The sequence below is a fragment of the Rhipicephalus microplus genome, chromosome 4 (genome assembly GCF_043290135.1).
Source record: "Rhipicephalus microplus isolate Deutch F79 chromosome 4, USDA_Rmic, whole genome shotgun sequence".
Lineage (NCBI taxonomy): Eukaryota > Metazoa > Arthropoda > Arachnida > Ixodida > Ixodidae > Rhipicephalus > Rhipicephalus microplus.
The window spans coordinates 220,571,279-221,724,711 of record NC_134703.1 but is presented as its reverse complement, the minus strand read 5'-3'; the positions used below and the strand labels follow the sequence as shown (position 1 = coordinate 221,724,711).

Genomic DNA, 1,153,433 nt, shown 5'->3' with positions numbered 1-1,153,433 from the left:
GTTCCAAGCAGACACGCAAAGTCCCAACGCGAGTCAGGGACCAGCTAAGAATGCTCCCGTTGCCCAGAAATATGCACCCGGTTCATCACGAGAACAGGCGAAAGGACAGAGCTGAGGCGTTGCAGAAAAGCCTGGAAGGCAGGCAGGATGGGATTTACACGGACGCGGCCGAATACAAGCAAGGCAAAGTATACGCAGCCGTAATTGCACGCGAAAACGGAGGCCCTGCTCCTTGCTGCAGCGTCAGACATTTAAGAGCGACGGAGGCGGAAGAAGTCGTCATTGCGCTGGCTTTGACTCAATAATGTGAGAGTTATTGTTAGTGATTCAAAATTTGTAACCAAAAATTTTGATGCGGGCTGGATCTCCGCCGCAGCTGTACACATATTAGTCGTCGGACAGCCCCCCGGCGGAGCAAATTTCGCTAAACTGGACACCGGGTTATCAGGGTTTGCGAGGGAACAAGAATGCGCATGCGCTGGCCCGAGGTCTGACTTTCCGGGTTTACAGCGCTGTCTCGACAACATATCCAAGCGAGAAACCCCTACAGACCACTGATGAACTGAGCACTTATAACAAAATTCTTAACTATTATAAGCTGGGGCGTAAGGCTTACCCGAGCGCGCGTAAAAACCTTTCAAAAAGCAAGGAGGTTATGTGGAGAAAGTTACAAAAAGTTTATCTCCGAACCCATAATTGTTAAGAAAGTGGCCTCCCTCGATGTATAGCCCTCGGGTCTAGGCATTGCGATGGTAGAGTGGACTTAGTCCACATGATTTGGAGCTGTCCTAACTTTGATGAGCCAGATAGATGCAGAGAATATTGGGAGTCATTTTACTCAATGAAGAGGAAAATGCTCAACGGCAAGTCATCGGTCTCGTCCTGACCGCCGCCACTTACCAAGAGATCCCGGTCGACGATTAGGGAAGATGAAAGTGGGTGTAGGCTGACTCCTCTACCCCATCATCCATTTGATGGGTGCCAATAAAGTTACTTCTCTCTCTCTCTCTTGCTGTGCTTTTGAGACCACACTTCTATTGAACGCCAGCAATGCATGTGCGCAAATACTGGAAGGCATGCAAAACTTGGGCCCTTTCGACAACAATCGGGAAACATGTTCAGACAGGATAACATTACCTATTACCTTGATGTTAATTTTAAGTGGGACTGTCCTTTCTTGCTGCTTTCCATAAAACATTTAAAATTAATTTCCGCCTATCTGCAATGAGCTGCACCACATGTCGACTAAGAGATTGGTAGTTTTTAAAAGCCAGTCAGTAGAGAACACTGAAGGGGCACGTGTTTTACAACCTGTCCCAGAAGAAATGAACTTGTTGCGATATCTCTAACGTAGAAGCTTAAACAGTCGTTTGACCCCCGAGAGACCAAAGAAAGCGCTCACTCCTGCAAGAATCAATCCTTTGGGAAAAGCCATACAGTCTTCCTCTGCAGGAATTGGGCAATGCAACTGCGGAAGAGAAAGGCCCACTGTACCAGAGAGCTAGAGAGGAACTTCAGTAAAACTTGCCTTGTGTCTACTTAGCAAAATAAGGAGATAACTTTTTTGGCGCAAACAATACGGAAAAAGAATCAAGCATTTTTAAGTCCGGCATCAATCTGTTCCTTTCTTCACCTTCTTTTTTTTCTTTTTTTTTCATATTGTTTGATCCAAAAAAGTTCTTTTCTCATTTTGCTATGTACCAACTAGACACAACGCAAGTTTTACTGAAAACCAGGTGAGATGCAGCCCGTGCGTCAGGTGCAGAAATCTTTCAAAGCATCAACTGAGCTAAAACTCTCGTGGTGAAGACATAGGGTCACGCTGAACATGTCGCAATATTTATGTCGCAATTTTTTTACTGCTCTTAATACGGCAACAGCTTGAATGCACTACTTCAATGTGAGTTATTGAGCACGTAAACCAATAACTTTTCCCCTTTTATTCTTCGTAACATGCACGTTGCCGAATAACAGCATAGAAGTCAGCCGGATTGCCTTTCCGCCCGCAACAGCGGGTCGAAATTGTTGCCCGAGTTTCCTGAAATATGCTACCGTAACATCTTCATGACACACTTCTTTTATTCTCGCAGTATAAGCCCCGAGCCATTGATCATCGCCATTAGGTATGTTTACCATTAAATTAAAGAAGAAAGTTTTCCTGATTATTGCTACCATGTAGACACCTCCCTTACCGCTTACGTCACATCCTTTCGTGATAACTAAAATTTCAGCCAGGCAGTAACCACAATCGTCAAAATTCCAATCGACTTACGCACTCAAGTATGTTCTTCCTTGTTTTTAACTGACTCCCCTCCTTTAACCACCTTAAAGTTGTTATGAGATCACAGCCAAAGATAGTCGTCGGGCACAGCTCTATAGTATGGTCGCCCAAGAGTGTGTGTAAACGCTCTAGAAAGGCCGCTCTTGCAGCTCTCGCTGGGACTGCGCAGTGCGTTGTAAACAACTAAATAAATACCAAATAATTACAAGTATAATTTTGCTAATTTTGAAGACATGAGCATGAGGACAACAACAAGCACGATGCGTGCTTACTTCAACCCTTGTACTTATCAAAAACTGTAATAATAACGGCCTAATATTCTTTGGTTTTCCATATTTGAAGACGGAAAATTTTTCTAATCAATGCTACTATGCATGGCGTTTCAGTAGAACAAAAACCTTCCTTGCCATTGATATAACATGAATTGGTGATAAAAAAAGCTTTCAGAAGGCATTATTCATCATTTCAAGAGTGCTAGATTCTTCAAAGTTTGTTAATTCTATCGTTTGTCGCTCATTGGCCACTATTTATTATTGTGTATTATAGTATTGTTTGTTTTTATTATTTGTATTAACTAGTAAAGAAATCTTAGCCATAATACCGCTTCGATTCCACGTGGCGATTTCTCGATAAAGCTAAATGACATGGCTATTTCTTAGCTTCTTTTCTGACTCCTTTTTAAAGCAACGCCAATCCTGTCTTGAGGCTAATAAAAAAATTTGAGCCGAAGTTGGTGATAAAGCACTGAGCATCGGAAAGAAATGAGAAATGAGAAAGTGGGATGGCTGCTATCTGAAGCGGGGCATGCAGCCCAAAAACAAGATGAGTATCAGGATAGCGGAGTATGAAGAAGCTGAGCCATCGTCAAAACAGATCTCAAAGTTCAAAGTTCGATATATAGAATTTTTCGAGCGCTAAATTCCACAACGTCGATATTTATTTCCGAGCGATTACTAGTGAGTGGGGCACACGGCTAGAACGTGCCAGGGTATTTCTGATAAAATTTCTCAAATGCCACGCTGTATACTGATCCTCATCTAATAGTATATTCAGAGGAAGTTCTTGGATGTTTCCGCTGGATAGACAAGTCATAGTATCTCTTTTCTGTAAACATGAATCATCTGTTTTGTTTTTATTCTGTTCCACATCCTGAGCTCATTCATGTCCGCTATTAGGAAGTGCATTGATGAAAGCGGTGAGGCTGATTTCGTAGCCACTTGACGGTCTCTCAAATGAGAACTTAGTTGGAAGCTCATTGCGCCTTCGTTTCTTTCTAAGGTGGTTTTTATTTGTCCAATTTGGTTCAATGTACACTGCTTTTATGTGACATGTTTTTATCCCTGATTGACCAGGCGTTGTGTGATGTTTGTTCTTAATCGCGTCCATGTAGTATTTTTTTATATCTTCACGTTTTTGTTTATTTTAGACAACTTCTGTCCTATGTCTTACCATGAAATGATAGACTCCATTTTAAATGTCAACAGGACAAACCATAACTTGAAGCCGTCAGCTTCTCAACAACAATTTTTTGCAGTTTTCAGATGTTAACATCGCTGTGCAAAAAGATCACGTCTGTTGTTGTTACTTGCCTCACAGTAAAAAGCGCTCTTACCATAAGATTTTGCGTATTAAAAGACTGCTGAGCGTGTACTCGTTCTGCGTCGCCTTCAATCACTTGTGCACAAGTGGTCTGCGCCAATGATGCAGTATAAAGCCTCAAACCACAGACTAACGGATGGAAATGGTGGGCCTCCCTGGACGGTCTTGAAGGACGTGGCCGAATCTTGCTATAAAAGCTGAAAATCAGTAATAAGAAAAAAAACACTTTGGAGAACGGGAGAGTGTCGGCCCACAGGTGGGGCCATACGTGCACAATATGAAGCATAACCTGAAAAGAATGGCCGTTGAATATGGTACCTCTGTCGTGCTTCCCGCTAAAAAAAAAACAAAAAAATGCCGCACCTGTGCCAACGAACTTCTCGTGCTAAGCCACATGTGTGCCAAAAAGAAGCACTTGAAATTTTTCAGGCATTGTGCCTTGCGTGCCGTCTACGAGATTTTTCAGGGCTCTGGTAAGAATTATATAAGATAAACGGGACGGCGTATGATTGACCGCCTGAAGGAGTATATACCAATAGCAGATTATGATGTGCATCTTCCAGTGCATGTTAAATTTTAACGTTTCGTGCAAGTATACTTGTGCGAAACGTAAAATTTTATATTATTCCTACTCTTCTCCTATGGGAGAAGAGTAGGAATAAAAAAATTAGGGTGCTATAGAAGCGTTCAACATTAGAAGGAAGGGGACCACATGTGTGAGTCACATCAATTGTGCTCTATGAACCCGAATTGTCCTTTCTTAGATGCTTTCCTAATGACATTTATGACGTCTATTCTTCATTCCTCTGCGCATGCTCGGAAGATTTCTTTGCTCGCAGCTCTTGCTGCCAATAAACAGTTGGTACTTGGCACTCACCTGTCTTCCTTTCTATCCCGTCTGCATACTCGAAGTTACGAATAGCATGTACAGCAAACTCACGCACCAACTCTGTAGAGAAAAAGTTCTTCTAGAATAATAAAAGAAATAAGCGCTATTAGAATAACGAAATTTGATTTTTGAATCTTGATTAATGAATATGAGGTGTTTAGCGTCCTAACGCTACCTTATGATTGTGAGAGACGCCGTTGTGGAGGATTCCGGAAATTTCGACCACCTAGATTTCTTAAACGCGCACCTAAATCTGAGCACACAGTTCTACAACATTCCCTCTCTATCGGAAATGCAGCCGCAGCAGCCGGGATTCGATCCCGCGATTTGCGGGTCAGCAGCCGAGTACCTTAGCCGCTACACCACCACGGCGGGGCAATTCTTGAGTCAGCCAGACAGCTGTGTTTACCTGAAGCGACTAAGTCGGGATGCATGTCTTACTCTTCATCACAATTGAAAATTGCTTCAAAAGTGTTTTTCGAGCATATATTGAAGTGGACATTAGGTTGGAATACGTTAATGGCTCGAATCAAGTTATTCACCCCATCAAATACACCTTCGTGTTACTGTTTCTAAAGAACACCAAATTTCAGAACAGTTGTTAAACCTAAACCTATAGCTTCGCAAATGGGAGAGCAAATGGGAAAGGCCGATTTCACTTTCTATTTTACTGCTTTTTTCCAAATGACATTAAAAAATTACTCATGTTAGACTACTAAAATTTTTCGGCAAACATTCTTTTATATTTAAATCAAAATATTGTTTTAGATCAGGTTTTTCAACCGAAGAAGCTATATTGTAGCAAAATCAATTGGTGTTTAGATATTTTTAGATATGCCGAAAGCATTAGGCAAAATTAATCACAAGAAATCATTAGGAAAACTGCAGTATTATGGAATTCGCGGTATAGCCCTAAATCTGATCGAAAGCTAGCTAACAGACAGACACCAGTTTGCACTTGTAAACAGGAAACCTTCGTCTGTGTAAGCTGTTAAATTTGGTGTTTCCTAAATCAACATATTTGGTCCTCTTTTGGTCGATATTGCACATTTTGACCCTTCAGCCCAGTACAAAATCAACGGAGACTACACAAACTTTTTTTTTTCTGCTACGGATGTTTGTGATCTCTTAAATACAGCTAACTCAACCCCTGAGAATTATTTGCTTATGAAAAGTTCCGAAGCAAAGTCTGTTCTTTTTCGCTCTAAGTCCCCCCTTAGGAAGTTACTGAATCTTACAATCTTATGTTAGGTAACAGCATAATCAAATTCTTTTCGACCGCGAAGTGTTTGGGCGTTGTTTTCTATGAGAGCATAAAATGGGATTATCATACAGAATTTATTACAAGCTTTGCAAAATCTTAGGTGTCTTGAGAAAATGTCAGAGTCTATTGCCAGTTTCTCAAAAGTTTCTGAGATTTAGTGCGATCTTTACATTACATCTGAGTTATTGCAACCTAATTTGAGGTAATGAACAAATCAATGTATCAGTAGTCCTATTATCTTACAGAAATAAGCTCTACCTTCTGTTGCTTACCTCCCTTTTAATGCCCATGCTTCACAAATACGTTAAATATAAAATATTCAAATTAAACCTGTTCTACGAATGTATCTTAGTAATCTCTTTTAGATATGATACCACGAAAGGTCGTGGTTGTACACGTAGTTTAGCTAACTTACAATTAAATCCTTCAGCATGCCTAAACTGAGCCTTTGAACATTGGCATGTGCCGAGACCACGCACAAAATATGGTTTTGAAGCATTGCGATATAGCTTGCCGAATACACTAAATAACTTAAGAATTATTTGTGATGATGTTCGTACGCTCTCTAACACTCTCAAATTAAGTATGCTTTATTAGTTTTATGTGTAGTATGACTTTCTGTTTTGTATACTTCTTTCTTCTGATGTATAGCATGTGCGCTGCCGGTTTGCATAAGTTTGTAAAACTTCTTCTGACGCAAAGCATGCGCATTGCTGGTTTCAACAGTTTTGTGGTTTACTTAGCTTTTGCCGTTTCGTTGTCGCAGCGAACATGGGGATGTGGAGCATTTTAAGCTGTTTGTATGCAGCTTTTTTCCCCTGTCCCAACTGTACAACTGTATGTGGTAAATCAACGCAAGTCAAGCTTGACAGTTTTCTATAATTATGAATAATTACGATATGATACAGAAAAATAATGTTCAATAGCTTCTGTTTCCTCGCAGATTGGTGTCGCCAGACCAGCTCTGTGTATATATAAGTATAAAAGCGGGGGGGGGGGGGGGGGGGGGGCGTGAAATCTCAACTTGGTAACAATAACTTCATTTTTTACGGTATCATGAAAGTAGGCCCCGCCACCGAATGAAATCATTAGGTAGCCCTGGCAAGTGTGCTTCAATTAGGAGCCCCATGTATTTGCAAAGGGTGCTCTTCCAGCTTTCGTCTCTGTACCTGCTGCGGTGGTGTAGTGGCGAAGGCACTCGGTTGCTGACCCGCAGGTCGTGGGATTGAATCCTGGCTGCGGCTGCCCCATTTTCGATGGAGGCGAAAGTGCCCGTGTGCCTAGATTTAGTTGTACAGCCGCGGCCACGTCTGTGCAGAGCGCTCGAGAAGCCGGTTTTTTGCTCCTCGGGCCGAAACCTTGAGGCAGTTTCGGGCTCTAAAGTGGTGTATCAGAAGCTTGCACGACCTAATTGTCAGACTGGCGTGACCGCGGCTGTTTGTTAAATAACCCCAGGTGGTCGAAATTTCAGGCGTCCTTCGTTACGGCGTCTCTCATACTTGCAGGTGGTTTTGGGACGTTATATTCCAGCAAATATTATTATTATCCTGCTTTCACTGTGACTATGCTGCAACGCCGGCCTGGTGTTTTTGTGTGTTTAAATAAGCCCTGATCACAAGCCTCTATGAAAAGCGATTGAGCGCGAGAATGAGCATGGAACTAAGATAGGAAGGAAAAAATATCAGCCCACGCTTTGGACATTTATTAATAAGCGCGTGCAGTCGGCGAGGAGACACCTGTGGGTGCCGCGAACGGGTTGCCCCGCGGAGCCAAACCGGAACGGGGAGGGCGATGAAAGGCGTGGGTGCCTCTCCTAATGGTACAAAATGATAGCCCGCCAACCAAGCGGCGCGTTCCATTACGGGGACCACCACGCCGGTGGCGACCGGGGTGGCCGCCTGTGAGAGGAGGACAAAGGGCGCCGGCGTCTGTCGTCGGCTCCCCAGAGCGCCCATCAACAACGCGCCTCGAATCGAGGCTCCGATCTTGTTTGCAGCTCGAGTACGCTCGTGAGTAATGGAGCCGCGCGCATTTTGTAGCCGGGATAATTCCTTTCCCACTGCGGTAATGCGATTAGTAGATGCTTCGGTGCGAACACCGACGGAACTCTCTCCGTCTGTTCCCATAGACTTCCGGTAGTACCAAGGTGGAATGGCCACCCTGGCCGTTTCAATCTTGCTCAGCGGCGCTATCCCGGTCTTGGTGGTTTTTTGCCACAACCATAAAAGTGACGTGCAAGGTCCGATGGATCCCAGCTGCTTTCAGCCAAACAGCTTGCAGCTTTGGAGGCATTCTTCTAGGAATGCTTTAAGCGCAAGTGAAAATGGCAAGCGGTATCCTCTAGTCAATGAAACTAAATTGTTCCATAATGATTGAACAGTCTTTTGTGCGTGCTTTCCACGTTTCGCTTTATTTTTCGGTTGTAGAGAGCTTTTCAACTGCACGCCTGTGTTATCTACGCCTGTTTGGGCTGCTTAAGTTAAACAATGGTACCAACCTTCTATCCGGTATCTCCATATTGTGGTTTTATGTAAGGATTCATTTAGTTCTGCATATAAATACCATGGCGTGTCAGGCGACTTGGTAAATGTACGTCCCCGCTGAAAAATTAGTCTGAAGCGCACCGAATGCCTGGGCAATCGAAACGGGCAGCACAGCGCTGTAAAAAGTGCTCGGGCGTGTTGGCGATTCATGAACTTAGCTTGCATACATTTATCGCACTTTACTACAAGTTCAACGCTGTGAAACTGTTGGTGTGCTCCTGAGAAGTATTAAGACAATTTTTGTCGTATCTTTTTGTTAGTAGTAAACCGGATCGATGGAGAAGTTCCTGAGTTGCTCCACTTGGACTTTTATTGCTATTCTTTAGGAGCTCTTCTCAAGAATTTCTATCTCCATGACACGCACTTGACCTGATTCCCTCCAAAACCGGATATGAATGAGATCGAGTACCATAGGAGAAACATAGAGTTAATCTCTTCGCAGCAGAAGTTTGCGATCATTTACAACAATTTAGGGAACAACAGTTATGCCATAACAAAAGAACATCGACTACCTGAATATTACAAAGAAAACAACAAATAAACATTCACTTAGATAGCTTCCTGTGGGATAGTCAACCACACATTTGAGTACAAGCCCTTTTTGTGGTTACCTAAAAGGCTTTAAAAATATTAAATCGTGTAGTGTAATGTTATGGGATTACAATGATCCTCTTATGCACTGCGTGTATTTATACTATATAGCTAATTTTGATAAAACGTTTTTCCGAACACAAGCTTTAGTTTATACTTACTGATTATCTTGTTCGTACTTTATTTTGTAGTGTGAACTATGCATTTCTGTAATGAGTTGCAAAGCATTGCATGGCGCTTGATGACGAAACTATGCGTAGATTTCTGTCCACGTTTCTTTGGTTTTTGACGGAGCACCACATCAACAAGATATGTCCTCTAACATTCGACAAGTCGTGTCGTAGATAAAGGAAATGATGCTGAAGAGAAGCGGTGAGGCGCGCTATTTCCTTGATGTGCGTACGTACTTGGTTTATCATGCGAAATGTCCATAACGACGGTGCTTCAAACTAAAACTGAATAGTACAGAGAAAGTACAATGCTTACTGGGAAAGAATATTTTAGCATGGTATACGACGTTTTGAAAGAATCTTGAAGAATATGCTAGGCCAATATCTGAAATATCTTTATTAGCCCAGCCAGGTCACACAAATTGCGCTTCTTTTCCGATGGTATGTGAGAAAAATCTTTAATAGCCTGCAGGGCATAGTTCCAAAAAATAATTCTAGTTACGCAGCCGTGATTCTTTTTTTTTATTTTGCGCTTCCCTAGTCACATCTGCGCGTGTGCGATTGCTTTGAGGACTTACGGACAGACCAGCATTAATGGGCACAGAACAGCCTCTCTTTTACTGTTGTCCGGAAATACGGAGCACCGAGGTAATTTTTTTCTTTATTGCCTTCTTGACTACAGGCCAAGCTAATCTGACAATCACTATCACACGTATTTTATGCGTGATAACACAAAGAACAAAGATATTACATCTTTAACACAGTCGGTAGTCTTATACACATCTCGCACTTTTATCACAGCTTCCACGAAACACTCATTACCGGATAGAACTCTCACATCACAGTGTCTGTACGATAGCATACCACACCAAACCGAATGAAGACCAAATAAAAATATAACATCCAAATTTTGCACAGAACTATCACAAGGCAAAAAACGAATTCCATATGGAGTGAGAGGTAAATCTTTTTTTAATGTCCTCTGTAAAATGTAAAATGTAAAATGTCTGTAAAACTTGTTTCGGCGAGTTAAGCAAGGAGGGCTGTCTTTGTGCCATCTGTTTCTTAACCAAGTAATATCACGTTTTCGGCTAATAAGAGACCAAAGGGACTCTTTTATATCTTCTTTATTGCAAAGAACGCTCTTACACCACATGCCTGACTTCTTTGTATCTTCAGACAGGGGAGAACGACACACCTTGTCACCGTTCTTGCGTGAAGTTGTGTTCTCATATCGTTTCTCAAGGGCAAGGTTTTCGATAGATTACCTGACTAATGTGAAAAGAAAGCGCGTTATGAAAGACTTAATACAGAATGTTTTTCCTGTGCCCCTTTACCGTTCAAAGTATGAAAAATCATATGGTCATGACGTACTTAAGCGAGTGAAAAACAAGTGTATACCACGCAATGTAAAAACCTTCTTTTTTAAACTTCATACGGGAACCTTGCCAGTTGAAACGTGGCTTGAAGAGAGAGGGATGTATGTACCATGGGGAAGCAGCTGTCTCCTGTGTAACAAACCTGAGACTATTGAACATGTGTTTATTGATTGCAAGAACGCTATTTTCTTTTACGGAGCACCGAGGTAATTGCATTTTGGAGGTGTGTAGCCTGCACGGCACGATAGAGCTTGTCTTTTTCTATCCTTCTATGCCAACCATGTTATCCAGTCAAAGTGAGAGGGGAAAAAACGTGTAGGTGTGCGGCGACTTTTACGGCTAAGAAATCAGTATTGTGGGACCTTTTAAAGCATAATTGAATGTGTAGTCAACCGCCAATGCTGTAATTCTCTCCACTGGAATAATATTGGAATTATTTGTTATTTACTGTTCACATTCGGTCAAAGTGTATGTGGCAGAAAATTACACAATAGTGCGATACATCCAGTTGCAATGTCGACGTGTTTCCCATGGTTATAAATAGAATTCTGTTATACCGATTGTACCGCCGAGCGAAGCTTCGTCCTATGAAAGAGGCTCCTAAAGAATTTTCCGGAGTGGCTCAGCCACCGCGGAAGGGGCACCCATGCTCGCCCTGAGCGAAAGCCATGACAGGTCGTTGGTGCCGGCGCATAATTGGCCGGAGGGGGGCACCCACCAAGGCACCCTGTGGAGGGGAGCCTAACGAGAGCCGCATTCCGGCCACCCAGGGGCGCCGCCGCGCAGGTGGCCGCCTTTGTGCCGCCAGGCCGGTTACTGCTGGCCGAACGCAGCCGCCATTGTTGGCCCGCACATGTCAGCGCGGCATCACGCACAATGCGCGCCGGTGAGCGCAGGTTTCACGCGCGTTTCACTACTGCGTTGGCCGCCACAGTGGGCCTCCTTTCAGCTTCATTTAGCTTTGCACTCATCTTACAACAGGTTACCAATTGCGTATCGATCGCCGCAGTTCCGGCTGGTATTCTTCATTCTTGGTGCGACATTCGCGGCACAATTGGCTGCCGCGCATTTTGCCGATTGAATAAGAGCTGCACTGATCTGGCCGGCGCGGCAGTCGAATCGTGGGCGGTTACGCCCGCCCCATGCTACCCTGTCTGTGCAGGCAAGCTGTGGCGGCGCTCATTTCAGCGAAGAGCGCGCACTGCGGGGTTTCATGGCTGCTGCACTGATTTGGTGGTTTGAAAGTGATTCTTATCGTAGTGGGCAAAGGACTCTCCGCAGGAGGGTGGTGGCCAAGCTGGGAGCGTTCCCGGAAGGTGGGAGCTTTTTCAAAGCTGCTTCCACAAGAAAACGCGGTGGTAGACCAAGAAAACAACTGTTCGTCAAACTACACTTGTATGCGCATTTCCTGCAGTGACAGTGTAACAAAACACGCAGGCAAGCGGAAGAGCAGCTCGAACGCCAAATGAGTTCCTTTCACGGTTAAATTTTTTGTCGTGCTGCATGTGTCACCACGTTTCTTTTTTTTTTTGCTTTTCAGTTCACTGTATCCGCATGCTCTGCTGGTATGAAAGAGACAATAGAAGTTGCTGGGGTTTAACGTCCAAAAAGTACCACATGATCATGAAATACACCGTAGTGGAGGTCTCCGAAAATTTCGAGCAGCTTGGGTTGATTAAAGTAAACGGCTCTCAAGCATTTTCGAAGAAAATTAGCCTCCACGGTGGGAATTTTATCCCATGACCTACGAGTCGAAAACTATACCTATACTAGATCACCATGAGAGAGAAGAAGAATACTGCTCGTTTTATCAAGGTGCTCTTTTCGAGCACATGCTGAATCACAGCCTTATAAAAGCGTGAAATGCACGTAAGAATGCCGCAAGAACAGGCGACAGGAGAATGTCGCGAATGGTTTTAAATGCGAAGCATTTCTTAGCGAACTTCGGCGACTTTGAGCGTATCTATCTATCTATCTATCTATCTATCTATCTATCTATCTATCTATCTATCTATCTATCTATCTATCTATCTATCTATCTATCTATCTATCTATCTATCTATCTATCTATCTATCTATCTATCTATCTATCTATCTATCTATCTATCTATCTGTCTGTCTGTCTGTCTATCCACCTACAACTTTTGGCTCTCCTGACCGTTTCGATAATGTTATCTATACCAAACTTAGTATGGCATAACAAGACTCTATGAAAAGATATTTGACAAGTCATAACATGAAAATCATGACATGAATGTCATGATTTACATTTTGTGGTCTTACAGCTCTTGCGGTGGTTTCGTTCACATGGCATGTTGCAAAATTACTATGGTAAGACATGATTGCATGGCGAACACAAGCGACAGACCCTAACATGAAAATCATGACATGCGTGCCATGTAACAATATGACTACATGCCAAGCTGATGATGTGCTCGCGGCTGTTTCGCTAGCGTCACATATACCAAAATTGGTATTATGGTAAGTGAATGGATGACGAAGGTACGTGACTGGTACAAGCATGATAATTATGAGATGTGTGTCATTAGAGAACATGACTACATGCCACGGTCAAGGCACCAATACATGTGACGTGACGCGGTGCGCGTGCTCGCCGGCATTCATTTTGTCGCGTCACGCCGGCGTTGCGACGCCAGGCGCCGGTCCTGCCATATACTCACAGATGCGCGCCTCGCTGCGTTGCTTTGAAAGCACGTTTCAGCGCATCCGGCGTCCCCCGTCACGAGAAAGGGAGACTCAGTGTTGTCGGGGTAACGCATCGGTGTGAAACGCAGCATGTCGCATTTCACACCGGTTGCCGTCGGGCTGCACTGACGGACGCTGGTCGCGCCGGTCGCGCCTGGCGTCAGACTGTAGAGTGCTCGCGTTTTGCTAACGTGGAGTCGCTGTGCCCAGCGTCCACGTGCGTCAACGGTACATAACAGTGTATCGGGCCCTTCATGATGTGCTTGCGGCCGTTTTGCTCGCTCTACATGTACCAAATTTGGCGTAGGTGATGTCAATGGATGACAAAAGTGTATATGACTGGCGCAAACATGATAATAATGACACACGTGCCATGTAAGAACATGACAACATACCATGCTCATAGTGTGCTCGAGGTCGTTTCGCTACCTCCACATATACTAAATTTGGTATCACGTGACGTGAATAGATGATGAAGGTAAACGACACATCCAAACATAATAATCGTGACACAAAAGCTGATTGATTGATTTGTGAGGCTTAACGTCCCAAAACCACCATATGATCATGAGAGACGCTGTAGTGGAGGGCTCCGGAAATTTCGACCACCTGGGGTTCTTTAACGTGCACCCATAACACAAAAGTCGTGTTCGGCATCATTTATCTCCACCTCCTAACGTTGTGCTGTTTTTAAAATTACATATCGACCTTTCTCATTCGTGCTTCGCATATTCTGGGCTCCTACTGTATCTGCCAATTTTTCTCCCCACGGCAAAACGGTTATGGTTCTCGAACATCGAGGCACAGCGTGTCGACGCAGTCGCGCCTTTAAATGGAGCTTAGCAAAGTAGCTGACTGGGCTAGTTGGTTTAGCATACTTGAGACTTAACAGCGCAAAAATCGGTGGACAGGAAAAGGCGGTCCTTTTCCTCTCCGCCGTGTATCTTTTCGCGCTGTTAAACCTCAAGTATAAATGGAGGCAATGGCCATGAGGGTAGAACCACACAGGTTGCCACTTCCAATATTGTTGATTGTTGTGAAAAAAAGAAACATGGGTGCCTCTTATTACAGCCCGCAGATGTAATCGCTCCGCAGTCACATTAAGAAAACACAGCTGTTTACGTATCAGTGATATGCAGGACACACTCGTGCAATGATCACGTGCTTCAACGATGATAAATGCGAAGCATTCCTCTCCCTACTGCAAGCACTTTTGGCGTCTGTATACGTATTTGTCTATATATCTAGCCGCTTACGTGATCACCCTTACGAGATATTGTGATCAACCCATTAAGTTGGCGTGAACCAAAATTAGTAGTGGAGGTTAAGATGGCTATACAATTAATAACGCGCAGGTAAAGACATGAATAATGTCAAAATCCTGTCGCGTGCGTCGTGAAACTTTCCCGCCAGACAGTGGCTCATACCCGCCCGTGCGTAGGTGCCACTGCTAGGTGGTTATGTTCACCCAGGAACTACGAGGACACACATGAGTAATATGAGCGCGTGAGCATTAAGAAAGGCCGGACATCATCAGCGTTGGCCTGACGAATGCAAAATATAAACGACCCAGCAGGAGTGGAACCCCAATGGCAATCAAGCGTTCTACCACAAAGCCACGCCACGTCTTAGAACTACTTTTCAGACAGACCCTAATGTTCATAAAACGTCGGTTGTGGCTGTTCTTTTGATAATTTAATTTTATAAACATTATATAGGCACTCTTGTGATAAAGCCGTCATGTCGGGTTAACGTCAATTGCAGTTATGTGCCATGCGACGAAGTTGACTTTTATAGCAGTGTCGAGGGTTACCATGCTCGCGAGCACCAGCGCTTGATATCAGCTTATCGCTTCTGGTGTTTCTAATACTTATGTTTTTCTTGGCATTATTGCGCCAGTGCGAACAACTGGTTATATAAACATCTGCAGAAGTTCAACATATGTCTGCACGTGCAACATTTGTACCGATATCTTTTTAGCGTCATTTCATAACGTGTCACTCATTGAAAAAATTACAACCAGGTCACCTTCTCTCCGCGTGCTTTGCAAACGTCGATTCCCATTGTACCTGGAATCTGCGCATTTTTTTTTCCGTCCTTCTTTATCGAACTGATACATTTATCACAACTCGTGGCAATCACATAGTAGGTGCGCAAAACGTTTCCAATATCCGAAAGTAGGTGCCAGGTAACCTTCTCTACTATTTGTACTATTTTAAAGTGCAAATGTTCAACAGCTGATTTTTCCGAAATTGCGACATCAGTGTCGGCGACTTTGGTTGTGAGCGAAAAATCACCGTCTTGTGGGTGCCCGAAAAACAACAAAAAAGACGCAAATCAAATGAATTATATAAAATTTTGGGTCCTAGTGAGGATCGAACCCGGCTGAAGCATTTGTTTGGTAAGTAGGTGTTCTATCACACAGCCACGCGGCTGCTCGGAAATACAAGGAAGCCATCCAGATCAGTTAAATATATAACCAGACAAATGCTCAGAAGAAATATAATTCTTTTGATCTTTTAAGTCTGATCTCTTGTATTTTGTACACCTTGTTGATCAATGCGGGTGATTGTTCATTCATTCACTGGTCATAACATCATTGGGTCAGTATACCTTTTTCCCCTAAAATTTCTCTCCTGTACAATTTTAGGGGCCTCGCCTGTTTGTCATAAGCGTGCCCAGTCGTGTTGTTTCTTCTTGGTGTCACCACAACGCGTGATCACTCATTGTTGTTATTCCAGGCACTCAAGTGAGTTGTTTATACTTTTGTGCAGATCACTTACAATAACGAGGAGAAGAATTTTTGTATTTTTTTTGCCTGAAGCTGATTATGAGTACGCGTTCGTTGTATGCTGATACCACTGTAAAGGCCGGTGTGTTTATATTCTTGTGCACACAACTCATAATTATGTTCATTCTTGGAATCTATCAGGTGATTATGTACGAGTGCATATGGTACTCTAAAGGCTTGCTTGTGTGCTTCTTCCATTTTGTTCCCCGGGTGTACGACCTAGTCAGGCGTTTACTAAGCCTTTAGTTGTGTCCCCCACAGAAAATCGTAGCAGTTTTCTTTGAATGAATAAAATCAAATACCTTCATCGCTTCGAAATGCGGTGGGAAAATGTGTAAATAAAATAAATGATAAAAATTTGCGCTACCGAGTGAGGATCGAATCCGGTTCGTCTGCGTGGCAACCAGATGGTGTACCAGACAGCCACGCATCTTCTCAGAAATACTATGAAAAAATCTTCATCTTCCTAAAAATGCAGTTGAAACTACAGTCATACTTTACAAATACCCGCGTCCTGTATGCAAGCGTCACAATACATCTAAATATCGAAGTGATATTCCGTAGAATAACCATATATTGTCATTGGGTGTCAGAACAAGTGATTAGCATAACAAACTCGTGGTTTAAAGCCAGTCACTCATTACTGAAGTCATACATGTTACTGCGCGTATTCCTTTAAGACCATGTAGAGGAAGCACAGCAAGTCTTAAAACATTTCACGCACGTAATTACAAATGGTTTAAACCATGCTACACACTACACACAATGCAGAAATTTTCGAAAGGTTCACTGACGCAAGGTATCAATTACACTGTACTAATCTACCATTTCCTCCCCTCTCTTTTTTTTTGCAGTGCTGTCTGAGTCTATGTTTAAAAACACTGCTCTATTTGGCAAGCGTTCTTTTTAGTGCATGGCAGGACAATGCTTGAAAGACCACCTGGCATCTATCATTCCTTCGTAGTTCACAGAAGCTGGTGCCTTTCGCATGTAAGAGTATGTCATTGTGTGAAGTCTAGACAGTTACAAGCGTGCAGAAATGATAACATGTACATCGGCTTGCTTGGAAATGTTTTTCGGGTTATGGGACACGTGAAAAACGTTCGGTAATACAGATACCTTCTCCTTTACACAACCACAACTTGCCTTTTGTACCCCCATCACACGGCAAATCCAATGCCGTATACAGCGAATGACAAGTAAACTTAATGTCATTTTACCTACGTGTTGTCTCACGGCGAAAGCAATTTTTTTTAAATGACTATATCTGTAGACCTCCGCAACATCGGAAAAAACAAATATCTTTGACAACTTGCATGCTGAAAATCGTAATGTACTGCTAAAAAACACAAGGGAAGCGCTGGCATTGCGTGTCCTTTGTTTTTTTCTCGCACACAATAATTTTTCAGCATGCATACACTAGCCATGAAAGAACAATTGATTCGGTAAAACCTCCACGTAACATGCACGTGGCTATCTCATCACTGTAAAGATGCTTTTATAATATAAATGATGGCGTTTCACACAATGGGCCACAGCTGCGTGACACAAACGAAGTTAAAGTAAGAGTCAAACGAAAACCACCATGGCCGACGTGTGTGACCTGAACTGTGGGAGCACGACTACATTTCAGCTGCAGAAGTGAGACGGCAGCAGCCTATTCGTGTATCAACAATACACGCACAATGAGGTCATAAACACTGGCAGTATGGTTGACAACAATAAGGAGCCACTACGAAAGCACACTAGTTAAACCGTCTCTGTACTTGCTGGAAGTCGTGCTTAGTCTAAAGCAACTCACGGTGGATGGCTGCTGCCTACTCCACGAATCTGCTGATTTCCGTAGCTTGATTTGAGAGTAGGCAAGGTCCATTTCTGAGGCATATTCTTCAGAATATGCCTCAGAATATGCCTTCAGAATATGCCTCTTCGCCGCTAATGTGCCTCTACGTGCTACTCTTCTTAATTAGGCCGTCTGAAAATTTTTAGGTTTCAAGATCACTTGGTTTTCGCTGTCAAGAATTCCAGGGATGCCGACCTGGTCACTCGCAAAACCTTTACGACTTTCAGGACCATTTTATCTTCAATTGAAGTGCCTTATTTATCATCACGGCCATTTTATCTTCAATCGAAGTGCCTCATTCATCATCATCATCAGCCTGACTACGCCCACTGTAAGACAAAGGCTTCTCCCATGTCCCGCACTCGGTGCTGTGCTTGCTGCTGCCACTTTATACCAGCAAACTTCCCAATCTCGTCTGCCCACCTAACGTTTTTTTCTCGCCCTCTTGCGTTTGCTTTCTCAGGAAATTCAGTCAAAATCCCTTGATGACCAGCGGTTCTCCTGCCTACAGGCTACATGCCCGATCCATGTCCAAATTTTCTTATTGATTTCAGCTATAATATCCCAAACTCCGCTTTGTTCCCCGACCCATTCTGCTGTCCTCTTTTCTCTTAAGGCTAACTCTTTCCATCACTCGTGGCGTCATCCTCAATTTAAGCCGAACCCTCTTTGTAAGCTTCCAGGTTTCTGTTCCGCAGTGAAGTACCGGCAGGAGGCAGCTTTTATATACCTGTCTTTTGAGAAATAGCGGCAATTGGCTAGTCATAATTTGAGAATTCAGGCCTAATGTGCTCCACCCCATTCTAATCTTCTAGTTCAATCTCGTGCTTTGGCACCGTGGTGATACCACTCCTGAGTAGACGTACTTATTCACAACCACAAGCGCACTAGTAGCTATGTTAAAGCGCTGTTCTTTTCCGAGGTGGTTGTACATTACTTTTCATTTCTCCAGATTAATTTTAAGACCTACCTTTCTGCTCTCTTTGTCTAATTAGTAATCATGAATTGCAGTTCCTGTCCGGAGTTACTCAGCAATGCAATGCCATCGCTGAAGCGCAGGTTACTAAGGAGCTCTCCATCATTTCTTATCTCTGACTCTTTCCATTCTCGACATTTGAAAACCTTCTGTAAGCACGCAGTAAATGCCATCGGGCAATCTAACCCCCTTACATGTCTTACACCCCTTTTTATTGGTATTCTGTCGCTTTCTTTATGGAGCACTCTAGTGGCAATTGATCATCTATAGATTTTTTTAGAATGCTTATAAATGCTTTGTCTACGCCCTGATTTCCTAGTGTTTCCATTACTGCTGCCTTAATACTTGTGGTAAAGCCCTTGATGGCGTTTTTAAATAGAAGATAGGCTTTTTTCACTAACCATGTCTGCTGGCAGTACGAGTCTCGGGCAAATAAACCACTGCTACCCTTTAGCGCTTCTAGTTCCAAGCTTGTAAACTATAAAATGACCACTCCTTGCTTGCTTATTATCTTTCAAAAGTTCTGTGCCCTTTCTGGAGCGGGAAGCTTTAGCAAGCAGATGAGCCGGCAGGAGGAAGTAGTTTACCCGCAAGTGGCGCTGGTTTCTGTGGAAGAAATGATTGCACACTTGGAGACCTTTACAAGTGTAAAAAAAGTGGAATGTGGCTGTGAAGCTTTATGTTCACCTAAAGCGTCATAAATTGAATAATATTGTCTAATGAGCAGATAGAAGGGTGGTCTTCTCTGCCGCTGTGAAAGTGTCTTGCAATAACACAGGGTGTTGGTACTGCCTTCACGTATTTATGGTGCCCGTGTTTCTACGACCTGTCTTTTAGGAGGAACCCAGTAGTCAAAACATCACAAAATCTTCACATTTCAAGTGCAAGGCGTTTCTTAGTGAACCTATGCCACTGTGAACGTAGCTATCAAGCTGCGACTGTATGCCTGTTTTGAGAATTGGACAAAACTGGGGTGGTTTGACATTAGTGTACGCCGAAAATTAACCACTGGTCATAAGTGAAAAGCAATGTAGGTTCAGCATCCCGTGATGTTGCGCCCTCCATTCCGTGCGAATATTTGTGGGACGACACATGATTGCATAACGAGCATAAATGACGGCTGATGAGACAAAATAATGGCATGCGGGTATGTACAGCATGATTAACATGTCACGTTTATTTATTTACTTATCATGTGCATACTGCGGCGCTAATTGCGCTTTGGCAGAAGTGGGTATAAAAGGATGCACAAAATATAACTAATAACAACGAGAATAACGCAAACAACGCAATAACGTCGCGCGAGCATTAGAGGAGCACTGACATCGAATTTACCCATGCCAAGATATTTGCGTCGACAAGTAGCTATCAGCCTCCTAGTAGTGATTGGCAACCTAGAACGCATCTGAGGTACGAATAATTATATAATATTGATTAATATATCCGCTATCGAACGTGGTTCAAAATGGGTGGAAAGCCCGCCAAATTGTAGTGCGGTCAGCGCTACCTCGCAGCCACGTCGAGGCCGATGCACAGCTGATGCTGCTTCCGCAAAAAGTGGTTAGGTCATGCACACTGACATTTTGTCTGCTAGGAGCGCACGTTCAGTCAGTACAACTGTGTCTCTGATGATGTAGAGTGAAGTCCCTCCATACGTTTTCCGCCGGCTAGGTGAAGTAGCGCCAACTCGTTCTTCTCCTCTCCCTTTAGCCCCATCAACGCGAAGGGGCCTTGTAGTGCCAGTGCTCACTCTCTAGATTTTGTGCCGACTGGCTGTGCTCCCGCCATGGAGGAAGGAAAAAAACTTGGAAAGGGCCCTGACATCACTCGTTGTGCAGCCGTGGTGAAGCCGGAAGTCGGCCATATTGACTAGGCGAATTCCGCTCTCTTGTTTAAATCCGAATGTAAAGCACAAACTGCTGTTCTCTCTCCGGCTCAGAAAGCACGTGGGCTGCGCAGCGCGCGTGTCGTGACGATCCGAAACTAACTTAACGGGGGCTCAACACTCTGCGCCGGGGCGACACATTCGGCAAAATCATTTCGTCCGAGTATTACCAGCTAGGAACGGCACGCCGACAACGAAGCAAGTACAAGAGAACGCGTGCTAGATGCACTGACAACAGTCAGTGTTTTCATGTCATTAATTCAGCAACTGCACAGACATCCCGATTGCTCGGTGCCTTCTTCTACAGATACATTTCGACATGAGGCCGACACATCGCCCAGCCACTGTGGCCGTGTTCCGCGTGATACTCACTGGCGTCAGAATTCTGCGATTATGGTGACTTTGAGCACGGTGAAAGTGACTTTTAACCACGTTAACCGAGCATAACAAGCGAAACAAAAAAAAGTGTTTTATACGCACATGCAAGTTATTACGGTACACACCCCAAATACGAAACTACGTATGTGCACATGGTCCTCATTGCGTCTTTACTGCTGGGCAAAACAGTTTCGTTCGTTGCCAAAAGCAGGAGCACTGCCCAACCGCCAGTGAACTGTGAGGCAGTCGTCGTTGTTCCGCTTCGTCATGATGCCTAACGCAGTTTCGCTGAACACTTGAACGGCTTCATCCGAATCGTGCGCCGCACGACACATGAATATGCGCTCGTTCAAAGCACTGTTCAGGCCTCGTGGTGGTCGAAAGGTTTTGTAAGCGTTGCTGAGAGTACAGTAACTGCCAGGAGAACACCGCGTATCTAATAACGCAGTGCAGAGCCCAAATATTGTGCGCCTTGGCTCAACACAAGACCTGCGGAGGCACACGTACATGCCGCCACCAGCCGCGTCCACTCACTGCTAGAGCAGCTACACTGCGCAGCACGTAACCATAGCAACGCCGTCATTGTGCCCAGTGAATATGGCCGCCATGATGTAATTTTCTCCACACGTTTACCGTAGCGCGCCGGCTGGGCATGCCCTCTGCTATATTTCGTTTCTCCGTGGCTGTGTTCCAATTCTTAGATAGCACGTAGACAGTCTACACAGACTGCTTAGAAGACATCACCGAGCTCATGCTGTCCGAGAATTGGAACACTTTTGGATGGCTTTTACACGACGATGCGCCACCTCGCGTCGAGAAGAAAAACCTAAAATCAACAAACGTAACACTTGTATTTTCTGGCTTATTTCGTGTTGAAATCAAAAACACATAAACGTTACTCACATCGAGCATCTGGGAAAGCGTCTGCAGTGCTTGTGTGCAGACGACCATTCCGGAGAGATTTGATCTACCTGAGTGATCCACTGAGCCGCCATCATGTTTAGACAGCAAAGTAGCTTGCATCGCATTTGTCTACCATGTGGTCATCTCGGAGCTGTCCATTTTGCCAGCTACGTGAGAATTGTAATGAGATTCAAGATGGCCGCCGTCTATTTAGCTCTGTATTCAGCCGTCTATGGGGAGTATTGGAACACACGACAGCCCCGCTATCTCCGACGACAGTGCAGCTCTGGCCGACTGTAAGGTTCTTCGATGCGCGCACCCCAATCCGCCGTTTTGGAGGTTGGAGAGTACTACTACTACTCAATTGTGAGTAGTAGTAGTAAACATTTATTATATATCAGGCAACCGCGTCGTCTGCTACGAAGTCCGCCATTACAATGCCTTCTTCGCAAGCCGCCTACAGCCATGACAGTCAGCCAACGAGAGTCGCACGGCTGCCTACAGAGTTGGTTGCGTCAAAAGGTGTGGTACTCAAAGAACATGAGAGAAACACAACGTTTTTTAAGTGCGAAGTATTTCTTGGCGAACTTCGGCGACCTTTAGCGTATCTATCTATCTATCTATCTATCTATCTATCTATCTATCTATCTATCTATCTATCTATCTATCTATCTATCTATCTATCTATCTATCTATCTATCTATCTATCTATCTATCTATCTATCTATCTATCTATCTATCTATCTATCTATCTATCTATCTATATAGCCACCTATCTATATAGCCACCTACGTCTTTCAGCTCTCCTGGCCGTTTCGATGATAGTATCGATCCCAAACTTTGAATGGCATAACAAGATTATATGATGAGCATATTTGACTGGTCTTAACATGAAATTCATGACATTTATGTCATGATTTACAATTCATGGTCTTGCTGCTCTTGCGGTGGTTTCTTTCAGATGACATGTTCCAAAACTGTTATCGTATGACATGATTGTATGGCGAAGACGAAGCAGTCTTCAACCAGATTAAAACCACTGCCGCAGCGGGGGAAGATACATTAACAAACAAAATATTCCGAAATCGAGATGACAACTCAATCAGCAAGATGACTAAACTATTCAACACTTACTGGGCAGATGGAAAAGCTCCGCCTAGCTGGAAACATGCTACCATCAATTATATACCGAAACCGTGCAAGAATTTAGAACTGGGAAACCTTCGACCGATTTCTCTCACCTCCTGCTTAGGCAAGGTCATGGAGCATATCATATTATTCCGACTAAACAATTACATTGAAAAAGAGCATCTGCTACCTGACACCCTATTTGTCTTCAGAGAGTGTCTATCAACACAGAATATTATGCTTCAACTGCTACAAGACATCCTTGAACCAGGCCCAGTACGAGCCACTCGGACCATACTGGGCCCGCACGTCAGTAAAGCTTTTGACAATGTCGCGCATCAGGCCATCTTAAAAGGCTTATCCCCGTTGAACGTGGGCGAAAGAACGTTCGCCTACATTTCAGACTTTCTCAGAGAAAGAACGGCCACCATCCAACTGGGTGAAATGCGTGGTCAAAAGTTTACGCTAGGCACAAGAGGAACCCCGCAAGGTGCCGTCCTCTCACCCCTACTCTTCAATATCACCATGATGAACTTACCACAACAGCTAAACAGGATACCACATATCAAACATGCCATATACGCGGACGATGTTACAATCTGGACGAACAGTGGCTCGGACGGTGCGATAAATGACGCGTTACAGGAGGCAGCCAACGTTGTGCAAGAGTATGTTAGACACAACGGGTTAACATGCTCTCCTCGAAATCCTAACTCGTAATCATTAGAAGTAAAGCCAAAAAGACGCCAGGCATGGACGTCCAACAACAAGCACCTATAAATATTATGTTGGAAAGCGGCCCGGTTCCTCTGGTTCTGACCATTAGAGTGCTGGGTATGCTCATTCAACATAACACGCAAAATACCACGGCTCTCACAAAATTACAGAACACCGCCGAACAATTTGGTGGACTGCTCAGGGGAGTGGCCAACTGACATAGAGGCATGAAGGAGATGGACTTGTGTAGGCTCATTCAGGCCTTCCTAATCAGCCGCATAGTCTACTCTTTCCCCTATTATCATCGCAGGAAGTCATACAAAAATAAAATTAAAGCTATATTTCGACAGGCGTATAAATGGTCCGTAGATTTGTCTGTTTATACCAGCACCGAGAAGCTCCTCCAACTTGGAATGCATAACACCCTAGAAGAGCTGACCGAAGCACACAAAACAGCACAAATAACACGGCTTTCAGACATGATGACAGGACTACATATCCTGCATAAACTGAAAATTCAGCCCATACACACCACGGGAGGCAGAGCACAACTACCTCTCGCGATGAGACATTACCTACAGACCAAACCAATACCCAAAAACACCCTGGCGGGCAGACACGATGCTAGGAGAAAAGCTGAAAAGCATAAGCAAGACCAAACCACGGTCTTCGTTGATGCCGCCAACCAGAGACACAACACATGCACCCTAAGTGCCGTGGCCGGAGAACTTAAAATCGTAAATGTGGATTCCGCTAGAGCCGCATCAATCAAAGAGGCCGAAGAAATGGCCATAGCGTTGGCGATTATGCATCCCACCACCCACCCTGTCCTTAGCGACTCTAAGAGCGCTATTCTCAGCTTTGTAAGGGGAAGTTTGGGTCTAAATACAGCGAAGGTCTTGAGAAACTTTAATCACAATGATAGAACCAAAATCAACCTGGTGTAGGTCCCCACTCACTCGGGAAACTCCGGTTACGAGGAAGCGCATAAAGTGGCCCGAGGGTTAGCAAACCGGGCGTGCTTGCATTGGAACCGGGCTCCCCAATAGAGAGGCAGTAACCTCCTATAACGAACTTACAAATATGTATAAAAATGACAGGGGATTATATCCCATACCGCACAGCAACCTCACGAGAGCACAGGCCACTATCCTTCGCCGAATTCAAACGATCAGCCTAACCACTCCTCACCGCTTAGCGATAAACACAGATGGAGAGGTTGACTCAACATGCAAAAATTGCGACAAAAATGCCATAGCAAACCAAAGTCACATCCTCTGGGAATGCGAGGGCCTTCCCCCACCCAGAGAGCTTCTGCCAGTTCCCTCCGAAACGACATAGGAGACCTTAATATAGTCCCCCGACGAAAAACTGCTAGCAGTCATTGCATGGGCACAAGAGGTCACCGCAGACAAGCGGCCGTCTCGAAACCCATGAAACCTTCGTCTCGAAAAGAGGCAGACGCAGTGCTGTCTGGGTAACGCATTGGCGCCAAATACACCATATGGCATTTTGCGCCGATGGATGCTGGTCACGCCTGGCGCAACACTATAATGTGCTCTCGTTTTGCTAACGTAGCGTCGCTGTGCCCAGCATGCGCGCGCGCCATAGTTACAATGAAGTATATTGAACCTTTCATGATGCACTCGAGGCCGTTTCGCTAGCTCCACATATACCAAACTTGGGGTTACGTGATGTAAATAGATGACAAATGTATATGACTGGTGCAAACATGATAATCATGACACTCGTGTCATGTTAGAACATGACAACATACCACGCTCATAGCTTGCTCGCGGCCGTTTTGCTAGCTCTACATATACCAAATTTGATATTACGTGACGTGAATAGATAACAAAGGTAAAGGATACATTCAAGCTTGGTAATTATGACACGAAAGTCATGTACGGCATCATTTACCTCCACCTCGTAACGTTGTGCTGATTTTAAAGTCACATATCAACAGATCTCATTCATGCTTCGCATATCATCGATGAATGGATGGATGGATGGATGGATGGAAACAACTTTATTTATACGCCCTGTACAGGGTGTAGCCACCTGCCTGGCTAATCCCACGTTGGGACTAGGAGGTCAAGCCTCCAAGCCCTGTCATCGGCGTACTGGACAGCAAGGACTTGGGGGATATGGTCGTGAGACTTCATCATTCCTGTAAACCGTTCCTGAGAAACGCCACGGCCAAGCGACCCACATTCCCAGAGCATATGATCAAGCTTGCATACTTCTTTCTTACATGCCTTACAAACAACATCCATATCTTTTATATCGAACCATTCTTTTACCTGTGCCGGTGAGTAATAAACTGTGTTTGTAATTGTCTAAATGTGACCGCTTGTGCTCTGTTTAGTCTACTGGGAGGGGGTGCAAACTCTCTCCTCCCCAGGTAGTAATGGTTAGTGATTTCATTATAAAGCATAGGCGTAACCCGTTGTAGATTTTCGAATCCAGCAGAATCAAAGCCACGTGTAAAAGCGTCCCGGTCCGTAAGTTCGCGGGCAACGCTGTTGGCCGATTCATTTGGATTCATGGGAATGTCATCGAGTGATCCAAGGTGCGCTGGGAACCAATATATGTAATGTGTATCAATGGCGTGTTCACTAATAAAAATTCGAACTGCTTGTGGTGTGATCCTGCCCCTGCTGATCGCTCTAATGGCTGGTTTTGAGTCACTGTATATCTCGGTGTATCGATCATCCGTCAGGGCCAACGCGATAGCAACCTGTTAAGCGACTTCCGGTTTGGAACTGTGGCGCAGTTGGTACACCTGCCCTGGTGGTCAACTACTACGACGGCGAACTTATTTCGGTCTTTATATGAAGCTGAGTCGACAAAGCAAGCCCCGCTGCCTCCTTTATTCAACTTCTTTAATAAAGCCATAGCCCGGGCTACCCTTATGGCGACGTTGAAGGTTGGGTGCATATTACTTGGCAACGGGGCAACGACGATGCTCTCAGCAAAGTCCTATGGTATCTTGGTGTATGTTTCCTGGTCTATGACAGGGTTGATCATGATTCTATCGAGGATCGATCTCCCCGTGCAAGTAGTAGAGAGTGTTGCTATTTGTGACCTTTCTTGAGCCTCTGCAATTTCTCTAGTCGTGTTGTTTACCCATAACTTGAGCAATTTTTGAGTGCATGCTGGTGCGAAGCGGGCGACCCAGTGCACTCTTGATGACTTTCTTGATCACCGCGTCAAGCTTCTTTAGTTGGGTTTGTGTCCAGTTATACATAGAAGCTGCATATGAAATACGACATAGCACGAAAGAGTTGATCAACCTGATATGATTGTCCTCTTTCATGCCTTTTTGTCTCCCTGCAATTGAAAGGGCGACCTGCACACTGCAGGTCGCCCTTTCAATTGAATATTCACTTACAGCTTTGAGAGGGGAATTTAAGGTGAACTGGCTGTCTGCTCAGGATCTCATTCCTTTCAAGTCCTCTTCACAAGATATGAGCGAGCTCATAACCTCACCGGTATGCATTCTCTGTCTTGAAGATAATTTTCTTGAGCGCCATGTGATTCGTGCTATTTGCATCTATAAAAAAGCCCAGTACTCTCATCGTGTCAACTCTCGGTATACTTACCCCGTTTTCGGTGAATATATGAATGTCACTTTCGGGTAGTGGCTTCCAGTCCTTAGGTCTCCCCCCTTTCTCTTTTCTGTAAAGTAGTAACTCCGATTTCTGTGGGGAGCGCCTGAGACCAGTGGGCCTCAAGTATTCCTCCACTGTCGGGCCTCAAGTATTCCTCCACTGTCTGCACCACTTCTGTGAGTGCATCTTGTACCTGTCCTTCACTAGGACCAGCACACCATATAGTAAGGTCATCAGCATAGATGGTGTGGTGAATATTGCTGATATCGCCCAGTTTCCTGGACAGGCCGATCATGCACACGTTGAAGAGGACGGGAGAGATCACCGAGCCTTGAGGGGTTCCACGATCACCGAGTTGAACCACGTCTGAGTTGGTGTCTCCTACCCTTGACCTCGCCGTACGTGCCCCTAAGAAAGATTTTATGTATTTATACATTTTCGATCCAAGTCCGATTTCCTCTATCGTTTGAAGGATGTATTTGTACCTAATGTTGTCGAATGCTTTCTCCATGTCTAGTCCGAGGATGGCTTCGGTATCTCTAGAGTATCCGTCTAGAATGTCGTGTTTAATGTGCTTCTTAGCATCCTGAGTAGATAGTGAGGGTCTGAAGCCTAACATATTGTAGGTGTATATGTTGTTGTCCTCCAAGAAATCCTTAAGCCTGTTGAGTATTGCATGCTTGGCAACTTTTCCTACACATGATGTTAGCGATATTGGTCGCAAGTTCTCCAGACTTGGAGGTTTACCCGGTTTCAGTATTAGTATGACTTGAGAAAGCTTTCATTCATCTGGAACTTCACCCGAATTCCATGCTTCGTTAATAAAATCAATCAGTGATTCAATAGAGGGCTCGTCGAGATTCCTGAGTGACTTGTTGGTGACGCCATCTGGGCCAGGGGCAGACTTTCTGTTTAACTCACTCAACACCCTTCTGATTTCAGATAAAGTGAAGGGTCGATCCAGTTCCGGCTGAGGGGCTCCCGGATATTCCGATCGTGGAAGTTGTTCTGGCTCCTTAGCGACTGGTAGGTATTTGTCTATGAGTTGTTTAGTAACTGTTTCAATGTCTTGATTTTTAAGGGTGTGTGTATGGCCCGGGCAAGACAGTGTCTCTGGTTGGACCTGGTGCCTTGCTCGTCTACAAGGTGCTTAATAAGTTTCCATGCTTTGCCGTTCCTGATCTGCCCGTCAATCGTTTCATAAAATTCATCCCACTGCTGCTTACATAGGTTGGTGCAGTGCAGTTCGATTTGTTTATTCAGTTCTGCTATTTTCTTCCTTAGTTTACGATTCAGTCGTTGAGTCCTCCATTTTTAGTACTGGCCTGCTTTGCTTCAATTAAGTGGGCTAGTTTAGAATCCATGGCCGCGACGTTAGCGTCAGTGAGAAGCTTTCTGGAGGCCGATTTGATATCATTCCTGATGGATTCGCACCACTCTTTGAGGCTTGGTTTGGTAGCATCTGGTTCGCTTTGCGTTCTAATTCTGCGAAAGACATCCCAATCAACAACATCAAATTCTCGACTGCGGCCTTTCTCAACCTCCAGCGTAACCTTGAGAACATAGTGATCACTGCCGAAGTTATGACCGGTATTTGTCCATATGGAATGCTCTGTGTTCTTGACAAAGGTTAGGTCGGGTGTGGTGTCTCTACAGACACAATTGCCGATTCTTGTGGGATACCCTTTATCCATAATCAATACCAGGTCTTGCTCGTCAGCATGATGCCATAGATTCCTGCCTTTGGGGTTTGTCGCAGTATATGCCCAGAGTTCATGAGCAGCGTTGAAGTCCCATAATATGATTAGAGGCCTATCTTCCGCGAGTTTCGTAGCTTTCTCGAAAATTTTCTTGAGCTGTTGCTTGAAGTGCTTCGAGTTACTGTAAATGTTGAGGACAAATAAACTGTTGCATCTTTGATTTTTGAATGAGACCAGCACTAATACCTCCACTATGAGATACTCTAAGTTCTTGTCCCGAATGCCTAGATCGTGAGGGATGTGCGTCAGCTGCCTATATACAAACACATATAAGCCTCTACCACAGTTTTCGCGCTCTATACCCAGTGAGCGTGACGTATCCATACCCAGTTTCTTGGAGTGCTATTATATCCGGCTTAGATTGTAGTGATCTGAGATATTTCTGGAGTGTGGCACGTTTGTTGTTGTACCCCCCGCAATTCTATTGCCACACTCGAAATTCTCTTTTAGTGTGGACCATATTGGATATTCGTATCCCCTGCCTGGGGAATAATGGGGGCTGTGAGGAACGATGGTCCACGCTGCGCTCTGTCGTTGCCAGACATACTCATCACTTCAAGAGTTTTCACTCTTTCGCTAAATGCCTTAAGCCCTTCCATAGGATCATTTATACTACTCTGCATTTGTCCCACACTCATCGTCAACTGTGAGACGCTGTCCATGATCATTTTCACTTTATCTGCAAATGAGGCTAGTGTTTGTTTCATTTCCTCAATGTGCGTTTCAGTATTCTTGAGCTTACTTTCGACGGCTCTGCGCTTAGCCGACATGGCCCCATCACCCACAGACGCGGGAACTGGCGTTTCCTTTGGCGTGTATTTGTTCTCGCCCTGCTTGGTTTCACTTAAAAGTTTTTTAATTGCTGCTCATTCTGTAAGCATATTTTTGTTCATTTGCCTTAGTTCTTCATTTTTTTCTTAAGCCTCTCTATTTCTCTACTTTGCTCTGGGGGTGGGTCGCAAAGCATGACACTTACCAGTTCGGTTCGCACACCATCGGCCCAGGCAAGTCGTCTGTTGTCGGAAGATTGTCCTCTGGTAGTTGGCGTCTTGTCCGTTCTTGCTAATCTCTTGACTTTGTCGGCCCACGTGGAACCAACGCCTCCTTCGGATTCTGGGTTGATCAATGGACTCCGATTCCCAGACCTCACCACGGATTTGGACCTGGATGCACTCTTTCTTGTCGATCTAGATACACTCCTTCCTCTGGATCGGGAGCGATTTCGAGACCTGGACCTGCCGCGAGATGCTGCTGTTGGCTTCGAGTCGTCCATTGGAGCTGATGCCGTGGAGTGCTGCTCAGATGAGTGCAGGTTCAACGGATTGTCGGCTTGTTCCTTTTCAGCGTTCGCTGCCATTGCTCTTTCACTTCTTCTTCTTCTGACAATGTATGGAATTGTGTAACGCTGTCTGCACATCTTGTCCGCCGTGGGCTGTGGACCACCGCAAAGTTCACATCTGGGTTGGCACTTGCGTTCCTTAATCACGTTTATTTCGCCACATCCTCTACACACGGTCTCTTCTGGGGTGGGGCACACGTCAGCTCTGTGACCGAGCCGGCCACAAGCATCACATATATCGATCTTTTTCTAGTAGAGTGAACACTTCACTAGGATTGCACCATACCTGACGAAATTTGGAACCCTGTAACCGTCGAAAGTGATGATCACCGTGCCTGTATTCCTAATTCTTTTAGCCGCGAGCGCCAAGGGGTTTCTTGGGTTGACAGTATTTCTCTCAAGCTCCGCCGGCCCGTCGGCGATGTCGATGTTTCTTATCACTCATTTGCACTTATCGTCTGGTGCAGCCTCATAGGCGTTGATCTCATAATTGCAACCGCCCAGGTCTATTGATCTTGTTCTCACGTACCTCTCAGCATTTTCCCGCTCCGGTGTACTCGTCACTATTATGTTCTGGCTGGCGTTGGGGCAGATGATGTCTGACGCCGTCTGATCCGAGCCCAACCCTGCAGCTTCTATGATGGCTTTCCGTACCTTGGTGGAACCCATCTTGCTAATATTGATGCCGCCACGTGGTCGTAGGATAATCTTGAAGTGGTCCTTAGGCATGTAGGGCATGCGGGACGCCCTTGTGACTCTGTTCTTGACCTGATTGCCTTTCTCAAATGTTCTAGACGCCGCGTCCGTGTTAGGCCCAGCCCCGACTGAGTCCCCGCTAACAGCAAATTTGGTCGACATTCGCTTGGAAACTGCTGCTTGCCACCCGTACTCTCCGGTACACTCATCGGAAGATATGCTCTCCCCGTCCACCATTACTTGCATGTCGAACGCGCGGCCACTCACCCCCGACGAACGCCACTTGGCACACGTCCATGTGGCGTTGACCGGGCTCGGCGTAGGCCTACCTCAAGAACGGTTTCGTTGGCACAAAAAAGCCTCGTAAAATGACGAAAAGTTCACCTACCGCAGAAAATTTATGTAGCCTTGTTCTCCTCGATGTTAATGCGTCGATCGATGTAATCCATTCAATGACACACATTGATTAACTGGCGGAAACAGATACTGAGAGCGAGAGCCGATATTTTCCTTCCTCACTGTTCGGCGCCTGCGGCGTCTCCCCCATAAGAACATATCATAGATTGCCAGTTTACGTAAGATCTACCAATTTTTTTCATCTGTAGTGAGAAGGTCTTAACTTAGATATAAAGTCTCTAGTCTCCATTTTTAAAGTGGGAATCGCAGCTGGAGTTGCTCGGAGCAGAAAAAATACCGTTGACGCAAGCCGCATCTACACCGTGAATTAGCTACTTTTCGGACTAGTCGCCGACGATTTATATAGGTTAAAGATGTGAAACACCCGCACCTAAGTCACCTGACCTTTCAATGTGTCTGTGTGTTGTTCGCATTCCACAAAAGCGTAAAGCAGTTTGCCATTTGCCAGCTGGCTTTAAAAAAAGAATAAAATACTTGTGCTGTTGACAGAAAAAAAATCACAGCATATCCAGAGTGAATGATGATGTGTGCGGCGAAGCGTTTATCCGTGCTTCCGTCCGTGATTCTGCCTCCCGTCCATCCGTACGTCCATTCCTACATCCGTCCGTGCAGCACATCCACGGAGAAAAAATTGGCATGGACGGACGAACTCTTCGTTGCACTGACCAGCATTCATGATGAGTGGGGCTAAACGTACTTCCGTCCGCCTGTTCTTGCTTCCGCCGTCCGTGCATCCACCTGTCTTTCCATCCGTCTGTCACTCTCAATAGCGCCACATGCAGAGGGAGTTATACAGCTAGGTGGTTACGAACCGGTCACAGAAATGCGCGGACAAACCCACGACTTTAGAAACTTCGTCCCTAAAATTGTGATTCCGTACCATATTTTCATATATTCTTTTTGAAATATTCTATAGCTACCTCAGTTACAGACCACAACCTGCAACGCACAGTATACTGTATGTTGTTTTCATGTCTTATACCTCACTGCAAACAGCGCATTGGCAAAAAAATGTTGAAAACTTACCATACTATTTGATTATCTACATATGCCTTTTACGGCATTAAACCATGGCTCGCACGCAGGCATTGACTCTGAAACCTGGTTTAGCGTGTTTTCTTTAGGAATATATGGTAAACTAGCAACTTTCATAGCGTTCATTGATATCGCTAAAATGAAGCGACCACACGGCTTTATAACGATGAGCAAGCACATTGAATTTATTTTACAGCGATTTCTAAGGCCCCAGTTTTATTTGGATAATTACTTTATTACACTTCAAAAACAAGCGCTATAACTCACTGCAAGTTAACCTCAGCACATGTCTTGCTTCCACTTCCACTGGTTCTCGTCGATTCGAGCTGGCGCAGGTGAATGCACAGCTTTACTTGCGTACAACTTGATATCAGCATTTTTTCCAGAAAACCCTTGCATTGTTGGCATGCCTGCACATTGCAGGTCGCCCTTTCAATTGAATATTCACTTACAGCTTTGAGAGCGGAATCTAAGGTGAACTGGCTGTCTGCTCAGGATCTCATTCCTTTCAAGTCCTCTTTACAAGATATGAGCGAGCTCATAACCTCACCGCTCGGATAACACAAGTTCTCGCCATCCTAAACATACTCTTTGAGTGTAGTTAAATATGCGTGCGATGGCTCGCTGAGCCCTTCATTGCAGCCCTGTACTGCGCACAAACCATTTTTTTTCAAGATTTCTTAGGCAAGAAATTCATTTATATAAAGCAAAATGCTGCGTTCTATTGAAGTCAACGCTTCAATGAAAAAAATTTCTCCATCATCGATCTCCTCTTAAGCATCTCCATGACACTCTTCTTTCCCTTGGGAATTCATGTCAACCAGGTACTGTGAGTCATCATTTTCATAACTAGAGTTCGCCGGCATCAGTCGAGTTTCGCTCCCATTGCGAAACCCAGAAAACGACCCCTGCAAGCGGTAGTGGTCGCACTGTGTTTTGATGACTCCATTCAAAATGCAATCGTCGGCATAAGAACTAACTGGAGAGGAGGTGTGGGCAGGCGAGTAGTTTACGTGATGCAAAAAAAAAAGTAAAGGCCCAAGAACGGACTCTCGTGGCACTCCAGATGTTACACTAATAACAGCAGAGTTAGTTGACCTGTAAGAAAGAAACTGAGATCGAGATGACAAAAGGCTAGATACCTAGTTAAGCAATCGAGGATCGTTTAGTATCACGTCGAGTTAAGCTAGGAGTTTAGAATATCATACTGTCTTCAAAGCCTTTGCGGAGTGTATAAACACAGTGTTAACCTGGACGCCGTGATCAAGGCTAAGCAAGGTATCATGCGTGAATTCGACTAATTGCGTTGTTCCGCTAAAAACATGTCTAAACCCATGTTGTCTGTTAGATAGCAATTGTTTTGATTCGAAGAAGGGCGTAATGTGTTCATGAATATGTTGTAACATTTCGCATGACTGCGAAGTCAATATTAATGGTCTCTAACTCAAAAGACGGCTTATCGCTAGGTTTAAAAATATAGATAACCTTAGCCACATTCCATGAAGAGGGAACAGTGCCAGAAGACAAAAATTTATTGAATATGATTGGTAAACGATGACCACAGAAAGTAACACACTAATAATGCATGGTATATATTGTCCGGGTCAATGCATTTTTTACATCCAATTTTAAGATAAGGCTCAAAATGCCTTCGTTGTTTTTGTATCACTGATCAGTTCAGAACAAGAAACGATGGTCAGAAAAGGAATGGTGTTGTTGTCAGAAACGAACACAGACTGCAAATAGTTACAAATGCATTATATACAGCTGGGAGGTCAATAAGAAGGTCATCACCTATTTTAGAAGAAGAAGGCGAGTTGATATGAGACAAAATTGAACACTGAAAATTGCATCAATTTATCCCTAACAGATGCGGCAACTGAACGCGATGAAAGAAATATTTTGCTGTTTGCATCATTGAGTTGAGTTCACAGTTAGCTTTCTGAAACTGGTGCAGGGCATTGGAATTACTAGATATTCAGGAGCGCCGAAGTCGACGGACACGACGAGATAAGTGTAAGAGATCTCGAGTAATTCAAGGAGGATTAGCATTGCTTTTTTTATCTTAATTTGCACAAATCTTCGCATAGATGCCTTTACAAGATCTTCAAGTAATTAGCAAGATATATCTTAAGTGTAAGAAAACGGGCAAAACGTATCAAATTGAGCAACCAAAATATCAGCTATATAAGTGTCGTCAGCACGAGTGAAATTAGGGAAGCTGCTGAATTTATAAGGTGACTAGGAAGTGGAATAACAAAGTGGAGACAAGATACCTTCATTGTTTGATATTCCTTTAACTATGTCGCAAGAAAAGTTGCTGTTAGGTAGATCTGTACTCAAGAAAACTAAGTCTAGCATAGAATTGAACCTAGTTGGCATGAGACAGCTTGAGTAAGATAGCGAAGTACTTAATAATTCAAGCATATCGCAGCATCGCAACCCATTACACTCAGGCAAGGTCAATGAATGTCAGTAGCGTTGATATCGCCCATAGAGATGAATCTTAATGAATGAATATTTATATCGCACACGAAATTGGCAAGCACACGAAGAACTTCAAGGAATGATGCGGGTTGGTGATATACAACTCTAACGCTGATTACTTACACTGATTATTTAAGTAGACCTTACACTAGAGGGATTCACTTTCAGGAGACCCGATATCTGAGCGGAAAAGTATCGTGCAACGCCACCATCAATGCCTCGCGCTCCGTCCTTAGGTACGGCAGAATACACAGAGGGTGTGAACTCAGAGTTTTAAATGCTACAATGTAGCCATGACTGCGTCATGCCAAAGATATGAGGAAAATAAGTTGCGACGAGAAACAACAAATCAAGAAACTTTTTAGCAGTAGTACGACCATTGATGTTCAGGACTACTAAGTTTTTATGACGGCTGCATTGAGGTCATGATGTAGATGAGATGAGATTAAAAGTTGCTGGGACAGAAAACTGACAGTGTTGCGCTCGATTGCAGATTTTCACTAATGAGTGTGAATGGTCATCCCAATAATAACGTACGTTATCCATGTGTGCATGATCGTATCTTTACTTCACCACAGAGCCGTTGTGGCGATAAGAAAGTGAAGTCTCCCAAAAACTTTTTTTCGTGTGTATTATCTAATACGTGCAAAAAGCTATTCTGCATTAAACACGTTTGAGTCCTTCAGTTTAAATTCATTTGCGAGAACAATGCCTTTCATCCCCGAAGTAGAAGGCATTAGAATGGCAGGGCGTGTATAGCAAGCTTTTTCAAGCCTGTGGACACGTTTGATTAACGGACAGGTAATTTTCACGGGTAATTTTAAGTTACGCTGCATAAGAGTGTGCTAGTATTTTCATTGTGGTCTTCTAAAATACGGTGTATGATCAAATTCTTTCTTCTGGAACAATTTTCGAGGTCATCAATTTTTGAGATCTTAGAAGTTAGGCATTCAGTTACGGCGCGTAAAGCACTAGCGTCACTGTATTCAATAGGGTCAACAGAATGTTCCAAAGTACCAATGCGCGATTCCAAAGCATGAAAACGACAGGCAACCGTATGTTGAAACATATTGATGTCAGCAATATCATGAGCTAGCTCAGTTTGCCCCTCCAAAAGTTCAGAGACAGGCGGAGGATCATAGTCAGCACGCGGTATCGGAGTGGTCATGAGTACTTTCGTTGAGAGCGTTGGAGCTAACTGCATTCCAGGTTGTTCGCTTTTTGCTTGAAGAATTGGTTTCACTGGTATTCGCCGATTTATTTGGAGGCACCTGACTTAGTTCTACATCACCGTTTAGAACGAGACGACGTTTGCCGTATAGCGCGTGTAAGCAGGAAAAGTCACAAATTTGTCACAAAGGCGAAGCAATGAACGTGATAGCAACAAATCTGAAGGTCACCCGCAGAATGGCTAGCAGATTGAAACATGTTCCACGTTTCTCACGCACAAATGACGCACGAAACGTACTCTCAAGTACGGATGAACGCGAATAAGCATCTCAGATGTCAATCAATCAATCAATCAATCAATCAATCAATCAATCAATCAATCAATCAATCAATCAATCAATCAATCAATCAATGAATCAATCAATCAATCAGTGTTTATTCAATGAACCGAATACCAAAGTGGTTACAAAATATTTGGACCGTTAGGCTGTGTGGCTAGTTACTGGTCCAATCTAGTAATACATGAATTTTTTTACATGCCTGGAGCAGAGGAGCACATGATATGATTATGAGTCTTTATACAAGTTCGATGATTGAGTAGCTTCAAAGATACATTATATATAATGAAACGCACATGACAATAAATACGGAATTGCTGCTAAGTCCTAAGTACAAAAGTAATAAAGAAGAACGAATGGCATGCATTGTGTAAAATGTACAAAAGACGGGCCACCCGAAAAGAATGGCAGAATTTTCGCATAACGCTGCGTTAAAGAATAAAGAACCTTTTAACTTGAATCAAAATAACGAAGAAAAAAAACAAGAAGGGGAGAGACATGTACCAGGTGAGGCATAAAAAATTATGGACGTGATCTTCACTGCGCTTCAGAACACGACTGAATAACAAAGCGTATTTTGCAAGTAAAATGAATTTGCGGGCAAGTTTAAGTTCACTTGGAATTGTGTTCTATATTTAAGCACCAGTGAACTGAATTAACCGTTCGTTATATAGATTCCTACAACTGGGAAGGTTAAGGTTGCCATTGCCTGCATGCCTTGTGTTGTCGGTGGATGCAGAAAACGTACTCACATGTAATGAAAAAGTGGTGTTAATGGTTGAAATTATTATTACCGCGGTTTTAAAATTTCGCTGAGACGTGAAAGGCAGTATTTGAGTAGATGAAAACAGATTCGAGCTTGTGGTAGAAGAAGACGTAATGATTCGTAGGGTGTGTTTTTGTAACCGTGCGGTCATTTCGATGCACGTTGGGTACGTAAAGCCATATCTGGCTAAAATAACTGATTTGAGAGTGAAATATAGAGCAGTGTAATGATCGAAGCAAGTTATAGGAAAAGCAATATCTGGCTTCATTGAGCGTGAAGCATGTGAAAGCAGCTTTTTGGATATGTAATTAACCTCAACCTTTTAATTCATGTTTTCGTCTGTTTGAACACCCAAATACTTAAACGTGGAAACTCGCTTGATGGGTGAGTTGTTAATTTCCTAGTACAGGCGGTTATAATCTAGATTTTTTCTCCTGGAGTAAAATATAACTTGCTTGGTTTCGGCTATATTTATTGAGTGCTTGTTGTGTGCGAACCATGTGGAAATAGTTGATAACTCTGCCGTGACTTGTTCATTTAGCGAACGGAGAGGTTTACCTCAAAAAAGTAATGCGGTGTCATCAGCATACATTATGGTTTTGCGTGAAAGAACTGACGGTAGGTTATTTATGAATGATGAAAATAACTTAGGGCCTAGCACAGTTCCCTGGGGTATTCCGCATGTTATTTTTTTAAAGTCTGAGTATATGAGAGCAAACACACTACATTGTTTTGTGTCTGCCAAATAACTAGAAAAAAACTGAAGTGCCCCTTTGCTGTGTCCCAAAAAAGCACTGTTATTGCAAACGTAGACTGTGCAACGATTGCAGTGACCTTTGTGCGCCTGCATGGTAACTAGAACAGGATCATTCCGGTAAAAGCTGAACGCCAGTTAAGCCGTACGATCCTCTCTACCGCGAAATAAGGGCGCGCGAAGTATGGTCGACTTTTTGCGGTGCGCGTGGGAAGTGAGAGTGCCGTCACCCCGTCGTGACGACGTTGCTACGCGTGCTCATTTTGCTATCTTACTGGTAATGCTTAAACACGATAATAATGCTGAAAACACGAAAACACGTAGAAACACTGACTTGCGATAGTTCGAAGGCTCCTGCGCAAGCGTGGTGGGCCCGTTTCTCTCGCTTCATGTGTATACCAAGCTTGGTAGAGCGTCACTTGATTGCATGTGAGCTATTGTAACAGCTTGCAACACAAAAATTAAATGAATGTATGTCGTATACGGAATTTACCTGCTACGTTCATGGCGCGCTTGTGACTGTTTCGCTAGCGTTACGTACGCTATAGGTGCATCACAAACTTAATGTCAGCTCGACACATGAAAACAGTGACATGCATTTTACGTACGTTGTCAGTTGCGTGACATGGTCTTGGTGCGTTCACGGTCATTTTGTTAACTTGATGAATGTGATAATTACATGAAGAACCTTAATGACAGGTCATGGACCAAAGTATAAGTCTCATTAGCATAGCATACATACCATATTGTACATAGACGCATGCACAGAAAACATACGACAGGGAATGACGTCATGGAAGGACTGCCCTGGAAGAGTAGCGATACGATGTATGCATCTTCCATTTGAAAGCTTCACAGTACCTGAATGCCTCCACAGTGCTTGTCATCTGCAGGAAGACGAGTTATTAAAGAGTTCACTCACAGCCCTAAGAGAGTGCTGGCAACCTTTCTTGCAGGAGTAGAGACTTGTCCCATATTTCACCCTCTTTTCAGGAGTGCTGCAAGCTGTCTGTTGCACAGAGTAGGCACACTCTCTTGGCAGAGTGCTGGTAATCTGGCTGAACGAGAGTGAACCAGCTCCCTCGCCAGAGAGAGTACAGTCACGCTTCTGAAATTGAGTTCATACACTCTCTTCGGAAGTTGCACTGCTCTCAGAGTTTTACAATCTGGTCAGGTTAGTGCGCATCAAGTCCCCCCAAGAGTAGAAAGAGCAGAATCACTCCTGAAGCGCTAAAACCAGGGTCTTTATATATATATATATATATATATATATATATATATTGAAATAAGTGTATATTAAAGCACTCGTTCTTCCGTGTTTTGATACAATATTAATGAGATCTAACAGACAATAATACCAAGGAATGTACAGAGCAGGTTATTAAAACCAATGTAATGTAAATGCAGAGAAAGAAAAGTGGGTGAAAAAATACCTTGCCTTGAGCAGGAATCGAACCTACGACCTCCAAACAACTCGTTCGATGCTCGAAAGCGTTATTCATATTGCCACCGGTATTTATACTTATGATGTCTAGTTCTTTTCTTGTGCGGGTGGCGCGATACCACTATTGCGCGTATTCAAAAGCAAATATACATCTAATATCGGGTGATCGTTGCGTACTTTGCAGGCACATCGGCCTTTCAATATAAAGCTACCTGACAATCAATGCCATTTTCATTTATAAATTTCAATTATCAGCTGGCATTCTGTTATATTCGCTGAATGCGGTGAAGTCACTTATGCTTGAGCCGGGGAGTTGTAGCTAGGCACTTACAAATACACTTGAGACGATCCTTCAGCAGTGATGGCCGAGAAATATTCTACGAACGTTACGGAGCGGCGTATGATCCGACTTGCAATGTCGTGGTGCGTACTTGTACGCAAAAAAAAAAAACGACGCCAGTCAGCAGACCTCTAACTCAAATGCATCTCTGGCAATTCTTATAGCCTAGCTTACCTCGTCCACACTTTGATGCCTTAATGAGAGGCTTGCGGAATGCTCAAACTTCAACCTTCGCGAGCCAACTGCGCCGAGATAGGTCCAACTAAATGTGACAACTCCCAGCGAATGTAGGCCTATAGCTTACTAGCCGAGCCCGTGAAACATGTCATCGGGGCTGCTGGGTTTAATAATATGCTATGCAGAGGAGTAACAATAACTGTACAGTAGAGCATTGTCATCGGTTAAGCTGATTCATTTGTTGTTTCTTGGGTACGGTGTCTACACAGGAAGCGATCAGCATCGATGCGACGCGCTTTCAGCTCGTGGCGCATCGAACACGCGCCGCCGCTGAAAGCCGGCGGGCGCACTTGTCGGCACTCGAACGTGGAAACACACGCTTGTCGTTCGGGGTGCGTTAAATAAAGTAACACGATGAGACACTTTTGTGCGCATGCAATTTGGTTTTTAGATTTTCATTGGAGGCGAAATTGATGCGGGCCTGTGTGCTTAGATTTGGGTGGACGTTAAAGAACCCCAGGTGGTCGAAATTTCCGGAGCCCTCCACTACGGCGTCTCTCATAATCATACGGTGGTTTTGGGACGTTAAACCCCACATATCAATAAATTTGCTTTTTAGCTATCGGCTATGTTGTTCCAGCTTTCGGTTTACAGATGCAAACCAGTACACTCACACACGACCACTGCACTAAAGCTCTCTTGCGCAAGAAAGTACACCCTATTGAATCACTGATGTGCGTACTTATCGATCATTACAGTCGATATTCTGCGCACATCAACCAGTAAAAAAATGCTAGGCCTGCACGGTAGGCGCAGCATAGTCACAGCGAAAACTACAAGAGCGGCAGTAATAGTAAACTTTTGGGTTTAGTAGGCTGGCATTCGCTATGCTATTTTTCGTCATTCTTCTGAAAAGCGTGGTATTCGCTAGACACTCGCAAAGAATTTTGTGCCAATTTTCTATGAAGTGACGGACGATGAGAAGTTATGGCTGAAGTGGATATCCGCCACAGTTGATATATAGGGAAACAAGAACGGGACTTTGTATGAGGTTAGAGCACTGGACGGCCCACTTGTTAAGCTATTCGGATTTTGCGACGTCTGGTTTTTTCGTTGTTGTAAAACGCTTTACAGGTCATAATAACGCGATTGCTTTGCCGACATCAAGGCTGCCTAAGGCAAGTTTGACAACGAGTCACAAGCATCGGTGTAGCTCAGTGGTATAGAATACTGGGCTGGCACTCAGCGGACCGGTGTTAGAGCCCCACTGTGCCATTGGTGCTACGTCATGCCTGCCTAAGACAAATTTGTTAACAAATTACTACCACCGGCGTAACTCCGAGGTAGAATATTGGCCTTGCACCCAGCAGACCCGGGTTCCAGCCCCACTGTGTCATTGGTGCAAGCTTTTTTTTTCTAATTTCACCCGATGTGGTTACGGACAACGGCGGCGGTGGCGGACAACATGCAACTGCGCTGACCCGAAAAGTGATCTCATAACAACTTTCGCTGTAAAAAGCGACATACGGCTGTTGCTTTCGGCAGTAAAAGCTGATAATCTGCCCGAGGCTCTCGGTAATTCTTGTATATTTTCTTTAGTATGTTGTGAATTCTGAAAGGAACTCGGTGTCTTGGCAGTAGTGGCATGTCATGCGTGAACGCCAGAAGTTTACATATTATGAAGACTCAAGGTTTAGTCAGAAACAAAAATCACGCATTCGTTCCAACTCCGACCTGTGAAGAAAAACGGCGCGTTTTCCTTTCAGCAGTTTTTTCTCCTTTTTTTACCACACCGTGAGCATGGTGCGACGTGGCGCAATGGTCAGAATACCCACCTCTTAATTTGTACGTGGTGAGTCCAAACCCAACAACTGAGTTTTTAAAGACGATAGTCTTTCTTGGGAACATTCAATGTGAAAACTTTGGTTTGTCTGTCTGTCTGGGTGTCCAATTGTCTGTTTGTCCACCGTTAACGTGAACCGGATACTCGAAACAGCACCAGCCGATATCCCGAACGGCTGACCGCATCCGCAGTACCTACCAATGTTGCTCAAGAATCAGGGTTCATACGTGTAGGATTGTCAATTTAAAACCAAATGTTGCGCAAATCTGAGGCACCATAACAGCACGTATATATTCTGCATGTTCGTCTTTTACTAGAAAAGGCATACATAAGTAATTCTAAGGACCGTAGCGCTTATTACGCTGCGCTGACCATGCAACGCTTGCATGGAACGGGGAATGTTTCCGACGCTTTGCTAAGACGAGACGGTGGTGGCACCTACCGTCACCTTGCGTTCTGCACCTTATCACCTCTGAGATTGGCGCGCACACCCGTCTCAGAGCCACGCGCTTTGTTTTCCGAAAAAAAGACCTGGCAATTGGGGCTCATGTCTCGCGTGTGACGTAACTTGATGCGCTTGTTCGCCTCCGCTGCACGCTCGAGGCACTTAGGCCACGTTCACACTGAGCATTCCGGCCACCGAAAGTGCTCCGAATCCGGTTCGGCGGCGGCGAGATCCGCTGAAAGGGCCGTCTCCGCGCCGATCGCTCTCGGACCGATTTTTGCGGCGTCTGCCGCCGAATCGGTCACCGCGGACTAATAGGAGCGCTAGTCAAGAAATTTTGAAAAATGGCGGCCAAGCCCTACTCACTTGTTATGCCGCAGTGCACGTAACTGAATGTTGAAACCTACGGGAGTTTAACCTACTCTGTGCCTACTTCGCCTCCGTATTTCGTGAAAGAGGTGACGGAGCTTGCTGTTGGCGTGACCGAGCTTGTTGCGGTCTTGCAGAGCAAAACTAACCCACCAACGCCGCTGGCGTCAGTGGTTTTTTTGCTCTTCGTGCATTACAAGACAGCAACTTGCCAGCAAAGTAAGCAGTACTGTCTTTTCTTGCTTCTTGCGTACGATAATCGTCGAAGTATACGCCACCGGATACCGTAGTGGCATTTGCGAGCCGCGACAACAACCGGGTGACAGCGCATCCATCCCGCGTTCGCCCCGTAGTAGATGGCATATTCGGCGGCGCGGGCGCGTCCAGTGCGAACGACGCTCCGTTTCGGCGGCAGGGGAATTTCGGTCGCTGTAGAAAGCGGATGTTTCAGTATGAACTAGGCATAACGCAGCGCCTTCGAAATACCGTTCACCAATTTTTTTTGCACGGAACATCAAATAATTGTTTTGTTCACTCTTTCCACATGCAAGACTATTGTCTTTCGACGACATTTGCAGATTACATGCAGATCAGGGGCCAATTTTTTTTTATTTTGTACCTAAATTTTTACTTTGTGTGTAGAGCCTCTACTTCAATAGCAATTCATTTCTTGCCATAAACTACCTTTGGGTGACGCGTTAGATGTGGCCGCTCTTTCATGCTGTGAACGTGCTGCTGTTGCCGCTTGAAAAACGAAACCTTCATGATCACAAACCATGCTTTTGTTATCATATAAAGTAATCTCACTAACTTGCCGCATTAAACTTACAACTCGGGCGTCTACACTCAAAGGCGTATGGTTACGAGACAGTTATATTGCTTTGCGGCATCGGAACTAACATGCAAGCGCTAGACTGTACTCAGTCAACAAGGACGGAGTGCCATACCGATTCACGCCTCATCGGCACTAGAGTTGCATAGATTGGGAACTCCACCTGAGTAGCAGAGCGTTCACAGTCTCTTTTATTCTGCCTTCAAAGAAAGAGCAAGTTCCGCAGCCAACTCTGCCCAACTCCCCCACGGAGTTCAAGAACTCTGCGGAGTTCCTCTGCTCACAGTTCCTCTGCTTTTGCAGTACTCCCTCAAATTCTGTGAGTGTACCGTAGTAACTTGCCTTCGTCGATGACATTGAATTGTTTAGTAACTGAGAGGACGAATTGAAACTAATGATTACTCAACTTTACAAGGACATCAGAAGGGTAGGTCTCACAATTAATCTACAGAAAAGGAAATTTATGTACAACAACCTCGGAAAAGAACAGCACCTAGATCATATCAGAGTGGGCTTGTCAGCAGCAGAGAAGGCAACATGCTCAGTAATCCGCTTTGCCTTGCAATACAGGTCTTGGCGATTCTTCTTGGTGAAAGCCCTGCGGTATGCACCGTCTTTCCGGGGCTGGCTCGGGATGATGACGTCACCTCGTCTGGCTGGCCTGGCGAAGCCTGGTTATCATCACCTGTGGACGATCGCTGCTGCATCGAGGAAACAACGCCCCTTCTCATCTTAGCGTCCACGTGGAATCAACGCCGAGTGACGTCGGTTCCCGTGATCGCTTCGGAGCCTTTAAATCCACGGGCAGTCTCATACCATGGCAGTGGGCTTGTCAGCAGCAGAGAAGGCAACATGCTCAGTAATCCGCTTTGCCTTGCAATACAGGTCTTGGCGATTCTTCTTGGTGAAAGCCCTGCGGTATGCACCGTCTTTCCGGGGCTGGCTCGGGATGATGACGTCACCTCGTCTGGCTGGCCTGGCGAAGCCTGGTTATCATCACCTGTGGACGATCGCTGCTGCATCGAGGAAACAACGCCCCTTCTCATCTTAGCGTCCACGTGGAATCAACGCCGAGTGACGTCGGTTCCCGTGATCGCTTCGGAGCCTTTAAATCCACGGGCAGTCTCATACCATGGCAGTGGGCTTGTCAGCAGCAGAGAAGGCAACATGCTCAGTAATCCGCTTTGCCTTGCAATACAGGTTAGTAGGTACTTTCCTGCCCCCTGTTATCGAAGTGATAACCGATTCCTGCTGCTGCTGCCTTGCCCACTGTGTCTTAAACTTCTTTTTGCTTGCGTCACACCTATACCTGTTGATCTGTTGGTTTGCGGTGACGTTGAAGCTAATCCTGGTCCCCTTACGGAAAAGGAAATGCTATCTCAGCTTCTTGCTGGCCAAAAAACAATGAAAGCAGCTATTGAGAACGTACAGGCCAACCAGAAAGATTTAGTTGAAAAATTTGGCACGCTAACAGAACGAGTGGATGCCATTGAGCGTCACATGAATAAATTTTCCGCATTGCCTCAACAAGTGAAAGTACTTGAGGATACTATGACTCAAATGCAGCAAAAATTAGCATTCCTTGAAGGTAAAGTTGATGATTTTGAAAATCGGAGCCGTAGAAATAACCTAATCATTTATGGACTAAAGGAATCCCCTAGGGAAACACCTCAGATGCTCCAAGATAATGTCGAGGAAATCCTCGAAAATACATTAGGTATAAAGGCAATTACTGTTGAAAGATGCCACAGGCTTGGACGCATAGTTGAAAACAAAGACAGACCAGTTATTCTAAAGTTTATTGATTATCGTGAGAAGATGTCTGTTTTGAAGGTTAGGCACAAGTTAAAGGGCTCTGTATTGTCCTTTTCTGAAGATTTTTCATACAGGGTTCGTGAGGCACGCAGAAATCTGTGGAAAAGTTCCGAAAAAGAGAGAGAAAACGGTGCTAAAGTTAAGCTACTCTACAATCGACTGAGTGTGGATGGGAACTTGTTCAGTTGGGATGAATCGAAAAATGCACGTGTTAAGCTAAAGAAGAATGAAAAATGACGGGATATGTGCAGTGTACCGTCGCTGAAAATACTAAATTTAAACTGTAGAAGTGTTATTAGCAAAACCACAGAATTAGAAGGAACCCTCCTGGCCTATAGTCCCCATATTGCTATCCTAACCGAAACATGGTTGCACGATAACATACTTGATAGTGAATTTGTTCCGCGGGGCTACCGTGTGTACCGTAAAGATCGTGGGAGTAGAGGTGGTGGAGTGGCGATCCTGTTTAGACAGTCATTGCAAATTACAAAAATGCATGACATACGTAACGTCGAGGGCATATTTTGCAAAGCATATTACGGAAAGACCAGGTACGTTATTGGGGCTATTTATCGCCCACCCAATTCCTCCATGGATGTTCTGGATGAACTACACAACTACCTCGCCGCCCATGTGAAACCTGAGGATCGGATTATTCTAGCTGGAGATTTTAATTTGCCTCATGTTAGTTGGTCATCTTTCTCTTTGCAACAACCTAACTATAAAATTGGTGAAAGAATGATCGATATAGCGTTTTCTTTTGACTTGATGCAAATCGTTGACAAATGCACTCGAATACACGCGAGTTCTTGTTCAATTCTAGACCTTTTTTTCATTAGTGGTTCAATCTCTGCCCAAGCTAGCTGTTCTGTTCTCCCTGGAATATCTGATCATCAGGCTGTGATACTTACGCTTACTAATGTTGTTTTAAAGAAAAATTGCAAGGTGGTCTCGTTCCCAAACTTTTCACGTGCTGATGACACCTCAATATTGGATTTACTAGCATTTGAATTTGATTCTTTTTCGAGTTGCACTGCTGATATTCATTATCTGTGGAAGCGTTTCAAAGACCTTATAAATGAGTGTATTGATAGATTTGTTCCTCGTATTGTAAAAAAATCGAAAGGAAAGAACCCCTGGATTTCTCGGGAAACGTTGCAGTTGCGAAGACGGCTCAAACGTTTAAAAAATCAAAGACGGTGCTCTAAAGACGTAGGTATCCTCCAGCAAAAAATTTCTGAACTTGCTTCTCAAGTGAAAGCAAATGTTGTGTCTGATAAGGAACGCTATTATGGCCAACAACTTCCGAGTCTCATGTCTTCGTCTCCCGAGAGGTTCTGGAGTTTAATTTCGCCTAATACTGTGACTACTGATGTTTTTGTAATTGATGGTGTTGAAACTAGTGATTCATTTGTTATTTCTAACGCTTTCAATGATCATTTTAAATCTGTTTTTACGAGGGATAACGGTGTCCTGGAAACATTTGATGTGGCAAGCCCACCCCTTCCGGATATCATCATAAGTGAAGAGGGAGTTCTTAATCTGCTTTTAAAACTGGATGTTAAGAAATCTTCAGGTCCGGATGGAATACCGAATGAGTTCTTAAAGCGCTACGCACAATGGGTTTCAAAGTACCTAACAATTCTCTTTTCTAAATCTCTGAAAGATGGTCAAGTTCCGGATGACTGGGTAACTGCTAAAGTCAAGCCCTTACATAAGAGTGGAGATCCCCATTCTGTTACTAACTATCGGCCGATCTCATTAATTTCAACTTCCTGTAAACTCATTGAGCATATAATACATAAGCACATTTCAGACTTCCTAGATAAGCACAATATTTTGTCAGATTCACAACACGGATTCAGGAAAGGATTTTCTACTTGTACTCAGCTGGTAACAACAGTACATGATTTTGCGCTATCTATAAATTCCGGAAAACAGGTAGATGCAATTTTTATGGATTTTGCTAAAGCTTTCGATACGGTCTCACACAATAAATTACTCTTCAAACTTGATTTAATTCTTAAAAATACCCAGCTTCTAAACTGGATTTCTGGTTATCTTTTGAATCGAAAACAATACGTCTCTTTCAATGAACATTGTTCTCGTACAGTACCGGTTGACTCGGGAGTGCCCCAAGGCTCCGTGCTTGGGCCGCTCTTCTTTTTGTTGTTTATAAATGACATATCACATGATATACCTGTAAAAGTCAAGTTATATGCGGATGACTGCATTCTATACTCGGAAGTTGAAAACCATACCGACCAAATTCATTTAAACGACGCATTTCAAAAGGTCATTCGTTGGTGTGATAAATGGCAGATGTCAGTTAATTTTAAAAAGACTGTTTTCATGAAAATTTCCCACAAACGTACCCCTCTTCATTTTGCATATTCAGCCAATAATGTTTTTTTGCAGGAGGTACAACACTACAAGTACCTTGGTCTTTGGATTTCGAATGACCTAAACTGGACAAGACATATTAATACTGTAATAAGCTCGTGCAATTACAAGCTATTTTATCTTAGACGAGCTCTCAAGCTTTCAACCCCCGCCGTTCGCCTTATTGCTTTTAATGCAATTGTTCAACCTTCTTTAGATTATGCTTCCATAATCTGGTACCCTCACACCAGAAAAAACATTAGCGAAATGGAAAAAATTCAAAAGAGAGCTGTTAGATTTATTTATAACAGTTTCGGCCGCACTTCAATAACACGTTTATTATCAAAAGCCAATCTTTCAACACCTACTCAAAGGAATAAAGTATTAAGATTGAAATTTTTCTTTCAGTTAGTTAAAGGTTATTATAAGTTAGACTTATCACACATACTTAATTTCTCCACGGGATATGCCACAAGACAGAGGCATTCCCTTACAATAACCCCATTCTCCACCCGTAATAACACGTTCAAATATTCATTTTTTCCCAGGACAATCATCGAATGGAATAACCTTAGTAATGAAGTTGTTTCCCAGTCTTCCTTGAATCTTTTTGCTGCGCAGCTCCAGCAGTGAGTGTCTGATATGTGATCCTGCTTTTTATTTCTATCACTGTAGCAATTCCCCACTCGTGACCAACTTGAATATAGCGCTGATTTCATTATATGCCCTTATGACTGTTCATTGCAAACCATTGTCTTTTTGTGTACATACCTCACCTGTTTTATATTTACTTGTTTGCCGATTTGTTAATTTAGCAAATGTGTATCCACCCTGCTAAAACCCTATGTTAGGGTTGCAGTATTCATAAATAAATAAATAAATATAGGTAGTAGGGCACCTGAAGTTGTAAAACAGTACGTTTATTTTGGTGAAGTAGTAACCGCGGAACCGAACCACGAGATTGAAGTAACTAGAAAAATAAGAATGGGGTGGAGTATATACATTTGGAAGTATTCTCACATCATGGCTGGTAGATTGCCACCATCGCTCAACAGGAAAGCATATAACAGCTGCATCTTGCCAGTACTCATTCATCTACGGAGCAAAAACATGGAGGCTTACATAGAGGGTGCAGCTTAATTTGAGGACGACGCATTGAGTGATGGAATGGAAAGTGATAGATAATCTTAAGAGACACGAGAGCAGAGTGGGTTAGGGAGCAAACCGGCGTTAAGGATATCAAGTTGATATCAAGAAAAATAAATGCACAGTGACCGGGCACATAGCACGTAGGCAGGATAACCACTGGTCGTTAGGGTAAGTCACTGGATTCCAAAAGAGGGCAAACGGGGAAAGAGGAGACAGGAAACTGGGTAGGCAGATGAGATTAGGAAGTTTGCGGGTCTAAAGTGGCATCAGAAACCACGGGACCGAGTTGAATTGCGGAACATAGGAGGGGCCTTTGGGCATGTCACCGACTGGTCATCATGGGTAGAACGTTTGAAGTTATCTTGTAATGCTGACACCGCAGAGCCTTCTTAGAAGCGAATGGTGCGCAGCAGCGCTTAGTGGCAAATGTACGAAGCACTGAGGGTTCTGGCGGCGTCCCATAAGTCTTTCGAGTTCATAGATATCAATAATGTACTAATTTAGTGATCTGGTCCCAGAAGGTTCTTGGATGTTATTGTTTTCAGAAACGAGACCAGCTGAATGATGAGTTTATCAGAGACTATACGAGATCTCTACGAACCTTGGTAGAACACAGTAATTTTGGCAATGGAGTGACTGTCGGCCCTGTGGTGACGAAGAGCTTTTAAAAGAGACTGCTTCTAAATACGAAACATTGTGTTGCATGCACAATACAGTCTTACGAAAACAATCATTGAAGACACTTTAATGATGCTCTATGCTGAAATTCAGCTCTCACTAAACATTCAGGGCCACTTGTACGCATGAACCTTGCTTAACACGCGATACCCAAGCTCTTTAAATACTAGCTAGTTCTGTTCACTTTGCGCGATACTGTTTGTCGAGCACTGAACCTGCTCCTAGCCCAAGTCAATAGCCAGCCTATCTCCGCTTCGACTATTGAATGGTCGTTGGTAGAAGAAATGATATAGTAACGATCGTGCGGAAACTAGAGAAGCAAAGAATGCACAGCGAACGCGAGAAACAAGCCAATGGCACATCTTCTGGCAAATACTCCTGCATTGCTTTAAACTCGTCGAGGAAGACAGATTGTCTCTAAGATTACTTTGAGACTTGCTTATCAGCGGTTGTATTTTGAAGAGGTCATTTCGGGAGTGTTGACTATGAACACAATCGGAGGCTTGAACGCAGCAAGGAGCCTTCCACTCGCGGTTTCCGCTTCCTATCTATACTGTAGCACTCCATGAATACCTTGCTCAAGTATTTCAATCTTGGCGTAATGTGTATTTTGGTTAGTAACGGTAAGGTTGGTAAATGTAACTACCGTCATCGTTAAATACTCGAATAGTAGCGGTTAGTACCCTTCTTATTGCTAACAAGGAACATATAAGCAGCACCAGTTACAAAAACAAACATTGTAGCCTGAAACCTTTCGCCTGACAAATCACTTTTTTAAAACGGTCAAATTAACGAGCATCAACATTGCGGTAAATCATTGGGTAATTATGCACACATCTTTATGAATGAGAAGAGAAAACATGCGCTACGGGAAGGGTACGCGACTCGTGTAATTTCCAAGCAGTTCCAGTAGTAGCCCAGCGTCTTAGGTACGCAGCTGGTTCCAGTGAGCAGTGATACCTCATGCAGGGTTTTAGTTAAGGGTCGATATATACACAGTGTACAATTTTATTAGGTGCCCATTGAGGTGGCACCTGCCGTCGTGGTACTGCTGCGAACTTTTACAGGTGTCGGCTACCAGGATATTTAGGACGTTCAATCAAGCAGGTTGAAATATTGTGTTATGTCTATTGTCGCATAATATCATCCGAAGAAGACGTTGCATGGAAGATCCAACTTCGGGTGCAAAGCTTACTCATATCGCCTCACTGAACTTGAATGGGTCCCTGTGCTATATAGTCATTACGCTGTAGATAACTCATAATATTACCTTCTAAGAATTGTTTAACAATTTCGTTAACCAGGTGCATGACAAAAAGTTAGTAACAGTACGCAAGAAGTCGTAAACATTCAAACTTTTCACAGTAGGTAGTAAAAAGGCAGCGAGAACGTAATCACTGCCCAAAAAAGCTACACACAGCTTTTGTTAGTGACTATTTGCTTGTGATTACGAACCTTTTCCTAACTTTTTTTAAGAGTTTACCTGAAATGAAATGGTTGTGCGCAAAATACACGTTCACAAGAAAAAGTATGGTGACAAGGCGCTTGTCTTCGTTCCTTTCCTTTGAATATGGCTTTTTCTTCTCGAAAACCTTTTAGTTTGAGATTTCATATCTATGCTCTGTTCACTGGACAGTGCTGTGCTTGCGGCTATTGAGGCGATGTATTCATCATGGGAGCGTCGAGTGAAGAGGGCCAACCGGAAGCAGTACTAAAGAAGCAGGTCCTAAAGCAAACAAACAAAAATGCAAATTTAGAGTAATGCTGTTCTTGAGCTACGACGTGAGCTCTAACGGAGTTGAGCGAAGACCGAAAAAGTACACAAGAGAAAAGCAACTCGGTGCTACAGTCAGACCTAGTAATTATAGTCTTTTACCGCCTGTTCCATTACAAAAAGGTGTTCATCGCTGAAACTCATCGTCTGTTGGATAAAGGAGCTGATTTAAAATCGGAAGCGCCGCACATAGCTGCTTTTATAAACTTCAGGATGCGCTGCTTCAGTGTACGGTTCTTGCATGACTCTCGTCTGCGGATGCTAAGTTGTGACATCGCTACTCGCAATTAAGCAGCAGTCGTAGCAGGCGAAAGCGGATAAAAAATATCACGAGTGCCAATACTTACACGAGTGCGCCATAACTCACTGAATGCCTTGCTCTGGACGTTAGGCCGTATAGTTTTAATTTAAGCAGAAAGGTTCATGTAAATTAGTTCCATTTATTCTGCATTTAATTTCAATGACACATTCGGAGCTAAAGGCGGGTGATCACGCTAGAGACCTTGACGGCACTGCCTCGGCAGGTCCTGTCATCTATTTTGTCTTTCCTTTTTAACTGTACCTTTCATATAGTGACTCTTGCATTTTATGTAACGCTTTGTATGCATTGTATGTACCTTGTTTATGAGAAATGTACTGCACAGGTGACAAATGGTCAATTATAACTCTTAGCGTGAAGTCATTTTGCTGGAATGTCTGAGTTTACAGAAGGCAGGTTTCTTGGCACGCTGTCTTTGCTGTTTTGCCAGTCCCCTTGGCAACTGTACCTTTCTTTGTCTGAATATGAGTACAGACCTAACGCGTTTGTACTGTCGGTGAATTCCCTATAGGTGCACTCACTCCGTGAGCTTTGAGAAGAAGGCAATGGCGGCGCCGCCTGTCTGGTCAGCCTGTTTGCACGGCCTCCTATCAGCAGCCGCCGGAAGCGTCATAAAGATTAGTGGATCGTGAGCTGGCATTTCCACGAAAAGGAGCGGTTGTCCAGTCAGCTCTTTTTCTGGCTCAACTATGCGATCCCTATCGTATCAGACATTCCCTGACAATGCACCCTAACGTTCAGAAGCACTCATCTTATGAAAGTTTTTGATATACCGAAGATAGTTTCTAACCTGAGGTTTACAGACGTATGAGGATCGAGATATTATTTTATCACTTAGTGAGCTACACAAGTGCATTTTCAATGTGCCCTCCAAGACTTTGTCTGAGCACAATTCTTTGTTTATACATGGCTGGAGCGCAAAGCTTGCATTCAACAGGTACGACTACGAGGTGCGCCCGGAAAACATGCAATTAAGCTGCCTTGCTTTTATTCTACTAAACATCGCTCTGTAGTGTTCGAGCTCAAGTAAATGTACAACGGTTCTCTTTTATTAGTAATTAAAAGATAAAAAAATATAGTCTCCGTTACGCAGCTGCCCGTAAGCTGATTAAAACAATATAATGAGCACTTCCTCCTCTATCGTCTTCGTTGCCATGTACATTGATTTTTATTTTTTATTTATCACACACAGCTGACTGAATTTTGGGAGCTGTGGCAGGAATGGGTACATCAAATAGCAATATTACACAATCTATCATTTAAGTCGACAAACAGATGAAAGAAATAAAACAAAAAAGTCACACCAGAACAAAAGCACGTATGACCAACGATAAGAACACTTGCAGCTGAATGTGAAATGAAGACGCGAGCGTGAAGAACAACTCCAGCAGCATTTGCAATAGTACAGTGAAGTAAGACAGGGGAACAATAACATGTACAGGAGCCAGTGATTTAACACCCGGAAATCATATAAAAATATTGAGCAAGAGTGAAGAACTTGAATGCTAAGATTAACGACACAAAATCAAGTAATGTGAACTGAAGGGCACTTTCCGCTGATGGATGCATACCACGAAAGAAATTGCGAATACATTAAAAAGGCAGAAAATGAAAAGAGCTGCGTTAAAGGTCGATCACAAGTAGTCTTGCAATAAATTTGTGAATGCATGAAGGGATGATAGGCTAACTATGTCACTTGGAAGCTCACCAAGCTGCTATCGTTCAAGAAATGAATGAAAAATGATTTTAGTTCGTTTTAACTCGTCACCTAACAATAGCCTTACTGTGCTTCTATTTCGTTCGCCTGGCGCTGGTATACTGCATGTAACCAGCGAAGTCTTTTCTAACAATACAGTATATAATAATGTATAGCATATGCAGTTAGTGCAGTTTACTGCGTGAATATAGAGTTGGAAGTTTGCTTAAATGTCTGAGGTTCGTAAAGGAACCATTGAAGATTCGTAAGCGTTCAAGATTATTCTTACTGCTTTTTACAGCTAAAGCTATTATAGGATCACAACTGGGGCCACGCGCAGTTGCCCGCCACCACCGCCGCCAGTGTCCGTAACCACATCGCGCGAAATTAGAAAAAAAAAATGGCAGCATATCCATAAGGTGAATGATGGAGAGGTGGGCGAAGTATCCCTCCATCCATTCGTTCTTGCTTCCATTCGTCAATGCGTGCGTCTGTTTGTGCGTTCGCACGTCCATCCATGCGTCCGTCCCTGCATTCGTCCATGCATCCGCTCCTACGTCCGTAAATTTGCCACCCGTCCGCGCAGCCATCTGTGCGTCCGTCCATGCATCTGTCTGTGTGTCCGTTCGTCCATCTAGTCAACACTCCAAGTACCACCATCTCGCATCTTTTCATCATATATTCCGCATATAGAAGCTCCACCGTTCCCCGCCGCGGTGGTCTAGTGGCTAAGGTACTCGGCTGCTGACCCGCAGGTCGCGGCTTCAAATCCCGGCTGCGGCGGCTGCGTTTCCGATGGATGCGGAAATGTTGTAGGCCCGTGTGCCCAGATTTAGGTGCACGTTAAAGAACCCTAGGTGGTTGAAATTTCTGGAGCCCTCCACTACGGCATCTCTCATAATCATATAGTGGTTTTGGGACGTTAAACACCACATCCAGAAGCACCGCCATCCAGCGGAAATTCCAAGGACTAAACGAGAGGTCGCACACTTTCTTAGTTTAGATTTGCGTTCTCTGAGTACATGTATTTGACGATGGTCTCGCGGCTCTGAAGGCGTCGTTTCACCTACAGTTCAAGGAAATCCTGCAATATCAGCCTCTGTTTGAATCGGAGAATGATCGCTTGCTTCCATTTCTCCCAAGGGTCACGCTGTGAGGCGCAGGTGCGGTGCAATTCTCGGCGTATCTTGTCAGGAGGCTGGATGCTGTCAACATCGTGAGCGATAGCGTCCAGTGGGCGAGCGTTGCGATTTCCTCCACTTGCGCATTCCATTCGTGGGTACTTTGTTGAGGTGTCCCTACGAACAAGGGTATTGAGGATAACGTGTCGCTTGTGGAATGAATTTCGGTCGGGCTCGTCGTTGGTGCACCTCTCAGGCAGTGTGTGGACAAGCAGGGTCGGCAGGCTCACAAGCGCGGCGAGGATCTGGGCCATGAATGGTTCTCTTCCGTGCGTTCAAACGGTTGGCGAGGCAGGGCATGCCGCGTCTTGGTTAGTGCCGTATTTCAGTGACGACGGCTACATCGAACCCATATACATTATTATGACAGTGGTGTCCGGATGATTCAGCCCGTGATTTGGAGTCGTCACCCGTTCTGTTGGCAATGAAGCGTTGTGACTTTGCATTGTGCAGTGTCTAACGTTCTTCACTCGTGGTCTCACGGTTGAGCTGAGCTCACAGACTGTTCACTTCCGCGCGAATCCTCGCGTTGTTGGCGGACAGCGTCTCCAGGTGCGCCTGTCTGTCGTCGTCGTAGGCAACCCGGTTGATCGTTGACCAATCCGTCGGCTCTAGGGCTTGGCGAGTGGTTATTGGGGGTGAGCTGTGCGATGAGCTCTTCCTTTCGTCCGGAGTATCGTAGGACTCGTACTCTCAGCTCTTCGATGACTTGCTTTTTCGTCGCGGTGGCCAGCGTGCTGCTATCGAGGGTCGTGAGCAGGCTTTCGACGAAGGTCGCTTCCGAGTGTAATGACGATGTACGGCGTGGCGTCCCTCGTTTTTATAGAGTCATTTCTCCTTCCCCATGCAGTTCAGTCGATTCAATTCCTGTTGGCTGCGCCATGCAAGCTATATCTGAAACGATGTAGTTAAGAGATGGTTCGATTTTAAAGAAAGCCGTATTGTGCTGAAGTTATAAGTGAATCGGCAGTCGCTACTTGTACATTGAAACGGAATTCGGTGTCGGAACTCGTTCGAATGCATCCGAAGCCTCTCGTGTCTCGTGTCGCTCTCCCTCTCGTGATGCGTTTCTATTCATTGCCGGCTCAAAACATCACTTTTTTTTTAACATTCGTCGAACCAACGCCGCATGGCAACAGAATCGAGTGGACGTACTCCGGGCTCGCGTGGCGTTTCTTGTGCGGACGCCGAGCTGCTGCCGGTCAAATCAACCGTGTGCACGGGAGCGGCACTGAAAAAAATGCCGTTTAGAGTTGCCGAAAGTAAGTTTGCAACGGACACTATTAGAAATGCTTTGATATCATTGTAAACGGCAGTAGAAGTTTTGTTTATCTCCATAAGAAAATAACTGATTACCATTTTATTAAATGAAATAAATATAGAGACTTCACAAAAAATGAAGCTATGTAGCCTTCAAAGCGTAATTGCATTGAAGAGAGTGAATATGTACCTGAAGGAGAAACTAATAATTTGACAAATATCCTTTTATATATGAGACACCATCAGTTGCGAATTTACTAAGGATGCTATTTGTTTTGACCAATCAAAGAACGTAATGTGTTCCAAACTTTTTTGAGTCATCGGAAACAGCCATGAATCTGCTTTTATATTATTCAGCCCGTGCCTTCTTGAGACCAGAGTATAACTTGTTTCTCGTTTTGTTTTAGTTGTTAGGAAGCACTAAATATTTTAGAATATTAAATTGATTGTACATGATATCTTGGACTTTCATTCTCTGATGTAACTGTTTTGTTAGCCCTGGTTTTCTACTTTTTATATTTTTGCATAAGGTTTTCGGAAAGTTTCCTCATAACCTTTACTGCAAAAATATGTCGTATAAGATGCTTCAGCTTTTTTCCTTAAAAATATTTGACTAGTGGACATGCTCAATCATCGAGAGGAAGTCAGAGAAATATGCGTCATCGAAGCTACGATAACAAAACAGGAGTAGTACGAGGTCGATATATTTCGTTTTATGTAACACGAAAGATGCAGAAAATTGGTAGGTGGTCACTCAAATTGCTTGCAAGAATGACAAAAATAACAACATTTTTATCACGGCTATTCACGCACAAATCACAGTAGGTTTCACTTAATCCTGTAAACCTTGTCGGCGAATACATGACGTTTGTACAAGGTATGATACGACCAAATTTAATAATTTATGGGGATCTGGAGTGTTTCTCAATATAGCTATGTAATGTCACCAAATAGGCAGCATATTGAAAGACAGACATTGAAACATGAAAGTATTATATTGAAATAAAATTTGGTTTCGTACAAAGTATGCGATAAAATGTAGCAATCACTGTTCCGACGCCCTTCACGACAGCTAATTCATAATTTGCCGTAACACCCAAAAATTCACACACTTGTTCATTTATTTATTCACCTAATTATTTATTCAAAGTACCTTACAGGCCTCTGTTGAGGCATAGGGTTAGTGGAGAAATAAAAAAAGTGTAATTTCAGTACCGTTCACAAAATACAAATAAGGGAACATACTTCACGAACCAAATGGCAAAGTGTAGTGCAATAGAAAGTGTTTATGGCAGTTCCGGCAAAAAAAAAAATCACAATAAGAGCCAAGGTAACTCATATAACAGCGAAACAATCGCAGGGGCATTATCAATATTGTATAGGGTCAAGGAAACTTAATATTTATTACAATAAATCGTAATAGTATACATCAAAAGTAATACCACTTTTAATATACAAAGAGGTTTCTCCACCCCTACGGCCTGATCTGTAAACACCGTCTGATCTATCACCAGAAAAAAAAGGGCAGATCTCACGTACATTGGGAATCCACGATATACAAAGCAAGAACGAGAAAGGTTGATATGTCACTTTCAAATCAGCACAAGGTTACAAGGTTGAGGTAAATTATGCCGTACATGACTTCCATGCCATGATTATCATGCTTGGACGTGTCACTTACCTTCGTCGTCTACTCACGTCACCAAATACCAATTTCGGTATATATTAAGCTAGCAAAACGGCCACGAGTGCGCTATGAGCCTAGCATGTAGTCACGCTTTACATGACACGGATAACATGATTATCATGCTTTAACGTACCATTCACCTTCGCCATTTATTCACGTCTCGTGATATTGAATTCGGGATATGTGTAGTTGGCGAAACGCCCGTGAGCGCATCATGTGCGTGGTATGTTGTCGTGTTCTTACATGACACACGTGTCATGATTACCATGTTTGCACCAGTCATATACCTTTGTCGTCTATTGGCGTTACGTAAAACCAAATTCGGTATATGTGGCGCTAGCGAAACGGCCACCCGCGCCTCATGAAGAGCCCAATATACTCCGACGTAAGGTTGACGCGCGCGCACGCTGGGTACAGCGACGCCAGGCGCGACTGGTGCGACCAGCGTCCGGTGGCGACGCCCGGTGGCAACCGGCGCGAAATGCGACAAGCTTCATATTGTGCCGATGACGTTACCTAGACAGCACTCCGTCTGCCACTCTTCTTGGCGGAGAGACGCCGAGTGTGCTCGAACGCGCATGCGTGAAAGCAAAGAAGCACGAAATTGGCGCCTGGCTCGGAGGCGCTGGCGTGGCGCGACAAAACGAACGCCGGTGCGCATGTGCGCCGGGTCACGTCGAAGCGCATTGGCGCCTTGAGTGTGGCATGTAGCCTTGTTTTCACAAGACACGCATCTCATGACTATATTGTTTGCACCAGTCACATACCTTCATCATCCATTACCGTCCCGTAATACCAAATTTGGCATATGTGATGCTAGCGAAACGGCCGCCAGCGCATCATGGGCGTAACATGCAGTCATGTTGTTACATTACACGCATCTCATGACCATGATGTTTGCACCAGTCACATACCTTCGTCATAAATTCACGTCCCATACTACCAAATTTGGTATATGCGAAGCTAGCGAAACGGCTGCCAGTGGATCATGAGCGTAGCAGGTAGTCATGTTGTTACATGACACACATCTCATAATTATCATGTTTGCATCAGTCTCACACCTTCGTCATTGATTCAAGTCCCGTAATACCAAACTTGGTACATGCGAAGCTAGCGAAACGGCCGCAAGTACATCGTGAGTGTGGCTTGTACTCATGTTGTTACTTCACAAGCATGTCATGATTTTCATGTTAGGGTCTGTTCCTTGTATTCGCCATGCAGTCATGTCGTACCATACCAGTCTTGCTTTATGTCATCTGGGTGAGACTACCGCAAGAGCAGCAAGACTATGAAATGTGAATCATGACATTAATGACATACATGGCATAATTTTTATGTTATGACTAGTCACTCTCGTCCTAAAGTCATGTTATGCATAACAAGTTTCGTCTGGATACCATTATCGAAACATCCAGGATAGCTAACGGTCATAGGCGGCTGGATAGATAGATAGATAGATAGATAGATAGATAGATAGATAGATAGATAGATAGATAGATAGATAGATAGATAGATAGATACGCTCAAAGTTGCGAAAGTTCGTTAAGAAATGCTTTGCATTTAAAACTGTACGACATCCTGATCAGTCTGAAACCAAGTTTCCGTAAATGCCTTTTGGTTAAAATAGTAGTCAAGCGACTGAAGAATGATGAATCAAATCCTAGAGGCTTGTTTTCCATGATTTATGTCTAAAAGTTACATGCTATCATTTCTGCTGCTCACAGTATGTACAAAAGAATTGAACAAAGAAGCATCGTGATACATAATCTTAGTGTAGTCAGCCAACGAAAACCTTATTTAATAAAAGAATTGGCAGATCCTACGTACAGTGGGAATCGATGTAATGCGAATGACGAATGAGAAAGGTTAATATGTCATTTTAAAATCAGTACGATGTTACGATGTGGATGTAAATGATGCCGTACATGACTTCCGTGTCTTGATTATCATGTTTCGACGTCTCGTTTACTTTCGTCATCTATTCACGTCACGTGATACCAAATTTAGTACATGTGGAGCTAGCGAAACGGCCGTGAGCACGCAATGAGCATATCATGTTGTCATGTTCTTATATGACACGCGTGACAGGATTATCCTGTTTCTACCATTCATATATTTTCGTCATTCATTGGGGGCACATAACACCAAATTTGCCATTTGTGGAGCTAGAAAAACGGCCGCTAACGCATCAAGAAGAGCCAACACCACCTAGACTATTGACAAGGTCCCCCCAGGGAGAGCGTGACGTCACGCTAGTTGCCCACCTGCACCCCGGCCGTCGTCGCCACTCGTTCTCGTTATATCTGCTGTGGGCACTCATTGAAAGCTGGTGTTTCTTTTTTTTTGTTCTTTTTTTGTTCTTGCGCGGTCTGCATTTGTTTACGCCTGCCTTTACACTTTAGTGATCAAACTGTAATAGTCAGAAATGCATTTGTAGAAGTGGTTTTATTAGAACGAAAGGCTAAAACCATCCTACCTCATTTCTTGTTCAAGGTTTTGATTTTTCTGTCAGCTGCCTTTTTTTTTGTGCGGTGCTTTGGATGGTGTCATTTCGAAGTCTACAAAAGTTGTTCAGAGCGACATTTGTTGCAACACGCACTACATGCCGCACGATAGTCTCAGAGGTATGGCCATTTTCACAAGTCTCTAGCTCAACGTCTCCTAGCAGTGATGTGTTAATGGAGCTTACAATGCCACGTTGGATGTTCGACGCGAGGAACGCCTTTGCATTTTCTCCCTTGGTGAGCTTTTCGACAACAAGCGTTGTCACCAGCACCATGTGCACAGTACACGGCTGCGGAAACTTTAAACTTCCTCTTGACAAGTTGTAAATCATTGTGTTACCTTCCACATCTATATTCCTGCTCTCCAGGAAGAGCACGCTGCTGCAAAATGCGCATGACAGCTTCTTCAGAGCTGAATGAGCACAATATCTAGCGATATAAGCAACAACCTCCATGTCATGCTTTGAGTTAGAAATTTCATCATTTGAGATGTGAACAGAGAAGTTAAGTTGCGATACTTCTGTGTCACTTTCGCTGCTGATGTCTGGCAGCGGAAGCATCAGCAGGTTTCGCAGACGAATTTTCTTTTCAGACTCCAGAAGCTGCCTCACGGAAACATGATATTGTGCACCAGCAAGCTGACGGCAGCGACCGAAGCGATCTTCAAGAGTGTCAGTTTGAAATTTTCCCAGCAAGACATACTTGAACTTCAGTTCTTCTAAACAGTACCGCGAAAGCTCAACAAGGGAGTAGCAAGTGATTCTCAACGCAGAATGTGTTTCCCTTGTCAAGCAGCCACGGCTCATGTTGACGCTGCTCCAAGTTTCCAGCCAGTCTACCATGCCACTAAGGAAAACCAGCTGTTGATCCACCGTAGAATTCACATGATTTTGAAGGGTGTCGTTCAGTCGGCGACCTTTTGGAGGGGTCTTCACGTTGATGATTTTCCACCACGTCGATATGATGTTTATGAAGAGAGCTGTTGAACTGGCACATGTGGTTTCAAGGGCATCGCCAAGCGTCTCAAGTGCGTTTGATACAAACGGATTAATGACATTTAACACCAACTTTATATTTTGTCTCTCCATAGGTGTTAGATTGATTGCCTTGGAATTTAGCTTGTAGCCAAGCTTGAGAAGCGATGTCTGCTCCAGTGCATACAGCTGCCGCACGGCTTCAAATGATGCTGCTTTCATTCTGGGTGGCCCGTCGGGCAATATTCCTGACAGGCACACTTCAGGAAAGTAAAAGCATATTCCTTCGTTTTTTTTATTCATCCAGTTGTTCCTGATGTATTTCAGTATGTGCACAGGGTCTACGATATAAAACAGAGGCCGATTGTTGTCGGCTGGATGAGGATATACAATGCTTACTTCCTGTTTCTCTGAGAAAAACGACATCATTTTCCGGTTGAGGGAATTGTTGTCGGTAATTACAGCAATGACCCTGAGGCCTATAGATTCTAATTCTAAAATTACTTTCTTGCAGAACTCACGTAGAATTTCGGCGGTCATTTTAGCAACAGGAAGAATGTGAAGCACATCTTTGTTTGATGGCAAGAGCGACTGAAGCATGAAAACATGAGCGGTTGTGGCTGCCTCTTGAGAATTGGCTGCAGATTCAACTATGCTCCCCCCTTTATAATTGAAGTATGGCTTGATATGAATTTCATCAACCATTAGCGTCACCGTCTTTTCGTGCGGATGCATGCACTTCACTCTTTCTCGAATGTAGGAGAGGAAGTTCGCTTCGTTTTGCTCCTTCAGTGGATCGCCTCCATACTTGGAACAAACGCGGCGCATGGTTGAAGGATGGGGTAAAGTCAACGTCGACGCTGATCTGGCAAAGTTATGGGCGTGCGGAGATATGGAGGGCAGGATGCTGGAAAACACTAACGTTTCAGCACTGTAGCGACGAATGGGGGCAGCGAGTGCGAGAGCTATTTGCTCATTTAGCAAATGAAACAAAGCACTGTGTTCTTCGGTCGTGTCACTGTCTTGGGACAGTTAATTCAATAAGGAGCCGATATGCTGCAACATTGACGCTGTTTTCGATGGACTTGCAACTTCAGGCGTCTCAGTCATGTGGTTTTCCAGCTGATTGACAGTGAGGACAACGTCCGAATGTCACGCACTGCGTCTGGAACTGCGCCTCCGCAAGGTAATGAAACCAGCTTGATCATACCTACTGAGACTGCAAGTGAGAGATCAGCAAGCACAGTGACGGAAAACCTCACGTGTGGTGAAGGATTATCTTCGATGCGGAGAAACATCACGCAACGATCGTTGGCCTTGATGGTCCAGAAATCATTACTGCATACAGCAGAAAGCTTGCCTCTTAAGTGTTCGAAAGAGGACGCAGCATTTCTCTCCACTTCGCTTTTTTTTCCGCATATAGAGCCCTTAATCGCTTTGCTCAAGGCCTCGTCTTCCATTCGAGCTCGTTTCGAGACAGGAAATTCTCGACGATTGCGATTCGTGCTCAGGTAGGGCGGACAGTTCGGAAACACCGATGGTATAGCATCTGACACTAGGCGCACTCTCTCGCTGTCGACTGTCAATGTCCGTCTCGACGCTGCGTCGAAATGTGACAGCTTTGTGATGAAGTCAGCCTCGAGGAAGTGGAGTTCACAGACCTGCGCCAAGCATAACAGTGACTTCATTACTTTCATACGAAATGGGCTAATGGGAACTTTGACACGAGCCCGAGTATTTTTGTTCTAAATTACCGCACTTCCCTACCTGAAGCGCGACAAAACTACCATCACCACTCACGATACTCGCTCCGTTCAACAGTAACAGAGCCAGAACGCCAGCAATGGGATAGAGCCGGTAAGACAACAAACTTCAGCAGTTTCTCACCTTGGAGTGTATGCTTGGTGTGAAATCTTTTCACGGAATGGCTTTTATCCAAGACTTCTTCCGAGCTTCATCCTTGGGGACTGCGAAAACATGCACTTTTGGACCACTGTCATAATTGCCGCGGCATCCGGGAACACAACAACGTCCCATGTCGCACTGATCGATGTATAATCACATACTCACAAATACAACACCAATAAAATAGGACACGTGGGAACGGACGAAGACTCATAGCAGTGCGATGCAGCACCTAACGCAGTCTAACCAGCGAAGCAGGTAGCGATGAAAGGCAAACCTGTCGTGGCCTGTCCGCCGTTCGGGGTAAAAAAGTGCGCGGGGTGACCAACACCACCACCTGAGTGACGCGTCCTCGGCCACTGGACAGTTGGTGATATGTCCAGGGAGGGGTTGAGGCTGCCACCCAGGATCCGGCGAAGGATAACTCTTGCGACACGTCTCACGAACAAGTAGGAGGTGCGTTTAATTTACATATTTGCAAGAGAAGTACATTGCAATGAGAGCGTACAGACGCGCCTTTCCATCACAAGGGCCCAGAGCGCACTCGAGACGAGCGGGCCAGCGAAGTCCATAGAGAGAGCACAGCGCACTCCCGACACGCTCCTTTTATAGCCGTCCATGCACGCGCTAGACGCTGACTGTGTGTCCCAGTGACGCTTATGTGCATTTCCTTCGGCGCACACAGACGCCTCCCGCGTTCCTGCAGGACGCAGACAGCGTTTGACCGTTACGCCGATGAGCGTCCCTTGCAAGCCGCCTCCTTGCTGTGCCGGTCATAACATCGGACAACTAGCGTGACGTATGCCGTCTGGAGAGAGGGGTATGAACGGGCCTTGTCAACAGTCGAGGTGGTGTTGGAAGAGCCCAGTATACTCCAACGTAGCGTTGACTTGCGCGCACGCTAGCCACAGCGACGCTACATTAGCAAAACGCGAGCACTTTATATTCTGACGCCAGGCGCGACCAGCGCGACCAGTGTCCATCGGCGCGGCCCGACGGCAACCAGTGCGAAATGCAACATGCTACATTTTGCGCCGATGCGTTACCCTGAAAACACTGCGTCTCTCTGTTTTCGTGATGGAGGGACGCCGGACGCGCTGAAACGCGCATGCGTCAAAGCAACGCAGCGCGGCGCGTGACTGCGAGTATATGGCAGCACTGGCGCCTGGCCTCGCAGCGCCGGCGTGACGCGTCGAAATGAACCCTGGCGAGCACGCACACCGCATCACGTCGAAATGTATTGGTGCCTTGACTGTGGCACGCAGTCATGTTCTCACATGACTCACATCTCGTGATTATCATTTTTGCACCAGTCACATACCTTCTTCATTCATTGAAATCACGTAAAACCAAATTTGGCATGCGTAAAGCTAGCGAAATGGCCGCGAGCACATCATGAGTGTGGCATTTATGATGTGCGTGTCATGCGTGTCGTGTTGTTACATGACACGCATGTCGTCATTATCATGTTTGCATGTGTCATTTGCCTACGTCGTCCGTTCGCGTCACGTAATACCGAGTTTGGTACATGTGAAGCTAGCGAAATGGTCGCGAGCGCATACTGAGCATAGCAAGTTAGTCATGTTGTCGCATGACACGCATCTCTTGTTTATCATGTTTGCACCAGTATCATACCTTCGTCATCGATTTATGTTTCGTAATACCATATTTGGTATAAGTGAAGCTAGCGAAATGGCCATCAGCGCATCAATAGCGTGGCATGTAGTCACGTTGTTACGTGACACGCATCTAATGATTATCATGTTTGCACTAGTCACAAGCCTTCGTCATCCATTCAGGTACTAAATTTGGTATATGTGATGCTAGCGAAACGGCCGCAAGCTCATCATTAGCGTGGCATGTAGTCATGTTGTTACATGACACGCATGTCATGATTTTTATGTTTGATTCTGTCGATTATGTGTGCCATGGAATCATGTCATACCATGCCAATTTTGCGACACGCCATCTGAACTAAACCAACGCAAGTGCTGCAGGACCAGAAAATATAAATCACGTAATTCATGACATATATGACATGATTTCCATGTTATGACTAGTGAAATGTGTTATTCATACAGTAATGTTATGCCATACCAAGTTTGGTGTCGATACCTTTATTGAAACGGCCAGGAGAGCTAGAAGTCCTGGGAGTCTAGATGGTTACGCTCAAAGAGTTCGCTAATAAATGTTTCGCATTTAAAAAGCATGAACGCGGCGAAGGAATCTCAAGCAATTTTATCAAGATCAGCTTGGTGTTCAATGCGCAATGCGCGCTGGCCAAAAGCTTTAGGTAGAAAATGTTTCCAACCTTCTGCCACGAAAAATCGTAGTGCATTTCTTGGGTTTTTGCCTTCATCATCCAGAAGAGTTTCATCGTCAAATTACAGAGGTCGCGAAAATTGAAACAAAAAGTGTCGAAAACCTATTGCCACAGGCATCCACGCCCGCGCGCGATTGGGGCACGACTAGGTGACCAGAGGACAAATAAGCAAGACCTACGATTGAATAGAAGTCTACAATTGAATATAACTGTAATTATGTGTATGCCAAGGGTACAACAAATTTACTTTGCAGTTCATCTGACACCTGGCTGAATGGTTGATTGCCTCATTTCTTTGTGCTTTTGGTCGAGTGCCATAAGTGGGGGCGTATCAAGGCCATCTGCTATCAGTGCTTTTGTTTAGTTCGGGCCTGTTCGATGCATTTTCGGGTGAACGAGGCATCGCTCCCTTTCGCGTGGTGTTATCCTGCGTAGCTTCCGTAGTTTAATTATTTTTTTTTGCTGCGCACTGGTGTGACACTTTAAAGATGAACAAGCTTAAATTATGTGTAGATAGCCGCTTTTGTGACAACCAACTGCCTTCGTTGGCGCACGTTCGTGACCGTAGATGCGACGCGCTAAATGGTGAAATGCTCTGAATTGATATTTTCAAAGCTGCTGTCTTGGTGCTGTGGTTTTTCACGATTGTACTACGTGAGTTTGCGAACTTTTGTGTTGTTCGCTAGCGAAAAGTGTTATCACAATTTTATCCACCTGAAATGTTTTTGGCGTATAACGTATGAACACCATTTGGCAAAAAAAAAACAACGTTTGTTGTTTGTCTTGCTCTTCTTCGGAGCACGCAATTGGCCAGCCATGAAGCACCAATAAGTTGTGTATTCATCGAAAGATAAGTAAAAGGCCTGCGATTGAGAAAAATTGTAATATTGAAACCATGCCACCACCACTTTTCGTTGTGACACCATGTTTTTATTTGTCTTTACTGTTAGTTGTGCCCTTCATCCTTCATAAGTATATGACGACGGTGGCAACAAGCCACCGACTATGAATAGATTAGGTTCTGTGGTAGTTATGCTACCTGTTTACATATAACTTTGAAGATTTTTGTCTTGTGGCGTCAAATTGTCCCTCAATAGAACCGCCAGTCTAGCATGTCTACGTTTGGCCTATATGTTCGACGTCGTCCCCACGAAGGCCAGCAAACACCAGTGGACTTTTCTGAAACGTATTGACCAAGCAGGAAGAAGTCCCTCTCGGAGCAGACGTCGCGGATGGTGCAGCGTCAGACAACTCGTCTTGAGACATTTTAAAGTGGCCAAATGGCGACCTGAAACAAGCTCCAGGTGTGTTTCGGTGCAGATAGCGTGAAGAGACCGGTGGGGCCAAAGAACTGAGGGAGCGCAATACAGCATTTTTTCGAACTGCAGCCAGAACCCCGCTGCTCAGAGCATATCAGAAATGGTTTTACTTTGTAATTAGGTGAGTTACGAATTTTCCGTATACAGAAGGAGGTCCCAGAGTCAGTCTAAATAGGGACCTCCTACAGTAAAGAATACAGAAAAAACTTACTGAAGTAGCATAAAAGCACTACGAAAAACAAGCAAACAATACATTGCAAGCTTGAAAAGGGTCAATTTAAGAAAAATACCAGCAGAGAGCTCAAGAAAAACAAAAGCCAAAAGCAGAAAACATAAAAAAACAAGACAAAAATTCGTATATTTTGTCAAAATTCTAGAATCAGTCGGCTCAAAAAATCAAGGTCATTCAGCACTCCTAGACAGTTTTAGATGACTTGATGAAGAAAGGCATTAAAATTACAAAATGAACAAAAAAATGTCGTATCTGATTTCAGCAATGAACGATGATGTTGCGATGCTTCTACGTACGTTGCGACAAGGTATGAATAGGAAGGAGAGTAACAGAGGTGACGAAAACTATCCCGATCACGAAAGAGGTGAGAAGAAGGTCTTCAGTTCTTTTTTAAGTTTGCCTAATAATTGTGAGGTTTTCATTGCCGAAGGTATCGTATTCGAAAAGTGTATTCCAGTGAATTTTATTTTTTGTTTGCCATAATTAGTGAACACCTTAGGTAAAATCAAATTGTGATTATGTGCGAAGTTTGTCAAGTTAGTATTCACTACAAGCGATAACGCTGTGTGTTTACAGATGAAAAGATGAAGTGCACGAAGAATGCTCATAACACACACACACACACAAATATGCTTAGTTACACTCACACCCACAGATATATATATATATATATATATATATATATATATATATATATATATATGTATACATATATGTATATATATATATGTGTGTGTGTGTGTGTGTGTGTGTGTGTGTGTGTGTGTGTGTGTGTGTGTGTCTGAAAGAAATGAATACCTAAGGTCTCGTTTTCCGTTTTGACACAATATAATGAGATCTAACAGACAATAATGCGAAGGAATGTACAGGGTAAGTTATTAGAACCAATCTAATGTAAATAAGAAAAAATTAAAGTGGGTGAAAAAATAACCAGCAGTGAGCAGGAATCAAACCTACGACCTTCAAATAACGCGAATAACGCGAGCATCGAACGCGTTCCTACGACCTTCTAATAATGCGTTCGATGCTCGCATTATTTGAAGGTCGTAGGTTCGATTCCTGCTCACGGCAAGCTATTTTTTCACCCACTTTTCTTCCTTCATATTTACATTACATTGGTTGTAATAACTTCCCCTATGCATTCCTTGGAATTATTGTCTCTTATATATATATATATGATGCAGACTAACTTCGGCGTCATTGTTTCAGCGAGTGGAAAGCTAGTGAAAGGGAGAGCAAGGAGAAGAAAAGATAAACATAAGGCCATAACCTTCTCTTGGCTGACTCCTTACAAAGGCACTGCCAGACAAATTAACCTTGCGGCTATAGCCATCTGTCTGTGTTCTCATGGGTCGTCGGTATCGCGAGTCTCTCCATGATAGAAAAGCTGTCTCCGCTTTCTCGATCATAGACTTCATGACCCTACCGCCGGTGCAGCTAGCGATCAAATCATCCATGGATGGCGTCAATGCCTTTTCGGTTGTTCCGTATTATGACGTAAGAATCGCAGATTGAGATTGTTGATGTCATATATTTCTAATTTAAGGCACAAATACGGCATGGACGAAAAGAGGCGGTACACGCAGAGGGAGCGCCTTTATCTCAAAAGATGTTCTTCTCTATCTATGTTTTGTGCTCTTCCGGAATAAATTGTTCCAGGAAGCAGCGCTTCGTGCGTGTACTGTCTCTCTCCGTTGGTGTTTTATTCGTGCCTTAAAATTCAAGCACAGTACGACCGGAGAAGAACCCATGCGCATCTAAGGAACGCCGTTCAGGCTTTCTTGACGTACCTCTGCGCCGCAAGACAGTTAGTGGCCTACTGCTCATATGGCAATGCTGCTCACACGCTGCTCAATGCTACTTCAGTAGCGATTTTCCGCTGAGGAAATCATCGGCATCTGAGCTGGGGAGGGGTGCTGTTGAAGCTCCTTTTCACAAAAAACTCGATACCGTAAACATAACCGCCACATCCCACTTCGCCAACCTTGGCGCTGGCTTCGGAGCCGCAGAGGACGGTGCAGCATCGGACTGCGCAGCGCACATACGGCGTACCATCGCGCGAGTCCGCGTCAAGGTCAAGATCGTGACATTGTGGAGCTCTGAGACATTTTCTACTATCCTGGCGGCTTTCGGCGCCAGCTACGCATTGTTGGATGCACCCAGCACACAGGACGTGGCTGCCTGCTCACCTAGCTTTCACCCCATCTGGGCTGCTTCGAGTTGGTGATCTCTGCATTTCCTGCCGTCCTAGCATTGCCGGTCGTCTGCCAACTACCAAAATCGCACAGGGTCTATAACGACGCTGACAGCTAGAGGCCACCTTAAAGCAGTGGTAGTGCGTGAGGCCTGGATGGGGCTCGGAAGTGGTCCGTGGCCATAGACCACCTTCGGTAACGTACAAAGGAGTGGCACCGGTATGAAAGCGTGCAGCAGCAGGCTTCGTACCGGTACGAAGACGTGCAGCAGTGGATTGGAGCTGCAAGCTCATAGCCGCTTTCGGAATGATTCCTTATCACACCAACGTGTTCAACATTGACTTCATAAAAGACGGAGCTGAAGAGGACCACATGTTTGGAACTGTAACTGCGCAGTGCAGCTAACATGAGACTCACGCAGAGTTGTGGCACTGTGGTGGTGTCTGACACCAGAACACTACTACGGGAAGCCGAGACTACGATGATCCAAGGAAGTTCGTAACGCCATACCCAATGTCATCTTCCTTGCGCGACTTGGACCTGCTGGCATTCTAGACACGCTACCTATTCAGAACAAAGAAGAATTTCTGACAGTCAGCAACGTCTTCTCAGACTCGTGCGAGCCAAATCTGCGACTTCAAGTGTAGCGATTCACCACATGCGTCGATTTCCACCTCAAGCTAAGTCAACAGGAAAATGTAGCAAGAGAACACCAAGAGAACGGGCATGTCAGAGAAGACACACTGAAGAACGGCATCCGCAGTACTTATTCATGGCACCTTAGAAAGGATCGATGTGAGCCAAGGCAGCAGATGTCGGACGAACTTCTCCGGAAGAAGTGCTCCAACAGTCGCTAATGCATAGCGTGTCGACGTGTGATTATCTATTTTTTAGAATCATGTGCTGCACCCCTCAACGCATGTACCTAGTGTGTAGTGAGGATTAGTGTCAGAGTCTTTGGACGCGGATGGGATAGACTCTACGCATTCTACCGCTAACGCAGAGAGTGTGGTGAACCAAAGGGGCTTGTGTTCACTGAAGCCGCAAAAGACAAAACTTGCACACAAATGTCCTGACCAACCTACTGGTGTTAGTGATGATGCGGACGTAAGGGAAAAGCAGCAGAGAGAAACAACGCAAGCCATAATGCTTCAATAATACGGAAAGACGGGCTAGTTGGTACTGCTGCATAATTGAAGTTTTTGCGCACACACACAAGGACACAGAAGAAGGGAACACAAGGACCAGCGCAGGAGCCCGAAAAACTAGAAATGAACTGCAATAATACGGAAAGACGGGCTAGTATTATTGCAGTTCATTTCTAGTTTTTCGGGCTCCTGCGCTGGTCCTTGTGTTCCCTTCTTCTGTGTCCTTGTGTGTGTGCGCAAAAACTTCAATTATCCATAATGCTTCTTCGTATACGCTGTCCCGGTGATCTCCTCGTGGTAGAAAACCTTTGCCACTTCCTTTGCGGCATAGCTCAGGCTGGCTGGCTGATGGATCTTTGACAGCTTACGTGATGTCAGTGCGTGGCCTCACGTAAGCTATCCATCAACATGCTATATATCAACCATCTGGAAGGACAGGTGAAAGTAAAGAAGGCTAACGGATGCCTACATCATCCTCCCTGCCCAATTCGGACCCTCTTTACCATCATCCCCTGGTTCTTGTGCTCGAAAGCTTTCAAACTCTTGCAATTTCGAAAAGGGGGTAGATGATTCAAAAAGAGACAATGTGAGACAAGGCGAGTTCACAAGTTAGTAAAGGACACCCACATATGCGCACTGTCACACATATGCACACACGCAGGAAATGCACATATAGGCAGAGGAAATGCTGAAAAGCCAAAGGAGACATTGTGAACCTTTTCACGCGAATGTAGGTGCTGCATAGACCAGCCTTACATATGTGATCTTGATGATAAGGTGACAGCGCAAACACACAAGACGCCTCACGAAGCAAAGTCGCGGTACACACATGCTATGTGTGGTTAATATCATATTGCTTACAAGTTGTGAAAATAACGTCAATCGAGTAGGATGTGTAGCTAGTAGGTTCTCAAAAGAACATGCGCAAAAAACGAACGCTGCGGCTGCTCATGTACTCATTTGTGCTTGAACTGCAAGGTGCAACTATGAATCAGTGATGCTTCTTTGTCCCGGCACTGATGTGAGTAGGACTAAGCGATCTGCAAAAGGTAGCGCTTGTGAAGGCGGACATGTGTGTTACATATCAACAATATTTTTCGACCCCGTGTTAACTGCAGCGTTTCTTGCAAGAATGCAAGAAAACCATTTTCTTTTTTATAGGTCAATCAACTGTGTGGTGACACAAATTGTTGACTACAGATGTGGCTTCTGCAGCTTTACGATGTTCTTATCCTCGTGGCGGCTGATTATGGTAATTGGGGTTAAGTGATTATGATTCCCGAAAGTTCATCATAGCAACCATTGAGAAATTCTCGACGTTACAATCAATGCAGATAAACGTTCACTAACTGTTATATAACAGAGGTGTTATGGTCGTGCTTTCCTGTGTGTCGTAGATAAAAAATTGGCATGGTCATGAACCAACACTGACTGCTGATATGCTCGGTAGGGGACAAACTCAAACTTCTGAAATGTTGAGCCCTCACTTTGTTCGTGCCTCCTGTGTTATCTTTAGATTTATGGACATGGGTGGGTAGCATTGCAATTTGCCATTGTCTGGGGCATATACGTGCAAAACGAGTTTTACAGCAGCAACTTTGAGGAAGAAAGTGTCGTAAATACCAAGTATCATCATCAGAAACCGGCGCATGCTCGTTTGCAAAAATATAGTGCCTTGCAACAATAATGTGTTGGATTTTACTTGTCAAAATTTCACGATAAATTTGGAATCTTGCCATGTCTCGACCATTTGGTGTTCTTTAACGTTCACTTCCATCGCACAGTTCACAGAACTCTAGCATTTCGCTTCCATCAAAATGTCACTGCTGGGGCTTGGATATGACCCACGACCTTCGTGAAGCAGCGCTCAGTCACAAAGGAAACAGTCGGCAGGGTTGGTTAACAAGGAAAGCTGAAGCATTCGCACTCTAATCAAATTTTGCTGCCATTTTTTTTCAATTTTCAGAGACCAAGTGGGGTGACCAGTAGGACTTAATTAGCTTCTTTGACTCTGTAAAATTTATGTGATATATGACCGAGGCTGGCCATGTGGCATAAGTAGAAGAGAAAAATTGGTATGCAAGGAAACGCAGAGAAGTTAACCAGTCCAGCAATTGCACCTGTAAACAGGAAAGCGAAGATTGAAAAAGTGCAATGATGGCACACAAAGCAAGCAGTCGGTGGGAGGCACTTGTGCACAGCCCAGAACTTCGGGACGAAATCCAGGCCGTCCAGTGTGCCCGCGAAAGGCCGTCAGGTCCCCACGTTGGTAGCCGGGTGACGCGTGGTAACCTCAGAGCCTGCACTGGACCACAATAAAGTTGTTCTTACTCACTCACTCACTCACTCACTCACTCACTCACTCACTCACTCACTCACTCACTCACTACCGTGTCCATAACGCTCGCAAGGTCCGCTACATCAATGTCATGTCCAAATTAGCTTTCCCTGAATCATCTGTGGAAGACTTTCAATAGCAGACTGAACAAACGTTCGTCTATTGTCTGATCGTCAATGACTGTCTTTGAACATTATATACTGGACAGTCACACAAGATGTCGCGTAGCATCTTCTGGCACAGACAGGCATCGCAGAGAGCATAGTTGGCCATTTCAACGCGAAAGGAATACGTGAACACCACATCTCACCATACCCAATAAAGCAGTGTGGCATCGCTTAATCTCAGCTTAAGAACAAGAGGCAGTCGACAGGAGAAGCTTGAACGCGTGGCTCCTAATTCTCCACCCGTGCGTTGCATCAGCCTTTTGGGAGAGAGCGAGCTTAGTCGTGTATAGAAAGGGGTGGGTGAGAAACGGACAGATATGAGAGAGCCTAGCCAGAATGCGCCTTTGTTGTGACTCAGTGCAAGCAGCGCCGATTTTTAAGGAGCGAAGTTGTTCGCGCTGCGGGTGCATCACACAACATACCTGGGTAACACTACTGAGCTCAGGAGGCGTTAATAGAAAACTGTGCTCGGCGAAGCGGGGCACGGCTTACAACAAAGAGTGAATGAATGAGAGTGAAAAAAAAATGTTGCCCGTATCTTTCCTCAGAAGGAAGTCGAGTAAATGCGTCGCAAAGTGCAGCGGGTGCATCCCGTGAACGTTGAGTAATTATGCTCAGCCATTAGCTTCGCTCGCGCTTAAGTTTTGACTAAAAATATAAGTCTATTATTACAACTTCTTGCGTATTCATTATGGTTTGGGAATGCCTAATTGTTATTTCATATTTAATAATATTCTTTATTGAATGAAAGAAAACCGTTACCTTTAACAAGTCATCGGACGCTCATGTTGGGCATTCTCACACGGTGTGTTGGGCTGTACTACTGGTTGAAGGTACTGTTCCTTCCATCGCATCTACTTGAGCCAATCAAAGCGTCAGGTCAGGCGAAAGTAAAGACGCCCTTGTCTAAATGCCGAACGCGTGCTCCGCCGCTTATGTACACACCGCCCGCGTTCGAGGAGTATGGGGGAGAGGTCCGCACCACCACTGCGCATGCTCGACTTGGTGAACGCCCGGTGGTGTCTGTAAAGGGCACTAAAGGCAACTACTGAATCAGCCTTGATTGTTGATAGCACTCCAGAAACCTCGTAGTGTTACTTTTGTGCCAAGGAAGGGCCTATTTTGAAATAAAAGCACGTTTTAGTGGTCCACATCTGGTTAGGCAAATTACCCGCTTCAAGAAGCAGACCAGTCGAAACGACTCACGTCACTGTTGCCATGCACAACGTTGCCCTGCTTCACTGTGTTATTAGCAGCACACCGAAAGCAGCGGGAGTCACAGCAGCAACAACTAGAACACCTAAAACTTCGTAAAGTAGCGACGCTCTTGTTCTCCCCTTCGCACTAGCATTTCGAACGTTGCACCACCTGCATTGTTCCTGCGTAGCAGACGCCCTTTCGGCGACGAGAGCGCTTGCTCGGCAGGCAGCTCGCTGACAGCGCTCGCGCCAGTTGCCTAACTCACCCTAAAATTATCTTAACTAGTGTAGCGTTAGCTTATTTCAGCTCAGTTTATTGCCACGCACAACGCGCAACGCGAGTGACTCGATCAGGCCTTGATCGAGTCCCTTGCCATCGCAGTGACCGGATGTTAACTTAGTGTGCATCTCCCTTTAGTATGTTCTTAAAACGTAAAATTGTGTCGTTAGTGAGAACACCCGTTTTATTTTGGCCTACTGTTAAGCGCGTCTCTTAATAAGCTTTACACTGTAAATACCACCACTCAAACGTTCATGTGCGGCTGCTATGGCTAACCTTTCTGTTAGCTGGTGCGATAGCGCCTAAAAAGACAGTGATACTGTCCGCACTCAGCGCATTGGTGGTGCGAACTTCACCGAATATAGGGTACACAATATGTGAAGAGAGCATTCACAGGAACTGTCAGCCAATGAAACAACAACTCACGTTGACGCTGGACATCGATCACACCAATGGCCAATTTTAGCGTTTGATGAGGCGTCTAAAGCCCTAATAATGTGTCAGAAGGCGCACAGCTTATGAATTAGAACAGCTGTGGTTGTTTCGTGAAGTGGTTAGACGCTCCAATCATATTTCAGAAGTGTGCCTTGTGTTTGCATCTCACATATTAAATATATCGCCTTAATAATGAGTTAGCATATTAAAGAACTAGTGTGCCACAATACGCGATCATTTCGCGAGAGCTCCACTCGTGGATATAAACCTTCGCACAAAATAGCGAATAAACTATCACGCGAAATGACACGTATGTGTGAGGTTCCTAAACAATGCTCGCACCCTATGACTTGAAGGCTTGCACGCTTTGCATAGCTGTATGCCCTTGCATCGCGAGTCCCCCGGCTGATCGGGCAACGTAGAATAGCCACATGGGGCAATATGTCCTGAAATATACGAGCACAAAACAAAATCCAGCGGAGAGTGCCCATTTTAATTTGAATTGCTGCAGTCCAGTTTTGTTTATTCAGAACAGCAACGTAAAATCTCTGATGTTCCGTGATCACAATTTTGAGCGTCTTTCCGCGCAAACTCCCAGGTCGCGAACCAGTAGCGTGAACTCAAGCCAGTTGGCGGATAATGACAAGCAGAACACGCAAAAAAACAAGCAAAAAAACAGCCTCCACAGAAGCATTAGTGAAACCTCAGTGAGAGGCGGTGACGTCCTGCACAATTAACTGCGACTTGTAGCACAAGGCGCAAGAACAACTCATGGCAACGAACCACTACGTCATTCTTGGGTGATAATTATTTAACAGCACAGCGCGCACGGAAGGACAACTTCGTATCCGTCAAAACAGATGCGCTGCTCTCAAGGAGTTTGTGCCTCCAGAGCAAAGATGACAGTCGCGAGCGATCTTAAACAAAAAAACACTGCGAGCAATCCCACGTGACGGTATCTGGCCAATACCGACGCGGCACTGGCCTTGGAGAAGTCGGAGGAGGGGGAAAGAGAGGAGGCGCGTGAATAACCCCGTACGTCACTACTTTACGAAGTTTTATGGGCTTTAGCAACAACAGCCATTGATCAACTTTCCGCCATTGGCTTCGAGATTGCAGACGTTTTTTGTTCAACTGCTCCCCTCTAGATGCAGCACGGGTCCCGTGTAACCAACGAAAGTTGAATTTTTGAACCACTCGCGCCACTACCCATAGTAACGTCCGGAGGTTCTTTTTTTTCCATGAATCAAACAGAAACAAACTAGCAGCGTATTATGGGTCTCCTGATGCACGGAAGCTTCTTTATTTAGTGCAGCTAGATCGATTACTAGTGATTCATTGTAAGTGATCCATCTTACGGCGTCGGGATCATTGTGAGAATGTCCTACTGCGGTGCATGTGTTCTTGTGAATTTACTCTAATTTCCAGGTAAGTAGGACACTGTTGTTATTAATATTGTCATTTTAGATGTTGTCATACGTTGAGCTTTCACTGTGACATAAATTGTTATTTGACTTCAGTGTCCATTTGACCTTTGAGGAGCTCCAGCATTGTCTTTCCGGGACGGCGCAAGACGCGAGACGCGGGCATGCGCAGTGGGGGCGGGGACGATTCCACCAACACCAAAGCGTTACATCGAGCGTCTAAGAAATGCTCCACATCAGAAAAAAAACTGTGAATAGATGAAAGGATAGAAAGACAGAAACAGGTGAGAACCGCAAGAAAGAGAAAAATAAATGCAGATACAGAACGAGATAAAAAACAGAACAAAAACTGAAGGAGGAAGAAAAAATCACAGCATATCCACGGAGTCCAGGATAATGAGTGGGTAGAAGCGTTCGTCTGTCCGTCCGTGCGTCCGTTCTTGCTTCTGCCGTTAGGTCCGTCCATTCGTGCTTTTATCCTTCCGTCCACCTGTGTGTCTGTGCATCCGAGCGTCCGGGCGTCCATTCGTGCATCCGTCTGTGCTTTCGTCCATCCATGCGTCCGTCTGTCTGTCTGCCTGTCTGCCTGCCTGTCTGTCTGTCTATCTGTCCATCCGTCCGTCTGTCCGTATGTCCGTATGTCCGTCCGTTCATACATTGAACACTCCAAGTACCGTCATCTCTCATCTTTCCATCATATATTCATCTTCTACAAGTACCGTAATCCGGTGAACATTTACAGGTTTAAACAAGAGTTGGCTAACTACTACTACTGCTACTACTACTAATACTACTACTACTGCGACTACTATAGTGCCTAGATTATACTTACTAGTGTGCCGACCGCAGCCATCGCAGTGGCACGGGGCATGGTGCCTTCCACCAGCGGTCACCAGACGGCAATAGCCGCAGGGACCATGCTCTGCCTAACTAATGGCCGAGCGGCCCGAGCCAGAGCCCGAGTGGAGAGGTGTCGGCGGCGTCTTTACCACGGCGGCTGGACATATCTAGCGGCCGTGTCTCTACCAACACTCCAGGCAACGCGCGCGTGCGACAGGGGCCGGTGGGCTCTCCCAGCCCACTTAGAACTCTAGAACGCTGGTTGGGAGGGGACGACGACGAAGTGTTGTTCTGCCGAACGCTGCTTATTTCGTTTGGGTTTTTCTTTGTGAATTTACGCATTATCCGAGGATCATCGCTCTCCTGCGGGCAGCGATGGATCCAAACACCAACGTACGCAATCCGGATTTGGCGTCACCTTCGACGTCAACCTCAAGGAAGTGCAGTAGCCGAGAGGACATCACCAGCGACAGCACTGAACTGTACACGGCGAGCAATGAAGACAGCGACGACGATTTCATCCCTGCAGTGAAGAGTAAAGCTAAAAGGAGAAAGGTCGGTGCGTCTTCGCCAGCTAGCGTCTCCAACGTCAAGGCTGCATGCAGTTCGAGAGCATACTTTTTGTTCCTGTCGACTCTTTGATCAACCTGAAGAGCATGAACAAGCAAGTGATATCAGCGCGCCTCGAGGCTATCGTGTCTAATAAGATAAAAGGTATTAGACTCAACCCACAGAAGAATAGTTTGGTCATAGACGTTGAGCACCCGGCTGCACTACATACCTTGAGAACAGTCTTGGAGCTTGGAGGCATCAATGTCAGTGCCTACATTCCCCAGGATAGTGACACGACAACTGGCGTCATTTATGACGTTGACATTTCCATACCGAACGCAGACTTTCCTGTGCTGATAAAGCAAGCTACTGAGGCAACGGACATACTGAAAGTATGCCGGCTTGGCAAATCCCGTTGCATCAAGGTGACCTTCAAAGGTGATTGCATCCCATCACTTGTAAAGGTTGGTCACTTTCGTCACGTTGTCCAACCTTACATCCCAAGGCCATTACAGTGCCACAACTGTGTAAAACTGAGTCATGTTAGTGCTGTGTGTAGCAACAAGCAAGCATGCCCACGTTGCGCCGGACTCCACAAAGCAGAGGCTTGCCAAGCAACTCTCCTAAAATGCAGCTACTGCAACGGCAGCCATGAGACCTCATCCAAAAACTGCCCAGTACTAAAGAAGGAGAGGAGCATTCTGAGACAAATGGTGAAAGACACATCCTCACGAAAGGAAGCCGTAACGGTTGTTCAACAACGGCGTTCCCGTCGACGGCGGTGCTCGAAGAAAATAAAAAGCAGTCCTGTGCCGAAAGTGCCTTCACTTACACCGCCACAACCACCACCGCCGCCGCCACGACCACAGCGACCTCCCCCGCCCCCGCCACCAGGTGGTGTACGTCCAGAGGTGCCGGAATACACTGTGGCACAACAGAGAACATCTGGCTCTGACTGGCCCGCTTTACCATGGGTACACGTGTCTACGGAACCTCAACATCGACAGTCAACAGCGGATATGCCAACAGCAGGCAGTCTATCCGCCCAAGAGGTACAAGTTTTTTCTGTATTGAGGGCGTTCATGAGTGTTATTCGTACTCTACAGGCTAGTCTACAGATTCCTGCCGCTAAATGCGCACTGCAAGTCTTGGACACACTAGAACCAATTCTTGCCGCAATTCAGTAACAAGATGGCGCACCATACACCACATCAATCTTTTCGAGAAAAAGTCAAGCGTGCTTCTATGATTCAGTGGAACGCCAGTGGTCTACAGTCAAGAATGCCTGAATTTCGACAGTTCGTTTTCGAGAATAAGTTTCCCATCATCGTTATTTGTGAACCGCATTTTTCAAAAATACCTCTACTGTCGGGCTATGAATGGTTCGTTTCTTCATCGTGCATTGAGCGAAGTCAAGTTGCTGTGTACATCTGTAAAGAACTTACTTATGTTCGCCAAAGAGGTGAGTCTCACAATGGAAATCACTACGTGTGTCTATATGTTAAAAAGAAGAAACTGTCGTTCACGCTGATAGGCGTATATCTAGCGCCATCACATAAACTGAATCAACAGATATTAACTGATATATTTGCAATGACTCCAGAACCATGGATATTGATGGTTGACTTCAATGCCCATCATCCACTGTGGGGAAGCATCAAGACAAATCGAAAAGGCATGAACCTAGTTGATCTCGAATTCGAGCACAGGCTTCAGGGGCTGAACGACAGCAGCTCTACTTATCTCTGAGGAGTAACTTATAGTAGTTGCCTGGACCTGACATTAGTGTCACATAGCATTGTCATGAAAGTCCAATGGTTCACGGATATTGAAACCCACGGCAGTGACATTATCCCCACGTACGTCACAATCAGAGGTCTGGACAATTCTTCTTCCCCTGGACACTCAAGGCATATTGACTGGAAAGAGTATCAGATATCAGTGGAGAGCAAGTGGATGCACGAACCACCGGAATTCATTGAAGAAGTGATTTGTTGTGCGATGGAGACTTCCACGAAGATATGTCTCAAAGAATCGAGGCGTACCGTACTTGACCAAGAGTTGGAACAACTCTGAGCGGTTCGCCGACGGGCCGAAAGACGATACAGACGCACAAACTCTATCTATGACTTTAGAGAATCCAGACGCATTCAGAAGAAAATTCAGCGTCGAATGCACAAACACCAGGAGCAATGATGGAAGAAATTTTGCGACTCACTAGACCCTCGAAAGCCTTTGTCTCTCGTATGGAGGACTCTTCGTGGTATTCACTCACATCCGCAACAGCGTCATCCTTTCGCCGCTCTAGCGCCACATCAACGTCGCTCACAGCTTGATGTTTCTGGTGAATTTTGTGCAAAGATCGCTGGCAACATCTTTATACCGATAGATCAATTGCCACAGGACTGTCCAGTCACATGAGATCACCAAATGGAGGCTGCATTCACTATGGAATAACTTCATGCGGCATTGAACACATGCAGACGCTCATCGTCCCCAGATCCTTATGGAGTAACCTATACTGCCCTACGTCACCTAGGCCCGCAGGCCCAGCGCTCTCTCCTGGACATTTTCAATAAATCTTGGCATGATGAAATGGTGCCTTATCAGTGGAATTTCAGTCGGCTGGTGTCTTTGTTGAATCCCGGAAAGTCTCCATTGGATTTGGCATCATACCGGCCTATAGCACTAGCAAGCTGCGTCGGCAAGGTCATGGAGAGGATGCTGCTTACACGCATGGAATGTTACCTGGAACGTTATAACATCCATTCTGATGCTATGGCAGGCTTTCGACGAGGTGGGTCCTCAATTGATAGCGTCATTGACTTAGTGACCTTTCTTCAGCAACAAAAAGCTGAGAAGAAGCTGTCGGTAGCTCTGTTCCTAGACGTAAAAGGTGCCTATGACAACGTGACCCATGAGGCTGTTCTCAATGCTCTTGAAGCAGCTGAACTTGGAGGTCGTGTCTTTCGATGGGTAAGAAGCTACTGACAAAGAGATCGATGTTCGTTCTAACTGAAGATGGGCCTACGAATAAGCATTTCACGAGTCGTGGGGTGCCACAAGGCGGCGTTTTGAGTCTGACTCTTTTCAACCTAGTTCAGGTGGGGCTCACAGAAAAGCTACCACAGACGGCTTATATATCTCTCTACGCTGATGATATCTGCATTTGGGCGTCCGGCGTGACACGGCCTCAAGTGCGCAAATACAGAAAGCGGCAACGATGACATCGGCATACCTTCGCCAGCAAGAGTTGACTATTGCCACAGAAAAATGCGCAGCGAAGGCGTATACACGCAAACCGATGTCTTTTTACCCATTGTGCATCGATGGCAGAGCAATCGCATATAAGAGCAGTCATAGATTCTTAAGTGTCATCGTATATCGTGACCTAACCCGGAGCGTGCATGTCGCATACCTGAATAAAAAGCTCATTGGCATTGAGAATGTATTCAAGTTCGTCACCGGAAAATCATAGGGCCCATCCGTGCACTCCATGTTGCAGCTTTATACAGCCCTCTTTCTCGGAATTATCCGGTACATCCTTCGTGTCCTGTCAAACACGTGCAAGATTAACATCCGTGCACTACAAAGTGTACAAGCACAAGCACTTCGGACATGTCTTGGCCTTCCAAGGTGCTTATCGAAAGTGGCAACTATTGTCATCGCACAAGAACAGCCGGTCACAACGCATAATAATGTCGAGACGCTGAGAGCGCAAATTCGGCATTTATCACGGCCACCATCATATCATTTCGCGTCTTGGACACCGCGAAGGCCCCATAATTCGTTCTGTGGTATTGTGACAAAACATCAGGACATATTACCATCTGGCTTCAAACTTGCGACGCATCGAGCAGCTGCGTTATAGAGTATCCGTCAACCTGAAATGCGCTTATCAGTTTCTGGAATCGTAAAGAAGGCGCGCATGTCACCGCTAGCCCTGAAGCAATTGACTTTGCGACTGTTGGACGAAAGGTACTTCGACCGCATACATGTTTACACCGATGGCTCCACTAATTCCAACAGCTCTACAGGAGCAGTGGCTGTTCCATCTGATTATGTGCTGCTTCGATACATGTTCTCCTACACCACGACGTCGACAGCAGCAGAGCACGCAGCGCTTCAAGGTGCAGTAAAGTACATTCATAGGCCGCAACCTAACCAATGGACCATCTTTTGGGACTCGAGGTCAGCCTTACAGACACTACAGTTTGCTATGCAGCATGGGTTACACGAACAATTCGTATATCAGATAAGACACGACTACCACGAAGCGCTCAAGGAAGGTCCCGATATTATATTTCAGTGGTTGCCGAGTCATTGCGGAATTGTCGGCAATGACCGCGCGGATGAAGCTGCTCGATCGGCTCATAACCAAGACCAGCGTACGCCCATACCACTCTTGAGAACGGACGTTGCAAGACGACTACAATCACTTGTCCGCCGTATAACTCTCCTGCAATGGAATACACCGGGTTTCTCCAACACGCACCTGTATTTGATCGACCCAAACTTGCAACTTCTGATGATGATGTTTGATTTTTTGTGGCGCAAGGGCCATTTCACGGCCAAAGAGCGCCAGTTCATCTTACTAAAAATATAGACAATGATTATGATAAGCGGCTGTATAAGGGCCATAAAATTCCTCACCGTAAGGCGGGTAAGAACATACAAGTATTAAAATCATGACCATGCCGTGAAAGGTGTGTGTGGTGTGAGTAGATAACAAAAGTTGGTGATAATAAGAACGATGGTGGATATGTATGGCATTAGCACAAGTGCCTCACTTGTTCATACCCTTGCGTCCAAGGGCCGTGAGGCAAGTGCTTTCTTATGTAGCCACCGCAGCAAAAACCTCTCTGGAGAGGTCGTGCTACGGTATGCCCGGGTATATGACATGAAAGCTATGAATTTCTTTTAAAAACGCTAACAATGATTTATGACTAGAAAGCGGTTCCCTACCGACAAACATTGCAGGGTGTAAAGGTATATGTTGTCGGTAGAGTAAAGGAAAATGTTGTTTTCTTAGAGTTCTAAGTGTTTACACTGAATTAACATGTGAAGGACGGTTAAGGGTTCACCACATCTGTCACATAATGGTGGATCGCCACCAGACAACAGATGTGTGTGTGTCGTGTATGTGTGTCCTATCCTGAGTCTCGTTAGTGTTACCTCTGTATGACGCGATTTCGATACGGGCAGCCAATGACCAAGGTGTGGCTTAATAATGTGTAGTTTGTTTTGTGTGTGTGTATTCCACTTGCTCTGCCAGTAGTCCCTGAGGTTTCGTTTGAGAGTTGGCTTAAGATCGAGGGCCGGGATTGATATGGGTGTAGGGGCAGTGCTTTTGTGGGCGGATGCAGCGAGCTGATCCGCCCTCACGTTGCCTTGAATCTCACGGTGCCCTGGCACCCAGCACACTACAACATGTTGTTTGAGTGTGTAGAGTGTGCACAAAATGGAGTAAAGTGAGATGAGGACCAGGTTTTTTGTTTTTTAAGACTGTGCAAAGCCGTTACCACACTGAGGGAGTCTGTATAAATTACTGCTTTTTGTATGTGTAATTGTTTGATGTGTTTAGCTGCCACAAGTATCGCGTAAGCTTCCGCTGTGAAGATACTTGTGCCTGGATGTAGAGGGCCAGCATCCGAGAAGGATGGGCCGACAACAGCGTAGGGCACAGAGGAGTTGGACTTGGAGGCATCTGTAAAGAACTCAGGACGTGTCTATTTGTGTTGAAGTTCCAGGAAGTATGTTCGGATATGGGCAATAGGCGCATGTTTTGTAACTTCAAGGAAGGACACATCACAGTCTATAGTCTGCCATTGCCACGGTGGCAGATATGCTACAGGAGCCATTAAACTATGTTCAAGTGAGACTCCAGTTTCCTCAGCTAGACTTTTCAGGAGAACTGAGAAGGGCTGCCTCATCGAAGGCCTGTTTTGAAACAGAATGAAGCTCGAAAAATCATTAATAGTAGAGTATGAGGGGTGCTTCTTATCTGCTTTCACCTTAAGGAAATAAACAAAGGACATGTAAGTTCTCTGCAGATGAAGCGACCACTCATTTGACTCAACATAAAGGCTTTCTATGGGGCTGGTGCGAAAAGCACCCGTAGAAAGGCGGATGCCAAAATGGTGCACGGGGTCCAGCATCTTCAAAGCACTTTGTGTTGCAGACTGATAAACAATGGCCCCATAATCTTAGCGGGTGCGAATGAGGCTTCGATACAGATTCATGAGACATAGCCTGTCACTACCCCACGTAGTACGTGACAACACTTTTAAAACATGCATGGCTTTTAAACATTTTGTTTTTAGATACTTGATGTGCGGTACGAAGGTCAACTTGTTGTCCAAGATTATTCCTAAGAATTTATGCTCCGCATTGACAGACAGACGTTGACCGTTCAATTCAATGTCAGGTTCTGAGTGCATGCCTCTCTTTCGGGAGAACAAGACACACGTGCTCTTTTGTGGGTTCAGTCGGAATCCGTTTTCCTCTGCCCACTTGGAGACCTTGTTTAAACCTAACTGAACCTGTCGCTCGCACATTACCAGGTTGCAAGATCTAAAGCCAAGCTGGACGTCATCGACATATGTGCAATAAAACATATTGCGAGGGATGGTCAAGCGCAAGGAATTTTTTTTATGAGAAAAAGTGTGCAGCTAAGTACACCACCTTGTGGCACGCCTGTTTCCTGAACAAATGTTTGGGAAAGAACCGTGCCCACTCGGACACGGAATGTCCGGTTTGACAGGTAACTTTTGATTGTGTGAAACATTCTTCCGCGCACGCCAAGGTGGGAAAGGTCTCTTAGAATTCCGAAACGCCATGTTGTATCATAAGCCTTTTCGATATCGAGAAACACAGAGAGAAAATATTGTTTATGGACGAAGGCGTCTCTGATCTGTGCCTCGATACGAACAAGGTGGTCTGTGGTGGATCTACCTTCTCGAAACCCGCACTGAAATGGGTCGAGCAAATTATTTGTTTCAAGGAAATGTACAAGTCGGCAGTTTATCATTTTTTCGAAGACTTTGCACAAGCAGCTTGTAAGTGCTATAGGCCTATAACTCGAGGGTAAAGAAGGGTCTTTGCCCTCTTTCAAAATGGGAATAATAATAGCCTCTTTCCAGGAGGTAGGGATAGCGCCAGAAAACCAGATAGCATTGTACAAACAAAGTAAGGTTTTTCGTGTTTCGATTGGTAGGTTTTTTAACATTTCATACACCACACGGTCAGAACCTGGGGCAGAAGTACTGCAGGAGTTTAGAGACATTTGCAGCTCAGCTAGACTGAAAGCTTGGTTATATGCCTCGGATCTAGTGCATTTGTGTTCAAGTTTCTGCTTTTCCATTCTTGTTCTGTATTTCTGGAAAGCGTCAGTATAGTGGGATGAGCTGGACACCTGTTCGAAGTGTGCACCGAGGTAGTTTGCCTGATCTTCCAAGGTATCACCCCGAGTGTCCACGAGTGGAAGTGTGTGTACTTGTTTTCCTGCTATCCTACCGACCATGTTCCAGACTTTAGCCTCCTGTGTGTATGAATTGATCCCTGACAAAAACTTCTGCCAGCTTTCTCTTCTGGCCTGCCGACGCGTTCTCCTGCCTTGAGACTTTATTTTCTTGAAGGTGTCAAGATTTTCGGCTGTCGGTGAGTTCCGAAGCAGCCTCCAAGCTCTGTTTTGCTGTTTGCGCGCGTTTCGGCATTCAGAGTTCCACCATGGCACACGCCGTTTTTCTGGGTGCCCATTTGTTTGTGGGATGCATTCTGTTGCAGCATCAATCAAAAAAGCTGTGAAGTAGTCGACAGCAACATCAATGCTTAAAGTACATATGTCACTCCAATCTATACGAGCGATGGTATGAAACCGTTCCCAGTCGGCTCTGTTTATGAGCCACTTGGGAACACGGGGTGTACACTCACTTGCTGTAGTTGTGCTCAAAACTACGGGAAAGTGGTCACTTCCGTACAGATTACCTACGACTTTCCACTGGAGTAGAGGCACAAGAGATGGAGACACTATGCTTAGGTCTATGGAGGAGTAGGTGTTATGTGCGAGATTATAATAGGTTGGTTCTTTTCTAATTAAGAGACATGCGTTCGACGAGAGAAGGAATTGTTCAATCAGTCGACCTCGCGCGTCGCAACGAGAGTCTCCCCATAGCCTGCTATGCGCATTGAAGTCTCCAAGGAGAACATAAGGCTCCGGTAGTTCATCAATTAAAGAGTCTAAATCACGTTTTTGCAGCTGATAGCTGGGAGGGATGTAAATAGTGCAGATTGTGATTAGTTTATCAAAAAGAACCGCTCGAACAGCCACTGCCTCAAGGGATGTTTGGAGTTGTAAGTGTGTGCATGCAATTCCTTGATTCACTATGATGGCAACACCTCCGGATGATGTCATGGCATCATCACGGTCCTTTCGAAAAATAACGTATTTGTGAAAAAAATTTTTGTGTTTTGAATTAAGGTGTGTTTCTTGTACACACAGCACTTTTGGTGAGTGTTCGTGTAGGAGTTCTTGGATGTCGTCAAGGTTTCTGAGAAGGCCCCTGACGTTCCATTGTATAATTTGAGTGTTCATGGTGAATGTAAAATAATTCTGTGTGTATGAAAAGCGAGTGGCTGTTTAGACGGGGAGTTTCAGTTCACTTAACAGGGCCGTCACCAGGCCCTGTTATTTGCTTTTTTGTTTTCTTGGCGCGCTCAAACGAGCCACGTCGCTCTTTTGGCACCAAGGGTGCCGACGTATCCATTGCCTCCTCGGAGGCACTGGATGCCCGCACGTGCGGGCTGTTAGTTTGGATTTTGGGCCTCGCCTTGTGAGGGGAGGCCTTGAGACCAGAAGACTCTGGAGTCTCCGGTCTCTGTTTGGGAGTAGGCGGTGTAGCCTGGGCTACAGCCGCCTTGGGGGCAGGTGCCACAGCCGACGGCTCGCTCTGCGCAGGCCGAAGGGGTGGCGAGGGCTGGTGCGGCGTTGCCCCCTGACGCGCCGCATCAGCATATGTTGCGCCGTAAAATGGCGACACTCTTCGTCTTGCTTCTTTGAATGTGATGTTTTCTTCGACTTTAAGAATGATTATTTCTTTTTCTTTCTTCCAGTTAGGACATGAACGCGAATACGCGGCGTGTTCCCCGTCACAATTCACGCAGTGAGGCGTAGTAACACAGTTATCAGATGGGTGGCCGTGGCTACCACATCTTGCACAAGTTTCCTGACCCCGGCAGTTCTGCGAGCCATGACCAAATCGTTGACATTTATAACACCGTCTTGGATTGGGAATGTAGGGACGGACAGACAGTGTGATGTATCCTGTGTCTATAGATGAAGGCAGTGTGCTAGATGCGAAGGTGAGTATTAAATGTTTGGTAGGTATTTCTTTGTTGTCTCGTCTGATGACGACTCGTTTCACATCTGTGACATTTTGCTCTTTCCACCCTTCAAGCAGTTCCTGTTCAGACATTTCAAGAAGGTCTGCTTCTGAAACAACTCCGCGTGAGGTGTTCATTGATCTATGAGGTGAAATAGATACTGGGATATTACCAAATGCTACGAGACTGCCAAGTTTTTCATAGTGGTGTTTTTCAGGCAGCTCAAGGAGAAGGTCTCCGCTAACCATTTTTGTAACCTTGTATCCTGGGCCAAACACCTGTGTGAGGGATTTAGCAACAAGAAATGGAGATATTGCTCTGGCTTGTTTTGTTGGGTTTTCGCTGTGCACAACATGGAATTTGGGAAAGCATTGTCTGGGTTGGCTGAAAATTGATATGTCATCGGTGCGTCCCCTCTTAGGCGGGAGACGATCTAGGAGACAGGGAAATGCAGGTGTTCCCATAGTAGTGTACTTTTTGTTCGGCAGCAATGGCGACCACCCACCATGGAGTCCAACCAGGGGACGCTGAAGCACTTAATAGCATAAGGCTGGAGACGCCAGCCGTACATTGCCACTATAACCAAATATAACTACTCAAGGTTGAGTATTTACACAAGGTTAACCCTTGCCGCCATGAAAAATCGGAAGTAAATGGAAGAGAGAAGAAGACAGGACAGATTTAAAGACGAGAAAAGACTAAGATGTAGGAAGAGAGAGATAGGAAAAGGCGACTGCCGATTTCCCCTGGGTGGGTCAGCCCAGGGGTGCCGTCTACGTGAAGCCGGGGCCAGAGAGGTGTGTTGCCTCTGCCGGGGGGCCTTCAAGGTCCAATCACCCAGCTTTGGCTCAACCCCCAGGATCCCCTTTTCCCCGGACACGGCAAAGCCACGCACGGCTAGGCGTGGGAGGGAGCCGAAACTCCCCCGTTAGCTCGGGTCCGTGGTGTCGCTACACACCAAACGCCTACTTGCGCAGACGCCCCTGCGGGGAAACTTGCAACTTCTTTTGCCATACAGGCTCCCACGATGCGCTGAAACTTTACAGTGTCACATGAGGTTGGGCGTGGCATTCATGAACGCGTACTCTCGTCTCCTTGGAATGGCGAGCACTTCGGCATGCAACATCGGCGCCTGCGAGGAAACGCTCAAGCACAATCTATGTCATTGCCCAGCATACCAGTCTGAACGACGTATTATGGAAGCCAAGCTCCATCAGCTGGATTCACGGCCGCTTACGGAAGCGAAGATCCTGGGACCTTGGCCGACGGTTTCCTATACACGCAAAGCCACGAAAACCCTCTTGCACTTCTTAAGAACCACCAGACTTCCCGACCCCTTGTGAAAGAACAGTGTGACACCATGCTGTGTAGTCTCGAGCTGACTATTCATCCTTCTATTTCTTACTCCTCTCCTTTTCTATCTCTTTCCTTTCTATTATTTTTCCTTTCCCCCACGCCAAGTGTAGGGTAGCCAACCAAGCCAAGCTTGGTTAACCTCCCTGCCTTTCCTCTCTATTTATCTCTCTCTCTCAGTGGTTGGGAGGCGATGCGTAATCAAAGCCACCTTTTAGGGGCGAAGCTCCTTATAACGACAGCTGATCGTCCCTCGTAGTCGTAGTAGAAGGGTGTAACCAGTCTTACATTTTGACCTCCAAGGTGGTGCCGGCGGGAGAATATTTCTGTGCGTTGTTGAACACTAAATAATTCGCAGCGTGCGCGTTATCTAAAAGCGGAATTCTCCTGTCTCTCATTCCTCCTTAGCAGCCACTGGCATGTACATTGAGCACTATCTGACAAGAAAGGGTTGCTACGTTGAACTCGCTGGGCGTAACCTCCTTGGTTATAGAATGGTTTAGCGAGCGTTGGGCCGCAGTGCGATGAATACGGTGAACTAGTATATACCATGAACTCGAGGTGGTTAAAGGTAGGAAGTAGACACGAAGCGCAAGCCGTAAGAAAGTGTGCGTGTGCCTCCTCTCATTCAGTCCTTGGAATGTCCGCTGGATGGCGGTGCTTCTATATGAGGAATATATGATGAAAAGATGCTAGATAGTGGTACTTAGAGTGTAGAATAGGTGGACGAACGGACACAAGCACAGGTGCATGGACGGACGCACGAATGGCTGCATGGACGGATGGAGGCATGAACGGACGCAGGCGCGATTGCATGGACGAACGCACAGATGGACGTGCGGACGCACGAGCAGACGCATGCACGGACGGGTGGATGGACACACGGGCGGCCACACAGACGCACGCGTGGATGGACGGAAGCAAGAACGAAAGGGCGGACGGATGCTTCGCCCCACTCTCTATCATTGCCTCCGTGGATATGCTGCCATTTTTTTTGTTGCACTTACAAACGCACGTACGCCCCGTTATCATTAATGCGGTACACATTTTCAAGCGTTTTGTATAAAGTTATTAATAAATAAATGAATGTGCATGCTTTCCGAGGAAAAAAGTCAACTGTAATAATGCTCAACAAAATACAACTGTGGAACTCGCGGCCTTTGGTTGATTTATATGCCACTACATTTACTATAAGCCAATTTTTCTATTGCTCAAAGGTAGCATGAGTTCTTCGTATAAGTTTCAATTCTCTAATGATGTTGGTCTAACTGAACTCAATAAGTGTAAATATTTTATTACGTAACGAGTATGTTCCGAGTGGTACAGCTAACACATATCGAATTTTTTTCATTTTTGAGGACTTTGGACACATTTATTGAAACACCTAGTACAGACGCAGACATTGTTGAGTGGTGCAAGAAAAATATAAAATAGTGAAACGCAACAGCAATAAACAGGTCATTTGATTGAAATGCTGGTGTCGGCGACGCCGGTTTAAGCGAGAAATGATCTTGGCCATGAAAAGAAATCAAGAGAGTTGCAAATCAAATAAAAGAAACAAATTTCGATTTCAGTTTTTCACAGAGAATTTAAATGATCACACGATCGACTGTAATTTTGAGCGAGTGCTCAATGTAGCAATTTCTAAAATGTTCCTCACAAACGACAGCTGCCGGAGTTACGATTTTTTACATCTATGGTCCTCTCCCACGCGGCTAAGTGTTCTGGGTCGGCAGCGGCGCTGAATAATCAGAACTGCTCGTTGTAGGGTGAAAAAAAAAACGGGTGCTGTCTTACGCTCCCTTTTCTGCGATGACAGCCCGATTTCGTAAAGAGACATAAGGCTGAACAACGCGCACAGAAAAGAAACAAGGCAATGACATGCGGAGGCATGCGCTACCTGTTCAACATCCAAAATTCCCCGCAACGTCACAGCGACCCCCTGGATTTACGGACGCAAATCTGAAGTGCATGCAAAGAGCAATAGACGTGCAGGCAACGCGCGGGCGACACGCGCTCTCGGTGCACCCCGCCGCTCGCATAGCGTGGTCTATAAAGGTGTCGCCGCCTGGTGGCCTCCGGAGGAAGGCATCATCGGCAGTGCCAGCCTCTCCCATTGGAAACGATCGGCGGTCGGCGCACTAGTAAGAATATTTTAGGCACGATACTACTGCTACGACTACTACTACAACTACTAATATTACCGCAACTGCTACTAATACTATATACACCGGGAACGCACCACCCACAGCTTAAGGAGCTTCGCCCCTAAAACACCAGGACTGGGCGGAACGCGCAGGCCTGGTGGAGATTTCGTACGCCTCATATTCTTGCTATACAGAGTCGACACATCATATGTTCATGCTGCTGGCGTGATTTCAGTCATTATTAACAGCAACTGTGTTAACATACAACTGATGCTTCTTAAAGTGAGGAAAGGTGTAGAATTAATATTTTCTCTTCTACTCTAGATTGGTCTTTTTCTCTCCGCCTTCTAGAATTGGTGCCTATTTTTGTAGGAGAACTTCTCGCGATCATTCTAGTGCTCCACAAATTTACATCATCAGCAAGTTCATCAGTAACTTGGACATGTTCTCAGTGCACTAAAATCCTCCATTTTTCCCCTATGTATTTGATTAGCTTTGTTTAATTTCCAGGACAGAGGGGCCTATTTTTGAAAGGGATGGCGGACGCGCTAGCGAAGAATTTTTTAAATGCCTGGTTACTCATGCATTGCCGGCATCCAAGTTTTTAATAGACGCTATAATAAGTAGCAAAATATTTTCAGCTCAGTTGAATATCCTTGACGGAATCCGAATTGTTGTGGAGATAAAAGAATAAATTTTTTCAGATAACGCATTAATCTAATGTGGAATAACTTTTCAATTACCTTACAGAAGAAAGGCAAGATACAGATTGGCCTATAATTCTGTACAAAAGTCTTAACACCCTTCTTAAAAACTGGAACTATTTTACCAGCCTTAAGGCAGCTCGGAAACACACCCACTGAAAACAGCTTGTTAATAATTACTGCCAAATGTGGTGATATTAAGTTTGAACTAGTTTTACTTTCAAAGGATCAATATTATCTAAACCAGCACTTGTGGTCTTTAGTTAAGTGATGACCTGAAGGACTTAATCTGAACACGTGGAATGAAGATAAAAAGAATGAGTGCACCGTGGTATATTGCGTAAATGACCTGGTGACTGCTGCGTATCCGCAGATGCGCAGAAATGCTCCCTGAACGTGGCGGCCACTCTTACAGGGTCGGTATACATTTCGTCGCCTTGCTTTATTTTTATTGTGGGGTCTGAGCAGTTTTTCATGTTCGAAATTCTTTAATGATTTCCCAGCAGCGTCTCGTATTACCTGTGTTTTTTGCAATGAGATTCCGGTAGTAATTGCGCTTAGCACGCCTAAGTAGGGAAGATAATGTTGCTGAGTATTTGTGAAAGCGGCATTTTAATGCGAGGTTATAAGGCTGCGTCTTTAGTTTCTTATGAAGGTTATTCTTTTTATTAATGGACTTCAACAACGAGTTGCTTATCCATGAATTTCTAGAAGAACGATACCACTTCGTGACAGTAGTGGAAGTGGTGCATGCATCTATACCTGAAGCTATTACTTCTGAGAAAGACTCAAAAGCCTTTTCTGCGCAGTCTAGATTAGTCCCCGATGTCCAGTCTACTGTGCTAATTATTTGCACAAACTTGTCCGCATCGAATCGGCGTTTCGTAAAGATGTTACTGGCCTTGGTATTTTCGGAGCCCAGAATGAAAAATACGGGATTATGGTCTGTAATGCTATGATCTATTACACCTGCAACGTGTTCAGTGGAAATGTTAATTTCAAGCTATGTGGTTACGGAGACCGTCGGCGGTAGCGGACAACTAGGCGCACACGCGAATCATGTTGAGATCTCAAGACAGCTCTCGATGTAACCATAATCATAACAATATTAATGATGTATAAGGACACAGCATTATTCAAATTCGCGTCCGCTACGTGCAGGCCCAGCTTTATACGGCATAGCTACACTGGTTCATGAACCTCCATTGCAAACATGCCTTCGTCGGGCTTTAGATTGGGAAAGAAATCGCGTTAGTGTAATAAAGCGTTTTAGAACGTCAAAGAAAGAACTTGATGCCACACAATGCGAATTGCGTAACGAGTGGGTAATCCAATTCTCCCACCCATTACGAAAGCCTGTTCTTGATCACTGAAGAACTGCGGTACATTGCTTGCTTGCTTGTTCCTTTCTTTTCTGGCTCTCACCCACTAAGGGGGATTGGCCAAGAAGCCGGTGGTTAATGCAAGTCAATACCTTTAGGTTTTCTAGACTAGGGGAATATGATTACTGTGTTTTGACTGTGAAATCAATTTGGCGCAATGTAAAAAAAAAGAGAAAAGTGGGGGGGGGGAGAGAAATAATAGAATTTGTTGAATATCTGAGGTGGAATCGTTATATAAAATTCTCCTGAAAGTTGAAACATTGCAGTGTATCAGCTAAAAAATAAGTGGTAGTGTGGCTAGTAAAATTTGAGAGCTGATCGCTCACTCAGCAAGGTAATCTTTTTGTGTTATATATGAATTCGCAGTGAGCCCCGCAGATGTTCCTGTCACTGTGTCCCAATGAAGTGGCTCCAAAAGACAAAATATTGGCAGTATTAGGTGATATTCCTAGTTTTTTGAATAAAATTTCGAAGCAGTTTTTTCTTTGATTTTTGAAACGGTGACATGTGATAGGAAATTGGTCCATGTGTTCAGGTTCGTTACAGCTTGAGCACAGAGAGGATGGCAGCAGACCAGACCTGTTTAAGTATAAATTAAGAGGTGGTACACGGCAACGTAATTTTGTTATCATGACATCCAATTTACGCGTGGGACACCATTTATTATTCCATGTGAAGTGCAGGTGCGAGAAATCTGGATTCGTGTTATGTCCGGCGTTGTCGTCGGTCCATAGACGTACGCGTTGGTCGCGGTAGTCCAAAAAGCTCAGACAGCCTCGAACGGTTAAAAACAAGTTTATTCCTATTCGGATGGAGGCGGCGGCCAAACTGCCGGGGGAAACGACGGTGGCTCGTTTGCGCCGAGCGGGGGAAGGGGAGGAGTCAACATCTAAAAGCAGTTTCTGCATCCGGTCCTTCGCGGGTTCGGAGGCTCGCTCGTGACACAGGGTTGCTTGGAACACAACATCTCCTCCCTCCTTAGCTTGTCGCTTGGAAGTGGTCTGGGGGCCGCCGCGGGCGCGTGGACGCTCTGGGCGCACTAGGGAGAGAAGCCTCCGCTCGCTGGGTGTCGTTTCTCTTGTGTTCAGGGCCGGCGGGCAGCGGCGCCGATTCATCTGGTGTGAGATGCCAGGCTAAGTGGAACGAAACTTCCGTCGAGGTGGCTGCTTGAATGGGAGGTTCTCTTGGCAAATTACCTGAACGGCGTAGCTGATTAAGGTGGCAGCGTGTGGCCTTACCACCAAAATCGACGAGCCATGACCGCAAACCTATGCATTTGAGTGCCGTCGCTTCAACCCAGCCGGGCTTTCTGTGGAACTGGCGGGCGTATATGCGCTGTCCACTTTCAATTCTCCTGCTTTGCGGGAGCTTTTCTTCCTCCGACAGTGCTTTCGCTGAGGGCTTCGAGACAATTGCTGTCAGCTGGGTTCTCATTTCTCGTCCGAATATCGATTTCGGTGGCGTTTGATCAGTAGTGCTTTGAACAGTGTTGTGCTGTCTGAAGAGAAAGCGCGCGACGTGGCGTTGCATTGTCCCAGTCTGGTCTTTAGTAAGGGCGCGCTTTAGCTCAGCCTCGTAGCGCTCGGCTTGTCCGTTCGTGGCCGGGTGGTAAGGAGCTGATGTAACAGACGAGACGCCGTTGTCGCTGTAAAACTTGAGAATCTCCGTGGACACAAACGGAGTGCCGTTGTCCGAGACCACCTTTTGCGGTAGGCCAAACGTTGAAAACAACGACCGCAGAGTGTCGATAACTGCTGCCGATGTCGTTGTAGCCATTTGTTTTACCTCCAGCCGCTTGGTGTATGCGTCTACAACCACCAGGAACGAACACCCTTCGATAGGTCCAGCAAAAGCAATGTGCAGGGTGTGCCAAGGCGTGTCTGGTCCTTCCCATTCAGGAATAGGGGCTCTTGGCGGGCTTCTGTGGTTGCATTGGCAAGGCTGGCAATCGTAAACTGTGAATTCTATATCATGGTCGATAACAGGCCACAACATATAACTTCTGGCGCACTTTTTCATGGCAACAATGCCTCGATGATCTGCGTGGACAAGCAACATGGCCTGTTCGCGAAGTGCCGCTGGAATTACAACTCTTGATCCCAAGGTGACACAACCACGATGAGTGCTCAACTCCGCAGCTCGCTTGCGGTAAGCGTTGAAGTGTTCACCCTTTAGCTTCTGCACGTTGCCTTCTTGTATGGCTGCGTAGACTTCCTTCAAGACAGTGCACTCCTGCGTTGATGCTGCTTCCGTGTCAGCTGTTAGCGGAGGGTTCGGCAGCGCCTCGAACATGAGTATATCACCCGGCGGGGGTGGTTTATCTATTGTGGTGTCTAGCGGCAGGCGGCTTAGTACGTCGGTGTTCTGGTGTTTCTTCACCGTGCGATGTACGAGTTCGTAATCGTACGCCGACATCTTGATGCACCATCGTGTCATTCGCGGCGACAATGTCTGTGGCATTGGCTTCTGGGGACCCATAATACCCAATAAGGGCCGGTGATCTGTTATGAAAGTCACTTTCCTGCCGGTAATGTACTGCCAAAAGTGATCTGCTGCGTAGACGATGGCAAGTCCCTGTTTATCTAGCTGGGAATAATTCCTCTCTGCCTGCGATAGGGTGCGCGAAGCAAAAGCGATCGGGGCTTCCCGTCCCTGGTCGTCAACTTGGGAGAGGACTGCTCCCACTCCGTATGGTGATGCGTCACAGTCTAGAAGTAGGGGTCTCCTTTCGTCGTAGTGTCGCAGAACAGTAGACTTGCGAAGTAGTTGCTTAAGGGCAACAAATGACTCTTGGTGGCGTGGCGACCAAGTCCATGGAACTTCTTTCTGCAGGAGCTGATATAGATTGTTGGCCACTGTAGCTCGATGTTCTAAGAACTGGTCGTAGAACGTCAATAGCCCCAACAACGACTGCAGTTCTTGCTTCTTAGTAGGCGCTCGTGCTTCGGTGATTACATGCACCTTGTCTTCAGTGGGATGGATACCCTGCGCGTCAATTTGATGTCCAAGAAACTTCACTTCAGGCACCGCAAAAACACATTTTTCTTTACTGATGCGAAAATTAGCATTTGCTAGCCTTTCCAATATGAGCTCCAAGCGTTCTGTGTGCTCTTCATTGGAGGCGCCACCGACAATAACATCGTCCAAGTAGACGCAAACACCTGGGATCGCGCTAACTGTAGACTCCATAAATTTCTGGAAGATTGCTGGCGCTGCAGATATTTCGAATGGTAGCCTTTTAACTTTGTAAAGACCCTTAATAGTGTTTATTGTGAGCAGTTCAGACGTTGATTCGCTCACCTTCAGCTGCTGGTAGGCTTGTGTCAAGTCCAAGGTGCTGAAGATTCTTCCACCACGAAGCGTGCTAAAAACTTCTTCCGGTGTCGGCAGTGGGTAGGAAGATGCTTTTGTCGCCAGGTTGACAGTGCTCCGGTAGTCTCCGCAGAGGCGTAGGGTACCGTTCTTCTTTCGGACGACAACGAGTGGTGTCGCCCATTCCGTATGTTGCGTCGGTTCGATGATCCCTTGTTCCTGCAGTCGGTCAAGCTCATTCTCGACTGACGTTCGTAGGGCGAAAAGCACCGACCTAGCTTTCAAAAATTTCGGCGTCGCATCCTCCCGCAGCTCCAGTGTGACTGGAGGTCCGTTGTTCCCTGGTATTTCTTCGGAGAAAACCGCTTTGTACTTACCTTGAAGCTGCTCTACTGACGGATAACTAAGTGTGTGGTGAACTCCGCCAATGACCACTCCAAGGGGGGTGAACCAATTTCGTCCTAAAAGGCTTGATCTAGAACCTAGGACGACTAGCAACGGGAGCTGATGGGTCTGCCCGTTGTAGTACACGTCTACGTTGGCACAGCCCAGCAGTGGAAGGGAATGTCCGGACTACGTTCTCAGCTGCTTGTCGTCTTGCTGGAGAGCGGGCGCGTTCTCACGCCAAGTAGCGCGAAAAGTGTCCTCGCTGATGAGCGTACATGCTGCTCCGGAATCCACCTCAAACCTGATAGGGCGCTGGTGTACCACAATTTAAGTTGTAATCTTCGGTCTCGTTCCGAGGTTCACAACGGCGTTTAAGTCATATAGTGCCGATGACGTTAGTGCTGTTCGGCTTGTATCTTGCGTCTGGCCTTCCTGTGCGTCGACATTGTTGTTCCGTTGCATTGAAATCTTCGGTTCGAGCTGTTTGCGCTTCGAGATGCATGCCCTTTCAATGTGTCCCAGTTTTTGGCAAAAATTGCAGGTCGCTGTCTTGTATAGACATACCTGGGAACGTGCATGTCGTCGCATTGCCAACAGCGCTGTGTCTTTCTGCTTGATTTTGCCTTAGACGTGGAATGACCTGACTGCTGACTGGTGTGATGCACCGGCTCGACGTTCCGTCGAATATCCCTCTGCTGGTGACCGGCGCTCTCCGCTCGTTGGGCGATGTCGTAGGCTTTAGAGAAGGTGAGACCCGTCTCCGCGAACAGGCGTTGTTGTAGGCCTGCATCACGCAGTCCGCACACAAAACGGTCACGCAACATAACGTCCAAGGGGAGCATAGTGGTGTTAGCAGGTGTGGCAGTCGACCCTCTCTCCTGCGCAGTAGCTGCAGCTGTCGCGGTGAACGTCCCGAAATTGCAGTCAGCAGCGAGCTTTTTGAGAGCCGCTACGTATTCGGCCACTTTTTCGCCGTCCAGTTGGTCTCGCCGTTGGAAGCGGGCTCGGCAGTAGACCTCCGATGGCCTTGGGTCATAGTGCTCTTGTAGCGCTGCTACGATGTCGTCGTAGTCAACGGCTGCTGGAGTGCGTGGCTGAATCAGGGCACAGACTGTGTCGTATGTCTGCTCCCCACACAGCGTTAGCAGGTTGGGCCTCTTCATTGCTGCATGAACGATGTTGTTAGCTTCGAAGTAAAATTGCAGGCGTCCAAACCACGATGACCATGATGTGCCGTTGAATTCGGGTAGCCGATTTGGGAGCCCGTGCGTAGCCAAAGCTTGTAGCTTGTCAATATCGTTCCGCAGCGTTGGTCCAAATCCACTTCCTCCTCGCCACTGTTATGTCCGGTGTTGTCGTCGGCCCATAGACGTACGCGTTGTTCGCGGTAGTCCAAAAAGCTCAGACAACCTCAAACGGTTAAAAACAAGTTTATTCCTATACGGATGGAGGCGGCGGCCGAACTGCCGGGGGAAACGACGGTGGCTCGTTTGCGCCGAGCGGGGAAGGGGAGCAGTCAACATCTGGAAGCAGTTTCAGCATCCGGTCCTTCGCGGGTTCGGAGGCTCGCTCGTGACACAGGGGTGCTTGGAACACAACAATTCGGTATCATGATTTTTGATGAGTCTTCAAGAAGGGAAAGTTTTCTAAACCTCGCTGCTGTTACATAAGCTGTAGGAGGCATGATTGGCACAATCGGAAGATCAAGAGATTTTCGCGCAAGTGTGTCAGTCATCTCGTTTATAAATTTACTACGATGGCCTGGCACCCATATCATTCGCACTAGGCGAATGTTTGCTGAAAATAATGAATGCTAAATTTGTGCGATGTGGTTACGGACACCGGCGGCAGGGGCAGTGGCAGTGGTGGCGGCGGTGGACAATTTTGCGTGTCCCGAGTAGTGATCTCAAGGCAGCTATCGCTGTCTGTCTGTCTCCGGACAGAAGTGTATCGCCTTTCCAAGTTGAGTTATAGCGCGAGAACAAAACGATGACAGAGAGATAAAAAGAAGACGTTGTCGTCATTCTGTTCGCGCGCTATAACTATTGTCATGTCGTACCAACTAGCCCAAACTGCCATACTTCTGAGTTGCTGTAAAAGTATGACTGTTTGTGGAGTAGTTGGTATCCAGCGAGTGTGATTGTAGGAGCTGCCCAAACAGTGTTTATTAAAGGCTCTGAAAGGCCGATCTTCCAGCCTTCGCTGTGACTGTGCCACGCGTTCCGTGCAAGCTTGGCGTTTTTTTTTCGTAATTTTTTTCCACAGTAAGAACTTGTTTCGACCCATTACATTACATGTTTACTGTCGCGAAAGGTGCAAGCATTTTCACTAATAGTTCTTCTTTGTTTGTTTCCTCGGCACTTTATTGAAAGCGTTTACGAATCGAGAGATATGAAGTTAATTAGTTCATTCAAATTATTTAGGTGAATGGTCATGACATGGCGTGACAGTAAATATGCAGCGCAAGGACACAGGAACAAGGAAAAAGGTGACTCACTGCAATATTCTTGCAATAAATTTTATTGTTGCAGCTGTTTCATGTACATAGGGACGCATACACATAAAAAGAGGAGAGGGAAAAATAAATGAATTGGTGAATCAAAAACTCCCCAATGGCGCTATCAAAACGCTCATGATAGACTACGGTGCCTAAATTCGCTTTTTTGTACGCCTGACTTCATGAGCATAAAAAAATCTGAAAAATTGATAGATTTTTCATCACAGAACCTTGACATACGTATCAAGCCTTCGCAAATCGAATGCTTACATCGCGTAGGAAAGTAGAACGAGAACAAGTGCAGAGCAATTATCACTAAATTCACATTTTCAAAAAAAGCGCTGTCTCTTATAAAATGAACTCAAGCTGAAAGGCACCAAAAGTTCAGTACCCTCAGCCTTTTCCCTGCAGGTACGAGTTGAAGAACATGCGCGATTTTGCTAAATTAAAGGGCATATGTCGTACGTATTTAACTTCGATTAGCGGCGAATGTACAAGTAATACATATATTTACGATGTCATGTCATGCACTGTTGCTAAATTAGCCCATTAGCTGGTACGGAATCATTCAGCAAACACTACAGACTTTCAAAAGTACAGCGCCCTAAGCGTGAGCCAGAACGCTTCTTCGCTCACACAAACATACGCAGCATTTTATTGAAAAAAGTTGAGATAAAATCTCATCTTCCCAACTGCGAGTGTGATGTACAAGTTTTGAACGAAATTTGGCTTCATTCGGGTATATTAGATCAACAAATTTTACCTGACATCAGCGACGACTTCAATTATGGCAAAGGTCGTGAAGGTAAACAAAGGTACGGTGTTTTTATTGCCATTATACATTGTTTATATCAATTGTTGGGGACATTCCCAGCCCAGTGGAGGTTTATCGGGCCTGCATGACGTCGTCTTTCACTAATTCAATAAATGGAATCCGTTACAGAACACCACACAGTTCTTTCATTGTTAGCTTGCGCGCCAATCTTGATGCTCTTTAAGAAAAATATCCAAAAATCTACAATATTTTTAGCGGTCAATTTCAAATACCATGACGTTAACTAGTCTTTTTTTACCTTGAGCTCTCGATCCTCGAATGCATTTATTACACTCACCATCAATCATTTCTTACTTAGTCGGTCAAGCGACCCGAGAAACTAGCACCCTCGCTATCATTCTGGTTTGAATTCTCTAGGTTTTGAATGCCGCTTATATCAATGATGGTTGAAGTGACTAAAAATTTTGAACCTATTGTCATTCTGTCACATTCGTAAGCCATTAATCCTTGGCCCATATTCAATTAGAAGAAGGCTGATACTACTTCTAATAAGTCGAGACTCGAGATGCTCAGTAATCAATTCCGGCCCACTTTTGCCTCCTGTACCTTCGAGGAACTTAGACAACCTCCAAACACGAGCTACGGGCACTAATGGGTGTCCACATACAAATATTCCATTTAGATCGAACGGGTCAAACATAAGGTGTCACATATCACTGCGAACCGTAGAAAATAAAATGATAGGCTATTTCAAAACAAAAAGCGATTAAACACTTCTGCGCATTGAACGAATCCGAAATCCTGTGAAAGCGGTAATTCTCATGCCGTTCGCGAAACTACAACGAAGTTTTTTTTGCTTGACGGAAACAGTAATTTGACAGAATGACAATGCAGCGAAGTCTTTAACAAATATTTCACATCGGTATTCAGTGCTGGCATGAACTTTCGAGTAAAATTCGCCAAAAGGCGAACAAAGGTTGCAAGAAATCACTATTTTTCTTCAAATTTCGCCAAAAAAGCCGCCACTCCACATATTTCCGGCCTAACCTGTAATAAAAAGTGCTAAATACGTATAGCACCGCGAAGTACGGTACCATACATAACGCGTAAAATATATTTGCGTTGTTCTGATGCCATTCACATCACGCGCTACACCGTGGGAGGGATCAGTCAGTGTGTAGTTGCATCACATGAATTCTTCCCTAAGCACCTTCAAAACATTCGCAAGCCTTTTTCTTGCAGGCGCGAGCTGATGAAGAACTAGCGCGATTTTGTAAAATCAAAGGGCCTTGCACGTGTTTTTCAGGGATAATTAAAATCATCCACATATTGTCGAAAGGACAAAGGGGCGTGGGCACAAAACAGGGCGTTTACGTTCCGTTCAAAAGGCAACAACAACAACAACAACAACAAAAAAAAACACCAGAGCACGCGTTCACAGAACAACTTCGCTATCTTCCTTAGAGGCAGGCCAATGTAGTGGCCAGCCTCCCTTGCGTCAATTCCCCCTTTCAAGAGCGACCGTCCCGGTCAATTGACTATGATGCTGGAAATGGCTATGAAGAAAGATGGTCACGTCAACCAAAAAAAAAAAAACCGCACCTTTGTAGATACTGAAAAAAAAGTTTGAATTGTTCATAACTCGCGGACTTGGTAGATTTTCATCATTACTACATGGGCTACTTCTCGACGGGGACGTCGTCGGTTTAAACTGGTATCGGACCTTTGGGGAACTACGTCGTAATTCACGTCACTGAGGCAGCTTACAACTTCGTAAGGGCCAAAGTAGCGTGGCAATATTCTCTCCGAAACCCACAATGTCGAACACAGGTCCGCACCCATACATAGTCACCTGGTTCATATGGGACGTTCCTCTGACTTTGCTTGTAACGGCGAACGTCGGTATCTTGCTGCGTGCCAATGCTGTTCCGTGCTAAATGGCGGGCTTCATCAGCTTTCTGGATAAAGTCGTAAACGCTGTCACTTTCGCTGGCGTCCTGGTCTACGGGCAGCATAGCGTCTGTGTTGTGACGCGACGGCGATGAAAAAGCTCGAATGGTGTTAAGTCTGTGGTCTTTTGCACAGCGGCATTGTAAGCAAACGTGACGTACAGCGAAATTTCAGCGCACGAATTGGCTCTACATCGACATACATAGATAGCATGTCGGCCAGTGTCTTGTTTAACAGCTCCGTTAAGTCGTTCCTTTGGCGATGATAAGGTGAGGTTTTCCGGTAATTGGTATGTGTCAGCTTGGTGACTTGTTGCAGTAACTCTGCCGTAAATGCTGCTCCGCGATCGTTTATGAGAAAAGCAGGTGCACCATAACGCAAAACAATGTCGCCGACAAAGAATCTCGCGACTTCAACTGCAGTGTTTCTAGGCACAGCCTTGGGTTCTGCATAGCGAGTCCGATAGTCGGTTGCGATAATTATCCACTTATTTTTTGAGAATGACGTAGGAAATGGACCGAGAAGATCCATTACTACTTGCTGAAATGGTGCTCGACGTGGATTCAAAGGCTGGAGGAAACCGGCGGACTTTACTGGTGGTACTTTACGCCTTGGACAATCACGGCAGGTTCAGACGTAGTGCTGAACGGACGAATACAGCTGCGTCCAGTAGTACTTTTGTCGTACGTGCGCTAATGTCCTAGCAAAGCTTAGGTGACTGGCAGACGGATCGTCGTGGCACTCCTGCACAGCTTCCTCACGCAGTGCAGTTAGAACTGCGAGGAGAAAAGTTGCTTGGCTGTTCCCAAGATTTCTCTTGTAGAGAACATTGTTCCGCAGGCAATACGATGATAATCCATGTGAGAGTGAACGTGGGACGATAACGTCTTCTTCTTGAAGATACTGGATGAAAGGAAGTAGCTCAGTGTCCTCACGTTGAAGTTCAGCTATCCGCACCACATCAACGATGTCAAGAAACAGTGAATATTGATCAGTGTCGGATGACGTCGGTGAAATAGGAGCACGAGACAGGCAGTCGGCAACTGTATGCTTATGTCCTGATTGAAGGCGGGGCTCCAACGGGTGAGGTGGCCTGATGGATCCCGTAAATTGGCAAGCCTATAGAGCGAATGGTGGTCTCTGACCACTTGAAATGAACGGCTGTATAGGTAGGGTCAAAACTTGCTAACAGCCCGAAACGACTGCTAGGCACTCTTTTTCGCTGGTAGAGTAGTTTGCTTCTGCTTTTGTGAGACTGTGGCTCGCGTAAGCGATCAAACGCTCTGCATCGTCCTGATATTGAACTAGAATGGCTCTGTTACCTTGCTGGCCTCCGTGTGAATCTCAGTGTCGGCAGTGTCGTCGAATTGCGCCAGCGCTCGAGCTGTCTGCAGTTGATTTCGTAGCTCTACGAAGGCTTGTTGTTGTTCTTCCGTCCATACGAAGGGTTCATATGACCGTGTTAGTTTCGTAAAAGGTTTCGCGATTTCAGAAAATCCTTCAACAATACGGCGGTAGGAAACATGGAGCCTGAAGAATCGCTGAACAGCCTTCCTGCCTCCAGGACGAGGGAACTCGGCAACGGCAGCCAACTTCTCCGGATCTGGTCGAACACCCCTGGGCTCACCAGGTGATCGAGAAACGTAGTTCCTGATGGCCAAATCAGCACTTTTGCCCCGCCGTGGTAGTCTAGTGGCGAAGGTACTTGGCTTCTGATTCGGAGGTCGCGAGGTCGAATCTCGGCTGTGGCCGCTGCATTTCCAATAGAGGCGTAAATGTTGTAGGCCCTTGTGTTCAGATTTGGGTGCACGTTAAAGAAATCCAGGTGGTCGAAATTTCGGGAGCCCTTCACTACAGCGTCTCTCATAATCATACGGTGGTTTTGGGACGTTAAACCCCACATATGAAATCAACACTTTTCGGGCTTGATAGTAAGTTTTGCTCTGCGTACTGCAGTGAGGACACTTTTTAGCCTTGAAAAATGTTCGTCAAGCGTGCTCAAAAACACACCGGCATCATCCAAGTACACATGTCTGCCCTTTTAGTTCAGCAAGTGCAGTGTCCACCTTGCGTTGAATTATGGCGGGAGCGGAACAAAGACAGAAAGAGAGCACTTTAAATTCGTATAGCCCGTCGGGAGTCACGCACGCGGTTTTCCCCCGGTCGCCCTCGTACACTTCAACTTGACAGTACCCTGACTTGAGATCTAATGATGTAAAAAACTGGGCATGGTCTAGACGGTCTAAGACGTTATCGATTGGTGGCAGGGAATAAACGTCACGTTTTGTGACTTTGATAAGCCGTTGGTAGTCGACGCAGAAGTGCAGTGTGTCATCTTTTTTTTTTTACTAGGAGAGCAAGTTACGCCCACGGACCTTTCGAGGGTTGAAAGACGTCAATATTCAGCATTTTTAAAACTTGATGCTTAATCACCTCTCTTTCCTTCGGGGACACGTATGAATGTTTGCGAAGAGGCTACGCCAACACCTTGGTAACAATGCGGTGTTTTGTAACGGTAGTACGTTGAACTTTCGATGATGTGGAGAAGCAGTCCAAGAATTCCGTGACAAGCTTTAGGAGCCGCTCTTTTTGTCAATCTATCAAGTCTGGAATAATGGTTGAAGGTAAAAACCCTGAGGCACTGCGCCGACCAAAGTAGACTTTTACTTTGGTCGGCGCAGTGCCTCCAGGTTTTATACCTTCAACAATGTATCATTCCGAGCAGACCGGCTTCCGTCAAACTTTAAGTTCAAGTCTGGATTAACGTCAATTCGGCTACCAAGGCCAGCACAAGCTTTTGCATCCGCTGAAGTTGTATCTAATGTGCCGACATCAGATAAGTCAGTGATTTCACTGAGGAAAATGACAGTGGTGCCTGTAGGGACGTGCTTAAACTCATTGCTGAAGTTGGTCAGCTGAACTCGAGAGCGGTTATTCTGTATAAGAACAAGGCCTTGGGCTATGCAGATGTTTAGTTTAAACAGCAGTGGGATGTTTGCCTCTGCAAGACCTTCATAGTCGTTGAAATAATCGAAAACGTCGCAGGTTAACAATGTGAACTCGCCACTCTTCGGTGGTAACGTGACATTATTGTCGACAATCCTCAAACCATTGACGTAACTGTCGTCAAGTGTGCCATGGAAAGCGTCACCTGTGACTCTTCCAAGTCATTGACGTCATCGTTTCGATATATATATATATATATATATATATATATATATATATATATATATATATATATATATATGTATATATATATATATATATATATATATATATATATATATATATATATATATATATATATATATATATATATATATATATATATATTGCTCCCTACTTCTAGTAGTGGGTCGTATGCCAAGGCGAAGGCTCACACCACAAAAAAGAAAGAAGTGCGCGTGGGCCCCGCTCTGGCAAACGAGCCCAACCGACGCACTTGGTAAGAGCCCTGTTGCTCAGACTTCAATGAACCTTGTCGACACCCCAGGAGTGACGTGACAATTGGTAGAGGTGCTGGGTAGCCCCTCACGGATGTTTCAGACCCTTCCTAGAAGCCACACCACAAGCCCAGTGCGAGTCAATACTCCTCTTCATTGGACAAGCCACAGGATCAGGGGATTAACACCCGAAGCTGACCTTACAGTTCACACCAGTATGATGAGCACGTCCGTTCAAAGCACTTTAACAGGTACGGAAAACCCCACGGTGACTCGGTGCACCCTCTATAGTCCACAGGTTGCGACACCGTTTCATGACACCGAGCTCGAAGACGTCGATGACTGGTTGGTCGACTTCGAGCGCGTGGCGGCTTTGAACGAATGGAACGACGCGGCCAACTACTGCGTGTTTACTTCTATTTGGAGGATAAAGCACGTACCTGGTACATGAATCATGAGGAACACATGACATCGTGGCCAGAATTCCCCCGCTGGCTGTTGGATACATACAGAAGTGCTGATCGCCACGAACGAGCGGAGCGAGCGATCCAGGCCCGCATCCAGATGCCCAATGAAAGTGTCATGTCTATGTGGAAGATATGACGCGCCTTTTCCGACGGGCTGATTCGAGTACGACAGAGGAAAAGAAGTTGCGTCAACTGATGCGGGGAGTTAAGGAGCAGCTTTTTGCTGGCTTTGTACGGAGTATTCAACACTCCAAGTACCACCATCTCGCATCTTTTCATCACATATTCCTCATATAGATGCACCGCCATTCAGCGGACATTCCAAGGACTGAACGTGAGGAGGCACGCGCACACTTTCTTACGGCTTGCGCTTCGTGTTTACTTCCCACCTTTAACCACCTCGAGTTCATGGCATATACTAGTTCATTGTATTCATGACACTTCGGCCCAACGCTCGCTGAACCTTTCTAAAACAGAGAAAGTTACGCCCAGCGAGTATAACGTAGCAACCCTTTCTTGTCAAATAGTGCTCAATGTACATGCCAATGGCTGCTAAGGGGGAATGAGAGACAGGAGAATTCGGCTTTTAGTTAACGCGCACGCTGCGAATTTTTATTGTTCAACAGCGCAAGGAAGAAATCTCCCACCGGCACCACAATGGAGGGCAAAATGTAACACTAGTTACACACTGCTACTATGACTACGAAGGACGAACGGGTGCCGCTACAAAGAACTTTGCCCCTAAAATAAAGGTACGAGTACTAAGTCTTCGTGTGCCTCATTCACTCAGGCGGATTAGCGCGGGGCAATATAGTGCTCTCGGAACAAGTGGGTCGCTGTTGCTATAGACCGTGCGACCACGTTTGCCATCACCAGAGTGCTTCCCACCATCCGACATTACAACTGGACACCATACTACCGACTACTACACCTCTGCCGAGCGAATACACACGTGATGCTATCGCTCGTGCCGACCACGCACGTCAGATTGCCCGCTCTAGGCTGTTGGCTTCACAAGCAACCCAGAAGGCTCTCTACGACAGCAAGCATGTCGACGTTGTCTTCTTACCTGGTTCACTAGTTCTCTTCTGGTACGCAGTTCGTCGTGTGGGATTGTCAGAGAAGTTGCTACCTCCGTACAAGGGACCCGTATCATACGATGGGTAACGAACGTTACCTGTGAGGTCATTCCAGTCTCTGGAACTAACCTGCCTGCAAACACCCCCTGTGACATAATCCACATCAGTAGGTTGAAACCATACCGCCCTCCTTCTGAAGAACACGTATAAAGTGCACCGAGTCTGTGCTTTCACAACCGGGGCGTTATGCTACGTAGCAATCGCGTGAAGGGTGAACCATTCTGTGATCAGAAGACGACGAAGAGGACTGATTTTCTCGCTCTGCGTGCTGCGCTTCGATTTTATCATTGTAAATACACTGCCAACTAGTCACGTCCCGTCTCATTTTACGTAACAATATTTTTCGTCTACTTCCTCCAATAAACGGAGTTGTGAGTTCGCCCCCGTTTGCTTCTTGTCTTTCGTCATTCTGTGTGCGCCAAAAAGTTTAGAATTTTGTCCTCAAACCGATTCGCCCTGCTTTCCCTACTCTTACATCAAAATGGGCTCACTAACAACTGTGTTTCTCTCTATCTAGCTTAACCAGCAGCGCCTCTGCTTGAAGCTCTTGGCTCAGCGATGGAAGCTTTCTAGGCTGTTCCACATAGTACGTTAATAAGTGCAAAAAAACTGCTAATTAAGGCTCGTGGTTTTCACGTTAGGCTGTTTCATCATGAGTTTCTGTGCTCACCTTCTCGCAAGTACGGCAGTAAGGTGACCGCGAAATTTACACAGCCTCAGTGAAATGCATTCCTCGGCATACTTCCCTCATTGACCCCGACGCATGGCTTCTGCCCTCTGCACGTCATGTTGTAATGTGCTACCTTTGTCCGTCCTCAGCTAGAATGTGCCTCATCTGTCTGGGACCCACATAGCTTTACAAAGCATTGAGGCAGTACAAAGTCACTGTGCTCGCCTTATTGTATTCACTTACAATCGCACTGTCACAAACATGAACACTGCTATTATCGTTCTTTCTCTAGCACACCGTAGAAACCAACCTTGCATTCGCCTTTTTCACAAATTGTACTGCCATAACCATGCACTTCGTTCCTTGTTCACAAAGCCAGCTCCATTTCGCTCATATCGACTTGATGATCATTATAAAGTTAATATACCATATTTTTGATCTAATAGTACGCTCTAACTCATTTGTTCCCAGGATGCAGGAGAATGGAACCACCTACCTGCTTTTATAACGGATATAACTAATACAAGTAGTGTATTTTAAAATGTCTTATCAAGCTTACTGTAACGTACACCTTTCTGCATTGGTTGTAACTACTTCGATAGATCTTCTCTAACGTACTTTACAAATTTTTTGTAGTTCTGGGTAGTGCTTCCATTTCAGTGTTTACTCTTATTGTTGTGTTTTTTTTCTTTTTAATATGCCCCACCTCCTGTGAATGTATTCATAGCACGAGGGTACTATACATAATTAAATAAATAAAATGTCAGCACCAGTACAGCAGCAGAGCGAGGAGAAGAGCTGCTGTCAAGTGGAAAGTCAGCGGACGCTGATCAAACGGGCCTTCAGGGCGGCTGCTGCCACCCTAAACGCACCATTTAGAAAAGCATTTTCGCCTGCATGCAAGGTGCAGGCCAAAATTCAATCCCGCGACCTCCAGGTCAGCAGTAAATCACAATGACAACTACAGACCACCGTGGTTGCTTCCAGCTGCATCCAATACAAAAAAATGTACATGGCTTAACAATGACGTTGGTTGGTACGCGCGCATCCACAATAACGCACTATAATTTTCGTTTCTTACCATTTGACTTCGCATTGCTTATGACATGCTCATGGTCTGCTAAAACAATTTTTATTGTTCAATTTATTCTGTTTTGTAGTTCGCGAAAAAAGTGATGGCACTAGAAGATAGAAAAGTTCATCTCTACTGCGCTGATATGAATAACTTTGGCTGGTCGATGACACGATATTGGCATCAGCATGGCCGTCGCGCTTAGCTCCACACCCGGGCTCAATGCGGTGATCAAGACGCACTTCAGAGGACACCTGTGTGGTATACACTACACGTCGGCAAATCTTGATGTTAGGGTGTTGCTTATTTTTTAATGCACCGCTGCTTGTACTATTATTGAGATATCAAATGCAAGTGTATCGGCGAGTATAGATGGTGTCGCAGCGCTTATCACTCCATACGGCGCCAGCAGCCGATGCCGCGCTAGTTGTACCCATAAGGTTTTTATAATAATACACTAGAGGAAACTCTGGCGCTGGTATCTATGGGAGCCGCAATGAGTGGCGCTTCAGCGAACATGGAAATTATAGATTTGTCTAATCTTTGTACTTTACGTTTAGTTTGGCCTCGTACGGCTTGAAATTGTTTAGTCACAAATCAACTATCAGCAGTAATTTATCACTTGGGCTTCACCAGCTTCACTTTTCATGCTTGTCATTTGAAATCGGCTCAAGAAATTCGTAATCGTTCGTTTTTTCATTCGAAACAAAAAATACATATTGCATAAAAAACAGGGATAAACGAAGCCGCAAGGTTGCCGCCCACAAGCACGAAGACTAGGCACATCTACGCACTACTCATTATTTCTATCGTCGCTGGGCGATTGCAGCGCTAGAGTACCTCATAGTTAATTTTAGGAAGCTCTATGGTTGTACCATTCCGACGCAGAGGGCGTGTACAGAACGAGAGGCAGAGGACACAATTGAGTCAACCGTGCGGACCGTAATGTTGTGAAATAGACCTGAACGTGGAAGGCTGAGACAACGGAAAACTAAACGAGTGCTTATTGTGTCTCTTTCATTTTCTCTCATAAACTGACTCACCCGAATCTACAAGTTGTTGCTTTAGCAGACATATTACAGACTGTGGGCCAGCAAAGCATCGGGGAATTGTAGAATGAGCACTGCCCTTGTCAGTATTGTCGGTTGTCACACCGTGGTCAGTTTTGTCGTCCTAGCTTTTCGCCCTCAAGGCCTCATATTTAGATTTGATTTTCGTTGAGCACACTCGTACTAAAACGCGCAAATTCTAGTCTTCGTTGAATTACTGTTACTGTTCTTGGAGTGCAGCCACGTAGATCTTCCACTCCTCACCAATTACTCTGAAAAGCCCGCCAGCCAATTGAGTCCAATCACTTTCGCCTGCTACTTCAAGCCAGCACGTACAGGGAAGGAGGGGGGGGCAAGTGTTATCAGGAAACTATTCTATGTATTTTTATGGAAACGTAGCCTGGGAAGTTTTGGCCTGGGCTGTACGTGTCTTTGTCATCGGCCCCTCCAGTTCCTGTAAGGGAGAACATGATTAAGCCGATTACTCAAGTTTGACTTACGCGCAGAGTTACTCTGCCGTAGAACATCGCAACCATGGTGAATGACTGCTTCATCGTGGTTAACAGCGCGAAACACCCGGACAGGAGCGATAGAAGGACACGGTACAGCGCTGTTTTCAAAAAGTGGGTGGCATCCACATTCGCGGCAATGCCTGCTTGTTTCGTTCTTTAATTTTGGGCTTGCCCCCAAGCGGTGCCCTACCAGGTGTATCTGGACCAACTAACTGGCATAACAGATCAGGACGTCAGAGTTATCGCTGTATTTGCTCCTGAACAAGGCGTGGTCTCACCCTTACCCATTTTTCATAACGATATATTTCAAAATATGACTAGATCTGACATTTCGCTTTAGCAGAGCATGCATTCTGCCAGGTGCTGGCCTCCTACAGTGAAGTTTGCGACAGCCTTAGGCAGAGACTAAAATTGTTGCACACCAGATGAACTCTGGCAACTTTGCGCCTGATCACCATCGACCTTAACACGTTTCAGAGCCCGAGCGAGAAGTGATTAAAAAGTGGCAAAAATACATACAAAAGATACTGCCAAATCCACGAAGTTAATGATATTAGAAGAGCTTGCTCGGCAGTGCACGGGGTGCTTCTTGGTGAGACCATTTGTGCAGGATGGCTCATTACAGAGCCAGTGAAGGATGTGTACGTCGAAGGCATCGTCAAGCCATCATAATCATCAGCCTGACAACGGCCACTGGAGAACAAAGGCCTCTCCCATGTTCCGCCAGTCAATTCAGCCCTGTGCTTTTTGCTGCCACTTTATACCCCCAAACATCATTATATAATCTGCCCACCTAACTTTCTGTCTCCCCCTCACCCACTTGCTTCTCTCGGAATCCAGTACTTCATGACCGACGGTTATCTTGCCTTCGCCCAGCGTAGCCAGCTTATCTTCGTCTTTATTTCAACTATTATATGCTTAACCGTGGTTTATTCCCTGACCCATTGTGCTCCTTTTCTTGTTCCTCAGGGTTACACCTAATATTTCTATTCTATTTATAGCTGCGTCGTCATCAACTTGAACCCTCTTTGTAATCCTCTAGGTTTCTGCTCCATAGGTAAGTACTGGCAAGTTGGAGCTGTTATATACTTTTTTTCTTGAGGTATAGGGGCAATATACTATCATTATTTGTGAATTATTGCTTGTCGAATTCGCTCGACCCATTTTTATTCTGGTTACTTCAATATTCTCCTGCGGCTCCAAGGTTATTACATTTCCTACGTTGACGTGTTCTTTTACAACTTCAAGTGCGAGGAACCTATCTCGAAGCGCTATTTTCTTCCGAGGCTGTTGTGTTTTACTTTAGTTTTCTGCAGGTCAATTTTCAGCCCTATGTAGGTCAATTTTAAGGCCCGACGTGTGTCTAGTTACACACGTGTGACCCTGCACACGTCGCGAACTGGCCTGCACAGGATGAGAACCAGATGTGCACTTACACCGACATTTGGATGTGCACAGTCTGGTTTTGTGCTCAGCGTTCACAGTGTTTTAATTGTTTTCGTTTGTTTGTTTCTTTAGCTGCCTCTCACTCTCGCAAACATCTTTCAAGGTGAGAGGGTTCAAAAGGACGTTTGAACGTTCAAAAAGGACGTTCATAGACGTTCAAAACGACGTTTGAACGTCTATGTTAGTATAACTATGATAGTATACCAACAACGCATTAAAGCGCCTTAACAACAAAAAGAGGAGACATTTCCACTCGGCTAAGGCATCGAATTCTAAGCAAGCATGGGAAAAATATCTTAATATTGAAAATCTTTACGAATCCATGATTTGAAATGCTGAGCGAACGTTCTTCTCGTCTGACTTCCCTGACATGATACGCGCTAACCACAAACAGTTCTGGAAGGCCATTAACCCAACTCATGTGAGGCCTATCTCGTTATGCGATCCACAAAATGTTACCATCCCCGAGTCCTATGTGGCAGAAACACTAAATTCTACATTTTGTTCTGTCTTTACCGATGAACCAAAAGACGTACTTCCTCGTGCTTCCACTCATGATTTCCCTGTTATGCCTATCGTCATCTTCGAGCCTCACGGTATCGTTAAAGTGATCGAGTCATTAAAATGGACGTCATCAGCTGGAATTGACTGCATAAATTCTAAAGTTCTGATAAACACCAAACATTTTTCTGCTGGTATACTGTCTCATATTTTTCAGCAATTACTGTCATCTGGAGTGGTGCCACGAGACTGGAAGGTCAGCAAGATCATTCCAATTTTTAAGAAAGGTCCGTCATCCTCTCCTTCCAGCTACCATTCAGTATAACTAATATGCTTATGCTCTAAGCTTATGGAACATATTATCTACTCTCAAAGCGTGAAATTTCTTTCGTCTGTAAATTTTTTTCATCACAGTAAACACGGTTTTCAGAAAGGCCTCTCATATGACACCCAACTTCAGCTTTTTATTAACGTTATCAGCACATGTCTTGATCATTATATTCCTGTTGACGCTCTCTTTCTAGATTTCGAAAAAGCGTTTGATAAGGCACCCCATAAACTCCTCTTTCTAAAACTTTCGCGTTAAAACTCTGACCCTGCCGTTTTAAACGAATCTAAAATTTTCTTTGAAACCATGAACAGTTTGTTTGTGCCAACCAGGTATCATCATTCCGTCGTCAAGTAGTCTCAGGTGTACCCCAGGGTACAGTCTTTGGTCCCCTCCTGTCCTAATTTATATAAACGACCTGCCGAATAATATATCGTCAAGTATCCGTTTATGCGCAGATGACTGTGTCTTCTATTGCCTTAATAATGATCCTAATGACTCCTGCATCCGTCAAAACAACCTATTACCAATTGAAACGTGGTGCAGAACTTGGCTAGTAACTCTGAACATTAACAAAACGCCTGTCATTTCTTTTCACTATAGGAAATCTTACCTGGCTGCAACATACTTTATTTTCGGCTCTAAGTTGTCCCCCGTCGACTCCTATAGGTATTTAGGTGTAAACATAACTTCCGATCTTAATTAGGCACGTCGCATAATAAACATCTGTAACGAAGCAAATAAAGTTCTTTGCTACCTCAGACGAAACATACGTCTTGCCCCTCCTCCTGTAAAACGTTTAGCCTACCTAACCTTAGTACGCCCGAAACTCGAATACGCTTGCACCATGTGGAACCCGCACCTATGTGATCTATCTAAAATGTTGGAATCTATTTAGAATAGGGAAGCATGGTTCAATTATTCTGAATATTGATATCACTCAAGTGTCACTAATCTGAAAGACCAAGCCCAACTTCAGAATATAGATTTACGACGCAAGTCCGCTAGAATAACCCTTTTTCACAAATCCTTTTATTCATTGTCTGACGCATCCAGTATCTTGCCCACACATCGAATCTCTTCTAGTACCAACCACCGTAACACTGTTTGTCTTGCGCATACCCGCACAACTACCTACCCACCTTCGCTCGTTCTTTGTTCAACCAGCAAAGGATTGGAATGATCTTCCACCCCACGTCGTGCACCACACAAGCCCCGTTCTGTTGAAAACCCACATCGAAAGAATTTTCTACCACAGCCTACCCCTCGTGTAACACCTGGTACTGGGACATTTGAGGCATAATAAATAAATATCTGAGTAAATATAAATAAATATTTAAATAAATAAATATTTAAATAAATAAAAATAAAAATATAAACAAATGTCCTGACGAAGCGAGGACTCCTCTCGAAACTGTTGGGAAATAAATGTATTATCCTTGCTTACAACTCTCCCGTTGTGCCATATACCGTACCTTCACGAAAACTGGCCCATTGAAGTATTACTCTCAATATATATATATATATATATATATATATATATATATATATATACATAGAGAGAGAGTTTACCGTTAGCGTAGTAGTTGGGGGAAGGACATGATGTTACCGTGCAGGAAACGTTCAGTGCGTACAGCATTTTATAGTTTAGTGGGGTAGCGTTTACGTTGTTTACGTACCCCAACTGGGATGGTGGTGTTACCTATAAGATGGTCGATAAGTTCAAAGACAGGGAAGAAAAGAAAACAAGAATTTTCGCCGGTGAATACAACGTGAAGCATTATTGCGAGTTTATTTTAGTAATAATAAATGTAAATTACCATCAACCACGCACAAAATGTGAGAGTATTTACGCTGCCAATCTTATTCAACCAAACTTACCATATTTAAAGTGACTTTTTCGTTGGAGGGGTGGGGGGGGGGGGGTGGGGTTTTGCTCTCATAGCTCAGGAAGAAATTTACTGCGAACTAGTAGATGCGTTCAATGCCACGTCACACGATTACGAAGTAATTACATAATTTGCAAATGAATACTCTACTCAATAGGTTACAACCACCATGTGGACATACCCCTGCAATATTTAAAATTTATTAATGTTTTATTTCGTGTGTTGTTGACAACAGGTCACGTTGAAAGCTGCAGGCGGATATAATATTGATACGGGAGTGACTACTCCAGATAGTGCTAATTTTAAAGATGTATTGTTGTCATATGGGTTTGAAAATGGTATTATGATCTAACACGAATAACAACTGAATGTCAAGTAATGTTAGACCTACTCATAACAATTTTTTTATTATCACAGAATAAAGCCGGTGCGTTGTCAAGTTTCATTAGGGACCACCTTCCTGTGTTTTTTTTTAAATATTGCTGGGATAGCCAAGCGCAGCCCACCTGTGGATAGCTTTTACCAATCAACAACTGATACGAATCTTAGCGCTTTTAGAAAAGAGCTGCTCCAGGCCGATTGGTTTATTATACTAAATTTAGATGATGCTGACTTTGCATACAACTCCTTTTTAGAAACATTTAAAAGTGTTTAGAGAGTTCACATTCCTGACAAAACACGCAAAAGAAAGAGAAAGTTTAGAAAACCATGGGTTACGCTTGAGGTCTACCAACAAATGAGAACAAAGGATAAGCTCTTTATACTATTTCTGAAAACTCGCAATCTGGATGACCTGAACAATTTGAAAAATTCCGAAACAAACTAAACATCTGTGCATCGCACGACCAGAGTACTTCTCGTCTTTCTTGAGTCTGAGAACTTCGTCAAGCAAGCTGCTTTGGGACGAATAAACGTGCTATTACAGCTTGGTAATAACCATAACAGTGTATCTAAACTGATATTTGGAGGAAGAGAGCTCAATGGGCTTGAATTTGTGGAGGCATTCAACAATTTTTTTTTAAAATTATGAGTACCTCAGGTAGTCGCACAGATACATGTCAATGTATAAACATTAGGACCGATAAAGCTTTATACCGCGAATCACCTTTCAGGAAGTCATCTCATCTCTTACAAACTCAAAAATCAGCGGCAGCAGAGAAAAAATGAAATTCAGGTAAAACCTGTGAAAGTTGCTCTAGACATAATAGAGCCAGTGCTTGCACAAATATTCAATACTGGCATAACTACTTCAGCTTTTCCAGTGAGAATGCAAATAGCCAATATAACAGTGTTCTACATAAAGGGGAATCAAAATAAATTAGGAACTTACCGCCCTCGGTCAATAATACCTTTTTTGTTTCGAAACTTCTTGAGAAACACATTGTATGTAGGGTTTCAAATGCTTTCCAAAACTCCAATATATTAACACAACATCAGTTTGGATCCCAGAAGAACAGATCAATAGAATGAGCGTTGCTTCACCAGAAAGAATATATTTTACAGTATTTTAAAAGCAAAAAAATTATAATTGGTTTATTTGTTGATTTTCCCAAGGCTTTTAGCTTGATGTATCGTGAGGTCTTACGAAGTAAGTTAGATATTTATTGTGTTCGCGGTTGTGGGCTAAAGTTCCTGTGGTCATACCTGTCCCATAAGCGACGAATTGTCCAAATAAATAATTCGCGATCGCCAATTTCACCACTGTTTTGCGGTGTTCCACAGGGCAGCATTCTGGGACCTTTGCTCTTTAACCTCTACATTATTGACATTGTTAAGTATAATAATAATGTCATGTTCATCATTTATGCAGATGACACAACCATAATTTTTTCAGAAACTAGCATTGACCACCTCATCTCAAATTGTGATGACAGCTTTATTAAACTGCAACAGTGGTCTTTATTCAACTCCGTCAAGATCAATAAAAATCAAGCGAAGACGTATATTTTGAGTAAAGAAGAAAGCAATGCCTCCTCATGCGGACATAATTTTCATTTCCCACCCAGGTGATATGGTCGACCATTTTAGGTGCCTTGGTGTTGTATTTAGTGCCCACACGTCGTCGGAAGCTCATGTCAACTCAATGCTCACAGAATTAGCTCGAATAATGGGAGTAGTCACTCGGCAAAAATATATTCTCTGTTCAAAACCTAGAATATTGGTGTGCAATTTTTTTTCTATTCACACCTTAACCATTTTCAGCTCGACTGGGGTGTGACTTCATTTTAAAAGTTTACGTTATGCAGAAACGATATCTACGAAATGTTTTTTTAGCTAGATATAATGCAACAACCATTGGCTGCTTTCATAAAGCTTGTAATATAAGCGCTCACAAATGATACTATTATCGGCTGAGTTCTCGATATAAATATTAAGTTAGAGATAATATGCAAAATCTAGATACCCTAGCACATTCGTAAGCAAATGACCACTACTATAAAATGAGACATAGAGAGCATTGAAAAGTTCAAACACTCCGTTTGAATACTGGTATAGAGCGTGTATGTTATTCTTTACCATCATTGTTAAACTATTTTAAGATATTCGACTTTGGCTTGTTTTGTTGTACGTCAGCTGCACTAGATGCATGTTTGATATGAAAACCGATTTCATTGATCTTCGCGTTGTACGCTTATATGATTTTTTTTTCACGCTATTGAATATTTTTATTCTGAATTAATCAAACGTTTTCATGTTTTTGATTGTGATTTTTCCTAACTGCTGGCTACATTCCATAGAGTATTTTGGGCTACGGACTATAGTCACGCCACCTCACGGCAGCTCCTTTTCCGTAGTCCTTCATCTATAAGTTGATTGATTGATATGTGGAGTTTAGCACCCCAACGCCACCATATGATTATGAGAGACGCCGTAGTGGAGAGCTCCGGAAACTTCGACCACCTGGAGTTCTCTAACGTGCACACAAATCTGAGCACACGAGCCTACATATTCGTCGCCATCGCAAATTCAGCCTCCGTAGCAGGGGTTTGAACCCGCGACCTCCGGGTCATCAGCCGAGTACCTAAGACACTAGACCACCGCGGATGAGCAGATAAGTTTGTACAGGGTGAAAACGATAGTCTTTCTTGGGGACCTACGACGGAAAAATTTGTGTCTGTCTGTCTGTCTGTCTGTCTGTACAATTGTCTGTTTGTCCACCCCAACGATACCTTAAACGGCAACAAACGGCCAACCTAATCCGCAGCGCCCACCAATATTGCACAAGGTTTAGCGTTCATCGTTGTGCGATTGTCAATTAAAAAGCAATTATTGCGCATATCTGAGGCGCCACAACAACGCTTTCATGTTTTCTATGTCAGCCTTTATATTTGAAGAGGCACACACAAGTAACTCTGAAAAATGTAGTGTTTATTCGCGCTGCGCTGACAGTGCAACGCGATGCTCAAAAAGGGGTTTCCAACGCTTTGCTACGACGTCATGGTGGTGGCACCTGGCCGTCGATTTGCGTTCTACACCTTATCACCTCTAAGACTGGGGCGCATCTTTCTCCGCGGGCTGCATGCCTTCGTTTTCGAAGATAACTGCCAGATGGCACTTGTGTCTAACGTGCCTAGATGCGCTCGTTCGCCTCTGCCACACGCTCGAGGCACTCTAACGCAGTGCCTGCAGAATACCACTCACCAAGTTTCTTGCGCAGAACATCAAATAAACGTTTTGTTCACTCTCTCCAGACGCAAGACTATCGTCTTTTGACGACATTTACAGTGAAACATGTAGATTCTGGACAATTATTTGATTTGAGTTGATTTGGTCTTTTACATCGATCTTCTAGTTAGGCCTAGAGAGCAATCAGAAAAATTACGCTAGCTCATCTGTAATATTTGGCCATCGAAGCTAACTGAAGGCAAGCGAAGCCATTTTAAACAGTCGTTTGCTGTGAACGAAGTGAATGTTTCAACTACACCAATATCATTTCGCCCCGCCGCGGTGGTCTAGGGGCTAAGGTACTCGGCTGCTGACACGCAGGTCGCGGGATTGAATCTCGGCTGTGGCGTTTTCATTTTCGATGGAGGCGAAAATGTTGTAGGCCCATGTGCTCAGATTTGGGTGCACGTTAAAAAGTCCAGGTGGTCGAAATCTCCAGAGCCCTTCACTGAGGTGTCTCATAATCATATGGTGGTTTTGGGACATTAACCCCACATATCAATCAATCATCAGTCAAAATCACTTCGAAGCGAGTGTCCGAAAGTACCGCCTTGTTTACGTACACTACGAACACCAGGCTAATGCGGTAACGTTAAGTCTGAAAAATAGCACGCGTACCGTAAGCGGTACGGGCCAAGTATGTATCTGCGCATGCGCACTTTAATCCTGCTATCACGGTAAGCACGATATCCCGATCAGCCCGGTATATTATAACTGTATATTTAGGTCTTTACCAGTTCGTCATATTCGTCTATCTTACCCTCTCATACTAATTCTCTCATACAACTATCTCTCATATTAATTTTGGCTCACGCATAGCTAATGGGGTGATCGCGAGAGCACCCAGACGTAAGTGGCTACATCAATAGATAGATAGATAGAAAGACAGACAGACAGACAGACAGACAGACAGACAGACAGACAGACAGACAGATAGATAGATAGATAGATAGTTAGATAGATAGATAGATAGATAGATAGATAGATAGATAGATAGATAGATAGATAGATAGATAGATAGATAGATAGATAGATACGCAGATTGACGCCAATAGGGCTCGCAGTACGCAAAGAATGCTTCCATTTATAACTGAAAGAGCAGCCCAAACAAAAGCAGAATGTCTTTCAAGGTATGCGAACAATGAAACTTCATTGAATCGTTTCCTTTTGTAAATTTTCTTTTGCACAATGTCCAGGAGAGCTCACTAAGATGAGCGGAATGCGGGCGTCAAAAGCGGAATGCGCGCCCAGATACTCTCCTTGTGGCTGTTTTACGAGAGGTTCTGTAGAAAAACCTCGCGGCGCGATGCACACCTGTAAAGAAAGCCATCGTAAAGAACCTTTATGACCACCTAGGTCGTAGCAGCGTGTCGTGTACGCCCATCTATTAGGCTATTCATATATGCGAAACGATCGAACAGCGCTGCGTGTTTTCTCACGATGTCTTCGACTGCTCTGGAATCTCAGTGGGCGCTCAGCGTGCGAACGATGGCTTCTTGGAGTCTCTCGAGCTCATCATTTAGCTGTTTATATATCGGCAGTTTCTCTAACATGTGAGAAGTAAACCATTCGTAAGTTCTGGTTGTGCATAAAGGTGGCCATTTAGCTATTGCATCCTGGGGTCTTGAAGAAGCAAAGCTGAGCCCATGCATATAGTCAATGACGAAAAATTTGTTACCAAAGGAGCGTGACAGTGCATTTCTTACATGTCATGCAGAGGTCTTGTGGTAAGTTATTTATTTTGCGAGAAGATGTAGAGTGACCATCGTGAGCGCTGCAAGTAGACAATGAAACCACACTAAAGAAGTCAACAAGTAGATAAGACTATTAGAACGCATCGCATTGTGCCGGTATGTACGGCAAAAGGGAAAAAAAAACGAACGCCACCTCTTGCGTTAGAATCAAACCTCCTGGACGATAAGAATACGTCCTCTTTCTATATCGCCTTCAGATGTAGAGGGACTCTCGCTCTGCTCTGCATCCCACGGCGTCGGCGTGCACACTCACACTACGCATGGGCAACATTAATTCTTCCTTCTCTTAAACAGCAGTGCTTTACTCTCTTGCCTTGCAACGCCGACAAAGCTTGTGCTTACATCCCCCTCCCTCTCGTCAAGACATCTCTCTCTCTCTCTCTGGCGTGTACACCCCACAGCGCATGCGCGGCCCCTCCACTCTCTCTGTACTTTCCAACGCTCCTCTCTCTCGCTTCGCGACGCCGATGTAGGCAGTGACTGCTAACGAGTTTCTTCATTGAAAAAAAAAGAAAAAAATGGCCCCGTATCTGCATGTAATCTGCAAATGTCGAAAGACGATAGGCTTGAGTGTGGAGAGAGTGAACAAAACATTTATTGGATGTGCTGCGCAAGAAAATCGGTGAATGGTATTTCGTAGGCGCTGCGTTAGATTGCCTCGAGCGTGCAGTGGAGGGGAACGAGCGCATCACGTCACGTCACACGTGAGACATGAGCGCCATCTGGCAGTTTCTTTTGGAAAACAATGCGCGTGGCCGTGCGTGCCCGTCTCAGAGGTGAAAAGCTGTAGAACGCGAAGTGACGGGTAGGTGCCACTACCATCTCGTTTTAGCAAATTGTTGGAAACACTCCTTGTTCCGTGCAAGCGTTGCATGGTAAGCACAGCGTGATAATCGCTACGGTCCTTAAATATCTTATGTATGTGTTTTCTAGTAAGAGATGCATATGCAGAATATATGCGTATTGTTATGACGCCCAAGACATGTGCAATGATTCCTTTTTAAATGACAATTGCACAAGCATGAATGCTCAACCTTGAGCAACATTGGTAGCGGCTGCGGATGGGGTCAGCTGTTTCGAGTACCTGATACCGGCAATAGTGAACAAACAGACAAATGTACAAACAGACATACAGACAGACAGACAGAGAGGCAGACCAAAATTTTTGCGTCAAAGGACCCCAAGAAAAACTATCGTCTTTAGAAAAATCGCAGCAGTTCACTGGCCACCCTTTATATATAGGCTTCCTCTCTGTTGCTCTCCTCATATCTTCACCTCCAAGGTAGTGCCAGCGGGAGATTTCCGCTCTGCGTTGTTGAACAGTAAAAAGTTCGCAGCGCGTGCGTTAACTAAATGCGGAATGTGGTTCTCTCTGTCCCATCGGAGTCTTCCTTCTTTCATTGCTTATTACCAGCAATTACCATTTCTCAGAAGAAAACGTTGGCCCCGTATCTCCATGTTACACCGCAAATGTCATCAAAGGACGACAGTCTTGCGTCTGGAGAGAGCGAAGAAAATGTTTATTTGATGTTCTGCGCGAGAAAAACGGTGAATGGCATTCTAGAGGCGCTGTGTCAGAATGCCTTGAGCATGCTGAGGAGGCGAATGAGCTCATCAAGTAACGTCACACGCGAGCCATGAGCGCCATCTGGCAGTTATCCTAGAAAATGAGGCACGTGCCGTACGCGCCCGCCTCTGAGATGATAATGTGTAGAACGCAAGGTGACGGGTAGGTGCCACCACCGTGTCGTCTTAGCAAGGCGTTGGAAACACTTGCCGTTTCGTGCAAGCGTTGCATGGCCAGCGCAGCGTTATAAATGCTATGATCCTTAAAATTACTTATGTATGCCTTTTCGGTTAAAACTACATATACATAATATTGAAGTGTTGTTATGGTGCCTCAGATATGCGAAATAATAGCTTTTTAATTAAAATCGCACAATTATGAACGCTGAACCTTGAGCAATATTGGTGGGCGATGCGGATGGGGCTGGCCGTTTGGAGTATTGTCTGTTTGTCCACCGTTAAGAGTGGACAAACAGACAATTGTACAGACAGACAGACAGGCCAAATTGTTTGCGTCGAAGGTCCCCCCAAGAGGCTATCGTCTTTAAAAACCGATAGCACTGCATGCTTTGTGCCTCCCTAGGTTTCCCTCGTGCGCAATGCTGCGATGAGCAACAGCGTCATTGTCACCGCCACAGTAAGCGATATCGCCCACTGCTTCGCATCTACACACGGTTCCCTCCCTTTAGCGGGAGATGATGTAATATTTTCTGTGCATAGCCAGCGTTCTTTAAAACAATTGTATAAAGCCTGCTGCCTTGACTGGCATGATCACTTAAGCAGGTACGGCTTTAAACAGTTCTGAGTTGCCATAGCGAAAAATAAACATTTGGTAGTGAACGCTTCCCTTAAAAAGGTTGTCCGGCAACTTCCTCTGAGAGAGATAGAGAGAGAGAGAATAAGGTTCAGTGAAAGGCAGGGAGGTCAACAAGAAGAAAATCAGGGTTCGCTACTCGGAACTGGGGAAAGGAAAATGGAATAGAAAGAGAAAGAGGGGAAAAGAAATAAAAGTAATGGTTAAAGAAATTAGTAAATGCGCACACACGGGAGTGTCACAGTCATTTTGGGAGTACGCCTGACTGCAGAACTTTCAGCAGCGCCAGCGGCGCTTTCTCGCTAAAAGGACGAACGTTCTGCCCTCCAAAATTTAGCATTTCGAAAACGACAGGAATCGCTTTATTATCAGTAATGAAATGTTTTCGAAAAGCAAACGATAATCCAGGCGTTACACAATGTGAGTTGCGTACAGGGTGGGTCGTCAATTGTTACAACCAAATACAGAAGCTTCTGACATTATTCATTGTCAGCCATAGCGTAAAAGAACTCCATAATATTCTTTGAAGATGTATAGTGCGTACAGCGCTCCTTTGGAGAATGACGGACGATGGCATGGCAAATGCCGACCTACTACGCAAAAAGTATGATGGCTAATGGCGTAGTGGGCGCCCTACAAGTGTGTCTGTAGCAGTTATACAAAGAGTACTCAAAAACGTTCTGAAAGGCCTCTCTTCCAGTTTTAAAGTGAAAGTTGTTAATAAATCAAAGCTCGAGTCACGCGCTGCACCGTAGTTGTCCGCCGCCGCCGATGTCCGCAACCACAACGCACGAAGTTGCAGAAAAAACTCAACACCGATGACACAGTCGGGCTCGAATCCGCGTCCGCTGTGTGCGAGCCCAGTATTCTACCACTGAGCCAGGCCGATGCTTGGGACTTGTTGGAAAACTTGAATTAGGCAGGCTAAATATAGGGAAAGCAATCGGGTTATTACGACTTACGAAGAGATTTAAAACAGCGGAAGAACAGCCAGTCGTCGCGCTATGCGAATAGCGTAAGGAGTGGGTCGTCCAATGCTCCAAGCCATAACGAAGCTTCTTCTAGTTCAGTCATTAACTGTGGTGCATACCCACTTCAGGCAGAATTCCTTATCGTCGTGAGCCACTGCATGAGCAATTGGACAAACTTCTTTGCAAGTGTTTAGTGGACACCACGCTTCTCAGAAGAATGACGAAAAATAGCATAACGAATGCCGGCCTGCTACCCCAAAATGTTTATTCTTCTTGTCGTAACGGGTATCAAGCAAGTGTGCTTGCAGCAGTTGCCTACTTGTTGTTTAGCAAACGCTCTGAAAGGCCACTCTTCTCGCTTTTGCTGTGAATGTGGTGCGCTCCACGCACGCCTCGAGGTTTTTAAATGCGAAGTATTGAATGCGGAGCATTTCTTTGCGAACTTCGGTGACTTTGACCGTATCATCTATCTATCTATCTATCTATCTATCTATCTATCTATCTATCTATCTATCTATCTATCTATCTATCTATCTATCTATCTATCTATCTATCTATCTATCTATCTATCTATCTATCTATCTATCTATCTATCTATCTATCTATCTATCTATCTATCTATCTATCTATCTATCTATCTATCTATCTAGCCGCCTACGGCTTCTAGCTATCCCGGCCGTTTCAATAATGGCATCGATACCATACTTGGTATGGCATAATATGGCTTTATGAAGAACATAATTTACTAGTTATAACATGAAAATCATTATATGTATGTCGGGAATGCCATGATTTACATTTCGTGGTCCTGCAGCTCTTGCGGTGGTTTCGTTCACATGGCATTTTGCAAAACCGGTATGGTGTGGAATGATGGCTTTGAACACAAGCGACAGACCCTAACATGAAAATCATGACATCTGTGTCACGTAACAACATGAATACTAGCCACGTTCATGATGCCGTCACGGCCGTTTCACTAGTGTCACATATGCCAAATTTGGTATTACAGTGCGTGAATGGATGACGAAGTTATGTAACTGGTACAAACATGATAATCATGAGATGCGTATCATGTAACAACATGACTTCATGCCACGGTCATGATGCGCTGGTGGCCGTTTCGCTCGCTTAAATTATACCAAATTTGATATTACGGGACGTGAATGGGTGACGAAGGTATGACATTGGTGTGAACTTGATAAACACGGGATGCGTGTTGTAACAACATTACTAAAGGCTACGGTCTTGATGCGCTCGCGGTAGTTTCGCTAGCTTCACATGTACCAAACTCGATATAACGCAAAGCGAACGGATGACATAGGTAATTGACATATCTAAACATTATAATCATGACATGCGAGCTATGTAACATGACTACGTCCCACACTGAAGATGCACTCACGGCCGTTCCCCTAGCTTCACATATGAAGCTATGTGACAGGTGCAAACATGATAACCTTGAGATGCGTGTCATATGAGAACATGACTACATGCCACAGGCAAAGCAACAATACATTTCGACGTGATTGGATGTGCGTGCTCGCGGGCGTTCATCTCGTCGCGTCACGCCGGCGTTGCCACGCCTGACGCCGGTCCTGCCTTATACTCGCAGGTGCGCGCCTCGCGGTGTTGCTTTGACGCATGCGTGTTTCAGTGCCTCCGGCGTCCCTACGTCACAAAAAGAGCGAGACGCAGTATTGTCTGAATAATGCATCAGCGCGAAATGCAGCACGTTGCATTTCGCACCGGTTGGCGTCGAGCCGTGCCGACGAATGCTGGTCACGCCTAGCGTCAGACTATAGAGTGCTCGTGTTTTGCTAACGTAGCATGACTGTGCCTAGTGTGCGTGAGCGTCAATGCTACATTGGAGTATATCGGGATCTTTATGATGCAATTGCGGTCGTTTTACTAGCTCTAAATGTACCAAATTTGGTGTTACGTGACGTCAATAGATGACAAAATATATGTCTGGCGAAAACATGATGATCCAGACACGCGTGTTATGTAAGAACATGACAACCTACCACGCTCATAGCGTGCTCGCGGCCGTTTCGTTGGCTCCACATATACTAAATTTAGTATCACGTGACGTGAATACATGTTGAAGGTAAACGACACATCTAAGCATGACAATCATGACACGGAAGTCATGTATGGCATCATTTACCTCCACCTCGTAGCGTTGTGCTGATTTTAAAGTGACATATTAACATTTCTCATTCATGCTTGCATATCGTCGAATCCCACTCTACGTGGAATCTGCTAATTTTTAGCTCTCCTGGCCGTTTCGATTATGGTATCGGTACGAGTCTTGGTATGGCATAACATGACTGTATGAAGAACACACTTTACTGTTCATAACATGAAAACTGTGACATGTATGTTATAGCTTAAATTTCATGGTCCTGCAGCTCCTGCAGTAGTTTCGTTCATATGGCATGTGTCAAACTGGTATGGTATGACTTGATTGCATGGCGAACACAATCGAAAGACCCTAACATAAAAATGATGACATGCGTGTCATGTAACAACATGTCAACATGCCACACGCATGATGCGCTCACGGCCGTTTCGCTTGCTTCACTTATACCAATACTGGTATGATAGACGTGAATGAATGACGAAGGTATGATACTGATGCAGTCGTGATAAACACAAAATGCGCGTCATGTGACAGCATGACTACATGCTACGCTCATGACGCACTCGCTACCATGTCGCTAGCTTCACATGCACCAAACGCGGTATTACGCGACGCGAACGAATGACATAGGTAAATGACACCTCCAAACATGATAATGCCGACATGCGGGTCATGTAACAACATGACTACATTTCACACTCATGATGCGCTCATGGCCGTTTTGCTAGCTTCGCATATGCCAAATTTAGTATTACGTGACGTCAATGAACGACGAAGGTGTGTGACTGGTGCAAACATGATAATCGTGAGATGTGTGTCATGTGAGAACTTGACAACATGCTACAGTCAAGGCACTAATACATTTCGACGTGACGCGGTGTGCGTGCTCAACGGCGCTCATTTCGTTCGGTCACGCCGGGGTTGACGTGCCAGGCGCTGGTGCTGCGATGTACTCACAAGCGCACGCTACCTGCGTTGCTTTGATTCATGCACGTTTCGGCCCATCAGGCACTTCTACTTCACGAAAAGACTGAGATGCAGTGTTGTCTGGGTAACGCATTGGTACGAAATACAGCATGTCGCATTTTGCGCTGATTGCCGTCGGAACGCACCGATGGACACCGGTCACGCCTAGCGTCAAAGTATTGAGTGCTCTCGTTTTGCTAACGTAACATCGCTGTGCCCAGCGTGCGCGTGCATGAAAGGTACATTGGAGTATAAAAGGCCGTCATAACGTACTCACGGCCGTTTTGCTAGCTCCATATAAACCAAATTTGATGTTACATGACGTCGATTGATGACGAAATACATGACTGGTGCAAACATGACAATCCTGGCACGCGTGTCATGTAAAGGCATGCCAAAGTACCACGCTCGTAGCGTGCTCGTGGTAGTTTTGCTAGCTCCACATATACTAAATTTGGCATCACGGGACGTGAATAGATGACGAAGGTAAACGACACATCCAAACATAATAATCATGACACGAAAGTCATGTACTGCATCATGTATCTCCACCACGTAATATCGCGCTGATTTTAAAGTGACATATTCAACATTTCTCATTCGTGCTTCGCATATCATCAATTTCCACTGTATATGGGGTCTGTCGATATCTGTTTCTGGTTTCAAGGGGAATAAATTAAAGTTTATGTGATCACATGATTCATTCAAAAATTTTTCAAAGAGATAAGGTATGTAAAATCTTGCGTAATGAAAACGTGTAGCAGCGTTCAATGGGGCCCTTGCGGCTCCTGTCCAAAGCTTGTAATATTCCTTGTGACAGGGTATTGAACACTGCAGCTGCATGCAGCGTAGAAGTCTCGGAGTATAATGTGATGTGGCCAACGGGTACAATAACCCAGTGGTGTACAGCAACAGCAGTCGTCAGATGCAGCCTTACAAACCGATGCCTATGCGTCCAAGGGGCTTGTTAGGGTAACGTATAGAGTACAAAACGGCGGGTGAGAGGCCCGGAGAAAGTTTCCAGCCAAGGCACACGGGGTAATAGAGCATAAACTTCTAGACTTATAGCTTAATCAAGATCCAGTAGTACCACTGTTGAATTCGCTGGTAAGTTTTGACCATTCCGGAACTGGTACATGGTATATAGATGTATGGAATGTACTGTAGATTTCAAAACGTAGTTTGTGATGTACTACTATAAACCTCTAGCGAGAGTCGCAGCAGTAACATCGTCAGTGGCGGAGATTGTCGCGATTAGCGAGACGTTCAGATTGACGGCTGACGGCACTTCACGCGAATGGTTTGTAGTGTCGTATCAGAGAGCAAGCCTACCGTATATCCAGATAAGGCAGAATTCATTGAGCTGCGAAGAGACGATTTTGTCAATTACGATGGAAGGAATGGTCAGTCAAGCAAGTTATCACAATATTGCTGGAGGTGAAGCCGCCTATACTCGCCCATACACCGCAGTGAAGCCGGCGGCGGTCATCGTCTGGTGAGCCGCATACGATAGAACGCGCTTCCGCTGCCATTGCTTTCCGCAAATGATTGCCGTTATAAGATTGAAATCGTGCGCATGTAGTGGTGACATTCTTGCCGCATTAAAATACTATAAGACGCTTAGTTTTTGAAATTTTAAAACATTCATTATTTACTGTCATCAGTATTAAGCCAACATGAACGTTACCGCCAAGTTGTTTCACAGATTCCTCAAAATGAAAGCAAAGCAAAGACCCAGCCTCATCTTGTGTCGCAAGTTGCCGGCTTCAATTTTTGGTCGTGTGCTGCTGCTTGACCTTGATCTATTGTTCCAATATTTGCTAACTCAAATTGCAAATATGGCTATCAAACACGTCGACGTCGAAAACGTTTTGAATATTCATGAAGTGAAGGTGATGAGTGGGTGAAGCAGTCGGATCAGTCAATGTTACCGTAACTCACCTGTAACATTGTCCGCTCACACTTATAAGTGAGTGACAACATGGTGTACCATTAATTGCAATGTTTATCAGTCAAAAAGTGTATTGTGTGTTGGGTTCGCAATTTTATTTTGCCTTCATCAGTATTGCTTTGTGGTATTAGATCTAGCCAGAAGTTGGCAAACATGAGGTGCGTGCACGTTCCCGGGGTTGTTTTTGGTTGTTTCCAGCCATATGGAATGCATCATAGAGCATATCGAGACGTCATATACTCCAAGTGCAAGTCGTTGTCAGTGATCATCAGCGTCATGACATGTGCGGTCTAGAACGCACTTTCTCTTCGTCGTCATCTTGATCATCATGACGTATAATAGGTACCTAAAAAGTGCTGTGCCGTCGTGGCCGAAAAAAATGTGTGGCCCGGAACGCCTTTGTCCTTCATCGTGGTCACCATCGTTATTAGCAGTGATTGAAGAGGGGACAAGCCTCGACCATAAGGAGATTTACCCCTAAAAGATGTTCCCATTGTGAAAACCACTTTTTTTTCTTGTGATTGAGTCAGTGTCTCCAGGACTACTCATTTGGTATCAGCAAATACGTTCTTAAGGTATACGGTGGAGGCCTGCAGTTGACGCGCAGCCGCTGTTTCGCACATTACTTGACGCAACGTCTTCGGAAGAATAAGAATCCACCTTGATTTTTCAGACATCTCACTGCAGCGGCGTGTACAACGTTGCCGTCGGCACCCGCACCCAGACAGCGCATGGCAACTTCTCTCCTTCTAGCAGCTGTGCGTTAATCTCCACTTCATAATATTATAGCCTTAATTTTTTCACTTAAAATATGAGGGAGGGTGAAAGGAAAAGCTTACAGTCAGCTTGACACCTCTCTTCTACTACCTGAGACGCAGGTGCGACGTGAGTCGGAGCAGACGCATGCATCGCAAGCTCAGTGTTTTGAGAATCGCTGTGTGCGCCGATTTGGACTACGACGCTGTAATAAATATCCCTCCATTTCGCCCAGGCGTTCGTCGACACCCAAACATCCAGGCTGGCCAATTATTTCGCACTTTTATCAGGTAACAGCGCTAAGAAAAACACATGCTAACACTTACATAATATCTGCACATTCTTTATATGATTTGCCCGACGTCGTACAGAGATATATGCCCGTGGTGTGGAGCCACCCGAACACTCTTTCACATCACGTGGGAGTGCGCAGAGCACGACGAAGAACACGACACAAATGGCACATGGGAGGAATGGGAGGCGCGGCTGTCTAGCCAAGCCCCGCTGGATCAACGGCGACTGATCCACAGAGCTGAACGGATGGCTCGCGCCAGTGGGGCCCCACACTATAAGGCATAACTGTGTTGAAAGGGTGTGTAGTTCGTCCTTTTGGGGACTAATGGGGCTGCCACAACCATTCATCGCATTAGGAACTAACGGAACTGGGTCTAACAGTTAGTCTCTTGAGCTCTTCTGTGGGAACTAACTGTTAGACCCGGTGCCGTTAGTCCACACAAATGAGCTCAAGGGACTAAAATTTGGTCCTCACATTTACACTTTAGTAAGTATCCGTTAGTCCCAAAATTCAACTCATAGGACTAACATTTAGTCCCCACAATTGCACCTCATAGGGCAACTGTTAATCCCAACATTTACACCTGACCGGGCAACCGTTAGTCCTCACAGTTGCCCTTGTCCCTCAAATACTTCAATCGGATCAACTTTTTGTCCCTAGTTTAAACATTGTTTTTTGTTTATTTTCCGCCAGGCCAAATTCTTTTTTCGCCTGTTTTTCTGCGCAGTGAGCAACAAATCGCGCTGAAAAGAACACGCGGAAAAGCAGTTGCCACCTATGGATAACTGCTTTCGCAGTCACGGCAACAATGAAAGACAAAAGTGAGACATAGAAATATTTTATTTTGGTACATACACATGAAGTTTCTCAATTCTTTTAGGTGAATTCATGGTGAAGTGTACAAGTCTAGTCTCGTTGTCAAATCTTGTTCAATCCTTGGGGAGCTCCTCCGACAGAAGCGATAGATGACAGAGATTGCAGACACCAGCACACGCAGTCTTCTGCCTGTTGTGTTCGCATGGCTGCACGTACAATATTATAGTAGAAATAGACACAAGAGACAGGAGATGAAGATGCACCCATATGACAAGTACGTGCACGTTAATATAAAAAGTGTTAAAATATCACACAGAAATAACTTTACCTTCATATTTCGCACAGTCCTTCTGAAGGTGCTCTAACAAAAGAGATGAATGACAGGCATCGCAGACGCCAGCGCACACAGTCTTCAGCACGGTGTGTGCCCACCGCTGCAAAATAAGTATGTAAAATAGTGAGTCACACGTGACAGAGGATGAATACAAATGCATATGAGAAATACGTGCAAGGTGGAATGAAAACATACGTGAGATTTAACATGCTGATAATTTGACTGTGATGTCACACATCGTCAAAGACTCATTTCGATCCCTGTAGCGCAACAGCTTAGCAGCGGCGGCCGCAGCCACAACTTCGCATGCCACCGTGTCGCTAACAAATCGGCGAGTCCTAAGCGAGCGGTGTCATTCAGCTCGAGCAAGCGAACGCGAGACCAAACACGGCGCTACACGCGGAGTGTCTGCCGCCAGTGAACTTCGAACAGGAGGGCGAGCGTACGCTTGGCCGCCGCCACGAACAGCGGCTAGCTGGTTTGAAGCTAGCGCCGAAGAAATAGACGGTAATGCGGCCCTTTTCCACAAACTTGAGCGAGTGCAGTGTGCAAACGCAAGTTTGCCGCCGTGGCCAACGGATGGCGCCAAGCTGCTTGCGACCGACTGACGAGAAAGCCAACTGTAACGGCGACCAATTTTCAGTGCGTTCCTACGCTAGTCAAAGCCCCACCAGTCCGTGCTGGTGCGCTTAGAGCGTGCGACATACTACAACCAAGATCTTTAAGAAAACCCACAACGTGTTTTCGACGGCTCCCAACACAGCAGCGAGGTCTCAGTCCTATATCGTCAGCCCGGAGCTCATCGCGGCGGCGACAACTGGCGAGCACTCGATGAGCGAGCGTACGGGAGGCCGACGGCAACGGCGGCCAAATTACAGGCGGTCGCAAAGCACAGGCGAACTGCAGACGCCGAAGCTGACCTTCGCGATGTATTTCGTGCGTGTGATATACAACACGACCGAGCTCGCTGCCGGCAAGCGTGATCCGTATCGCACACGCGACAAGTAGAGTAGAATAAAGAATGATAACCTACATGCCTTATAATCCAGTTCTGTTTTCTGCCCTGAGTCGGACTGAAGTATATATCCGATAGGCCTGTTGTCTTCTAGGCCGCCACATTGGCCTTCCCTAGTGTTGCTGTCGTGTGTTGATGGTGACTATCTTGAAGCCAGAGATATACAGCGGGGCGTGGTGATGTGTCGAGACTTGCTCAAGACTTCATAGGTGCAGCGAAACGCAAAAGCAGCAGCCCACTCTCATCCATGCGTACACAAGCACCACGTCGTAATTCTTAGATCGTTGAATCCAGGCGGCCGTGGTCGAGCACTCCGAGCACGACGCAACGCGAACCGTCGCTGGCAAAATATGGGGAAAGACTGAACCATCAGAGGAGGAGAAAAAGGGCTGGTCACCTTGGCAATGCTTTTCGTGCTGCCGCAATACCCGGGCGGTTCATTCTTTCGAAGCGTGTTTGGAGACTAAGTGGTTTCGCGTGGCACGCTTCCCTCTGTGGCTGCTCCTCAACGGTGTATACGTTCATGGCGTGCGCTTATTGGGCTCCGTTGCTCCTTTTTTGGGTAATTTCTGCCTTAGATTGTAGAATAGGGCACCACCCTGCCGGACAGACTTCGCCCTTCACACTGTGTATTCCTCGGGGCACTGGAATACTAGCCTGTCTTGATTAAGTACATAATAAAAATTTCTAGAATTTTTACAACTACTACTTTATCAGCAAAAAAACCTTGGCGAGTGTGTCAGACGCCTCGGGCCTAGCAGCAAGCGAGAACGCCCGACTGCCACTAAAGCCAAGTCGACGCAACATCTACAGCCCGTCATTCGCGGCTACGACCCAGAAAGCGCGGAAGTTCAAGACATCCAGCTGGCCGCTTCATAATCGACCAACTTTTCCCTTCATTACGAGGGGGTACTTCGAGAAATGCGTTGCAACCGCCCAGGTACTCGCACACCTCTGGCAGACGCGGAGACGCTAACAACCACGTGCTCTGCTACAGGAGCTATTTCCACTCTTTCTGGGGGTGAACCCAGCAAGAATATAGGTGCACCACGCCACTCTCCTCACATGGATCCCGATGCGTACGTGATCGTCATCAAACCCAGCCAGACTTGCAACCTAAAGCAATATAGAGGCACAGGCAGCATTGGCAACGGCATATTGGAAGCCATCCCTCAACGTAGCATCGCTGCAAAAGTAGCCCAGAACCTGAAACACAAATACTGCCTATACCCAATATTGGAACAGAATCTCGTAGTCATCGGCAACAAAGATGAGTGTTCGCAAAGCATCCCCGTCAGCTTGGAGCAGTTTCCGATGACCAACAAAGCCATGAACGTGCAAGCTTACCCCAAAAATGCTGGCAACACGAACAAGGGCGTAATCCAGCTTGCGCACACATTCACCACAGATTACATTCTGGTGAACACCACCTGGCCTAACAACCCAATCATTGGGGCCTGAAGGCTTGGCTTCACCAATGTAGTGACGTTCACATTTGAACACAGCAATATCCCAAAGCTCGTATTCTTCCTCAATGAAGCCACTTTAGTGCAGCGGTACGGAAAGAAACTAGCGCAGTTGGTGTCGTGTATGGAAAGCCTGCACACCGAACGGTTGTGTGCCCCACGCCCGTGCCGGAGACTGAACGGTTTTCGCTTTGCGGCAAAACTAGACTGGACGTGTAGCGAACACACGAGTGTAATCCAAGCTGTGTGCTCTGTGGTGGGTCACATGCTACCGGCTCTCGCGACTGTCCGCACAGATATGGCCAACCAGCCTTTGCCAAGCTTTTGTTCTAACAGGCTGGCCAAGCCCACGACTACAACCAGGCACCATCTGATGACCACAACGAACAGCAAAAAAGCAGCTACATGATGGGCAACGGCACCAGCGCCAGATCATCCCAGCCTCGATCCAAGAAGTGGGCAGGGTCCTGATCCAAATCATGATCCCAGTCCAGAGTACTCTAGTCAGACCAGAAGCACACCGAGCATGACAAGACTTCTACAGTACCGTCCCCATCCCTCATGTCAACAGGTCCTCAACCCACCTGGGCATCAAAGGTTGTCTCCCAGGGTACAGAAAATAGCTCTCAAACTATAAAAGTCTCGTTAATTGAACAGCTCATAAGCACTATATAGAGAAGCAGAATCGAAGGCAGGCCCAATTCCAGAAGCTAGTTGCGCAACATAAGCAGGAAATGGACTGTCTTTGACGGACAATTACACAGAGCTATCAGCGTCTCCAGACACCCTCTGCAGGTTCCGCGGACTACAAGAGGCCCGTGGTACCTTCTAGAGCAACAAAAAACGGACATTGGTTCTACCCTAAGAAGCGACTTGACCTCGCAGAATCAGGCCTCAATAGGCGACATGTTAGACAAGCGCCTCTGAGAGAAATTCAGTGCTTTTACAGCAACTATAGCTCAGACGATAGAGCAATCAATTTTCATCCACGTTAGCACACTCGAAGCCAGAAATTTGCATCGATTTTGTTAACTTACAATTCTTTATATCAATAAGATGGAATCAGTCAGTGCCAAATAAAATCAACAAGTTAGACAACTCAAAGAAGGCAACCATCTCAAGGGGGTCAAGCATCTGTCTGGGTGGCGTGATATGCTAGCTACAGCCCTACCAATCAATTTAAATAGCGAAGACGCCTCCACTTTGACCCGTGATGGCTAGCAGAAGCACGCAGTTTACAGTATTAAAGTGGAAGTGTTCAAGTTTGCGCCGTAAAGCAGCATCAATGCGTCACTATATTAAAACAGTACAGTCAGTGCCAGAAGTACTAGACTTACAAGATATCGGTCAACATGCAGACAAGCTTTCTACGTATATGGCTTGCTCTAGTGTCGTCTGCATTTCAGCAGTCACGTTCCTCAATAAATATTATGCCGGGCTGCTGACGACCTTGCCCTCAAGTACGCTAGCTTGCAATATGTTTTCACCCAATTTCTGCCGCGCAACACGTACCAAAGTTCAATATGCGTTCTAAATGTATGCAGAGTCACCCAGCGGACCAACACTATACGTTTGCTGAGGTCATCCGCGCAAGGGAAAAGCCATAGCACAATATGCTCACCTGATATATATATATATAGTGAAAATAAGTATACGCATCTAAACTGTTTATTGGTGACGTATACTAATTTTTCCCTTAATTCTACGGCAACCAAAAGCAGACTCTTTATAATCTACGTATATATATATATATATATATATATATATATATATATATATATATATATATATATATATATATATATATATATATATATATATATATATATATATATATATATAGCATTCGATTTAATTTTAACAAAGATAAGCATCGAACGCGTTATTCGAAGGTCGTAGGTTTGATTCCTGCCCACAGCAAGTTAATTTTTCACCCACGTTTCCTAATTCTCATATTCTTTACATTGGTGCTAATAACATCCCCTATATGTTGCTTGGCTATATTGTCTGTTATATCTCATTATTATTTGTCAAAACACAGAAAACAAGCCCTCCGGTATAAAATTTCTTCCCAAGAATATATATATATGTGACGCTACGATGAATGGGTGACGTGGCCTGGCTCGTACGCCATGTTTATTCCGTTCTGCACTTCTTCCTTCTCGGCCTCTACCAATCATCGCTTGATACGTCACACGATTCCCACTCTCCCCGAAAGAAGGCATGGATTACGAACGAGAAAAAGTAAACAAGGCAAGGTTGAGAAGTCGCAAATGTCAAAATGCACAATTGGTTTCATGTCCCAGTGGTGTTCCGTAAACTCGCAAAACTTCAGAAATGAGTGCGGCAGTCCGGTGAATGGGGGAGTTCTGGTGGGCGAGGTTGGCTGTGGCGTTCTGGAGATGGTAACCGCGTCTTGCAAAACTGCACTGACCATGACATTACTTGAGCAGCTGCGAGGAACGAACAAGGTTGGAAGTCCTTGGAGCACTTGAAGGTCGAATGTCGTAGGCGCCGAATCCTCTGTCGTACGCTCTGTATTTTGTGTCGCGGCTGAGACAGAATTAGCGCTTGCAGCCTGCGTGTACAAGAACTGAAGTTCAAGGAATTATGTCTATGTTCGTGCGTTGTACAAATTATAACGTTCAGTCTCTTTCGTAGTTTTCTGTGGCGTTGGCTCCGTTGTCGTAAACTAATGGGATGGTGTCTGAATCTTGGCATGGTAGAACTGGTAACTTCTTGTCTTGTTCGGTGTTTCCTGAGGTTTCGGAGCTGTAATCTTAGGCGCAGTCTTGATATTTTGTGCCAAATGCGTTTCTGGCGCCGATCCTTTATGCGAAGTTGCCTCGCTTCTTGAATTTGTTTTAAGAGGCTTGCTTTGCGTCGTCGTCCTTGTTGGTGTGTCCGTTGGAGTGTCTGTGATTCACGGACTTGCTTTTGCTGGCGTTGCTGACCTTGCTGTGGACCATATTGCGGTGGAGGCCCTTCTCGAACATCGCGCTGGTTTTCATGACAACCTGATGGGGTATCCAGTCGGCAGCTGGTAGTCTTTGAGCAGTTGTCATGCAATTCAGGCAATGAAGATGATGCTTCAGAGTTGATAGAAAGTTCTTCAGAAGCTTTTTCTGCACTGTTCACTACGAGAGGCTCTTGCGCATGGCAGCGTCTGACGTTCGATGTGCCTAACCCTTCGGTGTTGCTTCGACTGTCGAGTATGTATGCACGGGGCGGTGATGCATGAACCCGTGCGGAAGGAGCATGGCTCAACTGGGTATTTTCTCGGTGTGTCAACTCGTCTATCGTGAACATGATGTCCTTATGAGGCCAACGGTGAGCGTCAGGAACGCTTGAAGAGCCGCGTGATGAAAAACCGGTTGGTGGACCACGTATGCCAGACGAAAAATGAAGTGCATGAGGTGGGTAAGCAACGTCTCGTGTCGTGTGCTGGAGTGACGACTTTGAAAATACCGGCTTTCGTGAAGGGAAACGCGCTTGACGGTTGGGTTTTTCCCAATATACGCATGGCCTTCTGTAAGTAAACGCATGTGCCACTTTGTCTTGAGCCACTTGCCGATTCGCGCTGGGCTTTCGAATGGTTGAGGACTGCTTAGGAAATCGACGATACTGTGCGGTTGTCTCTAGATGGTTGGCAATGAGTAGGTCTTGGCTATAGTCATTAAAACGGGTAATCATCTCCCCTTTGATTTTTCGCCATGACTCGTCGTTCTCAAATATGTGAATTAGGTAAAATTTGAATGCCTCACCGGTGACGTAGTCACTGAAGTTCGTAACCATCTCCCGTTCCGACCAAGATGCAGCGGTAGCGTGGAGTTCGAACAGGTTGAACCAGTCCTGTACGGGTCCGTCGTCCGCTGATCCGGTGTACTTGGGGATGTCGAGGTCAGCCGATGGTTCTGTCATGGTGCTGGTCGTTGTCCTCCTAAGCGATGATTCGGTAGTCCATGTATGGTCAGGGTGTCTTCTGGGGAACTGCGTCGATGATGAGTGACTGATGAAGGGGCAGGCAGGTCTCCATCCTGTCGACTTGTGTAACGGATGAGACATGGCGTCAGTCAGAACACCAGTTTATTCTGACCCTTCGTCTTCCTCCTCTTTCTTCCCCACATTCACTTGTGAAGCGTCACACACACACACACACACACACACACACATATATATATATATATATATATATATATATATATATATATATATATATATATATATATATATATATATTCTATGCGCCAGCGGCTCGGTTCCTATGACGAATGGTCTCGAACAGTCATTCAGCTGAGGAAGGAAGGGACCAGAAAAATCAAAACCGACTGAGAAACACTTGCAGTACATCAGCGTCTGCTGCACCTCTGGTATGCATGACGTCAGCTGACGAGACGATGGAAGCGCCAGAAGCTTAACCGCAACCTAAAGCTTCGCATTGCGGAAGTTACAGCACAAGCACAGGAATATGCCACCAAACTTGCAAAAGATAATTGGTTCGCGAAGTGTGACGCAATCACGGGCACATTACACACTAAATCAGACCCCGAGAAAACACTGACTGTCGTTGCCTTTCCAACTCCGACGAACAAACACGACGTACGCCGTTTTCTGGGCCTTTGTGCGTACTATCGTCGCTTCGTTCCGAGCTTTTCTAAAATAGCAGAACCCTTAAATCACCTCACGAGGGACAACGTCTCTTATGTGTGGGCCCCAGAACAACACGACGCTTTTTGCCAGCTACGACGACGCCCCGAGACTCCTCCAATCTTGGGTCACTTCGACGAAATTGCCGACAATGATGTGCATACAGATGAAAGTAATGTCGGCCTTGGAGCCATCCTTGTGCAATGGCAGGAAGGTATCGAGCGAAGGATCGCCTACGCTAGTCGTACGTTATCATCGGCTGAAACGAACTATTCCACCACAGAAAAGGAATGCCTAGCAGTCGTGTGGGCCATAGCCAAGTTCCGACCGTATTTGTACGGGCGACGACTCAAAGTAGTCACCGACCACTATTGCTTGTGCTGGCTTGCAGACCACAAAGACCGCTCAGACCACCTAGCTCGATGGAGTCTCCGCTTACAAGAATTTGACGTTACGGTGGTTTACAAGTTAGGACGCAAGCACACCAATGCTGACTGCATATGACGTGCCCCAGTCGAGTCAATTCCTTCTGACCAAACTGACGACGAAAGTTTCCTCATGGCCGCCACTGCCTCCAACTTGGTTCAAAGGCAGCGTGATGACACAAAACTTCGCCCGATCATCAACTATCTCGAGGACAAGCTTGAACAGCCACCACGAACATTCAGGCGCACGATTTCATAATTTTTCCTTCATTATCATGTCCTGTACAAGTGGAGCTTTGATTACAACGCTCGAACCGCCCTACTGGCCGTACCATCTGTGATGCTAGACGTCATCCTTAAGGCGTGCCCTGACGAACCATCTTCCGGGCATTTAGGGTTCACACGTACTCTGGCACGTATCCGCCACATGTACTACTGGCCCATACGGTCCCTACGGTCAAGCACTACGCGAAAACCTGCCGAGACTGTTAGCCTGGCAAAAATCCACCCATGAAAGCTGCTGGTCTTTTACACCTTGTGGAGATACCCCGAGAACAATTTCAACAAGTTGGCATGGACTTGCTAAGTCCATTTCCGAAACCTTCAGCGGGTAATCACTGGATAATAATTGCGACTGACTATTTAACCCGTTATTGTGAAACACGAGCACTCCAGCGCGGTATGTCAAGCGATGTCGCGGATTTCTTCATTCATGCTGTCGTCCTCCGCCATGGTGCACCGGCTGTGGTTCTAACAGACAGAGGCATGGCCTTCACTGTCCAACTACTAGATGAAATGATGACACTCAGCGGTGCCGTACATTGCCGAACGACAGCTTACCATCCACAATTGAATGGATTAACTGAACGGCTCAATAAGACCATCAAAGGCATGATTTCCATGTGTGTCGACGTAAACCATAGGAACTGGTACATTGTCCTACCTTTCGTAACTTTCGCATATAACACCGCCGTTCAAGAAACTACAGGATTTACACCTTTCTGCCTGCTTCACGGCCGCGAAGTTATTACGATGTTAGGCGACATGCTATTACCTGACGCATTTACTACCACCACTGAAAATGCTGACCAGTATGCGCAGCGCGCGGAAGAAGCTCGACAACTAGCTCGCTTGTGCAATCGCTCTGAGCAACAACACGATGCTCATAGGCACAACCTTCGGCACAGAGAATTCACCTACCACCCTGAAGAAAAAGTATGGATCTGGAGTCGAGTACGCTAACGCGGCCACTCTGATAAGCTCTTGCGTCGTTATTTTGGCTCTTACCGGGTTCTTCAGCTCCTCTGTGAGTAAACTACGAAGTTATCGCAGAGCCCAGCGTGCAGTCCTCCCGTCGTGATGCCCAGCCGGACATCGTCCACGTGGCTAGGATGAAGCCGTATTACTCACGCTTAAGACTTGCTCTTGCTTTCATACATTTGAAAGCATCGAGTTGATGCTTATCGAGAGGGAGAGTAATCATCACTACAGTATACTGTGTTTTTACTTTACTCTTTGCCGATTCCACGTCTTCATGGAAGCTTTCAAATGAAGTGTCATCATGGCTGAACGTAGGCGCGTTAGTCTGTACCAGCTTCATCTTGTATCTTTTATTGAAATTATTTACGATGCCTACCACCGTTTCATTAATGCTATAGTAATCTTCTATCTTGCCAGCTATGTTTATGTGAACTAGGAACCCCACTCCCCGTTCTCTTCTGCCTGCCAAGCCCCGATAGCAAAGAACGTGGCCATTCTGTAGCACCGTATAGGCCTCATCTGTCCTCCTAACCTCACTGAGCCTTATTATATCCCTTTTAACACCCTCTAGCTCCTCCAATAGTACAGCTAGACTTCCCTCACTCGATAAGGTTCTAGCATTAAACGTAGCTAAGTTCAGGTTCCAATGGCGGCCTGTCCGGATCCAGAGATTCTTAGCACCCTCTGCTGCGTTGCAGATCTGACCGCCGCCGTGGTCAGTTGGTTCGCAGCTGCTGGGGACTGAGGGTCGTGTGTTATTTGACATATGCATGTGGGAGGTAGTGACCAGATACTGCATCAGGGTGGCCAATCCTTCTCTGGTGAGGGAGTGCGTTCCCGGTGGTGGTTACCGGTGAGGCCACACCCCAGACCTCTTAATCCAGTTCCATCAACACGCGGATTTTTTTATCCGGGTTGAAGCTGCGCGGCCACGGGATTTGAACCACGGATCTTTTGCATGCAAGGCGGACGCTCTAACCACTACGTCATAAGTTGCAAAGCCGATCAATGCCTCCAGCTCTGACGCACGTCGGCCTCGGCATTCGTGATACTGCTTTGAATTTCTTAGTTATATATATATATATATATATATATATATATATATATATATATAGTGCTGTGTGACTTCAACGCCAGACATGCAGATTGGGTTACGTCACTGAAGATGCGAAAGGGTGCATGGTACACAATCATAATGACCATAGCAGGCCTGACGTTACTCACAGACTATCGCACGCGGATAGGCAACAGCGTATCATAAAACACATTCTCAGACCTCACGATGGCGCTCAATGCTCCAAAACCAAAATGGCTTAACTCCCAGAAAGCGCTGGGAAGTGAGCATTATCTAATCTATGCTACCATAAAATATGACTGTCATAAAGCACGCCATGAATCTGTCCAACTGGTAGGTTGGCACGCTTTCCGCAAAACGGAATACTTCTCATTTCTTCAGCCGCCCAATGCTTATGACGAATGGTCATAAACACTCATTCAGCTTAGGTAGGAAGGGACCAGAAAAATCAAAACCGACCGGGAAACACTAGCAGTAGATCAGCGTCTGCTGCACCTCTGGTATGCATGACGTGAGCTGACGAGAGGATGGAAGCGCCAGAAGCTTAACCGCAACCTAAAGCTTCGCACCGCAGAAGTTACAGCACAAGCACAGGAATATGCCACGAAACTTGCAAAAGATAATTGGTTCGCGAAGTGTGACGCAATCACGGGCACATTACACACTAATTCAGCCTGACACTCACTTTGGAATCTTATAGATTCAGGAAAATCACGCGGAGCCACCCATCAAAACCTTCAACGGGCAATCCATTCTATTGCTGGAGACGCTAGAGGACAAATACATCAATAACTGCGTGAGCGCTGACCACGTCCTCGATTACAACGGAATCGCAAACCCGGAAATGGATCGAGTTTTCACGGCTGCTAAGTTTAGAGCAGCGATTGATATGATGCTTTGTGGATTGGCTCCAGGTCCTGATCAAATTACTACCACGTTGATGGCCAACTTGAATGACTACATGTTCAATATATTTACTGATCTGACTAAGAAGTGTTGTGTCGATGACATACTTCCCCAAACATGAAAATCGCCCCAACTTACTTTTAGTCCCTAACACGGAAAGCCGCGATTAATTTTGACAACATTCATCCCCTTTCCTTACCCTACTGTGTCGGTAAGGTAATGGAGAAGACACTGCGCATTAGGCTCACTGAATACATAGAGGCTAAGGACCTGATTCAAAACACTATATTTGGCTTTAGAGAACATTTCTCAGAACAGGATGTATTTTTTTTCACTTAAAGCATGAAAAAATGAATCGCCCCAGCATATCCACGCAACATAAACCTGCCATTCTGGAAATAGGCTTTAAAAAAGCGTTTGACAATTTCCGTCTGTCGGCTATCCTGGCTAATCTAGCTAAAATAGGAAGCAGTCAACGTGCATACATGCGCAACTTTCTGCACAATCGTCAATTGACCCTACAAGTGTGCGGTGCTTAATCAGCTCCCATGACAATGAAAGACTTTGAAACACCACAAGAGACCGTGATCTCGCCACTATTATTAAATGTCTCTCACTGCTTCGCTTTAGAGCACTCAGCTAGATACGCGAATCAAGCGTTCAATGTACGCTGATGTCGTCACCATATGGACGAAGACCGGCAGCATGGGACAGATAGAAGAAGGGCTTCAACGGGCCGCGGATACTCCAGAACGCATCGGTCAGACATGTGGGCTTCGCTGCCCTCCCACTAAATCGGAATCGCTTGTATTCAAGCAACGTGGCAAATGCATTCTTTTGAATATTCAACTTGACCAGTCCTAATTCATGAAAGTAGAAACCATTCGCGTCGTGGAAGTGCACATATTAATCACGGCATCAACAAGGTCGCGTTCGAAAAGTTATTCACACCTTTACAAGTGTCTCACGAAGGATATCTAGAATTTCCAATCGACAACGAGGCATAAAGAAAGCGGACACATTGCGTCTCGTACAACCCTTTGTCACCAGTCGCGTCTTTTATAGCTTTCCGCACCAGTGCATACCGAAAAAAACATCAACTCAAATTAGACCATCTACTACGTCTTTCATATCGGAAAGCCCTCAATCTACCCCTACGCGCCATGAATGACAGATTACTTGCGATGGGCATATATAATACAGCGTCAGAGCTCTTCGAAGCTCATCACACAAACCAAGTGATTGGCTCGCACGTGCCAAGGCAGGTCACACCACGCTAGACGCACTCGGCCTCCAATGCAGGTCACAGGTAAACTATCACAACAACAAGAATGACAAAATAAAGTGCATATTAGGTATTTGATATGCAATATAGACTCCGTTCATTACAAAAGCAGACGAGCTGCCAGAGCCAAACTATTTGAATCGTGAAGACACCTTCTTTGTGGATGCCGCCAGATAACCACGTCACGACACTCGTAGTTAACAGAGGACAAGTCATGGACTGCACCTGAGCTACCAGAATACATACCACATCCATGGCCGGTATAACTTTAGCCATGCGTAACCCGAAAGCCATTTTTGTCCTCACGGATTCCCAAGTGGCGTAACATAATTTTGTCAGGGGTCAAGTCGGCTGCTTAGCACATTCAATTCTACAACATGCCCGTCGTGAAGAAGGACAGCGCAACATTTTGCTGACCAGAATGATCCTCAGCCCCTCATCTTCTATTCTGTCATCCTGCAACACATCAGGTTGAGCAGACGCACTCTACCCCCATTTGACCCTATAATACATAAGGCAACGCAAGTCACGTGGAGACGATTACAATCATAGTAATTTCCAAATCCTTATGCATTTTCCAATATGAACCCTTCGGTGTACAATGCGCAGTGTAAATTCTGTCTCCAGACAGCAAATTTATTTCACGTGATCTGGGATTGCCAAAATAACTCCAGTAATGTACAGCAACCTCGGAAGAGAACAGCGCTTCGAGATAGGTAATAGTGCACTATAGAAGTTGTAAACGACTATGTCTACTTAGGACATGTAATAACCGAGGAGCTGAACCACGGGATTGAAGTATCTAACTATACGAATCTAAATGGCATGTAGCACATTTGGCAAGCGCTCTCAAATCTTGACAAGTAGATTGCCCGTATACCTCAAGGGGAAGGTATATAACAGCTGCATCTTGCCGGTACTCTGCTAACAGAGACCCGGAGACTTACAAAGAGGGTTCACCTTAAATTGAGGACGACGTAGCAAGCGATAGAAAGGAAAATGATAGGTGTAACCATAAGAGACAAGAAGAGAGCAGAGTGGATCAGGGAACACACTGGGGTTAAGTATATTATATGTGAAATAAAAAAAAGCAAATGGCCATGGTCCGGGCATGTAGCGCGAAGACAGGATAACCGTCCGTAATTAAGGGTAACTAACTGGATTCCCAGAGAAGGCAAGCGAGTTAGTGGGAGACGGAAAGTTAGATGGGCAGAAGAGATTATGAAGTTTGTGGGTGTAAAATGGCAGCAGCAAGCACAGGACCGAGTTCACTGGAGGAACATGGGAGAGACCTTTGTCCTGCGGGGGTGTAGTCAGGCTGATTATGATAATAATAATAATGATGATGATGATGAAATTGACCAATCATAATCATACAATAGTCGATTGAGAGGCGACTTTGTGCAGCTCTGACTCAGTGCAGGAACAGGCCCTGGTCGACCGAGCCCAGACGGCGGCAAGAGCCAATGGTCTTCTGAACTAGGAGGTCCTACCACTAGTGTTACTTCTTTATTACCCCTAAATGATTTATTCTCTCTTCTCGAGTCCTCCCCACCATGTGCGAAGATGCAGGCGGCTTTCCTAAACAACTCTGATAATGCTAGATATGTTGAATATATTCACTTCGTACAATTTTCGAATTTTTGGAACGAATACACGTACCATCATCACGAAACAGCCTTCTGTGAAGTAGCTCCTCTTCAGGAAGAATAAAACAACACCCATCAGAGCGTTCGTTTGTACCCCCCCCCCCCATCCCGGTTTCTGGCTTCTATTCACGATTGCTTCGCTCACGATTGCATGATTTTACATGGTATGCGAGTATTTGTCGTGTATAAAAGACAACGTTTCAGCCGCCAAGTGCTTGCAAAAATTTCAAACCGAAACGCCCATCTCAAAGCGTGGGAACTTCGCTGTACAGTCGTTTCAGCGACTACGATAGTCTTCTCGCCATAAAATGGCCAGGCGCCTTCCTCGATCGTACTGTTCGGGCGAGGGCCCCTTCAGCTCCCTTAGCGAGAGGGCGCGAAACCACTCTAGGCGCGTCCGGTTTTCGACAGCCTCTTCCACCTGCGCATGCGTCGATTCATTGCAGGTGCAGCATCGTGCACCCGGCCCCACTCCAGCCAGCATTTCTCTTTTTTTGTTTGCCTTTCCTGCTGTGGGTGCTGAGGATGTGGCCACGAAGTCACGTACCAGGAAGGGACTCCCCGTCGTGGAGAGGATGCCCAGACTGAGCAAATAACAAGCATCGCTGCTGGTAGAGCGAGGAGCCAATTTTCCGCCAATCACGGCCTCTTCTCTCGGCAGCCGACAGCGCCGCCCATCGCGCTCGCGAGGAAGAGCAAGCTCCTCTAAATACGGCGCGGCACAGTGTTGCATCTGGAATGCCTGCTTAAGCAAGAGCATCCTCTCAAGCAGGAAATTGATTGGAATTGAAGCTGTTGATATGAGAGTGGCTGGTCACTCGGGGTTACGCTGTGCGGATGTAAACTTCAACGCAAACTGTTCAATAACAAAGTTACTGTTAAATGTGGTACCATTGTCCATTTTATCATAATCGATTGATTATAAAGTAGAGGGCGAACATGGACACAAGGAAGAATTTAACAACTGCAAAGGCGCAATGCGTAGGAAAAGAAAGGGGCCACAAAAACTTGCATGCCTGTAAAACAGTTCCAATACGGCACGCGTGGGGGTCTACGTGAATGATAAGGAATCTGATTTATTACACCGTAAAGCTAAACGATGGCTAATTCATGCTTGCTCTACCACTACTATCGTACTTCATCACAGCCGTTCATTTATTTCGCTGTTGGTAGAGAAATGCGTAGTTTCAAATACATTTAGGCGTGCACTTACACTCTCGACACCGAAAAGAAAGTTTAGAAGATGAGCCGCAGGTTAGGCAGCTCCAATAATATCAGGTTAACAAAGGGGCCTTACTGTCCCACGTAGAAGCGGCAATAGCTTACAGGCACCTTATATATGGGGTCCCGTGCTTTGGTTTTATCCGTCAAAACGGATAAACATTCGCCAGTAAAAACTTCCGCAATTCAAATTTTTCCTATAAACTCCGACTTCCGAGGGTCATATGATCTGGTTCTGTTATTTAAAAGGGGGCAGGTTGAAAGCGCTCAATTATACAAGTTTTTTCAGCGCACGAACATAGGAAAAAGAGAGAGGGTAGACAGAAAGAGCGCTGACTTCCAACTAACTTATTGCACAGAGCGCAAGAATATGTACGCCTAAAAAGAGAGATTACAGAACACGAAAATAAAATACAAGCATAATCAATGCGCCAGCATCAAAGCACGTGTGGTGGGTCCTTTATTGCCTAAAAACCCAGCCAAGTAATCACGTTTTGCCTGTGATAATGCAACCGATGAGGTGCTTACGCATTTATCACCCAGCGAGTGTATTTATTCGGCTTCAATTTTTTCTCGGGTAAGCTGATTCCTATGCCTTGTCAATATAGAGCATTGATCAAAGAGGGGGGTGCACCCAATATCTAGGTAATGAATGCCAAGGTGCCCTTGTACCACATCATGCACGTTGTTCCGGTGTTCTCGAGGGTGGTCATTTACGCACCTGTCGGTTTGTCCGACATAAACGCACCCACATGTCAGTGGAATCAAGTGGAAGACTCCCGATGCGCATGGGACGTAACGTGACCTGTGCGCAACAGAGCACGGGGCAAAGATTGCGTGAGGTGTAGTAACCCGTTTGCAAAGGGTCTGCAATTTTTCCGGGGCAGAGAAAACCGCAAGAACGTTCGCAGCTCGAGCAATCTTTTTTAACCTGTGTGAGACGTCGTGCACGTAAGGTTGTACGACAGGCTAGCTCTTTCTAACACTGTTGCACTTATCCGGTTTCTCGCCTCGCTTCACGACAGTGACCTGCTTTTCCGCCACCGAAACGAGAACATGTGCGAAGTAACCAGCTTTGGTCTGACGCTCCACTTGTAGAGCAAAGCTGTGGTGTACCATGTGGGGGCAGGGCTTTTCAAGGCGTTGGCAAGGCAGAAGTTGGCCATGCTCCGCTTGACCAATTTTGAGTGAGGTGAGCTGAAAGGCAAAAGCGGCTTGCCGCTTCTTGGTTCACACATCCAGAAAACATGCGAGAATCCTAGAAAAGCTTCAAATCGAAAAATTCAGGCTGTTATCAGTGGGCGATTCATACGTTAGAATAAGTGGTGTCAGGCACTCTCGGAAAAAAGTCAAAACGTCAGAGGAAACTGCCTGAAAATTTTGACTATAACAGTTCAGCAACACTAAAAATTTAATCGCCAAGCTTGCTTAACAAAACACGATTATAATTTGATAATGCATCAAAGAGTAAAATAAGTCTTTAATATCCACAGACATTGTCTGAAGTCCTGTGTTAGTTCGTCCAAGAATGTCAATGACAGCGTTAGAGTTTTTGACCAAAAAAGGTCGTTTATTGTTATAGTTTCGAGCTTTTTCTACAGGAAAAGTGCTACCAACTTTGCTAGGTTCTTTTTCTGTTACACTGGCCCGCCAGTGGCAGTCAGTTTAGTGGGGTTTCTCAGAAAATAATAGATAAAGGCTAAACTTTTTTTAAACTCTCTATCGCCGTTGAAAGCTTTAGAACTCCCACAGCGCCGGTAAGAGTTTTTTCACGCTTTTTAAGCTGAACCCGACAAATATCATCTTTAACTTAATTGCCTGTACACTTTTCACCTTAAGGAGCACTGACATCAAATTTCAAAATAGAGATGTGCCCATCATTCGATCACTCGGTTTGCATAGGTCTTCGTGGCCAAATTTGAACGCCATCCGTCACGTGGAAGTTATTTTCTTTCGACGTCAAACAGCGTAAAAAAGCCAAGGAGGAAACACAAACAATAGACTGCCCTGTGATATGGACACTAGGGCTAGATGCGGTGTGATACATTCCACAAATACCATCTTGAGTGATCATGCGCTAGCAACGGTGACGTCGACAATCTCCGAGCCGACTCCCAGTCATGCTCTCGCTAGTGGCCCTCCTTGCTATGTTGGAGCGTGCGTGCGATTCATCGTGTTGCATCAACTGATTTGCATTGGGCTCTACTGCGGGTGAGTAGGATCATTGAGAGCGACAATACGTGCCAGAATGTCGGGGAACCACTGCGTAGTGAGAACATGCAAGTCGAGGCGCAGAAAAAGCGGGAAGTGCGTGGCATTTCATGCCTTTCCAAGCCACGAACCGGCACGCAGTCAGCGGGTTGACTTCGTACGCGCCGTTGGACAGAGGGACTGTACGCCTCTGAAGAACAGCTGTATGTTACTCCCTTCATTTTGCGGTAAGCTGCTACAGGGTAAATTCTGTATTGGCGAACCAGTTGGGTTTCGCTGGCAGTGCAGTACGAGGCCTCTTCTCGAGGCAGGGGGTATTTGTGAGAATAGCCCCTGCCTGTGTGCCCTGCTGCAGCTGAAAGCAGTGATTCACTTGGCAAACGTCCGCGACAAGATTTGCGTAGTTGGTGTTCCTGAGCTCCAACAGTACGGCTGGGACTAATAAATACATTGCATTTGACGCCGAGCTTGTTAAGCAAGGGTCGTCACGATTCGCGGCGATACCCAATGCCAGGTCGCTGTCTTCATCACTTGCCGATGGTAACCGCGACAATGGCAGGGACAACGATATTGGCGGCAGAAGCATGTCTACGCCTTCAAAGACATAGCTGGACGGACTACGTGTGCTCCTAGCAGACGAAATGCCAGTGTAACGTCACTATTTTTTGTGAAAGGGGCATCGGCTGTGCAGCAGCTTCGACGTGACCACGAGGTAGCGCGGCCACGTCGAGGCGGCCATTTGGCGGGCTTTCCACCCATTTTGAACCACGTTCGATAGTCAATAAAATAATGAATATTACAAATACTCATTCGCCACTCAGATGTGTTATAGCTCACGAATCACTACAACGGGGTCAATAGCTACTCGTTGGTGCAAAAATCTTGACATGAGTAACTTTGATCTCAGTGCTCTTCTAAACATTGAACGAGGAAGTGCAGCAACACCACCTTCTCTGTCAGCCGGCAGAAGTGACAAGGAATGCGTTTTTAGGTACGAGACAGTGCTGCCTGTATTAATTACTTTGTTCGAAGGCTTGCACCTCGAAAGCACCTGCACGCCTGGAGCAACACATCTATCACATTCGGAGTCAGGAGCAGGACGGTCGACTTGCCTGACCAGAGGGAGGAGCTCGTGCAGTGTTCTTGAACGTGCCACCACTTACTTTGTTCCGAGGCATAGGATGTGCTTAACGTTGTCGGGAAGAGAAGCATCACCGAGAACATGAACATAGTTCGTAACAGCTGGACTCTGGAGACTTCCTTGGCGTGATGGCCCGCAGGTAGCTGAGCGACTGACGCCCCATAAACTTGATGTTCTGGTCCACGAAGATTGAGAGTTCACGACACTTTTTTTTAGCTGCAGTGCGTTCGTTCCCGAGAAGTCATAGTTGCAGGGCTTGCTTTTCACTTTGCACTTTGTTTTTAAGTTCAGCTCACCCAAAATTTGTCAAGCGGAGGATTGCTATCCTCTGCCTTGCCGATACTTTAGAAAAGTCCTGCCCCCTTGTGGTACACCACAGCTTTGCTGTACAAATGGAGCGTCTGACCAAAGCTGGCTACCCCGTACATGTTCTTGTTTCGATGGCGGAAAAGCTGGTCACTGTCGTGTGGGTAGGCGACAAACCGGATAAGCGCAACAGTGTCAGAAAAAGGCGGCCTGTCGAATTCCCTAACGTGCACGACGTCTCACACAGGCTAAAAAAGATTGCTGGAGCTGCCAACGTTAGATAGATAGATAGATAGTGAGATATATATATATATATATATATATATATATATATATATATATATATATATATAGATAGATAGATGGATAGATAGATAGATAGACTCAAAGTCACCTAATTTCGCTAAGAAATGCTTCGCATATAAAATACACTTACTAGGTGATAAATGCGTAAGCACCTCATTGAATGCTTTAACACAGGCAGAACGTGATTACCTGGCTGGGCTTTGAGGCAATAGAGGACCTGTCACACGAGCTTTGATACTGCCGTATTGATTAGGCTTGTATTTCATCTTCATGTGCTGTAATCACCTTTTTTAGACATATACATTTTTGCCACTCTGTGAAATAAAGTTAGCTGGAAGTCAGCGCTCTTTTTGTCTACACTGTCCCTTTTTTCTATGTTCGTGTGCGGAAAAAACTTGCAAATATGGCTACGCACCAACTAGCCCAAGCTTCCACTCTTGTGAAATATACAACTTCTGATTTGACAGATCCAAAATTTACTGTGCATCGACAGCAACTATGAGAGCGCACGCATCGCATATTTCATAACGATATTGTCATGCACGAGCAAGACTTGATGATATTCTACTGCTTGGGTGTGATGCTTGGAGTCCGCTGCACCAGGCTGGTGGACCCCTTCGGCCCTTGTTTCGAAGCAAGAGTACAGCGGCATGCACGATGTCGTGTAGTGGCCATTTAACTATTCTGAAAATAGCTACTCGAGTTCAGTAGTTCAGTGACAAAGACCTTGCGACAATAAGCTCTTTGATGAAAGATGAGCCAACAGAACTTCGTGGATGTCCGGCCGTGCCGCAACATTATACGATGACAACCAGCTTCCCGGAGAACCCTCATGGGGAACCTAACATAGCAGTATACATAACGCGGTATATATTGGCACACAAACTACCCTCCACAACGCTGGAAAGAGCTGAGGCGCAGTCGCAGTGCATTTTTACGCCCTCCTTAGTCAATAGCAGTATCCAACCGAGGTGTTCACGTCTGATGTCACAGGTCTGTTGAACCTTCTTGACGACTCGACTCTGTCGCATACAATAACCCATACTACGCTGCTGTCGTGGAAAAAGTGCAGACAGACATCTGAGAGAAACTGACTGTGCCAAAAAGTAATCTTGTGTTCAAATTGTGTGTGTAAAGCATGAGCTTCTCTGCGCGAGCAAAACCTGTTTTTGAATTAGTGCTCGTTAAAACTGACGACTTCAGCCAGCCCATGACAGATTTTGAGGACGATCAGTGCTATGAAATGCGTAATATTGTTGAACCCCGGTCGTTTTGAAGGCTTCACAACGTCAAGTGGCCAGTGCTTTGTCGGTGCATCATCTGGCGCTTTCTGTCTTGAGCGCTAGCGCCAAAAGGGCTTTTTAGAAGCCAAGAGTTGTCAATAGTGCGCTTCGATAAGTGACAGGAATTTCCCAAAGTACGGTTGCGTGTTTTATAATACGTAAAATTAGAGGTGTTCTACGTTCAGGTATATCGTTTTAGCATATATGTTATTGTGCACTGAAACGTTTCATACGAAAATGAAATAGTGTTTCGTGTGTTTTATTATGGCATTATTCAGATATAAATTGATCTAAAATTTGCGGGTCTTGAGAAAAATGTAAAAATTGGAATTTCGAACAATTTGGAATTTACGGGATGTAAACTTCTATAAACGCTGAACTTCCACCAGAAATGTAGACTCTGATGAACACCCGGTGATTTTCTATATAAATGATGATCGTAAATATGGAGCCCTACTTCACATCTATGCAGCAATAAGTAAATTATGAAAGAAATATCTTGTCTATTACTCGGTTGTTTCTCTGCTCATTGGCAGAAATTCTACCTGGCGTACTACCAGCAATAGAAACAACATCAGGGTCATATCTACGTTTCATATTTTTAACGAGTGAGATGCACAATGAACTGAAAAAAATACGTACGACGTGCGTTTTCTTATCAATTTCATATTGTCTGGGTAGTCCCGCAATGACCTCCCTTGTAGGCGTATACACCAAAATTGACCTGATAGGGTAAGACGGTTTTACGACTATGACTCTCTGATCATATGACATGAATGAATCCCGTCACGTATGACGTCAGACCCTTTTTTTCAGACACGTGTGCGACACATATCTGTATACACCTGGCCGCAGTAGGCGCCACAGGTGTTTCACAGAGTAAAGGGCCACCTTCTCCCCACTATAGAGCAGAGCTTTTTCAGCTGCATAGCTGCTCTCTCAGCGAAAGTGGTAATGTATTTGTCTTACCTTGACTTTTATAGGTTGTCCCTTCTTCCCAAGGGTGGAGACCATCTGTTCTCTATAGCAACAACTCGACTTTATATACAAGGTTTATGCAAATGTACAAGATAACTCTTCACACGTGGAACTGTCGCCTTCCTACTCGGCAAAGTAGATAGTGCACCGCTTCTCTGACCGGAACCGCCATAAAAAGCCGGGTGCCAAACTTTAACTTCTCCTGTCCTAACGGCAAATCAAAATTATTCCGACCACTTATTGGACAGACTGTAAATTCGTTGGCTGGTGGTGTCCCCTCTCTTCTCTCCCCGCTCCGTTGTTGAGCCACCCGTCACAGAGAGGCGGACGGAAAGGCCCACATCCCGACAACTAAACTAAAACACACAAAGCAGAGACTGCTGCACCGCGTGGTGCACGAGCCACCCTCACACAGAAACGGCTGCTGCGCTGCATGGAAGTGATGTCATGCGTTTTCCGGTTAGGCGCTTTGTTTGAATAGTCTGGAGTGTCTAGAGGTACGTCTAGACATAACGATAAAAGCCGTTAAAATTACGTCCGAACGAAAAAGTGAACAAAAATGTTAGGTTTAGCGTGACAACAAAGCAAAACCGGCTTGTTTGCTATCTCAAACTGATCGGCAGCTGTGGCGTAGCTGGTTTAAGCAACACATTAACTGGTGAGGTCGGTGGTTCAAGTCCCATTGAAGTTATCGATATTTTGTCTTTTTTTGTTCACGCATGTATTGTTTTAACATTTGCGCCTCCTCATCAGCCCGACTTGCTGCTGCTGGTGGTGGTGGTGGTCCCGTCCACAGGCCCTTTAATATTGGATCTTCGATGACTCTTGCAGGATTGACTATATTTACTATAATAAAGTGTTTTGCGAATTAGTACTCTTAATCGGCGACACGCAAAAAGACACAAAAAACTCGAATGCATCTGGCTGTATTGGTTTCTTCGGCACAGGTGTCAGGAATGTTGATTTCCACGGTTTATTAAAGTTTTGATGACAGAAAGGTGCATTGCAACGTTGTCTCGTGCAACTTTTTTTATGTAGCTCAGTGTACCATCACCTGACGAGGTAACCGGCAGGCCACTTTTTTGAGCATACTGACGTGTCACCGCAATGTTCTAGGCGATAAGCACTTGATAAACAATGCCCAAACGCAAGTGCCGACGGCGTTAGCCCATCTAACTACAAAACAGCTTGTCGGCCTTGCTGAATAACACGCGCGGCCTGTGACAGCACGGGAGCATTCACGTAGCAACGGATAAGAACGGCCGTACGTGTTCGAACTTCACAAAACAGCTGGCAGTGCAGTAGCTCTGGCCTTCGGAGATCAGACGCTTCGTAAGAACATTACAATAAAGTTGTTTCCATCCATCGTATGAAAACTTCGCCGACGCACTGGGGTTTCATGCATGTGCGTCCGGTCAGTCCCACGTGAACTGTGCGAAAGCATTTATTTCACCGTCGACCTTGCCCTTCGCGACAAGCAAAACTCGGCAGCAAGAACACTTTCACCTTTGAGAACACCACGCTTGGAATTGCAATGTAGAAAATGCCGTACGTCCAACAACTGTAATCCGCACATCATACTGAGAAACTATGGCGCACACACTCAGATGAAGCTGCGGCGCGGTGGACGGCCGCGCTAGCTCCAACCACAAGGTTCAACTAAGCATCCAGCAATCACATGAAGCAGCGACGACACTTCAGTCCTCCTTGGGAGTGGCCTAGGCCATGGCCACGATTTCACCGGAGTTTTCACCACCTACACACATCGCAGGCGGCTACCATCTCGCAGTGTTTACCTTTCGGAGCCGCAGCGCCCATGGCGCCCCCTGTATTTAAAATATTTGTAATATGTATTTAAATGACAAACCTAGGCTAATTGACTCGCTATACACCTGCTTAGCAACATTTTTGTAGGTTTAATGCATTACACACAAATAGTTTACACATTTAACTAGATTTAGGTAATAATTTTTAAAGGGACGTCACTTCCGTGCGGCGCAGGAGCCAATTCTGTGTGTGGCTGGCTGCTGCGCCACGCGGCGCAGGAGACGCTGCCAACACACAACGCACGGTGGTGTCATTCAGTCGCCCCGATCATGTTGCCCAGTAAGACCGGCTAGTTACCAGGCCCCTGTCATCAAAACACGGTGGCATACACCCTGCGCGACAGGCGCTTCGTGGACTCCATCTGATATGTATGGGTACCAACGTACTGGATGCTTTCACGCCGCTTCCTCCCAACCCACTGGCTGGAGGCCGCCACGTCGATCCTTAAAATCGCTGGAAAACAGGCTGCGCCTTCCCCTCTCGAATGGTTATGGGAAGCGGTGTTCGACACCACACATTGTTTCTCGTACTCTATAACGAGCGCCGCTGCGCTTTGACCATCTCCTCTTGAGACTTGGCTTCTTGAAAAGCGAAAGACATTCACCCCCTGCTAGTGACGCCAGTCCTTTCAGATAGTTTACACCTATACAAAAGAATGACGAGAACAGATATGGTAAATAATCTGAGACACTCAAGTAAAACCAACAATGGCGCCATTGACCCAAAACCAACAATGGCGCCATTGACTCGACCAAGGCAAAGAGTGGATGTTTTGGTCTCAACAAGAATCGAAGCCAAGCGTTCAAAGTGGCAATAAGGCAGTCTACCGCAGAGCCACATCATGTCTCGGATTTGCTTCAGAGTGAGTAAAAACTTCATTGAGAATGTCCGGCTGTATTTAGTGGGGTGGGGCTACGAGCACCCCAGCATAGGTGATGGCCTCGAGTCCTTGGACACGGGTGGCTTCCTGGGCGTGCCAGACTGCCCGCAGTTGAATAGTGAAATTACGGCTGAGCAGAGCCGCCTTCCATTGCAACTCGCGTTGCGAGACTGCCGTGTGTACTTGGTTCATAGGGGACTGGTGCACGCTACCGGTGAACTCCCACACCACGTGCTGCAGCGTCGCTCGGCTCCACACGCTTTACAGTCGTAGTATGTGGAAATATCTGCATAACAGAGGCGTAGGGTCATTGGGTAATCGGGTACGCGTGAGTCTGTAATTGTCTCCAGGCAACCTTCTGTTTCTTTAGTTTTTTGTGTGGTGGTGGATATTTAGATCTCTTCAGTCTGTAGTGTTCGGTGATATCTCTGAAAGTGATCATGTGATACCCCCCCGTCCACTCCCGTATTGTCCTTGATGTTTGCGAGACATCGGGGCTGCCAGCTGGTGCCACAGCTCTGGGTGCAAGGCCTCGAGCCGCGGCGTGGGCAGACGCGTTGCCCGCGAGTGGAGGATCTGTGGGGGCGTGGGTCTATACGAGGAAACCATCGTTTTTGTGGCAAATACTGCCTTCGCAAATTTCAAGAATGTGTGCTGCTTCGCAGGAGATCTGGCCGCTGGCGTATTTGCGTATGGCCGCCTGAGAGTCGCCCATGATCACTTCGGCGTCCGTGGTAGCTATAGCGAGGGCTATCGCCGCTTTTTCAGCCACCTACGTTTCTTTGGTGCGCATTGTAGCACTCGCGATGCAAGTTCTTGCGTGATTCGTGATCGCTACGGGGAAACCGCGTTGCCACTCGTAACGGGCCGCGTCTACGTAAACGGTGTCTTAACTGTTGCCGAATTTTGCCCCCAGATCTCGCGCACGTTTGTTGCGCCGACCAATGTGATGAGTGGAATGCGTATTGCTGGGCAACAGCAAAACGATGATGAGCTCTAGAATATGTCTGGGTATTCCGACCTTTTCGCTACGCTGCTTGTGGTAGTTTATGTCCAGCCTCTATAGGATGTGTTGACCTGTTATTGTTTTTGCCCGACGTTTCAACTGGGCGATAATGTGTGCTTCGATTAGTTCAACTTAGGTATTGTGCACTACCCAGCTCGAGAAATTTTTTCGTGCCAGTACTTATTGGTAAGCCTACTGCGCGTTTGTACGCCTTGCGAATGAGGCGGTCTAGCTTAATTCGCTCAGCCGCCTGCCACTTGAGATAGGAGGTGACGTACGTTATGTGGCTTATAATGAGAGCATGTACCAGAGGGATGGTATTGCTTTCTTTAATTTCGCTCTGGCGATTTGTTATGTGCTTTAGCAACCGGAGCGTTCCATTGACAGCACCGTCTACTCTGCGTATGGTTTCGCCGTTGTGGCGATTGGCCAACAGGTGCTCGCCCAGTAGTCTAATTTTGACTTTTGGGAGGATGGTGCCGTCGAATGTTACTACCTTATTACCTCCGTCTGCACGCTCGCTGGAAGAATCGACGTTTTTGGGTTTACGGCCCCTGCACGTGGGTTTATAAAGAAGTACCTCTGATTCAGCCGCGGAACATTCAAGTCCCGTGCCGCGAAGGTAGTCCTGTAGTACGTCAACTGGCTCCTCAAATATTTGCTGGATCTCTCCGTCATTTCCCTCGGCAACCCACAGGGTGATATAGTCGGCGTACAAGCTGTGGTGGAGGCCTTCTATCAAAGCTAATTTTCGTGGTAGCCCGACAAGCACGAGGTTAAAAAGCATGGGCGAAATTAAGAAACCCTGTAGCGTGGATGTGCAACCCATGTCTATATCTTGCGATTTTAGAGCACCGATAGCTAAGTGGGCCCAGCAGCCTGTAAGGAAATCCCATATGTAGTGGTACGTTTTCTTGCCCAGTCCTCATCGCTCGTATTCTTTCAAGTATGGCGGCGTGTTTAACGTTGTCAAACGCCTTCTCGAGGTCAAGCCCGAGTATCGCTTTTGTAGATCACGTGGTATTGTCTACAAAGTCGCGTTTCAGTTGAACCATAACGTCCTGCGTGCAAAGGTTACGACGGAACCCCAACATCGTGTGCGGGAGCGTGTCTCGGTCCTCGAGGTAGTTCGTACACTCTAAGGCAAAAGGATGTGAAAAGGGTGTGCGCTTCGTCCTTTTGGGAACTAATTGGGCTGCCACAACTATTATTCCTTTAAGGACCAACGACACCAGGTCAACAGTTAGTCCCCACAGACGAGTTCAAGAGAATAACATTCAGTTCCCACATTCACACCCTAGTGAGTAGCCGTTAGTAACACAATTCACCTAAAGGACTAACACACATTCCTCACATTTGCACCTTATAAGGCAACTGTTAAACCCCACATTTACACCTTACCGGACAACCATTAGTCCTCACAGTTGCACCTTGTTGGACGAACGGTTCATCAACTCAAATACTCCAATCATATGAACTTTTTATCCCCAGTTCAAACATTGTTTTTTTTTTGTTTATTCTTCGCCAGGCTTAATACTTCTGTGCAGTGAACAACAAATAGAACAGAAAAGAACACGCGAAAAAGTAGTGAGCGACCTATGTTTAACTGTATTCACAGTCACAGCAACAACAAAAGACAAAAGTGAGACAACGCTATCTTTTATTATTCTACTTACACATAAAGTTTCTCCATTCTTTAAAGTGAATTCATGGTGAAGTGTACATGTCCAGTCTCGATGTCACATCTTTTTCACTCCTTGTGGAGCTCCTCCGACGGAAGCGAGTGATGACAGGCATTGCAGACGCTAGCGCGCGCAGCCTTCTGCCTGTTGTGTTCCCACGGTAGTACGTACAATAAGATAGTAATAATAGTTAGACACACATGAAAGAAGATGACCATGTGCCCATATGACAAGTACGTGCAAGTTCATATAAAAACATGCGCGTAAATTATGACACACAAATACCTTTACCTTCACATCTTGAACAGTCCTTCTGGAGCTGCTCTGACAAAAGAAATGGATTACATGCATCGCAGACGCCAGCGCACACAGCCTTCAGCATGGTGTGTGCCCATGGCTGCACAATCAGTATGTAAAATAGTCACTCACACGTGACTGGGGATGAATACGAATGCATAGGATAAATACGTTCAAGGTGAAATAAAAATATACGCGATATATGACATGCTAATAATTTCACCGTGATGTAACACACCGTCAAAGACTCATTTCGATCCCCGTAGCGCAACAGCTTTGGAGCGGCGGCCGCAGCCACAACTTTGCGACCCACCGTGCCACTAAGAAGTCAGCGAGTCCTAAGCGAGCGATGTCGTTCAGCTGTAGCAAGCAAACGTGAGACCAAACACGGCGCTGCACGCGTAGTGTCTACCGCCAGCGAACTTCGAACAGGAGAGCGAGCGTACGCTTGGCCGCCGCCATGAACAGCGCTGAGCTGGTTTGGAGCTACTGCCGAAGAAATTGACAGTAATGCGGCTCTTTTCCAAAAACTAGAGCGAGTGCCGCGCGCAAACGCGAGTCCGCCGCCGTGGCCAACGGACGGCACCGAGCTGCTTGGGACCGACTGACGGGAAAGCCAACTGTAATGGCGACCAATTTTCACTGAGTTCCGACGCTAGCGAAAGCCCCGCCAGCCCGTGCTGGTGCACTTACAGCGCGTGACATACTGCAACCAAGCTCGTTAAGAGAACCCGCAACGTGTTTTCGACGACTCCAAACACAGCGACGATGTCTCAGCTCAATATTGTCAGCCCGGAGCTCATCGCGGCGGCGAAGGCAGGCGAGCACCCGATGAGTGAGCGTACCGGAGGCCAACGCAATGTCGGCCAATTTCCAGGTGGTCGCAAAACACAGGCGAACTGCAGACGCTAAAGCTGACCTTCGCGGGGCATGTTGTGCGTGCGATATACAACATAACCGAGTCTGTTGCAGGCAAGTGCAATCTGTGTCACACACGTGACAAGTATAGTAGAATAAAGAATGATAACCTACTTGCGAAAAAATCCATCTCTGATTTTTGCCCTGAGTCTGACTGAGGAATATATCCGATAGGCCTGCGGTCCTCTCAGCTGCCATATTGGCCTTCCCAACTGTTGCTGTCGTGTATTGGTCATGACTATCTTGAAGCCAGAGATATAGAGCGTGGCGTGGTGACGTGTCGAGACTTGCTCCAGACTTCATGGGTGCAGCGAAACGTAAAAGTAGCAGCCCACGCTCATCCAAGCGTACACAAAAGCACCACGTCATTATTCGTAGATCGTCGAATCCAGGCGGCTATGGTCGAGCTTATTGAGCGCGACGCGACGCGAACCGTCGTCAGCAAAATACGGGGAAAGACTGAGTCAGGAGTGGAGGAGAACGGCTAGTGACCTTGGCAACGCTTTGCGCACTGCCTGCATTCACCGGGCGGTTTATCCTTTTTGAGCCTGTTTGGAGATTATATGGTTCGCACGCGGCACGGTTCTCCTGTGGTTGCTCCTCAACGGTCTATCCGTTCATTGCGCGCACCTATTGGACTCCGTTACTCCGTTACAATAGTATAATAGTACTCCGTTACAATAGTACTCCGTTACTATTGGGCTTAATTTTTCCTTCGAGCGTAAGACGAGCGAAAACCACGTGTTCCATGACCTTGCCAACGCAGGAAGTCAGAGATATTGGTCAAAGACTATCAATATCTACCTGTTTGCCTGGTTTTGGGATCATAATTTTGCGAGCCGTTTTCCACAAAGTCGGTATAGCGCCTGCGCTCCAGCACTCGTTCCTGTAAGCTATGAATTGTTATATCGACTCATCGTCCAAGTTAAGCAGTGTTTTGTTTTTGTTATCCGGTCCGGACCTGCTGCCGATTGCGTGTTGAGCTTGTGCAGTACCACCCTCACCTTTTCCACACTGAAGCCCTCGTCCAGCTTCGCGTTACTCTCGCTATCTCGTCTGTACGCCGGGTGCGCAATGGGGCTTGAGGACTTGAAGTAGCGCCTGCGTTCGTCATCAAGAAAGCCCGCAGACGTGCCTTTGTACTTGTCCAGTAACATGTTTAGCTTATGCGTGTGCGCTGTTTTGATCTTCTCGGAACCCAAGAGATGTCGTAGGAGACGCCACGTCTTGGCCAAGCTCAGCTGATTTTCCATCCCGTTACATGTTTTCTTCCATTGTGCTCTGCATACTTGTAAGGCATGCTCTTCTATATCCCTGCCCAGTCGTGCAATGCGTCTGCGTAGCGTTCTATTGGGACGTTGACACTTCCACCTGTCTTGCAGGCTGCGCGTGGCTTTCCACATATGTAGAAGTTCACTATCTATTACCTTTAGCTCTGCTTTCGGCAGAACTTCCCGCGGTGCCGTTTCTATATCGCCCCTAAGCGTCGCGGTCCAGTTCTCAATATCCTCGATAGCCACGCCGCAACGTTTCTGCTCTTTCCGGACTTAGCGAAACGCCACCCAATACTTGCCCCTGACGGCGTATCGATGAAGGTCGTGGTGGCGTCCAGCGTTGACCTTGATTTTTATCGCTGAGTGACCACTACCCAGGTGCTACTGCGTATTGTGCCATGGCGGGCTAGAGACGTTCTTAATAAACACCAGTTCGGGTGAAGCATCTGCACATACGATGTTGCCCCTTCGCGTAGGCACGGAAGGGTCTGTTATAAGCTCAAGCCCCTCATTTTGCACATCGTACCAAAGGCGCTTACCCTTTGGCGTTTTGTATCTGTACCCCTACGCCGCGTCAGGTGTGTTGAAGTTCCCCGCGATGAGCAATGACCCATCGCCAGCTGCTTCACGCGCCTTTCGCAGTGACGTGCTAAAACGATGTTTGGCTTTGGGCCTGCTATACACGTTCAGTATAAACAAGCCAGGGCCACGCCTTTTCGGTGGAATGAGCTTTATGGGTACTTGCGGTATTCTGACGTTTGTAAGTTCGCGTCACGCCACGGCGAGGTTGCGTCGCTTTACCGTCGCAGCGACTTGGGATGCTCCTGCGTTCATAGACTCATCTATAGCTTTGTACCCCGCCAGCTTGACCGGACGTTGGTTTCCTGCAAGTGTAATACGTCTGGTTGTTCACGGATTCGCGGGGATTGATGGAGACGTGCTCGTTTCCTTCTGAACCTCCTGCAGTTGCACTGACAGATAGTGAGCGTGTTCCGTGAGTTACGCTGTCGTGAGCGTTGTGTTTGTGCGGTTTCGTGTGGATCCATGGTGCCTGTACGTGTTATTATTTGCCGTCCAATTGATCCTGCGTCTCGTCATCAGGCAACAGCCTAAAGTAAGGTTTCCCGGAATTCTTCAAGGGGCGACCCACTCCACCTGAAAGACGCATTTTGATATCGTCCATGCGCGCTTGCAGCGTCGTGACCATCTGTGTGAGCCGAGATATTGCAGCGCTCAATTGTTTGGTTTGCCGGGTTTGTTGAGCTATCGCGCTGTTAATTTGCTTGGTTTGCTGCAATTGTTGAGCCATTATCGTGTCTACCTTGACGTCGGGTTTGTCAACTAACTCGCGGAGTCGTTCATCGCGTTTTGCGATTTGACCTCAGCCTGCTCCGGGTCACGGCCTCCAGGTCTAACGCTCTATGTTTAGAGGGTGCGCGTCTTGCGCATCCATGGCTTCTTGCGCACTCTGGCCGGTATTAGCAGCTGTGTTGGCGGTGACGGGTTTAGGAAGAAAAGAAGGTAAAGAAACTGTTGGTGCCTCCTCCTGCCTCCTCCCTGAACGTTACAGTTTTTTTCTCAACTCGGCTCCTGTCATAGTGTTTTTAATAAACATTCGAAATCATCTAGCCGTTTGTGTATTGATATTTTTGGTTCGCTGTTTGTATTGGCAGCAAACTTTTTGTGCCTGTCTACATCGAGTTTAATAATAAAGGCAGTTTAGACTTGCGTTTTCGGTGCACGAGACACGAGACTGGAGGCGACGTCCACTCACGTGACGTTATGGGGGTCAAATACAGTTCCGCTCTTGGCTGCAGTGGGGTAGGTGGCTTGGGTCGTGGACTTGCTGCCAGCCATCGCTGAACTGGGTCGGGAGACGCTGTGAGAGTGCGCCCGTGAACGAGTACCGGAGCGAGTGCGGCTCCGCGCGTGGCTCTCCCTCGAGGCCGGTCACCTGTGGCCGCTGCGTCATCTTAATGCGTGGCGTCGGCGAGAGCCCTCCTCTCTGTTGTTGACGGTGCTGCTGCTGCTATAGGTCTCCTCAGCCTCGTAGCGCATTCTGCGTTCCCACTGTCGTCGCTTGAAGAGGTAGGGTGTCTTGTACTTAGCTTTGCACATGCGGTCTCCGGGGAGGTGATCCTTTCCGCAGAGAAGGCACATGGGCTCGCACCTATGATCATCAGGTGAGTTACTGCATCTGCACTCACGGCACTTCTTGTTGTTCTGGTTGGGGCACACGTTGGCCCTATGTCTCTGACGACCACACTGGAAGCACAGAAGAAACTGTTTTTGGTAGAGTGTGCACCTTAGCACCATTACCCCGTACTTCACGTAACGTAGCTCGTAGTAACCATTGAACAGGATGCTCTCGTTGGTCGTGTTGCCCATACGCTTGGCATGCAGAACATGCATGTAACGGTGGTTCACGAGACTTCTCACCAGGTTCGCTGGCTTTTCGTCTGGTGATGTGCTCTTGATGAGGCCCTTGGAAGTGTTCTCCACCGCCACTCTGTAGGCATTCGCTTCACACTCGCGGTCACCGATTGGCAGCTTGCAAATGCCGCCATACAGCCTTGCACGATCATTTCACGGTGTGCTTACCACAATCAAGTTTTGACGCTCATTCAGAAAAACGCCGTTCTCCTCTGCTGCTTTGCTTTCCACCCCTTCCGGATTGCGTATGCAGCAGTGGACGCGGTCCTTCTGGTAGTGCGATACGTTGAAGCCGTTCCGGGGTCGTACGATGATCTTGAAATCATCCGTCGATGGGTTGGCATTTGGCTCGCCTTGGTAATTTTCCGCACATGCTGCGTTGCTTTCCGTACAAATGCCTCATTCTTGGAGCACGCTGGCATTGCTTGCTGGTTCGTCGCTTGGTCGGCGTCTCCGGCCGCTTTCTTGGTATTACGCTTTATCTCGCATTATCTTTGTTTTTTACCGAACTCCGTCGATGATATTTCCTCTCGGTCTACTTGCACGACGTTCATTGCAGACACCGGCACAGCGGATGGGTAGCACCTGTTTGCGACACGGACGCCTCAGGCCTACCGTGTCCGTCAACTGGCTTGTCAGGGCAGCGTGTCTGTACGGAAAATCTTCTCAGAGTAGCCAAAGTTTGGGCTCAACTGCTTATATATGGTTTAGGGAGAGTCCGCAAGACTTTCGCAGTCACTTAAGAAGACTGTACACAAAATGACAGGCAAGCAAATGCCGCAAACTATAAAAATCCGTGGAGCCGATGCGACGTGCGTCCGTGCACTCCGTGGCCCCCTAGCAACGAACTCTCAACTGCTTCAGAAAAAAAAACCTATGCAAGCGTGATGTTGGTAAAACACGAGTCGTGGTTGCAGCGCTGCCCATAAACGTTTCTAAAAATTACATATGTACTACGTTAATCGGGGCGTCACGTCGGGTTTACGTCAACTGAACTTACGTGCTATCTCCTGAAGTTGATCGACGTAGTCATATGCAGAGCTACAATGCTCGCAAACATTAGCGAAGCACTTCATCTTACAACTTGCGATGTTCGTAATACTAAAGTCCTTTCGTTCTTTTGAGTGCTAATTAACTCCCTCACATCAGCATGGGAGAGCTTAACGCCCGCACTTTCAGTACTGCAGTGGCGGCGTAGCTGGGCGAGGAAGCCGGCTGCTGCTGGATGCCAATAGCAGAGTGTGGCCGCGAAGTAGTTCTGCTTGTTCTTCGTTGTTAACTCGTTGTGGCAGCGACTTCAAACACCTGCTGTGTGTCAGGCTGTCACGCTGGATACAAAGATACAGTAGAAGAAGCACCCTGTTCTGTAGCCAACGCAGAACAGGTGAAACCATGCAATCGTGCAACCGAAGACGTTTGGATTTGCGCTCTACTTCATGTAGGAATGTAGGAACGTGTGCAAAAAATACTTCGATCTAAGTGAAATTTTGCACGCGGACGTTTGCACGCACTACACTTTGAATTATCTTGGCTATAATTTGCTAAGAAGTTTGAAAAACAAAACGCCACGTATGCACGAAACGTGCGGCACAGTAACAGCGAAAGCTGGAAGAGTGGCCTTCTAGGCCATTCAAGCATACACTATAAGCAAAATTTAGCTGAGATGAGCATTTTTTCAGCATATGAGCCCTCAGAACTCTTTTGCCGCAATTATTTACTCTGTGTTGTGGAGTGAATTTGGCACATGTCGTCGTAGAACGTCCCTTGTTTATGGAGTAGTTCATGAAGGACATGACCTTGATAAACTCCCCATAGAGTTTCAGGTCACGTGGTTAGAAACTCCGGAAGGGAGATATAAAAATCCTTTTTAAGTCATGACGTGCTTGCGTATGTGTGTACGGGCATCTTTTAGCTCGTCGGTGTGAAACCAGTGCCTTGTGAGGGTGACCGTATGAGAACTGGTGACAGACAATGAAATCATCAGTGCAGTGAAGATTTGCAATGGCGGGTTGGTGTTTATAGTGAATGGTTCAAGGTGTTTTGTACAGTTGAACTGCACTGGACATCGGCTCGATTATTCAACCAAACGCTTCAAAGTGCCGAGTTGTGAAGAATTGCAAGGAATAATTTCAATGGTAACAAAAGTAAGGTATCGCGATCGCAAGCGTGGCCTCTGAAGTTTCACAATCTAAGACTTCGAAGTGATCTGAAGTAGCCTTCAATCGACAACGGGAGCTGACAAGCTCGTCAGCGGCCAGTGTGGAAGCTGCCCTGGCGATGCGCAGGCTCCGATCGCTGCTGTTGTGATCGTTAGCGGCTGCTTCTGAAGTTTCACCGCCTGAAACTTTGAAGTGATCTGACGTAGGCTTCGCTCAACCTCGGGAGCTTGCAAGCAGGCCGGCTGCCGGTGTGAGAGCTGCACCAGCGACGGTGGCTTCTCGAAGTGTCTCCGGTATTTCACCGGCAGCAATTTATAAGCGGTAAGAAGGCCTAGGTGAACGTCGGTGCCAAGCCGGCAGCGTAGCGGGCTTGCACGGTCGCCGTGCGAGCTGAGCTAACACCGGCGAACCAAAGAACGTGTTTCACAGAAAATGAAGACTGCTGGAATGAACACCAGTTTATATTCTCTACGGTGCCATGAGACCGCAGCTGTCAAATGGCTGAAGGCGAGGGCCGAACGGGGCAGAGACACGCAGAAACGATGTACGGCACGCTCATGCACGGCGAGCAATAGAATCCGCGACTGCAAACCGTCTCGTTCGTTTAAGTTTATCGCTCCGTAGCTTAAACTGCGTGGACATCAGACACCTACTTCTCTGCATGTGAAAAATAACGATGACGAAGACTACATAGGGCAAGCATGTTCTGATCGCCAGCTCTCATCGACCGTATAGCGGTGTCGTACTCCTGAGTAAGGTGGCAGCGATGGTGTCTATAGGTTTGTCACCGGTGCTTCTGAATTTGCACCTTGAAAAGCTCATGCACGGTCACTCGGGCTTTGTGCTCGATATAATGCGTTTTACGGGTTCACACACAGTACTGCCAATGCAAGTTTTGTCAATGCGGCAAAGCACCACAGTGAAAATTAGGTTTCGCAAGTGTTAAAAACCATTCAATATTAGGTGGATTCGGAGTAAAAGACATGCGTGTTGAAAGGTTTCCATGAGGTCATCACAGATGTTTGTATATCTATTCCATGATTGTTTATTGCTTAATTATTCGTTAAAGCAATGTCTCTGCAGAGCTGCATGGGAGGTCAAAACACCCGGCGAACAGTGCATTGTATACGCGGCGAGCTGTGGGCAGCATATTGCGAACCTTGTGTGCTTCGCAGGGCATTGCTTGTAGATTGTAAAGCTGATTCTATACAGCTACGGGAAGGCTTTCAGCTCTCCAATAGTAGAGTACCAAGTACTCTAAATCATTAACCACTTTTTCTGAACACAGTTTAATCGAAGATATGCTTGGACATGGTCGCGGAAACTTTTTTTTTTCATCTGTGGTAAAAATTTACTCCCATACTGACCTGAAAAAGTTCCCTGATGGATCTAAGTACAAATTCCTCTAGGTCTATCCAAAAAGCCGGTTGTGTTGGCCTCCGGATAGTGTTTAAAAACCCTCATCGGGGCATGCACTCCTATCTGGGCTTGCAGGGTGCCACCACCATAGCTTTCGCTAAGCAGCGAAGCATTGACTACGCCTTCAAATAAACGTGGTAACCACAACACACTAGGGGTGCTATGCAGCGACCTTGGCGAAACTCGGAATTTTTCGGAGCACTGGGGACAACCGCTCTTAAACGATAAACAGTACGACAGTACGAAAAGGTCAAATTTATCCCTGAACGCGGAATGCCGTCATTAAATTTTTTCTTATACAGGAACCGGTTTTGTCATTCCGATGTATCTTTTATAATGAAGCAGAAACGATCGAACACTTCTTGGAGTGTCGAATATATAAGAACCTAAGGCAAAGATTTCTAAAACAACCTTATCGATAAGGGTCCTTGAATTTGTACATCGGAATTGCTCTCCCTCGGGTCGTCGTCCCTAGGGGACTGTGAGAGGATCATTTATGAGGCTACAGTTAATTATTTCAAATAATTAAAGACAATGCCATGGTGATTCCATGTGGGCGTCTAAAACAACATGTTTTATCTATCGTCATTTATCTTAATTATATCAATTAATTATTCCATATCTCTAACTTTGTGTTGCACTGCATTGAAAGACACCAAAAATATCACGAATATTTATGCCCCTTTTTAGATTATCTTCTTTCGCATATTCGCCCCCTCTCCTTTTCTCTCTTTTTTTCTCTTTTTTGTTATAGGTTTTATTTTTTTTTAAATTTATTTCACAAATTCTACTGCCGCACGCTTCGTGGCCATCCCCTGCGGTGAGTAGTGCCTTTTTTCGGAAAGAAACATCGTCACCTGAGCCCGCTGCTTTTCATTGGTTACAATAAAACACAGATCACATGGAGGACGGTCGACAAAGTTGGGTGGTTTTCAAACCAGGCACATCATCTTCAATTTGTTGCACTGAGTGCAGAAGTGTACTCCTGCAATGAATGTGTCACAAACTTTCCTGGTGATAATTTTTATTTTTAAAGGTACATATAGGCTGTTTAAACTTTTTAAATTTTTTTGATGCCTGCACTGAGTATTCTGGAGAATAATCAGCATGATGGCCTCTGAGCTTAGTTTTGGCAGAGTATCTTACAACACCACGACCACAACTATACCTCAGGCCACGTATATAATCATCAAAGTCGGCCTGCTCACGCTAACGTGCTGCTCGGATGATGCGCGCCCTCTTCGCCATCTTCACAACCTGCTAAGTCCCCGAGCATGTGCCACCGGCTGATTGGCTGAATGGTATACTTTTCTGGTTGGGTCAAGACATACTATGACCAAAGTAAGTAGGCGAAGTTATGCTAGGACGAGGTAATTACGCCAATCTCTACTTGTACAATGCTAATGAATTATTGTAATGCTAAGACTGTGCCAATTAAAATACGTTACTTAATTGTGCTTACTAAATTATGCCGAAAGATGTCTTGCAGGGCCACTGTGGTCATTCCGCTTCTGTCTCGTTATTAAATTGTGGCATTAGTTACATCTCTGTACAACCCACCCCTTATGTAACTTACCCTTGAGGGGTCTTTAAGGTAATAAAGTGAAGTGAAGTCCTGTCTTTGCGCTGTATCCCCCATTACAAGGTTCGAAGACCTTTCGAGGGAGCAACTTGTGGTAACGAGCATGAGCGAGATCGCTTCAGCTGGGAAAATGCTCGTCTCAACAAGTCTGCAGCAGAGCTTTGCCCGTTGTGAGGCAGTATGCATGCGGCAAACCATACCACGGCATGCCCGTTGTCACAAACTACGTATATTGGTTCATGTCACAGAGCTTGTTTGTAGAGAACCCTATAGTGCAGTCAAAAATACCTCACTTGTATTCAGAGTATTTTGCACTTGAGCAAGTACAAGCCAATGAATACATGATTGGAGAAGGAGGGTACTGCTTTGCAACAGTCTTGGTAGCCTTAGAATACTACGAATTCCTCCCATGAGCTAGACGATCAAGCTTTTAATAATTTTTAAACTTATCTGATGCTTGTCTACAAAACAAATTACTGCAAAAAGTAGATAAACACGTCAGTGCGTGCACAGCTGTGGTGATGTGTTCATAGTATTGGTTGTGTGGTATGCAAGGAGTTTTAAAGCTTCTGGGGTGGCGATCCCGCACACCCACCCATGTGTCGAAGTGAAGCCGTGGTGGCCATATTGCTCCGGGCAGATGGAGGCAGCGACAGCCTTATAGCGCCATATTCTATGGGCGCTTGTGGCCATGCGTTTCGTTAAAGGTACTAAAGCACCTGTTTTATATTCTTAGGAGGCGAGAGAACGTGGGAGTGACTTTATTGTAAATTTGTTTTACTTTTTCTTGGACACTTAGCGTTTTAAAAAACTGGTACTCAGGTATGTCAATTCGTAAGATTTGTTTACACAGTTGCCTCACAGCAGAAGTAAGCAGTGCTTAGATGCAGCGAAAATAAAAGTACCGCTCGCACACAATCATAAGCCCTTGGCGAATTGCATTGCGGCGTGCGTGAAAACTCTTTTTTCTATTGTGGGGGGTATTTGCCTTATCACGGACTCGTTTGAGAAGCTCCTGGATATCAGGAGCAAATGATGCTCGGGACGCTTTCAATTCTTCATCCGATAAAATGTCCTGCTTCGTTATCTGGTCAAATAATTTCTGAGAAGCCTGACACATTTTAAAAGGCCTCCTTGGTAGTACTACGGTATTTTGACCTTCTTATTTGGCTGTTATTTTAACCTAGTAAGTGATTCATTATTTTGTTGTTTTTATTGCGTTAGCAAATTTATCGACACCCTCGACTAGATTCTGCCGCCGGCGTTGGTGTCGCCGTTATTCACCGTATGCGTATACGCATATATATATATATATATATATATATATATATATATATATATATATATATATATATATATATATATATATATATATATATATATATATATATATTTATATATATTGTAGCGAAGCCTCCGAACTATGAAATGGGTCGAACTCTTGAGTACCTTCTAGTGGGGCTACCCAACAAGGACGCCGCTCGCGCTGAGGGCCCGTGCTTGGCTGTGACTTTCGCCGTTGTGTATTCTCGCTCGTTGCCGGCTAATAAACGCCTTAACAATTTGGTGGAGGTGCTGCGATCCCTGTCTATGCCTTTGAAGCTACGATCACGTACCCTGCCATCTACTATGTACCAAGACGCTTCTCAGCAAACGCCTCCTCCAATGCCACCCCCTTGTTCCGGTGTCCCCAGAATCCGCGATCCACCCATCTTCACTGGCGCTGATGGCACTGACGTGGAGGACTGGCTCGCCATTTACGACCGCGTGAGCGTCCCCAACAAATGGGACGAGGACGGCAAGCCGTTTGGTCTATGTAATGCACCTGCGACCTTTGAGCGCATGATGGACACCGTTTTGCGCAACTTGAAATGGTACACGTGCTTGTGTTACCTCGACGATGTCATTGTCTTTGCTCCGGATTTCTCCACGCATCTCCAACGTCTGAAAAAAGTTTTCGCACGTGTGAGCAATGCCGGCTTACAACTAAATCTGAAAAAGTGCCGCTTTGCAGCGCGGCAACTCACCATACTGGGGTACGTCGTGTCCAAAGACGGCATTCTTCCTGATCCTGCCAAGCTTCAGGCCGTGGCCGAATTCCCCAAACCTGCATCTGTCAAAGAACTGCGTAGTTTCGTGGGCCTGTGCTCATACTTCCGACGCTTCATACGAAATTTCGCCACGATCATATCACCGCTGACGAAGCTCCTTGGAAGCAACGGGCCCTTCAATTCGTGGTCATCCGAGTGCGACGACGCGTTCGCGAAGCTCCGCCATTTGTTGACGTCACCTCCCATTCTGCGCCACTACGACCCTACAGCCCCAACGGAGGTGCACACGGACGCCAGTGGAGTAGGCCTCGGCGCTGTTCTGGCGCAGCGAAAACCCGGGTTCCCTGAATATGTCGTAGCATATGCAAGCCGTACGCTCACGAGAGCCGAGAAAAACTACACCGTCACGGAGAAAGAGTGCCTGGCGATCGTCTGGGCTCTTACAAAGTTTCGACCTTATTTGTATGGTCGCCCATTCGATGTCGTCACCGACCATCATGCACTATGCTGGCTTTCATCATTGAAGGATCCCTCAGGCCGTCTCGCCCGTTGGGCTCTTCGCTTACAAGACTACGATATCCGCGTGCTGTACCGCAACGGACGCCAGCATGCTGACGCCGACGCCCTCTCGCGCTCCCCTCTGCCTGAAGGTGATGTGCTCTGCTCAGTATCCTCGGCTGCTGTTTCTGCCATTGATGTTGACATCATCGCTACCGAACAGCGAAAGGATAATTGGATCGGCGCGCTCATCGACATGCTCTCTGATCCATCCGCAACGCCATCCACGCGTGCATTGCGTCGTCAAGCTCGCCATTTTTGCCGGCCTCCTACACCGACGCAATTACGACGCCGACGGCCGGCAGTGGTTACTCGTGATACCCCGCAGTCTGCGGTCAGAGATACTTGAATCCTTCCATTCTGATCCGCAATGCGCGCACTCTGGGGTATTCAAAACCTACCATCGCATTCGACAACGCTACTTCTGGCGCGGGATGTACCGCTATGTGCAGCAGTTCGTTCGCTCTTGCCTCACTTGCCAACGCCGTAAACCGTCAGCCCACATGTCGCACGCCAGTCTACAACCGTTACCTTGCCCTGACCGTCCGTTTGGGCGCGTAGGTATCGATTTGTATGGACCAATTCCTCTGACGTCGGCTGGTAACCGCTGGGCCATTGTTGCCGTTGACCATTTAACGCGATACGCCGAAACCGCCGCTCTCCCTGCGGCTGCTGCGCGCGATGTTGCGTCCTTCCTGCTGCATCGATTTATACTGCGCCACGGACCACCCCAAGAGCTTCTCAGCGATCGAGGCCGTGTCTTCTTGTCGGAAGTCGTCGAAGCCATTCTGACGGAGTGCCATTCTGTCCACCGCAAAACTACTGCTTTCCACCCACAGACGAATGGCCTCACCGAACGCTTTAACCGCACCCTCGGCGACATGCTTTCTATGTACGTCACTGCCAACCACACTAATTGGGATAATATACTGCCCTTCGTCACCTACGCCAACCACACCGCCCCTCAGAGCACGACTGGTTTTTCACCTTTCTACTTGCTGTACGGAAGGCACCCGTCGCACACCATGGACACGATACTCCCGTACACGCCGGATCCATCTGAGTGTACACCTATTTCCGAGACAGCCAGGCTTGCTGAAGAGTGTCGCGAACTTGCCAAGACTTTTAAGACGCAAGAACAAGAGCGGCAGAAGAGTATCCGGGATGGCTCCACCACTTCTGAGCCCACGTTCCTTCCTGGTGCGCTTGTATGGCTCTCGATCCCGACCTCTGCCGCTGGCCTCTCTTCCAAACTACGTCCCAAATACGAAGGCTCCTACCGTGTCATCGAGCGCACCTCACCCGTCAACTATCTGATCGAACCCGTTGAACAATCTTCGGACATGCGCCGCCGTGGGCGAGACATCGTCAACGTGGAGCGCCGGAAGCCTTATTATGACCCGCTCATAATAACAAGCTGTTAGGTCGCCAGGCGGCTCCCTCTTCGACCCCGGGATAATTGTAGCGAAGCCTCCGAACTATGAAATTGGTCGAACTTTTGAGTACCTTCTAGTGGGGCTACCCAACAAGGACGCCGCTCGCGCTGAGGGCCCGTGCTTGGCTGTGACTGTCACCATTGTGTATTCTCGCTCGTTGCCGGCTAATAAACGGTACACACATATAACATGTATATGTGAATGCACTGCATCAGCCTTACGGTGTCCTTGAGTAATACCGGTGTCACATGGGCAGTTTTAATCGCGCTCAGTGCTGATCCGGATTTACCAAGATCCAGAGTAGACACAGTAACTTTTATAAACGATTAGGTGTGATCAGGATCAAGACTATTTCGATCCGTGGATCGCGATATGCCTTAGAGATCGCGATTTTGCTGTCGTCTGCACCCCCTAGCCGAGCTTGTTGAAAGCACAATAAACAAGGAAATCGAGCACAGTTCTTTAAAACCGCTTTGAAGCAGCTAAATATTTCTAAAAAACAAATTCAAGACTGCACAAATGGAAAAAATATCTGAAGTATTGCATACTTTAGGATTCGCATCAACCGCGTGTAGTTACGGGAAAAGCAGACGACAAGCAGACGAAGAGCAATTGACCGTTGCCTTCAGTGCGTAGTTGAACTCTCGCCCCATCAGAGCTGTTGGATCACCTCGAAGTAAAATGATTATGATTGTAGCAAGCATTCTCACTACGTCGCAACGTACGCGCCTTTCATGGTCGAATAAAGAGACCTTTACAGTAACTGACCGATGGCGGGATCGACTGGAACCAACTTGAGGCGCCAGAAGTGAAACATTGCGCGTACTACGAGATGGACGCTTTGCTGCGACTACACGGTTACGAGTGGGGTCCATCAGAAATAAAAACGAAGGTTAAAAATCTCACACAGCAATACAGGCAAGTGCTAGCAAAGTTTTATCAAATGATGGATTAATGAAATTACTATTGTAGTGGCCCGCAAAGTTTTAAATGCGAAGCATTTCATAGTGAACTTCGGTGACTTTTAACGTATCTATCTATCTATCTATCTATCTATCTATCTATCTATCTATCTATCTATCTATCTATCTATCTATCTATCTATCTATCTATCTATCTATCTATCTATCTGTCTATCTATCTATCTATCTATCTATCTATCTATCTATCTATCTATCTATCTATCTATCTATCTATCTATCTATCTAGCCAACTAAGACTTTTAGATGTCCTGGCCGTTCGTTCATGGTATTGATACCAAACTTGGTGTGGCATAACATGACTGTATGAACTGTATGAAGAACATATATGACTCCTCATCACATGAAAATCATGACATCTGTGTCATGAATGTCATGATTTTAATTTCATGGTCCTGCAGCTTTTGCAGCGACTTCGTTTCCATGGCATGTTGCAAAACTGGTATGGTATGACATGATTCTATGGCGAACACAAGCGACAGACCCTAATACGAAAAGCATGACATGCATGTCATGTAACAACATGACTACATGCCATGCTCATGATGCACTCGCGGCCGTTTTGCTAGCGTCACATGATTCCAAACTTGGTATTACTGTACGTGAATGGTTGACGAAAGTATGTGACTGGTGAAAACATGATAATCATTAGATGCGTGTAATGTAACGACATGACTACATGCCACGCTCATGACGTGCTCATGGCCGTTTCACTCACTTCACATGTACCAAACTCGGTATTACGTGACGCGAACGGGCGACATAGGTAAATGCCACAGTCAAACATTTTAATCACGACATGCGTGTCATGTAACAACATGACTACATGCCACGTTCATGATGCGCTCGCGGCCGATTAGCTAGTTTCACATATGCCAAGTAGGTATTACGTAACGTCAATGGATGACAAAGGCATGTGACCGGTGCAAACATGAGAATCATGAGATGGGTGTCATGTGAGAATATGACTACATGCCACAGTCAAGGCGCCTATACACTTCGACGTGACGCGGTGCGCGTGCTCGCCGGCGTTCATTTTGTCGCGTCACGCCGGCGTTGCCACGCCAGGCACCGGTCTTGCTATATACTCGCAGGCGCGCGTTGCGCTGTGTTGCTTTAACTCATGCGCGTTTCAGGGCGTCTGGCGTCACAAAAAGAGGGAGAAGCAGTGTTTCCGGGATAACGCATCAGTGAAAATTCGGAGCCGGTTGCCGTCGGGCCGTACCAACGGACGCTGGTCGCAACGGTCGCGCCTAACGTCACACTATAGAGTGCTCGCGTTTTCCTAACGTAGCGTCGCTCAGCCCAGCGTGAGCGCGCGTCCACGCTATATTTCATTTCATATCATTTCATTTATTGAAGTCTTAAGGGCCCGTAGGCATTACATAAGGCAGAGGCAAATGCCTAATGAGGGACTCTTAATCACACAAAACGCCGAGTATATTTGGCCCTTCATGATGCGTCGCAGCCGTTTGCTAGCTCCACATATGATAAATTTGGTGTTAAGTGACGTCAATGTATGACGAAATATATGACTGGTGGAAACATGATAATGCTGAGGCGCTTGTATTTAAGAACTGGACAACATGCTATGCTAATAGCGTGCTCGCGGCTGTTTCGCTAGCCCCGCATAAACTAAGTTTGGTATCACGTGATGCGAATAGATGACGAAGGTAAACGACACATCCAGATATGATAAATATGACAAGAAAGTCATGTACGGCATCATTTACCTCTGCCTTGTAACGTTGAGCTGATTTTAATGTGGCATATCAAGCTTTCTTAATTGTGCTTCACATAGCATTGATTCCCACATTACGTGGAATCTTCCAATTTTTTTTTACGTTCGAGTGGTTATTGCACGAGTAGCAATGCTGATAAAGGGCGCTATAGATATACCGCTTGCCGAGTTTTGTCAGTGTCATGTTTTACGGAACGCAAACGCCACCTGGGGCATTTCATCTGACCCAAGCTTGAACCAGATTAGCTTGGGCCGTGTAGCAGTGGTCATAATGTTGATCGCGATCAAGACAACTGATGCAGATGCGTCGTATTGCATTGTCCTGATCGTGATTAAGAGTACCCGTGTGACACCGGTATAATACATCAATGGGCTGACACACAAACGCTAAGAAGTACCAACAAGCGTTGCCCTTTTTTTAAAAAAATTGGCAGATCTCACGTACAGTGGGAATCGATGATATTCGATGTACGAATGAGGAAGGTTTATATATCAGTTTAACATCAGAACAACGTTACGAGGTGGAAGTAAGTTTTGTCGTACATAATTTACATGTCATAATTATTATGTTCGGACGTGTCATCTACCTTCATCCTCTATTCACGCCATCTGATACCAAATTTGTTATATGTGAAGCTGGCGAAACGGCCGCGAGCGTGCTATGACCGTAGCATGTAGTCAAGGTTTACACGACACGCCTATCATGATTACCATGTTCGGACATGTCATCTAACTTCGCCGTCTACTGACGTCATGCCATACCAATTTGGTATATGTGAAGCTAGAGAAACGGCCGTGAGCGCATCATGAGCGTGGCATGTGGTCGTGTTGTTACATGACACGCATCTCATGATTAACATGTTTGCACCAGTCAAATACCTTCGTCGTCCATTCACGTTCCGTAATACCAAGCATGGAACATGTGAAGCTAGCGAAACAGTGGGAGGAGCATCATAAAAGGCCCAATATACTGCGACGTAACGTTGACGTGCGCACGCTGGGCGCAGCCACGCTACGCTAGCCAAAGACGAACACTCTATAGCCTGACGCCAGACGTGACCAGCGTCTGTCGGCGCAGCACAGCGGCAACCAGTGCGAAATGCGACATGCTGCATTTCGCACCAAACACGTTGCCAAGAATGCACCCCGTCTGCCTAGCTTCATGACGAAAGAATGCCGGGCGTGTTAGGTGGTGGTGGTAAAAAACATTTATTTCAGAAAAAGCCTACTAGAGAGTGCCGACGTGGCCCATTGGCGTGCTAGAGTGGCAAGACCCTATTCCGGGACGCCAGTGGAGCTGGCAGCTGCCCGTGCGCGCTCCACCAAGGAACGTTGTGCAGCCAAGGTAGAGCAGCCGAGCAGGTGCTCCTGCCAAGCCTCTCTAGTTGGGATAAGAGAAGGGGATGAGAAAGGAACGGGATTAACTAGGCACGATGCTACGACGTGATATGTGTCGGCGAGGACATGACAGGTCGAGCAGGTGCCATTGATTTCCGGCAAAAAGTGTCTGGCGACCGCCGGACTGATAAAGGTGTTTGTCTGCAGGCGGCGTAACAGTCGTTCGTCCGCTTTCTCCAAACTGCGTGCGGGGTCCGTGTAGAGGCGGCGCGAACCCGGTAATGAGCCAAAATTTCGCGTAAGCGCGTCAGGTTGGTATTGCCAGATTCCGTCTCGGGACATGGAGGGGCAACGGCCCGGACAGGAGCAGCGCGGGGAGCGGCATTTGCCGCCTCGTTTCAGGGCAGGCCCGAGTGGCCTGGGGTCCAGACTATACAAATGGGATGAGGGTTAAAGCGCCAAGAGGCTGCTTGTAGCAGGCTAGCCGCCAGCGGGGCAATGGAACCCTGAAGGTACTGAGAAGAGGCCGAGCGCGAGTCCGTCAGGATGGTGCGTGAGGCAGGGTGAGAGGCGGCCAAACCTATGGCAACCTCTTCAGCGTGCGTTACTTTGTCTGCTCGAAAGGAGAGGCCATCTACGTGTTTGCCCTCTGTAATCACGGCAGCCGTGAAGTGACCCGAGGGGGAGGGACCCGAGACGTCCACGTAGAAAACACCAGGACGATCGGAGTGTCGCGTATGAAGGGCCGCGGCGCGTGCTAGTCTACGGCCAGGATGGAGGTCGGGGTTCATATTACGGGGTAGAGGTTCCACCCATAGCTTTTGACGCCAGAGCTCTGGTACCGGCTGCAGAGGGTCTTGGTCAGATATCGGGTTAAGGCCAAGTCTGTGTAGAAGACGGCGCCCTGGAGGCGTCTGCGACAGTCGATTGATTTGGTTAACGCGATGAGCTTCGCGCATCTCTGCAAAGATGTTGTGTACACCCAGAGCTGTGAATCGGCTGTTGGAAGTTGCAATAGATAGGTCCAGAGCGCGTTTGTATACTGAACGAAGAAGGACGTTCAGCTGGTGCTCGTGTCTACGACGCAGGCGAAGGTAAGGCAAGGCGTAGAGGACGCGACTGGTCAAAAACGCGTGGGCCAATCGGAGGGACTGAGACCCGCGGAGGCCGCCGCGCTTGGTAGAAACTCGCCGTATCATGCGGCTCACCTGTTCGCTGGTGCGTCTGAGGCCTGCTATTGTGCCCTTTGGATCCAAGGACGATGTGAGGTGAAGGCCAAGAACCCGAATATTTTGCACTGACGGGACGGGCCCAGACGGAAGAAAAATTTGAGGCGGTGGTAGCGGAGAGACTGAAAGAAGAGCCGATTTAGCTGGAGAGCACTCCAGGCCGCATGAACCTGCGTAGGTGTCCACCAGAAGGGCAGCTTTTTGCAGGCGTTCTTCGATTTGCGCTAAGGAGCCGGTGTTGGTCCAGATTGTGATATCGTCCGCATATAGTGCGTGTTGTATTCCCTCGACCTCGCTTTGAAGAGAGGGGAGGTTCATCATCGCCAGGTTAAAAAGCAGAGGAGACAGGACTGCCCCTTGAGGTGTACCCCGCGTGCCTAATAAGTACGGGCCGTGTTCGGTAGAATTAAGGCGAATGAAGGCGGTGCGATGTGATAGAAAGGCGCGAATGTAGTTGAAAGTCTTCTGCCCGCAATTTGTGGTAGACAGGTTAGTGAGTATAGTGCTGTGTTTGACGTTGTCGAACGCCCCGCGGAGATCAAGAGCGAGCACGGCTTTATTGTTATGGCGCATAGTAGTCGGCTATATGATATTGTGTTGAAGCTGGAGCAGGACGTCCTGCGCCGACAGATGCGGGCGAAAGCCAAACATCGTGTCGGCAAAGGTCCTCCAGGCCTCCAAGTAGGCGGAAAGGCGTTCGCGAACCATGGTTTCCATGAGTTTGCCTGCGCAAGACGTAAGTGAGATGGGTCTCAGTGCCTCAATACTAACGCACTTTGCCGATTTGGGAATGAATGTCACGACCGATGTGGTCCATTCCGTTGGAAGTGGAGAGCCGTCCCATATCGAATATATAAGGTGGAGTAGCGAGAGGTGTGCTTGGTCGGGAAGATTTGCCAGGAGCGATACTGTGATTCCGTCGCGTCCAGGGGCCGTGCCCCGTCACATTCTCGTGAGTGCAAATCGTAAATCAGAAAGTGTGTATGGGGCGTTGAGGTCGGTGTTAGGGGCACCGGAATACGTATATGCTGGGCCTGCGGGATCAATTGTGCGGCAGATGTAGCGGTCACAAAGTTCTCGCGCGAGTTCATTCGTAGCGCCCTGAAAGGCATGCAGAACACGGTGGAGCTGGCGTTGCGTTTCTCCCCTGGTGGTGGAGGGATCGAGAAGGCTTCTAAAGAGTCGCCACGCACTCTTAGAGCTCATCTGGTTTGCTATCTTCGAACAGGTGTCTGCCAGTTAGCATCGGAAAGTAGTGCGGAGTATGCGGCCGCCTCTGCAATGAGCGCCTCAATGCGAGCGCGAAGTTTCCGATTAAGTTGGTTGCGTTTCCAGCGCCTTATGAGCCCGCGGCGAGCGTGCCAAAGATGTAGGAGGTGTGGATCGATTGCAGGAGTCAAATTAGAGGTTGCAAGGGTGCGAGTGTTCGCTTGTTTGATATTGTCACGTGCTAAGAGCTCAAAGGAACGCATAAAGGGACGCGACTGTCAAAAATCTCAGAGACCAAGAAGGACGTCTCCGCTGGCACGGGTTGCTCGTCTTCGTCTTCCTCGTTCACCGGCACAGAACTGACCCACTGTTCACTGGCACAAAACACCAGGTGGCATTACTCCTCCTCCCTAGAGAGCATCGACCCGATGCTCAAACAAAAGTGTTCACAGCCGTGGGTCGAAGTAGGTAACACAAAAAAACATTAAACAAATTAGTGCACGAGAGAAAATGAGTCCTGGGCCCAGCAATCGGAAATAAACGGCATTCACTGTTCAGACGAAGAGTTCACTGGCACAAGAAGAAAATTCGCATCACCGCGTAAAGAATGGTTTTAGGCGGACTACGTGTACATTCTCTGGACGTGGTAACCCTCGCTGTGATGATGGTGAGCCTCCGTCTGGAACCACTTCGTAGTTCACGTCGCTCACACGTCTGAGTACTTTGTAAGGTCCAAAGTACTTCTTCATGAGTTTCTCACTGAGACCTCGCCGCCTAATGGGTGTCCAAACCCAAACTTGGTCACCAGGTTCATAATAAACTTCTCGATGGTGGATGTTGTACCGCCGTGCATCTGCACACTGTTGAGTTCGGATGTGTACACGGGCCAGTTGACGTGCTTCCTCAGCGCGCTGAATGTACTCATTGATGTCAGGGGCTAATTGGTCAAGCTTGTCGATGTCCTCATATGGAATCATGGCGTCCAGCATAGTTCTAACATCTCGACCATAAATGGCGTGAAGCGTGTAGTTTCCTGGGTTGCAGTGTTATACGCAAATGTTACGTACGGCAGGATGTCGTCCCACGTTTTGTGCTGCACATCCACGTACATAGAGATCATGTCGGCTAGCGTTTTGTTTAGCCTTTCTGTTAAACCATTACCCTGAGGGTGATACGCAGTGGTCTTTCGATGGGTTGTGTAACTCAACCTGAAGATATTATCCAAAAGTTTCGCTGTGAACGATGTCCCTCGATCAGTGATGACATATGACGGGGCGCCATGCCGTAGCACAATTTGATCCATAAAAAAACTGGCAACTTCAGATGCGGTCCCTCGTGGCAACGCCTTCGTCTCAGCGTAACGCGTCAAATACACGGTTGCGACAATAATCCATTTGTTGCCAGAAGAAGACAAAGGAAACGGGCCTAGGAGGTCCATACCCACTTGTTCAAACGGTGTACGTGGTGGATCGATCGGTTGTAGATGACCAGCAGGCTTTAAATGTGGTGTCTTAGGACGCTGGCATTCACGGCATCCCTTCCCGTAGCGTTTGACACAGGCAGACATTTTAGGCCAGTAGTAAAGTTGCCGCACCCGATCCATAGTTCTCGAATAGCCCAGATGGCCAGATGTGGGCTCGTCGTGGCAAGCTAATAAGACGTCATCGCGGAGGGCTTTAGGCACGACGAGAAGATGAGATCTGTCACCAGCACCGGCGTTCCTTTCGTATAAGACGCCATTTCGTAGGCAAAATGATGGCAACGTTCGCGACATTGAGAGGTACTGGGATCGATACCCAGCACCTCCACCAGTTGTCACGTGCTAAGAGCTCCAAGGAACGTATAAAGGGACGCGACTGTCAAAAATCTCAGAGACCAAGAAGGACGTCTCCGCTGGCACGGGTTTCTCGTCTTCGTCTTCCTCGTTCACCGGCACAGAACTGATCCACTGTTCACTGGCACAGACCACCAGGTGGTATTATGGAGAGCGTATGATGCCCACGCTGCATATTCGGTCGAGGAGATGCCGGCGGGGAATGGTTGCATTCTGAACTGAGTCCAATCGGTGAGACGGGCTTGGCCCCAGTGGTGGCGCATTTTCTGCCACGGTGTGAACGAAATGCGGAGTAAAAAGTGATCGCTGCCTAGGGTTTCGCCTAAATTTTCCCATGTAGCATCGCGGATGTGACGGGTGAGGGAGAGGTCGGGGCATGTGTCTCGCGTGACCAAGTTGCCAGAACGTGTGGGTTATGCCGGATCGGTAAGAAGCGTCAGACTCAGCGAGGAAATGAGCTCCTTGAGCTCTCTTCGCCGGGCCTTCTCGTAGTGGTAACCCCAGTGAGGGCTGGGAGCATTAAAGTCCCCGGCGATCACCAGTGGTTGTCGGGCCGCTATACGCAGCGCCCGATGGAAGAGATGCGCAAACGAAGCCCTCGCAAGGCGAGAGGGACAGTACACGTTTAAGATATGTATTGATTGTTGGCCCCTCCGCTGAGACAGCACTGATATCATGCAGTAGTCGTAAGGAAGATCCAGATCGAGGTCAATCTGTATCGCCGTGTAGGCTTTATGCACGAGGAGGCATGTGGTGGTGCCGCCTACATAGGAGCAGTATCCAGAAAGGGATGGAGCAGGGCCAGATTCTTGGAGCGCCAAGACGGCCGGCTGAGAGCTAAGTGAGCTGAGGAAAAGGGAAAGATGTGAACGCTTTCACTTGTTCCCGAAGCCTCCAGGGTTCCACTGTATGATCTCGAATTTAGACACAATGTTTGAACGGGACGTACGATTGGTAGCCATCGTGATTGTCTTAGGTTTTATATTTGGTCCTCCATGTCCTGCTCGGAATCCTCAGAGGCAGGGAGGAGCACGGAGGCCGGATTGTCCGACGGCGGGGTGGTGGTAGCCACCTTACAATGACGCCGTGGAGCTGTACCCTCACTGCTCACCGAGCAGGAGCGGGAACGCGATGCCTTGGGTTGAAACTGGGTGATTGCCAAGGCTTGAATAGCCTGGGTAACCTCTACTACTATGCGTTGGACCGAGAAGCTGGTGAGGAGGTGATTAATCGAAACTTCGACGCGCATGAGGCGTTCCTCTACGCGCGGGGTGCGCTCTTCGCTAGGGAGAGTTTGGTTAGCGGGCAAGAGAACCTGAGGTGCCCCAGGAGTCTCAAGAGCTTCTGGAGTAGATGTGGCACCGGTTCCGAGTGCTGGAGTACACATGGTTGCTTGAACCGGCGGTTTAATGAGAGTGGACTTAGTGCGAGGACTTAGCTTGGACGTAGCTGGCGTAGCCGCCTGGACAGAGGAGGCAATACCAGATGGCCTTGCAGTACACTGTTGTTGGGGTTGAACTCGCTTATTTAAGAGTTCGAGTTGTTTAGTTAAAAGAGAAGTTTGCTTTTGAAGTGCCGCAACTTGCAGGCGAAGGGCCGCAAGTTCGGGAGAAGGAGGATCGACATAAGGGGGTGAGAGAGGCTTAGAAGCAGCTTTCCCTGCCCAACTGCTCACCTGAGGTACCGCCGCTGGTGCTTCGAGCGGTGGGAATGCTTGAGTGTCGGCGTGGAGTGGTGGAGCCGAATGATGCAGGTTGGTGCTGCTGTCTGGCTGTGACGAACATGAGGTGGTCCCTCGAGGAGATGTTGAGGGCTGCTTGCGTTTCCGATATTTTCGATATTTTGCCGTGCAGCCACTGGTCCCAGTCTCATGGGCGCCGTGGCAGAAGAGGCACTTGGGGTGGCAGTCGTGGGCAATGAGACATGCAGGTGCGGGGGTTCCACATTTGGCACACTGGGTTGGAGTGGGGTGAGGACACTGAGGTGGTCAATGACCGATGGTACCGCACTTGGTGCAAACAGGTACCGTTTTCTTGTAGGCGCGGATATACGTCACCACGCAGTGGTAGAAGAGGAAGCGGGGTAAGTTCGTGCCCACGAAAGTCACCACCGCCGCCGCGGAATCTCCGAGTTTGCGGACCGCGAGGATAGTACCTCATGGCCAATGGAGTTCTGACTTTATTTTCTGCGGGCTTTCAGCTGGGTTTATGTTGATGACGCCCTTGCATGTATCCCCTGGTGCCTTGGCGTGGCCCGAACGGGCAGCTGCTGATCCCCCACTTACAGCTGGAAGTCCCAAAGGAGTCGCTGTGCCATAGGCAAAATGGTGGTGCTACAGACCAAGATGTTTTGTTCCCAGATCGGCCACACTTAAATTTGCGTGGTAGTCTGGTCGCCGAGGTAGCTGCGGATGGCGTCGCCTGCGCGATCGGCCGGGACGAATGTGCGTAGCTCGCAGGGAACGCGAGGTTTCACTACTACGATGTAGTCTTCGCGAGAGAGGCGAGGAGTTTGACGCGGACGCCACTTGCGTTGCTTCGCTGGCTGCGAGGACGGAGCAGAGGTAGGCACACCACCGGAGGGATGGCGCGCCGGCGTTCCTTGCAAGGCTGGGGAATGGTGGCCCGCTGTGGCGTCTCGTTGTTGTTGAGATGCAGACTTCGATTTCGCTTGCTTGCGTTGCCACAGTCTCACCATGTCGTCGAGGTATTCATCTTCTGATGGCATATAGTTTACGGAGGATGAAATCTCCATGCACAGCATTTGGCTTGAGGTAGGATCATAGCCCGTAACCACGTTAGCAGCCGCCATCGCCGGGCTGAGAGCCCTTAGCGAGGCGGCGTTGTAGCCGGGAGTGAAGGACGTCCCTCAAGTTGTCAAAACTGCACCCACCAGGACGAAAGTGTTGTCTAGGCGAAGCGGAGAACTTGGCGGTGACGATAAATCCAAGTTTCAGGGGTACCAAGGTTGATGTCCACAGAAATAGCAGGAAATCTACGGAGGCGATGTGGAGTGCGTCCGTCACCATCGAGCGCTCGCAGCGCCCCCCCCCCCCGGGCGTGTTCAAACGCGCATGCATCAAAGCAATGCGACGCGTGCCTGCGAGTATATACCAGGCAGATCGGCGCCTGGAGTGGCGTAGCCGGCATGACGCGACGAAACGAACGCTGGAGCACACGCGCACCGGGTCACGTCTAAGTGTATTGGCGCCTTGCGTGTGGCATGTAGTCCTGCTCTTACATGACACGCCGCTCATAATTACAATGTTTGTACCAGTCACATACCTCTTTCATTCACGTGAAGTAATACCAAATTCGGCGTATACGAATCTAGCGAAACGGCACCCAGCGCATCTAGAGTGCGGCAAGTAGTCGTGTTGAACATGACACGCATGTGATAATCATCATGTTTGGACATGTCTTTTGCATATATCGTCCAATCGCGTCACTTAATACTGAATTTAGTACATGTGGAGCTAGCGAGACGGCCGCGAGCGCATCTTGACCGTAGCTTGTAGTCGTGTTGTTACTTGACACGCATCACATGGATATCACGCTTGCACCTGTCACACGTCTTTGTCGTCCATTCACGTCCCTTAATACAAAAACGTGGTGTATGTGAAGCTAGCGAAACGGTTTCAAGGGCACCATGATTGTGGCGTGTAGTCATGATGTCACATGACACGCATGTCATGAATATCATGTTTGCATTATTCACATACCTTCTTCATCCATTCGCATCACGTAACGCAGAATTTGGCATATGTGAAGCTAGCGAAATGGCTGCGAGTGTATTATGAGCGTGGCGCGTAGTCATGACTCATGACTTAGATAACACACATGCCATGCTTTCCTCGCTAGGGTTGGTCGTTTGTGCTCGCCATGCAATCATGTCATACCATACCAGTGTTGCAACATGTAATGTGAACTAGATCACCGCAAGAGCTGCTAGACCATATATCATGACATTCATGACATACATATCACGATTTTCAAGTTATTATTAGCCAAATATGCTCATCATACAGTCATGTTATGCCATACAAAGTTTGGTATCTATACCATTATCCAAACGGCCAGGAGAGCTAAAAGTCGTAGACGGCTAAATAGATAGATAGATAGATAGATAGATAGCTAGATAGCTAGATAGATAGATAGATAGATAGATAGATAGATAGATAGATAGATAGATAGATAGATAGATAGATAGATAGATATGCTGAAAGTCACTGAAGTTCGCTAAGAAATGTTTCGTATTTTAAAAAGTAGGTAAATCTCATGAGATGGCACTTGCTATCGACTACTTCATGGCTGCGGCACTCTCATGCCTCCACATCTCTTAATGTAGTTGAATGTTTGTCTATGGAGGCTATGCACTGCAGAGGCGTAATCGTTTTTCTGCGATCCAGTGCACGTTTCAGAGGCACCTTTTGTGATCTTTTGCTCTGTAAACGCTTAGATAACCGTGCTATACTCGGCGACAACTTTTCTTGACACTGAAGGGGAAGCTACGGAGGCGGAGCTTCTGCACACGTAGCACTGCGCGAAGTTGTCTGTTCTGGCGCGCGTCTCTTAACGCTATGGAGAGTCACGGGGGGCGCACCATCAACGTAACCTGTAGACGCTGACGCCGCTTAGCGTTTGAAGTGCACGTAAAACAATGAGAGCATATCCACGGGGTGAATGATGGAGAGTGGGGCGAAGCATCCGTCCGTCCATGCTTCTGTCTGTGTGACCATCCGTGCATCCTTCCACCCGTCCTTGCGTGGGTCTGTTCATGCGCCGGCACGTCCATCCGTGCATCCGTCCCTGCGTTCATCCATGCGTCCACCCCTGCATCCGTCTATCGGTTCATCCGTCCGTGCAGCCATCCATGGTTCCGTTCATACATCTGTCTGTGTGTCCGTTCGTCTATCTAGTCAACACTCCATGTACCACCATCTCGCAACTTTTATCATATATTCCGCACACAGAAGCACCGCCATCCAGCGGACATTCCAAGGACTATACGAAAGGTGGCACACGCACACTTACTTACGGCTTGCGCTTTGTGTCTACTTCCAACCTTTAACCAACTCGAGCTCATGGTATATACTTGTTCACTGTATTCATGGCATTGCGGCCCAACGCTCGCTAAGCCTTTCTAAAATCAAGAAGGTTAAGCCCAGCAAGTATAACGTAGTAAACCTTTCTTGTCAGATAGTGCTCAATGTACATGCCAATGGCTGCTAATGGGAAACAGGAGAATTCCTCATGCTAATGGGAGACAGGAAAATTCGGGTTTTAGTTCACGCGCATGATCGATTTTTTTATTTTTCAATAACGCACAGGAGACATCTTCCACCAGCACCACCTTTCAGGTCAAGGCGCCAGACATGTTACGTACTACGACGAGGGACGAACCGGTGCCGCTTTAAGGAGCTTCGCCCCTAAAGGGTGGGACTCTCTCGCGCTTTCAAAAACGCGAAGTCACGACGAATAAATGAAAGTTATTACGACTATGGTAATGGTGGTAGCGGCGTTCTGTCTTAGATAGCTCCACATAGAAAATAAAAGGGGAACTTTTATTGACTATATTTCACAATGAAATGCAGGCTCTGTTGTGGAGCCACATTCACTGGCGGCTCTCTAGCTTAAGCTACAATGAAAGAAAAGTTGTCGTCGAGTATACAGCGTGCCTTGAGAAATGAAGACGTAAAGCCTGGCATGCAGTTTTTCGGGTGCGAACTTTACAGTATCCTTCTCATTCAAATTGAGCGTGGTCTCGCTGGCCGAGTGAAACGTACGAGCTCCGTCGTTTTGTTTTACGAGTTTTTCATCAGCACAGGTTTGCCTCCTTGATTTGATTGTCAAGTCGATCGATAAAGAGGCCAGAGGGACTCCTTTTTTTGCGATTATCAGTGGCGTGCACTAATTAACAGTCGGGAATCAATGTACTAGCCCGTCTGGTCACTTCGCCAACCCGGAGTCAGCCATCTTTATTTCGACGGAAAAGCATTGGTTTCTGCGTGGCAAAAAGAAGGAAAGTTATTCCATTTAAATACGAGCATAGGGGACGTACCCCCTTTTTTCTTGAAGGAGCGAGGGTCACTTTATTTTTAATGAATGCAGCGTAGTATGATATCCATTCCAATCAGGTTTATTATTTGCACTGAAAAAGTACAGAGAAAAGCTGCAAGGATAACCTGGACAAATTATTCTTGATATCACTTTTTGTCTGAGATGCTTCCATTGCTTGAGCTGCCTACGCTGGCCAACCGCCAGAAACTTCGTAGACTTATAGGAATGCCAAGCGTATGGACACTCTCGGCTGGCATTCACCTTTGACCGCAGCCGTCATGCCTTTTTCTTTTGGAAGGGGATGGTTGGACGCTCGTATGTTCCCGCCCTTATCTCTTGATGAGGAAAATCTCACGCCGTGCGCTTTCACCGGAGTGATTGTGTTGTTGTTACCGGGCATGCTTTGGTCACTGCGCTCACAGCACAGTCTTCAATTGCGAAAAGAGCGCGTTTTAGACACAGCGAGGCAACAACCCATACACTAATTTGCGTTAATCTGTACTTGTTGCCATGCTTCGTATGTCATTTGGCGAGAGCAACGCAGTGCGCATTTTCATGTGCTTGTCATTCTTCACGTGACATTCCAGTTTGTTGCTATTGCATTCATGCTTGGTCTTCGCGGAAAAGCTGTGACTTTTTTGTTATTGAAGGAGTATACCAGTATTGGCTCTAAAAGTTGATGTGTACCTAGGGGAATAAGCAATGTCACATCAAGCAATCAATTTGCTTTATCGGTTCTCAAATCTGGTCTTGATATACACACGTAATTTTAATTTTTAGGGGCGAAGCTCCTTAAGGCATGGGTCTGTCGAATTTTGTATGTATGTAGTAGTACATAGCCATCGGTGGCACATACCTGCTCTACAGCGGGTATGTGCCACTGGGGATGCGAGATGGGAGGTGGTGGTACTTGAAGTGTTCACTACATGGACGCACGGATCGACGGACAGACAGACTAGCAGACAGACGGATGGATGAGTAGAGGCAGGATGTACGGACGGATGGCTGGACAAACAGACAGACAGACAGACAGACAGACAGACAGACAGACAGACAGACAGACAAATGGATCGACGGACCCACGGACAGACTCACAGACAGACGGACGGACGCATGGATGGATGCATGAATGGTCGCACGGGCGGATGAAAGCAAGAACGAACGGATGGACGGAAGCAAGGATGGGCTGACGGACGCTTCGCCCCACTCATCATGATTGACTGCGTGGATATGCTGTGACTTTTTTTTGCCTGAACGATAATGGAGTGGAACAATACTTCAGTGTGTCTGTTCATTTCAACTGGCTGTGGAAGCTGTGAAAAAAACGATGAAATGTTTTACACAATGAATTATTGCTAGTGTAGTGTGTACTTAGTTTGCCACGGTGTCCAAACTTTTTAATTATTTTACATTGCCTACTATGCCACCATCCCAATCTTTGCTTGTATCTTTTTGTAAGCGCAATATTTTAAATTATTTTGCTTTTTTCGAAAAATGTACGTTTTTCTAGTTTTGTCTTGTTTACAATTTGTTGTACCAGTTCTTGTGTTAGGTTAACATTTATTTCACCTACTTTGTTGTGGCCATGATGGTGGACAGTATTAAGAAGGGAATAAGTAATGTCGTCCACGTAACATGTAGCAGCCAAGAAAGCCAAAGAAAGTCAAACAGAGCCTAGAAATTAGCTTGTAATGGCGCTGCAAACGGAGCTTACGAAAGCTCCATCGTTCCCAAATTCGTGTGTTGGCAAATATATGTTTGTTAGTTGACAGCGGAAAGAACGTAGCTTTCATGAATTACAAATGCATGAATGTAGAGCTTTTCTTTTTTGTTATGCGGTCATATACCGTGGCGCAGGTGGTAAGATAGTAAATATCGCAATCGGCACTGGCTGAGCTCTCTCTGTGGGCTTTAGTTTATTTTGTGAGTTGGGTGTTGATGAGACACAGTTTCAGAACCCTGAGTAAATATCGTGTGCCTGAACGAATTCTCTTGCGCCCCACTGCATTTGTTGAAGCCCTATGCAGGAACAACAATAGCTGCTAATTGTGATGTTGTGGTTATGGTTTTGGATTCGGAACTGCTTTTCTGGCCCCCTGGAGGCGTTGTATGTATGTATATATTAGCCATGCTTTTAGACAGAGTTTTTCAGCACGGGTCTCGCGTGTGCCACCCCTTACAAAAATCCTATATATGGGCTTATATGAATATCTCCATATATGGCTACATCAGGAATTGGGCATATCTCGCTTTATATGCAATCCCCATATATTGGCCCTATATAACATAATATGCCCAATTTCTAATGTAGCCATATATGGGCCTTATATAACCATATAGGGGTGTTGCTGTATATAGCCATATATGGCTATAAATAGAAGCATCCATATAAGGTCCTATATGGATGCTTTCATATATGGCCTTATATGGATATCTTCATATATAGCTATTCAGGTGATTCATCTATATTAGTTCAGCTTGTGTCACCGGCAAAAATTATAGCTGCTCAAATCATTTTTCAGCTAGAAGTATAGCTGTTTGTTGAAAGGTTTGCATGCAGTCACCGTCATCTCCAAAACAAAGGCAGTACATACCCCCTGAACATTCTTCTTCAATTAGGTTATCCTCATTATATCTCGAGGTATTCTCAATAACTAATTGCTAAAAATGTAACTCGGCATCATATTTAAAGTTTGTGGTGGGCACATGTCACTGTTCGTCCACTTTCCCTGAAGGGATACACTCTTTGTGCTTAAACTCATTGCTTATTTATCCATTTATTTCATTATCCACAGCACCAATCGGTTACAGTGGGGGAGCGTTTACAAAAAGTAGAATACAAAAAATACATAGTCAGCCAAACAATTATTCAAAGTCACCTGAATCCCAATCTGCAAGAGGAATACATACATAAACAAAAAATGTGACACGCCCCAAAAATGCAACACACGATTTCTAACATCAAATGAAACAAATATTTGAGAGCGTAGAGGCAGTGCTAGAAGGCAGTTGGTTCCATCCTGTAATTTTTTTGGCAAAAAATTATTTTGAAATACTTCAGTCTTGCATGCGATTTTTCTTATCTTGAACCTATGGTCAACACGGTCTGAGACTTAGTACGGTGCAAGTAAATATTCCACTTTATCGATTCCGACTCGACAATAATAAATAGCATAAAAGAACCCAATTTGAGTTTCGTAAAGATATTTTTCACAGTGTGTTTCTTTGAAACTTTTCTGACGAATCAATGGAGCGTCTTTAGTGAGCCAAAACGAAATATTGACTTGCTGTTGACAGTATGAACTGCGTGTGCATCGAATACTTTAATTGAGTTGATAATCAACTTTTAAGGAGTTCGGTCAATAGTGATTGGTATGAAAGCTTTTCATGTAAAAGTATTGTGACTAATGGCCTATAAAACGACTGCCAAAGCTGGCGTCTATGGGTCTCTGTGTGCGTAGGGATGGAGGCTTTTAGCGATATTTCTTGCCAACGGGACACTAAAAAATGTCTTTTGTAAATGTAACCACTTTCCGTTCTGCCAATAATGCATCATTAACGTAACAGCAGTAAAGAGCTCGTTCTGCAGAAGTTCTGGCGTAGGCATCAGTGGCTCTCAGTGAAAAATCGTCTTGTCCATGTTCGAAAATTGAGAGAATGCAAATAAAACAAATATTATAAACTTTCGGGTTTGAGTGATGATCGAAATCATGCAGGCCATTTGCATGGCATGCAAGTGCTCTACCACACAGCTATGCATCTGCTTGGAAATAAAGCATGAATAATTTCCTCTTGTTGGAAATGCAAGGAAAATAACTGTCATACTTAACAAATAGAGGTATCCTGCATACAGGTTTCACAGCACAACATTTAATATAGCAGCAACATTGCATAATACAAGCGTGCATTTTCATTGGGCATCACAACACGTTATTACCAACGTGACTTCGCGGTCTAAAGACAGCCAACCATTACAAAAGGCACACACGTTACTGCGCGTATTCCCTCACGAGTGCGTAGTGGGTGCATAAGGTTCTAAAACATTTTACACACATAATATTGAGAAGCACTGCTGGGCGAGTTGGTACTTCATCCTAACTTAGTTGCGCGAAAAAATTTTAAGTCCGAAAGGAAGACAACTGGACACAGCGCACACTAACAACTGAAACTTTATTGAAGAAATTAGACATATGTACGCGGTTACGAGAACACGTGAGGTGGAAAAAAATAATTAGATGAGAAGACATCTAATCATTTTCTTTCACAGTGTGGACATCGTGTGGTGTATGGCACTGCGCTGTCGTGTGGGCACTATTATTAATATTTAATATTATAATTGTATATCACAAAGCTTCTATGAAGGGACACCCATTCTCTAACCAATCATCACATTGTAGAGAGTGTGGCTGCGCGTCCTTGTTTGATGATATGGTAGTTAAAGCTAGATTCAGTGACACGGTAGCGTGGAAAATTGATGAGGCGTATTTCATAAACAAAGCTGGGGATTCATGTGTCACGTAACTCTCGCCTATTGTACAAATGACGCGCAGTGTGTGCTACGTCTAGGTGTCTTCCTTTCGTATTTCAGTTTTTTCACGCAACTCATTAATTACATATTTGTTCTTTAAAATATGCTACCCATTTTTTACACAAAATGCAGCCATGTGCGAAACTTTCATTGAGACACTTCCAGCATTCTAAACTACACAGTACTATTTCACAATTAAAATTGTTCAAGTAGCATCATGCAATAAAGAGTACATACTGAGTGATTAAATTACGCACAAGAAACGGGATCTATCATGTTTAACTATGAAAAACGGAGCTTAGTGGTCCCCCAGTTTTTTCACACAGTAGCAAGCCCTAATACATCAGACCAGTTTATTTGTCGGCTTGCGTAAAATTATCTACAGTGCTCACGGATTAAAACGTGACATCATATTATTTTGTAAAACTGTATGCGGGTATGCGCAGTTCCTCAAGATAACCACGCGATCTTGCGACATCAGTAACGATAATGTTGCCTGTGATGTACGCATTCCAGTCAAATTTACACCTATATCATCCTGATTGTAGATGGTGGAAACAAAATTACTGGCTATTCTAAAGTTTTCCCTTTGGATCCGTGACATTGCACCCTGCTTTGAAGAATGAAACTAGCAACAAAATTTTAACCTCGTGTCCTTATCAAAACACACGTTAATATAAACACAAGGGTAACGTAGACCAAGAAAGATAAATTCAAACGCGGGCTCATAAATCTCATGACACTTTGGACTGGAGATATGCAACTGTTTTTTATTTGTAATTGCGCAAGTTGTAATTTATCCTTGGTAATTCCTCAAGCGTTAAAGTGAGAAAAATACAACACAAGTGTAATTACATCAATATATTTATGAAAAGTACAATGGCACGAAACCCTTACTTTCCTGGCGTAGATATTGCGATTAAATAGAGCACTGTCTGGATCAAGTGAAAAAAGGAAGTGTTGTCGTATCGCTTAAATAAAACAGCCTAATGACGTAACCACGATTAGCATGAAGTTATTTACTCAGCAAGCATGCAATGCGCTATGTTTTCGAGTTATCATAATATTTGTGAACAACGTGCGAAGGTAATGAAAATGATGAACTTACCCTAACATTTAACGGAGACTTGTATTTCAAGGAGCCTGTTATTTCTGATAACCTGTTCACACCTTAAAGCCACCACGTCCATTCGTACTGCTTTAGGAAGAAGTTTTGAAGGAGCACTTGCCCTCAAGCATGAGTGTCCGTTTTTTTTTCACACGAAAATTTGACGATCGTCAATCTAGTGGCGTACACACGCACACGCACACAAAAACACTTCCACGTCCATCCACAATTTCGCCACGTCCAGCGAAGTAGATTCCTTAGAGCTGCGCGATTATCTTGTGTAAATTGGAGCAGTAGTTGAACACGAAATAAGAGCAAGAGGAATGAAAATTGACAAACTCGATCAGCGCTGCACCCATGACTCTGGCCAGCAAAAAAGCAACAATGGTGTGGATGGATAAAGTGCATGCCGGCTTGACAATGAACACTACAATGAACAATACATTACTCCTTGAGATCAATGATTTACGCACTTTTCACTGGAACTAAATTTTCCTTAGCTTATAGGCGAACGACGTTTCAATTTTTTAACAATTATTGTTGAAATATTATTACCATACGACTGAATGTTTGCGCAAACTATTTTCTTTGTCGTTACTTGAAATGGGCCGCGGCACTCTCTTTCCTGCTGTGTCGACGGAGTGGTGTAGGCCACCACTGGGCTGCAGGGCGCCAACGCGCGCTTCTTCAAACAACGTTCTCCGAATTTTCCACCCCTCCGGCGGGCGCCTTTTTTGTATTTTTTACTGTGCGCACCCCTTGCCATTTTGCCAACAGCTGAAGTGCAGCCAGGCGAGTTTTTTCGGACTATGGACTTCAAGTTCTTCCCGTGGGCCAAGAAGGCTGCATGTGTAGGACCTTTGAGACAGCATTCCGTGGATCTGAAATCACTGCTTCGTGTACGCTGGTCACTGCTTCGTGTACCAAGACGCGTTTCAGCCAAATTTTCATCTTATTTCTCAAGCTTTTATAATGATATAATGATATTCAATCAACAAATTATCAATAAATCATTTTTAACGTATCCAAGAACAACCATGGGGTTTTTCGTTCTGTCGCGCGCAAAAATCAAACAAAAATAAACAATACAATACATACTGTCCACAGAAAATCAAATCAATAAAAAGAGCAAAAACGAGCAGTCGAAAAGAAATCAACGCGTAAAGGGAACAACAAATAAAAGAGTAGATATTCATGGAATGGGACTGAAAAATAATGTGGAATATACACAACCGTGCCGAAGGCTTCCTGAAAGACAGAAAAGTGAAGAATCTGTGAATGTGTAAATCTACGTAAGGACAGGGCAGCCCTCACTCACAAAAAAAATGACTGTAGACTATGAAAAACATAACGAATCAAGAAAGTTGACGTTAGAAAGACTCGGTATTCCGTAAAAGATAGAGTGTTGAAAGAAGCTGGGAGGTACATGCAATGGTCGATTCTCTCTGGATAACTCACGCGGAATTTAAAAATTATTACAACTGAGAAGGACAGAATATGTCACCCTGAACTAGCTTGTAAAGAAATAACAGCTCAGCGCGATTTTGTCAGCCGTTAAGTGATGGCAAATGTAATAATCTAGCAGTGTTGAAAAGATTGTAGTGAAATGATGGGGGTAAAGGCTTATGAAAGGGACTCACTCAGTGGCGCTACTGCTGGATTCAGCAAGGCGATTCCTAATCAGATATGCATATGTACTCAAGTTAAGCACGACATATCGCGTGTACAATTTGTAGAAGGCTGTAGGAGAACCGGATTCTCGAGAGATGTTGAGAGAACAGGGAGAGAACGAAGGCCTCGCATGGCAGCACATTTAATGCAAGTAAAAAAATTCAGCATGCTAACAAAAAGAACACCAAGATAATGATCTCATAAAACTTACATAAAGACACAGTATTGACAGCATATGGAATTGAAACGTTGGACGTTTTGCGAGATACAACAACAACAACAACAATGATACTATTAAAATAATAATAATAATAATAATAATAATAATAATAATAATAATAATAATAATAATAATAATAATAATACACTCATATCATTCTGACATGGCCAAAAATATCTGGCCACATTGAATGAAATGCTAGTGTCCGGGTGCCCATGAATCTCTATACGCGAGTGTGCAATTGCGCAGTTTGGTGGGTATGTACCGGCATACATATCTTATAGGTAAATGCACTACAATGTTGGTGTTGGAAGGATATGTTCGCAAGCAGTTTTAATCATTACGCGCCTGCACAGCAAGTGACTGTTTATATAACGTAGAGTTTGGCTTAGACATCACGCCAGCCCGCAAAAATGTGCCATACTAATTGTATTCGCAAGGCAATGTTTAAGCTAATCCTGATAATCGTACGTGCACATTAGTGACCTCGACCAAGTAATGACACACCCACACAAAACAGAAGTTTTGCGAATTCGGCAGCCTACGTTAATTGTTGCTATAAAGCTTCAGTATTTCATTGCATGGTCAGTTAAATGTGTATCACGTGTGAGTCAGTTGCACCTTTCTTAACGTACATGTGTATGATGTTAGATTTAATTAACGCTTGCAAGCATTACACCACATTGTTTGTTTATTTGTGCAATAATAAAATTTTCGATAAATTTACTATGTGCACAGCCAGGAACACTATACGTAGCCAAAGTAAACGCAAGATGTAATTTTTCAATAAATTAGTACAACTTCCATCTTGAATGTAATCATAATAGTGCCTGCAAGTGGCAATCATGTAAGATCTTTTTTTGTTTTTTTGAAAATACTCCCTTAATTATTGCACTGCGCATGCAATTATGGTAAATGGCTGCTTGAAGCAATCGCAGATGATAGGTCAACAGGATTAATTGAAATCTTGTTATATGAAGGGAGCATATAGTCATCAAAACCTTCAAATAATCAGAAATTTTGTCCACCAATGTGGAAACTAAAAGTGCATTGAAATTACTATTTATTGCTGCCACTCGAAACAATGCATTAATGTGAACAATATAAATTGCATGCATTTTGTTTTTACATAATACTATATAGGATTGATCTATAATGATAGCGAGGTTCGGCAGCTTCAATACGTTTTATGACCTGACACGATTCCTTTCTCGAAAAACATGTCTGCTCTTGTATACAATATTTACGTCGTATTAATTACAACTTATTGTTTGAAACTTAAATGCCATTTAAAATATACGAGTTAAATTACACGAATGCATGCATGTATGCCTTCAACTGAGTTGCAACTATCACGTACACAAAGATGACTTGAAATTTCAGCTTTTTGCATGCCAGAAACAATATGTATATTTAATACTCCCATTGATGTAGAAAATAAGCAAGTCAGCTTTCTGTACAAATTATTATATTACAATCCGCATAAAAGTGTAATCATGGTGCTAAATATATACGTGGTTCATCCCATATAAGGGAGCACTTCCACTTATAAGGATCCACTTGATATGTTATATATGATGTGGCCGTGCCTTATTAAGGCCGGATTTGACTCCTTATGGGGGCCGACCGCGTCATATATGGCTTTATATAACCCCAAACATGAACCGACTCCACCAGATACACATTCATATATGGTAAATGAAAGCCACATATGGTGACATATAGGCTTATATGTGACCACATATGTTGACATAAATGCTTATATGTGGCCACAAATAACTTATATATGGGCCATGTATGGCATTTCTGTAAGGGACTTCTTTCTCCTTCCCGGCCCGCGCTTCGGGTGCTGGGCCTCTCGTTCGCCGTGCGTCGGACGCTAAATCTGGTGACGAGGTGGCGAATCCACTTGCATCCGGCTGACGGTGGGAAGGCGAACTTTACTATCAGTGCTACTTTGTTCAGCACTCCGGTTACTACCTCACCGATGTGGTATTTCCTGAAGATTGCCTGTGAAACACTGAGACCATACCTGCATTAATCCGCATCTGTCCTGCCCAAATGTGAGCCATTCTTCCTTCTAGTTTCTTCTGCTGTGAAGCTCAGATTCAAGACGCTACCTACGAATATTTCGGTTGGTTGACGAAACTGCAGACCTTTACACGTGGGGTAGCTCCACATTTATTTCCTCTGCATCCGGTCTGTCTCGGCAGCAGCATGCTCCAGGCAATTCCGCCACATTCTTTCCTGCAATGCCCTGGCGTGCCTCCGGTCCCTTTGAAGACTTGATCTCACGTCGTACAAGTGTACGTCGACGTGGCAGTCTCGGACGCTACGCCAGATACGAAGAAAGCGTTGCTGCTCAACACGCTTAGAGTGGAAAGATTGCAAGCTTATTACAAGGCTGCTGACGAGCAGACGCTGCTTCACGGCGTCCAGGCTTCAGGTGATGTCGCACTATGCGACGCGTCCCAGCAGGCTTTAGCCATTCTGGACGCATACTTCACGCCCCATGAAGACACTTTTTGCTTACGTGTCCAATGCCAGCGGAGAGTTAAAGCCCGACGAGACTGCCAACCAAATTACGCTAGCGCTGCGTCGCTTGGCCACCAACGGCTATTTCAGCACTGCAGCCGACACAATAATACAGAACCAGATTTTACACGGCCAGCATGACCCCGACCTGCTTCGGTTACTCATTTAGATGGGGGACGATTTCACTAACTCGTCGACGTTGGAACATGCAAGGGAAGAGGACCGAGTCGACTGCGTGTTGCAGCAGCTGGCTGCTCTGCAGGTCGACTGGTGTACGCCACGCGAGCATCAACACCGCGGCAATCGCACTCTTCCACCTTTTCTATGACGGTATACTTTCAATCTTGCTTTGTCATCAGCACTTCTGGGTCCTACAGATATCTTGCCAGTTCTACCGGGCCATACTGCGACTCCACGTACAACGACAATTCCAGCCAAAAGTGAGAGCTCGCTCGCTTGTGCGGCACCTGCTAGCGTCCCAGCTGGCCGTGCTCTTGAGGCGCTTGCTCCTGCGCCGTGCCCTGTAGTTAAGCATACCCTAACTCGACACGCTTCAATAGGAAGTATAGTTGCGAGGATGGCTGTTCTGGGGGATCTGCCGCTGCGTACCATTTTCTTCCTGCAACAGCTATCTATCGTTCGGTTGTGCCTGCTCCCGTTCTGCATGCTGCTGTTACTGCTGCAGCTGTACTTCTTACAACTCGTGAGAATCTCCGGAACACTGTTTCTATTCGGTGTCCACTGGAGGTGCATCTGCGAAGCGTCTCAGCCGTGATTCCAGAAATACTGCTGGTTCTGCGAGCTGCAGAGGTGGTTCCACCAGTTGTGTCTGCGCCAGCCGTTTCCGTTCCTGTTCTCTGCACGGCGTCTGCATCGTAGGCGCTGAGCCGTGCCCTATCTGAGCTTCATCACATGGTTGTTCTGGTCCCTACTGTGCTAAAAGTGCACTGGAACGAGAGTACATGGGCCGATTCTCACGCTCCGCCAGACTTTTGTGGGCGGTTGCCCTTGAGACAACTGTCGTATAAATGGCACCACTACAGGCGTCGGCACCGTACACTGAAACACTACAGTGACTATGTGGACATCCTCTCTGGGGGAGGGGATGATGAGCAATATATTTCGTACTGTGCCTTGCTTTAGTGTGACTTGCTTGGCTTATAGCGTGTCGTACATTCGTATGCTTCGCTATGCTACGTGCAGAGTGAGCTTTTGTTACGGTTATCGTGAGGCTCTTTTTTATAAGGGGGGGGGTTGATGTAGTGACGTTATTCCTTCTCAAGTGCGCATTACCTTTGTATTTTCATGTTTGCTGTGTAATGCTTCACGCTGTTATGTTGTTCATTTTCTTACTCTCCTGTGTATCTGTGCATTGTATTATTATGCATGGTTGCGTGGAGCACCCCACATGATCTTCATTTCAGGGGGGGGGGGTGATGTAGAGTCGTTGTTATGGTTCCGGTTTCAGAACTGGTTCTCTGGCCCCCAGGGGGCGTTGTATATATGTATATATTAGCCTTGCTTGTGGTCTTAAAGAGTTTTTCCACCCGGGTCTCGGCTGTGCCACGTTCTCCTCTTTCCCGGCCGGCGCTTCGGGAGCCGGGTCTCGCGTTTCCCGTTCATTGCGTCCGACGCACGACTAAACACTAATATTCTAGTGTCTAACACAGCAATGGTTTCATTCAAAAGACATGAAAGAACGTTTTAGATGCGGAGCATCTAATACTCGAGGCTTGTAGTGCGGCGCCGTCCGCAAGCTTCCTCCTCCTTCTTCCACCATCTGTGCATCCCTTCCTCCTTCCTCTACACACCGCGTGCGCTTCTCCTCTTCACGAACATTCGCTAGCTGTATAATGTAGCGCGCATGCGCCATCACGCTTCGAGAACATCGGCAGCTGACGCGCGCGCATGCGCCGTCGCGCTTCGAGAACATCGGCAGCTGACGCGCGCGCATGCACCGTTGCGCTTCTCCCCCTTCTCGAACCTTCGACAGCTGACAGTGCATGCGCCGTCGCGCTGTATATATACTCAAGGTCGGTGGTCGCTCGCTCAGTTGCCGCTCATCGGTTGGTTTGTACGGCGCGTCGACGTACATTACCAACGAGGCAGGCGACCACCACTTCCATCACACGAACGACAACGTCGACAAGAACACGGCCGACGAATTTGAACGTTTGCAGAAACACAGACTGGACACCGTCACCCAACGATACTGTCGCGCGCTCGAAGACGTTGACTCCGAGTCCCATTTCACCCTGGCACTGCTCAACCCCCGGTCGCTAGGCGCTCACGCGGTTGACGTCGTGCGAGATCCCGTACTACGCAGAGTGGACGTGCTTTGCTTCACCGAGACGTGCAACGCCAATAACGTCGACGTTGCGGGATACACTTCGGTCGCGCGCACGCACGGGTTCCAACGACCTGCGGGTGGTGTGGGAATTTACGTCAAGCGTGACGTCGACAACGACGACGACTACTTCATTGACCTCCGACTACAGCCCGGCGTTCAACAACGCGCCAACGGCGAGCATTGCGTTGCTACCGTCTGTGGCGTCAACGTCATGACGATGTACCTCACGCCAAACTTCTCTCGTGCCACCGTACAAAAGTACGTCGACGAGGCCGTGCAAGATTACAGAAAACAACCCCAACATCGACCGTTCATGCTAGTTGGCGACTTCAACGTCGACGTCATCAAGGACGATTGGATAGTCGAATACATGGCGTCGCGACACTCGCTGAAACGCGCAACGCACGACGACTGCAAACACCACCAGCTGACCACCATTCGCGGAACCTGCATCGACCACGTCTTTGCAAATTTCGACCTACGACCGCTGCAACCCGATCCACTCACTCTTCACTTTACCGACCAAAAAGCCATCGTGCTCAAAGTTCGTCGCAATAAATAAACACCGCCCTTTCGCATACGTGTCGTACGTGTTCACTCATTTAACACCCCTCCTACAACCACGTTAACCAATTTAGCCAGCGACCCAAGTAAGTCGCAATTTAACACCCCATTTCACAACCACATTAACCAATTTAGCCATCGACCCAAGTAAGTCGCACTTTAACACCCCGTTAACCAATTATATGCTCCGCATCCTCCTCAGTGCTCCCCCGAGAGAAGCTGCGGGCAATTGTTTTCACATCCTATGTGACAGCCACATTGTATTCGTAAAAACGGTAGCTGCGAAGGGGAAGAATGGAAGTTTGCGAGGAAAAACTTGTAAACAGGGGTTGCGTCCAGCTGATTTCATGACAAGCGAACTAGCCTTGCTCAACGCAATAACAGAGCAGATTGCTTTAGCGCTACCGTGTCTATGTTTCGTACCCCCTTCTCCATCCTTACAAAGGAGGGCGGGGCAACATTCGATTCGCGAGTGTGAGAGAGTGGGCGAGGCGGGTGCTGTTACGAATCATATTAGAGGAAAAGGAACAGGTATTCCGTGAATAAAGAAATGATCGGAAGGTGAGGATGTACACGTGTCGCTTGGTCCTGGTACCAGTCGCCAAAAGTTGAGAATGGCAGGTTTGAAAATCTTATACATATGGGGCTTAACTCGCGGTGATTTTTCTTGCGTATGTGTCACATCGAATTGATTCAAGAGCCACTTTACTTATGTTTTGTCCTACTGGCTGGAATATATTAAACTTGTAATTAAGGTAGGACTTTTTTAAGTTGACCTGGAGTATGTAGAGTTTGAGATCGTCGAAGTTATGTTCTGCTCATGGTGCAAGAATACTTTAGGTGAGCAAACGGTGCGAAAAGAGTGCTTGGCCGGGAGGTACTGACGATGGTCTCGTTTGCGGCGTGCCGATAGATAGCTCACCAGACTGAGTACCGTGGTGGGCTGCTGGCAAATTCCGCAGAGCACATCCGGCACTTAAGCGATGTTCAAATCTGAGAAAGCCGGGTAATTACGTGATATCAACCACGCGACACGCGTAGAGTGGCGCCGCGAAAGAGGGGGTGATAAGGAAGGATGGAGACAGTGCGGCGAGTGTGTCATTGCGACGATAAATGAGCACCGCTACTTTCTTACATCACGGGGCTTTCATACAGCGAGAAGAGGGGGGGGGGGAGAGGAAGCCGGAGCAAAGTTTGCAACGCCATCTCCCAGGCTCCTAGCGAGGCAGAACATTATAGGGCAGCGGATCATTCCGGCGTTCGCTCACTAAAGTATTCTTGCACCGTGGCCCTGGTACATTGAAATGCTATGCCGCTCCTTTCGGTAATTTTTTCGCCGTGTCCGCGTTACAACCAATTAATATAACAGGCTGCCCTGTTTCGCACACTCTCTCTTGCTCTTTGTTCATGGTCCGTGATGTTGTTCAGACTCTGTTACAATAATAAACCAACTATCCTACCAACGCACTTTATCCGATGAGTTTAGTCAATGGCAGTCTCTTAAAATTCAAATCACCAAAGCTAAACCAATCGCCATCATTGGGCAGCTACAGTTCTTATTGGTCTCTTATGTCACTGTTCACTCCCTTGCTGCACATATGTCAAGGAGACAATCATCTTATTCGGAATGTCTCTGTATTTTGCCTTGATGAAAACTATACGGATCCGAAAGAGCGCGTCAAGGTCCGAGACTATACCACTTCTTATGTGGAACGCAAAGAGACCACAACAGAGCACCGGGAGTCCCTGTGTACTTGTGTGTAGACAGGGACTCCCGGTTCTTGAAACACAATTGGTCGAAACACAATTTATCGAAACACAATTGGTGGTATCCTAATCGTCAATTGCTTTCTCCACAAATCACTCGTTCCTGAGTTTCTGTTCTCTCAATTCTCACTGTATACACAGCAAGGACTGCAATGAAGCGCGCCATTCTTGCAGTAACTGATGAGAGTCGTTGTCTTTGTCGTGCACCTTTGTGGGGTTTTGTGCGCTTTGGTGGGAAAAAGTATTCTTAGAACGAGATTGTACAATTGACAATGTTGTCAGAGTATATGTGAACTGCTTTAGCACAATACGACAAAGAAAAAGTGGCCTAGGAGACAACAGGACAGAGAACTATGTTGGTCGGCTCCGCCTCTTCTTCTTTACCGTAATGCGCCATACCAGTGCAAGTACGACGAACCATCTCGCTTCAACACTTGTTGACTTCGAGGATCGTGCAGGCTTTTCTTTCTCGCGAAGTCTTCATCTCAGCTGTTATCTACTTAGACTCACATATCAAAGTAGTTTTTTGAACATAATAAGGACTAGGTATGTGCAGGTGATTTGAAATTATGCACCAAAATGAAGTCTTGTAAAATTCCCTCTTCTAGAAAATTAGCTTCTATTTTAAATTTTACTCCTCTTAAAGATGAATGAGCAAGATAAAATAAAATTATTTATATGCAATGGTAGCCTTCAACACAGCGTTTGCTTTACTACGGTCGAATACTTGCATATAGTCCGGTATACTGAGAGTGTTGGAGCATTGCTCTGTAAATCAAATCAAGTTTAACGGCACTATAATTGACGATCCCCAAACTATCGCGAAAAATTTCAACGACTATTTTCATAGTGTTTTTTCAACTTCTACCCTGCCTGTCTCAATTAGCATTGACGCTTCTGATTCAGATCCTAACCTCATTTCTTTCGATGGTGTCCTAAATTTACTGCTGCGATTAAAAGTTAAATCAACCCCTGGACCAGACAACATACCCAATGCATTTCTCCGGCGATATGCCGAAATATTGGCCAAGTACATTGTTGTGATCTTCCGAGCCTCAATAAGTTCAGCAAGTTTACCCATCGATTGGAAATTGGCACGTGTTCTGCCCTTTGTGAAAAAGGGGGACCCAGAGTGCATACCAAACTACCGTCCCATTTCTATGACTTCCGCATGTTGCAAAATGCTAGAACATATAATTGCTACTCGTATAAACAGCTTCTTAGATGATAACCACATTTTATCTCCCTTTCAGCATGGATTTAGAAAACGGTTTTCCACAGTCACCCAGTTGGTCTCAGTTATTCATCACATTGCTTCTATTTTAGAAAAAGCTGGTCAGGTCGATGTACTGTTTTTAGATTTCAGTAAAGCATTCGACCGTGTTCCCCATAACAAGCTCATCGAGAAATTGCAGAATATAGGGCTTCCAAACTACCTAGTATCCTGGGTGTCTGCTTACCTGAACGGCCGGAAACAGTATGTCGACGTCTGTGGACAGACATCACCTCATCTCCCAGTAGATTCCGGCGTACCGCAGGGTAGTGTTCTAGGTCCGCTGCTGTTTATAATTTATTGCAATGATATTGTTAATGCTATTACTGATCCGGTTAAAATAAGACTTTTTGCAGACGACTGCATTATTTTCACAGATGTACAATCGCCAGATGACCAGGTTGCTCTCGACACTGCCCTTAACAATAGTCTTTCGTGGTGTAACAAATGGGGCATGGTGCTCAATTTCGATAAATCTGTTTGCCTTCGAATTACTAACAAGAAAAATCCCCTTCAGTTTACTTATTCCTCCAAAAGCCAACCCTTAAAAGAAGTCAGTCAATACAAATACCTAGGTATAACGATAACGAATAAGTTGTCCTGGAATGCACACATTGCCGATGTTTCGTCATCGGCTTTCCGTAAACTGTGTCTTTTAAGGCACAAACTCAGAGACGCCCCGTCGCAAGTGAAACTATTAGCTTATAACACTTTAATACGTCCAAAGCTTGAATACGCTTGTATTGTATGGGATCCGCATACTAAGTCTAACATATATTCCCTCGAAAAGATTCAAAGACGAGCAGTGCGTTTTATTTACTCAAAGTATGGTCGTGGTACATCAGTTACGGAACTAATGCGAGATAATGGAATCCAGACGCTACAATCGCGGCGCCAGCTTCTCCGTCTAAAATTCTTGGACTCACTAATTAACAATAAACTTGGGCTAGACCCATCACATTACGTTACCCCAGTTTCGACCAGGCAAACTCGTCATTCTCATGTCCGATCCTTAACTCCGTATTTTGCGAGGACAGATTTATTTAAGTTTTCCTTTTTTCCGAGAACTGTAACAGAATGGAATAACTTGCCTTCTGATTTCCTCCAAACCTTCGATCTTGACGAACCCAATGTTTAATTCTGTGAATCTTGACCCCCCCCCCTCCCAATATTGCTTGATTTTTTTCATGTTTCTCTTCTACTCGCTCTTCTCCTACACAGATGTATTTTAGTCAAGCTGTGTTACTCATGTACTGATCGCGTGCTTTCTTTGTTTTGATGTTTTTCTTCTACTCGCTCTCCTCTTACACAGATGTATTTTAGTGAAGCTGTGTCACTCATGTACTGATATTGTGTTTGTGTTTGTGCCCCTCCTGCTTGGGCCTTTTTGGCCTGCAGTATTCCACAAATAAAATAAATAAAATATGTGAGAACACCGGGGCTTGGAAGAAACATTTTCCTGTGAGACATCTTGGCTGGGTGTATTGCTGTTTGCAGTGCACCCGTCCGTTCCACAATTTAATAGACAGACAATTCATCGTTATATAATGCACCATTCCCACCACTCACCCCGAAATGCATCAGCGACAGCACCAAGCCCAAAGAATACTTCCCCACCAATTATCACAGCTGGAGGATAGCAAAAAACCAAGTTTCATCACAAATGCTATCCAGCTTCCGGCTCACTTCTCATGGCATCCTGCCTTTGAAGTTATGATCTCGCCTCGTACCTCCATCTATGACCACATTGCTCTAAGTTGTACCTGTTTGTGGTGCTACTGACATGCAGGCAGGATATACATTGGGCACAAATCTTTTGAAACGGATCACGCACGATGAGGCACGCATAAACGCTCACCGTAAACATTCATATCGAACATCGGCGATTCGTTACTGCCGTGTCTCACGCACCCTTATAGGTCATTCCTCGAAGCAAACCTCTATTTGCTATCTAATGATTTGAAGCACTTTGCAGCCCGAGAATGGTCACACATCAAGTTATCTTCACAGTATTATAAAGTGCACATTATAAACACTGCACTATCAGCCTTCTCGCACATCCAATAGATTTCGGCACTGATCTTAAGCTTAGAAACTTTGTTTTAGAATACATTGTCATGTGCGCTCGAGTCCACAAGCCAATTTTAGTCATAGACACATATATCGTATATGACTAAATGCTAAATAATTTAGCATCCTCTCTGAAGGAGCTGAGTGACAGCCGTGATGAAAGGCTTCCCAGCTCATGGCCCAAACCCAACTCAGCCTGAAACTCTGGGCCACATGTGTCGCCGAGGCACCTAGAGAGGCCCGAAGTACGCCCCCCCCCCTCCTGAGTCCGAGCCTGAGCCTTTAGTTTAAACAAGCGTACAAAAATACATGACTGAGGAGGAGAGAAAAAAGCCAAAAAGCCGCACAGTCGCGTCTGGACGCAGCTTCCTTCCCCCCTGAATACATCACTATTTCTCTCGTCATCATTCATGCTGTTCACGGTGTCAGTAAAGCCTTTTCTTCATCTTTTGTTAGCTCGTATTTTGCAGTGAGGAAGGCGCACTGCGCCACCAAAAATAACGACTGACAAAAGTATAACACAAACTTCATCGTGAAGGTGAATTCTTTTTGATATGCTGAGGACTCCGCAATAAACATTCAGTTGGCAGTCTGACTTGATCGAGCCATTATTAAGTTCAGCGTAATAATGAACAGAGAGTCTCTGAAGAGCATACGGGCTTATTGCGTTTTTCCTTTTGTGCAGAGATGCAAGAGCAAGCTCAACACACTGGCCGTGTCCGTGATGAACCAGTGGCCAGGTGTGCGGTTGCGAGTAACAGAGGGCTGGGATGAAGAAGGCCACCACGCACCCCACTCTTTACACTACGAAGGGCGCGCCGTGGACGTGACAACCAGCGACCGCGAGCGCTCCAAGTATGGCATGCTAGCGCGCCTGGCCGTGGAGGCAGGCTTCGACTGGGTCTACTATGAGTCGCGCACCCACATACATCTTTCTGTGAAGTCAGGTAAATTCCTTGTTTAGCAGCAATCATGCTACCTATAACGGCAGCGCATATACAACCGACACTGAGGAGTAGTACACGCAAACAGCGCAAAGTATAAACTACGAAAACTTTATTGAAGTACTCAAAGGTGCAGCCACGTCCATGTGAGAGCGCGTGAGCAGCGGGCTCTGTTGTGTGGGGTGACACCCGGCAGAAGTTGAGGGATATGACATGCTGGGTCCCGGAGCATGCGCGGCCGCGAAGTTATGCTTTCCTCAAGTGCGAACGTTGAAAGTCGCGTTTAATTAATCGAAGATGCTCGCTCCCTCGTGGCACTTTCGGCATCTTGTCAAGACGCGTCTTCTTGGAACGTCATACGCCAGATAAAAAAATTGGCGCGAATATGCATGTTCTGCAAATGTCGAAAGACGATAGTCTTGCGTCTAAGGAGGGGGATCAAAACGTTTATTTGATGTTTTACGCAAGAAAATTGGGGAACGGTATTCTGGAGGCGCTGCGTTAGAGTGACTCGAGCGTGTAGCGGAGGTGAATGAGCGCATCGAGGCGCGTTAGACACGAGCGTCATCTGGCAGTTATCTTCGAGAACGGAGGCGTGCGCACCCATGGAGAAGGATGCGCGGCAGTTTCGGAGGTGATAAGGTGTGTGGAACGCAAAGCGGCGGGCAGGTGCCACCACCGTGACGTCACAGAAAAGCGTTGGAAGCACTTCCCTTTTTGAGCATCGCGTTTCACTGTAAGCGCAGCGCGATAAACGCTACAGTCCTTAGAGTTACTTGTGTGTGCCTCTTCTAGTATAAAGGCCGACGTACAAAACATTGACGTGTTGTTATGGCGCCTCAGATATGCGCACCACTTGCTTTTCAATAGACAATCGCACAACCTTGAGCTATATTGGTAGGCGCTGCGTATAGGGTTGGCTGATTGGTGCCGTTTGAGAGAGAGAGAGATAAGTTTATTTACAGAAAGGCAGAGAGGTCGGCCTGAGCGATAGCTTGCTCTAGCCTGCTACTCTACACTGGGGGAAGGGAAAGAAGAAAAGAAAGATTAATGGATGACGACGATGAGATAGAGAGGTGAGTATGTAGTGTTCTTTCTAGCTGCGACACAATTTATAGCCGTACATATAGTCCAATTGTTTCCAAAAAGGTTATATTTGCTCTTGTGGCCGCAGTTGCACTGTTGGTGTCTGGCCAAAAAACCCAACATGGTCTCATCAGTTAATGACCTACTGCGATATAGTTCAGTAAAAGAAATCAGTGTTTGTCGCCCACGTGCGTATGCTGGGCAGACACAAAATATGTGCTCAATCGTTTCTGGCACATCACAGTGTTCACAATTAGGACCGCTGTCACTGCAACTGATGATATGTGCGTAACGTCTTTTGTACGCCACACCAAGAGGAATGCGGTGGATCATACTTGTGAGTTGTCGTTTCAATTTAGGGGGCATGTGGAAACTCATTTCCGGGTCCCATTTGAGAAGTCGCTGGTGTCGCTGTTCTGGTTTGGTGCAGTGCTGAAGTGTGTAGCTGCGCATCACGCAGCGAAGCAGGGCGTTCGTGTCAGCTCGTCAAAACGCAATGCGTACTTCAGGGGCACTGCTTAAGGCATTTTTAGCTTCACCGTGAGCGGGAATATAGTGGAAAGTGATAAGAAGGCCATTTGTTGAAGTAACCTGAATAGGTTTTGTGATTACTTTTGCCAAGCTGTAATACGGACCTTGCTTCATGATACAATAATGGTTTGCAAAGCGGGTTTGGCATCACAGAAAATCGTGCAGACTCGAGGTCACTCTCCAGAAATAAATTTTATTGCCTCCCGGATAGCGACAAGCTTAGTGGCAGTTGATGTGGTTTAATGGTCTACTTTGAATTGTCGAGCGATATCCATGTCCGGGATGACAAAGGCTGTGGCGGAGTTGTTTAGCGTGGTGGATCCGTCGGTGTACATGTGCAGAGAATCACTGTACGTTGTATAAATGTGATATAGGGTCAGTTGTCTGAGGCCAACAGAAGAAATGAGCGACTTCTTTGTAATTCCATGTATCGTAAAACAAACAGGTGGTGTAGGCAGGACCCAAGGATGCACTACAGAGGCCTTTGGCGCGGAGAACCTTGATGGTATAATAATCTCATGCCGCGATATTACTCTTCAGAAACTGCAATCTGTGTGAGTGGCCGGTAGTACTGACAGTGGGTGCTGTCTGTGTCAGCTCAGTAATTGGAGGTGAACTCTAAGTGGCTCGCAGAGCGTGTATACAATGAAGGGACAAGCCTGAGCCTCTGCGATTGTCCCATTTGTGGAAGTACAGCGCGGTAGACCCAAGCATCTTCGTAAGCATTGAGCTTGAACACTCTCTACCGTCTTTACACAACTACGTCTCATATTGGAGAGCACCGGCATGCTGTATCGAATGTATCCCACAAATAGAGCATTGTACAATTGAAGTAGCGATGATTCTGATGGGCCCCGTCTTGCTCCTGCTACGTGGCGAAGAACGCGAGCAAAGCTCTTCAATTTAGACTTAAGTACTGCGACATGCCTCGTCCACGATAGATCTCTGTGTACGAAAACCCCAAGGAACTTGTGGTGCGTTACAGCAGGTATCACTGTCCCATTATTAAATATCGGGTATTGTGACTTATGCTTGCGCATGAACGCAAGCACTGCGCATTTGTCGATTGAAAGAGTGAGCCCCTGACGTCATAGATATTTGTATGTGATCGTCACTGCACGCTGTAGTCGAACTCGCAATTGCGGACGGGTAGTTCCGGATGCGCATATGCATATGTCATCAGCGTATGCACTGATCTTCACCGTGCTGTGAGGTTCTGCTGCTGGGCCGATCATTGTGACATTGAATAGGATCGAGCTGAGAACTTCTCCTTGAGGAACACCACGATAAACCTTATACCGATTGGTGTCTCCGTGATTTGTCGTCATGTAAATGGTGCGGTTCCTAAGGTAGCTAAAAATCCAAGCAAACAGTCGTCCACCGATGTCCAAATCTTCCAGTGCGTCAAGGATCGCATAATGCAGATATTATTGTAGGCAAGCTAAATGTCTAGGAAGACCGCCGCCACTAGTCTGCGTTGGCTTCTTTCCTCTTCAACGCTGGTGATCAAGCCGACTACACCTTCAATGGCAGATCAGACTCTTCTGAACCGTTCATAAATGCAAGAAAGGAATTGTTGCTTTCTAGAAGCCACTCAAATCTTGACAGTACCATTCATTCCATTACTTTCCCAACGCAGCTGCCTAAGGCGATTGGTCTGTAGGAGGAAAGTGCATAAGGACACTTCCCCGGCTTAAGCAATGCAATGATGCGACTGCATTTCCAATTAGCTTGGAATTCTCCTAACTCCCATGAGGTGTTATATTGAGATAACAGGATACGTCGTGCTTCTGTATTCAGATGATTGAGTGCAGCATACGTGATTCCGTCAGGTCCTGGTGCCGATGACTGGCGGAAGGCAGAATTTGCTGCATCAAGCTCATGCATTGTAAAACGTACATCAAGGCGCTTGTCAGACGATGGAGGCGCAATGGTAGTAAGAGGCTCATCAGTGGCAAAACCATCAGTGGTGTCCACAATGACGCTACAGTAGTCACTGGTTATCTCATCTTCAGTCCGCCCCTGATGTAGAGCAACAGCTTGAAATGGTTGACGTTGTTGGGGAGTTGTCTGCAAACTTCGTACCACCCGCCAAATCTTAGATAGTGGTTGCCTGGGGTCCAGAGATCCACAGAATTTTCTCCAACGTTGCCTGTCAATCTCATGAAGATGCCGAAGAATATGTCGTTAAGCTCGACGACAGGCGGAAAGGTCTGAAGGCGACTTCATTCTTCTGTATCGGCGTTCGGCACGGCGATTGATTGCACGAAGGACCTCGTATTTGGAGTCAACTGCTCATCTCTGCATCGGTAGGCTCACCCGTTTGGTTGCGTCACGCAGTGAAGAAGCACTAGTGTTCTCTACCTCGGATGGATCAGTCGTGTGCTCACGGCCAGACTTGACAGATGCCTTGAACAGTGCCCAGTCGGTTTGACGGATGTAGCGGGTGTGCGTGTGGCGAAACCACCTGAACTGAACATAGGTTGGAAGGTGGTCACTGCCGCGAGTGTCCAAATCTGGCACCAACATGCGGAAAACAGAAGGCTTCTGGAAATGAAACAGAGGTCGAGGCAGCTACTGTAGGACGTGCCGCGAACAAATGTAGGTAATCCGTCGTTGAGTGCGCTTAGTGCATAGTTGCATATAATATTGGCCAAATCCCCTCCGCGAGAATTCGTTGTAGTTATTGTAGTTACAACAGAGAGGATGATATGCATTAAAATCGCCAATCACAACGTGTTGCCATTGTGCTGCTTGAAGAATTGTCCCCAGGTAGAAGCAGTCGATCCGTGTGCTTGGGTGTATGTATCCTCCTATTACTAAGAATGTCCGCTTTTTATGTGTTATAGTCAGGCTCACGTAATCATTGCTGGTATGCGACGCGACTTCATGTCTCAAGAACGTCAAATTACAGCGTATACAAACGAGAACTTTGCTGGTGCGTTGATCATTGCGAGACCAAATCTGGATATATCCAGATATACGAAAAGTTGAAACCATATTTTGTTCACATATTGCAATAACAGGAAATTGATATTTAAAAACCCATTGTCTGAAGTTTGACAGACGGCCACGTAGGCCACGAGCATTCCATTGCATAACAAGTGACTGGCGCATGCGTTCTTCGAACATGAATGCCATGTTCACTTACTCAAGACCCAGTAGAAGAGGCTCCAAAAGCTCAAGTAGCTGCACAGCCGCCTTAGCAGCTTGAGTGAATAGACTGCTGAGGATCTTACGCATCGAACCCATCAAATTTTTTAGCATAGCCTTGACATCTGCCTTGTCCATCTTCTTGTTTTCTTCATCGGGGGTAGGGGCACTATGTGATGATTGCGCTACCGTAGCTCTTGACGGTAGTGAAGGCCACGGAGTCTCCGACGTGATGAGAGCCAATGACTGGTTACATTGTACTTGCGTGGACTGTCTTGGCATTTGAGCATCTGTGTAGTGCCGTTTGAAGTATCCTCAAGGGCGGACAAACAGACAATTGTACAGACAGACAGACAGACAGACAGACAGACCAAAAGGTTTCCGTCAAAGATCCCCACGAAACACTATCGTCTTTAAAAGACACTCGTCAGCATGGCTTTAACGACGCTGAATGACGCTCTCACGCCTAAATGAAGATGTTTGGCTTTGTAGACGTCAGCAGCGCAGTTCTCTAAATTCGAGTCTTTCTCACTGGCGACACGGGGTAAGGGGGAGGGGGTTACCACCTCTGTTGCTGAGTTTGTAGAGCATCGGAAGCGTTATTCGTTGGTTGAAGGTTAGGTCCCTGGCTACGACAAGTTATCTTTTCGTTGACTTGTCTTTTTTCACACTTGCATTACTATTACTGCTAATAATATATCCTATACTTTTATGCGCTTTTGTGTGTTAGTTCTCACCGATAACGTTGCTGCATCGTAGTGAGGTTTATTACAGTGTTAGAGAAGCTGACTTAACGCTCGAACTACAGTTGTTAACCCTACAAGGCACCTCTAATACTAGACTACATTTATTTATTTATTTATTTATTTATTTGTTTAGGAATACTGAAACTCTCTCTCAGACATTTAGCAAAAATGAGGTAGAGGTTGCTGAAGTTCGGCAAAAAGGTAATAAAACAAATATTGTAAGTAAAGGCTCCCGAAAACAAAAACAAAAATATCCATTATTATGAACAAAGAGGCGTCACGACATATAATTAAAAGCTGCACTAAATTAATACATAATCACTACTGGAGGATATTCACGCCAGTCATTTCGATAAACAAGCTTTATCACTTGTAATGACGCTTAGATAATCACTACTGGAGTTACGCAGATGAAAAGGTCTGAGAGATACACGTAAAACTACATCGGTAGTAAGATTAGTCAAAGTGGTTATTGTGCTCGGTAAAAACAAGTACTTAGAGGTGTTGACTCAGGGGGGGGGAGGAAACGGGTTACTGAAAAGGCGCGCCTCCTCTGCCTTGTAGTACGGTATGCTGAGGAGTAAAGTGATACGCCTAAATTAAAATGTCGTTCATAACTGAAAAAAAAAGTTTCAAACTGCAAGCTTTATTTTTGCGTATGCATGGCTATCGTGATTCGCGCTAATAAAGATGGTATAAAATTATGGCTGAATCCTAAACATAAATTCAATTGTTCTCTAGAGTTTTTCCACTTCGTTTTAAGTGTGAAAACGCCAAATTATGGATGTACAATCTAGTGTGGATGAAACAAAACGCAATTAAACGAACGGCGGGAGTAGAGATCTTGAGATTCCGGCGTAGTTGAAACCGGTAATTTATTTATTTACCATACCTTACAGGCTCTCGTTAGAGCATAGAGTAAGGGGGGCTTACAGAAAAAAAATTAAAAAAATGAGAACGTATACAGTTCAAATATACAAATAAATGCAACATAACAGCGACACTAATTATTTATTTAACGTACCTTACATCCTCTCGTTAGAGCATAGAGTAAAGGGGGCTTACAGAAAAAAAGAAAGAAAAAAAACCATTGCAAAAGAAAGAAAAAAGCCAACTACTTGACCTTATTGCAATACTGCAGTGCGTATACGTTTTTTTTTCAGTTAAAGCTTTGCGAAATCTGGAAAAAGGCCAAGGTAGTGCCTTGCAGCTAAAACGTACTTTTCCCCTCGCAGAGTCTTATGGGTCAGCGCGCACTGGAGGCTGCTTCCACGGCGACAGCCTTGTGCAGACGACGGCGGGAACCAAGCGACTGGCCGATGTGCTGCTGGGCGAACACATTCTGGCGCTGGGTGCCGATGGCCGGACGCCGGTGTATAGCGAAGTGATCGCCTTCTTGGACCGGCAGCCCGATGCTGAGCGCGTGTTTTATTCTATCGTCACCGAATGCGGACTCCACCTAACGCTAACACCAGGCCACCTGGTCTACTACGCGGATGCCGGCCGGGACGTGTTGCCGACGTTTGCAGCGCGCATCAGACCCGGCGGTTTCGTGCTTGGCCAAGAGAATAGCACACAACTCCCAACAAGGACTATGCGGACTCTGCGTGTGCGAGACGTGCGCGCTGTGTGGTTATCGGGTGTATATGCACCGCTTACAAGAGAGGGAACTGTGATAGTGGATGGTGTGGCAGCATCCTGCTACGCGGGTGTGCAAAACCAGGCGCTGGCGCACTGGGCTTTCGCACCGCTACGCTTGTGGCGCAGCCTCGTGGCATCCTCAGAACCTGCAGCGTGCAGCTGTGAGGGAGTGCACTGGTACGCGGACGTCCTGTATCGACTCTTCTACCGACTGCTGCCGAGTGCCTACCTCTTGGAGTGAAGCACCGTGTTAACTTATTTCCGTGACAGGCCTTGTACTTTGCGCTCGGCGAGTGCGGCGTCATTCCGCGACTTCGGAAGTGTGTCTTTTGACTGTGCCTCTTGCCCGCACCGCATTACTAAGGGTTGCAGAAGACGTCAACCTTTCCATTATAAGAATGCATTTTCATTAGCATAATGTTTTGAAAGTGTAGAGATGTTCGAGGGTCCCATCGCGTCGGGGGAGACCTCCGAAAAGAGGTCGCAACGATGAATGCATCGGAAGGACCGACAACAAGCTAGACTCCGTAGGAATTGCCGTAACGGAAATTTTCCCCCCTTATTTGAATATGACTTAGGAATTGCATACAAAAGCACAAAAACCATTTTTTGTGGCTCAGAACTGCGTGCATTGGCGTTGTTGTACTACGTAGACTGTGGAGGTTACGCCGATTTGCTCCTATAAGGAGCCGGTACATCATACCAGCTTGATTCTGCTTTATCAGAAGCTTGCTAAGGTTGAGGTTTAGGCTTGTTTGTTCATGCTTAAAATAGAAAATATGCAGCACAATATTCAGGCAGGACGCACAAGAAGGCACGACGAAAGTGCGGACTGCCAATTTATATAAGTGTACATTTACAGTAACAAAAAATAAAAAAAATATTGACATGATTTGGTGCCCCTATTTCTTCGATATACGTCACCACTGGGCCTCACAAAGGCATGCTATACATATCACATACGGTTGAAAAAATGAATATCTTCTTGTGAGAAATAGCATGCTCCCACAGGCTTGACACGCTCAATTTCTGCTCGTTTAGGTATTTTTTGTTCTTGTTATTTTTGTTGCTATTTGCTACAATTATTTTGTAAAACATTGGCTTCCAGCCAGAATTTTTTCAATGGAAGCCTCGATGGCCTATGATTGCTCTATTTACGTTGTTTTGATGTTCCTTTAGTCACTCATTGTTTTCCTATATATTTTATGTTATGCCTTAACCGGTAACTGCAAGGTATTGCAGTTGTTTCATTTTTCTCTTCTGTTTGCTTCCATTTCCCTCCAGTCACGCCTTATGTTAGCCTTTATCTTTTCAAGAAATGATTTTGCTACCAATGAGTTCAATGCTCTGCATCCTGAAAGGCTGCGTTTCGTCAAGTGAAAACATGATTTGGTGAACTATTTCGTGAAGCACACTTCCCTTCAGTCGATTTGTTATAAGCTACAAATGTTTATAGTCAAATTAAAAAAGCACCGCGTGGCTCGTGTCGCACAGAAAACTCGATCTTTAGAAAAAGAAGGTTTTAGATATAAAACATTGATATAAATTTCTACCAACAACTGGAAATTTAGTACAAGTGGTTTTAAACCTATTGTACTAACTTTAAAGTCTGTGTGGACCGAATAAAAGCTTGTAAAAGAATCCATTGCAGTGACGTGCTTCACGAATGCCTTAAGCGGATCATAAGCTTATTTCACGACAGACATTTTTAACAAAAAGATAGACCGTCATCAGGTGCCACGGTATTCGAAGAATGCACTGGCATTCATTGCGGGATAAGTTCTTGAAAAGATAAACGTTGTTGAAAGAGATAGGCATAAGGAAAGTGATCCAAACAAGAGAGAAAAAAACCTGTGATTCCTTGCATTCGCCTGTTAACCTTTAAACTAGAGAAAAAGAAAGGAAAGCATTCCTGTGTAGGAGTCGTATTGAATGTGCATATAAAATTATGCACAATGTGTCTCAATGTAAACGAAAAAGGAATGTAGCCAAATTTGTGTTCTATAAACTGGTTTTTGAACTGCTTTAAAGGTGTTACACGTTCGATCCTATTGTCCTGTAAATGAGATATATAAGGAAAGAGGAAGATGTCCTAATAAGCCACAGAAAGAGCAATGAATCGACGTACATGGAGCAAAGAGTGGCCACCCAGGCTTTCATTGCAGGGATTGTGTTTGCAAGCCAATCTTTTCCGAAGTAATAGTAATGGCAAGAAACAAAACACTACGACTAGAGAGATATTGACGCAGTATAATTAGAACGTATCGTGACTAACCTTGTGAGCGTGCCACCTCTAACCCTTTCACAAAAAGAAAGTTTATTGCTTCTCGGCCTTTTGCGAAGATCACAGGGTTTTAATTTTCATCAAAGTGTTGTTCTTAGTTTGAAATCCAACTGTTTAGTCTATGTTACCTGCTTTTATCATATACAGATCTATCGCTGTTCTAGTTTAGTTCGATTCATGTTTAGATGCTATTGGGATGCAAGATATCAAGCTTATTTTTGTGAAGGAGCGGATGCTTCAACTTTGCCCCGGATTGACCCAGTGTAGCACAAAAATTATTTTTTTAACCGTGTGTGATATGTATAGCACTTGTTTGTGGCCGTCAGAGGTGCTTTATGTCGACGAGAGATAGTGACACCAAAAAATGTTTTGTACGTCTAGGTATAATGTGCCCACATGTTGAAAAGTTAAATCAGTCAAGAGTGAGCATTCTTTTTGTTGTGTGTACTTTCAGAATATTGCACTGCTGTTTTTCTGTAGAAGAGGTTAATTATTAATCTTCTAACTGACACAAGAGACGAGGACGAGCGTCCTCGTCTTTTGTGTTAGTGTGCGGAAGTTTTTGCCCTGAGAAGATTAATAATGGATTACCAATTAGCGCAATCCTACACTTTACGAAAGAGGTTGGCACTGAAAAGAGGAAATCAAAAACTCATGCCGAGTGATAGCGTGGACGCGTCTTCCACTACTGCTGATGTGGATTTGCAGCAAATCACAGAACTTCAGTGACCTATGTTTCACAAACTCAAGCATCGCATCTTCCTCGGCCTATAACCGTACGAGATCATTGGCTTTGGGGATTTATTGATTGATATGTGAGGTTTAACGTCCCAAAACCACCATGTGATTACAAGAGATGCCGTAATAGAGTACTACTCCTCAAACTTCGACCACCTGGCGTTCTTTAAAATGCACCTAAATCTGAGCACATGGGCCTACAGCATTTTCGCCTCCATCATGAATGCAACCGCCACAGCCAGGATTTGATATGTTGACCTGCGTGTCAGCAGCCGAGCACCTTAGCCATTAGAATCCCCATGGTGGGACATCGGCTCAGGAGAATTCCGGTACAAAGGTTTTTCGGCGTTTTTCACGCTACCCTTCCATAATTGGACACCCTGATCGAAAATATCTCTACTCAACTAATGAAAACATAATCCATGAAGGTTAGTGTGTCAGTCTCTTTGTCAAAATCATGGCAACCTCAAATGCCTTGTCACCCCAGCAGTTATCTTTCTTACCAGATGAACCTGAAACAGAAAGAACACTTTTGGGAAAAAATATCCTTTTGTAGTGTGCAGGGAACATTTCAGAAAGAAGAGAGAAAGAAGCCACTCTTTTTCAGAAAGTATATCTTTACTTTTCTTATTAATTTACTAAATATTACAAAAGTGAGTAAATTAACAATAAAAGAAATACTTGGAAAGACAGGCAGGCCTCAGCCTCCAACTACTAATATACTACGAAATGTACCTCTACTCCAGAATTACACGGTGTTTAAAACGCCCATGCTCAGCTTTTGATTGGTGTTATGGACAGAATTCAGAGAGAGAGAATTAAGTTGATCAAAAGGCAGGCAGGTTTACCAGAGTTGTTCTCCAGTATGTCTGTTTCTACAATAACCTTCTTCTGAGAACATGCAGCTAACACCAAGAGACATGTATTGATTCATCATAAGTTATTAGCGGATACTGTTATGATTGAAAAATGTTGGAAAGTGAACGATATTTGCTTTTTGTCTGTTCTAGTCATTCGCAGATGCAGAATACCATGTACATTTAACACTTTCTTTTGCGCCACATTGTGCTCCATAGCTCTTGCCTGATACTCAGCAGTACCCTTTGGAAGAGTCACTGTTGGGACACCTCGATCTGTCAAAGCATGTTGTCTAGCAATAAAGTTCTACTACTTGACAACAGCTCATTACAAAAAAGAAGAAGCGGTCAAGCTCACCGACACAAGAGGACATAGCGCTGACCTCGAACTGACCGTTACTAGCATATTGCCTCAAATACGTATCTGTGCGCCTAGTGTGGTGCCAGAATTTTCTCGATTGGGAGGCACTGTCACTGATCCCACATATGAGGCAAGCAATCTCTGGGCTAATAACACGGGCTGAAGTGTGAGCCCCCGAGGTGCACCACGAAAGCACGGGCAATTTAGCTTTGGTCCTATTTGGCACGCAAGTGAACGCCGCCTGTGATCCAAAAAATGAATCATAGCCGAGAGTTGATAACCAACCAAAAATATATTCTTAACTACAGAAGTTCAAAAACACACTAATATGCACTCTCGGCAATACCACAATACAAGTGTGAATACTTGAGCAAGTTGGTAGGACATAACTGAATATACGAACAGCGCAACCTAAAAGTAGGTACAGTGTAACTACAGAAGCAAAGAAATAGGGAAAGGAAAGAGTCCTCAAAGCAACGCGCTATACAACACAATTGAATACACTCAAAACAGCGGGTACAAACAACAAGACGCGCTTCAATGCACTCTCATGCGTTAACTAAACAAGACACTTATAGACTAAAATATTCGTCAAACAAGTTCAGTACAAAGTTCTTGGAACAAAGCCGGAATGCATCTCTTCAAGGAAATACTAGCTCAAATTCCGGAACTTGTTATCGTTCCTCTGCTCTCGAAGTTTCTCTTCCAGGGAACCTCGCGTCCTGAAATGTTCTCACTGCAATCACCAAAGTTTTTCGCCGGTAACACATCGGCTTCTCAAGCGCTGCGGCTGCAGAACGTGGCTTCGACCACTGGTAGTAAACTCACGCCTTTATATTCGAACCATTTCTTAGCGAACTTTGGCGACTTTGAATCTATCTATCTATCTATCTATCTATCTATCTATCTATCTATCTATCTATCTACCTATCTATCTATCTATCTATCTATCTATCTATCTATCTATCTATCTATCTATCTATCTATCTATCTATCTATACGCGAACCTTTGAGTGCTCTCGTGGTCACCCACTTAACATGGCGTCAACCAAAATTAGCCTGGGACGATAAGATGGTTTGACAAATATGACGCACTGGGCAATGACGCACGGGTCTAATATGAAGCACTGGTGAATATTGTCACAATCCTGTCGCGTACTTCGTCAAGCGCTTCCCGCCAGACATCGGCACATACCCACGGGCGGGTATGTGCCACTGGTATGCCGGTATGTGCCACATTACATTGACACTCAGTATCTATCCAGGAAAGCCTAAAGCACACATGAGCAATTTGAGCGCGTGAGCGCTGAAATTGATCATGCGTGCTTCATCGGCAGCGTCAACCCGACTATCGCAAGGAGAAATTATGAGGGCCCCAGCAGGAATCGAACCCAAGCATTTTCCGTGGGAATGAATCATTTTACCACAGAGCTACGCCAGGTCTCGGAACTACTTTTCAAACAGACGCTAATTTTTGTGAAATGCCAATAGTGGTTGCAGCGCTGCCTAACGAATTTCATAAACATTACATATGTCCTCCTTTGAGACAGCCGTCATGTCGGGTGAACGTGAAATGTGGTTAATTGCATTGCACTGAAGTTGATTTGTGTAGCACTGTCTAGGGCCAGCATCCTCGCGTGCATCAGCGCTTCCTTTCACCTTCTGGTGTTGATAATACACATGTTCCAGTTGTTATAGTTGCGCAAGTGCCAACATCTGGTTATATAAACATCTGTAACTATTTAACGTATGTCTGTGCGTTCAATATTTGTACATATTGTCACGGGGTCGTGACGTGGCCGAAGACAGGAGACTTCGTGTTGGTATTTAACTGTTTATTTGGGCGAACCTGTGCCCGGTAAACGGAAAGTCAAATTACAGCAGCAGTCTCTCACAGATAGCAGTCTCGGACTGATAGCGGCGAACGGAGCGTCGGCCTTCGATCAACAACTGACAAGCGGCGAAGCGCGTCGGCATTTATACTCTTGCCGTCGAATGTTCTAGCGTTATCGCTGGCGGTGGCGTAGGTTCCAGAACAATCTGTACCGTTCGCACAGTGGGCGTGATCTTATCGAAATGATCTACTACAGTCCGGAACCTTCTAGAAAACTGCAGGCGCGGTTTGCGCTGAGAATCGTGTGGTGTTTTGGGACGATAACAAAAACTTGGGAAATGGAACGTGGCATTTCCCCCCTCTGAAAAAAAGGCATCGTCCCGATGCTTTAACTAAAGATGAAAGTACAATAACAATGCAAAAAAGTACAATGAGTAAATTACGATACAACAATAATACAAAAAACAATAGTTCAGTTTGTTAACGCGCAATAAACGGCTTGAGGCACGCGACATGGACGACTTCAGGTCGCGATCGGCGTCGTTGAGAGTTTGTGATGCCGTCGGGGACAACCTCGTAATCAAGTGGGCCGAGACGTCGAACCACCCTGTACAGTCCGAAGTACCGTCGCAGAAGCTTTTCACTTAGTCCACGTCGGCGTATCGGCGTCCACACCCAAACACGTTCACCGGGCTGGTATTCCACGAAGCGTCGTCCAAGGTTGTAACGGTGGCTGTCGGTCGTCTGCTGATTCTTGATACGGAGACGCGCAAGTTGTCGGGCTTCTTCGGCACGTTGAAGGTACTCGCTCACATCGAGGTTTTCTTCGTCGGTGACGTTGGGTAACATGGCATCGAGCGTCGTTGCCGGGCTCCTTCCGTAGACCAATTTGTATGGAGATATCTGCGTCGTCTCCTGCACCGCCGTGTTGTATGCGAAGGTCACATACGGAAGAATGGCGTCCCACGTCTTGTGTTCGACATCGACGTACATTGACAGCATGTCGGCGATCGTCTTGTTAAGCCGCTCGGTGAGGCCGTTGGTCTGTGGGTGGTACGCTGTCGTCCGGCGGTGGTTTGTTTGGCTGTATGCCAAGATCGCTTGAGTTAAGTCGGCAGTGAATGCCGTTCCTCTGTCGGTGATAAGGACCTCCGGGGCGCCATGACGTAGGACAATATTTTCGACGAAGAATTTAGCTACCTCGGATGCACTGCCTTTTGACAGGGCTTTTGTCTCGGCGTAGCGGGTGAGGTAGTCGGTAGCTACCACGATCCACTTGTTTCTGAAAGCCGACGTCGGGAACGGCCCAAGTAGGTTCATACCAATCTGCTGGAAAGGTCGGCAAGGTGGATCAATTGGCTGCAGAAGTCCCGCTGGCCTTGTCGGTGGTGTCTTGCGTCGCTGACAGTCCCGGCATGTCCTCACATAACGAGTGACGTCGGTCGTAAGACGTGGCCAGTAGTACCTTTCTTGTATCCTCGCGAGCGTGCGAGAAACACCGAGGTGCCCTGTCGTCGGATCGTCGTAAAGGGCCTCCAGGAGTTCTGGTCGCAGAGCTGAAGGCACCACAAGGAGGTACTTAGCTCGAAGCGGTGAAAAGTTTTTCTTTTGTAGAAGACCGTTTCGTAGGAAGAACGACGCAAGTGCGCGCTTGAATACCTTCGGGACTTCGGCGGTCCTGCCTTCGAGGTATTCTATTAGGGCCTTAAGTTCCGGGTCGGCCCTCTGTCGTTCAGCGAAGTCGTCGGTAGTTATTGTTCCTAAGAAGTAGTCGTCATCCGGGTCGTCGGGTAGCGGTTGGTCGACAGGCGCACGAGAGAGACAGTCGGCGTCGGAGTGTTTTTTGCCGGACTTGTAAATGACAGTAATGTCATATTCTTGAAGTCTCAGGCTCCATCGTGCGAGGCGACCTGAGGGGTCCTTCAAGGTGGCTAGCCAACACAAGGCGTGGTGGTCGCTCACAACTTTGAAGGGCCTGCCGTAAAGGTAGGGGCGAAATTTCGACGTAGCCCAGATGATGGCGAGGCACTCCTTTTCTGTTGTGGAATAATTTGCTTCTGCTTTGGATAGCGATCGGCTGGCGTAACTAATAACCCTTTCAAGTCCGTCAGCCCTCTGCACAAGAACGGTGCCAAGACCTACGCTGCTTGCGTCAGTATGTATTTCTGTCTCGGCGAATTCGTCGAAATGGGCAAGTAACGGAGGCGTCTGGAGGCGATGTTTAAGCTCCTGGAAAGCGTGTTCCTGCGGCGTTTCCCACTTAAACTCCACGTCGGCCTTGGTAAGGTTAGTGAGAGGATCGGCGATGCGGGAGAAGTTTTTCACGAACCGCCTATAATAGGCACACAGGCCCAGAAATTGGCGCACGGTTTTCTTGTCAGTGGGCGGTGGGAAGTCGGCGATGGCGGCTGTTTTCCATGGATCGGGACGAACTCCAGACTTGCTGATAACGTGCCCCAGAAACAAGAGCTCCTCATACGCAATTCTGCACTTTTCTGGCTTCAGTGTGAGTCCGGAAGTCTTGATGGCTTGAAGTACAGCTTCAAGGCGCCGAAGATGCTCGTCGAAACTCGAGGAAAACACGACGACGTCGTCCAAGTACACAAGGCAAGTCTGCCACTTAAATCCTGCCAGTACTGTATCCATAACGCGTTGAAACGTTGCAGGCGCTGAGCAAAGGCCGAAAGGCATCACCTTAAACTCGAAGAGGCCGTCCGGTGTTATAAACGCCGTCTTCTCTCGGTCTCTTTCGTCGACTTCGATTTGCCAATAGCCAGTCTTGAGGCCCATTGACGAAAAGTACTTGGCGTTATGGAGCCGATCAAGTGCGTCGTCTATTCGTGGGAGGGGATACACGTCTTTTCTTGTGATTTTGTTCAGGCGGCAATAATCGACGCAGAAACGTAGGGTCCCATCCTTTTTCTTCACTAACACCACGGGGGATGCCCATGGACTCTTGGACGGCTGGATAATGTCATCCCGCAGCATTTCATCAACTTGTCTCTTCATGGCCTCACGTTCTCGCGTCAAAACCCTGTACGGACTCTGACGGAGTGGTCTGGCATTTTCTTCGATTATGATGCGATGTTTCGTGATTGGTGTCTGCCGAATTTTCGATGACGACGAAAAGCAATCTTCGTATTGCAGGAGCAGGGCCTTGAGCTGTTCCTGCTTATCGTTCGGAAGTCTGGGATTGACGTCGAAAGCTATGGGAGGGGCTTGGCTCCTCTGAGCAGGTTCTGCAGAATCGGCGAGGGCGAAAGCACTGGTGGCTTCGACAATTTCTTCGATGTATGCGACCGTTGTTCCTTTGTTCACTTGCGACGCAAATATTTCGGGTGACCAACAGATGCTGACTGCCTTCAACGACGCCTTCTAAGTCAGGTGATTTAGGAGCGCCGACTGAAATAATGACGCTTGAGCGAGGCGGAATGGTGATTTGTTCTTCCAGCACATTCAAGGCATGGTGTTCTGACGACGTGCGCGGCGGTAGTGCTTCTTCTGTGGATAACGTTATCGACTTTGTTTTTAGGTTGATGACAGCACCATGAAGGCATAAGAAGTCCATGCCAAGGATGACATCTCTTGAGCAACGCTGTAGGACTACGAAGTCTGTAGGATAAATACGGCCATTAATGGTGACTCTCGCTGTGCAGATTCCTGCAGGCGTTACGAGATGGCCTCCGGCTGTGCGGATTTCAGGGCCTTTCCAAGCTGTCCTAACTTTCCTTAACTTCGCGGCGAACGACCCACTGATGACAGAATATTCGGCTCCAGTATCGACGAGAGCGGTCACACTGTGGCCGTCGATAAGAACGTCGAGGTCGCTAGTTCGCCGTCTCGCATTACAGTTAGGGCGTGGCGTCGGGTCACGGCTGCATCGGCTTGTTCCGCTGCTTCCATGTTGCGTCGTCAGGCCACCTTCAGTAAGTGAGCTTTCGCCGTCAGGGCTTTGCCTGTTTGGCGTTGTGTTCGGAAAGCTCCGTCGCGGCGTCGTCGTCGGAGGAGGATCTTCGGTAGTTCGTCGCACAGCAACCACACCTCCACCGGTTGCTGCCCTTAGTTTCCCAGATACGGGCTAGGAGACCGGCCCCGCGTTGGGCCAGAGTACTGTCGGTGGTGCGGTGACGTGCGGCGGCTGGGCGACGGCGAACGCGAAGGGCTTCGTGGTGTCCACCGAGTTCCTGTCAGGTAGTCGGCGATGTCACGTGGTCGTTCTCCTGGCTGTGGACGCGGTGCATTGACGACGAAGCCACGCAGTCCAATCTGTCGGTACTGGCAACGGCGGTATGTGTGTCCGGCCTCGCCGCAGTGGTAGCAGAGCGGGCGATGGTCAGGGTTGCGCCAGACGTCAGTCTTCCTCGGTACACTGCGCTGGGCCGCTGGCGAACGGTATGACGTTGGTGGGGGTGGTGGCGGCGGTGTCGTCTGTCGACGGTAGTGCGATGGGGCGGCGTTTTGGCATGGACGGGGAGGAGCGTTGTGGCGAAGTGCAGCGGCGTAGCTCATAGCTTCCGGCTCGGGCAGCGGTGGGTGGGGAATTTGAAGCGATTGCCGAACTTCTTCTCGCACAATGTCGGCAATTGAATCCACTTGAGGCTGTGCCGAAGGCAACAGCTTGCGCAGCTCTTCCCGCACAATCGCTCGGATCGTTTCACGCAGGTCTCCGGAGTTACTGGCTTGAGCAGCAGCGCAGTCTGCAGTCAGGCGACGATTATACTGTCTGGTGCGCATGTCCAGGGTCTTTTCGATAGTGGTCGCTTCGGCTACAAATTCTTGGACGGTTATCGGTGGGTTTCTCATCAGTCCCGCGAAGAGCTCCTGTTTCACCCCTCGCATGAGGAAACGAACTTTTTTCTCCTCAGGCATGTCTGGGTCAGCGTGACGGCATAGTCGGGTCATTTCTTCTGTGAAAATGGCGACACTTTCATTTGGTAACTGAACCCGAGTCTCTAATAAAGCAGCTGCCCTCTCTTTGCGAGCGACGCTCACGAACGTTTGCAGGAACGCGCCGCAGAAAACATCCCACGTTCGGAGCGTGGACTCCCGATTTTCAAGCCAAGTCCTTGCGGTGTCTTCCAAATAGAAAAACACACGACGCAGCTTTTCGTCATGGTCCCAGTGGTTGAGGGCGGCCACACGGTCGTATGTTTCTAGCCAGGACTCCGGGTCTTGGAAAGATGACCCATGGAAAATTGGTGGTTCCCTGGGTTGATGCATGACCATCGTGGGCTGGGACGCTGCGGTTGTCATTGTCGCTGCAGTCGCGGTCATGGCCTTCGTCTTCCGCGCCTTGTCTGGTAGAAGGCCGTACTCCGGTGGTAGCCCTTACTGTCGGCGGCTTGTTCGCTGCTCCTGGGGCGCGTCGGTGTCTTCTCCGCGACGTGGGCTGGGTTCACGGCTTGACGGGGGCGTCCGGTACATGAACGAAGAAGCACCTCCACCAGATGTCACGGGGTCGTGACGTGGCCGAAGACAGGAGACTTCGTGTTGGTATTTAACTGTTTATTTGGGCGAACCTGTGCCCGGTAAACGGAAAGTCAAATTACAGCAGCAGTCTCGCACAGATAGCAGTCTCGGACTGATAGCGGCGAACGGAGCGTCGGCCTTCGATCAACAACTGACAAGCGGCGAAGCGCGTCGGCATTTATAATCTTGCCGTCGAATGTTCTAGCGTTATCGCTGGCGGTGGCGTAGGTTCCAGAACAATCTGTACCGTTCGCACAGTGGGCGTGATCTTATTGAAATAATCTACTACAGTCCGGAACCTTCTAGAAAACTGCAGGCGCGGTTTGCGCTGAGAATCGTGTGGTGTTTTGGGACGATAACAAAAACTTGGGAAATGGAACGTGGCAATATATTTAGCGTCATTTCATGACGTGTTGCTCAATAAGAGAGAGAGATAGATAAGTTTATTTACATAAAGGCAGAGAGGCCGGCATGAGCGATTGCCTATGCTCTAGCCTGCTACTCTACACTGGGGGAAGAGAAAGGGGAAAAGAGAGATTAACAGATGACGATGGTGAGTTTGACAGGTAAGTATTTAGTGTTCTTTCTAGCTGAGACACATTTTATAGCCGCGCATATAGTCCAGTTGTTTCCAAAAAGGGTATAACTGCTCTTGTGAACGAAGTTGCACTGCTGCTGTCTGGCCAAGCGCCCAACATGGTCCCATCAGTCAATGACCTAGTGCGACATAGTTCAGTAGAAGAATCAGTGTTTGTCGTTAATGTGCGTATGCTGGGCAGACACAAAATATGTGCTCAAGTGTTTTTGGCACATCACAGTGTTCACAATTGGGACCGGTGTCACTGCGACCGATGATATGTGCGTAACGTCTGGTGTACGCCACAGCAAGACGAATGCGGTGGATGATACTTGTGAGTTGCCGTTTTAATTTAGGGGGCATGCGGAACCTCATTTCCGGGTTCCATTTGTGAAGTCGCTGGTGTCGCAGTTCCGGTTTGGTGCATTGCTGAAGTGTGTAGCTGCGAATCACGCAGCTAAGCAGGGCGTTCGTGTCAGCTCGTGAAAACTCAATGCGTACTTCAAGGGCACATCTTAAAGCATTTTCAGTTTCAGCGTCTGCCTCTTCATTTCCCATCACGCCGAAATTAGCGAGAATCCAATGGAAAGTGATAAGATGGCCAGTTGTTGAAGCAACATGAATACGTTCTGTGATTTATATTGCCAAGCTGTAATATGGACCTTGCTTCATGATGCAATTAATGGTTTGCAAAGCGGGTTTGGCATCACAGAAAATTGTCCAGGCTCGAGGTCGCTCTCCGGAATTAAATCTTATTGCCTCTCGGATAGCGGCAAACTCTGCGGCCGTTGATGTGGTTTTATGGTCCACTTCGAATCGTCGAGCGATATTCATGTCTGAGATGACATGGGCGGCGGCGGAGGTGTTTAGCATGGTGGATCCGTCGGTGCACACCTGCAGAGAATCACTGTACGTTGTATGAATGTGATATAGGGTCAGTTGTCTGAGGCCAACAGAAGAAATGAGCAACTTCTTCGTAATTCCAGGTATCGTAAAACAAACAAGGGGTTTAGGAAGAACCCGTGGAGGCACTACAGGGGCATTTGGTGGGGAAACTCTTGATTGTAACATATTTTCATGCGTGATATTACTCTTGAGAAACTGCAATCTTGGTGAGTGGCGGGTAGTACTGACAGTGGGTGCTGTCTGAGTTTGCTGAGCAATCGGAGGTGAACTCTAAGTGGCTCGCAGAGCATGTATACACTGATGGGACAAGTCCGAGCCTCTGCGATTGTCCCATTTGTTGAAGTACAGCACGGTAGATCCAAGAATCTTCGTAAGCATTGATCTTGAACACTCTCTAGCGTCTTCACAGAACTAGGTCTCATATTGGGGAGCACCGAAATGCTGTATCGAATGTATCCCACAAATAGAGCATTGTACATTTGAAGTAGCGATGATTCTGATGGGCCCCATCTTGCTCCTGCTATGTGCGAAGAACGATTGCAAAGCTCTTAAATTTAGATTTAAGTACTGCGATATGCCTCGTCCACGATAGATCTCTGTGTACGACAACACCAAGGAACTTGTGGTGCGTTACAGCAGGTATCACGTTCCCAATAATAAATATTGAATATTGCGACTTATGCTTGCGCGTGAACGCAAGCACTGCGCATTTGTCGACTAAAAGAGTGAGCCCCTGACGTCGTAGATATTTGTATGTGATCGTCACTGCACACTGTATGCGAGCCTGCAATAGAGGATGAGTAGTTCCGGATGCCCATATGCATATGTCATCAGCTTATGCACTGATCTTCACCATGCTGGGAAGTTCTGCTGCTAGGCCGATCATTGTGACATTGAATAGGATCGGGCTGAAAATTTCTTCTTGGGGAACACCACGATGAACCTTATATCGATCGGTGTCTCCATTATTTGTCGTCATGTAAATGGTGCGGTCCTTGAGGTAGCTGAAAATCCAAGCATACAGTCATCCACCGATTTCACAATCTTCCGGTGCGTTAAGGATCGCATAATGCAGCACATTATCGTAGGCACATTAATTATCTAGGAAAAACGCCGCCACTAGTCTGCATTGGCTTCTTTCCTCTTCAACGCTGGTGATAAAGCCGACTACACCATCAATGGCAGATCGGACTCTTCTGAAGCCGTTCATAAATGCAGGAAAGGAGTTGTTGCTCTCTAGAAGCCACTATAATATAGACCATACCATTCTTTCCGTTACTGTCCCGACGCAGCTGGCTAAGGCGATTGGTTGTAGGAGGAAAGTGCATAAGGACACTTCCCTGGAATAAGCAATGCAATATTGCGACTGAATTTTCAATTCGCTGGGCCTTCTCCTGACTCATATGAGGTGTTATATTGAGATAACAGGATACATCGTGCTTCTGTATCAAGATGGTTGAGTGCTGCATACGTGATTCCGTCAGGTCCTGGTGCCGCTAATCAGTGGGAGGCAGAATTCGCTGCGTCAAGCTCATGCATTGTAAAACGTACATCAAGGCGCTTGTCAGACGATGGAGGCGCAATGGTAGTAAGAGGCTCATCAGTGGCAAAACCATCAGTAGTGTCCACAATGACGCTACAGTAGTCACTGGCTATCTCAACTTCAGTCCGCCCCTGATGTAGAGCAACATCTTGAAATGGTTGACGTTGTTGGGGACTTGTCTGGAAACTTCGTACCACCCGCCAGATCTTAGATAGAGGTTGCCTGGGGTCCAGAGATCCACAGAATTTTCTCCAACGTTGCCTGTGAATCTCGTGAAGATGCCGAAGAACATGTCATTGAGCTCGACGACAGGCGGAAAGGTCTGAAGGCGACTTCGTTCATCTGTATCGGCGTTCAGCACGGCGACGGATTGCACGAAGGGCCTCGTATTGGGAGTCAACTGCTGATCTCTGCATCGGTAGGTTAATCTGTTTGGTTGTGTCACACAGTGAAGAAGCACTGATGTTCTCTACCTCGGATGGATCACTCGTGTGCTCACAGCCAGACTTGACGGATGCTTTGAACAGTGTCCAGTTGGTTTGACGGATGTAGTGTGCGTGCGTGCGGCGAAACCACCTGAACTGAACATAGGTTGGAAGGTGGGCACTGCCGCGAGTATCCAAATCTTGCACCAACATGCGGAAGACAGAAGGCTTCTGGAAACAAAACAGAGGTCGAGGCAGCTGCTGTAGCACGTGCCACGAACAAATGTAGGTGATTCGTCGTTGAGTACGCTTAGTGCATATTTGCATATATTATTGGCCAAATCCCCTCCGCGAGAATTTGTTGTAGTGCTGCCCCAGAGAGGATGATATGCATTAAAATCGCCAATCACAATGTGTGGCCTTTGTGCTGCTTGAAGAATAGTCCCCTGGTGGAAGCAGTCCATCTGTGCGCTTCGGTGTATGTATCCTCCTATTACTGAGAATATCCGCTTTTATGTGTTATAGTCAGGCTCACGTAATCATTGCTGGTATGTGACGTGACTTCATGTCTCAAGAACGTGTGAGTTCAAAATTAACTTAAGAATTTTGGGCCTGGACTGCGCAAAAGGTCATTACCAGTTAACAATTCGAAGAAATGTAAAACGAAATGAGTTTCAGTGTGCATAATTGACGCAATATTTCGTTTTACTGTTTCCTGTGATCTTTTGTTTCATTGCCGTTTATGACTATGCTAATTCTGTAACTTGTCGTTTTTATTCACGCAATATTTCATTTTACTGTTTCCTGTGATCTCTTGTTTCATTGCAGTTTATGATTATGCTAATTGAGTAACTTGTCGTTTGCATAGATCTGCCTCTCCAAGCTGCCCAAATCATACAACTGTTTCTGTCACCTTTGCCACAAAGGCCAAGGTCAAAACATCTGAAAAACTCGCCTAAGACACAATGAAAAGGAAAAAAATTGCGAACGATAAACATTATTACGGTGCTAATAAGCACTCACTATCTGGGCACAGAGAGTTAAAGCCAGAAAACGTTGCTGTGGAAGGTTGGTAATGGTCAGAATGACTTCAAAAACAAATCAGTGTTAGAAAGGTGATGACAAAGTAGATGACGTCTGACATCACCATAATGGTGACGTCATGAAATATCACGCGACTTCACGTGCTCTAGTCATTGCATGAAATCCGAGCTTAGTGCAATGTGGTCTTGTCATGAAGGCATTGAAAATCAGTTTTGCACTGCCTCTGTTTTTGAAGGCAGTGCAAATTTCAATAGGTACAAGTTTTCAAAGGGTGGTGTGAATTGTGGCAGGCTGGGGCGTTGGCCGGGAGGTGCGAAAGGGACACTGGCCCCCTTCAAGCCACACCGGCACCTGCCCACGTCCAAGCTGCACTAGTGCTTTCCCCCAGCCACGACGCAACATGGGTTCGCACCCACGACAAAACTCTGCTGACAGTCATAGGCTGGCGGGGTAGGATCACCACATCGCCTGAAAAAAAAGACGATGGCTTCTCTATCAAAAATCTTAGGTGGATGAAGAAGAGCCACTGGGAAGTTATAACGAGGTATCTAGGCCTTTTGCCTTAATAAATTCGCACAGTTAAATACAGGGTAAGCTGCAAGTCTAAAATCTCAGCACCGTAATAATAGTGAGGACACAGATAACAAAGGGTCAACTTAGCTTCAGCACCACATACATCGAAGCCATGAAGTAGCGCCAAGCGATGAACTAATAATATAAGTGTTGGGATTTCACGTCACAAAACCACCATGTGATTACGAGAGACGCCGTAGGGGAGTGAGTGAAAAACTTTATTCACTTCCTGCAATTTACCGGGTTGGGCTCCCAATTAGAAGCTGGTTGAGAGGCCATGTCTCTCAGTAGCTTCTTTGGCCTGCTGGATTGTCCAGAGATGATTATCTAGTCCTGAGCTGATCAGCGCGGTCCGCTAACGCTCCCGACGGTCCACATAGGAGGCCGCGTCTCACGTTTTGCCAATTAGTGCTGGACTCTCCCAGAGAACGTGCGCTAGTGTGGCCCTAATGCTACAATGCTTGCACTATTTGGTCATATACAAGTCGGCGTGCGTGTGCTTCATAAATACGGGATTTGTGTAGGCGCCTGTTTGTAATTGCCGCCATTCAACTGACTGGTCCGGGTTCATCTCGGCGTGAGGCAGAGAGTTTACCGTTGTTGAAGTCTATATTGTTCGATAATGTCGTTGAATTTGGTAAGTCTATCCCCCAATCCCATTCCTCCACAAGAGAGTCTGTACAGGTGGTGTCATTCATTGACATAATGTCGTTGAATTTGGTGAGTCTATCGCCCAATCGCATTTCTCCACAAGAGTCTGTACAAATGGTGTCATCCATTGACGTGGCCCGGAACGAGAGAGTTCGAGCCACGTCGTGTGCCACCTCGTTAAGATTGACCTCCGTGTGGTCGACGGGTGTGTGGGCGGGAAACCAGAGAATGCATGCATTTTAGTCACCAATGCCGGTTTTGCCTTTAGTAAATATTTTCAGTGCCACTGGAAAAATCCTATCATTTTCAAAAGTTCGGACTGCTTTTTGTGAATCGCTGATAATATACGTGGCATCAGTGTGAACTATGGCGAGCGCGATAGCGACTTCCTCTGCTGTATGCACGTGATTTGTATTGATTGTAGCGGAGGGCTCCAGAAATTTAGGCACACGAGCCTAAAGCATTTTTTGCCGCAATCAAAAATGCAGCCGCTGCAGATGGGGGTCCCCCCCACGACCTGCGGGCAAGCAGCCGAGTGCCTTAGCCACCACACCACTGTGGCGGGTAAGCAATGAATGAAATGCCCATTGACTTTCACGTAATATCATATCCCAGAACCGAGCAAGTGTGGCCGCCACTTTTCTTATTCAGCATGTCTAGTCGTGATTACTGTTATTTGCGACAAGCAACACAGTCTAGTATGCGTGAATGAAAGTCTGAGCGATCAGAGAAAGCGTAAATTTAAAATAGCAGTTCCTTACACCAGCCAAAACCATTCACGGCACCCGACGAAAGCAGGCGAAAGCGGGAAAGCGTTGTCTGTTCTGCACCGCCGACGCTTCACTCTCCCATAATGCCCTAGCGCTGATACACCAGGGGAAGGCACGACGCTGTGATTTTTGGGAAGGTCCGTTCAGCGGCGCGCGCTTTCTTCAGGGCTCGTGTGTAAAAGGCACCTACGGCAAAAGATTTTTTTATTTATTTTATTTATTGATACTGCATCTCAAGCAGGGACTATAGCAGGTGTGATAGATTGATACATGCAATAAAAAAGGCACAATAAATTTCAAAGAAAACACAATAAGTGAAAAATACAATGCAAACAGATAAAAAAATTAGGTTAAGAAAATAAACAAGAGCACAACGAAATTTAACATCAAATAGTAACTTTAAAAGGCAAGAGTAAAAGCACAAGCTCAATAAACACAAAAAAGAATATGATTTCAAAGAGAAAATTTATCAAACTGAACAGAATAATGCAACAAATTGGAACGCACACTAAAAAGAAGTATAACAAATGGTGCTAACAACATGTTGCAAATATTTTTCGAACAAGGTAAGCGAGGATTGTGTTACAATATTGTCGGGGAGGTTATTTCAATCAACAAGAGTTCTAGAGAAACATGAGTATTTAAAGCAGTTATTTTGTAGAAATAAAGGTGTTATCGTGAAAGAATGTCTTTGCCTGGTTTTGTAACCCTGAGAAGAATTGATAATGAGAGAGGAGCCTATGTTATAATGCCCTTTAACTATTTGGTAAAATAATTTTAGCCGGCAAATTCTACCACTATTGCTAACTGAGGAAAACCTAGATCGTTTGATGAGTTCAGTGATTGAGGAACGACCATATGAGTTATATATGTAACGAACTATTTTTTTGTATTCTTTCAAGTTTTCCGAAGTTTGTTTTGGTGTATGGGTCCCAAATCGATACGGCATATCCAAGCATAGGAGATATAATGAAGTGGTATGCAAGGAAGCGAACGGAAGTCGTTGATAATTTTCGTAACAACATCTATATGTTTCGACCATGATAAATTGTTTGTGAACCAAATACCCAGGTATTTACACTCATCGACCTCCAAGAGCGTGTTCCCGTTCGCCCCGTAAAGAAAAAAAGTGGATTATTTTTGTGGGTTATTCGCATAAAGACCGTCTTTTCGCAATTATTAGTCATTCGCCACTGATCAAACCATAATACGTTTCTTTGGAATTTTTCATTTAATTAATTCTGATCCTGAATTGACCTAACTGTGTCATAAATCACGCAGTCGTCTGCAGAGAGTTTAATAATAATTATAATATTAATGGTGATGTCGTTTATAAATATCGAAAATAATAGAGGCCCAAGCACGGACTCCTGAAGTACACCTGAAACAACGTCAACTCGACCTGAGCAGGTGTCATTTACAGAAACGTATTGGTAACGGTTCATCAGATAAGCTCTAATTCGTGCAAGTAGAGTATAATTTGTTATAATAAATCTAGTTTGCTTGGTACTTCATTATGTGATACTTTATTAAAAGCCTTTCTAAACCCCATGTATATGGCGTCTGTCTGATATCGTTTATTTATACCTTCGGCAAAATCATGCGAAATTCTGACTAAATGCCTACTTGTTGATTACCCACGTCTAAAGCCATGTTTTGCATCTGTTAAAACTTTACACTTTTCAAAAAATTCTACTATATGTTTATAAATTATCTGTTCGCAGATTTGACACAAAGTATATGTCAATGAAATGGGCCAATATTGTGCCATACTGGATTTATCACCAGATTTAAAGAGTGGGTTGATTCTCGCAGTTTTTCAGTCCTCCGGCAACGAACCGTCAGTGAGAGATTTTTTGAACAATTCGAGTAAATACTTTGCACACCACTGTGCATACCTTTTCAAGAAGGCGTTTGGGATATTGTCTTGGCAAGGGTTTTTTTTTTACATCTATGTTAAGCACAAGGTTTAAAATACCCTGCTCAGTGATTCTCACATCAAGCATAGTTGGCAAAGACATACTGAACAATGTAAAAAACCATTATTAGTTGTAAATACAGATCTAAAGTGTTTGTTGAAGGCAGCAGACACAGCTGTTTCATCAGGAATGATATGCCCATTGAGTGAAAATGAGGCAGCGCTACATGAACTCGGCTTAATCGATCTCCAAAACTTTTCGGGTGACGCCTTGATAAAAGAAGGAAGTGATACACCATAGTATTTTGTCTCATCCTCCCGAATCGGTAATATCAGTTTTGTTGCTAATGTAGCAATAGACTTATCCAGTGAAGAGTGAAACGGATTTCAGGCCTTTTTGTTTCTCTGTCTCCTAAGTTTGCGTTGTAGCTGGAGAGTTTTTTGGGTGGTCCAAGCTATTTTACCGGGTGAGTTTTTAGTTATTATTGGCACATATCCTATTATACATTCTTTACCAATATTTTTGAAAGCTGGCCAAAGATTGCCTATATTGCCCATGTTTTCTGAAAAAGCATTAAAGAAGAGGTTCGAAAAGTCAATGATTGACTCATCATAAGCGCGAGAAAAGTTGGGGTACTGGTGATTGAAATTGAGCTGATCATACGAAGCATCAGTAAAGTTAAAACCACAGGTTAATGATCGGACATTCCCGGTACTACATCACACCATACATCATTTTTCACAGTACCACTAACAAAAAAGGGATCTAGATTTGAAATTGCACTTTGAATTCTAGTGGGTTGGAATACAATCTGTAGATAATAGTAATTAAGAGCTATGTCAAGCATTTTCGTGCCATTTTGATCAGAAGATTGCGTAGAGAAAGCGTTCCAATCGATATTTGGAAAATTGAAATCACCTGCGAGAAATAATCTGTCTTCTGGTTTTATATGACAGGACATGTACTCATCAAGATTTTTAAGAAGCGAGACAGAGGAGTCACGTTGCCTATATATAGGTCTGAGAACGTACCTCATTTTGTTAAAATATGCATTGCGAAAATGCATTCAACTCCTGAAATTTAAGGAATTCTTACAAGGTATAAGGGTGCCCTAAATATTATAGCGACCGCTCCTCCTCTCTTTATTCGAACTTTACGAAAGCACATGTAGTTTTCGGAACTAATTCGCTGTCGGATATGTCACTGACTAACCGTGTATTCTACACATCGCAGGTAGGAGTCTGATCATTTGTGTAACTTAGCATAAATCCTATCCACTCACGGCTACCGATCCGTCCTGAACTTGCATTTGTTTTATGACCCTGTCATTTTGTTGTTGCTATTTGTGAACAAAGTGTGAGCCGAAAAAAGAAAAATGGATGCCCTGACGGATTTCGCCAATGCCTTAGGTGAAAAACCACCAAGTACTGTAAAGGAAATAGGGAAAGCAATGCAGGAGATGAACACGAAGCTTGTTGACGTTCTCTTTGCTATCAAAACAGACGTGAACACTACTGATTCATTGTACAATGCTATCAAGGCAGAATTGATATTCATCAGGGCATCTGTAAGCTTCGCTAGTGACAGCTTTGACGAACTAAAGATTGAAATAAAGTCTCTGCATAAGGAACTTAATGAGGCGAGAAATCGAAGCATCGAGTGTCAGAAAGAAAACATGGAAATTAAAAAAGAATTAGGAGATACAAGAAAACAGTTGATAGATCTACAGCAATACTCGAGACGGAACAACATTGAATTGAAAGGCATTCCCTATGTTGAGAAGGAAAACCTAATGGAGATTGTCGAAAAAATTGGCGACTGTTTGCGTGTTGAGGTCAGCGCCAAAGATATTGATGTTGTTCACAGAGTGCCGACAAAGGCAAACAATGTTCCAAATATTGTCGTTAAACTCTTGTCTCGCTTCAAACGTGATCTAATATAAAGTCAGCAAGAAAAAACAGGCTTAACACGTCAACTCTTGGTTTCAGTATAAATCAACCTGTGTTCGTGAACGAACATCTGTGTCTTCAAAATAAGGTTCTATTAGGTAAGGCTTTACAGAGAAAGAAAGATAAGAACGGGAGATTCGTCTGGGTTTCCAAAGAAAAAATCCTTGCTAGGAAGTCTGAGAACTCGAAGGTAGTTCACGTTACATGCGAGGATGATCTCGCGAAACTAGTGTAGCTGCTCTTCTTGATCACTTGCCACAAGAATTTTCAGAGAAACGGCTGTCACGATAGCTCAAGTAGATCAGCTCATAGATAAGACACACACTAACATATTCCACTGCAATATTCACAGTATAAGACAAAACCTAAATTTGCTTCTTGCTTTCTTATCTAAACATACAAACCACTTTGATGTGCTAGCATTTACAGAAACATGGTTAAAAAAAGGAGAGAATGTCAACATTCCCGGATACGAAACCATATCACATCAGCGAGACTCATGTTCACGTGGTGGTGGAGTGGCGCTTTTTGTAAAAAAAGGCTGCGCATATACAGTTATATCCTTCCTGAACCACAGCTCTACCGATATAGAAGCACTTTTTATCAGACTCCACTGTTTTGGCATAATTGGCGTGGTTTACCGTCCACCGAATTCTAATGCAGCGCATTTCCTCGATAGAATGGAAGAAATTCTTGTATCAATAACAGACCCTTTGTTATTCAAGACTGCAATTTCTCAGCAATGCTTGTAACTATACGCAGTTTCCATTATCTATCTTTGTGTTGTATGTGCTTGAATTCTTATACATTTTTAGTTGACTTATGTTGCCTTCCTGATTTGCGCATCTGACGCTTGTTTCTTTATTTTGTCTTTTTTTCTTGTGTGTTATATATGTTGTACCCACCCCCTCTGTAATGCCCTACGGGCCCTGAGGGTATTGTAATAAATAAATAAATAAATAAATAAATTCTTTTCTGTCTTTCAACTAAGTACCAAAACTGATCAGTCATTGTTGGGGATATGAACATAGACACCGCAAACACTAGTTACACTCATTACACACAATTGATTAGTTCATTCAATTTTCGTAATCTCATACATACCCCTACGAGATTAACCAGCACATCGGAACAACGATTGATCACATCTTAACTAACGTATCATCGAAAGTGAATGCTGGTGTTTATAATGAACCGATAGCAGATCACCTTTCTATCTTTGTTTTCATAAGGAAAACTCCAAACAAGAATGCTCGATTTTTCAGCAATGCAAGCAAACTCAATTACAACTTATTACGGAATCACATTCTCTCCATTGAATTTGAAACATTGTATGACGATGATGCCAACATTGAATTAGAGAACATAACAAAAGCCCTTCGCCATGCCATTGAACGCAGTCGTTCACACGTGTCCGCACGCTCATATAACACTCCGCTAACTCCTTGGATGACAACACAGATCCTTGCATTGCTGAAGAAGAAAGACTTTTGGTACCACAAGTGGAGACAGCACAAGGAAAATAAATATTATTTAGGTCAATTCAAACTTTTAAGAAACCAATCCGTGAATCTCATGAGGCAACAAAAAAAATCTATTATTCTCAACTCATTTTCAACAATGCTTGTTGCCATTTTCAACAATGCTTGTTGGCATTTTCAACAATGCTTGTTGCATTTTACAATTTGCCATGTTTTCTTTGAATCGCCTTGTGCTTGAAAGCACAAGGCGATTCAAAGAAAACATGGCAAATTGTAAAAGAAGTTGTCGGTAAAGAAACAACACAGCGTGTATCACCTGATGTAGTCGATGCGCGTATACTTGATAAATTTAATCTATTCTTTACTGAAATCGGCTCTACCTTAGCCGCAAAATTCCCTAGTAGAGAAATGAAATGTTTTTCAACCTCTTTAACAAATACGTTAGCTCTTCACTACATTAGTGAGGATGAAATTCATGACACTGTTGCCAATATAAGCACGAACAAAGCCAGTGGAATAGATGGTATTACTGCTCCTTTAGTGAAAGATAACATTGATATTTTGAGTTCCATCTTGTGCCATGTATTTAACCATTGCTTGCGTACGTTGACATACCCATCTTGTTTAAAAAAACGCCAAAGTTGTGCCGGTATATAAAGAGGGCAATCGCTCTGATCCTTCAAGCTATCGACCCATATCAGTGTTAAGAATTATAAACACCATATTTGAAAAGATTCTGGGAAAATGAATGTGCCTATTCTTAGAAAAATATAATGCGTTTTGCCCGGAGCAGCATGGATTGAGATCACACCGTTCCACATCAACAGCTGTGTTATCATTATCACAGAAGATTAACAAAGCACTGCACAACAACCTTCTTGTGGCAGTTGTCTTCATTGATTTAAAAAAGGCATTCGATACCGTCGACCATACTATTTTGCTTATGAAATTAAAACACTATGGATTCCACAACAAAGTTTTTAGCCTCCTTTCTAACTACATTGATGGACGTCATCAAATGGTCAACATGCAAGATCTTACGTCGTCATTATTAAACATAAAGACAGGGGTACCTCAGGGGTCCGTCCTGGGGCCACTATTATTCTCACTATACGTAAATGATCTGCCATGCATACTCAAATCGGCCGAGTTGCTATTGTACGCTGATGACACAGCTTTAATAGTTACCGCCGACAACATAGCCGATCTAGAATGTAGAGTTAATGAAGAACTAGAAAATATTTTTAAGTGGTTTACAATGAACAAATTAACACTCGATGCAAAGAAAACCAAATACACCATTTTTCACTCCCGTTACCGAAATGTAAACTGTGAGTCATTTCGACTTACAATGAACAACTGCCAACTTGAGCATGTAAATTTAAATATCTTGGTGTAGTGTTTGACAGCTAATTGCACTGGAAAAAACAAAAAATAACTCTGTACTAAGCTAGCATCTGGCTGCAGTATGCTACTGGCTGCTAGAAATTATTTTAGCAGAAATATTCTCAAAGTCCTTTATTTTTCGTTTGTTCATAGTCATCTATCATACTGCTTAGACTCATGGGGATGGACCTTTGAAACTTACCTTGATCCTATCCGGATATTACAAAAGCGTGCACTTATAATTATAGATTATGCGGCATATAATGAACCCAGTGAGTCTTTGTTTCACAAATTGGATATTCTACCTTTTGATTACATACGGAAGCATAAAACCGCAGTCACCATCAACAATGTTATTGCACACAGTGTACCTTTCAATGTATCTATCTTTTCTTCCTCGTCCCGCGTAACTAGATGCATGACATTGCGGAATTTTAATCTTCAACCCACTAAAAACGTGTATGGTGAACGCTTACTACAGTTCGTCGGAGCTAAAGTGTGGAATAACATACCACTTCAGATTAAAGATTCTAGGGTTTTCTCGAGTGCACTCAAAAAATATTTGCTAAATGTAAATCAATAGTAATGACCATGTAGTAAGCCTTAAACATAGTTTGATGTTTTGTCTATACTTGATTATTTCATTTTTTATGAACAAAGTGCAACAATGTGTATTTTCTTGTATTTTTGTTCGTTTGTTGAAAAATCAACGTTTTTTGATGTTTTGATTTTTTTCTTATACACAAATTGTATTCTGCTTGTACACGTTCTCTCGTTAGACCCCTTACTAGCCTATGGCTATGGGTCTAATCAGTGTTGTGCATTTCTTGAAATGTGGTTATAACAACCTCAAAAAAATGTAAAATGTAAAAATTGCTGAACCAAGTTTCTGTCAGCACAGCAATATCTGGTTCAAGGGTAAGAAACAAGGCTTCAAGCAGGGCAGATTTATTTACACGCCTACGACAATTTACGTTAGGTACAGACAAATTTTGAGCATTAACTTTTTGTTGTCAATTGTTATGCATTGAAATGCTATACCTTTTATTGTTTCTTTCATCCAGACCATATAGAATGTCGTATATGTACAGCTTATCATATACCAGCGTGACTTTTGAACCATTTTTCTTTTCATGTAGAATGTTGCTACGTACAGCTTATCATATACCAGTTTTACTTTTAAACCATTTTTCTTTGCATGTGTCGCAGTTTGCCACAATTTTCTCCGGGTTTCTCTAACGCCAGAAGAAACAGTTTCTGTGACTGAAACAAACGATCCCTTTAGTTTAAAACATGCCTGAAGTAATAATGTTTTTTACCATAAATTATTAGGTTATTTCTCCTGCATCGATTTTCAACCTCTTCTTTTCTTCTCGATGTGAGGCACATAGCTTCCTTTAGCTTCGCTACTGTTAATTTTATTTGATCTACTTCATTTTTTGAAGAAAGCAAAGGAGGTAGCTGACGTTCTATATTCCCAATACGGTCGTTTATATTGGTAGTTTATCTTTCAATTTGGCCAAGTATAGCTGAAATATTGTTGATTGACATAGTTACGCTGAATTGTACGTCCTGAAAGAAACTGCATCAACAAATATTTTTCTGTCGGACCAGGGTTAGATTCAACGTCACACACATGCCAAAAGGTTATCCTTGAATGCGTATATATATTAACAAGTTTTTGAAAAAATGGTTAGCATGGCCGCAGCAGGAAAAAGCGGTTATCACTTTCGAAGCAACGGGTAGGCATGTATCTACTGACTTCAACGATAAAGCTGAAAGAGTTTAGCATCGTGTGGTACGTGCCAGATGCGCTGCTGCCATGCACACTGATAACTGCCAGCGATGTTGGTCTTCTTATAGCAACGAAGCTGTCCACGTGATGAGACGTTGTCCAGCAGGGAGCACGCGCAGGCACTGCTTTGTTTGATGGAATGATCTCAAGAAAAGTGAAGAAACTTGCTTTCGATGAAACGTTAACGCCTGCACAGAAATCCAGTTTGGTAATATATTCTGAACTTGCGCAGAAGGTCGGCATCGGCTGCAGGTGAAGCCACACAGCCAGCACCTGAACGATAAACAGAAAGGGTTTAGCATCCTGTGGTACGTGCCAGATGTGCTGTTGCCATGCACATTCACCCAGGAGAACAGAAAATCGGGCCACTCATGCCTCATTTTTGGTTATCTTTGCTCTTGGAGCATCATAAGGAGAGAAGGCTGGAGAAAATTCTGAGGGGTGGCAGCCGCGCACCAAACCACTGCTAGCGCCACAAGTGACTGGCGCCAGCATACAAAGAACACCCGAGCGTATTGCTAAAAAGTGTGGCAGCTTGGGCTAGTTGGTATGACATGCCGATTGTTATCGCGCGATAACAGAACCACGATACCAAGACGTGTCATTCGTGTGCTCCTTGTCTCTGTGTCGTCGTTCTGTTTTCGCGCTATGACTAACGTCATATTGCTAAGATTACACAGTACCGTCGTGAGGTCGCAAACCAAGTGTTCATAGACGGTTCGCTTGATAAAGGCCTATATACTTCATGTTAAGATAAAGCCGACAAAAGTGCGCTGATACATGGCATATGAACTCCTCGCTGTACAATGCGTTTCTACTATTTTTCGAGTGAGTTATGAAAGCTGATTTGTTACCGCTTTGTATCAATAAATGTTTGCACGCGCGCGCACCACCACCAGTGAATGTATCATTAGCTGTTGAAAATAAAGAAGTGGGCCATAGGCTTGGAGGACGCGCGCTGGTCTTACAAAAAGAGAAGAAGAAGGTATGCGGGGCTAGCCTTGATGGAGTTAAGATCATCGTGCAGAGCCACGACCACGGGCCCTTGTTCTCATATTTTGGTGCCGTGAAACCCGAAAAGTGGTTGGTCCGGGACTATGATGTCGTCAGCCGAGCGCCTTGGGAAGGTATGTGGGACTGTCAGGGCCAGCGTCTCACGAAATATTACGCTACTGACAGGACTACTGCAGGATACTACCATCGAGACACACGAAGTGAACAGACAAGTCGTCATATTGAAGACAAAAGAAGCTCAGCGCCACCAGCTAGATAAGGACATTCTTGACCTCACTGAAGACGAAGGTATCGATGAAGCCAAGGGTGCAACTGACTACTAACGCAAGATTCTGTACGTGATCGCTGACGCGCACATCCTGTCGGAACGAGAACAGTCGACCTGTCTCAGTGACCCATCTATGAGTGAACAGAACGGTGATCGGGTAACCGCCACCCCGAGGAACATCGGATTTGCTTATGCCTCACAAGGAAAAGTTAGTACAACGTGTTTTCGGTCAGTCGCACTTCCCACGATTCAAGTCCCGACATATGAGGCGATATACGTTAGTGGGGGAATTCCGGGATCACTTCATAGCAAGAATCCTCAACAACCACGAGTCGCCACCAATCGAGAAATTCAAATATTTGTTCACATAACTGACGGGAGCAGCCAAGTGAACAATCGAAGGCATCAGGCTGGCTGACCACAACTACGAGGTCGCCGTGAAGAGTTTGCAAGAGCGCTTTGGTACACATTAACTTCTGTTGAGCGAATATATCGACCAGCTTCTTGCACTGTCTCCAGTACAGAGTTCCAAGGAAGTGGAGAAGCTTCGAATGCTGCATGACACTGTGTGTTTCCGCGTCAGGGCACTCAAAGACCTCGGTGTACCACCTAAGAAGCACAATGTAGTGCTCAATCACATCATGATAAGACGCTTACACTCGAAGGCAAATGGGTGTTAAAAGCATGTGTGTTTCGTGCTTTTGGGGACTAATGGGGCTAATACAACCAATAATCCTTTTGAGGACAAACGGCACCGGGTATAAAAGTTAGTCCCCACAGTCAAGCTCAAGGGACTAACATTTAGTCCTCACATTTACACCTTAGTGAGTAGCCATTAGTCCCACAATTCACCTCAAAGGACTTACATTTGGACCTCACAGTTTCATCTTTCAGGAGAACTGTTAATCCCCACATTTACGCCTTACTAGGCAACTGTTAGTTCTCACAGTTGCACCTCCTCGGACGAACGCTTGATCCACTAAAATACTCCAAACGAATGAACTTTTAATTTCCAGTTGAAGCATTTTTTGTTTATTTATTTTCCGCCAGGCTTAATACTTTTCTCGCCTGTTTTTCTGCGCAGTATGCAACAAATAGCGTAGAAAAGAGCACGCGAAAAAGTACTTAGCCACCTATGGCTAACTGCTTTCGCAGTCACGGCAACAACGAAAGACAAAAGTTAGAAATTGAAGTCTCTTATTTTTCTACGTACACATGAAGTTTCTTCATTCTTTTAGGTGAATTCATGGTGAATTGTACAAGTACAGTTTCATTCTTTCACTCCTTGTGAAGCTCCTCCGAAGAAAGCGATAGATGACGGGTGTTGCAGACGCCAGTGCACGCAGCCTTCCGCCTGTTGTGTTCCCACGGCTGTACGTACAAAAAAGATGGAGAAAATAGTTAGACACAGGTGACAGAAGATGACGATGCACACATGTGACAAGCACGTGCAAGTTAATATAAAAATATGCTTGTAAAATATCACACACAAATAACTTTACCTTCACATCTCGCACAGTTCTTCTGAAGCTGCTCTGACAAAACAGATGGATGACAAGCATCGCAGACGCCAGCGCACACAGTCTTCAGCATGGTTTGTGCCCACGGCTGCACATTAAGTATGTAAAATAGTGAGTCACACGTGACACAGGATAAATACACATGCATATGAGAAATACGTGCAAGGTGAAATGAAAACATACGCGAGATACGATATCCTAATCATTTCACCGTGATGTCACACATCGTCAAAGACTCATTTCGATAACCGAAGCACAACAGCTTAGGAGCGGCGGCCGCAGCCACAACTCTGCGTACCACCGTGCCACCAAAAAGTCGGCGAGTTCAAAGCGGGCGATGTCGTACAGCTCGAGCAAGCAAACGCGAGACCAAACACGGCGCTGCACGTGGAGTGTTTGCCACCAGCAAACTTCAAAGAGGACAGCAAGCACCCAGGCAGCACGCCGCCGTTGGACCAATCTTGGACCAACATCGGCTAACATCGGCACCGTTGTCGGGCCGACGTCGGAAGTGCAACTTCTTCCAATGTCGGGCCGACGTTCAAGCCAATGATGGGCCGACGTTTTGCCGATGTTTTAGCCAGTATGCAACCAACATTGGGCCGACGAAGGCCCATCGTATTGCCGACAAAGCTGCCAATGTTCGGCCAACATTGGGCCATATTTCAGCCAATCACATGCCATTTTTACGCCGATGTTTGCTGCACGACGAATATTGGCTACGGATGTACGACCAACATTGGACCAATCCAGAGCCACATTGCAGCCAATCAAATGCCGTTATTACACCGATGTTTCCTGCACGACGAATATTGGCTACTGATTGGCTTGCCATTATGTAACTATTATTAGTAGGGAATTTTTCTTACCGGAAGATTTAAACAATATGCCTCGATGACCCGCTCTTGTAGCTTTGCAGCCCTGTATACTTGGGGCAACAAAAAATTGAATGCTGAAAACTGAAAGCAGTTACTCGATCTATTTCATCTTTTATACCTCATTCCCTTTGCTAACACTAGAAGCGTAGTTTATTTTTTTACCAATTTATCTTTTGCAATAGCGAGTGCTTTATTTGGTACTGGTATTTGGTACAGCAGATCGAAAAAAGTCGTTAGGAAGTAAATGTTGAAAGCGTATGTCCCCCACTTGCAATCCCCACATATGTCCCCCACATGGTAATCGAGAATATTCATAGTTTAGAGCATTTTTTCGTAACTAAAACATGGTGATGGTGCTTCCGAATCAGCATAAGCTAGCCGAACAGTGCACCACCGACAGTCTGCAGACTATTTATTCTTTGTTTTTTTTTTATTTATTTGGTACAACAAAAAATGTATACATTGAAAAATATATATACACAACTAAAAAAGGCCCGCTCTACTGCAGGTCAGGTTGCGTTGGGGGCACAGTGACAGTGGTGCTGTCAAGGCCCTGGCTGCTGTGGCTGGGCAGGAAACCAGCTGCCTCGAGCAGCCGATAATCTGCACTCCGAGAGTGGGGATCATCGGGCTGCTCCACAACAAATGCTTCTCTGAAGCGCCGCTTCCTGCCCCCACAGCGATCACCAGACCCTGGCAGCCACCTCTTAATAAAGTTTAGGGCCTCCACCTGGTCGCACCCTGCTTTTTGGCAGATGACATCTGCATACAAGAACAGAAATACCATAGTACACATGAAGCACTTCAGTACAGAGAATACACAAGGGTACACACACATAAAACAATGAATTAGTCTAACCTGTCACTAATCTACAGAGCCTCAGGTTCACAAAGGCCCTTTTCCCTTTTCTGCCATGAAGGCTGTACAGCACTTGCACGTCATGTGCCAATACAGCCTTCATGGCATTCACACCAATTTCTCGGAGGCCACGTCCCCCAATCTGCAGGAGGTGCTTGCACTGTAAAAAAATGCAAGAAGCATAGATGGGGTGAACGCAACAGCACATCGAAATGTTTTCATGATAAAAATCTGCAAGAAGAGGACACTGAAAACAACTTGAATTTTTGGGCATCACAACATTTCATTGTTTTTTTACGCTAACTTCAACTCACTTGACCTAAAATGGTTTCCACATCAGCCCTCTCACACTCAGTGTGAGAACCTTTCAGAGTCCTTCTCTGAATGCAGTTTCGCTGTTATGAAATCAAATACAACACTGTTATAACCCTTAATAAATATTGATTCTAGCTATGAAATAGTATAATTACTTTGTACAGTGCTCAAATTCCAATACACGTTTCTTCGAGGTTACAATGTCTTTGCCTGAATGTTGACCAGGAGTAGCTTCTACAGGTGAAAAACGATAAAATATGTGGAATTCAAAAAGAAGCTTGGACATGTTTTTAATCAATGCATTGTAAGCAGAGCACAACAAGATAAATGAACATGATCAAGGCGTACTAAGAGGCAACCTTAGAGCGACCAAATCTTGGTCATAGATGAAACTGATAGAAAAATAAAGGTCGCACTAGATGGTCGCACCATTTGCTGTTTATATTTTTCTGTGATAGCCAACAAAGAGGCATGTCTCTATAGAAATCTCATCACAATCAACAAAGGTGCATTTTTCTTCACACTGCGAAATTGGGTGCATGTTAGATTTTTAAAAAAGTAAGAAATTGGCTAACACAAGGCAGGGTGAACTGTAGCTCAAAGTAGAGAGCCGCAGCGGACACGAAATAGGGTGATAAATGAACAAAATTACTGAATGTCTGTTTTAAGCAGGCTATTGCTAGTCACTGCCCATAAAACACACGATGCCCCCTACATCGTCTGCTAGCTTAGGACAGTTCACTCGGACTTCACAGACTATAGTAAATACAGTCGAATCTCATTAATTCCAACACACTTAATTTGAACTGACCCTGTGGTCCTATCAAAGCTATACCGCGCTCCGAAAATGCTCTCAGCACCCCGCCTAATCCTGCGGTGGCACTTCAGACACCTCATCGCTGTGCTTGAAGAAGAAAATGAAGAAAAGGAAAGAAAAGACTGCGGTGGAATGTTTGCCAAATGCCAATCTGCGACATTCCTGTGCCCCGCTTCGGCTTTTTCCGTCCCTGCCACGTAGAGACCCTTCTCCTCTTAACACTGCGCATGAAGAGAAAGAGGGGAAAAAAAGCTGTCGCAGAGAGTTGGCTCTCTCATGCCGATCTGCAACGCACCGGTGTCACGCTTCCCTGTTTTTCGTTCCTGCTATGTAGAGACTCTTCTCCTTTCAACACCGCGCATGAAGAGAGAAAAAAAAAAAAAAGCTGCCGCGGAGTGTTTCTCTCTCGAATGCCGATCTGCTTTTCTCCAGGTGGAGACGCTCCTCCATTCTCATCATGTGCTGGCCACGCTCCGGCTGCAGCGCAGATGGTAACAGTGGAAACACAGTTGTCTTCGAAAGTGTCAGCACTGCACATTGCCGCGCGCAACTTCTTTTGCCAGGAGAATACTGAAGCCGAAGTACAAATGCTTTGCAAACTGCACGCAAAACTTGTTGACTCGTTGCAAGGCCAACGTGTACAGACATGTATTGACTACTTTAATTAATGACGGATGTCCTGTAATTTGTGAATAAAACTTCTCCATGCACATGCATCACTGCATGATCACACCACTCGCGAAAACGACTCTTTTTGAGAGCGTCTTCCGTTTAAATATGAAGTACGGGGGAAGCTTATGCCTATCTGACGTGCAACAGAGCATTGCTGTCACTCTAGTTTTACCGTGGCCCGATGTCAGTACACAAACTTGCTTCGCCCCCTTCTCCTAGACGGTTGTGGTGCCAGGCATGTCGAAGTAAAGAGGCGTGTGATCGGCATTCCCGATTTGCCCAAGCAGGTAGCCGTTGTTGTGCCGCAAGTTTAGGAGGAACCTCTGAAGACTCTGAAGCTTTTTTTCGTACTCCTCCGGCAACTTCCGGCATATGCCCGTTCGCCTTCGGAGGGAAAAGCCTTTTCTCTTCATAAAGTTCGTTAGCCAGCACCTGCTCGCTTTAAAATGGTTCTGCATTAGCCCTTTTTCTAAGGCTAACTGCATAGCCTGCACTTGGAGCAGTTCTGTCGTCACGGGCCGCTGTGCCGCTGTGCCGCTTACTGCTTAATCACATACTCGCCGAGCAGCTCTTCAATTTGTGGAAACCGACCCTGCTGTGGTCCACTGAAGCCTTTGCGTGAATCTTTGCTGTCGACAATATTCTGCTTTTGTTTCCGCCAGTCCCGCACGCACGTTTCGGGAACTCCAAATGAACGCGATGCGGCCCGATTTCTGTCCGTTCCGGCACACGCGACGACTTTTCTTTTAGAAGCAGCATTGTGGTGCACTCGTCGAGTTTTTGGAGTCGGCCCTACCATGCCGTCGGTGCTAATGTACTACAAGATGACGAACTCCTCCGCACACGTATGAATGCCGCGCATGGGAAACACATAGGCAGAAATGACCGACGCGCCATGCCGACGCACGTAGGGGGCGGCCATTTTGTAAGTGGCGATGGCAATAGAATGACCATATTCATTTTTTTTTTCATACTCGATTCTAACGCACATGCGATTTATGAACTCTCTTAACCGGAAAAAAAGTGCGTGTTAGATTCAAGTAATTACGGTAACTTTCATTATTTTGAACTTCTTTTAATTTGAACAAATTTTCTGGCCTCTTTGAGTACAAATTATTCATATTCGACTGTAGTACAGTGGCTCATGAGATAACCTGACTAGTTTGTTTCCCAAAACACAGTATCTTAAAGCAGTACTAAATTTCTGCATGTTACATAGGCATATTAAAAATCAAGAAATATACACCAAAGCCGCAGCCACAGCTTTACTCTGCACAGCTGCCTCTACTGCCTCCACTTCTCCAATTGTACCAGCAGGCAGCCGGGGAAGGTCAGAGGGGTGCTGTGCTGGCTGGGCGTGCTGAGGCACGGACAAGAGCCGTACCTTGTGCTTCAGCTGTCGCACCTCCTGCAGAACCTGTCTTTGTTGCTGCCGGATGCCAAGTTGTATCCGCAGGATCCGTAGCAATAGAGCTGAAACATACAAGAGTACATACCATATTTACTCGCACAATTTGCATCCTCACATAATTTGCTCACCAGTATAATTAGCCAGCCTGCTTTACTACAAGAGACTTTTTGCTCGCATACTTTGCCCTCCCCAACCAGCCCGAGCCACCTTGCCAGCACACACACAGACACATTTGACTTCATGATGCTCTGGTCAGGCACATCTCTTGTCGAGCAGGCGAGTTCAGTCTTACACAAAATGGACTGAGTGCAAGGTCCCTTCTTCCATGAACTTTTATGCTTTCCCTAGAATATTGAACTTGAATACTGAAACCTGTTTATGTGTAGTCCGAAATGCCTAAAGGTTTGCCTCCCATCTTCCCACCTCTTCCACGGCAAGAATGTATTCCCGAGACACAGCACAGATGTTGAACGCGTGCAAGGACCTGTCACATCAACTAGATGAGGCAGGTTTTCGCACTCTTTTTTTTTTTTTTTTTCGGTTTCGCCATCTGGCCATTGCGATTTTACCGTTCCTTGTGATAGGCTACAATAATTATATACGAGGCAGATTGCTGTTATAAAGCTTACCGAAGAAAACTGAAACCGTGCTACCGCTAAGCACATCAGCGTGGAGTTCTTCGACATGCAATATTCAGTATGGGAGCCAGCAGAAGAGTGCGTTGAATAAGACTTAGCATAGAAGCTTGGGTGTGTTGGTTAGATATCGGAGGGAACACAACGCAATAGAAGACTGGGACAAGGAATGGACACACACACACACACGAAGGGCGACACACACAGCACTGTGTTGGCATCGCGCTTCCTTGTCTGCATCTTACTTTACGTTGCGTTACCGACAATTATTGGAGAGTACTTATGTTCTCTGGTATAACCCTGTCGTGGGAACTGGTTTTTGTGAGCACTGTTCGGAAGAACTTCAAGAAAATGGGGGCATTTGAACAGGCTTAGCAAACAAATGACAATCCGCTTTGAGACAGCTGTGACAGCGCCTGCAACATATATTCCCAGTTGAGCTTTTAGGCCAGCGATTCCTACTAGCTTCACACATGACCGGATTGACAAAAAAAGTACACATAATATGCGAGTATATACTGCATTTGACTCTGTAGCTTTGATGAACCAGGCAGATACACAAATTTATCCAAAATTCCATTGATTCTGTTGCAAAATTATTCAACAAACAAATTGCGATGTTATTCATGTTACTATACGATTGTGGCACTTTACCATTGCAGCTTTCCAGGAGGCACACATAGTCCAGCGTTAGTTCACCACTCGCAGTTAATTGTATGCAGTAGGTTGCTCACAGCAACTGACTGCATGCAATGGTGAACATCTTGCATGCTTGCACCGCTGTTTCAGCATGCTGGCTGCTTCCCATACGGCTATCAATTGATGTTCACAAAATTGGGAAGATGAAGAAAGACTACACAGTGCCCTCTGGCCACCCTATACTCCAAACCTCCAGCCAACAAACAAACAAAAGAAACAGAAGTATGCAAATGAATATTATTCCTTATGCAGCTGGAATGGAGTGTAGTTTTCACCAATTCTGTGTGTTAAGTCAATATGGAGTGAGTTAACTCCATAAAGTAGCTTTTCTCATAACAGTGTTCACTCTATTGTAACACAAGGAGTGACTTCATAGCATCTAGAAGGAAAAATAGACTCTTCAGTATTTGATAGAAATGTGAGGCTCTACCTTAAAATAACAATAATCTGGAAAAAGAACTCATTACATTCGAAAAAAAAAAGGTAGCACAGTTGATCCCCTTTACAAGAGACACTGATGTAACAGACAAACGGGGATAAGAGGCACCAGTGTGCAGGCTGACATTTGGCCCATCATGCATCAGGCACTCCGTAGATGCGCCTGTGCAGCCAGGAGCCCTGCAGTCAAGCATGCTGAGCAAGACTGTTGACCACTGTACAATGACACAGTGCCACAAAGTTTCAAAACTTCATTTCACAGACTTCTGCAAAAGCTTCTTACACTCTTGCATAATTTTTGCACAAGCTTCTCTCATTCTTGCGTGATTTTCGTCAGAACATATAGGTGTTGGAAGTTGTATGTCCCCAAAAACTTGCACAATACAAATAGCATACATTAAAGTCTATCACTTAATACGTGCATAGTGTAACAATGAAAGGAAACTCACGCATAATTTGCTCCGAGCCTTCCCCGTGCGGTGCCTCCTTGAGCCTTGGAGGGCACTGTACAGCTAGAGCAAAGTAGCATCAATCCAGTGTTAATGGCAGGTTAACAAGACAACAAAACTAACTCCCATATTCATAAACGCTCCCCGACTCGACTTTCACCCTTCACTTGACAGAGTTGAGCACTGAGCCGCTGCTCGTTTGAAAGCGACGCTGCGCTACTCGAGAATCACAGCAGATTATTGCTGACATGCAGCAATTTTCTCTGCTTAGAGACGGCGCTCCCATCAGCCATCTCAAGTGAAGGTGAAGCGTTGAGTGGAGGGACGTTCTAGAATACGGGGGTAAGATTGGTTGCAACAACACTACAATAGACACACTTAATTTTTACACTTCATCTATATTGTACAGCTACACACATTCTGCATCCTTATAATGCAACATATACATACAGGCTTATAAAGTAAACACTGTAGGCTGCTCAAATAACACCTACACAAAAAAATTACCCAAAAGTGGCCATGCGCAAAGTACTTTTATTTGAAACTCACAAAACTTTTGCGGTGATAGGGAATAAATAAGACAGGTTACGCTTGGAGGCACATGAGACCTTCGCAGCTTTCATAAAGTACAAAAAACAATATGGTATGTGTGTGTGTATGTACGCATGAAGCTTCAGCCTTTACATACGGTTTCTTGAAAGAATCGACTATGAATTTTATGGCACCTGTGTCCTTCAGCGCAATTGAAAGCCTGCTGATCAGTGTGTGCAATTGTGGAATAGTTACATGGAAAATGGCGTGAAACACCTAAAATCAAATTTTTCTAGCTAGGAAATATGCAGCTGTGTATACACAACACATGCTGCAAACAGTGGGAGGTGACCACAAGAGTGATTTGAGTGTAAGCGGCAGTATTCCGCATTCATGCACCCCGCCATTTTCAACTGTTGCCCAAAAGCAGCACCACTTCAGCGTGCAACTTTTTTTTTTTACATCATAAACAGCACGGAATACAGCGAGGATGAAAACAACATATGCAATTAAATTTTGAGCACTATTTATGGTGCGCATGATTGATTGATTGATATGTGGGGTTTAACGTCCCAAAACCACTATATGATTATGATAGACGCCGTAGTGGAGGGCTCCGGAAATTTAGACCACCTGGGGTTCTTTAACGTGCACCTAAATCTGAGCACACGGGCCTACAACATTCCCGCCTCCATCGGAAATGCAGCCGCCGCAGCCGGGATTCGAACTCGCGCCCTGCGGGTCAGCAGCTGAGTACCTTAGCCACTTGACCACCGCGGCGGGGATGGTGCGCATGAAAAAAAAAAAAAAAGGCCTTTGTACAACGACGAATTCATAATTTGCCTTCAAGGACCTTCTGTTAGGCTGCACCACATACAGATTTTTTGTGGCTTTCAAAAGAGATTTGAAAAAAAAAAAAAATAACCGTGTTTACTCTCGTCATGAGCGCACTCACTAAGTCACCCTCATTTCAGTCGCCAAAACTTTGAATTGTTTTTTTCTTCCACATATTAAACACACACCTTAAGTTCATCCGCTCAAGTCCCACGGACTCCCCCCCCCCCCCCCCCTTGCCGCATTCGCTGGCTGCCACGTGCCATTTTATTTTTGTTTCTATTTGTTCACGGAACGTTCCCTGTCTTTTTTAATTATCTCTTGTAACATATGTGGCATTATCTTGTTCCCGAGGTGCCACAGGTGCTTTGCTATGTAGATGCACCATTAAACTAGTATTTTTGATCAACTGTGCATTTCTGATGTTTATCTTGCAAGTACGTAAAACTGGCATGCTTCTTGATCTACGATACACATGTGGCTTGTCTCACTTTGAAGGAAAAGTTAGCATACAATGGTGTAAATGCTTAGAATTTGAAATATTGAGACAGCAGCACACCGGAGATGATCATATGGTAAAGAAACAAGTGCTGCCTTATTACTGGCAAGTTGTCACTTATATGTACAAATAAATTTTGCGAGCTAAAAAAAGTACAAAAGCACAGCGAGGCTATGATGTGGTTCAACCTGTGGATTCGCTTCATTTATCACGCCATATGATGAAGCTTCCTTTGGTAAAACTGCTCAGATAAGAAAAAAAGTTTTCTGTCCAATACAGCAACTATACAAAGTGTGCACGTGCATCTCGCAGTGCCTTTTCGTCACTTCCAAAATGCGCCACCAACATGCCCGGGCACCAACCGAATCTATCGCCTACAACTGCCATGTTGTCTCCTCGTGCTTGCACCCGTTTAGTTTTGCCTCACGATGCAAGTTTGAGAAATTATGAGCTGCTAGTGAGGCAAGTTGATTTAGTAGTCCACGCAGAGGGAGCAGAGCTTAGGGTGTTTCTTCGCTGAAAGTTATAACCTGAAATTGAGAACGCACATTCCGATTTTCCTAAAAGTACCAGCGTATTTGGCTGGTGCAGATTAACAAAAGCTACTTGAAGAAACTTTGCAATATTTGCATCTTCAGGTGCAACTTCATTACGGGTAAGTGCCATAGCCAAGTATTTACCTGCAAACAGATATAGCTTACCAAGATACTGTACATACAAACTTGTGCGCAGTTAAAATCATGATGGCGAGGAAGGCGGTTAAAATCGTGATGGCGATCGCGGAGATTTGGTATTGCATTGAAACAAACTATAAAGAATGGGAAACAATATTAGTTCACTTTGAAGTATAGCCGATAGGTTCAATTTGGGCATCAGGATTTTTTTTAATTAGTCAATTAATTCTATACACTGTCTCTATCATGTTCAGTGACTCCACTGTACATTAGCATACAACAAAAGCAAAATACAAAGTGAAAAGTGTGTTAAAGCATACGCGAAAAATAAAGTGATGACTGGCATTACCGCGGCACACACCACGCAAAGTCGCTATCTGCCTTGTATAATATTTTCCTCGGCTATTTCCACAAATTGCAATCAAAGAGGCTCAAGCTCTACATCAGCACTGTTTAAAACACTTGGGGGGGGAGGGGGCATTGCTACTTTGGTGGCGTAGGCCGTGACAATATATTCATAATATTATATCTCTTGTAAACTTGCCTAGCTCTGCACGACTAGTTTTCGATGGGAGCAGCTGCGCTTCGCACATCCATTCTTAAAATTGCGGCTCGAGAGATTTTGAGCTTTCACTTGTTTTTGGGCCAGGCAATTTGTAGTGAAAGCAAGATAATAGGCCCTCATAGGTTGTGGCGGGCAGCCGGTGTACGCCGTGGCTGGTATATGTGTCGCACATCTTGATTATCTGGTCTTGTATCGAGTGAACGAGCGAGGCCTTCCTAATCCAATGAGCTCGTTAAAGTAAGACAACAAAAAACCACAATGCTTCCACATCGTTCACAGCAACAGATGACGAGCCCCCAACAAACCGCACTGCAGCACGTGAACTGCCGTAGGTACCCAGGGAGTTACCCGGGCATGGCGGGAGAGGGTGACAACAGCAGAAGTGACATCACAAGAACACTATGTATAAAGGGGACATTTAAAGACTTTTTTCCCATTTATAAACTTCGTGCACTGTTCTGTCACAATTTATAGCTCAGAATAGTTGTATTTTGAAAAGGGCACTAATTCATAAGCCCAATGGTTCAAGGATGGGTGCATTTAGGGGGCCCATTCTACGTTTTACTTATGCCCTTCAAGAACTTGCTTACAGGACCAAAGTCCTGTTTCAGAAAGAACACGCTAGTGCGTGGCCAGCAGTCCGTCAAGCATTAGTGCTGGTGAGATTTGGAAATGCAGCTCATGAGCATCCTCATCTGCTACTTCTCTGCTCATGCTCTCGGGGCTTACTTGCGAGGCACGGTCCTTCGCACTTTTCATTTTCACACTGTAAATCAACTGATACCAACTCTGCCTTCCATTATTTAATAAACCAATATTTCATGGTCACGAGGACGAGCTTAAAATGTTTGCTACATCAGACCTGAGCAGCATTCATAGTCATCGAAACTTGTTAGTTGCAGCGAGCTAATATTATGCGAAAAATATGATGTGCTTTACGGTGACAACTTGCAAAACACTGCAGCAACGATTAAAATCATGCATTTTTTGTGCTCACAGGAAATCCCTGAAGCAGGAGGCACTGGGCTAGATAAATTGCGCAGCTAAAATACGGATGCGCTTTCCAATGCTGTCATGCGTACAGGCGGAGAAATGGCAGACAAAACTGGGCGCACCCCGATTCTATGCGCATGCGTCCCATTCACAAGCCTCGCTGCCAGTTAGCACCACATGGCTCACTGTCCATGAGCTCGCTTGTTTCCTGTAACAGTGGACCATACGGTACACCTATTTAAAAACGAGGATAGAATGTATATAATGCAGCATCTGATGAAGCCATGACGATGCGTTGCTGATGAAATCTGGAACTCTAGTTAGTACCCTTATGGTTAACCAGCCGACCGACTAGCAAAAAGATTTGCGACTGAAATGATGGCATCTACACCTGCCCTTAAAGGGACACTGAACAAAGTTTTTGCCGCCGAGATTTTCAGCCAAAGCAAAAGATTGGCCATGAAATTCATAGACAATAATAATTTCAAGCAGAAACTACGAAAACATACTGAATTTAATGAGCCTTTTACAAAATGCCGCGTCTAGCTCTTAGACACGGCGTTTTCTAAAAGGTCGCGACATTTCTTTTTCAAGTTTTTTTTTTGTTATTCAAGACAAATCTACGGTGCATTGTTCACAGAAAACAAAATTGCCTCGGTAAGATTTCTTTGCGAGCAGCTTACTAATTTTAAGGCAGGCGCGTTGATTCGTGAACTGAAGGATGCGAGTGATCGATCTTGCCTGCTAGTGGCTAGGCGACAAAGGCTTTACCTTATGTCCTGGTGTAGCTAAGTCACGCAAATGGAGCAGAAAATGTGCATTATCATTTATTTCACCTAAATATCACACGTATGTGGCTTATTGCCGGTGACAGGTGATCAGGATGAAGTCGACAAGTTGCAAATCTGAACAAGAATTCACTCGAATGAAAAACCAACCTATACTCACGTGCACGGTGAAGTCGAACACGTCGTCCGTCAATGTTGTCGCTGATGCCCGAAGGAAAAGAGAAGAGGACAAGCGACGGGGTCGTCTCTTTCTATAAAGTCGGCGGAACTGCCAGAACGGCCAACACAAAAGGCATCGGGTTGACATTCCTCCATCTGGGCTTCAGTCGCTCCACCCGGGCATGCAGCTGCTACTGGTTCTACTACTATCCTCTTCCCGACATTGCAGTGTTGCTGCCATACTCGCGAACCTTCTTAAATTAAAGCACGCAATCATGTATTATCGTGCGCATTCTAAACTTAAAAACAGTGCGCCGGTACATGAGATCACGAAGCGCGGTCCACGCCATCACAAGAGCAATTAGAGAAATGAAACAAAGAAAACAAAAATGTATAAAATATTTTGTCTCAATACGATCCGCAATCCAGTTTCCTGCAGCAGCTTTCGGCTCTGTATGAACGGCCAAGCCAGTGCCAAGCCAAGCTTGCGTTCCTGATCAGCTGTTTGTTTCCATCGAGAATTCAACAGTGAACTGGCAATTTGTTTAGATGATATTGCTTGAAAGGGCTTGAAATTGAATATTTCTCTACGTACTACTGCTGTACTTTTCCTCTCTGTTTCCTGATCACAGTGATGAGATTGAGGAGGTCACAATTTAGAAAACAGCAAGTGTAGCTCAAGCATTGCTAGTATCGCTGTTTCGGTAATAAAATGTTACTAAGATTTTGCCCCGCGACCTGCTTGCCGTGTTCGAGCACCCAAAAGAAATTTACGGTGCCGCGTTTGAAAGAGTTGAATAAAATTGCAATATTACGAAAGGAAGGCTCTGAAGCAACATCGCATTTTATCAGGCCTACACCTCCCACACCTAGACGAGTAAAACTCGTCGATATTATCTTGCAAAGCTGTGTATAATATTTAAAACACATTCTTTAGCCCACGATGAATTGTTCTCTCGTGTGGCTTCTCCATTTGGTACTGTCATGTTAACTTACAAAGGCAACTTTCCATATTTAGTCTCTTTAGATGTTGCAAAAGCTTGACACGTGGTGTGTATGCCATACTGATAATTCTCCTCGTAACCTGGGTCCGCCTCTTTAAACAGCGTCGCATTTTATTGTTCGCAATTGTGTTTGTTTTATACTGTAAGCGAGCTGTGTGATTTCATCAATATTCACGAGTGTTCCCTGACTATACAAACACGTGCGTCTTATTTGGTGCGGTGCACGTTTGTATGTAGCAAAAAATGTCATTTCGTCAACGTGTGTCTGCATACACTTGCATGCCCTGCAGTACGTGTACATAATTAATGCAGTAAGGACTGCAATGCATAGCCTTGCATGGGACATATATTCCATGCACCCTCAGAGAAATGTTGTTTGTTATGAGCCTACTGTTTATCATTACATTTTTTTTTTTCGTTAAAGTTTCATCTTCATATAAAGCAGCTGTATACAGGCACGAGCTTCAGCAGCTTCCTCGTTGTTCCATTTTAAATAAAAACACCAAGCCTACCCGAATCAATGATCTGTTTGCTATCATTACTGTTATGTGTTCTACGATGTACACAAGGACAGTAGTATACAAAAAATAGGGAGGGAATTGAATGCCCTGCCTGCATGGCTGCGCCGTTTCACAAGATCAGGCGCTGCGCTGTGAAGCTTCCTACCGGCCTGCAGAAATTCAAGGGAGCGTACAATAGCGTGGTTCAAGAGGACTTGTGGGGAATACTAGACACACTGGGTGTAAAAGATGGAGTCACTAATCGTTTAAAGGAAATCTATAAAACTAACAAGGTAGTTAAAAAGTGGGAAAAACAGGTATCCAAGCCCACAGTGGTGAAACGTGGACTTAGGCAGGCGTGCCCACTGTCACCCTTCTTATTCATGATGTACCTACAAGGATTAGAGGCCAAATTAGAGGCAAGGGGACTTGGCTTCAACCTCTCTTTAGTCAAACAAGGAAAACTCATTGATCAGGCACTACCAGCATTAATCTACGCAGATGATATAGTGCTAATGGCCGACAACAAGGAAGATTTGCAGAGGTTGATGGACATCTGCGGTAATGAGGGAGATAGGTTAGATTTTAGATTCAGTTAGGAAAAATCAGTAGTCATGATTTTTAATGATAACAAAGGTAGTGAGCTTAGAATACAGGAAGTCACGCTAGAGATAACAGATAAATACAAATAACTGGGCGTATGGATAAGCAATGGGACCGAGTACCTGAGGGAACACGAAATATGCGTGACGACTAAAGATAACAGGAATGCAGCAGTGATGAAAAATAGGGCACTGTGGAATTACAATAGGTATAATGTTGTGAGAGGAATATGGAAAGGGGTCATGGTTCCTGGGCTGACGTTCGGCAGCGCGGTCTTGTGCATGAGGTCAGAAGTTCAAGCAAGATTAGAAATTAGGCAACGTGAAATATGTAGGCTTGCTTTAGGAGCTCACGGGAATACGCCAAAACCAGGGAGTACAAGGTGATATGGGATGGACATCATTTGATGGCAGGGAAGCTAGCAGCAAGATAAAATTTGAGAAGCGATTGAGAGAAATGGGGGAGGAGCGTTGGGCTATGAAGGTTTTCAGCTACTTGTACATGAAGAATGTCAATACAAAATGGAGGAAGCGAACCAGGAAATTGACTGGTAAATACTTAGAAAACAGCAGGTGGCCAAACCAGAAAGAACTATCGGTTAAAAAGGAACTGCAGGAAACGGAGACTGACATGTGGAGAATTGGCATGATTAAGAAGTCCGCACTAGAGATATATCGAACTTTTAAGCAGGAAATTGCCAAAGAAAGAATTTATGATAATACTCAGGGTAGTTCTCTACTAGCTGTTTGAGGCCAGGACGGGAGTATTGCGAACCAAGACATATCGGGCCAAATATGAAGAGGTAGACACAATATGCGGTGCGTGCGAAGAGAAAGAAAAAACTGCCGAACACTTGACAATGCTCTGTAAAGGGCTTCACCTTAGAGTTCAAGATGATGGCGCAGAGTTTTTCAAAGCACTGGTGTTTAGGGACAGGGAGGGCAAAATAGACTTTAAGCGGGTAGACTTAACTAGAAGGAGGTTACCTGATTGGTGGCTAAAGTCAAGGCACGATTGAAAATTAAACCCTTCACTTCAAAGTACCCGTCCAACTTTACTATTTAAAGGGGAAAAAAAAAATCTAGTGGTTAGTTCACTAAGCATTACGGCTAAGTGACGTTAGCCGCCGCCCGATCTAAAGGGTACAACCACATCCATCCATCTATCCAGCCAAGAATATTCTCTCTGGCTTGTTGCTCCAGGCCTAGTCAGGTAGATTTTCTGGCCTCACCGTTGAATTGTTTGCTCGGGTTGTGGCTTGCAAACATTGCGGTTTTGGGCGTTGTATCATCTTGTTCCGTCATCATGTCCTCCAAGTGGAGGACATGTCGCAGTGTGAGGAGGGAGTACGACAAGGCGCTGATAGAATGAGCTATCAGTCTTACCAGGCAGGCGGTTGAGAGCGCACCGAGGCAGCTGACGCACACCAGCACTATCCGCTTCCTGTATAATACAGGCTAGGGAATTATAGAAACACAAAGCAGAAATCAACTCTTGTGCCTCTCTCATGCATTCACAAGGCGGAACCTGCTTCGAACACTGAGGACCGAGCTAAGCAACACCATGCCTGACGATAAATCATGGTCTCCTATTGCAATAATGATTAAGGCACGCATGCAACTTAAACCATTGTCACGCAAGATGAATTCACAACACCATCGAAGTGAGCCCAAGGCACGTGCTGATTATTATGTACGGTACTAGCGCTAAATTCATGCAGACGTTTAGTTGGTGCTCCAGTAGGCCTAGTTGAAAGAATGGCCACAGCTACTGCTGTGATGGAGAACGGGCTCATTAACATCTTCATGTAGATTAAAACGGCTTACCCCGAAATGGCTGGGAGTGTCACGCCATCCCTAGCAGTGGCACATGCAGTTGCATATTTAACGATTACTGAAATGGCGTACCGATTTCCAAAGCACCTATCAATACTTCCGTCAAGGCGTAGCACCAAACACTTTATCGCACATTTCGAGAAACATTCCTTTTTCTCCCAATCTGGTGGCTAGGCATGACTACGCCCAAGAATGAGCATGTTATTATGTATGTCGGAGGTATTTTCATCTAATCCCTGAAAAATTATTTCCCTAAACCCATGGAAAAAAAAGAAAATGGAATTCGCACCTGTCATCACATTGCACCCCATCACAGGAATGGGATCAGATTGGCCTGGCGCTCAATACTCCCTTACGCTTAATCAGAGCTCGGTCTGGCACCAGCTCCAGACAAAACCATTTATAATCTCCTGTCTGGCACATCTGTTTTACTCTGCTCTCTCTCAACCAGAGTGCACCATGTACCTGTGGTTCACCCCTGGTGGATCTTTTTCACTGTTTGTGAATTGCACACAAAGCCCTTACTGGTAGATCCTATTCCCAATTCTTCACTATTCTCACGAGAGGCCACTCTTTGGGCAGCTTACATCACGACATGTGCGTGTCATGATGTCAGTGCCGCCTTTTTTCTTTTTCAGAGTCGGCGCCGTCTTTTCTTTCTCTTTTGCTCCTTCCCTGTCCTGTGTTTCTGGTGTTGCGCTGCAAACAAGTGACGATGTTAAAGAACACCAGATGTTCAAAATTTGCTTCTCATTAATATATCGTGGTTTTGGGAATTAAAACCCCAGATATATTGAAAGAAGATGCATGAAAAGGGAAGAATGATATTGGAAACTGGCAAAAAAGGGATGACAGACTTCTTAAGCTATGCTGCCATTGAGATTTTCAGCTGTTCACGCAATTCTCACACGTGGCTTTGATGCAGCTATGCACATATCACACAAGCATGCTGACTGTACAGTTAGTATAACTGCAACTTTCATGTACCCAGCCTTCATGTATCCTCTATGACATTTCAGAACATCTGAGTCAGTGTTAGCATCAAGTTATGTTCTTCATGCTGGGGAACCAGTGTGATGAGTTACCATTTCTACAGAATGAAGCCCTGTCTACCTGGAACAAGCTGCAAGATATATAACTAAACGGCCCTTTTCAGGGCCAGTCAATCTCTGCCCGGCTTGGATGCACCAACTGATTCCCTTTATCATCAACCCTCAATAAAACTAGCAAATGTTTGTACACGTGCAAGCAGTGTCATTCAATATCTTAGGAAATGCTTGTGAAGCAATTTCAAGGAGAATCGTTTTTCTGATCTCATAGTGAGGCACTAGGAACACCTTAGTCACACCAAATGCCATTATCCGATGAGAGGAACAAGAGAAATATTTCACTGGGAACTATGAAGTAAACAAAAAACAAATGTTTTCAGATACTGCGAGATCATTTCATAAAAAAGCTCAGAAGTTGCTATGTGTGGCCACATTTAATCTGTGCAAGCATCGTGTGGTTACAAAATTCTGTACCAAACATAGGTCCAGCTTTCTGGAATAGACCGCGCTGCACAAGCTAGCTCAGTGCATGCACTTCTGTACCCTGCCAGAGAATATTTTTACCACCAGTATGTTGTAACGTGAAGTGAAATGGTGATTGCATACTAGGGCGTGTCCTGCAGGACCCCAATAAAGTTGTTTCACTTGATCGGTTGGTGTGCTGTAAGCAGAACATTTCCAAGAAAAATCGTATAGTTTGGAGGAGGACTTAAGCAAGGAAAGGTGTAGATAAAACACTGGATTCACTGGCATTATCCTCAGCAAGTATAACATTGTTTTTCTGGTGAAGCTTTGTGTCTGAACAGCGAGCAAGATAAGCTGGTAAAAACATGCAAAATGGGAAGTCTAGCACAGCAATCTGTGCAGTACTGCTCATTTCATGGAGCATTAATTTCACAGGCTTTGCTCATTGTTAGCATTAAGCCTATATTATGTCCACTGCAGGGTGGAAGCCCAATCAATGTTCCCTGTCCTGTATGATCCAATTTCATATTATGGCTGATAATTTCTCGATCTCATTGGAACTAATCACCTGCCACCCTCTGCTACATTTCATGTGTCCTAATATAAATTAATTGACATTACTGACCTGTCATCCATCTTTTTTTCTCATTCCCAACTAATGCATTCATTTTTGATAAACTCTGCTTTCTTCCCATGTCTTAATATTATGCTAGCCTTTTTTCATTTTTCTGAAACATTATCTTTGCTCAGAAGCTAGAAGTTATCAGAAAGAACATAACGACATTCTACCTCCTGAGCATATGGCATCATCAATACAAAAATGTAATAAAAGTGAGAAAACATCCTATCTATATAAGAGGCCCTAAAATACTGCAGGAGGCAACAAATAAACTGGTATTTGTATAAAGGCAGTGACAAAAAATTTGACTACTGTCACTTATTCTGATTCTTGGGACATCTTTTTTAGTACATCATAAATAATAATTACACATTTACACAATTTACACAGAGTAATTGCCACCACGTGCATTGAGGCCACCCTTCAGAAGTCATGTGAGCACAAGGATGAGGTAAGCCTTAAAAACCAGATTAAAAGACTAAAGGATGCTGGATATCCCAACAGGACCATCACACCCGTGTGCTAAACCCTCCTGCAGAAAGTCAAGTTAAACAAAACAGGACCAAAATAAAAACAGAATGACCAAAGATCTTTGCATGCTAAACCGTACGTACATAAGGCGCTTCACAATATAAAGAAAATAGCGAGCCGATATGATTTTATCTTGTTATTTGCCATCCCTTGCAAGTTTTCAAAAGTGTGTGTACTAAAAAGCAACAGGAATAGCCATTATTTCACCATTCGTCACGAGAATAGGTATACTGAATGCCAATATAATGTTGTGTATGAGATACTATTGACACGTGGAAACGTAAACATAAGACAAACTGGGCAATGCCCCAATGTTTGAGCAAGACAGCATGCTTAAAATGTTAAGAATGGCTATGGTAATCGCATGGCCATACACTGTAAAGAATGTAAGTGCAGTTCTATGTTTCATAAAACACTGTTTTTGAAAAAAGCAAGAACAAGAAATGAAAGAGAGACTGTGAAAGCATTTTCTTGTCAGGAAGGCCATGGATTAGTGCATCAGTATACCTTCACTCATCCATTCGGAGAGAGAGTATTCTTTTCTCAGTTAAGATTATATTATCATGGTCTCACATGTGTCGTTGTGCATGAACACTGTTCTTGTACTCTGTAAAAAAGTGGGCGTAGTACCTTCAATAAAATTTAGTTGGCAGTCAGCGCTCTTTCCTGTCCTTTTTGTCTCTTCCTGAACTTCTCTCACTGTTACTAGAACACAACCACGATGAACCAACTTGCCCAGATTAAGCTATTGTTGACGAAAAGTCAGAGCATGAAAATACTTCAGGGGCTCAGAACCTCCTCACTACCCGTCTAGTTACGGCCCTGGTCTATGTGTTCCGAGAGTGAAGCACTAGTGGAGCTATCCAACTACCTAACGGTGAGGAGGGTTTGTGTATACTCGAGCTTGTTTCATGACATGGTGAGAGGTGGCAGGTTGTTGAAATAATATGCTGTGTGGGAGGTCAAGATTTTGATTGAGAACGCTGAGTATGAGCCAGTGACATTAGGCGTTCAAGACTTTTTGCGATATCCACTCTAGCATAGGACCTTGGTTGGTGGTTTACGTGTGCATTTGATCACATTGTAGTCTTCCATCATAATTTTTTTGCCACTTGGCGTCGACGCTCTTGAGTTGTACCAAAGTAATTAAGCATCCAGGTACAAGTATCTTCTGTCAGTGTTTCAATGAAGAGCTGAATATGAGTAATAGCTTCCATCGATACTTCTGGCATTGGTGTATGCACATTTCTTTTGAATTTCTCTTGTAAAAAAGGCATTAAAGGTATGTTTTTGTGACTTTTTAGTGTTGGCCAGAACTGCTGGTGTGTCCGAATGGCTCTTCGATTGGTTGTGGTGTTGTCTTGTTCAGGGCCACAGAGCTTTCAGTCTTTTTTTATATTTGCCTTCACAGGAATGCTCTTTGCATGCTTCTTCAGTACTTTGTATTATTCCTAAAGCATTGACTTCCAGATTTTGATTGTGGTGCTTTAATCTAGTGTTCAACTTCACGCTAGCTTCATTTGCACGCAAAGCAAAAACTCAGGAGTATGGTAATTTTTGCTATGGGTTTTCCCTTCTTCAGTCTACTGTATTTTTGCCTGTGTTGTCTAAGCGCTGACAGCCTCGTGCGACAGCTTTTTTTTTTGTGCACTTATTGTGTGCCAATGACTTATTTGCCTCCTCAGCTAAAGACTTTTTGTATTATAAGAGAAAGCTCTGTCTGTATTGTTTTTGTCATTTGCTGATGGTGTATCTTCAGTATCTTTTCTCATCTCAGTGTACACTATACTTGAATGGAAGAGCAGCATGACTACCTTCAGCTGTTAGCAGGCTTTTAGCTGCTTGTAATACTGATTGATGCTCCTTTCTCGGGCGTTCTATTTTGGATGGTTGGCATGTCATTGCTTCTTTTAAACTTTAAAACTGCAGGTGCACCTTTTTCTGGTTACACCTGGTATATTTTTCCAGTGGTTATATATATATATATATATATATATATATATATATATATATATATATATATATATATATATATATATATATATATATATATATATATATATATATATATATATATATATATATATATATATATATATATATATATATATATTGCTAACTTGAGAAACAAGGCCTCTTTACATTAGGTGCACATCAGGTGGGAAGAGTACTTCTATTACTTGCCAAGATTGTGGCCCCTTATGGTGGGAATCATAATGCACTGTTGATGTGTCAAATTCACATAGCATAATTCCAAGGCACTCGATCAATATCCAAGAAAGAAAATTATGTTCTTTTGCGCGAGTTTCAGCAACTCATAGTAATTTGTATGTAAATGAATACTTCATCATTCTTGGCTGTCATGTTTTATGGAAGCACATGTGCTTCGTTAATAACAAAAAAACACGCACGCTCACGCCACTGCAGTGGCGTGAGCGTGCGTGTTTTTTTTTTGTTATTAACAATTTGCCCTATTCATTCACGTTTTTTTCTTTTTTTGTGTGTCGTACTTCTCGTATCGCGCAGCCTACCGTTTTGGGCACACGTAAAAAAAGTACATAAAAAAGATGCGTTCCACGCCGAAATTCGCGTTCGCAACGAGCTGGGCACCGACAGGGTGCCCTACGACGCCCACACACTCCGCAACACCTTACCAACCGTTCGCTGCGATGTTGTTGGGAATTCGTGTGGTCGTTGCATGAATATAGCGCGTGCGTGCGTGCGCACGCGCGTCTGTGTGTTAGATCACGGCAACTGCATATGTTGTATGATTCAGTCACCATAACGCAACTGACGACCCCCGCTCTTCCCACACGTCAAGCAGCAGCAAGTGCCGTTAACCGTACTGTGCTGTGAACGCAAAACAGATTCGAATAGGTCGCGTAGATAGCTATCCCGACACATGATACGATAAGATTTGCGTGAGATATTCGACGTCTACATGCACGCGTAAGACAGCGGTATCCGCAGCAGCTTCGTCATACGTACGGATAGCACCGCATCGGACGTCACGTCTGACAGAGAAACTTGATCGGTAATTTTTTCTCACTTAAAAAGTCTACCTTGCACAACTTCAACCAACGATTATGCATTTCAACGAGCTGTGCATGGTTTAATGATTGATTGATTGATATGTGGGGTTTAACGTCCCAAAACCACCATATGATTATGAGAGACGCCGTAGTGGAGGGCTCCGGAAATTTCGACCACCTGGGGTTCTTTAACGTGCACCCAAATCTGAGCACACGGGCCTACAACATTTCCGCCTCCATCGGAAATGCAGCCGCCGCAGCCGGGATTCGAACCCGCGACCTGCGGGTCAGCAGCCGAGTACCTTAGCCACTAGACCGCCGCGGCGGGGCATGGTTTAATGACGAAAAGATAGTTCTAATATTGTGCCCGGCACATATATTACTATCTCTCTAACTTGAAAAATCGGCGCGTGAATTGGGGCCAGAACAGCGCCAAAAAGCAGCACACGCAGAAATTGGCTCATATTCTAATATTATGACATCGTGATGTTGACTTTTCAGCTGACGCCGGCAATAACGTTCAAACGGCGGGCCATTAATGCCGGTCTTATTGGATGGCTCCGCCCATATTGGCTGCTACTTGTACAACCTGGCCCGATGTGTCCGTTCTAATAGGCTGGCACAGCCTATATGGGCGGAAAGTTCTGAAAACTGGCCCAATATAACCAATCTAATAGACTGGCACAGCCATCATTGGCGGAATGTTGTTAATGCTGGTCCAACATAGCCGTTCTATTCGGCTGGCAGAACCAATATTGGGGGTACGTTGTCAACGCTGGTCCAACGTCGCCGTTCTATTTGGCTGGCATAGCCAATCTTGGCGGTACGTTGTGAAAACTGGGCCGTTCATGGGCCAGGCAATGCCGATCTATCCCCAATATTGGGCCGACCTTCTGTGCTGCCTGGGCATACGCTTGGCCGCCGCCACGACCAGCGCCGAGCTGGTTTGGAGCTAGCGCTGAAGAAATCGACTGAAATTCGTCGCGGTTTCACAAACTCGAGCAACTGCAGCGCGCAAACACGAGTCCGCCGCCGCAGCCAACGGACAGCATCGAGCTGCTTGCGACCGACTGACGGAAAAGCCAGCTGTAATGGCGACCTATTTTCACTGAGTTCCGACGCTAGCGAAAGCCCAACCAGCCCCTGCTGGTGCACTCACAGCGCTCGACATACTACAACAAAGCTCGTTACGAGAAGCCGCAACGTGTTTTCAACGTCTTTCAACACAGCCAAGAGATCTCAGCCAAATAGTGAGCCCAGAGCTCATCGTGGCGGCGAGGACAGGCGAGCACTCGTTGAGCGAACGTACAGGAGTTCGACGGCAATGGCGGCGAATTTTCAGGCGGTCGCGAAGCACAGGCGAACTGCAGACGCCGAAGCTCACCTTCGTGGTGCATTTCATTCGCGCGATATACAACACGACCGAGCCCAATACAGGCAAGTGCAATTGGTTCATATCCTGGCTGCGGCGGCTGTATTTCCGATGGAGGCGGAAATGTTGTAGGCCCATGTGTTCAGATTTGGGCGCACGTTAAAGAACTTCAGGTAGTCCAAATTTCCGGAGCCCTCCACTACGGCGTCTCTCATAATCATATGGTGGTTTTGGGACGTTAAACCCCACATATCAATCTATCAATCTAGGCAAGTGCAATCCATATCGCACGCACGACAAGTAGAGTAGAATAAAGAATGATAACCTACTAGCGAAAGAGTCAAGCGCTGATTTCTGTCCTGAGTTGGACTGAGGTATATCCTATAGGCCTGCTGTCTTCTCGGCCGCAATGTTGGCATTCCCAAATTTTGCTGTCGTATGTTGGTTGGGACTGTCTTGAAGCGAGATATATACAGCGTGGCGTGGTGACGTGTCGAGACTTGCTCCAGACCTAATGGGTGCAGCGAAATGTAAAAGCAGCAGCCCACGCTCGTGCGAGCGAACACACAAGCGCCACGTCGTAATTCCTTGATCATCGAATCCTGGCGGCCGTGGTTGAGCACTCCGAGCGCGACGCAACGCGAACCATTGCCAGCAAATGCGGAGAAAGACTGAGCCAGGAGAGGAGGAGGACGGCTAGTGACCTTGGCAACGCTTTTCGCACTGCCTGCATTCACCGGGCGGTTTATCCCTTTGAAGCGTGTTTGAAGACTAAGTGGCTTGCACGCGGCACGCTTTTTCTGTGGTCGGAGCTCAATGGTAGTTGTAATAGACTTTTATTCTGCATCAAATTACAGGCCAAGCATTTCGACTGCTTGTGCGACCAGGCGACACTGTTTTTCGTCCCCTTTGGCGCCGATCCAGTCGAGCTAAGAGGTGATGGAATGGGATGGGGAGGGAAATAGCTGGATTGCTGAGAAATGTGGCAGTAAAACAGGCAGTACAACAGGTGGGCATATCGGGACGGGCAATTGAAACAGCAGGGGTTAGACCTATATTTATAATGGAAAAGGTAAGAGGGGGTTATCAGGCAATTCATTTGGATATGCCGTAGAGTTCAATCCTCGAGCGCAGTGAGTGACGGATGAGGGGGAGGGTAAATACGCTTGTCGAGCCGGAGCTGGAGATATACCTCTTTGACAGTGTGACGGAAGAGATCTGCCCATCGTTATTTGCGGAGCTCACAGTCTTCCGAAGGTGTGGGCCAGGGAATGAACGGTGCCCGGTGCAATATATCGCGGGAAAGCTGAAAAGCCAGCTCTTTTCCGTTATTACCTGAATGCCCAAAAACCCAGTAGAGGAAGACAGTGGAGGGTTGAAGAGCAGAGACCACTCGCTCGACCTCCTGTTGAAGAGCAGGTGGCAACGTGTTGTTCTGTATGTGACGGGTGGCAGCGTGAGGGTCACAGTAAATCGTGTACTCGGGGAGAGAAGGTAGGGAGCAAAATGATTGCATGGCGTGGACCATGGACAGGACCTCGAGCGAAAGTACATTTGGCGGGTGCAAGTATGGCCGGCTGGTGTGCGTGTCAGGTTCCGAAAGGTGTGGATGGTAGATAACGTAGCCACACGAGATTTGAGGAGCCATGTATGAGGCATCCGTGTAGGCAACTCCCTGTGTAGAGAAAGGAGGGGAATGATGTGCTGCCACATGACGCCGGCCGGCGTGAAGAACGGTAGACATATTGGATAGGAGGGGAAGGATGCGAAGGTCAGAAGCATGGGTGCTAGCGGCAGAAGGCAAGGTGGGAACGGAAATGGGAATGTGAGGGATATGTGCTTGGGCCAATAGCAATTGACCTTGACGAGTGAGAGAAAGACGGGCAATCTTAGAGTCGTGGTGTAGAGAAATAGGAGAACGTAAAGGATGGAACACGCCTGTGGCAAAAAGCGTAGTGATAGAGGTAGTGTCAGGGAGGTTTAAAGCTGCCTTGTAGAGGCCTAATAAAGCTCTTTCGAGTATGTTGAGGCGTTTGGCTGAATTGAACGTAGGGTACAAAGTACAAGAACGTGTTAAGGGCGAGCGCATGTGCAACCTGGCACAGATGAACCTCGTAGAGCCCTGACTGCCGAGTGACAACGCGTCGCTAGAGGTGAGTCACCGAGTGGTAAGTCCTTACAGCTTGATGTAGGGCCTGCGCGTTCTTTGTCGTGTGCAAAGGGAAGCGAAGAACGTTGCATTGCTGAACAGCTGGGATGAGAGAGCCTAAAGATGTAGGGAGATGAGCGTGTTGTGGGAGCGCTGGTACGCCGACTGGTTTAGCAAAAGTAGCTCACACCGATGCAGGAGACAAGCCAGCAGTAGCGAGAAAGGAAGTGATGAGGTTCAGGCCACGTTCCAAAGTATTCTGCACGAGGCTGGGACAACCAGATGTACACCAGAGAATGATGTCGTCTGCATAAAAAAATGGTCTATCCGTTCATCGCGCGCACCTATTGCGCTCCGTTACTCCTGTTTCAGGTAATTGTGCCTAAGAGTGTACCAGAAGACCTAGCTATATTGTACCGACAGAAGAAGAAAAAGAGAGCACCCAGAATACTGACGCCTCAGCTGAGCGCGCGTTACCAGACGCAAAAGCGGATAAGCCAATCGACATCTTGTCCTTTGTGAAAATCCAGGTCGAGGAACGTGAGGAAGGAAAGCGAGAAGCACTGTTGTCACGTTTACAACACTTGACCATTGTACCTGATCAGATGTACTTATCAACGAGATCGGGAGAGGACAATTCATAGGCAGCTCCGCTAACGGGGACGGAATCTCTACAGCAGCGTAATCGTTCTGCGTGCTGTGTAAACGCAGAACTCACAGCCTCGCGAAATGCACAGCCGAAATTTCGGTCGAAGATAAAAGATTCAGGCTCCACAACGCCCACTGCTGCTTCAGGTGCACAACGCGCAGTCACGTCGCTTAATTCTGCCGCATTTCGGGGAACCTCACGTGCGACAAGTGCCGACGTCGACATCTAACGATCCTCTGCGAATTGTCATTTGCCGTCGCAATGACTACTTCTTCCCCATCAACAGCCAATCTTGATACATCTGGCACTTCTTGAGTGACATTTACCGTGACCTTGATCAACGATACGGGAGGAACGTCGGTACTGCTTCAGACTGATCGTGCTTGGGCGAAGAGTGGACCACGACAATTCGTAGTTTGTGTAATGCTAGACAGCGGCAGCCGGGGTTCATTCATTCGCACCGATGTTGCAAGGAATCTTCAATGCAGGGCCCTCGACATAAAAGAGCTGTAGTTGGTGACGTTCGGCTATGCTGAACCATGGAATCATTTGTGCTGTCACTGCGTTTTTGTCACGCCACGGAGTTGATTCAATGGCAAAAAAGTTACGTTGGAAGAGCTGCAGGTACCCTAGATATGATCCGTGAATAGTTCACCACTGGATCCTAATATTATAGCGCTGTTCAACGCCAGGAAACAGGACGTGGCAGATCTGTTCGTCCCTGAGACTTGGCACCCAGACGACTTCAGCATCTTGATTGGCTCAGACGCTTACTGGATGATTACAACAAGAAGGATATACGCCACAACCAGAAAGTCTGTGGTTGAAACATCTTTCGGGTGGACTGTGCAGGGTATACGCTTGCACCATGCAGGTATTGCAACTTGTGCCCTCCTCATGTCGACAGATGTTCATGGTAAAAAATAGGCTACGTGGCACCTCGACATGATCGATATTGAGGGCATTAGGCCAAGTAGGGTGGAAGACCATCCAAACCTCAAAAGGTTTGAACGCTGCATGAACAGACAAGCTAGCCGTTATCGAGTTCCATTAACACTCCAAGAGCCTGGTATCTCTACCGAGAACGACAACCGAGAGCTTGCACCACATCAACTGAATATGCAGCAGAACCGATTTAGGGAACAACCAGTACTGCTGCAATAGTGCGACAAGGTCATCACCACCTACTTCAAGGATGGTCGTGCAATTCGCAGGTTGAAGAAGAGCAGATGTTAAGCCCCCAGTGAACTTCATTCCCAACTTTGATCAAAAATAGTTTTAAAAAGATTCGTTCGGCAAAAACCTGTCCCTGCCTAGGCATACCAGGTGTAAAGCCAATAAAAAATAAATGAAAAGGGGTTAAAACACATGCAAAGCGCAAAACATTGTGAGAAAGCTAATTAGAGAAACAAAAAAAATGTTGGGGCAAGCGGCAACATTGCAGCGTCCTGAGGCGTGGGCTCGGCGAGCACAGATACCTGCTAACCTACTTTTCTCCAGTCATCATCATGCCCTCGATGGTGAACAATTAGGTTAAAGAAAAACAGATGGGAGATAGTGGCGGGAGAAATTTACGGAGTCAATGAGATCGGGGCTAATGTTGAAAAGGCGTGAGAGGGAGACGTAAAAAAAGAATAAATCAATGCAACCACATTGTTCTAGCGCGGCAGGTCCTGTACAGGTGCAGGGAGCACAGCCCACGGGCAGGGCATTCCAACAATATCAATAGAGTCTACGAATGCTGGCTGTTCTCACTAGCGTTTCGGTTGTTTGATGGAGCTCTTCCCATCACCTGAGAGGTCAAACAAGAGCAGATGTTCAGCCCAAAAGAAGAAGAGCCCACCGACAGGCTGCATGTGCCTCTGAAAGCAACGCGAAGGGTTCGAGAAAAGGAGCCGCAACGAAACCGCCACTGCGCGAACCAACTGCGCAAGCGTTCCAGCGAGCTTATTGCTACGAAGGGGCAAGAGCGCAAGATACAGGGTTTGACTCGCAGCAAGAAACGTTGGTGCATGTATCTGGGCACTTCATGAAGAAGACTACAAATCGCTGCTGTAAACACTCTACAGGAGAACCTGATTGTGCAGTTTAGCCGCAACGCCGCACCGAGATGGAAATGATGGAGATAGAAGCGTGCGCATCAATTTCGAGTTGCATCAGCAGGCCTCATCTCACAGTGGTGTCATCGATGCGGTGACTGTTCGAGAACACATCTTGAAGTGGCGTAGCTGCATCAGGGATGGGACAAAGTGTTTAGAGCCTGCTTCGTGCGTTTGGAAACTGACCTTGTGTTGTACCGCCGGTACAAATTCTGTACGTATTTTTAGCGACAGCATGGATTTTGTCATGCATCCCCTCTCCTCGGAGGATGTCAAAAATGAATAAGTGGGTCAGGGGCTTAAAGGTGCGTGCGACGGACGTAGAGGAAGAGAAGAAGGAAGTAGAAATGCGCAGCTAGCCCTGATGGAGTAAAGATCGTTGTTCATAGCAACGACTACGGGTCCTTGTTTCTAAAACTAGGTTCCGTTAGTGACAGTTCTGATACATGGGGTGAAAAGAGGGTGTGTCGTTCCGCGGTGCAGTTGGCCCACGAGCAGCAAGCAGTAGCTGGTGAATGCAGCCTGTGTAGAACCCTTACGGCCTGCATGGTAACTCCGCAAAAAACAGGGAGCGCTTCAAAGATAACTGCGAGCTGTTCTTGGACGCAACATCACTAAGAAAAGACCCCAAGAATCCCGCTGTGAAGAAAGTGCTTGGCCTGAACTTTGTGGGTTATGAAGCGCTCGGTGAATTCAATCATTTTTTTTGCTGCAGGTGAAATAAAGCAAGAATATCCAACCGCTGTAAAGATGTTCGCTGAGTAATTTTACAAACATCAGAATAAATTTTCTGAGCGATATGATTTCCTAACGAGAACTCAAGCGGATAGCGAACCGTTTGACTATTTTCTATGTGACCTCAAAATAAAGAAACTTCAAGCCGTCAACTGAACCAGTTATCCGAGACCAGATTGTCTTTGGTACACACAACGCCAACCTGCGGGTGAAGCTGCTCATGGAAAAGAATTTAGGGCTCCTAAAATCGAGTCATATATTCTGAGTCGCGAAGCATCTGCAGACCAGCATGATGCGTGGTGGCACGCAGACGAAGTGGTGGTCAAAATAAAGTCGCAACAACCAGTTTGTGCCAAATGGAATTATTCTCCCCTGCGTTCAACGTGTGCAGATTCCTGAAAGATTTGCTATAAAACGGAAAAAGAGAACCACTTGTTTGTAGGTCGAAGCCAGCAGGAAATCTGCACAGATTTCTCGGAAAGAAAAGCTTCTTGCCAAATTATTTTTCCTGGCCCATTTTTACGTGTGTAAGGAAATATTTACTTAACTATGTCTGCAAGAAACGACGCCCAGGTGATTTACACAAAGAAAGCAATGACTTCAGTGCACTGGATGGGAAACTTTGCCACTTCAGCCACAAGGAAGACTGAACAACTAAGGCGCAGGTAGGGGCTAAAACAGTAGTGCCCAATGTTGGCATAAGTTCCCAGGACAATCTACTTCGTTGCACTATCTACTGAAGGTGCAAGGGGATTTGCAGCTTTGAGCCAAGTTGTGGTCTGGTGCAGTAATATAGTGGATCTGAAATAAAGCGAATAGCTTTAGTGATGCTGCAAGTTGTGGTGAAGCATTGGTTCTGCAGCATTCTTTTTACAGAGTGAAAAAGAGCAGCCTTGTTATTTTGTAACTAGCCGCGAGCAAAACTCTGAGTCTGATGTCGCGAAACGGTGCTACTGTCAGGCAGTGCCAGCATAGACGGCACCTCTGACATGATGAAAGAATTCCGGGTTACGTTTTACAAAAGTGGCTGCTTGCATCGGCAGCGCAAGAATTAAACAGAGCTAGCACCACTGTAACTACGACGAGCCCAACAAGATGAGGCTAAATCACACAGAAGGTCAAAAAGATAAAGGGACTGGGTGAGCATGAGGTCCCTATATGAAACAAGTTTCTAGGGTAGCGACACCCTCCCCTTTCCTCCTTGCTTATGTTGCTGAAGTGGCCCCTAGAAGGTCCAAAACTCCCATAAAAAGCAAAGTTTGGGTTCAGTTGCTACAGTGAATATATATTATGAGCAAGAGCTTTATTCGAGGCAAGCTCAAGCTGGCACACACTGATGATGATATCTACAGATGAGGAAATTATACAAATGATGATGACACGTCCCATTGATAAAGAAGAATTGGTGACTGCGCTCACACTAATTCCCCGTCACGCTGGAAGCAGCCTCCTAGCCGCGGTAGGGACAATATTAGGAATTGCGTCGGGTGTACAGTTTCAGCCGATAAACGTGCACAATTTCTGTCCCACGGCAACGGTGGTCGGAGGGAGCATTAAGTGGTGAGATACGGTAATTAACGGGGGACGTTTGTCCAATCACCGTATAAGGCCCTATAAAACGACTGAAAAATTTTTCACATAAGCCGGGAACACGCACGGGAGTCCACAGAAGAACTTTGTCTCCTGGGGAAAAGGTGACAGCGCGGTGAGTTGAGTCGTAGCGAGACTTGCGAGCTTCCTGAGAGATGCCCATGTTGATTCGAGCCAGATGACGGCAGTGCTCGAGGCGAGACAAAAATTGTGCGGAGAAAGGGCCTACTGAGCTTGCAGGAGCCGAAAGGAAGGAGACGTCCAGAGCTCCACTTGGAGAGCAGCCATGGACCAGAAAATAGGGAGAAAAGCCGGTGGTGCGTTGCGTAGCTGTATTGTAGGCGAACGTTACGAATGGCAAAATGGCGTCCCAGTTCGTGTGGTCAGGGTTAACGTACTACATGGCAATCATGTGCGATAGGGTACGATAAGTGGACATGGCAACCAAGCCGCGACGATATCACCTAACGTACCCCTACTCGTGCAGGTTTTGACGGGATGCCTTTTTTCGTCGACCGGCTCATCGGCGTTTTGCACGGGCCAGCGTGATCTGCGTCACACCTTTGATGCACCGTTCAAGCTCAGCACGGGTACCGTTGCAGGTGATATATTTGTTACGCCAGTGGCGCCGCGCCTGCAGCCCGAGCATCATCTTTACTGCGCACACCTACGTGGCATGATGACGTCACCAGTTCAGCCCTCCAGCGCCACGCCAGCGGCTATCAAAGGGACGCCAATTGCTTCAAGCGGCAGTGGACACGGCAACCAAGCCGCGACAATGTCACCTAACGTACCCCTACTCGTGCAGGTTTTGACGGGATGCCTTTTTTAGTCAACCGGCTCATCGGCGTTTTGCACGGGCCAGCTTGATCTGCGTCACACCTTTGATGCACCGTTCAAGCTCGGCACGGGTATCGTTGCTGGTGATATCTTTGATACGCCAGTGGCGCCGCGCCTGCAGCCCGAGGATCATCTTTACTGCGCACACCTACGTGGCATGATGACGTCACCAGTTCAGCCCGCCAGCGCCACGCCAGTGGCTATAAAAGGGACGCTAATAGCTTCAAGCGGCAGTGGACACGGCAACCAAGCCGCGACGATGTCACCTAACGTACCCCTACTCGTGCAGGTTGGTGACTGGAAATATGGTTTTCGTAGTGACGATCCTTGCTTAATAGTGTTGCCGTGTCCCCACACCGTTCTAAACGGCATAAGTGACTGTTTTGCGCTAGCGGGCCTGTTGCTTTCACTGTCGGGAGGTGTCGAGCAAAACCCTTGACCTATTACGGATGCAATGTTTAAGGAACTGCTAGAAACGCAAAAAACTATCTTGTCTAAAATTTCGCAAATGCAATAGCAACAGGCCTCATCTGAGTCTGCTATGATTCAAGTTCAAAACAGATTATTAACAATTAAGAAAAAATTAGAGTGCATAGATAAGTGGATGGTGGGCTGCTAAAGCTTGAGAATGCAGTCGATAGGAGCCACACAGAACTGAGTGTTCTGTGCAGTAGGGTTGACGACCTAGAAAACCGCTCGAGACGAAACAACCTTATCATTAGAGGCGTAAAAGAAGAAGGCCCTGAGAATGATGATGACTTACTGAAAAAAAATAAATGACGATATATTTGGCTCCATTCTCAACCAGAAACTTAATTCTATAGAAAGAATATATAGACTGAGAAAGAAATTTCCTGGCAAAGACCGCCCTGTAATCCTTAGAGTGGCACACTACCGAGACAAAGTAAAGATACTGAAAAATCGTTTCAAGCTAAAAGGCACTCATATTAACATTTGTGAGGACTACTCAAAACGTGTAACTGAGATACGGAGAAACTTGTGGGTCTCAAGTCTAGAAGAAAGAAAGAAAGGAGCGAAAGTTAGACTGGTTTATGACAAAGTTCTCATCAACAATGTTTTGTACACCTGGAGTGATCATGCTAAAGAGAAGATCAAGTGCAAAGCATCTGCTAAACCCAACCACCAATGACCTGAAAGACAAAAACAGGCCGACTTTAAGATCATCAACTTAAATATTCGCAGCGTACTGAACAAAAGTCACCTAATAGAATGTGCAACCTTGGACATGATCCTGACATATTGGCAATCACCGAGACATGGTTGCACAGTGATGTACATGATGTGGAAGTTACACCGCCAGGTTACGTCTTAATTAGGAAGGACCGAGGCGGGAGAGGAGGCAGGGTAGCACTTATGATTAAAAAAGACATAAAGTATCAAACTTTGCCAGATGCTGGTGATATTGAAGCCGTATGGGTAAAGATTCGACTAAATGATCACCATGTGTACATTAGAGTTATGTACAGATCCCCCTGTTCTCCTGCTACGACTGTGACAGACTTAAGATGTTTTACGAAATATAATATGCACCAGGACGACAAAATAATTTTGCTTGGTGATTTCAACTTACTAGGCATTCAATGGGATTCAAATGATATTATAGGAAACGAAGTAGCTCATAGTGAACGTCTTTTGGACATTGCCTTTTGTTTTAATCTATGCCAAATTGTGTCTAGCTACACACGTGTTTTTAAGGCTGTGTCATCTATTCTCGACCTTGTATTTGTATCTTCACTCCTGGAGGAAAATGTTAAAACATGTGATGTAATCGAGGGCATATCAGATCATCAGATGGTTATGTTTTCCTTAGATATGGCGTCCGCTAGGTTGCATAAGGATTACAAAAATACAGTTCTGAACTTCGCAGCTGCTGATGACTTCTGTGTTTTAGAAAACTTGAAAACTCTTTCGATACTTTTGTTCTCCAGCAAAATTCAAATGCATGTACAAATAGACTATGAGATTATTTTTTGCAGGTGGTCACTGAATGCATTCAATTCTATATTCCAACACGACAAAAAAAGATACCAAAAAAATCCTTGGATAACGCGTGACGTGGTTCATGCCAAAAGGCAACTGAATTGAAAACGGAAAGCTCACTCAAAGAATCCTTGCCTTGAAGGGAAGGAAACTATTCACACTATGAGCCAGGAATTGAGACGTCTAGTTAAAAATTGCAAAGATAATTTTTATATTGTTAAACTAAAAAAGTTCTTGCACGAAGCGCTCGAAAAGTTCTGGAGATACATGAATCCAAACAGAAAAACCTATCTTGATGCAAATAAAGAAAACTCACAAGCACGTGCTGAAAGTTTTAATGCCTTTTTTTCGTCAGTATTTATCCACGATGACAAACAAGTACCGGCTTTTAATGAGGCTTCTGACACACCTGCCATAGAAGGAATAACGATTAGTGAACAAGGAGTATTGAACCTGCTCCTTAAAATCGACAAAAAGAAAAGTGCAGGACCTGAAGGAATACCAAATGAATTTTTATATAGGTACGCAGTTTGGGTCTCGAAGTATTTGGCAATTACTTTCCAGTCCTCCGTAAGTAGTGGTTGCTTTCCCACTGCTTGGAAAGTTGGTAAGGTCATACCGATACACAAAGGTGGTACTACTAACGACTGCAAAAATTTCCGTCCCATCTCGCTCACAAGCACTTGTTCAAAGATTCTCGAGCATATTGTCTCCAAGCATTTTTTGGCTTATCTAGATGTTCACAACCTATTATACTCTCAGCAACATGGATTTCGAGAAGGCCTATCTACTATTACTCAGCTTGTTGAACTTCTTCATGATCTCTCCTCTGAAATTAACTCGCAAGGTCAGGTTGACATGATACTCTTATATTTTGCAAAAGCTTTTGATAAGGTGTCCCATGCTAAACTGGCATTAAAGTAAACACTATCTTTGAAAACCCAAACCTAACGCAGTGGTTTTCCTCCTATTTCTCCAATCGCAAGCAGTATGTTCAAGTCAGCACGAAAAAATCTGCCCTTGCCAGTGTTATTTCTGGAGTTCCCTAAAGCAGTGTCTTGGGCCCACTACTGTTTTTGATTTTGGTCAACGATTTACCTAAAGATATTACGGTCCCCATAAGGTTTTTTGCAGACGATTGCGTAATGTGTAAAACAGTCAGGTCTCCTACCGATCAATCAGAACTAAATCTAAACCTCAAAAAATACAAAACTGGTGCACCATTTGGCAGATGGATCTAAACGCCACAAAAACAGTACCGATGACCGTAACTAAAAAAACGCATTCTAAATACGGCGTACTCTATAAACGATCATGAGCTTGGCAGAGTAGAACAATACAAATATTTGGGTTTATTATTAACTTCCGATCTACGATGGAATTCGCATGTAGACTCCGTTTGTGCAAAGGCTACCAAAGCATTGTGGAGACTTCGGAAAAATCTGCACCATGCTAGCCCGGAAATCAAATGCTTGGCTTACAAGGCTCTCGTACGGCCAATTATGGAGTACGCAAAGGTGGTATAAGATCCGTACACAACATGTAATCGCACTAAGCTAGATAGAATACAAAGATTGGCGTCACGTTTCATATTTAACAAATACCAGTGCTGCCACTCCCCAGCTCAGCTTTGCAAGCTGGCCCACCTTGAACCACTAAAACAAAAGACAGAGTATGAAAGACCTAAATTACTCGTTTGAATCATTAAAGAACAAGTAAAAATAGACAAATCGAAGTATATGTTTATAAAAACTGGGAAACGTCAAGGCACCGACATAACATGTACATCCCCCCTCCCAGATCACACAACGATTGTTTTAAGTTCAGTTTCTTTCCGCGGGCGATCAGTGAGTGGAACAGGCTGCTAAATTCCACTGTCTTATCGAAATGTGTACCTTCTTTCTTGAAGGGCCTAAAGGATGTGGTGTATAAAGATGTATAGTTTATATTTTGCTTATTATATGTCCTCAAGAGCAGAGTGCTTTGGCTATTTCTTGCCATTCATTGTTATGTATAATAGAAATTGTATAGGGAGTACCTATTTTTTGTATGTATATTGGTTTTTTCCACCCCTGTTATAGCCCAAATGGGTCTGACAGTATAATAAAATGAAATGAAATGAAAGCGTTTCGTCAAGCCATTTGTTTGAGGATGGTAAGTAGAAGTTGTTTTGTGGATGGTGTTGGCGGCACATAGTACCTCAGCAACAATAGAGGAAAGAAAGACCTTGCCGCGGTCGCTGAGCAGAACACGTGGAGCACCCTGGCGTAAAAATATGTTACGCAGAAAAAAAATCAGCTACTTCAGTGGCTGTACCTGCGTGCAGTGAGGCAGTTTCCGCGTAAAGAGTGAGGTGGTCAACAGCCATTACAATCCTACGATTTCCATTGGAGGTCACGGGAAGGGGGCCGTACAAGTCTATCCCGACAACTTCGAATGGCAAAGCGGGACAAGGAAGAGGTTGGAGAAAGCCAGAAGGGGCAGTAGTGGGTCATTTCTGCCATTGACATAAGGCATACGAAGAAATATATTTGGCAATCGCGGATGAGAGGCCAGGCCAGGTAAACCGACTGCCTATTTAGTCGTACGTTTTGTGATAGCCGAGATGCCCGGCAGCAGGATCATCGTGAAATGTCTCAAGAACCTGACGTTTTAGACAACGTGGTGTAACGGAGACCCATTTGTTTCCCTCAACGTAGTAAATATAGCTATGTCAAACACCATCGTGAAGCTTGAATAGTTTCAGTTGTCGGTGAAGTCGGGCGTTTGGAGGAGAAGATGTACCCTCTAAGCGTGCTATTATGGAGCGGCAGTAACGGTCAACGCGTTGATGCGACACAAGGGTAGAAGGGCAGCCGAATGTTAGCCAACTGAGACCTGCGATGGGTAATACTGATGTGGAAATTGGTGACGGTGGGCTATTACGGTTGGGCAGAGGGCTGCGAGAGAGAGCATATGCATCTTGATGCTTCTTACCAGACCTGTAGACGACATGAAAGTTGTGCTCTTGTAAAGGAAGCACCCAGCGGCCAAGACGACCCGATAAGTCCTTTAGCGACGAAAGCCAGTACAATGCGTTGTGGTCGGTGATGACTGTGAAGTGGCGGCCGTGTAGGTATGGACGAAATTTTTGTATCGCTCATACAACAGCAAGACACTCTTGTTCGGTTATTGTGTAATTTTTCCCGGCAGCAGTCAAAGCACGACTGGCGTAAGCGGTGACACGTTCGCGTGCGGTGTTGTCACGCTGCAGTAGAACGGCACCGAGACCATGACCACTGGCGTCAGTGTGAAGAATTGCGGGTGCACCTGGATCAAAATGACATAGTACCGGGTCAAATGTCAGGGCTTGATTCAACGCCAGGAAAGCCTTTTCATAGTCTTCGGACCAGACGAATGCCATGTTACTTGCGAGCAGTTGATGAAGTGGAGAGACAAGCCTTGCGAAATTGCGTATGAATCTCCGAAAGTAGGATGCCAAGCCGAGAAAACTGCGCAGGTCTTTTAGACGCAACGGACGGGGAAACTCGATGACGGAGGCAAGCTTTTCAGGATCCGGTCGACTACCGTATTTGCTGACTAAGTGCCCTAGAGCCTTGATCGTCTTGCTTGCGAAGGTGCACTTTTTTATTCAGCTGTAAACAACCTTTCGCAAGGCAACCTAGGACTTCTTCGAGACGTTGTAGATGTTGCGAAAAGGTAGACGAAAACACTATGATGTCTAGGTAGCATAAGCAGGTTTTCCACTTCAGGCCACGCAGTACGCTGTCGATCATACGTTCGAAGGTAGCAGGCGCGTAACAAAGTCCGAAAGGCATTACGTTAAATTCATATAGCCCATCTGGGGTGGTAAAAGCCGTTTCTCTTTGTCAGATTCGGACACTGGCATTAGCCAGTAGCCCGATCGCAGGTCGAGGCTCGAAAAATACTCTGCGCCACGCAACAAATCTAGTGCGACATCAATTCGTGGGAGAGGTTAAACATCTTTGCGCGTTATTTTGTTCAGTGCCTGGTAATCAACGCAAAAACGTACCGTTCCGTCTTTCTTTTGCCCCAACACAACTAGTGAAGACCATGAACTTGAGGAAGGACGTATGATATTCCGTCGAATCGTGTCTGATACGTTTTCCTCGATTATCTTCCTTTCTGCGAGGAACACGCGGTATGGGCGCTGGTGAAATATTCGGGAGCCGTCAGTCTGAATTCGGTGAGTCGCAGAAGTTGTCATTCGAAGGACAGCGGAATGAACGTCAAACAAAGGGCGATGTCTGTTCAATAAATTCAGCAATTTTTTACTCTGGGCTGCTATCAGATCAGGGCTTATCGTAACCTATAGAGGAGTGGGAGAGTTGAGTGGCAGCGTGCTTGGCTCTGGTAGGTCTTCTTGACTTGAAGGGGCAACAATTGCAACGGGATGCGGGTCAAAATCGCATGTGACTGTTGATCCACAGGGCAACAATAAGGGTTCGGGGGTCTGATTTAATGCAGTAATAAAACCAGACCCTTCAGAAAAACGAACAAGGCCTGGAATGATCAGAATGCCTCGATGTACCATGTGGCAATAAGGTAGTAAAAGCACGTCGTCATCCACAATGTTGCTGCAATCAACGCTAATTAATTCTTCTCGGGATGGCCAAAGAACATAATTTGAAGTGGTGACGAGACGAATGCGCTCTTTGGGTCGCGATACAGAAGAGTCGGTAGAATTGATATGGATGAGGCGCTGATGACAAGATATAGAAGCGCGTGCAGATGACAGAAAATCCCACCCCAATATGAGTTCGTGGTTGCACTCACAGAGAACTGCAACAGCTAGTAGGCGACAAATGGCGTTCGTCGCAGCACGGAGAGACGGGCCCGAGTAAGGTGTTGTTACTTTGCGGAGACAGGAGTAAAGGTCAGAGCGGATAATGGAAATAGCTGCGCCAGTATCCACTAGAGCTTCGACGCGTATACTTTCGGCTAACACTGTTAACAAGTTCGATGGTCTGTCTGGAGGAATTGCTGGCTGTCCGGTGGATGCAGTTTCCCCTCCTAGAACTGCATTGGTGAGTTTTCTGAGTGGGCATTTAGAACATTGGAGACGGGTCGCAGAGGCGACACGGAACGGCAATTGAGAGATGGTGAGCGGCGGCGAGACTCACGGGAGTTCATAGGCAGACCACTACTGTAAGGTGGAGACAACGAACGCTGAAAAAAGACCGGTAAGGCGTGCGCTGGTAGTTCTTGAATGAACTGAAGCGTTCGCGTTTTTCTGGAGCGTAGCCACGTTGCTCGCCCTGTTGACGCCTTCAGGAAAAGCGAGATATGACCCCTATAGCCACAATAATAACAGATTGGGCGTTGAGGACGCGGTATGGCGTAATACGGCTGTGGACGCATCGGTGGTGGCACTGACGCCACGGGTACATGGCCACCTGGTGTAGCCGCTGGGATAGTGGTGGGTGCTGAGAGCGCCGCGACTTCTGCGTACGTTGGTATTTGACAAGGTCTTGAATCGGCAGAACAAGGTGAATGTGACGCAGATGCAATCTCTTGCCTATTGATGTCCCACAAGTTGGTTGGAGCTGAGGCTAAAGTAGACAGTGGGGCGCAGGAAGAGCAGCATTCATGAAGCTCCTCACGAACGATGTCACGGAGCAGGGCACGGATGTCGAGGGCCGCAGGAAGACGAATGCCCGAGACATCACAGAAAAGACGAAGATACTGAAGTTTTCTAGTCTCCGGCTAATGGTGATGGCATCTTGAGTCGTGGTAGGGTTTTGCGACGCAAGGGCGTTGAATGCTATGGTATTTATGCCTTTGATAATATGGCGTATTTGTTCGCTTTGAGGCATAGCTGAATTTACACGCTTGCACAAGGCAAGAACATCCACAAAGTACGAGGTGTATGATTCACCAGCCAGCTGAATGCGTTCAGCAAGCTTTTTTGTTGCTGCTTCAGCGTGAATACTGGGAGAACCGAAAGGGTGACGAAGCTGCCGTGCGAACGTGTCCCAGTCGGGAAGATCATGGAGGTGGTTTCAAAACCAGGTTTTGGCAACATCAGTAAGGTAGAAAGGGACCGTACGCAACTGGTGTAGAGTATCCCACCGGTTCAACTTGCTGACGAGGTCGTAGGTGTGTAGCCATTCTTCCCCGTCATCCCCTTTGAGACCCGAGAATACTGGCGGATCACGCTGGTGGCTGTGGATGGCCAGGGTCGACGGTGGAGGCTGCACTGGGCTGGTGGTGTTGGATGGACCACGATTGTCTTGCACTGCCATGGCAGGTGGCAGTACACGACGACCCGAGTGGAGCTCCAGTGGTAACGTGCGAGAAGACTTGGGTATGGAGAAGCACCGTCTACCACTTATGAGGAAGGCTTTATTCGAGGCGAGCTCGAGCTGGCACACACTGATGATGTATCTACAGATGAGGAAATTATACAAATGATGATGACACGTCCAATTGATAAAGAGAAGTCGGTGACTGCGCTCACAATATAAATGAAACAAAATGGGAGAAAATGAGTCGTACAATAAACGGTTACCTATATTAACCTAAACGATACAAAAAAGAGCAAGTGGGATATGCGTTACTCAACTGGCAACGTTGTGCAGTTGTGTAGTTTACTCCACTAGCCATGGTGTCTCGCATTGTACATCGTGGTTCATTCAGTTGTAATTAGTTACGTTCTCCAAATGTGTTTTGTTCGTGCTGTGACACAGGGAACACGCTTCTTGTTGTATCCTGGCAGTGACCATAGGGCGTGATGTTGTGACGCGTGATTAAAGCTGGTTTTCGCTCACGCAAGGAAAAACCACTGCCCTACTGGGGTATTAAAAGGGTGCGTGGTTCGTCTTTTTGCAGGCTAAGTGGCTTTGTTGGTCCTTTTAAGGACGTACGGCACCGGGTCTAACAGTCTCCCAGACTAGCTCCAGCGAATAACATTCAGTCCTCACGTTTACACCTTAGATGGTAACCGCTAGTCCGATGAATCCCCTCAAAACGCCAAAATTCGCCCTCACACTTACCCCTTATGGGGTAACCGTTTGTCTTCATATTTACACTTTAATGGGGAACGGTTAGTCTACACACTCGCCTTCGCTGGACGAACGGGTGGCCTACTGAAATACTCCAATCGAATGGGCTTTTTATCCATCATTCAAATATTGTTTTTCTATTTACTCTCCACCAAGCCTAATACTTTTTCGCCTCTTTTTTTGCGCAGTGAGCAACAAATGGCGCGGAAAAAAACACCCGAAAAATTATTAAGCCATCTTTGTGTCACTACAACAAGCAAAGGCAAAGTGAGACATCGAGGTTATTTGTTTTTCTATATACACAGAAAGTTTCTTCATTCTTTAGGTGAATTCATAGTTAATTGTAGAAGTGCAGCCTCATTGTCACATCTTGTGCAGTCCTAGTGAAGTTTCTCCGACAGATGCGATAGAAGACCGGCGTTGCAGACGCCAGCACACACAGCCATCTGCATGTTCTGTGCTACGGTGGTGCAATAAGATTGTAAAAATAGGTAATGACACGTGACAGAAGATGAAGATGCACGCATATGACAAGGACGTGTAAGTTGATATAAACACATACGTATAAAATATGACACGCAAATAACTTTACCTTTAGATCTCGTAGAGTCCTTAAGCTGCTCCGACGAAGTCGATGGATGACAGGCATAGCTGATGCCTGCGCACACACCCACAGCCCTCTACGCGGTGTGTGCTAACGGCTGCACAAGAAGATTGCAAAAATAGTCACAGGTGACAGAGGATGAATATGCATGAATAATACAAACACATACAAGGAAAAATAAAAGACAGGTGTAAAACATGACATGCAAATTAATTTCACTGTCATGCCACACATTGTCATGCAAAGACGCATTAAGATCTCCGTAGCGGAGCAGCTTAAGTGCAGCGGCTGCAACCACAACTGTGAGGTGTCGCGAATCATCCTGCGGCCGAAAATTCGGCAAGTACTAAGCGAGCAACGTCGTTCACCTCGAGCAAGCAAACGCGAGACCAAACATGGCGACACACGCGGAGCGTCTGCCACCAGCCAACCTCGAACAGTAGAGTGGGCGTACGCTGGCCCACAGCCACGAACCACACCTAGCTGGTCTGGAGCAAGCTGTGACAAAAGCGACGGTAATGCGGCTCTTTTTCCTTTAACTCGAGTGAGTGCGAGTGCAGCAAGAAAACGCGAGCCTGTCACCAATGGCTGGCACCAACCTTTTTGCAATCAATTGAAGAGAAAGCCAACTGTAATGGCGACCGATTTTCACAGAGCTCCAACGCCAGAAAAAGCTCCCCGCCTGAGCCGGTCCAATTACAGCGCGCGACATGCTACAACCGAACTTGATAAGAGCAACTGCAATGTGTTTCGGACTACTCGCAGCACAGTGAGTTGTACAAATCGCCGAATATCGTGAGGCCGGGGCTCATCCGTGTCGCCACGCCGGCGAACACAGACGAACACTCGATGAGCGAGCGTCCGGGCGGCCAACGACAATGGCGGCCAATTTCCAGGTGGTCAAAAAGCACAGGTGAACTGCAGACGCCCAATTCGACCATCGCGGTGCGTTTTGTGTGTGTGATTTACAGTACGACCGAGCCAGTTACATGCAAGTACGATTCGTATCGCACACGCGACCAGTGTGGCAGAATACATAGTGGGCACCAACCTGTGAAAAAATTCTGCTACAACTTCTGCCCTGAGTGAGACTGAAATGCTGTATCCATAGGCCAGCTTTCTTCTCGGCAGCCAAGTTGGCCTTTACTCTGAACAGGTGGTGTCGTGAGTAGTCGTGACCATCATGACTAAGCCAGAGATATAGACCGTGGCATGTCGAGACTTGCTCCAGACTTCATGTGTGTGACAAAGCGTAAAAGCAGCTGCGCATGTTCATCGAAGCATACACACCAAGCGCTGCGGCGTAATTCCTATATAAATATAGATCGTCGAGCTCTCTGAGTGCAGTGCCACGCCAACTGTCACGAGCGAAAGAAGCGGAAAGACTGAGCCGGCATTTCTCTGCTGTAGCTCCTGAATGGCCTATCTGTTCATGGTCTATTTTATCGGCCTCCATTACTCCGTTTTCGGGTATTTTGCCTTTAAGCGTATAAATGTGTGACTAGCAGCACTGCAATGACGTTTTTTTTGTGCCCATTTTGAGAATTTTGATGTTATGTATTTCTCGTGTGGTGCGCAAAACTTCCTGAAAAGTGAGAGTTCTACAGGTGAGGTGTGCCGAAGCAGCGCATTTCGCCTTCTTGATGTCGAGCTCTAAAGAAAGCAGCTCGAACTGGTCAAGCGCTAAATGTTCCTGAAGGTGCGTTGATTACAACCTCCACCTGCTTTGAATACGTGCACACGCACAGGAATTTGCAACAAGTGGCATGCACTAGACGTGCAATAGACGTGCTCCTGGAACTTCAACAAAAACAGGCAAATATTCACGCTTCGAAAATCCACGTCGAAGGAGTTGCACGAAAGCATTCGCGTGAAATATTTCATAGCTACACTCCATGGTGTACCTAATTTCTAATAGCACGACGTAAGTTGAACAAAGCAAAACCATTTCCCGCTGTTTTTTATTCCAACTCAGCATTGTTGGCCACATGGCCACGTGATGGCGGGCCAAACTGTCTACGTCTTGGATGGATGGATGAATGTATCCGGCTGTGCCCTTTAGACCGGGCGGCGGCTCATGCCACCTAGCCATAATGTTCAGTACTATCAGGATGTATTGAAAGATGGAATTTCACTCGCGCCTCGATTGTAAATACCGATCAGTTAGCATTCTCCTGGTTCTTTCTATGCAGTTATAGTCTCATTTGCTCCCATGTCTCTAAACCTGAATGCTTTGAAAAATTCTGTAATAGTATTTAAGACTATAGGGTGCATCCCTTTGCAGGACATTATCATATGTTCATTAGTTTACTCCTCCTCTCCACACGCACAACATACCTTTCCTGTGCCTGGGTATTTGGCTTGGTACGTCTTGGTTCGCAATACTCCCTTGTCCTCGAACAGCAGAGAGCTACCCTGAGAAATACCGTAAATGTTCTCTTTCGCAACTTCCTGCTTGAAAATTCGGTAGGTCTTCTGTGATGATTTTGTAAGCATTCCCATATTCCACATGTCCCTCTCTGTTTCCTCCACCTTCTTCTTAACCGATGTTTCCCTTTGGCTAAGTATTCTGCTGTTGTCTAAATACTTGCTCGACAGTTTTCGAGTTTGCTTCCTTCATTTATTACCAATCTTCATGTACAAGTAGCTGAAAACTTTCATAGCTCAACGCTTCTCTCCACTTTTCACAATCGGACATCAAATTCTATCTTGCTGCTAGCTTCCCTGCACAAACCATGTCCATCTCATGTCCCCCTGTACCCCTTGATTTGGGATATTCCCGTGTGCTCTCAAAGCAAGTCTACCGATTCCACCTTGTTTATTTTCCACTGTTGCTTGAACTTCTCTTTCATGCACAAGATCGCATTGCCGAACGTCAAACCCGGGACCATGACACCTTTCCAAATCCCTCTCACGATGTGATACCAATCATAGTACCACAGTGCCCTATTTTTCCATACAGCTGCATTCCTGATGCCCATAGCGATTACGTATCTTTCGTGCTCCTTTATATACTCAACCCCGTTATTTATTGATACACCCAAAAATTTGTAGTTATCCACGATTTCTAGCGTGACTTCCGGTATCTTATGCTCACTACCTTTGTTATAATAAAAGTCACGATTACGTATTTTTTTCTGCTCAACTTCAAATTTAGCCTATTCACACTGGCTCTCATTAACACTGGTGTCTACCGATTCCTGCTGATCTTTCTTGTCTGCAATTTTTAGTATATCACCTGCATGCATCAATGCCTGTAAGGACTGTTCAACGTGTTTTTTTTTTACTTGGCGAAAGTTTGGCTGAAGTTGAGTCGACTACCTTCTAGTTTGGTACTAGTCCCTGGGGATACAGCATAAATAAAAAGGTGACAAGAGAAATTTCTGTCAAAGCCCGCGTCCTACCTCTATAGGTTAAAATACCTATTCTTCGCATTCGATAATTACCTTGTTACTTTTATGAATATCTTTTAGAAGAATAGTTATTCCATCTTCCACATCTAGTATTTCCAGTATACCCTACAAGTCTTCTTGAATTACGCAATCGTAAGATCCCTTGATATCAAGAAATGCCAGCCGCAGGGGCCTGTGTTCTTTTTTCGCTATTTCAATACACTGCATCAATAAAAACAAATTGCCTTCAACCTCCTTCGTTTACGGAAATCATTTTGGAGTTTTCCCAGCACCCCCTCATTATGTCTGTAGTCTTTCCTTTACTCTCTGTGTCACCAGCCTGTAAACCACTGATGTCATTGTTATAGGACGGTGGTTGTTTATAACGGCTTTGTTTTCCTTTCCTTTATCATCATCATCATCATCAGCCTGACTACGTCCACTGCAGGACAAAGGCCTCTCCCATGTTCCGCCAGTTAACCCGGTCCTGTGCTTGCTGCTGCCAATTTATACCCGCAAACTTCTTAACCTCATCTGCCCACCTAATCTTCTGTCTCCCCCTAACCCGCTTCCCTTCTCTGGGAATCCAGTCAGTAACCCTTAATGACCAGCGGTTATCCTGTCTACGCGCTACATGCCCTGCTCATGTCCATTTCTTCTTCTTGACTTCAGCTATGATATCCTTAACCCCCGTTTGTTCCCTAATCCACTCTGCTCTCTTCTTGTCTCTTAAGGTTACACCTACCAGTTTTCTTTCCATTGCTCGCTGCGTCGTCCTCCATTTAAGCTGAACTCTCTTTGTAAGTCTCCAGGTTTCTGCTCCGTAGCTAAGTACCGGCAAGATACAGCTGTTATATACCTTCCTCTTGAGGGATAGTGGCAATCTACCTGTCATAATTTGAGAGTGCTTGCCGAACGTGCTCCACCCCATTCTTATTCTTCTAGTTACTCCAATCTCGTGGTTCGGCTCTGCGGTTATTACCTGCGCTAAGTTGACATAGTCTTTTACAATTTCAAGTGCACTATTACCTATCTCGAAGCGCTGCTCCTTGCCGAGGTTGTTGTACATTACTTTCGTTTTCTGCAGATTAATTTTAAGACCCACCTTTCTGCTCTCCTTGTCTAACTCTGTAATCATGAGTTGCGATTCGTCCCCTGAGTTGCTCAGCAATGCAATGTCATCGGCAAAGCACACGTTACTAAGGTACTCCCCATTAACTCTTATCCGTAGCTTTTCCCATTCTAGGCTTCTGAAAACCTCCTGTAGGCACGCGGTAAACAGCATTGGGGAGATTGTGCCCCCCTGCCTTACACCCTTCTTGATTGGTATTCTGTTGCTTTCTTTATGAAGCACTATGGTAGTAGTTGATCCCCTGTAGATTTCTTCCAGAATGTTTATATATACTTCATCTACGCCCTGATTCTGCAGTGTTTGCATGACGGCTGATATTTCTACTGAATCAAACGCCTTCTCGTAATCTATGAAGGCTATGTATAGTGGTTGGTTATACCCTGAGCATTTCTCTATTACCTGATTGATAGTATGAATGTGGTCAATTGTTGAGTAGCCTGTTCGAAATCCTGCTTGTTCCTTTGGTTGATTGAATTCTAATGTTTTCTTTACTCTGTTAGCAATTACCTGTGTAAATAGCTTGTATACTACAGAGAGCAAGCTGATCGGCCTGTAATTCTTCAAGTCCTTGTCATCTCCTTTCTTATGTATTAAGATGATGTTAGCGTTCTTCCAAGACTCTGGTACTCTTCCCGTCAGGAGACACCCCGTAAACAGGGTGGCTAGTTTTTCTAACACAATCTGTCCTCCATCTTTCAGCAGATCTGATTTTACCTGATCCTCACCAACAGCTTTGCCTCTTTGCATGCTCTCCAAAGCTTTTCTGACTTCTTCTATTATTACTGGTGGGGTGTAATCTGGGTTACTGCTAGTTCTTATAGTATTAAGGTCGTGGTTGTCTCGGCTACTGTACAGATCTCTGTAAAACTCCTCCACTATTTTAACTATCCTATCCATATTGGTAGTTATTTTGCCTTCTTTGTCCCTTAGTGCATATATCCGACTTTTGCCTATCCCAAGTTTCCTCTTCAATGCTTTGACACTTCCTCCGTTTTTCAGAGCGTGTTCAATTCTCTCCATGTTATACCTTCTTACATCGCATACCTTACGTCTATTAATCAACTTCGAAAACTCTGCCAGTTTTATTTTGTCTGTTGTACTTGACACTTTCATAATTTGACGCTTCCTAATTAGGTTCTTCGTTTCCTGAAAGCTTGCCAGTGTCCTGTCTTACTACCCTGCCTCCAACTTCCACTGCACACTCCGTAATGATACTCGTCAGATTATCATTCATTGTATCTACGCTAAGGTTGGTTTCCTCACTAAGAGCCGAGTACCTGTTCTGCAGCGACACTCTGAATTCCTGTACTTTCCCTCTCAGTGCTAGCTAATTGATTGGCTTCTTGCGTATCAGTTTCTGTCGTTCCTTCTTCAAGTCTAGGCGAATTCGAGACCGTACCATTCTATGGTCACTGCATCGTACCTTGCTAATCACTTCCACATCCTGCACGATTCCAGGGTGTGCACTCATCATGAAGTCTATTTCGTTCTTATTTTCGCCATTAGGGCTCTTCCATGTCCACTTGCGGTTTTCTCGTTTTCGGTAGAAGGTATTCAAAATCCGTAAATTATTGCGTTCTGCGAATTCTACTAGTAGCTCTCCTCTGGCGTTTCCAGTATCGATGCCATAATCTCCTACTGCCTGGTCTCCAGCCTGCTTGTTCCCTACCTTTGCATTAAAGTCGCCCATCACTATAGTATACTGTGTTTTTACCTTACTCATTGCCGATTCCACGTCTTCATAGAAGCTTTCAACTGAAGCGTCATCATGGCTGGATGTAGGCGCGTAAGCCTGTACTACCTTCATCTTGTATCTTTTATTCAGTTTAATTACGATACCTACCACCCTTTCATTAATGCTATAATATTCCTCTATGTTGCCAACTATGTTTCTGTGAATTAGAAACCCCACTCCCAGTTCTCTTCTGTCTGCCAAGCCCCTGTAGCAAAGACGTGCCCATTCTGTAGCACCGTATAGGCCTCATCTGTCCTCCTAACCTCACTGAGCCCTATTATATCCCATTTAACACTCTCTAGCTCCTCGAATAGTACAGCTAGACTTCCCTCACTAGATAAGGTTCTAGCGTTAAACGTTGCCAAGTTCAGGTTCCAATGGCGGCCTGTCCGGATCCAGAGATTCTTAGCACCCTCTGCTGCGTTGCAGATCTGACCGCCGCCGTGGTCAGTTGCTTCGCAGCTGCTGGGGACTGAGGGCCGTGAGTTATTTGACGTAAACATGTGGGAGGAAGTGGCCAGATACTGCACCAGGGTGGCCAATCCTTCTCTGGTGAGGGAGTGCGTTCTCAGCGGTGTTTGCCGGTGAGGCCGCACCCCTGGCCTCTTAATGCAGTTCCATCAACACGCGGATTTTTTTTAATCCGGTTGGAAACTGCACGGTACCGGGATTTGAACCACGGACCTTTTGCATGCGAGGCGGATGCTCTAACCACTACGCCATCGCCTTTATAGATCATGCTACTTCTGCTTAGTTTCCATCCATTGAGAGCTTCACCATCAAGTATTGTTTTGCTCCCTGCCTGTGTTGACGTTTGCTTAGAGTTTGGTTCTTGTTTCTTTATTGTCATGATTGGGATGCCATCAGGGCCTGTGGATGTGCTATTCGAAACTCTGTTTTCGGCCATTTCTCGCTCTCATTGTCCCACTGCAGGCACTGAGCTAATTGGTGCATCCTCAACTGGTACGGTGCATGCAGCGTTTTCTTGGTGTTTAAATTTTTCCGTCATCATTGTTTTTATATACTCCATATCCTCATTCCCTTCTAGTCTAACTCCTTGCACTGTAGTTGTACACGTCTGTTCTATGCTTGTCTTAGTACTCAGAGAATTAGGATACTTCCAAAATTTTGCAGCTGCCATTCTTTCCTTTTTGTTTACATCCACCATCCATTGGACCCTTTTTTTTCCCAATCGTTTCACTGATCAGATGGGACGCTTCCTTTCTGCAGCTCAAACAGTTTTCTCGCTTTAATTTTAAATCATCTAAACGTTCACCTCTTTGTCTACCATAATCGTGTTCCCTGGAGGCTTCCTGACGTCTTACTATGGCTCTCTGCCTCACCACACCAGCTCTTGGGTTTGTGTCTCCTTTTCCCGGTTGATTTTATACGTACTTTAGCGAGATTTGTGTACGTCCCCTCTGTTCTAGTATCCTAATGTTCTATTTCTATTCGCCTTTCTGAAAAAATTATTACCATATAGTTGCTCGTAATGCAACCTTTTTGATTTCATTTTTCTTCCAAAACTTAGCATTATACGTTTCTGATCCCTACTTAAGCTTCTAAACTCATGTTCATCTCTTTTCATCAGCTTTAGCTGATCATACATCCTATGTGACAATGTGTAACCTATCGTCGACTGCAGCATTCCCACCTCGCATTTATGTGCCCTGCGCATTTCTCCGCGCTGTTGCAAATGAATAAATCTTGTCTTTCACGCATATCTTTTAGAAATATACCTTTGGGTCAGTATGTCCATCCATATCTTCTATGGGCACATTCATATCTTCTAATATAATTACTTCGCATTCTTCACGTAGTTCGTCAATGGCATTTCCTATGCACTGCACGGTTTGTAGATTTTCCTCCCTGGTATTTGTCACTGTCCACAAGTATAAATAACACAGGTGCGTGATTTGCCCTCTCACTTTCCCTTTTAGCAAAAAATTTTCTTTGCACTTCTGCTTGACCCTTTGCCAGTCTGCACATTTACGAATAAATGTATGCACCAATACCACCCCCTTTCGGCTTCTTTCTGTTCTATTACAATATTGTTATGGGTAGTCGTGATTCTTAGGATGTTCTTCCAAGTCTCTAAGATGTGTTTCTACAAAGCCGTGTATCACCGGCCTCTTCTCCCTTAGCTCTTCTTCTCTCTCTTCCCACCTAAGCATATTCTGGCCACCCTGCATCTGAATTGATTCGGCCCTTGTGGCTATGTCGATTTCTGCCCCAGACTCTGCGTGTCTTAATTATTGGTACCACTTTGAAATCGTATCTGTCTATACCACCTGTCAAAAAGTTCGCCTGGTTGTTTTCCTTGTTACAAGCTATCTTGGACCCCGAAAGGCCCGCGTGCCCTCCTGCCCCCCCCGCCCCAAAAAAAAAGCTACTGTGCGCCCTGCAAGTCGCTGACCCACCTCATTACCTAACCTCCCATCGAAGTGAATTCTGTCTTGTTGAAAACGACCCGCCGCGGGGATCTAGTGACTAAGGTACTCGGCTGCTGATCAGCAGGTCACGGGTTCGAGTCCCGGCTGCGGCGGCTGCAATTGAGATGTAGACGGAAATGGTGTAGGCCCATGTTCTTAGATTTAGGTGCACGTTAAAGAACCCCAGGTTGTAAAAATTTCTGTTGCCTTTTACTACATCGTCTATCATAATCTTATGAAGGTTTTGGGACGTGAAACCCCACATATCAATCAATCTCGTTAAAAACCCCCCAACCAACGCACCTCCCTGTTTATTTCCACCACCTCAAAGCCTCTCTCTCTCGACTCATCCGCCATATCTCTTGGTTTCCATTGACAACTTCTCCTTGCAGGTTGCTGTCACTCACCGATACCTCCGGTATTGTGCATATCAATACGTGTACCTGAGGAGATATGGCGCGCATGTCATAGATCCCTTTTGCCGGTGTAGTCGCTAATCCTGCTGTATATTCATTTAAGACATTCTTCAAACCACCTGCAATTATCACGAGGTTTCTTCCATCCGCTGTAGTTTTCAGTTTTGCGCTCGCTTGCCTCATGACTGTTTCCAGCTTGTGTCATGGGAACGTTCCTGCTGCAACCCTCTTGCACCTTTTACCTTCTCTGATTTTTCATCTGCGCATCAATTCAAATTCGAGTTTCCGGTGATTATCACGTGCAGAAAGTTTCAGCTGCAGCGTCCTGCACCTGGCAGTTATTTGCACTTGTGACGCCGGCAGTTTTTTCCCCTCCAAACCCCACCACTACTTCACTGAAGCTGGCTCTTGCGACTATTGAACCAGCTGAACGTGTTCTTTTCTGAACTTGCTTGCTCTTTATTCTCCACTGTTTTTGTTGCCAGTGCCCTACCATTCTCTCTGTCGGCTACTCTTTTATTCACCTTCGCTAGGGCGTCATTGGCGAACCTGAGCCTTTTTCCCGAAGCCCTCAATGTTTATTGCTCTGTCGTGAACGAAGTCTCCAGCTCGGCAATTCTCATCAGCAGTTAACTCTGGGCAATTATTGTTTTCTCCATTTTTTCCTCGACCTCACATTGCCTACATTTGACTTCAGCCTGCTTTTTATTCGCGTTTGCAATTACGTCCATTTTCAAGCCCACCCCGCATCTGAAACATTTTATTCTTTTTAAGCATGTTTTTTTGACACAAATTGTCCTCATGAATTGTCCCACTCGATAATAACAAGACAACGGTGTACGACAAAAAAAAGACAGAGGTTAGGGCTAGTTGGCGATCGGTGTTCAACATATTTACCAGCGCAAGACTACGAGTAGAAGCAACTTAACGCTGACTAATGTAAAAACTGAAGCCAAGCAGCTGCGCAACGCACTGAAAATAAATGAGCTTGCAAGATTCATTGACAAAAGGAAGAATCTTAGCTTAGATTTATTCTTTATGGTCAAAACTCACAAAGTAGGCTGGCCGCTTCGAGTCATTGTTTCGGAAAATGGGACGTGGCAGAAGTAAGTGGCCTTGATTTTACAAGATAAGCTAAACATGCCGACTATCGACGACCCTTTTCTGGTAAAAGATTCTAATGACATCATTTTCATTTCATTTCATTTTCATTTATTTATACTGTTAGCCCACAAGTGGGCCGTTACAGGGTGGAAGTACAAACAATTATTTGCAAAAAAGAAGTACCGTACAGGTCTCGAGATAATTTCTCGGTATTATTGTGACCAGCAACTCGAAGTTATACATAACATACATAAATGGAACACACATGCGATGCAATACATACGCGCAGAACAGCACATGACGCATTTGAGGCGGCACTTTTGCACCGCGCTGAAGATTTGAAAGACAACTACTGCAGAATCATGCAACCAACAAAAAGTACACACACACGCCAAAAAAAAAACATATGTCACTGTTATTCGGAAAATAAACGTTTTAGATTCTGTTCAAATGATGTAAGCGAGGAACAACCAATTATAGACTCTGGCAGCATATTCCAATCTTCAATAGCACGTGGAAAGTAACTGAACTTAAAGCAATCGTTACGTGGGACTAGGGGTGGTATATACATATTATGGCGATGTCTGGAGTGTTCTTGTGTGTTGACCTGGAAGTAATCTGAATAGTTTAGTTTAAAATGATTATGAATTAACTGGAAGAGGAATTTCAGACGCTCAATCCTCGTCCTAAGTTCAGGACTATCCAGTCCAGCTTTTTTACAGAGTTCAGTAGGAGAATGATGTCGGCGATATTTATTAAAAATAAATCTCGCACCAAGTCGCTGTATTTTTGTTATTTTATTGCAGTTTGTCTTTGTGTAAGGGTCCCAGACAATTTTAGAATATTCGATAATAGGTCTGACAAGAGTTTTGTAAGCAAGACACTTTATATCAGATGGGGCGGTATAAAGGTTACGTCTAAGGCTATACAATGCCTTGGTAGCCCTATCGAAAAAAAACGAATGGTGGGCATGGTGGAAACCACCACCCACCATTATAGTGGATTAATGTAGTGGGTGAATGGTGGGAAACGCCCACCATGGCGCATGGTGGGAATGGTGGGTGCTGCAGTGCCGGCAACACTTGAGCGCGAAATGACGTCAGAATCACCGTGACGAGCTGCCACAAAAAATAAAAAAGAGTTCTATAAAAACGGTATAAAAAACACCCGTCCCGTAAAAAAAAAAAAAAACAAGGCGCCACGGAGGATCGAACGTGCAACCTGCGGATTCCCATTCGAAGACGCTAACCACTGCGCCACACCAACATGACGTAGGTTGCGTGTTAAATACTTAGTTGCCATACAAACTTAAGGTACTTGGTTATGTTTGTCGTGTACACTACATAGACAAGATCTACACCTGCTACTAAATATTGCACATTTATTAAACACAAGCCACTGCGGCCTGTAACGATTGCCACTATGTTAATGACACTAGTGCTATTTTTTGCAATTCACAACTTCAAGAAAAAAAAAACCAAGTGGACTGGGGAGCAGCGTCAGTTTACCGGCGGGGTCTGCCAAGTTTAATATCCGTTTCGCGCTCGTTCTAAAGGGCGACATCTGTTCACGCTTTATGACGCTTCTAGGCTCATTCCACAGATTCGCCCGCCTAATTTATTTGATTGAGTATTGGGATGCTTTTCGCGCAATGTAGAGGATGGTCGCGCCAGTGCAATGCTGTAGCTCTTTCGCTAAAGCAATAACTACATAACGGCTTGGCCAAAACGAATGCAGTGTGCCGGAAACATTACGCTATCATATTGGTTCACCAAGCACACGAATTGTCACGCCTGAGTTCTCGTACAAAAGCTAGAGAAATGCCGGCGAGTGTGACCGGCGGCTGTCGGTGAGAAGACACTTAATTACGTTCTCTGGGAGTGCTTTAATCGCGTCGCATCGATGTTTGTTGCTTCTTGAGCGGACACCATACACAATGAAAAACGCTTCATTTAGGTTAATTGATGCCATATGGCTGCGCTGTATTGTCATACTTAATCGTCGTAATCATGTATTCTGAAACCCTGAAGCACGGATAACACAATTGTACGGGCTCGGTCAGTAGGCCTAACCTTCGGTGGAAATCATGGTGGTAGAACATGTAGTGTACAGATCCCAGCTTTGTACACAATATAAATTGCACGCCAGTATACCCACCCATCATCTGCTTACTGCTTCCCAGCATTATCGCGATGGTGGGCAGAGCTTCTCAGCTTGGTACACCATGTGGCCCACCATAACAAGCAGCACCCATCATCTGCTTAGTGCTTCCCAGCATTATCGCAATGGTGGGAAGAGTTTCTCAACTTGGTACACCATGTAGCCCACCATAATAAGCACCACCCACCATATGCTTAGGGCTTCCCAGCATTATCGCAATGGTGGGCAGAGTGTCCCATTATTGCCCACTATCTAGCCTCTACTTTCCACCATCATTTCCACGTTACCCATCATCTGTACACCATACCACCCAGTATGTCCCAGCATAAACACCATATTTTCCACTACGTCCCACCATAGCCATCATAATTTCCACCATGCCCACTATTATTTCCACCATGCCCACTATTATTTCCACTACTCCCACCATGTTTTCCAGTATCCACCATGGCAATTTTTCTGATAGGGAGCCCTGGAGCATACATTGTCAATATGAGTTTTCCACCGGAGGTCGGGCGTGAACCATAACCCAAGATATTTATAGTTTTGTACACGCTTGAGGAAAGCATTGCCAATCTGGTAGTTGTAAACTAGAGGTGCTTTCTTTCTAGTTATAGTCATAAAGACTGTTTTTTCTGTGTTCAAACTCATTTGCCATTCTTCGCACCAATCCTTTATTCTTTGAAGATTGTTGTTTAGATTAACTTGGTCATGTTCAGTCTCGATTTTGCTATAAACAACACAGTCATCGGCAAACAACCTTATCGGGACCGTAACGCGGTTTGGTAAGTCATTTATATATAACAAAAATAAAAGGGGACCCAGTACGCTCCCCTGGGGAACTCCAGAATTCACTGCAACTGCTCTAGACTGTTTATTTTTTATTTGAACAAACTGCTGACGGCAGCTGAGATAGGATGAAAACCATTTTGTCAAGTGATTATTTTGAAACGTTTTGTCAATTTTAAACAGTAGCTTTGAGTGCGATACTTTATCAAATGCCTTTGCGAAATCCAAATATACCACATCAGTTTGACCACGCAAATTGATTGTTTTTGAAAGATCATGAACAAATCATTTCATTTCTTTCACGTAACAACAATGGCTTAAGTGCCTGCTCAGTTGACATTATGGATCTTCACTACTCTTTACCACATGACACGCTACTAAGGTGCGTTGAGGACTGCATTGACAACTTCGGTTCAGTTGCGTTCTAGAGTGCTGCAGGCATAACAGTCAGTGGCTTTCTTAAGATCGTTGTCTTTCACTTAAAGACAACGTTTGTATCATGAAACGAAGCCACTTTTATTCCAAAACGAGGAGTGTGCATCGGTTCTTGCATAGCACCTGTTTTAAGAGACATTTTTCTCGCTCACCATAAACGACTCTTGGCAAGCCACTTAGACAGAACGGCTGTTGTTAAAATGTTTCGTTTTGTTAACAATTTTCTTGTGTTTTTATACTGCGATGATCGGCGCTTCGAAGCTGCCGTTACAAACGTAATATGCATTTTCGATGAGCGCACGACACCTCTTATTCTGACACACGAGCTTCCGCAGGATGTTTGGTAAGGTTTTTAGATTTGAGATCAAACATCTCAACCGATAACCTTTGCTGGAATTAAGAGCCCAGAGGAAGCAAACCTCTTCTATCATACTCGTCGACTCATTCAAAGCTCGTAAAGAGAAGAATTGCTAATCATTGTTTAAGAAATGCCCTCCGAATGTCTTGCGGCCACTCGTTAATCAGCAGCTTCGTTGAGCAGGCTTCCCGTCTGATCAGCGCTGGTTTCCCTGATCATGTGCTGGTCTCGGTCGCGGAAAAGTTGCTTAGGACGATTAAACAAGGATGAGAAGCACCAGTGAACTGCGTGGCTAGTAGCTCGAAGCGCGTGGCTTTGATTCCCTATATGCATATGATATCTCACAATTCGATAAAGATAGGTGATAACGTAGATGTGAACGGGGTTGTCTCTGCCCCAGAAAAGCTTTCAGCGCTCTGCAAACGGGTGAATGCGCAGTTCGCACGAAGGAGCTGCTGCACAAACAAACATGGAAGGCTATTCGTAGCATGTGTGATAGCCGTGGTTTATTTGCTCCCGTTGTCATGCGGCAAGATATATGTTCGGTGCCTGAATAAGCGTTTAATTGAGCATCATTACAATGTATACTCAGCTGTGCAAGGTCATTTATGCACCCATTGTAGGAATAGTGGTTGCAGACCGGAATTCAAAAAGTGCACTGTTGTAGCTAAACACCGTTACTGGTTAACACGAGAGATTATGGAGACCAATGAAATGCAAATGCTGGGTAATAGATGTCACAGCATGCCTTCGCTTGCTCTGGCTAAAAAAGAAATCAAGTTTCTGGCTTTCACACACTAGACTGTGATTTTCTGTTGAGCTGTGGCGTTGTAACCATATAATGAGATGATGATCATCATACTCTGATTCAATAGGTTGCGCGATTGCGCGGTGATGTTCTGTCTCGAGTATATATTTGCAGCGTTTTCGCTTACAAAATTTCAGTTGAAGTCAGTGCTCTTTCTGTCCTTGTCTCTTCTTCTGTAGTTACGTCGTAACTACTCGTAGCCTTCCGGTGTGTAAATATGTTGCTACGGTGAAGCCTGCCCTATGAAAAAAGAAAGTCTAAGCTGTACTACAAAAGTTTGCGTGTTCGGTGTACGTGCACCTCCCCCACGGAGTGGCAAGAAAAAATAAACACGAAAAACCATACACACACACAAACAAGCAAATACCTGGTGACTGACCCCCAAAAAGCCGTACAAGGTACTAGGTGCTACAAAGATTTAAGCTGCTGCGTTATAATTATAAAAGCAAGTTCGAAACATATAAAGCCACTTATCCGCGCAGTCGATTAAGAGCACCCGAAAAACACGTCCATCCACTGTGCCAGTTGAAACTCAAGTTCCCAAGCGCTTATCTGAAACACTTACCTGCAGAACGGCCGTCACATTTCGATGTTCATAAAAAATTCAAAGCTATCATGAGCACCAAGGGGTGAGCTATCTTATGTAAAAAACAGTGCTAAGCAGCAGACAGCTTTTTTAGGTAATCAATAGCCGTTCAAATTTTACTGCACATTGTTGAGTTTTCATGCAAAGCGTTTATCTGCAGCATGGTCGTCGCATTTCTCTGTTCATAGAAAGATGAAAGCTATCATGGCGTGCCTCCAACGGCACTCCGTTAGCCAGATATCAAATTGTCACAAACATTGCGACTGATAACCGTTATGCGCACAGACTGCTCTCGAGGCAGAAGCACGTAGCCGCAGATGCTAAAAGGGACGTCATAATAAAAGAGAAAATTATTTGTATACACTCAGAGAAACCATGGACATATAGATGAAGAGAGCGATTCTTCTCAGACGCTGCACTGCTGTCGATCGCCGCTGGCACAGCGGAAGTATAGTGAGGAGGCTTTCCAACAAGCAGTTGTGTGGTCCCTATGCATTTGTGGTCGACTTTACGTGTATTGGCATAATGCACTTAGCTGAGAAAGTTGACAGAAGTGCTGTCACTCGCCTTATTGTACAGTAACATCAAAGCTCTGTAACAAAAGTATTCCTTGCCACTCACATAACAAACTAAGTTGTCAGCTACACCATTTGATAGTGTGGAGCGGAGTTTTTGCTTGATTTTTATACCAGGTATTTCCAAGAGAGCTAGGGCTTCGAATCAGGGAACGTATATTCCACAATAAGTATCTCTAAAGCATCGTCACATGTATTAAATGTGTAGGTAGCTTTTCCGCCACTATCTAGCAGCTATGGAAAACGCATGCCGGACAAAACTGTCTTGAAATCGCAGCTGTTTGACAGACAACGAGTTTGAGTCAAAGAATGACAGGTTCTCATCGAAGAGCGCTCATAACCATCATTACTGTGTCAGCCTGAGACATGCGCAGTTATGAGGGATTGGTTTTGTTTTCGGCTTTAGGTAGTCTCCTCTGCCGTGCGGCCGTGCGGACGTACCTGCTGATCTTTGTGCCCAATCTTAGAGCTATTGGCATGATGGGCTGGCATTGGCTGCCGAACTTGTTCAGATTGAGGAAAAGGCTCGTGTTCGAAGTACCGAAACCTAATATTACAGTTTTTATGCTGTCGTGACCGGTGTCTTTTTCTTTTTTATGATTCTTCCCGACCACTCGGCATCCGTCATAGCTTTGCTTTCAATGTGAAAATGTATGAGAACTGTCACAAGTGGAAGACAGGGACAAAAGAACGTTTATTCAGAAGGCGAAGGCGTTTATATAACACATTGCATGATAACCACGTGTTAACAGTAAGCCTACGATTACATTCACTTGCGGTGCCTCACAGGCACGTATAGCCTACAAGCGTTGCTCAATACAATTCCCACTCTTTAAACAAAGCAACCAAGTTACTTGTCAAATGTTACTGTCATAATATAGTTGATCCCGCAGTCATGGCTGACGCTTGAATATGTGTAGCAGAGGATGTAGGGCTCTCTAAGCAACCGAAACTTTGGCCGGTGGCTGGTCCATGGGCGAAAGGTTGCGTTTCGTTTCCGCAGTCTTCATGATTCGTTTTACAATTTGAATGCCTTTCCCAGTAAGACTATAAGATGGGGAAATCTGGGGCTGTATGTCACATGCTGGAAGTTGTACTTCAAAGTAAAACACGCACATTCGTGGAATGAAAACTTGTGTTCAGTGTCGTCGCAAACTCTCACTGGTGTACCATTTCAAGCAACCGTAACATTCAGCTTTTCAATTAAAGTCGAAATCACGTGACTTTGTCTCTCGACATGGCAAATTTAAAAATCAGCTAAGACACAAACTTATGAAGTTCCACCAAGGTGGAAGATGTTGACTCCAACTCTGTATCGCGTGTAGAGTGGTGTGGGCCTTCAAGCTAGTTGCTTACTTTGGTGTGCGTGAGTGTGTTTGCGGCAGGCTGAACAGCTATATGTCATCTTCTCGATGTCCACGTGAAGCGCTGAACAGAAAACAGAACCTGGAGCTTCTGCCTTGAACGTGTTCAGACCTAAGTATCCTTCATGAATGCGGTTGATCGTATCTGGTCTTAATAACTTAAAATTAACACCTTTACATCTCTTGAACAAAAGGTCCTGTCCAATAGCTTGTATGCGAATATTCTAAATGTGCGTTTGAGCACCCCTCTGCCGCACAAGTAGTTGAAACAGCTTGCAAATCGGGATCGGCAGCAGTTTCTTTTGCTAGGCGCGGGAGAGATAGAAAGAAACAACTATAATAATAGGCACAACGATGTCGTTGAATTCAGCGTGCCGGTGGTGTGAAGGGTAGTCTCCAGTACCTTCCTACCGTGTCCGTCCAGGTAACTGCTTCTGCCTTAACACGGTAGTCAATCGACGATAAGACTGACACCCACGCCTCGAGGGAGCAACGTGGTCTTTGTTGGAGGGTGGCCCTCGCATTCCCAAAGATTGTAACTTTGGGTAGCCCTAAACAGCCGCAATGTCAGCAGTGTTGCTGGATATCTTCAGAGTATATTTTAGACAGCCGATGAGGGCTAGGAAAAAACTTGTTTGGATTTTACTCTAGATCCCAGCCTGTTCCCTGGTGAAGTCAGTATGTGGGGCTGCGTATGTTTGGCGGTTCTCTCTGTAATAAGCGGTAGTTACATTATATGCGGTGATCCCTACTAGAGGGAAGTCCAGGAGTGAAGAGTCCACTTTCCGCTTGAATAAACCTTGGGCTACACGGTGAGGTGCTTCATTCCCTGCATTCCGTGTAATGTCCTTTTGCTTGCCAACTCTGACACAATACTTGTTCCGTGTATTTCCACATCCTCGTTGAATCGAAGGGTATCACGAGGGGAGTTGGTGACAAAATTGAGATCATGTCCATCAGGAGCAACATATTTACTATCATGAACTGACAATCAGAGATATATGTGAAGAAACGCAGAAAGAAACGTTGAGCTCGGGGAGGCATCTCACCGAAAACTTTTGAAGCTATAGCGATAAACAGACGATGATCAGTTACAACAACAAACTTGCGTGCATACACAAATTGGTGAAACTTTTAGTAGCCGAATGTGATGCTTATCGCTTCTTTCTCAGTCTGAGAGTATCTTTGTTCTGCGGCACTGATAGCGTGGGATACTTAAGCAAAAACCCACCAAACATCACCGTACCACTGCAAAAGAGCTGCTCTTAATTACCTCACATTTAGAACCATTCGCCGATACTTTTGTTTTTCTAAAAGGGTCAAAGGTAACCAGCAGTATGCCTTGCTGATTTCTTTTGTTACCATAACAAAACAGCTATTCTAGAAGTTTGCTACTCAACCCTATCGGAAAAAGTACCATGGTGGACACTGGAAAACATGGTGGGCATAGTGAAATAACAGGGGGTATAGTGGAAATTACGGTGGATATAGCGGGACGTATAAAAAAGTATGGTGAATATGCCAAGCGATACTGTGTTTAAGGGTGTTGAGAAGATGGGTACAGTGGAAACGGTGGTGGGAAGTAGTGGCTAGATAGTGGGAAATATTGGGAGGCTCTGCCCACTATTGCGATAATGCCGGGAAGCAATTAGCAGATAGTGGTTGGTGCTTAATATGTTGGGCCACACGGTATTTCAAGCTGAGAAGCTCTTCCCACCCTTGCGATAATGCTGGGAAGCACTAAGCAGACCATGGGTGGTGCTTATTACGGCGGGCCTTATAGTGTACCAAGCTAAGAAGCGCTGCTCACCTTTGCAATAAAGCTGGCAAGCAGTAAGCAGATGATGGGTGGGCTTATAATGGCGGGCAATATAGATAGTGTACCAAGCAAGAATCTGTACTATACATGTTCGACGACCATGATTTTCACTAAATCTTAGGCCTACCGACCAAGCCCGTACAATCGTGGTATCCACGCTCCTGGGTTTCAGTGTACACAATTTCGACGAGTAAGAATGACATTACAGCTAAGCCATGGCATCACTTACCCTAAATGAAAATTTTTTATTGTGTATGGTATCGGCGCAAGAAGCAACAAACATCGATGCAACGCGATCGCAGCACTTGTAGAAAATGTACGCCTGCCCTCACCAACACCCGCTGGCCACTTTTACTGGCACTTCTCTGTCTCATATGCGAGAACAAAAACTTGGCGATTCGTATGCTTGCTGAACCAATGATAGCATTATGTTTCCAGCGAACTGAATTCGTTTTAGCCAAGCCGTTGTGTAGTTGTTTGTAACGATAGTGCTAGAGCAGCGCGCTGGAACGACTGCACTTCACTTTGCGCAAAAAGCATTTGAATACTCAATCAATAAGGCGAGCGTGTCTATGGAATGAGCTTGAGCAGAAAGCCTGAGCAGGTGTCGCCCTTTGGAACGAGCTAGATAGTAATAATATACTTAGCAGACCTCGCCGGTAAACTGTGCCTACTCAACATTCCACTTGGTTTTTTCTTGTGGTTGTGAATGGTAACAAAAACATAGCATTGGTGCCTCTATCGTAGTAGTAATTGTTACAGGCAGCAGTTGCTTGGATTTATGAAATGTGCAAACTTTGGTACGAGGTGCTGATCTCGTCTTTGTCGAGTACGCGACAAACGAAACTGAAGTTAAATCTTCAGGTTATATGTATACTAGCTATTTGAAACATAGACTCCGTCTTGATGGTATGGCGCAGTGGTTAGTGTCATCGAATTGAATGCGCAGGTTGCACGTTCGAATTTCTGAAGTAGCCTTTTTAAGGGTATTTTCATTTGTTTATTATACACTTTTTTACGTTTTGTGGCAGCTCGTCACGGTGATTCTGACACCATTTCTCGCTCAAATGTTGCCAGCACTGCAGCAGCCACGATATTCTCCCATAAACCACGATGAACTTTTTCCAGCATTCACCCACGAGATTATTCCATTCTAGTGGTGGGTGGTGGTTAACACCACGTGCACCATTCGTTCTTCTTTAAAATATGGAAGCTTTTTATACTTGTTCCTTGTCCGTTGTCGGCGACGGATACCCTAGTTCTGGTTTCTGCCCTCAGAGGCACCACAGTGCTCTGTGGCAGCCGCACTCTCTTCAGTGAGTCTTGCAAGCAGCGCGCCGCCACTGCAGTGTTCTTGAAGATTTAACAGCAGGCCCCCTGGCCTATCCTCCCCATTCCCTTCAGCGAGGCGACATTGGGCGCTGGTGTGCCCGATGTCACCGAGTGCGCCAGGGGCGCTTAGACAGTGACGAATTGGTTTGGCAGCAATCTACGGATCAACAGCACCGAATAGTGTTTTTGAATGCTTCGAGATTTTTTTAACAATTGATAAGGCAGTAGCATAAACATTTATTGCACATATTAGATTGTATGGATGTCGGGGGTAAATTACCAGGTATTTTTCTTGTGTTTTTTTTCTCCCGCCACCACGGGATGGAACTGCAAGTACACTAACAATGTGAATTTTCGTTGTGGAGTTTACACTTATGGAATGGAATGGAATGAAAAAAACTTTATTTCGGTCCTGCAGGACGCGCTTAGCGCGTAGCGGGCGTCTCCCACGTAGGGACCGACAGGGAGTACCTGGCGGCCACTTACACTTATCTTTTTTTTATTTTTGGCAGTGTACGTCATACTGCTCGTTCTGTATTTATTGAGTGAGAAAATTCAGCTACTTGTGGGGACTGAATTTGTGTCAAAAAGACTAAAAAATACATGGTCAAAAAGACTCTAAATAATTCACAATGGTATACTGGTTAAAAATGAAGGGTAGTGCGGTTGTGATTGCAGAGGAAGCTAACGCCCAGTGAAACCAATAAGAGGTCGACAATAATTAGAAAAAATGGTGATTGCCTAGAATGAACTGATGACAGGAATTGCTGAGCTAGAGACTGCATTGGCGACTAAGCTGAAAAAAGAAAGCTAAGGAAGAAAGGCTTAACTCAGCCGAGGAGGCACAAGTGAAGGTGGTCAAGAAGAACGAAAGACTAGCCAATGACGAGAATGGTAGGGAACTGGCACCCAGAACGGCGAAGGAAAAAGAAAAAAGCAGGTTCGCAAAAAACAGGTTGAACCGGTTCAATGATCACAAGACCCAGCTTCCGCGAAGTAGCGTGGAGGTAGGAAAGGACAAAGCGGCTGGCGGTACGAGAACAATTAACCTCCAAGAGCGGGGCACTGTAGCAGAAAAGTCGGAGCAGGTAATATTCGCTGGAGACCTGCATTTAAATCGATGTGCAGAAGCAATCAAAGAGAGGATGAGAGGTGACAAGAGGGTTCAAATAGATACTTTTTCCAGGACATGGGCTAGAGTTTGTTGTGAGGCGAGCTACCGCCAAGCTCACAACTCAAGCTAATCGACAAAACCTCTGGATAATTGCGAACAGTTTAAACAATATCTTCAACGAAGAATTGGCAAAGACCAGAGATAACACTGGCGAAAGAGGTCGATGACATGCGCGCCATTTCCTCTCAGGTTTAGGTAATATGCAGGATACCCGAGGTACGGGTGCGTGACGACAACCTGCAAAGAGCCGTTGCCGATGCAAACAAGGAGATATGGCAGATTAGTCGAAATAAAAGCTTGGAGGTAGTCGAAATAAACAGAGGTGGATAGGTGGGGTGCTTTTAAACAAAACAGGATTGACTTCTGTCACGTGTAAATACCGCGAGAAATCGTCAGAGCAGACCGCCGAGCACGGAAGGACGAAAAAGAAGAGCGCAGTGGCACGGTGGCATGAGGCGTGCTTTCAGAGTTCGGGACAGGCGCAGGGCAGTTCCGGGCTCCAAAACGAGCGAGATGTTCTGCCGGGTGAGACGAGTGCGAGTGCAGAGGACCATGGAGCCGGGCGAGGTTCAGGGTGGCCGACGTGCTGACGCTCCAGGTGTGAGTGGTTTCGCCAGTGGACTGGCTGATCAAAAGGCCACTGAGCGATTTCGAGACGTACCGAGCAGCGTACCAGGCTGGGACTTGGGCTGCTGGCACGTGAGCGGCTCCACCCGAGCTGTACCTCGCACTGTCCTCGCTGAGGCGAAGAATATCCGTTGAGCTGCTGCACCGAAGTTGTGGCGAGCATCATCATAGCATGGTGTAGAAAGTGCTGTGCTGGACGGAACCTGCGCGTGGAACCGCACTCCTGGGTAGTTCTGGAGACGTTCTCGAGGTCTGGCTGACCACCAGTTCCTTCTCCTCGGATGCTGTTGTGGACGTTCTGACGAGGACCAGTCCACCACCATCGCTTCCCTTGATTTGGTTACATAAGAATATAAAAACGCCTCTCGGTCTGTTTCCTCGCCGCTGCACAATATCAGAAGTGCAGAACCGTCCTAACCATTACAATTTTTCTGGTGTCCGCGACGTAGGACCATGGTCTAGTTTCCACTTTCAAAGCCACACTTCTCGTTTGTGCCGTGGGTGCAAATGGATAGGGAGAAATATATTCTCTTCGGTAAGGAACGTGGCTTGCCGGGTAAAGAACTGAAAGAGTGGATTGATGAGCGGCTTAACCAAGACTGCGACAGAGGAGATAAGGATATTGATGCGCCAAGAGTAGCGCACCAATAGGAAATCGCTCATCTGGTAGCAGAGCAGTCTCCTGGAGGCTAAGTTTCGTCTTGCTGAGCGCAGGGCTGTTACGGTTGGAACCGGTGGAGAGCGCGTGGAAGTCATCAGCGAAGCGTTCAGAAGCTCCCACAAGCTTATTCCTCCTTACAGCGCAGGCCGCGACGAGCTCGACGCCTACATTCAGCGCTTCAAGCGGGTAGCCACCAGCCAATGATGACCAAGCCACAGGTGGGCGCTTTCATTAGACCTATGTTTCTAGGCATAAGCTTAACCTTGAGTATTGTCGGACGTATGGCCGTGGAGTATGCTACCAACTACGTGAAGCTAAAGCAACCGTTTTTGCGAAGGTTCTGGTATATCAAAAAAGGCTATCGATAAAAGTTTCGTGAAGCTAAGCCAGATAATTGCGAGTCAGGGCGGCAATTTGGTGGTAACTACTCGGTTACTTCGATCATTGGCAGCTCTTGTCGGAAACAGCGAAACCCTATGATGCACTGACAGATCACGCTGTATATGAGCTGTTTTTGCAAAGATATGATAAGAGACTTGCCATTTTCTTTAAAGAGCGAGGATGCCGAACGCTCGGTTAGCAAGCTGAAACGGCTGATCATTACATATAGCGCAGGGCCTGGAAAATCTCGCCAAAGAAAAACAAGAAAGAACCAGTATGAAAGGAAACATGTCGAGCAAGAGCCGCTAGAAAGAAGCCAGGAAAGAAAAAGCTCAGTGGTTTTACTGTGGCAAGCAAGGTCATCATGCTCCAGATTGTTGGAGGCGGCCACAAGGCGCGAAGCCTTCGTCTTGCTGGAAGTGCAGGAAACACTGTGGTCAAGCTGATGAGCGTATGCAAGTAAATAGCCGCAACAAAGATGCGTTAAGTGCTGCTGTCAACTATGACAGTACGCCTCTTGATAGAAGTAAGGACAATGGGGTTCGTACCCCTACAGCAGCAGAGCAAAGTGCACCATTGCCTAAAAAAGATATCTGTCTTGGTCTGCTCAGACAAGAGATGCTAATGAAAATCGGATATCTTGCTGGATATCTGTGATGGTGCTGAGAGACTCGGGATACAACACCGTGGTCGTCAAGCGTTCACTGGAGCCGGAAAAAAACTTCATCGGTATTACACGTACTGTGTACTCTCTGGACGGCTCGTCGATGCAGCTTCTAGAGGCAAAGGTCAACATCGACTCACCTTTCTTTCAAGGACCGACAATGGCAGACGAGCGAGATGTTCTGCCGGGTGAGACGAGTGCGAGTGCGGAGGAACATGCAGCCTGGCTTGGTCCAGGGTGGCCGATGTGCCGACGCTCCAGGTGCCAGCGCTCGCTGGACTGGCAAAGGGCCGCCGAGCGGTTCCGAGGTGTACCGAGCAACGTACTAGACTGGGACTCAGGCTGCTGGCCTATGAGCGCCTGCACCCGAGCAGTGCCTGGCAGTGTGTTCGCTGAGGCGATGAACGTCTGTTGAGCTGCTGCACCGAAGCTGTGGTTAGCAGCATCCCAGTACACCTAACAGAGTGCTGTGCTGGACAGAACCTGCTAGTGGAGCAGCACTCCTGGGGGGTTCTCGAGAGGCTCTCGACGTCGGGCTGGTCCAGGCATCACCGAGGCGTCACTAATACTGCTCCAAAGCCGTGAACCTCATATCACGGGGCTATCGCTCGCTCTTTCTCCTCGCGTGCTGTGGCGGACGTTCCGACGACGAGCACACTATCGATATGGCTTCATTTATTTAGTTTGTTACATAAATAGTTAAAACCCATCTCTGTCTTTTTTCTGCGCCACTTCACAATATTAGAAGTGCCGAACCGTCCTGCCCATCACAACTTCGATAGGAGGCTTTATCATGAGGTGGGTTGGCGACTTGTAGAACGCGCAGTTGATTTTGTTTTGGGCAGGGAAAGGTGGGCGAAATCTTTGGTGTTCTGGACACTATGGTAACGAGAAAAACAACCAGGGGAACTCTTCGACAGGTGGCATAAATAGATAATTTCCAAAAGTAGCACCATTATATAAGACGCACAGAGTCCGCGGAAGAAGTCGATGTAGACACGTCGGCCGACCTAATTCAGATGTTGGCCATATTAACACGTGGGGTGGCAGGAATAGATTGAAGTGAGGAGAGTTAGAACCGCTAAGAGAGGAGAAGCTGAAGGTATATGGTTTTGTAGAAAACATCTTACGGACATAGAACGACCACCTAGCAATCAGGAATATGCATAGGAATATTGTGATAGAAGAGAACGGGGCAGAAAAGGGGGTGGTATTGGGGCATTTCTACATAAAAGTACAAACTGGCAACGAGTCACACAAGAGTGAAGGCATTATTTATGGCTAAAAAAGTGGTAGGGTAGATTATGCTCCTGCGTTTCGTATACTTGTGAAATGGTGCAAAAGTCAGAAAGGAAAAGCAAGGAATAGTGCAGTGCATAGAAAATGGCATTGATTAAGCAGGAGAGGAGTGTGAGGTAACTCTACTAGGTGATATGAATGCACACATAGAAGATATGAATGAATATACTGACTCAACAGGCCGAATGCTAACGAATATGGGGGAAAGGCACAAAATAATGATTAGGAACAGTACAGAGAAGTGCGAAGGGCAGAACACATGGGATGTGGGACGATAGTTCGATGATCGGCGACGCAATGATGTCGTACAGGACGCATGAACAGCTAAAGATGATAAACATAGATAAATAAGGGTCCAGATGTTAAGGTTGTGATGACAAACGTATCAAGCAAAGTTTTAAAAGAGAAATGAAATTGGGAAGGAGGCATCATGAGCAATCACACTGCAATATTTGTTCATAAATGCAAATAGAAGCAGCCACTAAAAAGATTGTGAAAATATTTGCGGAGAATACTGAAACAGTAACAGAGTGGACGTAAACAAATCTTACTCGATTGTTTGAGTTAGAGCTTGCTAAGATACGAGTCAAATCTACCAAGAGATGGAGACACAAACCCAAGAGCTGGTAGGATGAGGAAGTTAAAAGAGCTGTGGTAACATATCAGGAAGCCTTAAGAAAAAAAAGTATTCTAAACAGAAGGGTGAACCGGAAGGTTATGTCAAAAGAAAATGGGGTAATTTTTTTACCTGAACAAGGGAAGCATTCCACCTCATCAGTGAAAAGATTAAAAAAAAGGGCCCAACGAATGGCTGAAGTAAACGGAAAGGATAGAAAGGCAGCTGCAAAGTTTTTGAACCATCTCAATTCTCTAAGCAATAATACAAGTACGGAACAGACGAGAACCGGCGCACTAAGCGTGGTATAGCCGATCGCAAGTATGGATGGAACAGAAGTTTATAACTACAGTTCAAGCGGTTAGGCTAGAAGGAAAGAAGGCAATGGCCTATGTACGCACGAATAGTGGTGACGGAAGAATTTAAATACCAAGGAAGCGCTGCAAGCACCCTACTGGCTGCATGCAGCGCTACCTTTTAGCGCAGTAGCTTCACTTCAACAATGAGAGTGGAAGAGAGCAGGAAAGAGGGCTCCTAATTGCACACTAACAGTCCCTGACGGCATCCCAGTTATATTGAAAAAGAAACTAAGATAAAACTCTCAGAAAACAAGAAGAGAGGCAGAAAGCAAAGCAATAATGAATAGTGAAGCCCCTAATAGGTGGAAACTAAGCAGGATGAGCATAATCTCTATAGGAGGTAGGGACAGAACTGATATAAACAACTACGATCCTGTAACAGTGGCATCAGTAATTTACAGGCAGGTGATGCTGACAATAAAGGAATCAATACAGGCATGGGTGTAGATTCCGGGGAAGGGGGTGCTGGGAGAGTTACAAAATAGGTTCCGTAAACGAAGGAGATCGGATATCGGAGGGCAATCTGTTTTCAATAATGCAGTGTATATAAATAGCGGAAAAAGAACACAGACTCTTGTGGCTGGCAATTCTAAATATCAAAAGAGCTTGGGTTTGTGTGATTCAAGAAGACTTGTGGAGAATAATGTACACACTATATGTGGAAGATGGGATAACTAACCTTCTATGGGATATCTGTGAAAGCAACAGACTAGCTATAAAATGAAAAAAAAACAGGAATTCAAACCTACAGAACAACAAGATATGCTTCAGCAGGGATGTCACTGGTAACATTTGTCATTTAGGCTGTATCTACAGAGACTAGAAGCAAAATTAGAAAGTAGTCGACTCAACTTCAGCCTTTCTTTTGCCAAGTAGGGAAAACACGGTGAGCAGTCATTACCAACAGTGATGCATGCAGATGACACTGTATTAACAGCCGACAACAACGAAGATCTGCAGGGATTAATAGAAATTTGCGGTAATGAGGGAGATATGGTAAACTTGAAGTTCCGTTCGGAAAAATTGGTAATCATGATTTGTAATAATAAAGAAGCCACTGAGCGTAAGATAAAGGAGATACCGCTAAAAATTGTGGATAAATAGAAATATTTAGGCGTGTGAATTAACAATTGGGCTGAGCACTTGAAGCAACACGAAGTATACGTAATAAATTAGAGTAACAAGAATGCAGCTGTTATAAAACTTAGGGCATTGTGGAGTGCCAGTACGTATGAGAATGTAAAGGGATTTGGAAAGGTGTCATGGTTTTGGGTTTGACGTTCGGCAATGCGGTCTTGTGGAGGAGATCAGGGGTGCAAGCAAGATTGAAAATTAAACAGCGTGGCGTAGGTAGACTTGATTTGGGAGCACACTGCAATACCCCAAGTCATGGGGTACCGGTTGACATTGAATGGACATCGTTTGAAAGCAGGGAAGCTAGCAGCAAGTTAGTATTTGAGGAGCGATTGAGAAAAATGGCAGATGAGCGTAAGGTTAAGAAAGTTTTCAGCTACGTGTACATGAAGAGTGTTGATGCTAAATGGAAGAAGCGAATTCGAAAATTGTCAAGCATAAATTTAGAAAACAGCAAAATACTAAGTCAAAAGGAAACATCGTTTAAGAAGCAGGTGAAGGAAACAGAGAGGGACTGCAAAGATCGGAATGCTTACCAAATCATGAATGGCGACCTATCAAATTTTCAAGCAGGAAATTACAAAAAAAAAGATCTACGATATTTGTCGGGGTAGTTCTCTGCTGTTTGTGGACAGAACGGGAGTATTAAACATCAAGACGTACCGAGTTGAATACCGAGACACAGACAAGTTATGTAGTGCGTGTGAAGAGGAGGAGAGAACGGCAGAACATATTGTCGCAACGTGCAAAGAACAGGACACAAGGCTTCTTTTCAACGTTAACAGCAAGGCTATATTCACACACAAAAACAAAGCACAAGGGCAGACGCACAACATCGTCTTCCTCGAAAAACGCCAGAGACTGTCGGTCGTGATGCTGGCTTTTTTCTCCTTTTGTGTTTACGGCTAATAACAGTGATATTAGCCTCCCTCTCAAGAAGGCATCGTCCTGATGCTTCATTATCATGACGGAAGGGTTCGTAGTCACTGGCAGTCCACTGGTCCATTCGGACAAAAAGGTTTCACCTGAACCACGTACACAACTTCTGGTGCATGTCTTTGACGTCTTGAACAATGTGGACTGTCGGGAATCACCTGATAGTTAACATCACTGAGACGACGGAGGACTTGATACGGCCCAAAGTACCGTCTCAAGAGTTTCTCCGAATGGCCACGACGGCGAACTGAGGTTCAGATCCAAACTTTCTGTCCTGGGGCATAAGAGACAGGTTGGTGACGAAGATTATAGCGCCTTGTATCATAGTCTTGGCGGCGACGAATACGTACGCGGGCAAGTTAGCGGGCTTCTTCAGCAAGCTGTGTTATGTAGTCTGCACTTGTGTCAACGCCATCACTTTCATGTGGTAGCATAGCATCGAGCATTGTTGTGACGTCACGTCCACAGAGAAGACGGAATGGTGTCATGCTTGTTGTCTCTTGCTGTGCCGTATTGTAAGCGAAAGTGGCGTAAGGCAGTATTTCGCCCCAGTTTTTATGTTCCACATCGACGTACATGCAAAGCATATCTGCAAGTGTTTTGTTCAGCTGTTCCGTCAGACCATTTGTTTGTGGATGGTATGCCGTTGTGCGCCGGTAAGATGTTCCACTTAGACTTAAAGCTGTACGTAATAGCTCGGCTGTGAACGCTTTTCCTCTGTCAGTTATTACTACAGATGGGGCGCCATGCCTCCGGACCGTATTCTCAATGAAAAACCGGGCTGCTTCACTTGCTGTGCCCCACTCCAAAGCTTTGGTCTCGGCGTAGTGAATAAGGTAGTCTGTGGCTACAATTATTCATTTGCGACCAGCAGCCGAAGTTGGAAATGGTCCTAGAAGATCCATTCCGACTGGAGCGAACGGAGTTTCCGGTACATCAATTGGATGGAGGAGCCCTGCTGGTTTGACGGCTGGCACTTCCCTACGTTGGCAATCGAGACAAATCCGAACGTGCTGTTGAACGTTCACCGTCAGTTTCGGCCAGTAATACTTCTGTCTCACTCGGCATAGCGTTGGTGGGTGGCCTAAGTGACCGGATGTTGGTTCGTCATGGCACGCCTCTAGTACTTCTCTCCTGAGCGGTGCTGGGACGACAAGTAAGTAGGTGTTGCCACTCGGACAAAAGTTCACCTTATAAAAGACGTCGTTGCACAAACGAAACGATGCTACCCATCTTGCGAAGAGCTTTGGCACAGCAGACGTGCGTACCTCTAAGAAATCAATAAGGGGTTATATTTCGGGCTCGTTGCGTTGCTGCTGTGCGATTGTAGACGTGTTGACTACACTGACAAACGCTGCATCGTCATCATCTTCAGCATTTGCGTCTTCTCATGGGGCGCGAGAAAGGCAATCTGCGTCTGTATGTCACTTTCCGGATTCATAAACTATAGTCATATCGAATTCTTAAAGCTTGAGGCTCCAGAGCACCAATCGTCCTGACGGGTTCTTTATGTTCGTCAACCAACAACGCGGTGGTGATCGGTGATGACTTTAAACGGGCGGCGGTACAAAATACTTCATGACCGCCCACACCACTTCTAGACACTCTTTTTCAGTGGTAGAGCAATCCTCCTCTGTGCGGGAGAGATTCCGACTTGCATAACCAAATACTCGTTCGGCGCCATCTTGCCACTGAACGAGCACAGCTCCTAAGCCGACATTGCTGGCGTTGATGTGAATTGCTGTCGGAGCGTCATCGTTGAAGTTTTCGAGAACTGGCGGGTTTTGAAGACGATGTTGAAGCTAGTTGAACACTTCCTGCTGCTCTTTACCCCACACAAACGGGATGTCTTCTCAGGTGAGTTGTGTTAAAGGTGATGCAATACGCGAAAAGTTCTGAAATAAACGTTGGTAATAGGCACACGAGCCTAAAAATCGCCGCACTGCCTTCTTGTCTGATGGCGTAGGAGAACTTGCAACAACAACTATTTTGTCTGGGTCAGGCCATACATTTTCACTGCTTACAAAGTGTCCCAAGAAAAGAAGCTCTTCGACGCCAAAGTCACAGTTTTCTGGCTTGAGTGTTAGTGCGGCCGATTGTATCGCTTGAAATACCGTGTGTAGTCGCTAGAACTGCTCGTCAAAGGTCGCTGAAGATACAATTACATCGTCCAAATGTACCAGGCACGTTTGGCACTTTAGACCTTACAGGACTGTGTCCATCAGCCGCTGAAACGTTGCCGGTGCTGAGCACAAGCCAAACGGGAGAACTTTAAACTCATAAAGACCACCGGTGTCACGAATCCTGTTTTTTCGCGATCTCTTTCGTCAACTTCTATTTGCCAATATCCGCTCCGTAAGTCCATCGAGCATAAATACCGTTTATGGCGCAGTCAATCGAGAGAATCGTCTATACGATGCAGCAGGTAAACGTCCTTTCTCGTAACTTGATTGAGATTGCGGTTATCAATGCAGAAACGTAGTGCTATTTTTTTTCTTCAGCAATACTACCGGTGATGCCCAAGAACTTTTTGACGGCTGAATAACGTCCTCCTGAACCATCTTTCGCACCTGACTTTCTATGGCCTCACGTTCTTGCGAAGCTACTCGGTATGGGTTCTGCCGTATGGGTCTGGTCGTTTCATCCATAATTATGCGATTTTTCGTAAATGGCGTTTGGCGAACTCTGGACGTCGAAGAAAAACAGTCCCGAAACTCATTAATAAGCTTCAGAAGGCTCTGCGTCTGCGGGGGCAGTAAAACTGGGCCAACGTAGACGAATAGAGAGGCTGACCCGATGACATCGTCTTTCTCCACAGTCAAGCAGCCTGCAACCTCAATGAGCTCCTCGAACTACGCGACTGCCATACCTCTTGCAAGATGTCGTCGCTCAGTACTGAAGTTCATAATGAAAACGTGCGTGTGTTCGCAATTGAGGCTTAGGACGGCTCTTGCAACAGATAGGCCATGGCTGAATAGCGATGCTGAAATTTGTTCAGCGATCTGGTCGAAGTTGCCTGGGTGGTCGCATGTTACATCTACGAGAGCACTTGAACGGGGTTGAAGGATCACGTGATCTTCGAAGACGCGCAAATGTTTACGCCACTGGTCGTTACATTCCATATCTGAAACTTGATCTGGGGCCAACAAAAATGTAACTGACCTGTCTGGAATATCTATGACAGCACCGTATTCACAAAGGAAGGCCATCCCCAAGATCAGGTCTTTGCAGCACTCGGACAAAATCACGAACGTGGCAACGTAAGCTGACTCACCAATACTAATTCTGGCAGTGCACTTTCCAGTCAGCGTCATCAGTTGTCCTCCCCCCCCCCCCGCGGTTTTTATGTTAGGCCCTGTCCATGACGTTTCAACTTTTTAAGCCAATCGGCAAGCTTTCTGTTCATGATAGAGAAATCTGCGCCAGTGTCTACTGGCGCTGTCACAGGACGTCCTTCTATGTAAACAGCTAGGTCAGCGCTTACGATTTCCTGTGGGGTCAGCGGCGTTGCATCGTTATCGTATCGTCGTATCGTACTGGTACTGAAGATATTGCAGCATCTAGACGAGTGGCAACCTTCCTTTCGAAGGTCACAGCTGTTAGTTTCCCCGAAGAGAGCTTGGGGACCTGCCCCGGACCGCGTTGGCGTAACTACAACGATTCAGTAAATAGCTCGGTGAAGGTGACGGAGAGCGGGATTGACGATACAGAGCGAATGGCTGTCCTTGCGGGTGCCCACTGTTACGTTGGGTGTCGAAATGAGGCCGTGAAAAACTCGACGCATAAGTCGGGTATCTTTGTTCACGATATGAACAGATGCGGTGAACACGTCCAGCGTCTCCGCAATTGAAACTCAGTGGACGGCGGTCGACGATGCGCCACAGATCCGTCTTGCGTACGAATGGTCGACGGGTAGGCACACTCAGCGACCAAGTTGCAGGTGTCGGTGGAGGGTAGAACGGCGGGTAGAACGGAGTTTCAGTAGGCACGTTATATTGCGGAGTCGTCGTCGTTGGTGGTGGCGGCGGTGGTGGTAGGTTGTAGACTGGTGCCGCCGGTGCGTTGTAAGAATGAGCCAGTGCAGACGAGTTGTGCGGCACTGGCGACGGACGAAGGATGGCTGCCGCATGGTTAACAGATCGCTGGTCTGGTAGTGATTCGGGCTGTGAAAATGCTTGCCTGATTTTCTGCCGCAACTTTTCCAACTGAAGCCATCGTCCGTTCTTGCGGAGTCACAAGGAAGCTGCGGATTTCCTCACGAACAACCGCGGGAATAAACTCACGCAGAGAACCATACCTGTCGGCCGTCAGAGCAGAGACGCTGATTGAGGCACCATTTGATTGGTCGTAATAGCGACACCGTTGCTGCAGTGCGCGCTGGATAGCTGTAGCCTCTTGGATGAATTCCGCAATGGTCGTCGGTGGATTGCGGAGAAGGCCTACAAACAGCTGTTCTTTGACGCCTCGCATCTAATGGTGGAGTTTCATGGCTTCAGGCATATCAGGGTCAGCCCGTCCAAATAGACCCGTCATGTCCTCCGCAATCATAGCGACACTCTGATTTAGTTTTTTGACCCGAGACTCGATGAGCTGCCGAGCAGAGCCACGGCGATCGTTGTTTGCGAAGGTGCTGAGAATTTACCGCCGAAATTCATCCCATGAAGACAGCGTTGCCTCATGGTTCTGATACCACGTACGAGCGCTGTCTGCTAAAGCAAAGTAGGCGCGTGAAAGCTTTAGCCCGGTGGTCTAGTGGTTCGCCTTAGCGACTCGCTCATACGGGGCTAACTAGTCCTCAACGTCTTCATACGCCTCACCATGAAATGTCTCCGGAATCTAAGGCTGCTCAAAAGTCAACTGGGAAGCACCTGCAGTTGTCATTTCTTCAGGCAGAGTGCTTTGCTAAGAAAGTTATAGGGGAATCGCCTCAGGACTAAGGCCTCGCTTTAGGCGACTGTAGCGGTGGACAGGGGTATTCACTGAAGGGACGAGTTCCGGTGTTGGACTTGAAGTGTCGGACCACGGAGGAGTTCAGAGCAACAGTAGTAGAAGCCCAGCACCTCCACCAGTGTGGCAACGTGCAAAGAACAGGACACAAAGCTTCGTTTCGACGTTAACAGCAAGGCTCTATTCACACACAAAAAAAACAAAGCACAAGAGCAGACACGCAATGTCGCCTTCCTCGAAAAACGCTAGAGACTGCCACTCTTGATGCTGGTTTCTTCCTTCTTTTGTGTTCACGGTATTAACCGTGACAATATGATAATGTACTGTAAAGGAATGCACCCTATATTCTAACATATATTACAGAATTTTTCAAAGCATTCGGGTTTAGGGACAGTGAAGGCAAAATAGACTCTAAATGAGTAGAAATAACCGGGAGGAGGGTGACTGATCGCGATCTTAAATCAAGGTAGGAGTGAAAATCAATCCATCTACACATAGTGATAGCACTCAACAATATAGCTAGGTGGCGTGAGCCACCGCCCAGTCTAAAGGGCACAGTCTCATACAACCATCTATCAATCCATCCTGGAATCTGTAACACGCGCCACCCGCTCACCAGTTTTTTCGCAGTATTGCACGTAGACTGTACGAAGGTCTTGTTGCGGGCTACCCGCTTTTTTCGGTAGTGTGTTCCTGCATGTCATCAGCAGCGCAGAAGTCCGTCTTGAATAGGCGAAAAACAGGCCGAAACGCCTAGCCATCACAGGAATTATGGTTTGCGCCTGGTTGCTGTACAGACGGGATACAGTCACGTCAAAGACTCGCCGAAGGCATTCTTTTTGAATGTTTTGCGCGAAGAGGAATGAAAGAACAGTGAGAGCGAAACTTGCATCATGCAGATAAAGAACTGGATGTATGGTCCACAAGCTACAGTTCAAGCAACGAGAAACTATGTGCGCTCTGTCAACGACTAGGAACTACGCATAATCCGCAGAAGGCAATGTTATAGGAACACACCGCCCCCACAATTCTCTTGAACTTGCATGCACACTTTTCGAAACTGAACCCAAACCAAAAAAGAAGCAAGAAGGAATGGCTTGATCTCTACGGCCAAGAATAAAAGCATACATAACCGCTTGCTTCACGCTCCTAAGCCGTCGTCAGTGGATATCGACGCTCCCCTGCAGCACTGAAGCAAAAACAACGATCTTATAAGGACCAGCGAAGATGAATCGCCATTTAACCCTGCTATTTCACATAAAGAATCACTATGCCATCTTTCCTAGAACGTAATAACTGGTGCTTTACAGCGCGTCGGCTGTGTGCGCTGGTGTCGTAACATCGGAAAAAGTCATCATGTTTGTTTTTACCAGCCGAAAGATGCCCGTTTCAAAGTGTATTTCACGGGGAGATTGGTTCCACAGCGTTGTGAAATGATTGAGTGCAGTTTCTCTTGGTCTAAACTGTTGAAAACTTTTCCATGAGATGCTTTAGCAAAAGTAAGTTGTTCTCAGAAAGCATTCGGAATGTTTCAAGATTGGCGAAGGTGAAATGCCTTGGCACGATCAGAGGCAACACGGCACTGAGTTGACTTTAGCTTCTAGATAACTACACACCTGCAGTTCTTCGTGAAAAAGTTGACGCGGTAAAGCTCAACAAGAGAAATACACTGAAACTTCCTATGAGGAGCTACTGTACCCAAACACTTGCCTATCTTTCTGTTGAGCTTAGGCAGATAGTTGTTTGTACTGCTGCTTGCTGAAGACCGTACCCAGAAACATTTTTCAGGTGGAATTTGGGTTTACGAAGGCCATCATTGGCGACTGGTGGTCAATGTGAAGGCGCATAGTTACTCAAGTATCACTCGACAAGTTTCGGACGAATCTTAAAACTGCCAACTCCCTAGCCACCTGTTATGACCATGTTCCTGTTGATCTGCAAAGTTCTTGCAATATGCACATTAGAATTATACCACTGGAAATAAAATGTCTGTACATGCTATAAAATATGCTCGTCTGTCTTGGACAATTTTAAAAATAGTCTCATAAAGGTGAACGTTTACTTGTGAAGTAAGCCACGCCTGACCACATAAATATAATCTGAGCAGACAACACCTTCGGAGTCGGTGAAATTCCTATGCTATCTTCAGTAGGCTGGAGAGACATGGCTCATCAAAATAAGTGCTAGAAAATTTCTACATGAAAGGGTACCTGTCCTCCGGGCCTCTTAAATATGCGCCGTTTCTTACCTAACAATGGCGCAAAAAAACAGAAAAACATGGGGCACAAACTGATGATGATGAGGCCCGTCGCCAGGCGTGCAAATAAATTTTATTCGCGTCGACTTACGCGTATCGATAGGCACGTGGTCACAAAAACCGCGTGATACCACACACAAAATTTATCTCGCATCCCCATATAAACACTTCTTTTATGCAAGGCAATATGTGATACGCTCATACATCAGTTAGTGTTAGAATTGTGTAAAGCTTCCATTATCATCCTAGTTGTGTGATCAGTACTCCTTGCGATTATGCTAGTTTTATAGAATTGAGGACCGCGCTCACACTCGCTGCAATACGCACCTATTTGTGGCAGCGCCTTGGGGCGAGAAATTGCCTCATGTTCCCTAAATCTGAAATAGAGACACCCACCGGTTTGTCCTAGGTACATAGTGTCACAAGAAAACAGTCCCAGCTTCGCCACAAAAGTGAAGCAACGATCGCAAAAGCCACTAATTGGAAGGTCACACGCAGATTGGGAAAAAGAATAAAATGTGCCCCGCGTTTCTCACGCACAAACTACGCCCGAAACGTACTCACAGGTACAGATGCTCCCGAACAGGCGGCTCAGTTGTTACTTCACTGTGTCTGAAAAGTGCGTGCTTTTCGCAAACGGAGACTTCAATGACTGCAGTGACTTTTGTGCTCCCAGTAACTACAACAGAATCGTTCTAGGTGAAATCCGAGGCTATTCAAGACGCACAATTCACCCCTTCTTGCCTCCACGAGAAAAAAGGTATGCGAGAGAGCGTCGTTTCCCTTCTCTAAGCGGGGCAAAGTACACGTGAGAGATTAGAGTGGGTGCAGCCACGTAATGTGGTGACGCGCGCTCATTACACTAGCTTTCTGATAATGCAAAAAATATATTTCTTCCGAGATGCCTATCAGAAGCAGCAGGTTGTAGATATAAATAGCTTGCCGTTTGACTCTGCAAAGGCGTGCTCCTGGGTGGTGCAGTAGTGAACACCTATGATGATGATGGGTGGTTTTTGATGGCACAAGTGTCAATTGGTGGCCAAAGAGCGCCATTTTATTAGACTAGAGATATGAACAATGATATAATGCGTGGCTGTAAACGGGCCTTGAAATTCCTCGCGCTAAGGCGGGTAAAAACATAGAAGTAATAAAATCATGGCAGTGGCGTGAGATATGTGCAGTGAAAGTGGATGGCGAAATGTCAGGATATTAAAACCATGATAGAGATGTAGTCATCGCAGCCACAACCACGCTACAGAGTTCGTGCTACCGATCACCTTAAAATATGGGGTGAAAGCTAAGAACATCTTTAAAAACGCAAAAAGTGATTGCAGTTTAAAAAGCGGAACCCTACGGATGAGCATCCCAGGGTGTAGTGGGAGCTGCTGTCACTAGAGCAGAAAAAGTGCTTTTTTCTAAAAGCATCCAGCTCGTTGCACTGGACAAGATCGTGGAGAACCGTAAGTGGTTCTCCACATCTATCACACAATGGTGCATTGCTGGCGGACAGAAGATATGAATGTGTGGAGTGTGTCTGTCCTGTTCTAAGCGTTGTTAGTGTTACTTCTGTGTGTCATGACTTTGATGGTGGCAGCCAATTACCTAGTTGCGGCTTGATAGCATGGAGTTTATTGTCTGTGTGTCTGTCTCACGTGCGCTGCCAATAATCCTTGAGCTTTTGTTTCAGAAAAGCTTTCAAGTCAAGTGCAGGCATCAACCTTGATATACTGGCAGCTGTTTCTTTGGCGGTTGCAGCTAAGTGGTCCGCCAAAACATTTCCTTGTATCTCACGGCGCCTTGGCACCCAGAAAACTATGACATGTGTATTGAGTGCGTACACTCTGCACAAGATTTAGTAAAGGGAGATAAAAATGGCGGTTGTTTTCTTTGTGAGTGGTTAAAGGTTTTCACAACGCTCAGGGAATCTGTGTAGATTACTGCACTTTGTAATTTTAGGTGTTTTATGTGTTTAACAGCTACCAGTATAGCATAAGCCTCTGCTGTGAAAATTCTGGTGTTCGGGTGCGGCATACCAGCTTCTAAAAAAGATGGACCGACTGCTGCATAGAAGACAGAAAGTCGGGTTTTTGAGGCATCAGTATACATTTTTGGCCATGATATTTTAACTGCAGTTCAAGAAAATGTGTATTATTATGTGCATTTGGCGCGTGCATGGTGATCTGTATAAAGGACATATTGCAGTCAATTAGCTGCCACGGCCAAGGCGAGATATATACCGCGGGAGCAGCGAAACCGTGTTCAAGAAGCGGCACGTTCATCTATTCGGCTAAAGTCCTTACACGAAGTGCGTATGGCTGTGTTATGGCAGGGAGGTTTTGAAACAGCACAGAAGTGGACAAATCATTGATGGTTGAGTGTACGGGGTGTTCTTTGTTGGCAATCACCTTGTGGAAGTAGACAAAAGATTGGTAGGATCGTTGCAAATGAAGAGACCATTCGTTCGAGTCAACGTACAAGCTTTCCACGGGGTTTGTGCGAAAAGCACCCGTGGAAAGACGAATGCCTAGATAATGAACAGGGTCGAGTCCCTTTAGAGCCGTTGGTGCCGCAGACTGATAGGTTATGGCCCCATAATCTAGGTGTGCCCGTACGAGGCTTCTATACAAAAAATCAAACACTTTTTGTCACTACCCAAGTAGAACGGTATAAGACTTTTAGAATGTTCATCGTTTTTAAAAACTTGTTTTCTAGATACCTTATGTGCGGATTAAAGATAAGCTTGGTGTCCAAGATTGGGCCTAAGCATTTGCATTCAGTGTTTATTGAAAGGTGTTGGCCACGTAGTTAAATGTGGGTTTCGGAATGAATGCATCTCTTTCTAGAAAATACGACGCACGTGCTTTTTTGTAGATTCCGCGGGAATCCGTTTTCACCTGTTCATTTTAAAATCCTGTTCAAGCTCAGCTGCACCTGCCGCTCACACATTGCCAGGTTACTAAACTTAAAGAGGATCTGGACATCATATACATAAGTGCAGTAAAACATACTCCTAGAAATGAAAAGACGCAATGAATTCATTTTGATAATAAATAGAGTACAGCTCAGCATACCACCCTGGGGCACCCCTGTCTCCTAAACAATTGTGTGGAACAAAACTACTCGAACACGGAACGTCCAAGTGGAGAGATAACTTTCAATTGTACTCAGCATTCTACCCCTTATACCTAATTCCGAGAGGTCTCGAAGTATACCAAAGCGCAATGTTGTGTCAAAAGCCTTGTCTATGTCTAGAACTACAGAGAGAAAAAAATTATTTGTAGAAAAAAGCGTCTCGGATCTGTGCTTCAATACGTATCAGGTGGTCAATGGTGGACCTAACTTCTCGAAAACCGCACTGGTACGGGTCAAGTAGACTGTCTGTTTCAAGGAAGTGTACAAGTCAGCGATTTACCATCTTTTCAAAGAGTTTAGCAAGGCAACTGGTTAATGCGGTGGGCCTGTAACTCGTAACAGAGGACGGCTCTTTGCCCTGCTTTAATATGGGAATGACGATGGCCTCTTTCCAAGACAGAGGGATAACGCCAGAAAACCAGATGGCATTGTACAAGGAAAGAATTGATTTATGAGTTTCTAGAGGTGGGTTTTTCAACATTTCATAGATCACACGGTCAGATCTTGGGGCAGAACTGCTGCCGCAATCAAGGAATGCCTGTAGCTCCGCCAAGCAGAATGGCTGATTATATGCCTCACATTTAGTACATTTTGTGTCTAGTTTACGTTTTTGTACTCTTGTCTTATAGCGTGGGAACTCTGGAGAGTAATGTGAAGAGCTGGAAACCTGCTCGAAGTGTGTGCCCAGGCAGTTTACCTGGTCTTTCAAGCTGTCGCTTTTTGAATTTAATAGAGGGAGCGGATATGCTTGTTTTCTTTCTACTCTTTTCACCCTGTTCCATACTTTACCCACTTGTGTATATGAGGTGATGCCTGAGAAAAACGTATGCCAACTTTCTCTTTTACCTTGTCGGCACGTCCTCATTCCTTCAGACCTAATGTTCTTAAAGTTTATAAGATTCTCGGACGTTGGCGAGTTTCAAAGCAACTTCCATGCCTTGTTTTGTTTTTTCCGTGCATTACGTCACTATTCGTTTCACCATGAATCACGTCGTTTGCCTGAGAGTCCGCTTGTTTGTTGAATACAATTGGTTGCAGCGTCAACCGAAAAAGCAGTGAAGTAATCCACAGCAGCCTCTATGCTCAACGGACGGATTTTATTCCAGATTAAGAGAGTAACTTCTTGGTGCTGTTCCCAAACAGCTTTCTGGGTGAGCCACTTGGGAACCTGTGGAGGTCTATAAAGTGCAATTGTGGTGCTGAAAACTATAGGGAAATGATCACTTTTGTATAAATTATTCATAACTTTTCATTTGAGGAGCCCGAAAATCGATGAAGATGAGATGCTAAGGTCTATTGATGAGTATGTGTTGTTAGTGATATTGTTATATGTTGGTGTTTTGTGATTCAAGAGGAATGAGCCAGAAAAGAAAATGAAATGTTCGATTAGACGACCTCGTGCATCGCACCGCGAGAGTTCCCATATACTTTTATGTGCATTGAAGTCTTCAAGGAGAAGATATGGGTCTGGAAGTTAAGAAATTAGAGACTGCAATTTGTGATTATTGAGTTGATGATGTGAAGGTATGTAAATAAAACAAATTATATGTCACTGGTTTGTTGAATATAGCACCTCAAACAGCCACTGATTCAAGAGATGTTGGAAGCAGTAAATGTGTACAGGCTGTTCCTTTATTAATTATAATGGCAACAACACCGGATCACGCGACTGCATCATCTCGGTCCTTTGGAAAAATGATATAATTGCGTAAGAAGTTGGTGTGTTTCGATTTAAAGGAAGTTTCTTGCACACGCTGCACAGCTGGTGTATGTTTGTGTAAAAGTTCCTGGATGTCGTCGAGGTTTCTTAACAGTCCTCTCACGTTCCATTGTATTATTTGTGTCATTTTAATGTTGAGTGGTGCTGTGTGTACAGAAAGTGTTCCCTTAGATTACAAGGCCTTTGGAGGGCTCTTTGATTTGAAGTTTCTTTCTTTTGTGGCACGCTCCAAAGAGTTGTACTTATCCTTCGGCGTCTGAGTGGCCGGAGGAGTGAGGCTTGCATCCATCGCCTTTTGTGAGGTGGGGGATGGTGCCTGAAAGGCAGGCGCGTTCACAGAAGTTTCGGACCTAACAGCGTTTGCAGCGGTCCGGAGTCCAGCAGACACGGTATTCTGCCGGACCTGTTTGTCAGGTGGTGGAGCAGTACAGGGGCGCTGATGACGGAGCAGCCGGGGGCGCAGATGGCACGACAGCGGCCACACTCTGTGTGACATTCGCGGGGGCAGAAAGATATGGCGCGGTGCCCCGGCGCGTCACATCTGCGTAGAAGGGATGGGCGGGGTTGTGATGTGCGAAACGATTACGCGCCTCTAGGAATGACAGATTGAATTTGACCTTGACTTCTACTATTTCTTTTTCTTTTTTCTTCATTTGGTGCATAATAGTGAGTAGGTAGAGTGATCTCCTTCGCAGTTCGAACAATGAGCTGCTTCTGAGGTGCAGTCATCGGATATGTGTTGAATGGGTGCACACTTGGCGCAATTGTTACGCCCTCTGCAGGTCTGTGATCCATGCCCGCAATGTTGACACTTGAAACATCGACGAGGATTGGGGATGTAGGGTCTTACACGCAGCTTACAATAGCCGGTTTCGATTGATTCTGGTGGGTCGCTTGTTCCAAAGGTGATTATTATGTGTTTTGTAGGAGTCTGTTTCTTGTCATGCCTGATCATTATTCTCTGTACCTTCACAACGTTTTCAACTTGTCCTCCTTCTAACAGTTCGTTTTCGCTCAGATCAATAAGGTCATCTTGAAAAATTACCCCACGGACAGCGTTCATAGACCAGTGCGGGCCCACTAAACAGGAGTGTCCCTAAATGATACAATTCTGGATAGTTTGTTGTATTGTGTTTTGTCTCGAACCTCCAATAGAAGATCGCCACTTCCCATATTTGTGATTTTGTGCCCTGGGCCAATTTGTTCCGTAAGAGTTTCTGACCCTGGGAACAGTGAAATTGCTCGGACTTTTTTCTTTTCGTTTTGACTATGAATGACATGATACTTTAGGAATCTGTGCTTTGGTTCGGTTAGAGCGATTGCTTCTTCGGTGCGCCATCTTTCGAGAAAGCGATCGGGAAAGGGGGAAAGCATTTGCCATACGGAGAGTATTTACTTCGGTGGCGATGGTGGCCACCCACCACAAAGCCCAACAAGGGGACGCTGCAAGGTTATTTCACAAACACTTGTAGACACCAGCCATGCATCGACGCTATAACCTAATGTAATTACCCAAAGTTGGATACCTACACAAGGTTAACCCTCACCACCAAGAAATTTGGAAATAAATGGAAGAAAGAGGATGCCAAGATAGCTAAAAAGTGTGAGAGAAAGACGAAGATGAGAAGGAGAGAGATAGGAAAAGGCGACTGCCGATTTCACCTTGGTGGGTCAGCCCAGGGGTGCCATCTACGTGAAGCCGTGGACAAAGGGGTGTGTTGCCTCTTCCAGGGGGCCTTAAAGGTCCAATCACCTGGTGTCGGCTCAACCACCAGCATTTCTTTTTCCCCGGACACGCACGGCAAAGCCACGGGTAATCAAAACAGTGACTCGCTGCAGCTCTTGTACAGCGCGCGGGTAACGTAAAGGTGCTTAATGGGAATGGGTCATCACGTTTTATTATTCAATGCACTATATCAGCGACACTGGACACGTGAACAAAGTCCAATAGAAGTACACGCATTATTTGAAACAGTCGTTTTGCAGTATCCATCCTGTTTTAGTACGTGATAATCCAGACGGCCCTCATTTCCAGGCGGCTAATTCATTTCAGATGAGTTTTATATGTACTGTCAGACGACGCTATACAGTAGCTCAAGTGACTGTGCACGAATGCAAAATATAGGATGCGTAAAGTTGATGCGCTATAACATTCACGGGCTTTTAGTAGCGTGTACACCCATATGCTAGCTTGGAGCATGTCTTTTCTATATGCGATTTCTAGTTCATGTCCGAGTCAAACATGACCCCTAAGTACTTAAACGAAGCTACTGGCTGTAGCAGTGCCACATCTAAAACCAAGTTGAAACCTGCAAAGTCGAGTTCTTTTTTCCCAGAGTGAAAGACCATGTATTTATATTTCTCTGTGTTCATATTTAGGTGGTTTCGTTTAAACCATACTTGTACTCTCTGGAACACTTCGTTAATTTTACCTTAAATGTCTCTTAAGCTGTCACCAACAAAGATTAATGTCGTATTGTCTGCGAACATTAAAGATTCGGAATATATTAGGATGGAGGGAAAATCGTTAACGTACAGGGAAAAAATAGTGGGTCCAATAACTGAGCCTTGTGGTACGCCAGAGACTAATGATTGAGTAGAGGACTTGATACTATTCATCACTACTTGTTGTTGTCGGTCGGATAGGTATGATTTAAGAAGCTGGTGAACTTTGCCTCGAAAACCGTAGTCATGAAGCTTACCTAACATGATGTTGTAACGAAATTGAAAGCTTTTCTTATGTCTAAGAAAACGACGACGGCTATCTTATTGTTGTTCAAGGCTTTCTTAACTTGTGGGGTTAATACCAAAACTGCAGTAGATGTAGATCTGTGTGCTCGAAAACCATGCTGGTTTAAGCAAAGTATAATATGTTTGGATGCAAATGATGTTATCTGCGCTGATAGAATTTTTTCAAACTTTGCGTTATAAAACACTGATATCGGTCTGTAACTTCAGGCACTTGATCGGTCTCCAACTTTGTATAGAGGGACGACTTTGCCCAACTTAAACTCATTTGGGTATACACCACAGTCCTGCCCGTGTTACAAAATGTGCAGCAAATGGTCTGCCAGAATGTCTATGTTATTTTTTATTAATTTAACTGTAATAGCATCGAGCCCAGCCGCTTTAATGGCTATTTACTATTACACTCGGAGCCCGTGGTGGGCATGCGTTATCTGTTTATGTGCTAGGAAATATTAGAAGATGGTTGTTTTCATAACAGTTATCAATAACTTTCTTTTTGAGTATAGTTAGGGGCTATGGGGATGTAATGCTAAGATCTATGAACAAGTGGGTGTTGTTGGCTAGGCTGTGATATGTTGGTTGCCTCTGCTTCAAGAGACAAGTGCTGGATGAGAAAAGGAACTGTTCAATTAGACGACCTTGTGCATCGCAGCGAGAACCACCCCTTAAACTACTGTGCGCATTGAAGTCTCAGAGAACCAGATAAGGTTCTGGCCTGAAATTTTTGTCTTCGAAGCTGGTGATAGGGGGACGGTATGTAAAAAGAGCAAATGGTGACGAGTGTATAGAAGATGACGGCTCAAATAGCCACTGCCTCAAGGAATGCTTGAAGGGGTAAGTGTGAGCATGCAGTTATTTGATTGTTTATAATGGCTACGTCACCAAATGACGCCAGAGCATCATCTCGGACCTTTCGGAATATAACATAATGACTTAAAAAGTTCATCATCCTAGATTTTTGGTGTGGTTCTTGTACACACAGCACTTTCGGCGAAAGTTCATGTATAAGTTTTTGGATATCATCGACGTATCTCAGAAGTCGTTTGATCTTTCATTGCAAAAATTTTTATCTTCATTTTATGTGTCAAGTAGTGCTGTGTCTGCAAAAATGAGGTTTAACCTAAGGGGCCCTTTCCTGGCCCTTTAACACTGACCTTATCTCTTTTGAAGCGGTCGAGAGACTCTCGCCGCTCCATAGATTTTGGGTAGGGGTGATGTCTATTGCCTCTGTCGAGGCAATGGGCGAGCGTGAGGTCTCGCGTGCGGTCGAGAGACTCTTGCCGCTCCATAGCTTTTGGGTAGGAGTGGATGTCTATTGCCTCTGTCGAGGCAATGGGCGAGCGTGAGGTCTCGCGTAAAAGCCTCGCCACAGTGGGCGAGACCATTACACCCACCGGCCCAGAAGCCAATGAGATTGCTTTAGAGTCCAAGCTACGCGGGCTGCTACCAGTGCCAGCTGGGGCCAGAGAGAGCGAGGCAGCATCGGCTGCGCCTACCGTGTCTGGTTGTGGCGGTACTGAGGTTTCAGTACGCGTGGCGAAGGCTTGCACCGTAGGTGTTGGTGCAAGCAGCCTTAGCGTAGCGCGAGTTTCTTGCTGAGAAGGTGGAGTAGACTTAACTATTTGCATCATGGCTGCGAGAGGCACAGCCAGTAGCTCGCTTAGGGCGGGCTGGGCTTGAGGCAATAGCCGGTAACTCCTCCCCGGTGCGAAACACCAGCATAGAATGTGCCCTAAAACAGTACAGCCTGTCTTCGTGCCACCATGAATGAAATAATTTTTTGTATTTAAGTGTCAATATTTCTTTTCCCTGTTTCCAATAAAGCAGGCTCTCGAATATGCCACGTGCCCGCCATCGTAGTTTGCACAGTGAAGTAGACTGTCCAAATATTAGAGTAGTGTTCGTGGTTCCCGCATTTGGCACAGGTCCGTCGGCCTCTACAACTCTGCGAACCATGGCCGATACGGTGACACCTAAGGCACCTGCACGGATTCGGAGTGTTTGATCTGGTGCTTGTTTTTGTGTAGCTAGTTTTGAGGAGCTCAGGCAAAACTGTTGAAGTGAAAGTATAATTAGAAATTTTGTCCACACCTGTTTGTTTTCAAGCCTTAACTTTCACGCCCCATTTGCCGCTGGGTTACATTCTGGTCCTTTTATCCTTCGCGGAGCTCTTCGCTGAAGTTCAGAAGATCATCATCAAGAGCATCATCGGAGATCACTTCTCTGATAGATTTCATTGGCCGATGAGAGGTCACCGTGATTGGAACAGTGCCAAAGGCCACACGGTTGGAAAGTTTTCTGTACTGTACTATGTCTCGCAGTTGAAGTAACAGGTTGCCACTGAATATTTTTGTCGCATTATCGCCGGGTCCTACTGTGTCAGGAAGAAACTTCGCAACAAGATACGGGGAGATGGTTCTGACAGCCTTCTGAGGCTCTGTGCAGTGATTCTTGTCGGAACGAGCAAAAATTCCTGTTCGTTTAGCAAAGAAGCTATGTATTGCTTCGGTGCGCCCTCTTTTTCCTAGAGGTTGTTCAAGAAGTTTGGAAAAGTCGTTGGAGGTCATATGTGAAGAAATGTATTCGGCGGTCATGCCAGCCACGCACCACCCAGTTGAACATAGGGACGCAGTGACACTTTATGGGAGCACAGACGTCAGCTGTACATGGCCACCACAAGCAAATATATAATGTCCAAAGAAGGACATTTACACAACGTCAACCCTCACCGCCCGCAAGATGGAAGTAAATAGAAGTGAAGAATGACAGGAAAGATTGAAAACGATAAAAAGACGAAGATCATGGGAAACGGATACAGGAAAAGGCGACTGCCAATTACCCTTGCCGTCTACGTCAAGCCGAGGCCAAAGAGAAGTGCTGCCTCCTCCATTAGGCCTAAAGGTCTAATTACCCGTCATAAGCTCAGCCCCCAGGCTGCGAGTTTCTCCAGACACGGCTCAGCCATGCACGGCTAGGCGTGACAGGGAATCGAAACCTCCCCCCCCCCCTTAGCTCAGTTTCACGGTGTACTGCACACCAAACGCCTGCTTGCCCCTGTGGGGGATCCCTGTCTTTACAAGCGCCTGCGCTGAAAGAGCGGTCATCACTTCGGCAGCAGTGGTTGCGGCCTGAGGACTGTCCTAAATATCCTCATCGATGGATGAATGGGTTTACATGGCTGTACTATTTAGATCGCGGAGTTGCTAACGCCACGAAGCCGTACTACTTAGTGAACCAAAAACTAGATTTATTTTTTTTTAAATAGTGAGGTTGAGGACTCGTACTTTGCGGTAAAGGGTTTGATTTTCACTCATGCCTAGACTTTAGCCACCAATCAGATAACCTTTTTCTAGTTAATTCTACCCGCTTAAAGTCTATTTTGCCCTCCCTGTCCCTAAACCCCAGTGCTTTGAAAAACTCTGCGCCATCATTCACAACTATAAGATGAAGCCCTTTACTGAACACTATCAAGTGTTCAGCAGTTTCCTCTTCTTTTATACACGCACTACATACCGTGCCTACTTCTTCGTATTTGGCCCGATACGTCTTGGTTCGCAATACTGCCGTCCTGCCCTCAAACAGTAGAGAACCATCCCGAGTATTATCATAGGTTCTTTCCTTGGCAATTTTCTGAAAAGCTCGATTGATCTCTAGTGCGAACTTCTTAACCATGCCAAATCTCCACATATTGGTCTCAGCTTCCTTCACCGTATTCTTAACCGATAATTCTTTTTGGTTTGGCTCCCTGCTGTTTTTTAAGTATTTACCAGTAAATTTTCTTGTTCGCTTTCTCCATTTTGTATCGACATTCTTCATGTACAAGTAGCTGAAGACATTCCTGCCCAATGCTTTTCCCCCATTTCTCTCAATCGCTTCTCAAAGTTTATCTTGCTGCTGGCTTCCCTGCCCTAAAATTATGTCCATCCCATATAATCTTGTACTCCCTGATTTGGTGTATTCTCATGATCTCCTAAGGCAACCCTACCTATTACTCGTTGCTTAATTTCTCATCTTGCTTGAACTCCTGATCTCATGCACAATACCGCATTAACGAACATCAGACCAAAAACCATGACCCCTTTTCATATTCCTCTCACTACCTCATACCTATTTTAATTACACAGCGCCCTGTTTTTAATCACCGCTGCATTCCTGTTAACTTTATTCGCCACGCATATTTCGTGTTTTCTTTGGTACTCGGCCCTATTGCTTATGCATACGCCAAGACATTTGTATTTTTCCATTATCTCCAGCATGACTTCATGTATTCTAACCTCACTACCTTCATTATCATTAAAAATTATGACAGCTTATTTTTCCTTACTGAATATAAAATCTAACCTATCTCCCTTATTACCGCAGATGTCCATAAATATCTGCAAATCTTCCTTGTTGTCGGCTATTAGCACTATATCATCTGCATACATCAATGTTGGTAGTGCCTGTTCAATGAGTTTTCCTTGTTTGACGAAAAAGAGGTTGAAGCCCAGTCCACTTGCCTCTAATTTGGCCTCTAATCCTTGTAGGTACATCATGAATAACAAGAGTGACAGAGGACACGCCTGCCTACGCCCCCGTTTCATCTTTGTAGGCTTGGACCCGTTTTCCCACTTTATAGCTGTTTTGTTACCTTTATAGATATCCCTTAAAAGATTAGTGACTCCACCTTCCACACCAAGTGTGTCCTGTATTCCCCACAAGTCCTTTTGAACCACGCTATCGTATTCTCCCATGATTTCTCTCATCACTGCGTGCTCCCTCATCACTGTACGCTCCCTCATCACTGCGTGGTGCGCAGCGCCGCCAACACGGATCTCTGCCTTTATAAGCGCCTGCGCTGAAACAGTGGTCATCACTTCGGCATTAGTGATTGCGGCTTAAGGACTGCTCTTAACTCTCCTCTATATATCTGTACATATCCCGTGTGCATATGATTATTGTCGTTTTCCTGTGTGAACGATGCTGATATCAAGAAGCGCACATGCAAAGCAAGCTGCCTAAGAATCCTCATCACTGCGTGGCATGCAGCGCCGCCTGCGCACGGACCCCTGCCTTTATAAGTGCTTGCACTGGAACGGCAGTGATCACTTCGGCAGAAGTGGTTGCGGCTTAAGGACTGTTGCTAACTATACTCTGTATATCTGTACAGATGCCGTGTGCATCTGATTATCGTAATCTCTTTGCTTGTAGGACGCTACTATCAAGAAGCGCACGTGTAAAGTGGGCTCCCCAAGCATCCTCATCACCGCGTTGTATGCCGCGCCACCTACGTATTGATTCCTGCCTTTAGAAGCGCCTGCATTAAAATGGCAGTCATCACTTTGGCAGTAGTGGTTGCGGCTCAAGAACTGCTCCTAACTATCCTTTATATATGTGTACTGATCGCGTGTGAATCTGATTCGTGGCGCCTTTATGCGTGAACGACAATACTATCAAGAAGCGCAGCTATATAGTAGAATACTCAAGCATCCTCATCACTGCGTTGTGTGCAGTGCCACCTACGCACAGATTCCTGCCTCTAAAAGCGCCTGCGCTGGAATGGCGGTCATCCCTTCGGCAGCAGTTGTTGCGGCTTAAGGACTGCTCATATCTTCTGTATATATGTACAAATTCCTTGTGCATCTGATTTCCGACGTCTCCTGTTTGAATAACACTACTATCAAGAAGCGCATGTGTACAGCGAGTTACTCAAGCATCCTCATCACTGTATTGCATGCAGTGCCATCTACGCACGGATTTCTTCCTTTATAAGCGCCTATACAGGTTAGTGCCTCAAATTTTGCATATTGTGTGAAAAGGTTTTGCCGTCACCACTGCTGCCATTTTTTGCCGTGTGTATCTTAACCTCCATAATTCTACAAGTTGCCAACGAATTTAGAGTTGTGAGAAGTAGACCTTCTCCGCTTTGAGGTAGCCAAAATACGTCAAAGTCTCAGTATCTTGAATGAACTGTACGAGTCTACAAAATCAACAAATGAGATTCTTTTCAACAAAGCAAGTTCTTGAAGGATGAAAACATTTCTCTGTTTGAAAGCAACAAGAGCGTCGCCAACGAGTCGCGAACCTTCTGCAGAATTCACGCTAAAATAATGTAGAAATGAAGGGAATCTCGAATACTGAAAGTGAAAGCTGTTCGGAAGTCGTGCAGACTTTAGGTGACAAGATTGGGTGCCCAGTCTCTGCGAGCGCATTGAAACTGTTCACCGCGTGCCAAGCAAGAAACAAAAGTTCTAACGCCATTCCGCACGAGAACAAAAAAAAAAAATGCTGACGTTGCTTGCAAAGCTCGCAAGGCGAGGCTCACCACTACTTCATAAGGGCTCTCGCAGAAACCATCAGCTTACATTTTTTAAACGATCACCATACTACCGGCAATAGCCGGCTTTTCTGCAGGTGCTATAACTGAAAATGTCTAAAAGATCAAAATTCTTTTCGACCAATAACTTTACTATCAAGGACAAAAAGTCAGTTTCAGTGAATATCTAGTGCAAGTGATTCTTCAGCTCTCCTGTAAGCAATGCATCTCAATTTTTCCTTGTATAAACTACTAATTTATTATGAGTGAATTGATTATTTTCTCGACGAAGCGAAAGCTCCGTTCAACAAAAACAACCCTCATTATTCTACTTCATTTCAACATACAGAGTACTCGTAAGCATCATGATGATCAAATCGCTTTCTTATCATCCTGCAACATGCTTTTTCTTTTGTATGTATACCTAAAACATGGCTACTAACCCAAAATGTTACTTTGTAGGGGCTTTGTGTTGCATTCCTGAATATTGCCATTGTGAAGGTTACCATCTTGGTGGTTAAGTCATTTTGGTGAGACCAGCATCATCAAATGAACGACGTCGTGATCTTTATTTGTCATTGTCTTGGTGAGTATGTGTCAGTAGAAGTCGAGAGTATCAGCATGCAGCTGCCTTCCATACGTTACGTCATCATTACGGGCATTTATTATTCCACCTCATCATCTGAAATTGAGTTTTGTAGAGATGCTAAACATGCTGGTTGATGAAAACATAGATACTCTTACATGTGGTGGTATAACCTTATCGATCCTGACACATTAGTCTTGCTCGGAGTATTTGCTGAGTGGTGGTCTATCATCACTTATTTTTGTTTCAACTAGGTGTGAAATTTTTGGGCCCTATACCTTAAATGACTACCTTCTTTCAAGTTCACCTACAGATCATTACATAGCAAAAATAGTGGAATATGCAGCAACGTACCATGTCCCTAAATGTTTTGCATTGGTGCTTTCCCATGTACTGAACCTAACAAAATATGTCGGAACATAAGTTTAAAAAAAACTTCAAAGATATAAACAGTGCGATCCACTGGGCTAACGTGCTTGAAGAACAATGCGGTAACAATGCTTTGGAAAGTTTTTTTTTTTGCAAAAATATCAGTATCTTCCAATTCATGCACAAGTACCACATCTATGACACGAAGGTTCATTTCCCCAAGAAAGCCATGAATTATAGACTCTTCATTGTGCTCTGTTTAAAAAACAGATATTCTTCGTAAGAAACACAAAGCTCAGCCCTTCAATATTACCTTGCCATCGCGTTTCACCCCGTATTCGAATGCTTTGACTTCCGCATTAAAAGATGCCTATCTATTAAAAGATAATCTGCCTATCTATCTATCTATCTATCTATCTATCTATCTATCTATCTATCTATCTATCTATCTATCTATCTATCTATCTGTCTATCTAACCTAGCAACCTGCGACTTCTAGCTCTCCTGGCCGTTTCGGTAATGTTATTAATACCAAAATTGGTACGACATAACATCACTGTATGACGAGCATAACTGACCAGTTATAACATAAAAACTGTGGTATGTATCGCATAAATGTCATAATATTTATTTCGTGGTCGAACTGCTCTTGTGATGGCTTTGTTCACATGACATAGTGCAAAACTGGTATGTTATGAAATGACTGCATGACGAACGAAAGGGACAGACCCTGACGTGGAAGTAATGATATACATGTCAAGTAAGCCATGACTTCACGCCACGCTCACAGCGTGCTCGCGGCTATTTCGCTAGCTCCGCAGATACGAAAATTGGTGTAGCGTGATATGAATAGACGACAAAAGTAAATGACATGGCTTACCATCATAATCATAATATGCTTGTCATGTAAAGCATGACTACAAGCTACGCTGATAGCGTGCTAACAGCCGTTTTGCTAGCTCCACATAAACCATATTGTGTATCACGTGACGTGAATACACAATGCAGGTAAATGACACGTAAAATGATGATGATTGAATAATACGCGGGGTTTAATGTCCCGAAACTATCATAAGATTATGAGACACCAAATTGGAGGACTCCAGAAGTTTCGACCACCTGGGGTTCTTTAATGTGCCACCAAATCTGAGCACACAGGCCGACAACATTTCCGCCTCCATCGGAAATGCAGCCGTCACAGCCACGATTCAACGCCGCAATCTGCAGGTCCACATCCGAGTACCTTCGCAACTAGATCGCCGCGGCGGGGCAATAAAAGATGATAATCGTGACTTAACAGTCATGGACGGCATGATATTCTCAGCTCAAATATTCACATATTCTCAGCTCAAAAAGTACGGGGGCTTTATTGTATTGAACCGAAGGACGCTGTTTTCTTAGAAACAATAAAGGTGGACCCAGGCAAACGAACTGCTATCTTATTCTCTTTTTCACGATGCGCCTCTCATGTGGATCAGTCATTGTCTTCACCGACGCCAGCGCATAGCTGGGCACAAATATGAACGCGGCATCACTCTCCCCCAGAGAGAGCATTGCTTTGAAGCTCACCACGTAGCAGCCAATGTGCAAATAAATAGTCAATATTCGCATCAGTCGAAACAATACGGCTTCATGCGAACCACGTGCAAAATCTCAGGCAGACGCTAACAGTGAATTGAGCGAAACGACCCATCAACATTGACCTCGCAGGTGGCGTCGCTGAGACGGTGCCCTAATATATACATTCCAGAGTAGCAGTGTACAAGTTCCTCAGGCAGACCAGATCATATAATTAGCATCCCGCAGACATTCCACGGACTAAACGAGATGTGGCACTCGCGCAGTTTCTTACGGCCTCTGCTTCGTGTCTATTTTCCACTTTTCAACGCTTTCTAGTTTTTGGTTATTTACTAGTTCACTATGATCATGGTACTGTGGCCTTGCCCTCACTAGCCTTGCTAAAACCAAGGAGTTTACGCCAGCCAGTTTAACGTGGCAACCTTTTTTGGTCAGATAGTGCTCAAAGTGCGTCCTTCCGATACTAGTTTGTTCTTCAGTAAGCATCAAATTTCAGGTATATTTATTGGCAATTAGGTCACCAGTGCTCATCTCTGTAAGTGATTTCAACCGAAACATCTTTTTATTTATGATTATTGTGTGTGGATTTCCTCCTCAATTGAAGAGGTTGTGCGCGTGCCAATCCTTTAGTCCAGCTGTGGAGGTGGCTTTCTACTACTGCTACTACTGCCACTACTACTACTGCCACTACTACTACTGCTGCTACTACTATTATTACTACTACTAGTGCAGACATCACGCACGCATGACCCAGAGCATAGAGACCTTCGCCCCCAAAATTGTGCCACTTCAGTTACAGTGCCGTTTTTAATCACCTAGGTTTCCGCGTATCTGGTGTGGTAGTGCTAAGTACGGCACCTGAGCTTGCGAAAGACCGGAGTTATTTTGGTCCTCAAACAAGTAGGCGAACCGCTGGCGGCCAATATACGCCATGTTTTGTCCAAGCGAGGTGCCATGCCGTCGGGAGAAGGCGACAAGTGCAGCAGGTTTTTTAGGAGAGATGGCGGCGGCAGCCGCAAATCGCCCCGCTGATTGAGAGAGCAGTTCATACCCTTTTAGCTTGTTTGCGGCAGCCATTTTTATGCATTCTGTCGTGAGCGTTGTACCGAACACCCCAGTGACCATGTACACTCAAGGCTAACCGTGGTGGTCCCGTGGGTGAGCCATTTGTAAAAGTAGGGTGGCTCCACTGACAGTCAAGGACACTGACGTAGGCAGATGCTGGTGGCCTCATCAACAAAAGGTATATGTTTCGGGATTGGACAGTATATTTGGTGCCCTTTACCTGATAGACCAATTGGGAAAGCGAGACTGTTAATAATCAGCCCTCGTGGGCTGCTTCGGGTACATTTTCGATGCGGTGCTGTTCAAGACATTGCTTTTTATGCTGATGCCTTCTCGATGCAGAGCTTTCGACGACATTGTCACGATGTAGGACGACACCTTCGTCTTAATGTTCGTCAAGTGGCGAGAAACGCTTGCTTGTAAATATTGTTAAATAAAATTCTGTGACCATCACCGCGAAGACAGCGCCTTGCTTCCTGCAAGACGGGCTAAACGGCTCCGTTGGCGACGGCCAGCTACCCACGACGAGGGCCACCGGACATGAGCCGCAACGACTGGCAGCAGAGATGGTATGCCACCAGACCCCAGTCCTTACAGCATTCAGTCATGACCATGATTTACTTGTTGGCTTTCTCCGATCTTGCAAATGAGCCTACAAGGTACATGCCGATCCATGAAAACGGAGTTTCGGGTATAGAAATAGGGTGCAACAGCCCAGCAGGTTTATACAATGGAGCCTTCCATCGCTGACAGTCAATACAAGTTCTGACGTAATGCTTTACATCTGCGGGAAGCTTTCGCCAGTAGTAGTTTTCTCTCATTCTTGACTGTGTTCGCGTATAACCGAGGTGGCCCGAAGTCGCTTCGTCGTGGCAGGCTTGCAAGATGTTCTTGCAGAGAGTTTACGGAACTACCAGAAGATCATTCTTTCCTGTTGAAGAGAAACTTTACTTGTACAGTATTCCACTGCGTATGCAGAGTGATGGCAAACATCGCGAAAACACTCTCGGTGCATTTGCAGCTCGTCCTTTAAACACCTTCATGAATGAATTGAGCTCCCGACCGTCTTGCTGCTGCCGAGTATTGACAGTCGCATCAACAACTCCAAAAAGCCGACGCATTCTTCTGTGATCAATGATTTGATCTGTGATGTTGAGATTGTGGGAAGCGCATCATCGCGTACAGAGAGGAGCACTTCTTCGCTACTTTCATGACTCGCGCATTGCTGCGCACTTAACCTAGGTTGTTTCGCCTAGCTACTTGGCCAGGAATGAAGCGGGATGTGATTCGCTATGCCCATTCATGTGGCGAGTAACAAAGCGTCAAGCCAGGAGGCGGACGTCCGCCCGGCCTCATGTCAAGATTAACAGCCAGACTCACTGGCTAATCGCATTACGTGACGTAATAAGCTCGTACCCCACAACTTCAGGCAGAAATAAGTTCTTGCTGGTGATCACTGATCACCTCACTATATGGCTAGAACTTTTCCTTCTTAGGAAGCTGACGGCTCGAGTGATCTTAGAGTAGTTGATGAAGGTCTTCATCGTGTTCGGGTTACAGACAATGCGTCTTATTAATTACAGACAACGCGTCTTATTCACTGCGAAGGTGTTTGTTGACACGTGTGGCGCGTTGGGCATTAAGCACAACAAAACAACCACCTACCATGCTCAGTGGAACCCCATGGAGCGAATCAATCGCAACATCAAGCACACACTTGTTGGGTTCTCTGAAAGACTTAGGAACTGGAATACCTATCTTTCAGAAATTGATTTTGGAAAGCGATCAACAGTGAACCGATCGACTGGGTACGCGCCTACTTCTCTAATCCTAGGAAGAGAACTGCCGAATCTGACGGAGATCATTCTCGCGGATCACAGTGGAGTCCCAGTGGCGACATCACCATGTGCCGAACACGCAACGCAGCTGCGCAAGAAGCTAGTGGAAGCCTTACACAAAGCTCGACATATTTTTTGCACTACTAGGGCACAGTAGAAAGCACAGTAAGACCACACACCTCGGAACGTACACTGTGAAGTGTGCGATTTGGTGCTGTGGTGTCATCATGTTCTCAGCGATGCTAGCCAACCATTTGCGACCTCCCTGGCACCGAAATGGTCTGGCCCGTATTGAGTGCGAGAGAAAGTTTCCTCGCTCGATTATCGGGGCTCGCGAACATGAAAGACAAGCCAAGCGGTGGCCTGGTGCACGTATCTGACTGAACGTTATGTGACACGGGAGAAGCATGAGGACTATGGCCAGTCCGCCTCCGACGAGTAAAAACAGTGAACACCGAGTCAGGAGCCCAGAACTTCGTTACTTGTGCGCAAGAGGCCGAGACAACTCTACACGCCAGGCCGCATTTAGTATGTTCAACACGAGGTACATGCGTTCGCTGGAACATAAGTGCAAGTGTTAACCTTTTTTTCTTCGTCGATTTTCACTCAGGAGATTGAGAGCCTTAAAGTAAAGAGGTGCCACCGGAACACCTCGGTGACAAAACCGCGTCTCCCACCAGATCATGCCCAACCCACTCCATGTCGGCATCGTGGCCGAACACCATCAAACATCGCCCCTTCCAACCTACCCCATCGTCCTAATCACTCGGCCTTTACGCAAGAGACGCTAGAGTCAACAACCACCAGCCCAGACGGGAGAGCCAGCTGCCTCGGAGGCGCGGTCACGAAGACGACCTACCTAGCCAACCCATGACTGCTCGGGCACCTTTATGGCCTCTCCTACCTCGAGGCCGTGGCGCGGTACGCTGAAGATGAGACTCCTGAGTGCGCCAGACAGGGGGAGCCGCAAGCACATGCGGCAGCCCGAACCAAGCTGGAGAGGGTGACCGGAGGTTGGTGCTTAAAGAGACCTATCACCAAAAGCCTACTCTCAGTTGACATCAACCACTTGAGTGCTGGCCATCACGGGGACGTGGTCTGGACCAGATTGCTAACGGTGCCGAATCTACGGCGCCAGTAACGATGGCGAAAGCGACAGCAGTGGTTGTAAGGGCTGCAGAGGTCACACTGTTGGCGATGACTGGCCTGAAATGACTGACCCGCCAAAACACTCATCGTGATTGAACCATTTCACAACTATCCACCAATCATTCAGTGTTAACGCTCACAAACATTCACTTCTCCGTCAGCTATTCACCATAGGAATTGACTAAATAACAATATTGTGTGCTGTAACATCATTCAATCATTTATGAACATGATACAGTGTGTGCAATTAGAATTATGAGCTGTAGGGCATTGTATCTTTTTAGTATCATTTTGAGTATTGTATCTTTTTGAGTATCATATCATTGTTTTTTTTTGAAATATGAGCTGTATGGCATTGTATCTAGGAAAGCGCTACTCCAAGCGTTACTACTTGGAAAGCGCGGCCATACAACTAACTAGTGGCGAAGTTTGCGGCTGACAAATGTCCACCAGACATTTCTTCTTCGTTGTTGAGTAACTGGACTCAGCCTGTGACAACGCTCGGCTATCGTAGGCAAATACTCGGCACTATTAGGGGCGAAGCTCCTTATGGCATGGCTTCTGCGTCCCTCGTAGTACGTACCCACCAGTGGCACATACCCGAAATAGGTATAACATTTGACCTTCAAGGTGGTGCCGGTGAGAGATTTCTTCTGTGCGTTGTTTAACAATAAAAATAGTGCTCAATGTACATGCCATTGGCTGCTAATGGGGAATGAGAGACAGGAGCATTCGGCTTTCAGTCAACGCGCACGCTGCGATCCCCATTAGCAGCCATTGGCATGTACATTAAGCACTATCGGACAAGAAATGGTTGCTACATTATACTCGCTGAGGGTAACCTCTTTAGTTTTAGAAAGGTTTGGCGAGCGTTGAGCCGCAGGGCCATGAATACAATGAACTAGTATATACCATGAATGAATTCGGGGCGGTTAAAGGGGGGAAGCAGATACGAAGCGCAAGCCGTAAGAAATTAAAAGCTGAGTCCTCCTGTCTCTCATTTCACTATAGCAACCACTGGCATGTACATTGAGCACTATCTGACAGGAAAAGATTGCTACGTTATACTCGCTGGGCGTAACCTCCTTGGTTTTAGAAAGATTTAGCGAGCATTGGGCTGCAGTAGCATAAATAGAGTGAACTAGTATATACCATGAACTCAAGGTGGTTGAAGTTGGGAAGTAGACCCGAAGCGCAAGCTGTAAGAAAGTGTGCGTGTGCCACCTCTCGTTTAGTCCTTGGATTGTCCACTGAATGGCGGTGCTTCTATATGGGGAATATATGATAAAAGGATGCGAGATGGTGGGACTTGGAGCGTTGAATAGATGGATGAACGGACACGCAGACATATGCATGGATGGACGCATGAACGGACGCAGGGGCGGATGCATGAACGAACGCAGGAACGGGCGCACGAACAGACGCATGGACGGTCACACAGACGGACGCATGGACGGACGAATGCTTTGCCCCACTCTCCATCATTCACTGCATGGATATGCTGCCATTTTTCTTGACTCTCGAGGAGAACAGTACCTAAGCCCGCATATCTGGCGTCTATGTGTATGGCTGTTGGTGCATCTCCATCAAAGTGAGTGAGCACCAGTGGAGTTTTTAGACGCCGCTGTAACTCGTCTAATGCCGTTTCTTGCTCGCTGCTCTATATAAACGCAACATCTTCCTTCGCGGGTGAGTAAAGTGGTTACTCGCGAAAAGTCTGCAATAAATCGCCAGCAGTAGGCGCAGAGAGCGAGGCGACGTCTGACTTCCTTACTCATGGGGTTTGCAAATTTTCTGACCGCAGCAGTTTTGTTCGGGTCAGGCCTAGAAACTTCGTGACTGACCACATGTTCCAGGAACAAGATCTTTTCAAGTCCGAAGTGGCATTTTTAAGGTTTCATTGTTAGCCCTTCCCACCGTATAGCTTGAAGAACCGACAGCAGCTGTTTTAGGTATTCTGCAAACGGGGCGGAAAAAACATTCACGTTGTCGAGGTACACAAGACCCGCTTTGCATTTGAGACTGATCGGAACAGTATCCTTAAGTCGTTGAAAATTGGCTGGGGTCGAGAATAAACCAAAAGGAAAGACATTGAATTCTTAAAGCCCATCAGGCATCACGAAAGTGGTCTTGGAATGGTCACGCTCATCAGCCTCTATTAGCCCGTATCCACTTTTAAGATCCATAGATGACAAGTTACGTGCATGCCATAGCCTGCCCAGAGATTCATCAGTCCGTGACAATGGATAACCATCTTTTTTTAGTAACATGATTGAGGTTACGATAATCGGTGCAAAAACGAAGCCTACGATATTACTTTTTCGCAAGCACCCCAGGTGACTCCCCTGGGCTCTTTCATGCTTGTATAACACCGTCCTCCAGCATCAGCCTAACCTGCTTCTATATTGCCCCACGTTTTCTCTGAGCAACACAGTACGGGTTTTGTCGGGTGGGTTTAGCAGTTTGTTCCCTAATGATGCTGTGTTTGGTCAGCGTCGTTCATCAGGTTGAGCAGAAGCAGTTCCTAATATGGTGTTGCAGCTTCATAAGATGACATCTTTCAGTCGGCTTTAAGCTTGATCCGATGTCAACAGAAGCTGCATTGGGTGGTGTAGGAGACGTTGCCTCCTATTGTATAGCAAGACAGTCGTAACTCATGTCGAACTCCACGAGGTAGGGATCTGCTAGGTGGCGGAGGGTGGTGGGGACGTGCTCAAATCGCTCCCGCTTTTAAATGCGAAGCATTTCTTAGGGAGTTTCGGCAACATTGAGCCTATCTATCTATCTATCTATCTATCTATCTATCTATCTATCTATCTATCTATCTATCTATCTATCTATCTATCTATCTACGACTCTTAGCTCTCTTAGCCTTTTAGATAATGGCATCAATACCAAACTTGGTATGTCATAACATGACTGTGGGAAGAGCATATACAACTAGTCGTAACACGAAAATCATGACATGTATGTCATTAATGTCATGAATTACATATCATGGTTCTGCAATTCATGCGCTGGTTTCGTTCACATGGCATGTTGAAAATTAGGTATGGTATGACATGATTGCATAGCAAACTCAGTGACAAGCCCTAACGTGAAATTCATGACATGCGTGTCACGTAACAACATGTATACATGCCACACTCGTGATTCGCTCGCGGACGTTTCGCTAGCGCAACATATACTAAATTTGGTATTACGGTACGTGAATGGATGACGAAGATATGTATGTCACTGGTGCAAACATGATAATCATGAGATGCGTGTCATGTAACAACATCACTACATGCCACGCTCATGATGCTCTGGCGGCCGTTTCGCTAGCTTCACTTATACCAAATCTGGTATTACGGGTTCTGGATGGATGACAAAGGTTTGATACTGATGCAAACATGATAAAATTGAGGTGTGTGTCATGTAACAAAATGACTTCATATCACGCTCATGTTGCCCTCGTGGCCATTTCGCTAGTTCCACAAATACCACATTTGATATTACGGTACGTGAATGAATGACAAAGGTAAGCGACTAGTGCAAACACAATAATCATGAGATGCGTTTCATGTAACAACATCACTACATGACACACTCACGATGCGCTCACAGCTGTTTCGCTAGCTTCACATATGCGAAATTTAGTATTACGTGACGTCAATAGATGGCGAAAGTATGTCACTAGTGTAAACATGATAATGTTGAGATGCGTGTCATGTGAGAACATGAGTAATTGCCACAGTCAAGGCCCCAATACATTTCGACGTGACGTGGTGCGCGTGCTCGCTGGCGTTCACTTTGTCGTTTCGTGCCGGCGTTGCTACTCCAGGCGCCGGTCCTGCCATATACTCGCAGGCGCGCATTGCGCTGCGTTGCTTTGACGCATGCGCACTGCAGTGCGTCTGGCGTTCCTCCGTCACTAAAAGAGGGAGACGCAGTGTTATCTGGGTAACGCATCGGCGTGAAATTTACCATGTCGCATTACGCGCCGGTTGCGTCGAGCCGCGCCGATGGACGCTGGTTGCACCTGGCGGCAGACTATAGAGTGCTCGCGTTTTGCTAATGTAGCGTCGCTGTGTCCAGCGTGAGTGCGCGTCAACGCTACATGGAGTACATTGGTTCCTTCATGAGGTTCTCGCGGCCGCTTTGCTAGCTCCACATATACCTAATTGGGTGTTTATGTGAGGTCAATGGATGACAGAATATATTACTGGGGCAAACATCATAATCCAGACACGCGTGTCACGTAAGAACATGACAACATACCACGCTCATAGTGTGCTCGTGGCCGTGTCGCTAGCTTCACACAAACGTGGTACCACGTGACGTGAATAGATGGTGAAGGCAAACAACTCATCTAAACACGATAATCATGGCACGTAAGTCTTGTGCGCCATCATTGACCTTGACCTTGTAGCATTTTTCTGATAATAAAATGACACATCAACCTTTCTCATTCATGCTTCACATAATATCAACTCGCACTGTACGTGGGATCTGCCAATTTTATGAAACTCTTTGAGACGAAAATTTCATTGAAGTCCACCTAAAGAGTGCGTCAACTTTTTGTGAAGTTGCGAGGATTCGAAGGACACCGAAATGTGGGACCTGGACCAGCTTCATGAGAAACTATCAATATTGGAAGACATGACATGCACGAACGCAGCTCATGGTATTGCCGGCTTTGGTTGAAGGCGCCGGGACGCTAAACCGTGCGGGGTGCGGCGACGGGTGTGTGTGCTTCGACTGGCTTAGAACCATTCGACTGACTTTCTCCGACATTTTCTGGCCGAGTTAGAAGTCAATGGTGAGGGCTACTTGCCCTCCCTTTCGGACTATACGCCTAGCGCAGAAAAACACGGAGGTCGGCGCATTCCCCTGTTTCTACTGAGCATGCATGCATAAGGATGCCTAGAAATTCTGCGTGTACATGAACGTCGACGAAGACCTTCCCGGCACATCTCTGGTGTCGGAAAATCAACCGAATGACGCGGGTAGCGTCTCGTCAACTGAGGAACGAAGTAACAACGCGTGAGCGTCCAGCGCCACGTCTCTCAATAACAAGACCGACGGCGACGCGGGTCTGGCTCCTACTTGGACGGGGGACAGCTGGCACACCGTCCTTTCACGCAGAAGAAAAAAGAACCATAAACAAAAAGAGAAAGAACCCGAGAAGGAACTAGACAGGAAAGACGGAAAGTCAGCAGGCCACCCACCTGTCGATACAGCACGAGACAGCCATATCAATCGGCATTTCCAGCACTGAAAACGCCGAGGCTATACGCCCTTTCCAAAGGAAGACATAAAGGTTATCCTGAGACCGCACAAGGGCCTCACAGTTAAAAATCTATATAGATCGCAGTTCTCTATGGCAGTGGTAGAGGCCTGCTGGAACAGCTTTGGAGGAGAAATTTTTTTGCTGTGGGTCCACGCCGAATCGAACATCATAATAATGTCCACACCCCACGAACAAGTGGCAGGCAGAATGAGAGATATCAACCAATTGAAAATCAGAGGACGGATTCACCCCTTCAATGCGTACTTGACCGACCCAGAAGACGTTCTGCGAGGCATATTTCTTGGACTACCACCCGGAACCACTCAGGCAAATTCGATTGCAAACCTACACATACGGGCACAAGGCGTGAAGATAGAAAGAGCCAGGATGCTGGGCTCTTCGAAGTCAACAATAATCCCTTGTGCATGTGACTGGCTTTTCAGGTGTGTCTACTTTATGGGTGCAGAGGCGATCTGTTATTCATACAAGCCTACTGTACAAGTTTGGAAGATTTGTCAATCAACGTGACGCCGAACCTATGTGTGCCCGACTTCGAACGTCCACGTGTGCTCCGAGTGTGGAACATGTGATCCTACACAAAGACACAAATGTGCCCTGAACTGCACCATATGCGGTGAAGAGCATGCTATAGGAGACAAATCGTGCAAAAGAAACTGAAAAAACGTGGCTCCACAAATATCACGAGTAGAGACACCTTGAAGGCAAACTGAGTGTATCTACACCGCGAAGGAATTCCCACAATTTGAGCAACACCAGCAGAAACCTCCGCGCTGGTTCAGCTAAGACAGAGAGGAAGTGACGTTCCAGAAGCGGCAGACATCTAGATCCAGCTCCAAATTAAGATTAAGATCGAGATCAACATCAAAGACCCCGCCACAGCGAAACATTAGCAAGCCTGCGGAGGCCACTGGCAAGCCAAACTTGAAGAAAACACCGAGCAGCAGCTTGGAAACAAGCTCCACCCATGCCAAGAAAAAAGAAGCAGCAGGAGCAACCACTGGCATTAATACGAAGGACGTACAAAACAATCGACCAAACAAGGTGAGCGGGGTGAGTCCAGTGCCTCCCCATGTTCCGGTAACTGATAGCTTCAACATAGCAAATTTATAGAGGAAAACAAAAGATTAACAGCAGAAATTAAACAGCTTAGAAACCAAATGGCTGTGGAAACTAATCAGTATATAGTGGCCATCTTGTCAATGGAAAGCAAATTAGAAAATGCAAATAAGAAAATTCAAAACCCAGGGTCGGTAGTCAACGCCACCGAGGGCAATAAAGAGGTGCGAGAGCGTCTAGCCGACTTGAAGGATAGCACAGATACGAGCAAGGAAACGATAGACGAAGACTCGTTTGCAACTCATTCAGAAAACGGTGAGCTAGTAAAGCAAGTGTGGACGCAGATTCAAGCAAACAGGTAAAGCATATCTACTTTACATAAACTTCTAGCTGATTTCATGGCAGAAATGAAAACGTTTGTCGGAGAAGACCTGAAAATTCAGAGGCAGTATGTTAACAATGCTGTGGGAGGCTTGTAGAGGGCACTAAACAAGCGTTCCTTGTCCTTCCAGTTACTGACAAAGTATCCAAAGCGGGCCGCGATAACGTGGACACGACCATGCAGCATGGTCAAAAAATATATACAAAGTGTAGAACATTTAGAAGTTTGGCAGTGAAACTGTTGCACTTTTCACAAGTGCGCCGAAGCACTCCAAAATTACTTGAACTCGGTACCAATACAGCCAGACTTAATATGCCTGCAGGAGGTTAGACGCAAGATGGTCAAAATTAAGGGACATTATTCTTTACAAGATCCAAATTCTTCCCGCGTAGCCTCACTGGTTAGCAAAAGTATCACAGTAAAGGTTAAGCACATACAAATGTTGCAGATAAATCATCAGTTAAGCACCCTCCTTCCTCTGAAGAGAGGCAAAGTGAAAATCGTAATAATGAATATACACATCCCTCGCAAAGATAAACACGGGGGCTTTGATGCCCTGCTTAAAGATGTCGTCGGCATTGCAGGGGTTAGAAATCAACTTGTGGTACTGCACGACGTCAACGCACCCAGCACCACGTGGGGTTATTCGAGAGATTTTCCTAAGGGAACGTGTCTCGAACACGCCGTAGCGAAACTAGGATTGAGCCTAATAACTCTACCCACAACACCTACGAAGCTGGGTAACAGCGGAAGTCGAGACACGTTCCCAGATCTGACATTGACACGCAATATTAACGACGCTAACTGGACAAACCTGAATTAGCATCCCGGTTGCGATCACTACATAATCCACATTTCCCAGTCAACTCCAAAACTCCGTCGGGTAATAGGAGACGTGGTGATCACTGAATGGGAAATGTACGGACGACGCGATCTCCCACCCGACTCTGTACCGGAGTCTATTGGGGAATGATCAGAGTACATAGTTTCAGCTCAAAAACAAACATCTAAACGTATCGCAAGAACAGCAGAGACACCAGCAGTCGACAGGCACCTGCTCCACACGTGCGAGAGCAGGCGCCATTTACTCAAAGGTGAAAAAACGAGCAGCTCAACTGGAACTTTCTCTACAGAATTACTACTTCAGGAGAGGAGGCAAATCAATCTGCTAAGAAAATTGCAACAAAGAGATAGATCCAGTTCTGCAGTTCACTACAGGACACTCTGAGCACTACAAAAACTTGGGCGATTCTCACGAACATGCTTGACCCAGTAAAATCAAGATCGGTCCCGAGCAGAACACTGAAACGAATAATGCAAACTTTTCCAGACACGGAGGAGGAGTTAATAGAAGCACTTAAGAACAGATGCATAGGAGAAAATACCGATAGTCGCAGTATCAAATTGCAATACACTGGTGTGAAAAACGAGAGGCTCGACGCCCCAGTGACCAAGGAAGAAGTCTTTGCGGGTGCCCAAGCAGCCAAAAGAAATTCTGCTCCTGGTTCAGATCAAGTAACAAATGCAGCGATTTGTACCCTCAGAGATAAGGTCATTGAGGCACTGACAAACCATTTTAATGACAGCTATTAGCTCAATGGGAATCTTGATACCCTAGAAATGGAAATTATTCAAAGTTATTACGATACCAAAACCCGGGAAGAAGCCAACCCTGCAGGCACTCAGACGCATATCTTAGACGTCATGCATGCGAAATCTTTTCGAAAGCGTTATTCATGATCGGCTCCAAAACTTTATAGAGGACGACGGCTATTTTCCAACCGCTATTCTGAGTTTGCGCATTGACCTCTCCAATCAAGACGCGTTTCTCCTATTACAAGAGGATGTTTCGCGCTATATACCTACGGGAGGAGAACATCTAATACTAGCCCTTGATTTAAAAGTACCATTCGACAATATCTCGCATAAAGCCATCCTAACAGAATTAAACAACATCGGATGTGGCGAAAACATCTACGATAACATCAAGGCATTTATCACAGAAAGGCGGGCTCTCATATGCGCAGCACAAGTCACGTCAGACGCTTTTGAGATGCCAAACGAAGGTACCCCTCAAGGAGTCATTCTCTCTCCCCTGCTCTTCATTATCGCCTTGTTAGGACTTATGCGAGCTCCAAATGAAGTGCCGCAGTTAGGATACACTCTCTATGCGGATGATATCACTCTATGGGCTACGCGTGAATCTTTGGCTAACAAAGAGCAGACACTTCAAGAGGCTGCAGCAGCAGTTGAAACCTTTGCGAAGGCAAGTGGGCTCAGCTGTTCCCCAGAAAATTTTTAAATTATCAGGGTAAATGGAAAAAGATACAAAAGTAACGGACACATCAACTCACACATTGCAAGTGTCAAAGTACGTGAGGTAACCCTCGCACGTATTTCGGGTTACTGGCTTCAAAATAATAGACGAGCGAGCCATACAATACACATAATAAAATCAGCCACGAAATAAGTTGCACGAATGACCCATAAAATAACATACCAAAAACAGAGAATAAAGGAAGGAGACACAATTAGATAATTACAGGCACTTGTACTGTGTTAGGTTACGTATAGTTTACCTTTCCACACGTTGAATAAATCAGAAGAAGAAACCATCAAGTCTATATTTAGGGGCACCTACAAAGTGGCCATAGGGCTACCGGTAAGCACACGAACCCAAAAGCTTTTGTACCTCGGTATATATAATACATACCCTAAGGTAAAGACAGCGGTACTGACGGCGCAGAGTTTAAGTCAAACGAAAGGCGGGCGATAGATGCTTACTAAGGTGGGCTTTCTGCCATACCCCCCGAACCTGGACGATGTTCTTGTAAAAATCCCGGATCCGTCCGCAGCGAGCTTTCGATCTGACCACTGCCTAAGAACATGGACGTAGAAACACAGAAAGGGCAGAGAGGAGAGAGTGCGATGGCTCCGAAAAACATTAAGAAACAAATCAAATGTTGGGTATGGGGACGCTTCGAAGTACAATTTTACACGGTCAGTTGCATCAGCACTTAGCAACGACGACTGCATGGTGACATGTGCATCGCTGTGCACGTCCTCGATCCCCAAGGCGGAATGCTTTGCCATTGCCCTTGCAATTAAAGCGCAGAAACAGAGATGAACTGCAAACAATTATCCTTTCCGACCCGCAGGAAGCGTGCCGTTTCTTTTTAAGAGGTCGACTTCCGGTAAAAATAAGCAAATTCTTAGGCGAGAGATTGAGGAACAATTACAGGCTGATCTGGTGTCCAAGACACGCAGGCCTGGAGGGGAACGAAAGTGCCGATGCTTGTGCTCGTGGGCTTACGAACCGAGTTCAACCCTTTGAAACACTCCAGGAAGAAGCTATCGTGGAGGATAATGACCCATCCAGAATGGCCCTTCGTGAAGTTCTCGCTTATCAGCGAGGCATGCGAACAAAATACAGTGCCACCACAAATCATTAGAAGGGGAGGACGTGATTAACCTGCGCAGAATTCAAAGGGGAGTCATTTAAAGATTACACGAAATATTTACAACGCTCTACGGGCATGCGTGTCCGTGCTGTTGCGGCTCGCCAACTCTCTACCACATTTTGTGGGGATGCCTAAACCGACCACCAAATTTAGATACCTTTCAAGGTCAGTACAAGCTTTGTAATACTTCTGAGCAATGGGAGCCATAGCTCGCCAGCTCTGACTCAGAGGTGCTGCTTGCACTTCTGCGTCATGTTAGGCGGCAGCAGCCAGTGGAGCCTTGGACTTGGGGACCAATCATCAAGCTCATGATCCCCGTCTCAAACCCTTGTGAATATAGTTTTTCCTTCTTTCCTTCCTCGAGGTATGCCACAGCAGCGCCTTTAGCGATGTGTAGGTGTTCATTTGAGAAATTCGTTAGTAGCAACTCTGCATGCCCACCGACTTAGGTCACGATACAACAAGCTATGGCGATATCCTGAAAAAAGAGAAGTGCAGTTGCATGCTCGGCTAGTTTTACAGCGCTTCGTTATGCAGCGCACCGCAGCTGACCAACGCGAGGCTGCATGATTGCAGCAGCATACACACGCCATCGTCAACTACACGTAACACCCTGCATCGTTGTCAGCTGACTGGCATCTTTGTCAGCTGAAAATGTTTCACGCCGTCTCATATGCTGACGACGGCACCGTATTCTTTTGAGAAGTCTATTCCAATATTAGCTATTTGGAGACCTCTGGAAGAATCACGCATGTGGCAACAAAAGCCATATTCTAGATGGTAATTTTTGCTGTGAATTTGTCAATAGGGGTCATAAGCTGGCCTCCAGCGTTCCGAATGTAAGGGCTTGTTTATTCTGTTCTGAATTTTTCAGCTGTTGACAAGTGGCTCACTTATGATAGAAAAGTCAACGCCAGTGTCAACTAATGCCGTTACTTCTTCCCGTCAATCGTCACAGTGAGGGTGGCTGTCACGGTGTTCTTCACATGCTTTTTTTCGTCGGGTCGTCTGCTTACAGCAATAATGAGAGGTTGTCAGCATTTGGAAGGCCTGCAACCTTCCCTCAGAATTCACTCAGTGCTTTTAGTTTCCCGGTCGCGGACTCGAAGGTGGACCTCTGGCGACATCAGCAAAACTCCGGCAGAAAACTGTGCTAGTGGCAGTGAGTGCGTTCGCAAGCTAGAGGAGCTTTGTGGCCGGCTGGCAAGGTTTACATGCCTTACACGGTATGCAGCTAGCCGATACGGACATAACGATATATATCTCTCGGCTATCCACACCGTGATGTGCAACCGAAAATTGTGTAGTGCCCTAGTGCTATGTGGGAGCTATAAACGATGACGAAGATGCTGGGGCGCGTAAGTTTATGTTGTCACGTGCCGAGATTCCTAGTTTCGCGGGGAAAGAGGAAAACGACGAGCAGGCAGAGCTGGGTTTTCAATGCAGTCGGGTTACCGGGGCCCGAGCACAGATGATCTGGCACGCGTCCCACGAGTTGAAGCTGCAGGATTCACGTGGCCGCTGACTTCCTCATCCTCGGATGCTTACCTGCAGCAAGGCATTTCTCTTCACCGCGCATGAGACATTGCTGAAATTTTCAGAAGCCGTCGCCAACCACTTTGGAGCCATCCCGCGTCTATCGTCTCTTTGCGTCACCTGGCGTGCCCGACTATTCGATGGGTGAGCCTTCATCCGCCGAGATTAACCATAGCAGAGACGCTTTCTTGTTTGAATCTTTTCTAATTAGTTTTCTCTCTTTGCTTTGATTGCTCTGTTTATTTTGTACGTGTGCGCTTGTTTATTTTTTTTTCATAAAGTGTGACAGTTTGCTAACCTGCAAGCAGCCTCGTCGTTTGTTGGGAGCGTAAATGGTCCCAGCCATCATATCAGAAGAAACGATCCTTTATCATTACAATGGCGTCCACGACAGGATAACCCTGAATGTAGAGCTATCTTCATATGAGTAGTGATAGTAAATAACCTCATTAAGGCAGCTGACGGTTTTCTAAGTGGCAAGGGCTGTTAGGCCATGCCTGTTCGCCACCTCGTCAGCGCGTTTGATGGCCCGGAGCTGGGTGTCCAAGCTTGTGGTCGTGAGGATTCTCTCCCAGGCCTCAAACGAAGGTGACTGTCCTAGGAGGTTTAGTGGGGGAGGGTCCATGCTGCATTGCCAGATCATGTGGTGCAATGCTGCGGTCTGTGTCTTGCAAAGAGCGCACATAGATGTGAGTAAGGCACGTTTTATTTGTCTGTATATGTACGGGGAAGTGAATGAGGTGCATAGAAGCCGCGGCCAAGTGATTTCTTGAGCATTGTTTAGTTGCAGATGCGGGGTGGTCTGGTTTTCCTTGACAGCTTGTAGTATTCCGTGATGTCATAAAGGTGATGAGTGGTTTGGTTGCTTCGGTATCGCGGTCCGAAGTCTGGCCCACCGCTCGCCGTACAAGTCCTCGAGATAGTATGTTGGCGGCTTCATTACCCAGGTTTCCTGCATGCGCTGGGACCCAGATGAGTTGGAATAACTGGGGATCGTCATAGTCAGTGCTGCTGGCAACAGTGTCGCCTGGGGCAATGCGTGCCGCTTGTGACAGAGGACAGAGGATGCCTGCCGGGATCGGAAAAATGGTGCCACGAGCGAATCGGATGATGGCGGATTTGGAGTCACTAATGATAGTTTCGAATACGGCCATTGTGGCGAGAGCTGTGGCAGCTTCTTCGGATTGGCTTGGCTCCTTCTTGCGTGTGGAGCCGGCACACATCGTGGTAAGCTCATTATCGACTGGGGTACTTATCCTCAAGACATTCATTGCATAGGCCAGTTTGGGGGCTGGGTGTCTAGCTGCGTCGACATGAGCCACCTTAGTGTGCGTACTGTAGGTACTGTGAAGGTTTCTGGCGCGGGCCAATCATCTACCGACATACATGTCCGTCAGCATGTCCTTCGGCATTGCCTGCACAATGAAGCGCTGTCTAAAGAGGGATAGTAGCGAGATCAGGTCTTTTCCGCTCACTGATGAGGGAATTCCTATACGCTTTAGTATCCATCTTTCGGTCCTACTACCATGCAATCGTTCAATTTGTGCAGTTCGGTGAGCTTTGATAAGTTCATCTATTGTATTGTATATTCCAAGGCTGAGGATGTGCATGGTCAATGTGGTGCGGGAGAAGCCCAAGGCGATCATGTGGTTGTGCTAATACGTTTGTCTACTTTTTCTCTTTCAGCCTTGAGGAGTCATAGGTACGGTAAGGCGCAAGTGATTCTTGTGGTTACGAAGACGGTTAACAGCTGGAGAAGTTCTTTTTCTTTCATGCCGCGTTTTCGCGCAGAGATTCTTGCTAATAGACGGCAGTCTGAATGACGGTGACCACAAACCTCTCTAGTGCGACAGTATTGCTCCTGCCGGCTTGTGCGAGAAAAACGAGAACGCGCATGTACTACACTATCAGTATTTAAGATGCGGCGATCCTGAGAGTGATGGTTGGCAGTGGCGGGTGTTTAACCTTACGGTAGTCAGGAGAACGAAGACAGGGGAGCTCAGACTTCTCCACTGAGCACTCGAGACCCGCACGCATGACGTACCCGGCCAATGTGTCCACGGCACGCTTCAGTGCATCCTTGATCTGTCCGTAGGAGTCAGTAGGGGTGCATAGCGTCACGTCGTCCGCGTATAGGGTGTGTCGGATGTTGGGTATCTGGTTTAGTATTTGTCGCAGTTGGCTTATCACAAGGTTGTACAGATAAGGTAAAAAACCGCTCCCTGTGGCGTGTCTTTGTTGGATAGGGCAAGCCGCTTCGTGGCGTTGCTGTAGTTCAGGGAAAGTTCCACAGGGCTGCCTTGTAGGAAAGAGCACACGTAGTTGTAAATACGTTCCCCAGAGTTTGAGCCAAGTGCTGGGCTATCGCTTGATGTGTCACGTTATCAAATGCCTTCCGTAGGTCAATGCCTAATATTCAAGATTCAAGATGGTTTATTATCTCTTTTTCATTTTCACCAACATTGCTCACGTGCCCGCACGTAGATGGTCTTTCAATAAATCGCGGTATATTTGTGCCAGGGGCTCTTGAGTGGATAAGTAGGCGCGATAACCAAGCATGGTTGAAGAGGAAAAATCTCGCTCTTCTGCAAGTGTTTCTAGCCGAGCCAAGATCACATGCTCAAACAGTTTGCCAAGGCATAAAGTTAGCGAGATTGGGTGGAGATTTCATAAATCTGATTTTGTCCAGATTTTGGTGTAAACACTATTTTCGCGTGCTTCTATTGATCGTGAACATGTTAACAGCACAACACTTTAAACACAGGATGAGAAAGGAGCAAAGCAAAAAGAAGATAAGATGGATCCCAACTAGCTGGCCCAACTTACCATCTAAGTGCTTCCATTCTTCTGGTATACTGCCGGCAACCCAGCAGTCATTGCACTACTCAGTGAAAGCAGTTACTGACCTTGCGTCTAGGTTGCAGATTGTTTTGTTGAAAACGCCGTCTAGACCTAGCGCCGAAGTTATGCGAAGCTTTAGAATGGCTGCATACACTTCGGCTTCAGTGATGTCGGCATCAAGTTGGGTTTGCTTTACCTTCATAGAGTGGTAGCGGTGTCACTGATTGGTAAGCTTGGTTGATGTATCTGTCCACCAGGTCAGTTAGTAGAGTTTTGCCTGATCCGGGGTGTGTGTGGGCAAGTCATTATTTCTGTGCCATGTGGCTGTTTTCAAGTCATGGGGATCCAGTAAGTGGCATAACAGGTGCCATGTTTTCTTGTTGCCTTGCTGTTCATTGAGTCCGCTGCACAGCTGGCCCCAGTGTTGGCGGGCGAGGTAGGTACTATGTCGCTCGATTTCTTCAGAGAGGGTCTGTATGCGCAACGCCCCCAAAAATTATGCCTGTAACATGAGCCGCGAACGCGGAGCCCTACCCTGTGATTTTAACTACCTCCTTCGGTACAAAGGGGAGCGTCTGTGACGGCCACCCCCCGTGGGCACAGTAATGGTCTCACGGTTGCTTCGAGCAGCCGGGATGTCATGTGATACATTGGTATGGCGATGTCACGTGACTGAGCAAAACTAAGGGAAGAGGTGTCACACAGTGGCCGGATGCAACACAAGGCAGGAGGCATGGTTTCCGAAATCGCAGGCTGGCAGGAGGCGCCCAATTGAATAGAGAGTGACGTCCCAGGCATAGTTTTTCTAGGAGTCAATGGTATGCGGCGGCGCATTTTCTTGTTGTAGCCTTCATTCTGCCATCTACGCAGCAGGCTTGCGTGGGCATTCCACATGTGCAGAAGACAAAGGTCTGTGGAAGGCGTTTGCTCTGTTGCTTCACTTTCGCGCGTTGTGGGTCGCACGTGGTCGTTTAGTGTGTGGGGTGCTGAGACCCCCTGTAAAGTAGTTTGCGCTGCGTGGCGCACGTGCCTCGCCCAAAAGCCGCATTTTGGGCTACAACTACCGGTAGGGAGCGTTGTGTTCGCGAGTGGCGATCACCACTATCATCATCATGGTTGGTAGAGTGATAGTGCCGGTGGTGACCCCTGATGGAAGGCAAGCCTTGGTGGCGGGCGAGAGATATGAGCGAGTCTCTTCTGCACATGGCGGTTGCCGTGGACGGTTATTTCTAGCGTGGGTCCCCGGTGCGTGGCACCGCGGGTTGCGCGTCGGGGGCCCTCGTGGTAAGTCAACCGCTGGCGACGCCGCCTTGGGTTTGTTAATGCCTTTGTCATGTTTTAGAGTGTATGGCATTATTGTGTAACGATATCCCTAGAGTTATAAAATTTATGTTTTTAAATTTATGTTATATTACCTCGCCGGACGATATCGTCGTTCTAAAACAGTTAAGCAAAAGTATGTGTGTTTGGTTTGAAATGACCGCGCCTGCTGCGTTCGTTCTCTGGAATAGCGTGGCGTGGTGCTCTCTCTTCATATCCAGACCCCACACTGGTTGCCCAAGGTGGAGCTCTTGGAGCATCGGACGACAGTTTTCACGGCTTGGTACAAGCTTTTGTTAGAGCAAGGGTACAGTAGGCCTAGGGAGAGTTCTTTGCTAGCATCAGCCATGTGCTTTGTTAGAGCGAATAGATCGGTATTTGTGACGTGTTTGAACTAGTCATAATTCGAGTTTTTATTTTATTTTTTCTGCTCGCAAGTGTTTTTATTATGTTGTTGGTGGTTTTCAAGAAATTTGTTCAGTTGGGACGAGAGCCATGTGGTCTGTATCCTGGAGTGAGCGAAGATTAGAGCTCGTGGATTGTAGGCCATTCCCGAAGCGAGTGAGTACAGAAGCCTCGTGGGTGGTCCGATTTTCTGTAAACCACATCTTCTGTCTTTTCATACTCGGAGAGTCGGGCGTCGTTGCTGTCTGGTATTGCGGCTCGACGCCGGAGCGTCTTAACATCATTGGGGACGGTGGACGCTGATCGCTCAGTAATCTGCTGTGTGCGGCGAGCGATAGGGCCACCTCAACGAGTGGATGTCTCCTCGCGGCTGCCTCTTCTGCGCCTAGGCTGGGTACTGGTTGGATGCCGGTTGTTGTCCAGCGACTCATTAGGCCTAAGGCTCTGCGCAGCCGCCTGTCGCACGTTGCACAACTAGGTGGATCGTGGCGTTGTGGGGCTGCGCTCTGCTTCTCTCACTTTTTTTTATCTTGCGATGCACGAGTTATGAAAAGTGACTTTTGTTTTATTTTCAAGGGCGCCTCGGCCACCGCCGATGTATTGGCTAGCAGTAGTGACTATCGTACCACGTGGGTGAAAAGCCCGAAGCTCTTTTCCCTAGGTCATTCTCCATTATTTTTGTCGAGCGTTTTGGAATGTACGCAGTGGTAGTGATGTTAATCCGCGGCTGGCTGTCTTCGGCACATTGTCAGCGCAGCTGGCCAGGAATGCGGTCGTAAGGTCTGGCGATGAATTGGCCTGGGACCTGCGCAGCTGCCTGCAGTGCTGCGCCCTCGTGAGTGGTGTTTCGCTACCGGAAGACGTGTCGGCGCGAGTGACGGATCATAGCGCCGACAATCACGTTGCTGTTGGGAGACCAGTACTGAGGTGAAGTAATCGAGCCGGACAGTGCAGCAGTGTCGACCGGCAGCGGTGTCGTGGTGCACAGACACTATATGAAAGAACATGCGTTGTCATTTTTTGTTTGAGCCTGTAACTTATTTCTTTGTTTTTGGGAATATGGTTTGAGTTAAGGTTGCTGCAATAGGGGGGTGTGGACACCCCCTGTAAAGTTGTTGGCACTGTGTGGCACAGTGTCTCGCCCAAAAGCCGCATCTCGGGATACAACTACCGGGCAGTATGGGGCGTTGTTTTCGGGAGTGGTGATCACCGATATCATCATCATGGTTTGTAGAGTGGTAGCGCTGGCTGTGACCCCTGACGGAAGGCAAGCCTTGGTGGCAGGCGAGAGAGTTGAGAGTGTCTCTTCTGCGTGTGCCGGTTGCCGCGGACAGTTGTCTCTAGCTTGAGTACCCAGTGCATGGCACCACGGGTTGCGCGTCAGAGGCCCTCGTGGTAAGTTCAGCGTTGGCGATGCCGCCTTGGTTGTGTTATTGTGTTTGTCATGCTTTGAATTTTATGGGTATATTGCGTAGGAATGTCCTTAGTGTGTTAAGTACAAATCATGTTATAATAATTCGGTGGACGATGCTGTCATTCTAAAGCAGTTATATAAATGTGTGTTTCGTTTGAAATGACCACATCTGCTGTGTCCGTTCTCTCTAAGTGGGTGGCGTGGTGCTCTCTCTCCATTTCCAGACCCCACATGTTAAGCTGTTCATTCTTTGAGCTTTTTTATGCATTCGCGGGCTTCACTTTCGCGGACGTGTTTAAATTTAGGCCACTCCATGATTCAAGCGAATGCTTTGGCAGCGGACGTCTGTGAGTGGATGGCAATGATGTAGTGGTCACTACTAGCGATTTGACAATCATCCGCGGCAACCGCCACACGCAGAAGAGACACTCTCATTTCTCTCGCCTGCAACCAATGCTTGCTTTGGCCTGCGCAATATTCTTGCAGCATGCGAGATCTGGTGACGTGTCCCTACAAACGCTGTCTCCTATGTAGGTCTTTGACTGCTTCAGGTCATTTGGAGGTCCTGACTGAGTTTCTATAGCTTTTTGCCTCGTTTCTTTGCCTGCATGCAGCCCCAGTGAGGGTGCCTGGGATCGAAATCTCCTAGTATAAGCAGTTCTGCACCTCAAGGTAGCGATTTGGCATTCAGAAAGAGCAGGAATTTCTCGGTGCGTGCCCGGAGTGCGCAATATTCGTTGAGGACAAAGACTGAATGATGCGACCGTTTTCGCGGAAGAATTTGTGTGACTGTGTTAGGAATGTTCGGGAGTTGTAAGTCGTGTTGTTTTGCCGTGAAGATCTTGTGGACGAGCGTACCTATACTTAGGGCTTCTTGGTTGTGCAGGCCGGCGAATGGTCGGAAAGCGACGGTACCCGGGAGTGAGATAGCAGCTGTTGTTTTTCGTAGTGCGATGACGCCTGGGAGCGTTTGGAATTTTGGCAGTTCTGTTTCTCATGCGAGTACCTGCAGGTCGGCCTTTTTTTATGGAAGCCCCCACAGTTCCGCTGCTATTTAGTCAAGTGGGTGCTAGTCATAGTGCATCAGCGGGAGCATTACTTGAGGGCAGCGTGGGTTTGCTGTGCTGGGTGAAAGAATGAGAGCACACTCTTTTGCGTATGATAGCTGGTGCTCTGGTCATGCTTTGTTCAAGTACTGCAAAACTGGTGCCTGTGGCAGTTCTGAGTGCTTGTAATCCGGCTACGGTGTTGTTTACTGTGGCTTGCCAGTTTAAAATTGTGTCTTTTTGTTCGTTAGGCGTGAGTCTACGGTTGCAAAGGCTTCTGTTACGGAGGCGCGAATGGCGTCGGCGACCGTGGTATGAACTGTCAAGCGGAGGGCTCTGGCAACAAATGGGTGAACCGTTTGAATAATTATCACCGCCATTCCCTCTGCAAATCGCAGGGTTACCATGGAAGTCATGGCTCTACGTTTGACTGATGTGGGTGGTTGGGGTTGTGGAGTTGAATCATGCACGGACTGGCTGGCCTTTGACAATCTGCTTTCGAGAGAGTGGTTCTGCGCAAGCAGCGTTTCACTCTGAGCTATTTGCATCGCCTTTTTGGGATTTCTACGCATTGATTATTGCGTAAGTTTTTTGACGAGCGGATCATACGTCGAGGCACATGAGTTCGTTAGCTGCGGGGGAGATGATGAAAGTGGAGACGCTGGGCTGTGCGCCCATGCTTTACTAGGGTTGCTTGGTGATGGTTTTCATAAATATGCACGCCGAATGTAACTTGATGATCGGGTACTTGATTTCGACCTTGAGAGGGAGGTTGCTTGGCCCTGACGAGATCATGACTTTGATCAGCTGTCCCATTTTGTTGGCGTTTGCCCGCAGGGGCGCCTGTTAAAGCAGGCGTTTGGTGTGTAGCGACACCACGGACCCGAGCTAACGGGGGAGTTTCTACTCCCTCTCACGCCTAGCCGTGCGTGGCTTTGCCGTGTCCGGGGAAAAGGGGATCCTGGGGGTTGAGCCAATGCTGGGTGATTGGACCTTTAAGGCCCCCCGGCAGAGGCAACACACCCCTTTGGCCCCGGCTTCACGTAGACGGCACCCCTGGGCTGACCCACCCAGGGGAAATCGGCAGTCGCCTTTTCCTATCTCTCTCTCCCTATATCTTCGTCTTTTGTTCTCACTTTACATCTTTCCTGTCTTCTCCTCACTTCATTTTACTTCCAATTTTTCCTGGCGGCAAGGGTTAACCTTGTGTGGCTATCCAAACTAGGGTAAACCATATTGGGTTATAGTAACTGCGTACTACTGGCGTTGCGCAGACATGCCCACATGCTCTGCCACGTCCCCTAGTTGGACTCCGTGGTGGGTGGTAGGCGCCGTTACCGAAAAATACACACTTTCTCATGGGATCCCCGACCCCCTCTTTAACTGATCGTGCTTCGAAAAGGGTACGCACCGATGCAACCTTCCTACTTTGGCCAAAAAACAAAGAAACTTTTCCAAAATACCATGTCCTCCACTGCGAACAATCATCTACAAAAGCTAGAGCAATCTCACCCTTCCTTGTAGCCAAGTGCTTGAGAGAGACCATTGGAACCGGTTATAAGGCCACGAAGATGGCAAGTGTAGATCTGCTTCTCGAATTAAAAGACAAAGAACAGTACAATAAACTCTCGCACCTCGTGGCCTTTGGTAACATCCCCGTCTCTGTGAGTGCACACCGTACAATGAATACAGTGAAGGGCGTGGTATCGGATGAAGATTTGATGACACTGAGTGAAGAAGAGCTTCTTGATGGATGGAAGGACCAAGGTGTAATACATGTCCAGCGCATCATAATCAGACGCAACAACAACGAAATAGCAACAAAGCACTTAATACTCACCTTCAACTCAACCACTTTACCTGAGACTCTGGAAACTGGCTATATAAAACTCTATGTCCGACCCTTCATTCCAAACCCGAGGCGTTGCTTCAAATGCCAGCGATTTGGTCATGCATCCCAGAGCTGCCGAGGGCAGCTGATCTCTGCTAAGTGTGGCACAACCGGCCACAGTGCTGATGAATGTAGTCATGATGAGGTCCTCTGTGCTAACTGCGAAGGTAGTCACCCCGCATACTCCAGAGCGTGCCCAGCCTGGAAAAAAGAAAAAGAAATAATAACTATAAAAGTAAAGGAAAATATCACATTCAAGGAAGCAAGACAACGGGTCTCACTAACATTGGCACTAAAAACACCTTTTGCCGAAGTGGTGCAAAGAAGGGCGGCACCACAAAGGCCCTTGGCATTTGCCCGGACCTCGCCTAGCGTGCCGAGGCCAATGCCACAAGCCCCTACGGCGGGAGCAGCTAGCGCTGCCCTGCCCACATTCAGCCAGTCCACACCGGCGACCTCGACAAGCTCTAATGGCAGCCAGGGCAATCACGAGGCCAAGGGGGCTTTATCGACCCCCAGCTCGGTGGGGACAAAGACTTCGTCGATTGAGGCGAAGTCTAAGCGACGCACAGATCGCTCTGTAGAGCGGGCGTCCAGTGCCTCGCAAGAGGCTATGGACACCAGTTCATGCCAAACAGCGCAGGGAGCGCCGAAGGAGCGGCGAGCTTCTCTCGACCGCCCCAAAAAAGACAGAACGCCGATTACAGGGCCTGACAAAGGCCCTGTAAAATGAGCTAATCTCCGTCTTTTCTGCACACAGCAATTTTTCTCTTTTTTTTCCACTATGGACAAAATCGTACAGTGGAATGTAAGAGGATTACTTAGAAATTTAGATGACGTCCAAGAACTTCTGAGTAAGTTTAACGCGAAAGTGCTATGTGTGCAAGAAACGCACTTAACTCCTAAGCACAAGGACTTCCTACGGCAATATATTATTTTCCGAAAAGACCGGGAGGATGCTGTCGTACCATCTGGCGGTGTAGCCATTATAGCTGATCGTAGTATAGCATGCCAGCATTTGAAGCTCCAAACAGCCCTTGAGGCAGTGGTCATTCGAGCTGTACTTTTCAACAAACTCATTACCATATGTTCTGTGTACATACCACCGCATCAACAGCTACACAGACGTGATCTAGAATCGTTATTAGATGAACTCCCAGGGCCGTTTCTGGTTCTAGGTGATTTTAATGCACACAATGTCCTGTGGGGCGATGCTCACTGTGATGCGCGAGGACGTCTCATTGAGCAGCTCCTTTTCTCTTCTAGTTTATGTCTTTTAAATATAAAGGAGCCTACGTATTTTAGCTTTTCAAACAAAACGTACTCCTCCATAGATCTTAGCATTTCATCACCGTCCCTTTTACCTGTTTTTAAGTGGAAAGTTCTTAAAAACCCTTATGGTAGTGACCACTTCCCAATCATCCTGAGTGCGCCGAACAAAGAACAACTACCCCCGCAGGTTCCTCGATGGAAGATTGACTCGGCTGATTGGGAAGGGTATAGAACTCTTACACACATGACATGGACTGAGCTGTCTGCCCTGACCATAGATGACGCTGTCACGTATTTTACAGCTTTTATAGTTGATGCCGCATCTAAATGTATTGCCAAAACGAGCGGCATGTCTTCTAAACGGCGAGTCCCATGGTGGAACGACGCATGCAGTAAAGCACGGACCACTCAGAACAAAGCTTGGGCGTTGCTTCGCGATTCCCCTACAGCAGAAAACCTGGAAAATTTCAAGCGGGTCAAATCGCAGGCAAGGAGAACGCGTCGACAAGCTAGACGAGAGAGCTGGACAAACTTTATATCGAGTATCAACTCGTACACAGATGAGGGAAAAGTGTGGAATAAGGTCAAGAAAATTAAGGGCCAACAAACGTATTGCCTTCCACTAGTAAATAGCCTCGGGGAAAGCTTGGAGGATCAAGCCAACTTTCTTGGCGCACATTTCGAACACATATCGAGCTCCTCACACTACTCCGAATCCTTTCAGAATTACAAGGCACGAATAGAAAAACAAAAGTTAGAAAGAAAATCCACAAGAAATGAGGCATACAATCAACCATTCTGCTTAGCAGAAGTGCGAACAGCACTCAGCTCCTGTAATACATCTACCCCAGGTTCTGACAATGTAATGTACGCGATACTGAAGGAACTATCCTCCGAAACTAAAAAAACCCTCCTCTGTCTTTATAATCGCATATGGTTTTCAGGTGTGATCCCCTCCTCCTGGAAGGAGGCTGTTATAATTCCAATTTTGAAGCAGGGAAAGGATCCCTCTTCTGTATCAAGTTATAGACCCATAGCATTAACAAGCTGCCTCTGCAAACTATTTGAAAAAATGATTAATTGCCGCTTACACCACTACTTAGAAACAAACAAATTGCTCGACCCATACCAGTGCGGGTTTAGAGAGGGCCGATCTACCACCGACCATCTTATACGTATCGAGGCACACATACGTGAGGCTTTTGTTCATAATCAGTTTTTCTTATCTGTGTTCCTCGACATGGAGAAGGCCTACGATACCACGTGGAGGTTTGGAATATTAAAAGACCTCTCACACTTAGGTATACATGGTAATATGTTCAGTGTCATTGAAAGCTATCTGTCTGATCGTACCTTCCGCGTTAGAGTGAGCAATGTTCTGTCCCGAACATTTGTACAGGAAACCGGAGTGCCACAGGGTGGGGTGCTCAGCTGTACGCTCTTTATAATAAAAATGAATTCTCTCCGTCTGTACATTCCACGTAATATTTTTTATTCAACATATGTCGACGATGTGCAGATAGGTTTTCAATCGTGTTCTCTTGGGATCTGTGTGCGACAGGTTCAGCTCGCCCTTAACAAGATATCCAAATGGGCTGATGAAAACGGGTTCAAACTGAACCCACAGAAAAGCACCTGTGTCCTTTTTTCTCGAAAAAGAGGCTTGCACCCTGAGTCTGAACTGGTCGTTAAGGGTGAGCGTCTACCCGTAAACACAGAACACAAGTTCCTAGGTATAATTTTAGATGCGAAGTTAACCTTTTTACCGCACATAAAACATCTTAAAAATAAATGCTTGAAAACAATGAATATCCTGAAGGTGCTGTCACGAACAACGTGGGGCAGCGACAGAAAGTGTCTCATGAATCTGTATAGAAGCCTTATACTCTCCCGTCTTGAGTACGGGGCAATAGTCTATCACTCTGCCACGCCAAGCGCTCTGAAAATGTTGGACCCTGTTCATCATCAAGGCATCCGCCTGTCCACAGGCGCCTTTAGAACAAGCCCAGTTGAAAGCCTTTATGTGGAATCGGACGAGTGGTCACTCCATCTGCAGAGAACTTATTCTTCCTTCATGTATTTCCTTAAAGTAAATGCAAACAGTGAGCAACCTGCGTATTTCACCATCAACGACCTGTCCAGCTCTCAACTTTTTTACAATCGACCTGCAATGGCACGCCCTTTCTCGCTGCGTGTCAGAGACCTAGCTGAAGAAACAGATGTCCCACTGCTTGAATACCACCTCAGCCCTTCCGCTCTGCGGCTCCCGCCATGGCAGTGGCAGGTTATAGACTGTGACACATCTTTCGTAGCTGTCACAAAGCATGCCTCCGCCATACACATTCGGATGTATTTATTAGAGCTGCAACATAAATATGACTGTCCAGAATATTATACTGATGCATCCAAGTCCCATACTGGCGTGTCCTATGCTGCGGTCGGCCCATCCTTCTCCGATGCCGGCGTTCTGTCCACCAGCACAAGCATTTTTACAGCCGAGGCTTACGCGTTATTCGTAGCCGTTAAACACATCAAAAAATTGAATACGCCAAGGGTAGTTATATACACAGACTCCCTGAGTGTCGTAAAGGCGTTGAAAAATCTTAAAAAACACAGAAACCCTATAATTATATCCCTTTATTCGGTACTCTGCGCAGCCTATACTTCCAAGCAGCATATCGTCGTGTGCTGGGTGCCAGCACATCGCGAGATCAAAGGAAATGTGTTGGCCGACCAGCTTGCCACGTCAATTAACGGAAGCTCCGCCAACTCTTCAGTTGCTGTCCCTATAATGGACCTAAAACCAAACATACGAAAAAAACTCAGGGCTTACTGGCAGAAGTTATGGGATCAACAAACTCATAACAAGTTACACTTGATTAAACCATACCTCGGTAACTGGCCACCCATGTCGAAAACACGCCGCACAGAGGTCAGTCTCTGTCGGCTTAGAATAGGACACACACACAGCACGCACACACACCTTTTGTCTGGTGGTGACCCACCCAGCTGTCACAGATGTGGCCGTTCACTTACCGTACTTCACATACTCCTTGAATGCTCTGAGCTAGAGGCTTACAGGAAAAAACATTTTACACTAGCGTACAAGGAACACATACCCCTTCACCCAGCTATGTTTTTTGGTCGCGAACCTCTTTTTAAGTATAATGCATTGAATGCATTCCTAAAGGAAGTAAATACTTTCTATGTTATTTACTCAAGTGATCGGTAGCACTGCCTCCGAAAGGAGGCTGCTGCTGCGGATTCTACATCCAAAAGAGCACCTGTCTCTCGGCCCTTGGGACCAAGGGCACTGGCGAGAAATCGGTGCTAATTATAACGCTCCTATTTTATGATGTCATGACAAAAAAAGACCCATTCTCACCAGGCATGCTTCACTTCACTTTCATGATTTTAATAAATATATGTCTTACGCATCTTTAGAGCGCAGAACTTTAGGCCCTTTTACAGCCATTTATCATAACCATTGCTCTCATCCCATATCATCTCCTGGCGCTCTTTGGCCATCAATGGCCCTTGCGCCTTTAAACAACATATATTATCATCATCATTTTGTTGGCGTTTGTGATGTCCAGAGACTTGCGTAGTTACACTCGTCCGAAGCAGGCGGGCTATCGTCATTTGACGTTTGACTGCTTCGCTGGCGACTAGGTTTCTAGCATCTTTTCTGCTTGTGTTGCGTTAAGTGGTTCAGGCTTTTTGGCGAACCGGTAGTCGCATCTTGAACTGTTCGTCATGTGTCCTCATTGACAGACGGAACAGCGTGCTTGACATGTTGGTAGCGTTACTTGCGGTGGTGGCTCGCGGTCATCTCCGCAACGCGGGAAGCGTCTGCGCCTAGGTTGCGAGCTCAAATCCGAGCAGTGCCCAGTGTTCCAGCAGTTGAAAAATGCGTCTACTTTGGGTTAGAACGGGTATACTCAGATGAAATCTCCACAGTGTAGAAGCCATACAGGTAGGCGGTCCCCGACCAGCTTTATGAGTACATTGTTCATTTTTTCCATGCGTCTGCCACCGACAATTTGGTAGTAAGGATTGCCTTCTTGAATGTACTTCAGCGTGTCATCATCGGTGGGCAACGTGTGGGCGTAGAAAGCGATGCCTCGTATCGCATCGTCGGGTGGTGGAGCGTACATATGTAGCTCAATCTGCCAGTCTTCTCCGTTTTCGAGGATTGACGTGATGCGTTGGTACGCGATTACTCAGTCGATGGGAGCCACGCTAATGGTGAAAGTTTTCTTCCTTGGGTGTATACGTATTTGGTCACGCTTGGCGGGGTCCAGGTCACAAAAAGATGCCGCTTTAAGAAGTGCTCTCTCCAAGTCTCCGGGTGATGTGTGCGTGGGATCAATAAGTGCCTTGGGCTGTCCCACGATGTGGAACGTGTGCGATGGCAGCCTTGACAAGAGATGGCTTTTTAGTACCGGCGGTGGCCAGGGGTTAGTGGAGTTTGGGGGCTTTGCTTGCTAGCACGTCGTACATTTAGGCTTTTTTATACAGTGTCTGTTGACGATTCACCTGGGCTCAGAAACCTGGAGGTGGGGTCCAGGAATCGTCCGACCATTCCTCGAGAGAAATTTTGACGCCGTCGACCTCAATTTTTATGTCGGCTAATGTCCCAGCGGCCGCGACAGCGGGGTCCGGTGCAACGTCGCTAGGTACAGGGGTCGAATGTCGGGGCTTTCCGGCGTTGCGTGAATAGATGAAAAGCTTACTTGAAAATGGTGATAATAGCTATCAGAAAGTGGTATCATCGGGACCGGTATGACTGGCGGAAAACATTTGTGCAAGCAATCTTCAACAACGGGCACGTCTTACTACTGAACCATCGGTAAACACCGGAGCTTGAAGCAGGCGCATCCGATCGCTTACAGCGCTCGCCTCATTTCCTCTAATACGAAAAAAAAAACATGAAATTAGATGATATAAATAGTGGAAGTTAGAAACTAGGCTTAACCGTAGAGGCCCCAAGAAAATAGCTGAGGGAGCAAGTTTTGAAAGAGAGGAGCGTGAAGACGAGCTTGAGGCAGAGCAGGAGCAGGCTGAGTGTGATGAACTCGCGCGTTCATCGAGAAGAATTGAAGTGGGCGCGCGAGAAAGCTGAGCTCAATGAGCGTGCAAGAAGAGTGGAGCTGGAGTTGGCACACTTGGATGCCGATCTCGATGAGCTCGCTAGAAAACAAGACTTCGAGTTAACACGCATTAAAGCAGCGTTATTAGAGAAAAATGGCAGCATATCCACGGAGTGAATGATGGAGAGTGGGGCGAAGCATTCGTGCGTCCATGCGTCCGTCTGGGTTACCGTCCATGCGTCTGTTCATGCGCCCGACCCTGCGTTAGTTCATGCAGCTGCCCCTGCGTCCGTTCATGCGTCCATCCATGCATCTGTCTGTGTGTCCGTTCGTCCATGTATTCAACACTCCAAGTCCCCCCATCTCGCATCTTTTATCATATATTCCCCATATAGAAGCACCGTCATTCAGTGGACATTCCAAGGACTAAACGAGAGGTGGCACACGCACGTTTTCTTAAGGCTTGCGCTTCGGGTCTACTTCCCACCTTCAACACCTTGGGTTCATGGTATATACTAGTTCACTGTATTCATGGCACTGCGACCCAATGCTCGCTAAACCTTTCTAAAACCAAGAAGGTTACGCCCAGCGAGTGTAACGTAGCAACTTTTTCCTGTCAGATAGTGCTCAGTGTACATTCCAGTGGCTGCTAATGTTAAATGAGAGACAGTAGGATTCAGTTTTTAATTTCTTACGGCTTGCGCTTCGCATGTGCTTCCCCCCTTTAACCACCTCGAATTCAGTCATGGTATATACTAGGTCATTGTTTTCATGGCCCTGCGGCTCAACACTCGCTAAACCTTTCAAAAACTAAGGAGGTTACACCGAGCGAGTATAATCTAGCAACCCTTTCTTGTCCGATATTGCTCAATGTACATGCCAATGGCTGCTAATGGGAATCGCAGCGTGCGCGTTGACTAAAAGCCAAATGCTCCTGTTTCTTATTCCCCATTAGCAGCCATTGGCATGTACATTGAGCACTATTTTTTATTGTTAAACAACGCACAGAAGAAATCTCTCACCGGCACCACCTTGGAGGTCAAATGTTATACATATTTTGGGCATGTGCCCCTAGTGGGTACGTCCTACGAGGGACGCACAAGCCACGCCATAAGAAGCTTCGCCCCTAAAACTTGGGGCTTCGTTCACGTATGTCAGCTCAGGCGCGTTTGAGTACACTCTAGATACTAGCAGTCATCACTGATATTTCACTATCATTGAAAGTGTGCCCTCTGCATGTAACGCCTCCGTTCCAAGAGAAACTAGGTAATCTCAGTGCTTCCTCCGGTTTATTCCAAAAGGTGCAAACAGAACTGCTTTCGCTTGAAGATAGCATGGCTGGACCGAGAACGCTAGTAGTAGGCACCAAAAAGACTATGGGAGGTATAGTGTCACACGAGGAGGTAGAGTGCAGCGTCGAGTTCAAGAAAGAAGCAAATGTCTAACAGAATAATTTGAACTTCATTGCCCCGGAGAAGGCTAGAGCAATTATTACAGAGGCAAGAATGTCTTCTAAAATCTCTATTCAAAGGGTATCTTATGCTACAGATGCATTGAGTAGACAAGGTCCTTGACCAAAAAATAACTCGCCTCAGATGATGGTGATGTTGTCATGACCGAAAGGAATGAGAATATGGAGAGTAGCGCTTCGATTCGAGAGGACAAGATTACTACTAATGAGCTCATCGCAGAGCCGGGAAAGCATTTACCGGGAAGGAAGTTCAGCCGATGGTCGAATCAGCTGCAAGGCAGGACATTCGATGTCCAGTGGCAGTTCAGCAACAGGGAATCTATGGCGCCTTCCATCCCATTACACAAAGCAGACATCGTTTGCCTTAGGAAATGAAAATGTATTGACATCTAACCTTCCCAGAAAGTGTTGGCGCGTTACGGAGAACATCATTCCGACCCTTTTCAAGCAACGCGCATAGTTGGAACACTTTCGAGTGAAATTTAACATTTTGCATCTGACCCCCACGTTGTTGTCCAGCGAATTCAAAGTTTTCGGATTGGCTGACTTCCTGAATCTGTTCATTCAGAGATACAAACGAGCAACCGTGATGCTTTTTGCGTCAAAATACGTAAAAAGCACGATTACTTTCATGTGGGACGCGATACTTAAATGTCTTGTTTAACTGACTGGTTTTCTATTTGTATATGTAATGGCAACGAAAGACACTTTCTATCATAGTGACAATTGCCGAAGTTCACTACCATCTGAGTTGTGTAGACGCATTACTTCTGAACTCACATAAACTGCGCGTTTGCAATGTACGTGTTACGCGATGAAATATTCAGATATTCTGCATCTTTCCCCTGGATGTTTGAGTGTGTTAACAGGATGGTGCATTGATGTAGTATGTGAACATTTCTGAGTCGTATGAAATTTGCTGTGGTTCTTGGTGGTGCGCACTTGTGTTGCCTTTTGTTAATGTTATTTGCCGAACAAAAGACCTGAGATAAAGGATAAAGAGGTGACAATGCAAGGGGTAGAATGTAAAACTATTTCACGTGAACAAGACCTGTGCTCAAAAGATGAGCACCAAAACTTTTGCCGAGTGCTTGTACAGCACAGTCAGAATATTAAGGATGTTGGTGTGTCACATACCACATCATTCGAAGCAACAGCTGGATCCCTTATAAAAAACAAGGCATTTTCGCCTTACCTGGCGAGAGTATGCCCTGGCATGGTTGACGACGTGTTTGAGACGCCGTTTCATTGGTGTTTGTGGCTCGAACGCCTTTGCACTATGCATGTGAATGCTGTGTTTGCGTCTAAGCAATGCCAGGTCACTGAATTAGTGATATTGATTCTGCCGATACAGAGGCATCGGCATACGTAATAGATGCTTTTGGCCTCAACATAAGTGAAATGCTCTAGCCACATCGCGTGAGACGCAATAACCTGAAAACCCTGTTTCGAAAAACTCCGCAGTCAGTTTTTGAAATTCCACTCACAACAGGATTATATTCGTTGCATTTTTTATGTGTCCGTCTTCAATTGTGGTTGTCAAGTGATGAATAACTTGAACTATCCGATAAGCACGAGAACTTATTAGTGCATTGCGTCGTGGTCATGTGTGGTGTAGTGAGTGGTATTGTTGCGCGCACATGTATTGCCTTTGTTTAAATTGTCTGATAAAAAAAGACTTGATAGGTGGCCTGTGTGTTGTGCGCTAGAAAAATGTGTAGTTCCATGGTGTTATATGGGAGCACGAAAACGACGACGAAGACGCTGGGGCGCGTAGGGATATGTGTGTACGTGCCGAGATTCAGAGTTTCGCGTAAGAAGAGAAAAATGAAGAGCACGCTGCAATATTTTTTACACCCATAAGGGTGCATCTTTTTCGTCCCATGAACAGCCGCACTTTAGGGTGTTCAGAACTACCCTAAACAATAAGGTGTTTGGAAACACCCTGAAAACGTAGGGTGTAAAGAAACGTTACACCTTACTTCTATAGGGGTTTATGAACACCCCTAAACTATGGGTGTTGAATGAAGCTACACCCATGCGAGTGGGATGTGACACTAAAAAAACCGAAAAAACAATGCCAGTCACATGAATAGGCATACTTGATCAAACGAAGTGCAATTAACGTGATAACAAAAGAAGAGACGCAGGAGAAGACGCTTCGTCTTGTGTGCTGAGGTGTGCTATTCATAGCAATTCATTCAATCAAATATGCATCACCAACTGACCCAAGCCTCAACTGTTCTAAGGGAGAAGTATATATGAACGTTCTTCTCTGTGGCTGACAGGGAAGGAAGATACTGGTGTCACCACTGCACTTACTGTACCTGCATGCATAAAGCTGATAAAATGAGGTGCCGTGGATTTCAATACACTGCATAGCACGAGTCTATATATGTGTAGGTAGACTGGGCCAGAAATGACAAAGTGGGACGCGGAAGGCACATACACACATACATACACACGCACCTGCCACACCACAGTAGTGCAAGCAGTAAGCTGTAGCGTAAGGTTAAACCGAACATAACGCCGAAGCAAAAAACAATTGAGCCCGTATGTTCACATCTGCCTTTATTCATAGAAAACCTGCAAGAAGTCTGACAAAGGGGAATCTGACAGCATTCTGCAAAGCTTTGAAATATCTCACGTGAGCAAGTTTTTTTCTCTATACTAAAAATCATTGTTTTCAATAAAGAAAAATTTCCACAACTTCTTTCAAAAAAATTTGTGCTAGTCGGGTAAATTACTCTCAGGTATGGCACTGAATGACGCCTATACAATATAAAAACGCAAAAAAAGAGCGAACTTCTGGAGACATATTTACAATGTATTATATGCCGCAGCGCAAATTTAGACAATGAAAATTACAACATTTGACAAGCCAGTGTAATTGGGGTGGAGTAATGTACTGTCAGTGTCGGTACACTTTTAATTGCAAAACCACAGCTCGTCACTGCTGCTTGCACAATCATCTTCAGCTGCTGGGATGACTGGTGCCGTCTAGAAAAGTGGGGAAGTGGGGCCAAGCTGTTTTTTCTGTAAAGTAAAATCAATCCCGGAAACCTAAAACACACACACAAGAAACATTGACCGAAATTTCACAAAGAGTGCATCATACAATGTGCATCCTGCATAAATAACCGCTTTCTTATGAGTGTGTGTAAAACGAGTTCATAGCAAGCATATTTTGAGGCATCGGGCTCCACTGCAGTGAAAGTGGAAGAAAAGGTATGCTGAGCAACAAACGCAATATAAAGCGCGCTGTGGCAGAATCTTTATACCTTTGGTACCGTAGATATGAATCCTACTCTACCCTTTTAGCTTGCTGGCGCCGGCAAATAAAAAGGTGCAGCGCCAAGTTAATAATGTTACATTAGCTGTATGCTTCGACTAATCTAAGTGAATGTCAAGTTCTATGCTTAAGTATGATCACAGCTACATGTATAATTCTGCAGATTGATCAAGGCACTTATTCGATTAGTTTATTAAACGGAATGCAGTACGACGCGCCACATTATATACATATTTTACTATATTGCACAAAAGCACAAAGCCACTGAGCATACATGACGGTATTGGCATTGATAAAGTATTCAGTGCATGTAACTTGTGAAATTTGGTAGTATGTAGTTACGTGTTGATAGAGAGAATAAAATGAGGGAAAGGCAGGGAGGTTAACCAGAAAATGGAGCATCCGGTTTGCTACCCTGCACTAGGGGAAGGGGGAATGGGGAAGAAAGATTGGAAAGAAATCGAAGAGGGTAATAGATGCGCGCGAGAAAAAAAAAGGAGGGGGGGAGCTGGGGTGCTACAGTCTATACAATAGGCCGCTGCCACGCAAAAAGTTCAGTAAAGTCTTCACTGATTTTCTGTGAGCACACAAATCATGCCGTCTTTCCAGCACTGATTGTTCAGACAAAGGTCTGTCGTCAAGGCGAGCTAACGCAGCAGCTAGTTGCCGTCTTTGCACGCTGTAACGAGGGCAGTGACAGAGAACGTGCTCTATAGTTTCATCGCTGCCGCAATGACCGCAAGCAGCACTGTCTTCCATGCCGATTCGGAAGGCGAAAGCTTTGGTGAAGGCGACACCAAGCCATAGTCGGCAAAGCACCGTTGTCTCGAGTCAGGAGAGTCCAGACGGAGGCCGGAGTCGACGAGACGTGTCCAGTCTATGCAGTCGCGTGTGCCGTAAGCACTCGGTGTTCCACAGGGATTTTAATTCTGCATTAGCGATTTTTCGGATAGTCATTGCAGCATCAGTCCTTGAAAATGGTATAGATTTTTCTTCACCATCTTCGTGTGCTGATCGGGCAGCTGCATCGGCATGTTCGTTGCCCAATATGCCGCAGTGACTTGGAAGCCACTGAAACGTGATTCTGTGTCCTTCGTCGAAGAGGTGGTGAAGCAGCTCTCTAATTTCCTGCACTAGCTGTTCATGAGGTCCCCGGCGTAAGGCGAATATCAAACACTGTAGTGCTGCCTTAGAGTCCGTGAACACGCTCCATTTCTTGGCTTCTTGGTGTTTAATGACTTGAAGTGCGCTACGTAGAGCAGCAAGTTCCGCAGCTGTCGATGATGTCTGGTGGGATAAACGAAACTTCACCGTTGTCGCTGTTGCAGGAAAGATCACCGACCCTGCAGACCCATCCACTTTAGTTGAAGTGTCAGTATATAGATGAGTATGGTCACTGTATTTCTCATATAACAAGAGAAGAGAAAGCTGCTTTAGCGCTGGAGACGAGAGCCGGGCTTTTGACCCTATGCCTGGAAACGTGAGTTCAACATGTGCACAGGTCATACTCCATGGGGGAGTTGAAATCCTCGATGGAGTTGTATATCCCGTAGGAATGCGTGTGCGATATGACAAGACTGTCTGGCAAAATGAGGCACGAGGTCGGGCTTCTGGCAGTGAAGCTAGGTGATGGGCAGGGGCACGAGTAAGATGCCTCACGTGTGCTCTGAGCACTTCCATCATGATATGCGTCTTTAGCGGGTAGTCATTAGCGATCTCGATTGTCTCAGCTGTTGATGAACATCGCGGTAGCCCCAGACAAACTCGCAGAGCCATGGCCTGGATGCTTTCGAGAATCCGAATGTTGGTTCTACAGGTGTTGGTCAACACAGGCAAACTGTAGCGCAAATAGCCAAGAAAAAGCGTCTTGTACAATTGCATCATTCCATGTACTGAAGTCCCCCAGGTTTTTCCTCCGAGATACTTGAATAAGTTAGTAATTTCTGTCAGCCTCTTCTTCAAGTGGGCCACATGTGGGCCCCAGCAGAGGTCTCTATCAATGAATACGCCTAGAAATCTGTGCGTCCTGACATATGGTATGACTTGGCCATCGATTGATATAGCGTATGGTCTCATTGGCTTTCGACTAAAAGCAATCAATGCACATTTCGCTGGCGAAAATTTCAGACCCTGGTCCTTGAGGTACACTGATACCAACGTCACAGCTTTCTGAAGTCTTGCGCGTACCTGAGACCTTGTCACGCCAGATGTCCAGACGCAGATGTCGTCAGCGTTACGTGTTGAATTGCGAATGATACTAGCGGTCTTGAAGTGGCTAACAGTGAAACTAATACATATTAGAAGAATTCGCTATTGAGTCATTCCACGTCAGACGTCCCAACCATTTTGGCGATCATCTGAAAGGTATAAAAAAATCGTGCTGACTTTATTCATTAAAAAAGTTAACTGCTAGACTATTTCAGAGACGAAAAATTTTTCAACACGTGCTGCCTCCTGAACTTCCCGGAATGTCGTCTGGGTGTTTGCGAAAAAAAAATACTTTGAAGCACTTCTTTTTGTTTCATACTAAATTTGGTCTACAAGTTAAGGGCTTGTGTCAGGTGTTTGAAGCTCAGTAATAATATTAATATTTTTCGACCACAAACGCCTCAAATAATTTAGCCAAAATGTGTTATATCTGCATTTCGCTATATCATTACTGCCCACTGTATGAATATCTAAGAAGTGAACACTTAATCCAAGTAAAGGATGTTTTGAGGAGGAGGAGGAGGAGGAGGAAAGAACTTTATTCTGAGTCCGGCGAGTAGATGGAGTGGTCGATTGGCCCCGCCTAGGTTACGGACAGGAGTCCTTGAATCCTGGCGGCTTCCTCAGCCCGCTGGACGGCCCACATTTGGTCTTCGAGGACGGAGCTGAGCATTGCGACTTCCCAGCGCGCGCGAAGGCTGTCAGCAGAGGCCGCATACTTGTTATGAGTATTAATCCCTCTACATTCCCATAACATATGGTCCACAGTGGCTCTAGAGTCACAACACTTGCACCTGTCCATTTTGTATATATCAGGATATATAATGTGCAATAGTGCAAGATTCGGATACGTCCTAGCTTGTAACTGCCGCCATTCGACAGACTGTCTTTTTGTTAATTTTGGGTGAGGGAACGGGAATATGCCCCTCTGTAATCTATAATGTTTTGTAATTGTATTGTGTCTGGTCATTCTGTCTTCCCACTCCCACTCGTCTGCTGCGCCGTAATCACGGAAGGAGGCTGGGGCGGCACTTGAGAGGGCAGCTCGGTCGGTGAGCTCTCGAGCTGCGTCATGTACCACCCGGTTGTTGCTGTCCCCCGCGATGGCATGAGCATGTGTGCATATAAAGTATTTATTTCTGGGGCTTGTTCGACACCCTCTTTGTAGAATACGTAGTGCCTCCGGAGAGATGCGGCCGTTGGCAAAGTTTCTCACTGCCGTTTGAGAGTCACTGACTAGCATGGTTGCGTTTGAGCTACTGCGAGCGCTATCGCTACCTCTTCCGCTGTCTCGGTACTTGTGGTGCGTATCGTCGCGCATGTCGTACAGCGTTTCTTGCTATCGACTACGGCTGTGATAAACCCCCATCTGCGCTTGTATCGATCAGCGTCTACGAAAACTGCGTCCTTGTCATTACCGAACTTTTTTTGTATTTGCTTTGCTCTTGTCTCTCGTCTGACCTTATTGTGTTCGGGTGCATATTTTTTGGCAAGGGGGGTATCATCATTGTTTCCCTGGTCTCTTTTGGGATGTCCACCTTGACGCCGTGTTGTGTGTGATACGTTATGTCCAGTCGCTCTAGAATATGTCTTTCTGCTCGTATCTTATAGAGACGTTCATATTGCGCCGTACGCTGCGCCTCAATGAGCTCATCTATGGTATTGTGCAGGCCTAGCTGTAACAGTTTGGCAGTGCTTGTGCTAATCGGTAGCCCTATAGCTAGTTTGAATATTTTTCGAATGAGGCAGTCTAACTTGATCTTTTCCGCGACTTGCCATTTTAAGTACGGCGCTACGTAAACTTTTGTGCTTATCACGAATGCCTGCATCAACCTTATCGTGTTTTCCTCCCTCATGCCACTCTGCTTAGTTGCTATCCTTTTTATAAGTCTCATTATTTGGGCTACAGTTGCATCCAGCCACCTGAGGATTTCTCCATTGGTGCCCTTGGCTTCAATGAGCAGACCCAGTACACTTATCCTGTCGACGATGGGTATGGTTTTTTCATCGGCTGTTCTTAACTGTATTTTTTCTCTATGAGTGAGATCTTGCAGGCAGTTGCCTGGTTTGCGACCTCTACGAGTAGGTCTGTAGAGAAACAGCGCCGATTTTTCCGCAGAGCAGGCTAGCCCAGTACCTTCCACATACCGCTCGACCGTTTCGACTGCTGTTTGAAGCGTTTCCTCTATTTGACCATCACTACCACTTCTCACCCATAGAGTGATGTCGTCTGCATATATTGTATGATTCAGTCCTTCGATTGCTTGCAGTTTGGTTGGCAGTCCAATTAGAGCCACATTGAATAACATAGGTGATAATACCGAGCCTTGCGGCGTACCTGCAATGCCCATCTCAATTTCCTCCGAAACTAGGCCCCCTATCATGATCTTTGCCTTCCTTCCCGTCAGAAAATTACGCACGTAACTGTACGTTCATTGTCCCAGATCTAGATCGTTTACCATTTTTAGCACCGTTGCATGGGTTACATTATCAAACGCCTTCTTGAGGTCTAACCCTCGAATGGCCTTTGTCACTGTTCTCGTATTATCTATAATCTGATGTTTTAACTGTAGCATTGCGTCTTGCGTTGAGAGGTCCCTCCTGAATCCTATAATTGTGGGTGGAAGCGCATCTCGGTCCTCGAGACAGGTAGTTATCCTCTCCAGAATTACGTGCTCCATAAGTTTCCCCACGCAAGATGTGAAAGATATGGGTCTCAAGTCCGCAATCTGCAGTCGCTTGCCTGGCATGGGTATTAACACGATTTTTGCCGTCTATTGTTGCGGAATCTGTCCTGCCTTCCATGATTTGTTAATGAATTCAGTTAACTTAGTTATAGACTCGTCATTCAAATTGCTTAGCGTTTTGTTAGTTATGCCATCTGGTCCAGGCACTGATCTCGTATTAAGTTTTTGCAAGACGGCCCTCACTTCTCCCTCCCTAATCTAGCTGTCTAAATCATCATTTGCCAGCCCTGTGTAATCAGGATGTGTAACGAGAAGCGCTTGAGGAATGTATGTTTTCTTGATTTCAATCAGGAAATCCTGCTCTGTACCTTGATATCTTTGTATTAACCGAATAATATTGTGCCTTTCTGCCAACTTGTTTCCGTCCGGGTTTAACAAATGTCTAAGATTGGTCCACGTTTTTGCCATTCCTATCTGGTTGCCCATGTCATTGCACTTTTCCTCCCACTGTTGTGTGCACAGCTGCTGGGCGTATTTCTCTATATCCCTGTTCAATTTAGCTATCCTTCTACGAAGTGTGCGGTCGTGCCTTTGGTTTTTGCCCCTCCGTTGTAAACCTTCCTTAGCTTCCCACATGTGGAGAAGCTTATTGTCTACATACTCTAGCTACGCCTCCGGTCTCACCGTTTGCGTAGTGGCCTCCACGTCTCGTTTTAACTTTTCGGTCCATTCCTCAATACTCTGTATCATTTCGTCGGGCTTCTCTCTGATGTTCCGGAACATGTCCCAATCAACAAGTTTAAGTTGTCTGCCTTTTGCCTTCCGCGGCCCTGCCCTCACCGTTATTTCAAGTATAAAATGATCGCTTTCCAAGTCATGTTGCGTATTGGTCCACTGCGTGTCCAGTATGTTTTTGGTCAAGGTCAAAGCTGGCGTGGTATCCACGCAAACACTAGTACCTGTTCTTGTAGGAATGAATGGATCGGTCACGGGCGTCAGGCCCTCCTCCTATGCGTCCAACTACAAGTTGCTGCCTTTCTGGGTTTCGATCCTTTATTCCCATGCATCGTGTGAGGCGCTGAAATCTCCTCCAATTACTAGCGCCCGGTTGCCAGTTATAGCAAGGGTTTTTCGAAACAGCGTGCGGAATTTGTGCTTTATGCATTTAGGACTGCTGTAAATATTCAACACAAAAAGACTGTCCTCTGTTTTCCACGTGGGTATGAGTTCGAGGAGAATGTGATATATTGCCTTGATTTCCGTTTCATGTTGCACCACCGCGTGATTTCGCTTAACCAACGTTGCTAATACCCTTGTCTCTCCATCAGCACTGCCGAATGCCTTATATCCCGACAATTTGGCCAGCCCGTGCGTTTTTTGCACCATTTTATCATCCGGGGCGCTGGTGTCTTTAGATGTTGCTGCAAAATATATCATTTTCAATTATATCCTCGACATTTCCATTGCCAAATTGTGTAGGTATTTTGTCTGTCCATGGCCGCGTTACAGGCTCTCCGATCCCTCGGTGGGCACCGAGATCCCAGCGTACGGTTTGAAAGACGTCTCAACCGGGCCCCCACCACTTCACTGCAATCCCCATATTGCTAGCTTGGCGTCGAAATCAGCCACCATTTGTTGCCCTTTCTGCAATATCATCTTGCCTAGCTCCTCGATTCTGGCCTCTATGTTTGCCTCAAATCTAACATCTTGTTGTTTCAGCTTACTTTGCATTTTTCTTTCAATTTGTTTCATTTTGGCTACCACGGTGTTTTCGAATTCCTCCTATCTTTCTTGTGGCGTCGCCACTGCTTTTAGTTTTTTTACCACGCTTTTAATCGGAGCGTTCTCTGGTTTACGTTTAACGGGGGTGAGGGCTGCTACCTCTTCGTTCATTGCTGCGCCTTTTTCCTCCGTTAAAACTTGTGAGGTTTCCTCGTTGTGTCTAACCCCTCCGTTTTTCAGAAAGTCATTTTCTTCCCTGAGTTTTCTAATGTCATTCATAAATGCAACATTGTTCTGCTTGATCTGCGCCAATTCGTTCTCTAACGCCTTAATCCTACATTGAAGAGCAGCCTCTGCCTCCACGCGCGCCCTGGAAGCCACATCAGCTCAGCTCACCTGGAAGGGTCCCGTGGTGCCACGGACGCCGCTCGGTTCTTTTGGGCTTTGCGATCTTCCTCCGAAATGTTGTCGGGGAGACCCGGTATTGCCGGTCTTCGGTTTAAACCTCGATCTGGAACTCACTCTGGACCTTGATTTGGATCTCGACATAGATGTGGTGGTAGTGAACGTAGAGCGGTTTTTGTATTGTGCTTGAAGCTTGGTGAAAGCTTCTGGTCCGGATGCGTCCCGCGTCCGATGTTCCGATCGTTCACCTGAGTCGCCCTATCTTTGCCTGTGAAGTGCTTTCGCTTCCATCTCGTAGTAAATAGCTTCTTCGTCCTCTCGTCTGGCTCGTTCCCAGCGACGTAGTTTCACCAGGTACGGTACCTTGAATCTGGCCTTGCAATAGAGATCTGCCATCGGGTGGTCTTTGCCACACAGCTGGAACTTCACCTCGCACTCGTAGTCCTGTGGTGGGTTCTCAACCCCTCACCCTCTGCATATTCTGCTATTCTGGCTCGGACAGACGTCAGCTCTGTGACCAAGGCGTCCACACTGGTAGTACACGTCTATTTTCTTGCAGTATAGTGAGCACTTGACGAGTGCTCTTCCGTAGCTCACATAACTTGGAACGCGATGCCCATCGAAGGGGACGATGACGTTCGTGGTGTTTCCCATCCTCTTGGCCATGAGGACCGTCGAATTTCTCGGGGTTACCAGCATTTCCACGATCTCTCTTGGAGACGTGCTTGCCAGTAGCGGCAAGCTGTAGCGCTATCTAGAATCGATTAACAATTTGATTAGGCGGTCGACACGTGAACGTACGCGTCGTAACTACAATCACGCCATTTGTCCATGGATGACTAACGACCTCTTAGAAATATTGAAATTAAAGGATTCATATTAAAATAAGTGGAAAAACAATAGAAGCAACACTTATTACCGCGGAAGCTTCAAGTTTTATAGAAATAAATCAGTTACTATGAAACGTAAATTGAAGAGGGAGTATTATACGAACAGTATTACACGGAATGGGAGCAATGCAAAGAAGGTGTGGCAAGTAGCCAGAGATGTTACAGGCATAGGCCAGACAAAACGCATTCTGCCTGATAACATCTCCTCAAAGGTTGCAGAAGATTTCAATGCATATTTCACTAGTATTGGCGCTAACCTTGCTTCACAGTTTTGCTCATCGATATCTGCTCCTTCTCTCCCCAAATAATTTATAATGATTTCAACCTTGCAGCTGTCACAACAGATGAAATCAAATCTGTCGTGGCTAAGATTCCGGTCAATAAAGCCACTGGTGATGATAGAATACCAGTTAAGGTTATTAAAGATAACATTAACCTTCTTTGCATTCCGATATGTCATATTTTCAACCATGGATTTACCTGTCGTATATATCCATCTAGCTAAAAAACCGCCAAAGTAGTTCCTGTATACAAATCAGGGGACTCAAACAACCCTGAAAACTACAGACCGATCTCGGTTCTAAGCTGTCTTAATACACTTTTCGAGAAGATAATTGTCCTTCAATTAAAACGCTTTCTGGTTGACAACGACATCATATGCCCACAACAGCACGGATTCGTTCCCGCTAGGTCTACTGCATCAGCCAATCTAACCTTCTCGCACAATATAATCACCGCGCTCCACAATGGTGAAATCGCAATAGCAGTCTTCCTAGATATTAAAAAGGCATTCGATACAGTTCCCCACAACATACTATTACAAAAACTTGAAAGTTATGGCTTCAGTGACAGTTCACTCCAGTTCTTCTCAAGCTACTTGTCTTCGCGCAAACAAAAAGTGGGGATTACCAATAACAAATCTGCATACAGCACAATAGTGTGTGGAGGGCCCCAGAGATCCGTATTAGGTCCGGTACTTTTTGCTCTGTACATAAATGATTTCCCCAAACACTAGTGTACTCTAAAGCATTAATGTACGCGGACGATACCACCTTAGTATTCACAGGAGATAGTCTCTCAACACTGCAAGCCAACATAATGTCTGAATTGACGCACGTAAGCAACTTGTTTATACAGAATAAATTGACACTACATTCGGGGAAAACGAAGTGTGTTGTTTTTCGATCAAGGCGAAAGGATAATGACACGGCGTCTATGCAACTTTACCTGAACAACAGTTCTATCGAACAAGTGGTTTCTTTTAAATATTTAGGAGTGTTTTTTTGACCAGCACCTTTACTGGGAACAACAAATTCATAGTGTTTGTAGAAACGTGGCTTACGGTTGTTATACCTTAATCAAAGCACGCGAATGCTTTCCCCCCAGTGTGCTTCGAACATTGTATTTTTCTTTCTGTCATTTACATATTAGCTACTGTATTGAATCGTGGGGTGTAACGTATACGACATACCTAGAGCCATTACTACGACTACAAAAGAGAGCCCTAAGCATAATAGGTGGAACCCATGGAAATTCATATAAAACTACATTTCAGGAACAAGAAATCTTATCAGTTTGGGCACTTCGCGATTTTAAGGTTGCCCTTTTTGTTCAGAAAATTATAGGCACTAGCTTTCCCCTCTCCTCCACTCTATTTACAATACCATCGGGATACACTAGACACGCATCGATTGGCAATTTTAACTTACCTACAAGCTATAACTTATATGGAAAACATTTATTGGAATTTCATGGGACTAAAATTTGGAACCGACTACCCTTAGAAGTTAAAGTGGCAAGAAATTTTAAGCACAGTGTGAAACAATTTTGCTTGCAGCATCAAGATATATAAACAGCCTTTTTTCATTTTCTCCTTCGCTAATTAGTGCTTTTACCCAGTCACTTATTATATATGACGATGATGATGAAACAAACTATATTTGGGTATGTTGTGAAAATGCATATATGTACACGCGCTTATGTATGTATTATGTATGTGCGTATGTGAATAGCTATATGTATAAATAATTGTGCATATATGTTTATTGCTAAATATGCTCTGCTAAGCTGCTTTTATGTACTCCGATATGGACCGATCACTAGCCAATGTAGGCTAACGGTCCAGATATTTTGTAATATTTTCTTTGGTTTGTCAATAAAAATCAGATTGATAAAAAAATCTCAGAAACAGGGCCTTGTATAGCTGCATCATTGACCTTATGGATGTTCCCCAAGATTTTCCGCAGAGGAACCACATTGTATGGACGACGGAAGTTAGCCTTCTTTCCAGGTAACTGCAGTGGGCACTCCACGAAAGGTCCCCGTCAATAATCACACCCTAACAGCGATGGTTCTTCTGGTATGGAATATTTTGTCTATTGATGGTAACGGGGTATTGTGTCATGGCTCTGCGAGTAAACGCAACCAATGCACATTTCTCCGTTGAGACGGAAAGACCTTGCTTGCGGAGATATGACCATGTCAGGGTAGTAGCCTGCTGGACTCTTGCACGTACTTGTAAACGAGTTACAGCTGAAGTCCATAGACAAATATCGCCAGCATATATGGATAGGAGAATAGTTCTTGGCAAAATTTCACGAATGCCTACCATCACGAGGTTAAATAAAGTTGGACTTAATGCGGCGCCTTGAGGGACGCCATGGGAGGTATAGTAATAGGTGGTAGGTCCATCTGAGGTTTGTACAAAAAAGGACCTTCTCGTCAAATAATCCTGGATCCATTGGAACAGACGACCACCGATTCCGACAGCTTCCAACGAGTCTAGGATGGCTCTACACGTCGCAGGCCAGCGAAGCGACGCGGGAATTGCTAAGTTTTCTAAAGACGATCGGACTACGCGACCGCTTATAAGCGTGCAATGGACAAATTCACATCTACACACACGTTGCCCTTCACTTCTCTCTCTCTTCTCCTTTAATTCCCTCATTTCTTCCCCCAGTGCAGGGTAGCAAACCAGACGTGCGTCTGGTTGACCTCCCTGCCTTTCATTTCTTCCCTTCCTCCTCCTTTCTTGGAGACACGTCCTGCGTTACTCCTCGTATCACCCCTTTAGATGTATCTTCTGGAGCTGACCCGTACGCATTGGCTTCGAATTCCTTGTCTTGAACCTTCAGTTGAGCGATGTTTCTGTATTTTTCGGCGCACTCCTCTGATGGTGTGCTGACTGCTAGAATGTTCTGTTTATAGTTGGCACATACCTTGTCTTCTTCCAATTCATTCCTGGGTATTTTAGCGACATTGGCGACGCAGTATTCTAGACGATTGATCCCGCAGTCAGTGACCTTGAAGTCGTCACGTGGGCGCACAATTATCTTGTAATCTTTCTTCGGCAGACGCGGCATCCTGCTCGCAGCCACAGTTTGTCTTGCTCTCTGTCTCTTCCTCCACCTATTACTGACCGCGTTCTCGCTTGAGAAGTGCGTTTCTTGGTCCTTGGCTTCATGCGTTGTGGTTTCTTTGTTGGCTCGTTCACTTCTGTTCACAAGACGCCAACCTGCCTCTTTCTCATACTCTTGTTGCGTGATATGTTCGCCATCCACGCTCATCGTAGCCATGATGTGGCATTAACAGGAGAAGATGCCGCCTTGAGGGGGCTCAAGACGCCAGCGTCCGTGGGCTAGGCCAAGCGCATTATGCACAGCAGCAGGAGGCTATGGCATCGTGTGTACGGCATCGTGCGTAAGTATGTTTCAAAGAAAAAAATATTTTGAGACCTCTCAAGTTGTCGAACTGTACGAGTAAAAATTACGAATTTCCCAAAATAGTCGATTTTTTTCACTATTGAGACTCATCTTGCGCCATGTGGATGTTGAATTATTAATAGCATTTGTGCCTAAATGGACAGCCAATAAGCAGTTCTGTTTATGTGTTAACTTTGATCTTAGCAATTTATGCTTTAAGAAGAAAATCACAGCGTATTCACAGAGTGAATGATGGTGAGTGGGGTGAAGCGTTCGTTTGTCTGGACGCACAAACGGACGTACTGACAGTCGGACGCAAGTATGGACGGACGGAAAGACGGACAAACTCACGGAGGGACCAATGGACGGAAGCCCGGACAGACAGAAGGTGAAACGGGCGATGCACGTACGGATGAACGAAGGCACAAATGTACGGGCAGATGATTCACCCCACTAATCCTCAATCTGTCCGTGGATATGCTTTGAAAACCACGAACGTTATCTATTGTGCAACTCACAAAGTGGCTACATACTACTAATACGACTACAAAGGAAGGAACGACGCACGGCCTAAAGAGATTTGCCCATAAATATTTTTGAAGATCCCCATTCGCAGCCATTTTGCTATTTCGTCATATGGCATCCAATGACTTGAAGTTCCTCGTTGCTTTTGATGAAAAAATTCCACAAATATGTCATTCCTTGAAATGGAAATAATAATGATAAAACTTGTCACATACAAAGAACTGCTTATTTGCTTTCAATTTAGGTAAAAGGTGATTTTTATTTGGATCACCACATGTTAAACTGCGTCTCACTATGGGCAAAGTGACAATTCTGTCAAATGACTGATCTTTTCTCGTAGGTGTCTCTCATATTCATACGGTAGTTTTGGGACGTTAAATCCTACATATCAATCAATCGATTGTTTTTCGTAGAGGTTAACAGCTTGAGATGTCTAAAAGAATTTTTCTCAAAATATCTTTTCTATAAGTAAGTAGTCAAAGCTGCGATATTCATGCGAAGTAGAGTACGGTAATGAGAAACTGCAAACATAACACATTTTGGCTAAATTCTTGGAGACGTATGTGGCCGAAACGTTGTATCAATATTACTGAGTTTCCAACAACTTACATAAGCCCCTTTACCTAGCATGTACACCAAACTTTGTATAAAAAGTAGTGGTACTTTTAAAACATTTTTTTTTCACAAACAACACTCAGACACCAGTCTGGGAAGTTTAAAAGCTAACCACGTGACCATAAAATTTTTTTTCTCTCCGAAATAATCTAGCAGTTCACTGTTTTCAGTGCATTAAACTGGCACGTTTTTTTTCAAACGTATTTGCCTTGGCCGCCAAATTGGCTGGGAAATTCGAAATAAAGTGACCCTGTACTTTCACTCAATGACCATTGCATACTGCTAAAATAGGGCCATCTGTTTCAATCACTCTGGTAGGCTGAGAAGGCATAACTCTTCCTGATGCAGCATACGCTGTTCAGTGGTTGTGCGTGTTGTGTTTCTAGATAAACATGTTGCCCAGTCTTACATTTTGGCTGCGACACACGCCTGGATACCGTGCAGTATGTATAACATTGGAGTGTTTTTGTGCAACAAGAAAACTAATAATATGCTTCACATAGCGAAACTACCAGTAACATCTGAAGCACTTAACAAAGTTAAATGCCAAAGCTAGGCGCGGGCAATATATTTCGAATAACAAGTATAATATAAAAGTACATATGATGGAAACAAGCGGAATAAAATAATTGTGCTCGAACGTTAGCAGTAACGTCCAAAGAAACGTTCCTACTGTTCATGTAGGCAATTCGGCCACACACAGAGATGAAACGTTCGTTGAAACAGAAGCCCAGCTTCAGTGCTCCATCCGCTACACAGGCATGGCGGCCGGTAGTATCACGCTACGTTGGGGATGAACAAAAATACCAGTAAAGATGAATTTAACGAAATTGAGTGTATTAGCAAAAAGGCAAAGTTCGCAAGGCGCACCTAACGCGAAGCAATTGTGTGTTGTTTCCCCATGCATCAACACGAGTTATCAAGGTAGTTTTAGCACACCAAAGGAAAAGGACCAAAAAGAACGAGATGGACACTATGCCCTTGTTTTCCGTTGGCAGTCTTTTTGTGCAACAAAAAAAGACAGAGCAAATGAACTTCCAACACGCCCAAGCATATGCCTCCTAGATATGGTTGATGCTTAGAGCTAACAGGCGCCATCCCAATGCATGTATTAATTAGGAAACCAATATTGACGTTCATCACGAGCGAGCCCCGCTAAGAACCACTGCCAACAAAGGACACTGGGAAAATCTGTTCACATTCATCGCTGAACCACAGCCGTGCATGCACACTCTGCTTTGTACTCTAAACAATTTAAACAAAAAAGCTTGCCCACAATCATACTTCTCCAGCATCGCGGCCAAACAGTTCGCCCAAGTATTCTCGCTAAGTAAGGAAATGCTTATTTCTCATCAACTCGTTATAAACAAAATTGCTTGAAGGCATTATTCTCGAGCTCACGCAAAAGGCATTGAAGGCATTATTATCGTGCTCACGCAGCGTTTTGCTTGTGTACGAGCAAAACGCTGAACGAAACAACATAAGAGCGGTACTCATTTTTCTACTTTGAGTGCTCCACAATATGAATCTGCAGGTCCAGTTTCAGCATGGTACAACCTTTGCAATAAGTAGCACTGCCTGGACACACAGGTCGAGCACAGAGCACAGGCACATTTCAAGATAAACACCGACTAATAAACTCTACCGATCAAGAAGCCACGCGCACCACACGCACACACGGGAAGGTATTTCGCCAGTGCACGCAGTGACACGTAACATGATGCCGTTCCCTTTCCCGTGCTCTGCGCTCACTGCGCAAGCACAGCTATCTCGGGCACCCAAGGTTGCCTAGGCGACGAGACTCGATGGCGCTGGTGGCACTTGCATACTAGCTAGATGCGGTTTAACGCTAGCTCTGGCCTTCTACAGGTCGCACGGGTTCCGCTTTTTTCGCGACCGTGATCTGTTGCGTTAAACTCGTTCTTTAACAGTGCATCTGAATTGCAGTGAACATCGTGTTGGTGCAGTGCGGCCAGCATGAGCTGCTCGTCAGAGAGCACATTTGTAATATTCAGGAGCAATATTTAGCGCACCTTCACCGACCTATTGTAGTGAATACTGGTAAAAAAATGAAGCTGATGACTTTTGCTTAGATCTAGGAGTCTTTAGAGACTGCGCACTCATGATCACGCCGGCGATATTTTATCACCACTTTCATTTCGGTAAAAAACATTGCTCCTCGCAACATTGCATGCATCGGTCAGCACACTATTCAATGAGAACATCTTGGCAAGTACGTGATGCGAGGAAGACGGAGACAGCGCATACGCGCATCTGCACGCTTTTATGCAGAAAGTAATAACAAGAAAGAAGAGAAAAGCTGTGACAAGCGGTAAACAAAAAAACTTTTCTCTTTTACTTTCTCGACCTGTTAAATATCACTGAGGTCTTCACGTCACAAAAATATATTTGTACTTAGCGTGCAGTCCTTGGAACAAAAGCGGCGCTGAAAATATTTCTGCATTGTTGATTGCTCAGTATCAACAAATACATGGCTTTGACCAAAGCACGTCTGCTTGGGAAGTAACATAAAGTTAAAAGGAGATCCACAAAATACCGGAGAGAGAAAACTGAGGTATGCGTTTCGGCTCCCCTGAGGAGAGCTTTCATTGCAATTTAGTCAACAAGGCTCCTGTCATTGCGAGCAAGGCTGCATCAAGGTCACCAAAATGTCTGTATTCTGTCTTTTTCTTCATGGCCGGTGTCCTCTTCCTAACCTTCATGACGCACTTTTAAGGACACATGAAGATGAATATACGATACAGTAGGTAAATGAAACGTTCCTGCTGAAACGTTCCTGCTGAAGATGGCGGACTTTTTACCTCCACTTTTAAAAGCTTCGATCTTATAGGGGCGGGGGGGTGCTCCATGCATGGATACTCCAATGTGCATAAAAAAACCTTGATTCAAGCAAGTTAGTGCACTTTGTTAGTGTTCGCTAATCACGCAAATGACACAGATGAAAGAAACAGATACAAGAGGGCCCTTACTCCTTACTCTATTGAACAAGCAGCGCTCCCGTTGTATCTTCTGTTTTATAGCAGTTGGCGTGCTTTATCGATGAACACTGCGTTTTGGTCAAATTACTTCCTGCTTCGATTCCTTTACAGACCTGCAAGCAACTAGTAGTAGGAGCTTTGCTTGTATGAAGATGCTGAGCGTGTACTTACAATATAAGCAGAACTACCCGTAAACGTGCATTTGTAGCCTTGTTCATAAAACCCCGAAAAATAAGGGTGTAAATTGGGTGTTTCGAGGATGTTTTCTTCATTAACCCTCAAATTTTAAAATGGGAGTGTAAAAAGAGTGTTCATATTGGCGCTTGTTGCATACACCCGTTTCACACTCTTTAGGCTGCAAACATTTTTGCAGTGCAGACAGAGCTGGCTGTTCGATGCAGTAGGGTGACTGGCCCTGAGAGTAGACGCTCTAGGACGTGTTCCACGGGGTGAAGCTGCGGGCTTCACGTGGTTGCTGACTTCCTGTGCCTCTGACACTTCCCTATGGCCAGACGTTCCACTTTACTGCATAGAAGGCAATGCCCAACTTTTTAGAAGCCGTCGCCAATCACTTTGGAGCCATATCACATCTTTGGTCTCTTCGGGCCGCCTAGCGTGTCCGACTGCTCCAAGGATGAGCCTCGATCTTCAGAGATAGACTATAGCAGGCACTTTACTCGTTTGAAACTTTTCTAGTTAGCTTTCTTTTTTTGCTGTGTTTGCTCTGTTTGTTTTGCACGTGTGTGTGCTCATTTATTCATGTTTTCATAAAGTGTGATTGTTCGTAAACCTGCAAGCAGCCTCATCGTTTGTTGGGTGCATAAACGGTCCTGCCATCACATCAGAAAAACAAAACTAAATGAACCTTTATTATTAGAAGCATAAAAGACGGCGATCTGCGGTTCGCCATGTATTTGTCTTCTGCAGTGGGGGCCGCCTGGCAGAATCCCGTTGGGTCCTAGCTGCGAGAGGGGGTGGTTGGTGATACTACAGTGGCCAGAAGTATATACTAGGCACTACAGTGATACCTTGGCACCAGCGTGGACAATAGACGACGAACTGCGTCCGCATAGCTGTATGCATTCGGCTGGTATGATGAATCTGCTGACAACGGGCGACGAACAACATCTGCGCAGCTGTATGCCAATGGCTGGTAGGGCACTTCCGAACGAGGCTCCCGGTTGTTGGAGTTCTTGGCGCACGGCTTCAGTGACAAAGGCAATGGCAACTGCCGGCTTTAGTGGTGGTTGCATTGGTGGTGTGTGCCTTGTATGCTTTTTGGCATTCTCCTCACGTACAATCTGCCGAATCCCTTGGTGTAAGCAGCTCTCACTGAACGACGAGGTCATAGCGGCGCACCCAGAGATGCGCTGGTAATGAGACAATTGTATTGCTGGTAGCACTGCTGCAACGCTTGCTCGATTGCTGTGGCCTTCCTATTAAACTCCCACTGTTGTCGTAGGGCTGCTCGCTAGGGCTGCTCACAAAACTGGTGATCATGACGTGACGTTGCCCAGCAACCCGACCATCATTGCAGTTCAGAGAGTTCAGGGGCGTTATTGTAGTGAACAGAAAGACGCTGTTCTCTCAGAGTCACGAAAGGGGGACCTGGCCAAAAGAACTGCTTCTTCTTTTTTTTCGTGATGCGCCTCTCGTGCGGATCAGTCCTCATCTTCACCTACGCCAGCGAATAACTGGACACAAGTAGGATCGCGGCAATATTGTTTTGTGCTGCTCTCTGGAGAACGAAGAAAAAAAGACAAGGTGGTACTGGCTCTCAAGTTCTTGGTTGTTTTCGCCCACACTACTGTGGACTGTATATATCGTAAATGCGCCCATTTTCTCACTTCACGCAAGACGGAACTTCGGAGCAGGTGTCTTCTTAGACCGACCATCATGTCAACAGACAATGTCGTATATGCAGCCCCACTATGCGGAATTCACCAACACATGCTGTTGTGACCCGCCACTGAGACCCTGGCCTCTTCTGCGGGACTGATAACGTGCACAAAGAGAAATGACTGATCGACTATGAGTGCGCCTGCAAAACTAATCGTTGGAATTCAACTTCGATGTTCGCAAGTGTAAGCTACTACTTCAGGGGTATGGCCGATGCACAGTTCGAAACGCTCAAGGAGAAGCTGATCAGCTGGAACGTATGCAAACGAAAAATAAAAGACGTTTTCAGAAAGCCTATTGCACGCCAACGAGCCACCCAGAAAGAACTCTCGTGCCGAGCCTAAACCTACACAGAGCCGTCATGGTGTACACACAAGGTGTCTTAGCCTTATTCTGGAAATTTGATAGTCAAATGTCCGAAGCCGACAAAGTCCGCCACATTCTCAAAGCCATCGCTCACGATGCCTTTTTTTACTTTTGTATAAAGGCTGCTCCACCTTTTATGGCATTATCAGGGAGTGCCGACGGTTCGAAGACGCAAAGAGCCCAAAAGTCACGCAGCATTTTGCTCGGCTCTATAACACTGCCACCACGTCATCGTGCGAAGTCCAGATTCAGCTGTGAAACAGTACCGAAAATTTACTGCGTCTTGTGCGTCGAATGATCGAGGCAGCAACTAAATCTGCTCCTCAGGCTAGTTCTCACGAGGAAGTCCACCCGACAAAGTCACTAGTTCAGGACGTCGTGCGCGAAGATTGGTTGGTTGGTTGGTTTCTCAACACCTTGGCGCAACCCACCTAGGGGGATAGGCCATGAATGGAACGGTGCCTTGCTTTTTAAATTAATTCACTTCTTGAAAGAGAGGGTTGGAATAATACGGCAATATAGGTAATAATGAAAATATGTTAAATTCCTAAATAAAAAATACCTTGATAGAAAACATAATAAACACGCGAGAAAGAAATAAATTATACATAAAACAACTTAAATCACTTATTTTTAGTATTCCAATCTTTTAGGTTCTCGTAAGAAATTTGTAACAGCGGTAAAAACGCTCTTGTGGCTGAATCCAAATGCGACTGCGCCAAAAGAAAGAATCACCAGAAGTGTCAAGTTTGAGCCCAACTTTTGTAAGGGTTCTTCTAGTAGATTTTTCCTATAAGTTTGGAATTTTCGACATGACAGTAAAAAGAGCTCCAAAGATTCCCCCTCATTACAATACAGGCACAAAGGCGACTGTGCCCGAACTGACCTGTGAAGGTAAAAGTTAAATGAGGGGATTCGACAACGCAGCCTGGTAATCACTACTTCTTTCTTTCTTAATGAACACCACTTGTTCTTCTAAGGGAACTTTAGCTGTGGGTAGTCTGATACAAACAAAGAAGATTTTTCAAAGTTATTGGTCGTTGTGCGTTTTTCAAAGCATGCTGCTGTGATATATTCCAAAGTAGGCAAAATAGGTAAAACAGGGCAATCAAGGGAAGTTGCAGCTAGTGCATCTGCATGCTCAATCAGAGCTAAACGTCTGTGGCCTGGTACCCAAATGAGTCGGACGAGTCGCACATTTATTTATTTATTTATTTATTTAGGAGAATACTGCCAGTCTGAATGCCAGACTTTGGGCAGGGGTGGGCGGTACAATGAACACAAATGCAGGAAGTACAAAAAAATATTGAACAGATTATACAGTGGTACAAAAAAAAAAGGAACGCGTTGATTCACATAGAAAGGAAACTGGAAATGCAGTCCACAATTGCCGTGCCATACTGAAAACTGCTATACTGAACCAAGGCTATACTGAAAACTGCACGAAAGTAGTGCTCAGCAGGTTTTGCTGTGTGAAAAAAAAAAAAAAAAAAAAAAAATGTTCAAGTACAAGAATAGTCAGCAACAATTCAAAAAGTACATCCGGGCATGTTAGTTACAAGCGTGGCAAATTGTAAGGCAAATATTTTGTCTAAAATGGGCACAAGAACAAAGGCACTGTAAAGGAAATGGGAGTGTAGCTATCAAAAAGATGGAGCAGGTAACGCACGGAGAAATGATTTCAGATCGACACTTTCCAGAGCCTCTGGTGGCAATTTGTTCCACTCGTTGATTGCGCGGGGAAAAAAGGAGTACCGATATATGTTAGTATGACAGAGAAGCTCATCAATTCTTTTAGGGTGGGAGGAGCGCGTTTCGCGGCGCAAAATTGGTTTAATGTAATTGGTTTTCCGAATTGCTAGCTTGTCATTATATATGAGGTAGAACAACTTCATTCTTTCATGGTAACGTCTCCATTGCAAAGTTTTCAGCTTAGCGCTTTCCAAAAGAGCTGATGGAGATGTGTCGTGTCGGTAGGCATTAAACACGAACCGTACAGATTTTCGCTGTATTGATTCAAGTTTATCAATGTTAGCTTGTGTGTGGGGGTCCCATACAGGCGACGCGTATTCAAGTAATGGTATTACGTACGTTTTATATGCTAGTAGCTTAGTCTCGCGGGTTGCTTTAGCTAGCGTCCTTCGTAAATAACCTAGTTTTCTCAAAGCCTTTTTTTCAATGTAAGCTATGTGATCGTTCCACCTTAAATCAGATGTGATTACAAGGCCAAGGTACGTATATTGCGAAACGAATGATAAGGAGTGATTGCCTAGGTTGTATCGGAATTTTAAAGGATCTTTTTTGAGGGTTATGGTCATCGCAACAGTTTTTTTGGGGTTTATGTTCATTTGCCATTTCGTACACCAGTCTTGAATTTTAGATAAAGAATCGTTTAAAAGAAGCTGGTCGCTAGGATCATTCACTTCTTGATAAAGCACGCAGTCATCTGCGAAAAGCCTTATCTTAACTGGTATATCGCGGACAATGTCATTTATAAAAACCAAAAAGAAAAGAGGCCCCAGGACGGATCCCTGAGGTATGCCGGATTGAACTGGCGCGGATGGCGAGTTGGTTCCATGTGTAGGAATGAGCAAGTAGAAAGTTTCTAAGGTAAGCGAAAAAGTTGGTGAGCTTAAGGCAGTACAGACAGAGTGACAGTCTGTTAGAACAATCACCGCTGATAGATCTTGTGACACTTTACGCAATGCGAAGAACTGACGAGAGCAAATGCCACCTAGTCATTTTCTTCTTCGTCCTCTAGGTGAGTGGCACATAACAATACAAACAATTGATTCCACTGTACGTGGAATCTGCCGATTTTTTTCTCGTGACGCTATATACATAGAACAAACTGAGTAGGTGTGTCCATCTCTGATTGACAGAACACGGGGCAATCGTCCTACCAACGGCCTGTCACTTATAGGTGCACATTGCAGGGAATGTGGGTGCATCCCTCAATTTGATAAAACTAGCGAAATCACCCAGAGTAGTAATCAGACATTTCAAAAGAGCCTTTACACAATTCCTAAACCAACTCCTGCATCAACGTTTCATCTATTGCATCATCTCCATCTTCATCTACTGCATCAACAGCACGCCTTACGCGTGCCCTTAGCGCCATCTCGACACAGATCACGAAAACTCGCTGAAGTAGCTGAGGTTTGAGGGCCATCAACGGTTCTCAGTGCTCCGCGACTGGTGTATACAAGGCGCTCTCGTTAAAAGATAACCCGCTGAATCGATACTATTCAATATAAAATACAACGAGACGCATACAATTAAGGAAGAGTATTTAAGGGCGGAACAAAAGGCGCAACTTGCAACTAATTTTATTTTCAGAACACCAGCGACATAAAAACTATAGCAACCACGCACGCACATCGCTTGACATGCTCGTCAAAAACACGTGATAAGAATAAAAATAAGGTGATAAAAAAGCTTCTGAACAACAAAAGTTAAATTAACCACCAAGCAGGGCAACAGACGTATCCCTAACACGAATGTCGCTCTTTTTTTAGTGTAGTATGATTCCATTATTTCTCGCGATAATGTATCTTTACTGTCTTCAAGAACGCACACACAGCAAAACCCAGGCTTGATTTTGAAGAAACGACAAAGCAAAAGCAAATATGCCAAAAATTTCTTTCTCAAAAAAACGTGGTGCTCTCTAAGTCTGTCGCTTATGCAAGAGCCTGTTTGGCTAATATACATCCTACCAGCTCTAAGGGCAAGCTTGTACATTACGTCAACCGTGTCGATGAAATACAGCCTTGTGGGCCCTTTCCCGCAAAAGACGGCCACGTTGCAGTAGACATTTGTGGACACAGGCTAGCCAACATGTCTGGTGCGAAGAACACAAAAAATACATTGTACCTTTCGTTAGACAGACAGACAGACAGACAGACAGACAGACAGACAGACAGACAGACAGACAGACAGACAGACAGACAGGCAGGCAGGCAGGCAGGCAGGCAGGCAGGCAGGCAGATATGGTCAAAGTCGCCAAAGTTTGCTGAGAAATGCTTCGCATTTAAATGCACAGACTATACCACCCGGTGCCTTCGCTACCACCTCTCTGTTCCTCTCGGTTGCTGAGTGTTTGCCGCTCACCTCAAGACTGTTCTGTTATTTTCTCATTTATACGGGCAACATGCCTTTATTGAAGATGGAAGGGGATTTTTCTGCCCACTCACCCGGTTCGCCAGAGTCAGTTTCAGCAGCATCAAGAAAAGAGAACTGTGTTTTCAGACGCTGCCGAGGGTGCCGAAAGTTCTGATGACGAATACTTTACTGTCATGAGCCAGAAAGCGAAGCGCACAATTTTCAAGGCCTTCATTGACGCAGCTGCGAAGGCTGTGCAGAGCCCACTAAAGTACACTGCCTTCTTCCTGCCTATGCAGCCATCTATCAACATAAGACTACTTAACAGGCAAGTGGTATCTTCAAGCTCGAGACATTGTTACTGAACAGTAATAAGGGCATCAGAGTGAATTCGCGGAATAATGTTGTAACGACAGACGTCACTCAAGCGTCTGCTTTAGATAGTCTGTCCAAGGTCACCGTTATCAGTGACGGACGTTTGGACGATGATTTAGCTTGGAAGCCGACTAACTGTAGGCTTCACGTATGACAATAATGTGACAATATCGAGTGAAGATATACCGATTCCCATTAAGCCTGCCAGTGATGGACCCTAAATCCTTCAGGTGTGCCATCTTCTAATATGTAAATGCGTGAAGATTCATTGTAAAAGTGATTGCCTGCGTCACATGTAAATGTTGGTAATTTCCGACATGCTGTGCAGCCGTTTGTTCCTAAGCCGCTTCAGTGACAGAAATATCAGAAATTCGGCTGTGTGAGTGCCATCTCTGCAAATTATACAGCATGTCCCCGTTGCAGTGCACTACGCTTTGCCGAACAGTGGAAGGCCAAATCCTATAATTGCCTCAAATGATAAGGACCCTATGACGCCGCATGAAAGAAGTGTCCGAAAATAAGGCAGAAAATTTTGGTTCTTACGAGGAACCTTTAGATTCACCACGAAGCAGCTGCTGTAATCACACGACAGAGGACTCGGCGGCTGTGCCACGAGACAGTCGCCTAAACTGCTACTTTTCAACATGCAGGTCTTTGCCATCGCAGTGATCTGCGTAGCTCTGCCCGCTACCACGGCCATCTCGCACGCACCACCAACTTGTGTGCAACCATCCTTTGGCCGCATCTCGGATGCTCTTCCATGTGATAAGGTAACCATCCCTGAACTTCTGCCAGCGCCACCTGACACGGATTTTGCAACCGTTGCCACCTGTGGCAAGCCTACGTTAGCAACATCAATCGCCACGTCGAGTATAAACGATTGAAGCAATTTATGGAAGAAAACCTTGTTCATGTATACTGAGAAATACCTCACCGATGACCATTACACTTGTCGTGGCGCCTAACAGGGTAGGGTTTTCCGCCCTACTTTGTTAACCTTCCGATCGCTGGAGTTGTCGGAATTCTACCTCGACCAGTCAACCTTTCTGGATACGCCGATGACATTAACATCTGAGCTTCGGCAGTGACGTGACCCCAATACGTGCAAGGCTGAAAAAGCATCGACTTTAGCGTCGAAGTACCTCCGTCCTCGAGGGTGCAAAATTTTCACTGTGAAGTATACCTAAGTTACTTGTACCCGCAAGTTCATGTTCTGGTATCCCGTTTCAAACGAGCGCTCTGTTCACGTCTCCTCTATCCTCTCCTATTGTTGGCGCTGTTGAGCACTTTGTTCTTTGACAATGTAAGAACTTTATAAACGAGATGTCATCGACTTCTGGGCATCATAACTGACACAAATCTTTCGGAAAGTGCTCACATTTCACCCTTGAAGAAGAGGCTCATCACTACACTCTAAGGCAAAAGGATGTTAAAAGGTTGTGTGGTTTGTCCTTTTGGCTACAAAGAAGGCTGCCACAACCATCAATTATTTTAGGGACTAACGGCACCGGGTCTGACAGTTAGTCCGCACAGACCAGTTCTAGGAACTAACAGTTAAGCCTCCCAATTACACGCTCGCAGGTACCTGGTAGTCCCCCAAATCACCTCAAAGGACTAACACTTAGTCCTCACATTTACACCTTATTGAGCGACCGCAGGACCAACATTTAGTCCTCACATTTACACCTTATCAGGACACCGTTAGTCCTCACATTCACACTTTACCTGACAATCGTTAGTCTACAGAGTTGCACCTCACTGGACAAACGGTTGGTCCACTCAAATACTCCAATCAGATCAACTTTTTATCCCCAGTTCAAATATTGTTTTTTAGTTATTCTCCGCCTAGCCTAACACTTTTTTCGCCTGTTTTTTTGCGCAGTGAGATACAAATGGCGCTGAAAAGAACACGCGAAAAATTATTTAGCCATCTGTGTGTCACTACTTTCGCAGTCACTGCAACAACAAAAGACAAATGCGAGGCATTAAAATCTTTTATTTTTCTCTATACACACGAAGGTTCACCATTCTTTGAGAAAACTCGGGCTGAAATGTACAACTCCGGCCTCATTGTCACTAATTGTACAGTCCTTGTGAAGCTCTTCTGAAGAAATTGATAGATGACAGGCATTGCAGACGCTAGCGCACATTGCCTTCTGTATGTTGTGAGTCCACGGCTGTACAATAAGATAGTAAAAAATAGTTAGTCACACGTGACAGAAGATGAAGATGCGCACATATTACAAGTATGTTCAAGTTGATATAAAAATGTACGTGTAAAATATGCTATGCAAATAACTTTCCCTTCACATCTCTTACAGTGCTTCTGAAGCTTGTCCGACGAAAACGATAGATGTCAGGCATTGCAGACGCCAGCACACACAACCACAGCCCTCTGCACGGCCTGTGCTCACGGCTGCACAATAAGATTGTAAAAATAGTTATTCACACGCGACAGAGGATGAATATGCATGAGTATGACAAATACGTGCAAGGTGAGAAAAAAACGTATGTGTAGGTAAGGATATGTACATATTTTAACGTGAAGTCACACATCTTAAAATACGCATTTCGAACTCCGTAGCGCAACAGCATGACTGCGGTCGCCGCAGTCATAACTTCGGGGCAACCCGAACCACCGTGGCACCAGCGAGGCAGCGAGTCCTAAACTAGCGCCGCCATTCAGCTAGAGCAAGCGAACGGGAGACCAAGCACGGCGTTGCACGCGGAGCGTTTGCCACCAGCGAACCCTGAAGAGGACAGCGACCATACGCTGGGCTGCCGCCACGAACAGCGCTGAATTGGTTTGGAGCGAGTGCCTAAGAAACCGACGGTAAATGCGGCCTTTTACAAACTCGAGTGAGGGCAGCGTGCAAACGCGAGTCCCCCGCCGTGGCAGCCACGAACAGTTGGCGCCGAGCTGCTGGTGACCGACTTGCAGGGAAGCCAACTGTAATGGCGACCAATTTTGACAGACTCAGTTCCGACGCTAGCGAAAGCCCTGCCAGCCCATGCGGGTTAACCTATAGAGCGCGACATACTACAACCAATGCTGTTACGAGTAACCGCAACGTGTTTTGGACGACTCGCAAAACAGCCATGAGGTCTCCGCTCAAATATCGTCCGCCCAGAGCTCATCACGGTGGCGAAGACAGGCGAGCACTCAACTAGCGAGCGTACGGCAGCCGAGGGCAATGGCGGCTGATTTCCGAGCGGTCAAAATGCACAGGCGACCTACTGATGCCGAAGCCTATATTCGCGGTGCATTTTGTGCGTGCGACAAGCAAAACGGTTGAGCCCGTTGCTGCAAGTGCGATACGTATCGCACACCCGACAAGTACGGCCGAATAGAGAATGATCAGCTACTTGTGAAAAAATCCAACGCTGATTTCCGCCTGGAGTCAGACTGAAATAATGTGTCCGACAAGCTTGCTTTCTTTTCGGCCACCATGTTGGCCTCGATTCCCAACTGGTAGTGTCGTGAGTTCGTCGTCACCATCTTGGCATCTTGACTAAGCCAGGGATATAAAGCGTGGCGTGGTGATTTGTCGACACCGGCTGCAGATTTCGTGGGTGTGGCCAAACGTAAGAGCAGCAGCGCACGCTTTCAAGCGTACGCTAAAAAACCGCATCGTAAATCCTAGATCGTCAAAATTTTCGAGCGCGACGCCACGCGTACCGTCACCAACAAAATCGGGGGGAAGACCACGATGAGGACGGCTATTTTCTTTGACGGCGGTTTCACTCGGCCCTCATCTCCCGCGTGGTTCATCTCTTTGCATAGAAGAGGGAGACTGGGTGGATTGCACGCGGTACGCATTCCTCATTGGTTTCTCCATAAGGGTCTATCGGTTCGTCGCACGCGCCCATTGGGTTCCGTTACACCTTTTCGAGTAATTATTCCTTAGAGTATATAACGCATGTGATGAAATTTCTCGCCGGTAAAACGTGGGGCACATGCTTTCAGCGAAGCTTGCACTCTACAGGGCGCTCTCTTTGGGGTATTAACGGTAAGCACACCCATGCTTTCAAATGCCGGTAAGAACAGCATCCGGGTCCTGCAAAGCATTCAAAGTGAAGTGCTTCCCACATAAGTAAGATTACCTAGGTGAGCTAACACGGTCGCAACCACAGCCATTGCCAAAGATCAGCCGATTGCCACAAACGTGACTGCCGACACATTCATATTCGCCATAAATCCGGGCTGTCTAACCCTCACCTCACTCCACAGCACTACACAGTTGTTCCGGCTAACCAACATACCACCACAGGTTCACACCCACAAGCATACCATTATGCCCGGAGAGGTGACTGCAAAGGACCCTTGTGCTTTTTGAATTGGCAGGGGTACACCAAAAAGCTAGCCTGCCATATGCAGCCCTAAAGCAGATCACATTAGACCTTTTGCATATACTGTATGCTAACCGAATTCGTAATCATGCAAATGATTGAGTTATAAAAAGTTCGAAGGGTGCCTTTGTGGTTTGATCTCGGTCAATCACCATCAAGTTCACATATTATGACGTCTACGGGCTCCTAGCTAGCAACTCTTCTAAACGCAATGAAGTTTGTTACGTGGGAATGCTTTAGTAAATTAGCTATATTTTACGACTCCAAGGTGGCTCTTCGATGTGTGGAAAGTCGATGATGCAGGAGATATCATCAGTTAGTATAATTATTCAATGAAATCAGTCTTGTGCCACAAACCAAGGGCACGACTTAGTCTCGCGATGGTGGTCGGGTTACTGTAGATTCAGTGGTAACCCCCCCCCCCCCAACAACGCTGCCCGATGAACCCACGAAGGAGCCCCGCATACTCTTGTGAAGCATTGACACTTTACCACAGCTTCGACACACCATGCATAATGCCACATTTATGCACAGTAATCTTTCGCTGAACTCCACTGGACGCCAAACACAGCCACGTTGGTTACTTCAATTAAATATGCCATCAAAGACTTCATGACAGGACGCTACAAGACTGTGTAAGTTGTGGGTTGGCGTAGCCTTTGCTGATTCACTTAAGTTTTGCATTGGCACGACCAACTCCCCAACAGTGTTAACTGCAATTACGTAGAAACTCTTGATCATGCTCTGTACTACTGTGACGACTTTTAAAAAGAAAGCCGGACTCTGCAGATACCCTTAAATCATGTGGATGATCGACCCTTTGCGATATGGAGAAAATATTGGGTACGTGGCCTTCAAGTACATAGCCCAAAAAGTCCCACAAGCCAGTCTAGAGTTTATGAGGGCAACATAGCTGAATGATCGCCTGTGATACCTTTCACTGCGTATGCGGTGTTTGCGTTTGTGTGTGGTGTGCAAAGTATATCTCTTCCTTTCTCTTTCTCAATTTACTCCCTCGTATAGGGTAGCAAACTATGCATAGTCTACTTGACCTCGCTACTTTTCTTATATTTCTTCTTCTCCCTCTCAACACTGGCAACGAGGATGGGATCGAACAGGAAGGCAAGAGAAATCGCCGCAAAGAAAACCTAGTCCCGGTGCGTGTTCGTCTTGATGACGACCCCCACTGCAAACGGGATTGAGTGCTTCGACACCTTCCACCCGGAAAGTGAGAACACTACGGGCAACGCTTCGAATTATTCCGGGGGGTACAACAGAGCACCATTGACATCGCCAAGAAGAGGACAAAATTTCCCAGTAGATGTGGTCTCAGCACTTTTCAACTCGCCAAGGCACTACGCGCCGGGCAACTTGAAGGATACGTCACTCCAAACGATTCCCGCTGCATTTCTTGACCACCTTGCACCGAAACTACCAAAGCTGGCTCGGAGTTACGAATTTTGCCGTCACGACCTGGCAACAAGTAGGCGTGCCACTGTTTACGTTTCTTCACTTTAAACCAAGACATAACACAGGGAACTGGGCAAGCAGCGTTCTGCTCTTTGTAGTTTACATCAACACTTTACGCACATAATAAAAAGGTCACAGCTTTGCAGCAAAAGCGAAGCAATGAATTTAATTAAAACAAACTGGAAGGTCACGCGCAGATTGGCAAGCATATTGAAACGTGCCCCGTGTTTCTCACGCACAATGACGCACGAAACGTACTCAGAGGTGCAGGTGAACTCGAATGGACACCTCAGTTGTTACTTCGCTGTGTTTGAAAAGCACATCCTTTTCGAAAACAGAGACTGTGCAAAGATTGCAGTCAACTTTGTGAGCCCGGTAACTACTACAGAATTGTCTCTAAAAGCCCCGGACCAGCGAAGACGCATGATCTGCCCCACCGCGATGTAAGGGCTGGCGGGTAAGCGTGGCCCCTCTTGTCTGTGGCGCAAAGTACGCGTGAAAGATGAGGGCGCGCGCCACAGCTTCGGGACGTTGTGGCAACGCGTGCTCAATGCGCCAACTTGCTGGTAATACTGAAAACATCAGAGTTCCCCCCAGATGCCGTCAGCAGCGGTAAGGGGTGTATATAGATAGCTTACCGTTGGAGTATTGAAGGAGGTGGTCCTGTGAGGCTCAGTGGTTAACGCCTCCCACTCACAACAAAAGTTTGATTCTGCGTGCATCGTCTTTCTGGGTTATTTTTCTTTGTTGCGTTTCCACATATTTGTTTATGTATACATATACGGTGAGTGACTGTGACGCCAGCGGTAAAATTCAGCCAAGAGTGTCCACATAATTTCTCTTGCAATGAAAGAACTTTACCACAGCACTTCATGATATGATACTCTGTCCGAAATAACGGAAAATGTTCTCACTACATTGAATGAAAGCACCCATATGTCAGTCAGCAACGTTGCCTAAAAGCGCTTAACGTCCTTTTTTATGAAATGATAACGTTGCTTGTAACATTCAGGACGATGTGGCAACGTCCAGGATAACATTTTCAACATCACGGCAATTTTTTGCAACATACCAGCAACTTGACGTCAACACACCAGCGACTTGACGTCAGCATACCAGCAACTTGATGTCAACATTGCTGTGCGACGTGTTGGATTTCTTGCGATTCGAGCAGAAAATAAATACTACTGGGAGTGCGTTATTATAGAAGGCATGTTGACTTGTTACGGGAACCGTCCCGAAGCTTCTAGCTTGGAAAAAAGCTCTAGTATGGTGTGAAAAATTGCAATATTGTTGTCCAGGCACAAAAACTGTTCCCTAACAGTTTTTTATTGACGCATTCGTACATGCATAAACAAGTGGTGTTGAAACAGCCAAGCTATAAGAATGTCAAAACACACTTGTGCATGTCCGTAAGATCAAAAACACGCTTTTCGAATTCCAAAGCTTCCAACACATGCGATATACATACTGCATTTTTTAGAGCATTGAAAAATGTTATTTTGCTCTGTGTAAGCAATGACTACAATAAGTGAATATGTGTTGAGGCTGCAGTAATTTCATGTGCAGAATTGCAGCAACCATGAGGACATGCAGTCACACAGATTACACACCCTATTTCTCACAAAAATATAACACCATATTTGTCAACTAAGGATACGCATACAATCATACTTGTGGGCACAAGAACAGCAGCAGACACAGGAAATTCAATCTTCAAGAGTAGAATAACAAATGGACCCCAAGCTGCATCACCGTCAGAGAAGCAACTAACAGCCATACCGCCACAACAGTTCACATACCCAGTGGAGTTCACATATGCAAGCTGAGCAGCATGTTCAAGTTGCTTGTCTTTGCTCGAGACAGCCAATGTGGTTCGAATTGAGTGAACAAGCTCGCCAGGTCAGTGTATGTCTATGAGGGGTACACTGTTGACGATGTCGGCTAACAGCAATTGGAGAGTAATGGCTGTGACGACCGTGGAACAAGCCATGATGCGAGGCAATCGGTTGGCAATGAGGGCCTACATTATGAAGAGGAAGTGATTAGACGACCGTGGAACAAGCCATGATGCGAGGCTATCGGTTGGCAATGAGGGCCTACATTATGAAGAGGAAGTGATTAGACCCATATTAGTAGCTTATCAAGAAAACAAAGTAATTAAATGGGAACACTTCTCTAAAAATGCAGAGAATCACTTGTAAAAAATTTGTGTGCAACATCCTATGAAAGCTGTGCCAGGACTGACAGAAAGCTATGGAACAATCCAGCAGTGAAAAACACAGCAGTCAGGAAACTTAACTAGCGCAGAAATGAGAGAGAGAGAACACAAGGAGAAAGGCAGGGAGGTTAACCAGGGCTGAGCCTCGGTAGGCTACCCTGCACTGGGGAAGGAGAGAGGGGAAGGAAAGTTATAGAGGAGGAGAGAAAAGGCCACTGACTAGACCGACGCGTAACAGTTTCACCATCACAAACGACGAAACAGGCCCATGTCTTTGAAAAAATGCAACAGTGCTTTTGTTGCCTATCGGAAATTGGATGTTCGATGCCATGGTCCCAATACTTTCTCGACAGTGAAATCACTTCTGTCCAGTTGATTTAAAACACTGTGCAGGTGAAGCCTCTCGTTTGTGTATGCCGGGTAGTAAAATAAGATGTGTTCAATAGTCTCATCGATGGCGCAGTCTTTGCACTCCGCGCTGCGGCCATTCCTATCTTAAATGAGTAGCGATTGCTGAAGGCTACGCCCAGACGCAGACGGCACATTATACCTTCCTCCCTAGAAAGACCAGAGGGTAGCCGCAGTCGTAAAGATGGATCGAGAGAATATAGTAGTTGATGTGCGAACTGTGATGACTGCCACTTCTGGAGTGTCATGTCCAGCACCAGCTTACTAAGGTATCTAGCGATGTCAAACCTAAATAAAGGTACGGACACAAGGTTTGTTTGTACGTGTGCATTTCTGGCTGCTTCATTGACGAGGTCGTTGCCGGAGATACCGCAATGACTTGGTATCCACTGGAACACCACGTTATTTCTTTGTTAGGTCGCATAGTGCAGCATCTCTCTGATCTCCATACCAGTTGTTCGTATGACCCACGATGAAGTGCCGACGAAAGACAGAATACTGCCCATCGATTAGCCGGTTGTTGCTTGATATAATCGATATCGCCTTGCAGGGCAACAATTTTCGATCCAGTCACTGTGCACACGTGACAGAGTTTGTGATTGATGTTGATGTGTCGCGATGGAATAACGGTGGCACCGGTGGAGCTGGTCTCGGTGGTAGATCCATCCATGTATACGTGAATGTTCTCAGCGTAGGAAGTGTGTAAACAGTCCAGAGTCGCTTGCTTTAATTTGTTGAAGCTTTATGAAGCTGGGTGATTGGCTCCTTACTCTCTGTGATGTGTGGTGCGCGTTCAAAGTGCGCGCCTTCGAAAAGTGCGCGTCACGGAAAAAAAAAAAACAAAAGGAGAAATACCAGAGTGCACGTGCGGTGCTGCTTAAACAAGAATGACGACGTTAAAGAGCGTCAAGCACGAGGATGCGTGGCAGGACGTGAAGTAAACAAAAGGTAAAACATCCAATGGGCAGCGAACACGGAGATTTCAAGGCCCAATGGCTTGACACCACGAAAGAGTAGTATCTCCAATGAGAACGAGACAAGTGGGCCAGAGCTGAAGCAGGAGCCTGGGGAGACGAGAGCAAGGGGAATTCGAGGCAGGCAGTGCAAGCGGAAGGTCGTCACCGGACCGGGCGCTGAAGATGGGCCGTTGGGTTCCGGACCCGAGCCTACAGGACTTCCACCGGCCGGGGCCTCCTGCTGTCGGGTTCCCGCTCCAAAGGACCGTGGCCATCCGGTCCTGAACTCCTTTCCAGGGCCTGCGGACTTTGGTTCCGGCAGGCGAGCTACAGCCGTCGGGCTCCGGGCCCGAGCTGTGCGCCCAGCTGCTTGACTAGGTCGACCCTAGTTCCCGGACGCGTCGCCACCAGCCTGCGTTCTCCCGTCTCCGACGTGTCCACGCTCCTCAAGCCGAAACCATCACGATTTGGTAGGGCTTTTCGACGTGTCGCCAGCAGCCAGCGTTCCCTCGTCCTCGTCCAGCCCACGCATTGACGCAGGAGTCACGGCGTTCCGGTTTCTCATCACCGCCGAAAACCAACTTGTGGGTGAGACTGCACCGATACTCTTGCGCTACTCCCATCACTCAGCCCCTTTCGAACGTTAGGTTTAGTTACTGACTTTGAACGTTCTTGTTGGGTGTTTACAGATGTGTTTCGTCATGTCCAGTCAACTGTTTATTAAGTGTTTTGTTTTGTGAGGAATCTTTGCCTTTTTACTTTTCAATTAAACTTTTTGTGTGTTTCTTGGAAACCGAACGGCTTTGTCCTTATTAGAAAAACTCTCCGGGGCTCAGCCCGGGAGAAAAACAAATCAGCAACAAGAACCCGCATCACAAATTGGCGTCCGCGACAGGACAAAGTCGTTTGTTTTTCCAGTAGATTTTTTGACGCGGTTAACACGATGACGAACACGTGGGAGTTAATTGAGTTGGCGGATAAAATGGGACTGACGGGAGCGGAGTTTAGAGTATGGTACGAGGAGCGGATGGAGAGGGAGCGTGAGCAACGGGCTGCAGAACGAAAGGCGGCGAAGGAAAAGCTTGAATTGGTGCTTAGAGCTAAGAAGGAGGAGCTAGAGCGCGTAACGCGTGAAAATAAAGTGTTGCTAGAGCGTCAGACACGCATACTGAAGCAGCAGCTCCAATTAGAGAGGGTGGACTTCGAGCGGCGACTCGAGCTTGCGATGGCGAAAAGGGGGCAGCTGGCGATGCAGAAGGTCGAGCAAGCGGTGAATGTTTGCTCCGATAGCAGCGTTTGCTGGAGGGAAGTCGATTCCTGCAAGGTTGGCCTCGAACCTCGCGACAGCCTTACTTCGGAGCGAGAAGCTCAGATAGAGGAAGGCAGAGAGGTTGACAGCCAAGAAGGCAGGAGTCATGAGGAGTTTGTTGAAGCGACGGAAAGCTTCTCTGGCTGGGAACATATTACTTCCGTTAGCTGCTTGGGGACCTCTGAGAGGCCAAGCACCTATGAAGAAGAGCGCCTGGATATGGGCGACCTAGAAGCTGTGGAAAATGTGGTGGAGCAAAGCTTCGATAGCAGGGAACAAAGAAGTTCCATTCAGAATGAGGTGTGTATCAGAACGTCTCAAAGGCCGAGCACATTTCGGGAAGGGGTAGGGCTACCTCTCAATAGCTCCATGGAAGGAGCGCTAGAACGTCATTGGGAAGATGGCAGCGAATGCCATGAAGGCTCTGATATAGTGGCCACTGATTGTTTTGTACCGACAGAGGTAGCAGCAGGCACCACGTCAATGGTCCTAGACCATACGTATATCTCACTCAGAGAGAGAGGGGATTCTAGTTCACAGGATAGCGTAACTGCTATTTGTCCGAGAAAACACGATGGGAGTGCTGAAGCACTCTTCAAAATAAACAGTATCGAATCGGAGGTGGGCTCGATAGTAGGTATGGAGAATGCCAGACAGGGTCTTGAACCTGAGAACGTGATTGGTTTTGAACCTATAATTAAGTCCACTCAAGATGAGCTGTATAATGACCGAGCACAACGGCATCCCTTCTCAAGAATCCAGGAACCTCACACGCTTGTCGGAGCGTTTGGGCTTGCTGAGGGCACCCCGAGCTTGTGTTCATTAGATGGTGAACTAAAAGAAAGCATTTGTGTGAGAGATTGTGGCATTTGGACATTCGTGTCTCAGTGCGTTTCGTGTCGACGCCGACGGCTCGAGACCGCGCCCTGTTCCTCTGTGACCGGTAAGCGTTCATGTGGCCGGCGGGGGCGCAGACACGCGTTTCAGCGAAAGTGCATAAAAGCCTGTTGGCCACAGTTACTTTCGAAACGTGCGAGAAGGGCAGTGCGTCTGGTTTGGGACGCGATAACCTGAGTGTAGGGTTAGAAAACCGGTAGCTCTTTCTGGACTTCGACTTTTAGATGCGGACACAAGTAGCTTTGTCCATAGTCGATTTTGTAGTAAAAAGGTTTATTCCGGGTTTCAGAACTTTTAAATGCAATTGGGTGAATCTAAAGTTTAAGTGTGGACATTTGGACGATGTAGCGAACTGTAGCCCGGTGATGTGTTGAACTGCGTGGTGCAAATATGTGGTTTAATTGTGACGTAGTGCAGAACGCGCACTCATCGGCAGTTTTTTTTTTCTAAAAAAAAAAAAAAACTTGAATAAAAGGGGGGCGTATGTGATGTGTGGTGCGCGTTCAAAGTGCGCGCCTTCGAAAAGTGCGCGTCACGGAAAAAAAAAACAAAAGGAGAAATACCAGAGTGCACGTGCGGTGCTGCTTAAACAAGAATGACGACGTTAAAGAGCGTCAAGCACGAGGATGCGTGGCAGGACGTGAAGTAAACAAAAGGTAAAACATCCAATGGGCAGCGAACACGGAGATTTCAAGGCCCAATGGCTTGACACCACGAAAGAGTAGTATCTCCAATGAGAACGAGACAAGTGGGCCAGAGCTGAAGCAGGAGCCTGGGGAGACGAGAGCAAGGGGAATTCGAGGCAGGCAGTGCAAGCGGAAGGTCGTCACCGGACCGGGCGCTGAAGATGGGCCGTTGGGTTCCGGACCCGAGCCTACAGGACTTCCACCGGCCGGGGCCTCCTGCTGTCGGGTTCCCGCTCCAAAGGACCGTGGCCATCCGGTCCTGAACTCCTTTCCAGGGCCTGCGGACTTTGGTTCCGGCAGGCGAGCTACAGCCGTCGGGCTCCGGGCCCGAGCTGTGCGCCCAGCTGCTTGACTAGGTCGACCCTAGTTCCCGGACGCGTCGCCACCAGCCTGCGTTCTCCCGTCTCCGACGTGTCCACGCTCCTCAAGCCGAAACCATCACGATTTGGTAGGGCTTTTCGACGTGTCGCCAGCAGCCAGCGTTCCCTCGTCCTCGTCCAGCCCACGCATTGACGCAGGAGTCACGGCGTTCCGGTTTCTCATCACCGCCGAAAACCAACTTGTGGGTGAGACTGCACCGATACTCTTGCGCTACTCCCATCACTCAGCCCCTTTCGAACGTTAGGTTTAGTTACTGACTTTGAACGTTCTTGTTGGGTGTTTACAGATGTGTTTCGTCATGTCCAGTCAACTGTTTATTAAGTGTTTTGTTTTGTGAGGAATCTTTGCCTTTTTACTTTTCAATTAAACTTTTTGTGTGTTTCTTGGAAACCGAACGGCTTTGTCCTTATTAGAAAAACTCTCCGGGGCTCAGCCCGGGAGAAAAACAAATCAGCAACAAGAACCCGCATCACAAATTGCTAATGATAGCAAAGAATCAATATTTCAAGCTTATTTACGGTCTTATTTCAGTTGGTCAGCTGAAACATATTAGGTCTGCCTAGTTATTTTCAGGGTAGCAATGTTCGTTGAGTTAATATAATGATGCAAAGAGAAAATTGTTATTAGTTCAAAATTGCCGTATGATATGGTGCTTACTGAACAGATGGCACTCACATCGTAGTACTTTTTTTTCAATCCTCATCAGCTGCACTGGTGACCAAGTAAGATGCTGTTCATTTTTCTTCCGGGTAAGTGAAGATGTACCTAAAACAAAATACAACAAAACTTCATCCAAAACACCAAATAAATTATCAGCATGTTTTTGGTACACCAAAGTATGCAGCAGAGTTACAAATAAGGAGAAAATTGGGGATTGGGGATTTTAACTTCCCTCACATAAATTGGAATAGTAATCCGCCTTCATCACTGAGTAAAGCCGATAATGATTTCCTCGATCTCTGTTTTAACTTCAATTTAAGTCAGCTTGTGTTACAACCAACACGCGTTGCGCATGGCTCGGCCAGCGTTTTAGATCTTATACTAACCAATAGTCCAAATAGCCTATCTTCGATGTCTTACCTCCGCGAAATTAGCGACCATAAAATAATCCACGCAGTCTTTAGCTTTACCTTGCTGAAACGAGAATCGTGGAGAAAAACAATACGCTTATACGGCAAAGGCAACTACGATGCCATAAACAACGAACTTATCGCTTTTTACTCGACTTTTTGCACCGATTTTCACAGCCGCACACTTCATGCAAACTGGTCGATCTTCCAACAAAAGTTTACTGAGCTCGCCACCAACCACATTCCAGTTACTTCAGTACAAGCTAACCGCAATAAACCTTGGTTCAATAGGAAATTAAAATCTCTAGAAAATAAGAAAAAACGACTTTACCGATTCGCAAGGCAACAAAATTGTACCACGGCCTGGGAAAAATATTACGTAGCTGAGAAAGTTTACTTATCAGCTATACGTCATGACAAGCACTCCTTCTTTTTTGACACCTTACCCTGTGTACTCAAGAGCAACCCCCAAAAATTCTGGCAAATCTTAAACCCCAAGACACCTACTGCTGTTGTCATTACCGACCATAACGACATTGCGATTCCTGAGCAAGAATGTGCTGATGTATTTAACCTTGCTTTTTCATCTGTTTTTACCACTGAACCTGATGCTCCTCTACCAGTGCCCCCACCCCCTGTCCAAGGTGTCATGCCAGCAATCCAATTCAGCGAACAAGGAATAATAGCCATAATTGAAAATCTTAAACTTTCATCAACTTCAGGGGCAGATGATATCAATACAAAACTGTTAAAAAACACCAAGAACATCTGCGCAGCCTATTTCAGAATTATTTTCGAGCAGTCCTTATCATCCGGTAGCATCCCCCTCTCCTGGAAGGAAGGGCAGGTCGTTCCAATCTTCAAATCAGGCAACAAAAGCTCTCCTCTCAACTATCGACCGATTTCCCTGACTAGTGTACCTTGCAAGATAATGGAGCACGTCATCTACACGCAAATCATGCAGTTTCTTGACAGGCACAACTTTTTTCACGCATCTCAACATGGATTCCGGAAGGGCCTCTCATGCGAAACGCAACTTGCCATGTTCATCCACGACTTGCACATCAACCTCGATACTAACAAACAGGTAGATGCCATTTTTCTTGATTACGCAAAAGCTTTTGATAAGTTACCCCACCAACGGCTGTTACTTAAGCTCTCTCAGTTGAATCTACATCCCGATATTTTCCATTGGATTAAGGAATTTCTTTCGAGCCGATCACAGTCAGTACATATCAATAATTCCATTTCCGCCCCCCTCCCTGTAACATCTGGCGTTCCACAGGGCAGCGTCTTAGGCCCTCTGCTGTTTCTTATTTATATAAATGACCTCCCTCTACATGTTTCCTCTCAAATCCGAATGTTCGCAGATGATTGTGTCATCTACCGTACAATCACTAACAATGCTGACCACGCTATTCTGCAAGAAGATCTCAACAATATTCAGGATTGGTGCAACGAATGGCTGATGACCGTCAACCCCAACAAATGCAAGGTAGTATGTTTCACTCGCCGTCTTCAGCCATTATACACACCTTACACTATTGCTAACACTTCATTAGAAACAGTGGATACATTCAAGTACCTTGGTGTCACACTCTCACATGACTTAAACTGGTCGCCTCATATAGCATGCATTACCGCCTCGGCCAACCAAACCCTGGGATTTCTAAAACGCCACCTGCGTCATGCACCACGCCACGTAAAACTTCTAGCATATAAGTCACTCGTACTCCCGAAACTAGAATACGCTTCTCCCATATGGTCACCTCATCAAGCATGTCTTATCAATACCCTAGAAGCCATTCAGAATCGCGCAGTAAGGTTTATTCAATCGTCATATTCCTATAACATCAGCATATCATTACTAAAAACACAGTCTGGTTTAAACACGCTATCATACCGGCGCCGCATTGATTCATTAATCCTTTTTCACAAGTTTTTCTACAGCTCGCTTCATCATGCCCCATATATTTTGGCCCCGCCACCGCGCACATCACTGCGCACAGGGCACCACTTGCAAGTTTCTCGTCCACGCAGCCGCACTACAACATTTTCTGCATCTTTCTTTTGTCGATCATCAGTTGACTGGAACGGCCTGCCCCGCCATATCGTCGAAACCACCTGTTCATCATCATTTTCGGTAAAACTAAAATCTGCTGTTTTTCAATAAATGTATGTAGCCACTATTTTGTAAAAAAATGTGTGTTAACCCCACCCCTTATGTAATACCTCCAGTGCGGGGTCTTTAAGGAAAATAAAGTGAAGTGAAGTGAAGAAAATGTAAAAATGTTCCAAAAGACAGGCCAGTTCATGATTAAACAATTGACCCCGTATCTGCATGTTACACTGCCAATGCCGTCCAAAAACGGTGGTCTTGCGTCTGGAGAGAGTAAATAAAACGTTTATTTGATGTTAGGCGCTAGTAAATTGGTGAGTGGTATTAAGAAGCCACTGCGTTAGAGTGCCTCGAGCACACAGCGGAGGCGAATGAGCGCATCAAGCACGTCACACGTGAGACATGAGCGCTATGTGGCAGTTATCTTGGAAAGCGAATTGCCTGGCTCTGAGACGGGAGTGCGCGCCCGTCTCAGAGGGGATGAGGTGTATAACGCAAGGTGACGGGTAGGTGCCACCACCGTGTCGTCTTAGCAAAGCGTTGCATTTTCGTGCAAGCGTTGCATGGTCAGCGCAGCGTGATAAACACTACGGTCATTAGAATTACTTATGTATGCCTTTTCTAGTAAAAGACGCACATACAGAATATATATACGTGTTATTATGGTGCCTCAGATGTGCGCAGTAATTGTTTTTAACTGACAATAGCATAAGTACGAGCCCTGCATTTTGAGCAATATTGGTGGGTGCTGCGGATGGGGTCAGCCATTTGGGGTATCGTCTGGTGCCGTTTAAAGTACCTGGTGCCGTTAAGGGTGAACAAACAGACAAATTTACAGACAGACAGACAAAAATTTTTGCGTCGAATGTACCCAAAAAAGACTATCGTTTTTAAATTATAGGCTAATATCTAACACTGTAAAATATAGCAAAAACTACACAGCCGTTTCGCCAAATATGTAGCTGGCATCCTCAGTATCTCTGGTACCAAATAAGGGAAGGTTACACAGTTTGCTGCTTGTCTCGTAGGTCGCTTAGAACGCGGCCGCGGTTGTTGTCACGCGGCAACTTGTCACAGTAATGAATCACGACTTGAGAAGATTTCTCTTGCCCCACTTTTGTTCCTGAGCTAGCGTTGTGTCGTTACTGAAGTCAAAGGCATGTCCCGTCATCGAGCAGTGTTCGACGAGTTTTGTCTTAAAATGCGTGGCATGGGTGGCTTTTGCAATGTCTCATTTGTGCTCTTTGAGCCCTGTTGGTCGCTTCCTGCCTATTTCACTCATGCAAGTGGGGTCACAAACATCACTGATCAGCACTTGCAGTCATATAGATGGAAAACGTGGTTGGTGAATAGTAACAAAGCCGTTATCTGAGCAGGCTTATCAACGACACCCAGAAATACATGCAAAAGAAGTCTGCCACGAGAAAACACAAAACCCATTGTTTCTGTACCTTACGTTGAAGGTTTTCAGACTCTTTTCGAATAGCACTTCGTCCACTTGGAATTAAAACAATTTTCAAGCATCATTGAACCTTGCTAAATGTGCTCTCCTAGCCAAACCTGCACTTCTGTGAATGATGAAAACAGGCTTGTTTACAAGTTCCTGTGCAGTGGCTCCGACACCACTTATATTGGCCACACTGGCAGGAAGTGGTGAACGAGTTTTAATGAACACAATGGTGACATCACAACAATCACGCATTCTGAGACAAAACTCATCAAACACTGCTTGAAAAAAGGGCATGCCTTCGACTTCCATAATTCGATGACGCTGGCTTGGAAACAAAAGAGAGGGAAGGCAAAGCTTTTCGTGTCGTGGTTAGACCGTCGTGACCAGCCGGCGTGCAACAACAATCCCGGCCTCCATCCAGATGAGTAGACACATACGAGACAATCAGTGAATTCGGTCACCTCCACACATTTGGCGCCAGTGCACACTGAGCATGCCACTCACATGGGAGGCGAATTGTTTGTGTAGATTTGTTATATTTTGTTGTGTAAAGTCGCAGTACATGTTTATAAAGACTTGCTTTCTATCTTTGCGTACATAATTCTCTCCTAAGGTAAAATAAACATTGCTACTCAGCACCCAACCGTGCGTTGACAACAATAATCTACTACCCCATCATTATGCTATTGCCAGTGAACTGTTTTCTTGGAAATTGTTATCTATGCGTCTCTTCTATTTGGCTACACCACCTGTGTTAATTCGAGAATTGCCACAGTTGACTACCAAATTTTTGGTTAGTAGTTAGCTCAACAAGGGCCGCTCACTCTGTCAAATTGATTCTTCTAAAATTAAAACATTAAAACAAATTTGACCCACTTTCACGCATTTGTCTTAAGTAATATTTCCCAGTGGTTTTTAGAATAAAACAAGCTTACCTTTTTGCTCAACACTTTGTCGTATAAGAATAAAAATTTATGTACTTCCTTTTCACGAAGACACGGCATCAATGGCTTAGCAGAGGCATTCCCTTTAATATCATGTTAAACTGCAAATTCACAACAAAACATGGCTATCTCACGTACAATGCCTAGCCTTCATTATACTGGCATAACTTATGTTAGCAACATTTTTCCTCGTGCAAAGCAACAGAATATCTGCATTTTACGACATTTTTCAGGAGCATAGCGTCTCTCTGACACTCAAATTACTCTAAGGTGCATCACACTGCATTACACTATAATGCCTCTCTCGGAGCTTAAAGCACACTGAACAAAAACGGCAAAAAAGAGAAAAGCATCAATATTCCACGTGAGAGCAGCTTCTGTTCCAATAAACCATTAACTTTCAGTGTTTCTGAAGATCTGCTTGTATTTTTGATACAATGCTAGCAGGCCACAGCTGCACACCAGTCTTCGTGAGGCAGCACAATGATGGGCATGATGTCAGACGTCCCTGCGGAATATGTAAGCGTCCTGTCCTACTACTTCGCTTTCTCCACCTCGGCTTTATATCGTGCACTCTTCTTCAACAGAAGTGCTATGATGGCCCCCTTTTGGCCCCCTTTTCGGGGCTTTACTCTGAGCCGGTAGCATTATTCACTGCCGGTGGTATTCATATTCGTTCTAGGAACCCTACAGTGGGGATGTAGTGAGTTGAGAGACACGACCGATAGCTGGCGAGGTTTACAAACCCGTTTCAGGGGATGTTAAATGCCACATCTTCTACTTGATCACGTGGCCGCTAGATGTGGCAGTTTGTAAAAGAACACCGGAGCAGATGACACGTGCTCCAGCGTTCCCTTTGACAGTGGACCCCTCTGAACCTGCACATAAACTGCGGGTGTTGCGCATGGTCCGCTTGATAATTATGTCGCTACATACAGAAGCTACACGGAAAACTATCTTTTACTACTTATAGGTCATCATTACACAAAGCCCCTTTTTCGTGCCTAGCAATGAGCGAAACAAGGGTGATTTCATGGGCCTGAATGGCGGAAAGAATTTGCCAGTCAAAACATTAGTAGCATCATGCACCGCTAAACAGATGTATCGGTTGCCACTTTCTTTTTGTTTCTCACATATCTACTTGAAAGCTTCGAGAATGTGAATGGGGATCGGGGTGACATCGGTCATGATGTGGTGCAAGCGTGGTGAGCAGACAGAGGGAAAGATGAGGTCAAGCAGCGCAACATTTGTACTTTGTGGGCGGTCTCACACTTACATACACGATCGCAGTGCTCAGATTTAGTGAGACATATGAGAGTCAATTCTTTCAGCTATAAAACGATTTCCGCTCACACATCAATTATTTGTAAGACAGATGCGAATTGCACCAGCTGAGCGTTGAACAACAAAAAAGTGGGTATGTAATTTGATATGCTTTAGGCAGTATTCAATTATAAGTGAAAAGATGATAATATTCACGCGCTCTTACAAATTAAACAGCACATTACACACGGTAGGGAAAGGTTAGAGGCCTTATCAAGCGTGAAAATTGCCTGTCGCTGTCTACACAAGTGCTAAATAAAATCATTGGTTGACATCATAGATAACCAAAATTTTCGAAATCATGACCTCTTCAAGTGTAACCGCCGCTTGGTCTAAATTGGGCAGATCCCTGAGAAACTGACAAATTGCATGAGGTGCAGAAAGCTTTTCACGAGGGAGTACAGTCGACCAAGAGCAGAAAAGAATGGCTGCTTCGGCGTTCAAATCCTCTAAGATAAGCACATATCGGATCTTGGGAGTTTCTTTGGGACAGAAATGTCACACCCCACCGGCGCACTTACTGAGTTTTCACGAATGCGACGGTAGACCTGTCAGAATCTGATCAGTTTGTGCACATGGTACTGCAGAGATTTTCATTCCTGTTTTAGAACAGCAGCACAGTGGTGTGGTATGCGAATTGATCACACGAAACCATTGCTTCATTAGTGCTCATCTATGCGAGTACTCATAGCACTAGCATGTGATATGATTATTTTGAAAACTCACGCACAGTCTTTTTTTTTTTCAAAGTTCCAATTCTTTTGTATCAAACTTGAAATTGCATCCTCCTCTCTCACCCCCTTTGTGCTTTTATCATCTTGAGTGTCTGGACAGCACGCTAGCTGATTGGGACCCTTGGCTTAGCAAGTGGAAGCTGCAAACCAGTCCGGATATTGCATTTGTCGTTTGGGAGCTGCAGGAAAATAGGCGGCTCACACATTTGTGGCTGCACCCAGTGAGCACTCGAAGAAGTTCATTGGAGAAATACGCTTGAGTGCGTCTACGTTTTCTGCGAACGCCTCATTTTCTAGATGTCTATGGTGTTCGATGCTGGGAAAAAGTGCGTTATGTCCCGCTATGATCAGTGAAGTCCAGGTGCCTAGAAAGTAAGATATACCATGACCTACATGAGCGAACAGATTATTTGCCAAAGCTTAGCTTTGCTAGAGGTAATGGTGGCCATCTTGTCTATTTCGTACAGTTTAAGCTTTATTCCTGCTACTTCTAATGATGATGTCTGGTGTTTTTTGGCGCAAGGGCCATTTAATGGCCAAAGAGCGCCAGTTCATGGGACAAGGAATGTGGACAATGATTGTGATTAGCGGCTGTATAAGGGCCTTAAAATTCCTCGCAGTAAGGCGGGTAAAAACATGCAAGTAATAAAATCATGACCATGCCGTGAAAGGTGTGTGTGGTGTGAATAGGTGACAAAAGTTGGTGATAATGAAAAACAATGGCGGACATGTGTGGCATTAGCACAAGTACCTCACTCGTTCATACCCTTGCGTGCAAGGGCCGTGAGGCAAGTGCTTTCCTGTGTAGCCAGCGCATAAAAAACCTCCCTGGAGAGGTCGTGCTACGGGATGCCCGGGTGTATGATATGAAAATTATGAATTTCTTTTAAAAGCGCTAACAATGATTTATGACTAAAAAGCGGTTCCCTACCAATTAACATTGCAGGGTGTAAATGTATATGTTGTCGGTAGGGTAATGGAAAATGTTGTTTTCTTAGAGTTTCTAAGTGTTTCACTGGATTAACATGTGAAGGACGGTTTATGGTTCACCACATCTGTCACACAATGGTGTATCGCCACCAGACAAGAGATATGTGTGTGTCGTGTATGTGTGTCCTATCCTGAGTCTCGTTAGTATTACCTCTGTATGACGCGATTTCAATACAGGCAGCCAATGACCAAGGTGTGGCTTAATAACGTGTACTTTGTTTTGTGTGTGTGTATCCCCCTTGCTCTGCCAGTATACTCTGAGGTTTCGTTTGAGAGACGGCTTAAGATCAAGGGCCGGGATTGATATGAATGTAGGGGCAGTGCTTTTGTGAACGGATGCAGCGAGATGATCCGCCCTCACGTTGCCTTGAATCTCACGGTGCCCTGGCACCCAGCACACTACAACATGTCGTTTGAGTGTGTAGAGTGTGCATAAAATGGAGTAAAGTGAGACAATTACTGGGTTTTTGTGTTTTTTAAGACTGTGCAGAGCCGTTACTACACTGAGAGAGTCTGTATAAATTACTGATTTTTGTATTTGTAATTGCTTGATGTGTTTAGCCGCCACAAGTATCGCATAGGCTTCCGCTGTGAAGATACTTGTGCCTGGATGTAGAGGGCCAGCATCCGAAAAGAATGGACCGACAGCAGCGTAGCACACAGAGGAGTTAGACTTGGAGGCATGTGTAAAGAACTCAGGACGTGTGTATTTGTGTTGAAGTTCCAGGAAGTATGTTCGGATATGGGCAATAGGCGCATGTTTTGTAACTTCTAGAAAAGAGACATCGCAGTCTATAGTCTGCCATTGCCACGGTGGCGGGTATGCTACAGGAGCTATTAAACTGTGTTCTAGTGAGACCCCAGTTTCCTCAGCTAGACTCTTCAGGCAAATTGAGAAGGGCTGTCTCATCGGAGGCCTGTTTTGAAACAAAACTGAGCTTGACAAATCATTAATAGTAGAGTATGAGGGGTGCTTCTTGTCTGCTTTCACCTTAAGGAAATAAACAAAGGACATGTAAGTTCTCTGCAGATGAAGCGACCACTCATTTGACTCCACATAAAGGCTTTCTACGGGGCTGGTGCAAAAAGCACCCGTAGAAAGGCGGATGCCCAAATGGTGCACGGGGTCCAGCATCTCCAAAGCACTTTGAGTCGCAGACTGATAAACAACGGCCCCATAATCTAAGCGGGTGCGAATGAGGCTTCTATATAGGTTCATGAGACATTGCCTCTCACTACCCCACCTAGTAGGTGACAACACTTTTAAAACATTCATGGCTTTTAAACATTTTGTTTTTAGATACTTGATGTGCGGTACGAAGGTCAACTGGTTGTCCAAGATTAATCCTAAGACTTTATGCTCCGTATTAAGAGACAGACGTTGACCTTTCAGTTCAATGTCGGGTTCTGAGTGCATGCCTCTCTTTTTGGAGAACAAGACACACGTGCTTTTTTGTGGGTTCAGTCGGAATCCGTTTTCCTCTGCCCATTTGGAGACCTTGTTTAAACCTAACTGAACCTGCCGCTGACACATTGCCAGATTGCAAGACCTAAAGCCAAGCTGGACGTCATCGACATATGTACAATAAAACATATTGCGAGGGATGGTCAAGCGCAAGAAATTCATTTTTATGAGAAAAAGTGTGCAGCTAAGTACACCACCTTGAGGCACGCCTGTTTCCTGGACAAATGTTTGGGAAAGAACTGTGCCCACTCGGACACGGAATGTCCGGTTTGACAGGTAACTTTTGATTATGTGAAACATTCTTCCGCGCACGCCAAGGTGGGACAGGTCTCTTAAAATTCCAAAACGCCATGTTGTATCCTAAGCCTTTTCGATATCGAGGAACACAGAGAGAAAATATTGTTTGTGGACGAAGGCGTCTCTGATCTGTGCCTCGATACGAACAAGGTGGTCTGTCGTGGATCTACTCTCTCGAAACCCGCACTGAAATGGGTCGAGCAAAATCTTTGTTTCAAGAAAGTGTACAAGTCGGCAGTTTATCATTTTTTCGAAGACTTTGAACAAGCAGCTTGTAAGTGCAATAGGCCTATAACTCAAAGTTAAAGAAGGGTCCTTGCCCTCTTTCAAAATGGGAATAACAATAGCCTCTTTCCAGGAGGTAGGAATAGTGCCAGAAGACCAAATAGCATTGTACAAACAAAGTAAGGCTTTTCGGGTTTCGTTTGGTAGGTTTTTTAACATTTCATACATCACATGGTCAGAGCCTGGGGCAGAAGTACTGCCGGAGTTTAGAGATGTTCGGAGCTCAGCTAGACTGAAAGCTTGGTTATATGCCTCGTATCTAGTGGATTTGTGTTCGAGTTTCTGCTTTTCTATTCTTGTTCTGTATTTTTGAAAAGTGTCAGAATAGTGAGACGAGCTGCATACCTGTTCGAAGTGTGCACCGAGGAAGTTTGCCTGATCTTCCAAGGTATCACCCTGAGTGTTTACGAGTGGAAATGTGTGTACTTGTTTTCCTGCAATCCTACCGACCATGTTCTAGACTTTAGCCTCCTGTGTGTATGAATTAACCCCTGATAAAAACTTCTGCCAGCTTTCTCTTCTGGCCTGCCGACGCGTTCTCCTGCCTTGAGACTTTATTTTCTTGAAGGTTTCAAGATTTTCGGCTGTCGGTGAGTTCCGAAGCAGCCTCCAAGCTCTGTTTTGCTGTTTGCGGGCGTTTCGGCATTCAGAGTTCCACCATGGCACACGTCGTTTTCCAGGGTGTCCATTTGTTTGTGGGATGCATTTTGTTGCAGCATCAAACAAAAACGCTGTGAAGTAGTTCACAGCAACATCAATGTTCAAAGTACAGATGTCATTCCAACCTAGACAAGCGATAGTATAAAACTGTTCCCAGTCGGCTCTGTTTATGAGCCACTTGGGAACACGGGGTGGACACTCAATTACTGTCGTTGTGCTCAAAACTACGGGGAAGTGGTCACTTCCGTACAGATTCCTGACGGCTTTCCACTTGAGTAGATGCACAAGAGATGGAGATACTATGCTCAGGTCTATGGAGGAGTAGGTGTTATTAGCGAGGTTATAATAGGTTGGTTCTTTTCGATTTAAGAGACACGCGCTCGACGAGATAAGGAACTGTTCGATCAGTCGACCTCGCGCGTCATTCCGAGAGTCACCCTATAGCCTGCTATGCGCATTAAAGTCTCCAAGGAGAACATAAGGCTCCGGAAGTTCATCAATTAGAAAGTGTAAATCGCGTTTTTGCAGCTAATAGCTAGGAGGAATGTAAATAGTGCAGATTGTGATCAGTTTATCAAAAAGAACCGTTCGAACAGCCACAGCCTCAAGGGATGTTTGGAGTTGTAAGTGTGTGCATGTTATTCCTTGATTCACTATGATGGCAACACCTCCGGATGATGTCATAGCATCAACACGGTCTTTTCGGAAAATAACGTATTTACGAAGAAAATTTGTGTGTTTTAAATTAAGGTGTGTTTCTTGTACACACAGCACTTTTGGTGAGTGTTCATGTAAGAGTTCTTGGATGTCGTCAAGGTTTCTGAAAAGGCCCCTGACTTTCCATTGTATAATTTGAGTGTTCATGGTGAATGTGAAATGGTGATTTGTGTACGAAAAGCGAGTGGCTGTTTAGACAGGGAGTTTGAGTTCACTTAACAGGGCCATCACCAGGCCCTATTATCTGCTTTTTTGTTTTCTTGACGCGCTCCAGGGAGCCACGCCGCTCTTTCGGCACCAAGGGTGCCGACGTATCCATTGCCTCTTCGGAGGCACTGGTTGCCCGCACGTGCGGGCTGTTAATTCGAATTTCGGGCCTCGTCTGGTGAGGTGAGGCCTTGAGACCGGAGGACTCTGGAGTCTCCTGTCTCTGTTTGGGAGTAGGCGGTGTAGCCTGGGCTACAGCCGCCTTAGGGGCAGGTGCCACAATTATCGGCTCGGTATGCGCGGGCCGAAGGAGTGGCGAGGGCTGGTGCGGCGGTGCCCCTGACGCGCCGCATCAGCGTATGTAGGTCCATAGAATGGAGCGACTCTTCGCCGTGCTTCCTTAAATGTAATGTTCTCCTTCACCTTCAACGTAATTATTTCTTTTTCTTTTTTCCAGTATGTGCAGGAGTGTGAATATGCGGCATGGTTTCCTTCGCAGTTTACACAGTGTGGCGGTTGTTTGCAGTTCTCAGACACGTGGCCTAGGACTCCACAAGATGCACAAGTCCGGCGACCACGACAGGTTTTAGAGCCAAGGCCATACCTCTGGCATTGGAAGCAACGACGAGGGTCTGGTATGTACGGCCTGATAGATGTTTTTGTGTACCCTGTTTGAATAGATTCCGGTAGTTTACTGGATGCAAATGTGAGTATTAAGTGTTTCGTCGGTGTTTCCTTATTATCTCTTCCAATGATGATTCTCTGTACATTAGTGACATTTTGGCTCTTCCACCCCTCCAAAAGTTCAGTCTCAGATCAGTCAAGTAAGTCCATGTCAGATACCACTCCGCGAGTTGTGTTCATTGATCTATGTGGTGTTATGGTTATTGGTATGCCACCAAAATCTGAAAGACGGTCTAGCTTTTCAAACTGTTCTTTGTCACGGATTTCGAGGAGAAGGTCTCCACTAGCCATTTTGGTTACCTTGTATCCTGTGCCAAGAGTTTCGGTAAGACATCTAGAAACCAGAAAAGGAGAGACGGTTCTGGCTTGCTTTTCAGTTTTTTCACAGTGGATAACATGATAGTGAGGATATGTTTCATTGGGCTGGTTAAAAAAGTTTATATCATCGGTGCGTACCCGCTTTAAGCCGGTACGATCAGACAGTAAGGGGAATGCTCTGTGCATGCCTGTCTTATTTTTGTTCAGCAGCGTTGGCGGCCACCCACCACGGAGCCCAACGAGGGGACGCTACAAGTTTGCGGATGCTGGAACCTGCAGACGCCAGCCGTACAACGCCACTATAACCCAAAGCGCCTAGACCAAGGTAGCCTATTTGCACAGGGTTAACCCTAGCCGCCAGGAAGTTTGGAAGTAAGCCGAAGAGAGTAGAAGACAGGACAAATAAACAGTAAGAGATAAATACGAAGATGTAAGGAGAGATAGATAGGAAAAGGTGACTGCCGATTTCCCCTGGGTGGGTCAGCCTAGGGGTGCCGTCTACGTGAAGCCGGGGCCAAAGGGGTGTGTTGCCTCTGCCGGGGGGCCTTAAAGGTCCAATCACCCAGCGTTGGCTCAACCCCCAGGATCCCCTTTTCTCCGGACACGGCAAAGCCACGCACGGCTAGGCGTGGGAGGGAGTCAAACTCTCCCGTTAGCTCGGGTCCATGGTGTCGCTACACTCCAAACGCCTACTTGCACAGGCGCCCCTGCGGAGATTCCTGCTACTTCTTAGCTAGACCAAACACCGCCCATTACAACAAGCATAAGGCATCACATCAATGATTTTCGAGGACACAATGATCATTTGCAATACATGTGTTACCGTATTTTGAGAGTAAAAATTACGCTAGCAAACACTTTTTTATGAAGAAGTTGGCATACTGAAAATATTGTTTCCAAACTTCAGAAGGCGTCGAGAGGCTTGACGTTTGTTTTGCTACGCGTGGCTGGGAAGGCTATGGAGCTTACGCAGTCATCCGCACTTTTTGCTGCATTCAGGGAAGTATCGCTCATGAACTCAGACTTTATATTATAGTTACTGCGCACATGCAAGTTTGGTTTCCACCAACTTGCCCGCAAACTATCCACAAACTAGTCAATGGGACTTTTTCAAGTCTGAAAACCGTTTCTACGAAGGTCACCGATATCGAAACTGGAGGTCGTAGCCTCTGAAGTTATTAGCCACGCACTGGTAAAAAAATACAGGTGGCTTAGTATTTTTCAGGAAGGATTTGCAGATGATTCAAGCTACCTCTCAGTTAGCAACTGTCGTCACTGTGTGCAACGTGTATAGAGGCTGTTTGGCCTTGAGACCTCCCCTCTTCTCCCAAGAAAAAAAAGAGTGACGCGCGTCATGTCACCACCCCTTCACAAGGGCAGACTGGTTTCTCGAAAAAGGTCCAATGTTAACTAACCTTCAACCAGTCTCACCTGGAACACACACTGCCAAACATTCCGCCCCTCCCTGCGAAGGACAGACCACCAGGTAATGTTCTACGAGTCTCAAGAATAGATGGCTAGGTCAAGTTCTCTGTGTACTTCATAAACGCTTCTGCACTCCCCTGGCTACAAAGGCGAGCAGCAAAGAATGTGGGGCAATCCTCGGCACAAGTGCCAAACCACTTGGTCAGGAATGTGGCTTGCTTTGTTCCCTTCTTTCTTTCTATCACTCTGTCGCTTTCTTTCTATTTCTTTTTAGCAGCCTCTTGGGGTTATATGATGTATTGAAGACGTAGCGACTAAATTTATCCACTGGGCTAGACACTGAAGTCTGAAATCTGGAGAAATAACCCATAAGTGTTTCGGCGACATAGTCGTGTTTAGCGGCATAACTTTTGACAAACGTCCGAACTGACACGAGACAACTTCTAGGTCCTTTTCACAGATAACGCCACCACGAAAAAGTGTTTGTAATATTTATTATTTGATAAAAATTTGTTGAGTCGAGCGCTGCTACGCAAAGTTAGTGAGCACTGATAATTACACAACATGACATAGTCCTGCTAATGTGCGATATTTGTGAATTAGCGATAAGAGAAAAAACGTAAATTTGGGCAAACCTTACAAGCAGACAAATGAGCCAAATTCACTCAGTCTTATATTTTTTTATTTACCTTTTGACTACTTTCTCTACATAAAGATGCTTGCTGCTTCAATATTGAAAATTTTAGATTTTCATCTTGGATAGTTCTTCACCTCGTCGGTAACGCCTGAACAATTGGATCCATAAACTTTTGAATTCAAGCAGTTATTATTCACGAGCTATTCGTCAGAACGCAAAATATTTTTGTATAGGCGTTAGGTACACTGTAGCCCTCAACCCATTCAATATTGTTGTTCTGCACAAAAAAGAAAAACAAAGCTATTCAGTCATAAACCTACATTGTTTTGGTCATTTTTATTGACGCCTGCATGACTTTTTGATTGCTTTACTGGCTACATTTCTTCAGAAAAACCTTGCATAATGCTTTATGAAGAGGCTTAGGAAATTTCATTTGGTTATGTTGCACAGTTTTGCCACACTTCCAGTGCAACGGAGGCTTGTACACTAAAAGCACTGGTCTTTGCTCGCACTGTCTTTAGTGCTGTGCAAAACCACTTCAGACTAGGCGACAATACTAGCTGTCGTTGGAAAATGGATAATGTAAGCTTTCCAACGCAATGCCATTACCATCAATTGGCTGAACGTAGAACTTCAGCAAACAGTGAATAAAGTGCAGAGCGGGTGCTGCCAGGGTAGGATCACCACCTTAATAAATCAATTTGTTGGGCTAGTTAGTTCATGCTTTTTAATTCTAAAAAGATGCATACCATCGGGAAGAAAATTGAGGACAGAACAGGAAGGGCGTCACTCGCAACAAATTTTATTCTCGAAAAATCAGCGAAATATATAAGCGTAGCAACCTTGCGCACGCACGTTGCCTCACATGCTAGTGAAAAACGCGCAATAAGATTTACAACAAAAGAATTATGACAAACAGCCACTAAAAAAAGTTTTCTAAGAAAGAAAAATTCCCCACCACGCAGAGCAACAGATGTAACACTAACATGCGTATTTCCCTTGTTTTTAATGTAGAATGCTTCCATAATTTCACGTGCCAAGCTATCAATACTCTTTCTAAGGACAGATAAACTGAAAAACCTAACCAGTAAAGAACTGTAAAATTGATTTTAGGTGTTATTACAACATATATCACTTGTTGATATTTTGTAGACAACAGCCGTGCCCCCACATACCTATCCCACAAGTTAATTTGCCTACAAAGGCTGCACCGAGTAAATGCAATTGGAGGGACAAAAGATACATAGATGCAGCCCCATCTTCCTACTGAAATTTATTACAAAGCAGTGCAGATGTATATACAGTCCTTCAATGAGAACAGACATTCAGACCAAGAAAAATATAGGAGACGTGATTAGTAGCTTTTTGACTATAGTACAGCAACTACATTAAAAAGGTTCAGAAATAAGGCGGACAAACACACAACTTTCAACCAGCAAAGACTAAACCTACAACCTTCGGATGATGCATTCGATGCTCTTATCAAATAGCTAAAGTGGCGGCTATCCTCTTGTCGACATTATTGAGTGTTTCCGAGCACGTAAACCTGGGGGTGTTCGGTTGGTAGCACGTGATCTTTCTACGTGTCAGTAGCTGACAATAGGCCCTCTTAAACTACCTTAAGGCATTAAGTCTACAAGAACAAGACCCTCGCTATAAATGAAAAAAGAAAATTTTAGGGGCTCATTTTTTTTGGTAAATGGATTGTGTTCACTATGTGTTTAAAACATGATACACACTTCTGCCTGTGATCAGAGCTGCAGCCTTTTTAGTTCATTCAAGAGGTTCATCTGCACAGGCAGGAAAGTGCACTGCCTGTACTTCAACACTTTCTCTCTACCTCCTTGAGTCTGCGAGAGGCACTCTACATGAAATGTACACAGTTACCTTAATAATTTCTTGGGCCTTCAAAGTGGTCAGCCACTCCTCTTCATGCATAGGATCCATAACATATGTAAACAAACTCATAGCTATTAACAACAACACATCTTGAGTGAAACCCGCAATCTTAAAATGGAATGTTTACTCGGAGAATGCATCATCCACCTTCTTTGAGATGAGTTGATTGCCACAGAGCATTCTGAAAAGGCAAGTGGATGTTCCGTTTGTGAGCCACTTTTGCGAACCGCAGCACAAAAGCAGCAATGGCTTCCAAGCATAAGGCCCATACCACCAATATGAGTGTTATTCTCTGCGAAACCACCTTAAGTTCAAGAATTTAATGGTGCCTCATTCAAGAAGCAGCTACGCTATTTCAAGAAGTCGGAGTGCATTCTAAAAAAGCTTTGAAGTGGGCACGACATTCAATTTCAGCCAATTGATTCTGCCTAGTGAAACACCAAAAATCATCCTTATTGCAGGAGGATCTTACAGCACTAGACGTCACCAGTTTATTAATATTTTTCTTTCAGCACCGGACAAATACAAGTCCTTAATTATCAATGAAATTATTAACAAATATATAATCAGCCTGCCAGCGCAAAGGATCTACTGCTCTGCGCCAAAGATGCTATCAAATTTCTTTGAACACTATCCTTCCCTTGAAAGTGTTGAATGTCACTGGCAGGTGTTTGGAAGTGTTTTTCACGCCGTTACTTGAATCTACCTTTCCTGGCTAGGTCATAAAGGTGTATTTGTAACTGCAGGGTATTAGTATTGAACTGAGCACTGTATCAATTCTTAGATACCTGCACTTGACCAGTATTTAAAGGAACAATTTTAACAGATTGCTAAGTTTCGGTGCTGAACAATCTCCAGCTATGTGGATAATTTTTTACAGTTTAATTTGGTAGAAACTGTAGACTGCAAGTAGGTTGTCAAGCCCAGTATGAAGACTTTGCAGCACAAGCTCCAGCATCTTGTGACAACACATGAGATTCCCGAATGTTTCACAATCGAGCCCCTGCGATTAGCACAGCTTTTTATAAAGTGGTGTACAAGTTGGCGGTAAAAGTCTCGTCCATGGTAGCCACTGCTGCCTTTCTCAATGGGGCACACAAAAAGGCCTAAAAGGGCAGCCATGCACATGGCCTTGCAGAGTGCTCTGAGGGGATCACATAAGCAATTTTCAGGAAGTGTCTAGACTTCATATTGCAGGTTAAACTCAAGACGAGTTGCCTCTAGCCGAGGAGTCGCTTAGGCATGCGAGGTATCCTAGGCAAAGAAAAGAGCTACAGACCATCTGAAGGGCTGCAAGAAAAGAAGACAGCTGTGACACTTAGCATGCACAGTGTTTCTTACAAACTCTGCTAGAAAATAGGGAAAAAGTTCTGGAGTTGAAGTAGTGTTTATGGCCCCCAAAGCATTTTGACCTACGCAGAATTTTCGATCAGATAAAAGAAAGGAAACACTGCCGCATTCATCACAGGCAGAAGTATGTAACCTGTGTTAAAAGCATGATGTACACAATCACTGACATGCAGCAGAAGCTACATGGGTCGTATGGGACGCTGTCATAAGAACAGACCCCCTGAAACCTTTATAGCATGCAAACAACAGTGACAAGGCATTTCCGAATATATTGCCACGTTCCATTTCCGAAGCTTTTGTTATCGTCCCAAAACACCACACGATTCTCAGCGCAAACCGCGCCTGCAGTTTTCGAAAGGGTTCCGGACTGTAGTAGATCATTTCGATAAGATCACGCCCACTGTGCGAATGGTACAGATTGTTCTGGAACGTACGCCGCCGCAAGCGGTAGCGCTAGAACATTCGACGGCGGGGGTATAAATGCCGACACGCTTCGCCGCTTGTCAGTTGTTGATCGAAGGCCGACGCTCCGTTCGCCGCTATCAGTCCGAGACTGCTATCTGTGCGAGACTGCTGCTGTAATTGAACTTTCCGTTTACGGGGCACAGGTTCGCCCAAATAAACAGTTACATCCCAACACGAAGTCTCCTGTCTTCGGCCACGTCACGACCCCGTGACATCTGAGTCTCGGACTGATAGCGGCGAACGGAGCGTCGGCCTTCGATCAACAACTGACAAGCGGTGAAGCGCGTCGGCATTTATACTACCGCCGTGGAATGTTCTAGCGCTACCGCTGGCGGCGGCGTACGTTCCAGAACAATCTGTACCATTCGCACAGTGGGCGTGATCTTATCGAAATGATCTACTACAGTCCGGAACCCTCTCGAAAACTGCAGGCGCGGTTTGCGCTGAGAATCGTGTGGTGTTTTGGGACGATAAGAAAAGCTTGGGAAATGTAACGTGGCATTATAAGTGGGATTGTAGGTGTCTTTAAAGACAGCGTAGTACTTTGAAGTAACCTTTGTCAGGGGGTTACTTCACTCTGTTTATTTAGACATTAGGTCATTCAGGTATGGTCAACATTTGAGTAGTTAGCATTCGAGTGTCGAGATTGTTTACACAATTATTAACAAAGTTGCATTCATTCATTCCGTTTTCAATCATTTGCAAGTGGGTAAAGCAATTGAATAGTTGTGCCGCACGTCACCACGTCGATAGGGATACGCTTTACAGGCTTCGGTTGTTTCAACTGCCATAATAGAATCATACTTGTTCTCCTTACAGACTAATTAGAGTAAAATAAAATAATGCTATAAAACAAAAAAACTTGTACAGATATAGTAACGCTGACCTGAGCCAAATTGTCCTCTAGTGTATTAGTGCAAATGCAGAAGGCCATGATAACAGACGCGATGGAAGAGGTTGCGGCAAAACTTGTGCCTTGAGGAAACATGGTGAAACCGTTGTTTAAACGAGAAAGGGGCTGCCACTCATTCAAAGGGCCAATTTTTTTGTATACCTAAACACACAGCAACCTAACAATGACTCTGAGAATAGAATAGTTGATAGTATTTTTACTTTATTTCGTACATACATCGTATACACTACATAAATCAAGATATTGAAAGTGAATGTTCGCAACAATGACACACTTATGATTTTTGGTTGCATACAAAAGATTGCATCGGTGTCACACGAGTACTTTAGCTTATCAGAAGGGTTGATTTGGAATTGTGGCAGTTTGGGCTAGTTTGTTTGACATAACGATAGTTATAGCGCGAGAACAGAACGACAATGGGTCTGTTTTTTTATCACGATCAACAATAATCGTTGCTAAGCGGTGCAAATAATCTGGATCGAGTTTGCCCGAAATGAGAGTCGAACCGCAATGCGGGAGCCAAATCACGATCGAAAGTTCGCGTGTGACACTGGCCGTGAACGTGAATTACTTCAAAATTAGTGCGACGAAACATGGGATGGAAAAAGGGCTAGAAAAGAGAAGACTGCAAGCCCCACTGCTAACCCGATCAAAAAGCGTGAGGAGTGGTTAGGTGGAAGCCGTTGCTGCCACTGAACGGCTTGCTTAGTAGTACACGGACAGAAGGAGGCATCACAGAACACAAGGCCAGTAAATGCAGCCACGCAAACTCTATATAAACTAAAATTTCACCTTTTTACCTACTGATGTAGAACCGCGGCGCAGCTTTTCATTATTTGGAGCGCCAAATGCTATCACGTGACTATAACAGCCCATGATGCAAGGCGGGACCCGATGTTAACAATGTATAGCCTCCGAGACAAATAAATCCAGTGCCAATCTTAAAGGCTATTGCTTGTTTTAAAACTAGGTAATTTTCGGTATTCTTCGTGCAAATCGTAATATTCTTTTTAATCAAACTGCATTTTGTTTTTTTGACATCTGATGTGCGCAACATAGAAACCATCGTAAAAACGCATCATAAGGGTGAAAAAAAAGGAAGTAACGAGTGCGTAACTGAAACTTCAGTTGCGCTGTACAAGTTATAGCATTTTCTTGCGGATATTTTAGTGCGTAAATGATTCAGTCCTTTGCAAACAACTTTTGCCTCACTTTTTCATGCTGCCTTACCTGTTTTATTTACTGATACAAAACCACTTTAAAAAGGAAGTTGAAATCAAAACTTTTGCCATTTTCATTTTGACTCACTTTTGACGTAATCATCATCATAACATATTAGCATGGAGCATCCTATTTTTGTGTCTTTTTGCTCTGCACTTTTGGTCAAAGGCGTCAAGATAGGGTGAATTAGTCAAACGTGAGAACTCGTTCAAGTGTGATCGATAACGACAACCTCTAGTGAAAAAAGCAGAGTACTCCACGCAACAGCTAAGCATCATCAGTGAGCTCACTTGCTGTGGATCTTCCTACACAAAATACCGTCCACAGCAGAGACATCTGAGCACGTAAGTGCATGATCGGCGATTTGTGGACGAAGTAAATGCTGTTCAGACAGCGATTTCAGCTTTAATTCAGTGAAAAAAACTGCACCTATGGAACGGACGGTGATACTCTGACTTTCTGTAGACGGCGGACCTGTTGCTTTTATCTACAACAGTTTAGATTTCGGTCCTCCAACTGAGGTGACTTCACAACCAGAAATGAACATTTCATGCACACTGCACGCCGACACGCAACAAAGGGTATACCCGCTGCACCTTTTGCTGCTTAAAGCGGTAAGCTAAATAACGTCTCCTCCCCTCCCCCTGTCTCAATCCTGGGAGTGCATGAATCCTAGAAGTGCATGTAACAATAAGCAGCAGCGCGACAAGATGATCAGACAACAGACCTCCTCAGGTGTGAATCACCATTCGTGGGAACTAGCGACAATAGTCCACAATTGTCATGTACAGAGCTCGCCAAGTTCACCAAGCAGTGGCAGCTCGCACACGACTTCAAGCTCAAATCAGCATCAGTCTAATTTAATAGTTGACAGTTTCATACGTGCAGCTGAGCCTTCGTTGTGTTGTGACCAACCAGAAAAACACTACACTTGGCCAAATGTATTAGTCGTCGAGACAGCTGCATTAACGTGGTGCTACATACGCATGTACATAACGATGGAACAGAAAGGGAAACTTGACTACCTGCTGACAGGTTACCATACCTACTCTGCCGACAACAAACATGCTGCTTGAAAAACGCTGCACTAGCAGGCATAGTAGAAAAAACGGAATCAGTAAGAAACTACTACAGTTAGAAAGCATCGAAGTTTCTTTTACTGAAGAAAGAAGACTGCATTAAGACTGCAACCGTTCACGCCTCAAATTCCGTAAGAAAAAGGTGCTGTTGTGGAACCAGTAGTGACCAGAACTTACAGCGTTAACGTGCATGGTAGCATATCAACGAGATAGGAGCACACCTGTGGCATGTGCCTCAGACGTTTGTGTTGTGACCAACTAGAAAAACACTGCAGTTGACCAAGCATATCAGTCGCCCAGGCAGCTGCATAAACCTGGTGCTACTTCGACATCTACTACATAGAAAGCTATCTGAATTCGTGTGAAGAAAGAATGGCATCTCACTAGCAGCTCTGTCTCATTTGTGTGTCTTTACGCTCGACCTACTTGAGCAAGGGAATCGCAATCGTTAGGTGCATTTGTTCAAGCCAACATAATCCTTACCGTCAAAGCGAAGCTGAAGCTACGCCTTCGACAAATGGCAAGAGGACTGCAGTGGTCTGGTGTTATTTGTGTGCTGCATAGTGTGTTGTGCAGACTTGACATTTCCTTGTTGGCCTCTCCCAGATATGCTGTGGGTGATATTGTTTGCAGATTACTGTGCCTTTTCACGATACTGCAAAATGTGGTTTAGGTTTTCTAACCAACAACACAGTGTTTTCCGCAGGCGTGCTTTCTCTATGTTGGTGTCTACTGTGTTTGTTCTGAATGATCGTCCTTCTCTATTAGTATGGCATTTCATCGCGGTGCAATATGATGTTTATATTTGCTTGCAAATAGTGTGTTCTGCAGGCCTAGTGTTTGCTGTGTTTGCCGTGAATGATAGATTTTGCAGTGGTAGATTAACACACTTCCTTATTATTGCTTAATTTTTGGCCGATGTTAACTTACACGCAGTTATTAAGAAGATATGAAGTGCTTTCATGGCGATGCGAGATCCCAACAACAGAGCACCTGAAATAGCTGCTGCATTGCATTTTCATCGGTCACAGACACTACCAGATACCTAAGTACTACTGCAAACGGTTGTCAAGGCAGTTTCAAACCAGAATGGGCACCGTTTTGTTTTGTCCGAAAGCTTAGCATGTCTATACATTTATTGCGACTTCGACCATGCTTCTAAAATTTCTGCGATCGACCCGCCTCTTCTAATGTTTGTGACATTCTTGTGTGTCTGTGTTTTCACTTCCTCCCGCTCTCTTTTTCTCTCTCATTCCGTTTTCCTTACTTTTCTGTCTCCCTTACCAAGTGCATGGTAGCGAACCAGATACTTGCTTTCTGGTGAGCCTCGCTGCCATGATTTTACTTTATTACTATATCCAGTTACTGAATTTTCTGTTTGCATCTTTTGCTCAAATCATTGCATTGCTTTTTATGTTCCACAAGAGTAAGAGCTCTGTGAAACAGCCGTTTTTCTGCTCCATGGTTCCTATTGGTTCCACTTTGATATTTTTTGCCAATCGTAGGGTTTGTTGTGGCTGTTGCCTTGCATCATGCAAGCATGAAGGTCCGTTTTAGTAGATTTTTTTGTCTGTTTAATCTAAAAGCAAACTTTAAAACATGATTGTGGATATGCATTATAATCGATGCACAGTTTGAGTTAACTACTGCTTGCTCACTTCATAACGTAATGGCTCTCATGCTATTTTTACAATTACACAGTATTAATTAAAATAGACAGGTAATTTATTCTTCAAGTTTGCATGCATAACTGTTAAGATGAAGGCTGTCTGGAGCACGCTTTTTGTAGCCTGGAAATTTGGGGTCCTAAAAGGTTTGCTCTTGCCCATATCTTTCTCACATATGAATTCACTGTGTTTAGTGTGTCTAGCTACAGATGTAAGAAGACGACGCAATGATCTTCACCATGTGATTGTGTTCTTGTGTATATTTTACCAATGCAGTCACTCTGTGTAATGAACGTATGGTGCGGAGCTATAGAGGCCTAGTCAGGTGACTAATGGGGGTGTTTTTTGTCTCCTGCACTACAGCAATCTTGTATTGTCAAACAAATAAATAAATAAAAACATAGAGTGTAGCTGTTTAAAGAAATCAGATTCCTAGGAGGATTAGTGTGTGAAGAACATAGGCTGAACTGTTAACTGTATTGCTCAGGCTCCTTCTATTTCTTACTCAACCACACTACCTAGACACTGTCAACAATTAATCAAATGAGTACACGAAGTTGAAAATTTTGCCATGTCTGTTATTGCATGTTTCAGCGATTATGTTCTCCATGTTGTCTCTACGTTCGCTGTTAAACATGCGCTTGATGTCTATATACAACGTTAATGCAATGTTGCTTTTTATTGTTTCTACAACAGTAATACCATCATGTAAGGGCAACGGGATAATTTGAATGCTGTTGCCTCGTAAAAACAACACGTTAGGTCAACGTCATTCTTTGAATGTTGCTAAAACATTAGAAACCCTGTGTTATGGCAACGTAATACTATAAACTTCGGTGCAATGTTGTAATTTACCATCTAACGTTGCCTCACATTCGTTACAATTAAACCGCGTTGCCTCAACGTTCTTTGTTACCTGAGGTAGAGATGGGCAGATTGTTACAGCGCAACATTCGAATACAAATAAGCCTATGCAGCGGCTAAACAGTTGCTTTAGCGACACTGTTCCTTCTGTTCTGCGGTCGATCAACCCTTCTAAGTAGACGTACCAGTGACGTGACAATTCATAGTGACGCCAACTAGCTGAAGTAGGGTGCGGTGTCGTCAATGTGACGAGACATCTGTGTTGTGAATCTTGCGTTGTGGTGCTGAGTGTCGGTGCGTGTTTTATTCTTAGAGCAAGCAGTATGAGGACGCCTGGTTGTGATTCATGCACGGTGTGCAGGTTTGTGGCAGTACGTGTCACTTCCAAAAGTGTTCAAACGTGCGAGAAGGGCATCAACCTCCCGGAATAGAGGGTGAGGAACAAGTGTCTCGCAGTGTTTTGTGACAGATTCTTGCCATGCTGGCATTTCCGTATGTGCCAGCAATTGGTCTTGTTATTGCTGTGTTCTGTTATGTCATGTCAACACCAAAGCCCTCCACGGCACAACGTAGCGACCGTTAGGGGGTATAGAGTAAGAAACCGAAACTGAAAGTGCAAACAACAAAGTTGACGCAAAATAAGACGATGAAGCGGGGTCAGACGAACGTGAGCGTGTGAGCTATGGAACAGCGACGGGCAGAGTAAGAACGTGGTCAGCTAGCAAGAACGTTAGGCGTCGGGCCTCAGGGGACCGAATAGACGAACTGATGTCACCTACCCAACTAGGATGAGCGTGACATGTTCTGAGGTGAGTGACGGTTCCTGGCAGGGCCTGACAGGCTGTTCCTGTGGCGGATAAGCGTGTGGGCGAGGACAAGCGGCTGATCTAGTGAAAACTCGGGTCCGGCACAAAGAGTCACCGAGATTGTGGACACGGTGCCATGTCGCAGCCGGTCAAGCACAACCGCCAATTGAAGGTGCGACCTTGGTATTGCGTCGGCCGTAGCGTGGGCCCCTCTGTTCCAGCACGAGCAGCTGAGGGTCTCCTCGTGAGCACCCGCGCACTTGGCAACCTCCCCGTGGCGAGGTTGCATCGTCGACGTCATCATCTTCAGTGTGAGCATGAGTGACACCCGACGAAATCGCACTTCCGAGTAGTGAGGACACGTGGGTTACTCACGTGCGCGTAAATATAGACTGTAGGACGGAGTTATGGAGCCAGTGGGTTGTACAGATATCCACAGTGTTGCAATCGTTTTGTGTGTGAAGCGGAAAGCTGTTTTTCTTGTGCCTGTCTTGGAATTCTACGTCTGAGGACCCCAGAAACCACCACAGTGGCATACCGTAGCGTAGAAATCATGACATGTATGTCACGTAAGTTATAACTACACGCTACGCTTAAGGAGCGCCCGCGTTCCTTTTGCTAGCTTCGCACAAACTAAGCCGGCTGTTACCTGACGTCACTGCATTACTGGTGCATCATGATAATCATGAGATGCACCTCATCTAATTCATATGTGGGATTCAACCTCCCAAAAGAACCATATGTATATGGGAGACACCGTAGTGGAGGGCTCCGGAAACTTCGACCACCTGGGATTCTTTACCGTGCACCCAAATCTGATCACACGGGCCTACAGCATTTTCGCCTTCATCGAAAGTGCAGCCGCCACAGCCGATATTCAATCCCGTGACTTGTGATTTAGCGGCCGAGTACCTTATCCACAAGACTACCGTGGCGGGGCTTGCGGGTCGTGTAGTAACATGACTACATGAAACGCTCATGATGCGCTAGAGGCCGTTTCACTAGCTTCACATATACCAAGTTTGGCATTACGTGGCGCGAACGAATGACGAAGATGGTTGAAACGTCCAAATATGAGACTTATGACATGCGTGTCATGTAAACCATTACTACACGCTATGCTCACTGTGCTTTCACGGTCGTTTCGCTAGCTTCACACTTACCAAATTAGGTATTTCGAGACATGAATGGCGGACAAAGGAAAACACACATCCAAACATAATAGACACTTTTAGTTAGGCGTACGTGACGAGCCTACGTACGCAACACAATACATTGTGTACACTGTATGCGAAGCACTCAACGACACTTTTAGTTAACCGCATTGACCGTACCGAGACACGCTTATCTCAACTAGACGTATGTTCTCAGAAATAAAACAGCTTTTGGGTGCTTTTTAGCGCCCTCGTGCGGTAGCAGCAAGCCATCGTCCCTCAAAGAAAAGTATACTTTGTTTGGGCCGGTTTTGTTGCTCTGTGCATTCGGCGCCATTGCTGCCATTTTGCTATCTGGTTCCTATATCAATCGATATATTGCGAGAGCGTCACGCCGCGTACGCTTTGCCTCGTCACGTTTACGCACGCCACGTTTTTTTTTTTTTTCGGGCGTAAGCGCGTATCTCTGGAATCGATGCTTTATGTACTGCACATGCGCAGTTCTCTCCCGTGGCAGCACTGCTTACGTGGGCTAGTTACGAACGCCCAGCTAAAAGAGTCGAGTAATAATCACACAAAAGCCACGAATGGAATAATTAAAGTCCGCCTCGTAACGTACAGATTTTGAAGGGTCATATCAACCTTCCTCATTCGTGCTTCGCATATCACGGATTCCTACTGTACGTACGATCTGGCGTTTTTTTTTTTCCTGCTGAGAAATTGCAGATGGGGCGACAAGCGTTTGAGCTTTAAGTTTAGCCGAAGAATGTCACTCCTCGTGATGTGCCAGTGAGGAGTCAGGAGCAAATCCGCATACAGACACGCATTGAACTGATTGTGCCAGTACAGGTTCCCATAGACAGCGTCTTCATTATCGAGCCGAATGTCAATTTAAGAAAGGGGTTGCGTATGGCATGAAAAGTGGCGAATGTGATGATTCGGGTTGGCATTGCCTGTGTGGCTAACCGTACTATGTTGCCAGTCAATTTGAACTGTGACACGATGCTTGGTTTGGCTGCTTCTATTCATGATGCGCAGCTTGGAATCGCGTGCCGCACTTCGCACGGGGTAGGGGTGATTTGAAGTGAACAGTGGAGATCACTTGCAACCTAACGAAGAACTGAACTGCTGTCACTTGGGAATAAGTTAAGCCATTTATTTACGGGAGAACACAACCCATTCCGACAACTGACGTCGCGGAGCATGTCATAGGCACCGGCGATTCAGCTACCATTCATCAATATCCTTACTGGCATTCCACCTTCGTATGGGAGGTTATTGGCCAGCATATTTATTATACGCTTCATGACGGAGTGATGAGAAAGTTGAACAGCCCATGGTCGCCCGAGAGGTTCTGGTAAAGAAGCCGAACGGCGGCTCGCGCTTCTGTGTGGATGTTAGAAGAGTCAATGCTGCCACAAAAAGAGACGTGCACCTTTTGCCGAGAAATGACAACATTTTTGATGTGTCGCAGGGATCCTGTAACTTTACAACATTGGATTTCACATCAGGCTACTGGCGAATTGGAATTCGAGATGAAGATAAGCGCACCAATCTGGTTTGTCGCCTGAAACCAATCTGGTTTATCGCCTGTCGTATCTGGGGTGCCCCAGGGTAGTGTCTCGGGGCCACTCTTGTTCCTGGTGTTTGTAAACGATTTGCCAAAAAACATTACTTCTCAAATAAGAATGTTTGCTGACAATTGCGTACTATACAAAAATGTACAGTCACCGAGTGACCAGGCCGAACCTAATCTTAAGTTAGAGGGAATTAAAAACTGGTGCGATCAGTGGCAAATGCAGCTTAACCCAACCAAAACTGTTTTTATATCTATTTCTAGTAAAAAGAATATTCTTTGTTATCCGTACAGTATTAACGGTTACGAACTTGCTCAGGCTAAGCAATATAAATACCTAGGTATCATATTTACACCCGACTTGCGTTGTGATCTTCATGTTGAGGAACTTTGTTCCAAAGCTAAAAAGGTGTTATGAGACCTGAGCCGTAACCTCCACTGTGCCTCTCCTGAAGTTAAAACTTTAGCTTATACATTTTTGCTAATACCCATAATCGAATATGCTAAAGAAGAGTGGGATCCCTATACCCAAACTAACTGTTTGAAGGTCGACAAAATACAGCGACTCAGTTCTCGGTTTATCTTTAATAAATACCGTCGTTTTCATTTGCCCACCGAATTATGCATACTTGCAGAGCTATTACCTCCACAAAAAAGCCCCGAATATGAAAGCCAGAAATTCTTTCTCTTAATAGTTAATAATCACGTTAAAATAAACTATGACAGGTACTTTGAAATAAAAACTCAAGAAACGTCAAGACACAGACACAGTATGTACATACCGCCCCCAAAAGTTCATAATTACTGTTTCAGGTACAGCTTCTTCCCCAGGGCGATTCAGCATTAGAATTCAATACCAGATTCGGTTGTGAAAATCAAATCGCTTACTGACTTTTTAGAAACAATAAAACATTTAGTGCACTCTGATACCAGGTGCAAATATTGTGAATATGTGTGAAATACGTGCTTTGTAAGTAGGCTATGATACTTATTGTGTGTTTTATTATGCGCAAAATATGATGTGTATTTCAGCAGTGATGCTCTCTTTTCTTATTTTTCACTAACTTCTCTGTTTAAACTATATGATTTAGCCAATATGATATATTTGTTGTATGTGCTCTGAAATGATGTGTTCTAGTAGTCAAGGTTCTTTTTCTTATGTTTCTCTTATGCACATTTCTGTTATATGTGAGTCAACTCCACTCCTGTAATAGCGCGCGAAGGGCTGACAGTATCAGTAAATGAAATGAAATGAAAACAGCGTTTACATGTAGTTGGGGACTCTACGAATTCGACATTGTCCCATTCGATCAATGCAACACACCCACCTCATTTCAGAGAATGATCAACAAAGTTCTCACTGGCAGGCTCTGAAAGGTGTGTCTTACATGGACGACATTGTGATTTTCTCTAAGACCATGGCAGCCCCTTTGAAAGACTTGGAAAGCGTGCTTACGGCTTCGAACGTGGCGAAGTCACGACTGAAGCCCGAAAAATGCAGTTTTACTCGAAGAGAGATCAAGAGTCTCGGACACATTCTTACGGGCGAAAACATCCGACCGGATCTCGAAAAAGTGGCGGTGATCGAAAAATTCCCCAAGCCACAGAACAAGAAAGGTGTGCAAGCTTTCTTGGAATCCACAACTACTATTGGCGATTTATTGAGGATTTTTGGTATATTTCTACTCCTGACCAACCTGACCGAAAAAGATGCCCCTTTCATCAGGAATGTGGCCTACGAACTAGCGATGGACAATCTTGTCATGGACAACCTTATCACTGCCCCCATTCTGTACAAGTTTGAGTTGGGCGGCCAATAGAGGTGCTTACGCATACGTGTGAATAAGTCATTGCAGCCGTGCTTGCTCGGAAAATCGCCACTCAAGAAAGAATAATCGCATATGCTAGCCGGCATCCTTTTAAAACTGAAGTAATAATAAACAACTGAAAAGAAATGTTTCGCTGTCGTGTACGCCTGCGCGAAGTTTGGGCCGTGCGTTTTCGGGGCCAATTTCGCAGTCTTGGCCGACCAAGCTAGCCTTGCTTGGCTTATAAGGGTCTAGAATGCGAATAGTTGTATCATGCGGTGGTCTTTGTTGCTGCAGGAATTCGACATAACGCTAAGACACCACTCAAGCCGGAAGAACGGAAATGCCAATACGCTTCCTCGCCTACCTCGTGGTCCCACGCCAGCAAGCGAAAAAAAATCAATTACCGTTGCTGGCTCTGGATCGACTGAACGTGGGGGAATGGGAAAAGGCAGATCCATGGATAAGATATAATATCCCGCACCTCGAGTAGCTGAACGTTTTAGTTAAAAGGAAAACTAAAAGAACGGCACGGAGCTTCTAGTTGAGTGATGTTCTGTATCAGAGGGCAAAGGGGTTTCAGCAAGACCACGCTGCAATTGTTCCCAGGTGTCTGAGACCGGAATTCTTAAAGCACTGCCATGGCGACACTATGGCAGGCCACCTTGGCGTCAAGCGCACATAGGGTAAAGTACGCTGCTGGTGATTCTGGAAGAATTTTGAAAGAAATTTGAAACAATTTGTGTAGCGCGAGGCCACAAAACGAACCCAGGAAAGAATAGACTGAGAAGACATAGTAATTCTGGCCAAAATTGTTCACATTTGTGAGCAAGTACGTCCTCACCTAACCAGACGGCCAGACGAGAGAGCCACCACTTAGCAAACCTGTTAGTTTTCTACAAGTTATACTCCCTGTGCGGCGGCCATTCGAGGAAATCGGGATGAATTTCTTAGGACACCTCGTGAAAAGTGAACACGGCTGTTGGTACATGCTTGTGATGAATGACTACCTCACAATAAGGGTAGAAGCGTTCTACTGTCCCGCTGCAACGGCCGCTGAGGCAGCCCAGGCTTTTGTCGAGAAAGTAGTTCTGTGACCTGGAGCCCTGGCCAATCAATCACTGACCGGGAAAAGAATTTTGTTAGTAACCTAATTGAAAAGATGTTCCGAGCAACGGGAACAATCACGTCACAACTACCACCTACCACCCACAGACCAATTGCCTGTGCAAGAGGTTCAACCGTACGATTGCAGAGATGCTGAGTATGTATGTCTTGACAAGCCACCGGGATGTGTACGAATGACGAATTCCTCCCATATGTCGTCGTCGGTTACAACTCTTTGCAACAAATGCAACTGGCATCACGCCACTTTTCTTGTTGCATGGCAGCGAGCCAACTTTGCCCATTGACATGTGCCTCAACCTGCAACGTGACAATTAGATTGCCTTCAATGCTTATCAGGTGGTGTACAGGCTTCACGAAGCTCGGGAGCTCGTGGCTCAGCGCGAGAAAGACCAGCAAACAAAAAGCAAGAGGGCGTACGATGCCCGACGACGGGGCGCTGTGTTCCGACCGACCAGTGCCATTTGTCTGCATGTGGACGCCCTCACGAACGAAGGGCAAAACAACAAAGCTCCTCCACTACTACCATAGACCAATTTGTCTCCTTCGACAAGTCGCGCAGAACAATTGAAAGGTCGTAGACCGCAACGGAAAGAAGACGGACATTCTGACCGTAGCGTGTTTGAAACTGTCGCCGCCGTTCATGTCTCGACGAGGACGCAGATGACGATAGTGAGAGTAAACACGAATGTCGGTCCGTGTTGACACCACTGAGCCGCAAAGTGGTGCTACAGTTCCCCCCACTAATGACCACGGTCAATGTGAACATTCGAATACTGACACCGAAGTCTACTTTGATCTGAGAGCACAATATCGGGACCAGTCAGCCTACACCAAACCGAAAAAGACTGTGGGTTTGTGATCGTGACGCCGAGATTCGCTATACAACCAGTGACGCTGAGTGAGTAAGTGAGTGAATGAGTGAGTGAGCGAGCGAGTTGGAGCACTCCTTATGAACTCTATGTGTCGCAGTGTGCGCTTTGGTACTGAGATGTGTGCGGGAGAACTACAGTTAGCAGTTCATTTTTTCACTGTTTTAAACCAAGTTTCATTTTTAGCATCTGTATTTCGTCATCACGCTGCAGCGTCTTGCCGATTTTAAATGTTTCGTACATTTCTGTGGTTGCAGGTCGCATTTCTCGCGTGTTATGCGTTTCTTAAGTTATGCGGTTTCTTCTAAACCAACGTGAAATGTCCTTTCTTTTTGGCATGGCGCGAAGCACGGTATGTCCTGGTTGGTGGCTTTTTCAGTTTAGTTGCAGCTCATCAAGGGTGAGTGCACTCTAAGTTCGTATAGGAGAGGTGTTGCGTAAACGTTGATGTAGCAGTATTCTTTTAACTTTTGGCTCGTTCTAATGTCGTCTGTCTGCCCAAGAGTAGGGTTTGTGGTGGCGTCCTAGAGTGTGTCACTGGATTTGTGGTTCGAGCATTAGCTTGCATCGTACGAGGGGCTGTTTTTTATTTAGGGAATGCCTACGGATCTGCATCCGCGGCGTGGGTTAGTAAGTGGAGTGAACGATACGGTTGAAGCCTAATGGACGTCGCTGGAGTTTCCTGTGCGTGTTTATTTAGTTGAGATCTTTATTTTTTTACGTTGACAGCTGTACTCGAGGTCTGACTCAGTGGAGGTCGCCTGAGATTAGGTGTACCTGTTTAAATTTGTGACACCCAATTAGGTGTCGTCGATAGCCACTATGAGTGGTCCTTTCTTGTTTGATCGCTGTGCTAGCTCTCAGTATGTTTCCAGGGGAGTCGAGAGGCGTCGCACGGTGGACGCCACGAGTTCAACTTGCAGTGGGTGCCGCGCAGTGTTGTCACAGGTATGTTGTGTACAAGTGTGTACAGCGTCTATTAGGAGTACTGTAGCCAAATAAATCGGTTTAGGAGAAAGTATATGAATCTGCTATGTGCACGTGTCTTCTTTCCGGCGGCCACCAAGTAGCGACCAGAAAACTACGCTACAATAATGCAAAAGTACAAGAAATAAATTATGATACAACAATAACAACAACAAAAAACACTCTCCCAGCTCATACACGCCCATTAATGGTTTGAGGCGTGCAACTATACTGAAGTGTTCAATGGCTTTCAACCCAGAAATTTGAGAACATGCGCAACCATCTCTTTAGGTACAAAATGTGTACATGGCATCTTCGATAAGTCATGATCAGTGATTACGCCTAAAAAGTGGTGCTTTCTAATCTGAGCAACTGCTGTCCACTGATTGTTATTGTGTGCTGCCACAATGTTTTGCGTGTAAATGCAACAAAAAGTACACATCTGGTTACCACTCTTAACTGCCCAAGACAGTCTACGTATCTGTGCAGACGAGATTTCTGTCTTCCGTAACACGTCTACAAGTAGCAGAAAGAATACGAAAAGCAGCTGCGCTCACCACGTTGGTGGAAGCACAAGCCCCTAGACAATGCGTGTCGGTACATGACTCTACTGACGCCCATTTCAGCCTACACAACAAAAGCCCTGTTGCGGAGAGAGCCCGTGGCTAAAGCCACGACTGAGGTTGTCACCGTATACGAAACACCACGTCTTTTTTCCCCACCAGTAACGAAGCACGCACTTTCTGCTTCCTCGAAAACTTCAGTGTCCTTTACACTAAACAGGTTAGTAGGCAAAAAATATAATGCACCACTGTCAACGGGGGGACAATGTTTTAAATGTGGCAATGGTACGATGTGAACAGCCACAAAAAAGGCAGCCTTATTCAGGGTCGTTGGAAAAATTGTGTCGAAATATTTAGACAGGCTGAGTAATACGCAGCAAGGCTACTTGTCTATTGGGTGTTTATGTAAGAAGGTGAGAGCACAGCTTGCATAATTTTTCTTTTCGCAACACCGCTGCCGTAAAGACTGCACCACAGCTGCCATGTGTCGTCAATCACCGTCAGAGTGGTTGTTCCCGCAAACATTTAAGCAGTTTGCATAACTTTTGCGTTCGGTGATAAGTAACTCTCCTTTTTCGAAATAACTTCGTATAAGTCGTATCTAAAACCATGCTGGGGAGCAAAAGTTCTCCTTTTATTCTGACAGTTGTAATGTTTGAATCCACCGGAAGAAATAGATATTTCTTTCTGTAGGTACGCGAATAAAACAAATACAAAAATAAACAAGGGACTAGTGGTACTAAGGCTGAAGTAAGTGCGGATCTGGACAGCGCACCCCGTTTTTGCTTAGTTTTGTTTTTCTACACTTCTTTCTCTCTTCATTTTTGTTGTTGCCCTTTTTTCCTATCCTTTCTCTGCCCATTCCTCAATACTTACTTCTTCCTGCATTACGCCAAAAGGTCACAGCATATGACAATCCAAGCTCCTAAAGTGATCCATCAGCAAGGCGCTCGAAGAATGAAAAGAAGCAAAATTCTCCTTGGCATGAGCGCGCACTCAATATGCTATTGAAGGCTATGCTATACGTGACTTCACTGCGGTGCGTGAATCAATGGCCCCATATGGTAGCTAAAGACAGCGCGGGCCTCTTAAGCACTCCGCCCATAAGAGCTTGTGGTGTCGAAATTAAAAAAATATACAGTGCTTGCAGGGCTTGTACTTTTGACCAACTTTCTGGCTTGAGTCACAGTCACAAAGCAGGTAAGAAGATCGAAGAATAAACGGCACGGCTACATCACGGCTTCAACTGCGGTGCCCTCTTATGTGTGCCACACAGAAAGAAAGAAGCCCCAGCAAGTGGACGTTCCGTGCTTACTCTTGCGACGTTGCACCTGCTTGCCGTCGTGACGCCCACCATCGGCGCAGCAGCTCGTGGTGTCTCATGTCGTCGGCAACCGGAGACTCGTAAGTATTTCGCGGTCAGCCAAGATAGGGGCCTCCTTATCTGGTTGCTCAGCCGCCGGTGAAGACGGCTGGCTTTGTCAGACAGTCTGGCACCAGAATGTCACGCGCAGCACTCGCTTGGCTCTTTCTCGCGGGTGCGGCACTTGGTTCGCCATCTTGCCACATCTCGAGTCGCAACACGACGGCGTCGGTGACGTGCGCGGACTTTGGTAGTGCCATGGACTTTGAGCACTACATCCAACGCCCCTTGTCGCGTCCCACTCTCTCGTTTGTGTTGCGGGACAGTCGGCTAGACCGGCTTCCCGCTGGTGCGTTTATAGATGTCAGCGCTACTTCACTCGAGCTCAGCAATGTTACCGTTGAGACGTTCGAGTTCGCCGAAGAGGACAATCCATTCGCTGGCCTCCGCACATCCGTTGAGAACATGACCTTCAGCGACAACAGCACCCTGCCCCCTTCGTGGGCCATACTTGCCGACATGGAGAGTCTGCGCTCCCTCACCATTGTCGATGCGGTTCTCAACTTGACAAGTGATTTTGGTGCACTGCCCGCTGGAATGCTTCACGTGACCGTCGAATCTGCCGTCGTAAGTTTCCTGGATGACTGGTGGCTGGCGCAACTCACCAACCTGGAGAGCGTCACGCTGCGCAACACTGATGTTTCGCAGCTAAAACGGTCCATCATGGCACGGCCCGCGGTGGCGCTTCGGAACCTTGACCTGTCGTGAGTCCTTGTTTTATACCTACTACTCCAGTGCAACCCGCACGCGATATCATCAACACGAAATCATTTTGACATATGTATATTCTGACATACCTATGTGGGCGTTAAGGCCACTCTTGGGAAGCTTTGATCAACGCTCTGGGTAAGAGCTTGCTGGGCAAGTTTCATAAAAATTTTTGTGTGATTAAAACTTCTTAAAGTTTATTTTGTCAAAAGGAAATTTATTTGGCCAAGAACCCTGACAAGGCGCCTTCTTTATGTGAACCAAACATCATACCGGAATGGCACAATGCCCAGTGTAAATTATACCGTGAACAAGAAAGAAAAGGACGAAGGAGAACTGCTACATGCAAGCCACTCGTGTAAAAAAAGAGACAGTAGTTCAGGCTGTGACATCAATAAATAATTCGTATAAAACAAAACACGGTGTAACACACATATAAAAATATTTGAATTTACGTGACAAAAATAGGACATTTGACACACGAGCTTTCAAGAATTCGAAGAAACATCAATTACCCTTTAGAATGCAAAGCTATGTTTAGGATGAGGGTGATGATGTTTGTGTAGACAGTAAGTATGACTGTGGCCTCCTTTTAAAAATACAGTAAGAGCCTATATCTTCAGATAAATTGCCTATACTAGAAAGTAAGTTGAGTGAATGCGGAATTTGGTACAATAGTTTTTACAAGCCGTAAATTGTGTGCTTTTCTTTTCTATGCGCCTTATGGCCGTAGGTTGTAGCTACGACGCCGCCCATTTATCACTGCACAAAGAACCCTCGAAACTTGGAAAAAAAAAACGTGCATACTCTCTTTTGTAACTGTTATGAGAGTAGGCTCAAGGACGCCCACGTTTTTTTCTTTAATCCTGAACTTTTATTAGGCGAAGACACAATGATAACTTGTAGGATAAAATGACAATGCTTTAGCGCAGCTTAGCTAGAGCGTGAAGAAAAGACGCATTGCAGTAAAGAAGCGGGAAAAAAAAGAGACGACAGCCACATTTTCGTCCGTTTTTTTTTTTCCTGCTTTACTGCATACCATCTTTTCTTCACGCTCAAGCTGAGCTTTGTCATCTGTTTTCCCCTTCCTTATTACATAGCATCTTTCCTCCACTCTCAAACTGACCTGCGCTAAAGCAATATCATTTTTCTCATGCACCAACTTGCCCAGTCAGCAGCATTTGTAGAAATTCAGCAGTCTCAGATAGTACGGCTTCCACCACCTAATGAACCATTATGCTGCGCTGTGAATCGCAAGCTAGTCATTGTGGTTTACAATGCCAACAAAAACATTTCTGATGTGTTATAAGTTATATTACAATTAGGTGCTCTTGTGCTATCCAACATCGTGCCGAGGCTTTTACACTGTAAATAGGTTAGCAGGGCATGACTACATAAACAAAACTATTGTTTCATGCTGCCGACTATTGAAGCTTGAATCTAAAACTTGCTTACGAACGTAAGGCACCAATACTGTAACAGGAAAAAGTATGAACGACTTCAGCAATATTTGCGGGCAAATTAGTTGGCGATGCATACCTTTAGGTTCAAGAGCACGAACATAACGAAAAAAAATGAAGAAAGCACAAAACCGACTCTGTCCTTAATCTTTTTAGGCTTTCTATGTTAGCCAATTAACTAACAAATGATTCGATAGCCGTTATCTTTGAAATAAATGTGGGGCATGTTAGCTGCACATAACGAAAGAATAAAGACAATTTCCACCTGAGCATTAGGAATCCCCTTCATACACTTTAACATTTGAAGTAAGTCTATCATAGTCAGCCAACCCCAAAGATTTGACCAAATAACAAAATTGGACAGATAAATAGCCATCACCAATAAAATGTTCTACTGAGTCGCACAAATGACCCCTCTCCCCAAAATGTAGTGAATAGTTCAAAAATTCCTTATTGGGCGCGAGGACATCATCCCCATGCGGAGACATGCTTGCTTGTACATGACTGGATTTTTCCGCCAGCCCTCTAGCGCACAGGCCAAAGCTGGTTTAGCATCTCCTTTCTCTATCATTACTGTTGTACATGAGATTAATGAAATTAATGAAATACTGCTGTAGATTTTTACAGCACTAAACGCTAATTAACTGCTCTGACAATGTGGACATTTCTAATATTGCCCGACTGCTGACGTCGTCTGCTATGGCCGCCTATATGCAAATTAGGATGGCCGAGCGTACTGCTTTGGTAAAAAGTAACGACCCATTCTGTGTCGAATTGAAGCTTGAAACATGCAGTGATGCGTGCTTCCGGCAAAAAGACATAATTTTGCTGCAAGAAACGCGCGCAACCACGCTACTATATGCCACTGTAAAATTGCGTCTATAACAGGGTGTCCCTCGTAATTTTAGCCAGGGTTTAAAAATATGCAGGGACACGTAATTACGACGCGACTAAATGTGAGTTGCTCACCGCTGCCTGGAGTTAGTCCGACTATTTTTGTGTTCTCAAAAATTGTTTATTTATATTTTTTTTATTTTTTATATTTAAAACAACAAATATTGTTAAAAATTTCATTGAGAAAGGTGTAGACTGGTTTGCAAAACGTCCAAACAGACAGTTTTGAACTATGTATCTGTTGGGTATTAGTGTTTTTCTGCTCATTACAAACGCCGTGAAATACGAAAAAATACCACGTGACAAAACCGCTCGCGCGTCAGTGCGCACGATGATTCTAGTGCTCCCTAAAGTTACGCGTGCGAACGACATCCTTCCCTCGCAACGGTTCATGACAGCGAAAAGCAGTCACAGCGCTTATCGTTCTTGCTTACCGATAGCAAAACGTGCTCGTGGTAAAGACACCATCATCGTTGCGGCCCAGCTGAGATAGCACAATGGGGCAAGTCCTCTGATCGTTCGCACGCGGAACGTTCGGGACCACTAGAACCATTGTGCGCAGTGGCGCACGAGTGGGTTTGTCACGTGGTACTTTTGTGCTTTGCGGGCATTTGTAATTAGAAGAAAAACACTAATACTTTACAGATATAAAGTTCAAAACTATCCAATTGGACGTTTGCAAACCGATGGAAGTTTTTCTTTCATTTCTTATTGATCTTCCTTCCTTCAAATTTAGTTAACAAACTAATCTACCTAAAAAATCTTTGAGAACACAAAAAAATAGTCTGACTAACTCCAGGCGGTGAGCAACATGCATTTGGCTGCGTCGTAATTACGTGTTCCGGCGTATTTTTAAATTGTGGCTAAAGTTACGTGAGACACCCTGTATAGACAGGCCGTGTTTGACACGACCAGCATGCAGATGTTTGGACTCCTATTTACCATCAATTTTTCTTTTAAGCAAAGCGCAAGCGGATTTCAACGTTTGCAGAAAGCAACTTAGCAATTGTAGAGTTGCATGCAGTCAAAAATTTTCTTTTGTGATTGCAGTCAAGCGCAAGCCCCACACGGTAAAATTTTACACGATAAAATTTCACATGAGAAAAATGTTCTCTGTGGCACGATTTCAACAATTATTGCAGAAGTTTTCTACAGTTGTCACACGTGCACATTGGACTGCCATAGAGTTATACAGGTGGGGGTGGGGAGGATTTTTCGGATGATTAGCTGAGTTCTGCAACTTTTATAAAAGATAGCGCGATCGTCTGCAACGACAAGTGGCTCCTTCTTTTCGACATGAAAGCGGCCGAGGAATCATGAACTCAACAGTGATCGGGTCAGTCACTTCGGTGAATACCCTGAAAGGAAGCGTTCAAGGGGTACCTCACAGAGATTTTCGGCAATGGCGAGACAACTTCATATGATATCAAGCGCGAGGTGCAAGCCCGCTTTATGCAATTCCGACCGGGCTCAATCTCGATGGTAAGTGCACTGTGTACTAGCCAGTCGTATGCCTTTGCGCCCCTGAATAAACATGCAGCGAGGTCTTGCTTACAACGATCTAAATTGCCATTTCATGTTTCAGCGAAAATACCAGTGTCCAGGTTTTACAGCTTCATTCATATTGTCTATGACACTTGGCGGCAGCTGCTGGAAGAAGAATCGGTTTTCGAAGCTCCCCGCGTTTTCATCTGTATCTCAAAAGAACAGACGGAACAAGTGAATGTAGAGCCATTCCCCAGACGAACTCCTTTAACGAAGAAACGCTTAAGTTCAAGTGTATAACGCCGACGCAAAGCCGCGTGTTCGGTAACATGCATGAGCACAAATACTACGAAAACCCAACGTGGGGGCAGCACAGACTGCGGTAAACCTTATCTTGTCGAGAGAAATAACCTTCATCAAATACTCATGCGTCACATGTATGCTCTAAGGACGGTTTCGTCAAGCACACTGGCCAAAGACGCAAGGGCAACAGGTCACGAGATAAATAGGAGAAGGGTAAGATAATGGAAACAGGAAAGAACTAAACTTCTCAGCTTTATCGTGAAGGTGTGACCATTCGAACACTTGCGCACAATTTTAAATGGAATGGTGGCAACATTTCGCACATCTATGCATGCATGTCGTATTTTCGTATTCATTCTTACATATATATATATATATATATATATATATATATATATATATATATATAAATATATATATATATATATATATATATATATATATCATCCTGATGATGGCCAGACTCTAGGCCGAAACGTCGAAATAAACCACGTTGTGACCGCTCACGGAGGATCTACTGGACTATATATATATATATATATATAAATATATATATATATATATATATATATATATATATATATATATATATATATATATATATATATATATAGGTGTACACTTAGAGGTTTGTATTTCGTGTTTAACCCTATATCAATGAGATCTAACAGTTAATATTGCCACGGAAGGTATAGAGGAAGGTGTTTAACCAAATTGTAATGTAAATGTGAAGAAAGAAAAGTGGCTAAAAAGATAACTTATCTTGGGCAGGAACCGAACCTGCGACCTTCAAATAACGCGTTCGATATTCTTCCAACTGAGCTACAACGGCGGGTATTCCCATAGCCACTGTATTGGGTATATATGGGAATTTAAACGTGGGAGTGTCAGTAGCGCCACCTGTAGCCATGGAGGCAAGTGTGGCGCACTCTTTATCAGGCTGTTTAGCGTCATCTAGCACGTGAACTTAATACGAGCTGACAGCTGACCAATAGTCCCTTGAATACAACCCAACGGCACCCAGTCTGCCAGTACGACACTGTCGTTAAGAAATAAGAGAAAGAAGTGTATACTTAAGGACTCGTTTTTCCACCTTTGACGCAATAATTATGAGATATAACAGGCGAACTTGCCGAGGAATGTATAGCGGAAGTTATCACACCTAATTGTAATGTAATTGTGAAGAAGAAAAAGTCAGTGAAAAGAAAACTTGCCGTTGGCAGGAACCGAACTTCCGACCTTCGAATAAAGCGTTCAATGCTTTACCAATGAGCTACTAGGGTGGCTATCTTCTATGTGAATTTAAACGTGGGAGTGTTAGTCAGCACCACCAATTGCTATGGCGGTGAGTGTGGCACACTCTTTATGAGCCGATGTGGCGTCACGTAGCACGTAAACTTATTCGTTCGTATTCGTTACTCATATATATATATATATATATATATATATATATATATATATATATATATATATATATATATATATATATATATATATATATATATATATATATATATATATATATATATATATATATATATCTGTATAGGGAAGAAGACGCACGTACGAAGTAGTTTTATTGACGTTTCGGCCGCGGGTCCGGCCTTCATCAGAATACAGTTTATGGCACGAGTGCTGTTCATATACATGTGCATATCAATAAGATACAATTATGAAAACCGGCATGAAAGGAGATATATGGGCATATATATATATGCAAGTCACACAATTTGAAGGGCACTTAATACACGAGTAAAGAGATATTGCTTCCATGCGCGAGCACGTTGTTTACAAATAAAAGATAAAACGCATAAAAGATGAAGCACATAACATGAAGAGTGGTCCGACCGGTAATAGCAAGGAGAAAAAGAGAAGAAAAAATAATAAAATACTAATAAAAATCCCAAAGACGTTACAAAGCTGCTACGTAATCAACGGATACAGACAATGTAGTGCGACTTGCTGAGCAAGGTTGAAAAAAGATGGACAGGGTGATACAGGTTACGCAGATAGGCAACTAAGTTTTCCTACGTTTTCATTTAGACCGGATGCGACGGCGTCGAACCTATAGATGAGGAATGATTCACGGGCTTCCCTATCATAATTTGTGCGGAAACCAGATTCTAGTAATGTGACCTGTAGATTTTCAAAAGAGTGGCCAGGAAGGTGCACGTGTCTTGGAATGGGCAAGTGGGGCAAGGTGTTAGCATGAGATTTATGGTTGTTAAAACGCAGTCTAAAAGGCCCTTCTGTTTGACCAATGTACTGTATTTCACATAGCGCACATTCTATCATGTATATCACGTTCTTAGAATCGCAGTCAAGATCGCCTTTGATTTTTAAGGAAAAGTTGGAAGCAGTACTGGTGACCTGTTGGCATGTGCGTGTGTACGGGCATACTTTGCATCGCGTTTTTCGGCAGGGATGGCACCGGATGGTGTCAGGACTGTCTGCTTTCGATGATGATGACGATGAGAGTATGTCTCGAATAGTTTTAGCTTTGCGATACACTGCTTAAGGTGGTTCGGTGAAAATGGTTCTTAAGCGTTCACGTTGCATTAGAATATTGTGGTGCTTTCTCAGCACATTCGAAAGACGCGGAACTGACGCAGAATGAGTAAAGACTAAGTTTGTCTGCGGTGAGGGAGCCGAGTTTTTAGCAGCGCACAACAGCGTTTTACGATTATGCATGTCGGCACGTTTTATTGCGTCATCAATTAATTGTGCCGGATATTTTCGTTTGACTAGAGCATCATTTAGTGTTCTGCAATTTTTTTGAAACTCCGATTGCTCTGAGCAGATTCTTTTAAAGCGTAAAGCCTGACTATAAGAGATGCTATTTTTGCAATGTTTCCCGTGGTTACTGTCAAAGTGCAAATACTGTTGCCGGTCTATAGGCTTCCTGTATAGAGCAGTGGATAGCTTATCATTTACAATCGAAATGCTTACATGAAGAAAACTAAGCGTTGATGTGGAATAGGTATGAGAAAATGATATTGATGGATAGGCATCATTAAAGTCAGATATGAAGGAAAGCAACTCCTGTTCACCATGCGTCCTAATAAAGAAAATGTCGTCAATGTTACGTTTTTAATAAAAAGGTTTTAGGGCGCGGGTATGCAAAAATTCACTTTCAAGCTGGCCCATGAATATATCGGCGTTGTTCGGTCAAATACGCGTACTCATTGACGTGCCGCTAACTTGGACATAGTGTTGCCCTTCAAATTGAAAGTTATTTAGCTCTAAAATGAGCCTGAGCAATACTGCTAATGTGTTGCTGTCGATAAATTTACCCGTCGATGCTGCTTCTTAGGACCTGGCCACTGCCGCTATTCCGTCTACATGCGGGATGTTGGTGTATAAAGACGCTACGTCTAGCGTGACCAAAAAGGAACCTTGAGGAATAATCAGATCAATTACACCAGGAACAAAGTCGGTAGTGTCCCTTACGTAATACGGAAGTGATGCTGGGATACTACTGATCAGAGAATCGACATAGTTGGACAATGTTTCTGTGACACTGTGACAGTACCTATACCTGAAATAATGGGGTGGCCGGGGTTGTTTATCTTGTGTATTTTAAGCAAAAGGTAAAAACGACCGGGAAACGACCGGGATCTTTACTGCGATTCTAAGAACGTGATATACATGATAGAATGTGCGCTATGTAAAATACAGTACATTGGTCAAACAGAAGGGCCTTTTAGACTACGTTTTAACAACCATAAATCTCATGCTAACACCTTGCCCCACTTGCCCATTCCAAGACACGTGCACCTTCCTGGCCACTCTTTTGAAAATCTACAGGTCACATTACTAGAATCTGGTTTCCGCACAAATTATGATAGGGAAGCCCGTGAATCATTCCTCATCTATAGGTTCGACGCCGTCGCATCCGGTCTAAATGAAAACGTAGGAAAACTTAGTTGCCTATCTGCGTAACCTGTATCACCCTGTCCATCTTTTTTCAACCTTGCTCAGCAAGTCGCACTACATTGTCTGTATCCGTTGATTACGTAGCAGCTTTGTAACGTCTTTGACATTTTTATTAGTATTTTATTATTTTTTCTTCTCTTTTTCTCCTTGCTATTACCGTTCGGACTACTCTTCATGTTATGTGCTTTATCTTTTATGCGTTTTATCTTTTATTTGTAAACAACGTGCTCACCACGTGCTCGCGCATGGAAGCAATATCTTTTTACTCGTGTATTAAGTGCTCTTCATATTGTGTGACTTGCATATATATATATATGCCCATATATCGCCTTTCATGCCGGTTTTCATAATTGTACCTTATTGATATGCACATGTATATAAACAGCACTCGTGCCATAAACTGTATTCTGATGAAGGCCGGACCCGCGGCCGAAACGTCAATAAAACTACTTCGTACGTGCGTCTTCTTCCCTATACGGATAATCTTACCCGGACCCAGCATCACTTTTGTTTTTGGTATATATATATATATATATATATATATATATATATATATATATATATATATATATATATATATTGTGGCACTCCTCTCACCATCTCATCGTGTTTTCACCAGAAAAGGTTTGCTGGTTCCTTTCGCGACCGTGCAAGTCACTCGCGGCAGCACCACGTGCACTATTTTTGTTCTGAACTCATCCCCGTACAGTGTTACGTTGGTGCGAGGGGAATGTCTCGGCAGCGTGGAACCCATCGAAGACGCACAAGTCATGGATCAAACTGATGACACGCACTGCCGAAGTTCCAATACGCTTAGTGCTGTTTCTACATCTGTTTCATCATCCGCTGATGTGTTCGGTCCTTCCGTTGCCGACAACCTTACGCCGGTCCAACGCTCCCAGCTTCTGGCCCTGTTGGAAGAATTCCGCTCTTCTTTCGATGTCGCTTAACCTTCTCTCTGTCGCACATCCACTGTTACGCATCGCATTGACACAGGCGCACAACCACCACTACGGCAACGTCCATATCGCGTATCTCACACAGAACGCCGTGTAATCAACGAGCAAGTGGACGACATGCTACGCCGCGATGTTATTCGACCCTCTAACAGCCCCTGGGCGTCTCCTGTCGTTCTCGTCGCGAAGAAGGATGGTTCTGTGCGGTTCTGTGTGGACTACCGACGCTTCAACAAGATCACTCCTAAGGACGTGTACCCACTACCGCGTGTGGATGACGCGATTGACAGCCTGCAAGAGCCGAATTCTTTTCATCTCTGGATTTGCGCTCAGGGTACTGGCAAGTACCTATGGCTGAGGACGCTCGACCGAAGACCGCTTTCGTCACTCCCGACGGCTTGTACGAATTCAACGTCATGCCGTTCGGGCTGTGCAATGCGCCCGCCACCTTTACGCGTGATGGATACCGTTCTTCGTGACCTGAAATGGCACACGTGCCTGTGCTACCTCGATGACGTCGTCGTTTTCGCTCGGGACTTCTCCACACATCTTCAACGCCTGCGGCATGTTTTAACGCGTCTGAGTGACGCCAGTCTGCAACTGAACCTAAAGAAGTGCCGGTTTGCAGCTCGGCAGTTGACAATACTCGGCTGCGTCTTGTCCAAGGGCGGAATTCTCCCCGACCCAGCCAAGCTTCGGGCCGTGACCGAGTTCCCCAAGCCGACATCCGTCAAGGAACTGCGCCGTTTCATAGGACTGTGTTCCTACTTTCGGCGCTTCATCCGAAACTTCGCGTCTATCGTATCGCCGCTGACAAAGCTCCTCGGTAGTAACGGGCCTCTCCATTCGTGGTCATCACAGTGTCGACGCATTCACAACGCTCCGTCGTTTTGACGTCGCCTCCCATACTCCGCCACTACGACCCTACTGCCCCTACAGAGGTACACACGGACGCCAGTGGTGTTGGTCTCGGCGCTGTCCTTGCACAGCGCAAACCAGGGTTCCCGGAATATGTCGTGGCGTATGCAAGCCGTACGCTTACAAAAGCCGAGACTGATTACACCGTCACTAAGAAAGAATGCCTGGCAATCATCTGGGCCCTTACCAAGTTCCGACCTTATTTGTATGGTCGCGCATTTGATGTAGTCACCGACCATCACGCGCTATGCTGGTTGTCATCATTCAAAGATCCCTCAGGCCGTCTCGCCCAGTGGGCACTTCGCCTGCAAGACTACGACATCCGCGTGCTGTACCGCAACGGAAGGCAACATGCTGACGCCGACGCCCTGTCGCGCTCTTCCTTGCCTGACGACAATGCCCACGACTCAGCGTCTCACCTTGCCGTTTCTTCCATTAGCATTCATGCCGTTGCTACTGAACAGCGCAAGGATCAATGGATTGCCTCACTGATGATAGACTTGCTGACTGATCCATCCACTCGTGCGTTGCGTCGTCAAGCCCACCATTTCGCCGTTCGCGACGACCTTCTCCACCGACGCAATTACAACGGTGACGGCCGCCAGTGGGTACTAGTCATACCCCGCAGTCTGCGCTCTGACATATGCGAATTCTTTCATTCTGATCCGCAATGTGCGCACTCCGGGGTATCGAAGACTTACCAGCGTATTCGCCGACGGTACGTTTGCGCGGCATGTACCGCTATGTGCAGAAATTCGTTCGCTCCTGCATAGAATGTCAGCGCCGCAAAACTTCAACGCACCTGTCGCCGGTAGGTCTGCAACCTCTACCTTGCCCTGCCAGGAACTGCTCAGTGATCGAGGCCGCGTCTTTCTGTTTGAAGTCGTCGAAGCCATTCTCAAAGAGTGCAACGTTGTTCACTACAAAACTGCTGGTTACCACCCGCAGACGAATGGCCTCACTGAACGCTTCAACCGTACGCTCGGCGACATGCTCTTCAAGTACGTCGCCGCCGATCACACAAATTGGGATTCCGTTCTACCCTTCGTCACCTACGCATATAACACCGCCCCTCAGAGCACTACTGGCTTTTCACCTTTCTTTTTATTATATGGAAGGCACCCGTCGCACACCATCGATACTATACTTCCGTACAAGCCAGATCCGTCAGAGTGGGCGCCTATTTCTGCTACAGCCAAGCTTGCTGAAGAGTGTCGAGAGCTTGCAAGGACCTTTACAGCGCATGATCAAGAGCGGCAAAAAGGCATTCGCGCTGACACCAGCACTACTGCGCCCACGTTCCTCCCTGGAGCGCTCGTCTGGCTCTCGATCCTTACCACTTCAACTGGCCCATCTTCAAAACTATTGCCCAAATACGAAGGCCCCTACCGTGTCGTCGACCGCACTTCCCCTGTAAATTACTTGATCGAACCCATCGAACCATCTTCGGACATGCGCCGTCCCGACGGGCGCGACATTGTTAACGTGGAGCGCCTCAAAGCCTACCACGACCCGCTCATAGTAACCAGCTGTTAGGTCGCCAGGCGGCTCCCTCTTCGTTCGGGGGTAGTTGTGGCGAAGCCTTCGAACAGTGGGTTGTCCCCTCCAGCGCCTTCTAGTGGGTTGCCCTTTTTAGCAAAAAGAAGAGCAGCTCGTGCAGAGAGTCGGTACCCGCATTGACTGTCGCTGTCAAGCATCGTCGACAAGTGTCCGCCAAGAAACGTCCCAACAATATATATATATATATATATATATATATATATATATATATATATATATATATATATATATATATATATATATATATATATATAGTCTAGTAGATCCTCCGTGAGCGGTCACAACGTGGTTTATTTCGACGTTTCGGCCTAGAGTCTGGCCTTCCTGATGAAGCACTCCTGATGAAGGCCAGACTCTAGGCCGAAACGTCGAAATAAACCACGTTGTGACCGCTCACGGAGGATCTACTAGACTATATGCAACGCTACGGCCACTCAACCACCATGCCTGCCTATATATATATATATATATATATATATATATATAACGCATTGACAAGGTGATGGTAGCAGAAACTGAGGAAGAAGTGCGCGTGAATTAGAATAACCGCATGGCATCTGGACCACGACATGTCTCCATTTCGGAGCGTCACACAAGTCGACAAGGTCGACCTCACAGCCTGCTATGGCTAGGCCAAAACCTCCGCTCAACATAAAAAAGTTTGAGGGAACGCCAGAAATTGTCCCCATCGACAAGTGATTTCCTCTTTTCGACATGAAGGTGGCCGAGGCATCATGTACTCAACACGGTCGGGTCAATCACTTCAGCGAATATCTTGAAGGGGAAGCGTTCAAGTGGTACCTCACAGAAATCTTCAGCAACGATGAGACAACTTGCGACGATATCAAGCGCGATATGCAAGACCACTTTACAGCGACTGACGGAGACACCTTCTGTCTCTTCATTCACTACCAACTAAAAGGAGGGTAACGCTAGTACTGCTTGAAGAACTCCTACGATGAGTCCATCAAGGACTCCTACGATGTGAAAAAGCAACTGGGTTCCTTTGCTAATCTGAGAGAGTTCCACATCATTTCTGGACTGACTGTTGGTGTTTTCATTCATTTATTTATTGATACTGCAGTCTGAAGCAGAGACTATAGCCGGTGTGATACATTGATACATGATAATAAAGAAAGAACAATAGTTTTCAAAGAAAATACATGAAGTGAAAAATACAATGCATCAAAGTAAAAACAATAGGACTAAAAAAATTAACAAGAACACAACAAAATTTAAGAGCAAATAGTAACTGTAAAATGCAAGAGTACAAGATCAAGATGAATAAACACAAAAAGAACATAATTTTAAAAACAAAATTTATCAACTTGAACAATAGTATGCAATAAATAGGAACTAATAATAAAAAAGAAGTATATTCAATAGAGCTGAATAGCTACTGCAAAAAATTTTTAAACAAAAAAAGCGAGGCTTGTGTTCCAATATTGTCGGAGAGCTTATTCAAATAACAATTGTTCTAGAGAAAAACAGATCATTTAAAGCAAGTACTTCAAGGAAATAATGAGTTACCGTGAAAGAATGCCTTTGCCTGGTTTCGTAACCCTGAGAATAATTGATAATGGGAGAGAAGTCTATGTTATAATGCCCTTTACTATTTGGCAAAAGAATTCCAGCCAGTGAATTCTACCCCTAATGATAACTGAGGGCAACCTAGATCATTTGATGAGTTCAGTATCTGATGAACGACCATATGAGTTATAAATGTAACGAACTTGTTTTTTTGTATTCTTTAGAGTTTGCTGATATTTGTTTTGGTGTATGGGTCCGGAAATGACACGGCATATTCAGCCATAGGAGATATAATGGACTGGTATGCTAGGAAACAAACCGACGGAGATTATTATTTTAAAGATCACCTTAAAAATTATTTCTGCAATACGTTACTTCTAACAACATCTATATGTCTCGACCATAATAAATTATTTGTGAACCAAAGACCTAGGTAATAATACTCATCGACCTCTGAGAAGGTGTTTCTGTTTGCCCCGTAATGAAAAAAGTTCTTTTTTTGTGGGTTATTCGCATAAGGACCATATTGTCGTAGTTATTAGTCCTATGCCACTTATCACACCATGATATGAATTCGGAAGTTTTCATTTATTCAAGTATAAGCTTCGATTGACCTGTTCCATAAATCACACAGTCGTCTGCATATAGTTCAATCTTAACATTAGTATTAGTTATTTATAAATATCAAAAATAAAAGGGGCCCATGCACGGACTCCTGAGGTACGCCAGAAACAACGTCAGCTCGACCTAAGCAGATGCCATTTAGAGATATGTATTGGTAACGGTTCATCAGGTAAGCTCCAGTCCATTCCAGTAGAGTATTATTTGTTATAATAAAACCTAGTTAGTGAAGTATTTTTTATGCGATCAAAGGCCTAAATAAGTTTATGTATATAGCACCTGTCTGATATCCTTTACTTATGCCTTAGGCAAAATCATGCGTAATTCCGACTAATTGTACACTTGTAGAACACCCACGTTTAAAGTCATGTTGTGCATCTGGTAAAACTCAATACTTTTTCAAGAAATTTTACTATATGTTCATAAATGATGTGCTCGAAGATGTTGCATGAAATAGATGTCAAATAAATGGGTGAAAATTTCGCCTTGTTGGAATTATAACCATATTCAAAGAGGGGTTTATTCTCGTGGTTTTTCAGACCTCTGACAACGAACCGTCACCAAGAGATCTCTTTTAACAATACGAGTAAATACTTCGCACACCACTCTGCATATTGTTCTAAGAAGGCATTTGGGATATCGTCTTGGCCAGGAGCTTTTTCACATCCATGTTAAGCAGAAGGTTTAAAATACACTGCTCAGTCATTCTCACATCAGTCATAGGTGGCAAAGAAATATCGAACATTGGAAGAAAACCTTATCTGTTGTAAATACAGGTATAAAGTGTTCGTTAAAAGCAGCAGACACAGCTGTGTTATCAGGAATTATATGCCCATTAAGTGAAAACGAGGTAGTGCTACTTGAACTCCGCTTAATCTATCTCCAGAACTTTTCAGGTGCCGCCTTATTAAAAAAAGGAAAGGGATACACCATAGTATTTTGCCTTATTCTTTCGAGTTTGTAATTTCAGGTTTGTTGCTAATGTAGCAATAAAATTATCTAGTGAAGAGCAAAACGGATTTCTGGCTTTTTTATTTTCTGTTCTCCTAAGTTTGCGTTGTACCTAGATCGTTTTCCGGGTTATCGAAGCATTTTTACAGGTTTTTTTTTATTTAATATTGGCACATGCCATACTACATATTTCTTAACAATGTTTTTCGAAAGCTAGCCTTAGATTGCTTATATTGCTCATGTTTTTTTCAGAAAACATTAAAGGAGTGGTCCAAAAAGTCACTAATTGACTCATCAACGGCGCGAGAAAAGTTCGGGCACTGGCAATATACAGTGAGCAGATAATACGAAGCATTAGTTAAAGTTCAAACCACAGCTTCATGATCACATATTCCCGGTACAACACCACGCAATTCATCATTTTTAACAGTACCATCTCCAGAACTTTTCAGGTGCCGCTTTATTAAAAAAGGAAAGAGATACACCATAGTATTTTGCCTTATTCTTCCGAGTTTGTAATTTCAGGTTTGTTGCTAATGTAGCAATAAAATAAAATTATCTAGTGAAGAGCAAAACGGATTTCTGGCCTTTTTATTTTCTGTTCTCCTAAGTTTGCGTTGTACCTGGATCGTTTTCCGGGTTATCGAAGCATTTTTACAGGTTTATTTTTTATTTATTATTGGCACATTCCGTACTACATATTTCTTAACAATGTTTTTCGAAAACTAGCCTTAGATTGCTTATATTGCTCATGTTTTTTTAGAAAACATTAAAGGAGTGGTCCAAAAAGTCACTAATTAACCCATCATCGGCGCGAGAAAAGTTAGGGCACTGGCAATATACAGTGAGCAGATAATACGAAGCATTAGTTAAAGTTCAAACCACAGCTTCATGATCACATATCCCCGGTACAACACCACGCAATTCATCATTTTTAACAGTACCACTAACAAAAAAGAGCTCTTGGATTGAGATTGCACTTTGAATTCTTGTAAGTTGTGACACAATCTGTAGCAAATTTTAATTAAAAAGTATGTCAAGCGTTTTTGTGGCACGTATATCTAAAGACTGCTTAGAAAAAGAGTCCCATTCGATATTCGGAAAATCAAAATAACCCGCGAGAATTAATCTGTCTTCTGGTTTTATATCAAAAAACATTTAATCATCAAGGTTTTCAAGAGTCGAGACAGGGGAGTCAGGTGACCTATAAATAGCTCCGATAACGTATCTCATTTTGTTAACATATATAGTGCCAAAAATGCTATCAACTGCTGAAATTTCAGGCATTCTTACATGATGTAAAGGTGCCTTAATTATTATAGCAAACCCTCCTCTTCTTCTTTCTCAATTTTTATGAAAGCACAGGTAGTTTTTCGGAACAATTTTACTGTCGGATACGTTATCGCTGAGCCAAATTTCTGGAAGCACAGCAATATCCGGTTCATTGGTAAAAAACCAGGTTTCAAGCAGAACAGATTTATTTACAGTGTTACGATAATTTACGTTAAGGAAAGATAAATTTTGAGCACTCACTGTTCCTTCTCATGTGGAACTGGCGCTCGCCAGACTGTCTTTTAATTCGTCATTAGGGCTCGTTCTTACCGCCATCAAACGACTCATCAAGTCACCATGACGTAACTGGTTTTTGTCAAGGCAGAGAATTTCCGACCCATTTTTTGTTTGAAATGAAGGTGACGGTGACGTAGAGTGATGCGCTACGATTTCGTCACCAGCACCGGGATGCAGCCCCACCTCTCATTTACCAGGACCGGTTCCCCCTCAGCGTCCCTGACGAACAGAAGAAAACGCGGATAGTACAAAAGAACGCGATGATAGAACGACTGAGTGTTCGCAAGGTCATGAAGAAAGGAATTATCGTGTACAAAAATGTGCTGCTATTGACCTTGAAACCACTGTCGTCTAACCGTACAGAGCTTCGTCGCGTATTCTCCATGTTTTTTTTTTTTTTTTGACGTCACATAACGCAATGGGTCATTTGACAGCTGTGAGAACGAGCCCGTAGAGTGGCTCACTGCTGCTCAACGAGTCGAGACAAATTTATATCGGCTGAGAGGAGTTTTCTCTACTCGTAACGCTAGTACTGCTTGAAGAACTCCACGTCTCCTCGGCAGACCGCAGCAGCCAACATTATCTCCTCGAGCGCGTGCCCCACAAAACGAATGTAGATACTGTTGGGCTGCTGGTTTCCCGCGACAGTTTCATCGGCACAACGAATATCCGCACCGCAGCAGCGTGTGCGGTATTGAGACTGAATGGGGAAACAAGAAAAGTGACTCGGAGTTTCAATAATACGCTTCAGTGATCCCATTAACAGAAAGCCAGAAACTGAAATTCTCGACACAGGAGCAACAAATACTTGTATTAGCGAGGATTTGTACAAACAACTGAAACTTCAGTTTATGAGAAACTTCAGCATAATGGTCCAGCAAGTTGCTTCAAGCATTCGAATTTTGGGTCGCGTAAACATTCAGTTACAACTTGGGAACGTTACAAAGAACGATAAATATAGCGCAAAAACAGAACGACGACAAAGAGTCAAGAAAGACACGAGCGCTCTGTACACGTTCTGCGAGGCATGAGAACGCCACTAATTCTTGCCCTTGACAGCGTTTAGTACTCCAACCTTTCTGTAAATCTGGAAAGCAAGTCAGTAACACAAGCACGTGAGAATTTGGACCTTCCACATCACAGTGAGAACAAAAGCAGTCAAGCCCCACCGACGCAAACCCTGACTTCAGAAAACTTGTCACAGCTCGAATCTGTGGCGCTCGACTTTTTTTTAAACAAGTATGACAAGGTCGTTTCGAAATCTCAGGCAGATATTGGGTGCATCACTACTGAGAAACATAGGATCGCACTTACCAATGTTGTCCCTATTCGTGGAGCACCATACTGATGTTCACAGGCAGACAAAGTGGAGATCAACAAACAGGTTAACGCTCTCCTCAAGCAAGGTGTTGTGAGGCCTTCATTATCGCCCTACGCCGCACCTGTCATTTTAGCAGAAAAGAAAGGTGAAGGACGCACTCGTCTATGTATTGACTACCGCAAACTCAATGCCATAACGGTACCCGACTTTCAACCAATTCCACGTATAGATGATATTCTTGACCACTTAGAAAAGGCGGAGTTTTTCACTACGTTCGACTTAACGTCGGGATACTGGCATGTGCAAATGCATCCTGACGATGTTCAGAAAACTGCATTTGTCACGCCTGATGGCCATTTTGAGTGGTTGGTAATGCCGTTTGGGTTGAAGAACGCTCCAGCTACATTTGAAAGAGCCATGAAATCAATAATAGCGAAACATCAGCTCACCAATGTTATTAATTACTTTGACCATGTGGTCGTATACTCAGAGACATTTAATGATCATATACGACACCTTGAGGCGCTATTGAAAGCTCTCAAAACCGAGAACGTAAAACTCAAACGAAAAAAGTGCCCATTTGCACGCTGCAGCATTGAATACCTGGGCCACAAAATTTCACAAGGAACAGAGACACATAAGTAAAGTAATGTGGCTGCCTTACTGAAGTTTCTAAAACCCACACGAGAAAAAGATCTCCAGCGTTTTTTGGGCACTCTAAACATCTACGTCAGTGCATCCCTCACTTCAGCGATATCGCTCTTCCACTCACAAAACTACTCCACAAAGGCAGCAAGTGGGTGTGGACAGAAGCATGCGAGCAAGGCTTTCGGGAACTGAAAGAGCGGATAACTGAAGAACCGGTGCTACGCATGGGCGACCCTTCCATACCATGTACTGTGTACTGTGACGCATTTGGTGAAGGCATCGGTGCAGTGCTGAAACAATCGGACGACAAAGGCAAAGAACATTCTGTCGCCTATTATTCCCGCAATGTTATGAAGCACGAGGCGAGCTGTGCTACTACAAAAAGAGAATGTCTTGCCATTGTATATGCCATTATAATTGGCTTTGCTACCTTTGTGGAAAGTTATTCACTGTTGTAACAGATTGCTCTGCGCTCCAGTGGGTAAAGAATGTTAAAAATCTGCAAGGTCGTCTCTTGTGGTGGCCTTTGAAACTGTCAATGTATGATACAAACATCAGACATCAAAATAGTGCAAGTAACGTCGAAGCAGATACGCTGTCCAGAGTCCCAATAGCTATGCTTCTGTCACACGACGAACTTCATTGACGCAATACTGAGCGACCAAAAGGAACGTATTCATTAGAAAACAACAACATCGTCAAACAAAAAGGACTACGGAAGATATACGTGCGCCATGAACTACGTCCAATCATTCGTAGTAATGCACATAAACATTTCGGTCATGTCGTAGTGAAGAAGAGGCTAACACCCCTGTCTCTGCGATATTATTGGCCTGATATGGTAACCGATGTACACCTACATATGGCATTGCGATACATGCCAGAGATGCAGGAAGACGGAAAGAAAAAGAAGTTTGGCGCACATGAGTCACGGCCTTCAGCTTAAGAGCCCTTTGTCCTCTTCGCATCGGACACCAATGAACAATTTTCTGGATACGGCTCATCAAAAAAGTTTATTCAGTTGGCTATTGATAATGCAACCCGCAACATATGGGCATTCGCTCATAAAATAGAGAACAGCGACGCATGCTACACATGCCTAAAAACAATATTTTTCTTGTGGAAAACCACGGAAGCTTCTTTCAGATCGTGGAACAGGATTAACTGCAAGAAAATTATAGGAGTTTTTAAAAAATAATTGTATACACCAACTATTCACCTCAACTCATCATCAGCGATGGAACGGCATAAACGAGTGGACAAACCAGATCATTGTAACGAAATTTAAATGTGAGATCAAGGAAGAACCACAGAGGTCTTGTACTAAGACGCTTTTGGAGGTAATCAACGAATACAACAGAATGCCTCACGAAATGACCGGCTATGCACCTTCCTTCCTCAAGACTGGAATTCCATCTTATCTAACTATACTGGAACAACAAGGATAAACTTTTGAAAAAGCGCAAAAAACTGCAGTTACCCACTCTATCGCCTACCACAATAAGATAAGTGTGATCTACGATGAAAATATCTTTCAATTGAGTTTCAAGTTGGTGACTTTGTCCCTTACTAGACACCGACGCATCCCAGCAACGGTAAACTGAGTTCCGTCATAAAATGACCTTACAAGATTCTACGCAAGGTCTCAGCAGTGAACTATGAAATCAACCGCTCTGGGCTGCCCTTAAGTAGAAACTCTGACATTATGCATGTTAGCAAACTGCGGCGTTATTTTGTACCTTCTGAACTGAGACTTTCTCGAGGGAAGGGGGGAGTGTACCGCATTAACAAGGTGATTGTAGGAGAAGCCCAGGAAGAAGAAATGCTCGTGAAATAGAATCAACGCAAGTCATCTAGCCGACGACGTGTCTGTATTTTGTAGCATCATATATAATAAAGGCGAAGGTGTATGTACTTTAAGAAATCATTGGACTTCATCTTCGTCATCTGCCAATAACCATTATTAGTCTTCACTTCGGCCCTCTTAATCACCGGCGCCATCTTGCTGTTGCTTGAATAAAGCGTTAGCTGAACTGTGGTATTTCAAGTGGTAGAAAGTGCTTCCCAATCTCTTCGACGTTCTCCAGCCAAAGCCAGCTCCTGGAGCTCCGTTCGGGACGTCGCTTACGCCAGCAGAGCACCATGGCACAAGAGCGAGTCATCTAGCCGACGACGTGTCTCTATTTTGTAGCATCATATATAATAAAGGCGAAGGTGTATGTACTTTAAGAAATCATTGGACTTCATCTTCCTCATCTGCCAATAACCATCATTAGTCTTCACTTTGGCCCTCTTAATCATCGGCGCCATCTTGCTGTTGCTTGAATAAAGCGTCAGCTGAACTGTGGTATTTCAAGTGGTAGAAAGTGCTTCCCAATCTCTTCGACGTTCTCCAGCCAAAGCCAGCTTCTGGAGCTCCGTTCGGGACATCGCTTACGCCAGCAGAGCACCATGGCACAAGAGCAAGCCAAACTGAACCACCCGCCACCAACCCCAGCCCGGTCAACAACCCCCTCGGGAGCCTCCAATCTTCTCTGGTCTGCCTGGCGAAGATGTCAAAGACTGGCTCGACAACTATGACCGCGCAGGTGTCTACGAGGCATCGAAATTAGCACGCGTCCAGTTTTACGTCGCTCAGGTTGCCAAGACGTGGTTCCTAAATCATGAGAGCGACTTCCGCGATGGGTCTTCCTTCAAAGAACAGCTCCGACGCATATCGGCACACCAACCGTCCATCCAGAAGTTGCTCGAAAGAAAGTGGCAGAACGCGTTCAACATTGCGGTGAGTCCTACTCTTGTTTTATTGAGGATGTGCTTGCACTTTGCCGTCGTATTGACGACACCATGCCAGAAGCTGATCGTGTCTGACACCTTCTGAAGGTTGTCCGAGCAACCGCTTTCAACACCCCGGCCACACACAACCCTTCCACGGTTTTTTCGACGTCCTCTCTGTATGCCAGTGGCTTGATACCTTGCAGCCAATTTACCTGCGACCCGACATCTCTGAGAACCCCCTGGCAAACAGTATGGAGCTCCGATCCATCATTTGAGTCATAATTTGTGAGGAACTACAAGCCCACAGTGTACCTCCTTCTAACAATCTTCCCACTCGACCTGTCTCTAGAGATCTGCGTGGCATCATTAGGGAAGAAATGTCAGCATTCCAAAGCAACCACCATGCTCCACCTTGCCCCCAACCAGCTTCGTACGCGCAGATCGCTTAAATGCAATCCTCGACGTCTCACGTACCACCAGCTGAGCCTGATCACGACCATCTCGCCCCTCTAGTCTCCTGTCCACCAAACCCTACCTACTATTCTTTCTGGCGGACCCCACGGCCTACTTGCTACTACTGTGGAAATCGAGGACACATTTCCCGGTTCTGCAGACGTCGGAAGCAAGATGAATGTCGTGATTATGCCGCTTTTGAACGTGACGACACATGTGCTCGGTGTTACTACCGTTATACAAACAGTCATTCCAACCACCGATTTCCGTCTCCTGTGCGCATTTCCAACACGACCATTATTACACGTGCCTCCAGACCACGCTCCCCTTCGCCACTCCGGCGCTCTGTTTCAGCACTTCGGCCTGTCTCTCAACTGTCTGCCCAACGATCGGAAAACTGAACAGTGCAGTTTTTGGAGAGAAAACTGCATCGCGGCGAAATGAATCAAGTCATCCTGAACGACCGTCAAACATGTTACTGGTGACTGCGCAAGGTGTGCGGGTGTTCGCTTTGTTGGACACGGGAGCATCTATTTCAGTTATGCGTGTCGACTTCTGTCTTAGATTGCGGAAAGTGAAGACGCCCTACCTTGGATCATCTTTGATTGCGGCCAATGGAACAATATATAAACCATCGGCACAATGTACAGCGCGTGTCTTCATTGATGGTATTCGTCAGCACATCACCTTCGCTGTTTTAAGCTCGTGTGCTCATGAACTAATTTTAGGTTGCGTATTTCATCAGCATTTGCACTAATTTCTTGCCGTCAACGGGGAGTTCAGATGGCCGAGACCGATCACGTCGACGAGAAACCACTGCGTTTTTTCACAGCTTCCGATTGCATACTTCTCCCAGGTCAGCAGCAACTCATCACAAACACTTCTCCGAATATTGCCAATAGTGACGTCCTTATCACGCCTTCCAGCAACTGCCTAGCTCGCGGCGTCGTACTCCCCTCGAGCCTTGTGCGGTTCAAAGACAATAGTGCGATAATCCTTGGCCTGTACCCTACCTCGGAGTCTGTCCTCTTACCTCAAGGCTCTGCAGTGTCATGTTATGTGGATACCTAACCGGTGTCTTTGGTATCTCTTGACGCCTTCCCAGCTCATATACAACCGGACAAACCTGTTACTCTCTCCTTCTTTATTGCCAGGATAAATCCTGACCTTTCTCTTTCTCAACTTGAGGCGTTGCTAAATTTGCTAACGAAGCACCAGGCCTCCTTCGACGCCAATGCTTCGGCAATAAGACAGACCACAGCTACGCATCATCGCATCGACACTGAAGGTCAGACTTTTGCACGCCGTCGTCCCTACCGAGTCTCCTTGGTCGAGATCAAAATCATCGAGGAGAACTTGACCGATATGACAAAAGGAAACATCATACGACCCTCTAACATTCTTGGTCATCACCCGTTCTGTTGGTGCAAAAGAAGGATGGATCGGTACGATAATGTTTTGATTACCGTGCGCTCAACAAAAGTACCCGAAAAGATGTATATTCGATGCCCCGTATAGATAATACACTTTACTCAAAGCAAAGCGCCCAATACTTCTCCACCCTATCTTCGGTTCGAATATTGGCAAATTTCAATGGACGAAGCAGACAGAGAAAAGACCGCCTTTTCTACTCGGACGGTTTTTACGAGTTTAACGTAATGCCATTTGGCCTATGTATTGCTTCCGTCACATATAAAAGGATAATCGCACTGTTCTTCATGGCTTCAAGAAAAAAAATTTCTATGCTACTTTGACGATAGGGTCGTCATTTTTTCCCCTTTTTGTGATCATCTGCAATGCCTAGATCCAGTACGCACATGCCCTTCCAATGCTGGACTTCAGCTAACCACAAAAATTGCCCTTTCGGCCACACAGCTCTAAAAGTTCTGGGGCATCTCGTTAGTAAAGATGGCATCCAGCTCGATTCGGACAAAATTTCCGCAGTCCTCAATTTTTCACGCCGCTTTCGTCCCAAAGAACTACGCAGTTTTCTTGGACTCGCATCGTACTTTCACCGATTCATTCGCGACTTTGCCACTATTGCCGCCCCTTCCACAAGCTACTTGCTAGTACCAGTACCTTCGATTTGAATGATCAATGCAAAGCCTCATTTCAAGAACTCAAGCACGCACTGGCATCCCCACCGGTGCTTTGTTATTTCGATGACAAGACACCTACGTTGTTACACACTGACGCTAGTGGAGAAGGAAATTGGCACCATGCTCCTTTAGCGCGGCCATGCTTTTCGCGAGAAAGTTGTCGCGTTTGCAAATTGCACTCTGACCTCTGCAAAGAAAAGGTACTCGATAACCCAACAAGAGTGCTTGGCTGTTGTCTGGTTCATTGAAAAATTTCGTCCGTATCTACATGGTCAACGTTTTACTGTTGTGACAGACCACCATGCCCTTTGCTGGTCGTCCACAATATAAACTTTGTCGGGGTGACTTGGACGCTTGAATCTCCGGTTACAATCATATGACTTTGACGTCATCTTCTAGACCGAAAGACAACACCAAGATGCCGATGCTTTGTCACGATGTCCTTTGCCGCAGGCTGCGGCGCACGTAACATCTTCTTGTCAAATTGGCTATGCTGAGGACGCCTCGTCGATATCATCCAATTCTTCCCTACCATCATCCATCCGTCTGTCAGTATTTACCACTCGCCAGCCAGCCGATTCTTATTGCACTGACCTCATCGGTCGGCTTACCGGTGCCTCATCTTCCCCAAATGCCAGGCTCCAGAAACAACTCCGGCAATTCAAGTTGGGGGGCAATGTGCTCTATCGATACATATTCCATCCTAAAGGCCAGCGATGGGTTACCGCCGTACCAGGCACACACCGCACAGAAATTTTGCGCGCTTCACATGACGACCCGACGTCAGGCCAGTTCGGTTACTAAATACCTACGAGCGCACCCGCAGTCGATTCTTCTGGCCCAGTGTTTCCATGACGGCAGCAAAATATGCTCCAGTCTGGACCCTACAACCACTTCCTTGTCCAGCAGAGCCGTTCTCTGTCGTCGGAATTGGCATTTTCGGGCCCCTCCCAACTACATCAGACGGCAAGAGATGGATCGTCAACCACAATTTATCACTTGACCCGGTACGCTGTGACGGCCTCGATCACTCTAGGAACTGCTTCGGAAGTAGCAACTTTCTTCTTGAATGCTATTTACCTACGTCACGGAGCCCCTCGTGTTCTTTTGGGCGACCGGGGCAAGGTATTTCTTTCAAGCACGCTCAGTGAAGTTCTTCAGGCATCAAAAACAGTTCACAAAACAACATCTACCTGTCAGCCACAAACCAATGGCTTAACGGAAAGATTCCATTGCACGCTGTGTGACATGCTGTTCATATATATCCGAGCGGATCATCGCAACTGGGGTCCATTCTACCATTTGTCACATATGTTATAATACGCCAGTTCAACTAACCACAGGCTATTCTTCATTTTTCCTAGTATAAAGGCGCCAACCGACATCACCACTCGACGTTTCATTCTTTCCTGGCCCCTTCATTGCTTCACCATTCGTTTGTGACCAGTTTCTGTCCCGTGTTGCTCAATGCTGTCGTCTTGCTTGTTTAAACACCGAAGCTAGCCAAGAAGATCGCAAACATCGTTACGATGCCGCTCATCCCGTCGTTCTCTACCACACTGGTGACGATGTACCGTGGACTCCCGCACAAACGCCTAACTTATGCGAGAAGCTTAAGTCGCGCTATCTTGGCCCCTATAAAGTGGTGGAACAGACCTCACCGGTGAACTACCGTATCACACCTGTTCAACCCCCCCCCCCCCTGACCAACGCTGCCGCGGTACAGAGATTGTGCACGTTTCGCGTCTCAAGCCATATCCTATGCGTTCCACAGCGTGATTCGCAGCCAGGCAGACCTCTTCCATCGACGGGGGAAATTGACCGTAGCTTTGGCGTTCCACGTACGCGTCCACTTCAGCTACCGGAGAGGCGGGGTTCGATCCCCAGTGCCGGCCAGCCTCCCACCGGTAGCTAAACAGGGTACAGGCGGGCTTCGAGGGGCTGTGACGCGTCACCCCAGTGGTGAAGCTTATTCTGCCTGGAGGACTACCAACCCGTTGCGCGGGACCCGGTACACAGAAAATTAGTGGAAGAATTAATTGGACTTCATCTTCCTCATCTGTCAATAACCATCATCAGTCTTCGCTTTGGCCCTCTTCATCTTCTCTGCCATCTTGCTGTTGCTTGAATAAAGCGTGAGCTGAACCGTGGTATATATATATATATATATATATATATATATATATATATATATATATATATATATATATATATATATATATAGTGGGAGTAATAATTAGTGGGCCAGTTAGTCTTTGTGAAGGTATGGGATATGGCACAACGGGAGCGTTGTCAACAAGGATGAATATATTTATTTCCCACAGTTTCGGGAGGGGTCCTCCCTTCATCAGGGGATGAGTTATACTGACATGAATTTCCAAACTTCGTTGCTGCCGCGTCCCTCTCGTCTTGAAACATGTTGGCGAGAGTGAGAGGGAACTATGAAAAAAAGGGGGGGAAGAAAAAAAGAAAAAGAAAGAAAAGAAAGAAAGTAAAAAAGTAAAAAAGAGGAAGAACCACTGTCAACACTGAGAACGAAACCAACTGTCCGTGTACGTCCACATACGTTTCTTATCACGTGCTGTTCAGTTCTCGACGTGTGTCGGGCCACCCAAGATTGTCGCCGCCGTGCCGGGAGGGTCCGTGACGGCGTGCGTAAAGAAAGGGTTTCCCCGTAATGGGTCGGTCGGCGTGCAGCGTGCGTAAAAGAAGGGTCTCCCGTAATGGGTCGGTCGGCTCTTTTTACCTTTAATCTTCGTTCGTTTCCCTTCAATGGTCATCAATTGGTAGGCGAACGAAAACACTTTGTATGTGCATGTGGAAAAAAAGGAAGAAAAAAAATGAATGAAGAAAAAACGAAAAACAAGAATGGACAATGTACACGTACGAGTCAGTCAGAAAAAAGCCTGGTCTGCAGCTATCGGACGAGAATAGAGTGATTGGTGGTGACAAATCATGATGTCCGGGTGAGCAGAGGAACAAACACCTCGATATGTATATATCAGCAGTTCAAAAAGATATCATCAGAGCGTATGAAAAAAATCGGCCATTTCGAAACAACATATCAAAGTCAGAACGAAGGGCACTCGATGAACTACGAAAAAGCACTGAAATTACTATCAAACCAGCTGATAAAGGGGGCTGCATAGTAATTATAAACACGTCGGACTACTTAAAGGAAGGGGAACGACAGTTATCAGGCACAAAATTCTACAAAGAACTTCCAACTGACCTGACTCCCGAATTGGAAAGGGAGATAAAAGTAACCCTAAACAATTTCCACCGGGACAAGAAAATTACCGGCAAAATGTTAAAAGCAATGTTACCGGCCCGTTCTGTTCCCGGTCGATTCTATTTGCTCCCCAAAATACACAAGGCAGGTAATCCGGGACGTCCGATAGTATCCAGTAACAGCACATCAACAGAAAATATATCAGCATTCATCAATTCCTCAATAAAAACATCCCCCCAAACTTTCCCTATTACCTAAAGGACACAAACCACTTCATCTGCGAAACTTCAAGTCTCGAAATCCCAGGCGGCAGTTTTCTGGTGACCATGGACGTCTGCTCACTGTACACTAACATACCCCACCATGACGGAATAGCGGCTATGGTTTCTGAATATGTAAAATCTGACTCATCAACTAGTGTAAGTGGCGAGGTACTGTTTACACTTCTTGAACTTGTACTAAATTATAACCATTTTGAGTTCAATGGCAAGCATTTCCTTCAGGTCAGTGGCACTGCAATGGGCACGAAAATGGCCCCAAACTTCGCGAGCACCTTTATGGCTTCACTTGTAATCCCATTCATTGAGGGACGCACCTTGAAACCTTTCTACTACAGAAGATACTTAGACGATATTTTTATGATATGGAACCATGATGAGGGAAGTCTTTTCCGCTTCATAGAGGATTTTAACAAGTGCCACCCGTCAACAAAGTTCACGCACAAAATTTCCAAAACTAGCATTAACTTTTTCGACGTCACTGTCGCGGTCCAAAATGACCGCTTGTCAACAAACTTTTACAAAAAGCCTACAGACCGTCAAATGTGCCTACATTTCAACAGCAGCCACCCAAAGCATTGCAAAACGGGTATTCCATATTCTCAGGCCTACCGGTACCGAAGAATATGCACCGATATGCGGGAATTTGACAGACACGCGGAACACCTAAAGCATTCCTTATTGCAACAAAATTATCCGGAAGACATTATTGACGATGCCATACTACGTGCTCGCAACGTGAACAGGAATGATATTATTAAAAGACCAAACAGAGTATCTCAAACGACTTCCCAAACGAACCTTGTACTAACTTACTCCTCATCAGCGCCACGAATCAACAACATACTGTCCCGCCATTTCAACATAATCAGGCAAAGCAAACGACTAACTTCTATCTTCGTGAAGCCACCTCACGTGGTGTACCGCCGGGATAAAAATTTGAAGGATATTCTTGTCAGAGCAAAAACAACCACCCCCAAATTTCTATCAGGGTGCCATCCCTGCGGAAAAGCTCGATGTAAGGTACGCCCACAGATGGTCACAACACGTGAATCCAAAGCAAACTTCTCGGATTTCAAAGTCTGCATAACTGAAAGCCTTAATTGTGACTCCAGTAACGTAATATACATGCTACATTGCAACATCTGCGGACAAGAATATATCGGCCAAACAGACACGCCATTACGGCTGCGGTTCAATAATCACCGGTACCACGCCACTTCACTGCCGAAGCTACCTTTATCTAGACATCTGCACCTGCCAAACCACAGTTTTGAAAATATCAGCGTAACTCTTTTGCAGTCCAGTTTCTCAAACAGACGCGAGCGCGAACAGCGTGAGGCATATTTTATTTTGAAATTTCGAACATTAGTAGCCGGCATCAACGAGGACCCCGGTAAACTCCACTGCCTCCGAGAAATAAGCCAGGAGGAAATGGGTGACAAAGATTGATAGCTGGAGACCATGCTTTTTTCTGACTGACTCGTACGTGTACACTGTCCATTCTTGTTTTTCGTTTTTTCTTCATTCATTTTTTCTTTTCTTCCTTTTTTTCCACATGCACATACAAAGTGTTTTCGTTCACCTACCACTTGATGACCATTGAAGGGAAACGGACGAAGATTAAAGGTAAAAAGAGCCGACCGACCCATTAACGGGAGACCCTTCCTTTACGCACACCGCACGCCGACCGACCCATTACGGGGAAACCCTTTCTTTACGCACGCCTTCACGGACCCTCCCGGCCCCGCGGCGACAATCTTGGGTGGCCCGACACACGTCGACAACTGAACAGCACGTGATAAGACACGTATGTGGACGTACACGAACAGTTGGTTTCGTTCTCAGTGTTGACAGTGGTTCTTCCTCTTTTTTACTTTTTTTACTTTCTTTCTTTTCTTTCTTTTTCTTTTTTTCTCCCCCCCCTTTTTTCATAGTTCCCTCTCACTCTCGCAAACATGTTTCAAGGCGAGAGGGACGCGGCAGCAACGAAGTTTGGAAATTCATGTCAGTATAACTCATCCCCTGATGAAAGGAGGACCCCTCCCGAAACTGTTGGGAAATAAATCTATTTATCCTTGTTTACAACGCTCCTGTTGTGCCATATCTCTTATATATATATATATATATATATATATATATATATATATATATATATTGTAGGCATTCATTAAGCACATCATCTATCTTTACACATATTCATCATCGTGAGTGGTCGTCATCTTCTTCTGCTGTGGGGACTTGGCTTGTCTGAGGTCTGTGCCTTGGGCGTGGTCGCTTCATCGTGTCTTCCGGGCCTAATAAAGGTTGCCTTTACTGTTACATCACAATATATATATATATATATATATATGTATATATATATCTGTGTGTGTGTGTGTGTGTGTGTGTGTGTGTGTGTGTGTTTGACACTATAATAATGAGGTCTACCTGGCAATTTTGCGAGGAAAATATATGAGAAGCTATTAAACACTATTGTAATGCAGGTGTAAAAAAAGTGAATGAAAAGATAGCGTGCCGCAGGCAGAGAGCGAATCTCCGACCTTATAATAACGCGTGCAATGCTCTTCCGATCGAGCTACGAGAGCGGCTATCCCGTCCATCCAACTTATTGGGGACATATGCAAATTTAACGTGGGAGTTTCTGTCAGTACCACCTGTAGTCATGATGGTGCAAATGAAACACTTTTTTTTGCCTGTTTGGCGTCATGAATACAAGGGACAACTGTGTGCTCTACTGCATGCGCAGCGGAGCGTGGACGCTACCAGATCAAGCTCGCTCATAAGATCTTTCGCATCTAAAAGTTCACAACGCTAAAGTTTTATGTGTTCGCAGGCCACCAGCAGCTTGCACTTGAGTTGTCCTAGGTTATCGTCATGTCATACCAACTAGCCCGAGCTGCCACATTTTTAAGTTGAAAGTCACGCGAACAAGAATTTACTTTGTCAGTAAAATGGGATTGCGTTGGTATAGTTCACGGCCACTTCTGCACATGGTCTGAAAGCCGACTCTGATTTGCTAACGCAGTGGTGATAACCAAATACTAAGTTGATGAGAAGGTATCACATATCGGACGCAATAAAAGTGGTGCTTGTAGCAAAAAAATGCTGTCTTTATGACTGGTTTGGGATAATATTTCATTCCCCTAACTCCTGATTCGCAAGATACGCCTAGCCAAGCGATTTTCTTTTTGCTTTCGTGGATAGGCTGCAGGCATTGGTGGATGTTGCCTTTGACTCCGTCATGTGCGGAAGCTACGCATTCTGGTAGCTTCAAGAAACAGTTGAACGTACCCTGAAGATACACAGCATTGCATGCAGTACTTGAATGTGCACTTCAGCTTTATTTACTAAGAGTAAGTACCAAAACTACACGTTGATATCCAACTGCAGAACTCAGAACTGCACCACTTTTTCAATAAAAGTTTTGTGGAGCAGAAAGAAAAAGTATTCCCGTGAAGTTGACTACAAAAAAAATAATTTTATATACACAACAAAAACACTGTATTAACACTGACATATATCATCGCGGTTATACGTTGCATACCATATTACCATAGTATAGATGTGGTGCAATTTTTTAGTTCGGTTTCTATTTAGTGACTAGGCACAACTTGACTAAAAGTGTCACTAAAGGATACCAGCTGCTGGATTCATAATTACTAAATGGTGCCACGAAAAAAAAAACTAAAGTGTTAAGGAGCACGCAAAAGACAAGTGCCATTTGTTTACGTGTTCCCACGTGTTTTTATCCGTCTTCGTGACGCCATTCAGTGATGAGAAATTCTCGCCAACTAGCCCAGTTTTCAGTTTTTTAAACAGCTGCTGGGCGCCAAATTTAACCAGAACTGCCAAGCATATAGCTTTGCAGGGATTCCTCGCTGCATAAGCAATGCAGTGCTCTTGAATCTCTAATGTAACGGGTACCACAAAATTTATGAGGATGTTTGCTCGTGGTCTTCGAATTTAAGTTTGTGCTGTCACGCAGAACGGTGTATTAAAACAGAATTTATAAGTACTTAAATTTTTCAAATGGTATTGTATTTCTATATTTCATGCACTGGTGCAGTGCCAGTTGGAAGTTCTTAAGGAACTTTACCGTAAGATGCTTCGGCTTTTGCAGGACAAACAACTTCATGCCTTTTTTTCTCTTAGGCTGCCTCCGAGTAAATGACAGCTGTCCTTTCGACTATTTAGCTTTCTTGCATTGTGGTTTTTTATTGTGATGCACAACTGCATGTTGGGTTCTGCAACAAAGAGCTCATGAGCTAATGCAGACAATCAATAAAGTCTTAAGGTTTCTGGGTGCACAAACAAACAAAATAACACAGATTACTTGGCATACTCTACACTTGAAAAATGTGGGATGTATTTTGAAGTGAGCCGGAGTAAAGGTGAAGGAATAGATTCTAATCATGATATCCGTGTTTTCGCCTAGAGTGGAGGAATATCGTTCAGGAGTCGCTTACAGAAAACAATGTCACAAATCTTTTGTAGATCTGTGTGCATGTAAAAACAACATCACGTGGTTATCTTATATTCTTATTTTATTTTAACAGTTTTATTTTCAAAGTATAACACAATATTACTTAGTAACCACCCACCTAAAACAAACAGACATTCAGAGAAATGGTACTGCAGTATAGCCATCGGCGCAATGTAGTACATGAACACAAATATGAGAGGTAGACAAGAAGGAAACTCGTTTGTGGTCTTCTTTGTGCGAGTGCACTTATTACAATATGCGAAGCCACTGTGCAGTGCTATTTAAGAAAATATTGCTAGATGCAAGCCGCTCTTTCCAAAGCAACACATTGATTGATATGTGGGGTTGAACGTCCCAAAACCACCATATGATTATGAGAGACGCCGTAGTGGAGGGCTCCGGAAATTTTGACCACCTGGGGTTCTTTAACGTGCACCCAAATCTGAGCACACGGGCCTACATCATTTCCGCCTCCATCGGAAATGCAGCCGCCGTAGCCGGGATTCGAACCCGTGACCTGCGGGTCAGCAGCCGAGTGCCTTAGCCACTTGACCACCGCGGCGGGGCCAAAGCAACACATCATGCAGACACCTGTGGTATTGATCCTTCATGGTCTTTTTATTTGGTAAATGAGTGCCTGGCTAGACCTTTGGTAACAGATGCAGCAGAACGGAGAATATCATGACCTTGGAGCATGGGAATAACTCATTTCAGATGCTGCTGAATTCTGAGCATCACTGACAAACTTGACTACTTTTTCATTGATTTCCACATGAAATAACAGTTTATGACACAGACGGTCAGTTTACGGCACTAATGGATACAAAAATTAAAAACCATAACCTAAAAGAGCAAAAGCACCCATTTTACATGTTATGTATACACTGTAAAAACTGCCTATTAGAGGCATGACAAAGATCGACGTGAATCTAATGGGTGCCTCTCAGTTCGTGGGAAGAAGCAGAAAATGGCCGTGGATGCCAACGAACGTAGTGCTGTTATTGTAAGTACAGAGATAATGTCCTTCTTCAGTGGACCTTATGGAAAATTTTAGAAGTTGGCTGCTTTGATTAGTTACTTTCTAGCCGAATCACCACTACTAGGCCACTTTTTTGCGGCGCACGATGTGTTGACCGAGAGCCTGTGTGCGCGTATATATTATTCGTTTTTTTTTTCATAGTTCCTCTTTAATCTTTTTAATCTTTTTACTGTCATGTGAATACTGTTGACGTGTTTCCCATATCGGCATCGCCGTCATGCACCATATACAGTCCAAATCTTTAACAGCTCTCCGGAAATCGTGTGTTCTAGTCGCGGGTAAATGAAAGCGAGCGAGCACTACGAGCATGGCTGAAGCAAACGGGAAGCAAGCCGACCGATCTCAGTCGCAGGAAGGGCGCATGCGATAACATCACCCGCGTGCAAGGCATGTCATCGATTTACACTCAGGCAAAAGGAAAACGCCCTGTCTTTCTTGAGGAATTCCGGGGCCAAAGGGAACAAGACAGAAGCTGCCATATAACCAAATGGGAAGATAGTGGCCATTTGGAAACTTCAAAAGTTTTTTTTCAATGAAACGAAAATTGCATTAATAAAACTTGGGATATCAAAAGAACTGCTTACTTGCTTTCCAGTTGGATATAAATGTTATCTTTAATTAGACCACCAAGTGGTGCAAATTGGCCTCAATGTGGCCAAAGTTGATGATTTTGGAAAATTTGTGATTTTTTCTTCTAAAGTTTTCCGACTTCAGGAATGCAACGGTATTTTTTCTTTCCAAACTATACCTTCTATAAAGTAATAAATAGTTTCTCCGATATTATTTGAAAGAACAGTAATGCAATGTAAAAACTGCAAACATATCCCTTTTCGGCTAAATTCTTGTAGGTGAATGTGTCCAAAATTAGCACTAATAACGATTAGCTTAAAACATCTTGCACCATCACTATCACTTATTATATAAAGTAAATTTGGTATTGGAAGAGGAAGTGACACTTTAAAAAATAAAATTTTTTCACTACCAACAGCCATACGACATTTTGATTATTGGGTAAAGCCCTCACGTTACCACATATTTTTTCTTCCTGAAATATTCTAGTGATTCACTGCTTTCAATGCAGTAAATCAGCAGGATATTTCTTCGAATCTATTTGACGTAGTCGCCAAAATAGCTGGTATGTTTGGCATGGAATGACCCCACTACGAACAGCACAGGCAGCGAGTAATGCTCCCGGCTTGGAGCTAAAGCACCAGTGCTTTTTGCAAGGAAAGAGTTGAATGCAAGGAGAGGCGGAAAAAGGGAAGAGAAGGATCTGAACACCTGCACTATGCGTGCGCCTTGAAAACTGTGATGGCAAGGGTGACGTGCTGCTGCCGCGCGGTGACAATCTAATAAAGATACAACCGAATTACTCAAAGATATGTCAACTTTGTTTAGCGAAACTTGCGCACCTTCCTAACAGAACTTCCTTGTTTTCGTTGTGATGACGTTTATTGAACCGGAGAAGTCGCAACGATGTCGCAACGAAAAATGGCCGTACGACAAGTCTGGCAAAAGGCGGCCCAGGTTCTCGTGCAATCAGAGCACGGGGTTTTTCCTTCTCTTTGGAAGGCGCATACACGTTAGTGCGTATGCTCCACTACAATACCCCACGGGTTGAAGAGTAGCCATCCTGGCGACTCAGGGAGTAGGCACAATGAGGGGGTCGTAGTAGGGCTTGAGACGGTCGACGTGTACGGTCTCGCGTCCTCGACGGCGCAAATCTGGCGATTGTGTTAGGGGCTCGACGATGTAATTCACTGGTGAGGTTGCGTCAATGACACGGTATGGACCATGGTACCGGGCCAGAAGTTTAGAAGACAGGCCAGGAACGTGCGGGGGCACCCAAAGCCACACGAGGGAGCCAGTACGAAACGTAGGCGTTATGTGATGAGCGTCATCATGCCGGGTTTTTTGTAGACCTTGAGCCTCACTTGTCATAGACCGAGCCAACTGACGGCAGTCTTCAGCGTATCTGGTGACTTCCGAAAGCGGGGAGCACTCCGATACATCAGGGCGGTACGGGAGTATGGTGTCGAGTGGGTGGGATGGTTCGCGGCCGTACAACAGAAAGAACGGGGAAAAACCGGTAGTCGCTTGCGTCGCGGTGTTGTAAGCGAAGGCAACAAAAGGCAAGACAGCGTCCCAGTTAGTGTGGTCGGAGGAGGTGTACATCCTCAGCATGTCGCCAAGTGTGCGGTTGAACCGTTCAGTGAGACCATTCGTCTGTGAATAGTATGCGGTAGATTTCCGGTGGATGATGTTGCATTCAGCGAGAATAGCTTGGATGACCTCCGACAGGAACACTCGACCCCTATCACTGAGTAATTCCCGTGGAGCCCCATGGCGGAGAATGAAGCTGCGGAGAATGAAGAGTGCAACTTCGTGGGCGGTCGCTGCTGGTAGAGCTGCAGTCTCAGCGTAGCGTGTCAGATGATCGACGCCGACAATAATCCACCGGTTTCCAGAGCGACTATATGGGAGGGGGCCATAGAGATCGATACCCACGCGGTCGAATGGGCGAGCCGGGCATGGGAGCGGCTGTAACATGCCAGTAAGGTGCCGCGGAGGTGTCTTGTTCTGTTGGCAAGTGGTGCAAGACTGAACGTATTTCTGCACAAAGAGATACATTCCTCGCCAGTAATATCGTTGGCGCAGCCTTTCGTAGGTTTTCAGGACACCTGCGTGAGTACTTTGAGGGTCTGCATGGAAATTCATGCAGATGTCAGAGCGCATAAGAGTTGGGACAGCAAGGAGCCACTTCCGACCACCAGGCATGTAGTTGCGGCGGTACAGAATGCTGTCTCGCACGGAAAAGTGGGCCGCTTGTCGGCGTAGCGCTCTCGTGGAAGGGACAGCAGACGGATCGGTAAGGTAGTCGAGTAACAATGCAAGGTATGGATCTTTACGCTGCTCCGAAAGCATGTCAGTGGTGTCTATTGGTGACAAGGTGGTAAAAAGGGGTGACAGAGAAGCCACATCTGGGGTCAAAGGCGATCGCGAAAGTGCATCGGCATCTGCATGCTTGCGACCGGAACGATATACTACACGGATGTCGTATTCTTGCAATCGAAGTGCCCAACGTCCCAGGCGTCCGGACGGGTCTTTCAATGTGAACAGCCAACATAGAGCGTGGTGGTCTGTGACCACGTCGAAAGGGCGGCCGTAAAGGTACGGGCGAAACTTCGTCAAGGCCCAGATTATGGCCAAACACTCCTTCTCTGTCACGGAGTAATTCAATTCAGCCTTCTTGAGAGCGCGACTTGCATAGGCGACTACGTATTCAGCTTGGGTGCCTTTCCGTTGTGCCAAAACTGCACCAAGACCGATGCCACTTGCATCGGTGTGAATTTCTGTGGCAGCAGCGGGGTCGTAGTGACGAAGAATGGGTGGTGAGGTCAGCAGGCGGCGCAGCTGGCAAAATGCGTCGTCACATGCAGGTGACCATGCAGATATACCTTTGCTGTTGGAGAGCAGACTTGTTAGAGGTGCGATGATGGACGCGAAGTTGGACACAAAGCGACGAAAGTACGAGCAGAGACCGACGAAACTTCTTAGAGCTTTCAGTGATGTGGGCAACGGGAAGTCAGCGACAGCCCGAAGCTTATCGGGATCCGGAAGAACACCGTCTCTTGTGATGACATGTCCCAAGATGGTTAGTTTTCGTGCTGCGAAGTGGCACTTTTTGGAGTTAAGTTGTAGGCCCGCAGAAGTTAGACACGTCAGAATCTCGTGGAGGCGAACAAGATGTGTCGGGAAATCAGACGAAAAGACTACGATGTCGTCCAGGTAACACAAGCAAGTTTTCCACTTATGGGCACGCAAGATGGTATCGATCATGCGCTCAAATGTGGCAGGTGCGTTGCAGAGCACAAATGGCATCACTTTGAACTCATATAGACCATCTGGCGTTACAAAGGCTGTTTTAGGGCGATCACATTCAGCCATTGGCACCTGCCAATACCCAGAACGCAGATCCAAAGATGTAAAGTACTCGGCGCCTTGTAAACAGTCAAGAGCATCGTCTATTCGTGGTAGCGGGTAGACATCTTTCTTCGTAATCTTGTTTAAGCGGCGATAGTCCACGCAAAATCGAACGGTGCCATCTTTTTTCTTGACCAGAACGACAGGTGATGACCAAGCGCTTTGAGAAGGCTGTATCACTCCACGTTTAAGCATGTCGTCTACTTGCTCCGTAATGACGCGGCGCTCTTCGGCGGAAACGCGGTAAGGACGCTGTCGCAGAGGCAAATGTGAGCCGGTGTCAATAGTATGAGTGATAGTCGTGGTGCGGCCCAAAGCAGGTTCTTGAAAGTCGAAAGAAGAGCGAAACTTGTTAAGGAGAGCAACAATTTGGCGGCGATGCGAGAGGGGAAGGTCTGCGTCAATAGCATTGTCGAAGGCTGACAAACTTGATGGCTCAGACGCATGAGTTATTGCGGCAATGTGACATGGCGCTCCGTCGGGAAGAATAGTATCATCGATATGGTCGACAGGTTGCACATATCCCAACGTTTCACCACGAAGTAAGCTGATGGGGTAGTTGCAGTGGTTGGTAACCAGCATTACGGTTAAACCAGATGCAATTGTAAGAACGGCAAATGCGAGAACGATGCCCTTGCGTTCAGTAAAAACAGGAGATGGCGTAAACACCACCGTGGCGTCAGGTTGCGCCACACATGAAAGGCTTACAGGGACCGAAGCTTCCGGGGGCAAGGTGATGTCGTCGTCAGCGATGAGTTTGCAGAGCCGAGGAGACCGGTCGGGTGGTGGAAATTCATATGTTGGCACAAGGGACACTTCGGCACGGGAACAATCGATGATAGCTTCATGACCTGATAAGAAATCCCAACCGAGGATAAGGTCATGAGAGCAAGATGGCAGAACAAAAAACTGTACGACGTACAAAACATCTTGGATGACGACGCGCGCCGTACACAGAGCCGAGGGATGAATGCGTTGCGCGCTAGCCGTGGACAGCACCATGCCACAGAGAGATGTGGTCACTTTCTTCAGTTTCCGACAAAATTTGACGTCCATCACAGAAACGGCGGCCCCGGTATCAATTAACGCTAATGTGGCGACTCCCTCAACATCGACATCAACAACATTTTTCGGCGAAAACGGAGGCCTTGGGAATTTCGCACAAGTTTCAGTTCTTGCCTCCAAAACTGCACTGATTAGTTTTTCTCCTCAGGAGGTGGTCGACGACGCATAGGCGATGGCGACCGGCGACGAGGGGATGGGAAACGAGCAGTCGATGGGCGGCGATCCGAGTCTGAGTGCCTCTGTTCATATGCAGATGCGGTGGCCTGCTGCGGCGCGTAAGTAGGAGTTCCGAAGTATGCGTTTGCAGGTGTGGGGCGACGGCGGCAGAAGCGTGCAATGTGGCCAGCGATGCAACAGGCGAAGCAGATAGGACGATTGTCTTGAGTGCGCCACTCATTAGATCGATGGAAAAAGCGAGGTGAGGGCCTGTAAACTGGAGGCGAGGCCGGAGGAGGTGGAGCTGATAAGGCGACTGGATGCGGTGGGGGCCGCGCGACCACAGCTGCGTAGCTGAGAGGTGAAGGTGGTGCAGGTGGTGCGTAGCCGACAGCTGAGAGATTAGGCGCTACTGAAGTGCACGGGTAAGGGGCCTGCACTGTAGGGAGGACATCACAAATTTCCGTGCGTATGGCCTGCTGCAGTGTCGTAGCCAGGCTTGCGGTGGGCGCGTCGCTATGCGGCAGCAGGGAGAGCTGTCGGGCGACTTCCTCCCTGATGAAGTCTTTGATCTGGTTGGACAGACTTTCTTTGCAAACGTTGGCATTTGTGAGTGTGACGGCCAAGATCGAATCCGGCGGTAGGACACTCTGTCGGGCGATGGAACGCTGACGGCGCAATTCATCAAAGCTCGGGCAGAGGCTTACGAGGATTGCCACCGTGTTCGGGCTTTTCGCTAGCAACATCTGGAATGCGCCATCCTCGATGCCCTTGAGAATCTGCATAATTTTTTCTTCTTCGGGCATAGATGGATTCACACGCTTGCAGAGGTCGAGCACGTCCTCTATGTAACTAGTAAACGTCTCGCCAGGCTGCTGGGCTCGGTGGCGCAGGCGCTGGTCAGCGCGGAGCTTGCGGACCTCTGGTCGGCCGAACGCTTCAGTGACGAGTGTCTTAAAGGAAGACCAGTTGGCGATGGCGGTTTCGCGGTTCGTAAACCAAAGTTTAGCTACGTCTGCCAAGTAAAATATAACGTAGGCGAGCTTAGAGTCGTTGTCCCACTTGTTACTGGCGCTTACGCGTTCGTACAAGGAGAGCCAGTCCTCGACGTCTTGCTCGCCACTGCCGCTGAAGATTGGTGGGTCCCGTTGGCGAGTAGCGCCGGGGCAGGTAGACGGGACAGCCGATGGTGCTGGCTGGGCTGGGATGGGCTGGTTGGCGACTGCGTCAGTCATGTTTTGCAGTGGTCTCTCGGGCAACTTGCGAGAGCGGAGCTCCAGGTCTGCTTGGGGGTCTCAGCAGCCTCCACCAAATGTGATGACGTTTATTGAACCGGAGAAGTCGCAACGATGTCGCAACGAAAAATGGCCGTACGACAAGTCTGGCAAAAGGCGGCCCAGGTTCTCGTGCAATCAGAGCACGGGGTTTTTCCTTCTCTTTGGAAGGCGCATACACGTTAGTGCGTATGCTCCACTACATCGTCAATTTTTTTAGTTTTTATTCATTATCTTTTTAAATGGCAGGTAGTGAAATTTCTAAAGACCACTGCCACACGGAGTCCCTTGTAATAATAGAGAGGTGTTGGGACGCAAACAATTCTCGTTTTCTTCTTTCTTTTCCAGGTTTACACGCCAGGCGCATTACCCCTATTTTTTGGCACGAATGCAGCGCAGGTACATTTGTTTGATACAACTGATAATGCGGCACAGCTGCATTGTTGTAAGCGGCTTGTTTTGCCAAAGAAAGCACATATATATTGGTGGTTCTATCTCAATATAATCGCCGATATGTTGTTGAAACCAGTATCAAAATAGTGATGGGTTCCACACGTTATTATGAGCTTGCGGGAACTTTTGAATTATTTTGATCGCTCCGATGTAAAAATTCTTATGCCCTATCATCAAGCATTTCAGGCTGTAAGATTGTGCGTACAACAACGAATAAAAAACCAAGTGCATTCAAATTACCAGAGCTGGTGCACAATTTTTTCTTATTCTTGACAAGGAAGGTTTTTTATCTGTTTTATTCGCTTTACAATAAAAAAGTGGTCAGATTCGCAGGCAAAAAATAGCGTATACGTGCTTTGCACAACTGAATGCGTAAGTTCATCTCGTCAGTCAAACAGTGCGTACGCATAATTTCATGGTGTACTTATAATGTGTTTGGATGCGAAAGTTGACTACGACAAGCTCACTATTTCTGCGAACTGTCTTATACTCTAGTACACAGGTTATTGTACTGCAGTAGAAGTGCAGTGAATACAGCGAGCTTATACCGCAACCACAAAGCCTGGTATCAATATTCTTTCAACAAGAAACTCTTCTGAGCGTGGGCCCTTTCACGACACCAGAACAGAGTTACTTGCGCCGATCCAGGCGGGCATGCGTCGGCGGGCCGGCTCACGATAACATCTCTCCGACGTTGTCACTTGATATATGTACGCGGTGCATGGAGGAAAAAAATTCCTCCATGACGTGGCGCATGCAAGGTCGTGCGTGCGCGGCGCTCGCCAGCCAACATGAACGCTTGTTAAGGCGGAACGTCACGGTCGTAGACTCGTTAGAAACGACCATGTTCAACGGCGATTTGCGACACCAAGACGTGTATGCGTTGTACTATTTCGATCGGCTATCCTGTGGTTGCGTGAAGTCGGACAATATGCCAACAGAAGTTTGCGCAAGCTGTCGTTAACTTCACTGCTTCGAATTGTGTTGGAGCTTTCCCGCCAAAATGACCAGCGAGCAAGTTTTGTGGATTTCGCTATCAGGTAAGTCCTATCTAACGGCTCTCGTGAATTTTCCCCTCTTTCGGCCTGTTTGACTGCCGACGAAATGCTTTTGCCTTGAATGTTTACGCTGTTTTGAGAGCGGCTTTGTTTTTCGCGCGCGCGGCTTCGGCGTATTTGCGAACTATGTGCAACGGTCTCACGTGCCCCTGACCGTGAAGTTGGTTACCAGGGGTTTAGCGGTGTGGGCTTGATAGCTGCTGTCACGTGTCTTGTTACAGTACGCATTGCGTTATAGTTGACGAAAACTCTCTAGGTCCGGGGTGAGTGGCCGACAAAACTGCGCATGCCATGGTTCTCGTTGCAGTTGCTTTATCAGGCGACACGACCGAACTTCAGTTGGCGTGTTCCGTGTAGATAAACAAGCCACATTGATTAGCAGGGGTGTGATAGCTGGGCTGTTTCTGATTGCAATAATGCACTTATGAATATTATTGTAGCATATTCTGCCGGCCGCGTTTATTTTACCGTTTGCAGGTCTTGCGCCGGCAGTAGTTGCTTAAGTTACTTTCAGCTTGTTGTGCTTTTGACTCTCGCTATTTTCGCAGTGTCCGTTAGTGAATTTCTAGTCTCATTTGGGCACCAGTGACCTATGCTGTGGCGCATCATGGGTCTGGCTATTTGGCTATCACAAAAAATGCATTAAAAAGAATAAAACGAAAACACCATTCGGAAGAAATCACCTGATTCGAGCAACCCCGAGGGATGCACAGCGCGTTAGCACGGGTGCTTCCCAAGCTCATAGGACGAAAAGGGACGAAGAAGCTGCCTTCACTGTAACGGTTTGTTAAGACAGCCGGCACATCAACTCCGAGCGGTATAGTTCCCATTGCCGGGGCTAAATCTACTTCCAGCAATGTCAGCACCTTGCGTCCGCAAGTTTTTTGAAGAAAAGCAGCTCACTCGGTTTCTGAAAGAAGGGGTTAAAAGTTCATTTTGCGGCTGCCGCATTTAACTGCAGCTTAATGAAAGGCTGTGAAGGTCTCTGAGATATGCCGTTGTCATTGCTCTGAATGTTTGCAGTGATATTGCTAGCACTACTTGGTACAATCTAGTATGACTGTTGTTGGTAAACATACTTTTAGTGCTATAATTTAAAAATATTTTGCCTTTATCTCGATACCCAGCATCAGAAAAAATGTGACATGCGGAAGAATTAACAATAGAAATCGAACGTAAAACTGAAATATACTTGCATTTTTTATTCAAATGCTTTTAATTGCCATTAGTCGCATGTCACTAATAAATGACTTAATTTGGTGCTATCACTTGGAGGTGAAAACCAGCGGTTCTTGTTGGAATGGGTGTATTAAATTTTGCCAGACCCCTTTGCTGTCTGTGTAACTTCAGGAAATTTCGGAAGCACCAGCTCGACAGAGAAGCGAGTGAAATACGTTGACGTTTCACATTGGCTTAGTAGTGTGCAAGTGTTAGTGAAATTCAGCACTTTGCATACTTTTTATAGATGGCACAGAATGTATACTGTAAATTTTTAAGTGAACGTTTCTGTCTGCTTTGGAGGATTTCAAATTTGCGGCCGCTTGTCTGCTCTGACCATTTTCACTCTTTTATACTGTTTATGCGCAAAACTGAAACAGATGATGCTTGTGTGTGTAGCTTATGAAGAACAATGCTGCATTACCCCTTCTCCCTCTCTATCTCCAAAGGACGAAACGCTGCTGCCATACCTGCTTTGCTTTTGTTTGAATGCCTAAGTTTTTGGCTGCGTACTGCAGGTAGCAAACATCAGTTCCCTGACGAACTGTGCATTGCTGACCACATGGTGATCCAAGCATTCCATAAGAGGTGCTTATTCAGCATCTGCGGCTAACTCCAAGGTAATGTATAAAGTTCCATTTAATGAAGAAGAGTGTTCTTTTGAGCTAGTCATGTCGAAGTGAAAATATTGCAAAATAAGTGAGGGTATACGGAGTAACATCAAAATGTATGCTACCTACCAACTTAACCTTATTCATGTCAAAGTGTTAATTATGTGCAACGTTTATTTGAGGGAGAAGTCCAATGGTTTCCATGAATGAGCATAGTATTAAATTGCTGCACAACCAGTCACTTTGTTTTTCGTTCAATATTATGTGGCCCTTATTCTTGTGAGCTTCCAGTGAAATAAAATTGCTTCACATAAACAATAATAGAATGGATCTTGCTAGCTATAATAAGAAAAAAGTTATAATAGTTTTTAGCTCCAATAAATCATGCTGTAGAAAAGTACTCCGCCTACTTGTCACCATGGCGAGTGCATTTCGTCTGGAAACGGGAATTGGTTTCGCAAAGTGTTGCCTTTCTGTAGAATGGGTACTGGCAAGTGGATTTCTGCAAAAACTCTAAAACTTCAGAGTTTCTTGTAGGAAGCGTTGTTTTCTTTCTTGTAAGTACTTGTATAGTGTGAAGAATAGTGATCCACTTTGAAATTTACAGACTTATCAATGTAGTATCTTGGCCTGTCTTTACTGAATGCGATTTGTTTCTGCCGAACATAAACCTACTTTTTTCCATTTTCATGATCAATTGCTCATTTTCTGTGTACGTTTGCAAGCACACTTTCACCTATCATGCTAAAGAACTGCTTTGAGTAATGTGCCTGATTCTTGTCTATGAATAATATAAAATACTGTTGTGTTCTAAGCACCCCTGTGTCACGAGCGAGCCTCCGAACCCGCGATGGACCGGTTGCTGAAACTGCTTCCAGATGTTGACTCCTCCCCTTCCCGCGCTCGGCGGAAACGAGCCACCGTCGTTTCCCCCGGCAGTTCGGCCGCCGCCTCCATCCGAATAGGAATAAACTTGTTTTTAACCGTTTGAGGCTGTCTGAGCTTTTTGGACTACCGCGACCAACGCGTACGTCTATGGGCCGACGACAACACCGGACATAACAGTGGCGACGAGGAAGTGGATTTGGACCAACGCTACGCAACGATATTGACAAGCTACAAGCTATGGCTATGCAGGGGCTCCCAAATCGGCTACCCGAATTCAACGGCTCATCATGGTCATCGTGGTTTGGACGCCTGCAATTTTACTTCGAGGCTAACAACATCACTGATGCAGCAATGAAGAGGGCCAACCTGCTAACGCTGTGTGGGGAGCAGACCTACGACACAGTCTGTGCCCTGATTCAGCCACGCACTCCAGCAGCCGTTCACTACGACGACATCGTAGCAGCGCTACATGAGCACTATGACCCAAGGCCATCGGAGGTCTACTGTCGAGCCCGCTTCCAAGGGCGAGACCAACTGGAAGGCGAAAAAGTGGTCGAATACGTAGCGGCTCTCAAAAAGCTCGCTGCTGACTGCAATTTCGGGACGTTGGCCATGACAGCTGCAGCTACTGCGCAGGAGGGAGGATCGACTGCCACACCTGCTAACACCACTATGCTCCCCTTGGACGTTATGTTGCGTGACCGTTTTGTGTGCGGACTGCGTGACGCAGGCCTACAACAACGACTGTTCGCGGAGACGGGTCTCGCTTTCTCCAAAGCCTACGACATCGCCCAACGAGCGGAGAGCGCCGGTCACCAGCAGAGGGATATTCGACGGAACGTCGAGCCGGTGCATCACACCAGTCAGCAGTGAGGTCATTCCACGTCTAACGCAAAATCAAGCAGAAAAACACAGCGCTGTTGGCGATACGACGACATGCACGATCCCCAGGTATGTCGATACAAGACAGCGACCTGCAATTTTTGCCAAAAACTGGGACACATTGCAAGGGCATGCATCTCGAAGCGCAAAAAGCTCGAACCGAAGACTTCAGTGCAACGTAACAACAATGTCGACGCACAGGAGGGCCAGACGCAAGATACAAGCCGAACAGAACTAACGTCATCGGCACTATATGACTTAAACGCCGTTGTGAACCTCGGAACGAGACCGAAGATTACAACTGAAATTATGGTACACCAGCGCCCTATCAGGTTTGAGGTGGGTTCCGGAGCAGTATGTACGCTCAGCAGTGAGGACACTTTTCGCGCTACTTGGCGTGAGAACGCGCCAGCTCTCCAGCAAGACGACACGCAGCTGAGAACGTGGTCCGGACATTCCCTTCCACTGCTGGGCTGTGCCAACGTAGACGTGTACTACAACGGGCAGACCCATCAGCTCCCGTTGCTAGTCGTCCTAGGTTCTGGATCAAGCCTTTTAGGACGAAATTGGTTCACCCCCCTTAGAGTGGTCATTGGCGGAGTTCACCACACACTCAGTTATCCGTCAGTAGAGCAGCTTCAAGGTAAGTACAAAGTGGTTTTCTCCGAAGAAATACCAGGGAACAACGGACCTCCAGTCACACTGGAGCTGCGGGAGGATGCGACGCCGAAATTTTTGAAAGCTAGGTCGGTGCCTTTCGCCCTACAAACGTCAGTCGAGAATGAGCTTGACCGACTGCAGGAACAAGGGATCATCGAACCGACGCAACATTCGGAATGGGCTACACCACTCGCTGTTGTCCGAAAGAAGAACGGTACCCTACGCCTCTGCGGAGACTACCGGAGCACTGTCAACCTGGCGACAAAAGCATCTTCCTACCCACTGCCGACACCGGAAGAGGTTTTTAGCACGCTTCGTGGTGCAAAAATCTTCAGCACCTTGGACTTGACACAAGCCTACCAGCAGCTGAAGGTGAGCGAATCAACGTCTGAACTGCTCACAATAAACACTATTAAGGGTCTTTACAAAGTTAAAAGGCTACCATTCGGAATATCTGGAGCGCCAGCAATCTTCAAGAAATTTATGGAGTCTACACTTAGCGGGAACCCAGGTGTTTGCGTCTACTTGGACGATGTTATTGTTGGTGGCGCCTCCAATGAAGAGCACACACAACGCTTAGAGCTCATTTTGGAAAGGCTAGCAAATGCTAATTTGCGCATCAGTAAACAAAAATGTGTTTTTGCGGTGCCTGAAGTGAAGTTTCTTGGACATCAAATTGACGCGCAGGTTATCCATCCCACTGAAGACAAAGTGCGTGCAATCACCGAAGCACGAGCGCCTACTAACAAGCAAGAACTGCAGTCGTTTTTGGGGCTATTGACGTTCTACCACCGGTTCTTAGAACATCGAGCTGCAGTGGCCAACGATCTATATCAGCTCCTGCAGAAAGAAGTCCCATGGACTTGGTCGCCACGCCACCAAGAGTCATTTGTTGCCCTTAAGCAACTACTTCGCAAGTCTACTGTTCTGCGACACTACGACGAAAGGAGACCCCTACTGCTAGCCTGTGACGCATCACTATACGGAGTGGGAGCAGTCCTCTCCCAAGTTGACGACCAGGGACGGGAAGCCCCGATCGCTTTTGCTTCGCGCACCCTATCGCAGACAGAGAGGAATTATTCCCAGCTAGATAAAGAGGGACTTGCCATCGTCTACGCAGCAGATCACTTTCGGCAGTACATTACCGGCAGGAAAGTGACTTTCATAACAGATCACCGGCCCTTATTGGGTATTATGGGTCCCCAGAAACCAATGCCACAGACATTATCGCGGTGAATGACACGATGGTGTATCAAGATGTCGGCGTACGATTACGAACTCGTACATCGCACGGGGAAGAAACACAAGAACGCCGACGCACTAAGCCGCCTGCCGCTAGACACCACAATAGATGAACCACCCCCGCCGGGTAATATACTCATGTTCAAGGCGCTGCCGAACCCTCCGCTAACAGCTGACATGGTAGCAGCATCAACGCAGGAGTGCACTGTCTTGAAGGAAGTCTACGCAGCTATAAAAGAAGGCAACGTGCAGAAGCTAAAGGGTGAACACTTCAACGCTTACCGCAAGCGAGCTGCGGAGTTGAGCACTCATCGCGGTTGCGTCACCTTGGGATCAAGAGTTGTAATTCCAGTGGCACTTCGAGAACAGGCCATGTCGCTTGTCCGCGCAGGTCATAGAGGCATTATTGCCATGAAAAAGTGCGCCAGAAGTTATATGTGGTGGCCCGGTATCGACCATGATATAGAATTAACAGTTCACGATTGCCAGCCTTGCCAATGCAACCACACAAGCCCGCCAAGAGCCCCTATTCCAGAATGGGAAAGACCAGACACGCCTTGGCACACCCTGCACATTGATTTTGCTGGACCTATCGAAGAGTGTTCGTTCCTGGTGGTTGTAGACGCATACACCAAGTGGCTGGAGGTAAAACAAATGGCTATAACGACATCGGCAGCAGTTGTCGACACTCTGCGGTCGTTGTTCGCAACGTTTGGCCTACCGCGCAAGGTGGTCTCGGACAACGGCACTCCGTTTGTGCCCACGGAGATTCTCAAGTTTTACAGCGACAACGGCGTCTCGTGTGTTACATCAGCTCCTTACCACCCGGCTACGAACGGGCAAGCCGAGCGCTACGTGGCTGAGCTAAAGCGCGCCCTTACTAAAGACCAGACTGGGACAATGCAACGCCGCATCGCGCGCTTTCTCTTCAGACAGCACAACACTGTTCAAAGCACTACTGATCAAACGCCACCGAAATGGATGTTCGGACGAGAAATGAGAACCCAGCTGACAGCAATTGTCTCGAAGCCCTCAGCGAAAGCACTGTCGGAGGAAGAAAAGCTCCCGCAGAGCAGGAGAATAGAAAGTGGACAGCGCATATACGCCTGCCAGTTCCACAGAAAGCCCGGCTGTGTTGAAGCGACGGCACTCAAACGCATAGGTTTGCGGTCATGGCTCGTCGACATTGGTGGAAAGGCCACACGTCGACACTTTAATCAGCTACGCCGTTCAGGTAATTTGCCAAGGGAACCTCCCATTCAAGCAGCCACCTCGACGGAAGCTTCGTTCCATTTAGCCTGGCATCTCGCAGCAGATGAATCGGCGCCGCCGCCCGCCGGCCCTGAACACAAGGGAAACGACACCCAGCGAGCGGAGGCTTCTCTTCCTAGTGCGTCCAGAACGTCCACGCGCCCACGGCGGCCCCCAGATCGCTTCCAAGCGACAAGCTAAAGAGGGAGGAGATGTTGTGTTCCAAGCACCCCTGTGTCACGAGCGAGCCTCCGAACCCGCGAAGGACCGGTTGCTGTAACTGCTTCCAGATGTTGACTCCTCAGCCACCTCGACGGTAGCTTCGTTCCACTTAGCCTGGCATCTCGCAGCAGATGAATCGGCGCCGCCGCTCGCCGGCCCTGAACACAAGGGAAACGACACCCAGCGAGCGGAGGCTTCTCTTCCTAGTGCGCCCAGAACGTCCACGCGCCCACGGCGGCCCCCAGATCGCTTCCAAGCGACAAGCTAAGGAGGGAGGAGATGTTGTGTTCCAAGCACCCCTGTGTCACGAGCGAGCCTCCGAACCCGCGAAGGACCGGTTGCTGAAACTGCTTCCAGATGTTGACTCCTCCCCTTCCACCGCTCGGCGGAAACGAGCCACCGTCGTTTCCCCCCGGCAGTTCGGCCGCCGCCTCCATCCGAATAGGAATAAACTTGTTTTTAACCGTTCGAGGCTGTCTGAGCTTTTTGGACTACCGCGACAAACGCGTACGTCTATGGGCCGACGACAACACCGGACATAACAAATACCTAAAATGGACTCTTCTACTTGGTGCGATTATTGGCTACCGTGTGCACGTTCTATGCATCTAGATATAAAATAAGAGAATGCAGCTGGTAGCATTGAGTACTGTGTTTAGACACTTGTATACACTGCGAAACCTTCCTGGTGCCAACATTTGTTGTGGGTGTACGATGAAGCGACTGGCAGCTAGCAATACTGCATTGTTACACCTATTTTCACAATGGAGCATTTTTCAGCTGCTCACGTAGTTCGAGCAGATGTCGATCACGTTCACTGTGGTACGACATTGCCAAGCAGTTCATACATCTGCCCCGCCGCGGTGGTCTAGTGGCTAAGGTACTCGGCTGCTGACCCGCAGGGCGCGGGTTCGAATCCCGGCTGCGGCGGCTGCATTTCCGATGGAGGCGGAAATGTTGTAGGCCCGTGTGCTCAGATTTGGGTGCACGTTAAAGAACCCCCGGTGGTCAAATTCCCGGAGCCCTCCGCTACGGCGTCTCTCATAATCATATAGTGGTTTTGGGACGTTAAATCCCACATATTATCAGTTCATGCATCTGCATCCTGCATACCAGGAACCCTTATGTGAAGCAACATGATGCTGTCATGGGGGTAGCTCAGTGAGAACTGGTTTTTCTTTGTCTGTCAGCATTATTAGACAGGTTTGCTAAACACACTTGTGTACATTGAGCAGGCACTTGCAGCTACAGAGTCAGTAGTAACAGCACAATTCAAGAGCAAAATTACATAGCTGTATTTTGCATATTCAAGAAACTCCATTATTTTGTGACAAGCCTACGCCATTTGAATCCCGTCGAAACATGTGGGCACAAAATGAGCCCTGAAAATGGAGGCAAAAGAGGTCACTGAGACGGGAGGTAAAGAGGTCAAGGAAGTTCTGGTACGTACCTTAACGTGACAGCTTGCTCACTCATTTCTTGGTGGTGGACATTAAAAGAATTATGATTTCATATATCATGCAAAATTATTGTATAATTTTTATATTGTATATTAGATTTCTTCTTTTCAGCTGCTTTCTCCCCAACTAATGCTTAACTTCTGCTAGATTCTCTCATGGGTGAAAACAAGAAACCAGGCCAGGGAAAGCAATAAGGTTCTTCATTATAACAGAAGGGAGTATTGCTGTGGTGCAATCTATAGCTGAAAGTTTTGTTAAAGGCACCAATGTGGATTTCACGTGAGGTTTACAGAGCATGATTGTGTTGTGCTTATTTTGTTATCGCAGGAAGCACCTCCGAAAAGCAGTGCTACAAGGTTGTAAGCCATAAGTTCTTTTCAACGAACGGATCAGATATTTAAGAGCCACGGGCCGGCTGCTTCAGGCCTACACAGACAGCGCAGCCACCACAGTAAAGTTCTTGCAAAGGTGCGAGACATTCCTATCTTGCGTAGAGTGAGCATGTTAATTGTCAGTCTTATAGCTTATGGGGATATATCTGCAAAAGTAATTCCCTGCACAGTGTGTTGTTCATTCTCTCAAAGTGCCATTAGGCAGCTTTGGCTCTGTCTTTCTTTCTTATCACATTCCACACCATCTTGCTAATTCATACAGAGTGCTGCAGCAATCGCATTGTGTGACTATCACAGAAACGTAATTTCGAAAAACAATATGGTGACCGCTTCATGCCTCACCAGTGTATACTCTTCGCTAGCGAAGTGATGTGACTTTGCACTGACTGTCAATAGGTTCTCTCTGCAATATAAAATAGTGTTTTGGCCTTCAAATTACGCCGTATGGATTGTGTCGTTCTGAAACGTGCTGCATATTTGTTTACCTCACCTATGCCTTGCACAGTACTTCCTCACCATGTCGATGTTGTACAGCGGCACATCATTCAGGTCTTGCTTAGTTGATGGCTGCATGCTGATTGCAAAACTACTGACGTCATTCTTTGTTGCCATGTGACTGTATTCATGATGGTAATGTATGCGTACCCCCCTTCAACATGAGCACGATGGAGAAGCCGAGTGAGAAACTGAAAACGGCTACGATGTGTGTTTTACTGGCTGTGACTTCATCATTGCATCATGTGAACACAAAATTTGTGGCAACATCCTCACGTTTTACATTTTTAAGGTTATCAGAAATTTCAGACGCTGGGGTTGTTTAGTAGCTTTTTACATTTCAATTATGATTAGTCAATTTATGCACTGCATGGCTTTGTTGACTTATATTTTGCAATGCTCATCTGGAAAATAGTCTGCAGCTTCTGTCAATATTTATGTGTCCATTATAGAAAATAATTCTGTATGTTCAATATGTACCATCAACAGCAAAGTTTGCGGGACACGAAATGTTCGATTAAGCTAAGTTATCACTTTGTCTAAGAATGTAATTTTGAAAGAAACATTCCATACTGCACTTTGTATTTCTGCCTGTGCAGTCGCCAGTCCAATTACAAGCGTTAAGTACCGACGTATCGGAAATTTGCATTTGTTGTGTATTCAACATCTACCAAGCTTTTCCTGTTGATAGTACTTTCATGGATTTTTTGTGGCACTAGAGCCACCTCCTTTCTCCGCTTTTGCAGCTACATAGCTGGCAGTTCTTTGCTTAGTTGCTTTGTTTACGTATTACCTATTCAACCAGCGCACCTAAAACAGTATCTGGGTGTTTTTGCATTATTAGTTGTTTAATAGTTTATTAGTCGTAGAGCTTTTTTGGTCTTTTGGCTTTTACTTTTTGACAATTTAACTGCTGTTTTCAGAGCAATATGTAGATATCAATATTGACTCTACTAAGCTTTGGTTCAATAAGGAAAGCGGAACAGTTGCCGAAGTGCATGGTCTGCGCCACAGCACTTTAGGTTACCAGAAATAAATTCTAGGTCGGATAATATGTGGCTTCTTGCTAGTTGCTTGTCTTGCTTTTGCTTAGAGCTCTTTTCATAGTTCTAAAATTTAACTTACGTTGCTTACAGCTATGCAACCATGTCAAGAATCCCCGCACTGAATGGATTTTATCTTTAGGGCAGCAGTTGCACTTTTAAAAGAGGCAAATGCTAAAAGTCTTACTGCTTTTGAATTGACGTTCACATTCGGAACCTCATTAGTATTGTTACATCAAGTGAACAAATTGGTAATTCTAGATTGTATACATATTTCAAATAGGAGAGATGAGCTGCTTAGTAGGTTGGTATTCATGGTAAAAAGGCAGAACATGCAAACATACTCGATAGAGTATTCAAGACACCGCAAACACCAACCGGAAAAGTTGACATTAAGCTAGAAACGAAACAAGGCAAGTGTCGATATACGGCATGCCTTTTGGTCTATGTGAAAGATAACTGCTCAACATTTGATTTCTTCGTTGAGCTATTTAATGGTTGGCTCACAGATGCACTACCACATGTTGCTATGCCAAGCTTCAACCATTATATGCATATCTTCATTTCTGTGCTTGTACGAAAATGCATGATTCCAATTTTGGCATGCATTTACGTCGTGATATAAAGATAGTTTTAATGATGGGCCTCTGGTTAACCGTCTTATATGTTCCGTTCATCTGCCTTGTCATTGTTAGTTGGCATTTGAAGTGTCCTGACTCACCTGCGGCCATATTTGTATGCCCAGTTTTTTCAACGTGTATGCATTTATTGCACAAGGAAAATAGGCTGAGTGAGTATCAAGAAGTTAAATTTATGTCTAGTGTAAAATTTTGTTCCTGTTTCTGTTAGACTTCTTGCTTAACACTGACTGGGCATTATTTGGAGCCTGCTAATGGGGTATGAGATATACATACATAACGCAGCAGCTGTTACCATGGTTTCATGCTAACTCATGAGGCCGACAAAGTCAAGTTTTGTTGCAAGGGGCATGCTGGAAAAAGTGAATTGTTTCTAATGTTTTTTTTTGTTTTCTCGGCAGACATTTACAAAAACTGGCCCAAAGGTGGACAGAAGGCAGTACAGATGGACACACAAAAGCCATCGGGCTGCCTCAGAAACTGTGACGAAGCATTACCCTGTAAGTATTTGCGAGTTTATGGTCTTGTCTTGTTAGACTGCGCAGCGGTTTTTTACCATTTGCAATATTTTCTTGAAAACTGGTGCTTTGATGCCTCAATGTGGGACGAAGTTTTTCCAGCACTATTTTCGGGGACAAACTTTCTAATACAGCAGGGGCCTCTGAAACCTTGTGCTCACAAATTGAATAATGGTAGAAAAATAACTGAAACATGATTTTTGCTTCTTGCTTTTATCAGTCTTTGTTTCCTTGTCAGCAAAATTTCATTACTCTGGTATCGAAATAATTTTTGTTTAAATTTACACTAATGTTGGTGGTGAAAAAACATGGCAAAATGGTATTCGCCCATGACCCGCAGGTCGCGGGAATGAGTCCCGGCTGCAATAGCTGAATTTTCGATGGAGGCGGAAATGTTGTAGGTGGTCAAAACTTTTGGAGCCCTCCACTACGGCGTCTCTCATAATCATATGGCGGTTTCGGGATGTTAAACCCATATATCAATCGAATCATACAAAGCAAAATGCAGTGTTTTTTGTATAAGTTTTACAAGAGTGATTCTTTCTTGTAAAATAAAATTATATTGTTTGTTTGAAGGGAATTTACCAAGAGAAAAAAATACTTCTGACTCTAAAAATTGAAGATGCCTTCACATATTTTTACCCTCGGTTCTTTGGCTGATAAGACAGTCACTAAAGCATAAACGTAACGGGTGAGCGATAAATTGAGAAAAAAAGGCTTATTGTCCATATTTTCAAATTCTATCAAACACTTCCTAATAGTTGTCTTATTACCTCAGAAGTTAAAATGAAAATAGGGGGGAGGGGCTTGAATGATTGTTATATCATCAAAGAAAGTTTGATGTTGGATCAAATCAAGATTTTTTCAAGATTAGGTAGTTTGGAGTGTTTGAACGAAAATTGTTTGTGTAAGTCGTGGCAGTAACCTTGATACGGTTTGCTGCTCTGGTAAATGGATGTCCCCTTGTCGAGTCACTAATTTTTAGCATCATGGACATAGTGTTATAAAGCTGTTTAGCAGCCAGACCCCTGCTAAATGCATTGTCCTCTGCAGCTTAAGTTTTGCACCCAGTATCATTACAATAGAACCATTTGATAAAGTTGAGGATTTGTAATGAATGTGTTGAGACTCATATCTGATGAGAAAAAATCATTAACGAATGTTACAGCTTGTTATTCGACAACAGAACTTTTCTTTACCGAGACAGCAAACTGCATCAAGGTTGCTGCCACAACTTAGACAAATTGTCTTATTCAAACATCGGCTCGAACAACACACTTAATTTGGCAATATGACACTCATTCAAGCCCCCACCTTCATGTTAGCAACTGCCGTAATGAGATGTAAAACTGTCATGTAGTGTTTATTGGATTCTAAAAACCTACATATGCAATCCTTGCTCTTAATTTATTGCTAACCATTTGTGTTGATTCATTATTGTATTCATCAGGATAATACCCTTACCATGATGTTATGACTAAGGCAACGTGTACTCATCTAGCACTCTGTCACGCGCAGTGACAGAGTGCTGGATGGGTGGAGGCTACGGAGACGACAACGAAGTTCTGATCCTTTTATCTCACAGCACCTGTGGAGGGAGACTCCCAGGTGCCGTTACTTTATGTTCCCTGCCGCACGTAGGCCTCTGCAGTGGTCTACAATAAGGTTTGTCTTGTGTAATATTTCATAATGTAATGCAAAATTATTTTGTCCCCCCCCACAAAACTCTCCATGGTGTAAGTAGGTAAATAAATTGTAACAGCCAACCATCGCACGTATTAAACGAAGTTTGTTATGCCAGTTTATGAATTCTTTTGCAGTTAGAATATAGTGTGCTTAACGTTAAGTTCTTGTCAACTACAGCAATAGGTCTTCGTAGCATCATGCTGCTTGTTCTGCATGTGATCTGTTCTTGTCCAGAAATACCGTCTGCTTTTGTGATTCATAAAATAGTGGCGTGAACGGAGGTAATGTATGTAGTAGATACCACAGTGGTTTAAACTGTAAACATTGCTGCTGCCACATTAGTTTTTTTGTACTTCCTTTTCAGACATACAGAAAGGAGCCAAGTGGAGCTGTTCATGGGTCATGCAAACAGTTTCATAAGCGGGCTTTTAGCACTTTTTACAACTATGTCTCTGAATACGTCTGCCAAAGTTGTGCTCAAAGAAGCATGTAGTAGTGCATTTCATTGTTCATTTGGCATGCTGCAGAAGGTATGACTCATACATCTGCAAGATAACGCAACACAGTGCATACACACAAACTAGCCCACATACACTCTGGTTTTGTGGCTTAGTTGTAAATTGTTTACTCTGACCTTGCACAACAATTAATTACTAAATGACATGAAAGCTTTGCCATCTATGCAGGTAGCGTTCTAAGTATATACTGGCAATAAGTGTGCAAAGTTCAAAGAGTGCACTGGTCACAATATTCTTGTAAACATATAGAGAGGGAAGACCGGGGTTGTTGGAAGCTCATACACGGTGAGGTAAGGACCGCGACTCCAGAAGCTTTCTGTTTTCTTGCCTTTGCACACGAGGTGGCATAGTGAAATTGTTCAGGCTGCAGCTATGTCTTGTCACTCAGCAGTGTTCAACAAGCTCTGTGTCAGAACATGTTGCAGGGAAAACTTAAGCAACATCCTCATTACGTTCTTTACGTTTAGTTGACCATATTTTATTTGTTTTGTCCATGGAAGTTGCATCAAAATTTTTCCTTTATACTTTACCGATGACCTCACTCATATCTTCAGTGATTTTCGGTATACCTTGGGATATACGTTCACGGACCGCACACCTTCGCATGATCGGATGAAGGTCTTTTAAAAAGTACACTGGGGTATTGCAGCACCACTCATATTGGCAAAACTGGCAGAAAGAGTTCAGAGGTTTAAAGGCTGCAAAGGGGGGATGCTGTTATGGCCACCAGTGCAGCTTGTTCCAAGACTGAGTTTAACTGCTGGACAACAAGGCGTAGCTCCTATATAAACAGTGCTTGAAAGTGGCTTAGAGACAGATAGGAAGAGGGGGGAGGACTTGGAATATTGGTTTATTTGTTGCCGACCATTAACTTCCAAGAACAACTTGTTCGCGAGGATGTATATTGCTAAAGAACTGATCACCCTTCACTAACTTGCTGCCAACATATGCTGCAACTTCCATCTGCTTAGGTGGGAACACTTCTATGCACCTTTATTAGCTGCAAGTCCAAGTAAACTCTTTACACTCATTAATTCACACATTGTTTGGAACATCTTTGAATGTGCAGGCTGGCTCAACAGAAAGAAATCTGCGAAATGTGGAAAGGGAGGATATAATGTGAACCTAGCACTGGTAAATTTTTGGCCTTGTTGGTGTAACATTTTCATGAAGCTCAGCGTAGCACTTCAAATCACAAGAATGGGACAGGGTTGCGTATGTTCGACCTGTCCCATCTTCTTCATTTAAGTGCCGCAATTAGCTTTAGAAACAAGTCATGTGCCCTTTGTGCCTTTGCTGCAAACTTCATTCTTGTGTTCTTTGTGTACAGTTCAGTTCAACCGGACTCCTGTTCAATTTGGTGTTTTGTACACAACAAACAGGAGCTTTAGGGAGCTATCTATGAATGACTGCATTCATTCCAAAAATCATGCTACTTGTGCAAAACATATAGTATGGTGTAATCATTCTATGAACCCTGTGTTCACTTGCAAATGAAGGTGTGCCCATAAACTGAATTAACTTCGTGTCCAGGCAACAAAACTCTGCGACAAACATTGCAAATAACTCACATTCACAAGCACGCAGAACATAAAGGAAATCCTCCATTGCTATATTTTGCAAGCAGGCTGCAAGGCACAGCTGTGGTGTGGCGTAGTATGTTGTGTGGAAAAATACAGCAGACTGTTGTGCAGAACAATACAGCAGACTGTTGTGTCGATTGACACAAACATTTTTGTATTAGTTGCGATAACGTATAGAATACACACGAACGCCTTGTTCGAAGGAAATTGTCGTATTTTGATCAAGGAATAATATATGTCGCCTTATTAGAGTGGCGGGTTCTGTGGTAACTGTGCTGAAGCATGACTTCCGGGAAGAGGCTACGTCTTAAGAAGCTAGTTGTATTCTTGCTCACGGAATTGCTCGGCACCGCTATATCTTCAGCATCCTCTGTGAAGGAGGATCCTTATTTTTTACATTGTACAAAGGAACTGGACTTCCTATGAATAACTTTGTATGTTTACTTTTTACAGCATGTTCATACAAGTTGCAAGAAAATCGTGTTATTGCAAAGATTCAATTAAAGTATAAAAAAAGCTTCAGAAGAAATGAGTAGCACAAACTGTTTTTCAGTACATCAGCAGGAGCACTTTGCTGCGAAAAAACTGCAGATGTGTGTTTAACGAAATTCATGCACCATAGCCGAAACGTTTTTGTGTAATACAGTGAGTGCATACCCCTTACAGGTACCAACCATCTTGCAGTACAATAAAAACATGCCATTTGGAGTCTATGAGGTTGATTACAACAAATTGGAGACCGGCGCTGGATAGATGGCACGCCTAAATAGAGCACCTAGCGGAGAGTCGTGTCTGAACTCATCTGCTCGCTCTCAGCCGACCGGCCGCAGTGCACCACTCAGAGATCAGGTGCGCGCGCCACTGCCATGCTTCATTTTGGACAGAACAACTCGCAAATCTATTGCGCTAGTAATACTGCGGTGCGGTTTAGAAAAATAACTTTGTCCGAAAGTTATTCTCAAATAAAACTCACTAAAAACAGAAAAAAGCCCTGAAAAGCGGACTGCGTCTCTGCATATAGTATCGAAAGGACAGTGCTGGGCCGTGTTGGCAGCTCCCTTGTCCACATTTTCTGGTTGCGTACTGGGTTTTGGGGTATTGCTAGTTCTCACTGGCATGCCTTCATTGATAAGTTTGCACTGCGGCGATACCACGCTGCTAACCTCTGCAGTAAAACAAAATAGTACAAAAGCCCAGCAAGTGGTAGCTGCATCATTTTTTTTCTCGCAAGGTTTGTTCAACCTATCCACGGTATGTATGCACAGGGAAGTTGATCAAGCTAACAACAGTGGTAGCATAGCACGTGTGGTGTGGCACTGCTATTCTTGAGGCCTCTTGATTGATTGGCGACCATGGCAGCCGCTTTTAGGTTGGGGTGAAATATAAAAGGAACATCCATGAACACAGATATATGTGCGCATTAGAGAACCCCAAGTGGTCACAATTGTGATACGCACACTACAGCATACATCAAAATTATACTTTGTTTGGCGCATGAAAGCCTAGCAATAATCGATGTTGAACAGACACTTTCATTTAAGGCCGACACAGGCAAGCGGAAAAAACTGAAAGTGTGTTTTAGGTGAAGTAAACAACGCATAAAAGTCGAAGACGGTTGATACTTTTCCAGCAAGGCATAAAATTTGATGTTACTTAGCCACGGCACACAGTAAAAAAAAAGCTTACTGCATCTGCTGACTCCAGAGAGCTAAGCTTCGAGTTGTGCGCTGGATTGTTCGTAACAAGAACCCCGTATTTTGCACAAATTAAGTTAAGGAAAGGCATCTCGGCATCGAGTGTTCACCGCGAAACTATCTTTTACAACAGCTCAGAGGCGTAGGTGAACGTGGCCCCGCGCAAGTCTCGGACAAGGCAGCTTTTATTTACATGCAACTGTTAACAAGAAAGCCTACCTGCTTAACGCGTCATTTCCCTTTACGTGGTCAGATCAGATGGAGTTGTCTGGTGGTGGTCAGATGAATGTACGCAGGGAAACTTTGTTAGTATTGAAGTGCACGACACAACGCTCCTCGAGCCAGATAAAGAAAGAAGTTTACATATGCCGTATGTTGCATAATACGCTTTATTTATTTCCGGCAAAACGCCGTTTAAACTCCACTGTTTGGCTCTGGTTTCCACTCGTGGCAGTCGTCTCTATCGAATAATTATATGAGACACGTGTCATTTGGTTTAGAAACAAGCCGACAGCACTAGACAGGAGAGTGATAGCATAATTTTTCTCGCCTGACCACTATATTCTAGCACTTGAATGCGCAGCAGCACCACCAGTGCCTTGTAGTTTTTTTTTTTTTTTTACGGCGATGTGCACCGTTACCGCCTTTACAAGCCGCCAGTCTCGTTTGCAGGAGCAGCTGATAAGTGCGCGCCCTCACCACCAGGGTGGTCGTGGGAACTCCAGCGCTAGTTGCCTATAGGGCACGTGGCTCCGGCGCTTACCACAACGCAACTGCATGGTTTTTCTTTGTACAGTAGTTTTGGAGGATAAAATTGAAGGAAATTTCACTTGTGTGGAAAACAGGAAGAAACAAAATGGAAGCTGACACGAACAAGCACTGACAATAAATTACCGACTTTCCTCAATGCTCATCACAGAGGAGAACAGCACATCTCTTTCACAACGCCCCGAAAAACTCAGTACCTACTCTTCTAGATGCTGAGTTGAAGAGCTGCGTCCCCTTTCGTCAAGCAAACACTGAAGTCACATATTGCCTGTCTTTAACCCTTGTAGTAGGTTGCAGCCGATTACTTGGCTAGATCTTCTGGTTTCTTTCGAACTCCTGAAAGTGTACGCTTGCTTCACAAAACGTACATGTCTGCTTAGAATAAATGTCCGTCAAGAGCGCTTATATAAAGTGAACCGCAGGGCATACTGTACTAACGTTTACTTTCCATTACATCACTCAATTTTTGTCAGGCGAAATGTATGAAAAACTATGCCTCATGATAAACTTTATGTCAACAATAATTTTATGTTGTACTATGACATACTCAGAGGTCTCTTTTCTCTACCATAGACAAGAATGAAGTTTATGAAATTGTTATTCGCTAGTGCGAACCTTTTACAACGTACCGGTATCCAACTCATGCTCCAGGCAACTCTAATGCTCCCGAACACATTTTCTGGTTTCAACATACCGGTCTGTAGTAATGGCGGCAACTGTGAGCTGTTTTATTCGTACCGCACTGAGCTCGCCAATAAAGCCAGCAGTTTTCATATGTTGACGCATTCTTGGGTCTGGTGACTTAAAGGTGACAGACACATAATATTTGTTGAAATGATGTATCTAGTTCGGCAGGCTAGCTGACAACTCAGTTGGGAATATTCGTATAGACAGTTATTTTTTTACATCATCTACTTGCACCTGCGAGAAGCGAAGGCTCTTGAAGTGTCGGCGTCGATGATGGTATACGTGAAGTATTTCGTTGAATGTCCTGTTGAGTCGCGCCTTTCATCGCTAAGATGATGAAGGCTGCGGTCTTTGCTGGACCCCTCTAATTTATATTCTTGAACAGTTCACAGCTGAAAATATGACTTTCTGCAATTTTTCTGGACGCAATGAATAGTTGCCCATCTACCTGTATTATGGCTGTGTTATAATTGTGTAAGTACGGTACTTTTCTGCCTTAAATACGTGATTATGAACTGCTAATACTCTAGTACATCGCCCAAATAATGGAGAAAAATTTCGGCATCTCGTTGGAACACTCGCTTAAAATAAAAGAATGCGACATACCGCTGTGGAGCCATAATAATTGATATAATGAAGGGATTTTACTTGAGAGGTGGCCTGTTACAAAGATCTTAAAGGGGTAGATGCTCGATCACTGCTTCGAACTTTAAGATACTGGAGTGTGCACAACGTGAGAAGGAAGGTCATTCCAATCTTCTGTGGTCTTGACAAAAAAGTATGAAAGGTGCGCAGTGTATGAAAGGTGCGCAGGTGCGCACTTGGCGGGTGAACAGCTTTCCCTTGATTGAGCGGTCTGAATAATGATGCGCTGGCTTTATGATTTAATTGAGAGGTAATCCATGATATAACTTGAAAAACAGCCACAGATGAGTAAGACGTCCCCGCTATATGCCGTCGACGGCCAAAAAGAGGGAAGCTCAACGCCTTTTCTCAGTTCCTTCTTGGCTATGCGTCTCAACCACTTTCCCCACAAAGGGATTTGTGCAGGGGCCGGAAAATAAGAGACGCTACGACCTTTTTTTAATTACTGATGCTTTACATTTATTACTAAATGCAAACGGCTTACGCGCACACTACCCGCATAGAAACAGTTCTGCTGCACAAAATTGTGAAACATGATTTAGACACTCTTGACATGTGAAGCAGAATACATTGGCAAAGTAACTACAACAATATAAGAGTACGCCAATATGAAGAAACCACGCGACGACACAAGTCATTAAGTTATCAATTATTAAAACAACGCAATGTTTCAATCCGCCGACTCTCTTTCCGCAAAGTTCGTCCAACGGAAATAAAGCTCGTCTCACGAATGGTCCATGCTGTCGGGGCCTCGCAATTGGCTTTACGAGTCGGGGCTCAGTGCTTCATCCATGGGGTCACTGTCCAACTCGTCAAGGTTTTCATCGTCTTCATCATCGTCGCCTTCGTTGTCTCTTTCAGTAATTTCCATCTTAGTCCTCTTTCATAACGCCTCGATCACTCATCTCCTCGTCTCCCATCCCTAAATTTACTTCCTCATCATAACGTAACTACCTCCACTACCATCCAATCGACGCTCATTGCTATCTCTGCGCACAGTGTTATCTTCATTTTCCATTCTGTCTCTCTACCATCTCGATCTCATCACACCGTCTCGTTTTCCATTCGGTTTTTTTACCATCTCGAACTCATGTCACCGTCCTCTTTTTCCATTCGGTCTCTCTACCTACTCGATCTTGTGGTACCATCCTCTTCAATCGCGGTTCCGCGGTCCCTTTTCGTAGGACCTGACTCCACCCCTTCGTGGCACCTCAATGGCACCTAATTGATTGCGACTGATGATGCAGCATATATCTCTGTCAGTCGGTGTGTGTCAGCTTCGACGACTGCCCCCGCAGCCCACGGCAGTGGTAAGCCCTTTCCCAAGCAAAGTAGAGCATGTAACAATGTACGAACTCCAATTTAAGAGACAGAGATAGGCGAGCGGTCCACTGACACGTGAATTGTGGGCGACCAGCAGTTACAACATACAGACAGAGCGCACCGTCTGTAATGGCTGACGCCCGGAGTTTGGAGTGCTGTACCGAAATGATTACGGCCTCGCAATTGCCCAAGTTTCTGGTATCCGATGTCCAGACTGAGTTTCGACGCCTCTTTGCAACCCTGTGTTTCACGTACAATTCTCCACAGCCGCTGCCTCTTCGTCTTTCAATGCCACAAGTGGTCATCCGGACAGAACGCAGTAATGCGTTCGGGAACCGCGGAAGGTGACAGAATATCAGGCCGGGCCAGGCACAGCCGCTGCTACAGTAGAGTCGCACGTTGTTGCGACCGGGGTTTGCGGCACCAGAGATCCGGGATCACATTGTCGAGGCAGGAGGAGGTTGACCTTCGTAGAGAGGGTTTATTTACATTATTTACATGGAACGGGCTCTCTTGCTCGAAGCTCTACACTGAAAGCACTACATTGAAAAAGGCTGTCTATTTAACAAGATCCGTGAACCACACAAAGCAGCCCATGAGAGCTGATTAAATACCGTCTCATTTCCAGAGATACCTAGATCAGGGAATAGGGCCATACAGCACTGTCCAATAACATGTCCCGCAGCACACACGAGTGTCATTATGCCAGTACTGCCCCCGGCAAACACACATACACAAACCAAACACGTGTATGGTGCCGGCGATGCTGCCTCCTTCGGCAAATCTTGCTTGAGCGGGGTGAAACGAGTTTGTCATCTCGCCGCTCGGGCCGACCACCACTGCTTTGTCGAACGGCAGTCGCGGTCTTGGAACCTCCGAGGAACCATGCCTGAACATCTCGTGCTGATTTGAACGTCGGCGGCTCATAAGTCAGAGACGCACAGCGTGATGGTCCGACGTCTGTAATCGGTGGAATCTCGGCATTGTGGCTTTTACCGGGGCACGAAGACGCAACGCGACCCATCTCTGCGCAGACCCGAAGGACAGCGGTGCTCCATAGAGTAATTTCAGCCACGCAGTGCCTAATACACGGAAACAGCAGGGCGTCTCGGCGCTGCTCCTTATATCCACAAAAAGAGGCGGCTGTCTTTCTTCCGTTCTGGCGGCCACGACAAAAGGGTGGCCCGCCAAACGCAAGAGCCCGTCCACTGGCGGGAAACTAGCGACTTAAGGGTGACCAGCCGTAAAGGTTGCCCGAAGTGTCGTTATTTGGTGGCGTCATCCAGGCCACTGCCGATAATGCAATACGGCAATCTTCAGTCATCCATGGGCCTTTTCTCCCTGGGATTACAGACACACACAACGACAAACACAGGAGAGCACCCTGTCCGCACTTGAGGCACATCGAGTCTAAAAATATTCAAAAACACACATTTCTTAATTATTATATTCAAACACAAAGCAGCAATCGAAGCGTTTCTCTGAGCTTTTCCTCAAGATCTCAATTCCAACACGCCAACAATTTTCCCCTAAACTGCTTTTACGAAACTCAACATCCAATCGATGCGCTATCTCTGGCATACTCGTGTGCCGGTGTTAATAATCCACTGTAACCTACCAGGCCTTATACTCAGAAATTAAAGCATTTTGCTTGGCGTTATCTTTTATTCCCCAAAATTTTGTGCCGCCAAAGCTATTCTTCAGTTTCCTTTGAGCTAACAAAATAATGACTGTCGTGCTGCTTCTGCATAAGGAACATCCACATTATACGTCTGCAAATGCACGTCGTAGTTCCAATGCGTGGATGAACTACTAATTAACTTTCCCTCGCGGTTACCACTTCATAAAAGCTACACAATAACGCCCGAACTAACAAACTCACTTTTTTTACGTCCACACCGGACACATGAGATGAAAACAAAAAATAATAATAAAAATTTTCGCATGAATCCTTAAAAACTCACAAGAAATATCCTTGAGTCTCCTCGCTCACTCAAAGTTTGTTTCTAGCGCCGCTCTTACTCGACAAACGCTCCTAGGAATGCCGTTATGCCACCGCACAGCGCCTATCTTTAAAAGCAAAACATACACTGCTTAAGAAATAAACAAAACGTAAAATCATTCCCCTACACGCTTTTGTAGCCGAGATACTTACAAAACGTTTTCAAAAAGCAAAGTCGACTTAAACAGTCAAAAAATTTTCAAAACAAAATAAACCAGTCTGGTGGTTATCATTTTCAAATACTCATGTCTTTTACTAAATACTTTAGACGAAGGGGTGGTGGTCGAGCTCTGTTGGCCTTTTCTGACAAACGGGGAACGTAAAAATGACGAAACCCATTCGTTTTGCCTATGAGCCCCACTAAGCTCATCGCTCGCGACTTGCTTTGTTCCCCTCGCTTGGTTACTCCTTTCGAGTCAGCAACCTTGCACTCCCATGTCCCATCAAACGTGCCATGGATAGAACTACGGAAGGTTGACTGCCCGCTTCCTTCTGTCTGCATTTTCGCCCTACGCGCTATTTTTTTTTTCTTTTCATTGGGCAGCTCGAACGCATGCACACCGATTTGAGCGCGGATGACAAGGACCCTATTCTGCTTACTATGACCTTTCCTTCTGTTTACATGATCACCTAGCGCAATTTTGTTTTCCATTTCTTCCGGTGGCTCGGACAAATGCAAAGCAACTTCGTCGCCAACGACAAACGCCTCATTCGAATTACTACGATTGAACGTTTACTGCCTTTCTTCAAGCGCGTGCTCTCTGTCACTTTCCTGCCTTTACGAGGCTTCTTCCGTCTACGCTTCTTTTTAAGGGGCCTCTCTGAGTCTGCTTCTCGCACCTCTTGCTCTACAGCACTCTCGCTGGTTTTTTTAGCTGTCTTGCCGCGCAGTCTAAATGATTTGCACACAAAACATCTTTCTTACTCTCTAGACGGGCGGAAAGCTTAGCGCGTCTCGTAACACTGCAGCTTTTTTCTTCCGAGAAAGCTAGCTTGCACTTCAGGGAGCTGCTCCCAACTGCATGGTACTCAGCGATATCTGCTATCGATTCATCTTCTGAATTCACCCCGGTGTTCCTGGTTAGCACGTCGAAATCCTCTTGGACACTGCATGCAGGATCCACCGTGGTGATAGTCTCTCGTGAATCCAGCTCACATGCCTGGGAGATGTTTACAACTACTCCACTCTGCACAACTTCCGTACACTCTGCTTGCCCGACGCTGGTGTTCATGCTAGTGGGTCGAAATTTCCTTGGACTTCGCGGGCAAGATTCCACAACGGGACACCCTCACTTTGTGTCTGCGCCAGGTTGTCTAAAGCTATCTTAGCTCTTTTGCTAGAATTACTCTGACACAGCACCTCGCCGCATTTACTCTCGCCTTCGGTGATCTCTCCTCTAAACGCAGCTTATTTTGCAGCTGTCAACCTCGGTTCGTTCGTGAACCTACCGCTACCCTGGTAGGTGCTATCTTTCGGTGCGGCTCCAATTTGCACCGCACTGGAGTGTTCTTCGCACTTCTGGTGTGCTACCTGTACTGATTGACCCTTCCCCTGCTTTGCATCTAACCTGCGTTCTAGTCTTTCACACGCGCATTTCAACCTTTCCTCCTCTTTAGAAATTTCTTGCTTCGCCATCCTGTACTCTTCCTCTTTTATTCTTTGTTTCTCTATCCATTCCTGTTCCAATAAATACATATGTTAAAAGGGCTCAATATCGGCAGTGTTACTTTTACTTTCGACAATTACCTCACGGAGTTTAGATGCAGGCATATCATCCACAAATTCTAGGTCAAGATCCCAACACAGGTTTAGCAGGTTATCTCTCGTCAATCTCATCAGGTCCATAGTGACTACTTTGCTTTGGCTCATTTGTGCAAAAACACAAACCCACCAGCGTTTTCATCCAGGATCTGGAAAAATTGAAGCCTGGTGAATCCCACAGCAGAGACCGAAAGCGTAAGCACACAAGTAGCACTACGTGTCCAGACCCCCTCTCTACACTTTTTCTATTTCTTTTTCTCTCCTCTCCTCTTCAAAGTACCGAAACTTTCCCCGCAACGTATCCTTACAAAACTCACAAAACTAACGTGGCTAGTGAATTACCTACGCTTCCTGCTTAATCTTGTTGCTCAGATAATCATCAAGTGCTGCTCCGTACTCAAATAACAACCACAGGGCTGGGCAGTTGTTCATTATATCTACCTTTTAATGGGACTAGGCTAAAAGACTCGATACATCTCAAGCACAAAGTCAGGCACTCACTCGAATATGTTTGTTCGTGGTATATGTTGCGTCGATACCGCCGAATTCCAGGTCAAGGGCTTTCGGCTGACCTCTGGTCTATGTCGCTCTCCGTCGCCGAGTCTCATCTCACCGCTGCCATCCAGTTGTTGCAACCGGGGTTTGCGGCACCGGAGATCCGGGATCGAGATGTCGAGGCAGGAGGAGGTCGAACTTCGTAGAGAGCGCTTATTACATTATTTACATGGCATAGGCTCTCTGGCCCGAAGCTCTGCATTGAAAGCTCTACATTTAAAAAAAGCTGTCTATTGAACAAGCTCCGTGAACCACACAAAGCAGTGCGCGAGAGCTCATTAAATACCGTCTCATTTCCCCAGATTCCAAGAGAGAGGAATAGGTCCATACAACACCGTCCAATAACATGTCCCGCAGCACACATGAGTGTCATTATACCGACACCAGCCCTAGCAAACACACATACACAAATAAAGCACTTGCATGGTTCCGACAATGTTGCCTCCTCCGGCAAATCTTGCTTCCAGCGAGCGGGATGAAACAAGTCAGTCATCTCGCTGCTTGGGCCGACCACCCATGCTTTGTCGAACGGCAGCGTCAATTAAAACAACCTGCACAGCGATGGTGGAGGCAGTGGCGATGGCCCTAGCTATTCGAACTAAAGAGGCAGAGAACACCTCCGCATTAGTCTTGTGTGATTCCCAAGAAGACTGAAGAATGTTTCTCGGTGGTGCACTACCGAATGTCCCCTTTATAATACTGGCTGATAGGCTGATACAAGACCATGCTATAATTGTGTGCCCAGACCACGACAGTATCTCGAGTAACGCGCTGGCGCACAGTATCCCTCGTGGTTTGAGCAACCGAGTGAGCAACGACACTGATAATCAGTACGAACCATGCACTGCACGCGATATACTCGAGCATCAACGGAAGACAAGACAGTGGTATGCCCCACCGCACAAATCGCTTAATATTGACGAAGCTCACCAGCTAAGACAAATTCAGGTTAACACTTATTTACATTTGAAAAGGTGGCACCACATAAACCCCAATGCATATGTAAACCAATGTCCGTGATCCGAGTCACGACCGACGTTGCAACATGTCACATGGGACTGCCTGAAAAAGCTTATGGAGGTACAGTCACCTCCGATACGCTACTTGGGGAGCCTTGGAAAGCCGTCCTCGCCCGACCTGACCTGAAGACCCAAAGGGGTCTCCTGGATCAAGCCGGTCGAGCTGCAGCAGCAACTGTTGTCCTGGGATGGGGAAACCACCCTTGACATTCCCCCTCCCTTTTAGGGGCGAAGCTCCTTAACGCGGCACCCGTTCGTCCTCCGTAGTCATGGTCGTAGTCGTAGTGTGTAACCACTGTTACATTTTGACCTGCAAGGTGGTGCCGGTGGGATATTTCGCCTGTGTTTCGTTGAACATCAAAAAGTTCATGGCGTGCGCGTTACCTAAAAGCCGGATGCTCCTGTCTCTCATTCCCCATTAGCAGCTGTTGGCATGTACAGTGAGCACTATCTGACAAGAAAAAATTGCTACGTTATACTCGCTGGGCGTAACCTCCTTGGTTTTAGAAAGGTTTAGCGAGCGTTGGGCCACAGTGCCATGAATACAGTGAACTAGTATATACCATGATTTCGAGGTGGTTAAAGGTGGCAAGTTGATACGAAGCGCAAGCCATAAGAGAGTAAAAGCCGAATTCTCCTGTCTCTCATTTCCCATTAGCAGCCATTGGCATGTAGATTGAGCACTATCTGACAGGAAAAGGTTGCTACGTTATACTTGCTGGGCATAACCTCCTTGGTTTTAGAAATGTTTAGCGAGTGTTGGGCCGCAGTGCCATAAATACAGTGAACTAGTATATACCATGAACTCGAGGGGGTTAAAGGTGGGAAATAGACCCGAAGCGCAAGCCGTAAGAAAGTGTGCGTGTACCACCTCTTGTTTAGTCCTTGGAATGCCCGCTGGATGGCGGTGCTTCTATATAGGGAGTATATGATGAAAAGTTGCGAGATGGTGGTACTTCGAGTGTTAAATAGATGGACGAACGGACATACAGACAGACGCATGGATGAACGCATAAACGGACGCAGGGGCGAATGCATGGACGAACGCAGCGACGCACGCACGATCAGACGCACGCACGGACGGGTGGATGGACGCATGCACGGTCACACAGACGGACGCATTTACAGACGGAAGCCAGAACGAATGGACGGACGAATGCTTTGCCCCACTCTCCATCATTCACTCCGTAGATACCCTGCAACTTTTTTCTTTTTTTCGTGAATAAAAATGTGTCATCATCACCATCGAACAGCAGTCGCAGTCTAGGCACCTCCGAGGGGCCATGCCTGGAAATCTGGTGCTGATTTGAGCGTCTGCGGCTGATAAGTCAGAGACGCACAGCGTGATGATCCTACGTCCGTAATCGGCGGAAGCTCGGCATTGTGATTTTTACCCGTGCAGGAAGACGCCACGTGTTGCATCTCTGCGTGGACCCAAAGGACAGCGGTGCGCCGTAGAGTAATTTCACCCACGCAGCGCCCAGTACGCAGAAACAGCACGGCGTCTCGGCCCTGCTCCTTATCTCCACATAAGGAGGCGGCTGCCTTTCTTCCGTTCTGGGGGCCCCGGCAAAAGAGTGGCCCGCCAAACGCAACAACGTATGGAACCAAGAAGAGGCGCTCTGCCTCCCCCCCCTCAGGCCGTAAATCTCAAGGGCACCCATGGTGCATCGCCATCATAGTGTCCATATAGACAACACGCTGCCAACCGGTCCTGGTGTTTGCGCGGTGGGCCCGCGAGAACCGTCGACAGAATTATTCCAGGAACTCTACAACGAAATGCGCATCTGTTACCTCGGGAGTTTTCTTTTTTCGGTGTCTGGGTTGCAGAAATGGGCGTAAACACCTTGAAAGGCCCGGAGCTCAGTGCGTGTTTGCGGAGACGTCACAATCCCTTATTCTTGCAGAAAATGTTTCCAGCGGAAAAATTCAAACACGGGAAATTCGGGCGCATAGTGTCTTCGAGTGGCGCAGCAACATTGAGACATTGCGGCATGTGAACACAGTACCCTTGTGATTCAGTCCAGGCGACAGCGTGTCGCCGAAATGAACCAATCTGTAATTGTCTTTCTCTCACCTACCACGAAGCAGTTTGATTCCGCCGCATGTGAACCACGCACAACTGTCACAGGTCTTGTTAATTAGGGAGGCAATCGCCGGGCTAATTCCAAGGGCCGAAGTATTGGCCCCCCGAACTGCACCACTAAAGCGCGGACAATTTAGAAGTGGTCCTGTTTGGCGCGCCAGCAGACGCCGGCTGTGGTCTAAAGAACGAGTCAGAGCCGAGAATTGTTAAACAAAACAAAATTATATTCTCAAATATGGCAGATCCAACGATACACGAATATGCACACTCGACAATAGTTGAACACAATATGTCACCAATCGAAAAACGTACTACACAGTACAATCAAACACGCTCGAAACAAGGGACACAAACAACAATTTGCTCTACAACGCAATCACATGCATCGAACAACCAAAACACTTAAAGACTAAAGAGTTTGAAAACTTATTCAGTCTAAAGTCCATGGAACAAAGTCTGAATGATACTCTTCCGAGAATCACTCACTCAAAGTCCAGTGCTGTTGTCAATCTGCTGCCCCCGATGTTTCTCTTCCAGAAAACCTAGCGTCTTCAATTGGCCGCTCTCCAAGCACCAACCTACCTCGCCTGTAACATGTCGGCTATCCACGCGTTGCGATTGCGGGACGCGTCTTCGCTCTCTAGCGGTAGACACACTCTTCTTCTAGTGGTAGCGCCAGCCTTCACTCTTCAGGTGGAAACCCTCTTCATTACCTGCTTTGTCACCGACGACAAAAGCCTTCACCGACACGGCGGAATGACCCCTCGTACACTTGCGCAAAACTTTCTTCATCTCCTGCTTTGTCACTAAGGGCAAAACCTTCGCCGACAAGGCAGAAGGATTCACGCACACAGGCGCACACTTCCTTTTTCTCCTGCCTACGCATGCTGGCGTAACCTGTCTTTGTCTCCTGATATCCATTCGCCGGTGCTGGCTTAAATACCTTTCGCGCTTGATTCCAGAAAATACTAATTGTTTCGTCGGCGCGATGCACAGTCAAGGCTGGGGAAAGGGCGAGACGTTTCGAGAGCCGTCTGCGACACGTGATACAACAGTGCATCATCGCGCCCCCTTCCTTCGAGATCTTTCCAGGGCTTGCTCGGCGACCGATGTAAGGAGGTTGGTCGTAAAAACTACGCTTCCGATGGGAGACGGTGGGCCAAGGGAGTCTTTGGACGCTTGTTTTTTTTTTCTTTTCTAGCGCCAATCCCTAGGCGCCCCACTGGCGCCCCGCACCATCACTGTTGCCAGAACTCGGCAGCGCGCGCTTTTTCGGAGCACTCGTTTGTGACAGCACACTTAGAACGCTGCTTGCCGCAGAGGAAACTCGTAGATGACGCCTAGATAAAATGCACAATGGTAATAGTTCCTCATATGTCGGAGGGTGATGGACGCATTGAGTCAGATCTGCTGAAGGTTCACTACCTTGCGGGCACATCACACACTTCGTTTGCAGTGTCCACTTTCAGCACAATTGAACTTAGGATATACACAATTCAATACATTTTCGCACTACACATGCAAAAAAACTTTTCGAATATCTCAAACTAAAAGAAAGGCTGAACGGGGGAAAGACGTAGGTCATACGGGCAACAACACTGAATTACACTTGCGTATCACCTCTGCTCAGCCTCTGCTGCACCCGTCGGGGAGAGAAAGGAACCTTCAAGGTCAATTGCGCGTTCGAATAGACTGATAAAGCAGCGTACCCGCTGTTCGATGCTACTGTGACATTGGTCGTTGTACCTAAACACCAATCGCAACGCTCTGTGCCTCCTCACAAGGCACGACATTTTTGTGTGGGGAGACACCTTGACCCCTTTTCAATTCGAACTTTCAACTCACCTCGTCGATGCCCTGGCTGTTCCAGCTCTTTCAATATGGCAGAACTCATCACCTCCTATCGAGGCACGACACTATTGTGTAAGGAAGAACACCATAGCCCCTCCACTATCTCTACTCGTCTCGTCTCATCACCTGTTTCGCAGCGCCCATAAATGTATCTCGACGAACCACCTCTCATAACCTACCTAATTCGGGCCACAGCTGCCAGTCCCATATATTGTCGCTTTAAACCTTCCCGTTTACTAAAACAGTCCTCTTTGCACGCTCTCTCTGACAAGTGGCGAGATGACAAGTGGCAGTTGGTGTCACCCACTCACTAACGTCAGATACCACTAGCAACACAAAACCACACTAATCGACCGACCTTCCTGCCTCATTCCAAAACACAATCAACAAAACAAACAAGTGTACAAGTCAAAGCAAAACAAAATGTACAGAAACTGAAACTTCGACACAAGGTCTTTAGAAAAGTAACAAGCACAATAACCGAGCAGAAATCATAGAACATAATATGGCAAGCAACATTGCGGACACTTACGACCCTAGCCAATCCCTCAGCGCTACCCGGATGCAGACCGCTTCCCTCAATTTGAGTGTGGACCCTCGTTGAATGGTTCAAACTCCCACACACTCAATTCAGCAGTGGAGTGGAGAGTTCGTGAACATATATCCTGTAAGGCCGCAACTGCGTCTGCTTAAAATTGGCGCGGTGTACATGGAGTGTACAACAGTTCTCCTTTGGCCTCACAAAAACCACCCTGTTGTAGTCTAGGCCTTCCTAAATTTCATCTACTTTTTCCAACGTTGGGACCACCACCATGTAGACCAAGACGCCGACAAGTTCATCCTCAGAAAGCCCGTTCTTAACTCCATATCTGCTACTCCTACTGGTAATGCCTCAACGCTTCGTGGGACCTTCAAGGTAGAAACAGCAAAAAAACTGTCTGCATCCATCCCATTAACCTCCGTAACGTTTGTCTCACCCAGTGGCACCGCCTTGTGAACGTTCCCCACAAACACACACTCGCCCAATGGCGCAACATACTCCTCGATGACAGAAATTACTTTAACCACCCTCGCACACGGTGAACTGTGACTCGTTTTTACTGAACTTGTTTCTTCGCGAACGTTTACAACTGCTATTGACCTTTGCGCGTCGCTTTCACGATGAGGAGTTGCGACTAGGTTTCCAGATCGAATTTTGTCACCATCTTGTTGCCTTTATGAACACGGCTGCCATCCGTCAGATTCCACGTTCGTCGCTGATAATGGTGGCATTTTCGCCAAAAATGACCAATGCTGTCGCAGTTATAGCACCCGCCGGTAAAAGGGTGCCACGATGGAAATTCATGCCAATTTTCACTTTATTGTATACTGTCAAGCTCTCCACAAGTTTTTCGAGGTGGTCAAGGCGGCTATGCATCTCATGAATATCCTTGTTTTACGTATTGAACTGGGAACGCATGACTCCGCGACACATTCTCATTCTGTTCCTTTTTGACCGCTATGGGAATAGCCTCATCAAACGTTTTCGGGTAGCGAGAGAATACAAATCTGCGGACCGGATCCCTCAGGCCAAATGAAAATTGTGACAGCAATTGTTCAGCTAGAATTTTGTGGTGCAGTGAAGCTTTCACCGGATATTGACTATCGGAGCTCGCAAAGGCGGCGGTCCCGAGCATGCGCAAGTGACTCGCAAATGACCACACCTTCTCATCTGCCCTCTGCCTCGCGAGTAAAAACCTTTCCATTTTAAAAATAAGTGGCTTCTTCTCAAACCTCTTAAGAGCCAAATATTTGAACTCAGAAAAAGTTGCAGCTGCAGCGAAGCCATCATCCCACTATGCAAAATCGTGCGCCGCTTCTATCATCTTGCATCACGCTATGCCCATCAGCTTACTGTCCTGCCATCTACTCCAGCGGCAAACCTGCTCCAAAGTTTTAAACAAGTTCCCAATATCCGGACCCGTATCACCTCCCGTAAAAGATGGAACCAGGCCTGCTAACAATCACGTGCTTAATTTTAGTGGGTCGTCTCCGTGGGTCATATTCGTAGCCTGCTCGTTCATTTTCCCGCCTCTCGTTCCCTAGTACCAGGGTGAAATCTCGAACCGTTGCCCAACAGTAAACCAACCGCTTCAACCACTTGAGACGTCAGCGCTATGCGCCACCGACCACCAAATATAGGGAAGACCACTCTACCACTTTTCTTAGTTTCCTCTTAGCTATGCACCCAAACCACTTTCCACACACAGGGATCCGTGCCTGGGCCGGGAAGAAACGCTGCGACGTTTTCTCAATTAGTGATGCTTTTCATTTATTAGTATTGCGAACGGCGTACTGCCCGCGTACAACAGTTCTGCTGCACAAACTTATGACACATTATTTAGACACTTGTGACGTGTGACACAAGATACATAAACAAAGTAACTGCAACAATACAAAAGTACGCCGATATAAAGGAAACACGCCCCGACACAAATGATGAGGTTATCAATTAATAAAACCACGCAGTTTCTTAATGCACGAAAATCTCTTTCCGCAAAGCTCATCTAAGTAAGGAAAATGAAGTTTGTCTCACGATAGGTCCATGTTGTCGGGGCCTCGCAGTTGGCTGTACAAGCCGGGACTCAGGGCCTCTTCCATGGGGTCACTGTCCAACTCATGTCTTCATCGTCTTTCTCACCGTCGCCTTCGTTGTCTCTTCCAGTAATTTCCATCTTAGTCCTCTTTAATAACTTCTCAATCGCTTGCCTCCTCGTCTCCCGTCTCCTATTTTTCATCCTAATCATACCGTCACAACTTCCGCTATCATCTCAGCGACTCTCATTGCTTCATTCGCACCATAGGGGAGATGCGGGTCAAAAATCCCGAGTTTTTTTCAAAATTACCGATTTTTATTTTTGTCGGTTTTGATCAGACTTTTACCTCTATTGTTACAAAAAAAAACACAGGTCGAAACTTATTGGAAATGCTTTAAAAGTGCATCTAAAGAGCACAAGGTGCCTGTTAAAAGGTCCAAAGAGGACAGTCTTTGTGCACTTTGCCGTCGATAATGCGCCGCCACTCGCCATTGTTTATCGCATGAGCCGAAGAGCCGAGTCTCACTCTTCAAGCAACAAGTTCCCCTCGCTGATGCGGCGAAAAAAATAATAAAAACAAGCACGCTTCTGCGTGTTTTTCCAGTGCCGCAACTGGCTTATCGCGTGGTACGGATGGGGGACTGCCATTAGCCACTGCGCATCTAGATGTGCTCTGAAGCCTCTTTTCGGGGTCCATGTCTTGTCGAACAGTGCAGCAGAACAATGCTTTTCTCGTGTAATTGTCTCCGTTAGGATTGAAAAAAGGATTCCTTGCAAGTGAAAGCAGTTGTGCGGTGCACTCTGTAGGAATAGGCTACGAGCAGCTGGTCCGATTTGCGGCAGTTGTTGGCTTGCAAAAACCAATGCATCGAAAGTCCTTCACATCTGTCAGCCGGAAAATTCGGGATGCGGCAATGGATGACGTCAGCACCGAACATGTGTGGTCGAAAGAGCTCGCAGTGAGAGAACTTAGCAGGGACGATATCGCCATTATGTATGAAAGTATTATGCACAAACATGACCGCAACATGGCATGGCACTGAACTTAGTTTGGATTTCGGAGTTCTGTCGAACTTTTTCATAGCTTGCAGTTGGCACAAGGCTCTGCCAGATGGAGTGGAAGCTTGGCAAGCATTTCATGGCCCTGTCTGTGAGCGAACTGTCTGTGAAGGGTCGGCAAGAAAACGCCGAAAGGGACAAACTCGTGTGACTGGCAGATTTTAGTCGCAGTGGACACTAAAGGAAAGATTGTTCTTTTTGGTGTGCAAATTTCATCAAATTTGATGATATCTTTCACAAATAAAAACTCAATTTTAACCTGAAAACTTCTTTTTCTGAAAACACAAACTTTGCCACTACTTTTTTATTTTATTTATATATTTATTTATTTATTTATAGAATACTGCAGACAAAAAGTCCAAGCAGGGTGGGCATACATGAAACACACTAAATAACAGAGTGAAACAATGTTGCAAAGCGTTTATTGTGTCCCTCCTTTTTCGGGCAATAATAATGCTCTGATCTCCATGAAATTTTGCCCACGTTTTTTCTAAAGTAGGGCAAATGCAATTATTTAGTTTAAATTTTAATATTTCTGTATAATGAAAAACGTCTATGTAAGCTTTATTAGGGTAGGTCAAATATGGACTTTTTAACGTCTATTACTTTTCGCGCCTACTACATGTTTTGTATGTGTTTTCTAATTAGTTATTAGCATTCTAAGCTTTATTTTAAACAAAATGAACTATGAGCAGTAAAAAATTACGGAAGTTCAGGAATGAAGAGAAGGGGGAAAAAGGGTTAAGGTTTTCACTTTGTCATTTCGCAGAGTTAAAGGTAAGCAACTTGCAAGCAAGCTAACTATATTTCTAAAATTAGCATAAAAAGTTCCTTAAACAGCTCAAGTTTCATTGCTCTAGGGTGAATATTAAAAAAATGTGTATTCGAGTAGCATCTCCTTATTATCATTCTTTTGCATTCCGTCTCTCTACCATCTCAATCTCAAGGCACCGTCCTCTTGCTCCAGTCGGTTTCTTTATCACCTCGATCTCAAGGTACCGTCCTCCTTTACCGTTCGGTCTCTCTACCATCTCGAACTCATGGCGCAGTCCTCTTCGATCGGGCTTCTGTGGTACCTTTTCGTAGAATCTCACTGTGCCCCTCTGTGTCACCTCCGTGAAACCTAACCATTTAGCACTGTTGATGCGACATACATTCCTGCAAGTCGGTTTGTGTTAGCTTCGACGACTCCCCCGCATCCCACGACAGTGGAAAGCCCTCTCCCAAGCAAAGTAGAGCAAGTAACTAATATACAAGCTCCAAAACTTGAGACAAAGTTGGGTGAGCGGTCTGGTAACACGTGAATTACGGGCAACCAGGAGTCCCAACGTTCAAAAAAAGCCGTCAGTAATGCCCAACACCCGGAGTTCGGAGTACTGTGCTGAAATGTTTTCTGCCACCCAAATTTCACCAGTTTTTGGTACCTGATGTCAAGATCGAGTTTCAACGTCTCCATGCAAGCCGGTGTCTCCCGCACAATTCTCCGCAGCCGCCACCTCTTTGTCCTTTCACGCCGCCGGTGGTTATCCGGACAGAATGCAGTAATGAGCCCGGGAGCCACGGAAGGTGATGGAATGCCAGGCCGGGCCCGGCTCAGGCGCTACAGCAGAGTCACACGTACAGAACCAAAAAGAGGCACTCTGCTGCTTCCCCTACCCCATGTCATAAATATTAAGGGCGCGCACAGTGCATCGGCACCGTAGTGTCCATACAGACAACAAGCCGCCACCCAGTCCTGGTGTTTGCTCAGTGGGCCTGCGAGAACCGTCAACAGTGTTCTTCTAGGAACTCAACGCCAAAAGGTGCATTCTTTACCCCGGGAGATTTTTTTTTCGATGCCTGGGCTGAAGAAATGGACGTAAACATTTTGAAAGACCCGGGGTTCGGTCTGTGTCTGCGAGGACGTCGCACGAGCTACACAGCGGCGTGACGAAAGGGTGGCGAGGTTAGCACGAGATTGAGGTTCGGGTAGGCTTGACTGATATGAATAATCTGAAAAGATGAATTTTGCTGCAAGCTTTGTACTGTTTCAATTGTTTTAGTATTGTCACGCTGATGAGAGTTCCAAAGAGCACACGGGTATTCAAGTTTTGGTCTGATTAGTTTGTGATAAGCGAATGAAGGTTTCGGCGCAGGCAGCAAGGAGAGTGGTTTGCTTTGTTAGTGATGTGCGTTATGTGAAGAGCACATATTAATTCACAAAAAATGAACACCTTGATGCTTGTATTCGGTTACACATAAAATTTAGGTGTTGTTGATGAGTTATGCAGGATACGGGTAGTACTCTTGGCTATGGAGACTAGTTGTGTTTTATTTACATTAAGGTATAATAACCACTTTTTACACCCTATTTCAATTTTATGAAAGTCACATGGAAGTTCGTGGACATTGGGCGCGTTGTTAATTGGGCGATAAATGACACAACCATCGGCGAAAAGTCAGTTGTTAGAGGATGCACTATGCGGGAACTCTTTAATACATATGAGAAAACGCAAAAGTCCCAGAACAGTGCCTTGAGGCGCGCCTGAAATAACAGAGCGTAAAGACAAAGAAAGATAATTATAACGTAAACGATCTGCTGGTGGTTAGTTAAAAGTGGCAAATCTATTTTAAAAATAATCGGTCGTGGTTCATAAAGGAAAGTTTTAAGAACAAAGGTTTCCGAGAAACTTTGTCAAAAGCTTTCCCATAGTCTAAAAAGAGCGCGTCTACGGGTATATTTGCATCAATGCAGGTGCTAACATCGTTAGCAAACATAGCTGGTTGAGTGTCACACGAAACAATTTTGTGAAAGCCATGTTGGTTTTTATGAAAGAAATGAAGAGGTGCGAGAAGGTTGTCTATGTGGCAATCGATTACGTGTTCCAATATTTGAAAGCACACACTTATCTTTTTAACTACCGACCCTATAAAGAACGAAAAAAAAACAATATTTTTTTTTAAAACTTTCATTGAAACTTTTGTCCATAGTTCATAAGAAAGATACAACAAAACTTTTAATTATTTCAAGTTATACAAGAGTGCCAACGTTTGTGGAGATAAGTTGTCAACGTTGTAAATGGACGTCTACATATGGGGACACTCGGTGCCAGCATTTTGGAAATTTACGAAGCAGTTTTCGCCAAAAAGACAGAAGAACATGTTCCAATTGGTGCACCCTTGTTTCGCCATTGCAGTTACCATTTCTGCTCGCATCGCATTCTTTAGGTTGCAAGACTCCGGGAAATGGTCATTGCGGTCATTGCGTGTGTCAATATTCGGTAATTGCACAGGCCTCGAGTTGTCAGCAGGGGGAATGTCTTTGTTTTTCTTACTGTTGCGTGTTGAATTTGCCTTGAATAAAGTTTCTACAGTTTCTTCCTTGAACTGAAGCAGGGAAAGTTTTTTGGTATGCCCATGGCTTGATTGTCACGTTGGTATTCAATCCATGATTGCCCATGGCAAGGTCTAGAAAGTGAAAGTCAAGAGACAATGGGATTGGGCGTGTTAGTATAACATCATAAAGGCTGCTTACCAGCGCAAACGACAGGTCAGGAGGGGACAGGAGAAGAGACGAGACAGAGCTCCGAACGACAACATGAGGCTGGAGCGAAGAAGTCAGGAAAGGGTCCGTTGTATTAGAAATGAAACTCAAGAGACAATGAGATTGGGCGTGTTGGTATAACATCAGAAAGGTTGCTTACCAGCGCAAACGACAGGGCAGGTGGGGACAGGAGAAGAGACGAGACAGAGCGCTGAGCGACAACATGAGGCTGGAGCGAAGAAGTAAGGAAAGGGCCCGTTGTATTAGAAACAAAACTCAAGAGACAGTGGAACTGGGCGTGTTGGTATAACAACACAAAGGTTGCTTACCAGGGCAAACGACAGGGCAGGAGGGGACAGGAGAAAGGACGAGACACAGCGCTGAACGACAACATGAGGCTGGAGCGAAGAAGTCAGGAAAGGGCCCGTTGTATTACAAATGAAACTCAAGAGATGGTGGGATTGGGCGTGTTGGTATAACATCATAAAGGTTGCTTACCAACGCAAACGACAGGGCAGGAGGGGACAGGAGAAGAGACGAGGCAGAGCGCTGAACGACAACATGAGGCTGGAGCGAAGAAATCAGGGAAGGGCCCGTTGTATTAGAAATGAAACTCAAGAGCAAGTGGAATTGGGCGTGTTGGTATAACATCATAAAGGTTGCTTACCAGCGCAAACGACAGGGCAGGAGGGGACAGGAGAAGAGACGAGACAGAGCGCTGAACGACAACCTGAGGCTGGAGCGAAGTCAGGAAAGGGCCCTTTGTATTAGAAATGGAACTTAAGAGTCAGTGGGATTGGGTGTGTTGGTATAACATCATAAAGGTTGTTTACCAGCGCAAACGACAGGGCAGGAGGGGACAGGAGAAGAGATGAGACAGAGCGCTGAACGACAACATGAGGCTGGAGCGAAGAAGTCAGGGAAGGGCCCGTTGTATTAGAAATGAAACTCAAGAGCAAGTGGAATTGGGCGTGTTGGTATAACATCATAAAGGTTGCTTACCAGCGCAAACCACAGAGCAGGAGAGGACAGGAGAAGAGACGAGATAGAGCGCCGAACGACAACATGAGGCTGGAGCGAAGAAGTCAGGAAAGGGCCCTTTGTATTAGAAATGAAACTCAAGAGACAGTTGAAATACGCGTGTTGGTATAACATCATAAAGGTTGCTTAGCAGTGCAAACGACAGAGCAGCAGGGGACAGAAGAAGAGACGAGACAGAGAGCTGAACGACATGAGGCTGGAGCGAAGAAGTCAGGAAAGGGCCCTTTGTATTAGAAATGAAACTCAAGAGAAAGTTGGAATAGGCGTGTTGGTATAACATCATAAAGGTTGCTTACCAGAGCAAACGACAGAGCAGGAGCGGACAGAAGAAGAGACGAGAGAGAGCGCTGAACGACAACATGAGGCTGGAGCGAAGTAGTCAGGAAAGGGCCCATTGTATTAGAAATGAAACTCAAGAGACAGTTGGAATAGGCGTGTTGGTATAACATCATGAAGGTTGCTTACCAGCGCAAACGACAGGGCTGGAGGGAACAGGAGAAGAGATGAGACAGAGCACTGAACGACAACATGAGGCTGGAGCGAAGAAGTCAAGGAAGGGCCCATTGTATTTGAAATGAAACTCAAGAGCAAGTGGAATTGGGCGTGTTGGTATAACATCATGAAGGTTGCTTACCAGCGCAAACGACAGGGCTGGAGGGAACAGGAGAAGAGATGAGACAGAGCACTGAACGACAACATGAGGCTGGAGCGAAGAAGTCAAGGAAGGGCCCATTGTATTTGAAATGAAACTCGAGAGCAAGTGGAATTGGGCGTGTTGGTATAACATTGTAGTGCCATCATCACCATCATCATTTCTCAATCACCGCGCCGCGCGTCTCGCGCAGCTGGTGCTAGCTCGAGCAGCGCGAGGATTAGAACGAGCTCACGCACCTGGCGCGTCGGACGTGGACAGCCACCGCGGCTCCGCTTCAGGCGTGGAATAAAGTGGCGAGATCAGCACGGCCCCGTCGCCCGCCTTCGACGCCATCTCACGTATCTCTTCTCTCGCCGCTACATTGGTCACCCGGAGAACACGCCCTTCGCCGAGCGGCCCGCGGCCATGTTCCCGCAACTCTGCCCGCCAGTGCCACCGTTCCAATCGACCTACCCCAAGGTATAGTTCAAGCAGCTCGATGCCGTTCTTGCGCTGAATGGCGTCACGGACCAGCCGCTGATGCACGCCATTCTTCAAGACGCCCTTCCGGTTGAGTTGCGTCCTCTCTCTGGCACTTCAACCTCCAGCCAGCAGCCTTACGATGACCTCTGTTCTGCGGTGCTTGCCAGCTATGGCCTCACCTACCACCCGCTGCCGTTCACCCGCGACTTACAGGTTTCGTCTGCGTCGCAGCGTGCGGTACCCTCCGGCCCGAAAGTCTTCACTGACCGGGACCTAACTTCCCCAACTACGTCTCCTACAACATCTCGTCCGGCCGCTATCAACGCGAGTCCCGCGTACGAATGCCCATCCGACGAGGTTCAGAACATTCGTGCTGCACGCGACCAGTCAGCCACGAAATCCGACGAGCTTCTTCAATACGTTCCTGTAACCAACGACCGGGTCGCCACGAGGTGCATTTTTTCGAAGTCCTCGGCCGATTGTCCCTCGGGCACTCTCGCCACCCGCATGTCTTCTCCGGCCTGCACAGACCACGATTTCTCAGACATGTCAGACTCCACGACGGCTTCATCGCCGCATGCCCCGGAGTCTGCCAAGACTACGGACATCCTCACGCTCACTATTCGCCCCTTGGTCACGGAGACTTCAGCGTCGACGATGTCCGAAGGCGCCTCCCCACCCACCTCGACGCTCTCTGCGTCCTGCCAGCAGCGACCATCTTCAGCCCCGCAGTCTCCCGCAGCCGAAGTTAAAGTCATAAGCCGTCAACCACAGCCAAACTTCCGAGAGGCTGCGACTATGACTGACGCAGCTGAGGACGACGTACCTAGCGCGCCTATGGCACTGCAGACTACATATGCCACACATGCTGTAGAGGTTGTCATCAATCATGCAGACCTGCACACCAACCCTCATGCGCGGAGAACCGATGGTCTTTCAGGTGTGCCACCCGATCCTCCATCACAGCTCACGTCTTCTGAGCTACACAACTATTTCCCAGAGCATTTGGCGCCGGATGCAGTCCGCCACATAGGCTCGTTGGTAACAACAGCGACGACGTGCGGTCCAACTGCATATCTGCCGCCCTTGATAGTATGCCAACGAAATCGTCACGTTCGGCATAGTACAGAGAGGCCCTTTTTCAAGCCTCTTGCTAAACAGTCATGTGTTGCAGCCTTGGACTTCAAGACGGCGCAAACACCTACGAGGTTTTCCCGACGCAAGGGCCAACCACTTGCCGTGCACATGACTAGCCGCAATGCACGGCGTTTCCGCATCCGTCGGCTCGGCCACACGCCCCGGCATGCCGGTCGCAGTGCTACGCGGAGGCCGGTGTTTCATCGACAGAGACGTCCGCACCAGCCCGACCGCGACGCTGCTCCTTGTCCTCAGCATGCTCGGCACCCTGTGCGCTGTCCGAGACCCCGCTGTGGCTGTGAAACTTTAGTGCTCGGTCATCATGGGTGCGTTCCGATCCTTCACACTATTTCGCCCACATTGCCGGCGCGAGCTCTTCAGCGCCTGTCCACAGTTCCAGCTGTGGGCACGTTTGTCAGCCGCGTCTACTCGAAACGGCGGGTGCGCATTCGAATGGTCCCACCGCGTAATTGTGGGATCGACGTGTCTATGAACACAGCGACCCGGCACTTCCTTCTTCGTCCCTTGCGCTTCTCCCAGACTCGACCACCGGAGACACACTGCCTACTGATGGTCCATAAACGTTGACAACCTGGACTTGCCAAATGAACACTTTATGGATTGCCGTTCATGTATATAGCATTTGTCGCTCTCTTTCTTTTTTCATATGCCTTCAAATCGCGCTAAGCGCTAGGGGGGGAGCCCTGTAGTGCCATCATCACCATCATCATTTCTCAATCACCGCGCCGCGCCTCTCGCGCAGCTGGTGCTAGCTCGAGCTGCGCGAGGATTAGAACGAGCTCACGCACCTGGCGCGTCGAACGTGGACAGCCACCGCGGCTGCTCTTCAGGCGTGCAATAAAGTGGCGAGATCAGCACGGCCCCGTCGGCCGCCTTCGTCGCCGTCTCACGTCTCTCTTCTCTCGCCGCTACAACATCATAAAGGTTGCTTACCAGCGCAAACGACAGAGCAGGAGGAGACAGGAGAAGAGACGAGACAGAGCGCTGAACGACAACATGAGGCTGGAGCGAAGAAGTCAGGGAAGGGCCCGTTCTATTAGAAATGAAACTCAAGAGCAAGTGGAATTGGGCGTGTTGGTATAACATCATAAAAGTTGCTTACCAGCGCAAGCGACAGGGCAGGAGGGGAAGGGAGAAGAGACGAGACAGAGCGCTGAACGACAACTTGAGGCTGGAACGAAGAAGTCAGGAAAGTCAGGAAAGGGCCCGTTCGCTCCAGCCTCATGTTGTCGTTCAGCGCTTTGTCTCGTCCCTTCTCCAGTTCCCTCCTGCCCTGTCGTTTGCGCTGGTAAGCAATCTAGAAAGTGAGTGAAGAACCGTGCCTTCCATTTTCTTGTTCTGACTTTTGTTCGATAGTACGACACATATCTATCGACAAACTCAACGCCATCCTTTTTTTAGCTTACACCACCTGTTGCATGTACCGAGAGGATAACATCTAATGACACTTGACATGAGAAGAAATGCCCTTCTTATTCCGCACTCTTTACGAGACACACTTGTCTTCTCGCACGAGGCGTGCATTGTCCCCCCCCCCTTCATTGACTTATCACTTGGAAGCTTTGAGACTGCATCTTGGGTTCTGTTTCAAATGACGGTCTCAGTGAAAAAACTTTTTTTTAAGAAGGTAGTCCACAATTGGCAGTCAAGTGAAAAACCTGTCCATGAAAGCCTGGTATTTTTCATGCGTTGTGCTTGTTGCGAGCTGCTTTACGACAGCTCCTCCACCAAGGCCATACGCTTTTGTATCATCAACGTGTACAGTATCCTTTCCTGTATAAACAAGAAATTCAAGTACTAAACCGTCCGGGGAGGCTAAATTGAAATTTTTGAGACCAAATGAATTAGGCTTTGTAGGAAGACATTGCTCTAATGCACATCTTCCAGAAAACGGGACCATTCGCTCATCAATCGATAGGTTTTTTTTGTGCGTCGCAGTGCTCTGCAGGCTGTTTGGAAACGATGAACTATTGGCAGCGCAAGGTGCAGCCTATCTACCTTTTGGCGTGCTGTAACAGTAAAAATGTCCTTGAAGGGCAAGTGATTGCGTAGCTCGTAAAACCTGTTCTCTTTCATGCAGTCGGAAACTGATGGTGTCCGGGTTGCTCAAGACCAGTACAGCTGTACTTGGCGAAGATGCATGATTCGTATTAGCAGGCGCATTCCAGCAGGATTCCTTACTTCAAGCATGTTAGTTCGAACAGATCTGTGATTTCACTTTTGAACTGAGTACAGATTGGTTTGTTCCGCACGTTTGCTCCTAAACTCCAAAGGAAAATGTTTCGCGAAGTACTCATGCGGGGTCAGAAGTTGCCGAAAACCGCCGTCATCTTGATTTTCACTCTCAGCACAATCCCTCTTTGAAAATATGCAAGCAACAAACAAAGTAAATTTAGTTTTAACCAATAGCTGCAAACTATAAACGCTTAAACTTATGAGTTCCAACAATGCTGCTTCTTTTTTCCTAGTGGCCTAAAAATTTCGTGTTCTGGTTCATCAGAAGAATCACTTGTAGGCTCATCCTTGCTTATGAGAAGAGCAAGGCCATGTTCTCCTCTGTCTTCTGACTCCGAGAGAGCCATATCGCTTGCCTCTAGCATGACAGCGATTTTTTCATCAGTCAGGAATCTGGCTATTGAGGGCGAAATAAATAATGCTTTACACACGTTTAAAACTTTTGTCCACAAACATGGACCATTGTAAACGGACATCTCGCGCATTAACTGCTGTGAATACCGTTGAAGTAACAACCTATCAGGCTTTAATAAAGTATAATTAACAAGTGTGAGTACAAAGTTTCGCGTAATGGTGATAAAGTACAAAAGAATAGCCAAAAACATACCCCTTGGTCCTCGCGAGCTGCTCGAACTGTCTGCCATTTCAAACTTTTTGCCACAGCGCTTCTACCGAATTGGTGGGGCTCCCTGTCGGGCATTGTGTAAACTGTGTGCCGGTGTTTAAAACGCGGGAAATTCGAATTACTCAATATCAACTTTTTTGAAATACTGCACCTAAACATCGGCGACAAGTCTAATGTCAGAGAAAATATTATTGGGCAAGTACTTAACAGACACACACAAACATATATATATATATATATATATATATATATATATATATATATATATATATATATATATATATATATATATATATATATATATATATATATATATATATATATATATATATATAAACATGTATATATATATATAAATATATATATATATATATATATATATATATATATATATATATATATATATATATATATATATATATATATATATATGTGTGTGTGTGTGTGTGTGTGTGTGTGTGTGTGTGTGTGTGTGTGTGTGTGTGTGTGCGTGCGTGTGTGTGTGAGAGAAAAAGCAAAGGTCCTCGAACAGTGCCTTCAGGCACCCCTGAAATAACGGGGCGTAAAGACGAAAACACGAACAAAAATTATTAGCATAAACTAACTGCTGTTGGTTAGTTAAAGAGTCACATATTCAATGAAAAACTAACTGTCGAGGTTCAGAAAAGAAAGTTTTAAGAACAGGCGTTTATGAGAAGCTTCGTCAAAAGCTTTCTCGAAGTCTAAAGAGAGTGCGTCTATGGATATATTTGCATCAATGCTGGGACTAACGTCGTGAATAAACAGAGCTAGTTGAGTGTCGCATATATTACCTTTCTGAAAATTATGTTAGTTTTTGTGAAAGAAATGAACAGGTGCGAGAAAGTTGACTATGTGGGAATGGATTACGTGCTCCATGATTTTGGAGCATTCACTTATGAGCGAAATAGGACGATAGTTTTTTGGTAAGTGTGAGTTACCTTTCTTTTGGATTGGAATGACCTTGCCTACCTTCCAGTCTTGGGGCACCACTCCAGATGAGAGTGATTGCTGAAAAATGTTAGATAAAATACACTTGTTACAAGTTTAGGGTTCTTCAATATTTTTATGTCAATTCTATTTATACATTTTTGATGAAATAAGCTTTAATCAGTCGATTATTTCGGAAATACCATTGACATGAAATATAATTTTCGACGTGGTCGGGCGGCATACATAAAGAGCATGGGAAAGGTCACTGTCCAGTTCCATGGTGAATAAAAGTTTCATTCAATACATTCGCAATATAGTGGTCAGGGATAGAAACAGTTTGTTCGTCTCGGAGTGTGATATTCGATGAAGAGGTAATGTATGATGAGTTGATTGCTTCCCAAAGTTGCTTAGGATTTTTTCGGAGCATATCAGGCAAGGTAGAAGAATCGAAATAACGCTTGCCGTTAGCTGTTCGAAAATCAAACAGCCTTCCGGTTGCCTTGTATGTTTTCCTTACGTACTTGAGGTATAAGTGCTAGTGAAGCATACGGGCGCTTGTTTTCATATTTAAGACGTTATAGTGAGGCGTTGAATCATGGGGATGTTGACCTTATGGTTAAGGTGGCCATGTGAACGTAAACTTTTATAAGGTGCTGCCGTTTAGTTTTGAATAGGTGCCAGTGTTTTCGACAGTGCGCATGAAAAATCGGTTAGAAAGGATTCAGAGAAAGCAGCTAATTTATCGTTTATACCTGCGTAGTTGCCCTTATTTTACCATGTTATTGTTCTCTTTATTTTCTTGGGATTAGGTAAGCCGTACTGAAAGGTTGTGTGAAGAACAGTGTGATCACTGATGGCAGATAAATGTTACACGGTACTAAAGTTATCAACATAAGACGCAAGCAATGGCTCTGGAATGACGGATGAGTGCTCTGTTTATCGAGTAGGTTTAGAGATAAGTTGTGATAGGCTAATTGCTGAACAAGAGTTTAGGGATTCACTTTCAGCGGTGTGTTTTGATGCAGTTAGTGCTAACTTTGACCATTTTATTCCGGAAAAATTGATTGATGTGTGGGGTTTAACGTCCCAGAACCAATATATGGTTATGAGAGACGCCGTAGTGGAGGGCTCCGGAAATTTAGACCACCTGGGGAATATTCCGGAGAAATTGATATAACCAAATAGATTGAGTGATTGATGATTGATTGATATGTGGGGTTTAACGTCCCAAAACCACTACATGATTATGAGAGACGCCGTAGTGGAGGGCTTCGGAAATTTCGACCACCTGGGGTTCTTTAACGTGCACCCAAATCTGTATACACGGGCCTACAACATTTCCGCCTCCATCGAAAATGCAGCAGCCGCAGCCGGGATTTGAGCCCGCGACCTGAATAGAATGAGTGGGGCGTTTTGAAAAGCAGTTGTGAATGATTTGACGGCATCATGGAAATTATTTGTGAAATAGGTATGCACCTCAGGTAGGTGGTAACACACTCCAATTACAACAGGTGGATTAAACACTTGGCATTGAACAAAAATATTTCTAAGAAAGACGGTACACCAACTGTGGAGCACTGCACGCTTTTACAGGCGGCTATCCTGACACCACCACCATGTTTGTTTTCTTGGTCGCACCGAAAAATGACAAATTTGGGGAAGCAGCGTTGTGCTTCGATGTTGGAAACAGATCAATTCAGGAAATATTTGGTTAGAATCATTAAATTGCAGTCAGTGAAATTGCAAGCAGTTTCACGCATCTTTTATGCGTGAAAGTGTGTCGGGTTTGGGCATGATACTTCTTATCATCGTATCTACCAAAGAGAGAGCTGTTCGCGAGGATTCTTTCTGAGAAGAGTCATATGAATGCTTCCATGGTTGTCGAAGGACCTTCTGCTCAGTATAATCATAAACGTTAGTAGTGTTATCGAGCATGAGTTTCTCATAACAAAGCTTGAAAGGTTTGCGTGATGTTCTACCGAATTTACCTAGCTTTTTACGAGCAAGGTGAGCAGGTGGCGAGAAATCTACTGTAATCCTGTAGTTGTTGCTCTTGAGTCACGCGCTTCTTGATAAAACACCCTTCTTATCTTTGAAATAGGAAAATCAGACAATACAATTAGGTGCGCTCAAGCTTTGTTGACTTTGACAGCACACTGGGTCTCACGTGTAAGAAAGAAATGAATATCTTAGAGGAAACATTTTCCACTAATATATGGTGAGAAGTGCCTATAGTATGCATGACAATGAAACAACACAGCCATCTCAATGTTGTAATTTTGTTGTCGGTGTTTTTTTATATATGGCCGATGGTCACGCTCCTATAGAACCTCTGTGGACAACAAATCAAACTGCTGGGTGCCTTTCACACCGTTAATATGTATGTACGTTTGTCTCACTTATTTAGCATGTTCTGGGTATTATGAAACCTTGCATATATAAACAGTAGCAAACATTGGAAAACCACTGTTCTTCCCAATTGTCAGGCATGATCCCTCTGCCAATCATATTCTACAAAAACACATAATAGTATGGTGCCTTACAATATAAAATGAAGAATAACGTATCGAAGTGCAGTGTCATTACGCCAACAAAAAAGCCGCGAATTCTCACAAATACCTGCATAGAAAAAATACCACTATCTATTGTGAATCAATACAGGTATCTTGGCGTTCTCATCAACAGCACACTATCATGGAACGATCATGTTCGCAGGGTATCGGTTAAAGCCAGTCTGTCGCGTGTTGAACTTTCTCCGACGTAATTTCAGAACCACCCCCTCTTTTATTGAAGAAGTTGTTTGTGTGTCAAATGTACGCCTGACTTTAGAATACGCACGCGTTGCCTGGGCCCCAGCCACAAAGATAAATATTGGTGCATCGGAGCGCATCCAGAAATGTGCCGCCCTGTGTGCGACGGGTGATTATGACTTCACCAGAAGGTCTAGCAAAATTGTTAGTGAACTTGGATACTGTCTTTAAGGCGTAAATATATCATACTATGTTTTTGATACAACCTAATAACAAAACAAAACCTCTATCAATAAAAATAAAGACATCGAACCACCAACCTTACAATGAGAACACCCCTTGAAGGTAAGGCAATGTATGTGCGGAAGAACAACTTATGCAAATACTGTTTTTCTTAAAACTATACACGCGAGTGGTATAGCCTTCCAGAAAGTATTGTGACCGCCCCTGACACAGTATCTCCATCACTTTTAAAGGAATACGTTATCACATGACATTGTTTTTTTTCCTTTCTACTGCTCATGTTTTTAATTTCTTCTAACGAAGCAGAAATGTGCAGCCCGCATTTTGTGCACATTGTGTATGCTGTGATATGTCTATTTCTTATTTCTTCCTTTTTTGTTCTGTGCCGCGCAAACTTTTTTCTCTGACATGTATGTACTTGTAATTCGTATGCCCACCCCCCCCCCCCCCCCTAAAAACAACGCCATCACAGGGCTCTGTAGGTACATGTGTAAAAAATTATTTATTCATTAATCATTAAGCATACCGGTTCTTCGACATGGAAAACAGAGCCTGCGCTTGGCTGAGCAGGAGTGACATGAACTTTGGCACATCTCATGCTTCTGACTTTATCTTGAATCAGCTCACGCAGGCTCGCGGAATATGCATACAAGGTCACTAATTTACAAACTCACGAGTAGTGCTACGTGAAGTTAATACATAGGTTTGCACTTCAGTATAACCAAAATTCAAGATTTCTAGGGTTAAATTTGTTGCCACAACCATATATCTACGAAATCACTTGAACTCTAAAGGTGTTTGGTTTTTAGCTTGTTGGCACAGCTTCATCTTCACAAAACAGCGCAAAAGTAAGTAGACGGAGAGAAACACACAGGAAGAGTGCTTATGCGTTAGCGCTCTTTCCTCTGTGTTTATTTCTGTCTACTTGTTTTTGCGCTGTTTGTGAAGGAAAAAACTTATGCTCGCAGTGAGTAAAGACGACCTGCACACGACAATATTGTGACACTTTACCCGTACACATTAATAAACACTGATGGAAAATAAATAACATCTTTGTTCAAGGCACATCCGAGAAGGGTTTCAGCAGGTTCTCACTCTAGATGAATGAATCGGGTTTCGATGTTGCAGAATTGAAAAAAAAAGGTTTTATTCCAACATTCGATTGCCAAACACTTGACCGAACTTGTCGAGGAACTACTAAAATAAACGACCACATAGGTAAACCAGAATAAGCAATTAAAAATTGAGAATTACCCTCTCAGCCGCAAGGTAGCAGAGCTCGAACAATACTCATGCATGGGCAATGGGGAGATCACAAGCGTTCCCTGCTTCCAAGGGAAAGCAGGGAATGACCTTGAGAGTATTCGTGAAATTGCTTGGTGATATATCTGGCTGTATCACATTGCCTGGTGATCTCGACACTGGATCACGTGCCCACACAATCTAATGGTGTGAAGAACATAATTGCACGCGGCTGCTCTCGAACTGAGGAGTTCGACTTCATCACAGTAAAGCACGTACAGCAAAGCTCTGTGTTGGTGATCTTGGCGTTACTGGCGTTTCTAATGCACCCATCTTTATCGGTGATCATTCGATCCCAAGCTACCAGGTCCTCTTTTCAAAAGCCAAAACACTAAAAAAAAAGAAAAGAGCTGGACTCATTGATTAAGGTTATTATTAAGGTTATTAAGATTATTATGATAAAGGTAATTATTGATTAAGGTTAATTTCCAGGATCAGTTCTCATCAAAGTAACAAATTCATTCGACGCATTATATCATAGCATGCTATACTTGAAGCAACTGGTTTCTGTGGTCCAATTTTAGAGCTACTAAAAAGCTACCTACATAACCACTTTCACCTTGTATTGCTTTTTATGGTATATTACAAAAAAACGCAAGGCCTGGGCGGAGGGCGCAGCAAAGTCGCAGAAAAAGCTGGAAGAGTGGCCTTTTAGAGCGTTTTCTAAACGCTCATTGAGGAACTAGTGGAAGCACACTTTCTTGATACCCTCTTGTTCATTATTAAAATTTTATTTGGGTAGTAGGCCGGCATTCGCTTTGCTAATTTTCGTCATTCTTCTGAGAAGCGTGGTATCCGCTAAAGAAATGCACGGTATTTCGTGCCAATTATTTACGCAGTGGCTGACAACGATGAGGAATTATGGCTGAAGTGGGTATGCGCCACAGTAAAAGGGGAACAAGAACAAGCTCTTGTGATGCGTTGGAGCATCGGATGGCTCACTCGTTACGCTATTTGCATTGTGCGACGACTGGTTGTTCTTTTGATGCTTTAAAATGATTTACAGATCGTACTAACGCGATTGATTTCTGTCGTGCGCAGGTCGTCTTTACTCACTGCTAGCATAAATTTTTTCCTTCACAAACAGCGCAAAAACAACTAGACAGAAATAAACACAGAGGAAAGAGCGCTAACGGATAAGCACTATTCCAGTGTGTTTCTCTCCGTCTACTGGCTTTTGCGCTGTTTTGTGAAGATGAAGCTGTACCAACAAGCTAAAAACCAAACACCTTTAGAGTTCAAGTGATTTCGTAGATCTATGGTTGTGGCAACAAATTTAACCCTAGAAATCTTGAATTTTGGGTATACTGAAGTGCAAACCTATGTATTAACTTCACGTAGCACTACTCGTGAGTTTGTAAATTAGTGACCTTGTATGCATATTCCGCGAGCCTGCGTGAGCTGATTCAAGATAAAGTCAGAAGCATGAGATGTGCCAAAGTTCATGTCACTCCTGCTCAGCCAAGCGCCGGCTCTGTTTTCCTTGTCGAAGATCCGGTATGCTTAATTATTAATAAATAAATAATTATTTGTACATGTACCTACAGTGCCCTCTGATTGCGTTGTTTTTAAGGGGGGGGGGCATACAAATTACAAGTACATACATGTCAGAGAAAAAAATTTGCACGGCACAGAACAAAAAAGGAAGATATAAGAAACAGACATATCACAGCATACACAATGTGCACAAAATGCGGGCTGCACATTTCTGCTTCGTTAGAATAATGAAAAACATGAGCAGTAGAAAGAAAAAAACAATGTCATGTGATAACGTACTCCTTTAAAAGTGATGGAAATACTGTGCCAGGGGTGGTCACAATAATTTCTGAAAGGCTATACCACTCGCGTGTATAGCTTTAGGAAAAACAGTATTTGCATAAGTTGTTCTTCCGCACATACATTGCCGTACCTTTAAGGCGAGTTCTCATCGTAAGGTTGGCAGTTCGATGTCTTTATTTTTATTGATAGAGATTTTGTTTTGTTATTAGGTTGTAGCAAAAACATAGTATGATATATTTACGCCTTAAGGACAGTATCCAAGTTCACTAACAATTTCGCTAGACCTTCTGATGAAGTCATAATCACCCGTCGCAAACAGGGCGGCTCATTTCTGGATGCGCTCCGATGCACCAATATTTATCTTTGTGGCTGGGGCCCAGGCAACGCGTGCGTAATCTAAAGTCAGGCGTACCTTTGACACACAAACAACTTCTTCAATAAAAGAGGGGGTGGTTCTGAAATTACGTCGGAGAAAGTTCAACACGCGACAGACTGGCTTTAACCGATACCCTGCGAACATGATCGTTCCATGATAGTGTGCTGTTGATGAGAACGCCAAGATACCTGTATTGATTCACAATAGATAGTGGTATTTTTTCTATGCAGGTATTTGTGAGAATTCGCGGCTTTTTTGTTGGCGTAATGACACTGCACTTCGATACGTTATTCTTCATTTTATATTGTAAGGCACCATACTATTATGTGTTTTTGTAGAATATGATTGGCAGAGGGATCATGTCTGACAATTGGGAAGAACAGTGGTTTTCCAATGTTTGCTACTGTTTATATATGCAAGGTTTCATAATACCCAGAACATGCTAAATAAGTGAGACAAACGTACATACATATTAACGGTGTGAAAGGCACCCAGCAGTTTGATTTGTTGTCCACAGAGGTTCTATAGGAGCGTGACCATCGGCCATATATAAAAAAACACCGACAACAAAATTACAACATTGAGATGGCTGTGTTGTTTCATTGTCATGCATACTATAGGCACTTCTCACCATATATTAGTGGAAAATGTTTCCTCTAAGATATTCATTTCTTTCTTACACGTGAGACCCAGTGTGCTGTCAAAGTCAACAAAGCTTGAGCGCACCTAATTGTATTGTCTGATTTTCCTATTTCAAAGATAAGAAGGGTGTTTTATCAAGAAGCGCGTGACTCAAGAGCAACAACTACAGGATTACAGTAGATTTCTCGCCACCTGCTCACCTTGCTCGTAAAAAGCTAGGTAAATTCGGTAGAACATAACGCAAACCTTTCAAGCTTTGTTATGAGAAACTCATGCTCGATAACACTACTAACGTTTATGATTATACTGAGCAGAAGGTCCTTCGACAACCATGGAAGCATTCATATGACTCTTCTCAGAAAGAATCCTCGCGAACAGCTCTCTCTTTGGTAGATACGATGATAAGAAGTATCATGCCCAAACCCGACACACTTTCACGCATAAAAGATGCGTGAAACTGCTTGCAATTTCACTGACTGCAATTTAATGATTCTAACCAAAACTTTCCTGAATTGATCTGTTTCCAACACCGAAGCACAACGCTGCTTCCCCAAATTTGTCATTTTTCGGTGCGACCAAGAAAACAAACGTGGTGCTGGTGTCAGGATAGCCGCCTGTAAAAGCGTGCAGTGTTCCATAGTTGGTGTACCGTCTTTCTTAGAAATATTTTTGTTCAATGCCAAGTGTTTAATCCACCTGTTGTAATTGGAGTGTGTTACCACCTACCTGAGGCGCATACATATTTCAGAAATAATTTCCATGATGCCATCAAATCATTCACAACTCCTTTTCAAAACGTCCCACTTATTCCATTTGGTGATTTTAATTTCTCCGGAATATTTCCCAAATGGTCTAAATTTCCGGAGGCCTCCACTACGGCGTCTCTCATAACCATATATTGGTTCTGGGACGTTAAACCCCACACATCAATCAATTTCTCCGGAATAAAATGGTCAAAGTTAGCACTAACTGCATCAAAACACAACGCTGAAAGTGAATCCCTAAACTCTTGTTTAGCAATTAGCCTATCACAACTTATCTCTAAACCTACTCGATAAACAGAGCACTCATTCGTGATTCCAGAGCCATTGCTTGCGTCTCATGTTGATAACTTTAGTACCGTGTAACATTTATCTGCCATCAGTGATCACACTGTTCTTCACACAACCTTTCAGTACTGCTTACCTAATCCCAAGAAAATAAAGAGAACAATAACATGGTAAAATAAGGGCAACTACGCAGGTATAAACGATAAATTAGCTGCTTTCTCTGAATCCTTTCAAACCGATTTTTCATGCGCACTGTCGAAAAAACTGGCACCTATTCAAAACTAAACGACATCACCTTATAAGAGTTTACGTTCACATTGCGACCTTAACCATAAGGTCAACATTCCCATGATTCAACGCCTCACTATAACGTCTTAAATATAAAAACAAGCGCCCGTTCTGCTTCGCTATGCATTCAGACGTCAAGTACGTAAGGAAAAAATACACGGCAACCGAAAAGCTGTTTGATTTTTGAACAGCTAAAGGCAAGCGTTATTTCGATTCTTCTACCTTTCCTGATTTGCTCAGAAAAAATTCTAAGCAACTTTGGAAAGCAATCAACTCATTATACATTACCCTTTTCATCGAATATCACACTACGAGACGAACAAACTGTTTCTATCCCTGAACACTATACTGCGAATGTATTGAATTAAACTTTTATTCACCGTGGAACTGGACGGTGACCTTTCCCATGCTCTTTATGTATGCCACCCGACCACGTCGAAAATAATATTTCATGTCAATGAGATTTCCGAAATATTCGACTGATTAAAGCTCATTTCATCAATGGATATAAATAGAATTAACATAAAAATTTTGAAGAACACTAATATTCTAACAAGTGTATTTTATCTAACATTTTTCAGCAATCACTCTCATCTGGAGTGGTGCCCCAAGACTGGAAGGTAGGCAAGGTCATTCCAATCCAAAAGAGAGCGAACTCATACTTACCAAAAAACTATCGTCCCATTTCGCTCATAAGTGAATGCTCCAAAATAATGGAGCACGTAATCAATTCCCACATAGTCAACTTTCTCGCACCTGTTCATTCCTTTCACAAAAACTAACATGATTTACAGGAAGGTATTATATGCGACACTCAACTAGCTCTGTTTATTAACGACGTTAGCTCCAGCATTGACGCAAATATAGCCATAGACGCACTCTTTTTAGACTTCGAGAAAGCTTTTGACGAAGCTTCTCATAAACGCCTGTTCTTAAAACTTTCTTTTCTGAACCTCGAAAGTTAGTTTTACATTGAATATGTGACTCTTTAACTAACCAACAGCAGTTAGCTTACGCTAATAATTTTTGTTCGTGTTTTCGTCTTTGCGCCCCGTTATTTCAGGGGTGCCTGAAGGCACTGTTCGAGGACCTTTGCTTTTTCTCTCTCACACACACACACAAACACACACACACACACACACGCACACACACACACATTATATATATATATATATATATATATATATATATATATATATATATATATATATATATCATCATCATCAGCCTGACTACGTCCACTGCAGGACAAAGGCCTCTCCCATGTTCCGCCAGTTAACCCGGTCCTGTGCTTGCTGCTGCCAATTTATACCCGCAAACTTCTTAATCTCATCTGCCCACCTAACCTTCTGTCTCCCCCTAACCCGCTTCCCTTCTCTGGGAATCCAGTCAGTTACCCTTAATGACCAGCGGTTATCCTGTCTACGCGCTACATGCCCTGCCCATGTCCATTTCTTCTTCTTGATTTCAGCTATGATATCCTTAACCCCCGTTTGTTCCCTAATCCACTCTGCTCTCTTCTTGTCTCTTAAGGTTACACCTACCATTTTTCTTTCCATTGCTCGCTGCGTCGTCCTCAATTTAAGCTGAACCCTCTTTGTAAGTCTCCAGGTTTCTGCTCCGTAGCTAAGTACCGGCAAGATACAGCTGTTATATACCTTCCTCTTGACGGATAGTGGCAAACTACCTGTCATAATTTGAGAGTGCTTGCCAAATGTGCTCCACCCCATTCTTATTCTTCTAGTTACTTCAGTCTCGTGGTTCGGCTCTGCGGTTATTACCTGCCCTAAGTAGACATAGTCTTTTACAACTTCAAGTGCACTATTACCTATCTCGAAAGATACAAGATGAAGGTAGTACAGGCTTACGCGCCTACATCCAGCCATGATGACGCTTCAGTTGAAAGCTTCTATGAAGACGTGGAATCGGCAATGAGTAAGGTAAAAACACAGTATACTATAGTGATGGGCGACTTTAATGCAAAGGTAGGGAAGAAGCAGGCTGGAGACCAGGCAGTAGGAGATTATGGCATCGGTACTAGAAACGCCAGAGGAGAGCTACTAGTAGAATTCGCAGAACGCAATAATTTACGGATTTTGAATACCTTCTACCGAAAACGAGAAAACCGCAAGTGGACATGGAGGAGCCCTAATGGCGAAAATAAGAACGAAATAGACTTTATAATGAGTGCACAACCTGGAATCGTGCAGGATGTGGAAGTGATTGGCAAGGTACGATGCAGCGACCATAGAATAGTACGGTCTCGAATTCGCCTAGACTTGAAGAAGGAACGACAGAAACTGATACGCAAGAAGCCAATCAATCAGCTAGCACTGAGAGGGAAAGTACAGGAATTCAGAGTGTCGCTGCAGAACAGGTACTCAGCTCTTAGTGAGGAAACGAACCTTACCGTAGATACAATGAATGATAATCTAACGAGTATCATTACGGAGTGTGCAGTGGAAGTTGGAGGAAGGGTAGTTAGACAGGACACTGGCAAGCTTTCCCAGGAAACGAAGAACCTAATTAAGAAGCGTCAAATCATGAAAGTGTCAAGTACAACAGACAAAATAGAACTGGCAGAGCTTTCGAAGTTGATTAATAGACGTAAGGTATGCGATGTAAGAAGGTATAACATGGAGAGAATTGAACACGCTCTGGAAAACGGAGGAAGTGTCAAAGCATTGAAGAGGAAACTTGGGATAGGCAAAAGTCGGATGTATGCACTAAGGGACAAAGAAGGCAAAATAACTACCAATATGGATAGGATAGTTAAAATAGCAGAGGAGTTTTACAGAGATCTGTACAGTAGCCGTGACAACCACGGCCTTAATACTATAAGAACTAGCAGTAACCGAGATTACACCCCACCAGTAATGATAGAAGAAGTCAGGAAAGCTTTGGAGAGCATGCAAAGGGGCAAAGCTGCTGGTGAGGATCAGGTAACATCAGATCTGCTGAAAGATGGAGGACAGATTGTGTTAGAAAAACTAGCCACCCTGTTTACGAGGTGTCTCCTGACGGGAAGAGTACCAGAGTCTTGGAAGAACGCTAACATCATCTTAATACATAAGAAAGGAGATGACAAGGACTTGAAGAATTACAGGCCGATCAGCTTGCTCTCTGTAGTATACAAGCTATTTACAAAGGTAATTGCTAACAGAGTAAAGAAAACATTAGAATTCAATCAACCAAAGGAACAAGCAGGATTTCGAACAGGCTACTCAACAATTGACCACATTCATACTATCAATCAGGTAATAGAGAAATGCTCAGAGTATAACCAACCCCTATACATAGCCTTCATAGATTACGAGAAAGCGTTTGATTCAGTAGAAATATCAGCCGTCATGCAAACACTGCGGAATCAGGGCGTAGATGAAGTATATATAAACATTCTGGAAGAAATCTACAGGGGATCAACTGCTACCATAGTGCTTCATAAAGAAAGCAACAGAATACCAATCAAGAAGGGTGTAAGGCAGGGGGACACAATTTCCCCAATGCTATTTACCGCGTGCTTACAGGAGGTTTTCAGAAGCTTAGAATGGGAACAGTTAGGGATAAGAGTCAATGGAGAATACCTTAGTAACCTGCGCTTCGCCGATGACATTGCATTGCTGAGTAACTCGGGGGACGAATTGCAACTCATGATTACGGAGCTAGACAAGGAGAGCAGAAAGGTGGGTCTTAAAATTAATCTGCAGAAAACGAAAGTAATGTACAACAACCTCGGCAAGGAGCAGCGCTTCGATATATATATATATATATATATATATATATATATATATATATATATATATATATATATATATATATATATATATATATATATATATATATATATATATATATATATATATATATATATATATTTATTTATATATATATATATATATATATATATGTACTTGTGTGTGTGTGTTAAGTACTTGCCCAGTAATATTTCCTCTAACATTAGACTTGTCGCCATGTTTAGGTGCAGTATTTCAAAAAAGTTGATATTGAGTAATTCGAATTTCCCGCGTTTAAAAAACCGGCACATCGTTTACACAACACCCGACAGAGAGCACCACCAATCCGGTACAAGCGCTGTGGCAAAAAATTTGAAATGGCAGACAGTTCGAGCAATTCGCGAGGACTAAGGGGTATGTTTTTGGCTATTCTTTTGTGCTTTATCACCATTACGCGAAACTTTGTACTCACCCTTGTTAATTATACTTTATTAAAGCCTGATAGGTTGTTACTTCAACGGTATTCAGCGCAGTTAATGCGCGAGATGTCTGTTTACAATGGTCCATGTTTGTGCACAAAAGTTTTAAATGTGTGTAGAGCATTATTTACTTCGCCCTCAATAGCCGGATTCCTGACCGATGAAAAAATCGCTGTCATGCTAGAGGAAAGCGATATGGCTCTGTCGGAGTCAGATGACAGAGGAGAACATGGCCTTGCTCTTCTCATAAGCAAGGATGACCCTACAAGTGATTCTTCTGATGAACCAGAACACGAAATTTTTAGGCCACCAGGAAAAAAGAAGCAGCGTTGTTGGAACTCATGAGTTTAAGCCTTTATAGTTTGCAGCTATTGGTTTAAACTGAATGTAGTTTCTTTGTTGCTTGCATATTTTCAAAGAGGGATTGTGCTGAGAGTGAAAATGAAGATGACGGCGGTTTTCGGCAGGTTCTGACCCCGCATGAGTACTTCGCAAAATACTTTCCTTTGGTGTTTAGGAGCAAACGTGCGGAACAAACCAATCTGTACTCAGTTCAAAAGTTAAATCACAGATCTGTTCGAACTAACATGCTTGAAGTAAGGAAGCCTGCTGGAATCCACCTGCTAATACTAATCATGCACCTTCGCCTAGTACAGCTCTACTGGTCTTGAGCAACCCGGACACCATCTGTTTCCGACTGCATGAAAGGGAACAGGTTTTACGAGCTATGCAATCACTTGCACTTCAACGACATTTTCACCGTTACAGCACGCCAAAAGGTAGATAGGCTGCACCTTGCGCGGCCAATAGTTCATCGTTTCCAAACAGCCTGCAGAGCACTGCCACGTACAAAAAAAACCTATCGATTGACGAGCAAATGGCCCCGTTTTCTGGAAGATGTGCATCACAGCAATGTCTTCCTACAAAGCCTAATTCATTTGGTCTCAAAAATTTCAATTTAGCCTCCCCAGACTTCATCAGAGTAAAGCACGTATAGCAAAGCTCTGTGTTGGTGATCTTGGCGTTAATGGCGTTTCTAATGCACCCATCTTTATCGATGATCATTCGATTCCAAGCTACCAGGTCCTCTTTTCAAAAGCCAAAACACTAAAAAAAAGAATAGAGCTGGACTTGTTGATTGAGGTCATTGTTAATGTTATTATTAATTAAGGTTATCATTAAGGTTATCAAGGTTATCATGATTAAGGTAATTATTGATTAAGGTTAATTTCCAGGATCAGTATTCATCAAAGTAATAAATGCAATCGACACTTTATGTCATAGCATGCTATACTTGAAGCAACTGGTTCGTGTGGTCCAATTTTAGAGCTACTAAAAAGTTACGTACATAACCACTTTCACCTTGTATTGTTCTTTATGGTATATTATAAAAAACGCAAGGCCTGGGCGGAGGGCGCAGCACAGTCACAGAAAAAGCTAGAAGAGTGGCCATTTAGAGCGTTTTCTAAACGCTCATTGAGTAACAAGTGGAAGCACACTTTCTTGATACCCTCTTGTTCATTATAAAAAATTTATTTGGGTAGCAGGCCGGCATTCGCTATGCTATTTTTCGTCATTCTTCTGAGAAGCGTGGTATTCGCTAAACAAATGCACGGTATTTCGTGCCAATTGTTTACGCAGTGGCTGACAACGATGAGGAATTATGGCTGAAGTGGGTATGCGCCACAGTAAAAGGGGAACAAGAACAAGCTCTTGTGATGCGTCGGAGCATCGGATGGCCCACTCGTTACGCTATTTGCATTGTGCGACGACTGGTTGTTCTTTCGCTGCTTTAAAATGACTTATAGATCGTACTAACGCGATTGATTTCTTGACATCAAGCCTGCCAAAGTTGAGGTTGACAAGTCACAAGCACAGGTGTAGCTAAGGGGTAGAATACGGGGCTGGCGCCAAGTGGACCTGGGTTTGAGCTCCACTATGTCGTTATTGCTAAGTTTCTTTGGTAATTTGGCGTGATGTGGTTATGGACATTGGTTGCGGCAGCGGTGGACAACTGCGCGTGACCCAATTTGTGGTCTCATAACAGCTTTCGCTTGTAAAAAATTATCTACTAACATTGGTGTTCCTCAAAGATGTATTTCGGGACCAATCCTATTTTTATTTACATGAATGATCTTCATAACTGTATGTCTTCTATTATTTCCATTCTCTATATCCAAAACATTGCCATAGTTACATCTGAAAAAAGCATTTTACTTCATGTTGACAAGCTAAGCACAGATTTGAAAAAATGTTTCAAGTTGGTGCAGTGCTAACTTGTTAACCATGAACGTCACCAAGACTAAATTTGTTGTATTTTCCTCACATCAAAAACATTTCAATTTTTTTCCTTTTGGCTTGCACTCTACTTCTCCCAGTCCCAGCTCATCGTTTCGTGGACTTTTGGAGACTATAACTTGAAACAGATAGATCATGTTTTGCACACCAAAAAGGATATAGCATAAGTATCTGTGCTCTAACTAAACTTCGTCCATTCGCCACGAGCCACGAGGGCAACACTGCTGTCACTCTGCCACTGATACCTTATTTCTCATGTTATGACATTATGTGCCGAGGTAACAACATAAACACTCATTTTGCTTATCTTCAAGTATTGAAGAGCAAGTTCATAAGACTCATTAATAGGAGTTCATGCATTTTATCGCGCACTTTGTGATAAAAACATCTTAACAATCTAAAAGCTCCTTCATCAGAACTTAACTTTTACGTTCTATAAATACATAACAAAGGCACTGCCTCCTATCTGCTTCTCGTGTACTGATCTGTTTGCCCACAGTAATACTAGATTTGTGTGAGACAATAACTTCATTTTGCCTAAGGTACGCACTATTAAGGTAAGCTAACTGCCGAATTTTCATAATTCTTTTTTGATTAGCTTCTTTTTCGCAACCTCATCTACGTCCTGTATTAAACAGAAGCACATAAAAGCCTTCCAGCATCAATAGAAACAAGACTTCGAGAACTTACAATAGTAGCAATATCATTATGTATTAAACTACCAACTTCTCTTAAAGACACTCACATCAATTTAGGAAAAAAACTAAAAGCACAATTTATGCAGGCTTACTATCGCTGTTCCTTTCCTTCACTTCATTTTGTTTGAACTTTTAGAATTTATTCATTAAACTTTTTTGAATTTTTCTCTACTGGAGAACCTACAGGAGAACGGGGACTAGAAGAAAAGTAAAGGCATGATATGGGCACTGACTGTTGTGCCCTTACTTTAGTCGTCGTTCTCTGAACTGTTAAAATCAATATAAATTTGCACCAACTCGCCCAAGTTGCAATTCTCATGCAGTTTGCCTCAATTTCTGCGTCTGCGGGGCGCATTGTGCAAGAACTGAGAAGTGAAAAAACATTTCGCAGCTTAGATGAAGGATTTAATCTCGAGAAACTACGCCGAGCTAGTTTTATCGCTTGCTGACTCCAGAGAGTGCTGGTATTTGCCTATCTTCGGTACCTACCACCAAAGAAGCCTGAGAAGTGTACGGTTGCGTTTAATTCCAGTGAGGTGTACAGAGGAGTTTCGTTGAACGATGTACTACTGACGGGACCAGACTTCACCAGCAGCCTCAATGGACGACTAATACGCTTCAGAAAGGAGCGGGTTGCGGTGATATACTACAAACAGCAAATATGCTACAATTTCTTGGTCCAAGGAGATCATCACGATTTTCTCAGGTTCTTGTGGTTCTATAACAACGACATATCAGAAGATATTGTGTAATGCAGAATGAAAGTGCACGTCTTTGGAAAGAGCCCATCCCAAGCCATAGCCAAGTAACGCCTTCGACGCACAGCCCGAGAGGGCTCAGGTGTGTTCAGAGAGAAGGCAGCGAAGTTATTTATAGGACATAGCAGAACATATCTTGGGGAACAAAAACTTGCTGTTCGAATGCCTAACCTCCTTAAGGACTATAACTTTACCATAAATCTCTTCAAATCCGGAATTAGGTAGCAAGCGTATGAAATAACAATAAAAGAAATTTTACTTTCGGATGACAAATGCAAATAAAAGAATACTATGGTTTTGTATGAATATTATGTATCGTGTTGATTTTTCTTTTCCTCTTGCCACGTGTGGATTGTGAGCCTTACAAGTTGTTCCCAGTTTTTTTTGTGTGTTTGAATGAGTATAATGCGATTTTCTTTTTTTGCTTGAGAGTTGTGCGTGCAAATTCTTTTCTGTAAATTTGTACTTATCTTTTCTTCACTTTTGTTATTGCTATTTGACTACTGTGTAATAGTAATCAGAAGTGTAGCATTAGGTTTCCATGTACCCTTTTATAATTGTTAATGTCTTTTTCTGCTGCTGCTGCTGCTGCTGCTGCTGCTGTTGAATGGGTGACATGGTCCAGTCAGGCAGTGTTTGTCTATTGCCGTGTCTCCTTGGACAATTTTGTATTGTTCTTAATAAACTAATAAAAAAGAAAACAAAGAATGAAAGTTTGTGGAGAATGATTTATATGTGAACGACACACTGAAGTCCATTCCCACAGAGGAAGAGGCAATCGAGCTACTGCGGAAAGTGCATCAGTTGTGGAAAACAGCGTACCTACGGTTGCATAAAATTGTCTCAAGTAACGAGAACGTACTTCAAGCTTTTCCTGTTCGAGACCATATTGCAGACCTTCGGAAAATTGACTTCACCAGAGACACATTGCCTGCGCAACGTAGCCTAGGGCTGCCGTGGAATGCGCGCGAAGATACGTTTCTTCCAAACTCCGCCTGTTTCCAAACTCCACCTGAGGACAAACCATGTACGCGTCGCGATGTTAACACAACTGTCAAAGGCTTGTTTGGCTCATTGAGATTCGCGGCTCCAGTGACTGCACAAGCCAAATTCTTTCTACCCGAGGTCACTGCCAACAGATATGACTGGGGCAAGCCATTACCACTTCAAAGAGCACAATTGTAAGACTAGAAAAGCTCCATTCAAGCGCTGAAAAGTCTTCAAACCAGAAGACCCTATGCACCAATATCGGTCTCAGAAGGTAAGGGCAAGAAGATCCGCATTTCCTGCGATGCCTCAACACAAGCAGTCGCACATGTGACATACCTAAAGGTCATCGACAAGACAGGAATACACCAAGTCGGAATACTAATGGGGAAGGTAAAGTCGTCGCTCCTAGCTGAACTTACCATTCCCAGATTGGAACTCTGTGGGGCGGTACTTTCAGTCGAACTGGCTAAACTCATTCAGCGGAAAATGTATCTGCAAGCAGACTTGCGAAAGCAATGTTCTACATCAATATCAAGGTCATGTTAGGCTAAATACGCAATGAAAAGAAAAGATTCCACGCGTACGTGGAAAATAGGGAGCTTCGCATTCGCAAAATAACGATGCCAGAGTGGCGGAAATCTATGCATGCTAATGAGAATCTATATCATGGTACAAGATGGTGTGAGCGACAAAACGCAGACAGAAGTCGTGGTTTAATGACCCTGACTTTCCTCGACAAAGCGAAGAAACTGTGTCGATGTCATCGACTTTCTGCTTGGTGTCCCCAGAAGAAGGTAAAGATGTACGCCTAGGAGTTAACACGTTGACCACATCGGCTGTGACAAAACTTCGACTTGGGTGTAAACGAATCAGCAGGTTTTCAAGCTGGAAGAAACTCATTCACTCCTTAACAATTCTTTTAGGAATTGTCCGTCGTTTTATGGGTGGCATTGTGCAGAAGAATGCAGTCAAACATCTTCCAAGAGCCAGAGAGACCATGCTTCGTGCTGTTAAGCAAGAATCGTTTCCTGAAGAGTAAGCATCCTTGAAAACAAAAGACCTGCTTCGAACAAAAGCCAACTTTGGAGGCTGAATCCACTTCTTGATGAAAAAGACCTCCTAAGCATCGGTGGCCGCTTTCGCAGAACTAATCTGCCGGAAAACAAAAAGCATTCTTTCATGATTTCAGGCCGGCACCACTTTACCACGTACGCTTCTCATACGTTACTACTATGAACAAGTACAACATTCAGGCAGACATTTCACAGAAGGAACAGGTCTGCTGGTTTGTGGATTATTGCCGGCAAGGAATGCATCATATCCATCATAGAAAGATGCACTTTGTGCATGAGACTGAGAAGCCAACCACAAGAACAAAAGTTTACTGAATGCTGGGCAAGTTGGTAATTGATAACTACAATAATGCGCGAAAAAGCGACAAGAAACAGAGAAACACAGTGCTTGTGTGTGTGCCTTCTTTGTTTTTTGTGCCTTTTAGCGCAGTTTTGTAGACAAGAACAGAAGATGGCTGATCTGCCGAAGAACCGACTGACCACTGACCCCCCATTTATTAATGTTGCAGTCGACCTTTTTGGCTCATGAATGTTTAGTGCCCGTCGCGCAAGAAGCAGAGTGTCTAACAAAAAACGTTGGGCAATGTTATTCACACGTCTGAACCTTCGGGTAGCGCGCATCGAAGTCATAGAAAACTTGAACACATCTAGCTTTATGAACGCATGGCGGAGTTTTCTTGCAACAATAAGGACTATCAAGCAAATTTGCTCTGACCGTAGCACCAACATTATCGGTGCTTGCGTCAGCCCGCAAGACTCCGATCATTCACTGCTGAAGAAGTTCTTATCTGAGAGGGGCTGTACGTGGGTCTTCAACCTGCCGCTTAGCTTTCACATGGGTGGAGTATGCGAAAGCATGATGTGTATCGCACGTCAGATCCTGTACTCAATGCTGCTGCAACGCTACCATCATCGACTGACCCACCAGATCTTGACAACTTTCATGGCTGAAGTCTCTGCAATTATAAACGCTAGGCCCCTTGTTCCTGCGTCGGCTGATTCAGAAACGCCAGTAATTTTGACCCCAGCGGCAATCCTGACGCAGAAGTTGGGAAAAACAGCATCAACCTCAAAGGACATTGCAATATGAGACTGCTAAAAACTAGTGGCATAAAGTGCAGAATCTAGTGAGCCAGTTCTGGAAGAGATAGCGCACCGCTTATTTGACCACACTTCGACAAAAAAGTGGCAAATCAACCGACCAAGCCTCAGGGCAGGCGACTTGGTTTAGCTCAAGGACAAACAGGTCGTTCGTTTTGAGTGGCCAGTTGGCGTGATCGGGAAATGCCTGCCTAGTGCAGGCGGCAACGTCCGGAAGGCTGAAGTGACTAGACCAAAGAAGGAATCTGTTAAAACATTCGTGCATCTCATATCAGACCTCGTGCATCTGATGACTCCAAGAAACGATAGTAATGCCCAGAGGGTGAAACACCAGACGGGGAGTGTGCTGCTCAGCCGTTGCCTTGAGTTTCAAAATGAAGCCGGGACTTTCACCGTTATCTACCTCAACACTGATAATCGTCTCGCAACAATGGGCAGCTATGTCCCCAGACTGTGGTAAGAGCGTCTTCAGTTGAGCTAAGCTGAGTGCAGGAGCTGATCACACGTCACTACTTTTTATGGCTAAAACCATGTAGTCTAACTAATTAACCAAAGTATGTAATCCAAGAAAAAGTGTAATCCAATCATTGAAACTTCTCTACTAAATTGAACAAAGTTTGATTGAATTTTGTCGTTATCTTTGGAATAGAGTGTGTGGTACGAATACGTCGAATGCTGCTTTCCAGGCCTGAATAATACTTCAAAAAGATTTTTATAATATTGTTACTATCGGAGTTTGAGTAAGTGCACCTGTGTGTAGTAGGTATGGCGCTGAGAGAAGTAAAGAGAAAAACAACGTGCCTACGGTCGTCACAGCCTCAGGCAATGGGTGTATTGCGCAGGCTGAGCAGCCACAGATCGGGTATGAGAAGAAAAGCACTTTTAATGATCTACAAAATGTACGTACCACTGCTATTGGAATTTGGCTGCGTTCATTTTTCCGGTGTGCCAGCATACCAGCTTCGGCCACTAGTCATTATTGGAGCGAGAGATTTTACGGTTGTGCTTAGGCCTTCCAAAATATCTGGTGAACGCAGTAATATACCTGGAAGCCGATTTAACTTACTTACGGTACAGACTTTCTTACCATTGTACAAAACACTGTCTAAACATCATCAAATAATTTTCATCTCCAATCCCGATATATTTTTCTCCGAGAACTGGCCTAGATTCAGCAAGCAACAAATCATATTATGCACAAACACTACTCGGTTTCCTGAAAGTGCGAATTCACGATTTGCGTCCTTTAACCACGATAATATTCCGAACCACGTGAAACTATTAATTCACAGAATTTTAAAAGGACTATTATAAGAGCATTCAAATATTCTGCCAATGAATGTGGTTATTGCAACAGATGCATCGCAAACTGAGGAAAAAGCTGGCATAGGAATATTCTGCCCTCAACTTGCACCCATAACACGCACCCGAACTCAATCCGGTGCTTGAGTTTGGGTGCGTGTTATAAGCGGGGGCATCTGCTTACAAGACACATTTTTTGGTAGTGATAGAGAGACGAGCCTTGAGTAAGTTGAGGTCTCCCTAAGATTGTTGCAATCAAGATGTTGTATCTGGAAGCTTGGCTTCCCTCCCTTGCTACCCGTTTTAAATTGATCGCTACAGAGTCATTTCTCAGGCTGTATGAATCGACGGTGCGGTGCTTAGAAACAGTTTTTGTTACCCGTCCTGACTTCTTTTCTATACAACACTGGCCGATATTTCGTATACCTGAAATTCTGGTTATACAGCAATTTTTAGATGAATTAGGTATTCCAATTATTTCTGTTCCTTTAATCAGTACCATTACCAATGTTAAATCACAGTTTTATGATATCATTCCGAAATGTTCAAAATTGATGCCGCTCAGTTGTTTTGACGGTATATTAACAGATTACCTGGCATATACGTCAAGGCAAGCAGTCATACTGACTGATGCGTCAAGAGTGAATAATAATCGGGAATCGGTATTTTCCTACTGCCCTAAATTGGTCCTTTTCGCTTCGCCTTCCAGATTTTGTACTTATCTTTGAAGCAAAATTTTTAGGATAATTCTATCTCTCGGTAAAATAACAGCTTCGGTTAGTTCAACAGTAATTTTAACAGATTAACTACCAGTATGTGCCTCTATTACTGCAGATGAAAACTTGCATGCTCAGAGTGCTTTCAAAGCATTAGTTCCCTCACATCTGAATCCGATCAAATTGTGTGGGTTCCAAGACATAAGGGCATATTGCCACCAGCACGTAGTGGGTCGACAGCAAGAGCGGCTCTCAATCTGGAGAAAAAAGAAGATCGCGTGCTTCTCTGCTCGAGAGCCAGCCACGACTGATGCATCGTCCTAGATATTGCTACCCGGTGGTTTAACCCTTTCAGCCCTGGATTTTTTATTTTGGTCGGATACACGTTTTGTGCGCGTTTTTCTCGTAGTTAGGATCTCAGAAGACCAGAAACAAAAAATTGAGCCACTGGTGCAAACACTTTCGGATTAATTGACGTGACATCAAATTAGGTAATTAGGGCCCAGCGATTAGAAAAAGAAAAAAATGGTTTCTTTTTTGCTGCCAATCAATGGTGTACACAAAATGAAAACAAACGTCCTACTTTTCAGCCTAATAGTCACTGATACAGCTTCGGTACGTCGTCCCAAAAATGGCGCTTACCCTCCTCAACTTGCGCGCCTCGGCTTCATGGAAGACCTTGGTCGCGCTTCTTCTTCTTTGTGGCTGCTACCTCGACAAACGTGACGCATTATTGGTGTCAATTGCAGTGGGGATCATTGAAAAATTATGCCCCCAAGAATGAGAGGTATTGGTTACGTTTCCGAGATACCAGGGCAAATGTTATGCGGTGGTGTCAATTGACACCGCCAGGGCCGAAAGGGTTAATAAATCCCCCAATACTTGTGACTCATCGTGACAAACTGGTGGAGGTGCTGAGTAGTCTCACAGATGCTGCAGACCCCCCCAGGAAGCCGTGATACGAGTCCAGTGCCAATCAACACTCCTGCGCATCGGACCAGCCGCTGAATCAGGGGATTGCCTCCGGAAATCGACAATACTGCTCCCACCACGTCTACAAACATGACCAGCGCTTCGGTGCAAACCTCGTCAACAGGCACGGGAAGCACGACGTCGAACCGCTATACGTTGGAAAGCCCACGGGCACCGGCGACGTTCCATGGCATGGAGCAGGAGAACGTTGAGGACTGGTTGGCGGACTTCGAGCGCGTAGCCACCTTGAATCAGTGGGACGACGCGGCGAAACTGGGTCGCGTCTATTTCTATCTCGAAGACGGGGCACGTACGTGGTATCAAAACCGAGAGGAGCAGCTGACGACGTGGCCCGAATTCTCTCGTAGACTTTTGCAGTTCTATGCCAGTGCTGATCGCCAAGAACGAGCTGAACAAGCTATTCTGCACCGCGTCCAGTTGCCAAACGAAACTGTGACCACGTACGTTGAAGACATGACGCGCCTCTTCCGATGGGCTGATTCAAGAATGACGGAAGACAAGAAGTTGCGTCACTTGATGCGCGGCGTCAAGGACCAGCTTTTTGCCGGCCTCGTGCGCAGCCCTCCGAAGACGGTCGTGGAGGTCTTGTTCGAGGCCGTGACAATGGAAAAAGTGCTGCAGCAGTGAACCAACCGATACGACAGGCAAGTCAGTGGCATGTCTACCGCTGACATTTTAACCGCCACTAGAACCAGCAACGACCGTCTACGTGAACTCATCTGTGATATAGTACGTGAAGAGTTGCAAAAGGCTGGTGTAACACCTCATCCTACGGTTAGCTCTATTGCAACTGTGATCAAGGATGAGCTGCACCAGGCCCTCCGGAACACCTTGCCTCTTGATACAGCTGCACCAGCTCCCGCTGAATACCGCCGTTAGACAACCTACGCGGAAGCCTTGAAATGCCCTGCTGCATCGCCGCCATTATTCGTCCATCCTGTTCCTGCTGTTGCACTCCAGTCAGCGCAGCCCATACCGTACTACGAAGGCACGTACACGCCACCGCCCTTGCCCTGTGTCCCTGGCGCTCCTGTCGCCCATCGTTCGGTGCCCTCAGTTCAGTACATCGACAATCGGCGCACGTCTCCTCGGTAGTCTGATGTTTGGCGCACACCTGATCGCCGGCCCCTGTGCTTTTACTGTGGAGAAGCTGATCACTTGTACCGCCAGTGCCCATATCGCCGTCTTGGGCTTCGCGGCTTCTCTGCGTACTCACCGCCACCCCGTTACGGCCAGAGACCGCGCGAAATCTAAAACTACCTCGCCCAGCAGCATGCACCACCGTCTGCCGGGCACCAGTCACGCTCGCCATCACCGAGGCGATTTTCATCAACGCCCCAGCGGTATTCTACCACACGATCTCCCAGCTCCCGCCGGATGGATGGATGGATGTGGCTGTACCCTTTAGATCGGGCGGTGGCTAACGCCACCTAGCCGTAATACTTAGTGAACTAACCATTACATTTATCTTTTTTTTCCTTTAAATAGTGAAGCTGAGGATTCGTACTTCGCAGTGAAGGGTTTAATTTTCACTCGTGCCTTGACTTTAGCCACCATTCAGATAACCTCCTTCTAGTTAAGTCTACCCGCTTAAAGTCTATTTTGCCCTCGCTGTCCCTAAATCCCAGTGCTTTGAAAAACTCTGCGCCATCATCCTGAACTATAGGGTGAAGCCCTTTACAGAACATTATCAAGTGTTTGGCAGTTTCTTCTTCCTCTCCACACGCACTGCATACTGTGTCTACCCTTTCGTATTTGGCCCGATATGTCTTGGTTCGCAGTACTCTCGTCCTGGCCTCAAACAGTAGGGAACTACCCCGAGTATTATCATAGATCCTTTCCTTGGCAATCTCCTGCTTAAAAGTTTGATAGATCTCTAGTGCGGACTTCTTAATCATGCCCATTCTCCACATGTCAGTCTCCGTTTCCTTCACTTTCTTCTTAACCGATAGTTATTTTTTGTTTGGCACCTGCTATTTTCTAAGTATTCACCAGTCAACTTCCTGGTTCGCTTCCTTCATTTTGTATCGACATTCTTCATGTACAAGTAGCTGAAAACCTTCCTAGCCCAACGCTCTTCCCCCATTTCCCTCAATCGCTTCTCAAATTTTATCTTGCTGCTAGCTTCCCTGCCCTCAAATGATGTCCATCCCATATCACCTTGTACTCCCTGATTTGGTGTATTACCGTGAGCTCCTAAAGCAAGCCTACCTATTCCACGTTGTTTAATTTCTAATCTTGCTTGAACTTCTGATCTCATGCACAAGACCGCATTGCCGAACGTCAGCCCAGAAACCATGACCCCTTTCCATATTCCTCTCACAACATCATACCTATTGTAATTCCACCGTGCCCTATTTTTCATGACTGCTGCATTCCTGTTACCTTTAGTCGTCACGTATATTTCGTGTTCCCTCAGATACTCGGTCCCATTGCTTATTCATACGCCCAGGTATTTGTATTTATCTGTTATCTCTAGCGTGACCTCCTGTATTCTAAGCTCACTACCTTCGTTCTCATTGAAAATCATGACTGCTGATTTTTCCTTACTGAATCTAAAATCTAACCTGTCTCCCTCATTAACGCAGATGTCCATCAATCTCTGCGAATCTTCCTTGTTGTTGGCCATTAGCACTCTATCATCTGCGTACATTAATGCTGGTAGTGCCTGATCAATAAGTTTTCTTTGTTTGACTAAAGAGAGGTTGAAGCCCAGTCCACTTCCCTCTAATTTTGCCTCTAATCCTTGTAGGTACATCATGAATAATAAGGGTACACCCCTGCCTAAGCTCCCATTGTACCTCTGCAGGCTTGGATACCTGTTTTTCCCACTTTATAACTACCTTGTTACCTTTATAGATACCCTTAAAAAGATTAGTGACTACATGTTCCACGCCTAGTGTGTCCAGTATTCCCTACAATTCCTCTTGAACCACGCTATCGTACGCTCCCTTGATATCCAAAAATGCTAGCCACAAGGGCCTGTGTTCCTTTTCTGCTATTTCCATGCACTGCGTCAGTGAGAACAGATTGTCTTCCAACCTCCTGTGTTTCCGAAACCCATTCTGCAGTTCCCCCAGCACCCCCTCATGCTCTATCCACGACTGCAGTTTTTCCTTTATAATCTGCATCACCAGCCTGTAGACCACTGATGTCACTGTTATAGGACGGTAGTTGTTTATGTCAGCTTTGTCCCCCTTTCTTTATAGATCATGCTCATCCTGCTAAGTTTCCATCCATCGGGAACTTCACCATCGATTATTATTGTGCTCACTGCCTCTCTCAAAGCCTGCTTAGACTTCGGACCTAATGTCTTTATCAGCCTAATTGGAATGCCATCTGGGCCTGTTGATGTACTACTAGGAACCCTTTTCTCAGTCCTTTCCCATTTTTGTTGTGAAAATGGAGCCATTGCACCACTTGATTCGTCCTTGTCTATTGTGGTGCATAAAGTACTTCTTTGTTGAAATTTTTCTGTCACCATTGTTCTTATATATTCAATAGCTTCGTCCCCTTCTAGCCAAGCACCTTGGGTTGTAGTTATAAAACTCTGCTCTAGGCTCGTCTCATTTCTTAGGGAGTTTAGATGGTTCCAAAATTTCGCAACTGCCTTTCTATCTTTTTTATGTACTTCTGCCAGCCACTGAGCTCCCTTCCTTCTAATCTTTTCATTGATCAGAAGGGATGCATCCCTTCTACAGCTTAGAAAGGTTGCCAATTTTCTTTCAACATCATCTGTCGGTTCACCCTGCTGCTTAGCATGTCTGTGTTCTCTAGAGGCTTCCTGACGTTTTGCTATGGCTCTCTTGACTTCCTCATCCCACCAACTTTTGGGTTTGTGTCTTCTTTTCCGAGGTGACTTGCCACGCGTCTTAGCAAGCTCTAGCTCAAAGAGTCTAATTAGATTCGTGTATGTCCACACTGTCTTATTATCTTCCGTGATTACTTTCTCAATTTGTTTAGTGGTTATTTCAATTTGCCATTCTGGATAAAAATTTTCGTGTAGTTTCTCATCTTGCCTCCTTCCCACTTTCACTGCTCTTCCAAAACTTAGCCTGATACGTTTGTGATCGCTACCCAGACTTCTGGAGCCACCTTCATCTATGTGCATTCCCCTGAGCTTATCATACATCCTATGTGACATCAGTGCATAATCTATCGTCGACTGAAGCCTTCCTACCTCCCATGTTATTTGCCCTTCACAGTTCTCGGTACTGTTGCAAATGATCAAATGAAGCCTTTCACACATATCCATGATCATTTTGCCTGTCGGGTCGGTATACCCATCCATATCTTCTATGTGCGCATTCATGTCTCCTAGTATAATTATCTCGCACTCTCTTCCTAACTCCTGAGTGTCCTTTGATATACACTCTACCATTGCCTGGTTTTCCTCTCTGGCCTTTGCTCCCGTCCACAAGTACACGAAACCAAGGAGTGTCATTTGACCTGCCACTTTCCCTTTTAGCCATAAATGTTCCTTGCACTCCTGCTTGACCCTTTGCCAGTCTGTACTTTTATGAATGAATGCCCCAATACCACCCCCCTTTCTGCTGCCTTCTGTTCTATTACAATATTCCCACGCGTAGTCCGGATTGTTCGGAGGTTGTTCCATGTCCCTGAGATGTGTTTCTACAAAACCGTATACCATCGGCCCCTCTTTACTTAGCTGTTCCTCTATCTCTTCCCACTTCAGCCTGTTTCTACCACCATGCATGTTAATATACCCTATGTCTGAATTGGCTCGGCGCTCGTGGCTACGTCTATTTATGCCCCGTACTCTACCTATCTTAGATATTGGTGCCACTTTGGAATCGTATCTGTCCATACAACCTGTCGAAGAGTCTCCCTGGTTGTTTTCCCCGTTACTAGCTATCCTGCACCCCGAAGGGCTCGCTTGCCCCCCAAAAAAGCTACTGCGCATCCTGCAAGGCGCCAACCCACCTCATGACCTAGTCGCCCATCGAAGTGAATTCTGTCTCGTTGAAAACCACCCCACCTATGCACCTCTCTGCTTATTTCCACCACCTCAAAGCCTTTCTCTCGACTCATCCGCCTTATTTCTTGGTTTGCGTTGACAACCGCTCTTTTCAGGTTTCTATCACTCACCGGTACCTCCGGTATTGTGCATATCACTACCTGTACCTTAGGAGAAGTGGCGCGCATGTCATCGACGCCTTTCACCAGTGTGGCTGCTAGTCCTGCTGCATCTTCATTTAGGACATAGTTTAAACTGCCTGAAATTATCACGAGGTTCCGTCTATCAGCTGTTGTTTCGAGCTTTGCGCTCGCTTGCCTGAGGACTGCTTCCAGCTTGCGTCCTGGGAACGTCCCTACTGCAACCCTCTTGTCACCTCTTACCCTCTCTTTGATGGCTTCTGTGCATCGATTTAAATTTGAATCCCCGGCGATTATCACATGCTGTGACTTTTCAGCTGGAGCGTTCTGCACCTGGGGGCTACTTGCACCTGTGACACCGGCTGCTTTGTTCCTTCCCTGCCCCACCACTACCTCGCTGAACCTGGGCCTTGCGACAGTTGAACCGGCTAAGCCTGTTTTTTCCAAACTTGCTTGCTTTTCCTTTTCCACCGTTCTGGTTGCCGGTTCCCTACTGTTCTCTCGGTAGGTCGCTTCTTTGTTCAGCTTCGCTAGCACTTCCTCGGCGGACTTCAGTCTTTCTCCCATTGCCCTCGTTTTCTCTTGCTCTGTCGCCAACGCAGACTCGAGCTCGGTGATTCTCATCAGCAGTTCACTCTGGGCAACCATCATTTTCTCCATTTTTTCCTCGACCTCACATTGCCTACACTTCGCGTCAGCCTTTTCTCCATCCGCTTCTACGCTTGGGTCCACTTTCAAACCCACTCCACATCTGAACACTTTACAGTTTTTTTAACCATGCCTTTCTGACACCAATTGTCCCTATACTCGATAATTACTAAACTCGAGCCCTGCACTACGAGAAAAAAAAGAAAGTCTAAGCTCTACTACCAAAATTTGCGTGTTCAATGTACGCGCACCTCCCCCACGGGGTGGCAAAAGAAAAAAAAAACAGCAACAAAAAAATTTCAAACACACACATTCACACTAACTAATAAATACCTGGTGACTGGCCCCCGAAAAAGCCGTACCATAAAATAAGTGCTACGAAGATTTCAACCGCTGCCTTATAATTATAAAGAAAGCTCAAAACATGCAAAAACACTTATCTGCGCAGTCGATCCGGAGCGCTCAAAAAACACGTCCATCCACCTTGACAGCCCGAACTGAACCGGGAAAACCGGGAACTGAACCGGGAACTGAACCGGCCACTGAGCCGGATGGATGGATGGATGGATATGGCTGTACCCTTTAGATCGGGCGGTGGCTAGTGCCACCAAGCCGTAACACCTAATGAACCAAAAACTATATTTATTTTTTTTCCTTAAAAAGTGAGTTTGAGGATTCGTACTTTGCAGTGAAGAGTTTAATTTTCACTCGTGTCTTGACTTTAGCCACCAATCAGATAACCTCCTTCTGGTTAAGTCTACCCGCCTAAAGTTTATTTTGCCCTCCCGGTCCCTAAACCACAGTGCTTTGAAAAACTCTGCGCCATCATCCTGAACTATCGGGTGAAGCCCTTTACAGAACATTATCAAGTGTTCGGCAGTTTCTTCTTCCTCTCCACACGCACTGAATACTGTGTCTACCCCTTCGTATTTGGCCCGGGAAAACTAGCCCAAGCGACCTCTGGGGGCGGGGTCGCTGAACGTCGAAGCACTGAAGACCTCCTATTGACAAAGAACCGTACAGAAACCGGTCCGACATCACATACTGCTGCAAAAGATGGCCGACTTTCACTCGACATAGCAGTGACAATTGATGGTTGTGCAGTTATTGCGTTAGTGGACACCGGCGCCGACTATTCCATACTAAGCGGGAAACTGACAACGCATCTGAAGAAAGTCATCACGCCGTGGCATAACTCGCAGATTCGGACAGCTCGTGGCGACGTCGTTACTCCACTGGGTGCCTGCACAACTAGAGTACAGTGCCTAGGGTATACATTCGTAGCAACCTGCCTCGTTCTACGCGAATGCTCCCGTGACGTCACCCTGGGAGTTGACTTTCTACAGGAAAATGGAGCTATCATTGATCTGCAAGAGCGCCGCGTCACGTTCTCAGCCCAGGGAGCAATCAACGTGCAGGATGACGGAAGGCGTGTCGACGTACTCCGTATTTCTGAACAGAGCGTGACGCTTCCTCCACGAGCTAGTGTTCTAGTCGACCTAACATGCTGTGGTTTGGGCGATGGCGATGTGGTGGCTGAGACAAATTTAGAACACCTCCTGCAGCAAGGCATTTGTGTAGCTAGAAGTGTAATACACCTTCGTGATGGCCGATCTGAATTGCTCGTAACCAAATTTAGCAACGAGCATCGACATCTGTTCCGTGGCACTTCGATAGCGTTTGCCCACGAAGTAGCAAACGTCACCAACTGTCTTACGTCAGAACTAGTGGATACCACCGGCACGTCAATGAGTAATATTGACATCAATCCTGATCTGTCCACCGATAACCAGACTGCGCTACGAGCGCTCTTGTTCGAGTTCAGGTCTTGCTTCGCAAGTTGCTCAAAGATCCGCCAGACGTCTATCACTCAACAGAAGATCATCACGTAAGAGGACGCACGCCCGATACACCCGAACCCCTACCGCGTGTCGACTAAAGAACGTGAATTGATACGTACGCAAGTTAGCGAGATGCTTGGCGATGGCGTTATTGAACCATGTAACAGCCCGTGGTCATCTCCAGTCGTACTTTTCAAAAAGGACGGGTTGCTACGTTTCTGCGTCGACTGCCGAAAGCTTAACAACGTGACCAAAAAGGATGTGTATCCGCTGCCACGTATTGACGATTCGCTGGATAGGCTTCGTCGTGCCCATTATTTCACTTCTCTCGATCTCAAAAGCGGGTATTGGCAAATCGAGGTAGATCAGCGAGACCGTGAGAAAACAACCTTCTTGACTCCAGAAGGCCTATACCAATTTCAAATGCTCCGTTTTGGCTTGTGTTCAGCGCCGGCAACTTTCCAGAGAATGATGGACACTGTCCTCACAGGGCTCAAGTGGCAGACGTGTCTTGTCCACCTTGATGATGTGGTTGTCTTCTCTACAACGTTCGAGCAGCACCTTCACCGCCTGCGCAGCGTGCTGGAGGCTATCCGATCAGCGGACCTCACAGTAAAGCCACAGATGTGCCACTTCGGCTCTAAAGAACTAAAATTTCTTGGACATGTAGTTAGCGCCGCAGGAATCCGGCCCGATTCAGACAAGCTTGCCACTGCTGCCGAATTACCAGCTCCTGTCGATAAGAAAGCCGTCCGGTGCTTCCTTGGTTTGTGCGCCTACTATCGCCGGTTCATTCATGACTTTTCACAGATAGTCGAACCTCTGACTCGTCTCACAAGGGACGACACGCCGTTTTTCTGGGAAAACGAGCAACAAGCAGCTTTTGATGAGCTGCGCCAGCGCATGCAATCAGCGCCCGTTCTCGCTCATTTCGATGATGATGCTGACACGGAGGTCCATACCGACGCTAGTAACATTGGGCTTGGTGTAGTGCTCGTTCAGCGTCAAGAGGACACTGAAAGGGTCATAGCCTACGCCAGCCGCTCTCTATCCCGTGCCGAGACGAATTATTCCACTACGGAGAAAGTGTGCCTCGCAGTCGTGTGGGCAATCACGAAGTTTCGCCCGTACCTTTATGGTCGACCCTTCAAGATAGTGACGGACCATCACGCGCTCTGTTGGTTGGCAAGCCTGCGTGACCCTTCAGGACGGCTAGCACGGCGGAACTTGCGGCTGCAGAAATTTGATGTCACCATCATCCATAAGTCCAGCCGTAAGCATGAAGACGCTGACACACTGTCACGCGCACCCCTTCATGTCGTCAGTCAGGAAGCAGAGGAAGACAAAGGCTTCCTGAGCGCCGTTAGCGCATCAGACTTGAGGAAACGGCTGCGAGATGACGCAGAGATTCGTCCAATCGTTGATCATTTAGAGGGCCAGGGTGCTATCATACCACGTCATTTATCCCGCTCGTTGACGTCGTTCTGCCTGCGAGACGGTGTGCTGTACAAGACGAACGCTCGTTCGAACAACCATCCTGGTGCTTCCTCGAGACATGCGAGACGACGTCCTCATCGCTTGCCACGACGAACCTAATTCCGGTCATGTGGGCTACTCAAGGACACTTGCCAGCGTGAGCGAGAGGTACTATTGGCCAGGACTTTCAGCAAGCATCAAGAAGTACGTCAAGAGCTGTCGGGAATGTCAGCGCCGAAAGCAACCATATGTTAAGCCAGCTGGTTTTGCTTCAGCACATCGAAGCACCCTGCACGCCGTTCGACCAAGTCGACATGGACATTCTCGGGCCATTTCTCCTGTCTGCGGACAGCAACAAATGGGTTATCGTCGCGACCGACTATTTGACACGCTATGCTGAGACGCAGGCGATCCCACGAGCCACGGCTTCTGAGGTAGCACAATTTTTTTTTTGCGCCCCATCGTGTTACGACACGGTGCTCCTTCCAGTGTAATAACGGACAGAGGGACGGCATTCAAGGCGCAGCTTACGGACGAAGTTTTTAAACTGAGCAACACCAGACACCAAAGGACAACTGCGTACCACCCGCAAACCAACGGACTTACCAAGTGACTGAATAAGACCCATGCAGACATGATCTCAATGCACGTCGACGTACAGCACAAAACATGGGACCAGATCTTACCTTACGTGACTTTCGCCTATAATACCGCCATGCAAGAGACCACGCGATTCACGCCATTTCGGCTTCTGTACGGCCGCGAAGTGCAGGCCATGCTACACTCTATGCTACCGTGTCAAGGCGAAGACGAGTTGGCAACTGACGCCGAAGCATTGGCAGAGCGTGCTGAGGAAGCCCGGCAACTCGCGCGACTGCACATCGGCCAGCAACAGCAGGCAGACGCACGACGCTATAACACCCGCCACAGAGAAGTGTTTTACAACCCCGGAGATCAAGTTTGGGTGTGGACGCCCGTCCGCCGCCGTGGCTTAGTGAAAAGTTACTGAGCCGGTACTTTGGCCCATATAAAGTGTTACGCCGCGTCAGTGACGTGAACTACGAAGTAGTTCTGGACTCAACACCCCATGCACGGAGCAGGACCCGACTGAGGCCGGACGTCGTTCATGTGTTGCGCATGAAACAAATTATTGCGCGTTTCTCGTGACTTTTTTTTACCGTACAGCATTCTTTGTGTTCTTTGTTTATTTGTGTGAACTTGCTTTCTCGTTCGTTGACGTTTCTTATATTGGTACGCTCTTTAATTTTTACTTTCACTTTATTCGAATTTCCAATTTCTTTTTCACGTGCTTATGTAGTAGCATCGTGGTGCTGCTATGTGCTTTTCTTTCCTCTTTTTGGGACTTGTTTTTTTTTCTTTTCGGAAGGGGGGATAATGCCACCAGCACGTAGTGGGTCGACAGCAAGAGCGGCTCTTAATCTGGAGGAAAAAGAAGATCGCGTGCTTCTTCTCCGCTCGAGAGCCAACCACGACTGACGCATCGTCCTAGAGATTGCTACCCGGTGGTTTATCAATCCCCCAGTACTTGTGATTCATCGTGACAATATATATGACTTAAATGGCAGACGCGCTGGCAAAGTCATCGTTAAATGAGTCTGTTATTGAGGTATTACCGCCATCAAAATTCTTAATAGGTACCAGACTAAAAAGGAAAGTGATATATGAGGGATTTTCTGCACCTTCTCTAACAGCCATATCAAAATTCAAGCACATGTTGCATCATTGGTGTAGCAAAATATGTCAAACGCAACGAATGAAAGTCGCAATCACAAGACTGCGCTGTCAAATTATGCAGCTAATGTTATATTTTACTCCCCTTATTGTCCTGTTTGTTAAGTAAATGAGTCAACTGAACATTACCTCTTAACTGAAATAGACTCTCTACCTTACCCAAAAAAACTGTAGGTGCAGTGTGCCACCTTTTCTGAATAGAATTAAATGCGCGAAATGTGCTTCCTTTCAGGGCTTTGTCTCTTGGCCACAGTGACGGGAATATTGTTGACGCATTGCAAGAGTTCGTCAAAGGTTCCAAGAGAGGGTTATAGTTGAAATAATTGATCGATGAATTTTATGACTTTTCCTAAATCACTTTCAATCAAATGAGCAGTTTTATTGCCTTACACGACAGATTATTTACTATTCTACTATGAAATTTCTCTTGTTGCCTCTCTCGCTTTCTTTCTCGTAAATAGATTAATCTTAACCTGTTGTTAAAGAATTATTTCATGAAAACTATCAAGTGTTTGGCCAGTCCCTCAGCATGAGTGTGCGCCACGATTGTCAAGGATCTTGACTTCGACTTGACCTCGCTTCAAGCTCAACGCCACTGAGGCTATCACTACGTGGCGTCTCAATAAGCCCCGTTTGTTGACTTGACAACGGCTGAGGTGCTGGGTAAACAAAGTCGACGAAACACTGATCCACAACTACTTGAGCTACGCTACAGCCGCAGCCTTGCTGGTCTCAGTAACATTGCCGGTCTCAGTAACCCATTCTCAGTAACATATTTCTTGCACATCTTGAACGTGCCTTCTCAAACAAGCTTGACGACTCTGTAGTTTTTAAAGATTACCGTTTAGTTGATGATTATTTAGTGTTACTGAATTGTGATAGCCGAAATTCACAGGTCAATTCCTCTGACGTATTGATTGTTTTCCGAGAGTGCCGGAAACCACTTGTTCTAACGTATGAATTGTCCACTGATAATAACCTGAAATTTTTAGATTTGAAGCTTTGCCTAGGATCCCCGCATGTTTGCTGGATGCATGAACTAAGAACAGGCAAGCCACTTTTGCCTTTTCGCTCACCTCTCTCAAAGTTGGTCAAGCGGAGCATTGCTAACCGCTGCCTGGACAACGCCTTAAAAAAGTTCTACCCCCACATGGTACACCACAGCTTTGCTCCACAAGTGGAGCGTCTGACCAAAGCTGGTTACCCCGCACATGTTCTCGTTTCGGTGGCAAAAAAGCTGGTCACTGTCCTTAAGTGAGGCGGCAAACCGGATAAGCGCAACAGTGTCAGAAATAGCCAGTCTTTCGTACTACCTGACGTGCACGACGTCTCACATAGGTTAAAAAGGATTACTCGAGCCGCCAACGTTCTTGTAGTTTTTTCTGCACGGGAAATATTGCAGAGACTTTGCAAACGGGCTACTACACCTCGTGCAAACTCTGCCCCGTGCGCTGTTGCGCACAGGTCTTATTACGTCCCATGCGCAGTGAAGTCGTCTACATGATTTCACTGACATGTGGGTGCGTCTAAGTCGGCCAAACTGGCAGTTGCCTAAATTACCGCCTCCAAGAACATGAAGCAGTGTGCACAGTGTGGTACAAGGGCACCTTGGCATTCATTGCCGAGATTGCGGGTGCACCCTCCTCTTTGTTCAGTGCTCTGTATTGGCAAAGCATAGGAATCAGCTTACCCGCAAAATTATTATTGAAGCAAAAAATACACTTGCTAGGTGATAAATGCATAAGCGCCTCGTCAGTTGCTTTATCACAGGCACGCCGAAATTACCTGGCTGAGTTTTGAGGCAATAGAGTCACACGCGCTTTGATCCTGGCGCATTGATTATTGCTTGTATTTTATCTTCATGATCTGTAATCATCCTTTTTAGGCATATATATTCTTGCTACTGTGTGAAATAAAGATAGTTGGAAATCAGCGCTATTTCTGTCTACATTTCTCATTTTTTCTATGTTCGTACGCTGAAAAAACTTGCAGGTATGACAACGCACCAACTAGTCCAAGCTTCCACTAAAGATTTTTATTTGAACAAGTTGGAATTGACCCTCTTGGCACACTTCCACTGTCGTCAAAAGGTAACCGTTGGATTACCATGTGCGCCGATTTTCTGACCCGATACTGTGAGACGGCTGCTATTTCATCGGCAACTGCTCGTTACGCCTGCTTCCTCACGCTACCCTCTGCGGCTCTCCAACATGGGCTTCTAAAAGTCATCATTAGTCGTCTAGGACGCCAGCTGATGGCAGATGTGGCCGAGGAGATGTTTCGTCTGTGTACTTCAAGGTTTTTTACATTCTACGCCAAATCACCCTCAAACGAATGGTCTTACTGAACGCAGAAACAAAACTCTCACAAACATGCTATGAATATATGTCACATGAGGTCACGAAAATGGGGACGGTGTTCTTTCTGCTTTTATTGCTTATGTCTTAAAACACCGCACAGCATAAAACTACTGCTCTCCGTCCCTTCTGTGTTCTCTGTGCTTAGTCCGCCACGCTATGCACTCGACACAATTTCCCCATTTCTAGCCAACAATAACCTATGCATTTCCGAGAATGTGTGGCGTGCTTATGAGGCTCGATATCTTGCCCATTTGCGCACTCTGGGAGAGATTCCAAGGTGTGGTTTGACTAACCACGCAACATGTCCCTTATGAGCATGGCGACTTGGTGGGGCTCTGTACTTCATTGAGAAAACGCGAAATATGTGAAAGCTTCCCGGCACATTATACTGGACCATATTGCCACCTAGAGTTGTGAGCCTGCAAGCCCTAGCCAGCCGGAAAGGTCAAAGAGAACGAAGAAGTGTGCATTAGCGCTTCGTTTGAAGATACACGCTCGTGTGTTTCTCCCCGCTGTTCCTGTCTTGTCTCTAGGGCTCTTAGTGGGTGACAAACTGGTGGAGGTGCTGGGTAATCTATGCACCGTACCCCTCCCCATAGCAAGAACTCAAGCATCGTACTGGTGGTCACTCCTGTGCACGGCGCCAGCAGAAGAATCCGAGGGCAATCCCCTGAGTTTGGACTGCTTTCAAACAAGATGGCAGCTCCGACCAGCCCTACTGACACCAATCCAATAGGTAAGAACCGCACAACGCCGCTTCAACGCAACTTACTCACACCGCGAACGCCAAATCGCTTTCATGGCACTGCACTTGAGGATGTAGAAGATTGGCTTGTTCATAACGAGTTCGTTGCCGTTCATAACCAGTGGGACGACGCAGATTAACTGCGCCATGTCTATTTCAGTCTTTTACACGGCGCACGTGGTTGGTATGAAAACCGGGCACGTATTCTTACACCATAGGAGGACTTCAAGCGCCGACTTCTTGGGACATATGTCAGCCTTGACCATCGGGGGAGAGCTGAGCGCGACCTGCAGTTTCGCATACAAATGCCGAACGAAGGAGTTAGCATGTATGTCGAGAACATGACGCGTCTTTTCCACTCAGCTGACCCCGGCATGACAGAGGAAAAGAAAGTACGCTACCTCATGCGTGGGGTAAAAGAGCAGCTTTTCAGTGGGCTTGTGCGCAGTCCACCTAAGACTGCGTCAGAATTTCTCACAAAAGCCGTCACCATGGAAAGTACTCTTAGCCACCGGCCCCTGTCATACGAACGGCACGTCAACGCTTCAACTACGCACTACTTGGAAGCATGCGGTGGCCAAATGAATTTCTTCTGAGAGCTCATACGTTCAGTCATCCGCAAAGAACTCCAGAAGCTGTCAGTGCTCTCGCAGCCAATTATCTCCTCGTTGTTCAGCATTGTCCGAGATGAAGTCCTGCACGCCTTAAAAAAACCACCTTTCATGTGGGATTATCAACCACCCAGTGACTTCCTCCGCATTTTGTATGCTCAAGCTTTGCGGCAACCTGTTACACCTGCAAACCCGCATCCTGCCGTGGCCCCAGCAATGCTGCAGACGATCCTTGCGGCACCAAATTACAGCGCACCTCGCCTGGTCTCGCGGAAATCAGGCGTCTGGCATGCGCCAGATCAACGTACTGTCTGCTTCCACTGTGGCGAAGCAGGACATCTGTACCGACAGTGTTCTTACCGACAGCTTTGATTACGCGGATTTTCGACGAACTCACCACCACCCAGGTTCGGTCAGCGGCCCCCTGAAATTGAAGAGTATGTGGCTCAGCAGCTCGGAACTTTGTCATCCTTGCCCCAGTCAGGCTCCCTGTAACCGCGGTGATTTTCTCCTAATCACCGTACCTATTCGAGCGTGGCGCAGGGTCGGTCACCCAGTCCGCGCCGGGAAAACTAACCAACGTGACCTTCGGGGGCGAGGCCGCTTATACTGGACAAGCTAAAAGCCTGCTACCGACGCTTCCGCGAATTGACGATTCCCTGATGATGACGACACCAGCTGCAAAGGTTCTGCAAAGATTTATTTAGACATTCTCGTGCTGCTCGACAGTCGTGAAGTGAGCGCTTTAGTTGACATGGGTGTGGATTTTTTTTATAATAAGTGAACAACAGGCTGCTCTCCTGAAGAAAGTGATGATGCCTTAAAACCTGAGGCTAATTCATACTGCTGGCGGGCACATCGTCACGCCACTCGGCGTTCGCACAGCACGAATACAGATTATTGGTTCTACCATTGTTTTCAGCTTGAGCGTTCTCCGTAAGTGTTCTCGAGACCTGATCACTAGAATGACTTTTCTGAGAGAGCATGGTGCTATCGACGACATTCGACAACGCCTTGTTATGTTTTCAACAAAAAGCGCCACACCAGAGCATAATCGCAGCCACGATCAGTTATGTCTGCATGTAATTGACAATGCCGTGACAATAGCAACACGCTCACGTCTTAACGTTCAAGTGGCGTGTAACAAATTAGCACACGGTGAAATGGCGGCGCAGAGCAATCGATCCCTGATTTTTCCCAAGGTGTCTGCGTAGCACGAAGCCTAGTACACCTTCCGGCTGGCCACTGCGAGGTTCTTGTTACAAACTCCAGCTACAAGCGCCGACACCTTTTTCTTGGTACTGTCATCGCCTATGCCTGCCCAGTAACCAATGTGACTGAGCGTTTTGCTTTTGAGGCAACCGATAATGCCGAAGCATCTCTCTGGGTTACGACATAAATCCAACGCTTGCTGACAAAAACAAACGTAGGCTTAACGAACTGTTTATAGGATTCCACGCCTGTTTTGCACGCTCATCGAGCATATGTCAGACATCGATTACCAAACACTGTACTATCACCTACGGCGACGCGCACCCTATACGGCAGCAGCCTTACTGCGTTTCACCAACCGAACGACGCGCTATTCAAAAGCAAGTGAAGGAAATGATTCAAGGTAGTGTAATACAGCCATCAAGCAGCCCATGTTCATCACCAGTGGTCCCTGTAAAGAAGAAGGATGGTACACTTCGCTTTTGTGTCGATTATAGGAAGCTGAATAACGTCACAAAGCAAGACGTGTACCTGAAGCCTCGAGTGGACGATTCTCTTGACAGGCTGAGGCGAGCAAAATATTCTTCCTCAATCGACCTCAAAAGTGGTGATTGGCAAATTGAAGTCAATGAACGTGACCGCAAAAAAACGGCTTTTGTAAATCCTAACAGTCTGTATAAATTCCAAGTGCTCCCATTCGGCCTCTACTCGGCTCCGGCAACATTCCAATGAATTATGGATACCGTTCTCGCTGACCTGACGTGGAAAAGTTGCCTCGTCTATCTAGATGATGTCGTTGTCTTTTCGAGAACGTTTGACGGGCACCTTTGTCGCCTTCGGAGTGTTTTTGAAGCTATACGATCTGCTGACCTGAGAAGCCTGAGAAGTGCCATTTTGGCTACAAAAAATACAAGTGACTGGGTCGTCTTGTGAGCGCTGCAGGCATTTGGCCCGATCCCAAGAAGACTGCCGCTGTGGCCGCCTTTTCATCTCCGACTGACAAGAAAAGTCTTCGACGATTTCTGGCGCTCTGCGTATACTATCCCTGCTTTATTGAAAACTTCTCCAAGCTTGCACAGCCTCTCATCAGACTTACGCGTGACGACACCATATTTCTGTGGACTGACAAACAAGCGACTGCCTTTAAGGAACTGCAATGAATTGTCGTCCCCTCCTGTACTTGGTTATTTCGATGAGGACGCTGACACAGAGGTGCGCACTGATGCAAGCAACATCAGTCTCGCAGCTATCTTGGTGCGAACACAAGATGGGACCGAACGTGTGATTGCCTACGCGAGCCGCACTTTATGACGTGCCGAAACCAACTATTCAACGTCAGAGATGGAATGTCTTGTATATTATGGGGGATTACAAAGTTTAGGCGTTATCTCTATGGCCGCACATTTAAAGTTGTGACTCATCACCACGCTTTAGGTTGGTTGAATATCCTCCGAGACCCGTCTTGGCGATTAGCACGATGGAGTCTGCGACTTCAGGAGTTCGATGTCACCATCGTATACAAGTCGGGTAGAAAGCATGAAGACGCCGACACGCTATCACGAGCACCTCTGGAATCTTGCCATACAGCTTTAATGACGAAAGCGCCTTCTTGGGAACTCTTAGTGGAGCAGTCCTTCTCAGTAAGCTATGAGCGGACATCCGAGTTAGGGCCCATCATCGATCATTTAGAAGACAGCACCGCGTCTGCTCATCGTCGTCTTTCCCGTACGTTGCCGTCATTTTGCTTAAGACACAGCATATTATACAAGAAAAACACCGGTGTCGGCAGCAGATCTCATCTTCTAGTCGTTCCACAAGACCTTCGTGGTGACATCCTATTAGCGTGCCACGATGGGCTGACATCCGGCCATCTGAGATACTCACGGATGCTCAACCGTGTACGACAGCTATATTTCTAGCCAAAACTCGCAGCTTGTGTCAAACGCTACGTGAAAAAATGCCGTGAATATCAGCGTCGCAAGTCTCCACCTGTAAAGCCTGCAGGCCTCCTACAACCCACCGACCCACCGCGTACGCAATTTGACCAGGTTGGAATGGGCCTCCTTTGACCGTTTCCTTTGCCTGACTCCGGAAACAAGTGGATCATCATCGCAACCGATAACTTGACGCGTTACGCTGAGACAAAGCCACTGCCACACGGTACAGCAACTGAAATCGTCCAGTTTTTCATGCACCACATTGTGCTTCATCACGGTGCCCCGTCATTCATCATCACTGACGGAGGGAAAGCGTTCACGGCAAAACTGTTCAATGACATCTTCAACCTCAGTTACACGAACCACCCCAAGACAACTGCATACCACCCCCAAAATAATGGCTTGACAGAAAGGCTAAACAAAACACTGGCAGACATGATTTCTATGTACGTGGATGTGCAGCATAAAACGTGGGACGAGATGCTGCCGTACGTAACGTTCACGCGTGCAACACCGCAACGCAGAAAACGACAAGGTTCGCACCCTTCCGTCTCGTTTACGTTCGAGACGTCCAGATCATGCTAGACGCCATGATTCCTTGTGACATCGACCAGCGGGAGCTGCGAAGTCCTGATGTCTAGGATTGCACTCAGCGTGCAGAAAAAGCACGTACACTAGTTTGCGTGCACATAAGATCACAGCCGTGTGAAGACATTCGAAGGTACAATATCCACCATCGAGAAGTAACCTATTAGCCTGGCGACCAAGTGTGGGTTTGGACTAGTGTTAGACGGCGAGGTCTAAGCGAGAAAGTCCTGAGCAAGTACTTCGGATCCTACAAAGTATTACGGCGGTTGAACGAGGTCAACTATAAAGTTATTCCAGACGGAGGCTCAGCAACGACCCAGCGCCACTAACCAAGAACAGAAATTGTGCACTTCGTCCGCCTAGAACCTTAATTTACGAGGTGATACTCGCCTTATTATCATGAAAGTCATGAAAGTCTCAAGTACAACAGACAAAATAGAACTGGCAAAGCTTTCGAAGTTGATTAATAGGCGTAAGATATCCGATGTAAGAAGGTATAACTTGGAGAGAAATGAACACGCTCTGAAAAACGGAGGAAGCGTCAAAGCAGTGAAGAGGAAACTTGGGATAGGCAAAAATCGGATGTATGCACTAAGGGACAAAGAAGGCAAAATAACTACCAATATGAATAGGATAGCTAAAATAGCGGAGGAGTTTTACAGAGATTTGTACAGTAGCCGGGACAACCATGACTTTAATACTATATGAACTAGCAGTAACCCAGATGACACCCCACCAGTAATGGTAGAAGTCAGAAAAGCTTTGGAGACCATGCAAAGAGGCAAAGCTGCTGGTGATGATCAGGTAACATCAGATCTGCTGAAAGATGGAGGACAGATTGTGTTAGAAAAACTAGCCACCCTGTTTACGAGGTGTCTCCTGACGAGAAGAATACCAGAGTGTTGGAAGAACGCTAGTCTCATCTTAATACATAAAAAAGAAGATGACAAGGACTTGAAGAATTACCGGCCGATTAGCTTGCTCTCTGTAGTATACAAGCTACTTACAAAGGTAATTGCTAACCAAGTAAAGAAAACAATAGAATTAAATGAACCAAAGGAACAAGCAAAATTTCGAACAGGCTACTCAACAATTGACCACAATCATACTATCACTCAAATAATAGCGAAATGCTCAGAATATAACCAGCCACTATACATAGCCCTCATAGATTAGAAGAAGGCGCTTGATTCAGTAGGAATATCAGCCGTCATGCAGACACTGCGGAATGAGGGCGTCGATGAAGTATATATAAAAACATCCTGGAAGAAATCTACAGGGGATCAACTGCTACCATAGTGCTTCATAAAGAAAGCAACAAAATACCAATCAGGAAGGGTGTAAGGCAGGGGGACACAATCTCCCCAATGCTATTTACCGCGTGCTTACAGGAGGTTTTCAGAAGCCTAGAACGAAAACAGTTAGGGATAAGAGTTAATGGAGAGTACCTTAGTAACCTGCGCTTCGCCGATGACATTGCATTGCTGAGTAACTCAGGGGACGAATTTCAACTCATGATTACGGAGTTAGGCAAGTAGAGAAGAAAGGTGGGTCTTAAAATGAATCTGCAGAAAACGAAAGTAATGTACAACAACCTCGGAAAAAAGCAGCGCTTCGAGATAGGTAATAGTGCACTTCGCGTTGTAAAAGACCATGTTTACTTAGGGCAGATAATAACCGCGGAGCCGAATTACGAGTTTGAAGTAACTACAAGAATAAGAATAGGGTAGAGCACATTTGGCAAGCACTCTCTAATTATGACAGGTAGATTGCCACTATCCCTCAAGAAGAAGGTATATAACATCTGTATCTTGCCGGTACATAGCTACGGAGCAGAAACCTGGAGACTTAATAAGAGGGTTCAGCTTAAATTGAGGAGGACGCGGCGAGCAATGGAAAGAAAAATGGTAGGTGTAACCTTTAGAGACAAGAAGAGAGCAGAGTGGATTAGGGAACCAACGGGGGTTAAGGATATCATAGCTGAAATAAAGAAGAAGAAACGGACGTGGGCCGGTCATGTAGCGCGTAGACAGGATAACCGCTGGTCGTTAAGGCTAACTGGATTCCCAGAGAACGCAAGCGGGTTAGGGGGAGACAGAAGGTTAGGTGGGCAGATGAGATTAAAAAGTTTGCGGCTATAAATCGGCAGCAGCAAGCACAGGACCGAGTTAACTGGCGGAACATGGGAGAGGCCTTTGTCCTGCAGTGGACGTAGTCAGGCTGATGATGATGAGGATGGTGATGATGATGACTCGCCCTATTTTGCACGGGCAGCAAACATTTTGTTTTTTTACGTTGTCCGTTGGGTCTCGAACGAACTGCGATCTCTGCTAATGTTTTTTTTTCCGACCAACTACAGACATTTTGTTTTGCACCTGCATATGCCCTGTTGATTGGTTGGTTGTTTCTCAGAGTCCTGGCGCAACCCACTACGGGGGATCGGCCATATGCACTATGAGTATCGTTTCTCCTTTTTTTTTTCAAATGGGCGCTGCTGTCTCCTTGCGTATGAGCATCTAGTCGACAGGGGTAATGATGCCACCCAGAGTTGTGAGCCGGCAAGCCCTAGCCAGCCGAAAAAAGCAAAGAGAACAAAGAAGTGTGTACTAGTGCTTTTATTGAATATACGCGCTCGTGTCTTTCTGTGCCGCTGTTCCTGTCGTCTCCAGAGCTCTTGGTGCGTGACAATGTGTCGTTATCGACCGCATAAGCCAAGTGACTTATCGCGTTGCTCACCTCCGTGCCAATAGTGAAAGTTCTTCAAAAAACGAACTTCACATATTGCCCGGTGCAAGCCCTTCATTCCTAGATATAATGTTTATTTCGCCCGGTGCGCTTCGTCTGGTCACAGAGAGATGCTACAATCGTAGTTTGAGCATGTGTAGTGTAGTTTGACCTGTGTGTAGTGGGTATGGCACTGGGATAGTAAAAGACGAAGAGGACGTGCCTTGTGATCGCGACAACCTCAGTTCGAACTCAAACCAGCAGAGGCTACCGCTACGTCGCATCTCAGTAAACCCCGTTTATGGACGTGACATGTTTTTACACGGCTGTAAATGACCACCAATACAATGATAATGACAACCTCGCGAGCAAGAGAATCGCCAACTTTGAGCGAGGAGCCTGAGCATCTTTTGAGAGTGCAGTTTAGGACTTATTATGTTGTTTTATTGCCTTCCGTACCCCTGGTGTAACTGCGAGTGTAATGCGTTTTTTATGAATTTATGGCACCTCTCGAGCACGCCTCTGTCGGCCAACTCCAATATACAAGCTAATAAAATACGTTGTAATTAACATGACACACAAACAGCACCTGTTCACTGGGCCAGCTGCTTTTATCTAACTTTGTTCTCCTCGTCATCACGCTGGTGGTGCCGTCTATTTATACGTATTCGTATAGATGAAAACACAAGAAAGAAAAATAATGTACAAAAAGACTCTGGCGCAAAAAGTCGAACTTGGAACATCTGCATCGTCGCATAGTCACCGAGGAGCACATCCTTCAGCGATCAAAAAGCGCGCTATTTATATCTACCACTTACTGCTGGCGATGGGCATCTCAAGGGGGGGAAAACATTGGTCTTTTCAGCATTACCACCAAGATGACGCAATCAGCGCGTGTAGCCTCATCGTCACGACGCGGTAGAGCGCGCTCTCATCTCCCACGGCCAGTTTGGCCCGTGAGGGATGAGGTCTCTGAGATCACTCGCGCGCCATTATATAGTGGTCTAGCTGGCCTTTGGCTTTCACCGGAACGATTCTGTTGTAATTACCCGGCGAAAAAAGGTCACCGCAATTGTTGCACAATTTTCGTTTGCGAAAAGAACGCGCTTTTCAGACACAGCGAAGTAACAAATTAGACGCTTATTTCGCGTTCATCTGTACCTGAGAGTACGTTTATTGCATCATTTGTGCGTAAGAAACGCGGGGCGCGCTTCGATTCGCTGTCCATTATGTCCGTGACTTTCCTATTTGTTGCTATCGGATTCATCACTTTGCCTCTGCGGCAAAGCTGTGACTTTTGAAATGCGAAGCAACTCTGACTTTGAGTAGCCTGTGTAACGCTGTCCCTCCGTCCGCACCGCTCCCCTTGCCAGAGGTGTTAAAGTGGTTCCAAGTAGCTCACGCTGCTCTCCCTCGCCTGCCGCGTGCTCGCCGCGTATCAGCCATCTCTTGCTTTACCCTTTCCACTGCTCGCAATGCTTGAGCCTACTTCACACGTGGAGATCATCTCACGCGCGCTACCTCTCTCCATCTGTTGGCGGGAAGAAACCATGAGAGGGCAAGAGCGCGCCCAGTGCGCGCCACGAGGATCTCGCGGCGCTGACAATGTGGACAGCGTGCCAATGCTTGCCGCATGATTCCGCCGACTGGCAGGACGCCGATGCGGCATGGTTCCCACTAGTGTGCGCGTACCTTTTCCGGCTGTCGCCGGCATTGCAAGGGTTAGCGAAGCCGATCGCGTTCGCAAATCGCGACGTCAACACCGACGAGGCTCGACCCAGGTAAGCCGAACGCATGCGTTGGTAGTGGAAGACCAGCGACACTGACCAGGCGTTAGTCAAGAACACTGATCGCGTTCGAGAGTACAGATGGCGCGCGGGCAAGATCAACAAAACGCGAGACAAGAAATCTGAGTGAAAGCGTCTTCAACACGTCCTGCCTTTTGTATCTTTGTGTTTCAAACAAACGTTTATTCGAGCAAATGCTACACGGAGTATTGCTTCAAGCCGCTTTTAGAGCACCCGCTTCAGCGCCCGCTTCAACCGGGTCAACACCGTGCGCGCTGCTGCTGCTGCTGCTTCGCACACTGCGAGGGTTCCTTTTAGGGAGACAATTCATAGTTCTTTTACACCTTTGTTGCCTGATACCTGCCTTGTTTAAGGCAATTGCGGTGTTCCCCCTAGCCTGTACGTTCGAACTCGCACTGACGCACGTGGGCGCTACATCGAGATTTTTTAACGCTGAGGTGCGTGTCTACTAACAAGAACCCATGTTTTCCGTCTCAAGAACAACAATTCTTTATCAATCAATCTTAGCGCCATCATTTTATCCGTTTCTCTGAATTTTAGCAGAAAAGTAGGTAAAAACTTTCAGAGAGTGACTTCTCCTCATTACTCATCCAAACGAATAGAGCGCATGAAAGCCCACCCCATGCTCTTGATGGAAACTTGACAGAGAGAAATGGGAGGAGCTCCACAATCTCACTACTATCTCCTGGGGGGTACATGCGTTATTTTAAATGCGAAGCATTTCTTCGCGAACTTCGCCGATATTGAGCGTATCTAACTATCTAGCCACCTATGACTTTTAGCTCTCCTGGCTGTTTCGAATATGGTATCGATACCAAATTTGGTATGGCATAGCATGACTGTATGAAGAACATCTTTCACTAGTCAGGACATGAAAATCGAGACTTGTATGTCATAAATGTCATGATTCATATTTATGGTCCTGCAACTCTTACAGTGGTTTCGTTCACATGTCATTTTTCAAAACTGGTATGGTATGGCATCACTGCATGGCGAACACAAGCAACAGACCCTAACATGAAAACCATGACATGCGCGTGATGTAACAGCATGACTACATGCCACCCTCATGATGCGCTGGTCGCCGTTTCGCTAGCTTCACTTATACCAAATTTGGTATTGCGGGACGTGTATGGATGACGAAGGCATAATACTGCTGCAAAGATGATAAACATGAGATGCGTGTCATGTAACAACACGACTACATGCTACGCTCATGATTCGGTCGTGGTTGTTTCGCTACCTTCACATGTACAAACTCGGTATAATGAAACGCGAATGGACGACATAGGTAACTGACACATCCAAACATAATAATCACGACATGAGTAACATGTAACAACGTGACTATATGTCACACTCACGATGTGCTCGCGGCCGTTTTGCGATCTTGAATTATGCCAAATTTAGTATTACGTGACATCAACGAATGACAAGGGTATCTGGTGCAAACATGATAATAATGAGATGCGTGTCATGTGAGAACATGACTTCATGCCACAGTCAAGGCGCCAATATATTTGGACGTGAGGTGGTGCGCGTGCTCGCCGGCGTTCACTTCGTCGCGTCACGCCGGCGTTGCGACGCCAGGCGCCGGCTTCGCCATATACTCACAGGAGTGCGCCGCGCGGCGTTTCTTTGACGCATGCGTGACTCAGCGCGTCTGGCGTCCCTTCGTCACAAAAAGAGGGAGACGCAGTGTTGTCTGGGTAAAGCATCGGCATGAATTTCGCGCCGGTTGCCATCGGGTCATGCCGACAGAAGCTGATCACGCTGGTCGCAACTGGCGTCTGTCAATGGAGGGCTCACGTTATGTTAACGTGGCATCGCTGCGCCCAGCGTGCGCGCGAGTCAACGCTACATTGGAGTATAATGGGCCCTCCATGATAGGCTCGCAGATGTTTCGCTAGCTCGACACAGACCAAATTTGGTGTTGGTGTCGAGCTGGTGGAAACATGATAATCCTGACACGCGTGTCATGTAACAACATGACAACATACCACATACCACTCTATTAGCGTGCTTGTGACTGTTCGCTTGCTCCACATATACTAAATTTGTTATGACGTGACGTGAATAGATGACGAAGGTAAACGACACATTCAAACATGATAATCATGACACGGAAGTTATGTACGGCATCATTACCTTCTACCTCGTAACGTAGCACTGTATTTAAAGTGACATATTGACATTTGATCTTCGTGGTTCACATAAAATCAATAATCAATTCCCACTGTACGTGGGATCTGCCATTTTTTGTATTGACAACGCTGCTTATTGTTTATTTACTGCCCTTTCAATTAACGCTGCATCTCAGTGCACACCAGCAATAGGCAGAGGGACAAGCAAACTTCTTCTCCCCTGGAGAATTGACTAGGGTTGATCGGCTTGAAAGAAACAAAACAAGGTGTGACGTCTATTGCGTGACTCCCCTATCGAGGATACTCTTGTAACATTTAAGCCAATGAAATTTAAAGGGAGGAGAACGTGCGGACAGCCTGAAAGAGAAAGCTAGCAGAAGACAGGAGTAAACTTTTACACCGAAGAAGAGAGAGTTTGCAACCAGGTCAGTAGAACACGAGGGCAACATATATTTTCACGTTTTTAGTAAACATACAAGGTGACGCCTTGAGAGGCCAAGCCAATTCTCTCGGTCAGCGTTTTCAATGTGTTTTTAGCTCCTTCCACTATTTTTAACGTTTAAAAGGCACAAAGAATTGATCAAGAGGCAAAACTTTCCAGGGAAGTCCAAAACAGACGAACCATATAGCAGACCCTTCCTGCTAGCAGAGCGGCATGCATCGTTAAATTTATCCCACAGCTCAACGCCTGGCTGCGACCGTGTAATGTATGAAATGTTGAAACACCCTCTGAAACAAGGAAAGCTTGTCTTAACCTTCAGAACATGATTAGGTTCTTCAACAAGATACCCCTGCTTGCAATGAAGTTGTTGTCATTCCAATGTTAAAAAAAGCGAGGACCTTTTTCTCGTTACGATCTACAGGCCTATCATTCAAGGTATTTCAATAGATGATAAACAGGCGGCTGCTTGATTATCTAGAATCAACCGCCTTCTCCACCCACAGCAGCCTGGATTTCGAAAGAAACAGTCAACAACTTATCATTTATTACGTATCGAGGCCGAAATTCGCGATGCCTTCCCACATAGAAGTTTTCCTTCAATATTTTGATATGAAAAAGCTTCACGATACAATATGGCGGTTTGAAATACACAGAGACCTCTCAGGCCTAGGCATATGAAGTATAATGTTCAATTATATTGAGAGCTGTGATATTCAGGACGGTTCGGCACTTCTGATATCGTGAAGTGGCACAGGAAACGGACAGGTAGGCGTTTCTGAACAATTATATAACACAATAAAAAATGAAAAGATGTAGGTGGTGTAGTCGTCGTCGGAGCGTTCACTACAGCACGCGAGGTGAAAGAACTGCTCGTGGTCCCGTGATGTAAGGCTCGCAGCTTCCGATCAGCAGTAGTAGTGTCTAGGTGAAGCTTGGACCCTTCGGAACTCAAGAACAAGTGGTTGTCCTATGATCTGAGGCTCGTAGCTTTGGAGCAGTGGCAGTGGCATGTCGGAGATGCCTGGACCAGCCCGACCTCGAGAACGTCTCGAGCACCTTCAAGCAGTGGTGGTTTTCCACGCGGGTTCCGTCCAACACAGCACTCTCTGTGCTGTGCTGGACGCTGCTTGGATGCTGCTCGGCACAGCTTTGATGCGGCAGCTGAACAGACGCTCTTCGCCTCAGCGAGGACACTGGCAGGCACAGGTCGGGTGCAGAAGCTCATGGGCCAGCAGCCCACGTCCCAGCCTGGCACATCGTCTCGGTACGGCTATGACGCTCAGCGGTCCTTGCATCAGGGAGTCACCTGAACTCTAGCACCTGGAGCTTCGGCACATCAGCCACCCTGGACGTGGCCCGGCTCCGTGGTCCTCTGTACTCGTACTCGTCTCGCCCGGCAGAGTGTATCGCTCGTCTTGGAGCCCGGAACTGCACTGCGCTTTGCTGGAACCCTGAAAGCGCTCCTTGTGCCACTGTATTACCCCACTCCATTTTTCGACCCACCGTGCTCAGGGATTTTCACCGACGTTTTCGAGGTATACACGTGACAAGAGCTATCTCACAAGCCGGACTTTCTGTGCACGAGTAGGAAATGTTATATCACGCCTGTTTTACATAAAGCGGAAATGCCACAGGGTGCACAGTGTACTCAGGTGCACTCTTTTTATAGAACATATGAATTCTTTGCGTCTTTTGATTCCACGTGACGTGTCCGATTGCGTGTATGTGGATTACATAAGGATAGCTTTTGAATCCTGCAATCTTGCGATATGTGACTGGCAGGTGCAGCTTGGCCTGAACATGGCGGTCAAATGGGCAAAATAAAATGAATTCCGCCTCAATGCACAAAAAACTGTCAGCATTCTATTCTCTAGGAAAACAGACATACACCCCCCATCCTGGTGTTTATCTCCAGAGATATTGTTTACCACTACACACAGAACATAAATTCCTAGGCCTGATTCTGGGTGCTGAATTAACCTTTATGCCACATATAAAGTATCTAAAAAACAAGCGCTGCAACACAATAAACAATGTAAAACTTCTTTCACGCACTACGTGGGTTCGTGACACCAAATATACGTGCACACATTTAAACAACAGAGCCATAATTTATCAGTCGGCCTCACCAAGTGTCCTAACGATTGTCCAACCTGTGCTGCCTTAGGTGTACGCTTATCCACAGGCGCTTTCAAAACAGGTCCTGCAAAAAGCCTGCATGTAGAAACTTACCAGTGGCCACCCCACTTGCCGAGATCTTGCCTTTGTTTCGTGTTCCAAGGTGAACGCAAACAATAAACGTCCTGCAAAGCCCTCGTAGATTTATCTGTCGAGCGCAACGCTGTTTTTACCACCCTCGAGTGAGACAGCCTATTCACTGTGCGTGAGAGGGCTGGTGAAGGAAATGGGTTTACTAAATCTGGTGCCGCCTGCAAAACAGCTTCCACCGTGGCAGTGGTAGATGACCAACTACAATCTATCTTCTGTATAGTTTACATAACACGCACCTTTGGCACATATTCATACGTATTTACTTGAATTACAGCACAAACATTCTCATTCTTACTACCATCTAGATGCTTCAAAATTCTGCACAGGTCTACTCCTGCAGAGGTTGGTTCGTTGTTCTCGAATGCTGGCATTCTACACCCTATCACAAGTGTTTTACTGCCGAAACTTATGCAATATATGCTGCTGTTGCATCGATCATTCGTATGAACACGTGAAAGAGTATTTTTGCTAGGAACACTACACCTGCCTCTTCTTAGGACAAGCTACGCAGAATGTCGAATTAGCAAACATCAAAGCACGAACGGTTCTTCGCATTGACGGTGCCTGCATTACGGTATTATTCTGCGACAATGGTTTCAATAAAACAGACTCGCACCTCGCAGTTGTGAAGCCAGCGAACGAGAGAGTTGTCAGCGGGAACGTGCTCTACCTCGGAAACACCTGCTATGTAAAGATAATGTTGAAATAAGATTCCATTCTTTCGCTTCTCGAGGTGGGGCGAATGGAGTCTCCATCTTTCTGTTCAATCTTTTTCCCCTGCCAATTCAGTCTCATGACTGCATCAGAATCGGGTACGTCAAGTGTACACAGCCAACGCTGACCCGCACACGCGTGTCGGGTAACACGCCTGCAAACTGCAACGCTTCACATGACACTGTCTCAAGAAATTACCACGGAATAAAAAGAGAATCGCCATTACCGAACAAATCGGCCTAGACAATTCAACCCACGCAGAAGCTTCTGAAAGGTGGCGGTGTCGGTGTAGTCCCCGGTGGAGGCAAGACAGGGTGTTGCGCATATCTCATTGCATTCGAGGACGGGTAAGCAAGAAGCGACAAGATGTCGACAACCCTAGCTCTGTAGATAACTGGCCTACGCTTCTGCATATGCAACCTGCGAAGAGGCCCCTTCGCAGGCCTCTCTACTTTACGCCTTCTTCCAAGCATGTTTCAGATGATGTGTCAAGTGCTGATAGATAATCTCCATGCTGAAATGCCTCGTTTGTGTCATGACAGGCTACTGAGAAGCCCCGGAAGTCCAACCTCGTGAAGCAGGCTACATGTGTTGGACGCGTGGAGCTAGTCCACACCTCCGTCATGTACAGTGACGGGAGAAGTTCATCAAGTTTGCTGCAAACTGGGCAGAGAAGCATCAGTCTTCCAGCGGAACGCAATATGACTTAGATGACGAATTTTTCATTGTCTTCAGTAACTGTTTTCTAACCTATTCCTGTTCATCCTAATTTTTGAACCGAATTGATCAAAGACGATCTGGTTATCGAGCTGAATATTATTTACGTTCGACACCCGCAAGGACAGCCGCAAGGTCCTCGTCTATTGTCGCCGGGTACTTATAGCTACACAATTCGCCCTTTGTCGCCTACTGATGACAATCAATACGGCTGCTTTATGTGAACGAGAAAACTCTTATCTGCACAATAGATGGTGTCTACTTATCTCCCTCAGATCATACTGATCGAAAAGGTTCGATTACATACTTGTGGACATCTCGGGTCCGTGGAAAATTACCGGGGATTTCAATGCTCACCACTCTTTCAAGGTAAGTTTAAAAGTCAATGCCACGGGCCGGAGTTTAGATTTATTTTTGTCAGCGCAGCGCTTGTCTCTACCATATGATGGGAGCCTCACTTGTCTACGACGATCAGTATGCAGCTCTGCTTGGACTTGACGTTAGCGCCCCGGCGCTTCCCTACAAAAGTCAAGTTTTTTGGACATCAACAAACGTAGTAGTGACCATGTTTATTGCCCAGTTGTCTCACAATCGAATGCTTGTTCAGCAGTCGAACGCTGAAAACCACCTGGAGCATTCACAGCTAATATTGAAGACTCGTGTAGAAAAGGCTTATCGTCTGAAATACAGAAAGCGACTAAGAAAGCATAGAAAACTGCAATGCGCACGCTGACATGTTCTTCAAAGCCCCCAAAAACATGAACTTGGAATTCCAGTGACTCCATGCGATTCATCCACGTGTGGCGAGCAGGTATTAACGCATAGACTTCATTCAAGGTTTAGGAATAGCAACCCATCGAAAAAAATACAACGTGTACAGTGTCACTCAGTGCGTTTTGGTGCGCGGGTCACACTAGAAATGCTGTACAGCGTGTCCCAGTGTACTACAGCAGGCTAGAAGCCATTAGGACACACAGTACAGCGTAGCCCACTGTGTTAAAGCGCACAGGGAGGTACTGGTCACGCTGTACAGGTTCTACCACACTAGAAAGTTGAAACCTTACCAGCACATTGGAAGAAACTAGGCGCGATCACCGCACTTTCTGTAAGACGTCGTATTGAATTGCGAGATGTCGAGCATAAAATCTACCGAATATGATGGTATTCAAAACTATACGTTACATGCATATAGCCTTAATTTTAGTTAGGCAATATATCTGCGAGTATTCTAAACCCAGCCCCTGTCGAGCACGCGGGTTAGAGGCGCCATCAGGAGTTCACTAGGGGGAGGGGAAGGGCACAGATGACAACTTATGCATCGTGTTGCTCTCAGGTGATGGGGAGCACAGAGAGGGAAGGCGAGGAGTTTAGAAGGAATAACTTTAATTCATTCATGCCCCCTCCCCCCCAATCTGGAGTGGGTGTGCTTTCCTTGAAGTGTGGTCGAGCTTCGTCAATGAATTTCATAAACGGCATTGATAGAAGTGATAATTCACAAGAGCAGTATGAAAGTATTATTAGTCTGATATTCAAGACCAACCTACTCCACCAGTGAGTCGTTCCGGCTCGTACCACAAACAGCCGCACGTAGCCGGCAACAATTTGCCGCTATAATGTCCAGTTTCGGCGCTTTTAGCTTCTGATCTCTGTGTGCGAAGGTGAAAATTTGAGCACTCATGCGTCAGGTATGATCGAAACTACATTTTAACTGTTTTAAGACTCTTTCTAACGGAATATTTATGGCACTCAAAGCGACCGTGGCACATGAAGTACGGCCCTAAGCTTAATGGTACTTTCGGCTAGAGTGCACTGCTACGTCTCTCGTAAGAGGAACGCAAACGAGGAGGACAGAAAATAGCTCCAAACGAGTGACAAAATCTACAGTGTTCAGTGAGCAGTTCAGATGCACGCTCTTTTCCACATAGATATGACTAACCGCGTGGCGAGTGACTGCGATTGCCGTAACACATCTGCAATTACGCTATCAAGTTTTGCATTGGAACGTGCCAGATAAATGTGGTACAAGGCGACCCGTAAGAAATAAGCTAGCAATGACAAGTAAAATTTCCCGAGTACGGTGACACAAACGTTTACACTCTTAAGCGACAAAATCACTATATTGGACAGCTGGATTAGTTTTAAAATGGAGAAAAAATTAGCTTACACCCGTCATTTAGGTGTGGTGTAGTGGGCAGCATGTCCGACAAAAGATGTTTGGTGCGTTCAGGTAGTTAGTTCAACTCTGGCGACGTTCATTTTATTTTTTTTTCGCTTGGCTCAGTCTTTAAGTCGCATGACGAAAATTTGTCGAAACAATTAAAAACCAGATTTTGGCCAATAATGAATATTCTTGTGGGCAGCATGCCTCGTGCAACAAGCCAGTGTCCCAGTGTCTACCACCACTCCGGTTTAGTAATCAGATATGGCGCCGGGACGGTGCCACTGAGTTTTGCGATGAGGAAGTAGCATGCGAAACAAGATGCAGCGTCATGTAGGAAAAGCGAAGCTTCAATAGCGGGTCAAGTTCTGCGAGTATTCAGGTCCTCGCTAACCACTCCCTCAATTATTGTGAACCGCACGAGCACTGCGCAATTTTTTGAAGAACTTTTTTTTCTCGTGTCAAGCATCGCTTTATAATTTTTCAATATAAAAAGGATATCAAAATAGTGACAGATATTGTAAAAACATTGCAGCCTGCCCATCAACTGGCAGGTGAGCTCTTCGCTGCTAACAAGGTACATGCACTTGACCCGTGCATGGGCCTTCGTTGTGCATAGAAGTGTTAATAATTTTAATAGTAGGGCTATAACCTCGCTAAATCGCTAAAGACGGCGTAGTGGAGGGCTCCGGAAATTTACACTCCACGGGCTTTGTTGCATTCGTATTTTACACTCCAGAAAACTTTGTTGCAGTTGTGTTTCTACACAATCACTCTTGAAAAATTTCTTCGAGCATGTCTATGCTTCGAGACATCCCGCTCCGAAGTTCAATTGCGCTTTTCGTGATTACACATGCAAGGCAGTAAGGGTGAGCAAACTATTATTCCCTGGGGGGATGAGCAGCCACTGCTAGTTTTCGCCAGCCGGTAGTAAAAGGGTAACCCTTATAATGTTTGCCTATGGCTATGACTTATGGCCAGATTATATGCGGCCCATCAAGGAGTAGTAACTGTGTACTAGTGCTCACTGTCCTGCACACGTGATGATGCAAGTCGCAACTAAATTTACTTGCAGGATATCTAAGTACAGGCATGCAAAAAGTTTTTGGATCTATGCAGAAATGTGACAGGCTCAATTCTTTATTACATGCATAGGGGCCTCCAGTCTTCATAAGTTCAATAATGCATCTTATTCATCGGCAAGGCTGGCAGTAATAAGTATTGTTGCACATTGTGTCCCCCTGAACACATAGCTATCTGGAAAGGTGGCTTTTACACGCATAACTTGCAGCACTGATCTTTTAACGAAAAACAAAGGGCTTCATTTTGAACATCCTGAATGTGCGAGCTACTTGAATAAAGCAACAGGGTGGCTATGTGAAGTTTCCTTTTCATAGGGAACAGAAGTTATGCACAGCTGTTGTACATCTGCAGCCAACGTTTCCGCGAGCTACCACTGATGACAGGCTTGTCCGGAATTCTTTTACACTCAGTGTGAACAAGGAGCATGCATAGGCTGCGATGAAAACACAGAAAAAACAAGTTAGTGACATGAGTCTCTTCGCAAAACTGAGTTTTTCACTCTACTCAAAATATTTTGGAACAATGTGTCTTAAATTAGCAGGATGTACACAAACTAGACATGTTACAAGATTAACTTTTTTGATGTTCTTGGCGAACACAGTTGCAACCTTACGAAATAATATTCAATTTCTACATCAAATATGTGTCCCAACCATGCATGTTACGCTCGTGCATAGTTCGTTCATATGCAAGTTCAATGATACCAGAACACACGCATAAGGTATGCAATTTCATCAAGTATCCACTGCAGGTAACTTATCAAATTAAACCATGAATTTGATTTCAAGTGCAAATAATGTAGCTTTCTTCAGGCTGCTCCCATCGGGACAATTATATCTATAATGTCAGATATTAATGTCACTAAGTTACTATTGTTTGCTTATAAACTATGGTCCTTAGTTTCAATTATTCTTGTTAGCTAAAAATACAGTACACCTCACTCAAGCATCACAGACTATCCATTGAAAAAAAAACGTGGAAATACGTTTAGCAAGGTTTAAACCCCAAGGTTGGGCTAGGCGCATACGATATTTATTAAAGGAAAACAAAATAACGATATCCAAACACAGTGGAAACAAGCAGAGTAAAATCTGTGGTGCTCGAACGCTTGAACTAATGACCAAGTTTGTACTCGCACAGTATGGTATAGCGTTTAGGGCGCATTTAGACATAAAATATTCGTTCGAAAAAGCAGTTTTTGTTTAACGAATAGCTTAAAGGGCCACTCACCAGGCCCCATACCGAATTTTAGTTAGACAGTGGAAGTTGTTGGGGATTCGATGAGGAACGTTTTGCCACAAAAATTTTTCGAATCGGTTCATTACAAGCGGAGAAAACAAGTTTTTTGAAGCGGCGCGAAACGAGGGTGAGAGGAGGCGAGCTCGAAACTCTTGCCGCTCCTCCGCGTAGCAGTCGCAAGTCAAACCTATTCCCCACCCTCTCCGGCATCCGACCAAGAGGTGACGTTCGCATGACGAGCCCGAACAAGCCGAGCCCCCGTGCACGCGAGCGGCGTTGCTTTGGCGACCAGCGTTATTTTGTGGTCTTCTGCCTGTTTCTACGGGATTGTTTGGAAACGTTGGCTTAGACGCGGTAGAGTAGATGAGCACAATGAGTGCGCGAACGCGTAGGAGCGTTCCACGGCGGCCGTCTGCTCAATGCGCTGACCGTGGGAACCCGAACGCATGTGAAACGCTGGCACATTAGCCCCGCATCTCGTAGCATTTCACGGGAACAAATGTAAGAAAAACGTGCACAAATGTTTATTGCGCCTCATTATTTATTTCAAGTTTTACTCATCTCTTAAAGCAACAAATACATAAACTACGCATGCTGTGTTAAACAATGTTTGCCATGTCACGTGGTATACTGTTGACAACGTCAGAGCGGAGTCGTCCACGTAGAGGACCTACGTGACCGCAGTGCTGCGTACGTAGGGCCATTCCTATGCCCACGTCATGCCCTCATTTTTTACGCGTGCGAAGGTAGAGGGGAGGGCAAGCAGCTTTCATCTTGAAATTTGACCCATTTTCGCGGCACGTAGCGTTGCAAATTTTGGCAGACGTGATCATGAACGCCTCGTCTACGCATTGCGCTTGTCAGCTCAAAATTGTTCAACCTGGTGAGTGGCCCTCTAAAACGCAAGGGTTGTGGCAGCATCAGGTAATCTATGATGCAGGTGTATACCACAAGTTGGAATTTTACAAAACGAGCTGCATGAACACCTAAGCGCAAGTCAACCTTTGCGAGTCCTACCTCAGACGATGCAACACGCTGCACATGCACACGCATCAACTCAAGCATCACGGTAGTTTCTAAAGACGCGTGCCGGCGCGGCTGCATACACCGGCATACATTCGGCCACTCACAAGGAAAAAACTTCTCTGATAGTAGTCATAACGGATAACCAAACTGTAGCTGTTTACAATAAAACGTACAGCGTATCCAATCGCCGTTGACAAATTCACTTCAAAGGCGCACAAATAATATGTCGGCTTTACGCGCCCTGGCCATCATTAACGCCTACAGCTAAGAAACGTCCCAGAATTATTAAAAAAATAGTGGTCACTCGCGAACAGGGCCCCCCCTCCAACACCACTGCCGACAGAGACGGGTGCCATTTCAACTCAGCTCAAATCTGCCGCCGAATTTCCGCTGCGCGTGCATGCGCTCCCTGCTTCACACTTCATACAAAAGAAAAAAAAATGGCAGTATATCCACGGTGTGAATGATGGAGAGTGGGGCGAAGCATTCGTCCGTCCATACGTTCTTGCTTCCGTCCGTCCATGCGTCCGTCTGTGTGACCCTCCATGCGTCCATCCGCTCGTCCGCGCGTACGTCTGTTCGTGCGTTCGTCCCTGCGTTCGTCCATGTATCCATCCCTGCGTTCGTTCACGCGTCCATCCATGCATCTGTCTGTGTGTCCGTTCGTCCATCTATTCAACACTCCAAGTACCACCATCTCGCATCTTTTCATCATATATCCCGTTATAGAAGCACCGCCATCCAGCGGACATTCCAAGGACTAAACGAGAGGTGGCACATGCACACTTACGGCTTGCGCTTAGGGTCTACTTCCCGCCTCTAACCACTTCGAGTTCATGGTATATACTAGTTCACTGTATTCATGGCACTGCGGCCCAACGCTCGCTAAACCTTTCTAAAACCAAGAAAGTTACGCCCAGCGAGTATAACGTAGTAACCTTTTCCTGTCAGATAGTGCTCAATGTACATGCCAATGGCTGCTAATGGGAAATGAGAAACAGAAGAATTCGGTTTTTACTTTCTTACGGCTTGTGCTTCGTGTCTACTTCCCACCTTTAATCACTTCTAGTTCATGGTATGTACTAGTTCATTGTATTCATGGCACTGCGGCTCAACGCTCGCTAAACCTTTCTAAATCTAAGGAGGTTCCACCCAGCGAGTATAACGTAGCAACCCTTTCTTTTTAGATAGTGCTCAAAGTACATGCCAATGGCTGCTAATAGGAATCGCAGCGTGCGCGTCAACTAAAAGGCGAATGCTCCTGTCTCTCATTCCCAATTAGCAGCCATCGACACGTACATTAAGCACTATTTTTTATTTTTCAACAACCCACAGAAAAAAATCTCTCACCGGCACTACCTTGGAGGTCACAATGTTATACTTGTTACACACTGCAACAACTACGAGGGACGAATGGGTGCCGCCATAGAAAGATTCGCCCATAAACTGGTCCATTCTTGAGCTCGCACAACCTTGCCTTGACCCTGAAAAATCCTACAGACAAACGGGCTCGCCATGTACACAAAAGCTCACATATCATGCGCATGGTAGGGAAATTGTGGTGAACGCGGTGATAACAGAGCGCCAGCAGCAGCAATGTGGTACGTACCTGGCGAGTGCCCCACGATACGAAGCCACACGTCCTCGCTAGAGTATAGCGCATCTTCGTATTCAGCAGTACTCGCAAAACACAAAACAGGAATACAGAACGCAAGCAGACTTCATACACGAGGGAAATCGACTTAACAAAACCTTCAAGAGGCGGTCGTTGGTTTAGCAGCGGATAACACGTCCAATAAAGCAAAACGGTTACAGCCGCGCTAACACAACCACATTTGCGCATCTTAATCTAATGTTGATTAAAAAGCTTTAGTATGACAATGAAATACGTAAAATGTATGCATATAGAAACCACAGAAATATAATAAAGCGTCTAATAATTTGACATTATAAAAAAGAAAAAAAAAACGTGTAACCTTGAACGCGCGAAATTTGAAACTTCTCTTGAAGGTACACAATAAACGTGATTCGGAACAAACAAACGAACAGTGGTAATAACCAACACAAAGTATTCATATAATGTAAAATAAAATAACGCAATTGTTGATATACACGCTAGAATAATTGTGACTGATATGGCTTTACATCAAGCAGATACCAATTACAAAGTATACGATACGGGACGCGGTGTGTGTGAGTATATATATATATATATATATATATTATATATATATATATATATATATATATATATAAGGGAAAGAAGTGTATACCTAAGGGCTCGTTTTTTCGTGTTTTCATACAATGTTAGTGAGATCTAACAGACAGTAATGCCAAGGATTGTACAGGGGAAGTTATTGTAACCAATGGAATGTAAATAAGACGAAAGAAGAGTGGGTGAAAAAACAACCAGCCGTTGTATCATGGCTGGTTGTTTTTTCACCCACTTTTCTTTCATCTTATTTACATTCTATTGGTTATAAAACTTCCCCTGTACATTCCTTAATTCCTTACATTCCTTGGCATTACTCTCTGTTAGATCTCATTATATACATACATACATATATATATATATATATATATATATATATATATATATATATATATATATATATACACACGTTGCCTTCCTTACTCATATATACATATATTGTACGACAAAGTTTTGACTGCATGACACTTCTTTTATTTGCCGAGCCTCTGCCCCTGAACACAGGCCAGACTGATGATGAATGACGATGATGAGTATATACATATGATAAGAAGACGCACATGAATAATGCTCACACTTATTAACCCTCACGCGTGAGCGGCCAGCCTGGACGCGCCTTAGGCAGAAACGGAACATCGAACAAATAGCTTCAGACGTGATACGTGGACAATCTCCGAACCACGACAGCGACGATCCGAAGAAAGGTCACTGGGAAAGACACAGTAGTTCACTGGTGACGTTTGTTTATTGATTGTATACGGTCCAATGAAGCGTGACTGAAATTTATCGCACAATCCTGGAGTACGAATAGGCATACAAAGCAGCACTTCATCCCCCGGACTGAAGGAGACGTCGCGATGAGAGCTGTCGTAGCGTTGCTTGTGATCTTGCTGATTGGCTTCTGTATTAAGGCGAGCCCATTGCCGGCATTCCTCGAGCCATGTGATTGACTGCTCTGATACGGTTGCCGAGGCGTCAGTTGGAACATTTAGGAAAGAGACGTCGATGGTGAATGATGGTGAACGGCCGTAGACGAGGTAGAAAGGCGAGTAGCCAGTAGTTCTTTGAGCAGTGGTGTTATGGGCGAATGTCACAAAAGGCAAAATCGTATCCCAGTTGTTGTGGTTTGGTGCGGTGTACATCGATAGCATGTCTGTTAGTGTCAGATGAAATCTCTCTGTCAGCCCATTAGTTTGGGGGTGGTAAGCTGACGTCGTCCTATGTACTGTACCGCAGGTTGTGAGCAGGGTTTCGATTATGGTGTACAGGAACGTCTTGCCGCGATCACTCAGGAGGACGCGTGGTGCACCGTGACGCAATACAATGGCATTGAGAAAGAAGTCTGCGACGTCTGAAGCGGAACTTGTGCGTAGTACAGCAGTCTCTGCGTACCATGTCAGGTGATCGAAAGCAGTCACAATCCAACGATTACCTGCTGGCGTGATGGGGAGAGGTCCTAGTAGGTCTATGCCAACGATGGCGAAAGGAGTCTCGGGACACGGGATGGGTTGCAGAAGGCCAGCGGGAGGCGAAGTTGGTCGCTTCCGCCGTTGACACAGATGACAAAATGCAACGTGCTTGGCCACAAAGGTAAAGATGCCAGGCCAGGAGAAACGTTTCTTGATGAGGCTTTGTGTTTTGTGAAATTCTAAGTGGCCTGGACATGGGTCGTCGTAAAAGGCTTCGAGGACTTGGTGTCGTAGAGTACGCGGAAGTACTGGAACCCAGGGACGTCCAGCAGTAGTGTAAACGTAACGATGGAGCACATTGTTATCCAGCTTAATATGCCGTAGTTAGCAGCGCAATCTAGCATTAGGAGTAGGTGATATACCATTTAAGCATTGAATATTGCTATTGCATTATGAATCATCACGCTGGCGTGTGGCGAACTCGGTGTAGCGATTTGAAGCCGGCGTGTCAATAACCGAAAGCTGTAATAATGTGAGGGGTGACGCAGTGTTTTGCCCACCACACGAGCAATCACTTGACGTACTCAATCATGACAGTGGAAGGGGGCAGCGAAAGAGAGCATCTGCATCTTGGTGTCTTTTGCCAGACTTATAGATGACGTCAAAATCGTACTCTTGTAGGCGGAGCACCCAATGACCGAGGCGACCACACAAGTTTTTAAGTGACGATAGCCAGAACAAGGTGTGATGGTATGTAGTAACTGTGAAGTGGTGTCCGTAAGGATATGGTCGAAATTTTTGTATGACCAAAACGCTAGCAAGGCACTCCTGCTCAGTTATGGAGTAGTTCTGTTCATTAGCCGTAAGAGCACAGCTAGTATACGCAATTACTCTTTCCCGTGCAGTGGCATCCCACTGTAGAAGAACTGCATTATTGCCATGGCCACTCACGTTGGTGTGGAGACATGTAGGTGCGTTCTCATCGAAATGGCACAGAACAGGGTCGGATGTTAAAGCACGCTTGAGGGCTTGAAAGGCACGCTCACAGTCGTCGTTCCAAACGAAAGGTGACCCGGATGTCAGCCGCTTATGCAGTGGCGACGCGATGGCAACAAAATGGCTTATGAAGCGGCGGAAGTAGGACGCCAGGTCCAGGAAACTTCGTAGGTGTTTCTGATTTTCTGGCCGAGGGAAGCGTAATTCGGAAGCAAGCTTATCAGGATCCGGGCGAACGCCATTTTTGCTGACAAGGTGGCCCAACACCTTGATGTTCTTGTTAGCGAAATGGCATTTCTTTGTGTTTAGCTGACGTCCAGCATTAGAAATACACGCCAAAACTTCGTCCAAACGATCAAGATGCTGACGAAAAGAAGAGGAGAAAATGACGATGTTATCTCGATTACATAGACATGTTTTCCATTTTAGGCCACTCAGAACTGTGTCAATCACGCGTTTCAACGTGGCAGGAGCATCACATAAACCGAATGGCATCACGCTGAATTCACATCAGAGCCCGTCTGGTGCTGCTAAGACAGTTTTTTTCCTTTGTCCGCTTCGTGCATAGGTAGTTGCCAATGACCAGACCTTAAATCGAAGCTGGAGAAAAATTCAGCGCCTTGCAGAGAGTCAAGTGCGTCGTCAACTCGTGGGATCGGGTACACGTCTTCTCACGTGATCTTATTATGTGCTCGATAATCGACGAAGAATCGCACCAAACCATCGTTCCTTCGGACTAGCACTACAGGTGATAATCACGAGCTGGACGAAGGCCGGATAACATCTCGTTTGAGAATTTCAGCAACGTTGTTTTCAATGATTTTCCGCTTTGCGGATGACACTCGATATGAGCGGCCGCATACAATTGTATTGCCTTCCGTTTACATTCGATGTACGGCTACGGAAGTGCGACCCAAAAGCTTGGAATTGACATCAAATGAAACACTTGTAGTGGAGCATACGCACCAACGCGTATGCGCCTTCGGAAGACAACAAAAAGCCCGTGCTCTGCTTGCGCGAGAGTTTGTGCCGCCTCTGCCAGACTTGCCGTACGCCCACTTTCCGTTGCGACCTCGCTGCGACTTCTCGGCTCGAATAAACGTCATTACATTTGGTGGAGGCTGCTGAGATCCCTAAGAAGACCTGGAGCTCCGCTCTCGCAAGTTGCCTGAAAGACTACCACGAAACATGACTGACGCAGTCGCCAACCAGCCCGTCCCAGCCCAGCCAGCACCATCGGCTGCCCCGTCTACCTGCCCCGGCGCTACTCGCCAGCGGGACCCACCAATCTTCAGCGGAAGTGGTGAGCAAGACGTCGAAGACTGGCTCTCCTTGTACGAACGCGTAAGCGTCAGCAACAAGTGGGACGACGACTCTAAACTCGCTTACGTCATCTTTTACTTGGCAGACGTAGCTAAGCTTTGGTTTACCAACCGCGAAACCGCCATCACCAACTGGTCCTCCTTTAAGACCCTCGTAACAGAAGCGTTCGGCCGACCAGAGGTCCGCAAGCTCCGCGCCGACCAGCGTCTGCGCCACAGAGCCCAGCAGCCTGGCGAAACGTTTACGAGTTACATTGAGGATGTGCTCGACCTCTGCAGGCGTGTTAACCAATCTATGCCCGAAGAAGAGAAAATTCGGCAGATTCTCAAGGGCATTGAGGATGGCGCATTCCAGATGTTGCTAGCGAAAAGCCCGACCTCGGTGGCAATCCTCGTAAGCCTGTGCCAGAGCTTCGATGAATTACGCCGTCAGCGTTCCATCGCCCGACAGAGTGTCTCACCACCAGATTCGATCTCGGCTGTCGCACTCGCAAATGTCAACATTCGCCAAGAAAGCCTGTCCAACCAGATCAAAGACTTCATCAGGGAGGAAGTCGCCCGACAGCTCTCCCTGCTGCCGCATAGCGACGCGCCCACCGCAAGTCTGCGGTGGGCGCGTCGCAGGGAAATTATTAACACTGCGGTGGGCGCGTCGCAGGGAACGCAGGGAAATTATTAACACTGCGGTAATTTTGAAGGATACCCAAAAGTTCCCGCTTTTGCGCTTACGTGAGATCGGTATTTATTGTGGCTGTTAAAGCAGCCATTGTAGCATCGTCATCAGTACTCGTAGAAAAAAATGGCGCGCTTGCGTGAAGGGGCACCAGAAAAAAGGGTTCGGTATCTGTGAAGCAAATCACACTGGTGCCCCGGGGCAATGCAACAGGCAAAGTAGTACGGTTAACTACCGTATCTCATGTTCTGCCATCATGAAAGCGCTCCAGGCTAGGAGCGATGGCAAGCCCACCAGAGATGTAGCGTCCAGACTGTATTAGGAACACATCACCAGCACTGATCTTATCTGATGTCAGGGTCAGAATATGCTCATTACTTGGTGGACTTAAACAGTCATAAGCGGTGACGAAGCGCTGGCTATGAGCATCTTCATCGGACGAAAACGCAGTATCTGACATACGAATGACCCTCTGACGGCAAGATATCACTGCTGACGCTGAGGAGAGAAAGTCCCGCCCTAAAAGGAGCGCATTAGTACACGATGACAGAACGAGGAACTGTGGATGCCATCAATAAAAACTCCTGCTGTGCAAACACCAGAAGGCTGAACAAAAACCGCATTAGCACATTGAAGAGGAGTGTTGTTACTTCCTTTATTCATCCCTCGCAGCAGAATAGCAGTCATCATCATTATTGAGCCTCCTCACGAGCTGACGCTTGGCCTCGTGGCAGCGCCGGCTCACCCTTGTCTTTTCCTTTCTTCTTTAATTCTATTAAAGCCTTTCATCTGACAAGACGTGTTTTTGCTTGATGTGAGCCGCGCCGCAGCAGAAAGCCTCAGAGGTCCAACACAAGGTGCCGAAACCCGGGACCTTTCACGACGCCAACATCATCGACGTTAGCAGCCGCGACACCTCGGAAGACGGCGCCTGCGATCTTGGCGAGATACATCGACTGCGGGCGGCAGAATGGAACGACATCTTAGACAACGCCACAGCCTGCGGTCCCAGCTGGATGTCCTGTTGTCCGAGGCGGAAGACCACTTGCGAGGAAATCAAGCCGTCACGGCAGCAGCAGCAAGTGTATTCCTCGACCGAATAAGCTCATTTTATGGTCAGATAGAGAAAGTGGATGAGGCCATTTTTGAGGAGACGCCAGACGACTTGTTGGACAGCGAGACGTTAGACGCTGGAGAATACCGCGACAAGGTTGTTACTCTCACAACGAATTTACGAGTCAAGCTGAATGAATGTCTGGCTCCTCCAGCCCCACTACTTACCAACGTTCACCCGTAATCATCTTGCGCTTCCCCAACTAGAACTCGTAAAATTTGATGGTAACCGCAGACTATGGCCGAGATTTTGGACGCAGTTTACATCAGCAGTCTACAACAAGAGTGAGTTAAGCACAGCTGACAAGTTCTACTACTTGAACACTTTGGTTACCAGAGCGGCCGCGTCGGCCGTATTGCGATTAAAAGCTACCGAAGAGTGCTATAAAGACGCTACTGAAATTTCAAAGAAGCGTTTTGGAGATGAACAGATCATAGTGCACTACCATTTACAAGGTTTGCTGGATATAAAGCTGGTGTCGTCGTCAGCAGACGTTCGTAAGCTGAGGCAACTTTACGACAAGGTACAGGTTCATATTCGAAGCCTCAAGGCACTTGGCACAAACTCGACAACTTATTGCTTTATGCTTCGAGAAATCGTGCTAAGAGTTCTGCCGACGGACATGGTGCTGCGTTTTCACGAGATGCACAAGGCATCCTCGTCGGTTGCATCCTCTTCGAATACGCAAGGCAATTCAAACCGTGTAACGGTTCCAGAAGATAACGATCTTCGAATGCTTCTGAAATTCTTCGAACATCAACTCACTTGCCGGAAAGCTGTTGCTGAACATGACGTAAGAGAAACTCGTCGAGCCCACAGATAAGGGAGAGCTTAAACACAGTCATCCACGTGACGTTTCCACGACAGCTGCTCTACAAAGCTCAACAAAAAGTCCACAACAATGCCTGTTTTGCTGGTCTGAAAAGCATTTTGCCGAAGTCTGATATACGATGAATATCGACTTCTCAAACAAAAGGGAGATGCTCATCAAAGCTGGACGATGCTTTCGTTGCCTAAAGCAGGGCCACATGGCAAAAGATTGCAGAAGCCAGTTAAAATGCGGCAAGTGCGCAAGAAGGCACACAACATCTGTTTGCGCATCCGACGACATCAAAAACGACAAAAAGGTCATATCTGCATCGGTCAATGTGGTGTCCAAGCAGGCAAAGCCAGTCGTAATGCTCCAGAGTCTGACAGCCACCATATTGGGCACCAAATCATACGGTCGCTACCGAGTCCTTTTTGATGGCGGAAGTCAGCGAAGCTTCATTACAACCAAAGATTATGTAAGACTTCGATGCGAACTAATATAAGAGCAAACGTTAGCCATTGGTGTGTTCGGGGGTGATAACATACGGAAAACCATGAAGAAGGTACGTGTATCGATTCTCCCTGCGAAGCAAAAGCTTCCGATTTCAATAGAGGCGCTGGTGGTGTACACGGTATGCACTGAATGCATTCCGGTACCAGAAGAAAACGTTATAAGAGAAAAGAACACGATGCACTTGGATACGCGAGCTCTCTCTTTACAAGGAGTAGAAGACAAACAGATTGCGGTCCTTATTGGATCAGACTATTATTGGAATATAGTAACGGGTACTGTGAAGCATGTGTTCGAAAAGTTGAAAGCTGTCAAGATGAAACTGGGATGGACTGTCCAAGGACCATTGTCTACTGCAGCCGATGTTACACAGTGTGTCAGTATTGCAGTCCTGCAATCCAAAGTAACCGAGCAAGATATCTCGAAACTTTTGAGTCGTTTCCGGGATATAGAAAGCACCAGTATCCAGGCCGAAAACGGAGAAACGACGGTCGCTGAATCGGTGCTGGCAAATTTTGAGAACAACATCAATAAGAAAAACAATCAATATGAAGTGGTGCTACCGTAGAAGAAAAGGGTTGATCTGGGGGGAAACTACGCAGTTGCACTCAAACGTCTGCATAGTTTGATGAAGAAGCTTAACAAATATAGTGAGCTCTTAAAACAATACGAAGCAACTATTCGAATGTACCTCGAAGAGGGATATGCTGAAAAAGTACCTTCAAAAGAAGATCAACCAATTGGACCCCAGTCTTATATGCCACACCGAGCCGTCATACGAGAGGACCGATCTACTACGAAGGTACGCGTTGTGTTCGACGCTTCGTTTCACGAATCCGGGATGAAGTCCTTAAACGACAATCTAGAAGCCGGCCCAAATCTAAATCCTGACGTAGTGACGCTACTGCTTCGTTTCCAACGCTACAAGATAGCAATGAATGCTGATGTTGAGAAGGCGTTCCTTCATATTTGCCTACAAGAACACGACAGAGATGCACTTCGCTTCTTGTGGTTCAAGACTTCACCTCAAGTGGACAGCGAACTGCCGGAAACAGAAGTTTGGAGAATGACGATAGTGCCCTTTGGAGCTACTACAAGTCCTTTTCTTTTGACTGCAATCTTAAAGCACTACTTCAGGTCCGAAAAAATCGCTTTCCTTCGACAGCCCGTCTATTGCAAGACTCCAGATTTATGGATGATCATCTTATTGGCGCTGACACCATTGAACAAGCTATTCAAATTCATAAAGAGATAATTGAAATCTTCAAAGATGCTTCAATGAACATTCGTAAATGGGCTAGCTACGACCCCGTTGTATCTGCCGTCTTCGTACAAGGAATCACTTCTTCCGAAAAATCACTTTGCTCACCATCTGGACCTCTGAAAATCCTGGAACTCTATTTGAACAAACAGACGGATACCTTTTCGTTTAGGCCTCAGGATATTCTACAGTTTATGGAGGAGCATTAAATTACCAAACGCGTTGTGATCTGAGCTGTTGCAAGGATCTACGACCCTTTGGGGTTTCTGTCACCCTTTATAGTAAGGGCGAAGATCTTCCTACAAGATCTCTGGAGGGAAAACCTCGGCTGGGATGACACCATGGCAATGAAGCTGTCAGCTGTCTGAAAAAAATGGAGCAAGGAGGTAGCCATGGTACATGAGATCAGTATTCCCAGGTTCCTCGCAGCGGGCAGTGAAGGCGCTTATCAAAAGGCAGAACTGCACATGTTTCCCGACGCTAGTGAGTCAGCATACAGTGCTGTAGTCTACCTTCGTACCGTCGACTCAAGTGGTACCGTCCACACTATACTATTAATGGCAAAGACAAGATTTGCACCGTTAAAGACGGTTACCTTGGCGAGGCTGGAATTAATGTCACCTTTGCTTGCAGCCCGCTTATATGCCTACATCATCAAGAACTGCGACCTGAGCATTGGTGAAGTAACATTTTGGTCAGATTCCCAGATTACCCTTTGCTGGATGTACAAGGACCCCGTTTCTTGGAAGACATTCGTACGAAACAGGACGCAGGAGATCACAAATTTGACAGAATATTCTCTGTGGCGATTTTGTCCCGGAAAAGAAAACCCTGCAGATTTGCTCACTCGAGGTTTGACTGTACACAAACGGAGTAAATCGTAGTTGTGGTTGTATGGACCCGGATGGCTTGCCATGTCTCATACATTTTGGCCTGAATCCAGGGGAAACCTTAAACTCGAGAACGGAAAACTCGAGGCAGCTGACACGGGGCCAGAAATCAATATTACCGCTGTTAGCACGAGAACATCGATGCCCATGCTAATTGATAACGAACGATTCAGCAGCCTCACAGAACTTGCAAGAGTAATGGCATGGGTTTTCCGTTATGTTAAATAGTTGACGAAGGAAAGCGATAGGTTCGAGGAGCTGTCTGCTGAAGAAATTCAACAGGCGGAGTTCTACTTGATTCGCGTAGAACAGAGAGCTCACTTTGGTAACGAAGTGAACTGCGTCGCAAACGAGAATCCGATTCCTTCTCAAACTCCAGTTGGACAATCAGAATTGTTCCTCGACAACAACGGGCTGCTTCAGATACAAAGAAAAGTTCAGATTACAAACGACTCGTACGATTCTCGCCATCTGAGCCTCCTACCGAAAGATTGTCACCTCGTTACTTTAATCATCAATCATGCTCGCGAAAAAGTCTTCCACGGAGGAGTACGAGACAGACTGACTCAACTAAAGGAACAATACTGGATTCCACAATTACGACAGCTGGTGAAAAAACAATACGACAGTGTGTCATCTGCCAACGCCTACAGTCTAAACCAGTTGAACAAGTTTCACCTTGTATGCCCCAGGATCGTTGTAAACAAACGCCTCCGTTTCTTGTAAGTGGAGTAGATTTTGCGGGTCCACTTTACATCAAAGGGCATCTTCACCAGCGCTCTTACATCGCTCTTTTACCTGTGCTGTAACAAGAGCTGTTCACTTGGAACTTGTTGAAGATTTGACGACGGTGGCTTTCTTTTGTGCACTTCGGAGATTCGTATCACGTCGAGGTCTCTGTCACACAATGTACAGCAACAATGCCTGAACCTTCGTCAAAACGCCCAAAGATCTAAAGAAGCTCTGGCGAACAATTCGGCATCCCGATGTACTTGCAAATTGCTCTTCCTCGAAGATTCAGTTTAGTTTCATTTGCCCGAGTGCTTCTTGGTGGGGCGGATTTTACGAGAGACTCGTACGTTCTGTGAAGACCTGCTTGAAGAAAATTCTTGGTCGACGTTTGGGTGAATCAGACAGAGTTGGTGACTTTACTAACGGAAGTGGAAGCAGTAATAAATTCTCGGCCTTCACCATATGTGTAAAATCATGTAGATGAGCCGTGCCCTCTATCACCAGCAGATTTTTTCGTTGGAAGAAGACTGACAATGCTACCACCTTACGAACTCAAAATCAAAACCGAGTCGACCAACGATCAACTGAAGAAACTTTGGAGCAAGAGAAAAGAGGATCTGCAAACTTTCTGGTCTCATTGGTTAAAGTAGTACCTCAATGAACTCGGGAATTACGCATTCAACCAAGCAAAAAGAAATCACATATTGAAAGAAGGCAATGTAGTTCTACTCGGAGAAAAACATTGTTTCAGGCAACTGTTGACCTTGGTTCGCATAGATAACGAGAAAAGATAACCAGCTGACGGCTGGTTATCTTTTCACCCACTTTTCCTTCTTCTTATTTACATTCCATTGGTTCTAATAACTTCCCCTGTACATTCCTTGACATTACTGTCTGTTAGATCTAATTAATATATATATATATATTAATTAGATCTCATCAGAATAATCAATATATATATATATATATATATATATATATATATATATATATATATATATATATATATATATATATATATATATATATATATATATATATATATATATATATATATATATATATACATATGCACACAATACGTCCTTCTCGTAATGTCCCGGGAACGTCTGCTGGAGAAAGCCAAACGGCTGTAAAAAATTATTGCGACATTTGTATCCTTTGGATGTCCCAAGGACATCTGCTAAGAACGTGGACGTTTGGACTTTACCCCGATGTCCAAGGGAGTTTCAATGCCCAGTGGGTCAAATCATGCAAAAATTTTGCCTTACTCTAAATTAAACTATCTCCTGCAGACGCTTCTAAAGCAGATAAGTGTAATAAATTATCAAAGATACAGATGCCTCACACTCTGAAACAAAAAAGTCTGTCATCGGTATTTTTTCGAGGCTTCAATTGTCCATTCTCAATATTACTTCCCAGTTTCTTTCCAGTTTCTTCGGCAGAATGGCATTAAGAATGCTCAGCCCATAAACCTCCAATGTACCATAGTTCCAGATACTTTATCAGTGTTCGGCACTGGCTAAAAATAGCGGTTCTCAATTATGACGTGGCTTTCGCGCCTAAAACCCTAAATAAAGTTATTATTCATATTACCATATTTATCGCGAACTTTTCATTTTCTGTTCCCTACTCACGTAACTCTAATCAGATTATTCTGGGTATAGGGCCACAACAGGACAAAGATGAACGAAAATGAAGAAATAGCTGACACTCCGGTGGAAGGCGCTCTCAGTGGTCTGATATTCTGAATTATTGGGACAACAGCCCTCATGATTCGCGAATATTGGGAAGGCGAGCAATAACTTCACCCTGTGAAGTCATTTATCACTAACCTAAGCGAGTATTGACACCTCTTGTTCTCTTGGCGTAGCAATTTCTGTTCAGCACGAAAAGTAGTACAGTTCCTTTTATAAAAGTATGCTCTCGCGTTGCGAAGTCAAACTATAGTATATACGCACGGAGATGGTCTGGCTCCTTCCCTTCTTTGGTAGACTTGTAACAAGAATAAAATAACTGGAAAGTATTTCTTATTGTGCATTCGCTTCAGTTTACTGAGGGGAAACATTCTCAAAACGGTGTTTAATCGAATCAAATTAGATTTCGTCATTTCAAATATTCTATTTTTAGAAGCCCTTTATCGCCTTTGTCACTGAGACCTTCGTTCTATGATTAAAATCTATATTAGCATAATCAATTTAGGTTAACTAATATATAAATCATTAGTGATGCCATTGCTATGCTAACACTTCTTATAAATATATCGTTTCTTAGCCAGTCCCGAAGAGCGGCGTGAGCCATACATATAGGTAATCATCGTAGCCATCATCATCATCATCATCATCATCATCATCAAAAGTAGAGCAGCTCCACGTGAGAAAAAATAATAAGCAGATGTGATGACAAGAAAGATCAATAGCAAAAATAAAAGTGGCTCCGTCACATGTGCTTTAGTGCACCTCCGAAAGAGGAGAGGAGAGAAAGAGGAGACAACTGTCCCGTGGCACAGCCGCCGAGCCCACCTCCGAAAGAGGTGGGCTCGGCGGCTGTGCCACGGGACAGTTGCCTAAGCTGCTACTTTTCAATATGCAGGTCGTCGCCATCGCAGTGATCTGCGCAGCTCTGCCCGCTACCATACTGGCCATCCCGCACGCACCCTCAACCTGTGTGGAACCATGCATTGGCCGTATATCGGTTGCTTTCTCATATGATAAGCTAACCGCCCCTGACACGGATTTCGTCACCATTGCCACCTGGGATACGCCTATGTCAGCAACATCAATCGCCTCTTCGGCTATAAAGGAGCGACACCCTCGCGCGCCCAACTGTGGGCTCGGCGGCTGTGCCACGGGACAGTTGCCTAAGCTGCTACTTTTCAATATGCAGGTCGTCGCCATCGCAGTGATCTGCGCAGCTCTGCCCGCTACCATACTGGCCATCCCGCACGCACCCTCAACCTGTGTGGAACCATGCATTGGCCGTATATCGGTTGCTTTCTCATATGATAAGCTAACCGCCCCTGACACGGATTTCGTCACCATTGCCACCTGGGATACGCCTATGTCAGCAACATCAATCGCCTCTTCGGCTATAAAGGAGCGACACCCTCGCGCGCCCAACTGTGGGCTCGGCGGCTGTGCCACGGGACAGTTGCCTAAGCTGCTACTTTTCAATATGCAGGTTAGTCGACCTTTGAGTCTTTACGCTAAGAAATCGAGCGACTTGTTTCTGGTACTGCTGCCGAGCCCCCAGTGTTTGTTATCCATTATTGTAGAGTGTATTGATGTCTTGTGTGCCTTGCTATTGCTGTCAGGCGACATTGAAACTAACCCCGGCCCGGAATCTAACGCTATACTAACCGAATTGCAAAAACTGTCAGCAGGGCAATCACAGCTAATAATCGAACTGAGGGGTTTAAAAACCGAACTCGCCGAAAATAGCAGCATAATAGGTGAACTTAGCAGAAGAATCAATATCGTTGAGAGCCACTGTCAACGCATCGAATCCCTGCAACAACAGGTCAAAACCATCACGTCTACTACTGCCGAGACAACCCAGGCAATCTCAGACATAGAAGCACGAATTGATGACGCCGAAAATCGAGCCCGCCGCAACAATCTAATCTTTTTCGGTATTCCCGACCCTGGCGCATCGGAATCTGCCTCTCAGATAGAAGAAAAAATCATTTGCCTTTGCTCAGATCAGTTGGGCTTAACTGTGAATCCCGACGAGATTGAGCGTGCGCATCGTCTCGGCCGCCACAATACTAGCCGTAACCGCCCCATAATTGCGAAATTTGCTCGCTTTAAAACCAAAGAAAAAATCCTGTCTAATGGACCCAAGCTCAAAGGCAGTAACTGCAGAATTGGTCAGGACTACTCCCGCGCAGTACAAAATGCCCGGAAACACCTTCTTGCTTTTGCAAAGGCGAAAGCTGTCGCCTTTTCTCTACGTTATAAAACCCTGTACATAGGATCCGCGAAGTATATGTACGATGACGCAGCGAAGCGTGTTAAAGAAATCAGATAGCAATTGCCACATCATCGACAGCCATCACAGCGCTCGATAACAATACGCCCAAGCACTGCTATTTCAGCAATTTTTACTAACATACGGAGTTTTCTTCCTAAACGCGACGTCGTATGTAATATTGCCCTATCGTCTGGGTGTAATTTGTTAATACTTACCGAAACATGGCTTACTGCCGACGTATCCGACGCAGAGGTTATGGATGACCTACCGGGCTTTCATGTTTTCCGCAAAGATCGTCAGAACTCCAGAGGTGGTGGTGTGCTCATTGCCGTCAGTGATACCTTGCCTTGCACCATTGTTCATACACCCAGTGATCTTGAAATACTATGGCTACTTTTCCGTTCCTCTCCTCATACTATTTTACTTGGTGTATGCTACCGCCCGCCGCGAACAGATACGGACTTCATTGAAAAGCTTAGCTGCGTCTTGAACACACTCACGACAAAATACATTAACGCTCAGATATTGTTCTTTGGGGATTTTAACTTCCCTCACATAAATTGGAATAGTAATCCGCCTTCATCAATGAGTAAAGCCGATAATGATTTCCTCGATCTCTGTTTTAACTTCAATTTAAGTCAGCTTGTGTTACAACCAACACGCGTTGCGCATGGCTCAGCCAGCGTTTTAGATCTTATACTAACCAATAGTCCAAATAGCCTATCTTCGATGTCTTACCTCCGCGAAATTAGCGACCATAAAATAATCCACGCAGTCTTTAGCTTTACCTTGCTGAAACGAGAATCGTGGAGAAAAACAATACGCTTATACGGCAAAGGCAACTACGATGCCATAAACAACGAACTTATCGCTTTTTACTCGACTTTTTGCACCGATTTTCACAGCCGCACACTTCATGCAAACTGGTCGATCTTCCAACAAAAGTTTACTGAGCTCGCCACCAACCACATTCCAGTTACTTCAGTACAAGCTAACCGCAATAAACCTTGGTTCAATAGGAAATTAAAATCTCTAGAAAATAAGAAAAAACGATTTTACCGATTCGCAAGGCAACAAAATTGTACCACGGCCTGGGAAAAATATTACGTAGCTGAGAAAGTTTACTTATCAGCTATACGTCATGACAAGCACTCCTTCTTTTATGACACCTTACCCTGTGCACTCAAGAGCAACCCCCAAAAATTCTGGCAAATTTTAAACCCCAAGCCACCTACTGCTGTTGTCATTACCGACCATAACGACATTGCGATTCCTGAGCAAGAATGTGCTGATGTATTTAACCTTGCTTTTTCATCTGTATTTACCACTGAACCTGATGCTCCTCTACCAGTGCCCCCACCCCCTGTCCAAGGTGTCATGCCAGCAATCCAATTCAGCGAACAAGGAATAATTGCCATAATTGAAAATCTTAAACTTTCATCAACTTCAGGGGCAGATGATATCAATACAAAACTGTTAAAAAACACCAAGAACATCTGCGCAGCCTATTTCAGAATTATTTTTGAGCAGTCCTTATCATCCGGTAGCATCCCCCTCTCCTGGAAGGAAGGGCAGGTCGTTCCAATCTTCAAATCAGGCAACAAAAGCTCTCCTCTCAACTATCGACCGATTTCCCTGACTAGTGTACCTTGCAAGATAATGGAGCACGTCATCTACACGCAAATCATGCAGTTTCTTGACAGGCACAACTTTTTTCACGCATCTCAACATGGATTCCGGAAGGGCCTCTCATGCGAAACGCAACTTGCCATGTTCATCCACGACTTGCACATCAACCTCGATACTAACAAACAGGTAGATGCCATTTTTCTTGATTACGCAAAAGCTTTTGATAAGTTACCCCACCAACGGCTGTTACTTAAGCTCTCTCAGTTGAATCTACATCCCGATATTTTCCATTGGATTAAGGAATTTCTTGCTAGCCGATCACAGTCAGTACATATCAATAATTCCATTTCCGCCCCCCTCCCTGTAACATCTGGCGTTCCACAGGGCAGCGTCTTAGGCCCTCTGCTGTTTCTTATTTATATAAATGACCTCCCTCTACATGTTTCCTCTCAAATCCGAATGTTCGCAGATGATTGTGTCATCTACCGTACAATCACTAACAATGCTGACCACGCTATTCTGCAAGAAGATCTCAACAATATTCAGGATTGGTGCAACGAATGGCTGATGACCCTCAACCCCAACAAATGCAAGGTAGTATGTTTCACTCGCCGTCTTCAGCCATTATACACACCTTACACTATTGCTAACACTTCATTAGAAACAGTGGATACATTCAAGTACCTTGGTACTTGAATGTATCCACTCTCACATGACTTAAACTGGTCGCCTCATATAGCATGCATTACCGCCTCGGCCAACCAAACCCTGGGATTTCTAAAACGCCACCTGCGTCATGCACCACGCCACGTAAAACTTCTAGCATATAAGTCACTCGTACTCCCGAAACTAGAATACGCTTCTCCCATACGGTCACCTCATCAAGCATGTCTTATCAATACCCTAGAAGCCATTCAGAATCGCGCAGTAAGGTTTATTCAATCGTCATATTCCTATAACATCAGCATATCATTACTAAAAACACAGTCTGGTTTAAACACGCTATCATACCGGCGCCGCATTGATTCATTAATCCTTTTTCACAAGTTTTTCTACAGCTCGCTTCATCATGCCCCATATATTTTGGCCCCGCCACCACGCACATCGCTGCGCACAGGGCACCACTTGCAAGTTTCTCGTCCACGCAGCCGCACTACAACATTTTCTGCATCTTTCTTTTGTCGATCATCAGTTGACTGGAACGGCCTGCCCCGCCATATCGTCGAAACCACCTGCTCATCATCATTTTCGGTAAAACTAAAATCTGCTGTTTTTCAATAAATGTATGTAGCCACTATTTTGTAAAAAAAAATGTGTGTTAACCCCACCCCTTATGTAATACCTCCAGTGCGAGGTCTTTAAGGAAAATAAAGTGAAGTGAGTGAAAAAAAATGTAAGAACCACTCGAGGCAGGCAGCACCAGGATTTTCGGCCCTTTTTGTGATTGTTATAAATTCTGCATACGATTACACGCAGGACACGCGTAGTAAATATTGTTCTCGTACTTACATGAGTACAAGAGTACCGGAAAGTTTGATCACTGATGTACGATGTGGGGATTTAGGGAAGCCAACAATGCGTTTTGGTACAGGTTCAATCAAAACGCGCATGTACTCTCTGTGTTTTATTAGCCGATACGTAGACGCGTTTGATTGATTGATTGATTGATTGATATGTGGGGTTGAACGTCCCGAAACCACCAAATGATTATGAGAGACGCCGTAGTGGAGGGCTCCGGAAATTTCGACCACCTGGGCATTCTTTACGTGCACCCAAATCTGAGCACACGGGCCTACAACATTTCCGCCTCCATCGGAAATGCAGCCGCCACAGCCGGGATTCAATCCCGCGGCCTGGGGGTTAGCAGCCGAGTACCTTAGCCACTAGACCACCGCGGCGGGGCTAGACGCGTTTCCACCACCGGGCATATCTACGAATTATTTAGGGTGACCGTATTGTAAGTGGGATTTACTTCACAACATAAGCACAGACGGCACCGATTCTTTTAATTCGCTAGTTTAAAGCGGCTTCTCGCAGTATTTATTGGACAGATGCGTGGTTTCTTGTCTAACAGTCATATTTGTTTGTGTTCTTGCTATTCGAAATGCAGCGTTGTGTCCACCACGCGCCTATCACTTGTTTTTGATGCGCATAGAGTCTGAGTGCGGTGTGCACCTCCGTATAGCTTGCATCTTTCTCAAACAATGAAAAAAATTTTACATGAGCATCACACGTCTCCAATCAGTGAAGTATCCTTCCGCGCCATTCAAGCATGTCAGAATACTTTTTACCAGTCTGTAAAGCTTAGACATTCACAAAAAAATGCCCAATAATCAATGTAACAATGACTCTTGAGAAAAATCTTCTATCCGAAATTTGTAGCGCCTTAACAGAAATAGTAAAATATTTATTCTGTGGTAAGACAACTACACTGCTTAATTTTTGCCAGCCTCCTTTTAAAGTTTGCGAAATTGAGATATTATTACATAACTGCCGCCTAACGTGCCGCGCTTTTAGTGAGGTCAAGTATAGTTTCAACGAGTTATCAAATGCTGTTCATGAAGAAAGGTCGCTTGAACAGGCTACCGGTACTAAAGATGGACGATAAGCGATGGCAGAATGGTACCGATATAAAAAAAGAAAAAAAAATGAAAACATCGACGAAAAACCGGCCGCCGCGCGCGATTGTGATACGAGACCACTGGCAGAATTCAACGCAGCACCGGCATTTGTTTTTTCGTTCCATCGTTTAGCGAGCAACGGAACCTTGGTTCCATACTTCACGCATACAAGCAATGCGTGTTTCATCTCTTCTTTAATTGATGAACCATTATTCGGCTTGGCTGAAGAACACTTTGCGGAGGGCAGTCTAGTGTGCTTCGAACACTTGTTTCATTGAATCTATAGGCAGAACATTATTGTGAAAAGCGCTTGTTAGCGTTGAACTTTCTTTTTAGTTGTTTTTATTCACTCTGTTATATAGTGCTCACTTGGGTACCTGTTCCAAGTAAGTCAGAAGTAAAGACGACATGCTTGTGGTAACGCCTGAGCCTAGGGATCACTTTTTGAATGGCGTAAAGTGGTGTTGCGGCAATGAAACTAGTGTGTCATTGGTTACTATTCCCGATTAAAATATGCTGATCTGGAGACATTGGAGAAGCTGTTATGGAGCTAGGCTTCCGACCAAGAGGTTGCGCGTTTGTTCGCATTTCGTTGGGGGCGAAATGGTAGCAGGTCGTGAACTGTCCGGCGTCAGTGCACGTTATTACATGAACACCAGATGGTCCAAACTTCTGAAGCCCTCCACTATGGTGTGTTTCATATTCATAGATCTCATAGATTTGGAACGTTAAACCCGAGGTGATATTATGCTGATCAAGAAAGCAGAATATACTAAAGAAAGAACGTGTTCAAAGAGTGTTGTTTCGCTCACAAAAATAGCCCTGAAATCTTGCATGCCTCTCTATTCTATTATCGACGAGCTTCCCGCACTTTCACAAAACACCAAAAATTGGCAAGCATGTTATCAACGGGAGATAACATTTTTTGTTGTTTGATAGAAAAGTGATGAGCGCTAAGAATTCAAGGAACAGAACGCAAGCCAGCAGCAAAGAAGGCATTAAAAGATATCTCTGTCGTCACTGTGGAAACCAAGTGCAGCCATGACTTGTGTTTCCGCGTTCACTTGCCTACCATTTCGCCGTCTGTTCCGCGCACATCCGTCCGCGCCGCCGTCGCGGCTGACCTTCGCCAGTCAGCGGGCGAAAAGAGGAGAGTATTTGTGCATATCTCATCTATGCTCGTACTTTTATTTATTTATCTAGTCAATACTGCCGACTTCAATGCGAAGTCGTAGGCAGGAATGGGTACATATGTATACATTTGACATTACATTTTACAATGGTAGCAAACAATAGGAATGACATAATAAAAACAATACGTCGAGAAAAATGTCTAGAAGAGTTCTAACTTAAAAACATTGAAAAGGCTTGTATGCGTGTCTACGCATACAAAGATTCGAAATTTCAAAAGGAGTCCAAAGTTTTCTCGTCCGCCTTCGCCTATGTTAGCTAGGGAGGAGTACATCACAGCAACCCGCCATATTTGACGCCTCGAAGCAGCAAATCTGCGCGTATGTACACCGCTACTGCCACCGTTTTTTATCAGTCGAAGTCACGGTACGTCGTTCGTTTTTGCCAATAATGTTATCATGTGTTCTCTGTCCTATGTTTGCATACGCCATTGCCCTTTTTGGTAGCCTCGCTGAGTACAGGAAACTTGAAAGCGAAGTAAGCCTGTTAACCAAGGCAGCCGGTACCCAGTGAACCTAAACACTCCCGCTTCACATCCATTATTCTAACGAATTGTCTGTAACTAGGCTCTACTTTGTAGAAATGTTGCTTTTATACCTGCAAGTAATCTTTTCAGTTCCATCATGGGAGTGGATACAGAGAAATAAATGTACAGGTGTAAGTTCTTCCAGAGTGACCACAAGGGCGTGGAATTTTCGGCAATTCATCAGTGGCGCCCGCTTTTCATCTCGCTTCTGCCGTTGTGTGATTGGATATGTTGATCCTGTCGGGACACCATACCCAATCACACAATGGAGGAGCGTGGCATAGACATTTATAAATATAAAATGTGAACTATTTTTTAATGGTGCGCATTGCGTCTAGAATACCGAAGACAACAGCGTTCTTCCTCGATGTGTCCTATGTTATGGTTAGGGTTCCGTGCCTACGGATAAATAAAAAATAATAAACTCACGCCGTTCTACCGTTCTCTTTTATTGATCAACGCCTGTTTTAACGCAACAGCGTTAAAGAGTTCGTTTCGCCGAAAATCCGTCATTTCACCAAGCTTCCCCGTCATTGGATGTGAGCAAAAGGTCATCATATGCGTCACGAAAATATTGATGACGATGCAAATAGAATAAATAACAAAAACTCCTAGGTCAGAGTGGGCATCGAACACGGGTCACTTGGGCTTAGATAGGAATTGAATCCGCACCGTTTCAGTATCAAGTAGGTGTTCTACCCCACGGTCAAGCGTCTGCTTGTGAATACGTTGAAAATAACTTATTCTGCTTGAAATTGCACTGAAAGTCTCCTATGCTTTACAAACAGTCGTATCCTGCATACATACTTCACAATGTAACATAAACTTTGTCGGTAATAATGCGTGATACAAGCTCCCATGGAAATCAGGCGTAAAAACCTGTGATTATCCCATTGACTTCGTGGTTTAAAGCTGGTAACCCACTACAAAACGCACACACGCTACTGCACCTGTCTCTTTAAGGCTATGTAAAGGGTGCATAGCTGGTTCGAAAAGATGTCATGCAATAAGTGTTTGAAGAACGCACTAGGAAGGGAAGTTTGCTATCACGTTGAACTTTTGAAGGTGAACCTTCAGGGTCTCCTAACTTTTAACGACCATTATAACCTTGCTCTGCCTTTATCAAGTGAGCATAATCTAAGCCATGATTGACACGTCGGCCGCAAGGGCGTATGCAGATTTTTTTTTTGGGGAGGGGTGAAGCAGGCACCTTTTTGATATGGGCCTTTTCCGTTGAGTATGCCATAGCGAGAAAAAATTTGTGAAAAGAGGGGGGGAGGGGCACGGATCTGGCGTGTTTCCATGACATGGCTACGCCATGAGTAGACCTGTTTGGCTAATATAAACTGCACCTTAGCTTTTCTGCAGTTATACGGAATTTGGCTGATGGATCTCTTGTACTCTTTTTAATGAAGTGTCCAGTGGTACGCACGATGCGAATTTTACTGAATAATTATATCACAATTATGAGAGAAAGCGTACAAAGGGCAAGATGAAAGTTTGCTGTGAACAATCTATAAACAGGGATTGTGTCTTCCTCAAGGCTACAGCTAAACTGATTTTTTTAGCGCTAGCGTGTCTACGCTTCGTACCCCGTCCTCAATACATAAATAACTATATGAAGATAATGCGAAAGGCATCACGTGGACAGACTCTTCTAAAAAAACACGCCATTTTCATCACCATTAACGAATCACCGGAGCTTCGCAGATGACAGACAGTCACAATTTTTGCAACCTTATGTGACGAGGAGCTCTCTAGGCGTACGACCACTATCATATACTAACTAGTGGTTCAGCAGAACAGCAAAAGATCACTTGGTATGTTGATACACCCCCTTTTACAGAGGCCGATAATTACCACTCGAAAAGAGGGCGCTTCCATTATTGACAACCTCGCAAAATATTCATGCGTTGATTACAAGTACACATTTGCGTATATTACCACAAGCTTTAGGATTGTTATACGGACGAAGTCCTGTATTCAAGTCATCATCATCATCATCCCCAGCCTGACTACGCCAACTTCAGGACAAAGGCCTCTCCCATATTCCGCCAGTTAACTCGGCCCTGTGCTTGCTGCTGCAATTTATACCCGCAAACTTCCTAATCTCATTTGCCTACCTACCCTTCTGTCTCCCCCGTAACCCTCTTGCCCTCTCTGGGAATCTGCTTAGTTACTCTTAATGACCAGCGATTGCCCTGTCTACGCGCTACATGTTAAGCCCCGGTTCATTTCCTCTTCTTGATTTCAATAATTATATCCTTAATTCCCTATATTCCCCTAATCCACTCTGCCCTCTTCTTACCTTTTAAGGTTACACCTACCATTTTTCTTTCATTGCTCGCTGTGTCGTCCTCAATATAAGCTGAACCCTCTTTGTGTGTCTCCATATTTCTGCTCTGTAGCAAAGTACCGGCAAGATACAGCTGTTATATACCTTTCTCTTGAGAAATAGTGGCAATGTACCTGTCATAATTTGAGAGTGCTTGCCAAATGTGCTTCACCCCATTCTTATTCTTATAGTCACTTGAACCTCATGGTTCGGCACCGCGATTATTACCTGTCCTAAGTAGACATAGTCTTTTACAACTTCAAGTGTTTTGACATGCTTTGGCCACAAAATAACATGTAATAATGATGTGTAATAACATGACATAATAATAATGTTGTTTTGCGGCTAAAGCATGCCAGTAAGCAAGTACCAACTAGGCCAACAATCAGTATTCAAGTGCTCTACTACCGATCTCAAAGCGCTGCTCTCTTATGAGGTTGTTGTACATTATTTTCATTTTCTGCAGATAAATTTTAAGACCCACCTTTCTGTTCTCCTTGTCTAACTCCGTAATCATGAGTTGCATTTCGTCCCCTGAGTTACGCAGCAATGCAATGTCTTCGGCGAAGCGCAGGTTACTAAGGTACTCTCCGTTAACTCTTATCCCTAACTGTTCCCATTTTAAGCCTCTGAAAACCTCCTGTAAGCACGCGTTAATAGCATTGGGGTGATTTTATTCCCCTGCCTTACACCCTTCTTGATTGATATTCTGTTGCTATCTTTATGAAGCAGTATGGTAGCAGTTGATCCCCTGTAGATTTCTGCCAGAATGTTTATATATGCTCCATCGACACACTGATTCCGCAGTGTCTGCATGACTGCTGATATTTCTACTGAATCAAACGCCTTCTCGTAATCTGTGAAGGCTATGTATAGGGCTTGGTTATATTCTGAGCATTTCACTATTACCTGATTGATAGTATAAATGTGGTCGATTGTTGAGTAGCCTGTTCAAAGTCCTGCTTGTTCCTTTGGTTAATTGAATTATAATGTTTTCTTAACTCTGTTAGCAATTACTTTTGTGAATAGCTTGTATATTACGGGGAGCAAGCTGATCGGCCTGTATTTCTTCAATTCCTTGTCATCTTATTTCTTATGGATTAAGATGAGGTTAGCATTCTTTCAAGACTCTGGTACTCTTCCCGTCAGGAGACACCCCGTAAACAGGGTGGCTAGTTTTATAACACAATCTGTCCATTATCTTTCAGCAGATCTGATGTTAGCTGACCCTTACCTGCAGCTTTGCCTCCTTGCATGCCCTCCAAGGCTTTTCTGACTTCTATGATCACTGGTGGGTTGCCATCTGGGTTACTGCTAGTTCTTATAGTATTAAGGTCGGGGTCGTGCCGGCTTCTGTACAGATCTCCGTAAAACTCCTCCGCTATTTTCAACTATCCTATTCATATTGGTAGTTATTTTGCCTTCTTTGTCCCTTAGTGCATACATCCAACTTTTTTTCCTATCCCAAGTTTCCTCTTCTCTGCTTTGACGCTTCCTCCGTTTTTCAGAGCGTGTTTAATTATCTCCATGATAAACCTTACATCGAATACCTTACGCTTATTAATCAAGTTCGAAAGCTCTGCCAGTTCTATTTTGTTTGTTGTACTTGAGACTTTGAAGTATTGGAACCTAACTGCACTTGTGTTTGCGCGCGCCTTCCTGACAGTTAAATTATACTATATGTGATGTGATGTTCTCGTCTTTACATACAATTGAATCTGATCTTGGAACAATCTTGGGAGAGTGAGAAAGCAGACGCCAATTTTTCACAGAATTGGGGATTAGGAATATATAACCTGCGATAAATTCTTTATTTTCTTCGCAAAGGTAGTTATAAACTCCGCAAAACGCCTGAGAAAATTTAAGAAAAAGGTACTTCATAAAGAACATATATAACGAGAAAATGCACCCAGAAGAGCCACATTTTGACAGCCCTCATAAAAGCGTGTCTCATTCATGAAAATCAACATTGATAAGAAGCCGTTAGTACATTCAGGGGTGCCTCGATGCCGGTAGATCGGAGTTGGAGCCACTCTGATCAGTTTACCCTCACCCAGATGTAATATCGCATTTTTTCTGCGACAGACGTTGACTAGGTTATTTGTTGAGTTCACTGCAAAGACATAGTCGTTGTTCTTTGTACTGTCAGCAGTCACAAAAGATATGAGGAATGGTTTTTTTGTTGTCACAGTGGTCACAGGCTGCGGTATCAGCCACCTCAATGCGGAAAGCGCAGGGCAACTGGCTATATTTTTGAGCATAGATATATGTATATGCGCTTTTCACCTATAAAAGACAGAAGGATTGGAGCAAATGAAACATACCAAAAATATAGAAGAGTCATACAAGTCTACGAAATTTTAAAATGTGATCAAAGTGCATGAGCGCAGGTTCCCTTGGATCATGAAAAGGACTAATCGTGATCATAAAATATGTTCTATCGATGACAATTAGTTGTTTCCTTTGATAGCACGAGTCCCTAGCACTTTCTGAAAGCTTTGATCTACATACGCCTAACCACACAGACCTATTTGATGTAACGCACAGAGCTCTATGATGGTCACAAACGAATGCGAGCTGGTCGTTTTCTGTTCACGCAGCACTTTGGATATGACAACCTATGAAAAAATATTTCAGTTTCACCGCAAGGGTGATGTAATGCGCGCGGTAGCGACAAATTAGGTAAGGCTAAATTTTTACATCCAGTGTTCCGCAGCTTTCTCTACAACACGCTGCTACAACTTAACACAGCCCCTCATGCTGGAAAAGGTAAACTCGAACAATCGCTTCCCGTTGAGAGCGAAAAACGCAGAACGTTCCTCGAAGGCTCCTCCCCCTTCCCCTCCTTCACCTATGCGTCTTTTCATGCGCCTTCAAAGCAAATAGGGTGTTTACGCTTTCCTTCAGCAGCATTTGATGGCACCCTTCACACGCCGATTATTCTTATCGCATGCGCTCTCTGATAGACGCAGATGGGCCGATACGTTTGATCAGCCGTCTTCGTCCCCACCATTCACGCGCTTTTACCCATGCGTAGATCATACGGTACACAAGGGAATGGCGTTGATGGGGGCTTTTTACGAAACATGACGGTGGTGCTGACGTCGACGGCGAAAACCAATCGATTGTGTCCATGCAGTTGATGTCGCAATAACACACGGCTGAGATGAAACACGAAATTATATGTTTTCTGGACTACTATATTTTTGGCCTCTCAAAAGAAGTCCCAGAGATTGACACACGTTTGGATCCCATAGACAGGAAGGAAGTTTGGTAATTTTAAGGGGCAGATCCCATGTAACATGGGGATGAATGTAATTCGAAGCATGCGCAAGGACTGTGACCTTGTACTTTTTAATTAGGTCAAACATTACGAAATCATGATAAATACACGTACATATCTCATCGCTTAGACATATGTTAAACATTCGCGTATACTTTACGTAACCAGATGTTTACAGTTGTGCAATGTTGCTAACCTCTACAAGGCTATTACCCACACAGAAGAGGAAAGCGGATATGCAGCGCTTGTGCTTGCGAAAATGGTGATTCTGGCTATTAGTGCGTAGACCAATTTCTGCGGATCTCGATTAAGCGTATAACTGACGCTAAGCCAACGCGATTCCTGTGTCATAGGAGATTATATGGGATGTTTATAAAATGAAATAACCATCAACGCAACAACAACTGCTGTTTTACCAGCAATACGGTGTTTTTCCGAACGTTGCGATTTATGCTGGTACCCTAATATTTAATTTTTGAGTTCTTCGGGTCAAAGCTGCCGGTTTAGTTTTTCTTGGCGCTCTTACACTTAAATTACAATTGTGTGTTCCCAACGCTCCAGGGTTAACAAATTGTCAATCACCCATGTCGTATATCCGCATACCGCCACACGGGGTATGTGGGTATATGCCACATATATGGGGAAAACAGGTTTGACGACGTACGTAAGCAACGGGATTTGCAAGTTAATCATTTCATGACTCGTCAAACTTATTCGACAAGCTTTATTACCCCTAAACACTAATTCTGTTTTACCCCAGGATAACGAGGCGATATACGCAGTATAAATTGCAGTATACGATTAACGGCGATATATAGTACGTATATCGCCTCCGTACCTAGTAGACAAAAATTAGTATGAGATATACGGCGATATATACACACGTGGGTGGATAGATAGATAGATAGATAGATAGATGGATAGATAGATAGATAGATAGATAGATAGATAGATAGATAGATAGATAGATAGATAGATAGATAGATAGATAGATAGATAGATAGATAGATAGATAGATAGATAGATAGATAGACCTGGCATTTTGCAGCCTATCCAGAGTGTCATCAATTCTTGGCAGAGGAAAAACATCCCGTGTGGTGATGGCATTCAGCTTCCAATAATCAACGCAGAAACGTACGGTTTGGTCTTTTTTCTTCACAAGAACAGGTGACGCCCAAGGACTTGATGAAGGCTGGACTACATCGTCTTTGAGCATTTCTTTAACTTGATTACCAACAGCTTCTCTTTCTCTTGGGGACACTCTGTAGGGATGCTGGTGTATTGGCCTCATTGACTCGTCGACAATGATGCGAAGTTTGGCGATGGAGTGCGTCGAACCTTAGATGACAACGAGAAACATTCGGCAAATTCTCTTAAAAGACCCTCGATTTGCTCTTTTTCGCTTGGTAGTAGGCCTGACTCGATGTAGATGGCTGCAAGGACAGACTCCACGTCTTCGAAATCAAGCTCATTCGTTTCGAAAGTGCGCAGCTCCGTAACCTGGACGAAATCATTCAGACTGGCGATGACAGTTCCTTTTGCAACGTGCTGCACCTCATTTCCAAAGTTTGTGAGTAGAACATTTGCACATCCGTCACGTAACCTAACAAGGCCTCGTGCCATGCAGATCCCTTTTTGGAGTAGTAAGGCAGTGTTGTTTTCAGCAAATCCTTCGAATTCACTTAATGCTTTGTTGGTTACTGCGACAGATATGCTCAATCTTGGCGGCACCATGACGCTATTATCTGCAATACAAAGGTCATATACGTTTTCTTCCGTTTTAAAGGTAGCAATCGTGTGCCTAGTCGAGAATGAGACGGGAGATTCTCGCAAGTTAATTACAGCGCCATTAGCTCGTATGAAATCCATGCCGATAATCAAGTCTCTTGAGCATTCCGGCAGCACAATAAAACTGGCGACGTACGTGAAACCCCGTATTGCGATCCTCGTTGTGCATATTCCAGTAGGGTCGATGAGGTGCCCTCCTGCTGGGCGAACTTGTGGTCCCTTCCAAGGAGTCAGTACTTTCTTTAGTATTTTAGAGAGTCCGCTCCTCATCACTGAATAATCTGTGCAGGTATCTACCAGTCCGATGACTTCGTAGCCGTCAACGAACACACGTAAATCGAAAGCAACGTCACTATCGAAGCACCGGTTTCTGAATCGGTCATCATTCAGTGTCAGCAATGGAGGCTTTTCTGCATTAGCGTCGACAGCGGCCTTGCCTCCACAGGTCCCTGACTCTAGTTTTCCCGACGCGGGCTTGAAAACGACACCTTGGGGAGCTTGCTGAAGGTCGGGGGCTAGGCGATCTATACCTCCCCGTTGTCGTTGGAAGCCACTTGAGATTTGATGACCTGACAGGTATTCTTCAATTTCGAAGGGACGTTCACCATTTCGTGGTCTAGGTGCATTAACAGGAAAACCACGTAGACCAGCCTGGCGGTAGTGGCACGTTCGGTAGAGATGACCAGGCTTCCCACAGTGATAACACAGCTGTATCCTGTCGGGAGTGCGCCAGACATCGCTCTTTCTTAGTCTCCTCTCTGGCGTTGGCTGCAGGGTGCTCGGTGGCATCGGGTACTGCATAGATGTAGCCGCCGCGACGTCCGCACGTCCTGGAGGTCCTCGTAGTAGCACATCAGCATACGTCATTCTCGTCTTCTGTTGTAGTGGCGGCCCTGGCTGTGCGTTGCTCGAAGGTTCGCGTACCACCTGCCTGACCTCCTCACGAATCACATCGGCCAGAGACGAAAGCATTGGAGCGTTCTGGTCAAGACGCTGCTTCTGCAGCTCTTCTCGCACAACAGACCCCACCAGCTCGCGTAGTGCTTCCATGCCGTTACCGAAGACTGGTGGCAACATGTCCAAGGAAGTGACGATCGCATCCCGGTTGTATAACCTTGCTAGCTGTTCTAGCGCCCTTTCCATTGTAGTCGCCTCGGAACGAAACTCATCGACGGTGCGCGGTGGGCTTCGAATTAGTCCGGCAAAGAGATCTTGCTTCACGCCTCGCATTAGATGGCGCAGCTTTCTGTCTTCACTCATATTTGAATCCGCTCGTCGGAATAAGCGAGACATGTCTTCCAGATACATGGCGACAGTTTCGGCATTTCGCTGATTTCTTTTCTGGAGCGCAGCTTCAGCTCTCTCTTTGCGGTCTGTGTTCGGGAAAGCAGTGAGCAGTCCCGTCGAAAGTCATTCCATGACCAGAAGGTAGCTTCGTGGTTTTCATACCACGTTCGTGCGCTATCTTCCAGTGCGAAGTAAACACTTCCAAGTTTGCGCTCTTCCCCATATCCATTAGCCTTTGCGACGCGTTCAAAGTGCTCAAGCCAGTCCTCTGCGTCCTCGTAGCTTTCGCCGTGGAAAGGCTTTGGTAGCATTGGCTGGTTTACTACAATGTTGGCTGGAGTGACCTGAGCTGTCATGTTGGTTGCGTACCCGTTCACAGCCGTTGATGTTCCAAGCGAAGTCGATAAAGGTGAAAATTCAGGACCCTCACCACGTAGGCGTCAACTGCAGCACTGATGAACAGGCGTCAGCTCGTTGGGTCGAAATCGCTGTGGTTCTGGACTGTGCTTCGTCACTCGAGAGGGGCTTGGCATCACACCCAGCACTTCCACCAGATTTGTAACGCACTCTTCAATGAACTCTTTTAATGGGCTAACGTAGGTAGGGCGAACGTGTGCCCGAGAATAATAACACAGCTAGATTGTCTCGAGGATGAACTTCTGCCTCTTCTTCTACGTTCTTCTTTTTTCCAACACGGTTCGTGCGCAGCTGGGTCCCACAGGCTCGTGCGTCGCAAATCATCTAGAAGGCACAAGTATTTGCTAGCCTGCGTAATTTAAAGTCGCATTTTGTCAATATCCTTAACCCTGACTTGTTCCTCAAATTGCTCTGCTGTCTTCTTCTCCCTTAATTAAGGTAATTTTTCTTCAGTTTCATTTCCATCGCTTGCTGCGTCGTCCTCAATTTAAGCTCGGCTCTTTATATGAGCCGCCAGGTTTCTCATCTGTAGGCAAGTACTGGCAAGATGCAGCATTTTGTATACCTTTTTCTTGAAGGCTAGTGGTAGATGACCATTCATGATTTCAGAGTGCTTGCCGAACGCGATTTACCCCATCTTTATATACTAGTTACTTCACTTTCGAGGTTCGGCTCTGCAGTTAATAGCTGTCCTAATAGACATAATTCTTTACCAGTTCTAAGAACCCTCCAGTTATCACAGAGCGCTGTTTTCTTGCGAGACTGTTGCCTATTCGTTTATTATAATGCATTTCAATTTTTAAGCATACGTTTCTGCTTTGCGTGTCCAGTTTTGTAATCAAGAGCTGTAATTCGTATTAAACTCTAATATATCAGTAACGTTGAACAACTGGTGAAAGAAGCGGCTGTCCAATTAGATCCAGTTATTCTTTTGAAGGCCGCCTTTTAGGATGGAAAGTGCCGGTGTGAGTGATAGCGGTTACTCATGCCTATAGCAAACACTAAGACAATGTAACCTTTTCCGTCGGTAATACTTGGTGCCTCGAGTCCTGCGGGTGGCATTAGCACGTCACAAGTAATGCAATTTCGTCTTTTCACGACTACATCAACCTATGTAGTGGCCCTCTACGGCTTTAGTGTCAAGCACTGATGTGGCTAATGATGTATATCATTGCTATACAGTGTAATCTGTATTGCTCTACGTCATTCGTTACTAGAGTGTGAAAAATCTCATGAATAAAAGCACTCCTAACAATTACTTTGAGCAGTTTTGTTATTGAGTTTTTTGTCTAACTTGCAAAAAGTACCATGTTCATGAAGAAGACGAATAGTGGAGGTTTCCGGAAAATTGGGTCACTTCGAATTCTGTGACGTATAATTTAAGTGCGCGGGTATAACGTTTCCCTTAGTCGAAAACGCAATTGTAGCTACCCTGTTTCATCCCGTCATCTGCAGGTTAGCTGTCGAGCCCCGTAGCCGCTACAGCACCAGGACGGGTACTGCTAAGAAGCACGCACGTGAGAAGTTCTGGCAACGAAATGCGTACCTAGGCGTCTGATCGACACAAAAGATCATTGAAGAGGGTTTCGGTTATGGCCGTCTCGATCGGATTTTATTCACAATCTCGAGCGCAGGCAGGTTCAAAAAAAGCCGAATATTCTTAGCAAAAGTCCATACCTAAGCTCTAATCTAACTCAAGGATAGAAAAAGGGGCCCAATTTTAGGCGCCTAAAACCAATGCACGAGCAAACGTCTGCTCGAGGTCGGCAAAAGTGGTCTAATATTAGCCGGCGAAAGTTTACGGCTCAGCCGACATAGGCTAAATAACAGGAAAAGCTGCCTCGTGTTTCCGGTTGAAAGTCATAGGCTCAGCTGATATGAACAGGACGGCGTTGAATCAGGCTTAATATAGCCTGTGAAAATCCAATATTAGATGAAAGACGGCAAAACTGGTCCAGCACTCTCTATTGCTCTGCCGACATAGCATCAATAATGAACGACAAAAGTGCGCAATATTTTTCGGTTGAAGTCATGGGCTCTGCCAATATTGGCGAAACGGTGGCAACCATGGCTAAAGTTGCCAGTAAAATTCAATTTTGAATGAAGGGTGGCAAAACTGGCCTATCGGATGGCGAAACTGGCCGTCATCGGCTCAGCCAAGAATGGCTCACTGCCGGCCACAATAGGCTGAGATTGCGCACTCCATAGACGTTGCAGAACCAATTACATACCTACAGTATGTGCTCCCTGGGCGCTCAGAATAACAATCCACTTATCACCCGTCAAATCACAATAAAGCCGTCAGGACATTAAATTTCGGCGATGTACCCTGCATATGTCTAGCCCCGCTATGAACACAAGAGCAAGTTATATTTAAGCGCGTTCCTTTCTGGGACAGAAAATACAAACGGGTGTGCTCCAGAACACTATGGGGGGTATCGAGGACAAGTCATTAGCAAAGGTGAGTGTCAGAAGAAATATAAAACCTTCAAGGGTCATATTCAGAAACTTCACTTACGCAAAAGCTTTCGCGCAAGAGAAATTTTGTTGCGTAAGTCGATTAACGAAACAAAAAAAAATTGACAGATCCCACGTACAGTGGGAATCGATTATATGCGAAGCACAAATGAGAAAGGTTGATATGTCACTTTTAAATCAGCACAACGCTACGAGGTGAACGTAACTGATGAAGTACATGACTTTCATGTAATGATTATCATGTTTGGGAATGTCGTTTACCTCCATCATCTATTCACGTCAGGTGATCAGGGGATACCAAATTTAGTATATGTGGAGCTAGCGAAACAACCGCGACAACGCTGTGAGCGTGGTATGTTGTCATGTTCTTACATGACACGCGTATCAGGATTTTTGTGTTTGCACCAATCATACACGTGATCATTTGACGTCACGTAACACCAAAGTTGGTATATGTGGAGCTAGCAAAACGGCCACGAGTGCATCATCAAGAGCCCATTATACTCCAATGTAGCGTTCACGTGCGCGCACGCTGAGCACAGCGACGCTATGTTCGAAAAACGCGAGAATTTTGTAGTCTGACGCCAGGCGCGACCAGCGGCTATCGGCGAAGCCCGATGGCAACTGGCGCGAAATGCGACATACTGCATTTCGCACCGATGCGTTACCGAGACAACACCGCGTCTCTCTCTCTTTGTGACGGAGGAACGCCAGACCTTCTGAAACGCGCATGCGTTAATGCAACGCAGCGCAGCCCACACCTGCGAGTAGACGGCAGGACAGAGGCCTGGCGTAGTGACACCAGGCCCCGGTATAGATAGATAGATAGATAGATAGATAGATAGATAGATAGATAGATAGATATATAGATAGATAGATAGATAGATAGATAGATAGATAGATAGATAGATAGATAGATAGATAGATAGATAGATAGATAGATAGATAGATAGATAGATAGATAGATAGATAGATAGATAGATACGCTCAAAGTCGCCGAAGTTCACTAAGAAATGCTTCGCATTTAGAAACGTCGCAAGAGGCCATCGTTGTCACATCAGCCGCTGCAAGAAAACACGCTGCGACTGCCCTAAAGCATGTCAGCAATGGTGATGCAGTTGGTATATTTGTTTACGTCACCAAAAAATGTTCGCAAGTGGATTCACGAAGCGAAGTTTTGCGTAAAAACAGCGTGACTAAGAGAAAATTTTAAAAGTGGTCCAGACCACTCTTAGGAACATTGTCGCTGTTTAGAACCTGCCGCCACGGCAATATACTTTGGTGCCCTGGCTGGTTTTGAGTTGATTCACGCCCATGTAGGGCTGCCGGATGACTGCTGGTGCGTTTTTATTTCGGTGCTTTGAGTTTCGTGTTTTGTCCGCCTTGTTCGCAGTGGATGGTATTGACAACCACCGCTAGCCTATAAGCTCGGAGTGTCAGTAATTGATGAATCCTATTGGGCGCCAATTACGTGAAAAATGCATGTAAAATTTTGTGTTTACATGAAAACCACTGTGCTACGTAAATAATCGTTGAATTTGAACGTGGCACGTTATATTATCCACCTTATTTGTTATGTTGTTGTGTTGCGCCCCACCTCACCCTATAAAAGTACAACTCGAGATGCTTGCGTGATTGGGGGAAGTTGTCACCAAAGAGGTTAAGAGAAGCACATTTCTTGTGCGCTATAAGAAGTAAAAAATAGCGGAACTTTTCAATTCGTGGTTCATAAAGGAGATTGTGTGGTTAAGCTCTAGTGTACTTCAATTAGCTCTAACTGTCCAATGAGCACGATCTCTGAAATACAGCTGTCAATGCACTTTACGATGATCGATTACGAGCGCGTACTTTGATTGATTTGTGGAGTTTAACGTGCGAAAACCACGCTATGATTATGAGAGACGCCGTAGTGGAGGGCTCCGGAAATTTCGACCACCTGGGGTTTTTTAACGTGCACCCAAATCTGAGCACACGGGCCCGAGCGCGTACTTTGTAAACTGAAGCGTATAAAGGGTGTGCTTGATTACGCATGGAACTACAAACGAATCAAGCGTTTCCGCCTTCACTGTTCAGAAAGCGATATAGATCCTGGTATTATGACAAGTGGTGGGGATAAAATGAACCCAGCACTTTTAAATGACACCGGAAATGTGCCAAACATCACAGTTCTGGAGGAAATATTTGCTGAATTCTTCCTTGCGGCAATTAGCAGCCGTTTACCTTGGCGGATGAATATCATTTAAAGGTAGAAAGAGCCAGTGACATGTATTTTGTGTGACTCAGTGATCATTTTACGGGGCAATGATTGCGTTGCGAAGGCCGAATTCTCGTCGCATGCTCTTATCGAAGCAGACAACAAACGCGAGCAGACGACGGCTTGGCCTACAGGCGCAGCTTGTGTTAGGTTGTGAAGCAATATTCTCAACATAACCTCTCTTCGTGACGTTGCCAAAACACTTTTTTCATCTAGTACACTTGTCATGTTCGTCATATTATCCCCCTCGCACATAAGAGCAAATTTTTTCACGCCGTGAAAAATGCACAGTACTTTCTAAGAGCTTTTTTACGTCCCGCACAGTTCTCGAAAACAAAATGGTGTCGTAAACAGTGTATCAGTCGGTGCGACGTTTAACAAATGCCCATCGCTTGAGTTCCTTCAGCATTGGACTGGATGTGTTGTGATTACCACGGCTTTTTTCGGTGCTAATAAGCGGTGAGAAAACCAGTGGGAGTGTATCCGTGTACGGTGACGCGTAGCGAAGCCTGTGCCTCAGTGTGTTTATCAAGTGATATCGTGGCCTGTGCATCAACGAAAACTTGCACTCGAGAAGGTTGAAATCTGTGTTTGTGCACTGGTAACAGTTCGTTCACTTCACTTTCCAGTCTCTCAGTTTGGTGCTACGCGAAAGTTTGGATTGACAGCGTTTGGAGACGTTACTAACGTGACCCCAAGTACGTACGGAAACGTATGAACTACGCACTGTGTTCGGTTCTTGATTCACCACTGGTTCGACCGTACGCTTCTATTTTCTTGTGAGCAATCTAGTTTTCGGGAGTGAAACGTTGTTCGTTGTGAGCAGTGGTGCTGTGTTGACGTTTCCAAGGCTTGTGAAGAGTCTGTGCTCGTGTGACCGAAAATTCAAAGACAGCGTTGATAACAGTCTTGCCCTGTGAAGTTGCAGTGGTGGGGCTCTGCGTTTTCGTTTGTTAACTCGCCACTTCTCCTTTTTGTGATAACCATAGTCCGAGCGTCATGATGTCACGACCTGAAGCTGCAAGATGCTACATTCTGTTGTAGATCATATTGCTTTGGCAGCACGCCTAAACTTTTTTCGGTAAGAACTTGAGAGTGCTGTGTGCGAGTGAGAGCCCCATGAACGTCAAACTTCCTTTCGGCCCTCAGGAACACCAACGATTTCACCATTGCCTTGCTTTGGATAAAGTTTTAGGCCAGTACCGGCCAACTACATGTTTTCGAGTTCTACCGCACATCGTTTTGCTCGGCACTATAGAGTCTTGACAACATCGACTCATGACCAGTTCTTACACTATTTCAATGGACGTGCACGCCTGGTCAGACTTTGCTGTCATCGGCAGTTTACAGTCTGCAGATGTTCTTTGCCTGTTGGCCCCAGAGCACATTTGGTCCCTGATGACACTGACGGCTACTAAATGCTGCCTTGGGTGAGTTGACTTTGCGGAACTAAATTTGTGTCTATTCACGTAGTACTATAACGTGTGCAAGCTTTTTAGCCCAGCCGATGCAACGTTTCTCTATGTTAAAAGTTCAAGCACGAAAAATTTAGTACTACTGTTATACACATACATATATTAAGGAGAGGGGCGCAAATACATCAGCAGTTTGTGATTTGATATAGGCGAGCTCTTGTTTGATTATTGAGATGAGCCTGTCTATCTACCACGGTTGATAGTTGGAAAGTTATTGTCAATTTATTTTGCAGGAACCAGGTTGCACTTGAGGATTCCATGTTAATTTGAACAATTAGTTGTATAGAAGATTAGCGCTGTAATAGCACTATACTTCACTATGACTTATATTATATGGTATGTAAATCCTAAATTCGGCTGCAGTTTGTTTCAAAGTGATTATATCAAATTTCATCACTTTGACAAAGTGATAGCTTCGTGAAATAAGTATTAGAAGTGAGTGCTTTTAATGATTGTTCTTAATATTGTTTTTGGCCTTTCACAGGTCGCAGAGTTTGTCAAGGTCTTGCGATGCATCGGTTGCACGCAATGGCACATCAAGCCTCTTCATGCCTTGGAGCACCCGAAATATGAAGGACATGTGCTCCCTGAATGTGCAATCTCTGTAACTGTTGGAACTGTTATTGTCCAGCGGACCTGGAAGTGACCTGAAAGCATGCATGGCAGCCCCATCAGGAAGGACTGTGATCTGCCTGAGATGTTCGAGGGCATAAAACTGCCGAACAGCTGGTTGCAAGGTTAGTTTTTTAACATTATCTATAAGTAAAAATCACTTACTGAGCACAAATTGAAAATATAAGCATGGTTACTTGCTGTGGATACCTGTGTTATTCTCACACATAATGCTTATTGGAAATTAGTAGAAGTCCGTTGCGAGATAAGTAAGAATCTTGAAAGTGAAAAGACAGTAGCTTAGGAATGAAACTCCAATCATCCGCGGCTGCAAAGCTTGTGCTTTTGAACGAGCACTAACACTTTGATTTGTTATTGAGCTCACAAGCTTGTGGCTCACTCTGTGGATCAAGTGCTCTGGAAAGGAATAGCTAGTGGGTGCAAATCGCCTGGCCGTTAACAGCTTGCAAGGAAAATGACCTATTGTACAAGCCTTTGACGACATAGGGTCATTAACTGCATCTTTTACTCGATGTAGCTTTTTCTCTCTCAGTGCTGTGGCATGTTGTGTTTCAGCCGAACGTCTTTCCAGCGATTGCATAGTGACATAATTTTTTTTCACAAATTCTACCTAACCTATGTTCCATTGTCGATTTCTAAAGATGACGCTTGGTGTGCCTCAAAGCCTTGGCTTCCCGTCTCCTTGTCTGTAGCTAGCCTACTTGAGCAGCAGTTCGATGCAGCCAAGACCCGTGCAAGCCAAGTCATGGAGCGCTCCTTTGGTGTTCTGTGCAGGACACAGCATATCCATCCGGCAAGACACTGACATCAATAATAATGGTGAGCGCTGGTGGCCCCTGTAGGAGGCCATTGTGATTGTTTCGTATGATTATTTCCTCTAATGAAGTGCAATTTTGAAAGGTTTTCTTCGTTTGGAGTAATAGGTGTCAACAACAAGCACACTGATAATAGACAAATGCTTTGTGTCTGCTAGAAAGCCCATTTGCTCCTATACGCTTTATGGAGAGCTGACTATGTTAGACAGCTTCAAAGTTATGAACACTGCCTGTCAAACTTGGGTTCCTTAGTGAACTTATTCGCAGTTGGCTTCTCGCACCTAGTGTGAAGTCAAAATAGAGGATACTTTATTGGCTTATTAAGCCTGGCAGAAGTTTCATGCCTTCGTATATAACATTGTAGTTTTGCATTTATATCATAATAAAAATACATTTTCAGTCTACACTGTTTGTGTATGTGTCGAGACTGTACGTGTAGAAAAAGGAGGAATAAACGCGTGCAGGCAAGCACTCTAAAAGAAGAAGTTGGAACCCAGAAACGGTTCGGTTTAGTTTTTTCACCGATCGATAGTTTCCCTTACATCGCGGTGCCAAAATCTCTCGTGCAAACACGTCTCCTTCATTGCACGACTCGCGGGGACCTTCTACTCGACCGCGTCATGCAGCGGGTGGTGGCGAGGACTACGACGGATCGTTCCTGATCAGCGTAGGCCAGACTCGACTTCAACACCAGATCTGATGGATCGCCTCAAGACCAAGTGTTCCGCTCGACGAGCCCAGAACACCAAGCTCCTGCAGGTAGCGAAGTCCCTGATAACAGACCCTGCCGTGGACAAGCCCAAACTCACGGGTATTTACGACCGTTTGTCAGCTAGCAACAGTGAGATCTCAAAGACTAATGATGTGCTCGAGGAGCGCCTGACTGACTAGGGGCTCGATGCGGAATATGTCGCAGTAACAGAATATAACGTCAAATATATAAGCATGTTCGCTGAAATTTGCTGCAAGATAGATGGGTTTCAACACGGGGAAGGTACTGCAGCGGGTGCTGCTCAAAACGCAACCCCCTCACTTTATGACGCTTTGACCAGAATCGGCCCAACGCTGCTGAACCTTGCCAGATGTGATATTTACGAGTAGTCAGCTTTCTGGGAGCAGTTAGAGCTGACTGTTCAATTTAACAACGCATTATCGACGACGACGAAGTTTTTCTACTCACGGCATTACCTTGCGGGTGAAGCGGCAGTGGCGATCTCTGGTTTGCCCACTTCCGCATCGTGTTACACCGACGCCATATAGCTGCTGAAAGAACGGTTAAGCTATCGTAACAGAATTGTGCAACACCACCTGTCAGCTCTTCGCCATCTTCCGGATGTCATGGCAGGAAGCAACGTCCGAGGCCTCAGGCAGCTTTACGACTCTGTGCAGACATACGATGTCTCACAGCACTAAACGTACCAAGGATAACATTCTCGGCAATGTTGATTGACAATATACGAGAAGCTTTGCCACAAAAAATTGTTCTTGCATACATCAGAGCAAAGTGCAGCGAAACATTAGGACAACATGAGTCTTGTACAAACGCGACAGATCCAGCATTGGCAGCTGGAAACTCGGATCCGGAACTAAAAACGCTACTCATGTTCATACGTATTGAGTTGGAAAGTCGGGAGCAGTGTCAGAACTTTTCAGAATGACGTGTTATTAACCACGCTCTCAGTCATCAGAGATGACGATATGGCAGTACAAGCACCGCTTTTGTACTTCACGGTGCGTCCTACGAGAGGAACGAGTGATTTTTCTGCAATTCTACGAAACATGGCACACGCGCTTGTGACGCTAACCTCTCCATTGTTTGTAAGAAAAAGAAGCTAGCTGAAGCCAACCGCTGCTACAAATGCACGTCACTAGGTCACCTGGCACAATCTTGGAGAGCGAAACTTACGTGCTCAACTTGTCATGGAAGGCACGCAACGGGTATGTGTGACCCTAACTACGTAAGGAAATCGGTTATATTGAGAACGTCCTTACCAGCAGAACCTTCAGACTGCACAACAAGCGCGTCGCACTCACTGAACGACCATTCGGGTTGAATAAAATACTAGGTCCATGGCCATCCAAAACAAATGGCAAAGCGATGAAGGTGCTGCAACAGTTCTCCGAAGAAACGAAGATTTGTGACGAATACTGAGCGGACAAAAGGTAAATATGAGCGTGTCGTCTACGTGTTTGTTCTGCCCATATAGAAAACTTTTGCTCTCACCCATGTAGAACTGTATATATGTACAAATGTTATTGTTTTTTTCATATTTTTATTTGTACCAATTAAGTGGAAAGGGGTAGTCGCCGCCAAGTAACGGTGACAAAAACTCCTTCGCTGATTTTTTATTTCAATAAAAAAAAACGTCGCACTCAGTGATGCTATGCGGTAAGAATTCCTCAAGTGGTTGCGGAAAGATTTACACAGGGGTGCACTTGCAGACCTTTCGTGCCTTTTTCGTCAAAGGTAGCAGATCCAGATACACCAGAGAGATTCTCGATGGAGGAAGCCAGCGATTATACATTACAAGTTGCTGTGAGAAACTCGAGTTTTATTTGGCAGTGTTTCCCAAAGTTCGGCAGAAAGACGACAAGTTGTTGAAGTCCCCCTGTGGAGCCAACGCAATTCTCAAATCCACATTATTCGAGCCATTGTCGTACCGGTTATCTGTGATGACATTCTTTCGCCGACAAGTGATGGCTACCTCATTCATATGTTGCGTCGCCAAGGGAAGGTTATTGTAGATTAAAAGAAATTTTTTGAGGCCGAGATTGAGGCTGGCATCAGCTTGTTCATTTGAGCTGATCATCTGTGGTAGGTTACTATAGAAGGAGTCATAAGAAGTACAGAAACTCCAGGAGCAGTCGCGATCAACACAGTGTTTAGATGGACACTGCAAGGGCCGAGTCGTCAAAGTGACTTAGTTGACTGCAGCAGTAACGGCAGGCTCTGTGTTCTGCGAGAAAAAGCGATCAGCGTCAACGACACAGTGTCGCATGCTCCCCAATCATTCCGGCAGCTTGAAGCACCAGCCATCGGAGATCCTGGCTAAACACACTTACATCAGTGGATTGCGAACTTCCAAAGGACGACTGACGAGCAAAATGAGAGACACAAAATCACTTGGAAGAAAGGTCAGAAACAGCTACTCAGAAATGACCGTGATGCCGTGCTGACATGTCCACGAAATTTGGCAAAACGACTGCTGCGGATGAAAGGTTTATTGGAGCGATACGGCCTAGTCGACCGCCAATCGATGGAGCAAGGTCTAGCAAAGATGCTACCTGAGAATGATGTAGTCTATCAGGTCAACTGTTATGCGCCACATCGAAAAGTTGAAAGAGCAGACTGTTTGACTTGTGATCTCCAAGTTGTGTTTCACGCTTCGTCACCCAATCAAGGCACACCAGCCCTCAAATTCTGCTTCGATAAAAAGGTGAACCACAAGCCAGAGAGGAACATCAAGGCGAGCTCTTCATTCACACCATCAACGCATCGAGGACATTCGAAGTTCATTTCACGTGGAGCTCATTGGTTGGGTGGTTCCTGGGGCAGATTTGCCAGAAAAGTGAAGTCTTCACCACTCAAGGAACTTCGAAAGAGCAAGCACAGCTGCGAAGAAACGGAGAAGGTGCAAGTGGAAACAAAGGTGAATGACAAATCAAGACAGCTCACCTACACGCATACGGACGTCAAAGAGCCATCTTTGATGTTTTCGGTGAAATTTCTTGTTAGACGTTCATCCCAGCCTTTCCCAAATTGAAACAACTACGACTGCGAAGCTCGAAGCCCTCAGGACACTCGACATAACAGCAAGAACCTGAGATATTAACAGGACCAAGTAGATCACTGGCTGATACAATCTAGAGAAGAGCATTGATCGAAACTACGGTGCAGCAGCAGTGACGCGGTGATTTTCGGGAAACTTTTCACTTGCAGGAGTGTGTGGCCCTTAAGACAAATCATACACGTCGACCTAATTATGAAGACATAACCCGAGCTTGCGGAGGCTTTTAGGGTGACCAGTATAGAAATGTTTCGAAAAAGAATTTTTCAAGCTCAAGTTGTGAAGCTGTACTGAGGGGGGGGGGGGAATACGTAGAAAAGGGAGGAATAAACACGTGAAGGTGAGCACTGTAGAAGAAGAAGTTAGAACCAAGAATTGGCGTTTAGTTAGGTTTTTTTGCCGATCTATAGTTTCCTTACCAGCTTTCTTTCTTTTTCTTATTTCTGCATACCTCTCCTTGGCTTCGGAAAATGCATCTGTAAGTATTAGCACATATTTAACAACTGTGCACCTTTGCATGTAGCAAGTTTGTAAGAATGATGTCTATTTTTCTGTGTTCCAGCAGTAACAAAAGATCAGGTGCTCAGCGGTGATGTACATTGTATCACGAACAGAGCGCAGAAGTCCAACAAATAGAAAGGGACTGCTAGTAACTGTGTTCTCCTGTTGAAAGTTCATGACAGCAGGAACAGCACATTGTCATATCTTTTATTTTTTTTTATTTAAGGAATACTGCAGACAGTTTTTCACCATCCTAGCAGGAGAGGGTTACATAAGGTTCCTAACACAGAGGTCAAATCTAGAAGAAGTCGGAGCATGCACGCAGGAATAAACGCGTGCAGGCAAGCACTCTAAAAGAAGAAGTTGGAACCCAGAAACGGTTCGGTCTAGTTTTTTCACCGATAGATAGTTTCCCTTACATCGCGGTGCCAAAATCTCTCGTGCAAACACGTCTCCTTCATTGCACGACTCGCGGGGACCTTCTACTCGACCGCGTCATGCAGCGGGTGGTGGCGAGGACTGCGACGGATCGTTCCTGATCAGCGTAGGCCAGATCATCCGCAGGGCTTAGAAAACTGCATTAGGCGTACCTCACTACACTGCCAACTGCAGGCTCTTAGGGCTGGGCATGCACAACACGCTCGTCGAAATCATCGACGCTCAAAGGATTGCGTAGCTCTAAAGACTGTCGGGCACGAAGAACAGATGAACCATCCTCGACTGCCTCGAGATTCATTACCACGGGATGCGGGGACTGAAGGAGGCGTAGATTGTATGGCTGATGCGTTTGATCGCGTTGAGCAACTCCGGAAGGCAATCATAACGAGGTTGAACAACATTGGTGAGAGCAAGGAGCCCTGCTGCGTCCCGGCACCTCCCATCTCGACCGTCTTTGGTGGTGACATGTCGATCTTGATTCGCTCTTCTCGCCCGTCAAGAAAGCTGCCGACATATCGGTGGAATCTCTCCCCTAGGCTTAGGTGACTGATCTTCTCCAGTATGGCCGTGTGCCTCACAGTGTCGAAAGCACTTTTGAGATCGAGCCAGAGTATGGCGCGAAGGTGCGTGCTCTGTGCATCAACTACTTCTTCTTTAATTTGCAGCATTGAGTACTGTGTGCAGAGTCTTTTCCGGAACCCGATGTTGCGGGTGCCAAACGTGTTTCGACTTTCGAGGAGCGTCACCACCTTATTCAGGCCGGCATGCTCCATCACCGTCAGCGTCATGTTCTTGATCAGCGTCATGTTCTTGATTACCAGTGGCTTGCCCGGTTCGGGTATAAGCACCACGTCCGCGATTTTCCATTCGTGCAAAACCCGACCATTCCTCCAGCACTCATTGACATACTCGCATAGGTTCACAATGGCGTTGTCGTCAAGGTTTCTGAGGATCTTGTTGGTGATTTTGTCCAGGCCGGGCGCCTACTTCGTCATGAGTAGCTGAAGCAGCGCTCTGATCTCCTGTACAGTGAAGTCCGCGTAGAGCTCTTTAGGAGCGTCAGCATACTCAGGGTTGTCTAGGCCTTCGGGGCGAGTGAGGTGCGTCCGCACAATCTCGTCCGTGAGGGCCTCCGGGTCGTCCTTGTATTTGTGCCGCAACTTAGCCATCTCTGTCCGAACTGCCATCCCGGTACTGGCAGGATATAGCAGGTGCTTCAGGATCTTCCAGGTGCGTCCCATGCTCATAGTTCCGTCCATGGTATTGCAAAGCTTTTCCCATTCCTGCTCGCATAAGCGAGAGCAGTGCGTCTCGGTTTCGCGGTTGACTTTGGCGATTTTTTCTTTAGCTTTTTTTTTAACTTCTGCTTGCTTACTCTGTGCTGCATCAATTTTTTGGCCAGGATGAGGTGCGCCAGACCGCTGTCCACTGTGGTTGGGTTGGGGGCTTCAGTTCTCTCGCCGCCCAAGCCTTCCTCTTCTCACCAGTCTGTTCATTCGATTTCTTTAGTGGCTTTCTCCGAATCTGCTAGGATTTTCTTGCACCATGACCGAATATCCTTTATGGGCTCTTCCTTCTCATTGTCCGTGTTTTTACAAAATATGTCCCAATCGACGATCATGACTTTGAGGTTTGCGCTTTGTTCTGCGTTCCTGCCAACGACCAAGTTTAGGATTCGATTGTCGCTTCGTAGGTCTTAAAACGTATTTTCCCAGCTCACCACGTCCGTGTTAGCTCACATCGAGAGGTCCGGAGTTGTGTCGCGGCACACACGCTGCCTGATTCTGGTGCGCGACATTGGCTTGTTTAGCAAGGTGAGGCCGAGGTCGTCCACTAGTTCGGCCAGCCTCCCCCCCTTGGGCGAGGCGTTGCCATATTCCCAGTGCGTCTGCGGGGCGTTAAAGTCTTCGCACATCAACGAGGGTTCGGAGGTGGCTTTCGCCAATTCTTCACGGAAGAGGCAGTCAAAATTGTGAGTGAGACCTTTCTTCGATGGGGTGCTGTAAACGTTGTGGATGAACGACTTGGCTGTTATGCTCTTGCTTAGTATGATTTGTATTAGAGCGTTATCGATGTCGCTCTTCACGTCCAGCTTGTGTTCAACAAATGTTATTCCCCTTTACGAGGATGCATATCTGATGCTCCGCCCCGTGCTCTCGGAGAACGGACAGCGCGTGACGTATCCCGGAAGCTTGGCATGGTCATACGGTTCTTGTAAGGCAATCACATCTGGAAGTTTCTTTTTAGAAATTGTTTTCATGAACTGCATCAACGTAGCTTTTGTTTGGAAGTCTCTGCAGTTCCTTTGCCAGACAATCAGTCTGTCGTCGTGCACGCGAGGCGTAGTCATGGTGATGCGAGGGTGTTGTAGGAGCTTGACTGACCGTGCATCCTTTCCGCTCCAGGGTGGGTGACATTAATTTTATTGCTTCTGTTGACGATTGTTGGAATGCGAGGGGCGGGAGGCGGAGAATCGACCCTTTCTGGAGGCTGCAGCTGCTCCTTTCTTTGTTCTAGGTCTTCTATTTGCTGCTTCATAGCCAGAAGTTGAGTGTTTACGGCTGCGTGTTGCGCATTCCGTTCGGCGTCGGACTCGTTCAGCCTCGTGAGAAGCATTTCAAACATGAGTTCCGTCTTATCCCCAACTTGTCGATCATTTGCTCGAACACGTCTACTTTCTTGGCTTTTGACCTAGGTCTCTTCAGTTCTTGCGTGTTCTCTGTGTCAGCCGCTTGCGCGCCACCTGATTTTCGGGTTGGGACCCAACTGTCAGTACCTTTACGTCGAGCATGCCAATCTCCTCTTCCGCCGCCGCACTGGTGTGCTCCATGGGCACACGCTGAGTGGGGGCTCCTCCGGCGTGTCCAGCCATGCGCTTGAGGATTTCGTTCAGCGTTTTTTCAACTCATCGATTTATTTTCTTCGCTGATTTCTCGTTTTGTTGTCTGCCCTGCTCAGTTTGTGCCTTGGTTCCCTATTCTTTTTGTCTAACATCCCTAATCGCATCCTGATTAGCGAGTTCAAGGCCTTCCCTAGGTTTTTGGTGAGTAAGCTCTCTTCTGGACTCCTGCTTTATTGAGCTGCCAGGTGTGACCAAGTAACCTTGAATGACCCTTTGGCTTTCTGCCAGGTGGAGGATGCCCGTTGCCCGACGAGAAACTGGGCTCGCTAGTTGGAAGTGTGGCAGCTTGGGCTAGTTGGTATGGCATGACGATAGTTGTAGCGCGAGAACAAAACGACGACTGTGTCTCTGCGTCGTCGTTTTGTTCTCGCGCTATAACTATCGCCTCGCTACTTGAGTTTCGTCCAGTATGGCTACTGCTTCGGCTGCGGTTTTCGCTTCTACTGCGAGGCCTTTTTTCCCGCCGTTGAGGAGGAGTGGGAGTCAATGGCTCTGTTGTGTTGTCGGGAGCCGGATCTTGATCTCGAACGGCCTCTTCTTGCGTGACGTTCCGAAGGGTAATGCTGCGAGAGGGCCGGGTACTGGTCCCCCACACCATCTTCGGGAGTAAGAGTGCCCTCTTTTCTGTACTCCCGGTCATCCCTGCTTTTCGCGAGCCATCTCCTCGAATCGACCACGTACGGAACCTTGTACTTTGCTTTACATGTGCGATCGGCGGTAGGGTGCGCTTCTCCGCAGATTTTGCACCTTGGCGAGCACTTGTGCACGGTAATTGGCTTTTTCGTGCCGCGAATTAGACATAGTTTGACTTGCGGTCTCGGGCACACGTCGGCTCTGTGACCGAGTCTTCTGCAATCTCGACCGAAATCGAGTTGCTTCTGGTAGATTGTGACTTTTATTATTTTGCTGTTAATGTAAACCCACGTCGGGACCCTGCTTCTTCCGTAGAGGAGGATTACTGTAGTGGTGTTTCCGAGTCTCTTCGCGTATGCAAGATTGGGGTTCCTCGTAGTGACCAGTGCCCGCGAGAGTTGATCATGCGTATAACTGAGTGGGACGTTCCTTATTATGTCTTTGACCATTTCTTCTGGCACAGAGACGCACAGTCTGACCTCGTGTTCTTTGTTCCCCACTCTAATTGAGCGGATCCTTGCTAACTTACCTGCCGTCTCCTCGTCGGGCATGCTGGCAACCAGGATGTCTTGAGTGTAGTTGGGGCAAATCGCGTTTGTTTAGTCCGCATTTATGCCGGCCGTTCTTTTCATCGTTTCATCCAATGTCACCCCGCCCGTCGTGCGGAGGTTCAGGCTATTTCGTTGCCTCAATATCACCCTAATGTCTCCTTTCGGTAGCCTCGGCATTCTACTCGTAAGTAGGATCTTCTTCACAGTGCCTTTATTGCAGCCACGCATCTTGGTATAGCGCAGCAGGAATGGTTCGTCATCGCGCTGAGTTTCATGGTGTTTTTTCCGTCGCGTAACTTCAATCCAGCCGTCGGCATCTGTCTCAGCTTCAGGCAGGTTTGTGACACTATATCTATCGTCGTGCCCATCCGGGGTGCCATCGGACGCTGTTTCGTCCACCTACATGATTGGATTGTTTCTGTGGGGCCCACCATATAGCGTCCGCGAGCAGTGGACGCAGCCTAGCTCGGTCGGAATGCCAGTAGGCCTAAAACACTTCACACGCGTTGCCGATAAAAATGTGGTGTTAAAGTCTGAAAAAGGCATACTCACCGTGAAACTTCGGGTCCCCAGGTTCGCGTGGTCACTCGGGAGTCGATGGTAACCAAACTTTGATCAAGGCAATGAAACTCCTGCGGATTCATTCAAATTCTGCGGAGATGAAATGAGGTGCGTCTGCTCTCAACGGTGGCCGCCAATGTGTTTATAACAACCTATGATACTATTCATAGACAAGATGTAAAAACTCTATGAAATTGTATTTGCATTTTTTGAATTGTTATTCTCTGGTATTGAAGCTAGCATCCTAAAACTACAATTGTTAGTGGAAGTAACAATGTGTTTATAATAGCCATCATTACTATTTTCAGATGAGATGTAAAAACTCTATGGAAATCTGTTTACATTTTTTGCATTGTGTGGAGGTAAATATTCTGATGTTTTTTTTATTGTGGTCCCTGTTTCATGTAAATGACAAAAATTTACCTTGTAGTGGCTTTGTAGTCGTGATTTTACGCACATGTGCTGAGCAGCATTGATGTTGAGGCCAGCACCACGACATACATCCACTGCACTGGAGCATCACCAAACATATTAAGTGTACAATCTGCCCACCAGTGAACTGAGTTTTTTTTCAAGTAAACAGAGAGCTATATGAAAACTGTGCTGATCTGCGAACTTTGAAGTCTTTTAGGGTAACAAATTGGTGTTTACAACTGTCAATAGAAACAGTGCACCGTGGAGCTTAGTAGCTAAGAATTGTATTATTTATTTATTGTCTGGAACGTCTTTGCGCTGTGCCAACTTTCTAGCCCAAGTGTCTTAAAGAGCTTTGTTGTTGTGTTGTTAATGAGCCGAGCTATGTAAAAGACAGTAATACTGCAGATATGTACCAAATTATGATGCACAGCCTTTTTCTTTCTTTTCTTTACCATGAAATGGTCAACGGCTTTCTTCTTGTGTTTCTTATAAAAACTTCTTGTCACCTGGCAGCAGCCAAAACTACGCATGAAGCTTTTCCGATATGGTTCGAGGAACACCTAGTTCAGACATGACCGTGCTGGGGAAGTTCTCTCGCAAGTTACTTTCTGAGCGTATAAGAATTGTTGTTTTGTAGCCGTTCATCTTAATATTTACACCTCAGTATATGTATGTATGTATGTATGTATGTATGTATGTATGTATGTATGTATGTATGTATGTATGTATGTATGTATGTATGTATGTATGTATGTATGTATGTATGTATGTATGTATGTATGTATGTATGTATGTATGTATGTATGTATGTATGTATGTATGTATGTATGTATGTATGTATGTATGTATGTATGTATGTATGTGTGTATGTATGTATGTATGTATGTATGTATTTATGTATGTATGAGCTTGGTAATGATTTGGCTGAATTTCTTTCTAGTTATCTTCTTCTGAGCCATTATCATTTTCAATTTGGTTTTACTGCATAAAAATAGATATAACCTTACCAAAATATGTGCATTCGAAGAAGTTGTTTCATTTGCCACCGTAAATTCGTGAGCGAGAAATTGGGTAAAATGGAACCAGCCAGCAAAGATTAGTTTAGAGCGTAGCTCCTCTACATGGCATATCTTGTACACATTGCGTTTATCGAAAATGACAATTTCAACATATCAATTTCAATCAGAATAAACAAGTTATCACCCGTGCTCGTATATGTGTGTGACATTTATGCATTTTATAATAACTGTTTGCAATTACTGTTAAGGGCACAAACATAGTCAAGCTCAATGTACGTATTGGTCCAAGAATGTACTGAAACTCTTGTCAATATAGAATAAACTTCTGTTTGAAAATTTATTGTAGCAACCAAAAGCACAATATTTGCCTTTGTTCTGTTTCACTCTGGACAATCGGTGACTCTCTTAGCAAAACTTCATTAGCTGATATAGTTCTTTCTAGCCATTGACAGCGCATTACACTGAAGCGCACAACATGACAGGTAGCGAGAGAGAAGATACAAACTAATCTCTCTGTGTGTGTCTTCTCTATCTGCCAGTGCTCTTTTGCCTTGCTGCATTATTGATTCCCAACAAATTAGCACGAAAACATGTCCCGACAAGGGCAGTCAACTTGGCCGCAAGCAATTATCTTACTTCATGTCAAGATTTTGATCAAAACATTGTGATGACTGACCACCGGTCAAACATCAAGACGCTTGATTAGTTTTGTACAAAGTATGATGTTGGTAATTTAGCACTGGGCACTCTTGTGATAACAGAGAATGAAGGGGGGAATTATGAACACTGAATGATGTAATTTATGAAGGAGCACAGCACAGCACTTTTCCGTCAATAAGAAAGTGAAAGTAGAGAGCGCGAAAGCCACGGCCTCAAGAATTGAGTACCCGCCGCCACGCATAATCACAGGCCGGACAACCTGATAGAAAAACGCTCGATGACACTTGTTGGGCTGGAACTTCGTGCGTTCCCCGAATACCTTATGTTACCCACCCCGCGGCCGGCGACCCCTCGCCAACAAGGAAGCAGGGCCACCGGAATGCGGGACGATGACTGTCTGCTGGCCACAAAGGACGCAACAACTCCCGTGCCGCTGTCGGGCTCAATTATGGCGCCTTACAGGAAACCAAGCCAGGCTGCAGGTGGCCGGTACACGTGGAAGATACACGTGGAAGGAACACGTAGGCGTCCGCCGGACAATCAGAATCAGCGGAGGTGACGGCATTGGCGCACCGGCCAATTGTATTGATGGCCTGTCAACCCGGCATCGCAGGAACTTACTCGGAGGCGCTTTTCCACGACCTGGCAACGCCCGTCGTCGACCATTCCGGGAACCGGTGTGAAAGAAACCTGAGCGACGGCGGAGAACCGATGAGTGGGCAAGAGGCGGTGGGTCTTCGAGGTTGTAGCGAGGAGAGACACATCTGTGCGTACCGATTGGACTGTAAGAGTGGTGCGTTACGATTGGACTGTAAGATTGGTTGAATGGGGAGACAGGGGATAAAACCAGGGGTGCAGGGACAGTGAAGGGAAAGAGAGGAAAGAAACGAATAAACGTCTCTATATGCAGATGATGTCGGAGTGGTCGTTTCCTCAAGGTGCCAGCAGATGAAAAGTTCTCGTCTTCGGCTTCCTTGGCGGCAGCAGCAAATGTCGCGCAACAAGCGAGAGGCGAGTGGAAAGAACCAAACGGAACGTAACTGGCGCAGTGGAGCAGGATCTGCATGGCTGAACCGAGGAGGACAGCGGGGAGCGACATCGGCCGAGACTGACGACAACCACCTTCAACTGACTACCACGCTGCGGGATCAACGAAGCAAGGCTAGTCCACCGGATTCCGAGGAGGAAGAGCGCACCGCCAGGCTACTTCAGGCGGGTACCTCTTAATTTTCTGTTGGGCGCAGGCGATAACAAAGCATTACAACTTGCGAGACAGAGAAAGGGACCACTCGGAAATGAACGGGGACGGGGCAGGAAACTTGCAGGCGTTGGGAGTCGCCCACAGCGGCACGGGGGGTCATGGTGGTGGCACGTCAGATACGGCGTCGGAACAGCAGCTAGCGCTGCTCCAGCTTCAATTAAAAACTGCTGAGGCGGAAACGGAGAAGCAGCGTTTGATGCTGGAAAGCCAGCGGCTACGAGCCCGTAATGTGGCAGAGTCCAACGAGAGCGATGACAGCGTAGCGCTTGGCGGAAGGTCAGAGAAAGACAGGCGACTGAAATTCGCAAGCTTGTTAAAGGGTGTACTGGCACCAATGCCGAACCAAGAGGCGCTTGTGCCAATGTGGTTTGAGGATGTTCAGGCAACGCTCGAGTCGTATGAAGTTCCGAGCGAATGGTGGGCCGGGCTAGTTTTGCCACAGTTGAGTGAAAGGGCACGCGGGCTGCTGTGCAGGCTTACAGCAGAGGAGCGCAAAGCTTATGTTAAGCTTAAGTCAAGCATTTTGGAGGGTCTCAGGCTTTCGGCGGCGGAGTACAAGAGGCTGTTTGCGGGATCGAAAAAGGGAGAAAGGGAGTCCTGGGATCAGTTTGCCGTACGCCTTGAGAATTATTTCGACTATTATGTCCAGAGTTCAAAGGTAGGCACGTTCGAGGAACTCAAGCAGCTAGTTGTTGTGGATCGCTTGAAAGAATGTTTGAGCCCGGAAGCGAGAGCGCATGTTATTTGTAATCAACAGAAGTCCTTTTTGCTGCCCAGTGGCATGGCTAGGCTCACGGAGAGATTCGAGGAGAGCGAAAAGTGCAAGGCAGCACAAAAGCAGGCAAATGTATAGGAGTGGCAAAAGAAAGCTGAAACAGCGGTAGATACACCCACAGATGGAAAAGGGAAAAGGCGATGTTTTGAGTGTAAGGGTGCCGACCACATTGCCAGGAATTGCCCCAATCAGGGCTCAGGTGCAAGGCAAGTCACTAGGCCAGCAGGACAACAAAACGGTCCAGTGGTCGCGAAGGTGACGGCTTCTGCATACGGGTCAGAAATAGCAATGGCAGACAGGTTGTGGCAGCGCAAAGAGCAGAAACAACCCTCACTGGGAACTGTAACGCTTAAGAGCTCAGGTCGATCATTAAACGCCGTGGTAGACTCAGGAGCGGAGGTGAGCGTCATCAGAAAGGCAATGGTACCTCAGTACGATGGTACTGGTTCGCAGATAAAGTTGATGGGAGCGTTCGGGCAACAGGTAACCGCTGAGTTGGCTTACGTGCCACTCATAGCTACTGAAGGAAGTCCTTACGTGATGTCCGAGGCGGTGCAGTCGCCCGTGCTTTGTGCAATCACAGATAAGCTGCTAGACGGCACCGACGCGCTGATCACGCCCAACGATTACGCACAGCTTCTCGAGGAATGGGTTAAACGTGACATAGTGTCAGACGAGTGTTCAGCAGTCGAGGAGACCGAAGCTATAGTAGAGCTGTCAGATGAGGCATGCGAGGAGCGACGGGCGATGGCAGGCGTCATAACCACGGAGAGCAACAGCGAAGGTTCCGAGCCGGTCAAAAGCAAACGACAGGAGTTTCGTGCGGCTCAGGAAGCAGACCCGGCTTTGCGAGATGCTTGGGCGCAGGCAAAGGCCGGAACGCATGGCATGCCCGTTCAAAGCGAGCTATTGTATCATCAGGAACATCTCGCGGGTCGCATCTGCAAACAGTCAGTGCTACCATCACACAGGCACAAAGAAGTGCTAAAAATGGCTCACGATTCACCATGGGCAGGTCATTTGGGAGAGCGGAAAACACTACAACGAGTGAAAAGCTAATTTTACTGGCCGCAGATGTCGCGAGATGTAAAGGAGTACTGTAGGTCATGCCATGGATGCCAGGTGAAATCGCCGACGAGGCAGATAGATAGGGTTCCGATAAAGCCCCTGGCCAGGCCCAGCGCGCCGTTTCAGACAGTAAACAAGGACTGCATCGGTCCTATGGTACCCCCTTCGGCTGAAGGTCACCGCTATGCTCTTTGTGTTGTAGACTTACATACCAGATGGCCAGAGGTGGTATGCCTCCGTTCACTAACGGCAAAGGCTACGTGTGACGCGTTACTGCAGATATTTTCTCAACACGGGGTGCCAGAGACAATTTGCTCAAATCAGGGCACAAATTTTACGTCAAGGTTGACACAGAAGATGTTGCAAAGACTGGGGGCAACACTGAGATTTTCCACGCCCGATCACCCGCAAAGCAACGGCTTAGTCGAGCGCTGGAACGGCACCTTCAAAAAAATGCTTTCTCACATAGTCAGCGAACGTGGACGCGATTGGGATAGAATGGTTCCGTTTTTGTTATGGGCATATCGTGAGGTCCCACATGCGACCACAGGGCGGTCACCATTCGAGCTCATGTACGGGCGGGTGCCGAACGGGCCCCTATCCATTCTCAAAAGGACTTGGTCATGAGACCGAGAAGTGCCGGATTCATTGGGTATGCCAGCAGCGGAATATTTTGTGAAGCTCCGAAGTAGTTTGGAAGAAGCTGGCGAAGGAGCCGCCCGACAGAGTGAAGTCACTCAGAAGGAGTACGTAGGACGCTATAACTTGAGGGCCACAGACAAACAGTTTGTCACAGGGGACCAAGTACTATGGCTCGAGAAGGAAGGAGAGGGGAAGCTAGTGGCGAAGTGGAATAGACTGATCACAGTGGTCGAAAAACTGCGACCGTACAGTTATTTAGTTGAGTTCGAGGACGGTTCACGCAGAACCATTCACGCTAACAAGCTTCGAGCATATCACACCCGATTAACTGCAGTAGGAGTGATATTCGAAGGCGATCAGGAATTTGGAGAGGTTCCGGTCCCCCCCCTGCGGGCTAGAGGCGCAAGCGACGCTGCAGCTTGATGAGGTAGCGCACCTGGAGCCCACACAGAGAGAACAGCTGCGAGACTTAATCGCGAGGCACCCGAGGGTATTCGCAAACAAACCCGGCACCTGCAAAGTGGGAATCCATAAAATACGAATCAAAGCAGGAGAGCAACTGAGGCGCGCATATCCATACAGAGTGCCGGTGGCGCTGGTGAATGAAGTAGAGAGGCAGGTAAATGAGCTCCAGCAGTGGGGATTGATATACCCTGTTGAAAGTCCGCACGCGTATCCACTGGTCTGCGTATCAAAGAAGGACGGTGGCATCCGCATCTGTTGCGATTACAGGAGACTTAACGAAATAACAGAGACAGATGCAATTCCCATGAGCGTGGCGACTGATCTGTTATACCAAGTAGCGAAGGATAAGTACATAACTCTGCTAGACATGTTCAGGGGTTACTGGCAAATACCTCTCGACGAGGACGCGCAGGTTTGTACTGCTTTTGCCACTCCCTCAGGCCAGTACGCATGGAGAGTGATGCCCTTTGGGTTAAAGAATGCCGCCAGTACCTATCAGAGGGTCATCAACAGTGTACTGGCTCCGCATAGATATTATGCTTGCGCTTACATTGACGATGTAGCGATATACTCCGAGAACTGGAACGAGCACCTGGAACATTTAGACAAGGTGCTTTTGTCCCTAGCGAAGGCAGGGTTGACGCTCAACGTAAGCAAATGTCGGTTTGCACAACAAGAAGTAAAATTCTTGGGGCATATTGTGGGATCAGGCAAGCATGGGGCCAATCCAGAGAAGGTCAGGGCGATAAAGGAGATCCCGGCTCCCGAAACAAAGGGACAGCTTCGTAGTTTCTTAGGGCTAGCCAACTATTATAGGGACTACGTGTCCGAGTACTCCAAAGTCGTTATGCCTCTGACTAACCTAACTGGCCGACGTATTCCGCAGAAATTACCTTGGAATACAGAGGCGCAGGAAGCTTTTGACAAGGTGAAAAACTGTCTAGCGCAGGCGTCGGCGTTGCAGGCACCAGACCCGGGGAAAGAATTTATCATCGCCACAGATGCATCCGATTTCGCCGCTGGTGCGTGCCTGGCACAGCAGGATCTGGTGGGCAAGGAGCGCCCTATCGCTTTTCTGAGCAAGAAGCTTAGCCCGGCTCAGACCCGATGGGCCACAATAGAGAAGGAAGCTTATGAAATCATTTGGGCACTGGGGAAGTTGGATGTTTGGCTGTTTGGCGCTAAAATCAAGGTGATTACCGATCATAACCCACTCAAATTTCTAACTCTAACGACTCCGCAGAACCCTAGGCTGACACGCTGGGCGTTGGCACTACAGAAGCATAACCTGGAAATTGAACACAAAAAGGGGTGTCTAAACGCTAATGCCGACGCAATGTCGCGGTTAGTGACTCCTAACAATGACGCATAAAAAGGACGGCGAGTTAAGGGGGGTGTATGCTTTGTTAGCGCATGCGCGCGACGGAGTCAACGAGGTACGAGTGACAGTTGGTGCCTCACGTGTCGAGCCAGTGAACATGTGTGCGTATGTGGTTGTGTTTGTGTCGCATGTCATAGATACAGTGCAACACAGTTGGAGGGGAGGTGTTGGGCTCGAACTTCGTGCGTTCCCCGAATACCTTATGTTACCCACCCCGCGGCCGGCGACCCCTCGCCAACAAGGAAGCAGGGCCACCGGAATGCGGGACGATGACTGTCTGCTGGCCACAAAGGACGCAACAACTCCCATGCTGCTGTCGGGCTCAAATATGGCGCCTTACAGGAAACCAAGCCAGGCTGCAGGTGGCCGGTACACGTGGAAGGTACACGTGGAAGGAACACGTACGCGTCCGCCGGACAATCAGAATCAGCGGAGGCGACGGCATTTGCGCACCGGCCAAATGTATTGATGGCCTGTCAACCCGGCATCGCAGGAACTTACTCGGAGGCGCTTTTCCACGACCTGGCAACGCCCGTCGTCGACCATTCCGGGAACCGGTGTGAAAGAAACCTGAGCGACGGCGGAGAACCGATGAGTGGGCAAGAGGCGGTGGGTCTTCGAGGTTTTGGCAAGGAGAGACACTTCTGTGCGTTACGATTGGACTGTAAGAGTGGTGCGTTACGATTGGACTGTAAGATTGGTTGAATGGGGAGACAGGGGATAAAACCAGGGGTGCAGGGACAGTGAAGGGAAATAGAGGAAAGAAACGAATAAACGTCTCTATATTCAGATGATGTCGGAGCGGTCGTTTCCTCAAGGTGGCAGCAGATGAAAGGTTCTCGTCTTCGGCTTCCTTGGCGGCAGCAGCAAATGTCGCGCAACAAGCGAGAGGCGAGTGGAAAGAACCAAACGAAACGTAACTACACTTCAAATCGAACCCAGTACAACCTAGATTGTGGTTGAACGCTGTAACCACTCGTCCAGTGCTATAGTGCTTGAGAGAAAGGCTTGCCACTACAGCATTTCAAATATTGCTAATAAATTGTGAATGCTTCGAATGACGCCAAATGCAAAACGTCCGGTGAAACTTGATGCAAAATAAGTGGCAGATTTTAGGTACTTTGGGAATCAATGATATGCGAAGCAATAATGACAAATGTAGATATGTCCCTTTAAAATCAGCAAACGTTACGAGGTGGAGGTAGATGATGCCGTACACGACTTCCATGTCATGATTATCATACTGGATGTGTCCTTTACCTTCGTCATCAATTTACATCACGTGATACCAAATTTAGCGTATGTGGAGCTAGCAAAACGGCTGCGAGCACGCTATGAGTGCAGCATGTTGTCATGTTTTTACATGACACGCGTGTGTGGATTATCGTGTTTGCACCAGTCATACATTTTGTCATCCATTGACGTCACGTAACACCAAATTTGGTGTATGTGGAGCTAACAAAACGGCCGCGAACGCAACATGAAGGGCCCAATATACTCCAATGAAGCGTTGACGCGCGCGCACGCCGGGAACAGCGATGAAACTGTAGCACAACGCCAGCACTCTATAGTCTGACGCCAGGCGCGACCAGCATCTGTCGGCGCAGCCCGAAGGCAACCGGCGCGAAATGCGACATGCTGAATTTCGCGCCAATCCGTTACGCAGAGAACATTGCGTCTCCCTCTTTTCGTGAAGCAGGGACGCTGGACGCGCTGAAACGCCCATGCGTCAAAGCAACGCAGCGCGGCGCACGCCTGTGAGTATATGACAGGACCGGCGCCTGGCGTAGCAGTGCCAGCGTGACGCGGCAAAATGAACGCCGGTGAGCACGCGCACCGCGCCATGTCAAAATGTATTGGTGCCTTGACTGTGGCATGTAGTGAAGTTCTCACATGACACGTATCCTTCGTCATCCATTGGTGTCACGTAATACTAAATTTGGCATATGTGAAGCTCGCAAAACGGCCGGGAGTGCATCACGAGCGTAGCATGTATTCAGGTTGTTACATGAGACGCATCTCATGTTCGACCCGTTTGCTCCAGTATCATACCTTCATGATCCATTCACGTCCCGTAATACCAAAATTGATATAAGTGAAGCTAGTGAAACGGCCGGCAGCGTATCATGAGATCATGAGTGGGGCATTTAGTCATGCTGTTACATGACACGCAAGTCATGATTTTCATTTTAGTGTCTGTCGCTTGTGTTAGCCATGCAATCGTACGATACCATACCAGTTTTGCAACATTCCGTGTGAATGAAACCACCGCAAGGGCTGCAAGACCATGAAATGTAAATCATGCCATCATGACAGAAATTTCATGATTTTTATGTTATGACTACTCAAATATGTTCTTCATACAGCCATGTGATGCCATAACAAGTTTGGGATTGATACCATTATTGATTGATTAATTTGTGGGGTTTAACGTCTTAAAACCACCATACGAATATGAGACGCCGTGGAGGAGGGCTCCGGAATTTTCGACCACCTGGGGTTCTTTAACATGCACGCAAATCTGAGTACACAGGCCTACAACATTTCGCCTCCATCGAAAATGCAGCCGCCAAAGCCGGGATTTGATCCCGTGACCTGCGGGTCAGCAGCCGAGTACCTTAGCCACTAGACCACCGTGGCGTGGCGATAACATTATTGAAACGGCTAGGAGAGCTAAAGTCGTAGGTGGCTGGATAGATAGATAGATAGATAGATAGATAGATAGATAGATAGATAGATAGATAGATAGATAGATAGATAGATAGATAGATAGATAGATAGATAGATAGATAGATAGATAGATAGATAGATAGATACGCTCAAAGTCGCTGAAGTTCGATAAAAATTTCATTGCATTTAAAATAGAAAAAATAATTAGAATGCGTTCGCTTAAGGTTACTTGAAGGTATAAACCACCAAGTGCGGCTGCATAACCGTGCACTATTTATGATGTACAGTACTGTCATGATGTTCAGATAGCCAGCTCTAACGTAGGCTACCTTCCCGTATTTTCCGAACTATAAATAAAAAAATTTAATTTTGTCGAAGTATGACAACTCCAATCAACTATTCTAAATTCACTCTCAGTATTGTTAATTTCACTGAATGAATACTCAGTTTGCTTGGATTATGTTTATTTAAGGAAGGTTTAGCTCATCAACTGAAAACTCTTCTAATTAGCATTGATTCTCACATCTGAAGACAGTCACACTTCATCTCGCTTTCTGTTTGGTTGTCGCTCCCATAAAACGCGTACTCCCATTTTTTATGCTCTCCGAGCATTGCACGATGCTGGGCCAGAAAATTGTCTTTATGATCCATCACTTCAATTTCAGCCTTTCGCGGAGACAAATCGAAGGAATCTCTCCCTCTCTCTCTGATTTCATCGTTATCGCGCGTGTGGTAACGTCTCTGAACTTCAAGACTTCCATACACATCCCTTGCTTTGTTTTCTCACTCGAACACCACTGAACGAAATAACTGTACCAAGTTGAAAGCATTAGCACTGAAACGCCTCCCGATGGATCTCCCTCGTTTTACGTAGACACATATATAAGAGTAAGCTTATGCATGTTCTTGCATTCCGGCTTTGTCGAAATGCTGTGGTGCATGAAACCTGCGAAATTTTCCTCACAATTTCATTTGATTACTGCTGTTCTATAGTTCTGCAGAATCCATCCGCAGACACATAAGTCGCTCCTGTGTCTTCTAACAAGATTATTGTAAGAAAGGCAACATTTAACGTCTATAGCTACAAAACACCCTAACGTTCACCACTATACCGTGTTCAATTAGAGCGGATAAGTTGAGTAGCAGCGCAGCTTCATTAAAATGTATTGTAAGTGGTCGCGTTAAACAGAGAAAAACATTTGGGGCACATTTTCAAACACTGCATTTGTTGATTTTGCGTGGTTTCATTGATGTGGTGCACCTGGAGCGTTGTTTACTTGTACTTTGTTGGATATTCCAATGATTAATGCTGAAGGCCATCGAGCAATTTATTTTTTAGCCACGGTCATTGATGAAACGCGAGCGCTTTGCTTTGCACGGCACACCCAGACGTTTATTACAACGGGCCGTCGCGTAAGTGCTGCAGCAGACGCCCGAGGAACTGAAACTGAGATGCAGCAAAGCATTGGCTATCCTCGTATATTGTCGATGCTAGATGCTTTGTGTGCTAACTTGCTATTATCAGCACACATTTTTTTCCTTGTCGTTTCATCGGCTATCGTGTGTCCTCCTCGCCCTCTTAAGTGCCGAATAAGTTAAATTCGTACCCGCGCTATCATGATCTCTCAAGATAAGAGAATTCTTGGTCAAGAAAATGCGTGGCCAAGAGAAAGCTTTCTGCAAACGGCTCCAAAATTTCTCGAAAATCATTCAATAGCAGATATACAGCTGCCGAAAAAGCACTGATTAAAGGTAAGCTTATATATAGTGTGGATATATGTTTCTTTTGAACAGTGCGGACATGGAAATAAAGCAATGGTATTTATCCTCTGAGACATCGTTCCGTTTCGTTGTACAGGTCCTACTCAGGCCGTTCGCGTGGATTCGCCAGGACCGCTGCGCGTAGGAGCCATCTTCTTGCCGGGGCTTAGCCATCCGTAGCCAGTGTTGAACTCCACTTGGAACAGCAGGGGTGCTTCCCAGACGCTGACACTCTTGGTTTCACGGAAAACCACATCAGCAAACGCATTGACGGCGTTCTTGTGCAGCTGAGAGTGTTTCTTTTCACTCAGTCCGCACCGAGTTACAGCAGTAATTCTGGTGCCTCTTCGATATCGTTATACAGGTTAGTTCACCGCTTTTTTACACTTGAAAATTTTTGCGTTCGCTCATAGTTTCATGTCCATGGGACACATTTATGTGCGTTTAAAGTTCTTTTCCACTCCAGTGTTAATCCTCTCTCAAAAATGAGCTGTACATGGCACTGTTTCTTTAAAAAAAAGCATCTGAATAAACAGGCTGACATAGCAGAACCAAGTTGTCATAGGACTCGCCTGATTGCGCAAGTATATCTACTGTCACGACATCGTGTGCATATTTTCGCAAACAGCAAACTACAGGCATAGATCACAGACAATATAGTTCACTACCTGCAAGCGCATTTATCATTGTGGCTTAATCAAAAACAGTTTATCCCGACCACGTGTAATCGAGGTCATTGATGGACTAAACACACATGCATCGCGAAACATTGAAATACTGCTGGCGACTCTTACGAACTAAAGCAGCTCGCATCTACTTCTACTCAATATCGCATTTCTTTGAATCAGACTTGCAGGTACACCTTTTTAAGGGAAAGAAACAACTCATGAGCGAAACTAGCTTGCTATTATGCTCACGCAAACTACTTCACGAACGTCTGCTGAAGAGGTAGTTAGTGCACAGCTTGAGTATTCTTGAGCGCAGAATGAAGGAGGAATACAGACGAAAAAACGCCCTTCTTGGGAAAGCCACAACTGCATGGGATGAGTCACTCACAGACCCATGTATGTTTAATGCAAAATGACGTTTAGAAGTTTGCGCGGATCCATTTATTACCTTGTAAAGGTGTAAAGGCGAAACATTATTGGAAACTAGTTGGCAGAAAAACGAGAAAGCAAACACATTGTTAATTTCAGTAGCCAAAGTGTAGTTGTGAACAATTGTCCCTGGGAAGTTCCCATTATTGTTGTGCCTGAGAAAAAAAAACATGCCCTCAAAAATATTTTTGTATCGAAGCAGCGGAATGCCCAGAGTGGTAGCATTTTATTTATTATGAACGTTTTTGGAATAATATCCCGAAACTCTGTTACGATTTTGAGAGACGCCATAGTGAACGGTTCAGAAATTTCCGACCATCTAAGTACATGGGCTTGAAGCCTTCTGCCTCTATCGAAAACGCGGCCATTCTGATTAATCCCGCGGATGAGGAGTGGAAACGACTGAACAACCACGGCAAGTTTACAGTGTTACTTGGCCGACTTATGAATGAAAGAGTTGTAAAGTTTAGGGCTCCGTCTTTTGTTCGCTTTTGGAAAAAATAATGAAAAATAAGAAACAATGATTTAATGGAAACTAAGATGTCAATGAAAGTAGTGAAAATGCGAAGAAACGAAATTGAATGAAAACATAACTTGCCGCTTAGCGACGATTAGCGCATCCAATCCAAATGGGACACAGCGGTGGTGATCCCCTTCACGGCGTTTATATATTAACCTGAAAGTGCTAGCATGCATAACAGCGAGTGCAGAAGACACCTCATACTTTTTGGCCTGCTCTCATTATTAGAGGACTACGTGTAGCCCGAGCCCGGCATGGCCCACGCTTAACTTGGCAGACTTTTTTTCATTTCGGGTTCGGGCTGGGCTGTTTTGTTCTCAAATGGGCGGCCCAGACGAGATGCGAAGCTTGATTGAAGGGAAATCTGTCGACGTTGTACTTCCAGCACATTACATTAAGCACACAAGATCAGATTTGCGATTATTTACGATATTGAGGACGGGTGTTTTGATCACGGATCTCACCCACTGCTATCCGTCGGGAAGGTGTTGGGACTTCGCCATTGCCGGCACCGAGGGACTCGGCAAGACGACGTCGAGCGTGAATGTACTGATGAGGGAAACTCTACAGAGGTTTATTTTACATGTTTACAAGCGAGCATTTCTCGCCACAAGACGGACATCGAGACGAAGACGTCCTACATTGTGACAACCTCGTCCAAGGCCTCTCAGGAGCACACTGCTCCTTTTTGTCCTTTCACATTCCCTAGAGGCCAGGCCTAGGAAATGGGGAAAAACATTTTGACTCAATCAGGTCATCACTGTTGAGGGTAATTTTGCTGTCACTGTTCCCAACACACACACACACACACACACACACACACACACACACACACACGCACGCACGCACGCGCGCGCGCGCAACTCAAAACAGGTAGTGTTCCGGCTACGCTGTCGCATCCGAGGAATCATGCCGCCAGCAAACGGGATGTAACGGGTTCATCGTGTCACTGCTCGGGCTGACCACCCACACTGTCGAACGGTGGTTGCAGGCCAGGCAACTCCAATGACACGTGCTTGGTCATCTGGCGATTATATGAGCGTCGGTTACCTCTCAGCCAGAGACGCAGAGCATGGCGGTCCGAGGTCCGTCTTCGGTGGAAACTCAGCGTCACGGCCTCGGTGTACAAAGGCGCCACGTGTCGCATTTCCGCAACGGCATGAGGGGCAGCAGTTGTGCGTGGAATAATTACAACCCCGCACCTCCCAATACATGAAAAACAGCAGGGAGTCTTCAAGTTCATCCTTATCGGCGGCTGCCTTTCGTCTGTTTTGGCGCCCGCGACAAAGGCAGACTCGCCGATCACAATAACGCATAGAATCATGATTTGGTCCTGCCTCTGAAGTAGTGCTAAAATTCTGGAGGTACTAGCAGTATAAATATCCTAAGTTCACTGAGCTTTCGCAACATATATTGGCAGTTTCGGATACCAGTGTGAGCACTGCACGAAACAACACCTCGGTGGGACGCAGTAACGACGCACTTGAAGGGGCCCTCCAACGCTATTGAAGCGCCTCTTATTTATTTGCGGTTTGCATGTACTGAGAGCTGAACGTAATTTTAGCTCTGGTCTAAGCGCGGTTATATTATGACCTAGTATTTTAATCACGCAATAAAGTCACTTGATCGCTTCTGACCGCATCACCACGTAGTGGCGGTAATCAGAACTTTGCGGGTGGAAGTGACCCCGCAGGGTGGCCGCCATGCGATTGAATAAATGTAACGTTAGAAGCGGTCATGTTGTAGGACCGAAACTAAGGTTACTAATCTGTTTCATTTTTTGTGTCTGTGCTTTTTCATCGAACCCTCAACAGACGTGACCACAAAAAAAAAACACGTCAGAGACACTGGCTGCCATTTCGCCACTGGATAATTGGCTTGTTCGGGTCGAATGTCCATATGAGTGACCTCTCTCTTCTCCTTCCCCCTTCTTGCTCGTTGGAGTTTGCGAGCTGTATCTTTCTGCACTTGCGCTGTTCAAGGGGTACAGCGCACCATTGTTGTTCGTCGGGCGGCTCACTGAGCAATGCGCAAGGGGTCAACAGTACTTCGCTGTCCTGGTTGTTCCACAAGTTTCTTTCTCAGAATAAGAGAAGGAAGTGACTCGGTAATTGATGGGTATATTTACTATCTCATGTCGTTCGCTTATGTTTTACTTCAATATCTTTACTGTAATGCCACACTATTGTAAAAAGATGTCTTTCCTGTAGAGCAAACGCTCACAATATCGTGCGAGGCTGTGCCAGTTCTTGGTTTTGTTTGCGTGCTTCAAGCCGGGCAGGAAAGGCTCGTAGATTTATAGCGTTGTGCTTGGGTGGGCCTTCGATGCATTCAGCGGGCTCGGGTCGGGCTCTAGCTCCGAAACTAATCCACGCATTGCTCTACTCATAATCGTTGATTTAGACTCCGTACAAGACAGTTGTCTTAATAGACGCAGCAAAAGGCCCGAACGTGCCTCACTAGACTACATCACCCAGAACGCAGTTCCGACAGTGCATTTGGTCAATCACGACTTGTATAACCACAGTAGAACTTGTATAGTACAATAGTAAACATACTCTTGTAGCTTTGAGAGAAAAATAAACAGAAAAATAAAAAGCATCAATACTGTTACAATTGTGGCAGTGTCTGTTCAAAAACGAGAGATTGTACTACATGCACTACACCCCTTTAACTGAGCGCAAAACCTTATAAGTCACGAAAAAATTGAATTGATTGATATGTGGGGTTTAACGTCCCAAAACCACTGTATGATTATGAGAGACGCCGTAGTGAAGGGCTCCGGAAATTTCGACCACTTGGGGTTCTTTAACGTGCACCCAAATCTGAGCACACGGGCCTACAACTTTTCCGCCTCCATCGGAAATGCAGCCACCACAGCCGGGATTTGAACCCGCGACCTGCGGGTCAGCAGCCGAGTACCTTAGCCACTAGACCACCGTGGCGGGTCACGAAAAAAAATTCTTTGTTCTTTTACTTGCTTCCTAACTGATTTAAAAAAAGCAAGTAAAAGAAAAAAACGAAAAAAATTCTTTTACTTGCTTTTTGAAATCAGTTAGGAAGAATCTATTTGGCTCGAGGTTTATTACAATTGGGCATTCGTTTAAGATGTATGGTATTAAGTTGCCAATTTATGAATGCCGCAGTTTGTTCATCACCGAGATTCTACAATTCCGTTTTTACGCACTTCTTTAGGGGGCTTGTTTTACGTGATATTTTCTCCAAAAAAAGCATTTAACTATTGCAAAAACAGCGTGATGCCAGTACGTTTTCTTGGCACTGGTACACGCTTGTAATCACTGACACTTCGCTGGACGCACTGGGAAAAAGCTGTCGCACTGGTAGGATAGCTGGCTCAGCCGTTGTGATGCTGGTACGCACTGCGAAACGCTGGAAGCACTGGAATTTTCACTGGCAAGCGCTGGTAAATTCTTGAGCATGCACTGTCTCTACCAGCGCAGCGTGCACGACAATATTGTAGCATGTGCCGTGGTATGTATCGGTGTCATTGAATATAAAACGCTTGATTCGATGGCATGAATAGATGCTACCCTAACAGATACTGATCATACGTAATTTTTTGCGGCACACGTACGTATAGATCGCAGCAATGATAATGCACCTTTTCCGCTTATGCCCCCGTGTATACCGGCCATATTCGCATCATTCTTGTATTGCTGTAACGATTCCAAGTTGCAGTGTTTGTAAGCCTGGAGCGGCACATCACTCCTAACAGAAACAGGAAACTGTTTTTGCCACAAAGTTCAAGAAACGTAAATGAGCTCTCTCGATCGCTTCGCAAGGTTTCCCAGCGGAGGCGAGAAAAAAAGCTGTCGTTCAATTACGCCACACCGCATAAACGTATGTCCTGCCACGCTTATCCTTCTACTCCCTTCAGGTAAGAGTTATAAATGTTCAGAAGCTCAAATGCAGAATCTTCAACCATCCCAACTCACTGCGTCGAGAGTGGTCTTACCCAGTGTCCGGCCCAGCGAGCATTAAACCTGTCTTGCCAGCCGCGTTGGTATATATGTTACCGTTGCTTCTTGCTTCGTGTACACACTACTTTAAAGTGTGAGAATAACTGTAAAGTATAGTTTAGACTTCCATGAACCTAAATAAACTAATTTGTCTTGTGTCGAAGTTCGCACAAAGAGCGCTGACGATCGAACGTCGCGCTTTCAGCTACGCAAGCTGTCACCGAAAGCTGCCGGCCGCACGTAGCCAAGTTCTCTGACTGATATGTTCAACACACAATTTTCGGTTGGTAATTTAGTACGTCTTCGTGAACTGACTCCCTGGCATACGTTTTCAGTGGATTACATTGGTATTTCTATGGGTGTTTGTTTTGCTTGTTGGTATTGATATTGACGCAAGGCAAACGCAGTATTCAAACTACGCGCGCTAGTTCGTGCGCCCCCCAAGAGATCAGCGAATTGATGATCAAACAAGAAAAGGTCGCGACGGCGCGCGCTTCCTCAGCACGGGATTTTGATGAAAAAGAAGTGGTACACCGCTCGAGAGTTTCTCTCGGAGATTGATCCCTTTTTGCTGATCGCCTGTTAGAGACGCCGCTACATTTTTATTTACCTTTCGGGCACAAGTTCGCCCCAATAAACAGTTATTCGTACACCATTTGGATTGTACGTAACAATATAACTGCATATATACTGGCACGCTGCCGCGCCCGCTGTGTATACTACCAGCGGAGGCCAGAAAAACGGCAGTCGCTCGGCATCTCCACTCCGTAAATGCATTTCTGGCTTTTATTGACCTTCCACTTACTTCAGGTACAGTTTAGGTAACAGTTAGAAATGTTGAAAAGCTATGCAGAAAATTCAAGCATCGCAACTCAGTTGCTTCGAGGGCAGCCTTACCCAGTGCCCCGTCCCAGCGAGGCCTATCGTGCCGGCGGCGGTGTATATGTTGCCGGCGCTTTTTACTTTGAGTAGGCACAACTATAAAGCGTAAGAATGGCTGTAAAGTACACTTTAGACGTAGCTGAGCCTAAATCGAACATTTATCTGCGTGTGCGCTGCCCGCAGAAGAAGCGGTGATGATAGCTGTATCGTGCTTTCAGCAACGTAGGCTTTTACCTAAAGCTTCCTTCTAAGCGCAGGAGCCGATACTTCTCTGACTCGTATGCAAGAACATGCAATTTGGAGTTGGTAACTTGGTACGCGTTAGTGAACTAACATACTGGCATACTTTTTCAGCGGATTGCATTAGTAAATTCTTCGGCGGTTTCTTAGTTGCAGGTATCGATATAACTGCAAATATGTAATCTGCCACGCCGGATGTGTACTGCTACATCGTCGCAAGCGCAAAAAAAAACTCAATATTCACTCAGTGTGCGCGGATATTTAGCGAACCAGACATTTATATTATCTGTACATGTTGACCAGTAGCAAGCGCGAGAACCGACTACCAAACGGAAACAATTATCGGCAGCAACAGCTGACAATCTGTGGCTGCTCCTCCAGTCAATTTCAGATTTTTTCGAGTTCATATGTGGATGCTTCAAAAAACTTTGCGCTCTTGCTAATATCTGCACGTCATTCGGTGCCCGGAAGCCGTTCGTCACTGTCGAATCAAGACGCAATTGTTATTTGGAAACGAATATTGTGCCAATCTTGACTGTGCGACTTGTACGCCTGAAGTTGAACGACACGTTCTCCGGTGAAATAGTCCTTTTACTCCCCTGCCTGCACATTTGGCGTGGCATAGTGGGAAGCGTACTATGTTAAAAACCATGAAGGGGCGAGTTCAAATCCCGTCAGGAGGCGTTTCATTTCTTGTTTTTCTTATTTGCATTGTGAATGCACGCTGTTTTCCTTATATATTTATTTATTTATGGCAAATGGGCATCTCCGTTATAACCCTTTGAAGCCAATTTGCGCAGAGTACTGGGACGCTGCCGCTCCAGCGAGCGTCCCAGTACCTGCGCTGGAAGGCGCTGGCACCAGCGCCATACTGGGCCCATAATCAGGCATGGCGCTGGACGCTGGTACTCAGTGGCACAGGTTTTTGAAATAGAGTTATTACTTGTATATTGGCGCATTACCTCCAGTAACAACCTTACTTCAAGTTGGTGCTTTATCGAGAATATATTTTAGTAGTTCAAGTATGGAGATCTACTCACAGCATGTGAGAAGTTCCCAACTGCTTGCACTCCGCACTTTTGCGCAGATAAAAGTGAACTTAAGTTCGTCTCGGTGGTGTACACCACACCAGAAAGTAGTATGTGAGACGTGACTGTATAAGGGCATGGTAAAGTTGTCCTTTTGCGTTAGGTGGTAGAAAGTGTCAAAACTTCTTTACTAATCCAATTGCTTAACTCCTTAATGTATTAACACGTGGTGTCCCCAAGACTTTTTTGTGAAATATTACCCCTATATACCTGATGGTTGATGTATGTGTGAGTAGTATTTTCTGAAGTTCGTTCATATGCCGTTTCGTTGGCTTTGAAAAAACCGAATTTTGTTTTCTTTGTTTTTAGTTGAACGTATGTAACAGCACCTATAATTTTAAAAATACGGCATGGGGAAGAGCGCTGATTTCCAACTCTTTTATTCCTCTAACTGAACCAAGCATAAATGCATGCGCAGAGGCAGCGGCAAAATAAATTAAATAATGCAAAGAAAAGCAAGCAGCAAGTAAAGCACTCGCTGATACCAACTAGTCGTAATCACCATGAAGATTCTAAAAACCTTAGCTCCTTTTTGGTCAATGCAAGTGATCAAATGCTTAAACATTCCTCTACCGCATGAGCGATATTTGCCTGACGCACTGGTTCCTTTGGCGATAAACAATGTCACTTTTATTGAACTCGGCAGGCTTATTAACACAGCTACCATCGTGTAGGCTGACATGTCCTTTCTTTGCATGTATTATATTCTTACTGCGCCCTTTCAGCCACGTGTTAACACATCTGCACATCTGCCTTATGTATTCGCGTTCGTAAGACAATGACACGTGACACACAACGCCCTTGTCACAAGACACCAACTGACTGTGGTGCTGAATACTCCAAGAATTTTTCTCTGTGTTAATTGTTATGTAGGGTTTCATGTCCCAAAACAACCATATGAATATGAGAGACGCTGTAGTGAAGGGCTCCAGATATTTCGACCACTTGGGGTTCTTTGACGTACACCCAATTCTGAGCACACGGGCCTACAGCATTTTCATCTCCGTCAAAAATGCAGCCGCAGCAGCCGGAATTCTATCGTGCGACCTAAGGGTCAGCAGCCTAGTATTTCAGCCACTAGATGACCGCAGCGGGTCATTTTTTTTCTCGGTGCTACTACATGGGTTTGTCTTAGTACAATGTTTTAGTGGAGCCGGAAAAACTCCGACACCATGCAGTCATTTCTAGCTTTATGCGCACTAACAAAAGTTGACAGTGCTGAACTAATTATCTCATGAGGCAACCATTCATGAAGTTGAAGTTTATTAGCTTCAACTAAAATGTCAGTTTTGCCAACCATGGATTCGCCTGAATAAAACTGTCTTTCAGATTATTACCGGAAAAAAACATTCATGTCATCTGTGTATAATACCATATTTTCGCATCTTTCAATATTAGCTACAATATTTAGATAAACTCGAAACGAAACTGGTCAGGGAACATACCCCTGAGTTTCTCTATATTGTCACGGGGTCGTGACGTGGCCGAAGACAGGATACTTTGTGTTGGGATTTAACAGTTTAGTTGAGTGAACCTGTGCACGGCAAACGGAAAGTCGGATTACAGTAGCAGTCTTGCACAGATAGCACAAAGGGAATTCTTATTCAACGAATAACGTGTAGTCGATATACACATACACTTCTCATAACATTGCACATAGTTGATTTTTTTAAAAACTTATCAGGAATATGGACAGGGGCGCTGTGGCCGTACATTGTTGCTCAAATGAACAGGGCATGTATTGTGATTGTGGACTTGGTACAAAATGGCGGATGGGTACTGGCGATTCAAACTGATACAATATATTGGAGTGTGTCATTATACAATGGCGAACATGTATATAACGGCTTAGCATGCAAGCATGCCCTTTCTCTTAACAGTGTTCAGCCCGCACAGTACACTCATGCACTACCTTATGGCTAACTCATTTAGACATAGTAAAAGGTGGGTGTGCGACTCTTGTGCCCCCCCTCCCCTCAAAAAAAGGAAAGAAAAAGAAAATCCGGGTGGGGAGGGGTTAATAAGGCGTGACTGGGCTCAACAGTCTGCCGTTCTTTAAAAAGGAAAACCTGGTATGCCAGCGGTGGAGGAACTTCTCCTCGCCGCTGGTCTCGAGCTCTCTTGTGAGATGCTGCCACACCAACAGTCTAATGCGGGATACCGCTGGGTAGGCCGCTCTAATGGTCCTGTGCTTGGCTTCCACTAGGCATCGCCTTTGCCATATTACGTAAAGCGTTAAAGCGACCACCAACCTAGCGAATGCGCCTTTGTTACGGTCAAGAGCCGGCGGTCGCCGTATGCGTAAATCCCTTGGCACCAGTCGCCAGATAGGCCTGGCCGCAAGACATCGAGGAGTGCGTGCTCCGCTGACTCGTCAGCACGGCAGTTTGGGCAGCGTGCGGATGGGACATCCCGAAACCGATGGAGTCTGTCCCTTGTTGGGAGGACCCCCGAATTCCTCTTCCAAACAAAAATCTTGGATCTCCTTTGGCAGGCCGCCCCCAAGCTTCGCCTGTTTCCTTCGCCATTTTCGTACTTTGCTTCTCTCCTCCTCCGACATCTGGCGTCTCGTCACCTCCTCCACAATACGGACCGGCGGCTCTTTGTCGACGTCACACTCCACGACCTCCTAGTCGAGCATCCTCTCGGTGTTCGCCGCCACCTTGTAGAAGGGGGAGGGGTTTTCCGCCAACGGACCCGGGTGCCTGTCGGCTCCTAGAAAGCCATTATTGGTACTGGACCACTACAGAAGGAGATTTTCCTCCATGTAGTCTCCCATCTGGTGCCGGGAGCGTGCCGTTCTTAAGGCGAGCACATTGCTGGTAATTAGCACGTGTGCCAGTGCTAGGCCCCCTTCCTTCGCGGGCAGCTGTAGGAGGCTTCTTTTTACCGGTGCCGGCGTTCCTCCCCACAGGAAGCCTGTGATGATGCTGTTCAGCTTACTTGTGGTTGCCGCTGGCATCACTGCCACTCTACTCGCGAAGAACTCGAAGGCACACATGGCAGTTTTTACAATAATGGCCTTTTCTCGGAGGGTCAGCGTTAAGTGGTTGGCTCTTTCGGCAACGCTTTGAGCTCTCTCAAAGGCTTTTTGCCACGTTGTGGGGGCTACGCCTTCCCTTGAGAAATAGACACCCGGGACCATTATTGTAGCGACCACTTCCATGTTACCCAGTGTATTCGATGGAAACGAACCGAAAGTCAAAGCCTTGCTTTTCTCCTCGTTGATTCCGGCCTCCGACGCTTCGGCGTAGCGGCTGTAGGGGTGTCGAAACTGGTCAAGGCTGCTTCTGTCCCAAACAAACAACGAGATATCGTCGGCATAGGCCAATACCTTCAACTCCTCATCTCCAGTAAGTGGTAGTCCCCTGAATTCCGCATCACCTGATAGGCTCGTCAGCAACAGCTCAATAGATAGGACAAAAAGAGTGGGGCCCTGCGGGCACCCCGGCCTTATGCCTCTGGTGTAGGCAAAGCTTGCCGTTGCTATGCCATTGAGGGCCACGCAGCATGTCAGATCACTATACAGCACCTTGATAACGTGGATGGTCCTCTGGTAAGCCAAATTCTCGCAAGACCTCAAACAGGTATTCGTGCCTGACTCTGTCGAATGCCTTCTTTGCCTGGTCGAGCGACAGGAAGGCACCCGAGAGTCTCTTGCTGGCCGCATACTCAAAGGCATCTCTAGTTATTGTCAGGTTTACGAACATGGATCTTCTGGGGACAGCGCAAGTCTGGCTTGGAGAGATGACTTTTAGTAGGAACCATTTCACACGATTGTTAATAACTGTGGCCACAACTTTGTAGTCGACATTGAGGAGGGTTATGGGGCGCCAAGATGATGGTAGGGCCGGGAGGTCCCCGCCCTTCAGCAGCAGCACAATTCGACCTACATCGAACAAGGCTGGTTTTCGGTGCTGTTTTAGCACCTCGTTCACAAGTGCTACAAGCAGTTCCCCTGAGAATTCAAGAAAGGCCTGGTAAAATCCGGCCGTAATTCCATCTGTTCCCGGGGCGGAGTTCGGGGACATGTGGGCGACTGCGTATCGCACCTCCTCAATTGACGCTTCACCGCACAGGGTCTCGTAAGCGCCTTCGCCAAGTCTGCGGAGATTCCGGCAGAGATCTACGACCGCTTGAGAGAGTGAGCAGCTATCTTCAGGCGCGACTACCTGAAAGAGGGACTTGAAATAGCTTCGGAAAATGGCAGCTATTTCCGCTTGATCATCCGTGGTCGACCCGTTCGAACGCATGGTCTTTGTTATTCTAGAGCTTCCGTTACCGCAAACCTCGCGCAAGTCAGCCGTCACGTCCGTTTCGCTCGACGATCCATGCGTTCCTGACGTCTTACGCGTCCTCTCTTGTAGGAGTCGTTGGTATTCGACTTCCAGGGATGCCAAGTAGTCCCTTGTGCAGAAGGTAAGCGTCTTTGCACTTTTAACGATTCGCATTTTGCGTAACACTTCGGCAATTTGTGCAATCAGGCGGCGCTTTCTGTTCCTTCCTTCGCTCTGCAGGAACCCCTTTCTCTCTTTTTCAAGCTCTCCCAGACATCTGGTGTTATAGAAGGGGCTTTCTGCGCCGACTTTGCCAGGAAGGACCTGATATTTTGCAGGCTGGTTTTGTCTTGTAACAGAGTGGGGTCAAGTCGCCATGCTGAGCCCCGCCGCGGTGATCTAGTGGCTAAGGTACTCGGCTGCTTACCCTCAGGTCGCGGGTTCAAATACCGGTTGTGGCGGCTGCATTTCCGATGGAGGCGGAAATGTTGTAGTCCCGTGTACTCAGATTTGGATGCATGTTGAAGAACCCCGGGTGGTCGAAATTTCCGGAGCCCTCCACTACGGCGTCTCTCATAATCATATGGTGGTTTTGGGACGTTAAACCCCACAAATCCATCCAGTCGCCATGCTGTGTCGTCGTTACGAAGTCCGGCTGTCCCTTTGACTGTCAACACGACCGGGGCATGATCCGTCATCCTTTCTACCCTGGAGGATAGGGTTGCTGTTTCGCATGACGCCACTGAAGCTAGCAAGAAGTCTGGAACATAAATCCTGTCGATCCTGCTTGCGGTGGTCCTGGATACATGGGTCGGTACAGAAAGTTTGTCATGAAGGTGTACCCAAGCATTTGTGAGCCTGAGATGACGCAGGATTCTGACCAATTCCTTAGCATTGAAAGTAGACCTCCCACTGCCCGGGCCTCTAATGTCCCGTGTCGAATTCACCACGCAGTTAAAATCACCTAACAGAACGTGGGGTAGTGGTTCCTGCAGGTTGTCTTGCAGCCCTCTGAAGAAGGCATTCGTGTCCGTTCGCGTGACTGGTGCGTAAAGAGACACGTATCGGACCCTCCTGCCGTCGATGTAGACGTCGAGCATCAGGGAGTGCCCATCCTCCCCAAAGATACAGTGGGCCTTGCGACGGAATTTTCCCGAGATAAAGATGGCGCCAACACCGCATGACCTGGCACTCGTCAGGGAAAAAAAAAGCTTCGACGCGGCATTCTTTTTTAAAGACAGCGACATCGAGTGGGGACCTGAAGTTGGTCTCTTGAGTAAAGGGGATGTCAATCTCAAGTGCTTGGGCTACCGCCAGAAGCTCGCGCTGCTTTATCTTATCACGGAACCCGCGCACGTTCCATGTAGCAACTCGGAGCTCCATATTGCTTCATTTAAAACCGGTGCCTCGGGGAGAGGAAGGGTGCGTCGAGGGTTAACCTGCGCTATGTTGCGCCTAAAAATGATCTCGCGCCTCTGCTTCGAGGGAAGGTGGAGAGAGGGCACCTCAAGCGCACTTGCGCTAAGGTGTGGATTAGACTTCGTGACGCGTCAGTGTTTATCGCCGGCCTCTCTGCCAGGTGATTTCCCTCTCCCATGTGGGAGTCTTTGGGACTTTGCTTGGGGAGGGACATCGCTGTCGCTACTCGATACCATAGGGGTCTGTCGGCGATGTATATTGTCGGAGCCCTGAGGTAGGATCTGTCCCGAATCCTCTGGTCTGTTCTGCGCCCGAGGCGAGCGTGAGCGCAAGCGGTCACGGCGCCCGCGAGCAGGCTGCGTCGGGTTCGTAGGAAAGCCTTTGTCGGCCTCGTTAGCGGGGCCTGCTGGCGGTGCCATGTCTGCCGGGCTGGGGTAACTACCAGCTGCAACGGGTTAGGTGACTTGGCATGGTCGCACCAACTCTAGGCGTAATGCCGGTATCACGAGGTGAGGCGTTGCCGACGTCCAAAGGCGGGAAGTGTGCCTCGGCGACGAGCAGTTCCGCCAACTCCTCACCATTCTCGTGGTCCAGTACTTTTTGCTCCTCGCCCTCCGACAACAAGACCACCCATGAGTCCCTCGAGGTCTCGACAGAGCTGGTTTCAGGGCTACTGCTCGCCGCCTGCTCCGTATCAGTGCCATCATGGCTCGACTCACTGCTGTTTTCCCCGGAACCCATCAGGGGCTCGGGTTCTGGTAGCGTGGCGTGCTCATCGACCCACTCGTGTTCTGCGGCATTGTCCCAGTAGTTGGGTGTTCTGCTGGTGCAAGGCGCCGGAGATCTGGGTTTAAGGACCTGGAGTTCCGTCGTCTGTTCTGCGCGGCGCGAGGTCACAGGGTGACCGTTCTGCTCGTCGTTTGCTGGTTCATCATGAACTTGTGGGAAACCGCGTGCGGCAGCCAAGTACAAGCGGCGCCGAAAGCACTCGCGCGTGCCGTGTCGCCCGCCGCATCGCTTGCACGCTTCTTCGCACCCTTCCGTGCTATGGCCAAAAGCGGCGCACCACTTACATTAGGGAGTGGTGCATGCGGTGGCCATGTGCCCCTCACCCTGGCAACGTACGCACACGCGTCGCATGCCGCGGTATTTCAGCTTTACTTTATGGCCCTGAATCGAGGTGAAGTTAGAAGCCGGCTTGCTCATTTCTATCTTCACCACCCGAACTCCATTTAGTTTAGTGTGCCGGGTCAGTACCGTGGCGATTTCACGCTCCTAAGTTTACCAAATTGTTCCATAACCGAGGTTATTGCTTCATTCGGTACATACTTCGGCACGCGGTAGACGTTTACATATGTGACAGGCGGCCCTACTGCTTCCACTCGCACCTTCGTGCCAATAACGATGAAGCCCTCTGCTACCATCAATTTGGTTGCCTGGCTAGCGTTCGGCGCACAGATAAAAAATCTGGAGCCTCCCATGTGCTGGAGGACCAGCACACTATCATCACCTGCCGTGAATTCTATAGCATCTATAAGCTCATCTACGGAACGTCTCCTTCCGGAGCGTTAAAAAAGAAACAGTTTTCCCTCACCGGGGGTGCAAAAACAGACGTCATTATGGTGGGCGTAATCTATCCGTCGGGCCGCCAGCAGGGCCGGGAGCGTGTCTGGTAGAACTGGTGACGCGCAGCTGTTGCTGCGCACTCGTGGACAGGGCTCGTGGCCTTGATCAGGTGGGTGTGGCCGGTAGCTGCAGCGGGGTTAGCAGCGAGTTTGATCCGTCTGAGAAGGTCACTCCCAGACTCATCCTCTGCTCCTTGCTGCAGGGGGGAGGGGGATGGTCGCCTGCTGGTTAACCGAGGACCACTGCCTTCGGTGCCTCGTGCGGGAATGCGCTGAAGCAGGCACTTCTTCTTCTTCCTCTTGATTACACTCCTGGGGGTCAGCGTCGGCATGACGGGACCCCGGGCCGAACGAAAAAAAGGCTAGCTCCGAGCCGTTAAGAGGCGTTAAGCAGTGAACGGAGCGTCAGCCGTCGATCAACTACTGACAAGCGGTGAATGACGTCAGCATTTATACTCATGTCATCGATTGTTCTAGCGTTATCGCTGGCGGTGACGTAGGTTCCAAAATAATCTGTACAGTTTGCGGCGAGGGCTTGATTTTATTGAAATGATCTACTACAGTCCTGAAGCTTCTCGAAATTTGCAGGCCTGGTTTGCGCTGAGAATTGTGTAATGTATTGGGGCGATAACAAAACTTGGGAAACATAACGGGGCATCGCCCCCCCCCCCTCTGTGAAAAAGGCATCGTCCTGATGCTCTAACCAAAAATGAAGGTACAACAATAATGCAAGGAAGTAAAACGAATAAATTACAATACAGTAATACTACAAAAAACACTGTTTCAGTTTATTAACGCGCATGAAACAGCTTGAGGCACGCGACATGGACGACATCAGGTCGCGATCAGCGTCGTTGAGAGTTCATGATGCCGTCGGGGACAACTGCGTAATCAAGTGGGCCGAGAAGTCGACCTACCCTGTACGGTCCGAAGTACCGTCGCAGAAGCTTTTCACTGAGTCCATGCCGGCGTAATGGCGTCCACACCTAAACACGTTCACCCGGCTGGTATTCCACGATTCCATGGCTGGTCGTCGAAGATTGGAACGGCGGCTGTTGGTCATCTGTTGTTTCTTGATACGGAGACGCGCAAATTGTCGGGCTTCTTCGGCGCGTTGAAGGTATTCACTCACATCGAGGTTTTCTTCGTCGGTGACGTTGGGTAACGTGGCATCGAGCGTCGTTGCTAGGCTCCTTCCGTAGACCAATCTATATAGAGATATCTGCGTCGTCTCCTGCACCGCCGTGTTGTATGTGAAGGTCACGCACAAAAAATTGGCGTCCCACGTATTGTGTTCAACATCAACGTACATTGCCAGCTTGTCGACAATCGTCTTGTTTAGCCGCTTGGTGAGACCATTGGTCTGTGGGTGGTACGTTGTCGTCCGGTGGTGGTTTGTCTGGCTGTATGCCACGATCGCTTGAGTTAGGTCAGCAGTAAATGCCGTTCCTCTGACAGTGATCAGGACCTCTGGGGCGCCGTGACGTAGGACGATATCTTCGACGAAGAGCTTAGCTACTTCGGATGCACTGCCTGAAGACAGGGCTTTTGTCTCGGCGTAGCGGGTGAGGTAGTCGGTAGCTACCACGATCTACTTGTTTCCAAAAGCCGACGTTGGAAACGGCCCCAGTAGGCCCATACCAATCTGCTTGAATGGTCGGCGGGGTGGTTAAATTGGCTGCAGAAGTCCTGCTGGCCTTGTCGGCGGTGTCTTGCGTCGCTGACAGTCCTGGCATGTCCTCACATATCGAGTGACGTTGGTGGTAAGATGTGGCCAGTAGTACCTTTCTTGTATCCTCGCGAGCGCGCAGGAAACACCGAGGTGCCCTGCCGTCGGATTGTTGTGCAGAGCCTGCAGGGGTTCCGGTCTCAGAACTGAAGGCACCACAAGGAGGTACTTGGCTCGAAGCGGTGAAAAGTTGACTTTCGTAGGAACAACGACGCAAGTGCGCGCTTGAATAACTTCGGGACTTCGGTGGTCCTGCCTTCGAGGTATTCTATTAGGGCCTTAAGTTCCGGGTCGGCCCACTGCTATTCAGCGAAGTCGTCGGTAGTTATCGTTCCCAAGAAGTAGTCGTCATCCGGGTCGTCGGGTAGCGGTTGGTCGACAGACGCACGAGAGAGACAGTCGGCGTCGGAGTGTTTCTTGCCGGACTTGTAAACGACGGTAATGTCATATTCTTGAAGTCTCAGGCTCCATCGTGCAATGCAACCTGAAGGGTCCTTGAAGGTGGCTAGCCAACACAAGGCGTGGTGGTCGCTCACAACTTTGAAGGGCCTGCCGTAGAGGTAGGGGCGAAATTTTGACGTAGCCCAGATGATGGCGAGGCACTCCTTTCCTGTTGTGGAATAATTTGCTTCTGCTTTGGATAGCGATCGGCTGGCGTAACTAATAACCCTTTCAAGTCCGTCAGCCCTCTGCACAAGAACGGCGCCAAGACCTACGCTGCTTGCGTCAATATGTATTTCTGTCTCGGCGAATTCGTCGAAATGGGCAAGTAACGGAGGCGTCTGGAGGCGATGTTTAAGCTCCTGGAAAGCGTGTTCCTGTGGCGTTTCCCACTTGAACTCCACGTCGGCCTTGGTAAGGTTAGTGAGAGGATCGGTGATGCGGGCGAAGTTTTTCACGAACCGCCTATAATAGACGCACAGGCCCGAAAATCGGCGCACGGCCTTCTTATCAGTGGGCGGTGGGAAGTCGGCGATGACGGCTGTTTTCCGTGGATTGGGACGAACTCCAGACTTGCTGATAACGTACCCCAGAAACAAGAGCTCCTCATATGCAAATCTGCACTTTTCTGGCTTCAGTGTGAGTCCGGACGTCTTGATGGCTTGAAGCACAGCTTCAAGGCGTTGAAGATGCTCGTCGAAACTCGAGGAAAACACGACGATGTCGTCCAAGTACACAAGGCAAGTCTGCCGCTTCAATCTTGCCAGTACTGTATCCATAACACATTGAAAAGTTGCAGGCGCTGAGCAAAGGCCGAAGGGCATCACCCTAAACTCGAAGAGGCCGTCCGGTGTTATAAACGCCGTCTTCTCTCGGTCTCTTTCGTCGACTTCGATTTGCCAATAGCCAGTCTTGAGGTCCATTGACGAAGAGTACTTGGCGTTATGAAGCCGATCAAGTGCGTCATCTATTCGTGGGAGACGATACACGTACTTTGTTGTGATTTTGTTCAGGCGGCAATAATCGACGCAGAACGTAGGGTCCCATCCTTTTTCTTCGCTAACACCACGGAGGACGCCCATGGACTCTTGGACGGTAGGATGATGTCATCCCGCGGCATTTCATCAACTTGTCTCTTCATGGCCTCACGTTCTCGCGTCTAAACCCTGTACGAACTCTGACGGAGTGGTCTGGAATTTTCTTTCGTTATGATGCGAAGTTTCGTGATTTGGGTCTGCTGAATTTTTGATGACGATGAAAAACAATTTTCGTATTGCAGGAGCAGTGCCTTGAGCTGTTCTTGCTTATGGTTCGAAAGTCTGGGATTGACGTCGAAAGCTGTGGGAGGGGCTTGGTTCCTCTGAGCAGGTTCCGCAGAATCGGCGAGGGCGAAAGCACTGGTGGCTTCGACAATTTCTTCTATGTATGCGACCGTTGTTCCTTTGTTCACATGTTTGTACTCATTGCTGAAATTCGCGAGCGTAACCGTTGCTTTGCCTCCCCGCAGCTCTGCGACTCCTCTTGCGACGCAAATATTTCGTGTGACCAACAGATGCTGACTGCCTTCAACGACGCCTTCCAAGTCAGGTGATTTAGGAGCGCCGACTGAAATAATGACGCTTGAGCGAAGTGGAATGGTGACTTGTTCTTCCAGCACTGCGCTGTTGAAGTGAACACGTTAACGGCGATTTGATACGCTGTACGTTTTATTTTAAACAGCTACAGTATAGTTAATCGTTATGACTACTATCAGTGAAGTTTGTTTCTTGCAAGTGGCCGAATGAATGCCAGTGTGTGCATCCACGCCGGCACGCGTCTTTATAAACTACCATTATACTTGAGTTGATGCGTGTTCGTGTGCAGCGTGTTGCATAGTCTTAGGTAGGACTCGCAAAGGTTGCCTTACGCTTAGGTGTTCATGCAGCTCGTGTAGTAAAATTCAATCTTGCAGTATACACCTGCATCATAAATTAGCTGATGCTGCCAGAACCCTTGTGTTTTAAGCCATTCGTTTAACGAGAAATGCATTTTCGAACAAATATTTTATGTCTAAATGCGGCCGAATTACTATACCTTACTGTGCGAGCACAAATTTGGTCATTAGTCCAAGCTTTCGAGCACCACAGATTTTACTCTGCTTGTTTTTACTAAGTTTGGATTTCATTATTTTGTTTTCTTTTATTAAATATTGTATGCGCCTAGCCCAACCTTGGGGTTGAAAGCTTGCTAAACGTATTTCCACGTTATTTTCAGTGGAGAGTCTGTGATGCTTAAGTGAGGCGTACTGTATATTTAGCAAACAAGAATAATTGAAACTAATGACCATAGTTCCGCAGCAAACATTAGTAATTTACTAACAATAATATCCGACATTATAGATATAATCGTCCTACTGTGAGCAGCCTGAAGAAGGCTACATTATTTGCATTTGAAATCAAATTCATAGTTTAATTTTATACCTTACCTCCAATGAATAATTGATGAAATTGCATACCTTATGTGCGTGTTGTGGTATCATTGAACTTGCATGTCAACGTACTATGCACGAGCGCCATAAGCATGGTTTGGTCACACCTGTGATGTAGAAATTGCATATTATTTCATAAGGTTGCAACTGTGTTCGCCAAGAACATCAATAAAGCTTATCTTGTAACATCTCTAGTTTGTGTACATCCTGCTAATTTAAGGCACATTGTTCAAAGTCTTTTTGAAAAGAGTGAAAAACTCAGTTTTGCGAAGAGACTCATCTCATTATAGTTTTTTTTGTATTTCTATCGCAGCCCATGCATGTTCCTTGTTCAAACTGAGTGTGAAAGAATTCCAGACAAGCCTGTCATCAGTGGTAGCTCCACGAAGCGTTGGCTGCAGATGTACAACAGCTGCGAATGGCGTCTGTTTCCTATAAAAAGGGAACCTGACTGAGCCATCTGGTACTTTATTCAAGTATCTCGCATATTGAGGATGCTCAAAGTTAAGCCCTGTGTTTTTCTTTGAAGAATTCAGTGCTGTAAGTTATGTGTGTAAAAGCCGCCTTTGCAGATAGCTATGTGCACAGAGGGACACAATGTGCAACAATACTTATTACTGTTAGCCGTGCCGTTGAATAAGATGCAATATTGAACTTAAATTGAAAGACTGCAGCAGGCCACTATAGATGTATTAGAATTTTGAGCCAGTCACATTTCTGCATAGATCCAAAAGCATTTTTGCGTGCCTGTGCTTAGATATCCTGCAAATAAGTTTAGTTGCGGCTTGCATCATTATGCTTGGCACGACAGTGAGCACTAGCACACATCTACTACTCCTTGATGGGCCGCATATAATCTGACCATGGATCGAAGCCATAGGTAGGCATTATAATGGTTAGTTCTTTACTATTGGCTCGTCATAGCTAGCAGTGACTGCTCGTCCCGCCAGGGAGTAATAGTTTGCTGATCCTCACTGCCTTGCATGTGTAATCTATAAAAGCACAATTGAACTGCGGAGCAGGATATCTCGGAGCGCAGACATCCTCGAAGAATTTTTCAAGTGGGATTGTGTAGAAACACAACTGCCAGAAACTTTTCTGTGCAAACATACCTAATTATTATAGTTGACAAAATTTCGTTATTCTTTGTTCATTAGGCCGCTGACAGCAATATTGTCTTACTTAGTGTACCCCTGGACACATAACTGATCTTAAAAGGTGGTTTTCTATTCTTAGGGATGAATTTTAATGGAAGTACAAAGCATAAATATATATATATATATATATATATATATATATATATATATGTATATATATATATATATATATATATATATATATATATATATATATATATATATATATATATATATATATATATATAAATATATATATATATATGTGTATATATACATACATATATATATATATATATATATATATATATATATATATATATATATATATATATATATATATATATATATATATATATATATATATATATATATATATATATATATATATATATATATATATATATATATATATATTTCAAATTCTACCTAGTAAGGTGCCCTCAAGACTTGCGTGTCTTGTTCTAACTTTTGTGTCATGTGCAATTTGTCACTTTTACAATTGAAATCTTTCATTTTGGTAAGGCTGTAGTAGATCACTGATATCAATTTCATTCTAAAATTGGCTAAATATTTAATTTTAATTTGTTTTTGTAACATTGGTTTATTGTATTCTGGAATTTAAAGCCTTAAATGCAATCAACTGATTTCCTACAGTCATATTTACTCATACTTTGCTTTGCTAATATCTTACCTTGTGTGATATGTTAGTGATACTTAACCACGTTTGACGTTGTTAATGATAACTGAGAGAAGGCATTCTGGAATATTGTAACTTAAGTCCATAAACTAAAAAATGATGACATTTTTAAACTACATAGTGCTATTTACTTGCTTTATTTTGCGTAATATTTATAGAAATTCCCATTGCTGGGTTTAACGTGTTTAAAACGATAATATATGATTAGCAGAGATGGGATGTGAATGACTTCAGAAATTTTGACCGCCTGGGAAGCGCACCTATGGCTTTCTCCAGCCCTTCTTTTTCGAAGGAAGTTTTTCGACTCAAGCCTATCTTTTTTGATGAAAATTACGGCCACCACAGCCGGGCTCCGATTCCACGGCCTTCAGTTCAGCATTCAAAGGTTTTATTAGGTGCACTGCTGGTTGTGCGCTGTAATGTTGCTTTCAATGCTGGATGCTAAGTACTGCAGTTTGGTGCCAACCAGGTGTCTGAGCTGTGCACTGAAGGTGTTTGTCACATTCGTAATTTACAATATCACATTCCTAATTTATTGCAATATTTATTGATTGCCATGTGAGTTGATTCTGACAATATGATTGTTTTGTCTTTTATATTCTGTAAGGCTGCATACGTTTGTTATTAGCTTCTAAAGCCCAACAAGTTACAGTGGTATACTTTACGTAGTAATATCCAACAGATGGCTAATTTGGGTGGGCAGAGCTTATGTAAGTATACTATCCATAATGTTTCGAATGTCTTGAAAAAAGACTCTTGTTCAGAATTTACTGTTGTGATGAAATTCTAGTATAAAACATTTGTTTTTGTTTTGAGAAATAAATCAATAGAAATTACCTAAAAAATGCTGAAAAAGTAAAAACTTTTTACAATGACAATGATGTGTTCAAGCTGCATTTCTCTAAGGCTGATCTGTTACTCTTATTGGTCTTCAATACCCAACTGATGTACGTTGCCTGTTCAAATATTTTCTGTAAAATGCTCGAAACTGTACAGTGTAAATTAAAATAAATAAATAATTTTGCAGTTTCATGTGTTTGTTGATGTACATTCCACTTATAACAGCCTCCATTATGCAACACCATACAGGCTATCAACTGGCCTAATTTCTGGTCTGCATAAAGGTAGGCTACTTCTAGGACACATACAATACACACACTTGAGTAGACATAAACATGGTAGCAAAATATGACAGTTGGAAGGCATACCAGACGGTTACATGTCAAATACTTACAGGACGGTAACAGATGGGACACATGCGTGATGGATGCTATGAGGAGGCAGGAATTCGGCGGCCAAATTGTTACATCTTAGAGACATGCAGTTTGAATCCTCATGCTGCCTCGGGGAAATGTGATGGTATAAGTCATGACGCTTTTCAATTAATGGCAGTTGCAATATTATAACATTTTGCGATGCACAGAAACATGTTATTTTGTATGAATATATATATGTGAAAAAGTGCGGAAAGATGTAAGTCTAACTGTAGTTTGTAAGTTCTCATAGGAAGTGGTGCTAAAACTCCACAAGATATTCAGTAGGTAAATCACCGACCATTTTTGGACACGTAGTTTGATGTTCATTTTTATTTACGATGCATGGATGGTGCAGCTGGTCATATAGATAGAAGAGGTGGGGTGCAAATACAAACACGGGAACAAATAAGGCTATAATGGTTTTCTCTTATCTCATTGTCGCATGAAAGTGAACGAGACAAGACAAACATCATTGGTGTTTTGTTTGTACTTTTGTTTGCACTGAACCTCCTCTATCATATATATGAGCAGCTGCGCCAAATAAGCATTATAAAAATGAATGGTTGACTAGGGGCCCACTAATGGTCAGTGATTTACCCAATGCTTATTTAACGGAGATTAGGCTACGAAAACAGTAATACGATAAAACGGTCTATATGTCCATTGAACATCCGCATATCCGCCCTGGACACCCGCAGGATTCCGACTGGATCACGAATTAGTATGCGCTTTAGAGTCCTGCGGATGTCCGCTGGACGCCCATTGGCGATTTGCGGACGACCAATGGACGACCAAGACATCCGGAAGCGGTTTTCCAGTGCACGTTCATTGCTGTTTAAATGCCCATTGGGTGGCTACAGCAGTTTGGGGATCGATGTTATGGGAAGAAATAAGGAAAATGTATCGCTTTACTTTTTTATACATAATTAACCTGGACCACACGGAAATATACAGTGTCACACTAACTACAACGTGCATAAACAAGATATGCATATATATATATATATATTCAATGGGCCAGTTAGTCTTCGTGAAGGTATGGGATATGGCACAACGGGAGCGTTGTCAACAAGGATAAATATATTTATTTCCCAACAGTTTCGGGAGGGGACCTCCCTTCATCAGGGGGAGGTCCCCTGATGAAGGGAGGTCCCCTCCCGAAACTGTTGGGAAATAAATATATTTATCCTTGTTGACAACGCTCCCGTTGTGCCATATCCCATACCTATATATATATATATATAAGGGAAACAAGTGTATTTTTAAGGGCTCGTTTTTCGTGTTTTACACAATAGTAATGAGACCTAACAGATAATAATGCCAAGAAAGGTATAGGGGAAGTTATTAGGCCAATTGTAATGTAAATGAATATATATATATATATATATATATATATATATATATATATATATATATATATATATATATATATATATATATATATATATATATATATATATATATATATATTTACCTATATAGATATGTTGTAACCTAATACATCAAGCAACATTGCCAAATGTGAGCTTTGATTGGGGCAGAGACAGTCTCTGTTGTCACCTATCGCAGTAGAGCTGCTTTCAGCGCTTTCTGCAGCACATTGTTCGTTAGAAGGCATGCTCAGGCTATTGTCTTAGATTCTTGCCAGACAGCCAACGAAGGAGTCCTCTCGTAGACAAAGTGGAGAATTTTCATGATCTGGGCAAATAAACACGCCCACTCTGTGTGCAGTTGTAGACGACTTGATGTCCTTTCGCTCTATGGTGAGGGTGTCTGTGGGTTCTTCTTGATTTTCGACGTCATTGAGTTGAGCCGCGGTTACCTCAAAGATTGAACGAACCACTCCTTTTCGAAGTCGGTCACGTCTAAAAGAACGTTTCCTTTGTCTTTGCTGAAGTACCTATCAAACATAAGGTGCTTCTCGAAGGGTCGAGCACATATTTTTTCCTTCTATTTCAGCGGCCGCATACTCGCAGGTACTTTTGAACGCCACTGATGCAGTAGCAGCAGATCACATAGGGTCGCAGAGAGCAGAATCTTCCCCCAACCTTTGTCATAACCAGACTTGCAGCCGAGAACAAAACACTTCATTGCGCTCTGTCCAGTTACCTAGAGTCTTCACAAAGAAATACGAAAATATCTTGTCTCCTCGAACATGAATAGGTGCAATCAAGACATTTTAAATGAAAATTTCCGGCAAACACTGCTGCTAAGGCGTCCAGGCGTGGAAAACAAGGGTACGTCTGCTCTGCCGTTCTTTTCCAGCAGAATTTTTCGTCTGCTTGTCTATAGATCAGTAACAGTGTTTCGCATATGTGTAAAAAAGTGGTACGATGTTTTTATTTCGCATTTCTTTATGAGTATGCATATATGCGTTTTGTTTGGTTGTCATACTGAGGCAGCCGTGCAAATGGTCTTGTAGCAGATTACACGCTCCACACTCGCTGATCCCTGCCACCGCCACCGCAGGTTTTCACCAGTGGATAATCGAAGCATAGCGAAAGCAGAAAGAGAAGCAGAGAAAGAAAGCAAAGGAATGAGTTAGACTCACCACGTGCGCGTTGCATGAGATGTTCAGTGCGAAAGCGTGCGGCGGCAGCGGAGTCGGCACTCCTCTCTTATCTCACTCCGTGGACTCCACGCAGCAATTCATCAATGCAGTAGCCTTCGACCCACACATGATGAAACTTTGTCAGCCTTGTTTACTGTAGGGGGGGGGGGAGGAACTGCTTTACGTTTCAACGGGCAGTCAATGGGACAACACTGCGCCACATAGAGCAACACCTCGCAACGTTGTACGTTAGCGTTAGGTTTGTATCAATAAACCAGTATTCCTATGGTCACCACCGTGTGCAGACGCTCTCTGTGAGACGCTCTATACATGGTGTGAAAAGTGGGGTGCCAACATGACTGAACTACGCCCGCCCAAGCCACTGCAACTGGGTGACAACGCAGTGGCGTCTTAGAAAATATTCAAGCAACGCGTCGAGCTGTACTTTATAGCAATGGGGCCCGTCAAACCACGCAGTAAGGAGCCGAAAGCTGCTATTTTTTGCACGTCGCGGGTCAAGAAGCGATTGAATACCCTGAATTACTACTACCCTGAAATAACCTCAATACCCTGATTCTGACGCCAGAGGAAGCTAAAAACTACGACCCTTTTGTTGAAGCGTTCGAAACATACTGCTTGCCCAAGAGCATCGAAACTTACTAACGCCAAGTATTACGCTCACGTCGTCAGATTCATAGAAAATCATTCGAACAGTTCTTTCCGGAATTGCAGCTAAAATGAAAAACATGCAACTTTGGTGATTTACAGGACTCCATGCTGTGGGAGCATATTGTGTATGAAATATTCCCCGCGTGAAAAACTTCTTCGCAAGAAGGACCTGGCCATTGTCTCAGAAGTGGAATACTGCAAAGCTGAAGAACTTGCTGAATCGGAAAATAAAGCCTGGGCAAAAGAAAACAAGATTGAATCAGTCTCAAGCATAAAAGTTCAAAAAGGGAGGAAAAAAATGCCGGTACTGCAACTTGTCGCACGCGCCAAGAATGTCTTCGCTACACGAAAAGATATGCAACAATTGCGTGGAGCCCAATCACTTCGCCGTCTGCTGTATGGACAAACGAGCAGCTGTTGATGACTTGGTCAATGGAACCGAGAGTGACGGGAACTTCGTCTATTTAGAAATGAGGACGACAGAAATGAAGCGTGGTCGTAAAAGTCACGTTAGATTGTAACAATGAGCCTTGAAGGAAATGCAGCTGAAAGTCGATGCCGGAGCGCAGGCTAACTTATCGCCACGTTCTCTGTTCAACAGGCTCGGTACCAAGCAGAAGCCGTACCCTCAAGGGCTGTTTTGCGTCATTATGGGGGTGGGGAATTACCACACTGTAGGAAGGTTTGCCTCACCGTGCAGTTAGACCAGCGACGTGTACTGCTCGAGCTTTTTACCGTAAAGAAGAAGCAAGCCATCTTGGGCCTCGAGGCTAGCGATAAACTTGGTCTCGTCAACAGGGTCAACATGGTGGACGACAGTAACGGATACGCAAGCCTGATACGTACCCGGGTAATTCACTGGAATTGGAAGGGCGCAGCGTGAGTACAAAACGCTGCTTCGGGAAGACGTGATCTTCATGGTACAGTCAACCCGGCTTGTGCCTGATGCACTCATAAAGTCATTCAAAAAAGAGCTTGACCGAATGTGCGTGACGAACATCATCGAGAAAGTTGGAAAACCATCAGATAGGTTAAGTCCCTTGGTTACCGCCAAGAAGAAAAATGAAGACATAGGAGTTTGCGTGGACCCGCGAGCAACTAATCGCAACTTTCACAGATGATGGCGTCGCCATGTGGCATCTGTCGTAACTTTCGTTTAGGGGACGCCCACGCAGCCAGCCCATGTCATTGTTCAGCCGGCTTCACTTTGGCGGTTTGCTGGTGTTTAATATTTTGTCGCTAGCAATGTCTACTACATTTTAAAGTCGGACAGGTGCTGTGAGTCGTAGTAGAAATGGTTTACTCCTTATTGTTTGCTTGCTGAGCTATAATAATCACGAAATATGTTGGATGCCGCTTTGCAGAGGACGTTCAGTCAAAGGCGAGGTTTTCTGCTTTGCACGAGCTCGGTCGCTCGATCTTCCCCGGTCGTTGCAAGAGCAGCGTTCACAAAGCTGTGCGTGCATTTTTTCACACCACAGCAGACGACGTGCCCGGCGTTCAAAATTTCTTTCCTGCAATATACCCCGCACACGCATTTATTAACACGCAGTGTAAGATATAATACATGCTATAGTAAATGGCCTCAACAAACCCTTGACAACACGGGGTCTGCAGCCGAAAATACTACGCAGTTCGAAGTGACAGGCACAACGGCGGCGGCTTCCGGCACGCCGGCTGCATGATTCCCTGAACGACAGCCATGGATATATGGCTGTGCCCTTTAGATCGGGTGATGGCTAGTGCCACCAAGCCGTGATACTTAATGAACCAAAAACTAGATTTTTTTTAAACAGTGAGGTTGAGGATTCGTACATTGCATCGGAGGGTTTAATTTTCACTCGTGCCTTGACTTTAGCCGCCAATCAGATAACCTCTTTCTAGTTAATTCTACCCGCTTAAAGTCTATTTTGCCCTCCCTGTCTCTAAACCCAAGTGCTTTCAAAAACTATGCGCCATCATCCTGAACTATAGGGCGGAGCCCTTTACAGAACATTATCAAGTGTTCGGCAGTTTCTACCTCTCCGCACGCACTGCATACCTTGTCTACCTCTTCGTATTTGGCCCGATGTGTCTTGGTTCGCAATACTTCCGTCATGGCCTCAAACAGTAGAGAACTACCTCGAGTATTATCGTAGATCCTTTCCTTGGCAATTTCCTGCTTAAAAGTTTGATAGACCTCTACTGAAGACTTCTTAATCATGCCGATTCTCCACATATCGGTCTCAGCCTCCTTCACGTTCTTCGTAACCAATAATTCTTTTTGCTTTGGCCCCCTGCTGTTTTCTAAGTATTTACCAGAAAATTTCTGGTTCGCTTCCTCAATTTTGTATTAACATTCTTCATGTAAAAGTAGCTGAATACCTTCCTAGCCCAACGCTCCTCCCCCCTTTTTCTCAATCGCTTCTCAAATTTGCACTTGCACTTGCGTCCTCTTTAGGCGGTGAAAGTTGTTAATTACGGCACTGAAAAGACAACACTTTCAGCTGTCATGCCGGCAAGAAATCGAGGGTGAGCTAGCGCAAGCGAAGTATTTAAAAACATTATAATCATGAGATGTGTGTCATGTGAGAACATTTATTTATTTACAGATAATATTATTTACAGATACTGCAATCACCATTTGGTGATTTTAGCAGGGTGGTACATGAAGTTAGTCATGAACAAATGGCAAGTACAATGACATATAATATATACAGGTTATACAATGTGTATAGGGCAAATACAAACTTCAACTGGCAATAACATACAATAAAAAATAGGAGACTACAATTATACAAGCATGTACAGTGGTATGTAATGCTATTTAACAATTCAACTGGTTAGTGCACTTTCTAATTCCGAGGAAAACAATGCCATTGAGGGTGCTGAAACAATTGCATTAGTTAGTTTGTTCCACTCGACTATGGTGCGAGGAAAAAATGAATACTTAAAGCAATTATTGCGTGTGAGAAAGGGGGTTATGGTGAGGTCATGTCTCTGCCTGGTAGAGTAGCCAGAAGAAAAAGAAAAAATATCAGCTATGTATACTTGATATTGGCCGTTAATTAGTTGGTACAGAAACTTAAGCCTTGAGTTACGGTATCTTAACGATAAAGGTGAAAGTTGAGCTCTGCTTAATAGGTCAGTAACAGAAGTCCTCGAAAAATTATTGTAGACAAAACGAACTGCTCTATTTTGCACTTTTTCTAATTTGTTAATGTTAGTCTTAGTAAAAGGATCCCATATAATATCGGCGTAATCTAATATTGGTAAAACAATTGATTTGTACGCTAAAAGGCGGACAGAAGGAGTGGATAGTTTGAGAGCACGACATAGACAGTTTGTAAGTTGCATTGGCCGTTACATGTGTAATGTGTTTGTTCCAGCAGAGATCATTCGATATGTAAAGCCCCAAGTACTTATAATTAGTGACTTCAGTCAAAAAGGTGTTGTTAGCATTGTATCTGAAATGCAAAGGTTTTTTCATGTGTGTAATTCGCATGAAAACAGTTTTATCAAAGTTAATGACCATCTGCCATTCCTCGCACCAGGAGGCTACTTTTTGAAATGCCTGTTTAACAGAAGTTGGTCGGATATGCTATGAACCTCAGAGTACAAAACACAGTCATCTGCGTAAAGTTTCACTTTAACAGGAATTTGTTCTACAATATCATTATTGAACAAAAGAAACAGTAGAGGCCCTAGAACTGAGCCCTGGGGAACGCCAGAACCAACCATTACATATTTTGAGTTGCAATCGCGAAAAGAAACAAGTTGTTGTCGTTTAGTTAGGTAGAAAGAAAGCCAGCCCATTAACTTTTTGTTTTTAAGTATTTTCTCTAATTTAAAAAGTAATTTTTTGTGGGAAACCTTATCGAAGGCTTTGGCGAAGTCCATAAAAATAACATCTAATTGTTTGCCGTGGTTAATACTTTTCGCAAAGTCATGTACGGTTTCAACCGGCTGAGTGCAGGTTGAAAAACCTTTTCTAAATCCGTGCTGATGTCTAGTTAAGAAATTGTGTTTCTTGAGAAACTCTACGATATGATTGTGTATTATATGTTCTAATATTTTGCAACATGTTGAAGTTAATGAAATTGGTCTATAGTTACTGACCTGGTTTTTGTTTCCCTTTTTGTGTAATGGTTTAATTCGGGCAGTTATCCAATCATGCGGTAGTTCACCTTCGAGTAATGATTTACAGAACAGCACGTACAAATACTTTGATGTCCATTCTGCATACCTTTTTAAAAAGTCATTGGGTATGCAATCAGGGCCAGGTGATTTTTTGTGTCTAGTTTCAGTAACATGTTTAAGATACCCCTTTCCGAGATAACAACATCAGACATGGGAGGTAAGGAGACATCAAAAGTTGGCAAGGTACCATTGTCTTCAGTGTAAACAGATCTGAAGTGTTCATTAAAAAGGTTCGCGATTGATTCATGATCACTTATCTCTCTGCCATTGTCATCAAATATTTCGCATTCATTTGACTTAGGAGAAATTGTTCTCCAAAACTTCTCTTGCGATAAAGTAATGAAGCTAGGTAAGGACTCACCAAAGTAATGCTTTTTATCTGAAATAACCTTAAGTTTAATTTGAGATGTCAATTCTGCAAATCTTTCTTGACAACTGAAATCAGCACAATAAGTTTTACTTTTCTTTTTTAATCGCTTTACATTCCTTCTCAATTTCAATGTCTCCCTAGTTATCCACGGGTTCTTGGTTCTGGGCTTTTTACACGTGGTTGGGACATAACGCTCAATGCTTTTGCTTACAATGCCCGTAAACTTAATCCAAAGATCATTTACACTATCATCACTATCGGCAAAATCATCAAAATGAAAAGAAAGGATATCGAGTATCGACTCATCATCGGCTTTACGAAAGTTATAAAAAGTAGTCACCTTGGGTTTTTCACAGACAGAAAGATTTGACACGGTTAGCACTACAGCAAGGTGATCGAAAATACCGGGGACAATGTATATCTAGTGTTACCATGATTGACCTTACAAAACATACAATCGGCATTAGGCACATCTGGCATTTTAATTAATTTTAACCCCTTTTTAAACAGAATACATACACCTCCTCCTTTTGAGCTGCGATCCTTTCTATATGCACTGAAACCCGGTGGAAACACTTCGCTGTCATAGATCGAATCTGTTAACCATGTTTCAGTTAGGAAAGCTATGTCGGGATTCTGTGAGAGCAGAACCCCTTCTAACTCAACAGCCTTGTTTACAACACTTCGGCAATTAATATTCAGAATTTTAAGCGAGGTGTCATGTGGGATGCTTTGTCAGTTTCTAATTTTGTTCTTAATGCGGTAACGGGATTTTTTAATGTCGTCCCACCCATACATTACCCCATCAAGAATTAGTTTGTCGTATGAGAGCTTGACTTTCGCGCCTTTGGCCCTTTCGGTAGTTGATGTTTGCCATAATTGCCTCCTGATATCTCTAACTCGCCTAGAAAAGTCTTCAGATATGGATAGGTCACTGTTCTTTAATTTATAGGCTGCCTTCAGGATAGACACCTTTTCGCGATGATCCAGGAAATTTATTATAACCGGTCGTACTTTGTTCTCAGCTTTTTGACCTAGTCTGTGGATGCTTTCAATACCATTGACTGATACGCCAAGTTTGAGTTTGAAAACTTCGTCACTTACGGCCTTTGTGAGTGTTTCCGTAGTCTCGGTGCGTATCTCAGTTAGACCGTATATTATCAGGTTATTCCTGCGTCCTCTGTTGTCAAGCTCATCTATTTTTGCTTCAAGTGTTGTAAGCTGCTTTGACAATTTCACATTATTTGCCTCAAGTTCTTTTACTGTTCCTGACAATGCGTTCATTGTTGACAGCTGTTTTTCTATGACATCAACTCGGTCTGCCAGAGCAGACATTTTTCGCTCAATGTCTGCCCGGGATACCGTGATGGCATCAATCGAAGACTGCATTTTACCCTGGCCGGCTAACAAATCACGCAGCATTTCTTTTTCTGTAGGGCCAGGATTTGATTCTATATCGCCGCAATCTAGTAGATCTTTCGTTAAAACACTCACGCAACCAAAAAAAAACATTTCAGGCACAGTGGGCAAGGCAGCAACAGCAAAAAGCGTCATCGCTACGATAACACCCGTCAGGGAGATAAACACCAACCTGAAGTATAAAGTGGAACGGGTTTCTGAGCATCTTGTTGCCGCTGCTGCTGCAAGGCCCACTGTCGAAGCATAGTCCAGGCGCTGCTTTTATAGGGACGCTCTCAGTCACGTGGAATGATGTCACCGACGTCGGCCGATATGTCAGTGCAGTGACGAAGGGGTCAGCATAAGCGTCGACGCGAGGGAACATTCCACGTGCGGCGATGTACGGCTGAAGACTGCGCAGCACCATCACGCTAGACGATCCCCCTCCAACGCAGCACCAGCTGGTATCGATGCAGCCCAGTAGGATGGTTGCCACCTGAAGTATAAAGTGGAACGGGTTTCTGAGCATGTTGTTGCCGCTGCTGCTGCAAGGCCCACTCATGATGACTGAAAGCCACAGTCAAGGCGCCAATATTTACGACGGGACGCGGTTCGCGTGCTTGCTGGCGTTCATTTTGACGCGTCACGCCGGCGTTGCGATGCCTGGCGCCGATGCTGCCTTATACTCGCAAAACACACTTGTTTCTCTCCCTCTGCTATATACTCGCAGGCACGCGCCGCGCTGCGTTGCTTTGACGCATGCGCGTTTTAACGCATCCGGCACCCCTCCGTCACGAAAAGAGGGAGACGCAGTGTTTTCTGGATAACGCATCAGCGCGAAACGCAGCATGTCACATTTCGCACTGGTTGCCGTCGGACCACGCCGAAGGACGCTGGTCGCACTGGTCGAACCTGACGTTATACTATTCAGTATTCTTCTTTCGCTAACGTAGCGTCTCTGTGCCCTGCATGCGTGCGCGCGCGTCAACGCTCTGTTAAGGCATATTGGACCCTTCATGATGCGCTTGGGGCCGTTTTGCTCGCTTCAAATATATCAAATTTTGTGTTAGGTGACGTCAATGGATGACGAAAGTATATGGCTGGTGCAAGCATGATAATCTTGACACGCGTGTCATGTAAGAACATGACGAAATACCATACTCATAGTGTACTCGCGGTCGTTTCGCTAGCTCCACATACACTAAATTTGGTATCACGTGACGTAAATAGATCACGAAGGTAAATGAAACCTCGAGACATGATAACTAGACACTAAAGTCATGTACGGCATCATTTGCCTTCCCCTCGTAACGTTGGGCCGAATATAAAATGACATATTAGGCTTTCTTATTCGTGCTTCGCATATCATCGATTCCCACTGTATGTGGAATCTGCCAATTTTTGCTAAAGGAGACCTCAGCAACAGCCATCTTTCAGAAACTACGTCAGATCTTTGCAAGAGACGTGTTACCACTAGAATTTTGCAGCAATGGTTGCCCTCAGTTTGCATCAAAAGAGTTTTAAGATTATGCGGCTCGTTATGATTGAAGCATGCTATTTCGATTCCGCAATTTCCTGGAATCAATGGACTTGCGGAGAAGGGCATGCATGTGGTGAAGCAGGTTTTAGATAAGACGAAGAAGGGTAAAAAAGATTTTCGTTTGGGCCTTCCAAACTACAGAGTTGGCCCTCTTGAGAATGGCTGGTCGCCAGCAGATAGAACGAAGCTTCATAACGCTGCTTCCAAATTTCTCAGCTTCACCCCTAATACCCGTGCGAAAACATGCTCAAGCAAGGACCGCCAGAAAATCGCTGGCTTCACTGCAGAAAGAAGACTTCATTGGAGTTCTCCACAATGATAGATGGGAAATAAAAGCCAAGTCCAAGATCTCGTAGCGCCAAGGTCGTACACCTTTCTGACAGAAGATGACCGGGTGTTCCGTCGAAATATACAACACATCTTTAAAACGCCAGAACCTTTCTGTCGACTCGACGCCGTAATAACGCTGCCTAAGGCGACAACACTTCCCAGCCACCTCCAGGCGAAGTCATAGCACAAGGACCAGAACGCCGGCAAGGTACACAAGACAGACTACCAGCCGACTCGGTAAGCTCATCTTGCACCGAGGATTTATGCCGACGATCCACCAGAACCCAAAGAACACCAGTTGGCCTGGTCTACACTCACGGATTCCGCCATAGTGAAACAGCCTAGGAGAGTGGATTGTTGCCAAATGGCGTTCACAATGCATTTCGTGCGTTTCACCTTCAAAGAAAGGATGCAAAATGGAACTGACGTACAGTGCTTTTTTGTGTTCTCAGTGCATTTTTTATGTCTCTCCTTTAAAGAAAGGAGGATGCAACGGACTATCAACACGAGAATACTTGTGCCGCCTAGAGCGACGCCTAGACAGGTTGTACGCTAGCGTTTCATTTCTGCCAATAAACCGGTCTTCTGATGTCCACTACCATGTGGAGACGCTCTCTGTAAGACGCTCGATACATACGTGACTTGTGAACGGTGTTCGTCATAGCAGTCCCTTGTGTATCGCTTCGGGATTGATAACCGCTACATCATCTCTTGCGCAATGAACATGTATTCACCCTCGTGCAATTGCCTTCATTCATCTTGACAACGAGTATTTAAGTTGCCGTAATTAGTTGAATCTAACCTCACACCCAGTTTCTGCCTGGACCAGCTCGTTGTGGCTAACATTTCATTAATAATACAAACAAATGCTCGTATGCAAACTCGTCGTGAGGGTGCAACAAAACACAACACACAAGAACAGACCGACGAAGACAAGCGCGAGTCTTCGTCTGTCTTTGCTAGTGCAAAGACAGACGAAGTTTTCTACATTGCGCTCTGCTCTCGTCTGTCTCGTCGTTTGTGTGTTGTTTTGTTGTGCACTCATGATGATCTCTGTGTCAAAGCACGAACTCGCGCCACAGTCAACTATTTTGTAGGCGAACTCGCATGTTGCATTTTCTTTAGGTGCGGGGTTTTCCCTTTCCAGGTCCTCGATCTCTGCAGCCGTAAGCTACCATCTGATTCCAGAATGACCGAGTACGTCGACCGTCCCAAGCCTATTCCACCCCACCGTCTGCCATGTGCACTGGTATACTTCGTCCGCGCGACTTACCAGTCTACAACGGCACTGAAGATCATGATATTGAGGACTGGTTGGCAGAGTACAAGCGGGCCAGCACGGTTAACAAGTGGGATAAGCCTGCGATGCTTACTCACGTCAGCTTCTACCTGAAAAAGTTGACGAACCTCAGGTTCACCAACCACCAAGTCGACATCCCCACCTCGTCGGTATGCGCAGAGGCTATGACGTCATTTTTCGGTCATCCAGCTATGCGCAAGCTTCGGCTGAACTTGGCCTGCGGTGACGATTTCAATGAAATAGTTGCAGCTTCACGAGTTACATTGAAGATGTGATCTGCCTCGGTGGGCGATTAGTTGCGAATATTACCCAGTCGAAAAATCCACCAGGCCGTGTCTGGTGTTTTTCCCGTTCACACCGGGGTGGGAATTAGACACGGTTTCTGGCATGTACGGCCGGTCTGGTGTATACGGCTATTTCCTGGTGTGACACGGACTGGTGTGTTTTGGTAAGAAACGGGCTTGTGTGTTTTCGGGAAAACCCGCATTGGTGTAGTTTGGTAAGAACTGGGCTGGTGTGTTTTTCCATGAAGGGTCCTCGTGTATTCCTTCTTTTTACGTATATAAATGGATTGTGGATCAAAACATGCACATTTACGTGCCCAAGGGCAAAAAAAAAACAGGCTTGCGCAGTAGTGCAGGACTGAAAATGACTTCTCTGTTTATTGTTGTTATTATTCGTCTCAGCTTGATTTTAAAAATGACCTGCATTGCTTTCTTTCCCACAAGGCTCGAGGCAGCACTGCAGGGCATGAAAAACACGAAGAATGCATCACAACATTGCCCAATTTATAAATTAAGGTAAATATGTTTGTTGCAGGTTTGTGCTCTTACTTTTAGCAAAAAAAAAAACTACCAGTGTTCAAATATTCGAACTTTCAGATACTTTTGGAATAGCACTAGCTAGTCGACTGTTTCCCACTGAAAGTTTTACTATTAGAACTTCCCGAAGACAACAGTCAATGCCCAATTGATAGAGGTCCCTTATGATTTTTTAAATGCGAAGATTTCTTAGCGAACATCGGTGACTTAAAGCGCATCTCTCTATCTATCTATCTATCTATCTATCTATCTATCTATCTATCTATCTATCTATCTATCTATCTATCTATCTATCTATCTATCTATCTATTCATCTATCTACCTATCTATCTGTCTATCTATCTCTCTATCTACCTATCTGTCTTTCTATCTATCTATCTATCTAGCCACCTACGACTTCTAGCTCGTCTGGCAGTTTTCTTATTGGTATCAATACCAAACTTGGTATGGCATAACATGACCACATGAAGAACTTATTTGACAAGTCATTACATGAAAATCATAATATGTATGTCATGAATGTCATGATTTACATTCCATGGTCCTGCAGCTCTCACGGTAGTTTCGTTGACATGGCATGTTGCGAAACTGATATGGTGTGACATGACTGCATGGCGAACTCAAGCGACAGACCCTAACATAAAAATCATGACATCCACGTTATGTAACATCACCACATGCCACGCTCATGATGCGCTCATGGCTGTTTCACTAGCGTCACATATACCAAATTTGTAATTACAGTACGTGAATGGGTGACCAAGGTATGTGAATGGTGCAAACATCATATTGATGAGATGCGTGTCAAGTAACAACATGACTACATGCCACGCTCATGATGCGCTGGCACCCGTTTTGATAGCTTTACTTATACCAGATTTGGTATTACGGGACGTGAACAGATGACGAAGGTCTGATACTGGTGCAAACTTGATGAACATAAGATGCGCGTCATGCAACAACATAACTACATTCTACACTTATAATGTACTCACTGCCGTTTCGCTAACGCTGCGTTTCGCTAAATACAACAGCGCCACGTCCGAAGAGACGAAGGTGGTGTCACGCAAGCTTCACTCACTCATTTTCCTCTTCCTTGAGCTGCGATACCTCTCCTCATAGAGTGCTGAATAAACGAAACAGTGCCAAACGCCAACATTTCCACATCTTTCTCCACATGTGGCGAAGGAGCCACTGCGGGCCGTTCCCACGATGGAACGGGCAGGTGGTGCCTAACTACCGCGTCGTGGGCCCTCTTGGCAGCCAGTAGCAGAGCGGTGAGGTCGGGGTGTTGAGTGCCGCTTGCCACTCTGCTTCTGTGGTGAGACGATTGCTGTACCGCAACGAGGGACATCTCCAGAGCATGCGTTCTAAAGCGCAGAAGGGATCTCCACGATCTGTGCGATCAGGCTCGTAGGAGTCCACGCACCTGCTGACTCTGGCTAGGCAGGGGTATACCCAGTATGGAACATGCGAAGCGTGGAAGACAGGCCTGGAGAGTTTGGCTTGAGGTGGGGAATAGACCCTCCTGCTCAGCTTAAAGTCTTTTACCGCCTCATTAAACGTCAGGAGGGATGAAGATGGGTAGAAAGGCTGCCTATGGTGGCATTGAAGAGAAGCGGCGAGATTTCAGACCCTTGAGAAGTAACTCTCGGCCCCAGCTGCAAGCAACAGGCGTAACCCCGGCAACCTTGACGGTTTCGCGTCTGCCCCAAAGGAACGAAGTGAAGAACCTGTGAACCCGTGAAAAAGTCCATGCCTGAAATGGAATTGAAAACGTGCATTTGCAAAATACTATCAAAGGCCTTTTGAAGATCTAGTGCCTGTAGGCCTCGGATATCTCTGGCGTTGCTATTGATGACCTGATGCTTAAAGAGCTTCATGACGCCTTTAGTAGACAGGCAGGGGCAAAAGCCCATCATTTTGTAGAGGAAAAGTTCGCGTTCCTCGACATGCTTAGATATACGCTTGTGAAGGACGTGCTATGCAACTCCTTCCACGCACGGCGTGATATCGGCAACAGGTTGTTTCAAGTGGAGAATCGACCAGGCTTGATTATGAGAATTACTAGCACTGCATTCTACTCTGCCTTGATGTCACCCATATCCCATACGTGTTTGCTCTCGTCTGTAAACGTGGTGACGAAACTTTGTTCTAGATTATGGAGCAGCATATTTGAAATGCCGTCCGGTTCCAGAGCCAAGCGATTGTTAAGACAGAGAAGTGCTTCCCACACGTCGCTTTTTGAAAAATGAGTGTCGAGGTCCTATTCCAGGAAGCTTCTGTCTTGGGAACAGTCCGTGTTTCTTTGCGAACCCATGGGTAGATATATGCCAGCGAACGGCCACAGAATGTCGTCTGCTGTATAGCCCTTCAGTTGGCTTCATGCAAGACCCTATCTATAGCCAGCTTCTGGTTAGACGGGGAGGCCGACTTTCCTATTAGAAGCATCAAGAGCTTCCGCTTGCCTACCATGCGCATTTGCCCATCGACCAAATCGGAAAGCTCGTCCCAATGACTTTTAACAGGCACGTGACAGTGTTCCTCAATGGTTTGAGTCTAGCTATCCTTTTGATTGATTTGTTGCTCCTTCCACCTAGCTAAGAGAGCAACCTTGACCTCAAGGAGGTGGGCGAGATAACTGTCTGTCCTAATCACCTAGAGGTCCATGCGGACGCTTTTGGTGGTGTGCTCGACGTTCTATTTCAATTGCGACAAACAGTCTATATAGTGAGTAACATACGGTGTCTTTGCCTCCCTAATCTTGCGAGTCCCAATCCAGCCCTTGAAACTTGCGACATGGTGTTGTTGACATTTCGAAGCAGATGGCTAGGATGAATTTGTCACTACCCTAGGTTTCGTGCAGGTTACGCCACGATGTCGGCCCCAACGCCTTGGCGAAGGTGAGGACCGGCTGTAGTCCCTAGTAATTGAAGTACCCGTTCTCGTGGAAAGGAACGGATCCATCAAAAGTACGAGCGCGTGATAGGAGGCCGCCTGCCAGAGGTCACTCCCTTTCACTGTGGAAGACGGGTAAAAAATAAAAGGAGAGCGCAAGTCCCGTCTTTATTGTTGTTCTACTTTTATTTTTTGACATGCACCAACTCACCCAGCAGCGAAATTTATGAAGATGAGTAGCCCCACTTGCCATGGGGGGGGGGGGGATTTAATTTGCCTGCGACCACAAGACGGGCACCCGCCATCATCTCAGCGGCCTACGATACGAGATACTCAACGTGGTGTATGTGGCAGTTGGGGGAGCTGTACATTTTTAAAATAAAGATGCTAGATTTGATCCAGATGTAGGGAATGATTTCAATTAGAAAGTGTTCTGCCTGCGCATAGAGCGTACTAAAAACGAACATCTCTTGGACACGAGGAAGCAAATGCCCTTCCTACCGTTGCCAAAGACAGAATGAGACCTGTTAACTTGCAGTGCAACTGACTCCCTGAGAGTTTCCAGTAGCCCCGCCGTGGTGGTCTAGTGGCTGAGGTACTCGGCTGCTGACACAAAGGTTGCGGGATAAATTTCCGGGTACGGCAGCTGCATTTTCTATGGCGGTGAAAATGCTCTAGGCCCGCGTGCTCGCATTTGGGTGCACGTTAAAGAACCACACGTTGTCGAAATTTCCTGATCTTTCCATTACAGCGTCTCTCATATTCATACTGTGGTTTTGGGAGGTTAAACTCCACAAATCTAATCAGAGTTTCCTAAAGCAAAATGACGTGCAGCTGAAACTTGCGTAAACAAACAAGGTGCGGCAAAACCACCTTTTTGCGGGGAATCGGCACAGTTTCATTGACAGATTAAGAACTTGTAATTCGAACCCTCCGTGTTTTAAGCGTTTGCTTGGCATTTATCATAGTTAACCACGTTTAGAACTTTCCATTTCTAAAAGAAGCCCACTTGTGACTGTGTCGGAGAACCCAGTTTTGCAGTCTCCGAGACCAACGTTAGTGTCCAGGGTGTTGGTCATGTTCCTTAGAGCAGTTACCGTTTGGACTAAGGTCGTGACTGCACCTTGGAGGCTACTTACCGGTTAACAAATGTCTTTCACGAAGTTCGAAAACTGGCTTTTGAATTGCTCTAGGTCGTCTTTTTTATCGATGGGGGTGGCAAGAGATCGCTTCTTGGCAGACCACATCAGCGCCGGTACCTGCGTGGGGATCTCAGGGGAGGCTGGTGCGAACCAATGCGATTTGCGAAAAAGACTCGAACTGGGCACTTAGCTATTCAAATGCGGCTCTGAGCTGCGCGTTCTCCTGCTCTAACTGCGGGATTCTATAATTTTTGTGGTCTGATGGTGAACCTTTAATTACCTTGGGAGGCATCTGTTTTTCTTTATCAGCCAAGGTAGTCTTCTTGGTCCAGACTTCCTAGTCGGAGCACCTGCTAGAGCAAGAGCGCCTGCCTGCTGGAGCGGTAGGGTTCACTGGATCTACTCCAGTCGCAGGCTGGCGTGGCGGAGCGCCCCCTCTAGGACGCCCTCGACACGCGCAGAGCCCGTCCCTTGCATCTCGGGGTCACCGGCGTCATAGGTGTTTTGGTAGCGCGTTTCCCCGGCCTCCTTCTGTGGCGGACGACATAGGGCATTAGGAAGCCTTGCTTGCAATCTTTGTCCGCAGTAAGATGAAGCCCTCCGCAGAAGGCACACTTGGGAGAGCACTCGTGGTCTTCTGCGGGAGTCGCGGGGCCGCATTCCCTTCAAATAGGGTCCTTCAGGGCCGGGCACACGTCGGCGTGGTGACTCAGCCTCACGCAGACGTAGCAAATGCCCGTCTGGCGTCTGTAGAGCCAATAGCGAAGCATGCTGGCGCCGCACATGACATAATTTGGCAACTTCAGTCCATCGAACAGAGCAACGACCATAGTAATGTCGTTGATGCATTTTACTGCGAGGGTTTTTCGGCTCCTCGGCAGGACGATCATTTCGTGCTGCTGATTGTTGTAAAAGTCGAGGTCGACAACCCGCACTATACCTTCCATTGTCTAATCCTGCGCCATCTGGTACGAGTTGATTTCATTTCCGGTGTATGCTACAAGTAATGTTTTTAATCTCATGTAAGCATGGTGATGGTGGTGGTGGTGAAAGCGTATTTTATTTATTTATTTATTTATTTATTTACAGGAAATTTTCTGCGGAGAAGCTCCGGGTATTCGGAGATGCTTGGCTTGCGGTGGGAGAAGGGGGCCCTTCGTCCAGGGCTTCGCTTGCAGCAGCTGCTCTGCGGGCCCGGTTGATCAGACTCAACCTATTTCCCAGGCTCTCGCTGGCCAGCAACTCCTCCCATCGCACTACTGTTGGATTTTGTACTGGTCGTAAGGCTGTAATGGGCTGACACTCCCACGTGACGCAGTACAGAGTGGTTTTGGCTGAACACCATGAGCAGGGAGGACAGTATGCCGAGGGGTGCACTTTACTCAGGATGGAAGAATAGTCGCAAAGGACCGGAACGAGTTCCTCAGAGGCGGAGTTGGAAGGTGCTCGGCTCGCATACCCTTGCGCTACCCTATCCGCTGCCTGATTTCTCTCCAGTCTCATGTGGCCCGGAGTCCATATAATCCGATGCCAAATTTTAAAACGGACGTGTAATGGAATGCTCGCCAGTGTCTGTAGCGCTCAGAATGACGTGAAGAGCGGGTTCGCTTATGCGCCCCTGTAGGTAGTTGGGCAAGCTGCTTGAGATTCCGTGAAAACTCTCAGCGACGTTCCTTGTCTGTAGCCGAAGGCGAGAGCGGGCGCGATGGCAGTTTCTTCAGCCTCGGTGATGTTGTGTCACCGCATGGAAGCGCTGGTACGTTCTGCGAGTGTGTGGTCCACGACTGTGGCTACAGTCTTATTGTTTGCATGGTCGTAGTTGGCGGCGTCAACATAGTACGTAGTGTTCTTGTGTGCATAAGTTCGCTCGAGGGCTTCCACTTTGGCTTCCCGCCGGCCCTGATGTAGTCGGGGATCCATATTGCGGGGGATGGGAGCGACCTTATAAGTGGCACGAAGTTGGTCGGGATGGGCTTGCGACGAGCTTCGTCATGAAACTGGTTGATGTAGCCAAGGTGTAGGAGCAGGTCACGGCCTGTAGGTGTTTGCGTGGGCTGCTGCAGTTGTGTGGCAAGTTGCGCTTCACAAAGTTCTTCAAAGGCGTTGTGTAGGCCCAATGCGAGGAGCTTGCTAGAAGGAGTGCCCGGTGGTAGCTTGAGTGCCACTTTGTAGGCCTTGCGGAGCATTGCGTCTACTTGGACCTGTTCGCTTTTGGTGAGGCGTTGGTAGGGCAAACTGTATGTCACCCTACTGACCACGCGGCTACGTGAGTTTCAGGGTGTCCTCCTTGCGCATGCCATGGCGACGCGTTGCTACCCAAGATATCGTTCGGGCCCTTGCAATGTAGTGGTGCGGAGAAGGGAAAGTGTGTGGTTCACATGGTGGTTCGACTGTACCCACATGCCTAATATTCGAATGGTGGATTTCTCTGGGATTCATTTGCCAGCAAGGACGACCTGGAGGCGGGAGCCTTGGTTCTTCTGCGCCTATGGTGGGAGCTTGCGTCGATAAATTCGTATAAGCTCAGATTTTTCTGTTGCACAGGCCAGGCCTCATGCCTGCGCGTATTGTTCGACGCATGTGGCTGCCTGCTGCAGGTTATATTCATTTTCTCCAAGGGACCTCCGCGTGGCCCAGACAGTGATATCGTCCGCATACATTGCGTGAAGGATGTTATCGATGCTGTGGAGTTGATGTGCCTGGCCAACCATAGCTACATTAAAGAGTAGCGGGGAAATCACTGAGCCCTGCTGGGTGCCTTTGTTCGGAACCCTAATAACATGTGATCGGATGGAGCTGAGACCGAATGTGGCAGTGCGGTCTGACAAGAAGGCCTGAGCATAACTGTAGACGCGCTGCCCATAATGAAGAGCCTCGAGGCGCTCAAGTACGGTCTCATGGCTAACGTTATCAAATGCGTCCTTAATGTCTAAAGTAGAGATAATGTTTTCGCCTCTCTGGGGGGGGGGGGGCGTTATCAATGACTTCTTTTATTTTAGCAGTACATCCTGCGTTGAAAGATGGGCCCGGAACCCATAAACTTAGTACGGGAAAAAGTCATTGTCCTCGAGATAATCTTGCTCGCGATTAGTGATGACGCGCTCGAAGAGTTTACCAAGGCAGGAAGTGAGGGATATTGGTCGGAGGTTTTCGATCTGAAGTTTTTTTCTCAGCTTCGGAATCATCATGACCACCGCGTGCTTCCATTCAGAAGGAATCGTGCCACGTTGCCAATTTTCCTTGAAAAACGCCGTGATTTTTTGTACGGCGCTGTCGTTGAGGATCCTGATAAGGGAGTGCGTGATTCCGTATGCCCCAGCAGCTGTGTTGCGGTTGCTGCTGCGAATGGCTGAGTAAACTTCGTCCACCGGTATTGGTCGGTCGAGAGTGTCATTGGCACGTCCACGATACGCAGCCTGAGATGCGGGTGGGTAGAAATCGCCAAAGCGTTTTCGCCGGACTTGATCCAGTAGCTCATCGTCTGTACCCTCAAAGGCGTGTATGAGGTGCATGAATGACTTATTCGTGTCATTTTTCGTTCGAATGCGGTCCATCAAAGCGCGCAAAATGTGCCACGTGCGGTCCGTGCCCAATGAGCCTCGAAGAGAGTCGCTAAACTGGGCCCAGTTGAGTCGTGCCACTTGTGTAGCGTACTGCTCTGCCTGGGTGGTGAGTGCGGCGATCCTTAGCTTGAGGCGTCGGTTATGTTTTTGCGTCCTCCATCTGTGGATGAGGCTCCTTCGGGCTTCCCACAGATGTAGCAGATAGTCGTCCACTTCCGGCAGTGCAGGTGTTCTGTTAGTGTTGGTGGTCCAACGCTCTTAAATTTCTTCAAGTTGGGTGCACCAGTCGCTGAGGCTTGTGAGGCTGTCGAGTGAATGTTCGCTCTCATGACGAAAGGCGGCCCAGTTTGTGATGCGTGCTTCTCCAATAAACCGACGCAATGCGCTCTCTGTAACTTTTGTGCGCAGAATGAAGGGGTCGCTGCCCGAGAATTCCTGCAGGTTGTCCCAGTTATAGTTTACACGGCCACGGGCGAAGGTGAGATCGGGGCAAGTGTCCCTGCACGCACTGTTGCTGATCCGGATAGGGAACGCGGGATCCGTAAGCATTTCAAGCTGAAATTTTTCAGTGGCAGCCGCAAGCTGTTTGCCTTTGACGTCCGAATGGTTATAACCCCAGCGTTCGTCGAGAGCGTTGAAGTCACCGCGCTATAAGCTTTCTTTCCCTGGGCCAATCTACAGGCACCTTGGACGAGGGCATGGAAATCAGCGGCTTTTTGCTTTGGGGCGCTATATACGTTGACAATGATGACACTTCGCTTTTCTCCTTTCTTTTTTTTTGCCTGAGAACTAGCTCCACCATCACGTGTTCTATGTTGGTGTCTGAGATGTTGTCTAAGCCATCTGCAGTTAGCGCTTTGTCAATCAGGATGGCCGCTTTGCCTTCTGTTTGACTATTATAGAAGTCATAACCTAAAAATATGGGTAGCGTTTCGGGCTCCTGAAGTGCTATGACATCTGGCCGAGCTAGGTGTGTGTTAATGTGCTGTTGGAGGAGGCTCCGCTTTCTGCGCAAGCCGTGGCAGCTCCATTGCCAGACTTCTAAATGTTCGCCAATGAGTGGGGCTGTGCTGCCCATGGTTAATTCGTTGAGTGGAAAGGCTTGGGTATAGGAATCTCGGCTTGTGACGCCGATGTTGGAGTGAGGGTGAGGGAGCTGAATGTCGACGCGGGGGTAGCGAGGATTTCGGATGCATGTGATTAAAATGCGAGTTACGAGTGGCCCTCTTCCTGCGTATATTTTCGCCTGTTTCAGCAATTTGCGCCTTGAAGCGTGTCTCGAGAGAGTCGAGGTGTTCTCCGAACTGTCTGAATACGGCACTTAGTTGTTGCGATAATTGCTGCGCGAGCGTTGAGAGCATTTCGCGTAACTCTTCGCGTGTGACTCTGGTGCCCGACGCAGCAGGAATCGATAGGGCAGTTTTAGGGATTTTCTGTCTCTCGGGGGAGGTTGGGGTTTTTTTTTCGGGGGAGTCGGGTGGCGATCCTAGACGCGCCATTACGGCATGAAGTTGAGAACTGTCCTTGGCTTGACTTGCCCTGACGGCCACCAGCTACTGTTTGAGTTTTATGTTTTACGCGAGAAGGTGTTCGTATGCGGCGGACAGGGTATTGAGTGGAGCGATGGGAGGATCTACATTTGCTCACCAGCTCACCTTATTGTCGGCACCAGCTGATGGAGGGGGATTGGGCTTCCTAGTATGTTTGCTGGAGGCGTATTGGGACTGTTGACGGGTGGGTTGCTGCTGCTACAGCTGCTGCCCCTTTGGTCATCTGGTTCTTCGGATGCTGCCGCTGCTGCTGCTGTCGCTGCTGTTGGCCAGGTTCCACAGAAGGGAGGGGCGGGAAGGACTATGACCTCGAGTGTGAGCGGGAGCGGCTGCATGAAGTCTCCTTTTCTTTGCTGAACCATCTGCGTTTGAGAGTGAGTGGGTTACAATGGTAGTAGCGGCCCCTGGCTGGTGCTGCTGGTTGAGGAGGTGGCCGTGGGCGCGGGGCCTTCAGTCTCTGAGAGCACTCTTCGGCGCCCGTTAAGTGGGCATCTCCACACAAGTGACATTTGGGAGCACAGGGGTGACCGTCAACGGGGTCGAGGATACTACACTGCCGACACATGGGAGCGTTTGGCGTGGGGCATACGTCTGAGCGGTGCCCCGGTTGTAAGCAGACTTGACAGGCTTGTTGCGTCGGCTTGTGCGGGTGGCAGGCCACCTCGCCACCGTAATACAGTACATATTGGGGCAGAAGGGGGCACGCAAAAGTAATCACGGCAGATTTGGTAGCACCAAGCATTCGTGCACTGTGCACTGTCACTCCCTGCGTGCGCACGCGGAAGTTGGCGGTGAGTTCTTCCGGAGTTGTGCTGGGGTCTATCCCATGAATAACTCCCCACAAAGTGCCCTCATGGGCTGCCACATAGGTATAGAATTCGTAGGTTTTCCTTTCATGCGTGAGGTTGGTGATCCGACGGGAAATTTCTGCCGTCTCAACAAGTGGCGTGCTGGCAAAAATGATGTTCAACCCGGGGCGAGTATGTATAATGTGTATAATGAAATCCTCACCAGTACAATGTTGTCAAGAATTGCCCACCACTGCTACGGCTCGGGAGATTCGAAGCGTAGTGAAGTTCTGGATGGACAGGCCCTTTTTCGCGCGCATGATGATCTTTATGTCTGTGCGTGGAAGCGGCGGCGGCTTTCGTCGTAGCTGACACGGCTTTGTTACGGGTGGTGGTGTTCGCGCCGGTGCGACGCCGGCCGCGTCTGCCTGCGCAGGAGCGCTCGCAGCCACAGCCGCCCCGGCGTTGACGTGGCCGGGCGGAGTGCTTGCAGGACCGGCCGGCTGCATCAATTCCACTCGAGCTTTGTCGACTTTTTTTGGCGTTGACGCTGGTGACGGGAAATCGCCAGTTTCCAGTTGGCGTCGGTGTCGCTCGCTGGTCCCAGCAATGCAGTCGATGTGGGATGGTGCACGGCAACATTATCTTCGCTTGCCGAAGTGAGCTCGTCGAGGTCGAGAGAGTTCGTGTTAACATGGGTGTCGTTGGGGCTGAATGCAGGATGAATGCATCCGGTAGTAGTCATGTCAGCAGTTGGCGTATTGCTAGCGTCCATATTGTTGTGGAAGGGGTCACGCCGTTAGGCCAAGGAAGGTCATTCCGTACTCGCACAGGCGAGCTGGGTCGACGCTTAGGCCCAGTGACCCAGCGCTCACATGAGTTCTTCTGAAGGCGATAGAGAAAAATGGAGAAGCTCTACAGCCTCGGGAAGGGTGTGTGGTTCCCAGGACAGTTAAAACTTTATGATCCGACACAGTGCCGACGACGATATCGGAGTAATCCGGTCAACGAGAGCACACGTTTGGCGGAGCGCATGCGACGTGCGTCCGCTCGCTGCGGCGTCCAAACGCTTCTCCCCGTGTAGGCGTGGGAATTCTTCGTTAGCGTACTAACAACTAACACGTTTGGAACCACGTTGGCGCAAACTTTGTTCTCTTCAGTCTCTGCCGGAGTTAGATTAGCCGCCATAGTGATAATGTGGTTCATCTTAAACTGTCTGATCATCCTGAAATTTATCTGCAAATGGGACAAACGATGATCTTCAAATGCTCTTTCGCTAGGCCTGGAGGCCGCGGCGAGGTGTTCCTGAACTATTTAGACGGCAGCGTTGCGGGACTTGCCACGTTCGTTGCCGCGCTGCGCCGAACTTGCCCGGACACTGACTATGTGCTGGCTTTGCGACTAGTGGTTCGAAAGAGCCGTGGTTCTTCCGGATTCCAGGCACTTTTTCGGGTTACATCCTCCTCCTCGACCGTCCCTTGCATGGACATACTTAGGAGTAGCGAGCACACGGTGGCATTTGGCAGCTAAGCCTGGATGCACCAAGCAATCATAACATAACATAACTTTATTTTCTTTAAAGACCCCTCGAGGGGGTAGTACATAAGGGGTGGGTTAACATATATTTGTTTTTATTTTTCATTGCCACAAGTTTTTATCTCGAAAAGTGGACACATAATCGATCAAAAAGTGTTGATGAGCATTCAGTGGTGACTACATTATGGGGAAGGTCATTCCAGTCTTTTTTTGTCCGAACAAAGAAGGACATAAAAAAGGTGGTCGTCTTAATCCGCGGCCGGGCAACTTGAAGTGAATGACACGTGTGGTGAGATATGCGGGCCGGTGGGGTGATGTAAGGACGACGAAGCGTGCTGTGAAAAAACTTGTGAAACAGGCTGAAACAAGAGATGCAGCGCCGAATGTCAAAGCATAAAATAGCCAATTCTTTTTTGAGCGATGTTACACTTGTATTGTATGAGTACGAAGAATGAATGAACATGATGGCACGGTTTTGAACTGCCGCGAGTGAGTCGATCAGATAGGCTTGGTGTGGGCTCCAGACTGTGGATGTGTATTCCATTTAGGATCGGATAAGGGACTTGTAGGCCTGTAGCTTGACATATTTAGGTGCATGCCGGAGGTGACGTTTCAGGAAATCTATACATTTGTTCGTTGATGATATAATGTTAGTAATATGCGCGCACCAGTTTAGATCATTACATATGGTGACACCAAAATAGTTGTATGACTGCACGTGTTCGAGGGTAACGCTAGCAATTACATAAGGAAACAGAAAGGGTTTTTGGCGGCGGTGTAATGAAACCGTCATGCATTTGTTGGGGTTAAGTTTCATGAGCCACAGGTCACATCATTCTTGCACGTGGCTTAGGTCATCTTGGACAGCGGTTTGATGGGTGAGATTGGTAATTGGGTGATATATTACGCAGTCGTCGGCGAACAAACGGATACAGGAGGAGACACATAAAGCTAGGTCGTTGATGTTAATCAGGAAGAGACGGGGCCTGAGAACGGAGTCTTGGGGGACACCTGACGCTTCTGGAACGAGACTAGAGTGTACTTCTTTGAAGGAGACAACCTGCGAGTGGTTGGTTAGAAATTTTTCAATCCAATTTACTATGTCATGATGTATATATAAAGATCTAAGTTTCATTAGGAGCCACTTATGGGGCACCGTGTCAAACACTTTCGAGAAATCTAAAAGTATTGCGTCCGTCTACAGATTAGTGTCAAGATTGGCATGCAAATCCTGAACAAAGAGGGCTAATTGGCTTTCGCAAGAGTAACCTTTGCAAAAACCATGCTGTGCGGGGTGGAAGAAGTTATTGCTGCCAAGAAAATAATGATTTAGGAAAAGGTGACGTGTTTCATGATTTTACAGCGTAGGCTTGTTAAAAAAATGGGGCGATAGTTTAGAGGGCTGTCTTTGTTACCTGATTTGAAGACTAGAGTGACCTTCCCTATCCTCCAGTCGGCTGGTAAGTGGCCGGCGTGAAGTGACTGTGAGAATATCAGTGACAGTATTACTGAACAAAAACATTTAGTGTTTTTAAGAATTTTGGAATTAATCCCGTCCACACCTGCTGAAAAAGGCTTTTAATTTTTCATTGATAGACATTATATCCTCCGGAATAAATGTTATACGCGACATAGAAGACGGTACACAAATCGGTAACACAGGGGTATAGGGGTTTCGTGGGTAAACACAGATGAAAAATCAGTATTGAAAAGCTCAGCGCTCTTAAAATTACAGATATCGTCGCGCACTTTACTTTTCAGTGTAATGCTGTGCGTTTCCTGCGTATTAACTATTTTCCAAAATTTTCTGGCGTTATTAGTAAGTTTCTGGGGTGGGTCTGTGTGAAAAAACAAGTGCTTTTCGCTGCGTAAGGCGAACAAATATGCTTTTTCAGCCGCATAGTGTTTTTCCCTATGGTGAGCACTGTGTTTTAGCTTGGCAGCCCGAAATAACCGTGTTTCGTTATGTTCCAGTTTTTTCAAAGTTTTTGAGAATCATGGTTTTTGGGAAAACATGCGAAATGTAGTTGTAGGTATAAACTTTTTTTTCACATTTCAAGTAATGCACAAGACTGATTAGACCCATAGCTATAGGCAAGTAAGGGGTCTAACAAGAGAAAGTATACAAGCAGAATACAATTTGTGTATAGGAAAAAAAATTAAAACATTAAAAAACGTTGATTTTTCAACAAACGAACAAAAATCCAAGAAGATACACATTGTTCCACTTTGTTCATGAATAATGAAATAATCAAGTATAGACAAAACATCAAACTACGTGTAAAGCTTAGTACATGGTCATTACTATTGATCTACATGTAGCAAATATTTTTTAAGTGCGCTCGAGAAAACCCTAGAATCTTTAATCTGAAGTGGTATGTTATTCCACACTTTAGCTCCTACGAACTGTAGTAAGCGTTCACCATACACGTTTTAAGTGGGTGGAAGGTTAAAATTCCGCAATGTCATGCATCTAGTGACGCGGGACGAGGAAGGAAAGATAGGTACATCGAAAGGTACACTGTGTGCAATAACATTGTTGATGGTGACTGCGGTTTTATGTTGCCTTATGTAATCAAAAGGTAGAATATCCAATTTGTGAAACAAAGACTCACTGGGTTCATTATATGCCGCATAGTCTATAATTCTAAGTGCACGCTTTTGTAATATCCGGATAGGATCAAGGTAAGTTTTAAAGGTCCATCCCCATGAGTCTAAGCAATATGATAAATGACTATGAACAAACGAAAAATAAAGGACTCTGAGAATATTTCTGCTAAAATAATTTCTAGCAGCCAGTAGCATACTGCAGCCAGATGCTAGCTTAGTACAAACATAGGTAATTTGTTTTTCCAGTGTAATTGGCTGTCAAACACTACATCAAGATATTTAAATTCATTTACATGCTCAAGTTGGGAGTTGTTCATTGTAAGTCGAAATGACTCACAGTTTACATTTCGGTAACGGGAATGAAAAATGGTGTATTTGGTTTTTTTTGCATTGAGTGTTAATTTGTTCACTGTAAACCAATTAAAAATATTTTCTAGTTCTTCATTAGCTCTACTTTCTAGATCGGCTATTTTATCGGCGGTAACTATTAAAGCTGTGTCATCAGCGTACATTAGCAACTCGGCAGATTTGAGTATGCATGGCAGATCATTTAGTTATAGTGAGAATAATAGTGGCCCCAGGACGGACCCCCGAGCTACCCCTGTCTTCATGTTTAATAATGACGACGTAAGATCTTGCATGTTGACCATTTGATGACGTCCATCAATGTAGTTAGAAAGGAGGCTAAAAACGTTGCCGCGGAATCCATAGTGTTTTAATTTCATAAGCAAAATAATATGGTCGACGGCATCGAATGCCTTTTTTAAATCAATGAAGACAAGTGCCACAAGAAGGTTGTTGTGCAGTGGTTTGTTAATCTTCTGTGATAATGATAACACAGCTGTTGATGTGGAATGGTGTGATCTGAAACCATGCTGCTCCGGGCAAAAAGCATTATATTTTTCTAAGAATAGGCGCATTCGTTTTCCGAGAATCTTTTCAAATATGGTGTTTATACATATTCAAAGAAAAGCGGCGCACAAAAAAGACGGAGACAAAGAAGAGAACCACACACAGCGTGGTGTTTATAATGCTTAACACAAATATGGGCCGATAGCTTGAAGGATCAAAGCGATTGCCCTCTTTATATACCGGCACAACTTTGGCGTTTTTTAAACAAGATGGGTATGTCAACGTACGCAAGCAATGGTTAAATACGTGGCACAAGATGGAACTCAAAATATCAATGTTATCTTTCACTAAACGAGCAGTAATACCATCTATTCCACTGGCTTTGCTTGTGCTTATATTGGCAACAGTGTCATGAATTTCATCCTCACTGCTGTAGTGAAAAGCAAACGTATTTGTTAAGGAGGTTCAAAAACATTTCATTTCTCTACTAGGGAATTTCGCAGCTAAGGTAGAGCCGATTTCAGTAAAGAATAGATCAAATTTATCAAGTATACGCGCATCGACTACATCAGGTGATACACGCTGTGTTGGTTCTTTACCGACAACTTCTTTTACAATTTGCCATGTTTTCTTTGAATCGCCTTGTGCTTGAAAAATGAGTCGAGTATAATAGATCTTTTTTGTTGCCTCATTAGATTCACGGATTGCTTTCTTAAATGTTTGAATTTACCTAAATAATATTTATTTTTCTTGTGCTGTCTCCACTTGTGGTACCAGCAGTCTTTCTTTTTCAGCAATGCAAGGATCTGTGTTGTCATCCAAGGAGTTAGCGGAGTGTTATATGAGCGTGTGGACACGTGTGAACGACTGCGTTCAATGGCATGGCGAAGGGCTTTTGTTATGTTCTCTAATTCAATGTTGGCATCATCGTCATACAATGTTTCAAATTCGATGGAGAGAATGTGATTCCGTAATAAGTTTTAATTGATTTTGCTTGCTTTGCTGAAAAATTGAGCATTCTTGTTTGGAGTTTTCCTTATGGAAACAAAGGTAGAAAGGTAGAAACTTTCTTGCTAACTCCCTTATTTTATTTTTGAAGAATGTCGAGTTGTCTCCGACTGTTCTTCTCGAAATACGAGCTTCAAAGTCTGGTAAAATCTGTGAAGTTCATTGTTTATTGCTTCGTAATTTCTTTTATCATACAGACTGATAGTATTTCATTGAATCTGGCTGGGCAAGTGACTAAATTTGAAGACTGAGTGTATAACATTATGGTCACTGATTTCGCGCAGGTATGTAAGCGAAGACAGTGTTTCAGGATGTGTTGTTAATATCAAGTTCAATATGTTCGCTGAACGATTTGTCACGCGGGTTGGCTCCAACACCAGTTGTGTGATGTTGAAGTTTAAACAGATATTGAAAAATTATTTTGCTTCCGCGCTTGTTTATGACAAAGCTGCCTAATTTTTCCAATCGATGTCGGGATAGTTTAAGTCGCCGAAAATTAGGATGCACGCGTTTGGATGTTTCAAAATGAGATGATTCAATATGTTGGTGAGTTTCTGTGGAAAGTCTGCGCTGCTTTGCCGGGGCCGATAACACACTCCAAGAAGCAATGTTATTGGCGTAGAACGAATGAGAAGCCATAGGATTTCTAGGTCAGCCGCAATGTCGACTGCTGAGCACGAAAGTTGCTTACTAGTGGCGATCAGAACACCTCCCCCACGGGCGCCTTCACGATCGTTATGCAAAACGTTGAAGTTCGGGAGATCGGTCAGAATTTCATCGTCTGCGACGTCACCAAAAAGCCACGTTTCGGAGAGCACGACTATATTGGTGTTAGATAACTAGACAAGACTACATATTTCTTCGCGTTTTGAAAAGAAGCTGCGCACGTTAGTGTAGACCACGCAAGTAGTGATATATGCTTGGGCGTCATTACGGGGGCGGTGTGGCAGTTGTCGATGCTGCCTAGTTTGCTATGGGATTTCTTTGACTCTTTGAGATACTTTATCGAAGGCAGACTTCTTTGAACCAAGAAAGAACATTTTGTAAGGGCATGAAAAAGCGGTTGACTTGTTTCTAGTGAAGGCTATGAGGTGTTTTCGTGCATTTTGAACCGAACGTGAGAAGTCCTGCCTGATTGCGTAAGTTGTACCTCTCAGTTTTTGCCATTAGACAGAATCACTTCTTTTGTTTAAAAAAATGTTAATCTTACTATGATAGGACGCTGCAGGCGGGCCTTGTAGCAACCGAGCCAATGCGCCCTTTGAATTTCCGTCATGTCAATTTTTATGTTTAAGTGCTCACTGCAGAGGTTCATAATTATTCCTTCCGATTCCGAGAAAGTTCAAAATGGTTAGTATCTGGAAGTGCGTGGAATAGCAGGTTGTTGCGTCGCGAGCGATTTTCAGCGTCCTCAAACCGAGCCTATAAAGTTTCAATGTGATGGCCTGTGGCAGCCGTACTGGTCTGTACTGGTCTGTAAGATCACTAAATCTGATTGCGCAGTTTAAAGGGTTATGTAGTGCTCCTCCGACTGTGCTATTCTATCACTTAGGCCACGAACAGTTTTTTCCGTAGTATGCAGTTGTACTTTTAAGTCTTGCGCTTCGGAAAGGAGTGCAGGCTGCCCAGTAGATATTTTTTCAGCTCAGCCAGAATTACGGGGTCGGTAAGCCTTGGATTGGTCTCTATGTGCCCTGACAGTAGCAGTAATAAGCCGTGAATGGCATCGATACATTCAAACGCAAGGCATACACAGTACTGCGGGCTCAGCAGCTGGACCAGACAGTAATTACTAGATTTTTCTGAAAACAAACAGCTTCTTCTACTAACCTGCATGGCAAACAGGAGCGGATTAGGTGTCTGTTCCGTGGCGTAGCCGCTGAGTCCACAGCACGCCGCATGGGGATGTTCCGGTTTTATAGCTGATGGTGATGGCGATGACGATTGGGCTACTGGTGGGTGCCATATCCACAGTTCCTCGCGCGGGGGCGCCGCTTGACAGGCCAGTGCATCGATTTTGAAACCACACTGGGTAGGCGTGTCCACGCTGATATCGAGCCACAAAGGCTCGCAGGCTCCTGGTCGGTGGGGCAATGTCCCCAGTGAGGCGGAGGCAAGTGCGTGAAAGGCAAGCATCACGTACAACTGCATGGCAAACAGGAGCGAATTCGATGACTGTTCCATGGCGTAGCCGCCGAACCCAAGGCTCCACATCGGAGGAAAAAGTCGCGCTAAATGTCAAAAATATTATCCACTGGCACAAACGTGGTATCGTCGTGGCACTCTAAAATAACTGCGTTCAATGACGAGAAACTTCCTTAAGACGAGGCGGGTTTCTGATAGAAAACATTTACAGGAGCGGGACATGATGTTCGCGCGTTCACAGATGTCGGTGCTCCCTGATGTTCCTTGCACTAAACGATTCCTGTAATTTTTGGGTAAAATATTTGGAAACATGAGTCTTGTAATGCGCAAGATAACCTTCATGTCAATTCAAAAACATAGTCAAAACTTTTTTACTGTGTCATGTGTCTGTTTGCTGCGTAAAACATTGCTGGCACAGAGTATTAAATTTCTTATAAAAACTTTTTCTTCTAAAACTCTTCTAATTTCTTCTTCTAAAACTCTTTTAAATTTCTTCTAAAACTCTTGAGAAACTGCTTTATGGGTGAGTGGTGGGTAGTACTGATAGTGAGTGCTGTCTGTGTCAGCTCAGCAATCGAAGTTGAACACTAAGTGGCTCGCAGAGTATGTATACACTGATGGGATAAGCCCGATCCTCTGCGATTGTCCCATTTGTTGAAGTACACCGTGGTAGATTCAAGCGTCTTTCCAAGCATTGAGCTTGAACACTTTCGAGCTTCTGCACACAACTAGGTCTCATATTGGGGAGCACCGGCATGCTGTATTGAATGTATCTCACAAATTGCATTGTGAGATACATTCACAAATTGCATTGTGAATTGCATTGTGCATTCAAGTAGCGATGATTCTGATGGGCCCCATTTTGCTCCTTCCACGTGGTGAAGAACGAGAGCAAAGCTCATCAATTTAAATTTAGGTACTGCGATATTGGTCTTTAATTTACATGACTACATGTCCGCCTACACCCATCTGTTTTTTTTCATTCTGTGCATTTCTTGTTGTTCGTTATGTCGTTAGTTGCAGAAATCACTTGGTATGTTTTTATTTATTTATTTATTTATTTATTTATTTATTTATCATATACTGCGAACCATTTAAGGTCCAAGCAGGAAAGGTACAGCAAGTTCAAAAGTAAAATAAAGGTACAACAAAGTTACAACAAAATTGATACTGGTATGCACAAAATGTAAGAAAAACATAGCAATCACCATCAAATTATACTCGTTTACAGAGGGCTGAGTACACCCACTGCAACACAATCCATAAGCAAAGCACCACACTCTTAGGCACACAACAAGTTGTTAAATCAAACAAGTATAGTGAAAGCCAGAAAACACAAGGCGCATTTCATGGTGAAGAGGAAAAAAGAGTAGAGTTTCGGGGCAACAAGTTCCACTCAGAGATTGATTTCGGGAAAAAAGAGTGTTTGTATAAATTAGTTCTTGCGAAGATTGGCTTGATGTTACAGCTGTGTTTGTGACGGGAAGGCCTGGAAGAATCCTTCGCCATGTAGTTTTCTGGCTTTATTTCGAGTTTAGAAAAATATATTACACGGAGTAAGTTAAGTCGAGCAGCTCATCGTCTGTCCTCAAGAGGTTCGAGATTTGCCAACTGCAACATCGCAGAGGGGCAATCGCGGCGTCTATACCTACTGCAAATAAAACGGGCTGCTAGGCGCTGAATTTTTTCTATCCTTTGTATATTGCTTTTTGTGTGAGGGTCCCATACTACGGAGGCGTACTCCAGGGAAGGCCTTACCATTGTTTTGTAAGCTTTAAGCATTAAGGAACAGGGGGCATTAGCTAATCGATGCTTTAGAAACCCTAGTTTTTTACGTGCTGAAGAGCATGTATTTGCTATATGGGTTGTCCAGTTGAGGCTTGAGGTTATTGTAACACCCAAATATTTATATTCTTCGACTTGTGTAATCTGTGACCTTTTTATATCATATTTAAAGTGAAACTTGTTGATTTTGTTGGTGATACACAAGTGAGCAGTTTTTTCTAGAATAATTCCCATGTTCCACTCGGAACACCAAGTTTCCAAGTTACCGATGTTTCTGTTTAAAACTAGTTGATCTGTCGTTGAGTTTATGACTTTGAAAAGAATGCAGTCGTCTGCAAACAGTTTAACTGATACGCTGGTATCTATTGCTTGAACCAAATCATTAATATAAATGTTAAATAAAACAGGACCGAGTACGGACCCCTGCGGTACTCCGGAAAAAACGTCTAAAAAACGCGAGCGCGAACCCTGAATCTCTACGTATCGTTTACGGTTTAGTAGGTAAGATGTGACCCAATTTGTTATATCTGAAGGAACGCCAATTCACTTCAGTTTATTTATTAATTTTATGGGGAACTTTGTCGAACGCCTTCGAGAGGTCAAAAAAAATCACGTCAACCTGGCTACCAGCATCTAGGGCCTTCGCAAATTCATTAATTGTAGTTAATAACTGCGTAGTAGTAGAAAGACCTCGTCGGAAACCGTGTTGGTGCTCAGTGAGAATATTTTGAGATTGAAGAAGTTATTGAGGTATTTTGCGATAATATGTTCCAGCAGTTTACAACAATGACAGGTGAGAGAGATGGGCCGATAGTTACAAAAATTGAGACGGTTACCCTTCTTATACACAGGAGTCACGCGTGCAATACGCCAATCATCAGGTATCGCACCAGACGAAACGGATTTCTGCAAAATGACTACAAGGAACCTGGCTAACAGTGTAGCATAGCGTCTGAGAAATGCGGAAGGGATATCGTCAGGGCCTGTCGATTTTTTTGAATCCAATCGCAAAAGCAATTCTGTGACACCTTCCAAGGAAATCTGAATGACATCACAATCACCATTTTCACAAACAGCCCCGTTTAAAGGATCTGACGTTGAAAACACACTTTGGAAATACTCGTAAACACCTCCGCCACTTCTCTTGGATCAGTAAGTACCCGATCACCCTTGGCGATTTGATCAAGCCTCGTGCCACCCTTATTTGATAAAAATTGCCAAAATTTAGAGGGACTTTCGGATACGAAACGATTGAGTGTCACATTAAAGTAGTGATCCCTAGAAGCAGCTAATTTGGACTTTAATGTAGCCTGTAAATGAAAAATGTCTGCTTGAGCAGCATTGGAACGTTTCCGCAAGCGTTTTAATTTGCGCTTCATATGAATTATTTCTCTATTTATCCACGGATTCGTCCTGCCAACTTTTTTCACTTTATCTGGAATAAAATACTGGATACAGAAATGACAGTGCGCTTTGAACTTTGTCCATAATGTATTGATGTCATCACTATCATCAAACAAAACAATGGCTTCCTCGAGATAATTAGTTATATTTACATCATCTGCAGATGTGTACTGCTTTATAGTAATAGGTTTGTATTTGGGTGGGTTGGATTGACGTGAGAGCAATGACGTAAGTATACCAATTTATGACCTGAAATTCCCTCACAATAATCGGTGGTAATGTCAGTTATAGTTGAAGAGCACAAGACGAGATCTAGAATCGAAGACGTACAGCTTGTCACCCGAGGGGGAAGTAAAACGGTTTGGGTCAGATTAAACGCCAAGAGCATGTCCAGAAAAATTTCAGAATTCGGTATGTCTGTTGGGCCGCACTTTAGCGTTTCCCAATCAATACAAGGCAGATTGAAATCCCCAACAACTAAAAGAATTTGGTTGCGATACTGATTTAGCTTGTCGTAAAGTTTTAACAAGAAATCTGGCTCAGCATTGGGTGGTCTGTACAGACCTACGACGATGATTTGGTTTCCTAAAAATTCACATCTGCAAAGCACACTTTCGTGGTCGACATCAATCTCGGGCAATTGATATGACGGCACACTACTTTTGACAAGAACTGCAGTGCCACCGCCCCTTGTTTTGCGATCCTTACGATAGCACGTATATAAAGGCGGAAACACGCAACTATCTCGATCGTCAGGGTGCAAACAGGTTTCTGAAATTACGACTATGTGAGGGTCATAGGATAGCAGAACGTGTTCAAACTGTTCTTGTTTGTTCCGCAGGCTCTGTGCATTGAGGTTTATCAAACGAAGCCGTTTGTGCGCTAAGGTTTGCTCGTCACCGTGATGTCAATCTTCTGAGCGCGCAGTGCTGCGCAACAGTTTCCTACGGTTTTGATGCTCGTCCCATACGTAGACGTCACCGTTGATGTAAAGCTTATCATAAACTAAGTACGCCTTATCACCCTGACTTCTGTTGTTCTTTACTGTTTTCCAGAGCTTTTTTCGTAGCTGAAGTGTTGCTTGCGAGTAGTCGTGAGATATTGATACACCCGAATATTTTAGTATGCTACACTTCTTGAAAAGCAGAAGTTTTTCGTTGTATATGTACAACCGCACAATGACCGGCCTTGGGCGTTGTTCATTCACCCGTCCAATTCTATGAATGCGCTCCACGGAAGTAACTGTGACCTTTAGGGTGTCTTGGAAAACTTTAGAAACAACTTTGTCTTCCAAAATTTCTCTGTTTTCGTCTGGTCCTTCCGGTATGCCGAATACGACCAAATTATTCCTTCTTGAACGATCTTCGTAATCGACAAGCTTTTTGTCTTGTCCTGTCAGGGCTTTTTCTACGCGCTCTATTCTTCCCTCCAGTTTCTTTATTTTTTCTTCGTTCGCCTTTGATACCTTTAATACTTCGTCTAGTTTGGAAAGTTTTTTGTTAATATCTGAAAGTATGGTGTCGCGTTTCTTTTGTTCCTCTTTAGATTGTTTTAGTTCAGCTAGTATACTATTTATAAGTTCCTCAAGATCTGGACCAGGGTTGCTCTCCACATCACCACACAGCAAAATCGTTAAAACAGACCAGCAATCGTCAACAATTTGGGCACATTGCCGAGGGCACGGCAGAATCAAAAGCGCGTAGCTACTAGTACGTACAGATGAATTAGGGGTGTGAAAACTGACCTGCACGACAATCCATGCAAGCTTAGACATGTTGTTCTGAAGAACGTTGCCGTGCCCTCTGAGGCGGAAGGCGAAATCTTGGTGCTTTATACCCGGCTCCACTGACGTCACCGATGTCCTTTCAGTTATGTCAATTTAAATTTAAGGTATAACAGCGTGCAAAAAAGATTTTTGTTTCTGCTCTGTCACAAAGGGAGCTATGTTATTTGAGGTGCGAAGGTTGGCTGGGCAGGCTGAGTGATTGTCGATGATATTTCGTATCTTTCCAATAGTCATTTTTCACTGCTTTTTCTCTTCAATCAGGTATCTTAACAGTTCTCTTGTCAATAAAAATTTAGTTGGAAGCCAGCGGGTTTTTTGCGCGCTGTTAAACCATAGGAATGTTAAGCCAACTATCCCATTCATACACATTGTTAATGAAAAGGAACGAACAGATAAAAAAATTAATACATATATTTTAATTTCGTGGTATATTTTTTTCAGCTTTATATGTTCCTTATTCTTGCGCTGTTTGCCACGCTGCTGAAAAATAAAACTTGTGCTCAATACCACTGCCCACACTAAGCTTTTTTTTTTATTGCCCCGCCGTGGTGGTCTAGTGGCTAAGTTACTCGGCTGCTGACCCGCAGGTCGCGGGTTCGAATCCCGGCTGCGGCGGCTGCATTTCCGATGGAGGCCGAAATGTTGTAGGCCCGTGTGCTCAGATTTGGGTGCACGTTAAAGAACCCCAGGTGGTCGAAATTTCCGGAGCCCTCCACTACGGCGTCTCTCATAATCACATGGTGGTTTTGGGACGTTAAACCCCACATATCAATATTTGGTTTTTTTATTACGCTGTTTTAGGTTTGTGACCATCATTTTTTTATTTGTCAGCCTTCGTTACATGATTATTACTGTAGTAAGTATTTCTAAAGTTGTGATTGGCCTGCAGATTTGCCTGTGTTGCATCTTTTCACTTGACAGCAATGCAAAGTGTCTTTAGAAGTTTGGACATAGCAAACATATGCGTCAAAGTGTTGCACACTCGCATACAAGCGAAGTTCGCATAATAAGCTGAATATTCTCTCGCGCGCGTGCGTGTGTGTATGCGAAAAATAATAAAAATGCTGGCGCGCGCACCCGCGCACGCGTGTGTATGCGTGTGCGTGTTTGTGTGTGTGTGTATGTGTGTGTGTGTGTGTGTTTGTGTGTGTGTGTGTGTGTGTAGGGGGTTTAGATGTTAGAAGGTTCAATAAAAGTGTCTCTGGCTTGAGTATATTTTGGCACACGTTCGAAGACTCACAATTTAATATGCTTCAACGTGGCTTTTCAGACCTTGGAATTGGGTCTGACTTTTACCATTTAAATGACCATCTGCCTAGTTAAAATTATCGTGTAGAGTGATCGAATCAGGCGAGATCTGTTCCAGCGGGTACAAATACGACCACCACTGCAGCATTAATCTTGTCTCCGAGCCAACTTAAAACGCTCGCAGCTGAGATTCCTGCCAAAAATCTCACAGAGTGCCAAAGCCTTGACAAATACCGTGACACGCTTTCCGTATGCACACATTACTTACTGTAAAAGCACCTAATAGTTGTTCATTATATTTGCACCACTCAGTTTCTAAATTATGTCAGCGCGAAGTGACGAAAAAAAGGTGTGTTTGAATTAGGTGCCGGGAGGGGGGTTGCGCTAAAATATTTCAAGAGAAGGGGGTCAACCCCCCTACACACCTCCCCCCTTGGCTACGCAACTTATAGGTGCGAGCTGTTTCTCTTAACTACATTGCGTGTATAACTAGAATTTCGTACAAAATTTATGTTCTGAGAGCAAGCAAAATCAATTTATTCTATATGTAGCGAGAGCAGCGGCTGCGGAACACTGCAGAATGAATGCTGCCATCTTCAACACGTGGCGTCTCTCATAACCATACTTTTACAGTGAGATGATTATCATGATGAACAAGCTTTATTTATTAGCAAAAAGATCCTCCTTCTCTCTCAGGTGCGAGAGGAGAAGGGAGGACTAAACGTAGACGGCAGCCATGCTCCCATGGGCCCTGACGGCGTCTTCGGCCTGCTGTATTAGGCGGGCTTGTAATTGAGAGTCAGAGCTGAGGAGCGCGGTACCCATCCATTCCCGTCTGGAAATTCACATCTCATGGGGGCCTGTGGGCATCCCTATAAATCGTGGCTCAAGTCCGCCCTGTTGTGGCAAAATTTACACTTGTCCGAATGAAGTTCCGGAACGCAGCGGTTCATTGTTACTGGACTAAGTAACGTATGGGTCTGGAGTGTGCGCCATGCCACCCCCTGTCCTTTGTTCAATGACGAGTGTGCGGGAGGATAAACTTTGCTGCTTAGCCTGTAATACTGCGTAATATCTCTGCAAGTGGTCATCTGCTGAAATCTTTCATCGTCCTCCCCGCTCAACCAGGGCAATCCTGAGGCTTGGTCTGTGAGTACTCGAGCTGTCTGGTATGCAGCCTCTTTGCCGGGTAAGGAGGAGTGAGCGGTTGCCCAGACTATATCCATTTTTCCTTGGTCTTTGCATTCAGCCAATGTTCTTAAAGCAATTTGGCATATTAGCCTTTGTGCAAAGTTTCTCACAGCCGTCTGCGAGTCGCTAACAGTTAGTGAAGTCGAGGTGCATGGTATGGTCATTGCAATAGCTGCTTACTCCGCCTCTTCTGCAAAGCTCGTTCTCACCGAGCCGCTTACCTTATGATTTCTTTTGTAGTCCAATCCTGCTATAGTCATGTTGCATTTTCTTTGTATTTGGCCTCGTCTACGTATGTTGTTTCCGGTAATTTTTTTAGTTTGTTATGTATATTTTCACTCTTTCAGCTCTCCTTGCCTTGTGATGGTCGGGGTGCATGTTTTTGTTTTTTGAATCGGTAAGATTACTAAACATTTCCTGATCTCATTCGGGATATCTTTTTGGCGCCAAATTGATTTGCGTAGTTTATACCCAGTTCCTTCAGTATGGCTCTGCCTGTTTTACACTGCCTTAGTCTTTCATATTGTTGGATTCTTTGAGCTTCTATAAGATCTTCTGATGTGTTGTGAAGCCCTAACTGAAGAAATTTGTCATTAGGTGTAGTTATTAAAAATTCTATCGCCTGTTTGTAAACTTGTCCAATGATTCTGTCAATCCTTTCTCTCTCGGCCACTTGCAGTCTGAGGTACTAAATCACATATACAATACGACTGATGACAGAAGCCTGTACCAGTCTTATCATATTATTTTCCTTCATACCATAGTGCCGGTTTGCAATTCATTCAAGTAGACGCATAATTTGCTGCGCACTGGTTTCAAGTAATCTGATCGCCTTTCCCTCGTGCCCGTTTGAGCTGATACGGAGTCCCGAAAGTCTTATGCTTTCGACCGTAGGTATTTGCGTTTTTCCAACAAAGACTTTATAGTTAGGTTTTTCCTGGATACTTTCCTGACCCCTAAATGTCGGGTTATAGGAAAGAAGTTTCGATTTTTCCAGTGAACATTGTAATCCTGCATGAGTGGCATATTATTCTACAATATTCACTGCAGTTTGCCAAGTTTTCTCTATGTATCCATCACAGCCCTCTGCTACCCATAAGGTAATGTCATCTGCATAGAGGCTATGGTGAAGTACTGGAATTTCTTTCAGTCTGGTAGGGAGACCTATAATAGCCACGTTAAAAAGAAAGGGCGATAGGACTGAGCCCTGCAGCGTACCTCTGCTGCCCAGTATTATTCTGCTTCGCCTAGTATTATTTTTGCAGTCCAATAAGATAAAAATTCTTCTATGTAACTTTATTCTCTTTTTCCTACCCCTAACACTTGAAGATTGGTAAGTAGAGCTTCATATGATGTATTATCTGATGCCTTTTTAAGATCTATACCAACTATGACAACTTCGTCGTGTGTATTGAGACACGAATAAACCTTACCGAACCTAACCTAACCTAACCTGTGTGGACAGTTTTGCCCTGAAGCCCACTATCGTAAAAGGAAAGAGCTCATTGTCTTACATATAATTTTACAAGAGAGTGCAAATGACATGCTCTAATAATTTTCCTCGGCAGGATGTCGGAAAAATGGTCCTAAGGTTATCAAGATCTAATTTCTCGTCTGGCTTGGGAATCATTATGATTGTTGCCGTTTTTCATTTCTTGGTTATCTGACCTTTTTTTCAACACTTGTTCACATATTCGGTAAGTGCTGTGATATATATGTCGTCTAAATTCCTGAGCGTTTCATTCGTGATTCCATCGGGGCCAGGGGCGGATGTTGTGCTCAGTTTCACTAGTCCTGACCGTACCTCGGCCTCTAGTATGGGTCGGTCTAGGGAATAATTTTCTTTACCTCTGTACGTGCTTAATTGCTCTTTGGTTGTATCCCCAAAGTATCTCTGTCTGATTTCTTCAATCAGTCCTTCCTCCGTACGTTTGTATTTATGTAGAAGTCTAACAAAATTTTTTCGTTGTGCTGTCTTGCTCGCTTTTGAGTCTATCAGACATCTTAACCGGTTCCATGTTTTGGATAAGCTTATTTTTTTTCCATCGCATCACATTTTTCCTCCCATTGTTGTGTGCATAGTTGCTCCGCGTACTTCTCAGTATCTTTATTGAGGTTGGTTATTGTTTTTCTGAGGCGTTTGTTCTGTTTTTGCATTTTCTACCGCTTTTCTGGGCTCGTTTTTGCCTCCCACGCATGTAGGAGCTTACCGTCTGTGCTTTCCAGTCTTTCTTTTTTCGGTATGGTCTTAGTAGCCATTTGAATATTTTGCTTCGGGTTTCCTAGCCATTCATCTAAAGCTTCGATGACATCACATGCTTCCATCTCTGATTTTGCTAAAACTATTATATTCAACCATCCTTAATTCTTTGCCTCCTCTTTAACGTGGACCTCCTTTGAACGCATTCGTCTAGGTGTAGCGTACACAAGACGTTACGCACATATCATCGGTCGCAGTGACACCGGTCCTAATTGTGAACACTGTGATGTGCCAGAAACACTTGAGCACATATTTTGTGTCTGCCCAGCATACGCACGTGGGCGACAAACACTGATTTCTTCTACTGAACTATATCGCAGTAGGTCATTAACTGATGAGACCATGTTGGGCCCTTGGCCAGACACCAACACTGCAACTGCGGTCAAAAGAGCAGTTATTACCTTTTTAGAAACAACTGGACTATGTGCGCGGCTATAAAATGTGTCTAGCTAGAAAGAACACTACATACTCACCTCTCTATCTGACCATCGTCATCGATTAATCTTTCTTTTCCTCTTTCGCTTCCCCCAGTGTAGAGTAGCAGGCTAGAGCAAGCTATCGCTCAGGCCGACCTCTCTGCCTTTCTGTAAATAAACATACTTTCTTCCTTCCTTCCTTTGAACGTAGTCTCAACTTTTGAAGGAACATATGGAAGGATACGGAAATTATATGGAACATACAAAACATTTCCTATAGAAGATATGGAAAGATACGGAAATCACGTGGTATATACGAAAGTTCTTTGCGAAAAATATGGAAATATGTGAAAATATGGAAAGCTTTACAGAGTATACGGAAACTTCCACAAAGAAGTTATACAGAGCATACGAAAACTTTCTTACGGAATTATGGAAAAATAAGGAGTGCGAGGAGACTAATAAGACTGCAGATGGTAATGTCACTAGATTCAAATGGCAGTCTGAGCTTCGAATACCATTCAATCCGTGGTGGTGCTACACCAGCAAGAAAAAGTAATGTCATTGTGATTGTACGTGGTGTCAATGTCGACAATTCAGAAAGAAATGGCCGCAAAAATGAAGAAGGAAAATATAGCGTGATAAAGAAAGTGACGATATACAGAAATAATTAGTCCCGTGCCAAAATGAAGAGCACATAAACGAAAAAAAACGTCGACAGGATGAGCGCTCACTTGCAAAGTTCATTCCTTGAGTTATTCCTCGTAAAAAGCATGCTAATTTGCTAAATAAATACGCATAGAAATTTTATATCGCAGTATAAATGGTCACCATGAGCCAAGACGACCCGCTTAACCAGTATACACAGAGCCGAAAAAATAACCCAAACAACACGGCATGCGTGGCGTGACAAAAAAAACTAAATGGCAAAACGAATGTCTCGGGTCTATTCAGGTTTTCTAGAACGCGAAGTATCAGATCAATGCCTCGTATCTTATGGTGCGACCGCACACAAAACGAGCTAGATAGTTGATATCTTTCATGAATGTTGTCAAGAGAGCAAATTTCAAATACAGATGCATGAAGCAAAGTTGCCTCTCTGGTTTACTTTACGATAGGCAGTGAATCTTCATGCACATGAATAATGTCTCTGTGAAAAATGAAATGAAACAGAAAATAGTAAGGAAGAAGACAGAAGAAAGGCAGGTAGCTCAACCAGGTTGATGATTTGCTGCCCTACAGCGTAGGTAATGGTAGAGGGTGTGGTCAGAAAAATAATTAAGTATGAGAGCAATCCTGATATGTACGGACACCTAATGGTGCTTATCATTGATGCTCGGATGGTCGTATATAGAGCTGGGTCGTTTTGAGATTTCCAAAAGCATTGTTTCCGACCACCATGCAGATTATGCTTCAATTGTAGTGTTATATAAGACACAACTTATGGGCCAGCTTTAATGAATAAGAAGATTATAGATGAAGCAAATGCTTTAAGATATATCATGGCTGCATGGACGCATACAAGCAATGTAAAGCGCAATAAAGTGAGGACGCATGAGCTTTTCTTGATGCTTCAGTTCTACATGGATGCTTTAACTATGCTGCAAAGAAATTTAATTAATTTTTGTGTGTGCGACATTGTCCATTTTAAATTATCTATATATATACCTAGAATTTTTACTGCGAGTGCAGCTACGTAGCGCTCCATAACTCTTGCTTTTATTAAGGGCAATTTTTCAAACAATGAACATTATTCATTTTTTGTCTCTTGACTTCGTGCCCGCAATTCTTGGTTTGGCTCGATCACATTTGTGTTGCCCTTATTTTTGAGGAATCAAAAAACCTCAACCAAAATATATTTTAGAACTGCTTCTCGGTTAATATTGCATTCCCTGCCCCGCCACGGTGATCTAGTGGCTAAGGTACTCGGCTGCTGACCCGCAGGTCGCGGGTTCGATTCCCGGCTGCGGCCGCTGCATTTCCGATGGAGGCGGAAATGTTGTAGGCCCGTGTGCTCAGATTTGGGTGCACGTTAAAGAACCCCAGGTGGTCGAAATTTCCGGTGCCCTCCACTACAGCGTCTCTCATTATCATATGGTGGTTTTGGGACGTTAAACCCCACAAATCAATCAATATTGCCTTCCCTCAACTGCCACAGCTTGCGTTGAGTCATAGCAAGTCTCGTGCATACCTAGGGCCTACCCTTGAAGAGGAAGCTGGTCCGGCTGTGAAATACACAGTTTTTTCTCAAATAAATTTTCAGTTTTAGTTTTCTCACTTCTCGAGTCCCTTCACAATCAAGCAGACCCAATTTTCCCCTTAGTCCTTAATTTTGTTATAATATGAAATAAATAAATAATTGTAATGATGAAAATAAAAATACTAATAACTGTTGTGCAAAAAACACAGTCCCACATACGTACCTGAACGCTATATTGCTTTTATTTTGTTTTAGTACCTACCGCATTAGAAAAGATAGCAGTACATAAAACATTGAAAAAAAAAAACTAAGAAAATTGAGACTTAGGGGGATTGAACCTGCACCACTGAGGCGTACTCGCGTACGTGAACTTAGTGCGTTAGCCTGCTAAGCCATGCGCACGAAACAGTACGGAGTTGTTTAAATTATATATATACAAATTTGCTCTTGACATGCTATGTGTTGGCACATTTATGTACGATATGCGATCGTATCTATTGTTGTGTGCATATGTTTTGTGACTGCATATACGTGACATGCTTTTCGCATGTCTTTCAACTATGAATTGCTGCTCTCTCACGGCTGAAAACAAGTATTTTTACGCCTACACATAACCTTGAGCAGTTGAAGGTTGTTTCCCGGGGCTTTCTTGCGATCGAGTCGGCCACCACAGGAAATTAAAGTGATAGGCCATTAATCCCTGCACCTAGCTGTATTCCACTTAGTAGCTCTCTCGCTCGATGACAAATCGAGTGCGGGGCGCGACGCTAATGCGCACAACCATGCCTCACGTAGCGGCGACATCAGCCTATTGCGCCGGCCGGCTTGCTTCGATTTGCTTCAGAGCAAAGAAATGTCATGCCTTGAAAGATCGCGTACTGCACTATGTCAAAATGTTACTGCTTTGTAGTCATCCTACGATTCATTGAGAATTGATAACTCTGAAACGACTACTATGGAGCTTTGCGTCGGCAACACGCACCGAACGTAAAACCGCACTACGTCTGTCATAGAAGCAGTAGGAGGCTGTCGTCTGCTAGAACAAAAAACAAAAGAAAAGAAAGACCTGCGAAAATATCCATAATTTGTAACTTGTTTCTTGAATAACCGTTTATCACTTTTAGAGTTATCTTGCAAGATAACATACATTTTTTTAGTTTATTGTAGCGACAGATGTTTTTTTTATTTTCCTCACATAGATGTTCAAGTCAAATTCATCCACAGTTAAAGCCACATGTTGCATGTCTTCTTTGTTTCCGTGGGCATGCCGTTTCGGTGCGTCTCTCATGTGTTCACGCTGCTACACACGAGAGCACGAAATGTTAAATTTACGCAAGGAAGCGCCGTTCCTCGTTTGTGCGATGTGCAAAGATTGCGCGCTATTCCCGCGGTTTTTCGAGCGCGGATCAAGTGCGAGTCGTCCAAGGAATCGGCGGGTTGTGCGGACACTCGAAGGACTCCGAGGTGATGGCTGACGCCTGTGGTCGCTTCCATCGGGTCAGTGTGAAAGAAACTAAAGGTAAGGGGGACACTTTTTTATGTAGACTAAGTATGCCACTCTGTACAAGTGTGTGTTGCCGCACTCGAACGAGGCGTCGTGAAACGAACCGCACGCGCCGGTAACCGCACGCGCCTTTGCGAGTGCGGTTACCGATTCGCTTTGACAACGCTAACGCCAGCAGGGCCAATGGTGCATCGGCGCGCACTTAGTGGAGCTATTCGCGCGAACACTGCGGTAACATGTATGTGTATGGTGATCGATTTTTTCATATGTGCGATGTAGTGAGGAGGGTGCACACGGCGCTTGCTACGTTGTTGATTAAACGAAGCCTGTTATGCCATTGATGCAAAGAAGCATTTTGTTCACGTTCGCAGGCGATACAATGCGCAACTTGGCTCGATTCACCTAGCCAACCGCCTAAGTGGGTTGATAAGCATACGTTCACGGTAGAGCGTTATTATGCCCCTGAACAGTGGCGTATGCTTGTTAAAAGATATAATGTGTGCCTAGTGTAGAGAGAGAGAGGTGTTCGTGCAATCTGTATTTGTACCTGCAAGACACCTTTGCTTGTAACTAATAACGAACCGGCCAGCACCTACATTGTACGCCTGACTTTGAAGAAAACTTGCATGCATAATGTGAGATTTTGTAATTTGCCAGAGTTGCTTTTTATAAAATAATACACTGCCAGCAAGTTCAAAATATGTTTTGCTGCTGTGTGGCAGGGGTGCGGTTATCCCGCTGTTGTGTAGTTGCTGATGCGAGAACTTATAGTTTTGATGCATTAATATTTTTCATCTAACTCATCAGGTGTTTGGCTGTTTCAACCCAAACAAGGCAAAGAGAGAAGGAAGACGGGTAATGACAGGACCAGTGCCAACTTTTGTTTGCAGGAGAATACCCATGTTGGTGTATTTATTGTGACAGCCTTTCTGTGTTGCTTTTTTGCCAAATTCATGTAACGACACAGTTGTCAGCAATATGAGAGAGAACACTGAAATTAGCTTTAAAAAATTATGGTGACTAAATGCCTAGTACTTCACAGCACAAAGTAAGAACAAACGACATCAGTATGATTAATGTAGGACAAGTACAGTCTGTCATCTGAAAAGTGTATTATGCAAAATGTTGCCTAAGTAAGAAACCTCTCTATGTTTGCAAACAGTGTGACGTCACTTCAAGCACCATGCCAGCCACTACCTTTCTCGGTGCAAGGACTGGTTGAAAAGGAAGTTGTTGGTGACGTTTCTGATAGCCCACTGAGTTGTATTCGATTCTAAACCTGTAGCCTAATATATACGTAATCTTTTGTGCAGAGACATCGCTGCATCTGACACCTACAACTTATTTGCATATTTACATTGCTCCCTTAGGACCTAACACACAAACTTGTAGTGTGCATTGTCACTTCATGAATATCGAGCGGTAAAGGTACTGAGCTTCTGTGAAACAAGAATCTCTGCTTATTACATGAAGGTATATGAGGCCTTCGATAAAACGAGTTATACCTTTATGGAGCTTGCGTACTCGTCGGGGCAATGCATACATGCAGCTTCAGCAAATGGTATGTTCTAGCCCGGTGACCATTCAATTTTTTTTCTGCACACAGCGTAAACACCGAGATGTACCCACTCGCAGATGATCGCGTCAAGTGCATATTTACCTTGACTAAAATGTCGAATCAAGTTTTTTCACCAACCGGTCGCTGCCACGAGTGCTAACGTCTTCCTAAGCAAGACACATTGTAATTCACACTGCACACACCACACAATATTCTCAGTTGAACCGATATTCTCAATGCCTTTTAATGCACACTACATGCCGCAATCAACAGAGCACATTTTTGAAGACTAGGCTGCTGTTCCTGACACAGGCCACAACGTATGATCACTTCTTCAAGATAAACAGACAGCGTGGCAAATATTTTACCATACAGTTTACCACACAGCTAGATGTTTGTTGACACATACTACAGCTAATGCCGACATTGTAACCTGAAGTGTAAGCTTTGAAAAATTAAAACTTTCCCCAAACCCCGCACGACTGTACCGGGCTGAGCCACTAGCGGGAGTGTTTTTGCAGCCATACCTTTTACGTGTGCCAGTCACATCATGCTGTGAGGTACCTCGGAAGGGGCCTATCGCTGCATACTTTATGTGAATGAGGGTCCTGTTAGAGAAAGCAGGCATTGCTGGTTTCGTAACTTGTTCATTTCCAACTGGACCTTCATTTACACGAGTTGTCTGAGTGCTATTCAGGTGAAATTTTATGCAACAAATTATACAGTTGGCAGTCTGTGCTTGCTCCATACTGTTGTTACTGGTGTTCCTCGTTGTTACTTTGCACTGTTCATTACTGCTCACCTACAGAAACCAGCCTAGCTTGCCGCTGTTTTGGACAATCTGCAGCTCGGAAGTGCGATAGTGTTCATAACTCCAAATGCTCAAACAAAAATTATCGTTTATTATTCAGTTAGTTGCATTCATATCAGTGCATTAAAAGTTATCATTGATTAAACATGAATCCGTGTTCTTTCACATAATGCTCACAACTTTAAATATCAAATTGAATGGTGTTTATAATAAACATTGGTTTTAGCTAAACTTCATGCTGTTTTCTTGAAAAGCCGACAAAACGCAATTGCATGCTTACTTGCCATGAATTCGATTGTGTTTGAAATACATTGCGATTCTTCACCGGACTGCCATTCACATTAGGGGAACAACCATGGATTGATTCATTTTTAAGAACGGAAAAAAAGAAGCGGCAGGCCAGGATACTTACTTGATATTGGCATTCGTTTTGCGTAGCACATTATCATGCAAACTTCCTATAGAGTGGTTATGCGTCTTGCATGTGTGTCTGTAAACCAAGAACTTTCGGTATAACTATATTTGTCTTACAAATGGTTGCAGGGCTGTGGAGGCTGTAGGGCTGCTTAGCCAATATGAATTGTGGAATCCCTGGACATGTGTTCAACCATGCTGCATCAGCTGCTTCTTGTTTTCACGGCATCTTTACGGATGTGTTGGGTGAGTAAAGCAACCAGGTTTCAACACAGGGAAAAATATAATATGGCAGCACCTCTTGTGCGTGCCTTACATCTCAAGTATATCAAATATTTATATTGCACTTTGTGACCTGTAATTTTTAAAGGGACACTTCTTTTTGCTTTATATTTGAGTCCTGATGCTTCGACAGCAATGTATTTGTGTTTGACAGCAAGTGTTCTTGAACAAATAACTGATCTCAATAATGCAAAACGTCCTTCATACTTGGCTCTTAGCAGACGCTTGCACATATCTATAGCAGATTCAATTGTTCATTTTTTGCTGTGATGATAATGGGCAAGTAGCAAAGGCAAGTTCAGATTGGAGTGGTCGTCGCACATATTTGCTTTAAATATTAAAAATAATTGGAGGTGGTTTGGCACGCTTTATTGCAGTTACATACAGAACTAGGTTTCAATGTGTAAGCAAAATCTGTTCACTCTAAATCAATCCTAATGATATCTGAAATTCAAGAAATATTCACAGAAAAGCTCAGGAAAAGGTGAAGTGGTTGCCCCTTCAACGTGAAGAAGATAGCCTTCTTCTAAAAGGTCAATGGACAGTCCAATCGTCTCAATATAATATGCACTCTAAAAGATTCTGGTGTGGTGCTTTTCGTGCATGTTATAATGAGAGGGTTTTTTATTAGAACTGTTGTCACTTTGCACTGTGTTGCTGAAATTGTTCAATAGTTATAATACATGAATTTGTTTATGCATTTTGATTTTATGCAAATGGTGTTTGCTTAGCCAGTCGGTATAAATTGATTTAGATAAATCATAAATGCACTAAATTTTTTTACTATACAGCAGGTTTATTTTCAAAATACTTGACCATAGATGTGAACGCAGATGGATGCGTGCTTGATTAATGCTTCACTATTATCACTCTAACTACACCTGCTACAGTGCATAGTGTGACAAAAATAATGGTACTTAACATTACTGGCAGCATAAACTTTTATGCCTCAAAATGTGTTGGAAAATTTGATAAAAATGTGTGTACTTTTTTTTCGCTCCAACTAAATATTCTGGTCTACTCAAAGCACCTTCCGCTCTTTTGAGGTCCTCAAACTATTTGGTGTTCGAAAGAAGTATCAATGCCATATCGTTACTTTGTCGGCCTAGTCACCACTGTAATAATGAGAATTACCCGACAACAGTACCAAGAAAAATATTGGAATTATATGAAAAGTAATGTCAATTCAATTTTCAAAAAACGTGAACCCATTAGTAACTTCTCGCCAAGTTACGTTTTTGTTGACTTTTCTTTTCACAATTTTGTTGAAGGTATTTTTGATAACATCCCCTATAGTTTGGCATCATTGTCTGTTAGTTGTCTGTATAATGTGTACGGCAAAGACAACGAACCCTTACAATTATACTTCTTTCCTTCACTCATGAATCTGAAACACTGAATCTCAGTAATCTTAGCGGTGTGTGACTTGTTTTTTTGATAAGTTGTGCGTGTGTTCGTGTACGTGCATTTAGGTGGGTGGGGGAACCATTGCCACCTCCTGTGACTAGCAGATTTTCTGAGAACTAACAGATGCATAATGCTGCCATGAAAGCTATGCCATGAAAGCGGCCCACAGCGTCCAGCTAAAGTTGTTTCCGTGTGCAGCTGTAGCGGTGGTTGTGCTGAATGACCTTTCTTTATATACACTCCATAACAAACTTGCTCCTTTAGAGTCAAGTGTATCTTCGAAACGATTGTACTAGTTTGCATATGCGAGGCCTTAAGTTTTATAAAAATTTCTCAGTATGCTACGAGGAAATGTGTGTTCTGCAAAAATTTGTATATCGTTATATACAACTCCTAAAGCCTCGTCTACAACTTTGTGCAGGTTGACCTTGAGCAGAAAACGAGGAACGGCAGCAGCCCCCAGAAAAGAGCAAGCACCCTCCAAGCTCTCCAGGCTCTCTTCGACAGGAACAGCAAAGTCACTGTGTGGCATTGAAAACCATTGCAAGGAGTGCCTTATCAGTACACTGTGCTGCTCTTTCATCGCGGAAGACGAAGTTGACCACTCCAGAGGAACTTCACGCTGTGTGTTGTGAGTGCTTCAGTGGTTTTGGTTTTGTCCAGCCAGCAGTCAAGAAATCATGTGTCAGGTTCAGTCGGGATGGCTAGAGGGGGTCGGGCAGGCATGTTTGGACATTTGTCTAGCCAAGTAGTGCCAATTTTCGCTCTGGTCCTTTTGGAGTTACTGCCACAAGTGACAGAAGCTTCGTCACCTCTGTAAGTGTACAGATGTGTCAAGGAAGATTAGCTGCAATAGTTTTTTTCTATAACTGATAGCTGCCAACATTCTTCATTGTACAGGAGTTTTGATCCTCACTTATGGGTGTAAAGCCCTCCACAGAAAAAATGCTACACGTCTACTTACAGAAGGCCCTAAGGCCCTACTTATAGGTTCTTTCGGCTTGTAATCATAAGCACCTCATTTGGGTTAACTTGAACATTTTAAACATGTACAGCGAAACATTTGGGTGGCTGGTCTTATGCCACAGAAAATTCTTAAGCCACCAAAAATTTTCGTGGCTTAACAATATTGCGAGAAACATGATAACGACATGATAACATGTCGTTACCAAGTTTCTCGCAATATTCTTAAGCATGTTGTGCATTACGTTGTCAATCTGGTTCATGTGCATAAAAGACTACGGAGTTCCAGGCTACTTCAAGCACTGTATTGCAGCACAAAAAGCCTGGAAGCAACCTATCAATAATCTTTTCAAAACAGTTGCTTAATCTGATGCATGATAGATCACTAAACTTTCGTGCGTATTCATCAATGTAAGCTCGTCTTAGTGTTATCTAAAATGAAGATGCGAGTCGACAGATGGAAGCATCTAGTGGGGTAATCAGGGTGAACAGTGGAAGTGCCTGAGACAGGCTGGCTGATGTTGCGATAGGAGGACCTATTTCTTAGACGTCGCTTTTCCTCCTTGGCGTGTTAGTTTAAATGGTGTTAGTAATGACATCGCCTTTTGGTGTAGGTGTGTGTGCCTGTTGGAAATGTGAGTTTGGAAAAAAAACCTATAATGCAGAAGAGTGCAGCCCTCGCTTCCTTTCAAGTTAGGTTGCGATGATACAAAGTGTTTTCCTGTCGGACCTTGGGAGTAAGGGAAGCAAAAAAAGGTAAGAAAAAGAAAAGAAGGAAAAAAAAGAAGGAAAAGGGGGATGTAAAGTAAAAGTAGTGTGCTACACTGCTCTTACTTTGCATCCCCCTTTTCTTCTTTTTTTTTCCTTCTTTTCTTTTTTCACCTTTTTTTACATTTGCATTGTCCCATCTAGTGCATGAATCCTTGACACATGGCTTTGCTATAACAAAGATGCCTATGTGGTGTTGGATTGAACAGTGCATTGTACTTCATTCAGTTTAATTACAGGCTGATCAGTCTTGCAAAGGTGCTTCCTGTCTATCACCACACATGATCAAATGAAAAGTTCACGCTTGGCTCTTAGTATGCTGGCGTATAGCTTGTGTCTTGGACTACTCAAATTGAATGTTACTTTGCTGCTGTTTATGGTAATGAATTTATCCAACATCTTGCCTTGTGAACTCTTGCCTTGTGAACTTTGTCAGACCTGCCTTTCTTTTTTTCCTATGGAGGCATTGTATGTAAGGATGGCAGTAACAGAGAGGTGATGGCTTGAGCTTCGGAAGAATAAATACTGGCAGTGAGGCAATTCCACATCAAACATTTCAGCCATTTTGCCAACAATCCTAATTGTGTTTTGAAAAAAAATATTGTGCCCATTTACTGTATTGAAAACAGCAAACAGCTAAAATGTATCGCAGAGAACAAAATATTAGGCCGCCTTGGTGCCTTCTGGACTTCCCAAGGTGTCGTCTTAGTGTTGTTTGTAAAAAAAGTATTTCAAAGATACTGCCTCTTCTATACCAAATTTAGTCTAGGTATTAAGTAAAGGTGATTGTGTGTAGTGCATGAAGCTCAGTAATATTAGTGCAATTTTTTTGCCACATCAAAAGCAAGAAAGCAGTCCTCTTTATATGGCAAGTTATGTGATTAAACTTTTTGTTTTAAGGAAGAAAATAATTTTTGAACTTTCCTAGTGATGGCTGTTTTCGCACTTGATATACGACAGCTTCTGTTCCAAAGTTCCCCATGGCCCTCAATAGCAGACTTCAAAAATTATTTTCTTCATTGAAACAAAACTTGTAATATTAACACTTGCTATATAACAAGAACTGTTTCTTTGCTTTCAACTTACACATAGAAGTAGTTTAAAAGTGGACGAAAACGATTATATAGTGATATTTGTAATCTGGACTTAACATTAGTTTTTTTTTCGTGAAATATACCTTCTGTGGAGTGAGTATTTATGGCTCAAATATTCATACAAAGTGCAGTATTGCCATACAAGAAATGCAAACAATTAACCGTTTGGCTGAATTCTTCAAAGCCTGTGTTGCGGGAAAATTGCACTAATGTCACTCGGCTTCAAATACTTGAAAGAAGCACCTTTGCTTAATATGTAGATCGAATTTGATATGGCAAGAAAAAGCGGTACTTTTAAATTTTTCTCACAAACAACACCCCCACAACATTCTGCGAAATTCTGAAGGTACCCACGTGACCACTACATTTTTCTCTTCAAAATATTTCAACAAATAACTGTTTTCAAAAGAGTAAATTACCACCAATTTTTAAACTATATATCTGTGATGGTCGCCAGGCAGAATGGTTTGGATGTTTGGTGTAGAATGGCCCAGTGGGAAAATCAACAAATGTCTGAGCATCCTTTGACGCTCGGGCAATTTCGAAAGCATTTTTTTTGTTAGCAGCAATTCAATTAAGCCCTTGTCTTCATGCTTAGGCCCAGAAACAAAACACAAGTAACCAAAGTAGTCCTAAGAGTCACGCAGTCTCGCTGTTCCAAGGCTTGTGGAGCCTAATTTAGTGCAAGCTTCAACATTTTTAAAAAGTTCAGATATGGCCAACAGGTTTTTGAGGCACAGTGCATTTTCAGCTGAATTTTTACCAGTTACTTGGACAAAAAGCGGCAAGTAAAGGTAAAAATACCTTTTTATAGGCATTGTGAGTAATAAAAAAAAGGTCTGCTTTCTTTTTTCAGTTTCAGTTTCAGTTTATTACTCATTTCAAAAAAGTAGTACAGTAATATTAATATACAGACGAGGGTCCCAAAGTTAAAACTGTAACGGGACCCTCGATGCATTATAACAATCAATAAATCAGATCAAGTTAACAAGCAACGAGTAAATGGAAATCAATTAAACAATATAGAGTGATAAGTAATTAATATAGGCGAAGTGACACATCAGGCAACAAAAAGCAAGGCAAATAAGGGAAGAAAAAAGAAAGAGCGGGAAAAAAAACATCTCGTTCAGTGGCGGACTTTGTCAATAGAAATGCAATGATCTAAATGCCATAATCAAAAACGCAAAGCCCCCAAAAAGCCCATATACAGGCAGCTAATAATTTAACAGAAAACTTTTAAGCGACTTTTTGAATGATGACAATGTGGGCATCGTTTTAACAGAAAGAGGCATGATATTCCAAAAAGTAATGGCCGCAAAGGCAGTGGTCATTTTTCCATAATTTGTGCGCGACGCGGGTAGCAAAAAGTTAAGGTTCATTGCAAATCTGGTTACATTGTTGTTTTGTAAGAAAACTGAATTAATGAACTCAAACGGTAGCAGTGCATTGCGCAATTGAAACAGAAGAACGGCTATGCTATAAAAAAAATAACTTACGAACAGGTAGGATTTTGTTGTCTTGGAGTAGATGGCCTGCACTGGAGTATCGTGAGCTATTAGTGATAATGCGGATCGCCTGATTTTGTATGATCTGAATGGGTGATAGATGACAGTCATACGTGTTTCCCCAAGCAGCGATACCATACATGATATGGGAATGAATGAAGGCGAAATACACAGACATAAGTACGTTTATATGAAAAACTTCACGAGCTTTTATTATAGCCCGAATTCCGAATGCAGTTTTCTTTCTGAGGGGATCAGTGTGGAGATTAAACTTTAAATGGCAGTCAAGATGTACACCAAGAAAAATTACAGTATCACAAGTGGGTATAGAGTGAGGACCTAGGGTTAAGGGTTGATGAAAAGGCAATGGCCTTTGAGCGGACCTAAATATGATAAACTTGGTTTTGGCTGGGTTAATAATAAGTTGGTTCTCGTAGCACCATTTAGTAATATCTAGAAGTGTGTTATTCAAGTGTAAAGTAAGAGCAGTTAGAGAGTCCTCAGATGCAGTTATAGTCGTGTCGTCTGCGTATAACACGCAGTGAGTTGATTTAATTGCATCGACAAGACCATTAATATAAATAATAAATAATAAAGGGCCCAAAATAGACCCCTGGGGCACGCCTTGATTGATTAGCTTAGTTTCAGAAGAAGCGCCTGATACGTACACCAAGCATTCTCTATTGTGTAGATAATTTTTCAGGAAGGTTAATGTAGCTCCAGTTACCCCATAGGCCTCCAATTTGTTAAACAGGGTGGCATGATTAATGATGTCAAAGGCCTTGGTGAAATCTAGGAAGACAGATCCAACAAATTTACCAGAGTCAATCGATTTTTTTTAAGTAATCTATTAATGAAACTATTGCTAAGCTTGTCGAACTGCCTGAACGAAAGCCAAATTGACACGGATGAAGTATATTAAATTTGCTTACGTAATTACTTAAACGATCAACGAACAGTTTTTCAATAACTTTGCTGAGGAAAGAAAGAATTGATATGAGCCGATAATTAGAAACTGTTCTATTGTCACCCTTTTTGAATACCGGAATTATTTTAGATTTCTTTAAAAGTTTAGGAAATACGCCTTGCTGAAACATTAGATTAATGATATCACTAAGTATCCCAGAAATATTACGCGCAACCAGTTTTAAGTGATACGCAGAAATATTGTCAAGACCTGCGCATTTATTTTTTAGATTCAAGAGAACTGAGCATACTTCGTCAGCGGTTACGGGCAAAAGAAAAAATGAAGAAGCGACCCGAGAAACGGAACATTTTGGTATGCCCGATTGTGTAGTAGGAATGCTAGAAAAAAAAATTGCTGAAAGCATTTGCAATAGAAGTTGGCTGTTGCGAAGAAATATTATTATATATTATTTCAGATATAGGTGAGTTTCCAGACGATTCGTTTAAAAAGTTGTTCAAAAGGTTCCATTGTTTTTTAGGGTCCCCCTGATGTTTGGTCAACTCATTTTCATAATGACGCTTTTTTGCTTCTCGGAGTAACATTTTCAAATTGTTGCAATATTTCCTGTATCGGTGGGCAAGCGAAGTATTAATAGGCTGTCTTTTTGTTTTTTTGTAAAGGTTATCTTTTTTACGAACACTTGTCAATAAGCCGTTTGTCATTCATGGATTGTGGGGAAATTTATACCGTTTTATGCATTTAACAGTTGATGTACTAGATGTTACGGCCTTTAAAAATAAAGCGCAGAATTTCTGTAGCATAGCCTCTACGTCGGAGCAGGAATTATTAAGAATATCGGACTTAACAAGTGACCAGTAAGTTGTAGCTATAGCATCGATAAACTTGTCATGATCCAGCACAGATGTGTAAAAACAGCTATCGACACTGGAGCGCCTAGCATTAAATTTTATGTAAACGGGGAAGTGATCTGTAATGTATGTGTCAACCACGCCAACCTCGGGGGCGGAAGAAAAATTGCTTAAGACATGATCTAAAAGAGATTGAGAACCCTGGTGGCCACATCTTGTTGGAGCAGTGATAAGTGATTCGTAGCCGAAGCCACTGAAGCAGTTTGTGTAAGTCGAGTAGACACTGGATTCCATATCTAATAAGTTACCATTGTGTGGTGCTTTGCCAGAACACTGTGCTTTTCTTGGTATGGTTCATTGTCTAGTGAACATAGGCCTTAAAGACTAACATTAGCCTTGTTGAGATTGATTTCTTGGTTATAATCAAAGTAGCTATATTAAAATTATGACTTTAAACTTGAATGCCCTTGTGAAGATTTTTTGTTGCATAGTGATATTTCAGAGCCTTAGTCAATTTTGTTATAAAAAACGTGATGTCATAATAGGGTCACTTTTTATAGAGTCGTTCAGTTCTATCTCACCTTTTACATTCCTAATAGAGCAGTTATTTTCAACATCGGTATTTTAAACGGAATGAGCATGCTGTATGTAGTAAGGTGTAAGCACTTACAGATAGCACATGCACCCAACTTTTCTGTTGGCAGTTCATTTCTGTTATTTTCGATTGATCTGTGGGGTTTCACGTCCCAAAACCACTACATGATTATGACAGACGCCGTAGTGGGGACTCTGGAAATTTTGACCACTTGGGTTTCTTTAACGTGCACCCAAATCTGAGCACACGTGCCTACAGCATGTCTGCCTCCATCGAAAATGCAGCCAGGATTCGTTACCGCGACCTGCGGGCCAGCAGGCGAATTTTCGTTACTCTTGCTCCCCCATTTCTGTGCAGTTTGGTTATAGTAGTCTGGCTTGCACAGATTTTTAATGGCACCTGCCTGATCCTGCTTGCTTTCATGGTGATTTCAACCTGCATACGTTGCATAGTTTTACGTCTCAAAATTGTTCAAGATGCCAATTTTGTGCACAAACTGTATAGTGTAAAGGCAACAAATGTACATGTAGGCATTATTAAATGTACATTGAGAGCTTTCACTGGCAGTTCCTAAAGTTTTAGTGTGCAGGAAGCATTTAAATCATATTTTTATAAGGACATATCAATAGATTATCTCTACCATTGAAAATCGTGACAACCTAGTTATTTTCACTGTAATAAGCATGCTGTTTTCTTTCATGTGGCAGAACTAATTTAAACACTTCTTTCTTCTATGATTCACATATGCATAACATGAAAGATTGTGTGCCTTACATTTTCAGTTTCATTCTGTGTGTTATATTTCTTGTGCATGTGAACTAAGGTGCTAACATGTGTCTCTGACATTATTTGCGGCAATTATTTACAATTTCAGGTGCCTATGAAGGACACATTAGTTCTATGGCAGTGACCTCCCAAATCTACAGTGGTGCTGGAGCCTCAAGCAGCATTTCGCCGATCTCCACAAGGCGTTCATAAGATAAACACAGCACCACATTTTCACAGTGATATGATTATTATTTATGTTTAAATATTTTGTTCCAAAATTGCTGTTACATTGTGTTTTGTGCCACCATCCTGTGGCTTAGGTGGACCTCGTAAAATTACGGTGCAGTCACCTCATTTGCGTACCATCAACACTGCAATGTCACTATTCACAGCTGGAGCATACAGAAAAATGAAAAAATATATTGATTGTAGCAGGGCTGGTGTGTATAATAATGCTTCTCTATTGATAGTAATAACTTTATAAGTTCTTTAGGTCTTGCATAGAACACTGCCTTAATGTGTTGCAATGTAACCACCATTTATGATCGCTAGCATGCTAATTTAGTATATTTGTAATGTATTTTATTTGAAAGGTAATTTTGCTTCCGTATCACGACAATTGGAAAGATGCTGAGGATTCGATCCCTCATCATGCATCTTTAAGAAATATTGTGATTTGTACACAGTATTGCTTGTACTCAAGATGTGGACGTCTATTCTACTTACACATTATATTGCTTTGCATTAGATTCGGACGGTCATTTCGTTTCCGCATAATTAATACAGCTTTTCTCATTATGCGGAGCTTTTCGCATCATGCGGCTTTCCTTATCTGCGGACCTTTCCGCATCATGCGGCTTTCCTTAAGTGCGGACCTTTGCGCATCCTGGGTTTTCCTTATCTGCGGAACTTTCCGTATCATGCGGCTTTCCGTAGTCCAATAATGGCGTATCTGCGCAGTCGCACATACGGAAATTTTCAGTAGGGCTGCTATGAACATTGATATGAATAGATTGTCACCACTGTTTTGCGAATGAACTAACTCAACAAGAACATGATCGACATCGCAGATTTCTGCATCATGTTCTATCAACGTGAGACTTCTTCGCACGAGGGTTGTTGCAGACGTTTTTTATCAGGGGTACCATAAGATTCATAGTTCTACAATTAAACCATTCCTCCAGTTTCCTATAAGGCGATGAAGTCTGGTGCCTCCTTTCCATTGTTGAACTGTTGTAAGTTACCCTGTTTCCGGCGATACTCACGACAGTTCCACTGCCAAATTTTATGCTGATTACGTCGTGCCTTGTCCTGGAATCGTCCCATTCCTTGTGATTTTGGTTACTTTGGTCATAGTCGGCTGGTTGTAGGTTTTAGTAGCAGTTTTAACCGGGCCTGCTCCTATAAACCTCAAATCTGTTTGCGTGTTCTCCACCAGCGTTAGTCGATTTTCTAGGCTATCTATTTTTTGTTTTATTTCTACGAGCTGCAACTGCAATCCTGCGAATTATTGTTGCGTTACCTTAGTAAGTTCTCTGAGCATATTCTCGACTTTCTTTTCCAGGTGTTTTGAGATATCTGTATTTTCTACAGGAAATAATTCCTCTGCTCTTCATTTCGCTGCATGCACTCCTGACTCCTGTGCTGGCGCAGAAGTTAAAACTCGACTACGTGATGCTATGGAGCTAGTTGACTCGCGTAGCTGATTTTGCCTGAGTTTAGCGGTCCCTTTCTTTTGTTGTTTTATTTCGTCCATCTGTTTCGCGTTCTCACGGGTGAGTTACTCTAGCATTTTCTTAATGTGGTTTAGCCCTTCACCTAGGGTGGACCCTTCTGCCACAACATCAGGCAACCTCCCAGACCGGAGCGACTCCCCTGATACCTTGCCCACCCAGCTCACCGTTTGTCGATTGCCCCGACCGCGACAAGGACCCTCGTGGGACTTTCCTTGAGGTGATGGTGTTCCTTTGTCTTCGATTTGGCCCGTGACCGGATCTGCGTTGACGAGTGAACCTTGATCTGCATGTGGATTAGGGTTCGTGTTGAGTCCCTTCTCTTTCCACTTCGGCGAGTCGAGGGAAGGAGCTGGAACGATCTCTGCGTCGTCCTCCTGTGTCTTGGGTGGCACTGCCATTTTCCTCCGTTGGATTTTCTGGTATCTACTCATCGCTACCGGCCTGTGTTGCCCTAGTCTTCGACAAAATCTTCATTTCTTTTTGCTCATCACCTTTTCGTTGTTCTTTTTCCCACCATCTTTTCTTCAAAAGGTACGGGGCCGAAAAACGGTGCCTTGCATTTTTTGTCCCCGGTAAGATGACCTTTCCCGCAAAGGCTACACCTAGGGTCGCACTGGTGGTTTTCGGTTGGATTGAGAACCCTACAAACACGACATTTCTTGCTATCAGGCTGTGGGCAGACATCTGCCCGATGTCCGATTTGTTCACAAAAAGTGCATGTTTCATATTGCTTCTCGTATAGGAAGAATTTATATTCGGCAACACGGCAGTATACGAAACACCACACAAAAAAAGCCTTCGTAAACAATGACCACTGAGTCCGCAAGTCCCATACGTCGTGCATGTAGAATTTCCGGGTTCCTCTGATTGACGAAGCTTTTTTCTATGTCTTCTTGATTATCATACGTCGGTATTCCGTGGATAACCCCTTTGGATGTGTTTTCTGGTGCTGTTACATAGGCGGCTGTAGCGTAGCTCTTGTCATGGATCTTAATTTCTTTAGTGTTGCTGTATTCCTTAACATTCAGCAGACTAGCTGGGCTCATGATCATGGTATTATGTCGCATGTTGATTCTGAGAGTATCTTTCCCAGCAATGTCATGCTGTACTTTTGCTACTCGTAGAACACCGTCACTTATGAGCGCTAGACTCTGTCGCGTCAAGCCTAGGCCCCCTCCTGGGCGTATTAATACGTTGTAATCGTCTTCTGGTAGTTGCGTTTCTTTTGGCACTGGCCGGCAATGCAAAAAATCCTTCAGTCTCCGAGACGCCTCTTTGGACGCACCTCCCATGTTCGTGGCTGGTACCGCGTTTGTATCGTCTTTTGCCTTCTTGCGTCGTTCATGGTCCACATTCCATCATTGAGTGTCGTTGTACTCTTCGGGAAACAGCATCGTTCTCTCAGTTTCCACAAAATCTATTTCGCAGGCTTCGAACAAGCTGGGGGCCTAGCGCGTCGCCTAGCTGCCAGCACGTCGATGGCACTGCGTTGGCACTGCCATGGCGTAGCAAGGGTGACGCCGTTTCGGGAACTTGAAAGACGTGTCACGGCTAAATAAAGTAAGCCCACCTGGTATATTCTGGCGTCGGATGTATCGGGTCGTTGTCTGGCGACAACTGTGATGGTCTTGAATCTCGTGATTGTCTTTATTCAGCCGCCAAAATGAAAAACTGGCAGAGCCAATTCGAGAGACGTCCGAGTGACCCGACCCCCTAGCAGCCGTTCCCGTTACAGTGAGAGATGTTTATTTTATAGGCGGAATTATCAATGACCGCTAAACAAGGCTTGGCAAGGAACGCAGTCACTTCTTTCTCCTCCTTTTCACTTCAACAAAGGTCTTGTATCAATTCCCCCATTGCAGACGATGCCCACTGGGCAAGCTAGTCAGTGTCGCGTGTGGTATGGCTTCAACCGGGTGACATGTGCGACGTCAGTTTTCTTGGAGCGGTGGCCGAAAGATGTGAGGCATGAGATCACGTACGTAACGTCCCTAAAGCGTGACGAAAGAACGAAGGGACCTCTATAGCGGGCGAGAAACTTTCGATACAAGCCACGCTTGCGGTAAGGAGTCCAAAGCCACACCACATTTTTTTCGCTGTACCATACATGTCGTTTTCACTTGTCGTAGCGAAACTTTGATTGGTCTTGGGCTGCGAAAGTCCGGAGACGTGTGATGCGCCATGCCTCCTCTGCACAATGGAGTGTCTCTGCAAGGAATGGGCTTTCTTGCTCTGAAAACGGGAGAATTGTAGTACGTGGCTCACGGATGTAGAGAAGATAAAACTGGCTAAATCCAGTGGTCTCTTGTTGCGCAGTGCTGTAGGCGTGGGTCGTAAACCGTGAAACTGCGTCCCAGTTTTTATTCTAAAAATTAACGTACATGGCGAGAATGGTAATGAGCGTTCTGTCGACGCACTCAGTCAGGTCGTTGGTCTGTGGATGGCAAGAAGTGGCGTGACGAAACTGGGAAGCAGGCCGGTGAAGCAACTCTTCCATGGCGTGAGCCACAAACTGCCGGCCACGGTCGCTGATAAAGGCACGAGGGGACCTATGCCGGAGGAATATGTCGAGGGGACCTATGCCAGAGGGGACCTATGTAGTAGGAAGTCAGAAATATGATCGGCTGTTGCGGCAGATATCACTGCGTTTTCAGCATACGAGTGAGGTGGTCAACACAAACTATGATCCAGTGGTTCCCAATAATTTATCATGTAAAACGGACTATCAAGTCAATACCGACGACCTCAAACAGAACACATGGAGGCAGTATAGGATGGAGAAATCTTCGCGGCTCCCTTATTGAACTTTTCAACCGTTGACAATGCTCACAACTGGCTACGTATTTAGCTGTAGCCTGATGCATTTCGGGCTATTGAAAACGTCTCAGATTGCAGTGATAGGTTTTGGCGAATGCCATATGCCCAAATGTTGGATCGTCGTACATAGCTTGCAGCACGTTGTGTTGCAAAGATTTGGTGACAACCAAAAGTAGGTGGGCCTCCTTTGCAGCCATGTTTTCCTTCTAAGGAATGTCATCCTGTATGACAAATGGGGACTGATGCCTCTTATCAACGGCAGATGAAAAAAGGAGCTATAATACGGTCTTCACGTTGTTCTGGTAAGAACGTTTCCACATCCGGAAACCATGAGTCAGGAGCACCTAGACAATTGTCTAAATTCTCGCGTCGCCTTCAGTCGTGTGAAGGGGAAATTCCAATAGGCAGTCAGCGTCTGCGTGACGGCGGCCACTCTTGAAGCACACATCAATGTCACACTCTTGCAAACAGAGCGCCAAATCAAGCCAGATGACTGGTTGGATCTCGTAGACCAGTGAGCTAACTAAGGGAGTGGTGGTCTGTGACGATGAATATTCGGCGGCTATAGTGTACGGACGAAGCTTGTGCACGACTAAGACAGCTGCGAGACATTCTTGCTCTGTAAGTTTAATTGTGCTCAGCTTTACTCAAAGAACAGCTGGCTTAGGCAATGACATGTTAGGCGGCTTCGTTAAGCTGGAATGATACTGCGCCGATGCCAAGTCCACTGGCGTCACTGTGCTACTCAGTTAGGGCTGATGCGTCGAAATGACAGAGTAGGACCAGAAGTGAGTAGAAGCTTCAACTGAGAAAACAATGAGTATAGCCGGTCCTGCCCAGGGGTTAGATGACCCCTGTATATCTTTTCAGCCAACATTTCTTGTAACTGCTCAGCAATAACTTTACGCTCAGATGGAGCTACTCTGTATGGTTCCTCGCGAATGGGTAGAGCGGAACCAGTATCAATCGCAAGACGAGTCCACTTGAAGGGTACATCTTTGTTGAGCAGATTAGTAAGAGATTCAGATGAAACTAGGCACAAAATACCGGAAGAACTAGGCACAAAATACCGGAAGAACGAAATTAGATCCAGGAATCTTCGAAGTTCTCGTCGCGAGCATAGAGAGGGAAATTGGTCACCTCGGTGATGTTGAGCGGATCAGGCTCAACGCCGTGTATGTTTACGAGCTGCCCAAGAATTAGAGTTTCATGATCACCAATATGGATATTTATTGAATTCAAAGTAAGGGCTGCATTCCCATGGCACATGAGAACAACATCGTCGACGATTGTGTTCTTCAAACGTGTGGCCAACGATTACGACGTCATCGAGATAGCAAAGACATACTTCCGATTTTAAGCCACTGAGAACTGCGGGCATACAGCGCTCAAACGTGGCTGGAGCATTAAAAAGACCAGATGACATGACGTTAAATTCAAATAAATTATTTGTGGTTATAAATGCCGTTACTTGTTATCGGCAGAATGCATTGAGGTTTGCTGACATGCAGATCTTAAGTCTGTGGAAGAAAAGTATGAAGCAGAGTTTAAACAGTTGATAACGTCGTCGATGTGGGGAAGCGGATACACGTCCTATTTGTGACTCCGTCAAGCCGCCGGTAATCTACACAAAGTATCCAGGAATCACCCTCAATCTTTACAAGTATAACCGGTCCTGCCCAGGGGTTAGATGACGCCTGCATATCTTTTTAGGTGAACAATTCTTGTAACCGCTCAGCAATAACTTTACGCTCAGACTGAGCTACTCTGTATGGTTTTTCGCGGATGGGTAGAGCGGAAGCAGTATCAATCACATGACGCTTCCGTGAAAATTGTACAGAACTTCCGTGGCTATTCAGTACGAAATCGAAAACGGATGTATGGTTGGAGAGGATCTGAACTAACCTTTGTCTCTTATCTGGCAACAGCGACTTATCCACCATGTGGAGAATAAGTCGTGGGCACGGAGGCGCGATGGCGGAAACAACGAAAGGCTTACGCATCTGTCTTTTCGCTCTGCAATTCGCCGTGGTCGCGGCCGGTGCGTCGGTGTTTGGCCTTCCAGACGACTTTCCGCCCTTGGGAGGAATTCGCGAGGCCACGCCTGCCATGGATCCGCGCCTGTTGGAAACAACTTGCGTGAACCTATCCGAGCAAACGGAATGCCCCCTGGAATATTATCGATGCGCAGACGCGACGACAACGTCATCAAGTTCAGAAACGATATTACCAAGCATCCAGCAGTATCTCTTCCGTGGGCACGGAGGCACGATGGAGGAAACAACGAAAGGCTTACGCATCTGTCTTTTCACTCTGCAGTTCGCCGCGGTCGCGGCTGGTGTATCGGTGTTTGGCCTTCCGGCCGACTTTTCGCCCTTGGAAGGAATTCGCGAGGCCGCGCCTGCCATGGATCTACGCCTGTTGTAAACAACTTGCGTGAACCTGTCCAAGCACAAGGAACGCCCCCTGGAATATCACCGATGCGCAGCCGCGACGACAACGTCATCAAGTTCGGGAACGGTATTACCAAGGATCTGGCAGTATCCCTTCTGTGGGCACGGAGGCACGATGGAGGAAACAACGAAAGGTTTACGCATCTGTCTTTTCGCTCTGCAGGTTGGTTGCTTTTCCAAATTACCCTCTGGCAGCTTCCGATCAGATGATCCTTTTCTTGTCGTGCTTCCGTGCCCTGAAGCAGTTCGCGAGTGTGCATTGCATCTTCGGCGCCTCCCGCCCCTGGGAGGTGACATCGAAAAGAATCCTGGTTCTATGAATAAAGCTCAGGGAGAGAAGCTTAATTCAGTTTTTTGATAGTGTGCAACGTATAGAAGCTAACAATGTGAGCCTTCTCAAATCCGTGAACCAGGTTTTGCTGCTACATGCTACCTTAAAAAAGATTTCGAATCTCTGACGCAAAGAGTAGGCGAGCTCGAGAACAAACTTCAGTCAACGTCGACACAGCACTCTTCCGCGAATCAAGAAAACATTTCCAAGATGCAAGTAATAATAGATGAATTGCACTAAAAGTTGACAGGGAGCAGTTCCGGACTTGGCCCCACGCATGAGAAAGAGCTTTCGAGAATTCAAGACAAAATAGATGACTTGGAAAACCGCTCCCGCCGGTCTAACTTACTTTTTTACGGAGTCGCTGATACTGACGGTTCCGAGTCGTGGGAGGCCTCTGAGAGAATCGTAAAAGAGCTCTGTTCAAGCCAATTTGGCATATCTGTTTCGTCTATTTCTTGAGCTCACCGCCTGGGCCCGTTTTCAGCGGATAAGAAGCATCCAATCATTGCAATTTTTTTAACGAGAAAGAAGTCGCATTCATTTTGAGCAAGGGCTTCAAACTGAAAAACACAACACTAAGCGTAGCACGAGACTATTCTGAGGCCGTGTGCGACAAAAGACGCAAACAATTGCAGTTTTCGAAGAGCTTCAAAAGGACGGTGACCGTATTTGTCTCGTTTTCAATAAGTTGTTAATTAACGATGACGTTTTCATGTGGGACAGGGAATCGAACAGTGCTAAACAATTGTCAAGTCGCAACAACACTTGACGCATCTAAATGTCCATCCCCCTGTCTTCTCGTATCACCAACCAGTACCTTTATATCAGCCATCTGAAGCAAACGAATCATCAACTAGTTCTCTTGATCACGTACAAGGCTTTCATTTTCTTTACAACCAAGCCAGAAGTACCCTCAGTAAACAGAACAAAAAAAGTTCATTCAGACCTGCGGAGTTAAGGCGTCGACAAATAAGCCATCGCACCAAATAACTTTCGCAAAGTGAATGCGCACAGCATCATGAACAAATTAGATGCTTTAGAATTGTTGCTTATCGGCCTCAAACCCGACTTCTTGGCCGTTACTGAAACGTGGCTAACAAGTGATATGGAAGATGCTGAGCTAACACCCCCAAACTACGCGATCATACGCAAAAAATAGACCAACAAGAGGCGGTGGCGTAGCTGTCTTTATAAGTAAAAGAATCCCCTTCACATTACTTCCAGGCGCAGAAGGCGTAGAGGCTGTATTTTGCAAACTTGAATTCACAATCCACGTTATCGTTCTCGGGTGTGCATACCGCGCCTCTTCATCAAACCTTGAGTGTATGGATGCCCTGTGCACTTTATGCGGCGTCAAGTATCTAATGCCAGAGATATTATAGTGGGGGACTTTAATCTGTCTGACTTCAACTAGGAATCAATGCAGTACCACAGCGCCTGTTCCGAAATAATTTACAATTTAATTCTTTCTTTAAACCTTTCACAAATAGTGACGCAGCCTACGCATGTACAGGGACACAACTCGTTTGTGCAAGACTTAATCTTTCTCACTGATAACTTTCCGGTACATGAAGCAAAGATAGAACTACTTGACGGCATTTCAGACCATGAATTAACTTATTGTAGGATACCTGTAAAGGACAGTAAAACGCCTGCATCCGCAGAGGAAATATTTCCAGGCTTTTGTAATGCCGATGACGTAGCTATACATAATTTACTGTCCGACAAATTTTCATCTTTTCAAGAATTATCCTCTGACTAGTGCGACTATGAAAATGTTGTGGCACAAGTTCAAAGAAATATTTCTTTATTGCTTACAAAACCACGTTCCATCGAAGAAAAAGAAGACCAGAAAGATGAATCTGTGGGTCACACGTGTCGTTATACATGCTAAAAAAAAAGGTGAAGCGTTTAAGAAAAAATCTAAAATAGAAACTGAATATTTATAGACGACGAAATCTGGGCGCAGGTATAACTGACACGAAAAATAAAATTTACGCAGCCAAGTCACTTATTTTGAAAAAACTCTACCTTGGTTCATAAAAAGTTCCCCAACAAAATTTTGGCAATACATGAATCCTAAGAACCGTAAAATGAAGAAAATGCCTATTCCGCAAACGTATCAAATAGCTATTTCCAATCAGTTTTTACAGTTGACGATGAAAAAAAGCCTCACATAAGCATTGGAGGACAGAAATCTATTAAGTGATTATTCGTTTCCGAAGATTTCAACTCACTATTGAAGTTTGATGGCAAAAAAAGTTCCGGACCATACAACATACCTATCGCGTTTTTAAAAAGATATGCCGAATGGATAACAAAATACCTGTGCCTGCTTTTTAACCGATGATTGTCGTTGCGTACCCTACCAAAGAATTGAAAAATAGCAAAATTGATTCCTATACAGAAGTCCGGAAATAAAAACGAACCTTTCAATTATCGGCCCATCTCATTAACATGTCCGGTTGGTAAACTGCTCGAACAGATATTCTTGAAACACATAACGAAACATTTTGAAGAGCACTAAATACAGTCCCCTTCTCAACACGGCTTCCGCTAGGGCATGTCTACTGTAACACAACTCATTGAAATGGTCCATAACGCCTCATAAAGCATCGATCGCCAAAAACAAAATGATCTTATTCTGCTACATTTCTCGAAAGCGTTTGATCGGGTGTCGCACAGCAAACTCATCTTGAAACTCCAACTTTTTCTAGGCAAGGGCCAAATTTTTGACTGAATTACTTACTTCCTAACAGACACGTCGCAGTTCGTGGAATTAAACCATGTCCAATCTTCAATCGTACCGGGGACCTCTGGCGTACCGCAAGGCAGTCTTTTGGCGCCAGTATTATTCTTACTTTTTGTGAACGATCTTCCTTCATGTGTTAATGTTGGATGCAGATTATTTTCAGATGACTGCATCCTGTACAAAGAAATCCACTCACACGATGACCATATCGCCTTAAATACAGCTCTAGACGCCGTTTCAGCCTGGTGCAGTGATTTGAAAATGAACATAAACAAAAAAAGTCCGCGCTCTGATCTATAACTAAAAAAAAGCATCCATCCAATTTCAATTACGTCATCAATTCAGCTACCCTTTCTAAAGTCACGAAACATAAGTATCTAGGGGTCATTCTGTCACATCACCTACGGTGGGACGCTCATATTCATTACATCACATCATCTGCGCTGCAAAGACTGTTATTTATAAAAAGGCGATTACAGCAAGCACCACCACACACAAAGTTAAAGGCCTACAATACACTTATACGACCCATCCTGGAGTACGCAAACAATGCCTGGTTCCCGTACACAAAAAAACTAATGAGCAAGATCGAAGGTGTTCAACGAAAAGCGCTTAGGGTCATCTTTAACAAATTTAACCGAGCAGATTCACCTACGGAGTTGCTTAAGAAGGCTGGACTTAAGCATGAACGACCGGGCGATATTGGCACGCTTAAAGCTAATGTACCAACTGTTACATGGTCACCTAAACACACACAATTCCCGCTACATAAAGCTATCCGCAGCAAGAACTACCCGCCACAAATACTCTCATACCCTTGCCCCTTACAGATTTCACACAGATGCCTTCGAATTCTCGTTCTTCCCGCTAGCGAACAGAGAATGGAATAACTTGTCCCCCTCCATTACCAGTAGCACATCCTTAGCCACTTTCACAAAACTAGTAGAAAGCGACTTCATAGCCTCGCAAACGTGATATGGTGCTATGTGATCTTTCTTGTTATTTAGGTAAAGTGCCAATATGTTTGTACTTTGACAATTGTGCTTATATGTTTTCTTTTTTGTTGTTATTTTGTTAATTTTTTCTTATTACTTTTTCCCTTTCCATTGACTGTACTTATTTACTGCCTCTGATTGTCCACCTGTTATAATCCCTCTGGGATTGACAGTATGTATAAATAAATAAAAATAAAATAAATAAAAATATTCTTGAGTAAGTTCTCACTAGGACAAGCCACGTCAGACGCATTTCTCTTTTTTTCTGTAATCACTAATTACTGCAATATCAACGTTGTTCCTGGCGTCGAGTTCAAACGCAGCCAGCTTCATTCCACCAGGCAGTACAATCGGCTTGATGGCTCGAAAGAGGAGCCCCAGGTGGTCGAAATTTCCGGAGCCCTCCACTATGGCGTCTCTCATAATTGTATGGTGGTTTTGGGACTTTAAACCCCATATATAAATCAATCATCGAAAGAGGAAATCACACCCATACCAAGGCTATGCCACTAGTTGTAGAAATCACGCAATGCAGTACAACCACAACCTTCTTCACACAGCCCAGCTGAATTGGGAGAACTATACTGTCAGCGTTATCTGCTGCGATACCACAAACATAAACAGGCACTTAAACTATCGACTGGGCCGGCAAAATTATGGCGCCAACAACTGCGATAGTCTGCTGGCAGCGTGTGGGCTCCTGACAAAAAGCCAGACAGTAAAACTTCACCAGCCGCACAATCCACAGTGGCTCCACATTTTTAAATGCGAAGCATTTCTTTGCGAACTTCGGTGACTTTGAGTGCATCTATCTATCTATCTATCTATCTATCTATCTATCTATCTATCTATCTATCTATCTATCTATCTATCTATCTATCTATCTATCTATCTATCTATCTATCTATCTATCTATCTATCTATCTATCTATCTATCTATCTATCTATCTATCTATCTATCTATCTAGACGCCTACGACTTTTAGATCTCCTGGCCGTTTCGATAATGGTATCGATACCGAACATGGCATGACATAGCATGACAGTATGAAGAACATATTTAACTAGTCATGACATGAAAATCTTGATATGTACGTCATGAATGTCATGATTTGCATTTTATGGTCTTGCAGCTCTTGCGGTGGTTGCGTTCACATGGTATGCTGCAAAATTGGTATAGTATGACCTGAGTGCATGGCGAACACAAGCAACAGACCCTAACATGAAAATCATGACATGTGCGTCATGCAACAGCATGACTACATGCCACGTGCATGATGCGCCGGCGGCCATTTCGCTTGCTTCACCTATACCAATTTCAGTATTGCGGACGTGAATGGATGACAAAGGCATGATACTGGTGCAAACATAATAAACATGAGATGCGTGTCATGTAACAACATAACTACAAGATACGCTCATGATGCCCTCGCGGCCGTTTTGCTAGCTTTAAATGTACAAACTCGGTATTCCCTCACCCTGCTGATTTAAACGTCCGCCCGTCGTCGGTGCCATTCAGTGGCCAGGAATGAGCGGCAGCTATGAGACCAGTTGTGAATTTTTACTGCTTCATCGTGCAGATTGGTAACCGCATGTCTTTGTAGTCAAAGCGCTCCAGTGATATATGTCTGCTGCTCTTCCCTGGCCCAAGTGTTACATATGACAATGTCTCTGAGTGTTTTCTTGTCCTCAATTTACTTTTGTGCGGGGATATTGAATCAAACCCAGGACCGGACGATAAAGTGCTGACAGCTATTGCTAGCCTTTCAGCTAAAGTAGACTCGCGGCATGGGAAACTTCTTGCCGCACTTAACCAAGTTGAAACCAATCAATCTTTATTAGAACAGAAAGTAACCGACCTTTCTAGCAGGCTAGCGGCAGTTGAGACGATGGTAAAATCATATAACTTGGGTCACCATATTCCTGATCTTCCGCGAACAGTAAATACAGCCAAAAGAAACGAAATGACTGCTCTTCATTCCTGACTTGAGGAGTTGGAAGATCGGTCTCGTAGAGATAATTTGATATTTTTTAGCATTGCTGACAATGTTTCTGAAGGTTGGGCGCAGAGTGAAAAAATAATCACTGACCTTATATGCTAAACGTGACTTCAACCTATCAAATGAAGCAATACAGCGTGCGCATAGGCTCGGTGCCTATGTTCCCAATACGTGCCGGCCTATTATTGTTAAATTTCAGTCGCCAAAATAAATGATAACGTTTTTTATCAGAGGAAGAAGTTTCGACCCTCTAAGGTGTCAGTTAGTGAAAACTTCTCGCAGGCAACACCACAATGCCAAAAAAAAAGGTTACATGAATTTGGTAAAAACTCTGGACAGCCGTACTCGCTACGGGTAAACAAATTGTATATTAACAAGGCTGCCTATGTGTATTGCCATATTACCGACCATGTTCGCGAACTTGAGACACGCGAAGAGCGCAACAGTAACATTGGTATTGCTTCCCCCCCGTAACTCTTCCAGCTGCTGCCATTTTACGCACCCCAGCAACATAGCTAGCACGAACGCAATCAGCCCGTGAGGTGTCCCTGCTGAATTCCAATGTGCGTAGTGTGTGTAACAAGCGTGACGACGTATCTTCCGTTATCGACACGTGTTCTGCGGATGTGGTACTGCTCATTGAAACTTGGCTTTCTTCAGCTATTCATGACTTTGAAATATTGCACTGCGAAGTGGGCTAGAAAATTTATCGTTCGGATCGTACTGATAGTCGAGGCGGTGGTGTGTTGTTAGCTGTCCGGGATATTTTCATCTCTAGTGCGATTATGGTCGACACCGACTTAGAATTTGTTAGCGCATGTGTATTTACAGGGAATAAAAATTTCATCTTCAGTGTGTGCTATAAACCGCCACAGTCTTCAACAACATTTTGTCAAGAATTACATGATGTCCTAAATAAGTAGACTGTGCGGTTTCGCAAATATCCTTTATTTCTTTTTGGAGATTTTAACTGGCGCCTTCTATAATGTGGTCTACTGACCCACCAAGTCTTGTGGAAAATTCAATAGAATGTTCGTAATTTTTGAATGTTTGTTTATATTTTAACCTTAAGCAACTGGTACTTCAGCCTACTCGTTGCTCAACCCATTCTGCCAATGTACTAGATTTGCTGCTGACGACCACTCCAGAACTTGTCTCACCTCTAGTCTTTATGCCCGGTCTAAGTGATCACTGTTTTATTCACTGTAGTATTCATGCCCATTTACCTTGCACGAAGCAAATGAAATATAATAAATATTATAAAAATGCCAATTTCGCTGCAATAAATAATGAACTTGCTAATTTCTTCACAGACTATATGCCTGGTTTTTATACACGCACCATTCAAGAAAATTGGTTTATGTTTAAAAAAAAGGTCGCTTTTTTGATTCACTGCTACATTCCTAAAAACAGATCCTTTTTTCTTCTAAATCCCCTTGATTTACGCCCATTTGACGCGCTTACTAAACAAGAAGAAAAGGATTTTCCGCCGAGCAAAAGTGGTGATTACGCCTGAGCGTTGGCATGCGTACTTCGACGCTGAAAAAGAGTACAAAAACGCCATTGCGCAGGCTAAAAATGTATTCCACAACATTACCCTACCCACCCTGCTGAAAGATAATCTCGGCAACTTTGGAATGTAGTTCGAGGCAGCAGATCTACAATGTTTAACCTACTAGATAGCAATGGTGATGCTGTTTCCGATTGTGACTGCTGCAATGTGATGAATGATGCATTTGTTTCTTGTTTTCCTGGGGCAACATCTTTTTCTATGCCTTCTGTCGAAGACCTTTCCTTTTTTCCTATGGATTTCATATCTGTTGATTCATCTGGAGTGTGTCGTGTAGTAGAAAAAAAGAAATTGTCTAGCTCTGCAGGCAACGACGGCATCAATTCAAAGTTCTTAAAGAACACAAAACTTCATTCTTCCATCATATTCGCTGAACTCTTTTTGCAGTCTCTGCAGTCTCCACTTTGCCAGATGATTGGAAGGTGGGAAAGGTGGTTCCACTTCAAAAATCAGGTAACACCCACTCTCCCCTCAATTACAGGCCAATATCTTTCACCAGTGTACCCTGCAAACTTCTCGAGCACATCATCTATTCAAACTTAGTATCTTTTCTCGAATCCAATTCATTTTTCCCCTTGGCAACACGGTTTCAGGAAGCACTTCTCTTGTGAAACGCAGTTACTTTCTTTTACTAACGATCTTTTTCGTGCTTTCGACAATAATTTCATAATCGACTGCATCTTTTTAGATTACGCCAAAGCCTTCGACACTGTTTCGCATACTCTCCTTCTTCTTAAAGTGAGTAAGCTAAGTATAAATCCTAACATCCTTGACTGGATTCACTCTTTTCTAACAAACCGTCTGCAGTATGTTCATGCTAATAATTATAACTCTCTTACCGTTGCTGTAACATCAGGCGTACCACAGGGTTCGGTTCTAGGTCAATTGCTTTTTATTATTTATAATGATGATTTGCCTGTCTGAATTAATTCTACCATTAGGCTTTTTGCTGATGATTGCGTGCTGTATCGTGTCATTCACAACCCACATGACATTTCTACATTGCAGTCCGACATTGACGCTGTTTCTAACTGGTGCGACAAGAGGCACAATAAATTAAACATCCGTAAGTGTAAAGTTATGAGAGTAATGCACCACAATAAAGTCAATGACCATTTTTTTCTATACCCTTAAGAACTCCTCTTTAAACCCCGTTTCTAGTTACCGTTACCTTGGCGTGCATATAACCCACAACCTCTCTTGGAGTATGCATGTTGAAGATGTAATTAATAATGCTAATCGCATGCTTGGATTTTTCCGCCGTCATTTTCATCCGTTTCTTCAGATTTAAAGCTTAAATTGTACACAACACTCGTGAGATTGAAATTGCAAAACGCTTGTTCTATTTGGAATTCATTTAGCTCCGTATTAATTACAGCCCTTGAATCCGTTCAGAACCGTGCAGCTCGTTTTGTGCTCTCTAACTACAACCACTACGCCAGTGTTTCTTCAATGAAAGCTACCCTAGGCTTACCAACACGTAAGTCAAGCCGTAAATACTTCCGTTTCAACCTATTTCACAAAATCTTTTACGCAAATCCTACACTTAAAAATGATATTTTCCTCTCCCCCAGATTATGTATCACCGCGCTTCGACCATCATCCTAAAGTCAAAGTTCCCATACGCCGCACTAACACTTGCCATGCTTCTTTTTTGCCTGAAACAAGCAGTGACTGGAACCACCTTCCTGCCTCCATTGCTGCAATCGAAGAATCTGCCGCCTTCAAAATTACAGTTATTGATGTATTGTTGTCAGACCACTCCTCTCTGTAATGCCCTCGGGCCTTGAGAGTATGAAAATAAATAAATAAATAAATAAATAACGTGACGCGAATGGACGACATAGGTAAATGACACATCCAAACAGGATAATGATGACATGCTTGTCATGTAACAACATGACTGCATGTTACACTCAAGATGCGCTCGCGGCCGTTTCGCTATCTTCACATATGCCAAATTCCGTATTACGTGACGTCAATGGAAGACAAAGGTATGTGACTGGTGCAAACATGATATTCATGAGATGCGTGTCATGTGAGAACAAGACTACATGCCTCAGTCAAGGCACCAATACACTTTGGCGGGAGGGGGTGCGCGTGCTCGCCGGCGTTCCCTCGATCGCGTCATGCCAGCATTGCGACGCCAGGTGCCGGTTTCGCCATATACTCGCAGGAGTGCACCGCGCTGCGTTGCTTAGACGCAAGCGCGTTTCAGCGCATCTGGCGTCTCTCCGTCAGAAAAAGAGGGAGACGAAGCGTTGCCTTGGTATCGCAGCGGCGCGAGTTTCGCGCAGGTTGCCGTCGGGCCGTGCCGAAAGAAGCTGATCGCGCCGGTCACACCTGTCGTCTGACTGTGGAGTGCTCGCGTTTTGCTAACGTAGCGTCACTGTTCCCAGCGTGCGCGCGCGTCAACGCTTCGTTAGAGTATAGTGGGCCCTCCATGATAGGCTCGCGGACGTTTTGCTAGCTCGACACCTGCCAAATTTGGTGTCGTCGTGAATAGATGACAAAAGTATATGACTGGTGGAAACATGATAAGCGTGATACGCATGTTTCGTAAGAACATGACAACGTACCACTTTAATAGCGTGCTCACGACCGTTTCGTTTGCTCCACATATACTAAATTTGTTTTCACGTGACGTGAATAAATGACGAAGGTATTGATTTGTGGGGTTTAACGTCCCAAAACCACCATATGATTATGAGAGACGCCGTAGTGGAGGGCTCCGGAAATTTTGACCACCTGGGGTTCTTTAACGTGCACCCAAATCTGAGTACACGGGCCTACAACATTTCCGCCTCCATCGGAAATGCAGCCGCCACAACCGGGCTTTGAACCCGCGACCTGCGGGTCAGCAGCCGAGTACCTTAGCCACTAGACCACCGTGGCGGGGCTAAATGACGAAGGTAAACGACACATCCAAACATGATAATCATGACATGGAGGTCATGTACGACATCCTTAAGTTGTACCTTGGAACGTTGTGCTGATATGAAAGTGAAATATCCACCTTTCTTCGTGCTTCGCATATCATCGATTCCCGCTGTACGTGGGATCTGTCATTTTTTTTCAGGAAGTCGATCCCCAGGGTAACCTCATGAGCGGAATTCAGAAGAACAGCAAAATCTGTCTTAAACAATTTAGCGCCGAAAGTAACATTTGCAGTACACGCTTTCACGGTGCGCAACGGTTCTTAACTAACTGCTCAAAACGTTGTCCGGCTTCCCCAAGAGAACATCACTTTCTCACCAAGACGAGTCTTGAAATTGCTGCTCATGGCGGAAACAGTTGCTGCCATGTCGACTAACGCTGACGTAGGAACACCATTTATAAGAACACTAACCCTATTCTGTAGCATGAAAACTGGCGGAAGCATTTCTGTACGCAGTGAAGAACATCCGGCAACATCACCTCTATTGTTCGCGGTGTTTAGTTTCCCGGCAAAAAAGAAGCGAGAGGCGGACGACCTTGTGATGGTGGCCAAACCAGGCGGAAAGAGGCTGGTGGCGTCACACTTCGCATACAAGCAGGCGACTCACTGCGGAAGGTATGTTGAAGTCGGATCGGTGGTAGCCATTCGGTGGCCAGCGATAGTAACCCCGAGTACTTGCGCGCCATGAGGGTGCCAGGGGTCATTGATACTGCGGCAGAGGTGCCTGTCACCGTTCTGAGCAGACGAATGCCTTAGTAAAGGCATACAGGTGGTTCATGCCCCACTCGCTGCTGAAGATGGTCAGCGGGATAATCTTTTAATGCTGCCATATCGGAGGGTGACCTTTGCACGGAGTCGTTTCGCAGATCGGACACATAGGCATGACGACGCGACTGTACTGGGGTCCGTGAACCGGCGAAGCCCGCAGCGTTGATAGACACAGGCGAGGCGCCGCATAGCATGGAAGATCCGTGGCCTTTTGCTATCCACGGTGCAGCAGCGTCCCGGTGATCAAGTTCTTCGCACAAAATTTGTCGAATTGTTGACGCCAGATCGATGGGTGGAAGGACCATATCTATGCTTGCGACCGTAGTGACATTAGGCAGTCCACCTAACCTTGCCGAAATGCACCGATCTTTGAGCGCCTCGAATGTTAGGCATTTAAAGATGATGCAATTCGCCTACTGCAAGTCATTCTTTCCTATAAGGTAGTGGTAGATGTGGTCCGTAATTCTCTTAAGGAGGTGCCCGACCTTATCCTCATCTGCTATTAGTGGATCCACGCTCTTGCACGGCTTGATAACTTCATCAATATGCATCGTACACGTTCCCCATGAACTCGAGCGCGTTGGCTCAGAGCCTGTTTAGCACACTTCTTTGTCATGGTCGGATCTGCAAAACGCTTTGTAGATGAACGAGAGACGACACGGTGGTGACGAGCCCGTGCTGAGGTCACAGCTTTTACTTGAAACGCAGGCGTAGGCGGAATCACCGCTGCAGCGTCCAGCCAGGCCAGGAGCTAGGCCGTTCAATTTTTCCTCGTGGCTCGCACGTCACGTGCCATGCAAGTCGCTTCTTTTTCGACGCGGCGAGATGGCCAAATCTAACGTGGCGCTATGTAGACTCCCTTCCCCTAGCGCTTTGCGCAATTTAGGGACGATGCTCTTTATAGCGGCACTCGTTCATCCCTCGTTGTCGTAGTAGTAGTGTGTAACCAGTCTTACATTTTGACCTCTAGGGTGGTGTTGTTAGGAGGTTTCTTCTATGCGTTGTTGAACAAAAAAAAATTCGCAGTGTGTGCGTTAACTAAAAGCCGAATTCTCCTGTCTCTCATTCCCCATTTGCAGCCATCGACATGTACATTGAGCACTATCTGAGAAGAAAGAGTTGCTACGATATACTTGCTGGCGTAACCTCTTCGGTTTTAGAAAGGTTTAGCGAGCGTTGGGCTACCATGCCATGAATACAGTGAACTAGTAAACACCATGAACTCGAGGTGGTTAAAGGTGGGAAGCAGACACGAAGCGCAAGCCGTAAGAAAGTGTGCGTGTGCTTCCTCTAGTTCAGTCATTGGAATGTCCGCTTGATCGCGATGCTTCTATATGAGAAATAAATGATGAAAAGATGCGAGATGGTGGTACTTGAAGTGTTTAATAGGTGGATGAACGGACACACAGACAGATGCATGGACGGACGCACGGATGGCTGCACGGACGGATGGACGCGTGGACGGACGCAGGAGCGGATGCATGGACGAACGCAGGGACGGATGCACAGATGGACGTGTGGACTCACAAACAGACGCACACATTAACGGGAGCATGGTCGCACGGGCGGCCACACAGACGCACGTATGGACGGACGGAAGCAAGAACGAATGGACGGACGGATGCTTCACCCCACTCTCAACCAATCACTCCGTGGATGTGCTGCCATTTTTAAGCATATGTACAAAAGGAGAAGCAAAAGATACAGATACTATGTACATGAGCTACAGTCCGTGAATTGTTTGTGGGGAAGTCCGAAGAGTCGTTATTGGGAAAAACGTTGGGTCTATAACAGTTCCGGTGGTTGACACTGGGGCCGTGGAGTGAGCGAGAAGTGTGCCGAACAAATGTTGAGGGCAGCAGTGATGCAACGCTTCGAAGCACCTGTGGCAACGGGCACGGATGACAACAGCCCTCACCACCGAGGAGATAGTTTAGTACGGGCGATGCGGAGCTCGATGACGGCTCGTGTTGGTAGGCGTCGAAAGTGATGCCAGATCGGCGCAGGAGCAAACGTTGGTGAGGCGTTGACGCTGTCTGCGTGTAGTGCGAGCATGGGCACGCAGGCAAGAAGTCACTGCAACGCTGTAGAAGAGTTCGCAGGGAGGCGCGTTTGACAGAGATGGGCTGGCGGTGCGAGATCGTGGTGTACCTGCATGGCACCAACACTGGCACATCTTTGTCGCACCTGCCTGCGCAGCACTGATGATAACAATTGTGTCGTTGAATGTCCTATGGAAAGTGCTGATCGGTTTCAAGCTCCTCTGTGCTGTCAAGTCGTGCATCGGGCGGCAAGTCGTGCATCGCTGAAGACTCAAGCTGTGCCAGGGCATGGTGCGACGTCTATGTTGATATGAGGCCACCTCTTTCAGTCGGTACAGCAGAACTTGGGTGTGGAACGGCATGCTGACAAAATGCTTGCGTATCAGGCGAGTCACAATCGGGTAACTTGGGCATGCGCATAACTGGAGCGTCGTCCGTAGCCATAGCCATGCTGGCGGGAGCTTTGCTGCTGGCATGGAAGACGGCAGCTGGCTCAGTTATGGTGCTACACGGTGTGTCAGCGAACAGGTGACAGGTAGCGGTGGTTTGTTTGTCACACACTGCGTAAGTAGGCGCTGCAGTCGTAGTGTTCACCGGCGTGTCCACAGGCGCTGACCGGTCTACCAAAGACCGATCTTCGAGTGGCGTACGCTGCGATACATTCGTGGAGTCGTTTGTCGTAGAACGGTCGTCTACCTCATTGTTATGGCATAGCACTGGACTACATGCGGTCGATAAAAACCGCGAGGAAAGCTTGATCAGCGTTGAGGAAGAACCTTCCGTGTGGTCAGTCGCGTGTCACAGGCAATGTTCAGCGCCGCAACACCATAGGATGACATCCCGTAGTCCGTCATAAGGGTGGAGGCTCCAAGAGTATTAGGTCAGGCATCGTTGGAGGTCAGATGGAAGAACATACACCAGGATCTTGAAATGGAATTCTGGGAGCCTGATGCTGTTGAGATAAGAGGCAGCCTCGAACTCTTGGAACCAAGACTCGACGTCGGTGGTGTGGTACGGTGGTAGAGGCGGTTCAAAGCGTGACTGAAATGCTTGAGCTGGCTGTAACATGGCCGCGAAGCTCTGTGGCAGTGGTGCAGCACCGGTCGCTCGCCCGGGTCACCAATTGTAGAGGAACGAGAGACGAGACAGTGGCGAGGAACCCGGGACGAGGTCGCTGCTTTTATTTGAGACGCAGGCGTAGGCGGAGTCGCCGCTGCAGAGTCCAGCCAGGCGAAGAGCTAGGCCATTTAATGTTTCCTCGTGGCTCATGCTTCACGTGTCATGCGGTTCGTTTCTTTTTCTGTGCGGCCAGCTGGCAAAATCTAGCGTGGCGCTAAAACTTCTTCATTTCGTCGACAAAGTTCGCCCACAAAGTCAAATTCTTCCCATGGTTCTAGAACCACATCAACGCGGTCCCCTCAAGGAAATGTGGTACGTAGTTACGCTGGCCGGTAGTGTCCCAATGGTTATACAGACGCTCCCGCCGATAGTGCTTGAGCAATTCCATGACCTGCTCTCCCGGTTTGCCAGAGAACGGGCACGGTTCTCTGCAATGGTGTCCAGAGGTGTTAGGCGCAGCTGGATGGATTTCACCGTCAGGATTCATGGTGACTGGTGGTGGTGGAAGTGCTGCGAACCTGCGATTTCGGCAAAGCTCCAGAGAAGTGTCTTCCACCATACTTGTTTGGTGCTCGAAGGCAGTACGCAGCACCTCCAACATCTGTGTTACGGTGAGAGATGTTCAATGTACAGGCGGGATAATCGATAGTCGCAGAACAAGGCCTGGCAAGAAACGCAGTCACTTATTTTTCCTATTTTTCACTTCGACGAAGATCTTGTATTAATATGGTGGTTTTTGTACGCCAGACCCCACATATCATATCATTGGACACGCGCAGTGGTGGTTTTCTGGCACCTCTGGCGTTTTCGTTTTCCCTTTAATTCTCAAGCGTGAATGCGCCCTTAGGTTCTCAGCGTGTCGGCGTGCATCGTCCACCGTCTGTTGCTGAAGTGATAGTTTATTTACTTGAGCACGAGAAAGGGGCCATTCGCTGTCACTCGCTACCAGCTGACAAAATAAAGAACGACCTCAGCGCTCATCGTATGGCGAGAGTGAGCTCCTATTTTCAGCGTGGTAGCGCTGCGACGTGCTCGTTTCATTTCTAGCGAAAAGCAGTGAGTCGTTACCCCGCTCCCGCCTTTTGCATTCGAGCACTGCATGAGGCCGGGCCAGGCCGGATAAGGTGTAATTTAATTGACCCTGGCCGCGCTCGGGCCCATGACCGTCGGGCTCGGATTGGACCCGGACTGGAGACAGGTCTGTATTAGGTCTGGGTCTCATATACAGGGTGTTTCAAGAATTGTGTCTAATAATAATTAGAATTCACAAAAAGAAAGCAAGTGCGTTACTCAACACCCTACGTCAAGAAATGTGTCCAATATTATAAACAAATGACAAAAAGAAAGCATCTGCCTACTATTTTCAGGGTTCTCTTTAATTTGGCAAAAGGCGTTTTCATATAAGCACAAACAATAATTTCGACAGTAATAAAGAAAACATTATTGTAAACATTTTGCACAATTTAAAATAATTACGTTTTCATTGAGGGCGTGTTCGAAGTGAATGGTAGATGCGCTATTCGGTGCGTGGTTTTGGTTTCGTCAGTCAATTTAGGCAGTTTCTCAAAGCAGAAGTGACATTTCTTCGGCTTGAGCGTCAGGCCTGCGGCCCATATGGCCTGCAAAACTATTTGCAATCGTTCAAGGTGTTCGTCAAACGTTGTAGAAAACACAATGACGTCGTCAAGGTACACTAGTCAGGTTCTCCATTTAAGGCCAGATAGAACGGTATTCATGAGACGCTGGAAAGTTGCAGGCGCGGAGCACAAGCCAAATGGTAAAACCTTAAATTCGTACAGTCCGTCTGGCGTCACAAAAGCGCTTTTTTCACGATCCCTGGAGTCTACTTCGATTTGCGAATATCCGCTCTTTAAGTCCATGGAAGAGAAGTAACGTGCATTTCGAAGCCTGTCAATCGAATCATCTATGCGGGGAAGCGGGTACACGTCCTTTTTTGTAACCTGATTTAGCTTTCGATAGTCCACACAGAAACGCAGGCTGCCGTCCTTCTTTTTCACTAGAACAACAGGTGATGCCCAGGGGCTTTTCGACGGTTGAATGACATCGTCTTCAAGCATTTTCGTTACCTGCTGTTCTATCGCTTCTCGTTCTTTTGTAGCCACACGGTACGGATTTTGATGGATTGGTCTAGCCATGTCCTCTGTGATGATTTGGTGCTTGGTCAAGAACGTCCGGCCAACTTTCGAGGTCGACGCAAAACAGTCGTGGAACTCGTCTAGCAGCACAAGCAGGCGTTCCCGCTGTTGCTGAGTTAAAGTAGGGCTGACGTCAAGGTTAGGTGCTAGGTCACGTGGGTCTTGTGCAGGTGTTGCTTCGAGTGCTGAAAAGCAGTCAAAAACATCTGTGATCTCGTCGAAATGTGCCAACGTTGTGCCTTTTGGAAGGTGCCGTCGCTCAGAGGTGAAATTGGTCAACAGCAAGTTCGTTCGGCCGTCGGTGACATTGACTATTCCTCGTGCTACGGAAATCCCGTGTGTGAAAAGCAGCGAGGCTAGTTGGTCGGCGACTCCTTCACCGTCGAACGATACGTCACATGCTACTGAAACGAGGATACACGATCGAGGCAGCACGACTATATTGTGGTCTTTGAGACAAAAGGATTTGTGCTCTGGTGATGTAGGATCAGTCAGACGAGCGCTCTCGTAAGATAAAACCACGCGGTCCGGGATGTTGATTATTGCGCCATGCTCCCTGAGAAAGTCCATTCCTATAAATAAACATTTGCAGCACTCTGGGAGAACAATGAAAGTCGCGACGAAAGAAGAATCTCCAATGCTGATTCTTGCTGTGCATCTTTCAGTAGGGAGCAGCAATTGACCACCCGCTGTTCTTATATGTGGTCCTGTCCATGGCGTTCTTACTTTTCTAAGATGATCAGCCAGCTTGCGACTTATTATGGAAAAATCAGCACCCGTATTGACTAAGGCCGTCACTTGCTCTCCGTCAATAATTACATTGAGGTCGGCGCTCACCATTTCGTCGTTGTTAATATTCATCGGCGTCGAGTCGTTCTGTGGCAGCAGTACTAGGGACTTTTTATCATCTTGCGGTCGGGCTGCGACCTTACCCCGAGAGGTCGCCGCCTTTAGTTTCCCCGGTAAGGGCTGGGCGACTTAGTTCCCCGAAGGTCAGCAAAAGTACGTTGATTCCCAGGCGATGTCTGGGCAGGGGATGGAGAGCGTGACCTGAGGACGGAATCGGGCTGGCGATTCGGAAGCGACTCGTGATAGGGAGACCACGTTGTTGAAGGTCCTCGAAAACCAGGGTCGTCATGGCGAACAATGTAGTCATCATTGGCACGGCGACCGTCGTACCCTGGCCGAGACGGGCGAAGCGATGTGTCGCGGTACCAACAATAGCGAGCTATATGGCCAGCACCACCACAGATGAAGCAGAGAGGGCGTCGATCGACGGTGCGCCAAGCGTCCGTTCTGCGAAATTGTGGGCGTCTTATTTCCTCTCGTGGTAATGAGTAAGGCGCGGCAAGTGGTGGCTGGTGGCATGGAGACATCGGAGACATGGGATGACGTCTGAAAGCCTCCTGCAATGATTGCGACGAAGGTGCGGCTGTAGGTGGCTGGTAGTATGATGTAATAGGCGGGACGGGTGGTGGTCGGCGGACAGCGTCGGCGTAAGTCAGTTGACGCTGATCGCGATCGAGATCAGCTGCTGAAAAAGCGTGCCTAAGTTCGTCACGAACGACTGCAGCAACGGCGGTCACTGGTGTATCCACTGGAGGAGTCCAAAGCTTCTGAATTTCTTCGCGGACAATATCTCTGATAAGGTCCCGTAGGGAGCCCTGATTGTCCAGAGTCACTGAAGCGGCGTTGAGTGGGGTGATAGTGGACAAGCGATCATATTGCCTCGATCTTTGGTGCAGAGCACGCTCAATGGCAGTGGCTTCTCTTATAAAATCGGCCACGGTAGTTGTGGCATTGCGCAAAAGTCCAGCGAACAGTTGTTTTTTCACGCCGCGCATAAGGTAGCGCAATTTCTTCTCCTCGGACATGTTGGGATCAGCCTGACGACAGAGGCGCGTCACGTCTTCAGCAAACGTTGCCACAGTTTCGTTAGGTTTTTGAAGCCTTAACTTGAGCAGCTGCTGAGCCCGCTCTCGACCGTCGACACTAGTAAACGTGTCAATCAGCTGCTGACGAAAGTCATCCCATGCGGATATGCGGCCTTCTCAATACTCAAGCCACGTGTGAGCACCGTCATCGAGAGTGAAATACCTTCGGGCGAGCTTCTGTTGAGCATTCCACTGGTTCATGTCGGCAACGCGTTCGTAATGCTCAAGCCAATCTTCAACATCTTCGTGTGGGGCACCACTGAAGCGATCAGGCACAAGAGGCTGAAGAAGTGTTACCTGGGCTGGATTGGAAACGGGGCTGCCTTGTATCCCTTGGACCCACTGTGGCTGGCTAGCGGAGGCCATTGATAGAGGTACGTAATGCCTGGTAGAATGCTCGTCGAAGGAGGTCAGCTCAGGAGATAGGCCTACAACCGCCAACTGAAGCGGTGCACTGGTGTCGTAACAGGTAGATGCGTGTCGGGACTTGATGAACGGCTCCCAGATGGGGTGTTGAGCATCGGCAGGCTTGCAACCCAGCGCCTCCACCAGTGTCGCGGTTCAACGTAAGCAGTGCACTGAGACGTTGCGTCCGAGAACCAACGGCGTGTGTTTTTATGCAGGAGCCAAGAGCAGGCGAGCAAAACAAAAGCACGTCGTCTTCTTCAGTCCCCCTTTTCACAAGGCTGTTGGCGCGCACATCGTCTTGGTTCATTGTTTCGGGCGCGGCAATATATTGTAAAACAGTGGGCCACTGGGAGCAGAAGCGTCTCACACCGGCTCCATCTTTTTCGTTGTTCCACTGGCCATTTTCTCGTGATGCGACCAATTCCAGCACACCATTTTATTCGTGATTTTGCCGAAAATTGACTGCTAACAAGTGACAAGGTGGGCAACGTTTTTTAACAATACTACCGGGCCTCTCCTGTTCACCCCACTACGTGCGGAGCGTTCCATACCGAGGACTGGGGCCCGTTAGGCCTAGCCGTCCTACGTTCAGCTCGGACAGGACGGACTACCGTATGGACGATGAGACTTCCGACGTATCCGAGAACGACGAGGAGGAGTTCGGCTGGCAAGTTGCTGCTAGCCGACGATCCCGTGCTAAGAAGAAGAGCAGCACAGCGGCCAACGCGATGCCATGCAACCCACAAGCGCCCAGTGGAGACACCGCCACCGGCGGTGGCAGGATAGCCGCAAACGCCACCGCGTTCAAGAATCGTGTTGTCAAAGCCTCGAGGATGCCCCAGCTGCCCGAGGAGCATCACAAGATTATAATCCGACCAGAGGGAGGACTGAATTTGAGCCAAATGAACACCACGGCGATCGGAACTGCAGTGATTGAGGCTTCTGGCCTGATGGCAAAGCAAGCAAATGAATGCCCCAAATTCGCGCAAAATGTCGTGGTTAGCACGCCTAAACCAGACAATGCGGCATGGTATGCCAGAAACAAGTCCTTCAAGATCGTGTAAGCGGAATATGAAGTCAATGCGTACGAAACGACCCCACAAGCCACTTGCAAATGTGTGATTAGACGAGTCGACATCAGGCACACCCAGTCCACTATAACAAGGAATACCGAGCATGAGCTCAAGCCGCTAGCTTTGGCTGCAAATTGTATCAAGACTTCGGGCTCAGTCATTGTCCTCTTCGACGGACTGCGTGTGCCAAAGTTTGTGCGTTACAGACCGACCTTGGTAAGATGCTACCTCGACAGGAAACAATTTGATGTGTGTTTCACTTGTGGTAGGGTAGGACACTGCTCGGATGTGTTCCCAACGCCGGACTCTGTTCTGTGTTGAGGGTGTGGAGCCTTCAACCCGCCAAAGAACCACATCTGCACACCCACGTGCAAGTTTTGCGCAGGAGGCCACCACACCGGAAACAAAACGTGCAGGAAGCGGTTTGAAGTACCCTATGTGGTACGGGCCCGCCGAAGGGAACGCGACCGGTCGCGATCGGCCACGAAGGCGCCCATGAAGACGCCAAGCCTACACAAGAGCCCCAGAAACCGCTCACGCTCTCGGAGTTGCTCGAGATCCAGACGCCGCTCGCTACCCAGGAAGAACAGCCGCTCCAAGTCGAGAGGATTGCCGGAGAGCTCAGAATTCGAAGCGCCTGGTGTCACGCCGGCTGCTGGGACCACTTGGGCTGATAAAGCAAAAGGTACCGTCAGAGTCGCTGGTAGAACTGCGGCACCAGCGGTGACTGACAGCAATGATGCCAGAATAGATCAATTATTAGGGAGGTAAGTAAGCTCTTTGCGGAAGGCTAACAAAGAACTGACCAAACAGGTAATCGAACTCAAAAAGAAGGTGCAGTCATAGCCTGTGAGCGTAGTAACAGTCAGGGCAGTAAGTCATAATAATGAATCATGTGAGGGGGACTGCTCCCCCGCTCCTAAAAAGAGAGCAGTCAGCCCCGAAAGGCATTCAGTTTTCTAAGTCCTTACGGAACTGAAAGAGGTAATTAAGGAAATGAGAGACGACAGAAAGGACTAACTTTAAAGTGGGCAAACTATGGAAATTGACGTTGACGGCAGAAAAGAGGTTCAAGAAACTCGAAATAAAAAATGACGACAACGAATTGTTGCCGTCAGACTCGGAAAGTCTAAGTTCACTCTCTGGACCATCAGGTACTACTCCGAAAAGAACGACGGCGGGTAACAGCAAATTAAACTCATCGAATATTTATGGCTAGCACGCACAGTTTTCGTGTGTGGCAGTGGAATTGTCGTGAATTCCTCAACAAAATGGCATCGCTGCGCCAATTATTCGGGTCAATGAAGGACAAACCAAAAATTATTATGCTGTAGGAAACTTTATCGGACGAGGTCAAACTAACCGGCTACAAATCGGTATGTAGATGAAACATTGCGGGAGAGGATTAGCAACCCTCGTTGACAAAAAGCTACCTTTTATCGAACACGATATCACGCTCGGATTGACTAAAATCGAGTATACCTTAGTAGAAGTCGTACTTAGAATGCAGGGGGCAAGGGGCGAAGCATCTCCTGCTTAAACATTTACAGCAGTCCCAGCGCCAGGAAACAGAGCTTCAGGACACTTTTCCCCAAGGCACTCGCCATCACCAAGAGCTCCCCACTTATATTAGGAGGTGACTTTAATGACCCCTACCAGGCGTGGGGATACACTTGGAATACAAAGAAAGGAAAAGGGCTATGGGACCTCGCCGCAAATTCCGGACTGAGCCGGTTCACCGATCCGACTTTTCCCACTCACTGTGGTACGTCTACGAGCAGATACTCTACACCAGACCTCACTTTTGTGAAGAACTTAAATGACGCTAGCTGAGAAAATTCAGGCACAGATCTAGGTAGCGACCACTATATCATGCACACTGGTATAGGAATGCCGAAACAACAGACTAGAACCTTTCGATGCACCAACTGGGACCTTTTCAGGAAATCTAGAGCAAAATGACTAGAGTTGGAACCCATAGAAACTGGCAGAGAGTCCTTCCAGACCTGGATCAACCAGCTCGCAGAGCACCTGCAGGAGGCCACTAAAAATATTACGACGGAAGCGAACATACAGACCATAGATAGTAGGCTCGCACATCTGATCGAGGCCAAGCAATTCATCCTGCAAAAATGGAAAACCCAGAGACTTAACCGAAAGCTCAGGAAAAAGATAGCGTTGCTGAATAGACAGATAGAGGATCACTCACAAACCCTCACAAAACAACTGTGGGACGAAGCTTGCAACCAGGCAGATGGTAGAGTCAAACGTGGGGGCAGTTGGAACCTACTCAAACACCTATTCAACGAGAACGAAACTAAGTGTAACAAGCAAACGGCCATTGTGAAACTAGTATATAAGGTGAGCAAGTCCAGGACTCAAGAGCTAATCAGGCAGGAACTTGCAGAAAAATATCTCCAGCTGAAACAACCGGGAGATAGCGATAAACACATAGGGTACTCTGGACCACCGTGCGAGGAAATGGACCGTGATTTCACTTAGGGGGAAGTGCGAGCTGCCCTCTATGGTCTTTTTAACAGATCGGCAGCCGGGCCCGACGGCATTACTAACAAACCGGAAATGAATCTGGACGATAACTCTGTCATTTACTTGACGGATCACTTCACCAACCAATGGAAAAAAGGAGAATATCCGGAGTAATGAAAGCAAGCCAATACTATTCTCATACCCAAACCAGGTAAACCACTCAGCCTAGATAACCTCCGTCCAATCTTCGTTACGTCATGTCTAGGTAAAGCTATGGCGCACGTCATTCTCAACCGTTTCACGAGCTACGTCGAACAACATGACAAACTCCTATATTACATGATCTGTTTCCGTCCCGGGCTGTCGAGTCAAGATGTCATGCTCCTGATCAAGCACCAGTTCATACAGGTTAGCCCAGTGCATACGAGAGCGCTCCTAGGTCTCGACGTTGAAAAAGCTTTTGACCACATAAAACATAAGGCCATCCTCGAGGTCCTATCCATGCTGGGTTAGGGCGAGAAGCTTTTCTGCATAGTCAGGTCATTTCTAAGTGGTAGACAAGCGAGCCTCACACAAGGAGAACTAAGGTTGGGGGCACTGAGCAACAGAGGCACCCCAAAAGGAACTGTACTCACACCCATTTTATATAATTTAGCAATGACCAGAGTTGCGAGGAATTTGGAGCAGATAGAAGGTAAACACTTCGCAATATATGCCGACAATATAACCATAAGGAGCGCCAACGGAAACATAGGCCAAACAGAGACTAGACTTCAGGAGAGTGTAGACATCGTAGAAAGCAGTCTCGGCGAAATGGGGCTAAATTGTTCTGTGGCGAAGTCATTACTTTTGGTTATAAAAAATTGAGGTAGGGGTCGTAGACCCAAGGACTATGTCCCAGGTGAGGAGTCTAACATTATCTTGCGGTGTCAGAACGAATCCGCGATCAAGCAGGTCTAAAAAATTAAAGTTTCAGGCTCCTAAATAAAAGCGGGAGGTAGCAACCTCACTGCCAATCAACATATTTCCAAAAAAACTGACCAAGTACTAGGCTTCTAAAGAGAATCACCAACCAACACAGGGGCCTTGGTGAGGACAGCGCTCTAAGGCTACTTCACGCCTTCGCTCTCTGTCACTTCACCTACGTGGCAGGTCTCCTCCAATGGTCGCAGGCCAAGCTGAACAAGCTCAACACCATTATTGGAAAGTTAGTCAAGGCTGCCCTAGGTATACCCAACAGTGCGTCGAACGAGAAACTCATGAGTTTTGGTGTGCACAATACTATGCAAGAAATGGCTGAAGCACAACAGATGGCGCAGCAGAAAAGAATAACGAGGACACGTGCAGGTAGGCTGATACTCAGCGCAATCGGGTCATTCCCCAATAGACCGAAGAACCCGAAAGAGGTCGAGGTCGAACTGAACGCGAAGCTTAGAGACGTGATCAGAACCACTCCTCTGCCGAGAAAATGCATCCGGAACGCAATGTCAGCAGGCGAAGAGCGATAGCGAAAGCTTTATTGAAAGAAATCGAACAGGTAGGACAACAGGCGGCCATTGTGGACGCAGCCTGGGTGAAAGGCCAAGAGGCCTACACGGCTGTGGTGGTCAACAGCCAGGGAGAGGTACGGGACGTCCTGACTATACTTACTAAGGATTCCACGGTTGCGGAACAAGCCGCTAATGCTTTAGCTGTTAGAAACAGAAAATGGTCATACGTCTATATCGACTCCAAAGCAGCAGTTACGAGCTTCGACAAGGACTATGTCGCTGGAACTGTGGTTAAACTTTTGAACAAAGTCAATCCTATCGATACTGAAATTTGATGGTTTCCTGCGCATACGGGACAAGTGGACGAAACTCGGGTCAACCTCAACGACTTGACGAATAACCTGGCACAAGGACTCACTTGCTCTGCCGGTCAGACCTGATCCGACGCCTACTACCATTCTGGGGGCTATAAAGATAATTTAATCACCTACAACGACATCACAAAATATTATTACTTGGTGCGTAGGTAGTTTTCACTGCCACACGCAAAATTGAACAGGGCTCGGGCAGTCACGCTACGCTTACTGCAAACCGGAACTTACCCCACTCCGTATTTTTGATATAACAATTCCCTGACAGTGAAATTCAAGACAAGTGTGACGCGTGCGATGGCATCATTGGGATCAGACACATGCTGGCGGGCTGTCCCGTGACTCTCGCCGACTCCGAAGAACAATGGTTTTACTGGCAGACGATGGTGCAAAGCGCGTCTTATCAAGATCAACTATGGGCAGTCTAAAAGGTCCACGATGACGCCACAAGGCTCGGCCTGACGGTACCGACGTGGACGCGGCCCGCCTTGTTCTGAAAGGACCGGGCTTCAGGACACAAATAAAGTTTTGTGAATGAATAAATGTAAAACAGTAGCAGCGTTGGGTTTGCGACAGTGTTTATAGGCCGAATCACCTGATCAACGCTTTGAACAAAGACACGCTTTTCGTGCGGATGATTATATACAGATGAAGAACATGAAGGTTAAACGCTGTGAATAATGTGCTTACACTAATTTGCCCATCGCACTGAAGCGGCCAACGTGGCCACTGTTTATGACGGTGGTGGACGTCGCACGAATGGTTTTAAGCGTCACACGTGAACAACCTCTATGCTACGAAAACGGCCGTCGGAAAGCAGGACAACAGGGGTTACTCGGTAGTTAACAGGAAACGTCTGCTCGACTATGGCACAGGGCGCAATTCAACTTGAGTGAAACTTATCACACAGGCCGGGAACCCGCGTTGGGGTCCACAACAGTACTTTTTCTCCAGTATTGAAGTGAACTACGCGTTGGACGCCATTGTAGCGATTCTTCCGCTCTTGTTGGCTTCCCTCTGTATGGAGGTGGGTGCGTCAGTGACAATCGATCAGGCGAGAGATTTAGTGCTCACTCGATGATCATGACGGGTTCACAGGGACGTTGAAAAGATGTCGAGCGGAGATCTTCGTTGACGCCCATAGACGAGAAAGATTGGGGAATAGCCCGTAGTGCGCTGCGTAGCTGTATTGTACGCAAAAGTCAGTAATGGCGGGACGGTATCCCAGTTGGTGTGGTCGGCGTTAATATACGTAGATATCATATCGGTCACAGTTCGATGGAAGCGCTCTTTGAGGCTGTATGTCTGGGGATGGCAGCTGCAAGTCCTCCTATGAATTGTATTACATGCGTGGAAGACGTCTTCGAGAAGTTTCGAGAGAAACGCCTTGCCACGGTTGCTCAATAGAATGGATGGCGCAGCATGTAGATGCAAGTCATCCTATTAATAGTATTACATGCGTGGAGGACGTGTTTGAGAAGTTTCGAGAGAAACGCCTTGCCGCGGTTGCTCAATAGAATGCTTGGCGCACCATGTCTCAGAAAGATTGCCTCCAGAAAAAATGTGGCAATGTCCTCTGCCGATCCCGAAGGAAGTGCAGCTGTTTCGGCGTACCTTTTCAAGTGGTGAACTGCTGTTATAATCCAGCGCTTGCCGCTAGCTGATATTCGTAGCTGTCTGTAGAGGTCCATGCCGACGACATCGGAGGGAGCATCAAAACATGGGAGAGGTTGTAGGAGACTGGCAGGGGAGGGAGTGGGTTCCTCGCGGGGTTGGCAGAGTGACCATATTGCAACATATCGCGCTACGCAGGTGGAAAATCTAGGCCAGGCAAAACGACTGCGGATGCATACATTGGTTTTTTGCAAATCGATATGGCCAGCATTGGGGTCATAGTGAAACGCCTTCAAAATATGCGCCCTTAAGAAACGAGGAGGGACAGGAACCCAGTGCTGTCCTTCGGGGTGGAAGGATTGAGTTTTCAGTATTGAAGTTCCGCAGCTGCCGATGGGCGCGGGCGTTGAGAGAACGAAAGGAGCCATGAAGGCGCTTCATTATAGAGCGACAGTTAGTGCCGCTGCGTTGGTGGGATGCAAACGTCTTGTGGCCGAAGGCAGAAAGAAATTCGACAGCGGTGAGTGAATGAACTTACGGAGACGCTTTGATGGGTTCACTGTAGAGAAGGCGCCGAACACTGAAATAGGTCGAACTCTCAAGTGCTTTCTAGTGGGTCTACGCAAAAAGGACGCTGCTCGCGCTGAGATTCCGTGCTTGGCCATTACTGTCGCCATTATATATGCTCGCTCTGTTCCGGCTAATAAACGCCATAACAAATTGGTGGAGAGTGCTACGATCCCCTTCGATGCCCTTGGAACTACGCTCACATACCCTGCAATCTGCCCTGTCCCAGGACGCCTCTCAGCAGATGCCTCCTCTCATGCCACCCCCTTCTCCCTTTGTCTCCAAGATCCGCAATCCACCCATGTTCACGGGCTCCGATGGCACTGAAGTGGAAGACTGGCTCGCCATTTACGAGCGCGTGAGCGTCCCCAACAAATGGTACGAGGACGGCAAGTGGACAAACTTGGTGTTCTACCTTGCGGGCGTTGCAAGTTACTGGTACAACAACCACGCGTCCGATTTTGCAACCTGGATCTATTTCAAGACTGCTATCAGCAACGTTTTTGGCCGCCCTGCCGTTCGTAAGCTGCAAGCGAAGCAGCGCTTACGCGAACGCACTCAGCAGGCCGGTGAATCAATCCCCAGTTACATTGAAGATCTCCTGGACTTGTGCAAGAAATCCAACGACAGCATGTCCGAACAAAACAAGATCCGGAACGTCAAGAAAGGCATTGATGATGATGGCTTCACGATGCTGCTTGCCAAAAACCCAGGAACAGCTGCTGCGGTCATCACGCTGTGCCACAGCTACGAGGAGCTTCACGGGCAACTTTCGATGACCCGTCGCTTCACACCACGAGATGCAGAGCTTGCTGGCTTGGAGGTGAAATGTGATCAGGTGGCGCTGCTGGCAGGCCTCAATTCCTTCATACGTGAGGAAATCGCGCGCCAGTTCTCTCTCCTTTCCTTAGCCCACCCACCGGCTGTTCAACAATCGGCAACTACAATTTCTCAACTTATCCACCGAGCGATTGAGCAGGAAATAGCGGAGGTCATCCGTGCGTACCACCCACAACAACTTCCGGCCCCTGCGCCCCCAAGTTACGCCCAAGTGGTCGCCAGGCCGCCTCCAGTTGTTCGAGCGCCTGCATCACCGACTTACGCCGAAGCTACCGCATGACCTCCATTCTTTGCAGCGGGCATGCCGGCTGCGTATGTTGGCGCAACCCCTCAACCTCATTTTCAGCCCACCATGCAGCCTTTCAAGCCACCCTTCCGGGCGAGACCCACTTCGGCGAACCGACGGGGCACACCCGACAACCGGCTCATCTGGTTTGCTTGCGGTTACGCCGGTCACGTAGCCAGTTATTGCTCGCGAGTACAGCCGGCTCCCATGTCTTCTCCTGTTGCTTCCCACCTTAGCCGCCTGTATAACGACGAACTGCCGTCTGTGCCACTGTTATCTCGCCTAGGTCCGTCTCCTCGAAGGTTGCCGTCTAGACGACGTCGGTCTCTGTCCCCCATGCGGCGAAGTTCGGCTGCTGATGAGCAGGAAAACTAGTCGTCGCAGTCCCAGGGGCAAGGAATGCGACGCTATCGCATTGTGAAAGCCCTCAGAGCCGCCCACCTAATGTCATTGACGTGCTTGTGGACGGTGATCCTGCATCTGCTCTTATTGACACTGGAGCTGTCGTATCAGTTATGAATGAAATCCTGTGCCGCTTGCTTCGAAAAGTGACCACGCCAATTTCTGGGTTGTCCCTTCGTACCGCTAGTTCACATCGTATTCATCCTACAGCAGGGTGCACAGCTCGCGTTGTCGTTCAGGACGTTCTGTATGTCACCCAATTCATCGTAATTCCTGCATGCTCTCTTGACGTCATCCTGGGATGGTATTTTCTCTCCCGCAACGACGCCGTCATTCAATGTGCCGCCGCCGGAATTGAACTCTCGCCCTTCTCGCATTTGACACCAGAAGACGCTCCCTTGACACTGAGCAAGATTATCGTGAAGGACGATACTATAGTACCTCCAAGTTTTACGATGGGTGTATCGGTCTACTGCACCGGTCCCTCCGACACAATTGCACTCGTTTCGCCATCCGACCATGCATACAGAAGGGAAATCTTGCTGGTACCTTTCGTGACCGTGCAAATCAATCAGGGCAACGCCACTATTTTTGTGACCAACCAATCCCCGTACACTGTTACCTTGGTTCGAGGGGAATGTCTCGGCAAAGTGGAACCAGTCGACGACGCACAAGTCCTTGAGGTATCCCAAGACTCGCGTTGTCTCGATTCGTGTACCATCAGTGCTGTTTCTACTTCTGATCCATCATCTACTGATGTATTTGGCCCATAAATTGATGACAACCTTACAGCGTTCCCAGCTTCTGGACCTGTTGCAAGAATACCGTTCTCCTTTCGATGTCGCGCGAAGTTCTCTCGGTCGCGCGTCCACTGTTACGCATCGTATCGACACTGGTGCCCATCCACCATTACGGCAACGTCCATACCGCGTGTCGCCTGCTGAACGCCGGGAAATTAACGAGCAGGTTGACGATATGCTCCAACGCGACGTCATTCGGCCCTTGGACAGTCCATGGGCGTCTCCTGTTGTTCTTGTTGCGAAGAAAGATGGTTCTGTAGGGTTCTGTGTGAACTACAGAGGGCTCAATAAGATCACTCGCAAAGATGTCTACCACTGCCACGCATCTATGACGCAATTGACAGCCTTCACGCAGCCCAAATTTTCTTCTCTCAATCTGCGCTCGAGGTACTGGCAAGTACTCATGGCTGATGACGCTTGACCGAAGACTGCCTTCATCACACCCGACAGCTTGTACGAATTCAGCGTCATGCCGTTTCGTCCGTGTAATGCACCTGCGACATTCGAGCACATGATGGACACCGTTCTGCGCAACTTGAAATGGCACACGTGCTTGTGTTACCTCGATGACGTTGTTGTCTTCACTCCATATTCATCCACGCATCTCCAACGTCTGAAAGAAGTTTTCGCACGTGTGAGCAACGCCGGCTTGCAACTAAGTCTGCACAAGTGCCGCTTTGCAGCACGCCAACTCACCATCCTAAGGTACGTCGTGTCCAAGGATGGCATTCTTTCTGACCCAGCCAAACTTCGGGCCGTGGCCAAACTCCCCAAACCTGCGTCCGTCAAAGAACTGCGTAGTTTCGTGGGCCTGTGCTCATACTTCCAACACTTCATACTAAACTTTGCCACGATCATATCGCCGCTGACGAAGCTCCTTGGTAGTAACGGGCCCCTCAATTCGTGGTCATCCGAGTGCAACGACGCGTTTGCAAATCTCCGCCATTTGTTGAAGTCTCCTCTCATTCTGTGCCACTATGACCCTACGGCCCCAACGGAGGTTCACACGGACGCCAGCGGTGTAGGCCTCGGCGCTGTCCTGGCACAGCGCAAACCCGGATTCCCTGATTATGACGTGGCATATGCAAGCCGTACGCTCACGAGAGCTGAGACAAACTACACCGTCACGGGAAAAGAGTGCCTATGGCAATCGTCCAGGCCCTTACAAAGTTTCAACCTTATTTGTATGGTCGCCCATTCGATGTCGTCACCGACCATCATGCACTATGCTGGCTGTCATCATTGAAGGATACCTCAGGCCGTCTCACCCGTTGGGCTCTTCGCTTACAAGACTACGACATCCGCGTGCTCTACCACAACGGACGCCGGCATGCTGACGCCGACGCCCTCTCGCGCCCCCCTCTGCCTGAAGCTGACGTGCTCTGCTCAGTATTCTCGGTTGCTGTTTCTGTCATTGATGTTGACATCACCACTACTGAACAGTGCAAGGATAATTGGATCGCTCCACTGATCGACTTGCTCTCTTATCTGTCCGCAACGCCATCCACGCGTGCGTTGCGTCGTCGAGCTCACCATTTCGCCGTTCGTGACGGCCTCCTACACCGACGCAATTATGACGCCGATGGCTGGCAGTGACTACTTGTGATACGCCGCAGTCTGCGGTCGCAGATGTGTGAATCCTTTCATTCTGATCCGCAATGCGCGCACTCTGGGGTATTCAAAACCTACCATCGCATTCGACAACGCTACTTCTGGCACGGGATGTACCGCTACGTGCAGCAGTTCGTTCGCTCCTGCCTCGCTTGCCAACGCCACAAACCGTCCGCACACATGTCACCAGCCGGTCTGCAACCATTACCTTGCCCTGAGCGTCCGTTTGGGCACATAGGTATCGATATATAAGGACCACTTCCTCTGACGTCCGCTGGCAACCGCTGGGCCATCGTCGCCGTAGATCATTCAACGCGATACGCCGAATCCGCCGCTCTCCCAGCGGCTACTGCGTGTGATGTTGCGTCCTTCCTACTGCATCGATTCATACTGCACCACGGTCCACCCCAGAAGCTTCTCAGCGATCGAGGCCGTGTCTTCTTGTCAGAAGTCGTCGACGCCATTCTCACTGAGTGCATTCTGTCCACCGCGAAACTACTGCTTACTACCCACCGACGCAAGGTCTGACCAAACGCTTTAACCGCACCCTCGACGACATGCTTTCGATGTACGTCGCCGCCAACCACACGAATCGGGATACTATTCTGCCCTTCGTCACCTACGCCTACAACACCGCCCTTCAGAGCACGACCATTTTTTCACCTTTCTTCTTGCTGTACGGAAGGCACCCGTCACACGCCATCGACACAATACTCCCGTACACGCCGGATTCATCTGAGTGTACATCTATTCCCGAGACAGCCAGACTTGCTGAAGAGTGTCGCGAGCTTGCCAAGACCTTTGCGACGCATGAGAAAGAGCGGAAGAAAAGTATTCGTGACGGCTCCACCACTTCTGAGCCCACGTTCTTTCCTGGTTCCCTTGTATGGCTCTCAATGCCGACCTCTGTAGCTTGCCTTCCTTCCAAACTACTCCCGAAATATGAAGGTCCCTACCATGTGATCGAGTTCACATCTCTAGTCAACTATCTTATCGAGCCAATTGAACAATCTTCGAACATCCACCGTCGCGGGCGCAACATAGTCAACGTGGAGCGCCTGAAGGTTTACTATGAGCCGCTCGTAGTGACAAGCTGTTAGGTCGCCCGGCGGCTCCCTCTTCGACCCCGGGGTAATTGGTAATCGCCGAACACTGAATTGGGTTGAACTCTCAAGTGCTTTCTAGGTGGTCTACCCAAAAAGGACGCCGCTCGCACTGAGAGTCCATGCTTGGCCGTTACTTTCGCCATTGTGTACACTCGCTGTGTGCCGGCTAATAAACGCCATAACAAATGATGGATTCACTAACAGTTGGCGACAGACCACGAGTGTCTGATGAGGACAGCGGCTAAGGGCATGGGCATCGTTGTGTTTTTAGCCGGATTTGTAGGTAACGGCGAACTCGTATTTTTGAAGACGTGACCAGGAACCAAGGAATCCAGATCAATTCTTCAACGTCGACAACCAGCACAAAGCGTGGTGGTCAGTGACAACGGCCATGAAGATACTGTCGAAACTTCTGGATGGCCCAGACTACAGTCAGACACTCCTGCTCGGTGATGGTGTAGTTTTCTCTGCTGGTGTGAGGGTGCGACTAGCGTATGCGATCACACGTACGCCATAAAACTCTGTTCGTTACAAATGTAAAGTGCCGAGACCATGTCGACTAGCATCAGTATGGAGGAGAGTTGATGTGGCGTTATCAAAATGACAAAGCTCTGGCTCAGACGTTAGAGCACGTTTCAAAGTGCCAAAAGCCATTCGGCATTCGTCCGACCAAACGTAAGACTTTCCCTAAGAAAGTAGTTGTTGAAGTGGCGCTGCTATGGTGGCGAAGTCTCGTATAAAGCGCCGGAAGTACGACGCAAGGCCAAGAAAGCTTCGTAGCTCTTTGGCGAGTTGAGGCACCGGGAAGTGAAAACGGCAAAAGTTTTGTCGAGATCAGGCAGGCCGGATTTTATCTTTGCTGATGAAATGCCCGAGTACTTTATTACTTTTTCTTGCGAAGTGGCACAATTTGGCGTTAAGCTGAAGACCAGCAGCTGCGAGACACGTCAGAACTTCATGTAGGCACTGCAAGTGTTGTTCGAATGTCGAAGAAAATATGACGATGCCGTCTTGGTAACATAAGTATGTTTTCCACTTGAGGCCCCGCCACACAGTGTCTATCATTCGTTCAAACGTTGCTGGCGCATTGCAGAGGCCGAAAGGCATGACGTTAAATTTGTAAAATCCGTCAGGTGTGGCAAAAGCAGTTTTTTCCTTGTCATCTTTGTGCATTGAAATTTGCCAATAACTGGAGCGCAAGTCAAGACTCGAAAAATATTTCGCTCCTTGTAAGATATAAGGCATCATCAATGCGAAGCAAGGGGTATACGTCTTTTATGGTTACTTTGTTCAATGCGCAGTTGCCAAGGCAGAATCGCACCAAGCCGTCTTTTTTTTTGCACGAGAATGACAGGTGACGACCAAGGGCTTGAGGAGAGCGGATGATATTTTGACTGAGCATATCAGCAATGTGCTTGTCAATGATCTCGCGTTCACTGGAAGAGACACGGTTTGGTCGACGACGGGCAATAGAAGTTCCGTCGGTGTCTATGCGATGAGCCACCACAGAAGTCTGGCTGAGAGCAGTGGAATGTCCGTTGAAAGAAGATTTATGCTTGGACAACAACACCAGTAGTTTGTGTGCTTGCGGGGGTGTGAGATCCGTGTTAATGACACTGAAGAAAGCCGTAGTAGGTTGAGCATCAGTTGGTATATAACGTGATTCCACCAGACTGGTGTCCGAAGCCACTACAGAGATAGGATGTGTATCCACGCTGGAAACTACATCAGTGTCCTTGGTAAGCAGAATCGCCTCATTTGTGATACTCAGTACAGCGAGAATTGCGGTGCTGTTGGAGAAGCGGACAAGACTCGATTAAAGTGCAATCCCTCTAGATAGACAGCGGGCTGATGGAGTGACGAGAACATCACCGTGGTCAATGAAGTCACACATAATAATGATAACCTGCTCGTTGTTAGGTGGCACAAGGAAGTCTTTGGCTGTTTATAGCCGCTTACGTGATGATTTCGGGGAGATATCATCCGTCTCTCGCATATGTACGAGTCGATGTCGACAAGAGATAGAAGCAGCAGCATCAGAAAGAAAGTCCCACCACAAAATAAACATAAAAGCACAAGGAGCCAACACGGTAAACTGAATATGGTGGTGGATCCCATCAATGAAAACTCTAACAGTGCACTGTGCTGATTGCCGTATCTGCGAATCATTTGTGCTACGTAAGAGAGTGCCACTATAAGGTGTGGGAACCTTACGTATACAAGAACACAAATACGCATGAATAAAGGTAATAGCAGCCCCGGTGTCCACCAATGCTAGAACTGGTACCCCATCAGCATACACTATAACAAACTGGGTGGGTCCTCTGGAGGTCTTGGTGTTTGTTCGAGCGATGCAGCTTTCCCTCAAAAACAGCATCAACTAGTTTTCCGAGTGGTAGTCTGAAGTAGCTGCAGCCGGTCTCAGAAGAGATGTTGAGTATCGCAGAGGTGGAGGGGACCGGCGGTGGCCGGGATAGTAGGGGTGAGGTGCGCCGAGTGGAGAAGTCGGAGAGAAGGAAAGTCTCGTAGGGCGGCCCAAATCTCTTTCGCTAACGTTGTAGCCATGGCGTTTGTCCCACTGGCGTTTGTGGTAAAATCGTGAAATATGACCCCGAAAGCCACATTAGTAACACATTGGGCGAGGCGAGCGCCAGTGGGCGTAGAGTGCTGGAGCTGTGACAGGTTCTGGTAATGGCGCTGAAACAGATGAGTGTGGTGCAAATGCTGCTAGGGTGGACTGCACAGGAACAGGATGTGCGTGCTGAACCAAGGCCGGTGGCATGGCATGACTTGCGCATAGGTCATGGACGGCGTTGGTAGCGTTAGAGTGTTAAATGGAAGAGCACAAGCCATGGATTAGAGCTTTTGTTTGATGATGTCGCGCTGACCACCAGATGGAGAGTGAGGCCAAAAGGCAGCTGCACATGACAACCCTTGCGCTTGAAGTTCAATTGAATCAGAGTGCGAATCCGCCTGCGCAATTCTGCATTCGAGAAAGGCTGGCTGTCACTGGCGTCTGGGTAGTATGAATGCAATTGCATGGCTTGGGTTTCAACAAGATGTTGACTTGTGGTGATGACGTCCTCAACAGTAGTGGGGTTTTTAACAACCAGAGCATTAAACGCGACATGGCCTATCCCTCTGATGATGTGGCGAACACGATTAGCTTCTGTCATCGCCGAGTTCACGCGGTGGCAAAAAGAACGTCTTAAATGTACGAAGTGTACGTTTCCCCGGCATGTTAGGCATGCTCATCGAGCATTCGTTTCGACACTTCGGAATGGATGTTTGGTTTTCTAAAATTTCTACGGACTTGTTGAGCAAAAGTAGACCAATCCGGGAAGCTGCTCTCGTGGTTGAAAAACCCCGTTTTTGCGACATCGAACAGATAGCAGGTGACGTGACGAAGTTTTTGAGGCTCATCCCATTGGTTATGAACACTGGTCATGTCGTACTCTTTGAGCCATAACTCAACCTCGTCGCATGGAAGACCAGAGACCATGGGTGGCTCGCGCTGCCAGGCGCTGACAATCCACGCAGGAAGGGTTCGTTGGACAGGGATGCTGGGTGTTCCAGGCAGTGGTTCTTGAGCCATGACAGCGGATGAGGGAAGCAAGTGGCGACCCGAACGAAATTCCAGGGGAACGTGACGTCGCAGAGAAATTGGGGATCGAAGCAGCCTCCACCACACTGTAAGACAGTAGCAGCGGTGGGGTCACGATGAGGCTTATTAGCCCGAATCGCCGGATGAACGTTTCGAACAAATTACCGCTTTTGGTGATCAAGATTATATACAAATGAGGAAGATCAAGGTCAAACGCTGTGAATATTGTGCTCACAACATATATATATATATATATATATATATATATATATATATATATATATATATATATATATATATATATATATATATATATATATATATATATATATATATATAAGTAGATGCGCTTTCACATAACAACTGTTTATTGTGCCGACGTTTCGACGGGAACCCCGTCTTTTTTAAGGCAAAATACTATTTACACATGTTCCGCGTCTTCTTATAGCCTGTCGGGACAGGAGGGAAGGGGTCAAAAGATAAGTAAAAAAGGAAAAAAACACAGAAAAAAGAGAGAGAAAAAAAGGGAGAAGAAGAAACAGCGAAATGGGAGGACAAACATTAAATAAAATATAGAAAATCTAGGAGAAGAAGCAAGACTGACACGGCGTAATTAGAAAGGGGCTGCATCTCAATAGAGTAGGGCAGAGCAGATGAGCAAGGTATTGTTGACAATGATGACAATGCTCATCTACCTCTGCCCTACTCTATTGAGATGCGGCTCCTTTCTAATTACGCCGTGTCGATCTTGCTTCTCCTCCTAGATTTTCTATTTTAGTTAATGTTTGTCGGCGTATCGGCGTCCATACCCACGTCGACGTATCGGCGTCCATACCCAAACTCGTTCACCGGGCGGTATTCCACGATGCGTCGTCGAAGATTGTAACGGCGGCCGTCAGTCGTCTGTTAATTCTTCATACGGAGACGCGCGAGTTGTCGGGCTTCTTCGGCGCGTTGAAGGTACTCACTCACATCGAGGTTTTCTTCGTCCATGACGTTGGGTACCATGGCATCGAGCGTCGTTGCCGGGCTTCTTCCGTAGGCCAATTTGTATGGAGATATCTGCGTCGTCTCCTGCACCGCCGTGTTGTATGCGAAGGTCACGTACGGAAGAATAGCATCCCACGTCTTGTGTTTGACATCGACGTAAATTGCCAGCATGTCGGCGATTGTCTTGTTTAACCACTCGGTGAGGCCGTTGGTCCGTGGGTGGTACGCTGTCGTCCGGTGGTGGTTTGACTGGTTGTATGCCAAGATCGCTTGAATTATATTAGCAGTAAATGCCGTTCCACTGTCAGTGATAAGGACCCCCGGGGCGCCGTGACGTAGGACAATATTTTCGACGAAGAACTTAGCTACCTTGTATACACTGCATTTTGGCAGGGCTTTTGTCTCGGCGTAGCGGGTGAAGTAGTCGGTAGCGACCACGATCCATCTGTTTCTGAAAGCCGACGTCGAGAACGGTCCCAGTAGGTCCATACCAATCTGCTGGAAAGGTCGGCGATGTGGTTCCATTGGCTGCAGAAGGCCCGCCGGCCTTATCGGTGGTGTCTTGCGTCGTTGACAGTCCCGGCATGCCCTAAGATAACGAGTGACGTCGGTGGTAAGACGTGGCCAATAGTACCTTTCTTGTATCCTCGCGAGCTTGCAGGAAACACCGAGGTGCCCTGCCGTCGGATCGTCGTGCAGGACTTGCAGGGGTGCCGGTCGCAGAACTGAAGGCACCACAAAGAGGTACTTGGCTCGAAGCAGTGAAGTGTTTTTCTTTTGGAGAAGACTGTTTCGTAGGAAGAACAACGCAAGTGCGCGCTTGAATAACTTCGGGACTTCCTTCGGTCCTGCCTTCCAGGTATTCTATTAGGGCCTTAAGTTCCGGGTCGGCCCGCTGTCGTTCGGCGAAGTCGTCGGCAGCTATCGTTCCCAAAAAGTAGTTGTCATCCGGGTCATCGGGCGGTGGTTGGTCGACAGGCGCAAGAGAGAGACAGTCGGTGTTGGAGTGTTTCTTGCTGGACTTGTAAATGACAGTAATGTCACATTCTTGAAGCCCCAGGCTCCATCGTGCGAGGCGACCTGAAGAGTCCTTCAAGGTGGCTAGCCAACACAAGGCGTGGTGGTCGCTCACAACTTTGAAGGGCCTGCCATAGAGGTTAGGGTGAAATTTCGACGTAGCCCAGATGATGGCGAGGCGCTCCTTTTCTGCTGTGAAAGAATTGGCTTCTGCTTTGGATAGTGATCAGCTGGCGTAACTCATAACCCTTGTAAGTCCATCAGCCCTCTGCACAAGAACGGCGCCAAGACCTACGCTGCTTGCGTCAGTGTTTATTTCTGTCTCGGCGATTTTGTCGAAATGGGCAAGCAATGGAGGCGTCTGGAGGCGATGTTTAAGCTCCTGAAAAGCGTGTTCCTGCGGCGTTTCTCACTTTAACTCCACGTCGGCCTTGGTAAGGCTAGTGAGAGGATCGGGGATGCGGGCGAAGTTTTTAACGAACCGCCTTTAATAGGCGCACAGCCCCGAAAATCGGCGCACCGTCTTCTTGTCAGTGGGTGGCAGAAAGTTGGCGATGGCGGCTGTTTTCCGTGAATTGGGACGAACTCCAGATTTGATAATAACGTGCCCCAGAAACAAGAGCTGCTCGTAAGCAAATCTGCACTTTTCTTGATTCAGTGTGAGTACAGACATCTTGATGGCTTGAAGTACAGCTTAAAGGCGCCGAAGATGCTCGTCGAAACTCGAGTAACACATGACGACATCGTCCACATACACAAGGCAAGTCTGCCACTTCGATCCTGCCAGTACTGTATCCGTAACGTGTGTAAAAGTTGCAGGCGCTGAGCAGAGACCGAAGGGCATCACCTTAAACTCAAAGAGGCCATCCGGTGTTATAAACGCCGTCTTCTCTCGGTCTCTTTTGTCGACTTCCAATTGCCAATAGCCAGTCTTGAGGTCCATTGACGAAGAGTACTTGGCGTTATGAAGCCGATCAAGTGCGTCATCTATTCGTGGGAAACGATACACGTACTTTGTTGTGATTTTGTTCAGGCGGCAATAATCGACGCAGAACGTAGGGTCCCATCCTTTTTCTTCGCTAACACCACGAAGGACGCCCATGGACTCTTGGACGGTTGGATGATGTCTTCCCGCAGCATTTCATCAACTTGTCTTTTCATGGCCTCACGTTCTCGCGTCTAAACCCTGTACGGACTCTGATGGAGTGGTCTGGCATTTTCTTCCGTTATGATGCGATGTTTCGTGATTTGGGTCACCCGAATTTTTGATGACGATGAAAAACAATCTTCGTATTGCAAGAGCAGTGCCTTGATCTGTTCTTGCTTATGGTTCGAAAGTCTGGGATTGACGTCGAAAGCTGTGGGAGGGGCTTGGTTTCTCTGAGCAGGTTCCGCAGAATCGGCGAGGGCGAAAGCACTGGTGGCATCCACAATTTCTCCGATGTATACTACCGTTGTTCCTTTGTTCACATGTTTGTACTCATTGCTGAAATTCGTGAGCATAACCATTGCTTTGCCTGCCCGCCGCTCTGCAATTTCTCTTGTGACGCAAATATTTCGGTGACCAACAGATGCCAACGGCCTTCAACGATGCCTTCCAAGTCAGGTGATTTATGAGCTCCGACTGAAATAATGACGCTGGAGCGAGGCGGAATGGTGACTTGTTCTTCCAGCACATTCAAGGCATGGTTTCCTGACGGCGTGCGTGGCGGTAGTGCTTCTTCCGTGGATAACGTTATCAACTTTGTTCTTAGGTTGATGACAGCACCGTGGAGGCATAAGAAGTCCATACCAAGGATGACATCTCTCGAGCAACGCTGTAGGACTACGCAGTCTGTAGGATAATTACGGCCGTTAATGGTGACTCTCGCTGTGCAGAGTCCCGCAGGAGTTACGAGATGACCTCCGGCTGTGCGGATTTCAGGGCCTTCCCAAGCTGTCCTAAATTGCTTTAACTTCGAGGCGAATGACCCACTGCTAACGGAATAGTCGGCTCCAGTATCGACGAGAGCGGTCACACTGTGGCCGTCGATAAGAACGTCAAGGTCGCTAATTCGTCGTCTCGCATTACAGTTAGGGCGTGGCGTCGGGTGGCTGCGTCGGCTTGTTCCGCTGCTTCCCTGTTGCGTCGTCAGGTCACCTTCGGTGAGTGAGCTTTCACTGTCAGGGCTTTGCTTGGTTGGCGTTGTGTTCAGAAAGCTCCGTCGTGGCGTCGTCGTCATCGGAGGATCTTCGGTAGTTCGTCGCACAGCAACCACACCTCCATCGGTTGCTGCCCTTAGTTTCCCGAATACTGGCTAGGCGTTGGGTAAGAGTACTGCCGGGGGTGCGGTGACATGCGGCGGCTGGGCGACGGCAAACGGGAAGGACTTCGTGGTGTCCATTGAGTTCCTGTGAGGTAGTCGGCGATGTTACGTGGCCGTTCTCCTGGCTGCGGACGTGGTTCATTGATGGCGAAGCCACGCAGTCGCATCTGTCGGTACTGGCAACGGCGGTATGTGTTCCCGGCTTCGCTGCAGTGGTAGCAGAGCAGGCGGTTGTCAGGTGCACGCCAAACGTCCGTTCTCCTCGGCGCACTGCGCAGGCCCGCTGGTGAACGGTAGGACGTTGGTGGGGGTGGTGGCGGCGGCAGCGTCTGGCGACGAAAGTGCGACGAGGCGGTGTTTTGGCGTGGACGGGCAGGAGCGTTGTGGCGCACTGCAGCGGCGTAGCTCATAGTTTCTGGCTCGGGCAGCGGTGTTTGGGGAATTCGAAACGATTGCCGAACTTCTTCTCCCACAAGTTCGGCGATCGAATCTACTTGAGGCTGCGCCAAAGGCCACAGCTTGCACCGCTCTTCCCGCACAATCACTCGAATCGTTTCATGCAGGTCTTCGGAGTCACTGGCTTGAGCAGCCGCGCATTTTGCAGTCAGGCGACGATTATACTGTCTGGTGCACATGCCCAGGCTTTTTTCAATAGTGGTCGCATCGGATACAAATTCTTAGACGGTGTTTGGTGGATTCCTCATTAGTCCCGCGAAGAGCTCCTGTTTGACTCCTCGCATGAGGAAACAAACTTTCTTCTCCTCAGGTATTTCTGGGTCAGCGTGAAGGAATAGGCACGTCATCTCCTCTGTGAAAATTGCAACCTTTTCTTTTGGTAGCTGAATCCGGGTCTCTAGTAGAGCAGCGGCCCTCTCTTTGCGAGCGATGCTCGCGAACGTTTGCAGGAATGCGCCGCAGAAGACATCCCACGTTCGGAGCGTGGACTCCCGATTCTCGAGGAAGGTCCTTGCGGTGTGTTTCAGGTAGAAGTAAACACGACGGAGCTTTTCTTCGTTGCCCTGTGGTTGAGAGCAGCCACGCGGTCGTATGTTTCTAGCCAGGTTTTCGGGTCTTCAAACAATGACCCATAAAACGTTGGTGGTTCCCTGGGTTGATGAATGACGATCGCGGGCTGCGACGCTCCAGTTGTCATTGTCGCTGCAGTCGAGGTCATGGCCTTGGTCTTCCGCGCCTTGTCTTGTAGAAGCCCGTACTCTGGTGGGAGACCTTGTTGTCGGCGGCTTGTTCGCTCCTCTTGGTTGGCGTCGGTGTCTTCTCCGTGACGTGGGCTTGGTTCGCGGCTTGACGGGTGCGCCCAGTACATGAACGAAGCAGCACCTCCACCAGATGTCACAGGGTCAATCAATCAATCAATGTTTCTTTATTAGCATCAGAAGTGTACATTGTGAGTAAGTATGCAGGAGGAGGTCCCAAGGTAGTAAACCGCAGGCGGGACCTCCTATGTTACTACAATGAAAAAGCTAAAATATGAATAACGAAAGAGCAAGTCACGGAACATTTTGAACTTTTTTTTACAAACAAAGCAAGATATCAAAACTTAACAAATTCTAGAAGTTGTACGTTTAATAGAGACTTTTTTCAATTTCCTCTTAAAAACATGAATGTGCATCAAGTTTTTCACATCATGTGATAAAGAATTCTATAATGAAATTGATGAAAAAACAAACTTCATTTTTCTATAATTAGTGCGAACTTTAGGTAATAACAGGTTATGGGCGACCACGAATCTAGTAATATTAGAATTATCCAACAAGGTAATAGGAAAGATGTCGATAGTGAGGGTGTGGTGGAAAATTTTGAAAAACAAAACACACACATTGTAAACGTACATTTGGGAGATCGGTAATACGTCAAGCTGGCGAAAAATCTCATGTGATAGCGCTTGACGTCAAGCGAAAGTTATGAGCTGAATTGCTTGTTTTTGCAATACTTTTAACGGCCAAATGTGCACCGAATATGAATGACGCCATGATGTAATGCAATAACTGAGATAACTGTGTATGAATGCATCATACAATGCCTTCAGAGTTTTGAAGTTGAAACACATTCGTGACTTGACTAATGCCCTGATACCGTACGAAATCTTTTTTACAAACAGAATTGATATGTTGCTGAAATTTCAGCTGTGTGTCCATTATAACTCCTAAAATGACGTATGATCACTTAAAGGAATAACTACTGAGTTCACATAAAGGTAAGGAATGAATGCTATTTTTTTGTTTGGTGAATAAAAAAGGATAAAACAGGTTTCGCAAGGATATATCAACAATATATTAGAGTTGCACCAGTCAACAAGACAGTTAGGGTCAGCTTGAAGTCTTAACACGAGAGTCGCTAAACCCATGCGATGAGAAAAGAGAGTCGTGTCATCAGCGTAATGTAAACAAGAAGAATAATTAGGGCAACGTGGTAAATCATTTATGAATAATAAAAATAATAACGGACCCAAAATTGAACCTTGTGGAACACCTCTTGTAATGGGGGTGGGACTGGATGTAAAATTATCGACCGAGACCACCTGCAACCTATTAAAAAGAAAGCTCTGTAATAGCGTTAATATGCCATATTACTGGAGTTTGCGAAATAGGATGAAATTATCAATACTGTCAAATGCTTTAGTAATGTCGACGAAGACAGATCCTGCGATGTTACCATTATGAATGAATGCTCTAATTTTGTCAGTGAAACAAGCAATTGCAGTATCAGTGGAAAGACCAGTCCTAAAACCAAACTGACAAGGAGAAAGTATGTTAAATTTGCTGAAATATTTAGATATTCTTATTTCAGTTAGTTTTTCCAAAATTTTATTCAGGAAGGGAAGGACAGATATGGGCATTTAATTGCACATGCTGACATACCTGGCAATACCCGGCAATGTGTCTTTCGAAGCCACAATTGTAGCAGACTGGTAGAGGACACTCGCCGAACCAATGCTGAGACCGCTCAGCTGTGAAGGGTGGGTGACGAACTTGCTGAGCGGGGGCTGCCCACCTCTGTGTGGCGCGGCCATGACGAAGGCGTTGGCAATATCGCTGGTCGGTCGCGAATGAGTCACGACGTGGCCGCGCATTTCCAGTTTCGCTGATGTCTGTCACACATACCGATGGTGGCAAAGGAGCCGATGGCGCCGCCGTGTAGTAGGGTGGATGGTAGGTGGATGCGAAATGGTTTCGTCAACCCTACTACCATGTCGCTGCAGCTCTTCACGCACTATTGCCCGAATAGTAGCGGCAAGGTCGGTGAGCGGGCTCACGTCGACGCTGGCGACCGTTGTTACATTTGCCAGCCTACCAAATTTCGGGGCGATGCGACGAGTCTTCTATTTTTCAAACGTGCGGCAGTGATGTTGGATGTTGGAGACAGAGGTGAAGTCATCTCTGCCCATCAGAAAATTGTAGACGTCTTCCGCTATGCCTTTCAAGAGGTGTCCAACCCTGTCTTCTTCAGACATCTGCGGGTTTATAATCTTGCAAAACTTAAGAACGTCTTCTGTATAAGCAGTGCAGGTTTCTCCAGGAGTCTGGGCCCTTCCAGCAAGAGTCCACTTCGCGCTTTTCTTTTTTGAGTCGGAGTCACCAAAACACTTCTTCAGTTTTTGAGCAAAAAGAGCCCATGTTGTCAAGGACTCTTCGTGGTTTTCATACCACAGCAGGGCAGTGTCCGTGAAAAACAGCGCGACGTTTTCCAGCTGATCGATAGAGCTCCAGTGGTTGTACCGGCTCACCCTTTTGTAGTGCATTAGCCAAGCATCCACATTTTCTCCTGCCATTCCCGCAAACGGGCGGGGTTCCATGTAGTGATGCTTAGGTGTAGCCAGCGTAGACCTGCGCCAAGTCGAGGTGGTTGATTCCTGACCTTCGCTCTGCGCCATGACGACTGTTGTCAGCGGCAGACCGGCAAGACGACGGCTCCGGCGAACTCCGAACAGCTGTGGCTCCGTGGTACGTCGACGTGCCGTACCCAGCACCTCCACCACTCTGTTACATCTACGAGAGGGGTTTATTCAGAGCCGACGTAACGGTCAACTCGACGATATACAGCAGTGAACGCGCAGCAGCGAGCTCTTGCCACCAACCGAACGTCCTCTTCTTCTGCCACCACCATGTTCCCCGCTGCACAGGTGCACATACCTAAATTACACATGTAGTAACAATACTGTTGCGAATAAGACACGACGCCGTATCGACGAGGCTGTGGAAGAAATTTACTTAAAATTAGCAGTAATAGCGTGACCGGTTCACCAGCGAACCAGCGGAGAGCACCTTTCTTCCTCTTCGTCAGGCACACACGTGCATAATCCCACAAAATATCAACACGCATGTAGCATAATCCCCGGCTGCAGAAGCGCCGTCTCGGCGCATCTAGATGTCAACATCAGCGAGGGAATGGTAAGGCTTCAAGCGTGCCACATCTACAACATCGGTGGTTTGTGAGGCAGTTGAAGGCGATGGGGCAGCAGGGGCTATTTCTTATGTCACAGGAGTAATTTCACGAAGGAGTCGATTTGGACCTGTGTGGAGGGAAAGAAGTTTTTCCGACAAGCCGACTTGACGGGTCCTGGACCACAGCAGCACCAATGAACCGGGTAAGAAGTGCACGTCGCGGTGCCGTTGATCGTACAAACGCCATTGGTTCTCTTGAGAGGCCAGAAAGCGAGTGCGGGCGATTTCGCGTGCGTTGGCAGCCCGAGTGATAGCGTCAAGGGCATATTCGCTGGTCGGTGTCGCGGTAGACGGAATGACTGTATCTGAGGGGAATGTAGGTTCTCGGCCGAATAACAAAAAATGGGGAGTAGGCGGCAGTGCCATGGCGAGAAGAATTGTAGGCAATTGTGACGTACGGCAACGCGAGATCGCAGTCAGTATGGTTGGTACTAACTTAGCGAGCATGTCTGTGAGAGTTTGATTTAGACGCTCCGTCAGTCAATTGTTTTGCGGGTGGTATGACGTAGTCCGCTTGTGGCTCGTTTGACAGGACTGCAAGATGACGGCTATGACCTTCGACAAGAAGGTGCTGCCCCGGCCTGTAAGTAGCTGCTGTGGGGCTCCATGTTTCAAAATCACGTCCTTGAGGAGGAAGTCGGCGACATCTGTGGCGCAGCTTGTTGGAAGAGCTCGTGTGATGGCATAATGCTTGGCGTTGTCAGTGGCCACGGCTATCCACTTGTTACCCGAGGAAGACAAGGCGAAGGGCCAAGTAGGTCCAAGCCAACGCGAAAGAACGGTTCTGACGGAATGTCAAGTGGTTTAAGGCATCCGGCGGGAAGCGTCGATAGTGTTTTGCGGCGCTGGCATTTCTCACAAGCCGCAACGTATCTTTTGACTGAGCGTGCAAGGCCTGGCTGAAAGAAGCGTTGGCGTATTCGGTCGCAAGTGCGTGACACACCTAGGTGACCAGCAGTCGGAAGGTCATGAAGTTCATGTAGAACTTCCGAGCGAAGGTGTTTCGGAATGACAAGCAACAGGGCCGATCCATCCGGCTCAAAACTTAGGCGGTATACTACACCATCGTGGAGCACAAATGAACGATAGGACTGATCGGAAGATCGTGTTTCGAGGGGCTCACTGATAGCACGCAAGGACGCATCATGGCACTGTTCGTCACCGATGCATGTCATTTGCGAAAGGAAAAACACGCAAGGCTCGGTGTCGGTGTCAGGCATAGAGCTCGTCTCAGCAACCGGGTAGCGGGACAGGCAGTCTGCATCCTGATGTAGGCGTCCGGACTTGTACGTTACCGTGTAGGTATACTCTTGCAGTCACAGAGCCCAGTGCATGAGCCAGCCAGTAGGATCCTTCAGTGACGAAAGCCAACATAGCGCATGGTGGTCCGCTATTACAGAGAAGCTCGTGCCTTATAAATATGGGCGGAACTCCGTGACGGTCCAAACAAGAGCAAGACATTCACGCTCTGGTATTGAATAGTTGCGCTCGGCAGCTATGAGAAGGCCGCTAGCGTATGCGATGACTCGGTCGTGTCCCCACTGGCGTTGGGCTAGGACGGCTCCAATCCCGTGACCACTCACATCGATTCAGACTTATAGGTGGAGGCCAATATAGGTGGAGTCGTGAGGAGAGTGATAAGTTGAGAAAAAGCGGCAGCTTGAGTGAAACCCCACGTAAAAGTCACGTCTTTCCTCAGAAGGTCGGTGAGTGGACAAGCGATTGTTGCAAAATCTTTCACGAATCTTCTAAAATAGGAACAAAGTCCCACAATGCTCCGGACATTCTTGACAGACTAAGATACAGGAGAGCTCATGACGGCACAAATTTTCTCTGGGTTAGGCTTCACACCTGATGCGTCGACAAGGTGGCCCAACATCGTAATCTGCTGGCGGCCGAAGTGACATTTGGACTAGTTTAGTTAAAGGCCAGCAGTGCGGAAGATGTTGAGAACCGCTGACAAACGCTGAAGGTGCGTCTCAAATGTGGGCGAATATACAAGGACATCATCCAGGTAGCACAGGCATGTTGACCACTTGAACCCATGTAATAGCGAGTCCATCATACGCTCAAACGTAGCTGGGGCGTTGCATAGCCCAAACGGCATCACCTTGAATTGGTACAGGCCGTCGGGAGTTACAAACGCAGTCTTCTTGGTCTTTCTCGTCCACCGCAATCTGCCAATAGCCAGAACGTAGGTCAATTGAAGAAAAGTATCGCGTGGCATGAAGCCAATCGAGGGCGTCATCAGTTCGGGGCAAAGGATAAACGTCCTTTTTCGTGATTCGATTAAGATGGCTGTAATCAACGCAGAATCACCACGTGTCATCTTTCTTTTTAACGAACACAACGGGAGATGCCCAAGGGCTCGACGAAAGTTTAATAATTCCTTTGGCTAGCATCTTGTTAACCTCTTCTTGAATTACTTTACGCTCTCTGGCAGACACCCGGTATGGTCAGCGGTGAAAGGGAGGAGAATCAGCGGTATTAATGCGGTGCATCACGACAGAAGTCTGACCGAGCGGACGGCCGTCAGTGTCAAATATGTAGCGGTAGGAAGCCAGAAGGCGGAATTTGGCGTCGGATCGCTCAGGTTTGAGTTTTGGGTCGATCATGGGTCGCAAGGCCGAATCGAGGGATTTGCCTTCCTGTGGGTGACATGGGCAATCGGAGCATGCGTCTGTCGCAAAAGCGGTGACGTGGGTGTTTATTAAGGGTCGTAGCGTGGCGGCTGCAATTCCGTTTGGTAGTACTTGCTGCGTGAAACCAAATTTAATAATGGGCAGACGTTCGGTTAGCGGCCATAGTGACGACGGAGTTTCTGTTTGAGTTTCAGTTTATTTATTTTTACTTTCGTACAAAACATACATACTTACATAAACATACAGAAGCACAGTGATGTCGCGTGCCAGGAGAACCTCAGGAATGGGCGTGACGACATATTCACCATCAAAAACTGGTGAACTTGTTGCCAATTCAATGAATATGAGGACTTTTGGCGGTATCCGACTGAAGTCTGTGGTCCAGAGGTTTTTCGGCATCTCGGGGCGAGAATCTGGAAGAAGAGGAAGTTCTAAACAGAGAGTGCCGGCGGAACAGTCGATCAGTGCTGAATGCGTCGGTAAGAAGCCCATGCCGAAGATGAGATCATGAGGGCCATTGTCGATCACGGTAAATAAAACAGTAACATGGCGGCCGGCAAGGCTAATAGGTGCGGTACGTATTTCAATGACGGCCATAGTTTCACCATCGGCGACAGGGATGGCTTCTGTCGCGGCAGGCGTGAGTACTTTTTTGAGGCGGCGACAGAGACGAGCACTGATGATCTCGACACCTGAGCTCCAGTGTCAACTAAGGCCGTCAAAGAGAGAACGTCGACATGCCCTTCCAGCAAGTTCTTATTAGTAGGGAGCGTCAACAGAGGATTTGGGTAACTCGCACTTGATGCAGCACTACCTCTACGAGCTGCATAATCTAGTTTTCCGTCCGGGAAGATCCGTAGTTAGTCGGTGATGGATTGCGGCGGGGTTGGGGCGACGGCAAACGGCGGCGTTGCGGTGACGGCGAATGAGTGGTAGAGCGGCTGTAAGGTGCGTTGAAAGCAGGATACTCACCGCTGGGTAAATACCGACGGGAGTCTGCGTATGGCCGAGGAGAAGAAAATTGGCTCAAAGGGTGGGGCGTCTAAGTACTGCGACAGTAGCGGGAGACATGGCCAACCCGGTGACAGCGGAAGCCAATTGGCTTGTCGTGTGCTGTTCTCCATTCCGTCGGATTGCGGGATGGCGGAAGAAAATATGAGTCGTGCCGTGGTGCATTTATTGTCATCGGTGTGGAGGCGGGTCGGGAGACAGAGCAGGCCACAGGAAATCCGAGCTTTGCAATTTCTTGCTTCACGGTGGCTTGAATAACGGAGACCGCCGGAGGCATTTGTGTGGCGCCATGGTCGAGTGGAAGTGAAAGAAATGGCACCGGACTTGACGCCTCAAGCTCCCGTCGTACTATACTGGTCACGTTCTCTTGCATGGGTGGCGTGGCAATGAGATCGGCGCAGGTAGATGTAGCAGCCGTGTTTGGCAGTAGCGTAAATTGAGGCAGGACACGGCGGCTTTTGGCCCTTTCGAAGCGGTGGCATTCTTTAATAATCTCATCGACGGTCGTGACGTTAGTGTACACCAGCAAGTTGAAGGCATCGTCCGCGATGCCCTTGAGTATGTGACCCACCTTGTCACTCTCTGGCATATGCTCGTCTACTTTTCGGCACAACTCGAGCACGTCCTGTATGTGCGAGACATACGACTCTCTGGAGCACTGCACCCGAGTGGCGAGTTTTTTTCGCACTTCCATTTGGCGGCCAGACGGGTCACCAAAGATGTCGCGTAGTTGCTCCTTGAAGATACCCCAGCTGGTGATCTCAGTCTCATGGGCGTCGAACCAAACACGTGGGGTGCCGTCCAAATAAAAGATTACGTTTGCGAGCATCGTGGTTGGATCCCATCTGTGTGTCTGGCTAACACGCTCATACAAGCCGAGCCAGTAGTCAACGTCAAGCCCAGGTTGTGCGGAGAATGTACCGAAATCACGCGGGTAGGGCATCGTCAGTTATGTAGTGGCTGGAGCTACAGATGGAGACGCTGGCGGGTTGTCATTGGTAGCCATGGCCGGAGACGGAATGGTGCAGCCACTGCGAAGCTTCATGGTGAGGACGGGGAACCTCCACCAAATATGTTACAAATAAGACACGACGCCGTATCGACGAGTCTATGGAAGAGTTTTACTTAGAACCAGCAGTAATGGCGTGACCGGTTCACCAGCGAACGAGCGGAGAGCAACTATCTTCCTCTTCGTGAGGCACACACGCGCATCGTCCCACAAAATATCAACATGCACGTAGCTTTATATATGTATATATATTGTGAGAATTGTTTATGCGTTCCATCTTTTCATCTGTACATACTCATCATCACTTGTCAAGCTTAGGTTGTGGGGCACATACTCGAAAAAATAAAGAGTGTTGAGCATCTGCGCTTGTGGTGCAGGCTGGGGTTGGCATCTTCTCTCCTTTTTTGAAGTGGTCCTTTTCGATTTGACTCCCAGATTATACCCCGGTATTCATTGCAGAATTATTGGCCATTGTTCTTGCCCTACGCAAATTGCCCTCAAGCGAATCATTAGCAGTTATCATTACAGATTCGTTATCAGTTTGTAAAGCACTTTCTGCGGCAGTAAATGTAGAGCTGATGAATACGTTTCGGCATTTAGTACCGAAAAACGTAAAAAGCTGCATTTGCTATGGGTAACGGGCCACCGCGGATTATATTTTAATAAAATGGCGGACTCTTTAGCAGCTGTATCTCTGGGTGGGCCCACCATCCCAGCCTTGCCAGATACGGCTTACGTGACAGCGCTAAGGTTCCGAAATGCTTGCCTGCAGTGGGGAAAAGGTAATTTGGATAAATTCAAAGATTTCGAGCATTTGAGCTATTGCTGGAATAAACAGTTGTGTGTATCTGGCCAGTTAGAGGTCACTTATACCCGATTGCGCTGTGCAGTTCCACAACTAAATTATTACCTTAACAAAGCTCGACTCAAGGCGTCACCGCTATGCATTTGGTGCAACAAAATTGAAACAATTGAACATTTCTTTTTATTTTGCCATCGTTATTTTTATCAGAGACAAAGATTTTTAGTAGCCCTACTACAAAAGCTAGGAATACAAGTAAATCTACCAGTAATTTTATCACTTGGCGGAACTTCATTTGGTTACTGCCACAGGGTTGTATGCTCCACTGTGTTTGATTACATCAATGCAACTAAAAGATTACCGTGCTAGTGAACCCCGACCTTTTCAGATTTTTAGTTCATAATTGGTAGTTATGTCTATCGAAAGAAATAGATGGTTTGACCGCTTGCTCAGCAAACATTTTTGTTTTTTTTTTGGTAGTATTATTTTTGAACTACTTTTTCAGATTGGTTTCATTTTCATTTTAGTTTCATTTAAGTATCCTGCCGCCCGGTTCTTGGCCCATCCCCCTCTGTGGGTGAGCGCCATCCATAAGAGGTCATCATCTTCATCATCATCTTACAAGTGGTGGAAAGTGCTGCCCGATTTCTGCGTCCACTCGTGCTCTCAGACAACACCAGCGTCTTCTAGAACACATCCCTGAAGCTCCGTTCAGGCCGCCGCTTAAACGACCTGGGTTCAGTAATGTCGCAAGCCGACCAGCCCAGCGCAGCAGCTGCGCCACCACTCCCACCGCCAAGAAACCCTTCTCACCTGGTCACCAGCCCTCAAAAGGATCCTTCGATGTTCGCAGGGCGTCCAGGTGAGGACGTGGAAGACTGGCTCGAGGAGTATGACCACGTGAGTGCCATCAACAACTGGGATGAGCCTGCAAAACTCACCCACGTTGCATTCTACTTGAGCGGCGTCGCAAAAACGTGGTTTTTAAACCACGCTACAGATTTTTAGACATGGCCCGCCTTTACGCGCCAGCTCCGCCAGATTTTTGCCAACCCGTCGGTGCGCTCGGATATCGCCAAGAAAAGACTTGGGGAAAGTTTTCAACACCCCGGCGAGTCTTACACTTCTTACATTGAAGATGTTCTCGCCTTTGCCACCGCATCGACTACCATATCGCGGAAAACGACCGTGTGCGCCACCTGCTAAAAGGCATCGCGACTGTCGCTTTTAATGCGCTTGTGGTGCAGAATCCCCAGACCGTAGCCGATAATGTAGCTACCTGTCAGCGCCTCGAGGAGCTTCAAACCACTTGGGTGCAACCTGATATGCCTGATCTCAGCTCGAGTCATGACACAACAGAGCTGCGTGCATTGATCCGCTCTATCATCCGCGACGAACTTCATGCACAGGCTTCACGCACCTCACCCCCTTGATATCCGAACGACGCCACCTGCTACTGGTTTACGCGACGTCGTGAGGGAGGAAGTGGTATTGATCACAGGTACACCAGTTCCGAGTTCACATCCCGTGCCCATTCCAAGTTATGCTCACGTTGCTGCAACGACACCTGCGCCCCAGCAAAGCCTGGTCTCGATGACAATCTCATCAGTTCCGAGCTCATATCCTGTGGCCATGCAAACTTATGCTCAAATTACTGCTAGGACACCTGCACCCCAGCAAAGCCCAATGCAGCTAGCAGTGGCCGAATTGCATGCTTCGCTCAACTCACTCGCACCGCGACCATCTTCCCAGCCTTACAACGACTGGCGCACTTCGCGGCCGACTTGCTTCTATTGCGGCATCCATGGTCACATTTCAAGGTTTTGCCGACGCCATCAGTGACACGAAAGACGAAGCTACGATGACTTTAAACGGGACGACTTCTACCCCAATGGCCCACCCTATCTCCGACTGTATCAGAACAGCACACGTCGGTCGTTGTCTCCGCAGAACTTTGGCTCAGTTGGCAGTTCCCGTTTCTCACGTCGTCGCTCACCTTCACCGATGCGGCGTTCCTATTCTCCTCTCCGACCTTCTACTTCAATTCCTGACCGCCAACTGGAAAACTAAACAGTGCAGCTTCGGGAGGGAAAGCTGCATCTTTTGAACTGCGTCAAACTCCTCCGGACCGTCCATCTAACTTTTTATTAGTGTACGTTGAAGGTATATAGACAGAGGCACTGGTAGACACAGGCGCCTCACTTTCCATAATTCGTGCAGACTTTTGTGCCCGCTTGAAGAAAGTTAGGACGCCATGCGATGGCCCTCCCCTTCGTTGCGCAGATGGAGTCCCTATTCAGCCTTCAAGTGTTTGCACAGTCCGCGTTTTCATAGATGGCATCCTTCACCACATTCAGTTTCTTGTACTTCCTTGGTGCACTCACACAGTAATTTTAGGATGGGACTTTCTTTCTTCGGCATCAGCTTTCGTATGGTGTCGTCAGTGAGTAATTGAAATATCAGCTACTGAGAGTTCATCCGATGTCGATGCATACAGCTTCCGTTTTGTTGCTGCCGCTAATTGTTTCAATTCGCCAGGAGATGAACAAATTCTCACGATCACTTCGGATACTATAGCTCACGGTGACGTGTTCATAGCCCCATCAGTTCACTCCAAACCTGCGGGGCTTACCATAGCACCCGGCCTTGTGCGGTTTAACGACAGTAAAACATTGGTCACCGCCTTGAACCCAACTTCATCGCCAGTGATGCCGCCCCAAGGCACTGCTTCGCTGACAGCGAGCCTTTCTCGCTGGTTCCCCTTCAGGCAGAATCAAAGCCTTTGTCTGCTACAACTGATATGAAGGCTACCACTGTTGCTTTAAATGCCGCCATAAGTCTTCATCTCACTGCCGAGCAAAAGAGAGACCTCTTAGACCTTCTCCAAAAGCACAGCCTTTTGTTTGGCGTACATTCCAAAGTTCTGGGCCGCACCTCCGTTCCAGAGCACAGCATCGAAACCGAAGGCAGCTCCATTGTACGCCGCCGCCCATACCGTCTGTCTTCAGCGGAACAGCAAATCATTGAGGAAAACGTCACCGACACGCTCAAACGGGATATTATTCGACCTTCATCCAGCTCTTGGTCGTCTCCTGTGGTGTTGGTCCGGAAAAAGGATGGCTCTGTCCGCTTTTGTGTTGATTATAGAGCGCTCAATAAGATCACGAAAAAAGACGTATATTCGTTGCCACGCATAGATGATGCCATGGACTACCTACAAGGCGCAGAATATTTCTCCAGCCTCGAACTCCGATCCGGGTATTGGCAAATACCTATGCGCGAAGCCGAAAAGGAGAAAATAGCCTTCGCGACGCCTGACGGGCTTTACAAATTTAACGTCATGCCTTTTGGCTTATGCAACGCTCCAGCAACATTCGAGCGCATGATAGATACGGTCTTACGTGGTCTCAAATGGAAAACCTATTTATGTTACTTAAACGACATCGTAATTCACTCTTCTACTTTTCCTCAGCATCTTAAGCGTTTGGACGAAGTTCTAACGTGCATTTCTAACGCTGGTCTACAGCTCAATACAAAGAAGTGCCACTTCGCCAGCACAAACATCAAAGTATTGGGTCACCTTGTCAGCAAAGATGGCGTTCGACCCGACCCCGACAAGGTTGCTGCCGTAATTAGTTTTCCACGTCCGGGCAATTAAAAACACTTGCGAAGTTTCGTGGCCCTGGCGTCTTACTTCCGCCGCTTCATCCGTCACTTTGCTGCCATTGCGGGGCCGTTACACAAGCTTCAGACGTAAGGAACGGCTTTCACGTGGACTGACGAGTGCGAGTGTGCTTTCCAAGCCCTTAAGCGTGCTCTGATATTAGACCCCGTCCTCCGTCACTTCGATTAGAGTGCACCCACTTTCCTGCACACAGATGCCAGTGGCCACGGAATCGGTGCTGTCCTCCTACAGCGCGATGAAACATCACGTGAGCGAGTAGTTGCGTACGCCAGCCGCGCACTAACACCTGCGGAGCAGAACTACTTGATAACAGAGCAGGAATGTCTCGCTGTCGTTTAGGCCATCCAGAAATTTCGACCTTATCTATATGGACGCCACTTTACTGTGGTTACCGACCACCATGCCCTATGCTGGTTGTCCTCGCTGAAGAATTTGTCTGGGCGCCTCGGTCGCTGGATACTGCGTTTGCACGAGTACACTTTTGACGTTGTGTACAGGTCCGGCAAACAGCATCAGGATGCTGACGCTCTCTCTCGCTGCCCTCTGCCACTTTCATCTCCAACCACGCATCCCGAATGCCCCTCAGGTGATCAAGCGGCTTCCTGTTCACTCACGTTATCACCCCTGGCAATTGCTGGGTCACTATCTTTAAACAGTAGCGCCCAGATTTCTGCGTGCCAACGTGACGACCCCTACTGTAACCGCATCATTGGATACTTGAATGGCTCGTCTTCTCCGCCTAATTCCCGACTACGTCGTTAGCTACGGCAGTTCAAGCTAGAGAACAACGTTCTGCAGCGCTATTTTTACAATGCGGATGGGCATCGGTGGGTGCCAGTACTTCCCCGTTCACTGCGAAAACATGTTCTCGAAGCATTGCACGACGACCCATCCCGTTCACTGCGAAAACATGTTCTCGAAGCATTGCACGACGACCCATCAGCCGGACACTTAGGATTCCAAAATACCTACAACCGCGTCAGGAGCTGTTTCTTCTGGCCTTGTCTTTCTACCTTTGTGGCTAATTATGTCACTTCTTGCACACTTTCTCAACGCCGGAAACGACCAACTTGAGCTCCTTCTGGCCTATTACAACCCAATCCATGTCCCGATACACCTTTTGTCGTTGGCGGAACAGACCTCGTCGGGCCACTTCCCGTAATGACAGCGGGCCACCGCTGGATTGTCACAGCTGTCGACCACCTCACACGATACGCGGAGACTGCTCCTCTACGCACTAGCTCTGCATCAGACGTTGCCGCCTTCTTTTTAGAAGCCATTGTGTTGCGTCATGGTGCACCTCGCGCGTTGTTGAGTGACCGACGCAAGACCTTACTGTGCACAATTCTCGATGAAATCCAAAAAACTTGTGGCACAGTTCATAAGACCACATCCGCTTACCACCCGCAGGCAAATGGCCTGACAGCGCGATTCCACCGGACTAATCGACATGATATCCATGTACATCGGACCGAACCATGATAACTGGGACAAAATCTTGCCGTTCGTAACATTTGCACACAACACCGCTGTTCAACGAACCACCGAGTACCTTTCTTCCTCGTCTACGGTCGTGCACCGACATTCACCGTTGACGCCTCTTTCTTTAATGTAACGACAAAAACGTCCACGACTACGCCAGAACATTTCCTTTCCAGGCTCACTGAGGCACGACAACGTGCTTAACTCAACACGGAGGCCAGTCAACAAGACCGCAAGCAACGCTGTGACAGCTTCCGTCGAGACGTCACTTTCCGTCCTGGAGATGAAGTATTACTTTGGACGCCTGTTCGCACTCCAGGATTGTGTGAAAAGTTTCACTCACGCTTTCTCGGACCTTACGTAATTTCTGAACGGACATCTCCTGTCAATTACCTTGTCACTCCCGTCGAGGGTTCCTCGGACCGTCGTTACTGTGCCTCAGAGATAGTCCACGTTTCACGTCTTGAACCTTTTGTTCGCCGTACATTTCCCGCCTAAGTCTTGGGCGGGCCGGCCGCTCAAGTGCGCGGGGAAAATAAGTGTGAGCATCGGTTATGCGTCCCATCTTTTCATCTGTACACACTCATCATCACAAGTCAAGCTTAGATTGTGGGACACATACTCGAGACAATAAAAAGAGTCTTGAGGGTACTGGACGCCATCTTACAATATATATATATATATATATATATATATATATATATATATATATATAACGGAGAGAAAAGAGAGAACACCCAATTCAGGGCCAACTGTTCTTATTCTGTACTTCGTCTTCCTCCTCCTTGCTCTAGCTATCCACGCGTCGAAGCGCCAGCGTCTTTCTTGGTCATGACACTCGGCCATGACTGTGCGTGCGCGGAGCTGGCGGCAAAGTTTCTGGTGGACGGCACTGGCTGCTTCGAGCTGGTCGCTCTTTTGCACGCCACGATGTCTTTTGAGAAAGTGCGGTGGACTCAGGTGGCCGGCACTGGCTCTCCGTTGCAGCCGACGCTCTCGGCCGCGATTTGGTCCCGGTATCTGCCAAAGGTAGATCTCGCGGTCGATATAGTGGCTGCATCTTGGAGGTCGGCCTTGGCCACGCTGAAACTGGGTGCCAGAGTCTTCCACTAGTCAATCGGGAGGTGGTTGCGGTTTGCATCTTAAGCGCTAACTTTCTTCACATGATCTTGGTCAGTGACACCAGCAGTGGTTACCTTGGGCTCTACCGGCGCCACCACCGTAGGCAGTTCAAGTATAGGCGATGCTGGTGCCTCCACTTGGTTCAGTAAAGGTGATAATGGGGCTGGCTTCTTTAACTCAGCTGTATGAGGACTGGTATCAGCCTCTTCCACTGACTTGATGGCATCGTGTACCGGTGCGGGTACTGAGAGCAGCAGTGGCGTGTCGCACCTGCGTCTGACGTCATTCGTGGGTCAGGCGGAGAAGCTTTCTGCCACGCGGCTGGAGGGCTCCGAGGAACCTTCGAGGTGTTGGGTTGCGTCATTGAAGGGCAATGCAGCACACACGAGATGATTCTCTGCGGCTGTTTCGTTGGAGCAACGCCCATCAAGAGATCCGACTTCGGTAGCGGCCTCTGGCCGCAGTGAGCTTGCTTCGGGAACTTCTCGTGTGGTAAGCTGCAGCGCCCAGCTGCAGCCTCGAGGTGGAAAGCCTCTGGAGCTTGCTCCTCGATACCGGCCAGGTTAGACGGGGTGGTGGTGGAGAGGTGGTAAGGATTACGACCGAAAACAGCTATGAGCTTGCACCTCCACTCCGCTCATGACTGCTGCTTCCAGCCTTCATACCGGTGCCATGCCACTGCACCTTCCCGAAGACGGTCTACAGCCACGGTCCAATTCTGAGAGTTCATCCAGGCCTCGCGCATTGCTAGCACGTTGACGGTTGCCACCCAGCTGTCGGTGTCATTCTGGACCCCGTCGAATTCCGGCAGTTCATAGGTGGACGGCTATGGTGGGGCGGCACGTGAGAATGCGGATATCACTGAGGCAACGCCGTCGAGCTGGTCTGACAGCGGCAGGAGGGTGCCCCAAAGCTGCCTGCGTTGCTCCAATGGGCTTCCTTCAAGGTCGTGCGAGGCAGCTACGTCCAACACGGCGTGGCGCGCGATTCTGGCAACAATGTAGGAGCTTGCTCGGAGATTGACACTGTCAGTTCGTCAGCCTTGACGCGGAGTTGTGCGTTGGTACGCCGCAGGTTCGCGGCGCTGTCGTGTGTGAAGTCCGAAGCGTTGGTGACCGCAGTCTTCGAATGAGTAGCAGTTTCAGCACTCACTCCGGTGAGGTTGACGAGCAGAGCAGCCCGGACAGCGTTCCCTGGCAGCTCGTATGTTGAAAGAGTGCGGCAACGGGAATGTAGGCCATGGGAAGCGTGAGCGGCATTCCCAAAGGACAGGAGCCGGTGCGGATCCCTGCCGCGAAATGATGGCAGGGTGTCAATAGGGTTACGCCCTACAACCCCAGGGAAAGTCTGGATGCCGTCCACTGGTGGTTTGAAGGGTAGCTGAAGTGGCAGGTGGGACCCCATTGCCAATTAAGCGTGAACCGCCGCGTTCCTCGATGGAGAAGCCCGCACTGCCGACGAACCACGAAGACACGTACTGGTGGCTTCCCGCAGAGGATTCACTTTTCGGCTCGCGCTGACGGATTCACTTTTCAGCTTGCGTTCTTGTGAAATGGTACCGGTAACGGGTACTGCAGCCGCCGAAGAGGCCTTGACGCCGTCCTCGAACTGTGTTGGCAGTGGCGGCAGGTGAACAGCTGCCAAGGAGGCCTTGACGCCGTCCTCAAGCGACGCTTATCGCAGCTGTCCTGGGTAACGAAGCCGGGACGTAAGCCTTCTTCTTCGTCGACTGCGCCATTGTGATGTACTAGACAGAGAACAAGAGAGAATACCCGATCCTGGGCCAGCTGTTCTTATTCTGCTTCTTCTTTCTCGCTCGCCTAGGATGCGCGTCTGTCAGAGTGCCAGTTTCAGTCTTCGTCGTCACAATATATATATATATATATAAACATACCTATGTATGTATATATATATATATATATATATATATATATATATATATTTATATATTGTAACGCGGACTGAAAGAGCGAGGAAGAAGAAGAGATCGGATGCGCTCGAGCGATGGTGATTCGGCAGTGACTGCAGAGCGCTGACATTTTTCATTGTAAATAAACCCATCACATCCGTAACAGCTTTGGCGGAGCGGTGCTGGGTAACTTGCCATCCTGGACCCCGCAGCAGAAGTTCTTCGAAGAAGCAGACGCTTAGCTGGCCTACCTCCGGACAACACCAGCATGAACGACGACACAGCAATCCCATCGACGTCCTACGCTGCTGCATCCACCAGTGCCACCGACACGGCACAAGGTGGCCGTCGACCTCGACAACCAGACTACTGGGCACAATTTTCTCAGGTAAAACTGACGAAGACGTGGACACTTGGCTAAAACTCTTCGAGAGAGTGAGCCGCTACTACGAATGGGGAGCACCGGCGAAGCTCGTGAACGTAGTATTCTTCCTTGCCGGGACAGCCTTGCTTTGGTTTGAGAACCATGAACATGTCCTCCGCACTTGGGATATATTTGTTAAGGAACTGAAGGCCTGCTTTGGGGACACGAGTTCCATGAAAAAGAAAGCTGAGCAAACGCTGTCACATAGGGCTCTGTTGCCCGGCGAGACGTGCACAACCTACATTGAAGAAGTGTTGAAGCTTTGCGGAATTGTCAACGCAAATATGTCTGACGAAGACAAAGTCGGTCATTTGTTGAAAGGCATCGCCGAGGACGTGTACAACTTTTTGATAACAAAAGAAAACTTGAACACTCCTTCGATTTTCAGGCAGCAGTTTCGCGCATTCGAGGCGTTGAAGACCCGAAGAATTTTACCCAAGTTCGGGCGCTTGGACAATGTTCCCACTGTCCCAAGTATGGACGTCGCCACCTGCGAAGACATTTCCTACCTCTTACGTCGGGTAGTTCGAGAAGAGCTCGTACGACTTCAAGCAGGTGACGTTCACCACCAATGCTCGTTCGCCGCGTGCCCCGAACCACCTCCCTATTGGATGCGAGAGCATCACGTCGAAAACCGACCATGCACAGAAACTGCAGATTTTACCCCGCGGCTTCCGTTTTCCCCGACGGGTCGTGGCCGCCACCGAATGTCATCATCTCGACGTGCCGCTGCGGACCCCCGACCGTCGTCAACCAGGCCTCTACCAGAAGATTACTATGCTTCATCACAAAATGTTCCTGCGGAGCACGACCCGTCTCCGCGTACTTCTGCCACCTCTGCTCCGGCTAACGTAAGTCGACAAGTCCCCGTTTTCTACACATGTGGTCTCCCAGGGCATATTTCGCGCTTCTGTCCCAGACGGCCGCCTGCACCGCCACGTTTTTCGACGTATCCGGCTCGTATGTACGAAACGCCTGTGCCGCCACGTTTTTCGACGCACCCGCCTCGTATGCACGAAACCTGGACCTCTCACTCGGCCGACCACCGTCCCCGACAGCAATGGCCTAACGAATTTCGCAGCGAGTCCCCTGCCTCCGAGAGAAGCCTGACGCCGCCTCCGACACGGTCCCGCCGGTCGCCGTCTCCGCGTCGTCGGTCACCTTCCCCGCATCAGCTGGGAAACTAACTGGTGCGACCGACGGAGGTGCGTTCGCGGGACGGTCAGCTTCGCCAATTCCTCCTTCTGCTGTGATGTTGATGAACAAAGTGCGTATGTGTATAGACGGTGTAGATACGCTTGCTCTTGTAGACACTGGTGCTGCTGTTTCGGTTATGAGCCTTCGTTTCAAACATCGTTTCTTGGGTCACAAAGTTATGTTCGCGTGGAATTGTAAAGAAGTTTTTCGTGGAGTTGGAGGCGAAACGTTATGCCCTGTTGGTATTTGTTCAGTTGTACTCACGATTGGTGGACAAAATTTCCGAGTTGAATTCACCGTACTGGCTCGCGCAACTCATGACATCATTTTAGGGATAGACCTCCTTCATGAATGCGGCGCTACGCTTGACTGTGGAACTGGAGAGATTCTTCTACAAAGTACGTTGCCCGCTGCCATAGTTGACGATTTTCCGACTCTGCCCATCGATGCTCTTTCGTTGTCTGAAGATGTGACGATCCCTGGTCGGACAGCAGTGTTTGTACCCGTATGCTCTTCTCATGTCCGCTCAGGACCCTGCACTGGACTTGTGGAGCCTGATCATGCAAACGCCATTAAGAAGAATGTGCTGGTCCCACGGTCTGTCCTTACAGCCATCGACGGACATGCTTGCTTGTGGGCACTCAACGCAGCCTCAGAGCCTGTTGTTCTACCAGCCGGATTCAAACTGGGTACGTTCGAGGAGCAGGCCACAATTGACGTGAGAATGGTCTCAGAGTCTCCAGCTATCAGTCAGACTGCGCCCAACTACTCAGCCGAGATTAAACGTATGATCAACAAGTCGTTGCCTTCTTCCGAGCAGAATGTCCTTGAGGAGGTACTTACACGCTACGCGGGAGTCTTTGATTTCGCTCAAAACAAGCGTTGTTTCATGTTGCCCGAATCCCGTATGCACCACCGCATCAACACGGGAGATGCTACACCGATACGCCAGAAACCCTATCGCGTATCCCCGTCAGAGAGGCAAGTGATCACCGATCAGGTCAACGACATGCTGCAGAAAGGCGTTATTCAAAAGTCAAGCAGTCCTTGGGCAGCTCCTGTTATATTGGTAAAAAAGAAAGACACCTCTTGGCGATTCTGTGTACACTACCGCCGTCTCAACGCCGTCACTAAGAAAGACGTGTATCCGCTACCACGCATCGACGATGCTGTTGATTGTCTGCACTCGGCCGCCTACTTTTCGTCTGTCGACCTAAGGTCTGGATACTGGCAAATACCAATGCATCCGTCTGACAAAGAGAAGACTGCTTTTGTCTCGCCTGATGGATTATTTGAATTCAGCGTTATGCCGTTTGGCTTATGCAATGCCCCGGCTACCTTCGAGCGAATCATGGACTCCATCCTTCGCGGTCTCAAATGGGAGATATGTATGTGTTATCTCAATGATGTAATTATTTTTGGCAAGACATTCCACGATCACAACCATCGGCTGAGCGTTGTTCTAGACTGCGTCAAACAAGCTGGTCTCGTTTTAAACGCAAAGAAGTGTCATTTTGGTGAGCGTCAAGCCCTTGTGCTTGGATATCTAGTTGACAAGGACGGTATACGACCAGACCCGCACAAAATCAGTGCTGTCCGAGACTTCAAGCAACCGACGTCTTTGAAGGATCTCCGTAGCTTCGTGGGCCTGTGATCTTATTTTCGTCGGTTTATCAAAGACTTCGCCCAGCTTGCTCATCCCCTGACAGAGTTGCTCCGCAAAAACACTCCATTTCGATGGACCATTGAGTGTGAGGCTGCTTTCGAGCAGCTGAAGTATTTGCTTACTTCCGGGCCCCTCTTGCGCCATTTCGACCCGGAGGCACTCACGGAACTGCATACAGATGCTAGTGGTATCGGAGTTGGTGCCGTGCTAGTTTATTATCACGATATCCGGCAGCACGTCGTGGCGTATGCAAGTCGTACTTTGACTAAAGCGGAGAGGAATTATACGGTCACCGAATTGGAATGTCTTGCAGTTGTTTTCGCCGTCCAAAAGTTCACACCTTAATTGTACGGCCGGCAGTTCAAGATCGTCACAGATCATCATTCGCTTTGTTGGCTTGTCGGACTACGTGACCCAGCTGGTCGGTTGGCTCGCTGGGCCTTACGGCTTCAAGAATATAATTATTCTGTGACCTACAAGAGCGGTCGATGTCACGCAGATGCCGACTGCTTATCTCGTCTTCCATCTCCAACTGTGGATGCTGATGATGATGATTTTGACAACTATCTGGCCGCAATCTCATCCAACTTCCCAAATTTGGATGTCTTTCGTCACGAACAACAGCGTGACCCTTCGCTGAAACCAATGATTGATGTGGCTCGTAGCTCTAAACGCGCCACGCCATTCGTGATTCATGACGCCCTACTATATCGCAAGAATTACTCCAGCCATGGTTCCACACTACTACTCGTCGTGCCAGAATGCCTGCGTCTTGCGGTATTCCAAGCCATGCACGATGACATCACGTCTGGGCACCTTGGATTTGCCCGAACGCTTCACCGTATCCGACAACGTTTTTACTGGCCTCGACTCTGGAAGACCACCAGGCACTACGTCGCAAGTTGTGATGTCTGCCAACGCCACAAACATCCTACCACACCATCGGCCGGCCCACTGCAGCCGGTTAAGCCACCGACATCACCATTCGAAAAAGTCGGCATAGATTTACTGGGTCCTTTCCCCAAGTCTACCACCGGCCGCCGCTGGATAATTGTGTGCGTAGATTACCTGACGCGGTATACTGAAACGATGGCGGTTGCTTCAGCCACATCATCTGATGTGTCATGGTTTCTTCTACACTTGATCATACTTCGTCACGGGGACCCTCGTGTGGTGATAAGTGATCGTGGCCGTCAGTTTACCGCTGACGTTGTCGAAGAGTTGCTACGGCTTTGTGGGTGTCAGTATCGCCATTCCACGCCATTCCACGCCATACCACCCTCAGACCAACGGTCTCACTGAGCGCACCAATCGTACCATCATCAACATGCTTTCAATGTACGTCGCAGCGGATCACTAGAACTGGGATGCCGTATTACCTTTTGTTACATACGCCTTTAATACCGCGAAACACGAAGTCACAGATTATACGCCTTTCTTTCTTCTCTATGCTCGTCATCCGCAAAGTTTCCTTGACACCATACATCCATTTTCGACGAACGAAAACGCCAGTGTCGCGCAGACTTTGTGTCGCGCCGAAGAAGCTCGTCGACTTGCTCGGCTCCGAACTCTTTCCGCCCACGCTCGCGCAAAAGACCGTTACGACGCAAAACACCCGCCCGTGACTTTCACTACAGGTGATTTTGTCTGTGTGTGGACGCCTGTTCGAAAAAAGGGACATTGCCAGAAGTTTCTTTCTAAGTACTCAGGGCCGTTTGTCATTACTCAGTGCTTAAGTGATATCACTTACGCTGTCGCGAGAGTGACAGCTCAGAACCGGCGTTCGCGCAAGACGCAAATTGTGCACATTGCCCGATTGAAGCCCTACAACAACCGATCGCTTCTACTCACTCGGTGAGCTTCGTCTGGCCCGAAGGGAAATGTAACGCGGACTGAAAGAGCGAGGAGGAAGAAGAGATCGGACGCGCTTGAGCGATGGTGATTCGGCAGTGACGGTAGAGCGCTGACATTTTTCATTGTAAATAAACCCATCACATCCGTAACAATACATATATATATAATATTTATATCTTATACATATATATATATATATATATATATATATATATATATATATATATATATGAAAGGGAAAGAAGTGCATACCTACTGGTTCGTTTTTCTGTGTTTTGACAAAATATTATTGAGATCTAACAGACAATAATGCCAAGTAATGGATAGGGAGAGTTATTGGAACCAATGTAATGTAAATAAGAAGAAGAGTGTGTGAAAAAATAACTTGCATTGAGCAGTTTATATATATATATATATATATATATATATATATATATATATATACAATACATATATATTATATATATATATATATATATATATATATATATATATATATATATATATATATATATATATATATATATATATATTGTGATGACGAAGACCGAAACTGGCACTCTGGCACAGACGCTTATGCTAGGTGAGCGAGGAAGAAGAGGCGGAATAGACCAGCTTGCTCGACGAACAGGTGTTGTGTCTGTCTCGCTCATTACAATGGCGCAGTTCGACAAGTGAATCATCTGCGGGAAGTCACCGGTACGTGTATTCGTGGTTCGTCGGCATCGCGGGCTTCTCCATCGAGGAACGCCGTTCACGCTTACTTGGCACCGCACCAGCTCCTGTCCTTTGGGAATGCCGCTTACGCTTCCCATGGCCTATACATTCCTGTTGCCGCACTTGTTTCACATACGAGCTCCCATGGAACGCCGTGCGGGCTTCTCTGCTCGTCAACCTCACCGGCGTGAGTGCTGCAACCGCTACTTATTCGAAGACCACGGTCACCAACTCTTCGGGCTTCACACACGACAGCGCCGCGAACCTGCGTCGTACCATCGCGCTCGCTACTCCGCGTCAAGACTAACGAACCCACAGTGTCAATCTCCGAGCGAGCTCCTACAATGTTGACAGAATTGCGTGCCACTAACGCCGTGTTGGATGTAGCTGCCTCGCACGACCTTGAGGCAAGCCCATTGGAGCAACGCTGCTTTGGGGCACCCTCCTGCAGCTCTCAAACCAGCTCGACGGCTTTGCCTCAGTGATATCCACAATATCACTTGCCGCCCCACCGTCGCCGTCCAACTACGAACTGCCGGAATTTGACGGGTTCCGGAACGACGCCGACAGCTGGGTGGCAACCGTCAACGCGCTAGCAATGCGCGCGGCCTGGACAGAGAATCAGAAATGGTATGTGGCCACAGACAGTCATCGGGAAGGTGCTGCGGCGTGGCACCGGTATGAAGATTGGAAGCAGCAGTCATGGGTGGAGTGGAGCTTCAAGCTCATAGCTGCTTTCAGTCCGATTTTCTGTGCCGCCTGCCCGTGCAACTCGATCTTCTCTCAGGACGGAACTCGGAAAAAGCCCGACCTAAAGAGTGCAATTCGAGCCCCTACCATCCTGTCTTCTCTCGCGGACCAAGATGTAGGAAACAATCACCATGGTGTAACTCTGCCTTCCACAGGCATTTCGGTTGTCGTATTTAGAGCTCCTGAGGAGCACCGGCCCGACGGTGCAGCTGTGTCTCGCGAGTCCCTGATGGCAAGCTTTGCGCAACGCTCCGCAAGAAGCCCCAATGCAGGTTCTCCGGTCGATTTAGAGGCACCTGCGCCCATCCTAACGGACATTCTACCATTTAAGTAGATAGGTCTTTCCGAAGAAATTAATAACATTTCATCTGACCAGATGGAAGAGGATATGCTTGCGATGCATGCACTGCCTTAATCAGTAGAGTCTCCGATTTTCGGAACGGCTTCCGTCGAGAATGTCCCCCCCAGTAGCGCAGCGTGGCTTCAAGAATTGATGACTTTATAGCATCCGGAAGCCCCGTAGCGACAACGCTGCGCAAGTCACGGACTACGCCAGTCACGGCGCAGGAGCCACGCCACAGGTCAGCACCAGGACTTCACCCCATGATAGTGCGGATGTCTAATCGTACCAAAAAACATCCCTCGATCCGCCGAAAATTGCGCAGACAACTGCATAAGATGCTACTTGATTCGTTTCCGGATTCACATTTTCCTGCCCTCTTCTGTATCGTGTGGTGGGACAAAGGAAAGCGTTTTGTGATCAACCTGCAACCATGTCGATCCAGTCGGGACCGCCCGCCAGAACCATCTCCAAGAAAACCACACCCCCGCGGGAAACTTCTGCCACGAGAATGCCTGTTCGGTCATTGCACCCTCGAATGACGTTCAAAGAATGTGGTATATATATATATATATATATATATATATATATATATATATATATATATATATATATATATATATATATATATATATATATTTACATATACTCGCTTTGGGCTGCACTGCAATGAAGAAGATAACATTTTCGTTGGTCTGGTCCAGGTGAAATCCTGGCTACAGGTCTTGTTTTGCTCGTGAGAGTACTGGTGGAGGTGCTGGGTATCAGTACTACTTCTGTGTAGGCCATCGTGGAGACAGCTACATCTCCCAGAGCAAGAAGCGGCCGCCGCCTGCGTAGGTTACCCTCTGAATTTGGTTCCTTGGCATCGACAGCCAGAACGGTGGCAACTCCGATGACAAACCAGGCGATCCAAACCAGCGATGCGCATGGTTTTCGTCTCGCGCATGTTTTTCAAGCGCCACAGACACCAAAGCCGTTACATGTACATGGAGACATCTTAGGGGATGTTGATGGCTCGCTCGACCACTTTGATAGGGTTGCCAGTATCAACGAATGGGACGATGTTTGCAAGCTGCGCCGAGTTTACCTCTACTTGGAGGATTTTGCAAAGACGTGGTACGAGAACCACGAGCGCTCCTTTGCAACCTGGCAAGAGTTTAGCCGACAGCTCTGTGACGCCTATCGCCACACCGAGAGGAAGTAGAGGGCTGAACAAGCCATATCCTGGAGAAACCAGTAGCCGAGCGAACGAGTATTCATATTTGTCGAGGACATGCTTCAGCTCTACAAGCGCGCGGACCCTGCCATGCCCGAGAAAAAGAAGGTGCGGCATTTGATGCGTGGAGTAAAAGAACAGCTTTTCGCTAGGCTCGTGCGCAATCCACCGCGACAGTCGCCCAGTTCCTCAGTGAGGCAACCACGGTGGAACGTACGCTGCAGCAGCGGTCGTCGCAATACGAACGCCAGATCCCGGCCACCGCATGATCTATCAGCTCTGACAGCGAGAGACAGGCCCTTGCAGACTGTTCGGGACAAATTGCGACAGCTTCAGGCAGTGGGATTCCATCTACCTGTGTCAGCCCTCGCGGATGTAATCAGACAAGACGTTCGGCAGGCCGTCACACCCCTGGCCCCAATCGCACCACCAATTCCCGAGTTCCCAGTCCTGACTTACGCAGCGGCATTGTGATCCCCTGCGCCACTGGCTACAGATCCTGCTATGCGGCCAAGATACCAGGCTATGCAGCCATTCCACGACACTGCTTCGAGCCCGCCTCTCGTCTCAAGGTTTCCGAGCACACCCATCTATCTGCCATCTACCTTGAGACGAAGTGGTAGCAAGGCAAGCACGTGGCGCACCTCGAATAACTGTCGGCTCTGCTATCACTGCGGCGAAGCGGGTCACGTATACCGGAACTGTCAATACCGGCAACTAGGTCTCCGCGGCTTCCACCCTGATGCTTGATGCATACGCTACGGTGAGCACCCCCACGAAATCGAAGCCTATATCACGGGCCAGTGAACTCCTTCGACTATTCAGCACCACCAGTCGAGATCAGCATCGCCTCGCCAATCTACGTCACCCAGTTTGCCCTCATCGTCTTCCGCTCCTTTCAGGAGCCGATCACAGAGTCCCCGCAGAGGAAACTAGGAACGACGACTTCTGGGGGTGAAGTAGATGCCCGGCGAACTGTAAAAGACCCTTCTTCGACGCAACAACCCGACAAGGACCATTCCGGTTTCGCAGTGTTCTCCGACAGCAGAAAGATCTTTTCTGCCGAAATCGCCATCTTCGTCGACAATCATGCTGTCAACGCCCTACTCGAAACCGGATTGATTGATTGATTTGTGGGGTTTAACGTCCCAAAACCACCATATGATTATGAGAGACGCCGTAGTGGAGGGCTCCGGAAATTTTGACCACCTGGGGTTCTTTAACGTGCACCCAAATCTGAGTACACAGGCCTACAACATTTCCGCCTCCATCGGACTACTCGAAACCGGTGCCGACTATTTCATAATGAGCGCCACACTGGCATCTGAACTGAGGAAGGTTACCACACCATGGCAAGGACCCCAGTTGCGCATGGCAGGTGGTCATCTGGTGATTCCTACTGGTATATACACGGCACACATTCGTATACGTACGTCGACATTTGCGAGCTCTTTCCTCGTATTGCGCGTGTGCTCTCAGCCAGTCATTCTAGGAAGGGGCTTCCTTCGTGAATACGGCGCCGTTATCGACCTCCGTGAATTTATTGTGTCGTTAGAGGATCCTTTTTGCGCTGCAACTGACAGTACCTAATTCCAGAAAAGAGCACTCCGTGTTACCGACGATTCTCTGACTCTCCCACCTTGAAGCAGTCTCTTTGTCAAAGTAAAATTGAGACAGGACGTGTCTGACGCGGTAATTGCAGAGGCCAATTTGTCTTTACTTATTTCACGACAAATCTGTGTTGCCCGAGGAATCATTCAGCCTAGCAATAGGCATGCTCACCTGCTGGTCACGAACTTCAGTGACCAATATCGCCACCTAACGAGGCTCACTGCCATTGCATATTATGAAGAACTTACCGATGCCAATGGTTCATTCACGTTAGCTCCGTTTTCATCGAATGGCCACTTGACGAGACCTTCGCGAGCCCTCTCGACGTGAACGAGAGACTACCTTCGGCTCAATGAGAAACCCTTTTGTGTATACTCGGCTCATCTCAAGACTGCTTTGCCACTACGTCAAAGGTTAAACAGACACCACTTGCTCAGCATCGTATCATTACGGAACCCACTGAGACCCATCCGAACATGCCTATAAGATGTCGCAAAAGGAGCAAGATGTTATACGTGACCAAGTCCAGCACATGCTTCAGGACGACCTCATCCAGCCATCGACCAGTCCCTGGGCTTCGCCAGTTGTGCTAGTAAAGAAGAAGGACGGTATGTTGCGGTTTTGGGTCGATTGCCGTCAAAAAGGACGTTTATCTTCATTCCCGGATAGATGACTCGTTGGACCCTATACGCAACGCTAAATATTTTTCCTCCATAGAATTGCGTAGCGGCTACTGGCAAATCACAGTGGATGAGAGCGACCGCAAAAAACGGCGTTTTTTACTCCCGATGGGCTGTACAAGTTTAAAGCGTTGCCTTTCGGTCTATGCTCAGCACCAGCTACTTTCCAAAGAATAATGGATACGGTTCTCATGGGGCTCAAATGGCAATCATCTCTTGTTGGTCTTCATGACATCGTGGTCTTTGCAGACACGTTTGAACTACACGTCCAACGTCTTCATGCAGTACTTTAGGCAATCAGAACAGTGGGATTTTTCTCAAACACGAGAAATGTCATGTTGGATATGAAGAACTGAAGTTTCTTGGTCACATTGTGAGCCATGCCGGCATCTGCCCAAATCCGGAGAAAAACGACGCCATCGCTGCCTTTCCTGTGCCCATAAATAAGCGCGACCTAGCCAATGTCAGGGGCTCCGTACGTATTACACGAGTTTTGTCAAAAACATTTCGATGATTGCTGAACCCCTCAACGAGCTTACAAAAGGCGGTGTCTCGTTTGTTTGGGATCCCGATCAGTGCCATGCGTTCGACACCCTCCGAAACCTCCTCACGGCTCCGCCTGTACTGGGTCAATTTGAAGAAAGCGCTGACACGGAATTACACACTGACGCCAGCAACGTGGGACTAGGAGCGGTATTAGTTGAGTGACATAATGGCGTAGAGCGCGTGATCACTTATGCAAGCAGAACGTTATCGTCAGCGGAGAAAAACTATTCTCCAACCGAAAAGGAATGCCTCGCTGTTGTCTGGGCCATAACAAAGTTGCGCCTATACTTGTATGGCTGCCCATTCAGGGTAGTTAGCGACCACCATTCCCTTTGTTGGCTCGCAAATCCTAAACATCTCTTAGGTTGTCTAGCACGATGCTGCCTTCGGCTACAAGATTTCGATGTCACAAATCTGGGTAGAAACACACCGACGCTGACTGTCTCTGACGTGCACTGGTCGAAAATGCAAACACTGACCTTGAAGACAACGACACTTTTCTTTCTGCCGTATCAGCAACCCGTTTCGCTGAGCGACAGCGTCACAACTCGGAGCTCTTCCCGCTCAAGGACGCAATTCCCACTCTCCTCGAAGCTTTGCACGCTCACTATCCTCTTTATGTTTCCGCGATGGAGTGCTTTATAAAAAGAACTTTCATCCTACACAAGCTATGTATCTGCTTGTTGCGCCAACAACGCTTCGTGGTGACATTTTGTATGCGTGTCACGATGAGCTATTCTCCGGACACCTAGGCTATACGCGCACGCTGCAACGGATTCAAGGCTCCTACTACTGGCCACGTCTCGCCAGGACTGTGAAGCACTACATTCGCACATGTCGCGACTGTAAGCGACGTAAGATTCCACCTTTATGACCAGCGGGACTACTGCAACCAATAGGCCCACTAAAGGCACCCTTTCGTCAAGTTGGCATTGGCAGACGTGGGGAATAACCCTGCTGGGGTTATTCCCCACGTCTCCGTCTGGAAACTAGTTTATTGTGGTCGCTATCGACTGCTTAACACGCTACTGTGAAACCAAGGCACTTCCAAGAGCCACAGCAGCAGATGTCACCCAATTTTTCGTTAACAGCATCGTCTTACGTCACGGTGCTGCAGCTGTCATTATAACTAATAGTGTGACAGCTTTCACCCCAGAGATGCTGCAGGAAGTCTTGCGATTAAGGAGCACGGAACATCGTAAAACAATGGCTTACCACCCGCAAGCAAACGGGCTGCCTGAACGACTCAATAAGACAATTGCAGACATGCTGTCAATGTATGTGAACATCAATCACAAGAACTAGGACGCCATACTTCCCTACGTAACTTTTGCGTATAACACTGCTGTTCGAAAAAGTACCGGTTTTACACCTTTTCGCTCAGTCCACGGTCGCGAGGTCATCACGACGCTCGACGCTATGCTCCTGCCCGACAACTTAAGAATATACTGCACGGTTGCCGCCAAATTCGCGCAGTGAGCAGAAGAGGCCCGTCAACTTGCTCGTCACCGCATTCAACATCACCAAACCACAGACGCGTGCCGCTAAATCTTCGTCACCGTGAAGTTATTTTCAAGCCTGGTGATGAAGTCTGGGTGTAGACCCATACCCGACAGCGTGACCATTCAGAAAAGCTTCTTCACCCTTACTTCAGCCCTTAAATGGTCGTACGACGTCTCAGCGTCGTCACTTACGAGGTTCTCCCAGAAGGCACTTCGAGACGTTCCTGTTTCACCCCGCAAACTGAAGTCATTCACGTCTCATGGCTCAAAACCATAGTTTTCGCGCTGTGAATCACCAGTGAGTGACTGACTTTATTGGTAACTTCGCGTCTTTCTTTTTGTTTCGTCTTTTCTTTACACTCTTTCCTATTTTTAGATGCGGAAGCATCTTATACTCGCGCCTTGTAGTGCGCCGTCCGCGCCGTCCGCACCGCTTCTCGAACATTCGACAGCTGACGCGCGCGCATGCGCCGTCGCGCCGTCGCCCACTCTTCCACCATCTGTGCATCCCTTCCTCCTCTACACACCGCGCGCGCTTCACTCCTCCACCATCTGTGCACCCTTCCTCCTCTACACACCGCGTTCGACATCTACAATTCTCCTGATTCTCCAGTGGACGCGCATGTGGCGACGCGCTTCGAGAACATTCAACAGCTGACAGTGCATGCGCCGTCGTGCTGTATATATACTCAAGGTCGGCGCTCGCTCGCTCAGTTGCCGCTCGTCGGTTGGTTTGTACGGCGCGTCGACGTCCAAGGTCGCGGTGAAATGAATTCCAACGAATCCACAAACACAATGATCGACGTCCCTTCGACCAGCGCCGCCCTTTCGCATACGTGTGTACGTGTTCACTCATTTAACACCCCCTCCTACAACCACGTTAACCAATTTAGCCATCGACCCAAGTAAGTCGCAATTTAACACCCCATTTCACAACCACGTTAACCAATTTAGCCATCGACCCAAGTAAGTCGCACTTTAACACCCCGTTAACCAATTATATGCTCCGCATCCTCCTCAGTGTTCCCCCGAGGGAAGCTGCGGGCAATTTTTTACTTCTCATTTAACTCTTGACTAACAACCAACTATCTTATTCCACCTTACGTCATTCATTTTGCTTGCATTGTAATTTTCGTCTCATTTTCTTTTTTTTTGCCTTCATGTACAGAATCGAGACGATGCTTTTGGGAGAGGGGGTAATGCCACCATTGATGAACGAGCTGCTGTGGCTCATATTCAATTTGGGCTGCGAAGAAAAAGAGAACATTTTCGTTGCTCTGGTTCAGGTAAACTCCTGGGTGTAGGTCTTGTTTTGCTTGTAACAATATCAAAGCGCGTATATCACCGTTCAGGTGGCGCCAACTATAAGCACCATGAAGGTGGCACTGAAAAGCAATTTATCATTACTTCCTCTACCTTTGGGAAAGTACCACCATCTCGTTTTTTTTCCGCCGCTTCCTGTCCTAGACGGGTTGTTTTCTTGTTCTCCAATAATTTTCACTCTCGTGAAAAACTTTTCATTTGATCATGCGCGGTGATAGACAGGAAGCACTTATTGCATGGCTGATCAGCCTGTAATCACACAGAATGAAGTTCAATGCTCTGTTCAATCCAACACCACATAGGCATCTTTGCTATAGCAAAGCCATGTGTCATTGATTCATGCACGAGGTTGGACAATGCTAATGTCAAAAAGGGTGAAAAAAGAAAAGAAGGAAAAAAGGAAGTCAAGAAGGCTGCAAAACCGGAGCGGTGTGCTACAAAGTGGTGGCCGCTACAGACACAAACAAACGAAATGAGCGGTGTAGCGCACTGCTTTTACATTGAATCACTCCTTTCTTTCTTTTTTCTTTTCCTTTTTATTTCACCTTTTTTTTGCTTCCCTTCCCCTCTTTTCTGACAGAACACTTTGTATCATCGCAAACTAACTTGAAAGGAAGCGAGCGATGCACTCTTAAGACGAACATTGCCAACATGCACACACCTCTACACTACAAGATGACGTCACTACTAACCCCCTTAGAACTAACACGCCACAAATCACAAGGTTACTTCGACAAAAAAAGGTCCTCCTATCATAACGTCGGCCCGCCAGCTGAGGCACTTCCACTGTTCAACCTGATTACCCCACTAGGTGTTTCCATCTGTCGGCTTTTATCTTAATTTTGGAAAGCGCTAAAATGAGATTACATTGATCAATACGCAAGAAAGTCTAGTGATATATCATATATCAGATTAAGAAACTTCGTTCATAAAAAATATGGAGATTTTGCTCCCTTGCTTTTTATACTGCAATACGGTGCTTGAAATTCCCTGAAACTGTGTAACTGTGTAACTGTCTTTTATGCACACGAACCAAATTGACAACGTACTGCAGAACATGCTTACAGAATATTGGAGAAATATGATGACCACAAAAGAACCGCCACCCTAATTTTTTGCGGTACATATTGTTACGTGGAAAATAACAGTTGTCAGTCCGCAGCCACAACGCAGCTCACCGACAACGTCCACTTCTTCACTCTCAGTCTGAGGCACCTTACTTGGGTATGCCCCACTATGCCCTCTTTCAGTCAGACGAAATCACGTAACACGACCTCCGGCGGCAAAAGCGCCGACCCGGGGAGTTTACGGGGCCATAGCAGGAGCAGTGTGGTAACGCTTGAGCCTTGATACGTGGACGATGTCCCTTGACAGCAGAGCGGAAAAGGTTGATGGAATATCAGGAACAATTTCATATGTAGTGTCGGTCACTCGTCTAAGCACGCGGTATGGGCCCGTGAAACGAGAGAGTTTTTCTGAAAGGCCTGCATGTCGCATAGGGGACCAAAGAAGAACGAGGGAACCTGTTGGAAAGTGTTCGTCACGATGCCGCTCGTCGTAACGATGCTTCTGCGAGTCTTGGGACGCCATTAACCTGCTGTGGTCAAGCTGACGAGCGTGGTCAGCTCGGGTAACAGCGTCGCGTGCATATTCAGAAGTAGATTGCGCAGCGGCTGGCAGGAAGGTATCCAACGGCAATGTTGGTTCGCGTCCAAACAGAAGGTAAAATGGTGAGTACCCGGCAGTGTCATGCCGGGAGGAATTGTATGCGAACGTCACGTAGGGTAGTGCGAGGTCCCAATCACGATGGTCGGCCGAGAAGTATTTCGATAGCATGTCTGTCAGGGTGCGGTTTAAACGTTCTGTAAGCCCGTTTGTCTGGGCGTGGTACGATGTCGTGAGCTTATGTTGGGTAGAGCAGGAACGCAGGATATCGTCAACCACTTTTGAAAGGAACGTACGGCCTCGGTCTGTCGGCAGTTGACGAGGGGCTCCATGCACTAAAATGAGATCGCGTTGTACAAAATCAGCGACATCTGTAGCGCAGCTTGTTGGCATGGCTCGCGTAACTGCATAACGGGTCGCGTAATCCGTAGCCACCGCGACCCACTTGTTTCCGGAGGCGGATGTTGGGAAGGGACCGAGAAGGTCCAAACCAACACGAAAGAAGGGCTCCGATGGGATGTCGATGGGCTGAAGATATCCGAAAGGGGGTCCCGACGGCTTTTTGCGACGCTGGCAAATTTCACAAGCGTTGACATAGCGACGTACAGAGCGTGAAAGGCGAGGCCAGTAGAAGCGGCGGCGGACACGGTCATATGTGCGAGAGACACCAAGGTGACCCGCGGTTGGCGCGTCATGAAGCTCGCGTAGGACTGTGGAACGCAGGTGCTTTGGTATGACCAGAAGTAGGTCGTGACCATTGGGCGATAAATTATGCCGATATAAGGTGCGGTCCTTTAAGGTAAACATGCGAACAGAAGCGTCTTGCGGTGAAGATTCGAGCTGTTGTATTAGGCGGCTGATATCCGGATCGCGACGCTGCTCGTCCGCGAGATGAAGCAGCCGGGAGATGGAAAGGACGCAGCCCACAGAATCAGTGCTCGTAGGATCGCAGTCGGCCACAGGGTAGCGTGACAGACAATCCACATCTTTGTGCAGTTTTCCTGATTTGTACACTACGGTGTAACAGTACTTCTGGAGGCGGAGTGCCCAGCGGGCGAGACGACCTGTGGGATCTTTGAGGGAGGCGAGCCAGCAGAGAGCGTGGTGGTCGGTGAGAACTATAAATGGTCGGCCGTATAAGTAAGGGCAAAATTTCGCGACTGCCCACACCAGCGCTAGGCATTCGCGCTCTGTGATGGAATAATTACGCTCCGAGGTGGACAGCAGCCTGCTGGCATAAGCTATCACGCGATGCTGCCCACGTTGTCGCTGAGCTAACACAGCGCCTATCCCGTAACCGCTGGCATCGGTGCGCACTTCGGTCGGTGCCGTAGGGTCGAAGTGAGCCAGCACAGGAGAAGAAGTGAGCAAAGTGGTCAGGTCGGAAAATGCTGCTGCTTGCGAGGGACCCCAGGTAAACGTCTCGTCTGGTTTGAGTAAATCTGTTAGGGGCCGAGCGATTTCCGCGAAGTTCTTGATGAACCGCCGAAAATAGGAGCAGAGCCCCACAAAGCTGCGGGCATCTTTGGTGGTTTTTGGCACAAGAAAGTCCTTCACAGCTCGAACTTTTTCTGGGTCAGGCTGTACGCCGTAAGCGTCAACAATATGTCCAAGTATTGTATTGCGACGGCGACCAAACCGGCACTTGGATGAATTCAGCTGAAGGCCAGCGAGACGGAATACATCAAGAATTTTCGACAGTCTCTCAAGGTGCGCTTCAAAAGTGGGAGCAAACACAATCACGTCATCCAGATAACAAAGACACGTAGACCACTTGAATCCATGGAGCAGGGAGTCCATCATTCGTTCAAAGGTGGCGGGGTCATTACATAAGCCGAAAGGCATGACTTTGAATTGGTAGAGGCCATCGGGTGTTACAAAAGCCGTCTTCTCTCGGTCCGTGGGGTCCACGGCAACCTGCCAATAACCAGAACGAAGATCGATGGAAGAAAGGTAGGCGGCACCATGGAGGCAATCAAGGGCGTCGTCAATGCGTGGCAGAGGGTATGCGTCTTTCTTGGTGATGTTGTCAAGGTGGCGATAGTCCACACAAAATCGCCACGATCCGTCCTTCTTTTTAACTAATACCACCGGGGATGCCCAGGGACTGGAGGATGGTTCAATAATGTCCTTCGCTAGCATCTTGTTCACCTCCTTCTGAATTATGCTCCGCTCAAAAGCAGACGCTCTGTAAGGACGGCGGTGAACAGGGTTGGCATCACCTGTGTGTATGCGATGCTGGACAAAGGACGTCTGGCCAAGAGGTCGGTCACCAAAATCGAAAATATCCAGGTAGGCCTCGAGAAGATGTTGTAGACATGATCGCCACTGATCTTCCGCCTCCACAAACTGAAGCCCTACAATTTGACGGCTGCGCGAATGTGTTGCGAGTGATGTGCGCTGCGGTGAAACAAGTGTGTCTAAGGCAAGCACTTCAATTTGTGAATCGAGCAACGGACACAGGTGGACCACAGAAATGCCTTGTGGAAGCACATGATTCATGTAGCCGAAATTGACAAGAGGTAGACAAGTTTTGTTATCTGTGATGCTGAGCACCGTATAGGGCACTGCAACATTGTGCGCAAGGAGTACATCGGTGAGAGGCGTAGCGTAATAGTCACCGTCGGGCACAGCTGGTGAGCACAGAAAATCGACGTACGTCACAGTTTTGGAGGGCAGGCGAACAAAGTCGCTGCGTTGTAATCGGCATGTAGGTTGGTACGGGGTGGCACTGATTTGTGGCAGTTCAAGGCGGAGCACACCAGCGGAGCAATCAATCAGAGCAGAATTGGCGGCAAGAAAATCGAGGCCTAGTATGAGGTCGTGGGGACATGTTGCAAGCACGGTAAAAAGGACGACCACTTGATGACCGGCTATGGTAAGTTGAGCTGTGCACATACCGACGACAGGGACTGTTGCGCCATCTGCAACTTGGACGACACTGGTCAAGGGGGGCGTGAGGACCTTCTTCATGCGACGACGAAAACGCGAACTCATGATACAGACGTGAGCGCCCGTATCTATCAAAGCTTCAACAGGTGTGCCATCAACATATACTTCTAGGGTGTTCTGGTTCAAACGTAAGGGCAACAGAGGATTTTTGGGTAAGGTTGACAGGGCAGCTTCACCTCCAGAAGCTGCGCAGCCTAGTTTTCCGGGGACATGCGGCGGTTGAACGATGGCGAGGGAGAGCGGCGACGCGTATTTGAACGAGAAGGGTGGCTTTGAGGCGGTGGCGACGACGGGACAGGTTGGCCGTAGTCCTCAGGGGCAGTAAATGCTGTAGACTCAGTGCGGGTCGGATAACGGTGGTTTGGTGGACGGAATGAGTTACTGTAAGCGGGGTACGAGCCAGAAGACATAGATGGCCATTGGCTGCGGCAGTAAGGAGCGATGTGTCCTGCGCGACCACAGCGGAAGCAGATCGGCTTATCATCAGCTGTTCGCCATTCAGACGGGTTCCTGGTTCGAATAGAGTATGGACGGCGACATCTCATGGCCACAGAAGCTATCGAGGGACCAGTATTATCCAGTGTGGGTGCAGTGGACAGGATACCAAGGTTAGCGAATTCCTGGTGGACAACAGCCTGGATCAAGGCGACAACTGGCGTTGAGGCGTCGGGTAACGTCGGTTTGTTGGCAGCCGGGTAAGCGGCCTCGAGTTCACGTCGGACGATGCGCGTCACGTCTTCGGTTGCAGACGGATGACAAGGAGTGGCTTCGCAAGACGACGTTGCCGCGGTGTAGGGTAGGCGCTGAAATTGCTGCAAAATGCGTCGACTCTTCGCCTGCTCGAGACGGCGGCACCCTTTGATCACGGTGTCGATGGTCGTTACGTTGGTAAATACAAGCAGGCTGAACGCATCGTCGGCGATTCCTTTTAAAACGTGCGAAATCTTGTCGGCCTCAGTCATGTTGGGATCGGCCCTTTGACACAAAGCTAAGACGTCTTGAATATAAGTCAAGTAGGGCTCAGTGGAAGTCTGTGTACGTACAGCCAATTGCTTTCGGGCATCAAGCTGTTGACCAAACTGGTTGCCAAAAAGGTAACGGAGCTGTTGTTTAAACATTTCCCAGCTTGTGATTTCGTGCTCGTGGGTCTCAAACCTGATGCGAGGAGTCTTGTCAAGATAGAAAATGACATTCGCAAGCATTCGCAAGCATAACGGTTGGGTCCCAGCCATATTGCTTGCTGACGCGCTCGTACATGCTAAGCCACTTGTCCACATTCGCGTTGTCCTCTCCAGTAAAAGTACCGGGATCACAAGGTTGCGTTAGGGCGACGTACCGGGTTGCTGTCGTTGCTGAGGTAGGTGGCGAAGCCGTATCCTCACCCGGAGTCATGGTAGCAGACCTAAGGAGGCGTCCACTGCGTAGCTCCGTTGTCAGAAGAGCACCCAGCACTTCCACCAAAATGTTACGTGGAAAATAACAGTTGTCAGTCCGCAGCCACAACGCAGCTCACCGACAACGTCCACTTCTTCACTCTCAGTCTGAGGCACCTTACTTGGGTATGCCCCACTATGCCCTCTTTCAGTCAGACGAAATCACGTAACAATATTAAAAATGGTCCTTATGATAACAAGGGGGTTATGATAACAAGCCGAAAATACCTACATGTAGGGCCTTTTGGCCTTTCTTAAGTAGACTTTTAACATTTTCTGCGGAAGATTAACACCCACAAAACTCCTGTACAATGAAGAACATTGGCAGCTATCAGTTAGAGGAAGAACTAGTGCAGCTATTCTTCCCTGACACATCTGTACACTTACAGAGTTGACGAAGCTTCTGTCGTTTGTAGGAATAACCCCAACAAGACCAGTTAAAAATTGCCACCACTTGGCTGGACAAATGTCCACATATGTCAGCGCCCAGCTCCCTCTAGCCATCTTGGCTGAATCTGACACATGATTTCTTGACTAGTGGCTGGAAAAAAACCAAACCACTGAAGCACTCATAATACACAGCATGAAGTCTTTTGAAGTGGTTACCTGCATCCTCCGTGATGAAAGAGCAGCGCAGTGTACCGGTAAGGTCCTCCTTGCAACGATTTTTAATGCCACACAGTGACTTTTCTGTCCGTGTCAAAGAGAGCTTGGGAAGCTTGGGGGTTGCCTGCTCTTTTCTGAGGGCTGCTGCCACCCTCGTTTTCTGCCTAAAATCAACCTGAACAAAGTTGTATGCGAGGTCTTTAGAGTTGCATGTAATGATATACAAATTTTCGCAGAGCACATATTTTTTCGTGGCACACTGAGGAATCCCTTCTAAAACTTAAGGCCTCGCATATGCTAACATTTACAATCGATCCGAAGATGCACTTGACTCTAAAGGAGCAAGTTTGTTATGTTCTGTATACAAAAAAAAGGTTCTTCAGCAGATTTACAACTACAGTTGCACACGGAAACAACATTCGCCTAACGCTGTGGGCAGCTTTCACGGCATAGCTTAAGGTGACACAGATCGTGCAATTATACTACAAAATATGCAACGATTGCCTGATCAATTTCAAGCATTACTCAAGGTTAGGGCAAGAATGGAAAAAGAGCACAAGAAGTTGTCTGCTGAAGCACACAAGGCTGTCGTTCTACTAATGGTCAATGCACAGAAATGAACATCAGTACCAACCGGCTCACCTAAAACTTTGATTAAGATTTCTTCAATTAGGAGACTGACAAGGGGCCTGGATGAGTATGTGTAATTATAGGTGGAAATAAAAATATCTGTGAATTGGACTGCATTATTTTTGCAACTTGAGTAGCATTTCCTTTTAAATGCATTTAAAGGGCCTATAAATCAGTATGTCATGCAGCCTGTCTGTTTACTATAAAACTGCCGATGCTATAACGCCAAATAAGATCAGTGGTCAATGGTATAGTATATATCCTTATTGCCTATGCCAACCTTATCCTGTGCTACTTACGCCGAAGAGTCAACTCTCAAAGGGCAGCGCTGCCATCATGGGAAATACGTGCGTTTCACATGCACGTAAATGCATGCTTTCGCAGCAAACAGCAGTGCACAACTATTTAAAGCTGTCATGCTGACCTCCCTCCGTTTGCAGTTCATGTTCTGTGACATAGCATAGCAGTCAGAGAACCAAAAATTCTTAAAATGTTTCTAGCACTTTTTGCGTTACCGTTCAATGTCCTTATGAAAGTCATGTCCACAATAAAAAAACATGCCATAAAAATTCTCTTCATTTAATACATGAATATACACTCTGACCATTAAACTTTCCGTTGCACAAAAACAGCGACTATGAATATTGACATTCGATCGATCCCTTTAACTGTTTCATTATTTAAGCCATGTTATTTGTTAAACGGGTGCCCTGTTTCACACAATCTGGTCTGCATGAACTCGTTAACCAGGCACCACATTTGCTGAAAGACACGCACAAGGCTTGGGCCAGACCTACTCTCTGGTTGAGCACTCTAACAACAGACATCGATCTTTTTAGTTGTCCATAACGAGGTGAAAACAGCTCGCAATTGACAAGGATTTGCAGAAGGAATGACACCTGTGCCTACTGCTCCCTGTCCATTCTCGTTGACGGCGCAGTGTTCACGTTATTTTTATGCGATTGTTGTATTTATAACATTGTTTGCGACATGTACTTTGTGGCATTAAGGTCTGTGATACCCTCAAGTCTAGCCCATGTATTGTATGAAGATAAAATTTAAGATAGCTTAACTCAAAGATAACAAAGTGCATTTAGCACCATGTCCTGTAGGAATTCCTTGGACAAGTGGCACAATGATGCATTCTTCAAAACATATCTTACTTGTATTCACTACAAGAGCCAACGCTGACACTGGCCCATTCTGTTAGCCTCTTCAGATTATAAAGTACCTTTTGTAGCAAACACCACAAAATCTGCAAGAAGAATAAAAGTGTACGTTTAAAGGCTTGTTTGTTTCTGTTAGACACAATATTGATGAGATCTAACAGACAATGCTGTTAAGGAAAGCTTAGGGGATATATCTAGAAGTAATTATAATGCAAGTGTGAAGAAATAAATGTAGAAGAAAAAAAGATAACCTGCTCTAGACAGGGACCAAGCCTGTGACCTTCGAATAACCAACTGAGCTCTACCAACTGAGCTACCATGGTGGCTATCCCACCTTCTACTTTGTACGGTATATATGTGCATTTATTCGTGGCAGAGTCAGTAAGTGCGGCCTGTCCTATGTGGCTAGTGCGGGACACCTTTTTTTTCGTGCTGGAATCACGTAGCACGTGATATTTTTATGAGCTAAGAGCTGAACAATTATTCCTCGTATACAAGCTCATGGCACAAAGCCTACCAGAACAAGTTCCTCACTACGAATGAAGAAAAATGTGTACGTTTAAGGGCCCGTTTTCTTTCTTAGAAGCAATAATAATGAGAACTGACATTGCTGCCAGAAAAAGTACAGGGGATATTATTAAAAGTAATTGTAGTGTGAATGAGAATAAAGAAATGTGGAAGAAAAAATCGTGCGGAAAGACCAAATCTGTGACCTTTGAATAACGCTCCTGGTGTTCTACCAACTGCGCAACCGCGATGGTATACCCCCGTCTACTTTATGGGGTATATATGTGCATTAAACGCAGGAGTGTAAGTCAGGCTGCCAGCTTGAAATAGGATCACGTTCTACGTGATGCCAATAGAAAAGAAAAAGTGTCCCACACTTGCCTTGAGCACAACAAACAGGGCTGACTGACTCTCCGATGAATAAGTGCACGTATATACCATACAAAGTAGAAGGGCGATAGCTGCTGCGTTAGCACAGTTGGTAGAGCACCGCACCTTTATTCGTAGGTCGCACGTTCAGTTTCTTGCCATGCCAAAATATCTTTACTTTCACTTTTCTTTCTTGACAATTACATTACAATTACTTTCATTATTATCTTGTATACTTTCTTGGCAGCATTATACGTTTGTTTCTTCTTAAAAAATCTGCAAGTCACGTGATGTGGCAAAGGTGTGCCCTCCCCCAAAATACACGAACACAAACACACGCACAACTGATTGGAAACAAATCACACACCGTTAAGATGAATGGGACTCACTGTTTCATATTATTCAGTAAAGGGAAGAACTCTAAATTTAAGGGCTCGCTGTCTTTGCTAAACACATTATAATGAAAACTAACAGATAATGATGCCAAACAAACTGCAGGGGATGTTATCAAAAGTAATGGCAACGAAATTGTAAAAAAGTAAACAAAAAGTTAGCTTGGCGACAAGTTACTAGTAAATTCATATTTTTTGACAATTTCATTAAAATTACCTTTTATAACATACCTATATTTTCCTAGGTAGTGCCCTCTGTTCGCTCTCGTTATTAGAAAGGTGAGTAGGACGACAAAGTAATCATATGGCATTGATACTTCTTTTGAACAGAAATAATGGGAGGACCTTGAAAGAGCAGAAGCTGCTTTGAGAATGGCGAGAATATTTAGCTGGAGTGAAAAAAGTACCCTCATTTTTATCAGGCTTTCCAACTTAATTTGAGACATAAAAGTGTATGCAGCCAGTAATGTTAAGTACTATTACTTTGTCACACTATGCTCTGTAGCAGGTGTAGTTAAAGTGTTGATAGTGATGCATGAATTAAGCACGTCACCAAGTGCGTTCACATCTACGGTGGTATAATTAAAAAATAAACCTACTGCATAGTAAAAATAGAGCATTTGTGATTTTATGCAAATGAAGCTATACCGAATAAGTAAAGGCATCGTTTGCGTAAAACCAAAAGGCATAAGGCAATTCATGCACTATACCTATGTTAAGAAATTTCAGCAACACAGGGCAAAGTGACAAAAGTTTGAAGTAAAACGCCTTTCATTATAACATGCATGAAAAGCACCATACCAGAATATTTCATTATGCATGTAATGACGAGACTACTAGACTGTCAATAAGCCTTTTAGAAGCAGAAAATATTCTTCACGTTCAAGGAGCAACCACTTAGCCTTTTCCTGAGCTTTTCTGTGAATCTTTCCGAAATTTCTCATATCATGACTGATTTATAGTGAACAGATTTCACTTACACATGAAACCTAATTCTCTATAATAACATCAATAAAGGGTGTTAAACCACCTCCAATTACTTTTTAACATTTCAAGCAAATGTGTGCAATGAGTTCAGAATGGTGTCCTGATCAACAATGAACACTGCAGCAGCACAACTAGCCACGGGTGCCCAAAAAGTTGCTAGGGGCAATCCATTCTCTTCTTTGAGCCTTTTGGAAGTGCTCAGGCCCTCAGTGCTCACCTTACGTCAACATTCTTTAAAATACGTGTTTGTTCCCACTGCTCTTGTTCTTCGCACAGTGAGGAGGCGCACACGGCAAGGAGAATGGACAAGTCAATAAATGAGGCATAGCGAAAAAAACGGAAATTTGCGAGGACCTCAATTGTATTATCCAATGTGTGTAACAATACTATTGTGACAACATACAGAAAAGTTATCATGGCTATGCATCCAATGTAGACTCATACACCGCAGCAACACCACGACTAAATTTCAACCTTGTGTTGGCTTAGAATCCTTTTATAGTGGCAAGCTAGGCATATCTGCATCTGCACATAACAAGACGCAGTGATATGTGATAGAGTAATCTCTTTTCAAATGCATATTGTATGGCTTTACTCTACGGCGGCCACAAGTAACTCTAGCTGCAAGGCAACATGGCACAGCCTGAACAGACGTCACGGCAAACTTGAATCGTAACTTGCATTTGCTACTTGACCATTACCATTATAGCCAAAAATAAACACTTGAATCAGCTATAGATATGTGCCAGCTTATGCTAACAACTAAGTGTGATGGATATAACTGAATGCAGAAACAGCGCAACGTAGAAGTAGTTACTTCGTAACTACGGAAGCGAATAAAACAAGGACAGAGAGGGCGCTGACTTTCAACAAAGATTTAATATCGGAGTGGTGTACATATATAGGCAAAAAATGAGAAATTTCGGCATGCGTGGAAGTGTGCAGGAAAAGTCACTGTGATACAATGTCAGCAAAACTCTTGTCTTTTGTTGAATGGGCTGAAAACAAATACACATATAGCTTAAAAAAGAGCGAGATACACAATCTCTTTTCGCAACAACAAAACCGATGGGCAACTTACACGTTCACCGTGAAACTTGTTTATTTGATAAGCTTCAATTATCTCACGCGTGGCCTGCGAGTTGCGCTTGCTTAATTTAATACCTCGCAACGCTCAAAAACTGGCATGCTGCCGCAGTCTCGGCGGAGGATTCCGAGGTGTCCTTGAACTACGTTGTGCACATTGTTATTGTGCTCTCTTAAATGGTCATCAAGGCACCTTCCGGTTCGCCCTATGTATACCATTCCGCACGAAAGCGGAATGAGATATATGACACCAATAACACAAGGTACGAAGCACGATCTGTGTTTCACGGTGCATCTTCATCTATAGGAGCTGGATTATTCACCAGCTTACAAAGCTTTGCAAGCTTTTCTGGGGTGGAAAACACAACAGTGACACCAGTGTGTCACCAGTGTCACCAACAGTGACACCAGCATGACACCAGAAAAAGAGATTGCGTATCTCGATTTTTTTAAGCTACATGTGTATTTGTTTTCAGCCCATTCAACAAGAGACAAGTGTTTTGCTGACATTGTATCGCAGAGGTTTTTCCTGCACCCTTCCACGCATGCCCAATTTTCTCATTTTTCGCCTATATATGTTCACAACTCCGGTAATAAATCTTTGTTGAAGGTCAGCGCTCTTTTCTGTCCTTGTTTCTTTTTCGCTTCCGTAGTTACGAAGTAACTACTTCTAGGTTGCGCTGTTCCTGCATTCAGTTATGTCCTACCAACTTGCCCAAGTTTCCACGCTTCGTATGAAGGATGTTCTGTTATTATTGAGATCACTCATTTGTTCAAGAAAACTTGATGTCAAACACAAATACACTGCTGTCAAAGCATCAATACCCATATATAAAGCAAAAAGGAGTGTCACTTTAAAATCACAGCCCACACAGTGGAATATAAATATTTAATATACTTGGAATGTAAGGCATGCACAAGTGCTGCCATACTATTGTTTTCCCAGTGTTCCAACCTGCTTGCTTTACTCACCCAATGCATCTGCAAATATGCCGAGAAAACACTAAGCAGCTGACGCAGCATGGATTAACATGTGTCCAGAGATTCCACCAATCATATTGGCTAAGCAGCCCTGCAGCCTCCACAGTACTGCCACCAATCTGTAAGACAAATATAGCTCTACCCAAAGTTTTTGGTTTACAGACATCCATGAAAGACACATAAACACTCTATAGGAAGCTTGCATGATATTGTGCTTGATAGCAAAACGGATGCCAATATCAACTAAGCTTTCCGGCCTGCCACTTCTTTCCCTTCATTCTCAAAAATAATCAATCTATAGTTAATGTTGCCTCCCATGTGAAGTGTTACTAGCAGTGCGGTGAGGAATTGGAATGTATTTCAAACACATTTCAATGAGTGGCAAGTAAGCATGCAATATCTTTTTGTGAGCTGTTCAAGAAGTCTTGCTGAAGCCCATTTTTTATAAACACCATTCATTTCGATATTGAAAGTTGAGAGCAATATGAGAAAAACCCAGATTCACGTTTATTCAATGATTACTTGTAATGTGCTGATATGAATGCAACTAACTGAATATGAAAAGGTAATTTTTTGCTTGAGCATTTAGTCTTATGAAGACTATTGCACTTGCCAGCTGCATCGTGTCCGAAACAGTGGCAAGCTGGGCTAGTTTCTATGAATGATCACTAATTAACAGTGCAAAGTAACAACTAGAGACACCAGTAAGAACAATATGTGACAAGCACAGACTGCCAATGGTATAATTCATCGCACAAAAGTTCACCGGAAAAATATCAGTCAGACAACTCGTGCAAGTGAAGGTCCAGTTGGAAATGAACAAGTTACAAAATCAACAATGCCTGCTTTTTCTAACTGAATCCTCAATCACATGAGGTATACAGCAACAGGCCTCTACCGGGGTACGTCACAGCATGATGTCACTGGCGCGCGTGTAACGTGTGCCTGACAAAACACTACCGCTGGTGGCTAAGTGCGGTACAGTAGTGTGGTGTTTGGGGCAGGTTTTTATTTTTTTATTTTTCAAAGCCAAAACTTCCCTATACAATGGCGACATTAGCTGTAGTATGTGTCAGCAAACATCTAGCTGTGTGGTAAACTGCGTGATAAAATATTTGCCACGCTGGCTGTTTATCTTGAAGTGAACACAGGTGGCAGCCTGTGCGAGGAACAGCCGTATCGTGTTCAGAAATGCGCACTGTTGAATGTGGCTTGCAGTTTGTATTGAAAGGCATCGAGAATATTCATTCATCAACTGAGAATAATGTGCATGGTGTGTGCAGTGTGGATAACAATGCATCTTTTTGCGAAGGCCTTAGCACTCGTGGCAGAGACCGGTTGTCGAAAAAAACTTGATTCGACATTTTAGTCAAAGTAAATATGCACTTGACGCGATCATCTGCGAGTGAGTAGATCTCGTTGTTTGCGCTGTGTGCAGAAAAACAATTGCATGGTCACCGGGCGGGAAGATATCATTTGCTGAAGCTGCATGTGTGCATCACCGCGACGAGTACGAAAGCCCAACAAAGGTGTTAGTCGTTTTATCGGAGGTCTCATATGTCTTCATGTAATAAGCAGAGATTATTCTTTCACGTATACTCAATACTTTTACCGCTCAATATTCATGAAGTGACAATGCACACTACAAGTTTGTGTGTTAGGTCTTAGGAGAGCAATGTAAATCTGCAAATATGTTGTAGGTGTCAGATGCAGCGATGCATGTGTGCAAAAGATTACGTATATAATTAGGCTACAGAGTTAGAATAGCATACATTTCAGTGGGCTATGAGGAATGTCATCAACAACTGCCTTGCCAGCCAGCCCTTGCACCGAGGAAAGGAATGCATGGCGCAGTGCTCGAAGGGACGTCACACTGTTTGCAAACATGGAGAGGTCTCTTACTTGGGCAACATTTTGCACAAACAACTTTTCAGACGACAGACTGTACTCGTCCCACATATATGATACTGAAGTCGCTTGTTCTTACTTTGTGCTGTGCATTATTAGGCATTCAGCCACCATAATCTTGAAAAACTAATTTTAGTGCTCTCTCATATTGCTGACAACTGTGTCGTTGCATAAAATGGGCAAAAAAACACAACAGAAAGGCTGTAACAATAAATACACAAACGTAGGTATTCCACTGCAAACAAAAGTCGGCACTGGTCCTGTCATCAACCGTCTTTCTTCTCTCTTTCCCTTGTTTGTGCTGAAACAGCCAAACATCTGATGAGTTAGATGAGAAATATTATTAATCAAAACTATAAATACTTGCATCAGCAACTACACAACAACGGGATAATCGCACCACTGCCACACAGCAGCGACACATATTTTGAACATGCTGGCAGTACACTATTGTATAAAAAGCAGCTCTGGCAGATTAAAAAATCTCACATTGTGCATGTAGGTGTTCTTAAACGTCAGGCGTAAAATGTAGGTGCTGGCCAGTACATTATTATTTACAAGCGATGGCACCCTGCAGGTACAGATACAAATTGCATGAACACCTCTCTCTCTCTACACACAAGGCACACACACTCTAACGTTTAACAAACATAGGCCACTGTTTAGAGGCATAATAACACTCCACACTCAACGTATGCTTATCATACCTACTTAGGCAGTTGGATAGGTGAATCAAGCCAAGTTACAAATTGTAACCCGCGAACGTGTACAATATGCTGCTTTGCATCAAATGGCACCGCAGGCTTCGTTTAATCAACAACGTAGCAAGCCCCATGTGCGTCCTCTTCACTACATTGCATATATGAAAAAATCGATCACCACACACTTGTATGTTGCCGCATTAGTCGCGAATTGGCTCCAGTAAGGCCGCGCCGATGCGCCATGGCTCCGCTGGCGTTAGCATTGTCAAAGCAAATCGCTAACCACACTCGCAAAGGCGCGTAAGGCTGCCGTTCCACGAAGCATCGTTCGAGTGCGGCAACACACACTTGCACTGAGTAGCATACTTAGTCTACATGATAACTGTCCCCCTTACCTTTATTTTCTTTCACGCTGTCCTGAGGGGAGCGACCACAGGCATCAGCCATCACCTCGGAGTCCTTCGAGCGCCCGCGCAATCCACCGATTCCTTGGACAACTCGCACTTGATCCGCACTCGAAAAACCGCGGGAATAGCGCGCAATCTTCGCAAATCACACGGACGAGGAACGGCGCTTCCTTGCGTAAACTTCATGCTTCATTTCGAAAAGTTAATTCAAGCGCAAAAACTTGACACCATCACTCACACATGCACACACCCATGCATCAAACACACACAAGGCCCACTTCTAGGCAGAAGCGCAAGTAAAACTGCACGTGAAGTGTTAGAGGCCTTTTTCATTGAAAAAAATAAAGATCACTGTGTAAGTGCCCCTTCAATTTCTTTGTTACCAAGCGAGCTTCAGTTTATCGCTCTGAGGCCATGACATTGATTAACTGTACGTTTAATAATGTATGCTGCGGGCCTTCCATTGTGTGTGTGCGCACAAAGTGTCCTGTATATATTCAAGCCTTCGAGCTATGAATAAATGCGTTCGAAGTGGGTGCTGTGTGTGTTTGATGCATGGATGTGTGTGTATGTGAGTGATCGTGTCAAGTTTTCGTACTCGAACTAACTTTTCGAAATGCTCTACCAACTAGCCCAACAACAAGTTCTTTAAGGGCTTCGTGCTCTCGTGTGTAGCAGCGCGAACACACGAGAGATGCGCGGAAACGGCATGCCCACGGAAACAAAGAAGGCAAGCAACATGTGGCTTTAGCTATAGATGGATTTCACTTGAATATCTGTGTGAGCAAAAAATACATCTGTCGCTACAATAAACTCAAAAAGTGTATGTTATCTGGCAAAATAACTTCAAAATTAATAAACGGTTATTCAAGAAACCATGTTACCAATTTTAATTTTCTTTGTAGGTTTTTTGTTTGTTTTTTGTTCTAGCTGACGACAATTCCTTCTCCTACTGCTTCTACGACAGACGTAGTGCGGTTTTACGTTCGGTGCGTGCCGCCGACGCAAGGCTGTACTGTAGTCGTATCCGAGTTCTCATTTCTTCGTAAATCATAGGATGACAACAAAGCAGTAACATTTTGACATAGTGCAGTACACGATTTTTCAAGACATAATATTTATTTGCTCTGAAGCCAATCGAAGCAGGCCGGCTGGCGCAATCACCTAATGTCACTGCTACGCGAGGCACTGTCGTGCGCATTAGCGTGGCGCCCTGCGCACGATTCGTCACCGAGCGAGAAAGCTACTAAGTAGAACACAGCTAGATGCAGGGATTAAGGGCGTATAGCTCTAATTTACTGTGGTGGCCGGCTCAATCACAAGAGAGCCCCGGGAAACAAGCTTCAACGGCTCAAGCTTGTGTGTAAGCGTAAAAATACTTCTTCGTATCCGCGAGAGAGCGGGAATCTATAGTTAAAAGATTTGCGAAAAGCGTTCGGCGCAGATACAATCACAAAACATAAGCACGCAATAAAAAATGCGATCGAATATCGTACGGGATTAGGCCAACACATTGCATATAAGCACATTTATGTGTATATGTTAAATAAATCACAACTGCTTCCTGTGTGCGATTACTTGCATATGCTGATGATGTGACAGTTTTGTGTGCAGATCGTGACAGTGTTAACGAAGTAGTCCATATTGCAAAACAGTTTTGTACGGCTAGTGGGAGTTCGGAAAACTGGGAAAAGTGCGTGGGATATTGGCATGGGGTTTGGCCTGCAACTTCAGATCATTTTGCCAACATGTCATGGGTAAATCAGTCAGCAAAATATTTGGGTGTACCACTAGAAATTCGTCGTGACAGTGAGCCGTACTGGGGGCGGCAAGCCACTGAAATGCGTGAACATGTGGATGATATTAGACGATGAGACATTTCGATTTTCACGCGGGCCACCATATGTAATGTTTTCTTTGTCTCTAAACTTTGATACACAATATATGTTTTACATTGCTCGCGTATAAACATGCAGAAGCTGCACCGTGTGTTTGCAGTACTTATATGGGGATCAGTGTGGGAACAGTCTAGTCGCACTGACTTTTTTCGTCGTGTTCGGTTCGGTGGTCTCAGTCTGTCACATTTTTAAGACAGTTCGTTAGTCGTTTTATGTTTCTGTGACACACAACAAACCCATTTCTACGTTCAGGTATTTAGCTGAGGCTTGGAAGAGTTTTACCTTCACTTGTTGTCACCACGTACTATGTGCATGGGGTGCTTTATGGTTATCTAAAAGCAGTAATTGGTGCAAGCAATTTTTATCGGCGCGGTTCTCCAGTGAATATCTAGTGGGAGTAAAACGAAAAAGGCTGTGTAGAGATCTTCTCGACATTGTTTTTCCGGTACCACTTTACAGGAGTTTGTATCTTGCTGGACGTAGCTAAAATGTACTGGCCCGAGTAAAAAAATGACTGTCCGATCTAGTTTAAAATCATGCTTTTTTAAGCTTCATACAGGAACGCTCGAAGTCAAAACATAGATGCAAGAAAGGGGACTGTTTGTACCGTAGGTAACGCACTGTTTTCTCTGTCGTAAACCTGAAACCACTGAACTTGTCTTTCTGGATTGTTTGGAAGGGGTGTTCTAATGCGACATTGTGCAGACAACTATCAAAAATATTAACTGATTGATGCCTACGGTATCAGGTTTTTACCAGTCAATGAAAAAGACGATGAAGCTCCTTATGATACTGTTATGTTGCTGGACCTTCATGTATTTGAAAAAATTACAAGGCAGTCCGCCATGCCGACATCAATACACTGCCGATTCGTGAATATTTTCGCCAAAAGATAACTAAGTTTATTCAAGAGTGTAAAACTGAAGACCCAATTACAGAGTGGCTTGAACATCTTGAGCCACATTCGTATAAAGGAATTCTAGTCACTATGTAACCGTTTCGTTTGTAAGCACTGTATGTACAGTTCATGCACTGTATTATTATTGTATAGTGTGCAAAAGCAAGTAATAAAGAAAAAAGTTCACGTGCCTTAGGAAGGTAACGCACAGGGTTCACGTACGTGGGCACGGCTCAGTGGCGCAGGTTTGAATCTTGATGAGTCGGAAGTTTTTTTTAGTTTATTTTCCAGCTTTTTTTTATGTGCTGCTGTTTCTTGTATTTTGTTAGGTGCTAAAACAAAATAACACAATATTACGTTCGAGTACGTATGTGGAACAGTTTTTCTTGCACAACAGTTATTATTATTTTTATTTTAATTATTACACATTTATTCACTTCATAATATAACAAAAATAATGAGTTCAAAATCGCGTCTGCTTGATTGTGAAGGAACAGGAGAAGTGAGAAAACTCCAACCAAAAACTTATTTGAGACAAAACTGAGTATTTCACAGCCAGACCAGCTTCTTCTTTAACGTTAGGTTCTAGGTATGCACAAGACTTGCTGTGACTGATCGCAAGCTGTGGTAAATGAGGCATAGCGATATCACCGTGAAGCAGTTCTTAAATATATTTTGGTTGAAGTTTTTTCCATTTCTTTAAAATAAGGACTGCACAATTGTGATCAAGCCAAACCGACAACTGGGGGCGCGAAGTGAAGAGAAAGAAAATAAAAAATGTTCATTGTTTTAAAAATTACCCTTAATTAAACGAAGAGTTATGGCGCACCACGTAAGTTCATTTGCAGTAGACACTCTAGATATACATATAGATAGTTTAAAAGAGCCAATGTTACACGCACAGACATTGGTTAGATTTCTTTGCAGCACAGTTGAAGCATCCATTGAGAACGGAATCATCAAGAGAAGCTCATGCGTCCTCACTTTAATGCGCTTTACATTGCTTGTATGAGTCCATGCAGTCATGATAGATTTTAAAGCATTTGTTTCAACTCTCATTTTCTTATTGATTAAAGTAGGCCCATACGTTGTGCCTTATATAGCACTAAAATTGAAGCGTAATCTGCACGGTGGACTGAAACGACGCTTTTGAAAATCTCAAAACAACGCAGCTTTATACACGACCGTTCGTGCATCAATGAAAAGCACCTTTATGTGTCTGTACATATCAGTTGTGCTCTCAGGCCTAATTCGTTTTCTGAGCACTCCTTTCTACTCCTACACTGTATTGCAGCAAATCATCAACCTTGTTGACCTAGCTGCCTTTTTGTTGTCTTTTTCGTCTCTTTTTTTCTGCTCCGTTTCATTTTCCTGTGTACTTCACAGAGGCAATATTCATGTGCATGAAGACTCAATGTCTATTTTCAATTGGTCCAGACAGGCCACTTTGCTTCATGCATCTGTATTTTACATTTGCTTACTTGATAACTTGCATGAAAGCTAATAACCAAGCAAAAGCAGCTTGACTTCTGCTTTCGTATTTTTAACGGGGAGCTTCTGTGTGGTGATGCACGTGTGTTATTGTTAACCTGTGATTTGAACAAAGCCCAGAACATACAAGTACACGTAAATAAGTGAGGCACAAGTGAGCCATATAATGTGGTGGTAGAGGTATAATAGCAGTAGGATCAGAAGTTCAACATGGTCGCTCTTGGTGATAGCTGTCTCATGAACAGATGCAAATACACAAATATTAGCTCCACGACTGAACTGTGTAAACACATGTGTGCGCTCAGACAATTTTTTCACAACTAAATGAGAGAGAATGAAGCTCTTTCGCCAAGAGTGAATATTTATAAATCCAAGTTATCATATGTCCAGCACTGTGCACATGCATGGCACACCATGGAAGAGAGCGTTTTTCACCAAAACTAGTATCAGAAATGTTAAAACGGCATCATATGCAGCAGACAAAAGTACCACCACTAGATTATAAAGCATGTGCACTTTCTACTTCAAATTTTCATTTCTCAGGATCTCATCTGGTTTTTTAGGCAGACGTGGAGTGCATACAAGTCACCTATTAAGGTGACTGGCATGCACTACACTAAGAACTTACTCAGTCACCTATTAAGGTAACTGAGTAAGTTCTTATGATGCACATACAATGGAAGAAGTAATGCGTTATACTGCCTAAGCAAAAGTGTTCCTGCACTGTGAATCTTTCCAATTTAGAGAGCCCAGAGGCCACGGGTTTTTTTTTGTTGTTGTTGAAAACTTTGCTGTTTTCATAAGTAGAGAAAGTACCAGAAGTTAAATAACACAACTAAACAAAGGAAAACAGTTGTCACATTGTTCATTTTATGGCAAAGAAAATGCGTCTTTGTTTCCAGTGCCAACAGGCTGCTAAAAGGGTTACACCTGTAATTTACACTATGCTTAATCATAAGTAAAGAATTAAATTTCTGTCGGACGTGCCTATGAACACAGACAAATATTTTGTTCCATAGAAAACTCACTTTATTTAACTGAATCCATTGCAACTGTCCTTGTGTATACTGGTCTATTACTTACAGAAGATGCGACACTTACAGCTTGGCGTACACTAACTCATGTCAGGAGTAAGCAGAATCATGTAAAAGGTGCAAGTATAATGAGGGGCATGAGTAACGACGAACATGAGAGTGAGTGAGTACACCTAAGAGTCAGTATGAGTGTCAATGTGAGTTTATCGATACGTTGGAGAAGGTATGAGTACTTATGAGTGTCATCAATGATTAACACTGTTATGTGTGTGTAAACATCAGTTTGCATTGATGTGTAATTTCTTTTCGGAGCACCTCCACTAAGCAGTTCAATATGGTTAACCTGCCTCTCTTAATTTTGCCTTTCTTTTTTTGTTTCCCATTATATACCTTTAACGCCTAACTAGGGGTATTATTAATGTGCATCAAGCTTTTTAGTCTTCAGGAAATTAAGGAATGAGGGGCGAATTGCTTCATATGTATATATCTAAAAACTGGCTACTTGATAATTTGCATGTACAGAGATAACCAAGCAGCTCAATATGTGATTTGAGATCTTCAACAGTGAACTTCTGTGTGACAATATTTATTTATCATTGATCACCACAGACTCACGCCACAACTTGTGAAAGATTGAGACACTTGTTCAGCTACTTAACCTAATGATATTCTACTCCAACTTGAAGCAGGAGCTTTCTCTTGTACAGATTTGAGTAAATTAGCACTTCCTTTGTAGGCTGGATTGTGTAAACACAACAACGTGTGCTCTTAAACCCTTTTTGTTTAACGAAATATAGAAAGTGAAGCTCTTGCAACAAAAACTGCTCGTGTTTGCTAATAATAAAATTGTAGGGTGGAAATGCACAATGGACACAGAAACACACGCCACAAACATTTGTGATGTGTGGTTTTGTGTGTTCATTGCGTCTTTTTACACTACATTCTCGTTATTAACAAGCACTAACAAGTCCGATAACAAGTCCTATGGGATGTGCTTGTTTCCTGAAGTTTTTATAAGTACAGCATGGTGCATATGCACACACACCTTAGTAAGAAAACATTTTTATCAAGACCAGTGTCTCGAAAAAAAAATAAAACTGCATTATATGCAGATCACGCCGGTACAGTACCACTATATTATCAACACTAACACTTGTTTAACTCAAATTATGTCTGAGCTAAATTTCATGAGAACTTTTAAGCAGAAGTTTAGTGTGTCCAAGCGGCATATTAGGGTGACTGAGTATGGTCTCATCACGTATCTATATGTCGCGTTCAACGTCCCAGAGCCACCGTATGATTATGAGAGACGCTGTAGTGGTGGGCTCCAGAAATTTCGACCACCTGGGCTTCTTTAACGTGCACCCAAATCTGAGCACATGGGCCTACATTTCCGCCTCCATCGGAAAGGCAGCCGCCGCAGCCAGAATTTGATCCCGCTACCTGCGGGTCAGCGGCCGAGTACCTTAGCCACTAGACCACCGCGGCGGGGCTCTCATAACGTATATACACTAACAGAGAAAATACCGCCTAATACTTCTTCAAGAAAAGGGCTAGTTCAATGCAATTCTTCGCAGTTATCGAAGCCTACAGACTACTAGGTCCGTTTTGATTCAAGTCAATCTTAGTATTTAATACTGAGAATACTACAAATTTATTAACAACTACAGAGAAAGAAAAAACTTTTGGTGTAGTCATTTTATGACAAAGAGTCTTTGTTGCCGCTGTTAATGTGCTGCTACAAGAGTTAAACTAGTATTTTATGTTCTTCCTCAACCAGAGCTTAGAAACATAATTCGCTCCCTGACAAGCCCCCCATAAAACACATTGTGGGCTTGAAGGTAACGAATCTATGCACATAGGCTATTAGTTGTTTGTATGCAAAACTAACTTATCTTGAATTGAATCATTTGCAGCCATCAGCATGTACCTCGAGAAAATTTGGAAACTAGCTCAGCATACTCACATTGTATAGGCAACTCAATCATTTGAAAGGCATCACTATAACTATGAGTGAGTAACAAGCGACATGAGTAAACCTCTGTAGGGACATGAGTGATTACTTATATGAGTGCAAGTTCACATGTAGCATTAACATGAGGGAGTCTCAATGAGTATGAGTCAGTGTGAGTTTGTATGCGAGTGACTACTCATGACATTGAGAGAGAGAGATATGAGTGTCAGTTAGTGACGAGTGATGCGAGTAGACTGGAGCATTAACACGAGTGAACGCTCAATAATGTGAGTAGGCATGAAGGGCGAATGAGTGAGTATTGAAGGGGGGAGTAGAGGGAATAATCTTCAGTTGATGCGTGGATGTAAGTAAAGTATGGGTGTGAGCCACCTGAACACTTACCCGTGTAAGTACCGCGAACTTTCGACTCAGTGTCCTCCTCTCCCCCTAAGGGGAACGACTTTCTTACACGATTTGCGAGGGGGGCTCTTGCTCGAACCCCACCTAGTCACTAACGCTTATTTTAAAACCTCCCGCAAAAGGGAGGAGGGCACTTACTTTGGACAGGGAGCGCTTGCTTGGCATTTTACGGTAGGTGCAAGTCTGAGTATCGGTGAATGTCAAGAGGTGTAAGAAAGTGTAGTATGACAATTATATTGCATAGCCAACTATGAATCGGAGTTGGTACTCACGCTTATAACTTACAAATTCGTGCTAAAAATTTTTATGTCTTTTTGAAGTTTTGTATATGCAGCGCTGTTATTGCTGTGATACCATAACCTGTTTATTTACTCAGGCCTGTTTTTCTTGTAATTCATACATCCCTCTAAGTGCCATAATCCCATCAGACAGCAGTAGTCAGAAATAATAAAATAAATATTCTGGATATCTTGGGCTACCCACACTTTTTCATCAGGGCCGGGGGTGAATATTAAAGTCCTTCGCAACTCATTTTCCCCTATAAAGTGAAAAAAAATGAGGCAGATTCCGCACACTCTCTTTTAAGGTTGATCTTGTGCGTTAGGTAAAATCTGAAAGCTGTTTCAACTTTTAGGTGAAACGTGTGACTGTATGTTCATGCGCTTTTCGTTCAATGATTGATATTGGGGGTTTAACGTCCCCAAACCACCATATGATTATGAGAGACGTCGTAGTGGAGGACTCCGGAAATTTCAACCACCTGGGGTTCTTTAACGTGCACCGAAATCTGAGCACACAGGCCTACAACATTTCCGCCTCCATCGAAAATGCAACCGCCGCGCCCGAGGCGCTTTGCGTTTACCTAAAGCTATTTATCGTGTGGGCTTTCCGAATCAGTATATTCCTAAACAGTTCGTGTAATACTACTGTCACACTGGACATTTAAATGTCATTCAAATGAAATAACATTTCCATCTAATGAGATTACGCGATATCTGCACAAATATATAATCCCAATTGAATTGAAATAATTAGGCAATCGAATGAGTTCGCGAAACATATTCGCCGAGGCAGTTAAACCAACTGTATACCTTTTACCCCAGAGAGATAAAACGCGGCATTTATCAATATCAACTTGACCTGCATGCACGTAAACAGGGTAATTATTGCAGCTTTCTTTTCGTGGCATCTATAATTTTTACAAAAATGCTGTCACAAATGTCCTTAGTCTCTATCTTGGTGGTGCTTGGCGGCGGGCGCTGTCGGCCATGATATAAACAAGCACCTCTGGGCATGCGTAGGCGTGTATCAGCAGTGATGGCATTAGCTGCACGAGCGTAATGAACCCAGGCAGAGACGCTTTCGTCTCCTTCTTGTCTCTGCGTTGTCGTTTTGTTCTCGCACTATAACTGTCGTCACGCTTCCAAAGCTACTGCAGTTCCGTGGCAAGCTGATCGCCCACATGGGCACGTGCGAGACCATGTTTTTAAGTGAACAAATGCAACACGATCTCGGTTTTTCTTATGTTTGTGGTACCAGGTGTGCATCTGCTACTTCGCGTTCCAGAAAACATGGAATGACATGCCACGTTCATGTTGCCGTTTTTTGTTTGTCACGCCACGCACCGTGTTGCTTGTGATTACTTTATCGGCTGTGTGTATACTGGTTAAGCGGGTAATCTTGACTCATGGTGGCCGTATATTCTGCAAAATAAAATTTGTATGCGTATTTATTTAGCAAAGTGACTTTTTGCATGCTTTTTCAAAGGAATAACTCAAGAGATAGACAGTCAAGTGAACGCCCGTCCTGTCGACATGTTTTCTTCGTTTGTGTGGTCATTGTTTCGGCGCAGGACAACTTATTTCTGAATATCTTCATTTTTACCACTCTTGATTTTCCTTCTTCAATTTTTCCGGACATTTCTGTCTGAATTATCTACTTTGATAACTTGTACAATCACAATGACGGTACTTTTTCCGGTCGCAGTGTAGCACCACCGCGGATTGAATGGTATTCGTAGCTCAGATTTCCCTTTGAACCTAGTGACATTACCATCTCCTGTCTTATTAGTTTGCTTGCACTTTTTTATTTTGCCATAATTTCGTAAGAAAGTTTCTGTATGCTACGTATAACTTTCTGAATGAAGTTTCCGTATATTACCTAAAGCTTCCCATACTTGGACATCTTTCCATATTTTCCGTGAGTAGTTTTCCATATGTAGACATGACATCCGTATCCTTCCATATCTTTCATAAGGAACTTTTCGTACGTCCTCCATGATTTCCGTATCCTTTCATACTTTCCTCAAACGGAGTACATATGTACTCGTCCAATTTTGCAAAGAACGTTCAGTAGGGCAGCCAGAAGTATTTTTGAATAATTACCAGACGCATATTTTTACGTATAACCGCCCTGTAGAAATGGCGAGACAATAAGCTAATCATGATGAAATAAGCGATAGACAAAATTGGGAGGAGTTTTGTTGCACGGGCTGCACATGTCTAGGATCAATTATGAACATACCACAACCACAACACAATATTGCGCACCTGATGCTGAATTCAGTTTCTTTCGAGTGACAGATAACTGTGAAAGAGAAACGATTCTACTAACAACCTTTCGCGGTTAAAAGTGTGGCATAAGATGTCGACGGGGTCCAGTATAGTGGACCTTATCAAAGCACACCGCGAGCGTGGCACGAGAACACAACGCGCTCATTGCAGAAGAAGCTGAAGCTTGTCTCGGCTGCGTTCAGCTGGCAGAGCCAATGATGACCAGTGTAAGATCTCAAGAGATTATTTTACCAAGTGATATTTCACATTTTCAACAGCACTCCCACAGTTAATCTCTTATTACAAAAAGGTTGCGTTTTCATAAGGTATAGTTATTATAAAATACTGTGTGTAGCAATGTGGCTAGAGTTGGCTAGAGGCCAAGGATGCAATCAAACAACATGGCCACCATACGCGTGAGGTCGAGGGGTATTGCCGAGTGACCTAGAATAACGCAGGGTTATTGTTTGAAATACCACTTAACGTATGCTGGGGTTGTGTACTGAGCCCTGAATAAATCACTGCGTCGTGTCAGCGACTCTACGTGTGGTCAGCTCTGTGTAGGAAGATTGTTTTGATGATTTTCTGCTCGACAGACTGGTGACCCAGTGTACTTTGCATCAACCTCGGTGAACTTCTGCCACGTTTGACATCCCTAGTGACTTGCTGCAATGATGAAGTTTACAACACATCATTCCGCATTTTTTTTTATTCTACCCGTCATGCCGAAGGCCAAAGCAGTCGCACCTGAAGAAGGTGCGCTATCGAGAATAGCGTGTTTCAGATGCATTGCGTGATCCCCAGATTCCGCACATTGAGTACTGTTCTTCCGAAAACCCGATTGATGAATAGAGTGAGCGCCTATGCACTCAAGTGTATGATGAAATAAATGATTTTGGCGGTAGACCAGACATTTCTAACGATGTCCAAAATCCACCGGCTGAGGCAAGATATCATGTTTCACATACATGCAAAATGGAGAGGCAAGAGAGTTGGTACCGATTCATGGCAACGCAGATGTAGCGCGAAAAAACACGGACAATAAAGGGTACGCCACAAGCGCTTACTTGCAACTCAAAGCTCTGATGCTTGAACCGAAAATACTGACACTGGGTGCCCAACAAAATTCCGCGCATGCGCATCGTGGGTGAAACAAAAGGCATTTATACAAACCGAAATCACACTCTTTGGACTTCACGCATTTAGTTTTTGTAGGTGCTATCCGTATGTTAATTCATCTGTCCATATATGGGCCATCTTTAGCTCGCATGAGGCCCACTTCATGCAAAGAACTGACCGACAAAAATGCACAAGCCAGCAAGTATGTACAGAAGAGTTTGTGCGCAAGTTAGCACAGTTAGACAGATGGAAGGTCACTGAACACAGCCGCTATCTCTTATACACAAGATTTGTTGTTCCTCGTGACATTTTGCCAAATGTAATGTACTTGCACTTCATTACATTCCACTGTGCCTTCTTAGCACCGCTCAACAAGCATCTTATGCACAGCACCTGCTTGAATGCCTTGCAACCGGTTTCGCAGAACATTATGGCCCGGAGCACCTCTCATTCAACGTGCACTGGCTCCTTCACTTTGCAGATGACGTCCGCGTTTTGTTGTCCTTGCCCCGCAGGGGCGCCTGCGCAAGTAGGCGTTTGGTGTGTAGCGACACCACGGACCCGAGCTAACGGGGGAGTTTCTACTCCCTCCCACGCCTAGCCGTGCGTGGCTTTGCCGTGCCCGGGGAAAAGGGGATCCTGGGGGTATAGCTGACGCTGGGTGATTGGACCTTTAAGGCCCCCCAGCAGAGGCAACACACCCCTTTGGCCCCGGCTTCACGTAGACGGCACCCCTGGGCTGACCCACCCAGGGGAAATCAGCAGTCGCCTTTTCCTATCTCTCTCTCCCTACATCTTCGTCTTTCTTACTGTTTTTGCTTTCCTGTCTACTTCTCTCTTCTGTTTACTTCCAATTTTCCTGGCGGCAAGGGTTAACCCTGTGCAAATAGCCTACCTTGGTCTAGGCGAATTGGGTTATGGCAGTGTTGTACGGCTGACGTCTGCAAGCTTTCAGCACCTGCAAACTGGCAGCGTCCCCTTGTTGGGCTCCGTGGTGGGTGGCCGCCAACGCTGCTGAACAAAAATAAGTCCGGCATGCATGGAGCATTCCCTCAACTGTCTGATCGTACCGGCCTAAAGCGGGTACGCACCGACAACATAAATTTCTTCAACCAGCCAATAGAAGCTTTTCCCCCCTACCACGTCATTAACTGTGAAAAAACCGGAAAGCAAGCCAGGACCGTATCTCCTTTCGTAGTTGCCAGGTGTCTTACTGAAACTCTCGGGGCTGGATACAAAGTAACGAAAATGGCTAGCGGAGATCTTCTCCTCGAAATTCGGGACAAAGCACAATTTGTAAAGCTAGACAGCCTCTCAACGTTTGGTGACGTACCGATCACCGTAACACCACACAGATCCATGAACATCACTCGCGGAGTGGTATCTGATGCAGACTTACTTGAACTCACCGAAACTGAACTTTTGGAAGGGTGGAAGACCCAAAACGTCACTAATGTACAGAGAATTATCATCAGAAGAGATAATAAGGAAACACCGAAAAAACACGTAATACTTACATTTGCATCCAGTAAACTACCGGAATCAATTCAAACAGGGTACACCAAGACATCTATCAGGCCGTACATACCAAACCCTCGTCGTTGCTTCCAATGCCAGAGGTATGGCCATGGCTCTAAAACCTGTCGTGGTCGCCAGACCTGTGCACAATGTGGAGTCCTAGGCCACGTGTCTGAGAACTGCAAACAACCGCCACACTGTGCAAACTGCGAAGGAAACCATGCCGCATATTCACGCTCCTGCACATACTGGAAAAAAGAAAAAGAAATAATTACATTAAAGGTAAAGGAGAACATAACATTTAAGGAAGCACGGCGAAGAGTCGCTCCATTCTATGGACCTACATACGCTGATGCGGCGCGTCAGGGGGCACCGCTGCACCAGCCCTCGCCACTCCTCCGGCCCGCGCATACCGAGCCGACGGTTGTGGCACCTGCCCCCAAGGCGGCTGTAGCCCAGGCTACACCGCCTACTCCCAAACAGAGACCGGAGACTGCAGAGTCCTCGGGTCTCAAGGCCTACCCTCACCAGGCGAGGCCCGTAATCCGAACTAACAGCCCGCATGTGCGGGCATCCAGTGCCTCCGAAGAGGCAATAGATACGTCGGCACCCTTGGTGCCGAAAGAGCGGCGTGGCTCCTTGGAGCGCGCCAAGAAAACAAAAAAGCAAATAACAGGGCCCGGTGACGGCCCTGTTAAGTGAACTCAAACTCCCCGTCTAAACAGCCACTCGCTTTTCGTACACACAGCACTATTTCACATTCACCATGAACACTCAAATTATACAATGGAACGTCAGGGGCCTTCTCAGGAACCTTGACGACATCCAAGAACTCTTACACGAACACTCACCAAAAGTGCTGTGTGTACAAGAAACACACCTTAATTCAAAACACACAAATTTCCTTCGTAAATACGTTATTTTTCGAAAGGACCGTGATGATGCCATGACATCATCCGGAGGTGTTGCCATCATAGTAAATCAGAGATTGCATGCACACACTTACAACTCCAAACATCCCTTGAGGCAGTGGCTGTTCAAGCGGTTCTTTTTGATAAACTGATCACAATCTGCAGTATTTACATTCCTCCTAGCTATCAGCTGTAAAAACGCGATTTACACTCTTTAATTGCTGAACTTCCGGAGCCCTATGTTCTCCTTGGAAACTTCAATGCGCATAGCAGGCTATGGGGAGACTCTCGTTGCGACGCGCGAGGTCGACTGATCGAACAGTTTATTCTCTCGTCGAGCGCATGTCTCCTAAATAAAAAAGAACCAACCTATTTTAATCTCGCACATAACACCTACTCCTCCATAGACCTAAGCATAGTATCTCCATCTCTTGTGCCTCTACTCCAGTGGAAAGTCGTCAGGAATCTGTACGGAAGTGACCACTTCCCCGTAGTTTTGAGCACAACGACAGTAATTGAGTGTCCACCACGTGTTCCCAAGTGGCTCATAAACAGAGCCGACTGGGAACAGTTTCATACTATCGCTTGTCTAGGTTGGAATGACATCTGTACTTTGAACATTGATGTTGCTGTGAACTACTTCACAGCGTTTTTGTTTGATGCTGCAACAAAATGCATCCCACAAACAAATGGACACCCTGGAAAACGACGTGTGCCATGGTGGAACTCTGAATGCCGAAACGCGCGCAAACAGCAAAACAGAGCTTGGAGGCTGCTTCGGAACTCACCGACAGCCAAAAATCTTGAAACCTTCAAGAAAATAAAGTCTCAAGGCAGCAGAACGCGTCGGCAGGCCAGAAGAGAAAGCTGGCAGAAGTTTTTATCAGGGGTTAATTCATACACACAGGAGGCTAAAGTCTGGAACATGGTCGGTAGGATAGCAGGAAAACAAGTACACACACTTCCACTCGTAAACACTCAGGGTGATACCTTGGAAGATCAGGCAAACTTCCTCGGTGCACACTTCGAACAGGTATCCAGCTCATCCCACTATACTGACACTTTCCAAAAATACAGAACAAGAATAGAAAAGCAGAAACTCGAACACAAATCCAATAGATACGAGGCATATAACCAAGCTTTCAATCTAGCTGAGCTCCAAACATCTCTAAACTCCTGCAGTACTTCTGCCTCAGGTTCTGACCGTGTGATGTATGAAATGTTAAAAAACCTACCAAACGAAACCCGAAAAACCTTACTTTGCTTGTACAATACTATTTGGTCTTCTGGCACTATTCCTACCTCCTGGAAAGAGGCTATTGTTATTCCCATTTTGAAAGAGGGCAAGGACCCTTCTTTACCCTCGAGTTATAGGCCTATAGAACTTACAAGCTGCTTGTGCAAAGTCTTCGAAAAAATGATAAACTGCCGACTTGTACATTTTCTTGAAACAAATAATTTGCTCAACCCATTTCAGTTTCGAGAAAGTAGATCCACCACAGACCACCTTGTTCGTATCGAGGCACAGATCAGAGACGCGTTCGTCCATAAACAATATTTTCTCTCTGTGTTCCTCGATATCGAAAAGGCTTATGATACTACATGGCGTTACGGAATTCTAAGAGACTTGTCCCACCTTGGTGTGCGCGATAGAATGTTTCATATAATCGAAAGTTACCTGTCACACCGGACATTCCGTGTCCGTCTGGGCAGTGTGCTCTCCCAAACATTTGTCCAGAAAACAGGCGTGCCACCCCGCATGATGTTTTATTGTACATATGTCGACGACGTTCAGCTTGGCTTTAAGTCGTGCAACTTGGCCATGTGTGAGCGGCAGGTTCAGCTGGGTTTAAATGAGGTCTCAAAATGGGCAGATGAAAACGGATTTCGACTTAACCCACAAAAAAGCACGTGTGTCTTGATCTCTCGAAAGAGAGGCATGCACTCGGAACCTGACTTTCGACTGAACGGGCAACGTCTGTCCGTCAAAGCCGAGCATAAATTCTTAGGCTTAATCTTGGACAACAAGTTGACCTTTGTACCACACATCAAGTATTTAAAAACAAAATGCTTAAAAGCCATGAATGTTATAAAAGTGTTGTCACGTACTACGTGGGGTAGTGATAGGCAATGCCTTATGAACCTCTATAGAAGCCTTATTCGTACCCGCTTAGATTATGGGGCCGTTGTCTATCAGTCTGCCACTCAAAGTGCCTTGAAAATGCTGGACCCCGCGCACCGTTTGGGCATCCGCCTTTCTACGGGTGCTTTTCGCACCAGCCCCGTGGAAAGCCTTGATGTTGAGTCAAATGAGTGGTCGCTTCTTCTGCAGAGAACTTACATGTCCTTTGTTTATTTCCTTAAGGTGAAAGCAGACAAGAAGCACCCCTCATACTCTACAATTAATGATTTGTCGAGCTCAACTCTGTTTCAAAACAGGCCTTCGATGAGGCAGCCCTTCTCAGTTCGCCTGAAGTGTCTAGCTGAAGAAACTGAAGTGTCACTTGAACACAGTTTAATGGCTCCTGTAGCATACCCGCCACCGTGGCAGTGGCAGGCTATAGACTGCGATGTGTCTTTCCTAGAGGTTACAAAACATGCACCTATTGCCCATATCCGAACATACTTTCTGGAACTTCAACACAAATACACACGTCCTGAGTTCTTCACAGATGCCTCCAAGACTAACTCCTCTGTGTCCTACGCTGCTGTCGGCCCATCCTTTTCGGAGACTGGCCCTCTACATCCACGCACAAGTATCTTCACAGCGGAAGATTACGCGATACTGGTGGCAGATAAACACATCAAACAATTACAACTACAAAAAGCAGTAATTTATACAGACTCCCTCAGTGTGGTAACGGCTCTGCACAGTCTAAAAAAACAAAAAAACCCAGTCCTTGTCTCACTTTACTCCATTTTGTGCACACTCTACACACACAAACAACATGTTGTAGTGTGCTGGGTGCCAGGGCACCGTGAGATCCAAGGCAACATGATGGCAGATCAGCTTGCTGCATCCGCCCACGAAAGCACCGCCATTACATCCATATCAATCCCGGCCCTTGATCTTAAGCCGTCTCTCAAACGAAACCTCAGGGACTACTGGCAGAGCAAGTGGGATACACACACACAAAACAAACTACATGTTATCAAGCCACACCTTGGCCATTGGCCACCAGTATCAAAATCACGTCTAACAGAGGTAACACTAACAAGACTCAGGATAGGACACACATACACGACACACACACATCTTTTATCCGGTGGTGATCCACCATTGTGTGATAAATGTGGTGAGGCATTAACAGTTCTTCACGTTTTAATTCAATGTAAACAGTTCGACACTCTAAGAAGACAGCACTTTCCATTACCCTACCGACAACATATACCTTTACACCCTGCAATGTTCGTCGGTAGGGAACCGCTTTTTACTCACAAACCATTGTTAGCGTTTTTTAAAGAAATTCATAGCTTTCATGTCATATACCCGGGCATACCGTAGCACGACTTCTCCAGAGAGGTTTTCGCTGCGGTGGCTACACAATAAAGCACTTGCCTCACGGCCCTTGGACGCAAGGGTATGAACGAGTGAGGCACTTGTGCTAATGCCATACATGTCCACCATCGTTTTTATTATCATTAAGTTTTGCCATCTATTCGCACCACACACACCTTTCACGGCATGGTCATGATTTTATTAATTGTATGTTTTTACCCGCTTTACTGCGAGGAATTTTATGGCCCTTATACAGCCGCTAATCACAATCATTGTCCACATTCCTGTCTCATGAACTGGCGCTCTTTGGCCATCAAATGGCCCTTGAGCCAAAAAACACCATATATCATCATCATCATGTTGTCCTTGAAATTTTTAGTGCATACCCAATTGCAAACTGTCTGCAGCAGAACATGAAAAGCTTTGCAAGCTAGGAGCTTTGTAGCTACAGCTCTACTGCAGAATGGCTGAAAAATCACATGCAAAGACACAGTCGCAGATGTGCAGTGTCACACATGACTGCACTTTTGGAGACAACAGACATTCGTTGTTCCAGTGTGCTGGCCACCTGAGTATTTTCATCTCAAATCTAGTACTTTCTGTGAGTTGCAACAGCCCAAAAAACAGTTGTATCAATATTGACACGTGTTTATATGAAAAAGAACGATGATAGGAATGTTTTGTAGATTCCAGCTAGTGGGTCAGGTGGTTTTTCGGGACGACAACGAAGCAGGCATCTTGCTGTACAGCTGATCCTGAATACGCTCTTTTCGCTGCCGTAAGCTGCTGTCATCTTTTGTTCGCGTTGCACTGCGACACTGGTGGAGGAGCTGGGCCGTGACGCTGCCCGATGCTTCACAGTCATAGTGGGAGCCGTTCATCCAGCCCTGACGTGCCTACTGCAACTCCTGTCCATCGATTCAGTCGTCGGCTACGAGGTATTCCTCCAGACTGCAACCCCTCGCAGAAAACCTCTACCAGACATCTCGAAATGGCTAACACCAGCCCCCAGCCTCTACTTCTTGGCACCAATGCTCCCGCTCCATCCCAGGTAACGCTTTTTCAATCGCTGGAGCCTAAACGCTTTGGTGGTGGCGCACACGAAGATGTAGAAGACTGGTTAGAACACTATGACCGTGTTGCGAAGATCAACCACTGGTCTGCTCAGGAAAAGCTCGGCCGGGCCTACTTCTATCTCGATGACAGCGCTCGTACTTGGTACGAGAACAGAGAAGGCAACCTGTCCACATGGACCAACTTTCACCAGAAGATGGTTGAAACTTTTGCCAATGTCGACAGACGTGACCGCGCCCACCAACTACTAGAGCTAAGGGTCCAAAAACCCAATGAAACGGTCGCCATGTTCGCCGAAGACATGATACGTTTATTTCGGAGGGCTGACCCGCAGATGACTGAAGATAGGAAGTTGCGCTACCTCATGCGCGGCGTGAAAGAGCAGCTGTTCACCGGACTTCTGCGCAACCCGCCAAGCACTGTCGAGAACTTCATCAAAGAAGCGTCGGCTATCGAGCGGGCCCTTCACCAACGCTGCCGAAAATATGACCGCTTGTGCAGCAGCCCCCAAACTCAGGCCGCCGCTGTGACGTTTGACAGTCATGGCTCCTTACGTGACATAATTAGAGAGATTGTTCGTGAAGAATTGCAAAGGCTGCGGACTCCGGTAGTGGATACACCCATGGCATCCGTCGCTCAAGTCGTCCGTGACGAAATCCGCCAAGCATTCTCGACAGCTGATCCTGCCCCCGAACAACGTCCCATGACGTACGCCACCGCCCTTCGAAGCTCCCCACCCGCTCCACCTTCATACTACCCGCCACCTGCAACTGTTCCTTGGTCACCACCACAAGGGGAGACATCGTGGCGCCCATCCATCCAGCCCCAATACGACCAGTCGTCTTCTGGCTTGCCATGGCCTTCGTCGCGTGAGGAGTCATCACGGCAACCACAGCTTCGCCGAACAGACACCTGGTGCACTGCAGACAGGCGTCCACTCTGTTTCAACTGCGGAGGTGTAGGCCACATAGCCCGCTATTGCTGGCACCGCGCCGATCCGTCTCGCCCTCTCAGGCCACGGTTTGACATTCGACATGCCAACGAGTACGTATCCCGCCGTGGAGATGTCGGTTCGCAAGGACCTCCGGTACCTCGACACCCATTCGACGGCCGCCGTAACAATGATGCCGAGGCTACAACTGATTACGCGCCGGTCTTCCGACATCGACCACGCTCTCCTTCTCCTGCCCAGTCACCTTCGTTGCAGCGCCGCACTTTTGCCGACACCAGAGGAGCGAGGTCACCCGGCCCACACCGGGGAAACTGAAGGCGGCGACCTCAGGGGGTAAGGTTGCAGGCTGTCAAGACGAAGAAAAAAAGCCCCCATTACTCCCACCTCAGGACGCTGTAAAGCCGACAAGACGTAATACCGACGAAACCGTGACCCTGGGCCTTACCGTTCTTGTGGATGGACAGCAAGTCAAAGCTTTAGTCGACACCGTGGCTGACTTCTCTATTATCAGTGATGACCTTGCCGTACGCCTCAAGAAAGTAAAGACAGCGTGGACGGGACCTCACTTAAGGACGGCAGGCGGCCAATTACTGATGCCTGTCGGAATGTGCACAGCAAGGCTCGACATCGGTGACTCTACTTTCGTGGCGACGTTCGTCGTTCTCGCTTCATGCTGTAAAGACCTGATTATCGGAATGGATTTCTTGAGAGAACATGGGGCCGTGATCAACATCCCTGACAGTGTCATTACATTTCGCAACAACAGCCCTACTTTAGTCGATTGTTCAGAGCTGAGACATACGTCTTGTTCAGGGCCTTTGCGTCTGACGGATGACGATGTGGTGGTCCCGCCACGATCGTGTACGCTTGTTTCGGTGGCAGGGGATGAGCCGTTTGACGGCGACGGCATTGCTGACGGAATAAGCTCACTGATATTTAGCCAAGGTATTTCAGTTGCTCGAGGTCTTGTCACTGTCACTGCTGGACGCACAAACTTGCTGCTCACTAACTTCAGCACTGAGCGCCATCTCCCGAAGGGTACAGCCGTCGCTTACTTTGACACTACTGCAGAAATCCAAGGCAGTTTATCGGCCCTAGACGAAGCACCTCAAGAAGAATCACTACCTAATCTTGACGTTGGTACTACGTTGTCAAGGGACGAACGAACTAGACTTCTTTAGCTGCTAGCTGAATTCCAGGACTGCTTTTCATTGACATCACGGGTCGGTCGAACGCCGCTAACAAAGCATCGAATAATTACCCACGACGCAGCAAGGCCTATACACCAGAATCCTTATCGTGTGGCTCCAAAGGAACGGGAAGTGATACAGCAACAAGTCGCTAAAATGCTTGAAGATGATGTGATTCAGCCATCACAGAGCCCGTGGGCATCGCGTGTAGTATTAGTTAAGAAAAAGGACGGTACCCTGCGTTTTTGCGTGGATTACAAGAAGCTGAATGAAGTGACTAAGAAAGATGTGTATCCGCTTCCACGTATTTATGACTCCCTCTATAGGCTTTGGAACGCTCGCTACTTTTCTTCAATGGACCTCAGAAGTGGATATTGGCAGATCGACGTAGACCCAAGAGATCGGGAAAAAACCGCTTTTGTGACGCCGGATGGTTTATATGAATTTCAAGTTCTACCCTTCGGTCTGTGCTCAGCGCCCGCTACTTTTCAATAGCTCATGGACACTGTACTTTCAGGGTTAAAATGGAAGACCTGTTTAGTTTATCTAGACGACGTCATAGTGTTTTCCCCAACTTTTGAAGAGCATTTCAAGAGGCTAGAAGTTGTTTTACGAGCCATACGCTCCGCAGGCCTCACATTGAAACCAGAGAAATGCCACTTTTGTTTTGAAGAACTGCTGTTTCTTGGTCATGTCGTCAGCTGTACTGGCGTTCGGCCTGATCCCGAAAAACTTGCGGCTGTGGCACAGTTCCCAGTACCGTCCGATAAGAAAGATGTCAGGCGCTTTCTGGGCCTATGCGCCTACTATCACCGGTTCATCGCCGACTTTGCACGGATTGCGTCGCCGTTGATTCGCCTCACTAGAGACGACGCCACCTTTGAGTCGAATCACGAACAGCAAGCAGCGTTTAATGACCTCCGCCAACGTCTTCAAACACCCCCAGTGCTTGCTCACTTCGACGAACAAGCGCCAACAATGCTTCACACTGACGCAAGCAATGTAGGCCTCGGAGCTGTGCTTGTGCAGTGGCAAGAAGACACGGAACGAGTGATCGCCTACGCAAGCAGGACGCTAACACGCGCTGAGGTCAATTATTCGACAACTGAGAAAGAATGCCTCGCCGTGGTCTGGGCAGTTATGAAATTTCGCCCGTACTTTTATGGCCGCCCTTTCAAAGTTATAAGTGACCATCATTACCTCTGTTGGTTGACTAATTTAAGAGATCCAACCGGCCGATTAGCACGCTGGAGTCTGAAGTTACAAGAGTTTGATATGACGGTCATACACAAGTCTGGGAAGCGCCATACGGACGCCGACTGCCTGTCTCGATCACCAGTACAGTCAGCTTCGCTTTCTGACGACGACGATATGGCCTTCCTTGGTGTTCTCGACGCGTCCACGATTGCCCAACAACAACGAAGTGACCCTGAATTGCTTGATTTGATTAAGTACGTGGACGGACGTTCTTCTAGGGCACCTAGAGTCTTTGCAAGGACATTATCGTCATTTTGCTTACGCAATGGCGTCCTCTACAAGAGAAACTTTTCGTCCATCGGAGCTCCCTATTTGCTCGTTATTCCTGCACCTCTTCGAACTGAAGTGCTCCAAGCATGTCACAATGAGCCGACGTCTGGCCATTTAGGCTACACTCGCACATTGGCAAGAGTACAGCAGGGATACTACTGGCCACGACTCACAACAGCCGTCAAGCACCACGTTCACACTTGCATCGATTGCCAGCGCCGCAAGTCACCTCCAAAGAGACCCGCCGGTCAGCTGCAACTAGTACAGGTTCCACGTACACCGTTTGAACAAATAGGAATGGATATTTTGGGACCCCTTCCTACTTCTACTGCAGGGAATCGCTGGGTTATAGTTGCAACAGGTTACCTAACCAGGTATGCCGAAACAAAAGCTATTCAAAAGAGCACCGCAGTGGAAGTGGCGAGATGTTTCATAGAAAATATTGTGCTACGCCACGGTGCTCCAACTATCGTGATCACGGACCGCGGAACAGCATTTACGGCAGCTATTTTAGACCACGTCCTGATGCTTAGTGGAACGACTCACCGTAAGACCACTGCGTACCACCCGCAAACAAATGGACTAACGGAGCGCCTCAACAAGACGATTGAAGACATGCTGTCGATGTACGTGTACGTCCAACATAAGAATTGGGACGAGATTTTACCCTATATCAGGTTCGCATACAATACAGCTAAACAAGAGACGACTCGCATGACTCCATTCAGGTTGGTTCACGGACGGGAGGTACGGACTATGCTGGATGCGATGTTGCCACATGAATGGGACGCTACCGACACAGGCGCTGACGTGTTCACTGAACGCGCGGAAGAAGCTAGACAGCTCGCCCGCTTACGGATCCACCAGCGACAAGACTACAATGCAGGCCGCTACAATTCTCGCCATAGAACTGTAACGTACAAAATCGGTGACAGAGTGTGGGTTTGGACACCCGTACCAAAACTTGGACTGTCTGAGAAGCTGCTAAGGCGATACTTCGGGCCATACCGAGTATCGCGCCAGCTAAGTGACGTCACCTACGAGGTTGTCTCCGACAGTCCCCAATGCCCGAGGCGTCGCCAGCACCAGCCTGAACTTGTTCATGTAGTGCGTATGAAGCCGTACGTGAGTGACTGACTGCACGTTAAAAAAATACTGTGCGTCTGCATCAGCATCGGGGCGATGCTCTTATAAGGAGGAGCAAGTGACACGTGTTTATATGAAAAAGAACGATGATAGGAATGTTTTGTAGATTCCAGCTAGTGGGTCAGGTGGTTTTGCGGGACGACAACGAAGCAGGCATCTTGCTGTACAGCTGATCCTGAATACGCTCTTTTCGCTGCCGTAAGCTGCTGTCATCTTTTGTTCGCGTTGCACTGCGACAATATAGTACACGTGATCCTGGCCTCTAACTTCGCTTTTCATGAGGACACGTCGTCTGCAGTTGTAATAGGCTGTGGATATTCGCAGAAGAACCTATCTTTAGAACCTCTTGAATCATCAAGATTTAGAGTTGTGGTTGTGTCGCAGCTGTCAAGCATGAGGTTCCCGTCACTAAATAACGCTGTGAAGGCTGTTGTGATCCCTTTAGGACACAATCAGTCCGTTGTTCTTCCTTTAATACATATTTATTGTTCACCCATCCGGCTTCGTTAGTGTCTGGCTTGAACACAGGTTTGGATTCAGAGAGCTAATATAGTGACATTCTCGGTTTGCATGTTTTACTGCAAAAGTTGTTATGATATCACCAGAACTGCCAAGTTCGCCAGTGAAGTTGATCACCACCGACACTGTCTGCAACTGTTTTTGTGTGCAGTGAGAAATAAATATCCAGAATTGAGCAGCAATTAAAGTCAGGTCCTCTGAATGGCAGTCGAATATTCTGCCTCAAAGTGAAGTTGTTGTTTATTGCTCCTTCAAAGGATGACACAGCACATGTGGCATGTCGAAAAAGTTAACGAATATTACGCAGGAGTTTACCGTGTGAGCTCCATAACAAGTAAGTGGTTTAAAGCTGCCACCTCGGTACAAAGTGATCAGCCTCAGCATCATAAAAGAGCACATGATGTCTAACAGATGTGTAGTAGATACATCAATTCTCTACAAAACAGTAATAATAACTCAGTGGGTGCTTCGCTACTCTATTAATTAATGATTGATATATATTGCTTACGTCGTTACTGTAGTTTCAGTAGTTTTTCTCAGTAAGTTCATAATGTGCTCTAGCAGGACTGTTCCTTCAACTTTTGCTTTAGCAGTTCTTCATCTTGCACGTAAGCCTTACACTTTTTGATAATGCCGTTTTTATTTCTTTAAACAATACTGTATTGTGCTACGTTTCTTACTATCTGTAGCATTTTGAATAGTAACTTTCTGCAATAAAAATACATGTTTGAAAATGTACTCTATCAATGTACTTTATATGAGTCTTGTTAGTTCGTGCACCTAAACCACACTTAGCACGATGCAGTAACCTTCATTGACAAAAGTTATCTTATGTAAAAACATGTGAAACACTAATCAAGCTTCCTTGCACCTTCACTTTCTTTCACGTGGTATTATTTTACATGCACGTGTTGACTGCTGCTTAGTCTCTTAAAAAAAGCATATGCCAGAACTCTGTCATGACATGCACCTATACTACAAGTGATTTGTGGGCTTTAACGTCCCAGAACCACCATTTGGTTATGAGAGACGCCATTGTGGAGGGCTCCTGAAATTTCGATCACTTGGGGTTCTTTAGCGTGCACCCAAAGCTGAGCACACGGGCCTATAGCATTTTCGCGTCCATCAAAAATGCTGCCGCCGTTACCGCGATTTGATCCCGTAACTGGCGGCTCAGCAGCCGAGTACCTTAGCCACTAGATCACCACGGCGGGGCTACCTCTATTTCAAATTGGGTGTATGGTAAATGGTATTGAAATCTTTATATGCTTTTCAATATAAATTTTAGACATGAGCACGCCCAATGCTTTAGTTGGTTACAGGTGCAAATCTCAATTATTTGACTGTGCTATTAGCATGCAATGCCTAAATATTTCAGTGGCTGGCGCTAACTACCAAAGTTCGCGCAAGTATGCATCATAAAGAAGTGAAAAATTATTTTCAGGAAAAGTTCAGCCTATTTCAAAAAGCATCCTAATGTATGCACATATACGGAAAAGTCTGGACATCATTATCATCTGTGTGCAGTGGAGCAGCCAGGGGGTAGCACACAAAGCCTGTACTTCCTCCTCCTCCCATCTCTCCCACCCGAAAAAAATGTTTTTTGCCAAGGTGATAGTGCACCAGCCATCTCAACCACATTTACCGGCCCCCACTCCAGATCAAGGAGGTGCCCCTTACCCCCCCCCCCCGGAAAAAAGTCTGGATTGGACTGTCTCTCTGTATAAAAAATTGTCATTTGGTCATGACGCGGACGAAGGCAGCAGACTCGATTTTCAGGTAAAACTATTTATTCAGCCGAACTTGTGATCAATAAATTGAAGGTCAGATTACAGCAACACACGGGCGCTGACAGCGGCGAACTGAGCGTCGCCTCTTCATCGACTAACGTTGAAGCGCGTTGGCATTTACACACGTGCCGTCGAATATTCTAGAGTTGTTGCTAGCAGCCACAAACCATATAGAATAATCTCTAATGTTTGGGAAGTAGACGTAATCTTAACAAAACGGTTTACTACAGACTCGAAGTTCCTCGAACACTGTAGGCGCGGTTTGCGCTGAAGATAGTGTAAGGTGCTATAACAAGCTTGAGAATAGAATGTGGCATTGCCGTCCTAAAAAAGATCCTCCTGACGCTTCAACAAATGAATAACGTACAATAATAAAGTTAGGAAATGATAAGTACAAGCAATAGATATAGCAACAACAACAAAAATACAGTCCTAAGGTTCACGCGTGAAATCACTTGAGGCACACGGCATGGACCACTTCGGGTCATGCACGGCGCCGTTGAGAGTTGGCAATGACGTCGCTAAAACCTCGTAGTCGAGTTGGCCGAGACTTTTAACAATCTTATACGTTCCGAATTACCGTAGCACCCACACCCAAACGTGTTCCCTGGGCTTGTATTCCACGAAGCGTCGTCAAAGATTGTGATGGCGGCTGTTTTCGCCTGCTGATTCTTCGTGGGCAAGTGCGTGAGTTGACGAGCTTCTTCCACGCACTGAAGGTAGGCAGTGACGTCGAGGTTTTCTTCATCAGCGACGCTTGGCAGCACGGCATCCAGCGTCGTTATCGGGTTCCTTCTGTAGACCAACTTGTATGGCGACATCTGTGCCGTCTCCTGCACCGCCGTGCTGTATGCGAAGGTCACGTAGGAAAGGATGGCGCCTTACAAGTTGTGTTTGACGTCGACGTACATCGCTAGTATGTCGGCGATGATCTTGTTCAGCCATTTGATGAGGCCGTTGGTATGCACGTGGTACGCTGTCGTCTAGCGGTTGCTTGTCTGGCAGTATGCGAGATACCCTGAGTAAGGAACGCCATAAACGCCGTACATCTTTGTTGGTGATAAGGGCCTCCAGCGCGCCGTGACGTAGGATGGTGTTCTCAATGAAGAGTGTTGCTACCTCAGATGCAATAACTTTAGGCAGGGCCCTTGTCTGAGGTTAACGTTTGAAGTAGTCGGTAGCGACGATGATTCATTTGTTTTTTGAAGTGGAGGTTGGAAACAGCCCTCATAGGTCCATGCCTATAAGCTGGAATGATTGGCATGATGGCTCGATGGGCTGCAATAGTCCAGCTGGCTGAGTCGGTAGGGTCTTTAGTCGCTGGTAATCTCGGTGAGTCTTCACATAATGAGCAATGTCAGCAGCAATGCGAGACTTATAATAATTTTTCTGCAGTGTGGCGAGCGTGCGGGAAACACCCAGGTGTCCCGCCATGGGGTCATCGCACATGGTCTTGAGTACTTCTGGTCACAGTGTGAAACACAAGACGAGAAGGTACTTGGCATGACGTGCTGAGTTCTTTTATTAGAGAACGCCGTTTCGCAAGCAAAATAGTGTCAGTGCTCACTTGAATACTTTCGGGAGAACGGCAGCACTACCCTCGACGTATTTCGTAAGGCCTTAGAGTTCCGGATGCCCATCGTCATTCAGCGTTATCGCTGGCGCTTACGGCTTCCAAGAAGTAGCCTCATCCTGGTCGTCCTGTGGTGGTGCGTTGACGGGGCCATGAGAAGCAGTCGGCGTCGAAGTGCTATTTTTCGAACTTGTAAACTATGCAAAAGTCGATGTTATGTTTTGCCGCTCATAAGTTGATCGTGCGGATGGGACAGCACCAGAAGCTACGTTATTCAAAGCTTCTTTGTCGACTCTCTCTCGGTATGCCCGTGTAACTATACACCACTTATCCTCTGGAATACAAACTACGTCCGTCTCCTCCGCTGCCCGGGACAAACACACAATGTGAAACGAACCCGCTCTGCCAACCGGCTTGGAATGTTTGTGGTTTAGAGACAAGTCGCCCCTGCCGGGGGCAAACACACAATGGGATTAAGCGACCCCGTCCTGCCTCCACTGCCGGGCGCGAGCTCAGTGGGAGTAGGCGACACGCTCTGTTCTGGTGATCGGCTCAAATTCGCAGCGATGCACGACCCGAGCACAAGGTAAGCGGAGAACGTCAAAGGCCGCTTGCTACCTGTGGGGGCAATCACGTTCCGCGTGCAATCATACAATTTCTGGCTTTGGAGGTTCGTCTCGGCTCGCTGGGTGTGGGAAAGGGCATGAATGTACCGGGTCTACAATGCCGATATCTCCCGAGCGTTAGAATTCCTGAGCGCGTGGGAGGTGGAGAGAGAGAGACATGATGGGAAAGAGTACCAAAACGCCTGTTTAAACTGTAGAAGCGCTGCTGTCGAGAGTAAGGTCAGCCCAGTAGGGAGTGACTTAATCTTAGTGGAAACAGATTGGATGAGAGAATGTTGAGGCGGACCAGCAGTGGCCCCCTCCCCTTTTTCTTTGTTACCGCAAGATGCTTAAGACTGGAGGGAATCCGTTTCTCTTCAGTCGAGGCTGCAATCACTTAACTAATAGATCAGTACGACTCCGTACGATGTAACTTTTGTCTGGGCCGTAACCACTTGGTGGTCGAACAGTGAGACTAACTACGTTGTATGTAGTAACAGTGTTCTAGGCTCTAACTTAAGAAAAGTTAAGTAGAAGACTAAGACGCTGTTGATGTCTGTGTTATCATGAGTGTGCTTCGGCAAGATGTACATATGACTGTAAATATTTCGCTGTAATATACCTTCAAGTTTTCATTACCTCAAACCTACCTCCTGCTTCATCGACGCCGGTCATCTCCTTGACGGGACTTCAATCCATATGAAGGAGATCAACGAACGAGAAGGATAGCTTAACTGGCGCAGTCGATAGGGATCGGCGAGCTCTGCAGCACCATACACTGGACCAGCGCTGAGAGGACCGAAGGGCAAGGCATCCAACAGCCACCAGCGGCAAAGTCGAGACGCTCCCACAGCAGCCAACTCCGGCACCGTGGAGGAGATCCGGGAACGACAGTGCATACAGCAAAGGGTGAGCAGGATTTCTTGCGTTCTTCTCTAGTTGGCATGGCAGTTTATCTGTAGAGCACATGGTGAGAACACGCGGGGGTGCTAAAACAATGGAGTCTAATGAAGATGAGGGTACGAGAGCGGCAGATGTGAATCGGAGTCGAGAACCATCCAATGACGGTATTCAAAATTCTGATCAGTCAAATGAGGCGACAGTGCTTACTCAGAGGCAAGAATAGATGCAGCAGGCATCTCAGGTTTTGCCGAAATTAAGCGAAGCGAAAACGCTCGAGCTTGAAATTCAAAAACTCAATGTTCAGATTCAGTACTAAAATTTATTGCAGGCTAGAATGAACGCGGAACGTCTCAATGGCACGTTGTTCAACTCTGGGTCGGAGACGGGTGATCAGAGGCGCCGGGGTTTCGATTCTGTTCAGCAATGTGCAAAAGTGCTAAAAGGGTTCCGCCTGCCGAGGGACGCGGATGTCCCATTATGGTTTGAGGAAGTAGAAAAACTTTTTGCTACTTACCAGGTACCACACGAGAGCCGCGTGCATTTGGTTATGCCAGCGCTAACTGAGCGAGTCCGTTACCTACTGCGTAACCTCAACCCTGAAGAGAGTGCAGATTATGAGTCAGTTAAAGCAGCAGTGCTGACGGAACTGAAGCTTTCTCCGGCAGAGTACCTGCAGAGGTTTGAAAGAGCAGTAAAGCGTAAGGAAGAGACGTGGGCGCAGTTCGCGTCTCGCGTGAAAACTTATTTCTCGTACTACCTCCAAGTGAGAGAAGCCGACACGGTAGAAGTGATGGCAGAACTCATGGTTGCTGACCGCATAAAATCGGGCCTTAGTACGGAGGGTCTTGAGTATGTGAGATTAAGGGAAGGCGAAGGATGGCTTAGGCCAACTGAGATCGCGAAAGTGCTCCAAACTTTCGAGCAAGCGAAAGGGAAAGGGCGTGCTTCAAAGCAACCAACTTTAAAAATGGGGCAGAAGCCGGCGACACGAGTTGAGAAAGGGGCTCTGAAATGCCACTTATGTCACGGCTCAGGCCATTTCGCTAAAGAGTGCCCGAAGGCTAGTGATAAGCAGAACACCCCCAAGAAGGCTACCGAGCCAAAGCGGAAGGTTCAAAAGGTAACGTTATCCCACGAGACGGATACTGAAATACCTACTGGAGTACTTAGCGCAAAGGTGAAATCTCTGAAACACGAGGGTGAAGGCACAGATAAACTGCAGTTAATTCCTGTATCATGCGCAGGCATATCCGCAGATGCGATTTCGGATACGGGGAGTGAGATAAGCGTCATCCGGGAGAGTCTGCTTCCGCGAAGTGTTGTAGAGCCGTCTGGCACGGTAATATTGGTGTCCGCTTTCGCTAAAACTATCGAGGCAAGGCTAGCTACGTTACCGGTCAAATTAAATAGCCTGCGAGAGGTTACGGAGCCTCAGAACGTCGACCTACTCTGCGCGTTAACTGATGAGCTTGTCGAGGGCACAGATTGTTTGTTGACCAAGGACGATTGGAAACTTTTGTTGAAGGCCAGCAGCCCTCTGGCATCCTGTCGAGTGCCGGCCGAGCCTGCTCACGAGGCGGAACAAGCAGTAGAGAAACAAAAGGTAGTTGCCTGCAATCTCACCTTGGAGGAGAAAGATGATTCCGGGGAAGAGGCGCAAACTGATGAAGAAAGAGAGGCGTCATTAGGACAAAGAGTAGAGTTCCGCAATGTGCAGTTGGGCGACACTACGCTAAAGAAATGTTGGGAAGACGCGCGTAGGGGGAAATCCGGCATGTTCATTTCAGACGGACTATTATACCACTGCGACTCAATAGCAGGCACTCGAGTGAGTCAGCTAGTTGTCCCCAAAGATAAGCGCACTTAGCACACGAATCACTATGCGGGGGGCACCTAGGGTCAAAGAAAACAAGAGCTCGCATTAGGTATAATTTTTTTTGGCCGGGTATGGCGAAGGAGATATTAGAGCATTGTCGTTCGTGCCATTAATGTCAAATTCGTTCAGACAAGCGTCGCATGGATAAAGTGCCTATAACTCCGCTCACTAGACCCGAGCACCCTTTCCAAGTTGTCAATGTAGATGTGATCGGACTTTAGACACACCGTCAGCGAGAGGGCATAAGTACGCACTGTGCTTAGTGGATCTTTGCACGAGGTGGCCAGAGGTGATCCCACTGCGCTCTTCGACAGCTAAGGCGACTTGTGATGCACTGATTGAGATATTCAGTCGCACAGGCGTTCCGGAGATGATCTGCTTCGATCAGGGCACTAATTTCAAATCGCAGCTCACGCAAACGATGCTGGAGAAATTAGATTGCATGCCAAGATTTTCAACCCCAGAACACCCAGAGAGTAATGGAGTTGTAGAAAGGTGGAACCGAGTACTCAAAAACATGTTGTATCATGTCATTCAAAAAGACTCCAAGAATTGGGACAAATTGATCCCAATGGTTTTATGGGCTTATCGGGAAGTTCCCCATGAGGTAACCGGAGTAGCTCCGTTTCGTCTATTGTACGGAAGGAATCCCACGGGACCGCTTCTAATACTGCAGAAGACTTGGACGGGAGAAATGCCGGTGCCCGCAACATTGAGAGAAAACCCCGCTAAGTATTTACAACAACTTAAGGAGCAGCTCGAGACGGCCGCTAATATAGCTGAGCTAACTAGGGCAACTCATCAGGAGAGTTACGCCAGTGCTTATAATCGCTGCAGCAGGCTCAAAGCTTTTAACGTTGGCGACGAAGTTGTGGTTTTCGACAATGATCGGAGTGGTAAAATGTCACCTAAATGGCTAGGCCCATTCACAGTGGTTGGACGTGAGCGCGAACATTCTAACCGCGTAGAAACATCTGAAAGAAAGGTGAAAAGTGTCCACGCCAACAACATTCGACCTTACTATGCAAGAGTCAGTCATATTGGGGTCGTCTTCGATGAGGACCATGATTTTGGGGAGGTGGAATATGCCCCACAGCCAACCACTGTGAAGCGGGAAGAGCTAGTGGTAACGAGCGAGAAGGTTGCTCACCTTGATGCTGATGCGCAGGCGGAAATACAGGCGCTGTTCCAAAGACATTGCACCCTCTTTGACGGCACTCCGGGTATAGCAAAGGTAGATGAACATAAAATAGAAATAGAACCGGGTCACCAGCCAAAAAAGGCGTTTCCGTATCGGGTGCCGGAACTATTAAAGAAAGAAGTCAGCCGGCAAGTTGACGAACTTTTGACTTGGAAGTTGATCTACCCCACGGAGAGTGAGTTTGCACACCCGGTAGTATGCGTAGGAAAAAAAGATGAAACTATCCGCATGTGTGTGGACTACAGAGCGTTAAATGCCGTCACCAAAGCGGATGCGTTCCCGATGATGAATCCTCAGGAATTGATTTTCCGAGTAGGCAGAGCGCAGTTCATTACGGTAGTGGACCTTAGGCGCGGGTACTGGCAGGTACCGATGGAAGAAAAGAGTCAGAAATCCACAGCATTTGTAACGCATGAAGGTCAATACGCATGGAAAGTGATGCCTTTCGGGCTGAAAAATTCCGCGGCAACCTTCCAAAGAATGGTGAACAAACTCTTGTCGCAACATCAAGTGTATGCCACGGCATACCTAGATGATATTGCTATTTTTTCTAGCACTTGGGAGGAGCACTTAAGGCATCTAGACATTATTCTTAAGGTCTTAGAGAAGGTGGGACTGAAAGCCAGCCCGAAGAAGTGTCAGATTGCGCAATCCCACATACATTACCTGGGGCATATTGTCGGTTCAGGGACACACGCACCAGACCCAGAAAAGATAGCAGCAGTTAAGAACTTGGTACCACCGCGCACCAAGAAGGAACTACGCAGCCTGTTAGGACTTTGCGGCTACTATCGAGAGTACGTCCGGGGATATGCAGAGGTGACGAGCCCGCTCACGCTGTTAACAAAGAAAGCGGTACCTAATAACATACCCTGGCCGGAGGAAGCTCAGGCGACATTTGAGACTCTAAAACGATCTTTGTGCGAGGCCGTGGCGCTAAACACCCCTGAGCCATCTCAGCCCTACTGGCTTTTCACAGACGCATCAGCTACGGCGGCGGGAGCATGTTTGGCACAAATGTCAGCCGAGGAAGAAGAAAAGCCTATCGCCTTCGCAAGCCACCGCTTCTCACCGACCCAGATGCGTTGGTCGACAATTAAGAGGGAAGCGTTCGCAATAATATGTGCCTTAAAGAAGTTTGACTACTGGCTTTTCGGTGCCATAGTAAACGTCGTTTCCGACCACAATCCGCTGTCGTACCTTACAACTTCGACTCCGCACGGGGCTAAATTAACAAGATGGGCGCTGGCTTTACAGCGATATCATGTGTCGGTACAACATCGGAAGGGAGTATGTAACGGTAATGCAGATGCGTTATCTAGGCTTCAGAATAGTTCATGGAAGCCATCAGAATAACAGTGCCATGCCAACTGGGGGGGACGTGAATGTTCCTGCCCACGTGCGGCCGTATATTGTGGACTGTGTGATTGACAATTCAAGAAACAGACACTAGTGATCTCACTGCTTGAAGCAGCAATGCTGTACTTGATTGTTTAGCATGTATTTGTTTTCGTTTAGTGTATTCTTTTGTAGTGTTGACTCGCAATTGTGTTTGATGCTTGTGTACAACTGTTGTGTGGTTAGAAAATCCAGTGACTTAATCGCGGAAGTGCTTTATCGTATCACTGAGCCTAAGACAGCCCAGTATACTCTTTAGGGGGGACGTGTTATGTTTTGCCGCTCATAAGTTGATCGCGCGGATGGGACAGCACCAGAAGCTACGTTATTCAAAGCTTCTTATATAGTCAAGAGTTCGACGGAATGCCGTCTGGTCAGGTAAAGGCATTGTTGAAAAACCAGGTCACTGACCAATGTCAAATAAAAACAAAGACGTTTCGGGATCCGTACGGGTCCCTTGTTCACAATGGGATGACGGCTGAGCAACAGGTTCTTATGTAACGTTGAGCGCATGACGCAAAGTCTTTTGACGCAAAGTTATTTGACATTGGTCAGTGACCTGTTTTTTCAACAATCAAAGCTTCTTTCTCGGATCTCTCTCGGCAAGGTCGCAAATTGCTTCCTTTGAGCATGGGACGACAGCGCGGGAAGCTACGTTATACAAAGCTTCTTTCTCGACTCTCTCTCGGTATGCCCGTGTAACTATACACCACTTATCCTCTGGAATGCAAACTACGTCCGTCTCCTCCGCTGCCCGGGACAAACACACAATGTGAAACGAACCCGCTCTGCCAACCGGCTTGGAATGTTTGTCGTTTAGAGACAAGTCGCCCTTGCCGGGAGCAAACGCACAATGGGATTAAGCGACCCCGTCCTGCCTCCACTGCCGGGCACGAGCTCAGTGGGAGTAGGCGACACGCTCTGTTCTGGTGATCGGCTCAAATTCGCAGTGATGCACGACCCGAGCACAAGGTAAGCGGAGAACGTCAAAGGCCGCTTGCTACCTGCGGGGGCAATCACGTTCCGCGCGCAATCATTCAATTTCCGGCTTTGGAGGTTCATCTCGGCTCGCTGGGTGTGGGAAAGGGCATGAATGTACCGGGTCTACAATGACGATATCTCCCGAGCGTTAGAATTCCTGAGCGCGTGGGAGGGGGAGAGAGAGAGACATGATGGGAAAGAGTACCAAAACGCCTGTTTAAACTGTAGAAGCGCTGCTGTCGAGAGTAAGGTCAGCCCAGTAGGGAGTGACTTAATCTTAGTGGAAACAGATTAGATGAGAGAATGTTGAGGTGGACCAGCAGTGGCTCCCTCCCCTTTTTCTTTGTTACCGCAAGATGCTTAAGACTGGAGGGAATCCGTTTCTCTTCAGTCGAGGCTGCAATCACTTAACTGATAGATCAGTACGACTCCGTACGATGCAACTTTTGTCTGGGCCGTAACCACTTGGTGGTCCAACAGTGAGACTAAGTACGTTGTATGTAGTAACAGTGTTCTAGGCTCTAACTTAAGAAAAGTTAAGTAGAAGAGTAAGACGCTGTTGATGTCTGTGTTATCATGAGTGTGCTTCGGCAAGATGTACATATGACTGTAAATATTTCGCTGTAATATACCTTCAAGTTTTCATTACCTCCAACCTGCCTTCTGCTTCATCGACGCCGATCATCTCCTTGACGGGACTTCAATCCATATCAAGGAGATCAACGAATGAGAAGGAAAACTTAACTGTCGATTTCTTGCAGTCTCAGGCTCCATCTATTGAGACAACCCGAACGGGTTTTCATGTTTTCCACCCTATACAAGGCTTACAACTTTCAAAGATTTACCGTAGAGGTAGAGGCGAAACTTTTATGCAGCCAGATGATGACAAGGCACTATTTTTGTTGTAGATTAGTCGGCCTCTGCCTTTGATAGTGAGCGGCTAGCATAGCTGATGAACCTTTCCTGTTCGTCAGTCTTTTGCACAAGAACGAAGCGAAATCCAACACTGCTAGTGTCTGTATATATTTCTGTTTTGGCAAATTCATTGAAATTCGCAAGTAACGTAGGCATTGAACGGATCATTTTGGTTCTTGAAGTGCTTCCTCCTGCAACGCTTCTCTTTTGAATTCAACGTCGGACCTAGTAAAGTTAGTGGGTAGCTCGGCCATCCGGGCGAAGTTTTCCGGGAACTGGAGTAATATTGCTAGTAATATTAACCGCCCTTATTAGGTTCAGAGTGCGAGAAGTCAATGGACGGCCTTCTTGTAGGTGGGGAGCGGGAAAGCAGCGAAGGCGGTTGTCTTATGCGGGTTGGGGCGTACTCCGGACTTGCTTACCACGTGGCCTAAAAACAGAGTTCCTCGTGCACGAAGCGGCCCTTCTTTGGCTCGAGGGTGAGTAAAGAGGTCTTGATCGCTTGAAGTGAGGCTTCAAGGAGCCGGAGGTGTTCATCGTAGTTTGAGGAGAGCACGACGCCGTCCAAGTAGTCAAGGCAAGTCTACGACTTCAAGCCAGCCTGTCCAGTATCTATAACACGTTGGAAAGTCATGGTGGCCGAGCGATGACCAAATAACATCTCCTGGAATTCGTAGAGACCATCTGGTGCTATAAAGGCGGCCTTCTTGTGGTCCCTCCCGTCAACATTCAATTTGACGATAGCCAGACTTGAGGTCCATTGACAAAGAATACCTCACGTTGTGGAGTTGGTCGAAAGTGTCATCGATCCATCGGAGGAGATGCGCATCCTTCTTTGTGATTTTTTTTGCGGGCGACGATAGTCAACACAGAAGTATAGGGTGCCATTCTTCTTCACAAACACAACAGGTGATTCTCACAGACTCTTGGAAGGTTGCATGATGTCGTCGCGCAGCATTTCTTCGACTTGCTTCCTTATTGCCTCCAGCTGTCACGTCGAAACCTTGCACGAGCACTGACGAAGTGGTCTGGTACTCTTCTCTGTTATGTTGGGATGTTTTTCTACTGATGTCTGCCGAAGTGTCGCTAATAATGAAAAGCAGTCTTCGTACTGCCGAATCAGGATTTTCAGTCGTACTTGCTTATGCTTCAGTGGTAACAGAATTACGTCAAAATTTTTTTGAAGACCCACTTCTGTCAAAGTGGGTTCAGTAGACTCGGCGAGGGTGACAGCCATTGATGGCTTCTACAATTCCTTCAAAATAGCCAACCATCGTGATTTGGTAAAGTGCTTGTTGTTGTTGCTGAAGGTCGTGAGCATCACTGTTGCTTTCGCCCCTCTCACCTCGGCTATTCATCTTGCGATGCAAATCGCATGGTTCAATTGTAGGTGCTAGTCGCTTTCAACGACACCTTGCAGGTATGCTGATTTCTGAGATCCGACGGAAATGTTGATACTGGGGCGAGGGGGAGTGGTGATTTGATCTTCCAGTACATTTATGGCCTGCCTAACACGTGGCATGTGTGGTGGTAGGGCTTGTTCTGTTGACTTGGATCTTAGATCCATAACTGCACCATGAAGGCATAAAAAGTTCATGCCAAGGACTTCATCTCTTGAGTACCACTGTAGTACTACAAAGCCTGTGGTGTAAATCCGGTTGTTAACGCAGTCTCTCGCTGCACAGATGCCCTCTAGCGTTACTAGGTTGCCCTTAGCTGTCCGTATTTCGGAGTCTTCCCAGGCGTGCTTGACATTGTTCTAATTCGTGGCGAACGCTCGACTGATAGCGGAATAGTCGGCTCCGGTGTCTACGAGAGCTTTCACACTGTGTTCATTGATAATAACGTCGAAGTCACTAGTTCGTCGTCTCACATTGCAGTTAGGTCGTGCTGTCAGGTCACGGCTGCGTCGGCTTCTTCCACTGTTTCTACGCTACGTTTTCAGATGGTCTTGGGTACGTAAGGTTTTGGCGACAGGGCTTTGCCTGCTTCGCGTCCTGTTCGGAAAGTTTCATCGTGGTATCTTTGTGGTATCGTCTTGGTATCGTCGTATTATCATCGTGGGAGGATCATTGGCAGTTCATCGCACATTGACCACACCTCCATTGGTTGGTGCCCTTTGTTTCCTAGATATGACCCAGGAGACGGGCCCTAAGCTGAGCCAGAGTACTGCCAGTAGTGCCAGTGGGCCTCTGATATGTGGCGTCGGGGCGACGGTGAACGGAAGAACTTCATGGTGTACATTGCGCTTCTGCGAGGTAGTCAGCAGTGTCACATGGCCGTTCCCCTGGCTGCGGGCGTGGTGCGTCAATGGCGAAGCCACGCGGTTCTATCTGTCGTTACTGGCAGCGGCAGTACGTGTGACCGACTTCACCGCACTGGTTGCATAGTTGGTGGTGGCCCACGGCACGCCAAACGTCGGTCTTTCTCGGAGTGTATTGCTGGCTTGCAGGTGGGTGGTATGGCGTCTGTGGCGCAGTCTGGCGTTGAAACTGTGGAGGGGCAGCGCCTTGGCGTGGCCTCAGGTGAAGGTGGAGGCGAACTGCGGCGGAGTAACTGGTATCCTTCGGATGATGCTGCCATGACTCGGGAATTTTCAACGCTTGCTAAACTTCTTGACTAACAACGTCAGTGATCGAGTCAACTCTTGAGTGTGATTCCAGAGACATATCACGCAGCTTTTCACACACGGCATCCGGATGGTTTCGCGCAGGTCGTCGGTGCTGAAGTCTTCAATTTCGGCGTATTTCACTTTTGAGGAGCGGTGGTGATAATGCCTTGTGCTCATCTCAAGCGCCTTTTGTATTGTTGTGGTCTCCGTGAGGAATTTGTCGTTATTCTTGGGGGGTTGCGAACAAGTTCCGTAAAGATCCGCTTGACACCGCTTATGAGCAACAGCCGATTCTTGTCCTAAGCCATGTTAAAGTCAGTGTGACGGAGAAATCGGGTCATTTGTTTTGTGTAAATGCCGACGTTTACGTTTGGTAGCTGTACATGGCTCTGCAAGAAGGTTTTAGTTTTTTCCTTCTGGACGACGCTTGTGAAGGTGTCCAGAAAGACGGTACGAAAATATCCCACGTCTGCAGTGTAGCTCCTTGGTTCTCGAACCTTGGCCGAGCTAAACTTGCAGGGTGAAATAAACGTGCCGCAGCATGTCATTCTCGGGCCGAGTGATGAAAAGGCCCTTTTAAGCCAGCTTTCCTGGTCTTCGAATGGAAAACCACGGTAGGTTGGCGGCTTATCGGGCTGCCAGAGCAGGGTCAGTGCAGGTGGCACAAGCGCCAAAATCGCTGCCGTGATCGACGTTAAACTCTTGGTCATCTGTGCTGTGTCAGGTAGAAATCCCACACTCTGGTGGCTGACTGTCTTGCCTACGGCTAATTCACTGCTCGTGGCTGGCGTCGGTGTCTCCTATGTGACGGGGGCAGTGCTCAAGGCTCGACGGGGGTGTCCGGTACATTGAAGAAGCAGCACCTTCACCAGATGCCATGGGGTCGTGACCTGGATAAAACAGGAAACTCGATGTTCTGATTAAACTTTTTATTCAGCCGAACTTGTGTCTAGGAAACTGAAGGTCAAGTTACAGCAAAACAGGCGCACTGATAGCGGCGAACTGAGCGTCAGCCAGTGAATAACTGACATGCGCTGAAGTGCGTCGGCACTCAAACACATGCCGTCGAATATTCTGCGTTAACGCTAGCAGCCACCTAACTTTGAGAATAACCTTTAGTGCTCGCAAAGTGGGCGTAATCTTAGCAAAGCGATCAACTACAACCTCAAAGATTCTTGAGCACCAAAGGCGAGGCTCACGCTGAATATAGTGTAACGGGGTGATAACAAAATTGACAAAACACAATAACAATATCTTTCCATGGCTTCTTGATGCGTACACATATGTTAGTTAGAGTGCTCGCAAATATTTCAATAATGTCAGCTTTTCAATACTTCAGCAGAGATGTTCCCCCAACATATGCTGAGTATCGACCAATAACACCGGATATTCAGACAATTTCGGACCTCTACACCAATGAGAATAAGCTTGCCGAAAACACCACACCGCGCATTGATCAGCTTAACCCGCACAAGCACTTCTCTCTGGAAGAGGGAGAGGTAGCTTAGACATTGCCTTCTTTTTATTCTGCATGAACAATATTTTATTTATTTATTTATTTATACAATACTGCACACCCTATTTGGGTCCAAGCAGGAGGGCAAATACATGAATTTAAATATATACATACACACACATATATAAATATATGTATATGTATATATCCATGAACAGCAAGCACAAAAAAATGAAAGGAGAAAGTCACAACTAAACAAGATGTACACTGAAGAAATACGAAAAACATAATCAATGAAAACAATGTCAGAAAGAGATAACAGAAGTGAGAACACATCGCATGCGCATAAACATTTGCCTATACCGCCGCAAGACACTTGAAATACAAAAAAAGAATTGAAATACAAAAAGGAGCACTAAAAATAAGAAATGACAATTAATCAAATTAATGGCGAACATCAAGTAGATATATGTTCAATGGAGTCTATGCTTATTAGTTGTGATAAATGCAGATTATTCCAATCGTTTATAGTGCGCGGAAAGAAAGAATATTTGAAAAGGTTAGTTCTGGTCTTATATGGTCTTAAAGAAAATTCGTGACGATGCCGTGTTCGACGTGTTGCAAGTGGTGTCACATACGCGTGTGGGTTTAGAGAGAAAGAGTTGTTTTTCAGTTAGTAGAGAAATTTTAGCCTGTGTATTTTCCTTTGAAGCTGAAATGTCTGGATATTATGTTGTTTCATTAGGCTAGTGTGAGAGTCAGTTATTCTATATTTAGAAAAAATGAACCTAACTGCTCTGCGTTGAATCATCTCTAGAGCGTTTATGTTAGTTTTTGTGTAGGGATCCCATACGATGCTTGCATATTCTAGTTTCGGGCGAATGAGTGAAGTGTAGGCTAGGATTTTAGTATAATGAGGAGTGTGCTTTAGTTCGTGCCTGAGGATACACAGTTTTTTGAAGGAAGAGTTACATATGTTGGAAATGTCGTTATTCCAACTTAGGTCACTGGTTATCGTGATTCCAAGATACTTGTATTGGTTTACTTTGGTGAGCGGTGTAGATCCTAGGTTATAAGCAAACGACATCATATTGATTTTTTTTGTTATAGACATGTAGACTGTTTTTTTTTGTTCAATTCCATACCCCAGTGCCCGCACCACGACAAGATGTTTTGAAGGTTAGAATTAAGCATTATTGATCATTAAGAGAAGAAACTTCGTTGAACAATATACAATCGTCTGCAAGTAGCCTAATTTGAATAGGGGGAAAAATTTTGTTAACGATGTCATTTATATATATTAGAAATAGTAAAGGTCCCAAACCACTACCCTTGGGTACTCCAGACGTTACTGAAAGTTCATTAGAAGAGTAATTACCGATTGATACAAACTGTTTGCGATTATACAGATAAGCTGCTACCCAGTTAACTATGTATGCGGGAAGGTTAATTGACTGCAGTTTTTCAATAAGTTTACTTAGAGGAACAAGGTCAAACGCTTTCTTAAAGTCCAGAAATATCACGTAGATTTGGCTCGACTTGTCTAGTGTACTAGCAAAGTAGTGAATAATTCTCGTTAATTGTGTTACAGTCGATAACCCTTTGCGAAAACCATGCGGATAAGGAGAAAGTATATTGTTATCATTTAGAAACTTTGTTTTTTTTAGCTATTATATGTTCAACTAATTTGCAGCACGTGGACGTTAATGAAATGGGTCGATAATTGGCTACTTGTGCTGCGTCGCCCTTTTTCGAAATGGGAACGACACGCGCAGTTAGCCAATCTGCAGGAAGAATAGCTGACGACAACGAGGAACGAAAAATGATTACCAAAAAGGGGGCTAACGCTTCAGCATATCTGTGCAGAAAGGCATTCGGTATGTTGTCTGGCCCTGGAGATGATTTAATTTTAAGTTTCAGTAACATTGATACCACACCTGGTTGTGATACTATATCAGTGTTCGAGTCACATGGCAAGCGATTAGGGTTTACAATGGTATTAGAACTAGAAAATACACTTTGAAAATAATGATTAAAGTGCTCTGCGATACATTACTTATCGACAACGACGAGGCCTTCATGAACGATTTGGTCAATTGAGTTTGTTTCCCCGCTTATAAAAGACCAAACTTTTTGAGGCGCCGTGCGAATGAAGTTTGGCAACGTGTGCTGGAAAAACCAGCGCTTAGCTAGCTGTACTTCAAGGTTTAATTTATCTTGCATTTGGTGAATAATCACACGGGAGGCCCGCCGTCGCCTTAGGCGCTTTACTTTCCTTTTGAGGTGCAAGATTTCTCTCGTTATTCAAGGAGTAGTTTTCGATGCTTTTTTAGTTTTGTTGGGAATAAAGTTGCTAAGACAGTAAGCAATAATTTGTTTCAACTCATCCCAAAGTACAGCAGTATTGTTGCTTTGAAAATTTTCCAAGGCATAGTTCCAGATAATCGAAGACACCTTCATCTCTCGCACAAGAGAAATCTTTAACCGTTATCGTTTTACATTTGCTGGTGGTAGGTACCTTCAAAGAAAAAGAACAGTATACTAGGTTGTGATCAGAAATTCCGGGATTAACCGATACAGAAAAGTTTTCTAATGAACGACTAATAACCACAAGGTCTAGTATGGATGCTGACATACCACAGGTGCGCGTTGGCTGTTTAACTATCTGATCCATATTGTGAGATAGGATGATGTCATGCAAATATTGTAAATGTGAATTATTCGCGGTGCGAAAAAATCCTTTTTCCCAATCGACATCTGGCAGATTAAAATCACTTATAAGAAGAACCTTATCGTTTGCGAAAGACGCCATGTGTGTAAAAAGATCGCGAAAGAATTCGGGGGGAGAGTCAGGTGCTCGATAAGCGGCAAGAAGTAAGAATGATTTATCCCAGCAAGAAAACTTTAGTGACATGGTTTCTAAGTTATCAGCCTGTCGTAATGGGGTAGCGGCTATAGTGTTTTTAACAAAACAGCCCCCCGCTCCCCCCCCTAGTACTTCTGTCACGGCGATACGCCCTGTACGACGGAGGAAACACAACTGCATCTTCAATATTATCATGCAGCCAAGTCTCCGTTATGACAACCACATGAGGGTTGTAACTTAAAATAGTAGCCTCGAGGCTTTCCGATTTATTAACAACACTGCGGGCATTATTGTTTAAAACTCGAAGTTCTTTAAATTCAGGGGAGGCCTGCACGGAGGAAAGTGAAGTATTTCTGGTACTGTCTTGACGACCGTCGATTTTGATCCTCAAGTTGTTGCTTTCATCCCATGTGAAAAGTTCATTGTTAATGCGCAGCTTATCGTTATGCAGGCTACCTTTCTTGCCTTGCTCTCTATCAGTTCTAGCGCTATCCCACAGCAGTTTACGTTTCCTTAGCGTATTGCGCGAATAATTGTTCTGAACTGATATTCGAGTACCCTTTAGTTTATGAGCATTTTTTAAGATATGCTGTTTTTCAGCGACATCCTGGAAGTAAATAATGACTGGTCGTCTACTACCCGCTTTACCGAGGCGATGAATGCGGCCGACAGATTTACAATAAACCGAAAGCCTCTTGGAGAAAACTTCTTCAAGAACCTTATTCTTAAGAATAGCTTCAGTTTCACCCATTTCCTCAGGGATCCCAAAGACTACTAAATTGGATATCCTACTCCTATCCTTGAGATCAGTCACCTTCGCCTCTAGCAATTTTACAGTACGTTCAAGGTCATCCACTCATGAGGCTCGTCTTTCCAATTCGACGAATCTGGCTCCCCAATCAGCTATAACTTTTTCAACGTTATTCTGTTGTTCTCTGAGTGCAGTTACATCCGCTGTCAACTTTTTCTGGCCAGACAGCAGCTCCCTCAAGATTGACTCGACAGAAGCACCACCACTGTTAGGGGGGCCGGGATTTGACTCAATGTCACCGCACAACAGCAACAAACATACACAGTATACATCATAAGCAATAAAAGCACAGCATTGGGGGCACGGCAAGACCAAAAGACCGCGACAATCACTCCTAATCGTGCTATAGCAGTTACTAACCTGCACGAGGTAGCAAAACGGTTTGAGCCACATGTTCTTTGATGGTCCACCGTGCCCACAAAAGGCGTAGGTCTGGAGCTGGTGTCTTTTTAACTGGTGCGTCGACGTCACCTGAAACATAAGTGGTGCCACGAGTGGCGCGTCCCAAAACAGCGAAGGTGAGGCGTCGAACCAGCGGTGACGCGACATCAGTGACGTAGTTGGAGACCAAGTGCACGTGGCGAAGTCAGGCAGATATGCCTGGTCGATTGCTTTAGTCTTCGGTAGTTGCAGAAACGTTGATCCGGGCAGACCATGAACGAGAACCTGCACGAGGTAGCAAAACGGTTTGAGCCACACGTTCTTCGATGGTCCGCCGTGCCCACAAAAGGATATTTCTTTACTCCTGCCATTGTTGTCATGGCTGATGGCACAGATGGCACAGGAATAAACAAGCAACATTTGATTTCTTTAAGGAACTATTTGCTTACGCACATGCTGACAATTCTTTCGGGGCCGCGACTGCACCGGAAAGTTCCGTGGGATTAGGTGTTGCTCCGTAGGGTCTAACAGTTCCTCGCTAAGTTTGCACAAGGCGTCCTTGTCTTGCAGATAACCTCTCCACAGACTAATAGTTGGTTGCAGCGACAAAATGGAGCATTTACTCCCACTTCATTCCATTGCGGCTTGGAGTGTACCCAGGGCAGAATGGATCAAAACAAACTGGTGTTAAGGACATCACAATCGCAATCGAGAAGAAATGGTCATGGGCAGGGACATGTCACGGAGGCAAGAAAATCGCTGGTCATTAAGGATCACAGACTGGATCGCAAGAGAAGGCAAGTGGCTGAAGGGGAAACAGAAATTTAGGATGTGATTAGGAAGTTTGCGGGTATATGCAGGAGCAAGCACTGGACTGAGCTAACTGGTAGAACAGTGGAGAAGCCCCTTTCCTGCAGTGCGTGTAAACAGGCTAATGATGATGATCTACCTAGGAATGTAGGACGGTCGACAACGCACTCGGGTAATTTGAAGGCGTGAATGCTAAGAAAAACTGACATCGGAATCGCTGACCCAACGAATATAAAAAGTAATGTCACGGCAGGGCTGGGCAGAGATATTTGAAAGGTTATTCCAGAATAAATAATGAATTACACGGCTTGAAAGCCTAAAATACGGTCATTGATAAACATTTGTACTTGACGTAACGGGATATTTCAAAGATGCTTTTGCAATACAGATACAGATATACTCCGGAATACGGATCCAGCAGTACAGTTACTGAAATATTTTTTTTCTATGTCGGCGATAGTCACAGTCTGTACAGGTTTTTGCCATGTGCAGCATAATATTTACAATGCGCAGCGCATTGAAGCTTGCAAATAAATATAATAATTATTTTATCACTCTGCTCTGAGTGCCATTAAGGCAATTACAAAACAGGCTTACACTGCACATAATTGGTAATAACCACATGGTTACAGATATCAGTTGCAATAAAAACAAAGCTGCGTGAGAGCAAGTGTCATACGCATTGTACACCGAAGTCGGCATACTTCGCGGCAACAGTATTTGCTTCGCTAGTAGTATCATATTTCAAGCGAAGTGCTGGAACCATAAACGAATGAACTGAGAAAAGGGATGCTTTCATTCACAGTGGTCAGCATGTGTCTCTGACTAAAAAAAGAAAATAGCGCTCCTGAATTTCTTGCTGCCGCTGTAATGGCAGCGCTTACTATAACGACCTTCTACTTATAGACCCTGTAGTTCAGGCTAGTTAGTTCCCATTTTCGCCTAAATGGCCTGGCGCGAAGCAGAAGGGGAACACATAAACACTGAAGATGAGCGCTTACTTCCAGTTGAAGGTTTAGTGTTTTTAGGAATATAAAAAAGTAGAAAGAATAAGAAGAAACTGGGAATGCGAAAGGAAACGCAAAGTGGCCTCCTTTCAATCGCAGTGTGGCCACGCTGGGTTTCAGATATGCTTTGGAGAAATAAGTATCGTTGATAGCATACGTTACCACACAATAAATTCGCTGGGTGGTATGTGAGTTCTGCAATGAGCTCCGGTTTTTCAAATTGGTGCCGCGAAAAAATAAAAACAAAAAACGAGAAAAAAAGCACTGCTTGTTCACTTGGCATGCGGAAACACATTTTAAAAATTACGCTGTAGGTTGATCCACATTGTACAGTGTACAATTCTCCTCACAATGGAAATGTCAATGCCGAAATTCAAAATGGCAGTATAATATTTTTGGCAAGCTCAAGCAGGCGATCGTTCAAAAACATTCCAGTTCTACCTGAAGGTGTACATTTGGAGGCGGGTAGCAGAGCGACTAGCTCACTTTCAAGAACGTAAAAGTCAATTTCGCCTTCAGCAGAAATGTAGAAATGATGGAAGCATATCTCAACGCTGACTGCCAAGGTCACAGCAATATTTTTTTCATATTGTATACACGTCTGAACTCATTTCCGCAAAAAAAAAAAGTAATGAGCTACCTGTGTCGGATAGTATCACGATACGGGCGATACCTAACAGCTGAGATACAAATACATCTTATTCGAAAAGTACCTCGATACTGCAATACGCATACTCAAAAGTATCCCCGAAATACTGTCACGATACCTTTATACCCTGGTACTGCTTATCCCCGTGTCAGGATTTCAGCAGGAATCGAACCCCACCATTATGTGTCACAGCCTAGTATCCTACCACTCAGCCAAGCCAGTTCTGAGAAAGACTTTCAAATAGACCCTAATCTTTGTGAAACATCAGTTGTGTTTCCAGTGCTGGCTATCTCAATCGATAAAGAATTAATATTTATGTCTATGACACAGCCATGAGGTCCGCTTTTCATCACATTTAGTTGGATGTCATTGACTGACGTCGATTAATGTAGCAGTGTCCAGGGCTACCATCCTAGCGAGCGCCAGCTTTTCATTGTGCCACAGGGTCATGACGCGGCTGAAAGCGGCCGACTCGATGTTCAGATAAAACTTTATTTGGCCAAACTTTCGCTTACAGTAGCACACTAGCCCTAGGACTGGTCGTCGTGCAAGCTCTGGAATTATATTGAGTGTTAGTGTCTCGCGCGCAATCTTTAGCGAGCGATCTACAATAATCCTCGACCATTTTGAACAAGGTTGTGCCGTTTGTGCTGAGCATTTCTGACGGCATTGTGGGCGAAAACTACGTCCTTAAGTTCCGAGTCAGCTCACAGTCGCACGGCGAACACAAGGGTACTGACCGTTCCCAAGAGGCACTCATCATCCTGATGGAACTGTGATGGTGGATGAACGCGAGCGCAAGGCACGCAGTCGATGTTGAAATGTTTCCTTCCAGACTTATACACGAAGGCAATGTTGAATTCTCGAAATATTAGGCTCCACCGTGTGACGCGGCCTCAAGAGCTCTTCAAGTTAGCTAGCGAACACAAGGCGTTCTGATCGCTCACAACTTTCTTACGCCTGTTGTAGAGGTAAAGGCGAAATTTCGGTGCTACGCAGATGATGTCAAGGCACTCCTTTTCTGTTATGAAATAGTTGACCATGTCCTTGTATAGCAATCAGCTAGCATATATGTAGTGCCATTGTTGTCGTGATTCATCATATTCAGTTTTTATCGACCGCGCGGCACCTCTCTCGAAGTTCATGCATAGCTCGAGCTGCGTGTGCACAGCACTACTTCACGCACATGGCGTGTCGGACGCTAGCAGCCACTGCCGCTCCACTTCAGCCCTACGAATAAAGTGGCGAGATTGGCACAGCCCCGTCAGCCACCTCCACGACGTCATCTCAAGTCTCGTGTCACCGCTACAATAACTATAAGCTTTCCCAGATTGCCAATCATTTTCAAAAGAATGGCACCTACGAATTCTTGTGACGTTATTAGGGGCAGGACCGCTCCAGCAGAAAGAACATCGCAGTATACCAGTGCACAAAGACACGTTCACATTTCTATTAACATTTATTACCACACATGGACAAACATGCATTTAAATAGAGTTCGCGAGCAAACGGAGAAATTGTCTTTAGGTGAAAAATTTGCTAGCCGTGTAAGTGACGTGGGCGACGTTCACGTGGAGAGGGCACGCCACTTGCCTAACTTGCCATGTTAGACGTGGGCGCCGGTCTTTTAAGAACGGTGCGCTGCCTGGCTCACTTGCTGTACTTGACGTAGTCAGTCGTCTCTTGACCTGGCCCTCGGTCGCGGTAGCAGCAGCAGCAACAGTCAGCCACCTTCGTGTCTTCGGTAGCACCCTGACGTACTGCCAGCCGCTCACCTTCTCTCTGGGCTAGTCGCCCAGCCAGAACTGCAGTTGGCCTCGTCCGTTTCTTGCCCAGCTCCCGGAACAGCAGCCGGAACAATTACGCAAAGCCGGGTTCCTAAGTCAGTCAACCAGCCCGACTCTTGCTCGACCACGACCGCTGGTTGACCACAAACGTGCCCGTCAAGCACCACCGAAGCCATGGTTGGTCGGTCGGTCGGTCGGTCGGTCGGTCGGTCGGTCGGTCGGTCGGTCGGTCGGTCGGTCGATTGGTTGGTTGGTTGTTCCTCGGAGTCCTGGCGCAACACACCACGGGGGATCGGCCATGAAACGGACGGTGCCTCATTTGAGAAGTTGAGTTGTTTTACCAGCCGGACTATTTAGATATTGATGTTTAAACAAAGAACCAATTGGTAAACGATAGATTATATATATATAAATAAATAAATGAAGGTAATGCAAAGAATGAACTAGATAATATGGTTTGAAATAAAGTGAATTTATGCCTCAGCTTAAAATTCTAATCGTTTTGTTGCCTTTGGAAAATTGCATACGGCCTCGCAAGCGTTTCCTTGGCGAAATCCCTTTTCAGTAGCTCCAAAGAAAAAAACCACCGGAAGGGATAAAATTACGCCAACCTACGGAGAGGTTCTAGTAACAGTCTCCCCCATTGGTTTGTATATAACCAGCATGTTAAGTGGAAATGGTGAAGAAATTCACTCTCGTTACAGTGGAGGCATAGGGGGACTGTGCCAGACCAGACCTGTGTCGATAAAAGTTCAGGGTGGACTCGGCATCTTAGTCTCGTAATTGATATCTCCACCGTTCTAGAGGAGCACCGTTGATTTTTCCAAGGGTACAGAAGATGGGAAAAATCCGATGTTGCCAAGCGACATTTTTCAAACTGATCTGACATAAAAAATTTTTCAAAGCGTGCCACGGCGATACATGCTACGTCAGCAATATAGAAACTATGGGATAATTATGTGAGGCCACTGTGAGTGCATCTGCATATTCATTGAGGTTTAAAGCTTTATGCCTTGGTACACACACCAAGCGAATGATTCGTAAATGTTTTGGGGCAAGGTCGTGAAAGACTTTCGAAGCATTGGACATATTAGACGCAGTTAATGAACTACACCAGACAATCAGTCTGAAAGAATAATAGCATATGTTGTTGATTGAGGTAATTTTCGTGACGCTAAGAGAATTGCCTGTAAATCCGCTTGATAAATAGGTGTAAAATTGGGTAAACGAATCAAAAAACACTATTCCAATAGAGAAGATGCAATTCCGAATCCTGCCTACTCTTCGCGAACTGAAGCATCAGTTGCTATCACAATCTTTAGGTCTAATCTTGCCAGACGGTCTTTCGAATAAGCATTTAGATATTGTAGCGATGCTGACGCCGACAGGTTAAAAAAACAAGCGTCTTTATTAGGGCGAACTTGTGCCCACGATTCTAAAAACTATGGTCGTCAAGTTCGAGTAGCCGAGTGGCACAGATCCGACTATCTTCCTCTTCCTCGTTGTTGGAACGTACCAACGCGTGGCGCATGCCAGCCGAGCCGGTTCTTGATGGTGCTGGTGCCACGATGATTGTGGCGGGCTACTTGAATGTGGCGAACCTGTCGCAGCATTGCCCCCCTCCTCCGACGCATCGTCCTGATGCTTAAGACAGTGAAAAGATACACGCGCACTCTCACTCGTTTTTCGACGATCTGTCATGATAGTGCTTCATGCGGACTACGTGGACCACTTCCGTGGGATTTCGGCGCCTTGAACTCACGTGTCCAGCAGATCTAACTTCATAAGTGACGTTGCTGATACGGTTGAGTACTTCATAAGGGCCGAAGTATCGGCAAAGAAGCTTTTCAGAGAGTCCGCGGCGGCGCACTGGTATCCATATCTACACTTTGTCACCGGGATGATAAAGTGTGTCACTGCGTCGCTTGTTGTAGCGACTAGAATCGACGTGCTGTTGGTGGCGTATTCGGTATCTTGCCATTTGCCGTGCTTCTTCGGCTCTTTGCAAGAAGTCATCTAAGTCAGGTGGATAGCTGCTTTCGTCCTGTAGTGGCAACATGGCATCCAGCGGGGTGGTCACTCTTCGGCCGAATACTAGTTCGAAAGGGGCAACGTGGGTTGTTTCTTGAACGGCTGTATTATATGCGAATGTTACGTAGGGTAATATTTCATCCCACTGTTTATGTTCAACATCAACATACATTGATAGCATGTCGGTCAGAGTTCTGTTGAGGCGTTCGGTTAAGCCATTTGACTGAGGGTGATACGCCGTTGTTCTTCTGTGATCGGTATTTGTCATGCGCATCAGGCATTGCATTAGGTCTGCAGTAAATGCGGTGCCCCGATCCGTAATAACGACGATGGGCGCACCATGTCTGAGCACTATGTTTTTCACAAAGAACTTGGCGACTTCGGCAGCTGTCGCACTGTATAGAAAGTCAGTTTCAGCATAACGGGTGAGATAGTCTGTGGCTACGACTATCCATTTCTTGCCTGCACACGATGTCGGCAAAGGTCCTAGGAAGTCCATGCCGACTTGTTGGAATGGGGCATCTGGAGGGTCTATTGGCTGGAGAAGGCCGGCTGCTTTTACGGGTGGAGTTTTGCACCGTTGACATTGACGACAAGTTTTCACGTAGCGCTGCACTGATGAGAGCAACTTAGGCCAATAGTATTTCAAGGGAATCCTGGCGAATGTTCGGCTCACACCCATGTGTCCAGATGTTGGCTTGTCGTGGCATGCGTGCAGAATTTCCTCTCGCATGGCTGTAGGCACGATTAGTAAAAACGTTTCACCATTAGGTTCGAAGTTCCTCCTGTAAAGGACACTTCCTCGAAGGCAGAACGCTGAGAGCCCTCTGGAGAATATGCGAGGGACTTGAACGTCGAGACCCTGCAGGTGTTGTATAGGTGCCAGCAAATCCGGGTCATCTCGTTGTAGTTGAGCGATTTTGGATGTGTCGACAGCGCCTAGAAACGGGAAGTCTTCCTCTTCAGGTACACTTGGATCGACGGGAGAGCGTGACAGGCAGTCGGCATCGCTGTGTTTCCTTCCAGATTTGTACACGACCGTAATATCATACTCCTGCAGCCTAAGGCTCCATCTTGCTAGTCGACCTGACGGGTCCTTGAGATTTGCCAGCCAGCATAGAGCATGGTGGTCACTGACAGCTCTGAACGGTCTACCATAAAGGTAGGGTCGAAACTTGTTTATGGCCCAGATGACTGCGAGGCACTCTTTTTCAGTTGCAGAGTAGTTTGCCTCAGCTTTTGATAGTTTGCGGCTGGCATAGGCTAACACTTTCTCTTGACCATTTTGCCACTGGACAAGGATGGCGCCGACGCCGACATTGCTGGCATCGGTATGGACTTCAGTGTCGGCTGTCTCATCAAAATGGGCAAGTATTGGTGAACCCTGTAGTCGTTTCCTTAATTCGTCAAAAGCTTTCTGTTGTTCGCTTTCCCACGTGAAGGGCACGTCGTCTTTTGTCAGTTTTGTAAGAGGTTCTGCAATCTTTGAGAAGTTTTCCACAAATCGTCTATAATAGGCACATAAACCCAAAAATCGACGCACTGACTTTTTGTCTCTGGGTGTAGGGAACCTCTGAACAGCGGCTGTCTTTTCGGGATCGGGACGAACACCATCGGAACTAATGACATGTGGAAGGAATCGCAGCTCTTCGAAGCCGAAGTGGCATTTTTCGGGTTTGATTGTCAATTTTGCTGACCGGATGGCTTCCAATACTGTGCGTAGTCGCTCTAGATGTTTGTCGAACGTTGCAGAGAATACCACTACGTCATCCAAATACACTAGGCATGACTGCCATTTCAATCCGGCGAGGACAGTGTCCATCATTCACTGGAACGTCGCTGGTGCGGAACAGAGGCCGAATGGAAGCGCTTTGAATTCGTAGAGGCCATCTGGTGTTACGAATGCCGTTTTTTCACGGTCCCACTCGTCGACCTCTATTTGCCAATATCCGTTTTTCAGATCTAAGGAGGAGAAAAACTTTGCGGATCGCAACCGATCTAGTGTACCGTCGATACGTGGCAAAGGGTAGACATCTCGTTTAGTTACACTGTTCAGTTTTCTGTAGTCGACGCAGAATCTAAGTGTGTTGTCTTTCTTCTTAACGAGCACTACGGGAGACGCCCATGGACTATTCGAAGGCTGGATGACATCATCAGAAAGCATCTCCTCCACTTGCTACTTGATAATTTCCCGTTCTTTCTGTGACACCCGATATGGATGCTGGCATATAGGCCTCGTGTCGTCTTGCGTTATAATTCTGTGTTTCGTGATTGACGTGCCCTGGACCTTCGAGGTACTTGAAAAGCAATCAGAGAATTCTTTTACCAAGGCGTAAATCTGTTTCTTCTGACTGTCCGGAAGGCTCTGATTGACGGTCACGGATGTGTCGATGTTGCAGGCCACTGGTCGAGTGGTTGATGTCGTTAAGCTGCATAGTTCAGTCGCCATACAGAAGTCATGTAAATAGGCGATAGCCGTGCCTTGAGCGATGTGTTGAAGCTCATTGGAGAAATTTGTGAGTAGGACATCTGCACGGCCATTCGTCAAGTGAACAAGACCCCTAGCTACGCAGACACCTTTGTTCAAAAACAGTCCTACATTTGTATCCGCTATGCCTTCGCGGTTGTACAATGCATCATTTTCTACGAGCACCAATATACTGCAGCGTGGCGGCACAGTTACGTCATCATGAACAACGCGTAGAGCAGTAAGGCGTCGTTCCTCAGATTCCTCCACAGGTATAGCTCGTTCAGTCGAAAACGACACGCTGGACCTACGCAGGTTAATTACGGCGCCATTAGCTCACAAAAAATCCATTCCTATAATGAGTTCTCTTGAACATTCTGGCAGCACGATGAAATCGGCCACGTAAATAAAGCCCCGTATTTCAAGTCTTGCAGTGCATCTGCCAAGGGGCGTAATACTGTGACCGCCTGCCGTGCGTATCTGCGATCCACTCCACTGTGTCACAACTTTGTTTAGCTTTTTCACCATCTTGTGACTTATCACTGAATAATCAGCACCGGTGTCGACTAAGGCATTCAGCTCCCATCCTTCCATTCTCAACCGCAAATCTGAAGTAACGTTTTCGTTGCTGCACCCATCTACCGGAAATACGCCGTCATCACTCTCAAACCAAACTGGAGGATCTTCGTAACTGACGTTATTAGCGGCCTCACCTCCACAGGTCGCTTGCTTCAGTTTTCCGGGTGTGGACTTGGAGAGCGATGACCAGGCTGCCTTGAAGGTGTACGTGGGCTGGATGACCGGTAGCGCATAGGCGATGGTGACCGTGACCGGTGTTGGCGTAGAGTTGGCGAGTTCTGGCGCGTCGACAAGTACTCCTCAATCTCCGCTGGTCGTTCACTGTTTCGGGGGCACGGTGCATATGACGGGAAGCCTCTTAATCCAGCCTGTCGGTAAGGACAGAATCTGTACAGATGACCCGCTTCCCCACAATGAAAACACAGAGGCCTGCGCTCGTGAGCACGCCAGACGTCACTTTTCCTGGGCCTACGCTCCACATAGTGATGTGTGCTACGTGCTCCTGGGGGCAGATAGGTAGCTGTCGGTTCCCGTGGACGAGGTCCGCTGCGTGCCGCAGGTGGGAGAGGAGTCGTCGCCATCGCAACTGCTGCATTGCTGTGTACCGTGGGTTGTCTGACAACCTCAGAGTATGTTCGGATAGGTCGAACCGGCTGCAGCTCACGCTCTGGCTCTCGTATCACCTGCCTCAGTTCGTCACAAACAACGTCCGTAACAGATAGTGCAGTTGAAGTCTGGGGCATATGCAGTCTGCTCAGTTCTTCTCTGATAACTGATTTAATTAGCTCTCGCAGGGCTTCAACGTCGTTTCGCACGCCTCCGGGGAATACCTGTGCAGATGCGCAGTTAAGATTCCGGTTGTACTGCCGAGCCCGCTGTTCCAGTGTTTTTTCGATGGCCGTCGCTTCCGAGTAAAACTCAGCAACCATGCTCGGAGGGTTGCCGACGAAAACGGCGAACAGCTCTTGCTTCACTCCGCGCATTAGATGGCGCACCTTCTTATCCTCAGCCATGTTGTAATCCGCACGCTTGAACAGGCGGACCATGTCCTCAATGTACATAGCAGCACTCTCGTTCGTTAGCTGGTTCCTCAATTGAAGAGCTGCCTCCGCTTTTTCTTTCCGGTCTATGTTCGCGAACGTAGCCGCTGCTTGTCGTCGAAATACCTCCCAGGTAGACAACGAGGTTTCATGGTTCTCAGACCATGTCTTCGCGAAGTCTTCCAGGGCGAAGTATACGCGACGGAGCTTCTCTCTTTCGTCCCATCCATTCAAGCTCGCTACTCTCTCGAACAGGTCTAACCAATCTTCAACATCCTCGTACGAGTCGCCGTGGAAAACTGGTGGCTGGTGCGGTTGGCTAATGAACACTTGTGCCGGTGTTACCTGGCTAGTCATAGTGGTGGCATCCACCGTTTGAATTCCCCTTGGTGTGAAGTGAAGAGGACCGAACTCAGGTGAGTCACCTCGAAGACGGCGACTTGCCCTCTGGTGTACAGGAGTCACTTCCACGGGGTTGATACGCTGGTCGTCGGGGCTACGCTGTCTTGAGCTCGCGGGGCTTTGGTTCATAACCCAGCACTTCCACCAGAAATGTAGCGATGCTGACGCCGACAGGTTAAAAAAACAAGCGTCTTTATTAGGGCGAACTTGTGCCCACGATTCTAAAAACTATGGTCGTCAAGTTCGAGTAGCCGAGTGGCACAGATCCGACTATCTTCCTCTTCCTCGTTGTTGGAACGTACCAACGCGTGGCGCATGCCAGCTGAGCCGGTTCTTGCTGGTGCTGGTGCCACGATGATTGTGGCGGGGTACTTGAATGTGGCGAACCTGTCACAGCAATATCTACTGGGAATAGTTTTGCAATTATTAGGAAAAATATTGTCAAATTATATTTTCATGGTTAGAATGGGTGTTTTAGTACCCGTACTTCACGAAGGTTAACTTGTAATGTTTAAGAGCTTCTGTACGACGATGACTTGTGGACACTTTAATCTAGACCACTGTTGGTTAAAAAGGAACGTCGGCGCATTGATGAAAACATATTGTGACTTCCTAAGTTAATTGGTTAATTGATATGTGGGGTTTAACGTCGCAAACCAACTATATGATTAAGAGAGATGCCGTAGTTGAGGGCTTCGGAAATTTCTACCACCTGGGGTTCTTTAACCTGCACCCAAATCTAAGCACACGGGCCTACAACATTTCCGCTTCCATCGGAAATGCAGACGCCACAGCCGGGATTTGAACCCGCGACCTGCGGGTCAGCAGCCGAGTACCTTAGCCACTAGACCACCGCGGCGGGGCGTGACCTCCTAAGTGGGGATGTGTATATTTTTAGGAAGGTACGGAGTGCTAGTATTTGGAACCTAGCACGAAGAGAAGGCCGGCGCGCTTTCTTATATAAAATAATAATTGCGACAAATTTAGAGAGGCCAAGACATATACGTAACGCTTCGTGTTCTAGTTGTACCAGTAGTCTAATTTTATTGGAGTTTGGCTGTGTGTTGTTTCCTGGAGCAACCGCCTATAAAATTAGACTACTGGTACAACTAGAACGCGAAGCGTTACGTATATGTCTTGGCCTCTCTAAATTTATTAGGCTCGTTCAAAACGACTACATTTATTAGGCTCGTTCAAAAAATTTTTGTTACCATAAATTGCACCAAAATGTCGGGCTCGTGTGCAAGTCGGACACACACCGACATCACAAAAATCCATAAAAGAAATAAAACAGGTAGGAAAGACGCGAAAGGACTCTCTAAAAGAATCCCACACAGTATGCCAAAACACACAAAAACAGCGTGGTTACTTATAGTTACTGTCACAAAATTTGCTTTTTCAATGAATACAAAAGTTGTGCGTAAGGCAAAATGGAGCATATATGTTTTAACAACCTGCTAGGAACAACGGGTGACTTTCAAGTGCAATTACTTCTCCATCGTGTCTCTCTTAATAATTCAGACACTTAACCAAAAAGTTCAACCTTCTTAGTACATGAAGGCGCACGACTGCTGATCATCAGCGAAAAACTCGCATCCTCTGGTAAAGCCAAACTTAGCTTTCACTAGAATTTTGTCATCTACTATGCTGTCGCTACACAGCTCCTCTGGACTAAAAAGTTTGTAAATATTCCCTCAAGTTTTTCTCACTGCTTCAAAAAGCCATAGGAATGCAGCAAGCCTCCCCTGTCAAAAATTTCAGTTAATTTTGAGACTCCGCTACTGACACTAGAGTTATGCAAAATAGGACATCGCCATTTTTCACATTTGTCGCAAATAAGATATTTTCGTGCAACATATATCCGGCCATATAATGCATAAGTAGGTCGTCGCTCTTTTCTTCCCCTTGAACGCGTGCTGAGCTGGCATTCTGTTTACCCTCAGTGTAAGATTTCCAGATTTAACTGACTCATCAAGTTAACCAATGTCCCCTTCCACGCCAGTATTACGGTAACGGAAGTAGAGAGACCAAGTATTCACTGTCAGCAGTGTTTCCTGTTTACATTGACTTCTGCAAGTTATAACAAGACAGACAATTGACAGCAATCGAAAACAGAGATGGCATTGGATGATCGTTGGATCCGCACAACTGTCTCACAATACTAAGGAAGTTCTGGAACTTCTCTTGGCTTAGTCGAGATGTCGAAAATTATGTAAAACCCTCTCCTTCTAAATACTCTAATACAGCCAAAGTGTTGTGCCATGTCACACAAAGCCCATCTGCTGTCGACTGGCTCAACAAGCCGTCTACTCCTTTTGCATGCAAGTCCAAGCGACATAAAAACTCGAAGAATTTCTTCAGAGTTTTCACGTTCTCGGATCCCGGACGAAAGACTCTGGCCGAAAACCAAGAAGTCATAATCTTGATCAGCTTGTTCATGACCCTGAGACAATCTTAAACTCTCTTTAGCATTATTTCTTGCTCTAAATATGAGCAAGTACTCGCTGCTCTGTTTTTCCTAAATGCAAACAACGGTAATTTTTCTAACGTAAAAAATTATAGAGTTGCATCGATCTTCCCCTACGATGACTGTGAAGTGTCCTTATAGAAACTTAGGCCATGTAAAACATGGTGCCCAAGCAGCTAAACGTGAAGAACAGTAGTTTTTGCTTACGTCGAAAATGATAACATTGCATCAGTATTGCCTTACGACGACTCTGAAGTGTTCTTATAGAAATTCAGGCCTTGTAAAACATGGTCCCCAAACAGCTGAAATGGCAAAGACTCTCTCATCGTCTCAAATCCATTAAGCTGTAATATGCAGAATGTGATGCTCCCACTGTCAATCTTGAATGCTTCTCCGAAAGGTTACAATAAAACGTGAATACTGTATTTGCAAGTAGCTGTAGGAGCTTAGTTTGTATTAACTCGCTCAGCGCACAGAAACAAAACTAATCTGAGGAGAATCAACATCAAATCGACTATCAACCAAAGGCAATGGCTGGCAACAGCCCCAATTTAAATGGAACTTCTCATCAAGAGGAAACGGTTACCATCCTGTTTGGAGTATTGAGTGGGTGGCTCAGCAATGTGTTCCTTACAAACTTGATCAAGTGAGGAAAATCTGACTCGAAATGCAGGTGACGAGCAGGATCTATAGGATGCTCTTTCTTGCAGGTGACATTTCCTGACTTCACGAAATCCCCAATATCTTTCACATGCGACAATTACAAGAGACACCATCGCAGGTAATAAAGTCGACAAGAAGTCTGCTGGCAGGGTCCAATTTATTGCCTGCAAGTACAGTCACTTTGATCAATATTTTAGCATGAAGCTCCGCCTTGCGTGGCAAAGCAACCTATGATCTGCGTCCACTATCCTGTAAGGGGTATGAACATGACGACCATCCCGTGGTGACGGAAAATGGTCTCTCCTCCTTCATGGAAAGAGCCCACATCTACAAACCCCTCAATATGACCAGATAATGTGTGTTGCGTTGTTCTCTGTATGACGTCACGTAAAAGACATCGCTGAAGACACTGTTAGTGACGTCCCCATGTTATCACACGTGTGCGAGTGGCCTGTGGGCGTATATATTCAGGCTCTTCTTCGGTTGTTGTGGGAATAGTGATTTGTGGTGCAAGCATACAGTGCCGATAATAAAGGTGTCCCGTGAAGCATTGGCCTCTCACTCTTTCTTGGGATGCAACGAAGTGGCGACGAAGGTGGGGTGGCGTCTGCGGCGCCGCTACAGCCATGGATATCTCCGCAGAATATACCATGAAAATGGTTGACGAAAACACCGTCGTTTCGTCATTCAAGTGCTGTGAAATACATTGCCAGAACCTATTAGCAGCGTCGCGCCAGCGTTGACAAAGTGAGACGGGCGCCATCTACGGCTCCGGCAACACAAATTAAGACTATCTGTCATTGATGCAGTGGACAATGCGCACCTGTAAGTAGTTCGTTTCTGAACAGCACGTGTCATCAATGTCAAAAGAAGGGCCATTCAACGAAAATATGTAGAAGAAGGATGGTACATTAGCTAAAAGAGCAAGACTCGTCGGGCACAGAACTTCTAACGCTTTGTCACACTGATAATTGTCCTAGCAATTGTTCCATTGTAATAAATGCAGGACTAAACGGGGAAGGAGTACCCATAGAACTAGACACGGTAGTGGCAGTTTCTGTTACGTCCGAAGCATAGTGCGCGAAGTGTTTTCCTGGTGCGAACTTCAGACAAGGCGATGTCAAGTTTGTTGCATATAACGGCACAATAGTTGATAGCTAAGGCGTCGTCGACGTTGAAGTACAGCACGACAAGCAGTGTTTTCATTTGCCACAACTAAATGCTAAAGAGACAAAGTGTGCGAAGATGTTTACGTTGTTTGGCCGTAACTAGATAAATAGAATCAAACCTAGATGGCATGAATTGATGCAAGTGAAGGCACTGACAAAATAAACCTCCTTGACTGATAAATACCGCGAAGTGTTTGAGCCGGGTTACGAAAAGGTAAGAGGGCTCAAGGCAAGCAATGTTAAATAAAATGCCTCACCTGTATTCTGTAAGGCATGATCATTGCCGTATGCGCTACGCGAACACGTCGAGCAGTAATTGGCAAACTTACAAAAGCCTGGGTCATTCACCCGGCGTAGCCCAGGGCATGGGCGACCCCTCTGGCAATTTTCCTAAACAAAAATCGCAAGTAGCTTCAGCTATGTGGTGACTACTGTGTCATGGTTATTCCGGCCACTGAAGTGTAGTAGTGCCCGCTCCCTCTGCTAGAAAATACTGTTGTAACCTTACATGGTGGAACTGTCTTTTTGGTTCTGGACCTGTCCAAGGCGTACTTACCGACAAAATTCGATGAGCGACCACGAGACTTGAACTTGTATAGCGCATTACGGGGAAGAAGAAACGGCCGAGCAGACCGACACAAGAGGTCTTGTGTCGGTCTGCTCGGCCGTTTCTTCTTCCCCGTAATGCGCTATACAAGTTCAAGTACGACAAACCAACTCGCCCAATCTTCAACACTCGACCACGAGAACTGCTCACTGCCAATACTCATCTGGGGCTGTTCCAGTTCCGGCGCTTGCCATAATGCGTGGCCTGTGCACCGGTGTTGTTCCAGGCCGTAACTGCTCAGATCCAACACCGCCTCTCAAAAGCGGCCTGTTACTTAGATGACGTTGTCATTGCAGGCGCAGATAGAAAGCAATGCCATGACAGGTTGTAGCAGGTACTCATACACCTAAGAAAACTGGCAAACGGGTGAGCATTGAAAAGGGTAAGTTGCACGAAAAACGAATCAGATACCTGAGTCATGAATTGAGCAGAATGGGTTGCATCCTACGGCGGATAAAGTATCTGCCATCAAGCAGGCGCCAAAATCGGCCAACGTGACTCAGCTCAAGGCCTTTCTGGGCTTGGTTCATTTCTACCCAAAATTTTTTTACCAAATCTCGCTGCGGTTTTCGAGCCCCTCTATAGTTTGTAGCGTCGAGAAGTAACGTGTAATCCGTCACGTCAATGTGCTGAGGCATATAGAACCGGTAAAGGAATGCTTAACAGAAACGTGCCCCACCGTGGTGGTCCAGTGGATAAGGTACTCGGCTGCTGACCCGCAGGTCGCGGGTTTGAATCCCGGCTGCGGCGGCTGCATTTCCGATGGAGGCGGAATTGTTGTAGGCCCGTGTGCTCAGATTTGGGTGCACGTTAAAGAACCCCAGGTGGTCTAAATTTCCGGAGCCCTCCACTATGGCGTCTCTCATGATTATATAGTGATTTTGGGACGTTAAACCCCACATATCAATCAATCATTACCAAAAACGTGCTTGAATTTTACGATATCAAAAAAGAATTGCAGCCAACGTGTGACGCATCGGAGTATGATTTGGGGGCTTTTTTGTCGCACGTTTTGGGCGGAACAGATATGTCAATAGCATTTGCATCACGATCACTATCCCATGCAGAGCGTAATTACGCCCAATAGACAAAGAAGCTTTAAGCATTGCGTTTGGCGTGAAACATAACTACTTGTATGGTCAAACGTTTATGGTTTTTACCTACCAACAACCTCCCACCATGCTCTTCGACCCGAAAAGGACAGATTGCGCTGTATCCACAAGTACATCGATGTTTTGTTTTTCTAGCTAACTAGGGCTATAAGATAACTAGGACATAAGCCGGGCGTGGCAATCAGTAACACAGATGATTTATCTATAGACTGTCCTTGTCTCAGACCTCTGGAAATGAGGACATTTTTTTTTATTTTGCCACTCTGAACGAACTACCTCTGACAGAAAAAGATATATAACGTGAAATGACCCACGACAGGCTACTCTCAGTAGTACGTAACACGATTTGGCATGGCTGGCTGAAAGCTGTCACTCAATAACTGCAACCATTACGGGCGCAACGTTTAGAACTCTCTGTCGATTCTACATGGTTGCGCTTTTTGAAACAATAGGGTATTTATTCCTAATGGTTTGCAGAAAGTTGTAATAAATCTCCTGCAAAAACAACATATTGGAATCACAAAGATAATAACTGCTTAAGAAATAAACAAAACCTAGAACTTGTTACCTAAATGATAGCTCGTAGCCGAAATACTTACCAAAATTTTCCAAAATCGAAACCAACCTAAACACCCAAACATAGCTTCAAAACAAATAAACGAACAAATCCGCTGAAAAGCATTTCCAAAGACTTACTGCTGTCACTCAATTTTGAGTTGAACGCGTGGCGGTCACGTCCTGTGGGCCTTTCTTGGCGAATGGGAAATGGGACAATAACAAAACCCATTCACTTCGCCTCCGAACCCCACCGAGCTTTTTACTGTCAAGCAGAGCTCCTCCTCTCGCTCAGTTACGTCTAGCGAGCAAGCGACCTTGCGCTTCCATGTCCCATCAAATGTGTGGATAGGATGACGGCAGGCCGACCATCCTGTTCGTTTTGTCTGCATTTCCCCCCGACGCACCCTTCTTTTTTTTTCTCGTCCGGCGGCTCAGACGTATGCAACCCAACTTCATCGTGGATGGCAAATGCCTGGTTCGGTGTACTACGCTGAAACGCTTTCCGGCTTTCTTGAAGAGGGTTGTGCTCTTTGTCACACTCCGGCCTCTTTACGACGCCGCTTCCGCTTAAGCCTTTTCTTAGGGCCATATCTGACCTTTCCACTCGCCTCTCTTGCTCGCCAGCACTCGGGCTGGTTTCATTAGCTGTCTTGCCCGCACAGTCGAAATAATTTGCGCACAAGCAATCTTTTCCCCCACTCTCTCTACTAGCGGATAGCTTAACGCATCTCGTAACAATGCAGTTGTTTTCTTCCGATGAAGCTAGCTGGTTTCCAGGGGGCTGTCCACAACTGCATTGCACTTCCTACTATCTTCGTTTGTTCCTTCTCCTGAATTCACCCCGGTGTGCCTGCCTAGCGGGTCGAAATCCTCTTGCACACCATATGCGGGATCCACCGTAGCGATGCTCTTACGTGGACGCTGTCGGAGATCGCGAGGGCATGACTGGTCGGCATGGAATCGAGCGAGCGCAGCTCTGGCCGACTGGGTTGGTCCTACGCCACCTCCTGCCGCCGGTCCCGTACGACGAGTACGGCGTAGCTCTGGCCGATTGGATTAGCCCTACGCCATCTCCTGTCGCCGACATGAGCTCTCGCCAGTGGTGCCCCGTCCTCAGACTCCTGCAAACGTATCCTTTTTTCCTGTCTTCTTCTTACTTCCGTCGCTCCCTGTACTACCACCTCGCTCTCTCCTTCTTCTCTCTATCTCTCTTCTTTTTAATCCTATTCTTTTATTCCCTTCTCTACCCCATCCTTCATGAGCTACTGTTGAGGTGTCCTACCACTGAGAGACAGTTACGGGGCTCACTTTTCTTTTCATTTATTATCGCTTCCCCTCCTACGTGGGCCAAGCTCGCATGCTTGGGAGCTGTCCACAATTACTCCACCCTGCGCTACTTCCTCACCCTCTGCTAGCCTAATGCTGGTTTTCTTGTCTAGCGGGTCGAAATCTTCTTGAACTCCACAGGCAATATCCAACATTGGCACACTCTCACTATGTGTTTGTGTCAGGTCGTCTAAAACTATCTGAGCTGTTTCACTAGAAATCTCCTGGCACAGAACTTCACCTCATTTATTCTGGCCTTCGTCGGCCTCTCCTCTTATCGCAGCTTCTTTCGCAGCTGTCAACTTTAGTTCATTCATGAACCTACAGCTACCCTCGTAGTTGCTAGCTTTTCCTGCGGCTCCGATTTGCGCCGCACTCAACTGTTCCTCGCACATCTCGCGTGCTACCTCTACCCATTGACCACTCCTGTGCTTCGCATCTAAGCTGCGTTCTAGTCTTTCACACTCGCGTTTGAACCTTTCCTCCTCCTCAGAAATCTCTTGCATCACCTTCCTGTATTCTTCCTCCCTTATTCTTTGTTTCTCTATGTATTCCTGTTCCAATAAATAAGTATTCCCGAAGTGCTCCATGTCGTCCTTGCTACTTTTGCTTTCGAGAATTACTTCACAGAGTTTAGGCGCAGGCATGTCATCCTCGAATTCTAGTTCGAGATCTCAACACAGGTTAAGCAGGTTATCTCTCGTCAATCTCATCAGGTCCATGGCGACTAATTTTGTTTTGGCTCAGCTGTGAAAAAACACAAACCCACCACCCTTTCAATTATGGGTATGGAGAAATGAAATACTGGTAAATCCAACAGCGGAGACCAAAAGCATAAGCACACAAGTAGCACTACGTGGCCAACCTTCCTCTCTACGCTTTTTTTAATTCTTTGCACTCCTCTGCTCTCTTCAACTTCCTGAAATTTTCCCGCAACGTACCCTCACAACTTGCGCAAAACTCACAAGTTGCTAGAGAATTATCTGAGCTTTCGTTCTTAACCTACTTGCTGAGATAAACATCGAGTGTTGCTCTGTGCACTACTGACAACCACAGGGGCTACTCTGTCATATTTTTAGACATTGACTTCAATTTTAATGAAGACCACACCTGTTGGTCACACCATCGAAGGAGCAACAAACCTCTGCCCCGTAACATTACACCTACAAAAAACTTGTAAAAAAAGTTTTGTAAACTTGAGATCAGTTGTTCGTTAAATCAATCAGTTGACGGGTCTAGGCTAAAAGACTCGATAAATCTCAAGCACAAACCCAGGCACTCATTCGAATACGTGCGGTCGTGGTACGCTGCGTCGATTCCGCCGAATTCCAGGGCTAGGGCTTTCAGTTGACTTCTGGTCCATGTCACCCTTCGTCGCTGAGACTCATCTCACCGTTGCCATCTAGTTGTGGCGACCGGGATTTGCGGCACCGGAGATCCGGGATGAAGATGTCGAGGCAGGAGGAGGTTGAACTTCGTAGAGAGGGTTTATTTACACTATTTACAAGGCACGGACTCTCTGGCCAAAAGCTCTACATTGCAAGCTCTACATTGAAAAAGGCTGTCTATTCAACAAGCTTAATGAACCCTAAGCAGCTGCGAAGGCTAATACATACAGTCTCATCTCCCCAGATCCCTATATCCGAGACCAGGTCGATACGGCACTGTTTCAATAACATGTCCCGCTGCCCACACGAATGTCATTATGCCGGCCTCGCCTCCAACAAACACGCATACAAAAACCAAACACGTGTATGGTCCCGGCGATGTGGCCCCTTTCGTCTAATATTGCTTGAGCGGGGTGAAACGAGTCTGTCATCTCGCTGCTCGGGCCGACCACGAATGCTTTGTTGAACGGAAGTCACATTCTACGCGCCTCCAAGGGGCCATGCCTGGACATCTGGTGCTGATTTGAGCGTTGGCAGCTCATAAGTCAGAAACGCACAGCGTGATGGTCCGAGATTTAAAATCGGCGGAAGCTCGGCATTGTGGCTTTTACCGGCGCACTAAGACGTCACGTGTTGCATCTCTGCGCGGACCCGAAGGACAACGGTGCTCTGTAGAGTAACTTCAACCACGTAGCGACCAGCACATGGAACAGCATGGCGTCTTGGCACTGCTCCTTATCTCTACAAAATTAGGCGGCTGCCTTTCTTCCGTTCTGGCGGCCGCGGAATAAGGGTGGCCTGCCAAACGAAACAAACCACACTTCAGCACAGTTGTGCAATAGCACAACTATAGCACAACAGCGCACACATTCACTGGAAAGACAACGGCTGAACTGTTTCTTTAGAAGCCAGCAGCAGACGAGGTTGTCTTTGGTGCGGCGGCCTCCGACAAGCAGCATGACCGAGAAAGTAGAAAGGGTGAAACAGTCATCCGAAAAGCGCAGAGCGAAGCCACGATATTTTGGGGTTGGGAACCAGGTATTGGTCCGTTCCGTGCGATAAGAATCCGATGTATATGTAAACTGTTAACGTAACTACTATAGAAACCCATGGATCCAGTAGTCGCGGCTCGTTACCACCGAAGCCATTCACGGGAGGAGAGGACAACAGAAAAAATGAAAATTTAAATATGACTTCAGAACTGGAAGCAGTAGCGACGTCGTGCATTTGCTCTAGATTGCGCCAATTGACTTTTTTATTGTTGACCTAATACGTTCTTTTATTTCGTGATTTTACTGTGCATCATGCCTCGCTCATTTATTGCATGCGTAAGAGAAAGAAAAAAAAACAAAGATTGAGGAAGCAGAGTTGTTTTATATTTCAAATGACCTACTTGCAATATGCACAAGAAATTTAGCAAAGGCAATTATGAGACCACTGTTCCAGAGGACAATGGCATAATAGTTTGAAAACTCACGTTTCGCAATCGTTGAAAACACCTGCAGGGAGACAGCAGCTTTGAAAATATAATTTTGGCAGCCATGTGTACAGCGTCTCGTTGCTTATCGTGTCGTGTTCACCGTCACCAAAGGCAAGGACAAGCCAGCCGTGCACCAGCGAAAGCAGTCGGCAGTCACAGATGCGGCTATCTACACATTCTTTGAGCTAGTTCCGCTCTTAAATGCTACACCAGTAAACAGCGCATATAAAAATAAGCAAATTACTGAAGGCACGCACGAAATCACCGCAGAAAAGTGAGCGATGCATTGTTGACCGGGTAATTCGCTGAATCAAAAGAACACGCCAAACTAAATACAAGCTCTAGTATGGCCTGGATACGCCCCAAAAACTGTTAGCCCATGTTATCAGACTGTCTGCATGTGCCCGCTGTTTCTGGACAAAACCAAGGGAAATTAGGCGCTGTGCCAAACACCAATGACCAAAGCTTTATTTAAACAAATTTATTAATATATCGTAACAAATAAAATTAAAACTTTCGAAAACAAACCTTGATTGTTCTCAATATTTGTCCCCTCAACACCTAGTCGTGCTTCAATAGTCACGTGGTTGTTCATGTCTGTCGTACTAGGTTTCGGACCACTTTTTGTTTCGACTTGCGCGACCTGCTTGAATTGACCTTCGAGAATCAGCTGCCAGGTAAAGTTGCGCGAGTGAAGTGTCCAAGTACGTAATTGGTTATTATTGGAAACCAAGTGCGCTTTGTACAGACTGATCATTTACGACATTCTGTGCTCGACCACCAAATCCTACGTCGTGAAGCATGCCTGCCACATGCCGCCAAGGGGGCCTCTCTTCCACTACCTGTGGAGCAATTGGACCCTGAGGTTGAACAAGGCCGTCAAAGCCGAGGTTAACCAATAATAATAATGCATTATTTCTAATACAGGAAAGGTGGCCTCTTGAGCGTTGGGGTTACGAAAGTTTTTGATCTAGTGTTGAAGGAAGTGTTGTAGTGTTACCTGTATTACAGTGCGTCAAAGGCATCGCCGAAGAACAGACTGTTAGTGACGTCACATTGTTATCACACGTGTGCGCATATATTCAGGCTCTTGTTCTTTTGCTGTGGGAATTGTTGCTTTGTGCTGCAAGCATGCAGTGCCGTTAATGAAGGTGCTCCGTGAAGCCTCTTTCCCTGCCACACGTGACATGGAGGTGCTCAGCTAGTTTAAGCTCATCGACCAAAAGCCCTCTATACTTGCTAAAAAGTCTATTGCAACTCGTTTTTTCCTTTTAGCTGTCTCAGTATTTTGGTAATGACACCTAAACCACTTTTGTAGAACCTAAAGTGGGTCGTCAGCGTGCTTTTGCTGGGCAAGGAGGTAATATATTGCTTACGCAAATGTTCATAGTGTTTGGTACTTTTCATCTTCACTCTATGATCAATGTTTTGCGTACACATACCCTTCATGCTTTTCTTTTCGGCACCTGACTGTCGGACACAAGCTTGCTGTTTCTTGGGCAGTGACGTAATTTGTTCATGTGAAACTTCCTCAGGCTTTAGGTTGTTCCCGTTCATTCATTTCCTTCAACTGGTCTTTTAACTGTGCACAGCGAGAAAGCGGTCTCCCATTCAACTGAGCTGCTGCTAGGAGACGAGCTGTAGTGATTTGATTTCGCCTTCTTAACAATCTTTTGAGACTCGATTTTCGTGATTGAAGTGCTTTTCCAATGCACCGGCATGAGATGCATGTATGTCCTGCAAATAGCAGGTAAGACCAAATTTTACACTGGGAATCAAAATTACATTGTTTAATAACAGCTCTAGCACGCACTGTAAAAATATTGTCGCGGTACAGCGCGAACCAAAGGCAGATAAACGTTGACACAGCGACTCTCAGCAGCCAAACAGCAAGATCACCTTCTTTATCTTCAATCAGCCAGAGCTCCACTACCTGGTGTCCGCCAAATCCCCTTATTGTCGTTTTGGTCCACCAGTACACACGCGTCAATATGCCTCTAAATTATGACCTATTTGCAAGCAATTATTGAAATGCACAGAACACGTACAATCGTACCTTCAGCTTGTTTCTTTCCTAAGCATTTTTGGTGTATGTCTCGTTGCGGACAATGACCTGCTGCTCAAGGTCTTGTGTTAAGTTGTGCTTGAGCATTGGACTGATTGACAACGCGTCAGGGCAGCCGCAATACGAATCCGTTCTGAAGGAATGTTCACCGCTTGTTCAAGGTCAAGATTGGTTCCCTCTTATACGATGAAGCCATAGCAATTCAGGCGCTGTGTACGTCACTACAGGTCCGTCGTGCCCTTGAAGATAACTGCCCTTCCATAGACAACTTTTTCGGACTTGCACACTGTGAGCTTGCAGTATATAGATCACTCAACGCCCAGTACGTTGTGAGAACTCCAGTACAGGAAGACACATAGATAGAGTGATGATATAACACATAGTCTCTTTCAGACAACTCTGATTCAGATGCATCGACTTGGAGGTGTGACTTACTAAGTAGAGCGAGTTCAGTTTCAGCGTCATTGTCACTGTTTCCTTCTGTAGATGGTCACTTGGCATCATTAACCACACACTACAGAGTTTCTGCTCTTCTTTGGGCCCGAAGTTTCAGCGTCTTCAATAAATAGCCAGATGTGATGCATCCGGTGGCGACTCTGGCTTTACTCGCTGGATGCGTACTTCTTTTCCGTTTATAATGTGTATGTAGTCTCGCAAGATGTCTGAAGGCTAGAAATGAAGCTCCCATACGGAGCAACCTTCATCAAGCACCTTATCTTTTCGATGCAGATTTCATTCGCAAATCTTTCTTTTCCCTTTAACTTTTGGCACGGTGAAGAGGGAAGGCTGCTCGCCTTGAGCACACTTGTAGCCGGGGTTGCACCCCGGCGCGAAGCAATGACGTTGCCTTCAATGTTTAGGCACCATCTTTCACTCACACACATGGCCTAAAACATGAGAAGCGATAGAAATACCTCGTTCAATCACAGCAAATGTGGAGCTCTGGAGCACGCCGCAGTCTACCGCACTGAGAACGCGCGTGTGATGTTTAGGATTGTTCGAGCACTTCCACTACTGTGCAGCGGCGCAGGAAACAGACATATAGACGTGTTCATGTGTTTACATACAAAAGAAAGGATATGAAAAGTCGGTGATGTGGGTTCCGTCGGGATGACCACCACGGCACATGAGGAAGAAAAGTCTCATGGACTCACGACTCTCGAGCAGCGGTGGCGGAGATGCCTGGACCAGTGCGACCTCGGACCTCATTTCCGAGCTCTTGATCACTGCCCGGGTGTAGCGGTTGCATGTGTGGGTTCTGGCCAGCACAGCACCGTCTGTGCCGTGCTGAAATGCTGCTCGCCACAGCTGCGGTGCAGCAGCTCAGTCAATGGTGTTCCTCGGCTTGGCCAGGGCACCACCAGGTACCCTCGGATGCACAGCTCATGAGCTCGCGGCCCACGTCCGAGGCCCACATCTTCGATTCAGCCAACAACTCTCTTGGCACCGGGATCCTCGGCCACCCTGGACCTCGCCCGGCTCCGTGGTCCTCTGTGAACACGCACGCGTCTCGCCCGGCAGAACGTCTCGCTCGTCCGAGCTCAGAATTACCCGCACTTCCATCGTTGTCGTCGTTTTCTTCACTCATTACAATAACCTCCCACACAAAAAAGTTGATCCAGAAAAAAAAACAACCTTTTTTCTCACAACAAAGTGATGAGGAATAAAAACAGTTGTTAATTAAGCTTTGGTCTATCCAGAAATGTCTCTATATCACAATCCGACTTGTTTTACAATGGTACAGTCTAGAAGAATGAAAACTGTTAATTTAGACATGCATACGGGCAACAAGAACCAATAAAAAACTATGTATGATTTGAAATGCCCTGATACTTTTTCTAGTATTGCTTTATTCATACGCACAATTGAAATTTTTCAGAATAACTTAAGCAGCATTGAAGTTATTTTGTAAAGCAGGCCTGTGGGTATAACTCAATTTTTAGCTTTTCCATTTAGGCTACAATAATCTGCCCAAGAAATATACAAGAAATATCTCCTGCAATCTTCTGAATAAACACACAACACACTTTCTGTGCTGAAGCGGAAACAATAACACCAGTGATGTATGTATGCATCTATCTTCGTCACCTTCCACACAAGCCTCTGCACTTCTACCGAACCATTCCACTCTAGAACACCACTTCTTGCGATAAGATTGAACTTGCAAAACACTATATGCTCGCCTAAACAGCATTCTGTTTTAGCTGGTTCTTTGGCCAAGCGAACTAGAACAATTGAAAGAGGTGCTATCGGCACAGCATGTGCTGTGCCCAATCAGGTAAAAGAATTTTTCTCATCGCACTTAAACAGCAGCAACTCATCCAGAGTTGTTGTTGTTGTTGTTGTTGTTGTTGTTGTTGTTGTTGTTGTTGTTGTTGTTGTTGTTGTTGTTGTCTTTATTTCCGACAAATGTATGTCTCGGATACAAGGGCAAAAGGCAGGTGTCCTCTGCCTGACGGGACCCAAGTACCTGAAAGCACCACTTAGAGCATGGTCAAAGAAATACAATATAACACACTAATGATGCACGCGTAACATTGTTTTTGTACCGAGTAAGTGGAGTACATACTTGCACAGTAATAAAGAAAGAGTCATAACACTACAAATAACGAAACCAGAGAAACATATGACTGCTATATACAGAACTTATCAATCTTGAGGACAGGATACAAGGTAAGCTTTGATAAATTTTTCGAAAAATTTCAGAGACAAAGACTTCTAGTACCAATTACCTTCCCATAGTCTTCACAAAGGCTAAGTTGATCAAGTTCAGTTGACTTCATCACCTTTCCCCGGAAGCTTCATGTGAAGCTGAACCTAGCTCTCATGTCACACGTCCTCCAAGCTGCAAGGCGTCTACATTGAACGCGAACAGAAACTGCCAAGCCCTGCTTGACTTCCAATGTCCTTGCGACTGCTGTAGCCGTCACCCGTTAAGCCACGTTCACCCGCAAGCTTAGCGTGACCGTTCACATGACCTAAGGCTCCTGCATCACCAACTGTGCTAAAGCCAGGGTGCATGGTTGTTTCGAGTTAGTCCAAGACAGCCTCTACCATTGCGCCCGTTACACTATTACATTAGTGCGTCAAGCCCTCCCGCCCAACAACCTCGCTACCCTCACGATCACACAACAACCTCAATGCTTCTGGCCCTTGCATTAGCTTGCACTTAACTGCTTTACAACCAATTGTTTTTTCTTCGGCAAAATTATTACTCTGTTCTACACTGAATGGTGCAACTTTTTCCGGGTCCACCTCTTGGCCACGGCACACAAACAAGGTGATGCTCTTAAAAATATTTAAAACAAGACCTTGATCCTGGTAGGCTCGTCATTTATTGTAATGAAAATATTCTTTATCGGGGCAAAGGTTCGTCAAGCATCTTTTCCGTGCCATGTTAGGAGAAAAGTACTGAGAGAAACGGCGCGATAACAACACACGACGTTTATGACAGAACATGGAAACTAAACATAGAAAACACTGAGGCAGAAAAGGTTCATGCAATGCAAGAGAGAGAACTGAGCTTGATTAAAAATGACCAACTAGAATTCAAGTAAGAGCTTTCGAAAACCTGAGGGCCAGATCGGCGGTATGACAGAAGCCGATGAGGTGCAGAGCAGGAGGCGGTGGAAAGGCAATATGGAATGCGCTCACTTGCCTATGTTCCACGCTCTGGTGAATCCGGCGCGTGGGTGCGACTACGGAGCAATCAACCCGCTTCGCAGACGCGATGCTCCATTCGGGGAATGGCCAGATTGCCCAGCGAACTGCTTGCGTTGAGACGCGATGCTCGCCGCAACCGTGACTATTAGCCAGGCCAAGCCCGTCGCTGTGCCGAACGACTGACCACGGAGGCGCCGCGCTCGAGATCCGCGATGCCCTCGGCAAGGAAGAGAACAGCAGGCGAGGCCGCGCCCCGAGATGAAGTACTCGTGCCGGCAACGCCGCCCCCACTGATGGTTGGACGGCAGTAGCTTGGACAGCCCCGTTCTATGGCCGGAACCTGGATCGCCTGCGTCCGACGCTTCTGCCCACTGTCTTCCGTCTCCGTGGTCAGCCGTTCGGCACAGCGACGGGCGTGGCCTGGCTAATGGTCAAGGTTGCGGTGAGCATCGCGTCTCGACTGAAGTGGTTCGCTGAGCGAGCTGGTCATTCCCCGAATGAAGCATCGCGTGTCCGATAGGACAAAAATAACCATCATCGCGTCTCCGACAAAAAATAACCAGTCAGCAACAGGCTGGTCGACTGGAAGGAACGGTTCGTCTGCGGAGACAACTCGAACTCAGGAAAAGCTGTTGGCGTCGTGCACGCTGTCGCCCAAAGAAGTAGAAACGCTGACACACTGGAGAAACCGGATGAAGGATACGTCGTACTCCCGACTGGGTAGACTATCCCAGTCATGAATACGACGTCGACGCCTACCTCAACTCCAGCTGATGTCGGAACTCTGCATGTAGTGAGAAGATCGCTTGAGGGCAAAGCTGTATCTGTACTTTGAGATACGGGATGCAACACGGTAGTGGTACGAGAAAGGCTTGTCCCGGAGGAGAAGTTAACGGGCACTAGGAGTCCAATTTTTCTGCTCGATAGAACAGAGCACTACTTGCCGGAGGCAATGGTTTCTATTGACACACCATTCTTTGTCGGCGTCGTGCGAGTTAAATGCATGAAGAACCATCTATACGATGTCGTGCTAGGCTATATCGAAGGTGCCCGACCTACAGAGCTAGAATATTTAGTTCAGTTCAGTATATTTCCTTAAAGGCCTCGTTTATAGGGATGTTACGTAAGGGTGGGGACAACATGTAATGGGTAAATTTAAATAAAAATAAAAACCAATAGATCTTTGGAAAAAGAGGAGAAAGTAAAAGAAAGAAATGTTGATACACTGTGAAAACGAGAACACGCGCTAAGTAATTAATTTCGTAACATTAGATGAAACAACAGGATGTGGTAATATAACGTATTAATTAAAAATCTTGCACAAAGATAACGCTGTACAAATAAATACAACAATAACAAACAATGTACACTGTAGAAATAAAGACTCGCGTTAAGTACAATCAATGGCAACTAATTTGGTAAAACAGAAGACGCAGCAGCCTAGAACATGTGACGGTTATCTGTAGATACAACATGGTGTGGAAGGGCATACCACTCTGACGGTGTACGAGAAAAAAACTAAGTAGAAAAGGTAGTAGTGTGTGTGCGTGGTTTTGAAACCTGTAGCGGGTTACCAGTGCGTTGCGATACTCTTGATGGTGAGGTGATGTACAGCATGCGGTTAAGTGAAGTGTAAAAACTTCTATGAAAAAGACCAAGGCTGTATATCGTACGATGGTGTAAAAGGGATTGTAGTTTAAATTTTTCTATTAGGGCGGATATGCTTACGTCATATGAGTAGGATGAATGAATGAATCTTGCTGCGAGATATTGAAGAGACTCAAGTGCGTTGATCAGGTATTTTGTATATGGGTCCCAGATTGGTGAAGCATATTCAACTTTAGGCCTGATTAGGGTTATGTATGCCAGTAATCTTGCGTCGCGCGGGGCATGACGTAAGTGGCGCCTCAAGAAGCCGAGTGACTGGTTTGCCGATGACAGATTGCTATTTATATGTGTGCCCCAGTTAAGATCCAATGATATTAAGACTCCTAGGTACCTGAATGATGGGGCTGTTTCTATGAGACTAGCGGCTATCATGTAAGGAGAAGTAATGGAACTGGGACTACGGGTAAATCCTGTAAGTTTGCATTTTTTTTGAGTGAGAGTCATTAGCCACCAAGTACACCTAGACTGCCCGTCGTTAAGATTTTTCTTTAATGTATCTGCCTCAGTAATATTGTTAATAGTATGATAAATCACGCAGTCGTCTGCGAACATACGGATTTTAAAAGGTACATGAAGGAGTAAGTCATTGATATATACCAGAAAAAGAAGTGGGCCAAGAACGGACCCCTGGGGGACACATGAAGTAACCGGAAGTGGGACGCAGGACTGACCACTAACGCTGACGAATTGCGAATGGTTGACTAAGAACGCTTCAAGTCATTTAAGTACGTTGGAGTTTAAGTTTAAGAAGGAAAGTTTGTGTAACAAGTGTCGGTGAGAAACCTTGTCAAACGCTTTTTCATAGTCGTGGAAGATAACGTCAGTTTGTCTTCTACAGTCAAGATTCGTCTGAAGGTCGTGAATGAAAAGAGCTAGCTTTCGCAAGAAAGGCCCTTGCTGATTCCTTGTTGTGCAGGATGAAAGAAATTATTGACATCCAAATGGTGCATAATGAGTGAGTAAATGACGTGCTCCATGATTTTACTAGGTAGACTCGTAAGGGAGATGGGACGATAATTTAGCGGGTGAGGCCTGTTACCTGCTTTGTAGATGGGAATGACTTTTCCCCCTTTCCAGTCGTGAGGAATGCAACATACTGAAAGCGACTGAGCAAACAACAGACACAAACATGACGAGGATATATCTTTAGTGTTTCGTAACAGTTTTGAGATAATACCATCGATACCGGCACAGGATGAAAGTTTTAGGTTATTAATCACATTTGAAATACCATCTACGCTTAACGTAATGGCCGGCATACTGGATATTATGTTGCTAGACAGTGAAGGTAGGGGAGCACTAGTATCCTTAGTAAAAACTGAGATGAAGGCATTGTTGAAAGTTGTGGCGCAGTCGGTATCAGACATAATGTTCCCCGAATCAACAGCAAGTGTTAAGGCGCTAACATGACTTGGGTTTATTACTTGCCCAAATTTTTTTGGTTTTCTCTAAGTATTTTGCGCAAGTCATTGTTAAAAAAGCAGTCTTGGCACCACGAGCAGCAGATGGATACACTTTTTGGCAGAATATCATTTTTCCCAAGCATTAGCATTTGTACCCTGTTTAGCAGCTCAAAATAGTCTTTTCTTGCTATTTTCTTAACGCTTTGAGTGATTTGTCAACCGCGGCATCAGCCGATTTTCACGGAAGGTAATTCTCGGTATAGGTTTCTCTGCTAATTGAATAATTTTACTTTTAAAGAGCACCTAGTTATCATCAATAGATTGCTCGTGAAATCAAGACTCAAAGTTAGGTAGAAAGGCAGCTAATTCGTCATTAATGGCTCGGAAGTTTCTTCTATTGTATGGGCTGATTTTGTTGCTACATTTTGCACGTGGTGGTGCGGAAAATAATCATGTGGCGTGAAGAACTTTGTGGTCACTGATAGGAGGAAGAAGGGTTAAAGGTGATAAGCTGCCTGGGTGATTAGTTAGTATAAGGTCTATGACGTTCGCGCAGACACGCGAAACACGTGTGGGTTCGGAAACAAGCTGTGAAAGATTAAAGTTTAAACAGACGTCGATGAAGCTGGATGAAGCTAACGTGATATCAAGGCATCTAGTGTCCTGAACACCTGCTGAAAACTATGCATTTGCAAAAAAAAAGAGGCGAGCAGCCTGGTAGTGTGATGTCTAACACCAAAATTTCGCAAGCCGTACACGACATATTGGCTCAATGAATAACTTTGTTGATATTAAGAAAGCGAGACCACCAACTCTACTCGGCCTATCTAACCGGATTAATCGATGATGTTTATAGGGGGAGGGGGGGGGTTGTCTACCATTTGCAAGCCAGGTTTTCCTAATAGCAATTATGTCTGGAGGAATTTGCGAAGAAATAATATAGTAAATCTGTAGTTGCCGACCGAATACACCGGCGATTCCACTGCAGAGTTTTCCTTCAACCTATTTTGATGCTATAGAACTGCAGTGGAAACTGCCTGATCTAGAATGTCTTTTTTTTTTCAAGAAATCATTTTTGACAGGTTCTGAAAGAAGTCTTCCTTTCACAGGTTTCTTTTTTTTAGTATTTTAAGTTCCGAGGAGACATTTTCTAAGGGGGAGAACCTGAGCCTCAGCGTTAGTTGATGCTCCGGAAGATAGGTTACGCCAGCTGATACCGGGAAGTTAAAGGCGCCAAAAAAAGAATATGAGCATAAGGATGCGCAGCTGTAACCTGGCACAAAACGCTGTTTAACTTGCTAGGAAAATTGGCGCTGTTAACAGGGGGCCGATAACAGACTCCCACCAGGACAGCCTGTGGGAATGAGCGGAGAAGTAGCCAGGCCACCTCGAGGCCAGCAGGAGGCGCAATTGTTGTGCAAGGTAATTGCTTGATGAATGCTATAAAAACTCCCCCCCTCACGTTCCTAGGCGGTCATGACGAAGAACTTCGAAGTTTGGAAAGTATGATAATACCTCATTATCACTGATGTCGCCCGTGAGCCACGTTTCTGTTATGATGAGTAAATTACTGCTAGATGAAGAAACAAGACTTGATATATCTTCACACTTTGGAAGGAAACTGCGGGCGTTAGTGAAAATACCAGATAAAGAAAGATCATTCGCTGTGGCAATGGGGCGAGGGTTTCGTGAACCTCTGTTGCGCTTTGATTGCTCATGACTCTCTTTAACGGTATTGGATGATTCATCATAATCATAGCGTTTGGATCCTATGACAAGTGTCTTGAAACGTAGTTTAAAAAGCATTCCTTTACTTTTGCCGAAAGCCGTAAGATGTTTGCGAGCATTTCGAATGGCTGGTGAAAAATCTTCACCAATTGCGCAATTACTCCCCTTTAACTTACGACCGCCAGTCAGGACTAATTGTTTAGTTTCGTAGAGCGCAAATTTAACTATGACGGGGCGGTTACCACCAGGTGAGTACCTTTCCAGCCGGTGTGCATGCACTATTTCCTTATCATCAAGTCTTATGTGCATGTGCTCATGAATCTTATCAATGAATAATTTTTCGGACTGCGTAAAGGTTTCAGAGGGGTTGAAATCAGAAGTGCCATACAATATTAGGTTATTTCTACGAGACCGGTTGCCAGCGTCGTCTATGCGGCTCTCGAGAATAGACACCAGGCGACCAGTTACGCCAGTAGCAGCATGCACTGCTTCTAATTCGTTGCGTAAGCGCATGAGTGCCTGGTAGTGTTGCTCAAGTTCCGTCATTCGCTTACTTTGACACGTCAGTGTTTTATCGGTACTCATAACTTGATCCTTTAGGCTTTGCACCTCAGTAATTAGTTTGCTTTGCCCGGCTGCAATCTTCCGTAACTCAGCGAGAACATCGCTCATACTAGGCCCTGGATTGGTTTCCACATCTCCTGATCGCAACAGCAAAGACTGGATGACATGTATACATTCACCAAACAGAGCAAGGCAGCACTGGGGGCTCGGGAGCTGCACCAAACAGTAATCACTAAATTTCTTATTAAATAGGCTGTATTTTTCACTGACTTGCACGGCGAAAACCAGCGTGTGAGAAGACATCATTGTGGCGCAGCCACCAAGCCCACAAAGCAGTCGTGATGGTCGCTGCTCCTTTATAGTTGGCGGACTTGACAGGGTCCCTTTCGATGCGGAATCCCACGATGGCTGGAGCATACAGTAGTAGGGTGTCGATATGCGTTCCTCCGGCGAAGCCAAGACAAGCGGAATGACAATCGGATTTGGGTAGTGGTAGAATGATGGCGCATGCTCCATTGGCGCCACGGTGCATACCGTCTGCACAAGAGGCAGCAACACCTGGCAGAGAGCGGCGGTGATCATCAGCACGGTGAAAACCAGCGTGTTAGAAGACAGCGTTGTGGCGCAGCCACCAAGTCCACCAACACATTCACATATTCGCACAACACATATTCACATATTCGACCAACACATATTCGCACAAGCCTCAGCAGTATTGCGAGAGGTATCGTGATTACAACGGAGGGAAGGTCGTCAGGGAACTCGCTAACTCGCCCGTGCCCATCACCGCGGACGACACGCAGTGATGTCGGAAACGATTCAGGCTACTTACCGATGACCGCAGAGACAACTTGCACACCTCATGGACCCGCAGATTAAGTACCACTGGGTGACAGTGCTGCAGCAGTGTAATAAGCACGCGCTACAACCAGGCTACCTGTTCTGAAAGCCACTGCCACAATCATACATATAGTGACGCTTGAGGAATAACAAAGAAATGACCCATCTTTGCAGCATTCTTATGAGAGTCTTGTTAAAAAGTTGATTGAAAAAAATCGCGAAACCTGCTTCTCTTTAACAATGGGTTCTTTTCAACAACTTTTCTAAGCATGAGGATACAGAAAGTTCACAGCCTGAAAAGCGGAAAGTGTGCGCATGTTAACAGTTTTCTTTCACACGCATTCACAAGTTGGTTTACGCGCAGTTCACGGAGTTTACATGGAGTTCACAAAGTGTTCAGAAAGAAATGAAAGCCTACATGTGCGTAACGCTTCAAGTCTGCACTCGGCTCATGTAGTCAGCTCCGACGTTGTCTTTTGCTTTGATATATCCCAAAATTAACTCGTATTCCATAAGTGTCAGACTCCAACACAGAATTCGGCTATTTGTGCGCTTGGCCGAGTTGATGTAGGCCAGCGGCTGGTGATCGCTGGGTGGTACAAACTGCTTGCCGAAGATATAAATGTGAAATTTTCGGACAGCCCACACGAGCGTAAGCCCATATCGACCTACGGTTGAGTACCGTGCCTCCCGTGGAAGGAGCTTCCTGCTTGCGTAGGCGACGGGATAGAGAACACCGTCATAGTTCTGCATGAGCACGGCTCCCACACTGGTAGAAGATGTGTCTGTGCGCAGAAAAAATGTCTTCTCCAAGTCAGTAGACCTCAAGATTTGACCAGTGGACAGCAATCGTTGAAGCTCGTCAAATGCCTCCGGGTGACGTTCCCATATAACCTTGTTCGGAGCACGCTTCCGAGTGAGCTCTGTTAAGGGATGAGACACGTGGCAATAGTTGGATACGAAGTCTCGGTAGTACTCCGTGAGACCGAGAAAGGAACGGACTTCTTTCTTTGTATGAGGTCTTCTTGCTGCTTGTATCTTTTCAAGCGTTTCAAGCGGTGGCCGTAAGACCTCGCGTTCCAAGATGTGGCCCAAGAACTTCACCATCGTTGCCCCAACTTCACTCTTGGATGGCTTGATTGTGAAATGTCCACGCCCTACTTGTCGGAAAAATGAAAAAACTTTCTAGCATGGCAAGGTGCGTCTCTTATGTGTCTGTGGCAATAAGATCATTATCGAAGTAATGGTGTACGTGCGAAATGCCAGCCACAACTTTTCTCATGAGTCTCGTGAACACTGCTGGCGCTGCTTTGATGCCGGTAAAGTCCCGACACTGACATGAAGGCTGTCATGCCTTTCGAGTCTTCGTGCATTGGGACCTGCCAGTATTCCTTTGTAAAATGAAATTTAGTGAAATAGCGAGCCAGCCTTTCCTGAGTTTGCGATCATGTCCACTCGTGGAATAGGCTCATCATCCACTACAACGACTCTGTTCAACTGTCACAAATCAATGCCTAGGCGCATGTTGCCGTCTTTCTTTTTTACTATGACGATTGTTGACTGGTAAGGTGAGTATGATGGTTCGACGATTGCCTGCACCAGCATCTTCTGTACTACTTCCTCTGCCACCTGTTGAACAGCAAAGGATATTGGGTATTGGCGTACGTTCACCGGCACAGTAGATGTTGTCGTGATGTTGCACTCTACCAAGTTAGTCTTTCCTGGAACGTCTGAGAAGATATCTTGGTAGTCTGATAGAATATTCTCTATATCTGCCTTCTTGGTCACGTCCAAGTTGTCAGCGACCTTGACGTCATGATGGGTCTCGTTCTGGTGAAGCACGAGTAACGGTAGTTCCGGTTCTTTTTCCGGTTGTTCCGTTTGTACCATGACAGCCACGCAGTCCACCATGTCTGTCAAATGTGGTCTCTCCTAGTACTTCTTAAGGAGGTTGATAAGGAACAAACTTGTTCGGGTTGCTAGATCAACAACATAGTCGATCTCGCTCCGCTTCTCTAGTACACTGAAGTGGCCTTTCCAAGTGCGAATCAGTTTGTTGGTGTCGGGATGTAGTAGTAGTAATACCTTGTCTCCGACGCACAGCTGACGAGGCTTCACTTTGCGATCGTAGTATTTCTTTTGTGTCAGCTTGACTTTCTGCAGCTCTTCGTGCACAATTTCACACGTCTTATACAAACGATCGCGAAGCTCCATGACGTAGCCGTACGTAGTCTTCGTTTGGGGATCCATGGTTTTTCGCGTCCATAATTCTTTCAGTATAGACATGGGGCTTCTAATGTATCGAAGATACAGGAGGTCGAACGGCAAAAAACCGATGCTGGATTGAGGCACATCTCTGTACGCAAATAATAATAGTGCCAAGTATTTTTCCCAGTTCTTTGGACTTTCGTGGCACATGAGCAGTATCATTTGCTTTAATGTACCATTGAAGCGCTCCAGAAGACCATTTGCCATAGGGTGGTATGGGGTAGTTGGTAACTGTCGGAAAGACAGTAGTCTGCTCACTTCCTACATTAAGCGTGATGTGAATGAACTTTCGTGGTCACTCACGATTTATTGTGGTATTCCAACGCGCGAGAACTTTTCCACCAACGCTTCTGCTATCGTCTCCGTTTCTATGCTTGGTAATGCAACAGCGTCAGGATATCACGTTGCACAGTTGACCATTGTTAAAACGAAACAGTTTCCTTTGGCCGATGTCGTTGATAGTGGACCAAATATGTCAATCGCCACACGTTAGAAGGACACGTAAATCACCGTTATTTTTCCGAGGGGGACACGTCTGACTAAGTGCTTTGGCACAGTGTGCTGGCATATGTCACAAGAGTGCACAAATTGTGTCACCTCGGCCCGCACGCTGGGCCAAAAGAATTCTTCTAGAATCCTATCAGTGGTTTTTTCGATACCTTGGTGACCTGCCATAACTCCCTCATGCACCATCATAAGGAAACTAGCGGAGGCTTTGCGGAACAACCAGTTCGTCAACTTCCTTCCTCGTTAGCGATCTGTAGTGTCGATGAAGTATTCCCTTGAGCAAAACATACTCTATGATTGCTGATCGCTTCGCCATTGTCTTCCCGATCGCCGAAAAACAGCTCTCCAAGGTGCCATCTTCTCTCTGCAACTTTTCAAGAACTTGTGGGGTCACATCCAGTTCGTTAGATGCCACCACAGGTAACTTCATGTCCCTAGTCCCACTTGTCGCCGCACTCAAAGTCGGTATAGGTACGGGGACACGCTTGGATATGGAGCAGGCTCCCCTGCTTGTGCTGACTCCTTATGCAGTCTTGCGACATCCGACAGGTGATGGGACGTGGTAGAAACAGAAAGGAAGATTACCCCGTCGATGTTGCCGAGAACGACGTCGTAGAGTGGCCTCTTCATGCAGAGTGCTAGTGTCGGTTTTCGGAAGAACGGAGAGTAGCTGTAACCTTTGCCTCGGGAAGCCGCCTCGACGAAGCGTCCAGAAGGTGTACAGTGCGTGTGACACTGGTGAAATTCTAGTCCGATACCAGCGAACGCTTGACCAACACGGTATTGCATCCCGAGTCCCTTAGCACCGTCACAAGCTGTCCCTCGAGATATCCGATTGCCGTTGGCATCTCTTGTCTTAGCAGACAAGAGATGCCAACGGCAACCATGAAATTGGCAACCTTGAAAGGCAACCTTGAAAGAGCCATGAAATTAATAATAGCGAAACATCAGCTCACAAATGTTAGTAATTACTTTGACGATGTGGTCGTATACTCAGAGACGTTTAATGATCATATACAACATGTTCAGGCGCTATTGAAAGATCTCAAAACCGAGAACGTAAAACTCAAACGAAAAAAGTGCCGATTTGCACGCTGCAGCATTGAATGCCTGGCCCACGAAATTTCACAAGTAACAGTGACACCTAAGCAAAGTAATGTGGCTGCCACACTCAAACTTCCGACACCAAAACGAGGAAAAGATATTCAGCATTTTTTGGGCCCTGTAAACACCTACCATCAGTACATCCCCCACTTCGGCGATATTGCTCTTCCACTCACAAAACTACTCCACAAAGGCAGCAAGTGGGTGTGTACAAAAGCATGCGAGCAAGCTTTTCGTGAACTGAAGGAGCGGATAACTGAAGATCCGGTGCTTCACATATACGACCCTTCGAGACCATGTATTGTGTACTGAGAGGCATCTCGCGAAGGCATCGGTGCAGTGCTGAAACAACCTGACGGCAAAGACAAAAAACATCCTGTTGCCTACTATTCCCGCAAACTACTTAAGCACGAGGTGAACTATGCTATTACAGAAAGAGAATGTCTTGCCATTGTAGATGCCATTGATAAAGGGCATTGCTAACTTCATGAAAACTCATTTACTGTTGTAACAGATCACTCTGCACTCCAGTGGCTGAAATATTTTTAAAATTCTCAAGGTCGAACCTTCCGGTGGTCTTTGAAACTGTCAATGTATGATGTGAACATCAAACCTCAAAAGGGCACAAGTAATGTAGAAGCAGATGCGCTCTCCAGAGCCCTGTTACGACCGTCATAACTATCGAAGTTTTTCGGCCTTTGTGAACGGGACGAAAATATTTCGACACAATCCAAGCAAAAGTGTGCCGTCAAGACGGGTTGATTTCTTCTCGGCAAAACCTGAACGAGGGGTTCGGAACTGGTTCGCGTAAAGAAAACGTACGAGCCAAGACAGGCCATTGTGAGTTCGACTCAAGAAAGGCTATTGTGTTTGCTGCGAGCAAGGCTTTCGAGGCAGACAAGGAGGCAGCTGGACCATTTTCGAGGTCACCGAGGATTTGGAAATATCGGAACCAGCATGGTATTTGCAGTTCAGGCTGAAAGCTAAAGCGAAACTGGTTGTGGCTGCATCTTGTGAGGAGAAGTGGAGCCCCGGATATGCGCTGCTACGCCACAGCTTCTAGCAAACATTCAGGAATGGAATGTGGGGGTGAAGAAAAGGATAAGGCACTATCTGCTGCAGCCCTTGCCGGAGCCCACCTCAGCGACCAGGAATTAGTTGACTACTTCCCTTCCCCCCTTTCTCCATAGGATCGGCTGAATGGGGTGGCATATCTTGATGACATGCTGGCCCACCACTATATTGTCCTACCCAAAGAGTCAGGCAAGTTTGACACGTGTACTGGCAGCCGGTTTTTCGATCCTCACCCAGCTGCCAGAAGAATCTTGGACACCAAAATCATCGGACGTGCGCGAAAACAAAGGTGCAGTGCTTTGGTGACCATATTTGGACATCGTTTGGGCTGTGCCCTCTCCGCATGCATTGTGTGGTGCCTTTCCTCTCCTTCGTGGGTGGAGCACCTAGACCATGGAGCGCCCTATTGGCGGAAGCAGCGGACAGTGTCAGGGCTGGCAACGCGGCGCTATATAAACGGAGGACTCTTGTGTATTTTCAAGTTCTACAGTTCAACCGTTCTCATGTACAGTTCTTGACTTCTTCTCGATCACTTGATCACCTCTTTTCGAATTCTCAGTTACTAACAACGTAAATAAATTGTTGTCGTTATTACGAGCGCCTCATCTGACTTGTTCGACGATGGGTCCTCGGACGGGGGCCCGCTACCAAACTGAGACCCGCGGGACCCGGAGTCGCAACAGCCCCAATAGTTAATCTGTCACACGACGACCTTCGACGATGCAACAATGAGCGTCCAAAAGGAACGCTTTCATTGGAAAGTTACATAATCATCGTCAAAAGAAAAGGACTACGCAAAATATACGTGCCCCATGAACTACGCCCAACCATTCTGAAGAATGCACATCAACATTTTGGGCATGTTGGAGTGAAGAAGACGCTATCATTCTTGTCTCCGCATTATTACTGGCCGCATATGGTAACCAATGTTTCCACTTACATTCGGCATTGTGACACATGCCAGAGATGCAAGACGACGGAAACAGAAAAATTTTGGGACGCTTGAATCACTGCCTCCAGCTGGAGACCCTTTCGGCCTTTTTGCAATAGACATTATTGGAGGATTTTCTGGATATGGCTCGTCAAAAAGGTTTATGCACTTGGTTATTGATCATGCGACTCGATACGTATGGGCGTTTGCTCATAAAAGTGAGAATAGCGACGCCTACATTTTATGCTTAAAAACATTTTTTTTTCTTCTGGAAAAATACGGCAGCATTTTTCAGATCGTAGAACAGGATTTACTGCACGAAAATTTAAGCAGTTTTTAAAACATAATCGTATACACTAACTATTCACCTCATCTCACCATCCACATTCCAACGGCATGAATGAGCGGACAAACCAGACTATCGTAACGAGATTTAGGTGTAAGATCAATGACGAACCACAGAAGTCTTGGACGAAGCTGCTTCCGGAGGTAATCGACAATTACAACAGAACACCCCACAAAGTGACCGGCTACGTACCTTCCTTCCTGATGTATGGAATTCTATGTTATCTTACTGTACTAGAACAACGAGAAGAAACTGTCGAAGAAGCACGAAAAAGTGCAGTTATTGATTCTATCGCCTACCACCATAAGAACAAAGTCATTTATGATAGAAAATTTCTTCCGATTGAGTTCCAAGTCGGTGACTTTGTCCTTTACGAAACACCATGGCATACCAACAACGGCAAACTTAGTTCCGTCATGGAAGGACCACAAAAGATTTTACGCAAGGTCTCAACAGTAAACTATGAAATCAACCGCTTCGTGCTACCCTTAGGTAGAAACTCTGACACTGTGCATGTTAGCAAACTGCGGCCTTATTTTGTACCTTCTGAACTGAGACTTTTTTGAGGGGAGGGGGAAGTGTGACGCATTAACAAGGTGATTCTAGGAGAAGCCGATGAAGAGGAAGTTCGCATGCATTACACTAAACGCATAGCACCTGGACCATGACGTGTCTCCATTTTGTAGCGTCATAAATGCATATATTCATTGCCGTTCCATTTCCCAGGTTTCGTTATCGTCCCAGAACACTACACAATCCTCAGCGCAAACCGCGCCTGCAGTTTTCGAGAAGCTTCCAGACTGTAGTAGAGCATTTCGATAAGATCACGCCTACTCTGCGAACTGTACAGATTATTCTGGAACCTAGGCCACCACCAGCGATAACGCTAGAACATTCGACGGCAAGAGTATAAAGGCGGACGCGCTTCGCCGCTTGTCAGTAGTTGATCGACGGCCGACGCTCCGTCCTCCGCTTACCTGGTGCCGGAAATACCGCGAACAGGCACGCTGCCAGTCGTCGGCCCCATCTCATCGAGCATCGCGCGGACCCCTGGACATCCCCCCGGCTCTGTCCAGGCCTTCATCGTGACTCAACGCCTGGGCACCACAGCGCAAGCTGTGGGAGCCAGGGCCAGAACGAAAGTGTGATGGCTTTCGCAGCGCCACCGCCGAAAGCTCATTGCTTTAATTTCAGTGCTCCAGAGTGGAGGACTGTCAACGACATCATAGATGCCCTCGAAGCCGTAACCGGCCCAGCCGGTATGAAGTCCCTCCAGCACGTGGGAGGAGCAAAGTTCGGCACCGCAGCTGCAAACGTCCACGCAGCCACCAAGCTGAGGAGCCGGGGCGCCATTCTCTTGAACGGCGTATCAGTTCCACTAGTCAGCGTCGGTCCTGAATTAGTCCACGTCACAGTCTTCCGGTTACCGCTGTGGGTAGGCTACGCGGTCCTAGCGACCGCTCTCTCCGCCTACGGCAACGTGCAACATATCCACGAGCCAGTGTTCAAGGGCCGCCCTGGGGTACGCACAGGCGTCCGTGTAGCGCGAGTAGAAATGAAAAGCTAAATACCGAAATTTCTGACAGTTCAAGGCTACAATGTCATTTGTGATTACTGGGGTGTCAAGAAAGTGCGCTCTAAATGCCGAAATGCTGGTCACATTGCCAAAGACTGTGTGACGCCCCGTTGTACGCGCTGCAACGTGTTTGGACATGCCACAGAGGGATGCGCAGAACCGTGCCGCAAGTGCTCGGGCAGCCATGCAACAGGCCACTGCGTACGTCCGAAGTCCTTCGCAGCGGCTGCAGCAGCGGCAACCGAAGAACAAGCGTGTACCGACCTCACGCCCGCATTGCAAGATGATTATCCGGCGCCCGAGCCTGGGAGCGACACCAACACAAGCGATACTGACGCCCATACTGAACCACAAGACGCAGGAGACCTGCCTCGCCTGTCTGAGAAAGCCTCGCCAACCCATCACGACCTGTCCGAGACCAGCGACTTTTCGCCGGACGTCTTTGAAGACCACAGCTCATCCAAAGTCGAAGCCAGTGTGCCCGTACTTAGCAGAGACCACGAGGGCTACAGTTCTGACATAGTTGGCGCCACCAGCAGCACCGAGGCGCCGAGAGCTTCGATAGGACGCGGCACCCGAACAACGGAACGTGCAGAAGCTCCGCTCATCGGCCCAGTCAAGACTACGACGGTGATAATGCCACTTACAACGCCGAGCGCCCGCGCCGGTAAATTCTCTGCCCCAGACCCAGTAACTAAGCCTGTCCAACCCAATTTACCAGATTACAGGTGCGGCCGCTGGTGCGAGTGACGGTGCCAGCGCCATGAAAGTTGACCGTCCAGCCACGAAACGTGCCCACCCACCGACAACAGACTCGGGGCTCTACGGACAGTAGTAAGCTCAAAAAACTCGCTAATGCTCTGACGACGTCAGAGCAATTCAATCTTCAGTCATGTTCACTCGTTGAGCGCTCGCCCCACCCTCTGCAAGGGGTTTAGCTGAAGTGTGCGCGCACACTCCCTTTTCACAATGGCTACGGTGCATTCGCTCTCCTTAAACGTCAGGGGTTTCCGACGCCAAGATGAGCAGAGAAAGTCATCACTTCGCAAGGTCAGGTCATGTCGATATCCTCTTCTTACAGGAATGTAACTTTAGAACCCCTTATGATGTGCAATCCTTTTGTTCGCATTTTGGAGTCGAAGCCTTTTTTTCTCTGACCGATTCAAACATGCGCGGAGTCGGGGTTGTTTTTTTACACCAGCGTTACGTCGAAGAGCACACTGTGTTTATGGTTTTGACGGTCACACAATAGCACTAGACTTTGACCCTCACGGCAGACGAGTAAGGGTGCTCGTAATATATGCCCCAGCTCAACGTGGGGACACGGCCGATTTTTTCAATTCACTCGGCTCATTTATGTTTGACAGCTACCCACTTTCTTAGTAGGGGATTTTAACTGTGTTGAGGACACCGACAAAGATGCGCGCGGACGAAGAGAAAGCAGACAATATTGCGGAGTTAGTGCATTGCGACAACTCTTCCGCAGCTTCAAGCTCAGGTCGACACTCACGGAAATGACTTCGTTGCAACATGGCAACGGGGTTCCAACATGACCACGCTAGATCGCTACTATTTTCCTGAAGTGCTAGCCACACATGTTCGAAGCTGCGAAGTCTTACATTTCGATTGATATCTGGGGTTTAACGTCCCAAAACCACCATATGATTATGAGAGACGCCGTAGTGGAGGACTGTGGAGGACTCCGGAAATTTCGACAACCTGGGATTTTTTAACGTGCACCCAAATCTGAGCACACGGGCCTACAACATTTCCGCCTAAGTCTTACATTTCCCACCGGACACTTCATGCATTACAGACCACTTTCCAGTGTCTGTAAAACTTTTCTTTGGACAGTCCACTACCTTTAGAAACCATTGGAAAATGGACACCACACTCGTGCACGACCCGGAAAGCGTAGCATTACTGCGTAATGCACTAGAGCAAGCGCGCGATAGGCTACCTGAACCCCGCAGCTGGGACGCAATGAAACACAGTTGGCGCGCCGAGCTTATCAAAGCGGGGCGCAAAAAGAAAGCGCGCCTGACGACGGAGATAAAAAACGCTCCGAAAAGCGCGCATTGTACGCAGAGGCTGACGTTCGCAATGCGCGACTATCTCGATCAGTTAAAGGCGCCGTACGAACTTTTGCTACTTTTTAGTTTGCGCACGGCTGCGCAGCCTTTTATCAATGGACGACCAGTTTCAGATCCAGCGGTTCTTCGAAGTGTTCGCAACGGCTCCTTGGGTGAACACATGCATGTTCCTTTCGTCCAGTTGCCGAACGGCGAACAGTCTACACGAGCAGAAGACATAATGAGGGTCTTTGAAACACATTTTTTGAATCTTTTCAGGGCGGAGAACGCGAGTGACGTGAACTACACCACCACAGTTAACAGTTTTGCGCGGGCATTTCCCGCGTACCGGAGGAGCTCTGCGATGTTCTGTGCAGCCCAGTGACGCTGGATGAATTACGCTTTGTTCTTCAGCACATGAACGCAACCGCCGCCGCCGGCCCTGCCGGGATACCTTTGAGTTTCTGCAAAACCTTCCTTGAAACAATACAAGTCCACCTTTTAACAATGCTAAATGGGCTTCTTGCTGACGGAATCAGACCGAATACGTTTCGAGAGAGCAGAGTTATACTTTTACTTGAAAGCGATGGAGAGCCGTCCGATCCAAGGGCGTGGAGGCCCATTTCCCTACTTAACTCGGATTATAAGATATTGACAGCCATTCTTGCAAACCGCATAACTACCATTTTACCGGAAGTAGTAAGCGACATACAAACATCCTGTGTCCCAGGTCGTACGATCTACTCCTCGCTTGCGCTGACTCGCGATCTTTTCACGTACGCTACAAAAACACAAATATCTGGCATTTTCGTTTCCTTGGATAGGGAAAAAGCTTTTGATCGCGTAGAATGGAACTATCTCTTCGCTGTGCTTGAGTGTTATGGCTTCCCAGCACATTTAACCGACATCCTCCGCTTACTCTACACAGACTTAGAAACGTCATTAGTTGTGAATGGCTATACATCTGAACCTATTGCAGTAAGTAGGGGCATTAGACAAGGCTGTCCACTCTCCGCAATCCTCTTTGTATTATGCATAGATCCATTATTAAAACAAACCCAGAACTGCACTTCGATACGCGGTTTTCCTCTCCCAGGCTTGGGCGAAGTGAAAGTAGCGGCATACGCCGATGACATCTCACTGTTTATTCGGAACATAGATAGCTACAGAGCCTTTCTGCGAATATTCCACACGTATAGTTACTTGTCGGGAGCACGTCTTAATCCCGGAAAAAGCAAGGCATTGTGCTTTAGAAAGCACATCGAAGAGTTCTCTGATGGCGTCCAAATCGTCCAAGGCGTTAAAGTCTTAGGTGTAACTTTCCTCTCGACTGGCGAGGTAGTCCGCACCACTTGGAAAGAAATCCAACACAAAGTGGACAGACGCATTGAAGTTGCCAGAACGTTCCACCTACCTTTTACTGAAAGAGCTTATCTAAATAAATCCAGCGTAACAGCGCCACTGTTTTATGTAGCCAGAATTGCTCGACCACCTCGTCGGGTTCTGCTGAGAGTGGCTACTGCGTGCGGCTTTTTTTTGGGGGGGGGGGGGATGGCCACGCCGAAGCTGTTGCCAGAGCCTTGGTCCGCCTACCAGTAAAATGGGGAGGGCTCAGTGTACCCAACCTTGATGTATTGTGCCGCATGTTGGCTCTCAAGAACACCTAGGCACTCTTAGAGAACTCATCGTATCGAGGCAGGCAACTCCTAGTGTATCTGCTGGGAACCTCTAGAAGATTTTTCGTTTTAGTAAACGACACGGGACCAGCTGCCGAACAGCCACCAATGTATTACACACATGTTATAAAATCTTTGCAACAATAGCGAAACGATGTTCCATTTCAAGAACTTATAGAAATGTCCCCCACCGACATGAGTGAATTATTAGCATTTAAAAGCCTATCTGAAGAACAACGCCGGAAATTCCGGGCGAAAAAACGTTGGACTTTTACAAACACGTCTCTCCCCTCCGAGGTCCACGACCTAAACTGGCTTAGGGAATGGGAGGCCTTACCAACGGCCGACCGCCTTGCGGCGTGGGGCGTGGCGCCCTCCGCCACATGCCCGCAATGGGGTCGCATCGAAACACTGAACCATGTCTTCCATGAATGTATAGTAGCACGCACCTTTTCGCGCATGGTTACCAAAATGTTCTAAACAAGTATGCAGTGGAAGTCTAGCCACAGGGATAACTTTGTCGTATTCTTAATGGCTATCGGAGCATTCGTCTTATGGAAACGAAGGGAACTGGCCCGTCTTAGGGGACGCCCCCAGAGAGCCATATTTCCTCTACTACATCGGCTAAGAAACATATTGCTTATGCATCTTAACACAGAACTATTCATGCTGGGAGAGGAAGCTTTCCTCCGACGTTGGTCTACGCGATTTATTTTCGTAAAAAACATCAGAGTGTCCATGCCTTCCCCTCTTCTATTAAGGAGGTGGGCTAGAGCTCGTACCACTGGGACATTACAGTGTGTATTTTTCTTTTCTTCCTTAGAAACATGTCCTTTTGTGGTGTATTGGTCTTGAGCGCGAAAGCAAATTGTCCTCACAGGTGAATGCAAAATATCACCGTTCACTGTAAATGACCTCCCCTTGTTTGTTCATATAGCCTTACAGTTTATTTAGGTTTAGTCATCTCGATGGCAAGAATGTCCTCTCTTTGTTGAACAATTTTCGCATTGTACGTAACTGCCTACACTATAAGTTCCTTCGCTGTATATAACAGCTTGCATTGTACATACGCATTGTTCACGATTGTCTATTTTTATGTGTGCGCATAGGCTGTGTATGATATATCCGGAAATAAAATTCTCTTAAACCAAGACTGCTACTGTAATCGGACTTTCCGTTTACCGGGCACAGGTTCGCCCAAATAAACAGTTAAATTCCAACGCAATGTCTTCTGTCTTCGGCCATGTCACCACCCCGTGACAATATATGTATGTATATATATATATATATATATATATATATATATATATATATATATATATATATATATATACCAGATTCTTTGAACGTCATTCACGCTGGACCCGACGTATTGTAGGCAAGAAAGAGACGACGAAACTTTCTTCCCTATATATATATATATATATATATATATATATATATATATATATATATATATATTGCCACGTTCCATTTCCCAAGTTTGTTATCGTCCCAAAACACCACACGATTCTCAGCGCAAACCGCGCCTGCAGTTTTCTAGAAGGTTCCGGACTGAAGTAGATCATTTCGATAAGATCACGCCCACTGTGCGAACGGTACAGATTGTTCTGGAAGCTACGCCACCGCCAGCGATAACGCTAGAAAATTCGACGGCAAGAGTATAAATGCCGATGCGCTTCGCCGCTTGTCAGTTGTTGATCGAAGGCCGACGCTGCGTTCGCCGCTATCAGTCCGAGACTGCTATCTACTGCTGCTGTAATTAGACTTTCCCTTCACCGGGCACAGGTTCGCCCAAATAAACAGTTAGATCCCAACACGAAGTTTCCTGTCTTCGGCCGCGTCACGACCCCGTGACATCTGAATGATCTACTACAGTCCGGAACCTTCTAGAAAACTGCAGGCGCGGATTGCGCTGAGAATCGTGTGGTGTTTTGGGACGATAACAAACTTGGGAAATGGAACGTGGCATTGCCCCCCTCTGCGTCGGCTTGTTGCGCTGCTTTCCTGTAGTGTCGTCAGGCCACCTTCGGTAAGTGAGCTTTCGCCGTCAGGGCTTTGCCTGTTTGGCGTTGTGTTCGGGAAGCTCCGTCGCGGCGTCGTCGTCGTCGGAGGATCTTCGGTAGTTCGTCGCACAGCAACCGCACCTCCATCGGTTGCTGCCCTTAGTTTCCCGGATACGGGCTAGGAGACCGGCCCCGCGTTGGGCCAGAGTACTGCCGGAGGTGCGGTGACATGCGGCGGCTGGGTGACGGCGAACGGGAAGGACTTCGTGGTGTCCATTGAGTTCCTGCCAGGTAGTCGGCGATGTCACGTGGCCGATCTCCTGGCCGCGGACGCGGTGCATTGACGGCGAAGCCACGCAGTCCCATCTGTCGGTACTGGCAACGGCGGTATGTGTGCCCGGCCTCACCGCAGTGGTAGCAGAGCGGGCGGTTGTCAGGTGCACGCCAAACGTCCGTTTTCCTCGGTGCACTGCGCTGGCCCGCTGGGGAACGGTAGGACGTCGGTGGGGGTGGTGGCGGCGGTGGCGTCTGGCGACGGAAGTGCGACGGGGAGGAGCGTTGTGGCGCACTGCAGCGGCGTAGCTCATAGTTTCTGGCTCGGGCGGCGGTGTTTCGGGAATTCGAAGCGGTATCCGGACTTCTTCTTGCACAATGTCGGCAATCGAATCCACTTAAGGCTGCGCCGAAGGCAACAGTTTGCGCAGCTCTTCCCACACGATCGCTCGGATCGTTTCACGCAGGTAGTCGGAGTCACTGGCTTGAGCAGCAGCGCATTCTGGAGTCAGGCGACGATTATACTGTCTGGTGCACATGTCCAGCGTTTTTTCGATGGTGGTCGCCTCGGATACACTTTCTTGGACGGTGTTCGGTGGATTGCTTATTAGTCCCGCGAAGAGCTCCTGTTTGACCCCTCGCATGAGGAAACGAACTTTCTTTTCCTCAGGCATGTCTGGGTCAGAGTGACGGAATAGGCGGGTCATCTCCTCTGTGAAAATTCCTACCTTTTCATTTGGTAGCTGAACCCGGGTCTCGAGTAGAGCAGCGGCCCTCTCTTCGCGAGCGACGCTCGCGAACGTTTGCAGAAATGCGCCGCAGAAGACATCCCACGTTCGGAGGGTGGACTCCCGATTCTCTATCCAGGTCCTTGCGGTGTCTTCCAAGTATAAGTACACACGACGGAGCTTTTCTTCGTTGTCCCAGTGGTTGAGGGCGGCCACACGGTCGTATGTTTCTAGCCAGGTTTCCGGGTCTTTAAACGATGAGCCATGGAACGTTGGCGGTTCCCTGGGTTGATGAATGACGATCGCGGGCTGGGACGCTCCGGTTGTCATTGTCGCTGCAGTCGAGGTCATGGTGTTGGTCTTCCGCGCCTTGTCTTGTAGAAGGCCGTACTCCGGTGGGAGACCTTGCTGTCGGTGGCTCGTTTGCGGCTCTTGGTTGGCGTCGGTATCTTCTTCACGACGGGGGCTGGGTTCACGGCTTGACGGGGGCGTCCGGTACATGAACGAAGCAGCACCTCCACCAAATGTCACGGGGTCGTGACGCGGACGAAGACAGGAAACTTCGTGTTGGGATCTAACTGTTTATTTGGGCGAACCTGTGCCCGGTAAAGGGAAAGTCTAATTACAGCAGCAGTAGATAGCAGTCTCGGACTGATAGCGGCGAACGCAGCGTCGGCCTTCGATCAACAACTGACCAGCGGCGAAGCGCGTCGGCATTTATACTCTTGCCGTCGAATTTTCTAGCGTTATCGCTGGTGGTGGCGTAGCTTCCAGAACAATCTGTACCGTTCGCACAGTGGGCGTGATCTTATCGAAATGATCTACTACAGTACGGAACCTTCTAGAAAACTGCAGGCGCGGTTTGCGCTGAGAATCGTGTGGTGTTTTGGGACGATAACAAACTTGGGAAATGGAACGTGGCAATATATATATATATATATATATATATATATATATATATATATATTGTGTGTGTGTGTGTAACGAATGAGACATTGCGTCAGTCACAACACCCGCGTTTAAACTCACTATTCGTCTTTCTCACCTTCTTTTCCCCCATTCACCCGTGAAGCTTCACACATTTGCCCCTCCCCCCGAGAGAGCGTGAACTTATTGGGACAATAGTAGCGGCACAGTTTGTTCACGTGCACAATGTCAGTAGTTATAATAATGCTACGCGTCGGCTGATCTCATAGTTCACAGAAGAGACTCTGCAAAAATTGTCTACGGTCATTCTATGACCGAACTGAGCTTCTCTTTGTTCAGGTGCCAAGGTGTTTCGTAGAGGAACGATTCGCCAGGTTGGAGATCTTGTGGTAAAATTTTTTTTGTCGTAGTTGATCTTGTTCTTCTCATGGTAGGCGAGTGTGTTTTTGATTGCAGTTGTCCTTGCTTTTTGCACATTCTCCATTGGGGCGTCTAAAATTGTGTCCTTTGAAGGGATTCCATACAAGATGTACGATGGTGGATATCATGTTACTTCATGTGGGGTTCTCTTTTATCATCGATGACATCCGAAAGATGTTTGACCCAGGACTTCTGTGGCCGCTCACTTTTTTGCACTTACAATAGCTGTGTTACACTAGTCTTATTCGTAAGTTCGTTCATGCCATCACATTGAGGTTGTTGGGACACATGAACATTTGGTGGACACCATTGCACTTAAGAACTGCTTGAATTTTCCAGCTGTGAAAGCTGGTCCACGATCAGATAAGAACTTCTTGGGCCTTCCTGCAGCAAAGATGATGGTGATGCACGAAATGTATGCGTCACAAGTTTCATTCTCGTGTGGAAACGTCCAGACATACCGCGTAGCATTGTCGATCACCAAGTGAAAAAACTTCTTTGTCGAGCCGTATCCTGAAAAGCCCCTATAGTGTCCATTGCTAAAAGATCAAAGGATCGTTCTGCAGGTGGTAGCGACTCGATTGATCCGAATCACTTTGTTTTCGGCTTCTTGCAACGCTAGCATATCTCACAGTGGTGGACGTAGGATGAACAGTCTGTGATGATTTCTGTCCAATAGTAGGATGATGACAACAAGCCCAGAGTTTTATTTACTCCAACGTGTCCGAACTGACTGTGTTTTCTGCAGAATCTGCAGAATGACCAGTCAAAGCTTGAGGGGAACGTACAGTTTGCGAATACCTTTACGTGTCCCGATAGTGACCCTGTTTTCCGTTGTGTACTTTCAGCGAGGATGGTCATCCTGGTCAGTTTGAAGTTCTGGTAACGAAAGTAGTTAACCATAGGGCTCCGCGAAATCGCTTCCGCCTCGATGTTTTCGCTGCCTTTTTGATGACGAATGTTAACGTCATACATCGACAGCTTCAGAGACCATCGAAAAAGCTTGCCGTGTTTTTCTGTATGTTCTTGAGCCATTGTAAAGCAGCATGATCGGTAACTATTGTGAATGGTCGTTCATGAAGATAGCAGCGTCACTTGTCAACAGCGTCAGTTATAACGAGACATTCAAGCTCTGTAATAGCATAATTTAGTTCGTGCGTGAGTAGCTTGCGTGAATGGCAAGCAACCGTGTATTCTTTACCATAATGATCTCGTTGCTTCAGAACTGCGCCTATGCCTACGTTAGATGCGTCGCAATAAAGAATGCACGGTTTCTCACAAGAAATTTCAGTTCGTAAAGTTGGTTCTTTGGTCAAACAGTATTTCATGTTCTCAAAAGCTTGTTCACATGAAGAATCTCATTTTCACATTGTGTCCTTCTTCAACAGCATTGTAAGTGGAAAAACTATGTCACTGAAGTGCGGTATAAACTGGTGGTATACGTTGGTGGTGACTAAAAACGCTGAAGCTCTTTCGGGGACTTCAGTGTCGGGAATCGCAATACGGCTTCTATATTTCTTCGTATAGGCGATACTGTACTGTGCGTCACTCTGTGACCCAGATATTTAATAGAATCCTGGGCAAAGTGTCACTTGTTCGGGTTAAGGTTTATATTCTTTATTTTTATTGGAGGTGTTGTAGGTGCTCAGTAAATGTGTGGGAGAAGAATACAACACCATCTTAATAAATATTGACATTCTTCAAGTTATGTTTTCCGATAACTGATTTCACAGCTCTTTCTAACGTAGCAGGAGCATTTATCCAACCCAAAGGCATAAAAAGCCACTCATATTTGCCATTGGGCGTGACGAAAGATGTTTGGAATGTCCTCAGGGTTTATTTTGACATGCCAGTAGCCCGATGTGATATCCAATGTCGAAAAACATTTCTATTTGCCCAGGTCGTCTTGAATATCGTCTATACGTGGAATAGGTTGGTAGTCAGGCACAGTGACAGAGTTAAGCTTTCGATAATCAATGCATATACGTGTGAGTCCTTCGCGTTTTTTCTCTGCAAGAATGATGGAAGCCACGTATGGTTGCTTGAGAAGTAATTCCACTTGCCTGACAATTTCCTCTTTGTCTACGGGGAGCATCGATACGGTGGTCTCTGGATAGGGACGTTAGTGCTGAGGGGAATGCAATGTGGTTCATCCGCGATACATCCGAAGTTCATCTGAGACTTTGAGCAAATGTCCTCGTAACTGTGAAGCACGTCTCTCAAAGCTGCTTGTTGCTATGATGGAAGGTGCGTGACATCAATGGCTTGAATTGGGGTTGTATCGGCGCCGAAGACACGCTTTTAAGTTCGAAAGGAATTCTTCAGAAATTTGTTGTCTCGAAGCAAAGTCATCGTGTGAAAGTCCAGTGACAGGTTAAAAAGTAGGCTTTGTAGAGGCCTAGCAAGAACTCCGTCTTCATGCCTGGCAGAACGTGTGCTTGGACTGCCCACTTTATCTTCCATATTTCCAACTGTATGTGTACGCGGCACAAAGTTTTGTGATTAAGGTGACTTGTTTGACACTTATGCATGGATCATTGAGCAACTGCAACTTGCGTTTTTTTAACACAACTTCATTGATACAGGTAATAGTTGCTCCTGTATACAGAGTTGCGTTCACCATTTGTCCGTTCACAAGTGCACAAAAACGTAATAATGAAGCTTCGGGTGGCCCTCTTCGTTTCCCTGGTCGTCAGTTAGAACAGACACCATTTCAGGACGAGGGCACTCATTGTGCCAGTATAACTGATTCGGCAAGCCAGTAGATGCACAATGTCGGCACTCACCGTGAGGGGTGCGCATCGATCCTGCAGAGAGCCATGGCCCCGTAGAATGAGGCTCTCGATGCGTGTTGAGAAGCATTTCTGTGAACAGAGTCTTTCACTTGAAGCGCAGCAGCAAGCCACTTGGCCGGGGTGGTAAGCGTATATCCAACGAGGCGCCTTTCGATCTCCTCGGGTACACGATCGGTCAATCCTGATACTACGTGACCGTCCTTCAAGTCTACGAGGCGACCAAGGCGCGTCTTCTCTTCGTAGTATACTGCCTGATGCGCTGTTTTCCTTTGAGCCGGCAGTGTATGAATTGGCGCAAAGGGTCACTGACAGGTGCAGAAAATCGTGCCATCATGCATGTTTCGATGCATTCCCACGTATCCTCTGCGTCGAAAATCTCAGTGAGATACCAGCAGAATGCAGCAGACTGCATCAGCGAGTACCTTCTAGGTACTCGCTGATGCAGTCGATGCAATCTGGTTCAGACCAGCTGACGTTGCTCGCCTTCGTTTCGAAGAGGTGCAACCGCTTGTCAACAGTGATGTCGTCTTCAGCTTCGGTGTAATTCAGCAGGCTGATCATCGTCTTTGGTGGGCTCTTGATATTGCTGCGGTAGATCCTGTCGACTTACTGTAACGAATAAGACATAGCGTCAGTCAGAACACCCATTTATTCTCACTCTTCGTCTTCCTTATCTTCCTTTCCCCCATTAACCCATGAAGCGTGACATAATATTCTCTGATGAAGACCGTGTCTTAAGATTTGTCCGCCGCGTTTCGATATACGTCATGATCGCAACTACTTTGCAATTCAGTTTTTCCTGAAAAGGCTTTCTTGTGCGTAGTCGACTAGGTAAGCACAGCTACAGAGATATTGTTGGCTTCGGCGACACGAGTCTGACATATATCGAAACGTGGCGCACTTCTACAACGCACCCTGCATTCCGTTAATCAAAACGACCAACGCCGCCCATGTACTCGCAAACGACGTCACACACATACTCGGGAAATTCATATTAATTTCACATCTGCGTACACAGCAAGACAACGCACCGCGATTTCTGCAGCACGCGTTGTACGTTCATTCCGTGACAAGCGTCGCGCACGCACTCGCGAGATGCACAGCGCCCAACGCAGAGATCTCACGGGGAAAACTTGCAGGGGCAAATATCTTTGCCAAATTTGGTGGTAGCCCCTGCGTGGTGTTCTAGTAAATAAGGTATTCGGCTGCTGACCAGCAGGTCGTGGGTTCGAATCCCGGCTGCGGCGGCTGCATTTTCGATGGAGGCCGAAATGTTGTAGGCCTGTGTGCTCAGATTTGGACGCACGTTAAAGAACCCGAGGTGGTCTAAATTTCCGGAGCCCTCCACTACGGCGTCTCTCATAATCATATGATGGTTTTGGGACGTTGAACCCCACATATCAATCAATCAATCAAATTCGGCGGTAGTATGGCAGCAACCTCCCCTAAATCTGGCAACTGGCTTATGCAACGCCAAACTAAACCTTGCCGGGCGCCTTGCTGCAGTCGGTTTTTACGTCGGTTTTTTTCGTGTTTTGAGGTGCGCTTGCTATCTGTGTTTTTGTGTTGTGTGTTGCCGGTGCTGCTTATTACGAAGATGCGCTATACTCCAGCAAGGATGCGTGGCGTCGTATTGTGGAGCATTCGCCAGGTTTTTATACCACATTTCTGCTGTCAGCGCTTGGTTAACACCGAGAGCGGGATACGTGACGTCTCTTAACCTAGCGAACCTCTTTGTGTGTATCATTTCACCAGGGTGAAGGGTAAATTTGTGTGAAGTTAGGCGTGGGCGAGCTCTTTCTTTTAATTTAATCATGGTTTGGTGTGTGGAACAAAGAGCGCATGCGTGCGCAGGGAATTCCGCAGCAGATTTCAGCAGAGTTGTGGCGGCGCCCACCTCTATCGGCAGTGGTATTGGCTCTGCTCGCGATGTAGCAATATTTTGGGTAAATAATTGTTCGGGAGAGACGGCGTTTGTTAGCTGTAAGCATTGATCATGTCTAGTGCGCGTATGCTTGCATTTGTTGATTTTTTTTTCGCACGCCTGTTCATATTGTGTTCTATAGAAGTCAACGTGTCTAAGACAGTTTCATATGCTGCACGTCCTTTTTTAACCCGCTAGCACAAACTCTTGTGCGTAACTGAGGGTAGCTGGTGTATGCATCCGCACCGGCACGCCTCTTCGAACTACCTTGTTACTCGAGTTGAGTGTTCGCGTGTAGCATGTAGCGTCGTTTTAGGTAGGGCTTGGAAAGCTTGCACCTGCGTTTTGGTGTTCATGCAGCCCATATAGACAAATCCGAGCTTACGGTATACAATCGCAACATAGGTTGCCTGACGCTGCCGAGACCTATGAATATTGAGCTGTTCGTTAAACGTGAACCGTTTTTTCGCACAAATTTTTCATGGCCAATCGGTGCCGAATGGCTGTAGCTTAACAGTGCGAGCCCTACTTCTATCGAGGTCATCTGATTTTACTCAGATTGTTTTGATTATGCTTGGATTTCTTATTTTGTTTCGGTTTAACAAATATTGTATGTAGGTCGCCCAACCTTGGTGCTCCAACCTTGCTATACCTTTTTACGTGTACGAATAGTTTAGACCACTACCTGCAATGACATTTTTATTCGATGAATTTGAATTTGAATTTTATTCATCAAGCGTGAACATGGAAAAGTGCATGGGTACAGATTCACTGGGAGGTCCCAAGGTAAGAACCGCAGGCGGGACCTCCCACGATGAAAAAAAAAAAGGTAATCATCAAGCAACACTGAAATACATTGTCAGCAAATAAACACAACATAAAAAAGAGAAATATGAATGAAAAACAAAAGAAAAAAACATTAGAATAATAAGCAGGAACACTAAAAACAAAAAATACATTGTTAATCTATTTAAAAAAAATGAATAAAAAATTGTGGATATGAATACCACAACAAAAACAGACATGATAATACAGTTACAATTCAATCAAACAGAAGGGCCTAACAAGAAAGTCTTTAGTTTGGATTCAAAAACGCAAAGTGATTTAGAAGATTTAACATCAGAGGTTAGTGAGTTCCAGAGCGAAATGGCCGAGAATAGAATCGTTTGTTTGCCGTAGTTAGTGTGTACACACGGAAGTAAGAGATTCTGGCGTGAGGCAAAGCGCGTTGAATTGAGATTATTAGTGATGCAATGAGGGAGAATATCTGAGACAAGGTGATCGTGCAAAACGTTAAAAAATAAAATACCAATGCTGTACCTAAACAGATGATGAAGGGGCAAAACACGGAGCTGATAGAACAGCGGGGAAGATTTTGCTTGTCGATGATTGATTGATTGATATGTGGGGTTTAACGTCCCAAAACCACCATTTGATTATGAGAGACGCCGTAGTGGAGGGCTCCGGAAATTTCGACCACCTGGGGTTCTTTAACGTGCGCCCAAATCTGAGCACACGGGCCTACAACATTTCTGCCTCCATCGGAAATGCAGCCGCCGCAGCCGGGATTCGCACCCGCGACCTGCGGGTCAGCAGCCGAGTACCTTAGCCACTAGATTGCTTGTCGATGGGAAAATGTAATGATGCGTAACGCTTGTTTCTGCAGTGTTATTGATGGGGCGATGTGGGTATGATACGTACCACCCCAGGAAGAAATGCAGTAATTTAGGTGACTGTGGACAAAAGCGTAATACAAAGTTAGGAGAGTTTGCAAGTTAAAGTATGGTCTAGCTCTAATCAAAACTCTTATACCGAACATAACTTTCTTTGAAATGAAGATTACGTGCTCATGAAATTTAAGGTGAGAATCGACTATTACGCCAAGAAAATTAGTGCTACGACGAAGTTCAATTTTAAAACCGGAAATATACAGGGAAGGGAACTCGGAAATTTTTCTTTGCGGGGAACTAAAAGCAGAAAGCAAGTTTTAAGAACGTTATTAGATAACTTGTTGAAGAGACACCATCGCTCGAGGGAAAATAGGTCAGCTTGGAGAATTTGCGTTAAGGTACACATGTTTCGGTGGGAGTTAAAGATGGTAGTGTCGTCAGCATATAGTACGCATTGTGAAGAGGTTAAACAGCGAGGAAGGTCATAATTGTACATTAAAAAAAGAAGTGCGCCCAAGGTTGAGCCTTGTGGAACGCCTCTGTTAACTGTGACCGGGGTTGATGTTGCTGTAAAAACAGAAACTATTTGTTGCCTGTTTAAAAGAAAGCTGCGTAACAAAGTTAGAGCAGGACCCGTAATGCCATAACGCTCCAGTTTAGTGAAAAGAATGTCATGGTCAATGGTGTCAAATGCTTTTGAAAAATCTATGAAAACAGCAGCAGCAACGTCGCCACGATCAATGAAAGACTTAATTTTATCTGTTAGACATGCAGTCGCAATATTAGTTGATAGGGCAGCACGAAAACCAAACTGAGAGGGGGTGAGTAAGTTGAATTTTTTAAGGTAGCGGGAAAGACGGGTCTAAATAAGTTTTTCTAGAACCTTATCTAAGAAGGAAAGAATAGAAATGGGTCGATAATTATCCATAAAGCGCGCGTCACCTTTTTTGAGTACAGGAACAATTTTTGCTATTTTCAAGGACTGTGGAAATAATTCGGTTTTAAAAATTAAGTTGAATATATAGCAAAGTAGTGGCGCAACAAGTCGACGTACAAGTTTCAAATCGAACCCATGAATACCATCTAAGCCAGGCCCGGTAGTCTTTAATCCTGCAATGGTAGCTTCGATTTCGTCGGAACAAGTAGGAAATAGAAAAAACAATTGGGGGCAACGCAAAAGGTCAGAATAATAAGGGCACAAGGGAAGTTGTGAGCATACATCCGAAAAATGATTGCTAAATGCATTAGCAATGTCTGCAGGTTCAGTAAATGATGAGTCGCCCTGAACAATGGATTTGATGGGCTTGTGCTGAGTAGCGTTATTCAGGAATTCCTTAACTAACTTCCATTTTTTCTTTATGTTGTTACCGCACCTATTGAATTCATTGTCGTAGTAGCGGCGCTTGGCGGCTTTAAGGAGCGAGCACAGAACTGGAGAGTAGCGTTTATAACGTGCTCGGAGATTAGAATTTAAAGGTTTGCGCTTCATCTTTTTGTACAGATTATCTTTTTTACGCAAAGCAAGAAGAAGGGAATTTGAAAGCCAAGGGCACCGAGGGGCAGTGTAACGCCTATTGGAAGTTATTATTTTTGTACAGTCACCGACAGCATGGATCATTGCATCAGAAAATTGCTGTAAAGCGATATCAGGATTCAAGACATTGAATATGCTGGACCAGTCTATTTGTGATACAAGGTTTAAAAATTTTTCACGATCAAATATAGAATGCTTGAAGGTTTCAGTTATGTTTTTTTCCTGCTTGTGCAAGTAAAAAAACACGGGGAAGTGATCGGTAATATTGCAGTCGATAGTGCCAGCTTCTATTGGGGAATCATGATTAGAAAAAATATGGTCAAGGAGGGAATGGGAAGAATGATCTACAACACGTGTAGGCGTATTTATCAGTGACTCATAACCGTAGCTACAAAAGGCACTAGTGTAGATCAAGTGATAGGATTCACAGAATCAAGAAGATTGATGTTAAAGTCACCCATGATGAACACATTTTTGTTTTCGAAAGACAACTTATCAAGCACAAGAAAAAGTGCATCGCAGAAATCAGCTGCAGCGTTAATCTGTCTACACCAAAACACACATGAAAACAATGAAAAACTACATACTTACCACGAAGAGGGGCTCAATGTTGTCACTTGAGAACAAGGCTTCTGTATGGGGCCAAAAACGTCGTGCATTTATTTTCATTTAGTCATGGTCAGCGTCTTGTTTTAACCTGCTTCACATCAGATAGCATGCTTAAGTAGATTTTCTGGGCATGCTATACAGATGTTGAAGAGATCTGTGGTAAGTGCACAAACTGAATCATTTAGTTATCGCTCAGAACTCGCGATAATATTATACATCGCCATGTGCTTGCATAAGGCATGCACGTGTTACTGTTAAAATGTGAGATTAGATAATGTACTTATCTTAGAATCATGAATATATACTGCATGTTTCTAAGCTGTTGGCATTGAAGCAATTATACAACTTTGGAAATCATCCTCGTCAAATGTTTATTGTGTGTTGCTAAATCGCGGCCAACAGCTTCCAGGATTCCGGTTACCCGGATTGTTGCAGAAACTTGCATGCTTTATTGGGGTGGTACGTAGTTCAAGATGGATGCCTTGTATGTCTTAGAATTTCCACATTTTTTTATATATATTCATTGGACAGTCTGTGATGAGCGGTATGTGAGGAGTGAGTGACGGTTACAGCCTCTTTAGTCAACCAGAATCATTGAAAGTAATAGCCATGATTTAGCAGCAAACAACAGTATCTCCGTGAAACGAATTTTTGATATAATGAGTATAATCTTCTAAATCTAGGGAGCTGAAAAATAGCTACATTAGCTGTGTTCAATATAAAATTCAAATATTATTTTTATATGCTACCTGCGGTGGATATTTGATGAAACTGCATACCGTCGTGTGAGCACTTTCATATAACTGTATCGGCATGTATACGCACAATGTGGGAACACTATTCAAGCATATTTGTGACCCATTCGTAATATTCTAATAGCGTATTCTTTCGTAAGGTTGCAGCTGTGTTCGCCAAGAACATTGAGGAAGTTTTTCTAGTAACATTTGTAGAGTGTGTTCTTTTTAAGATACATTGTTTCTGACCATTCTGAAAAAACTGCCACACTCAGCTTTGCTAACAGATACATGTCAGTAAATTTTTTTTTGTTTATTTTCATCGCAGCCTTTACATGGTCGTCGTATGAAGAGAGTGTGTAAGACGTCTGGGTTAGTCTGTCAATAATGTTGGCCTGTGAAAAACTTGGCTGCTGGTGCCAAGCAGCTGCTCTTGACTTATGTTTCCTGTGGAAAGGGCACTGCACAGGGCCACCTGGTAGCTAAATTCAAAAAGCACGCGTGTTCAGGGTGTTCAAAATCGACCCTTTTGTTTTTGTTTTTTTTTTAAAAAGGTCAGTCGTGCAAGTTATGTGAAAGCCACATTTGCAGATAGCTATGTATCCAGAGAGACACAATGTAAGATAATAATTATCACTGTCAGTGGTGCTGTAGAATGAGATTCATGAAATGATAGTGGCCGCAGCAGGCGGTCATGTATGTGTTAAATATTTGAGTCACTCACATTTTTACATAACTTCACTTGTAAGAATTCAAGTGTGTCTGTGTTCAGATAACCTGCTGGAAAGTTTAGTTGCAGCTTGCATCAGTATGTATGCAGGACAGTGAGCACTAGAACAGACTCTCTAATATGATGCATTTATTCTGCATTTAGTCGAAGGCATGGGCAAACATTGTAACGATCACCCTTTTACTATTGGCTGACGATAGCAAGAACTCACTGCTCGTTCCACCAGAGAAAATTTTTTTGCTGATCCTCACTGCCTTACATGCGTATTCATGAAGATAGAAGTTAAATATTTGAATGGGATATCTCCGAGCATCAACATGCTCGTAGAATTTTTCCAAGTGGGACTGTGTAGAAACACGATAGCCTCCAACTTTCCAGTGCAGAGATACTCACTTATTTCCCTTGCTGAAAGTTCAATATTCTCAGTTGAGCTAAAAACGTCACTTTCTTAATGTGTGTCCCCTTGGCAAAACTTATCTGCCAACGAGATTTCCTGCTTTTCGGGATGAGTTTCAGTTTATTTACACAACACATTTTTGAATGTGCCTGTGCCACTTACTAAGCTCCTTTATTGCACATTTGGATTTCTTAAAGATATATTAAGTGAGTTGCCCTCCAGATTACCATGTCATGTTTTATATGACGACTTATGTGCAATTAGCCATATAGAAAGTGGTTTTGTTGCAATAAAAAAGTAGCACAATCATGATCAACATTTTACTTCAACAAGTTTTTGTAACCTTAGTTACTTCATTGTCTTTGGGAAGTTCATTTCGTAAGTGCAATCAAGTAATACCCTACTGTCGTACTTCATCACACCTAACTTTGTCAATACCTAGCCATGTGTGATAATATTTCACAATGATACATACTCATGCTTAACACGCTACGATTTGTCAAGGACGTGCCAAAAAAGGATCAGACAAGTCCCTGGTAACGACGTTTATCGTCCCAAGCTTGTGGGATCGAGGCTCGGGCAAGAAAGGCGCTGCTGCAAAGCGTCACTCTACTTTTAACACCTTTTGGCGCATGTGCACTTCGCAGATCGCTCTTACTAACGGAGTGCCAGCTGACACAACAGTTAATCATAAGGATAGAAGGCATTCCAGAATGTAACTTGAGTCCGTAGATTGGGCGGGGGGTTAATGGTGAATTCTTTTAACCGTATAGTGATATCTGTTAGCTTTATTTTGTGTGAAACGTAATGAGAATAATATTTACTGAGTTGAACGTGTTAAAACAACGATATGAATATCAGGGACGCCGTAGTGAAGAGCTTCGGAAATTTGGCCATCTGGTGCTCTTTAAAATGCACCAATGTGTAAGCAGCAACAGGTCTCAAGCATTTCTTCTTTAATCGATCCCCCACAGTCACGGTTTGATTATACAGCCTTCAGTTCAGCAGTCAAGGGTTACGTGAAGAGTATACTAGTTGTGGGCTGTGGTCTTGCTTTCAATGATGCATGTTGAGCACACCAGTTTGGGGTCAACCAGGCATCTCTGCTAGTGCACTGATGTAGTGTTTTCCACAAGCCGAATTCAATGCAATATTTAATTTGCATGCACGCGTTTTGGGTAGCTCTGGGTTGTGTTGGCTGATTTTATTTATCACACTCCTAATTTTTTGCAATATTTATGATTGTAGCGTTTATTGGCAGTTAAGTATGCAGTTATGATTGTTTCTTCTTTTATACTCTGTAAGTCTGCAAGCATTTGTTACCAGCCTGTGAAACACAGCAAGTCACACTGTGATACACTTGGCATGTCGTACATCAGATGGCTCATTTGTGTGTACAGGGCGAATCTAAATAGCCCATAGTGTTTCGAATGCTTTGAAAATTGCCTTGTGATCAGAAATTACTGTTATACAGAATGGCTATAGTCTCTATCACCTAGAAAAATGCTGAAAAATTAAGACTTTTAAAATGGTAATGATGTGGCGAATCTTCATGGGGTGAAGTCTGATCTGTTAATCTTATCTTTCTTAAGCCGCCTGCAGATTTACATTACCTCTTCGAATATTGTCTATTAAATGCTCTAAACTCTTGTGAAATGCTAGTAAACCAATCAATAATTTTGTACAATTTTGTATGGATGTTTATGTACATCTCAGTTACAGCAGCCGTATTATGACACACCGTGCAGACGGTTCAATGGACCAGAATTCTGGTCTGCATCAAAAGTGGTTACGTATAGGACACATACAGGATGAAGACTAAGAAGGGACATAAAAACGGCAGCCAAATAGCGACAGCTGGGAGACATCCACGATGGTCACAGATAAAACACATACAGGACGGACACCTTGAGGCGACATAAAAGCGGCGGCCAATTCGCGACATTTGGAAACATACAGGACGGTCCCAGAGGGGAAACGTACAGGACGACGCCTTCAAGCGACATAAAAGCGGCGGCCAAACTGCATCAGTTGGGAAACATATAGGTTGCGTCGCCATGTTGCCTTGGGGAACCATACAGTACGATTACAGGACGTTGTCATTTTCTCGCAAGGCTTGTAACTTGCCCTCCCACCCAATCTAACTCTCAGGTGCACACCGCTTCAGCCCTAACTGCACTTCGAAAAAATGATTTGAGCACAAACACACGATCTACTAGTGCGCACACACACACAGGCATCAAGCATGCACATCACTCATTAATTTTCGAAATGCTCTACCAACAAGCCCAACAACAAGTTCTTTTAGCCCTAACTGTATGCACATCTGCGTTACAACGCGTGGCCTGCTCTCTCTTTATGTGCGTTTTCTTTCTCCGTAGGACGTGACGCCGACTTTACATGGTTTGATATAGCGGTGCGATTGGGCGATGATCTCATCGTGTGCGATTCGGCGTTTTGGTACGCATGATGGCGATACGAAAGCGCTTTGATTACGCCATCACGTTCTGCTCTTGAAAGTGGAGCTCAAGCATTGTGTTACTTCTTGCACACTTAAAACAATTATCATATACTTGCCAGCAACTATCCGACTATCTCGTGTAGTGCGCTGCGCTTATAGACTCTATAGTATATTTTACAAAACGTGTCAAAGGGGGCGCATATAGATCCCACTCGTTTAGCCTATTGCATAGCGCGAGATGAAGTAGTGGACACCCCAGGCTGTAAACAAGGATGCGCCAACGCTTTTTAGACAATTATCATGGTTTTAAGGCACTGCACGCTGTATCAAGAGACTTTTTTTTCAGAAGCTTAGTTTTAGTACACTGCGGCCAAGTTGAACTCACTGCAAAACAGAAAAATTTCTTTCGCAGAAAAATATCACAGACGATTATCTCGTGAGTGCCACCGTGATGTTTTGCGGTGTGAATGACATGTTGCGCAAAGACGCGATCGAGATGCCATTCACACTGCTATTTCCAATTCTACTCGCAATGACCTGAGGGGTTTCCTCTTAAGGATAGGCACTTGCTCTCTTGTTGGGCTATGCTAGCCTCAGCACTAACGCTCGAGCAATGTATGTTTCGTGCGTCAGGGAATGAACCCAATTGTCCGCGACATTATAAATCTGATTCGTTCTCGCGAGAAGCAGAGTTTTCAGGAAAATATGTGGAAACTAGCGCTCTCGACTAAAGCCCGCCGAGTACACATATCAGCTTTGAGAGATTTTCTGTAGCCGCGTAGGTCAGCTAATAAACATTGTCGCCTTACCTTTGCAGTTGAAAGTCACCTCGTTTTACGTGCGTAAATCATTCTTCGGTGCTTTTGTAGTGCATGAATCTTACAACATTCATTGTACGCCGCGCAAGGTCACCCTTGCTCGCAATTTGCTCTCGCAAAACATGGCCAACGCTGCGAGGCTTGTTATTTTACGTTTATTTTAGAGATGGATGGCAGTACACAGCAAACGGTACTTTGGCAGTGGGTTTTGAGCGAAATCTCCGCGTCCACATTACTCTGGTGAGTTGAGCGGTGTTGGTGTTTTACGTGCTTAGTGAGTGGTGTTGGTATTGCGGCAGTCAATCGCGGAGCAAATTCGCTAGATTACTTTCAGCAGTGATGATTAAACAAAGCATCTTGATGGCAAGAATTTTTCACTGGACGTAAAACGCACCAAGAGTGAGAGCGACAATGAAGGATCAGCTGCTAACTCACGAGCAGCCAGTTGCTCTTCACGTTCCCGCGTGCGTTAACGTCTTTGTTTATGTTCGTCAGTCACTTTGATTGTATATAATGTATAATATCCTTCAGTGAAGTCAAAGTAAAAGCATGCTTTTTGTGCATTTCACGTTGCGCGATTACTTTAGTATCGCAGATTTCACTCCATATGCAATCACTCTCTATTGCGGAAAACAGTCACACATTTCATCGTATATTACCACAATGATTTTTTTGCTCACTTTGGATTCACCTGGCATCCCATGATCACGTGCATAAGGTCAACGTACTTCGTCACCACACTTTTCGTGTTCACGATCATTCCTTTCTATGACCTCAATAGACTGAAATAATCTACCTCCATTATAAGTAACCCTCACTGACTCTACTCGTTTTAAGAATGCACTAATAAACTTGCAATCATGAATTGTGCAAACGGGCGCAAGTATTATTGGCTGTCTAGTATATTGGCTGTCTAGTATATTTTTGTCTAGTAGTTCTTTGTGTTTTGAGTTAAGTTGTCTCTTAATAAGGTTTCCTCCTTGCATGTAATATTTACTGATACATTTATCTTCATGGTAATGTGTTTACATATTCCTGTATTTTTGCTGTTAAGCTATATTTCCGCCCTTCCTCTCTGCGATGTACAATCTACCTTGAGATTTTCACAAATAGATAAATAAATGAATTATGGGACGCGGCCAACGCCATCGAGCTCGACCAGCGAAGCGAAAATGTTAGAGTGATGAATGTAAAGTTGCGCTTACATGCACTTCACGCTAACTTCTCCTGTACTTAACAGCTACCTTCTGAATGGCGTAGTTGTTGGACTAATTTTTCTATTGCGGCGTTGCGCATACGTGCATATTCTTGTCGATATTCTTGTTCCGATTGCGCTGACGTAACCTGCAACATGCGCTGGCAGTGCATTTCGCACGGCTAGTGTCTGGGCGTGGCAAAGACGCAAGTGCTACCTAATGGGATGTCAATGCTTGCGTTTCGTTGAGGAAGCAACTCCGTGTTCCTGGCAGCGCAAGTAATGACGACGGCGTAATATATTTTCAAACTATCACCACGTGAAACATTCGGTCCCGTGCAGTAGCGATGACGCGACTCGTTAGAGGCCTACTACTGTGGCAGGTTTTTCAGACAGGCTTCGTACGTACCACCTCGATGTGCCATTGAGCTCATACGTCAATTCTAGTTCATGCAGTTTTTAGTCGTGCGCACATGAGTACGCAAAAAGTCATGGATGTAAGATCAATCAGCTGGCGCTACCACCCTTCGCACTGCAGAAAAAAATAAGCTAGCGAATATTTAGCAGTTCCTATTAATTTTGAAAGAACTTTGGTCCAATATACATTTATTTTACGATCAAGAGATCATTCGGTGAAAGCGGCACTAAAAATTTTCTTTTACGCTCTTTCTTTTTTTTCTTTTCGTTTTTTTTTTCTTCTCACACTGCTCTTCTCACACAGCACAGTCCAAACGTCTCTGGCCCATCATCATCACTTTAAAAAATTGCGAATTTTCCGTGCTCGGTGAGCCCTTCGAATACCAAATCCGTTACCGTCCACCCACAATTCCATTTTTTACCAGTTGTTTTTTTTTCTAGAAAACTTTGTGCTTTGGGTAATAATTGAAAACCCCTACTCATTTATTTTGATTGGCTTAAAACCTGGTCAGCTTTTGCAGGAACAGGTCCTCCCACAACTTTATTTTTATTTTTATTTTCACAAAAGCTGGGAATGAAGTTCGGATTGGGGCGTGCATCCGTGTGTCTTATCTTTTCCTATGTGAGTTGATGGCTTGAAACTCCTACCGCCGCCATGGATGGATGAATGAATGCTATCAGCGTCCCCTTTATAGCGAGGCGGTGACATGTGTGCCACCAAGCAAGTAAAAAAGGAAAAGGCAAGCTTTATATGTTGGCCTAATGCCTTAGTTACTTCGAATAAATGAATCATATTAAAAGAAAGAAAATATAAAATTGTGCTCCATTTGTCCGCTTCTTCAGGCATAATGACCTCATGTTCCCACTATTTACGTCCTTTATCTCGCGTTTCTGCCACCAGTATATTCTAACCGTCTCTTGCTTGCTTTTATCGCGGACGTGTAGAGCTTTCCATGTTTGTATCTAAAACCCAAAGCCACATGTAGGCTTGTATCGACACGTATACCTGGGTGGATATCACAGCATTCAATCAGAATATGTGCAGTCATTTCTTTAACTCCCCACAGCTTGTACATTGTTCTTCTTCTTTACTGAATCTCGCTTTATGACTACGCGTTCTCAGGCAACCAGAACTGACTTCCAACAGTAAAGTGGTTTCCCTTGAATTATCATAAAATCTCGTCCGCCCTAATTAGATCTTGCCCTTCCAGTAGTTACTGAAAGCCGGCTTTTTTTCCATCGCTGTCATTCAATAAATCCTCTCCGCCTCTAAGACTTTTCGCCTAATGCTTTTTCTTTCCGTCTCACCGACCCATCCAGCCGTATATTTATTCTTCAGCGTTCTTCTTTTTTTTCTCCACTTTGTGCCCAAGCTCGTCCTATACAATTACCTTAACACCCTCTCTGCCCATCAACTCTCTATTGTTCTAAGCCTCTCTTCAAATGCCATTTTCCTCTAAGCTTCCCTTACTTCAAAGCTTGCCCAACCCATATTCCTCTTCACAGCCTCATTTGTCGTCTTTCCGGGAGCACTCAACGCGAGACGTCCCACAGTCCTTTGATGTATACATCTATTTTTGATTGCACCTCTCACTTCAGGCACGCCACTGAGCTCCGAATTGAAAGCCTTGGAACCATTACGCCTATCCACACACCTCGAAGCACTTCGTACAAATTATACCCTGATAACGTTCGGCGCTTCATTGTTGCAGAATTCTTTTTTCCCTTTCCTGTGTTTTTCCTACACCTACATCTATTTCTCTCATTTACCTATACTCCGAAGTACATGTACTGGCTTAGCCTCGATATTTCTTAGTCTTGTATAAAAGCAACATGGTCCTTGTAATCATTTATACCATCACTTAATATTTTGTTGCACTAAATCATAGTCCCAGAACCTCGCCTTCCCTTCCGCATGTATCTGCCAACCACTGCACCGTCGGGACTATCCGCAAATAGAACAATATTGTCACGAGGTCATGACGTGGCCAAAGACAGGAAACTTCGTGTTGGGATTTAACTGTTTATTTGGGCGAACCTGTGCCCGGTAAAGAGAAAGTCTAATTACAGCAGCAGTCTTGCACAGATAGCAGTCTCGGGCTAATAACGGCGAACGCAGCGTCGGCCTTCGATCAACAACTCACAAGCGGCGAAGCGCGTCGGCATTTATACTCCCGCCGTCGAATGTTCTAGCGCTACCGCTGGCGGCGGCGTACGTTCCAGAACAATCTGTACCATTCGCACAGAGGGCGTGATCTTATCGAAATGACCTACTACAGTCCGGAACCCTCTCGAAAACTGCAGGCGTGATTTGCGCTGAGAATCGTGTGGTGTTTTGGGACGATAACAAAAACTTGAGAAATGGAACGTGGCATTGCCCCCCTCTGAAAAAGGCATCGTCTCGATGCTTTAACTAAAGATGAAGGTACAATAATAATGCAAGGAAGTACAATGAATAAATTACGATACAACAATAATACAAAAAAGCACTGTTTCAGTTTGTTAACGCGCATGAAACGGCTTGAGGCGTGCGACATGGACGACTTCAGGTCGCGATCGGCGTCATTGAGAGTTCGTGATGCCGTCGGGGACAACCTCGTAATCAAGTGGGCCGAGACGTCGAACCACCCTGTACGGTCCGAAGTACCGTCGCAGAAGCTTTTCACTTAGTCCACGTCGGCGTATCGGCGTCCACACCCAAACACGTTCACTGGGCTGGTATTCCACGAAGCGTCGTCGAAGGTTGTAACGGTGGCTGTCGGTCGTCCGTTGATTCTTGATACGGAGCCGCGCAAGTTGTCGGGCTTCTTCGGCGCGATGAAGATACTCGCTCACATCGAGGTTTTCTTCGTCGGTGACGTTGGGTAACATGGCATCGAGCGTCGTTGCCGGGCTCCTTCCGTAGACCAATTTGTATGGAGATATCTGCGTCGTCTCCTGCACCGCCGTGTTGTATGCGAAGGTCACGTACGGAAGAATAGCATCCCACGTCTTGTGTTTGACATCGACGTAAATTGCCAGCATGTCGGCGATCGTCTTGTTTAACCACTCGGTGAGGCCGTTGGTCCGCGGGTGGTACGCTGTCGTCCGGTGGTGGTTTGACTGGTTGTATGCCAAGATCGCTTGAATTATATTAGCAGTAAATGCCGTTACACTGTCAGTGATAAGGACCCCCGGGGCGCCGTGACGTAGGACGATATTTTCGACGAAGAACTTAGCTACCTCGGATGCACTGCCTTTTGGCAGGGCTTTTGTCTCGGCGTAGCGGGTGAGGTAGTCGGTAGCTACCACGATCCACTTGTTTCCGAAAGCCGACGTCGGGAACGGCCCCAGTAGGTCCATACCAATCTGCTGGAAAGGTCGGCAAGGTGGATCAATTGGCTGCAGAAGTCCCGCTGGCCTTGTCGGCGGTGTCTTGCGTCGCTGACAGTCCCGGCATGTCCTCACATAACCAGTGACGTCGGTGGTAAGACGCGGCCAGTAGTACCTTTCTTGTATCCTCGCGAGCGTGCGAGAAACACCGAGGTGCCCTGCCGTCGGATCGTCGTGCAGGGCCTGCAGGAGTTCTGGTCGCAAAGCTGAAAGCACCACAAGGAGATACTTAGCCCGAAGCTGTGAAAAGTTTTTCTTTTGAAGAAGACCGTTTCGTAGAAAAAACGACGCAAGTGCGCGCTTGAATACCTTCGGGGCTTCGGCGGTCCTGCCTTCGAGGTATTCTATTAGGGCCTTAAGTTCCGGGTCGGCCCGCTGTCGTTCAGCGAAGTCGTCGGTAGTTACCGTTCCCAAGAAGTAGTCGTCATCCGGGTCGTCGGGTAGCGGTTGGTCGACATGCGCACGAGAGAGACAGTCGGCGTCGGAGTGTTTTTTGCCGGACTTGTAAATGACAGTAATGTCATATTCTTGAAGTCTCAGGCTCCATCGTGCGAGGCGACCTGAAGGGTCCTTCAAAGTGGCTAGCCAACACAAGGCGTGGTGGTCGCTCACAACTTTGAAGGGCCTGCCGTAGAGGTATGGGCGAAATTTCGACGTAGCCCAGATGATGGCGAGGCACTCCTTTTCTGTTGTGGAATAATTTGCTTCTGCTTTGGATAGCGATCGGCTGGCGTAACTAATAACCCTATCAAGTCCGTCAGCCCTCTGCACAAGAACGGCGCCAAGACCTACGCTGCTTGCGTCAGTATCTATTTCTGTCTCGGCAAATTCGTCGAAATGGGCAAATAACGGAGGCGTCTGGAGGTGATGTTTAAGCTCCTGGAAAGCGTGTTCCTGTGGCGTTTCCCACTTGAACTCCACGTCAGCCTTGGTAAGGTTAGTGAGAGGATCGGCGATGCGGGCGAAGTTTTTCACGAACCGCCTATAATAGGCGCACAGGCCCAGAAATCGGCGCACGGCTTTCTTGTCAGTGGGCGGCGGGAATTCGGCGATGGCAGCTGTTTTCCGTGAATCAGGACGAACTCTAGACTTGCTGATAACGTGCCCCAGAAACAAGAGCTCTTCATACGCAAATCTGCACTTTTCTGGCTTCAGTGTGAGTCGGGAAGTCTTGATGGCTTGAAGTACAGCTTCAAGGCGCCGAAGATGCTCGTCGAAACTCGAGGAAAACACGACGACGTCGTCCAAGTACACAAGGCAAGTCTGCCACTTCAATCCTGCCAGTACTGTATCCATAACGCGTTCAAAAGTTGCAGGCGCTGAGCAAAGGCCGAAGGGCATCACCTTAAACTCGAAGAGGCCGTCCGCTGTTATAAACGCCGTCTTCTCTCGGTCTCTTTCGTCGACTTCGATTTGCCAATAGCCAGTCTTGAGGTCCATTGACGAAAAGTACTTGGCGTTATGGAGCCGATCAAGTGCGTCGTCTATTCGTGGGAGAGGATACACGTCCTTTCTTGTGATTTTGTTCAGGCGGCGATAATCGACGCAGAAACGTAGGGTCCCATCCTTTTTTTTCACTAACACCACGGGGGATGCCCATGGGCTCTTGGACGGCTGGATAATGTCATCCCGCAGCATTTCATCAACTTGTTTTTTCATGGCCTCACGTTCTCGCGTCGAAACCCTGTACGGACTCTGACGGAGTGGTCTGGCATTTTCTTTGGTTATGATGCGATGTTTCGTGATTGGGGTCTGCCGAATTTTCGATGACGACGAAAAGCAATCTTCGTATTGCAGAAGCAGGGCCTTGAGCTGTTCTTGCTTATCGTTCGGAAGTCTGGGATTGACGTCGAAAGCTATGGTAGGGGCTTGGTTTCTCTGAGCAGGTTCCGCAGAATCGGCGAGGGCGAAGGCACTGGTGGCTTAGACAATTTCTTCGATGTATGCGACCGTTGTTTCTTTGTTCACATGTTTGTACTCATTCCTGAAATTTGTGAGCATAACCGTTCCTTTGCCTCCCCGCAACTCTGCAATTCCTCTTGCGACGCACCTCCAGCACCTCCACCCAGCACCTCCACCAGATGTCACGAGGTCGTGACGTGGCCAAAGACAGGAAACTTCGTATTGGGATTTAACTGTTTATTTGGGCGAACCTGTGCCCGGTAAAGAGAAAGTCTAATTACAGCAGCAGTCTTGCACAGATAGCAGTCTCGGGCTAATAGCGGCGAACGCAGCGTCGGCCTTCGATCAACAACTCACAAGCGGCGAAGCGCGTCAGCATTTATACTCCCGCCGTCGAATGTTCTAGCGCTACCGCTGGCGGCGGCGTACGTTCCAGAACAATCTGTACCATTCGCACAGTGGGCGTGATCTTATCTAAATGATCTACTACAGTCCGGAACCCTCTCGAAAACTGCAGGCGTGGTTTGCGCTGAGAATCGTGTGGTGTTTTGGGACGATAACAAAAACTTGAGAAATGGAACGTGGCAATATCGTCTGTATAAAACAAACCTGCATGCTTCTGCTTAATCGTTGCGCTAGTCTGCTTGTGTGACAATGTAAACCCAACATTGCTCCCTTCAAGCGTTTTTTCTATCCTCCCCTTGTACAGCATGAATAACAGCGGGGTCAAAAGACATATCTATCTCAGCCCCTTTGCTGATTTCAACGCTGTCATTGCCACTTATTCCTTACCATTTGATGCAAACTGTTTTTTCCCGGTATATTTCTCTCAAAAGATGTATCTTGAATTGCACGGATGCCTCCGTGGGAATTGCGATTACCAACTTACCCAACGCTCGAAACTTCTATTCTTAGCGGCATTGTTGGCGTTAAGGCGTGACAAATAACGCTGTTACCTGTAACGCGCTACTTTTTTCGGTCACTCAGTAACGTACTCATAAAATTTTCGAAACTGTAACGGCTAACGTACTTTTTTTGCCATTTTTCGGCAGTGTATATTGTCACGTCACCCATTACTCTTCTTTTTACATGTAGGTGCCGTTTACCTAGAACTTGGTGCAATGAATTCTTTTGTCGCATCATTAGACTACTGGCTTCTGTACAGGCGTAGACAAAAAGAGCACGTCTGGTATCACTGTTGATTGTGGAAACGGTGGTTATTAATCTCTTAGGACGCGCCGACACCTTTTGCAGAGGGTTGAGCCATCTCCACACAAAACTTTGAGGAGGAGTTAAAATCCGACATCATAAAATATACGGACCTGCTTTCGTGGAAGGACCTTGTAGCAGGTGGATTGCTGGCACCTGCGCTTTTCTTTGCCCAAAAGACAGGCTGTCTGAAAGTTCAGTGTATGGTCTCGTTTACTCCATACAACATGCTGATTGTGACACTTAGTTCGTGGGGTGAGCGGTAGGGGAACTTTCCCGAGAGCCTGCGGTAACATGTTGTCACGTGCTAAAAAAGCTCTTCAACTAGGAAGAACTGAGCTGAAGTGGAGACGCACCGAAAACTGGAAAGATGGCTGCCTTAATAATCAACAACTATCCAGAGCACGCGCTGCCCCAGAATATCATCTTCTGTTCTCGCGGGCAGCCATGGCTTGCGCTCGCCGTAACTAGCGGCCAAGTGACCCTCTGAAAAAAAAAGGCATCGCTCTGATGCTGCAAAAGTACAAAGGCAAAGTCGGGGCGAACCAACAGAAAATACAAAAACAGCGATAAGGTTCATGCGCAGTCGCACTGCCACGTGAAGTACGGCTTCAGTCGCACTAGGTGCACAATCTCCGAGGAGTGCCTTCACCGCCGTGGCGAGAAGGCGCCCTCAGGGACTACCTCGTAGTTCACATCGCCCACGCATCGCAACACTTTGTATGGTCCGAAGTAGCGACTGAGCAGTTTTTCTGACAATCGCTGGCGTCGAACTGGAGTCCACACCCAAACGTGATTGCCTGGATGGTATTCAACTTGTCGATGGCAAGCGTTGTAGCGGCATGCGTCTGTACTCTTTTGGTGCGTAATGTGTAGGCGTGCTAACTGGCGTGCTTTTTCGGCGTACTGGGTAAGCTGCACAGCATCAGGGGTGATCAAAGCGTCGAAATTGTGTGGAAGCATCGCATCCAGCATGGTCTGTACCTCACGTTCATAGACAAGACAGAAAGGTGTGAATCGCGTAGTTGCCTGGACGATAGTACTGTACGCGAATGTGACGTACTGTAGCACCTGGTCCCAGGTAGTATGCTGGACATCTGCGTACATAGATCACATGTCAGCGATGGTCGTGTTGAGTCGCTCTGTCAAGCCGTTGCTCTGCGGATGATATGCCGTGGTCTTGCGATGGCTCGTGTAGCTGAGCTTGAATACGTCATGAATGAGCTGGGCCATGAATGCTGTTCCTCTGTCTGTGAATACGCACGACGGGGCGCCATGTCGAAGTACGATCTGGTGCATAAAGAATCGGGTGACGTCGGAAGCCGTAACGCGTTGTAGTGCCTTTGTTTCGGCGTACTTCGTCAAATAGTCGGTGGCCACTACAATCCACTTGTTGCCGGAAGATGATAGCGGAAAGGACCCCAGTAAATCTATTCCATTTGATCAAATGGCGTTCTGGGTGGTTCTATTGGTTGAAGAAGCCCCGCGGGCTTTAGTGGCGGGGATTGGCGGCGTTGACATTACCAGCAGCTTTTCACGTACCGCTTAACAGATGCAGAAAGCTTACGCCAGTAGTATGCTTATCGAACTCGAGTGAGAGTTCGAGAGGAATCTAGGTGACCAGATGTGGGCTCATCGTGGCAAGCAAGAAGATTGTCGTCACGCATGTCAGTTGGTACAACTAGAAGAGAGGTTCTATCATTGCTGTTGGAGTTTTTCTTATACAGGACCCCATCTCGCAGACAGAACGACGACAGTTTTCGAGAAAAACATCGAGGTATGGACGAGTTGCGTCCTTCAAGGTTTTCGATGACTGCGCGAATTATATCGTCTGCGTGCTGTCGTGTAATCATATCTGCTGTAGTTAGGGCCCCAAGGAAACCACCGTCATCCTTGGTGTCGTTGCCACAAACTACGACAAGTGCACGGGATAATGAATCAGCATCTTCGTGCTTGCTGCCGGATTTGTAAGCGATCGCGAAATCGTATTCCTGCAGACGAAGACTCCATCGTGCCAGTCGCCCACACGGGTTCCGTAGGTTGGCTAACCAACAAAACGAATGATGGTCGGTCACTACCTTGAAGTGGCGTCCGTAAAGGTAAGGCTTAAATTTCATCGTGGCCCATACAACAGCGAGGCACTCTTTTCCTGACGTGGAGTAGTTGACCTCGGCGCGGGAAACAGTGCGGCTAGCATACGCTATCACTCGCTCTGTGCCCTCTTGTTGTACGAGGACAGCACCAAGACCCACGTTGCTGGCATCAGTATGAATTTCAGTATCAGCGTCTTGGTCAAAGCGAGTGAGGAGTGGTGGTGTCTGCAAACGCTCCCGTAGCTCAGAAAAAGCTGCGTCCTGTTCTTCCTCCCAGACGAATGGAACATCTTCACGAGTGATTGATTGATTTGATTTGTGGGGTTTAACGTCCCAAAACCACCATATGATTATGAGAGACGCCGTAGTGGAGGGCTCAGGAAATTTCAATCACCTGGGGTTCTTTAACGTGCACCCAAATCTGAGCACACGGGCCTACAACATTTCCGCCTCCATCGGAAATACAGCCGCCGCAGCCGAGATTCGAACCCGCGAACTGCGGGTCAGCAGCCGAGTACCTTAGCCACTAGACCACCGTGGCGGGGCATCTTCACGAGTGAGTCGAGTAAGCGGTTCAGCAATCCTAGAAAAATTGGCTATAAAGCGCCGATAATACGCGCAGAGCCCTAGGAAGCGACGTACTGCCTTCTTGTCACGTGGAACAGGAAACAAGACCACGGCGGTACTTTTGTCAGGGTCTGGTCGAATACCATCCACACGGACAACATGGCCGAGAAACTTCAGTTTCTTGTAACCAAATTGCCATTTTTCTGGCTTCAGTGTCAGGTTAGCCGAGCGGAGCGCTTCCAGCACATTCTACAGACGCTTCAGGTGCTCCTCAAAGGTAGCAGAAAACACAACATCATCTAGATAGACTAGGCACGTGTGCCACTTTAGACCAGTAAGAACAGTGCCCATCATTCTCTGCAATGTCGCAGATGCCGAACAGAGGCCGAAGGGAAGCACTTTGAATTCATATAGGCCATCCGGTGTAACGAAGGCGGTTTTTTCACAATCTCGTTCATGAACTTCAATCTGTCAGTAGCCACTTTTCAAGTCTATCGATGAAAAATACTTGACCCGCCGCAGTCTGTCGAGAGAATCGTCGATGCGGGGCAGCGGATAGACGTCTTTTTTAGTCACGCTGTTGAGTTTCCTGTAGTCCACTCAGAAGCGCAGTGATCCATCTTTTTTCTTCACGAGCACGACCGGAGATGACCAGGCACTCTTTAAAGGTTAGATAACGTCATCTTGAAACATCTCTTCGACTTGAGCATTTATCACGTCACGTTCGTTTGCCGAAACGCGGTAAGGGCGTTGTTTTATGGGCGAGGCGTTGGTATACGTAATTGTTCGGTGTCTGGCGATCGGTGTCTTACGAAGCTTCGAGGTTGACGCGAAACACTTTTTGAATTGATTTAGCAGTTCACGTAGCTTGGTCTGTTGTTGTTCCGAGAGGGTCTAGTTGACATCAACTTTTGCAACTAGTGAAGTCACTTCGCTTCATGTTGGTTGAAGCCCGTCATCAGCTGATGTAGATGCGAAGTATTCAGAAACGTCTGCATTAGGGTAGGCGAAAGCGATGGCGGTGTCACGCAACACGTCCCGGTACTCGTTACTAAATGATAAGTCACAAGTAGGGCAGAGTATCCGTCATAAATCGTGACGAGGCTGCGTGCAGCGCAGACACTTTGTGTGAATAAAAGCGTCAAGTTGCCTTCGGCGACAACGTCACCATCCCGTAACTTGTCAGACAACACATCAACAAGGACGCTTGAACGCGGAGGCAACGTGATGCTGTCGGCAGAAACGCGAAGCTTGCTGTCACGGATGTCGTCAGATTTGTCGGAGGATCCAGCTGTCGAAAACGTCACGGTACGCTCTCGAAGATCGATAATAGCGCCGTACTCCGGCAAAGCGTCGAAACTAAGGATTAGGTCTCGGGAACAGTCTTGAAGTACGAGGCAGCTGGTGAGAAATGTACATCTCTGAATGCTTACTCTGATGGCGCACATGTCGATTGGGGTGCCTACGTGCCCACCGGCAGTACAAATTTGTGCTTCGTACCAAAGCGTAACAACTTTCTTTATGTGCGCTACTAGTTTGCCGCTTATGATCGAGTAGTCCGCACCTGTGTCTAACAATGCACTAACGTCGTGGTGACCGTCGACTACCACATGTATGTCCGAAGAAAATCTGCTTCTGGCTTTCGTGGCTGTCGTCGGGGAGTCACTCCGTGTCCGTGCTTGCGTCGAGTGTCAGCGGCCTCACTACCGAAGGCCGCTGTTGTTAGTTTTCCCGCCTAGGGCTTGGCGAGCACGCTGGCGCCGCCCCTGGGAGGCTCCGAAAATTTGAAGATTACCTTGGGGATGGTGACCGCGACTGCCACCGCAGTGGCATGCGCTGCTGTGAGAGGTAATCTTCAATAGCTCTCGGTCTTTCGCCAAATTTCGGCCATGGTGCGTCGACGGCAAAACCTTGTAGTCCGAGGCGACGATAGGTACATTCCCGGTACACATGTCCAGCTTCACCACAGTGAAAACAGAGTGGTCATCTGTCCGGCGCGCGCCAGACGTCGGATTTTCTGGGAAGCATTGGTCGATTTTCCAAGTGCTGAACTGGCTGCAGCGAAGGAAGTGCATCCTGAGGCATATGATTAACGAAGCGTGGTGAAGCAGCAAAATATCGGCTTACAGCTTCTGCTTATGATGCACGATGTGGCTCCATCGGGACAGGCGGGACATAGCTGGAAGGCGCCACTTGGAGAGCTTGTCGTACTTCGTTTCTGACAAGGCTGCAAATAGACCGTGCAGTAGGTTGGGACAGGCACTGAATCTTTTGTAGTTCGTCCCGCACCACCGATCGCATGAGGTCGCAGAGAGACTCGATGTTGATGTTGCTTGCCGCACCTCCAATCTGGCCTATTTACGAAGCGGCACTCACTTGCCGGTCGTACACAGTAGAGTGCTGCTGCAGCACTTGCTCCATGGTTGTGGCTTCGGTCAAAAATTCTGCCACGTTCTTTGGGGGACAGCGAACGAGGCCAGCGAAAAGCTGCTCCTTCGCTCCTCGCATTAAATGACGGACCTTCTTTTCTTCTGCCATGTCGGGGTCGGCTCGACGAAAGAGGATCGTCATGTCCTCAACGTACATCATGACACTTTTATTCGGCATTTGGAGGCGCGACTGAATCGCTCTCTCGACTCGTTCACGGCAGTTAAGATTGGCCCAACTTGCCAGCAAGTATCGACAAAAGACGCTCCACGAGGGAAAAGGCTCACGGTTGTCGTACCAAGTACGAGCACCATCCTCCAAGCTGAAATACACGTTCCTCATTTTGTTGAAGTCGTCCCAGTCATTGTAGTCCGAAACCCGTTCGAACTGAGCCAGCCAGTCTTCGACATCCTCCAAAAAGGAACCGTGAAACACCTTCGGCACACGGGGCTTCCACAGCGTATGGTGCGTGGCTGCAGCGCTTTCCTGTGCATTGGAGGCTGCAGCACCTTCCCTAGCGTTCGGGGATGTGACAGACGTCATCTCGGAAAGAGGTCCACGCCCAGGAGGTAGTCCTCGGAGTCTTCGGCTTGAGCGGTTAGCATAGCAGGTGTTGTCACTGCAGGTACAGGGCTACCTGGAGGCGTTTGGAACATCGGCTGGGGGTTACCCAGCAGCTGCACCGTTGTCATGTACTACAAAAGCTCTTCAACTAGGAAGAACTGAGCCGGCGGGAAGACGCACCGAAAACTGGCAAGATCGCTGCCTCAATAATCAACAACAACTATCAAGAGCACGCGCTGCCCCAGAACATCGTCTTCCATTTTCGTGGGCAGCCATGGCTCTCGCTCGCCGTAACTAGCGGCCAAGTGGCAATATAAACGAAAAAAGGAATACACTCGCTACTACTATGTGATCCAATCTTCGACACCACAACTCTAGTTTTCAAGACTGGATCATTTTTGCATGCCTGACACAGCCAGGGGAAAAGAGACGGCGCCATTAAATGACTTTTGGTTCTCGGTGGCGCGCGTTAACACTTCGACCAGTTTAGTCAATATACTATTCACAGCAAAATTTGTGGGACGTTGGATCCACAAATAAGGCAAATTTATTCAGTATCAGCGCTCAATACTTATAATTAAGCTGGTGACTGTCTAGGCCGAAACGCATAGTTAAGTATGGAACATTTATTTTGAAATCAGATCCCAGACATAGCGGAAATTCAGCACTATTGAAGATTTCATGTTCCCCAAACTTTTTTCTGTTGGTAGTATATTGGACAAAAAAGAGAGAAATTTGCGTTTAACTGCTACACAACTACTAACAAAATAACTGACATGACTCTGACCCCACTTTTTTTGGTCGCTGCAGACTATTACTGCAAATAATGATAATAAAATTATATTATTATTATTATTATTATTATTATTATTATTATTATTATTATTATTATTATTATTATTATTATTATTATTATTATTATTATTATTATTATTATTATTATTATTATTATTATTATTATTATATCATCTGGTAGAGGCGTTGTCAGAAATTTTTCTGGGGGAGGACGGGGAGGACACCCCCTCAAAATGGTCATTTTGTCGCTCTTTATGTCATGGCAAAACGAAATTCGGGGGTGGAGAGGTACGGGCCTGGGGTGCCACCTCCTTGCTATGATCTGTTGTTTTACGTCCTAAATGATGCTGTAGTTGAAATCTTGCGCACTGGCATTGTCCAGTGCATGTACCATTTGGCCTCCACTGAAGTACGACTGCCATGGCCGGGGTAGAACCCTTCAGCAGCCGAGTGCAGTAGCCGCTGCACTACCACGGCTGACCTCACTGCTGACTCTTGCGACTTCTTGTGTACTATCCGAAAAAAATGCGACTAATTTATGGCTGCAAACACAACCCTCGCCCACTGTCACTTCCCTACATTTTTAAGGCTGTGCGACTATATACGGGGTGCACACTCTGTCTTAGGCCAGAGTTTAAAATTGTAACGGCACAGGCAATGATGACGCGATGTTGATGACTGCTGCCTGGAATAAGTCGGACTATTTTTTGTGCTATGTGTAGTTTTCTAGTACGGTCACTTTCATTGACTAACTTTTTAAGCAAGAAAATGGGCCGCACATTCGAATGAAAAAAAGTGTTTGTTGGTTTGCAGAGCGTTCGAAGAAACAGCTTCGAGATTTATATCAGTTATTTCAGTGATGGAAGAGGTGACGCCCCGAAAGGGTCGGCGAGGTCCAAAGTATTGCTGCGTCATGGGCTGCCACAACACTGCAGACAACGTCAAGGGACGCTTTCAACGTTTAATGCTGCATGGGTTTGTCCCAACTCTGGGGATGACGAGTGCATGACTTCACTTCTTCAATATTTATGTGGTTGTCTACTGCGACTGCGTGTTTGTATTGTGCTTCAATATCAAGTTTGCAGCTGCATGAGCCTTCTTGAATATAAAGATCCTGCTTTTCCTGGCATGATCTTGCCAACTATAGGAGAAAGAAAGCTGGATAGCCACCTAGTTTCCACTGTTTTTCACATGCGATTGCATTCTCAAGCTTGCCTATATTATTCAGCATCGTGTTACTTGACGGCGCGCGTTTCAAGGCTAACCTAAAATTTGCACCTCTGCCAAAATGTTTCAAGAGTGCGCGAAGCAAAAATTTGGGTTACAGAATATGCTTAAAGGTAAGTTACACTTCACACAGTGCTTCGAGAGCCCGTTGACGTGCGCGCTGATTGCGCGTCGCGCGACGAATACCACAATTCATCTGTCATTTGGCACAACTCACACTAAGCAGGAAAAAACGAGGTGGGCCCCTTAGCTTGATTAAAACTTCTCGGGAATTTATATACCATAATCACATATGTTTAATTTTCACTTATTATTTCAGCACGCTGCAACGTTTGCAAATAAAAGTACACGGCTGCTACTACTGTTACATACGAAATCAAAACAACATATAAATGATTTTCGTAAACGTCAACGCCTCAAGTGCCAACCACTGGCACGCGTATGCACGTGCCTACGCGTCAAAAGCGTCTAGTCACGCCTGTGGAGGAAAATGGCGCGCAACTACTGGCACGCGTCGACCACGTTGACGCCCACGCGTCCAAGGCCAATGCACACTGTTGCTTGACCTTTTCGCTTAGAACTGTCCAAGATCAGCACAGAACGGCACGTTCCTACTGGAGCGGGTTTATATGTTTTAGAGGATATGAGAACACGTTAAAAACATTGATAGCGCTTCACCCACCACAGTTTAGACTATTTTAGAAGTAATTGACATTCTAGTGCCCAAAGTAACTACAGTGGTATGCACCAGAAATCAACATCGGTGCGTGCGCCGCTCCCACGAATGAACATTCCCGTCTAGCATACTGTACGTCTATCATAGGCGTGTGCAGAGTTCTCCTTAAGGAGGGGGGGGGGCAAAAGTTTGTCGCCGTGCTCCCTCCATGTAGGGGCTGACTTAGCGCCCCCTCCCTATTATGTTAATATATGTAGTTGACATTGAGCTCCCCCCCCTCCTTTCTTCGGTGAATGAGGCGGCAGCTACCCTCCTGATCAGGTTTACAAACCACCGGGTTTCTATACCTGCACTACAAAATTTATTAACAATATCTTGAAAATGCGGACATCTTCAGTATATATACACATCAAAATTCATAGCACTCAACTTAATAATCTCGCCTGAAACTTCATGATCTGACAGATTTAAGTCAGTCATAAGACTACAATTGAGGCCAGAGTAGCAGGCTTTCGGTTGCTGTTTATGTTCGAAATATACTATAATGCAACAAAGCACACCTGGTGCTTATTGATACAACAGATATTGGTCATAAGAGAGGAACCAAATACTGCGTAGAATGCCTTCAGGCATTTTTATAGTGGAATTGTGCTCTAATGCAACTAACTGTGTCTGACACTTCATGATGTGACAGATATTGGTCATAATATTGCAAGTGAACCTTGCATGGACAACTTCTGGACGTTGTCTTTAGTCAAAGTATTCTCTAAAACGACAAGCGACACCCAACTCTTCATGAAGTCACAGATATCGGTCATAATATTAGAACTGAAACCTTAATGCAAGACTTCTTGAAGTTGTCTTTAGTCAAAGTATTCTCTAAAACGACAGACGACACCCAACTGTCCATGAAGTCACAGATATCAGTCATTATATTAGAACTGAAACCTTAATGCAAGACTTCTGGACGTTGTCTTTATTGAAATTATTCTCTAAAACGACAAACGACACCCAACTATTCATGAAGTCACAGATATCGGTCATAATATTACAACTGAAACCTTAATGCAAGACTTCTGGACGTGGTCTTTATTGAAACTATTCTCTGAAACTACAGACGACACCCAACTGTTCATGAAGTCACAGATATTGGTCATAATATTACAACTGAAACCCTAATGCAAGACTTCTGGACGTTGTCTTTATTGAAAGTATTCTCTAAAACGACAGACGACACCCAACTATTCATGAAGTCACAGACAACGGTTATAATATTAGAACTGAAACCATAATGCAAGACTTCTAGACGTTGTCTTTAGTCTAAGTATTCTCTAAAACGACAAACGACACCCAACTGTTCATGAAGTCACAGATATCGGTCATAATATTGTAACTGAAGCCTGTATGGATGTCACACAGGTCCCGTTAATTAGGGAGGCGATCGCCGGGGTAATTCCAAGGGCTGAGGTATTGGTCCCCCGAACCGCACCACGAAAGCGTGCACAATTTAGAAGTGGTCCTATTTGGCGCGCCAGCGGACGCCGGCGGTGGCCCAAAGAACAAGTCAGAGCCGAGAGTTGATAAACAAACGAAATTATATTCTCAATAATGGCAGATCAAAACAACTTACAAGTATGCACACTCCACAGTAGTTGAGTACAATATGTCACCAAACAAACAACGTACTACACAATACAATCAGCCACACTCGAAACAACGGACACAGACAACAATACGCACTACAATGCAGTCGCATGCATCGAACAACCAAGACACTTAAAGACCAAAGAGATAGAAAACCTATTCAGTCCAAAGTTTTTGGAACCAAAGTCTAGATGATACTCTTCCGAGAATTACTCACTCAAAGTCCAGCGTTGTTGTCATTCCGCGGTCCCCGAAGTTTCTCTTCCAGGAAACCTCGCGTCTTCACTTGGCCACTCTCTAAGCTTCAAACTTCTTCGCCGGAAACACGTCGGCTTCACACACGCAGCTGTTGCCACGCGTCTTCGCTCGATAGCGGTGAACACACACTCTTGCCTGTAGCTCGACTCGTCACCCCTCAGGGGGAAATCATCTTCTTCTCCTGCTTTGTCTCCACGGACAAAACCTTCGCCGACTACACGGCGGAATTCCTACGCGCTCTGGCGCTAACTTCCGTCTTCTCCTGATCTCTCACCTCGGTTGCTCGATTAAATACCCTCCACGCGAGATTCCAGAAGGTTCTCGTCATTTCGTCGGCGCGATACGCAGCGAAGGTTGGGGAGAGGGCGAGACGGTTCGAATGCTGGCCGCGACAGGTGACTCAACCCGGCTTCAACCACGCCCCTTTCCATCTAGAAAGTTCGAGTGCTTGCTCGGCCGCAGTTGTGGGGTGAGGAGGTTCGTCGGCGAATCTACGCTTCCGAAGGAGGGAGTCGCGCCCGGGGAGTTTGGATGTTTGTTTTCCTTTTTTTATCGTTGTTCTCGCGGCGTCACTCCGGCGTTTCATCGCGAGGAGTTGGCGGCGCGCTCTTTTTGAGCGCTCGTTCTGTGACACTGCCCCCCACTTTAAGAATATTATCTCATACTATTCAAAACCACACAAACGAGCGTGAACAGTCAGCACACACTCTCCCAGACTGTAACACAATCCGTCGCTCATGACACTTCACATTCACAAGAGATCACTCAATACAACTGTACATTGCAATTCAATCTCACAACACAGAGTATAGCCACAGGTACATGAATACAATGCTCCATCACATATTCCAAACAATATAAATATACAAAGCTCTCATTACCGCAATTCTACAATACTATACATTACGTCACAGCACAAACACGTCGACACTTGTGACACAGGCTAACAAGAACATTAACACAACGTATAGCACTCAGCCCTGCCAAGCACAATTCGATTCCACCTCAGCACCTATCCTGTGCATTTCGAACGGCGCTTGCGCCCTTTCTTGCAGTGCTCGCTCGATCTCTTCTTGTTTTTGCTCGTTTTGTTCCGGCGAGCCCCTTCCAACGACGGTATCTGAGGCGGCGTCTCAGCCATCATTGTCACTTCCGACACTGCTAACGGGTCATACCGCTCAACCGATCCTGCCCGGTTATTCACCCGCTTGTTCAAGTCCCGACATTTGGCCTGGCTGGCCGACCCCGTCACCTTTACACTGTCGGTCGGTTGAGGTCGTGCCGACGTAAGTCCAGTTGCTCGGCCCGTGAACTCATCCAACACGATCATCTTCTCATTCACTGTCTCTTGCACCGCGGCTTCACCTTGGGCTCTAGTGAGATCCGTCACGGGCTGCTCCTTCACTGTATCTCGCGGTCACTGGGTTGGCGAGGGCTCTATCTTAGGGTCTTCTCCCAAACATTCCGGATCATTCGGTCCTCGCGCCCCGTCGATGTTTCCGATGAAAAGGTCGTACAGGGGGGTCGTCATACATAAAGCAGTAACCTTCCCGCTGAAGTACGGGGTTTCAACCTCAATTTCTGCTTCGGGAAGCATCCGAACCGTACGATCAATTAGGCAAACCGGTTTTGTTTTGCCTGTTACCTCACTTCCCGTACCAAGTTTCTCCGCACGATAACAGTGGAGCTGCCAGTATCTCTTAACACCGTAATCTTTTTGTCCGCAACTTTTCCAGGCAGCGTTGGCGTTTCCTTCGAAACACCGGTTGGCTGTTTTGTCATTACAGCACCCACAATGGAAATTTCTCCCCATTTTTCAACTCTACAAATCCGTCTGTGACGGCATTATCATCGGATTTCAGTGCTGCTAGCACATCGGACACCTGGTGAGTTTGACTCGCTCCGCTTCGACACGCGTCTGCTTTGTGCCCAGTCTGACCACACTTAAAACATTTTACAACCGTAGGGCTCGTAAAGATCGTTCGACAGTTTTTCGCGCGATTACCCACTCGGTTACACAGAAAACAACGCGGAATACTCTCCGGTGCACGCTTCTTTTCTTCGGGAGCCGATTTCTTCGAATCTTCAAGACACTCCTTCTTGACCCTGGCCAAATTAGTTCCACCTTGTGCTTCCAAGAATTCATCAGCTAATTCAAGCATGTCTTCAAGTGACTTAGCTTTCCTCTCTTTCAAGTACAGCGACAGGCTTGGGTGGCAACTAGTAAGAAATTGTTCTCTAATTAGGAGCTCTCTAAGTTGATCGTACTCCTGCGCTGTCCCTGAAAGTTCAATCCATCTGTCGAAATAATGGCAAAGTCGGGCGGCATACTGCGTAGCCGTCTCACCATCAGCTGGCTTTCCTGTCCGAAATCTGTCTCGGAATCCTTCCACAGTAAGTCTAAATCGCTTCAGCAAAGCAGCTTTCACCTTTGCATAGTTGGCTGCATCAGTCGGCGTCAGCCTACCGTACACAGTGAGCGCTTCAGCACTCAAGCAGGTACTCAAAGCAGTTGCCCATTGATGTTCCGGCCAATTCTGGCTCATCGCAATCGTCTCAAATCGGTGAAGGTACGCGTCAAGGTCGTCCTCCTTTTTATCAAACGCTACGAGCAGCTTGCTTGGGTTCAAGCGGAAACGTGGTCCTCCCTTTCGCTGCTTTCAACTCATCTTGGACCGGAGTTTCACTTTGCTGTTGCAAACGGAGCCGCTCGAGTTCCATCTCGTGCTGCCGCTGCCGTTCCGTTTCAGCCATCTCCGCTTCTCTTTCTTCTCTCGCACTTTCGGCTGCCAACTTTTCTCTCTCCAACTCAGCTGCTTTTTCTTCCTTGGCTCTCTCAGCTGCCAACCTCTCTCTTTCTAACTCAGCTGCTTTTTCTTCCTTGGCTCTCTCAGCCTCCAACCTCTCTCTCTCCACCGCCTCTTTCTCCTTCTGGCTTACCCACTTCCGTAGTTCGGCGCCAGAAAGACCCATCTTCTCACCAAGTTATACTAACTTTTCGAGATCCATGGTGTCTCGCAAATAAAGCCTTGCCGAGTGCAAAAAGTATCTGCCTAAATCAGTCTATCGGAACACTTTACTGCACTCGTTAACGAGAACCCTGAACAGCGCACAAAATCGTTCCAATGGCACCATCAACAATCGAGGCTTTTTCTCCCTACTTTGGACACACTGTGCACCAAAAGGTCCTGTCGTGGACGCCAGATTAATTGTCACACAGGTCCCGTTAATTAGGGAGGCGATCGCCGGGCTAATTCCAAGGGCTGAGGTATCGGCGCCCCGAACCACACCACGAAAGCGTAGAGAATTTAGAAGTGGTCCTATTTGGCGCGCCAGCGGACGCCGGCTGTGGCCCAAAGAACAAGTCAGAGCCGAGAGTTGATAAAATAACGAAATTAGATTCTCAATAATGGCAGATCAAAACAACACACAAGTATGCACACTCCACAATAGTTGAGTACAATATGTCACCAAACAAACACCGTACTACAGTACAATCAGCCACACTCGAAACAACGGACACAGACAACAATACGCACTACAATGCAGTCACATGCATTGAACAACCAAGACACTTAAAGACTAAAGAGATAGAAAACCTATTCAGTCCAAATTTCTTGGAACCAAAGTCTAGATGATACTCTTCCGAGAATCACTCACTCAAACTCCTGCGTTGTTGTCGTTCCATGGTCCCCGAAGTTTCTCTTCCAGGAAACCTCGCGTCTTCACTTGGCCACTCTCCAAGCTTCAAACTTCTTCGCCGGAAACACGTCGGCTTCACACACGCAGCTGTTGCCACGCGTCTTCGCTCGATAGCGGTGAACACACACTCTTGCCTGTAGCTCGAGTCGTCACCCCTCAGGGGGAAATCATCTTCTTCTCCTGCTTTGTCTCCACGGACAAAACCTTCGCCGACTACACGGCAAAATCCCTACGCGCTCTGGCGCTAACTTCCGTCTTCTCCTGATCTCTCACCTCGGCTGCTCGATTAAATACCCTCCGGGTGAGATTCCAGAAGGTTCTCGTCATTTCGTCGGTGTGATACGCAGCGAAGGTTGGGGAGAGGGCGAGACGGTTCGAATGCTGGCCGCGACAGGTGACTCAACCCGGCTTCAACCACGCCCCTTTCCATCTAGAAAGTTCGAGTGCTTGCTCGGCCGCCGTTGTGGGGTGAGGAGGTTCGTCGGCGAATCTACGCTTCCGAAGGAGGGAGTCGCGCCCGGGGAGTCTCGATGTTTGTTTTCCTTTTTTTATCGTTGACCTCGCGGCGTCACTCCGGCGTTTCATCGCGAGGAGTTGGCGGTGCGCTCTTTTTGAGCGCTCGTTCTGTGACAATGGAAGGCAGCCAAAATGTTCTCCAATGCAATAAAACACACCCGACACATCATGATGCAACAGATATTAGTGATCAGATTGGAACCGAGCACAGCGTGGAACACTTTCGGATGCTATAATTATTTATTTTCAAATACGGCAGCCCATTGTGAGGCTCCTGCAAAGTGGCGTACATATATACAAAATGAAAGGATTTAAACAGTAATATCACAATCAGTGTGCCAAGGTAAACAAATATCACTACCCTTCAGTGCACTCCGTTAAGAAATCAGAGAAATAGAACAATATTATAATACAAGTGCCTTCAAAACAAAAAGTCAGAAACACTGGTATTAGGAATCAAACCAAGTAGATCAATCCTTTGTTTGATAACTTTATTTGAATTATTTGAACGGGTTAAAGAGAACAACAAATGACTTCTAAGCTGGATGGTGATTGCAGATAAGTGCTGTGTTGAAGGCTTCAGCACTTTGCTGGTAGTTTAAATATCCTTTAACATCAACAAAATGCATCTGACACTTCTTGATGAGACACTCATTGGTTTTGAGATTACAGCCAAGCACTGTGGCTTTGACATGTCATCAATCGTCAAAATACCCTATAATGCAATAAAGCATGGCCAATATTTTTGATCGGGCAGATACTGATCATAGGATTGCACCAGAGCACCGTACATAAGTTTTGGCAAGTTTTCCAACAGAGCTAAACTGGATATGCTTAAGTGCATGCATATATATAGTCCTAGTTAATGCATATATTAAAAAACTGGACAAAAATGAAGCACTCCTTGGAAACACATACAGTTATTCAATGTTCGAAACCATCTAATAATATCTTCAGCTCATTACAGTTTGAAGGAACAGATAAATATATGCACAGTTCTGAAAGGTCTCATAAGTCACTTGAGGTACTTTTTGCATTTCTTCTTTACAAAGTGCAGTACCAAACTACTGCACCTTCATTCATTCTGTGCATACATGTGGTGATCTTCTCTTCCAACTATCGTGTCATCGTGCAGCTGATTTCAAATCAGGCGCTTCTCACAAGGTTTTCAGTTATCTGTCCAGCTGCAAACAAAACGCGTGTTATATTACAGTAAACTGTAAAACGACAGAGAAGCGCCAACGTATGCTTATAGCTATGAGCATCAGAATGAACTCTAAATTAACAGTGTGTGTGTTAGAATGCCTCGAAACAACGTTTGTGCTACTGTACGAGGCAGAGAAGCAGAAGAAGCGAGAAGTGAAATAGCAGGCAATACCAACAGCACTTACAAATGCAACTTTCTTTTTCGATCACCACAGCAACGCATGCTCGAGTTTCTGTTTTGTACGTGAATGGAAATGAAACCGCTGACATCTGAATGTTTCAGCGTTGGTGGTACCCGACACGAAGTCACCTCACACTGTGACCAACCGGCGCATGCTTCTTATTAGCTTGGCAACACACGAAAACAATTTGCACCAAAGCCAACGAATGTTTCAGCCTCGTACAATCCGCGAATACACTTGTATAAGTACGTACGTTTTCACATCACCGAATGTGTTGGCTAGTGCGAGGTTCGCTTTCAGCGATGATGAATACCGATGTTGAAAACAAACACAGTGCAAATAAAAACTCCTCCGTATGAACTACACGATGTTTCCGGCGTCGTATATGGTGTCTATGTTGCGACGAAAACTACCGTAGAGTTTCTTCAGCCGATGTTCCTCGCATGTGCTGGTTCATACGAACTAGACGATAGAGGCCTGCGCTGGATGCAGATGACACCGCTCTGAATTGCCTCCGCGGTAGGCGAGGACTCACGCTCAAACCTAAGAACCTCCGAAGTCTGTTTACACTCATTTTTAGCACAGAAAGTCACAGATCAAAGCACAAGAACACCGACATGGTCATTTCGCTCGGCCGACGATCGCACACGGGACCGGCGCTAGCATAGCCAGCCGGTATTCGCTGGATTTGTCGGCGTCGCTCGAACTCGGCACGAAACCGCGTCACGCTGGTAGCACTCGCAGTCATTCGTCGTGTCGTTGTCGTTCTAGACTACGAAGCGGTCATTCAGGAGCGTTTGGAGTAGTTCCCGTGCTTGCTTCCAGCACTCGGCTGTGCCTTCGATGCGGCAGCCATTAGGCATAACGTTCCGAGGCATCGCGGCCTCTGGTTGGTTGGCGCGCGGCCCCTGGTTGGTTGGCGCCGCTGTACGCGTGGTGACGTAGCGTACGCGTGGCAAAAAATATCAAGCCCGGCTTGATCCCCCGCGCCTCCTCGCGTATGCCCCTCCGAGGCTAAGGCCGAGAGGCGCATTCCACGCTTTTGACGCGTAGACGCGAGCATACGCGTGCCAGTGGTTGGCACTTAATATTGATAGAGTGCGTGGCTTCATGTCGACCGAATGATACTTACCTCGAGGCATGCGTCGTACACGGTATTGCCCAGGACCTGACAAAAGCATTTTGCACTGACTCAAGCCTTCTTTTATTCTATTGTCAGCTCCACATCATTAACGCGCCTAACAAGCTTTTCTCCTTGTGTTAAGTTCGTTTTTCGAAAAGGCTTCTCTAACTCAAATATCTTAGTGAAGCTGCACTGCCAGTGGCACATTATAAGGCGACTGAAACGCACCACACGCGCTCTCTACGAGCAGGTAAACGAGCGGGAAAAGCGTTGGTGGGAAGGAGAAACACGCGATATACATTCCCGACTTCTACTTCGCTACCAAAGATGGCGCGGCCTGTCCAGAGTTGCAGCGCCTTCATGCGTTGCTTGGGCTTTCTCTAGCATTTGCCAGATTGTGCTGTCTAGACAGGGCCACAAAGATGGTGCTGGCTTTGTGACGAACACGTTTCGCTATCGGCCACAAAAGTGATAACCAATGTGACCGCTTGCCACTGTCGTAATCTGGTGCGAAGGAAGCGTACCATTCGCACGCTCAACGTTAGGGAGCACCAGAAACATGGTGCTCATAGGTGCACCAGTGGGTTTGTCACGTGGTATTCTTTGTATTTCGCGGGCATTTGTAGTAAGCAGAAAACACTAGAATTAACAGATATAAAGTTCGAAACTGTCTAGTCAGACGTTTTGCAAACCGATCTACAACTTTCTCTTTGAAATGCTCAATCCATCTTTGTTGCTTCAGAAGTTAGTTAAAAAGGTCTAATTAAAACTTGATCACAACACAAAAATGGTATGATTCACTCCAGACAACGGTCAGCAACATGCATTTGGTCACGTCGTCATTGCGTGTGCCAGCATATTTTTAAACTCTGGCTAACTATAGCTGGGCCACCAGGTATATGTGACGTTTGAAAACATGATACATTTATTCTGAAGCACACGCACCTCTTCGCCGGCTTCTCCTACCATTCCTCCCCTTCGAGAAATTTTCAGTTCAGAAGGTACAAAATAACGTCGCAGTCATAGGCATATGAGCTGGGGCGGGGAGGCAAGAGAGCCACTAGCCCCCCTCACCAAAAAAGTGGGGGGAGGAGGCTAAGCCCTTTCCCTTTTGACATTGCACCGTGGTCACTCTTGGCTGCACGCTGAGGAAACTAACAAGTAAGGCCAAGTTTTCCCTCACAACAATAATCACTCAATTTTGTTCTTACAAGAGATTGAAAATGTTACGAGGCAATGTAACAGCACAGCGAAATTTCACCAGCATTTCCGCTGTGATGATTTTTCTTGTAGGCTCTTTGCACTGCGGGTTGCCTGTGCGACGCTTGCGCGTCTTGGCTGTAGTATTGTAGAGGAGGCAAGCGCTGAACAGGGGTCCTATAACAATACATTACTTTATCATGTTTTTATTCTGCTGTGACTTGCTGATGCAGTGACAGATGAGAACGAGCAAACTGTTTATGGATCGGCCAAATGATTTGTTGCTTCCGGAAAATAATTTTCTTCGAAAAGGGTATACCATCACCGCTGCTCTGTCGAAGCTGTTGCGAGACGATGTGTGTGATGAATCGTTTTTGATGTTTAAGTTTTTCCGTACTGAAGGGCCAAACATTCTTGCCGCTTTATTCTATGAAAAACCTGATCAGCCTTGCTTATGGTAACTTGAAGCCATGTAGCTCGCAAAGTGGCCACAGATGAAGCAGCGGACTCGAGGTTCGTAGGAAGTTCAGTTTTTAAGCTTACCCCACAACTCATCTCACCGGACCAGGGAGAAGTTTAAATGCCGTGGTTTTAGCACTACGGAAGCTTAGTTAAAAATCAGACTAGTTGGTTTTCACTCAACTTGAATTGTTCTTTAAAGCTCGAAACACATATCGGACAGTAAAGACACACACATGTGCAGCGCTGCTTATTTCTCTCTATTCCTTAATGAAATGTTGGTGGCGAAAATGGTACTAGCAAGGAAAAAAGAAGGAGACAGGATAGAGCGCCACACTTTCAACTCGTTTATTTTCCTCGAATCCACCAAATATATGTGCTCCCAGTGCGCGCACAAGGAGGGAGCGCCGCACAGGCGACTATCACTTTGCGAATACCAAACCCTAAACAGAAGAAAGCTATGGCACAGTGTTATCAAGAAACACGTATTCCTCCTTCGACAAAACGATCAACGGGACACTGGTGCATTCGTTCCCCTTCCTTTGTACTTGGTATGCCTCCAGTATTTCACGTGCTATAACGTATGCCTGCTTCGTCCTAACACATGTGTCTCTAAGAATAGTGGTGTGCAGCCGCACGAAGCACGATGTAACGGCAGGTGTGAACCCACGCCATTCTTAATTGATAAGATATGCTCCCTAGGGCAATCATTAACACAGCGTCCTGTTTGGTTTATATATACTTTGCCACAGCTCAATGGAATTAAATAAATAACGCCCACTAAGCAACGCCGAACTGGCCGGGCGTGCTTCTTTTCACACGAAAGGTTAGCTTTCTGCGAAAAAATCTGGCACAGAGCTTCAAGAGCTTGTTGGGTGCCGAGAAGACCACTCTAACGTCATGTCTGTTTGTGACTTTCTTCAAATTAGGGGCGAATTCGTTTATGTAAGGCAGAACCAGTGGTCTCTTTTTCCGCACTCGCTCGGGCTGTCTGGTGCATCCTTTAAGCTTCTGGAGCAGAGATTCGGACACACGGGTTAAGACCGCCGAAGGGAAACCAGCTGCAACCAGCCTTGAAATCTGTTCCTGAAAAACATCGTCCATGGTGTGCTCGCACAACTTCAACAACGCATACCGGTGACACATTGTCGCAATAGCTCTGTTTACAGTTTTCGAATGTGCTGATTCATAAGCCAGGAGGTCTTTGCACGCCTGGGTGCTGCGCAAACAGCTCGAATATGCAGCGTTTAATTACAGGATTATGTCTAAAAACTGCAAATGATTGTCTTGAGGTAGGCCATGCGAAAATTTCAAGCCTTTTACCTGCTTAATAAAAACTGATAAAATATCACATCGTCACATTGTCATGAGCTGTCAAACAGTAAGATCTATTTTAAAATACAAGAAAATTGTCAATGTATCGGAGAATTCTGGAACAAAGTTCTGAGTCCCGGTTTCCAGCAAGAGCCTTGTCAATAGACGAAAGAAAGATGTTGCATGAGACAGGAGCTACACATGAACCAATAGAAGTGGATTTGAGCTGCACATATACTGGACCATTAAATAAAATAAATGTGCTTTTCAAAGAAAAATCAAGCAGGGACAAGAAACTATCAACTGATACACCACCAGAGTTTGTAAAGTCAGTGCTACCGTTGGCATCAGTTCATTCTCTAACACACGGAAGAAGTTCCACTTGCGCCACAGAATAAAATAAATCCTCGACATCGATACTAAAGGCGTACCGAAAATCATTCCCACTACTCAAAAAATCATTCACCATGGCTGAATTCTTAATGAGCTTAATCGCCAAATCCTTCAATGGTGCCGATTACAAAAAAAGTTTAAAAGGCGGAGTTATAAATGTCTCATACTTTCTTGTTTTCGTAATCTTGCATCTCTGGGGGGTATCGCTATGCCGAATGTAGGTGGCAACACAGATTACCATATCCGTCGATTTATACTTGCGGAGGCTAAAGCTATAGCATCTTTTTCCCTTTGACATGGCGCAAAATATTGGTGTGTTTTTTTAAGAATGGTTGAGCGCATTTCATGAGACACACAGATTTTCCTTAGTGTTTTTCTTTTGACTATGACTACGTTGTGTTCCAATCAATACGTTTCTTTTGGGCACTCACTGCTGCATCCTTGAAGTTCTTTGTGGGACAGAACTTGAACTTTTGGGGCGGCTCTGCAGAGTGCATCTGCTCCAACGTTGCTTATTTCATTTTGATATGCAATGTTTTCTTCATACATCAATACCTACGACCCTTGGAAGAGACGACCTTGAGGATTCCTAATACTCTACAGCCACTGTTGTAGAGTGATCCGTTACAACAGTGAGTGGCTTTCCATGAGGGTAACAGTGCCATTTATCAATGGAATCTACATTTGTAAAGCATTCTCATTTTTAATAGCATGATTGACCTCATGCTTAAGTAGTTTGCGGGAGTAATAGGCAACGAAATGTTTCTTGCCTTTGTCGTCAGGTTGCTTCAGCACTGCACCGATGTTTTCGCCAGATGCATCACAGTACACTGTGCATGGTTTCCAAGTGTCGCATATGCGAGGCACCGGTTTTTCATTTACGTGCTCCTTCAGTTCCCGAAACGCTTGTTCGCATGCGTCTGTTCATGTCCACTTGCTTGTTTTCTGTAGTAGTTTCGTGAGTGGAAGAGTGATGTCGCTGAAATAAGGCATGTACTAAAAGGTGAATGTTTACAGTGCACAAGAAACGCTGGAGGCCCTTTTCTCGTTTAGGTGTCGGAAACCTGAGTACTGCAGCCACGTTACTTTTCTTAGGTGTAACTATACCTTGCCGAATTTCGTGCCCCAGGTATTCAATGCTATTTCTTAAAAATAGGCACTTTTCCCGCTCCAACTTTACGTTCTCCTTTTTAAAAGCTCTCAATGGTGTCTCAAGGTGTTGTATGTGAGCATCAAATGTCTATGAGTATACAACCAACTCGTACAAGTAATGCTATCATTATTGAGCTGCTGTTCGGCTATTAGTGATGCCATGGCTCTTTCAAATGTAGCCAGAGTCCCACTTAACCCAATCAGCATTATCAACCACTCATAATGACCCTTAATAACGATAAACGCAGCTTACTTCAAGTCGTCGGTATGATTTCGGACATGCCAGTATCCCGATGCCACATCAAGCGTAGTGAAAATGTTTTCCTTATCCAAGTGTTCTAGAATGTCATCTATACGTGGAATTGGTTGATAGTCGGTTACCGTTATGACGTTCAGCTTGTGATAGTGAAAACAAAGACGAGTACGTCCTTCGCCTTTCTTTTCTGCTTAGATGACCGTTGCGGTATGGGGCGACAATAGAGGCCTCACAACACCTTGCATATTGAGCACGTGAACTTGTATGGTACTGAATTAATAGGGGCAGCATCGCTAAGTTGAATCCTACTTTATTCAGTAGTGATGCAGCCAATATCTGTCTGCGATTTTTAGACGTCGCCATACTTATTTGAAAGAGAGTCAAGCACTGATGATTCATGTTCTGGCAAGCTTTCTGAATTCAGGGTTCGCATCGGTGGTGCTTTAGTGGTTTTCTCTTCATAGTGCTTCGACAGATTCAATTTTTCACTTTCGTATGTTACTGAATATTTTTCAAAATTTACAGAAACGTTAAAGCCCGAGGTGCTGTCTAGGACAAGAAATAATTATGTTCTCATGTCTTTCAGAACGTGCACATAAACTTTCTTTGTGACATTTCCTTCTCAATGTTTATGCGACTCAAAGTTCGAGTGCTTGGGTAAATTCCTGCACCATGATGCTGGAGTCTCTCATAAACTGAAGCTCGAGCTGTTATCACACATCTTCACTGATACAAGTAATTGATGCTCGTTTATCAAGAATTGCAGTTACTGCGGGCTTTCGTTTAATAGAGCATCAAACTGTAGTAATAAAACTCGGTGTCGTCCTCCTCGTTACCCGGTCTAGTCTCAATAACGTACACGTTGCCGCGGCGCGGACATTGATTGTGTCAATAAAACTGTCGGGGGAAACCAGCAGCTGAGCTTTATCTGCGTTCATTTTGTGGGACACGCGGTCACGAAACCAATGTTGGCTGCTACGGTCTGCTGAAGAAACGTGGGGCTCTGGGTGCAGAACTGGCAGTACGAGTAAAGAAACTCGCATGTCTAAAAGATGTCTCGACCATCTGGGTAGCGGAGAGCCACTCTGATGACGAGTTTAAAGATAGTCCTGTGAGCGCTAGTTCCACATAGGTAGGAACACCGTCAGTTAGTCCAGAAAAGATGATGAGCTGTTTAAGGTAGACCAACGATTCCAGTCATTCTAGGGGCGAAGCTCGTTTAGACGTAGATTATGCGTTCGCATACCAACCTCCATGGCCGGACTGGAGGAGCGGCACGCGCTCACTCTTTTTAATTGTAAAGAAAGCCCACGCGAGTTAATCAAAAATAAAAATAGTTGTTTCTGAAAAATAATCTTGAGAGACTAGTATCAATGATTTAATCTCCAATAAAGTTTGCCTTCAATTTGATGAATAATTAAAAATATAGTAACAGAAGGACTTACTCTGAGCATTCTGTGACCAGAAAAGGTTGCCACGTTAAGCTTCCTGGGCGTAACCTCCCGGATTTTAGCAAGATCTGACGACGCCTGGGTTACCATGCCATAAACTAGCTGTGGTGAAAGGTGAGAACTAAACACGAAGTGCAGGCCGTAAAAGAGCGCGTGTGCCGCTCCTCTAGTCCGGCCATGCCCCCCTTTCGTTTAGTCCTTGGAACGTCCGCTGAATGGTGGTACTTCTATATGATGAATGTATGATGCAAAGATACGAGATAACGGTACTTGGAGTCTTCACTAAAAGGCGCATGGACCTACCGACCGACAGATGCACGGACGGACGGGCGCGTGTACAGATGGATGGACGCACAGACGGAAGCAAGTACGGATGGATGGATGGACGCATAGATGGACCGATGCACGGACGGATGCGTGGATGGACGAGCGCACGGACGGACGGTCGCAGGGATGGACGATAGGACGCACAAACGGACGCACAGACGATCACACAGATGGATGCACAGAGGTACGGAATCAAGAACGGGTGGCCGGAAGCGTGAACGGACTGGCGGATGCTTCGCCCCACTCATCATCGTGCACTCCGTAGATGTGCTGTGATTTTTTTTCACGTCATAGTCTTGGTGATCTGCCCTCCCTTTAGCTTGTAGTGTACGATAAGACGAAAGGCATCTCCGTCAGTCGAGGAAAAGTGATTTCGCATGCCGCGCTTTATGTCGTCCCGTGCCTCGTCGTTGCCGAAAATCTCTGTCAGGTACCACTTGAACGCTACACCTTTGATGTATTCGCGGAAGTGAATGGACCCGATCTCGTTGTGTTCTTGATGACTCGGTTGCCGTCGTGTCGAAAAAGAGTAGCCCCTTGTCGACGGGGACGTCGTCTGGTGTTTTCTTGTACTTCGGTATGTTCAGAGGAGGCTTTGGCCTTTTCCTGGCAGGTTCGTCCGGTTGATCCTGTCGACTTGTTTGACGTTAGAGAACAGAGATACGTCGTTGTTCATACGAGTCGGCTTCTCCTGTCATTGCGCCCGGCCACGGTGGTCTAGTGGCTAAGGTATTCGGCTGTGGACCCGCAGGTCGTGGGATCGAATTCCAGCTGTGGCGGCTAAAATTCCGGTGGAGACATTAATGTTGTAGGGCTGTGTGCTCAGATTTAGGTGGATTTTAAAGAACTCCAGGTGGTCGAAATTTCCAAAGCCCTTTACTACGGCGTCTCTCATAATCATATGGTAGCTTTGGGACGTTAAACCCAACATATAATCTCCTATCGTTGCCTGGTCGAGCGTTACATATATATAAGTGTCACTTAACCTGAATACTTCAAGCTTCATTATTCACGGATGAAGTATGTCCGTATTTATCTTTGCCATGCGAACCATTTTTCCCAGACCGATGCAACAATACGCAGTATTCCTTGCCTAGTTGAAGCGATCTATTTGCAACTGGAAACTGCTTTCTATTGTATTGGAGCAAGTTTTTTTCCCAATGCCTTGAGTAGCATGACGTAGCAATTTCTCGTTTAACAATATTCCAATGAGTTGAGGCGATAATAAAAGACTACTTTCGATGAATACACAGCGAAATTTTAAAGCAGGTACCAAGAAACTGCTAATTGTCAGAGCAAGGAACCTCTGAAATGAATAATGATCCCATTTGTTTTGTTCAAGCGTGTTTAGAATGTGATCACTTCTTTGTAAAGCACGTGACTTGCGAACTAAATTAAAATAAGAATCACTGTACCTGACCACTGTAAAACTTCTCTGCAGTTCTCTTACAACTGATGACAGAAAAAATTATTAATTGTTCAACCTATGAACAAGAGATCATTGAATAATTAATAATGAGTGTTCGAGCTCTCATTGCTCACACTAGAAAGTTTTAACTGCACATATCGGCACGTGATAATTCATTCTCATGCAACATACCTGCCTGATTCCGCATACGTCCGCTCGGTTATACTTACACTGACTGCAACATTCGTTTCGCATTTCATGCGTAGGTATACATGCAGGTGCGTTGAGACATGTATAGTATTTTAGGTGTATTAATAGTCCAAATTCGGGGACGCCTTTCATTTTCTCTTTTATTTGGTGCATCTACCGCGCCAACGAGCATTTGGCGACGGCAAACAGCCGGCACGCTCGACCGGTTCAACGTACACACTTCTATCACAGCGCCTCGCGCACCTGCGAGGGACTTTTGGCTTGTTTAAAAATGGTGTATCTTTGCTGGTCGAAACGAGACGACAGGTGCGGACCAAGTGCCAGTGCATGCCTCCGCAACTGCCCATACTGGCGCATGATGGGCCATTTTGGAGGCCAAGGACTAACATTCCCGTTTTCATTGAGCTCTAGTGCAAGTGATGTTCGTATCAGGAAAGGTAGGTTACTGTATATTTCTCGAGATTCCAGGCATGCTTTTTGTGGATAGCTTGAATAATTGAATCTCACAATGCCTGCATTGTCCAAGTGAGAAAAAAAAGCTTCACGCAGTGCTACGGAGTCAGATGCCATCACATGTGCACTTCTGTAACACCGCGGAAGTTGTGTGCGTTTGCACTCTTAGCGCTCGTGATTTCTTGCGTACAATCAGTCTTTCGTTTAATAGTATAGTGTGAAACATGCATTCGATACTTTAAAAATTGACATTGTCAGCAGCAAAAACGCGTTACTGAAACTTTGTAGTGGGGAGTAACAGCTGATCCACCGTCCATTACTTTTCGTCGGTAACGGTAACGGTACCACGCTACCCTAGCCTTTTTGTTACAGTAACAATTAGCGCATTTAGTTACTTTTTTGGTGATGGATAGCACCTATCAGTCTTGCAACGCTCGCCTTTGAATGTCCAAGTGCACTAAGAGTCGCGTTCTGCACGCGCAGCCACGGACCAGAAAAGAGGAAAACGCCTGTTTATTTATTTACATTTTCTAGCATCTTCTTCCGAGACATTGCAAGAATGGGTACAGATTTCGCTTGGAAATCAGGCATGACATAAAACTAATCAGCATACAAAATGAACACTAAACTGCGGGAATTAACAAACATATAAATGAAAGATATACTAATGCGCATACAACAAATCAACATAGCACCAAAGAACACTTGTTAGATGGTAGATAGAAAAAGATCCGTAGTCATTTAGAACTTCAGAGGCACATGCTGATGAATACTTTCTGCAAATTGTGCTGGAGGTAACTGGCGCCAGAATTTTGTCGTAAACGGTCTATGGGAAGATCAATAGTCCATTAAAAAACATTACACTAAAATGAAAATGTTCTAGGAAAGCACCTGAGAGAGTGAATGTGTGGGACGTTCGTCATAGAACAATCATGTAAAAGAATTCTTCCGCATAAATCGAGTGCGCACCACCATAAGCCCTTGCAGCTGGTAAAAAGGGGTCATGTTTAACGCCCTCCTAATCAAATTCCTGAGCATGATAGAGCTCATGACGCCCATGTGCAGCCGAAACCGTCTGACGGCACTGCCTCGCGACTTCGGGGAGGAGCTGCCAGCCCTGCGCATCCTCGACCTGTCACACAACCGTATCACCAGCTTGCTCGAGGTGAGCCTGCTGCCTCTGCAGGCCAGTGTCATGAGCGCCAGCCTAGACGGTAAGGCTTTCTAAGCTTCTTCTACAAGATGCACGGCATTTACGTAGCCATGATGACAGACAGACAGACAGACAGACAGACAGACAGACAGACAGACAGACAGACAGACAGACAGACAGATAGATAGATAGATAGATAGATAGATAGATAGATAGATAGATAGATAGATAGATAGATAGATAGATAGATAGATAGATAGATAGATAGATAGATAGATAGATAGATAGATAGATAGATAGATAGATAGATAGATAGACAGATAGATAGATAGATAGATAGATAGATAGATAGATAGATAGATAGATAGATAGATAGATAGATAGATAGATAGATAGATAGATAGATAGATAGATAGATAGATAGATAGATAGATAGATAGATAGATAGATAGATAGATAGATAGATAGATAGATAGATAGATAGATAGATATAGATTTGGCTCAGTAGCCGCGATGAAAAAGAGGCGAGCCGTGTGGCACGTGTGGCGTGAGCCACGAGGTACTACAGAACGGTCTAACTTCGGAACCTGGCTTGACGGTGCAGCAGTGACTCGCCTCTCCTTCCTCGGCATATGGTGACCCGGACGTTGCCATGCTTCCGCAACTCTCCCGGTCGACCCCCGAGCGTGGTTTATGCGGCTCGATGCCATTCTCGCAGTCAGTGGCATCAAGGCACAGCTGATGATGCACGCTGTCTTGCTGGACGCACTCCCGGTTGAGCTGCGTCATCTAGCCACCAAGTCGTCCTCCAGCCCGCGACCCTTCGAAGACCTCTGCGCGGCGGTGCTCGCCTGCTTTGGTGAAACCTACTGCTCCATTTCAGGGAGCCGCGAGTTCCAGGTTTCCCCTCCACCTTAGTGAGCGGTATCAGCTGGTCCGCAGCCTTCCATTGTCTGCTACCTAGATACCGCGGCTTCGACTGCTTCTACCTTCGATCTGGTCACAGGATCCTCCAATCCTGCACCTAACCAGAACCACGAGGTAGAAGATGCCCCCACTGTGACTGACCTACCCTCCGACAGGTGCATTTCCTCGGAGCCCACGTACGCAGCTCTGCTGCACGAGCCTGCCAACTGCACGTCATCCGCGACATCGACGGTACGCGACACCGTGGCCCCACCCGATTTCATGACGGCTACGTTGCCGGAGGCTGGAGCAGACATCCTTGCACCCGCTATTCACCTCTCGGTCGCAGAACCTTCCCCCTCCCTGATGTCCGAAGGCGACTCTCTACCAACCCCAGCGCTCTGCGTGTCCTGCCAGCAGCGACCAGCATCGCCCTCGCAGTCTCCCGCAAACCAAGTTAAATCCATCAGTCATCAACCGCAACCAAACTTCCGAGACGCTGCGACTATGACTGACGCTCCTGAGTACAACATGCCTGGTCCGCCTATGACAGAACAGACCACACCTTGTGTACTACCCACACAGGTGCACAACACAACCACCAGGCTGCCCCGACGAGCACGTGTACTCCAGCTTAGCTTCCGGTGAAGCCCACCCCTTCAGGGTCTCATGACCACCCTCCGGAGTCTTCGAATGGTGACACGACCTCACAACCATGCACCTTGAATTCAGACGTGCCCCTCGCAAGGCCCAGGCGTCCACTAACTTTCTGCGGCACATCGACCAACCAGTCGCTGTTGACCTGCTTGCCTGGCGTGACCTTCGTGCACTTCTTTAAGCACGGCGTTTTCACGACTCAGCCACCCGCGCCAGCATGGCAGCCGCAGTGAAACGCTGAGGTCATTGTTCCTTCGATGACTGCGTCCGCATCACCACAGCCAGCCAACTGCTCTTTGTCGACTGCCTTGTCGGCACCATGTGCGCTGTCGTAGACTCCGCCGTGACCGCTACATTTCAGTCCTCTGTCATCATGGCTCTGTTTTGATCCCTCAGACTGCTTCCCCCCTGCCCCCATCGCCAACGCGGGTTTTTCAGAGCGTTCCCACTGCTCTAGATAGGGGCACACTTGTCAACCGCGTCCACTCCAACCACGGGATTTGCTCTCAAATTCTCCTACCGACTCGTCGTGGGGCGCACGTGCCTATGACCGCAGCGACCCGGCGCTTTCATCTCCGTCCGCTGTGTTTCTCCCAGTGTCACCCGCTGGAGACCCACTGCTTCCCGATGGCTTATACACGATGACAAACTGAACTTTCCAAATGGACACTTTACGGATTGTCGTTTGTCGTTCATGTATATACCATCTCTCAATCCCTTCCTTTTGTACATATATCCTACTGTATATCGAACTTCATCTTGAAAAACTGCGCAGTGTCTATCGCCCCTTTTTTAACTCTCATGTACAAAACGTCGCTTGAACAATGCGTTTTACCGGCTGATTGGAAAAATGCCAACGTAACCCCAGTATATAAAAGCGGAGATAAAACAAAAAAGTGTAACTACAGGCCCATTTCTCTGACAAGCGTGTGCTGCAAGACACTCGAACATATCATTTACACAAACTTAATGAATCATCTTCAAAGTAATAACTTCTTTTCCCCATTGCAACACGGTGTCAGGGCGGGTTTCTCGTGCGATACACAACTGGTCGAGTTCACGCACGACATTGCAGCTTCTATTAACTCAGGCCTTCAGGTTGACTGTATATTTCTGGATTTCCAGAAGGCATTCGATTCCGTGTCACATGTGTTGTTGTTGCAAAAGCTTCATTGTCTAGGCATACCTAATGCCCTTCTCATGTGGATTGAGGCATACCTTTCAGAAAGACAGCAGTGCGTGATTCTTGACGGTGTGTGCTCATCAAGCGTCGGTGTATTGTCAGGAGTGCCGCAAGGGTAAGTTTTGGGGCCCCTGCTTTTTCTTATTTTTATAAATGATATCTCCGACAATCTCTCTAGCCGTCTTCGATTGTATGCTGACGATTGTTGCATTTACAGTAACATTACCTCTGAAGCGGACACCGTTCAATTGCAGAATGACTTGAACTCCATAGTTTCTTGGTGTGATTCAGGGAGAATGACACTAAATCTGTCGAAGTGTAAATTGGTGAGGTTTACGAACAAAAAACAGCCTCGGATTTCAAATTACGTCATGGCCGGGGCTACCTTGCCGGTTGAAACAGAATATAAATACCTAGGGGTCATTTTTTCTGCCAACCTATCTTGGAACGCTCATATTATTGCTTAACATTAAAGGCTAGTCGAAAGCTAAATTTTTTGAGGCGCAATTTCAGACAGGCACCAACTAAGTTGAAAGAAACACTATACATATCCAATGTGCGTCCCATATTAGAATATGCCTGCAGTGCCTGGGACCCCTCAACAAAATCAAATATAGAAGCCCTGGAGCGTGTACAGGCACGCGCAGCACGCTTTGTGGCAAGCAATTATAACTTTACCATAAGATCAGCTGACATTCGTTCAGGATTGCAATGGCCTCTGTTAGCTGACCGGCGAAAATACCTATGACTGTCCCTATTTTACAGCATATTCATGAACAAAACAGGCATCGACAAGGATCAGTATATAAGGCCACCTACCTATGTGTCACCCCGTACTGACCATTCTTTAAAACTGCGTGAATACACTTCCAGGATAAACACATTCAAATACGCCTTTTTTCCAAGAACCACGCATGAGTGGAACGGCTTGCCAGAGGAAATTGTCTCTGCGCCTCCCTTATCTTTTGTTGAAAATTTGCACAATTTTTTGCTGAACTAATCATTACTGTACATTTCTGATGCGTTCCGTACTAATTATTTTCTTTTGTTTTTATTGCCCTGTGTTACCAATAGCACTCTTCTCTTTCAACGTTTGCTTTGTATTTGCAATTTGATGCCTTATTTATGACAGTGTTGTTTCACTTTGTTGTTTCACTTTGTTATGACTATGTTCTTTCAAACGATACAGCCTTTTATCCGCAACCATCTTTTTCGGTATATCGACTGTACTGTATTCTTTTGCTTGTTCTCCCCCCTACAATAATGCCCGTAAGGGCGATGTAGGTACATGTATAAATAAATATAAATATGTTTACAATTGCGCAAGGCGCTAGGGGGGGGGAGGGGGGAGCCTATGTAGCGTCATGCTACATTTGGCTAAGTAGCCACGCCGAAAAAAAAACCCAGCCGCGTGGCTCGTGTGGCACGAGCCACGAGGTACGGCAGAACGGCCTAGCTTCGGAACCTGGCTTGACGCTGCCGCGGTGACTCCGCCTACGCCTGCGTGCCTAATAAGGCCTTGAACTTGGCACGAGCTTGTCGCGACCATTTCGCCTCTCCTTCCTCGACAGATAGATAGATAGATAGATAGATAGATAGATAGATAGATAGATAGATAGATAGATAGATAGATAGATAGATAGATAGATAGATAGATAGATAGATAGATAGATAGATAGATAGATAGATAGATAGATAGATAGATAGATAGATAGATAGATAGATAGATAGATAGATAGACAGACAGACAGACAGACAAACAGATAGATAGATAGATAGATAGATAGATAGATAGATAGATAGATAGATAGATAGATAGATAGATAGATAGATAGATAGATAGATAGATAGATAGATAGATAGATAGATAGATAGATAGATAGATAGATAGATAGATAGATAGATAGATAGATAGATAGATAGATAGATAGATAGATAGATAGATAGATAGATGAACAGGCGCGCGGGCGGCCGGATGGATGGATGGATGGATGGATGGATGGATGGATGGATGGATGGATGGATGGATGGATGGATGGATGGATGGATGATTGAATGGATAAATGGATGTGGTTTAACGCCCCAAAACCACCATACGAACATGAGAGTTGTTGCAGTGGAGGGCCCCGGAAATTTCGACCACCTGGGGTTCTTCAGCGTGCCTACAGCATTTTCGCCTCTATCATTGTGAGGGGGTTCTTGTAATAAAAAGACCATTATTAGCAGGCTTCGTCGAGTACAGCAACGCTCTAAAGAAAAATGGCGAGGCTTCTTTCTGTTTTTCACACTTTGTAAAAAACAACACATGAACATCAAACACACAACGCGCACTGATAATAACAAAGCATCTTACAACTTATGTACAACGCCTTGAGCAGTCTCCAAAAAATGGCAGCATATCAACTGAGTGAATGATGGAGAGGGGGGCGAAGCATCCGTCCATCCAATTGTTCTTGCTTCCGTCCGTCCATGCGTCCGTCTGTGTGACCGTCCGTGCGTCCGTCTGTTCGTGCGTCCGCACGTCTATCTGTGCGTCCGTCCCTGCGTTCATCCATGCATCCGCCCCTGCGTCCGCCCATGCGTCCATCTGTCGGTGCCGCCATTCGCGAGTCCGTCCATGAATTTGTCTCTGTGTCCGTTTATCCATCTATTCAACACTACAAGTACCACCTACCCGCATCTTTTCATCATATTGCCGCATTAAATATGCAGCACCAAGAGAACAACGAAGAACACGCGCAGCGGGAGAAAAAAGAAGAGGTTCTCTTCCGAACAGTTTGCCAGTGTTCTGGTACAATTAGTGAGTTTTCTGTATTTAACTGCTACTGATTCTGCATTGTGACACTGGTACAGACGCTGGGTACATGTGCGAGACGCCTGACAACAGCCCCACATCTAGTCAAGAAAGATTCCCGCGCATCGACACCCCCGTTCACCCCAGCAGCCGCCGCCTGTTAGGCCTCAGCCCGGAGTTCGGTCCATTGCCGGAAAGCATGACCGTGCCAGAAAGCATGAAGGCGCCTGGAAGCACTGGCCCCAACATGTCCAGCCGAAGCACAACACAGGTAACTGTTTTGAACCCGCGACTTCCGGTTGACTTTCACGGAAACGCATATGAGAACGCACATGACTGGCTCGAGGAATTCGAGCACACAACGAATGTTAACGGGTGGAACACCACACAGAAATTGGGCTACGTTTATTTTCCGCTTCAAGACGATGCCGGAACATGGTTCAAGAATCGCGTGTGGGCGTCTTGGGACGAGTTCGGGCAGAAGTTCCTCGACGCGTTCGCGAGCACTGAAAGACGAGAAATCGCACAGCTTCTCCTCGAGTCACGGATTCAGAAACCAAATGAATCCGTTACGATGTTTGTTGACGACATGGCGCGGCTATTTCGTCGAGAGGATCCTAATATGCTGGAAGCCAAAAAGATTAGCCACATCATGCGGGGCATTAAGGAGCAGCTCTTCACTGGTTTCGTACGAAACCCGCCTACAAGTGTTGATGAATTCTTCAAGGAGGTGACATCCGTCGAACGCGCACTGCATTTACGTTATCGCCAGTATGACCGCCCAACCCACAATGCACCGATCAGCGTGGCAGCCACGACAACAGCAACAACACCCGACGAAGGTTCTTTGCGCCAACTAATATGAGAAATCGTACAAGAAGAGGTCAAGAAGCTCGTCACCAAACCTAATGACTGCGCGATCGCCTCAGTGATGGAAGTTGTACGCCAAGAAATCAGGCAAGTGCTCTCGCTTGCTGAGCCAAACACGAGCACTCCCAGGGCAAGCTATGCAGACACAGTCCACCGACAGCCAGTGAACGTGCCGACACCACATCAGTACCACCAGCAACATCCGCCGACAGAGCCTTGGTACTACAGAAAATCTTCGACGATGAGCCGGCCACCACTTCGCAAAACTGACACTGGCGTACCCCTGACCATAGGCCCATGTGCTTTCATTGTGGGGAAGCAGGCCACATCGTTCGGTATTGCCCGTATCGCGTCGCAGGGTACCAAGATTTCCTTCCACTGTTCCTCGGCGCCATTTCTACGGAACACCTCACGTCGACACGAGTGTCATGACCCCGCGGGATGTTCCTCCTGGGTTTCGGTCACGCTCACCCTCTCCTGGGCGTTATTCTCCTTCCTCTAGATGAAGCACCACTGACATGCCAAGAGGGAGATCTCCTAGTCTACGCCGGGGAATCTAAAAGCAGCGACCTCAGGGGGGAAGGTTGCGAATCGTTGAAGTGCTGAAAATCCCTCAATACTGCTGAGCGAAAAGAGACACAATTTCAACGAATCGACGAAAGATGGGGTTGTTACTGCCGAAGTTGCAATTACGATTGACGGACATGACGTCATGGCATTGGTAGACACTGGCGCGGACTTCTCAATAATGAGTGAGAGTCTGGCAGACTTGCTCTGGAAGGTTGGAACGGATTGGGCGGGACCGCAGATTAGAGGAGCTGGAGGGCAGCTACTGACACCTACCGGAAAGTGCACCGCAAGAATGAAGAAAGGGGATGCATCCTTCGTCGCAACTTTCGTTATTCTTTCTGAGTGTTGCAAACAGGCAATCTTGGGGATGGATTTCTTGCATGAATATGGTGCGATCATCAATATACCGGACGCTGTACTGACCTTTTTAGTGGATCAAACCGCATCGCATCACCGAAAATCCCTGCGAGTCATTGACGATGTGACCATACTTCCGTTATCGTGCCGCCTTGTTTCAGTCACGTGCAGCGAGAAGAATACTGGAGAAGGAATCGCTGAACAAGTATTGACGCTTCAACTCTCTCGCAGTGTTGCAATTGCCACAAATATCGTCAATGTTCTGTGTGGTGAAGCGGAGGTTTTATTGACGAATTTTACCAACGAGTGACGACACATCACCCAAAGCACTACAGTTGCCTACTTCGACGCGATCACCGAAATCCGCGAGTGCTGTGAAGTACAACAGGACAAGCCGCAAGCCACGTCAGCCCCACCACTTATTGACGTAAGCAAGGATTTGTCACCAGCGCAGAGACAGCGTCTAGCAGATCTTTTTCATCAGACCAAAGACTGTTTTTCATCGACCTCGAGGGTCAGTCAAACGCCACTGACAAAGCAGCGGATAATAACGGAGGAGACGGCAAGGCCAATACTACAGAACCCATATCGCGTAGCACCGAAAGAGCGTGAAGCGATCCAGGAACAAGTGAAGAAAATGCTCGATCATGACGTCATCCAACCGTCAAGAAGTCCTTGGGCATCGCCAGTATTGTTGGTTAAAAAGAAAGGCGGAAGCTTGCGATTTTGTGTCGACTACCGCAAGCTGAACCGTGTGACAAAGAAATACGTATACCAATTACCGCGCATCGATGATTTACTCAACAGGCTGAGGTATGCACGCTACTTTTCGTCAATGGACCTCAAAAGTGGGTAATGGCAAATTGAGGTCGACGAGCGAGATAGAGAAAAAACGGCTTTTGTAACGCCTGACGGGCTTTATGAATTTAAAGTCATGCCATTGAGAGTGTGCTCAGCCCACGCAACATTTCAGAGACTGATGGATACCGTTCTGTCAGGCCTTAAGTGGCAGACATGTTTGGTCTATCTGGACGACGTCATTGTTTTTTCAAAAACATTTGAGGAACACCTGAGCAGGCTGCTATCGGTATTCAGGGCAATAAGGTCTGCTGACCTGAGACTAAAACCCAAGAAGTGTCATTTCGGTTTCAAGGAGCTCCAATTTTTCGGCCATGTGGTGAGCCATGAAGGTGTTCGACCTGGTTCCGATAAGACTGCGGCCGTTAGAAAATTTCCGGTGCCAAAAGACAAGAAAGCAGTCAGGCATTTCCTCGGCCTATGCGCATACTACTGAAGATTTATTGCCCATTTCTCCAACATACCCTCACAAGAGAAGGCGTTTCGTTCTCATGGGGCGACGATGAACAGGTGGCATTTGACGATCTTCGACAACGCCTGCAGACTCCGCCTGTTCTTGCTCACTTTGATGAGGATGTTCCTACCATGGTCCACACAGATGTCAGCAACGTGAGTTTAGGCGCTGTACTCGTCCAGTGGCAAGACTCAGCCGAGCGTGTGATCGCATATGCTAGTAGGACGCTTTTCCGTGCCGAGTCCAACTACTTCACAACGGAAAAAGAGTGTCTTGCTGTCGTATGGGTGGTTATGAAGTTTCGTCCGTACCTCTATGGTCGTTCCTTCCACGTAGTAAGCGACCATCATTCCCTTTACTGGCTGACCAACTTGAAAGACCCGTCTGGTCGGCTCGCACGGTGGAGCTTACGCCTTCAAGAGTTTGATATGACGGCCGTCTATATGTCCGGATGGCAGCACGCTGATGCCGATTGCTTATCAAGGTCACCGATAAAGCTTGACGATGACACAGAAGATGACAGCATGGCGTTTGTAGGAGTCGTCGACACTACGACGATTTCATGCAAGCAGAAAGAAGACAGCGAGTCGCTTCCCCTTATTGAATTTTGAAATGGCCGGACAACAACCGTCCCCAGAAGATTTGCAAGGAGCCTGCCGTCATTCTGCTTACGTAGTGGTGTTCTCTATAAGAAGAGCTTTTCTCCCAGAGGAAGCACCCACATACTTGTCGTTCCGACGTCACTCTGTGAGGAGATACTTTGTGCTTGCCACGATAAGCCAACGTCTAGTCATCTCGGATGCACGCGCACATTGGCCAGAATCCAACAGAAATACTACTGGCCAAGACTTCCAGCTATTGTGAAGCATTATGTGTGCACGTGCCTCGATTGCCAACGACGAAAATCGCCACCGTTAAAACCAGCTGGACTATTACAACCAATTCAAGTGCCCACGGTACCTTTTGCCCAAATTGGAATGGATCTCTTCGGACCATATCCAACTTCCCATGCTGGCAACAAGTGGGTAATAGTCGCCACTGATTATCTTACGCGCTGCGCGGAAACAAAGGTTTTGTCAAGTGGCACCGCCGTTGAAACCACACTATTCTTAGTTGAAAATATCGTCCTGAGGCACGGTGCTCCGGCAATCATAATAACGGATCGAGGTGCCGCTTTCATGGCCACGCTTCTTAAGACAGTGCTTGAGCTCAGTGGAACAGCCCATCGGAAAACCACTTCCTATCATCCACAAACCAACGGCTTAACAGAACGCCTCAACAAGACTATTGCCAACAAGTTGAGTATGTACGTTGACGTGGATCACGAGAACTGGGACGGCATTCTACCGTACATCACGTTCACCTATAATACAGCGCAGCAAGAAACAAGAAGAACGCCGTTCACTCTTCTTCATGGCCATGAAGTGACGACGATGCTTGACGCCATGTTACTGCACGACTGCAATGACATCGATTTGGACGCTGCATCTTTTACCCAACGAGCAGAAGAAGCGTAGCAGCTTGCACGCGTCCGAACCACCCAGCAGCAAAATTACGACGCCAAACGTTATAATCTGCGACACACACATGTCGCCTATTGGCCCGGCGACAAAGCCTGGGTATGGAGTCCTATCCGCCATCAGGAACTGTCTGAAAAATTGCTAAAGAAGTATTTTGGCCCCTACACAGTTTTACAACGCCTGAGCGACGTTATTATGTGGTCGTTCCCTACAGCCCCTCGACAACTCGCCAGCGAAAAACAGAAATCGTACACGTTGTGTGAATGAAGCCCTATTTTTTGGACTGATATACACATACATCTACTACACCGTCTTTTGTAGAAGAGCGTCGGGACGCTGCTCTCTGGAGAGGGGCAAATGCCGCATTGAATATGCAGCACCAAGAGAACAACGAAAACACGCGCAGCGGGAGAAAAAAGAAGAGGTTCTCTTCCGACAAGTCTGCCAGTGTTCTGGTGCAATTAAAGTACGTTTCCTGTATTTAACTGCTGCTTTTTCTGCATTGTGACAATATTGTTACGTAAAAGTGACACTAGGCCTGTCTATTTAAAATCTATATTCAAACTGATGCGTATGGCGTCGACTAAGATGGAAGACAGCACGCACAATCGACAGACCACTTCATCGTTGTCGTCTTCTGACCACTGATACGTCAGCTACGTAGCATTACCCCTCCCCCCCCCCGGCGGTAAAAGCGCCGTCTCGGTGCACATTAACTACTGTCTTCAGTAGGCAGGTGGTAAGGTTTTAGCCTGCTGACGTGCACAACATCACTGGTTGTGGTCGCAGGCAGGCTTGTTGTCTCAGATGCAGGAATGATCTCATAGGTGACGTTGGTTACCTGGTGGATGGTGCGGTAAGGACCCATGTAGCGAGACAACAACTTCTCTGATAAGCCAACTCGACGAACTGGGCACCACAGGAGAAAAAGAGAACCGGGTGAGAAGTGAACGTCAGCATGCCGGCTGTCGTAGATGACTTTCTGGGTGACTTGCAAAGCCGAAAGTCTAGAGCCTGCGATCTGACGTGCGTGGTCGGCACGAGCAATAGCGCCGCGTGCATATTCGGTTGACGGCATTGTAGTGGTTGGAAGTAGGGTGTCGAGTGGTAAATTCGGATCACGGCAATAAAGCAAATAAAAGGGTGAATAACCAGTAGTGTCGTGGCGCGAAGAATTGTATGCGAAGGTCACGTGAGGTAACGACAGGTCCCAGTCATGGTGGTCGGAGGACACATACATCGCAAGCATGTGCGTTAGGGTCCGATTTAGCCGTTCGGCAAGGCCATTTGTTTGGGGATAATAGGAAGTGGTCAGCTTGTGGTGCGTCGAGGAAGAGCGCAGAAGCTCGTCGATCACACGGGACAAAAATGCGCGGCCACGATTCGTGAGTAATTGGCGAAGGGCCATGGTGTAGAATGACGTCGTGGAGGAAAAAGTCCGCAACGTCAGTAGCGGTGCTGGCGGGGAGCGCTCGAGTGATGACATACCTAGTCGCGTAGTCTATAGCAACGGCGACCCACTTGTTGCCCGATTTCGACTCGGGAAAAGGACCGAGAAGATCTATACCAACACGGAAGAAAGGTTCGGTTGGAATGGAGATTGGTTGAAGAAGTCCAGCCGGGGGCGCAGTAGGTCGCTTCCTACGTTGGCATTTATCGCAGGAGGACACGTAATGGCGAACGGACTGCGCGAGACCACGCCAAAAGAAGCGGCGACGCACGTGGTCGTACGTCCGAGATACACCCAGACGACCAGCTGTTGGTTCATTGTGAAGCTCGTGCAGCACGGTTGAACGCAAATTTTTCGGCACGACAAGAAGGAGCTGAGGGCCATCTAGCTGGAGGCTACGACGCTACAGCGTGCAATTCAGGAGGACGTACATGCGAAGTGACGTGTCGTTCGGAGCAGATTCGAGACGGTCAATAAGTTGTCGCAGAGAAGCATCACGACGTTGTTCATCACCAATCTGAAAAAACTCGGACATTGACATGACGCTGAGGCTAGCCTCGATGCCTGGTTCGTCAGGCTGATCAACAGGGTAGAGGGATAAGCCATCGGCGTCCAGATGGAGACGTTCAGACTTATAAGCAACCGAGTAAGAATACTCCTCCTGTACGCGTAATGCCCAACGACCAAGTCGTCCTGTGGGGTCCTTGAGAGAAGAAAGCCAACACAGTGCATGATGATCTCTGATGACACGGAAAGGGCGGCCAAACAAGCAAGGACGGAATTTCGAAACCGCCCAAACAACAGCGAGACATTCCCGTTCTGTTATAGAATGATTGCGTTCAGACTCAGAAAGCAGACCGCTTGCGTACGCGATTACACGGTCGTTGCCCGCTGAATTTGCGCCAAAACTGCACCAATTCCGTGACCACTCGCGTCTGTTCGCACTTCTGTGGGAGCATCGGGGTCGAAATGTGCAAGAATAGGAGGTGTCGTTAGAGCGGTGATTAGCTGAGAGAAGGCGCCAGCTTGAGGAGGGCCCCAAGAAAATGAGACATCTTGTTTGAGAAGGTCGATGAGTGACCGTGCGAGGGACGCAAAGTTTTTCACGAACTGCCGAAAGTGGGAGCAGAGGCCCACAAAACTGCGAACATCATGGACAGAGCGTGGGACTGGGAAGTTTGTTACAGTACGTACTTTCGCCGGGTCTGGCCGTACGCCGGCAGCGTCAACAAGGTGGCCCAATACGGTATTCTGACGAAGACCGAAGTGGCACTTGGAGGAATGGAGCTGCAGGCCGGCCTGTCAAAATATGGATAAAATGGTCGAAAGGCGTTCAAGGTGGGTTGCAAAGGTAGGTGAGAAGATGATCATGTCGTCCAGGTAACACAAACATGAAAACCTTTTAAGTCTTTGTAGGAGCGTGTTCATCATTCTCTCAAAGGTCGCTGGAGCGTTGCGGAGCCAAAAATGACATGACCTTGAATTGGCAAAGACCGTCAGGGGTAACGAAGGCGGTCTTTTCTCAATCCATGTCATCTACAGCAATTTGCGAGTAGCCAGTTCGGAGGTCGAGAGATGGAAAGAAGGTGGTGCCATGGAGGCAATCAAGGGCATCGTCAATGCGTGGTAGAGGGTACACGTCTTTTTTTGTAATTTTGTTGAGGTGGCGATAATCAACGCAGAAACGCAATGAGCCGTTTTTCTTTTTTACTAATACCACGGGAGATGCCCAAGGGCTCGTTGATGGTTCGATTACGTTTTTCGTAAGAATTTTGGCCACTTCTTTCTGAATCACTTCTCGCTCGGACGTTTACACGCGGTACGGCCGACGGTGAATGGGCGCAGAGACACCAGTGTTGATTCCGTGAGTGACAATTTTAGTCTGGCCCAAGGGACGATCATCGGTGTCGAAAATGTCACTGTATGAGGCCAAAACTTGGCAGAGAGCGTCGGCCTGGTGAGGCGACAGCTCCGATCTAATCATGTTTTGAAAAATACCATCGTCTGAGCTGGGTGACACTGAGACTGTGCTTCGATCAAGAGCAGTTACAGCGACAACACTGACATCGTCCTCGGTTATGGAAGTTAGCTGGGCTAGAGACATCTGGCAGGGCAACAATTGAGGGGTGAAACCAAAGTTAAGGAGCGTAAGTAACACACAGTTATCCGCTATGGTCACGATGGTATAGGGCACAGTAACACTGCGCGTCAGTGGAACGTCAGTAATTGGCGTAACGATTTTCACACCATCAAGAACGGGAGGGGTCGATGACGAAGACACGTACGTGACGGCTCGAGGTGGCAGGCGAACGAAAGTGGTTGGGCTCAAGCGGCTGGTGGGCTTTGCAGAATAGTCGGCAAAGATTGGTAGATCAAGGCGGAGGGTACCAGACGAACAATAATTAAGGCCGAGTGTGCCGAAAGAAAATCGAGGCCAAGTTTGAGGTCATGAGGGCAGCACGCTAGCACGGCAAAAAGGACCATGGCGTGACGACCGGCAATGCTGACACGAGCAGTGCAAATTCCGATTACTGGTGCAGTACCGCCATCGGCAACACGTATTGCCTGCGTCGTAGATGGCGTCATAATATTTTGTAAGCGGCAGCGTAGAGAAGCGCTCATAATAGACAGGTGCACACCTGTGTCAATGAGGGCGGTCACAGGAACATGGTCGACTTGTACTTCAAGCAGGCTATGGTGCGTGGGAAGCGTCAGTAGAGGATTTTCGGCCGTCATTGGTATTGCAGCTTCACCTCTATAAGCTGCAATATCTAGTTTTCCTGCTGCGGTCCTCCACAGAAGCTCGGCGAGGAAAAGCGCCGAGGTGGCAGAGAGCGGGATTTGGCAGAGAGCGGGAGAGAGGGATTGGCGACGTAGTGGTGACGGGGAGCGAGAGCTGTGGCAACCAGGCGAAGGGGCGTCAGGGTAGCGGCGACCGGGCAAAGGGGCGTCACTGGAAGGCTCGTAAGATGACGACGAATAGAAATTGAAGGGTGCGGGGACTGAACGGAAATCCGTCCAGTTAAGCATGTTATTCATGTCATATCTCCTATTTTAGAATACATCATTAACTTAATCTTCTCATTGGGCACGTTTCCTAGTCGTCTTCAGATAGCCAAAGTTTCTATTATTTTCAAAGGTGGTGACAAAAATAGCATGACCAATTACAGACCAATTTCTATTTTACCTGTATTTTCTAAAGTAATTGAAAAGTTGTTACATAAACGAATAGTGTCATTCTTAACCAAGCACCACATTATGACGCCTTTTCAATTTGGTTTCACAAAGCAGCGCTCAACAGAAACTGCCCTACTAATGCAAAAAGAAATCATACTCGATGCATTTGAAAAGGAAATATATACACTTGGAATTTTTGTAGATTTCTCAAAAGCATTTGACAGAATCAACCACATTACATTAATTAAAAAACTAGAACACTACGGTTTTCGGGGGAACTTTATAAGTGTCATAAAAACCTATTTGAAATACTGACAGCAAAAAGTAGATATAAATGGCTACGCATCTAGTTTTAAAAAACTGTCACATGGCGTGCCCCAAGGAAGTATTCTGGGTCCCCTGCTTTTTAATCTGTATGTGAACGACTTGACAAGCATCGATAACAATACAAAATTTATTATTTATGCAGATGATACCAGCTTATTTTTTAAAGACTGCGATTTGCATAAACTAGTTGACAAAGCAAATAGTGTCTTGAAACTGCTGCACATTTGGAGCATAAGAAATTCGCTAATTATAAACACCTCAAAAACAAAATCTGTGCTCTTTCGTCCAATAAATAAGCCCGTAAACTGCGATTTATCATTAGTGATTGGCTCAGAATCTATAAGGATTGAACCGATAGTGAAAACTCTGGGAGTTTTTTCCACGAAAACATGCTATGGAAGGATCAGGCTGAGTTTGTCCATGCTAAACTTTCTCGTACTGTAGGTATCTTATCGCGCTTACGTTTTCTCTTGCCACAAAAAATTAAACTCTTACTATATAATTCGCTATTTTTATCTACATTAAGCTATTGCTATCTAGTATGGGGCACCACATCGGAAAAGAACTTAGGCCGAATATATAGATTACAGAAAAAGGCTGTGCGCATAATTACAGGTGTTCCTCGCGATGAACATTCCAAACCCATTTTCGAAGCCCTTAATTTACAACCAATGCCTGAGATATACAATACAATTTTAATGAAGCGATATTGTACTTCCTTAAAGAATCACGACTCTTTTCTTACTGATTTAGCGCGTTTGACACCCTATACCTGCCCCTATAGCACACGAGCTACCGATGACTGGAAAATTCCTTACACACGTACTAACTATGGTCGCCAGATGATGAGCTACTTACTGCCACTAACCTTAAACAGTTTCTTACAATAAACCATTTATACTGCTCCGTTCTGTAAATGTTTTTCAACGTGTTAATAAAATGCAAATCGGCATGACCTTGAAGTACATGTTTTGATATTGTATAATAACTGATGATCTCATGCTGCTGTTGCTGTTGCTATGTTGTCAAATGGTGCGAAAGCCTTCGTCAAGCCTTAATGGCTTTTTGCTTTCGCCCCACAGCATCACTGTTGTGACTTTTGTAATGTCTCCTGTGATGTCGGAATAAACTGAATTGAATTGAATTGAATTGAACGTCGAGGGGTCGTCGGATGCATGAGCGCCGAGGTAGAGAAAGTCTGACGTGGTTGGTTTGACCAACGGCGGCGGCAATAGCGAGAAACGTGCCCGGGCTGGTGGAAGGAAAAACAAATAGGCCGGTTGTCGGGTGTTCGCCATTCCGATGGGTTACGGATGGGCATTGTTTGAGGTGAACGGCGAGCGTGTCGTCGGGAGTAGGACGGGACTTCAGGGCGAGTCAAGGGACATGCTGATGGAAGTCCGAGGTTCGCAAACTCTTGCCTCACCACAGCTTGTATTAACGCCACTGACGGCTGTTGTTGTTCAGAGGTGAGCGTTGCGAAAACGGGTGGCGGAAGAGGAGCCGGACAGGCGGCTTCGATTTCCCGACGAACAATGCGTGTGACGTTGTCATACGTGGGGGACTGGCGGGCGGCTTCACACAATGAGGTCGCGGCCGTGTTGGGCAGCCGGGTGAATCACTGAGTAATACGGCGGCTCTTGGCTTCTTCGAACCGCCGGCACTCTTTAATGATGGCGTCGAAGGTGGCAACGTTGTTGTAAACTAGAAGATATAGATATCTAGAACTAGAAGATTCCCAATATAGAAGCACCGCCGTCCCGCGGACACTCCAAGGACTAAACGAGAGGTGGCACACGCATACTTTCTTACGATTTGCGCTTCGTGTCTACATCCCACCTTTATCCACCTTCACTTCGTGCTTTATATTAGTTCACTGTATTCATGGCACTGCGGCCAACGCTCGCTAAACCTTTTTAAAACCAAGGAGGTTACGCCCGGCAAGTGAAACGTAGCAACCCTTTCTCTTCAGATGTTTCTCAATGTACATGCCAATTGCTGCTAATTGGGAGTGAGAGACAGGAGAATTAGGCTTCTACTTTCTTACGGCTTGCACTTTGTACCTACTTCCCACCTTTAACCACGTTGTGTTCATGGCATATACCACTTCACTGTATTCATGGCACTGCGGCTCAATGCTCGCGAAACCTTTCTAAAACCAAGGAGGTTACGCCCAGCTAGTATAACGTAGCAACCATTTTTTGTCAGATAGTGCTCAATGTACATGCCAAAGGCTGCTATTGGGGAATGAGAGACAGGAGAATTCGGCTTTAAGTGAACGCGCACACTACGAATTTTTTGTTGTTCAAGAACGCACAGGGGAAATCTCTCAGTGGTACCATTGTGAAGGTCAAAACGTAACACTGGTTACACACCGCGGCTACTACTACGAGGGATGAACGGGTGCCGCTACAAGGAGCTTCGCCCCTGAAGCAAGTCTGGTCTAAACTTGACCGAATGTCTAAACGGCGAGTGCTAGTACACCAAAGTGTCGCAGACGTCTACGGCGAGCGTCAGAGGGATCTGGTGAAGACAAGGGCGATGCTCACACGTGCGCACGACGAAGCAGGTCGGTGCCAAAGACAGGGCATCCGAAGTTAGGCAGTCTTCTTTACGGACGCGTGGACCAGGGGCTACATCAAAGCACTCGGGATAACGCCCGACATTGCACCTGGTGGCTGCGCTAGCTCCCTGCTGGCTCCGTGAACAATCAAAGCTTGAGGTCAATCGAAGCAGGCTGTTGAAGCAATACTTTTTTGAAGACTGGTTGGTTCATACTTGAAAAACTGATTTACTGCACAAACTTGAAGGAAAACAAGGGAGACTGCGCTCATTCCTGTTTCCCTTGTTTTCCTTCAAGTTTGTGCATCAAATCAATTTTCGAAGCAGGCTGCTCTAACTCTTGACTTCTGCCAGGCACTCGGCGCCACCCACTACCGTGTGGCGAGTGAACTGCCTTTCTCCTCCTTCCACCCCAATCACGAGCCCCTTGCCGACTGCTGTGGCACTCCTCGGGTTGACTGGTCTGCTTCTTACTGGAACTTTCTCCGTTTCCGTGTAAACAAGTGATCGGCCCCTGAAATCTTCGTGGTAACTCCTAATTGGGCCACTTGCCTCTTATGCTGTTGACATAGCACCTTCGCGCATCTCTTCATGGTCGTCGTCTTCACCGGGTTTTTCTCTTTGCACGTGTACCGCTTGTCCTTTTCCTCCCTTTTTGTCTCTCGCCGTGTTCACGCTGTTTTGCACCTACACAACCTACATCGTCATCTTCTATCACGCCACACACCTGAACACTGCCAATATTTTGTACGCACCTCACATCACACACGTCCTCTTTTATATTTTGCCCTTGGAGAATGAAAGGCAGAGTATGTGTGCATACCGCTAATACCTCACTCCACATGCCAATTGGCAAATCACTACACAATCCCATATCATTTCAAAAATTCACAAAATGAACATCACTTCATTCCAGAAAACAATTTCAAACGAAGCCAGAATTTTTAGGTTATCTGAACACACTCAACTCTGAAGTGTCCGCCTTTCAGTGCTCTACACAAATTAAGTCCGTCCAGGAATTTTAAGCCAACACTACGACCCATATACGAGCACACAACTTATTGAAAATCAGTATGAAATAAAGCTCGTTCCATAGCCAGGCCAGATACAAAAGGGTGGCCGGTGAGATGAACTGACATTTAAGTAATCGCGCCCCAAACGAGGCGATTAGCGTGTATCAGTAGCATTGACACAAGAAGCATCAAAGAGTACAGCCCCGTCTCCGAATTAATAGGCTCGAGAGGATGGTTCATTCTAACGTCTTGCATCCACTAGGTATAAATGTGGCCTAGACTTGTAAATGATAAGACTTTAGGTGAAGGCGTTCGAACCACGCGCATCGCTGCAAAGGCGTCGCAATGATTTCGACATGCCCACATACTGTCTAACCAGGTAAGGGTGAACGCAATCTCCTTACGAGCGGAACTAGCTGCTGACTCACATTGTGGAACAGAGGACGCAAAAGCTGCCTTGTCAATGACTTCCCACTGTACCAACATTGTGCAACCGTCTCCTAGTTTATTATTCCTACATCATTCGCCTTTACCTGTTTGCCCTTTTAATTCGACACTGAGCCCTTCAGTCATCACCATCTCCTCTTCGCTACTCAAAGAACACATCATGCTCACTCGAGGTGAGTTATCTCTGTGGTGAATGACCACGGCTAGGTCATTTGCCCCTGAAACGCACGGTATGCCTGGTGCATTCGAGCATATTAAATCGGACTTCCAATTATTGTGTTCACTACCGATACTTGATGCAAGGCTTGGCGTTTTTTCACTACCGAATCTACCTTTTAAGAGGAAGAATTGCTCACTGAGCTTGGGCGACTTTGACCGTGTCTATCTATTTAGCCATTGACGTTTGGGTGCTCCCGTGGTCACCCCCTTAACTTGACGTGAGTCATAATTAGCATGGAAGGGTTAGATGGTTCGAAGATTATGACGCGCTGGTCAAAACAATAATAACGTCATAATCCCGTCGCGGACGCCATCAAACACTCCCCGCCAGACGATGGCACATACCGATGGACGGGTATGTGGCGCTGGTATGTGGGTATGAGGCACAAGTGATGTACACTTAGTGTCTACCCAGGAGCGACGTGAACGCACAAGGACAATTTTAACGCGCGAGCGATAAAGTATACCCGACATCGGTAGCGTCAACCTGACAAATGCAAAGAATAAATGTCAGGGTGCCAGCTAAAATTTAATCCAAGCATTCTGCGTGGCAACGATGCTTTTTACCTCAGAGCTACACCTGGTCTGGGAACTAGTTTTAAAACATTCGCTAATCTTCGTGAAACGTCAATAGTGGTTGGAGTGCTACTTAGCCAATTCTATAAACATTATATATATACACCTTTAATTCAGCCGTCATGTCGTGTTAACGTCCATTGTAGTTAGTTGTCATGCGCTGAAGTTATTCATTCGATCACTCCAGCGGCGCAGGCGCGCCATGTAGCCGTGCTCCGAAGTAGTCACACGGTCATAAAAATGCAACGCAGTTTGTACTCTCAGTAGTCATAAACCGATGAACGCGTCTTCACGCTCCGCGACACTGACGTAAACACTCACGACACTACCGTCTCGTCTGCCATTTCGACCTTCTGCTGTGCCGCCTATAGTCATTTGAATGATCGAATCGAATTGTAGCAGCGTCCAGGGCCAGCATCCCAGCCAGCATCAGCGCTTCATATCAGCTTCTGGTGCTGCGAATACTCATGTTCCAGTTGGCATTGTTGCTGAAGTGCAAAAAACTGGTTATATAAACATCTGCTACTCTTCAACACATGTCGGTGCGTGCAACATTTGTACCTATACTTAGCGTCTATTCATGACGTGTCGCTCAATAAAAAAAAGTCACAGCTTTGCCGCAAAGGTGAAGCAATGAACGCAATAGCAAAAAATTTAAAGATCACACGGAAAGTGGAAAGCAGGAGCAGATCGAAATGTCCCCGCGTTTATCGGGCATGAATTACGCACGAAACGTACTCACAGGTCAGGATGCACGCGAATAATCGTCTCATTTGTTACTTCGTTGAGTCTGAAAAGCGCGCGTTTTTCGCGAACGGAGACTGTAATGATTGCAGTGACCTTTGTCTGCCGGTAACTACAGCAGAATTGTTCTACCTAAAGCACGAGGCCAGCCAAGGCGTACGATCCGTTCCTCCTCACCACCACGAGACAAGGGCGTGGGAGGGAGCGTCGCTCCCCTACTTCAAGCCGGGCAAATTACGCGTAGAAGATTAGAACGCGCGCAGCTGCGCGATGTGGCGACGTGCGCTCATTGCGTTATCTTCTGACCACTACCACCACCATTGCGCCATCTTTCTAGTAAAGCAGAGAACACTGCAGCTGTACGTGGTAGATATAAATAGCTTGCCCTTTGAACAATGACCTACGTTCTCCGGAGTGGCTCAGTGGTTAACACCTCGCTCTCACGACGCAGAGGTCCCATGTTCGATTCCGCGTGCCAAAGTGCTGATTCCTGGATTGTTTTCTTTCTTGCGTGTATATAGAAACATATACATATACGGTGCATGACATCGACGCCGGCGGCAAAATCCGGCCGACAGTGTAAAATATTTGCTATCACGGGACGCCCTGACTATACTCACTAAGGATTCCACGGTTGCGTAACAAGCCGCAATCGCTTTAGCTATTAGGAACAAAAAATGGTCATACGTCTATAGTGACTCCAAAGCAGCAATTACGACCTTCGACAAGGGCTGTGTCACTGCAACTGTGGTTAAACTTTTGAACAACAATCCTATCGATACTAAAAATTGATGGTTTCCTGCGCATCTGGGACAAGTGGACAAAACTCGGGTACACCTCAAGAGGTGACAAATGACCTCGCACGAGGACTCGCTTGCCGTGCCGGGCAGACCCGATCCGACGCCCACTGCCATTCCAGGGGTATAGATAATTTAATCACTTACAACGATATCACAAAATATTATTACTTGGGGCGTAGGTAATTCCCACTGCCACACGCAAAATTGAACAGGGCTTAGGCAGTAACGCTATGTTTACTGCAAGCCGGAATTTACCACACTCCGTATTTTCTACATAAAATTTTCCCTGAGAGTGAAATTCAAAACAAGTGTGACGCGTGCGATGGCATCATTGGAATCAGACACATGCTGGCGGGCTGTCCCGCGACTCTTGCCGACCCCGAAGAACAATGGTTTTACTGGCAGACGATGGTGCGAAGCGCGTCTTATCAAGACCAACTGCGGGCAGTCCAGAAGATCCAGAATGACGCCACAAGGCTCGGTCTGACGGTACCGATGTGGACGCGGCCCGCCTCGATCTGAAAGGACCGTGCTTCAGAACACAAATAAAGTTTTGTGAATGAATAATTGAATGAATAAAATTGAAACACGGTCACCTTCCCTCTACGTGCTTCACATAAGGTCGATTTCCAGGTACGTCGGATCTGCCAATTTTTTTTCTTCTGAAGGCTCAAGCAGACCTTTCTTAGTCTCTTGGACGCCAGCGGGAAGAATTAGCGCTCTCTGCAGACAACCTATCCACTGGTGATACCTGTTCCGTTCACACCACTTCAGATAGTGCCGAAGAATGATTAGGATCACCTCGTTTTTCTTCAAACGCGAGCGTTCCCCGCAGGGGCTTCTGCGAGCAGGTGTTTGTTGTGCTGTTGTGTGGTGACACCACTGACCCGAGAAAATGGGGGGGGCGGCTCCACTCTTTCCCACGTCTCACCGTGTGTGGCTGAGCCTTAACCAAGGATATCAAATCCTAGGGATTTGAGCCAACGCTGGGTGATCAGACCTTTAAGGCCCTTGACAGAGGCAACACTCTCCTTTGGCCCCAGCTTCACGTGGATGGCACCCCTGGGCCAACCCACCGAGGGGAAATTGGCAGTCACATTTTAAATACCTCTCTCTGTCATCTCTACATCTCCGTCCTTTCTACCACTGTTTATCTTTACTGTCTTCTTGTTTCTTCCTTTTATTTCCACTTTTCCTGGTGGTGAGGGTTAACTCTGTGCCAATAGCCTACCTTGGTCTAGGCCTATTGGGTTATGGTAGCTTTATACGACTGTCGTCTGCTAGTTTTTATTATTCACAAACTCGTACGGTTCCTTGTTGGGGTCTATGATGGACGGTTGCCAACGCTGATGAATAAAAATGAGACCAACAAGCATAGAGTATTCTCCCTGCTTACAGATCGCACTGGCTTAAAGTGGGTACGCACCGATGACAATTTATTTTCAACCAGCGAATGGAAACATTTTCTCACCTTCACGTCATTCAATGTAAGAAAACTGCAAACCATGCCAGCTTCGTATCTCTCTTCATAGTGGTAAGGTGTCTTACCTAAACTCTCGGGGCTAAATACAAGGTAACCAAATGGCTACCGGAGACCTCCTTCTCGAAGTTCGGGCAAAAAACAATTTGAAAATCTAGATGGTCACTCAACTTTCGGTGGCCTACCGATCACCGTAACATCACACAGATCAATGAACACAACTCGCGGAGTGGTATCAGATGTAGACTTAGTTGACCTGCGGGAACCTAACTTTTGGAAGGATGGAAGAGCCAAAATGTGACCAATGTACAGAGGATTATCATAAGTAGAGATAACAAGAAAATAACAACAAACACTTGATACTCACGTTTGCTTCCACTCAACTGCCAGAAACCATTCAAAAAGGGTACACAAAGACCTCTCTCAGGCGATATATACGAAACCCCCGTCGTTGCTTCCAAATCCAGAGGAATGGTCACGGCTCTAAACGCTGTCGTGGTCGCCAGACTTGTGCACGATGCGGAGTCCTGGGCCACGTGTCAGAGAACTGCAAAGAGCAGCCGCACTGCGTATACTGTAACGGAAACCACGCAGCGTACTCACGTTCCTGTTCACTCTGGAAGAAAAAAAGGACATAATAACGCTCAAGGTGACAGAAAACATTTCGTTCAAGAAAGCAAGAAAAAGAGTCTCGCCATTCTATGGCCCATCACGCGCTGATACAGTGCGTCTGGGGTCACCACCACACTAGCCATCGTCACTCCTTTGGCCCGCGTATACTGAGCCGCTGGTTGTGGCACCTGTCTCCAAGGCGGCTGTAATCCAGACAACTACGCTTACTCACGAACAGAAACCGGAGACTCCAGGGTCCCCAAGTCTCATGGCCTCACCAAGTTTCCACGAGAGTGCTGTTTTCTATCCTTATTGTTTTCACTTCCGTGGCTACGCTGTAACTACCTATAGGTTGCTGTTTGTAAATTCAGTTATGTCCAACCAACTTGTCCAAGTTTCCACGACAGCGCTCCTTCCTATCCTTGATTTTCACTTCTGTAGGTCCTGTGTAACTACGTCTAAGGTGCGCTGTTCGTACACACAGTTATATCCTTCCTTGCCTAAGTTTCTACGACACCGCTCTTTTCTATCCTTGTTTTTCGCTTCTTAGTTGCACTGTAACTACTTCTAAGTTGCACTGTTCGTACAATCTGTTATGCCCTACCAACTTGTACAAGTTTTCACGACAGCGCAATTTTCTATCCTTGTTTTTCACTTCATAGTTGTGCTGTAACTTGCGCCACGACGGTGGTCTAGTGGCTAAGGTACTCTTCTGCTGACCCGCAGGTCGCGGGATCGAATGCCGGCTGCGGCGGCTGCATTTCCGATGGAGGCGGAAATGTTTTAAACCCGTGTGCTTAGATTTGGGTGCACATTAATGAACTCCAGGGGGTCGAAATTTTCGGAGCCGTCCACTACAGCGTCTGTCATAATCATATGGTGGTTTGGGGACATTAAACTCTACATATCAATCAATTGCGCTGTAACTACTTCTAGGCTGGGCTGCTCACACATTCATCCCGGCTGCGGCGGCTGCATTTCCGATGGAGGCGGAAATGTTGTAGGCCCGTGTGGTCAGATTTGGGTGCACGTTAAAGAACCCCAGGTGGTCGAAATTTCCGGAGCCCTCCACTACGGCGTCTCTCATAATCAAATGGTGGTTTTGGGACGTCAAACCCCACATATCAATCAATCAATCAATCAATCAATCAGCTGTTCATACACTCAGTTATGTCCTACCAACTTTTGCAAGCTTCAACGACAGCGCTCCTTTCTATCTCTGTTTTTCACTTATGTAGTTACGCTATACGTACTTGAAGGTTGCGCTGTTCTTAAATTCAGTATGTCCTACAAACTTATCAAAGTTTCCGCGACAGTGTTTTTTTTTCTATCGTTGTTTTTCTGTTCCGTCATTACGCTGTAACTACTTCAAGGTTGCGCTGTTCGTACATTCAGTTGTGTCCTACCAACTTTTTCATTTTATTTTATTTTATTTCAACATACTGAAGGTTTTTCACGGCCCATGCAAGACTGGGGGCAAGAAAAGTCATACTCACTATCGAAAGAAAATACATAATGGAATAACAAGAACGTAGATACATTGTGAACAGCTCATAATCCATATTCGACGCACTGTACTATTTTCATAAATGATTGAATGGTGTTACAGCGCACAATTTTTTCGTCTAGTCTACTCTATTGGTGGATAGCTGATGGAAAAGGGGAATGTCAGTGAGCGTTAGCACGATTGAAAAGTAGCTGTAAAGTTTTAGAATGGTTCAGTCGCGATAAGTGTTTAGGTGGGTCTAGCAGGTAATGACGTCACGATATACGGAATTGTTTCTAAGTTTCCACGACAGCGCTCTTTTCTATTTTTGTTTTAACTTCCGTACTTATGCTGTAACGACTTCTGAGTTGCGCTCTTCGTACATTCAGTCATGTCCTACCAACTTTCCCAAGTTTCCACGACACCACTCTTTTCTCTGTTTGTTTCAAAGACGATAGTCTTTTTTTGGGACCTTCGACGGAAAAACTTTGCTCTGTCTATCTGTCTATTTGTTTCTCTGTCTGTCTGTCCTTCTGTCTGTCCTTCTGTCTGTCTGTCCTTCTGTCTGTCTGTCCTTCTGTCTGTCCTTCTGTCTGTCCTACTGTCTGTCCTACTGTCTGTCCTACTGTCTATCCTACTGTCTGTCTGTCTGTCTGTCTGTCTGTCTGTACGTTTGTCTGTTTGTCCACCCTAACGATGCCTCAAATGGCACTAAATGGCCAACCTCATCCGCAACGCCCACAAGTATTGCTCAAGGTTTAACGTTCAAAGTTGTGCAATTATCAATTAAAAAAAAGCAAATATTGCGCATATCCGAGGCGCCATAACAACATGTCTACGTGTTGTATGTCTGACTTTATACTAGAAGAGGCACACACAAGTAACTCTAAGGATTGTAGCGTTTAACGCACTGCGCTGACAGTGCAACGCGATGCTCATGAAGGCGTTTCCAACGCTTTGCTACGACGGCAAGGTGGTGGCACCTGTCCGCCGCTTTGTATTCTACAACTTATCACCTCCGTGACAGTCGCGCATATTTATCCGCGGTCACGCACGCCTTCGTTTTCAAAGATAACTGCCAGATGGCGCTCATGTCTAATGTTTAAAGTCATGTCTAAAGTCATAGGGACAATTGGTGTCGGAAAGACATGGTTAAAAAGACTGTGAAGTGTTCAGAATGTGGGGTTGGTTTTAAAGTGGATCCAAGTGTAGAAGCGGAAGGAGAATTCGAAGTGGCTGAGGCGGAGTGTAGGCAATGTGAGGTCGAGGAAAAAATGGAGAAAATGATGGTTACCCAGAGTTACATGCTGATGAGAATCACCGAGCTCGAGACTACGTTGGCGACAAAGCAAGAAAAAATGAGGGCTATGGGAGAAAAGCTGAAGTCTGCCGAGGAAGCACTAGCCAAGGTATACAGAGGAGCGGCCTACGGAGAGAACAGTAGCGAACCGGCAACCAGAAGTGCGGAGAAGAAAGAGCAAGCAAGTTTGGAAAAAAACAGGTTCAGCCGGTTCATTTGTCGCAAGGCCCAGCTTCAGCGAAGTAGTGGTGGGGCTGGGAGGGGACAAAGCAGCTGGCGTCACAGGTGCAAGTAACCCCCAGGTGCAGGACGCCCCAGCTGAAAAGTCACAGCATGTGATTATCGCCGGCGACTCGAATTTAAATCGATGCACAGAAGCCATCAAAGAGAGGGTAAGAGATGACAAGAGGGTTGCAGTAGGGGCGTTCCCAGGACACAAGCTGGAAGCAGTCATGAGGCACGCGAGCGCAAAACTCAAAACTACAGCTAATAGACGAAACATTGGGATACTTTCAGGTGGTTTAAACGATGTCTTAAATGAAGATACAGCAGGACTAGCAACTAGATTGGCGAAAGGCGTCGATGGCATGCGCACTTCTCCTGAGGTACAGGTAGCGATATGCACAATACCGGAGGTACCGGTGCGTTATAGCAACCTGCAAAGAGCGGTTGTCAACGCAAACCAAGAGATATGGCGGATGAATCGAGAGAAAGGCTTTGAGGTGGTGGAAATAAACAGAGAGGCGCATAGGTGGGGTGATTTTCAACGAGACAGAATTCACTTCGATGAGTGGCTAGGTCATCAGGTGGGTTGGCGACTTGCAGGACGCGCAGTAGCTTTTTTGGGGGGCAAGCGGGCCCTTCGGGGTGCAGGATAGCTAGTAACGAGGAAAACAACCAGGGAGACTCTTTGACAGGTGGTATAGACAGATACGATTCCAAAGTAGCACCAGTATCTAAAATAGGTAGAGTTCGGGGCAGAAATAAACGTAGCCACGAGCGCCGAGCCATTTACGACATAGGGTAAATTAACATGCATGGCGGTAGGAACAGGCTGAAGTAGACAGAGATAGAAGAACAGCTAAGGGAGGAGAGGCCGATGGTATACGGTTTTGTAAAAACACATCTCAGGGACATGGAACAACCTCCTAACAATGTGGACTACGTGTGGGAATATTGTACTAGAACAGAAGGCAGCAGAAAGGGGGTGGTATTGGGGCATTCATTCATAAAAGTACAGACTGGCAGAGGGTCAAGCAGGAGTGCAAGGAAAATTTATGGCTAAAAGAGAAAGTGGCAGGGCAAATGAAACTCCTTGGTTTCGTGTACTTGTGGACGGGAGCAAAGGCCAGAGAGGGAAACCAGGCAATGGTAGAGTATATATGAAGGACATTCAGGAGTTAGGAGGAGAGTGCGAGATAATTATACTAAGAGATATGAATGCACACATAGAAGATGTAGATGAGTATACCGACCCGACAAGCAAAATTATCTTGGATATGTGTGAAAGGCTGGATTTGATCATTTGCAACAGTACCTAAAAGTGTGAAGGGCAAATAACATGGGAGGAAGGAAGGCTGCAGTCGTCGATAGATTATGCACTGATGTCACATAGGATGTATGATAAGCTCAGGGGAATGCACGTAGAAGAAGGTGGCTCCGGAAGTCTGGGTACTCATCACAAACGTATCAAGCTAAGTTTTGGAAGAGCAGTGAAAGTGGGAAGGAGACAAGTTGAGCAACCACAGGAAAATTTTTATTCAGAAAGGCAAATTGAAATAGCCACTAAACAAATGGAGAAAGTAATCACTGAGGATAATAAAACAGTGTGGACATACACGAATCTAATTAGACTGTTTGAGCTAAAGCTTGCTAAGGCACGTGACAAGTCACCCCAGAAAAGAAGACACAAACCCAAAAGTTGGTGGGATGAGGAAGTTAAGAGAGCCATAGCAAAACGTCAGGAAGCTTCTAGGGAACACAGACATGAAAAGCAGCGGGGTGAGCCGACAGATGATGTTGAAAAAAAAAAGGAAATCTTTCTAAGCTGTAGAAGAGATGCATTCCTTCTGATCAATGAAAATATTAGAAGAAAGGGAGCCCAGTGGCTGGCAGAAATACATAAAAAAAGATAGAAAGGCAGCTGCGAAATTTTCAAATCATCTAAACTCCCTAAGAAATGAGATGAGCATAGAGCAGAGTTTTATAACTACTGCTCAAGGTGCTAGGCTAAAAGGGGACGAAGTTATTGAATATATAAGAACAGGGGAGACAGAAGAATTGCAACACAAAAGTGCTATATGTACCACAATAGACAAGGATGAATCAAGTGGCGCAATGGCTTTATATTCACGACAGTGGGAAAGGGCTGAGAAAGGAGTTCTTAGTAGTACATCAACAGGCCCATATGGCACTCCAATTATGCTGTTAAAGACATTAGGTCCGAAGTCTAAGCAGGCTTTGAGAGAGGCAGTGAGCAAAATAATAATCGATAGAGAAGTTCCCGATGGATGGAAACTTAGCAGAATGAGCATGATCTATAAAGGAAAGGGGGACAAAGCTGATATAAACAACTACCGTCCTATAACAGTGACATCAGTGGTCTACAGGCTGGTGATGCAGATTATAAACGAAAGACTGCAAGCATAAATAGAGGATGAAGGGGTGCTGGGGGAACTGCAGAATGGGTTTCGGAAACACAGGAGGTTTGAAGACAATCTGTTCTCACTGACGCAGTGCTTAGAAATAGCAGAAAAGGAACACAGGCCTCTGTGGCTAGCATTTTTGGACATCAAGGGAGCGTACGAAAGCGTGGTTCAAGAGGAATTGTGGGGTATACTGGACACACTAGGCGTGGAAGATGTAGTCACTAATTTTTTAAAGGAGATCTATAAAAGTAACCAGGTAGTTATATAGTGGGAAAAACAGGTATCTAAGCCCACAGAGGTGAAATGGGGGTTTAGGCGAGGGTGTCCTCTGTCAACCTTGTTATTCATAATGTACCTACAACGAATAGAGGCCAAATTAGACGGAAGTGGACTGGGGCTTCAACCTCTCTTTCGTAAAACAAGGAAAACTCATTGAACAGGCACTCCCAGCATTGATATACGCAGATGATACAGTGCTGATTGCCAACAACAAGGAAGATTTGCAGAGATTGGTGGACATCTGCGGTAATGAGGGAGATAGGTTAGATTTCCGATTTCATAAGGAAAAATCAGCAGTCATGATTTTTAGTGACAATGAAGCTAGCGAGCCTAAAATACAGGAAGTGACGCTAGAGATAACAGATAAATAAAAATATCTGGGCGTATGGATAAACAATGGGGCCGAGTACCGAAGGAAAGACGAAATATACGTGTCCACTAAAGGTAACAGGAATGCAGTGGTAATGAAAAACAGGGCACTGTGGAATTACAATAGTTATGATGTTGTGAGATGAATATGGAGAGGGGTCATGGTTCTTGGAGTGACGTTCGGCAATGTGGTCTTGTGCATGAGATCAGAAGTTCAAGCAAGATTAGAAATTAAGCAACGTGGAATAGGTAGGCTTGCCTTAGGAGCTCACGGGAATACACCAAATTAGGGAGTACAAGGTGATATGGGATGGACGTCATTTGAGGGCAGGGAAGCTAGCAGCAAGATAAAACTTGAGAAGCGATTGAGAGAAATTGGGGAGGAGCGTTGGGCTAGGAAGGTATTCAGCTACTTGTACATGAAGAATGTCGATAAAAAATGGCGGAAGCGATGGTAAATACTTGGAAAACAGCAGGGGGAAAAACCAAAAAGCATTATCGGTTAAGAAGAAGGTGAAGGAAGCTGAGACCGATATGTGGGGAATTGGCATGATTAAGAGGTCCGCACTGGAGATCTATCAAAATTTTAAGCAGGAAATAGCCAAGGAAATGTTCTATGATAATACTCGGGTAGTTCTCTATTGTTTGAGGCCAGGACGGGAGTATTGCGAACAAAGACATATCGGGCCAAGTACGAAGGGGTGGACACGGTATGGAGAGCGTGTTGAGACGAAGAAGAAACTGCCGAACCCTTGATAATGTTCTGTAAAGGGCTTCACCCTGCAGTTCAGATTGATGGCGCAGAGTTTTTCAAAGCACTGGGGTTTAGGGACAGTGAGGACAAAATAGACTTTAAGCGGGTAGAATTAACTAGAAGGAGGTTTTCTGATTGGTGGCTAAAGTCAAGGCACGAGTGAAAATTGAACCCTTCGCTGCAAAGTTCGAATCCTCAACCTCACTATTTAAGGAAAAAAATAAATCCAGTTTTCGGTTCATTAAGTATTACGACTTGGTGGCGCTAGCAACCGCCCGATCTAAAGGGTACAGCTATATCCATCCATCCATTCATCCATCCATCCTAGAGCGCTTGTGCGCCTCCATTACACGCTCAAGGCACTCAAACGCAGCGCCTTCAGAATACCATTCACCAATTTTTCGCGCAGAACATCAAAAAAACATTTTGTTCACTCTCACCAGGCGCAAAACCATCGTTTTTCGATGACATTTACAGTGTAACATGTAGATTCGGGCCAATTTTTTTCCCTCCATAGTTGCACTGTAACTACTTCTAGGTTACGCTGTTCGCATATTCAGTTATGTCCTACAACTTGTGCAAGTTTCCATGACAGTGCTCCTATCTATCTTTGCTGTTCACTTCCATAGTTACGCTGTAACTACTTGTAATTTGCGCTGTTTTTAAATTCAGTTATGTCCTACCAACTTGTCCATGTTTCCACGACAGGGCTTTTTATATCCTTGTTTTTCACTTCCGTCGTTTTCCTGTAACTACTTCAAGGTTGCGCTGTGCATACATTCAGTTATTTTCTACTAACTTTTTAATTTCTTTTTTTAATCAACATACTGGAGGTTTTTCACGACCCATGCAAGAGTGGAGACAAGAAAATACATACCCAATACCAAAAAGATGCATAATGGCACAACAAGAAGCAATATGCAATGTCAACAACTCATAATCCAAATTCGACACACTGTATTATTTTAATAAATGATTGATTGGTGTTACAGCACACAATATTGTTATCTAGTCTATTTTAATGGTGGATAGGCGATGGAAAAAAGCAATGATTGCGAACGTTAGCGTGACTGAAAGGTGGGTGTATTGTTTTCGAATGGTTCAGTTTGAATGAGTGTTTAGGCGAGTCTAGCCGGTACTGAGATCATGATATGCGGAATTGTTTCCAAGCTTCCACGACAGGGCTCTTTTCTATCCTCGTTCTTCACTTCCGTAGTTACGCTGTAACTACTTGTAGGCTGAGCTGTTCGTGCATTCTGTTATGTCCTACCAGCATGCCGAAATTTCAACGACAGCGCTCCTTTCTATCGTTGTTTTTCACTTCTGTAGTTACGCTGTAACTACTTCTGAGTTGCGCTGTTCGTACATTCAGTTATGTCATACTGACTTTCCCAAGTTTCCCCGACACCACTTTTTTGCATCTTTGTTTTTCACTCCATAGTTGCACTGTAACTACGTTTAGGTTGCGTTGTTCGTACATTCAGCTATGTCCTACTAACTTGTTCAAGTTTTCACGACCGCGCTTCTTTCTATTGTGAGGCTGCACATAATCTGGCGACCTTGTACTACAAGTTGATGTTGTGTTGACATTGTTTCGTAGTCGTTCCTAGGCGTGCGAGTGCTCCATGACCACATTGATGCCGTAGCTCTATTTATTAAAGTCGTTTTCGCCTTTTCGCCTCCTTATCCACGTTGCCGAGTCCTCACATTCGGCACAGTCGTTGAAGAACCATGTGACGGAAGCAAGAGCCACTTGTCTAGTTTATGTGAATTAGTACCAGCTACCAGCGGCCCGCATCTCTGCCATTTGCGTGCGTTAAGCCTTATTCACGCTTGCCCGCCCGTCAATCGATCGCAATGCCAGTTATTAACTGGAAGGAAACCACTGTGGAAGACCTCCACGGGTTCACAATGAATTTCATACGCTATGAACTTTCGCGCAGTAACCTGGAGACAACTGGCTCGAAAAAAGACATGATCGAACGCTTGTTTTTTGACATTGCCCGGAACCATCAACCATCTGGTGGGCCTGACTCGACATGTGCGCAATCGGTTTTTAAGTACGGAAGTGCTGAATGACCTACTGCAGCACTTTTTGACGTTGTCAAAACAGCCGACGATTGCAATTCACGTCACTACTTTGCCCAATCTTTCAGCCACGCTGCCAACCTTTAGTGGTGACTGTAGCATTTCAGCTCACCAGTGGCTTGAAGAACTCGAGCGCACTCAAGGCTTAGCGTCATGGACACCATCTACTCTCCCAGCCGTAGTACTTGGTAAGCTCCGAAGTACTGCTACAGATTGCAAAAGCGTGGCGGAAAACCAGTTAAACACGTGAGAGGATTTCAAAGCTGCATTTGAGAACCAGTTTGGAGACAAACTTGCCCTTTTACAGAGGCAGCACATAGTCACCAGACGCGCCCAGTCACCCAGTGAAACTCTACTTGACTACTCTTTGGGGAAACTGCTCGTGATTTCAAGATGCCTGGTTGAACTAACAGATCCTTGCGCATTGAATATGCTCTACAGGATGCGCGCAACGCACACAAGACACCAACTATCGCTGCACAGCGGCCCCTAACTGTGAGCGCATTTCTTGCCATCGCCACCTAACTCGACCAAACTATAGAGAATGCCTCTGCTTTTCCAAGTCAGCCGCCCATCACAGTTGGAACATCAATGCCGCGAGCGCCTGCCATGCCTGTGAAGTAGATCAGTATTATGAATCACAGATCTCCTTCACCAATCAATCTGGCTCAGTCACCAGTTTCGTGTATAATTTCGTGGTTACCCTTGGATCAACTAGACACTCGTTATTTTGCATATAGTTCACGAAACAACGCATCTCCTTATCGCCCCGGGGAAGATATAAGCAAGGCTTTATGTTACAACTGTTGCCAACCGGGCCACCTTGCATCGAAGTGCCCCCGTTCCGGAACCAGTGCCTCACTACCCAGCCAGCAAACAAGTTTTCCCTCCCTGGCGTGCCTTCAACCTTCAGATCAATTCGAGGAATCTCTTGTGCCGTGCACTGTCATTTAAGCAGACATTCCTCTTATCGGCACTGTCGACGCATTTCCGAACAGTGGGTCAAAGCACGCCATACTATTGCTAGACGTATTGGATCTGCCAACGTGCTACCATGGACCAAACCTCCCATATCTGTTGTAGGTGGCAGTAACGTCTGCCAACTTGTACATTATGTACTCGTGTCACTGTGGGGTTTATTTGGGCGGTACTTGAAGTTTTAGTTCTGGCATGAGACCCCTTGTCTTTAATCCTCGGAGAAAACTGGTTTGAGACCGCCCGCGCTCAGCTCCTTATCGGAACACCTCATCCAACAAAAATCCACCACCCTGGCAAGGGTATTGTCATACAATGCCTGGAAAAAGTGCTACCGTGGATGTCCAATGCCTCTGTGCTGTCAAGTAGCCCTGTGTCTCCTTTTAAACAAGCTGTGTATCCAACAGGCTGCTTGCAGTTTTTGCCATTGCCGGAAAACAACCAGCCCATATGGTTATCCCTCACAAACAATTAAGATTTGCCTAGAAAGCAGCCACCTCAACCAAAGACAGCAACACTTTGCACAAATGATGCTATGTTTGACAAGCTACGTGACGCTCACAAAGGTTCACAGCTGCAAGAAGAAGTTATGGCAGTCAACGCGTCTGCCGTCAGCATGTTGTCCTCTTCGCTACTGATGACAATAATTTGGGCCTATACAAAAGGACAGAAACGCCATCGAGCTTGTGCTGTTTGCATCTCCAATTGCCCGACAACCTGGTATATGTGGCAAAAAGGATCGCAATTTCATGGAGCGCCAATTCCAAATGTTTCACGCTCAAAGCTTGGTCACCAAGACGGCACAGCTAGAACAAGGACTGTACCCAACAGCAAAGCAGCTGCTTCAGGCCAGGGAAAAGAAAACAAAACAAACAACGGGACACCAAGACAAGTATCGACACAGGGCCATGGGAACTTGTCAGATCGCTGGATAAGCTTCGACAGCGTCTCAGACGTAATACCGGGACTCTTCGGGGTGAAAGTACCTACAGAACGTAAGCTCAAGAACAACAAACAAGCCACCAAGTCAGCTGCGAAGCCAGCTCAGAATAAGCATCTCTAGTTCAGTCAAGAAAGCCTAGCCACTGATAGCAACCCGAAAACAAGAAAGGCGCCATAGGGTGCAGCTGCTTTCTACCGCGACAGCTACGTCGTGAGCAGTAAGCTTGAGTTGGCTGACCCGTCAACCAGTATAGATGCGCATCCTAACGTCAAAAAGGAGGAAGAGAGAGAGAGAGAGATTGACTTTATTTAAACATATCCTGAGGAGGCCGAGAAAGGGCCATTCCGACCCTTAATTCAATCTGGAGGCTCCGCCCAGGATGGCGCTGGCAGCCGAAGGCTTGTAGTGATGTCCCGGGCCCTCTGGACCGCCTGTAGTTGCGGCTTGTATTGATTGCTCTTGAGGGCTTCCTGCCTAGCCTCTTGGGTGTTCAGTTGTGCTGCACTATGGGTAGGGCACAGCCAGAGCATGTGTTCAAAATTGCAATAGGGATGGTTGCAAAAGGAGCATGTGGGTGGTGTGTCGGGGTCGACTCTGTGTAAGGTGGATGGTGTTATGTACGTACGTGTTTGCAATCTTCTGAGAGTTAGAGCTTGTGCTTTGTTAAGTTTTGGGTGCGGTGCTGGGAAGGCACGTCTTTGTCCCCGGTAATGTGAAGTGATCTCGTGGTATGTGAGTGCTTTGTCCTGGCTGCAGATATTCTCGTACCACTCACTCATCGAGGGGTCGTTGTCCGCGGCGCGGCGTGTGAGCTCACGCGCCAGGCGGTTGACCTCTTCGTTGGGATTGCAGTGGTCGAGTCCCGGTAACTGTCTCATGTGGGCTGGGAACCAGGACACGTAGATTTGAGCTTTCTCTTCCTTAACAAGGGTTTCTTTGCTCTCGTACTCTCTTATTGCGTTGACGGTGAGTTTTCCTGTGCTTTTAGCTACTAGGCCAGCCGCGAACGTTCGTGCCGCCGTCTTAGAGTCTGTGTATATTGTGGAGTAGGCTTGGTAGCTTTGCAAGGCTAGCGCGATCGCCATTTCCTCTGCTTCGTGGACATGGCTTGTTTGGATGGTTGCCGCGTTTATAAGGTTTCCGTCTATATCAACGACCGCTATGGCAAACGCCTCCCTGCCATAGTAGCGGGCGGCATCTACGAATAGCGCGTGCCTGTTGTGTTTTTTTTTGCCTTGTTTATGAGCGCCCTCGCTCTGTCCTTCCTTCGCCCTTTGTTGAACGTAGGGTGAACGTTGCGGGGGATTGGCTCAACCCTAATGTGTTTCATCACGTCATTACAAAGTTGTGTTCTTTTTTCTGGTTGAAAAATTGGGCAAATGCCTGCGTCTCGTAGGATGAGATCGCCTGCCTGCGTCAACGACAGGCGTGTGATCTGTGCCACTCTCTGAGCCTCGAAAATTTCTTCGGCTGTGTTGTGCAGACCAAGTTGCTCGAGTTTCTCGTTGCTCGTGCTATTGGGAAAGCCGAGTGCCATTTTCAGTCCCTTTCGGAGCATGGAGTTGACCTTTTTGATTTCAGCCTTCGTAGGTTTCAGAAACGGGAATGTGTATGCTACGTGACTTACGAGAAAGGCGTGATACGCCTTCATGATGTTATCTTCTAGGAAGCCTGCTCTCTTGTTGGCGATTCTAGCAATGCCTCTTGAAAAATTGTTCGTGCTTTCTTCAAGGCGCTTGAGTGCTTCTTTGTTGTGGCCCTCCTTGGCGCTTAACGTTAGTCCTTGTACTTTGACCGTATATACTTGCGGTATCGTTTGGTTGTTCTCAGCTTTGGCGAAAAGGAGGAAGAGGTTGTCCATCAACCGGAGATGAAGGCGGAAAAGGTGAAGCACTTTAAGGAATTTGAAATGTGCCGTTCGAAAGTGGCTCTGGAAACGCGAAAGTAACACTGGGCTTTGTACAAAGAACAGATCAATGTCAGAGGTGACTATACTTTAAGGAAGGCACCACTGAAGTCGTGCGAGAAGTGGCAGCAGAAGAGGCTTAAGAAGTGGGATGCAAGCACTGAGAACGCCAAGAGCTGTCAGATAAAGTGTCACCGGAAACGTTCAGACCACATTAAGGCACGTGAACAGGTCAAGCTTTATAGCAAGGTGAAGAGCCTCAAGAATGAAAACCTTATTGTTCCAGGATTCGCGGACTATCTAGATGTTTGGTGACTGCAAGACTATGAGACAAAAAAAACGGAGTCGGATGTGTTGTAAAAAGCCAATCGAGCCTTTTACAAAAAAAAGAGGGGTCGTATGTGACACTATACGCAATCTAGCGACCTTGTGCTAAATGTTGATCTAGTCGTCGCACTGTTTCGCAGTCGTTCCAAGGTGCGCGCGTGCTCCATGACTGCATTGATGCCGTAGCTCCTATTTACTAAACTCATTTTCGCGTTATCGTTGCCTTGTCCCCGTTGCCGAGCCCTCACACTATCTTTTTCTTTTCACTTCCGTAGTTATGCTGTAACTACTTTTAGGTAGCGCTGTTCGTCAATTCAGGTATGTCCTACCAACCTATACAAGTTTCCGCGACAGCGCTTTTTTCTATCTTAGTGTTTGACTTCCGTCATTACGCTGTAACTGCTTCTTGGTTGCACTGTTCATACATTGAGATAAGTCCTACCAACTTGTCTAAGTTTTCCCAACAGCGCTCTTTTCTATTCTTGTTTTTCACTTCCATAGTTAGGCTGTAATTACTTCTATAGTCGGTGACAACCTAAGAATGAATATAGGCTCCACCCACGAGGTATCATTGTCCTTAGTTTTCATGAATCCGCTCTACGATAGAAAGAGCTCGCAAACAGTGGCCATTTTTAACGCATGCAATACTTGATTGGCATTGAAATACACAATTCGAAGCTGGATAATTGAACTTGAGAAGGCGCGGGCTTCCGCGTCAGCTTAGCAATATATCTGTTGTTTAAATTGCACCCCTCACTGCACTCATCTCCGAGTCCACGAAGAAGCAATGCACATCTGTCGAAGCCGACAGTTTTGCGCGGTACCGAAGGTTGTACTAAACAATGCCGCATATATCATAATGTTTAAAATAAAAAATGTTCATTGACACTTTCACAAAATGAAACAGGGGAATAATCACATTTCATTGGGTTGTTTGCAAATTTTTTTATGAAACTTTCGCTGTCAGGTTTTTTCGCTCTCTTCTATAACTATGGCAACTATGACTCAAAGCGAAGAATGGAGAAGTGATCTGAGGTTGACTTTACCAATTTAGATTCTTACGCTTCATCAAATATCAAATGTGCGTTTCGCGTCGCCGTGATTTTCGTGGTGCTTCAGGTAAACGCCTATTTTTCATTCGACATCTTGTGCCATCAAAATAAAAGCGCGTAGCGCACATTGTGCTTAACAGTGGGGACCATTGCAAACGTTGTCGTTAAGTTAATGGCCAAGGCAATCTACGTGGCTTAACTGGCAGCGCTTAAAAGCTGTAAATGAAATGTTTTTTTCTTGCTTCGACAACTTGCACTCCATGGTGTTGCTATCACCCTGAGCCCATGAATATTCAACTGTTTTTCAAATCAGGGCCTAGTTAGCTGCCACAGGGGCCACCACCTTCAATAAATGTGTATGTGCGAAGTTGTGTCTTTGCAAGCGAGGGAGTTTTCTCTCTTCTGCAAATTCAAGTGAATTGCGTGCCAGACTTTGCTTTCACCGGGGAGCACAATGCATAAATTTTTTTGTCACACTAATTTAATATAAACAACTTCTCCATGTGCGCAGTACATGAACGCAAAACAAGCACAATGAAAAAAATTATCAACAAAAAGTAAGACTTCCTAATAAGATACCGTGGCGATACAATGGTACAATGCCTGAAAAACTGAATGTTTATTTTCTTTTTTTCGCTAAACAACACATTAAGTGACGTCGCTTCGGTGACGATCACGACCGATGTAACTGATCGTCATTTGTTGTGATCGCTGCATCATTAACGATCGATGCAGTGATAATAATTCGCATGGCACTTACTATGCAAGGCGTTTATACTTCGAGCGTGAGAAAAACTTATACGCAACAAACACTTCTATCTGGCGCGTACTTATGAGCCGGTGGCGAAAGATTCCGTCAAAATGACGCAGATGTGCCATTTGGCACACGTCAAAATATTTACACAGACACGATGACCACAATTCGCTATGTATTGCACACACCATTGCATATTCCCCGCAGCTGTTTTTTTTTTTTACTTTCGTACTCTCGGTTGCTTTTTTTCTCAGACCTCGCCCGCACTTATAATACTCATATATGGGTGCACAACACAGCGCATATAGAAAACGATCACGAAAATTCTCCCGCTGTGACACCCAAGTATCACTCTCACACACGCACATGCGGCAACGCTGGTGCCACGTACACCTCTTGTGAGCGGTATATCACAGACGCGCACATTCTACAAAACACACATGCGCACAATCAGATTTCACCTTCACCTTACTGCACAAGAATGACCACGACGACAGTCATCAAGAGTGGTCATCCTAGTCACACCGAGATCAGATGCCTAGTTGCTGCTTCAGGCTGCCGAACCGGCCGGACGTGGTGAAGCTCTGCCACTTCGGTGCACTTGAAACACTGCAAAATTATAAACGCCAGCATCGAATGACGGCCGGGGACGATGATGCTAAGGGCGATTGGATGAAATTGTTTCTTCTTGACCTACAAAACACCAAAGAAAACCGAATGGTTTCCTCACGATCTCGGTGCAGTGGCACATCGCCTCTCGATGCGAACAGCGCCATGCTGAATTTGTCATCGGTTCATCGTGGCTCATACATCCTAGTAATGCGTGGCCGCAGTTGGACACGCATAATACAAATGGACAGGGTACACTTCACTTTTTATTCTTAGCTTGTCACTGACTATAGGTTGCGCTGTTCGTACATTCAGGTAGGCGCTCCCAACTTGCCCAAGTTTCCACGACATTGCTCTTTTCTGTCCTTGTTATTCAATCCCGTTGTACCATTGAAACTACTTTTAAATTGTGGTGTTCGTACTTTCAGTTATGTCCTATTAACTAAGCATTCGCGACAGCGCTCTTTTCTATCTTTGTTTTTCACTTCTATAGCTACGCTGTAACTACTTGTAGGTTGCGCTGTTCGTACATTCAGTTATGTATGGGTGGATGGACGGACGGGCGGCCACACAGACGCACGCATGGACGAACGAAAGCAAGAACGAATGGACGGATGGATGGATGCTTCGCCCCACTCTCCATCATTCCTTCCGTGGATATGCTGCCATTTTTTTCTAGGCTCAGGTCGCGTGCATCTCGGCTCGGGTTGCGTTCGGCACGTGTCTGGGGCATCTCCTTCACTCATGACAGTACGGCGTGTTAACTTCGAAGCTATACAGTCTCATTTGGCCGCACTGGCAGTGCCGGTAGATGTTGCCAGCTTCACCACCGTGGTAGCATAGTGGACGTGGTGGTCCGGTACATGCCAAACGTTGGTCTTCCTCGAAGCGTATGGCTGGCAAGCAGGTGGACATGAAGCCGGTGGCGGCGTAGGCTGGCGGCGGAACTGCAGTCGAGCAGTGCGCTGACACGGCCTCATGGGAACATTGCAGCGGACTGCGTCAAAGCAGCTCAAAGCCTCAGGATGATTCTGGGGTCGTTAGAGAATTCCCAACGTTTGCAGGACTTCTTAACGAACAACGTCGGTGATCGAGTGCACTCTAGGCTGCGATTCCAGAAATATCCTACGCAGCTCTTCAGGTACGTCTGCTCGGATAGTCTTCGGTGCATCATCAGTGCTAAAAGCTTGAACTATGGCGTATTCCGCCATCGGAGAGCGGCAGTTGTATCGCCTTGTAGTCATCTTGTGCATCTTTTCTATTTTTGTGGCCTCCATCAGAAATTTTTCGACATTCTTGGGCAGGTTACAAACAAGTCACGCAAACAGCTCCTGTTCGACACCTCGCATGAGCAACCCAAGCTTTTTGTCCTAAGCTATCACAGGGTAGGCGTGATCAAACAGACGGGTCAGTTCCTGCATTTGCATGCCGATTTTTTCGTTTGAAAGCTGCACATGGCTCTTCAATAAGGCTTCAGCTCTTTGCTTCCGGACGATGCTTCTGAAAGAGTCTAGAAAGGTGGCACAAAAGAGGTCCCAGGCGTAACTTCTCTGTTTTCAAACCATGTCTGTACTGAATATTGCATGGAAAACGTGCCGAAGCTTGTCATTGGCGGTTCAGGTCTTGAAAAGGGTGACTCAGTCGAACATTTCAACTCAGCTTTCTGTTCATTAGGTGGGAAACCGCGGAAAGTTGGCGGGTTCTTGGGTTACCGGAGCAGGATTGGTGCCGCATGCACAGGCGCTGTCATTGTTGCCGTGGTCGATTGTTAAACTCTTCGTCTTCTGTGTCGCATCGAGTAGAATGCCCTTACTTTGGGGGCAGACCTTGTTTACATTTAACTCGCTGCTTGTAGCTGGCGTCTGTGTTTTCTCCGTGACGGGGGCTGGGTTCACGGCCTGACGGCAGCGTCCGGCGCATGAAAAGAAGCAGCACCTCCACCAGATGTCACGGAGTCGAGGTGCGAACGAAAGGAGCAGACTGTATGCATAAGATCGAACTGCTTATTTAGACGGAACAAGTGGCCGGTAATGGGAGACTCAGGTGACAGCGCTACACACTGGCACGGATGGCAGCAAACACAGCGTCAGCTGGCGATCAACTGACAAGCGGTGAAGCACGTCGGCCTTTATACACGTGGCGTCGAATAGTCTTACGTTATTAGCGCTATCGCTAGCGGCCGTGTACGTTCCAGAACAATTCGCAATGTCCGCGAAGTGGCCATAATCTTAACAAAACAATGTACTACAGTCCTCAAGCTTATCGAACACTGCTGGCGTGGTTTGCGCTGAGAAGTACTGACAGCGTAACTGGACGATAACAAAACTTAAGAAAGGAATGTGGCATTGTACGAGTGCGAAAGTAATATTATTCGTACGCTGGGAGGCTGAATCACCGTAACCTCCATCTATCTTGGCCACTGAACTTGTCGCTTGAAATGTTTCTTTTCTTCATGTTTGACTAAAACCACGTTGGTTCTTCAGCGCGCATATTAACCTCGTAAAAATTGGAAAATAAAAGCACTGCCCATGGCGGAAGAGTTGCGATATAGAAGGTTTTCACAATCCCGTGAGTCTTCAAGCGCACGGTGGGCTTTTATAGGTAGCCATCAGGATGAAAGAAAAAATAAAAAAGGAACAAGTATAGGCTATCCTGCAATGTTTCATTCTTACCATTTTCAAATTATGTTAGGTTAGGTTAATTTGGTTTTATGGCGTAAAAGCAGCTAAGGCTATGCTGCGCCAGACACAATTTTCAAATTAGAAACTCGTTAACATACTAAATCAAACTTCGTCATCCGTCTTTATTTGAACATGATAGCGTTCAAAAGATAGTTGCGCAGCGATTCCGCCATCGGCGTCAGTGATTGTGAGCGCAAAATTATCTTTGAGTTATCAAAAGGTTGAGACGGGTGCAAATAAAGCATCTAGGTCTGCGTGGGGATCAAACCCAGTTTGTTTGCGTGGCCAGCGTATGTTCTACCACAAAGCCACGGCTCTGCTTGAAGATACAGGAAAAAAAGCGTCCTCTTTGAAATGCAGGGAAAGTAGCTTTAACGCCTTATACAAACATACGGGTTCTGTATACATGCTTCACAATACAGCATGAAATATTCCCGTAATAATGCATGGTTCAAGCGTACATTACCATCAAGCGTCAGTACATGGTGTTATCACAATGACTACATAGTTTAAAGCTAGTCGCTCATTACAAAAACACACATGTTGCTGCACCCTTAATGCCACGTAGTGGGTGCATAGATAGTTCGAAAAGTTGGCAAACAATAAGTGTTGCCCTTCCTTATGAAAATATCCTTTTCCTTCGGGTTTCTACTCTGAGCCACAGCAACAGGAGCATGTGCGTAGCAGTTTGTGAATTTTTCAGAAGCACAAGAAAGTTTTGAAAGTTTGTTTGCTAACTTATTTAACTAATAAAATTCTAGTTTTTTGGAATTACCATTCATTTATTCCTTTCAAGTACTAATACTTACCTACTTTATTCGTGAGTCACCTCAAGATTATCCACTCTTAAATTCCCTAGATCACTAAATATTTGTTTTTTTTCTTATCAAAAAATAAAAATTCACATTTCACCTTTATGATAACCACCTCTTCAATGGCCAATCCCCCACAGTAGGTACGAGCCAAGACATATTAGAACATGAACCCAAGCAAGCAAGCATGCATGTGCTAGGAACAGTAGGAGTAGTAGCAATATACTTTTATTTTCAGCCAGAAAATAAAGGTCGAGTAATTCGACCGCCTGCGCGACCAGTCGACGCTGTTGTTCGCCTTCGGCACCAATCCAGGCGAACGAGGTGGTGATGGAAAGATAGAAGAGCCCTATGAAAAATAGCTTAGTGGTAGATCTATGGATTTCGAGGTAGAGAGCTGCTTTTTATAGGCTTGCGAGAGCTGTTTTGAGGGTCTTAAATTTTGTTTCGGTGAATTTAACGTAAGGAACAAAGTACAGAAACTCGTTGAGATTACATAAACTACTCCCCACAGTGTTCCCTACAACGCAAAAAAAATCTTCTGACAAACATTCAACGAAGCATGGAACGGTGCCTGTATGCCGAGCGTTTGGACATCGCCTCTCATTTGCATGTGCTGTAGGCCCGTTGGCTGAGATTTGGGTGCACGTTAAAGAACCCTAGGGGGTGCCCATTTCTGGAGCCCTTTACTACGGCATCTCTCATAGTCACAAGCTGGTTTTGGGACGTTACACCCCCCATATAAATTAAACCTCATTTGCATGCTTCCAAAACTAGGAACAGAATATCGCTATCGTGTGTAACTATTAAAGGCGAAACCTAAGGGTCCCGCAATTTTTCCCTGATTATCGGTAATTTTCATAAAGCGTCTTCCTTGATCAGTGTGCCTAGGATGCGGTTGATTATGGGGAAGGACGTTCCCGAGAAATATTGTTACGGGAAAGATTTATTCACCGAGAGCTGGTCTTGCTAACGGCTTAGAGAGCGCCCAGTCAAGCAGGCCAACGGGAGAGCTTCAGAGACCAACCCACTACAACCACGTTGTTGTCTTCTTCATTTGGGTGCCAATTCAGCTGTGTCGGTGCGACAGTTCCATACACGTATCATCACCCCGGCCCGTAAGGCACCGTCTCGGTGCCTGTTAAATGAGCGAGTCGGCGTTGTAGGGCTTGAGACGAGAAACGTGGACCACTTCCGTTCTGGGAGCAGCAGCTGATGAGTTTGTGGTAGCGGCAATCTCGTAGGTCACAGGTGTGACCTGACGAATGACTCGGTAGGGCCCAGCGTATCGCGATAGTAGTTTCTCGCAGAGGCCAACACGTCGAGATGGGAGCCACAGGAGAACAAGAGATCGCGCAGAAAAAACAGCATCTCTATGTCGACGGTCATAAAGAGACTTCTTTGCTGTCTGCGACGACGATAACCGAGCACGCACTACCGCACGTGCCGTGAGGGCACGGGTGATTGCATCCTGAGCGTACAATGTGGAGGATGGGTGGTCTGATGAAAGCAGTGTGTCGAAGGGCAGTAAGGGTTGACGTCCGTAGAGTAGATAAAAAGGGGAGTAGCCCGCTGTTTCATGACGCGACGAGTTATAGGCAAAGGTTACGAACGGAAGAGCTATGTCCCAATCAGTGTGGTCTGTAGATACGTACATGGAAAGCATGTCCGTCAATGTGCGGTTTAGTCGCTCCGTAAGGCCGTTAGTCTGAGGGTGGTAAGATGTGGTGAAGTTGTGACGGGTAGCACAAGATCGGAGTAGATCATCGACCACACGAGATAGAAAGTAGCGACCACGGTCTGTGAGCAGGTGAGTCGGAGCGCCGTGCTGGGGAATAATGTCGTACAGCAGGAAGTCGGCAACGTCGGTTGCGCAGCTGGTTGGTAGCGCTCGAGTGATTGCATACCGAGTGGCATAGTCTGTGGCCACTGCAATTCATTTATTTCCAGTTGTAGAAGTAGGAAAAGGGCCTAGCAAGTCCAACCCCACTCGATAAAATGGCTCGGCTGGAACTTCAATAGGTTGAAGTAGACCGGCAGGGGGAGTCGTAGGCTTCTTTCGGCGCTGGCAGAGGTCACAAGATGTGACGTAACGGCGAACAGAGCGATACAGACCCTTCCAGAATACTCGTCGTCGAATGCGGTCGTAAGTTCTGGAGGCTCCTAGATGTCCAGAAGTTGGAGCGTCGTGGAATTGTCGCAGAACATCCTTTCGCAGGTGATGCGGTACGACGAGTAAAAGTTCGGCGCCGTCGGGGTGTAAGTTGCGGCGGTACAAAACTTTGTCTTGAAGCAGGTATCTGCTAAGAGAAGGGTCAGCGTAACGCGATTGAAGGCGGTCAATGATGGTGAGCAGTGATGGATCTTGGCGCTGTTCGTCAGCCACGTTCAGAAAGTCAGTTATGGCTAAAACGCAGGCATCGGATTCCAAATCAGTGGAGCTAGGTGGATCAACAGGGTGCCGGGATAAGCAGTCAGCATTGCTGTGCAGCTTTCCAGATTTGTAAACAACCGAGAACGTGTACTCCTGTAATCGAAGTGCCCATTGGCCGAGTCTTCCTGTAAAGTCCTTAAGCGTCGACAGCCAGCAGAGCGCATGATAGTCCGTGATGACTGCGAACGGACGTCCGTATAAGTACGGACGGAATTTCGCAATAGCCCAAACGAGGGCTAAGCATTTCCGCTCAGTGATAGAATAATTTTGTTCCGCTTGCGACAAAAGACGGATAGCGTAGGCTATCACACGGTTGGTGTCATTCTGTATCTGAGCGAGTATAGCACCAATGCCATGGCCGCTTGCATCGGTGCGAAGCTCTGCTCGAGCCGCTGGATCAAAATGAGCCAACACAGGTGGCGATGTGAGGGCGGTAATTAGCGACGCGAAGGAATGTTCTTGGTCCCTTCCCCAAGAAAATGCCACATTCTTTTTGAGGAGATCCGTGAGTGGCCTAGCAATATCCGCGAAATTGAAGACAAAGCGGCGGAAGTATGAGCAGAGCCCAATAAAACTGCGAACTTCTTGTGTGGAACGCGGAACCGGGAATTCTCGGACTGCACGGACTTTGTCAGGGTCGGGTTGAACACCAGTGGCGTCAACAAGGTGGCCGAGTAGTTTAATCTGCCGACGTCCAAATGAGCATTTCGATGAATTGAGTTGGAGACCAGCGCAACGAAAAACGTCAAGAATTGCCGAGAGACGAGACAGGTGGCTTTCGAAGGTGGGCGAGAAAACTATTACATCATCCAGATAGCAGAGGCAGGTCGACCATTTGAAACCGCGAAGAAGAGAGTCCATCATACGTTCAAAAGTAGCCGGGGCATTGCACAAACCAAAAGGCATGACCTTGAATTGGTAAAGGCCGTCGGGTGTGATGAATGCCGTCTTCTCGCGGTCGCGGTCGTCGACCGAAATTTGCCAGTATCCGGATCGAAGGTCAAGAGACGAGAAATAGTTGGCGCCGTAGAGGCAGTCGAGCGCATCATCAATTCGAGGTAAAGGATAAACGTCCTTCTTGGTGATCCGATTCAGGTGGCGATAGTCGACGCAAAAACGCCAGGTGTTGTCCTTCTTTTTAACTAAGACCACAGGGGAGGGCCAAGGACTCGATGACGGCTCAATGACGTCTTTACTGAGCATTTTCTTGACCTCCGTCTGTATTATTTGGCGCTCAGCACGTGACACGCGATAAGGGCGTTTGTGAAGTGGACTGGCGTCGCCGGTGTCGATGCGGTGGGTTACGGCACTTGTGCGGCCCAGGGGACGGTCGTCAACGTCAAAGATATCCAGGTAAGAAAATAGAACACCCCGGAGCGCCGCAACTTGGGAAGGTAAGAGGTCACTGGGTATCATTTTGTCGAGGAACGCCTTATTTTGCGACGTGATGACAGGTTTCGTCATGGTCTTAGTGTCAGGTGTAAAAAAACAAATCGAACATTCATCAAGGGTGGAAAGATCGGCTAAAGTGATGCCTTGGGGAAGCACTTGGGTCGACGTAGAGAAGTTCAGAACTGGAAGTAGCACCGTGTTGTTAGCAACAACCACTATAGTATGTGATAGTGCGATGTGGTGCGTAAGAGTCAAATCAATGAGGGGAGCTACTAGATAGCCTCCATCAGGAACGGACGGGAAGGGCGACAGAGGAATGTACATAGCAGCCATGGGCGGTAGCCGTAGAGACTCCACGGATCGTAGCTGAGTGCGACTTGGAGGAGTGAAATCGGAGCACAAAGGCAATTCGAGCCGTAAGATACCGGTAGAACAATCGATGAGGGCGGAGTGGGCGATTAAGAAGTCAATTCCAAGGATGACGTCGTGTGGGCAAGCATCGAGGACTGCGAAGAGAATGGAAGTGTGGTGGCCAGCAACAGTAACGCGGGCAGTGCACATACCAAGCACCGATGTTCGACTTCCGTTGGCAACTCGAACAGTAGAGAACGTAGCTGGTGTGAGAACCTTTTTCAGGCGAGATCGAGGTGTAGAACTCCTAACAGATACTTCGGCACCAGTGTCAATTAGAGCAGTAATGGCGTGGCCATCAACGAACACCCGAAGTAAATTGCGTCTTGCATTTGTAGCCGGTTGAGGGTTTTCGTTCCGAGTCGTCAACGCAGCGCCACCTCCAGGAGCTGCACTCGTCAGTTTCCCGGGGAATGGGCAGAATAAGCCGGTGACGGAGAGCGGCGGCGTTGAGGGGAGCGTGACGGCCGACCCTGAGGTGACGGCGAGCGGCTGGACCAGTTTCTCTGGGCGACGACGTCAGCGTAGGATGGTTCGGAGCGTGGAAATGAACGGCGAGCTGAAGGGTCCAGAATATGGTCATCCGGAAAACCGGGTTGCGAATAGTGTCCGCGGTCCTGGCGGCGATCTACATTACGAAAGCTTGGCCGGAAATACGACCTGTTGCGGCAATGGCGGGAGATGTGCCCAACTCGTGAGCAAGGAAAGCAGATTGGTCGATCATCATGCGTGCGCCACTCACATGGATTTCAGTAGCGTGGTGGAAACCGAGGAGTCGAAGCTGCCGCAGCGACATGTGGAGCAGAGTGGTGGTCAGCGTTGTGGACGGGAGTGCTCATGGGCTGCGGCATAAGTCTGGCGGGCTGGGGAACCTGGACGCCCAGGTTAGCAAACTCCTGACGTACGACGGCTTGAATAAGCGAGAGTGTTGCCCAGTTGTCTTGCGCAGGGGGCTGATAGGAAGCAGGTGCCATGGCTTCCAGCTCCTGGCGAACAATCCTTGCGATATTGACAGGAGGGGCAAATGAACGGGGTGCTGCAGAACTCTCGCAAGACGAAGTCGCAGCAGTGTTTGGTAGTCTCGCGATTTGGTGGGTGATTCGCCTGCTTTTAGCTTGCTCAAATCGCCGGCATTCAGATATGATGGAGTTGACAGTGGTGCAGTTCTTGCACATTAGTATATTTATTTATTTATTTATTTATTTATTAGAATACCCTCGGGGCCCGTAGGGCATTACAGAGGGGGTGGGTACAACATTTATAACACACAAGAAAAAAAATACAAAATAAAGAAACAAGTGTCAGAGTCGCAAATCAGGAAGGCATCAGGAAGTATGTTGAAAGCATCATCAGCAATGCCTTTCAACACGTTGCTGATCTTGTCCGCCTCGGACATGTTTTTGTCCGTCTTCCGGCACAGTGCCAGTACGTCTTGGATGTACGTGACGTACGACTCCGTCGATGATTGAACACGCGACGCGAGTTCCTGCCTGGCTGCCATCTGACGAGCAGCCAGGCAGGCAGGAACTGACCGACCGAACAAATTGCGAAGCTTTTGCTTGCATGTGTCCCAGCTGGTTAATTCTCCTTCATGCGTCTCATACCAGGCGCGTGCCGTACCACGTAGGTAGAATAGAATATTTGCCAGCATAAGCGTTTCGTCCCACCTGTAGTGCTTGCTGACGCGCTCGAATAATGCGAGCCATTCTTCGACGTCCGTGCTGTCCGTCCCGGAAAACGTGCCAGGGTTGAGAAGATGGGGGGGAATCACAGGTGATGCAGACGGCGCGGATGGCGAGGCCTGAGTGCCAGTTTCAGGCATCGCGGCTGGACAAAGCTGGCGTCCACTGCGGAGTTCCAGAGCCGGGTTGTGTGAAGACCCAGCACCTCCACCAAAAGATGTTACGGGAAAGATTTATTCACCGAGAGCTGGTCTTGCTAACGGCTTAGAGAGCGCCCAGTCAAGCAGGCCAACGGGAGAAGCTTCAGAGACCAACCCACTACAACAACGTTGTCGTCTCCTTCATTTGGGTGCCAATTCAGCTGTGTCGGTGCGACAGTTCCATACACGTATCAATATTTAGAAGTTTTCACCTGAAGAGGGAGGTGGCAGGTGCAAACTCCCTGTCACTCAAATAAATTAACATTTACGTTTCTAGGACAATGTCTTAGAAATGCTTGCAGCAAACGCATGCGTCAGACTTCGGTTCTTTTTCAGCTAGCTTTATCAGCCATGCGTCTATATTTCCGGTATACTAGAAGTAAAATTGGAAATGTGAACTTACAGTTTGCTTTTTGCATGTGCAGTGCAATAATTGTGGCACGCCGCCACAGCGAAGTCACGCTTCCAAATCTCTTGTTGTTTCTAGATGCCAGTACACACGAACTTGATGGAACTAGGCTGATGGAAGGAGGAAACGCAGAGAAACAAAAGCACTCGTGCTGGTGGCGGCTCGTTTTTACGGCAAGCTTGTGGCATCCCGTAATTCTGTATGTTAGCATATGTCGTCTGAAGCGCTCGTGGCTTCAGTGGTGGGCCTCATGCACACCACCAATAACAAGGTACAGAAAGTACAACTGCAGTGACAAATAACCCTATTGTAATCACACCCATGCCATTACTGTAGTAAACTGGGCTTTAACAAGAAAGAAAATTGAGGAAGCACTAAAGAATAAGTGCTATTGGCGTCCAAAAATATGAACAGCGGTAAGTAATGAAAATTGTATAGTGTGCACCCTCCAGTCATCACCATTGATAGGAGCGCATCAGCCCTGTTCGGCAACACTGCGCATTTCCACGGCGATAACTGGATGGGAAACACTAGACCACTGCTGATACTTGCTGCAGGACGCCTTTCATTTGACGCCAACAGTAATTATTTACCTAATAGTTTCTCGTATTGGTCACAAACGCCGTCTAGCAGTGACTGGCCGAGAGCTATTAATCTTGGTATCTTCTCATTCACTTTGTTGTGTTTTCTTCTGCTGGTGAGCGTGGTGACAATAATTCTATTCATGTGTGTAGCCTCACGCAATACATGTTGACCTCGTTTATACGAGCTAGTCTCGCAGTGATTCTGCATCGTATTTCACGCGCATTCTGCCACTCGGCGGCAGCAAACCATAGAACATATTTTTTTTATCTCTGGTAACATTTCTCACTGTTATCCTCGCACCTACTCTTCAAATGCGTGAATCATTCCAGGGACAGATTATAGCCCTGCATGGCTCTGCTCTCACTGCTCTGTTGTGATTCCCTTCATGGCACGGCAATTGATTGATTGGTTGATTGGTGGGGTTTAACGTCCTAAAATCACCGTGTGATTATGAGAGACGCCATAGTGGAAGGCTCCAGAAATTTCGACCACCTGGGGTTCTTTAACGTGTAGCCAAATCTGAGTACACGGGCCTACAACATTTCCGCCTCCATCGTAAATGCAGCCGCCACAGCCGGGACTTGATCCCGCGACCTGCGGGTCAGCAGCCGAGTACCTTAGCCACTAGACCACCATGGCGGAGCCACGGCACGGCCACTTTGCTGAAGTTCTCTGAGACATCAACGACATTTCTAGAAATGAAAAATTAAACGCACGAATGAGCATTCGGCAATCGCACGCCTCGAGTATGCCGCCGACGAAAATGACAAAGCCACGCTTTGTTCGCAAAAATAACTGCTTCCTCTGCGAGAGCACTGGGAGCAATGCAAACTCACTGAAACACAGTCCTGAATTCATGTCGAGGTTTACCATGCGAGGTTCAAGTCTGCAACAACATATCGCGCTAACCATGAAAGCCACGGCTGCACTGCACTACGGCCAATTTCACACGTAGTGACAATGCTTTATTGCGATATCAATTGACATTCTTGGCCGGATTTCGCCGCCGGCGTCGGCATCGACGTTCACGTCATGCACCGTATATGTATGTATACGTACCTACATATATGAAAACGCAAGAAACAAAAAAAATTTAGAAAGAAGCACACCGGCCCGCGTAGTCGAACGTGAAACCTCTGCGTCGTGGAAGCGAGGTTAAAACCACTGAGCCAACCCTGAGGACGTTTTGCACCGTTCAAACGGCAAGCTATTTATATCTACTACATACCGCTGCTGTGTTTCCGGCATTGCCAGAAAGATGGCGCAATGGGCGCACGTCACCACTTCGCGCAGCGGCGTAGCTCTACTCTCCTACGCGTATACTTTGCCTGGCTTAAAGAGGAGTGACGCGCTCTCACACGCCCTTATCTTGCGGTGGCGAAGAGGGGAGGATCGTACGCCTTGGCTGGCCTCGGGCTTTACGCGTAACGATACTACTGTAGTTGTCGGGCGCACAAAGGTCGCTGCAACCATTGCAGTCTCCGTTCGCGAAGAGCAAGCTAAGTGAAAAATGAGACGCTTATTCGCGTGCATCCGTACCTGTGAGTACGTTTCGTGCGTAATTTGTGTGCGAGAAACATGGGTCACGCTTCGATCTGCTTTCCATTCTGCGCGTGACCTTTCAAATTGTTGCTATCGCGTCCATTGCTTTGCCTTTGCGGCAAAGCTGCGACTTTTTTTATGTTCATGTAGCCAAAAGCGATAAGAGGTGTTCACATGCCTACTTCATCGTTCTCGATTGTGTGGATACATGCAATTTGCAAAGGTTCTATATTTCGTGTAAAGTGAGATGACTAGTGACCGCTAAGGTCCATTTCTTCTGTAACATTTTTTTCCAGCCTTGTGGAGTTTGGTGTGTCGTACGATGCGTGGACGTGCAAGACGGCTTTGATCCTCTATAGGTAACAGTCAATCTATTATTTGCTGGCCCAAAATAGCGTAATAGCTTTTTTGCATCAAAAAGACAAGAATCACTGTTATTAACACCCTGAAGGGTGCGGAAATATACTTGCCACGGGCAACGTCCTGTCTAATTACACCACAGCGTACGCGCACCACTAACACTGACGTTCCATAAAAACGAACCCCATAAGACACACGAACAACAGCTCCCAGTTTGCAAGACAACAATTTGCCACGTTCTCCAGACGGTATTATTTCAAGCATATAACTTCGAGCTCAACGTTTCTACCTTCTAACGGGCTAGCAGAAAAGGGTGTCCACATTATAAAGCGGCTGCTTAAGAATAATGAGACCACTCATAAAGATTTTTGACTAGGTTTACGTGGTTATCGTTGTTATCCAATACAGGATGGCCGGTGGCCAGTGGAACTTCTGCAGGGCAGGCCTCTATGGTCTAGACTCCCCGACTTCAGCCTGCAGCCCAAGCCTCCCCAGCTGAAAATCTGTAACTGGGAATCTAAATTGTTTCAACTGGAATTACATGCGATCAACTGGTCCTAGTTGCTTGCCAACTGGTTTCAGCTCGGTATCAACTGGGAACAATTGGTGCCAGTTGCAAGTGGTTCCAGTTAGTATCTGGTCCCAGTTACAGCTCAACTTGCCACCAATGGGGACCATAAGCAGTTGAACTAGAAACTTCTGGTGACAGTTTTGTCCTAGCTGAAAGTGCGACATGTTCTGGTTGTACGCTTTTTCAAAGTGAAAGATTGAAATGAAGAATACCATTGTGTATGGTACGTAGAGTCGTTGCAACTCATTAAATTGGATTTATTCAAGTTGTTTTTTTTTTACTATACACACTGAAGTGTACCACACCACCAGCCTAGTAACACATATAGGATGATAAGAAAATGAGTATTTCATAATTGGCGACTCTGTTATCTTATTTTTCATCATTCTCTGTCCATTGTTTCAACTTAACTAGCTTGAATAAAACAACCGCGGAAGATTCAGTTGCGCAAGTGCGCAAATACACTGCATTGAAACGTCGGCTATTTTAGCTTTAGTAAATTCAACTGCATTGAGCTGTTGCTAATATTTTTACGTCTATCGTGGTAACACTACGCAGGGGAAGAGGTCTCGATTGACGTCAGGCTGTAATATTGCCGAACTGTCTCGCAGCGAGCATGCCTGCTTGACAGCTTTGTGTGCTGCACAGGCACATCACTTCCAAACAACAAAGAAAAATAACACAGTGCCGAGCCTGTAGCTAGCCTGGCCAATACTGCCACTATTCTATGAAGCTGCAAACTCCAATGCTAACGTGCATCGTACACCACCACAAATGCAAATGCTTTACCCGAAAACACCTGCCACTCTCTCCTGCTTCTTCTCTCACGTTCTACCTGAATAGCCGGCAGCCATCACTGTAGTTTCGTATCTAACCTTACGCTCAAACAGCCCCGCCGCGGTGGTCTAGTGGCTAAGGTACTCGGCTGCTGACCCGCAGGGCGTGGGTTCGAATCCCGGCTACGGCGGCTGCAATTCCGATGGAGGCGGAAATGTTGTAGGCCCGTGTGCTCAGATTTGGGTGAACGTTAAAGAACCCCAGGTGGTCTAAATTTCCGGAGCCCTCCACTACGGCGTCTCTCATAATCATAAAGTGGTTTTGGGACGTTAAACCCCACAAATCAATCAATTACGCTCAAACAGGGATTAAAACAGTGAAGTATATCCGGTGTGTAATATAGAATAGACAGAAATCATTTATTAAGTGCAGATTTTGTTATTTTCAGTGACAGCGATGAGCAGTTTTTACAGCAGATGTGACAAGGGCTAGCTCAATAAAGTGGATTGCTGGGTCAGTTGGTGCAACATCATGTGGAAATATATGAGCGCACAAGGTAGAAGGAAAAGCACTTGACGGGAAAAATTCTCAACTTACAACTGAGTTGTAAGTTGAGTGTCTTTCCTGTCAAGTGCTTTTAATCTACCTTGTGCGCTCATATATTTCCCTATTAAGGGCTCGCTGCCGGGCCACGGATAGGCACGGAAACATGACGCAGGTGTGTTGTTCTTGATGAGGAACCTAGAGTCATGACACACATGATTTAGGTATTCTTATGAGTGCTCGACTGCTTTATCTATGGAGGGCTTTACTTCAGGCGATTGTCGAAAGAGTGTTTTTTGCGTGTGACAAAACAGATATGGGGATCCATCGTGGCTGGAACGCCGTGCTGGCTGCCTTACCCACTATGGAGCCGTTGGAAGGTAATCAATCTGTTGTTCAAGTAAGTGAAGATGTAGATATAATATTGTCACGGGGTGAGAGTAGGTAGAAGGTAGAAATATATTTACACATTCTACACGGAGTACAGAGTATCATTGAACCAAGAAGACGGAGTGGCAAAAACAACACGAGCTTTTGTTCAATCGTCATCTTCGTCGCCTTAGTGGTTAATGCATGATGTTAATCATGGCTTATATAAAATAGCCGCCACCGGTGAAAGCGCTGTCTCGGTGCTTAAGAAAGCGTGCGATCATGCGCAGAGAACTATGGCTTAAGGCGGGTATGGCTTAATACCAGTGGACGGCAGACACGATGAGGATGGAGTGTCCAAAAGTGCGATCCCATAGGTTACTTCGGTCAGTTGGCTCAAGACTTTGTAAGGCCCGTCGCAGCGAGCGAGAAACTTTGAGGACAGACCAACGGGCTGGGAAAAAGTCCAGAGCAAGACCAGCCATCCTGGGGATTAAGAGACAGCTCCATGACGGCTGTCGTAGCGATCCTTTTGATGAAGCTGGTAGGCAAAAAGGTGATCCCGGGAAATCCGGTGGGCTGCTCGATCCCGAGTAGCTGCATCGCGAGCGTACTCGGTAGGAGTGTTAGTATGCGACGACAGAAGAGTGTCAAAAAGCAAGATAGTGTGACTGCCGCACAAAATATAGAAGGGAGAAAAGCCAGCGGTGTCCAAGCGTGACAAGTTGTAGGCAAACGTCACATAAGGCAGAGTGGCATCTCAATCACGATGTTCTGCGGAAACATACATGGATAGCACTGCCGCCAGTTCGCGGTTGAGGCGCTCAGTGAGTGCATTTGTTGGCGGGCGGTAGGCTGTGGTGAGTCTAGGACGTGTGTAACACGAGCGAAGAATGTCGTTCACGACTTTGGAGAGAAACGAATGACTACGGTCGGTCAACAGTTGACGCCGCACTCCGTGGTGGAGAATAACATCAGGAAGAAGAAAGTTCGCGACATCAGTAGCACAACTTGTTGGTATCACTCGCGGGATGGGAAACTGTGTCACGTACTCTGTAGCCACCGCTACCCGCTTATTCTCACTCAGAGACGTTGGAATTGGTTCAATGACATCAAGGCCGACGCGATAGAAGAGTTTGTTGGAATGTCTATAGGCTGAAGTGGACCAGGTGGTGCCAAAGAAGGATGCTTGCGGCGCTGGTAGGACTCACAAGATACGATACAACGTATTGGCACACAGAGCAGTAAAAGCCGGGCCAGAAGAATCGACGCCATACGCAGTGATACGTGCTGGCTGCTCCGATATGCCGAGTGGTTGGGGCGTCATGAAGTTCTTCGAGCACAGTGGAACGGAGCGTTGCGGGAACTACCAGAATAAGTTGTGGGGCTTCGGTGCTTGTGTTGTGCCGATATAGAATGCCGTCATGAAGCGTGAACAAGCGGAGGGAAGGATCCGAGTTGTCAGAAGCTAGATGGCGTATGATGTGTTCACCACGTATGTCCGTGAACTCAGAAATTGTGAAGACACAGGCATGGGAATCGTCAGCTGACAGGTCAGGGGGATCGACGGAATGGCGCGATAGACAGTCGGCATCCTGGTGCATTCGGCCTGACCTGCAGGTCACGTCAAAGGTATATTTCTGTAGCCCTAAAGCCGAACGACCCAGGAGTCCAGAATAATCTTTGAAGGAGGACAACCAGCACAGGACGTGGTGATTCGTGATGACCGAAAAGTGGCGGCCAAACAAGTATGATCGAATTTTCCAACTGCCCATAAAAGAGTGAGGCACTCGCGCTCAGTGATGGATAACTTTCACTCCGATGGGGAGAGGAGGCGACTTGCTAGGCAATGACACGAATTTCACCTTATGACCGCTGGGCTATGACAGCGCCTATACTGTGTCTGCTGGTGGCGGTGCGAACTTCAGTGGGCGCTAAAGGATCGAAATGACCCAAGATGGAAGGAGAAGTGAGCAATACAGTACATCGGTGAAACGAATTGGCTTGTTGGGACCCACAAAAACAGCGTATTCTTCTTCAATAGCTGTGTCTAGGGACGGGCAATGTCGGCGAGATTGTGGACAAAACGCCGAAAATTTCGACAGAGGCCAACAAAGCTCCGTACATCTTTCGTGGTACGTGGTGTGGGAAAATCTTTGGTGACACGAATTTTTTCAAGACTGGGTTGCATGTTTTGAGCACTGAGCAGATGTCCTAGCACAGTGAATGTTCGGCGGCCGAAGCGGCATTTGGAGGAGCTGAGCTGTAGGCCTGCCCTTCTGAAAACTTCCAGAACAGCTGAAGACGGGCTAAGGTGACTATCCAATGACGGCGTAAATACAATGGCTTCATCCAGATAACAGAAGCATGTGGACCATTTGTAACCCCGTAGCAGGGAGTACAATATTCTCTCAAATGTAGCGGGAGCACTGCATAAGCCGAAGGGCAATACTTTAAACTGGAAAAGTCCATCACATGTAACAAAAAAATCTTATCGCGGTCTAATTCGTCGACGGAAATCTGCCAGCATCCTGAAGGCAGGTCGATAAAGAAGAAGTAGGTAGACCCGTGTAGACAGAGGAGTGCATCGTTCATCTGTGGCAGTGAGTAGACGTCCTTGTGCGTGACCTTGCTTAAGTGACAGTAGTTGACGCTGAAGCGCCCGCTGACATCTTTCTCTTTTACGAGAACGACTAGTGAGGCCCATAGACTGCGAGATGGTTCGATGACGTCTTTTATGAGCATTTTATCAACTTCACGTTGGATAGCTTGTCGCTATGCATGTGACATGCAATAAAGACGTCGTCGGAATGGGCTAGTGTCTCCAGTGCTGATCCTGTTAGTAACAACAGACGCCTGACCTAAAGGGCTGTCGCCAAAGTCGGAGATGTCTCTGAAGGATTCCAAGATACGCCAGAGATCAGCTGCCTATGCTTGAACAAGGTCTGGCGCACTCATCTTGTCAAAGTCGGCATCAGTGGGCCTCTGTGAAGAGGATGCAGCAGCGAGCAAATGAGCATCTGCAATGAATGCAGAAACAGAATGTTCACTGATGGAAGAGACGTTGGCTCGAGCCATGCCATCCGGAACAACTTGAGCACACCAGCGGAAGTTCAGCATCGGTAACGACGCCACATTATTCGCAACTGTCAACAGAGTATGAGGAAGGGCAACATTTATGTCCAATAACACGTCTGAAATTGGTGCAAGCACATAATCGCCATCAGGTACAGAAAACAAAGACCTCATGGTTTCATTGGTAGCAGCTTGGAGCGCTAGGCCAACGTACTCGACAGAACACAAACCTGGTTGAGGTCTAATTGGAGTGTCATAGCAATAAAGTAGGTCAAGCTGAAGTGAGCCTGTTCCACAGTCAAGGCAGAGTGCGCGGCAAGAAAGTCCACGTCAAGGATGAGCGCATGGGAGCACTTCTCGAACGCGGCAAAAAGCACAGTTGTGGAGCGGTCAGCAACACTAACACATACGGAGCACATCCCAAGCAGAGGAACAGTTCTACCGTCGGCGGCTTGGGTGAGCGGCACTGTGGGCGGTGTTAAAACCTTTTTAAGATGGCGGCGAAACTCTGAGTTCATCACCGAATTGCGGGCCCCTGCGTCTTCAAGGGAACAAGAAGTGCATCGTCTATTTTAATGTCTATGAGGTAGCGTCGTGTCGGCATGGTAAGAGGATTTGGCTCGTGAATCGTTGATGCAGCATCACTTCTGGGAGATGCATCGTATAGTTTTCCCGAGCCAGGTGTGCAGTCGGCGAAGAAGAACGGCGAAATAGGGATGAGCGCGACGATGGGTGGAGAGACAGCCCTGAGCGGGATTGGTGGCCGTGAGGAGATTCTGACGGACAGTGCTCCATTCACGAACCGTCACCACCGGCTGGCCGAGACGACTCGGGGTGACTTTCGAAGTGGCCATCATCTGCGTCTGCGCGGCCGTTGTAGCCATAGCAAGGCTGACGCATATAGCACCTGCTATCGCAATAGCGGGCCACGGGACCAATATGGTGGCAATTAAAGCAAATGTGCCGGTCATCAGCAGTCCTTCACCTGGCGGGATTGCGAGAGCACACTGGAAGCCTCTAACCTTGGGCGTAGAAACTGGCGGACGATGGTCAGTCAGTCGGGAGGGGGCGGTGGTGCACACAGATTTCAGGCCAACGTTCGAAAGCTCTTGGCGAATGATGGTATGCACTAAAGGCACCACTTCGGAGTTGGACTCACAGACACTAGAGAAAGTTGAAACGGGAGACGTAGCCTCGAGTCTCGACGGATGATCTTCGTGACGTGCTCTGCAGTCAGCGGTGCCTGCGGTACAGGCATGTCTTCACACGACCATGTTGCAGCGGTGTTGGGAAGTTGAGTGACCTGATCGGAAATAGGTCTTGTTTTGGCAGCCTCAAAACGCTGGCACTCCCGGATAATGGCATCTGCTGTATCACAGTCCTTGAAAATCTGTAAATTGAATGCGTCATCAGTAATGCCTTTTAATATGTGCGCTACCTTCTCGGGCTCCTCCACGCCATCGTCTGCTTTGCGGCAAAGGGCGAGCACGTCCTGTATGTAAGACAGGCACGACTCCCATGACTTTTGAGAGTGAGATGCAGCTTCTTCTTGGCCGCTGTCTTCCTGCCAGTTCATTTACCGAACAGTGCACGCATGTTTTCTTTCCACGCATCCTAACTGCCCGTTTCCGCTTTGTGGTTCTCAAACCACACTTTGGCTGTTCCCTTCAGGTAGAATAGGATGTTCGCCACTCTGAGTGTTTCATCCGAACGATAATTCATGCTTGCTCGCTCGTACAGCGGCAACCACTCTTCAATGTCAACATTCTCAGTCCCGCTGAACGTGTCAGGGTCTTTCAGCTGGGGCAGACCAATTGTCATCGTTGCGGTTGCCGCTGGGTGAGCTGGAGCTGGATTTTATTGTGCCATCGTGGAAGAAACCAAGCGTCGGCTGCTGTGTAGCTCCGTTATACTGTCTTGTTACGCAGCAGCATCACCAAAATGTCACGGGGTGAGAGTAGGCAGAAGGTAGGTATATATTTACAGATTGTACATGGAGCACACAGTGACCTTGAGCCAAGATTTCGGAGCGGCAACAACACAAACTTTTGTTGAATCGTCATCTTTGTCACCCTAGTGGTCCATTCGTTGATGTTATTCATAGTTTGTATCAAAATAGTTCAAAACAAAGTGTTCTGAGAGTGGAGATAATCCAACGTTACCTCGTAAACGATGCTTTAAACACTGCAGATTTTATGACATTTGTTTTGGAGTATCATAAAAAAATGAGTGTCAATTGCGCAATACTTGCGTTCAACAGCATGATAAATAACTCCGGAGTATACTCGTGCAGGCTTGTAGCTCTATTCAAAGTGCTAGAAAAAAGCACGTATTTCCTCGCTAATTAAATATCCTCAATCCTGTTGTCTGTATGAGCTTCGGCTTTACTGTCCGATCATTTTTTTTTGTTTTGCCGTCCGTAAGGAAAAGCTCAACCGTTTGAATATAGCAATAGACCGGATTGCGATCTCTACAGATAGTGTTGAATTAATGTACAGTGGCGTTTGTGAGAATACTCAAGAGAGTTAGAATTTAAAATTGTATGTGACACGAGGTAATCAGTTAAAAATAGCAGTGCAAGATTGTAAAATATACTGCAATGTAGCCGTACCTTTAACTGGTACGTACAATAAAGGTGTGCGTATTCGTTTACAGAACTTACTTATGATTGCTTCTTAAAAATATCTCCCACTAGTATAGTCATCAATCGAGTCACGTATTAAGAGGTGTGAATTGAGAGCCACTGTTTCTGCTTACAGAAGCTGTCCGAAATGGCGACTTCAGTACTTGTGTTTTGGTTGAGAACAATACCGGCTTTAATTCGGGGCACACTGCACACTTCTCTAATAAGCCAATACTAATTGGATGTTGATGAAATTTGATTTCTGGCAGTATTGCATTTCCGAAGTAGTAATTACAGTTTCAATAAAAGTGTAAGTATTTTTTTCAGATGGTTCCGTACGCACGAGATTTACGAAATTGCGAGCGTCTGTTATTGTTCCAAAGAAGCAATCAAGATCCTTCACAGCCCCTGCATGCTCAATTCGCGAAAATTCCAGTAAATGAAGTCATGTTTCAACGCCGAGCTTCCTCTTTTATAGGCACCGCAAGAGTCCACTGGCCACTGGTAACTATTAGGACCAAATCAAGTCGTTTATGGTCGAATTCCCAGTAGGGACAAGTTGCCAGTGAGTCTCAACTGGGACCAATTGGCAACAGGTCTCAGTTGAAACTAACTGGCAACTTGTGCCCACTGGTAATTTTACCATAAACTACCTCAACTGGTTCCAGTTGTTCTCAGTTAGAATATTTTCACCTGTGTCTTGTAAAAAAGGAAGAGCAGAGGTCGTCCGGACAACCGCTGAGACCCCTCCTACCGGGAGTCGTAGTTCGCGTGAAAGGCCAGGCTTGGTCTTAAAGAGCTACGATATTGGGGAAAGTAGCACCGAGGTCTTACAACGTCGCAACAAGGGAGGGAAAAACATTTGCCCATGACTTCGGAGACATTTGCGTATCATAGCAACACTGACGTTGGATATGATGACTCAGAAGAGCCTCAACATTAAAGCCGCCTCGCGTGACTTCGCCGGCACCTAGAAGCTCCTCGCCAATTAGGGCCGAACCAAGATGTTTAGCATACAGTCTGAACTTCGAACAAATAGCTTAGCGGCATGTTCTTGTGGGCTGCTGTTCAATTTTATTTTTCTTGCGCATTTTACTTTTCATGGGCCGTATTAAAAATTGGGCAAGTTGGTAACGATTTATTTTTAAGGTAAACAGCGCGAAAAACGAAGACAGGGAAATAGGAGGACACAGGGAAAGCGCTGACTTTCCACTGAAAATTTTAATGAAGAAACATCTTACACATAAAGTTATTTGCACATGCTCGTGCATGGCGAGAAAACTAAACAAACTAAAGCTGAAATAAATGCTGTAGACACGAGGCATCTTGCCCTAACTACGTGAGTGGCAATAATCTAAAAATATAAACTTTTCATTTAGGGGAGCGATTGACGATTCAGTGACGCAGCTATCGCCTGTCTTTTCAATTCTATAGGCTTCAGAAATTTCCTTTGTCACCTGGTCGCAGTGGTGGAAAAGAACCTGCGTTCTCAAAAAGCCTGGGGTGCATCCACAGTTCCGACAGTGCATAGCTAAGTGTGCCGAAGATGCGATACCCAGAAGCCAATATCAGCCAATAAAAAGGAAAAAAAAAATTTGTAGTGTTGCCTTACGTTCACCAACTCTCGCATAAGCTTAAAAGAGAGGTTCACGTCACGGCATTGAAGTGGTTATCACTGCCAACAATGAGGTCGGCAATGTTTGCGCGGCGGTGCAAAAATGCGTCGAAAACGCTTCGTTGACGAGCAATGCATGCTCCTATAACCACAAAAATATTGCTACGTGCATGCATTATGCATATTGATATTCTGGGTAGTGAGGCACGTGTGTGCCTTACGAGGAAGATGAAGAGTTGTCTCCGGTCGATCACTGGTAAACTGGTGGTTAAATTAAGCACCACACTTTCCTAGACTATCCATAATCTTTCTGTTAAACCTCCATCATTCCAAATCTGAACAGTAAATTTTGAAACCACTGGATTCTTGGCCAATCCCCCACAGTGTGTATGCGCCTCTAACAATAGGAGAACAACAACAATAAACCGGTCCCCCATTACTGTTGATTTCAAATGCATCTCATCCACCGCCTCGTCGAGGCGGCATCGCATCTTATCCGTAACATATTCGGGGGAGGTGGAACGTTCTCCGTCTTCACCACGAAGCATCGCAGTGGCCGCACCGTTCAGTCTCCGGCCATGGCTACCAATGACAACAACCCGTCAGCGTCTCCATCTGTAGCTCCAGCCACTACATACCTGACGACGCTTTATCCCCATCATCCCGGTACATTTTCCACGAAACCTGGGCTTGACGTTAGCTACTGGCTCTGTTTGTACGAGCGTGTTAGCCAGACACACCCATGGGACCCTACAATGATGCTCGCCAACGTAATATTTTACTTGGATGGCACCCCACGTGTTTGGTTCGACGCCCAAGAGACCTAGATCACCAACTGAGATATCACCAAGGAGTGACTACACACATCTTTTGGGACCCGTCCGGTCGCCAAATGGAAGAGCGAAAAGAACTCGCACCACGCGTGCAGTCCTCGACTGAGTTCTGTGTATCGTACATACAGAACGTGCTCGCGTTGTGCCGGAAAGTGGACGAGCAAATGAGAGAGAGTGACAAGGTGGGCCACATACTCTAGGGCATCATGGACGACACCTTCAACTTGCTCTTGTGCACTATCGTCATGACAGTTGATATGAATATTAAAGAATGCCGCCGCTTCGAAATGGCCATAAGCCATCGTGTCCTGCCTGAATTTACGCGGTTACCAAATACGGTTGTTACATCTAAGTGCACCGATCTCAGTGCCGCAAAACCTCTGCAGGATAACGTGACACATAGAGTTTGACGGCAGCTTGAGGCATTAAGTCCGGCGCCATTTACTTCACTTCCACTCGACCATGGCGCCACACAAACGCCTCCGGCGATCTCTATTATTCAAGCCGCCGTGAGGCCAAAAATTGCGAAACTCGGTTTTTCTGTGGCCTGTTCTGTCTCTCGACCCGCCTCCATACCGATGATAATAAATGCACAGCGCCATGACTCATATTTTCTTCCACGATACCGCAATCCGACAGAATGAAGAACTGCAGGCGACAAATTGATCTGCTTCCGCTGCCACCGAATTGGCCATGTCTCCCGCTACTTTCGCAGCCCTTTGAGGCCCCCAACCTGAAGCCCATTTTCCTCTTCTCGCCCGTTTGACGACTCCCGTTGGTATTCGCCCAGTCGTGTGTATCCTACTTCCAACGTTCCTAGCAGCCGCTTCACCACTCGTTCGCCATCACCTCAACGCCGCCATTCTCCATCGCCCCAAATACGCCGCCATCCATCACTGGTCAACTATGGATCCTCTCGGACAAAAAACTAGATCATGCAGCTACGAGATGTAGTACTGCATAAATTACGACTGATCCAAATCCTCCGTTGACGCTCCTCACTCATTCGAACTTGATTGAGGTGTATGGGGACGGTATTGCTTTTACGGCGCTAGTCGGTACCCGAGCTCAACTGTCTATAATGAGTGCTCATCTGTGTCACCTGCTCAAAAAACGTCATTACGCCTATAGCGAATAAAGCCATCCGTGTCGCTGATTGTGGAACTGTGGCCATCGCTGGAATGTGTGCCGCTCGTGTTAGCCTTCCCGGCCGCCATGTCCCTGTTTTATTTACGGTGCTCGAGAACTACCCTCACGACCTAATCTTTGGCATGGACTTGTTATCAACGCATTCTGCCCCGATCGACTGTGCCGCTGGTACTTTCTGCCTAGAACTTCCTCTTCTTGCGGATTCTCACCCTGAACTCCCGAACAGCCTCTACACCACTGAATTTTTCCGGCTACCACCTATAGATATCACATTCTCACATTCGTTGAATTGGCAATGCACTCTTCAGTGCTCGACGGTGATAACATCGTCACGCCGATTCCTAAATTTCTCCGGGCGCTTGGCAATACTTACCATACTCCGTCATAACCATGGCCTCTAACCGAACATATTTACCTGTTATCAGTTTTGGTTTCTTAAAGCGAGTACTACCTCAAAGAATTTCGGTCACCACGCTAAGAGCCTTATTCGACGACCACGTCACCAGTTTTTTGGCAGACGTATGTCCCGATCACCCACATCACTCGCAGGATTCCACGTGCCTCGATGCGACCTTACGCTTCATGATTGCCCCGGACCTCAAACCTGAGAAGTCAGCTGCGTTATGCCGCCTTCTAGCTTCATACCATGGAATATTTGACATCGGCAGCCATCCACTCGGCCAGACTTCACTCGTCAAGCACCGCATTAACACAGGTGATTCTCATCTCATTTATCGGTGACAATACCAGGTGTCTGCCACCGAGCGTAAAGTAATTCAACAAGAAGTCACCAAGATGTTAGCGAAAAGAATTAGTGAACCCTCTTCGAGCCCTTGGGCGTCCCCCGTTGTGCTCGTTAAGAAGAAAGATGGCTCGTGGCACTTCTGCGTGGATTACCGCCAACTGAATATAATCACGAAAAGGGGCGTTTACCCTTTACCCCGCATCGATGACGCTCCCGATTGTCTCCACGGCGCCCGTTAATTTACACTTACGTACACTTACGTTCCGGCTCCTGGCAGATTGCTGTCGACAAAAAAGACCAAGAGAAGACTGCACTTGTAACTCCAGACAGCCTATATCAGTTCAAGGTTATGCCTTTCGGGCTATGCAACGCCCAAGCCACGTTCGAGCGCATGATGGACTCTCTACTACAAGGGTTGAAATGGTCAACAAGCCTCTGTTATCTTGACGATGTTGTATATTCCCCAACATTTGAGACCCACCTTCAGCGTTTTTCAGCTTTTCTCGACATATTACGCACTGCAGGCCTTCAAGTGAACTCGTCGAAGTGCCACTTCAGACGCCGGCAAATTACAGTGTTGGGTCACCGTGTCGACGCATCTGGTGTGCAGCCGGACCCGGAGAAAATTCGTGCAGTCACCAGTTTTCATGTACCCCGGCCAGTTAAAGACGTCCAGAGTTTTGTACGACTTTGTTCCTACTTTAGAAAGTTTGTGGAATTTTTCGCAACCATCGCTTGACCTCTCACTGAGATTCAGAAGAAAGACGTCACATTTACGTGGGGTACCGTCCAAGCTGCTGCTTTTTCTCGTCTAATCACGCTTCTGATGACTCCACCTATATTGGCTCACTTTGGCCCATCCGCTCCGACAGAAGTCCGAACCGATGCTAATGTTCACCAGATTGGAGCCGTCCTAGCCCAATGCCATCGTAGACATGACCGAGTGATTGCCTACGCTAGCCACCTTCTCACAGCTGCTGAGCGCAACTATTTCATTACAGAGCATGAATGTCTTGCTCTTGTTTGGGCAGTCTCCAAGTTCCCCCATATTTATATGGCACAACTTTCGCTGTAATAACTGACCATCATGCGCTATGTTGGTTTACGTCACTGAAGAATCCTACTGGCCGGCTTGGGCGCTGGGCTCTGCGACTGCAAGAGTATACCTACACGGTGCCGTACAAGTCTGGACGCCTACATCAGGACGCAGACTGCCTGTCCCACTACCCGGTCGCTGAATCAAGCAGTATGCCTGTCACTGACACCTACCCTTACGTCTTTTTCTCCTTCGCAAATGATATGTATCGGTGAAGAGCAGCACCATGATGCGTCCTTGCGTGCTATCATTGAGCGCCTCGAATTACGATCTTCCGATCAGTCCTATTGTTCGTTTGTGCTCCACGATGGTGTATTATACCGCCAAAGTTTTGAGCCGGATGGATCGGCCCTGCTGCTTGTCATGCCGAAACACCTTCGCTCGGAAGTTCTGCATGAACTTCTTGACCTTCCGACTGCTGGTCACCTAGGTGTGTCACGCACTTACGACCGAATACGCCGACGCTTCTTTTGGCCAGGCATTGCACGCTCAGTCAAAAGATACGTTGCGGCTTGTGAGAAATGCCAGCGCCGCAAAACACTATCGACGCTTCCCGCCGGATGCCTTAAACCACTTGCCATTCCATCACAACCGTTCTTCCACGTCGGCTTAGACCAATTTGGCCCTTTCTCCTTGTGTTCCTCAGGCAACGGGTGGATAGCCATGGCCAACGACTACGCCCCGCGTTATGCCATCACACGAGCTCTTCCCACAAGCTGCGCCACAGATGTCGGCGACTTCCTCCTCAAAGACGGAATTTTCCAACACAGAGCTGCATGGCAGCTGCTTACAGACCGTGGCCGCACTTTTTGTCGAAGGTCATAGCCGACATCTTGCAATCCTGTGAAACGAGGCACAAGCTGACTACGTCGTACCATCCGCAGACCAATGAACCCACGGAGCGTCTAAAGCGAACTCTTACAGACATGCTCGCTAAGTATGTTTCCGCCAACCAAGCCAACTGGGATCTTGAGTTGCCGTACTTCTTCTTTGCCTACAATTCCTCGCACCATGACACTGCTGGTTACTCTCCATTTTTTCTGCAGTTTGGCCGAGAACCAACATTGCCTCTAGACACCGTCATCCTGTCCTCTGCAGTACCAACCAGTGAATATATCATGGACGCTTCCACTCGGGTCACTCACGCACGGGAAATCACCCGTACTCGCTTTCTGACCTCTCAAGAGAAGCTATAGCGTTTGTATGATCAACGACACAGCGACGTACACTTTTCGCCCAGTTATTTGGTCCTGCTCTGGTCTCCGACCCCTCTAGTTTGCTGGTCAGAAAAACTGCTCACTCACTAGACAGGTTCATACCGAGTCCTTCGTGTGGTAACTCCAGTGACACATGAAATTGGCCCGGACGCCCCATCACCTTCATGTGCCCCACAGGCTACCTATATTGTACAAGTATCGCGCTTGAAGCCTTACAGCTCTCCCAGTGACTTTCACATTTAGATGCGCCGAGACGGCGCTTCTGCCGCTGGGGAATATGCTACGTGCATGCATTATGCTTATTGATATTCTGGGCGGCGACGCGCATGTGTGCGTTACGAGGAAGACGAAGAGTTGTCTCCACTCAATCGCTGGTAAACAAGTCACGCTATTACTACTGGTTTTAAATACATCTAATCCACAGCCTCTTTGATACGACGTCGCGTCTCATCCGTAACAATATCGTTACGTGGAAGCTTACTGAAACAGGGCATAGTGGGGCATACCCAAGAAAGGTTCCTCAGACTGAGAGTGAAGAAGTGGACGTGGTTGGTGTGCTGCGCTGAGGCTGTAGACTGACTACTGTTATTTTCCACGTAACAGTTTGGTGAAAGTGCTGGGTGCTCTTCTGACAACGAAGCTACGCAGTGGACGCCTCCTTAAGTCTGCTACCATGGCTCCGGGTGAGGATACGGCTTCGCCACCTACTTCAGCAACGACAGCAATGAGGTACGTCGCCCTAACGCAACCCCGTGATCCAGGTACCTTTACTGGAGAGGAAAACGCGAATGTGAACAAATGGCTCAGTATGTACGACCGCGTCAGCAAGCAATATGGCTGGGACCCAACCGTTATGCTTGCGAATGTCATTTTCTATCTTGACAAGACCCCTCGCATCTGGTTTGAGACCCATGAGCACGAAATTACAAGCTGGGAAATGTTTAAGCAACAGCTCCGCGACCTCTTTGGCAACCCGTTTGGTCAACAGCTTGATGCCCGAAAGCAATTGGCCGTACGTACACAGACGTCCACTGAGCCCTACTTGACTTATATTCAAGACGTCTTAGCGTTGTGTCAAAGGGCGGATCCCAACATGACTGAGGCTGACAAGATTTCGCAAGTTTTAAAAGGAATCGCCGACGATGCGTTCAGCCTGCTTGTATTTACCAACGTAACGACCATCGACGCCGTGATCAAAGAGTGCCGCCGTCTCGAGCAGGCGAAGAGTCGACGCATTTTGCAGCAGTTTCAGTGCCTACCCAACACCGCGGCAACGTCGTCTTGCGAAGCCACTGCTTGTCATCCGTCTACGACCGAAGACGTGACGCACATCGTCCGACGTGAACTCAAGGCCGCTTCCCGGCTTCCAACAAACCGACGTTGCCAGACGCCTCAACGCCAGCTGTCGCCTTGATCCAGGCTGTTGTCCGCCAGGAATTCGCTAATCTTGGTATTTTGTCCACTGCACCTACCCTGGATAATACTTGTCCCTCGATAGCTTCTGTGGACATGAGACATCGCCCGTACTCTATTCGAACCAGGAACCCGTCTGAATTGCGAACAGCTGCTGATAAGCCAATCTGCTTTCGCTGTGGTCACGCAGGACACATCGCTCGTTACTGCCGCAGCCAATGGCCATCTATGTCTTCTGGCTCGTACCCCGCTTACAGAAACTCATTCCATCCACCAAACCACCGCTACTCGACCCGCACGGAGTCTACAGCATTTACTGCCTCTGCGGACTACGGCCACCCTGTCCCGTCGTCGCCACCGCCTCAAAGCCGCCCTTCTCTTCAAATACGCGTCGCCGCTCTCCCTCGCCATCGTTGAAGCGCCGTATGTCCCCGGAAAACTAGGCTGCGCAGCTTCTGGAGGTGAAGCTGCCCTGTCGACCTTACCCAACAATCCTCTGTTGCCCTTACGTTTGAACCGGAACACCCTAGAAGTATATGTTGATGGCACACCTGTTGAAGCTTTGATAGATACGGGCGCTCACGTCTGTATTATGAGTTCGCGTTTTCGTCGTCGCATGAAGAAGGTCCTTACGCCCCCCTTGACCAGTGTCGTCCAAGTTGCAGATGGCGCAACAGTCCCTGTCGTCGGTATGTGCACAGCTCAACTTACCGTATTCGGTCATTAAGAGGTCGTCCTTTTTACCGTGCTTGCAACATGTCCCCACGACCTCATACTAGGCCTTGATTTTCTTGCCACCAATTCTGCTCTGATTCATTGCTCCACTGGTGAGCTCCGCCTAGAGCTGCCACAAATAAGTGACACCCCGTACCACCCTACATGCCGATTACAATGCAGCGACTTTGTTCACCTGCCCTCCAAAACTGTGACGTATGTCGATTTTTTGTGCTCACCAGCTGTGCCCGACGGTGACTATTACGCAACGCCTCTCACCGACGTATTCTTTGCGCACAATGTTGCAGTGCCTTATACGGAGCTCAGCATCACAGATAACAAAACTTGTCTACCACTTGTAAGTTTCGGCTACATGAATCATGTGCTTTCACAAGGCATTACCCTGGCCCACCTGTGTCCGTTGCTCAATTCACAAATTGAAGTGCTTGCCTTAGACCCCCTTGTTTCACCGCAGCGCAAATCACTCGCAACACATTTGGGCAGCCGTCAAATTGTAGACATAATCGCCACTGATCTTCCGCCTCCGCAAGTTGAAGGCCTACAACATCTTCTCGAGGCCCACCAGGATATTTACGATTTTGGCAACCGACCTCTAGGACAGACGTCCTTTCTCCAGCAGGTAATCCCAACCTTGTTCACCACCGTCCCTACAGAGTGTCTGCTTTTGAGCGGAGCATAATTCAGAAGGAGGTGAACAAGATGCTAGCGAAGGACATTATTGAATCATCCTCCAGTCCCTGGGCATCCCCGGTGGTATTAGTTGAAAAGAAGGACGGATCGTGGCGAATTTGTGTGGACTATCGCCACCTTAACAACATCACCAAGAAAGACGCATACCCTCTGCCCCGCATTGACGACGCCCTTGATTGCCTCCATGGTACCGCCTACTTTTCTTCCATCGATCTTTGTTCTGGTTATTGGCAGATTGCTGTGGACCCCATAAACCGAGAGAAGACGGCTTTTGTAACACCCGATGGCCTCTACCAATTCAGAGTCATGCCTTTCAGCCTATGTAAGGCCCTGCCACCTTTGAATGAATGATGGACTCCCTGCTCCATGGATTTAAGTGGTCTACGTGTCTTTGTTATCTAGATGACGTGATCGTGTTTGTTTCCACTTTTGAAGCACACCTTGAGAGACTGCCAAAATTCTTGATGTCTTCCGTCTCGCCGGCCTTCAGCTGAATTCATCCAAGTGCCGGTTTGGTCGCCGTCGCATTACAATACTTGGACATATTTTTGACGCTTACAACGTACAGCCTGACCCAGAAAAAGTTCGAGCTGTGAAGGACTTTCTTGTGCCAAAAACTGCCAAAGATGTCCGCAGCTTTGTGGGGCTCTGCTCCTTTTTTCGGCGGTTCATCAAGAACTTCGCCGAAATCGCTCGGCCCCTAACAGATATACTCAAACCAGATGAGACGTTTACCTGGGGTCCCTCGCAAGCAGCAGCATTCTCGGACCTGGCCACATTGCTCACTTCTTGTCCTGTGCTGGCTCACTTCGACCCTACGGCACCGACCGAAGCCCGCACCGATGCCAGCGGTTACGGAATAGGCGCTGTGTTGACTCAGTGACAACGTGGGCAGCATCGCGTGATAGCTTATGCCAGCAGGCTGCTGTCCCCCTCGGAGCGTAATTATTCCATCACAGAGCGCGAATGCCTAGCGCTTGTGTGGGCAGTCGCGAAATTTCGCCCTTACTTATACGGCCGGCCAGTTATAGTTCTCACCGACCACCACACTTTTTGCTGGCTCGCCTCCCTCAAAGATCCCTCAGGTCGTCTCGCCCGCTGGGCACTCCGCCTCCAGGAGTATTCTTACACCGTAGTGTATAAATCAGGAAAACTGCACAAAGATGTGGATTGTCTGTCACGCTACCCTGTGGCCGACTGCGATGCTACGAGTACTGATTATGTGGGTTGCGTCCTTTCCATCTCCCAGCTGCTTCATCTCAGGGACGAGCAGCGTTGCGATCCGGATATCAGCCACCTAATACAACAGCTCGAATCTTCACCGCAAGACGCTTCTGTTCGCATGTTTACCTTAAAGGACCATACCTTATTTCAGCGTAATTTATCGCCCAACGGTCACGACCTACTTCTGGTAATACCAAAGCACCTGCGCTCCACAGTCCTACGCGAGCTCCATGACGCGCCAACCGCCGGTCACCTTGATGTCTCTCGCACATATGACCGTGTGCGCCACCGCTTCTACTGGCCTGGCATTTCACGCTCTGTACGACGTTATGTCAATGCTTGTGAAATTGACCAGCGTCGCAAAAAGCCATCGGGACTCCCTTCCGGATATCTTCAGCCCATCGACATCCCATCGGAGCCATTCTTCCGTGTTGGTTTGGACCTTCTCGGTCCCTTCCCAACATCCGCCTCCGGAAACAAGTGGGTCGCGGTGGCTACAGATTACGCGACCCGTTACGCAGTTACGCGAGCCATGCCAACGAGCACCACTACAGACGTCGCTGATTTTATACTACGCGATCTCATTTTAGTGCATGGAGCCCCTCGTTAACTGCTGACAGACCGAGGCCGTACATTCCTTTCGAAAGTGGTTGACGATATCCTGCGTTCCTGCTCCACCCAACATAAGCTCACGACATCGTACCACGCCCAGACAAACGGGCTTACAGAACGTTTAAACCGCACCCTGACAGACATGCTATCGAAATACGTCTCGGCCGACCATCGTGATTGGGACCTTGCACTACCCTACGTGACGTTCGCATACAATTCCTCTCGGCATGACACTGCTGGGTACTCGCCATTTTACCTTCTGTTTGAATGCGAACCAACATTGCCGTTGGATCCTGCCAACGGCTGCGCAGTCTACTTCTGAATATGCACGCGACGCTATTACCCGAGCTGACCATGCTCGTCAGCTTGCCCGTAGCAGATTAATGGCGTCCCAAGACTCGCAGAAGCATCGTTACGACGAGCGGCATCGCGACGAACACTTTCCAACAGGTTCCCTCGTTCTTCTGTGGTCCCCTACGCGACATGCAGGCCTTTCAGAAAAACTCTCTCGTTTCACGGGCCCATACCGTGTGCTTAGACGCGTGACCAACACTACATGTGAAATTGTCCCTTATAATCCATCAACCTCTTCTGCTCTGCTGTCAAGGGACATCGTACGTATCAAGGCTCAAGCGTTATCACACTGCTCCTGCTGTGGCCCCGTAAACTCGCCAGGTTGGCGCTTTTGCCGCCAGGGGTCGTGTTACGTGATTTAAGCTGACTGAAACAGGGCATAGCGGGACATACCCAAGAAAGGTGCCTCAGACTGAGAGTGGAGAAGTGGATGTTGTCGGTGAGCTGCGCTGAGGCTGTAGACTGACTACTGTTATTTTTCACGTAACAATATGTTTCTAGAGTGTGCAGTTGGAGTTGTGTACAGCATACTCTTCCCGTGTGCATATTGGCCAGATGGGGCGATGTGTGAACTATAGACTGAGGGAGCACCAAAATTCCCTTCGGGGTATCGCACCTTCGAAACACTTGGTCACGCACTGTCGAAACTGTGGATGCACCCTTGACTTTACGAGAACGAAGGTTCTTTTCGGCCACCGGGAGCAGCTGACAAGGGAAATTTTTGAAGCCTACAGAATTCAAAAATCAGGCAAAAACTGCTTCAGTGAACCGTCAATCGCTCTCCTTGATAAAAAATTATCATTTTTAAAGTATTCACACTCACGTTGTTAGGGCAAGATGCCTCGTGTCTACGGTAGTCATTTCGGCTTATTTAGTTTGTTTAGTTTTCTCCCCATGCAAGAACATGCGCGAATAACTGTGTATATGTGATCTTTCTTCATTCAAGTTTTCAGTTAAAAGTCAGGGCTTGCCCTGTGTCTTCCTAATTCTCTGTCTTCGTTTTTCGCGCTGTTTACCCTAAAAAATGTACTTTTTATGGCTTGTAAAATAAAAGATGGAGATGTATCATACTGTGAATCACTCGTGCCGTGGTGTTCGCTTCGGTACGCACCTATCGATAATGGCTCCTTAATATGCTTCATTGTCATTGATCAATTGTCGCTGGCGTAAGATGATCTCATATTGTTATTTTTCTTTTTATTTCACTAGTTTTACCTTGCCTGGGACATTTTACGCGTTACTCTCGTAATCATATTTTGTTCGTGCTATAATGAGATACAACGAAACGCAAAAAGCTAAAATAGAAATGTAGCCCCACCGCGGTGGTCCAGTAGCTAAGGTACTCGCCTGCTGACCCACAGGTCATGGGTTCAAATCCCGGCTGCGGCGGCTGCATTTCCGATGGAGGCGGAAATGTTGTAGGCCCGTGTGCTCAGGTTTGGGTGCACGGTAAAGAACCCCAGGTGGTCAAAATTTCCGGAGCCCTCCACTACGGGGTCTCTCATGATCATATGGTGGTTTTGGGACGTTAAACACCACAAATCAATCAATAAAATAGAAGTGTACAACCGTTAATGGCGTAAATTTAGTTAGTGACGTTTCTTACAAATGAAATGTTTTTTTACACAGCTGTAGCGGTATCATCGTAAAGGAATCCTGGTATTGTGCTATTCGTCGTGGCGCAGTGTGGTATGTCTATATATTGGCTTCATGAACTCACGAATTTCCGCTTTTTCTTGTTTCCCAACATTTGTCCTTCTGCTCTCAAAGCAAGTCGAGTTTACATAGATTGTGGCATCCTTTTATTATGTCCCTGAAAGGTCGTGGTAAAGCTATGCACACTATACGGCCTCAAACCCTACGTATCAATTCTCACTATGAGAGAGTTTTGAGACGTCAATTGCTGCAAAATTTAGGATAGGTGTAGGTTACATTGAACTCTTTCATTTTGTTTCTTTTTCCGATACAATCAATTTCTTGTTGCGAAACCGTTGCCACTCATGGCACCAGCGAATCACCCCATTCCCATGCCCGAAATTTCAAAGCTTCTAGCATGACACTTTTGGAAGACAGTTGCACTCATAAAATCCCAATTTTTTTCAGATTTGGCTGGAACTTTTTGTGCACACTGCCATATTTCTGCATTATAACACTGTCTTCTTGATGCCCGAAATATTATGAGTGCCGCAGTGTGTGCTGATGGTCTCCTTGTGCCTTTTGTTTTCCCAATGCCTCGGAGGTGAAAGCTATAGCTTGCTGCTATGCATGCTTCTTCTTTCAATTTCTGTAATGGTCGGGGTAGCTAACTGCCACATTCAGCCCACGAAAAGGAGACCAGTTTTAGTAGAACTCACTGTGGAGCTGGTTGGTGCATGTCTTGATTAAATACTCAACGTCACGTCGAATGAACAACCACACAGAGAAAGAAACACACATAGACACCACGGGCACCCGTGGTCTCTTTTTGTGTTTCTCTGTGTGATTGTTCTTCCAGTGCGAGGTTCACTATTTATTCAAGGAGGGGGAATAAACTTCATTATAAGAAACCAGCAGGTTTAGGTGGCCAGGCCTAGGCTTCCCATGAGGGGACGTCAAGGACTTGCCTCGGCGCCACCTCACGGGCGTGCTGGATCGCTCAGGTTTGGTCGTAAAGAGCGGGGCTCCGCAGAGCCTCATGAAGCTTCGACGAAAGGGTCGTGGCGTTAGTGCGTTTGTACGGCGTCGGGCACTCCCACAGCATGTGCAAGACTTGCTTTATTTTGCCGTTCTCAAAAATACCCGGTAGTATAGAAAGAAAGAAGTCTAAATTTAAGGCCTCGTTTTTTTGTTAGACATATCATTGTCTATCAATTCTCATATTTAGTCATTTGGTTTCACGCAGGAAACCCGTTCAAGTGTGACTGCCAGCTGCGGTTTCTGCTGAGCTTCCCAGATATATGGCGCCATGCCGAGTGCGCCGAGCCCGAGGTGCTGCGCAACACGTCGCTTAGCAGTGTGGCGGAGCAGGACCTCCAGTGTGCTGACAGTGCATAAATGGTGGCTAGTGCAGCCACAGGCTGGCTTTCACTTTTTTTATTCTCCCATTAGAGCTTTGAATGCATGCTTCATAAAATGTTTTGTTCGTTGTGCCACTATTTTTTGCGCCACATTTGCCACGATAACTAGTGTCATCAACGGCGTTGTATTCTTCGTAGTCTGCACTGGCTCCCGGACAAGACCAGCATTTCAAAACACCATGATCAGCCTGACTACGCCCGCTGCTGGGCCTGTCCCATGTTTCGTCAGTCGGTCCTGTGCCTGCTGCTGCCACTTAATACTTTCGTCATCTCATCTCCCCACCTAACTTTCTGTCTCCCCCTTACCCGCTTGGAGTCCAGTCTGTGATCTCTAATGACTTGCGGTTATCCTTATTTCGCGCTACGTGCCCTTTTCTTCTTCTTGATTTTGACTATGACGTCCCTAACACCTGTTAGTTCTCTGCTCTCTCCTTGTCCCTCAGTGAACGCCAGACCAAGTATTTCAAGCAAGTCCCTTGTCACACAGGCAAGCTAAGCGCACTTACGGCCAATCACGGTTAATTGCGTTGAAGCGCCAACCACAGTGTTACACATCTACTAGAAAGCTGCAAACGCATGTTGCAATTCCAGCGACAGAAAAACGCCTCGCTCCCTCGCAGCATCGAGGGTGGACGCCGCCATTTCCTAAGTTATCGGCCTAATTAAGTTTGCCAAGCTCGGTTTCATAAAATCACGGTTAGCGGGAAAACCGCGGTTTCGTGTGCCGTGTAACATCAGCAAACCATGGTTAACGTGACCGCAGTTAGCATAACCATGATTTAGGCTGCTTGTGTATCAAGGGTATAACTGAAACGCCAGGTGCGAGAGCACGAAAAAAAAATCGCCTCTTTACGCTTCAAATATGCCCCTTCTTGTGCGGCATTATTTTCATCTGTGACAGGTGCCAATGAAGGTATACCGCGGTATCACTGTTTCCCAAACAACAAGCATGTCAACTTCCTAAAATACATGCTTTCAGGACTTAATCCCAATAGTGAAACAAGCTTATTACATATAGTCCTCCCGGATGATATAAATACGAGTAAATATGCGCCATTTTCTTAGTCTGCCTCTCCCATCCCTGTGAGAAACACAGGAGGCCCCTTCTTACACAACAATACTGCGGACATTGATCGGCTAACTTACACTGACTTGTACAGCACCCGGGTGAGGCAAAGCAACATGAGCCCGCGTTCTACTGAGGATGGTTGAGTATAGTTTTAGTGAATGTGAGCGCCAATATGAGACCAAATATGTCTATCAAGACGCTTTAACAGAGATTTTGGTAATTCTGTGTCCGTTCAACATGCTTATAAGCATCCCAACAAACCTGACTTCGCGGGAACCAAAGACAGAATAAATTGTAGTGAGTTTTCCTGTCCTTCAAGCATGAAAGTTTTAATCGAAATTATTGGTCGGAAACCTGGCATTGCAATTGCGGCCACGGTAGAACGAACCTTCAGCATTCGTTTGTTCCCGCCATGCATTATCGTAAGTGGTGGAACGCAGAGTGATTAAAGGACCTGAAAAAACACTTTCAAACTTTGATGTTTTCGACAATTTGTTCAACCTGTATAGGTCGTATAGTACTAACAAATTTGAAGCTACTTAACAAGAAAGATTAAACAACAAAAGCTGTTTTATTAGCGAAGAGGCGCACTTGCAATATAACGAATAACTTCACCGTTGATATTGTGACGCAACTGTTCACGAGCACAAATGCATAACAGTTCAAAGACTAACGTTGCCCAATCACGTAAAATTGCTGCAGCGAGACAGGAGCCTTGAGAATATCAGTTTGGCAACCGTAGATTACAGTGTATCGTTGCTCCGCGTGTCGCATTCGCCATCACCATAAGTGAGGGCATGCCGGCTGTGCGACAGCGGTGGCAATCGACAATTCGGAGAGCGCCTATCGACAGATTACGTTACCTACTTCAGCTCTGAAATATCACACCAGTAAACAGCACACAATCAAATATATAAAATATGAAAGCTACGCCCGGAACGCTCGCAATGAATTGCGCTGAAAAAAACACAAGCTCGTATAGCACATTGACTAGATACGCCCCCCCCCCCCCCCCCTGCCTTCATGGCACTCGACCAAAAATTGAGGCAATCAACTATTTAGCCGGATGACAGATAAATCGTAAAGTAAACTCATGGTTAAGTTTGACATATATAAAATTACAACTACAATTTGAAAAAAATCATTGAGTTAGTAGTTCTCGTTGTTTGGCCTCTCCTCACCTAGTCGCGCTTTAATTGCCGTAGGGCGTTGATGCCTATGGCAATTGGTTTTCGAAACTTTCTAAATTTTATGACCCATATAATTTGACCATGGTTTGGTTTTGTAGCCACCACCAGTGATGTAATCCTTAAGCGACGCTGCAGTTCTGCTCTCGCTTATCAGAGTCATCTGAGGTTAAGGCTGGTATGAGTTGGTTCACATACACAGTATTTACAGCTTTCATTAGACCAGTATTAGAATATGGAGCTGCAGTGTGAGATCCCTTTACTGACTCCAATAATAAAAAATTAGAAATGGTCCAATGAAAATTTGTCCTATTTGTGCTTAATTGTTATAGTTGGCGTACTTCCCCTTCACTTCTACTAATTAAAGCGGATCTCGAAAAACTAGCGGAGAGAAGAAGAATGGAGAGGCTCTAGCTTTTTTACCTCATTTTCCACAACAAAATTGGTATCAACAAAACAGTGCACACTACACAAATAAGTGAATATGCTGTGCGCTCACATCATTCAAAGAAAGCTTTAGATTACGTAAACCGCACAGACACATTCAGGTATTCATTTTTTCTAAGAACTACCCGTGAGGGGAATAGCCTATCACCCGATGCTGTACAGTGTCGAACAGTTGATTTATTTCTACATGCTCTAAATAACCACTAACAGTTTTTTTTGTACAGTCATGCAGCCCAGAGTTACGCAATGCTTCCATTTTTTAGTACGTTTCAGTCAGCAAAGCTATGCCTTTGTTGTATTGTTTTTCTTTAGTTTTTTGTAAATTAACACAGAAGTGTCGAATTGTAAACACTGTCAGTATGCTGTGTGATGTCAATTATGTTTTTTGTAGTAAACATTTGTGTATGCTCATTCCTGCTTAAGACCTGGTAAACAGGTCAGCAGTATGTAATAAGTAAATAAACTAATTAATTAAATAATTAAACCTAACGCGAAAAGGCCTATTGGCGAAGAGATCTATTGCCACTACGTGCTTTATTATTGGCCTGACGAAATTATATTGCACTTAATTTCAGAGAGCTTTAGTAAACAGCCAGAACGCTCTAAAAAACTCCTGACAGCAAAAGTTTCGTTTGCGACTTTTTTACCGTAATTTGTCGCTTTGTGTCTGGTAATGCCGAAACTGAATCGTAAATAGCGTAAGGCATCATATATTTGATCCTAGCATCGTTAGTTCAAAACGCCCACTTCTATAGCATAAGAAAGTAGTGCAATGTGCGTGCCTCGCAAGTGTTCTCTGACAAGGACAATACCTTCTTGACCTCTGCAACGTCTCGAGGGGCCCTCAGTCTGCGTCAAACCATACATGTCGATTCCACCAGAATACTCGGACGAGAACGCACCCTTTCCATAAAACCAAATGAAAATATAGGTAACATTCGTCCCCACTAATTGGTTAGGAGAAACCATGCAGCACTCTCAAACATCTCGAGTTTCCGAAATTGGTGTTGGGTTATCCGCCATATCAGCTAATTTCTGCCGCACAATCTTTTCTTAAAACGCAAATAACCAGGACAAGCAATTAGTATCAGATTGCAACTAAAATCAACGTTTTGCTGTGATGTCTGCTTTGGATAACGCATAACTCGAGGAACTTAGGGAAGCATGTCAACATCAGAGTGCTATTCTCTGTGCCGAAAAAAAAGCTGTAAACAAACCAGCAAGCAACTAGCAGCTCTGCGCAATAAATTATATACCGCAGAATGCACAAAAAATGTAGTGTGTTCGATTCCGTTCTCTTCTGGAAAGAGATACGTATAGTCCTAACGAGAAGGTGCCTAAATAAAAGTTTCAAGAAGCATGAGCATAACGTCATAAAAGCAATTAGCCACAATTTCATTGTACGACTTGTGGCTGCACACCAAAGTTTCGCCACTCAAAAAGGTCCTTGCCAGACACAAAGAAAAAAAAACAATAGATATAAAAATATTTGAAGCAGACGAGGTCACATGAAGTTATCGTTGTGCGCGAGAGTGGGTGCCAAGAGTCATCGGGGTCTAGCAGTTCAACCAGACGCTTTGTGTTGATTGATGCGAAAGCGACATTGCTTTTGTACGAATTTCTTTTTTCCTTTCGGCGCTTTCTAAAACTAGAAATAAACGCTCCTTACCTTTCCTCCTTTTTTTTAAGTTATTAGGCTAACCGTTGTTGTGATTACAAATACGTATAGCTGATTCCCATCTGAGGGCCACTGCCTTCTTCTGTGTCTCTTTGTCAAAGTGTTTTTTTTATTTACTACCCCAAAACGTCAGCAAATTACGATGCAGCCTTGAAGGTTGCACCTGTCTATTCTTTAGCAGCTAGAAACTTTTCGCGTTCAATTTTCATGCACTCCAACCACCCGCGAAGTCTACGCTTAACGTAGGAATTCCATGGAAGAAGGCGATTTGTCGGAGAACAGGTGCGCGCAAATCGTCAGTTTACAGGAAGCGCCAAAGTATGGATGCAACCACTCGAAATCAGCAAAACTCTGACATTGCGGACACTCTGAAACCAACAATGCCAGTATCTTGCGTGACAGGAAGGAGTCAGGAGAGAACAAACACGTGCGAAGGAGGGTCATCCAAGCACTAAGCTCGGCTATGTGTACGGGTATACGTGGGTTGTGTGTATCATATCTTTAAAATAAAAGCAAAGTGTGGCACAGTTAGGTGTGAGAGACTTGTCCTTTCGTCCGAAGTGTGAAGACTGGAGAGCATGTAGAGCTTGGATTCGACGGAGGAGTTTAACTGAGTTGTAGTGACGCACACCCCTGTCGTCAGTAGTGTGGGAAGGGGGCCGCGGCCGCAATAAATATTGGTTACGAATTGCTGGGCGAAGACGGCATTCGTTTAACTAGAAGCGTCGTTCGTGCCTAAGGCGCGCAAGCGGGGACCTAGTGTTGTCCCGTGTTCATTATATTAGCACGCTTGTTTATTGAGCGCTAATAAGTTAGTGTGCCTAAAACAGCGTCATTATAGCAGAACGTCCTCATTTCAACAACTACGGGTTTATTATATGTTATCATTACAATCATACGTGTTTACCTTGCGGGGGACCTAACGTGTGTCGGGGTATGCATCCGCGTCGGCACGCATTTTTAAACATGCCTTGATACTCGAGGTTTTGCGTGTTGCAGTATGTCGCTTTGTATTGCGTAACGCTCGCAAGGCTTGAACTTATGTCAAAATAGTCATTGAAATTCTAGCTATTTTTTTCATTTGCCAGCAACGTCAGTTGACCAATGCGGCCCACACTCTTGCATATTGAGGAGTTCGTTAAATTCTAACTGCATTCGAACCAATCCATGTCTGTTCATGGCCGAAACCAACGTCAATATCGAGCGTGACAGGAAGAAGCTAGTAGAAAACAAACGCGTGAAAACAAGGGTCATTCAAGGCACTAATTTAGCATAAGCTCGCAAAATCAGAAGTTCGAAACCGCACAGGTGGTTTGTTTTCTTTTATAGAAGGGAATTTATATTTCAAGACAATTAGAAAAGAAGATATGGCGAGCTACGAGCCAGGTGAGGTTGGTAACATATAGGCGGTCAGGTGGTCTTCTACATTGCCAGTAAAGCGCAACAGAACATCTACATAGAGATAGCTTGGCAGCCAAACATGCCATGACGAAATTCGGTTGGGATAGAGATGTCGAACCATTCCAAACTGTATATCTACCTAAATGCGTAAGGACAGAATTGATGAAAAAGAACAATAAAAAAGAAGAAAAAAGAGCTCTGACGGTTGGCTTCACTGGCGACCAGCTCCCAGTAATGCACTGCCTCACCAGAAGCAGGATTGGCCACTCTGCTGCAGCAGCTAATCACAACCTCCCATGAATACAGCAATTAACCCTTGGCACTTGGTCCCCAGCGCCTTAGAAGCAACTGCCCAAGGTGACGGTCAGATCAGGCGGAGTGTGCTAAGAATCTCTGGGTCCGAAGAGGCCGCTATTGGTATCTGAACTATAGTACCTTGAACGCTAAACCGATATCTAGTGAGAGAATAGTCTAGCTTTGCTACTCGAGGAATTAGAGAGTGTTTAACGACAAAAAAGAGCTTGGAGCTTTCAAAATTATTCAGTAGGCTTAAAGTAGCGGACATCAGGAGGTATAACATGGAAAGAATTGATCAGGCTATTAAAAACGGCACAAACCTAAAAGCTGCGAAGCAAGACTTGGGCACAGACAAAAATCAGATGTGTGCATTGAGAAACAAGGAAGGCAGTGTCATAACCAATATGAATAGGATAGTCGAGATGTCGGAGGAGTTCTACAGGGAGCTGTACAGAAGTCAAAAAAAAACTTTAATGGTCCAGGAAAATTACGAGAATGTGCTTGACTCAGTCGAGAAATCAGCAGTAATGCAGGCACTATGGAATCAGGGCATCGAATAACCCTACATAAACATACTGGAAGAAATCTACAGAGGATCCACAGCCACCATAAATAGTTCTCCGTAAAGGAGGTGACCGAATCCCAATAAAGAAGGGTGTAAGGCAGGAAGACAGGATCTCTCTAGTGCTATCCACCATGAGTTTAAAGAAGGTATTCAGGACCCGAGACTGGGAAGAGTTAGGGATAAGTGTTAGTGGATGATACCTTAGTAACCTGCAATTAGCTGAAGACATTGCCTTCATGAGTAACTCAGGGGACGAACTGCAGTTCATGATTACTGAACACGGAGAGCAGAAAAGTAGGTGTGAAAATGTTATGCACAAAACTAAAGTGTTAGGCAACAATCTCAGCAGAAAACAGCCCTTTCTGGTACGTGAAGAAACGCTGCAAATTTCAAAGGAATATGTCTACTGGGGACAGGTAGTAACCGTGAAGCCGAATCTATAGAGTGAAATAAATAGGAGAATAAGGATGGAGTGGATCACTTTCAGCCAGCATTTTCAAATTATAAATGGTAATCTGCCACTAACCCTCAAGGGGAAGGTATATAACAGCTGCACCTTACCAATACTTACCTACGCAGCAGAAACCTGGAGGCTTACAAAGAGGGTTCCGCTCAAATTGAGGACGATGCAGGGAGCGATGGAACGGAAAATGATTGGTGTAACCTTAAGAGACAAAAAAAAAGATCAAAGTGGGTCAGGGAATAAACCGGGGTGAAACATATTATAGCTTAAATCAAGAAAATGAATTGAACATGAACCGGACACGTAGCGCGTTGGTAGGATAACCGGTGGTCATTAGGGGAACTGAATGGATTCCCAAAGAAGGCAAACGTACGAAGGGAAGACAGAAAGATCGGTGGGCTGATGAGATCTAAAAGTTTGCGGGTATAACGTGGCAACTGAAAGCACAAGACCAGATTGATTGGCGGCTCATGAAAGAGGTCTTTACCCTGCAGTAGGCGTGGTCCGGCTGATGATGATAACAAATCAGACTAAATCGCATGCCTCAAAAATAAATGTGCTGGTAGATAAACCCTCCCAATAGAGAAAATGATATTATATCTTTGAAATTAACACGCGTGTTGTGACACAATGGTTACGTTGACGTCAGACAGACATTTTCATAATGTAGTAGTCGCGTCTGATTTGGCCGACTTGGCATAAATGTGTTTGTGTTCCAAAATAAAGATCAGTCCTAAGACAGTGCTCAGTCTAGTTTCTTCTGTTTCTTCTCTGTCATTTTTAGAGTGTGTTTGTTTTACCATTTCATTACCAGAGCCGTCGTGGAGCGTACAGCAGTATCATACCAGGCATTGGTCGAGACGGCGCTGATCTATGCGCAGTGTGTGTCGGCACCCCTCGCGGAGTGGGGAGCGTCTTGATGAAATCTGGGAAGCGTACAATAGCGTGTCGAGGGTGTCGTGACAGAAGCGGCCGGTGGTACTGGATGGACGCATGTGAATGAAATGCCACTTCCCGGTTTGTCGGAAGCCAGCTGGCTTGTATACGCGCGTATACCTCTTAAGCATTCGCGCGCAGGTTTCTCTTTGTCCAGGTAGGATCTGCTGTTGGACGACCAGGTAGGATCCGCTGTTGGGTGGCTGGGAAGGCCTGTGTATCGGATGGTGTCATCGCGAAGGAAAGCGTTCGTGCACGTTGCTAGCTCCTTAAAAACAAAAGGTGTGGGCTTATTTGTGGCGATATCGCGCTATAGGTGGCAGCACCATCCCCGCGCAAGCGGGGATAGACGGTCGGCGGCGCCCATACAAATACACGCAGCGGCGCTTCGTTGCTTGCGGTCTCAGCCGGCGGATAACTTGCATTGACTACAGTTCACCTTTTTATGTACGCCCTCTCAACTGAATCGATGGATGACGTCTATGGAACGTTAACGTTACCCACAAGTAAAGCGCATTCTGCCTTTCACAGGAATGCTCACCCTGGGTGACGCTTCACGCTTTCGCACTAAATCACGCCAATGCTGTGTTGCTTGTACCTGTTCAGCTTGTGTTCCAACTACTACGCACTACTGTAGCGTGACTGAAAAAAATGTCAGAGCACACGTACAGTGAGAATCGATGATCTGTGAAGCACAATTGAAGACGGGTGGTATGTCACTTGAAAATAAGCACAACGTTACGAGGCGGACGTAAGTATGGCCGTACATAACTTTCTTGTCATGATTATAATGTTTAAACATGTCATTCACCTTCGTAGTCTATTCACATCACGTGATACGAAATTTAGCATATGTGATCCTAGCGAGACGACCACGAGCGCACCATGAGCGTGGCGTGTAGTCATGACTCATTACTTACGTGATATGCATGCCATGATTTCCACGTTAGGGTCTGTCACTTGTGTTCGCCATGCAGCCATGTCATAACATACCAGTTTTGCAGCATGTAATATAAACGAAAACACTACAAGAGCAGCAAGAATATGAAGTGTAAATCATGACATACATTTCACGACAGTCACGTTACGACTAGTCGATTACGCTCGCCATACAGTCATGTTATCCCATACTAAATTTGGTATCGATATCATGAACGAAACGGCCAGGAGAGCTAAAAGTCGAAGGCAGCGAGATAGATAGATAGATAGATAGATAGATAGATAGATAGATAGATAGATAGATAGATAGATAGATAGATAGATAGATAGATAGATAGATAGATAGATAGATAGATAGATAGATAAATAGATAGATAGATAGATAGATAGATAGATAGATAGATAGATAGATAGATAGATAGATAGATAGATAGATAGATAGATAGATAGATAGATAGATAGATAGATAGATAGATAGATAGATATATAGATAGATAGATAGATAGATAGATAGATAGATAGATAGATAGATAGATAGATAGATAGATAGATAGATAGATAGATAGATAGATAGATAGATAGATAGATAGATAGATAGACAGATAGACAGATAGATAGATAGATAGATAGATAGATAGATAGATAGATAGATAGATAGATAGATAGATAGATAGATAGATACCCTCAAAGTAGCCGGAGTTCGCTAATAAATGCTTCTCATTTATTACTTATTTACATCGCCATCATCTGCATACTACAAAAAAAAAGAAGGAAAGAAAAATCGTAGAAAGCCCGCATATCTGTGAGATTCGTTGAGTACCACCATTCACACCTTATACGAATATGGTTGCTTTTTCTCTCATTCTGTTCACCAGTAAATGTGGGACGTCAGTCAATGAGTCTAGTCAGAAAGCTTAGTGGCTGACGGTACTTTGCTGTACACAGCGTTTACCCCGTTTACGCACATGTTCTTGTGCCGGTAAAAAAACTTATGTTGGCCGCGAAGGCCTCCACTAGGGAGGCCAGCGCTGCGATCGTTGTGGCGTCACAGATAGGATGCGTGCGCTCACCTTGTTGCGTAGTACTTGTGGAATACAGCAGCTTTGCTTTCGCAACACCACCAAGGTCCATTCAAATAGGTCACAAAGGCTCGGGCGAAAAGCAATTTGGAAGCTATTGCCAGCGACATCAGCATGGGGAGCTATGGAAGCTGCGATCGAAGTGCGTCTATGTGTGGAGGGAACAAACACTAATAGTGAAAAATTAAGTATCAAATAAAGTCGGAGCAATCAATAAGTTTTTCAAATGGGATTTCTTTTCCCCAGCTGTATTATGTAAGTGTAATGAACGAAGAATTTATGAAATTTTTTTACGAAAAACTTTTTCAGCACCCTCTGCCCACGCTATTATTACTCAGTGCAGCCTTTACATTGCATGGGTATACATGGCAACGCCCTCTCGTAAAATTTGTCTGCCAAGACTCTCACATGTTTTAGTGTTCTGCGCTTGCCTGCGTTCTCGGTTGTGCGCTGAAATTGTTAGGGGCGTTTTATTGCTGGTGAACGTCTTCAGTTCATAGGTCGGCACTTTGAGGGACTACTCATTCATACTAACTCTCCACAATTTTTTCAGCCACCGCACTCACTTTCATACTCACGTCTAGTCGCACTCATAGGCCCCCACTCACGCTCATACTCACGCCTGTTCACACTCGCTCCTACTCACTCACGTTCATATTCACTCCCAGTATTCACTCATGTTCATACTCACTCCTTCTCACACTCAAAGTACTCACTCAAGTTCATACTCACTCCTTCTCACACTCAAAGTACTCTCTCAAGTTCATACTCACTCCTACTCACACTCAGAATACTCATTCACGTTCATACTCACTCTTCTCACACTCATGAGTACTCACTCACGTTTATACTTACTTCTACTGCCCCTGAAAGTACTCACTCACGTTCATACTCGCTTATACTCGCACTCATGGGTACTCACTCACGTTCATACTCACTCCTACTCACACTCATGGCTACTCAATCATGTTCAAAAGTACGCCAACTCAAAATCTAGGCACTCACTTACGTTCATACTCACGGGTACTTACACTGAGTAGTACTCACTCATTGCATACTCATGACTACTCACACTTTAGACCCTCACGCACGTTCATACTCACGCCAGCTCACACTCATACGCCCTCACTCACGCTCATACTCACTACTCACACTCATGAGTACTCACTCATGTTCATACTCAAGCCTACTCACACTCATTGTTCATGACTCACGTACATGGTCACGACTACTCAAACTCTTAGTTAGAGAAGCGCGGACTGCTGAACGAGTTGGTAATTTATTTTAACTATGGTGCTCAAAAAATCGAAGTACAAAAAAAGACACCTGGACTCAGCGCACCGTGCACAGGTGTCTCCCTTTTGTACTTCAATTTTTTGTGCACCTCAATTAGGACTCATGGTTACTCACCTTCATACTCACGCCTACTCAAGATCATAGGCCCTCACTCACCTCCGCACTCACGTGCATTCACACTCATGCACACTCACACTCATTTGCTCTCACACACTCCTACTCACACTCATGAATACTCACTCACGCTGATATTCACTGATACAGGCACTGCTGATTACTCACTCACGTTGATACTCACACTCAAAGTATTCACTCACGTTCATGCTCACTCCTACTCATACTTATGAGTACTCACTCACCTTTATACTCACTTATACTCTAACTGAAAGTACTCACTCACATTCATAATCTTTCTCATACTCATGTGTACTTACTCACGTTCTACTCACTCCTACTCACACTCATCAGTACTCATTCATACTTACACGCACTACGTTCAATTGAGTATGATTGAGCGTGAGTGAGTGTACTTACGAGTGAGTATGCCGAGCTATGCTTCAGTGCATCTGAACAATGCGAATTACGTTTAACGCCAAGTTCTTTTGTCGATAGCTGTGGAAAAGATGTGCTGTGCAAGAATGAAGCAGCAACAAACGCATGCTTGGTGACTTATGTTTTGTGGATAAGAAACAAGAACAATTTTTCAGAATGCATGCTCGCTGGACTCTCATCCATCAGCATTTCTGCAGCCCGCTTTCCTTCTTGAGCATGCAGTGTCTACTATTTGCGTTAATGGTGAACAGACTGCCAAGTTATCTATCACGGTACAAGGCGCATGTCTTCGTTGGCATGTATACGTAGCGATAACTTGCCAAGGTGTTCTTGCAAAAAAAAAGGAAACCATAACGCTGGGAGTGTCCGCAGTTTTTTTTTTTTTGCTTCTGGAATTTTGTATAGTGTGATAAATTTCAGTTATTGTGGCCATTGAATAAAACTAAAATGTCAATATCTTGGCGTCACTAGGCGTCAATTCTTTCTGTTATAACAGTAGATCACATGCATTCTACATGCTTAAGAACCTGCATACGTTTGAAACAAATAAGCCACACTGCAGATATTACATGTATGCACGGCTGCGCTGTTGGCTGCCTTAATGCGTGGGCGGAAGATGCCACAAACGGTGAAAACAAATTCGAAGAATAAGTTTTCTTGTAAAACAGAGGCAAATGGATTGGTATAGAGTACACTAAAACATAACCATTTAGTGACGAGTCCATAGTAGATTTGCTGGCGTTGACTTCAAGCGCACTTCTGGATGACTCCTCAATGATCGCCTTAGCGCGATTCCTTAACAAACAGCGGCCTATGAAAAGTAATTTGAGGTGAAATTTCGCGCTAGTGCACTCAAAAATATGTTACTCGTTTAGTGGCTTTTGCGTCACATCCGCTTTATTTTTAAGTCCACTGGTAGTGTACATTTCTCACAGCGATGGCACTAAGCCCACGAGCACCTGATCAGCCACCAATTTTTAAGCGTATGGGCTTCTATGGAGCCTTCACTACCAGTCTATATATATCTTGGCACCACTTGCATCGTCCCCCATGGCTGCTCCGGTTCTTAGTCGTGATGTCACGATGCAAATTAGACTCGACAGTGCCACCTGGGGCACCGAATCATAGTATTATTGCCCGTATAATCAGGTCTTACCGCTTTTCTAAGCTCTGAGTTTCAAAACAACAAGAAACACGCACGGTGTCCGTAGCAAAAGCATAGTAAATGCGGTGTTCAAGCAGACAACACAATCGGCGCCTATCAGTTACTTCATCATGTAGGTGGCGCCATAGAATGTCCTCGAGGCCAACAAGAGTTCAACAGAAGGCTTTCATCAATAGATAATGTTCATGACGCTACAACAAAGGCCTGATTATTGAGAGAAGCATGTTTTTTTTTCAGAGAAAAACTTACCACTGCCTTTTGTAAGTGGCAAGCAATGCCCCACAAGCGCTGAAAACAATGTAAAAAAAAGATAAAATTTTCAGTGAAATGATACGACATTATTTAAGAGGCATGCCGTCTGAATTAACTTTCAACGACTGGGCTCATTAAAGCATTCTTAACTCTGAGCACAAGGTTGCGCACGGTAACCCTGTTTTAAGTACATTGTAAGTACCAAAGTCTCACAGCTTATGTAGTAATATTTCTATGTAATGGTACCACGTCCAGATAAACATACCTAAGGCTTCTCGCATGATCGATAAACTACAGTGCCGTAGACACCTACCAACAGCGCGCAAGCGCATGGTCTAGAGCCTTTTTTTTTTACAACCGAGTCGCTATAAAACGCTGCATTCACACCATTTGATATTCCTCATATTTAGGTGGATGCCAAGAGCATTTGGCGATGTGCTTGAAACAGAAAGCGGCACTCACACTCAGAATATTCTGGTGAGTGGAGGGTACGACGACAATAAACAGTACTCTGAAAAGTTGCACTCGCCGATCTTATTACAATGCATGCGCAGCCTGGCAAGACACAATGCTTTCGTACGTCGTTTCAGGCATACGTAGAAGAAGTTACACTCGCGCTGACATGACCGGACAAACCACGCTTTGAGAACATGTATGACGTCCGCGCACATAGAAACACGACGTGGCTAGCAGACGACGCAAAGAGCAATCCACACTTCACCATTTCGGCCCGTTGCCGCCAGGTGGCTACTCTGCTCGATCCCGCGGACAATGGTTGGCTGCGAGTGACGGGCGTAGGGCAGCGATGATGCGTTGCAGCCGGGTGGCAAAGTCGGTGGGATATGGCATCGAGGTGTTGGATGGCAATGCAGTGAGAAATTCATGAGGGAGACGGAGTAGTTCCCTGTAGACTAGCTCTTGGGGTGTAGACAAAATGTCTGGCTTGATTGCGGCGCACCCTCATAAAAATGACTTTTGAGTACTTCTTGAGGTTCCGTTGACTGTTTGGATATATCATTTTTCAACGAAAGGCCAAGGTGTATTGACATCTCTCAAGGTATACTCAGTGATTGTTCTGTAGACCATATCAAAGTAAAATTTGTTGACAAAAAGTTGTTGACGTCGTTGCGTAGTTATTGAATACCAGAGTATGTATGAGCGCGTGTTACTAAGCTCATAAAGTATACAAACCATTGGTGGATCAAACCATCCAAAGTTAGCAGCGCGTATCCAAACAGAACGCATATCATGAAATTCCCTTGCATATGTGGTCTTCTGTCACATGAGTACTAGCTATAAACGTTTCGCAAAGTTATTGTCCAAGCCTATTCGTTCTAATTTGCTCTAACCGAACGGCTCACCGCATGACTATTCATGAGGCCGCAATGCTATAGTTGACTTCTTGATGCAGTAACCCTAACAACGCCGTGAAAGTGCGAGGTTCATATACACAGCCGCGTGCCGCAACTGCACTGAGCATGATTGCACAAAGAAAGTTTTAATAATTATTTACTTGAGCCTAACCCTCAATATGGTCATGAAACATTCGGCTGTGAAGGCTTGGGAAAGATCAAATACAATATTTCAACTTTGAGCAATCGCGCTTTCTATTATCTTTTAAAAATATTTTTGTAATGGGAAGACCTTCAGTCTAAACAAAATACGCTGAAATTACCACCACAAAAATTTGGGTACTGCTTGTTTTCTAGCGCGTCCTTTTTTCTTGTTTTTTTTTTCACCATCAAGGTAAAAAATTACTCTCCTGCTAACAAATTTTTCAACGTTGAAAGGGCAGTAAATATTTACCCCGCGGGAATTTGGAGAGAGTATAGTGAGACAACTGTTTTACTGTTTTTACAAGGTTTCAGGTGTGATTTCTGAGAGTCGTTATCAGGTGGTAAAAAGGAAGGTGCTGGGTGCAATTACACAATGAGTCCAGCTAATGATTGTAGTTTTCAAGATGTCGTCTAGATTTAAGGGATATATTTTCCCGAATTCCAGCACGAAGAAGTCGTTGCGGCCATAAATGCGATGGGCAAACTCTTGCATGTGGTGGAGCTGTCCGGGATGGGGTGCGCGTTGAGCACACAGTAGTCTCGTTCCTTGTTCTCCGTGAGAATAGGCGAGGCTCACGGACTGTCGGAGCTGCAAGCAATGCATTCGCGAAGCATGGCTTCAAACTCTGCCTGAGCTATGCACATGCAGATTGCAGTCCGGGGCTGGTTTGGCGGATGCTCTCATGGTTGGTGGATACGGTGAAATGAATAGTGAATATGCTGTTGTGGTCATAAGGGTTGATCATAATGAGAATGGTCGAAAATGTGGCAGATAGTGATTGCTGGTGGCTTCAATAACGGTGTTGATACCAGAATTATTATGGCATAACCAGGCCCCGGAAACTTTCAAGTTCCCATGATGGCCGTAGAGGGCAAAAATTCGACCACGGCGATCTTCGTCATTTGCGCGTGTAGTAGAACTACTAACTCCTCTCTTAGCGGTCGGATAAGTTAGTGTGAATTTTTTCTGTTAGAGGAGCTCAACGCGGTTGAAATTTCTATTTTAGAATGTATCAAAACACCGTTAAATGAGTAGCTAATACGTAGTTTTTATAAAAAAACTCACTATCATATTTTTGTTTTACCTTTACTAATAATATAAAAGTGATGATTGTTTTAGTTCAAGTATTGAGATTATCCTGACGCTCGAAAAGAAGCAGCCCATTCGCATCGACTGCGTTTCTGTCGGTTAATTATTTGAAATTGTCCGCGTTAGCCGTGGTATTTTTTGTCGATCGGCATTACGAAGCTCCGTTTTAATTCAGCTTTAATATATCAATGCGAGCTTGTGTGTCAGACTTTACGGGCCGCTACGACGAAGCGAACGTGTCTAGAGGCTGTGAACCATGTCAGCTGCTGTGCTTCACCGACGTCTGGCTGCGCAGTTTCCAGAGTGAAAATTCCACGCCGGCAAATTGCTCGGAGACTGCCTACAAAGACGGAATAATCTTGCACAATGTGGGCGTCTATGCCGGTGAGTGAAAATGCGCTGTTTTTCATCTGAACATGGCCCTTTTATTTTGCATGCGCTACAGCTTTTGTCACTTCATAAGGCTTTTCGACTTGTAGAGCTAATGGGATGTACACCTTGTAAACGTTTGAGATTGTTCACTTCGTTGTCACGTTTGGTGAAAATATCTTTACTGCGAAAATTTGTAGCACAGATCACAGCATAAGTTGTGCCTGTTTCTGCTCAAGATGAGTCTGCTGCAATATATGCTCATAAATTCAATGCATAGTAGAGCCAAGTGAACCTTAAGTACATATACGTATTTGTACATTTTTCGTAAGTTTGCAATGAAGCACATTACATATGCATGAACCGTATAATTCATCCAGTTGGGAAATTACTCAGCTTTGTCCTTTCAAGAACGTCACTAAAGCAAATTCATTATAATGCCATCCACAAGACAAATTCACAAAAACAGCAATGTTATATCCACACTACCTTTCTTATATGCAGTGTTCTCATGTGCATTCTTCTGAGTCATGCATCACAAATTCGTTCACGCTTTTACCAGAGTAACCAGGACTGTTTGCTTTTTCTTGCAACCCAACCGCAGCCTCCAAGGAACTGCTCATATCAGTGTACGCTTGGATGCCTCATTACTGTGAACCTACCTCAAGTCAGCGGAGAATGTGTCATCACTGAAAGCAAGCTCATGGGCCAAAATCGTCGCAAGGTATTGTGGAACACACTTTATTTATTGAACATAGTTTGTTCAATCATTTATGTCTTACGCTGCTCATGAGTCTGTTTCTTTTTTCTTCTCGGAAAACTGGACTAAAGAGAGACCATTGATTTCCAAGCTGCCCACATCCAGTCGTAAGAAGCTCTACAGTTGCCACAGTGACAACCCTATGCACCACTAATATGCCAGGCGGAAAAATGGAAGCCTTATACTGAAAAGCAGTGATAGTGTACGGTATGTTCAAGCTGTATGAAATTGGGTGGACAGATTGTTGCTTCTGTACCGGTGCACATCGCGCTAGCTCTGTGCCAGGGAGAGAAAAGACGAAGTTTGTGTGTCACACTCTCAGACTCCTGTTTTCTGTGCTGCAGCTGCTTGCTTGTCCTGGCGAGTTTATTGTTGAAACTCCTCCGAATAACACGCTTGTTACACTTCTTCTTTATAAATTACTCAGTTTACAGGAAATGTGCAGGTTTCGAAATTCTTGGATAGTGCATGCCATGGGGTTCACATACTGTACTTCACTCTACGTGTGAAACTTTGCATAGAGTATCACATATAACTAGGTAACAAATGGGCTTGTAGTAGTGCATATTTAGCAGCACTTTTTTTTCACATTGTGTATAGATTACTGTGAATGTAAAGATTGTAGCAAGGCAGTGGTAGGTAGAGCTATAGTAGTGTTGAAACAGTTACTGATACCGCGTGCATGTCGGGAGTGACACTATCAAGTTACTAAAAAAACTGTGCAAGAACTCGTGTTTTCATTAAGCAAGACAGGTCCTGCAGAAGTAGCAATCGCGGAGCGGAATCATGAGAGTAAACTACCTAAAAGAATAAAGACAAATAAGAATTGGTGGATCACATTCAGCAAGCATTCTCAAATCATGAATGATAATCTGTCACTAACCGTCAAAAGGAAGGTATATAACAGCTGCGTCTTGCCCGTACTTACCTACAGAGCAGAAACCTGGAGGCTTAAAAAGGGTTCAGCTTAAATTGAGGACGACGCAGCGAGCTAGGGAAAGGAAAATGATGATGTAATCTTAAGATACAAGAAAAGAGCAGAGTTGGTCAGGGAACAGATCAGTGTTAAGGATATCGTAGTTGAAATCAAGAAGAAGAAATGGACATGAGCTGGGCACGTTTACGCAGGCAGAATAACAGCTGGTCATTAAGCGTAATTGACTGGATTCACAGAGAAGGAAAATGCATGAGTGAAGAAAGAAGGTTAGGTGGGTCAATGATATTAAAAAGTTTGTACTTATAACGTGGCAGCAGAAAGCACAGGACCAGGTTCATTGGCCGATCATGGGAGAGGCCTTTGTCCTGCAGTGGGTGTAATACGGCTGATCATACGCCAAAAACAAGCACTGACCTACACGCAAGCAGTGAGCCTTAGTGTTCAAACGTATGTCAATATTTGTGCTTCGAAACATATTTGTTTACATGACAGAGTTAACGCAATCAAAATGAGAAGTAGTCAAAAATTTGCATTCGCTTGCATTATTCCACTGTGACTCTATGATCATCATTCCTAGCTTGCCCAAGGGCTTCAGTTCAGCATCCGAAATTTCATCTGCTGATAAATGTTGGTCTTCAGTTGTTTTCCTCCTATAGTTGTTTAGTTTGGTTTGTTTTTGTAAAATGTTGTGATCTCTCTCGACAGACTTGTGCAAGCAGCAATGAAAACAAGAGGCTCCCAGTTTGAATTAGCTGTTGTGGATAGCAATGTGTTCAAATTGTCGAGAGATTTCCCCTAATAGAAATACACAAGGCTGTGCGCTTTTACTTAACTGAGTTCAAATTACGACCTTTTACTGCAATATTAATTGTTCTATGTATAATACCTGATTGACGACAAGGCATTTTTAAAGGTATGTTAATTTTTAACAGAACAATGACAGAGTGCACTCAGTAGGTATATTTAAAGTTGGCCAGTATTTGTAAATGTTGATACTTCAAATGTGTAGTAACAGCTATTTCCTTGATATTGATGTGAAATATGTAGCCAAAAGGACTAATTTTGTATGATGCCCTTGTTAAGAGTGAGGCAGACAGTTAGGAAGCAGTGAAGAATAAAAATGCGAATTCAGCTTCTGCCATTGTTCATCGTTTTAGCAGTGTCTTTGATGACTATGCACAATTGGCACAAAAAAACTCATGTATTCACCTGTCGATCCAAAGCATGACAATTTTATGAGGGTCATTCAAAAAGTAAGGGCCATTTGGTTCCGTGCAAGTAAGTATTCATTAGCAAAAGTTTTTATTGGTGGGCTTAGTTCAGCGAAATCTGCCTCACTTTTCTATAAAATCACTGCCATCTTTTTAGTGCTTCTCGTACCGTCACAGTAGTTTCTTTAGTCAATCTGAATAAAAGATCACCGGTTGGTAATTGTACCTGTTGCGAACGTTGTTCTTGAATTTCTCATGGTCTTCAAATCGTACCACGAGCCACTGTTTCGAGTAAAAGAAGATGAAATAATCACATGGTGCTGGCGCAAGACAACAGGGCGAGTAATTAGTGTTCCCTACCAAAATATTCAATCCTCCCATTGGTTCTGATTGTGGTGCAGGGATGCATGTTGTCTTGTAGGAGGCCGATTCGAGATGAAAATTTGTGACGTCATCAATTTTTATCGTACTTATTACTGTGGTGAGTGTTACACAGTTTATTTCAGCTGTACGTGTGGCCCACATTTTATGAAATTAAACACTAAAGATTTTTTTTTTACTTGAAAAATGGTACCGGCCATTTTCTAACTGGTGTAAGTGAACTGCTTTAATTTTTTCTGTTTTTGTGAAAAGGAGTGGTGACCCCACTGTGTTGTTTCTGCAATTGCGTACACTATGAATTGTCGTCACCTGTTCAACAGTGGCGAAAACAAATCATACCTCTTTTGTCGGTAGCAGCCCGAAAATGCTTATCCGCATGATGTCCTTTATTGTTTCAGTTGGTCGGTAAGCATTTTTAGAACCTGGCTTTGTGATATCTGAGCATATCGGCTACAATTGTGCAAACTGTAGCGAGGCCAACAAGAGGAACATTGTCTTACAGACCAGTAAATGTTAGTCTTCAATCGATTGCAATATCATGTCCACTTGAACAGTTTGGTTGGTCTGGATGCTTGGCGTGGTGCTGCACTCTTTTTTGTAAGCATTTGTGCAGCCATTTCGGAAGTCTCAACAATGTGTTCTGACACTTGTTTCACTCCTCACAGTTGGTCCATAAACTGTGCACAACTCCTCGTAAATTGGAAAAGCTAGTGATTCTTTTGCATGCAAATATGTAAATACAGTGTGAACCCTACAACAGGTGGGAGCAACAATATTCGCAAACATTGGTGTCTGCGTTTCCCGTCGAGCAGATGACTACTGAGCCTGAACAATCACATTAGTACTTTCGCTGAGAACTGACAGATTCTGCTGTGCATATAACTCTGACGTGCAGTCTGACGTGCAAATATTTAAATATTAGGAAATTGGCCTTTACTTTGCGAATAAACTTCAGAGAAAATTTTATTACGCAGATTTGGCTGCAATTATTATTCACTGCCTATTTTTCTAACATTGCTACCATAATTTCCAGCACAGCACAGGTCCAAGTACAGTGCAAGGGGTGTCCAGTGTAAGTATCGTTGTCTGATTGAACGAGCCAAGAGACAAAGTTGCACAATTTCAGCCGGTAATTTTATTGAACAGATGGCTATCACTGTTTTTTTTGCATGTATTGTTCAACTCTGTGAGAGACAGTGTTCCTTGTTTACATGTATACGGCTGCATTCACGATTGTCAATAAACAATGTAACCTTACTTGTTTGGCGTGTTTTTTGTCAGTTAAGGCGTCTAGGTCACTTGGCGCCCTAGCAGAAATATTTATAGTAACGCTAGGGTGCCTTGTGCACGAATATCACCCCGCAATAGCAGCGAATAAACGCCCATAAACCTACGGGCGCGCACAGCGACCCCCCGCACCCGCTACCAAAGCAGCCGCCATATTGCTTTAGCACAATGATGATGATAGGCTTACCAGCGCCGTCTCTAGGTTGGATAAGTTAGTACACAACGCCACCGCCACCCTTATTTTCGTTGCACTGTGAAAGGTACAGTTTCCCTTCTCTAATGAGTAGTGTATAGGTGTTCTGTGGCATAACTGACTGCATCTCGGCATAATTAACTGACTAGCGAAAACATGGAAATAATTACATGTATAATTTACATTTCATGGTCTTGCTCCTCTTGCGGTGGTTTTGTTTACATGAGATATTTCAAAACTGCTATAGAATGAAATGACTGCATAGTGAGCATAACACCCTAACGTAGAAATCATGAGATGCGTGTCTTGTAAACATGACTACATGCTACGCTCAAAGCGTACTGACGGCCATTTAGGTAGCTCCACAATTACCAAAGTTGGGATTACGTGACATGAATGGAAAGCAGACGTGACATAAGAAAGGTGCTGACAAAAACTTGAAGAATTACAGGTGAATCAGCTTGCTCTCCGTAGTATACGAGCTACTTAGAGAGATATTTGCTAACAGAATTAAGACAACATTTGAATTCAATCAACCAAAGGAACAAGCAGCATTTTGAACAGGCTATACTCAACAATCGACCACATTCATACTATCAATCAGGTAATAGAGAAATGCTCAGAATATAGCCAACTACTATGCATAGCCTTCATAGATTACGAGAAGGCGTTTGATTCAGTATAAATAACAGCAGTCATGCAAACACTGTGGAATCAGGGCGTCAACGAAGCATATACAAACATTCTGGAAGAAATCTACACGGGATCAATTGCTACCATAGTGCTTCATAAAGAAAGCAACAGAATACCAATCAAGAAGGGTGTAAGGCAGGGGGATACAATCTCTCCAGTGCTATTTACCGCGAGCTTACAGGAACTTTACAGAGGCCTAGAAAGGGAACAGTTACGCATAAGAGTTAATGAAGAGTACCTTAGTAACCTGCGCTTCACTGATGACATTGCATTGCTGAGTAACTCAGGGGACTAATTGCAACTCGTGATTACGGAGTTATACAAGGAGAGCAGAAAAGTAGGTCTTAAAATTAATCTGCAGAAAATGAAAGCAATGTACAACAATTGTGGAATTGAACCGCGCTTCGAAATAGGTAATAGTGCACTTGAAGTTGTAAAAGACTATGCCTACTTAGGACAGGTAATAACCGTGGAGCCAAACCACGAGACTGAAGTAACTAGAAGAATAAAACTGAGGTGGAGCCCATTTGGCAAGCACTCTCAAATCATGACAGGTAGATTGCCACTATACCTGAAGAGGAGAGTATAAAACAGCTGCATCTTGCCGGTACTTCGGTACGGAGCAGAAACCTGTAGACTTAAAAAGAGGGTTCAGCTTAAATTGAGGACAATGCAGCGAGCAATGGTAAGGCAAATGGTAGGTGTAGCCTTAAGAGACAAGATGAGAGCAGAGTGGATTAGGGAACAAATCGGGGTCAAGGATATCATAGTTGAAATCAAAAAGTGGAAATGAACATGGGCCGGGCATGTAGCACGTAGACAGGATAAGTGCTGGTCATTAAGGGTAACTAACTGGATTCCTAGAGAAGGCAAGCGGGCTAAGGGAAGACAGAAAGTTGGGTGGGCAAATGAGACTAAGAAGTTTGCGGGTATAAATTGGCAGCATTAAGCACAGGGCTGAGTTCACTCGCAAAACATTAGTGAGACCTTTGTCCTACAGTGAACGTAGTCAGGCTGATGATGATGGATGGATGGCCATGGTAAGTGACACGTCTAAATATAATCTGTATATGCGTGTCATGTAAAACATCACTACTTGCTACGTCAATAGTGTATTCACGGCTGTTTTGCTAGCTCCCCATATACCAAATTTGGTATCACATGACTTGAACAGACAGCGAAGGTAAATGACTCGTCCAAAGATGATAATCATGACATGGAAGTTATATACGGGATGATTTATGTCCGCCTTGTAAAGCTGTGCTGATTTTAAAGTGACATATCAACATTCCTCATTCGTGTTTCGCATATCATTGATTCCCACTGTACGTTGGATCTGCCACTTTTTTCCAATTTACAGTGCATTAGTACAGGCGCAGTAATGTTTCTAGCTGTCCGTTCCAAAATGAAGTGCTGCAGCGGCACACGCGCGTGCTCTCCATGTGGTACAGTGCAGCCCAGTGATTCCAACCTAAGACAAGTTTTTATTCCTTGATTGAGCCTTGAAAAGTTCCTACATTCAAAGAAGAATCCCTGTATAAAATTTAAGTTCATTATTCAGGCTCATTGACTGTCAACTAAGTATAAGGATAGCGTACTCTGTGTTCATGTTATTCTGAATCTTGTTAAAAGTATAAAGAGAAATAGTAACTATCTTTACGGCCTTTTTTTTCTACATGTTCCACGGAGCTGCATATAAACTGCTTGCAGATGGCACCACCACGAAGACAGCTTTCTCAATCAAATTCACTTTGCAAACGTATTGAAAGCGTAGATGTTGGCATTCCGGTCAACTGCAAGTCTGTTGCACCTTTTTTTTTTGTAGCTGCAACTTCTGAGGTGGTGGTCCATTCCTACTTTTTCACATATGTAATCACTGTTGCAATATTTTGTATGTATGCCCCAACGCAGTGGTTTAGTCAGCAAGGTACTCGGCTGCTTCCCCCAGGTCACGGGCTCGAATCCCGGTTGCGGCGGCTGCATTCTCAGTGGAGGTGAAAGGGCTGTTCAAATTTAAGTAATAATATGGTGGTTTTGGGACGGTAAACCCCACAAATCAATCAAATCAAATCAAATTTGGGTGCACGTTAGAGAAGCTCAGGTGGTCGAAATTTCCGGAGCTCTCCACTACGGCTCCTCTCATAAGCTTAGGGTGGTTTTGGGACGTTAAACCCCGAATATACATCAAATCACTCAGCATTTTGTATGTATAGGGGCCCTATTTTACTTGCTCATAGCTACGCCAAACGTCTGTACTTTCAGTAAGCTCCCCGTTGGCCAAATATTTCTGTCACCTTTGCGCTCTAATGTAAACGGCACAACGAAAACACTAAAACACCTGAACAAGTCTTTTTGTCTCTTTTTATCACGCGGTCCCCGGAAACAAAGCACTCCAACGGTGACTGCCTCTTTTGTACTCCTGTCGACGCACCACCGCAGGATGACCATGATGATGACTGCTTCTTGGGAACCGCAAGCGCATACGACATCGCTGAACGACAACGAGCCAATCCGGAACTCATAGGCTTTTTAGAATACATCGAGAGCAGTGCTGTCGTTGTCCCGAAGGTATTCCAGCGATCACTGATGTCGTTTACCTTGCGAAACGGCGTTCTCCAAAAAACTCGGTACGTCGAACCAAATACCCTTTTTACCGTACCTTTCGCATTATCACCAAAAGTACTCCAGGCCCCGCATTACCACTCCACAACCGGACACCTGCGTGTTTTGCGCACGCTCACCGGAATACAGGAAAATTATTACAGACCTCGCCTTGCTGCCGACGTTGCTCGTTACGTGAGGACTTGTCGAGATCGTCAGCGAAGAAAGACAGCACCGGCTAGGCCAACTGGACTTCTACAGCCCATTGAACCACCACGCCGATCATCCCAGCAAATTGGCATGGACCTACTAGGGCCGTTTCCTGCCTCGACTTCAGGAAACAAATGAATCATGGTTGCTACCGACTACCTCGAACGCTGCACCGAGACAAGGGCCCTGCCTAAAGGCAGTGCATCCAAGGTAGCTAAATTCTTTATTGACAACATCATTCTGCGCCACGGCACGCCAGAGGCTCTCGTCACCGACAATGGTACAGCCTTTACGGCGGACATAACTCAGGCGATCCTGAGGCAGAGCCAGACAAATCATCGACATATTACCGCCTATCAACCACGGACCAATGGCCTCACTAAGTGACTAAACGCGACCATTGCCAACATGTCATGACCATGTACCTTGGCGTCAAACACTAAACGTGAGACAAGGCAGTGCAAGAGACAACGCAGATGTTGCGATACAAGTAGGTCTATGGAAGGAACCCGACAATGACGCTCGACGCCATGATTCCAAACGTTGCTGATGAAGAAAACCTCGACGTCACAGTCTACATTCAGCGTGCGAAAGAAGCTCGTCAACTCGCCCACCTGTGCATAAAGAATGAGCAGGCGGCCGATAGCCGACGTTACAATCTTCGACGGATTTCGTGGAGTACCAGTATGGTGACTGTGTCTGGGTATGGACACCTGTACACCGACGTGTACTCAGTGAAAAACTTCGGCGATGGTACTTAGACCTCACTATTTTGACGTCTCGGCCTACTCGACTACGACGTCGTTCCCGACGGCATTACGAGCTCTCAACGGCGCCATGCTCTACCTAAGGCATCCATGTTGTGCACCTCAAAGCCATTTCGTGCGCAAGCCTGAGGGCTTTGTTTTATTGTTGGTGCTGTGCTTTATGCTTTATTGCTTGTGCTTATTGTTAATTGAAAGCGAACTTCGGTGACATTGAGCGTATATGTATATATATACATACATATATATATATATATATATATATATATATATATATATATATATATATATATATATATATATATATATATATATATATAGGTTATAGCACAACGGGAGCGTTGTCAACATGGATAAATATATTTATTTCCCAACAGTTTCGGGAGGGGTCTTCCCTTCATCAGGGGATGAGTTATACTCCCCTGATGAAGGGAGGACCCCTTCCGAAACTGTTGGGAAATAAACATACTTATCCTTGTTGACAACGCTCCCGTTGTGCCATATCCCATACCTTCACGAAGGCTAACTGGCCCATTGAATTATTACTCCCACTATATATATATATATATATATATATATATATATATATATATATATATATATATATATATATATATATATATATATATATATATATATATATATATATATATATATATATATATCTTGTTTGGGTGTGATGCCTTTATTTGCAAGAGATGATGAATGCGAGAGTCCTGGGATCTGGCAGATCACCGTTCGCGCCACCTCGTTCTCTTCTTCCACGCGTTTCCTCAGTATCGCAGCAATTCCCCCTTTGCAGACAATACCCACCGGATGAGTTAGGCTTTCGTGCGATGATGATAGCGTTGTAAACGGGCAACATGAACGACGTTTGTATTGCTTGAGCGGTGGCCAGTTGACAACAGCTGAGATATCACGTACGTGACATCGCTGAGACGTTCCAGGACAACAAACGGATCACTGTAGTGGGCCAGAAACTTTTGGCAGAGGCCGCACTTGCGAAGCCGTGTCCAAAGCCACACCAAATCCTCTTTCTCAAACAATGCTTACCGGTAACTTCTATCGTAACGGTTTTTAGAGTGTTTTTGGGAGACGAAACTTCGAAGACAGGTGATGCGCCGGGCCTCTTCTGCGCGGCAAATGGTTTCGGCGAGAGTAGGTTGATCAGTTTCGAAAAAAGGAAGAATGGTGCCATGCGCTGTGTGGTGTAGGCGTGCGTAGAACAGATAAAATGGACTGTATCTTGTCGTTTCATGCTGTGCAGTGTTGTAGGCGAAAGTTATAAATGGCAAGATCGCGTCTCATGCTTTGTGTCCGGAATAAACATACATGGAAATCATGTTGATGAGAGTCCTATTAGTTTGTTCCGTCCCATTAGCCTGCGGGTGATAAGAGGTAGTGTGACAAAATGGCATGAAGCAAGACGAAGGAGGTCTTCAACTACATCGGTAACAAATTGCCGCCCGCGATCACTAATGATGACATGGGGGGATCCATGGCGTAATATAACCTGTGACAGCATGAACTGTGAAACCTGAGTGGCCGTTTCTGCAGGAATTGCCACAGTTTCGGCGTAGTGTGTGAGGTTGTCAACGCCTACAATAATCCATCGGTTACCGTTCGTTGATCGCGGGAAAGGGCCGGACAGGTCAACACCAACGACGTCAAATAGTGAACCGGGGTGTGCTATGGGATGAAGCAGTGCGGCTAGCAGAGCTGTAGGACGCTTGTGGCGTTGACATTGCTCACAGCTCACAACGTATGCAGTCACACTTTTAAGCATCTTCGGCCAGAAGAAGCGCACTTGCGTGCGATAAAATGTCCTAGAAAAGCCCATATGGCCAGATCTTGCGTCGTCGTCCATTGCTCGAAGTACGTGTTGTCGCTGACTTGTAGGCACAACTAGAAGTAGGCGAGGGCCTACGCCGGAAAAATTCTTTTTGTAAAGACCACCAACCTTTACAACGAAACCACGGTCACTGTTGGTTCCGGAAAAAAAGAACCGAGACTGTTGTCTCGGTGAGATGCCTTTATTTACAAGAGATGATGAATGCGAGAGTCCAGGGATCTGGCCGATCACCGCTCGTGCCAAGCACGTCCTCCTCTGCTTCCACGCGTCCCCTCAGTATCGGAGCAATATATATATATATGATGCCAAGGAAGGTATAGGGGAAGTTATTAGGCAAATTGTAATGTAAACGAGAAGAAAGAAAAGTGGGTGAAAAGATAACTCGCTGTTGGCAGGATCAGAACCTGTGACCTTCGAATAACGCGTTCGATGCTCTACCACTGAGCTACCACGACAGTTATTTCCCCAGCCACTTTATTGGGTATCTATGTCAATTTAAACGTGGGAGTGTCTGTCAGCGCCACTAGTAGCCATGGCGGCGAGTGTGGCACACTCTTTATGAGCCTGTTTGGCGTCACGTAGCACGTGAACTTATTACTAACTGGCAGCTGACCAATAGTCCCTCGTATACAACCTGAAGGCACCAAGTCTGCCAGTACAAGACCCTCGTTAATGAATAAGGAAAACAAGTGTACACTTAAGGGCTCATTTTTCGTGTTTTACAGAATGTTTAATGAGATCTAACAGACAATAATACCAAGGAAGGTATAAAGGAAGTTATTAGGCCAAGTGTAATGTAAATGAGAAGAAAAAAAAGTTGGTGAAAAGATATATATATATATATATATATATATATATATATATATATATATATATATATATATATATATATATATATATATTGTTACGGATGTGATGGGTTTATTTACACTGAAAAATGTCAGCGCTCTACCGTCACTGCCAAATCACCATCGCTCGAGAGCGTCCAATCTCTTCTTCTTCCTCGCTCTTTCAGTCCACGTTACATTTCCCTCCGGGCCAGACGAAGCTCACCGAGCGAGTAGAAGCGATCGGTTGTTGTAGGGCTTCAATCGGGCAGTGTGCACAATTTGCGTCTTGCGCGAACGCCGGTTCTGAGCTGTCACTTTCGCAACAGCGTAAGTGATGTCACTTAAGCACTGAGTAATGACGAATGGTCCTGAGTACTTAGAAAGAAACTTCTGGCAAAGTCCCTTCTTTCGAACAGGCGTCCACAGCCAGACCAAATCACCTGTAGCGAAAGTCACGGGTGGGTGTTTTGCGTCGTAACGGTCTGTTGCACGAGCGTGGGCGGTAAGAGTTCGAAGCCGAGCAAGTCGACGAGCTTCTTCGGCGTGACACAAAGTCTGCGTGACACTGGCGTTTTCGTTCGTCGAAAATGGAAGCATGGTGTCAAGGAAACTTTGGGGATGACGAGCATAGAGAAGAAAGAAAGGCGTATAACCCATGACTTCGTTTTTCGTGGTATTAAAGGCGTATGTAACAAAAGGTAATACGGCATCCCAGTTCTTGTGACCCGCTGCGACGTACATTGAAAGCATGTTGATGATGGTACGATTGGTGCGTTCAGTGAGGTTGTTGGTCTGAGGCTGGTATGGCGTGGAATGGCGATACTGACCCCCACAAAGCCGCAGCAACTCTTCGACATCGTCAGCGCTAAACTGTCGGCCGCGATCACTTATCACCACACGAGGGGCCCCGTGACGAAGTATGATCGAGTGTAGAAGAAACCGTGACACATCTGATGATGTGGCTGAAGCAACCGCCATCGTTTCAGTATACCGCGTCAGGTAATCTACGCACACAATAATCCAGCGGCGGCCGGTGGTAGACTTGGGGAAAGGGCCCAGTAAATCTATGCCGACTTTTTCGAATGGTGATGTCGGTCGCTTAACCGGCTGCAGTGGACCGGCCAATGGTGTGGTAGCTTGTTCGTGGCATTGGCAGATATCACAACTTGCGACGTAGTGCTTGGTGGTCTTCCAGAGTTGAGGCCAGTAAAAACGTTGTCGGATACGGTGAAGCGTTTGGGAAAATCCAAGGTGCCCAGACGTGATGTCATCGTGCATGGCTTGGAATACCGCAAGACGCAGGCATTCTGGCACGACGAGGAGTAGTGTGGAACCATGGCTGGAGTAATTTTTGCGATATAGTAGGGCGTCATGAATCACGAATGGCGTGGCGCGTTTAGTGCTACGAGCCACATCAACCATTGGTTTCAGCGAAGGGTCACGCTGTTGCTCGTGACGGAAGACGTCCAAATTTGGGAAGTTGGATGAGATTGGGGCCATGTAGTTGTCGAAATCACCATCATCAGCATCCACAGTCGGAGATGGAAGACGAGATAAGTAGTCGGCATCTGCGTGACATCGACCGCTCTTGTAGGTCACAGAATAATTATATTCTTGAAGCCGTAAGGCCCAGCGAGCCAACCGACCAGCTGGGTCACGTAGTCCGACAAGCCAACAAAGCGAATGATGATCTGTGACGATCTTGAACTGCCGGCCGTACAAATAAGGTCTGAACATTTGGAAGGCGAAAACAACTGCAAGACATTCCAGTTCGGTGACCGTATAATTCCTCTCGCCTTAGTCAAAGTACGACTTGCATACGCCACGACGTGCTGGCGGCTGTCGTGATACTGAACTAGCACGGCACCAACACCGATATCACTAGCATCTGTCTGCAGTTTCGTGAGTGCCTCCGGGTCGAAATGGCGCAAGAGGGGCCCGGAAGTAAGCAAATACTTCAGCTGCTCGAAAGCAGCCTCACACTCAACGGTCCATCGGGATGGGGCGTTTCTGCAGAGCAACTCTGTCAGGGAATGAGCAAGCTGGGCGAAGTGTTTGATAAACCGACGAAAATAAGAACACAGGCCCACGAAGCTACGGAGATCTTTCACAGACGTCGGTTACTTGAAGTCTCGGACAGCACTGATTTTGTACGGGTCTGGTCGTATACCGTCCCTGTCGACTAGATAACCAAGCACAAGGGCTTGACACTTACCAAAATTATACTTTTTTGCGTTTAAAACAAGACTAGCTTGTTTGACGCAATCTAGAACAACGCTAAGCCGATGGTTGGGCTCGTGGTATATCTTGCCAAAAATAATTACATCATCGAGTTAACACATACATATCTCCCATTTGAGACCGCGAAGGATGGAGTTCGTGAATCGCTCGAAGGTAGCTGGGGCATTGCATAAGCCAAACGGCATGGAATGCAAACAACCCATCAGGCGTGACAAAAGCAGTCTTCTCTTTGTCAGACTTATGCATTGGTATTTGCCAGTATCCAGACCTTAGGTCGACGGACGAAAAGTATGCGGCCGAGTGCAGACAATCAACAGCATCCTCGATGCGTGGTAGTGGATGCACGTCTTTCTTTGTGACGAAGTTGAGACGGCGGTAGTCTACACAAAATCGCCAAAAGTTGTCTTTCTTTTTTACCAATATAACAGGAGCTGCCCAGGGACTGCTTGACTCTCAAATAACACCTTTCTGCAGCATGTTGTTGACCTGATCGGCGATCACTTGCTTCTTTGACATCACTTGCCTCTCTGTAGCATCTCCCATGTTGATGCGGTGGTGCATACGGGATTCGGGCAACATGGAACAACGCTTGTTTCGAGCGAAATCAAAGACTCCCGCGTAGCGTGCAAGTACCTCCTCAAGGACATTCTGCTCGGAAGAAGGCAACGACTTATTGATCATACGTTTGATCTCGGCTGAGTAGTTGGGCGCAGTCTGACTGATAGCTGGAGACTCTGGGACCATTCTGACGTCAATTGTGGCCTGCTCCTCGAACGTTCCCAGTTTGAATCCGTCTGGTAGAACAACAAGCTCTGAGGCCGCGTTGAGCGCCCACAAGCAAGCATGTCCATCGATGGCTGTAAGGACAGAGCATGGGACCAGCACATTCTTCTTGATGGCGTTTGCATGATCAGGCTCCACAAGTCCAGTGCAGGGTCCTGAACGGACATGAGAAGAGCATACGGGTACTAACGCTGCTGTCCGACCAGGTGTTGTCACATCTTCAGACAACGAAAGAGCCTCGATGGGCAGAGTCGGATAATCGTCAACTATTGCAGCGGGCAACGTACTTTGTAGAAGAATCTCTCCAGTTCCACAGTCAAGCGTAGCGCCGCATTCATGAAAGAGGTCTATCCCTAAAATGATGTCATGAGTTTTGGGAGCCAGTACAGTGAATAGAACTCAGAAGTTTTGTCCACCAATCGTGAGTACAACTGAACAAATACCAACAGGACATACCGCTTCGCCTCCGACTTCACGAAAAGTTTCTTTACGATTCCACGCGAACATAACTTTGTGACCCAAGAAACGATGTTTGAAACGAAGGCTCATAACCGAAACAGCAGCACCAGTGTCTACAAGAGCAAGAGTAGCTACCCCGTCTATACGCACACGCACTTTGTTCATCAACATCAAAACAGAAGGAGGAATTGGCGAAACAGACCATCCCACGACCGCACCTCCATCGGTCGCACCAGTTAGTTTCCCAGCTGATGCGGGGAAGGTGACCGACGACGCGGAGACGGCGAATGGCGGGACCATGTCGGAACGGCGTCAGGCTTCGCTCGGAGGCGGGGGACTCGCTGCGAAATTCGTTGGGCCATTGCTGTCGGGGACGGTGGTCGGCCGGGTGAGAGGTCCAGGTTTCGTGCATACGAGGCGGGTGCGTCGAAAAATGTGGTGGCACAGGCGTTTCGTACATACGAGCCAGATACGTCGAAAAACAAGGCGGTGCCGGCGGCCGTCTGCGACGGAAGCGCGAAATATGCCCTGGGAGACCACAGGTGTAGCAAACGGGGACTTGTCGGCTTACATTAGCAGGAGCAGAGGTGGCAGAAGTACGCGAGGGGGGTCGTGCTCCGCAGGAACATTTTGTGATGACGCATAGTAATCTACTGGTAGCGGCCTGGTTGACGACGGTCTGAGGTCCGCAGCGGCACGTCGAGATGATGACATCCGGTGATGGCCACGACCCATCGGGGAAAACGGAAGCTGCGGGGTAAAATCTGCAGTTTCTGTGCGTGGTCGGTTTTCGACGTGGCGCTCTCGCATCCAGTAGGGAGGTGGTTCGGGGCACGTGGCGAACGAGCATTGGTTGTGAACGTCACCTGCTTGAAGTCGTACGAGCTCTTTTCAAACTACCCGACGTACGAGGAAGGCAATGTCTTCGCAGGTGGCAACATCTATACTTGCGACAGTGGGAACATTGTCCAAACGCCCAAACTTGGGTAAAATTCTCCGGGTCTTCAACGCCTCTAATGCGCGACACTGCTGCCTGAAAATTGAAGGAGTGTTCAAGTTTTCTTTTGTTATCAAAAAATTGCACACGTCCTCGGCGATGCCTTTTAACAAATGACCGACTTTGTCTCCGTCAGACATATTTGCGTTGACAATCCCGCAAAGCTTCAATACTTCTTCAATGTAGGTTGTGCACGTCTCGCTGGGCAACTGAGCCCTACGTGACAGCGTTTGCTCAGCTTTCTTTTTCATGGAACTCGTGTCCTCAAAGCAGGCCTTCAGTTCCTTAACAAATATATCCCAAGTGGGGAGGACATGTTCATGGTTCTCAAGCCAAAGCAAAGCTGTCCCGGCAAGGAAGAATACTACGTTCACGAGCATCGCCGGTGCGCCCCATTCGTAGTAGCGGCTCACTCTGTCGAAGTATTTTAACCAAGCGTCCACGTCTTCGTCAGTTTTACCTGAGAAAATTCGTGGCTCAGGTGCCCAGAAGTCTGGTTGTCGAGGTCGACGGCCACCTTGTGCCGTGTCGGCGGCACTGGAGGATGCAGCAGCGTAGTACGTCAATGGGATTGCTGTGTCGTCGTTCATGATGATGTTGTCCGGGGGTAGGCCGGCTAAGCGTCTGCTTCTTCGAAGAACTTCTGCTGCAAGGTTCAGCATGGCAAGTTACCCAGCACCGCTCCACCAAAGCTGTTACGGATGTGATGGGTTTATTTACACTGAAAAATGACAGCGCTCTACCGTCACTGCCGAATCGCCATCGCTCGAGAGCGTTCGATCTCTTCTTCTTCCTCGCTCTTTCAGTTCACGTTACAATATATATATATATGTATATATATATATATATATATATATATATATATATTATATATATATATATATATATATATATATATATATTGTGGGCACTTAGTATACCAATCCTCTTCACCTGTACATTATAATGTTTTTTATATGTTGATGCTCATGCTCGTGCATCCTCATCGTTCTCCCGTAGCATCATCATCTTGCTTCATTTATCGTAGCTGTCGGCTGCTGGCTCCTCGGGCCTAAAAAAGGTCATCCAAACCAAGACTTCATACGTGGTGGAGCGTGCTGTTAGATCCCCTGTCATCCTCTCGACCACTCTATCCCCTGGAGCTACGTTCAGGTCATCGCTTGGGCCAGGTGTCCGGAAATATGTCGCGCCAAGATGAGGTCGGTGCTGCAGCCGTTCCCACTCCACCAACGCGTGTCGCACCTTCTCACGTCATCAACAGCCTCCAGCGTGAGCCCATCCCTTCGCTGGTATGCGCGGGGAAGATCTGGAGGAATGGCTGGACGATTTCGAACGTGCCGGCGCTGCAAGCTGGTGAGATAACACTTACAAACTCGCTCACGTCTCATTCTACCTCACGGGTGTCACGAAAACGTGGTAACCACTTCATCGACATCCACGACTGGTCAGCCTTCAAAGATCAGCTTCGCTGTGTCTTAGGCACACCGGCTGTTCGTTCGGCTCTCGCAAAGAAAGCTCTCGCGACTCGGAAACAGTACATTCGGGGAGTGGTATACATCCTACATCGAGGATGTTCTTTCACTTTGCCGCCGAGTTGACACACCAATGACAAAGTCACACAAGGTACGCCAGCTTCTTAAGGGGATTGCACCCGTCACATTTAATGCCCTTGCAATCCAGAATCCGGCTACCATTGCTGACGTTGCGACAACCTGTCAGCGCCTCGAACAACTTGAGTCTATGCGCTTACAACCGGACAGTGACGCAGACTGTATTACTGCGGATCTAGACCTACGAGACACGATAAGAGTGATTATATGCAAAGAATTGGAATCAATCGGATTCACACTACCTTCAGGGTGTCCTATTCTGTATTCTTCAACGTCATTGCGGGATATCATCAGAAAGGAGCTCACGTCCATGACCCACATGGCCCACCGGCAGGTCACTGTCACTCGTACTCTCCCATCGTTCCCACATGCCGCCGCCGCGCCATCAGGCACCTTGAGCTCGACGTCCCTGCCACGAACGTACGTGTCGGTCGCTGCCGCACCTCCCACAAGCTTTCCCACGAGCTTTCCATCCCCACCGCCTCAGCCGTCATCTGTCCCTCTCACTGCTCGCTCTCCCGGTGCAGTACTAACCTCCTTATCGATCGACTGGACCTACGTGCTATTATTGCAGCTATTGTGGTCACATTTCACGCTTTTGCAGTAAGCGCCAGCAAGACGAGCGTCGAGGGTACGACATACGCGAAAGGGACTATACCGCAGGAGCCTTGTACCAGGGCCGCCTTTATTCGTCACCGCCGCGTCGGTCTCCATCTCCGCCACCATCGAGTGAACTGCGCTGTAGTCATCGATCAACCCCACGACGTTCCCCGTCTACCTACCCTCAATCCTCTTTTCCTCTTCAGCCTGCTTCCTTCGCTTCTGATTGGCGTCCGGAAAACTAATCGATGAAGTTTTTGGTGGACAAACTGCATTCCAACACAGAACTCCAATTCCTCCATCAGTCCTTACTATATGATTGCGGTCACAGTTGAGGGAGTACACGTTGATGGTTTGGTGGACACTGGGGCTGCATTTTCTGTTATTCGTGCTGATTTGTGTGCCCGTCTTCGAAAAGTCACGACACCTTATGAAGGACCAACACTGGTTACAGCCCAGGGAACAATGCTTCACCCTTCTGCGCTCTGTACTGCCCGTGTGCAAATCGACGAAATTCTTCATCATATAGAATTTGCTGTGCTATCTTCGTGCTCCCACGAACCAATTTTAGGCTGGGACTTTCTTTCCTCTGCTTCCGCGGCTATTTGTTGTGCACAACGTGCCGTTCATCTTACTGACACGGACCACTTGCTCAACGATGAAACCTGCAGGCCACTTCGACTCATCGCTGCTGTAGACATCGAGTTACCACAACACGAACATCACTTAGTCAGTTTTGTCCATCGACGTCGACTCTGGTGACATTTTGGTCACTCCGTCACCCCGTTGCCTTATTAAAGACATAGCTCTCGCATCAGGTGTGGCTCGCTTCAACAATGGATCAACTGTCCTCGCTGCTACAACACCACACCACATAAAATTTTACTGCCACGGGGCACTACTGTTACCTGCGTTGCCGATCTGGAGCCTGTGTGCGTTGTGCCTCTTACCCCTGTTTCCTTTAAAGGCCATCCTGCAGATCATGCTGCTTACTCGGTCTTTACAGCAGCCATCAACAAAGGCTTCGCAGACTCACAGAAGCAGCAGCTGCTTGATTTGTTGGAAAAGCATGCAAACTCTTTTGACGTTCATTCATCCACCCTAGGCCAGACAACCGCTACAGCACATCGTATTCAGACCGACGAAACATCCTTTGCGCACCGCCGTCCATACCGCGTCTCTCTAGCCGAACAAAAAATCATTGAAGAAAACGTAGACGGTATGCTGTAACGGGAGATAATCCGATCATCAACCAGTCCTTGGTCGTCTCCTATCGTTCTGGTGCGTAAAAAGGACGGTTCCGTGTGATTTTGCGCCGACTTCCGAGCACTCGATAAGATCACTAGGAAGAACGTACACCCCACGCCACGCATCGACGACGCCCTCGATTCCTTAAAGGGTGCTAAATACTTTTCGAGCCTCTACTTGCGTTCCGGCTTTTGGCAAATCCCCATGCCTGAAGATGATAAAGTAAAAACTGCATTTGCAACCCCGGACGACCTATACGAATTCAACGTTTTACCGTTCGGTCTATGCAATGCACCCGCATCTTTTCAACGCATGATTGACACCGTGCTTCGTGTCCTTAAATGGAAGACTTACCTATGTTACGTCGATGACATTGTTGTCTTTTCATCAACGTTTTCTCAACATTTGCAACGCTTGGGAGAGGTCCTCACCTGCCTTGCGGGCGCTGGTCTTAAAAGTAACACCAAAAAGTGCCATTTCGCCAGCAGATCTATCAAGGTCCTCAGTCGTGTTGTGAGCAAGGACGAAATTTGTCCACACCCTGATAAAACTGCTGCGGTGCTTCGCTTCCCTCGCCCTGACAAACCGAAATATTTGCGAAGTTTTCTTGGTCTCGCCTCTTACTTTTGGCGATTCATGCAAAACTTTGCCTCCATAGCCGCACAACTTCATAAGCTAATTTCTTCCGGTATGCTCTTTCAGTGGTCTCAGGAATGTGAATCGGCTTTTGACAGGTTGAAGAGTGCCCTCACGACAGGCCCTGTACTTTCTCATTTTCACGATGATGCACTGACCTTCCTGCACACAGATGCTAGCGGCCGCGGTTTAGTATCCGTGCTCCTGCAACGCGACAACTCTTCGCGGGAGCGAGTCGTTGCATACGCCAGCCACGTCCTCTCCGCAGCCGACAGGAACTACACGATCACCGAGTTGGAGTGCCTCGCCATCGTTTGGTCAATGCAGAAATTTTGTCCATATCTGCACGACCGTTATTTAGCGATTGTGGCCAACCACCACGCTTGATTGATATGTGTGGTTTAACGTCCCAAAACCACCATAAGATTATGAGAGACGCCGTGGTAGAAGGCTCCGGAAATTTCGACCACCGGGGGCTCTTTAACGTGCACCCAAATCTGAGCACATGGGCCTACAACATTTCCGCCTCCATCGGAAAAGCAGCCGCCGCCGCCGGGATTTGAACCCGCGACCTGCGGATCAGCAGCCGAGTACCTTAGCCACTAGACCATCGCGGCGGGGCCGACCACCACGCTTCATGTTGGCTAAAAGTGTGGCAGCTTGGGCTAGTTGGTATGACATGACGATAGTTAGAGCGCGAGAACAAAACGACGACACAGAGAGAAGAAGGACCCGAAAGGCACGAGCGCTAACTTCCAACTGAGTTTATTGCGCAGAGCACGAAAATATATAGAGGAGACAGTAACCATGTGATAAATACCATATGGCACAAAGAACAGAACATGAGTAACAGAAAAACAAAGGCAAAAAACAAAAGCACAGAAAAATGGCAAAGAAAAATTTTTTGAAGAAAACGAAACGGAAAAGTAAAGATAATATAGTTATTTGCGCGCACCGAAACCTTCGAGGAACCTGAGTTCCTTCTCGGACAGAGCCACGGAGGGCTTGCTAACACAAGGCACCTGTTCAAGTGCCATCTGCGCGGCCTCGACAATGACTCGAGTGCGCTCATCTCTGTGCTTGTACAGCGTCGCTGTGTCCTTGCAAAGGGGCGCACAATTGCACTCTGTGCAGTGCTGAGCGAGAAAACCACCTTTCCCGTTTCTAACATTGTTAGCGTGTTCTCTCAGCCAATCGTTCAGACACCTTCCGGTCGTTCCGAGATAACAAGCACCGCATGAAAGGGGGGTCCTATAGACAACTTCGCGGGAGCAGGCCGCGTACCTGTTTCTGTGTTCAACTCTGCATTCCGTTGATGACTGCGTTTTCAGGGTGTTTGTAGATTTGGTGAGGCTGAGTAATTTGAACGGTGCCGAGAACAGGACACGAGCTCCAACACGTTTTACGAATTTCTTGAGCCTGTGTGATATCTGGTGTTTGTATGAAATCACGGCTATCCTTTCACGTTCTGTATCCGTGTTGCTCAGATTCTGTCGCTGCCTCTGCTCTGCCTTATTAGTCTGCAGGATAGTCTCAGCAACGGAAGCGATAAACGCCTCGGGGAAACCCGAAGCATTAAGCCCGAAACTTGAGCTTTGAAGCTCGCAGACATTGTGGGCGCATGACCTATTTAAGGCATTCTCAAGACAGGTTCGGGCTATGCCTCGCTTATCTAACTTGCTGTGAGTGGAAGAAAAAGGAAGTAGAGGTATACACTTCTTTCCCTTATTTCATTGAACGCGGGTCTCGTAATGGCAGACTTGGTGTGTTTAGGTTGTATAAGAGGGACAATTAATCAGCTGCCCGCTCATAATAAGTTCACATGCTACGTGACGCCAAACATCCGAATAAGAGTGTTTTCACACTCGTCGCTCGGCTTATAGATGGCGCTGACTGTCACTCCTACTTCTAAATTCACATATAAACCCAAAAAAGTGGATGGAGGGAAGGCCGCTGTGATAGCTCAGTGGTTAGAGCATCGAACGCGTTATTCGAAGGTCATAGGTTCGATTCTTGCTCATGGCTGGTTATTTTTTCATCCACTTTTCTTTCTTTTTTCTTCTTATTTACATTCCATTGGTTCTAATAACTTCCCCTGTACAATCCTTGGCATTACTGTCTGTTAGATCTCATATATATATATATATTGTACCGGTGCACATCGATGCTAGCTCTGTGCCAGTGAGAGGAAAAACGACGAAGTTCGTGTGTCGCGCTCTCGGCCTCCTTTTTTCTGTGCTGCAGCTGTCTTGCTTGCCCGGGCGAGTTTCTTGCTGAAACTCCTTCGAAGAACAGGCTTGTTACATTCAGTGGAGCGCTGCTGGGTCATAACCTTTTTCGTCCTGGAGCTCCGCAACCGGACTTTACCATCTGTCCCCGGAATGGCTGAGGACGCCACCCCTTCCCAAGCACCGCGTACGGTCACGTGTGCTGGAACGCTTCTTCATCATGACCCTCCGATATTCAGCGGCACCGACGAGCTTGACGTCGAAGACTGGCTGGTAGAGTTTGAGCATGTTAGTGGTGCCAACAAATGGGGTGACCTTGCTAAGCTGACACACGTCAGCTTATATCTGACCGATCTGACGACGCTGTGGTACTACAATCATGAAGCCGAGTTCACCACCTGGTCGGCATTCAAGCAATTTATCGCTTCGTTCTTCGGTCGGCCTGGATTGCGCAAGCTTTGCGCCGAACATCGCCTCCGTGTCAGAGCCCAATAGAACAGTGAGACATTTAGGAGTTATGTTGAGGACGTCGTCGATCTGTGTAAGCGCGTGAATGCATCTATGGCAGAGTCTGACAAAATAAGGCACATACTGAAAGGCATAGATGACGATGCATTTCATATGCTGGTAGCCAAGTGCCCTCAGACAGTTGCACAAGTCGTTGAACTGTGCCACAGCTTTGACGAGCTGCGCAAAGAGCACCTTTCTATCCGGAGCGCCAGAATTCCCACATTGGAACTCTTCTCTTTGGAAGCTTAGAGCACTGGTGCTGAATTATCCACTTTACTGCCACAAATTAAGCAATATATCCGTGACGAAGTAGCTCGTTACCTCTCTACTGTCACGTCTGTCACTGAGAGTCCCGCGGCACTGAATCACTCGCTCCATAGTGTTATTCAGGCTCAAGTTGCTGAGGTGGTTCCACCTCCTGTACCACCAACGCAGCCTGAAGCGCCTCTCACCTATTCTGAGGCCGTTACCCGCTCCTGTACTCGATTGACGCCTACACCATCTGCCCCAGTCACCAACTTCTACTCGCCACCACACCCTGTTCACCAAATACGCCCGGTTCTCGTGCAACCCCTCTAGCCTCCCGGACCACCTCACAACCCTTGGCGCACTCCAGACAACAGGCCCATCAGCTACGCCTGCAGCATTCCTGGCCATGTTGCGCGTCACTGTCGTCGTCAGCGCAGTGTTTATGTCAATGATTACATCCCCAACCTCGACTACATGCCACAGCAACCAGCATACCCTGTTTCCGTCGACTCATCGGGTGCTTACTCACGCCATGCCAGTTCCCCTCACGTCAGTCTCCTCCTCCTCGGCGCCGCTTCATTTCTCCTATGCTCCGCCGTACCAACGTCACGCAAGAGAAAAACTAGGAGCCGCAGTTCCTGGGGCACAAACTGCGCCCTCGTCGAAAATTTCAAGACCTCAACTTTGGCCTCAGAATGAGATCGCGGTTGTTATTGATGGTGTCGCGACGAACGCTCATGTCGACACAGGAGCTGCCGTTTATGTTTTAAATGAACTTTTGTGCCGCAAACTGCAGAAAGTGACAATACCCGTTTCTTATCTTTTATTACGAACGGCGAGCTAGCAGCAAGTTAAGCCTGTGGCGGCGTGCACGGCACGTCTTTTTATCAACGACACATTCTGCATTGTGGAATTCGTTGTCCTACCAGATGCGTCCCATGACGTAATCCTCGGTTGGGACTTCCTTTCTACACAAGATGCGTTCGTTGACTGCGCTGAAGCTCGACTCGCTTTGACCCCTTTCAGTACCACAGTCGTCGACGTCCCGAGCCCGGTGCTTAAGTTGGTTGTCGCTGCTGACGCTATCATTTCTCCGTTTTCTGCCACCCTGGTGTCCGTTTCCTCTGACTCTGTGATTTGACCACCAGTTTTACCGTCTGAAGACAGTGCACGCCGACGGAACCTCATACTCCCATTTGCCGTCGTTACCCTTGTGAATGGTGCTGGTGTAGTCTACGCGTGTAATCCGTTCCCTTGCTCGGCAACTCTGTTAGGCGGCGATTGCGTTGGTCATGTAGACAGGTTTGAGGCCATCTTCCCTTTCGATGCAACGTGCGAAAAGACACCGTTGACGATAAATGCCATCACCTCCGACGTGGCTACCAAATCCCGTGTCGAAGACATCCTCCTGCGTAGCATCAATAACGCGCTTACGCCAGTCCAGCGCACAAAGGTTGTTCAAGTGCTTGAACGCTTTCGTGCCTCTTTCGACGTTGGCCAGCCATTATTGGGGCGCACGTCTGCAGTGGTTCATGGTATTGACGCCGGTCATCATGCTCCCCTGCGACAGCGTCCCTTCCGAGTATCGCAGGCTGAACGCCGCTTTATTAGCGACAACGTCGATGCTATGCTGAAACGTGGCGCGATTCAAGAATCAAGCAGCCCCTGGGCCTTTCCAGTCATGCTGGTGCGGAAAAAAAGACGGTTCGATAAGATTTTGCGTTGTCTACCGCCGCCTAAACAAGATTACGCGGAAGGATGTTTATTTCCTACCCCGCATCGACGATGCATGCCCTAGACTGCCTTCAAAGAGCCCAATAATTCTCATCACTGGATCTGCGCTCAGGCTACTGGCAAGTATCCATGGCTGAAGCCGACTATCCGAAAACAGCGTTCGTCACCCCTGACGTTTTATACGAATTTAACGTAATGCCTTTCGGCCTTTGCAACGCGCCTGCTACCTTCGAAAGGATGATGGACACCATTCCCAGAGGCCTCAAATGGCAGACCTGTTTGTGCTACTTAGATGACATAGTGGTTTTTAGGGGCGAAGCTCCTTATGGCGGCACCCGTTCGCCCCTCGTCGTCGTAGTAGTAATCACTGTGTGTAACCAGTATTACATTTTGACCTCCAAGGTGGTGCCAGTGAGAGATTTCTTCTGTTCATTGTTTACCTATAAAAAATTCGCAGCGTGCGCGTTAACTAAAAGCCGAATTCTCCTGTCTCTCATTCGCCCTTAGCAGCTATTGGCATGTGCATTGAGCACTATCAGACAAGAAAGGATTGCTACTTTATACTTGCTGGGCACAACCTCCTTGGCTTTAGAAAGTGTTAGCGAGCGTTCGGCCGCAGTGCCATGAATAAAGTGAACTAGCATATACCATGAACTCGAGGTGGTTAAATGTGGAAAGTAGACACGAAGCGCAAGCCGTAAGAAAGTGTGCGTGTGCCATCTCTCGTTTAGTCCTTGGAATATCCGATGTATGGGGGTGCATATGGGTAATATATGATGAGAAGATGCGAGATGGTGGTACTTGAAGTGTTGAATAGATGGACGAACGGACACACAGACAGATGCATGGACGGACACACGGATGACTGCACCGACAGATGAGCGCATGAACGGACGCAGGGGTGGATGCATGGACGAACGCAAGGACAGACGTCCAGATGGACGTGTGGACGCACGAACAGACGCACGCACGTACGGGTGAATGGACGCACGGACGGTCACACAGGCGGACGCATGGACAGACGGAAGCAAGAACGAATAGACCGATGGGAGCTTCACCCCACTCTTCATCATTCACTCCGTGGATATGCTGCCATTTTTTTCTGCAGATTTCCCATCTCATATCGCTTTGAACATATCGCCTTGAACAAAATCTCGAGTGCCTCACTAACGCCGGCTTGCAGTTAAACCTAAGAAAGGTCATTTTGGCACCTATCAGATTACCATCCTAGGCCACGTCGTCTCCAAAAAAGGAATTTCGCCAGATCCTACCATATTCGAGCGGTTGCCCAATATTCCAAGCCCAGCAATCTAAAGGAACTCCTAAGCTTTATTGGGCTGTGTTCATAATTTTGGCGCTTTATCCGCAATTTTGCCTCCATTATATTCTCCTTGACAAAGCTTCTCGCCGGCAGCGACGACCTCTCAGCTTGGAATGATGATTGCGATGAGTCATTTACTACGCTTCGCCTACTCCTCACGTCTCCTCCAATTCTGCGCCACTATGACCCCAACGCGCCCACAGGAATACCCACGGACGCTAGCGGTGTCGGCCTTCACGTGGTACTCGCCCAGCGAAAACCAGACTTAGGTGAGTACGTTAGCATATGCCAGTCGTACCCTCACAAAGGTGTAGTCAAACTTTTACTCCGTCACAGAAAAGGAGTGTTTGGCAATTGTTTGGGCAATCGGCAAATTTCGCACCTACCTTTATGGGCGTCAGTTTGATGTTGTTACCGACCACCACGCGCTATGCCGGCTGTCATCTTTGAAAGACCCGACTGGACGCCTGGCTCACTGTTCTTTACGATTACGGGAGTATATATAGTATACGTGTGATTTATCGCTCTGGACGAGGACGCTGACACCCTATCTCGATCGCCAATGCCTTCCAATACTGCCGGATCGCCAGCTTCCACTTGTTATTCATCATTCCTGACAATCACCGACATGCCGGAAGAACAGCGCAAAGATCTCTGGATCGCTTTCCTGCTTGACTTTTTGTCTCAACGGGCCCAAAATTCCGCCTCACGCACCCTACGTCGTCAAGTTCAACACTTTGCACTTCGTGAACGCTTGTTGTATCGTCGCAATTACCTGAATGACGGCCGCAAGTGGCTCCTCGTGATCCCCCGTCATTTGCGCGCGGACATTTGCAGCGCCTTTCACGACGACCCTCAGTGCGATCACGCTGGCTTGTTCAAGACGTACTCGCATCTTCGCCTGAGGTACCACTGGCGAGGCATGTATCGATACGTTCGCCGGTACGTTCAGTCGTGCCCTGCGTGCCAACGTCGCAAGGTTCCTACTCACAGCACCGCTGGTCCTCTACAGCCATTGCCCTGCCCTGCCCGGCCATTCGCGTAGGAGTCGATCTCTTAGGTCCACTCCCGACCACTATTGACGGCAACCGCTGGATAATAGTCGCCATCGACCACCTCACGCGGTACGCAGAAACATCTGCGCTACCAGCCACCACTGCGAAAGACTTCACGTGGTTCCTTCTTCGTCATCTCAATCTGCGCCATGGGGCCCCACGTGAATTAGTTAGTGACCGTGGCCGCGTCTTCCTCTCAAATGCCATCGAGGTTCTGCTCAAAGAATGCCGCACTGTACACCGCACCAATTTCGCATACCACGCTCAGACTAATGGCATGACGGAAAGCTTCAATCGTACCCTTGCCGACATGCTGGCGATGTACATGTCGGAAGACCACACAAGCTGGGACCACGTACTTTCTTTCGTCAACCACGCTAACAACTCTGCGTCTCAAATCAGCACTGACATGTTGCAAAACTGGTCTGGTATGACATGACTGCATGGCAAATACAAGCGACAGACACTAACGTGAAAATCATGTCATGCGTGTCATGTAACAACATGACTACATGCCACACTCATGATGCGCTCGTGGCCGTTTCACTAGCTTCACACATACAAAATTTGGTATTACGTGACGTCAATAGATGACGAAGGTATATGACTGGTGCAAGCATGATAATCATGACACGCGTATCTTGTAGGAACGTTACAACATACTACGCTCACGATGCGCTCCCGGCCGTTTCGCTAGCTCCGCATACACCAAACTTATTATCACGTGACGTGAATGAACGACGAAGGAAAAGTACACATCTAAACATAATAATCACGACATAGAAGTTATGTATGGCATAATTTACCTCCGCCTCGTAAGGTTGTGGTGATTTCAAAGTGATATATCAGCTTTCCTCATTCGTGCTTTGCATATCATCGATTCCCACTGTACGTGATATCTGCCTGTTTTCAACTTCATTATAGTACTTAAGTAAAACTTCTTTTGGGCCTAGTTGGTTCATAGCCATAGAATATACTTTTACAGCGCAAACATAAAACGATCCACAAAGAAAGCGACGACACACACAGCGCTGGTGTGTGTCGTCGCTTTCTTTGTGGATCGTTTTATGTTTGCGCTGTAAAAGTATATTCTATGGTCATTATAGTACGTTCGCCTTTTGTTAAAACAGCGCCTCCTCTATTCAATGCCAGGGAGATGCACCCGATGCAGCCATTCACCACCCTCTCCATCGGCTCTTTCCTGCTCTCTCTCATCGCCAAGCCTTCGCATGTGCTTTACGGTCTTGGGGAACAGAGACCCTCATTCAGCGCCTCACGGTGAGAATAATGTAATTACTGTTAGGTTGTGTGCAGAGCAGTGGGCGGCGTCTTGCATTCCTCGGTATCACAATTTTGGCGGGCACGCATGCTCTGTGAGTAATACGGTGTTTTCAGATAGCGTGTCGGCGTTCGGGGTGCTATGCGGGCAACCAATGGGGACGCGTCATGGTGATGCCACTACATAACACGCTGTGAGGTGGCGGCGGCATTGCTTCAAGCCAAACAGGAGGAGCATGCTGGAACAAATCTGACAGACGTATGATGTTCGAAAAAGACCCACGTCTATCCCGCCTCCATGGGGAAACGCTCGGTAGCCTGTTTAATGCAAGCTGCCCTGCGCTTCATGTGGCGCCTTATCCTTATGTGCGGACCGACGCCACATGAGGGCAAACTAAGGCGGCATCCCAATGGGCGAACTCAGGCGGACTGAGGCCCATATTCCCAAGCGCTCCTTCACTCAAGGGCTCCCCTCGACTTGACGAAGTCAAGGCGGAGCGTGCTCCTCCACTCAAGGGGCCGCTGCGTTTCATGAACGCTCCTCCACACTTCCTTCACCAAGGGAGGCCTTGGAAATGCTCCCTTCACTTGAGTGAACTGCCTGCGCCGAGAAAAGCGCCTGATAACGAGAGAATTCGTAATTGTGGTTAAGAATTGTCTATATATGTACATTAAGAGAACGCTTTTTCTAGTTATTCTTTTTTATAAATTGACATTACAGCAAAATACATGCATTTAAAGGAGTAGCGTGGTTTCCCAAAGAATTGTGCTGGTATGGTTAGCGAAACCCCCGCTTCAAGTCTGGCAACAGTCGCACCCAGGCAGCTGAACGAACAGCTGACGGCATTTCGTTTGCTGCTGAACGTGTCTACCTGCTAAGTTTATTTTGTCTCGTATGCGTCTATTAATTGCAATTTATAGTTACAATAGTGTCTGCGTGTGTGTCGTTTGAGAGCCTACTTTAGCCGGGGTGACAAACGAACTACTTGAGTGATGACAGGAAGCGCCACAGATGGTTTGTTGCTTTGTTTACTTTCGCTTTACTGAAAGTCTTCTGATCACTAATGTAGCCATCGAATGTATAACATGGTGGGGTAAGTATATTTTACTATATATCACATTATATTGGCGTGTTTTTAGAATTCACCAGGGCTATATGTATAATGATTGCTCGTACGTAAATTCGTTCTCGCTATGGGAGTACGTGCACAGTTCTTATTTTAGGGTACTGTGAATATTTCATTTTTCTCATTTACTGCGAATTTCAACGTGGAGCTTTCGTAGTTGTTCCTCTGCGTATAATTGGAAATTCGGAAGACAATGCTCGCAACTACTATTCAAGGTTATACCAGGGTAGCGTTAAAAACTAGGCATGTTATACTCGTGTCTGAGCATTCGAATTAGACTGCTACGCGAATTTAAAAAAGCGATCATGTGCATTGCTTACTCTATTGGCAAAAAATGGATTTTAAAGTTGCTTTCTTCATTTATCAGCATATATACATGGTTAACAAGGACTGGTGTGTGTCCGTGTGTGTATGTCAACTTTAACATATTAAACTTCCAAGGAATCAGTTATTGTCTTTGCATTGTTCTTCTATTTGCCCTGCATTTGTGGATGCGTCTAATTAGACAGATTTGCATAGACGTTACCTTTAAATCTGTGTAGCTTCTGTCTCCAAGTTCACACAGCGGCAACGTCTTAAATTTTTTTTTTGCCGTCTTATTCATCTGCGTGCTGAGAAGCACATTCGTTAGTGCATGAATGACCTTCGCACTCATGCTTTGGATTTTATTTGCAGAATATAATTACTGCAGATACCTGTTGAAAAGGATCGTGGTGTGTATGCTGCATTCCAAAGCCCCGGCACAACATATTTTATAGGGGATGTTTTATTTTTTTTTGGAAATCATAAAATTGAAGCCGCGTCTGACTTTTGGCGCTGTTCCGTCTTAAAAACGACCGCGGTGGTTCACTGAACCTTGGAAAAAGTGTCGTCAAGAAGCAGAGTATTTTACTCTGCTGATTTAGCGAAGACCAGTGTAACAAAGTGGTAAAAAAATGCTCAAAAGTATTGGAAACATCACGGATATATCTGGTCGAACCCCTGTAAATAAAATATCCGCTATTGTTGCAGCATTAGCATGTCTCGCTGGAGCCACGCCATCTCACTTTGATGGAAGGGGAGTGATGCTGGTGTATATAAAACAAGCTTGATTTTCGTAGAACTGCTCTCCTGTAGAATCGGAGAAGAGGTTTTTGTGATTCTGTCTCATCCTGAAAAGACGAACATGACAATAAATATGTATTTAAAAATAAGCAAAGTAGAAATTACGAATGGCAAAATAAACCTTTATTACATTTGGATGGTGAAGAGCCATGTGGCAAACACAAGCGTGCAACTGCAAAGTGTGCATCAATCAAGCATATTCAGCTGACACACTGTCGAAATAAATTTCGAGATTGTAAGACATCACAAATAAGATCGAAGTAGTAGACACCATAGCGTGTATTATGCAGTGCCGCTGCACGCATTCACTGCAGATTTTGTCCTTTTGTATACTGTCGTACAAACTCCGCAATGCACTGCGAATACGGCACGTTTTAGGAAACCTTTCCTCTCTGTTTTTCCATCGGCAGCCTGGCCCCTGCACAAAAGAGGCAAGACATAATATTAGAAAAACGTAATAACTAGAACACCAAAGCCGCATTTTTTAATTTCTCGGGATGCACTCATTCATTATATTTCTTGCGTTAAAGAACCGACATGGTTAAGTAATTGAGCTTTGCCTATTATGACACATGTTAGGCTCAGTTACTTGGGCAGCTCACCAGGCATATGGTTATGTAATTCTGTAACCTAATTGCATGAATCAATGGCGTAGCCAGCAATATCTATTCAGGGGGGGGGGGGTCAACCTAAAAAAAGAACAATCTTATAACGTATCTGCTGTATTTCTATTTCGTATGTTTTCGTTTATATACGACACACCATGCATTCTTGCGTGCGTGTGCATGTTTCACAGAGCACGAGCCTCTGCTTGATTCCCTAAAGCTGGGTGTGGTTGTTCATTGGTATTGTGAGCTGCATAGACACTGCATATAGAAGCTATGTTTCACGCGTAGTAGCAACAACAGCACACTCATTGGGCTCAATCGCATCGCCTTTGTTCTTCCTAAAATGTCTCTAATAGTGCTCTGACCTAAGCAGGGGAGAGGAATGAACAAAAAAAAAAAGAAAACAGGAGAACTTACCTTCTCGTAGATACAGACGATCACCTAACGAAAGTGTGCTTCGCCGTATATTTTGGCTAGGGTAGCGAAGATTCACCGGAGAGGAAGCCGCTCAAAAGTACGGTGAATGCAGCACATCGAAAGTTTGCTATTACGTTTCCTCTCAGCTTGTTTGTCAAGCTTTCGCGTCACGCTTGAAATGGTGTGGTGTGCAAGCTTCATCGAAACACTTGAAAGCACTGGCATCCGCAGTAAGTCTTGGAGCACTTGCACGACGAGTATACGCACGCCCGATGGCAGAGAATCCTCTGGCTCATGCACGAAACACAACACATCACGGCACTGCTGAGCGCTCCGCTTGACACAACGCCCGCCTGTCCCGGCGCCACAGTAGCCGTTGTCGAACCGTTACAAGACAGCTCCGTAGTGAACGTGCACCGTCACTGTTGAAAGAACGCGGCGGTGGCAGCCAATTTGATCGATAAACGCTGTCAAAGCGAGACGGGCTCCACCATGGACGCGATGTTGGCGCAGAAACTTCACTATACGCCTGTTTTTTTCCAGTAGCTTTCTTACTTCGTCCTCGACTCTTTCGGGTGTATTTGTTATGTGTGTGTCATTTAAATATGACCTTCCAAACTTCGATTCCAAGTTTTTATTTTTAGTTTTATATCTTCTTTTAATGCTATGTGTTGATGATTGCTACGCAAGTTCTTAATGCCTTTCTCGTATATACTCATCTCTCTAAGTTTGTCAGAAATTTCCTCTGTCATAAAACAATAATCAATGCTAGATTGCCTGTGTCCAACTTCCCGCATGATCTGCCCCTCACACTTAGGCCCCGCGTTATTTATCTCAAGGCTATGTTGCTCGCAGAGATCTAGCAATAACCTGGCATTGGTGTCTTAATATCCGTCATGGTCCTGTATGTGAGCATTCATGTCTCGTAGAAGGATTATCTCGGCCTCAGGACCAAATATGTTCATATTGGCATCTATGCAATTCACTATATGCAAATTATTTTCCTTGTAGTTATTCCACGGCGACAAGTAAGTTAGACCTTAGCACAATATTTCCCCCTACTGTGCCAGTAACCAAGAGGTGCTCTGAGCAAGTTTGCTTCACTCTGTCCTATTTGGCTTTGCTATGGAGCAGGATTCCAACACTCACACTTTTCCTTTCTGATATGATACTGTTGCATCCTTCCCAAGTATCATTCCGAATCTGTGGTGGCTCTTCCGAATCTCTAAGGTGTGTTTCTGCAACAATATAAGCATGTATCTGATGCTCATTTAGCTGCTCCTCAATATCTAATCAGTTTTCCTTCTTTCTGCAACCCTGCATGTTAATGTAACTAATTTCAACTCGTGCCATCTCCTTTCTTTCACCTTTTTTTCTGGTTTTTCGCTATACCACCTGTGAAAGAGTCCCCGTGGTTGTGCTCCTTGTTACTATAGCTATCCTGGACCCCGAAGGACCCGCGTGCTCCCAAAAAAAGCTACTGCGTGTCCTGCAAACCACCAACCCACCTCATGTCCTAGCCTCCTATCGAAGTGAACTTCGTCTCGTTGAAAACCCTCCACCTATGCACCTCTCTGTTCATTTCTACAACCTCAAAGCCTTCATCTCGACTTATCTGTCATATCTACTTGTTTGTGTTGACAACCACGTTTTGCAGGTTGGCGTCACGCACCGATACCTCTGGTATCGTGAGTACTGCTACCTGTACCTGAAGGGAAATGGCACGCATGTCATCCACCTTTTTCGCCAATGTGGTCGCTAGTCCTCAATGTGGTCGCTGGTCTTGCCTATTCTTTATTCAAGACATCATTTAAATCGCCCGCAATTATCACGAGGTTTCGCCCATTTGCTTTAGTCACGCGTTTAGCGCTCGCTTACCTTTCTTATCATTCCGTAAGTTTTCTTATCACCCAATTACACTGTACACGATTCTCAGCGCAAACCACGCTTACAGTGTTCGAGAAGCTTAAGGGCGCCAGTAGATTATTTGCTTGAGATTACGCCCACTTCACGAGCATTTCAGATTATTCTGGAATTTACGGCACAGCTAGCGATAATGCTAGAACGTTCGATGGCGAGTGTATAAATGCCGACACGCTTCGCCACCTGTCAGTTGATCGACGGCCGACGTCCCGTTCACCAATATCAGTGCAAGTGTGCTCTGACATTCCGTTTACCAGGCGCAGGTTCGCCCAAATAAACAGTTTAATCTTCAACGTACTCTCAGCTTTTTCGTCGACGTCACAACCCCGTGACAATATAAATGGTCCGCACCACCGAGCCTTTTCGGGTAGCATGCAAAAACACGTGAGCCTTGGAGCGCCACAGTGGCACTGTGAACTTCGCGAACGCTTTAGCGACCGAAACGAGTAATCCTTCTCTATATGTGTTCTCCTCCTCATTTTATAATACAATGCAACACTTTAGTTCCACGAGCACCCACGAGCGGCGGTACATATATTGACGACGACACGCTCCAACTGCACTCTTTCATTCCATAAGTACTATACCTATTAAAACCGTGTTATCACCTCATACCCTTTCTTTGATTTCTTCTGCGCATCAATTTAAATTCGAGTCCTCAGCAATTATTACGTGCGGAGACTTTTCTGCTAGAGTGCCCCGCACCTGGACGTTACTTCTGCTTGTACCGCCGGCTGCTTGTTCCCTCCCAACCCCATATCTACTTCGTGGAAGCGGGGTCTTGTGACCCTTGAACCACTTGAGCCCATATTTTCTCAACATACTAGATGTGAAAGATGCAATTAATAATCTTCCAAGGAATATCTGCACAAGTAACACGGTAGTTATCAAATGTGAAGAACAGGTATCAGAACCTACAGGGATACAGCGCGGAATTCGACAAGGATGTCCCTTGTCAACTTTGTTATTTATGCTGTATCTACAGGGACTAGAAGCCAAATTACAGGGCAGTAGACTCGGCTTCAGACACTTTTTTGACAATCTAGGAAAACACATTGAACAGTCATTGCCAGCATCGATGTATGCAGATGATATAGCATTAATAGCCAACAACAAGGAAGATCTGCAGGTACTGATAGACATCTGTGGTAATGAGGGAGATAAGTGAAATACGAAGTTAAACAGGGCAAAATTGACAACCATAAATTTTAATGATAACAAAGGCAGTGAGCATAAGATGCATGAAGTCACGCTATTGGATAAATACAAATATTTGGGCGTATGGATAAAATATGGGGCTGAGTATCTAAGCAGCCCCGCCGTGGTGGTCTGGTGGCTAAGGTACTCGGCTGCTGACCCGCAGGTTGCGAGATCAAATCCCGGCTGCGGTGGCTGCATTTCCGATGAAGGCGGGAATGTTGTAGGCCCGTGCGCTGATATTTGGGTGCACGTTAAAGAACCCCAGGTGGTCGAAATTTCTGGGGTTCTCCACTACGGTGTCTCTCATAATCATATGGGAGTTTCGGGACGTTAAAACTCACATATCAATCAAATCAATCAGTATCTAAGGGAGCACTAAAAATACGTAATGACTAAGGGCACCCGGAAGGCAGCTGTAATAAAAAATAGGGAACTGTGGAACTACATTGGGTATGACGTTGTGAGAGGAATTTGTACAGTTATCATGGTCCCTGGTTTGACGTTCGGCAATGTGGTCTTGTGCATGTTATGAGAAGTTCAAGAAAGATTGAAAATTGAACAACGTGGCATGTGTAGAGTTGCTTTGGGAGCACACGGGAATACCCCAAATTAGGGGGCACTAGCTGACATTGGATGGACATTGTTTGAGTGCAGGGAAGCTAGCAGTAAGATAGAAATTGAAGAGCGATTGAGGAAAATTGTAGAGGAGCGTTGAAATAGGAAAGCTTCCCGCTATTTGTATATGACGAATGTTGATACTAAATGGAAGAAGGGAACTCAAAAAAATATCCATCAAGTATTTATACAACAGCAGAATACCAAACCAAAAGGAAAAGTACATCGGTTAAAAAGAACGTGAAGAAAACAGACAGAGACATATATGGAAGATGAAAATGCTTACGAAATCATCACTGGAGACCTACTGAACTTTTAAGCAGAAAATTGCGAGGAAAGAGATCTACGATTATTTTCGGGGTAGTTAGAGGCTAGAACGGGTCTTCGAGGCTAGAACGAGAGTATTGCGGGCCAAGACTTACCGAGCAAAATACGAAGGCACAGACACTGTATGTAGTATGTATGCAGAGGAGGAAGAAACGACTGAACGTTTGATAATGTTCTGTGAAAAGATCCGCCCTACAGCCGAAAATATTGACACCAAATTTTTCAAAGTATTCGGGTTTTGGGACAGTGTAGGCGAAATAGGCTTTAAACAGGCAGAAATAACCAGAAGGAGGCTAAATGATTATTGGCTACAGTAGAGGCGCGAGCGAAATTCAATCCTTAAACACATCACGGCTGCCTGGATCGGGCGCGCGCGACGTTGTTCCTCCGGCCATATCAATTGGACAGACAAGGCGTAATTGCGAAAGGGGGCGTGGCCGCTCCATTCGCCGCATGGCGGCACGCGCCTACTACTCTTCTTTTCTTTTGCTGTCTATGCGGGATGGTTTGCGGTGCTTGAAGATGTTGCTTTGTAGAAACCGCGGACTGCTAGTTAGCTGTACACCTTATCTTTCCTTGCCCCTCAACCAGCTCAACTAAAACAACTAGAATTGATGGTGGCTGGCACTGTAGTCTTTCTTTTTCTTTGTGCCCCAGCTGCTGTCGAAATGACAGTGACCGAAGCGAACACATCCGTGAGCCAGTTTTCAAGAAACTTTTGGTGCCCTCCTGCGCAGCACATGAGTATAAAGTGCACAAGAGAGTGAACTCACCCAACTGATTGATTAAAAACTTTAGTTGACCGCTTTCAGAAGTGGGAAACGATCCAAACAATAGCTGAGCTGCATCGTGAATGTTGGCAGAGATACCTTCAGGTACTGAGGCCTTCAATGTGCAAGCTTACCTGCTTTACTCGTAGACAACATTTCTTGGCAACGAAAGAAAAGCTATTGAAGTGGTGCTTCCTGCAAATGTGCTCCTACGTGAAGCAGTCCGGTTTAGCACGCGTCTCGTAACTCCGTGGAAAGTGATGGCTGAGCGCAACCAGCGTTAATTTTGCATACAGAATCAGACGACGCTTAGCGTTCGAAGTACAAGTAGAAGGCGGCTTTTTTTTTCGCGCATGAAAAAACGCAGTAACACGAAAACACGCACAAAAACACGCGCAAACGAACACACACGCCCACAGAAAGATGAGCGCGCTCATGTACACACATTCGCACACACTCACTCACGAAAGAGCGCACACAGATACTAATTCGCACGCACAAAAGAACACACGTGCGAGCGCGTGCACTCACCTACACACACAAGTGCGCGCACACAGACTGATGAGCGCACATGCACATGCACGCACATTCGCACACACACGCATGGGAGAGCACAAACACACATTCGCACACACTCACGAACAAAAGAACGCACACACACGCGCGCACTCAACCACACACATAAGTGCACCCACACAGGCAGATGAGCGAATGCCCTCACAAGCACACACATTCGCACATCTTCACGCATGGAAGAAAAAACACACAGGGCGTGTGCGCACTAGACCCCACACAAAAGCGCGCGAACACATACACGCACTCACGCAGGGAAAAACACACACACAATCGCCTCCCTAATTGCTAGCAAGAAGCCCTAACTTCTCGGCGGAGACCTACACTTTACCGTAAAGAAGGCCGAAGTGCGAACACCATCTCCAATGCAACGACCTCTAATTTTCGCTCACGGCCAACGCACCTTTTCCGATCCAACACAGACGCCGACGACGCGATTTCTATGAAACAAGTATTTTAATGATGTCGCGCTTTAAAACGATAAGCTTCGCCGATGCGAAAGGAAGTACTTTGGTAATGTTGTGACCGATCCTTGACACCGTACAATTCACAGGCGACTAGCATTGCCCCTCATTTTTACGCTCATAGTCGCCCACATGCGGCCTGCTCTTAGATGAGAAAGTCACATTCGCAATACTGCCATACCGGGACAACTTCTAAATTCTAAGTGTCGTGCTCACAACAAAATTTCGGCAATCATCGTGCAGGTGAAAACTACTGTAGCATTACCAGCACTACGTTTTAGTTTCCCAGCAATGTATTGCTGTGAAAACAGAGCTAGATTGCGTAACATAGCTATACATGCAGGGTCAACAATGACAAAATGCATTGCTTGCAGAACAAGGCCGCCTAATTTGACACGCACCCATTCAAGCGTCAGTGGGAGAAACGATTGCTAAAGCAAAGAATGAAAAGCGCAGCAGATCACATAGTCAGTCAGCTTAATACATGTGTCATGGAGGGGAAATTCGCAAACAAACTGCGCCACAGGAAGTCCCCTCGCGCAGTTTGGCTTTGTCTCGGTCATAGCATGCTACCGAAAACAGCAGTCAAGTACGATTAAAATACATAATAACGTTTCTTTATTCCAGTCACCACGTGAACGACGTCCAATGTGCATTTCTCCAAGCCAGTGCTGCCAACCTGCGGAGCCACTTTTTCCCTCTCTGGAGTAAAAATTCCCTATATTTCCCTATATATTCATGGAAAGCAGTTTTTCGAAGACTAATATGTGTTTGTGCTGTGGAAATCGATTTCCAAGTTCACTTTTATAATATATTAGTGTATTCGTTTGAAAGTATTCACTAAAATCACCGTGCTAAAGGTGAAAAAATGTCGCAGTACAGATTGAAAAGCTTTAATTAACAGTTTATCTCATCACAAAGGTAAGTGGTCATCGCATTTAGAGGGGGGGAGGGAAGACATGTAGTATCGCAGTATTTTTTACGAGACGCCAAGCAAAAGGCATTGCATAAAGGTTGAAGAAGGAATAAATTAGCAAAATATTACTCAGGAACATTGCTAGCTGTTCAATGCAAAACACGAAAATCTTACACTACAATACAGTGCACTTGTAATTACATACAAGTTACAAATTAATATTAATATTGTATTATTATTATTATTAGTAGTAGTAGTAGTAGTAGTAGTAGTAGTAGTAGTAGTAGTTGTAGTAGTAGCATTTATTAATTTTATTTATTTGTAACTTGAATGCTACTACAAGTGCACTGTATATTATGCCATGTCGCAGTTTATTCCTCGCAACCTGCTGAATGTTAACGAAAAGATAAGTTTATTAGAAATGTTGACTGCCATATATTTGTTCCAAATAAATCCTTACATTCTTCCACCAGGCACTTTTTCAACTTTTTTTGAGCTGTGCAAAAAACCGCATACACGCAGCCTACTGTTCTGGCTGCGCTTTTCACAGAAAACTTGGTGACCTTGGCGGAATCACATGGCTCCACGGGCTAGCTCACTAGCAACGTGACAGCGTTCACAAAAAGGGAAACCGATAAAAAACAACAAACAAAATGAATAACGCCGCGGGTGAAAGGCGAGATAATGGGAGGTTGGTGTAGATAAAAACATATATATACTTGGCGGGCTCGAGCAAGAGCACCTTTTCTTTGGTTCAAACCGGGTTTCGGGCAATTGACGTCGAACACGTACTTCACAGAATGAACAGCAATGAAGTGGGGGAAACGAGAGCGCTGACACAGCGTTAGGGACGGTGACCAGCCCCGTGCTCCCTTGCACCCATCCACACCGCTACTGGTCATGGCACAGCGCTTTTGGGTGAGTGTAGAGGGGGTGTGAAAGAGAAAAGATGGAAAAGGAACAAGAACGGTTATCGATGGGACGTCCCTCCGTCCATAAAGTTGCATGCAATTATTATCGTATGAAACCCTATGCCTCCGTCGATCTGCTTGCTTCAAGTGGAAGAAAAAATTTCCCTTGATGTTTACAAATTTCCATTTTCCCCTAAATACAACCAAAATTCCCTAGATCTAAGAAAATTTCCTAGATCTAGGAGCCGCAGTTTCAGGAGCATGAACTGCGGATCTTTCGAACTCCACAAGACCTTGTTTTTCGCCGTCCAACGTCGTTGCTGTCTCCGCTGAAGGTATACCTATTTTTTCATTGGTCGATACTGGCGCCCCAGTGTCTGTAATGACTGAAAAACTTTGCCGTTGACTAAATAAAGTCACAGTGCTTCTTCACGACTTTGTTTTGAGCAACAAATTCGCCCTTTTGCTGCATGCAGAGCACGTGTCGCTATTGCTGACGATATTTATGTCGTCGAGTTTGTCGTGCTCCCGCAGTGTTCCCATGACATTATATTAGGCTGGGACTTTCTCTGCACTCATCATGCCGTCATCGACTGTGCTCGCACCGAAGTGGAGTTCGCGCCGTTATGCGACGCTGTTTCACTCAACTCGTCCCTTTCTCCTGCAAAATTTTTTGTTGCCGCCGACACTTCGATACCCCCGTTCTCATCCGCCCTAGTTCCGCTTTCCTGTGACGTCTCTAGTGGCTCAACTGTTCTTTTTACGCCTTCTGAAGCCGCTGTTCTCCGCAAGTGCTTCCTGATTCCTTTCGCTGTTCTGAATGTTCACGATGCATCAAGTGCAATTTATGTTTCAAATCCGTTTCCCACACCTTTCAAGTTACTGTGCGGAGAGTGCTTGGGCTTTGCCGATGACATTGATCCCTCGAGTGCACGTGTAGTTCTTGACCACTTGGCTACGCTACCTATTGACGCTGTTGATTGCGGCGCGTCATCCTCTTGCCCATCATTCACCGACGCAATTTCGCGCGGCATCGACACCAACCTTACGGCCCAGCAGAGCACCGACATCATCGCCCTCCTCGAGCGCTTCCGCGCCAGCTTCGACCACCAGAAGCTGACTTTGGGCCGTGATTCCACAGTGTCTCACGAAATCGACACTGGCCTTCACGCTCCTTTACGTCAGCGTCCGTATCGGGTATCGGCATCTGAGCGGTCGCATAATCGCGGAACAAGTTGACGACATGTTGAAGCGAGGTGTTATTGAGCCCTCTAACAGCCCGTGGGCATCCCCAGTTGTTCTAGTCAAGAAAAAGGATGGCTCAATAAGATTCTGCGTCGACTACCGCCGGTTGAATAAGATCACGCGCAAAGATGTTTACCCGCTACCTCGCATAGACGATGCCCTTGACTGCTTACAAGGCGCGGAGTTCTCGTCACTGGATCTGCGTTCAGGTTATTGGCAGGTTCCCATGGCTGAGGCTGATCGCCTCAAGACGGCTTTTGTTACCCATGATGGCTTATACAAATTTAACGTCATGCCATTCGGGCTCTGCAATGCGCCTGCCACTTTCGAGCACATGATCGACAACATACTCCGTGGCCTGAAATGGCAGACATGTCGGTGTTATTTAGACGATGTCGTGATATTTTCAAGCGACTTTTCAACGCATCTTCAGTGGCTCGAGACAGTGCTTACTTGCCTCCCCTCCACCTGCCTAGAGCTCAACTTGAAGAAGTGCTGCTTCGGTGCTCGAAAACTCTTAATTTTGGGCCATGTTGTATTTAGACATGGCATTCTTCCAGATCCGACGAAAGTCCGTGCGGTTGCCGACTTTCCTAAGCCAAAGATCTTAAAAGAACTTCGCAGCTTCCTCGGTTTATGTTCATATTTTCGTCGTTTTATTCGCAACCTCGTCTCCATATTATCGCCCTTGACTGACCCTTTGGCGGCAACAACGACCTTTCTAGTTGGTCGTCAGCTTGTGATGATGCATTTGCCACACTCCGCCACCTTCTTACGTCACCTCCTATACTGCGACATTTTTATCCTCTTGCCCCGACGGAAATACACACGGATGCTAGCTGAGTTGACCTCGGTGCTGTGCTCGCCCAGCGTAAACCTGGATTTGATGAGTAAGTCGTCTCTTACGCCAGCCGCGCACTCACAAAAGCAGAATCCAACTATTCAGTCACCGAAAAGAGTGTCTAGCCATCATATGGGCCATAGGCAAGTTTCGACCTTATCTTTACCGGCGCCCATTCAGCGTGGTTACAGATCATCACGCGTTATGTTGGCTCTCCTCGTTAAAAGATCCCACCAGCCGGCTCGCCCGTTAGGCGCTTCGGCAACAAGAGTACGACATTCACGTTGTTTACCGATCTGGCCGAAAACATTTCGACGAAGACGCTTTGTCCCGATCACCTCTACGATGTAGTGACAAGTCACCGTCTTCGCCTGCCCCCGACGTATCTTCACTTAGTGTCAGCGATATGCTACAGGAGCAACGAAAAGATCCTCGGATCACTTCACTTATCAACTTGTTGAGTCGAGCTCCCTCGCAAAATATCCCTAGAAGTATGCGCCGTCAAATACAGCACTTCGTTATCAGAGATGGTTTACTATACAGACGGAATTATCTCTCCGAAGGATGCCAATGACTCCTAGTCATTCACAGTCGTCTCCGTTCAGACATATGCGCCTCCTTTCATGCCGACCCACAATGCGCCCATGCTGGAGTGCTAAAACCTACACCCGCCTGTCCCACCGCTAATACTGGCGTGGAATGTATCGCTTCGTTCGTCGCTACGTACGTTCCTGTCTCGCTTGCCAATGCCGGAAGAATCCCACTCCAAGTTCTCCAGCTCCACTACAACCCTTACCTTGTCCTGCCCGACCGTTTGACCGTGTTGGTATCGATCTGTATAGACCTCTTCCAATTACATCGGCTGGAAATCGCTGGGTAATCGTCGCTAGAAATCACTTTACGCGCTACGCAGAAACTTCACCACTTTCTTCTGCGTCAGCCAGTGACGTCGGTCGTTTCATATTGCATCAGATCATTTTACGTCACGGTGCACCACGCGAACTCCTGAGTGACCAAGGGCGTGTTTTTTTGTCGGACGCCGTCGAATCGCTTCTCAAGGAATGCCAAGCCATTCATCGCACCACCACCGCGTATCATCCTCAAACCAATGGCATTACAGAACGATTCAACCGTACATTAGGAGATATGCTGTCAATGTACGTCGCAACCGATCACACCAACTGGGACAGTATTCTCCCTTTTGTAACATACGCGCATAATACTGCTGTCCAGACAACCACTGGTTTCTCTCCATACTTCCTCTTTTATGGTCACGAGGCCTCTTGCACGCTAGACATCATCCTTCCTTACCACCCAGATGTTGCTGAGTCGACGACGATGTCACAAGCTGCTAAATACGCGGAACAGTATCGTCAGCTTGCCCGCTCCTTCACAAGTGCTGAACAGCAACGCCAGAAACACCACCACGATAGCCCGACGCCTCCGGCTCCTTATGCAGCAGGTGACCTTGTCTGGCTTCGCATTCCTTCAACCAGCCCTGGTCTCTCAACGAAACTGACGTACAAGTATGACGGCCCTTACCGTGCGGTTAAGCAAACTTCACCCGTCAATTACATCGTCGAGCCGCTGAGCAGCCCCATGATCAATGATGCCGTGGACGTGAGACCGTCCACATAGACCACCTAATACCGTATTATCATTCCTCTATTGTCTCCTGCCGATGAGTCGCCAGGATGGCTCTTTTACGGAGGGGAGGAAAATGTAGTGAAGATGAGTGCTACTCAAAAAGGCAGGGGGTATGACTCAGTCGGTAAAGAAGACGACGTTTGGTTGGCTAGGGACTCAGACTGGTTCCGCCATTACCACTTGACGTGTCGTGAGCGCTCTCCTGTTTTATAAAACAGTGCCACTCTAAAACGCCTCATTTTACTTGTAATGTTGGGTAATACTTCCGAAAGAACCTATTTAAGTTTGGAAGTGCGTTTCAGTATTTGATTGCAAAGGATAGTGGCTGGTTAGGCTGTGCCATGGGACATGTTTAGCTAGTGATGATTTCCTAACTTTCAAGCTTCCTTTTGGATATTGTTCAAAGTATTGTGCAGGTGATTTCACCAAATGTCTTCTTTAGCTTGCTTAATTTGTGAGCATAGTGATCGTTGTCGCTACAGACGCTTCTTAAACGCTTGCCTGTCTGACGAATAATTCCTCTTTGCCGTGTTATAGATTATGGCTTGTGTAGTCTAGGTAATATAGTTGGCTATTTGTTGGCATTATGTAGAGCGTAACCTTTGATTTCGCTGTAAACGGAAGAACTCCAAGACAGCCCCATTATGATGCGCATCACAAGAATTCACCAGTGACGATTAAATTTGGCCAAACATGTCAGCAGCAAGAACAACGTTGTAAACCAAACCAAGATATTTTTTTTCCTTTTTGTTCGGTTTGACTGGGGGTGGAGTCCGCTTTTCCTGCACATACTTCCTTCTCAAAATTCTACTTAGCTCTGCCCAGTTCATTCTTCTTTTCTGATTGGCGTTGCCTGCTATATGTTTCTGGTGTGGGTGGAGCATTTGTCTTTTTTATACCTCACAATAAAAAATGTTTCAATAGATGCCATCATATCAAGGAAGTTAATTTTGCTGAAACGTTAATTCATGGTAAATTTATTACTAGGATGAAACTTCTTACAATTGCCAATGAATGTGATCGTTATGAATGCATGTCATAAAGGAAGCTAGCAGCAGAGCTATTGAATCTATTCTTCCAATGATTGTATTTTCAATAATATCAGTATTACCTCAAAACAACCTATCCCCTGAAAAATCAAAAAACAACATTTAAACCAAAAAAATGCATGTCTTAGTTTCTGTTTATGATAGAGTTGTAAAGAACAAGTGGAATAAATGCCATGTTTTGCCACTATTGAATCCATGTGGTTGAAACTGTGGAAGGAAACTTTGGAGAATTTATAGGCCTCTGCTGCTGTAGTCTCGAGCAGTTTGGTTCCCTTCATTGCAGCTATGCGACATGGGTTAAATCACAGTGTACAAACTCCGTACTCCCAACACCAGTTTGCTTTGCAGCTTTGCACTTCATTCACAAGCTTTTTTTGTGTAGTTTACAAAAGCATTACAAGGTTACTGAAGAGAAACAGTGACCTTGTTTAGATTAGCAAACTGCAATCTGAGAACTCTAATGCCAATGCCATATGTTTCACTATCCCAAGTTCATTATTAGCGGAGGAAAGTAAGGTTGAAGTTTAATTATTCAAAGTTGTGCCGAAATGTCCATGCGTGACGTCAAAAGTTTTTAGATGTATTTTTCATAATTTTGCGATTGGCTCGGTGATATTTTCTGAAACTTCGTATGCTAAGTCTATGACGCCCACAGATGACAATGCTCTTCATTTTTATTGATTATAAGCTATGTGGAACCCAGTAAAGGCCATCAAAATGATGATGTCTTGGTGTTCGGTGAGACAATTTTTTGCGTGGTTTCGCACTTGACAAGCGTCGGGTTGTGGTAAGAGTGGTGTTATGAAATCATACTTCAATAGTATGTGAAAAATTATTTTGCCGTATAGTGTCCCTTGAACACCCAAAGGAAAAACTAACAAGAATGATGTAGAGTAGCTGACGAGCTCATTCACCTGGCCCAAAGAGGAATGAAAGTCAGTGTAGGGGTGATGTTAGGTGTATCACATCTCAATGCGTATAATCTAAGAAGGATGGAGTATAGGAAGCGTGACACAGAGGACAATTTATTGCAAGACACACATTATATGTAAATATAAACGAGTCTATGCACTTCTTTTCCCAAACAAGCAAAAAAATGCAATCTCACAAGTCTGCAGCACTGTGGTACCTTGTGAGGCGACGTTCATACGCCCGAGCAATGCACTATTAAAATGTGTTTGAACAATTTAACTGTTGTGCGCTCCCTTGAAAAATGTTTGCAATCAAGATAAGTTGGTCAATAGCCACTCATCGCAACAGAAGAAATGACATGTCCAGTTTTTGTGTCGGCACTCTCTTAGCATTATTTTCTAACTGAATCGGAACAACCAAAACAACCGCTAAACAAATCACATCGCCTTTTGAAGGCATCTATTGGCAAACAAAAGAATAAATTATGGCCGTTGCATAGGTGCTGATAAAAACAGAAGCGGGCACGTTTTCTTCAGTTGTAGGTTAATGGTGCTGTAGCCAGTCGTCGCTGAGCGCAGGCCACGTTCTCACGTTTTAGGGGCGAAGCTCCTTATGGCGTGGCTTGGGCGTCCCTCGTATGTAACCACCAGTGGCACATACCCAAAATAGGTATAACACTTGACCTCCAAGGTGGTGCCAGTGAGAGATTTCTTCTGTGCGTTGTTTAACAATAAAAAATAGTGCTCAATGTGCATGCCAATGGCTGCTAATGGGGAATGAGAGACATGAGCATTCGGCTTTTAGCCAACGCGCACGCTGCGATCCCCATTAGCAGCCATTGGCATGTACATTGAGCACTATCGGACAAGAAAGGGATGCTACATTATACTCGCTGGGTGTAACCTCCTTAGCTTTAGAAAGGTTTAGCGAGCGTTGAGCCGCAGTGCCATGAATACAATGAACTTGTATATACCATGAATGAATTCAAGGTGGTTAAAAATGAGAAGTAGATAAGAAGCGCAAGCCATAAGAAAGTAAAAGCCGAATTCTCCTGTCTCTCACTTCTCATTAGCAGCCATTGGCATGTAAATTGAGCCCTATCTGACAGGGAAAGGTTGCTACGTTATACTCGCTGGGCGTAACCTCCTTGGTTTTTGAAAGGTTTAGCGAGCGTTTGGTCGCAGTGCCATGAATACAGTGAACTAGAATATACCATGAACTCGAGGTGGTTAAAGGTGGGAAGTGGACCCAAAGCGCAGGCCGTAAGAAAGTGTGCGTGTGCCACCTCTCGTTTAGTCCTTGGAATGTCCGCTGGATGGCGGTGCTTCTATATGTGGAATATATGATAAAAAGATGCGAGATGGTGGGACTTGGAGTGTTGAATAGATGAACGAACGGACACACAAACAGATGCATGGATGGACGCATGAACGGACGCAGGGGCGGATCCATGAAAGAACGCAGAGACGGGCGCACAAACAGACGCATGGACGGTCACACAGACGGACGCATGGACGGACGAATGCTTCGCCCCACTCTCCATCCTTCACTCCGTGGATATGCTGCCATTTTTTTCCTTTCATAAAGGACGACAGTGTATAGTCATGCTGACTATGGCAGGCAACGTGGGAAGTGTGTCCTCACAAGCTCAAAGGCTACATATGGCTGAAGATTGCCCTCATTTGCATAACTTGTTTGATGGACATGCGAGTTTCGCCATGGTGAATTAAAACTTGAAACAGAGCAAACGTATTTGGTATGCTGTGTTTCTTCTCTTTGCGTGCGGGTAAAAGTTGTCCAGGTTTTTAGTACTTCAATGTGAGAGATGCACACAGGCCCAAGCACTACCTCTAACTTAATACTACTGTAAAATCCCGAGAAATCACTTCCTCGACGCTGAAAGATGATCTCGAAGGGGGCCCTTGCTTGGTCTTGGACACTAATTCAATACAAAAATGCCTTTAGGAAAAATGCACACCTGTGTTTCTAATGAAATGCTGTATTGAATACACACGCATTTACTGTTTTACAGACCCGAGGAGAATCCTTGTGTGAAATTTCAGGTGTTATGACCAGGCGGGAAAGATGTTCTACAAATGTTCAGACAATTTGTGACAACTCATAATGCAGCCTCGAGGCATCACACTTTAAAAGTGTTAAAAATATTGCGCATATAAGGACTCTCAGAACTTTGGTTCCAAAGAACTGCTGCTGCAGAATTTCGTAGTGGAGAACAGGTTGAAAAATAATTGGGAAAGTGGAGGGGGGCTTGCTCAGTCATTGGCACATATTCGATATCTCCTGTAAAGTAAAAAGGGGCGCTTGCTCTGTATTTTACAGTGCCCACTCACAATTGAAATTGGAATGGAGGCCCTATTGTGTGCTTTTTTTATAGCATTGCCAGGGATGCACAAGAGGCCTGTTGAATGTGACAGCCCACTCAACCAAGAAACGCTTGCCACTCATTCAGCTGCTCCATCTGCGAGTGTTCTCGACACAAAATCACTTTACTGCATTGTACTTTACAGCAATAAAAGCCCACCTACTGTCATATTTTGGTGTTTCAACCAATTTCTCTTAAATATCTGCAGTCTGAACAAAGTGGACACTTAATACAGTTTCTTATGCGGGTTTATGTTTTGAATTGCAGCCAGAGTCATGCAGTCAAGTTCATCCATTCACAACTTACTCACCGCCACATTTATTTGGGAGTGGAAAGATAGACTGCTGCTTGAATTGTACACAAAAATAAAGTTGGAGGCGGGGTAATTTGCCATGCCTGTTACAGGTAGGTGTATTTGCTGCCAAGGACCTCAAAGAAGGATAAGTTACAGTGGTGGAAATGAATTTGGACTCCATCCAAGTGCACAACAAGCTAAGTCAGGCACATTATTGAAAAGAACCACAAGTTAAGCATTTTAAAAACTGCTAATAAAGCATTGTCTTGGCTTCATCATCCAACATGTGGTCGTTTTCAAAATTCCTTCCTTTTTCCTGCATCAAAAATCTCAAGCTGAGGATTCTGTTGTTATTACTAGCGCATATGTTTGCAGGTGCTTTTTGCTGCAATCTTGGGTAGGATATTTAATAAAAATGCTCAGTGAGAGTATTGTTTATCTGCTCCCTCGTTTGGTTTTAAGATGCACTTTTTTCTAGATTTATACTTGTCTACGATTACATAGAATCCCTATTGATCCTTGAGGTGTGTAGTAAATAGCAAGCAACTTTTCCAGGCAAGGTTACTATATCATTTTCGATGATATGTGGGGTTTAACGTCCCAAAACCACCATATGATTATGAAAGACGCTTAACTTTACATTTTCTTGTCAATAACTTTTATTAAACACTTTTATTTGTCCTGAACAATATTTGTTTGACAGTATAGCTACATTACTGCTACACAATTATTTAAAATTACATTGCCTATTGAAGATGAAATTTTGTTGATTTGCAAAAGGCATGTGTGTGAGCCAAATTAAACACATAACCAACTGTTTCAAACATCCTCCCATGCAGTAAATGTTCCGTGGTGAACTTGTCTTCAACAAATGTGAAAAAAAGATCATGGCAATAGGAAAGGCCTTAAAAAATCACACTGCTAAATATCGCCATAAATTCTGTGATGAACCAGATATTCACATGAAAAAGTGGGAGCAGAATTTCGCAAGCACTGTACATATATCCTGGTTTAGAGAAGAATTAATAAAATTAAGTTCGATGGTTTCATGTCACCAAACCAAAATCTGGCTATGAGACGCACTGTTTCAAGTGAAAGTTTAATTATTTTGACCTCATAATCTCTCCGAGTGCATGAAACTAGGGCAGAAGTACATATTACAACTATTATGTGACTCTCGGAATCAACCCTGTGATCTCGTGCAGAACTGCATGCAGTGGCGGATCTAGAAGAGGGGCACTAGAGTTGATCGCCTCCCCCCCCCCCCCATAGCCTGTCAGTACCCGCTCCGCCTATCTTAAGTGCTTGCCGTGCATCTGTTATCACCAATTAGGACAAATTAGTGGGATTCCTTTAAACACACATAATACTATTTATGTTATACTAGAGTTTTTGAGCTAGTAAAAAAATGAAAAAGTAATGACCAGGCCCCTCTTTGCGGTGTTACTTTAAGCAACCCCCTCCCCATAATATGATTTGCTGAATCTACCCCTGACTGCACTGCATCATTTCCCTTTACCTCAGGGTCAGAATAGATATACAGGCTTTCTTTCTTTTAATGCACTGCTCCATATTTAAATAAACACAGCCGCATTTACACTGATGATTTTTAAAGCTACATGTTTAGACCAAAAAAGCATGTATAAGCGACTGATGGTATAGCGTCCTGTACAAACAAACAGTATTTCTCATATGCTCTACAGCAGAATGCTGAATAACGCCACTACCTTAAACAATAGCTTCAGAAGAAACCTCTTCGTGGTGAATGGGAGATGTGACATATTAATCTCTTTTGGCATCTAGCATCAGACACAATGCTAAGTTCCCCGCCATGGTGGTCTAGTGGCTAAGTAACGCGGCTGCTGATCCGCAGGACGCGGGATCACATCCCGGTTGTGGCGGCTGTATTTCCGATGGACGCAGAAATACTGTAGGCCCGTAAAATCTGATTTTGGTGCACGTTAAAGAACTAAAGGTGGTCGAAATTTCCGGAGCCCGCCACTATGCCGTCTCTCATATACTTATGGTGGTTTCGGGACGTTAAACCACACAAATCAATCAATCAATCAGCAATGCTAAGTCGGAGTGAAATATGACAAAGACGAGCAATATTATTATGACTTCCGGGCTGTTCAATGTCATTAATCAAATGCACAGGCATAAAGAGGATAAATATCGTGCCACTATATGTACATGAAACAAAGTGAAACCTCAATACTAATTATTTAAATAAATTAGTTCTATAACTATGTAGATCACCAGCAATGCTTTTACTGAATGATGATACGCTCTTCATGGGATGCAATAAAACACCACATTTGAATTTATTTATTTAATATACCTCAGAGGCCCTCAAGAGAAGGCTTTACCTGAGGGAGTGGGCGAACAATAAAGATTTGGTAAAACAATGATTCTACGACATTCCTAAGTGTATCTGTGTTGGAATGGTCGACGACACTTGAGAGAAGAACGTTTCAGTCCCTGGCTGCCTGAGGTAAGAAGGAATCAAGGTTGGCTGTAGTTCAAGCAGGAGGGGGTGTTAGAGGAAATATTATCGGGTAAGTCATTTATGTAAATTAAAAAGAGGAGAGGGCCCAGAACTGTTCCCTGTGGTACACCGTGAATGAAGTTCAGGCAGCGCGCGCGAAAGAGATAAGCTCGGCTGTATCGAGTGCGGGACTAGAAAGGGATGAAGACGTATCATTTGCTTCTACAAATTGCTGATGGTTAGTGAGAAAGTCTTTAATCCAGCTGTAGTCAAGTTGGTTAAGGTTTAAATGAGAGAGATTTATTAGAAGGCGGTTGTGGGGAGCATTTTCAAAGGCTTTCTCGAAATCTATAAAGATGGCGTCAACTGGTATGTTAAGGTCTTCACTTGCGCTTAAGTCATGGATGAATAATGCAAGCTGAGTATCGCATGAGAGTCCTTTTTGGAATCTATGTTGGTTAGGGTGAAAAAACTTAACTGTGACGAGGAATTTAGCACTTTCAGAATGAATTATATGTTCCATTATTTTTTAACAGACGCTGGTTAGGGACATGAGTCGGTAACTAGATGAATCTGGTTTTGGAACTGGAACAATCTTACCCGTTTTCTAATCATGAGGAACAGTGCTGGATGAGAGCGATTGCTGAAACATATGAGAAAAAATAACACTGGTGATTTCTTTGGTGTTCTTGAGCACCTTAGCATTGTTGTCATCGATGCCGCAGGATGAAGTATGTTTTAACGATTCGATTATTTTCTGGATGCCTTTTAGGTGAGAAAATGACATCGGCCATGGTAGGGTAGTTGAGAGGAGATACATCAGGGAGGTTATCAACTGGTTCTCTGGTAAATACAGAAGAAAAAGTAAGGTTTAGTGCTAAGCTACTTTGTTTTAGGTGATAGGCTGTCGAGTATCATCCAATATGGATACAGATTTGTTTACGTGTCGTGGGTTAATCACCTTCCAAAGCTCTTTGAGATTGGTGTGGAGTAAATTGGGCAAGGTTGTTCAATTGAAGAGTCGTTTCGCTTTATCTACAGCAGAGCAAAACATTTTTGCTGTGGCCTGATAGTTTTGCTACGCCATAGCATTGTTAGTGCTTTTTTCCGAGCGAAATTGTCGCTTTTTCTTGTTTTTAAGCCTTTTAAGTTCAAGATTAAACCAGCTGGAAGTGCTATGTTCGCGAATTTCGATGTCTGGGATGTAGGTACTGATCAGCTTATGCATTATGGATTTAAACATTAACCAATTTGTTGTAACAGATTTTTCATTGAAATCTTTGAATAATAATTACCAGAATATATTTAATTCTTCATTCAAGCTGATATAGTCGCCCTTATCGTATAAAGTGAGCTTTTTGCTTGTTTTCGTGGGCCGGTTCAGTTTACATTGAAAAAAAAACCATGAATGACCTTATGATCACTGATTCCATCGAGGTATGAAACTGAGGTGATTCTCTTAATATGGGGGGTTCATACGAGAACAAGCATATTGGCAGAATTTTTGGATTGCCTTGTTGTTGCATTAACAATTTGAGTTAGGGAAAATGTTAAACATGTATAGACAATGTTGCTTTGAATATTTTGTTTCAATGTGACGAAGACGAGATCAGACCAACCTATGTTCGGAAAATTAAATTCGCCAAATAAGACAACTGTGGCATTAGGAAATTGAGTCTTCAGGGATTCTAGTGCGCCATGAAAAATGGGAATGAACGTGCTGTCGGAATCTGGTGGGCGATAGCATGCTCCTAAGACTACGTGCGGATTACGTGATTACGTGTTTTACACACCAAAACCGTTTCAAGTGAGGTAGGTGTACTGATGCGAAAGCAGCTAAGGTCTCTGTGAGTAGCGATGAGCACGCCACCTCCAAGCCGGCTGTCATGGTCAGTACGAAAGACACTGATATCAGGATGAGCAGGAAATAGTTCGACGCTATTGATTGAAGAGTTGAGCCACGTTTCAGTTATACTATAACGTTTGAATCAGAAGAATCAATTAAGCTGGCTAAGATATCACGCTTTGGTAATACGCTCCTGATGTTAGTAAAAAGAAACGAAAAGTAGTCCTTAGCATTATTAGGGCGACCACTGGCTCACTGCTACGGGGCGTAAAGAATTACCTGTTGCCCAACTGGGTCATACACGTAGGTGTTCTTCCCTGCTACGAGCTTGTTGTGATGAAGGCTGCTGTAAAAATTTTTGTGTTTTTTTTAATTCGACCAGTTTTTTTTTTTTTTGGCTAGTCGAGTAGCTGGAGAGAAATCTTGTGCAACATTAATGATTGGGTGTTTGTTATCTCTGCTAAAAAGAAGTACTTTTTATTTATCATTAAAATGAGTGAACATTACCAGAATTGGTCTAGTTTTATTAGGTGAATAAGTTCCAAGCCTATGTGCGCGTTCTATGTCTCTCGGGGAAATAGTTATTTCAGGTGATTGCTTGAAAACCTGATAATTTTTTCCTCGGTTTTCACCCAATTCTCGTTTGACTCATCATCCATCCCGTAGAACACCAAGTTATTTCGACTTGCTCTGTCTTCTGCGTCATCTGTGGCGCAGTTATTTTTTCAACGTGATGCGCGTTTGCCTCTGCAAGCTCCTGCACACTCTTTATATCAGCTGTGATTGCCGTCAGGAAATGGCACTCGCCTTCAATTTTCTTAAGTCTCTCTTTTATGTCATTGAGCATTTTATGGTTATCAGCCTGTTTTTCTCGAAGACTTTTGATTGCGTCGAGTAGTATTGACTGGCTGCTTTTTAGTTCGCGCAAAGCTGCCAACACATCAGAGTATTCATCATCAGCAGAGGCACGAGTGGCAGGTCCCAAGTTTAGCTCTACATCGCCACACTGTATCAAGAGACTGAGTGATATTCACACAATCGCAAAGAATAACAAATGCTGCGTGTGGGCCCGGCAGCACTAAGAGACCACGGTAACTTGTGGGTTTAGTAAAGAAGGAAAAACGATTTCTTACCTGCGCAAAGAACAGTGGTGTGCGTTGAGTTGGTGTCATATTTACCGTGCCACCGAGCCCACTGAAAGCAGCGATGATGTCACGGTGCTCTTTATGGGTGCTGTCACGTGCGGAAAAGTTGAGGGTGTGTGGTCCTGGGCGGCGCATGCATATCGGTGAGGGTGGCTGCATACCCAAGGCAGCAGGAGCCAGACATCGTCGGTGTTGCTCAGGATCAGACGCAGGGCTGAGGCCTGCAAACGTGGTCCTTGAGGGGCGTAGCCACCAACCAGCAATGTTGTCGAACGGAAGTCGAGGGCTGGACACAGGATCTCATAGATGAAGACTCAGGCTATCACTGACAGGCTGCGCAGACAGAGCCGCCCGGAAAGACGACAGTGGAGCAGCCATGGCGCCGTAAAGGCAGTAAGATTTGGTAGCTGTCGTTGTCCTGGAAACTCTTATGACGGCACCACGGTGGCAGAAGGTCGCGACGAGTAGCTGCGCAAAGAATAATGGTGAGCGGTGAGTTCGTGTCATAGTGACCGTGCCACTGAGCCCACTGACAAGTGGGCTTGGTGGCACGGTCACTATGACATCACTATATACAAGTTTTGTGTTTACCAAGTTGAGGCGTTTGTCATTAGATAATTCGTGATGTATTTGACAATCTGTGCAATTGCGTGGCAACTGAAACAGCGCCTGTTCAATCAGAGTAAAAATATTCTATTCATTACAGTGAAGTTCAATATGTTATGACATCATCCTGACATTCTAAAGAAACTTTGAATGATTTGTGACAATCATGAATTCAGAAGTATTTGAATTTTTAGGCATTTATTGTTCAGGTATTAGTAGTTTGCTATAAATGGATAGAAAAGAAGTTATATAAACAGTAAAACTAGAGCTTAGTATATCATTGTTCCGAGGCCAGCAAAAGAGCGTAAGACCTAGCAAAACAGTTGACCTTCCTTTGTGTTAGTGAAGCAGATTAAAACTCAATTGCTAAAGACTGGCACAGGTTTTTTTAATCACAATCAAGAGAAGCCTTGCGTTGGTTTTTCTGCTAAGAAATCATTTTCTTTTTGACCACCAAAGCCTCCTCAGGGGGTGTTATAGCATCTAAAGATCATAAATACTTTTACCTCCTCAAATAACTCTAACCAAACAAAATTCCTAGTTGAAATGTATGGCTGCAAGAGGTATATCAAATTTTATGATTATGCTTTTAATGGAGAGCAACGTAGGTTCCTTCTGCTCTGCTGTGCATGAGCCTGCAAGCACAGAAACTTATGCAAGTACAAAAGATCTGTGCATGGTGACAGACTCCCATTAGTGCTGTGATCAAGTGCTCCCAGCTTTTATTTAACTGTGAATAACCTGCTTAAAGTGCCGCAGCTGTTGTTTAGTACCTATTGGCCACATATTTTAGACAAAAATTATTACGCTGTGCTGTAATCAGTAGCCATGAAGTACCATTTGGATGCTTTTTAAAAACTAATAGACCAGCTGTTGTCGATCGTCTGAGCATGTTTTCACAACCAAAAGTTTACACAGATAAATTTTGCAACAATAGAATTTATTCTGTATTAAATGTGCCAAGCAGTGGTCGTTGAGTTGCAGTTGAACATTGCAATATGGTAGTGCATGATAAAGTGTCAAAGCGCTCCACTTCCCTGGTCCTTATAATAATGTATGAGATGTGATCTTTTATTAAATAATTTGCGTTATGAAGTGGGAAAAAGCAACAAGAGCATAACTGATATTTCTCGCCCAAAATAAATTACTGCTAGATCATGAAAAGAAGATGCACCGACCAAAGTACGCCTCATTTAACAGCACGGTAGAATGTACCATATAGTTAATGTTATCGCGTGTTATAAACATATCAAACACCTTCACGTACAATTGAAAACTATTCATAGCCTTCATAGAGTGCGAGAAGGTGCTTGCCTCAGTCAAGACGTCAGCAGTAATGCAGGCACTACTGAATCAGGGCATCGAAGAAAGCTACATAAACATACTGGAAGAAATCTAAAGTGGATGCACAGCCAGCATAAAGAAAGCGGAAGAATCCCAATAAAGAAGGGTGTAAGGCAGGTTGATGCAACCTCTTCGGGGCTATTCATCTCGTGTTTACAGGAGGTTTTCAGGACGCTATATTGGAAAGAGTTAGGAATATGAGTTAATGGAAAGTATCTTAGTAACCTGCGATTCGCTGATGACATTGCCTCGATGAGTGGCTCAGGAGATGAATTAGAGCCCACTAATACAGAACTGAACATGGAAAGCAGAAAAGTAGGTCCGAAAATGAATGTGCACAAAACTGAAGTAACGTGCTACAGCCTCGGCAGAAAACAGCACTTTGAGATAGGTGGAGACACGCTGGAAGTTGTAAAGCAATATGTCTACTTATAACAGGTAGTAACCATGAGCCAAACCATGAGAGTGAAGTAACTAGAAGAATAACGATGGGGTTGATCGCATTCAGCAAGCATCCTCTAATCATGAATGGTAATCTGCCACTAACCCTCAAGAGAAAGGTATATAACAACTGCATCTTGCCAGTATTTACCTACGGAGCAGAAACCTGGAATCTTACAAAGAGGGTTGAGCTTAAATTGTGGATGACCCAGTGAGCGAAGGAAAGGAAAATGATAAGTGTAACTTTAAAAGACAAGAAGAGAGCAGAGTGGGTCAGCGAACAAACCAGGGTTCAAGTTATCATAGCTGTCATTAAGAAGAAGAAATGGACATGGGCCTGGCACATTGCACATAGGCAAGATAACTGCTGGTCATTAAGGAAAACTGACAGGATCACCAGAGAATTCAAACGCACGAAAAGGAGACAGGAAGTTAGGTGGGTCAATGAGATTAAAAATTTTGCAGGTATAAAATAGCAACGAAAAGCCCAGGACCGGTTTGATTGGCAAATTATGGGAGATGCCTTTGCCCTGCAGTGGGTGTAGTCAGGCTGATAATGATGACACCTTCAATGTACGACGAGGTTTGGATTTAGGTGTTAAGCAAAAAGTGAGCATGCTAAAGTTGTGCTAAAGGCAAAGCAGTTGCTTTTTATGCAGATCGCAATTTGCAGGCGACCACTTGACACACCAATCATACGATTGATGTATAATGCGGTAATCCACTACGGCTCATGTAAGCAGAGCCCTATACACAAAATTTGCCAAAAGCATGAGCAATAAGCTTGTTTGCAAAACCGAACATGTACATGGGCTTCTTTGCACAAGTTGTATCTTTTCTAGGGACTTGCCTAAGTATGATGCACCATTTCTGCGTAATTGTGTTGCATTTAGAAGACTGCTTTTTTCTTGCATTGTCATTTAAGTAGCAGCCCAAGAAGTAGAGGCCAGAAAAGTGTAAAGAACTGAATGGTTTATTTTGGTAAAAGCATTCACGTGTGATCACCGACAGGGGATATCGCAGTCACAGGTTTTTTTCTCTATGCTACTTCGACTACCTGTGCGAGTAGCGGAAATAATGTGATATTCATACCACCGGTATCACACAGACACTTGTGATCGCGGTCAGGGAATCTGTGCCATGCTCGATTATGTACAGCGCAGAAGCGACGAAGTTGTTGAGCACGATCAAAATTTCTTGAGGAAAACCAGTATTAGTTGTGGAAATAGGTTTGCACTAGGCTTACCTACTAAGCGCAACCGTGTAGGGATGCGACGTCCTCCACTGCCGCCGCGTGCGAAGACGCTGCGGCCGGGTTCGTCGATTTCTCCGGCATGGCACAGAAAGCACGCACGAGGCAGGATGACAACAATGGGTTTTTTTAAACCAAGATGCAGCACAGTGCGACCGACACTCACGGCCTTGCAGGTCGTATAAGGAACTCCGCAAGTCCGAGCAAGTACGCTTGCCTACTGCGCGACGACTCCCGCACAAGGGCCGAGGTCGAACACACGAACGAGAAGCCGCCTGCTAGGAAGCGCGTCAACCTCTCGTGGAGGCCTGAGAGCATCTGCACAAGGGCCGAGGTCGAACACACGAACGAGAAGCCGCCTGCTAGGAAGCGCGTCAACCTCTCGTGGAGGCCTGAGAGCATCTGCCACGACGAGCGAATCGTCGGGCGCAACATAGCTCGTAGGAGAGGAGGATGTCTTGCGCACTTGAAGGGAAATGGCGCTGCTTTGTGACGTAAGCCCGCACAGCGTAGCGTGCCCGGACATGTCAGCGCGGGACGGAGCCGAGGCTTGACTCGCCCAGACCAAGAGGCGCCCTGGCAGCGAATGACGGTGATTATACGCGCCCGGGCTACGCGGTCAGCGCGCACGCGGCAGCTGGGGAACGAGGCGCCTGGTAGGGGGGCGCTCAGACTAGAGGATTTTAGTCTGACCGGCGCACCGCTATAGGAAAAAAACGTTTGCGGATACCGTTTTACCGGGTCTAAACTGTGCATGCGCGTGCCTTACGGGCGTTTACCGGACACTCTCAAACGCCCGCCATGCTTCCAAGGTTGTCATTACCAGCTTCCCTTTGAGCCGAGTCAAGTCGAGCCTAACAAAAACGTAAAAAAAAACAAAATAGCTACTTCGAGGCCCGCTACCAGCATGGCGCCACGGACACGCTACTCGCCTTTCGACGATAAAGTTATACTCGAAGAACTTCTTGCTGTGAACCCTTTTGAGAATGCTTCGCGGTGGCACACAATCACTGAAAGAGTGTCAATGCTACTGCGGCGGACACTCGTGATGCTGATACTGATGCCGATCACCGTGATGCTGATGTTTTCTTCATAGTTGGCTTAAATCACAGCGCAAGTAAAGAAAACAAACATAAATTTCCGTTTTGTAACGAAAAATTTATTGGCATTGTTAATTTTTTTTTCCTTTCAGATTTAGTCAGTAATCGTGAAGATATTCTACTTTGCGCATGCGCAGATATCGCGGCAACGGCCGCGCAGGCGTTGCAGGCGTGTTTGGGTGTATATTGAGCGTATCTTGGGCGGTACGGGCTAAAATTAGAGGATTTTAGTCTGTCCGGCACACCGCTCTACGGAAAAAAAGTTTGCGGATACCGGTTTACCGGGTCTGAACTGCGCAGTCGCGTGCCTTACGGGCGTTTACCGGACACGCTCAAATGCCCAAACGCCCAACATGCTTCCTAGGTTGCCATTACCGGCTTCCCTTTGAGCCGAGTCAAGTCAAGCCTAACAAAAACGTAAAAAAAACAAAATAGCTACTTTGAGGCCCGCTACCAGCATGGCGTCGTGGACACGCTATTCGCCTGCCGATGGTAAAATTATACTCGAAGTTCTTGCGCTGAACCCTTTCGAGAATGCTTCGTGGTGGCACACAATCACCGAAAGAGGGCCAATGCTACTGCGGCGGACACTCGTGATGTCGATTTTGATGCCGATCCCCGTGATGCTGATGTTTTCTTCATAGTTAGGTTTAAATCATAGCGCAAGTGAAAAAAACAAACATAAAGTTCCGTTTTGTAACGAAAAATTTATTGGCATTCTCCAATTTTTTTTCGTTTTCAGATTTTGTAAGAAATCGCGAAGACTTTCTACTTTGCGCATACGCACATGCGGTGCACATGGCCGCGAAGGCGTTGCGGGCGTTTTTTGGGCGTATTTTGGGCGGTACGGACTAAATGTGCAAAAAGCTCGTTTCAACGCTACCCGGCTTGACTTCTCCGACAACCCAGTATACGCATAAACGTACCGGAGTGCCAGACAGACTAAAATCCTCTAGTGCAAAAAGCTCGTTTCAACGCTATCCGGCTTGACGCCCTCCGGCAACCCGGTATACGCATAAACGTACCGGAGTGCTGGACAGGCTAAAATCCTCTAGTGCAAAAAGCTCGTTTCAACGCTACCCGGCTTGACTTCTCCGACAACCCAGTATACGCATAAACGTACCGGAGTGCCAGACAGACTAAAATCCTCTAGTGCAAAAAGCTCGTTTCAACGCTATCCGGCTTGACGCCCTCCGGCAACCCGGTATACGCATAAACGTACCGGAGTGCTGGACAGGCTAAAATCCTCTAGTGCAAAAAGCTCATTTCAACGCTATCCGGCTTGACGCCCTCCGGCAACCCAGTATACGCATAAACATACCGGAGGGCTGGACAGGCTAAAATCCTCTAGTGCAAAAAGCTTGTTTCAACGCTATCCGGCTTGACGCCCTCCGGCAACCCAGTAAACGCATAAACGTACCGGAGGGCTGGACAGGCTAAAATCCTCTAGTGCAAAAAGCTCGTTTCAACGCTATCCGGCTTGACGCCCTCCGGCAACCCGGTATACGCATAAACGTACCGGAGTGCCGGACAGGCTAAAATCCTCTAGTGCAAAAAGCTCATTTCAACGCTATCCGGCTTGACGCCCTCCGGAAACCCAGTATACGCATAAACGTACCGGAGGGCTGGACAGACTAAAATCCTCTGGTCACCGCTACATGGTCTAAACTAATCTGGATCAAATACAGTGCAGCGCGACTACATGCAGCAAGTACCCACGCCACTACATGCAGCTAATACCCGTGTTACAGCGTTCACTAAAGCGCGTCAGAGCACACCACGCATTCAGAACTAACGTCCAGACAAAACAGTCAGCACTCACGCATCACCATATTCGCAAGGAATAATATCGCAATAATACAACTACCGCACAAACCGAAATAGAGGAAGCGCTGACACACACATTACACAGCCAGGGGCGCCTTTATACCGGCACCACAGAACGCCCGCACCACAAAACGCTACCCGCACCATTCCAGCCAGCACGGGCCAGCACCTCCTCTATTTTTATATGCCTGCTGCGTCGCCCACTTTCTCATTGTCCTTGCTTCGCCGCAACCGCTTCTCGGGTCCACCACAAGGCGGCGCGAGGTTCTGACACTACCAGTCACGGAGAAAGGAAAGGTAGGAGAGGGCATGCCCAGCCGGCACGCTACGTGAAAAGCGTGGAGGAAACAAGGTCGTTCTATACTATGGCCCGTATTCTAGAATGTCCCTTCACTCAACGCTCCACATTCCCTGGATGGATGGATGGATGGATGGATGGATGGATGGATGGATGGATGGATGGATGGATGGATGGATGGATGGATGGATGGATGGATGGATGGATGGATGGATGGATGGATGGATGGATGGAGGGATGGATGGATGGATGGATGGATGGATAAAAATTTTCCTGTACTTGCTCCTCTTGTCTCCTTCCCACTTTCACTGCTCTTCCAAAACTTAGCTTGATACATTTGTGATCTCTACCCACACTTCTGGAGCCACCTTCATCTATGTGCATTCCGCTGAGCTTAGCATACATCCTATGTGACGTCATTCCGTAAACTATCATCGACTGCAGCCTTGCTACCTCCCATGTTATTTGCCCTTCACACTTTTCGGTACTGTTGCAAATGATCAAATCAAGCCTTTCACACATATCCATAATCATTTTGCCTGTCGGGTCGGTATACCCATCTACATCTTCTATGTGTGCATTCATATCTCCTAGTATAATTATCTCGCACTCTCCTCCTAACTCCTCAATGTCCTTTGATATACACTCTACCATTGCCTGGTTTTCCTCTCAGGCTTTTGCTTCCGTCCACAAGTGCACGAAACCAAGGAGTGTAATTTGCCCTGCCACTTACCCTTTCAGCCATAAATCTTCCTTGCACTCCTGCTTGACCCTTTTCCAGTCTGTACTTTTATGAATGAATGCCTCAATACCACCCCAATTTCTGCTGCCTTCTGTTCTATTACAATATTCCAACGCGTAGTCTGGATTGTTAGGATGGATGGATGGATGGATGGATGGATGGATGGATGGATGGATGGATGGATGGATGGATGGATGGATGGATGGATGGATGGATGGATGGATGGATGGATGGATGGATGGACGGACGGACGGACGGACGGACGGACGGACGGACGGATGGACGGACGGACGGACGGACGGATGGACGGACGGACGGACGGACGGACGAATGGATGGATGGATGGATGGATGGATGGATGGATGGATGGATGGATGGATGGATGGATGGATGGATGGATGGATGGATGGATGGATGGATGGATGGATGGGTGGGTGGGTCGATGGATGGATATGGCTAAACCCATTAGAACGGGTGGTGGCTCGCGCCACCAAGCCATAACACCTAATGAACCAAAAACTAGACTTTTTTCCTGTATATAGTGAGGTTGAGGATTCGTGCTTTGCAGTGGAGGATTTAATTTTCATTCGTGCCTTGACTTTAGCCACCAATCAGATAACTTCCTTCTAGTTAATTCTACCCGCTTAAAGTCTATTTTGCCCTCCCTGTCCCTATACCCCAGTGCTTTGAAAAACTGTGCCATCATCCTGAACTATAGGGTGAAGCCCTTTACAGAACAATATCAAGTGTTCGGCAGTTTCTTCTTTTTCTCCACATGCTCTCCATACCGTGTCTACCCCTTCGTACTTGGCCCCATATGCCTTTGTTCGCAATACTCCCCTCCTGGCCTCAAACAGTAGAGAACTACCCCGAGTATTATCATAGATCCTTTTCTTGGTAATTTCCTGCTTAAAAGTCCGATAGATCTCTAGTGCGGAATTCTTAATCATGCCCATTCTCCACATATAGGTCTCAGCTTCCTTCACCTTCTTCCTAACACATAATTCTTTTTGGTTTGGCCCCCTGCTGTTTTCTAAATATTTACCACTCAAGTTTCTGGTTCGCTTCCTCCATTTTGTATCGACATTCTTCATGTACAAGTAGCTGAATGCCTGGCTAGCCCAACGCTCCTCCCCCTTTCTCTCAACCGCTTCTCAAACTTTATCTTGCTGCTAGCTTCCCCGCCCTCAAATGATGTCCATCCCATATCACCTTGTACTCCCTGATTTGTTGTATTCCCGTGAGCTCCTAAGACATGCCTACCTATTCCACGTTGATTGATTTCTAATCTTGCTGGTAGTTCTGCTCTCATGCACAAAACCGCATTGCCGAACGTCACTCCAGGAACCATGACCCCTCTCCATATTCATCTCACAACATCATACTTATTGTAATTCCACAGTGCCCTGTTTTTTTATTACCGCTGCATTCCTGTTACCTTTAGTCGTCACCTATATTTCGTGTTCCCTTAGATACTCGGCCCCATTGCTTATAGATATGCCCAGATATTTGTATTTATCTGTTATCTCTAGCGTGACCTCCTGTATTCTAAGCTTACTACCTTCATTGTCATTGAAAATATGGCTGCTGATTTTTCTTTACTGATTAGGAAATCTAACCTGTCTCCCTCATTACCACAGACGTCTACCAATCTCTGCAAATCTTCCTTGTTGTCGGCCACTAGCACTATGTTGCCACCTACTTCTAGTAGTGGGTCGTATGCCAAGGCGAAGGCTCACACCACAAAAAAGAAGGAAGTGCGCGTGGACCCCCGCTCTGGCAAACAAGATATCAGCTTGGAAGCAGCTCTTACATAATCAATCCCCACAAAACTGGGCCGATTATAAATTCATTGCTGCGGGCTTTAAAAGAACGGTAGCTCAAGCTAAACATGATTATGACAGAAGACATTATGAATACCTGTCGAAACCTAAACATATGAAAGCACTGTTCCGATATATGAGAGCTCTGAAAATCTTGCCATCACCAGTTAATGTAGCTTGTGATAATCTGTCGGCAAAAGAAATGACCACTACCTTAGAGGCAATCGGTAAAGGTCTGGAAAGCAGATTCAAATCATTAGTGCCAAACAACTGGCACAAGTCTACGACAAAGTCTGACTTTGAAGAAGTGACACAGACTGAAGTATTCAACGTGCTTAAACATTTACCCTGTGCATCTCCTGGCCCAGATGGAATCACAGTACCCATGATTAAAATTCTGTTCAATTTATTGCCTCGAGACGTCGACAATGTTATTAACTTCTCCTTAAAGAACTCATGGGTGCCGAAGGATTGGAGGATAGCAAAGGTGATTCCTATACTAAAAACTCCGGGTGGAGGATTAACAGTCGATAATATCAGACCAATCTCTCTAACTTCTAACATGGTCAAACTAGTAGAGAGGTTCCTACATAGCCGAGTAAGTAACTGGATGGCAGACAATTTAGTAATAAAACCGAACCAAATCGGCTTTCGTAGTGATTTCTCAATTTGGTGTGCCCATGCTGATTTAGAGAGCCGAATACAGCTCGCGCGTAAAAGAAGGCAATACGCTGCTTTAGTAACGCTTGACATAGCCAAGGCGTATGACAGTGTGGAGCACTTCATATTGTTAAATACGCTAGAGAGATTGAACTTCCCACAATATTTTATTGAGTGGGTGGCAGAATTCTTAAAATCAAGAGAATTCTACTCCGTCAAAGATGGATGTTCCTCATCTAGATTTAAACAAACGCGCGGAGTTCCCCAAGGAGCAGTCTTATCTCCAATATTATTTAATGCTTTAATGAGCACAATTCCAACAGATCAAGAAGTTACTGTCTACATTTATGCTGATGACATCGCACTCTTTGCTGCTGACTGTGGTATTTACTCACTACAACTTAAATTACAAAGATATATTAACATGTTAGAAATTTGGTTGCAGTCGATTTCGTTATCGTTAAATGTCAACAAAAGCGCGCTCATGGCGTTTCCGCTTGCAGAACCAATTTCAATTTTAATTCTATATAAACAGGAACCCATCCAGCAAGTAGACTCTATAAAATATTTGGGAATCATTTATAATGACAAACTTAACTGGAGTCCACACATAGAGTATATAACTACCAAATCACAGCGGGCTTCAGGCTTACTACACAAGCTAAGTAACCGGAAATATGGATTACGGAGGCACACCTTGATAACGTTGTACAAGATGTACATGCGACCCATCATGGAATTCGGCTGCATATTATTCTCGGGTGGTCCTGCTTATAAAACGAAACCTCTAGTTGTCTTGGAGCGAGAAGCACTGCGAATGTGTCTGGGACTCCCTAGATTTGTGGCTGTCAACGTACTGTACCACGAAGCGCGCCTGCCTACACTACTTTGTCGATTTCGAATTTTGACCGCACAAGCATTTTTAAAATTTTCTAGTTTACCGGCAAGAAGATCTCAATATGCTTTTATCGCAAACCCAGCCGCCTTCTTTCTTGCTCATTGGCCACGGTTTCACACACCTCAGATAATGTTTGTACAAAAAAATCTACAAAATATAAATGTGAACATTAGAAATGTAATTGAGACTAATGACTCGAATTGTCATGTTATTATTCAGTATGATGATATATTCCCCCAAAACGCCAAATTACAATCCCTCAAATTTTTAAATAACATATTATTAGATTACTTGGAGCATGCAGAAACTAAAAATATAATAGCCACAGATGCTTCCGTAAATATTCAAAAGGCAGGTGTAGGCATTGCCTCTGATTTGCTTGACTGGTCCTTTTCAGTGAGACTGCCTGATTTTACTCCAGTTTTTGAAGCAGAGCTCTTGGCGATTATTTTAGCTCTTCGAAAACTTCCATCAAATCAGAACAACGCAGTAATAATGACGGATTCTCTTTCAGTTTGTGCAGCTCTGACGGCTTCAAAGAACTCTCGAATTCTAAGAACATTCAAAACATTAGTACCCCCGCAGTTGAGACTCCTGAGATTACTATGGGTTCCGGGACACTGTGGATTAAGATTAAATGAATTGGCCAATTCCTTAGCCCGAGCCGCACTTGATGGGCCAGTTTTGTCCATACTGCCAAATGTTGAATATATCACTGCAATAAGATATCGAAAATCAGCAATCTCCACTGATACGATAGAAAAAGTAACTACACGGACAGACTATAACCACCTCATGTTTCCATGGCAACCCCACTGGAGTCAGTCCAGAAAGCTCGAAGTCTTAATTACTAAATCTCGATGTCGTGTCCCCCCTCTAAACCTGTATCTACACAGAGCTGGTCAGACAACATCACCTCTCTGCACATTCTGCGGAGAAATGGAATCACTAGATCATTATTTTTTGTATTGTCGCCGCTACGAGATACTTAGAAAAAGGTTACTAGTTATGCCATTTCGAAAAATAGGCCTTAGATTGACGGCGAAAACGGCGCTAAGCTTTGGCGCCTCAGATTTGGGACATTGCCACAGGGATGCTTTCAATGCCGTTTGCGATTATATTCAGGCAACCAAGCGTATACCTTTGTGATCTTCAATCAAAAAAAATTATTTATTACTCCCCAGGGTAGAGTGAGGTAAACGCAGCTGAGTGGTAATCAAAACACCTCAAATCTCAAAATTACTAAACTTGATTTTTTTTTCGTTTGCTCTTTTTATGTTGTTTTTATTTTTACATTAGTCTTATTATAATACCAGTTCATTACACATAGTTAAAATGATCACAGAAAAACTGCACTACACTTTCTTGGCCAATTCCCCTGAGTGGGTATGAGCCAGCCTCCCAGGGAAACAAAACAAAACAAAACAAGATATCGGATGCTTTGTCTGTAGGTACACATCTAACGGCCGCAAAGAAGTCTCCTCTTCTCAGGATACTTTGGTCTCTCGTACCACATAGCCTATCAGAAGTTCGGTTATTTGGGTCCCCGGGCATGCTGGAATTGAACTAAATGAAATTGCTGATTCGCTCGCTTCGGCATCTTTAAGTTTCCCGGTGGTGCTAGTAGCTCCACAGTTTCCTTTTATTACTGCCGAACGATTCAAACGCCTGTTAATCCTAAAAATCAACGAAACGTAGTTTCTACAATCTGAAGAATTTCGGCACTTGCAATTCACATGGAACACCGCAAAATGTCTTTCCCGCCAATGTGAGGTGACCCTCACAAGCTTTCGCTGTAGAGTTCCTCAGTTAAATTTTTATCTCAACAAATCAGGATTTTCATTAACTAACCTATGTGTAGTTTGCAATGAACCGGAAACAATAGATCAGTTTCTTCTCACATGCCGCCGCTTCGCCTCACTGCGCCGAATAATTCTTGAAAGACCGATTGGTATGCTCGGATTGCCAGTCAATACATCCACCCTATTATCGTTTGGAGCCAGTCAGTTGGGTGTGGGCCGCAGTGCTATTCTGTTAGCGCTACATAAATTCATTCAGACAACCGGAAGGGTACGCTGCTAGTGGTACTATCAGATATATCCCATTCTTTCTCTCCTTTCCTCATTCTTGTTAATGTGTTTTATATGTTCTAGTTTATCGCATTTTTCTTCAATTTCTTCACGTTTTTTTCAAAAGAACATTATTATTGTTCCTTTCTAATTTCTCTTTATTTTTTTAGATAGCGTTGAAAAAACAATCTATTATGAGGTACAGTGGGGCCAATCCCCTATGTGGGTATGAGCCAAGATCTGCTAGGAGACAAGACAAGCCCAACCAACGCGCTTGGTTAAATCCCTGTTGCTCAGACGTCAATAAACCTTTTCGACACCCCTGGAGCGACGTGACAATTGGTGGAGGTGCCAGGGAGCCCCTCACTGATGTTTCAGACCCCTCCTGGAAGTGGCACCACAAGCCCAGTGCGATTCAACACTCCCGTACATCGGACAAGCCGCAGGATCAGGGGATTACCAACCGAATCTGACCTTATAGTTCACACCAGTATGATGAGCACGTCCGTTCAAACCACTTTAACAGGTACGAAAAACCCCACGGTGACTCGGTGCACCCTCGAAAGTCCACAAGTTCCGACACTGTTTCATGGCACCGAGTTCGAAGACGTCAAGAACTGGTTGGTCCACTTCGAGCGCGTGGCTGCTTTGAACGAATGGAACGACACGGCCAAACTACGGCATGTGCACTTGTATTTCGAGGACGGAGCACGTACCTGGTACATGAATCATAAGGAACAGATGACATCATGGCCCGAATTCCACCGCCGGCTGTTGGATACTTACAGAAGTGCTGATCGTCACGAACGAGCGGAGCGAGCAATCCAGGCCCGCATCCAGATGCCCAATGAAACTGTCATGACCTATGTGGAAGATATGACGCTTCTGTTCCGACGGGCTGATCCGAGTATGAGAGAGGAAAAGAAGTTGCGTCACCTCATGCGGAGAGTTAAGGACCAGCTTTTCGCTGGCCTTGTACGGAGCCCTCCGAACACGGTCGCTGAGTTTTTGTCCGAAGCCATCACGATGGAAAAGATGCTTCAGCATCGATCCACCCTGTATGAGCGGCAAGTGAACACGTCCACTGCTCAAGTTCTCACGACTATCGGGAGCAACACCGAGTGTATGCGTGACCTTATCCACTCTATAGTACGCGAGGAGCTGCATAAGACTGCCACACCACCACTACCTACGGTGTTTTCATTGCAAGCATCGTCAAGGACGAACTGCATTATGCCCTTCGTGACCCTGTGGGTCTGGATAACGCCTCACCCACCCCGGCTGACTACCACCGTGCGACCTATGCGGAAGCCTTGAAGCGCCCAGCTTCCTCTTCCCCGCTGTTTGTTCAAGCACCTCCTACGGTTTCACTTCAGTCGGCGCAGCCTCTACGGTACTACGAGAACACAAGCACGCCCCCACCCCTCGTTTACGCCAGCCCTGTGCATCTTGCGGAACAACCAGCACACTACGTTGACGACAGACGTGCTTCGCCTCGGAAATATGATGTTTGGCGCACTCCTAATCACCGACCTTTGTGCTTCCACTGCGGTGAAGCGGACCATTTGTACCGCCACTGTCCATACCGCCGCCTCGGGCTGCGCGGCTTTTCAGTATATTCAGCGCCTCCTCAGTTTGGCCAGCGACCCCGGGACATTGAGGACTACCTGGCTCAACAGCGCATGCCACCGCCTTTAGGACGGCAGCCACGCTCACCGTCGCCGAGGCGCTTTTCATCTTCGCCACAGCGCCATGCTGGCGCACGGTCCCCCAGTACCCGCCGGGAAAACTAACGCAAGCGACCCTTGGAGGCGAGGTCGCTGGCAATCGACGTGCTGAAGACCTCCGATCGACGCTAACAGTAAAGGGTGTAGATTCGATTGAGCGATGTGTGGCTTTCTCTGGATATACCGGTGCTCATAGACGACTATGCAGTAGGTGCTTTTGTTGATACCGGGGCTGACTATTCGGTACTAAAAATGACCAGACTACTAAAGAAGGTAATCACGCCCTGGCATGGCTCCGTGATTCGAACGGCTGGTGGCCACACCATCTCTCCACTGGGAACCTGCACGAGTAGAGTTCGGGTCCGCAGTTACACTTTTGTAGCAAGTTTTCTTGTGCTCCGTGAATGTTCAGGCGACGTTATTCTTGGTGTTGACTTCCTCCAGGAGTATGGAGCTGTAGAGAATCACATCACCTTCTCAGCCGACCAAGCAATCGACAAGCAGGACGACCAACAACATGCCGACGTTCTTCGTGTTTCTGCTGAAAGGACAACGCTTCCTTCAAAAGCCAGTGTTATAGTCGACGTCACATGCCGTGGATTGCGAAGTGGTGAAGCGATTGCAGAAAGTAATTTTGAACATCTACGGACTCAAGGTGTTTGTGTGGCTAGGAGTATAACACAGCTACGTGATGGCCGATCTCAATTGCTCGTTACAAATTTCAACAACGAACACCGACACCTTTTCCATGGCTCTTCATTAGCGTTTGCAGATGAATTAGAAACCGTTCTTATCTGCTTCTCGTCGGACGCAGTGGAGGCCGCCAATACGTCTCTAAACAATATCGATATTGATTCTAACCTCACACTAGAAAACCAGACAGCACTGCGAAAACTCTTGCTTGAATTCAAGTTATGCTTCGCTACTTCCTCAAAGGTGCACCAGACTTCGATCACTAGGCACAGAATTATCACTTACGACGACGCCCACCCAGTACACCAACAGCCTTACCGCGTGTCAGCGAAGGAACGAGAAGCCATTCGTGCGCAAGTTCGAGAAATGCTTGACGACGGCATCATCGAGCCTTCCAACAGTGCGTAGTCCTCTCCGGTCGTCCTAGTCAAGAAGAAAGACGGAACGCTACGTTTTTGCATCGATTACCGGAAGCTGAACAGCGTGACTAAAAAGGACGTGTACCCGCTGCCACGCATCGACGACTCATTAGACAGATTACACCGCACCCGCTATTTTTCCTTTTTGCATTAAAAAGCGGGTACTGGCAGATTGAGATTGACGAGCGAAACTGCGAGAAAACAGCCTTTGTGACCCCTGATGGCCTGTATGAATTTCGAGTCCTTCCTTTTTCTTTGTGCTCAGCGCCCGCAACTTTCCAGCAAATGATGGACACTGTGCTTACTGGTCTGAAGTGGCAAACTTCTCTCGTATACCTTGATGATGTTGTCGTTTTTTCTGAATCCTTCCAGCAACATCTTCACCGCCTCAGGGGTGTGCTACAGGCTATTCAATCTGCAGATCTTACACTCAAACCACAGAAATGTCACTTTGGTTATGAGGAGCTCAAATTCCTTGGCCATGTAGTCAACGTGAAAGGAGTCCGGCACTACCCCGACATACTTGCCGCGGTAGCCGCGTTTCCGCCTCCTACAGACAAAAAGACTGTTCGACGCTTTCTGGGCTTGTGCGCCTACTGTCGACGATTTATTAGAGGGTTTTCGAAGATAGCGGAACCCTTGACTCTCCTTACACGCGACGACACACCGTTTGTATGGGCTACCGAGCAACAGGCTGCTTTTGCCAAGCTACGACAGCGGATGCAGTCAGCCCCTGTTCCTGCGCATTTTGACAATAATGCTGACACAGAGGTGCACACTGACGCCAGTAACATCGACCTCGGCGCAGTGCTCGTCCAGCATCAACACGGCAAAAAACGCGTCATTGCCTATGCCAGCCGCTTACTGTCCCGTACAGAGGTGAATTACACGACCATGGAGAAAGAGTGTCTCGCAGTAGTGTGGGCGATCACCAAGTTTCGCCCGTACCTCTATGGTCGTCCATTTAAAGTGTTGACGGACCACCATGCCCTCTGCTGGTTGGTAAACATACGTGATCTCTCGGGACGACTGGTCCGATGGAGCTTGCGTCTACAGGAATTTGATGCGACCATCGTATATAGGTTTGGACGGAAGCATGAAGACGCTGATACACTGTCGCGTGCACCCATACCTTTAGTCCATCAAGAAGAAAAGGACGATGACGGTTTCCTGGGCGCCCTTAGCTCATCTGACTTGCGCAGATGCCAGCGAGAGGATGAAGAGATTCGACCGCTCATCGACTATCTGGAAGGTCATAGCGCCGTTATACCTCGCCATCTATCTCGCGTCGTGACGTCTCTCTGCCTCCGAGATAATGTCCTGTACAAAAAAAAGCCCGTTTTACGAGCCGCGCTTACCTCCTCATCGTTCCGAAGGACATGCGGGACGAAGTCCTCTCCGCGTGTCATGACGAGCGCATCTGGTCATCTAGGTTACTCGCGAACACTCGCCAGAGTAAGTGAGGCGTACTACTGGCCCGGACTTTCAGCAAGCTTGAAGCAGTACGTCAAAAGCTGTCGTGAATGCCAGTGTCGAAAGTCGCCACCAAGCAAGCCGGCTGGATTACTTCAGCCAATTGATCCACCTCACAAGCTATTTGACCAAGTCGGCATGGACATTCTCGGCCCATTTCCTTTATTGTCCGACGGCGACAAATGGCTCATTGTTGCAACTGACTATTTGACCCGCTACGCTGAGACACAGGAGATACCACGAGCCATGGCTTCTGAGGTAGCTCAGTTCTTCATGTGCCACATTATTCTGCGCCAAGGTGCTCCATCAACAGTGATAACTGACAGACGAACAGCGTTCACTGCACAGCTTATTGATAAAGTCTTTCGGCTAAGTAACACTAGGCATCAAACGATGACTGCTTACCATCCGCAGAGCAACGGCTTAACCGATCAACTAAATAAGACAGTCACAAACATGTTCCCCATGTACATGGACGTCCAACTCAAAACATGGGATCGCGTTTTGCCTTATGTGACGTTCGCTTATAACACCGCCGTTCAAGAAACAACCCCATTTACACCGTTTCACCTTCTCTACGGCCGCGAAGTTCAGACGGTGTTGGATGCGATGCTTCCTTGTGAAGACGCCGATCAATTAACAACTGACGCAGAAGAATTTGCAGAGCGTGCCGAGGAAACTCGCCAGCTCACCCGGCTAAACATTGGTCAGCAGTAACAGGTCGATGCATGACGTTACAATATGCGTCACAATGACGAATCTTACAGTCCGCGAGACCAAGTTGGAGTTTGGACCCCTGTTCGTCGCCGTGGCCTCTCCGAAAAGTTGCTCAGCAGATACTTCGGCCCGTATAAAGTATTACGCCGCGTGAGTGACGTAAACTACGAAGTGGTTCCGGACGCTACGTCGTCACGATGGGTACAACGAAGACAACCGACCTCTGACATAGTTCACGTGGTGCGCATGAAGCCTTATTTTGCGCGTTCCTAAAAGACCACTTTACATGTGTTTTTTTATTTGTTCTCCGACAATTGCCTCATCATTGGTGAACTTATCGCGTGTAACATTTGATTAGTGGTGCCCTTTTTCATTGTTGAAACTACTTTGTTTTGGTTTTTTGCAATAACTCTACAGCATCGGGACGATGCTCTTTATTTTTTTGTTGTTGTTGTTGAGGAGGAATATTGCCACCTACTTCTAGTAGTGGGTCATATGCCAAGGCGAAGGCTCACACCACAAAAAAGAAGGAAGTGCGCGTGGGCCCCCGCTCTGGCAAACAAGCCCAACCGACGCGCTTGGTTAGAGCCCTGTTGCTCAGACGTCAATAAACCTTGTCGACACCACTGGAGCGACGTAACAATATCATCTGCGTACATCAATGCTAGTAGTGCCTGTTCAATGAGTTTTCCTTGTTTGACGAAAGAGAGGTTGGAGTCCAGTCCACTTCCCTCTAATTTGGCCTCTAATCTTTGTAGGCACATCATGAATAATAAGAGTGACAGGGCACACCCCTGCCTAATCCCCTGTTTTACCTCTGCAGGCTTGGATACCTGTTTTTCACACTTTATAACTACCTTGTTACCTTTATAGATATCTCTTAAAAGATTAGTGACTACATTTTTCACGCCTAGTGTGTCAAGTATTCCCTACAATTGCTCTTGAACAATGCTATCGTACGCTCCCTTGATATCCAAAAATGCATGCCACAGGGGCCTGTGTTCCTTTTCTGCTATTTCAATGCACTGCGTCAGTGAGAACAGATTGTCTTCCAACCTCCTGTGTTTCCGAAACCCATTCTGCAGTTCCCCCAGCACCCCCTCATCCTCTATCCATGCCTGCAGACTTTTCTTTATAATCTGCATCACCAGCCTGTAGGCCACTGATGCCACTGTTATCGAACGGCAGTTGTTTATGTCAGCTTTATCCCCCTTTCCTTTATAGATCATGCTCATCCTGCTAAGTTTCCATCTATCGGGAACTTCTCCATCGATTATTATTTTGCTCACTGCCTCTCTCAAAGTCTGCTTAGACTTTGGACCTAATGCCTTTGTCAGCATAATTGGAATGCCATCTGGGTCTGTTGATGTACTACTAGGAACCCTTTTCTCCGCCCTTTCCCACTTTTGTTGTGAAAATGGAGCCATTGCGCCACTTGATTCATCCTTGTCTATTGTGGTGCATAAAGCACTTCTGTGTTAAAATTTTTCTGTCACCCTTGTTCTTATATATTCAATAGCTCCGTCCCCTTCTAGCCTAGCACCATGAGCTGTAGTTATAAATCTGTGCTCTAGGCTCGTCTAATTTCTTAGGGAGTTTAGATGGTTCCAAAGTTTCGCAGCTACCTTTCTATCTTTTTATGTACTTAAGCCAGCCACTGAGCTCCCTTCCTTCTAATCTTTTCATTGATCAGAAGGAATGCATCCCTTCTACATCTTAACAGATTTCCAATTTTCTTTCATTATCATATGACGGTTCACTCCGCTGCATAGCATGTCTGTGTTCCCTAGAGGCTTCCTGACTCTTTTGCTATAGCTCTCTTAACTTCCTCATCCCACCAACTTTGGGGTTTGTGTCTTCTTTTCCGGGGTGACTTGTCACGTGCCTTAGCAAGCTCTAGCTCAAACAGTCTAGTCAGATTCGTGTATGTCCACACTGTTTTATCTGCCTCAGTGATTACTTTCTTAATTTGTTTAGTGGCTATTTCAATTTGCCTTTCTGAATAAAAATTTTCCTGTAGTTGCTCATCTTGTCTCCTTCCCACTTTCACTGCTCTTCCAAAACTTAGCTTGATACGTTTGTGATCACTACCCAGACTTCTTGAGCCACATTCATCTATGTGCATTCCCCTGAGGATGGATGGATGGATGGATGTGGCTGTACCCTTTAGATCAGGCGGCGGCTAACGCCACCCAGCCGTAATACTTAGTGAACTAACCATTACATTTATCTTTTTTTTTCCTTTAAATAATGAAGTTGAGGATTCGTACTTCGCAGTGAAGGATTTAATTTTCACTCGTGCCTCGACTTTAGCCACCAATCAGATAACCTCCTTCTAGTTAAGTCTACCCGCTTAAAGTCTATTTTGCCCTCGCTGCCCCTAAATCCCGGTGCTTTGAAAAGCTCTGCGCCATCATCCTGAACTATAGGGTGAAGCCCTTTACAGAACATTATCAAGTGTTCGGCATTTTCTTCTTCCTTTCCACACGCACTGCATACTGTGTCTACCCCTTCGTATTTGGCCCGATATGTCTTGGTTCGCAGTACTCCCGTCCTGGCCTCAAACAGTAGAGAACTACCCCGAGTATTATCGTAGATCCTTTCCTTGGCAATTTCCTGCTTAAAAGTTCGACAGATCTCTAGTGCGGCCTTCTCAATCATTCCCATTCTCCACATGCCAGTCTCCGTTTCCTTCACTTTCTTCTTACCCGATAGTTCTTTTTGGTTTGGCCACCTGCTGTTTTCTAAGTATTTACCAGTCAACTTCCTGGTTCGCTTCCTCCATTTTGTATCGACATTCCTCATGTACAAGTAGCTGAAAACCTTCCTAGCCCAACGCTCTTCCCCCATTTCTCTCAATCGCTTCTCAAATTTTATCTTGCTGCTAGCTTCCCTGCCCTCAAATGATGTCCATCCCATATCACCTTGTACTCCCTGATTTGGTGTATTCCCGTGAGCTCCTAAAGCAAGCCTACCTATTCCACGTTGCTTAACTTCTAATCTTGCTTGAACTTCTGATCTCATGCACAAGACCGCATTGCCGAACGTCAGGCCAGGAACCATGACCCCTTTCCATATTCCTCTCACAACATCATACCTATTGTAATTCCACAGTGCCTTATTTTTCATGACTGCTGCATTCCTGTTACCTTTAGTCGTCACATATATTTCGTGTTCCCTCAGATACTCGGTCCCATTGCTTATCCATACGCCCAGATATTTGTATTTATCTGTTATCTCTAGCGTGACCTCCTGTATTCTAAGCTCACTACTTTCGTTGTCATTGAGAATCATGACTGCTGATTTTTCCTTACTGAATCTAAAATCTAGCCTATCTCCCTCATTACCGCAGATGTCTATCAATCTCTGCAAATCTTCCTTGTTGTTGGCCATTAGCACTATATCATCTGCATACATTAATGCTGGTAGTGCCTGATCAATAAGTTTTCCTTGTTTGACTAAAGAGAGGTTGAAGCCCAGTCCACTTCCCTCTAATTTTGCCTCTAATCCTTGTAGGTACATCATGAATAATAAGGGTGACAGAGGGCACCCATGCCTAAGCCCCCGTTTTACCTCTGCAGGCTTGGATACCTGTTTTTCCCACTTTATAACTACCTTGTTACCTTTATAGGTACCCTTTAAAAGATTAGTGACTACATGTTCCACGCCTAGTGTGTCCAGTATTCCCCACAATTCCTCTTGAACCACGCTATCGTACGCTCCCTTGATATCCAAAAATGCTAGCCACAGGGGCCTGTGTTCCTTTTCTGCTATTTCGATGCACTGCGTCAGTGAGAACAGATTGTCTTCCAACCTCCTGTGTTTCCGAAACCCATTCTGCAGTTCCCCCAGCACCCCCTCATCCTCTATCCACGCCTGCAGTCTTTCCTTTATAATCTGCATCGCCAGCCTGTAGACCACTGATGTCACTGTTATAGGACGGTAGTTGTTTATGTCAGCTTTGTCCCCCTTTCCTTTATAGATCATGCTCATCCTGCTAAGTTTCCATTCATCGGGAACGTCACTATCGATTATTATTGTGCTCACTGCCTCTCTCAAAGCCTCCTTAGACTTCGGACCTAATGTCTTTATCAGCCTAATTGGAATGCCATCTGGGCCTGTTGATGTACTACTAGGAACCCTTTTCTCAGCCCTTTCCCACTCTTGTTGTGAAAATGGAGCCATTGCACCACTTGATTCGTCCTTGTCTATTGTGGTGCATAAAGTACTTCTTTGTTTAAATTTTTCTGTCACCTTTGTTCTTATATATTCAATCGCTTCGTCCCCTTCTAGCCTAGCACCTTGGGCTGTAGTTATAAAACTCTGCTCTAGGCTCGTCTCATTTCTTAGGGAGTTTAGATGGTTCCAAAATTTCGCAGCTGCCTTTCTATCTTTTTTATGTACTTCTGCCAGCCACTGAGCTCCCTTCCTTCTAATCTTTTCATTGATCAGAAGGGATGCATCCCTTCTACAGCTTAGAAAGGTTGCCCATTTTCTTTCAACGTCATCTGTCGGTTCACCCCGCTGCTTAGCATGTCTGTGTTCCCTAGAGGCTTCCTGACGTTTTGCTATGGCTCTCTTAACTTCCTCATCCCACCGACTTTTGGGTTTGTGTCTTCTTTTCCGGGGTGACTTGCCACGCGTCTTAGCAAGCTCTAGCTCACAGAGTCTAATTAGATTCGTGTATGTCCACACTGTCTTATTATCCTCCGTGATTACTTTCTCAATTTGTTTAGTGGCTATTTCAATTTGCCTTTCCGGATAAAAATTTTCCTGTAGTTGCTCATCTTGTCTCCTTCCCACTTTCACTGCTCTTCCAAAACTTAGCTTGATACGTTTGTGATCACTACCCAGACTTCTGGAGCCACCTTCATTTATGTTGCTCTGGTGTAAGTGTGTGTGCTTGTGTGAGTGTTTGCGTGAGTCGAGGTTGCGCCAAAATTTCTAAGTATATGATGTATAACCAACTAGCCCAACAACAAGTTTTATTAAGCTCATTTATGTGCATTCCCCTGAGCTTATCATACATCCTATGTGACATCGGTGCATAATCTATCGTCGACTGAAGTCTTCCTACCTCCCATGTTATTTGCCCTACACACTTCTCGGTACTGTTGCAATTGATCAAATTAAGCCTTTCACACATATCCATGATCATTTTGCCTGTCGGATCGGTATACCCATCTATATCTTCTATGTGCGCATTCATGTCTCTTAGTAAAATTATCTCGCACTCTCTTCCTAACTCCTGAATGTCCTTTGATATACACTCTACCATTACCTGGTTTTCCTCTCTGGCCTTTGCTCCCGTCCACAAGTTCACGAAACCAAGGAGTGTCATTTGACCTGGCACTTTCCCTTTTAGCCATAAATGTTCCTTGCACTCCTGCTTGACCCTTTGCCAGTCTGTACTTTTATGAATGAATGCCCCAATACCACCTCCCTTTCTGCTGCCTTCTGTTCTATTACAATATTCCCACGCGTAGTCCGGATTGTTCGGAGGTTGTTCCATGTCCCTGAGATGTGTTTCTACAAAACCGTATACCATCGGCCTCTCTTCCCTTAGCTGTTCTTCTATCTCTTCCCACTTCAGCCTGTTCCTACCACCCTGCATGTTAATGTACCCTATGTCTGAATTGGCTCGGCGCTCGTGGCTACGTCTATTTATGCCCCGGACTCTACCTATCTTAGATATTGGTGCCACTTTGGAATCGTATCTGTCCAAACTACCTAGGAGAAAGTCAATGAAAGCGCCATCTCTAGGCAAAAAAGTCACTGCATGTCAGTATAATTTGCTGCTATTTTTGAGTAGTGCAGTGTCATTTTTGTCCGAGCAGCGGTGCAGTACGCAGCTCTTTCAAGTGAAGGGTGAAAGTCGAGTCGAGGAGCATTTGTGAATACATGAAGTATGCCTTCTGGAGTGGAGGCGTGCCCCGATAAGTGACGCCGGTCGCCGCCATATTAGAAAAGAAAGACTCGAAAGCAGACGACTGAGTGCGCTTCGTAGCTCCACCCTTGCATTGGCCTTTCGAGACTGTGGCATCTTTTTGTAAAGCAGTTGAAGATTTTACAAGGTCATGCTGGCTTCGTGCGTCGCTTAAGGCTGCACAAATCGCAACGAGACGACGCCTGGGATCACTTTTCACGTGTAAGTATTCTCGCTTCGTCCACTGACGATCGCCTCTTTTTTTACCTATGCTGTTAAATTAGAAACAATATAAAAGTTGCACATGCGTGTAATACATGCGTATAGCTGTGTGGAAGGTAACTTGAAGCTTTAAACACTCGCTGACACGACGTTCTCATGAGTTTTATGTTTATGGGCGAAACACTTGCGGTATATGGCTACACGTAAGAAACATTAGAACGAGTAAAACGTTGAAATTCCCTTTAAATTCCGAGTTTTCTGGTGTCGTCTTACAAGGCAAGACTGACGGCGTGCATGCATATTTTTTCAGAGAGTGAATATTGAACTTGGTGCATATTTATTGAGGAATTCGCAAACGTAGAGAATATATGCCGTGATTATCCGTGTTACAGGTTTCCGAAAGACAGTCTTTTGCGTTCTGGCTGGGAACGTGCCGTTCGATGAAATAGTTGGAGGGCTACGAATGGTGACTACCTCTGTTCCATTCACTTTGAAGAATGCTGCTTCGACAGAACGGGGCAGACAACCAGACTGTGGCCTGGCAGTGCACCTTCTATTTTTCTTGCTTTCCGAGCGCATCTGCCAAAACCTGTTAGTTTTTACCTCCTTGACGTAGCCTCAATAGAATGTAGTCACGAAAATAAGCAATTGCGTCTAAGACAAGATGAGACATCTTTAAAATCCATTCTATCTTGCCGACGAAACCGAAACCGAAACGCCGATAGACGGAGTTGCCAAAATGAGTCGGTGTCGTTATATCATACTGCACGTAAGAGTGAGGGTAGCCCGAAGACAGGAGACCGGGAGGTTAGTAGAAATAGAAGGAGATCCGTTTATTTGGCGGACTTGTGCCCACTAAAGGAAAACAGACGCGCCGGCTTAGCGGGTGGCGAAAAGCGCGTTCGACGGCCGTCGGGGAACAGAAAGTCCCACTGGAACGCAAGGCGCGTTCACCATCCGAGATACAGTCGCCGTAGCGTCTAGCGCTACGGCGACTCCTCGCGGCATTGCTCCCCTCCTCAACGTAAGCATCGACCCGATGCTTTGTTTAAAATAAAACCAAAACAAAAGGACCGCCTGTGCGAAAGTAAATGGCAAATAAGCACGAATCACGCACACATAAACAAAACAAGAGATGCAAAAAGGGAGCCTCCTTTAGTGCGCATGATAGGGCTTCAAACGGGCGACGTGTACCACTTCTTGTCGTGCGCGGCGTCGTTGGGATGAGCTAGCCCCATCAGGAACCACTTCATAGTCCACTTCACCCACTTGACGGATGACTTTGTATGGGCCGAAATAACGGCGTATGAGTTTTTCACTTAATCCTCGGTGGCGAACGGGCGTCCAAACCCAGACATTGTCACCTGGCCTGTATGTTAAATCGCGTCTCCGCAGGTTGTAGTGTCTTGCGTCGTTTTGCTGTTGGTCTTTTATGCGCAGACGAGCAAGCTGCCGGGCTTCTGCGCGCTGAAGGTAGGCGACCACGTCTAGGTTGTTTTCATCGGTGACATTAGGCAGCATGGCGTCCAGGGTAGTAACGGCATCCCTCCCATGGACGAGATTAAATGGTGTCATTTTAGTGGTCTCCTGCACCGCGGTGTTGTAGGCGAAGACCACGTAAGGCAGAATTAAGTCCCAGGTCTTGTGCTCTGTGTCCACGTACATAGCGAGCATATCAGCAATGGTCTTGTTCAAGCGTTCCGTGAGACCATTTGTCTGCGGATGGTACGCAGTTGTTCTTCGGTGATCTGTATGACTGTAATATAAGATTGCCTGAGTAAGATCAGCCGTAAACGCCGTTCCCCTGTCTGTTATTAGTACCTCAGGTGCGCCATGACGGAGGAGAATTGATTCGACAAAAAATTTGGCAAGTTCTACGGCTGTGCCGTTCGGAAGGGTCTTAGCTTCAGCGTATCGGGTAAGGTAATCAGTGGCCACTATGATCCACTTGTTACCGGATGTTGACGTGGGGAAAGGTCCAAGCAGGTCCATACCAATCTGTTGGAATGGCCTCGACGGGGGTTCAATTGGCTTGAGAAATCCAGATGGTTTTGTTGGAGGTCTCTTCCGGCGCTGACATTCACGGCAACTTTTGACGTACCGCGCAACATCTGAGGAGAGGCGGAGCCAGTAGTATCGTTCTTGAATTCTGTGGAGTGTGCGTGTAAAACCGAGGTGACCTGCAGTGGGTTCGTCATGTAACGCTTCTAAAATTTCTTCTCTGAGGCTGCTTGGGACGACAAGAAGGTAAGCTGCCTTATTCGGTGCGAAGTTCTTTTTAACTACCACCCCGTTTTGCGCACAGAAGGAGGATATCCCACGCTTGAACAGTGCAGGCGGTATGGAGGCCTTTCCTTCGATGTAGTTGATCAACTGTTGTAGGATCGGGTCTGAGCGCTGCTGTAATGCAAAGGTGCTGCTGCTGATAGGCCCAAAAAAGGCATCGTCGTCTTCATGGCTTGGTGGTGCGCCAACAGGGGCTCTTGAGAGGCAGTCTGCGTCGGAGTGCTTACAACCAGATGTGTAGACTACCTTCACGTCAAACTCCTGAAGCCGTAGGCTCCATCGAGCGAGGCGGCCAGAAGGGTCTTTCAAACTGGCCAACCAGCACAACGCATGATGGTCCGCTACGACCTTGAAGGGTCTGCCATACAAGTATAGGCGGAATTTCGAAGTGGCCCATACTACCGCAAGACACTCCTTCTCAGACGTGGAATAGTTCACTTCCGCTTTCGACAGTGAGCGGCTTGCGTACGCGATGACGCGCTCGCAGCCCTTGTGCTTCTGAACGAGAACGGCACCTAAGCCGACGCTGCTGACGTCTGTATGTATCTCAGTTTCGGCATTTTCATCAAAGTGACCCAGCACAGGCGGCGACTGTAAACGTTGTTGAAGTTCTTTGAATGCCTCACGTTGCTCAGCTTTCCATTCGAAAGGGGCGTCCGTTTTGGTGAGCTGCGTCAAAGGGTCAGCAATGTGTGAGAAGTTCTTGACGAAGCGCCGGTAATAGGCGCACAGTCCTAAGAATCGGCGCACTGCTCTCTTATCTTGCGGCTGATGAAACTGTGCGATAGCGGCTGTCTTCTCGGGATCTGGTCTTACGCCATCTTTGCTTATAACATGGCCAAGGAACTGTAGTTCTTCATAGGCAAAATGGCATTTTTCTTGCTTCAGTGTCAGCCCTGATGACTTAATTACGTCCAGTACCGTCCGGAGCCTTTTCAGGTGGTCGCTAAAGTTGGAGGCGAAGACGACCACATCGTCCAGGTATACGAGACATATTTTCAACTTGAGACCTGCCAGTACTGTGTCCATTAGACGCTCTAGAAGGTTGCTGGAGCGGAAAAAAGTCCAAATGGCATCACTTTGAACTCATACAATCCATCCGGCGTGATGAAGGCGGTCTTTTCTCGGTCTCTTTCATCAACCTGAATTTGCCAATACTCTGTCTTCAGATCAATGGACGAGAAGCACCTTGCATCACTAAGACGATCTAGGGTATCGTCGATCCTTGGTAAAGGGTACACGTCCTTCTTGGTTACACTATTCAACCGTTGGTAATCGACGCGAAACCGAAGACTTTCGTCTTTCTTTTTGACAAGGACGACTGGTGCCGCCCATGGGCTTTCCGATGGCTGAATTACATCGTTGTGTAACATTTCCTCAACTTGCTCTCGGATGGCCTGACGTTCACGTGCCGACACACGATAAGGGCTTTGATGGAGAGGGCGGATGTCTTCTTGTGTTATGTTTCGATGCTTTGCAGGAAAAGTGTGTCGCACCTGTGAAAAAGTGGCGAAACAGTCGTCATAACGTCGAAGGAGGTTCTGGAGCAGTTGCTGCTTGCATTGAGGCAAGGAAGGGTTAATGTCGAATGACAGCTGCGAGTTGTGGGTCTGTGGGGTGATGGTCGCTGGATTCGAAAGGGCGAGGGTGTCACTGACTTCTGCGATTTCATCGAGAAAGGCAATGGTCGTGCCTTTGGACAAGTGACGGTGTTCTTGGCTGAAATTTGTTAGCAGCACTGGGCCCTGTCCATTCCGGAAGTCCGCAATGCCTCTTGTGATTGCGATATCACGGCCAAGCAAAAGCTGTATGTTACCTTCGACGACGCCATGAGCATTTTCGGCAGTACCAGTGGTTACGGAGATTAGGGTCGTTGATCGGGGTAGGACGCTCACATCATTCTCGAGCACACGGAGGGCTGCGCGATTATGTGGTGCCGAGTATGAATTTATGGCTTTATCCGAGGATAGTTTGATGGATCTGGACGCCAGGTCAATAACTGCGTGATGTTGAGTCAAGAAGTCCATGCCGAGAATGACGTCACGGGAGCACTGTGGGAGCACCAAGAAAGTGGCAAGGTATGTGTGACAATCGAATGTCACCCTTGCAGTACATCGTCCCGGTGGGGTGAGGAGGTGGCCTCCCGCTGTGCGGATCTGCGGGCCGTCCCAAGCCGTCTTGACCTTCTTCAGTTGTGCTGTCAATGGCCCGCTGATGACCGAGTAGTCAGCTCCTGTGTCAATCAAGGCAGTTACCGGGTGACCGTCGATAGATACTTCAAAATCGGTGGCACGTGGGCTGGAGTTGCGCGTTGGTTTTGGGTTCGGGTCACGGCTTCGTCTTGTTGCTTCGTTTGGCTTCGTCTCGCGGCTTGGGTTGTTGTGCGTTGTCGTCGTCGTAGATGATGTGCTGTCGTCATATATGGTCGTCGGTGGAGAGTCTTCGGCTTTTCCTCTTGAAGCAACATCACCTCCAAAGGTTGCTGGTTTTAGTTTCCCCTACGAGGGCTTGGGGACCTTCTTCGTTCGTTGTTGCTGCGGTTCGGTGACGTGAAGCGTGGGGATGGCGGTGATTGAGAACGGCTGGACAAGTACTCTGTATGGCGCAAGTAGTCTTCAATTGCCGGAGGTCGTGGTCCAGGGCGTGGCCGTGGTGCCTGAGATGAGAAGCCATGCAGTCCCATCCGCCTGTAGGGGCAGTGTCGAAGAATGTGGCCGGCCTCACCGCAGTGAAAGCATAGGGGACGGTCGTCGGGAGTTCTCCAGGTGTCGCATTTTCTTTGGCTCGGGCGTCTCTCGTATGTAGGGTGGGCGGGTAAGGGCGGACGTCTACTTGGGGCTGCAGCGTACCGTCGAGGACTGGGCTCGTTTCGTCGGGGTGGCCTAGTGTTCACTGCAGCGGCGTAAGTCATTGCTTCGGCCTGTGTTCGAGTCGTCGCTGATGAAGAGCCAAGCGCCTGCTGGACTTCATCACGCACTATGTCCAAGAGAGATGCTCCTTGGGGGGGCTGGTGGGTAGGAGGTAGCAATCGGCGTAGTTCTTCTTTAACCACTTCTCGAATAGCTTCCCACAGATCGTTGGTGGTTAGCCCACTTCGAACCAGTTCCGAGTAGAGCGAGCTGAGCTGAAACGGGCGGTTGTATTGCCGAGTCCGGGCGTCCAGGGTCCTTTCTATGGTGTGCGGTTCTTCAGTAAATTCGGCGACTGTTTTAGGAGGATTCCTTATGAGACCGGCGAAAAGCGACTCCTTCACCCCTCGCATTAGGTATGCGACCTTTTTGTCTTCGGTCATGTCTTGGTCCGCTTGCCTAAAAAGACGTTTCACTTCTTCGACGTACACGTTTAGGGTCTCATTGGGCTGTTGGGTCCTCGATTCTAGTAGCAGCTGGGCCCTTTCTTTTCGCATGATGCTCGTGAAGGTCCTGAGCAACTCATTATTCAGAAATTCCCAGGTGGTCAGTGTGGCCTTATGGTTTTCATACCACGTTTTGGCGGGGCCGTCCAGGGAAAAGTAAACGTATCGCAGCTTCATTTCTTCATCCCACCTGTTTATGGTAGCCATGCGCTCTAATTGGTCGAGCCATTCTTCTGGGTCTTCAGCGGCATAACCATGGAAAGTTGGGGGCACCCGCGGCTGCTGCAGCACGACAGGGGTAGGTGATGGCGGGGTGCTCATGGTGGCTGTGGAAGCGTCCTTTCGTGGTCGCGTGGGGTCCAGTAGCGGTCTTAGCTCAGGTGGCAGGTTTCGGAGGCGGCGACTGCTTCGGGTATCTGTGTCTTCAGCGTCCTCGTTCTCTGCAGTGGCTGTTTTAAGGTCGTTTTTGTGCATACCTCGCACCTCCACCAGATGTCACGTAAGAGTGAGTGTAGCCCGAAGACGGGAGACAGGGAGGTTAGTAGAAATAGAAGGAGATCCGTTTATTTGGCGGACTTGCGCCCACTAAAGGAAAACAGATGCACCGGCTTAGCGTGTGGTGAACAGCGCGTTCGACGGCCGTCGGGGAACAGAAAGTCCCACTGGAACGCAAGGCGCGTTCACCATCCGAGATACAGTCGCCGTAGCGTCTGGCGCTACGGCGACTCCTCGCGGCAATACATCGAGCTACCCGTTTCTAGGTTCTGAAGGCTGCGCTTGCCATGACAACACACGTCGCCAAAGGAAGTTGATAAATATATGCAGAACAAACGCCACTGCAATCATTTTTAAAAACGCTTCAATTGGGTACGTCTCCTGGAGTTTGTCGGTTGCACGCGACATCGGTGCTTCAGTTTTGGTTCCGCCTGTAAACTGGTTAGAATTTGATAACTCTGGAAAAATTACTGGTGACTCCCAGTTTACCTAATTACCTGTCTTTTCTAGCTTTAGCTTTGATTATTTCACCTTATATATTCTCTGGTAATCTGCCGACACACACACAAGCACATATATGAAAGAGGTGATGAAATGACGCATCCCCCTTGATCTTGATCCTGCAGGCACATTTCTTAAAACTCCCAATATATACTACAACCCTTTTGTACCGCAAAAGCGCGCCAGCAAGCTCAACATGCCAAGCATGGCAGTGTTTCGGTTCACCCGGTGGCACGAACGTTTTGAGGGCCAAAACGCTCCGTTCACCTAATAGCCACTTAAAAGCGGTTCGACTTGGCTTAAAGTGTATGAATAGACGGCGACCAAGTCACTGTGTTGGAGAAGATTTTTCAGGCGATTCAAACGTTTTTTTTTATTCTGTGTCTCAAGTAGAGTTTCTCACTAACTTGTGACACACACTTTGTGGCGGGTTCATCGTATTCTAGTCGTGATGTCCTTTTGTCCATTGTAGGTGCTGGATTGGACTATAATCTGAAATGGCGAGAACCGCCTCTGTCTGTGGGGACGTGGTCACTTTCTGTTGTTAGAAAGTGATTCAGACGCAAGCCGTATGCCGCTTTTGTCAATTCCTTTGATATCGCCGTGTTCACGAGCTTCTCATCCGAGCTTATCGAGTAGTTAACGTCATTCGCACGAAGTGTTTGCCACCAAATCTACAAGTAATGATAACGAGCGTAAGATAAAGGCCGTGTTTAATTCAATTTGTGAAAGTTGGTCGGACGCATGTAGTACGCGGATGTACGGTAGGTGCATGCGAGTTCCTTGAGGACCGATCAAACAGCTGATGTCACTTGGGGGGAAGTATATACTTGTTGCAACGCTTTAGTTGAAGCTTGTTCTTGCGTAAGTACGCGAGATAGATATGGAATGCACAAGTTGGAATTAGAGAACGTTCTTGCCCTAGTGTTTTATTAAGCGGTCACATATGATGACAATCCGTTTGCTTAGCAGTGTTTGTTTAGATTGTGGTAACCAACAGTGAAGGTAGGTGGGACGTGTGTGTGGGTGGGGAAATCAGTTTTCTTTGTTGTGGTGCCTTCCAAACAAATCCGTTGTTTTTTTTTCTTCATTGCGTTGGTCTCTTGATGTGGCACTAAATTTTGCTAAGTATTGTTCACGACACTACCTCTCGTTGTAGAATGCACTAGTAAAGGTCAAACCTCATAAACGCGAAAATGCACGCGACAGCGACGAGCGATGCTATGAGTGACGAAACAGGGCGTTCGCGTGACGTGTCGCGTAGTAGTTTTCGCGCGATCGCTTGGTTCACCAGATTTGGAAACCGTCGCCCATCGCCCGGAAGTGCTGTGCTCAAAGCACCGGAACAGAATGTGCATGAAGGACGTACTGCCGGTTCTTTTCATGTGCCGCGAAATCGCCACCTCCTCTCACTCACCTCTCCGCCCGAGTCACGTGTGCACAACGAAGAAATAAAGTATTATTTTCGCACGTGCACATAAAAAAGTGCTGCTTATTTTTAAATTGCATACCTTTCACTACGCGTTTTCCTTGGTACGAGTAGACGGCTTCATCCAAGCAACAGTGGAGTTCGCTCGCCGAAGCCGTCACGTTCACGCGAAAGTTCAGCTGAAGTGTTTAAAGCTCCTTGCAGCTATCCACAGCAACATTTCTTAGTCTGTGTGATCAATCAGACGCATGTTATTTGGCGTGCCTCTGATAACACAAAACGTTTTTTTTTTTGTTAACTCTATGGTCGGGAAAAAATTGGGGACATGTGTCCCGACTGGGACAGCGCGGGCAAAGTCAGGACAGTCCAGCAAAATTTGGGAAGGTTGGTAACACTAGTTTAAATAAGCGTATACAAATGAAAAATGAATAAATTTGAAATTTCGTTGCTCGGAGCATTGTTGAGCTTAAATTGCTAACTACTAAAGGTCTTTTTAAAGGTAACATTCCCGCAATGCAGTAGTGTCATTGGCTGAAGGGCACGCAGTCTATTGCGGTAAAGTATACTTAACACGCGGTCGCGTGCGTGTGGGAAAAATGAAAGCGTAGCACTGCTATTAGGCCTAATGTGATTCGCTGTGCTTTGTCTCATCACTGGTCATGCAGCAGACAGCATCGACACCAATTTCAGCTTTTGTGAAGAGTCCATATGTTCCCCTCATAATTATTTTTTAATTGTGGCAAGTAATTCACACTGCAATAAGCTTCTGGTATATCGCAAGAATAGTTTAAAATTGTTGCATGGCCCTCAATAAAGAAATCAAAAATAGCTGTGACAGACTCCATGGTACTCCAGGTTTTGCACCATCACATATGTGCTCAAAAATGAAAATGATTAGTAATAATGAAATATATACTCAGGCTAGGTGTAGGAGATAATTGTGCATGTTTCGCAAATTTTCTTTTAAAAGCCCATGGTTCACTATATCGGGTTTTCTCGAGTTGTCAAGAAAAATAGCACTGAAGAATGGCCTAAACTTAAACGTACAGTTTGTCAAGGGGCAGGTTGAGCTTAGCAAAAAAATGATTTATAAAAACCATTCTGTTTCAGAACTAAGAGCAAGGTGGTTTCAGGAAAATGTTGACCTGAGATGATGGGACGTGTTCAAGCATCTTACAAAGGCTGCTTGTTGTTATAATGTGGGTGTAATTGTACAAGTGCCTGTCATCAGGTGTGGAGATTAATCGCCTCTCTGATCATCAAGTTTTAAAAAAATGGGTCTGAAAGGAATGCTAAAAAGTTTTTTCAAGCGGTGAACAGCATAGAGCATTACTTTATTAAAGTGTCAAGATTTATTCGGTTAGCACTGAGGCTTGCAGGTATGTTAAATGAGCATGGTCACTTGAGTAACATCGCAGAGGTCGATCAAAATTGGGTGCACAGCAAGGTATGCATAGACAGGATTATGCCAATTGCAGAAATAGAAGAAATAGAGTTGTAGAGAAGACTTCGTCAACAGTACATTTAGAGACTTGAAGCAGAATTTGGTTTCTAGCACGGTGAATTTACTTTTTCTGATGGTTCCGATGGCATCATTGCAGTTCATAAGCACTCTTTTTATGCACTGCACGTGACGATCTTGTTTTTTCAAGGTTCGTGTACTGATTAAAAAGTATAGCATCAAGAAACACACATGCTTTTCTAAGGCTTAATCAGGCTCGCTATAGAGGTAATTGGTGACATTTATAGAGTTGTATGTGGGAGGTTACCACCACCGGTAACACACTCCCTCACCAGAGAAGCATCGGCCTCCCTGGTACAGTACCTGGCCACTACAACCCACATGCATACCTCAATTAACTCACGGCCCTCAGTCCCCAGCAGCTGCGAAGCAAGTGACCACGATGGCGGTCAGATCTGCAACGCAGCAGAGGATGCTAAGAATCTCTGGACCCGGACAGGCCGCCATTGGAACGTGAACATGGCAACGTCTAACACCAGAACTTTATCTAGTGAGGCAAGTCTAGCCATACTATTTGAGGAGCTAGAGGGTGTTAAATTGGATATAATAGGGCTCAGTGAGGTTAGGAGGACAGATGAAGCCTATACGGTGCTACAGATTGGGCACGTCCTTTGCTATCAGAGTTGGGCTGACAGAAGAGAACTGGGAGTGGGGTTCTTAATTTACAGAAACATAGCTGGCAACATAGAGAAATACTACAGCAATAATGAAAGGGTAGTAGGTACCTTAAACTCAATAAGATACAAGATGAAGGTGGTACAGGCTTACACGCTTCATCCAGCCATGATGACGCTTCAGTTGAAAGCTTCTATGAAGACGCGGAATTGGCAATGAGAAAGGTAAAAACGCAGTATACTATACTGATGGGAGAATTTAATGCAAAAGTAGGGAAGAACATGCTGGAGACCTGGAAGAAGGAGATTGTGGCATCAGTACTAGAAATGTCAGAGGAGGGGCACTAGTAGAATTCACAGAACGCAATAATTTGCGGATTTCGCATACCTTCTACCGAAAGCGAGGAATTCAGGAGTGGACATGGAGTAGCCCTAATGGCGAAAACAACATTCGATTTGTGGGGTTTAACGTCCCAAAACCCACATATGATTATGAGAGACGCCGTAGTGGAGGGCTCCGGAAATTTAGTCCACCTGGGGTTCTTTAACGTGCACCCAAATCTGAGCACACGGGCCTACAACATTTCCGCCTCCATCGGAAATGCAGCCGCCGCAGCCGGGATTCGAACCCGCGACCTGCGGGTCAGCAGCCGAGTACCTTAGCCACTAGACCACCGCGGCGGGGCGGCGAAAACAACATTGAAATAGACTTTATAATGACTGTACACCCAGGCATCGTGCATGATGTGGAAGTGGTTGGCAAGGTACGTTGCAGTGACCATAGAATGGTACGGTCTCGAATTCGCCCAGACTTGAAGAAGGAACGACAGAAACTGATATGCAAGAACCCAATCAATGAACTAGCACTGAGAGGGAAAGTACAGGGATTAAGAGTCTCGCTTCAGAACAGGTACTCGGCTCTTATTGACGAAAGCGACCTCAGCATAGACACAATGATTGATAATCTGATGAGTATCATCACGCAGTGTGCAGTGGAAGTTGGAGGCACGGTAGTTAGACAGGACACTGGCAAGCTTTTCCAGGAAACGAAGAATCTTACTAAGAAGCGTCATTGCGTGAAAGTCTCATGTACAACAGACAAAATAGAACTGGCAGAGCTCTTGAAGTTGATTATTAAGTGTGAGGTATCCGATGTAGGAAAGTATAACATGGAGAGAATTGAACAAGCTCTGAAAAACGGAGGAAGCGTCAAAGCAGTGAAGAGGAAACTTGGAATAGGTGAAAATCGGGTGTACGCACTAATGGATAAAGAAGGCAAAATAACTACCAATATAGATAGGATAGTTAAAATAGCGGAGGAGTTTTACAAAGATCTGTACAATAGCCAGGACAACCATGACCTTAATACTATAACAACCAGCAGTAACCCAGGTGACACCACACCAATAATGTTAGAAGTCAGAAAAGCCTTACAGAGCATGCAAACAGGCAAAGCTACTGGTGAGGATCAGGTAACATAAGATCTGCTGAAATATGGAGGACATATCGTGTTGGAAAAACTGGCGACCCTCTTCACGAGGTGTCTTCTTACGGGAAGAGTGCCAGAGTCTTGGAAGAATGCTAACATCATCTAATACATAAGAAAAGACATGACAAGGACTTAAAAAATAACAGGCTGATCAGCTTGCTCTCCGTAATATACAAGCTATTTAAAAAGGTTTTGCTAACAGAGTTAGGAAAACATTTCAATTAAGTTAACCACAGGAACAAGCAGCATTTCGAACAGGCTACACAACAATCGACCACATTCATACTATCAATCAGGTAATAGAGAAATGCTCAGAATATGGCCAACCACTATACATAGCCATCATAGATTACGAGAAGGCGTTTGATTCAGTAGAAATATCAGCAGTCATGCAGACACTGCGGAATCAGGGCGTTGATGAAGCATATATAAACATTTTGAAAGAAATCTGCAGGGGATCAACTGCTACCATAGTACTCCATAAAGAAAGCAACAGAATACCAATCAAGAAGGGTGTAAGGCAGGGGGATACAATCTCCTCAATGCTGTTTACCGCGTGCTTACAGGAGGTTTTCAGAGAAGCCTAGAATGGGAACAGTCAGGCCTAAGAGGTAATGAAGAGTACCTTAGTAGCCTACGCTTCGCCGATGACATTGCATTGCTAAGTAACTCAGGGGGCGAATTTCAACTCATGGTTACGGAGTTAGACAAGGAGAACCGAAAGAAGGGTCTTAAAATTAATCTGCAGAAAACGAAAATAATGTACAACAAACTCGGAAGAGAACAGCACTTCGATATAGGTAATAGTGCACTTGAAGTTGTAAAAGACTATGTCTACTTAGGGCACGTAATAACCGCGGAGCCGAACCACGAGATTGAAGTAACTAGAAGAATAAGAATGGGGTGGAGCACATTTGCCAAGCACTCACAAATTATGACAGGTAAACTGCCACCATCTCTTAAGAGGAAGGTATATAACAGCTGTTTTTGACGATACTTAGCTACGGAGCAGAAACCTGGTCACTTGCTAGGAGAGTTCAGCTTATATTGAGGACGACGCAGCGAGCAATGGAAAGAAAAATGGTAGGTGTAACCTTAAAAGACAAGAAGTGAGCAGAGTGGATTAGGGAACAAACGGGAGTTAAGGATATCATAGTTGAAATCAAGAAGAGGAAATGGACATGGGCCGGGCATGTAGCGCATAGACAGGATAACTGCTGGTCATTAAAGGTAACTAACTCGATTCCCAGAGAAGGCAGGTGGGTTAAGGGGAGACAGAAGGTTAGGTGTCCAGATGAGATTAAGAAGATTGCGGGTATAAATTGGCAGCAGCAAGCACAAGACCGAGTGAACTGGCGGAACATGGGAGCTGCCTTTATCCCGCAGTGGACGTAGTCAGACATCATGATGATGATGATGATGATGATGATGATGATGATGATGATGATGATGATGATGATGTGAGAGGTCTGTGTACATAACATCATAGTAGTCTTGCCATGCTGTAGCTTTATTTGTGTAACGATTGAAGCTTCTATTCCTGTTAAAAATTTCTGCCAAGCAAACAAGTTCCAGCAGCAGAATTGGCCCTTGGGTAAAGCACGTGGTAAGAGTGAGCTTATTCACAAGCCCTTCAAGAGCACCCACTGACGGAACTAGTATCAATAGGGCAAAGCTTCCAGGGCACCAAGAAGGGCAAGGGAGCACGGTGCAGGTTAACGTTTCAGTAGGGTATCTTCTGGACATCATCCTTTTCTAGCCACAAGCATGTATGGCCCATTTTTAGCAAACTCCTACTAACATAAACTAGGTATAAGTGTTGCTCCTCACTTTTAAGATGACACACCATATACCTTTGATAGTTTCCTCACCACAAGCCCTTAAGGTAGACGAAAAATATTTTCCCATGGTGTTCTTTTTTTTGTCCTAAACAGTTGTCTCAAGCAACAATATGCACATTGTGACAGTATAGCTGGTTCCCACAGAAATGGCTCCAGCCATCACGATGTATACTCCACTCAAAACGTAAGACACTGTAAAATCATAGTCCGGTGCGCGTGCATAGGACCCTTGAACATGTAAGCAGTGACCACTTCTCTTGTTCTCTGCTCTGGCTTATGCTTGTCACACACATGTTCTAGATTGTGACAGAAAAATTAGTTCTGGCAATGCTGCCTCAGAGGTAAGACTGTGTACTCCCACAGGAACAGCACGGTGGAGCGAGAAGAGGTTCATAATTAATGTATTAATACACTGGCAACACCACGGTGATATAAGCACACTTGCATTATTTTTATTAAGGAAGACATTGCACCGTTAAGCCTACCTGTGATCTCTTTTCGTTATTGCCTACATAGTTTTCGTGTTGGTCACAGAACATGAAGAAACATTTCTTTGTGGGAGCACCATATTTTAGGCTTGCATGACTCCGATGAAGCATTGTGCGAACAGTGATATTGCTACGTAGCTGACATATCAGTGGTCAGAAGATGACAACGAGGAAGTGGTCTGTCGGTTGTGTGTGCTGTCTTCCATCTTAGTCGACGCCATACGTATCAGTTTGAATATAGATTTTAAATAGACACGCCTCGTGTCATTTTTACGTAACATCTTTGTGGTGGACGTGCTGGGTACTTCCCCGTCTTCATCACGAAGCTCCGCAACGGCCGCATCATCATAGGTCCAACCACGTCACAGGTTGAACAACCATCGTCTTCACCACCTGCCCCTACCGTGACTTCTACATACGTCGTTCCACCTCCTGCTCGTGATCCCGGTGTATTTTCCGGTCAGGATGGCGTTGACGTCAACAAATGAATCAACCAGTACGAACGGGTCAGCGCAAGCTATAGGTGGGACCCGACTCTTATGCTTGCCAATGTGCTTTTTTACCTCGATGGCCCACCGCGAGTGTGGTTCGAGACGCACGAAGCGGAGATTACGAGCTGGGACTCCTTTAAAGAGAAGATCCGCGACCTTTTTGGCGACACCATTGGGCGGCAGATCGCAGCGCGGAATCAACTGGCGGCTCGTGCACAGACGTCGACGGAGTCGTACGTCGCGTACATTCACGACGTCATCGCCCTATGCCGCCAGATTGACGAGCACATGAGTGAGTCTGAGAAAGTGGCCCATGTGCTGAAAGGCATAGCAGACGACGCATTTAATCTTTTAGTTTCCAACAACGTTGCCACCGTCGACGCCATCATTAAAGAGTGCCGGCGGTTCGAAGAAGCCAAGAGCCGCCGTATTACTCAGCAATTCACCCGGCTGCCCAACACGGCCGCAACCTCATCGTGTCAAGCCGCCCGCCAGTCCCCCACGTATGACAACATCACAGGCATTGTTCGTCGGGAAATCGAAGCCACCTGTGCGGCTCCTCTTCAGCCACCAGTTTTCGCAACGCTCGCCTCTGACCGACAACAGCCGTCAGTGGCGTTAATACAAGCTGTGGGGAGGCAGGAGTTTGCGAATCACGGCCTTCCATCAGCATGTCCTTTGACTCGCCCTGAAGTCCCGTCCTACTCCCGAGGACACGCTCGCCGTTCACCTCCAAAAATGCCCTTCCGTAACCCTTCGGAATGATTAACACCCGACGACCGGCCTATTTGTTTTTCCTGCCACCAGCCTGGGCACGTTTCTTGCTATTGCCGCCACCGTTCGTCAAACCAACCACGTCAGACTTTCTCTACCTCGGCGCTCATGCATCCGATGACCCCTCGACGTTCAGTCGCCGCACCCTTCGATTTCTATTCGTCGTCATCTTACGAGCCTTCCACTGACGCCCCTTTTCCCGGTCGCCACTACCCTGACGCCCCTTCGTCCGGTCGCCGCAGCTCTCGCTCCCCGTCGCCGCTACATCGCCATCCCGCTCTCCACCACCTCGACGCTTTTCCTCGCCGAGCTTCTCTTGACGACCGCTGCAGGTTAACTAGATATTGCAGCTTATAGAGGTGAAGCTGCAATACCAATGACGGCCAAAAATCCTCTACTGACGCTTCCCACGCACCATAGCCTGCTTGAAGTACAAGTCGACCATATTCGTGTGACCGCCCTCATTGACACAGGTGCGCACCTGTCTATTATGAGCACTTCTGAACGCTGCCGCTTGCAAAAGGTTATGACGCCATCTACGACGCAGGCAAAACGTGTTGCCGATGGCGGTACTGTACCAGTAATCGGAATGTGCACTGCTCGTGTCAGCATTACCGGTCGTCACGCCGTGGTCCTTTTTGCCGTGCTAGCCTGCTGCCCTCATGACCTCATACTTGGCCTTGATTTTTTTTCGGCACACTCGGCCTTAATTATTGTTCGTCTGGTACCCTCCGCCTTGATCTACCAATCTTTGCCGACTATTCTGCAAAGCCCACCAGCCGCTTGAGCCCAACCACTTTCGTTCGCCTGCCACCTCGAGCCGTCACGTACGTGTCTTCGTCATCGACCCCTCCCGTTCTTGATGGTGTGAAAATCGTTACGCCAATTACTGACGTTCCACTGACGCGCAGTGTTACTGTGCCCTATACCATCGTGACCATAGCGGATAACTGTGTGTTACTTACGCTCCTTAACTTTGGTTTCACCCCTCAATTGTTGCCCTGCCAGATGTCTCTAGCCCAGCTAACTTCCATAACCGAGGACGATGTCAGTGTTGTCGCTGTAACTGCTCTTGATCGAAGCACAGTCTCAGTGTCACCCAGCTCAGACGATGTTATTTTTCGAAACATGATTGGATCGGAGCTGTCGCCTCACCAGGCTGGCGCTCTCTGCCAAGTTTTGGCCTCATACAGTGACATTTTCGACACCGACGATCGTCCCTTGGGCCAGACTAAAATTGTCACTCACCGAATCAACACTGGTGACTCTGCGCCCATTCACCGTCGGCCGTACCGCGTGTCAGCCTCCGAGCGAGAAGTGATTCACAAAGAAGTGGCCAAAATGCTTACGAAAAACGTAATCGAACCATCAACGAGCCCTTGCGCACCTCCCGTGGTATTAGTAAAAAAGAAAGACGGCTTATGGCGTTTCTGCGTTGTTTATCGCCACATCAACAAAATTACCAAAAACGACGTGTACCCTCTACACGCATTGACGATGCCCTTGATTGCCTCCATGGCGCCACCTTCTTTTTATCTCTCGACCTCCGATCTAGCTACTGGCAAATTGCTGTAGATGACATGGACCGAGAAAAGACCACCTTCGTTACTCCTGACGGTCTTTACCAATTCAAGGTCACGCCATTCGGGCTCTGCAACGCGCCAGCGACCTTCGAGAGCATGATTGGCACGCTCCTACAAGGATTTAAATGGTCGACATGTTTGTGTTACCTGGACGACGTGATCATTTTCTCGCCTACCTTTGCAGCCCACCTTGAACGCCTTTAGACCATTCTATCCATATTTCGACGGGCCGGCCTGCAGCTCATTTCCTCCAAGTGCCTCATCGGTCTTCGTCAGATTACTGTATTGGGTCACCTTGTTGACGCTGCCGGCGTACGGCCAGACCCGGCGAAAGTACGCGCTGTAACAAACTTCCCAGTTCCACGCTCCGTTCATGATGTTCGCAGTTTTGTGGGCCTCTGCTCCTACTTTCGCCGGTTCGTGAAAAACTTTGCTGCACTCGCACGGCCACTCACCGACCTTATCAAACAAGACGTCCCATTTTCTTAGGGCCCTCCTCAAGCTGACGCCTTCTCTCAGCTAATCACCGCTCTAATGACACCTCCTACTCTTGCACATTTCGACCCCGATGCTCCTACAGAAGTGCGAACAGACGCGAGTGGTCACGGAATCGGTGCAGTTTTGGCGCAAATTCAGCGGGGCAACGACCGTGTAATCGCGTACGCAAGCCGTCTGCTTTCTAAGTCTGAACATAATTATTCTATAACAGAACAGGAATGTCTCGCTCTTATTTGGGCGGTTTCGAAATTCCGTCCTTACATGTATGGCCGCCCTTTCCGTGTCATCACAGATCATCACGCGCTGTGTTGGCTTTCTTCTTTGAAGGACCCCACTGGACGACTTGGTCATTGGGCATTACGCCTACAGGAGTATTCCTACTCGGTTGCTTATAAGTCTGGACGTCTCCATCTGGACGCCGATGGCTTATCCCGCTACCCTGTTGATCAGCCCGACGAAGCAGACATCGAGCCTAGCCTCAGCGTCATGGCAATGTCCCAGGTTCTTCGGATTGGTGTTGACCAACGTCGTGAGGCTTCTCTGCAACAACTTATTGACCGTCTGGAATCTGCTCCAAACGACACGTCACTTCGCTTGTACGTCCTCCTGAACGACCCGCTGTACTGTCGTAGCCTCCAGCCAGATGGCCCTGCGCTCCTTCTTGTCGTGCCGAAAAATTTGCGTTCAACCGTGCTGCACGAGCTTCAGGATGAACCAACTGCTGGTCATCTGGGTATATCTCGGACGTACGACCACGTGCGTCGCCGCTTCTTTTGGCGCGGTCTCGCCCGGTCTGTTCGCCGTTACGTGTCCTCCTGCGATAAATGCCAACGCAGGAAGCGACCTACTGCGCCCCCGGCTGGACTTCTTCAACCGATCTCCATCCCAACCGAACCTTTCTTCCGTGTTGGTATATTCTTGTCGGTCCTTTTCCCGAGTCGAAATCGGGCAACAAGTGGGTCGCTGTTGCTATAGACTACGCGACTATGTATGCCATCACTCGAGCGCTCCCCACCATCACCGCTACTGACGTTGCGGACTTTTTGCTCCACGACGTCATCCTACACTATGGCGCTCCTCGCCAATTACTCACAGATCGCGGCCGCGCATTTTAGTCCCGTGTAATCGACGATCTTCTGCGCTCTTCCTCGACGCACCACAAGCTGACTCCTTCCTACCATCTCCAAGCAAATGGTCTTACCGAACGGCTATATCAGACCCTAACGGACATGCTCGTGATGTATGTGTCCTCCGACCACCACGACTAGGACCTGGCGCTACCTCACGTGACCTTCGCGCACAATTCTTCACGCCACGACACTACTGGTTATTCACCCTTTTATTTGCTTAAGGCCGTGATCCGAAGTTAACACTCGACACCCTACTTCCAACCACTACAACGCCGTCAACCGAATATGCATGTGACGCTATTGCTCGTGCCGACCACGCACGTCAGATTGCCCGCTCTAGACTTTCGGCTTCGCAAGCCACCCAGAAAGCCATCTACGACAACCGGCATGCTGACGTTCACTTCTGACCCGGTTCTCTTGTTCCCCTGTGGTGTCCAGTTCATCGAGTTGGCTTATCAGAGAAGTTGTCTTGCTACATGGGTCCTTACCGTATCATCCGCCAGGTAACCGACGTCACCTATGAGATCATTCCTGCATCTGAGACCACAAGCCTGCCTGTAACCACACCCAGTGATGTTGTGCACGTCAGCAGGCTAAAACCTTACCACCTGCCTACTGAAGACCATTGTTATTGTGCACCGAGACGGCGCTTTTACCGCCGGGGGGGGGGGGTAATGCTACGTAGCTGACATATCAGTGGTCAGAAGGTGACAACGAGGAAGTGGTCTGTCGGTTGTGCGTGCTGTCTTCCATCTTAGTCGACGCCATACGCATCAGTTTGAATATAGATTCTAAATAGACACGCGTCGTGTCATTTTTACGTAACACTATTCAAAATGTCAGCACTTCGTGTCCTATAAATAGTGAACTGGTTGTCACAATCAGCCGGTGATCCTGCAGGAGCTCTAGCATATACTCTAAGGTCATTTTGCATCAACAATGTCACAAGACTAGTTTAACAATGATTGTTAATAGGCGAGAGGGTTATAGCTTTGAGGAGGTAATTAAACTAAGGGGGAAATTCTAGATGCCTAAGCACCACAGGAAAAATGAAAAAGCACAGGGAAAGAGCGTCACTCGCAGCTGAATTGAAGAAAATATTTACACCGCACTACACATTCGCATCGTCTAGAATTTCCCCTAATAATGTCATACCAACCAGCAACAAGTACTTCTAAGGTAACAAAGTCCAGAATGACTCGCATGAGACAAACACAGGACATGACTTAACTGCCCTCTATCTTTGTTTGTGTCTTTGGCAGAAAATATATAAGGAAACAGACACATGTGCAGTGTGACAATGTGCAATGTCACAGTCATCAAAAACCAGCACTTAGCATTGCCTGCTCGAGAAACTTTCCTGGTTTTCAGTTTCAACAGATGTGTAGGTAATAAATATGCCACTTCTTTTCCCGCTTGAACTGCTTCCAACAGTCCACATCTACCAGGACTGCTGCCTGTAATCTTTGTCTGGTATTTAATCTGAACTGACATGCTCTAATACTTGCGCAACAATCAGCCACATTTGTCTATCTACCTTTAACAGCCTGTAAGTCCACGTCTAACAACACCCGCTCCAGCCTCCCAGTAATATTAGTCGATACGGGTCATTATCAATCAGTTGGCTGCCCAACTATTCTTTGATTCATTCATTCACTTGATATTATTTGAAAATAGAGATATGTGAACCCTACAACTACTTTGCAAAAAACAAACGAAGTACAAGTATAACACTTACTATGATGGCTTAATTAAAAAATTATTTCACGATGATGGCCCAGAAGCTTTGTCTAGAAAACATGTAAAGCCCACATGGAGAAGTATGTGTCCCAGGGAAATTCTGAAACTGCCGAATTCGAAGGGTGTCCAAACATTCTACGATCTCGCATACCAAAATGAACATTGTTTTATTTCAGTCGCTTTTATTCGTAAAACTAAATATTTTATTTGCTTAATAATATTTGAAATGCTAAGTGCACAGAAATACATACAAAATTTGTAGAAGTATAATAAATTTTATCTCTGATGGCAATTTATACGCACTAAACATGACAACTTCTCTAGTGCAGCTGGCTGCTTTGCTCTAATAAATTGATTTTGCTAACTATACATTGTCGCTTACCCTTTCTTAACACTTCTGTAAGATATTAAGGGCTTGATTTTTACTCCAGATACTCTAACCCTGCTTTTAAAATTGCTAGGAGTCCTTATCATAACTGCAAATGAAGATACAGTCAAGATTTGGTGTACTTGTTTTCATATTGCCATGGAAACAATACATCCACTGGAAAATAGTAATGAAACGTTTTGTATTAAAATTTATTTCAAATTCTTTTGCTGCACAACATGTGTACCAAACAGTGGTCGACAACCATTGAGTGTATTTGCGCCACACTCTGACATAACAAAGCACATGCATGAAACCTGAAAGACACGAGCTCATGCATGCAGGGGCAATTGTTATGTAGTCATCCCTTGAAAATTGCTTGATAATTTTAAATACTTGGCTGTGCAAATGTCTGTTAGATTCTTCTCGAATGTCCCGACTGACTACAAAATGAGCAATGCTAATGTTCCTGGCTTGTGCAACAAATTTTTATTACTCATTATGTAAAAACATTTCCTTACGCTGTCATTGTACAACCAAACAAAAATATGTGCATGCTCTTTAGCACACTGTTATTCACAAAATAAATGCCAAATCAATAAAACTCAAACTAATTAAACATTCATCTTCCGTTATTACCATCAAACGGCAGGGGAGTTACCACAACAACCAATTTTGCCCTGCTGTGTTTATGTTTTTATTATGAATTTACTCATTTGCTTGCTTGCTTCTTTTCACAAGTTATGCATACCATTATACATCACAACTAACTCATTTATGAGCTTCAGTATTTTATCACTTTGAATCAACCATCATAATTAAAAGTCTTGAAACAAGTCACTTTTAAAACCCACAAGTTTTCTTGTGCCCTTACAGCGCCTCAAAGGCCCTGAAGTGTCAAACAGGTCAAAAGGCATTGGTGAGGCTTGTCGTCCTAAGCATTGTTGGCTTGTTGTCATAGGCATTGGACAAATCTGTATACAAAACATATTAAAGGCACATGTGGGCGCATATTTGGTGAGGTTGTACGTTAACATAAAGAAAGAAAGGATTGGTGCAACAAGCCAAGCATGTGGTTAGCATTGCTAACTTTATAGTTAGTTTGGGAGTTTCAGAATTATTCCACCCTACTTTCATTTAGCAATATATCTATAACATGTGGTGCAAATAGTCTCGGTTAGTAAGTTCACAAATAACAACATCATTATCAGCAAATCATGACAGAATTTAGGTGATAGCAAAGAAGGGGCAATGCCGGGTAAAATGAGAAATAAGCTAGGCTTAGGTGAGCACAGAGTGAGCTCAATTCAATTTCATGCAAAGCATCCAAAGTACTGAAATGTGCTAGTTCCAAGGTCCAGATGACTTAATTTTAATGTAAATATTTATGACTGACCTTGTCAAATGTGTCAGAAAGTTCTAAAACAATTCAGTCTATGAATCACTGCATCAAGAAAATGGCACAATTTATGAGTAAATAAGTAGAGTTTAACCTTAAAGTGTATTTTTAAGTCTATACTGCGTAGTGTACTATAAAATGTAGGGCAATGTAGATGTACTCAACTGCTTAATAGGCTTTGTTAGAATACAATAAGACTAGTGGTATTACAACATATTTACAAGTTAAAATGAGGAAAATGTTAATATGTTTTTTAATTCTAGAAGAAAAAAACAAAAACGAAAAAAAAGCCTGCATATTCTTAGAGGGCTTGATGATGAGTGGAGTGAAGCGTCCGTCCGTGCATCCGTCTATGCGTCCGATCGCGTTCAAGAATGCAGAAGGCGTACAGGTAACACCGACGAGACATGTGCCAAGGAAGCCGAGCACAAGCGTCTTCAACGTGCCCGTCACTCTGCTTCGTCCATGCCCCACCAGCGATCCACTACGTACAATGACTATCCAAGAGACTGAGAAATGCACTCGTTCTATGCATACCCAGGCACAGCCCGTGTACGTAGCCAATCGAAGGGAAGGTGTACAGCGCCATCTTGAATACATTTACCCAACTGCAGTTTCTATGTACTTCCTAAGAAAGCGCCGTCTACTATACTGTTCGGCAGATACTGCCTTCTTTTTTTTTCTCGTCTCTTCTCTTGGTTACGCGTGACGCTTGTACCATATCTAAGGACACAGAGAAAAATGAGGCGTTAGTACCAAAAGGACTCATTTGGTTTGCATTCTCTTATGGTTTGTGGGAAGTATGAATACTTATAGCAATTTGATTTGGAAGTGCATTAAGTGTTTGTGAGTGCCCTTAATGTGTTACCTGAAAACTACTGAAAAAAATTAGTTTTGACGTGTCGATATTTATGTCACTATGAAATAATTGAAACAAAACTTTAGTCTTGCTATTTTCGCCCTACCTTGTAGGGTTAATAGACCTGCTTTGGTTTGCAACTCAGTAGGAGAATTCGTGAGATTGCATTTGTTATAAATAAACCTCACTGCCTTCCTGTGTACCCCCTTTTAATCCTCGCGATTAGTTACTTTGTATGCAGAAAGCAAACAGTACTATTATAAATATATTAGAAAAGTATTCATTATTTTATTATTATTACGATATTATTATTATTATTATTATTATTATTATTATTATTATTATTATTATTATTATTATTATTATTATTATTATTATTATTATTATTATTATTATTATTATTATTATTATTATTGCGTCGATAACTTTGCACTTGTCTTGCATTTTACTCATTAAATCTGTATTCCACTCTTACACTGTTCAAAGCAGTATTTATAATGTCCTTACAGAGACCTACATAATTTAACTGCATTCAATGGACTAATATATATCAGCCAGTCCTGTGGTTGTCCTCAGCACACTCTACAGGAAAAGAATATTTTCGCCATTTCAGGACATCCTGAGGATGTTTGGATTTTCGAAGGAGGTCCGTATTAGGTAATCACTGATGCATGGCTACCTGTTGTTCATGCAGCCTTAATTTATCTCCAAAAGATCAGTTGATGGTAGTATGAGCCAGAGCAGTTAGACTTTTCCAGAGTAACTTTATACCTTTCTATAAATTGCAGTGTCATGTCCTCATCTGGCAGAGAGGTGCAAGGCAATATGAGAGAAGGGAGTTCCAGACTCTTTAAACTGCGACGCACTACGCAGCAATATTTGGTTGTGCATATGTCCTGTGCGTTACGCAAACTGTTTTTTAATTGTTTGCAGTGCTTGAAATACCCTGTGTTTTTTTTTCAAATGAAGCTTGCACTGGCATACTATTAACTGTTAATGTTGTCAGCATTAGATGTACAAAAAACCATCATTAAGGTAGTGAGCACCTATTTGCCTTGCACTACAGGTATTCTGAGATGAAATGAATAGCCATAAGGAAGATAATAATAATAATAATATTATAATAATAGTAATAATAATAATAATAATAATAATAATAATAACAATAACAATAACAATAATAATAATAATAATAACAATATAATAGCTCGAACACACTGGTTTCATTATAAGCAATGATTCCAGCTGGTTCCATTTTCAGTCTGGAGTGGTTCTTGCTGGGACCAACTGGAGCATGTTGCTAACTTGTCGGCTTTCACTTGGTCCCAGCTGTATACAGCCATGGTTCAAGTTAAAGTGAACTGAAACCATGGAGTATTTTCACCTGGAAAGAAAAGAATGTAGAAAGCGATCCACCGACAGGCAAAAAAACGAAAAAAGATTAAACAGAGAAGAGAACAAAGAAAAACGCGAGCTGTCAAAGTGCAAGAGGGAAATAAGAAGGCACACATGCACTGAACTTCTCTCAACCCCAATTTTAGGGCTCCTCGTTTTTCCCCATGTCACTTTTTTTACCATCACCTTATAAATTTTCGCTCCTTTACACAAATCGACTGGATTGATGGCACACTCATATTTAGCATACTTGCTCGTTGTCACATCCTGTCCCAAAAGTTTTATGCCTTTCGTGCCAGCAAACAGCTTCGCGATGCAAATTACTATCGTGCGGCTGGGGAGCTGTATCATGCACAGATCATAATGTCAGCCTGATCACACGAAGTAACGGTAATACCTTAGTAGTACGCCATGCATAACACAAGCGTTCAGTGGGCCCTTGACTTATCTCGTGTCAATTGCAGAAGTGGAAGGTGTGCTTTGCCAGCATATTCTTCAACAATGAACCATACACTACAGCTGTGTTTTGCATGAATATAAAAAAGTACTGCTTGAAATGTTAAGTACACTGACTATACGATTCAAAATACGGTAATCAACATTCCTAAGAGTTACATTTTCTTGTAGAAAACTGATACATACCTATGTCAAGATTCGTGCCGAAAGCACGTCATGCCCAAGCATATTTTTTAAAAATTCCGTAGATTACACGTAGCTTAGAAATCGACGTTATGCGAAACGTGTGAGGCATGCTAAGTATGACCGTGTTACAATTTTTTATAGCAGAACTTCATGAATATACGCCAAATATACGTCCAAATGTTGCACGCACAAATATATATTGAAAAGTTCCAAGTGTTTATATAACCAGTTGTTTGCACTTGTGCAATGATGCAAACAAGAACATGAGTATTAGGAACACCCGAAGCAATAAGCTGATATGAAGCGCTGGTGCTAGCAAGGATGGTAGCCCTGGACGCTGCTGAAAAATCAACTTCAGCGCATGGCACCTAGCAACAATTTTTGCTAATCTGACGTCACGGCTGCATCATAAGAGTATGTATGTTATATTTAAAAATTGCATAGCCAGCACGGCAACCCTTGCAACCACAATTGACATTTCATGACCATGCCATAGTATTAAGCTTTTTGAAAAGTAGGACCGGGATCTGGCATGGCTTTGTAATAAAATATTGTGGTGGACTTGTTGGTCCTTCTCTGTACCCATCACGAAGCTCCCCAGCGACCGTATCATCACGGGTCCTACCATGTTACAGGTGCAAGGTACATCGTCTTCACCACCCGCCTCTTCTGTGACTCCTACCTACGTTGTCCTAGCTCCTGCTCGTGATCCTGGCGTATTTTCCGAACAGGGTGGCCTTGACGTTGACAAGTGGCTCAACGTGTATGAACGGATCAGCGCCAGCTTTAGGTGGGACCCAACACGCATGCTTGTCAATGGGCTTTTATACCTTGATGGCCCTCCGCCAGTGTTGTTCGAGACGCACGAAGCAGACGTCACCAGCTGGGAGACTTTCAAAGAGAAGATCCGTGACCTTTTTGGGAACACCGCTGCACGACAGATAACTGCACGAAATCAGTTAGCTACTCGGGCACATACGTCTACCGAATCCTACGTCGCGTACATTCCCAACGTCATCGCCCTTTGCCGCAAGGTTCACGAACACATGCCCGAGCCTGAGAAGGTATCGAATGGGCTTAAAGGCATCGCCAACGACGCCTTCAACCTGCTTGTATACACTAACGTCACGATCATCGACAAAATCATCAAAAAGTGCCGGCGGTTTGAACACGCCAAGAGCCGCCGTATCACTCAGAGGTTCACACGACTGCACAACATGGCCGCACCTTAATCGTGTGAAGCTGCTCGCCATCCACCCACCTATGGCCACGTCAATTGAATCGTTCGTCGGCAGCTTGGAGCTGCCTGTCCAGCTCCCATACAACAGCCTGTTTTTACAGCTCTAGCCACTGACTGATCACACCAATGGGTAGCCTCAATTCAAGCTGTGATAAGGCAGGATTTCGCTAATCTCGGTCTTCCGTCAGCGTGTCCCGTGACTCACCCTGAAGTACGCCCCTACCCCACAGGTAGCGCTCGCCGATCTCCTCCATCATTGCCCTTCCGGAACCCTAACCAATGGCGAACCCCTGACGAGCAGCCTATCTGTTTGTCCTGTCCTGGACATATTTCTCGTTATTGCTAACACCGCTGGTCCAACCCACCACGTCAGAGCTACCCTACATATATGAGCCTTAACACTTCTGAACGTCCAGCCGCTACCCGTCGAACTTTTACTCGCCGCCTCCTCACGAGCCTCTCCTCACGAGCCTCTCCCCACTGACGCCCTTTCTTTCCGTTGCCGCTACTCCCACTCCCTGTCACCGCTACACCGCCAATCCCACTCTCCGCCGCCTCGGCGCTTTTCCTCACCGAGCTTCTCTGGAAAACCGCAGCAGGAAAACTAGATATTGCAGCTTATGGAGATGAAGCTGCAATACCAGCGATGCCCGGAAATCCTCTACTGACGCTGTCCATACCACAGTCTCATTGAAGTAAAAGTTGACAATGTTCCTCTTACTTCCCTCGTTGACACAGGCTCCCACCTATCTCTTATGAGCGCACATCTACGCCGCCGTTTGCAGAAGATCATGACGTCCTCTACACGTGTTGCCAATGGCGGCGCTGTAGAAGTCGTCGGAATGTGCGCTGCTCATAGGAACATTAATGGTCGTCACGCCGTAGTCCTTTTTGGTGACATTTTTGATATCTGTGATCGTCCCTTGGGCCAGATTATTATTGTCAAGCACCAAATCAACACTAGTGACTCTGCGCCCATCCACCGTCGGCCTTACCGCGTGTCCGCATCAGAACAAGCAGTGATTCAGAAGGAAGTGGACAACATGCTATCGAAAGACATCATTGAATCATCGTCAAGCCCTTGGGCCTCCCCAGTGGTCTTCGTAAAATAGAAAGATGGCTCCTGGCGTTTCTGTATTGATTTTCGGCACCTCAACAGAATAACCAAGAAAGACGTGTATTCTTTTTCACGTATTGACGACGCCTATGACTGTCCACATGGCACCACCTTTTTTTCATCTCTGGACTTCCGATCTGGCTACTGGCAAATTGCTGTAGACGAAATGGATCGTGAGAAAACTGCATTCGTTACCCCCGATGCCTTTACCAATTCAAGGCCATTCTGTTTGGTCTCTGCAACGCCCCAGCAACCTTCGAGAGAATGATGGGCACTCTGCTTCAAGAATTTAAATTGGCGACGGGCTTGTATTACTTAGATTACGTGATAATCTTCCCACCCACCTTCGCCACACACCTTGAACGCCTTTCGACTATTCTATCAACATTCCGACATGCCGGCCTCCAGCTGAATTCCTCGAAGTGCCGCTTCGGTCATCGTCAAATTACTGTGTTGGGCCACCTTGTTGACGCTTCCGGTGTACGACTAGACCCGGCAAAAGTACGCACTGTAACGAACTTTCCCGTTCCGTGCTCTATCCATGATGTTTGCAGTTTTGTGGGCCTATG

The 1,153,433-nt window shown here is 46.0% G+C and overlaps 3 protein-coding genes, 4 long non-coding RNA genes and 1 pseudogene across 10 annotated transcripts in view; 3 read left to right on the top strand and 5 right to left on the bottom strand.

Annotated features, from left to right (window-relative positions):
* Window positions 1–215,554, top strand: part of hh (hedgehog signaling protein) — a 273,984-nt gene extending 58,430 nt beyond the window's left edge. The window contains exons 2-3 of the mRNA XM_037423597.2: window positions 203,939–204,200; window positions 210,949–215,554. Coding sequence (XP_037279494.1) covers window positions 203,939–204,200; window positions 210,949–211,595 — 909 coding nt within the window. The 3' untranslated portion in view covers window positions 211,596–215,554. The remainder of the gene's footprint in view (window positions 1–203,938; window positions 204,201–210,948) is intronic.
* Window positions 215,555–242,007: 26,453 nt separating this feature from the next.
* LOC142814762 (uncharacterized) lies at window positions 242,008–253,527 on the bottom strand. 2 transcript variants are annotated; one of them, XM_075894009.1, is made up of 5 exons: window positions 252,936–253,527; window positions 247,892–247,946; window positions 245,644–245,732; window positions 242,456–242,615; window positions 242,008–242,358 (listed from the first exon to the last, which is right to left on the bottom strand). In XM_075894009.1, the coding sequence occupies exons 1-5, from the start codon at window positions 253,080–253,082 to the stop codon at window positions 242,096–242,098; spliced, it is 714 nt and encodes a 237-aa protein (XP_075750124.1). In that variant the 5' UTR covers window positions 253,083–253,527; the 3' UTR covers window positions 242,008–242,095. The 2 variants fall into 2 exon arrangements, with proteins under 2 accessions (XP_075750124.1, XP_075750126.1); XM_075894011.1 differs by having other exon boundaries at window positions 247,892–247,954; window positions 252,936–253,073.
* A 140,337-nt stretch (window positions 253,528–393,864) lies between these two features.
* On the bottom strand, window positions 393,865–439,597 carry LOC142814106 (uncharacterized). Its single transcript, XR_012894810.1, has 4 exons — window positions 439,524–439,597; window positions 405,231–405,320; window positions 394,197–394,293; window positions 393,865–394,054 (listed from the first exon to the last, which is right to left on the bottom strand). It is a non-coding gene; the product is annotated as an uncharacterized LOC142814106 (long non-coding RNA).
* A 51-nt stretch (window positions 439,598–439,648) lies between these two features.
* LOC119172481 (uncharacterized) lies at window positions 439,649–1,087,079 on the top strand. 3 transcript variants are annotated; one of them, XM_075894008.1, is made up of 4 exons: window positions 439,651–440,335; window positions 957,199–957,347; window positions 1,031,383–1,031,537; window positions 1,076,441–1,087,079. In XM_075894008.1, exons 1-3 carry the CDS (start codon window positions 439,710–439,712, stop codon window positions 1,031,532–1,031,534), a joined length of 927 nt encoding a protein of 308 aa, XP_075750123.1. In that variant the 5' UTR covers window positions 439,651–439,709; the 3' UTR covers window positions 1,031,535–1,031,537; window positions 1,076,441–1,087,079. The 3 variants fall into 3 exon arrangements, with proteins under 3 accessions (XP_037279496.1, XP_037279497.1, XP_075750123.1); XM_037423599.2 differs by lacking the exons at window positions 957,199–957,347; window positions 1,031,383–1,031,537; window positions 1,076,441–1,087,079 and adding an exon at window positions 540,998–541,890 and having other exon boundaries at window positions 439,649–440,335; XM_037423600.2 differs by lacking the exons at window positions 957,199–957,347; window positions 1,031,383–1,031,537; window positions 1,076,441–1,087,079 and adding an exon at window positions 662,218–663,160 and having other exon boundaries at window positions 439,650–440,335.
* On the top strand, window positions 480,585–499,391 carry LOC119172483 (uncharacterized). The gene is made up of 5 exons (XR_005109960.2): window positions 480,585–480,825; window positions 482,580–482,681; window positions 489,605–489,745; window positions 492,247–492,345; window positions 494,414–499,391. It is a non-coding gene; the product is annotated as an uncharacterized LOC119172483 (long non-coding RNA).
* LOC142814053 (uncharacterized) lies at window positions 506,072–523,951 on the bottom strand (annotated as a pseudogene).
* On the bottom strand, window positions 853,138–860,015 carry LOC142814761 (uncharacterized). Its single transcript, XR_012895083.1, has 2 exons — window positions 859,362–860,015; window positions 853,138–854,758 (listed from the first exon to the last, which is right to left on the bottom strand). It is a non-coding gene; the product is annotated as an uncharacterized LOC142814761 (long non-coding RNA).
* Window positions 975,244–1,105,404, bottom strand: LOC142814760 (uncharacterized). Its single transcript, XR_012895082.1, has 3 exons — window positions 1,105,010–1,105,404; window positions 1,101,361–1,101,840; window positions 975,244–980,797 (listed from the first exon to the last, which is right to left on the bottom strand). It is a non-coding gene; the product is annotated as an uncharacterized LOC142814760 (long non-coding RNA).
* Window positions 1,105,405–1,153,433: the final 48,029 nt, after the last annotated feature.

Excerpts from the sequence above, each read along its gene's own strand:
- LOC142814762 (XM_075894009.1), bottom strand. The coding sequence starts at position 253,082 with ATGTCAACCCGATGCCTTTTGTGTTGGCCGTTCTGGCAGTTCCGCCGA. Across the intron at positions 242,616-245,643 it reads TGCGACAGCTGAAGCACAAG|TGCAAGCACCTCCTGCAGAT; the intron begins GTACGGCTCTTG and ends ATTTTTTTACAG. Across the intron at positions 242,359-242,455 it reads GCTCTGTAGATTAGTGACAG|ATGTCATCTGCCAAAAAGCA; the intron begins GTTAGACTAATT and ends TCTTGTATGCAG.
- LOC119172481 (XM_075894008.1), top strand. The coding sequence starts at position 439,710 with ATGTCACGCGCAGCACTCGCTTGGCTCTTTCTCGCGGGTGCGGCACTT. Across the intron at positions 440,336-957,198 it reads CTTCGGAACCTTGACCTGTC|CCGAAACCGTCTGACGGCAC; the intron begins GTGAGTCCTTGT and ends GCCCATGTGCAG. Across the intron at positions 957,348-1,031,382 it reads CATGAGCGCCAGCCTAGACG|GAAACCCGTTCAAGTGTGAC; the intron begins GTAAGGCTTTCT and ends GGTTTCACGCAG.